Raw genomic sequence first — 1153433 nt, forward strand, 5'->3', positions numbered from 1 at the left:
GACAATAAATGTCATTTGATGTTTTTTACCAGTGAATTAGGTACATAGTCTGAATGTTAGTGTTCAGTATAATCAAGAATGGATAGTGATGGCGATATGAATAACAGTACCACTTCACCAGAGCTCAGAAAATCGGCAATTACGAACACCTAGGTGAGGTCATAAATAGAATAACTTCTTACTAGCATAAAGGTATGTGACGTCGACGAAAAAATGTAATATGCACCTCAGCAAAAACTGTCTATATTGTCTCGCCTGATTGCTATCCGCGGCTGCGCCTTGGCTATCAATTTGCAGGCTCGTGAGTATTAGACAGTTTTCGTCCTTGGTACATAAATAACTATTGTCATATTTTCCCGTACAATGCGCCGTTTTCGAGTATCTGTGAAATTTGAAAAATTGCGTACTTTGGCTGAATACAACTCTTTTCAAAAGATTCACAAAGTATTCTTCATATTTTCTCGTATAAAACAACGTTTTCGAGTAATTTGATGTTGAAAAAAGTACCTGCGAAATTCTAAAAATTGGGTACATTGGCCTGATACAACTCTGTTTGAAAGGTCTACAGATGTGTTGAGTCACAGATTTAGCTAGTTATTCTGTAGGTAATTTTGTTTTTCCAGGTGAGGCACTGCTCATTATGAAAACTAAATGAAAAAATTTCACAAGGAGTCAAATTGGTGGCATTTTCAAAAAAATTAATGACAAAATGAAAAAAGTACTCACTTCAAAAAAGTGAAGGAAATTTCGGCTTGCAGCTCTTCAGGCTTATCTGTGAAAAATACTTGAATTAAGTATAACATTTCATGATGGAGATAAGATTTGAAGGCAACCCAATAATTTCGATGGTTTTATATCGTACATAATTAGAGTAATCAAAGTATACCTACTCGTATATGCTTACATATACATTCGACAACCCATGTCACGAAAAGTCAGGACTATTATTATACAGGATAAATCAAAAATGTGTACCGAGCTTTCTGTGGCTGATAGTACATTGAAAAATAAATATAGTTTGATAAATAAACTTATGGCAAATGCATATTAAGGAAGATACATCCTTCCAAAATCATCAAAATAAAAAAAAAATTTCTCCTCATAACATGCATAAATGTGTGTTGTTGAAAATATAATTTCTTATTACACTTCTACATTTCTGATATTGTTATGAAGGGTGTTTTTAGAGGGTTAGTGAGTCATGACGTTTGGGACAACTTCTTTCGTTGTATTCGTTTTGGTGAAAAAATAAAAGCATTCGATGGATCGAAGAAAATGACATCAAAAAGGTACTCTTATCCAAATACAAAAAATTGATGAGTGATGAGTATACGGCTCTTTTCTTGATTTATTCGTTTTAGATGTTGGGAGATAAACAAACAAGGAGAAAAAAATAATATCCAGCTTACACTAACCTTGGCTAGAACTTTTTCATTTAATGCATATGCTATATTGTTTGATATAAAAACATATTCAAGAGAAGAGATATTGTATATTATATGACCTAGTGTTGAATATTTGACTGAAGTGATTTCAAAGCTGTTTAGGAAATATTTTTCACTATATCAACTTAAAGAAATATTTCTATTTATTAAAATTTTTCATGTATCATTTGAATATAATTTAATATGAATACTATATTTCTCGTATTTGAAAAAAAAAAAGATTTACGCTCATGTTACTACGTGAAGGGTTACAAATAAGATCATGAATGGTGGATAAGAATACTTCTTCTTTCAACGTGGAACTGGCTTAGTAAGAAATTCAAATATAGGATCTTGATTGACATAGTGTATAAAAATCATTTGGAACTTGTATTATGTGCACCATCAAAGAAAAGTAGATTAAATACATGGGTGTGGTATAAAGCCGCGATAACACATTACAACGTAGGCAGAAAAGAATTGGTATCAATAGAATTTGTAGAGATGGTTAGGAAAAAAAGAAACCGTATCATAGAGGATGGAAAAATTATCGAAGAAAAGTAGATTAAATACATGGGTGTGGTATAAAGCCGCGATAACACATTACAACGTAGGTAGAAAAGAATTGGTATCAATAGAATTTGTAGAGATGGTTAGGAAAAAAAGAAACCGTATCATAGAGGATGGAAAAATTAAATTATTTTCAAAGGAAATTTTTTGTTAGTGATCAAAAATTCTAATTTTAAAGAAATGTTATGTAGTCTCGTGATTTTGTAAAATTGGTTTTAAATGAAATGTAAAAAACACATGAAAAAACGTATTACGCAGTGTGTCTATCTATCTAGATGAAAAAAAAAGAGTTTTCGATAAAAATAAGTTGGAAAGACGAAAGTATAAAAACAGACATATCTGGCATAAAATGTTAAATTAATAACGATATAAATTTCACCCAAAACTAATTTATTGTAGTTACTAAAGATTTAAACCACTCACCTTTTTTAAACATTTAACCTTCACTGCTACACCGTTTCGTTGTACGGTAACCAACAAAACCAAGCAGTACCAACAACCAAACTGAAATAAAATCAATTATTATCAAGAAGACGTATTTTTCAATAATGATAATGATTGGAGACCGAGTAGCTGATTCCCACCATATATTCAGTTGTCGAAGACATGGTGGGGATAGGTTTTCTGCCATTGCAGGAATGTCGGAAAGTCAATGAAATATTCCACATTTTTTGGTTTTCACCGAAGAGTATCTGCGGTTGAATTATTATTATTGATTATATCTTCTTTCTTTTATAGACGATTTCTGTGAAATTTTGAAATAGGTCTCCCATTGGAAAATCGATAATAAAATTTTCATTAAACATGAAAATTAGTTAACCAGAATTCTCGAGAAGAGGAATATTGAAGATATTTATAATAATATTGGCACTCCCACAAAGAAGGTCATGCCTTTTTTTCGGTCTACTTAACCATCGAAAGCGAAAAAAACACAAATATTTTTAATATTTCCTCATAAGACATTCTCTATTAAACAGCAAGAAATTCACATCTTTGAAATGGAAGTTAATAACCTCCAGTATAGCAGTATATCGCTGAGATAACAAAAAATAATATTTATTTTACAGCATTTTTCTGTTCATTCCTTAATACGTAATGAAAACACAAATTTGAAAATGAAATTCATGTGCTTCCCAATATAAATGCAGATATTTTCAAAAATATCCTCAAAATTACCCTTCTTGATTTAAATTCGAACAAACTCAATTGAATGTTGAATACAAATGTAATTATTAATTTTTCAATGGGAAAATTCAATTGTCAAAAACAAACAAAAATTGAGTCGTAGCTTGAAATCTAGGAGGCCGGTTTAAATAAAATGGCGTGATTTAGTTAAATGACGTTGACATCGAAGGATTTCTAAATTTCATGATAATCATCCATAAAAAAGAAGATATAAGCGATTCAAGAATATCATAGAATTCCAATTTTTCATTATGAATCTAGAGTTTTCAGATTTGTCAATGAACGGAATTTCAGTCTGGTATAGTTTGGTAAGCATCGAATTTGTCGCCATGCAAGCTGTATACGGGGTGAGTCTTTGATTCGTACAAATATTTTAACAGTAGATTCTAGAAACACGTTTTTTTCATCACCATTTTTTCAGAATCGGCACGGTTTAAAAGATAGAGCCTGTTGAAAAACCATAGAAAAATGTTATCTTTAGTTCTATCTCACGGACGGTTTTATCGAATGAAATGAATTTCGGAATATAGTTTTTCATTTATTTGATATCTTTTTCGAACACAAAATATAACCCTCGTCTTTCAGTTTTCTCATTATGACCATTACTTAGCATAAAAATTCCAAAAATTCAAAGAACTCAACTCTTGAATGAATGAATCGTTCTGTAAAATAATGTATTCTTCGTATTTTCTTGTATAAAACAACGTTTTCGAGTAATTTGATGTTGAAAAAAGTACCTGCGAAATTTGAAAAATTGAGTACATTGGCCTGATACAACTCTGTTTGAAAGGTCTACAGATGTGTTATGTCACAGATTTAGCTAGTTATTCTGAAAGTAATTTTGTTTTTCCAGGGGTGGCACAGCTCATTATGAAAACTTTATAAACGGCTATATCTTTTTATCAGGGCCGAATCGGAAAAAATGTTATGTTATGTTTCGTTTGTCCTCAAGAATTTACGGTTCAAATATTTGTACGAGTCAAAGACTCACCTTGTATATCGATATGATTTCCAAAATTTAAATATTCATCCTAATTTACTTCAATCGAATCGTATTACTGTATGCGTGGATGAATACTGATAACCATGCATGATTCATTATATACTGTAGACGACAATTCAGAAAAGCCGTTTATTAGAAAACTTTCCGGAAGAATTCGGAACAAGCAAATAGTCGAAATCAAATAGTTCTTGATAGTTGAATCTCCAAACGTAATGAAACTTCGTTTCGACTGTAAAGATTCCAACTCTTGTTTCTCAAATGACATATTTTCAGCATGGGTCATAAATGAATGACAAATAGGGCAAATAGTGTTCCATTATGAAAAATAAACGACATCTCAACGATAACAGATAATTGGATAAACATCATAATACTTGAGTCAAATAGATGATTAATTTTAACAGGGAGCAGCTTTCATAGAGATTGAAGATTACCATTGATAGCATCAAAACTTTACTCAACATGTGTTTGCAGTGTTGTTTCTGAAACAATTTAGGATAACTTCACTTGCATACCCGATCAGTAGTTCAGAACCGATCTTCAGCAGTCTGAGTTCGGTTCTGTATTAGCTCTTGAGTAATTGAACGAATCTTAAAAGTTGCATGAAGCTTACAAGAATCAAGAACCTTTCAGAGATGTATCTACATCATTGCATCGTGTCATAGACATAGAGCAAAAAAGATGCCGGAAATTTATGGGATTCTGGATGTACCGTTGAAGAGGCTTTAGTGTCTATGAGGTGCATTTTAGGACCTGAGTTGATATGAAGTTTTCTTCATATTTTGATCTCTAGAATAACCCTCTGGAATAAATATACGTTCCTGTATACATGTAAGCTGTACATGTCAGCGTTTGGCTGGAATACAATCAGTGGCGTAGCTTGCCTTAGTGGGGCCCTGTATCAAAATGTGTTGAAGGGCCCTAAGGAAGGGTGAAGTAAAAATAAAAGTAGCAAAAAATGTTCGATTAATATCGAAATGATTATATGTACTTATAATTGAAAGTTCTAAGTCATACTTGGTGCTGGAAGCGAAATAATACACAATTAAATAACATACAAACAATATAAAATAATATACAAACAACATGAAATGATAAGCAAACAAATAATAAACAAAAAATACCGAAAATTAAAGATACGCTTTTCTAGCATTTATTTCAGCAAATCTATTTATCAAATCAGCCATAGCTGATGACGATTTCAGTTTTTTAAGTTGTTCCTAAGATGTCTAAAAACATCTTAGTTGTTCCCCCTCTATTGACAATAACGACATGTCTGACAGCCGTTCCTGTCCCATAGAAGTCCTCAGATAATTTTTTATGAGTTTAAATTTTGAAAAACTCCTTTCAGCGATTGCAGTTGTAACTGGAAGGGTCTGAAATAAAAGGCATACAGTAATATAGTCCGGAAAACTGGATGCAAGGCTATCGAATTTTATCAGGACTAATTCTAAAAGTTCTTTGATGGCACGAATTTTCTGAATTTCAGATTTTAAGTATTCGTATCTATCAGAATGATCGATTCGGTGTAATGAACGGGATTTTGAAATGAATGGTTGTCTTAGCAGTTATTCTTAAAAATGCTATTGTAAAACCTGTAAGAGGTTTTGGAAAACATTTTTAGGAATTTTTTGCTGACAGACATTCGGGGGCCCCTAAAGCCTGGGGGCCCCGTATCACTGATACCGCTGATACCGCGGTAGCTACGCCCCTGAATACAATGCGGAGCCTTGGTCTGAAGTGGCATTAAAATGGAATAGCTGTTATGAACACAGGCGTTGCATCATATCGAAGAAACGTATCTCAGTAGAAGAAATATTAGAAGAATTCACAATAATCAAAAATCCTCTTGGATACAGTTTGACTGAATTGAATTTTCGAAAGCAATTTAAAGATCAATGTTATCAATTATTTAGAAATGTTGAATTAGTGCTTTTCAAGTTAGTGCGACAGTTCAAATCATGTTCCAGCTTTATGGTGAACCTGAAACGCCGAAAATTTCAATGTAGGCAAGTAAATAAATCCTGCAATGATCAGTTCAAAAGTTATTGAGTTCAAAAAATATTAATTCCAGGAATTCTTTTTTCCAGATTGGAAACATTTTTATATGGTTACATTATTTGCGTCACTACTTCCTTAAAAATCTTGTCACAAAAGGAAAAAAAGTGGGTACCCGAAAATAAAAGAGGCAGTGGAAGGTAGTGATAAGTAAATTTTGAGTATATTTGAAATTATTTGTTCAATAATGTTATATTTCTTTAGGTTCCGTCCGAAATATGAAATCAAAAATAAGAAGAACAAAATACAAGCGAATCATCAGCTGCCACTGCTTCAATTTGTAACGTGGTGCAGGGGGAAGCATTAAACCATATGGACCATGTTTACTTTACATGGACGATAATATTTTATATGAAGTAGGCTCAGTCCTCAAGGGACTTGATGTATGCTTCCAACTGATACAATTGTTGTAAATTAAAAGTATCCTTATGAAACTGAACACATGGTTGTTCATTCAGCCGAGTATATATTGCCTTTGATAAAATTCCAAATATACTGAATAAAGTCAACATCTTAGATTGAAAAATTCATTAAAATGAAGTGCAAACATTGCAACAAAATATTTCCGTTGAAACAGTATTTTTCTTGATAACATGACACTGTCTGGTAAAGTCCTCAGTTGCTTTTCTTGCGGATATATTACCCGTTTAAGAATTTCAGTAAGCTCTCTTGAAAAGCATATTTTGAAATTTCATTCAGCTTGAAGTAATACTTTGAACAATACAAATCCGGAAACTGATAATGATATTTCTGTTGGAGTTATTGACAAAGATGACTTCCAAAAATGTGAATGTCTTTCGGGAAAGTAAAAAAATTGGGAGCTTTAAAAATTCAGTCAGACAATTCGAATATTTCTGAATTCATGAAATTGAAAATCTTGACATTCTCTACTCGATTATACAACAAATCTGCAATGAGTAGATCTGACGTGCAGTTTGAAATTGAAAATACTGCAGATTTTGTTAGGGGTATAAACTCAGTTTGGATAGAGGATAGGAAAATACACTGAGGCATAAAAATCTTTATTTGAGTAAAATCATAAGACTATTACATGACGATTACCATATTCTGAGTATAGAGTGATTGTTTGAGATAAGTTTGTGTTGAATGTACTGTCGGCTATTGTTTACTTTTGTGAAATTTTCTTGTAATATTGACCCATTTTGTTTATTTATTGAATGAATTTCAGCCCTGAGGAAGTAGAAATATGTCGACGAAACGTTGGCAAAGTTAGTCCTTTATAAGTTGATACTGCTCAAATACCTTTAATATTTTTTGTGTATATCATATTTTCCTAATTGTATTGTGATTTTACTTCTGGTTTCACAAAGCATGATTGGCTTATAAACATCAATTTGTTTTCAATCGATAATTCAGAATATCATTCTCGCATTAAATTATGATCCATTCAATGATTCTTAATTGATACTTCTTCAATATATTCAGAAATCAAAACTCTCAGTGATTTCGATTTGGAAATCGAGTGACTGTCAAATCGTGATTGAAAAATCAAAGATTTGTGAAACTTGCTCTTAGAAATCACTATCTCTGTGATTCAGAGGTTAACCGTTGTCCTGAGCACTTATAGTTTTGGGATTTCCCTGCAAAAATTAACTAATAATAATTACCTAATATTAGTGAAAATTACTTAAGTATTAATTTCATATCTTACTGACCCACTGTGATACGGATTTTGGTAAGATAGACAATTACCGGATCGAAGCGTAATAAACCAAATGAACCTAAAGTAGAATTAAAATACAATCACACAGACCTGGGTCCTTTTATGATAATAATTGAATCAAAATCTGTAGGAAATATCAGAAATATTTACCCAATGAACTGGGCGAAAAAAACAATTTCATTAAACATCAAGATAATAAAAAATATCTCTAAAAGAGATAAAAAGAGAATTTCAATTGAATTCGATTTCCCGCACAGAGCGAATAATTCTATTGAAGAAAATCCATTCGTTAACAATTCGGATATTGACGTCTTTATCCCATCTAGAATGGTCACTAGTAAGGGTGTCATCAAATATGTTGTTGGATCTGAAATTACATAAAATGATATAATTAATCACGCAGTAAGCAATGTTAAAATATTAGATAAACAACTGCATAGAAGAGTAACAAATGAAGGGGTGGTTTCTCATGTCCCATCTAATAATTGGATAATTACATTTCAGGGGAAAAACCTCCTAGATAGAATTGGTTTGTAGTAATGTATGAGACATGTTTCTTTATATGTGGGTAATAACCAGAATTATATTGATCATGTAAATTTGAATGATGCTTTTTAACGGGAGTGAAAGAAATGTGTATTTTCAATGACATTCCCTCATTTCATGTAACTGAGATTTTATATATTATGTATGATGTATTGGGGGGAATATGTCATTATGATTTGAAGAATTTATTGAACTATTATATACCTATCTCTTCGAGATATTTTAGATATAATTTTGTCCAACCCCTGGCTTCACCAATATGTTGGAAACTTCTATAAGTGAGCATCATAATCCTTACAAAGAATCATTCGATGATAGTCGATGAACGATGATTTCATCTAGTAGTGCATTACGTCTCAATTATGAGAAAAATTGGACCCCCGAAACATATTTGGTGTATGCGATTTGAATCCAAGCATTCTCAGTCTAAAATAACAACCAATAATACTTTTTCTATGAGAAATATTATTCATAGTCTTGCACTGAAACATCAATTACTTTTGGGCCACAGGGTTTTGGTTAGCAATGACTTTTTATGGAGACTCCAATCTGAAATGATGAAAATGTTAATATGAATAAAATTGTTAGGCTCTCCTTTAACCATGTCCAACAAAAAGAAACTATTGATATTGATAACATATTTAATGAGAAATAAGTAGGAATTAGATGGGAATTACTTTTTGCCAAAGTAGGCTTTTTTCGTGTTTCGTGCATTATATTTATGGTTTCATCAATAGAATTTTAATTTATTTATTATTAGACTATGGTTTCATCACAAAACAAATTAGTAGTTCTCATTACACTCACTATTTCTCACAGGTGTGTTTCTAAGATCTGTAATGACCATTATAGGATTGGGCACAAAGTTTGGCAATCCTGTTCTAGATGGCTAGATACCTAAAGTCGACATTATTAAAGATGTTGAACATTGCATCTCAACATGCCCATTAGATCAAGCGAACGAAAATCATTTCAGGTTGAAATGTATCAACGCTATCAACAACTTTTCCAACTTAAGCAGAAGACACAAACAGCTAGCAGAAGCATCTAAGTTCATCAGAGATAATCCTAACGTCACCATTGGTAATGCTGATAAAGGTAACACCACGGTGGTTATATATTATTATGAATACATTATGGAGGTAAATAACATACTGAATAACAGTAAAAAAATTTACCTCAAATTGGACGGGGATCCAACGAAAAAGGTACAAGATTTCATCAATAAAACTTTAAGAACTTTCAAGGACAACTCCAATACCACTCTGATTACCATCATGCGGGTGACTTTCATTTTATGATTGTGAACGATATAGAATAAATGTTTTTACACCACCATCTCCAACTAAATCATCTGGTAATAACAGTCCACTACATTAATTTTATAAAATCTGATAAGGCCCGATTTTGAAAACATACATATATTACATATGTTAGAGTAATTTTTATGTTTAAGTTTAATTTGATCAGATATGATGTTCTGTTTTTGGAAATATATAATATTTATTGTTATTTATCGCAAATAATACCATCATAAACAGCATAATATATAGTTCATTTAGATAATTATTATACCGCAATACCATTGATGATTTGTACTTGTATAGCAGAGGCATATTTTCTTTAGGAACAATACGTACAAATTGCTTATTGCAAATTATCGAAGGACAAGCTAGTCCAAAATGAAAAACGCGGATATTCTGTAGAATACTATAGTCTATCCAAATCCGAGAGGCCAGCGTAAACAAACTGACTAACGCGTGATCTTATTTGAGGTAGTCCTCTTATTGGTCAAAGCTTCAGGAACGCCATGTGTGCAGGCGGAAGTAAGAAGCACTCTCCGCAGAACCGCATTACGTTTGATTCATTGATTGTATGCGAATTGTTGTGCAGAACTGCAGAGGTCATTCATTGTTTTTTCTTCCGTAAATTCGTTTACAGTTGTAGCAAGTTATTCAAGTTACAAGCATTTAAGATAATGTCAAGTACTGATACTGCTGAGGAATCGCGTGTTGACTTAAGTCCTCCAAAAAAAAGACGTCTGAAACGACACTTCAGTGCCGAGATAAAAGAATTGATTTTGAATACTTATAAAATTGAGATTATTCAAAATGCAGGAATGTGTTTAAAGGACGTAGAACTCCGAGTTGCTGAGAGACTTGGCATTGGAGCTCGAAGTGTTAGGAGAATTATTTCCGAATACATAAATTCCGGTGTTCTATCACAGCCGGCAACAAATCAAAATCGGACCACCAAATGGGAGTCCTTATCAGATTTCGATAAAAATGTAATACGGCGAAAAGTTCACGAGTTTTTCTTCAGAAATGAACACCCGACTATAGAGAAAGTATTAAAAATAGTTAATGAAGACTCGAACTTGTCAAATTTTAAGAAGAGTACCTTCTCTATTATATTGAAAAAACTTAATTTCAAATATGGACGTCGCCAACGCAACAGTTTTTTAATGGATCGTGACGACATTAAATGTTGGAGAAGAAAGTATCTCACGGAAATTAGGGACTTCCGTGATGAAAACAGGAAGATTTACTACTTGGATGAAACTTGGGTAAATGCCGGTCATACTAAATCCAAAGTGTGGACCGATGAAACGGTTACATCTTCTCGGCAAGCGTTACTTGCTGGACTATCTACTGGATTGAAAAATCCGTCTGGTAAGGTCTTGAATTTTGAGTTTAACCCTCGTTTAAACCTCGGTTTCATAAAGCTTGATCAGAGAATCAACGATGGATTGACGGATGAACGTCAATTAGTTTTCAGTCGATAAGTTGGTCATAAGCATTCTGAGTATCATTCTTGCACCAAATGATTATCTATTCACGCCCATTTAATGATTCTCAACTGCTACTCCTCCAATATATTCGGAAATATGAAAGTTTCAATGATTCCCTTCGGGAAATCGAATGCCAAATCGTTGATCGAGCAATCAAAGTTTTGTGAAACTTGATGTAAGTACCTTTTTGGTGAAAAACAATTTCAACATTCTTTTTCAAATGAAGTGAATATATTTTTCCAGGCAAAGGGCAGAGTATTATAGTATGTCATATTGGCAGTGACACTGGTTTTTTAACTGGAGGACTCAGGACTTTCCAATCCAAAAAACTGGTGACTACCATGAAGAAATGGATGGTCAGTCCTTCGAAAAGTGGTTTGAGGGTATACTTCCTAAATTGAAGGAAAATTCTATAGTAGTTTTAGATAATGCTCCTTACCATTCAAGAAAAATGGAAAAAATTCCTAACTCACAATTCAGAAAGAGTGATATCCAACAATGGTTGAGGGAAAAAAATATTGATTTCACCCCTGACCTCATAAAAGCGCAATTGTTGGACATAGTCAGGCAGAACAAAGAAAACTCTGAAAAATACATCGTGGATGAAACTGCAAAGGCCCAAAATATTACTGTTCTTAGATTACCGCTCTACCACTGCGAACTAAACCCTATTGAATTGATTTGGGCCGATGTCAAGAATTTTGTGGCAGATAAAAACACCACATTTAAAATGGCTGACGTCCAAAATCTTTTTCAAGAGGCTCTCTCGCAGGTTACTTCCGAAAGATGGAGAAAGTTTGTGGAACATGTCAAACAAAAAGTTGACGTGAACATGTGGAAATTGGATAATATTATGGATGATATAACACCAGTCATCGTCAACTTAGAAGAAAGTTCTGCATCTTCTGACGACACTACGGACTAGTCACTTTTACAAAAAATATTGTTACACATTTATATACATAGTATGTATTAAAGTGGGAACTTTAGATTAATTGTTCATTACTGAGACTCGTAGATAAGCATAGGTACATATTTTTCACCGGAACTGGAACACATAAAAAGTTTCAAAATATAACGCTCTCGGAATAAAATTTATTAGTACACCTCTGCGTTATCACATTCTTGACGCGTGATCACTGCATGCTGCAATGTTTACAGCTGGCCTCTTGGATTTGGATATACTTTAGAATATGTAGCTCCCTGCATGGTGTTGCCAACTCCACTACTCCTTGGAAGGATAATAAAGGTGTAAGATTAGCATCAACATATATGGGGATGAAACACTGTGTAGACTTGATGGATCCGGTCTTACAGGTCGCTTCCGAATCAAGATGAAGACTAACTAATAATTGACTAACCGAGTATTCTTTCACCTCATAGATATGGCATACCTACGACACACATGAATAAATAAAACCTATCCAAACGAATTGAAGCCACAGCTACCTTGCTTTAGGAAAGAAGTAGCTGCAATACTTTGTAAGCATCTCAGGGAAGAGTAAATAAAAAAGTGTTGGTCATCCGAGAGCTTCGTCATCTTCTAAAGGAAAATTACCCTAACAAACGTATTTACCAATTGATAATACGAAGATGGATGCATTTGATCATTGGCCTGAAAGGCTAGATTCTTCCGGTAAGCGTCAAGGCAAATTAGCTGGGTGCAAATCAGAAACTCAGTGTACCCGTTCTAAATGCAAAATAAATTTATGTTGCACTGCTGCAAAAAAATTACAACACAACGATAAACATATTGAGCCGTATTCATAAAAAAAAGTTTAAGCTTATACTTGCAGAAAATGAAGGAAATCCTTCGGCTCGCATTCATAATATTTTGAGTAAAACCTTATACTTATAGAGTAGGAGCATATCCTTCACGAAAAAGTATTTGCTTATTCATAAGCATAACCTTTTCCTCTCAAGGAGAAGGATATGCTTCAATAATTTTGAGTGTGATCAGTAGCAGACTCATTCGTGTAGTGATCGGTGGTAGCGATGGTAGATGTTGTGGAATTGAGAGAGATCAAACACTACAAGCGGCGTTCATCCACTCCTATTCGAGATTTCAAAGATTTATACAGGTTTGAAGAAGAAAATGTACATTGGCTTGCCAACCAATTTTTGGGGATAAATTCTGAAACTCGGGGAGGTGCGTTATCATCCCTCCTTAAAATGAAGATATGTTTACGCTATCTGAGTGACCCTGGGTATCAGACAGGCATTGGTCAAGAACTGGGTGTAAGTCAAGCAACGGTATCTCGTACAGTGACTGCCGTTATTGACAGTATAGTTGCCCAATCAAATCAGTGGATAAAGTTTCCGTCAACCAGCAGTGAACTTATGGATGCGAAACATTTATGACAGAGCAAGTATAGGTTTCCAACAGCAATAGGTGTAGTTGACTGTACCCACATTGGAATACTGAAACCAAAGCGTCATGGTGATGAGTATGTCAACCGAAAGGGCCATCCAACACTCAATGTTCAAGCCACTTGTGATGCAAGAGAAATGTTCACTAGTGTGGACGTCAGTTGGCCTGGATCGGTTCATGATTCAAGAATATGGAGAAATTCACAAATAAGGGTTCATTTACAAAATAAAAAAAATGTAGTGCTACTTGCAGATGAAGGATATGGTATAGAGCCGTGGCTCATGACTCCCTTCAGAAATCCCTACTCAGGCCCTGAACTGAATTATAATAAACTTTTGAAGAAAGAAAGTGTTATAATCGAACGTTGTTTCGGTCAACTGAAACGTCGATTTCCTATTTTGCAATATGTTTGCCGAGTGAAATTGGAAAATGTTCCAAAAATAATTGTTGCCTGTTTTGTGCTTCATAACGTAGCAAAAACTTTGAAAGACATCGATTTGGAAGTAACTGAAGAAGTGATAGAAGAAGATGACAATGATAATGGCGAAATTGATGTACCTCTTCAACAGCAAGGACGAGAGATCAGAAGAAATTTGAGCATTGTAATCAACAACTTTTGTAATTGAATGAAGGTATAAGACTGTGTATAAAATAAAAGTTCAAATTTAATGTCTTTTTATTATTTACGTTATAATAATATGAAATTTTTTGGGTTCTCAGAAAACTAATTTCGAATAACAAAAATTAAAGTATTAAAATTCTTATGCGAACAGTTCTATTTTTATTTTATTTGAAACTTCATGTAGTCGTGCAAAAAAATTAAAAGTATCTAACATAATATGTACTACATTGTCAATATAATGTTTTAAGGAAAAATTTGGAGAATTTTTTACATATTGTAGTATGTTACCTCCCCCTCGTCAAAAATATTTGCTGTTGATTCCTCCCGGCGCTTCATCCTCTCCAACGTTTTCTCATAATATTCCCTTTGAACCTTAGTTGTTTTATACTGTTCTAAAAGAACAAGCCGTTGAAGCTCTTTGGTAGTAAGTCTTTTAGTTTCATTTGTTTCGTACTCTTCTGTTGCATTGTGCCAAATTGCTGGGGATTTATTGATGGCACTCCCGAGCAATTTGCGGGCCAACAATAGACCAAGAAGAATATTACTTTGGTCACTAGAGATTTCATTGCATTAAATACCAATCGGTTTCGTGCCCAGATGGGATAATTATCAGGGTGCTTTTAAAGGGCAAAGACATGATTTTTCGGGAATCTAATTTGTATGTAGCAGTATTCCCAAATAACCTGAAGTTTGTGTTAAATGGTGATCATGCTTGTCCTATAATGGAATTACTTGTATGTCCATTCCCAAATGTTGGAGTATAAACAAAACTACAATTATTATATTTAGAGCCTTGTGGCGCCACCTACCCAAACACACATGTTATATTCTATGTTCATTGCTCTATGACAGTTGCATATATGGGCGTGGCCCTTCTTCGTTTCAATTTCTCGTTATGTATGCAACAAGCACAAGCAGTACTCCGGTCGACGCTGTGAGGAACAGACGTCACTCTCATGTTCAAGTTTTCTTTCGTTCTAATACACGATAATAGTAATAAAGACTTATTATTATCTACCTAAAATCACCTGTTTGTTGTTTACCACACACCAAATTCCCAAAAAAACATATGAAGGCATCCAACTAAGTTATTTTTACTTACTATGTAACATATAATATTATTCCAGCATTCAACGGACTTGAAAATGATGTTTATACATCGAAACATGTCATCCTAGTTAATAAAATGGTTCTATGATTTGAGCCTGTTTAGACTCCTACTCCTTATCCTATTATCAAACGGCACTCATGGGTTTCCGAGAAGTTATAGGTCAGTTTGCATATGTTGACTATAAAAAAAATAAAAAACTACTTTTAGATGACTTGGAAAGTATGTTCAAAGTGGCAGTCAAACAGGGCAATTTTTTCATGTTGTACCACCAGTGCTGCAGATGTAAATTACCCACAGCGTATTTCCTTATTAACGGATTATGTGCTGAAGAAAAAGTTAATATGGTTGACAATGCTTGATCAAGTTGGTGTACAAATTTCTTCAATTACTTTTGATGCAGCAGCTACAAATTTATCAATGGCTACTATTTTGGAGGCGAAACTATGTGATATTAATAATTTTCACGGTTACTTTGCTCATCCTATTACCAAGGGGAATCTGTTTATATTATTTTAGATGCTTATCATATGGTAAAGTTAATTCGTAATATGTTGGGTGATTACAGAAACATTACGGATTACATGCTGCAACCAAAATAAAATCTAGACTGTTACACACACAAGCGACCACCCCCCACACATATGGCCACCCCCGAAGACATACACAATAACCGATTTCAAGCGAATAACCAACTGCATTCAAGCGCTTTTGGTCATTGTTGGTTATAATATCGTGACGTCATGAATTAGCCCATCAACGTCATCATTTTGGACCGCAGATGACCGGTGATAACCATACTCGAGAGCTGGGTTAACTCTTCAACGGCTAGCGTTGCATATATGTAACGAAACAAGTGTTGTCAAAAAACCGACAACACAGCTTCATTTAAGACTCTATTGCAAAGCCCATTGGCCGGCGTACTGCCCGAAGATGTCCCAACTCACATATAAGTCGTATTCGGGTTCGGATTTCGGACAGTTCAAGAATTGTTCTAGAACTGCGCAGAACTGTTGCGCACTAGTTTCGAATCCTAGAAACTGTCCGAGGATGGTTCTCATTTCATGAAAACCCGAACGCAAAAAAAGCGTCATATCTCAGCTGTATTCGGGTTCGACTTTCGGACAGTCCGAGAATGGTTCTAGAACTGCGCAAAGGATTCGAAATTCGAACCCGAATAAAACCTATGGCGCGTAAAATATGAAAAAGATTTAAATCTCAATCTCATCTATTATCTGTGGTTATTTTGTTCAAAATCCTCAAAGGTCTTTTGCCATCCATTGTTCGAAATATTTTGTGAAAACCCTCCATTCTTTTGTCCGAATTGTATTGTCGAAATTCTTTTGTTACCCTTTTGTTGAAATTATCTCGTTTGAGTTGTTATGTTATATTTTTTTGTTGTAAATATCTTGCTCTTTTGTATTTATATTCGTTTTTTGAAATTATTCAATTGTTACCTATTTAAAATTCAAATTAAAAATTTTTTTAAATTCTTTTTGTTCGAAGTCTTTTCTTGGAATCATTTTATGAATATGTCCGGCGAAGGTAAGTGCATATTAAAAAATTATATATTAATTAAATAACTAAATTTTTTATTATTCAGATTTCAGTATGAATCATTTCCTACTCCTCGATAGATCTGATGAAAAATATTTCAATAGAGAAAGGACCCTCAAACTACTTGAGCTCTATAAAATTTACAAAAAAAAAGTTGGTACCTATGAAGTGAAGTCGATGAAGAAGTTGTGGGAGTTGGTTGGCCGGGAAATGAGTAATCATTTTAAAATTACAATATCCGGCAGAAAGTGCGAAAACAGATTTAAAGTCCTGGAGAGGTGCTATAAGAAGGTTGTTGATAACAATAATGCAACAGGCAGGGGGAGAAGTAGGACGTTTGAATTTGAGAATGAACACAAAAAAAGGAATATGAGGCCAATCGTCCTACTTTCCAGTGAATCAATATTCACCGAACCACCTCCACAGTCCGGTGATCTTGGTGTCGTCCCCTGCCTCTCAATTGAAGAAGACAGGGAAGTGGTTATCGATCAGCCTTCTACTTCCCAACCAACTGTCCCTCAATCGGCTGAAACTTCTAGAACTAAGCGTGTTCCCAGCTGCTCCTACCAGAAAAGGAACGATATTCTGGTAGAGCTAAAAAATGATCTCAAGTCATTTTATAGCAGAAGAGAACAGAGGGAAGAGGAGAAATTGGAAATAGCTAAAAAAAGACTTGAACAAAAAGTGTTAAAAAATCAGCTACTCAGTGAGTATATCGAACTATTAAAAAAAAAGGATTAGTCGGTAATTTGTGTTTGTAGGTATATATGTATATATTTTTTATGTAAATTGTTTGTGTTCTTTATTTATTTTATTTATTTATTATTTTTGTCTGTGTTTATTAGTTGTATCTGATTTTGCCTTTTAGTTGAGTATTTGTTATTTTTTGTATCCCTAAAACTGCTAGCGTTACTTATATGTAACATTATTTTTTGTGAGAAATATATATATTTTTTAAAACTACTTGAATTAAAGTTGTTCAATAAACCTTTTCAAATAAGAATTTCAGAGATATCCTTGTATTACAAAGAAAAAAATAATTCCGCCCTTAGAGGGTTAAAGTTCTGGTTATTGGAGAGGTGAGGTTATAACATTGAACTAAAGAACTTTCTTTAGTTCAATGGGTTATAAGAAGAAAAAGTAAATAAACAAGAACCATCTTTGGTTACAATTATGGAGGATACCACTACCCTGTACCACGTTTATTTATCATTTGGTTGTAGCATACAAAAGGGTGAGTACCACAAAAATATCGTGAGCAACGTGAGTTGAAAATTGTAAAAATGGAGAATTATAGCTATCAGATAGTACTTAATATAGAAGGGGAGGATAAAACAATTATTGTTCCTGTTTAGACACCGTCGAGTAAACATCGCTTGGCAAAACGCTCCGTAAAGGTGCATTTATACCAAACGAGCACTGTTTTCGAACGTTTCAAAACGTTTTGAAATGTTTTCAAACGTTCGAAAAACTCAGAATAGGAGGTGTTCACACAACCCGCGCCTGTCCGAACGAGCAGTTGTTCTTGATAATTCAACGAGGTCTCTCTAAAGTGCACCGACATGGCGCCCTCATTATCTAAAATTGCAATTTCTACTGAATCTATAGTAATCAGAGTCTCTGATAGTAATACTCTCTCGAATGAAAGAACTACGCCAAAGGAGGAGACGAACAACCTGAGTCAATTCTTTTCTGAAACGAAGAAGTTATACCCAGCTGCTAGATGACTTGAGAGCAGGCGAAACTGAACTTTTTAGAAATTTCTGCCGCATGTCACTATCGGACATTAATATATTACTCGCCAAATTTGAGGAAAAAGTGTCAAGAAAGACACCAATTAACGAGAGATCATTCCAGCGTCGGCGTCGGTTAGACTGGCACTAACACTTCGATTTTTGGCTACAGGATATTCTTATGGAAGTGTCATGTACCTTTACCGAATTTCAAAACCATCAATATCGAAAATTATTATCGTCTGTCTGTGAAGCCATCGTAAATGGACTCCATTTCAAATGAATTGATTAAGTATGAAATCACGATTCGAGAGATCTCACCACAATTCAAAATGAATTAAATACCAAGACCCAATAACTTATCACTGGTGTTTTCGATGATATGATGCCAGAAGTGCAAGGAAATCCCTTTGAACTACTGTTTGCAAACAGCAAATAGATTCAGTGAGTTATTTTGTACTTACTCATAGCTTCTACACGGGGGATCAACTCAAAGCCTATAAGTCATTGCAGGCATATAAGTATTATGAGGCAGGATTTGTACTGGAAGTTCTGATGAGGCAACACAACGAAAATGTATTCATAATTGTAGGCAAAGTAAGTTACGTTTCACATAATAATTCTTAGTCTACCTCATTTTTTGTGTGGTAATTTTATAATATGAATACATGCATATTGTTGGATTTTCAATTTTTATTAGGATATTACTCCTCTTTTGGAAAATGTGGGCTGCTCTCATTATCTATTATTTATTCCAACATTAATGGTCAATTTCACTGTGAGCTAATAGTAAAGTATTGGAATACTTACAGTAACCATTGATAATGCAACAGCTCAAATAAACTTCCGAACAATACTCCATTATGAAAACATCACGTTAACACTTATTTAACTTGTTACAGGTGAAGCATTCGCAGAAATTAAATGCGAAACCTTTACAAGCATGGATACTAATATTGAAAGATGGTGGAATAGCCAGTGCCCATTGCACTTGCATGGCAGGATTAAGCGAGGTTTGCAGCAATACTCTTCTATATATCGAATAGTTATGCAGTAGCTAAGGAAGAAGCATGCACTCAAAAACTTTTAGTTTGGCAAGTGCCACACACCAAAAATGTGGACATGATCAGGGTGTGTGAAGTTGATTGGCCTGGAAAAGTGAAAAAAACCAAAGAAACACGTAAACCTTTACCACCCATCTCAGATAGTGAGCTCGTAGATATGTTGAGTAAATTTAAACAGATCGGCCTATCACCAGCACTTTCAAGGGTTGTTGAACCGTTTGCTAGTGAAATGGATGTGGCAATTTCAGATAATTTACCTATATCTCTATCTGACTATTTTGATCTTTCCTTAGTTGGCGAGGACTTCAATAAAATCGTTCAGATTGCACATAGTAAAATAAACATTACTGTCACTCAGGAGCAGAGTAATATAATTGCGGAGAAAACTAAAGGACAACACCAGAACAACATGTGGTTCAAATTTAGAAGTGGAAGAATCACAGCTTCCAAATTCAAGGGAGTGTGTCGCACAAATATAAACTGCCCGAGTATGTCTTTGCTTAAATGTATTTGCTATCCACAAAAAACAGCTTTTACAACAAAGCAAACTTCATATGGGCTGAAAATTGAAAAGATTGCTTTGGATGAATATTTGGTGCAGATGAGAGAATTGCATCAAGGTTTTCGGGAAAGAAAAGTAGGATTTTGCATATCTACAAAGCAGCTAGAGTTTGGTGCCTCCCCTGATATGATTGTGGAGTGCGAATGTTGTGGTCTTGCTTCAGTAGAAGTGAAATGCCCATTCAATATGCAACATCTCACGTTAGAAAAATTTGCTGCATTGAAGTCCTCATGTCTCGTCAAAGTTGGTGACAATTACTTTCTAGATAAAAATCATGCATATTATTACCAATGCCAGCTGCAGATGTTTGTTTTGAATGCAGAACTGTGTGATTTTGTGCTGTGGTCAGAAAGTATTTTGTCAATACAGAGGATAGCATACGACCCTAAATTTTGTACTGAGAATATTGAAAAAGCATTGAATTTTTTTAATCACGTGATAAAGCCAGAGCTAATAAGCCGCTGCTTTACAAACCAACCAGGAATTGTTCCAGTACAAGATTGGTGCATTTGTGGAAAACCAGATGATGGGCGTCCAATGCTCAAATGCGACAATGACAATTGCAAGATAAGCTGGTACCATTTCCAATGTTTTGTCAATATTATTCGGAATAACTAACATTTATAGTAATAAAGTATTGTCTAGAGTCAATTAATCCTCATAATTGAAGTAAATCTTTAAATTCCTTCATTCAACTCTGCATAGAAGCAAAAAATTTTTTTTATCCTAAAATCACAAGATCTGAAAAATAAAAGTGAAATGGTTGGTTAAATAGGAAAATAGTTTTACTTGTTCAAATTGTTAATCATCCAATACCACAAATGAATATTCAAATTTAACAAAATACATTTTTCTGTCATTACATCTTTCAACACCACATTAATCCATTGGAATCTGTGAGTCGCACATATTTATAAACGCACTGCAAACAGCAATAATTTTGTCCAATGCACCTACATGTCCTCTAGATGTTGATAGCATAGTAACGAATTGGACCTTGGCAAATTTTGAACTTTCTCTTCAGCAAGCCAATAACACGTTCTACGTGAATTCTCACTGTGGCGATATTCCCCGTGTTTTTCAAATCCACAGGATGAAGTTGGTTTATGCCCTTTGTGAAAGCTGGGATGTAGAGGTCACCTCCCAACATTTCAACTTCATTTCTAATTAAAAAACCTCGATCTGCCAAAATGATATCCCCTAGTAAGATGAAACTTAAAAATCCACAATTTTCCGTCAAATATTTGTCACTGGTCCTTCCAACCCATGCCTCAGATATATAGGATATCACTCCTTGAGGGGTTATTCCGATTAAAAACTTAACCCTCTAATACCCAAGTCCGCCTTGAGACTGGTTGCATATAAGTGGATACAAAATTATTCTGCCCATGTCCGCCTTCAGTATAGGTTCATTTTGTGAGAACAGGTGTTAATGTAAATCAGTTAACTATTTGCGAAAAAAAGATGTAGATTACATAAGCCAATTTGAAACTATACGGAAATACTTATAAAAAGGAGAAAAAACTTGGGCATTAGAGGGTTAACTGTCTGATGGTGCTTGTAGTTTGACCAAAATCGAGCAGCATTCAATAGATTTGATGGAGTTTCAGTGAATATTTCGAAACAATCAATTATAATTGCAACTCTATCTCCAAAATTTTCTTTAAAACATGCAGGTACATTTTTCCTCAGCTGACTCCTCTCCGGCCAATGCACAAGGTTTCGAAATTTCTCGTACAATATATCAATACATTTATAAAAAGTGTCCGAACAAGTACTTGACGATACTGAAAATCTATATGATAAATATTTAAAGGGCAAATTTAATCTAAGTTTCATTAAAGTAAGAAGCAGTTGCTGAAATGGAGATAAATGGCTTTTGTGAGACAAGTTCGGACAAATGTACTGAAATATTGTGAAGAGCATTTCTGATTTTGGAAACCCTGTGAAGTAAAGTGTCTTCGAATCATCATTATGGAATGATTCCTCAGTCAATTCACACTTTGACAATTTACTTTCCATGGAATAAATTCTAGAGTTGCAGAAATGCAGTTGTTCTTCCAACACTGTAATATCATTTGCTTTCATGTCAGTTTGTACCCCAACTCCAGATTCACCTTGTCCAGAACTATCTTCTTCATATTCTACTGCTTCAACTTCCTGTTCGTTTTCTGCATCTTGTGTTTCCAATGATCTTAGAAAAGCTTCTGCATCATCCTAAAATACACTCGCGAGCAACCAAATCGACTCAAGCCCTAACTCTGAGTATAGACTCTGTTTTCAAGAAAAGTATAGGAGATAGACAATACATCTGAAAGCTCCAAACTTCAGCTTTAATAAGATATCATCATTACCAATATCCGTTCTTTATCATTGTAATTAATGATAACGGAACATAAATACAGGAAAAACAGGAATTTGGGAGAGGTTGTTGTGGTTGGGTATTTTACAAATAAAAGAAAAGTGATTTAGAAAACACAGAACAATTTATCAAATCAATACTTGATCGACTCGAAGTCGATTCTTCATTGATCTGATCAACTTTTGGACGTCCTCTTGAGGTATGTTATCCCACTCTTCCAACAATGCTGTCTTCAATTCTTCTACCGTCGAAGGGGCTTGATTTCTGGCTCGTACTCTTCGTTTTAACTGGTCCCATAAATGCTCGATCGGATTCAAGTCTGGACTGAGCGCAGGCCAGTCCATTGTACGCATCTCGACTTCATCCAAAAACTGCTGGGTAATGCGCGCTGTATGATAACGAGCATTGTCGTGCATTAAGACGAAGTCCTCGCCAACAAATCCTTCGTAGGGAACAACGTGTCCCAGGAGAATATCGGTGATGTACCGATCAGCTGTAAGCCCGCCTCCTCGGCCTCCACCAGGCACGAAAACGAGCTCCGTCTTTCCCGCTAAAGAGATGCCGGCCCACATCATACAGGAACCACCGCCATATGCTACTGTTTCAGCGAAACAGCATTGGGCAAATCGTTCGCCCGGACGCCTGTAGACTCGGCCTCTTCTGTCGTTGCCATGCAGACACATTCTGCACTCGTCAGTAAAGAGAACCGACTGCCATTGGGCAATAGTCCAATTGATATGCTATCGAGCAAACTGAAGACGCGCTTGTCGGTGGGCTGCAGTCAATTTGGGCCCCGTCGCAGCCCTTTTTAGAGTGAGATTGGCTGCTTTCAAACGTCTCCTTACTGTCCACTCGCTTACAGCTACACCACGAACGCGTCTGAGTTCTTGTTGGACATCAACACCCGTCAGATGCCGATTGCGCAGCGATGTAGAGACAATGAAACGGTCGTCTCTGTCAGTAGTACACCGGTGGCGGCTGGTTCTTGGTCTTCGATTGAAGGCACCGGTCTCTCGAAATCGTCTGTAGATCCGGGACACAGCAGACTGGCTCAAGCGAAGCTGGGCAGTGACTACTCGCTGGCTAAGTCCTTGTTCCAACAAGGCAACAACTTGAGCGGCTTCTTCAGGTGTGGTATCCATGGTAACGTGGAAAAAATTAGTGCAATTTACGGAGATGTGTATCTGTCAACTTGTGATAAGCGACTGATAAGGTGTGCCGGTTGCGAGAGCTTCTAAAATGGTGGGAGTTAGCGCAAGTCGCGGGTAGCGTACTGAGCAAAACGACTCATAGTGCTATTGATGTGAAAATGAATGCATTAGATTTAAAGAAAAAAACAGAAAATATTAGTGTTTAGTGAAAGCTTGCATATTGAGCTTCCTCATAATATTTTTTTTATAAATACCTTGTATACTTTTCGTAAAAACAAAGTTTGTAAGCAGAATGAGGACTTGAGTTGATTTGATTGCTCGCGAGTGTAGTAAGAAAAATTAGCTAAGTCCATCTTGATTCAGGAACAAAAATGTTAACCTGTTTCAAACGTTTAGTACGATTAGCTTTTCTTGTATGTCTTTCAACTGCCTGTACATTCAAGGGATGAGCAGTATTATATCCCATGTGCTGGTTTGGGACCCAGTCAGGGTTCGCATTGTCTTCAAGGTGGGCTGGTTCTCCTTAAACATTTGTGTTTTCGATCATTTTTAGTGAAACTATATTAATCAGAAATGAATACATATCCAAAGTATCAAAATATACGAACCAGTTATGAAATGTCTAGAGCATATTCTTGCATATTTTTGTGCGGATTCATGAAAGTCCACCCGTTTCAAAGCTTTTCTCCAGGCTTCTCGACGTTGTTGGGACAATGTCTCAATATGTGGACCACGATTTTTCAACGTAGCTGGGATTCTAAAAAATCTCTCAACATCTCTATTTCCTCTCTTACCACAGTTAACAACCGCACAAAATGAAGGCATTTTGATAATAACGGACATTTCTGTCCAACATTTGCTTATATCCATTTTCAAAAACCCAGTTAAGCGGCCAATAAATCCAGGTAAACAAATTTTTCATCAGTTTCAGGTACTAATTTGTCATTTGTTTGCCCTCCAGCAAAAAATGGCGTCGAACTGTGACGTCACACTGTAATGATCAATTGAACTAAAGAACTTTCTTTAGTTCAATGGGTTATAAGAAGAAAAAGTAAATAAACAAGAACCATCTTTGGTTAGAATTATGGAGGATACCACTACCCTGTACCACGTTTTTTTATCATTTGGTTGTAGCATACAAAAGGGCGAGTACCACAAAAATATCGTGAGCAACGTGAGTTGAAAATTGTAAAAATGGAGAATTATAGCTATCAGATAGTACTTAATATAGAAGGGGAGGATAAAACACATGGGCGCCCGCAGGGGGGGGCCACGGCCCCCCCTGAGATTCTGATAGACACCGTTAGAGAAATTTTTCTTTCAGTGAAACTAATCGTAGATGATATTTTGCCCCCCCTGAGAAAAATTTCTGCGGGTTTCTGCGGGCGCCCATGATAAAACAATTATTGTTCCTGTTTAGACACCGTCGAGTAAACATCGCTTGGCAAAACGCTCCGTAAAGGTGCATTTATACCAAACGAGCACTGTTTTCGAACGTTTCAAAACGTTTTGAAATGTTTTCAAACGTTCGAAAAACTCAGAATGGGAGGTGTTCACACAACCCGCGCCTGTCCGAACGAGCAGTTGTTCTTGATAATTCAACGAGGTCTCTCTAAAGTGCACCGACATGGCGCCCTCATTATCTAAAATTGCAATTTATACTGAATCTATAGTAATCAGAGTCTCTGATAGTAATACTCTCTCGAATTAAAGAACTACGCCAAAGGAGGAGACGAACAACCTGAGTCAATTCTTTTCTGAAACGAAGAAATTATACCCAGCTGCTAGATGAATTGAGAGCAGGCGAAACTGAACTTTTTAGAAATTTCTGCCGCATGTCACTATCGGACTTTAATATATTACTCGCCAAATTTGAGGAAAAAGTGTCAAGAAGGACACCAATTAAGGAGAGAGCATTCCAGCGTCGGCGTCGGTTAGACTGGCACTAACACTTCGATTTTCGGCTACAGGAGATTCTTATGGAAGTGTCATGTACCTTTACCGAATTTCAAAACCATCAATATCGAAAATTATTACCGTCTGTCTGTGAAGCCATCGTAAATGGACTCCATTTCAAATGAATTGATTAAGTATGAAATCACGATTCGCGAGATCTCACCACAATTCAAAATGAATTAAATACCAAGACCCAATAACTCGATGATATGACGCCAGAAGTGCAAGGAAATCCGAATCCCATTGATGATTCGTCGGTTTACCGACATGAGACGGAACGGGATCGAGCTTTTTAAAACGTTTTGAAACAGGATTCGTAAACTTTATTCGGCGTCGATGAGTGTTTACACCGTCTGTGCATATTGCGTGCATTGTTCGCAAACAGTGCCTTATAATGAAACATTACTTTACCGGCATGTGAGCTCGAGCTCTCTGAAACGTTCGAAAACAGGGTTTGCGAACTCTGTTCGGCGCCGATGACTGTTTACACCGCCCGAACTACTGTTTGCAAACAGTAACCGATTTCAAGCGAATAACCTGGTCATCATTGGTAAGTACCAACAATAACCAACTGCATTCAAGCGCTTTTGGTCATTGTTGGTTATAATATCGTGACGTCATGAATTAGCCCTTCAACGTCATCATTTTAGACCGCAGATAACCAGAGATAACCATACTTGAGAGTTGGGTTAAAGTTCTGGTTATTGGAGAAGTGAGGTTATAAGAAGAAAAAGTAAATAAACAAGAACCATCTTTGGTTAGAATTATGGAGGGTACCACTACCCTGTACCACGTTTATTTCTCATTTGGTTGTAGCAGAGGCAAGGGTGAGTACCACAAAAGTGTCGTTAGCAAAGTTAGTTGGAAATTTAAAAAATGGAGAATTATAGCTATCAGATAGTAGTCAATATAGAAGGGGGGGACAAAACAATTATTGTGCCTGATATGGGGACTGCCCAACTTTTATTGAATGGTAAATATTTTATTGGACGTAAATATGTAATATTCTAACACTCTTGGTATTTTGTTTTTTAAGATTCTGATGCAGAGAATTTGGAGAGTGAAGGTATGTTGAAATAATAAAATTATGAATAATTATCGAATTTACCGTATCAAAATGAAATTTTTCTTTATTTATAGCTTTTCAAACTCAGCAATATCAGGCATCGAATTTCGAAGAGCTTGCAGATAGTTTGGAGAGTGAAGGTATGTTGAAATTTATTTATTATTATTCTTATGTAAGCATATGCTTACATTCTAATCTTTTGAAATCTAAAGAAGTCACTTTTGAATTAATTGGTGATAAACAACTTCTGAGCCATTCATCTCAAAACTAGGCTGAATGGAGTTGGTTCACTTCAGTTTTGAACCCCTCAATTATCGAATTTACCGTATCAAAATGAAATTTTTCTTTATTTATAGCTTTTCAAACAGAAGATGAGGAGAATATTTTTACAAATGAGGAAGGTGTGATTTGGATCAAAAAAAAACCTACTGATACCGATATTGCCGCCACACATCTCATGTTGAGATTAAGAGAACAGAAAAAGGAGCAGTTTAATAATAAAAAAAATAACAAGAGACAGCTATGGGCTGGGATAGCTGAAGAGCTGACAAGGAACCAATTTATGTTGGGGGCGAATGGCGGTGAAAGGTGCCGCCAAAAATTCGCAAATTTGACAAAGTCCTACTTGAAATATTTAAGAAACCAGAAGACAACAGGGGCAGCCTTCATGGAGCATCCTCCATTTTTTGAGGAGGTCCACTCAATCTTAGGTTAGTATTCATCACTAAGAGATTTTGAAATTTTCTGATTTTTAATTTTGCATTGAATGGTGTTTAGGTGAGAAGCACAAAACTCAACTCAAGCATTTAGTGGACAGCTTGGAGGATGAGCCCATGCCTGAGGCCTGAGGCTGCAAGAAGCGCCCTCATCCATTACTGGCGCTTCTTGCAGCTACAATACGAGAACGGAACCAGCCATAACTGATCGGTTCAAAAACCTGAGAGACACTCCAACCTCCAGAACAAACAAAGGGGATCTGGTTCTTCAGGAATTGAGGAGCCACCAGGTAGAACAAAGAAGACAGTTCGACGTGCTTGCTGCTCATCTAAAAAAAACAGAGGAGCATAGGGAGAAGCTCCTCAATAGAATGGAGGAATTTTTACAAGAAAGAGGAAGAGGCAGGAAGATTCTGATGGAGAATAAAGGGGCCTTTTCCTCTTTCTTGTAAAAAATTTGTGTATATTTTTGTTTTAATTTTTATTATGTATTTAATAAAGTTCTTTTTTTATGTATAAATTATGTTATTCTTGAATTTCAGTGATATTTTCCTTCATTCGTTTTTTTTTGGTTTTGTAAGCTAGTGTGAACACAAATAAAACTTAGCTTGTGCGTATTTTTAAAGTGTTCACATTTATGAAAGGTCTGAAGTAAAAGACATGAAATAGAGGTTTATAGAATTTAAGTAACTATGTGAAACCATAGACTTTGATGTTGAACTGAAAGAAAAACTTGTCATTTAAAATGAGGAGGCATTTTTGTTTGCACATTATTGGCTGATAGCTGAGCATTCACTCCTTTTTACAGAATTGTTCGTAGGTTTCTACAGAACTTATGTTTTAATCAAAAGTACAGTTGATTTGGCGATTTCATATTTTTTTGAAAGCAATTTTATGATGCCTTCTGCGATCTTCTAAGATCTTGGATTTTTCATAAACGCTCAAAAATTTATTTTTAGCCATTTCAACATATCCAAAGACATTTCTCTCCGTGGAAGGAACTCGTAAAAAACAATTCCATTTACCGCTGCACATTTCTTTTATATATGTTAAAATATGAATTGGACTGATGATGTATCTTCCCTGAATTTGGTATGAGGGGTTCGAAAAATACATGAAATCTAGAGAAGCACTAATTTACTGAGAAATATATGAAGGGTCGCGGGGAAGAACGATCAATGTCAATTTTGTGACAAAATGAGATTGTCATGCCATCTAGTAGCTTGTTCCAGTACCAATCGCAACGTGAATCGAAACCGGGAAAAAAGATCATACTATTGGAGAAAATGAAGGAAGAAAAAACCCTGCGACGGCAAAGAAAGATCATTGTCCGCGCGGTGACTGGGAAAAGGGATCAACGTCAAAGTTTAAAGTCCACTCTGTTCCTTTCCACCGCGGTCATTTCATTGTTTTGTTTCGTGCTGATAAACATTTTTGTTGCGTAGTTCCTCAATAAACGTTATTTTGCATACGAAATGGATGATTTTAGTGAAGTTGAGTGTAGTGACAGTAGTGAGGGTAGGGTCGTGAATACTGCTGGTACTAAAAAACGAAAAATTACCTGAAGAATGAGTGAGGTGATGAAAAAAATTAAAGCTTGTTCCTACGAAATGGGTGACGACTGCCGATGTAAGAGGTACAAGTGTTTTGAATCTGTTTCCCTGGAAGAAAGAAAACGAATCTTGAAGGATTTTAATAATTTATGTGATTACAACCGTCAAAATGAATATTTAGGGGGTTTGATAACGATTGTCCCTGTCAAGCAACGGAGAAATACCAAAGACGACGATGAGGCAAACTTTCATACTGCCTCCTACACCTATCGTGTTCGATGTTACGTTGAAGGTAAGCTGCAAGATGTTCACGTTTGCTACAAAGCATTTTTAGCTATACACGGCATCTCTAACCGACGTGTACAAACATTGAAACGGAAATTGACTTTTTCTGGTGTTGTTGGTGACGATAAAAGAGGCAAACATGATAACCGACCTCATAAATTGAGTGTCGAAACCAAAACTGAAGTTTTTGACTACATAAAGGCTTTAAAAGGACGAAAATCCCACTACTCACCTAAAGACAGTTCAAAAGTATACCTTCCTGAAGAATTGAACATTAAAAAACTACACAGAATGTATATTTATTATATTATGAGCGAGAATCCTGATAACCTTGTTGGTTATACAACATTTCGTGAAATTTTTGAGCAAAATTTCAACATATCGTTTGGCTACCCTCGCAAAGACACGTGTAGCACATGCGACCTACAGAAGTCAGAAATAAGCCTCCTTGAACGCCAAATTGCCACTTGCACTGAAATTGAAACAATCATGAGACTGAAGAAAAGGAGCTGATGATGTGTGCTCCATGCTTGAACATTTTTTTTTAATATTCTTGACCCAGAGGTAAAAAAATTGGTCGTCTTCTGTGACTCTTGTGCAGGTCAAAATAAAAATTATACAATAATACGGTTTTTACATTACATGGTTTCCACCAAAAAACGCTTTGATTCGATAAAAGTTATATTTCCAATTCGAGGTCACTCTTACATGGAGTGCGATAGAGATATGGGGAAAATTAATGCCAAGTCGTACACTGAGATACCTGATGACTGGAGGAAAGTCTTCGAAGAGAGCCAACGAAACCCCTCACCTTTTACTGTGATTGACTGTGGCAAGACTGTTGAGTTCAAGACCTGGACTAAGTTTCTAGCTGGTAGATATCCAACGAAATGTCCTGTTGCAACAAGACCAATCCGAGTCATGATGATCGATAGCAACAAACCTCGATTTTTACATCATAAATCGACGTACAGTGGTGCCTTCAACTCTGCTGTTATTACACTAACTACGAAACAGATAAAGACCAAAAGGAACCAAGATGCCACTCTTGACCCTGCATATAGTGGCCCTCTTACTATAAAAAAAGCAAAACTTGAGGACCTAAAGCACCTTAAGCAATTTTTGATTAACCCATTAGCTCATAATTTTTATGAAGCACTTGCTACTGATGAGAACGACAGTGGAGAAGCCGAAGTGGAGTACCTTGACGATCCTCCAATAGACGATACTGAACATTGACATTGAATAAGAGCAGCCGTAGCAGGAAATACCGATGTAGAGGAGCAGCTGTGACGGGAAATACCGATCAAGGTCAAGGACTTTTTTAGGTTTACATTTTTTTTCTTAGTGAACCAACATACTTTTTAATTATTTATCTTTGTAACCTTGAATACAGATAATTGAAGAACATTATGGTTTTTTCCTAACTCAAAAACTTTACCCGACGTCATTTTATAGGTATTTAAACTTAAAAATTGAAATTCCCAACAATTGAAAAAATTGATATTGATCGTTTTTCCCCGCGACCCTTCATATATGTAATAAGAATCATATAATATATATAATAGTAATCTATGTAAAAAATTCAATGTGTTGCATACAATATTTTTTCTGCAGCCATAATCGCTAGTCATTGTCATTTGAAAACAAAAGAAATATACACCAATGTAACATGACAAACACTGTCATAATTAAATACAAAGTTCATGTTATTGTCAAACAAATCGTCCCAAAAAACTTCTTTCGATACTGTTTTTGTAAAGTGTTACTTTCCATTCAATAAATTATAGCAGAAGTTCCATTCTCCAGACTACAGCAGAAAAATTCATTACATCAAAAACTGTTTGCGATTACATCTCTTTTCACCCTACCCTCTTGCTGATCTTCCTCCTCTTGATAATTCAATATTCTATCAGCACATTCTATGGGAGCCTCTTCATCCCATAAGTCCTTATTAATCAAACAAAAATTATGGAGAACACAGCTTGCTGTGATGATTTCAACCGTTTTACAAATATTATACACATTAATATATTGCAGTCGTCTCCATCTTCCCTTCAATAATCCAAAGGCATGTTCGATCTTCACTCTGTCTGCACTCAACATATAATTATGTTTTTTTTGTTTCCTCGTAAGATTATTTTCTTTATAAGGCGTCATGAGCCAACTTCTCAGTCCGAAGGCACTGTCCCCTATAAGATGAAAATTTTCATCAAAAAACCGTGCGGACCATGTGACTCAATTTGATGATATAGTGAAGAATTTTGAAACACCTAGAAATTATTAATTTTATTGTTATCCATAGTTTGAATAATATTAATGTGTGATTTATTCACAACTTATTCAAGACATACTTGACATTAAAAGGCTTACTGATTTCTATAGCAGTTAACAGAGCAATAACTGAAATAATTCATACCCGGGAATCATGTGCAGATCCTGGAAATCCAACGAATATGTAAGTGAAGAAACAATTTCCATCGCATATAGCCATCAGATTTATTGAATGCCTTCTATATCTATCGATATAGCTATCTTGCTGAGCCTTCTCCACCTTAGCAAATATATGGGTCCCATCTATTGCTCCAACTGCTCCTTAAGTGTGAAAAAACAAAATCAAGTTTCAATTATAATTATGCAAGCATTATTGTTAAACAATGAAAAATTTCGATTTACTCACCTGGGTAATGAGGGAAGCTTTGTGCTACAGTGTGAAGCTCTTCATGGGTAGGAAAAATAATATATTTTTTTTTTAGTTGCAAAAAGAAATATATGATTCTGTTATTCACGTTCATCACTGTAGTAGGTGATACATTGAATCTGTCTCCTATTGATAATAAAGTATCCCCAGTAGCCAAATACTACAATGAAATCAGCAATTGTGATTTGAGGTCCAATGAATAGTGTCCTCCTCTATATTTTTTGGAGAGAATTTTTTTAGTATCTGCCTTCCCAATCACTTCAGTGAGAAGGTGGAAACTTTTCTTCGACAACCGGAACATTCTGAAAAACATATGCTCTTCATACCTTTCAACCCATGTTTCGACTAGAAACATTTTTGGTTTCATGGAATGAAATTTTGTCATCATAAACATTATCAAATTGGATATTGTTTCGAAATTCATCTGCGAATTATAAATATAGAAATGAAAATCAGATTCGAATATAAATTCACTAGCAAGGCAACTGCACTAGATGCAACTAAATCTTTTACACTTGACATGATTCACTGATTTCACTGTAAATTAAAGATTGATCTATAGATGGGAAATCTGAAATAAATATGCACTCCCAGTTTATCTACCAGCACTACAACAAAATAATAACAATAAATAAATCGTGGGCAGCACAGAACACAAATAAGAGGGAGTGCAGTGCAGAGACGTTGGTTATGTTGTTTTGCCATAAATACAAGTTATTCATCTATTGTTGGACCTAATAACCACAGAAAAAACCAAACTGTATTCAAGATTGTTGGTTATTCGGGATATAACCAAGGGCATAACCTCTAATAACCGCGGTTATTACTGGTTATTCGCTTGAAATCGGTTAGTGTTCGCGAATAATGCTCGTTTGGTATAAATGCGCCTTAAAGCGAAAGCAAAGAGTACCTGAATAGGGCAGTCTAATGCCCTGTCACTGCGCTGTCAAATCCCTTTAAAAATGGAGGTTGGAGAACATACAATTCATACTGCTAAGGTTGAAAAAAGAAGTTTAACTCTGTAACAGTTTAAAAATGAAGTTGTGGAAGGGGAATTGTGAAACGACGGATATTTCGTGTATTAATTTTCCATTAGTTCTCTTAAGTTCCTCTCAGAATCAGCGTATTCTCCGTTATCTGTGTTAAAGTTCGAGTGTTTATATATCTTCTTTTCGTTGTTTCATTTGTGTGTGAAACTCAAGATGCCCTCTTTTTGCTGCATGATAAATTGTGGAAGCCGTGGAGAACGTGACAATGTTCGTTTTTTCCGCATTCCTTCAAATTTGGCTAGTTATAAGCATCAACAGCAATTGAGAGAATTGGTCATTTTGAGAAGACAGAAGTGGCTAGCAGCAATAAAGAGAGAAGATTTTACAGAAGATGAAATCAAGTATGCACGTGTGTGCTCAAAGCATTTCATAACAGGTATTTAGTGAATATAATTAAAATGAATATTTGTTTTGAGTAATATATAAATATCTCTCAGGCGAACCAGCAGCTTTGAAGGATACTCTGAATCCAGATTGGATTCCATCACTACATCTTGGATATGGATATGAAAGAATATCTGAAGAAGATGGTGTCAAAAAAATGGAGCGATACAAGAGAAAAGGGTAATGTCTTTCTCTATTCTACATTTGTGGAATGCTTTACTAGGACAAATGTTCACATTTAATATATCATTTTTCACTTGCTTACAGATCAGGCAAGATGTGGAAGAAGCAGGACCATCTGATGCACCTCTTGAATTGCCTTCTGAAGACAATATTGAGGATGTATCGGTACAAGAAAATATCCAAAACTCACAAGGAGTCCAAACGGACATAACTAATCAAGATTTTATCTCAATGAAGGTAGAACTAAGCGATTTGAGACAGCAATTGAAGCAGATGAGAGAATTAACAATATGTGTGGAAGTATTAGAAGGCAACGATATCAAAACTCTTTATTATAGTGGCCTTCCAACATATATGGAGTTTGACAAAGTTTCAAATTTAGTTGTGCCTTACATAAAAACTAATTTGAACACAGTGCTATCGCCCTCAAATCAAGTCTTATTGACACTTATGAAACTCAGATTAAACTTGTATTTCAAGGATATAGCACATAGATTTGGCATTAGTCCTACAACAGCGGCTAATCATTTCAAAACAATTTTGGCCATTTTATGTTTGAGATTAAAGAATTTTGTTTTTTGGCCTGAGAGGGAAACATTATTAAGAACAATGCCTTCCTATTTTAAAGAGGCATTTCAGGAAAATACAACAGTTATTATTGACTGTTTTGAAATCAAAACAGAGAGACCAAATGATATGTTGGCAGCTGCTCAAACATGGTCACATTATAAGCATAGCCGAACTGTTAAATACTTAATAGGAATTACACCACAGGGCAGTATTTGCTTCATCACTGAAGGATGGGGAGGACGAGCATCTGACAAAAATCATAAATGAACAGTCTCAGTTTCTGGAAAATGTATTGCCAGGTGATACTGTAATAGCTGACAGAGGTTTTTTGATAAAAGAATTTGTTGAATTGTTTGGGGCTAGTGTAAAGGTGCCAGCATTTAAGAGAGGTAGATCTCAGTTCCATCCAATAGATTTGGAACGTACGAGAGCCATAGCGCATGTCAGGTTTACTAAGGCAAAAATATACAATTTTAGATATTGTAATTCCTATGACTCTATTGAGTGTGAAAGGTGACAATTCAATTTTGGATGAAATCGTTTTTGTGTCTTGTGTCCTAATTAATTTATGTCCACCAATTATACCACCATAATTTTCTATGTTGTAATTTATTCATATATTTTAGGAAAAAAGGAAAATTGCAGCTATAGTGGCATTAGCCTCTGATTCATTTTTCGATGATGATGATGAAGTGGAGGAGGAAATAACATGTGTTATGTTATCTTCGAGTATGATTGAGAAGCCTGTAGCTAAGCGCAGAGAGATCTGCATTCAAAATTATGAAGAAGTTGTTCTACATTATTCTCCATCAGGTAGAATGATTGCATTATTCTTTTATATATTATTATTTTCATGGAAAGTATCTCAAATTGGTATTTATTATAGAATTCCAAGGTCATTTTCGATTAGAAAGGAGGACTGTTCAGGATATTCAGCTACTCCTAACAATATGGATGCTAACTAATCAAGAAGTCTATAGGTTAGTTTTTTTTTCATTAGGAGATATTAAATCAGCTATCTATGGATTCGAGTAGATTTTTCTCTAAGGTGGTATTAAATAGTATTAATTCACATGAATTAACTTGATAGTTTTATTTGGTTAGGTATCATGTTTATTGCTACAATAAGAATATTTTGATATTGCTATATAAATGTATTGGTCCATACATTTTCCCAGGTCAGTAGCAGATAGATTCAATGTTTCATTGAGTACAGCCTGGGAATATTTCCAAAGAGTTGTAAATGTGCTGGTGGAAGTATCTTCAATCTACATCAAATGGCCTGAATCATATGAAAATATAAGTAAAAAATTCAAGAAGAGAGGAGGAATTGATGGTGTGACAGGGGCAATAGATGGAACCCATATTTCTATTACAACTCCTTCGTACATGTCTAATAAGTACTTGAATAGGAAACAATACCATTATATTGCTTTACAAGGTGTTTGTGATGCCTCATACATATTCACAGACTGATTTGCAGGTTATTTTAGAATATATTTACTTTTTCTTAATCGCACAATAGTCACACATAATCCAATTCAATCACAATTTTTTTTATTCTAGGATGTCCAGGAAGTGTGCATGATGCTCGGGTTTATAGGATTATTATTCAGACCCCAATCACCGAAGAGTAGTGTGAAAAGGAAAAGAATAATGGATTCCGAAAACCCGGAATTCTCACACCCCAGACAGAGGAGCAGGAGAAACTCCCTAATAAGATCCAAACACCACCCTGTCACGCTCAGCAATACTTATGAGCAACTCCCAAATGAGGAAAAAGAAGAAAATGCCGCACAAACAAGCAAAATAGTAAGAAAACCCAAAAGACCCCCACCTATCGTGATCCAGGGGATCTTCAGAAAACACCAAACGATCACAACAACCATAAGAAAAATTATACAGGGGAAATTTTTGATCAGGTACAATAAAAATACGTCCAATATCTACTGTGATGACCAAGCGGACCACCAAAAACTTGTGGAATACTTCAAAGGGTGCAAACAAGAATTTCACACCTATACCAACAAAAATGAAAAAATCGAGCCTTCACGATAAGAGGGCTCGAAACCGAAGCAGACGAGGAGGAAATCAAAGAAGAGCTAGTACAGGAACACAATATTCCAGTCAAAGAAGTACACAGATTGAAGGGCACAAGATCACTCATATATGTATGGTCATTACGGACAACACGGTCACCGTGAGGCAGCTCAGCGCTACCGTTAGGTCACTGCTATTCACGGCAATTAGATGAGACCGATACAGCAATAACAAGGAAATAATTCAATGCCATAGATGTCAAAACTGGGGCCACGCAACCTCCAACTGTTACTTGACTGCCCAACTTTTATTGAATGGTAAATATTTTATTGGACGTAAATATGCCGAATAAAACTGGAGATTTTCATTTATTGGGTGATTCAGCATACCCTAATGCCACCAATCTCATAACACCATATAGAGATAATGGACATTTAACTCGACAACAGAGACACTTTAATTATCTGCATTCAGCAACTCGTGTTCATGTTGAACAGTAATTCGGGCTGCTGAAAGGAAGATTCCGAATTTTAAAATTTGTGAATATTTATAAAACTGAAACAATACAAAACATTATAATCGCATGTTGTGTTTTACACAATATATGCATGCAGAACAAAGATAGTGATATAGATATTAACATTGATGAGTTAGATAGTGGACAAATAATTGATGAGATCGTTCCAGAAGACTCTGCATCATATAACAAGAGAGATACAATCTGTAGACAAATAGACACATAAATTTTTTCAAGCCACTATTTTGTTTTCATATCACTTACAACCTACAAACCCTCTGCCCCTTAAATTATGTAGTCAATGGTAAAGATTAAAACTCATTTATTAAAAAAAACTAACAAAATGAATTTAAAAATATCACATATCACAAAACTGGAAAACTAATAAAACAAAAAATAATACAAAACTGAAAAACTTACTCTAAAAATTTTTAAAGCACATTTTGATATAAATGAATAAAAATATATAAACAAGACATTGGCAAACTTGAAATAAGTAGAATTATTGTTCTACCAATTTCTCCAAAATTTTGAGAAGGTTGTCCTGCCTTTGCATTTTCTCCTCATGTCGTTTTTGGCAATCCTCTCTGAATTTTGCGAACCATTTAGGTTCCTCCGCAGAAGATCCTTTTCACTCCCCGACTATTGGCCTGTAGGTAAAAACAGAAAGGTCACTTAATTTGATCCACAACTACTTCTACATATGTAATTCATATTTTTCAAATCTTTTGTTAGAAAATGTTGAAAAACTGAAATACCTCTATATGTTGTGGAGTTGGAACATCTACAGGATGGGCAGTAGATGTAGAAGGTCCATCCAGGTTGCTGCAGGTCGAGATTGGATTGACATCTGGATCTTTACAGAAAATAGCATCCATTTCTTTATAAAATGGCCAGGATAATGCATCTGAGAAATTTTTTTATAGTTTTTTTTTCAAATTTTTAAATTTATTTTCGCACTGCTCAGGTGATCTGGGATCTGGTTGATTTAATCGGAAATGGTTTTCCACACTTTTTTATTTCTTGTCTTCTTATCTTGGAATTTAGATGTATTATAGTCATATAGCTGGATCAGTAGACGTACCTGAGGTGTGCTCCAGTGTATTTTGTCAGATTCTGAAATGATTCTAATTACATTAATTTGATTAATGCAACATGAATATTATAAATCATGCATGATATTACTCCTCCTGTTATTATACAATGTGAATGATAGTAACCATTAGTTTTGTCATTAGTCAGACTAGACGATGCCATATCATCGATTGGATTCTGGCTCATTGAATCATTCATCCTGAAATGATTATAATATAATAAATAATAATTATAATAATAATCAACATGAGTCGGGTAAATAGAGCTGGAGAAGCTGGGAACCGTTTCGCGGGACTCTTAGATTTTACATCTGGAGCCTTCGAAGCCTTGGTCGATCCTCTGAATAAAAGCGAGATGAACCTGCGTAACGGAGTTTTAGACGCCAAATTCCATACTCAGGTGAATAACGCGCGTCTCAACATAGGTCGAGATGTTATGAAGAAATTATCAACATAAATATTATAAATCATGCATGATATTACTCCTCCTGTTATCATAAAATGTGAATGATAAATACCATTAGTTTTGTCAAGTCAGACTAGACGATGCCATATCATCTACCTCGTCATCGATTGGATTCTGGCTCATTGAATCATTCATCGTGAAATGATTATAATATAATAAATAATAATTATAATAATAATCAACATGAGTCGGGTAAATAGAGCTGTAGAAGCTGGGAACCGTTTCACGGGACTCTTAGATTTTACATCTGGAGCCTTCGAAGCCTTGGTCGATCCTCTGAATAAAAGCGAGATGAACCTGCGTAACGGAGTTTTAGATGCCAAATTCCATACTCAGGTGAATAACGCGCGTCTCAACATAGGTCGAGATGTTATGAAGAAATTGGCAACATAAAAATTATAAATCATGCATGATATTACTCCTCCTGTTATCATAAAATGTGAATGATAAATACCATTAGTTTTGTCAAGTCAGACTAGACGATGCCATATCATCTACCTCGTCATTGATTGGATTCTGGCTCATTGAATCATTCATCGTGAAATGATTATAATATAATAAATAATAATTATAATAATAATCAACATGAGTCGGGTAAATAGAGCTGGAGAAGCTGGGAACCGTTTCGCGGGACTCTTAGATTTCACATCTGGAACCTTCGAAGCCTTGGTCGATCCTCTTAATAAAAGCGAGATGAACCTGCGTAACGGAGTTTTGGACGCCAAATTCCATACTCAGGTGAATAACGCGCGTCTCAACATAGGCCGAGATGTTATAAAGAAATTAGCAACATAAATATTATAAATAATGCATGATATTACTCCTTCTGTTATCATAAAATGGGGATGATAAATACCATTAGTTTTGTCAAGTCAGACTAGACGATGCCATATCATCTACCTCGTCATCGATTGGATTCTGGCTCATTGAATCATTCATCGTGAAATGATTATAATATAATAAATAATAATAATAATAATCAACATGAGTCGGGTAAATAGAGCTGGAGAAGCTGGGAACCGTTTCGCGGGACTCTTAGTTTTTACATCTGGAACCTTCGAAGCCTTGGTCGATCCTCTTAATAAAAGCGAGATGAACCTGCGTAACGGAGTTTTGGACGCCAAATTCCATAATCAGGTGAATAACGCGCGTCTCAACATAGGTCGAGATGTTATGAAGAAATTAGCGAATAAAGCGAATGATTTAGACGCGAGATTGAATTTGACCGAGGATCATATGGCGAAGTTACTTGACTATGCCGATAAGTTGAAGCATAGGGAAGACAATACGTGGTTAGGAACATTGGGAACGGCGGCCCAGACCGCCGGTACTGTTTTATGGAGCATACCGAGCGTTAACGTCATATGGGGCGTTGCCGCGTACGGAACTGGTGCTTTCCTGCACTGGATAGACAAAGAAGTTATCTCTTCTAGACTCGAAAAAGAGTTCGCCATTACTAGACATAATATAGTAGAAAACCCAGGTACTCATCTTGAGAATGAACCTATTGTACGTAACTGGAATGGGAATAATGAGAAAAATCTGAATGATGGAATAGAAGTAAGTGCATAATTAATAATTTTGAAATTGAATATGTACCTCCATACATCGCAACTCCCGTTGTATATTATAATATACAACTGCTGGAAATTGGTACAGTAATTTCTCAAACTTTATAAACCCATAAGTACTTTTTCTTTATTTTTGTTAAGAATTTCTGTTAAGTTTTTCCTTTTTTTCAATTTAATAAGAATTATGCCTCCCGAGGATGGAAGTCGTCTCACCACAGAACGTCGAAGGAACCCACCCACTAATCACCACCTTTACCATAGAGCAGCAGATTCTACCTCACCCCGAGGAAACTCGACAAGATCGGTACGATTCGAACTCACTCGAATAACCTACCCTTAAAGGTCATTAAACTAATATTGTCAATACAGAAAGGACTTAATGTTTGGCATGCTTATCTGACGATAGTTCACAATTCGAACACAGTTTATAATATCATAACATTTTGTGTTCAATAAAAAAAATTCTTGATATGCCATTCAATATTTGTTCTCGATCTTACCTTCACAGTTTGATTGAAATATTTCTGACATGCGACTCAACCTATTCATGATGATCGTTGTGAAGTTTAACATTGTGTTCATGATGTCCTCGTGGAAATTCCCTCAATTTTTGCGACAACTCAATAGACGGTAGAGGCAGTTTATAATATCATAACATTTTTCGAAGATACCAACAAAGAAGTATTGGCAAGTGTAATTTGTGGAAATTATCATAACCTCGCTTTGGTCTACTTTCAACCGAATTTATTTATTTTTTGATATTTCCCTAGGTTCCTCCAACGAAGGATGATCCGTTGACGAAAAAACTAAACAGGATACTGGGAGATTATGGCAAGGTGAAGCACTCATACCAGGGGATTAAGGTTTTGATTGCCCCCGGCATATACCGTGTATATGCTGCGCAACCGAGAGCAAACAATGTTGACAGAAGTACCTATTTTTCATCTTCAGTCCTTGAGAGACTGCATGAGGCGAGAACTGGCTCTGCAAAAAACCCCTTCTGGTGGTGCTGCAAAGAAGAGAAGAAAACACATGTACTTCGACCAGTTACAGTTTTTGCGGACCACGATGGAAGATCGTCAAACGAAATCGTCTTTGTGTTCGGTCACAGCTGAAAGCAATGAAGCCCCGATCACTGACACGGAACCAGTGGAAGTTCCTCCAATACCTCCTGTACAACCTACTGAGACACCTAAATCAATGAAAAAAAGGCCAACTAATAATAATTTCGGGCAGGATATTTTGAAGCTGCTTGAATAGAGCATCACCAACCCTGTGGATGATCTTGATGATGATAAGCAATTTTTGTTATCTTTGCTACCGCTCATGAAAAAGTTCGACGACGACAACAAAATAACAATAAGAGTGGAGCTAATGAACACCATTAGCAGGGTTCTGAATGACATAAAAGCACAAAAAATTGCCAAAATGCACTTCAGTCTCTGGAGCCTTCACAGGGAAATTCTCAGTGGCAACCACCCAACATCCCATGGCAGCCACCCAACATCCCATGGCAGCCGACTACTAATAACCAATGGCAGCCCCAACCTGGCCCATCATGGCAGTCATCACAAACTAGCTACCTTCCTCAGGTTACGCCGTTATCTAACGATGGTTCACAATTCAAACACAGTTTATAATATCATAACATTTTGGGTTCAATAAAAAAAATTCTTGATATGCCATTCAATATTTGTTCTCGCTCTTACCTTCACAGTTTGATTGAAATATTGCTGATATGCGATTCAACATATTCATGATGATCGTTGTGAAGTTTAACATTGTTTTCATGATGTCCTCGTGGAAATTCCCTCAATTTTTGCGACAACTCAATAGAATAGTTTGATTGAAATATTGCTGATATGCGATTCAACCTATTCATGATGATCGTTGTGAAGTTTAACATTGTTTTCATGATGTCCTCGTGGACATTTTTGCGACAACTCAATAGAATAGTAGAGGCAGTTTATAATATCATAACATTTTTCGAAGATACTAACAAAAAAGTATTGGCAAGTGTAATTTCTGGAAATTATCATAACCTCGCTTTGGTCTACTTTCAACCGAATTTATTTATTTTTTTAAATTTCCCCAGGTTCCTCCAACGAAGGATGATCCGTTGACGAAAAAACTAAACAGGATACTGGGAGATTATGGCAAGGTGACGCACTTATACCAGGGGAATAAGGTTTTGATCGCCCCCGGCATATACCGTGTATATACTGCGCAACCGAGAGCAAACAATGTTGACAGAAGTACCTATTTTTCATCATCTATTATACTTACCTTCACTAAGCTTAAAAACGACACAAGCTATGTTGTACTGTCAGTACTCTTTGGAAACATGAGCTCTCAAAACATAAAAGAAATATTCCATGAGATGCTTACTGTATTAGCAACAGTATTAAAACCTTTAATATAGGTATATTCCTCCAGCTGAGGAGATCCGGAAAAATTTGCCCAGACACTTTGAGCAATTTGATAACGTAAAAGTTATTCTCGACTGCACAGAAATTTTTGTGCAGAAAACAAAATGTCTCTGTTGTAGAATAAGATGTTACTCTCACTATAAAGGAAATAATACTATAAAATTCATGGTTGCAGTGACACCTGCAGGATTAATAAGTTTTGTTAGTAGAGCCTATGGGGGACGTGCTTCTGATAAAATAATTTTTGAGCAGAGTGTATCTTTGTTGAAACCAAACGAGGATGCCATTATGGTGGACAGAGGATTTCTTATCGATGAAATTTGCATGGAAAAGAGGATTAAACTTATACGTCCACCATTTATGAGGAATAGGAAGCAATTTACGCTTCAAGAAGCTGAAAGTAATTTATTCATCGCGAGGGCAAGAGTCCATATTGAACGGGTGAATCAGAGGATATAATATATATAATAATATATTATATATAATATATAATAATTATTCGACAGTCAGTGATTCCTATCACAGTGGGTTGAGTTCACAGAATTATGTGGAGTCCACGAACCATAATGCATTTTCAACGGTGGCTATGGTTACGCCACCCTACTGAAAATTCAAAGGTGAATCGAAAAGCAGGAGAAAGAATGAAAGTATTTTTCTTATGTTATATTCATGTGAATAGCGACACTCTTGTGTGGGATACGAACACAGAATAGACACAGGAGATCATTTGCCGGTGGCAACACCTCCATATCGTCTAAGTCCGCAAAAGACTGTTATACTGCGTCAAGAAGTTGATAAGATGCTACAGGAGGACGAGATCGAAGAAAGAGACTCACCATGGGCTTCTTCTGTGGTGATGGTGCCGAAACCAGGGGAAGGCACAAGGGTGTGCATAGATTACCGGAAACTGAACGCTATTACCAGAGCAGACACCTATCCTCTACCACGAATTCATGATCTTCTTCACGAAACTCGAAGTCACTCGTTCATAACCACGTTGTACCTTCGAGCAGGCAATAGATCCTTTCGTTTGCATGTTTGGCATACTTATCTAACGATGGTTCACAATTCAAACACAGTTTATAATATCATAAAATTTTGGGTTCAATAAAAAAAATTCTTGATATGCCATTCAACCTATTCATGATGATCGTTGTGAAGTTCAACATTGTTTTCATGATGTCCTCGTGGAAATTCCCTCAATTTTTGCGACAATTCAATAGAAGAGTGGGGGCAGTTTATAATATCATTAAATTTTTCGAAGATACTAACAAAGAATTCAGGGGCGTAGCTACCGCGGTATCAGCGGTATCAGTGATACGGGGCCCCCAGGCTTTTGGGGCCCCCGAATGTCTGTCAGCAAAAAATTCCTAAAAATATTATCCAAAACCTCTTACAGGTTTTACAATAGCATTTTTGAGAATAACTGCTAAGACAATCATTCATTTCAAAATCCCGTTCATTACACCGAATTGATCATTCAGATAGATACGAATACTTAAAATCTGAAATTCAGAAAATTCGGGCCATCAAAGAACTTTTAGAATTAGTCCTGATAAAACTCAGCATCCAGTTTTCCGGACGTTATTACTGCATGCCTTTCATCTTTGACCCTTCCGGTTACAAATGCAGTTTTTCAAAATTAAAACTCATAAAAAATTATCTGAGGACTTCTATGGGACAGGAACGGCTTTCAGACATGTCGTTATTGTCAATAGAGGGCAGAGGGGGAACAACTTAAAAAACGGAAATCGTCATCAGCTATGGCTGATTTGATAAATAGATTTGCTGAAATAAAGGCTAGAAAATGTTTTGTATTGTTTGTTTATTATTTGTTTGTTTATCATTTTATGTTGTTTGTATATTATTTCACACTATTTTCGCATCAAGTATGAGTTAGAACTTTTAATTATAAGTAGGTACATATAATTATTTCGATAGAAATCGAACATTTTTTGCTTCTTATATTTTTACTTCACCCTTCCTTAGGGCCCCTCAACACATTTTGATACAGGGCCCCACTAAGGCAAGCTACGCCACTGAAAGAATTATTGGCATGAGCGTAATTTGTGGAAATTATCATAACCTCGATTCGGTCTACTTTCAACCGAATTTATTCATTTTTTAAAATTTCCCCAGGTTCCTCCAACGAAGGATGATCCGTTGACGAAAAAAATAAACAGGATACTGGGACATTATGGCAAGGTGAAGCACTTATAACTTTTTCTTTCTTTTCTTTTTTTCTTTCTTTTTTTTAAAAGAAATAATTGTTCGACAGTCAGTGATTCCTATCACAGTAGGTTGAGTTCACAGAATTATGTGGAGTCCACGAATGCATTTTTAAAGGTGGCTATGGTTACGCCAGCCTACTGAAAATTCCAAGGTGATTTAGATCCTTTTTCATTGAAAGACCAGGACTTGGATTACTCGTCGGATGATATTCCATCTGTAGGATTTTTGGATATTGCTGCATATCTCACATTAAGCCATAGTTTTTATACCAACCAACTGTTGTGAAGGGGGCTGCCTGGAAATTAAGTGTCCCTATTTACTGCACACTAAAGAGATAACTTCTTAGGAGGATTATTTAAAATTAAAAAACTTCTGTTTGACCAAACAACATGGTGAAATAATATAAAAAAAAAAAACCAATATTATTTCCAGGTGCAAATGCAGATATTTGTTTCCACACTATCGTACTGCGATTTTGTTTTGTGGTCACCAAATTTGTTTTTCAAACAGAGGATACTACCTGATAGTCAATTGTGGAATGAGAATTTGAGAACAGTAATCAAATTTCATTCCGAAATAAATCTCCCCGAGCTGTTAGGTAGATATATCACCAGAAGGGAAGGCACTGCTACAGTCGAGTATTCGTGCACTTGTAAAGGGGTTGATGATGTGAGACCTATGATAAAGTGTGATAGGGACACCTGTGAAACTGAATGGTATATCTATGTCTAATAAAGGGTTATTTCGACTATGCCAAAGATTATTTTATCAACTTGAAAGATGATAAAGGTGAAAAAATTTTAACATCACATAGAAGAATAGGATTATTAGGATGGCTTATGAATATGTCCAGTATTCAAGGAATTGTGAGAAATCAAATATTAGAAAATCAAAATCTACAATATTTGCTAACTTACAAACTGAGTGAAGATCATTATTATTCGGACATGTAATAACTTGGAGGAGCCTTAAACAGTCTACTGTGACGACTTCAACATATCAAACAGAGTAGGTACCTTGCAATGAGTGATGCTTGACAAGAGCTGATATCACTAGATAAGTCTATTAGATAAATTATTGGTCATACGTTTTATCCAATTACATTGTGTGATAATTAATCGGCAAAAGATTGTACAGAGAAAGATGGAAGCCATAAACTTAAAATCTTCGACCTGAGTGTAGAAGAAATAAAAAAAAAGAGGAAGCTGGAAACAGAAAAACCACGGTAATTACTCATGGAGATTTCGTAAAACAGTGCGTAGAGGGAAAGAAGGGTGTGCCGGATACCTACTGATGAAAATTTAGGGGACAGAATGACTAAACCTTTGCCGTAAAGTATACAGGGGTACTTAATAGACAAAATCACTAATTATCTAGAAGAAAGATTCAAGTATACTAATATGTCCGTATGTATTACTCAGGTGACCATATCTAATACTGCTAAAAGTGAGAAAAAATTCTTGGAGGAGGAAGAAATACCTCTTTCGCGCTGGAAATTCTCCAGACATTCGAGAATGCCTGAAACGAGAATTAGCGAAAGAAAACATCACAAACAGAAGGCAGTTGATAGACAGAATAATCTATCATCGGAACCACTATGATATATTGAAGGAAATTGCGTTAAACTGCATAAATAACATGCCCAGAAGAGTGATTGCACTATTGAAAGGGGGAGGCGGTTTGACCAAATATTGATATCTTGACTAAGTCTCTCACAACATCCGCATGTTGCGAGCCAGAGAAATACCTGGACCATCTTCCTGGTATCATAGACTAATCCGCTTCTTAGCGTTGCCCACCTTCTTGTCTTACATCTACACTTATCTATTCCCATGGTTCGAGCGCGTTCCAAACGCCCTGCACGACGCTCTAACAAGCGCCGCACGCAGCCACGCCGTCAACGCAACCCTGCACTATCTATGTCAGCTGTCACAACCACCATCCCAGCCGACCCGCCCCAGCGACCCTTGATACTAAACATTCTGCTGTTCTTCGTATCGACCTTCAGTCTAGTACCGTTACCGGGTTTTCCACTTTCGGTTCTTTTCTCTCACCTGCCTTGTACAACATCAAAGGCTCTTCTTCCGAATGCTTTTCCATCTCCCTGGAAGAGATTCGCCGCCTCATCAACAAGTTCCACAAGCTCTAGTGGATCCCTGGAGATGAATCTAAATATAATTCTAGAGTATAAGGTTCGCGGTTCCAAAATACCCAGAATATAGGGCTACATTAAAAATGTATTTGGTCATTAAACCTCGAAGATTTTCAAACAATTCAGGTAAGTTAAAAAGTTCAGCCAATTCAGTCCTATATGAAGGGTGCAGGGTGTCTCCAGAGACATATCATTTTGGTAGAGTGTTTGTGGGAGACAGTAAGACATCCAGATGGTCCAGGAAGATATCAAACTCCTTTAGAACATCCGGTACTATTTGCTCTGTGGTTTTGTGCTACACCAGACTGCTATAGTTAGGTGAATTCATAATATTCTTAACATTATGTGTTGATTGATCAATTTTATCTGTATATATGTCTATATGTGAAAAATTCAACATTGGTAAAGCTACTGGTTTCCGCATAATAAGAAGGGAAGTGAAGAGTTTATGCGAACTGACTCCAAATTTTATAAATTGGCCTACCAACAGGAATGATGCAGCAATTATTTGGAATGGATTAAGGGAAAAAGGACTTATTTCAAAAGTTGTTGGAGCAACAGATGGTTGCCAGAGTGAATGCACTTTTGATAGTCTTTGATTTTATCATCGACTTTTCATATATTTTATTTTAGGCAGTTTGTGATCATGAATGCAACTTTACCCACGTGTATATTGGAAACTGTGGCTCTATCCACGACCAGAGTGTTGAGATTGGAAACTGTGGCTCTATCCACGACCAGAGTGTTGAGATTGTCAGAGGTATCTATCTGACTACTTCAATAATCCAGAGACTTACTTTCCAGAAGATTGCCATCATTTGGTTGGTGATGATAGTGCTTATACCCTTCATAGACACTTGATGGTACCTTATAGAAATAACAGGCATTTATTTGATCAGCAAATTTATTTCAAAATGAGCTTATCATCGGTGTGTGTTAGTATAGAAAGGGTGTTTGGTTTGCTGAAGAACAGATTCAGGAGAATTTTAAATTGCTGTCCTTTAAAAGATACACAGTTTACCCCGTAATATATATTAGCCTGTTGTGTCTTACACAATATTTGTTTAATGAACAACGATTTAATAAAGTGATGTCCATTAACACAGGTAATGTTTCCGCTGATCACCTTAATAGAAATTCCAATGACTATTTGTTAGCCGTTGGTTTGCAGTAGACTATGCCGATCTACAACTTCCTGCACAGATGTAAGGGCAAAAGGTTCTTGAACCTTTTGCATCAAGCTTTCCACAAGAAGATTCATTAGTTAATTACAACAAAACTCTCTACTCTGAGAATTATGAGACCTTAAATAAGGAACAATTGATGGAATTATTAAACAATAGTTTCATCGTTATATCTTCCGCAGAATGTGATGCAATTTTATGAAAAACACTTTTTAAGACCCTTCTTGGAGGGTATGATTTCGGAGGATGAAATTCGCAAGGCTTAACAAGGTTTAACAGTTTTGGAAAGAGTTCTTGAACCTTTTGCCTCAAGCTTTCCACAAGAAGATTCATTAGTTAATTACAACAAAACTCTCTACTCTGAGAATTATGAGACCTCAAATAAGGAACAATTGATGGAGTTATTAAACAATATTTTCATCGTTATATCTTCCGCAGAATGTGATGCAATTTTATGAAAAACACTTTTTAAGACCCTTCTTGGAGGGTATGATTTCGGAGGATGAAATTCGTAAGGCTTAACAAGGTTTAACAGTTTTGGAAAGAGTTCTTGAACCTTTTGCCTCAAGCTTTCCACAAGAAGATTCATTAGTTAATTACAACAAAACTCTCTACTCTGAGAATTATGAGACCTCAAATAAGGAACAATTGATGGAGTTATTAAACAACATTTTCATCGTTATATCTTCCGCAGAATGTGATGCAATTTTATGAAAAACACTTTTTAAGACCCTTCTTGGAGGGTATGATTTCGGAGGATGAAATTCGCAAGGCTTAACAAAGTTTAACAGTTTTGGAAAGAGTTCTTGAACCTTTTGCATCAAGCTTTCCACAAGAAGATTCATTAGTTAATTACAACAAAACTCTCTACTCTGAAAATTATGAGACCTTAAATAAGGAACAATTGATGGAGTTAGGAAACAATACTAACCCATATGGTCCCACTGTACTCATTTGGGTACAGTTGATCACCTACAGGCAATATGTCCCTATGATGGCATTTACCATTTACCTCCTGATGTAGACGTTCAAACTGATGAAGATGAAATTGACGAGGACAATTGTGGTACTTCGTTTTTACCAAGTGACGTACTAGGAGAGATTGAGGTTCATTATGACAATGACGAGGACGATTATGAAAATGACCTGCCACTAGCAGAATTACAAAAAATCTTGTGTACCGACCAACTAAACGTGCCAAAACAACCAACACGAGAAAAGTTGAGCCAAAGTGGACTAAAAATATAATTGACCTCAAAATGACAAATTTATATATAGAATAAATGAATCTTTTTTGAGATGTATGCATACGTTGTGTATTGTTTTCAATATTGAAATATTCTAAGATCCAACTTTTCGTGATATGTTCTTGAAGAACTAGAAGATTCAATCCAATAAGTAGGAGCTCAAGAAAGAAGTGTATGGGCTGTGGAAGATGAAGAAACTCTCATAAAACTTGATTTAGAGCGTCCTCCACTTTATGACCACACTTTTCCTATGGACAGAGGACCAAACTTATTGTAAAAAAATTGTGGAGAGACATTTTAGATGAAATGAATAGTAATTTTAGATTAAATAAATGGAGAATTTGGAGACCATGAGGCTTTCTTACCTTGTACATATGTTCTTTGTTCATTTCGTTGTTTTGTGTTGTGATTAGTTTTAAGTTAGGTTAGTAGAAGACTTCTGTAAGTATTTGTTAAAGCTTCGTTAAAATGGGGGGTAAGGGGGAAGGATGCCTCTCCTCTCAAATGCCAACCTCACCTACTAGACTGTGGAAGATGAAGAAACTCTCATAAAACTTGATTCAGAGCGTCCTCCACTCTTCCCATGGACAGAGGACCAAACTGATTGTAAAAAAAATGTGGAGAGACATTTTAGATGCAAAGAATGGTAATAATAATTTCATTTGATGTAATAGTAACGGTTCACAAAATCGAAATATGACGCACATTCTCCGTTTCTCTTTCACCACTAAATAAGGAAAAATATATAAAATTCACAAAATTCGATGAAAATACAAAATACAATTCAGATTCATTGATAGTTTACGTTTTCTCAACAGTTCATCAATCATTTTATCGGATTGAAGAAACAATTATTACAAAAATTACACGCAGATTGTTTTACGAGAAACCACAAGCATTTTGAGCTACTCACATTTTTGGATAAGACTTTGACAACGAGGCAGTGAATATTCATTTCAAGTTGCTTACAAATTAGTGTAAAATTAGCAAGGCTAATTATCCTTGAAGGATGAGGCAAGTTTGCCGAGAAAGGTGGAAAAATGTTAGTGCCGCTTATGTGAGGTCGCTCAAGCCACCAAAATCTGGTGCCGGAAGCAAAAAAAAAAACCCCACTACTTGTCAACGCACCTTGAGTTGACACACGACAAGTACCTTTTGTAGATGAGATGTCTGTAGACAACGAAACTGATATTCAACCGAAATCCAGACCTCTTATAAAAAAAAGTACTTCCTCAGCCAAGTGATGCAGACAGAGCGTTCATCGCGTGGCTTGACATTAAAAAAAAAAACAAAGCACAGACATCCGGCGAGCAGAAAATAGATGATAGTGACTTGTTCTTCTTTCGCTCATTACTTCCAGATTCATACCATTATTGTATGAACATTGTAGCTTTCAGCTTATACAATTTTACTACTACTACTACTACCACATAAAGGATTGTATGCTTGTTGGACACCTCATATTATACTTGGAAGGGATTGATTCAAATATTCGACCTTATCGAAGTGTGGATACTCAAGTTTATTATGAAATTGTTGAATTCGCTGAAGTCACAACAGCGCTGCATAAAAACGAAAATTGGTAAGTTCTTAGAAAGCATAGATTAACGGCTAGTTATTTTATTCAAGTGAATAATATGAACCAATTTAAGAGACTGATAATGAGTGATATGATATTTTACTACGACAAAAATTAATGAACATTAATTTAGGAACTTTTGAATTTGATCTATGTACAATCTATTGTTGTATTTATAAAAATTGTATTTTTATAAAAATTGTATTTTTAATTATACTTTATTGATTGAATAGTGTTATTATTATTACTATAATCTACGATGTTAACACAACGAAGTAGCTAGGTATCTTTTTAGAGTAGATCGAAAATCAGATGTAATCATCATAGTCGATGATCTCATTCATAACTGATGGAAGAAACTTGAATATAGTTCAGTCCTTGTTTCATCATACCAGAAGAATTCGAAAACATGCCACAAAAACATGATTTAACTTAAAGAAACTGAATTGCATAATAATTATAATACCAAGGTAGGTGATTTCCATTTAGTTGGTTGAACTAGCGAAACAATTGTAGAGATGGTAAGAACATGGTGGAAATAATGTACCTTAGTTTCTTCAGTTTTATGGTTTTGCAACCAATACCAGCCATTCAATTCGATATGTTTTTATTCAATATATGAGTAAATTTTGCAGGCTCAAGTAAAAATAAAACTAAGAAAAAATCAATCTAAGTAGGATTAGACACTCTGAAATTGGTTCCGTAGGTACTAAATTTGATTGGCTTCAATGGTTGATCAGCCATTCATAGAATTCCTCTACCTATCTAAGAATGGGTGATTTTGAAAAATATTCGAAAGTTCCAATCTATCTGTGGAAGCTATGTATTTCATTGAAAGGAGATTGTGCAGAACCATACAGGATACTTTTATGGTCTTCATTCAGTCATATTTACGGCATTGATTCCCCACTTCAACATATTGATGCCCCTTTCACTATTACTTCTGATGAAGTTCGTTGACCAATAAAAATCTGCCTGTAGTCCAATTTTTGTCTAACAGGAATATCGAACCACCATTGTAATTTTAGTGGGTGGCATCAATCTACACCTGGCGAAGAACACCTAGGCAGATTCTCCGTAGATATGATCAGTGAGTGAACCATAACACCATTTATTTAGGAACTACTACTGAACATGACCTCAAGCAACCTGTAAGGCTCCGAACAATAAACTATAATTGAAAGAAATCACACTGTTCCCTATTGATTACCATATTATTGGATTGAAGAATGTGGACAGATTTATTTAACATAATTATTCATTAGTTTCCCATCAAAGGTACCTTGTATGATGATGGAAGCCTCACAAATTTATGCCTACAGTACCGATTACAGACATAACAATAGGAGAAAGAAGAGAAATAAACCTTTCCAATAATAATTGAATAAGTTTTTGCACATTATGCATGTCCAAACTTCAATCGATCTGATAACAAGGAACTAAACAAAAGTTATTTGTAAGTACAAGAAGTGAGATGAAAATTTCTTCATGGGAAAAAAGTTTAATTTCTTCGGATTTATAAAGATTTATATTTCACGTGTTGTATAGAAATTTTCATTGCATTTTGATTAGGATGCAAATGATATCACTTTCCAGAGAATTATGTAATTCATAAAATGACATGAAAGGTATCGCTTGGTTGGATTGTTGGTAGGGCGTTATTCAATCCACAGGAACAAGGGAAAGATTTAAAAAAATCAATTCACTACGTGGATAAGCTTGTCAACTCACCCTAGTTGCTATGGGTTGAATGATGTCGTCTTCAAACATCAAAATGGAATGAAAAATTATCTGCTAGGTGTATTTATTTATTAAAATGAAAGATTTACGAAACAATCGCTACACATCTGATTTCAGCTCTACAAAAAAGAGAATCTTTTGAAATATCTTCGAATTTATGATCTTTACAGATTCAAAAGACCTTTTAGTGTATCTCTATTGGGCCCCCAGCATGTTTCTCCCAGAAGCTCTGGAGTTCGATTTTGGCATCAAATGGATTTTTTAGCCCCTTCTGAATCGTTTTGACTGGGGGTCCATGGATTCAATTTATATTTGAGTATATTTGGCCACTTGAATCATCGCTTTTCTGTTCACGTCGAGGGGAAAGCGTTGATTAGGAATCAATATTGACAGACTGTTGTTACTTCAGCAAATAAATGTCAAGATCTTGTAAATTTAGTTTATAATCCTCCCATGAAATATTTAGCATTAGTGAAATTTTTGATGAATCCAGGATATATCCTCGTTTCAATATTTATATAATAAGCTAGAGGAAGATCTTCATCCTAACTTCAAAATTGTAATAATTATGACGATAACGATGTCGATGAAATGGAATGGTGTTGCAGCTGATAATGCAAGTGAGAAGATGAGAAAAATAATTATTTTCCTACTCGAAACTTCGTTAAAACAACTTTCTTCTTATCATTCCTCTCAAAAGTTTTATGAAACGTAGAGTATATTGAAGAAACTGTAATAACGCAATGTAAGAAATTGTGGTTTGCTAATAAGTGAAAACAGTCCTGTTGAATTATTCGACAATGATTAGTTTGGAGTTCTGGAAATAAAATGCCCTTACAGTGTTGAAAACACTTGAGGTTATTCGCTTGAAATTATAGATTATAGATAGTATATGTCCTAATGCTACTTTGAACGTGTAATACTACGTTTAATAACTTTATGGCCTGCCGCAGACATGCAACTAAACAGTTGCGCAACAGTTTGATTGCAAGCGGTTCGAGGGCGCACACAAAGGCAATCGCTGCAACTTTTCAGTTGCATGTCGGCGCGGCCCCATATAAATTCATTGTGCTCAATTCTGCAACTAAACAGTTGCAAAACTGAAAAGTTGCATGTCTGCGGCAGGCCTATAACTCCATATTTCATTCTCTACTAGGTACAGAGATGCTCTATTTTATAAATATTTATGTCATCCTTGTGACTTCACAGGAATAGGATAATGAATCACAAAAGCCTTTTTCTTGACTAATGCCGCTGTACCTTCAAAAATTTCCAGGAAGCGCAAGAAGACCGTCGACGCCTTCTACGCAAACCTCGAGGGATCGAAACGCTCAAAAGTAGAGACTGGGAAAATATTATCCAGTATTACAGTAGTTCAGGAAGGTGTACCAAAGAATTTATCTTGGGAGGTTCCAGTCAAAGACACCTACTTGAAATTTCAAGTGTTTCCCAGCCTACAATATCAAGCCAAGATGGACGAGAAACCTCAGGAGGCGTGGCGTGTAGCGGAGATCCGCTGCAACATGACGATATCGAAAAACTCCGATACGTTCCAGAAAATAATGGAGCTATTGGAAGTCGCCAAAAACGACATCCTAAGTTGCCGAACACAGGACTCGGAGTAGCTGGTAAAATTGTAAAAATGTTGCAGAAATACGCTATATGCCCTCTATCGGACATTGTGTTTACCAAAGAATATATTGAAAACCCCGATATTGCACTTCTTCGATTAGATAACAAATTCGTCAAGGATGCATTGGATTTAAGAGCTACAGAAATTAATCAATGGAAGTTAGAACAATATCGCGAGTTTCATTTTAATCCCGAAACAAAGTGTCTGTGGAGTGCGCGGTCCTTAGATCTTAGATGATGTTTATTACGTATATTATACTTATCAAGAGTCGTTACAAATAGTAAATGATTCATTAGACTTTCAAATGGGTGATAGAGTAGCGGAATTCAAAAGTAAATTAGTTGATATTTTAGAATGTAGAGTGCCGAAACAAAATTGTCTTGTAATTGTGTCACCGCCTTCTGCGGATAAAAACTTTTTTTTTGATGGGGTAAGGGACTATTTTTTAAATGCTGGACAAATGACTAATCCAAATAAGACAAATCACTTTGCATATCAAGATTGTTACAATAAACGCATCTTATTTTGGAATGATGGAAAATTTAAAGATGTTATTTGGTGGGGATAAAATATCCTGTAACGTAAAATGTAAGCCTCAGGCCAATGTAAAACGAACACCTGTTATTGTCTGTTGAAATAATCGGGAAGTTTGAGATGCTAAAGGTTCATTTTATAATTTCGATAGTAGATATTTTCGAATTAAATACAGGTTGTATTAACTCATTTACTCTCTAGAAGTCATACTTTCACTATAACAGATCATTCCCAAGAAAAATACACAATGAAAAAACTACTTACCATGTTTTCAAGTTTTCTCCTTCGCACTACGTTAACGAACATTTCGTTAACGCACGAGAAACGACCACGTGGGTCCAAGAATTGAAACCACATTCTACCACCTTACCTACACCTACACAGTCGGAAGTCAAACAGAAACAGTTTGTGCGTTTGTCTGTGCTTTGCCTAAAACTTAAGTTTTCGGTTATGGAATGGAGGGAAAGTAACCTGTCAAGGGCAGGAGCGACTAGAAAGAGCATTTAAATCCAACGTTGCCATGTCGTGCGAAATGTAAATTCACGAATGACATTCATGTCATAAGATGGTGGCGCTAAATTCGCCATAATCAGCTGTTCCCCAAACAAAATATTAGTGGTTTTTGTTTATCAAACCAATTCATCAACTAAAAGCGGTTTCTTTAATTCTTGGTTGTATTTAAAGATTATATAGTTAACTGTATAATCTTTGACTGTATTGTAAGTAGTTTTAATCTTTTGGTTATATTTTGAGGAGTGAAAGATTAAGGTTAGTGACTGTTTGTTTTTAAAAAATTTTCAGATCATCTGGCTAAATGTTCTTCAAATTGTCAGAAATTTTCAAATATTCACATGCAGAAGTGTATTAAAAAAAAAAAGAAAATGAAACACTGAAAAGGCAACTACAGAACTTCTCGAACAGATATTTTTTTTTTGAAATCATAAAGGATAACAACAAACTTGTCAATATGTATACTGGATTGCCTACTGTCTATATATTTGATTTTCTGTAAGACCTGTTTGAAAATTTGACTCTGTATACCCAGGGGTGGACAGTAGCAATCATTCCTAAAAAAGATCAGCTAATATTAACTCTTATGAAACTAAGATTGAATTTACTCCACAATGATTTGGCCTGTAGGTTTAATTGCAGCCAAGCAACAGTTTCAAACATTATATCAACATGGGTTTACGCTCTCCATGAAATTATATTTAGTTACAGTACAGTCCTCAGTAAAAAAAGCTGGCAAAACAATAGAGTTTACTACCCAGATGTCTACGCATGCGAAGACCGAGGAAGAGCTGAGTACGTGGCTAACCGATTGGCTGAACGAGCAGTCTCCTACCCAGGAGACTTTATGCTTGTTAGCCTTCACGATGACCACGTGCACCCACGACTGCCCTTATTCCAACAAATCCTGTCGCTGCTCCTTCAAGGCATTCCAGGAAGCGCAAGAAGGCCGCCGAAGACTTTTACGCCGGCCTAGAAGTATCGAAACGCTCAGAGCCAGAGACTGGCAAAATATTATCCTCTATTACTGTTGTTCAGGACGGTCAGCCAAGAAATTTATCATTGGAGGTACCGATGCAAGACACATATGTGAAATTTCAAGTCTTTCCCAGTCTCCAATACAAAGCCAAGATGCAGGAAAAACCGCAGGAGGCTTGGCGTGTCGCGGATATCCGGTGCAATATGACTATGACGAGGAAATCCGAAGCATTCCAGAAGATAATGGAATTACTAGAAATCGCGAAAAGCGATATACGAAGTTACCAAGCACAGGACTCGGATTAGGGGGCAAGGTTTTTAAGATGTTACAACAGTAAGTTTATTTTGATGGGGTTCGAGATTATTTCTTGAACGCTGGTCAGATGACCAACCCTAATAAGACCAATCATTTCGCGTACCAAGATTGCTATAACAAAAGGATTCTGCTCTGGAACGAACCTAACTATGAATCTTCAGAAATGGAGAATTTGAAAATGTTGTTTGGGGGTGACAAGATAGCATATAATGTGAAGTGCAAACCACAAGCTAATGTGAAGCGCACTCCTATTATTATTTTGTCCAATCATGAACCCTCTTTTATGAGGCATCATGCTTTTCAAGATAGGTGTTTTAAGTTTGAATGGGCGGCTTCCCTATTTAAAGGAATTAGAAAAAAAACCCATGCCAACGGCTTGTATTGACGTTTACACTAAGTAAATACACCAACTTCTAAGAAGAGTAATGATAAAACAACTCCAACACCGAGAGCCTCAACTTACAAATTTTCCATAACATTTTATTTTGTGGATATGAAAACCAATCAGAATAATTGAAAAACGAGATTTCATTTTTAACTATGTTGAATGGGATGATTTCTCGTTATGATATATAGATATGACATTTACAAGAGAATTTAGAAAGAATAACTATACGACAGATACTTGATGAAATCACCTAAAATGATCAACTAAAGCTGCTTAGTGAATAGCCCTGAATATCAAGAAGACTAGGTTGCTTCGAAACGAGCAAGCTTGTTTCGAAAGCTAATTTTCTTGACCAGCGATTTAAGGAATTAGCTTTCGGAATCGAGGATAATGCAAAGAGGGCAGAAGAGTGAGTAACTGATGAAGCTAAATAAATTTACGCTCTAGCGCAATTTAAATAGTTTGCGATATAGCAGGAAAAAAATGGCCATTGTTTAGCAGAATCGTGACAGATTTTAGTTTCGCGCTAATTAATGGAACTCTTATATTTTTGAACAACATGGCATTGGTAGAATATTTGAGTTTTACATCCGGAGTTCTGAAATCCAATAATAACGAAAAAATAAAAAATAAAATTATTATAAATGTATGCTAACATCACTTCATTAAAATGGTTTCTGGTGATATTGATGACAATTAAAAAGATGAAAGCAACCGAAAATTCCCGAGAGAAGAAATTGCTGCTTGTATTGATATGAAGAATTTCGAATTAATCGAGAAATGGTATATAAATTTGAATATACCAATGCTGATTTTCCATAAAAATAGTGTATATTTGTTCAAAGAGCAATGGAAGATTTAGTCACAATTTGTCGACAATGCCAATATGCTAAAGATGTAATCGAAATTTCTTCTGAATTCCACGAAGGAAATGATCCTGAAAGGATGATTCAAAAGAAATTAAAAAGAAAATTTCTTTGGAAATCGAAAAAGCTTCAAGTAAACATTATAGAGAAACAAATGATAAATATACAATAACATGTTTTCACAGCCTGTTCTTAAGAAATATAAGACTAATTTGCCAATAAGGACAAGTCTGTTCATTGAACAGCATGAAATAAAAAGAGTAAAGTTGCATTTGCTATCAATTTGCGAACCGAAGTGAAATTCGCTTTGCTACAGTGTATATCGAATTTCAAGCTCTTGTACGACAAAAAGATAAAGGGTATAAATCTAACCTACAGAAGGAAAATTGTTGGATATCTGTATGGAACCACCTTAGGTTGCACAGGTAATGTATTAAAAGCTTCAAGTGATAGTATCAAGTACTAATTATTTATTTACGTTTTAGTGATGGAAGCAAAGACCAGGTTTTAAGGCCCGCGTGAAAAATTTAGGAAAGAAATCCATATAAAAGGGAAACTGGGGAGAAGTGGTGCTAATGCAAATAGCAGACCTGTTTGGCCCCTCATGAGCTTCTTTCCTTATGTATAAATGTGGTGAAGAATCAAATAGGGAGACCATTTCAAATATACCTATCGATACGGTTACTTGGATCAGATACGGAAGAAGAACATATATAGTTCCTCTATTCCGTCTTGTAGCAATGCATTCAGAAGTCCTACTCCGAAACGAAGGAAAAACCAGTCAGATACCAGTACGACAGATAGCAGTGATGCCAGTGGAATTGATTCACTTCTTATGGATTTATCCAGCAGCATTAAAAGCATAACGGAAAAAAAAGTGCATATTTCAGATGAATACGAATTATTTTCGAAATATTTGGCATCAGAATTGAAGGACATCGGTGAACAACATGCCAAAATTTTAATAGACGATATCCAGATGCTGGTGATAAATTTCAGGAGAAATTTTAGGGCTGGTTGATGAGAATCCCAGCAATATTTTTTCTTACTTGAAGTTATGTGATTTTTCTGTATTATTTTTGAGTGTGTTTGACCTGTTTTCTTCACATGTTATACTGATATTTGAAATAAACATTATTGAGATCATTGTATCAATTGATAATTCTTTCATTTGATTGATCTATTTGGTGTATTCCATATTGGAAAATGTACATCTTTTTTTAAATTAATATTTCATGGAAGTAGAGATATATTGTGCATGAACTGAGAGATCAGTTAGAAGCTTCGAAATATTACGCCAAGAAAGATACTGGCTTTGAACGAATTGGCAGTGAGAAATGTATATTAGCCTTTTTATGGTTTTCTAGTAATGAATCTACCTCATTTAGAGATGTAGCTCAGAGATTCAATTTATTTGTGAGATAAATTCCTACAGCATTGTAGTAGATGGCAAAGTTATTATTTGTCAATCAGTAACTGAACGCAGAAACATTCCAGAGGAATTTGCAAAGATGGGTTTTCCAAATGGCATTGGCTGCATATATGGCATACATATAAGGATTGAAGCATCCATCGATGATGTGGAATTTTGTATTTGAACAGAAAGAAATATTATTCTATTCAGATAGTTAAATTAATTAATCGAATGAATTTGCTTCAGTATTAACACTTCGTCGGGTTTCTGTTTAGAGGCCTAAGAAAATTTCGAATTGAATTCGAAATTTTGGGGTGGACAGTAGCCATCATTCCTAAAAAAGATCAGCTACTATTAACTCTGATGAAACTGAGATTAAATTTACTCCACAATGATTTGGCCTGTAGGTTTAATTGCAGCCAAGCAACTGTTTCAAACATTATATCAACATGGGTTTACGCTCTCCATGAAATTATATTTCTCCAACTAATGGAAAGTATACCTTCAAGAAATAAGAATGAACAATGTATGCCAGCTTGTTTTAGTACATTTACAAATTGTCGAATTGTACTGTACCGAAGTGCATAAAGCCGTCGTCCGTGAAGGAACAAAAATCCACATATAATTCATATAAACACCAGAACACTGTGAAGGGTTTAATTGTTGTTGCTCCAAATGGTGTAATAACCTTTGTCAGTGACCTATGTGCAGGATTCACGTCGGATGAAAAAATTGTAGAAGATTGTACAATTTAAAAAAAATGGTGGTTGACCGAACATGAGCGGTATAACTCTGTTTCAAACAATTACCTAGCCTAAATATTGGCTTGAGCAGGAAACGGTTATCTGCGTTGCTTAAGTTACGTGTCTTAGACCTTATCGTCTCAGGATACCTGTGCCACAAGATAATCCGGAGGAGGGTGCCTGAACGAGTGAATCATCGTACAACCACCAATGAAAAGCACATAGCTTTTGCAGCATAGAACGTCAGAACCTTGCTAGACAACCCTAAGGCCGACCGACCAGAGAGGCGAACTGCCCTAATCGATAAGGAACTGCAACGAACATCCATTGCAATATGTAGTTGCCCTAAGCGAGACACGCTTTTCGGACGAAGGTAGCTTGGTAGAACAAGCGTTTCTGGAAGGGCTTGCCGGAAGGGAAAATCAGAAACGACCTGGCCGCCAAACTAAACGAAAATCCAGTTGGCATCTCAGAACGTTTAATGACCCTTCGCTTTCCTGCAGCAAATAACACGTTTGTGAACATCATTGCAGTATACGCACCCACTTTGAACTCCTCTGACAATTTAAAGGACACCTTCTACGAAACACTCGTTGCTACATTAAGTAAAATCAAAAAAAGGGAACGAATTATTCTCCTTGGAGACTTTAACGCCAGAATGGGTAGATGTCAAGACTCAGAACTGTGGCCAGGAATAATAGGGAAACACGGCACAGACAGCGTCAATTCGAACGGAGAACGTCTGCTGGCTCTTTGCGCAGAACACAATCTCTGTATAACGAACACCTATTTTATTACGAGACCCCATTCAAGAGGGACCTGGCGCCACCCGCGCTCAGGGCATTGGCATTATTTCGACAATGTAATCGTGAGAAGAAAAGATCTCAAAGAGGTATTGACACTAAACCCAGAGCAGATTTGGAGTGCTGGACTGATCATAGGCTGGTAATCTCGAGAATGAAGATCTCAGTGCTCCCAAAATACCTACGCAAGCCAAAGTTACTAAGAGAGCGCCTTCGAATCTCCAAACTACAAAACCCTTCTACAAAAGAAAGATTCACGATTTCCGACAAAGATAGCCCAGAGCTACTGGTGGTGAATAGAGGATTTCTACTCGATGACATTTGTATGGAAAACAAGATGAAATTATACGACCACCATTTACGAGGAATAGAAAACAGTTTACTCTTCAAGAAGCTGAAAATAATTTATTTATTGCGAGGACAAGAGTCCATATTGAACGGGTAAACCAGAGAATCCCAGAGCTACTGGGATCCTTTCAGCAGAAATGAAGTCCTCCCTACTCAACGAACGAAGGAACACGGAAGGCAAACAGTGAAGAACACACTTTTAGAATATTTGAAAGGAACTAGGTACCATCTACACTTACAGTTCCAAAAAAAAAAGCTAAGAGTTAAACCTGGCAACTCAGTGGAAACAGATGACTTTCTGTGTGATACAAGCAAGGCAAATCTGAAAGAGTAAATGAAACCGAAAGTTTTTCGGAGGATGAAATATTGAATGGAAACTGGTCTATCCTCTTCATTAATCAACCAGAAAAAACCCTGAGAATAATCCGTATGGAATTCCGCGTAAAAAACAAAAAGTTTCATATATTTATAATGAAGGATGAAAAAATGGAATATCTATGACCGATTATGTTGGTCTCAGATCTAAATTATATGCTGCGAAAACTTCTAACGTTGATCTCAATGTGAAAAAACAACAATGGGTGGAAGAAGAGAATGAAGCTGATGAAATAGAATCCATGCGTCGAAATTATGGTACCACCATTTCAGGCTAAATTATTATCACCATGAGTGAACAAGGTATTAGTACTAAAAAGAAAACAGTTCATAATTGTAACTGCTGTGTTTACAATTGTTCTTCAAGAAAAGGTAAAAACGGGGCAATTCATTTTCATAAATTTCCCAAGAAAAATGCCTCCACAGTTATATTTCTAATAGCTTGGGCATGTTGGAGAAAGTTGAAAGATGAAAAGAGTAGATGAGAAGATTATTGATGGGGAAACCTGTTACCAACAGCATGCGTGTTTGTTTCCTCTATTTCAAGGATAGCAATTATGTTGCTACAGGTCAGTAGTAGGTATATGAATTTTCAATATAATTTGTTGATGAATTTTTTATCTTCATTTTTCATATGTTCGGTACTACATACAGTACCATGAAAGCCCTCAAACTGAAAGCTCTGGAAATTTACCAGAAAGGAAATTTTCAAAGACAATTAATAGGGCCAGCACTGCATGACGCAAACTGAGGTTAGAAAATCGAAGTGCTTTTAGAGGTGAGCATATTAATCCACAACTCACAACTGATGCAATTCATTCACATGAGTTGGATAGTACAGACACCCAAGCAGAAAAAGGTATTAGAAATTTCTGACTTGAATGAAGATGAACCATCAGTTATGAAGGCGTCATTGATTTTTCAAATTATTAAAAATGAGAATCTAGTGGAATATCATCAAGATAAAGGAATTCAAGTGCGGAGTGGTGATCTGACATGGAACTTCGTAAGCACCATTGAAAAGATGAGCAGTTGAATTCCTTGACTGGAATTTCAAATTTTAAAATGTAGAATTATTTTGTTGAGTTAATTTCCAAGTTCTACCCACATCGAAAAATGCATAAAGTGAGTACCAAAGAAAGGATCATTTGGGTATTCATGAAACTGAAAATGTCGATGAAGTTTATAGTGTTGTCATTTCTGATCAGGGTTTCTCAAACTACTGTAAAAAATATTTTCAGTGAATATATTGCAGACTAAGCGAACATCCTGAAAGGCTGTATTCAGTGGCCAAGTTCTAAAGAGATATCAAAGAATTCACCACTTTGTTTCAAGAATTTTACTGAAATTCCAGTTATGAAGGCAGAAGTTCAGATAAGTCAATATTGAAACAGAGAAGAATAATTGAACAACTAGAACCCTCTAAAGATTAGGTGATGGTTGACAAAGGTTTTCTAATCGAGAATATTTGTGAAAAGAATTCAATTCGATTGACTAGACCTGTTTTTCTGAAGAATAAGAAGCAATTTTCTGAGGAAGAAGCTACATTGAATGTAGCAATATCCGAGGCTAGGGTTCATATGGAAAGAGTGAACCAAAAAATAAAGATTGTTCCCTCACCATTGATACTAGTCAAAGATATTGACAACATTTTGGTTTTTTGTGCTACGGTGAATTTGCGAACACCCATATGGGATGATGCTAAATTTTTCAAAAACTGATTCTTGTATACAGGGTGATTCAAAAGTCGAGGCGAAATCCAATTTTATAATCTACCGTCAGACTAGAAATGAAAACGTTATTTCGAGAATTATTTGTATTGATGGCACTCATGGAACCAACATGAGGAATAATGAATTGACCATTGTTTTAGTTGAAGATGAGAACAATGTTGGATTCCCTGTATCCTTTTTGATATATAATCGTTTGCATCAAACGATCCAAAACATTTTTTTTAGGTCATTGAGGGAAAGGCTTGGAGAATATATCAAATGTGAGTATTTTATGACAGATGATGATGCCAAATATTTCAAAGCATGGTGCCAAGAAATGGTGAAGGATGACAAGCCAAGACGTTTGTTTTGCACATGGCATGTCATAAGGAACTGGAACATCCAAAGCAGAAATAGATTGAAAAAAATAGAAAACAAAAAGGAAATGAAACACAGAATGAGGCAGATATTGAAGGGAACAACCAAATTGCTTGAATTGAAAGAGGAGTATTTCAAATATTTGGAAGAAAACTGTGAATATAATTTTTTGAAATATGAGTTGTGATGTTAGCAATTTAGGAAACTCAATTCTAATTTCATATTGTCTCAGACACTATTTTCAGAGTGGTGAAAGAATTATATTGTGGTCCCACTGCTATAGGATAAATGTTGATATTAACACTAACATGGCTATTGAGAGCCTTAATAAGTGATAAAATACAATTTATTGTATTTTATCACTTGTATCACTATTGTATTTTATCACTTGTATCTCTATTGTATTCAAGGGAAACCAGAACCGACGGTAAATATTTAAATATTTATACACTTTAATTATGTGATTTCTCGGAATATATGGATTTCAGAATATAAAAATTATTAGATTTTTTAGAAGATCTTGTAAAAGATAAAATGTGGAAGAAATAATTGATTTGGAGAGATCCAACACAAATTCCTACCAAAGCAGAGTGAATCGAGAAGTTCATATAAAGGCTGAAAAAGAAGTACAGGACAAAGTCCTAGTATCAGATCCTGGTGAGTTTAGGGTTTTCTCGACGTCGGTAAGTGGTAAATTTTATATAGTTAAATATAACGATATGTGCGACGATGAATGCAGAACCATGTATTGTGACCAATGCAAAATATGTATTCATAAGTATCAATGTCAGTGTTACACATTTATAACTGCATTATGTAAACATATTCATGCAGTTGCTTTGGTCGAAAAGAGGCGATTTTGTTGACTGTCCAGAGAAAATATATGAAAGGGAAAAGGTTTACGCATATATTTGGTGCATCGAAGAGAGTGAATGATCATCCTCCTGTCGAAGTAACTTCAGGAATGATAACATTTTTTACCCCACCCATGCTGCAATATGTGTTTCGAGTTTTTACAAGTAGAAAGTGTTCTACCAATATTACGTAGACACCTACCAGGTTGTATAAATACTATTTCAACGAGCCAAAATCGAAGCCTAGCAACTTTGAACATATCATATGTTCCTTTGTTGTGGTCTTCTTCTGTCTATTTCAAGAATATAACGAGTAACTTCACAACATGTTCAATCTGATGACTGGAATGTCAACTCTTGGCGCAGTAACCAAACTTGCAGGTTATGTTCCAGCCGACACCACTCATCGCTTCACAATCACCTGAGCATGGCCGTCTCACCAAGACGCCTCAAGCCTTCTCATCAACGCAATTTTTGCGACATCGCAAAAAGAATTGATTTATATGTAATATGCGAGGAGCATTTCGACCCGCATTGTGTGGGACCGTACAAGAAATTGAAAAAATTCTCCTTACCAACACTCAACTTACCTGGTAATGAAGAAGTTATTAGTGATAAAGCATCTCTTTCAAACTTCTGTTTTTGTCTTTACAGATGATCGTGCTGATCCATAAAGAAAAGATATATCTTTGCTGAAACCTACTGAAGACAAACCATCTGATCGAGAAGTTATGTACTCAAGATGTGATTTCTTGATTAGTCAAAACAAACTATTTACAGAATATTCAAGTCGAGCACAACCTTCAACTTTCAAATTAGAAGACTCCCCGAAATAATTGAGGGTACTTGTTCCTAAAAGGGTATACAGCAGAAGAAAAGGTATTTCATCGGTAACAGAGACATTTGGTTCAAAAAAGAAGCAGCAATGTGAAGATACCCCAGAAGGTACTATCTTTTGTAATTATTTGTTCAAGTGTAACTTGTTATTTTATAGAATCTCAACCATTAATGGATGAGGATCCTCTGCAGGGACAACCTGCCGCTGACTCTGTAACTGATCCTGTACCTCAGGAGAATGCGGAATGGGAAGATGTGCAAGAAGGTATATGTATAGAGTTTTTAGTAAATGTTTTTCGAATGTAATGATTGGCATTATTATTCAGAATCTGAACCAAGGATGGAAATGAGTCTTGGGACAGAAGTTAAGAATCTGAGTGGGTCGTTTTCGAGGACACCTTCAAGGAAAGGTATATTTCTTGATAAAATTTAAAATCTCTTTCGATAAAATTTTTTCAGCTAATACAAAAAAGATGAGCGCTGGAGAACTGTTTCTGTTACAGCAGCTGAGGACTATGAAGAAGAAAGTTCTCAGGCTAACGAACAGAAACACAGCCTTGAAGGGGACAATGAAGGCCTTGAGGAATTCAAATGTCGTGGAAAAACTCAACAATGTGAACAGAACAACATTAAACTTTTCTTATCACAACAAGCGAACCAAAAATTGGAAAGGGGGGTCGTCGGTTTTCTCTTGACGACAAAATTTTTGTCCTTTCCTTATATAAACAAGGTGGGAGAGGATATAGATATCTATCTAGGATATTCAGTTTACCTTCAAAACGCACGCTGACGAATTTACTTAGTAACATTCCGTTTGAGTGTGGCATCAATTCCCAAATATTTGAAAGTTTGGGAAATGCGATTGGTGAGCTGAAAAGATCAGAGAGATATTGTATCCTCATGTTTGATGAAGTTGCTCTAAGTCCTGGGCTGTCATATAATTTTTCCGGCGATTATATTGAAGGAATCGTGGACTTGGGCAGTGGTGAACGCAGAGGAGAAAAATATTAATGTTTGGAAATAATAGAGGCATATAGGGATATTCCCGCAAATGCTCTAATTAAAGCAAAAACTCGTAGTAATTGCAGAATGCTTAATCCATCCAGGACATGTATTACTATTTTTCATGAGTTTTCTCAACAAGTATTCAATGCTATTCCAACTAGAATAAATACATTCCATATCAAAAAAACCATCATTAACGAGTTGCGAAAGGAAAACATTGTAATGTTGTTTTGTTCTCAACATAAGGGGATCCACAAAGAATTCATTGAATTTAGCGTTAAATTCATTTTGCTTTTCTACATTGGAACAGCAAATAACATTATTCGTGGTAAAATAATTAACAATATTTTTCTGATCCCATCATGAAGATGGCATCAACTATTCACTTTCATCACGAATAATGTTAAATATTTTATATGAACGATTGGAAAGAAATGTTATAAATTGAAATAGAAGTCATAACTTCAATTGTGAGAAGTTTATATGCAATTAAAATCACAGTAAAGTCAATCACTGGTGAAACTTTTATATTTACCCAGTCTCTATGGGTACTAAAATGGCTTCCCAGGTAGCAAAATACGACGAAAATTATGTCGAATTGAGATGAAGATGAAGAACAATCCATCTCTTTGGGTGTTTTTGTTTACACTATCATAACCTAATTGTCAATGCAGGTTTAAACTTGAAGATAATTTCGAAGTTCAGATTTGAAATTCAGCCAGATATTACAATTTTTTCAAGGTATTCCCCTTGAGCTTGTTTTACTGAAAAATACTGATGGAGAATTGCAGCATCTCTAATAAAGGAGATATTCTTCAATAATGAAATAATTCGCTCATACGTTTTACTTCTACTCACCAAAAGCGTATAATTTTCTCAAACAGTATTTTGTTCTACCTACTGGTAGAACTATAAAAAAATGGTTACAAAGTTTGAACTGTGAACCAGGCCTCCTAACCCAGGTTTTTGAATATCAGAGGCTCTATTTTTTCTTCTTGTTAGTTTCAGTGAAAATTTCAAGTGCCCCGTAGCATATTTTCATATAAGTAAATCGGATTCCAATATTCAAACACAACTCATAACTACAATTGTATGAAGTTGGAATAGCAGTTAAGTTAATGACTGGTGACGGGGCACAGACAAATATTGCCACCTTCAAAAATTTAATATGTGATCTAAGTACCACAAATATGAAATCCTATTTTTCGTATCCTTGTGACCGGACTGTGAAGATTTTCTGCTAACTGGATCCATGTGATATGGAAAAACTGCCGAGAAATACGTTCGCAGAAACAAATTTGCAGACCGCCACAGGATTTTTGGCAAATTGTCAAGGAATTACAGAACACACAAAGAGAAGGAAGTCTAAGGTAGGCTAATTCCCTGTCGTCTCAGCACATTAATTATAAAAATAGAATTATGAATGTCAGATTAGCTACTCAAATTATACGTGATAGAGTAGGGGGATAGGGTTTTACTTCTTTTAACAATTTCGCGCAATATAAACGCAGCTTTACAACTCAAATCCAGCAACACTGAATTCAGAACAACGCGATGTACATATAGGCGGTACAATTCACAACAATAAACGAAAGACTCTTCTTCGTTCAGGGTAATGGATATTGTGGTAAAACATATCTGTACAATGTTATAATAGATTGCTGTAACGAAATGATGGAAATATCGATTTCCTCTCTTACAGCGAATTAAGAGGATGGTTCCAGAAGTAACCGTTCTTTTCTATAGGTGGCGGTTATACTTAGTGAGAAAATTTTGTTTATGCAGAGCTCACAGTAAACTACAATTCCTAGACAGAAGACTCCAGGATTTCAACTTGTCAGGTGCAAGTAACGGGGACGATTAAGATATCGGATCGGATCCCAACACCTCAAATCCAGCAACACTGAATTCAGAACAACGCGATGTATAGGCGGTACAATACACAACAATAAACGAAAGACTTTTCTTCGTTCAGGGTGATGGATATTGTGGTAAAACATATCTGTACAATGTTATAATAGATTACTGTAACGAAATGATGCAAATATCGATCTCCTCTCTTAAAGCGAACTAAGAGAATGGTTCCAAAAGTAACCGTTCTTTTCTATAGGTGGCGGTAATTATTAGTGAAAAAATTTTGCTTATGCAGAGCTCACAGTAAACTACAATTCCTAGACAGGTGCAAGTAACGGGGACAATTAAGATATCGGATCGGATCCTAACAACTGAAATCCAGCAACACTGAATTCAGAACAACGCGATGTATAGGCGGTACAATTCACAACAATTAAATTCACAACAATTAACGAAAGACTCTTCTTCGTTCAGGGTGATGGATGTTGTGGTAAAACATATATGTACAATGTTATAATAGATTACTGCAACGAAATGATGCAAATATCGATCTACTCTTTTAAAGCGAACTAAGAGAATGGTTCCAGAAGTAACCGTTCTTTTTTATAGGTGGCGGTAATTATTAGTAAGAAAATTTTGCTTATGCAGAGCTCACAGTAAACTACAATTTCTAGACAGGTGCAAGTAACGGGGACAATTAAGATATCGGATCGGATCCTAACAACTGAAATCCAGCAACACTGAATTCAGAACAACGCGATGTATAGGCGGTACAATTCACAACAATTAAATTCACAACAATTAACGAAAGACTCTTCTTCGTTCAGGGTGATGGATGTTGTGGTAAAACATATATGTACAATGTTATAATAGATTACTGCAACGAAATGATGCAAATATCGATCTACTCTTTTAAAGCGAACTAAGAGAATGGTTCCAGAAGTAACCGTTCTTTTTTATAGGTGGCGGTAATTATTAGTAAGAAAATTTTGCTTATGCAGAGCTCACAGTAAACTACAATTCCTAGACAGGTGCAAGTAACGGGGACAATTAAGATATCGGATCGGATCCTAACAACTGAAATCCAGCAACACTGAATTCAGAACAACGCGATGTATAGGCGGTACAATTCACAACAATTAAATTCACAACAATTAACGAAAGACTCTTCTTCGTTCAGGGTGATGGATGTTGTGGTAAAACATATATGTACAATGTTATAATAGATTACTGCAACGAAATGATGCAAATATCGATCTACTCTTTTAAAGCGAACTAAGAGAATGGTTCCAGAAGTAACCGTTCTTTTTTATAGGTGGCGGTAATTATTAGTAAGAAAATTTTGCTTATGCAGAGCTCACAGTAAACTACAATTCCTAGACAGGTGCAAGTAACGGGGACAATTAAGATATCGGATCGGATCCTAACAACTGAAATCCAGCAACACTGAATTCAGAACAACGCGATGTATAGGCGGTACAATTCACAACAATTAAATTCACAACAATTAACGAAAGACTCTTCTTCGTTCAGGGTGATGGATGTTGTGGTAAAACATATATGTACAATGTTATAATAGATTACTGCAACGAAATGATGCAAATATCGATCTACTCTTTTAAAGCGAACTAAGAGAATGGTTCCAGAAGTAACCGTTCTTTTTTATAGGTGGCGGTAATTATTAGTAAGAAAATTTTGCTTATGCAGAGCTCACAGTAAACTACAATTCCTAGACAGGTGCAAGTAACGGGGACAATTAAGATATCGGATCGGATCCTAACAACTGAAATCCAGCAACACTGAATTCAGAACAACGCGATGTATAGGCGGTACAATTCACAACAATTAAATTCACAACAATTAACGAAAGACTCTTCTTCGTTCAGGGTGATGGATGTTGTGGTAAAACATATATGTACAATGTTATAATAGATTACTGCAACGAAATGATGCAAATATCGATCTACTCTTTTAAAGCGAACTAAGAGAATGGTTCCAGAAGCAACCGTTCTTTTTTATAGGTGGCGGTAATTATTAGTAAGAAAATTTTGCTTATGCAGAGCTCACAGTAAACTACAATTCCTAGACAGGTGCAAGTAACGGGGACAATTAAGATATCGGATCGGATCCTAACAACTGAAATCCAGCAACACTGAATTCAGAACAACGCGATGTATAGGCGGTACAATTCACAACAATTAAATTCACAACAATTAACGAAAGACTCTTCTTCGTTCAGGGTGATGGATGTTGTGGTAAAACATATATGTACAATGTTATAATAGATTACTGCAACGAAATGATGCAAATATCGATCTACTCTTTTAAAGCGAACTAAGAGAATGGTTCCAGAAGTAACCGTTCTTTTTTATAGGTGGCGGTAATTATTAGTAAGAAAATTTTGCTTATGCAGAGCTCACAGTAAACTACAATTCCTAGACAGGTGCAAGTAACGGGGACAATTAAGATATCGGATCGGATCCTAACAACTGAAATCCAGCAACACTGAATTCAGAACAACGCGATGTATAGGCGGTACAATTCACAACAATTAAATTCACAACAATTAACGAAAGACTCTTCTTCGTTCAGGGTGATGGATGTTGTGGTAAAACATATATGTACAATGTTATAATAGATTACTGCAACGAAATGATGCAAATATCGATCTACTCTTTTAAAGCGAACTAAGAGAATGGTTCCAGAAGTAACCGTTCTTTTTTATAGGTGGCGGTAATTATTAGTAAGAAAATTTTGCTTATGCAGAGCTCACAGTAAACTACAATTCCTAGACAGGTGCAAGTAACGGGGACAATTAAGATATCGGATCGGATCCTAACAACTGAAATCCAGCAACACTGAATTCAGAACAACGCGATGTATAGGCGGTACAATTCACAACAATTAAATTCACAACAATTAACGAAAGACTCTTCTTCGTTCAGGGTGATGGATGTTGTGGTAAAACATATATGTACAATGTTATAATAGATTACTGCAACGAAATGATGCAAATATCGATCTACTCTTTTAAAGCGAACTAAGAGAATGGTTCCAGAAGTAACCGTTCTTTTTTATAGGTGGCGGTAATTATTAGTAAGAAAATTTTGCTTATGCAGAGCTCACAGTAAACTACAATTCCTAGACAGGTGCAAGTAACGGGGACAATTAAGATATCGGATCGGATCCTAACAACTGAAATCCAGCAACACTGAATTCAGAACAACGCGATGTATAGGCGGTACAATTCACAACAATTAAATTCACAACAATTAACGAAAGACTCTTCTTCGTTCAGGGTGATGGATGTTGTGGTAAAACATATATGTACAATGTTATAATAGATTACTGCAACGAAATGATGCAAATATCGATCTACTCTTTTAAAGCGAACTAAGAGAATGGTTCCAGAAGTAACCGTTCTTTTTTATAGGTGGCGGTAATTATTAGTAAGAAAATTTTGCTTATGCAGAGCTCACAGTAAACTACAATTCCTAGACAGGTGCAAGTAACGGGGACAATTAAGATATCGGATCGGATCCTAACAACTGAAATCCAGCAACACTGAATTCAGAACAACGCGATGTATAGGCGGTACAATTCACAACAATTAAATTCACAACAATTAACGAAAGACTCTTCTTCGTTCAGGGTGATGGATGTTGTGGTAAAACATATATGTACAATGTTATAATAGATTACTGCAACGAAATGATGCAAATATCGATCTACTCTTTTAAAGCGAACTAAGAGAATGGTTCCAGAAGTAACCGTTCTTTTTTATAGATGGCGGTAATTATTAGTAAGAAAATTTTGCTTATGCAGAGCTCACAGTAAACTACAATTCCTAGACAGGTGCAAGTAACGGGGACAATTAAGATATCGGATCGGATCCTAACAACTGAAATCCAGCAACACTGAATTCAGAACAACGCGATGTATAGGCGGTACAATTCACAACAATTAAATTCACAACAATTAACGAAAGACTCTTCTTCGTTCAGGGTGATGGATGTTGTGGTAAAACATATATGTACAATGTTATAATAGATTACTGCAACGAAATGATGCAAATATCGATCTACTCTTTTAAAGCGAACTAAGAGAATGGTTCCAGAAGTAACCGTTCTTTTTTATAGGTGGCGGTAATTATTAGTAAGAAAATTTTGCTTATGCAGAGCTCACAGTAAACTACAATTCCTAGACAGGTGCAAGTAACGGGGACAATTAAGATATCGGATCGGATCCTAACAACTGAAATCCAGCAACACTGAATTCAGAACAACGCGATGTATAGGCGGTACAATTCACAACAATTAAATTCACAACAATTAACGAAAGACTCTTCTTCGTTCAGGGTGATGGATGTTGTGGTAAAACATATATGTACAATGTTATAATAGATTACTGCAACGAAATGATGCAAATATCGATCTACTCTTTTAAAGCGAATTAAGAGGATGGTTCCAGAAGTAACCGTTCTTTTCTATAGGTGGCGGTTATACTTAGTGAGAAAATTTTGTTTATGCAGAGCTCACAGTAAACTACAATTCCTAGACAGGTGCAAGTAACGGGGACAATTAAGATATCGGATCGGATCCTAACAACTGAAATCCAGCAACACTGAATTCAGAACAACGCGATGTATAGGCGGTACAATTCACAACAATTAAATTCACAACAATTAACGAAAGACTCTTCTTCGTTCAGGGTGATGGATGTTGTGGTAAAACATATATGTACAATGTTATAATAGATTACTGCAACGAAATGATGCAAATATCGATCTACTCTTTTAAAGCGAACTAAGAGAATGGTTCCAGAAGTAACCGTTCTTTTTTATAGATGGCGGTAATTATTAGTAAGAAAATTTTGCTTATGCAGAGCTCACAGTAAACTACAATTCCTAGACAGGTGCAAGTAACGGGGACAATTAAGATATCGGATCGGATCCTAACAACTGAAATCCAGCAACACTGAATTCAGAACAACGCGATGTATAGGCGGTACAATTCACAACAATTAAATTCACAACAATTAACGAAAGACTCTTCTTCGTTCAGGGTGATGGATGTTGTGGTAAAACATATATGTACAATGTTATAATAGATTACTGCAACGAAATGATGCAAATATCGATCTACTCTTTTAAAGCGAACTAAGAGAATGGTTCCAGAAGTAACCGTTCTTTTTTATAGGTGGCGGTAATTATTAGTAAGAAAATTTTGCTTATGCAGAGCTCACAGTAAACTACAATTCCTAGACAGGTGCAAGTAACGGGGACAATTAAGATATCGGATCGGATCCTAACAACTGAAATCCAGCAACACTGAATTCAGAACAACGCGATGTATAGGCGGTACAATTCACAACAATTAAATTCACAACAATTAACGAAAGACTCTTCTTCATTCAGGGTGATGGATGTTGTGGTAAAACATATATGTACAATGTTATAATAGATTACTGCAACGAAATGATGCAAATATCGATCTACTCTTTTAAAGCGAACTAAGAGAATGGTTCCAGAAGTAACCGTTCTTTTTTATAGATGGCGGTAATTATTAGTAAGAAAATTTTGCTTATGCAGAGCTCACAGTAAACTACAATTCCTAGGCAGGTGCAAGTAACGGGGACAATTAAGATATCGGATCGGATACCAACACCTCAAATCCAGCAACACTGAATTCAGAACAACGCGAAGTATAGGCGGTACAATAGTAAGACTAACATGTAGGCCCACAAGGCTCTGAACCATTCAAGAACAGAGTAGCGAAGCTATTGATAGTTTTCAACAACCATGAAGTTCAGAAGTGAGTGCAAGAATTCAAGGACGCCCTTAAGGAAAGATCGAATTTCGATGTTTCTGATTTCAAACACCCAAATGACCCTGTCTGAACTGTATGTCTTGACTCTTCATCTGAAATTTCTGTTCAGCTTGAAGACATCAACGCACCTATTTCTAATAGCCCCTCAATTAGTCTTGAGAAATCACCTTGTAATCGAGATGAAGACGATACTGTAGGACCTTGTTCCCTTTCAAAAAAAATTTCAGATAACCCCGTATCATCCCCAATAAAAACTTTTAGCAAGAACAATGCTGATAATGTAGATGTGACGGACAAGTATTTATTTCGCACGGAAAATAAAACAGGAATTTTAACACAAGCCGGACTCAAAAAATCAGATCCTACTCCTAAAGAAAACATCATGTATCAAGTACATCGTAATGTACAATCTACTTAAATTTTGTAAATTGAAAGCATTAATTGATAAAGAACACACTGAAATGACAGAAGTGGAAACTTCGTATACTGATGGTAAATTTCAATTAATTGAAGAAAATTCAAATCAAGTCACGAGAAATTTCATCAATAGTCAGTTGATAAATTTCAATAAGCCAAGTACAGGTCGAAGATGGTATGTAAATGATAAAAAAACTTTTGCCCTTTCCATTTTTAAAAGGAATCCTATAGGCTTCAAAAATACCTGAGAGCTTTTTTCCAATTACCATCTCCTAGGACTCTCCAGACACTTCTCTCAAATATCCCTTTTAAATGTGGTATTTTAAGGCCAGTCAGGGAACATTTGAATGCTCAATCTGAGAAAATGCTTGCGCTGGACAGATGTTGTGTCCATAATTTTCGACGAGATATCTTTGTGCAGTGGCTTTTCGTATGGAAGACACAAGCAAAGAATTTTGAGCTTTGAAGATTTGGGTTCACTAGGTCGAACATCTAATCCAGCAAATCATGCGCTGGTTTTTATGATACGGGGTATTGAGGTAAATTTTAAAGTACCAGTAGGTTATTTTTTCACCACGGATACTGTTAAATTCGCTGATTTGAGTAAACTCATTGTGATGGTAATTGGGGCCTTACAAAAGTAGTGAGGATAGAAGTTGTGCTGCAGTCTGTGATCAGGGTAGTTCAAACAGAAGTGCACTCAACTCACTGGTTCAGAACTGCACTGATGATAAGCCATCTTCTTACATTTTATAGTTAATGAAAAACGAATTTTCACAATTTATGACGTTCCCCATCTTTTAAAAAACTTCATAAATAAGAGCAAATTAGAATTTGAAAAGGGAAAGTTTGCAAGTATGGAATATATAAAGCAAGCTTTCCTTACAGATAGAGATAAGCGGACTTATAGTTTAATTCATAGATTAAATGAAAACCATTTCAATTTCAACGACACTTATATGAAAATGAAAGTAAATGTGGCAGCCCCTTAGTGCCACGATGGCGGGAGTGATAGAATTGCTTCACGTATGTGGAGAATTGAGTGTTGATGCATTAGGAACTGCAGAATTTTGCCATCTGATGGATGATTTATTTGATTCACCGAATAGTTCACAGTTTTATAATATTCAAGGAAAAAATGTCGATGTGCACTGTCTAAAAACTCACCTCACTTAGAATTTTGGTCCAACCTATTGCCTGAATCGAAGAAATGGAAAATTTTGGAAAATGGGAAACTTAAAAATATTTTCAAATTTGTTGAAGATTGGCAAATTAGTATGAAATCAGCAGGTGCAAGTAACGGGGACAATTAAGATATCGGGTCGGATCCTAACACCTCAAATCCAGCAACACTGAATTCAGAACAACGCGATGTATAGTCGGTACAATTCACAACAATAAACGAAAGACTCTTCTTCGTTCAGGGTGATGGATGTTGTGGTAAAACATATATGTACAATGTTATAATAGATTACTGCAACGAAATGATGCAAATATCGATCTCCTCTTTTAAAGCGAACTAAGAGAATGGTTCCAGAAGTAACCGTTCTTTTTTATAGATGGCGGTAATTATTAGTAAGAAAATTTTGCTTATGCAGAGCTCACAGTAAACTACAATTCCTGGACAGGTGCAAGTAACGGGGACAATTAAGATATCGGGTCGGATCCTAACACCTCAAATCCAGCAACACTGAATTCAGAACAACGCGATGTATAGGCGGTACAATTCACAACAATAAACGAAAGACTCTTCTTCGTTCAGGGTGATGGATGTTGTGGTAAAACATATCTGTACAATATTATAATAGAAACAAAGGCTTTCGTCCCAAGCACAACAGGGGTGCAGTTCTTGTTGGCATTCCCTCTCAGTAGTTTTGTTCTTCTCTCGTTCAAAAGTCTTCGAAACCGTGATACGCAGTGTGTTTCGCATATCATCATCTCTTATTCTTACTAGTGAAAAGTAATCAGTGAACCGTGTCCGACTGAATCACCACTACAACCGAGTTTGACCGAGTATCTAAACAGATAGTTTACACAGAGTTGAGGTTGCCAAAACACAGGACACTCATATCAATCAAAAAGAGGACAAATAGGTTCCACCCGACGGTCTCAAGCAAACGATTGAAGTATACCTTGAACTGCCTGCAATAAATCTAAAGGATATAAGGTCAGAAATGTCCATTCACTCATACAGCGGTTCCGAGCTAGGAACGTGAAAAAAAAACCCAGTTTCTATAAACACTGATGTTTTTGCTCGAATAATGCTGTAAATAATTTCTCAATGGTTTGTTTGACTGTAAATATAATTGTTACGAGTTAAATTAATCAGTCTTTCATTATTCTCCTCCTGACAGCATTCGATGTCAAGAATGCATTCAACACAACTGGATGGAAGGAGATACTAGAAGAACTGAAGAGGAAGGGCATATCCGAACACGTACAGAACGTCATCAAGAGTTACTTCAAGGACAGAACACTGAGAACGTCGCAAAAAAAAGTAAGACTAACATGTGGTGTCCCACAAGGCTCTGAACCATTCAAGAACAGAGTAGTGAAGCTATTGATAGTTTTCAACAACCATTAACTTCAGAAGTTAAGGATCTGAGTGCAAGAATTCAAGGACACCCTTAAGGAAAGATCGAATGAGAAAGATGAGCAGTGAGGAGTTGTTCCTGTTCAGGCAACTGAGGACTTTGAAGAAGCAAGTTCTCGCGTTGAATAACAGAAACGTAGTCTTGAAGGGGAGAATGGAGGCCTTGAGGAGTTCGAACGAGGTTGAGAAACTCAACAATGTGAACAGAACAACAGTACAATTCTTCCTCTCACGACAAGCCAACCAAAATTTGGAAAAAAGGGGTCGTCGATGTTCTCAACGACAAAATTTTTGCCCTTTCCTTATATAAACAAGGTGGTAGAGGATATAGATATCTATCTAGGATATTTAGTTTACCTTCTTTAAGCACCCTGACGAATTTACTCGGTAACATTCCGTGTGAGTGAGGCATCAAATATTCGAAAGATAACTGGTAACAACTAGCGTTAGACAGGTCACAGTGGAGGTCTTTGGTACACAGTTATAATGGAGAATCGAGAAGCGGCGGCCAGATCTGGTTGGTGACTATCCATGCCCTGAGTGTGGAAGGATCTGCAGGTCACGGTTGGGTCTCTTTAGTCACAGGAGGGCACACAGTCGCAACTAGCCCTAAGAAGTTACAAGTTGAATTAAAATGTATTTCGATGAAAATACAAGTTTGCGGCAAAAAACGATTTTGAAATAATCTTTTCAAACTGATGAATAATGCAGTGTTTGGAAAAACCATTGAAAATATCAGAAACCATTAGTTGAGTTGTAAAACAAATGATATGATATAGATCGTGCGGAGAATTCAATTTCTAGTCGAAAATGCATGCGCTGGACAGATGTTGTGTCCATAATTTTCGACGAGATATCTTTGTGCAGTGGCTTTTCGTATGAAAGACAAGAGCAAAGAATTTTGGGCTTTGAAGATTTGGGTTCACTAGGTCGAACATCTAATCCAGCAAATCATGCGCTGGTTTTTATGACACGGGGTATTGAGGTAAATTTTAAAGTCCCAGTAGGCTATTTTTTCACCAAGGATACTGTTAAATTCGCAGATTTGAGTAAACTCATTGTGATGGTAATTGGGACCTTACAAAAGTAGTGAGAATAGAAGTTGTGCTGCAGTCTCTGATCGGGGTAGTTCAAACAGAAGTGCACTCAACTCACTGGTTCAGAACTGCACTGATGATAAGCCATCTTCTTACATTTTATAGTTAATGAAAAACCAATTTTCACAATTTATGACGTTCCCCATCTTTTAAAAAACTTCAGAAATAAGAGCAAATTAGAATTTGAAAAGGGAAAGTTTGCAAGTATGGAACATATAAAGCAAGCTTTCCTTACAGATAGAGATAAGCGGACTTATAGTTTAATTCATAGATTAAATGAAAACCATTTCAATTTCAACGACACTTATATGAAAATGAAAGTAAATGTGGCAGCCCCTTAGTGCCACGATGGCGGGAGTGATAGAATTGCTTCACGTATGTGGAGAATTGAGTGTTGATGCATTAGGAACTGCAGAATTTTGCCATCTGATGGATGATTTATTTGATTCACCGAATAGTTCACAGTTTTATAATATTCAAGGAAAAAATGTCGATGTGCACTGTCTAAAAACTCACCTCACTTAGAATTTTGGTCCAACCTATTGCCTGAATCGAAGAAATGGAAAATTTTGGAAAATGGGAAACTTAAAAATATTTTCAAATTTGTTGAAGATTGGCAAATTAGTATGAAATCGGTAATGGCACTTTGGAAAAATTTAAATCGAAAGGGCTCATTTTTCTAAATTTAAGGAATTCAAATCAAGATCCCATCGAGAATCTTTTTGGACAGATAAGGCAACAAGGTTATTTCAATACCAATCCCACATGCTCTCAATTCAAAACCGTCATAATAAATAATATGAACACTCCAATTTCCAAATCCTATAATTGTGAGGATGATTCTTGTAAATATTTAGGTGACTTTGGCAATTTAATTAGAAAATATAGTGTAAGTGATTAGACGGCGAAGATGCTATGAAGGAAGATTGAGGAAAATTAAGCAACTCCTTATGTAGCGGGATTCGTTCTGAAAAAGTCGAAATTGACGGATTGCGTGCAATGTAAAAAAAAATTGTCTTCAGACTCGGTTTTAAGTCAGCATTTATTCATAACATTCAAGGAAAATGATGGAACTAAAAGACTGAATTATCCCAGAGAGAAATAAATCCAATTTGTAGATATTATACATAATGAATTATACAAATTTTTAGATCATTTTGGCCATTGTGAGAATTTACAAAATAAATTTGTTGAAATGTTAAAGTGTCATTATAAAAATTTCAAGTTCTGTTGTCTTCATAAAGTTTCTGAAGATATCATCGAAATTAATTTTCGAGTAACACTTAAAATATTTAAGGGAAAGAAATTTAAAAATTAAATCTGTTAGTAGTGGGCATATCAGGAAACAGATCATAATATTTTCTGATAGTAAAGTAACGCCATCAAAGAAGTTGAAATTAACTAACTATCAACAAATGGATTAGTTCTCACCTTCTAAGACTGAATTGAACAATTCACTTTTTATGATGAGATGATACTGCCTTATTTTTTGTTTGTTTCGGTTCACAAAATCCTCATCGAATGAATGCACTGTGATTCTCTCAGCTGGATGAAACCCGATTTCGACTACTTGAAAAAGACTGATTTTGACTGCTCAAAGACCTGTGATACTGATACCGAAATGTGATATCATTACCAAAGACTTTTTTCAAGCTTGGTGCAAACGAACATTTGGGAAATCAGTTTATTGCCCCTTTTGTTCTGAGATATTTATTTATATTTATTAACCTTTATTATGAAGTGTTGATTGCATCATCACAAATGTGATTAGTTATAAAGTTCTCGTTTCTTTTTGTGTTACTTTGGATTATGTATACTCGTATGGATATTTATTTATTTAGAGTTTGACATATTTATTTTACTCCTAAATAAATATGTGTATTAGGTTTAACTTTTGACATTATTGTTTTTTTATGGGTATATTTTGATTTGTTGTTTCCTGGTCATGATTATATGAATTGTAAATATTCTTTGAAAATATAACCTGGCCCAGTGTAAATAATGGTAACTATTTTGTAGGTGTGGAACTTGACTACATATTTTAAATATTAATAAATTAAAATTTCACCTTTCCAGTTATATTTTGTAAGTGCTTAGTACAGATTTGCATTATTGATAGGCAGGTTCCACAATTGTCACTACCTTTTTCCTTCTAGGGGTTCAAGTTCTTTGAAGTGAATGGCAATAAGTTCATTCTTTGAATTAACAACCAACAGCAAATTTACACATTCATAGTAATATGTGAAAGGCAATAATTATATTGCAATAAATATCTATTATTCCGCCGAGTAAAATTTTACATTTTAAAAATTGTCATATAGAAGTATTTTTCTGGGATACTCATTTTTAACATCAGTTTTCATTGTCATGAATGAATTCTTTATTAATCTATAAAAAGTTCAATATATAAATTTATTAATTGAAATTTATTGTCTCTGATATGCGGAGAGTACTTGCCATTTGAAAAATGTTATGTACTTTGTGCGGAATCCTGTATTTGTTGTTATAACTGACCTGAACCTATGAAAAAACTTTCTTTTTTGTTTGGTCCACCCTCGGGTCCACAAAAGAAATTCAAAGAATTTACCTGCTGTATTGTCAAATTTGCCATGTCATGGTACCCAAAATGAGCGAAGTTGTAAACGTTATTTATTATTCCTCAAGCCCGTTTGCAACAGCCGAGAATTTTCTAGAGAATTTACTCGAGAATTCATGCGCCGTTAATTATTTACAGTTACATACGCACTTTCGGTAGAATTCACTGTTCAGTTGCATACAAAATAATCTCTGCCGTTTCCTTGCCAAAATTTGGCATAGAATTCTTCAGAGAATTCTCGGCTGTTACAAACGGACTTAGAAGATAATTTTCGACCATATTCGGAATCACGATGCGATGCATATATTTCAATCCTACAGAATAGATGTGAGATTGTAAAAATTTGTTACGGTTGAATACATATAATACAGGGTGCTTCACAATTCAGTGCAATAATTTTTGGGATATATCTCCCGGGTTATTTCAAGGCAAACATTCCATACAAACATAGGTCCACAAGCTCTCAGTTAAGCCCGTTTGCAACAACCGAGAATTCTCTACCAAATTTTGGTAAGAAAACGGCAAAGATTATTTTGTATGCAACTGAACAGAGAATTCTACCGAAAGTGCGTATGTAACGGTAAAGAATTCACGGCGCATGAATTCTCGAGTAAAATCTCTAGAGAATTCTCGCCTATTGCAAACAGGCTTCACGTATGAATTTTTTTTCAGTCTTTTCTTGATAGCTCATTCAGTATACGAAAACAATGAAAACGTGCCGGCGGTCCGAAAATTTTGCAAATGAAACAAGGAATTTATTTTAAGTTTTGAAATAATACACGTAAAAAACTTGGGGAGATATGAGGTAAAAAAACAGCGGACGAAATATCACCTATTAGATTTCCATAACTATTTGGCAGGATCGATTATGTACAGCCAAATATGCCGAAATCTGTAGGAGCTACGAACAAAAAACCGAAAAAAAATTCAAGCTTTTAACACTCCCTAGTTCCTGACTGTTTGCGGATCTTCATTCATATGAACTCATTTCGGGTTTAAAATTATTCAGAGAATATTATAGTATAAAATTATCACACTAAATTTTAAACACCCGGATATTCAGAGCTTTTCGATCCTGTTTTGTATCGAAAATATTCCTCTCTTTAATATTATCGGTGTTGCCGATGATAATGAAATTGTAATGATGGGAAAAAATAATTATTTCTTAACTGATATTTCGATTGCAACTTTCTTATCATCATTCCTGTCTGGACAGTTTTATGAAGCGTATAAGTTATTTTCGAAACTCAAATTTCCTAATAAAAAACAAATACATACCGAACTGTAGTAACCCAGGTACTAACGGAGTAGGAAGTAACATTTAGGTATTTTGTCGCTTCATAATCCAACATGGCAATTTTGCATGGGTAGGGTATGTCGCATTTGAGGTAGACTGAAAATTTACTCAAATTATCATTTTGTTTTAGCGAAGAATTTTCGGTTCATGGTTATCAATAGTTTATCATGTCACCTTGAATGTGTAATACCATGTCAATAAGTTATTCACCATATTTTATTAAGTACCAGGTATAGAGATATAAGATTATACGTCTTTATGTTAAAGGCTATTTTTTCAATTATGTATCACAGGACTATTGAGTAGAGTTTTAAACTTGGAAAGCCTATTGTGTCGAAGTTTATGCCTGTGTTGGCATAATCATTGATGCTTAGTCTCTTAAAAGTATCTGCTATCTTGATATGGCAAATGGTCGTTTTATAATTTCGATAGAAGATAATTCTGAATTAAAGAAACGTTGTGTTTAACTCATTTACTCTCAACAAGTTCACCAAAATTGTTCAATACGTTCCTGATAAAATCATACTTTTATTACAACAAGTCATTCTTAGGTGTGTGGAAAATACTAAAAAAAAAATCACTTACCATGTTTCCGAACATTTTGAAGTAGATAGAAAGGAATGCCATCAGGACCCAGGCACGAGGAACGATAACGTGGGTCCAACTGTTGAAACTACATTCTACCTTATCTGATACCTCCACACTCTACACAGTCAGAAGACACACAAAAACAGTTTGTGCGTTTGTCTATTGTTTTGCCTACAACCAAGTTTCCGATTGTGGAAGGGATGGAAAGTAACCGGCAAGGGCGAGCGTCTGTCTGGTCTGCTCGTCTGTTCAGTGGCGTAACTACCGAAGAGGCAATTATTGGCTTTATTCGGGTTCGACTTTCGGACGGTCCGAGAATTGTTCTAGAACTGCGCAAAACTATTGCGCCCTAGTATTAAATCCTCTGCGCAGTTCTAGAACCATTCTCGGACTGTCCGAAAGCCGAACCCGAATACAGCTATTGTTGATCCATGAACGCCCTGAGTGAAGTCACAAGAACTCTCTAATCGCCTTACATGTGAACCGGCAACACTTATTGCCATTTCTGATCACCAAAGACTTATGATTCTTCTGAAATTAAAAAATCTAGTACCTATCTACATTCCGGATGATTTCAATATTCCGAAAGAACTTATGAACTTTCATGTGATTCGAAAAATTTAAAATAATTCATCATTCGAATTCACTCAGCCATGCAATGTCAAAGATGGAAACCAGAATTTCTAATTTGCCCATGCGAACTACAACAATTCGGTTTCGCTTATCGAGCAAAGAACGCATATTATTATAAATATTGGTATCGTATATAGTGATATATTTACTCCATTCACTTTTATTTTAGCACTCGGTTGGCCATGAAATAATTTTCTAAAGTATTTGTAACTAGAACGGAGTAAGGTTGGCACTCATGAAATGTGCTTTGTCATAACGCCGTTGCCACAACCATTATCAACTTATTACAAAAATGCTTGAATGTGATTGTATAAGAGAAGACAGGGTTTCAAAAAGTGCTATTTAGAATTCAGGTCCACTCATTCAAATAGAAGGTAACCCTGATATTCTAATATCTACAATATCTGATATATTGCGAACATATTCGATGTAAGTAAACTTATGTAATCATCCGAATCTAAACGACTTATATTCTAACTGAATGTTTCCGCAATCGGAAACATTGTCAATGGAATGAAGAGGATGACAAAGAATTTCCTTCTATTGGGAGACCCAAAAATGTGGTGACATTTGAGAGTTTTATTTTAGGGTGAACTTATGCACATTCACAGATTAACGATAACGGAAAAACATCCTTCTTACATGTGCATAAAATTATTCAATGCACTTCCAAATAATATAAGAATTTTAAATAACATAAATATTTTCAAAAAAAGACTGAAAAACTGTCTTATTGATATTGAGCCCTATTCACTGAGCGAATACTTTGTAGCTGCAAAGCGTTTGTAGATGTATTTTTGTGACGTCGATTTCATTTGATCTTTGTACGAAATAAAGTTATTATTTATTTATTTATCTATGCGAAGAATTACTACAGGATTTCCGATGAATGTCATCGTAGAATAAGTTTCAGAATTTTAAATTCTTCATTTGACTTCATCTTTACATAGTAAATGTCTCAAGGGATCAATAAATATAAAATAATGATTATTATATGAAAGTATTGAAAATGAACAGTCATAAATACGAGCCAGTTGTCCTGTTAACTATTGATTGATGTGAAATTTGTGTTTAAAGGTGAAGTTCCCCTTGCCTTCAGACTTCCTTTAATTATTTTGACTTTCATTGATGCAAGATGATTTTTTGTTGAAGAATTCAATATTCTTGTAATTATCCGTTTATTCCTTCGAGAGATACCCATTCCCTACCACTGCATCAGATGTATTTCATCTTCGCGTTGATTTTTTTGAAATCTACAATTGATGTAACGTCTTCAATCTTTAGCCAGAGAAGATTAACTATCCTCAAGCTACTGCATATTATGTGTCAATAATTCATTTTTCTTCCATAGCAAAAATAAAAATATTCAAAAACTGATCTCTTGTATTTTCCATAAAAATAACTAGATTTGGTATGCCTTCGTATAAACGTCAATTATGTTAGTCACATATTTTCGACTTCATATTTTCTGAAGTGATTCGTCATTATGATAAAACACGTAATTACTGAGACTTTTACGTAGAACGGACAACAGATTTAAAACCCAAAAATGTTTTGACAAGCGGCATAACCCCACATTTTCGTACTATACAGAGTGAAATGTGTCAAATTTCCTTGGCCAATAGAGTGCTTAAATAAAAGTTAATGGAGTATATATACTCAATCATTATTGGGGGTGGTGATCACAAAAACAAACACTGACAGAGAATGTCATCCGTTTCAAGATATATAATTTCATATCTTCTTGACTGTTGTCGAATCTAAAGAAATTGCTAGGCTCCAGTTTTTCAAAGGCAGTCTAATTTTACCTAATTCGGATGTTCTATAAGTTTCAAAGGATTCATTTTTTTTCTAACTGAGGTAGTAACTGAATTTTGAATCGAGTCTTTCAAGTGGTGAAAAGGTAACGAAAAATGGTTTTTCTTAATAATTTTCAATTCGATTTTGGAGTTGAAGGGAAACTGCCATCAGAGCATAAAAAAGCTCAGAAGGGGCCCCAAAAAAATCTTGCCTCCCGGCCTATATTTTGAGCTACGCCACTGCGTCTATTCATGAATGGACGCAGACGTCCAAATCAGTAGTCAATCGGCAGGCAACTGTAAAGAAGATAAGGAAATTTTCACGAATTCTTTTGATTCCATAAATTCTGAATCCTCAATATTGCAAACTTTTTTATAATGAGATAATAAATTTGTTAGTTGAGACCATTTACTGAAAATAAGATCGGCGGGAAGAATCCACTTCAAATCTTTCGGAGAGATCTCTACATCTTTAATAAATAATGACAATTGTAGGTTTCTATCGATTTGTACCGAAACATCCACAGATACGGATTTTTCAAAATTAAGAATATAAAAATAAATTTTATTATCCACTTTCTTGATCTCCCATCCAGATAAATCAATTTTAATTGAATAATTATTGATGAGGTCTTCGAAATCTTTAATTATATCATAACTCGAATCATTATCCTTTTCAATTAGATTCTTACTACGTAAGAGTTTATCAGTCCTGGCTTTTTTTTTGATTGATTTCGGAGGAGACTTTGGTACATCTAGAAAATTTTTTGGAATAGCGTTTTGTTTCAATTTTGGATATCTCAACAGAAGCATTTTAATAGTTCCATCCGCAAGTAAATATTTCTCCTCTTTAATCACGTCACTTTCTTCAAAATGCTTTTCGCAAACCGCACTATAAGTGGACGGAATAAAATTTTGTCTAGGTATAGCTTTTAGCCACAGAAGCTTCAGCTTTTCATCTTTCGGGAATTTAAAACAACTCACGTACTTCCGATCTTTAGTAAATGAATAATTGCTCCTACAGGAGGGAACACAACATGTTCGCACCATTTTCGTCAATAATGTCGTTCTCGAATGCTCTCACCCAAATTAACGTAGAAAATTCGCTGTGAACAATTCCAATTCACCTCACAATATCGTACTTAATTCAGGCCAGTTATTCACGAAGAAATAATCCAGCGAACGAAACAAAACACGTGTCAAATTTCAAAACTAACCTAACGACCAAATTCACGTTCTCGACGTTGGATGTTGTAAAACAACTGAATGAATTGAATTGAGCCGAGGGAACTGCGAAAATCACAGCAACTGCAAGGTTGGCAGTGTTGCCAAGCAGTCCGAGCACCAGAAAGCAATATAGATAGAACCTACTGCGCAAAATCAGTAGGTTTTCAGTGGCGGATCCAGAGTGGGTTTGAGGGGTTAATTACCACCAAAGAGTGTCATACTCTTCGATGACCACCTCCCAAGTCTCATCGAAATGTTGATTCTTCGAAAACCGACTCAGCTTGCAACATAGAAATCATAGTAATTATAAGAACTAAAAGACTCGTACCAGCTCAAAATCTCCTTCTCGTCAATTTTGGTTACCAGATTACGAAAATGATAACGAGAAGTCTGCATTCCTCTTAGTTTTTTCGAAAAAAAAAATGTTTTAACTTCCCCCTGGAAGGTAGGGTTAGGTATATTTGGTTATAGCTTGTTTTCTTCTATTTTTCTCGATAAATACTCGTTGGTGATGTTAAACTAATGAACGTTCAATCTGATCCTGAAAAAAAAGCCAATTTTACACATTATTTACATCCGACATGATATTTCGAGCTACGCCCTATGCAACGTTGCCAAATCCCATCGGTGGGTCAGCAGATTCCTTTCGAACTATTGGTATAAGAAAAACCCATTTTGTTTACTTTTCACATGCGTTATTAGCTTCCAGCTAACTGAACTAACAATTACGCCCAGTTTCATAATAAAACTTAAAGTCACTTCAAGCAAGCTTCGAAATAAAAGTTTGATTATGATAGATACTGGCCGTTAATCCGAAATGGTTCATGTTTATTTTCTCGATAAGGAATCTCTTCCATTTTTTCAGGAAAAACCAGGAAGATTGCCGAAGTCTTGTTGCCATTTTCGTAACCTGGGACACAAATTTGGTGAATGAGATTGTTTTCACTTTTAATCTATATTAATAAAAGAGGATCTATGGTTTACTTCAAAATGGTTTATTGTTCAAACGATCGCACCAAATTGGACAATTCTTTTTTTGTTGTGTTTATTATTGTTAGGGCAAGGTTTATATAACAAAATATTCCCAAAAAAAATTGTACAGAACAGAAAAAAAAACATTCCTTTTTCTTACGACCAATCGAGCAATCACGATGAGTTAGTTATTATTATCTACCCTAGAAATAATTCAAATGGCAAAACTAGGTTTGCCGGGTCAGCTAGTATGATATAAATGAGGCAACAAATGAAGCGGGACCTTTTCAAAAGTAACTGATTGTGAATTTTTTCATTCGAATTACTTATATTTTCCTCAGTTGATCTACCCATTGGAAATATTCAACTTTTCTCACAGATAAATTTTTATTTTTATTTTCCTCCCTTAACAGTATACCCTGGATCTGCCACTGGCCTTCTTTATGCATCTTTGTTCTTCTTATTATGAAGAAATTATGAAGAAACATTTTCTGATAATCAAATTTGATGAAGAAGAATTATCGTTGAAAATTACCAAAGATAATAAGAAACATTCCAAAATTACAAAGATCTTTAATCGAAAGTTAGATGTTATAAATCTGTCCAAGAAATCAAAACTGTTCTCTCTTAAGCCCGTTTGCAACAGCCGAGAATTCTCTAGAAAATTTACTCGAGATTTCATGCGCCGTGAATTATTTACCGTTGCATACGCACTTTCGGTAGAATTCTCTGTTCAGTTACATACAAAATAATCTCTGCCGTTTTCTTGCGAGAATTTTGTAGAGAATTCTCCAGAGAATTCTCGGCTGTTGCAAACGGGCTTTACATATAACCACAAAATGTGAGCACTTTCACAAATCAAAAAGCGAGGCACAAAAATTTTCAATAAGAAATGTCCTCATTTCGACAAATCTGTTTATTTTTTTCCCGTTTTCTTATTTCTAGAGACGTTTCATCTGTGCAAGTTTTACCACAATGAAATGTTGTAAATATGTTGACCAAGTTTGATTATAATTTTGGGTTATTTTCATCAGAAAAAGATGTGATACGTATCAAAAAAGCAAACGTATCCTGTATTAGATGTTGAAAAAGAATTAGTATGATTTAAAATTTGGTAATGAAGAAAAGAAAAATCAATTTCTAATATCAGTTTGCCTGCAACATTCAAATTCCACAATTCATGTATGAAAAAATTTTAATGTTGCAGGCAAATTGATATTAGAAATTGATTTTTTTTTGATAGACCAAATTCTAAATTATACTAATTCTTTTTCAACATCTAATACAGGATAGTGTTGCTTGTTTCAAACTTCTCCATTATATCATCAACAGTCAAGAGCTTTCATAAATGGTTTTTTATCATTTTTGTTCTCACTATTTGAAGAGTTTAATCAACCGAAACAATTGGAGAAAAATTTACTACATAAAAACTTACTAAAATGCAGAGTGTTCTCAGATTGAATTTCAATCGATATGGTTATGATAGAATAACAGAAGAAGATGCTATTAAAAAATGGAGCAATAAAAGAGAAAACGTTTAGTTAATCGTTTGTATATCTGTAGAATGTTTTATTACTAGGAGGAATATTCATATTATTTATAATATCATTTATCACTTGTTTACAGATCAGGCCAACCATCGAAGAAGCAGAACCATTGAATTGACTTTTGCAAATAATATTGATGTATCGGTTCTAGAAGTAGATCAAAAAAGCTTAAAATCAAAAGCAGCCCGAACTAACTATCAGTACATTACCTCAAACTCGGTAGAACTGAATGGGATGGAACGAAAGTAATTGAAGAAGACAATCAAAGATTCTGAGAAATTTATTGCCAAGTGATACAGTAATGGCCGACAGAGGTCTTAATCAAAGAATTTGTTGAAATTTTTGGGACTGTAGAAGTGCCAGCATTCCAGAGACGCAGGTCTCAATTTCACCCAATAAAAGCCAGGTTAGACTGCTCAGAATCGTTCGTTTATGGTAAGATGTCTAAAACTCTGGTGTATTCACTGATTCGATTTTGTTTTTAATTTCGTGGGGATATGGGATCAGTTGCGTTTTTCCCACTGTAGGTAGTGCTGTTTAGAATTTGACAGAGCATTGTCATTTGATATTTGAAAATAATTTGAATACTTTCCTACGACGTACGAATATGTTGTATTTATAAGCGATTATTGGTGTGTGAAAATGTATTAGTTTCGAGAAAGGGGTGTAGAACATTCATTTATTCAACATGTCGTTCAGTAAGTTCAGTTTTCTGTATGGACAATCAAGAGCTACAGCTAAGAATTCGGTGTTGTTAGGATTTGAAGCAGAACCAAATCAGATGAACGAACATTCGGGACTGATATACCTAAGTTTCATGGAAACTTCAGCAATATTTCAAAGAAACTGTATTGGAAATACGTAATGTGAATTGTGATCATGTATTGAAAATAATACTACATAAATCTATTCGAGTCTGTTACTTCAAATATTCTTCCTGAGTAGATATAGTGAAAATTCCCTTTCCGTCAACTGAATATATTGGACATTTGACCAATCAACTGTGTTTTATTAAAATCATATTGAATTACCCCCCTCACGAATTCAAGTTGCCAAACGGAAATCATCTTGAGGAAGAACAGTAAATCCTCCTTCGAAGCCTTATTCGATATTGTTGAAATATTGACAGATTTGTTTTTACAACGAAAATTGAACTGTAAAGCATAAATATTCCTTAACAGCTGACAAAATGGACCAGTTCATATTTGGAACTCGTTGATCGACATTCGCAAAACAAAATAGAGAGTTGAAGTGCTGCCATGAACGTGAACGTTAACGTTATAATTGACATCTACGCATACTCATTCGTCAGTTTTTAACGTTAACGTTAGCGTCAGCTTTACGGCCTTCGTAAACTAGCGGTCTCCCACGTATACCTTAAACATCGACGTACGTTAACCGAACGTTAAACGAGTAGCACCGATGACTTGCGAATGGCCGAATTTTGATTGTTAAATGCAATTCTCGATAACCTCAAACTGTCATTGTTTACATTTCCTGTGTATTTTCTCATAATGAACGAAAATTATAGGAAATCAGCAGTGATTTGAAAGTTTTCAAAAGGATTAAGTTAAATTACTTTGTTATCAGATTATATTCAGTACATAAGAAAATGGCTGAATCTACACTGCAATTCTCATGTCTCTAACACTTGAACATTTCATTGATAATAAAATACTTCCAAGCTGAAAATTTTCTTTATTAGGCATATAAATAATTAGAACATCAATATTCCAAATGTTATTCCAGCTGTCGAGGCTCAATATTATAGATATTATATAAAAGAGAGTTCACGCGAAACGAAAGCAAAATCAAATTGATAGGTTATGTTTAACGTCTGACGTTTCATGATGGCAGCACTTCAACTCAAATTTCATCACAACACGTAAACGTTATATCTGACGTTATTTCTCACGTTAACGTTTACGTTCAGGCTAACGTTCTGTGCGCACTTCAACTCTCTAATAAAACGAGAGAGTATCATTGGACTTCCTTTGGTAGACGAAGGATAGAACGAAGCAAATGACATGGTGGCGCCGCCACGAAACTGATCCCATATCCCCGATTTTCTAAAATGTTGATGCTTGCCAAAAGTGACAAGTGCACACACTAGTGTTTTAGACATCTTAGTTTATGGCATCCAGATGAATGTTAGACGTTTTCTTGAAGAAAGAAACTGTTTTATGGTCACATGAAACGAATGCCGCCCACTGTGCCAACTAAGGGTTTTTAGCTTGAGGCTGTTCAATTCTCAATGAACAAATACAAGCAAGTTCACGGTACAGTGACAATATACTTCCCAGTATATACTACCTATATAGTCACTGTAGTTTACGGTATCCACAAAGACAAGACCTCTTTCAACGAAAGGCCATAAAGTGCTCTATAAGATAAGATTTCATTACTTGAAATGCCGAGAAGGCTTTAATTACCATCGTAATCGTAATAAATTCCTCGTACACGTGCTCTAGGCATTTTAACAACAACTAAAGATCGACATTGGATCTCCTCGAACAGCTGGTATGTTGTGAAATTTAAAAAATTTACAAAAAACAACTACAATATTCAAGTAACAAAAAATGTTCATTTCATCCAAATTTTAATCACTTACTCCTTGCTATACAATCTATTTTTTACCGAAATTTTTTTTATTTAAACAGCTCCTTCTGGGTGTTGCAGTTTTTTTGTCACTTAGTATAAGTGAGAAAAAATTATTTGATAACTGATGCAGCCGGAGCATGCAAAAAATACTGATACCCGTTTTGTTAATGTTATTTAAATGTACTAATCAGGATAAATATTTCGGATCATACGCACCAAAGCGATTTTCCATTTATGTTCTCAGTAATTAATAATGAAATTTAAATCCCCTAATGTGGTCAGATAGACGTATTGACGAAATACGTGAAAGCACTGAGTATTAAACTTCAATAATACTCAATGGTAAAAGTAAAAGTTCCGTATTGGTTGAAATCTAATCTGTTATAACAATACAATTTCTTATTCATACCTAACTATTTCACTTCACTACTATACTATCGCAATAGAATAACTATTGTTATAGAATAATAATACCTTTTTCCCAAAATTCCTAATTATTTGTGTGTTTTCACCATTACTGGATCATTAATGTTACATTTCTCTTCCCTACGAAGTACCTATTACTTTTCTATTTGCTAATTTGTAAATTAAGTCCCTCAATTATATCAGATCTGGGTAGCAATGAAGTGGAACGATTATTAACTTTATGACTAAATATCAACTCCCCAAAAAGTTTCATTATAACAGAATAAATGGAATTTTATCATATTATAGAATTCTAGTTTAGTATTCCAGATCGGTGAAATCGGAATATACCTACTAATTTCGTAGGTATATTCTAAATTCCTATGTACAAAGCTGAAATCTAAGATTTTGACCGATTTCTTATTTCTGAATAGTCAAGATATCCTTAGAATGGAAACAAGCATCTCAAAACTCTTAGCAACTAAGTTTTTAATTTGAATTTCGGACGATAGTTTCCTTAAGTTAATCCTTATATTTCATCATATTCAATTCTGCAATGCATATGTCAATATAATTAACTGTTTCCTGTCTTAAGATATCTTTTAATTTTTTTATTTACGTCACGGTTGGAATTCAAATAAAAAATGTCGAATGTGTATTGACAAGGTTCATTCGGAACAATTATATCGTACAGGGAGTTTCATAACGAAATTTGCGATTGACATTAGGTACTGCTTATTGTAGAAGTTCGACAAAGTTGAAACAAAATTAAGAACGAATAACCAATTTATGGACACATCCCCTTCCCAAACTTTATTTGCTCAACTCACGGATATTTCTTGTAGTAATCAGTTTATTACGAAAAATAGATATATTCTGGCTACTCCAGTACCCACAACCCACAACCCAATTGGTCCACAGGCAGCCTATTTTTCTTAAAACAAGGAAGAGGTACCGCAATAGCGCATGCTCCAAGCTGTCATAAATTTCAAAACGAATTTCTCCATCCTGCATCCCTCAGTTGACCTTGAATACTCACAGTACGCACCGACTGCACTAGGTATAAATCTGTGTTGCACTTCCACTTATAATGGATCTTTTGTGTGTTGCTGGAGTGTCTTTCTTTTACGTCGTTTTCGACTGTTGTCGAAGAAAATTCATTATTTCAGACGACAATGAGGACCCGTCAATGAAGGAACATCCACTGGAGGAAAAAAAAATTAAAGTGGAAAATAGGACAGATGAGAGGTGATTGAACAATCTTTACCCATTTCTTTCTTGAATTTGCTCTTTCGTGCTAAACAGATTTCTTATCATATTTCTTCATCATAAAATGAATCTACTGACCTTAGTTTAATAGAAATGAAAGGTTTAGCGGCATGCAGACAGGAATTGAATTCTGAAAAAAGTATAATTCCTGTCTGCATGCCGCTAAACCTTTCATTTCATTATATTTTCAGACACTAAACTATCATCACTTAGTTTAATAGAGCTTTCAATTTGAGAAAAACAAAATGTGACAGTTTGATAATATTTTGGCAATTGCATAATTTTTACGGAATAGTTTGTTCTTCCGTGCTCAACTGAATTTATATCATATTTTTCATCTTTGAATCAAAATTCCACCAGTGCTGCAAAAATCATTCAATATGAAAAAAGAGTTTGACGTCAGTTCATTGTTGAGATGAACCGATTTTAATAGACGTTATACCAGTAGAAATCATCGGCAATGAAGAAGATATTATATATGTTATGTTATATATAATATATGTTTTAATTGACGTTGCCTATGTGAATTACTGAATAGTAGAATATTGCTGAGAAGTATTCTGTATCCTTAATACAAAAATTATATTTTCAGCACTGATGACAACTGCACGATATGTATGGAAGGATTGAAGGGATTGGTACTGACAACGAAATGTGAACATGACTTCCACTATACATGTATCAACAAATGGGTGGTGGTAAATAATACTTGTCCTTTCTGCAGGAGCACTATATTTCATTAAAATCATATTGATTAGAAGGTAGAGAATCAACGCATTTTTGAGAGAAGTGATGTAGAATAATCCTGTGAGAAATAAATTCGATAGTACATTTTATTTTAAGAATAAATAATAATAAAATGATGAGTCTTCACTTCATTCCCATTTTACCTGAATTTTTTGGAATTATGGAAATACAAATAAATATTAGTTGGGATCTCCCAAACAGGGTGATTCATTGATGCCTCCCAAACAATGGATCACTAACCTATGAATGCCCGTTAACAATCTTTCCTTTCGACTGGTTGCATGCGACACCGGAGGCCATTTCCTGGCTGACCTGGCTCGAACAGCTATGCCTGGAGCTGTGATAGTGGAGACAATGATTGTGATTGTATTCGTGAAGTGTGTACCTGTGTTTACTTTCTAATCTTTTTTTTTCTATGTATGTTCGAGTAGACCATGGACTAAATAAATAAAAACTTCATTGGAAAAATGCGCATACAACCAGGGTAGATGGAGGACATCGAGGTGCTTATAAAATAACCTTTATTTTATTCTTTGTTACTAAGAAACAGGCTGATTCACTAATTTTCTGCGGAATACTCCCTCAGGCCAAGTATCTTCAATTTACCAATAGAGAAATATGGTTGAATTTGGGCAATATGAATAGAAAATATGTCTAGGAATTCTCGAACAATTATGAGTAGAAGGAACTTTGATATTTTTACTTGAAGATTGAGGAGATTGATTTTCATACAAAACAAAACAATGAATACAGAATACTGATAGTTTACCAGTCTTGACAAAAAATATGTGTGAAATTACATATTGATGTTACATGTAGATTAACGTATAACTGTAAAAATAGCTGGTAGAAGGTATCCCCTCCACTCGATAACTCTTCCGTCCGTGTAACGGTTCATGGCAGTTCAGATCTTCATCATTTCTAATCATTTTCTAATGATTTGTTCTTGCTATGCAATTTACCTTGTACGAAGCAAATATTAGTTGCTTCTTGATATTTACATCAATTATGTATCGATGATAAAAGATCGATATATTGTTACTTCTTTGATGCTCACAAATTATTTCGGAATTCAAATGATTACTGCGGAATACTCTCTCATGCCAAGTATCATCAATTCACCAATAGAGAAATGTGATACACAAAAGGAGTTGAATTTGAGCGATATGGATAGAAAAAAATGTCTAGAAAATTTTCCCGAAAAATTATAATATTGATTTTCACTTGAAGAAATTGATTTCATACGCATCGAGAAACAAAACAATGAATTCAGAATACTAATAATTTACCAGTCTTGATACAAAATATGTGTGAAAGGACATATCGACATTACATGTAGATTAAAGTATAACTGTAAAAATAACTTTTCCAACTGTGTTGAGGTCAATTCCATCTTGTCATAATGATAATGAGTTGCCCAATATATCTTAGAGTCTGAAAAAAACCGAAACAACCCAATGATGGACTCGTCGAGCGATGATTTGTCTTGGCGAAATGTTTTTTCTCTTTTCTCTTTACTACTTTCAGTACACCTACATTTCCCTTCTTCTTATTGCTTATGACAGTCGAGCACTATTCACGTTTATTTATTTCTACACAGACGTTGAATTCTTTCTTCACAATATATTCTTGATATATTGCTGGCTATTCTTCGCTTTTTTTATAGAGATTGAAATAATTGTTTAGGTTGAGTCCCAACTGTCATAAAGATGATATTTGTTGCCAAGAACAACTAAGAGTAAAAAAAACTAATAATATCGAAAGCGCATGCAGATTTATAGCCTCGTCGAGCGATGATTTGTTTTTACTTTCTGCTCAGAGGAGAGGTTTTCTAGATTCCTTAAACGGCACACCAAATTGGTAATGAAGGCAGCTGAATCATTGGATTCTTCGAAAGCCAAGATCACCAAAGAAAACATAAAATCATGGTTCCATAAACTAGAAATATTTTTACGAGAATCTGACTGTATTGATTCACTAGAAGACTTGAGCTGCATATTTAACGCTGACGAAACAGGCTTCAGCCTAAATCAGGAAAAATGTTAGGTCTGAAAGGGCGAAATGTATACAACGTAAAAAAAGGAACCGAGAAGGAAAATCTATGGGTTCTGATAATAATCACGGCCGATGGCATAATACGTCCACCTGTTATTGTGTTTCCTTATGTGCAGCCGCGAAAGGCAGTTTTTGACAGTTTTGACAAAATATACCTAAGCCCATTTTACTTTTAGTGAATGGTCACCGCTCTCATTGATCTATGGAGCTGAGTAGATTTTGTGACGAAAATCAAATCATCCTGTATTCCTTGCCTACAAATACTACACATATAATCCAGCCAGCAGATGTCTCAGTATTTCGACCAATGAAGAATATTGGCGACAATATGTGAGGAAATGGCAGAACAAAACAAAGTTCTTACAAAAAGTGAATTTTGTCCAATATTGAAGAAGGTTCTTGTTGAGATTTGCATTATAAGAAAAAGAATGTATTCTGTGATCCTGACATCTTCCCCCTTCACAGATGAAAGTGGTGAAAAAAAAAATTTTGTAGTAATGGTGATGAATGCTTTTGTACTTGCTTTTAACATATAATATCATAATCATCCATAACTGTTGACTGATTTCTGTGGACTAAAAATACGGAATAAAACCTGAAAGTGGTGAAGTTGGGTTTATTTTCACTCCAAAAATACAACGATCCAACAGTTCCGGAACACTCGAGCATGCTTACAAATATCAAAAACGGATTCGGAGATTGTGGTTTTTATCCATTCGATCCAGAGGCTCCAGACTATAGCAAGTGTGTACAGAATACTCTAGAAAACATTCACAAAAATATCGATTATGGAGAAAGTGTGAATTATAATACGAACATAGCGGACAAGATATAACAAGTGCGGTAAAGATTCATAGTTGCAACTCACATACCATTGGAGTTCGTACTAAAACCACGTTCTTTGAAAACTTCCAACAGTTGGAAAGCGAAGGAATTGCATTACATTATTTTATGATTTACCCCCTGGAGTAGCTATTTAAACTTTTGTATATTTTGTTTTTCATCGCCAGAACCTCATAAATGGATTCCAACATGTAACATTCTTAAAACGTTCAGTTCGATTGTATCGGGAAAATTTTCTTGTTTATAATCTTCATAATTCAGATCATATATGCGATGATATTGAATTGTATGGTTGTATCAATAATTTCTCAAGTTATCCATGCGAAATCTTGTTGAGCCAACTCAAAAATAAGATCGAAAAAAAAACCGATACAACAGAGCCACAGGAGATTGATAGATATCTTTGGGAAAAATGATATGTGAGCAAAAATCCGCCAATACCACTATTGGGATTTTTAATGAGGTGTATAAGGACAAAACTGAACATCAGTATTTCGAATGCAGAAAACTTATCATTGGAACTATAACTCTATCTAACACAACGCCAGACAACTGTGTTTTAATCCATGAAAACGTACATTCCATTAGTTCCATATTCTTCGTCAACGGTGTTTTAAAACAAAGTTCTTGCCTATAGATACCAATATGATCTTTATACCAAACCTTCAAATCATATGGGGATTTTCTTATGCTGAAAGCTCTGCTGAAATAGAAACTGTATCTGAAGTTAAGAATAAATGTGTTTTTATTCCACATAAAAAGGATATGCAATTTTTCCTCTTGTTCGTACATTCAAATCATTATGACGATCTTCTCACATTTTTTGCATTCCTCCATTTCCCTTGTTGTATTATGTACAATGTGTACATACTCAAAACTTGGTGGCATTTTATTTGTCCAAGAAAAAATGTACTGTGCTGTGGAGTTCGAAGCTAAAGAAGGAAGGAGCGCGCCGTGCAGTATTGTGTAATAAATCGGAATAAGACAATTCGAATTAATTTGAGATAATTGAAACGAGGTATCGCTGGAACCGCATACATTGTTGCAGCCTTGCTGCAGAGGCGATTTTTAGTTGGAAATATGACACCTTGAGGCGCTTGAGATCAGGCGGTATCAAGTCGCGGGAATTTAAACAAAAACCAACTCGATAGGAGTTGAAAGAGTTAGTGTCACTCAGTCAGAAATTCTGCAGATATTGATACAATGTACGTTTTCGGAGAGCAACCGGCGATCGCCGGCCTATGTAATTGATTCCAATATCCAGTGTTAAGAACTTCAGAACGGGTGAAAACGGTCAGTCATGTAGATTAAGAAAGATTTATTAGTCTGGAGACCCTGAGAGGAAAACAGTTCTCAGAATTCGAAGTAGCCGAAATTTTCAAAAATAATACCCCTTTAAGTCGGTCCGGGGACGTGATCTGTAAAATATCGAAAAATATACCCCTTCGAGTCGGTACGGATAAGTAGAGGAATTATAAGTCTTTGTAGAGTCAGTCATTAAAGAAAGAGAAAAGGGACTTAGAATAAATAGGTTTTCACGAAGAAAGAGAAAAGTATAGGTAGATCACGGAACAGAATCGGAGACTCGGTCGGCTCATAAATGTTTGGAAAAGTTGAGTATAAAGGAAAGTCCAGTCCTTTGTTTTTGTTGATTTTGTTCAAGTAGAAACGGAATATCGGGAATTAGGTAGTTGAAGAAATTTGGAAATAATTTGAAGTTAAAGTCAGTTTATCGGAAATCAGTAAAGTAGCATTCGAGGAGTGATCGTTTATTTTGATTCGTAGTAAGACCAGATATAAAATTGTGTTGGAATTTTAGATAGGGAAACTTAAAGCGAAAAACGTTTGCGACGGAAAAGTGCGGGAAGTTCGGTTGAGTGTAAAGAATTCGCCGATTAGTGCGGGTAAAGTCTGGTGTCGAAAAGTTTTCATCGGCAGCGTCAGACAAACAGCAGTCGCAGAAAAAGGTAGAAAGTTCCAATTTTTATTCGTCCAGAGTCTTGAAAGCTCCTCTATAATTCATTGATTAAGTAGTGATTAATATTGGGCGCTAAGTTGGGAAGTTGCATGTTAACCCAAGGTTTTGGTTACAAAAATTATGTTTATGGTTTTGCGCTCATTTGCTTAGGTTTAAGAAATTGAAGTTTTTGTTGGTCGTCTTCGACCGAGCACGTATTTGTAGAGAAGTTCCAATTTTTTAATTTTTTTTCCAATAGATTTATTTGTTAAGAGTTTTTCATGAGTTTCATTTAAAATTTCTCCCCAGAAATAATATCAACTTCAAGACCTGTCCTTCGTGCGACGGGCCGAATCCTCAATTTTCTTTCCCTTTCGAGGGCCTTCAATTTGTGTATTGAACATCTTAAAAATAATCACCCCATGACCAGTGGAAAGCCGCTCTTCCATTGTTCAAGATACGGGGTGCATTATTACAATTGTTCCACTTTTGTGGTTAAATAGCAACAATATATTGGCCACCGACTGTGAGCAAGAAAAAATTTGAGGAAATGGTCAGAAAACAGACACCTTGTGATCTCACATGGAAAAGATATAAAGTTAAAAAGGTCCTATTCAATTCATGTGTGTATTTTTTTCTTCATGAACGCGATGCATAATTTGGTTTTTTAAAACATGCTGTAGCTATACTAGTTCCCTAATGAATCATACAAAAACGATTATGTTGATTATCCCCCTAGACTCTTAGTGGGGTTTCTTATAGAGTGCAAACTTGTAGTATGAATTATTAAAGAGAATTCTCAATGAGCCTTTCTGTATTGATAATTTTTATCTCTACAGCATCTTACGAGGAAGCTGAACTGAGGCTGGAGAGGTTCCAAAGCTCTTCTATCAGAGTTTTCCAATATAAAACCAGATATACCAAATCTTTTAGAAGATATCTATAACAAAGATTCAGATGATGAATCTGTTTTTATGACTACAAAACAAAATGCTAACATAGCTTGTAAGTTTAGTTGAAGTTACATCATCGAATTTTAATTGAACGATTTTAATTGATGATGTAGTTTCAGACTCATTCACAAAGCAGTGCTAGATGCATGCACATCTAGCAGCATTCCTAAAAACTCGGAGAAAAATCTATTAAGAAAATTGCTAAAGAGGTGGCGAAAATTTCAACTGCTCAGGAGCCGTTATTGTTAATGCTGAATAACATAGCCAGCTCTCTCAGAAATGAACCCAACACTGTTGAGCAATCTCTCAACTGTCAAAACTTTCCCATCGGCCTGAAAGAAAATTTCTCTGCTCTAGAAGATTTCATTAAAAATCCCGATCACGAAAAATTAATGGTAAGTCTTCTTTGAAATATCTATGAACCTCATCAGAAACTGAATAATCTCTCAAGAATAAACGAGATTTGATTATCAAGTCATTTCAACTATAGTCTATCCAAATCCGAGAGGCCAGCGTAAACAAACTGACTAACGCGTGATCTTATTTGAGGTACTCCTCTTATTGGTCAAAGCTTTAGGAACGCCATGTGTGCAGGCGAAAGTAAGAAGCACTCTCCGCAGAACCGCATTACGTTTGATTCATTGATTGTATGCGAATTGTTGTGCAGAACTGCAGAGGTCATTCATTGTTTTGTCTTTCGTAAATTGGTTTACAGTTGTAGCAAGTTATTCAAGTTACAAGCATTTAAGATAATGTCAAGTACTGATACTGCTGAGGAATCGCGTGTTGACTTGAGTCCTCCAAAAAAGAGACGTCTGAAACGACACTTCAGTGCCGAGATAAAAGAAATTATTTTGAATACTTATAAAATTGAGATGATTCAAAATGCAGGAATGTGTTTAAAGGACGTAGAACTCCGAGTTGCTGAGAGACTTGGCATTGGAGCTCGAAGTGTAAGGAGAATTATTTCTGAATACATAAATTCCGGTGTTCTATCACAGCCGGCAACAAATCAAAATCGGACCACCAAATGGGAGTCCTTATCAGATTTCGATAAAAATGTAATACGGCGAAAAGTTCACGAGTTTTTCTTCAGAAATGAACACCCGACTATAGAGAAAGTATTAAAAATAGTTAATGAAGACTCGAATTTGCCAAATTTTAAGAAGAGTACCTTCTCTATTATATTGAAAAAACTTAATTTCAAATATGGACGTCGCCAACGCAACAGTTTTTTAATGGATCGTGACGACATTAAATGTTGGAGAAGAAAGTATCTCACGAAAATTAGGGCCTTCCGTGATGAAAACAGGAAGATTTACTACTTGGATGAAACTTGGGTAAATGCCGGTCATACTAAATCCAAAGTGTGGACCGATGAAACGGTTACATCTTCTCGGCAAGCGTTACTTGCTGGACTATCTACTGGATTGAAAAATCCGTCTGGTAAGGTCTTGAATTTTGAGTTTAACCCTCGTTTGAACCTCGGTTTCATAAAGCTTGATCAGAGAATCAACGATGGATTGACGGATGAACGTCAATTAGTTTTCAGTCGATAAGTTGGTCATAAGCATTCTGAATATCATTCTTGCACCAAATAATTATCTATTCACGCCCATTTAATGATTCTCAACTGCTACTCCTCCAATATATTCGGAAATATGAAAGTTTCAATGATTTCCTTCGGGAAATCGAATGCCAAATTGTTGATCGAGCAATCAAAGTTTTGTGAAACTTGATGTAAGTACCTTTTTGGTGAAGAACAATTTCAACATTCTTTTTCAAATGTAGTGAATATATTTTTCCAGGCAAAGGGCAGAGAATTATAGTATGTCATATTGGCAGTGACACTGGTTTTTTAACTGGAGGACTCTGGACTTTCCAATCCAAAAAAACTGGTGACTACCATGAAGAAATGGATGGTCAGTCCTTCGAAAAGTAGTTTGAGGGTATACTTCCTAAATTGGAGGAAAATTCTGTAGTAGTTTTAGATAATGCTCCTTACCATTCAAGGAAAATGGAAAAAATTCCTAACTCACTATTCAGAAAGAGTGATATCCAACAATGGTTGAGGGAAAAAAATATTGATTTCACCCCTGACCTCATAAAAGCGCAATTGTTGAAGATAGTCAGGCAGAACAAAGAAAACTTTGAAAAATACATCGTGGATGAAACTGCAAAGGCCCAAAATATTACCGTTCTTAGATTACCGCCCTACCACTGCGAACTGAACCCTATTGAATTGATTTGGGCCGATGTCAAGAATTTTGTGGCAGATAAAAACACCACATTTAAAATGACTGACGTCCAAAATCTTTTTCAAGAGGCTCTCTCACGGGTTACTTCCGAAAGATGGAGAAAGTGTGTGGAACATGTCAAACAAAAAGTTGAGGTGAACATGTGGAAATTGGATAATATTATGGATGATATAACACCAGTCATCGTCAACTTAGAAGAAAGTTCTGCATCTTCTGACGACACTACGGACTAGTCACTTTTACAAAAAATATTGTAACACATTTATATACAATGTATGTATTAAAGTGGGAACTTTAGATTAATTGTTCATTACTGAGACTCGTAGATAAGCATAGGTACATATTTTTCACCGGAACTGGAACACATAAAAAGTTTTAAAATATAACGCTCTCGGAATAAAATTTATTAGTACACCTCTGCGTTATCACATTCTTGACGCGTGATCACTGCATGGTGCAATGTTTACCGCTGGCCTCTTGGATTTGGATATACTATAGGTTTGAATTGAACTGAAGCTGAAAACTTGACTACTATAAAGGGCGAGTCTTTAACTCGCACAAACATTTCAACAGTAGAGTGTTGAGATCAACAGAAACACAAAAGATGTTGAAAAACCATAAAAAATGTTATTTTTGATTCTACATATCTCACTATCGGTTTTATCAGATGAAATGAATTTCGGAATATAGTTTTCCCCTTCTTTGATGAATCGTTTTTGAACACAAGATATCACCCACGTCTTCCAGTTTTCTCATTATGATCATTACGTCCCATAAATATACCAAAAATTCAAGAAACCCAACTAAGTTGGACGCTATCTAACGAATATTTGAACGATTTTTCTTCAATTTCTCTTTTCTTTCTTCTATGCACATGAAGAATTGTTAACGTTGCTCTGTCAAATTGAAGCATGCCTGAATTCACGCCCACTAAATAACACTCTCAGAAAATCCATAGGAAATAGATGTCATCACAAGAGGACATTTCTTAATTGGTCACCCTCTTAAGACGAATACAGGATCATCACAGCCATCAGATGAAAGATTGAGTCTAGATGGTCTCTTATCCAGGCGATACAGGAAGACTTTTGGAGGATATGGTCCAGCGAGTTCCTGAATTGCCTTCAACATAGATCAAAATGGACAAGAAGAGAAAAGAACTTGAAAGTAGGAGACATTGTTTGAATAAAAAGCAAGAACACGGTTTAGTACGAGTGGTAACCCTACACACCAAGGATAATCAACAACAAGCAGAAAACCTGAAAATTCGTATGGCACTTACGCAAAGGAAAGGAAAAACAAATATCTGACAACACTTCTGACCTTGTTGTGCATCTTCAGCCCATCATATGGCGATTTCACAAAAAATCCAACGAAACCCGGAGTCTACGTGGAACATATGGGACAAGCCTGTGTAGCCAGGTTCCTTGGTGTTCATGTAGATTGTGAGTTGAGATGGGATGTACATATACATCACTTGAATAAAACATTGAACTCAGCTTTGTATGACATTAATGTTCTCAAGAAGTCTGTAGATCTGCCTACCTTGAAGATTTTTTACTATGCTGCTTTTAAATCGAATTTGTCATATGGTATCGTTTGCTGGGGAAACAGTTCTTTCACTGACAGCCTTTTTGTGAAACAAAAGTATGCTTCAAGATCTATTATGAACATGAAATACAGGCAATCGTGTAGGGGTGTTTTTCGGGCTGGCAATATTCATACTTTAACAGGATTGTACGTGTACAGTTCCCTCAAGTTTTTAAGTCAGCATCGGGAGATTTTTGAGCCATATCGAAATTGAATGTAAAGACAAGGCAAATAGACTGTTATCTCTATCCAGCTCATAAATTCACTTTGACACAGCATAATGCTATGTACATGTGCATGAAAATGTTTAATGCATTGCCAAGGCAATTTCGTGATGTAAATACAGAGAAACTACTGCTGTGTAAACTGAATTCTTTTATTTTGAGGTGTGAACCTTATAATATTAAGGAATACTTTGATTTTTGTAAGGCTGAAAAATCGATTTCTATTCAATGTATCTTTGTTTGACGTTTTTTTCTTGTACATTTTGTCATGTACTTCGAACAAAATAAATATCTATCTATCTATCTAAAATGCTGGCACACTCAAACTCAAACTAAACATATCCAAGCAACAAATAGCATCGGACAGAGATAACGTCAGAAGCAATTTCACACCATCTGCGAAAAGATCGCTGCGCATTCAGTAAATACACATTGCAGAGAATTCGAACTTCATATGAGGGAGATGGAAAAAGGAGCTGTGTCCTTGATAGAAAGCTTGATTGATGAAAAAACAAGACAACGCAGAGGAATCCTTGGAAAACTCATGACAGCTGTTTTTGGAGTCAATGAAGAAGTATATCGTGATATCGACGAACTACATGACAACCAACAACACTTACTCAGCCTCACACTTCGTCAATTTAAAATAATGATATCTACACTGGCCACTCTGACCACAACGAAACACGAATCAACCAGAAGCTGGAAAATTTCCGCCGCAAATTCAATGAGGTGCACACATGGCATAAAACTGTAGATGAAAATTCTTTGAACTTGAAGGCGATGAACGACTTCCAACTTGCAAGCAACTACCTCGAAGAAAAACGCGAGAAGTATCGAAAGATAATTGAAGCCCACTGCTCTCAAGGGCACATAATAGACTTCATAACACCGTCAGCAATGAGGATCCTCATAAAACCGGCATGGATGATGGAAACGCGATATGACAATGATAGCCTAGCAATGAACTGCTATTTATTTGTTGTACAAAGGACATATTACGATTTGATAAAAGTTACCCCCGATACCTTGAAAAAAAAGCAAACAAAACACTTGTGGAGCCAAGGATATCTTCATCAGTTTTGGAGTTGAGTATAACACACAAAAATACTTCGAGCTCACAGAACAGGAGGACGCCAAGACAATAGAAGTCACAGATAACATCTATTTATGCAACCCCAGCATTGTCAGGAACATGGACAACTATGCGAACTGTGTAATCAACGAAATATTCAAACTACCAAATCAAAAAAGAAGACCTTCCTACTGCTACCAGGTATCCAGTATATTGTGTAGAAAATTGAAAAAACCAAACTTCTGGCTCTACATTACCGACCATGCAGTGACAGTTTCAATTATTTTGTGCTGAATTGTGCTAGGTTTGTGCTGCTTTGTATCACTGAAATCTTTTTTTATTCCACACGGTTCTCAAAATATTTCCCAAAATGTATATAATGGTCCAGCCAAGCACTTATCGAAAATATTTGTTTTAACGACTGCAACAGGTTGTGCTATGCATGTACATTGTTGTACCGTTCGAATTTTCGCGAAAATCCCTCGTATCTCCCGGAAAATCGACAATGAAGAAAAAAGTTAGCCCGGCACTTTTGTTTTTTCTTCTCAAAAATTAGTGGAAAAATCTGTGCTACATTTGTACTGACTTAAATGCAAGAAAGATGTAATTTTTGTTCTGCCCCCATTTGTACATAACGGTGTTTCGTCATTAGAAGAAGTTGAAGAAACTTATACTATTGCCAGTGTTAGAATTCAAGTAAAGAGATTCAACGAATCGATCCATAAGGTTCTGCACTTCTTCCTATAATTTTTCCAAACATCTTGCTAATATTGTACATATATTGCATTTTATTGAAAATAAGTCATAAGCATTACTGAAATAAACACTATATCCGTTGAATATACTGATCTGGCCTCAGGTTCCCAATCAATCCCATGCTGGGTGTACTTATTGTTTAAAGAGACATTCACTTTTGGCATTTGCGTTCCAGTCAGACCTCTTATAAGTGAATAGAGCATACGCTCTTGAAGCTGTAACTCTGAATCTTGTCTGCTTCATCCAATAGACCTTACTCTTCAATGTTGCAGAACATACTTCTACAGAATCACACGGTAAGTGATGACTGTAGGTATTTCTGCAGATCTATGTCAACAAGATGAAGATTCTTAAGAATTTCTGATGCTGATTGCCTCAAAATGATCCATTTGTTGAAATTCCTCATATCAGATTGAACACCTTGTGATGTCCTACTCTTAATATTCCTTTAACAAACACATAAAAAAAGCAGAAGGACTAAAATAAGAAAAAATATATATGTTCAAAATTGCTACGCCTCGATTTCGGCTCGCTCAAATAGTATTCATACAACCTGGTAGGTGTCTGACGGTAAACAGACATTTACCAATTGAAAATGAGGAAACATTATTGAAAACTACAAAAAGTTAGTCCAATGACTCAAGAACAACAAAAACCTTTTATAATCACCTGAAAAAGCACATAAGTCAGACAGCAATTCAACCAAGCCTGCATGTTTTGTTTCTTCATGATTAAGCAGCTGTGAGCTGCTGAAAATACCTGCATGACCTCTGGTAATCGGTTATATATGTTCTTCTTTATTTCAAATAGCATGTGTGATGAGAAGCAGACCCCCGAAGAATGGCAATTTTTCAGATTTGAAAAATGGAAGAGCGAAAGGCAATTTCTGTCCAATAAAGGTGGTGAGGATTAAAGTTATATAACATCTAAATTCAAATAATCCTATTTCAGGCTCCACTTCCCTCAGGCAGCACTTTTTATAATTACAAGGGTTCACATTCGATAGTACTTATGGCCGTTGTAAACTATGAATATCAATTTATCATTGTGGATATTGGAGCTCAAGGGAGGAAAAGTGATATGGTGGAGTATTCCGAAATTCAATAGTTTGGCAAGAAATTGCTGAGGAGAGGCCTAGATTACCTCATCGTAGGGGATGAAGCTTTCCCTCTTTAAGAAAATTTGATGCGACCAAGGACGAGACAGTTTAGACCTGGAAAAACCTGAAAATGCATTTTCGGTATTCTGGTGGCACGCTGGGGGATATTTTCTCGTCCCATGAATGCTAAGCTGGAGAATGTTGAAAGAATCGTTCAAGGCGCTGTTTCCCGCACAATTTTCTAATTAGAGGAATAAAACTGAATATATCTCATCTTCACTAAGAGATATTGAATCAGATAAATGTCTGGTGCCAAATAATTGGAGAACATCTAACAATTTGATTAATGTTCGGCTAACATCTTCAAATACATTCTCCAGGTCAGAAAGGAACATTCGAGACGAATTTAAAAGTTTCTTTTTCGAAGAAGGAGCTGTACCATGGCAATGGGATAACGTAAATCTAACTTCCAACTTTCTCCCCACACTAATACCACTAATTCAGTATCAACCAAACTTACTCTTCCTGCTAATACTATAATAAAATCGGCTTTCATGATTCTGTCTTCACTGAGGATTTTTCAGCCAAAGTGATTGCTGAACAATCACATATCCTCGATTTATCTAGCTTTAAACATGTTGACGATTTTAATAATGTACCCGACAACAATTTGGAAAATAGCATTAGGGAGTGGATAGCACATCACAATTGATCAATTAAATGATGCCCATAATATCTTTATTCTAGGTGCAGTGAGGTCATTATATTATAAAATCCTTTGGAAAAATTGTTGCCGATTGGCTGCACCAAGCCAATGTGCGCAACAAGAGGCGTAAAAGCAGAAATACTACACATATTTATATGTATATAGGTTAACAACATTGTGATTATAAAAATAGTAATGAATATAAATATAACAGAAACATAATATGAAATTATAACAATATACAACAAAATATTAATATTTTGTTTCCAGCATATCGTTAAGATTCCATATTATGTTTTTATTATATCTTTATTTATTGCTGTTTAGCCATTATAATATACAGGGTGTCCAGAAAGGGTGGGGGGTATTTGTATCGGCTTTGTCCGGGTAACGGCTCGATTGGTGGGGGGGTGGATAGGATAGCGTGAGCTGTATTCGGGTTCGGCTTTCGGACAGTCCGAGAATAGTTCTAGAACTGCGCAGAGGATTTTATACTAGGGCGCAGTTTTGCGCAGTTTTAGAACAATTCTCGGACCGTCCAAAAGCCGAACCCGAATACAGCCGTGCTCCGCCATGATTTGGAGATTCAGTAACCATGGAAGCGTACCCGGGAAACCATCGTGCGTTTTGCATACGCGCTTATTATCGCAATGGTGATTCGATAGTGTCAGCTCAACGTTTATATCGTGCAGAATTTCATGTACGGAATGCACCGAAGGACGATACCATCAGAAAATGGATTCGAATGTTTGAGAATACCGGTTCGAGTGTGAAAATTCACCATCCAGGTCCCCCACTCTCTGTTCGAACCCAACAAGCGATTGAAGAAGTGAGAGTTTCAGTGCGACAAAATCCGTCTCAATCAGTTCGCAAACGAGGCCAAGGCCTTCGCATTAAAAAATCGTCGTTGCACACTATTTTGAAAAAAGATTTACATCTTACAGCCTACAAAATTCAGCTCGTGCAGGAACTGAAACCTACCGACTATCCTCTTCGACTGAATATTGCAAATGAAATGCTTCAACGCTTCCCAACGTTTGAAAACATCCTGTTTAGTGATGCAGCGAATTTTCACTTAAACGGGCACCTAAAAAAACAAAACTGCCGCTTCTGGTCCAACGAAAATCCGAGAGAGAAACATGAACGACCACTACATAGTCCAAAGGTTATCGTGTGGGCTGCCATGTCTGGGGAAGGCATCATTGGGCAGTATTTTTTTGAAGACCGGCGAGGGCGAGCACTTACGGTAAATAGTGAGCGGTATTGCGCCATGTTACGGAACTTTTTGGCTCCACAATTACAGGAGTTTGAAGGTTTCAATGCGGAGACATGGTTTCAACAAGATGGGGCGACTTGCCACACTTCAAACCAATCGCTTGCGGTTGTCAATCAACTCTTCCCAGAAAAAGTTATCTCTCGTCGAGGAACCATCAACTGGCCTCCGAGAAGCCCCGATCTGGCACCCCTTGATTATTTCCTGTGGGGATACATTAAGCAGAAAGTGTACGAAAATAAACCACCAACTCTACTGCAACTGAAGCACAATATCCGCCGCCATTTCGGGAGAGAGGTGTAGACGCGTGGTGGCTAATTTCCGATTTCGTTTGGAGGAATGCCAGCAAAGCGAGGGTCAACATTTGGACAACATAATCTTTGCCAATTAATTTTCCAATATCTTCTGTAAAATTTAATATATATATATTTTTTTTCTGACTTGTGGTTTGTTTTTAATTGAATTTACAAATACCCCCTACCCTTTCTGGACACACTGTATAACAATCGGAAAGGGTTATTCGTAATCTAAACGACCCCTAACGGATAATAAATTTACCTCGGATTCGAGTAATATCGAAGAGGAGGAGTACATATAAAACCTGATGGTATGAAAGCTGCCAGCCCTTCATATACCAACGATGATTTATGGACTGGACGGTGATAAGCGCCGCTGAAAGTATCATCTGGTGTGGAAGATACCATTTTATCTTATTTAGTAAAAACCCAACGGCAAAAACCATATAATGTGAAAAGAGTCTTACACCTATATCAGAGGTGCCTAAATAGAATCTTCAAAGTATCGGACCTCAACAACATCACTTCAGGAGCATATAGAAAAACTGCGTAAAGTCTTCGATCGTCTTAGAGCAGCGAAGTTGAAAATGCAAATAGACAAATTATAGTTTTGAAGAAAAGAGGTTCAGTTTTTGGGTTTGAGACATCATGATGTTGCCAGACGCAAAGCACGGCAAATGGACCCTGCTAGGGCTCAGGAAATGAATCCATTTATTGTCAATGATATTTTTATTAAGTGTGTTTGCCACTCAATTGCCTTGTCTGTGAGTTATGCTTGTAATTTGTTTCCCAGAAGCATTGACCAGATGGTTAGGGATGTTTACAATTATTTCTCACAGAGTTCAAAAAGGCAAAGAGTGTTCGCAGAATTTCAAAATTTCATGGACCTAGAGAAACATAAAATTTTGAGACATTATGACATTCGTTGGCTTCCATTATATAGTAGTGTTAATAGAATATTGGAGCAATGGTCTCCTTTGAAATTGTGTTTTCAGTGTCAATATTTAGAAGACAGACGGCAAAATGGATCTTCTGAATATTTGTTCAATTGTTTTTGATGATATTTTGAAATTATATTTTCATTTTTTAGATGTCATATTAACTATGACAAATAAACTTAATTTGATATTTCAAGGTGATTATCCAGTAATCCATAGAATTCATAGAGATATGACCGATCTATTCATATCAATATTAGGGTGTTATATGGAAGCGGATTATATCAACACAGTGTGCATTCTCGACATAATTTGTTTGTGCTTCCAGCTGAGAGAATATATTTGGGAATTAATGTATCAAAACATCTCAATTATTTGAGAGAAAATGGCAGAATATGGAAATAGAAAAAGATTTTTTGAACAAATGTCAATTATTTCTAATTGAACTTTGTAAACAATTGAAATCAAGACTACCTACAGATGACATATTCAAAATCTTATCTTTTTCAGACCCACAGGTAGCTTGTTACCATGAGTTCCAATCTCTCTGTTCATTATTCGAGAGGTTTCCCAATTTAATTTCTCAACTTGATGCACGGTCCATTGACAATGAATTTAGATTGTTGAAATTAGATTAAGAAGTTATAAAGGTATTATCAGATTCTAATAATGAGACAGCGTTGATTAATGTGGAAAATTTTTGGGTAGGAGTTGGTAGAATATCCAACACTAGCCAAAATATCCCAATGCCCTTTCGAATGCTAAATGCGAAAGAATATTTTCAACCATTAATCTGATTAAAACCGAAGAACAAAACAGATTCCTGAATAAAAATATAGCATCAAAATTTACATGCTGAAGAAGGATTGAAAGAAGTCGTTGGTTGTTGTGTTTTTCAACCAACAAACAGTATGTTGAACTCAATGGCAGATAGCATTCTGCACAAAAATATTTCAGAGGATGATTTGGCTGATACTGCGTAATATGTATTATAATTCTTGTTTTCTAATTTGATTTTTATATTTTTTCGAATGTTTATTGTGATTTTTATTTTAAGTTGAAGTTATTTTCCATTGAGAGTTCCTTTCTTTTTAAAAAACAACTGTGATACTTTGGAAGTTTTATGGTTGTCTGTTGTTTATGAATGAAAATACCATTTCGTTCAAATTTCCGTTCTATTATTTTTTTATGATACAAATCTTTCATTTTCAAACTTCTAGTAGAAAACCCTGCATATATGTTCATAAATATGTTGTAATAAAACAACTGTGATATTTTTGGAGTATATGGTTATCTGACCAATCATGTATTTGTAGGCCTTGTTTGTTTATGAAAATACCATTTTGCTAAAATTTTCTCCTGTTCTTTTATTTTTTCATGTTTATAATCAAATTTCTCAATACAAATCTTTCATTCCCAATCTTGTACTAGAAATCCCTATTCATATGTTGACACATCCATGATTAATGAGGTCAAATCTAATGGGATGCTCTATACAGAGATCCATATTTGATAACAGAGTACCTTTTAGGGACTATTTGATAGTTAAAAGAAGCGCCATCTAAAAAATCTCTTCTGAAACTTCAGTAGATTTTTAGATGTAGTTCTTTTGCAATTTTATAGAGTAGTCGAGTTTATATTTAGTATTTAGTACGAGAAATGCATTTTAGCAAATTTTTTTCTCCGGTGGGAGAATTCCCACTGACTTGTTGCTCTATATAGTGGTCATTAGTTTATGTCGTGTGTTTCATCACATGACATCAGTATATCAATATAAATAATACTCGTTATCCTTCTCTGAGGAATAGAAATAGGAAAAACATGCATAATAATGAAAGGATCACGCCTAGAGGCAATGGATACAATAATGAAAATATATTCAGATACATACAGCCCGCCGATATCAATATCGACAGGTGGTACGTTCTCAATGAGCTAGGCATTTTGCCATCGTCAGGGCCACCAAATGGAGTACGCACCAATATGATTTCGGTCTCGTCAGAGCAACATAGCTTCTTCTCCGTCAATTCCAAAAGTTACTCCATCGGTGAAGAAGTTATGTTGCTCTGACGAGGTAAAACGAGACCGAAACCATGGTCAGCATCTGCTTTTCTGGTACTGGTACTGAATGAGAGGAAATATGGGACATATGCTATTGTCTTCGTCTGGGTTTCAGACTGATGGGGATTGCGTCGGTTCACGTTCCATACTGGGTGGCGCTCTTGGTTACTGGATAGTACTCAGTAGCGCGTGCCAGAATTGAGCAAGGGTTCGTCAATGCCAAACTGCTGCTTTTCTGGTACTGGTACTGAATAAGAGGAAATATGGGACATATGCTATTGTCTTCGTCTGGGTTTCAGACTTGTGGGGATTGCGTCGGTTCACGTTCCATACTGGGTGGCGCTCTTGGTTACTGGATCGTACTCAGTAGCGCGTGCCAGTATTGAGCAAGGGTTCGTCAATGCCAAACGTTACCCCATCGGAGATGACGTTATGTTGCTCTGACGAGGTCAAACAATGATCCAGTGCAGGAGATGCCAAAAATGGTGGCACGCCACCTCCACCTGTTATGGAGGCAACAAAACGCCTGAAATGCGCCGGAGACCATTTAACAATGGATTGCACGAAAGAAAAAACGGAAGCGCCAAAATGCGTAAAATGTGAAGGAAGCCATCCGGCGAACAGTTCCGAAAGTGAGAAGTGCATCTGCATCATGGAAAAAAACAACAGGCGGAACCAGGATTCGAGAAAATCCTCGGAGCCACCTAAGAAGTATACTGCTCCCACAACACCGGAAAAAAATTACTGGGAGGAGAGAAAGAAGGCACGAGAAGCAGGAGAAACCCAACAAAAACATAACAGTCCCGAACAGCAGGTTTGCTTAGGTATTTTTAATGACATTAAAAAAGCGTTTGATATATTGAAACAACATATCGCTGTCAAACTCTTTTTCAAAAATTAAAATCCTTCAACCGACAATTAGCAACTTGTAAAAATGGCGGGGAAAAATTCTACGCTTTCTTTTTGATTTTCTTTTGAAATCATAAATGATAACAACAAACTTGTCAATATGTATACTGGATTGCCTACTGTCTATATATTTGATTGTCTGTATGACCTGTTTGAAAATTTGACCCTGAATTATACCCAGGGGTGGACAGTAAGCATCATTCCTAAAAAAGATCAGCTACTGTTAACTCTGATGAAACTGAGATTGAATTTACTCCTAAATGATTTGGCCTGTAGGTTTAATTCAGCCAAGCAACAGTTTCAAACATTATATCAACATGGGTTTACGCTCTCCATGAAACTATATTTCTCCAACTAATGGAAAGAATACCTTCAAGAAATAAGAATAAACAGTGTATGCCAGCTTGTTTTAGTACATTTACAAATTGTCGAATTGTACTAGACTGTAACGAAGTTAAGTGCATAAAGCCGTCGTCCTTAGAGAAACAAAAATCCACATATAGTTCGTATAAACACCAGAACACTGTGAAGGGTTGAATTGGGGTTGCTCCAAATAGTGTGATAACCTTTGTTAGTGACCTATATGCAGGATCCACGTCGGATAGAAAAATTGTAGAAGATTATACAATTTAAAAAAATTGTTGGCTGGTGATCCAGCTGATAAGGGCTTTTTAATAGTTGATATTTTGCCAGAAGGAGTCAGCCTAAACATAACATCATTTTTAACAAATACGCAATTCACCTCCACAACAAATTATACAGACGAGGACTATAGCCAGAGCCAGAATCCATGTTCAAAGGGACATACAGCGGATTAAATATTTTTCTATATTAGACTCGATTCCTCAAACCCTAATGCCATATTCTACAGAAATATTCCAAGTTTGTGATGCACTCACCAATTTGCAATTTCCATTAATTGCCCAAGAAGGAGAATTGTATAAAATTGATTGAAAAAAATTTATTGTGATTGATATTTTGCAATTTTTTCACATATTATGTTATGGGAAATAAAGATTTATTTCCATCATTGTTGCCTTTTTTGAATAACTTTCAATATTTTCTTCAAAAAATTCAAAACGCTTTGAAAATATATGAATCTGTGGAAGTAAATATGATATTTTGCGGAAAGTTTGAAATCATAATAGCGGACAAGCTATAAAAGGCATATAAATACTTCAACCCTTCCAATTCTGCAATATAGAGATGTATAGAGAAACTAGTATAACAGAATGTTAATTTTTTCCTAGAAAACAAGATTTATCAGGAAAAACGAAATGACGTATGGCAATTGATTATAGAAAATTAAATGATGAAACAATTGATTAATAATATCCTTTACCACAAATTGGAAGTCTATTGGAAAAATAAATACAAATATTTTACTACGCTTGATTTAGCCTTCGGATTACATTAAATAGAAGTTGATGAAGACTCAGTCGAGAAATCGGCTTTTACTGTTGAAGATGGTCATTATGAAGTTTTAAAAATGTCTTTCGGTTAAAAGAACGTCCCAGAATCTTTTGAAAGATTGATAAATGATGTTTAAAAAGATTGACATATTGAAAAAATTCGTTATATTGGTATTATATTCTCTGATACGGTTGAACAGCACTTAGCTGATATTCATAATATTCTTGAAGCTTTAAAGAAAGATCAGTTGAAGATATAATTGGATAAATGTCACTTTTTTCAGATGAAATTGATTTCTTAGGACATATTATTGACCCAGAAGGAATTAAACCTAATCCGGATAAATTGAAAGCGGTTTATAATTTCCCTATCAGTTGTCACTGATATCAGAGGCCTGAGAACCTGAGATATAGCCCAGATAGATCCATGATGTTTAAAATTCTCCACTCAGAAGAATGGAGACCTTTACCCTGTCGCATGAATAAAAATAAAATTAGTTCATTGTATGACGCCCTACCCCAACTTTACGATGCACCTATACCAATTCAAAAGGAGAAATTCCTCCATTTAATGGATTTAAAGATGTCTTTGAATAGAGACTACTATGCGTTCTACGATAATTTGTCTCACTTATAAAATGTGAATATTATCGTTATTATTATTATACTATTATTATAGTATAGAAGTATTGAATAAAGTTTTCCTTTTCAGAAACCTGAATATTGCTTTTTATTAATAAAATAGATGATAATACGAATAATTAATGGTTTAAAATATATAAAAATATATGTGCAAAATTAAGGGAATACCTTAAATTTTTTTTCAATGTTTTCCTCTTCATATCAAATCATATAAAAATTGTCTCCCTGTAAAAAATTATATCACTTATTTATGGATAATCAGCCTATTGTTAGTGAACTAAAAGAGATGGACTGATCAGGAAATTTTCTCATTTTCTCAAATTTTCTCATAACTATATTTGGAAGCCAGGCAATCGAAAATCCAAAATGAGACGATATTTATAATTACCTACTCGTGAAGCTTCTGTGTATAATATAATAATGATAATAAAGGTCTTTATAATAATAATCAAGGTCTTTATTTAATTTCATGAATTAGAAATAATCAATCGAATACAAAATGAGGCAAAAAGAAATTGAAAAGGCGAGATCAAGCACACTTCATCCAGCGCACTGTTCGATCTATGTCAGTACAAGAAAGTACTCAGTTTATCGAATCAGGTTTCATCAATCGAAAGAATTTCGGAACACAGTACAATCTATTCAATAGAGATCACTATATTGAAAAACACTCAGCACCAAGTTTTAACGAAAATTATAGAATCAGTTCTGCAAAAGTAAGAATTGTATAAGTTCCGTAGTTCTGACTTTGATCGAGAAGTTATTGAGCATTTGTTGTCATTACTAACAGCTGGTTTTGAAAACAATTCAAATGCTCCGATCCATACAATACAAGATACTTTTCGAGGTCTTTATCTTGATAATGCTCTGTCTCTATCGAATAGCAGGAATCTCATTTATTCCATTAATGTTTGGCATTGGTCATTCACTTCAACATAGTAATGCTCTCGTCACCCCTACTTCTGATATAGGTATATGTAATCTAAAACTTCTAAGAAGCTGCTTGTGGTCCAGTGGACTTTCTTCTTACAGTAATTTCGAAGCAGTTTGGTGGGTGCATTAATCTACACCTGGTTGAGAACACCTAGGCAGATTCTCCGTAGATATGATCAGTGAGCGAACCATAACACCATTTTATTCAGGCATTACAAAATAAATCATGACCTCAAGAATTCTGTAAAGCATGGAAAAAACTCTGACCTGAAGAGAAAGTTCACAGAGAATCGAAGCATAAGGAATCTTCTTTTTCTAAGATATAAATTATCTTCATGGAAGTTAACTTATGTCAATAGGACTCTTCGGAATCAATTTCAGATATACGGAACTGCTTGGATCTTGAAGACATAACATTAAATTTTATATGAGAAGCTTTCGAGAATAACTGATGTCTACGTGTATTATGGTCGTTTATACCGTGGCAATGAGGTCTTGCATCAATATTAGAAAATTTTTGATTGCATCAATCCGAACATTTCAATTGAAGGAAACAAATTGGAGAGAGAGGTTGTTTGCCATATAAGTTTCGAAATTGTATCAGCTTGTGAATATTGTTTCACACCTATAATTTTTTCAGAAATAATGATTGATACTTTCATCAAAGATTAAAACATGTTTTACTAGTAAACTCATCTTTTTGAAAAAATCCATCCGTTTTTTTTATAGCAGATTTGAATTCCAAATTGTATGGCTCACATTTCATAGTATAAAACACTTGATCATTACTAGAAGAAGCTCCACGAGATAATTACCTAGATCTCATTTCAGTTTCGATGATATCGGTATGAGAAAATTCTATAGAACTTGATAACGGTTTCGTAAAATGTAGAATATAAGAAACCAATATTTTAACAAGGAAAAGTTTGCTATTACATACTTTGTTCACTCAACATAGTAACAATATCTTGCATATTTGAGAAATGAGCAAACATTCTATTTTTTTGGCAGCTGTTCCCAAAACCGCTTCAAATAAAGTTGAAAATATAATAGCGCAATACGCGACGCAGAATTGTTCAAATTTGGCGGTTCCGTTTAGGCTAGGCTCAAATAGAAACGCAGGTTAGTGAGGTGACGCAGCTTTTTCCTGTGCTGCACGTACTATCTGACAAGTCTCTGTCACGCTTTATTTGCGCGGTCTTGGTCTTATCTGATCAGGCGCAAATAGAAACGCAGGTTGGTGAGGTGACGCAGCTTTTTTCTGCGCTGCACGTACTATCTGACAAGTCACTGTCACGATTTATTTGCGCAGTCTTGTTCTTTTCTATGATTTACAAAAACTCACGCTGCTTCACCCCACCAACCTGCGTTTCTATTTGCGCCTGGCCTCTATGTTTTACAAAAACTTACGCTGCGCGTCACCTCACTAACCTGCGTTTCTATTTGCGCCTGGCCTTATTTGCGCCGGGCCTTATTTGCGCGGTCTTGGTCTTATCTATAATTTACAAAAACTCACGCTGCGTCACCATGCGTTTCCATTTGCGCCTGGCCTTAGAGGATTGTCACTATGGGTCATTTGGGTTTATTAATGAAGAGATCTAAGATGGAAAACATCACCCATAAAAAAAAATTGTATTGACGCGGCTGAAACTTGATGACAATCTATAATCGAACAGATTACACGATTTTCACAAAATGATATTTGAAACCACGAGTTTCCTACCTGAAGATGCTATTGTGATAACAAAACACGTGTCGTGGTTTAAAAACGCATGAATTCTGTATAGGACAACTTCAGCGAAGAAGCCAGCTATCATCTGGCCTTCAATCCTGCATGCAAATGTGTCAGAAGAGATTCCTCCCTGCTGATAATCATCCTACATCACTCTCACAAGAGATCCATATGCTGTGATTGCACAATAACCGCGCCGTGCGCAGGGTTAATATCCCTGCAGTCCCCCTCTGAATAGTTCTAACCCTGTATATCCAAGGAAGAGATCAGTGCTTCTTGTGGAATTTGCATACATATGTCAATAATTGAAAGGCTTAGTATGAGAATATGATAAGCCATAATACCTAGCAAATTGATTTATTTTTCCGCTTACCATTCAGTAAGAATATGATAAGCGACAATTCTCCAAGAGATGGCAATACTATATCTAAATCAGTCTTCCATTACTGCAAATCCAATCAAATTCCACTATAGAACATGATAAGCCAAACAAATATGACAACAGGGATGTTCTGCAGAATCTGCTCGTTTTGAAAGAAATAGTGATTTCAGTGATTTTTTTCCCTTCTTCTCTCTTGTTTTTGTTTGTTGTATTAAATCTGAATTTTATTGAATAGTTTGTTACTGGTTGTTCGCTTATAATTTTAATTTGTGAATAATATCTATGGGTTAATCCTGTTCGTGTTTCTTATACACAAAATAAATTAATAAAAAAATAAAAAGAATTCCCAATAATTAAAAATCCTCTCGGACACAGGAAATTCAAAGATCAATATTATCAATTAGTTAGAAATGTTGAATTAGTGTTTTTCACTTTAGTGCAACAGCACAAATCATGTTCCAGCGAAGGTGATAACTTGATGGTGAACATAAAACGCCGAAAAATTTCAATGTAGGCAAGTGAATAAATCCTGCAATGATCAATTCAAAAGTTATTGAGTGCAAAAAATATTAGTTGTTTATATGGCGACATAATTGGAGTCACTACTGCCTCAAAAATCTTTAAACAAAGAGGAAAAAAGTGGGTACCCGGAAATAAAAGAGGCAGTGGAAGGCAAAGTGGTAAGTAAATTTTCAGTATATTTGAAATTATTTTTTCAACAATGTTATATTTCTTTAGGTTCCGTCCGAAATATATTAAATCAAAAATAAGAAGAACAAAGTACTAGCGAATCATCAGCTGCCATGCTTCAATTTGTATAGGGGTGCAGGGGGAAGCATTCAACCATATGGACCATGTTTACGTGGTCGATAATATTTTATATGAAGTAGGTTCAGTCTTCAAGGGACTTGATGTATGCTTCCAACTGATACATTTGTTTAATTTGAAGTAGCCATATGAAAGTGAACACATATATGGTTGTTCATTCAGCCGAGCCTATACTGCCTTTGATAAAATTCCAAATATACTGAATATAGTTAGCATATTAGTTTAAAAAATTTATGGAAATAAAGTGCAAACATTGCAACAAAATATTTCCGTTAAAAACAGTATTTTTCTTGCTCACATGACACTGTCTCATAAATTCCTCAGTAACTTTTCTTGCGGATATAAAACTCGTTTAAGTATTTCAGTGAGCTCTCTTGAAAAGCATATTACATATATATAATTACATAATCCTAACCCTTATTGACTTAAATGAGACTTTTGTTTGTCACTTATTTGAATCTATATCTATATGTATGGCTATCCATAAAATATTAATATTACGCAATAGTATAACCCAATGTTATAAATATCAATTCATTCAGGATGCAAGAGCAGAATTAATTCAGAAGTCAATCAGTTACTTAGCTTGTCTCATGACGTAGAGTAGTCTCTAGTTGTATATTTCCAAAATAAAGTTTGTGTTTTTGAAAACGGATTTTTCATCGTAAAAAATATAATTGGCGACGAGTATGGGATTGTGCCAATTTGTGTGAAAAGCAGAAAACCTGGAATTGTGCCATTGTGGACAGCCAAGAATCCAGAGCATCCACGAATTGTCAGTTTCAACTGTCCAGCACAACCAAAGAACAAGGTGAAACCCCGTAGGAGTCCGATTGATGGAGTATCGCCCTTCGACGACTTCAGAACCAACTTTAAGGAATACAACGTGGTGAGCAAGTCCTGAATTTTTCCCCCAGTCTAATAACCTGGCCCAAAGTTATCATTCCTTTTCCCAGTTCTGAGCGTAAAACCGGTACCAAAGTTTTTCCTGGGTTTTTCTTACTTAAAACCAATTACGAGGAATTTTTCCTAGGTTTTTTTCAGAAAAAAACGATACTAACGTGAATTTTCAATATTGAATAATTATTATTTGAAATAACGAAAACTCAAGATTACTTCAATTAAGCATTTTTCCTTCAGAAAGTATAAAGAAGTAAATAAATTTAAAATGGCTACGGAAAGAATGGATTTGTCTATCACAGAAAAATTTGACATGCTTATTACCTCAATTTTCAGGTATAGAAAATGAGTTACATTCGTTTATTCAAAATGCTGAAGATTATTTGAGGATGTTCTCCAATGAGAACCAAATTGTTAAAAATTATTATTATTCATATATTCAATCAGGCTTTGAAGCTACAGGTCTATTACCATTGAATAGAGAGAAAATTTTAAGCAAGCTACCAAAAACAGAAGATCAAAGAACACAAGAACAAGATGCAATGGCAGAATCACTAAAAGAAGTGTTTGAAAAATCTAGGTTTGGTGCAGCAACATCTGTTGGTAGGAAGAAAAAATTAGCTGTTGAAGCAGGTAAAAGCATTTCGCAGGAAGACCTAGCGCCATCAGTCCCATTAAAGCCAAATAAAAATAAAAACAATTAGGAAAATCATACAAGGGAAATTCCTGATAAGATACAGCAAAAACGCATCAAATATTTACTGCGACGACCAGGCCGACCACCAAAAACTGGTAGAATAATTTAAAGGGTGCAAACATTAATTCCATACATACACCAACAAAAACGAGAAGAATCGAGCCTTCACGTTAAGAGGGCTCGAAACAGAACCGGAAGAAGAGGACATAAAAGAGGAACTAGAGAAGGAGTACAATATACCAGTAAAAGGAGTGCATAAACTAAAAGGCACCAGATCCCCGATTTACATGGTCATCACAGACAACTCTGTCACCGTGGGGCAGCTCAGCGCTACTGTCAAATCAGTGCTGTTCACAGCTATTAGATGGGACAGATATAGTAACAATAAAGAGATCATCCAATGTCACAGATGCCAGAACTGGGGCCACGCAACCTCCAATTGCTACAGGGAGGTCAGGTGCCTCAAATGTGCAGAAAGGCACAGCACCAAAGAGTGCACAAAACCAAGGGACCTCCCTGCAAAGTGCGCAAACTGCCAGGGAGACCACCCGGCAAACAACATTAACTGCCCAGCGTACATCGTGGCCCTAGAAAAAAAGCATATGAACATAGCGCTGAGCCAGCCTCCAACAACCCCAATGACCCAATACAGGGAAGCTCCGAAACCTACTACCAACGTCTGGGAGGAGAGGAGAAGAACCGCAGAAGCCACCAAAACGCAGAGCCCTGAAAGGCCACGAAAGGAAGCCCCACCAGATGCAAGCAGGAAAACAGAAAAGCTAAGTTGTAGTAATAGCAATAACTTTGACAAACTAATGACATTAGAGAGCGAGTTTGAGAAACTCGGCACATACGTCGACCTAGACAAGTTTCTCGAGTCAATACTTATCCTTAACGAAAAACTTAGAAATAGTAAAACCCATTCGGAGAGACTGCACCTAATGTTCAAAAAATCAGCCCCATAGTGGGGCGACTTGAAAATAGGTCTTCCATATTTTTTTTTCTCGGGAGTGGAGGGGGGTACAACTTTTTTAATTGTTGTGCCCGATAGCCACAACCCCAAAGTAATCTAAAATAATTTTTGTTTGAGTCAGATCGGCAAATAGGTTGTCGGATATTCGAAAAAGTGTATCAAGTCGCCCCGCTTTACGGTAACTGATTGTTTTAGAAAGCAAACTTCTGATGAAAAAAGTTTTATTAGCATTATTTTCAGAATTCAGAACAGATGATTTTCATCCTTTTATTTTGTATGAATTTCATAAAAATTATGATGGTTTAATTGGTGCAGATTTCCTGAATAAATACGGACTTAATTCAGATTTCAAAAATCAAATTATTTTTAATGATGATTGTCAAATACCTTTTATTACCAACAAGTTTGTCAGAATCAAACAGAGATTCCAATTGATCTGAGTCATTTAGACCCGAAATAAAATACTAAATTAATGAAAATACTCCAAACAAATGAAGAAGTACTTCAACTGCCAGGTCAACCCCTTAATTTTTCAAATAGAGTAAAACATAAAATTCATACGACTGATGATGTCCCAGTCCATTGTAAAATTTATAGATATCCTGAAATTCATCGCGAAGAAGTAAAAAGTCAAATCAAAGAAATGTTAGATAAAAAGATTATTCGACCGAGTATTTCCCTATAGTTTTTTCCAGTTGTTATTGTTCCAAAGAAACAAGATTTATGAGGCAAAACAAAATGGCGTATGGCAATTGATTACAGAAAATTAAAAGACAAAACAATTGACGATAAATATCCTCTACCTCAAATTGAAAGTATATTGGACAAATTAGGAAATAGAAAATATTTTTCTGTGCTTGATTTAGCGTACGGATTTCATCAAATAGAAGTTGATTAAGATTCAATTGAGAAAACGGCGTTCAGTGTTGAAGATGGTCATTATGAATTTCTAAGAATCCCTTCGGATTAAAGAATGCCCCGGCATCTTTTCAAAGATTAATGAATGATGTTTTAAAAAAATATATTGGAAAAATTCGCTATATTTATATGGATGATGTTATTATATTTTCTGATACGTCCGAACAACATTTAGCTGACATTCATACTATTCTTGATGCTTTGAAGAAAGATAATTTGAAAATATTATACAATTAGACAAATGACACTTTTTCAAAAATGAAATTTAATTTTTAGGACATATTATTGTATCAAACCCAATCCAAATAAATTAAAAGGAATTAAGCATTTCCCTATTCCTAACACAAAAAGAAATAAAATCATTTCTTGGTTTAGTTGGTTATTATAGAAAATTCATTCCTGATTTCGCGAAAATTACAAAACCATTAACGGCATGTTTGAAGAAAGGCGCAAAAATTAATGTTAAAGATCCGAAATATATTGGAGTCTTTGAAGTATGTAAAAGAAATTTATTGAATCACCCTATATTGCGATATCCGAATTTCAATGAGCCCTTTGTGCTTAGTACGCATCAGGTTTTGCAATTGGAAGTATTTTATCTCAAGGTAACCCTCCGAATGACCTACCAATAACTTATACAAGTAGAACATTGAACTTTGCAGAATCGAGATATAGTGCAATCGAAGAAGAACTCCTCGCAATAGTTGGGTCATGTAAGCATTTTAGACCCTATCTATACGGAAGAAAATTTACGACATACACGGATCATAAACCTTAAAGGAACCGAATTCACGCTTAATGAGATGGCGTATTAAATTGGAAGAATATGATTATGAAATCAAATAATAGGTTCAAATAATAATGCTGATGCCCTTAGTAGAATTGTTTTGAACTCAACCTGAATAGGGTCCGTTTTTTGGTTTTTTTTTTTGGGTAGTGGCAGGACATTTTGGCTGACAGTCCTGAAAAAGGAATAATCGGCCTTTCCCAGTCCACAGATTATAAGTAGAATAATAAGTAGGTCCGGTAATAATGAGTCATGAGGGAACTATGACCGGTATAAGGGTTTCTTAATTTTTTTTTTTTGCGTCAGATGGGCGCTAGGGCTGAGTAATTTCCGGAGAAACCCTTAGTCATTATATAGAAGTCAGTTTATTTTCATTCAGATTGAAATAATTTAGGTAGCGGTCTTTGCTCTATTTCAAGAATATTTTGGCAGAAATGTTGTAAAATAGACGTATTTTGAGTTAAGCTGGACCTAAAGTCATTATGAGGGGATAGATTTCATAGAAGCAATGTACAATATGTTTCTGTTAGGAGATTCATATTGGAAGTTAAATTAACGATAAGAGGGTAATTTTGATTTGCTTACTAATGATATTGAGTATTAATGAAGTACATATATCGGAAGGAGATAAATTGTCTGATAGAAATAATCCTGGTCGGAAAAGGATTATGAAGAAGCGTTGTGGTCGCCCTTCAATGTGAGCACAACGTTCTGCATGCCATTTAAGATAAGATTTGAGTTTCGCTGAAATATCTATGATAAGTCTTTTATGATGATTGTTTTTACCATGATTGTATTGCATGCTCATGGGAGATTGTTCTTGAGAGTCGTTTTTGTATGATTTTTGCATGTGCTTTTTGTTGTTGTTATTTCTTGTAATTCGTCGAAAGGTTGGTTTGTTTCTTTTTATCCAAAACAAGGAATCTTTGAAGGCATCCCAGGGCAGGTTTTGAACTAGAAGGCGATAATCATCAGGTCATCATCAGTGGAATAACCTCTGAATGGTGGTTGACCTTAGTTACCAGGTGGCGACGACGATAGTGAACCAAAGTGCGGCTAATAGACCGGAAATTACGGAAATTTTATTCGCAATGTTGAGAAACTTCAAGAACTCGAAAAGGTTTGCGCCAATCAACTAGAGCACTGATTCCCAAAGTGGTCCAGGTGGACCCCCAGGGGTCCATGGAAGACTCGATGGGGGTTCACGTTGGCGTGACAAAAAAATGGGGGTTCGCAGTTCGTAAGCTGGGGTCCACGAAAATTTATCTGGTTTCGATAGTGAAGAACTGAAATGTTGGTTTGATTTCACCTATCAACGTAGGCAGATAATATTTTGAGAAGTTCACCGACTGTTACTTGTAAATCTTTCATATTCCATATTCAGTACAACGTGTCGAGACTTGAAAAGGGCCGCCGCTGCCGTCTGCAGCGCTTGGTTGGAAATGCAAATACGAAATACGACTTGTGGTGTGCAAGCTTTCAATCTTGCACGGACTTGTTGGATTCTTCACTAATATAAATACGAATGCCAAGAATCAACGTTACTCATTTGTTTCCGGAATTTCGAACAGAAAAGTTAAGTGAATCGATTTTAGTGTTTGCCAGTGTCGGAAAAAGTAAGTACCTACATACTAATTTGGCTATTTGTTATGGGTATACAATTTTTTTCGAATTTACAGAAATACATAAATCCAAATAGAATCAATGGATATTCCACTTTACATCAATCGGTTCTGCTATTTTCTTAAAAGTTTATTATGGATCTTAGCAATTTATTGCTATCAATTATTAGAATCAGTTTGCTGCCGGTACTTTTTTTATTTCATTGCAATAATTATTCAATCAAATTCTGTTGAAATAATCATATTCTGTTGAAGAAAACCGTCTTAAAGAAGACTAAAACAGAGCCTTTTCATTTACAGGTACGTAACTGATACGCAACATGGCTGAATCTAAGAAAAAATGTCGACGGTACAGTGTTGATTATTTAAAATTTGGTTTTCTTCCATCAAAGGCAGATAAGCGATTGCCCATATGCCTTTTATGCAACAAACTTTTGAGCAATGACTCTATGAAACCATCGAAGCTCGAAGATCATCTAAGAAGGTGTCATCTCGATAAAGTAGGTAAAGATTTGAAATATTTTCAAACATTGAAGGAAAAATATGAAAAGAGACCCACTGTGCAAAGCATGTTCGTTTCAACGTCTGAAAGTAACGAGGATGGCTTGCGGGCATCTTACAATATTTCATTGCTTATAGCGAAATCTGGAAAACCGCACACCATCGGAGAACAATTAATTTTACCCGTTGTTGAAGAGGTTTTGAAAACTGTTCTGCACAAATCTCCATTTGACATACTCAAAAGAATTCCTTTGAGTAACAACACTGTACAAAGACGTATTGATGAAATGAGCTCTGATATTGAAAGTTTCTTGTGTAATTATCTGCAAACAACTCATTTTTCTATACAATTGGACGAGTCAACTCTATCTGGTAATGAAGCATTACTATTGGCTCATGTTCGATTTGTTATGGACGAAGAAATGCATGAAGAGCTACTCTTCGCGAAAAAATTGGAGACGGACACTAAAGGTGAATCAATATTCAATATCCTGAGTGATTTTTTTAGGGAAAAATCGACACCATTCACAAACGTTATTTCGGTGGCAACAGATGGAGCTCCTGCCATGGTCGGGCGATATCGTGGGTTTATAAGCCATCTTAAAAGAATTGTACCAGAGGTAATTGCAATTCACTGTGTCATCCACCGACAACACCTCGTAGCAAAAAATTTGTGTGGCAGATTGCACCAATCGCTTCAATTTGTGATTAATGCAGTTAACAAAATAAGAAGCAATGCATTGAATACGCGTTTATTTGCACAATTGTGCGATGAAAATGATGAAGATTTTCGACGATTGCTCTTACATACTGAAGTACGCTGGTTATCGAAAGGTGCATGTTTAACAAGATTTTACTTACTTTTTGAATCTGTTCTAGAGTTTTTGGATAGTAAAGATTCAGATTTAAAAAAAAACCTGATCAATTCGAAAGCAGACATCGCGTATTTGACAGATTTGTTCAAAAAATTCAATGACCTCAACTTACAATTACAAGGGGATAGCCTCAATTTAATAAAAACAAAGGGTGCAGTCTCAGCTTTTCTTGGAAAATTGAAATTTATGAAGCAAAATATTAGTCGGCGGGAATTTTCTCAAACTTGTCACAGGTAGAACGCCTTGATGATGATATTCAGACATACGTTCAACATTTAATTGCCCTGCATGATGACTTTAAAATCAGATTTGAAGATATCTTGACAATGGAAATACCACCATGGATCATAAATCCATTTGATGAAACGGAAGTGGGGATTGTGATATTACAAGAGGAGCTACTTGAACTCAGCACTAATGAGGAACTGAAGGTTAAATTTAAAAGAGGATATCAAGCATTTTGGCTGCAGTCAGAAATACCCGAAAAATATCCTGGACTGTGGGGAATTGCGAGAAAGCTTCTGATAGCCTTTCCCTCGTCATATCTTGTCGAAAAAAGCTTCAGTGTCGTCACAAATCTTTTAACAAAAAAACGGAGCAGATTAAATATCACAGAACGGGGAGATTTGCGGTTATTCCTAACAAAACTGAAGCCAAATATTGATAATTTGCTGTCAATCCATCAAGTACATCCCTCCCATTAAAATTATGAGTTTTTTGTCATTATAGTTATATTACGTTATTAATGTTTGATTTTATTTATATTGTTATCATATTACATTATAATATTATTTGTAATAATTACATATTTGAATATTGAAGCAAATATACTATTTTTTTATCCTTACCATCTGCGAATGGGGAGTTTTCTAAATAAAATAAACTGCCACTGCCAGTGGATGACGAAAAAGAAAAGTTGGATGGAATTACTATTTTGATTGGCCAACTTTTCTTTTCTTACAACCACTCACCATAAATCAATTAATTAACCAATTATTCTCAGATTTTTTTCGAAATTCGTGATTGGAACGCAGCTTTAACGCAAATTTCTTTTGTTTGATTTAATCTTCACTTTTTTGTTTTGAATTTTGGGAATATGGTAGAAATGTAGGCAGGGGGTCCATCGAAACTAGCAAAATTTTGAAAGTGGTCCATGAGAGAAAAAAGTTTGGGAACCTCTGAACTAGAGAGTTCGGGAATTTTGCGTAAGAATGAGTCTGGGTCCGTAAATAAGCCTCGAAATTCATGACCCTGAGATGGTAATTGTCATTATTAGAACGACGATGGAAGCTTAGAAGGAAGGTTCTTCGAGAGATGCGAATAGAAGGTATCCAGAAGATAATTCGATAAGGGACGATGGGGCATTAACTGTCCACTATATACCTTGGAGATTAAGAAGGAATGGAGTAAGCTTAGTGTACTGCGAGTAATCCCATACATCACTCAGTAGAGAGTTTACCAAGGGGAGTAAGTGCGAGCAAATCCAACTTCGAAAGTACGATGCCAAAAACGTTGAAGAAGAACCATCTCCAGGGTTACATCCATTTTACCCATAGTGATACCACACTGGATTGAAAAACATAGCCGGTAAACGATGTGCCGAGTAATGTGCCGCGTCAAGAAATTTTGAACTGAGCAGAAGAGTGTATGCCCAAATGATTATACGAAATGGACATTAGCACGGGTTGAACAGTGGCGTTTCGTGTAAAGAAACTTTTTCCACCTGAGGTAACTTTTGGTTTTTCCACCTGAAGAGTTCTTCCATATGATTTCGAGGATATCTGTGGTTGTTTGAGAATGATCGCGATAGTGAATTTGAAATCCGATAAGTGGACCTTAAAGACTCCATGCTGGAGAAGTGAAGAGGTGGACTCCAAGAACTTCATTGATGAACTTTGAATTTTGCTGTTTTGACATATCATGTTTTCAAATCCTAATGATACAAATGTTTGATTTTGATTGATTTTGTTTATGTTGAGTAGATAAGTTCCATAGTTGTAAAGGAAATTTTTTTTGCTTGTGAATTATGCTTAAATGCTTGGCACATTTAGTATAGGATGTTTGAGCCTTTTGGTTGGGAGACGATGGACTAGTGGACAAGTGAAAGCCATGATAGGAATAGGGAAAAGTTATGGCATCCAATGCCAAAACTTTTTTTAAGGGGGGAGTATTGTAATAAATAGGAATATTGACGAGATATATATGCTTATAGAATATTGGGCAAGGAAATTCTTTCTCGGGATCTCAGCGTCCCAGATAATTAATTGCATGAGAATAAAGGTTTTGATGACAAGCGTATGAATGATATTTTTCCAGTAAGAAGATAAGTGTCGAAGAAGTAGAGTTTCATGTCGGACTTGACGCTGATTTTAAGTTAAAAGGAAAACGGTTTAGTTTAGACAATAACTCGCCCATAAGAGCTTATATATCAATTCAATATTCGAAGATAATTGATTCGGCGTTGTAAGAATTAGCAGGCTCTTGAGTTTTAACCGGCTAATTCAATTAGTTCAGAAAAATGCAAGGTTAGCGCGTCGTGGAATAATCGGGGAAACACCCACGAGATGTGGAGAGGAAATTTGGGCTTTTGGTCTAAGAAGGGAAATGATAAAAAGGAACCAAAAAAAGGAAGGCAGTCAGTGGGAAGTTGGTCGAAGGAAATATACGTCGGGAAGACGGAAGTAGAATCTGGGATTCGAATAGAGTAGATTTGGAAGTCCGAAAGTAGGTTCGGCAGCCCGAGAAATTTAGAAGTATTTTTCGGAGTTAGGTCTCAAAAAGGGAGACGGGTACAAGCTATTCGGGGAATAGTGTAAGAGATTTAGTACCGTGGTTAAAGTCAGTCAGGGCGTAATAATTGTTTTTATTTGTGGTGTAGATCGGATATAGGATTTTAGGGATTTTGGATAGAGTCGAAACGCAGAGCGTTAATCGTTGACGACGGTAAAGTGCGGGAAGTGCGGTTGAGTGTAAAGAATTCGCCGTTCTGTGCGAGGAAAGTCTGGTGATCGAAAAGTTCACCAGCAACCCCAGGCGAACGACGGTCGCTGGTCGCAGAAAAAGGAAGAAGGTTCCAATTTTTGTTTGTCCAGAGTCCTGAAAGCTCCTCTGAAATTCATTTGATTTTTGATTATATTTTTATTGTTGTTGTGCAACTGGAGAAAAGAGAATTTTTAATCCAAGATTTTGTTGATGAAATTTTAATGATAATTGCATTGCGCACTTTGCATGTGTGAAAGAAATTGAGATTTTATTGTGGTCGATATCGACCAAATACGTGCTTGTATTCAAATTGCTGCAATAGATTTATTCGTTAAATTTAACAGATTTTCATTTAAATTTTCTCCCCAGAAAATATAGAAAAACATCAAAGACCTGTCCTTCGCGCGACGGGCCGAATCCACCATTTTTGCCCTTAAAGGGGCCTTCAATTTTGTGTAGTTAACATCTAAAAAAATAATCACCCCTGTTCAGTGGAAAGCCGCTCTTCCATTGATTCCAGATAAGGGGTGTTTTATTTCAATAGCATGGGAGAGAAAGACCGGGGAAAAAGTACATCGGAAAAAGTTAGTCAGTCAGTCCGAGGAAAGTGATCAAAAAGAATACCCCTTTAAGTCGGTCCGGGGACTGTAAAATATCGAAAAATATACCCCTTCGAGTCGGTACGGATAAGTAGAGAAATTATAAGTCATTGTAGAGTCAGTCATTAAGGAAAGAGAAAAAGGACTTAGAATAAATAGGTTTTCACGAAGTAAGAGAAAAGTCTAGGTAGATCACGGAATAGAATCGGAGACTCGGTCGGCTCATAGATATTTGGAAAAGTTCAGTGTAAAGAAAAGTCCAGTCCTTTGTTTTGTTGGTTTTGTTGAAGTAGGAACGGAATATCGGGAATTAGGTAGTTGAAGAAATTTGGAAATAATTTGAAGTTAAAGTCAGTTTATCGGAAATCAGTAGAGTAGCCTTCGAAAAGTGATCGTTTATTTTGATTTCGTAGTAAGACCAGATATAAATTTGTGTTGGAATTTTGGATAGGGAACTTAAAGCGAAAAACGTTGCGACGGAAAAGTGCGGGAAGTTCGGTTGAGTGTAAAGAATTCGCCGATTAGTGCGGGTAAAGTCTGGTGTCGAAAAGTTTTCATCGGCAGCGTCAGACAAACAGCAGTCGCAGAAAAAGGTAGAAAGTTCCAATTTTATTCGTCCAGAGTCTTGAAAGCTCCTCTAAAATTCATTGATAAAGTACTGATTTATTATCGAGCGATAGGTTGGGAAGTTGAATTTTAACCCAAGATTTTGGTTATGAAAGTATGTTTTATTGTTTTGCGCTTATTTGCATGTGTTTAAGAAATTGAAGATTTTTGTTGGTCGTCTTGGACCGAGTACGTATTTGTAGAGAAGCTCTAATTTTATTTTCCAATAGATTTAATTGTTAAAGTTTTTCCTGAGTTTCATTTAAACATTCTCCCCAGAAACAACATCAACTTCAAGACCTGTCCTTCGTGCAACGGGCCGGATCCACATCATTATTTTTCCCCTTTCGAGGGCCTTCAATTTTTGTGTATCTAACATCTAAAAATAATCAACCCATGATCAGTGGAAAGCCGCTCTTCCATTGATCAAGAGACAGGGTGCATTATTACAGTGGCCAGCAAAAGAACAAATTCATAATGGGCATGTACCTGTATGCTGTGCAAAAATTTAAAATCAAATCGATCACACATAAATTTTTGATCAGGGGACACACACAAAATGAAGGAGACAATGTGCACTCTGTCATAGAGAAGTCAATTAAAAGAGCTCTTAAATCGGGTCCCATCTATATTCCTACTGATTACGTCAGATTAATTCGGTCTGCGAGGAAATCCGTATAAAGTAACAGAATTGAGTTACGAGGATTTTGTCGACTTAAAAAAACTCTCTGAACAGATAGGATCAAATTTTAACAAAACATCAAACAACGAACAAATAAAAACTAGCGAACTAAAAGTATTCAAAGTGCAGAAGACTGATCCTGGCATTATTTTTGTGAAAACTACATACGAACAAAGAGATTATGGGCAGATCAATGTCAATAATATCAGGAGAAGGCAAGAGAGCATCTCTACAATAAAGTGCGTTCCGGCATATAAGAAAAAAATGGAGATTTCTGCCATAAAGAAAGCTCATATCAAATCACTTATCTCAGCAAAAAGTATTCCCACGTTGTATAAGCCCATTTATGACTCGATGTTTGCATAAATTGTGTACTACTCAATTTTTTTGTATTTTAAATAAGCTAATAAAGCACTTAATTTAAACTTCCTTTTTTATTCTAATTAAGTGGGCTTGGAAAGTGACATAAGTATTACTCAAGGGGTCACAACACAAAACAACTGATTTTAGAAAAGCAAGAAAAGTGACATAACTCAGAAACCTGACCTAACCTGACCTGGTAAAACCACATATTTAACAAAAACTGATTTACAGGTCCATGATATTATTCTATAGATTATAATTGAATTCACTACCAAAAATAACTACTTGAAATTTAAAAGGAGCTTATACTATTTCAATATGAGTTTTGTAGTTTTCTTTCATTTGTTATTTCTCAAATACTACATTTTTGAGTTGCGTCACTGTTCTTGCCGGGGTGCGATATAATAAAGATTTTGAATATAAGTCTGAAAAAGAAATGACAAAATTCTTCAAAAGAATATTAACTTTTGGAAAAGGAAGCTGTGCTGTTCCGCTACTTTTCCCAAAGAAAATTCAATATCGACATTTTGCTACAAGTCCGAAAAGAAACGACCATAGTACCACCGGAAAATCCCTATTTATTCGCATTGGCCGGAAGTCAATCAAAATGGATCGATGGACCAAGTACCTTAAGGAAGTATGGTCAATCATGCGGTGCCGAAAATCCAGAAACTCTCACATCTTCCCGACTCAGGAAACAAATTGCTACATTCCTGCAAATTTTGAATTTGAGTGAAGTCGAAATGGAACAAATTGCGAAATTTATGGGTCATACTCAAAAAACACATGAAGAATTTTATAGGTTAGTTTGAATAGGTATTTTTTTTCGTTTGATATGAGTAAATCTGATTTTAGGTCACCTCAAGAATTATTTCAAACATCGAAAATGGCTAAATTACTTTTGATGACCATGGAAATGGGTATAAGTACGGAAGAACAAGAAAAGACAATAGATGAAATAGATTTTAATTAGTAAATTGGAGGGAAGACAAAAAGGTTCCAACAAATCGTCATTAATCTTCACCAGAGCCTGCTCAAGGTAAAAATAAGAAATTTCTTTCAGTATTATTGTTAATTAGGTTTATTGTCAACTTTTTTTAACAGATTCTAGAGAAGAGATTCCAGAAAATTCAAATGAATCAAAAGTCATCAATAGTCCATAGTAATATTGTGGTTAGAGAATCCAAAAATGATGAGAGCAAATCTGTTCCAGGATCATGGAATAAAACTCAAAAGGATATAATGCTTCAGTACTTCAAAAAACACATAAAGAACAAAATATCCCATTATTTCTGATTTGGCAAGAAATTATTGTGACTGCGCAAATGCTAAATGCGAAAGAATATTTTCAGCTATTAATCGTATCAAAACCAAAGATCGAAACAGATTCGTCAATAAAAATACAGCATGAATATTTGAAGGAAGGATTGAGAGAAGTCGTTGGTTATGTTTTTCAAACAACGAACAATATGATAGATTCGATGGCAGATAACATTCTGTACAAAAATATTTCAGAGGATACTGATGCTGAGTAGTATTATGTTTCGTGTTAAATTTTTCTAGTTTTCTCTCAAAAATGTCTATATTTTTTCCAATGTTGATTGTGATTTTTTATTTTTAGTTAGAGTTCTGTTTCTTTGAGAGAGTTCCTTGTTTTGTAATAAGAAATTTGTGATATTTTTCAAGTTTATGGTTGTCTGATCAATTATGTATTTGTGGGACCTGTTTAGAAATAAAAATACCATTTTGCCAAATTTTTTTATGTTTATAATAAAAATTTCTAATAAATATCTTTCTTTCTCCAGCTTGTACTAGAAAACCCTGTATATATGCCAATTTTACTGATACAGTTCTGCAATGGTAATGAAATATGACTCAGATTTAGAGAGAGAGAGATACACCGATGATATTCTGAGCGACCACGAAACTGACAATGACCAGTCGGCAGATAATGAAGTCGATCACACTGTAAGTGATTTACAGGTGCAGCCAAGAGACGAACTCCCTTCGAGAGACGGTAGCGATAGGGCTAGTTCAAGGTATTTTTATAGAAAGAACAAGTATAAATGGTCTTTTACAGTACCGAAGAGAAATATTCGCACCCTAAAACATAATTTAAATGTCACACTTCCTGGGCAGAAGGGCGCAGCTCGAATGCTTGGATACCAAGCGAGTCCTATTCAAATTTGGAATCTCATTTTCACTAATAAAATGATTTCTATCATAATGATCCAAGATATTATATTCCAAGCGACCTCGATCACCAGAACATTGTCATGTGTTGAATGGACAACTGACCAGACAATTTCACCAGAAGTTCTGGAACATCATCAAAAAATGAATTGTATGCTGAGAACATAATTCCCTCATATACGGACAAGGAATTTGAGGATCACTTCAAAGTGCCAAGAAGTGTTTTGTTCAATTTGGGAGAGGAGTTTTCTCAAAGCGAATACTATCCAAAGAAAGACAATGGCTCTTCGAGAATTGATGCTGAAAAATGTATGTGGGTGTTGTGCTGGTATGCTACACATGAAGCTGCATCCTTTCGAGATGTAGCTGATCGTTTCGATATCGCAGTGAGCACAGTACATCTCATCATCGAGAATATAAGCGTTTTCATCAGTTATAAATCCAAATATAATACTAAACGGCCCTCAGAGGAAGAAAAAGTTTCATTATGAAAGATTTTGCTTCTATGGGATTACCTGATGTGCTGGGTTGTGTGGACGGTAGTCATGTGACAATTGACAAACCCACAGAAGCTCGTGAGTCCTATTATAACAGGAAAAAATATTATTCCATACAAGTGAGTGATAATGAATTGTTTGATTCCATTGATTCCTAATTATTATGATTTTAGGTCCAAGCAGTTTGTGACTCAAAGGGACGTATAAGGGATGTGTTCATTGGATTTCCTGGCTCGGTACATGACTCAAGAGTTTTTCAGAATTCTCTCCTATATGTGAATCTGCCCGTATTATGTAAGGATAAATACATATTGGGAGATAGTGCATATCCTTGTTTGAGAAACCTTCTGACTCCATTTGAAAATAATGGCCACTTATCACCTGTTCAAACTAATTTTAATAAAAAATTGAGTCATTGTCGTGTACTGCTAGAGCATACTTTTGGTCTATTGAAGCAAAAGTTTAGGCAATTGTACCAGTTGAAACTAAGGAGCATCCCAACCATTTGCCACTTCATCAGAGCGTGTTGTGTGCTACCAATTAGCGGTGCATTGTTGAAGGAGTAGGCAAAAGTATTTGCGACAGACTTAGAAATTAGGAATTTTGCTGCTAGTGAAAGATGACAAACTTAAAAAAAGAAAACGATATAATGTAAAAAAGTTTGTGGGGAAAGTTCGAGTGTAGACAAATCCATATGAGAAAATTGGCGAAGTAAAATACACCTTAGGATAAAAAACTACAATCCCAAAGACGTATTCAATGCCGACGAAACAGACATTTTCTTCATAGAGGGAAGTATAGCAAAAAAGAATTGACCTTTCTACTTGCAAGCAACATGGACGGATCTGAGGAGTTAAAACCTCTAGTGATAGGAAAATACAAGAAACCTAGGTGTTTTAGAGAAATTGAGTCACTTCCTCAGACGTACTGTAATAAATAGGAATATTGACGAGATGCTCTAGAATACTCTGTAAGGAAATTCCTTCTCGAGCTCTCAACGTCCAAGATAATTGAAAATAAAGGTTTTAATGACGAGCGTATGAATATTTTTTCACTGGGAAGATAAGTGTTGAAGAAGTGGAGTTTCATGTCGGACATGAAGCCGATTTTAAGTTAAAAGGAAAACGGTTTAGTTTAGATAACAACTTGCCCATAAGAGCTCATATATATTATATATTTTTTTTTAATTTCACACAGTTGTCGGATTCACCAGGTTACCCGGACCGGTGAGCCAAGAGCAACCTTGCTAGTTACTAATAAGTATATATAACCTGTCGGATTATACCAACCGTTCCCAGTATTATGTCAATCACAGCTATTCCACGAGAAACAGAGATCTTTCCTATCCATATCATAGGTTAACTCTGAGTGAAAAGGAACCATACTATATGTGTATCCGAGTTTTTAATAAATTGCCGCGTCACATTAAGTGTGTCGAAGGTGTATTTAAGTTTAAGAATTTAACTAAGAGAATTTTGATAGAACTGGAACCTTATAGTCTTGAAGATTATTTTGGTTCTGACAATTTGAGAGCTTCATTTCAGAAACTTCAGAGACTTCGTCTGCAGTCTAAAGTTGATGAGACGACTTTCCTCTTTAGAAGATAATAATAATATAATAATAATTGATAGTGCAATCCTCTGGTACAGTCAAAAATTACAGACTTCTTCAGTAATGTTTAAGGTTTTTCTATCTGAATATGAATGATATAATATGTACCTGAGTATTTACATTTCTTTTCATTTCATTTTATTTCATTTTCTATAATTTTTCTCTTTATGAAGGCAAAGGTTGCAATACAATACACGTTCATGTACCTATGATTGATTAATTTTATTAATTTATTTTTTTATAAATTCAAGAATTCATTTGTATGAGTTTGTTTATGCGATTAAAGTGTTTTCTATTAGTACTAAATTTAATTCAATTCACTACATACAGCAAATAAAAGTTTTTCGAAAGCACTCTTTTTTATCAACCGATACCATTTATCCCTTCGATATCATTCTCTCATTATTACGAACCTCTCGGTAATTCGAAGTTTTTAAAACTTGTCCCTTCAACCCTCTCGAATTATCCAGAGTGGATTGTATTTCGTAATAGAATAGTTTATAGTTCAGTGTTATCTATTAAACCCATAAGAAAGGGCCCATTTACTACATGGCGAAATCTAGGACATTTTTAAACATTTAGTGGAAAGATAAAAATACAAATGAGGTCAGGTCAATCGAAACAAGAAAAAAAATCACCGCACAGGCTGGTAATAGTGGTGGACAAACTAATGGACAACTCAGCGAAAAATTTCCAGTAGAAAGGTGTGTGACTTGATAATAATTTTTCTAGTGATAGCAGCGTATTCGACATTTCATCATCAGTCGAGAAATCACGAGTAGCCAGATGTTAGCTGCAATCAACGACGCCTAGGTGACAAACCACCTTATTTTATTTTTCGTTCACGTGTGCGAATACGACATTGCACCGGACAGCTGGAGAAGTTCATTGGTACCGCACGTGTCATGTGGCAATTGCAAAGTTCATCAGTGGTTGACTTAGATTATAAAGATACCGGCAATGGAATAATTTCATTTTAATTTCTTTGTCAATTTAATTTTCAGAAATTAGAAGCTAAAGAATATCAATCAATAACCTTAATATGCTATTTAATTAACGTATGGCCAAGCGTATGGCAGTTAATAATTTGAATGACATTTTGGAATCCCTAAAATCAATCCAAGTATGTCTGAGGAAAATTGGTCCTGGAAATAAAAAAACTGAGATTCCCGACCGATGTTTTGGGTAAAATTCAGAAATTTTCCTCTGAAATACAAGAAATGTAGGTATAGTAAAATATAAAATTTTCAGGTCAAGGAGAGCCCTAGTTTGAAGAAAAAATTAGTCTTTTGATTTGAAAACGGCTTCGTCTTTGTTACCGATGCTCAGTGATAGCTAAGATAAAACTCGACTATCAATAGATGCTAGAGTTCCACCAAATGCAGAATCGTCAAAAAACAATATTTTTGATTGTGAACATACATATTCACGAAGAAGTGTTTGTGATATTCTCAAGGAAATTTCGCCAGTTTCGAAAGCTGAAGAGAATACAGAATCGTTTCAAGATGTAACTGAAATAATTAGTATAAACACAGCTGATGTAGGACATGAGAATTTCTCATGAAAATTTCTCATGGATTAGGCAGTCCACCTTATAGCTAATGGACGTGTACAAGAAATTTAGAGACGAGATGGGCACTATGAAAATGTGGCGAACCATCGCTGTACAGCTTAAACTGTACAGCAGAAAATTGCCAGAATGGATGTAGGGTTTTGGAAAGGAATTTAAAAAAATACGTGGACAATAGAAAACGAACAGGCAGTGGACGGCGGGATTTCGAATACGCCGTTGCAATGGCTGAAATCAATGTCGCAAGAAATGCGTGGTACCTGAAGTGCTCGCTTCCATTTCAAGTATTAGGGTGCCAGATGAGGAGCAGGTGGAAGCCACTGCAATGTTTCCAATAATGGAAATATATCTCCTTCAAGGAAACCTCCAAACAGGTCAGATGGTAGGAGGAAAAAAAGGGATAGAATAGGAGCCATTGAAAAAATGTTGTTGAGTAAGGAGGAACGTCACAAGGACGGAATGACATTCGAAAGAGAGAAATTTAATAAATTACTACAGCTGGAGGTGAAAAAAACAGAAGAGCAAAAACGAAATAATTCTCTTTATGAAAAGGAACGATTTGCAGAGCAAATAACTGTCTTGCGTTCAAGATCGGCGTCTAAGACTTATGGCCATTAGAGACCGATTTGCGACAACCTGGTAAGTATTGATTAGTCTTGACTAAATAAAAGATTTATATAAGTAATAATAAGTACTGAAGATAAGTCTTCCTAGATATCTGCAATGCATTTCTGAATAAACTCATTTATCATATATTGAATTCATGTCTTTTTCATATGCAGGAAGCATTCCTTTCATGGTGGGGCCACATGAGATGGAAAGCGAGCAGATTGAAATTGTTACAACAAATACTGATAGTAAACCATCCTAAATATCTGTGATAAAAATAATTGAATGCATTACTCATTTATCTTGTATATAAGATAATTCATTCAATATATTGAATCGATTCTTTTGTTATAAAATTAGATTACCAGTACTTCGCCTTTTTCAGATATTCCTTTGAGTGTACCTGAAAATTCTGTGATTAATGCGTAAGGAAATTCTTGAAATGTGTATGTGATTATGGTATATCGAATATTTGTTCATATATAGATTTCGGATGAAAATTGTACAAATTCAACTAATTCCATTAATTCAAAAACCTCACCTTTAAATACACCCTGTAAAATCTTCAATTCTGTCATATTTTTTTATAAATTTCGAATGAAAATATAGCGAATCTAACAAATTATTTCAATAATATTAATTGATTCAAACAATGTTTAGATAAAAAACATCCTGATCACAAAACAAAGGAATATATGTAATTCCTATTTCGCGCCCTTCAATTATAGAACAGAAAACTGTAATGTAACAGTTTAACAGTACGATTTCAGCGTCATCTAATTTCTCAGTGCGTGAAACACGGACCAAAATGTAGTCGCTTTTTAGTACTAGAAATATCTTCCTAACTCTATAATCTTCGGTGGTCGAGAACTAGTGAGCTTACCCTATTATTAAATAGACTCAACTCTTGTTTTGAAGAGCGCACAATTACATTACTCAACATTATTGGACTTTGAGGAAAATTCCATTATTCGTGGATTAGACAGAGATATCTCTAACAAGTTACTCACTAATCAGATCGAATGATCAGATATCTCTGATCATTTTCCTCAACTATAACGCCATTTTCCGTTCATCATGATAACAAAAGGCATTGCCAGGCCTGAGAGATAAATTCCTTTACCCCAATAATATTGCAACATAATTCTCAGGAAAATCTGATAATTTTATTCCATTCATCTGGCAACACTGTTTACGTACTTTATGACCTACGTAAACTCACAACAAGATTTACGACCTACGTAAACTGACGTTCTTTCACGTATTTAAACATCGACGTACGTAAATCGAACATTAACGAATAGCACCGACGACTTGCAAATGGTCGAATTTTGACAGTCGTATTTCATTCGATAACCTTTTAAAGAAAAATTGTTTACATTCCCCTATTTCAATCGTGTATTTTCCCATAATGAATGAAAGTTAAATGAACTTTATAGGAAATCAGCAGTGATTCTAGAGTTATCAAAGGGGTTTCGTTATAATACTTCATTGTCATACTTATTTCCTTATTTGTCATCTCGAAAGGAATCAAATAATAGAATAGAGCCTGATTGAAAATGCATAACGACTTCATTACCATAAAAATCTAGGTACTTATTTTCAGTAAAACGCAAAATCCAAATAAATAGGTTAGGTTAACGTCTGACGCTAGGTCTGACGTTTTATGAGGGCAACACTTCAACTCAAATTTCATTAAAACACGTAAGCATTATATTTGATGTTATTTCTTACGTTAATGTTCAGACTAACGTATTGTGCGCACTTCAACTCTCTAATGATCGAAAAAACACTCACCATTTAAGCTCAGGCCTCCCGTTGAAACATAACCAACACGTTAAACTGTAACAAGCATGAAACTATGGAAGTAACAAGTTTTGTCAGAGAACGTGGAGAATGGCTATGAGCACATGGCCGAGCGCATAAAACGGCATGAACCGAGCTCGACTGTCAAAGCAAGAACAGCCGCAAATATTCTAAAATTCCCACCCCTTAATCCATATTACGATCTTTGGAAGGAAGAAGGAAGGGACAGGACAGGCTGACGGAGCAGTTTAGCAGTTACCAGCCAGTCCAGTGTTGTCGGTTAGGGCAACAAGGAATTCTTGTACGAGCAATTCTTATCGCATGCGTCGATTTTTTATTACGGAAGCAAGTTTTCCTGTTTTCCTATGCCTTTTTGAATTTGATATGTCTCACCCCTTAGGCCCTACCGCCACTTTTTGTTTTCAAATGGGGGAATATATCGGGGTGGATGGGACCACCGGGATTTTTAAAAACTAATTTGAAATGAATGTTGGTAAAATTACTAATATATACCTACAGGGTATCCCAAATTGCTTGATTTTGGCTATTTCTGGTACCTCTAGACTAGATAGATGAAAACTTTGAGGGAAGTCCTGGTGCTCGATTTTCGTGAAAAGTCAAAAGCCCTTTAGTGGAAACCGTTTCATGATATTTTCATTTGTCTTGAAGATATAACCATATTTTGATAATTTGTCGATTTTGAAAATATCGTCCAGTTGCTGGAAAGTCCGTTAAATTTTAATACACCATCACATCCTCCATTTTCCCCTTCAAAAATGACAGTTTTAAATTTTGATGGGGCATCAAATCTTAATGAGCTTTCCTTCAACTGGACGTGTGCTTCATAATTTTCGAAAATATCTGAAAGCGGTTGAACTTTCTACGGGCACTTTTTGGGAATACGATACTATATATATTCAACTTTTTTTTTCTTGTACTAGGGATGAAAAAAAATAACTTTTTCATTTTAAATACGGATGGTTTTTCCTAAGGATGGTTATAGGTACAGAAGTATATATAATATGTCTGATATGCTATATCTTCTTCACTCAAGGCTAACCATTTTAGTGAAATTCTCATTTTCGACATGATTCTATGAAATTTCTGTCCACAAAAATATGCATGATCAATAAGTGTCAATCTCTAAGATAACAATAAATACAATAAAAACTCGGAAAATAATAATAATAACTGTTTTTTATTGGCCATCGACCGAAGTCCTTCAGCCTTCGGAAAATAATCATATGGAACTTGGTTTTATCATAAACAGATTTCAGCAAGATGTCCTTCCATTCATCCATAATTTTCGCCTTCGAGCCTCTACAGATATAGCATTTGTTTTAGAATAGTCTAATATTTTTAATTTTCGCAGACTGAATTTTCCTCCGAACTGGGATAGGTATAGCATGGACAGTTTTTGTTAAAATATTATGTCCATCATATTTTGACGCAGTTCTAGAACAGTTTTTGGTAGGATTGAAAACTTGAAAATCATCAATACAAACAAACATGATATTTATATTCTTGGTCTATTTGAATCTTCAGAAAATGTAATCATCATGGTTTTTTCAGAATGCAAATATGTCAAACATATGAATATGAATATAATTTACAGGCAGAACGCCTTTCGACAACAAAATTCCCGGCGATTTTTTTCCGGTTATTTTTCCGATCGATATAATCGAAAATGATACATGTGACATTGCCCAACTTTTAGGAGCGTATTTTTTTCATAACCTCGAAGCAATAGCGGACTGCGTTTAATTCGAAAGTTATATAATCCCGACTTATATCTCAGCATCTCGAGATCCTGACTAAGTGGGAATTGAAAATAAAATAGTTTCTTGGCCCTTCTACGCCTTTGTACTTCCTTCAAAGGACGTACAGGGCTTTTGCAAAATTGAATCTTTGTTTGTAGAACTCGTCAAAATAAATCTTTTCACACATAATCCTTTCTGTCAAATTTTCAAGATGGCGATTTCTAGAATTAAAGAGTCTGAAAGGAGGCCGTGGAACGCCGGTCGTGTTAAAATTTTTTGTTCTTGGCTCGGGATAATCTGACATATCTATACTGTATAATAAAGCCAGATAAACAATTTATGGAGTGAATAGTTTTTATAATTGCCCATTCTGTTTTACCACATTTTCCAGGTACATCTTCCTCAGATATACATCATTTTCTGCAACTCGTGCTGTTTAAAAGTTCAACAAGCAATATATGGAGAAATAATTTGTATAATTCTAGTAAAATTTGTTTTATTAACTCAAATAAGTTAGGTCACAACTCTCTCATAACAATAACAGAATTTCCTGTTAACTACACATAGATAGATCAATATTTTATATACACAATTTTCTGTTCTGAAGTATTGGCAGGAAAATCCCTCCATTTTATACATACACTACAAAAACATTGATAAAACCTACCTAAGTTAAATAACAATTGGCTAATTTAGATATAGTATATAAACGATTGAAAGGTTTGACTATTTGTATATTATTTTGTTAAATAACACAAGTGCTTTCTTTCATTTACGATGAAACAAGAACTTGGAGTTTGCTCCTCGTTCTACACAAGCCTGTTCGTGGGTAAATCTCACAAACACTATGAGGTTCATTTGATACTACTTGTGTGTAAGAAAAGTGCTAGGCATACCAAATTTATCGTTTATCTATAAAACTTTTATTCAATCTGAAGAGCAAAATTCATAGATGATGAGAGGTGAAAGGATCAAGAGTACCTTAGGTCATTTTTCAAATAGGTGAACACTGTTGTCATAGATGTCTCTTAGGGTAGGTACACTTTATTGTTGAACATAAATTACAACAATAAAAGGATCACGCCTTCAAAGTAAGGCAGGTGTTAGTTCGATTCAGATCGTAACATTTGTTGATTTAATCATCGGCGGATGTTGTACATTTGAATTAATATCATAAATTACAACCTTTCATTTACACATTGAACTTAATAATTGCTTCTACTTGACTGATTTTTTATATGATTATATTTTTTGGTCTGTACTACTGCTTGTTCAACTCAAGAGTTGAGATATTATCGTTTTAATAATAAAGCTCTTAAACAAATTCTTATCTCGCAAAGAAATTAAGAGACATCAATGGAAAGACATTCTTCCGATTGCAGCAGCCCAAGTACACCTTCATTCTGGAAAGGGAGTAAAATTGAAGTAACTCAGTAATTTTAAAACCTGTTTAAAACTAAAGAATACAAGTAGAAAAATAATTGAAATTTAAAATACGAATTAAATCTAGTAGATAAATGTAGCACATCTAGCACTGTAGTTATGAAAAGAGCCGTTTCGCAAGCAAATTTATTTATGGAGGCACCGCACATAACGAGAGGTTCAATTCAACGTTTCAGGGTAAGGTTCGGGGCAGAGACGACAACAAGTTGTTGTCTCTGGTTCGGGGTAATAGTAATGCACTTCAATATCAGTGTAGCCTTGATCGTGCAGGGAAGGTCCACACTGGCGATTGTAGAGGTCATAGCTTCTCCTTCGCGGGAACCCAGATTGTTGGTCCACTTTGTTCATCGATGACGTCCTTCACCTGATTGTATATATCTTCAGGAGTATCACCTTGTATGACAGCTGGAAAATAAAGAACATAATTTTAAGCAATGTGGCTATAGTTCTCAAATTTCAACATAAAAATCGTGTTTTCAATTATCTACAGATTAAGAAAAAAGTAACGCACAGGATTTATATCTTCGCTATTCACTATTTTGTAGAAAAATGCTCCAACAGGTGAATTTTTATTAAACTAGGCAACTTTTCATGTATAATTAAGAAGTTTGTGATGCATCCTCGAAGAGGGGTGAAGGTGATTGAGTTTTTTTTAATTAAAATACTGACTCAGCCAGAACTTTGTTGCTGAAGGTTTTTTTATCAACCTTTATTTCGTCAGTCTGCCTGCGCAAATGGCTTGAGCATGTAAACAAACTTTTATACCGAGCCTTATACTAACGAAATTAAAAAATATTGGACAAGCTTATGACGATATATTATGTCGGCTATAATCGGTTATCAGTTCTTAACTTTTTGATATCACGAATTCCTATAATAATAATCGAAGTGATGCTGCGCCTAGCTGATAAGCTAGTTTCCTCTGTTTTATTTTATTCATTATTGAATAATATTTGTCTATCTCCTTATTTCCTCACCTGTGAAATATTCTGCAAATTCTTGCTCCATCTTCAGAGCCCTTTCATAAGTTTTCTTCGCTTGCTCCTCAGTCATCCTTTTATTCATTTCCCTTTATAAGAAAAAACATTTAATCAGAAAAACATTAAAATTAGAGAAGCTAAAATATTTATTGTAAATAAATAAATAAATTACAAACCGTAGAAGTACTTTATACTCACATCATAGATTCTATAGATTTTGGTTTTATGAATATTGCAATTGGATATAGTTGGGCTACCTGTAATCTTTTAATTGCATTTCCACTAACATCTAGAATGCAATGTTTACCCTGAAAAAATGCAATATTGCCAATCAATAAAATTTTTCCTCATCACAGTAGTAATAGGTAGATATGCATAAGATGAAAAGTATTATTAGTGAAGATTGAGCATTATTAACATATTTATGATTCTCTTAATGACTGACGGGATTCATTCGAGTTTATCCTATCCAATGGATGTTATGTTTATATTATGTTATAATTTGGCTTTTACTTCAGTTCAACAATGCTGGATTCAACTTCTGCTCATAGCTGAATGTTCGAATATAATATATAATAAGAAATGGATCACGCCTTCAACAGTAAGGCAGGTAAATAATATTCTGGTGATACTTCGAGCGATGGTAGTTTGTTAGTTCGATTTAGATCATAACATTCGTTGATTTAATTATCTGCGGATGTTATGCATCTGAATTAATTTGTTTATAATATATAATTTTGACAATTTTACCTTCTCGGCGACTTCACGCACTGAAGCTACAGACGTTCCATAAAGGTTTTCATTATATTGACCTGCCTCAATGAACAAATGATTTTGTATATCTCGTTCCATTTGTTCTCTAGACGCCACAAAATGGTAATCTCTACCATCAACCTCATACTCCCGTTTAGGTCTGGTTGTATCTGTGGAGAAAGAAGAATTATGGAAGCATTACTTCAGTTCCTATTGATGCGATATGTTGCATTGAAAGCTTGATACCAATAATAAGAAATATGAACTATTGGATGGATGCGGCCGATACTTCATGAAAATCCATAATTGAACTTGAAACAGTTTTTATGAGTTTCACAAAATGAGTTTAAATTTCGATACGTGTTTCGCTATCACAATAGCATCTTCAGATGCCATTTTATTTTATTGATATTTGACAATGAAGAACGCTAACAGGTGTGAACACCCAAAAGAAGCGCCCACTAATAATATAGAAAAAGACAATGATTACAATTAGAAAATAAACACACCAAAAAATGGAACAATACTCATAAACAAGTTATAGGTTTACCAAATATACAATGAAATTAGTGAATGAAACAAAAATCATTCGAGATTTTCAATCATTAATAATAATTAACATGAAGATGTGAAGTTATTAATTTCACTTGTTTTATATAACCGAGATTAATCAAGTACGTTTTAATCATTTCATGACTATTCATGGTTATTCAGGCTATCTATCTATTAACTCAAAACAATTACATACTTCATATTATATTCATTGTAGGTATATACCTATGAAGTTATTAGTAACTTACGAGGTACACAGCTGCCAAACTTGTCTGGAAATTCAGATATTAGATCGTCATTGATCCTATCCTTCAAGGGTCCCAATATGATAACAGGTCGCGTATAGTTAATGTTCATTTGTTGAACAGGTTCATACGATAGAACGGTTTCTTCGTTACCTGCAAAAGCAAAATATATTATGGAAATGTTCGTCGCTTTCACCACGTGACTTGAATGTGGAAATATGCAATATTTTCAACTAAGGGGTCTCAAAAACTGGATCAGTATAATGCTCAGAAGTTTCCTAAAGAAGCCATGTTAATATTTTAACTACTGAACTTTCACAGAACTATTAATTGTAAACATACATCCACATGTATTATTTTAAAGTGAATAACCTAATAAAAAGCATGGAATGCCTTATATGTCTACTTATACATTGAAAGAAGAGATGTGATAAATAAGAAAAATTAATTTCTATACCTTTGAATATAAGTAGACATATTTAATTAGTTTATAAAAATGATCGGTTCTTTCAACAGCTTTCCTGAGATAGCACCAAACAATTAACCTTCTGGACTATTGTACACGACAAACAGTAGGCGAATGACCTTATCATTTTGTACAGAATAATTAAAAAAACATATCGAAAATATTGAAGAGTAGTATCTTGCCCTTTAAATTCAATCGAGAAAACAATTTTTAATTTTTGACACCTCTATCTCAGAAGGGTTGCATATTTGATCCCATGTGTATATTGTCAAAATGCTTACAATTTTCATCTAATCTTCTATAATTATGAAATAATCAAAATGAGCTTTGTAACCTGTTTTTTCCCACGAATAAATATCAAGATCCAGCATTGAAAAAATACAACTGCCTAAAAATTTTAATTTGGGTTCAGACAGACAGAGACTGAGAAAAAATTCAAAAATACGTAGAATAGTTTAACTAATAATTAATCTGTTAAGTTGAGCGGATCATGATTTGATACATGTAATCCTAGAATAATCGGAGTTATTAATAACTATATAATTGACCAGTTTTGGTGTTATTGATAATATATGATCAATGCAGCACAAGGATTATTGTACTGAGTTGGGCATGGACTCTTTGAGATAAAACATGCAAAACCCAAACTTTTGGAAAGTGATGGAATGCCCATTTTATACATTTTGTGAAATAATTTGAAAACTGTATTACAAAAATCGCCTTTGGGATATTGTTTCCACATAATATGCATGTCGCAAAGTGCATCTGCGTATTCAATATTAAAATATTGCGACGGATAAAAATTATATTTTGAATGTTAAATATAAAAGATTCATGCCTGTTTGCAAAGACTTAAAGTTAAGGCTCACAGATTTCCTTGATTTCTAAAGCAGTTACCATAGCAATCACTGAAATAAGTATGACTTAACGTTGCGCCTGCCTCAAATAAGTCGGTGCAAACAGGCATTTAACACAAAGAACTGGGAGTTTATAGTGTCCAAATTTTAGAAAATGTCATAGTAACTTCCTACTGCATACCTTCAGGACGTTTACTATTTGACTATGATGTTTCCATTATTTGACAGAGTTATAATGATAAAGGCTGAAGGACTTCGGTCAATCGCCATTGACGGTTGTCAATAAAGAACAGTTATTATTATTATTTTTATAATAAATCATTCATTCACGATCAGTCATTTCTCTTGTTGACAGAATGATTAGGTGATGCTTAATCTCAGGAGCGACTGCTGACAATTGAAAACGATACTTAGAAAATTGAAATCAAAGAGGCTAAAACACGCAACTGAAGATTAATAAGAAAAAATTCTAAAACCTACAATAACTATTAACTGGTTCTCATATCAAAAATACTCTAAACACGTATGCGATACTGCTCGAATGCATGACGCTATTAGATGCGCATTCAACTACTTGCCTATTCAAATAAAGTGACTAACATGTCATGAAATGTTATTGGTTAGTAAGAAAAAATATCAGAATAATCAACAAGTGTTAAGTTAATGAGTTAATAAACGGACGACACAGGGAAAAATTCCACATAAATAGGAAAAATCGAAATGTGAGCAAACAATTCAATCAGTCACTGTATTCAAGTAAGCTGAAATAATGCAAGAATGGATAAAATGGGATGATGTCGCCAAAATGATGAATCTGCTTCGATTTTGATGAAGGAGTGATTGCTATTCGTAACAATTCTAAGTGTAAAAGTACGGACATAATGAATGCTTAGCGATAAACGCAATCTATTAACGATCAGTGTAAAAATGGAATATCAAAAAATATGCAAAATCAGAAATATATAAATTAAAGTGGAGAACCAAAATCTATTGATTCGTAATCACAGACCAATAAAAAAAACTGAAGAAATATTCCATTCATACAAGGATCATCATGATATCCTTCCACTGACACCGGTTTAAATGAACTAAAACATAGGGTAACCTATTGTATTCTTCGAAAAGTAGCGCTCTAACTAAAATGGTTCCTAGTATGATCGTAATTCTTCTCGCTAAAATTTTTTTAAAGTTTCCCGAATTCCGCATTATCCTTCAGTTTTGAATGCTTCCTGTTGTCATTCGAAACATTTTAAATTGAAAGTAGTATATGGGATGTTCGGAAATGAACGAATATTTCGAATATTCCACGTTTTTTCAATTTGAAACTGAGAGTATTGATGGAGCAAAATGAGAGCAAAAAGATTGAATAAGTGCTAATATCATAACTTTTATTTTGCGCAGATTTTTCTTCTTTCTTTCAATTTAATGTTTGAATTTTATAAATGAATTACTTAACTAGGAAATGTGTAGGTTTCTTTCTTGTCAATCTATTCAATTCTACCAATAATCAATACATTCCGAACGTTTTTGAAAAAATAAATGCAGGAATTTTACAAATATGTATGTTCTATGCATTGAAAAAGGCTGTGGAATTTTGAAGGTTGACATTTTGCATCTAAGCTTGAACAAGCAGAGTATTCGAAACCCCAAAATATATAAACATACCAATGACATTAAAATGGCTAGCGTACCTAATTTTCGATATGAAGCTTTTTAGATAAATTCTGTTTCACGTACAATCTTACAAACTTGGTTGATATAATAATACAAATTTCATCTTTACAATTATAATAATACCTACATATATGTTATAGAGGAACTTACAAGAACAAAATATCGACCTTCAAAATTGCAGTCAACGAAATGACAATTTTTTATAACGCAAACTTTTAGAAAAATCATGAAAATCGAATATCAAAAATCTCTGATCACTTATGAGATTGAATGCCAGCTAATTTTGCTACATTCATTATTATTCTTTTTCACTCTTAAATTATGAGCACCTTCTTTTTGAAAAGCCATTCCAATGTGATAAGACAAACTACAACTTCATAGAAGCATCACTTATAAAAAAACTACATACATTGGTAAATTTACAAGACGATAACCTAATGATTAATAGAGTTCAGCAGATATTATATATTTTCTATGCATATCTTTCCAGGGAGAACAAAATACCAAACATATTTTGTGATTGGTCTGTAAAAAATATGCTTCTTAATAGGTCGATTAGTATTGTCAATAGAGTTCTTTTTTACTCAAATATTATGCAGCGTATCTTAAATTTGAGATATGACGACATCCATCAACTGAAATTAATAAGAATTTGATATTTCGTACGCAGGTGTAACTTTTTGACTATTCTCAATGCGTTTATCGAGAGTATAAAGAATTGGGAATGCTTTTTAAAAATTAATCATGACATCATATCCCTAATTTGTGAAAAACTGTATAACATTTTGTTACATCAAAAAGAATGTAATTAAAAATACTAATCAAATGCAATTCATTGCAATATCAATATTCGCACTGCCAAAATTGACCGTAAGGAAATTAAAAGAAACAATTGAAAATTTGGTTCACGGACTTACTCATCTATTCACTCATGAAATGTTCCAAAGATACTTTGGCATTTTTGTAACGCAATATGCCACCCTAATTTCAGGTTTGTTTTTCTATTTGTTTTGTGAATTTAGTTTTTTTCTCGTTCTCGAAACATTATTATTTTTGGTAGGTATATTTATGACGAATTACATACTTTACTCTGAACCTTCTATTATACTTATAGATTAATTACTTGACTAATACTCAGTATTGAATATGCACTAGTACTAATTATTGTGAAATGTAATCATGACAAGAGTCCTAAGTGTAGTCTGCCTTATTATGATGATAACCGATAACCGTAGCTCAAAACATAGAGGTTTAACCTACAACAACATGTTAAAAAAGTGCGTTTGAATCAACAGTAGCAGTCATGTCTCACATTGGAATATGGCTTATGACGAAGGAAAAATAAATTTTTTTACCTTTCTAGGCATCGCAATTGCTGCTAAAATTTTTAATCTTCACGATATAGGTAGGAAGCTCTTTATCAAATCTGAAGTCAATAGTAGTGAAAAAATGGAGTGATCTTGAAGGTTTAAAATGAAAAACAAACACAGAATAAAACATATTAGTCGACGGCCCGTAAAAAAGGCTTTGATTTTATTAGAACGATCACGATTAGTGCAAGGGAATCTGCATCTGATCGACATGCAGCACAACACTAACCACTTACTATCATCGTTATCATTATTCTCCAAGTAAATTAACGTGATCTCTTCCATGTACGGCAGTTCTACGCGATACAATATTTCACCTGTACTATGAAACACAGAAAAGAAGCCAAAAAAAAATTTATGTAGTAAACTTAAATATCACATAGCTCTTAAAATGTAAGATTGTAAATTCATTATTTCATATGAAGTATTGTATTTTACTTAATTAAGTATATGATAAAAATAAACATTACCTTCTGCGTTAGCATCCTCCTGGGTGTAGCACAACATGAAAGCTGTGGAAAAAAATTCAATAAGGTTCAAAGATTTATAAGCTTAACCTATATGAATAGTAACAAAAAAGCTCAACGGTGTGTTAGTGATAATTGTTACTGGAAATAAGTGGTTAATGAAAGTTGTGAATAATCGAATGAAAAAGACTTACAAGTGATGTTATGATTCACCATGAGTGTGAAAGTGTATATATTATATTAAGACACATGCAGTTGATCCGGAAATTTTGTATGATTACCGAAAATTAATGAAAACTAAATTTTTATCATATTCATTCTAAATTCAGGACGAATCACAAGGTGTGTTTACAAAGCTGTGATTCACTTATATCAATCATTTTGAGAATGTAGAGAAATCAATTTTGTGAAGGACGATTCAGTCATGATGGAATAAAATGGATAAATAAATAAAATACTTTGAATAATAAGTGGTAATAATACAAAATTACTGGACTTATTGTTACTGTTACATATACAAGTATTAAGATTGGTTAGTAGGACACATGTTTCTGTAGAATGTAGAATCTTATAATGAATAAAGCAGAGTTATTCAAATGAAGTCCATTCCTGGTTAATTAATAAGTAACATTATATGCAGGTTAATAAGTTTTCAATTTATAGCCAAGATCTTTTGCTATGTAGTTCTTATTTATTAGTATGTAGGCGAGCGCATTTGTGTGAACCATTTTATAAATTTTTTCCATTTTACGAAAAATGGCTTATGGTGAGCCAAAATGTCTTCCGCTTATTTGAGAAAAGTAATAGGAAACCGAAAAAGGGCCATTCTTTCCTCTACCACCAGTTCATAGTTTGTGGCCATATTTCAAATTCAAATCTCATCATTGGTATGTCGCCATGGTGTTTCGAGATTGAATTTGGAAATTTGATGTAGAGAAAACGTCTATTTCGAAATTTTCAAAATTCTGTATGCGAACAAGAAGATTGTTATGACCAGTGTGAAAAATTTGTGAATCTTGTTGGTGTATTTTGAACTAATATTCTATTTTTTTACACTTGGTCCTAAATTTTTTCTATAAGTTGGTATTGAAATAGGCGATTCAGTAAAATCGTTTAAGTTACTAAAAAATGAGAAAAATTTGGCAATCCTTTGTTCCCATTTTCATTGTCACGTGTAAATCGATCGGGCCAATATCCTTAACGAAACCATATGGTTTCGTTAACTTATCAGGGGATAAGTTTTTTCCCATTGATTTGCGATGATTCAGATAACAAATGACCTACATAGGGTCGTATGAGGATCTATTTGAGTTATCATAGGTGCATTTTTGGTGAAACGCTTTTTTTTCACAAGTTCTATCTGAAAAAGCCTCACCTTTAAATACACACTGTATAGAAACTAGGAAAGCATTTGACTGCACAAATACTCATATCCAGATCTAATCAACAAGCATTTAAAAATGATACAATTATTTTCTCAATTTATTCGATTGAACCAAGAACCCAAGAACAAACATTAAGTAAATTTGCATGTTCCAAATAGAACAAGCAGGCGACCTCCTCGTTACAGTGTGACATGATTTTTAGTCACGAAATCGTCATGCATCGGGCCAGCGGAAAAAACATTGGATCCCATGATAAATTCAGCTACATATATTAAATCCATTCGCAGCACTTCATAAATAAAAATTATTCATGCCGCGATCATTGAATTTGCCACATGCCATGTTTCATTCTGTACTTAATTATTCGCAGCTGGCCTTGGAATTATCGGACATGCACTGTAAATAGGCCAGGTTCCGGACCGATTGAAACTGTTGAAAAATTTGTTGTACATGAAATCGTCGCTCAAATATTAAATTTCGGTATTAATTGAGATAGGCGCGATGAGTTGTTTGCGCTGTTGTTAGTCACGTCATTGGTTTCGGTATAATTACGAAAACCGTGTTATTTGATATTCGAAAATCTATAATGACGTATCATAGCAAATGAAACGAATGCGAAACGACTGATTTCCGAAAAAAGTAGGATTCATTCATGCTGATCAAGTGATCATATCCCATGTTCCACTCAGGTAAAAGAGTTACGAAATGAAAATTTGAAGATTCAGTCTCTTCCAGACTCTTCTCAGATTATCCTTCAATCAATATTATTTCGGATTCTCCCTGCAGTCCCTGCCAATTAAAAAATTTAACTACTTATGTCCAAATTGAAGCTCGGTACACAAAGACTGATTAGGTATTATAAATGCTCCTCCCTTTTCACATTTTTTTGCAACTGTATACAAAAAAGTTCCGTACAAAACTTTTGGAATTCAGATTTTTTTTTCCTTTATGCAGGATATTTCAGGAAGCCTTTGCGTGATCCTGCTTTCTTTTCCCACGAGGAACCCAATTTTTTCAAAAGATTTTTATATTCTCCTATACATTCTAAACCTTTTTCATTTCACTTTATTATTCGCTTTTTTTTCTCGTTTTCTGCTCTGTTTCTTTGTTTCAGATATTATTTCGAAATGGAAAGAGGATAAAGAAATTTTTATGTCAATGGAAAGGAAGCCCTTCAGTATTAAAAGCTTATTCTGTAAACAAATTTGTCATCACTACACTTCTCACGGGGAGACAGGGTTTTTTTACTGAGGTTTCTTCCTAAGCTCTTGTATCATACTCCAAATTGTATGGTACCCCGTTACACTAACCTTTGCTAAAACTCATACATATGCTATATTGTTTGATAACTAAAAATGTATTGCTGACATTCCGACATTCAAAAGAATATATATACCAAGGTGGACAAAAGAAGAGCTATTACCATAAGTAATAAACGTTATAATCTCACAATTACAAGATATTGCGATATGAACTTTCTACCGACTATAATTTTTGTTATCTTCCAAATGTTCCATTCTGAGAATATAAAACGATATGAATGTTTTGAAAAAATAACTACAATCGCAATGAACAAACTTTGAAAAATTGATGAATAGTTACAAATGTCTTTAAAATAAAAAGGAAAAGCACAAAGAGGCGAAAATAATGTAAGTGGCAGACCAACTATTTTTTCACATTTTTCTTTCATTGAATAATACTATTTTATTGCTTTAATACATACAGAGAACATGAAAAGTAAAGCACAAATCAATATCTTCGGTATTTACTCTTTTGTAGAAAAACGCTCGAACATTGTCAATTTTTGTTTTGAATAAAGCAACTTCTCATGTTTGGTTGAGGAGTTTCTAATGTGCCCTCTAGGAAGGGTGGGGGGTTGTTGAATTTTTCTCAAAAAGCAACCCTTATATAGTAAGAAGGGGTTACAGTTCACTGCGACCTTAAGGTCTGTAACCTTTACTTTTTATACCAGAAATGGATACACCTTCAGTAGTTGCTGAAAAATGTTTTGTCAGTGAGGAGATTTTTTATCAACCTTATGTTACTGTTTTCATTTATAAGTAGGGTCGGAAAGATTTTTTCGAGAAATGATTTTCTCTTTGATTTAGGTATTATCGCATCTCATACTACTATATGGCAATAAGTACTATTAGTAGTATAAGCCCCCATCTATAGATGATTTATTATTCTATAGTTTAATTCTTAAGTAATTTTTGGATTGTTTTGGGATTTTTTCAATTTATATCCCTATATTTGAATGAATAAATAAACAAACACTTTTTTAATAGAGAGACGAAATGTTTGAACTCATTCAATTCGTATTTTTCAATATGTATTTCGATGTCACTGACATTCCCTCAAGAAGAAATTGATGTATTTAAAGTGTTTTCGAAAGCATGCCTTCTTCCTAGGGTAGTTAAATTAGTAATGGATGAATTATACGAAAAAAAAACAAGATCACAAAAGTAAAATGAAGATACTTTCTTTAAGTATACGAACATACATTCTTTCTTCCATCTTCAATCAATCACTACGCAACGATGAAAGCATGTCTTCGAAAACATGAATCGCTCATAAAGTGTATGATTACGAATCACATCCCTAGCACAAAACGGCGGGGGTTGCCATTTAAAACAACTCAACAACCCTCCACCCCTCCCCTCATATAGGGAGCATGACAAACTCCTGAATCAATTATAATTTATAATTAACTCTGAGTTATAAAGTACTCTTTTTTACCAGTGGCATAAAAAAGTTAGGAGTGGGGAGGCATTTATAAATCAATAAGCCTGTACAGAATGGACTGAATTCGATGGTATTGAATGAAGGCTCTATAAATCACTGTAACTGCCAGGGGAAAATCACACATTTTCGACCTTGATTTTCAAAGGATGTATGATGGCTAAACACATATCTCTTTTTATCTCCTTTTGTTTTAAAGTAATAAATAAAAACTTATTTTTGGGTTCTTTAAATTGCCCCTATCTCGTAAAATTTCAGTATGTACCTAATAACGAAAAACAAATGTAACAATCTATAAACACTTTTTCATGTGGAATTCAGGGCGTTGTTGAAGATTTTTTCAGTTCACTACTATTTGAAAAAAAAGTTAAGTCTATTTCATTCTAAATAAAAGAATTAGAATGTTACATTTGCTTTCTAACATAGAAGAAAATACGAGTTAGAGGCACCAATTTGAAAAGCCTAACAATGAGATTTCACATATAACTTGAAAACCAAAGAAAATGATATACTACATCTCTTGGAAATCAAGGTAGAGAATGTGGCATCCATTATCCTTAGCTGTAACAGTAACAGAGCAGTCATTCAATTCAATCTCATCGAATTTTGCTCATCCTGTGCATAAAATCCTTGAGTATTCCTCAAGATAAAGATAAAATGTAGCAACTGCATCGAAGATTTCATTGGGAAAATGTTTCTGTAGAGGGAAAATCCCAAGAATATTCGAATTGATAATAACAGCAGGATGCCCGAGCATAATATGATTCGCTTAGAGACCTTGGTCTCTTTATCTCGGTATAAACTATAATTGTTAATAATATAAGATTACAATAATATCAGAACGTAAGAAATAATTTTCCATTTTCTTTCTATCCTTATTTTGAACGAGAAGGCTAAAAAATCGAATAAAAAACCGGAAAGTATTTCGAATTCAAATGTCAATCTAGCTTTATTTTCAGTTATTCTGAAAAAAAATTGAAACTTAGATTCTTCTTCAGATTCCATTTGATTAGAAGAGAATCCCAAAAAAATTTTCACTAGTCTTTATATCGGTATAATCGGTTAAAATACAAATTCTGTGACTTTCGATTTTCCAATTACATTTCGATTGTTCATTTGTCTTACAAATGTTTATGTTCTTGGTTTTACTTCGAACGCATTATGAAGGTTTTTAAAGATTCGGACATGTAAATGGATTGGTTATCACTAGGAAATGTCAGATGAACCAGAGGATTATATTTTGCGGGATATCTGTTTGTGGATAAGTTTTCAGAAGCGTATATGTATCATTAATGATATTAAGTATTCAAGTTCATCAATGCGCAATTTGGAGTGGGCATATCCACCTTAATTCGTTATTTCAATTTCTTTGAGTAGTTCCTCTTATCCCTTTCAGTTTCTTTAGCTTTTATTGATGGAACAACACAATGCCTGCGAGAGTTAAAAGCAAATAAAGGACAAAAATAATCGCAGGAAAAACAGAACAAGCGTAAAATGAAACTGAAAGCAAAAAGATTACTTACTTGAGGAACTTTTTTCACGATCATTAGCTAGCTTTGGATCATTGGCCACTGAAGGAAACATAAAAATGAAAAACAAAACCAAAATGAAATGAAAGGTGAAACATAAATAGATACAGAAAAGAGAGAAAGAGATAGAGATTACAACATGTATAAACGGTGATGAATAATTAGGTAAACTCACGTTCTTGATCTGAGCCATCTTCCGACTTATCATCTTTACTCTTCATGAACGGGAACTTTCTACTGAACGAAAAGTTCTTTTTTTTCCTATCTAGAGTTGATTGCTGAAAAGAAAAAGCATTTATTTAACACACGGTATTAACTTACTTTCTTATAAAAAAACTCATCTAATTGATCTGGTAAGACGTTTCCTCCTCACTTTTTTGTTTTGCACCATATTCTGACAGGGAAAACGAAAATGTTGGTTATGAGCCTACGGACCACAAGTAGTCTGCTATTATTAAGTTTTCCCGAATGTTGTTTCTAAATAAAACTCGGTTAGGCGCTTGGGCCGAGATAAATAGCACCGACGAGGAGATAACCGTTGTGATTCATCAACTTTTTCATAAATGAGTTTCGTTCCTAAGGTTCTATAATGTTTCTTTTGTGAATGACGCCTAAACGGCGATAAGAATTATTTAGTGGTGTTTTTCACGAGAAAGTTTCGTGAGAAGGTGTTAACCACTGGTCTACGATCGTAGATATGGGGGATGGGATTATCGATTATTCTTGTGAAAATTATCGCACAACCTTCAGTATTTACTATTTTCGTTTGCTCGTCTTTCTCGGAACCCTATTAAATTATTTTGAAACATAGAAGGAAGATGAACTCTATCACTCTATGTTTCATTATGTGGAATGAAATATGGTCCAAGGTTGTTTCAGGAAAGTGAAATTTGGAGTAATCGAATCTCGGTATCATGAAATCCTTATATCTTTGGTATACAGGGTGACAATTTCAAAACTTGCCAGGCCAATTATGTCGCAATAAGGATGTTTTCAGAGAAAATGCCGGAACAGGTCAATTTTTGTTCGGAGGGGAACATATTTTTAGTAGAATTGTGAGCCGAAATCTCCTCGACCCTAGGTTTAAGGGCTATCACCCCTAAATTCTCACTAGGGAATAGGGGGTGAAATTTACCTCAATTGAAAGATCACTTGTCCCCCTACATGAATACTATGGTTTGCAAATTTTTATTGATTCCTTGAAGTAGTTATAGGAGGTGACAATTTGAAAACTTTCCAGGATAATTATTTCTCGACAAGGATGTTTTCAAAAAAAAAAAGCCGGAACAGGTCAATTTTTAAAGAAAGGGAGATATATTTTGATAAAAATTGTAAGCCGAAATCTCCTCAAACCTAGATGTAGGGGTGTAGGGTATATTGGAAGACAATATGTTCCTCTACATAATGCTAGTATTATGTAGAGGGACATATTGTCTTCCAATTGAGGTATTGCTCACCCTCTATAATTATTATTGAGAATTTAGGGGTGACAACCCCTACACCTAAGATTGAGGAGATTTTGGCTCACAATTCTGCTAGAAACATGTCCCCCTCCGAATAAAAATTGACCTGTTCCGGCATTTTCTCTGAAAACATCCTGCATGTGGCAGGACTTTTTTTTGATGAGTCGAGAGCATTCGACTGTTTGAATTTCGATTTTATTCTGGCTAAGTTGTATAGCCTCGGATTTAGGGGTGTCTTTCTCGACTGGGTTAGAGATTTTCTGGAAAACAGGGACTTCTACGTTCGTGTAGGCCAGCAAGAATCTTCCAAATATCTGACGGAACTAGGAGTCCCGCAGGGTTCTGTATTGGGACCTCTTTTATTTATTTTATTTATCAATGATCTTCCTCTTTATGTTATTGTTTATGCATCGATCTTAGCACATATCAAAATAGTCTTGTTTGCTGACGATACTTCTTTTATAATTCGAGCATCCAGCCTTGTTGAACTCACAGCTAGGTGTGAACTTGTAGTGCGCTGTTTTACTGATTGGTGTTTTCGGAATTCTATAATCCTCAATATAAATAAGACTGATCTCCTGTACTTTCAGTCGCGAGATATGAATTGCCAGCTGAGCTTGAAACTTTCGACAGGTGAGTTGAAGAATTCCGATTGTGTAAAGTTCCTCGGACTGTGGGTTGACGGGGTTCTGAGTTGGAAGAATCATGTTGACTCAGTTTGTTCGAAATTGGGTAGTGCATACTTCGCCATTAGGAGTCTCAAGCAGATTCTACCAAAGGAATCTCTAATTTGTATTTATTACTCACTTGTCTTCTCTCATCTGAGTTATAACGTAGTATTATGGGGCGAGTCGTCTACAAGTTATCGTGTATTTATCGCACAGAAGAAGATCATTCGACTCATATTCAATCTTTCACCTATGGAGTCCTGTAGACCCTACTTTGTTGGGAGCAGATTGTTGAGTTTTCCCTGTATTTTTTTACTTGAATGTTTACTATATATTAAAAGAAACATTGGTTCACTGAAGAAATGCTCTGATTTTCATTGTTACAATACCAGGCATAAGGATATTCTCTGTATTCCAAAACATAGAACAACTAAATTTGAACACTCACCCATGTACTGTGGTATCAAGCTTTTTAATCATCTTCCAGAGAAGTTAAAAGTTTTGGAGTACAGAGAATTCAAGAGAGAAATAAAGGAGTTATTGATTGTGAATTGTTTTTATAGTGTTGGTGAATTTTTGAATTTTTCTATTGTTTGAGGTTTATGGATTTTTTTCATTTACTTTTCTTTGTTACTAGGGTATTAATCTATTTTTCTTAATTTTTCATTTTGTTTTCATTTCTGACGTGTTCTATACAGATGTAACCTGTCCTAAAGAATGAATAAAATTATTATGACTTTAGCCTTGCGGCTTTCACACTCCTCTCCAGAGGAAAATTCACTTATCCCAGATATCTTAGATATCAAAAGGATTAAGCTCTGTTGGAACCCTTTCCAGGTTTTCGGGCTCGTGGTGGTGGTCGGGTCCGGGTCGCTCCTCGCCTCCCCGCTGTAGGTTGGATTCCTGCTCCACCCGCACTTCCTGTCGGCGCAGACGGTGTTCCTCTGCATTCCCCATGTACTTGCGTACAGTTCTCGCCGTTCCGAGCAGTACCGCCTTCTGCATGACTCTATAGATATTTTCGTCCAACTGAAGTTTCCTCAAGTTCTCTAGTAGTTTCTTCGGTATCAGGCCTGTAGATGAAATGACAATAGGGATGATCTTGATATCTTTCAGCTTCCACTGTCTTCTGGTCTGTTCCTCGAGATCTCTGTATTTTGAAATTTTTTCAGTGTGCCTATCTAGAAGATTGTTATTATTTGGAATTGCCACGTCGATGAATAGTGCTCTGTCCTCATCCTTATTGAGCAATATGAGGTCTGGTCTATTATGGGTTATTTTCCGGTCTGTCAGAACCGTGCGATCCCAGTAGAGCTTGTGATGTTCATTTTCCAATACAGCATCCGGATGGTAATTGTAATAAGGAACCTTTTTTGAACTTAGAAGTTGGTGTTTTAGTGCCAATTCTTGGTGAAGAATCTTGGCAACAGCATCATGTCTATTTTTGTACTCCGTGCCCGCGAACTTCTGACATCCCCCGGTGATGTGCTGGATAGTTTCATGTGTCGCACAGCCATAACGACAGCTATCGTCCGCCACTGAGGCATCCTTGGCGATGTACTTCATGTAATTTCTTGTTGGAATCACCTGATCCTGGATGGCGAGCATGAAGCCCTCTGTCTCAGGAAACAACCTTCCGGAAGTCAACCAGTAGTTCGACGCAGATATGTCGACGTAATCATGGTTGACCTCGTTCTGGTGCCTTCCATGCAAAGGTTTGCCAATCAGTTTCTGCATTTTACTTTCTGCAGAGTGTTCGACGGTTTCCAAGTGATCCTGTTGTAGCTTTAACGGTGTAGAACTATCAGCAACACAAACTACTCGATGGAGTTCCGACGAAGCAGCCTTGGTCAGGAAATATTTTCGAAGTCCTTCAATTTCCTGGGACATACGGTTGGACAAATCAACAATTCCTCTACCCCCAAGATGTCGTGGCAGCTCTGTCCGTTCTATTGAGCTTTTGGGGTGATGTTTATTGTGTTTAGTCAGCATCGTCCTTATTTTTCTCTGTAGTGCTGCTAAATCGGTGGTCGTCCAAGAGATGATACCGAATGAATAGCTCAGCGCCGAGCAAGCGTAGGTGTTAATCGCTTTTATCAGATTCTTGCTGTTAAGACCAGTTCTCATTATCCTTCTCAATCTTCGGGTGAACTCCTCCGTTAATTCTTTCTTCATCTGGGTCTGATTGACTTTTCTTGCCTGTTTGATGCCTAGATACTTGTATGTGTCTCCTTCCTTCAATGCTTCAATTTCTGCACCTTCCTTGAGTTTGAACGTACCATCTTCTATTTTCCCTCTCGTTATGTTGAGCAGTCGACATTTTTCTAATCCAAACTTCATTTTAATGTCTTCCGAGAATCCTTCCACCATTTTCAGCATGTGTTGCATCTGTTTTTTGGTAGATGCGAAGAGTTTCAAATCGTCCATGTAAAGGAGATGATTCAGTTTCATCATAGTTCTACTGCCGCTTTTGATGGAAAATCCGTAGTCCGTAGAATTCAATCTATGAGACAAGGGATTCAGGGCCATGCAGAACCACAGAGGGCTCAGCGAGTCTCCTTGGAAAATTCCGCGTCTTATTGGAATAGGTCCTGTTGTAATGGAGCAATCTGTTGCTTTCATTTGAAGACTAGTACGCCAGGTTGACATGGCGTTTTTCAGGAACTTAACAATATTGGGATCCACCTTGTAAATCTTCAAGATCGTCAAGAGCCATTCGTGGGGTATAGAATCGAATGCTTTTTTGTAGTCTATGTACGCAGCGTAAAGATTCCTCCGCTTGGAGAACGCTTGATTGCAGATAACTGAATCAATTATTAGCTGTTCTTTGCACCCTCGGCTGTCTTTGGTGCATCCTTTCTGTTGCATGGCGATGATGTTATTCCTTTCGCAATGGTTGTGAATTCGATGTGAAATGCACGATGTGATTAATTTGTACATCGTTGGAAGACATGTTATTGGTCGGTATTTGGATGGGTCTTCTGTATTCCTTTGGTCTTTAGGTAACAGGTACGTTGTGCCATGTGTAAGGAATATTGGCATTCTTTCAGGATTGTCAATGACATCATTTATTGCGGAGGTCAATTTGTCATGCATGATCCAAAGTTTCTTGATCCAGAAGTTCTGTAATCCATCAGGCCCAGGTGCTTTCCAGTTGTGTAGTCCTCTGATAGCTGATTTTACTTCTTCAATTGTTATCTTGTCATGCTGCATCGGCTCATATTTTATAGCTTCAGATTTTTCATCTTCAATCCATCCGGTATCTCCATTGAACTGAGGTTTCGTTGATAATTGTTCGGTCCAGAATTGTTCTATGGCTTCCTTTGGTGGTAACTTTGCATTTTCTACATCAGACGAAGTAAGTGACCGGTAGAAAGTCTCTTCCGACTTTTCGAATGAATTATTGTCTCTTTTTCGGCTATAATTGCTTTTATATCTCCTCAGGCGTTCTGCATACAGACTTAACTTTTGCTTCAGAGTGTCGAGGCAGTGGTGAGCTGTAGCATTCTCCGTCTCTCGTTCTGTGTGTGTTCTGTTTCTATCCATGATTTCTTTGGCAGCTGTCACAACCTTTCTTCCGCGATTCCCGTTCAAGTACTCCGTCAGTCGTCCAATGTCTCTTCTTAGTCTCTCTGTTTTGTGTTGAAGACGTTTCTGCCATGGTGGCGCATGTAATTTGTGTAATTTTGGACCATCGTTGTTCGTTCGGCGAATTTTTGCCCCTATGATTTTAGCCGTCGTTAGCGCTGCACAGTAAAAAACTAGATGAAGATATTCCAATGAACTTCCATTCTGTAGATACTCAGGTAAAACGTCCTTATTCAAGATGTCGATTATGAGTGACAGTTTCTTGGATGTATTGAGTCGGGGAGGTGCTATTCGATGAAGAGGATCTGTTCCTTCCAGTTCGGCAAAGTATCTCCTCATCTCAGAGTCAACTTGTCGGTGGAGCTCATCCCTATCGTCCTGGTGTTTAGGCTCATTTGCTTTGCAAGATGGACTTTCAGTATCAATGTCTTCTGGGTATTGTTGCCCAGGCATGTGAATTTCATCAGAGGTGTTGGTGTTATTCTCTATTGCAGGCGGACGCTGAAGTTCTCGTTTAATTGCGTCGATTCGGGCCGTTGGTATGAGTTCATTTCTCAGAATTACGCGGTTCTGGTCTGCCACTCGTTGTTCAGTGACATTGAGATTTGGGTAGGCGTTGCAGAATTCCTCATGGAGCCTTTTCCTATAGTTGTTCGTGTTCTGCCCTAGTCCCGTGATGGAGTTATATATGCGCACAATAGTTTCATTCATGGACGTTGTCCACTTCATGCGCTTTCTAACTAACCCCGCTTGGGTGAGCACTGGCTGAATATCCTGCGCAGCACCTTCAGCGGTTCGAGTCGGCAATTGAATTGGACTCGATGGTTGCTGTTGTTGCTTTGGAGCTGTAGCTTCTTTTGCAGCAGGAGCCCGCTTCCTCAACATCCTGCCACCGACGTCCCGCATGCTGTCATGTCCAGCGCCGGCTCCAGACATGCCCTGACGATCCCCAGGCAGCGACTTGTTTCCGAGGCTTCTCGTAATCACCATTTTCATGGGTTTGTGCTCCCCTTTCTCGGTTTGGGTGAGGGGTAGAGAAATGAGAGCAGAAAGAGCACCCCTATGAAGGATGTGAAAGAGAGAGGAAGAAGGAATGGGACTGCGGACAGCAGGCGTGGCTGGCTGCACCGTCTACGTCGTTACGATGGCTATCTGGCAGGCCATCTACCAGATAGCTGCCAGGCAGGCCAGACATTATTATTATTATTATTATTGTCGAGATATAATTGGCCTGGCAAGTTTTCAAATTGTCAGCCCCTGTAACTACTTCAAGGACTCAATAAAAATTTGCAAACCATAGTATTCATGTAGAGGGTCGAGTGATCTTTCAATTGAGGTATAGCTCACCTCCTATTCCCTATTGAGAATTTAGGGGTGATAGCTTCTACACCTAGGGTTGAGGAGATTTCGGCTTACAATTCTGCTCAAAATATGTCCCCCTACGAATAGAAATTGACCTGTTCCGGCATTTTCTCTGAAAACATCCTTGTCGCGACATCCTTGGACTGGCAAGTTTTCAAATTGTCACCGTGTATGAAATATGTTCGATTTCGAACCCTAGATAACATGCTCATGAAGTTTCATCAAAATCAAATCAATCTAATTTTGACCAAGAAAAATCTATAAATAAACAGGGTGAGTCTTAGAGTCGAACAAATATTGTTGAGATCAAAAGAAACCCTTTTTTCCGAATCGGCTTGGTTTGGACGATACAGGCTGTTGAAAAACCATAAAAAAATTTTATTTTTAGTTTTATCTCACAAACGGTTCAATCGAATGAAATCAATTTCGGAATATATTTTCATTAATTTAATTAATCATTTTCAAAAACAAATATCACCAATGTTTCCAGTTTCCTCATTATAACCATCACTTTCCATAAAAATACAAAAAATTCAAAGAATCCAACTCTTGAAACTAAGTTGGACGCTATCTAATGTATATTTGAACGTTTCGTAAAATAAGAGTATTCTTCATATTTTCTCGTATTATGCGCCGTTATCGAGTATTTGATGTTCAAAAATTAAAAAATATTTGTGAAATTTGAAAAATTGGGTACTGTGGCTGAATGCAACTCTGTTCAAAAGATCCACAGTTGTATAGTGTCACACATTTAGCTAGTTATTATGAAGGTAGTTTTGTTTTTCCAGGGGTGGCACAGCTCAATATGAAAACCTAAAATGGCTTTATCTTTTTATCAGGGCCGAATCGGAAAAAGGGTTTCTTTTGAGCTCAAGTATTTACTGTTGAAATATTTGTACTAGTCAGAGACTCACCCTGTATAGTCCATTATTATCCTTCATTATTTTAATACCGTTCGTTATCGTTGAAGTTGCAAAACCACTCTTATTTCATACGAAAGAAAGCAATGATGCGCGCTTTATTCTTCATATATGTAGATTTCGAATATACCTAACATAATAGGGAATGGATCAGAGTAAGGCAGGTAAGTAATAAACGAATTAATTCGAATAAATGCATAACATCCGCAGATAATTAAATCAACGAATGTTACGATCTAAATCGAACTAACAAAGTACCATCGCTAGAAGTATTACCAGAAATTTCATTTCGTCAACAAAGAGTAGATGCTGACCATGGTTTCGGTCTTATTTGACCTCGTCAGAGCAACAAAACGCCTTCGTCAACGAAACTATATGAATTGCAGGCTCCTTTTATTGTATGTCAGTAGCGGATATGATGTAAAAATACATCGTAGCGACATCTGACAGAGAAACGGCAACCGACCCAATTCAATTTCCTAACTCTCAGAGCGAAGATAGCAGTGTGCATCCATATGCTTAAATCCCATATTGCAGATATCGTATATTACGATAATTAAGCAAGGGAAAAAGCGCGGAAAGGTTCGGATCATGGAAGTAACCGATCTGCCTCGGACATGGAAAATAGGGAATGGATCATGCCTTCAGAGTATGGCAGGTAAGTAATAAACTAATTAATTCAGATGCATAACATCCGCAGATAATTGAATCAACGAATGTTACGATCTAGATCGAACTAACAAACTACCATCGCTCGAAGTATTACCAGAAATTTCATTTCGTCGACAAAGAGTAGATGCTGATCCTGGATTCGGTGGTATTTGACCTCGTCAGAGCAACAAAACTCCTTCGTCAACTAAACTAAATGAATTGCAGGCTTCTTTTATTCCATGTCAGTAGCGGATATGACGTATAAATACATCGTAGCGACATCTGACAGAGAAACGGGGACCAACCCAATTCAATTTCCTAACTCTCCGAGCGAAGATAGCAGTGTGCATCCATATGCTTAAATCCCATATTGCAGATATCGTATATTACGATAATTAAGCAAGGGAAAAGGCGCGGAAAGGTTCGGATCATGGCATTAACCGATCTGCCTCGGACATGGAAAATAGGGAATTGATCATGCCTTCAAAGTAAGGCAGGTGAACAGAGGCGTAGCAAGCTCTTGTGACACCCGGGGCGGAATTTCAACTTGTCGCCCCCTAACATTACATATAACATTGTTGAGCCTTTTTGTTTATTATCATAATTACGAGTATGTATTTGAAGTGTTTGAAACATGGGAACAGAGGAGTGAAAGGAAAAATGTGAAATATTTCAATGAAAAAATCAGGTTTTTAGCACAAACTCAACAAATTATTTATCAGTATCTTTTCTTCGAGAACTTCAAACTGCAAACTGGGAAATAGTCTCATCAAAGTCGATCCCCCTGGCTACACCATGCTCATTAGATAAAATAGCCAAGCAAGCGAAGAGAGTCGAGCTTGGCTCATAGTAGATCTAAGATAACTTTTGATAAGCTTGGTAAACCCTAAGTGCTGATGTTAAATTTGGAACAGAATCTGGAAGCTCATATTCGACAATAAACTGCAGTAGTCTCAAAGAACTCCACTTCAGAGCTTCTTCTTCAGGAACGTTAGCCACATTGAAACTTCCTCAGACGTGGGATTTCTTTCAACATGTCTTCTGGAGACATTTCTTCATAATTCCCAACTAGACTTTCGACTAATTCCAGCAATTCAGTTTCTGAACTCTTCAGCAAGTTCTTGGCCTCCAAGATAGCAAACCTGAGTGATATCACTTTCATGGCTTGGCAATGAGTGTTTATTTCTTGTTGAAATAAATATAGATTTCTTTCTCCTGAATGTTCTTCTTTTGGCGGTAGGAATTTCCATCTCGTCACAGATACCTTTCGCAAATTCCATTGCCTTTTCCACAAAAATTTCCTTGTTTTCAATCAAAAAGGCCATTAAACTTCTCATTCTGATGAGGCATTTTTCGACACTGTAGGAATAAGTATCGAAAAGTGCCTCATAAGAATGAAAAGTTTAAATGCCTTTTTTCTTCTAGGACACTATTCCATAGACTCAAATAGCTCAAGAATGAAAAATTACATTCTGCAGTTAATAAAGTTTGAGCTGCCCTTCCAGTGTGAAGGGTCACAAAGTTCCTCAATGGTATATCGGCAATTTTCTTGAAACTTTTGAAAACAGGCTTAACAGCTTTATAGTGAGCACTCCACCTTGTCAGTCCTCCTGCTACTTCTCAACAGCTCGACCTTCACTAACTTACGAAACTGTAGATATGTAGATTACCTACCTCAGCCCCTCATTCTGTCCCATTTCGAACTATCAAAACGCATGGGAAAACATACTCACCCAAATTCCTAAATAGCTGCCAGATTGAAGAAGTAGAGTATAATCTGGACCACTGATTCAATATTTTATTTCTATACGATAAATAAAATAAAACAAACAAAAAAAACCATAAACGAGTAAATGACGCTTGCGTATTATTGCAGTTGAATTTAGGTTCTGACACTGGAAGAGGCAGGCGCAGTGGAAACATAATGGGTCATAAATCACTCCACCCGGACACTCGCCGCTACTACTCTATTCAGCCCATACTTCATGTTTCCCTCGCGACGCGATCGTATTCTTTGCTCAATGTTCCGCCCCTCGCTTAGTAGCCATTATACGCTTTATATGCTAATAGATAATTGTACTTCACCTACAATTTTAGCAATCGTACGTGAACTATATCTAAAATTGATCCGACTTAGACGTCCTAATCAAATATAAGCCTCTTGAGATACATTTTTGTCACCCCCACAGAGCTGGCACCCGGGGCGGTCCGCCCCCTCCGCACCCCCCTTCCTACGCCTCTGCAGGTGAATAATAAACGAATTAATGCAGATGCATAACATCCGCAGATAATTAAGTCAACGAATGTTACGATCTAGATCGAGCTAACAAAGTACCATCGCTCGAAGTATTACCAGAAATTTTATTTCGTCGATAAAAAGTAGATGCTGACCATGGTTTCGGTCTTATTTGACCTCGTCAGAGCAGCGAAACTCCTTCATCAACGAAACTAAATGAATTGCAGACTCCTGTTATTCCATGTCAGTTGATTTAATTATCTGCGGATGTTATGCATCTGAATTAATTCGTTTAATATACCTAACTTACTATTTCGAGTTAATCAACAATGAACAATAACTCTTTTTTATCACAAACAGAAGTACCAGTCGAAGATAGATCATAGAATTTAGAAAGGAGTACTACCCACCTTATCAGCAATGCTTGGCTGGTGGCCTTGAAATTTGACAGATCTATCACGTGCTCTCTGCTTCCTCTCCCATCTTCTCTTTGAGGGCACAATGCCCATACCCTGTTCATCTCCATCATTAAGTACCCGTCTTGCCTGCCACCATTCGTCGTCGCTCGCGTTGGTGACATGAAGTATATCGCCATATTGAAAGGCTAAACCGCGACTAGGAAGGCCATCATCTTTGATTGGGTCATAGTCGAATAAAGCCCTGCAGATTAAAATCAGTTTTGAATTATATCTCCCAAGAGATACCACTAATAGAGTACTGTGTGGTGTATGAATTTATTTTGAAATCTACAACATTCCATTTAATTAAAGATAAATGAATTATGATTCGACTCAACGGTCTTAGGAGGTAAATACTTCCTCTTCTATTCGAGCTTTTTTCATGTTGTACAACTCACAATTCAAATTCAAGGGGTCGCTTTTACAGATCACTGAACTACCCTTTTAAGGTCACGAATTTATAAGCATTCAAGCCTAATCTTCGCAAAATTTCAATTTTGATAAAAGCCTTCCATTAACGCAATGCGCAATGAATTATAATCATTTCAATTAATTATCCGCTGTCATCCTTGGACAATGCAATATATCAGGATGTCGAATTAATCTAATTTATAATTATAGTAACCGAATTAACGTGAGGAAAAGGACTAATTTGAATAGATGTCGCCGATAAAGTAGTTTTTTGGTATATTGTTTGTGGATCAGTCATTGGCCAATTAATGCGGCAAATATAATGGTAGGGTAGACACACTAACAGCACAATTTCTATTGAATTTACATGACTTGACTACTGTTGTAGTCTAACATTTCTACTACTCAATTATGTGATGTGCGATATAATTCTTTGTAATGTTATACATAGATATTGTTTGAAAAAAAACGAATTAGTATTGTGCTCTAGTTTGTAATGAAGATTCTCAGAAAGTAGATGAAGCTCTCTCTGCCTCAAGGTTGATTCTCCTAGTTGTTTATTAATATAAATCGTTTGATACTTTCCACTTTCCATGAAGATATAAATTCCGTTTGCCTTGTTCCTCGTGATTCATCCAATCAGAAACAGAAAAACTTTCAACTTTTCAAGACATTTTTCATAATTACGGTAGCTTTTCCGGAATGAAAGTTATTAACTAAAATTACAAACATTTGCCTCATTGCAGAAATGGAACTACGTACAGCTAGGTTGAATTACAACAAGAATAGATATTACACTCACCTGACATAGAGAGATCTTTTTTGTGATGTTCTGAGTAAGGTACCACCAGTAACCGGGTGAGCAATTTGCTGTTTCAGGTCATGGATTTTGGCTTCAAAACAGTTGTATTCTTCTGGTCGATATTGTACTACTATAGTTACAGTTTGACTCGTGCCCTGGAATTAACAATCGTATATGAGTAATTAGAATAGAAATGAATAAAACAAAAACAACATAATAATTTGAACGACACCATCAAGAAAACTATCAGATTCTTGTTTTTTTTCTCGTAGTATCTACATATATACTTTACTTTTAGAGATAGTTTATATTTTGGTAAGGCGGTTACATTCCACTCCTACCTTGAGGTCTATGCCCCCCCATCAGAGCTGTTCTCAGAAGTTCAGTGTCTGGGAGGGATTTAAGAAGGCCAAGTCTACTTGTGTAAAGAGGACCAGGCTCTCTGACAAATTGTCAATAAAGTGTCAGAAGTTTTTGAATTTTTTTCTCGTTTTTTCAATTCTCTACTGGATAACCACTGGTGGTATATCTATGGGAGATGATTCCCCAACATAAGGGTCCAGTAGCGTTCCTCGAACAACTGAAGAAGAGAAGAATCATCACTTGGAAGACTGGACCTGGTCGAAAGACCCTCCCAGTCAAAAGCAAGATTTGGTTATTATTAATCTGAGTACTGAAGGCATTTCTAACGACGAGGTTGATCCTCCACCGAGATCAGCACAAGATTTTTAACGCAGAGATGATATTCCTCCCAGTGCAATTGAAGGACAAGTTATGTAACTATGACTATTCATTTTTTTCTTCATTCATCATCAAGTTTTCGAATAAGTTTTATTATTCACTTTTTTTCTCATTTTCTGATTTGTTTTTGTTTCAGATATTATTTCGAAATGAAAAGAGAATAAATGAATTTTTATATCAATGGAAAAGAAGCCTTCAGTATTAAAAGCTTTTTCTGTAAACAAATTTGTCATCACTACACTAATCACCAGGAGACAGGGTTTTTTTACTGAAGTTTTTCTCTAAGCTCTTGTATCATACTCCAAATTGTATGGTACCCCGTTACAGTAACCTATGCTAAAACTCATACATATGCTATATTGTTTAATAACTAAAATGTATTGCTGACATTCAAAAGAATATATTTATTCTCTCATTACCTGTACCTTTCTATATATTCTGACGTTGGCCTCATGGGCTACCTTATCTATCACTAGATGTAGAGGAGTGAGATCATAGACCTATAAAACACATGGACGTGCCCTTTCAGTGAGTTTCAATAGCCACGAGTGCGGCCAACATGAGATGGAGCTAGTATGGGCAAGATGGTATTAATTTCCGAGCTATATTTGTATATTGGCGCCCGTTAGAGATAAAAACAAGTACCTATAATCGAATATAAAAAATTGAACGAATATTAGTATCATTTAGATTGCGTTTAATGATCCAATTAGAACTAAAGAGCACAATTTTTGCTTTCGGCAACTATTCCTTGGAAAATACAACAGATAAGTTCATGAAAAGTTTGTAAATAAATTGATTTGAATAAAAACAATCGAGCACATTTTTAGCCAACACAATATTCTGATTTCTTGTTCAATATCTGAAAAAAATATTTCATTGATCAATATTGATCAAAAGGTTGAAAAATAGACATTACAATCAGCATACTAATTTTCTCTTCTAATCTCAAGTGCTTCTTGAGTATTATTTTAGCTAGATGAGAAAAGAATTGACATACATTTATTGATTTGAAATGAATAATTCAACTATGATATATAATAAATCGATCAATACATTCGAAGTTACTATACCTGTGAAATTTCACTTTATCTGTCTTTTCAACTCATTTTGTACTATTAATTGCACTCTACGAGGACACCATTATTACTTTCATAATAGACAAAGGATACGACATTCAAAGTTGATCTAAAATTGATGAGAAAATTCTGAAAATTTCGATAAATACAAAGTTCAAACGAATGTTTTGCCCATACTAGCTCTATCTTATTTCGGCCGCACCCCCTCTCTCTCTACGCCGTGTCCATGTGTTTAATATGTCTATGAGTGAGATCTGTGTTGATCTCAAGTACTTTAATTGGGCACGTTCTCATAGCTCCAGTGATACAGGGGATAAAAGTGTCCTATTATATGCCAGATATTAAGATCTCGATGTTATTTTTGCTTCACTTGGCCAGTTTAGTCATTGTGTAGTGTACAGTTTTCTTTGTTATATAGCTTTAGCTATTTATCGGTTATGTTAATGTTTCCTTTCGTTTCTTCTTTATTTCGGAGAATAACTCTAGTATTAAGTGAATGAAAATCTAACAGCCTCGAGAGAGTTGGAAAATCATAATAAAACATCGGCGTAGTAAAAAAAGGCTAATTAAAACGTCCTTGTAAAATTATTCAAATCATGAATGCACCATGTGAAACTTCTGACGAATTCTGGCTGTATTCGAGATACGTTGCTTGCACGGAAACGGGATCATTCGATTTTCAGATAGAATATCTCAAAACAAAAATTTTGAAAATTTCAGAGAAAGTTATATTTTTCTAGCTCCATTTCCAGAGAGTAACACAATATAGGATATTAACGGATCCTGTTGCATGATTCTAGCTTCAGAGATGTGAAAAAGACCCTAGTGAGTTCTTCTAGAAACTAGAGAGCCGATCAGTTTGTCAAGATGAACTTTCAACTTGTACATACAATAGCACCCATCTTCGAAACTAATACTTCTGGATGGCTCAAGAACTGCCTTTTTGTAAGATGGCGAAATGTCATTATTTCAGGGCATTCTATCGTACATCCAACAAAGGACTGCACTTAAGGTTATTCAATATTACAGAAACTCTCGCTAGAACTTTTGCCTCTGTTCGGAATTAGTGTTTGTGAAATAATACATTCAGCGTAAAAGCCTTGTTGGGATATAACGCGAAGTTAAGTCACTCTCGTATAAAAATAGAGAAGTTGTTGACATTTCCTGTTATACTGATCTGCAACTTTGAATTCGCATGGGAAACTTCGAGTAACTCATGTCACGTGTCGTAGCACAAAGTTAGCCATCGCATGGATGTCGACAACGTGGTGTTCAAGTAAAAAAATTCAAAGAAACAGTTCAAGATTTTTGTTGCAAACAGAGGTCGTTTATTCCTTAGACAGCTTGCAAAAGCCATTTTTTCATTTTTGTTTGTGATATGTAAATTTGATAATTGTTATGGTTATGGGAAAAAGAGTCAAAGTCATTAGCGAAGTGCAAGAATTTGAAAACGAAAAAAAATTCATCGAAAATATAAGGTGATTTAATAATAATTTATGGTACTAGTGTGTTATGTTGAAAATAAGTCCTGCGAGAAGACTCAAGTGATTTGGGAAACATAACCCGCGAGCGGCATACAATGTTTTATCCAACAACTGGAATTATCGTTTTTTTATGAGATAATAATTAATAAGCTTTGTGATCAAATCGAAGCTACTTGCGTCTCAGTACCCTGTGAATGACAGAATGACTTGTCAGTGACTTTTTTATATTTTGGTCAAAGTATACTGTTTGTTTGGTTGCCACGGATATAATACTTTGTTAGCAAAGGATGGAAAATGAAAGAAACCGATGAAAATTACGTTCCTGAGGATATCCGGAAGAGGAAGAAGCAGCGATGCAGATTTTACTAGAAAAATCATAAATAATGACAGTCATAACTGTCATGTGTTGGATAAAATTAATTTGATATTCCATGGGATAACAACTTGTATAGTGGATGAAAATTATACACACGCATCCATTTTTGTATTATTTATTTCCTAAATACATCTTTCAGGTCAATCTCCGCATTTAAAACATCGACTTGTTTTTTGGATAAATGACACTTTTGTCACAAAGATAAAACACCTTAAAATCAAATGACGTATTTGAAGGAAAAGAAGCAAGATATAATTATACACTTGGCTGTTTCATGACAATGAATGGTTTGTTTTCAGTGAGTTCGAAATAGATATTTTGGGGAATATATTTTTTGTGTGTCATCTTAACATAAAGATATATAATCTATTTCAAAACCAATCTGGTCTAATTTATCACTAGCACTTCACATTTTCTTATAGAAAATTGAAAATGAATAAAACCTAGAACTATTATCAATCACTTGTTTATGTTGTTTTTTTTATATAACTAGGCTAGAAAATTCTTCATTTTACGAGAGTGAAAAATATTTCATCTTTTTCATAGTAGAGGCACTCGTAAAACAGTTCACATAAAATCTTCTCTCCTGCAGCAAGGGCAAGTATTATTTATTTTGATCCAGTCAGTGATGCAAGCATAGTGGAATTCATGTTTACATTCTGTTATCAATACTAGTCTACTCAAACCATCCATACATATTGAACAGTTGTCATCAGTGCTGAAAAATTTTTCTTGGAAATTAAACAGCAATACAAAAAAAAACAAGTAGAGGATTCAGGAAAGTGATAAAAATCACTCAAGCATATATCACATACAGTGTGTTGAAACTTCATTAATTAATTTACGAGTAAACTTTAGTTTAGTGTTTGATGTTTTTGAAGTGTTATCAAAAACATGCCTTTCGTAGAGTAGTAAATGAAGAATTATCTGACTTAAAATCACAATAACAAAAATCAATTAACATTTGATACGTCCTTCATCTTTCAACAATCAGTAGGTACCCTACGAAAAAAGCATGTTTTTGATAACACTTCAAAACATCTGCCTATGACTGCTAAGTGCATGGGCGCCCGCAGAAACCCGCAGAAATTTTTCTCAGGGGGGGCAAAATATCATCTACGATTAGTTTTACTGAAAGAAAAATTTCTCTAACGGTGTCTATCAGAATCTCAGGGGGGGCCGTGGCCCCCCCTGGCCCCCCCCTGCGGGCGCCCATGGCTAAGTGTATGTCATTGAGCTTAATACTTAAGTTCAAAAGTAAAAATAAGATTTCATCCCTTTAATGAAAAATGAATAATAATGATTACCAAATCATACGTAGCAACAAAAGGTCAATTACACACCGTATCTCTAAATTGTGGCGAAAAATTTTCAAGTTAGATTTTGAAGCAAAACTTAACACGTTGACTGTCCCCATTCTAATTTTTTTTTCACCCCCCACGTCCAACACATTTATCCAAAGAGAAGGGTTACTTTTGAGTGATGAAATATATATTCTATGAAAAATTAATTCTGCAGCCATTTAAGGAAGTGTTCTTGTTCAAAATCTTCAAGTCCAATGGAAGGCTTGATGCTGACGTTTCTTGAATCACGTATGATTAATTATGATTGAGGCTATTAATACATATTTCTACAAGACGTTAAGCCCATATGAACCGACCAAACTGCAGCGTTCATGAAAAGTAACCATATTTATCTTGAACGTCAAATGAATCAATGAATCACATACGACTCATGGACTCCTGGCGAAAATTTTTATGTATCATATGTGACTCATGGGACAGTCAACGTGTTAAGAGGGGTCTTTCATAAAAAAATGTCTTCAATACTCATTTCCTCCATATAGACCCTTTGAAGTTAGGGCAAAATTGTCCATTTTATATCTCTGTGAAAAAACTATTTAGAAGAATGACGTTAAACGAAAAAATAAAGCTAGCAAAATCATAGAAATGTCATTACAAGAGAGTAAAAAAGCAGCCCGTATATATTTCTGCATCAGAACTTTAAAGTTGCCTGCATTTTCATATTAAAAAAAATTATTGTAAAAGAAGAAGTTCATCTGAAACCTATGTCTTGCATTCTTTTCATTAAACTGTTCCTTTGATCACTAATAAATAAAATAATAGACTCACAGTTTGTTAATTACGGATGCGTAAAAAATTCAATCTGCTACATAATGACATTCTCAAAGAGAAATTGAAAAACAATTGTAATAAATAATAATAAACGAACTATTTGATGATAATTTCGCCCTAACTTCAAACGGCAAAATTAGCATTCAATCTTACTCGTATTGATTACGGCTATTAAGACACACTCTTTTCAGGAAAATTTACTTCATTTATAATAAAAAAATGGATCGGTTCTAGAATTTTTCTACAAAATTATAAAATACCGGTTTGAATTTTGTATGTTATTTTTTACTCACTCTATATAGTGAAATATGGGGATGTGAAAACAGAATATTTTTGGTGTGATTTCAAAATGGGACTACTTACCTAACGTTTCTCTCATCACGACATTCTATTTCGGTCCGTTTTGGTTTATTTCGAATTTTAGCACTTTCGTTATTATTTGAAAACATACAACTTCTCAAAAGACAATCGTAAATGACATAAATGCTGGACAGTCCAGCAATAAAAAGTAATAACATTTCAGAATTTTCAAAACGATCATCTACCAGTCAGATCGAAAACACAAACGTTAAAATCTTGGTTATTCTCTGTCGAGTGAAAACGGGCTGAGGCATTTTTGAGATAGTCCGGGGAACCAATATAAACACAATTATGATCTATTCGAAAATAATCTCCGCAGTAATGTCAACCAACAAAAGAGGTGTGGGAACTTCCTAAAATATCATAATAAATATATATCTCAACAAAAGAATTAATCGATTGAATGAGCTCGTGTTGATTCAGACTAATTTGTTAGACGTCACGATGTACCAGGTATCTGCTGGATATTTCAAACTATGAAAATCAAACAATGTAATATGTAGACTGACATGTGCACATGATATCGTTTCTTCGACGATTTCTTGGACCACAATATGTTGGGTATCTAATCTGACACTTGACTCGTTTTGTTTATTCTATGATGAATTATAAATCAATGCTCTTTTCGAAGCAATAAACACAAACACGTTCACAAGGAGAATGGATAGGTGGTGTTCAAATCATAAGTAACTACACTGCTCAAAAATTGATGAGGATCACTGACCTTATATATACGATGAACAGAGATCGAAGCATGTCTTCTAAACAAACAGTTAGAATACAGGTACAAGTAAATAATCCTTCTTATACAGGGTGTTGCACGAAAAATTCTACAGGCTTTCAGTGAAGATGCAGGACATTTTGGGGAGTGTGAATCAGTATCCCAACTACAAATATTCGTTTAATACGTAGAGAATGTTTTCGACAAAACAAAATTTGGTATGGCAGAGATGAACTAAAAATTTTTTATTGAATATATCAATAACAAAGAACCTACAATAAAATTCACCATGGAAAAGATAGAGCAGGATAATAAAATTTCATTCTTGGATGTTTCAATAAAAAAGTTTTCAAATTATTTTGAAACGAGCGTATTCCGAGAAAAGACACACACTAATAGATATTAAAATTTTTATTCCAATCACCAATTGAGTGTCAAAACTTTATGAAAGAGCGCATTTGATTTCCTCTACACCCGAAATTAAAAATAATTAAAATTGAGTTAATTAAAAATTTCTTAGGGACACTCAATACCCTGCAGATTTTATAGAGGAAACAATATTACATTCAATAAGAAAAATGTCTAACCAAAACCATACTGATTATCAGGAACAACCAAGAAATCGCCAAGAACAACCAAATTTATTGAACGTTATTTCTTATGTTAATGGACTTTCAGAAAAAATGAGGAGAATCGGTTCCTAATTCAACATAAGAACTTGTTCAAAACACAAAATGAAATTCTACACTTACAAAAACTGAAACAATGAATGAAAAACAAAATAAATAAATTGTATTTACAACTTTGCGTGTCTATTTGTGGTAAAACTTATACAGGTGAAGAGTCTAGACCTCTAGAAATAAGAGGGCGCGAAAATAAAAATAACATTAAAATATAGAGAAATTAATAAATCACAAATTGCAGTGTGTTCTAATGCAGTAGACCACGTGATGGATTGGAATAACACTAAAATTTTAATGACAGAACCGGATCATTATAAACGAAAAATTAAAGAGTCCATGTATATTTTTTGGATCAAATTTTTCCAATTATTCAGTACGAATAGATCGTATCTGGATTAAATTACTGAGGAACTAATATTCCGTAATTTCAAAATTAAATGAATTAACGTCTCCGTGTGTTGACAAATGTCAATTGACAAACTACATAAAGGATTTTTAAGAATTCGTCTGATGAAGGAATCTGACATAGACACCGAAACGTAACGAAGTTTTACCACAAAGTTCATTGTCAGACAACAATTTTGTCCATCTGATTTGCTCCTAATAAATTAGTACAAAAATTTACGCAGGAGCAATAAATCGATTATTTCAATTTTTTAATTGATTTTGTTTCAAAAACTGGGTGTGAAAACCCTAAAAAATTTCAGAAAATGCCTCCCAGTCCTCCCAGATTTAATTTCAATCGATATATCATAATTACAACTTCGATTGAATTTTCGGGTTGATTTATATCAAGAAAAGGAAACCACTAATTAGTGCTCAATTATCTTCCAGCTATTCATTTTCCTTTCAGAGCTGAGAACATACAAACCTCTTTCATAGCTGAAAGGACATTTTTTACCTTCTCACTTCCAGATTGACGCAAAGGTCATTGCTGTAGAAATTTTCGAATGTCGAAATCAGCAGGAATACGCGAAAGTTGGAATGGCTTCAAATGAACCCATAATAGTTTCAGGTAACTGCGGAAAAGTTAACATGAATTGATTTGCTATTAAAAAAGTTTTTTGCCGACCACATAATAATAGCTCCGTTCAACGTAAACGGAATCACCCATTAATGACCCCTTTTGATGGTATGATTTCTTATCAATGCCTAATTGTGATGGGCAACAGAAGTATTCAGCAGCCCTCCATATGATTATTTTATTGTAGGTTGCCTTGATTTTTTGTATATATACAGGGTGTTTTCAAAAAATTTGATTTTTTTTGACAGGTATAAGTCATGAAATAAAATTATTTCACCAAAAATTATCTTTATAAAATATACAAGATGGCTGAGCTATAACCCCTAGAAGTTCGACAAAATTCAATTAAATATCAAGTAGATTCTGGAAGGTGACTTCGGCATCGGAAAAAAGAAAAAAAAAACATATGGTTGATCAATTGTTATCCCATTTCATCCCATTTTAACGACGATTGCAGGAGGGTTCGCATAAGAAGAAGATTGTGATGACCATTGTGAAAAAATTTGTGAATAATTTAGAAGAATTTAATCGGTCACGGGTTCTCATTTGAAAAAAATGAGTTTTGAGGTTTTTGTTATGACTGACTTTGACACTGAAATAGAAATACACTGTATGTACAATGGAATTTTTAATTTACGAAGGGAAAAGCATTAGTCTTTCTCTGAAAGAAGCTAGAAAATTGGGAATTTTCATGCAAAAATCTACAAGTTATTAACATTGGAATGGGGCCCTAGTTGAAAAAACTGGGTAATACTTTTAAAAAATCAAAGTTGGTGTCATTTCCGGTGAAACCGGAAGTCGAACGAATCTGAAATTATTGCCAAGAATTAATCTCTCTTAACAAAGCTCAAGTATAAAATTTCAAATGTTTATCCCAAGTCTTTCTTTGAAATATTCTAACGAACGGTCTACCCTGTATATACTTTTGAATATCAGCATTACATTGTTAGTTATCAAACAATATAGCATATGTATGAGTTTTAATGTGGGTTATAGTAACGGGGTACCATACAATTCGGAGTATGATACAAGAGCTCAGGGAAAAACCTCAGTAAAAAAACCCTGTCTCCCAGTGAGTAATGTAGTGATGACAAATTTGTTCACAGAAAAAGCTTTCAATACTGAAGAGCTTCTTTCCAGTAACATAAAAATTTCATTATCCTCTCTCCGCATCTCGAAATTATATCTGAAATAAAAAACCAAAGCAAAAACGAGAAAAAAAAAACAAACTTCATCAAACTAAGTAAGAAATAATTAATCATAGGTACATAACTTGTTCACCAATAGGGAATACTTCTTCTGACGAAAATGATGTATTTTTTATGAAATATCTTTGAAACGTTACATTTTTAAATAGCCATTTCAACCGTTTCCCAAAAAAATTATTTCAAGTACTTAAAAATTGAAAGTAAGAATGGGTTTTTCAAATGCGAAGCGTTTTTTTTCTATTACACAAGTAATCGACTGAAATATGCGTTGATAATAAAGGACAACAAATACACTATCCTGATGAGATAGACAAAGATGGCTGTTCATGAAGTCGGCGACGAACGACGAAGGTCGAAAAATTTATGGGATTTTTATGGTCGGTTGCTGTTGAGGCGCCTTATGATGGCTGTAAATCAACAGCTGTTATTTTATAAACACGACATTGTCCTTTTCATTTTCCAGTAGGCGCTGTTGCCAAATCGTAAAATAGAAACGAAGTGATTAAAATTTTAAAACCTCATATTTGAAGAATGATTTTGAATAGTTTCCGCGATGCATTTGAACAATTCATGAATGAAACTCATAATTATTCGGTTTAAACTTGCATATGCTGTGATAACCCAAATTGAGGAGAATTCCCCATTGCACTGTGAAGACCATCATCTCTGGGTCAAAAATACTCAGTTGATTTTGGTGTGCATTGCTGATAAATTGCATAGGTTGCAGAAAAGTGTAGTTGTAGATCGTACGAGAGTAACCAATACCAGAATTTCAGCTTTCACAACCTTCGCACCTTGCTTTACAGATATCGAAGTGAAATATGTGAATGTGAATTACTCAAGATGTCGCATATCTATCCAGTTATTGATGAAAATTTTTTGAAATCTAGAATTTTCTATTTCAATTCAAAATGATGTTGACGGAAAAATTTATGTTCGCTATTATTGAACGCAAGTATTTTCCGTCCGCATCAGACTCTGTTCGTCCGTAAACTCTTTTCGTCCGCTGTTCGTCACTAAGATACAATAACGCCAGAGCGATAGAATCAATTTCGTGAATCCAGGAATTGATAAAAATATATGTAAATGCCTGTGATAATAACTGTCATTTGCTTTCAGAGATGGAGCAATAGGTAATTACGGAGACATAGCCGAGGTCACAACAGGTGAGTACTTACTTTTATAAAAGTTTGTGGGCTGGACAAAAAAAGTATAATAGTTTTGCACCTTGACAAAAAACTGCATATGGTCCTGCCTGTTGTTATTTGCAGGCTCTACTATAATAGACAGTTTTTCGGCCATACATAAATACCTAATTTGTATAATGTTCTCATATCAATCACCCAGCACAAAAAGCAAAAACAGGAATAGAGATAATGACCATGACCCTCGCCATGACCAATGTTGAAATGATCCAGATGTCAATTTTGGTTTCTTATAAACTTTTTGGAAACAATCCGTGCAGTCTGCATAGACATGAACTTACCTTCAAAGCCTGGGCTGCTTCTTCGTGAGTGGCGTTCCTTAAGTTGATCCCATTGACACTCAGGATCTGATCACCTCTCCTCAGCTCTCCACACAGATCGGCGGGTCCACCGGCCAGAATGAAGGATATGAAGATACCCTCACCGTCTTCTCCGCCGACGATATTAAAGCCAAGACCGGAACCACCCTTATGTAAGACAACGGTCCTAACGTCCCTACAAAATGAAGAAAACAGATGAAGGAGAATCGAAAATGAGGAAATCGTATCGGCCAACAAAAAATACGGAGTTCGTGCAGGTGCCAGAAGATAAAATATAAATTTAAAAAGGCGTGGAATCATTTCATCGTAAAAAAATACTTGACAAGTGAGTCTGTACCCCCTGAAGGTGTGTTTTGGCGGATTTTCGATCATATCTGCAGTGGGACTTGAAATTTTCAAACGAATGATTGACATTTGAAAGTTGGAGAGCATTGAATTTCGATTCCAATGAGACCAAATGAATATACCGTTTTCGTTATTATACATGTCCTCAAAATTTGACCAATTTTCCGGAATAAAGTGAAGTATTCGTCTTAACAATAGTTTTTTTTGGAAAATCATTCAAAATAACCTATTTGACAAGAAATCACCCCTTGAATTTTTTCGCAAATACTTTTACACACAGTATATAATAAGGCAAAAATGTTTCTCCCGATCTCATCTACACTGCCATATATGTTTATTCAGTTTATGTAGCAAGGCTCTGTATCTAAAATTATAATGAGCACAAAAATTCTTTCATTTTAACAATCATCAAATTTTGATTTGTACAATATACTTTGAAATGTTTTTTTCATATTTGATGAATGTAATTCCCAATTCTAATACAAAGAGTGAGTCTTTGACTCGTACAAATATTTCAACATTAGATTTTGAGGAATAATTAGCTAAATATGTAACAGTACACTTCTGTGGATCTTTTAAACAGAGTTGTATTCAGTCAAAGTACCCAATTTTTCAACTTTCACACATAATTTTTAATTTTTGAACATCCACTTACTCTAAAATGGCTTATTACCCGAAAAATTATGAGAAATACTTTTATTTTTCAAAACGTTCAAATATTCATCAGATAGCGTCCAACTTAGTTTCAAGAGTTGAATTCTGTGAATATTTGGTATTTTTATGGTACGTAATGTCACAATGACAAAACTGGAAGACATGGGTGATATCTTGTGTTCGAAAAAATTTTTTCAAATGAATGAAAAACTATATTCCGAAATTTATTCCATTCGATAAAACCGTTTATGAGATAGGACAAAATATAACATTTATTTTTGGTTTTTCAACAGCCTGTATTTTTTGAACTGAGCATATTCGGAAAAAATGATAAAGGAAAATCTACAACTAAAATATTTGTACGAGTCAAAACTCACCTTGTATAAATATAATTTATATTGGGTAATTGGGTCCTTTCGTTTGCATAAAAAGTGTAGCACTTTTCTACACTCGATTTTAGTATACGTTTGCTGATTGAATTTACACCAGTGTAGAGGAGGTGTTGTTTATCTACATCTCCTTTTGACTATGTGTAGATAAACTACACTTCTTCTACACTGGTGTAAATCAAATCGAGTGTAGAAAAGTGCTACACTTTTTATGCAAACGAAAGGACCTATTATTAACCTCAGGAATTTTGAAATAGAAATTCGGAAAATTTATTTATGTTGTCTGTGGTTCAATAAATACTAGAATAGAAAAACTAGATGTATAATTTTGAAGTTTTACCTATGTTGACAATTGACATAAAAGTTGATTGAACCATAGACTACATAGATTAATATTTTCCGAATGATGAGTTTCCTCACAGTGATTCTTTGAAATAAATATAAAACTATCTTTTTATTCATATATTCGAAATAAAAACTGATTGGCATTCCGAAAATATGAAAAAAAGTTTCCACAATATTGCGGAAAATTATTTTTGCGTTTTCGGCAGAACCGAAAGTTGAATGAAACAAAAACGATCAGGAATTGTCACTAGACCGTTGAATTGAATTTTAAAAAGCAGTCGAATTCTCAAAATTCATGTTTTTTCTCAAAAGGTTTTGTCGACGTCGCTACGTCTATATCCGATGGTTGGTGAGAAGTACTATATTTATATTTTCAAGTCTACCCAATAGTGAACAGTTTAGGTGAAACACACTGTACCAAAGATTATTCTTTTCTGATCTGTTGGATATAATTCTTCAGTCTTCACTGCAGAACCATATTTAAGCTGAAGGATGGTTCAACTAATAAAAGAAAAAATAAATTAAATAAGATGGTCACTGATACACGGAATAACCCACAAAGGATTCTATCCATATAAATAAACTGAATCTAGGTGAAATTTTGGAATATCTTGAGAAGTTTGAATCAAAATCACTTCGTTGATATGTATTAATCGATAGGTCACCAGAATGCACAGTATGAACACTACCACAGTGAAAGTTTCAGTTTTCACTATAAATAGGATGCTTGTGGACAACAGCTAATTCACAGAAAATTATCGACAAATTCTTTCCTCTTGTGTCGATTTTCTTACGCGAACTCATTGCATTCAGAAAGAACCAAGGAGAATTTCGCGCAGAAAAGCTGAACACAGAATTAATTCAGTTATTCTTTCCCTGCATGTTCTTGAAACTTCAATTAAATTTTAAAAATTGCTTTTTTAGTGGCACGCGAGAGAGAAGTTCCGACTTCTTTCAATATTTAAACGCGAAAAAGTTGCAGTTCGTGTTTACCTTTCTTCCGGCAAAATTGCAAAGTTTACCTTTTAGCCTTTTTCTTGAATCTCCTGCTCAGCCTCGCGAAGGTGGCCCTCAGTGGAAACGATCGAGGCGGCTTGTTCTTCGTCATGCTGCCAATTTTTTTTTCCTCGTGCAAACGGATTCGCACAACACTTCCGACTTGAATTCGAACGTCACTCGATCGAAATACCGCGGATGTTCATTGCATATACACTGAAAGGAGGGATCCAGGCGATAAGGAGATGCTGAAAAAGAAGGAGTGTGTTGTCGAACAAAAAATTTACGTTACGTTTGCTAGCCGGCATGTGACGGAAGATTGACGATGGACGAGACACGTGCTGTTTGTTGAAGTGAATGTACAAATGCTACTACTACTTGCGATTTTACGGAAATGCTACGGGGCCTAGGATTGCGGCATTGGTAGGACAAGTTTTGCGCTGATTAACCGGGAGTTATTTCATTTAACGTGACATAAATAAGAGTAAAAACTGTTTCAATGGAAAAGTATTTTTTTTCATTATATTTGTGCCTTTCGGTTACTTTCATCATTTTACAATCCTTGGAAGGTACCCTGCTCTCAAATCCAAGTTATATAAAAGCAAATTCATATTGAATTTTCAAGGTGAGTTTAGACGTTATTCAGGCGTTTTTTTTTCGTGTTTCGTGCATTATATTTAAGGTTTCATCCATAGACTAATAATTTATATATTATTAGACTATGGTTTCATCACAGAACACATTAGTAGTTGAGGCGTTCTGTGATGAAAACTTACTCTAATAATAAATAAATTATTCCATTCCATTCCATTGCTGTATCCCGTTACCGGGAATAAATCTACAAAAAGACATTAAAAAAAAAATAAAATTGCGAACAGACTTGTAATTTCTTAGGGCTAGTTGCGATTGTGTGCCCTCCTGACTAAAGAGACCCAACCGTGACCTGCAGATCCTTCCACACAGGTATGGATAGTCACCAACCAGATCTGGCCGCCGCTGTATCCTTCTCGATTCTCCATTATAACTGTGTACCAAAGACCTCCACTGTGACCTTTCTAACGCTAGTTGTTCCCAGTTATGATTGGCATTAACTAATTTCAGGGATTGATATAGTGTATCCTTAAACCGCTTATACTGGCCTCCTGGTTTCCGGGCTCCCTCAGTGAATTCGCCATATAGAGCTATTTTGGGCCTTTGGGGAGTCTTGCATCCTCAGAATGTGGCCGCTCCATCTGAGTCGGGCCGTCGTTACTTGAGGCTCAATTGCTGTACAACTCGCCCGTTGCAAGACTTCTGCATTCGAAACTTTGTGGAACCATCTGATGTGCATTATCTGTCTTAGATGACGTTGCGTTTGTTCAAGCTGTCGCCCTACAGGCGACATATTAAACATTAAATTATTAGACTATGGATGAAACCATAAATAAATTGCTCCACATGAGTTACGCTGCAGCGTATACAGGGTGGTTAAGAAAAATCGAGTAAAATAACGAAATTTTATTCCCCGAGAATTCAAGCATTTTGAGACTATCAATACAATGTATGGCCTCCACGGGCACCAATAACAGCTTGACATCTTCTTTGCATAGTACACACGAGGTTGTTGAACATTTCTTGAGGAATTTGGTTCCATAAACGGGGCAGAAGCTCTCTTAGATCATTTAAGGATTCTGGAGTAGGTTGATGATTATCTAATCTTCTTTGGAGCATATCCCATGCATGTTCTACGCAATTCAAATCTGGTGAGTGCGGAGGTATTAGTAAATGTGGAATACCAAGCTCCTCGCGCGCATTCTCAACTATGGCTGCACGGTGCGGTCTAGCGTTATCGTCTTGAAATTGAAACATTTCACCAATAGCAGCGTGAAAATTTGGCACAACATTGTCAATGACATGCTGCCTATATTCTAAGGCGGTCAGATTCCCAGGAAAAATGTGTAGATCTGTGCGCCCGATGAAACATATCCCGGCCCATACCATAACACTACCCCCTAGGAACGGATGGACTCTTTGGACATCTTTAAAATCGTCCATATCTGGATTCATCAGTGAAAAGGACACTATGCCATTGATCGTTCCAATTGAAATGTTGCCTTGTTGATGGAACTCCTCTTAATGGACGTCTAGAACCTAGATTCACCTCTCTCAAACGTCGTCTGATGGTTTCGATGGAAACTTGGACCCCATCTGCATTTTGAAGAGTATTCCGTGATGAAACTATCCTGAACAGGTGTTGGTTTTCGTCGCCCACCAAGCCTTGGTCTTTACAACATGGAACCTGTCTCCCTGAACCTATTCCAAAGACGAGATATCACACTTTGGCTGAATTGGAGCCTTTCCGCTACAACAACCTGAGATAGGCCACCCTGTAGCATTCCGATATCCAATTAAGAAGAGAATAAGTTTAGTAATAAAATATTTGAGGTTCTGAAACTACATATATGTATATCCAAATTAATTTCCATCAACTCTGAGACACCCTGTGTAAAAAATTCGAAGATTTCGGATATTCGGATATTTTGTGTTCATAAATCGTTCGAAGAGTTGGCTAGGGATACCGCGACCACAGCGTATGTGTAGCTCTATCATAAAATCAAATGAAATTTTTCTCCTATTCCTCCGTCGCTGATCGAATGTAGTCTGATTTTTCTTCTTCATGTGGTTGTTAGCTTCATTTAATGTCATTTCTTGTTGTATCTTTTATCTTTTTCACAATAATTAAGTAAGTCAGAAAGATATCGCTTAGCGATATGCCCATCCTAATTATAATGAAAATCAATTTTAAGAAAAAAAAATTCAGATTCCTGAGTAATAAAAAAAAACTAAAACTTCGCAAGAACATAAGAACAACTCCACCCTCTTCTTTCCGATCTTGGTTGAAGAAAAGTCCTGCGGACAATCTGAGGACAAACTCAGAATCTGTAGCTCACCAAATCTGTTATAAATTGTACTTAGCAGCAAGAGGCATTAGCGTGACAGTTTTAATACTAGTCCCGCCGAATTTACGACGACGTCTGTAATTAACTTGTTAAATTAATGTCATAATGAAATGAGTCATTTGTAATTGACTAGCCGAGTGAGTTATCGTTGGTGGCTGAGGTGTACTTTCGCTAGGTGAAAAGAATAGATACGAGGTCAATTAGCAAGAAAACGACCGTAGCTAGCGGCCATTAGTAGGTTACTGCGGTTGATTGCAGAGACTAGAACTCGTCTCATTAAACACGTAATGTGAGGAACTGTGATGAAAAATTATTTAATATTTCGAATTTAAATTTCATTCATGAATCACTAAGCATGGCGCTTCTTACATTCAATGCGAAACAATAACAGAAAAAAACTGAGGTGAAATCGGAAATAGGTATTTGCATGATTATTCAAATTAAATAGGAGGGATTATTCGTTAATAGCAGACCGGTGGCAGAGTAGCTGAGGGTTTTCCAAGATGTTAAAAAATCGTCAGGTGTACAGGGTGGGCAAAGTTCGTTGTCTGAGGGGATTTCGGAACTAAAGCAGCTAGAACAAAACGGATAACCCAATCTCTAGCTCTTTTTTTCCTGACTAATCCAAATCTGTAAACGAGATCGACCTATCATTTAAAGATTTTGAGTTATGAACAAAAATTGAGTCGCTACTTGTTCATACTTGAACGTGCCAGAATTTCATACAGATGGTTAATCTGACACTAATCAGGGGGGTTTTCTTAATCTGACAGTTTGAAAGCGATAACAATGCATTTTTTTAAATTATCTCCCTTCCTGTACCAATCGTTCTTGTATTTATCATGAAAGTTGTAGATCATAACTTATGTCTGAAGCAATTTAACCATACTCTTAACCGTTGAGTTAGAGGGCGATAAGGGCATAGAGCTAAGCCAAACACACTTGCGAAAGGGCAAGGCCAATGTAGAATCCCAGTCTAATGTACCTACATTCATCCTCATATTATACATATCTCAAAAACGTCTGAACGTAGAAAAATTGCATTGGACGAAAATTCTAGAATATACAGGGTGTTTGTAAACAAATGCGATGGACTTAGGGAGATGATTCCTCGAAGAAAATAAGCAGGGGTAGTTCCTATAATTTTTTTTCAAAATCGACCTCCCTTCCAAGATACACCCTTTGGAAGGCGATGACGAGTTTACAGTTTTTGATTTTTTTTAACGGGTTCTAAAAAAGGGGTTGAAAATAACAACCCCTTACGATTTTCCTTCAAAAATTGTTTTCGTGGGATATATTTTCGAAAAATAAAATTCTCTTATGGTTTCCCATTCAATTCTGGAGAGAAAAAGTCTCTTGCAAAATTTGGATACAATCCATATTCTCGGAATAAATCAAAACTCACAAACAGTTCTGATCACTGTTCATTCCATTTCATCGAATGAGTGTTCCATAGAATGACTACCTCCCGCTTAAATACATGCATCAACTCTCTGCCTGATAGATCTTCGTATACTGCTTGTAAGTTTTTATTTATTCCGAGAAAAGTATCGCCTGTATCGAAATTTTGCAAGAGACTTTTTTTCTCCAGAATTGAATGGGAAACCATTAGAGAATTTTATTTTCCGAAAATCTATCCCACGAAAACAATTTTTGAAGAAAAATCATAAGGGGTTGTTATTTTAAACCACTAATAATGAGATAAAAAAAAATGTGTGAGTTAATCTACTTAGTGCTTCATATTATGTATATTTTTATGACTCAGTGTTTTTTAGAACCCGTAAAAAAATAAAAAAATGTCAACTCGTCACCGCCTTCCAAAGGCTGTATCTTGGAAGGGAGGTCGAATTCGACAAAAATTTATGACACCCTGCATTACAACTCTCATAGAAAATGCGAAAACGATTTGAAGCTCATGAAAGGAGATAATTGAAAAAAACTCATTTTTGTGACCTTTATTGCCAATTTTTATTGTTCAGAATAGATTTCGCTAAATAGAATTAATGGAAATTTTGGCAAAGTTGGTAAATAGAAACATGCCAATGGAAGTATCGAAAACATGTATATTATAGAATTATATCAGTTCTTCAACCAATTTTGAAAATTAACTTATTGGAACACTTTTTCTTGCAAGTGAAATTGATATCAAATTTAAACATTAGGCTTTGTGCACCTATTTTATTTTTTAATTTACTTAAAAAATCGGTATAGTAAGGGTAGTCATCAGCTCAGTTCATTATGATCAAGAAATTAATGAAATTCCCAAGAAATCATTGAATTCGACAAATACAGGTCTAATTATTAAATGGTCCATTAAATAAATAATGGACAAATTGATTTGGAGTCAATACTTGTAACGTGAAATGCTTGAAAACACGTCTTAAATGCCGTGATGATTTACTTAGAAAAAAATCGATGTATGATGAGTGGTAGATAGTAAAACTGAAAATTTGTAATTCCGTATTACAAAAAGAAACATATTTTTTGGAACCTCACCCTTTATCCAACAGTGCTTTGGAGAAAGGCTGCGATTGCCATCCCTCATAAAATTTACGTCGGCACTGAACATTATCGCTACCGTTCTGTAGTCCATAATAATTATGCCCATTTCTCGCAAATTGCCACATTTTTCAAAGCGATTTAAAGCCGCTGTGTATGCATTCAAAGCGTTCAGGAAATACGTCACAGAGAAATTCCCCTAATCATGATATAAAGGGTTATAACGTTCATTAGTCGAACTTCTGGATGCGCTCCGGAATCAGAATGGTAATTTGAACGAATTAATTTGGTTATTTTTGTCGCTGGGATGTGAAAACTGGACGCGCCCCTGATATATTATATGAAAGGATACGAGATGCGAATATATGAACGTAATGAAAAAATTGTTAACAGGTAACGGCGTAAGGGTTGTTTATAATTGTCTGCAACGTGAAAACATTCAATCAGGTTGCCAGGGATGGACCGGTCTTTTGGAGATTCGGAGATTTTCCTACAGCGAAGCTAATTTTTTGTGATAATGGGGAATTCTCCTCAATTTGGGTTATCACTGCATATGCAAGTTTAAACTGAATAATTATGATTTTCTCAAATTCACCGCGAAAACTATTCAAAATCATCCTTCAAATATGGGGTTTTAAAATTTAAATCGCTTGGTTCCGAGTTTATTATTTGGCAACAGCGTCTACAAGACAATGAAAAGAACACTGTCTGATCAGCTTGTTTATAAAATAAATAACAGCTGTTGATCTACAGGCGCGTACTTACTGGCGAGCTTCCACTGCAACCGGCCATAAAAATACCATAAAATTTTACAACCTTCCTCGTTCGTCACAGACTTCATAGATAGCCATCTTTGTCAATCTTATCAAGATAATGCATTTGTTGTCCTTTATTATCAAGGCATATTTCAGTCGATGTTGCCAGCTTGTGCAATTCTCACAAAACGCTTTAAACTTTAAATACCCATTTTTATTTTTCATTTTTAAATGCTTGAAATAATTTTTTTTGGGAAACGGTTGAAATGGTTATTTCAACATGTGACGTTTCAAAGATATTTAATAAAAAATACTTTATTTTCGTCAGAAGGAGTATTCCCCATTCTGAATGGGACCGTCCAAAACCGATTATCAACGATATCAAAAGCATATATACATAGGTTCGTAATATATTCGACAAAATATATCCCTCCAAGCGTAGATAATCCGAGTTTCGCGAAAAACAACGTCGGGGTGTCTCACATTTTTTCAAATAACTATGATTAGAGTACGGAGGTGTAAATGATCATAAAATCCAAGAGATAAGAAAAACATTACACAATTATTGGATATTAAGGTTGAATACTCAATGATATAATCAAATAGAATCAGAAAGTACAAAATAAGGCATAGGACAACAGTTAACAAAACAAATCATACACAAATCTTTTCAAGATTCACGACCAGTCCTTTAAAATTTTAATACCCCATTATACCCTTCAACAAAACACAGTTTCAAATTCCAATGGGGGATTAAATCTTGATGAAAACTCCTGTAACTGGGCCAAACCTTTGCAAAAAGCCGAGAACCTGGTCATATTAACCGTGTTTCTTTTCGAAAAAATCCACAAAGTAGTTTCGACTATGCCAGAATTTTGAATTTTTAAAAAAATTCTTGTACTAATTTGTCAGGAGCAAATTAAGTGGAAAGAATTGTTTCCCCACAATGAACTGAAAAAAGGAACTTTGAAATTATAATCATGAATAGTAACGTTTCGGAGTCTACCCAGGAAACACACTTTGGTTTACTATACGTCTAATATTCATCCTAATGGTATATATTTCGTTTTGGTATAACACGGTACAACTATTCTACGTTTAGATTATACCTTTTTTTTATGATAGGTCTATAAGACGTCTTTTAGGGTAACTGTTATATACCACACTATATGTATTATGCTTATCCATAATATATTATCAAGAACTGAACAGGATGTGATCTGTTATTGACTTCGTTTATTTTAAATTCATGATAATTTTCATCAATCATCGAGGTCTATAAGATCTACAAATTATACGTCGAATATATACTACTTTTCGACGTACTCCATAAATGTTTATTATACCAATATATACTAGGTTTTGGGAACGTCTATTGGTAGAAGCCATTATTATACCACATTATATTTGAGCTATTTGGCTCATCAATAGCGAAGTATACATTCTTCAATATACATAGCTTATTTCTCAGCTCTAATTATAATTTTCTCATTTATAATTTTGGTACCTAAAATATGTGTAGAACTATAATTATACATATTGTACGTCGAATATATAAAACTTTTCGACATATTTCATAAACATATATTGAACATGTTTGGGTGATATCTTTGAATTTTATGAAAATATTCCAGAATATAAGGAAAAATCAGTGGAGTGCAGACAAAGAGATGTATTTTTTTTGTATTATTGAATTGAATATATTCAATTCAATAATATATTACGGAAAAATGTGTATTCTCCCATAGTATATTTCCGCCAAACGTATCCATCGTCCTCTAAAGATTACACTCGTACGATGCTTCGAGGTGTTGTCACATGTAGGTACTATCCGTATCATAGACAATTCTTCTTTCCCTATGATCCGTACATTTATTCCATTAGCAAAGTTTTTGCAATCTGTAGTCGTGATATAGAAACACTCAAGGAAGTGGAACGTATGCCGCTACCTCAATGAATAATTGTTAGCGTGATTTAATTGTACTAATTTGTAAGACTATTAGATATATCTACTACATCTCTCTTAGATTGGCAACGCTGATGCCATGCGCGAGCGCGAAAGCTGGAGTAGAGGTTCTACGCCTGCTCATCGAGCTCGGGCATGATTTTACTACGCATGTGTCGGTTGCGGTCGTTCTTTTAAGAGTCGACGCTGTTCATTGTCCCTTTATCGTTACTTCGTTGGCCTCCATCTTGCAATAGTTTGTGTAAACTGTATTTTCGTGATCATCGTTGTTTGAAAAATATAAAATTTTCAAAGTGTTATCACTGTGTTTGTGTATTGTATGCCGTAAATTGGACTGATCTTTCCTTGATATAACGTGGTGAGTAATTATTAACTCTGAAATTAAGGCAAAATACCTACCTAAGTTGAATTTTTTATTTTAGGCACTACTCAACCTATCCATTTTTGTGTGTTTCCTGAAATTCTAATTGCTTTTAAAGAGGTGTTATTTTGAAATTAATTAGTGTATCATGTCCAAATACAAAATACTCTGTAGTAAACGACATTTGCGTAGAAGAATTAATCGAAAAGTGCATGAAATTTGTAAAAACTTAGATAGTCCAATGCATAATGATGAAAACCATACAACTTATGGTAGTTCCAGTAATTATGTCAATCATTCTTTCTCTAATTTTATTATAACAGATCCCATTAATGAAGAAAGAGCGCCAATTACTTCACCTAATATACTTATGACACAAGCAAATTTGGAAATTGACACTAACATAACTAAACATTCGAATTTGATGGATTTAAGTTTGTTGAATCAAGAATCTGAACGAAATTCAGTCCAAGAATCGACAAATAATGTTCGTAGCACATTTTCAGAGAATGTTGAAAAAAAATTTCATAATGACCTGAGTTCATGGGCAATTCGAAATAATGTGACTCATAAAAGTCTCAATGAGTTGCTACTTTTAATAAGACCTCAGTATACTTTTCTTCCAAAAGATGCTAGAAGTATGTTAGGCACTCCCAGAAAAATCGGCACAGTTAAATTAGATAACGGAGAAATGATTCATTTTGGGATTAAGATTGGAATTTTGAAATTACTTGAAAAGAACAGGCATTATAACTTTCCAGAGACTATTGAGCTTGTGATAAATATTGATGGAATTCCAATTTTTAATAGTAGTACTGTAGAGTTTTGGCCCATTTTAGCTTGCATAGATGGTTTAGATGATAGTGTGTTTGTTATTGCAATTTTCTGTGGTCGTGGAAAACCCTCACCTTTGAATGTTTTTCTTGGTAATTTTATTGAGGAATTCTCAATATTAAATAACAGGGGTTTTGAATACTTGGGAACTATATATAGAGTTTGTGTAAAATATTTCACTTGTGATGCTCCTGCAAGGGCATATTTGAAACAAATTAAAGGTCACACAAGCAAAGCTGGTTGTGAACGATGCACTCTTGCCAGTCACTATCTCGATAAAAAACGTTTTTATCCAATAGAAACCGCTCCGAATAGGGACGGAAATACAGATATATTCGCGTCATCACCATTGTCTCAACTCAAAATCAATTTAGTTGATCGTTTTGTTCTGGACCCAATGCATCTCATTTATTTGGGCATTGTGAAAAGAATTGTTGTCAAGTACTGGATAGAAGGAAAACGGGGAAATAAAATATCGAAACATGCAGTCCTCAATATTAATGCTAAATTGAAAAGAATACGAACTACTTTGGATTTCACTCGTAGAATAAGAACTTTGGCGGATGTAAAACGGTGGAAAGCCACTGAATTAGGATTTTTTCTCCTCTATTGTGGTCCTGTGGTCTTGAGAAATGAAATTGATTCTGATAAATTTAATCATTTTTTATTGCTGCACGTAGCAGTAACTATATTATCAAGCAAACATTTGTTAGAAAAATATTTAGAAGTTGCCAAGAACTTGATTGATCAGTTTGTTTCAAAATGCCCGACGGTGTATGACGAATTTTTTGTCTCTTATAATGTACACTCGATTTCTCATATAAGCGATGACGTTGAAAGATATGGTCCATTAGAGAATTTTAGCTGCTTCAAATTCGAAAATGTTCTAGGTCTTTTGAAGAGAAAAATTCGAGGCAGGAAGTTCCCCTTGAGTCAAATCAACAACCGTCTAGGCGAATTATCTACTATTAATGATAGTCTCACAAGAACTAAAAATATAACCATTAATGAAATAGTTCCTAAAGGTATATCCAGTCAGACAGAAATTTTTTTTGAATGCAAAAAACTCATTACAAGCAATTTCACAATCACATCGACATTCCCAGATAACATAGTTGTTATAAAAAAAAAAATTTATTATATTTCAACTATATTTTGTTCGAATGGAGATTATAAAATTTTGTGTAATTCACCGAAGTACAAAGAAAATTTGTATCGTGTGCCAATTGAGTCCTCCAAATTGGGTATATATTATGTACATGGTAAAGGAAACCCAAGTATGTTCTGTATTTCAGATATCGATTATAAATGCTTGGCATTTCATTATAAAAACGGATTCGCTATTCTCCCTTTAATTCATCAGAAGAATATATGATTTTGAATTCGTTTCCTACAGAGTATTTTTCCATCTCATTATCATTGAAGTTTGTTCCTATATTATATAATCAAGCACCAATATTCTACAGCAATGTTTTGTTGAGATTTGTAAAAGATTTTATTTTGAACAAAAGAACTGAACATCAATTTGAAAATTTTAATTTAAGTTAGCACTCCCACAGTGTTAGTAGTTTGACTTTTTTTTTCATGGCAGATAACCATATATTGTTATATGTATATATTATTCTTTTATAATGAAATCAAAATAGATATGTATTTCTATTTGAGAAAAAATATAGAATTTTTTTTCTGAACCATACTCGCATCGATCAATATTAATTTAAAAAAAAGTGTGTTGGAGATAATACTTTTGTTCAAAGGTGACCTCAAACTCTGGTGTTATTAATTTTATATGAACGAATATTCAATGATAGTATAAGTCTAGAAACGAAACTGACTACCATTCAAAATTGTACCTCAATATGTTTGCCATAATTGAATTCGCAAAACATAAATGTGCCATTATTCCAATGATATGGTTGATTGAAAATAAAACAAAATGTTATTGGCCCCGTACTAAAAGTGAAGAACTATTTAATAGTTTGGTACTAGCATGCTCTCCTCCTGAAAATTCATGGGCTCTATATGATGTCGATAAAATTCTGTTCACCGGGGGTAAGGACTTTTATTTTACATAGGTACAATTTAAAACTTAATGAGTTGATATTCCAGATGATTATGCTAAAACTTCTGCTCACTTTGAAGTTGTCTTAGCCCAGAGCACTTCATCAGATCCAGACGTTTCAACTTTGGGTAGAACAAGGTTTTCTGCAACTGCAGGGATCGCTTCCAAATCCATCAGTTTGAAGAAAAATGGAACAGAAGGTGAAGCAGACAATCTGATGAATGAGCTAAGTCATGTTTCAGACGAACGGCCCGAACAAACTAGGTATGAATGCTCAGCTGCGTATTTATGTTGGGCGCGTTTTTTCATCGAAAAGAAAGCCTTATCATTTTCCCAAATTTTTTTCGGAAAGTAAAGCAGCAATACGCAAGTTCCTTCAGTAACATCTTGAATATATAAATTTCAGCATATTGAACCATCCAGAATCAGATGTAGATTGCTTTATATCAGATGGTTCTATTGATTCATGGAAAAATGCTGAATATAAGAAACCTTCCTCGGATCCTCCTAAGAATCTCAGTAAAAAACAAAGGTAACAGATGCCTTGCGCTATTTATTCTATTCATAAATCGTTCTATTATTTTCATTTCAGTAGCGATAATGAAAGTGATTCCTGGGACAGCACACCAAAGGCAACCAGACACAAGGAAAATAGAAAGAGGAAAAAAACTTCTTCTCATGATACAAGTACCAAGCACAAAATGAACAGGTATATTATTCATCAAGACCTCAAATCTTAATACATAGTTATTTCCTTTGAGAAAGGGGATTTTTTTCTTGGTAAAGCAACTGACCAATCTTTATGAGATTGAAGAAAATTTTGAATGAGAAGTTTCCACAATGTCAATTGAATTTTACACGAATATTATCGAATCAATTTGTATATTCAAAGTCATTTCAATTTATTTGGTATATTTATTTCCTGCACAAAATATTGAGATTGACTCCTGAATTATACTTGAAAAGTCGCGTAATTTGAAAATTCACTTGTTTTTACCCCGTTTCTTTCATCGTAGTTCATGGAAATGTCGTAATTCTCTCGTGAGACTCCATTCACAAAAAATTTATTTTAGGAAATTCCAACACAACCAATCATCCGATTCGGAAGATTCTGATAAAAACAATACGACTTCGTGTGATCCTAGCATCAATGGGGCATGTAATACTCCGAAGTAAGTTACAATATTCACTGTTCATTGAAATTATTATATTTACATCACAGTTTTTCTAGATCATCCGTTTGTCGTACGGAAAAGAGAGAAAGTTTTTTGGTTAGCCCTAGCAATAGAGAAACACAACCTCTATTATTATCCCAAAACTATTCATCAAGAAGTAGCCCTTCTCAGTCAGCCAGAAGTACTCCACTGTCTACTAGGACTACGCAGGATTCATCAATATATATAAAGAGATCAGAACTAGAACATATATATTCTTCCCTAGAAGCATTGAAGGCAGCTCAGGACCAGCAATCAGTTATGCTTGGCGAGTTGTTGAGAACAATTAATGCACAAAATGCAAAAAAGTTGGTGCGTCCCAACAAAATGCCACCTTTACCGATAACCGACAAAAAAGGGTACAGAGAGTTGGAAGAAGCATTGAATGATGAAGCAGTTTTCGAGTTTTTGGTGAGTATCTTGTACTGTATCCAATTTTTTCTTTGGAGAGTTCTATAAAATGATCTACAGTAGTTCACGTTTTTTACATAATAATTTATATTATTTTCCAGAAGAGGCGTTTGTCCATCATAGGGGGGCAAAATGTACGGCACAGCGTCATGAATATGATGAAGTATTTGTTGACGAACCAAGTTGCCATGAAATTCAACTGGGCTGGTAGAGAAAAAAGGCCATTCAAAAATACTAATATGATGAAAGCCATACGTGGTATGTTTTGATTGATATGGTTGCTTTATTCATAACTTAACTGAAATTACATACGTTACAGAGGCAGCGATGTATGCTTATTCAGAGATGAGTCGTTCTGATCTGAATGAAGATCTCATAAATAAGGCAGTGAAGGACTGGCTGAAACTGGCCAAACAGCGTTTCGAGTACAAAAATAAACAAAAATAAATTTTGATCGCATTCCAACTGAAAGGTTCAGATAAAAATTTCAATCCATCAATGAAATCATTAAAAAAAAATCAATTTAGATTATCTTATCCAAAACGATATTCAGTTTTTATTTGAAGGAACGATTGAAAACATCTATCTGAACCTTTCAGTTTCTCATAAATTTTTTCGATTCATGTTTATAATGATTAATATGGTTAAGTTTTAAGTTGCAACAAATATGAATTATATATTCTGTTCACTTCATTCTGTTCTTAGCAAATATATAGATATTATAAATTTTGGAAACTACTTTTTTATTATTTTCATTGAAGGAGTATTGGTTTAAAATTAGTTTTCAGTTTTTCTAGAACCCAATTGACACGGCTCATAAACTATAGCTAACAACGATTTTTAGGCTACATCACCACAAATAAATATTAAATACAAGGCAGGTTTTAGCGGCATGCAGACAGGAATTGAATTCTGAAAAAAGTACCACCCAGAGCAGGATTCGATAATCGGGGTGTCGTAGGTTCGAATCCTGCTCTGGGTGGTACTTTTTTCAGAATTCAATTCCCGTCTGCATGCCGCTAAAACCTTCCTTATATTATATTTCCAGACACTAAATTTATCATTACAATATTTAATACAATAGTAGGTACAGTAAACTAAAAACGAATTAAGTTTTTCAAAAACGTCTATTTTTGATACATTATTGTCGTACGAAATACGATTCATAAACGTATATACACAGATCACTATATACGTGTATTTCTGGTATATTTGAGTCATTGAAAGTAGTATATAAGAAACGAGTAGTAGACGTATATTGAAGACTATTTTTTTACGTTAATTTCTGATCTACTTGAGTAGTCTAAAAGACGTATATAAAATACGAGTGGTAGACGTATATCGACGATTGATTTAATACGTCTATCCCGCGGACATTTGTCCTTCTTATTTTGGTCTAATAAAACCGTATTTATACGTCGGAATAAGTTGGCTTTTATATGTTTAATATACGGAAGGTGGTTTCCTGGGTATATCAGACTCCTTCATCAGACGAAGGTCAATTTCTGAAAATAAATCTGTTGAATTGTAACTTTAATGATTTGACCGAGGATTTGACATTAATTGTCGTTGATTGATTTAATTTTAATTACCGGATGACAGTTCTTTCTTCAGAAAATTAATCCAAACATGATCTATTTCTATTGAACAATTGGCCAAATTATTATTTTCATCCAAGAAGATACAAGACATATTTGGATTAACTTAATGAAGAAAGAACTGTCATCCGGTAATTTCAAAATTAAACGAATCAACGTTTCTGTGTATTGACAATTAATGTGAAAGGAATAAAGCTACTTTTTCAAAAAATTTTCCGAAATTTACCATTGTCTGATGAAGAAGTCTTATATAGACTCAGAAACGTTACGTTAGTTCCTTTTTTTTAGTTCATTGTCAGGCAACAATTTTTTCTACTTGATTTGCTTCTGACAAAATAGTGCAAGAATTTAGGCAGCAGTAAAGCCGTGATTTCAATTTTTTAATTGGTTTTGTTCCAGAGATTGGGTGTGAACTGTGAAAACCTTAAAAAAATTCCAGAAAATGCAGAATCCTCCCAGATTAAATTTCAATCGTTATCGGAATTTTGAATGTAATGAAAAACAAACGAATTAATTCAGATGCATAACATCCGTAGATAATTAAATCAACAAATGTTACGATCTTAATCGAACTAACACACTAGCATCGCTCGAAGTATCACTAGAAATTTCATTTCGTCGACAAAGAGTAGATGCTGACCATGGTTTCGGTGTAATATGACCTCGTCAGAGCAACAAAATTCCTGCGTCAACGAAATGCTGTGAATAATATAAAATACATCATAAATATGATGTATAAATACATACGGGAACCCAATTCAATTTCCTAACTCTCAGAGCGAAGAAAGCATTATGCATCCATATGCTTAAATCCCATATTGCAGATATCGTATATTACGATAATTAATCAAAAGAAAAACCTTATTTAAAAGTTGGTGAAGGCCATTCGAGTCCTCATTTGCGAAAAAAAGCACTGATGGTTGGCCTGAATGGAATTCCTTCTCAGAAATTATTCAAAAAAATTGTCATATAACCACTGTTCTTTAGAGACCAGCTTCCCACCAGTCCAAAGAGCCTTGAACATTTCAGCGTCGGTGCTGTCATCCAATTAATTGGGTTAGATGGCCTGTTGATACTCAATTTCATGGAAGAACTGATATGTATTTACTTTGATTATGTAATGTAATGCTAGTTTGTTGAAGCAGGAAGTATCGTTACGAAGAGTGTCACCAAGCCCATCGAATGAAGCGGCTTGATCTTTGATAGTCAGCGATTGCAGGATGTAACGAATTATCGCGTAACGAATAGTTTCGGTTAAACGTAATTTCCTGATTTTGCAAATAATGCCGGTTAATCTCAGCTGATCTTAAACATTTTCGTTTCATTATTATCTATCATTGGGTAAAATACTCGGTAAAATACGCACCCGTTCTGAAATAATGAGGTATTTAAATTGGAAACATTCATCACGTTTTCCTTGATAAAATTGGAAGGATTGGAGATATTTCGTTAAAACTTTCTTTTATTATACTGAACAATATAATCAAAACTATACACAAATTGAATATCAAATGGCTTCCGGTTAAATTCATTAAATTTTTTCAATATTTGGTTATTTGCATCCCTGACAAAACTGTGCATGCGGACAAAAAAATCGTATATCCAGTTCTCTAGAAACAAAAATGAAAAGTGATCTTTTGGATCAGAATTCTAGACAAAACGCCTCTGTATTGTTGGAATAAGACTCCTCGATCAATGTATAATATCACGATGATATCACTTTTTTCGTTTTGGCTGGATAGCAGGGACGAACAAATAAAATAGCTATTCGCTTCGTTCCGAACCAACCAGTGCGAATTTTCCGAGAAATTTTCTCTGATGAGAATTGAGGATGATGTGTTCTCCCCCATCTTGAAGGATATCAACTTTCACTTTATTTTTTTTAACAGGGTTGTTCAACAATAGGGGTTCGTTAACTACTTGTTCTTAAGTTCGTATAGGGGAGAACAAATAGGTATCCAACATTCTTCGATGTTGAGCATGTCGCATAGTCATTTGTATTGTACATGGTATTTAAAAAGATACATTCCAAGTTCCTTACAAAAAAGATTTGAGTTTAAAACTTAAATTAATCTTAAAAGATGTGTCCTTTCAAAAAAATGGACTTTCGACAGTTTTAAAGGTCATCGCATCGCATCGTCTTTGGAGACATCTGTGAAGTGATCCAAAAAACTGAAAGTCATTGGAAAACTCTTTGGGAATTGAGTAACAAAATTCACACAATGGAGAATTCTCTTCGATTTGGGTTATCACAGCATATGCAAGTTTAAACTGAATAATTATGAGTTTCATTCATGACTTTCTCAAATACACCGCAGAAACTATTCAAAATAATTCTTGAAATATGAGGTTTTAAAATTTAAATCACTTCGTTTCTAGTTTACGATTTGGCAACAGCGCCTACTAGAAAATGAAAGTAACAAAGGCTTGATTATGAAATAACATCTGTTGATTCACAGTCATATTAAGGCGCGTACTCGCTGACGAGCCTCAACAGCAACCGGCCATAAAAATACCATAAAATTTTACGACCTTCCTTTTTCGTTCGTTCTTTGTCTATTGAGATAGACAAAGATGGCTGTCTACGAAGTCTTGATGAGTCAAGATAGTGTATTTGTTGTCCATAATTATCAACGCATATTTCGACGTTGACAACTTGTGCAATAGAAACGAAACGCTTTAAATTTTAAATACCCATTTATATTTTTTATTTTTAAGTACTTAAAATAATTTTTTTTGGAAAATGGTTGAAATGGTTATTTCAAAATGTGACGTTTCAAAGATATTTCATAAAAAATACATCATTTTCGTCAGAAGGGGTATTCCCTATTGAAGGATCTGTCGTCAAATAATATATGATGATCTTTAGTTGAAACTTGAAACCATCATTATCATGAAATTTGTCGGCAAAAGTGGCCTACGTCAAAAAGGCACACATTGTGCCACAGCCGTCTGTGTCACAGCTGAAGCCGAAGGTGCAAAGTGGTGAATATATTTTTTTGCCTATATATGCTTTTCCTCAACCTGTAATTTCTCATAGATAAAGGTCACATTCCTTTGTACATTGATTGATTCTAGGACTTCTTCAAATGGAGCAATATTTCGTATCTGATTCATAATATTAGAACTGATTATTGTTGGTTATCCTAGGAAGTTAGACATAGCATCGCGGAGTTTTTCATACAACTTTTCGAGCTCTACAAAATTGTTATTGATCATTTTTCTCTATTTCTTATAGTTTGTTACGCGTCGGCCCTAAAAACCTTAAAGGAACGGACTCATTCCGACATTTTCCAAAATTATCTTCATATCCCAAACAAACAAAAATCTTAACAAATTGAACATATAAACCCTTCGTCTGAATCATTCTATCTATTGGTGAGTACCACATGGAAATCTGTTTAGTATCTTTCGAGTTTATCACGAACAGACAGACAGACGCGGTGGAGAACTTTATTTTATAATATGTTCTGATTATTTTATATCCTCCTCATAATTGTACAGGGTAGGCAAATTTCGATGTTTTAGTACTACAGCTTTTAAACCAGAGGAGATAGACAAAATCTGATACCCCATTCTCGTTCTCTTTTTCTGAGAAACTTACAATAGTAGTAGTGATTTTTGGCCACTTTCTTTTGTTTTCGAGTTATAAGCAAAAATTGGAAAAATGGCGATATCGAAATAAATTTATATCTCCGCTAATACTGATGATAGAGCTCTGAAATTGAAACATTATACAGGCACTTTTTTACGTAGAATCCAGTGGCGTGCTTGCCTTTTTAGCAGGATTTTTAATTACGAAGCTATTACCCAAAGTTATGTTTTTTTAAATGGGAACAGTACCTAGTTTTCTGTGCAATTTTTTGAAAGCTAAATTTTTACTGATTTCAAAAATATATAACATCATATGGTTTGTATCAATATAAATAATAGAAAATGGTCAAAAACCTTTTTTCTCAATATTTCTATGGTTTCAACTTTTGACGAGCGCAGAAAAATAGAGTTTCCTATAACAAAAGCAGTCTCCTTCCGGCAATGCCATTCTTTCTATGCTTTTTAACAATTTTCACAAAATTTGAATCAAGATATATTTGATAAATTTTCATAATAATGAAAAGACTTATATAAGGAGACAGTGGTAATCATACCATGCTATATGTTTCTGTGCTGATCAAAAGTTGAAACCATAGAAATATTGAGACCATTTTCTATTATTTATATTGACACAAACCATATGATGTTATATATTTTTGAAATCAGTAAAAATTGAGCTTTCAAAAAATTGCACAGAAAACTACTGTTCCCATTTAAAAAAACATAACTTTGGGTAATAGCTTCGTAATTAAAAATCCTGCTAAAAAGGCAAGCACGCCACTGGATTCTACGTAAAAAAGTGCCTGTATAATGTTTCAATTTCAGAGCTCTATCATCAGTATTAGCGGAGATATAAATTTATTTCGATATCGCCATTTTTCCAATTTTTGCTTATAACTCGAAAACAAAAGAAAGTGGCCAAAAATCACTACTACTATTGTAAGTTTCTCAGAAAAAGAGAACGAGAATGGGGTATCAGATTTTGTCTATCTCCTCTGGTTTATAAGCTGTAGTGCTAAAACATCGAAATTTGCCCACCCTGTACAGAAGTACACCCCTACCGTCGGAGACTACCGGAAATTTTTGTAATTATTCGGACGACAATTAAAATACAATGGGATACTTTCCATGTCAGCTCAAAATACACTGCAGGCTATGCAGTGATACTAACACGTTTCTACACAAGAAATATTGCGAATTTTTCGCTACCTGCAGCCATACCAGCTTCCTACCTGAATTCCGAATCGATAAATCTGTATTGAAATTCTTCGCACCCGTTTTCAATTTTCCCTTCAAGCCTACAATCGGGCACCATCACAGTTGGCGCTTTGCGTTGTCCGGTCCCCGCTCATTTACATAGAGGACGTGACAAAAGGTCGTTTTCGGTCGGACCAGTTCTGTTATCGCGGAACACTAGACGTGAATTATAACGTTCTTGTTTTCGTTATTTGCGAACGATCGTGTCAACGGCTATAACGAATGTTCCCGGTAATTGAATGCGTATAAACAACGAGGATCATGTTCGAATGTTGATGAGGCAAAGGTATCCGCCACTGTGTTGCAGAAAATGCAGACTGAGATTTTCTTTCCATCTTTAAGAAGTCCACAAAAATAGTTAGGCGCAAAACGACAGTTTTCTGCACGCAAAACCGCATTCGAACTCCACTTAGCGTCGGTCGTCTGACCAGAGCAGCTATAGAGCAGATACCAATAGGGAATACTCCTTCCTTCTGACGAAAATGATGTATTTTTTTGGAATATCTTTGAAACGTCACATTTTGAAATAACCATTTCAACCGTTTCCTAAAAAAATTATTTTAAGCACTTAAAAATGAAAAATAAAATTGGTATTTAAAATTTAAAGCGTTCCATGTGGATTGCACAAGTTGGCAACATCGACTGAAATATGCCTTGATAATAAAGGACAACAAATGCATTATCTTGATGAGATAGACAAAGATGGCTGTCTATGAAGTCTGCGACGAACGAGGAAGGTCGTAAAATTTTATGGGATTTTTATGGCCGGTTGCAGTTGAAGCTCGCCAGTAAGTACGCGCCTGTAGATCAACAGCTGTCATTTTATAAACAAGCTGATCGGACATTGTTCTTTTCATTGTCTAGTATGCGCTGTTGCCAAATCGTGAACTCCGCACAAAGCGATTTAAATTTTAAAACCCCATATTTGAAGGATGATTTTGAATAGTTTCCGCGGTGAATTTGAAAAAATCATGAATGAAACTCATAATTATTCAGTTTAAACTTGCATATGCAGTGATAACCCAAATTGAGGAGAATTCCCCATTGGAGGATCTGTTGTCAAATAATATAGCAGAAGAAATTTTCTATTGACATTCGACAGAACGAGTCTTTGACCCGTACAATCATTTTATCAATAGGTTCTTGAGGTCAAAAGAAACACTTTTTTCCTATACCATTTTTTCCGATATTCCGATTCGGCCCTGATAAAAATATACAGCTATTTTAAGGTTTCATAATGAGCTGTGCTAACCCTGGAAAAACAAAATTACCTTCAGAATAACTAGCTCAATCCATACACTTTTGTTGATCTTCAAAAAGATTTGCATTCGGTCAAAATATCCAATTTTTTAAATTTCTCCAATACTATTTAATTTTCGATCATTATAATTATGAAGGAAGAGTCGTTATGAAATAAATGGGATAAAATGTCTGAAACAGGTGTAATCTAACCTCAAATAATCAATTTCTTAAAAATGCAATACAGGCGAATATCGAGTTCCCAAAAAAGTTCAACTCACATTCTTGGAAATAATTCCCATTGTTTCAACATTGCATGAAGTTTTTTACTGCATGACAGTAGATCAATATGTTTTTGATTAAATATTGAGCCGAGTATTGAGCAAGTGAAGAATGAACAGGAACAATTAAGGCTTCGGAAATAATAAGCGAATAATTATAATTTGCACTGTTTTTTCATACGCAATCAGAGCCGATAGTGAATTCATAGCCAGCAACATAGAATAATGTCAATTAATTCCGAAGCCTGTTATTAATTTTGCACAATTTGTCATCTGTCAACTGCCGCATTCGTAGTTCTCATTAACGCGCTCTGATTACTCGGTAGCGCCAATAAAGTGCGATTTCATGCTGATTGGGAAATATGTGGTGATTGGAGTCCTGCCTCATAATTAAGAGTCCATATTTTTTCGACTCCATCATAGCAGAATTGAACTCGCAACTTGTTTTAGATGAGTCATTAGGCACAGTATAGGTTCACTAATTCTAGATGTGATAAGGAAATAAAAGAAACTGTGCAAGTTTTTTTGTATGACAAGTATATACACAAATTGTCCGGATTTAACGTTAGTATAAATATACAGGGTGGTCCAACGGAAACTTAACACCTCGATTTTCCGACTTTAAAATCACCTATCAAGGGGTGAGCACAACCCCTTGGTTTTGAGTAAAAATATCCATCGATAATGAAAAAACAGCGAATACTGAAATGTGCCTTGATAATTAAGGACAACAAATACATTATCTTGATGAGATAGACATAGATGGCTGTCTATGAAGTCTGCGACGAACGAGGAAGGTCGTAAAATTTTATGGGATTTTTATGGCCGGTTGCAGTTGAAGCTCGCCAGTAAGTACGCGCCTGTAGATCAACAGCTGTCATTTTATAAACAAGCTGATCGGACATTGTTCTTTTCATTGTCTAGAATGCGCTGTTGCCAAATCGTAAACTCCGCACAAAGCGATTTAAATTTTAAAACCTTATATTTGAAGGATGATTTTGAATAGTTTCCGCGGTGAATTTGAAGAAATCATGAATGAAACTCATAATTATTCAGTTTAAACTTGCATATGCAGTGATAACCCAAATTGAGGAGAATTCCCCATTTAAATGGTGTATTCCGTAGAAGAAAGGTTGGAATTAATAAAATAATTTTTTAGAAAAAGCGACTCTGCGCGAACAACAGCGGCTTTATTTAACGAAAGACATAAAGGAAAAAATGTATCAACTGTTTACGTCTCGGCTTACGTTGTGCAACGGGTTGTCAAATTCGACGCTACGATAAAAATATTTTTTTTATGGTTTTTCAACAGCCTGTATCTTTTAAACCGAATCGATTCGGAAAAAATGGTATGGAACAAAAGTGTTTAATTTGACCTAAAGTATAATCTACTGTTACGGGTGAAAGAGTCACCCTGCATAATGCAATCATATGTTGTCATATCACGTCATTAAAGTGTGGTACTTTTTATTTCCAGAAGTACTGCCAGTGGATGCCTTTTCAGTGAATCACTGTACTTCGTTCACGAATTTGAACGTAGAATAATTCTATTGTTAAATCTATCCTCCGAATTCTTCAGCAGGATACAGTTCGTTTGACGCATTACACACATATGAATACCTAAGAGAATTAGCTGACCGATCCGTATTTATCGAATCAGAGATAACCACAACCGCTGGACCAGCATTTCGGGAAGAATCCCCGACCCACCAGCTTACGCCGTCTGGTCCCAATCAGTTCCGCAGTTCAGCGTTGCGTTAAACGAGTTGAAGCCTGTCCTTCCGTCCGCACGCTGCCGCGTCGGCCACACGGCGCCATTTCGTCCGATAGGCCGCCCTATTCGGCTGACCGCACGACACCAAACCAGATGTTTAATTCCATAAAGCTCCGAATCGGACTCCGTATTAATTGACCAGAAATGGTCTGCGACCGGCCGGCGGTTGAACTGTATTGCGTAACTGGTATAAACGTGACGTGGGAACGTAAGGGAGGTTACGGGTGGCGAACCGCGTGCCCAGGAGTATTATTTCCTCCATCTGAATATTATATCATGGTTAATATAGGAATGTTAGAATCTAAGTTATGGCATGTTTCGACTGGTCCAACAGGGAAAGGTGTTAGCAATTTGAGAACAGAGACGCTTCATATTGAAGCGATTTGATAGTCGAACACGCCGGATTAACATCGTGGCGATCTTTAAATGGCACGCGCGGCCTAGGTAGCGTCTTCGGCTATACTGCGATAGATGGCGCGTGTGCCTACATAACGCATTGAACTCTAAGAGCTTGTCCAGATGCGGCGAGAAACGCGCGATTGACTACGCGCGTATCATTTCATGTTGCGTCCACATGTAGCGTTTGTCTACGCGTCAAAACGCGAGTTTCCAGTCCAGTATTCCCTATTATTGAATCTTCGGTTTCCAGTGTGCATGTTTTTTTCTCTTTTGAATGACTTCCTTCACAAAATATTTCAACAATTTCTTCCCAATATGTATTTTTAGTAGCTATTCATCGATTGGAATATTCGGGAAATTCCATATCCCACAACAGAATTATCTTTTTGCAATTCTGACATATAAAGTGGCACTTTTTAGAACTCATTGACGTTTGAAACGTAATACAAGAGACCGATTTGCTGAATATTTTGTAAATGAGTCAACTGCCCTGGTTTAATAATTTATGTATTGTTCCAAGTAACGCAGTACATTTTTATTCCGTATAATCCTACTTTGCGCATTAATAAAAATGGTTTACTTTCCAAAGCTCTTTTTTCTCTTCTGAATCACCTTCTTCAGAAAATCTACGCGCGTAGTGAATCGCGCGTTTCGAAACGCGCGTGTCGAGATACTAGAGGACAGTAGGTCCCGTCCACATGCACACGCGCGTGCAATAAAATCGCAAGTTCGACGCAAGCAATCGCAGGGATCTCGACTCGCGCGTTCTACGCGCGTGTCGAGATACTAGGGTCCGAATGGTAGCGTCCAGTACACATGCGTTGGTTGCTGCGTGAGGACGGATTAAGTGAAATTTCGAAATGGAACTCGATAACGATATTGAACTTTTTATCGATGAAGTTGAAAGGGGAATTCTGTTGTGGGATATGGAATCACCCAAATATTTCAATCGTATTCGGAAAAAATGTTGGAAAGAAATTGTTTATAGATTTTCTGAAGAAGGTGATTCAGAAGAGAAAAAAGAGCTTTGGATAAGTAAACCATTTTTATTAATGCGCAAAGTAGGATTATACGGAATAAAAATGTACTGCGTTACTTGGAACAATACATAAATTATTAAACCATTTGATTTTGACAGGGCAGTTGACCCATTTACAAAATATTCAGCAATTCGGTCTCTTGTATTACGTTTCAAACGTGAATGAGTTCTAAAAAGTGCCACTTTATATGTCAGAATTGCAAAAAGATAATTCTGTTGTGGGATATGGAATCTCCCGAATATTCCAATCGATGAATACCTACTAAAAATACATGTTGGGAAGAAATTGTTGAAATATTTTGTGAAGGAAGTTATTCAAAAGAGAAAAAACCATCCACACTGGAAACCGAAGATTCAATAATAGGGAATACTGGACTGGAAACTCGCGTTTTGACGCGTAGACAATCGCTACATGTGGACGCAACCTGAAATGATACGCGCGTAGTCAATCGCGCGTTTCTCGCCGCATCTGGACAAGCTCTAAAAGAACTGGAACAGCATCTAGATGCAGGTAAACTGAGGAAGACTGAAAGGGAAGATGTAGAGCAATCTATTTCTCTCTACGCTCTGTCAATTAGAGCTTGTCCAGATGCGGCGAGAAACGCGCGATTGACTACGCGCGTATAATTTCATGTTGCGTCCACATGTAGCGTTTGTCTACGCGTCAAAACGCGAGTTTCCAGTCCAGTATTCCCTATTATTGAATCTTCGGTTTCCAGTGTGGATGGTTTTTTTCTCTTTTGAATTACTTCCTTCACAAAATATCTCAACAATTTCTTCCCAACATGTATTTTTAGTAGGTATTCATCGATTGGAATATTCGGGAGATTCCATATCCCACAACAGAATTATCTTTTTGCAATTCTGACATATAAAGTGGCACTTTTTAGAACTCATTGACGTTTGAAACGTAATACAAGAGACCGATTTGCTGAATATTTTGTAAATGAGTCAACTGCCCTGACAAAATCAAATGGTATAATAATTTATGTATTGTTCCAAGTAACGCAGTACATTTTTATTCCGTATAATCCTACTTCGCGCACTAATAAAAATGGTTTACTTATCCAAAGCTCTTTTTTCTCTTCTGAATCACCTTCTTCAGAAAATCTATAAACAATTTCTTTCCAACATTTTTTCCGAATACGATTGAAATATTTGGGTGATTCCATATCCCACAACAGAATTCCCCTTTCAACTTCATCGATAAAAAGTTCAATATCGTTATCGAGTTCCAGTTCGAAATTTCACTTAATCCGTCCTCACGCAGCAACCAACGCATGTGTACTGGACGCTACCATTGAGATCCCTGCGATTGCTTGCGTCGAACTTGCGATTTTATTGCACGCGCGTGTGCATGTGGACGGGATCTACTGTCCTCTAGTATCTCGACACGCGCGTTTCGAAACGCGCGTAGTGAATCGCGCGTTTCTCGCTGCATCTGGACAGGCTCTTAGTTTATAACGATGTAAAGAACTTCAAGTGAGACGACTGCTACGTCTGATACGGTTATTCGATTGGTTGCCGAACCATTAGAAAGAGATGGGTTGCTCTACATCTTCCGTCTCAATGGGACACACTTTTCGTCGTATTTCGGTACCTGAGAGGCCCTTCTGGTTCTTTTAGAATTCAATGACATAATGATACAGTAATACAGTGACTTATATATCAAAGTGGCGACAACAGGCGTCCGCGATTTTATTGGTTGGACCGTTTTCGACCGTTAATGGCGTGCAATGTTTACATGTAATAAATAGGAATATTGACGAGATATATATGCTTATAGAATATTGGGCTAGGAAATTCTTTCTCGGGCTCTCAACGTCCAAGATAATTGGAAATAAAGGTTTTGATGACAAGCGTATGAATGATAATTTTCCACTCGGAAGATAAGTGTCGAAGAAGTAGAGTTTCATGTAGGACATAAGGCCGATTTTAAGTTAAAAGGAAAACGGTTTAGTTTAGATAATAACTCGCCCATAAGAGCTTATATATCAATTCATTATTCGAAGATAATTGATTCGGCGTTGTAAGAATTAGCAGACTCTTGAGTTTTAACCGGCTAATTCAATTAGTTCAGGAAAATGCAAGGTTAGCGCGTCGTGGAATAATTCTGGATACATCCACGAGAGGTGGAGAGGAAATTTGGGTTTTTGGTCTAAGAAGGGGAATGATAAAAAGGAACCAAAAAAGGGAAGGGAGTCAGTGGGAAGTTGGTCGAAGAAAATATACGTCGGGAAGACGGAAGTAGAATCCGGGATTCTAATAGAGTAGATTTGGAAGTCCGAAAGTAAGTTCGGCAGTCCGAGAAATTTAGAAGTATTTTTTTCGGAGTAAGGTCTCAAAAAGGGAGACGGGTACAAGCTATTCGGGGAATAGTGTAAGAGATTTAGTACCGTGGTTAAAGTCAGTCAGAGCGTAATAATTGCTTTTATTTGTGATATAGATCTATTTTGGATAGAGTCGAAACGAATAGCGTTAATCGTTGACGACGGAAAAGTGCGGAAAGTGCGGTTGAGTGTAAAGAATTCGCCGTACTGTGCGAGGAAAGTCTGGTGATCGAAAAGTTCACCAGCAACCCCAGGCGAACGACGGTCGCTGGTCGCAGAAAAAGGTAGAAGGTTCCAATTTTTGTTTGTCCAGAGTCCTGAAAGCTCCTCTAAAATTCATCTGATTTTTGATCATATTCTTATTGTTGTTGTGAAATTGAGAAAAGAGAATTTTTAATCCAAGATTTTTATTGATGAAATTTTAATGATTATTGCTTTGCGCACTTTGCATGTGTGAAAGAAATTGAGATTATATTGTGGTCGTTATCGACCAAATACGTGCTTGTATTCAAATTTCTGCAATAGATTTATTCATTAAATTTAACAGATTTTCATTTAAATTTTCTCCCCAGAAAATATAGAAAAACATCAAAGACCTGTCCTTCGCGCGACGGGCCGAATCCACCATTTTTGCCCTTAAAGGGGCCTTCAATTTTGTGTAGTTAACATCTTAAAAATAATCACCCCTTGTTCAGTGGAAAGCCGCTCTTCCATTGATTCCAGGTAAGGGGTGTTTTATTTCATACATTTGTGACAGTTTGCCTGTTTCTGTGACTGCTTTTGCTATGTGAGTGATTCTAAAGTGTTTTGATTGTACAAAAAATCGTCTTGATCTAATTTGAAATATTCTGTAAATAGTTAAATTGTGCTTTTTCACATTTCTGAATAATAATCTATAGAGGTAATTTGCCAGAATTATCTTAGTTGTTTATAAATATGAAGTGTATATTTGGACCGTTGTTCACATTCACTCTAGAAAGGATAAAGAGAGCAAGGCGGGTGTAAAAATAAACATAAAATATCAATATGTCAGATTACTACAATAGATTATTTTTCAGAAATGTGAATAACTAAAATATACCTTTCAACAGAATATATAAAACGTTGTAAATTAGATTAAGACTAGTAAGCCCGTAGATTAGCCTTTTCGGGCTGATACGCCTCTGCCGTGGCTCGGCCTGCGGCCCTCGTGGTTCGCCTCGGCCGTGGCTCGGGCCTGCGGCCTTCTTGGTTCGTCTCCGCCGTAGCTCGGGCCTACAGCCCTCCTAGTTCGCATCAGCCGTGGCTCGGGCCTGCGGCTCCTGTGGTTCGCCTCGGCAATTTCTGTCAAGTAAATTGACAAGGAGCCCACCAATGCAGGGGCAATTGTTGAAACCGATCCTCTAGACGAGCCGTCCAGAGGTAAGACAGCACTCCGTACCATTACCTGGGAATTTCAGCCTTCACCTCTTCCCATTCTTTGCCACAGTTTGTGTTCTACCCCTACTATTAGTACGATTCTCTGCAGGTGTGAAAACCCGGAGGGAACCGAACGCACGCAGGGGCGAACCGACACTTGCCAGTGTACTTTTAGTACGAATATCTGCCGGTGATCGCGGGGGAAACAGAAAGCACTCAGAGGAGAACCACCGTGTTTCTGTGCCATCTTGATCAAACCCTACCCCTGCTGAGTTACGACATCATTGCCAAGTGAGAACCTTGGTTTTGGCTGGCGAACGAATCCGTAACACCCGTCGCGCGTTTGAGATCGGATTCCCTTTCCTTTCCGTTCAACTGACTCCGTGAATTCATCACCTTTGCATTGCTGTTTGTTTATAATTTCGAGAAAATTCCTCTAAGTTTTGTAAAGTAGTTTATTTCTTTTCCACCTATTGCACTGTGATTTTCACATGACTGATTAAGTTTATCTCCCCAGACAACAAGGAACCTTGTCTTGGACTCGAAGTTACCAGGGTAGGTTTGCTATTTTTCCCTTTAAAGAATAGCTGGCGCTCGAGACAACCGAGCAAACGTCGATACCACTTAATAAATACTTGAAGGAATCATAAAAGAGCTTAAAGAAACTGTAGGTACTGATTTCAGGCTAATAAAGAGTTCTTTAATATTTCTGTAAGGTTATTTTTTTTTAGTATGGTTCTGAAAATGTTCTAACCAATACGTGGAAATCAGTAATTCAGGTTTTTAGTTTAAACAACTAGTTATAAAGACAGCACATTCCATATCTCCCGAGTGCTTCAAAAAAAAGTGAGTTATATTCTTGGCGAGATTAGGAAATACTCCTTTTGACGAAAATGATGTATTTTTATGAAATATCTTTGAAACGTCACATTTTGAAATAACTATTTCAACTGTTTCCCAACAAAAAATTATTTCAAGCACTCAAAGATTAAAAATAAAAATGGGTATTTAAAATTTAAAGCGTTTCATTTCAATTGTACAAGTTGGCAACATCGACTGAAATATGCCTTGATAATAAAGGACAACAAATACATTATCTTGATGAGATAGACAAAGATGGCTGTCTATGAAGTCGGCGACGAACGAGGAAGGTGGTAAAATTTTATGGGATTTTTATGGCCCGGTTGTAGTTGAAGCTCGTCAGTAAGTACGCGCCTGTAAATCAACAGCTGTTATTTTATGAACAAGCTGATCCGAAATTGTTCTTTTTATTTTCTAGTAGGCGCTGTTGCCAAATCTTGAACTTGAAACCAAGCGATTCAAATTTCGAAACCCCATATTTGAAGAATGATTTTGAATAGTTTCCGTGGTGCAATTGGGAAAATCGGAAAAAAATCATGAATAAAACTCATAGTTATTCAGTTTAAACTTGCATATGCAGTGATAACCCTAATTGGGGATAATTCCCCATTGCGTGAAGATCTTTTTTTCTGAACTATTTCAGATCAGAATCAATATCTCGTGATTACCAACAGGTCCACACCTCAACGGATCAGAACTTGATCGGTTAATGCGCAGCTTTCGTCTACTTTTATCATAACTGTGGATTGCGGTCCAGAATTGGAGATTTGCGTAATCGGGAACGCGAATAATGAACACATCTCGAGCTCCGTCGAATGCCTGGGCCCACTGGACATTTGACTTAATTGGATTGGGGGGTTATTTGTGCGGCACGTGCATATGGAAACTGCGGAGATTGCATGACAACGACGACAAATTCCGGCATCTGCTGGATTATGAGCGGGCCAGAAATTCAGACTGCGGATATTGGGAAATTGCCGGAGTTTGTGCGAAGCCTGACCGAAGGATGCGGAATAGTTTTAGACCGAACGCTATATTCACCGCATGGGTTGTATAATTACATAAGAATGTGACTGGTAAGTAATGTGAATTGGTATGACACCTGCATGTTTTTATATAATACATAGATGAAAGCTGAATAAAAAAAATGAATCAAATTCATTTTTGACGCAATCTGGGTCTTAAGAAGAGTTTCTACCGCAGGGCTTTCTCACCATCCGTATAAGGCGTAAAGGGAGAATGAAGATCAGGATGTGGGGTGTTGCCAGAACACTTGAACGATAAGTAGAAGTTACGAATATTACAATAGTTTCCACTTCTGTCGAAAAGATGGCAGCACTTAACGAACCCATTTTTTCTATTTCACCAGGATACGAATTGTAGCCAATGGCGAGACTTTTCGAGAAAATTTTTCATGTGGAATTTCATAAAAGAGACTATTTCGCTTCGGAAAGTTAATAACATGAATGAATATTTGTTCTCCAATGAAAAAAATTTTTCCGTTTGAGGAGTAAAAGTGTACGTATTTCATAATGAATGTATTTCTTATTACGTACGACTATTTCAACCAGCTATCTTCAGTGTGAGAGATAGTTTTCAATAAGACTTAATTGATTGTCGCGAATCTTTTTTTTTTGGTGTAGCAGGGGGAAAATCTGCAAATCAGACGAACCACCCTCGCCTGAGGGGGAACAAGTGTGGGGATTCTCCCTCTTCTGAGCTATTGGATTTTTCAATAAGTTTATGTTCTTATTTTAATCTATTCTTAATTGATCTCTTGGTCTCCTTCGGTAAATTCGCATTTTCCTTTTGTCTTCCTCTGGGTCGTAGTCCACTAGTCTCCTGAGTTCTTGATTCGGATGGTTTTTCGCTGTTTCGAATAATTTCTTTGCTTTTCTGTTCATGAATTCCGTTATGGTTTCCCATATTAGCTCCCTATAAAGCTGTCTATTCCTGACAAACCAAGGTGCATCTATTGCACATCGTAGCAGCTTGTTTTCAGTGGCCTGAATTTTTTTGATGTGGTTCTTTGCCGCGAAACCCCAGGCAACTGATCCATAAGTCAGTTGAGGACTAGTAACGGCTTTTATTATTTTCAATTTTGTCTCTTTCGACATGTGGCTTCTTCCTATTAGAGGATAGAGAATATTCATCGCTGCTTTCGTTTTGTCGATTGCTTGTTTGATATGACTTTTCCAAGTAAGTCCTTTGTCAAGCGTTATTCCTAAATATTTGGCTTCATTTTTCCAGTCGATTTCTTCGCCGTCAACTTCTAGATTCGCTGTGGATCGCAGTCTTCTCTTCTGTAGTAATATTGCTTGTCTCCTTTGTCCATTGAGCTTGATTTTCCACTTTATGCACCAATCATTTGTTTCGTCAATCGTTTCTTGTAGAACACGTTCTATTACTTCTGGGTTGCGGTGTCGAGTTGCTATGCCTGTGTCGTCAGCATATAACGTTAGCATGGTTCTTGGATTCTTCGGAATATGTATATGTTGTACAGAAGTGGCACAAGTACTGACCCTTGGGGTACTCCAGCCTCTATATCTATGCCCTTTTATTTCATAAAGCCACATTGGTATTAGGTGAATAATCTTCTAAAGAAGGAATGTAATCGTGATGAAAGTATCTTTTCGAATATTTTGGAGAAAGATGTTAAGAGGCTTATAAGATGATAGTTGTCGAATTCCTGAATGGGTCCTTCTTTATGAATAGGTTTAACAACTCCTAATTTCAGTTCAGTTAGAAAAACAGAGTGGCTCCACTAGAGTATGCACAGGGTGGCAAAATTGGTTATACCTGAATTACAACTTTTTAACCCAACGAGAGGAAAATGAATTCATGTTGTCTTTTTTCGAGAAACTGATAATGCCATCAACTTCATTCCTCTATCTTCTCTTGTTTTTGAGTTATACGCCAAAACTTCAATTTGGGCGATTTCAACTTTGGTCATTATCTCTGTTTCTGTTTGTGCTACGATGTTGAAATGAAAAGATTATACAGACACTTTTTTGCACTGAAATTTCAAATTTAAACCTAATTCATCACGTTTAACTAACCATTTCATTCTTATAATGAAGAAAGAGTCATCAATGCTCAAATCATCCTCAACAACAAAAGGTCCATACATTTTTGGCACGAAATATTACTAATTTTTATAGGTGATCCATTCTGAACGAATGAATGATGAAGAAGATTTTCCCTTTGAATAAATGACATATGATTTGGGTCAAACGTTGGCAGCACACAGCCAACTGTATTTCTATTGCAGAGCAGTAATAGCCGAGATAATAGTGGTATTATGTCAATTCATTATGGATATTCATCTCACTATGTTATTAGAAATGACTGATATGAACAGATGAAAAAGCATACTGAATGTTAGCCAAGTCGTTTAACACTTTCAAGGTGAATCTCTCGAATATCAAAGAGGTGGAAGTGGACCAGCCACATCCTTTTCACTCGAAAAAAAAAAGAAGATATGCTGATCATTTCATTTCAAATGAAGCAACTACTTATTGATGAACTAATTATATAGTATATAATACTTAAAATCTGAAAATTTAAGGAATTCACATGACTGTTAGCAAGCGGCTACATGGCTGTAAATAAAACGGATCTCTCTATAGTGCAATCCAAATGTAGATCTCTGTCAGTACAATTCCTTTGTATATACAGGGTGAGTCTTTGACTCGTACAAATATTTTAGCAGTAGATTCTTGAGGAACAAAGTGTTTCATTTCACCTCAATAATCAACTGTACATTTACAAGTCGAAGAGTCAACCTGTGTTATATTAATATATTCCATTTTCTGGGAGGATAATCGCTTTAATTATATTGAACTGCCCTATATCTATCAACTTCGTTCCAACGCACTATTCCAGATCCAAAAAAATTGTCCCTAGCCAAACGTTCCATTGATGTTAGACAATGAGAATCAGATAACGTTAACGAGTTCGTTTGAGAATTCCAATGATCAGAGGGAAAGGTAATAACTACGGTATTGTTCCCTATGACATCGGTTATTGTTTATTGGGCCAGCCGACGTGATGTTGGTTTAAAGGGCCGTTCGCGTTAATGATTCGATTCTCCTTTGTCCTCTGAGAGAGCTACGTGTCCCTGTCCCAAACCGGAAGAATGAAAGGGACATGTCTCTGAAATTGAATTCAGATTCAGTGGTCTTCAACGACAACGTGAATGATTAAAGATAGCTTCCCCTACTGCCACAACAACGCTGTCGTTTGTGTCATGGGAAATAGCAAGGATATTATATCGGGTGTCCAAACATTAACTAGCCATGGATAGCATATATATTCAAATAATTGTTATTTGTGAAAAACTACTCATGTCCCAAGTTGAATCAAATGTAAAGCCCAAAACAAAAAGTTATGCTTAGGAAAAATTATCGATTTCCGACAGATCAACTATTTCTAGAGAGCGGACTATTCGACTTGAGACAATTATATGCTGAATTCTTATGTATATATGAGTTCAAATATAAGAAAAATTGGTTACACGTGAAACACTCACAATACACTCGATATAAAGAACATTTTATAGTAGAGCCTTCGGTAGAGCCTAAAAATGAAAAAACCATTGGTCAACGTTCTTTCATTTTCTTGGGACCTAGGTTAATAAATAATCTACCCCAGACAGCTATAAAGTTACACTCAATTCCTCAACATGAATAGCCAAAGACTAAACATCATCACAATTATCTATATACAAATTATGCATTGTTGCATAAGATACAATAATGGCTTGAACCAACCCTACATATTCATTTTCATTCGGCGAGATAATATAACGAAACGCCAAACCTAACCAAAATGTGTTCAATCAAAACAAGGAACTGCAACAACTTCATCAAAGCAATAATTTCATAGAATATATAGTGGAGGGATCGATAGTTTAAATCATCCTTGATGTATTAACTGTGTTGATACCGAGGTTAATACTGATACTGAGACTGATAGAGGCAGTGAACAAACTCTAGATCTCTCTTCATCTTCCACAACAAAACATATGAATATCTAATTGGGTTTGGTATCTCCAATATTGGCAGATAAATATATGGATCATTTTGAAGGTAAAAACCTGAGTAAACACATATTTGGGAATGATTCTTATGAAGCTCAAATAGTTTATTATTACAGATATGTGGATGATATCATAATGATGTGGAGGGCACTGATGATGAGCTCACTGGATTCTTAGAGTATTTGAATAGTTGTGTTCAGTACATAGGGTTCGAGCTAGAGAGTTTGGGAACCATGGTGAACTTTTTGGACTTGGAGGTGGAGATAAAAGATAAGACTCTTTGGAATATTTATGGCCATATGCACCCTTTCATTAAACGCGATTAATTCCTTGAACATCCTTTTTTTCCATAGATATTCTATGCTTGAACGTTGTTTTAGAGCTTCAGCTTCGTTCAATCAAAAGGTGCATACGGCCAATAGAGAGCCAACTCAAACTGGAATTTCAATTTCAACAGAATCACAACATTGTTACCTCGATTGTTACACACATAAGACAGCTTTATTACATAGTTTGATAGTGAGACTACTGAATGTACCTATGAATGAAGAAATGTTCAATAAAAAATTCAAGATTATAAAACAGATTGAGAAATAAAATGCAGAAGAGGATTTTACAAGAATATTTTGTTACACAGAACAATCACGAAGATAAAAAAATCATTCCGCTATCTTATGTTGGAACAATTTCATCAAAAATGAAAATGATATTGGAGAGAACATCTTCCATAAAGTAGTATGCCTGTTTTTGTTCGATTTTTCGATGGTTCCAGATCGGTTCTTAACAGTCGCATATTTATGCTAAGCTAGTAGGGTTCGGCAAGAATTGTCTAGAGGTAGCAAATACGAAAGCAGCGATGAATAGACTTTACCCTTTTATAGGAAGAAGGAGCCACATGTCGAAAGAGACATAATCATAATCAAAGCTGTTACTAGGCCTCAATTGACTTATGGATCAGTTGCCTGGGGTTTCGCGGCAAAGAGCCACATCAAAATAATTCAGGCCACTGAAAACAAGCTGCTACGATATGCAATGAATGCACCTTGGTTTGTCAGGAATAGATAGATTTATAGGGACCCAAAATGGGAAACCATAACGAAATTCATGAATACAGAAAAGAAATTATTCGAAACAGTGAAAAACCATCCGAATCAAGAACTCAAGAGACTAGTGGACTACGACCCAGAGGAAGACAAAAGGAGAATGCGAATTTACCGAAGGAGACCAAGAGATCAATTAAAAAGAGATTAAAATAAGAACAGAGACTTATTGAAAAATCCAATAAAGTGTTATGCAATAGAGGATAAACACATAAATCCCAGCACGATAGTGTGCGAGAAGAAAACCGACTGAGAGATGAACGGTTCATAGGCAAATGCCCGGAACCAATATTCAAGAAGCAGTTAAGGGGTTTTAGTGGGTCTCGAGCTCAGGAGAGTGAGAATCCCCACACTTGTTCCTCCTCAGGAGAGGGTGGTGAAACTATTTTACCAAGAGGTACAGGGTGGGGCAAATCAAACAGTGCAGTTTTGAAAGGCTATTAAAAAAAAAGTATGCAACTTACAGGAATTAAATTTATTTAAATTTTTTCGTTACATCATGCCATTTATTTTATCATGTTCTAAAAATTAAATCAGAAAGATGATGGCCTTCAGCAGCGATGCATTGATGGAGACGATTTCGGAAGTTTTCTGCCGCATTACGACACATTTCGGTCGGTATAGCACCAATTTCCTCCCTAATTCTTTCTTTTAGCTCTTCTAAAGTGTGAGGCCGATGTTTGAAAACCTTTTCCTTAAGGTAGCCCCACAAGAAAAAATCTCAAACGCTCAAATCCAGTGAGCGTGCGGGCCAACTCAGATCGCCCCTCAGAGAGACGAGGTGCGTAGGGAACATCTGACGCAATTTCGTCATTGAAATTCGAGCAGTATGAGCCGTAGCCCCGTCCTGTTGGAACCAGATCTCCCCCATATCTGTTTCTTCCATCAGATCTTCCAATTGAGGCTAAAAAAAAGGCAGAACGAGTAGGCGATCGCTCAATAGCTTCTCTCACTCTCGTCAAATTTTCCGGTGTTCTTGCCGTTTTAGGTCTTCCTGAACCCCTAGGTTTTAGTGTAGAACCAGTTGCTTCAAATATACTCACCCAATTCGCGATTACATTACGGTGAGGGACGGTATCATGACGCGAAATGTTAAAGTGGTCCCGGAAAGCTCGCTGAGTTGCGATGAATGATCGACCATTTTCAAAAAACGTACGGACTGCGAAGCCCCGTTGTTCACCAGACCAAACCATGGCAATGACTAATATGGCATGGCCTGCCCGACAACATGAAACTATCATGATAGGATTATCCCCACCACACCGGAAGTACCAACCTTTCAAAACTGCACTGTTTGATTTGCCCCACCTTGTACAAAAAAGTTGAAGTAACGAGGGGCATTCATATCAGTGAACTCGCATCAGATGTCGGACGAAGCAGTAGCATCACTTGAACACCCTGGGTGTTTTTGTTTACGATGTCATAACCAATATGTCATAACCAATATGTCATAACCAGAGATTATAGAGTTAGGTTAGGTATTAACCTAGGACCTAACCTAACCTAACTATATAATCTTTGATTATAACCAGACAGAGTGCAGACAGAGATATATTGCTCTAGATCTTTGCTTTCAGTCTTCCTCAGTTTGCATCTAGATGCCGTTCCAGTTCTTTTAGAGTTCAATGTTCATAGTCAATCAACAATGACATCATATGAGCGTTTAACAATCTTAAATCAGTTCAGGATCAAAACCACGAACAAATTAAAAAATATTTTCTCAGAAAATTGTGTACAAGAATGCAGAGAAAGAAAATAGTTCACTAGAAAGCAAATAATACTCTCATCTCCGAGCTCATCTCTAACTAATCCACATTCATATCTGAAAACGGTGAGACGTCTTCATTTTCGACCTTATCTGATCATCTCTAGATTCGATTTCTTCATATACGATTTCAATCTACCTCTCTCCGTGTTGCGAATGACGTCCCGTGCGAATTGACCTTACCACTTTGCATCTCATAAATCAAAAAAGATCTCTCTAACGGCCGATGCTGTTTGCCCAAGCAATTACCGCGCTAATATTATTTGGATCGCGAGGGCGAAACTTTCTTCTCTCTAAAAATAAACAACACATTCATCATTCTCCGGTGAACGGTGAAGTGAAGGAAGGATCCGCGAATTAATTACCGAAAGATCGACTTGTCCATCTCTCGAGATGCAGACGGTTAGGATGAAGATGAAAACATGCTAATGCATAGGATCTGCTGATGAGCTGGGTCGTTAATCTTCGCGATGCAATCAGCCAGGATTGGCTAGATTTTAGTGACGTTATTATTCGTGCTGTAAGTCGAAATAACAACAAAAGATGAGGAATGCATCGTGAAGGATTCTGAGCGCTTGTTTAATGCAGCGGTTTTTTTATTTTTTTATCTTATACCTACAGTGTGAGTCCTTGACTCGTACAAATATTCTAACAGTAGATTCCTGAGGTAAAAAGAAACACTTTTTTTTTACCATTTTTTTCGAATCGGCTCGGTTTGAAAAATACAATGTTAATTTTATTTCTATGTCACAAACGGTTTTATCGAATGAAACAAATTTCGGATTATTGGAAATTCAAATGTAGATTGCAGCGATTTGGTGATGACAGTTCGAACTAAAATGTTGATGCAGTCATTCTCATTTTGGAAGGGCATTTCGAGGTTTTCGTCAAAAAACCCTTTTTTCTCAGTTTATAGTTTTTTTTTCTCAATTTCGAAGATTGGTTGTCGAAACTGGGTTCAAGTGTGTTAATTATTATCAATTTTAGATCGATAAATGTCATGTGTTAGTATTCATGAAAAAAATCCGACTTTGTTCTGAATTAGCTGATGAGAGACAGCAATATTTTTTAATCCGAAACTCTTTACACAATCATTATAGAAGGAAACTGATTATATGGAGAGCCCTTGGGAGAGCCACAACTATGATAGTGTTTCTTTTTCATTATACGGGGTGGTCCAGATCGTAACCAAGAAATTTTAATCACGTATTCTACATAAAAAATAAGGCCAGTTTGTCATATAAACACGAGTATAAACATATGTCTAGAAATGTTTCCTCTCCGAGATACGGAGTGTTAAAATTATTGAAAAAAAAATGTTTTGTATTGTATAACTTTCACTGCTCGAAATATTTTTATGAAATTTGAGACATAGGTTTTGAGCGTCAAGGAGCACTTTTAGCGCTCGTGTTAGCATTATATCATTTCTTTTCTATTCTACCAGTGGCGTCCGTACTGCAGCGAGACTGAATATTTTTTCCGACAAAAAAAATTACTATTTAAATCCTCATTTGATTTGGAGCAAATTCGGTCTCTTGACTTTTTGCTGTACGAGGCACCGTTTCCGGTTAAAAAATAAAACACATTCTCATGCATGAAGAAATCGCCAAAATTTGATATGGTAGGTACATAATAATAATAAGACTATTTTTGTGAACGATTTCTTCACGCATGAGAATGTGTTTTATTCTTAGAATATAGAATAACAGGAACGAGCATATTGCTCATTTCAAGTTGACCGGAATAGAGGAGAAATATGGCCGACATATATTTCCGTTTCAACAGAGGCGTAGGACAATGAAGTTTCCAAAAAACTAACTTCAATAGTCAGTTGATTCTGATTAATAAAAAAAATTAGGAAAGCACTGACGTTAAGTCAGAAGCTTTTTCACGCTCGTTCAAATTGATAATCAAAGCGGAAATTCACCCCGCTTAACACTGCTTGGCTATATACATAATGGTATTAAGGTCTATGACTCAACATTACCTACGCCCATGGGGTGTTATTGTCATGGGATAACCTTGTTATGTCAAGAAATTCAGAAACTCATAATTAATAATAATATTCAGCTTAAAAAATCACCTACCTATGAATTATTCACGCTAAAATATCCAAAATCTTTATTTCCAGCAAATTTCAAGAATCCAAATTACCAAAATTAAGTTGAAACATCACTTCGTTCATTTGGCCACAGACAGCAGAATTATTTGACTTCCAAGTCTGCCACTTTTCAAATCAGAATTTGGAAGACCAATATGGCCGTTTCCGTCGCACAATTCCCGTCACATTTATTCGAAAAAGCTCCTTCCTGATATTCTATGTTCTAAGGTTTTATTTTTTTAACCGGAAACGGTGCCTCGTACGGCAAAAAGTCAAGAGACCGAATTTGCTCCAAATTAAATAAGGATTTAAATAGTAATTTTCATTGTCGGAAAAACCAGTGACGTATCATTTTTTTATCTGAAAATATTCAGTCTCGCTGCAGTACGGACGCCACTGGTAGAATAGAAAAGAAATGATATTATGCAAACAGTTCTCCTTGACGCTCAAAATCTATGTCTCAAATTATTCATTTTTTTTTCTATAATTTCAACACCCCGTATCTCGGAGAGGAAACATTTCTCTACATATGTTTTTATGACAAACTAGGGCTTATTTTTGATGTAGAATACGTGGTTAAAATTTCTTGGTTACGATATAGACCACCCTGTATACAATGGCTAAACTTTCAACATTGATGCTAACATTGAAAACTTGTCCAAGTTGAACTGATTTTCTGAATGAACTTTGTGTGAATGTGAATGTTATCGAAATTCATATGGTTATATATCCAGGTTAGTCAATTCACCTTCTATTCTTCGTAACCAATTTGAAATGAACAAAAACTTTACCGTTACTCGTCCTTATGGACGAGATAGATATGTTGTTAATCATTTAGTAAACGTTAATTTAATCCTAGAAAATGGTAAGTAAAAACAGACATCTTCACAAGAAAGTCGTAATCGAAGATTTGCTCAAAGGATGCAAATTATGACAACTTCACTATGCTTTCCCTATTGTCACCCCTATTGATCAATATATTTTCAACACATTAAGATATAATTTTTATGGAAGCTCTAATTGAAACACCAAAATATTCTGCGTTCCTCGATGTAAACAAACGAAAGTGCACTTACTTTTTTATTTACAAAAATTGACACAGGGGTCATATCGCTTGCTTGGAATTCCCAATAGTTTTTCACGAGGTTTCTCATTTATTTGAGGTATCATTTTCGAACACCAGATATCAACCACGTTTTCCAGTTTTCTCACTTTGACCATAACGTATCACAAAAATACCAAAAATTCAAAGAACCCAACTCTTGAAACTCAGTTGGAGGCTATCTAATAAATATTTGAACGATTTGTGAAATAAAAGTATAAGTAATTCGATGTAAAATTGGGTACTTTGGCTGAATACAACTCTCTTCAAAAGATCCACAGATGTGTGGTGTCACAGATTCAGCTAGTTATTCTGAAAGTAATTTTGTTTTCCAGGGGTGGCACAGCTCATTATGAAAACTGAAAATGGCTATATCTTTTTATCAGGGTTAAATCGGAAAAGAATGGTACAGGAAAAAAGTGTTCTTTTTGACCTCAAAAATCTACTGTTAAAATTTATTTATTTATTTATTTATTTATTCAGCAATAGTAACAGAACTACAAATTAAATTACAACTTTCAAATACTAGACTCACCCTTTATAAGGTGGACTTTTGACAACGAAACAGATAAATTTTTACCGGAAAAATATTTTACATAAATACTTTTATATTGAGTGGAATAACTGGCTCTATGATAACGTTTTAAAGATTCTTGCAAAATTTCCGCTTGATATTTTTCCTAGCTTTTCACCCTACAAAAAAAAAGCGTTCTCAATAACACTCCAAAAGATTGCTCTTAATCGAACCATTCAATCTCCATAATAAAAAAAAGGTTGATAAAAAGACTCCATCAATATACGAAGCAACAAAAGGTCATTCATTCATGTTACAAAAACGACATACACTCTGCAGATAATTAAAGGATTAATAGAGTACTATTTCATAAAAAAACAATGTGGTAGAACGAAAAATCTGCAAGGTGCAAACCTTATTATTAACCTATTAAATTAATTGAATTAGTAACCATCTGTCAGAACAATTGAGGCAACAGGCGAATCCTACGTATTTCGTCTCATTCCTTCTTGGATGAAAATAAATCATATTTCATGTCATGATCAAATAAAGATATTACAACAGCATTAGTCTAAAAATTATTCATGATTCATGATTATTCATTCATTTCATGAGCTTCTTTGCTCATGGGTACTTCAAGAAAAGTAAATTTCCACTGATATCCCAACGGATGCAAGTATCTTTTCCGCAATAATCTCTCAGCACCTGAATACCACAGGACAAAAATATCTGTTAATTTACGTGCAATTAAAATTTCTTTATGTCTCGTTCAACACTAAGCCTTTTCAGATGCGCGAAATATAATTTCCTTTGTAGTATCGTTGGGGTGGAAATGCGAAATAAGGCATTGTTTCCACAACATCACAGCTAGCATTCCAAACAAGAAACCAGACGAACAATAATTCATTATGAGACCAGTTTAAAATAAATTTCGCTGGTTTTCCTCCACAAAGTCGCTAACGTAGCCGTTGAAGCAGCTCTCATTTTCATATTATGCAGATAAAAAGTCACTAGTAATTTGTTTTTCGTCCAGATTCGCGTGAATGGGAAACTTTTCGTTTGTGAATAGGTGATATTGTGATATAAAAAAAAAAAATTAAAAAGTATCTGTGAAATTCGGCAAATGGGGAATTCTCCTCAATTTAGGTTATCACTGCATATGCAAGTTTAAACTGAATAATTATGAGTTTCATTCATGATTTTTTCAAATTCATCGCGAAAAATATAATGAATAATGAAACGCTTTAAATTTTAAATACCCATTTTTATTTTTCATTTTTAAGTGCTTAAAATAATTTTTTTTGGGAAACGGTTGAAATGGTTATTACAAAATGCCACGTTTCAAAGATATTTCATAAAAAATACATCATTTTCGTCAGAAGGAGTTTTTCCTTATTGGGTTCTTTGGCTGAATACAACTCTGTTTAAAAGATCCACAGATGTGTGGTGTCATAGATTTAGCTAGTTATTCTGAAGGTTACTTTGTTTTTCCAGGGTTGGCACAGCTCATTATGAAAACTTGAAATGGCTATATCTTTTCTTATCGTTTTGTTTTTATCAGAGCCGAATCGGAAAAAATGCTGTAGGAAAAAAATTTTTCTTTTGACCTAAAGAATCTACAATTAAAATATTTGTACGAGTCAAAGACTCACCCTATATATTGAAATATAATTTTTATAGCCTATTACGAGGCCTTTTATTACACGATGAAAACACAACAAATCATTCATTGACCTACAGTTCGATATTCCTAGCACTTCCTTTTTAATAATTCACCATTTCATTGGAAAATCCTTGTGACACACTAATTGAACCTAATATCTACACATCATTTTCAGTAATCCACTATTTAACTGACAACTGACAACACGTCCATATAATTAAAAAAACAAACTGATAATAAATACATAATCGAATGTCAATATCGTTCGTAACAATCCTCCATAATTGTTTAGGTCTTGCAGCGCCCTCGACGATAGCACCTCCCAAATATCGTATCAGATCAGTTAAATGGTTACAGAAAAATAATACATAACAAAGTTCCCTATTATCTGCCAAGAAAACATAACAGATATGTTACTGGCGAGGCTACTGGTCACCTCGGTGGGATGATATTATATATATATATATGATATGATATAATATTTAAAGAAAAAATGCATTGTCAGTGATTTCCGAGGTGTTTTCTTTCGAGTAGGTGGCATAAAGTTAGCCAAAGTTTCTGAACTCGTCTACATACAACCTACCGAGCAACCTACTGAAAATGTCTACGATGCCTATATACCCCCACTGTGACGACATAGGCTGTTCCGAGCTGTTCCATTTTCTATTATTTGATCCGCCATGTTTTGTCGGACTTCAAAATGACTGTAATTTGCATAGATTTTCTTACCTATGTTATTATTTCTATGATTATTTGTCAACGTTCTTAACAAAACATGGCGGAATTTTGACAGTATTATGGGTGATTGAACTCTAAAAGAACTGGAATGGCATCTCGATGCAGACAAACTGAGGAAGACTGAGAGGGAAGATGTAGAGCAATCAATCTATCTCTCTCGCTCTGTCAATTGGTTTATTACGATGTAATCAAAAACAACTCGGAGCGTTGAACTGGGACGACTGCTACGTCCGACGTCTGATGCGGTTATTCGATTGGTTTGCCGAACCATTAGAAAGAGATGGGATGCTCTACATCTTCCGTCTCAGTTGGACACACTTTTCGTCGTATTTCGGTACCTAAGAGGCCCTTCCGGTTTTTTTAGAGTTCAATGTATACGGTATTATGACCCGGTGTCGCCATTGTGGGGGTATACAGGGTGGCCATTTGAAAACGAAACAGACGAGATTACAGACGAAATAAATTTTTTCGATAGAAATGCTCGATTTCTGTTTCGAGGGGGACAACTTAAGATGTAGGTTACGGACGCATAGCGCTTCAACCCTTACTATTACAACCCTCACCCCTGCAAATTATATCGAAGATAATTTAGATTGAGTTTCAGCAAGATTGAGCTCCTTCGCAATACGCTTTGTTTGTTCGACATCTTGATTAAAGATTTCTATGTCAGTGGATTGGAGGAAGGAAGCCACAGTCATGGTTGTTTTGAAGCTCAAAATGTCGATTTTTCACAAAAAAACACTACAAGTGCCATGAAAACACCACTTCATTTTCAAATACTTAGTTGAGAATATTTCGAGAACTAATGCATAAAATGAAAAAACAATTACTGTGCTGAAATCAGTATAAAAATACCTTTCAAATGAGGTATCACTCACCCCATCTTCCCTATTCAAAAATTGCGGGTGAGGGTTGTAGTAGCAAGGGTTGAAGCGGTATGCGTCCGTAACCTACATCTTAAGTTGTACCCCTCGAAACAGAAATCGACCTGTCCGAGCATTTCTATCGAAAAAATTTATTTCGTCTGTAATCTCGTCTGTTTCGTTTTCAAATGGCCACCCTGTATAGTCACTGTAAAAATCTCAGCATCGACACGCCCTGTGAAAATGGCCTATTCTACTATCTATCTTTCTCGTTTTAAGCCGAAGACCTCTCGAATCGCCTCCTCCCTCTATGATGGCTCATCTAGAGAGCTCCGTAGGACGCGTCGCGACGCCAAAATCGTCGATTGACACGTCAGATATCGTACAAATTGGCGGATGTTTCAGACGTCATACATCATCGAGCATTACGAGACTAACGGGGTGCCAATTTACGTGGCGACCAACGATACCCGACGGCAATTAGTCTCAAATTTTTTTTCATTCGCGCATCGCTCACTCCTCCCCCATACGTCAATTTGACAGGGACGCGCGAGCTGCGCCCGTATGCGGGAGCGAATTAATGGCTCCGCGATGATACTTCTTCATTTGGGGTTTCATTCAATTACGGTGAACGGGCGAACGGCCTTTGAAATCGTAAAAATTGGATTGTGTCAACGTTGAATGCGTCCTCGGATTGGAAACGGTCGCTTTCACGAGAGCCTGATTAAAAATGTCGGGTAATTCGAAATGTTGGTAAAAGTCACTTCGGGCCTAGTAATCCATTTTCCTGATTTTCCAGCGAGTAGATAGGCGTTCCGTTATTTAAGCATAATATGGGAGTCAAAATGAGTGAAAAAAATTGTTTATGACTCATTTTTTAAGTTATCTTCCTATTCTGTAGAATGACAAAAAATATCTACTTTTTTACCTTTATGTGGTACGGTATTTCGGGATTTCCCTTCATTAATCCAGTTGCATACCCATTAAGCCAGCAGAACCACTTTTGAATTTTAGATTTTTTTGCGGCCATAATTTTAGGCTAAGTGTAGGCTCATTTCTTACCACAATTAAAAAATTTTTGCTCCCAAGTTATGGAGGAATTGCTAGCTTAACGTTGAGCTAAGTCAGCCTAAAATTAGCCTAACATTATGGCTCCAAAACAAATCCAAAATTCAAAAGTGGTTCTGCTAGCTTAACGTTAAGCTAAGTTAGCCTAAAATTATGACCGCAAAAAAATCCGAAATTCGAAAGTGGTTCTGCCAGCTTAATTGCAGTTGCGAAGACACTTGTTTAAGTTCATACCTCGGTTTATACAGTGTTTAACTGGCACAGGGTATCCCAACTTGCTTGATTTTGGCTGTTTCTGGTACTTCTAGACTAGATAGGGAAAAACCGATGGAAAAACGCTGAAAGCACTATTGGGCTCGATTTTCGTTGAAAAGAAACCGTCTACAATTTTCACTGGGAATAAGACACTATATTCATTTTTTTAATAATCTTGTACTAAGAGTAAAAAGAAACAACTTCGTTTTTTCAAATACGAATGCATACCTTTTTTGATCATATATCATAAACTCGATCATAAAAAAACAGCTTTTCAAAAATATACAGGGTTAGAACTATTTAGAGGGGGACTACAGGGATATCGAAAACCGTTAGAAATACATGGTATCTTGAATAACGAAAAAGTTGCGTTATTCAATGATGAGTGGGTGAGTGTAAACAGTTCCCAAATATCTTTGATGGTTCCTGAGAACTGAAAATCAAGATTGTCATTTTTTCTTCATAACTCACGAGATAACTCATTTGTTTTTGGAGACTACACGAAATTCGGTGTGTAGTCATAATCCTATATCAATTGATTCAAATCAATATGTAGATGAAAAAACATCCTAATCATAAAACAAAGCAGTACTTCTGTTTCGACTAAGTCGATATTCGAATCCAATACATGGAATCGCGATATGAGGGCGTTTCCTATCTTCCTAACCACATAACAAGGGCGGTACTAAGGGGGGGTAAAGGGGGTAATAAACCCCCGCCCCCCCCAGAGCCCATAGCGAATTCGATTTTTTCTAATTTTCCATATGAAAAAATAAGAAAAATATTGATATTATAATGAAATGAAAAGGAGAGATTCCTTGTACAATTTTGAGAAAAAAAATATGGGACTGCAAATGATATCTAGAGATACCTACAGGGTGTTATTTGAAGTCCTTGCCATATAATCTTTGGATTGGGCAAACCAGACCCTGCTGCGGAGTCCAAGTACTTGGGGGTACTTAATATTCTTACAGATTGCTGTAAATGAATTGCAACCAAACAGACTGACACGGCAGTTTGTAGTTCCGTTTTTAGCTGCTATGTACCGCCACTTTACGACCTATAATATCGGCTTCATTTCGTTGAACCGCGTTGTTTCTCTAGGGGGGTTTAATACTCAATGATCATACGCAAAATTGTATGGTACCCCGTTATGCTAACCTCTGCTAAAACTCTTTCGTATACACATGCTATAATTATTGTTCGATTATAAAAATTATGATTTGTAAAGCTCTATATCAAAAGAATATACAGAGTGGGCCATTGAAAACGAAACAGACGAGATTACAGACGAAATAAATTTTTTCGATAGAAATGCTCGGACAGAACGATTTCTGTTTCGAGGGGGACAACTTAAGATGTAGGTTACGGACGCATAGCGCTTCAACCCTTGCTACTACAACCCTCACCCCCAATTTTTGAATAGGGAAGATGGGGTGAGTGATACCTCATTTGAAAGGTATTTTTATACTGATTTCAGCATAGTAATTGTTTTTTCATTTTATGCATTAGTTCTCGAAATATTCTTAACGAAGTATTTGAAAATGAAGTGGTGTTTTCTTGGCACTTGTAGTGTTTTTTTGTGAAAAATCGACATTTTGAGCTTCAAAACAACCATGACTGTGGCTTCCTTCCTCCAATCCACTGACATAGAAATCTTTAATCAAGATGTCGAACAAACAAAGCGTATTGCGAAGGAGCTCAATCTTGCTGAAACTCAATCTAAATTATCTTCGATATAATTTGCAGTATTTCCAATAACATGCGGTAACACTTGATCGATAGAAATCTCCAAAAAGTCCAAATACGTACATATCTCTAATCAGATTACCAGGTAAAAAAATCAAATCATTAATGATGCCACAGAAATATTCCAGTCCCAATTCGTGAAACGATTTCCGACTTAATTATGAAGTGTTTTCTCAGTTAATCAACAAAATGAAAACATTATTGAAGCCAACTGAGAAAACACTTCATAATTAAGTCGGAAATCGTTTCACGAATTGGGACTGGAATATTTCTGTGGCATCATTAATGATTCGATTTTCTTACCTGGTAATCTGATTAGAGATATGTACGTATTTGGACTTTTTGGAGATTTCTATCGATCAAGTGTTACCGCATGTTATTGGAAATACTGCAAATTATATCGAAGATAATTTAGATCAAGTTTCAGCAAGATTGAGCTCCTTCACAATACGCTTTGTTTGTTCGACATCTTGATTGAAGATTTCTATGTCAGTGGATTGGAGGAAGGAAGCCACAGTCGTGGTTGTTTTGAAGCTCAAAATGTCGATTTTTCACAAAAAAACACTACAAGTGCCAAGAAAACACCACTTCATTTTCAAATACTTAGTTAAGAATATTTCGAGAACTAATGCATAAAATGAAAAAACAATTACTGTGCTGAAATCAGTATAAAAATACCTTTCAAATGAGGTATCACTCACCCCATCTTCCCTATTCAAAAATTGGGGGTGAGGGTTGTAGTAGCAAAGGTTGAAGCGCTATGCGTCCGTAACCTACATCTTAAGTTGTCCCCCTCGAAACAGAAATCGACCTGTCCGAGCATTTCTATCGAAAAAATTTATTTCGTCTGTGATCTCGTCTGTTTCGTTTTCAATGGCCCACTCTGTATACCTAGGTATGTGTGCTTTCGTTTCGAAAAATTGAGGAATTCCCCATTTGGGTTATCACTGCATATTCAAGTTTAAATTAAATAATTATGAGTTTCATTCATGATTTTTTCAAATGCACCGCGGAAACTATTCAAAAATATTCTTTAAATATGGGGTTTTAAAATTTAAATCGCTTGGTTTCAAGTTTACGATTTGGCAACAGCGCTTACTATACAATAAAAAGAACAATGTCCGATCAGCTTGTTTATAAAACGACAGCTGTTGATTTACAGGCGCGTACTGGCGAGTCTCAACTGGAACCGGCCATAAAAAATCCCATAAAATTTTACTTCCTTCCTCGTTCGTCGCGGACTCCATAGACCGTCTTTGTCTATCTCATCAAGATAATGTATTTGTTGCCCTTTATTATCAAGGCATATTTCAGTCGATGTTGCCAACTTGTGCAATCGAAATGAAACGCTTTAAATTTTAAATACCCATTCTTATTTTTCATTTCTAATGGCCGGTTTCATAATGAACCCTAAAGTCCCTTTAATTATAAAGCTTCCTTTAACCCTACCAAAAATGACAGCAAAGGAAGCTTTAAGCTTAAAGTGACTTTGAATTTGATTATGAAACTGGCATTAAGAGCTTAAAATGATTTTTTGGGAAACGGTTGAAATGGTTATTTCAAAATGTGACGTTTCAAAGATATTTCATAAAAATACATCATTTTCGTCAGGAGGAGTATTCCCTATTCTCAAATAAAGGGCCGTAGTGAAAACACTCTTCATTGAGTTCTGGAACCAACAATGCGAAATCGATGAAGTGTTAATCGGCATCGGGAAAAAAAAGTAAATTAAGCTTTTTCCCTCGTCGACGCGCTTATTGATAGACAAGGGACCGTCCATGCGAAAAACTCGAAAGGAACGTATTAGTCACGGTATCGAGTTCCGTAAGTATTTAATGTGATTAGGGCAGTATCAACTTCAGAACAAATTGAAAGTCCATGGAGGTAGAGCCGGAAAAGTTTTAATTCCATAATTCCATTATGAAAATTGGATAGTGAGCTATCGTGATCAAAGCGGATCCCCGGGGTTGAAAATGTTGGAGGACCCCACGGTGGGGATTTATCGAAAATTCGACACAAAGCTGTTTCGGACTTATTTTCACCGGCCTACTGTTCCGATGGTCATCGGGGAAAATTATTTCGCACAAATGTCATGTTGGAAAGGGGGTCATCAGGGAATTACCTTCCTTCTACATTTCATTCAAATTCGGCTTGAAATTTCTAGAAATTATTCTGCAGTTGAGTTTAACACAATGGATATTATTCAACGAGCATATTTTAATAGCTATTATTCACGCGTTAATCATCTAAGATCTAAGTGTGATAATAATATAGGGCGAGTCCTTGTTTCGTACATATATTTTAACAGTAGATTCTTGAGGTCAAAAGAAACACTTTCTTCCTATACCATTTTTTCCGATTCGGCCCTGATAAAAAGATACAGCCTTTATAAGTTTTCATAATGAACTGTGCTACCCCTGGAAAAACAAAATGACTTTCAGAATAGCTAGCTAAATCTGTAGATCTTTCAATTAGTGTTGTATTCAGCCAAAGTACCCGATTTTTATTATAAAATTTCATAGATACAGGCTGGGCTTCTTGAAACGAAACAGACCAGATAACGGGCGCAATAAATTTATTTCGAAAAAATGCTCGGACACGTCCATTTTTACTTCGAGGGGGACAACTTTTAAGGTCAAATTCACAACTATATCACTTCAACCCTTAGTGTTAGAACACCAACCCCTAAATTTTGAATAGGAAAGATAGGGTGAGTGATACCTCATTTGAAAGGCCTATTTATCCTGAATTTAGCGTATTAACTTTTTTCTCATTCAATGCATTCGTTTTCGAGATATTCAATTTTGAATTTCGCACAGTAGGTACCAGTCACACTCGCAGTCACATAGCATGGCTAGCGGACCATGCTATGTGAAATCATCAAATATTTGACTAATTCATTCTGTGGTTACGATGGTAACCGTTAATTGTCAACATTAGACAACGAAATAATTATTATTGGTAATTACTTTCTTCAACAATTAAGGTGAAAATGGTTTATTCTTTTTCAGAAAGAATTGAAACTATTTCTCGAGCTATTTCTTTATTTTTCAAGAATAACGAATGCGGTTCTGAAACGAACTTTCTGCAGATGTGCTTTTTTGGGTGCAATCGATTGAATAAATCTGCTGTAAGATTCCCGCATTCGTTATTCTTGAAAATTAAAGAAATAATTTCAATTCTTTCTGAAAAAGAATAAACCAATTTCACCTTAATTGTTGAAGAAAGTAATTACCAATAATAATTATTTCGTTGTCTAATGTTGATAATTAACGGTTATTATCGTAACCACAGAATGAATTAGTCAAATTATTGATGATTTCACATAGCATGGTTTGCGGAATGACTGGTACTGTACGAAATTCAAAATTGAATATCTCGAAAACGAATGCATTAAATGAAAAAAAAATTAATACGCTGAATGGGCAAGTTTCCTAAAACTCCAAAACCGAATTTGAGATTATTTATGGAAAGCCTTTTCTACTAGTTATTCAACACGTAAAAGATTCGCTTCAAAATTCAGACATTTCAGAAATACACCCTTCGAAACTTCGACTATGTGAAAGCTTGTGACGTAGAATGCCTTTATTTAAATATAGTAATTTTTGTTTATTCGACAACACTGGAACCGATCAAGAAGATATCCACAGATTACAAAAAATTGTTTCTGTAATCTGTGTCTTTACCTTCTTAAAACCGATGACATTTTGTGTCATTGTGTGTTTTTCTTGTCAAATGTGAATAATGTGATCATCAAACTTGATATTTATTACATCTATGGTGATCAGAAAACTTTCATGACCATTACTGACACAAATGGGCGTTGCCGGATTGTAAAAATGACGTAGAATGTTCACAAGAGCACTTCTGAAATCAGAATTTTCGTAATCGAATACAGACAAAATGCAATATGTTAAAATTCGAAAAAAATATATTTCGAGATATTTGAGTTATAATGATTTTTATGACATATATTTTGAAATATAGGAAAATACCCCATTCAGGATAAAAAGGCCTTTCAAATGAGGTATCACTCACCCTATCTTTCCTATTCAAAATATAGGGGTTGTTGTTCTAACACTAAGGGTTGAAGCGATATGGTTGTGAATTTGACCTTAAAATTTGTCCCCCTCGAAGTAAAAATCGACGTGTCCGAGCATTTTTTCGAAATAAATTTATTGCGCCCGTTATCTCGTCTGTTTCTTTTTAAAAAGCCCATCCTGTATATACTTTTTTATTTTTGAACATTTGAATTACTCAAAAACGGCGCATTCTACAAGAAAATATGAAGAATACTTTCATTTTACAAAACGACCAAATATTCATTAGATTGCGTCCAACTTAGTTTCAAGAGTTGGGTTCTCTGTGAATATTTGGTAATTTTATGGTACGTAATGGTCATAATGAAAACACTGGAAGACATTGGTGATATCTTGAGTTCGAGAAAAATTCTTCAAATAAATGAACAACTATATTTCGAAATTCATGTCATTCGATAAAACCGTTTATGAGATTGAAAAAATACCATTTTTATGTCTTTGTCTCGGTCTTTGTCAACAGCCTGTATCTTTTAAACTAATTTGATTCGAAAAAAAATGTAAAGGCAAAAAGTGTTTCTTTTGACCTCAAGAATCTACTGATAAAATATTTGTAGGAGTAAAAGACTCACCCTGTATAAATAATCCAGAATCGAGTCCAGAATATACCAGAAGAAAGAAGAATATTGTACTTTACTCGACTTTATCGAAGATTGTGAAAAGATTATTTCTGAAATATTTCATTCCGTTCTTAGAGATATTGTTATTCATTTTAATATCGAATTAATGTGGCCGATACTTGATGAAAATACATTATTGAACTTAAAACAAATTATCGAGCAAATTATACGATTTGCAGAAAATGTATTTTTAAACCACGACACGTGTTTCGATATCACAATAGCATCTTCAGGTGGGTGAAGGTCAACAGTTTACTTTCGCCGTCAGAAGCCAGATGATGATTGAATATGATTGATTGAATATATACAGGGTGAGTCTTTGACTCGTACAAATATTTCAACAGTACATTCTTGAGCTCAAAAGAAATACTTTTTTCCTTTACCATTTTTTTCCCAATCGGCTCGGTTTAAAAGATACAGGCTGCTGAGAAACCATAAAATAATCTTCTTTTTAGTTCTATCCCACAAACGGTTTTATCGAATGAAATAAATTTCGGAATATAGTTTTTCATTTTTTTCATTAATCTCTTTCGAACACAAGATATCACCCACGTTTTCAATTTTTCTTATTATGATCCGAGCTCGGATCCGAGTTATGACCATTACGCAGCATAAAAACGAGCATAAAAATATATTATTATATATTATAATATTGAAAATAAAAGTATTCTTAGTATTTTGTCATATAGTGCGCCGTTTTCGAGTGATAGTGTTCAAAAATAAAAGATATTCTGTTCCTTGACCAAATGCATTTCTCTTTAAAAGATCAACAGATGTGTACAGTCCCTGGCCATATTATTAGACGCATTGATTCGATGCAAAATCTCAATACTGAATTATTAAATTGAATGTATATGTTACATATACTTAATCTGTAAATGGTTTTTACATATAATATATCATATTCAATAAAAAATATTGATTTATTGATGATTAAACATGAAATTCTAATATTTTCCTGAGACACCCTGTGTAGCTATGAGAGCTTCATACTATCAATGCAGAATTGTTCGGTTTGCTGCATTCGAAGATAATGATTTCATATGTGGATTATCGAAATAACGTCCGAACCTGCAGAATGCAAGACGTCCACTGGAAGACATAGTACTTATTCATACTCAAGTACTAATACTACAACATCAAAAATAAATGCCAAATAGAACAATTTAATGAGAGTCGTAGATAAAACTGACATTCCGTGGAAATGAAATTCAAATATTCTGCTTTTTCCTCGGGCAATATCAGTAAATATAAAAAAAATCCTCAGTGCGTCTAATAAACTGGCCAGGGACTGTAGTGTCGCAGATTCAGCAAGTTCGTATTTTTTAGCTATGGAAGCTCTGTTTCACTTCCGACTAGCAGATTTTAGCTTCTAGCGAAAAAAAGTCAAACTGAGGCCGGTTCAATTATATTGAAAAAAAATTATACTCATTTATCATCGACGAGGACAGTCTTATAAAAATTTCAAAGCACGATCAAGAGAATATATGAATAAATAATGCAACATAATAATGAACCATACGATACATATTCACATGTGAAAAACCTTCGATTTAATTATATCACAGTTGTCACGTCAAGTAATTTTACTAGTTATTCTGATCATTCGCGTGCAATTTAACTCTTTTTTCCGTCGTTGTATCAAGGATTCAGACACTGAATATTTAATAAAAAAAAAACGTTAAGATCGTGTTAGAAGAATTCGGGAACTTCTATTGCCTGAATACTGTAATTCAAGAATTCCGATACCACGAATTCAAGAATTTCTAATTAATTTTGTAATTATGATGAGAATTTTCCTCGTTCATCGCGATCTACTAAAAATGTTGGATATATATATTTAGTTAAATCGAGTTATACTTGAATGCCCCATCATCTTCCGTAGAGTTACCATGATTTCAAGGCCCCTTGCATGCTTCTCCAATTCATAATTGCATTTTTACTATGATATTATATTCGCTGCGAGATGAATTTCCACAGTCTGGCATACATGTAGGTATCTTATTTATATGAGAAATTTTTACAGGTGGTATTTATATTTAATTCTTTGGGTATTCCCTCGGGTACCTATCCATCACTTATTATTCATTTCATGTTTTGCAATGGCTCGAATACAAATATGAATCTTCTGTTAAACTTCGGTTGAAACTCATCAAAAAAATTACGAGATTTATTTCTATTTCGATCTCTTCTCGAGCAAAGTCTTGCTGGTTTTCAGATGACCTAATAAAAAACGTACCTACATGTGTACAATTTTCCACACCAGTTTTCTGGAAATTGCACAAGCTTTGATCGAGAAAAACAAACATGTTTCTCCCTTTGATCATAAAAGTTTGCTGGTATGAAAACTCAAATGTTTCATGAGTTGAATTCGTTTAGTTGGAATATTAATTTGTTTCGCATTAAAATCACCCCATTTTTGGGGAGCTAATCAAACGCAACAAATCAAATAGCATTTGTAATGAGGTGCGGCAGCGGCAAATATGTAATGAACGTTATTTAATAGAACCTACGCAAAATATGAGTGCTCAGTGTTTGAAATGAGAACATTTAGGGCTTCAATCTATATTCGATTTAATTTCGACAAACATGAGTACTGAAAGAAATATTATATTAGATAGATTCGAGGATAGATTTATATATAAATCTATCCTCATTATCCTAATCATTATCGAGAATTTGACTTTATTGAGCCACATTTAAAATAATGAATAAAGTTAACCATGCAGATAGAATTTCATCAGATGTATAGGGTACTCTAACAATTTGTCAAAATCAGCTGATTGTTCGTTACCGTGGGGCACACAAAGCTTTTTATTATCACTATAAAGAGGCATTTCTGAAAAAGCTATAGTCTTATCACTCTAATCTAACATCGGAAAGAACATTTTTTCCAAAAACATGCACAAAACACAATACTCGACCAAAACAGCACGTGAATTAATGGAGGGAAAAGCTTGTGTGCCCCACGACAGCGAACGCTTAGCAAATTTTGACAAATCGTTAGAGTTCCCTATATATAATTATGTATAAATAGAAGAAATATAACCCTTCGAGAAATAATAACCGTAGACCATAGACACGAAAAGTGCAAAGATGAACAAGCAAGTATATAGATCGATATAGATCCTTGTGACAATGAGATAGTTTTCAGCGAGGTTTTCAGTATAAGGATCAATTTTCAAGAAGTTGTACAAAAGAGCTTTTTCATGATTATTTCACATAATCATTACGTTCATTCAAATTAAGTACCTGCATATTAATAATCGTAATTTGTTGGGCGCCTATGTTCTCAAAGAGTGTTAAGGGATGCGGTAATAATAGGTAGCATTGAAGACAGTCGATTGAAATAAAGACCTCCGGACCCGAACTTTATGGATTTTTTTAATCGTCAATTGAAATTATGATCTACCGCAATCCATTTAATGGAACACGGAAGGAATGTTTCAAGTCCAAGTTTGAAAGATAAGTAAATTCAGAAATGTAACAAAAGGTGTCCAAATCGTCAAATATTGTTTGATGTTTCAGCCAATAAAAATATACTCTTCATATTATATTTTAGTTATTTTGACATTTTTTCATCCCTATTAAAAGGACACATACCTACAATGGAAAGATATGTTGATTACAACGAATATTATTTATTAAACAAAAACGAGAAGGTTTACTTCTCGGTTTACTTCCGAACTTCAATTACTCACTTGTATAAACTAACGTTTAAATCATGTTCTTTTTGATTTGAACGTTAATTGCTCGGTTAATTGTATATAAGATACATACATAGCTATTCTATGAGGGTACATAAGGATTATACGGCTTCCAACAAAAAAATTCTAGTTTTATATCATTCCAAATACAGTTTCGAACGCTTTCTACATCTCAGTGGGCGTAGAAATATTCTCATATTGCATAATTCAAAAGATTTTACGGTTTTGGAAAGAGACGTTTCATGAAATTTAAATACAAACCGAGAAAACAATAATTAGAACTACGTTCAGTTTTAAATCTCCATAATATTTGTATAGAACGGCAAAGAATACTTCAAAACCCACTGCGATGTTACAAAACCTAATTATAAGTACCCTCTATAATGACTAGATCCGAATCTTGTTGAATTTTATTCATAAAATTCTCGAACAGGCCCCGTCCAAAAGTAAACCAGTAGCGCTAAATCCATGTGGACAAAGTAGTTATCGATAAAAGATATTGCGCTCCCACGACACAAATGAAGCTTTTCTATCTTCTCTACCCTACCTATTCGATTTCGCTTGGCGCCAAACAAACAGACGCCCCAAATTTGTATATCAGAATTCTTATTCCGTTACACGTCCACCTCAATAACAGCATTTCTCATCCGGATTTTCGTCAATCTTCCAAGCAACATCGCCGAACTAATGAAAAACAAAAAGATACCTTTTTTAACAATATTCCAATATGAGCAAGCCGCACTAAACACCAACACACAAAACTGGCATTTCCACAGCACGCACAAAACGCGCGGATTATTCGAAAACTGTCCAGTTATCGTAACGATTTCGCTTTGATCGAAATCGATCGATCGGTTTCCAAGTTAACCTGGCACTCACGTGTCTAAGCAACGGACATAAACTAAAAGTTGCCTATCGTAGTCGAAGTCGGCATAGTGAAATACTGGCGATGGTAATCGGCTTCAGTTCCACCGTCGATTGCTTTGTACGGAAGACAGTGCGGCTGGGTATGCACGAACCGACTTGTCGTACAAGAAGTACGGGCATGTTGAAGAAGTTAAAAGCCAGGTGGAGTTTTTCGAAAAATCCGGTATTATTGGTTGCATCTTATCAGAAGATTCTCAAAAGTAGATTTTTCCGTCTGATGAAGGAGTCTGATATAGACTCCGAAACGTTACGAAGAATTATAATTTCAACGTTATTTATTTTGAGTTCATTGTCAGGCAACAATTTTTTTAGTTAATTTGCTCCTGACAAATTAGTGCAAGAATTTACGCAGGAGCAAATCGTTGATTTCATTTTTAATTGATTTTGTTTCAGAGATTGGGAGTGAAAACCCTAAAAAGTTTATGAAGAGATGCATCTTATCTGTTTGATAAGTTTTTTCACTTCTAGGGGCACTTTTCTTTTGGGTTTGTGGCTGGATCGGGTGTGCCGCAGGGCTCTAATTTGGGCCCCCATGCTCCCTTCTGTTTTTACTGTTCATTGATGATTTGATTATTAATATTTGTAAGCTCTCGTATGTCGATCATTTGAAGGTTTTGATAGAGTGAAAATCGTGGATGATTGTATCTACTTCGAGATCTACTTGCAGATGGTACTCAGTACTACATACTTCGAATGGGTATGCTGTGAATAAATTGAACTTGAATATCGATCATCGATTCTGTTTTAAATAGGATTAATAAGATTCGGGATCTTGGCATTATATTCGATCAGCGGTTCACATTTTTGTTCCTCATATAAAATCTGTGTTACATTCTGCATTCAAAACTTATGGCTGTTATTAGTAAGACGTTTTTGGAATACTTTCTTAAATGAAAATGAAATATAGTGATTAATTCAGTATCAGTATAGCATCTATGTATTGATTTTTTCTTTATTCGACATCTATTATCAATATTTTCTATACTCCATGCACTTTTATTTCAGCACTCGGTTGGCCATGAAATAATTTTCTCAAGTTTTTGTAACTAGAACGGATTGAAAAAGAGAGAAGAGACAGGTTTTCTGGAAGTGCTATTTAGAATTCAGGTCCGTTCATTCAAATAGTAGGTAAACCTGATATTCTTATATCTACAATATATCCCACGATAACGAACATATTCAATGCAAATGAATTTATTCAATGTTTCTTAATAAACTTTTTAGGGTTTTCACTCCCAATCTCTGAAACAAAATCAATTAAAAATGAAATTAAAATAAAAATAAAACCCTAAAAAGTTTATTAAGAAATGCAGAATCCTCTCAGAATAAATTTCAATCGTTATTCAATGTTTCATCTCAATCCAAACGACTTATATTTTAGCTGAATGTTTCTACGATCAGAAAAATTGTGAAAGAAGAGGATGACAAAGAATTTCCTCCCATTGGGAGACCCAAAAAAGTGGTGGTATTTGAGAATTTTATTTTAGGCTGAACGAATGCCAAAATTTACTACAGGATTTTCCATGACTGTCATCGAAAAATGAGTTCCGGAAAATTAATTTTTCTATTTATTATTTGAGTTGTCCTATACATAGTAAATGTCTTAAGGGATCAATAAATATATGATTATTATTATTATATCGAAGTATTAAAAATAAACAGCTATAAATACGAGCTGTTAATTGTTAATTCATGTGAAATTTTTGTTTAAAGGTGAAGTTCCTCTCACCTTTAAGCTTCTTTAATTATTTCGACTTCTTTAATAACAATAATTTAACATTCTTGTTATTATCCGTTAATTCCTTCGAGAGATACCCATTCCTTACCACTGCATCAGATGCATTTCATCTTCGGGTTGATTTTTTGAAAATCTACAACTGATGTTTCGTATTCAACTTTTCTTTCTTTCTTCCATAGCAAAAATAAATATATTTACAAACTGATCTTTTTATCTTCCATACAAATAACTAGATTTGGTATGCCTTCAATCAATTTGTATAAACGTCAACTAGCTGACCCGGCAAACGTTGATTTGCCATATAAATAATTTCCATGTTGTATCATAAAAAAATAGAAATTAAAAATTTTGTCTAAAAAATACAAAGAAAAATTTAGGGGTGGACTACCCCTAACATTTAGGGGGATGAAAAATAGATGTTGGCCGATTCTCACAGATACCGGATAAGCACAAAAAATTTCATCAAAATCAGTCAAGCCGTTTCGGAGGAGTATGGTAACGAAAACTATGACACGAGAATTTTATATGTATATTAGATTATGTTCGTCACATATTCTCGACTTCATATTTTCCGAAGTTATTCGACATTTTGATGAAATAGATAATTACTGAGACTTTTACGTCGAACGGACAACATAGCGCTGAACCCAAAAATGTTTTGTCAAGCGTCATAACCTCACATTTTCGTTCTATACAGAGTGAAATATGTCAAATTTCCATGCCCAACCGACTGCTAAAATAAAAGTGAATATAACTGAGTATATACTTGTAGAAAATAATGCATCTTATTTTTTGGTATTATTATTATATTATAAAGCGTTAAGATATAAAATACTAAGAAGAACAAGGCAATGATTCAAAAAGATTGACGAACAACAAGAAGGACATACATCGTTTTTTCGTCAATTTCATATAAAACAATTCGAATCAATAAAAATATGCAAATACCACTTTTATGGGTACATACGAAATCCCGTACAGTGAAAAATCTTGCTCGCCTTGAATTGTCTCATAGAGCCATGTATAAATTAACCTAAAACAACAAACTCACCGAGAAAACAGAAATGAAACGATAAATAAAGTTATTATGACACGCCATATTTTTAATTCATTCTCGAAGCTCAGTTTTATAATACATAAAAGAGGAAACGTCAGTGGGTGCCGACCTTTAATACGTCGAACATTCATTCAATGTTTTTATTGGTGCGACCTTCCAAAGTAGCTCAAGTTCGCAGGCAGACAGAGGCGGCGTCACGCAAAACTGACCCAAAAGTGGTCGGTTTTTAGGACGTATTTCGATCGTAAGTTACCACTGGGTCTGACGATGTGATGTATGGGGGGTTCGACTCACCCCTATTCAACGAACACGAAATGTGTGAGTGTGACTGTTCTGTTCGAAAAGAACCCTACCTAGCAACATACCTATGATACGTTTATCGTCTGGTGAATCGTCTGGGTTTGCCTATAAATGCTGGGATTGTCAATGTGTCATCGATGAGGAATTTCATGTGTTTCATTACCAAACCTTGTTATTTACTATTCGAATTATGACAACGCATGGTCAACTTGTTGAATATAACACTTTTTTTTTTTTATACGACGCGACCACTCGATATATTTGTGCTATGTGTAGGAATCACACACATTCGGCATTTCATCTTTGCAATCAACAGATCTTCTCAATATTTGAGAATGATATCAAAAAAGCGTTAAAATATTCGAATAATACAGACATATCAATTTTTAAAATTGAAATGACTCGAATAGCGCGTTATAAAACAATCGCAGTAGCAGAGGAATGAAAAAAATCAAATGACAGACTGTTTTAAAACAGGATCAAATATACTTTATATATCCCTGAATGAATGAATAATCCCCATAGAAAGGCTATTGGGTGCTCTGAAAAAAAAGTGCAGAAAAAATCTATCCTCTACAGAAATGTCTTTCTTTCTCTTCGAAAAAGGGTTTTTTTTTCATACCATGTTACTATTCTGTGTATCACGGTTATAAACAAATCAAATTTGTCAGTTTTTTCTTGGTAAAATATTTTTTGGGAGATACATATATCTACCAATAGATATGCATAAAACAAATGAATAGTTTTTTTCATTCATTCACTATTCAGAAAAATGATTATAACTCGAAATTTAATGATAAAATATGATGAATAGTTCAATTCATGAAAATTTCAACTCTCGAGGTGAAAAATGACTTCCTGAGTTGTCAACTACTCAAAAAATATGCCCCTTCCCTGTCGATCACGTGAATGTCATGTGACAAAGATATTGTTCCTTTATTAGCTGTTTTATATTGTTTTTATATGCTGTTTTATATATAACGCCCATTGTCAGGTAGAGATAAAGAGCATAAACTATCAAATTGTGCATATTTTTTTAAGCATTTTTATTTTTTAGTAAAATTCACCTATTCTCTATTCTAATAAAATTTTTAAACACGGATGGTAACTTTCTTGGTCTTATGTTATACAAAAATAATAGCTTTTCAAAAAAATATATATACAAGTTGATTCTTTGACTCGTACAAATATTTCAACAGTAGATTTTTGAGGTCGATAGACACACTTTTTTTTCCTTTACCATTTTTTCCGAATCGGCTCGGATTGAGGCTGTTGCATGTAAAACCATGAAAAATGTTATTTCAGTTCTATCCCACAAACGTTTTCATCGAATGAAATGAATTTCGTAATATATTTTTTCATTTATTTGATATATCTTTTTCAAACAAAGATATCACCCACGTCTTCCAGTTTTTTCATTATGACCATTACGTAGTTACCATAAAAATACCAGAAATTCAAAGAATCCAACTCTTGAAACTAAGTTGGACGCTATCTAAGGAATATTTGAACGTTTTGTCAAATAAAAGTTTTCTTCAAATGTTCTGTCGTATAATGCGCCGTTATCGAGTAATTTCTGTGAAATTTGAAACAGTGGTTACTTTGGCTGAAAACAACTTCGTTTAAAAGATCCACAGATGTGTAGTGTCACAGATTCAGCTAGTTATTCTGCAGGTAATTTTGCCTTTTCAGGGGTTGGACAGTTCATTATGAAAATTGAAAATGACTATATCTTTTTATCAGGCCGAATCGAAAAAAATTGTATGTATTGGAGTAAAGTGTTTTTTTTTACCTCAAGAATCTACAGTTAAAATATTTCTACTAGTCGAAGACTCACCCAGTACATGTCGATATATTACTTCCTTACCCATTGCAAAATTGCCATTTCTCTATGAAATTTCAATTTTTGATAGAATTCTACGAAACCATTGACCACAAAATTGTTCACTCTCAATAAATACGAAATTAAACTGTCTGTTCATAGAATTCCATTTGTTAGATGAAACATCCATAACTTGAATGAAATCAATTCATGTTACACTCAATTCGAATAAATATCGAACAGAATTTATATAATTTATGGAAATAACTCATGAAATGTTCTTATTGAGTACTATTATTCTGTGGGAATGTCTCTGATGACGTATCTGATTCTCTGCACTAAATCAGCTCTGTTTATGAATGGAGTCTTGAGAATTTCATTTTTAACATATCCCCATACGAAAAAATCCAAACGATTGAGTTTTGGTGATCTTGCTGGCTAGCCAATAGAACCATGTATTACCTATCCACTGATCCCCGAATAAATTATCCAATTGAAAAAGTGATTTATTTTTTTAATTTCATAATTAATCCTATAAGGAAGTTGTCTAAATATCTGGCAATGCTTCTTCTTGGAACTAATCTAGAGTAAAAAATTTTACTCATTCTTCTTTACTGTTATAATGAATTGAAGTATTCTATGTCCACTTCATTCCTAGAATAATGCATGAGAGATTCGACAGTTAGTGATCATATCATTTTTATGCTGATATTACCATATTTGAAAAGACCATTTTTTGTATGAGATGAGATAAAACGAAGAAGGCATTCTTATTTAAAATAGGAAGTTGTTTTTTTTTCACCCTTAGTACAGGACTCCCAGTGAAATAGTTCCTGTAAGTTTTTATCGTTTTTGTATTGATATTTTTCAAAATAAAGAAGTTAGGGCACATTTGCGAAATCGACACAATATCAAAATTTGCTTATATCTTCAAGACAAATGAAATATCGTAAAACGATTTCCACTAATGGATTTTTCTCGTCTCAAGGTTTTTCCCTATCTAGTCTAGAAGTAGAAGAAAGAGCTGAAATCGGGAAATTTGGGATAGCCTGTACAGGGTGGGCAAATTTCGATGTTTTAGCACTACAGTTTTTAAACCAGAGGAGATACAAAAAATCTGATACCCCATTCTCGTTCTCTTTTTCTGAGAAACTAATAATAGTAGTAGTCATTTTTGGCCACTTTCTTTTGTTTTCGAGTTATAAGCAAAAATTGGAAAAATGGCGATATCGAAATAAATTTATATCTCCGCTAATACTGATGATAGAGCTCTGAAATTGAAACATTATACAGGCACTTTTTTACGTAGAATCCAGTGGCGTGCTCGCCTTTTTAGTCGGATTTTCAATTACGAAGCTATTACCCAAAGTTATGTTTTTTTAAATGGGAACACTAGTTTTCTGTGCAATTTTTTGAAAGCTTAATTTTTACTGATTTCAAAAATATATAACATCATATGGTTTGTATCAATATAAATGATAAAAAATGGTCAAAAACCTTTTTTCTCAATATTTCTATGGTTTCAACTTTTGATGAGCACAGAAACATATAGCATCGTATGATTACCACTGTCTCCTTCTATAAATCCTCTCACTATTATAAAAATTTATGAAATATATTTTGATTCAAATTTTGTGAAAATTGGTAGAAAGCATAGAAAGAATGACATTGCCGGAAGGAGACTGCTTTTGTTATAGGAAACTCTATTTTTCTGTGCTCGTCAAAAGTTGAAACCATAGAAATATTGAGAAAAAAGGTTTTTGACCGTTTTCTATTATTTATATTGATACAAACCATATGATGTTATATATTTTTGAAATCAGTAAAAATCAAGCTTTCAAAAAATTGCACAGAGAACTAGTGTTCCCATTTAAGAAAACATAACTTTGGGTAATAGCTTCGTAATTAAAAATATTTCTGAGAAGGCGAGCACGCCACTGGATTCTACGTAAAAAAGTGCCTGTATAATGTTTCAATTTCAGAGCTCTATCATCAGTATTAGCGGAGATATAAATTTATTTCGATATCGCCATTTTTCCAATTTTTGCTTATAACTCGAAAACAAAAGAAAGTGGCCAAAAATCACTACTACTATTGTAAGTTTCTCAGAAAAAGAAAACGAGAATGGGGTATCAGATTTTGTCTATCTCCTCTGGTTTAAAAGCTGTAGTACTAAAACATCGAAATTTGCCCACCCTGTACACTGTACACTCCTCAATGTATTTTTGCTACCCCTGCTCAAATTTAGAGATCCGCTAAGTGCTATCAGCATGTTCTACAATGAATGTTTGATCAGTTCGTAGATCACAATTGATTTGATCGTAAATAGGTTGTATGAATTCATATTGGATATAATTAGCGAATGGAAAACCAGTGATGCAACACACAAATTTACAAGGCACGAACATATTCGTTAATTCACAATTTATCGATTTCAGCGTAACGTCACACATCAGCGTCAACTAGTCAATTTTGAATTTGATATTGCAAATAATTCCATTATTTCCATTTCAATAAAACAGGATCGAGTTCTGCGATCACAAGGGAATTTATATGGAAAATAGTAACGACAAATGATTTCGTTAATCACGCTATTATGTGACAAAAACTCGATTGAACCGATCCTGTCAACACTCTAATAGGTATCCGGTTATTGAGCTTTTGGATGGATAAATTCCCATTTATGAGGCTGACAGACCAATTCGATTCCGAATGCCTGAACAGAGAATTCAGAAACTGTTTTTTTAACTATATAAACGAGTTCAGCCAAATGCTGCTCATCAAAAAAAATTTGACGTCAAATAGAAGACGATCAATTTCACTGAAATTCCTATACTCCATTCACTTTTATTTTAGCACTTGGTTGGCCATGGAAATTTGACACATTTCACACTGTATAGTACGAAAATTTGGGATTATGACGCTTGTCAAAACATTTTTGGGTTTTAAATCAACGCTACATTGCCCGTTTTACGTGAAAGGTTCTGTTATTACGTATTTTATAACAATGTTGAATCTCTTCGGAAAATATGTGACGAACATAATTCAAGTTTATACAAGCTGATGGAAGGCATACACAATCCAGTTATTTGTATGGAAAATACAAGAGATCAGTATAATATCATAATATGCAGTAGCTTGAGGAGAGTTAATGTTCGTTATCTTCTTTATACAAAGTTTGAATACCTTACATCAGTTGTAGATTTCAAAAATATTAAATATTAACCCGAAGATGAAATGTATATGATGCAGTCGTTGGGAATGGGTATCTCCCGAAGGAATTAACAGATAATTACAAGAATGTTAAATTCTTCAACAAAAATCATGTTGCATCAATATAAGTAAAAGGAATCAAAGGATGTTTCAAGTCAAGATGAACTTCATCTTTGAACAAAAATTTCACATGAATAAATAATTAACAGGACAACTGGCGCGTATTTGTGGGTTGTTTATTTTCAATTCTTTGATATAATACCTAATAATAATTATATATTTATTGATCTCTCCAGACATTTACAATGTATAGGACAAGTCAAATGAAAAATAGAAAAATTAATTTTCTGGAACTCATTCTACGATAACATTCATCGAAAATTCTGTAGTAACTTTTCACATTCGTACACCCTAAAATAAAATTCTCAGATGCAACCGCTTTTTTGGGTCTTCCAATAGAAGGAAATTTTTTGTCATCCTCTTCATTCCCAATCTTTCTGATTGTGGAAACATTTAGCTAAAATATAAGTCGTTTAGATTCAGCTGAAACATTATATAAATTCACTCACATTGAATATGTTCTCTACCATGATATATTTCAGATATTAGAATATCAGTGTTACCTACTATTAGAATGAGCGGACCTGAATTCTAATAGCACGTTCTGAAACCCAATCTCTTCTCTCTTTTTCAATTACTTTCGGCATTTTCAAAATAAAAATTGATATTAGTTGTGGCAACGGCGTTATGACATTAACGACATCTCATGAGAGCCAACCTTAGTCCGTTCTAGTTACAAAAACTTGGGAAAATTATTTCCTGGCCAACCGAATGCTAATATAAACGTGAATGGAGTATAATTTTCGACATAAATTAGTAATAATGCTCACATATTTTAAACCAGTCCTGAAAATTTCAATTTGTTGATTTGATATCTGATTGAAAACATTTCTCGATAGCAATAAAAGAAGATAATTCCTAAACGTATTCATATGCCTTTATTCTCCTCAACATCTTGGATTATTTAAAGGGATATTTTGGCTATAGTGAATATAGAACTTTATTATCCAGACAAAAAAGACTAGGAATCGACAAGTGCATTGTTTTTCTGAAGGACCACCAATACTTTTAATTACCGAATTTAGTTTTCGAACAACAAACTCAATCTAATTTTGATTGTGTGACCTGATTTCATCAGTGCCGAAGAATGACCAATAATTGTTTCATATTATTGTTAGTTGGATATGTCGAAGTTGATTCAATCTTTTGAATAATATATCGACTAACCAAAAACCGATAACCATTCCTCATTGCTATTTTCCATGCAAATACCACAGTTACTATCGAATTCTGAACCCTTTCATCAAATTATGTTTTGTTATCTGGATAACATCATGCAATAATTCGAACATTGAATTGACATCGGCTGAATTAATATGAATTTGGAATAACAGAAGTGGACTCGATCGAATAAAATTCATTAACTTTTTATTTATTCAACAATTTTCAACTCGAATTGTGATTTTTCGAATGAATATCAAAAATTGGATAATTACGTATAAACATATCACATGTATACAGTAGGAAATTGAAGTGTCTGAAATTTTCGAATATATACGACATTTTAAAGTTTTTTTGATGTATTTCCATGATATCTTAACCCAATCAATTCTGTTTGAAATTTTTGTTTGTCTGTCTCTGTCTATTTTATAGGGTAATCTCCGGATTGGACAACTCGATTTCCAAAGAACTTTGAGTTCTTTGGAGGGGACTCTCCAAAGAAAGTTCCAGTTTTCAGCCATGTTGAAGGAAGTAAGTAAGTTATCAGAAATATAAATCGACGTGTTTTAGCATTTTTAATACAAAGATTTTTTTACAGTCCATACATAGCGTGATACTAAATAAACCAATGACCATTTTGAATTGCTCATCAAAAGTTTGCAAAATTGACTTGTATCACAATTTTTCTCAAAATTTAATATAATCTAAGAGAAATTAGTAATGTTTGCTTGCTCACTGTATATGTATGTCGCTTCGAGAACAGAATTTTATCTCTAAACGTAAATTTAAGTATTTCACAGATAGTTTCCTTTCCGTTTGAATTCCTAAGCGGAATATAAATAAATATAATAAGTGTGAAATAGAACAGTCTTCTTGAGTGGATAATGATGATTATTTCCTTCAAGGTACAAGTTGATGATACTCATTTATCGTTCGATCTCTTATTATTTTGACCGTGATTTCTCGGCCGCTGGACATTGAAATATTATTATACAAAATATGATGATTATGAGCCGTCAATATTGCTTGCAGAAATAAGAAAAGCAACAACAACAAGTTGAAAAGTTTCAATTCAAATGGATCCGAATTCTTTCAAACGTGGATTAAAAATTTAGATTTTAGAGTGTCCAATACTATGAGTTGTTTCAGGCTTGTTCAGGGACAAACTAATGTATATTTGATAGAGATCTGTCGTTATAAACTCGAAAAAAATTTTCAACTTTAAAACTGTCCATTTTTCCTTGAAACCTCAGGAAAATTACGAATTTATTTATCGTTTAAAAAAATATTGGTTGAAGCGAGAAAAAACCATTTTCGAATGAATGCAAAAGAGTGTACTACATATTTCATGTGATACTGAACAAACTTCACAGAGTTACACTCTTACGATTTCGAGAGTTTCTGAAAATATTGTTTCAACAATAACCGTACATTCAAAAAATTCCGGAAATGGAGGCATCGCAGCTTGTGAAAATTTCTGAAAAATCTTTTCATGTTCCTATAAAAATTATTTTATTGAAATAACAATCACAGTTCAATTTTTAGATAGATAAGTTTTCTATGGTAAATACATAAATGAGATTTGAGTGTTATTTGGATCGAATCTTCTGGGACTGGTTCACTCCATCTTTGAAGTATGTAGGTGTAGCTTTCTATTTCTTTAGGTTCGTCTGAATATTGCATTCCTTCAGATTCTTCGTCAACATAATACAGATGACGTTTTAAAGAATGTTTTTTCAAAAGGAAAGTTTATTTTTTATTTCGTCGTAAAAATTGAGGTTTCAAGGAAGAAATTGAGTCCTGTTGAAGTTTAAAATTAGAAATTTGGCTTTTTTAAAGTTGCAACAAATTGAAAGTGCATATTTCGTTGCAATAAATTACTTCTCATTAAGCACATCCAAGTTCATATATATTTAAGTTATTTTTATACAAATCGATACTATTATTTTGAAAATCAAAAAATCGGGTTTTTGCATTTTTCTACATGAATTTCAGGTTATGTTGAAATTGGTAAATGAAAAATCATAGATATTACTATTAACTACAACTATCATTTTCAAACTTTGTCGATACGAAGTATATTTTAGCCGAAAATTTTAAAAATCATTTTCTCCCCTAAAAACAATCTCCAGCCCTGTTCCGGAACTCTGAACGAGTTTTCCTCATCAATATTAATTCATTTATAATTTACACTGAGTCTTCCGACCAACCACGTACCTCTAAGAAATTTTATTCAGATCGGTTTTTTGATATTAGTTTGGAATTTGATTAAATATTGGAAGACTCTAATTAGCAGTGATTAAAATGTCAAAATTCGTCAACCCCTAATTATATATATATATAATCGTTTTCTCACTGTTGGTTACAGACATTTAATAAAACTTCATATCGTTATCAATATTTCAAGAGTCAACGATAGGAGGTTATTTTACATGTCTGTACTTTCTATATTTTTTTGCAGAAATACTTAACTCGAGTTCAGTGAGAAAACGATTATATATATATAATTAGGGGTTGACGAATTTTGTTACTATTACACATTGTAAAGAACTATTGCTTGTTTGAAATTTCGATAACGTACTAAGACGCAATGAACCTCAACAAATTACAACATATTATATGCAGGGGGTGAGTCTGAAGAAATATTTTAACAGTAGATTCTTGAGGTCAAAAGAAACACTTATTCTTTCACCATTTTTTCCGAATCTTCTCGGTTAAAAAGATACAGGCTGTTGAAAAACTATAAAAAAATTTGTAGTTCTATTCCACAAACGGTTTTATCAAATTAAATGAATTTCGGAATATAGTTTTTCATTTATATGATGAATCTACACACAACACAAGATATCAGCCACGTCTTCCAGTTTTCTCATTATGACCATTACGTACCATAAAAATACCAAAAATTCAATGAACTCAATTCTAGAAACTCCAACTCTAGTTGGACGCTATCTAATGAATATTTCAACGTTTTGTAAAATAAAAGTTTTCTCGTTAAATATGCCGTTTTCGAGTAATTTGAAGTTTAAAAATAAAACATATCTGTGATATTCGGAAAATTGGGTACTTTGGCTGAATGCAACTCTGTTTAAAAAATCCACAGATGTGCAGTGGTATAGATTTAGCTTGTTATTCAGAAGGAAATTTTGATTCTCCAGGGGTGGCATTGCTCATTATGAAATCTTAAAATGGCTTTATCCTTTTATCAGGGACGAATCGGAAAAAATGAATGGTATAGGAAAAAAATGTTTCTTTTCTCCTAAAGAATCTACTGTTAAAATATTTGTACGAGTCAAACACTCGCCCTGTGTTAGACATATTCAATGTCTTGATGGGTGCCATCTTCTGTCATTTAGAATTGTAGGTAATGGAGGGTTAACCCTCTAATGCCCAAGTTTTTTCTCCTTTTTTATAATTATTTCCGTATAGTTTCAAATTGGCTTATGTAATCTACATCTTTTTTTCGCAAATAGTTAACTGATTTACATTAACACCTGTTCTCACAAAATAAACCTATATTGAAGGCGGACATGGGCAGAATAATTTTGTATCCACTTATATGCAACCAGTCTCAAGGCGGACTTGGGTATTAGAGGGTTAAATACATTATTAAAAAGATGTGCATAACATTTTTCTTGCATTTCTGCGGAATGCGAGCTCGTTTACGCCTCGGATATCAATTCAAAGGCTCGACTATAATAAACAGTTTTTCGTCCTTTGTACATAAATAACAATTTTTTCGATGAATAATTTAACTAATTCACATCGAACTCACAGCACTACTGTAAGTGTATTTGCCAAAAAATGTATTTAATTAATCGTTTTCAGGGTTCTTACCAGCCGTCTCAAAAAATTACGCAGAAAAGCATCCAGAAGAGGAAATCGAGATAAAAGATAAAGCTTTTTTTTTTCATTCCGACCCATACAAATAATATTAATAGATATTTATCCTCTCGGTTCCGCCTCTGAGAGAAAATAACCACATTTAAAGTTGCCTAAAAATCAACTGACCTACTTCAACGCATGCACTAGAGACATTTACCTCTCATATATGGTGTTACGGCAAGCACCTACATTCGAATTTGACTTTTCTCGTTTCGTTTATTCCCATTATAATACCGAAAGACACCGATGCTTTAAAACAACATTTATGAGTTACTGCGCAGTTTGAAGGTTCCGTTACTCCATCGATTCTCTATGTTCCTGAATTGGGGGTACAAACGAAGAGTGAAGATTCCTTGAGTAATTTCAAGAAAAAAGAGTCCCATTAACCTGGGATAGCAAACGTTTCGTTTTCGAAACACTGGGTGTTAAAGTTTGAATTTTTTCCAAGTTTTTTTCTGATAGTATCTACACTTCACAAGACATTCAACTGAAATTTGGCATAGACATTACAATTGAGAGTTTACACCATGTGATATGCCAATTTCGATAGCAAATCTACAGGGTGATATTTTTTTCTGGAACACTGTAGCCTGTTTTCCCCCAGAACTTTATTTTGATGAGCCTGTGTTAATTCGAAAATTTCGAACGATTCTTCTGGAATCCTCAGAAAAATCCAAATTCAGTTGAGTTGTGGTGAATAAATTCATTGTAAGTTTTGACACATCAAATTGAACATTTGTGTTGAATATCTTGTGGAGTGTATAGATAATATAAGAGAAAAACTCAACTTAAACACCCTTTATCTCGAAAAAAAAATCGTTTGCGGTCCCATGTTTATGGAACTTTTTTTCTTGAAATCTTCAAGGCATCTTGTCTTTTCATCTGTACCTACAAATTAGGAACACAAAGTATTTTGAGAATAGAGAAGACAGATATTACTAATTTTAAAAGCGTTTGCAAACGCAGAAAATGCCATAAAACTGAAAGGAATGTGAACGATCTCACAAAATTTTCATATTCGATAACGATGCTAAAAGCTGGACAATTCTTTTTCACAAGTACTATAGAAGATCTGGAGCCATTGAAGCTGAAAAACCGAATCATATGATTTCTACCAGGATGAGTTATTTAACCACTACACGTGTTTTTTAGCTTCATTATAAACTTTTATTAAGTATAGGCCACATGCATTCAATCATTGAATCTGAATATTTGAATTTTCCGCCTGAAGAGGGAGCAGCCAATAAATATGAAATATGTTTCATCTAGTGGGCCAGGCCATTAAACCAACAATAAGTTAACGTATATCTTAATGGCTAATGGTTTTTGCTCAGTTCATTACCACTTAGATAACTGCGAAAACGTTATGAATTTGATAAGCGAAAATGTATTTTCAGTTCACTGTCGGTGTACGTATAAATTTTTAGTTCGATATTTAATGTACATGAGTTTGAAAGATGAATGTGAGCAACATCGGACAATGCATAATCATTGAACTCAACATGTGATCATTTTCACGACAACACACTTTTTATCATACTGCTTAAAAATAATTTGAGAACAATGGAGAATGAAAAAATTCACAATTTTCATCAACCCCTCTATACAGGGTGTTTCACGAGTAAACGAACAAATGAAAACTGTGCATAGAGTGCATTGAACTGAGTTCAAAAAGACCCCATATAGGTGACTTCGGTACTGCGTTTCTATTACACAAAGGGTTTCCTGAAATTTCTCAAATTTTCGATTGGCTAACTCCAAAAATTCCCGATCTATTCGACTGAAAAATTATATTTAGGTTAAAGTTGTTAGTTTCAATGAAACATCGAATTAAAATTTGACACAAATCAGGAACGCGCTCAATGAGTCTTTATTTAACTTCACCTATAAACATATATACGAAGCTTTAGGCCTTAAACTCAATATCGACCAAACCAAAATCCTGGTAAGTCTCCCAGAAAGCCTTCAAACACATATCAGCCTGGAGAATGAAACCCTAGAACAGGTCGAGCAGTTCAAATAATTGGGAAGCTTCATAAATACTAGGGCTGACCTAGACACGGAAATACAAAACCGTATCAATTCTGCATCACGGGCATTCTGGAAGCTAAAGGTCAGAGTGTTTCAAAATCACGATCTTAATCTGAAGACCAAGACAGCTGTTTACAAGGCAGTGGTCCTCCCAACGCTTCTTTACGGAAGTGAAAGCTGAACGCCCTACAGGCGACATATTAAACAGCTTGAACAAACGCAACAACGTCATCTAAGACAGATAATGCACATCAGATGATTCCACAAAGTTTCGAATGCAGAAGTCTTGCAACGCGCGAGTTGTACAACAATTGAGAGTCAAGTAACGAGGGCCCGACTCAGATGGAGCGGCCACATTCTGAGGATGCAAGACACAAGACTCCCCAAAATAGCTCTATATGGCGAATTAACTGAGGGAGCCCGGAAACCAAAAGGCCAGTATAAGCGGTTCAAGGATACACTACATCAATCCCTGAAATTAGTTAATACCAATCATAACTGGGAACAACTAGCGTTAGACAGGTCACAGTGAAGGTCTTTGGTACACAGTTATAATGGAGAATCGAGAAGGATACAGCGGCGGCCAGATCTGGTTGGTGACTATCCATGCCCTGAGTGTGGAAGGATCTGCAGGTCACGGTTGGGTCTCTTCAGAAATTATAAGTCTGTTCTTTTTTATGTATTTTGTTGATTAATCCCCAGTAACGGGATACAGCAATGAAAGAATGAATGAACTTCAAACACATGGGAAACAACCTGTATGTAGTTTTTTAATCAACATTTTCGTTTTCTGCCTGTATGATTGTCAAAGTATATGAATCATTAGGTTGCCCCACCTGTGGATCATGTTTTATTAATAATTGTTGTTTATGAAAATGGATTTATAAATTCTTAATTGCATTTTTTTCTTCAAAAACTATTCTGTTGAATGTATTAGACAATTATACCATACTCGGTTATTCAAAATTGTCATTCACAATGATAAAAGGTTTTGTAATTGACAATACATAAACTGAAAGGAAAAACTACGCCATCTTGAAACTAATAATTAAAACTAGCTCATCAAAATCCACTTTCTCCACAATTTTTGGTCCTCTTTATGAGGCTCATAAAGTCTCGTTTTATCACATGAGGATTTTCACGAATTTTATCGAAAACACCTTTCATTCGATTGAATAATTGTTCCTTTGTGAGTTCATCGGGAACAGAGAGAAAGTTGAAGAATATCTAATGCTGAAACCTCTGAAGATTTGAATATCGAAATGAAATGAATTCGATACAATACATTTCATTTTATACAATCTATATCAATAGTTCAGCTTAGTGTGTCATAAAAAGTTCCTAATTCAAATAAAACTACACTACGAAATCGAAATATAATAATGAACTCACAACAGAAATTTAAGAGTTCATAAGGATTTATATTTTTGAAAATGTACAAAAAGCCCTCTTTTTATATTTCGAGATTGAAGTCCTTTATCTAAACCGAATGCACGGAACAACCGAATAACAACGTCATTAAATTGTCGTTTACACAGAGCACGTATACAAACAAATTGAACTGTTCACGGGCCCTATATTGAGAAGATAGATTCTGGCGTAGAGAATTAATTCGAAAGCTATCAGATTTCCAATTGACGCGCGGTTCTGTACATCGAGTTACAATCACTTTACCAAGGACGAATCTATCAACATGAATGTAGGTTTCGACTTGCATTATGCGGGTATGACATGCTGTACATGATAGGTTAATTCGATAATCCAGAAATATTTGAATTTTCTCAATAATTGAGATGAGCTTAGTCCTTTGAAAGGTATATAAATCCGATAGCTCTAGTATTACAACTTTAAGGCCTAGATATACGGGGTGAGTCTGACTCGTACAAATATTTAAACAGTAGATTTTTGAGGTCAAAACGAAGACTTTTTTCCCGTACCATTTTTGCCGAATCGGCTCGGTTTAAAAGATACAGGCTGTTAACAAACCGTAGAAACATGTTATTTCGAGTTCTCTCTCCATCTCACCAACGGTTTCAATGATCTTCGGGATTCAACATATCCATTTCCCGAAGCGTCGTCGACATATAGCGATATCAGCAGGGATCGGATGCGAACCTCCGATCATTGAACAAATTAAGTCGAAAATATAAATTGTGATGATAGTTTTAGAGTATATTGTAAGGAAAATTTTTAGCGGCATGCAGACGGGAGTTGAATTCTGAAATAAGTACCACCCAGAGCAGGATTCGAGCCTACGACCCCCTGATTACCGGTCAGGTACTCTTCCAACAGAGCTACCCAGGCAGACGTGAGGATCCATCTGCAATGTCTGGAAACTACTATCTTCAGAATTCTCGTGTTAGTATTATCACTTCCGAACTGTGGCGTTCGAAAGCAATTGGAAATGTTTTCTACTGTATTTGTGTAATACTGCATGAGATTTTATCTAATTACAGTGCCCTGATGAAGACATTGAATATGTCGAATTGAAGGTGTTTCTTTGCAATTCTGACCTCTCCAGTCATCCTCGGTCACATTCGAAATACATTCAAACAATTCAGAATTTGATGACGAATACATTTTCGGAATAAAATATAAGACTATCCATTTGAAAAACGAAGTTGTTATTACTTCCTGAGTAAAAAAGGGTATTTCAGAATTGAGCAATCTATTTTGGAATTTGGACAGAATGAATGAACAATTATGATGGTTCATGCAGTATGATTTTGCCAACGTTTCGGAACATCTTGTTTCTTTCTCAAGGCTAGAATATATTAGAATAATAGACACCGTCCACGAACCAATAATTAACACCATGCAGACGTTAGACAACCGCAAATACATAGCTCGTGCGAGAAAGTAGCCTACCACGTGCAAATTCGACAGCGATGTGATATTGTAATTTGTATCGCACTAAGCAGGTAGGTCGGTAGGTAGGTTCATATCTTGGAACATAAACATGTGGAATGGCAAATAAATATTTGTTGTTGTCCAAAGACTGGACTGAAACAGTTGCTTAGTGTCAGTGTATTCGTTCAAATAAGGAAGAAAGCGAGCAAAAGATTCTAGGAGCAATCTTGGTATATGTGATAGGTAAGTGAGCGATGTAAAAAAATGAAATATTGAAACAAACATGGACATTCTAAGATGCCATTAACTATTATTTTCAGTCAAAAACCGAATTGGGTCAAAATTATCAAGGAAGCCATGATAAGATCCAAATTATAATGAAATGGTTGAGTCAGTCGCCAGTGTCATCTCCAGATGAATTATGTTTCTCGATTTTATGTTTTATGGCAGACTTCCTATAATGCAGGTCACACACTATCAAGAAAAAAAATTTAGAAATGTCGAGACTTTTTCAAAAATTTAAAAAGTTTAGTAAAGAGTATAGCCTTTTCGAACAATGACCACAGCCTGACAATGCCTTTGCATACTTTCGAACAGATTGATGAAGTAGCCTTGATCAATTTCTGTCCAGAGTTGTGGAAAAAGCTGCCTGAGTTCTTGAAGTGTAGGTGCTGGTGGGCGTGAGCTATTTTCTCCTCATAGACTGCCGAACTCTTTTAAAAACACCAGAGTCGTTTCTTATTGAGTTATACCCAGAAATTATCCGATCTCTTAAATCGTCCACATCTTCCACGGAAAGAGTAAAAACTAAAGACTTTAGATAGCGCACAAAATAGAATAATGGTGTAGAGACCGCAAAGCGGAAAAGGACCGTAGAATGCAGGAAATTCGTTCTTCGTAACAAAGCGTTTTTCAAGAAATCATCAAAGGATAAAATATCCTCAAAATAGGAATAACCTCTTGAATTTTTGCCGCATGTTTACCTTACACCCTGTATAAGGGAGTTAACATTTGATCTCTCTTAAATGAACATTTGGTGGACAAGAATCGGCAACTATTGAAACGGTCACGAAATTTTTGAACTCTCTTGAGTTTTGTGGAGCATTGTATTTTACCGATCATTTTTAGCACTTGAAAGTTTTGTATACTTTAGCGCTCAAAGATCCATTTGATTTCCCATCAACGAATTCCGAGGAGTTCATACCACGGGACTTTCTAGCCATCCGTTTTAGCCGTCATCATCATAGTTGCTGTATCCCGTTACCGAGAATAAATCTTCAAAAGGGCCCCAAAACTATTGGTGCGATCAAACATAATTTCTTAGGGCTACTTGCGACTGTGTGCCCTCCTATGACTGAAGAGACCCAACTGTGACCTACAGATCCATCCACACTCCGGGCATAGATAGTCACAACCAGATCTGCCCCCGCTGTATTCATCTCGAGTCTACATTGTAGCTGTGGACCAAAGACCTCCACTGTGATCTGCCTAACGCTAGTTGTTCCCAGTAATGATTGGCTTTAACTGATTTCAGGGATTAATGTAGTATATCCTTAAACCGCTTATACTGGCTTCCTGGTTTCCGGGCTCTCTCAGTCAATTCGCCATACAGAGCTATTTTGGGGAGTCTTGTGTCTTGCATCCTCAGAATGTGGCCCTCGTTACGCGAGTCTCAATTGTTATACAACTCGCGCGTTGCAAGACTTCTTCATTTGAAACTATGTGGAACCATTTGATGTGCATTATTTGTCTTTGATGACGTTGTTGCGTTTGTTCAAGCTGTTTAATATGTCGCCTCTAGGGCGTCCAGCTTTCGCTTCCGTAAAGAAGCGTTGGGAGGACCACTGCTTTGTAAACAGCTGTCTTGATATCCAGATTGAAGTCTTGATTATGAGATACTCTGTCTTTTATCTTCCAGAATGCCCATGATGAAAAATTGATACGGTTGTGTACTTCCGTGTCCAGGTTAGCCCTAGTATTTATGAAGGTTCCCAAGTATGTATTCGAACTGCTCGAACTGTTCTAGAGTTTCACCCTCCAGGCTGATATCTGTTTCAAGGCTTTCTGGCGGACTTACCAGGATTTTGGTTTTGTCAATATCGAGTCTAAGGCCTAAAGCTTCGTATGTATGTTTATGGGTGTCCAACATTATCTGGAGATCCTCTGAGCTAGTAGCTATAAGTGCGCAGTCGTCTGCATATTAAAGTTCCGTAATAAGCAATTATCGAGACAGCTATGGCAAAAATATTGAACAGTAAAGGAGTTAACACGATGTTTGTTGCATTCCAGTCCAGAGTTGGTTGAAATGGTCAGTTGAAGAGCCATTATGCTGTATTCTAACGTTTGTTGACTACCAGAATGTGGGCTGTTGCCAGAACACTTGAACGATAAGTAGGAGTTTCGAATATTACAATAGTTCTCATTTTCGTCGAAAAGATGGCAGCACTTAACGAACGTCTGTTTTCAATTTCACCAGGATACGAATTGCAGCCAATGGCGAGACTTCTCGAGGAATTTTTTCATGTGGAAATTCATAGATGAGATAATTGCGCGTCGGAAAGTTAATAACACAAATGAATATCTGTTCTTAAATGAAGAAAAAATTTTTTTCGTTTTACGAATAAAAAAATGTCTGACTTTCCGAGAGGACAAACTGATTGAACTGAATTATAATGAAAAAATGAGTGGTTTCTGACGTAAATTATTCATTTTCTGCTTTTGAACTGACCTCTAAAACGGTGTAAACCCCTCTTAAGATAGCTTGTTATTTGGGTGAGTAGCTTAATCGAAAATGCGGATTCCGGGGTGCCGTTTGCCACACAATAATAATACCCCCCCGAATAACGCATTAATCAAGCGTCAGTATATAAATCTGGCCGGTCTCCTGGTTCGGCAGACCAATAATTTGTCCTTCATATTGTCGTCCCGGGAATTTATCGGCACCTGCACTCCGTCCGAACGGGATATACCGGGACTCCATAAATTACAGGCAGGGGACTCACCTGGATATAATGTCGTCCTGACTCACTGCTCGCGGAGTTGGCGGACGGTGGAGGCCTAAATTCGAGGAATGAACTGATTCGGAGTAGTGGTGGGAGGCCTTTGTTGCTGCAAAACGGGAACAATAAATTAAAGGCTGTCATAAAGATTTATCTGATACTACGTAGAATAAAATCCACTTGATTTTTTCGATAATATTCACTAGAATCTGCAAAGGAGGTCCTAGAATGGATTTCTGGAGGGGTAATAATTGAATGAACAATTTGAATTTAAAATTAAAACTTCAAGTAATACCCTGTAGGTATCTCGAATACGAAGCAATCGCATTCCCATATTTATAGGAATTTTTTCTCACAATTGTACGAGGAATCTCTCCTTTCAATTCATTATTATATTTTTTTCTTAGTTTTTTCCTAAATAAAATTCAAAAAATCGAATGGTTATAGTGCTCTTGGGGGGATAATTACCCCCTTTATGCCCCCAATCTCGTTGAAATTTTATGAAAATATCTAAAATAACCAGATGCATGTCCCATTTCCGTCAATGATCATACACGGTGAGTATTCGACTTGTATACTTATACGGGAAGTCCGGAAGAGTTGAATCCCTTTTCACTCTGAAGCTCTGCAGTTGTATCTGTAAATGGAAGCAACTTATTTTTGGCGTGAAGATATCATGCCCAAATAGGTACCGATAGAAAATAGTAGATTCATTCAATTTCAAAGTATTTCTTTTCAGTTTATTGTCAGGCAACAATTTTTTCTACTTGATTTGCTCCTGACAAATTAGTGCAAGAAAAATTTACACACAAGCAAATCGTTTATTTCAATTCTTTAATTGATTTTGTTCGAGATATTGCGAGTGAAAACCCTAAAAAGTTTCAGAAAAAAAAGTGTTTCTTTTAACCTCAAGAAATACTGTTGAAATATTTGTTCGAGTCAAAGATTCACCCTGTATAACAAGGGCAAAAGCGCTCGGACACTCCGACTTTTCCCAGGTAGCCAACTTATAAGATCAATCTCGAAATAGTAGCACTTCAACATTAGCAGCGGGTTTCATAAAACTTTGATTGATGCGATCAACGGTTTGGACAGTCACTTGATTTCTGAAAAGAAATCACTGAAACCTTTTTATTTCTGAATATATTGAACAAGTAGCAATTGAGAATAATTTAATGGACGTATGAACATTATAATTTGATGCGAGAATGATATTCTGAATGATCATGACTGGATTATCGATTGAAAACAAATTGACGTCTTTTGGTCAATCAAGCGTTGATTCCTTTATGAAACCCGAGGTTAGTGTTACAACCCCAACCCGTATAATTTGAATAGGGAAATGGAGTAGGGGAGACTGGGGAGGGTTGATACGTTTTTGGAATATTTATTTTTGTAAAATGAATTATATGAAGAAACAGGACTTTTATAACATTATAAAATTCTTCGATTAATCGTTCAACGAAATAAATATAGAATTCTCAAAATATAAACATCCTATTCTGTACAAAACGTTGAACACAAAAACATGCAAACTGTCTCAAGCCTCCCCACATATGGGAGGATTGATACGGTGTACTGGGAGGCATGAGACACATAAACTGAAAATATAAGCCCCATTGTTATCACTTGCAAATGTCACATATAAACATTTTTGTGCCATTTCTAACACGGTCACATTCTTCTTGGCACCATTGCGAGCACACCTGACGCCTGATCCAGAATTACTAGATCAGTAGGTAGGTCAGCAATGATACTGGTTTGCTTTGGTCCCGTAGGTGCAGAAACATGTTCAGAAGGTAGGTTGGATGGTAAAAACGCCTTTGTGTAGGCCTGTCCAACCAGCTCCGGAATATTTTTTAAAGATGATACATATATCAGGCCTCCCCACCCTAAATGTCTCAAACCTCCCTGAAAGCAAGTTTTAAAGTAATTTATGTTTTCATTTTATACCCATGCATTTTGGCAACCTAATAAAACAGTAAATTAAGTAGGTTTATGCATATTTCCCAGTCAAATGTTTGTTTATGCCGAAAAATTAATGCATGATCATAAAACCCTTAAGTAACGTGAGTAAATACTTACAATTCCTCACCTCGAAACACTCTTTGTTGAATATTTCACGAACGAACTACTGTTAGCCTTACAGATTAAGGTCATGTAGTGCTTTCTGCCAGAGAATAGTGTTCACCAGTATATTACTTTTGAAAACGGCTACAGACCGCGGATATAAGCCTGTATCAAGCCTCCCCATGTATCAATGCTCCCTAGTCTCCCCTACATGATTCTTCATTCGAAAGGCCTTTCTATTCTGAGTTTAGCAAATTGAATTTTTTTCCATTCAATTCTTTCGTTTTCGAAATATTTACATTTAAATCCCGAACAACTATAGTTTTTTCTTCAAGCATGCTGTGTAAATCAATGGAATTCTCACTCATACGTTCTGCAATTTCAATGATAAATTTGCTGTAGGTTCCTGCACTGGTTAAGTTATTTACGAAAAATAAAGAAATTTTTTCAACTTTTTCTGTCAATGAAAAAGCTATATTTATCTTAGTTGTTGATGACAGAAACGAAACAGCAATATTTTGAAGTCTGGCATATGGCAGTTAACGATTATCGTCGAAACTGAACTCAGAAGAGAAAGGCCTTCGAAATGAAGTATCATACCATTTTCCCTCTTTGAAATATACGGGTTGAGGTTGTAACACTAAGGGCCGGTTGCTCAGTTTAGGATCAAGCCGAGATTTAGGTTGATCCTAGATCAACCTGACAGAATTCACCAGAAATGTCAAAATTAATCCAGAATCAACTTTAATCCCGAACAGAGCAACCGGGCCTTAGTGTTGAAGTGATGCGGTTTTGAATTTGATCTTAGAAATTGTCTCCCTGAACTCAAAAATCGATGTGTTTGAGCGTTTTTATACAATAGGGAATACTCCTTCTGATGAAACTATGTATTTTTTATTGAATATCTCTGAAACGTCACATTATGAAATAACCATTTCAACCGTTTCCCAAAAAAAATTATGTTGAGTACTTAAAAATGAAAAATAAAAATGGTTATTTAAAATTCAAAGCGTTTCGTTTCTATTGCACAAGTTGGCAACATCGACTGAAATATGCGTTGATAATAAAGGACAACAAATACACTATCTTGATGAGATAGACAAAGATGTCTGTATATGAAGTCTGCGACGAACGAGGAAGGTCGTAAAATTTCATGGGATTTTTATGCACGGTTGCTGTTGAGGCTCGCCAGTGAGTACGCGCCTTATGATGGCTGTAAATCAACAGCTGTTATTTCATAAACAAGCCATTGTTCTTTTTATTTTCTAGTAAGCGCTGTTGCCAAATCGTTAACTAGAAACGAAGCGATTTAAATTTCAAAACCTCATATTTGAAGAATGATTTTGAATAGTTTCCGCAGTGCATTTGAAAAATTCTTGAATGAAACTCATAATTATTCAGTTTAAACTTGCATATGTTGTGATAACCCACTTGAGAAGAATTGCCCATTGAATTTCAGTGGCCTACACTGTATAGGAATGAATCCATTAATGACGACAATCATGCATTGATAGCAAGTCTAGCATGATAGATTTGCTATTAATGCATAATTGTCGTGGACTGTCAAACTTCCAAGACATCGACACTCGATCAATAGAAAAAAAAAATACCATAACATGCTTCGACTAGTCCCGTCAATTCCGCATTGATCCTAATATGAAGAGGCTACTCAATTTAGCTCAGCTCCCACCGACCTCACCTGAAATCAGTTAGGAAAATCGCCCGAAAGACTAGCGTCAGCGTCCATCAGCCGGTCGAACACCCGGTACGCCAGTTGCATAATGATGTCGAACGCGAAGACAGCTAGCATCGTCGTCGTTTGGCACGTTCGCACATTCATTACGTCCGCCTGTCATGCCGCGGGCGGGCTTCGTGCCAGCCTAGACCGTCAGGGAGCAGCGGCTGATTCTCACGCGATTTTCATGACAACGAATGCCTTTTCCGACAAGGAATTCCCGAAGCGCCGCCAAATACGACGGGAGAGAACGGTCCGGTTCATTGATACCCGTTACGAGTGAACGGAAAGTTGTAGGTGGCGAAAATAACCTGGAAAATCAAAAAATTCTTGTCTTCTTTGAAGTTCCGGCAGTGAGTACGTCTTCGTTGCGCAGTATGGTTGATTCTGGGATCGCTTCGAAGCGTCAGGTATTCAGTTCGTAGCACGCCTACAGTAACAAACCAACAACGAACGTCATGAATGTCATGAAATACTAATGGGATTTTTATGGCTGTTGCAGGTTCGGTTTGTCAGTAGGCCTGTACGCGTTCTCTCTTCGGATAGTCCCGGATCGGTCGAAAACAGCGGACATTCAACGTGAACACGCTTGTACCAAAGAGTTGATACTCTTTGCTTGTACCTTTCCCAACATCTGTTCAACTACTTCAGACCGATAAAGCCAGTGAGTACGCACCATGAGATGCTATCAAATACAAGGAAATGAAAGCATTTGATTTCAAGAAGTTGATAGAGTATACAGGGTTAGTCTTTTACTCGTACGAATAAACTGCTCCACATGAGTTAGGGATATTGACTTAAATTGCAGAAAAATATAGTTAAAGATTTTTGTGATTAAAATAGGTTGATGATTATCTAATCTTCTTTGGAGCATATCCCATGCATGTTCTATGCAATTCAAATCTAGTGAGTACGGAGGTATTGGTAAATGTGGAATACCAACCTCCTCGCGCGCATTCTCAACTATGGCTGCACGGTGCGGTCTAGCGTTATCGTCTAAAAATTGTAAAGTTTCACCAAAAGCAGCGTGAAAATTTGTCACAACATTGTCAATGACATGCTCCCTATAGTCAGGCGGTCATATTCCCAGGACAAATGTGTAGATCTGTGCGCCCGTTGAAACATATCCCGGCCCATACCATATCACTACCCCCTCGGAATGGATGGACATAGCGATGATTACGGGGTATGCGTGGGATTGTCCATACCCTTATTCTTCGAGAATCTGAAAATCGTCCATATCTGGATTCATCAGTGAAAAGGACACTACGCCATTGATCGGTCCAATTGATATGTTGCCTTGCTCATTCCAGTCTTTGACGCTTATGGTCACGTGTTAATGGAACTCCTCTTAATGAGAGATTCAGCTCTCTCAAATGCCTGATGGTTTCGATGGAAACTTGGACCCCATCTGCATTTTGAAGAGTATTCCGTAGCATTCTACACGTAGATGTAGGGTTTCTTCTCGCCGAAACGGTGATGAAACGATCTCGAGCAGGTGTTGTTTTTCGTAGTCCACCAAGCCTTGGTCTTTCCAACACGGAACCTGTCTCCCTGAACCTATTCAAAAGTCGAGATATCACACTTTGGCTGACTTGGAGCCTTTCCGCTACAACAACCTGAGTTAGGCCACTCTGTTGCATTCCGATAGCCCTATTAGCCTCAGCGTTTGTTAATTTACGTCTTGGCATTTTCAGAAAACTCGTTTCAAATCGAAGCAGTTGATAAACTGACTTCATTTCAAAATAAGAACATTCATAAAGCATATGCAAAGAACCAAACTTTAGAAAAAAGGCGACCAGATTGACGAAATGTCTCATATTGATTTTTGTTGGATCGATTCAAGTTGTTATTGAGTTTTAAATGATTTTACAGCGATTTTCTCGAAGATTACATACTTTCAAAAACGATTGAATACGAAATCCCTAACTCTTGTGAAGCAGTTTAGTACTCTTAACTGGTTAATTCAATTATGCAATTTGCAATTGTTGATCTACCCGCGGGAGGTGGTATAAATAAAAGAACCAAAAAAGAGAAAGGAAAGGAATTGCAGAGTTTTATCTTATTCAAAATTCCACCTAATACATAATGTAAAAATGTATTGAGTAAGGAATATGTTGCATTCATTAACCCAGATAGTTTATTTTCCTGAAATTATTTTCATCCAATATCGAATAATGAAGTAATATTAATTTATTCGTGTCCTTGAGCATTAAGACATTCACTTGTGAATAATGCACAATTATGCACTGTCTATCGCACATTCATTAATCACTTGTTACTTGTGGGTCATGGGCCATCACAATATTCGGTACCCTTGCAAACTTCATCGAGATAATCACAAACAGGGGCTCTCATAATACCTAACATGAATATTTTCATCCAAAATCAATCCAGAATGTTCTTGCCGAGGATCTTGCTTTTGATATTGTACGGTTAAAAGAGGAAGTAAAAATACTTACAGAGCTGAGGCGAGTACGAAGCTTCCGATGAGGCTGGGGCGGGAAAGGCACTTTCGGGCTTAGCGACTATTAGGACTACGCGATCCTGTGTCGTCTTCAACGTGGCGACGGCTTCTTCGTGTGTTACGTTTTCCAGATTGACTTCTCCTTTCTGAAATAAATGAAATGATTATTAGAACGAAAGAAAAACTGAATGGCAGAGATCTACGTAAAGATTAACCACTGAACAGAAGACAAGCAGTCATCGGAAAATAGTAGTGTTAGATCGGTTTCGCTCTTATTTGAGTTTTTCAGTGCCGCATAACTCAACCAGCGATGATGTTTAGAGCATAGGATATATTCTACTATTATTCAGAGCCATTTCTGCGTCAAACATAATATGAACATATGACTGAAACGACATTGTTTCAAATGGCTCAGTAGATCAGAGTCTATCTGATTAATTGGATCGGGTCACTTGAAAAAATTGCATACTTTATTGAAAGTGCTTGTGTTGACAAAAGGCTACCATTTTTTCCGAGTCGGACCTGATAAAAAGATATAGGCTGTTGAAAAACCATAAAAAATGGTATTTTAGTTCCATCTAACAAACGGATTTATCGAATGAAATGAATTTCGGAATATAGTTTTTCATTTATTTGGAGAATCTTTTTCGAACACAGAATGTCACTCACGTCTTCAATATTTGTACGAGTCAAAGACTCGCCCTGTATTTCATTCCATTTTTAAGTCGGGCAAGATACGTTCTATAGAGCAAGCAGAAATGTATGTTATTCTTGTCTGTACGCTAGAAAATATTCGCAAAGGTTACTGCTTAGAAATATTGAAATCCTTCTTTGATGTCGAAGTCTGCCGATCCAAAATGTCCGATACGAGCAAATATACAGTGTGAAATGGAAATTAAGATTTAATTCCTTATCAAAAAACAGTTTTCGTCTTTACTATAATTTTGTTTTTTTTAACAGGTCCTCCTTATATGCAGCACAGATACAGATGTCACATAAGAGGCTCTTTTAAATTTTTTTATTAGAAATCAGAAAACTGACAAAAATTTAATTGAGCTGATAGTCTGACAGACCGAGAAGGCAATAAAAAATTTTTTTGTGATGTTCCCCTGTAATGTCAGTATGATATCCGTCTACTAGGCGAATTCGATTACAAAGAGAATTCAAGCATATACGACTTACGCTATGTACCTGAGGATAAATTATGTTTTTCTCAATAACCGTTATTGTTATAAAAAAATTACAAATCAAGCTATCAAAAATCAAATTTTTAATGGTATAATATGAATAAAGAAAAAATGTTTCTTACGAAAGCAACTTTAGGGATGGTTATTTTACCCGTTTTAATTATGAACAGTACCAGCATTTTTTTTTTGACTGCCTCCTCGCTATCATACAATGCCTACTCAATTCTATTTCTGCCAGTTTGCTGATTTCTCAGGAAAAATAAGAAATTGCTTTGCAGGTGCTATTTTTAAGGGGCTGTATCTAAGCAGATATTACTTGAAAAAAAATCTGCATGACATTATTTTTGACATTTCGAATTTTCTACTATTCATTTACTGTATATTTTTTCTCCTCTGTTTTTTGTTCAGAATAGACTAAACATTGGAACTTCGAAGTGACGTCATTTTTGAATCAATGGTTTCCTAAAGTAGAAGCCACCACAAAAATATACACAAAAAACACACTTTCTATCATTCTTCAGTTCAAATTAAAGGGTTAGTTCGCAATATAATATATGTAAATAGTCGCTATAAAAACGCGGCCACGAACGTCGACCCAAAAGCGTGAAATAGGCAAATGATCGAAGATTCATCTCAAATTCTCCTGACTATTTAAAGACGACTCCAATTATCGATAAAACCGTAAAAGCGATATGTCGAAATTCCTAAGGACGTGACGATGAAAATTTTCATCGTCCCGAACGTCCCATAAATAAAACGATCAAGAGCTTCGGGTAGAAGTTATCTCTGGAGTTGGAATTGCTCCAGAACTGTAATTGGAAATCACTCGCCAATTCATTCCGGTTCGTCCGTGAGAAATTGAGATGAGAAATCGAAGGGGATATGTGGATATTGTTTCAAATTACAGGAGGTAATATGTTGGAGACTAGACGCGAATTCATTTCGTGATATAGATACCATTCATTTTGAAATAACGTCAAATTTGTCGAGGGTTCTTGTACCGTTGATAAACGTCAAATATAATACAACGACTTTGTTAAGATTTATTTATATCAAGGAAACATACTTCGAGATGTTGTGCCTGGCGAATGTTTATTGTAACTATTTATCAGTTATGAAATGCCTAATTTTGTTTTGCACTGTGAGTTCCGCAAGAGCTCACAAGTAAAACAAAATTGCATTTCTTAAAGTATTACACACATTTTATCTAATTTTGAATAAAGTAATAGTGAATATAGAAAATTATTGATAAAAATTGTGGAAACATAAATCAATTCTCCTGACTGCTATCACTGTCACTATCATATGTCAGTTTGACATTTTGTAAATAAATAAGCCAGATCGTACGGTTTTTAAAAAATGATTCAAGTTCTGAAGAGCTGCCAAGCGATGTCCAAGTGGCAGCAGGTAATGCTTTTCATCAATGTTTTCTAGAAATTCAAAGGTAGTCCAAGATTTGGCTTACGAAAAATTTATAACTTGGTGTGATGAGAAGAAGATGAAACATAAACCCTACGGCTGGCTTTTAGTTGAGCGCCTTGGGCTGTTGTCCCGTCTGCCCCCCCACCCCCAAAGATCGCTACTGTTTTAGGTTACATAGAAAGTATCACAGAAACTGGAGAGAGGGGAAAATAAGGTTGATACTATTTTTTTCACTTCATCACGAAAAACTCTCCTCACTTAAATAGAAACTATTGAGTACTGTTCTTCTTCTTCTTTCTCTGCAAACCAGACCACGACAGCTTTTATTACCTCCTCGTTGGAAGAAAATTTACGACCTTTTAAACTTCTTTTTTCAATTGAGGAAAGAGATACTAGTCGGATGGTTCCAAATCTGGTGGATAAGGGGGGTGTTCTAGTAATTCCAACCCTAAATCACGAATTTTTTGCATGGCAACATGGTTTGGGTTCAGGGGCGTTGTCCTGCAAAAACAAAACACCTTTGGATAGCTTTCCGCGTCTTTTCACTTTAATTTTTTCCCGTAGAGTGATCAGTAATGTGGAATAGTAATCTCCGGTTATTGTTCTACCCTTATCCAAAAAATCAATCATGATTACTCCATGGCAAGCCCAAAAAACTGAAGCAAGAACTTTTCCAGCAGATTTTTGGACACGAAACTTCTTAGGTCTTGGAGAACTAGGGTGTCGCCATTCCATCGATTGTTGCTTTGTTTCTGGATCGTAGAAATGTACCCAAGTCCCATCTATAGTAACAATTCGGTTTAAGAAGTCTACATCGTTTTCAAATCAAATCGGGCACAGATCGATCGCGATGCTTCTACCCTTGAACGCTTTTGGTCAACATTCAAACATTTGGGGATCCATTTTGCAGCAATTTTTCTCATGTCCAAATTGACGTGAACTATATGATAAACGCGTTCGTATGAAATATTCAGTGCTTCAGATATCCGTTTTAGCCCAATTCGACGGTCTGATAAAATGATGTCATGAACTGAATCGATATTTTCGGGGACTGATACAGAAACTGGCCTTCCCGATTGGTTAGCATCTTCAATGGAAAATTTACCTCTTTTGAAGGTTGCAGTCCAACTTTTCACGGTCGCATACGAAGGACATTGATCACCAAGTCACCAAGTGTATTAAGCATGTCTTCGTAAATCTGCTTATCTCTTAACCCTTTTAAATACAGGTACTTGATGATGGCTCGATACTCCAATTTTTCGATTTTCACAATTTCGGTGGAGTTTTATATAGAAAGCGTTGCTATAGCAACAAAAATTATCCCCATTATCTATAGCTGACATTTCTAGCTTTGACACATATTTTTTTTTGATGTTGCTATTAATTTGATTTTACTCATTCATTACTGAATTATACCAATATTCCGGATTTACCAAAGTAAATTACTTGTAACTCTTAAGCTACGAACAGGAGACCCATGATATGCTCTTGAAGCGCTTTAAGCGAAAATGTATTAATATATAGGGTGTTCCTTTAAAAAAAAACTGAGAAAAACCACAATTTTCAAATGTTGGCAACACTGATTACTTGTTGGTAAATTTCAAAGTTTAAAAGTATTAATAAGAAGAATACTAAATTAGAATTTTTTGACAACACGTAGGACTTTCTAGTTTCCATAGAATATATTTTACAGGCCTTTGAATTTAGACACTTTTTTACTGATAAATGCTTAGAAGTCAAAACAAAAAAACGTAGACCCTCTTTGACCTAAGTTTTTGGAAATGTCTTCTCAAGTACTATTCAAATATCTAATCTATACAGGGCTATTCTATTTAACAAAAGTTAAACGTTTTTTTACCACCCTCTAAGTTAAATTCGAAATAGCCTGAACAACTTTTATGTGAAAATATTTTTTGTAGCTATTACAATTTCTCAGATAAGGGGATAGGGAATTTAAAACGGGCCACACAAGTAATGCTCTGAGACTTGAGACGATGAAATATCTTCTCACTATTTCCAGATCTGTTTAGAATTTGAGTTCAAGACAAGCGACTGCAAAAAAAAGATCGGTGAAAACTTAAAATTTTCATCGTATTTTCCTGCAATGAGAGACCATAAATTGATTGTGACATTGAATATTCCAATTCGCTGCACTCATATCGAAGAAGATTCATCGTCAGAAGATCAAGTGACCCAAAGAAGTTCGCACTTTCGGTGATAAATCATAGAAAATTGGACTTCCATACGCCAACCTGGGGAAACTTTGAAATCGCGTTAACTGAGCCGTGTACGCCGATTTTTTCCTACTTCACCTTCTCGGATCCGCCGAGGCCGGCACGGGGCCCTATTTCATTGGTCTCTCCATATCCCGCAAAATTTAACGGCGTCGAACTCTGATGAATGGCCAAACTTGAAGTTGGGGCACGGGGCCCTCCAAAGTTTCACCGCCAGCGCACGTCACCCATTGAATATGTAAGCTGCTGCTGCTGCTGCACGGGCCGCCGCTGCTGACCAAGCGGGGACGCCTTTCCATTCGTCGAAAGTTCCGAATTCAATTGACGAGAAGGGTAGAATTTGTCCCCGCCGTGTTACGGATCAAGGAGGAATTAAATTCCGTTTGATATGGTGATTGCTTCGAATTATTCAGCAGGTATTTGTGTAAGCTGAAAAGTAAATTCATGTATACTGCATTCAAATTTATTTTAGCAGTCGGTTGGCCATGAAATAATTTTCTCAAGTTTTTGTGACTAGAACGGAGTAAGGTTGGCACTCATGTCAGGCCCGGATCTACGATTTTTTCTGACCGGGGCAAAAATTCATGATGGCGCCCCCCCCCCCCTCTAAGGTTCTTAGGAAACATATAATTGAATATTCGTCATCGCGATTTCAACCCGAGTTATTTTTTTTCACTAATTCGAGGTCGTTGATTACGAATATGCAATTAGATTTTTCCTAAAATGAGTACTTTAGGAAAAAACTCACTCTTATTTTTTTCCCATTGCTCCATCAAAAGTTATTTTTTTCCCAAAGTACTCATCTTAGGAAAAATCTAATGGCATATTCGTACTCTTCGACCACGAATTAGTAGAAAAAATGACTTGGGTTGAAATCGTTCGAAAAATAAAGAAGTTTGTTTTTACGAATGGAATTATTCCGAACGAAAATTAATTTTTTCAGCCACATATATCGACCCGGGTCATTTTTCTTATTAATTCGAGGTCGTAGATCACGAATATCCAATTTGGTTTTTTTGTAGGATCAGTATTTTGAGAAATAAATCACTTTTAGTGCAAAATTTCGAAGAAATTGGTCAACTTTGAGGAGGTATAGCAGCCAGAAAAAAAGCACTAGTCATATGCTGATTCTTTTGTGATAGATTGGTTCTTTGCGAATAGAAAAAACCACACTTCATTCGTCTAACGCTAACAGTTTAGATTTTATAATTTTTTCCGCGAAGGTTCAAAATTTTCGATTTTCCATCGACCATAACTTGAAAACTTAATTTTTACAAAATATCTGTTTGCATATTCGTGTTCTGCGCCCTCGTATTAGTGTACATTACGAATTTGGTTTTGATCGGAGACCAAAAATATTTTTCAAAAAATCCATACAGTATGGAAAATTTGAAAAATTTTCGATCTCTGTGATTTCAATCAATATTGGTGTATTTACTAAATCGAGAGCGTAGATTACGAATATGCGAACAGAATTTTGCTGAAAGGATTAGTTTTGAAGTTATGGTCCATAAAAAAATCGGAAATTTTGGCCCTTAGTTTCAGATGAAATGGGGATGAGTCGGTAATTCTCCAGGCAAAGAAATTACCGGCTCTATGCTTGCGACACATTGTAGACATATCCTATCTTGATGGTTTATCATGTTTCCATTCTACAGTTTCGATTTTAGCACTAGGAAATTAATTTTTTCCGAGAAACTAAAAAAAAAAAAAATTTAACCTCTGGTTGATTTTGGCGCCCCCTCAAGCTGACGCCCGGGGCAAGCGCCCCGCTTGCCCCCCCCCCCCCCTATATCCGGGCCTGACTCATGTAATGTCGTTAATGTCATAACGCCGTTGCCACAACTAATATCAATATTTATTACGAAAATGCCGAAAGTGATTGACAAAAGAGACAGGGAAGTGCTATTTAGAATTCAGGTCTGCTCATTCAAATAGTTATACTCTGATATTCTAAAATCCACAATACGTCGGACGGTAGCGAACATATTCAATGTAAGAGAATTTATATAATGTTTCATCTGAACCTTAACGACTTATATTTCAGCATAATATTTCCACAATCGGAAAGATTGTGAATGAAGAGGGTGACAAAGAATTTCCTTCTATTGGGAGACCCAAAAAAGTGGTGGCATTCGAGAATTTTATATGTTCGAGTGAATTAATGCGAAAAGTTCACTACAGGATTTTCGATTAATGTCATCGTAGAATAAGTTCCCGAAAATTGATTTTTCTATCTTTCATTTCACTTGTCCTATACATTGTAAATGTCTTAAGGTACCAATTAATACATAATTATTATTATTATATCAATGCATTAAGATGAACAGCCACAAATACGCGCCAGTTGTCCTGCTAATTGTTTATTCATGTGAAATTTTTGATCAAAGGTGAAGTTCATCTTGATTGAAACTTCCTTTAATTCCTTTTACTTATATTGATGCAAGATGATTTTTGTTGATGAATTCAACATTCTTGTAATTATCTGTTAATTCCTTAGGGAGATACCCATTCCCAACCACTGCATCATATGCATTTCATCTTATTCGAGTTAATATTTTTGAAATCTACAATTGATGTAACGTATTCTAACTTTAGCCATTGCATTTTCCAAATAACAACTGGATTTGGTATGTCTTCAATCAGTTTGTATAAACTTCAATTATGTTCGTCAGATATTTTCCGAAGAGATTCGACATTGTGATAAAATACGTAATAACAGAAACTTTTACGTAGAACGGGCAACATAGCGTTGATTTAAAACTCAAAAATGTTTTGACAAGCTTCATAACCTCACATTTTCGTACTATACAGAGTGAAATGTGTCAAATTTCCATGGCCAACCGACTGCTAAAATAAAGTTGAATGAAGTATAAAAGATAACGTCGGTAATGGAGTCCTGTTTTGCGTTGTCATCGCAACTGTAAGAACGGCTGAACCGATTTTACTCATTTTTTAAAACTTTTTCTCTACTTCTTAGAAGGTTCTTATAGTTGGGTAGCCGAAGAGGGAAATTCGGGATTTACTCGTGCGTGTCAGATTAATATAAGGGGAGATACTTTGGACCCTGTAGAGTGACTACCAAAAATTAGAACTGTATATAGGACAGCTCTCTTGATGCTGGCAGACATGTTGCGGGTCTATTCTTTGACTTTTCGAGAGCGTTTGACTCCCTTGACTTTGGGTTTTGCGAGGGAAACTGTACAGCTTGGGCATCTTCTTTCTTTTAATTTAATGCGTAACTCTGGTTTACTTTTTTGACCTCAAATTTCACACTGACACTTCTAATTGTTCGTCGCTATGGTAGCGCAATATTTATGCATGGAACTGGTCTAGGCTAACTAGATATCAATACATTCTCGTAATTCACGAGTAAATTCTTTAGAGAATTCTCGGCTGTTGTAAACGGGCTTTATTCTAGAAAAATCCCCAATTAAATTGATGATGAAATTGAATTTTCTCTGAGCATGTATAAGATGATGAACCGCGAATTATATTTAATCCTTGTCACAGCAAATTTACCTTTCGGATGAAAATCAGAGATCCCTCGTCACACTAGGTATATAAATTTTGTCATAAATCTAATACCCCATGTCCTTAAAACTTCATCAGGATCATATCTATTCTTGATACGGGTACGATAGGCCTTAATCTCTGTTTTCCGGTTGGTATAAAATATAAATTAATAGCAGATTACTGAGATGCCCGTGAACACTCAAATACACACGTAACAGTCCGGTAATCCAACAGACGAAATCTAGCCTATCTGACATAAGAACCAAAGGATCCTAAAATTCATTCATCCTGCTTTTGAAGACCAATAATAAAGAATAGTTCTTGAATATTAGAAGGCAACATCCGTGGTCTGTTCGATATTTCACCTGATGTTACGCATTTTCGCAGAAATCTCGGTCTGAGTTTAATCTCACCGAGTTACTGACCAATTACTAACCTAACCTTAAGTGCCTAGGGCCTGCCGCAGACATGCAATTTTTAGTTTTGCAACTGTTTAGTTGCAGAAATGAGTACAATGCATTTATATGGGGCCGCGCAGACATGCAACTGAAAAGTTGCAGAGATTGCCTTTGTGTGCGCCCTCGAACCGCTTGCAATCAAACTGTTGCGCAACTGAAAAGTTGCATGTCTGCGGCAGGCCTAAGAGAGTATGATGATGTTATATTGTTCCTGCCGCAAAAGCAAGTTATTCTAGAAATATCTGCTAGCGAAAGTGGATTGACTTTGTCCTAGGCACTTTTTATCGCCTGCCCTAGTTTTTTTGTGGGATTAGGTATGGACTGTCTCGACATTCTTCTCTTAGGAATTTCTCTATTAGGTCCGTGACACCATGAACGAAACTCAAATAGGGCTTCTCGTGTCAAGAACCCTCATGTTTCTTCTTCCTGTGTTTGATAGTTTCGGTGTAATTACCCGTTCAGTTCCTTTTAACAAATTTCCATCAAGATTTATTTCGGAATCACTAATTGATTTGTACTAATTGATTTCAATCAAGGAAACCTCTTATTTGTTTGAAAATTTTCTACTGGTTATTCATTAGCGATTCTTAAACGAACACCCGAGCATTCGAATTGACCCCCTGCTAAGGGCTCCAAAATAGTCCCTTCTCATTATCAGCCGAGTATTGCAGACTGTACAGGATGGGCAAAATTCGTTGTCTACTGAGGGGATCTCGAGAACTATAAGAGCTAGAAGAAAACGGATGACGTTTACGAGCTCTTTTTCAGAGAAACAAAGAATGGTGAAAACCGTAGCCTCCTACGATTCTTCGTTTTTGAGTTATTAGAAAAAAAAGAGATTTTGACAATTTCGAAAATTTTTGTCTTGTCAATATATCAGCAAATATTCATATATCAGCATAGAAGGCTACGGTTTTCGCCATTCTTTGTTTCTCTGAAGAAGATCTCGGAAATGTGTCATCTGAGACACATTTGAGTTTTTGAAGGAAGATATTAATTCGACAAAGAATTTTTTCTCCTATAGGAAAAAGGACTAATGGGATTAGGCAACGACACGTCCTTTGTGACGACGCGACAGTTTCATGAAAGAACAGGAAGCTTGTCTTCCTGAATATTCAGATGAGAGGCAGTGGAGTACGTACTTCAACCGTGAAATATGCGTGACAATGAATTCTACGCTGTTTCACAGCTTCACTTCAGGATATTTCAATGTTAAAGGCGGAATTTTCCTTTTTACTAAGGACAACTCACGGCGCTGTGGGGAAAGGGATCGCTCATATACCATCGATCGAAATATAAATGTTCTATGGAATAACAACTGGCCGAATTATGGCCATATGCACCGTTTCATTAAACGAGATTAATTCCTTAAACATCCTTTTTTTCCATAGAGATTCTATGCTTAAACGTCGTTTTAGAGCTTAAGCTTCGTTCAATCCAACGGTGCATACGGCAATTATTCATTGAACTTGTGATGTGCCATTTGTTTACGAACGTGCAAAAAGCATTCCCTCTTGAATGGTACTTCGATATTTGGGACAAAAAAGGAGTAAGAAAATATTTTATTCATAAATGTTCCATCGAGTTCAGGGTATCCCAATGTTCCTGTAGATTATTATCAATCTTTCCGAAGTACTGTTTCGCGATGTGTTAATGTTTTCCGTGAAACAGGTTTTTTCAAACAAGAAAAGGAAGTGGTCGACCAAAGAAGAAAATCCCAGAGTTATTCAGCAATCCTTTGAAACTCCCAATCGCTAAAACAAAATCAATTAGAAAATTGAAATAACCCTAAAAAGTTTCAAATGATGCAGAATCCTCCATATTGAATTTCAATCGATATTATTCATCAATGTTGAAAAAATGATTAAAAAAAATAAATCATTTTGTTTCTATAAAGATTGACATGTCATCAGAAGATTGAAAAGGCTGATTACCTTGATGCATCCAAAAAAATTGGAGTTTGGTATGCATCAGTTAGAGGCAAATTTTTTCTTCATGGAACTCAAACAGCAGAACGTTATGAAAGAGAAATCATCATACCTTTTTATAGCTGAATTGAATTTTAATGAATTGTCCAATAGTTATTCTCAACAGTTGTAGAAACCTTGCTACTGCTACTCTAAAGAATTGTGGAACAAAAGGACTTTTTCTCCTCGCTCATCACTGTCATTTTTGGAAGGGTTGAAGGAAGGTTTAAAATTGAAGGGACTTTAGGTTTGATTATGAAACCGGACCTAGGTAGACTAGAATCATCGTTAAAAATTCATCAAACTAACTATGATTTTTTCCATTTTCATCTTCTGTAATGTTTGAATATGTCAGAAGATATGAGTTGGGAACAAGGAAGAGGACATTTCTAGCAAATTGTAGAGGAAACTGAAACCTGACACCCAATTTACTGAAAATCATGTAATTCAGTTTCGTTAGTTTAATTGTGTTTTCGCCTTATTAAGTATTGACAACAAGAATTCAATATTTACAGAGCGTTAAACATATTGAGCTTCTTACTGTGATTATAGATACATATCTATACTATATTCAATGAAATAGGTAGAACACTTTTATAATGTGAGCACAAAAAACATATCTGATTACTTGAGACATTCAAGATTCATGTCTATGCGTAAGAGAATTGTGAAATTATTACCGTGATTGCTTGGATTCTTTGATCTGACTCAGTGATAAAATGATTTTCGCACGTTAGGGAAAATCCACCACTAACTTCCTCTCAAGAAATACCTTTCCTAACAAAATTACGATATTAAGGTTGATGTCATCATTGTTTATATTCTAGGAAGACAGTCACAGAACATTAACCTTCAAAATTCCATAGCATAATGTGTAGATGGACAAAGCTTCCAAGCACATACAAAGGAAAAGAAGAAGAAGAAATTCCATAGCCTACTTGACGATGGTCTTTTTTGAACATATATACGTTAGTAAAATTATAGGTGGTTCAAAATTAGCTACATCCAAAGGACTAAAATTGTTTCAATGTAATTTGGCAAAAATTTCTGACACTTGAAAACGATTAACTTATCTTATTTGAAATTGAATGTTTTCAGCAAACGTTTGTCTGCCGTCATCTGGAAGTAGTATCTGAGGAATGCACTAAATAAAGTATTATTATCTACAAAATAAAACGAATTATCGAATATGAACATCCAGAAGGATTCTATGAAGGCGATTTATACAGGCTTGGGCATAAGTCTGGAATGAAATTGATTGCGCTACTGTGATGTCCAAGTGGGATGCAGCCCTAACTTAACATTAACACACTGGAACAAGTTTATTAAGTTCCGATTGTACTTAGTAGTAGCTGAGGGACATTTTCAACATCTATGTTGAGAGTACTAATATAGTATAATATGTATTTTCTTAAAGCATTTTTCTCAAGTTCTTCATAATGATTAGACTGAAATAAAAATAAAGATTCTTTTAATAATCAAATTTAATTGTCAAAGAATAAATACAATTGAAATTTAATTAACGTGTTTCACGGCTTGATCTGAAGTTATTGATTGAAAAACTATGAATTCATTTTTGTTTCGAGATACTTTCTCGTTTATTCTGAAAGAAAAAACAGATATGTTAGAAATTCAGTTTTCGGGAGCTCTCAAACGATCTCACACATGGTGTGTTTCCATTTTAAAAGTTGGATGAGACCGCTGCTAAGGGGTTGAGGAAAAACACGCAATCTTATTGGCAGAAGATAATTAAAAATCAATTCACAGGTTTCAGCGTTCTCATGAAAAATTTCAATACAAAAATTAGGTTAGTTAGGTTATAAAGATGTTACGTGTTATGATTTCGAAGTGAGATTCATAGCTAGTGAGATGAGTTGACAGCATCATCCATCCCAGGAATACATCTGGGTATGACTTAATTAAAATCTGCATGCAGTTCAGCCATTATTCATCCTCTATCCTTGTCAAAAGACGGGTTATTGAGAAAATAGCTCACAGGTAGGCAAAGAGGAAATTTACAATTCAGGTATTCAATTACTCGTAAAACGCGTAGTATTCTGTCGACTGCATATAGACAAGTGATTCATTCAGATTTTTACGACCTGTCATTTAATATGCAGATTACTGAAATTACTCAAACTCCCCATCTCATCAGATATTGGAGCAAAGACAGAAGTTGGCGTGGGGGTAATTTTGCGATGAAATTCGAGGAGGAAATTCGCGTTTCCTGATGTGGAAAATTAACTTAAATGAATTCATTCTGGATGATTCACTGATGTTTCTTTATTTGTTCGGAAATAATGTCATAATTTTGGTGATCAGATATGAAGATTCTGAACCTAGTTGAATAAAACATTCGTTTTCTGGTCTCTGGTATGAGAGCCACGAAATGAAATTCCGTCTTCATTGCTCATAGCTCATAATATGATAGGAAATAAAAAATTTTTTTTTTGAAAAAAAAACGGTTTGTTCAATCGATGTGTGGGTTCAAAAAACGTATCGCAAAATTATCTCTGAAAAGTGCGGCTTCAAGTCGAAATTGTTTTCAGAGGTTCAACTCATTTGGAAAATTTAATCAAAGTTTGGTGAGAACTGAATAAGTAGCGAAATCGTGTTGAAAATCATTAAGTTTAAAATGAGATGGATTTTCAGAAAATTTGAAGGAAAATTGACATTTCTTTATGGTTTTTCAACAGCCTGTATTTTTTAAACCGAGCTGAGTTCAAAAAAATGGTAAAGGAAAAAAAAAGTTTCTCTGACCTCAAGAATCTACTGTTGAAATATTTGTACGTGTCAATAAGACCTAGTGGATTTTGAAGATTAGATGGTAGAAAGAAAAAAAGGTTTTATGCGTCTGCAGGGTCTCAAAGATTAAAAAAAAAATCGTTAGGTGTACATACTCGAGCGTGTCAGATTACGATACTGTATATGCTCTACGTGTCTGATAATGAATTCATGCTTATCTGACAGTTTGCGCGGTGGGACTGGCCGTACGGAAGAGTTGAAAATTGTAAAAAACAAATTCCAGCGTGTCAGATTTCTGGAGAATATGTTAATTGGACCCAAAGGAAGCTAATTTTCAAGGGACTGACAATTTGGACGTGACGTAAGGTCACAGCGGTCCTTTGAAAATTAAAAAAAAATCGTTACTTGTACATACTCGAGCGTGCCAGTTTTTCATACAGATGGTTAATCTGGGTGTTGTAGACGTGTTGACCCATTAATCTGACACTTAATCTGACACTTTGGAGATGATAAAAATCCTTTTTTTTCGAAAATTTCCCTCCCTGTACCTCTAATCGTTTTTGTATTCATTATAAAAGTTGTAGATAATAAAATTCTACACAACTTTTGGCTGAAGCAATTTTACATACTCTTAACCGTTCTCGAGTTAGAGGGCGATAAGGGCGAGAAGCTTAGCCACACATGCGAAACGGCAAGGTCAATGTACAATCCCAGTCTAATATACAATTGTCAAAATGACAAGGTATTTCTATGATGACAATTTCGAAATTAGTCACGAAAATTTCAGTGTTGTCTGTGACTGAACCTAAGAATGCACTATTTTCCAACGAGTGAATTTTCGCTTCAGCATGTATCGCTTAACACCTCGCATTAATCGCCATATATCTCGAAAACGTTTGAATGTAGAAAAAATTGCTTGGGACAAAGTTTGTAGAAAATGTTATGCTCTACAACTTTCATAATGAATGCGAAAAAGATTTGAAGCCCAGGAAAAAGATAATTAAAAAAAAACTAATTTTTGTTACCTTTATGGCCAATTTTTATTGTTTCGGCTTGCTAAAACTGTCAGATTATATTTTTTCCGACATTCTTGAATCATTAGCTTCAAAATAAAAAAAACGGCCAACGCGCTCGAGAATGTACAAGTGACTTTTTTTTGCAAGTTTGGCGCCGTCTCACACATTTTCGTCACGCTGAAATTGTCAGATTAAGAGAATGTATACTTTTCAACATGTAATTAACCACATATATCTTAATCTGACACGCTCGAGTATGTACAATGATCGTTTTTTTTTACTATTCTGACAGGCTGTCCTATATACAGGTCTAATTTTTGGTAGTTACTCTACAGGGTCCAAGGTATGTCCCCTTATATTAATCTGACACGATCGAGTAAATCCCGAATTTCCCTCTCCGGCTCCCCAACTATTGCATATGGGTAAGGCACATCTCATATTTGTGAGACTTAGACTTGCTAATGGTGGCATTCGAGTTCATCAGCCTTAATTCACTTAAGCACAACGAGACTCGGGTGATATCAAGCAACAAACGTCATAATTCGAGGCATATGGATACCGCCACAGTTACCAACAAGAACAAATTAATCAGCTCCCCCTGCACAATGCAGGAGTCAAACAGATGAAGACCTAAAATCCGCCATATCGCCCTGCATTATGCCCCGATCCCCCAAATCGAATCACATCTTAATTCCTCTCGAACGAAGTATTCCGTCATAGCCGGAAACCCCATTATGTTTGCGCTGCGGCTGTTTGAGGAATCTCAAAGCGGATGCCGGGACTCGTCTCCTGCATTCCTGCACAACGCCAACCCCTAATATTAAGCAAACTAGGTTTCGGTACGCCCGGGGACATCTGTACATATTCGATACGTGCACTCTGCCGATAAGTTAGGAGACGTCCAGGAGGGATCCGCATAGAAAATTATTCATGCGGCACGCTTCAAAGACTTCATTGAACTTAGCGATGCATGTGTGATGGGGTATGTTCGGTTTCGGAGTGATAACCCCGGGAGCCTGGGAAAATTATTGGCATTCAATATCGGGCGGTCCTGAGGTTCGATTTCTTCGGGCGTTTGCTTGCAATTTACGATTGCTGTCGTAGATTACAGTTTGCTGATATTTGGATTGGAATTTCGAATTGGGAGTGTCTCGATTAATTCCGTATCGAGTGACAGAAAAAAGAGGAGTTGAGGAGTTGAGGGGTTTCTACACATTGAATTATTTAAGAAGCTAACAATATATTTAACTGATGATCACGCCTGGAAAGGAACGGAAATTTCCTCAAAATTATAGACCAATCAGTCTACTATCAGCACTAGGAAAAATCGTCGAGAGGGTTATCGCTAAAAGGCTGAATGAGGAAACAGAAATGTCCAAGATAATTCCACCCGAACAATTTGGATTTCGACGAGAACATTCGACTCAACTCCAATTGCTACGGCTCATAGAATACGTCACCGAAGGACTGCAGACCAAACAGGCCACAGGGTTAGTTCTGATGGATATCGAGAGAGCTTTTGATAGAGTATGGCACGAAGGCCTAATCTACAAGATGAAAAAAGCAGGATATTCGACCAAGCTATGCAAGATGTAATAAATCGGAATAAGAAATTCGAATTAAATTTGGCATAATTCGAAAGAGGTATCGCTAGAATTTTTTATACATTGTTGCAGCCGTGCTGCAGAGGCATTTATTATGCGGGAATATGATACTTTGAGGCGCTTAAGATCAGACGGTATTAAGTCGCGGGAGTTTAAATAATAACCTGATCGATAAGAGTTGAAAATGTTTTTCATGACACTCAGTAAGGAGATCTTTAATTGATTTCGATATCCGGTGATAGGGACTTCGGAACAAGCGAAAATGGTTAGTCATGTAGATTAAGAAAGATTTATTAGTCTGGAGACCCTGAGAGGAAAACAGTTCTCAGAATTCGAAGTAACCGAAATTTTCTTGTAACCACCGAGCTTGGGAACGCTGATTTTTCAACTCAGCAAGAATGATCGTCCAATGATTTCGATTTTGGGACGTTTTGGTACCACCCATAGGGTGGGAGAGAAAGACCGGGGAAAAAGTACATCGGAAAAAAATGAGTCAGTCGGTCCGAGGAAAGTGATCAAAAAGAATACCCCTTTTAGTCGGTCCGAGGAGCGTGATCAAAAATAATACCCCTTTAAGTCGGTCCGGGGACGTGATCTGTAAAATATCGAAAAATATACCCCTTCGAGTCGGTACGGATAAGTAGAGAAGTTATAAATCTTTTGTAGAGTCATGTCAGTAAGGAAGAAGTATAGGGACTTAGAATAATCAGGTTTTCACGAAGTAAGAGAAAAGTCTAGGTAGATCAAGGAATAGAATCGGAGACTCGGTCGGCTCATAGATATTTGGAAAAGTTCAGTGTAAAGAGAAGTCCAGTCCTTTGTTTTTGTTGATTTTGATAAGTAGAAACGGAATATCGGGAATTAGGTAGTTGAAGAAATTTGGAAATAATTTGAAGTTAAAGTCAGTTTATCGGAAGTCAGTAAAGTAACATTCGAGGAGTGATCGTTAATTTACTTGATTCGTAGTAAGACTAGATATAAACTTGTGTTGAAATTTTTAGATAGGGAAACTTAAAGCGAAAAACGTTTGCGACGGAAAAGTGCGGGAAGTTCGGTTGAGTGTAAAGAATTCGCCGATAAGTGCGGGTATAGTATGGTGTCGAAAAGTTTTCATCGGCAGCGTCAGACAAACAGCAGTCGCAGAAAAAGGTAGAAAGTTCCAATTTTTATTCGTCCAGAGTCTTGAAAGCTCCTCTAAAATTCATTGATAAAGTATTGATTTATTATTGAGCGCTAAGTTGGGAAGTTGAATTTTAACACAAGATTTTTGGTTACAAAAATTATGTTTATGGTTTTGCGCTCATTTGCTTAGGTTTAAGAAATTGAAGTTTTTGTTGGTCGTCTTCGACCGAGTACATATTTGTAGAGAAGCTCTAATTTTATTTTCCAATAGATTTAATTGTTAAAGTTTTTCATGAGTTTCATTTAAACATCTCCCCAGAAATAATAATATTCAACTTCAAGACCTGTCCTTCGTGCGACGGGCCGGATCCTCATTATTCTTCCCCTTTCGAGGGCCTTCAATTTTTGTGTATTTAACATCTAAAAATAATCACCCCATGATCAGTGGAAAGCCGCTCTTCTTCTGATCGAGAAACGGGGTGCGTTATTACAAAGATTATAAAGAACTATCTCAGGAATAGAAACTTTTATGTGAAGATAGATGGAGCAACCTCTCAAACCAGACAATTGGAAGCGGGAGTGCCTCAAGGATCGTTACTTGGACCTCTGCTTTACGTAATATACGTTCATGATATGCTAGAAATATGCTCACCTTGTACGCAGATGACACAGGAATGGCGTTTAAACATCGACGCCCAAAGATCATACACCACAGACTGCAGGAAGCCACAGATGAATTACTCAAAAGGTGCATCAAATGGAAAATCCAAATCAATGGAAGAAAGACTCAAGCAATATTACTGCAAAAGAGAAGATTGAGGATGGAAGAAAACCTTGAAGTTGATGGAGAAGAGGTTGAATGGAAAAATGAAGCAACATACCTAGGAGTGAAGCTTGACCGAGGACTAACATGGAAAAACCACATCAAATGTGCAGTTGATAAAACAAAAGTCGCAATGAGTTGACTCTATCCACTCATAGGCAGAAGAAGTCATATGAATAAGAACATCAAGTTGACGATGATTAAAACTATCGCGCGACCACAATTCACATATGAATAATGAAAAATGGATCGGCGGCATGGGGCTTCGCCAAGACCCACATCAAGAGAATACAGGCAAACAAATCTACAAGGACCTGGAATGGTAACCAGTTACAAAATTTATGAAGAGAAAGGCGGAAAGGATATTCGACAAAGCCAAACAACATCCAAATGAGGAACTTCGAAGATTAGTCGACTACGATACAACAGAAGAAGCTTGAAAGTCAAGAACCTACCACCGAAGACCGAGAGATCAGTTAAGGATTCAAAAAGTAACCAAAGAAGAGCTTAACCTATAAAAGATATAGGCAGCATACAACTATCAACACGACTATGATCGTGTGAGAGTCCAGAAACATTAAGAGTCAACTGGTTGATAGGCAAAATGCCCGGAACCTATGAAGAAGCAGTTTAGGGTTTTTAGTGGGTCTCGAGCTCAGGAGAGTGAGAATCCCCACACTTCTAAACATAAAATCATAAATCTAACATAGGATTTTTGCATCATACGCATTATGCCATGGGCTCACGTCACGTCAGAGTAATCTGTATGCACCTTAATTTTCATTTCAATATAATATGGTTTTCAAAGACTAACCGGTTGTCAGTTGTTTCTGTCCCTGTCTGAAAATAGTTCATACGTCCTGAAGTATATCGCCCAGAAATCACATGTCATTTTTCTACTCACCACTGCATCTCTAACGGCCACTAGTTTGTCTCCTACCAGCAGCCTACCATCTACCTGTGCGGCACCTCCTTCCATCACCTTGGTGACGTAGATGCCATTATCTCCTGGGATATGTTGATTGCCTATACCGCCAGCAATGCTGAAACCAAGACCTTTGTTGCCCTTAACCAACTCGATCTCCATTAATCTCATATTGCGCGGTTGTCTTCGTCTGCGAACGCACTGAAACAAAATAAAGATGGTTGAATTGAATGCAGCCTCTTACTGAATAATTATGTTAGGTTTTTGTGGCAATCGAGGTGGCAATACTTCAAATGGATGTGGGAAAAAACGTGGAATCAAATATCGTAGAGGTAAGAAGATATGAATCAGAGCGACTAAATATCATGTGAACGCCATCTCGAGGATCGAATGTACTATGAACTGGTTGAAATATTCAATCGAAGGTCATTTAAAAAAGCCCATGATCCTTTGGAGAGCGGTATGTTAAGTTCTGAGATGTATTACATCGGGCTTAAAAAAAACTTTGATTTCCCGATCAACTATTCTACAGTCACTTTTCTAAAGTTATATCACTGAAAATTCTTTTATGGAAGTAGCAATTGAAAATTGAAATGATGTGATGCAAGAAGGATATTCTGTATGCTCATGTCTAAATTATTGCTCGAAAACAAAACTATTTGGATGCTTCAATCAAGCGTTGATTCTCCGTTGAAGCTTTGTGAAACCGGGCGTATTTGTAGTGCCCCTTCATAATGTCTACCTTATCTGTCACATCCTATTTTGATGGATTCGCCATATGATCAAGAGCATACTTCAATTATACTACACATTCAAATCCGAGAGGCCGTAAACACTGTAGCATGCGGTGATAACGCATCCAGAACGTGACCACGCACAGATGAATTCATGGTGAAATTTTAATATGTTGCATATTGAACACTCCCCATTAAAAATATGGCATTATTCAGTTTGTTTACGCTGGACTCTTGGATTTGAGAGCACTATAACTGATGATCTGAGAAATATGCATAATGTTCTCAAATTGCTGAGTCGTCACTTAGATTCTGCTGAATATTTATTTGCAACATAGTGAACATCTCAACTTAATTATGAAACACTACATATCTCGGAAGAAATTCAATTTATGTAACAAACGAAGGAGACAAAATATTTTTAGTTTTTCACGAAGATTAATATTATATAAAGATTGTTTAAGAGATGTATATTCTTCATTCAATAAATCTATTTGACCTCGAAATGACCTTGAATTCAAACTCCAAGGTCAGATTAAATCTCTGCATTCGTTTTTCACCTGAAGACTTAGAAACTAATTCGAAATAGATTTTGATCCAGACTATTTTGAAGGAGTTATTTCAGTGGATCTTGTGATACACGTGAATTGTTTATGTGGATATTACTGCGGCTATACAGGGTGAGGTTTTGACTCGTATCAATATTTCAACGTAGATCGGAAAAAATGATATAAAAAAAATGTTTCTTTTGATCTCAAGAATCTACTTTTAAAATGTTCGTGGGAGTAAACTCATCCTGTATATATTCATTGCCTTTGATTTCCAAGTCTCGTGATTGTTAATAGTGAAAAATTTTGAAGTCATCATTTTGTATTACACTCAGCGAATAATCATGGAGCTGGCTCAGAAAGAATTCTAGGCATTTATTTTCAAGTCTATCCGTATATAACCACTTTGTATGATTCTTCAAATATAGTGAATTCTGATCAAATCATCTGAAATCTTTATCGAGTTCTGCCTTCATCCAACTGAAGTGGTTTTTTTGTGATAGTTGAACACGTGCAATTTATGGAACACTCGTTTCACAGAAAACCATAGCTGTCGTTTTTTGTCAGTACATACATCCCTGTAGAATTATCCGAACACCTAACGTCTAACATTTGTTAATTACGAACACGGAAGTTTTGCTTACTTGAAACTTTCCAACCACTGGAAGACCGCGAACTACACTAGTGTTTGCGCTATTCTTCCTCAGAAAGAACCCTTCAGAACATTTTCCAACGCTGAAAATATGCACTTCCAAAAATAGTTCATCCATGTTATCAGTTTACATTCCTGTTATTGTCCTTTGGAGATAGTTGAAGTAATGAAAGGATCAGAAAGTTCGGAGGAATTTAGGTGCCATGTTGGAAGGAAATTCATTCCAAGAAAAACGAAAATAAACTGAATTTTGCGAACTCCTTTGTTTGGTTCTGTATGAAATCAGATTATTAGTTTTTATGAATTCAGTGACTTTGAGTTAAATCCAAGACCATTCGGAGTTGATTTACAAAACTATTAGAGGTATAAGAAGAAAGATATTTCGAAAAAATGCATTGTAATCATATTAAAACTGTCAGATTAAGAAAAAGCCCCATGATTTGTGTCAGATTTATGGGTCAACACATCTGCAACACCAAGAATTACTATCTGTATGAATATCTGATACGCATGAGTATGTGCAGTGTGGGCGAAATTCGTTGTCTACTGAAGGGATCTCGAGAACTATATAGCAGCTAGAAAAAAACGGATGACACATTCTCGAGCTCTTTGTGTGATATTTTTCGAAAGTTAGATTCCACTTAGTCTATCACAAAAACATTTTCTGGTGCAATTAATAAACTTGCTCCTTACAACTATATTTTCCGAATTGGATTCCTTCGCGTCGTAGCTGTGTTAATCGATAGAACGAAAGGTGGCTGGTACAGCCTCTCAAAACTTTCCTTCGCTCATTATGGACGTTCCGTGAACTGGCACGACAACTTTGAAATTGAAACTTCCGTGGAAGTTTTGATTTTTAAGATGGTAGTTATGTCCGAAGTTCTGCAGCAGGAAAGGGTGCTCAATTAAAAAGTTTTGTATGACGAACCGTAAGAAGGGATGATAAAAGAAATTTACGATCTAATAAATACAAGAGCTGATGAAGGGGAAGGATGTTGTATTCCGATACGAGTTCCCAACTTGATTGCTCTTTATGCATATCAATTCGGCGGAGAGAGGTAGGGCTCAGTGCATGCATTCTACGATTTCCTATCTAATTTTCCACAAAATTTGATTATTCAGGCATCGTAGCACCATAATTTAATTTTTTCTTGTTGTCTTTGTCTCCATTCCACAATACGCCTAATAAATATATAGCAGGAAACAGTTGAATTTTGTGTCAGTCTTTTCCACCTTTTTCTTCACCTTTAACTGCGTTTGAAAGAAAAGTTTCATCTCTCTGAGGATCTTTTTTACTGTTTTCTTAACAGAAATTTTATGAAAAATTATATGACCTTGAAGTCAAGGTTATTATGACTTTAGCCTTGCGGCTTTCACACTCCTCTCCAGAGGAACATTCACTTATCCCAGATTTCTCAGATATCAAAAGGATTAAGCTCTGTTGGAGCCTCCAGGTTTTCGGACTCGTGGTGGTGATCGGGTTCGAGCCGCTCCTCGGCTTCTTGCTGTCGGTTGGATTCCTGATCCACCCGCACTTCCTGTCGAAGCAGACGGTGTTCCTCTGCATTCCCCATGTACTTGCGTACAGTTCTCGCCGTTCCGAGCAGTACCGCCTTCTGAAGTTTCCTCAAGTTCTCTAGTAGTTTCTTCGGTATCAGGCCTGTAGATGAAATAACAATAGGGATGGTCTTGATATCTTTCAGCTTCCACTGTCTTCTGGTTTGTTCCTCGAGATCTCTGTATTTTGAAATTTTTTCTGTGTGCCTATTTAGAAGATTGTTATTATTTGGAATTGTTACGTCGATGAGTAGTGCTCTGTCCTCATCCTTATTGAGCAATATGAGGTCTGGTCTATTGTGGGTTATTTTCCGGTCTGTGAGAACCGTGCGATCCCAGTCGAGCTTGTGATGTTCATTTTACAACACAGCATCCGGATGGTAATTGTAATAAGGAACCTTTTTCGAACTTAGAAGTTTGTGTTTTAGTGCCAATTCTTGGTGAAGAATCTTGGCAATATCATCATGTCTATTTTTGTACTCCGTGCCCGCGAACTTCTGACATCCCTCGGTGATGTGCTGGATGGTTTCATGTGTCGCACACCCATAACGACAGCTATCGTCCGCCACTGAGGCATCCTTGGCGATGTATTTCATGTAATTTCTTGTTGAAATCACCTGATCCTAGATGGCGAACATGAAGCCCTCTGTCTCAGGAAACAACCTTCCGGAAGTCAACCAGTAGTTCGACGCAGATATGTCGACGTAATCATGGTTGACCTCGTTCTGGTGCCTTCCATGCAAAGGTTTGCCAATCAGTTTCTGCATTTTACTTTCTGCCGAGTGTTCGACGGTTTCCAAGTGATCCTGTTATAGCTTTAACGGTGTAGAACTATCAGCAACACAAACTACTCGATGGAGTTATTATTATTATTTGAACCGAGGTCGTTGTGGCACTATTAGCCTTCCGGAACTGCGACCATGTAAAGATGTAGATATTTTGTTCTCTACCTTACTCATTCATAGGAACCCAAGGAGGTCGTCAATGGTGTTGATAAAACCGACAACATTCTTAGGAGCTTTAGCCGTCACCTCGTGAGTATCTAGGACCGGTTTCCCTATATACGTGGTAAATGATCGGCAACTGCAACGATCAATTTCAGATGAAAATAATTACGAAAATTGAGCAACCGATCAGATGAAGGCACTCACCCAGAAGTCGACGTTGACGTATGAAGTCCTGTGATCCTCCACTCAACTCAGTAGCAGAATTGGCTCCAGGAGGGAAAAAGGGGATAACCTCCTCTGCACTTGCTTCGTGGCGATCACTCCACCGGTTGCACAAGGCTCCAAGGGCACTTCACCTTTGGTTTTGGTTGCTCAACCTCAAATTTTCCGTCCAAACAGATGACCGAAGAAAGCAGATGAATATTTCTTCACGGAAGAAAACAGATGAATAATCGTATGGTGACGAGAAGTTTGCGAAACAAATCTTCCTCAACTTTAGATGATAGAATAGCAATGAATTTTAATAACTTTTCTGAATTTATTAGAAGCACGTTCTCGTGGTAAACAAACTGAGGACATTGACTTATATGTCGTACGCAAGTCGCGATGTATGCTTTCGCCGAAAGCCGTATGGCGCTAGTTCTCGGGTCGAAAAAACCCCCGAAGCAGACCACCTAGGCAACACAACATTCTTCTTTCACGACTTAACATGCCGCCCGCCCTGAAGGATCCCTTCAGTAAGACCAACTGAAAGGAGTGAACAGACGAAAGAAGAAAGTCATCTACTGACTTGGAAGAGGACACAGCTTGACGATTGGTCGCCGAATTGTCCCAGAAGGGGTGGCAACATCAGCCACACGAGTTGTGGAGTCAGCTCCGGGAAAAACAGATGATATACGGCCGATACTCCACTTCAGAGGAGGAAGACCATCATCTCGAATGATGACCACAGTGCCCGGAAGGATAGGGGTAGACGGCTGCAACCACTTATGACGTTGCTGCAAGGTATGCAAGTATTCCTGACGCCAGCGCTTCCAAAAATCCTGCTGGAATCGCTGGACTAGCTGCCAACGAGATAAGCGATTCACCGACACGGAACTGACATCATGGTCAGGAGGAGCGTTGAGGGGGCGGAAAATCAAGAAATGCCCCGGTGTGAGGGCCTCAAAATCCGAAGGGTCAGATGAGGGAAGATACAGAGGACGGGAGTTGAGAATAGCCTCAACCTGTGTACAGACGGTGAGAAATTCCTCGTAAGTGAGTTTCTGCTCGCCGATAACGCGAGTGAGATGATGCTTAGCAGATTTCACAGCGGCCTCCCAAAGGCCGCCAAAGTGAGGACTGGAAGGGGGTATAAATCGCCAATCGGTTCCAGACGACGAGGCAGCATCACAAAGACTCTGCTGATGTTGTGGAGCTGACAATAAGCGACCAAGGTCACGAAGGTAGTTATGAGCTCCAACGAAGTTGGTCCCGTTGTCGGAAAAGATGACGGAAGGGTGACCGCGGCGCGCAACGAACCGCCGATAAGCAGCGATGAACGCTGGAGTGGACAGCTCAGATGCCAATTCTAGGTGAACTGCCTTGGTGGTGAAGCAGATGAAAACAACCAGGTATGCCTTCGTGCTGACAGCCCCACGTAGTCGGGCACTCGTGACGTAAAAGGGTCCGGCGTAGTCGACACCAGTGGTAAGAAAGGCCATAGCAGAGGATAGTCGCTCCGGGGGCAGATTGCCCATTGGTTGTACCAGGGGACGAGGTTTGCACGAGAAGCATCGATTGCACCTGCGCAGTCGATTGCGTACTACATTACGTCCGTCCAGAATCCAGTACCGGCGACGAATATATGAATGAGTAGCTAAAGCGCCGGCGTGCAGGAGACGATAATGGGCATCATCGATAATCAGATGAGTGAGATGGCTATTCTTTGGCAGAAGAACAGGGTGTTTGTGTCTATACGGCAACAAGGCCGCTGACAGGCGGCCTCCAACACGAATAAGTCCATGCTCGTCACAAAAAAGGTGAAGCTTCATGATGAGCCGAAGACGAGAAGATGGCTTTCGAAGCTCAGACAACTCCTCGGCGAAATAAACAGATTGGACCAGACGTATTAAGCAGGCTTCCGCCTCCTGGAGCTCAACAGAGGAAAGAAAACCTGACCGAGGGAATGATGTACCACGAGTATTCATTATGAATCTTCGACAAAAGGCGATGACCCGCTTGAGTCGAAGATACGAGGAAAAGCGGTCAATCATGGTGGGTTCATCGAAGATAGCCGCTAACATCAAGGCGGAGATCGGCTTGGCTTCTTCGTCTACTCCATCAGTTTGAGATGAATCAACAGAGGAAAAGGGCCATAAGGATGAGTCGAAAGACAACCAGTGAGGACCCCGCCACAACAATGGGTGATGATGAATGTCTGCAGGAATCAATGCTCGAGAGGCACAATCAGCTGGGTTGTCCTCAGACACTACATGTCTCCAGCAGTCAGAGGGAATGAGATCTTGGATTTCAGCAACCCGATTGCCGACAAATGTCTTCCACCTGTGACTCTCGCCGCGGATCCACGACAAGGCCACAGAAGAGTCACAGAAGGCCATGCACTCAGCGCCGAGATGCTGCAACACGCGAGTGGACAGGTGATGCATAAGCTTTGCGAGAAGATGAGCACCGCACAGCTCCAAACGAGGTAGAGTTATAGCCTTGCAAGGAGCAATTTTTGATTTGGCCGCTAGAAGAGACACCTGGCAGTGACCAGACGATGCAAAAGTGCGGAGATAAACGACCGCAGCGTAGCCTGATTCAGAAGCATCACAGAAGCCAACCAACCGATGCGTAGAAGAAGAAACGTCAGGGATGAATCGTGGTATGTGAAGCTCTGACAAAGTGGGGAGCTGGGACTGAAATTGCAACCATGGGCGCTGAACCTCATTCGAAAGAGGTTGGTCCCACTCCAGATGGAGTAGGCAGAGCTGACGGAAGAAGATTTTAGCATAGAAGGTAACAGGAGTTAACCATCCCAGAGGGTCGAAGATTTTAGCCATCTGACTCAGCACAGTTCGCTTGGTGATTGCCGTTGAAGTCGACCGAACAGAATAGAAGAAGTGATCAGATGAAGGGTTCCACCCAAGCCCCAGAATCTTGAGACCTGGTTCACGATCGAGAAGAAGGGGGTCAGTGGACGAGGATTCTCTACAATGGTCGGCCGGAACACCGTCTAGCAGAGGAAGATGATTAGTAGCCCATTTGCGTAGCTCGAAACCGCCCGCCTTGAGCAGATCCTGCACTTGCTGTCGCAACTCGAGAGCTTCAGCCTCGGATGAACAGCCTGTCAAGATGTCATCAACATAAATTTCATCCAGCAATACTTGCCTAGCAGCAGGAAACTTGGGTCCGTCATCCGAAGCCAGTTGTCGAAGGGTCCTAAGTGCTATGAAGGGAGCAGAAGAAACTCCATACGTGACGGTGTTCAGACGATAATATTGGAGAGGTTCGTGTTTGCTAAAACGCCAGACTATACGTTGATAGTCCCTTTGCTCAGGGAGTATCAGGATCTGTCGGTACATCTGCCTAATGTCGGCGGTGAAGACAAAGCGATATAGACGAAAGCGAAGCAGGAGGGTGGAAATGTCCGCTTGCAGCTTCGGACCTGTCAGCAGAAGATCGTTGAGTGATTTGCCATTAGCGGATGCACAAGAGGCATTGAAGACTACACGAATTTTATCAGGAGGATCATCGGGACGATGTACGGGATGGTGAGGGATATAATATGGCTCATATCGCGGACAATCAGAAGACTCAGGGACCAATTCCATATGGCCACTCTCGAGATAATCTCGCATGAACTCATGATAAGCGACACGAAGGGTAGGGTTATTATCCAGACGATGTTCGAGCCGAATAAATTGTCTAGTTGCCACGTTGACGGAGGTGCCCAGCCTAGACGACGTCAAGGGCAAACCGACAGTGTACCTTCCGTTGGAGTCACGGGTGACATCAGCGCAGTACATCATCTCACACTCCCTCTCGGCTGGGGTCAGCGGAAGCACGTCAGGTACCCTGTCAAGTTCCCAGAAGCGCCGAACGATGTTGACAAGTTCCTGGTCCGACGGCTGCCAGGGGGTCATATCCATGGTTTGAAGGTCAGCAGCAGCAGGAGATTTTATGTCAGAGTTAGTGTTGTCAGAGGAAGATTGATAGGTGATCACTGAAACGGGGGATTTGGGCGGCGAAGAAGACGGAGAACGTACAGCAGATGATGACCCTGCAGAAGACGAGGGAGAGGCGCGCTGCCGAGAGCCCTGATGAGCGCGACTGTTGACAGTGTCAGGTGAGAAGGAAACATGTTTAGTCTTCTTGCGATGGCGAGCATAGGGCCCATAAAGCACCCAACCTAAGGTGGTAGACAATGCCCCCGGAAGTTCAGACGATGGGCACATCGTGCCAGGAAGAATAAGATGAGGGAGCACATCCGATCCAATCAACATCCCTATGATACGAGGCAGATAGAAGAGTGGGTCAGCTAGGTTGAATTGCTGAAACTCGGGCCATCGGCCATTAAACGCTTGGACAGGGAGAGGATCTATGGGGCTGTCAATGACGTAGGCCTTGATGATGAGATGGGGGGGGTCCCCTTGGTGACAGAGGCTAACGTATGCGTACCCTTGGATACGAAACCGATCTGCGTTACTTAAGGTGCGAAGTTGAACAACTTCAGGGTGAATGCGCAGACGAAGCTTGGTGGCCCAAGCTCGGGTGATGAGGGTGTGTTGGCAGCCGGAATCGAGAAGAGCTCGGCCGAATACAACATTCCGCTGGTTATCTAAGCGGATCCAAGCGGTAGGCATAAGGTGGTCAGGACTATTACTCTTACGCAAGGCAGACCGTACAGAGGAAAACAGATGACAAGAAGAGAACAGACGAGAAGACGGGAACAAGTGGTTACCACAAGCTGACCGCATTCGCAGTCATTCGGAACCGCTTCCAGAAGATGCTGAACTTGACCCCTTAGGAGGCGTGCGAGACCCCCCCAGGCCAGTCCTTCGGCCTCTCACTGAACTACCTCGAGAGGTGGAGGCACGGGCTGGCGGCTCCGACGAACCAGAAGGTTGAGAGGGAGTCTGATTCGTTGGTTTCTCCTCCGTTTGGGTACCAAGAGAGGGCGTAGGGCCAACAGGTGCCAGATGAAGAATCGTATGGTGACGCCCCCCGCACGTGTGACAGCACTGATCCGAACCACAATCAGCAGTGGCGTGGAACGATGACATGCAATTTCTACATAATCGCCTCTCAGTCACGAAAGCTCTTCGCTGATGGATGGTCATGGCTTTGAACTCACGACACTGGCGAATTGAGTGATTCGCCGAGCAGAACACACACACTGACGACGAACCAGAAGATGTAGGAGGACGCACACCTGCATAGGCAGGACGACGGGAGGACGGACCAGCAGAGGAGGGCCCAGACGATGAAGGAGCAGACGCTGACCCCACTGGTGATTGAGGTCTAGGCGGCCTCTTTGGCGCAGACGCACGGGACGAAGTGATGGAAGTGCTTTCCAACACTCGTAATTGTCGATTGGTGAATTCGAGCAATTGGGTGAGGTTAGGAAAGTCATCAGAGGATAATTGCCCCTCGAACAGCTGGCGAGATGGTACGTCTAAGTTGCGCAAGGCAAGAGAAAACAGAAGATAATCAGCCAAATCTGGAATGGGCAATGCCTTGAGGGCGTTGATGGCATTTTGATGCGTGGTGGCGAATTGTTTCAACTGGGATAAAGAAGAAACAGACGCCGGCCGCGAATCCAGTATCTGGTTCACATACAAGTCAGCCAGCCGACGGGGATTTTGGTACCGAGCGTAAAGGGCCTGATAAGCCAGAGGATAATTGACTGAATTTAGCTCAAAGCCGGAGATGACAGAAGCCGCTTCACCTGAGAGAGCAGACGTTAGCAGGTGAAATTTTTGAACAGGCGCCAGGGAGTTGCTTTGATGCACAAGAGCGTCGAATAGTGCGATGAAGCCGGGCCATTCTTCGATTTTACCATGAAAACATGGCAACTCGACCCGAGGAATCGGAAGGTCAACAGAGGAGGATGAACCCGTCTTTGCGACCGACGTAGACGCAGTCAGCTGACTGTGGGCAGCGCGGATCTGCAGGCAAATCTCAAAAAATGCCGCGAATTTCGATGGCGATCCGTCCCGTTCTGGCTCCTCCAACTGAGAGTTGAGTTTAACAATCAACTCATCAGCCTCTTTGAAGGCCTTCTCTATCTTAAAGAGCTCAGATAAACACATATTGGCCACATCTGCCTCATTAGTCAACCCTTTAATTAATTTAAATAAAGTAGAGGCCGCGGCGAAAGCATTTTCTCGCTTGACGATGGATTCGTTGATCAAAGCCTTCAATTTATCCATCGACGGCATTTTACTTCTTGAACAACCCCGGTAGCTAAATGAATTCCGAAAACTTCGCTGAAATGAACAGACGATGCGAAGATAACAAACAGATGATGAGCGATAACAAAAAAAAACAAATAAAGAATTGCACTGTTAATTTCTCCGAATGAAATAACGACAATGAAATATGAAATGAAAGCAATCAGATGAATGCAATTAGACTGAATATCTAAAGATTCCCGGGTTTCGGCACCAATAAATGATCGGCAACTGCAACGATCAATTTCAGATGAAAATAATTACGAAAATTGAGCAACCGATCAGATGAAGGCACTCACCCAGAAGTCGACGTTGACGTATGAAGTCCTGTGATCCTCCACTCAACTCAGTAGCAGAATTGGCTCCAGGAGGGAAAAAGGGGATAACCTCCTCTGCACTTGCTTCGTGGCGATCACTCCACCGGTTGCACAAGGCTCCAAGGGCACTTCACCTTTGGTTTTGGTTGCTCAACCTCAAATTTTCCGTCCAAACAGATGACCGAAGAAAGCAGATGAATATTTCTTCACGGAAGAAAACAGATGAATAATCGTATGGTGACGAGAAGTTTGCGAAACAAATCTTCCTCAACTTTAGATGATAGAATAGCAATGAATTTTAATAACTTTTCTGAATTTATTAGAAGCACGTTCTCGTGGTAAACAAACTGAGGACATTGACTTATATGTCGTACGCAAGTCGCGATGTATGCTTTCGCCGAAAGCCGTATGGCGCTAGTTCTCGGGTCGAAAAAACCCCCGAAGCAGACCACCTAGGCAACACAACATTCTTCTTTCACGACTTAACACGTGGTTCTTAGGTCCGCCAGCTCTGGACTTGCATACCATGTGCTCAGCTGTTTCTGCTTCTGATCCACAGGGCCTACAAATCTCATTTGCTGACTTACCCATACGGTGCAAATGATATTTGTACCGACAGTGCCCTGTCAGCAGTCTCACCATCACCCGAAGCTCAGCTCGTGACAGCTCAAGCAGTTTTCTGGTGTAGGTCGGTGAAATCATCACGAATTTCTTTGACTGAGTAAGCCAGGAGTGTTTCTCCAATGGGTTTATCTGTTGTTCAACTCCCATTGTTGGACCGCTGCCTTGTATTGGTACTTTACAAGCACAGAAAGGCTCAGGTCCAGCAGGTATTAACCTTGATGGTCTTTTTGCAAGTTCATCGGTTTTCTCGTTTCCCTCAACACCACAGTGCCCTAGTACCCACAGTAGAGTCACTTTGCTGTCTCTGGCCAATTGCTTTATGGTATTACGGCACTCCCATGTCAGCAGAGATCTCTGGCAGTGTGATACCAGGGACCTCAGCATAGCCTGGCTGTCCGTGGTGATATAGACATGCGCACCTTAGAGGTTCATTTTGAGACACTCCTAAGCGCATACTTAAACAGCCAGTGTCTCGGTTTGTAAAATAGAGGGTTCACCTCCTAGGGTTTTGGAGATCCTCAATTAAGGTCCATATACGCTAATGCCGGTGCCCCTTTTCCTATTTGATCCATCAGTTAACCACGTGGATGACTTTTTGTCCCAACGATTTACGAAACTTATTGCACTAGGACGGTCAGCTATGACCGTTTCAAAGGACGTTTTGAAATAGAATATGATTGGCACAACATCCGACGGTTTTGCCAAGAGGTTTGAGTCTAGTTGATCCAATATCCTCATATGTCCAACCCAGTGTTCGGGTAGGAGATTCCCGTTAAGGGATGAATTCAAGGTTAAAAAAATGTTCATTTTCTTCCCCCTTTTATACCTGCCTAACAGTTTTTTTATTTTAAGTTTTTGTGATAAGTTACAAGTCGAATGCCTATCCCTGTATATTTATTAGCTAGGTAGGTATGTGAAAAATACACTTCCATTTTCCAATAAAATGCAATAACAAGCAGGACAAGTTCGTTTCAACAAACAACGGTCTACCAAACTTTCATTTCCCCTTTGGAACAGACCCATTCGTGGACGCCAAGAGAATTTAGCCAGAGGCATGAAAACGCCTCGTCTCGCCTGCATTAATACGGGAGAACATGCCAGATGTTGAAGGGTTTCGCTAAATATCTGGAAGGCGCCGGGATTAACACGCTTTGTCTCGTACAAATATTTACCCACCCGGGGGTATACCGAGCTGATGCCTGGCGAATCCTATGTAGCTTTTTTCTGTTGGTTTAAGTAGGTCGAGATTACACATAGTGTCGCGTTGTAATTGTCGTCGAGGAGATAGGAGAGGTATGCATCGTGAAACGAGATCCTTGAAGGGTGTGTATTCGGGAATGAGGAGTGAACCGAGCAGTGTAAATTGCTGAGGGTTCAGCAGCAATTAGGGAATACTGTTATTTAATCAACGCCTTGATACGAGTTTTAGAGAATTGTTTCACATATCCGTTGATGATAGAACGTTCGTGACATAATTGTTATATTTTCGACACTAGCAATTTAATATTTTAATGGGCAACTTTTTATTATTTCTTGAATAAAATATATAAGATAAATGGTTTCAGATCAGGAAAAATAATGAAGAAAATTAGAGCAATAAATGAATGTGGAAAAAGTATCTATTTTCATATGATTCTTTTCATGTAGCATATATGCTATAATGCACTTTTAGTGAACTACTCTGCGGCTGTTCGACGAACTTTTCAGCACAAAAACGAATATAGTGAGTTCGACTCTGATGAATATATGGGTTTTTGTATGTGTCTAGCGGAGAAAAATATCGTGAATATACTCAATAATGATAAACAAACATGAAAATATAAAAATAAAAACTCAAAGAAATTCTTCGCAGAGATAATAATATACAGGGTGTTTTCAAAGGTGAGGCTTTTTTTGACAGAAGGTAGAACTCATCAAAATAAGTCGTTTAACCAAACATTGTCTATATAAAATATCCAAGATGGCTGACATACAATCCCTAGAATTTCGACAAAATTTCATTGAATTTCAAGTACGGGACTGTGGAAGGTGACTCCGGCATCGCAAACACGAAATAAAACATAGACATAGGCTGGACAATGAAGGGTTGAATACCAAGTTCATCGGATTAGATGGATCAGGTCACTTTTGAATCATAATTGTTGTATCGTGCAATTGAGGGTGAAAAAAAAATTTGAAAATCGAGGCCGTTTCTTGAAAGTGCTTATGTTAGTTATGTTGAAAAAGTACTTTGATGTTCCCCATTTCATCCCATATTACAACGATTGTTGGAATGTTCGAACAAGAAGATTGTGATGCCCATTGTGAGAAAATTCGTGAATAATTTAGACGAATTTTATTGGTAAGATTTTGAAGTATTATTATATTTTTTACACCTGTGTCCTAAGTCTCTTCTGTCAGTTTCTATCGAAATGAGCTATTTCATAAAACAATTCGGCAATCCTAAGTTTCCATTTTCATTAGTAAATATCGAACGAGCCAATATCCTAAACGAAACCACATGGTCCAATCAGGACATCAGTTTTTTCCCACTGCTTTGAATAATGCGGCAAAAAAACGGTCTAGGGTCGTATTAGGATCTATTTCAGTTATCATTTTCAATTGTTTTTTCAACTTTGTCATTCTGAAAGTTTTGTTATAGGTTGATTTTTGGAGAAATGCTTCATTTTGACCAGTTCTATCTTTGGTTGAAAAAAAGCCTCCCCTTCAAACACCTGAAGATGCTATTGTGATGGCGAAACACGTGATTTGGTTCAAAAACCCATTTTGTCGAAAATCTTTTTGGGTTCAATCATGGATTTTCATCAAATATCGGTCACGCCAATTCAATAATCAGCCTTTGTTAATATTATTTTTGTTCCCTAATATCAAACTTTAATCCAACACAACATTATCGCTGAAGGCAGTCTAACATGGATATTTTCCGGGATATAATAAAAATTTTATCTCTACAATTCATAGTAGGTACGTATCTCCGACCCACACATTTATCAATCAATCTGGTGACTCATCTGCGTACGCAGCAAAAACTGTAAATCAATTCTACATCGAAAAAAAGTGGAAATAAAATCTCGGAAAGAACCGACACAGGCACTTTTCCACACTGTTGCCTATCTCCGACATGCACACTTCATTCGATTAGTTTTTTAGATGAAAGATGACGGCAAATCGCTTTTTACGGATACCTAAACGACAAGCAAAAATGTATTTCTCGTATAAACCCGATCTACATACGAAATAAGTGGAGTTTTATTTAATAGATGACAGTATGCGGATATTTTGATCTGAATGTGATTAATTCCTGTCTTCAACGATTATTTAATTTCAAGAGACGCAATTTACGTGACAACTTCTATACCAATACTACGATTTCAGTCCCACCAACGTTTAGGGGACTCTCAGTGTATTTTTCTCTGAACGTGGGGACAAGTCAGTGTGGCATTGCAAAAACCATCTGAACGCTTTCCAACGGTTGCCTGGCGAATGCAATCCAATCGGGATACGGTAAATGTTTTGGTTGATCACTGACTGACTGTCAGAATGTATGTCAATGTCAATATCATGTTCCTGATGGTTTTAGATTCATTCCCACACATCGCTCGATTACGAATGTTTCTGCCTGAAAGACGCTTTGACAGTGGCCTAGGGATAGTGGTGAGCATTTGATGCCAGTCCCGAATACTTCTGATCCAGTATCTGTCGTGGTTTTAGAACCATCTGTGTACCATTTAATAGTATTTCTTTCGAGGATTTGGGAGGTGGCTTACCTTTCCCAATCTTCCTTTTTACTCAGCATCATGTGAATGTTTTCTTGATGCCTGTATTCTTTATTTTTATCGTTGTTACTGGGACGATTAGTTGATGGTGTGTAAGTCAGAGAGGCCAAGGCTCTCTGATTCCTAATTCTCTTCATCTCCTGTACCTTTCCTGGATATTCTAAGGAAGGCCTCATGCGCTATTCTTCCCATCACAAGGTGACGAAGTATGAAATCTGTAATGATCTCTAGTACCCTTGTTGGGCACATTCTTATAGCTCATAGCTCCAGTGATGAAAACACTGGCTAGCTTTTGAATTACTTCGATGGTTTGCCTCGTATTGTTCTGACTTACCTTGGCATGCCCTAAATTGCTGCTCTCACAATCATGACTTACATACAGGGTGTGGCGTAATGAATGGATAATATGGAGCATGCAGCTAGATGACTCTATGGCGGTTTAGAAAAATATATTTTACGTTTAGTAAAAGTGCCTTGGTTTTCGAGATATTGGAGATTTTCGAATATTCAAGAGAATTACACCCAAATGAAGGAATTTTTTCAAACTGTTTTTTGAATCGTATTCCTGGATAGATGATCTATCAAATATGATACATTATTTTTGAGGCGCATGAATAGTTTCTCATGAAATATAGGTGTGTTATGCGTGTTATGACATATGGTTTCTGGGGCGATAATGATCAATACCGCTTCAATCAGGAAAAAATACTATTTCTGTATTTTGCCCTCCTTATGTGAATCTTCTCTTATGTGTCGCACGAACATCTGTTTTGAGGGAATGACAGGATGGTGAGTTCTGTGGAAGGGATGTACGTACAACTCTCTGACTATTATGTCAGAATGGTTATTTTGCAGAGTAAAGAAACAGGGATCACAGATATCGAAACCGTCTAGTTCGCCAGCCAGAACCAAGACTTTGAGTTATCGGAAAGTGTGAAGAAATTCAGCCTAAAAATTACAGAATAACAGGTCGGAACAAAACAAAACGGCAGGATTCGGATATCCGTTACTTTTCGTCTTTTCAGGGGTCCGCGCACCGACAGTCAGACTTCCGGTACCGTGAGAACACTGGACGGGGAGCGCCCCTGATAAAGTTCCTCGGCATTATTTTCAGCCTTTCGCACAAATGAAAATAACAACTATCGGCAATAGGCAATCAGTAAATTCACATTAACTCGGAAAAAGCTATTTGCAATAGCTCAGAAAAAACAGCAAGAAACTGATTTGTCCAACCTTATGTCCCAGGAAATTGAAGGACTTCGAAAATATTTCCTGAGCAAGGCTGCTTCGTCAGAACTCCATCGAGTAGTTTATGTTGCTGACAGTTCTAGGCCGTTAAAGCTACAACAGGACCACTTGGAAACCGTCGAACACTCTGCAGAAAGTAAAATGCAGAAACTGATCGGCAAACCTTTGCATGGAAGGCACCAGAACGAGGCCAACCATGATTACGTCGACATATCTGCGTCGAACTACTGGTTGACTTCCGGAAGGTTGTTTCCTGAGACAAAGAGCTTCATGCTCGCCATCCAGGATCAGGTTATTCCAACAAGAAATTACATGAAATACATCGCCAAGGATGCCTCAGTGGCGGACGATAGCTGTCGTTATGGCTATGAGACACATGACTGTCCAGCACATCACCGGGAGATGTCAGAAGTTCGCGGGTACGGAGTACAAGAGTAGACATGATGCAGTTGCCAAGATTCTCCACCCAGAATTGGCACTAAAACACCAACTTCTAAGTTCGAAAAAGGTTCCTTATTACAATTACCATCTGGATGCTGTGGAAAATGAATGCTGTGGAAAATGAACATCACAAGCTCTACTGGGATCTCACGGTTCTCACAGACCGGAAAATAACCCACAATAGACCAGACCTCATATTGCTCAATAAGGATGAGGACAGAGCACTATTCATCGATGTGGCGATTCCAAATAATAACAATCTTCTAGATAGGCACACTGAAAAAATTTCAAAGTACAGAGATCTCGAGGAACAAACCAGGAGACAGCTGAAAGATGTCAAGACCATCCCTATTGTCATATCATCTACAGGCCTGATACCGAAGAAACTACTAGAGAACTTGAGAAAACTTCAGTTGGACGAAAATATTATATCTATAGAGTCATGAGGAAGACGGAACTGCATGGCAAAATGAGAGGAACACCGTCTGCTCCGACAGGAAATGCGGGTGGAGTAGGAATCCAACCGACGGCAGGGAGCCGAAGAGCGACCCGGACTTGACCACCACCACGAGCCCGAAAACCTGGAAAGGGCTCCAACAGAGCTTAATCCTTTTGATATCTGAGATATCTGGGATAATTGAATGTTCCTCTGGAGAGGAGTGTGAAAGCCGCAAGGCTAAAGTCATGTTCATTGTTTCAAATAATTTTCTTCAGTGTACAACAAAAAGTAAATGAAATGAAACAGTGTCAGAAGAAAAAAAAAGAATGTTTTTATTAAGTTGATCTCAATTTCGTTTATATAGTATGGTTCCAACTCCAGTAAGTAAGTAATAGCTAATACCTCTAGCTCATCAGCACTGACGAACAGAAACGCGTTTATCAACAAATTCATGATATGTTTACACGGAGCTGCATCAAGAAATTAATGAAAACGGCGTGAAATGTTTATGATTTTCTTTAATTTCCGTAACCTTGAATCAGAATTAAAAATGTAATAATTTAGAAAAAAAAATTGAAAAACCAGCAGGGTCATCTTCATTCAACTTCATTAGGAATTTACTCATTCTGTGAATAATGAATACCAAAAATCATTAAAGCATTTTAAGTATCACTGGATGTTTTTTTGTGCCACTCAGTTTATTGAAGGCTAGATCAAGGCTGATTGTGGTAGATGGAGAAGGGGTGGAGGAGGCAACCGCTTCAACTGAATCTAAATTTCCAAATGAAATATCCTGCTAGATCTGCCCCTTTGACCTTTCGGATCGATAAGGTTCCTGAAAAAGTTTCAATCAACGGAACACACAACGAGAAATAAGACTCGCACGGCTTTCAGACTAACACTTCTTTTTCGCCGTCATAATTCGCGTGGTCGCCGTTACGACAGAACTGGATGGAATTTCATTTGCGGGTCTTCGTGTCTTTATCTATCCGCCCCCCTTTGCATGCCCCCATCTGGCAACGGATAGAGCATAATGCGGCACTCCACGAGTTGCATGGGAATGCAACGTCACTTGGACACATAAAATACGTAAGAGGTGACAAGATGGACGTGCAAGGATTCACCACACGAAACTGTCGTAGAGCAGAATTTAGAATATGGAAAATGTAATCAATCTTGAAAGCTTCTAAAATTTCCATTTATATGCATTTGTTATTTCCTGAGTCTCATCTTTAATTAATTTAATTTCGTATTTCACTCAATCACAAAAATGCACAAAGATTGCATGAACGTTATTGAACTTCGTGATAAATGAGATATAGGTGTATGTTGTGGGATAAGGGAAAAAAATTCTAGGCTGGATTTTGCCCACTTTATATTCAACGACGTTTCGCAGAGTTTGTTCATCTGCTCCTCCAGGCTAACAAAAAATTTTGAAACAATATAAAAAGCAACATTCTTTCTCTTTTTCTATCTTCTATATTAATTAAATTATCTCTAAAATATATTTCACTCTGGAAATAATCCAAAATTGAAATTACAACAACTACTCACATTCATTCGAGTGAAATCTACATCCCATTAATATACTATGGATATCCATGATGGATATGTTGGACGTCCGAAAGATATAAGTTGAAGGATCTAGTACATCCTATGGACGTCCATAGGATGTGACAGTGTGACCTTTTTGGATGTCTTATGGATATCCACAATAGATAACCTAAGGACGCCTGTAATGGATATCCTATGGATTGACTGAGCAAATCCTAATGGGATATCCTACTTACTTCCGTGGTTGGATGTCCTATGGATTTATATTTCATATCCACGTATAGATATTTATAATGAGTTCTGAATGAATATCCTTCGAATAGACTGAGCAAATCCTAATGGAATATCTTACCTACTTACTATCGTGGTTGGATATCCTATGTATGTACATTTAATGTCCACGGATATCCCGCCTTGAATCGTACTTGAAATGAATATCCATAAAATATTTTGTGTTAACTGGGAATATCCCTCGGAATATCCTCACCGAATTCTAACCACTTCAAATTCTTCCTCTGTACGAGTAATCGCGAATCGACAACACTACAAGAATAATCTCATTTTAATCTCTTATTCTATGTAGTATGTAGAGTTTATATTTTATTGAAAAACTGTAAGACAATTTGCTAAGGTAATCAGTTTATCTGATCTAAAATTATTGCTTTTATACAAATGAATATAAATCCTTTCTAATTTTTTTCTCTCCTTGCAATTCTTTCTTTAATATTAATGTTTACTTTTCCAAAATCAATACGGTGGTTCATGTTTCAGAAAATTGGAACACAGAGCGGTTTTTTCCTGGTTTTTTGAATCTTTCGAGTCATTTTTATGTTGTTAAGTTATAGTTTCTGAATATTGTTTTGCCTGTACCATATATACTTTCGGGCAGCCAATATAAGGAGTACCAATACAATAAAATACACTTTACTCATCCTTTCAGACCAACCGTGATGTAAATGACAAGTCCAGAGAGTTGTAATACAAACATAAAAGAAAAAGAAGACAATTTTACAATTATTCCATAATTTATATAAAATGAAAAGTGAATTTCAACAAAAAATTTTAACACGTCAATTAAATGAACTTGTGAGGAATTCATTGATGCTATAAAAACATTTCTGGATGAACAGAGTTTTTATTTCTCCTTCAAATTGTTTATCGTTCAGTTATTTGTATCTCTATCATCTGATAAAGATACAAATTACTAAAGAGGATTGTATACATTATACAATAAGTCATTCTTGGTGACGACTCATATTAAGACGTTTTGGGTTTGGGTATACAGAAAATATTTTGATGTCGAGCATTATAGTTGTGGAAATCTGAGCACTTCATAAAGCCACTCACGTGATTTCGTATAAACAACAAACAATTAAACATATAAAAATAAGGAAACGTCAAGATACCGAACTTCCTGAATATTTCCCTACAAGATTCACGACTTCCCGAATGGCAGTATCATGATCAAATTTCGGTAAATGCAATATTTTGTACTATTCGCAAGAATTATGTATAGTATCATAACCTTACTTTAACAAATATTTTCCTTCGTCCCTGATAATGAGATTGTGGAATGAAGTAGAAATTAATGATGACGGCTGCGATAAACAACAGCAATAACCATTTCCAGATAGGCCCTCTCGAAAAGAACATTAACGTTCTCCTCTCTAACCAAACTAATCTAGGCAACCAACAAGACTATTCTGTTATTTGTAACTAGTTCGAAACTTTGCTGTGGGTAAAACTAACTTTCTGACACCATTAATATTTTATCTCGCCGAAAAAAAAAATTAGGAAACGGCTATTATCTGACGGGGAAACTTAGTGTTTGCGCTGAGTTATGTCGTTGCGATAGTTGGAGAGTGAGGAGTAAATGGCCATAGGAAGGTGAGTTTTAAAATGCATTCAGATTTATTTGTTCGAACATTCGTTGTGAAAATGGGGAAACATCATAGCACTTTTACAACATAATTAACATAAGTACTTTCAAGAAACTGCCTCGATTTTCTACATTTTTTTTCACCCTAAATTGCACGATAAAACAATTATGATTCTCTCAAAAGTGACCTGATGCCATTGAACTCTATGGGAACAGGAATGGCTTCGTAGGTAGCAAAATTCGTCGGAAATTGTGACCGAGAGAGAGGGAAGATGTAGAGCAACCTTTCTCTCTCTAGCGTGTTTTTGTTTACACTATTATAACCTAAATTTAAATGTCATTTTCGTAGATAAATTTTAAATTACATTGTTGAATGTCTTTTTGTCAGTATTTTAGTAAAAATCATGGTGAAAAATTGTTTAGAAGCCAGATACTTCCGATTTACATTCCTAAGAAACTCGAAAAATGTCTATATATCAAGTCAAGTTAGCTGTTGAACAGAATTTCTTGTGCTTTTTCAAAGCTTAAATATAGTTTTTTGGTGAGTGTTTTTTAAGTTTATGTGTTTCCCAGAGTGACAAAAGTGGTTTTTGCAGTAACAAAAAACATTTTGAATAAGAAGAATTTCATAACAACAATGGTCCAGTATTGTGTTGGAAACGGATGCCATAATGCAGGGGACATAAATATAATATAATATTTTTTCTGTGAAGTGTTGGTATCACATAAACCAATCCATCCTGAACAGTTTTACAGAAGTGAGAATCCACAAAAGGAGAGAAGCAGTAAATAATTAGGAATTATGCCTTATGATTTTCATTTTTTTAGGTTCCCTCTCCGAAAACCAAAGCTACAGGAAGGAAAAATTGGTATCCGTAGAAATACATTTGCAGAAAAAAATTTGCAGTCCCCCACAGGAAACATTTCTTGGCAGTTTGTCAAGGAATTAGAAAAAGTTCAAATGGAGGAAGGTCTAAGGTTGGCTAATTCCCTCTCATCTCAGCATATGAATTATAAAAATAGAATTATGAATGTCAGATTAGCTACTCAAACAATGAGTAATGGGGTAGCAGATGCTATGGAATTTCTTGATAACAAATGTAAGAACTTACAATTCGAAGATAGTGCCGCTACCGTTGAATTCATTAGAAAAATTGATAGAGTGTTTGACATTCTCAATTCTAGAAATCTGTTCCGGAGAGGGTTTAAAGCCCCAATTAGATCTTCTTCCCTGAGGTATGTTGAGAAAATTTTCAGTGAAACTATAGAATATTTAAAATCATTGGAAATTGATGAACATTCTTTTTCACTATAGAAAGACATTCGCTTTATGGATTTATTTCGACCATGAAGAGTGCACTAGGGCTAGTGTAGAATGTTCCATCAATCAAAATTAATGAATGATGAACTTCATGGGGATCCTCTACTATTCGTCAGAAAATGACTAAATTAATTTTATTTAATAATTGTTAAGCAAATGTAACATTTTTGTCCCAATTATGTTAAATAAAAATATTTCAGCAATTTTGTTCTTTACTTTTTGATATGATTCCTTTTATATATTGAACTATTTGGAATATTTAAAATCTCTTGCACTGACACCAGAGACGACTGTCTCTGCTCCAGAGACAACTGTCTCTGCTCCAGAGACAACTCTGTCTTTGCTGACACTGCTTTTCATATGATTCCAAAGCTTTATCCGAGGCTTTTCAGAAGATCATTTCCTATATTCTTGCCTCAAGATTATTAATTAATATTTATATTCAAATTACTCTGAAGCTTCTATTTTATTAATTCATCAAGGCTGCAAGGGTGATTATTAAAAATTTCGTTCCCGAAATTCAGGAAATTATGATTCATCATAAATCACTAAAAAAAGTGCAAAATTTTTAGAAATTTCGATTAGAATGACAAACTAATGATTAATTATTTTTAGTACGAACCGACTCGTTGAAAGATTTGAACAATTTGGGAAATAGAGAAAGAAGTGAATTTTTCCAATCAGTATCAAACCTTCAAATATTTTCAGTTCGTTCATTCTTTCATTCCCGCACATTGAAATGTTTACGTTGCTAATAGCAACGGCGTGCGAGAGAGAAAGGTTGCTCTACATCTTCCCTTTCACTCTTCCTCATTTTGCCTGTATCGCGATGCCATTCCAGTCCCCATAGAGTTCAATGCCTGATGCATCTAATCCGATAAACTTGGTACTGAACCACTCATTGTCCAGCCATATGTTTATGTTTTGTTTCGTTTTTGCGATACCGGAGTCACCTTCCACAGTCCCGTAGTTGAATATCAATGATATTTTGTCGAATTTCTAGAAGTTGTATCTCAGCCATCTTGGATATTTTATAAAGACAATTTTTGGTTGAACGACTTATTTTTTATTATTGACCTTCTGTCAAAAAAAAAAGGCTCACCTTTGAAAACAGCCTGTATAGGAATGGCTGATCTTATACTCAAACTCAAGTGCGTTTTTAAGGCTGAGTGACCACTGAAAGCGTTTCTGCTTGGCTACACGCTCTAGAGCTTCTATGAGAGGCAAGGCGCTGCAAATCCTTCGTAACGTTACCAATTGAAATGCATAAGACTCTAAGGTTAAGTTTTATAGGGGTATTCATTATAACTCAATTCAATCAGTTCGTCGTCTCGGATATTATTTTATTCGTCAAATAGAAAAAATCAATCATCATTACTCCATGGCAATCCCAAAAAAGTGAAGCAAGAACCTTACCAGCAAGTTTTTGGACACTAAACTTCTTAAGTCTTGGAAAACCAGAGTGTCGCCATTCCATCGATTGTTGCTTCGTTTCTGGATTGTAGAAACGTACCCAAGTCTCATACATAGTAACAATTCGGAAATTGGTCTACATGATTTTCAAATCGAGCACAGATCGAACGCGATGCTTCTACCCTTGCACGCTTTTGGTCAACATTCAAACATTTGGGGATCCATTTTGCAGCAATTTTCCTCATACCAAATTGACGTGAACTAATGATGAACGCGTTCGTATGAAATATTCAAAATTTACCTCTCTTGAAGCTTGTAGTCCAATTTTCCACGGTCGCATCAAAGGACATTGATCACCAAGGGTATTAAGCATATCTTCGTAAATCTGTTTAACTCTTAACCCTTTTAAATACAGGTACTTCATGATGGCTCGATACTCCAATTTTTCATCTTCTTTCCTTTAATTTGTTGCGTAACTCTGGTTTACTTTTTTGATCTCAAACGTCACACTGACACTGTTATTGTTCGTTGCTACGGTAACGCAATATTTTTTTTATGCATGGAACTGGTCTAGACCGAGGGGTAAACCGCTGGGGATGTCTGGTGTACAAGATTGGGGATGTCCCGGGATGTCTTGGGGATGTCCGGGAAAATCCGGGGATGTTCCGTGATGTCTTGGGGATGTCCGGGGATGTCTAGGGATATCATGGGATGTCCGAGGATGTCTTGGGGATGTCCGGGGATGTCTTAAGGATGTCAGGGGATGTCTTAGGGTTGTCCGGTGATGTCTTTGAATATCTGAATTGTATTTATGGGCATATCTACTGAGATATCGTATAAAAATTATTCAATTCAAGTTGTATAATAGCAGAGTGATGCATATTATTGGATATATAGGACTCAATAACCAAAATTCAATGATTTTTATGTGAAAAAACTTTACACAAAAATCGATATGAATCCATCAATCAATTGCTCAATCTTTGTGATCGTCAAATAGTAAATATGTAGCGTTAAAACGCTATTCTAACTGCAATTTTGAATTATGAAATCAAGAATCTAGGATTTTCCTCAGTATTCTCAGTAACAAAAAGTAATTTTTGAAACAGATAGTGAGGGTTGCCATTTCAAAAAACTCTAACTACCATTCAACCTTTGCAGAGGGTATATAGCAAACTCCTCAACTGAACATGAAATAGTTGCGTGATTTAAAAAGAAGGTTTCGTAGATTTCAAAAAATTCACAACTTTTTTGTCGTGGGAGTCCAGGGTTTCCATTATTCTTGTTTGTCCGAAAAAAAACTAGGAGAAGTGCCTCCTCCTGTTTTGCTCAAACTCTTCCACTTTCCGAGATATCCTCACTGGATATCGAAGTATATTCGAGAGAAAAATAAAAATGGGAAGGAAGTATCATATTTCTAGTGAAAAGTTGTTCCAGAAAATCTTTATTTCTTTCGGATATATCTGAGAATAGGATAGTTGTAATATACTACATTTTCGACTTTGACAAAATATAGAAATTTAGTCACATCTAAAAAACTGATTGTTGTACCAGAAAAAGATTTCCCTCTTACAAGTTTTCACAATAATTCTTTTTCATTCGGCATGAATTTTCGAGAAACGGCCAAAATTAAACAATATGGGACATACCAACATCAACTTGCAAATGATCAAAATATCAAGAACAATCATCATTTTCTAATTCTATTCGTAGCTATATGACTGCCAAGATATCTGCGTTTTAAATTTCAATAAACTGAACTGAGTTTGGCAAATTGTCCCTCACTCTTCATACTCAACAACTGTATATAATAAATCATCCCCACTCACGGATAATATAATCAAGTAGATAGCAAGTTTATGTCGAAAGAAATTTTTAGTTCTCCATACTAAGTTTTTTTTGAGATGTAATAATGTGTGAAAAAGACCCAAGAAGTTCGAGAAATTCCAAGGATGTCTTAGGAAATCCGGGGATGTCTCGGCTTAGTAAATTTGGGGATGTCTGGGGATGTCTTAGGATGTCCCTTCACTATGGGGAAGTCTGGTGTACAGATTTTGCTCAGCGGTTTACCCCTCGGTCTAGACTAATTAGATATCAATACATCCTCGTATAAACTCCTCTTAATCGTGACCATCAAAAAATATACATGAATTAAAAGCAAGTTTTCACAGAAACCTAGATACGACAACAATGAAAACATCAATGTTAACGCTTACCAATTTGACGGTGTTTCCTGCCTTCTTCAAGGCGTCTACGGCAACAGCATGCGGGACGTCCACGACGGGGACATCATTGACAGACAGTATGGAGTCGTTCACCATCAGCCTGCCGTCAGCAGATGCTGCGCCGCCTGGTATCAGCTTCGTGATGTAGATGGCAGTATCGTCACCGATGTGGGGGTTGTCGGTGCCGCCGGCGATGCTGAAGCCGAGGCCTGAGGTGCCTCGCTCGAGGACAATCTCCTCATAATCCCACTCGTCATCTCCGTTCACCTGCAACAAACGGCTGTTTGTGAATTTTCTTTAATTACAAATCTGCGGATGAGGAGGGGTTAATCGACTGTCATGTAACACGCAGATGAAGTGTTTTGGATCTGTTCAATATGCCGATAATTAAACGATGTTTTTCATATAAGCCGGAGAGATTTGTGACCTCCTCTGAGCCCCCTATTACGTTTTAACTTTTCTTTAGCATGGATCTATTTTTCCAATTTTTGAATAATGAATTGTTAATTTATTTTTATGTGGGTACATGGCACACTTCAGTGTGACCGCATATCTTCACAAATTTTCATGTACAGGGTGGGCAAAATAGGTGATTCCTAACTACAACTTTTTAACCCAACCAGATAGAGGAAAATGAATATGCCATTCATGTCGTCTTTTTTAGAGAAACTAATAATTCCATCAACTGCATTCCTCTATCCTCTTCTGTTTTTGAGTTATAGTTGTGTTTTTTCTTATGAAAACAGTAGTTTGAAATTACTTCGAAAGAATCTCCATTTTTGTACCGTTTCAGAAATATTTAATACATCGCCCCCAGTCTTTCTAAGTCATTCTGAACAACTTTTTTCATAAGAAAAAACACATCTTCATGTTATAGCTCAGCAAATATACATGTTGGAAAAATCATAGTACGCCACTGGATTGCTAGCAAAAAAGTGTCTGTATAATGTTTTCATTTCAACATCCTAGCACAAACAGAAACGGAGATGATGACCAAAGTTGAAATTTAAATTTTGGCCTATATAACTCGAAAACAAAATAAGATGGAGGAAAATGCAGTTGATGGCATTATTAGTTTCTCGAAAAAAGACGATCGTTCTGTGCCGTGCACTTTTCTCTAGCTCGTTGGGTTGAAAAAGTTATATTCAGGCATCACCAATTTTGCCCACCCTGTACAGGGTGTTCCATCTTAGACGTAGTAGAGACCCCGTATATTTCTTATCTCATAGTGATTGGAAAAATTTCCCGAAACACGTCGAACGGTTTTGTTTGGGGGATATCTTTGGACGTATATTTGAAGCTTTAACGAGCGACCTCCTATGTAGGGGCGCGACAACCCCTCAAAATTGAATAGATGATTAAATGAATGAATAATTAACTGATTTCATTGGATTTCTAATAAAGCAAAAACTTTTCACTGAAAAAGACCTGTCAACTTGAGAGAACTAGTTTTCGAGTTTTTTTTATTGAAAGATTAATTAGAGACACATACAGGGTGTCCTCAAAACTAGTGAATCAAACGTCAAATTACGATAGAGTAGATCAAAAACTATCGAATGACACCAGCATTAGTTGAGCGAAAATGTACCGTTTCTGAAAAAACCCAACCTAAAGTTGCAAAATTTCCAACTATTTTTTCAATCACGAGGCCAATTTGTGATTAAGGATAGCGTTTTTCCCCCATATTATCACCCCTATAGTGGAGGTTTATTCTGAGTAATAAAATCATTTGGAAAAAACAATTGTTTTAATTAAGATTTATTTAGGTTATCGATAAACTACTTGAAATATTTTCAATTAGGGGAGATACAACAATAATCTTGGTTCAATATAATTTAAAATCGATATCCTTTTTCGCAAACTGGACCTGTGATTAAGAAAAATAGTTAAAAAATCGGCAACTTTAGGTATTTTAATGAAATTCTGGGTATTTTGGAACGGTACATCTTCGTTAAACTAATGTTGGTGTCATTCGATAATATTTGGTATAGGTACTCTATCGTGGTGTGACGTTTGATTCACTAGTTTTGGGACAGCCTGTATATAATATATTCTGAATCATAAAAAAATATGGGACTGGACCCAATAAACACACACGTGTATTATACGTTTATATGTGGTGGAGGAGTTCGATTGAAGGTTACTCGTTGAATTTTGTAACTGTAAATACGCTTTTGTATATTTAGGAACCTTAATTCAACCGTACGTTGATTTTACATACAATGAAAGTTTATGATTCAGCTAGTTACTGAATCCACTGACATGAAACGTTTGTACGTCACTGAAGAGGCGTACTGACAAAAATTCTTGACTACAACACTGCATACCACATAAAAAAGTGTCTGTAGAATGTTGTATTTGTTTTCCGATATTACTGAAACATTACGAAATAGAGGCACCAATAATTCAAAGAGCCGAAAAATGAGTTTTTACTTATAACCTGGAAATGAGAGAAGATAAGAGGGTTGTGGTTTTAGCCATTATCCATATTTTGAAAATCAATGTCGGGAACGTATATTCCGTTCACATTTATTTTAGCAGTCGGTTAGCCATGAAATAATTTTTTCAAGTTTTTGTAACTAGAACGGAGTAAGGTTGGCAGTCATGAAATGTCGTTAATGTCATAACGCCGTTGCCTCAACTTATATCAATTTTTATTACGGAAATGCCGAAAGTAATTGAAAAATGAGACAGGGTTTCGGGAAGTGCTATTTAGAATTCAGGTCCGCTCATTCAAATAGTTACCCTGATATTCTAAAATCTACAATACGTCAGACGGTAGCGAACATATTCAATGTAAGAGAATTTATATAATGTTTCATCTGAATCTAAACGACTTATATTTCAGCTGAATATTTCCACAATCAAAAATATTGTGAATGAAGAGGATGACAAAGAATTTTCTTCTATTGGGAGACCAAAAAAAGTGGTGGCATTTGAGAATTTTATGTTTGAGTAAATCAATTAATTATTTATTATTATTTAATTACTTAAAACCACAGGATTTTCGATTAATGTCATCGTAAAATAAGTTCCCGAAAAAAGATTTTTCTATTTTTCATTTGACTTGTCCTATACATTGTAAATGTCTTAAGGTACCAATAAATACCTAATTATTATTATCATATCAATGTAGTAACAAGATGAACAGCCACAAATACGCGCCAGTTTTCCTGTTAATTGTTAATTCATGTGAAATTTTTGTTTAAGAGTGAAGTTCCTCTTGCTTTGAAACTTCCTTCAATCATTTTGAGTTCTACTGACGCGACGCAGGATGATTTTTGTTGAAAAATTTAACATTCTTGTAATTATCCGTTAATTCCTTTGAGAGATAACCATTCCCTACCACTGCATCATATGCATTTCATCTTCGGGTTGTTTTTTTTTTAATTCGAAAACTGATGTAAGATAACCAACATTAACTCTCCTCAAGCTACTGCATATATTTTATGTGCCAATAATTCAATTTTCTTCCATAACAAAAATAAATATTTTTAAAAACAGATCTCTTGTATTTTCCATGCAAATACCTAGTTTTGGTATCAATCAGTTCGCATAAACGTCAATTATGTCACAAATTTTCGATATCGATTGAAATTTATTTTGGAAGGATTCTGCATTTCTTCACTCCCAATCTCTGAAACAAATCGTTGATTTCATTTTTAATTGATTTTGTTTCAGAGATTGGGAGTGAAAACCCTAAAAAGTTTATGAAGAGATACAAATTTTCGACTTCAAATTTTCCGAAGTGATTCGATATTGTGATAAAATACGTAATTACTGAGACTTTTACGTGCAACGGACAACATAGCACTGATTCAAAACCAAAAAATGTTTCGACAAGCGGCATAACCTCACATTTTTGTGCTATACATCGTGGAATGTGTCAAATTTCCATAGCCAACCGAGTGCTGAAATAAAAATGAATGGAGTATAGTTACAAAAACTTTCGTGGTCAACCGAGTGCTTTTACAAAGTGAATAGGCACTTCGATTTTGGTAATTTGATGCAAGTGAGGATTTACATCTTTGCTGGCCGAGCATTTTTCGTTCGACACTGCCGACCCCATCGGTCCGTCACGTCTCTGTATTCAGCATCCCTTTCGAAACAAGAATGCACACCAACATATCTGTATGTCGATGTCAGAAAGAAGAACGCTGACGTTTACCGACTATACCGCTCAAGACAGCAATTTCGAATTGACTGTCTAGTGAATAAGCACGTTACAGAAGTGAGCTCCTGCAGTTGCAAGAGCCGTCAGCTCCTAAGTTTCAGTTCCACGTGATTATCCCTAATAGCGCCGTTTCTCATACGTCTCGACGTCGCATACCCTTCCCGCCCGGCAGCATCTCGAACGTCTTCAACAGCCGACTACGCTAATAATGCATCCCCATCGTAATAAACGCCCGGGCACGGTGAGAAATCGACGAAAAAATTTCATTAACCTTTCGGAGATGTTCCCCGAAAGAACAATAAAAGAACATCTGCGCCGCAATAGAAATGAACTTTACAACTGCTACTCCGCCGTGTATGTTTCATATCAAGCCGCCCGCTAACGCTGGCGCCCCGTCGACCCCCTTATGTCATTACATCTTCAGCTTTATGCGGAAATTTCGTCGGAATTAATTCTCGGCTGCAATTTCACCTTCTGACTATTAAACCATACGGCGCTGAATGGGGCAGGGCGGTAATTCACGTTTTTTTTTACGTCTCGAGGACTGTATCGCTGTCGTACGGAAGGAATTGCCAGAGGATTAGTGCAGAAGCGAGGGCAGCAAGAACTCGGTCGGGCGTAAATTCTTACGTCAGAATGGTATTTACGTCGGAGAATGAAATTTTTTGCGAGTTGGGTCATTCAGTTTACCTCGTCATTTGCACTGCTACAAAATTGAAGTGGATATTAGAAAGAAAACTCTATGCTGTATGCTATACACGGTGTCCCACGCTGGGTTGCCTATTATTAGACGTTCACTGAAAATGGATCATATGACTATTCTGAGAGTTTCTGATCTATCTGACTAAAATATTTCAATGTTGCGACGTTGCCGCTTATACGAAGAAAAACTACAATCTTCGTTATTTAAAATGCGACTCCCTATTCATTATCAATTTTTTAGCTTTTCTATTTCATCTGAGTATTTTTGTCTAGTACTTCCCTGTCCCTATTCCTGATACTTTCGGAGATATTAGCAGTTTTCCACAAAAATTACCAAAAACCAATTAAATAGGCATCAAAAAGACATTGATGAGATTGTGACGAGGCAGATTTGCTCCGCCACAAAAAGGAAATTTCTTCACCGATACTTGCATAATAAGACCTGACAACCGTAATATTTTTGAAGAAAACCGTTATATCATCATAGGGGGGCTTTACCGATTGATATTTTGACATTTTTTTCCACCGACCAGTCTCATATTTGTAGCGGACACCGTATATGTCTTTTGTTCTCAGAATTCATATATTTTAGAATCCTTTCCGATCAACCGTACTTTTTGGACTCGAAAAAGATCTTTCAACTTGTTCCTTTCTTCCTTCTCTTCAGTTGTTTCCGTCTCTTTCCGAGCCAGCTGATTGACAATTTCAGTATATCCAATGGGGAAATGAGTTACCAAAAGTGGGGACCGTTTTCTGCGGAGACTGCGGAGAGGGGTACTTCTTCGACGCCCGGCGCTGAAGGTCAAGAGCGAATTAGTTGAGTTAGAATTACGACAAGTTTGAAAGTTTAGGGCAAGTCACTTGTAGCATTATTATCAATACGAAGTGCATACCTGATCGGATATATTCGCTATTTTCCGCTTTCTTTAGTCCATTGGACTGGCTTGAAATACCTAACTACCGTTTAAACTTGATCTAGTGATCGTAGGCTGCGTAGAGTGCCAGCTTCCGCGACCGTTCGACCGCCGTTGGGTCCCAGGAGGGCTTGGGGTTCCTACCGTATTTTTGGTGCTCATTTTGTTAATATATTGCCGACTTACGACCGATTAAGTTACAGGTTGACAGCTTCTTCCGACCTGCTGTCTGACTGGCTGCCATTTTGAGGGTCACAGAGAGAAAGAGAGAGAGAGAGAGAGCTGCAATTGGACTGGGACCAGCCATCGTACCGATTTCTGCCGACAAAGGGAGTGACTTGCCAGGATTTCAAAAGTTAACCGTATTTACCGTCTATTTCCACCGTACTATACATTGTAAATGTCTTAAGGTACCAATAAATACCTAATTATTATTATTATATCAATGTATTGAGATGAACGGCCACAAATATGCGCCTGTTAACCTGTTAATTGTTTATTCATGTGAAATTTTTCTTCAAAGGTGAAGTTCATCTTGACTTGAAACTTCCTTTAATTGTTTTTACTTATATTGATGCAAGATGATTTTTGTTGAAGAATTTAACATTCTTGTAATTATCTGTTAATTCCTTCGGGAGATGCCCACTCCCAACCACTGCATCATATGCATTTCATCTTCGGGCTAATATTTCTGAAATCTACAACTTATGTAACGTATTCAAACTTTAGCCGAAGAAAATAACGAACAATAACTTTCCTCAAGCTAAGGCATATTATGATATTATACTGATCTCTTGTATTTTCCATGCAAATAACTGGATATGGTATGCCTTCAATCAGTTTGTATAAACTTAAACAATTATGTTCGTCATATATTTTCCGAAGAGATTCGACATTCTGATAAAATAAGTAATAACTTTTACGTAAAACGGGCAACATAGCGTTGATTCGAAACCCAAAAATGTTTTGACAAGCGTCATAATCTCACATTTTCGTACTATACAGAGTGAAATGTGTCGAATTCCCATGGCCAACCGAGTGCTAAATTAAAAGTGAATGGAGTATAGATAATATCCTATTCACTTACTCTTTTTATGTGTGTTCCTATGTTTGGAATTATCTTGTGGTTTTTCTGTGTAACTCTCAATAGTAGCTTGTTTTAGCTTATATAGCTTTTAACTTATTTAACTCAAGATAATTCATAGCTCCTCAATCGAAAGTAACCTTGAATCGCTCTTTCAGAGCCTCGAGGAAGGTTTTAAATAAACCGAAACGTCGACATTGTATTAACTTGATTGCCTTTTTTTCTGGCCGTATCCCATCAATTTAATTCTCCATTTCAAATATAAACAGAAAGCAGTAAAAATATCCCTCATAAAAAAGACATTTAAAATTTTAGGGAAATGAAATTTTGGGAATAGATCACTGAGATCTGAGGATGAGGTTGGTCTAGAAAAAACTTGTTTTCTGATATAATGTTAATGTGATAAAATTCGTCTGTTCACTCGATAAAAAAACAGCAAAAAGATCATTTTTTAAAATGGAGTCCCGTGGTATGAACTATTCTTAAGGAAATGAAAATCGCAGTAGAATTTCAGCCATTTTCTTGAAATTATGTATATCGAATAAAACAGACAACAAACAATCATCAACGCATCTCTTGCAATTTTTCAATAAAATATAGATTACCTGAGAATGACATTCTCATTATTAGCTCGGAGCAGACATCTATTAATTTTTCCGAGGTGAGAAACAACGAGAATCCAATTCTCCCATTATGATTCTTCCAATCAAGTTTAGAATTTCAATTTCGCCCCCAACATCATCTCCGACCTACCGAAACCGGGGGATAATTGGAAAAATCGAATTGATGAGATAGACATACGCGCCGCAATAGATTGGATAACTTCCGAGAATGAAAACGACGACAAGGAAACTGCCATATTTCCAATTAAGCAAAATAATCCCGCCGTCCGTTCGCGACGCCGACGCTCCCGAGGGAGACGGCGGCGACCGACGGACGTTTTTCCATTGTTTCGTTCTTAACCTGTCATATTAGTGATTTTCGGATGGGACGAAAAGTTTTCCGGTCCGGATAATACCGGGATTACGTCTCATTTGCTGAGACGTCGGTTTTGTCTTTGAAATGGCAGGGAATCCTTTTTGTGCCGGAGGATACACGGATAGATTGAAAATTGCCGGAAGAAATGTATATTCGGTTATTTCATCGAAATGAGTCTCCGCGATGTTAGACTGGCAGTTTGACTAAGAACTGAGACCTGAGAACTAAGGAATAAATGATGGGTTTATGCAGTGTGATGAATCCGATTTTTTTTTTTGAGAAAATTGGGATTCATTTTAGTGCATTCCTTTCATTTCACATTTCCACCTTTAAAAATATTTAATTCTCAAATCTTCAATGCATTCATTCCGATAAGCAGAGTAAATGTAGAAAACCGTTAATCTGTGTTTATCTTGTTTTTCTTGCATGTCGTTGAAGATTTTGACGTTTTTCTGATGTTGATATGCCATAATCCTGAGCTGACGACGTTTTTTACTCTTGTCGCATTCTGGAATTTTCAGATTTTCAACGTGTGGGGGTTTTGCCTATAAAAGCATATTTTCCCCCGCGACGGTCTCTTTTCTCTGCGATTTTTCTTTGATTACCTGTGTTTACAACGGGCCGTCCCACAAATTTAGAGTAAATTTTGTTTTGCGGGGGTTACTGCTCTTGGAAATTAATTTTCGTTTTTCGTTTTCCGCGAGTACCTTGAAATAAAGGAGGTAGGTCCCCGTCTTTACCGTTCAGTTTCTTCATTAGACCTACACCGGTTACTTCTTTGACACTGCTGTACTGTATCGCTTTCTGTTATCTTTTGCCGTAATTCACCCTGTTCCGCAAGTCTGACTTTTCCTTCGCTATCAGTCATGGTGCGTAAGCCCTTGGGGTAGTGAAGAGGAAGTCCCGTCAACCCCCCTGTTTTCGTTCCTGCGTCATAAGAGTTGAAATAGAAATCTCTTCTTTTCTATCAGTCATGGTGCGTAAGCCCTTGGGGTAGAGAATAAGAGATACCGCTCGTCGTTTGCGAAATCCCGTAATTGCGCTCAAAACAGACCTTTTCTTCGCTATCAGTCATGGAGCGTAGCCCTTAGGGTAGTGAATAAAAGTCTCGAGTAGATCCGCCCTGGTTGTGTTTCTTTCGTTTCTGGAGAAATATAATTAATTACATCCCTATACCGTATAGCAAGTAATTTCACTTCGCGAGGTCATCCTTAGTATCCATTTCGTTAGTTCTGGTTGGCGCATTTTATTGAACAACCTTTGATATTTCACTGTACCCGGTATAAACTTTATTAAGTGCTCGTGATCGGATCGAATTTCCAGAATGTATTTCATACCTACACATATTTCCGTTGTTTATATAATCAGTTTCCGAAGGTGTGCATAAACTGTTACACAATTTAATTTTGACTACTTTGCTATCGCTACCACCCTAGATAACAGCGAACTCAGTTTCCGACTAGCAGCTACTCTGGTAGGTTTGCTATTCTTCCTAGTGAAAAGAAGAGCTGGCGCTCGAGATAAGTTTCTCCGAGGAAACCACGTTACAGCAGCCTGTCTAAAAACTTCGACTTGAAAGTAGTTGGGCAGCTGACGATGCTATGTCGGGATTTCCTCAAGCGTTGTGAAGACTAGTGGATTTTGAAGATAAGATGGTAGGAAGAAAAAAAGTTCCATATGATTTATGCACTTTCAGCGGTGAGGAAAGCAAGTTTTCAAAGATGTAAAAAAAATTGTCTGGTGTATGGAATAGATTCTTTTCCTCAGAAGAAAAATAGGCAACAAGATCCTCAACAGGTCAATTTTTGTTTCAATTTTACCACATTTTTATACATTTGTGAAGGATTTTTGTTGCACCCTGTGCCATTCCCATCAATCCTCTAAGTTTTACGAATAGGGAAAGTGGGTCATGTGGTAATTTTTTGGCAAGGTTTTTGTATAATTTTCACAGGCGTGCATAAATTTTCAAGAAAAAAATTTTTTTTTTCAAATTTGTTAATTCAAAAAGGTTTTCATTATGTGCTTTTTTTCATGGCTCATTTACTTTGAGACGATGGTACCTGATGAAATATGTCACAGTTTCGTTCATGCACAACTTTCAACGCCTACGAACCTTTTAATGGGGAAAAAATGGAGTGACATTGGAAATTTATTTCGGCATTGAAGTACCACCCGGAAAATCATTGTGCATAACATGATAAGTTAAATTAAATGTTCAAAATGACCAACATCGCTTGAGGTTGAAACTTGTGTATGAACAAAACTGTAATGGTCGACTTTCATTCGGTGACAAATTTCATCAGGTACCATCGTCTCAAAGTAAATGAGTCATGACACATACTGAAAACCTCTTTGAAGTAACTAATTTCTCAAAAAAAAAATTTTCTTCTTGAAAATTTCTGCACGCCTGTGAAGAAGATATTGTACTATATTGTTTATTCACACATGCATACATAGGTAAGTATAGAAATATAAATATTTGTCGTCTAGACCACACGACCTGTCAAAAAAAAAAGTTGAATATAATTAATAATACGAGTTCACACCAACACACATACACAAACAAATCAAGATAGGATATATAGTTAATTCCCTGTTGTGTTCTCTTTATTCTCGATACAAAGACCTTGCTAAAAAAGTACCACATGACCCACTTTCTCTAGTCAAAAAACTTAGAGGGTTGATGGGGATGGCACAGGGTGTTACAAAAATTTGGTAGAAGTGAAACAAAAATTTACCTATTTCAGGATTTTCTTGCCAAATATTTTTCTTGTGAGAAAATGAATTTGTTCCAAAATTTTGACGCGCACCCTATATGATATACTAAAAATAACATTTTCTTGTGGTTTTTCAATAGCCTGTATCTTTTAAACCGAGCCGATTCGGAAAAAATGTTTGAAGATTTTCTAACAATTTCCGTACAACTCTAACTGACCCCGACTAAAGTTACTATCGAGCAGAGTTGGTGGCATAGAGGTTCCTCTGAAAAACGTCATTTTTAACAACTACTGAAAATCTTCAATACCAAAAATCTTTCCTACTCTCCTTTTTCATTTTTTCCAACTGTCTTGGAACCTCAGAAAACCGACAAGTTTCCCATCCCCGATTCTTCCCGAATCGAATTTCTCCAACTTCTCTCCGAAAAACTCCAGCAACATTTCGTTTTTGCCCTGTCCGTCGCAATCTCTTCACTTGTTCCGCTGCGACCGGCATTTGAATCGCGATTACGCCACGGGGGTCACAATGAAACGGAAAATCCACCGGCTCTATGCCTTTGAACAGTTCGAACATCTCGAGGTATCTATTTTTAACTGGGATGCTCATCGACGTGAATCCTGACGACCCTGCCCAGTCGAATCACGGCCAAAAATGTGATCAGGGTCAGGCGTCCGCGGATCCATACGACTTACGAGCCCACATCGCTGCCTATTGACTGGATGCATATTTCGCAGGAGTTTAATGAACCGTGAACGCGAGATCTCGTATTTGGTATTCGCTCAGGGCCCCTCACGAATCCAACGAGCGTGTAGAATTCCAATCTGGCTCTGAAGAATATTGATGGAGATGATTCTCTCTTCATTTTCTATGGTATTCGTCTTCAATCAACCGTATAATACTGTAACCATTATTAGGGATGTGCGGTACAGTTCAATATTCCGAAATACCTGTATTTTGCTCGACGATATTCGTAATTTGATATCGATCTTTCGTTTGCCGGTAGGGGACAAGGTATCGTGAGATTTGATGTTTGTGTTGGCCAAGCACTTTTCGATTTTTGAAAGAATTTTGTTGTGCTGAATTGTGCTAGCTTTGTGCTACTTGGTGCCGTGGAGATTTTTTTCAATTACTCACGGTTCTGAAGATATTCCACGAAATGTATGGAATGGGCCAGCCCAGCACCTTCCGAATAAATGGTTTTTATGACTGAAATAGATTGTGGAATACATATACTGAGTCGTGCCGTTTGAAATTTACTCTTATTTCCCAGAAAATATGAAATGAATTAAAAAGTTAGCCCACCATTTGAATGAAACTTTGGGAACTTCTTCTGCCAATAAGAAAGGCACAAGTCAGCACAAATGTAGCACAACTTTATAAAAAATTTCAACAAAAAAACATGTTATTGATGGGCTAACTTTTTTGCGAAATCTTTATTTTTCGTGAAATTAGTAAAATTTTCGTGAAAATTTCAACGTCACGAGTTAGTACTCATGTAGCACAATTATTTCCATATGTTTTCGTGAAGAAAAAACGAAAGTGCTGGGTTAACTTTTCTTTCAGTTTGGCGTTTTCTTCGGAAATTCGATGAAAATTCGAAGAAATATTTACACAAATGTGTCACAAATTACTCCAGTTATTTTCAGGAACGAAAAACAAGAATGCTGGGCTAATTTTTTTCTTCATAAGAGGAAATTCGGGTCACAACTCAGTACATGTATAGCACAATCTATTATAGCCATAAAAATCCATATTGTGGAATATCTTGAGAACCGTATAAAATTGAAAAAAAGGTCAACCGCACAAAGTAGCACAAACCTAGCACAATTTTTTTTCCAAATCGAAGAGTGCACACATTGAGTTTTGACCAGTATCTTATCGTTATCCGTGTACCAAGCTGGGCAAAATATATAACTCATAAATATTGAATAAAGAAATATAAAATATGTAACTTTTAGTTAATTTTCATCTTATACATAAATTAAATTCACCAAAAAAGGGTGAAGAACCCTTGGTCCATGACCACTCGCATAGGCAATATAAATCTGCTATTATTAGAATCAAAATACAGAGTGTTTTCAAAGGTGAGGCTTTTATGCAGAAACTTAGAACTCAAAAAAGAATCATTTCACCAAAAATTGACCATATAAAATATTCAAGATGTCTGAGCTACAATCAAGAGGGAAATTCGAGATTAACTCGAGCGTGTCAGATTAATGTAAGGGGAGATATCTTGGAATACCCCTATCAAAACTTAGTCCTTTAGACAGCCTGTCAGAGTAGTAAAAAAAACGATTATTGATACATACTCGAGCGTGTCAGATTGAGATATATGTGGTTAATTATTATATGTTGCAAAGTATATATTCTCTTAATCTGACAATTTAAGCGTGACGAAATTATGTGGGAGGGCGCCAAACTTGCAAAAACAAAACGTCGCGTATACATTCTCGAGCGTGGTGGCTTTTTTCTTATGTTGAAGCTAATGATTTAAGAACATTAGAGAAAATATAATCAGACATTTCCAGCAAGCCGAAACAATGAAAATTGGCCATAAAGGTAACCTAGGCTTCAAATTGTTTTCGCTCTAATTATAAATGTTGTAGAGCTTAACATTTTCTACAAATTTTAGCCGAAGCAATTTTTTATATGTTTGAAAGTTTTCGAGGTATATGGCTATGAATGAACATCAGACTGGGTTTCTACCTCGGTTTCTACATTGACCTTGGCCTTTATCGCCCTCTAACTCAAAAACGGTTGAGAGTATATAAAATTGCTTCAGACACGAGTTGTATAGAATTTTTTCATCTACCACTTTCATAATGAATTCAAAAACGATTAAGAGTACAGGAAGGGAGATACTCGAAAAAAGTCTTGTTATCATCTTCAAAACTGTCAGATTAAGAATATCCCCTCCTGATTAGCTTCAGATTAATGGATCAACACGACTGCAACACCGAGATCAACCAACTCGGGATCTGACACGTTCGAGAATGTACAAGTAAAGATTTTTCTGCATTGTCAATGGACCAATGTGGCCTTGCGTCACGTCCAAATTTTTACCATTCACAACTCTTCCGTACATCCAGTCCTACAGGGCAAACTGTCAGATTAACATGAATTTATTATCACAGGCCAACACACATTTTGGTGCCTACGATTTTTAACTGTTCCTGAGTAATTTTTGGATGCAGAATGTAAAAAAGTTCTCAGATTTTGTCTATCAGATCTAGTTTTTGAGATTTTTAAAAAAAATTGTGTATATAATTTACGTTATAACTGTTATGATATATAATATCACTATTGACAGTTAAAAAAAAACAGAGACACATGGATTTAAGTATTTATTGCAAAAACTTAATTTACATAATTACATTAGACACTTATCACATAAAAATTTTCTTTTATACGATTTTCTAGAATGGAGTTTACTAGGGCAGTCTCGCTGAAGGCTCCAGCAGTAGTCCGCCATCATGTGGCTATCCCATCGTCCTTGATAACGATCTTCCATAGTTTTAATATCCTGATGGAATCTTTCCCCTGTTCTTCACTACAATCACCTAAGTTTTCTGGAAAACGATCTAGGTGGCTGTGGAGGTAGTGAACTTTTATACTCATGTTACAGCCGAGAATATTAAAATTTGAAAGCATAGTTTCCACTAATTCTACGTAATTCTCTGCTTTATGATTGCCAAGAAAATTTTGTACTACTTGAACAAATGAACTCCAAGCGTTAGATTCAGTCTCGTTCATTGACGTGGTGAATTGTGGATCTTTAACAAGTTGCCTTATTTGAGGACCATCAAATATACCAGCTTTTAGTTTTTCCGTGCTAATGCCAGGAAATTTACGTGACAAATACCCAAAACAATTTCCATCTCGATTTCAAGCCTTCACAAATTGCTTCATTAGGCCTAGCTTGATATGCAAGGGCGGAAGTAAGATTTTTTCTTTTGAAACCAAAGGTTCGTTAATCACGTTTTGTATTCCTTGAATCATGACATCTCTTGAAGGCCAATTTTTGTTAACCCAGTGCTCATTTTTAGCTCTGCTGTCCCAAAGGCACAAAAAACAAGGATATTTTGTATAACCACTCTGCTGTCCAAGGAGGAAGTTAATCATTTTTAAATCAACACAAATTGACCACTGATGTTCTTCGTATTTAATTTTTCTCAAAACTAATGCTATTGTTTCATATTCTTCCTTCATGGTAGACCAATAGGAATTGAGCCATATTTGTTACCGTTATGTAAAAGAACACATTTTGAACTACGTTTTGAACTGTCAATATACCATTTAACCTGTAACGTGTATCTCAGAAACTAGAGCTGATAGAAAAAATCTGGTGGCATTTTTGGAATCAGCACATTAAAAACATCTAAAATCAGATGTTAGATTTCCGGCACCAAATTTTTTTTTAATTTTGTTGGCCTGTGTTATCAGAGACAAATATGGCATTTGCAGTATTTTAATCTGACACGCTCGAGTATGTACATCTGACGATATTTTTTTACATCTTTGTCGAGTAAATTCCGATTTAGCATCGTCACTCCACAACTATTTTATCTAAATCGAACCCTTGATTCACCCCACGATTTCTCAGTGACACTCTCGTCCTTCTTCCCTGAATTCCCGGTTTTGGGATGGCCCGAATTTGCGCCAACGTCGTTGTCTCCTAATTCAGATGTCAACATCCAGACTTAACGTGAGAAAACCGACTCCATTAGTGAGAGGTTAGCGATTCCGAGCAAGGGTTGGGGGTCTGGGGAGACATCGCACAAAACATTCCGCACGAAGAAACGGTCTGAGGAACGTAGACAGACTTGAGGACGTCGCAGTCGTTGGGTTTAATTAGATGTTTGTTTTTGCTTTGTAATATCTTGAAGGGTTTTCGTGTTTACTCGTATGTGGGATGACTGAATGTTTCGGGAAGATAGGACGCCTTGGAATGATATACAAAAGGATCTAATGCATCTTTGTGGGGAAGAGTTGAAAGGAGTTTATACCACGGGACTTTCTCGCCATGCGTATAAGGCATAAATGGGGAAAGACTACCAGGATGTGGGGTGTTGCCAGAACATTTGAACGATAAATAGAAGTTAGGAATATTACAGTAGTCTCCACTTTCGTCAAAAAGGTGGCAGCACTTAAGGAACGTCTTTTTTCAATTTCACCAGGATACGAATTGTAGGCAATGGCAAGACTTTTCGAGATATTTTTTTATGTGGAAATTCATAGAAGAGACAATTTCACCTCGGAAAGTCAATGACACGAATGAATATTTGTTATTTAATGAAAAAATTTTTTTTCGGTTTAACGAATAAAAAAATTTCTAAGTTTCCGAAATGACCAACTGATTGAATTGAATTATAATGAAAACCCTATATAAATCAGTGGTTTCTGACAAGTAAGATAATCATTTTCTCATTTTGAACTGACCACTAAAACGGTGTAGAGCCGTCTCAACGAAAGTTTTGTAGACTGTTAGATGGTATAGAAGCTTATAGTTGTGTATTCTTCAATGGATGCATTATTCACATCTTTTATTGCAGAGGAGATTGAAAGGGCACATAGCAAATTTTCTCGAAATATAAAACCTTTGCTTCTACTGAATTCAAACTGATGACTGGATTCGAAATTGCTATGAGAGCTCCTATCAGCAGAAGCAGGTGACGATGTACACCATTTTACGATCTAATCCGAATATTCGGAGCTGTATAAATCTGACTGAACAACATAGAAATGTACTTATCATTGAACTTCGGATTTATGTTTATTATCTGAGATTCTTAGCAGTAATAAAATACGGGTACATCGTCAAGTAGGTACGAAAGCCTGAACTTAATATTTCTAGTACCGTGTTATACTGTTTCTCTATAGCAGCTCGATAACGAACAAGGAATATTTTATGTGCGATATTTGTGTTCTCGAATAAGTTATGATACTTAGTATTAATATGGAATATATTTAAGATTAAGAATTTGAAAATGATACACAGAATAGAAGGATCAAGTTTAATCTGCCTGATATTGAAATACGTAATCCTTTGGATCTACTCTGTAGGTCGGCAGAACCGAATTATACAGGTTGAGTCTTAGACTCGTACAAATATTTTAACAGTAGGCTCTTGAAGTCAATAGAAAAAAATTTTGCCTTTATCATTTTTTCCTCATCGGTTCGGTTTGAAAGTTACGGGCTGTTGAAAAACCAAAGAAAATGTTATTTTTAGTTCTATCTAACAAACGATTTTATCAATGAAATAATTTCGGAATATAGTTTTTAATTCATTTGATGAATCTTTTTCGAACGTTATCTAATGAATGTTTGAACGTTTTGTAAAAATAAAAGTAATCTTCATATTTTCTCGTATAATGCGCGGTTTTCGAATAATTTGACGTTCAAATATTGAAAAGTATCTGTGAAATTTGAAAAATTTGGGTACTTTGGTTGAATCTGTTCAAAAGATCTACAGTGTAGTGTCACAGATTAAGCTTGTTATTCTGATCTGAAATTAATTTTGTTTTTCCAGGGATGGCACAGCTCCTTATGAAAACTTAAAATGGTTATACATGTCTTTTTATCAGTGCCGAATCCGAAAAAACTCGAAAGAATGGTACAGCTAAAAGATGTTTCTTTTGACCTCAAGAATCTACTGTTAAAATAAACTGCTCCACAAGAGTTAGGAATATCGTATTCAATCGTTTTTAAAAGTATGTAATCTTCGGGAAAATCGCTGTTACATCATAAAACTCAATGACAACTTGAATCGATCCAATAAAAATCAGTATGAGACATTTCGTCAATCTGGTCGTCTTTACTCTGAAGTTTGGTTCTTTGCATATGCTTCATGAATTTTGAAATAAAGTCAGTTTATCAACGGCTTCGATTTGAAACGAGTTTTCTGAAAATGCTAAGACGTAACTTAACAAACGCTGAGGCTAATAGGGCTATCGGAATCCTACAGGGTGGCCTAACTCAGGTTGTTTTAGCGGAAAGGCTCCAAGTCAGTCAAAATGTGATATCTCGACTTTGGAGTAGGTTCAGGGAGACAGGTTCCGTGTTGGAAAGACCAAGGCTTGGTGGGTGATGAAAAACAACACCTGCTCAGGATCGTTTCATCACCGTTTCGGCGAGAAGAAACCGTACATCTACGTGTAGAATGCTATGGATACTCTTCAAAATTCAGATGGGGTCCAAGATTCCATCGAAACCATCAGACGACGTTTGAGAGAGATGAATCTAGGTTCTAGACATCCATTAAGAGGAGTTTCATTAACACGCGACCATAAGCGTCAAAGACTGGAATGGGCAAGGCAACATATCAACTGGAACGATCAATGGCGTAGTGTCCTTTTCACTGATGAATCCAGATATGGACGATTTTCAGATTCTCGAAGAATAAGGGTATGGACAATCCCACGCATACCCCGTAATCGCCGCTATGTCCAAGAAGTCCATCCATTCCGAGGGGATTCCGTTATGGTATGGGCCGGGATATGTTTCAACGGGCGCACAGATCTACAAATTTGTCCTGGGAATATGACCGCATTACACTATAGGGAGCATGTCATTGACAATGTTGTGCCAAATTTTCACGCTGCTATTGGTGTAACTTTTCAATTTTTAGACGATAACGCTAGACCGCACCGTGCAGCCATAGTTGAGAATGAGCGCGAGGAGCTTGGTATTCCACATTTACCAATACCTCCGCACTCACCAGTTTCTAATTGCATAGAACATGCATGGGATATGCATCAAAGAAGATTATATAATCATCAACCTACCCCAGAATCCTAAAATGATCTGAAAATGCTTCTGGAACCAAATTCCTCAAGAAATGTTCAACAACCTCGTGTATAGTATGCAAAGAAGATGTCAAGCTTTTATTGATGCCCGTGGAGCCCATACATTGTATTGATAGTCTTAAAATGCTTGAATTCTCTGGGAATAAAATTTCGTTATTTTACTCGATTTTTCTTAACCACCCTGTATACGCTGCAGAACTACAGGCTAAAATTGATTTGTAACTTGAAATCATATTAATATGAACTTTCATCACAAAAATCTTATTTTAACTATATTTTTTTGCAATTTAAGTCAATATCCCCAACTCATGTGGAGCAGTTTATTTGTCAAAGACACTCTTTATGAAAACGCTCGGACACGTCGATTTTTGATTAAAGGGAGGAACTTCTAAGATCAAATTCAACCCTTATTTTGAATAGGGGAGATGGCATATTTGATACCTCAATTTGAAGTTCTTTCTATACTGAGTTCAGCATATTCAGTTTTTTTTCATTCAATCCATTCATTTTCGAAATATTCATATTTTGATTTTTAACAACATTATGTTCTCCCTTCAAACATGGTGTGTACACTTGCCCAACCTTTTCTTTCACCTCGGAAGCCAATTGGAAAAACAATCCCATAATATAATATTACGGTGGAAAATGAATTGCCGACAATTCAGAACGATCGTTGAGTTGCATAATTTGAATTCTGTTACTCCGATGCCAACAAAAAACGCGGTATCGCGCAATGAATTCCCGAATGCAGAGCCAGGACAACGAGGTGTCGCGATTTATTGTCGGGCGATTAGCTGGAGCAGGTGGAGCCGATCGAAAATTAACCGGGTGTAAGTTTAGAAAAAGCACGCGCTTATTAAACAGTGATTTAGAGCCTTGATTGGATGCTGCTGGTGCACTTCGATTAGGGGACGAGCGTGCTATTTTTGTATATTCGAAGATGCGTCCACGTTACTTCGAGGTTAAAACATATTTTCTAGCGATTCGATACGAGTATACAGGGTGGGGTCTCTGACTCGAACGAACATTCTCACGATAGGTGCCGTTTCTCAAATTATGTTTCATTTTTCTTGTCAATTTCCAACTTCCGAGACCTTAATTTTTGAAAGAAGGATGATGGCCAAAACCGTATCCTTCTATCTTCTTTTGTTTTCAAGTTTTGAGTGAAAATAAAGGGTGGCTTAAATTACAAAACAGTAGTACACCAGTATAATCGCTATATAGGATTATCACTATCACCAAAAATAAATGAGTTATGAAGAAAAAATAAATAATAATCTTGATTTTCAATTCAAGGACTGACAATTTGGACGTGACGCAAGGTCACAGCGGTCCTTTGAAAATGTAAAAAAAATCGTTACTTGTGCATACTCGAACGTGTCACATTTTCATACAGATGGTTAATATCGGTGTTGACCTATTAATCTGACACTAATCAGGGGGAGGTTTCCTTAATCTGACACTTTGAAGATGATAAAAATGTTTTTTTCAATATTCCGTTGCCTGTACCCCTAATCGTTTTTGTATTCATTATGAAAGTTGTAGATAATGAAATTCTACACAACTTTTGTCTGAAGCAATTTTACATACCCTCAACCGTTTTCGAGTTGGAAGGCGATAAGGGCGAGGAGCTTAGCCACACATGCGAAAGGGCAAGGTCAATGTAGAATCCCAGTCTAATCTACATAAGATGTCTAAAAATATGGTGTATGCACTCGTCAATTTTTGAATGGAATGGCATTAGACTAAATCGAAAATAAGAGATTCGTTTCGTGGCGGCGCCACCATGTTCTATCCTTGTTCTATGAAAGAAAATCTAATGATACTCTCTCGCTTTATTTTGTTCTGCGTTTATATCAATCACAGATTACAGTCATCTCTGTGTTCCTGATCCATTAAAAAATCAGCTGTTAACGAATATTTGTGATTAACACTTTTCGTTGTAAAAACGAATCTGCAGATATTTCAACACTATAGAAGGGTTCGAAGGAGTACTTCTGTTTTTCTAATTTTTGTTTGACAAATTGTATTCTTGAGGAAGGCAATTCAATATGATTTCAATAAAACACAGTTGATTGGCGAAATATTCAATATATTCAGTTGACTGAAACGCAATTTTCACTATACTTGTGAAGAATATTCGAAGAACAGACTCGAACAGATTAACATATTTCTGTTTCTTAATACATGCTCACAATTCACATTACGTATTTTCAATACGGTTCCTTTATTGCTTAAATATTGCTGAAGTTGCCATACTGTTAGCTCTATCCATCCCGAATGTTCATCTGATTTGGCTCTGCCTCAATTTCCAACAACAAAGGGTGATAGTTCAACAACACCGAATTTTTAGCTGTAGTTCTTGATTGTCCATACAGAAAACTGAACGACATGTTCAATAAATGAATGTTGTACGACCTTTCTCGAAAGTAATACATTTTCACACACCAATAATGGCTTATAAATACAGCACATTCGCAAGTCGTAGGAATGCATTCAAGTTATTTTCAAATATCAATTGACAACTGTCAATTCCTAAACGGCGCTACCTACAGTGGGAAAAACGAAACTTATCTCTTATTTTCGAAGCGGGAAAAACAAAATCTAATCAGTGCATACACCATGTTTTTAGGCATCTTATCTACACATAGACATAGAGACATGGACTGTGCCTTCCCTTTATATCTATGCATGAAATACGGTCAAAAAAAGTGACAGAGAGAAAAACACGTCGGGAATGCAGTTGTCTTTTTCTAGAATTTTGATTGGTCTACACTCACCTCTATGTGAACAAAAAAGAAAAAGGTAATGTCCCGACGAGCTTTTCTCTCTTTCTAATAAATAGCCAATTTCATCCCAATCCCGAATTTCCCTCTTCGGCTCCCCAACTAGTATAACTGCGGCGATATAAATGTATCTTTTCATCATTCAATAAAGGATACCGCACCCAATAAAAGTGTCTTTTCAGCAAGGTTCACTTACGGCATAAGAGGATATGGATGATTTCCTGCTTTCCGTCCTGACACCCATATGTCCAGAGCACAGATGACGCACAAAAACAGCACAGAAACCCTAATTCTCCCTATGCTCGAAACGAGGTCGAACCCTTACAACGACGTATTTTCCACCGCGAAGACCGGCTAATTCGCGTTTTCGAGCTTCCAGATAGGGGCGAGTGGCCTTTTAGGAATCGCACGCGAGAACAACGACCACGCGCCGCAAAACAACACGGCGGAATCGATCAAAAGTCACTCGCGGCCCACTGTGGCCTTTCGACGTCTGACCCGTTATGATGTTCAAAACCGTTACATATGTATGAGACGGTTTTAGTGATCCCATGATGCGGTATCAGCACCGAACGCAGCCTCGATCCGTCGCTATGTTTACGTTGGTACCTTTAAATAGATTCCGAGGAAAAGGGAAATGATAGAGTAAATAAACACGAGGTATCGAATCGATCTCGTCAGTGTACACGGTTCGTCCAGTGAAGGTAATGGAACTGATAGATTTTATCGGGAGAGATTTCCGAACTATTTGAAGTTGGACGTTGGACATGAAAAGCACTCCGTGTCAAATATTTAGATCTCTATTTCCGTTCATTAAAGTCAACGTGCATATATCATTAGGAGGAAATCAGGTCGGATCAATCTGTGGTTAATTTTTCATGATGCAAAGCCAATTTGACATTACAAAGCACACATAGAGCAGTGGTGCTTGTCAGTCGTGCTGAACATTAACCCAACCAGGACCACAGTAATTCTCTTTACTCGGAAAATAAACCTTCCAGCTATGAAATTCATCTCGTTGAGTTGAGATATAGTAGAATGGTAGTCGGAAGTAAAATATCTGGAAATATCCTTGGACAGTAGGCTTCTGTGGAATAAGCATATTGAAAATACTTCTAGTAGTGCGATAACAGCCTTGAGGGCGTGCAGAAATCTATCCGGTAAGACTTGGGGCTGTAACCCTAAAATATTAAGATGGATGTAGGTTATGAGTCATGATTGTAAGACCAAGGATGTCAGCGGGCACGGAGTACAAGAGTAGACATGATGCTGTTGCCAAGATTCTTCACCAAGAATTGGTGAAAAAGGTTCCTTATTACAATTGCCATCGGGATGCTGTATTGGAAAATGAACATCACAAGCTCTACTGGGATCGCACGGTTCTCACAGACCGAAAAATAACCCACAATAGACCAGACCTCATATTGCTCAATAAAAATGAGGACAGAGCACTATTCATCGACGTGGCGATTCTAAATAATAACAATCTTCTAGATAGACACACCCAAAAATTTTCAAAATACAGAGATCTCGAGGAACAAACCAGGAGACAGTGGAAGCTGAAAGATATAAAGACCTTCCCTATTGTCATTTCATCTACAGGCCTGATACCGAAGAAACTACCAGAGAACTTTAGGAAGGTGCAGTTGGACGAAAATATTCATAGAGTCATGCAGAAGACGGTGCTGCTGGAAAGGCGAGAACTGTAAGCAAGTATATGGGGAATGCAGAGGAACACCGTCTGCTTCGACAAGAATTGCGGGTGGAGCAGGAATCCAACCAACAGCAAGAAGCCGAGGAGTGGCCCGAACCCGACCGCCACCACGATCCCGAAAACCTGGAAAAGGCTCCAACAGAGCTTGACCCTTTTGATATCTGAGATATCTGGAATAAGTCAATTTTCCTCTGGAGAGGAGTGTGAAAGCCGCAAGGCTAAAGTCATATTAATTTATTGATCCTTCGAGACAAACCAATGTGTAGAATAGGTCATATAGAAAGAAAAAAAATACATTAGCTTATGAGTATGACTTCATTGAGGTAATCATTTACACTTCAATAAGATCTATTCAACATTAACTTCTTAACAGCTGTTTTGAATTTGCTGGAATCAAGAATCGAATATTGTGGGGCAGATGGTTATAAAGTTAAATGTATTGATAGGAAGGAGACTTCTCAAACCTAGTTTTTCTATGCTTAGGCACAAATAATGTTCTCCCACTTCTGGTGCTATAGTTATGAAAACTAGACAACTCTACAATACTTTTCACATTTTCTTTCACATGTAAGAGACACTTGGAAATGAAAATGGATGATACAGTTAGTATATTGTTTTTTATGAGTATGGTTCTACAAGACGAACGGGGAGGTATATTGAATATCATACGTAAAATACGTTTCTGTATTATGAAATCTCTTTCAATATTTGGACAGTTTCCTATAGTAGAATATTGTACGATAAGGAGCTGCAGACCAAGCTGAAAAAGATATTTATGAGTGATTCTAGGGGAAGTCAGTTTCTCACCCTATTTAAAGCGTAGTTAAATTTTTTGCATACAGAATCAGTGTGCAAACCCCATTTTGAATTATGGTCAAGGTGAATGCCAAGAAATTCCGTACCATTTTTAGATAAGATAACACTATTCAAATGGTGAAGCACCAACACACGATCGCGAGTCCCAATTGTGAAGTAAATACATTCGGTTTTATTTGTGTTTATCATTAAGTTATTTTTATGACACCAGGTCACGAAACTTTCTAATAGCTGTTGACATAAGGACTGAAGTACATCGAATTTGTAGCCGAAACCACTACCGAAACACCATCAGCAAAGAAACTCAACTGGTTTGCTAAATCAGAACAGATGAGCACGAGAAAAATACTCAACAAGGTACAAAGGCTTGCATCACTGGAGCTATAAGAAGGTGCCCAATCTCACTGTCTGACTTTCTGTACATCTAGTGATAGATGAAAGCCCATGAGGCTATCCTCAGAATATCTAGGGAAGGTACAGATATTGAGAGAATCAAAAGCCAGAGCAGGCTAAGCACCACTCTTATACACTACCCAGAATTTCAAAGTTAATAGTGGTCTACACCGTTTCAGATATCAATTCAAAAAGCGAAAAGGTATATCCTCAGAAACCTCTGAATTTCAAGGGATTTTTCATTGAAATTCAATTCAATTCGTTCGTCATCGAACCTTATAATTGAGAATATTTTCCTGTGAGGATTAATAAAATAAATAAGTAAATATTTACTATTTTTCACAAAAGGCAGACGAGTACCAATTCCAAATCCAAAGTGACGATAGGGACTAGAATAAGATGTGAAACAGGATCTAGCGAAATGAATAATTATCGCTTTACAAAGTTCGGAAAGCTTATAAAACATTTGGCATCTGTTGAAGTTTTGATGAGGAGAGGCGCGATGGGAGTTGATTTAAAATTTCATGGGTCTTCAAGGCACCCCGAATAAATTAAACAGAAACGCCAGAGAGTAGGAGTAATTTTCCTGGTCAGGATGAATCGCATACAAATCTATCGCCGAGACTGTTAAAACATCGATCACAAAGCGTACACGGAAAATGGGCAAATCAGATATTTATCACCCATATCAATAAGGATGAACGAATATTGAGGATTTCAAAGTTAACCAAAAAACTGCATCAGATGACTATCACCAACGATAAATAAATGTTTACCACTTCAAGTGTTTCGCTGGGCAATAGCTTCTTCATATGGGTGAAGGAGGATACTGTACCATACAATCTAACTTCATCTACCGCTGTGAGTTCACTCATGGATTTTCATTCAGTATCAGACACTTGTGTGGTGCATTCGTATATTTATTATTATTAAAGATGGTACAGAGTAGGGGCTATAAATTCAAATAAACATATTATATGATTACGAAATGTTGCACCAGGAAAAAAGCATATAAATATATATAAAAATTTAAAAAAAGGACAAGAGGAAAGAAAGAACAACATATTCACAATGCAATAACCTCGGCAATAACATTTCGTGATGCCCACTCGCACATTGAAGGCAGTTTAGCCTAGCACAGCACAGCGGAGTAACTACATAGGAAAACTATTCCTGTGCTCTGCCTGAACGATGCCCGCATATTGAGTGTAGCGTAGCCTAGCAAAGCAAAGGGGAAGTACCATGGAATGCGCAAATATTGCCTGTAGATAGTTAGTTGTTTCTGTGTCCTTAGTTAGTTTCTAACAAAAATGTGGATCCAGCCGATCAGCTGAACCTACTTTTGGATTCGAAATCAAATTCAGAAAATGGAAATATTTTGTTTTTATATAGTTTGTCCAAATTTTTGCTAATCTCCTCCCAGATTACATCTTTGTGCTTGGTATACGCATGTAGTCGTTGTTACTCGTATCGTAAAGTTTCATAAAATTTAACGGTTACATTTAAAACAACGTGGTCACTCTGCAGAGGAAACTGTGCGAACTCCACAACTGACGCAGGGTAGACAGAGTACCTACTCTGTTACTACGTCGCGTAGGCATCTGCACTGCTACCTCCAATATGCGGCGTTCTATTTAATTGCATTTGTTACAAAATCCTCTTCTAGGCTAGGCTCTGCTGTACTGTGCTGGACTGCCCTCAATGTGCGGCTAGCCTTAAACTGTTCAAGTAATCGAAGATGAAATTTTTTTGTATTTTGACGAAAAATCTCTCACTTATGGATCTAAATACTAAATGTATTTCCCCTTAAATTATTTCGATTGATCACAAACAAATTGCTGAGGTAACAACCGAAGAGACCATGTAACGACATATGATATTGTGAGAAGGACTTCTTTCTTCTTCAGGTCATACTCAGAAACTTCATGTCTTCTCATATAAATTGAGTCTTTGTTTATAGTCTAAGATACGATATAAGAAATATATTCCCTAATCTGTTATTTGATAATGACAAATGTTATAAGTAAGACAATATGTGCATTGATAGATCGCAAATGGGTTGCCTAGTTAAATCAGGGGCCAATAGTGTTAAATAATGTTAACTTTCATCAACTTTTTTTGATCTACTACCCTCATTTGTTATTTATGAAAATCCAGCATAAGTCGACAGAATATTACAAGAGGAATCAAGAAAACATGTGTTGCCTAGTTTTCCCTTGGTACTCCGATGAGGTTGCCTTTTCAATTCCAGCATTCAATCAATGAAGCACCCTCCTAATATCGGTAAAATCGTCTTTCTGAACTCTGTCGATTTCCTTGCTAGTATTTAAACCTTAACATATAAAGTCTAGGCAACCATGGATTTGCCCCACTTTTGACCAGGCAACCTAATACTATGAGATATGGAATGAAGTAACCTTTCATTTAAAAAAAATCCAATTAAATAACTGATGAGGGTATATAACTGACGGTTGTCTACCTCTTTGTAACCGGCAACCTCATAGGTGTACAAAGGGAAAACTAGGGGACCCATGTTTTCTTGATTCCTCTTGTAATATTCTGTCGACTTATGCTGGATTTTCATAAATAACAAATGAGGGTAGTAGATCAAAAAAAGTTGATGAAAGTTAATATTATTTAACACTATTGGCCCCTGATTTAGCTAGGCAACCCATTTGCGATCTATCAATGCACATATTGTCTAACTTATAACATTTGTCATCATCAAATAACAGATGAGGGTATATATTTCTTAAATCGAATCTCGCACTATTACTGTTTGTCCTCCATCACCTTAATTCGAAACCTGTCATTGCAAGTCCTGTTTTGTACTGAATAGTGCGGTGCTTCTCTCGAATGAGCCTGTGGTTAAATCACATCTACCGCCACTCAAGCACTCTGTTATTGCAACATATCGGGCAAACGAAACTTCTCTGAGAGTTGGCAAATTGATTCCTCAGTGTATGACCCGAAGCTTCATCGCGTAACAACCAAATCAACACTAATCTCACCATATTCGACAACCTAATTCTCATTCGACTTTCTCCCCAAGTTACGGACGCAATTTGCCTCAGCGCTTCGCGCTATTTGCCTTTCAGTAGGAGTGTTTGTGTGTACAAGACAAGTTGAAACACAAGAACTCCGTCCACATAAGATTGACATTTAATATGTCGCAATATGATATTTGCCCGCCTGACGTTGAACATGAGCTTCGAAATTATATGTCGAGATCATTTGATGGAGGTCGCACAAACTGAATAACAAGAGGATGTTGGATCCGTTTTCGTATCTTCTGTTTGTCGTGTCAAGAGAAGCCCTAAAATAGGCATTGAAATGAATTTATGAACGGCTGACACGCCGATGACACAAACCCAGATTTTTTGCTTTCGATATTGATAAGGAGACCCATATTGTAGATCAGTTGTTTGACAACTTTCACTCCCTTTATCTCGTACACTAGCAATATTTGTATAACGCAAGTTTAGCTCAATCCTGGACAAGAATGTGATAACAAATTATGCAAGAAGACCAAGTTATGCATCTGTTGACCTTTTCAAGAAACTTCTCAAAGGTTTGAGAAGTTATTAGCTACTTTCAAGGTGGGAGTGACTGAGGAGACATTCAGAAAAATGTATGTAGATTTTAACTGAAAAATAAGTCAATTTTATTTTTAAATTTAAAATTTGTGATATACGGAATGTATCTTTTTGTTATCTCTGAAAACAACTGTAAGTGCGTAAGGGCGTCCTTGTATGAATGGATAATCCTTCAACCCCTAAAATATATATCAGGGTATTCTATGAATGTGCTCAATAGTTCTTAGGTGTTTCAAGATTATCCATCCATTCTGGGACCCGGTAGGTATATCATATTTTTTGACGAAAAAACTGGCCTTGACGTATGACCACCCTGCTCGATGGTTGTTAACAGATGACTGCTTGTATCTCGACAAGAAGGTCGGAAACACGAAAAGGGAGGAGCTTACGAGTGAGATCTGGCGTTGGCAAACATTTTAGGGTTCGAAACTTGGTAATTATTCATTCGTGTCAAGGCCTCTTCTTCAACATTTCGTGTGTATCTGATAATCTGAAGAAATCTTTTTGCTTAGCCGTATATACAAGGTCTCTGACTAGTACAAATATACTGCTCCACAAGAGTTAGGGATATCGCATTCAATCGTTTTTAAAAGTAAGTAATCTTCGAGAAAATCGCTGTGAAATCATTTAAAACTCAATAACAACTTGAATCGATCCAATAAAAATCAGTATGAGACATTTCGTCAATCTGGTCGCCTTTTTTCCGAAGTTTGGTTCTTTGCATATGCTTCATGAATGTTCTTAATTTGAAATGAAGTCAGTTTATAAACGGCTTCGATTTGAAACGAGTTTTCTGAAAATGCCAAAACGTCTAATAGGGCTATCGGAATGCTACAGGGTGGCCTAACTCAGGTTGTTGTAGCGGAAAGGCTCCAAGTCAGCCAAAGTGTGATATCTCGACTTTGGAATAGGTTCAGGGAAACAGGTTCCGTGTTGGAAAGACCAAGGCTTGATGGGCGACGCAAAACAATACCTGCTCAGGATCGTTTCATCACCTCTTCGGCTAGATGAAACCTTACATCTACGAGTAGAATGCTTCGGAATACTCTTAAAATTGCAGATGGGATCCAAGTTTCCATCGAAACCAATCTAGATTCTAGACGTCCATTAAGAGGAGTTCCATTAACACGTGACCATAAGCGTCAAAGACTGAAATGGGCAACATACCAATTGGAACGATCAATGGCGTAGTGTCCTTTTCACTGATGAATCCAGATATGGACGATTTTCAGATTCTCGAAGAATAAGGGTATGGACAATTCCACGCATACCCCGTAATAGTCGCTATGTCCAAGAAGTCCATCCATTCCGAGGGGGTAATGTTATGATATGGGCCGGGATATGTTTCAACGGGCGCACAGATCTACACATTTGTCCTGGGAATATGACCGCCTTACACTATAGGGAGCATGTCATTGACAATGTTGTGCTAAATTTTCACGCTGCTATTGGTGAAACTTTTCAATTTCTAGACGATAACGCTAGACCGCACCGTGCAGCCATAGTTGAGAATGCGCGCGAAGAACTTGGTATTCCACATTTACCAATACCTCCGCACTCACCAGATTTGAATTGCATAGAACATGCATGGGATTAAAAGAAGTATCTACAGATTTCAAGCTGAAATTCCAATGAAGTATTAAAATGCACGGAATAGACACTCAGCGAATGGATTAATCATAGAATAAGATAGCGCTACTTCTGGCAGAAACTTGTCGTGGTGTCGTACGATATAGAAAAAGTGTTTTATGGCACTTGTTCTCGTAGTTTTTGTTTTGTTGTGCAAATTGATTTGTAAGTATAAATTTTATCAGAAGCTTCTTAGTTTTTGGGATATTTTATAGAGAAGTGTTGAATCTTGAACGAAAGAAAGGTGTTGAGATGGAGTTTCACAGTTTAGTTTCTTTTTTTTTGTATGTTCATTCTTAATTTGAATAAGACAAAATGAAGTGTATGCTTGGCTTTCCTGAAGACCCAAATTTGAGGATGATGTGGTTTGATTACATAAGAAGTGAATCGTTGGTAAAACGTGGAAACACTTCAAATATTATTGCTATCGATTTTATGTCCGATAAAATTGTGTAAACAACGTTGAACAAAAAAAAAAACGATGTGGTAGCAAGCAACTTTGGATATATTTTCGGGAATAATTCAGAGGACTTTTATCGGTGAGTTTCTTAATGAGGCAAATGAAACATTCGATACATTTTCAAGATATAATGAAACAAGGGCAAGCCCGGAAATAATTCAATAACTTCACCAAATGAATGCTTCATCGAATCCGAGATCGAATTATTTCCGAGAAACAGCACCACTTACATTTAATTTTCCTTATGGAACATATGCTCGAAGTAAAGCGTGGTACACTTCCATTTGGAAATGTTATAGAATTACTCTCTAGAAAATATTTCCATTCTTGATAACCTCTGGAGGCCTAACAAACTATGAGAGGGATGTCACTTAGTTTTTTTTTTTTTTCATGAAGCACATCTCAAAGTTATAAGGTTGAGTTTCCCCAAGAAAATAAACCACCTAACTAGATTTTCAAGGCAAGAGAGAATAAATCAAGGGGTTGATGATATTGGGATAGAATTGATTGATTTGAACAATATTTTGCGCGAGATACTTGGGTAAAACTGTGAATATACGGTGCGATTCTCTTATTCTCGGACAGGTCGATTAGTATTTTAAATTGCGCTCTTTTAGGACTGCGGAAATGTTATACAGCGTGTCCCAAGTTTGAGATATAAAGTTATCGATAACTTTCGCGAACGGCAATCCTAATTTATCATTACCATTTTTGAAGAGTATATCAAGTTAAACATATGTTGCAAATGGTGAATTATTATTCCTTTTCGTTATAAAAAAAATTTTGCCCACTCCGTACGTGAATTTCACGCTAAAATAATTTTGCCGAGATTTTCGCACTTTCTATACGTAATATTAATAAGGCAACGCCGCAGTTTTTCCCGAGAAAGATTTAATCTCTCTCCATTAATCTAAATATGATATCATAACCCAAAAGTGGTTGTCGTCGAGTTCCATCCACCTGGAATTTATTTATGGTACAAGGAATACCAACAGGATTTACTCGTCAATAGTATTCACAAATTAACCTAAAAATCAAAATGACCGGGAACAAAAAAACTAATAAATTTCATTAAAAAAAAGTTGGATGTTTTAGTATTATAAATTTTAGAATATACAGGGTGGGCAAAATTCGTTGTTTCAGTAGAGGGGATAACGAATGATGATAAATTTCCGACCTCTTTTTCAGAGAAACGAAGAATGGTGGAAACCGTAGCCGACTTCGATTCTTCTTTTTTGAGTTATTAGCAAAAAATGAGATTTTGACGATTTCGAAAAGTTCTCATAACTTTTTTGTCTTTGAATTTACAGATATGAAACTTGGACCTTCTACATGCACTTTTTTACGTAGAATCCACTGACGACCTAAAAATATTTTTTCATTTCGAATCATTAGGCGAACTTATGTTTTTTAAATGCACACTTTCATTGAATTTGTTATTTTGAATTGGAAAAAATCTTTTGTCAGTTGATTTTACGTATAAAAATGCCTGAGAAGGTTCAAATTTCAGATTTGTAATTTCAATGACAAAAAGTTATGGGAACTATTCGAAATCGTCAGAATCTAATTTTTTGCTAATAACTCAAAAACGAAAAATCGTAGAAGGCTACGGTTTGCACAATTTCTTGATTTTCTGAAAAAGAGCTCGGAAATGTGTCAACCGATATTTCTGGCTCTAATAGTTCTAGAGACCCCCTCAATAGACCATTTTGCCCACCCTGTATATCATTGAGATATCAGAATATACAATATTTTTTCATTTCAACATATACAGTTATTGTGTTTTATCTGCATTCAGATATGAAAATTCCGATTTAAGAAGTGTTTCTTCACAAATATCGAACGCCACTAAGTATAACAATTTGGCAACAGCCATCGAGTCAATAATTGTCGTCAAAGTCACTATAGACTTAAAAATTATTAACTGTGGTGGTCACATTTGACAAGAAAAACAAACAATTATAGAAAATTACAGAATTTTATATTTTCTTGATCAATTTCATTGTTGACAAATTAAAAGAAATTATTGAGTTCAGTGAAATCATTCTACGTGATAAAAAATTTTAAATATCGAAATCCTTACTACGGTTCGAAGGATCTATGAAAGTTGAGTCGATTATTTTGTTGTGTATAACGAATTGAAAAAAAGTTTCTATAACTAATTTTTTCGTCGCCCAAAACAAAAAATGACATACTACACAGGCCAACAAAATGAAAAAAAAAATTGGTGCCGGAAATCTAACATCTGATTTTAGATGTTTTTAATGTGCTGATTCCAAAAATGCCACCAGATTTTTTCTATCAGCTCTAGTTTCTGAGATACACGTTACAGGTTAAATGGTATAAATTTTTTTCTGATGAAGGACATTATTGACAGTTCAAAACGTAGTTTAAAATGTGTTCTTTTACATAACGGTAACAAATATAGCTCAATTCCTATTGGTCATTCTACTACCATGAAGGAAGAATATGAAACAATAGCATTAGTTTTGAGAAAAATTAAATACGAAGAACATCAGTGGTCAATTTGTGTTGATTTAAAAATGATTAACTTCCTCCTTGGACAGCAGAGTGGTTATACAAAATATCCTTGTTTTTTGTGCCTTTGGGACAGCAGAGCTAAAAATGAGCACTGGGTTAACAAAAATTGGCCTTCAAGAGATGTCATGATTCAAGGAATACAAAACGTGATCAACGAACCTTTGGTTTCGAGGGAAAAAATCTTACTTCCGCCCTTGCATATCAAGCTAGGCCTAATGAAGCAATTTGTGAAGGCTTCAAATCGAGATGTAAATTGTTTTGGGTATTTGTCACGTGAATTTCCTGGCATTAGCACGGAAAAACTAAAAGCTGGTATATTTGATGGTCCTCAAATAAGGCAACTTGTTGAAGATCCACAATTCACCACATCAATGAACGAGACTGAATCTAACGCTTGGAGTTCATTTGTTCAAGTAGTACAAAATTTTCTTGGCAATCATAAAGCAGAGAATTACGTAGAATTAGTGGAAAATATGCTTTCAAATTTTAATATTCTCGGCTGTAACATGAGTATAAAAGTTCACTACATTCACAGCCACCTAGATCGTTTTCCAGAAAACTTAGGTCGGAGCGAAAAGTCGACTATTCTTGAAGGCCAGTAATTTTCGTCCCCATACACTTTTCGTCCGCTCTGTTGCTCGCTCACTTGCAGATGCGAGAGTGGCGCTTTAATCAATTTCGACAGCCAGGATTTGATAAAAACATAAGTGTCTATGACAATAAGTGTCATTTGCACTTGACAAATTAATTCTTTACGAAATCTGCTACATTTTATGAGTGAATTAACCCATAATAACCTAGTGTTACACATATGTAACGCAAATTTCACTGGCAAATCTATTTTATTTCTCAGTAACTGTAGCTTTTAGCGTTACATATATGTAACACCATTTTTCTCAAACAAAAACCATACAATTTTCAAACAGAAATTGAGTTGTTTTTGTCTTGTACACTCTATAAAGAATTTTTATTCAATTAGAATAGTGATCATAACTCAGGTTATTAAGGGTTAAGAACGCCTCGTCTATCAATTTGCAGGCCCGACTGTAATAGACAGTTTTTCGTCCTTGGTACATAAATGAGTAGCTATTAAATTAGAATTTAGAGTTTTAGGATTAGTGGAAAATAAAGTCGTGAAATACTGTATCTCGTTATTTTTCAAGAATAAATCAATAGCAGAATAAGGAGATACTTACTGGCTTGTTATTTTCCCCCGACCCAAGAAGGGGAGAATGTGCCTGAAACAAAAAAAAACCAATAAGATGCAAGTTCTACCAGATTGAATAAAAACACATAAATTCAGAACAAGAACAGAATGTCGTGCCGATGATATCCCCGTAACAAACATTAATTCTGGCAGCGTAATTCTCGAACATCAGCACTTGAAAGGCGCTGCTGACGTCTTTCGTCTTTCGAAGACGCCAAGATGCCAGATGCGGCCGCAACAACGAACATAAACGGGAAAAGAAGCATTTTTACATTCGTTCCGCGCGAACCACTCCAACTGAGGGAAAGTGAATCGGAAGCAGTTCGCTTTATGGGGCAGAATGCAAACAAACAAGTGAGACTCGGAGGGCTGTTTTCCAACTCGAATTCGCTTCTTTCAGATAATGTTTACTGATGCTCTTTGAAGATTTTCAATAAAGCGGAAACTCTTACATATGAAGGGAAAATCTCGGCGCATATTATGGAGTTTAGACTCGAGAGGCGGAAAAAGTTTCAATCAAGTAACTCGCGCCCCCTCTTTCGAAGGGTTGTTTTCTTTTAGGTCTGCTGATAGAAAAATAAAGGCCCATAAAGTCTCGAATCGTCGGTTTGTAAGGAAATTTATTCCAAAGACGGAATATCATAGTCACACCATTTGGGGTTATTTCTGCGCCCTTCGATATAAAATTCGTATGATTTGATGAAGGTCTGAGAGACATTTCGGTTTGTGGAAACATAAACTGAGGTTGTTATTTCTTAATTTACAACTCCGTTATATTAGTTCATTACTCGGAATCGTATAATGAATCGCAATCTAAAGGTGAAAGAGTTTTTGTTGAATGTCACCTGAGTATCTTGCACATTTTTCTTCAATAATTAACGGCTTCTATTTTTCGGATTCTGTAGGTAATAGATTTTGTGTTCGATTGTTGGAATTAAGAAACTGTATCTTGTTATTTTTGAAAGAGAACCATTTGAAAGAAATATACACAGTTTAATACTAAGTGACATAAGAAACAGAACACTCAGTATTAATGAATTTATTGGAGATAATTTTTAGGAATATATTTGTTAGGAAACAGTTTTTCGCTCTTTTCAAATTTCCATTCGAATTTTTATTTCATATACCTAGCGATATTCTTATCACGTAAATTGAAATTTTTCAATATGAGTCTGCAATTTTCTCGAATTCTTTTCTTGAGCTGATGTAGAATCAGAAGCTTGTGAAATATCAGGGAAAGATTTGACAAATGGGAGTTCATAGTTTTAGAAGTTTTCATATCACCCTATATCTCTGGAAGCAATATCCTTATGGGATATTTAAACCCCTAATCCTCATTCAGTTTGTGGAGTTCTATATCCACTGAGCAATTCTAGCAGTCCCTTTGTTATGTACAGTGTATAGGGTGGTCTAGATCCCAACCAAAAAATTTTAACCACGTATTATAGGTCAAAACTATAATAATCCTCCCGGACTAATAAGCCCTAGTTTGTCATATAAACACATGTCGAGAAATGCTTCCCCTCTGAGATACAGCTTGTTAAAATTATGTTTTCAGCAAAATGGTTCATGCTTCGAACATCTTTAAATTCGTATTTGAGTGTGGCTCCCTTTTGCAAAGATAGTTTTATTATTATGTACCATATCAAATTTTAGCGATTTCCTCCTGCCTCCTGCATGAGAATGAGTTTTATTCTTTACTCGGAAACAGTGCCTCGTACGTCAATAAGTCAAGAGATCGAATTTTCTTCAAATAAGTGAAGATTTCAAGAGTACTTTTTACTGTTGGAAAAACCAGTGGCATAACTTTTTTGTCTTAAAATATTGAATCTCGATGCAGTACGAACTCCAAGAGTAGAATTTAAAAAAATAATTTGATGCAAGAAGTGCTTGAAACCTATGTCCAAAATTACATAGGAATATTTTAACCAGTGTAAAAGTTAATAATGAAAAATATATTTTTTTTCTAATTTTAACACCCTGTATCTCGGCATTTTTCGACATACTTATGTTCATTTGACAAACTAGGGCTTATTTTTGACGAAGAAAACGTGGTTCAAATTTCTTGGTTAATATCTGGACCATCCTGTACAAAGAAACTAACGAAAATCTGTCTATTTTTCACAGAACAAAGGTATTTTTCTGCAGGGTGAATTCAATGGGTGATTAAATTAAGGAGAGGCTTTCATATAACTTCTTCTTCAACACCCTTTTTCCTTCAAGTTATGGGACTTTAAAATTAGGTAAAAAATTTGTTTTTTTTCAATATATCTACTTTGGAGGAATTTAAAAGAATGAAATTTTGCTGATAACTGATACCAATAATAAGGCAGTTCTTGAGTGTTTTTTTAACCTTTACAAGGGGCTGAAAAAAACTATAATATTTCGCATAAGAACTTTTTTAATACGCCCATATTCTCCTATTCAAAAAATTGAGTTAAAAATACATACTTAATTTGCAACTTTTTCATGTCTTGACTCCTCATCATTAAGTTGTTAGTTTGATCACAAAAAATAAAATACTGCTCAGACTGTTTTCCCATAAATTCACAGAGGCTATCATTTATTGAAAAAAAAATCAAGTGAGCTGCTGTCATATGACCAACTTTAGACAGTTTTATAATGACTTCAAACATTTTCAACAACTAAATTAAACTTTATTGAAAGAAGAGCTGCAAAGGAGGGAAAAGGGTGTTGAACAGAAAGTTATATGAAAGACCCCCCCTCAATTTTTGCTAAAAAAACACCCTTTGAAATCTTTCGCATCAATTCAAAAACGCCCTGTATAAATCACAGAGAAACCTCTAATCAATGGTTCAAAAACCGTGCAGTGCAGAGTTGCAAAACTCTGCACGGGAAACAACCCTACTACTACTGTACATGCAATAGGGTCAGGTGAATTGTTCAGTCCTTCATCAGCATTCCACGCAGCGATGAATAATTCAGACAATTCGTCAGATTGGTTCTAACCCAGGATCTGATATATGCGCGTTCCTTCGTCGATCTCGCGTCCATCTCCATACATCTTCCGTTGGAGATATGAGGGAGGTTAATTCCTACCGTTCCTATTTCAGCGGCCACAGGTGAAATATTGGCTGTGTTGCGTCTGAAATGCAACTACGGGGTGAATAAATCGTTCACGCCCTCTTTGTTCACCTGTAATTTATAACAGAACGTTTGTGTCACGACCCGTAACTTATCGATATCAAGTGAGGTGGAATTGTTCTTGCTGGGAGGAATAACGATTTTGGTCATTCGCTATGGTGTTGGACCTCAACCAAATCCCTTGAAGAGCTGGTCACTTTTGTCACATATACAGGCTGAGGCCCAGTTGCAGGAAAGTCCATTAAGATTTGATGTCCCATCAAAATTTTAAAACTGTCATTTTTGAAGGGAAAAATGGAGGATTAAGATTTTAATGAAGTATTAAATTTTAATGGACTTTCCTGCAACTGGACGTATGTCTAGGACTTGAACAAATATTTCAACAGTAGATGCTTGAAGTCAAAAGAAACACTTTTTTCTCATGTTATTTTTTTCGATTCGCATATTTTCATAAACATGCAACCCCTGGAATAACAATATTACATTACCATCAGAATATCTAGATAAATCTGTCACACTACACATCTGTGGATCTTTTAAACAGAATGTATTCAGCCAAAGTAACCAATTTTTCAAATTTCGCAGTTGCTTTAGAATTTTTTAACACCAAATTACTCGAAAACGACATATTATACAAGAAAATAATATGAAAAATACTTTAATTTTACAAAACGTTCAAATGTCCATTAGATAGCGTCCAACATTTCAATAAGAGTTGAATTCTTTGAATTTTTGGTATTTTATGGTAGGAAATGGTCATAATGAGAAAACTGGAAGACATGGGTGATATCTTGTCTTAAAAAAAAATCATGAAATGAACCTCGTAAAATATATTCCGGAATTCATTTAATTCGATGAAACCGTTTATGGTGAATCGGAAAGCGCTGTGGAAAATCATGGGACGCCTTGGAGTACCCGAAAGATTCTTAGCCGTGTGTAAAAGCCTCCATACCAAAAACACCGCTAGAATACAGCATAATGGCTCTACAACCTACCATTTCTCAACCAACTCTGAAATAAAACAAGAATGAGTGTTAGGGCCTTTACTGTTCAATATTTTCACTATAGCAGTCTCGATAATTGCTGACATGAGTATGCTTGCAAGAGGTGTTGGAATGAGATTCAGATTTGATGGAGGCATGTTTGACCTGAAGCACCTCAGAGCAAAAACCCGTACCAAGTTTATCACGGAACTTCAATATGCAGACAACTGCGTACTTATCGCTAGCAGCTCAGAGGATCTACAGATAATGTTAGACACCTATAAACATATATACGAAGCTTTAGGCCTTAGACTCAATATTGACAAAACCAAAATCCTGGTAAGTCCCCCAGAAAACCTTCAAACAGATATCAGCCTGGAGGATGAAACTCTAAAACAGGTCGAGCAGTTCAAATACTTGGGAAGCTTCATAAATAATAGGCCTAACCTTGACACGGAAATACACAACCGTATCAATTTGGCATCACGGGCATTCTGGAAGCTAAAGGACAGAGTATTTCAAAATCACGACAGCTGTTTATAAAGCAGTGGTCCTCCCAACGCTTCTTTACGAAAGCGAAAGCTGGATACCCTACACACATATTAAACAACCTGAACAAACGCAACAACGTCATCTAAGACAAATAATGCACATCAGATGGTTCCACAAAGTTTCGAATGCAGAAGTTTTGCAACGCGCGAGTTGTATAACAATTGAGACTCAAGTAACGAGGGCCCGACTCAGATGGAGAGGCCACATTCTGAGGATGCAAGACACAAGACTTCCCAAATTAGCTCTCTATGGCGTTTTCACAGAGGGAGCTCAAAAACCAGGAGGCCAGTATAAGCGGTTTGAGGATATACTGCATCAATCTTTTAAATCAGTTGATGCCAATCATAACTGGGAACAACTAGCGTTAGATAGATCAGAGTGGATGTCTTTGATCCACAGTTATAATGGAGACTCGAGAAGAATACAGGCCAGATCTGGTTGGTGACTATCCATGCCCGGTGTGTGGAAGGATCTGTAGATCGCGGCTGGGTCTCTTCAGTCACAGGAGGGCATAGAGTCGCAAGTAGCCCTAGGAAATTAGGGTTTGATAGCACCGATTTTTTTTCAATCTTTTTGTAGGTTTATTCTCGGTTACGAGATACAGCAATAAATGAATGAATGAATTATGGTTTTTCAACAGCCTGTTTCTTTCGAACCGATCAGATTCGGAAAAAATTGTATGGGAAAAAAGTGTTTTTTTTGACCTCAAGAATCTGCTGTTGATATATTTGTGCGTGTCAAAAACTCACCCTGCACAGACTGTAAGATGAGGTTAATTTTTAGCAAAAAGTAGAACTGGTCAAAATAAAGCGTTTCGTGAAAAATCACCTATAAAAAACTTCCAAAATTACAAAGTATAAAAAAAATTGAGAATGATTTCTTCGAGGATTTCTTATACGACCTTAGATAAAAAATATTCCACCTCAAAAATAAAATCATGACAACCGAAATGAAATACTGAACTTATATTCAACTCCATTGGCAAATACCATACAGTCTGCGTTCAAATTTTGGTCGGTCTGGTCAAATTAGCTCTATATCGACTTTTTAATTATCGAAATTAGGTACAGCCAGGATAATATAACAGAAACTCCCCTTCAAATGGTGAAATGCTGCTAAACACAGTCTCAATGAAACGCATTTCTACGTAGAAAAAAACCAGAAGCGTCAGGAAAAATTCCGCTCGACCCTTACAATTCAGAACTCAATTATTACAAATGAAATACAAGTCCAAAGAACAATTCTTCATGTCAGAGCGCTGACACGTCTCGCCGCAAAAAAAAAATTACCCGTTCGTTTCCCAGAAGCGAAGGACCCTTTTGTATACCTTTTTCCCCCAATCTTCCGCCAGTATTTGAATGATTGATGAACGCGGGTTTCCCAGGTCAACTCATTTCTCAATGATGAACGTATGGTTGTATAAATATTTTATAGCACTCGATGGTTCTGGATCGAGGAGCTGCAACTGAATTATGCACAGCTTGGGCTTCGCACGACCTGAAAACACGTACGCGTGAGTTATGGTGGATTCTTGACCCAACTCATGCATATTACCCTAACCTCTTATGTACCCATACTATATCATCGGCTTCTGAGGGCAGCTTCTGTTTATCCACTGGTTTTCCGATCGAGATTTTCCTCACCTTTTGTAGCATTCAACCAGACTATACCGGGTGACAATTTAAAAACTTGCCAGGCCAATTATGTCGCGACAAGGATGTTTTCAGAGAAAATGCTGGAACAGGTCAATTTTTATTCGGAGGGGGATATATTTCGAGAAGAATTGTAAGCCGAAAGCTCCTCAACCCTAGGTGTAGGGGCTATCACCCCTAAATTCTTGATATACAATAGGGGGTGAGATTTACCTCAATTGAAAGATCACTTGTCCCTCTACATGAATAGTATGATTCGCAAATTTTTATTTATTCCTTGAAGTATTTACAGGAGGTGACAATTTGAAAACTTGCCAGGCTAATTATGTCTCGACAAGGATGTTTTCAGAGTAAGTGTCGGAACAGGTCAACTTTTAAAGGGAGGGGGACATATTTTGAGCAAAATTGTAAGCCGAAATCTTCTCAACCCTAGGAGTAGGAGCTATCACCCCTAAATTCTCAATAGGAAATAGGGGTGAGCTGTACCTCAATTGAAAGATCACTTGACTCTCTACATGATTACTATGGTTTGCAAATTTTTATTGAGTCCTTGAAATAGTTACAATTACTGACAACTTGAAAACTTGCCAGGCCAGGATGTTTTAAGAGACAAAGCCGGAACAGAGTGGGAGACATATTTTGTGCAAAACTCAAACCTAGGTGTAGGGGCTATCACCCCTAAATTCCTCATAAGGAATAGAGGGTGAGCTAAACCTCAATTATTATAGAAGACAATATTTCCCTCTTCATAATACTGTTGTCTTCCAATTGAGATGTAGCTCACCTTCTATTCCCTACAAACCATGGTATTCATATAGAGGGTCAAGTGATCTGTCAATTGAGGTAAATCTCACCCCCAATTCCCTATTGAGAATTTAGGGGTGATAGCTCCTACTCCTAGAGTTGAGATGGTTTCGGCTTCCAATTCTGCTCAAAATATGTCTCCTACAAATAGAAATTTACCTGTTCCGGCGATAAAATTACTCACACTTTAAAAATTGTGCTAAGGAGCAAGATATGCCGCGCTTTGCATTTTGCACAAAAAATCTTCAAAAAGCCGTTTTTCATGTAGGTATTGTATCACATGCAAGCAAATGAATTTATTCTATACTTCATATGGGCAAAATTGGTGATATACCTGAATTACAACTTTTTCGACCCAACGAGATAGAGGGAAATGCATGGCACATACGGTAGTCTTTTTTGGAGAAATTAATAATGCAGCTATCTTCTTTTGTTGTCGAGTTATAGGCCAAAATTAAAATTTCAACTTTGGTCATTATTATTTTCTGTTTAAGCTAGGATGTTGAAATGAAAACATTATACAGACACTTTTTTGATAGGAATCCAGTGGCGTACTATGATTTTTTCCAACAGGTATATTTGCTGAGCTATAACATAAACATGTGTTTTTTCTTGTGAAAACAGTAGTTTGAAATGATTTAGAAAGACTGAGGGTAATATATAATATATTTCTGAAACGGTAAAAAAATGGCGATTCTTTCTAAGTCATTTTAAACTACTGTTTCCACAAGAAAAAACACAACTTTATGTTATAGCTCAGCAATTAAACCTGTGGGAAAAAAATCATAGTTGGCCACTAGATTGCTATAAAAAAGTGTCTGTATTGTGTCCTCATTTCAACATCCTAGCACAAACAGAAACGGAGATAATGACCAATGTTGAAATCGCCCAAATTTAAATTTTGGCCTATAACTCAAAAACAAAAGAAGATAGAGGAATGCAGTTGACGGCATTATTAGTTTTTCGAAAAAAGACGACATGAATGGTACATTCATTTTTCTTTATCTCGTTGGGTTAAAAAGTTGCAGTTTAGGTATCACCAATTTTGCCCACCCTGTACATCAAGTTAAACGATAAAAGAAAACGTGCGGGAACTGATAAAATTGAATATTCCACCAGAAGGTGCACCCATGTGTGATGAAATACTGTACTTGACCACCTACTTCAATTGAATAGTTATCGTCCCATAAATTTCAACAAGGATTAGTCACGGATATTCGATTAAGGCACGAAATTCATATGGAGTCCTGGTTTAACGGCACAATACAGCAAGGCATCGTCTGTGCAATCACGCTTTATGGAATGGATTTTGATGAGAGCACATAATCAATCGATAGTTTCGTTCATAAATCGTCAGCCGTTTCATCGTTGTCTGCTTTAATTCATTGTTCAAATCACATCAGGTTCATTGACGCATCGTCGACCATAGAAATGAATTTATATTTACTTGGTTTCCCAGAAAAAAGAGTTAAAATAGAAAATAAATAGCAGGAATGAGTATTAAATTTTTTTATAGTGTAATATTCAAGTGAATAGCGACCTATGATACATTTTTGAAATCGGCAGAAAAATTTCAGCAAAATGAAAGAACTTTCCACTATAGTTTACATTTGAGAAATCAAAATTCCCTGTCGTATCTCGAGAATGACTGGATCGAAAAATTCAATAATATCATATTCGAATTCCTCATAAAAAAGTGCTTGTAGAAAGTAACAACGGATCTCGAATACGAGCTCGAACAAGCGAGTTATTCAGCTTCATTGAAAAATGACAATTTCTCAATTTTCGATTTGACTCAATATCTATGAGCGTTAGACTAGATCTGTTTTCAGTTTTGGATCAATCAAGAAAAATTAACTCGAGAATGTGTTATAAGTTTTCTTCTAGCTGCTATAGTTCTCGAGATCCTTTCAGTATGGTCAAATACCTATTTTCTCAATATTTCTATGATTTCAACTTTTGACGAACACTACAGCCTTTAAACCAGATATCGATTGAAATTTATTTTGGATCAATTTATTAAAGAAGGAACTGTCATCCGGTAATTTCAAAATTAAATGAATCAACGTTTCTGTGCAGTCTCTGTTTCTGTGTGTTGACAATTAATGTCAGACAAAAAGCGACAATTCCAGAAGATTTTCAAAAGTAGATTTTTTCGTCTGATGAAGGAGTCTGATATAGACTCCGAAACGTTACGAAGAATAATAGTTTCAACGTTATTTATTTTGAGTTCATTGTCAGGCAACAATTTTTTCTAGTTAATTTGCTCCTGACAAATTAGTGCAAGAATTCACGCAGGAGCAAATCGTTGATTTCATTTTTAATTAATTTTGTTTCAGAGATTGGGAGTGAAAGCCCTAAAAGGTTTGTGAAGAGAAGCCTTTAAACCAGCTTATAACTCTTGTTATAGCTATAGCTGTAGTGCTAAAACAATTTGCCCGCCCTGTACAGGGTGGGCAAATTTCGATGTTTTAGCACTACAGCTTTCAAACCAGTAGAAATAGACGAAATTTGATACCCCATTCACGTTCTCTTTTTCTGAGAAACTAACAAGAGTAGTAGTCATTTTCGGCCAACTTCTTTTGTTTTCTAGTTATAAGCGAAAATTGGAATAATGGCGATTTCGAAATGAATTTATATCTCCGCTAATACTGATGAGATGATAGAGCTCTGAAATTAAAATTAAAACATTATACAGGCACTTTTTTCAGTAGAATCCAGTGGCGTGCTTGCCTTTTTAGCAGGATTTTTAATTACGAAGCTATGACCCAAAGTTATGTTTTTTTAAATGGGAACACTAGATTTCTGTACAATTTTTTGAAGGCTTAATTTTTACTGATTTCAAAAATATATAACATCATATGGTTTGTATCAATATAAATAATAGAAAATGGTCAAAAACCTTTTTTCTCAATATTTCTATACGGAGTTTTTCAGAGGGTCCGCTGTATTTATAAGCTCTGAACTGTATTTAGAGCGCACAGAATAATATTAGAAGTTGATATAAATTATGTTTTCACTATTCTAACCTTTGAAGTGTAGTGTGCCCTAATATCGCACCCCGTTCTCAGAAGACTCAAAAGGTGAAAAATGGATTAGATGTTGTCAGTGTTTGAAATGGGGGCATGAAGAATGCTCCAATTCGGAAAGGAAGAAGAAGTTTGTACGTGACTTCTCTTTGACTGAATGAGGCGTCCTAATATCGTCCACCCAAATGTGTCCTATTATCGGATATGCGATATTAGGGTACCATATTCAGTTTTAACAAAATGTGTTAACTATTTGTTCTTCATTAATACAGTTGATTTATGTTTTTTCAAATAAACTTTTGATACCATTTGTTGTTTTATTGATAATCACATAGAGTCATTCGGGGTAACTGAGCGCAGTGGGTAAGTGTGCGCAGTGCGTATATCTCGACTATGCAATGTATGAAAGAGGGGTTCATTTGGGTGAAGCAAGGGCACAGAATCCCCAAATTAGTTTTTCATAGGAGTGCGCCGTGCGACGTTTCGCTAACTTTTTATTTGCAATCAATCAAATTCACTAGTTTTCTTGTTAATTTTCAGCATCTCTGCAAATTCTGCCAGGTCCAAGTTCCGAGTCCTACAGTGTTAAACAATATTTTATTTGATCATGGGCATATTAATCTAAATATATAATAAAAAATTTTAGGTTCTCTTAGCTGCTCAACTCTATATGAACGTCAATTCAAATTTTGGCTTACTGGGAAGAGTGTCTGCGGGTAAGTGTGCGCATAGATTCATTATATGTGCATTAGTTCAGTGAGGAATGAATTATGACATTGTTGATTTTCTTGGTTGAGACTCGATCAATATTGTCCTATTTGTTCGGAAAAATATGAAGAGCCACCAACAGGGGAATGTATCAAGTGTTGTGTTCACCAGGAATTGTGGCACGAACAATAATGCAGTGCTTATAAAAAGGCGCTTCAGTATTGACAATAAACAGCATTTCTCTAATATTGTTACATTTTGATGACATTATTTTGTAATTTGTTTTAATTGTGTGGTACACTAAGCACTGCGTTCACTTACCCCGTAAGGGTGCGCACACTTACCCGCAATACGGGGCATGTGAACACACTTCGACTTTCACCATTAAATTTCTTTTTGCGGAAAGAAAACGTTTTCGATTTGTTGGCTTTCTGATCTTTTTTTATAGATTAGAAAATTCTCTATCTTATCAATATGTTTTAATTTTCCTAGCTTCAACATTTGAAACAGGGTATGGCTTGAAAGTCAAAACTGCGCACAGTTGCCCCGAATGACTCTATATTGGAAGCTCATAATCAGAGCTCTGAAATAATTTCCTTCAAAGATATGAGACATTCAAAAAAAGGGTGCGATATAAGGGCACTCTCCTCTAATTTAGATTTCACGTCGACAATAAAAATCACTTCGGATGTGTGGAACTCCTTTTTAGTATCTGACGTGCAGATCGGTCTGTGGCATCGGTCAGGCAAAAAGGTAATTGGCGAAACACCTACCTACAGAACTTTCAGTATCGAACGGAAGGTCATAAAACCCGGAAAAGGGTTTAACTGAGCGAATTAGTGCCAGAGATACCGATAACGAACGCAACGCCGGCAAAAAACGACTCGAATAACGCAAAAACGTAGCCGAAAATGACGCCCGCAATTCGTTTCAATTTGAATTAAACATGCGACGAGGCCGGAGGTTCGAATCCCGCAGGGCTCACAAAGCTACACACGATCCCGGCAGGTTTTTCGGCAACGCCGTGCGACGGACATAAACATCCCCCAAAATACCGGAGCTCCGGCGGCGTCAATAAAATAAAACGTCCCGTCACGCGATCCCTAAAGGGGTGGGAATAAAAACGACTCTTTATTTTCGCTTCCCGACGCGCGGGATGGCGCCCCTAAACGTTCGGCAATTCGATATGGATTTGTCCGTACGTGACTTGAGGTGTTCGCGATTTTTTTTCCACGGCCCTTTCAAGTTATTACGGCTCCTGGGAAATTGGGAGGGAGGTGCGCGGATTCCTGGAGGATGAACTATGAAATTCAACAGGATTGGATGTAGGTTTCGAGGGTTCTTGGAAAATAAGAGGATTTATTATTCATAGCTTCTATCCTCATGGATTCAGTCGGGGTTACTTTTTACGATTGGGACAAAAGCGATCGTGAAGTATTTCAATTTTTCAGCATCAAGCAACAAGGTGATAGGCTTGGAGAAAATTGCGTGACACAATAATTTCTGAAACCGTTGGGAATTTTGGACTAACATGCTAGCGAGAAATTAGGGGGCGCTGGAATCGCTGAGAGTTCAATAAAATTCAATAAAAAGCAGGGAATTTTGGCGCTAATTTGAAATGAACTGCCTTCATTGGGTACTTCTCTCGGTACTTCTTCTTCTTGTTCTTCTACGTGCGGTGCCCTACCGGGCCGAACTGAGGCCTAGTGACCCATTGTTCATCCGCTTGTAGTTGAAGAGACTCAACCTCTGAGACACGCTGAGAAAAATTCCACAAGTCGATGGAGAGGAGTCCCTCTCACTACAGGAGTTATGGGTGTTGTGTTTCCTATACTTCATTCAAATTTATTTTAGCTGTCGGTTGGCCATGAAATAATTTTCTCAAGTTTTTGTAACTAGAACGAAATTAGGTTGGCACTAATGAAATGTCGTTAATATCATAACGCCGTTGCCACAACTAATATCAATTTTTATTACGAACATGCCGAAAGTGATTGAAAAAAGAGACAGTGTTTCAGGAAGTGCTATTTAGAATTCAGGTCCGCTCATTCAAATAGTTATACCCTGATATTCTAAAATCCACAATACGTCAGACGGTAGCGAACATATTCAATGTAAGAGAATTTATATAATGTTTCATCTGAATCTAAACGACTTATATTTCAGCTGAATATCTCCACAATCAGAAAGATTGTAAATGAAGAGGATGACAAAGAATTTCCTTCTATTGGGAGACCCAAAAAAGTGGTGGCATTTGAGAATTTTATGTTTGAGTAAATTGATGCGAAAAGTTTACTACAGGATTTTCGATAAATGTCATCGGAGAATAAGTTCCCTAAAATGGAATTTTCTATTTTTCATTTGACTTGTCCTAAACAATGTAAATGTCTTAAGATACCAATAAATACCTAAATATTATTATTACATCAATGTATTAAGATGAATAGCCACAAATACGCGCAAGTTGCCCTGTTACTTGTTTATTCATGTGAAATTTCTGTTCAGAGGTGAAGTTCATCTTAACTTGAAACTTCCTTCAATTCCTCTTACTTATATTGATGCAAGATGATTTTTGTCGAAGAATTTAACATTCTTGTAATTATCTGTTGATTCCTTCGGGAGATACCCATTCCCAACCACTGCATCATATGCATTTCATCTTCGGGTTGATATTTTTGAAATCTACAAATGATGTAAGCCAAAGAAGATAACGAACATTAACTATCCTCAAGCTAATGCATATTATGATATTATACTCATCTCTTGTATTTTCCATGTAATTAACTGGATTTGGTATGCCTTCAATCAGTTTGTATAAACTTCAATTATGTTCGTCACATATTTTCCGAAGAGATTCGACATTCTGATAAAATACGTAATAACACAAACTTTTACGTAGAACGGGCAACATAGCGTTGATTTAAAACCCAAAAATGTTTTGACAAGCTTCATAACCCCACATTTTCGTACTATACAGAGTGAAATGTGTCAAATTTCCATGGCCAACCGACTGCTAAAATAAAAGTGAATGAAGTATAGGTGTGTCATCTTTAACTCTCTAAGGCTGCTACAGAAGAACAGAATGTGTTCAACCGTTTCATCCGTGCTCCTGCACCAGCGGCACAGCCGGTCTCTCTCATTCTATTCAAGAAGCCTCTGCTGACTTTACAAGAATTGTGTGTTAACTATTGATAGAAACTTGTACACTTTTTTCCTCGAGCTTCATTGAATTAATTTGGACTAATTAGGAAGCAGGGAAGGAATGAAAACAGGAAGGGTACAGTCGTGTATTCGGCTGTCAGGGAATCCACTCTCCAAAAGGCAAGCTATTCACGTTCCTCCTCGTATAGAGGTGTTGGTATTTCCGTTTTCGTTTTTTCCTAACTTGCTCCGATCAATTGAATTGAATTACCGCTTATCGTGTTTTTCTATCAGAAAAGTTCAATTCTTGATCTGCTGGACTTCAAATTGTTTAACTCACATCCATTGACAGTTGACAATGACATCACTTTGATTTACGTTTCTTTTACTGCTGCATTTTTTGATTTGTAGTTTTTGTTCTATTTATTTCTGCTTGATGCTTTTTGATGTCTTCTTCTTCTTCTTCTTCTACGTGCGGTGCCCCACTGGGCTGAACTGAGGCCTCGTGACCCATTGTTCGTCCGCTTGTAGTTAGAGAGACTCAAACACACACAAATCGACAGAGAGAAGTCCCTCTCACCACAGGAGTTATGGGTGTTGTGTTTCTTAGGTGTGTCATCCTTAAGTCTTCAAGGTTGCTACAGAAGAACAGAATGTGTTCAACCGTTTCATCCGTGCTCCTGCACCAGCGGCACAGCCGGTCTCTCTCATTCTATTCAAGTGTTTATTAAACAGATGACCAGTTATTGCCCAAGTCACCAGACTCAGTTTTTTGCTCTCAAGAGCCAGGAGTTTTTTTATCTCAGGCATAGAGAACGGTCTCTCAATGAGAAGCCTCGACTGCCGGAGACCACTTCCCGTGCTCCATTCAGAGAAAAATTTCCTGTCGACAAATGGGCAGCTCCGGTCCAGGACCAACGAAAGCTGAGCGGGCTTCCCGCTTAGCAAGTATGCCTGCCTTCTCGTTTCCAAAAACTCCCGCGTGCGCCGGACGACAGATAACTTTCACAATGTTACCAGAGCCCAGCTCTCGTAGAGCCTCCTCGTTCCTCTACTAGGTATGAGTTAACTCTTTCCACAGAAAGGGATTCCAGGGTTCCCTGACTGTCATAACAAATAAAGATGTGTTTACCGGAGTACCCTCTGCGGATATTCTCCAGTGTGCAGAGCAGAACAGCGTACAGTTCAGCCTGCACTATGGCACAATGCTTCCCTAGGGGGATGGACAGGTTGAAACGAGGTCCCACAATTCCCACTCCAGTCCCTCTGGGCAACACAGAGTCATCGGTGAACCAAGTGGACCTTAAAGGCACAAGAAGCCTGTTTGGTGTAGACCATAGGTCTCTGTCGGGAACAATTACCCTGTAGGGCTTGGCGAAGTAGAAGCTGGTGCCCGCGCGGTCTCCTCTATGGAAAAGGGATGCGTTGGCATCCTCCACCATCTTGAGAGCCTTCGCGTGCTCGCTGAACAGTCCTCTATAACGCCATTCATTGTCCCTGTTCCCAAACTCTTAGAGCTGTCTTCATAGTCACCAAGGTGTAAAGGAGGTAATCCCAGCAGACACTCCATGGCTACAGTAAGCGTGGATCTCAGAGCTCATAGGGTAGTCTAACGATTTGTCAAAATCAACCTTTATATCATCCCACTTGACTACATAACAAAAAGCAGGCATCTTCTCAGTATCTGTAAAAGTATAAAAATCAAAAACTTTAACACACACCGGTTCAATGAAATGCTTTTTGTGCCCCACGGCAACGAACGTTCAGCTTATTTTGACAAATCGTTAAGAGTTTTATTGTAGGTTATGTGTCAACACAGTTATTGTTGTTTTTGATGATTTTTCAAAAATGTTTCTACAAATCTATGATAAATTAATAAGAATTGTCTGATTTATATACAATAAAATACCACAATTCATATCATGAAGTATGAGTTTAGTGAAGGTAGTTATTTATTAGCTTTACTCATTCATAACAATGAAGAAATAAATAAAATTCCAGAGAAATCACGGATCAACAAACAAAATCGTTAGTTTTACATACTTGAACGTGCCAGATTTTCATACAGATGGTTAATCTCTTTGTTGCAGACGTGTTGAACCATTAATCTTAGACTAATCAAGGGGGGTTTTCTTAATCTGACACTTTGAAGATGATAAAAATGCATTTTTTTAGAATATCTCCCTTCCACTAATCGTTTTTGTATTCATTGAGAAAGTTGTAGATAATAAAATTCTATACAACTTTTGTTCGAAGCAATTTTAGGTACTCTTAGCCGTTTTCAAGCTAGAGAGTGGTGAGAGCGAAGAGCTTAGCCACACATGCGAAAGGTCGAGGTCAATGTAGAAACCCAGTGTGATGAGCATTCATCGACATTTATCTGGAAAACTTTCGAACGTAGGAAAAATTGCTTCGGACAAAATTTTTAGAGAATGTTATGCTCTACAACTTTTATTATGAATGCGAAAACAATTTAAAGCCCAGGAGAGGAGCAAATTGAAAAAAACCGATTTTTGTGACCTTTATGGGCAATTTTCATTGTTTCGGTTTGCTGAAACTGTCCGACTATATTTTTTCCGTTATTCTTGAATCATTAGATACAAATTCAAAAAAATGCAACCGCGCTCGAGAGTATACACGTGACGTTTTTTTTTTTGCAAGGTTGGCGCCCTCTCACACATTTTCGTCACGCCCAAATTGTCAGATTAAGAAAATATATACTTTTTAACATGTAATTAACCACATAGTATCTTAATCTGACACGATCGAGTATGTACAATGATCGTTTTTTTTTACTATTCTGACAGGCTGTCCCCCTATATACAGATATAAATTTTGGAAGAGGTAATCTACAGGGTCCAAGGTATCTCCCCTTATATTAATCTGACACGCTCGAGTAAATCTGGAATTTGCCTCTTGAGCTCCCAAGCTGCTATTGAAAAATTGTATTGTTTTCTACAAATCTTGAATTGCTACGTTAAGCTCTTTCATCATTTGAACCGCAGGACAGATCAACTGAAATATGACCGTGAAAAGTATACCATCGAAGCATCCTCTTCTTAAAGGAAACTTAAGAACAAACTGTGGAATAACAGATAATTCCTTAATTAAAATGTAGATCTCCCCGCGAAAAAGCCGAAGAACAATTAATCCCATCGCGTCGTCTTACGCTTCTCTTAAAGCAGTTGAGATGGTTTGTTTATCGGAACCGAATTTAATTGTTATCTCGTTTCTGAAACCGCGTTTAATGCGATTCTAATTGGGGCTCAGTCGGATTTTTTCCGCGTTTTCCAACATCACTTCCAATTCCTGAATTTTTATGCAAATGCTACCACTTGTAATTCCTACAGTATCGCGAGTTCCGTAATGTGATTAGGCCGGATAAATGCCGTGATTTTCTTCAGGGAAATCCGGCTTTTTTTACTGAGAAAAATTGGAATCTTTATTGGAAATGAACTAGAAATGAAGCGTAGCGTTCCTCAGTCATAGTCTATGCAAACATTTCTATGGTTTGAATAATAAAATTATTAGATTCTACTCAACCACTACGTCATTTTGAAAGTATATTGAGTAGGTTCAGTTATTGGTTGATTCTGGAATAGATGATTCTATTATATTCTGTAATTTGAGAATATGTACAGGGTGATTCATAACTTTTGAGACATAGGCTAAGGGCAGATAGTTTGTACCAAAATATGGCGATAAGACCAAATAAACCTCAATAAAATATAGCTGTGGAAAAAGATAGACGGCGTTAAAGTTAAATATTTTTTTTCGTTTTTTGCTAATAATTTCACTGTATATTTTTTTATCCGTTTTAAAGAAAAACACAATTGAACAGTTCAGAGCATCCGAAGGGGATTTGAAGTAACGATTTATTTATTTAATATTTATTTCGACGATAAAGCCTAATTAAAAACAATGTAACATAAAAAGAATAAACTTAAATTAAATGTTCTACGTGGCCTTCTCCGACTTCTATGCCTTTTCTAATTCTTTTAATAAAGGACTTTCGAACTTCGAAGAAAATATAATTTTGTCCCCTTATAAAAAATTCAACTTTAACGCCCTCTATTTTTTTTCACAGCAAAATTTTATTGAGGTATGTTTGGTTCTATCGCCATATTTTGGTCCAAACAATCTGCCCTTAGCCCTCGGCTTAGCCTTTGTCCCAATAGTTATGAATCACTCTGTATAGAGTGATTATATCACTCATATTAAAAATATGACGAAAATTTCAATTCAATTGGGTTGGGTGTATCAAATTAGGGTGGTATGGAGTAAAAATAACCGTCACATTCTGTTACATTGAATATTTATTCCTTCGATATGATATTATTGAATTCCAATATTTTTCATATAAAAAAGAAACTCCTCGATTGGATAAAATGCACCATTTTCTGGTAAAATCAATTGTTATATGTATTTCAATTCCCCATTACGTCAATGAAATCAAATTCATATAATTGCATACATATTTGGTGAAATGAAAATAGAAAATTTTTATAATCTGAGAATTATATAGTTACACGTATGCTGCATAGAGCTACTGCCTACTGAACGACGTTTATGTGAATACAGTACAGGGTGACCATTTGAAAACTTGCCAGTATAATTATGACACGTCAAGGATGATTTCAGAGAAACTGCCGGAACAGGTCAACTTCTATTCGTAGGGGGACATATTTTGAGAAGGATTGTAAGCCGAAATCTCCTCAACCCTAGGTGCAGGGGCTATCACCCCTAAATTATTAATAGGGAATAAGGGGTGAGATTTACCTCCATTGACAGATCACTAGACCTTCTACATGAATACTATGGTTTGCAAATTTTTATTGAGTCCTTGAAGTAGTTACAGGGGCTGAAAATTTGAAAACTTGCCAGGCCAATTATGTCTCGACAAGGATGTTTTCAGAGAAAATGCCGGAACAGGTCAATTCTTATTCGAAGGGGGGCATGTTTCTAGCAGAATTGTAAGCCAAAAACTCCTCATTCTTAGGTGTAGGGGTTGTCACCCCTCCCAATAGGGAGCAAAATTGTAAGCGGAAATCTCCTCAAACCTTGGAGAAGGTTCTATCACCCCTAAATTCTTCATAGGGAATAGAGGGTGAGCTAAACCTCAATTGGAAGACGATAGTATTATGTAGAGGGACATATTATCTTCCAATTGAGGTTTATAGCTCACCCTCTATTCCCTATGAAGAATTTAGGGGTGATAGAACCTACTCCTAGGTTTGAGGAGATTTCGGCTTACAATTTTGCTCGAAATATATCCCCCTCTTTTAACAAATTTGCAAAACATAGTATTCATGTAGAGGGAAAAGTGATCTTTGAATTCATGTAAATCTCACCCCCTATTCCTTATTAAGAATTTAGGGGTGATAGCCCCTACACCTATGGTTGAATAGATTTCGGCTTAAAATTTTTCTCAAAATATGTCCCCCTCCGAATAAAAATTTACCTGTTCTGGCATTTTCCCTGAAAACTTCCTTGTTGCGACATAATTGGCTTCTCGAATTTTTAAATTGTCTCCATGTATAATGTAATAGTGAGAGAGAGATCTACCGTTGGCGTCCCTACCTTCTTGGTTGTCAGTCAGCAGAAAACTTTGATGAAGGTTTCATCATATTTTTAATTGTTTCATATGCTCACAAATTTTGACTACATATTTCAGAATTACCTTCACACTTTGTATGAGAAAATTGAGAAAAATCAACTGTTGTTACTACTGCGTTTATATTGTTACATTGTCCTGCTACATCTTTTGATCTAACACCCCTCGATTTCTTTCTTTGGGTTTATTTGAACACAAAGTTCTATGAAACAGATATCCTGACAAAAGAACACTTATTATCTGATCGAATAAATGTTGACCTGCGATGACTTCAGTAGAAATCCCCATGTAATAAAATGAGGCAGTTATGAAGTTATAAAGGGGGTCAAAAAGTGTAAAGAAAGAGGAGAAAATAATTTTGAACTCCTACTTTAGACAACTAGTGGTTCATAGAAAGACATTTCATTCTGAAGATTAAGGTTTGATTATTATCTTCAAGATGATGTAGTTTTCCATATTTGTGTATTATCAATTACAAAACATTGTATCATTGTGAATGACAATTTTAAGTGAGTATAGTATAATTGTTGAATATATTCAATGAAATAAATTTTTGTTGAGGAAAACATTGCAAATAAGAATTTCTAAATCCATTTTCATGAAGAGTTTTATTCCTTAGAGGCGTTTGACCACAAAATAATACTTCATAAAACATGATCCACAGTTGGAGCAACCCAATGATTCAATGATTTTGAGATTACATACATGCAGATAACGAAAATGTTATCGCTAAATACAACAATATTTGAGAAATTTCAGGAAACCCCCTGTAAAAAGGATATGGAGCACCTAAGGCACTTATATCAGTTGTGTTTGAACTCAGCTCAATGCCCTCTATACGCGGTTTTCATTAGTCCGTTTACTCGTGAAACACCCTGTATGATACTATATCTAATCTTCGCGAATTCAATTCCATTTTCTCGTAACACTAAAAACGGGCAGCTGTGTCACACAAAAATCTCGCGTTGCATCAAGAACGAACGACAGCTTTCCTTGACGTCCCCATAAGCATCGGAATTCGAGCACCTGTGGTCACTATTCTTGGCGACGTCTTCACTGATGACGCCTGGCGTCTGGATAGTCGACGACGCAAACAGATGTTACGTCAGTTCAAGTGTACAAGTGTTGCACGAAATTAAGCGTCTGCGTCGTTCGAGTTACGTCGATTCATTACACCTCATTTTCCTTTCAGACTGACTCAAAAGCCTCAGCAGTATGGCTGGGTAGAATATGTATCTATTGAAAATTGTTGTTTTTACGTATCAGCTCTCTGAGGTTTCACTGCTGTGAATTGGCGTATTCGAGTGATTCATTTGTTTGATCATTATTTTTCGATTTTTAGTGAGCATTTACTAATTTGTAGTCCCAAATAGCGAATACTCCTTCTGACGAAAATGATGTATTTTTTATGAAATATCTTTGAAACGTCACATTTTGAAATGACCATTTCAACCGTTACCCAAAAAAAATTATTTCAAGCACTTAAAAATGAAAAATAAAAATGGGTATTTGAAGCGTTTCATCTCGATTGCACAAGTTGGCAACATCGACTGAAAAATGCCTTGATAATAAAGGACAACAAATGCATTATCTTGATGAGATAGACAAAGATGGCTGTCTATGAAGTCTGCGACGAACGAGGAAGGTCGTAAAATTTTATGGGATTTTTATGGCCGGTTGCAGTTGAAGCTCGCCAGTAAGTACGCGCCATTTTGATTGGTTCTGTAGTAGGCTGAAAATTTTTCAATAGGTCCTTTCGTTTGCATAAAAAGTGTAGCACTTTTCTACACTCGATTTCAGTATTCGTTTGCTGATTGAATTTGCACCAGTGTAGAGGAGATGTAGTTTATCTACATCACCCTTTGACTATGTGTAGATAAACTACACTTCCTCTACACTGGTGTAAATCAAATCGAGTGTAGAAAAGTACTACACTTTTTATGCAAACGAAAGGACCTAATATATCCTCGTATTTTTCGTATTTCGCGTTCTTTTGCACAACTCGATCCGCTCGTTGCGCAGAAGTACGCTAATTACGAAAAATTGTGTTTTTAAAACTGGTTGCACAAAATAACTATTCTATGCCTATTTCATTGGATCCATGTTTTTGGTGATTTGGGAACCTGTTAATATCTCCGAAAATACTCAGATCGGTATATAGAAGCGAAATAAATTGTAATAACTAGGGTGTCCCATTTGAAATAAAGAAGTTTGTAGTATTTTTTCGTATAAGCAACAACGTCGCAATATGAAAAATATTTTAGTCATATAGATCCAGAACAATCATAGGCAAAGCAATACCTTAGAAATACATTAAAAGTTTCGTTTAGCTGTTAAGTGAAGAGTGTTGTTGACTATGATGATTTCTACAGTCATTGAAAGAGTTGAGAGAGACTATCATGTATTACGTCTTAGTTTTTAGGAATTCTGCGTTAACCTACCATAAAGTTAGTCTACACGGGCTTTATACGGAATGGGGAATTCTTCTTAATTTGGGTTATCACTTCATATGCAAGATTAAACTGAATAAGTATGAGTTTAATTCATGATTTTTTCGAATTCACCGCGGAAACTATCCAAAATCATCCTTCAAATATGGGGGTTTTAAAATTCAAATCGCTTTGTGCGGAGTTTAAGATTTGGCAACAGCGCATACAAGACAATAAAAAAAACAATGTCCGATCAGCTTGTTTATAAAATAACAGCTGTTGATCTACAGGCGCGTACTTACTGGCGAGCTTCAACTGCAACCGGCCATAAAAATTCCATAAAATTTTACGACCTTCCTCTTTCGTCGCAGACTTCATAGACATCCATCTTTGTCTATCTCATCAAGATAATGCATTTGTTGTCCTTTATTATCAAGGCATATTTCAGTCGATGTTGCAAACTTCTGCAATTCTCACAAAACGCTTTAAACTTTAAATACCCATTTTTATTTTTCATTTTTAAAGTCCGCTTGTAAGACCTGGAGAATTCTTTACCATATTTTGGTGAGAAAACCGCAGAGATTATTTTGAATGCAACTGAACAGTGAATTCTACCGAAAGTGCGTATGTAACGGTAAAGAATTCACGGCGCATGAATTCTCGAGTAAGTTCTCTAGAATAAAAAATACATCATTTTCGTCAGAAGGAGTATTCCTTATGTTCATTTTGTTGGAAGATAAACTCATCTCTAGCATAGTTATTCGCGAATAATTCAGAAACTAACTGAAATAATACGATATGCAATTTTGCACTCTTCGTAAGCCACCTGAGGAAACAGAAAATCGCACTTTATCCAGTAAAATCTGTTGCTTGTGAACAATAAAATAATAGAGGATCTAGGTTAATAAATTGCATATGATGAAAAATTAAAAAAAAACTTGCAATTTCCACAAAACAGAAGGTTTTTCTGCGCACCAAGTGTGCAATAAAAAAGGCACTAAAGCATGATAACGATTCTACGGTCCATGCAATTTCAGACGCTGTTTAATATAATACGATCAATAACCCGCTCTCAGGCTCCCGCGACAATTCTGAACAAACAACCCCATAAACATTCGCCATTTTTTGCTGTCGCACCCTAGACAGAATTTCAATTTTCCCCAGAAAATTCAGGGAACGCTCGAGAAAATGTAAAAGCGCCGACACGCACCTGTTCCAGGTATTCAGTGCGGCATTACCCTTCTTCCACCACCCCGTAGACAAATTCGAAATCGTATGCATTGCCCTCGTAGCTCACGACATATTTTCGGGGAAAACATTAGTCAACGCGCTAGGGGCGCCAGTTGAAGAATGCACGCTGGAAATTCTCTTTATCGACGGCCGTAACTCAAAAACTGGCAGTGGCACTCCGGTTCAGGTGCACTGTCGGATTTTTCATGGCGGAATTGATAACATGCGATTTTTCAAGGATGAGATCCACGTATTTTTCCGTGGAGGATTTTCTGGAAAAATGAGATCGAATTTTTTTAAACCGATGCCACCAGAGCCATTGAATAATTGGACGCATGTGACAATTTTGAACTTTGTGCGATTTCGAGCTTAATGTGATTTCATAAAATCAATGACATATTCGAATGTCTGCTCCTGGAATTAACGGCTATTCAAAAAATGAGGCATTCATCTCAATAAAAAGTGAACAACAGGGTGACCTTCGAATTGCGGCCTAATATATACAGGGTGGTCCAGATCGTAACCAAGACATTCTAACCTGGTATTCTACATCAAAAATAAGCCCTAGTTTGTCATATAAACATATGTCGAGAAATGTTTCCTCTTCGAGATACGGGGTGTTAAGATTATAGAAAAAAATGTTTTTTATTAATAACTTTCACACTGTTTGAAATATTTAAAAAAAATTTGAGACAGGTTTTGAGCGTCAGGGAGCACTTTTTGCATAATATCATTTCTTTTTTATTTTACCAGTGGCGTCCGTACTGCAGCGAGACTGAATATTTCCAGATAAAAAACAGATACGCCACTGGTTTTTCCGACAATAAAAATTACTATTCAAATCCTTATTCAATTCGGAGCAAATGCGGTCTTTTGACTTTTTGCTGTACGAGGCGCCGTTTTCGGTAAAAAAAATAAAACACATTCTCATGCATGAAGAAATCGCCAAAATTTTATATAGCAATAAAAAGCTTACTACGGTTTTGTAGCAATTTTCTAAGATTAGATAAATGGCTCATACTTCCAACATCTTCTTTGAGTTCGTTTTGAGTGTAGTTGTTAATGCTAATTTTTTTGTTAGTTACATGTTTCGTTTACAAAAATAGTCTTATCATTACTACATATGTACCTACCTTATCAAATTTTAGCGATTTCTTCATGCATGAAAATGTGTTTTATTTTTTTAACCGGAAACGGTGCCTCGTACAGCAAAAAGTCAAGAAACCAAATGCTCCAAATTGAATAAGGATTCGAATAGTAATTTTTATTGTCGGAAAAACCAGTGGCGTATCAATTTTTCATCTGGAAATATTCAGTCTCGCTGCAGTACGGACGCCACTGGTAGAATAGAAAAGAAATGATATTATGCAAAAAGTGCTCCTTGACGCTCAAAACCTATGTCTCAAATTTCATAAGAATATTTCAAGCAGTGGGAAAGTTATTAATAAAAAACATTTTTTTTTCTATAATTTTAACACCCCGTATCTCGGAGAGGAAACATTTCTCGACATATGTTTATACGACAAACTAGGGCTTATTTTTGATGTAGAATACGTGGTTGAAATTTCTTGGTTACGATCTGGACCACCCTGTATATTAGTATAGAACATTTATAAAAGCATCCGGTCAGTCTTAGGAATTTGACACATTCCACACTGTATAGTATGAAAATGTGAAGATAAGACGCTTATCACAACATTGTAGGGTATTTGAATCAAATCAACATAACATGATTGAATTGAACATTGATGAGAAGCCCATAAAAATCAGTAGTTTCTGACCACTGAGATATACATATTTGGTCCATTCAAGAATGATAGCAATCAGGGGTGGCTATGGAAAATCGAATTCAGGTCGGTAGTTACCCATAAGTTAAGATTACACAAACAAATTAGTTCTCAAGCCTTCTGCTCTTCTCGAAACCAACGATTAGCGGTTTCCCTCACCAGGACTCTTATTTTGTAACTCTCATAATTTATCAATTGAAGCTTCTATTTTTCTGACGTTCTAATCGTGCTTACTTGTAAGCAGTCCGTCTTTGTTAATGTTTTATTCATTGATGAATTTTGCACTCTTCAAGACCAACGTTATTTATATTAATCATAATATTTCTGCTCTGCTCATATATAAATTTCAATATATAAATAATATATTATTATAATATTATTGCACTGCTCATATTTGATGTATTGATCTCATTGATGACCAAACATAGACAATTTATAGACAGTTTATAGAATAGTGTGAATTCTCATTTCAATGATTTGTTATTTTGTATGATATATATATTGTTACACTGTGAATGCTGTATTGGGTGTTACCACCTGTTTGTATTCCTATTTGTCTTAAATAAATAAATAAATAAATAAATAAATAAATAAATTTTAGTTTTCACCTCTTGGCCTGTATCATTATTAAAACTCAGTCTTCTCATTAAAATTCATTTTTCTAACCTCCTGTTTTTCTGATGGAATAAAGAGGCTCTCGCAATCAATTTTCAGTGATTGCTCAGTCACTTCAAACATTTTGTTGATTTTGAATTTAACGCACTTTATTAATGTCTAGGTCTGACCTCAAGTGACTTCTGATTTGGACTACTACTAACTAGATTATCTCTGTTTTTAATTGAATAATGTCACTCTGAGTTTATAGATGTTGATAGTATTTGTTTTTGACTGTATTACCTTCAGGCGAGTGACTTATTCATTTTATGATTGTGAACGATATACAATAAATGTTTTGATACTACCATGTCCAACTCAATCATCTGGTAACAGTTCACCACATTAATTTTAACAAAATCTGAACACCCCCGATTTTGTCGCGATAGTCGCACATCAAAGAAGGCTTGTCGTTTGACCAAGCTTCTGGATTTGTGCAAGGACTGCGCGTCGTGTGAACACTGGAATGTGGATGAGTTTTGACTAGCGATTAGGTGAGCTTCATCTAAATCTGGCTTCAAATGGGTCAGATAGTGTTCATTGATTTCTAGTCCTTTGCCACCCCAACCTAGTTTTTTTATTTAGGTTTAGGTTAGGTTAGGACTCGTCCTCTCCCAGTGTTTTGGTGCTCCAGTCGGTAGCGAGGTTAGACTTTCGAGTGTGTGCGCTTCGTCTGAACCCGGCTTTAGGTCTTCGTCTATTTTTACGTGTATATCAGCCCCTCAGAAACCACCCCTTCGAAGTTCCAATGGCGGACGAAATTACTTAGCGCGTCAAAAAGTTAATGTGTCGAAATAAATACGGTTACATTAAAAACGGGAAAGGGCAATTAAGTCGAACCGCATTCCATTTACACAGAACAAGCCCCATAAATCCGGGCATCATAGTTCCGTAGCCGAGAGCTGCTACGCTGCTGCGACTAGTAACAGAGATGTATTTGCCGACATTAGTCTGAGTGGATGGGTTCCGTAAATCTCCATTTCCTGTCCCGCGAAGTTGATTCTTGCTCTCGGGGAACGGTCGATGTTGCTTCTGTTTTCGCGGAGAAATTGAAATCGGACGAAATTCACACTTTGGAGGAAGTCTTGAGTGGTTACAAAACAAGCTGCTGAATAATCAATTTTTCCGAATCCTTAGTGAAGAGCATGATAGCATGTTACCTCTCCGCATGAAGTTTTATTATACATGCATCCCTATTAGCTCTTTTTTCAATTTCGGCGTTAAAAATATCAACATGAGTCAAATTTTCCACTGAGAACAAGATATTGGATTGATGGGCCGATACTTGGTGAAAATCCATAATTGAACAACATATATACAGTTGTAGTGTTTTCAAAGGTGGGGCCTCTTTTTTTTGACAGAAGGTAGAACTCATCAAAATAAGTCGTCTAACCAAAAATTGTCTATATTAAATATCCAAGATGGCTGAGATACAGACCCTAGAAGTTCGACAGAATTTCATTGAATTTCGAATACGGGACTGTGGAAGGTGAAGATGAAACAAAACAAAAACAATGAATGGTTCAGTACCCAGTTCATCGGATTAGATGCAACAGGTTACTTCTGAGAAAACCATAATTGTTGTTTCGTGCAATTTATGGTGAAGGAAATGTAGAAAATCGAGGCAGTTTCTTGGAAGTGCTTATATTAGTTATGTTGAAAAAGTGCTATGATGTTTCCTCATTTCATCCCATTATCACGACGACTGTTGGAATGTTCGAACAAGAAGATTGTGATGTCTATTGTGAAAAAATTCTTGAAAAATTTAGACGAATTTTATTGGTGAGATTTCTAAATATTATTCTATTTTTTACACTTGTGTCCTAAGTCTCTTCTGTCAGTTGGTAACGAAATGAGCCATTTCAAAAAATTGTGTAAGTTACTAAAAAATAATGAAAACAATTCGGCAATCCTAAGTTTCCATTCTCATTACCACGTAAATATCGAACCTACCAATATCCTAAACTAAACCACAAGGTCGAATCAGGAGATAAGTTTTTCCTCCTGATTTGCGATAGTTCAGCTAACAAATGGTCTAGGGTCGTATTGGATCTATTTCAGTAATAATTTTCAATTTTTTTCTCAACTTTGTCATTTTGAACGTTTTCTATAGGTGATTTTGTGGTGAAACGCTTTATTCGACCAGTTCTACCTTCTCTTGAAAAAAAAAACCTCACCTTCAAATACACCCTGTATTGATTCTTTTGAATGTAAGCGATACATATTTAGTTACCAAACAATATAGCATATGTATGAGTTTTAGCATAGGTTGGTGTAAAGGTGTACCATACAATTAGGAGTATAATACACAAGCTTAGGAAAAAACGCTCGGAAAAACCTCAGTAAAAAGCCCTGTCTCACTGAGAGTAGTGTAGTCATCACAAATTTGTTTACAGAATTAAATTTCAATACTGAAGGTCTCCTTTTCCAATAAAAATTTCTGTATCCTCTCCCCATCTCAAAATTATGTCTGAAACACAAAACCAAAGCAGAAAACTAAAAAAAAAGTAAATAATAGTCTTCATCGCACTGATTCGAAGACTTGATAGTAACTAAGGACAAAATAATTAATCATAGGTAGGTACATAACTTTTCTCCAATTGTACTGAAGAACATAATCAATCTCTGTGTCAAAAATTCTCTATTGTTTTGGCGAAAGATCACTTTCATCGTCAGAAATCCCTTGAGTATTGAAATTATTTTTATCAGAATTATGCATGCATATGTTATCCACTTTCAACGGTTTTCTTCGATAACGCAACGCGAAACACGCAATTTGGCCCAAGAGGAATGTGCCCAAGCGGAAGTTTTGCGAGAAGAAGGGTGGAGATACACAAGAATTGCAGAAAGGTTTGGAGTTTCCCATACAAGTGTGTCCAGAATGTTGCAGCGATTCAGGGAGACAGGTATGAATGTCCGAAGACCAGGACAGGGTAGACCACGGGTAACAACTGCCATTCAAGAACATTACTTGAGAGTTTCTTCGTTGAGACAACGGTTTGCAACCGCTCGCCTCCTTCAATTTGAGCTTGAGCAAACTCATGAGGTGCAAATTAGCACTCAGACAATAAGAAATCGCCTCAGAGAATATGATTTAAGGCAAAGTGTCGCGGCAAGAGGCCCAGCTCTCACCCCAGCCCATCGAAGCCCAAAGTTTGGATTTTGCGAGAGAGCATATCCATTGGGAAGAGGCCGATTGGGAAAGAGTTCTCTTCACAGATGAGTCTACATTCTGCCTCTACCAATTTGATCGACGTTCCCTTGTATACAGACGTCCACATGAAAGATATGCTCAGTGCAATTTCCTGAATACTACTGGTTTCGGAGGAGGATCGATTATGGTATGGGGTGGAATATCTTTGATTGCTCGCACAGACCTAGTGGTCGTTGATAATGGAGCTATGAATGCTGATAAGTATATAAGGAACATTCTTGAAGAACATGTAGTGCCATTTGACCCATACATTGGTGAAAATTTCATTTTTATGGACGATAATGCCAGACCCCATCGTGCGCGCATCGTTCAGGAGTACTGTTAAAAATTGGAGTAATTTTTAACCCAACTCTATCACTAGGTGCACATCTTTATCAACTCAGTGACTGCGTTTATCGTTACATGCTTCTGTGAACGTAACCTTAAAATCGCTGTCAATCAGCTGCTCAAAAAAAAACCGGTGGAACCTGTTGAATCTGCTCAATTTAATTCATTCTCCTTAGATTCTTCGTTCGCTCAAGTGAATTGGAACTTGGTCTAAATTCTTAACGTGATTTTTAGTGCACTCTCAACTTTTTTCAATCAGCTCAATTCTAATAATATTATTTTATATTATACTAATCAATCGATCAACATCTCAAAAAGGTACAGTATTTTTTCACTCAACAAAAAATGTAATCATTTTTTGCATGTGTCACGTTAGAATATCATTCTACATAATTTTCCTATCAACATTCTCTCCATCGCTATGCATTTTCTCACAATTACATTCGCAATATTCTGCTCTACATCTCTCTATCATATTTGCATGTATATTTTCTCAATTTTCTCCAAATCTCTCAATCAACCACGTGCTCAATGTATCTAGCTGCTTCAACCTCCTCAAAATGCATCGATATTTCATTCACTGTGAATCACATCACCTCGACAATCACTCACATTTTAATTTCTCTAATTTTAGCACCAAGTTCACATTTCACACCACTCTATTAGAAGCTTATATACTTGTATTCACTCTCATTTTGTATATATGTCACCTCAGATTAACTTTACACCTCTTACGATCAGACTTCTCAGGCCTCTTAAGTTTCAGGTACCTCTACGCTCAAGTTGGACACTTCGACGGCTTCTCATAGACCAGATCGAAATCCATCTCACTACACTCAGAACTCTGAATAATGGAATACACTCAATCAACTCTATTGGACAGACTGGTTTGTGATAATGCTCGAGGAGGTCCAATCTGATTTCAACTCAATAAGTATAATTTATTATAAACTTTTGCATGTCTCTATTACCTGAAACTTATGATACTTTATTTCTATTCTCTAACGTTGTGAACTGCTCTTCTTGTTTCATCTCAATTATGAATACTATTCATTAATTCTTTCTACGTTTACAATATTTCATTTCTCTACATTACATTTGTAACACAACTCACCTCAATTTATGTACTCTCATACAACACCTTCTGCTTTTCTAATAGATTTGCTATTCCTGTAAGCGTTGGTAATCATCTCTCTACATTACATTTGTAACACAACTCACCTCAATTTATGTACTCTCATAAAACACCTTCTGCTTTTCTAATAGACTTGCTATTCCTGTAAGCGTTGGTAATCATCTCTCTCTCATTCTGTCTCATTATACCTGTCTCACTACATTACATATCTCTAACTTCTCAAGTTGTCACTGCAACCTTCTGTTTTTCTGATAGCGAGACAGTTTATGAAATCGTAAACTCTATCACTGTAAACGTTGTGCTTGCATGATAACACTCACATCAATTTATAACTATCAAGCTCAATTATTATGCAACTCAAAATACATAGACACGTTTTTAAGTAGATTTATCTCAATTCTCTCAATTCTTATCAAACGCATAATAATTGATCTTGTTACTCGATACATGAAATTCACTCAACCTGCTCTTTCACTCAAGCAAATACAACGTTGATTTTCTCATTAAAACATTACTCTCAAATTCTCTCGATAACTTCTCAATAATTGTAAATAGGTTCACTCTGTTTAGATGTTGTATATAATTTTACTTCATGCGAGTGTCTATTTATTATGTGACGTGTTTGATATACAATAAAGATTTTATTTTACCATCTCCAACTCAATCATTTGGTAACAGTCCACTTTTAAGTAATTGCCAAAAATCTCAACACCCAGATTTTTGAACATTTGGTCCTTCGAGCCGGATGGTTGAGTTGGAATAATCATTCATTCATATCACATTCATCTCAAAAAGGTCATGTCTCAAAAGTCGGGAAGATCTTCTCCATCTCCAAAAGAGGATGACGCTCAACTCCAGGTCCCTCCTACTCGATCATCCAGATCTTCCACATCTTCGCAGCCTGATGTGGGACCTCAAACTCGCTCGGCTGGTCTTCCCACCAACCTCAAATTGAAAGTCGCTACTCAACTGAGTAGACTACAACTCATGAAGGACATCTTCTCCAAGCTGTCCAACATCTCAACATGGACTGTGCAAGACCTGTCACACACTCAAGAACAGCTGCAAGACCTTCATAAGAACTTCTCAAAGACTCACTCGTATTTTGAGTCAGCGTGGCCTGAGTCTTGTCTCGACCACGAATACTTCGCATCCTCAGTCTTCTTCGAGGAATACTCTCTATACCAATCAGCCATCTCGAAATTAATCCAACTCAATATGTCACTCAATCCTGTGGATTCACAGCCATCCACTTCTGCTCAAGCCCCTCAGCCTTCTCAAACTCGTCCTCGATTGCCTGACATCTCAATTCCCACCTTCTCAGGCGACTTCTCAAAATGGCCTGCATTCCGAGACCTTTTTCAATCACTCGTGATCAATAGCACCTCAATTTCTGACATTGAAAGGTTACATTACCTTCGAACATGTCTCTCTCAAGAACCTCTCGACACCATCTCTAGTCTTCCCTTAACGGAAGTCTCGTTCCCCATAGCTTGGAAGAAGCTTATGGATAAATATGAAAATAAAAGGCTGCTCCTCTCTTCTCAATACTCAAAACTTCTCTCCTTCTCATTGGCGAATCAGAAAAATTCTACCGCCTCATCTCTTCGTCAATTTATTGACAGCATCGTCAATCCTCTCCAAAGTTTGAAAGCTCTAGGTGAAGATCTAGAGCAGAACAACAATCTGTTGGTGTTCCATATCATCAATCGTATGGATCACGCCTCTCGCACTCATTGGGAAACTCTCATCTCCTCTAATACCGAATTTCCCTCCTTCGCTCAGTTGATGGAGTTCCTCCAATCTCGCTCCAGAGCTCTAGAATGGACTGAGTCCAATCAGAGACAGTCATCTCAAGAATCCTCTCGCTCTCGCACAACAGTGCACACCATCTCTCAAAAGGTTACTGCTCCAATTAAACCTTCTCCTTCACTCATCTCAAGCAAATCGGCCTCCTCGAACACTCCAATCTCAAAAGTCTCTTCTATGCCCAGCTACACCTGCGATGATTGTGGACACGACCACTTTATTGCAGATTGCCCTCGCTTCTCCAAACGCTCACCTCAAGAAAAAGCTGATGTAGTATTACATCGCATCCTCTGCTCTAACTGCCTCGGTAGACATCATCGCCACTCTTGAAGAACGACAAAGATCTGCAAAATCTGTGGAAGTCGTCATCACACTCTTCTACATGATGCTCCTCTCAGCAGTAAACCACACTGCAAAGTTCCACCGGTACCCCCTCGAGTGCTTCCACAATACGCTCTCACATCTCAAAAATCTGCTCAAAGGGAGGTGAGTTCTAGCAACTCAGCTCTAAAGCCTTCAAAATAGTTCGAAGAAGCGTTGAATTATTTTTCTTCAGCTACCTCAACCACGACTCAACACTCTCCTCGCCACTGCCATCGCCCATCTCATCACCTCAACAGGATCACACACGGTTCGACTACTCATCGACAGTGGATCCGAGCTGACCTTCATCTCTCAAGATCTAGCCAGAAAACTCAACATCTCTAGAAGGAAGTCGCATGTTACAATTGTGGGAATTCATGGAAAGACTTCTAAGACACAAGGATCTCTCGCCCTCACTCTCAAGTCGACGTATTACCATCAAACCATAAATATTGATGCTCACATTCTTTCATCATCTTTCTCTAATTTGCCTTCCTTCTATACATGTTTTCAGCAATCTCTACATCTCCAGCATCTCAAGTTAGCTGATCCAGAATACCACAACTCAAGAGCCATCGACATCATTTTGGGTGCTGATGTATATGGCTCAGTTGTTCTTCCTCAGATGAAAAAGGGCCCTCCATCATCTCCAATCGCGCAACTCTCAATCTTCGGCTGGCTAATCCTAGGACCTGTGTGTCAAGAACAGGAACGCCTTCCAATCCAATCTCCAATGTTTCATACTGTTCAAGATGAAGACCTACATCATCTCCTCACTAAGTTTTGGGAACAGGAAGAAATTCAACCAACGTCTACGTCACATCTCACCTCTGACGAGCAAGAATGTGAAAACCACTTTGTCTCCACTCACTCTAGGCTCTCCTCAGGGAAATACATGGTAACATTACCATTGAAATCATCTTTTGACGTCTTAGGTTTTTCCAGACAACGAGCCTTCCGATGTCTGCAAGCCTTGATTCGGAAATTCGACAAGGATCCTGACTACTCTCTGCTCTACCACCAATTTCTCGATGAATATGAACTCCTCCAGCACATGCAACCAGTCTCGTCAGAAAAGGTCAACTCAAGATATTTTCTTCCTCATCACGGTGTTCTCAAAACAGACAGCTCTACAACGAAACTGCGAGTAGTCTTCAACGGCTCCAGCCCCACCTCGACTGGCATTTCTCTCAACGATATTATGCACACCGGAGCGAAACTACAACTCGACGTGATTGATGTTCTTATGTGGGTGCGTAAATTTAAATTTGTCTTCTCTACAGATATCACAAAGATGTACAGACAGATTCTTGTTCATCCTGATGATTGGGATCTTCAAAGCATCCTTTGGCTCGACTCAAACAACAACGTGAAGACATACCATCTCACAACGGTCACATACGGAACTAGATCAGCTCCATTTTTGGCAATCAGAGTTCTTCTCCAACTTCTCAAAGATGAGGGTCACAACTTTCCACTAGCCATTCCTCCATTAACGAAAGGTCGTTATGTCGATGATATTTGTGGTGGAGCAGATACTGAACATCAACTTCTCGAAATTGCCAAACAACTCCAGAACCTTTGCATGGCGGCCGGCCTTCCGCTAGCAAAATGGCAGTCAAACGTCTCAAGTCTCTCTCACGTCACTCAAGAGGAAGAATCAACATCCACTCCAATCTCATTCGATGAAGGTTCTCACTCAACTAAAGTGTTAGGTCTAATCTGGTACCCTCAAGAAGACTATTTCACTTTTAAAGTCAGCTCCAATCTATCTGGGTCTTTGATCACCAAGCGATCAGTTCTATCTCATATTGCAAAAATATTTGATCCACTCGGTTTAGTCTCCCCTGTTACGATTCGGGCTAAAATATTGTTGCAGGAATTATGGCTCCAAAAGTTATCATGGGACGAACCTCTACCTCAACTACTCCAACAGAAATGGTACGACATCAGTGAAGATCTCTCCAAGCTGGCCAGCATCACAATTCCAAGATGGATTAACACTCAAGAGGGTTCTTTCATTCAACTCCACGGCTTCTCTGATGCATCTCAACTCGCCATTTCAGCCGTTCTCTACCTTCTCGTTCGAACTCCGTCCAAGGAATGCAAAGTTACAATGCTTTGCTCCAAAACCAAAGTATCGCCTTTAAAACCACTCACAATCCCGAGACTCGAATTATCAGCTGCTCTTCTTCTCTCTCGACTCGTTAATTATGCGCATAATGTTTTAGCTCTCAACATTCACTCAACCACTCTATGGACGGACTCCTCAATCACTCTAGCTTGGATCAACACTCACCCTTCACGTTGGAAGGACTTTGTACGGAACAGAGTTGCAACAATCCAAGATCTAACTCCAAGGGCCCATTGGAGGTATATTTCCGGCAAAGACAATCCTGCTGACTGTGCATCACGAGGGTTAACTTCATCTCAACTTCGCAACCACTCGCTATGGTGGACGGGACCACCATGGCTTTCCAAGTCAGAAGATTCATGGCCAAATCGTCAGCCGGCACCGACAACCGACCATGAATCAGAAGCAAGACCAGTCATCTCCATACTCACCTCCACTACGTCAGACTACTCATGGGATCTCATCTACAGGTATTCCAGTTTGAATAAATTGTTAAGAATCACCTCTATTTGTTCAAAGGTTCTCGCACGACTCCAACGCAAGCTGGATCCAGCACACCTCACACACCTGACTTCAACTGACTTGGAAGCATCTCGAAGGCAACTCAAAAAGTCTACTTTCCACATGAACTCAAGGCTCTTCTATCACAGACTCCACTTCTCTCTTCACATGTATTCAGTAGACTCACTGCATTCCTCGACAACAATGGTGTAATTCGTGTAGGCGGACGAATTTCCCATTCTCAGCTCGACCCAGATAGCAAGCATCCAATTATTCTTCCTCGACACTCTCAATTTACTTCTTTGGTTATAGATGAAACTCACCAAACAACTCTACATGCAAGGCACTGTGGCACCGCTCTCAACAACTCATGGCACAACTACCCACATCTCAAGTGCAGCCATCTCATCCATTCCTTCACACTCTGAGGATTGAAAGCAGTCTTTTCGCTCCAGTTATGGGTGGATTGAGTAGCTCAGACACTGGAGTGATGGATTGCCTCAACTTCCTCACAATGGATAATTTACGAAGACCTACTCGATTATAATCAACTCCGTTAATTATGGCGGCCGGAATGTTAAAAATTGGAGTAATTTTTAACCCAACTCTATCACTAGGTGCACATCTTTATCAACTCAGTGACTGCCTTTATCGTTACATGCTTCTGTGAACGTAACCTTAAAATCGCTGTCAATCAGCTGCTCAAAAAAAAACCGGTGGAACCTGTTGAATCTGCTCAATTTAATTCATTCTCCTTAGATTCTTCGTTCGCTCAAGTGAATTGGAACTTGGTCTAAATTCTTAACGTGATTTTTAGTGCACTCTCAACTTTTTTCAATCAGCTCAATTCTAATAATATTATTTTATATTATACTAATCAATCGATCAACATCTCAAAAAGGTACAGTATTTTTTCACTCAACAAAAAATGTAATCATTTTTTGCATGTGTCACGTTAGAATATCATTCTACATAATTTTCCTATCAACATTCTCTCCATCGCTATGCATTTTCTCACAATTACATTCGCAATATTCTGCTCTACATCTCTCTATCATATTTGCATGTATATTTTCTCAATTTTCTCCAAATCTCTCAATCAACCACGTGCTCAATGTATCTAGCTGCTTCAACCTCCTCAAAATGCATCGATATTTCATTCACTGTGAATCACATCACCTCGACAATCACTCACATTTTAATTTCTCTAATTTTAGCACCAAGTTCACATTTCACACCACTCTATTAGAAGCTTATATACTTGTATTCACTCTCATTTTGTATATATGTCACCTCAGATTAACTTTACACCTCTTACGATCAGACTTCTCAGGCCTCTTAAGTTTCAGGTACCTCTACGCTCAAGTTGGACACTTCGACGGCTTCTCATAGACCAGATCGAAATCCATCTCACTACACTCAGAACTCTGAATAATGGAATACACTCAATCAACTCTATTGGACAGACTGGTTTGTGATAATGCTCGAGGAGGTCCAATCTGATTTCAACTCAATAAGTATAATTTATTATAAACTTTTGCATGTCTCTATTACCTGAAACTTATGATACTTTATTTCTATTCTCTAACGTTGTGAACTGCTCTTCTTGTTTCATCTCAATTATGAATACTATTCATTAATTCTTTCTACGTTTACAATATTTCATTTCTCTACATTACATTTGTAACACAACTCACCTCAATTTATGTACTCTCATACAACACCTTCTGCTTTTCTAATAGATTTGCTATTCCTGTAAGCGTTGGTAATCATCTCTCTACATTACATTTGTAACACAACTCACCTCAATTTATGTACTCTCATAAAACACCTTCTGCTTTTCTAATAGACTTGCTATTCCTGTAAGCGTTGGTAATCATCTCTCTCTCATTCTGTCTCATTATACCTGTCTCACTACATTACATATCTCTAACTTCTCAAGTTGTCACTGCAACCTTCTGTTTTTCTGATAGCGAGACAGTTTATGAAATCGTAAACTCTATCACTGTAAACGTTGTGCTTGCATGATAACACTCACATCAATTTATAACTATCAAGCTCAATTATTATGCAACTCAAAATACATAGACACGTTTTTAAGTAGATTTATCTCAATTCTCTCAATTCTTATCAAACGCATAATAATTGATCTTGTTACTCGATACATGAAATTCACTCAACCTGCTCTTTCACTCAAGCAAATACAACGTTGATTTTCTCATTAAAACATTACTCTCAAATTCTCTCGATAACTTCTCAATAATTGTAAATAGGTTCACTCTGTTTAGATGTTGTATATAATTTTACTTCATGCGAGTGTCTATTTATTATGTGACGTGTTTGATATACAATAAAGATTTTATTTTACCATCTCCAACTCAATCATTTGGTAACAGTCCACTTTTAAGTAATTGCCAAAAATCTCAACACCCAGATTTTTGAACAAGTACCTTGAAGAGGTTGAAGTCTCTCGAATGGAATGGCCAGCAAGAAGATCTCAATCCGATTGAGCAGGTTTGGGACAAACTCAATAGAAGGCTGAGAAGTTCAGAAAATCATCCAGCTACTCTTAATGACTAATCCAGCTCGGAGAAATCTGGGAAGTATTAGATCAGAACATTTTAAGATCACTCATTTTGAGTATGAACCGTCGTTGCCGAGCTGTAATTAACGCAAGGGGTGGAAATACCAAGTATTAAATCACTTATCAGCATTTCAGTATTTTGAAAATTGTTAATTTCTCTTCTTTCACATAAGATTCGGTGAAATCCTGAATTTTTCTTCCATTTAATGTGTCTTGTTTCATTCAAAACCTTCCCGAGAGAACATAAAAAATAAGTTATAAAATCAATGTAGAGTTAACTTTCATTAAAATTGGGATTTTCAGAATGTGCGTTAATTTTTTTGCGCAGTGTATCTTGTTTGTGTTTGAGAATGGAAAAAATCTTGGATGTGGGTGCCTTGCATTGAGACTTAAAAAGTATCGAAAACTAGAAATAATTCGGACATTCATCCCTACAGAACTGCCAACATGCTCCATCGAAATAACCAATCTAGATACAATCCCGATCTAATCCGATAATTGGTATCGATTGTACCGGAATCCATTACACATCGAGCACCTTTCGCTTTCCGTTCGAATTCACCGTCAAAAACAATAGAAGCCCGACGTCTGATGCGCCGAAATTGGACAGGGGCGGAGGGGGTGGAGAGCGGGCCAGACGTGCGGAACAAACGTTTCCAATTAAAAGGTTTCTGGAAGAGTGTTTGCGGGAAACGGGAGGAGACGGCTTCTGACATGGGGAATTGGTTCGGACAGCCGTTTATTGTTAATCTTGGCGGTGCTGCTGTTTATGGCGTGACGGAGGATGAGCTGTAGCATATCGGGGCGGTTCGATCTTATCGGTGAACGTCGCGGGGTGGAAGGGTGTTGAGGGTGGACAGCTACTTGTAGAGACACGATCGAACTGGCGACAGCAAGTGCCGAAGTGGATGTCTTTATTGGGGCGATGTCTATACTTTGTACTGTAACTGGAATAAGTGGATACATTTCCAGCTACCACCCATCTCGAGTATTTTACTTGCCCTAAGATTCAAGATTTGAAAATTAGCAGTACATTAAGAGAAAATTAATTCTCACGTTAGCCAATATGGAATGAAAAGAAGATGTGAATATGTTTTGTCCTAGGGGCACCCTTTCTGGTAGTGGATGTTCCTCTGGAGAATAGCGTGAAAGTGGCAAGGCTAAAGTCATGTTATCTTTTACTCTGTCCTCCCTTATGTACCTGTAAAATGTACCCGAAGAAAACAAATTTCAGTGTGGGGGAGGGAAGAATCGGCGTTGCAGTGCTGCGTCCTAGAGCAAGTTTACAAAAACTAATGAACACTATGTTTAGTTCGATAGGAAGAATGAGCATAGCTCCATACTTCAAACAAACGATCCGTGATTATTTTTACGCTTTGTATGCTCAGCTAAGTTTCCTTAAACCTCCCAATCTCTGGAACAAAATCAATTAAAAAAATTGAATTGAACGATTTACTTCTGCGTAAATTCTTGCACTAATTTGCCAGGAGCAAATAATGTAGAAAAATTGTTGCATAACTGAAAAAAAAACTTTGAAATTATAATTATATAACCTTTCGGAGTCTATTTCAGACTCCTTCATCAAACGAAAATCTAATTCGGAAAATCTTCTGAATTGTTGCTTTTTATTGACATTAATTGTCAATTAAGAAATTAAGACGTCTTCATCGACGCAAATTTTACCGAATTTCGACAGTCGGGGAACATCTGATTACCGCCCCCCCCCCTGTGGGTATAAAATCAGATGTTCCCCCGCAGGTCACTCCACTTACGATTAACTTAGGATTGATTCACTTAAGCTGAAATTCCGAATAATTGACTTGCTTACGTGTGACGCCGAATTTCTCTGCCGTTGAAATAGTATTCTTAAAAGATTTTTTTTCGTTGAGTTTCTTTTGGCACCGTTCAGAGTAGAATTTTATTTTCTTTTTCTTCGTCACTTTTATTTGGTGGTTTTGGAAATTTACGAGTGCTAGTGGCCAACCGAAATCATAGGTAAGACGACACTCTGCCTTTTTTTCTTTTATATCATTGGAACTTCAGCCTTCCTTCATCCCTTACTACCCCGGTTTGAGTTCCACTCCTGCTGAAGCACCCCGCTAGCGTGGATACTCAGAGGGTGCAGAACGCACTTTGGAGTGGCGAAAAACTTCCTCCATCCCTTACTACCCCGGTTTAAGTTCCACTCCTACTGCTGAAGCACCCCGCTGGCGTGGATACTCAGGGGGTGCGGAACGCACTTTGGAGTGGCTAACCCTCCTTCCTTCCTCGTTTGTCCGATGCTCACCGCTGCTGTTAGAAGAACCCCGCTGGCGTGGATACTCAGGGGGTGAAGAACGCACCTAGGGGTGAGCTGTCTGGAATCTGTGCCGTCTTGTTTCATCCCCTAACCTAGCTAAAGTCCGATACCTGTCCGTTAAGTGTGAGTCTAAGGTTCTGGCTGGCGAATACGTCCGTAAACCGCGTATCACGTTTGAGATCGGATCCTGTTTCATTCCGTCCGTTTTGCCCTATAAATTCACTGATATCGAGTCTTTCACTGTACGAATTTTATAATAGTGCCATTTGTGTTTCCTTGTAAGAGTCGACAAATATAATTTGTGTACGTTGATTTTGACTCTCACTGGTTGTCGCTAACACCTCAGACACCGAGGAACCTTGTCTTCGGCTCGTAGCTACCAGGGTAGGTTTGCTATTTTCCCTTAAAGAATAGCTGGCGCTCGAGTACCCCGAGAAAGAGACTTTACAATTTTTCGTCCGCATCAGATACTTTACGTCCGTAAAATCTTTCGGTCCAGTGTGTTTGTCGCTTAGAAACAAATACGACAGTAGCGATGAATCTATTTTGAAAGCCAGAATTTGATAAAAACAAAAGTGCTTGTGTCAGTAACTCTCATTTGCTATTGTCAAATTAATTCTTTACGAAATCTGCTAGATTTTATAGATGACTTAAAAACGTGGTTTGAAAATGAGTGTTCACTATAATCAAGAATGGATAGTGATAGCGATATGGATATGAATAACACAGATGAGGGAATCGGCCAGGTTGGATATTCAGCACACAAGTGAGCAATCACTTTCATAAAGGTATGTGAATTGCACCTCGGCATAAAACTGTCTATATTGTATTGCTAGACGAAGCGCAGCCGAGGCTATCAATGTGCATGCTCGACTGTAATACAGTTTTTCGTCCTCGATACATAAATAACTATTTTGTTGATATCAATGAGTAAGAGACGGTTCAATGTGTTGAAATTAACTATTTTCTTTCATGTGTCAAACTACTACCGTCTCCCCTACTGAGCAAAACAGCCCTAAGCACAAAATGCTGGTAATTACTGCGTGAACTAGTTTTCTTGAAAATTGTTTGGAGAGCCGGCAGCTCCGAAGTTTTTCAGGATTTCTTATCCAGTTTGCGCGAAAATAACGACTTCCGGTTCTTCACGATCCGACGCTCACCATCTCCTTGCGTAGGACAAACGATCACGGGGAAAAAACCTACTAGATAAAACAGCCACGGGGATGGCCAGACCTGCGAGTTTATTTGATCGTTAATCAACCGCACCGCTGCCAGATATTCCGAGGAACGAAGGCGCGCGCGCGCGCGGCGTGCTGAAGTTTGCCTATCTCATTTCCGGTGCCGCAGGAAGCGACTTCTAACCGCTCCGGTTATCGTTATTATTCCTAATTGCGTCTGGCGAGGGGGGGGCAGCGAAGGCGCACCCGGAATACGGACCCCACTGGATCCGGAAATGATGGAAGACGTATGGCGTAAGGAGCCGAGATTTTCTGAAAGGCTGGGAAAACAAACGGTGTAAATCTTTGGCGGGAAGTGAGAGAATTCTGGTGAGCCGCCTTGCAGCGCTGGAACCGAGAGTTCATGAAAAGAACGTTCCGAAAAAGTTATCTTTCGTTTCACCTAAAGCGGAGATTGGATGTGCAAAGGAGGAATGGTAATCAGGGCCTCCGCAATTCCTGAAAATTTCCGTACATACATATTATCTTAGCGAAATTCCGCAGGCAATGCTCAATTTTTGATTGGACGATGTCCTAATCGAAATCACGATGATGTTTCAGTTTAAAACTATTGCGCCTTATAAGCTTATTGACTGGATACTTGATGCAAAGCCCTCTTTAGTAGTTGGGGAGCCGACGATGCTGAATCGGGATTTATTCGAGCGTCTTGGAGACCTAGTGGATTTTGAAGATTAGATGGTAGAAAGGAAAAAAGATTCTACCCACCTCTAGCGGTGGGGAAAGCGTCTGCAGGTTTTCAAAGAGGTAAAAAAAAAAACGTCAGGTGTACATATTCGAGCTGGTCAGATCAAGATGCTGTATATGCCCTACGTGTCTCTGAAATTTTCTGAAACTTTTTAGGGTTTTCAACCCCAATCTCTGAAACAAAATCATTTAAAGAATTGATTAATTCACTAAAGAAACAACTGTCATACGGTAATTTCAAAATTAAATGAATTTATGTTCGACTGCATCATAAACACTTCATTTGTGAATTTGTTTAGAGTACATAATTGACTACTTTATTGGACACCACTTTATTGGACTCAACTGTCACTATCATTCTGTCAAGTAAATATACTAGATGCAAACAACAATTTATTCAAGGAAGAAGAATGGAACTTCGACCTAAAAACAAAATCATGAATTACTATTCTAAACATTAGTGGTAGTGAATATTAAAAACACATTCTTTGTCATTATATGGTATGTCATAAATGCATGCCTGAGGAAGTCGAGCTCGAAGTGGAAGCACAGTTTTCGATCTGCACTACTCTTGATGCTAGAATCAACTACTTCCTGGCCCGATATTATGGTGGCAACACTTATTTTAGTACTTTTCGATTCATCTATGTATTCCATGGCGAAGAACTTTTGTGAGCTTTCAATTCACTATTGAAGTAAGCCAGAATACTGTCTTCTGTTGATTTTACAATTTTCTTTGTTTTAGACCACTTGTTATAGGCCGCATACATATTTTCATAAGCACTTTTAGAATTAGTGGGTAAGAGAGATTCTTTGGCGCTTACGGCTGAATTTTCTACGCTTTCTTCTCCAGTACTATCTATTTTTTGGATTATTATGACGTTTGTCACAAAATTAGGGAAGTAAACAACTGTGTTTACCAAGGTCGCTAAGGTCGCTGGTTACTAAGGTAAGAAAATCAAAAGCACACTTAATGTTTTTTTATATATATCTATATATATATAATAGTATTGTTTAACGTACACGAAATTAGCTGTTAATAAACCCTTTTATTGATTAATTTCCTATTAATGCATTATTGTCATGGGTAATCGAACATAGAAGTATTCAGCAGCTTCCCAAATAATTATTTCATTTTTATGTAGCATTGATTTTCGTAGTACCTAGCGGGTGAATTGAGGAGAGATGAATTGTGGAGGTTGCAGAAAAATTATGATGGTTAGAGAGTAATCAATATATCTATTTACTACAACTCCAGCTTCCACCAGCTCAACACATTCTTTAACAGATATAATAGGGACTGATATCAATGTGATTTACTCAAAATGTCACAACTCGAATATGTTCTCTATGGACTTCTCGAATTGTTCGATCGGCCGCATAAATATCAACATTCCGATATGAGCATAGAAAATTTATAAGGTGTCAAATTTGACTAGGTATCGATAGAAAATTTTTGCAATCAAGATTTCACATTAAATTCGAAATGTGGTCGACGGAAAAATCTTGTAATCAACTCGTTTATTAATTGAGCGATAAATGATCTCGAACATTAACGTGCTCGCTTCGCTCACACGTTAAAATATCTCAATCATTAATCGCTTTTATTAATAACCTTGTTGATTAAATAACTATTATAAATTGACAATTAATGTCAAATAAGAGCTACAATTCAAAAGAGTTTCAGAAATTGACCTTCGTCTGATGAAGGAGTCAGATATAGACTCCGAAACGTTACAATACATAATTATAATTTCATATAATTTATTGCAAAATCTTCCCAGATTGAATTTCAATCGATATAATAAATTCGTGTTAATCTGATAGTTTGTGAAAAATTTTTTCAAGCGTGTCAGATTTTTAGAGGATATGTTAGTTGGATCCAGGGAAGCTACATTTCAAGAGACTGTCAATTCAGACGTGATGCAAGGTCACAACGGTTCTTTGAAAATGCAAAAAAAATCGTTACTTATACATACTCGAGTACATACTCGTGTCAGATTTTCATGGAGATGCTGTTATCGGTGCTGCAGAAGCGAGTGCAGAAGTGTTGACCCTTTAATCTGACACTAATCAGGGGAGGGTTTCCTTGACCTGACGGTTTGAAGATACTGAAAAGGCATTTTTTTTTAAATATCCCCCTTCCTGTACCTCTAATCGTTTCTATATTCATTAAAAAAGTTGTAGATAATGAAATTATCTTTTTTCTGAAGCAATTTTTCATATCCTTAACGGCTTACGAGCTAGAGGGTGATAAATGCGAGGAGCTTAGCCACACACGCGAAAGGCCAAGATCAAAGCAGCATCCCAGTCTAATGTACAGTCATCGCCACATATCTCAAAAACGTCCAAACGTAGAAAAAGTTGCTTCGGACGATATTTGCAGAAACATTTTGCTCTACAAATTCTATATTGAATGCGGAAACAATTTGAAGCCCAGGAGAAGAAAAAATTCAAAAAACCTTATTTTTGTGATCAGTATGGCAAATTCTATTGTTTCGGCTTGCTGACACTGTCAGATTATGTTATTCTGGAATCATTAGCTTCAAATTGAGTAGAAAAGCCATCGCGTTCGAGAATGTACACGTGACGTTTTTTCTTTGCAAGTTTGGCGCCCTCCCACACATTTTCGTCACGCTTAAATTGTCAGACTAAGAGAATATACTTTTCAACATATAATTAACCACATACCTATGTCTTAATCTGACTCGTTCGAATATATACAATGATCGTTGTTTTTACTATTGTGAAGGGCCATTCTAGACAATTACCCTAGCAATTACCCCTATATACAGTTCTAATTTTTGGTAGAGGTAGTGTTATAGATTGCTTTATTGGTGTTTTAAGTTGATCTTTACTTAGACACAAACGCGATATGTAGGTTAGCAGGTTCTGCTTTGCTATGACATTTGACATTGGCGGTCATAAAATGAAAAAAAAATCGAATAACCGAAGGTTAAAGTGGGTATCCTCCATTAATGGCTCAGATGGAAAGAAAAATCAAGTTAAAACCGCAATATCTCATGGTCAATGCTGCAATGTAAACAAATACCTGAATTCATTATATATGATGAAGTTCAGTGTATGAATATCCTTAGCAGAACCTACTTTACTGCAGAATGATCTCACCTGAGATCGGATTGCTTCTTAAGGTATAAGTTTTTAATAGAAAGATTCATCAGAAAAAAAACAATTATGAAATCCAGATTGTGATTTTGTTTTTAAAATGGGTCTTTGAAGGATAATGGTCAAATGAATGAATGATTTTCAGACTATAGTTTTCCTTGCTGTGGACTCTTCTCCGAACACAAAATTCCTACCATAAAAATTCCATAAATGCAAAGAACCCAACTTATTGTTATCTCGATTATTATTATATTTTTTTTAATATAATGATTCGTTTTCAAGCAATTTGATATTCAAGAAAAGTCAATAAAATTTAAAAAAATTGGTACTCTGGCTGAATGCAATTCTGTTCAAAAGATCCACAGATGTGTAATGTCATTAATTCAGCTTGTTATTTTGAAGGGAATCCTCTGTTGTCATTATAGTGTTCTATGTTTCACAACTTGGCAAGGAAGAAGAACGTTCAGAGAAAATATCATTCATGAAATGAAAATAAGGTTAAAAGAGTTATGTTTGAATCTGGTAACTCTTGTACGAAATTAAAAAAACAACGATTATAAAATAACCGATTTTATATTGGAGATGAATATAAAGGCTATAAAGAGGGTTGCAAGTGCAAGTCATTATTATTATCGAAAATGAAATACTAATCAAGAGAAGAATATTCAGTATATATCGCCAACGAAATGGCTGTAACTAATTAGTCCACCATAAATACTACTTAATGGACCAAATGTAATGGAAAAGTACGTGTATACGCTTCTCTTCCTAATACACAGTTACTCATTTAGAAGGTTAAAACGGCATCTTTAATGCTTGGAACAACTTAAGTGTCAGACTTTCAGGTGTGGTATCGCACATTGTGAAAATTTGAAATTGCTATACCTTTTTATATAGACAAGATTGGAAAAAATGTGAAAAAAAGCGTTTCTGTTGATCTCAAGAATCTGCTATTATTTCAGAAACGGTCGTAGGCCTAAAGGTAGCGACCTCAATAGCGACCTAGTATTTGCTGATTCATACATCCAAGTGGTCAAAAATGCTCAGAACTGAAGAACCCATCTGTTGTGAACACACAGCTGTAGTCCCGATAGAGGATCAAGAGTTGGTACTCTTTCTCACTTAAAACGATCTATAAGTACCTAGTAGTCCTTTCGAGATAGTCGGACCTTTCCGCCGAAGCCATCATCGTTGTCCCAATCGACATAACGGTATTTTAATCGACGAAAGACAATCACGGAAGTCTGACAGAAACACGTGTTTTCCTGCGCACTTTTTCCCCATTTTTTCCATTCCCGTTAGAACCTACATGATCATTAGAAGCGCAAGCGGAAACAACCGGGAATGAATAATAAACAGCATCCGAATGGCCCGCAAATGAGATGCACATCTCGTTACGTTTTTTCGTTTATTCCAAGCCGTCCGAGAAGGCTGCCGGCATTATGAGGAAGCAGCTCTCTCATTTTCGTGCACAAAAGACCGTCACGACGAACAGAAGAACATCATTATGCACGTCCACCTCGTATGCACAGACTTGTCCCGGTGCCTGGCATGATTACCATGTTGGTTTATTAAGCAGATTGGAGAAAGGGGGATTCTAAGGATGGAAATGGATATTTTGCGACTGGAGGAAGTTTCTCGAACAAAGGAACACCACATACGGCTCCTGACTGCTCCGAGCGGTGGTTCTGGGATGAAAAACAGTAACAAAGAAGGAATAATTTCGAAGATGGCTTTTACAATCCTTTAATACAGGGCATGGAGTTCACGAACACATGCCGTGACAATTACCCTATGACATGGAGATGTAGAAAAACAGGCGGATAGGTGGTGGTAGGGGGATTACATATTACATCTTTCATTTAGCCAACCTATCTGTTTAATGTGAAAAATTTATTCAGAACATAATGCTCTGCAGAATGGAAACTTTTTTCCAGTTGCCTTTAAGGTTTAATGCCTGACCACATCTGCGGTAGGCATCTTTAGGTCCACATCGATAAAAAAGCATTATACCAGATACTCAAAAACAAAAACGATGTTGTCGACTGAATCAGACGAATAAGTCCAAAGTTCCTGAGAGGAAGTGGATGAAACGAAAGTGGAAAATGCAAAAATATATGAGAAAAGAAAAAACTCGGATCACAACTCTGCACAGAAAAAGATGAATGGCTTATACGAGCATCGATGCGGCAGAAGCAATAGAGAATCGAAAATAAATTACAAACCAAACCATGAAAAGGAAGAACCAGTATATATGAGACAACAAAGATAGGAGAACCACAAGTATATGATATAATAGAAAATCCAACTTCATCAACTTAGAAGCGTCGGTTCAGTATTTCGCAACCGCAAGGTACTAAGTTCGATCCCGGACTAGAGAAGGAATTTTGTAGTTCATACAGGTACGGGCCACCATTCACTGTTGGGTTCAAATAACAGTGCTATGCCTAAGGTGGCGTAAGGACACAGTAACGAACCCTACACAGAACACAACTGATTCTCCGAACTCGTACAAATCACAGAGGGGTACCGAAGTACCCCTCGGGATAATATGAATATATAAATATATTTTAACCGAAATAAATAGAAGCTTCCTGAAATGATAAAATACTGAATGCCATTTTAGAGAAATTACCTAAAAAAGATATAACTGCTCTCGCAAATATTATAATATTTCAAACGAAATAATTATAATCCAAAAGAGTGAAAAACTGCAGATGTCAAACTGTTCAACTCGGTGTTCAACAAACCAGAGGAAACCAAGAATTTCCCTCAAAACTATCAGGCCGATAAGTCTATTGTCCGCCCAAGAAAAGTTGTCAGAAGACTAACAGAAGAAACTGATCCTCCCACCAACATAGCAATTCGAATACAGAAAAAATAAGTCAACAGAGCAGCAGATACTAAGATCCACAGGGTACATAGCGAAGGGATTTCACAATAAACTACAGATCTTAATAGACGTCGCCAGAGCTTTCGACAGAGTGTGGCATGAAGGATTGTATAGATGTGCTGAATACTCGACAACAATATTCAAATTGATCAGAGGATTTTCTGTGGAATTTAAAGGAGATGATTTCACAACTAGACTTATGGGAGTGCCTGAAGGTACAGAACTTGGGCCATTGCTATACAAAATTCGTATTCACAGCATGCCTAAAAATATGATATGCTGATATCATGTGCTGAAAACAGTGATATAGCAATTGGTCATCCTAAATCAGTAGTTATAGAAGGAATATTAAAAAAAGCTGTTGACGTCACAAATGTTTGTAGCAAGAACATTTAGCGAAGGAAGCGCAATTCAACAATTCATCATAAGGGTGATGAGTTAGATGGAGGCTAACGTCAAGCTGAACTGACAGAACTAGTATCGTTAGCAGTGGCATAACATAGACAATGGGTAAAGTTAGAAGAAATAAGATAAGTTAAAATACCTAGAACTTTTGTGGAAAAACGTGGTTTATCTGATGAATTAATCTCAGGAAGTGTTGCAGATACTTCCACGAGTAAGAGAGAGAATGAAATGAATTTATTGCAAGGTACCACCTATTTTTATGCGAGTTTTGCAAATGTAAACTGTGTGCACTAGCGTGACGTAAATAGTGGCGAAACCGAGTGGCCGAGTATTTCCGATCTCAGCAAGTGTGAAATATGCAGGAAAAAAGGAAAGCTATATCTAGCTACATCGCTGCTACACGGACAGAAAATAAAGTGAATATAGATGAAGCGAAATATTTAGTTATTACCTTTGACAAAAGACAGACCATGTCAAACAAGGCAACAACAGGCAGAAGGAGCCATATGTCGCAAAAGATCTAACTGAAAATTCTCAAATTGCTAGGCCTCAATTGACCTATCATCAGTTGCATGGAGAATAGCAGCAAATAACCATATCGGATGAAAACAGGCAAAATGGCGTACTTGAGTGTCTTCAATGGTTAGCTTTTTTTGTTTTCCAATTCTCAAGACTTCATTGCCTTTTAAACCAGGTGCGTTACAGGATATAAACGTAAATTCCACTATATCCCAACAGAATATTCCACCTAAAGGAGTTGAGGCTGTTTTGATAGACCTCCACATGATCAAGGAACACAACTAAATGAACGAGGAGTAAAATTAGTTTTGTTCCAATCTTTATTAAGTGTTTTTGCAAATAGTTTCGAGATTTTTCAAAATACTCTTATTCTCAAGTCATAAAACATACAAAGAATTTACACATTAGAAACAAAGGGTCATAGAGTAGAAATGAATAGCACTTTTCAGCTGTCAACTCTTTTCAAAATCAAATGGCGTTAAGCAAAATCAAATTGAACGAAAATATGAACTTAATATCCAAAAGAATCTTAAGCTCGCTGTTAAGTCAAAGTAAAGTCATTGACAACCTAGAGGTCTGTATATGAAGGGTTCAGAGCTGAAGTGAACCAAGTCCATTCAGCCTAGTTTTGAGATGAATGGCTTAGAAGTTGTTTATTACCAATTAATTCAAAGGTGACTTCTTTAGATTTTAAAAGATTAGAATGTTAGCATATGCTTGCATAAGAATAATAATAAATGAAGAAGTCACTTTTGAATTAATTGGTGATAAACAACTATGCCATTCATCTCAAAACTAGGCTGAATGGACTTGGTTCACTTCAGCTCTGAACCCCTCATATAATAGTAAGCTCGATAGTGAGTTAAACAATTTCAAGATCAATAGATCAAGTATTGAACTTTTCTGCGAAAAGAAATAGGCCAGCGCTACTTTCATTCAATCGATCCGAATAAATAAGGAAAAAACGAAAGCAGAAATGAACCTATCAATAATCTCAAACAGAAAATATCAACGTCTCCATACCAAGAGGAAAGAGAATAGCCTGCTGTTTCGAGAGTGCATTTCCTAAGAATCGAATACACGACTTGCTCCTTTCTGTTTTCATTCCGTCCTTGCTTCCTCATTAGTCTAAATTAATTCAATGAAGCTTGAGCTCGAGGAGAAAGAGTACAAGTTTCTATCAATAGTTAACACACAATTCTTGTAAAATCGGTAGAGGCTTCTTGTCCCGCAATCAGTTAACATCGTATACATATTTTAGATTGTCTGCAGGTTCACTACAGAGGCCCAACAACCTCCACCTTCAAAGACCCACTGTCCTACGTTTTTATCCCAAATTGACGTATGGCCCAGCCTTTGAACAGACGAGATTTGAAGGGTTCAAGCGTTCCAATTATCCGCGGCCTTTCAGGAACGGGAAGCGGTATCATTCGCCGCTCCGAAGTTATGACGGATTATCCTCCGCGCCATCGACAAAGCCACCCCATTATGAACTTTCTCCAACGGGAACTTTTGCATACCTAGCCGTGTTCGAAATTGTTGCCCCGAAGAATGCCCCGGGTGTCCAACGAGAAACTAATAACCAGCCGACGTTCCTTGCGCCGTGACTTATATGCCTCCCTTTCTGAGGAACTCTTTTTGGTCACGTATAAATGGAATCCGACCCCGGGAAACTTTAATAAAAGTGTCGTTTGAAAAACTTGTCGGGAAGTCTACCATGTCATGTCCGACGTTTCGTCGCACGCTTAATAGGATCCTCGGGCGAGTGGTAGGAACATCATTTGGAGGGTTCATGGGCGTAGTGGAGGAGGATGTCGACAACCTTGGAAAACATGTTGATAATTCAGACAGTAAGCTTCACTTGCGGGAAATGGAGGAATCGAGTAAAATAACGAAATTTTATTCCCAGAGAATTCAAGCATTTTAAGACTATCAATACAATGTATGGCCTCCACGGGCATCAATAATAGCTTGACATCTTCTTTGCATACTACACGAGGTTGTTGAACATTTCTTGAGGAATTTGGTTCCATAAACGAGGCAGAAGCTCTCTCAGATCATTTAAGGATTCTGGGGTAGTTTGATGATTATCTAATCTTCTTTGGAGCATATCCCATGCATGTTCTATGCAATTCGAATCTGGTGAGTGCGGAGGTATTGGTAAATGTGGAATACCAAGCTCCTCGCGCGCATTCTCAACTATGGCTGCACGGTGAGGTCTAGCGTTATCGTCTAGAAATTGAAAAGTTTCACCAATAGCAGCGTGAAAATTAGGCACAACATTGTCAATGACATGTTCCCTATAGTGTAAAGTGGTCATATTCCCAGGACAAATGTGCAGATCTGTGCGCCCGTTGAAACATATCCCGGCCCATACCATAACACTACCCCCTCGAAATGGATGGACCTCTTGGACATAGCTATGATTACGGGGTATGCGTGGGATTGTCCATACCCTTATTCTTCGAGAATCTGAAAATCGTCGATATCCAGATTCATCAGTGAAAAAGACACTACGCCATTGATCGTTCCAATTGATATGTTGCCTTGCCCATTCCAATCTTTGACGCTTATGGTCACGTGTTAATGCCGTTAATGGAACTCCTCTTAATGGACGTCTTGAACCTAGATTCACCTCTCTCAAACGTCGTCTGCTGGTTTCGATGGAAAATTGGACCCCATCTGCATTTTGAAGAGTATTCCGTAGTGTTCTACACGTAGATGTAGGGTTTCTTCTCGCCGAAACGGTAATGAAAGATCCTGAGCTGGTGTTGTTTTTCGTCGCCCACCAAGCCTTGGTCTTTCCAATACGGAACCTGTCTCCCTGAACCTATTCCAAAGTCGAGATATCACACTTTGGATGACTTTGAGCCTTTCCGCTACAACAACCTGAGTTAGGCCATCCTGTAGCATTCCGATAGCCCTATTACCCTCAGCGTTTGTTAATTTACGTCTTGGCATTTCAGAAAACTCGTTTCAAATCGAAGCCGTTGATAAACTGACTTCATTTCGAAATAAGAACATTCATCAAGCATATGCAAAGTACTAAACTTCAGAAAAAAGGCGACCAGAGTGACGAAATGTCTCATACTGATTTTTATTGGATCGATTCAAGTTCTTATTGAATTTTAAATGATTTTTCAGCGATTTTCTCGAATATTACATACTTTTAAAAACGATTGAATACGATATCCCTAACTCTTGTGGAGCAGTATATTTTTTTACTCAACATTTGGGACCCATTTTGCAACAATTTTTCTCATGTCCAAATTGACGTGAACTATATGATGAACGCGTTCGTATGAAAGATTCAGTGCTTCAGGTATCCGTTTTAGCCCAATTCGACGGTCTGATAAAATCATGTCATGAACTGCATCGATATTTTCGGGGACTGACACAGAAACTGGCCTTCCCGATCGGTCATCATCTCCAATGGAAAATTTACCTCTTTTGAAGCTTGCAGTCCAATTTTCACGGTTGCATACGAAGGACATTGATCACCAAGAGTATTAAACATATCTCCGTGAATCTGCTTACCTCTTAACTCTTTTAAATACAGGTACTTATGATGACTCGATACTCTAATTTTTCGATTTTCTCATTTTCGGTGGACATCCCCTTTCTTTTGATTTATTGCGTATCTCTGGTTTACTTTTTTGACCTCAAACTTCTCACTGACACTTCTAATAAGTTATTGTTCGTTGCTAAGGTAACGCAATATTTGTATTATGCATGGAACTGGTCCGGGCTAACTAGATATCAATACATCCTCGTATCTCGAGTTCGATATGTATGAAAACCCCAAGTACTCCTTCTCGTTCCATTAATGACGTACGAGTAATATTTCGCTAAGATGGATGGAAATATTCATGAATGTTTTTTTTCCTTCAGCTTCCCAAGTTCGCATGTAACGAATTACAGCATGCGGAGGAGTAGTTATGAACAGGTATGACATGTTAGGTGAAAATTTCTTGTGGAGTATGGCGCATCACCTTAATAATTAAGGAACAACGCTGAAACCCCCGAGGAAGTGAGAAAAAGGAACAGGAAGGAGTTTCTGTCTAACTTCGTTGCCTCAATTCATCATGCCGCATTTCAGTAGGTATACTGGTATTTCGCAGAATATTTTAGCTTCGAAAAATGCATACCCTATGAACTATGAACTATGTCAATATTACAGTATCCATCTTACTATGGAAATTTCATCTCTTCGTCAGGCTATGTATTAAACTGTATGATTGATTATGTTGATCAAACTATCAGTGTATTTATCTTCAATATCTGCGTTCTTCGTAGCTCAATGAAGTTTATGATAGAGCTTTTGTTCGTGAAGCCTGAATCTTTTATATTATCGATACATCGGTGAAATATGAAACGACGGAGAACTGTTAGACATTTTGAGAACGTTGAAGAATTTAGATATTGTTCTTGGTTTTCGAATAATTTCGAAGTTATCAAGCGATACTATTATATGAAAACGTAATAGCCTCCGTCTTTCATTGAAAAATTCTCTGGATTATGTCGAAGTATTCCTGAAAAAACTGAAAACCTCCACCTATCACCCTTACTGTACCTCTAGTCGTTTTTATATTCATTACAAAAGTTGTAGATACGTAATAAAATTCTATTCAACTTTTGTCTTTTAGCTAAACCGTTGTCGAGCTAGAGGGTGATAGAGGCGGGGAGCTTAGCCACCCATTCGAAAGGGCAATGTCCAATGTAAAAGCCAAGTCTAACGTACATTCATCGCCATATATCTCGGAAACTTTCAAACGTAAAAAAACTGCTTGAGACGAAATTTGAAAAAAATGTTCGACAACTTTTATAATAAATGCGAAAACGGTTTGAAACCCAGGAAAAGGGATAAGTCGAAAAAACTGATTTTTCTACAAGCGTGCGCGTTCAACCTTTTTCCCGCACGCATTCCAAGGAAGGCCTTCAAACACCTTTTCGTCACGTGTTAGCATGTAATAAACCACATACCTATATCTTTATCTGATGATGCTCCAGCATATACAGGCTGGGCAAAATTGGTGATATCTGAATTACAACTTTTTCAACCCAACGAGATAGAGAAAAATGCATGGCACATTACGGTCTTCTTTTTTCGAGAAACTAATAATGCCATCAACTGCATTACTCTATCTTCTTTTGTTTTCGAGTTATAGGTCCAAATTAAAATTTCAACTTTGGTCATTATCTCCGTTTCTGTTTGAGCTAGGATGTTGAAATGAAAACATTATACAAACACTTTTTTGATAGCAATCCAGTGGCGTACTATGATTTTTTCCAACAGCTATACTTGCTGAGCTATAACACAAAGATGTTATTTTCTTATGAAAACAGTAGTTTAAAATGACTTAGAGAGACAGTGGGCGTTGTATGATATATTCCTGAAACGTTAAAAAAAGGGCGATTCTTTTTCAAGTTATTTTAAACTACTGTTTTCATAGGAAGAAACACAATTTTATGTTATAGCTCAGCAAATAAACCTGTAGGAAAAAATCATAGTACCCCACTAACTAGCTTAAATAGAAACAGAGATAATGACCAAAGTTGAAATCGCCCAAATTCAAATTTTGGCCTATAACTCAAAAACAAAAGAAGAGGAATGCAGTTGATGGCATTATTAGTTTCTCGAAAAAAACGACATGAATGGTACATTCATTCTTCTCTATCTCGTTGGGTTAAAAAGTTGTAGTTCAGGTATCACCAATTTTGCCCACCCTGTACAATGATCGTTCTTTTTTTACTTTTCCGACCGGCTGCCTTAAGCAATTTTTCCTATACAGGGTGTGTTTCTAACTCATACAAATATTTCAACAACAGATTCATGAGGTCAAAAGAAACTTTTTTCCTATACCATTTTTTCTGATTCGGCCCTGATAAAAAGATATAGCGATTTTAAATTTTCATAATGAGCTCTGCCACCCCTGGAAAAACAAAATAACCTTCAGAATAACTAGCTAAATCTGTGAGGCTACACATCTGTGTATCTTTTAAATGGAGTTGTGTTCAGCCAAAGTACAAAAGATTTCAAATATCTTACATTCTTTTCAATTTTTGCATATCAAATTACTGGAAAACTACGCATTATCCGAGAAAATATGAAGAATACTTTCATTTTACAAAACGTTCAAATATTCGTTAGATAGCGTCCAACTCAAGTTTCAAGAATTGGTTTCTTCGAATTTTTGGTATTTTTGTGGCACGAGAGTGATATCTCGAGTCCGAAAAAGATTAATCAAATAAATGAAAAACTATATCCCGACATTCATTTCATTCGATAAAACCGTTTGTGAGATAGAATTGAAAATACATTTTTTCATGGTTTTTCGACAGCCTATATCTTTTAAACCGAGCTGATTCGGAAAAAATAGTAAAGGAAAAAGGTGTTTTTTTTGACCTCAAGAATCTACTGTTGAAATATTTTTACGTATGGAAAACTCACCCTGTATATGGGTCTGATTTTTGGTAGAGATACTATACAGCGTCCAAGGTTATTCTTATGTATTTTATTAAATGTACGCAAATTATCCACTTCAATTTTTGAGCAGTGTATTTCATTGACTGGGAAGTATCGCTTCAAAATTGTAGCATCATGGATTCAAATAAACACGCGCCGCCACTGCCCTATACCATCCTTTCCCGGATGTCTTATAAATTAATAGCCCAAGACTCATCGACAAAATACGCTCTGCCGTGGTATTGTCACATGCTCGCATCTTTCATATATTATTCAATGCGCCTCTCGCACAAAGAGGATCGCAACGCCGAAAACCTCATCGCCACATAAGCGTAAAGTTTAGGCGCGTTCGCCTCAGAAATACGGCAAATAAATACGCCAACTTATTTGCCTCCCAAGCCGTTGCGAACGTAAAGATAACCGGCTTTGAAAGGGTGCGGAAGTTACGCTCAATTGAACCGAAATTCGCGAATTAGCATTCGCGAAAGGAGCCCCGTAGCTGCTCCTTCGCCGCGCTGCAAATGATTCGATTTGGCGCCGCGAAGAAGAAGAAGAAAAAGTGGCTTCTCGGCCGTTTTTTGGGGTCGATCGGGTAAGAGAACGACTCCGAAGAGGCGCGTATGTTCCCCGAAAGGAAGTGAATGAGGGCGATAGGTAAATAAAAGGTTTAATGGGTGGGAAATTATCATTCTGTTTTATGTTGCGTTCGGTTGTGTAAGTCTGTCGCTTCGGATGAGATAAAATCGTTTCTTGCGGGTTTTGCGATGCGAAGAAGAATTGATTTTCGTTATGGGCGCATTCTCTGTTCGGCTCACTGTTTTTAATGCTGAATTTTATGGGTCGAGAAAGGAACACAATTTTTCAACTACACCTGCAGATGAAGGTCGGTATAATGTTTTGGGAACGGAAGCCAGGATCTAGACCAAAATCGCTAACAGTGTTATGGACCAAGAATGGGAATGATAGGCATTTATGGATAAACACGTGTGTGTGTTTCATAATGAAGCTCACACATTGGATTAGATGATTCATCTAGTACGAATTATCCCCAAAAAGTTAGGCTACCCTACGACAGGTCCAGTAGTCTTCTATCTTGTGTACCTACATACGAGAAACAACATGAGAACGGCACCCAAAAAAACAGCAATTTTTCGCCACTATTCTCAGATTCTCCTGAATATCCTCAAAACGAGTAACTAGTGGTTTTAGAGGAAGACCTTTAGAAAAACATATAGAACCACAGCCGTCTTTATCTCTTTATCCGAGTTTAAGAAGGCTGTGATAGAACATTGAATATCCTTTAGTTTCTTAAATCAAGTTTTCACCTACAACCTTTCATGCGAATCATAGCGAATCTAGAAGTTGACGGGGAAGAAACCGATTGGAAAAATGAAGCCAAATATTTAGAGATAACGCTTGACTAAGGACTAACTTGGAAAAGTCATATCAAACAAGCAATCGATAAAACGAAAGCGGCGATCAAAAGACTCTACCCTCTGATAGGAAGAAGAAGTAACATGTTGAAAGAGACAAAATTGAAGATTATTAAAGCCGTTGCTAGGCCTTAACTGACTTATGGATCAGTTGCCTTGGGTTTCGCGGCAAAGAGCCATATCAAAAGAATTCAGGCCACTGAAAACAAGCTGCTACGATGTGCAATAGATGCACCTTGGTTTGTCAGGAATAGACAGATTTATAGGGACCTAAAATGGGAAACGGAATTCATTAACAGAGAAGCAGAGAATCAGAGAAATTATTCGAAACAGCGAAAAACCATCCGATTCAAGAACTCAGGAGACTAGTGGACTACGACCCAGAGGAAGAAAAAAGGAGAATGCGAATTTACCGAAGGAGGCCAAGAGATCAATTCAAAAGAAATTTAAAATAAGAACAGAAACTTATTGAAAAATCCAATAAAGTGTTTTCCAATAGAGGATGAACACATAAATCCCAGCACGATAGTGTGCGAGAAGAAAACCGACTGAGAGATGAACAGTTTATAGGCAAATGCCCGGAACCAATATTCAAGAAGCAGTTAAGGGTTTTTAGTGGGTCTCGAGCTCAGGAGAGCGAGAATCCCCACATTTTTTTAGCATCAGGAGAGGGTGGTTCGTCTGATTTTCAGTTTTTCCCCCTGCTACAAAAAAAACCGTTTCATGCTAATTTCATGAGCTTTCTCAACTTTCGGTGAAGGTAAACTGTTAACCTTCACCCACCTGAAGATGCTATTGTGATCGCGAAAACATATTATATAGGGTGACCCTTTGATTCGTACAAATATTTTAACAGTATTTCAGATCAAGAGAAGAACTTTTTTCTTAACCACTTCTCCTAAATCGGCTCGGTTTACAAAATACAGGCTGTTGAAAAACCATTTTCAATTATATCTCACAAACGGTTTCATCGAATGAAATGACTTTCGAAATATAGTTTTTATTTATTAGAATGATCTTTTTCGAATACAAGATGTCACCCACGTCTTCCAGTTTTCTAAGTTGGAGCCGTCTTATGAATATTTGAGCGTTTTGTAAATTAAAAGTATTCTTCATAATTTCTAGTAAATGCGTCGTTTTCCAGTAATTTGTTGTTGAAAAAGTTAAACGTATCTGAAAAATTTGAAAGATTGTGTACTTTGGCTGAATACAAACTCCACAGATGTAGAGTGTCGCAGATTTAGTTAGTTATTCTGAAGGTTTTTATGTTTTTTCATCGTTGACACAGCTCATTATGAAAACTTGAATCGGCTATATCTTTTTATCAGGGCCGAATTGGAAAAAATTGTATAGAAAATAAGTGTTTCTTTTCACGTCATGATTCTATTCTTGAAATTTTCGCAGGAGTCAAAGACTCACCCTGTGTGATGCGTCATTCAAAATATATGATCAGAAGATAGAAGGAACTAGAAAAATTTGGAGGTTTTTCCTCCAACGCATCATTTCGTTGAAACACCTCCTATCGCACTCATGTTACCACAAAATTACCATTTAATTAGACTAATAATTCTGTTTTTAGTTTGGTATATGTGAGTACCATTTAAGAATAGTGAAAAAACCTTCTAGCCATTATGGATAATGTCATATATTGAATTTGAGACAGACCGTATAAGAAGTTCTTCGATGCGAAAGAGCGCAATTTGAAATTGCAATCGACTTGTCCGAGGATATTTACAACAAAAAACCTTTTTCTTTTTTAGTGAAAAACCATATGGAACAAAATAAGAACTCCTTATTGGCAGACGAAAACCACTTTATTGTGATTGTTGATCAGGAGAGTAGAAATTACCAGTAGGGCTTTCTGATGAGTGCTAGGACATCCCAGCTTTTGTACCTTAGCACCCCGAGAACCAATCTTCTCTTACAATCGCCGTTATTATGCGGGTGCTATTGCTAATAGGGTCTCAAATCACTGTGACTTTTATTGCGATTCTCTAGTTTCTATATGTGATAACTATTTGAGTCTTGGTGCTTGAGACAGAATTGTTTAATTTTGGGTTGATTTCTGCGATGTCTCTCCGTTGGATCGTTTTTATTTATTCTTGTATTTTTGTGTTAATTGATTTTTACATTACTCATCGTTATATTCATGTGGCAGTTGATTCGGAGTTATTATTATCATTGTATTATTGTTGAGTTGATGTTAAGTTCGTATTGTTCCTGTAATTGTATTGGGTATTGAACTGTAGGAAAATAGATGCTTATTATGGTGGGTTTATGCAGCGTTACTTAGAACTAAGAAAGAAACCAAACTGATGGGCAGATGGGGATTACGTGATTCTTGCCAAAGCTTTATGAACATTCATTTCATTCCCATTCTTATTTTATATTACTTGCTGCATAAACTTACTCTTTCTCTATTGATTAGCCTGGTTGGCCCAATAAGTCAATCTGGTCAACAGAACCAAAATGCCATCGTTCTATATATAAATTTTCATCATCAACCTCAACTATAGTTTATTTCAATTCCGCATAACAAGAGTACTTTTTTGGTTGAAAACTCTGAGAACTTGCTATTAAAAAGTTTATGTGTTCGAGCGTATATCGGATAATTTCCTCATGTTCACCGTGAATAAGTTTCTTTTCTCGCTTGAAAAGGAGGATATAACTCTCCGCATCGGATATGATGCCGACAATTCCCTCTTTTCCTTTTTATGGCGTTATTTTTTGAGTGGATCACACTCTACGCGTCAACCCGAAACTTTTTTATGCCCCGATTGACGCCGCAGCCAACTTTATGACAGCGTTCTTTTGAAATTGATCCCATCGGAAACTTCTTATGGTGTTAACTGGTTTCTTGTTCGACACAGGATGAATTGTTTCTGTTCTTTTTTGCCTACGGTTGAGACTTCATCTCAGAAGGGGATACCGATTTCGATATACTACCAGAGAAATTGCGAGTCTGGCTTACGAACCTTGGAATCCTCCCAATCGAATCTCCAATATTCTACTTTATTGAAGTATAGGGTGGGCAAAATTGGTGATACCTGAACTACAACTTTTTAACCCAACGAGAAAGAGGAAGATGAATGTACCATTCATGTCGTTTTTTTTTGAGAAACTAATAATGCACTCAACTGCATTCCTCTATTTTCTTTTGTTTTTGAGTTATAAGCCAAAATTTAAATTTGGGCGATTTCAACTTTGGTCATTATCTCCGTTTCTATTTGTGCTAGGATGTTGAAATGAGGACATTATACAGACACTTTTCTGATAGCAATCCAGTGGCGTACTATGATTTTTTCCTACATGTTTATTTGCTGAGCTATAACAAAGTGTTTTTTCTCATGAAAACAGTAGTTTAAAATGACTTAGAAAGAATCGCCCTCAGTTTTTCTGTTTTCATAACAGTAGTTTAAAATGAATCGCCATTTTTTTACCGTTTCAGAAATATATCATACATCGCACTCAGTCTTTCTAAGTCATTTTAGACTACTGTTTTCATAAGAAAAAATATATCTTTATGTTATAGCTCAGCAAATATACCTGTTAGAAAAAATCATAGTACGCCACTGGATTGCTATCAAAAAAGTGGCTGTATAATGTTTTCATTCCAACGTCCTAGCTCAAACAGAAACGGAGATAATGACCAAAGTTGAAATTTCAATTTTGGCCTATAACTCGAAAACAAAAGAAGATAGAGGAATGCAGTTGATGGTATTATTAGTTTCTCGAAAAAAGACGACCGTAATGTGCCACGCATTTTCCTCTATCTCGTTGGGTTGAAAAAGTTGTAATTCAGGTATCACCAATTTTGCCCAGCCTGTACATATCTAGGATTGTTTCAGGAAAACTGAACCTTCACACCATCAAATTTCAGTTTCCTGTTAATAACAACATTGAAATATTTTAGCTTCTACTAAATAGATGTTGTTAAATATTACCTACTCTCAAAACTTGTGACTCTAGGAATTATAAAATGATTCTTTTATTGCTTGATCTTTGTTCTGGCACTTGGAATTATACAAGGTGAGTCTGACTCGTACAAATATTTAAACAGTAGAACCTTGAGGTCAAAAGAAACACTTTTCTCCTCTGATATTTTTTTCGAATCCGCTTGGTTTGAAAGATACAGGCTGTTGAAAAACCATGAAAAATGTTATTTTTAGTTGTATCTCACCAACGGTTTTATCGAATTAAATGAATTTCGGAATATAGCATTTCACTTATTTGATCTTTCACCACGTCTTCCAGTGGTCTCATTATGACCATTACGTACCATAAAAATACCAAAAATTCAAAGAACCCAAATCTTGAAACTAAGTTGGAGTCGAGGTTGGAGTCTATATACTGATTTCAACGTTTTATAAAATAAAAGTATTATTCATATTTTCTAGTATAATGCACCGTTTTCGAGTAATTTGATGTTCAAAAATTAAAAAGTAAGTGTGGAATTTGAAAAATTTAGTACTTTGGCTGAATATAAATATGTTTAAAAGAACCACATATGTGAAGTGTCACAGATTTTGCTAGTCATTCTGAAGGTAATTTTGTTTTTTCAAGGGCGGCACATCCAATTATGAAAACTCAAAATGGCTATATCTTTTACCAGTTTAGGAAAAAAGTGTTTCTTTTGACATCAATAATCTATTGTTCAAATATTTGTACGAATCAAAGACTCACCCTGTATATCTTTCATTTGCCCATTAAGATGAATAATAATCCTGCTGGTTCACTATTTCTAACAATGTACAAATGTACAGGGTTGGCAAAAACTGCAATCTGGAGAAATTCAATTTTTCTAATAAAAACAATGGTTTGAAATGACTTATTTATTTATTTCATCACAGTAAGGTACAAACTTGAATTCATACTTGATTCTCTTTGTCCACCGTATTCATAAAAAATAACGGTGAAATTCATGAAAAACTGAAAAATATTCTGTTTCAAACGACTCGTGTGATTTGAGATTTTCAACTGACTCAGTTCATATATTTCACCCAACTGCTAAAAGGTGGCTTATTTTTGTAATTGAAGTAGAATCCGATGTAGCTTCAAATACTTCCAGAAACAACCGAAGGTATTACTTCCCCCAAAGTAGCAAGCAGAGTAGAAAGCTCATCCTGAAATAGGGAGGATTCCTTTTCAATTATTCGTAATAAGGGTAAGTTGTTCTCGCAAACAGTGAGAAAGTGACAGATGAGTATCTGTCACTCACCATGATCGAACTCCGGAGGATTCGAAGGATTCCAAACAAATCTCGTGGGGTGCGAAGAAAATGGCCTTCGAACGCCTGCGAGGGTTCGATAAAATTTCCCTTTCGTGCGGGCATTACGATAGGGCATAGACTACATTCGGTAAATAAATGGCACATTTATATGAATATAAATGCCCTGTCTAGTGGGGGTTGAGGTTACTTTCCTCTCCAGAACGATCTTTTAGGATTTGGACCAAGGAAAGATTATGTTTGACCACTCTCTGACCTAGGAATTTTCCAGTAACTACATGTATTCAAGAAGAGTTTTCTTTGAGATTAAGTTAGAAAGATTTCAGTTTAACATGGTTACAAAGCTATCTGTTTCAAATGTACACAACCTCAGTCAAAGGTTAGATGCTTTTTGTAGCGCCGATACTACAGCGTCTCCCATCTCTCTAATCTCTGCTCTCTATCTAAAACAATTACAGTTCCATGGCTGAGAATGATCTCAAGAGTGAATTGCAAATAATGAAATTGATGAACGATAGGTACAGGATGATGGATTATAAAAAAATCTCCCACTTTAACTTATTTGTGCCATTATATAGAAAAACAAGTTTCGTACTCAAGGTTACGATTTAGGATGAATTTCAAGAAAAACTTCTCTTCATACATTCTTCAGGAAGTCTCATAAACTTTGATTCGACGTTTCAGAAGATTTTGATATCATTTGTTACTGTAATCATAGAATAATTTGTCGTGACCGTCAAACAGAATACTTCGATATTTATAATTTTGATATATTGTATAATATTTCGAGTTATGTTGATATTATTTTATAGATCAAACATAGGTGAAGGTCAGGTGTATGTCAGATGAAAAAGATTTTAAGGGAAATGGAAAGATCCTCGCAAAGATCGAAACAAAAAATATACCTGCACATTTGAAATTAGGAAATGGAATCACGCCCCGACTTTCTGAAATACTCTGTATAAATTAGAAGCGAGATGAAAAGGGTTGAAATTCAACATAATCTGAATTATGATACTTTTTCGCGGAAATTTTTTTTTAAGTCTCTAACCTGTACATATATTTCAACAGTAGATTCTTGAAGCCAAAATAAACACTTTTTCCGTCACCATTTTTTCCTACTCGATCTGGATAGAAAGACCATACGTCCAGTTGCAGGAAAGTTCATTAAAATTTAATACTCTATCGGAATGTTAATCCTCCATTTTTCCTTCGAAAATGACAGTTTTAAATTTTGATGGGATTTGACTTGTACAAATATTTTAACAGTAGATTCTTCAAGTCAAAAGAAACACTTTTTTCCTACACCATACTTTGCGATTCGGTCATTTCAAGATTTCATAATGAACGGTGCAATCGCTGGAAAAACAAAAATTACCTTCTGAATAACTAGCTGAATCTTTGACACTCCACATCCTTTCAATAGAGTTGTATTTAGCCAAAGTACCCAATTTTTCAAATTTCACAGATATTTTTTAATTTTTGAACATTACTCGAGAACGGCGCATTATACTAGAAAATATGAAAAATACTTTTATTTTACAAAAAGTTCAACTATTGATTAAATAGGTACCGTCCAACTCAGTTTCAAGACTGATAGGAGATTCAATTCAAAATTAATTTTTCTAATGTATTTTGAACGGCCTGTATCTTTATAACCGAGCTAAATGGAAACAAATAGTAAAGTAAAAATTAGTATTTTTGACCTCAGGACTTCTGTATTGAAATATATGTACAAGTGAAAGACTCACCCTGTATAACCAATCATTATGATAACATAACAACACATAATTACACAATCGCCGTAGTCGAAATACCTATTGAAATTGAAACATGGAATGTACATCATTGTCAGACTGAAAACACTCAGCAATTACTAGTTGTAGGATTTATTGCGTTATTTTCATCATTGATTACACAGGTCAACGCAGCTTTTTTCCTCATTTTTTTACTGTTATCGAGCATGTCTGGGATTCTGATAAACACAAAAACACTTAATGATTATTAACAGCTTTAATTTTCGAAATTTGCAATTTTTTAAATTTGGAAGGAAAAATGCAGGAAAATTACCACATATTGAAGTGAATGAACAGCAAGGATAGATTGAATTTTTTGCAAAATGAACGTTGCATTCGTCGGCAATTCCTATTTCTATTGGCAAAAAAGGGAAATACATTGCGCAAAAAAATTAACGCACATTATGGAAATCTCAAATTTATTCTACAACTGAAGGTGTTCTCAATGATAATTATTTTTATCAGAACTATGCATTCATATGTTATCAACGGTTTTCTTCAATACAGATGTTTTTTCCCAGCAGGAATAAAAAAAGATGATATTATCAGATTTTGAATGTATTGGCACCATTCTAAAATCAGTTGTTCTCGATCAATTCTAGTGATCAATAGTTTTTCTTTCGTTTGATTTCCTACACTCGATCGCTATGCAACGCGAAACACGCAATTTGACCCAGGAGGAATATTCCCAAACGGTAGTTTTGCGAGAAGACGGGTGGACATACACAAGAATTACAGAAAGGTTTGGAGTTTCCCATACAAGTGTGTCCAGAATGTTGCAGCGATTCAGGGAGACAGGTATGAATGTCCGAAGACCAGGACAGGGTAGACCACGGGTAACAACTGCCATTCAAGAACGTTACTTGAGAGTTTCTTCGTTGAGACAACGGTTTGCAAAAGCTCGCCTCCTTCAAATTCAGCTTGAGCAAACTCATGAGGTGCAAATTAGCACTCAGACAATAAGAAATCGCCTCAGAGAATATGATTTAAGGCCTCGTGTCGCGGCAAGAGACCCAGCTCTTACCCCAGCCCATCGAAGGGCGCGTTTGGATTTTGCGAGAGAGCATATCCATTGGGAAGAGGACGATTGGGAAAGAGTTCTCTTCACAGATGAGTCTAGATTCTGCCTCTACCATTGTGATCGACGTTCCCTTGTATACAGACGTCTACATGAAAGATATGCTCAGTGCAATTTCCTGAATACTTCTGGTTTCGGGGGAGGATCGATTATGGTATGAGGTGGAATATCTTTGACTGCTCGCACAGAACTAGTGGTCGTTGATAATGGAGCTATGAATGCTGATAAGTATATAAGGAACATCCTTGAAGAGCATGTAGTGCCATTTGCCCCATACATTGGTGAAAATTTCATGTTTATGGACGATAATGCCAGACCCCATCGTGCGCGCATCGTTCAGGAGTACCTTGAAGAGGTTGAAGTCTCTCGAATGGAATGGCCAGCAAGAAGTCCAGATCTCAATCCGATTGAGCAGGTTTGGGACAACCTCAATAAAAGGCTGAGAAGTTCAGAAAATCATCCAGCTACTCTTAATGACTTAGAAATCCAACTCGGAGAAATCTGGGAAGGATTAGATCAGAACATTGTAAGATCACTCATTTTGAGTTGCCGAGCTGTAATTAACGCAAGGGGTGGAAATACCAAGTATTACTTATCACTTATCAGCATTTCAGTATTTTGAAAATTGTTCATTTCTCTTCTTTCACATAAGATTCGGTGAAATCCTGAATTTTTCTTCCATTTAATGTGTCTTGTTTCGTTCAAAACCTTCCCGACAGAACATAAAAAAGTTATAAAGTCAATGTAGAGTTAACTTTCATTAAAATTGAGATTTTCAGAATGTGCGTTAATTTTTTTGCGCAGTGTATATCTAATGCTTCAATTGTGCTCTAATTTCACTGCACATATCGCATAATATTTGTTTCACTCCTGATGAAATCCTGTACAGCAAATTCAATCAAGTTTGTTACGCAAACTTTGAACGGTTACAGCTGAAAGCTTCTTCTTTCAAATCACATTGAAAGAACCCCATTCATCTCTAGGCCACAGATAATGGAAATTCGTTTTATATCGTTTTCCCCGCACACTTACGCCGAGAGTCTGTTGCCAGACAAATACGTCTCTCTCTCTTTCTGCTTTTTCGCGCCGTTTCGTGGAAATTAATAACATATTTTTGTTGTTCTCGCTGGATTCCATTTCTCTCGTGATGTTCTGGCAGGCATATCTGCTTTCATCGACGGTTCATATAGATACGGCTTTCAGAATATTGTTTCCACCAGAAATAGGCCATTGTTGAAGGTAACTTTCAGGACGATGCTCATTGTTCCATAGAACGAGTAAATGGAAAAACATAACAACAACAGACCATCATTCAAGAAGCTCAATGCAAGAGTTGATGAAGGTCTGTTACGAAATATGGAAATGGAAACCGTTGAAACATAATTACTGAACGAAATTGATCTGAACGTAACACCTCGTTTTTTTATTCGGCCTATGATTCATATAATTGGTTGTCTTCCATTCAGTAAAAAACTCCGAATTATTAAGGGTCTATTCATGAAACCATTTTTTTTCAAATACAGTCCCTGGCCAGTTTATTAGACGCACTGGGGATTTGTTTTATATTTACTGGTATTGCCCGAGGAAAAAGCTAAATATTTGAATTTCATTTCCACAGAATGTCAGTTTTATCAACGACTCTCATTAAATTGTTCTATTTGGCATTTATTTTTGATGTTGTAATATTAGTACTAAAGTATGAATCAGTACTATGTCTTCCAGTGGACGTCTTGCATTCTGCCGGTTCGGACGTTATTTCGATAATCCACATATGAAATCATCATCCTCGAATGCAGCAAACCGAATAATTCTGCATTAATAGTATAAAGCTCTCATAGCTACACAAGGTGGCTCAGCAAAATATTAGAATTTAATGTTTAATCATCAATAAATCAATATTTTTTATTGAATATGATATATTATATGTGAAAACCATTTACAGATGAAGTATCTGTAACATATACATTCAATTTAATAATTCGATATTGAGATTTTGCATCTAATCAATGCGTCTAATTATATGGCCAGGGACTGTAGTGGGTAAAAAGTAAAGCAGCAAATTTACACCTTCGGTCTTCTTGAAGAAGAATGCTCGATCAGGTCAATGTAATTTTCCAACTAGGTCGACGAGTTTGACTCTCTACGAGGGGTGGAGAGTAGTTGAGAATGTGTGAATAGTTGGCATCGAGGTGGTTCTGGAGATAGCACATTTATTGGGCCTTACTGTCTTCGTAACCGAGATACTGGATAGCTGGATGTTTTATGCATTTTGCTCGTTTCTCCCTGTGGTCAAATCAGACGAACCACCCGGTATATTTTCTCCTTATTTGGCAAACTTATTTCTTATTCAAAGCTCAAATCTATCATTTAATAATCGCAAGGAAAATCCAGGTCGGGGTTAACAAGATTATGAATCGTTTGAAATATCGAAAAAACAACCTGTAAATCGAAATTTTTAAGGCCAGAAAAAACTTAACTGAAGAGTGTGCTTTAAATTTCCGTGCAGACAGTTTTACTCTCGGTTTTACTACATAAATTTTTAACGTAAAAGTGAAAGATAATGTTGGACACCTATAAACAAAACTAAAATCCTGGTAAGTTTACCAGAAGGTCTTCAAACAGATATCAGCCTGGAGAATGAAACTCTAGAACAGGTCGAGCAATTCAAATACTTGGGAAGCTTCATAAATACTAAGGCTAACCTACACACGGAAATACACAACCGCATCAATTCGGCATCACGGGCATCAAGCTAAAGGATAGAGTGTTTCAAAATCACGACCTCAATCTGAAGACCGAGACAGCTGTTTACAAAGCAGTCGTCCTCCCAACGCTTCTTTACGGAAGCGAAAGCTGGACGCCCTACAGGCGACATATTAAACAGCTTGAACAAACGCAACAACGATATCTGAGACAAATAATGCACATCAGATGGTTCCACAAAGTTTCGAATGCAGAAGTCTTGCAACGCGCGAGTTGTACAACAATTGAGACTCAAGTAAGGAGGGTCCGACTCAGATGGAGCGGCCACATTCTGAGGATGCGAGTCACAAGACTCCCCAAAATTGCTATGTATGGCGAATTCACAGAGGGAGCTCGGAAACCAGGAGGCCAGTATAAGCGGTTCGAAGATATACTGCATCAATCCCTAAAATCAGTTAATGCCAATCATAACTGGGAACAACTAGCGTTAGACAGATCACAGTAGAGGTCTTTGGTCCAAAGTTATAATGGAGACTCGAGAAGGATACAGCGGCGGCCAGATCAGGTTGGTGACTATTCATGCCCGGGGTGTGGAAGGATCTGTAAGTCACGGTTGGGTCTCTTCAATCACAGATAGGCGCACAGTCGCAATTAGCCCTAAGAAAAAATAAGTCTGTTCGTACCGTTTTTCCTTTCTTTTTTTGATTTTTTTTGTCTTTTTGTAGATTTATGCCCGTTAACGGAATGCAGCAATGAATGATTGAAAGTCAACCTATTGCGTCAAAATATTACATTGAGAGACGAATAGAAGCTGGTGTCCAGCTCGGTGAAGTTTCTGGGATTGATTATAGATTTTACCCTGTAATGGAATGATCATATAAAGTATATTATGGGAAAGTTAAACTCGGTAATCTATACTTTGAGAGTACTGAGAGATAACGTAGAAAATGGAATACTGAAGATGGTTTACTTCTCAAATTTTCAGTCGCTCTTATCATATGGTCTAATTTTCTGGGGAAGCAGCTCTTCACTTCAAAGTATCTTTATTGTTCAAAAACTAGCCATAAGAGTCATTTTCAGGCTTGGATTTAGACAGTCTTGTAGGGGTGTTTTTAGGTCCAATGGAATCTTGACTGTGATTGGCCTTTACATATACAAATGTTTATTATTCATGCAAAAACATAGGAACTATTTTGAATGTGAATAATACAAGAAGAGTACACCCATATTTCTTTCCTATTCATAGACTGAGTATGTATGAAAAAAGTTGCACATACAGAGCTATAACATTCTTCAATATGTTACCAGGATATGTACAAGCACAATTTGATTCTAAAAATTTTAAGAAAGATATTTTTAAGTTGATCATGAATATTGAGCCTTACTCTACTAAGGAATCTCTGTAGTTCGGGTTCAGTTATACCTTATGTAACTTTGCTCTTTGACTTTTTTCCTTTTCCTTGATCTGTAATCAATGATTTTTGGAAATAAATTCTATTCTATTCTATTCTATTCTAGAAGCAATAATGGACAAAAGTTTTCACGTTTCAGGAATCTACATTTTTTGAAACGTGCCCTGCGTTGTAATTCATCATTCGGTTCACAAAATTCGCCATTGAAAATAATAAACCAATATTCCTCCCGTGATTCCGAATTCTGTAGAATCGACTCTCCGAACTCGACTCCAAAACCGGAAAACTAATAAAATACCCAATTCGCCGCAAATCGAGCGACAACTATTGGCGCATTCGAAACGTCCGCCGAAAAACGATCCCGTATAAAATAACCCGTAATATCGCAGGCGACTAGATCGCGGGCGGGGGCCGTGGCCGGGTGCAAAAAGGTCACGAATTCGTACAACCGTCACAGGCTACTGAATGTCTGCAAACAACCAATAAAACTGATAATGTTTGATTTGCGAGTTCAATTATCTCAGACTACGCGGGCAGAAATGTTTAACCGAGCGTTAAAATTGTGAACGATACGAAACCCGGACGATTCGATGGCCAGGGGTCGAGCGTTGGAGGAAAGTTCGAAAAGATTCGGCGAATAATAACATTTAGATGTCGAGAATGGACGCTGGAAAATTGGTGAATCTGTTGGGTAAATGTTCCCGTTGTTTGTGGAGGTTGAACTATTAGAAACATTGAGAAGGATTTGTGATTTGACGCCAAGTAATCCAGAAACGCTCCTCGGATCGCAGTTTCCACCTCGGTTTACACTTTTATCGCAGATTCATTTTGTCGTTTCCTGAAGCGAATATCGTTCGGATAATTAAGGAAGGAGTTATAACGTTGATAAGCAGCTTTTAAAGGGTGAAAAATAGTGTGCCGACATTTCCACAGAATGAGCTGCATTTTAATTTCAACTAGCTCTGGATTAGACTGATATCCCTACCAAAAAAAAAAGCATATCATAACGATTTTTCCTCGGATGTCTATGAAGCCAGTGGCTTCGAGTCTACACCCACTACAAGAGGTTGAATGGGAAATACAGAACTGAAAAGGTTTTTGTCGGAATGATATTCAAATGGAAGTGAGAAAGTGGTGAAATTACTGAGTGAATTCAACTGAAAAAATGGGGAGTTCGGCCCTGATGTTACGAATTCGTTCACCAGGCAGAACCAAGATTTAAACTTAACGGACAATGACGTCGGGACTCGGCTTCAAAACCACATGATTGCAGGTCTGGAAAACAATACATGGCGGTGGGAAACGGTTCTCTTCTCTATTTTCTGCTCCCTACGGGTTTGCACGCCGGCCAGGAGATCGTACTTTCAGTGGGGAGAACCGAACAGGACGAGGGCAAATGGGCACAATTGTTAACCACTCAGGTTTCCCAACGGGTTTGCACGCCCGCCAGGAAATTTTACTCCCGGCAGTGGCAGAACCGAGGGTAGAACTAAAACAGGACATGGGATTGGGGCTAAGGTTCCAAGTTAATAGTACGGAGTGCTGTCTTACCTCTGGACTCGATATACGGCTTTTCTCGGATGTCGATCTCAGGCACTTGGCGTGCCTGTGGTCAACCTCCGCGCAACCTTACCATCTTACACCATACGGCAGTGAAATGGTGAAAATGGAAGGCTACAGAAATTTAACCAAACAACAAGAAATCCTGTCAACGAAAGAAGAGAAAGCTTTAATGATCACTTTGACTCAAAAATAAAATATCGAATTACCATTCAAAACAGTTCTCTGGTGAGCGGCAGATTTCAAGGTGGCGGTGCAACGCAACCTCCTTGCAGACCTAACCTAACCTATAGGAAAGCTATTTCTTGGATGACAGGGAATGCTGCCATTGCTGTTTCATTCTCGTTCACACGATAACAACCTTTGGATTTATTGGCATGCACAGTATCCCTTATGGTATATTGTGATAACCAAATCTTTCTATCGAGCTGTTTGAGAGACTGCCGGGAGTTCTCCGAGACTGTTCCAGTCGCTTGATAAGAACGAACCTCATAACGAGCTTTTAATGTGAGGAACAGTCTTCAACGACCAGAAGCTAGACGAAGACGTGATGGCGAGAAGTTTATGCGTGAAGCGGCATTAATAGACATCGAAAAGCTGGCGTCAAGGGAAAAGGAACATCATCCCCCTTACTTCCTATTGAATTTAAATCAGAGTCATCAGTTAGCAGGAACGAAATATACATCCCAGGCACATTTACATTTTACGCCCTCCCAGTATCCGTCCGGTACTGTTGATATTCGAGCATGATGGTGAAGTAGGAGGATGTTGAAGAGATTTAGTTTAATATTTTCGAAAATGAAACCGTTGGAAGAATTAGGGACGGTTTGACCCTCGATTTGAACCAAATAAGTCTCCAGAAGGCTTGCAAGATTCGAAGGAGATGCCAATTAATTTTTTTCTCGCTCAAAGTCAGTTCACACTACGCTAGAAGTGCAGATGATAATTTAGTTACCGAAGGTGAGGGAACACAATTGAAATGGGTAATTTAGTTGAGTTGATTTATCTTGTTCTATTTTCTACATTTGCTACGCAGAAGAAATATTTGTCCAAACCGAAATAATTGACGTTTGTAAAGTGTGTCCCGGGCAGGAAATTGGCTTCAGGTAGGTGCTCTCTAAAGATAGTCGGAACGACATTTCTGCCTTCACACGTCCTTCATAATTTTCCAAGATGCCGGCGCAATAGTGGTCTTAAACATTTCTTGAGAAGTCTCTATTATATAACCGGACATTCTGCTTGAAACTGTGGGTTGACCTTCTCTTTTCTTGAAATTTTTGTCACTAAACTTAGTATTACAGACGTACAGACCAGATATGAGAACAATGAGGCTATAAACCTCGAAAATACCTTGATCCAAAGATCTATTGTAACTTGTACCTCTCCGCGCTGTTTACCAGACAAGCAGCCACTTCGCAGTGAACTCCACTACAATTCTAGGATCTACATCCCTCAAATGTTCTCGTTTCAAGAACCACAACTGCGCCAATAGACATCCTCACAATCGCAAAGCATATGTTCAGCTGTCTCAATGTCAGAAGCGATATCATAGGGAACTTTTCCCATGTTCATCAGGGGATAATTCATAGAACTGTGACCCGTAAGCCTCATCTTTTCCTCAGTCCTAATAGAGTTATTGGTTCAGCTCGTTAATTTGGAGATCTTCCTGTTTTGTTCCCTTTTCTTTCATTTCATCGCTTGCTGGCTCTCTGGGAAAGGCAAAGGTTATTTATTCCTAGTGTTTTGACTGATATCTTGCTCTACACTACAGACTAACTCTGAGTCAACCCCTAGTATGACTGCTTTGCTTATATTTATTATACTATTAGATCCATAAGGCCTCGTTCTACTTGTTTGCAAATACTTGTCTGAATATAGCCCTTTCCTTTTCAAAAGATTTACTTGGTTCCATACTTATACCCTATTATATTGAGGCCATTTGTTTGTAGTAAAAGTGTTTTTTGCTCAAAAGTACAAACTGCAGATTGCGATCCATTTTCGACGAATCGAATCATCACGAAGTAGCTACTTAGAGAACTATGCCACCTTGCTTCTCATCGAATCTTCACTAAGTCAAGTAAGTTTACCCCTCAGATGAATGAAATGGTTCACCAAGGCTCCCATTAAACTGGATATTCTGTGTGATGTGGGGATTACGCTGATTAATCCCCTGGCGCCAGAGTTCATGTACCGAGTTGCCAAACTGTCGACGAATATCTATAATAAGGGCTAAGTCTACAAGGGTGCTGATCGCAGACTTTGAAGTGCTCATAGATAACCGCAAGGAAGCATACAAGGGTTATTTTAACTGCGAAAGGGCCACCTAATCTGATGTACAAATGATTCCTAAGTGTGGATAGCTAAAAGGTACGAATAACCTGAAGGAAGCTGTTTCAATAACACCCTCTTCTTTCGGAAGTTCTGATAAGTCCACTGAACTGCAAATTCAAATTTATAAGAGATACCTTCAGAGATCAGGTGGGGTATGGATAAGGTCTTCAATGAGGAGATACTGAAATCGCGTTCATTCGTAGCTGATGAAGTGTAATGAAACGATAATAAAGATAAAACTGGACCAAACAAAAGTCGATGTACAAATGATTCCATAAGTGTGGATAACTTATAAGGTACAAATTACCTGAAGGGAGCTCTTTCAATAACACCCTTCTCTTTCGGAAGTACTGATAAATCCACTGAACTGTGAATGCAACTTTATAAGAGATACCTTCAGAGATTAGGTGGAGTATGGATAAGGTCTTCAATGAGGAGATGCTGAAATTGCATTCATTCGTAGCTGATGAAGTGTAATGAACAATAATCAAGATAAAACGGGACCAAACAAAAAGTCGATGTACAAATGTGGATAACTTATTAGGTATAAATTACCTGAAGGGAGCTCTTTCAATAACACCCTACTCTTTCGGAAGTACTGATAAATCCACTGAATTGCTAATGCAACTTTATAAGAGATACCTTCAGAGATCAGATGGAGAATGGATAAGGTCTTCAATTAGAAGATACTGAAATTGCATTCATTCCTAGCTGATGAAGTGTAATGAAATAATAATCGAGATAAAACTAGACAAAACAAGAAGTCGATGTACAAATAATTCCATGACTGTTGATAGCTCATACTGTACAAATTACCTGAAGGGAGCTCTTTCAATAACACCCTACTCTTTCGGAAGTACTGATAAATCCACTGAACTGCTAATGCAACTTTATAAGATATACCTTCAGAGATCAGGTGGAGTATGGATAAGGTCTTCAATGAGAAGATACTGAAATTGCATTCATTCCTAGCTGATGAAGTGTAATGAAATAATAATCGAGATAAAACTAGACCGAAGAAGAAGTCGATGTACAAATGATTCCATAAGTGTGGATACCTTATAAGATACAAATAACTTCAAGGAAGCTCTTTCAATAACACCCTTCTCTTTCGGAAGTACTGATAAATAAAACTGAACTGCTGATGCAACTTTATAAGATATACCTTCAGAGATCAGGTGGAGTATGGATAAGGTCTTCAATGAGAAGATACTGAAATTGCACTCATTCCTAGCTGATGAAGTGTAATGAAATAATAATCGAGATAAAACTAGACCGAAGAAGAAGTCGATGTACAAATGATTCCATAAGTGTGGATAGCTTATAAGATACAAATAACTTCAAGGAAGCTCTTTCAATAACACCCTTCTCTTTCGGAAGTACTGATAAATCCACTGAACTGCTGATGCAACTTTATAAGATATACCTTCAGAGATCAGGTGGAGTATGGATAAGGTCTTCAATGAGAATATACTGAAATTGCACTCATTCCTAGCTGATGAAGTGTAATGAAATAATAATCGAGATAAAACTAGACCAAACAAGAAGTCGATGTACAAATGATTCCATAAGTGTGGATAGCTTCTAAGGTACAAATAACTTCAAGGGAGCTCTTTCAATAACACCCTTCTCTTTCGGAAGTACTGATAAATCCGCTGAACTGTGAATGCAACTTTATAAGTGATACCTTCAGAGATTGGGTGGAGTATGGATAAGGTTTTCAATGAGGAGATACAGAAATTGCATTCATTCGTAGCTGATGAAGTGTAATGAAACAATAACAAAGATGAAACTGGACCAAACAAAAAGTCGTCATCACACATGGTGAATAAGCTTTAACGAAAATAAGTCCATCCAACTTTCCATGGGATTCAACGATCCCCTCATGGAACTGCCATTACCATAATAATTGAAAATTTCCACATCAGGATCCGTCCAATCCCCCAGCCCAGCACCGCCTAGGCCATCAGAGCAGTCTGTTATACATCCACTAACCTACCTTCAGCAACTTTTACGACTGCCATCCATCCTTTTACGAGCAGCGTCGTCGTAATGATTTCCAGATGATGGCCTATTAGTTTATCCCTAATAACGGACAGTTTTGATTTTATACGAGCCGAGGCACGATCTTCCGGCATACCTGACGGATTTTATTGCCCCGGACGGGCGAGCCAGACTGGAACGTTAAATTTCCTGGAGAGCAAGAACGCCCTCGTGTACCGGATTAGGGCGTAGATAGGGATTATCACTTTGCGATAACGGTACGGCTGGATGCGGGACCGAACGACGTCTGGATTTGTCGCATGAAGCCGTTTATGCATACTAATTCTTACGACTTCGCTGACGGAAAGGCATATTGTTAGGTCGTCCCTTCGCAATCTGTCGTTATTGCCTGGATTCGAGCGGAAGGAGCGGTTTCATTGATATGCGGGTCGTCTGGAGCATTGCATGAACAAAAAATTTCATTTAGCTTATGCGAACCATCAAGGGCTGTCGGTAATTGGTTATTGGAGGTTGAAGAGAAAATTTTAAAAGAGTGCGTGGAAATTCAAAGATCTAGGATTATCTAGGGTTATCACTGCATATGCAAGTTGAAACTGAATAACTTTGAGTTTCATTCATGATTTTTCCAAATGCACCGCAGAAACTATTCAAAATCATTCTTCGAATATGAGGTTTCAAAATTTAAACAGCTTCGTTTCTACTTTACGATTTGGCAACAGCGCCTACTAGAAAATAAAAAGAACAATGTCCGATCAGCTTGTTTATAAAATAACAGCTGTTGATCTACAGGCGCGTATTTACTGGCGAGCTTCAACTGCAACCGGCCATAAAAATCCCATAAAATTTTACGACCCTCCTCGTTTGTCGCAGACTTCATAGACAGCCATCTTTGTCTATCTCATCAAGATAATGTATTTGTTGTCCTTTATTAACAAGGCATATTTCAGTCGATGTTGCCAGCTTAAACAATTCTTACAAAACGCTTTAAACTTTAGATACCCATTTTCATTTTTAAGTGCTTAATAGTTATTTTCCTATCAAGTGCGGAAAGTGATACTTGCCCGCACGAAACTGCCGTTGCCCGAACGATGCGAAGCAGAGTTCGGGTAAGCAGTTGAGTGCGGGCAAGACACTTTCCGCAAGAGTTAGGAACAATATTTTTTCTACGAGCGCTTGAAATATATAAATATATCCATTTACCATTTCACGAAAAAGATCATATCTCATTTGATTAATTCATATATAATGACAGACGTAATTCTGCATGTCGTCACCATGGCTTTCTCATCGTTGGCGTTCGGTGCATAGAGATATGATAGAATTTAATGTACTCTATAATATTTGCGTGCGGGAAAAACCCCTGCTAATCCATTCCCGCACGCAAATGCGTGCGGGAAAGAAATAGCAGGCGTTTTTCCCGCACGCTTTGGGAAAGTGACTCTTTGCAACTTGGAATGCGTGCGGGAAAAAGGTTGAACGCGCACGCTTGTAGAAAAAATATTTTTTTTCGGAAAACGGTGGAATTTCACTCCTTTCCCGACTCATCTCCCATTCTGTCTTATATTCCAGAAAATACGATTCCAAAACTGAGGTTGCGTAAACCTTTATGGTCCAACTTTTTTCTTAATTCAAATGTGAGGGGAAAGGACATTTGGCAGTCTGAATGGAATACGTGCACTTTTTTCAACCAAGAATTAGTTAATAATCCGTCGAATATAGTTTCTTGTTTTGATCTTCCCAGAAAAATATGGTCTATTCCTCGGTCTATTCTGAATCGTATAAGAACAGGTCACGGACGTTGCAATAGTATTATTTTCCGATGGAATTCAGTTGAAAACCCTAGTTGTGGATGCGAGGAACCAAAAGAATCCACAATTCATCTGGTTAATCATTGTCTCATTTATAAATGTGAGGATCGAGGTGAGGATGGTTTTAGGCTCGGTTTTAGGGCTATATATGCAGTTTCAGAATTCTTTTGAATTGGGTTGTGAATTAAAGGTCAATCTGAAATATTGAATTTGATTTTATTATTTCACATTCTTCAGCTGTTTTTTTCTTTCTCAGATAAAACGTTCTGGTAACTTGGTGAAGACAGCCTGGATTTTCTTCTTCTTCCAGGAAAGGATCAATTTTGGCACTGCGAGATGCCCTTCAATATCAATTCATATATTGTATATGACCTCATTCAAATTTTTTGTTTTGATAAGAAAGAGGAAAACTTGTACATGTTGTTATAACCTAGCTTAATGTCCTTATTGTTGCCGAAGTTTTCTTGTTCGGTCAAAATTCAAAACAGACTGATAAAGTTCGTATATACATTTCAATTGTTTTGTGATCGATAACCCCTATACATGACTAGATATAATATGAGGAATTGTTCTACACATATAATTATGTCTCTACCGAGGTCTTTACTGACCAATAGCATAGGTTCGTCAATATATCAAGGGGGAATTCTCCTAAATTTGAGTTATCACTGCATATGCAAGTTAAAATTGAATAATTATGAGTTTCATTCATGATTTTTTCAAATGCACCGCGGAAACTATTCAAAATCAATCTTCAAATATGAGGTTTTGAAATTTAAACACCTTCGTTTCTAGTTTACGATTTGGCAACAGCGCCTACTAGAAAATAAAAAGAACAATGTCCGATCAGCTTGTTTATAAAATGTTTGCTGTTGATTTACAGGCGATTTACTGGCGAGCCTCAACTGCAACCGGCCATAAAAATCCCATAAAATTTTACGACCTTCCTCGTTCGTCGCAGACTTCATAGGCAGCCATCTTTGTCTATCTTATCAAGATAACGTATTTGTTGTCCTTTATTATCAAGGCATATTTTAGTCGATGTTGCCAACTTGTGCAATTGAAATGAAAACTTTGAATTTTAAATGCCCAGTTTCATTTTTCATTTTTAAGTGCTTAAATTATTTTTTTTTTGGGAAACGTTTGAAATGGTTATTTAAAAATGTGACATTTCAAAGATATTTCATACGAAGTAGAGTGAATCGTTCCCTCCCATATATATATATATATATATATAGATTTGTTCGACCGCATATACAGACCCAAAACGGTATACTCGACCGACTTTTCAGTCCAAAAGTGACGTTGTCAGACCCGGCTCCGGGTCTGGTAACGTTTGACCATAGAATCGTTATAAAGGGGGTTAGGGGATGCTAGGGGTGAATTTTCAGGTGGGTCTGAAAAGTCGGTTATACTCGTTATTATATACAGAAAATTTCAGGGTTTGGCCAGTGCGAGGGCGCTTCGAGCGACATGAACTTGATGTATATAATCCGCATAGTTGACCGACGCATCTAGTCCGAAAATTTGGCAACGCTGCAGTTGAAGAGCTTGAGAATTTATTTTGTCATCTTTTCGATTTATACACCTCAAATGTACTATAAGAAAACTTATACGATCCCGGTATGATGAACAGTCGTCATGAGAAATATTCAATGACGATATTTTGAATTGAATTGAAGTGGTGTTATTGGATTCTTTTCGTATACGAACTATAATAGCACACGTATGGAAACTTATACAAGCCCGATTAAGCGAAGTGAGGTGACCTAATTTCAGGAGCACTGGCACGTTTAGGATCCTATGCACAAAAATTGTATTTTCACCACACCCTACTTGACCCTCTGTCGTGTTTACGAATTTACGAATTTCCTGAACATCATTGTAGTTATATTTGGTTGACAGGAGCTATTTTCCAGAAATTTTTCAGAAGATCAATATACAAAAGCAATGGAGATTTTGTACTCCTACCACAGTGATAAAAAGGTTTTTTTCAGTATGAAGTCCTTATATTCTTGAAAAACTATTCTTGAAAACTCTATCTCTGGTACCTATTCTTCAGCACCTTCATTTTTGTTTGAATCATAGAGATGAAATATTGGAAATTACTCGAGTATCCCGAACTAACAATTGGAAATTTTCAGTTCAGGAGGTGGAAGGGTATTCCTCAGTCAAACTTTCAATTTGATCATTTATAAAAATACACATAAAAATTATTATCAATTCAGAGGACTTTCAGTTACACGATTGGTTTTCGCCTATAGGTACAAGTTAATTTACAGAGTGATGTGATACCTAATATAAGTTTAATATAGATATTTGAATTAGCTTGAGCTGAAATGAACAGATGATATAATATACCAAAATAAATAAAAACACCTAAAAACTGTCTCTCACCAATTTATTCTACAAGAACTACCGGTTTCGGGATGACTAATCGCATCCCATCTTCAGGTTCCAACACCAGAAACGCTGTTATGAGCCTCTGGACTTTAAAAACCTACTGGGATGTCAATAATTCTGGAAAAGACCATAGTGATTTTTCAAATTTTGACATTTAAATTGACATTTTCTGGAACTCATCTATGTCTTGAAATTTTTACTTCTCGTAACTAGTAAATTATTTCGCAACTGTTGGGATAAACTGAAATTAAATACCTTCAGTGACGACTGAGACGATTTAAAAGGAATCTGCGAGGAACGTTTGACTATTGACGGCAGAGGGTAGAGTAGGGTAAAGTTAAAATTATTTTTTTTTTGGCGAAGATCCTGACTTCATCGGACGTTTATAGTTTTGCGGACGTGTGAAAATCTAGTTTGCATACGAAAAGAGTTCAATAACACCACTCAGATTCTATTCAAAATATTGTGATAACTTTTTCTTTCAAGGTGTTCCAGACATAAAAATCCAAAAGCGTAAGGTCGGAGCTTCTTGTTGGCCATCTTACCGGACTGTACCTTCCAATCCATTGCACCCCAAAATATTCATTCCCGTACATTCCGGCTATTATGAGCTGGGCAGCCATTTATTTGAAACCAGACATTTTCTCCAATATGTCTGTCAAGATGCTTTGGATCAATCGGATCGGGAAATATTACTCGTACGAAAAGTTCACTTCTCATGACTGCCAACCACACGTTGACCCTCAACTCATGTATGGAAAAGAGAAAACTTCCATGCGACTATGGTTTCTCATTTTCAACATGAGTTGAGGGTCAACGTAAGATGGCCACAAAGAGGCTCCGACCTTACGCCTTTGGATTTTTATGCCTGGAACACCTTGAAAGGAAAAGTTTATTAAATTAGCGTTCAGACTTGAGAGGTCCTGATCGAAAGAATAACATTGTGTTATGCTGAAATGCGTCAGAAACTTCGCAGGGTTGCAGATTCACTACAAAAACGATGTATAAAATGTAGTAAACAAGGCGGTGGCATTTCGAGCAATTATTACGAGTATAATTACTAGTAGTAATTTGTTTTCTTTACATGTTTTCATAAAATCTATATCATTAAAATTTAGTTTATTCATTTGGGTTATTTGATTTTGCAGATAAATTCATGATTTCCATGTGAATAATTTTAATATTCAATCATTCAATCAAATTAAGGTTTGGAATGTGTCGAGTTTTTTGTTGTTATCTTGTTAGCCATTATATTCATATGTTAACACTTTCTCCTTAACCGTATATTTCACAACTGGAACCGTCTCCCTGAATGCGTAGTGCGATCGACCTCGGTAAACGGTTTCAAAAACAGTTATGACAGGTGGAAGTACTCTCTGTGAGGAACTGTGGTGTTATATCTAATTTTGTTTTCTTTTTTGTATATGATATTTCAGTTTTGTATTTTTCGCTTTCATTTTCGTTCATCCACGCAGTTTATGTATGCATGTATGTAATCTATAACAATTTTCTCATTTTTGTTTGTGTTATTTCATTTCAGTCTTTCGCATTAATGAATGATTGTACCTATCGAGAAAAGCTATTACGATTATTCTGGTTTTAAAGTTTGTTTTGGAATATTTCACATCTCATTGACGCGATATTTATAGGAATGAATTAGATTTTTCTGTTTTTTATTTCAATTTGGAAAATACATAAGAGGAGGAATTCTGGGCTTGGCACGGACTTCTTGGAAAGTGAAACAATTATTTTCAATTCGACATACAGGATGATATGATGAAACTGAACACGTTGAATTAGGTGTGATGAGTCTGTCTCTGGAATATTAAAATAATTCATATTTCGCTCTCTAGATCTCAATTTTTGTAAACAGTGTTTCAATAAATTTTGTTGATTTTTGTCTCATTTTTATGATAGTTGGAGTACTTGCACGAATTTCAGGAACCCCCTTATAGATTTCAGAATGAAGCTAAAAATTAATTTTTCATATTTTATTACAATCATTTTATGTATACAGCCTCTCAAGGTTATGTTATTAATGGATCAGAATTTGGGAAGAATCTGTTAAAAAGGAATTTGCTTCATGAGAATATTGAGACATTACTTCTTTCTCAACAAACTCACACGTATATGAATTTCTACCGTAACACCTACTTTTTCGCGTCATTTTATACATCGAAATTGTCGGCTCCAGTCCCGTCAGACTGGCAACAGCGCCGGGATCGTTAACGTTGGCCATATTTACCGCTGGAGTATATGTGGGATTGTAAAGTTGGTGCAATGTCTCGGGTTTGGAAAATATTATCGATTATGCTACTTTTTCAAATGAAGGAATTCTTTTCCCCTCTAAGTGTGCCTAAGGAGTTATAATTCTCATTAACGTTATTTCATCATATATACTCGAAGAAAACATTCGGATCATGTGGGTCTCAGGTCGCCTTAGAAACGTATCGGGACTGGAAACGTCTATTGGACAAATATATATATATATATATATATATATATATATGACTAACGTTGAGTTCCAAGACATTTTGTACATATGGAAAGAGCATATACATCCGATTGTATATCGGTTCATTTTACCATATATTAGTTCGAGAAAGCTTTGGTTACATCAAACTCAATATACTCATTGTTGTTCAACTTTTATATCAATTTTTGCATGCAATGTCTAGTTCCAAGACATTGCCTAAAAAAGTTGTTTAATGTTGATTGCCTAGATTTCCTCATTTTAAATAATTATACATGGTGGACATGTGTTGATTATATGTCCTGAAGTAATAAACTTAGTAGAAAATGTTAGGATACGAAATTTCTCCTACTATGAAAAAAATTAAGAATGAATTATTTACTTTAAAGTCCTAACCATACAAAGTTCCTTTCTTCATCGGCCTTAGGTACCTTTTTATTATTGAATATTTTTTCGTCACAATTCTGATTGGTATTGATTAAACTTATCTTATTTCAAATCAATTAGTTTCCGAGATAGCGAATTCCAAAAATTACTCATCGCATGTCCGGCTTCAAAAAATTAATTAGGTAGGCTCCGTGTCGAAACAACACCCTGTATATCATTATACATAATTTTCAAAACGAGCCTCTATTACACATGTTCTGTAAGTACGTGACTGTCCGCTCAACATTTGAAACCCCTTTTTCAACTACATTTGATTTCTACCGATTGCCCTGAAACGTGTAGCAAATCTTCAGATTCGGTGACAGTACAATGTACAATTATCTTCGTGTGATGGAAAGACTCGGTTAGTTGAACACAGTATATGGTGACTTGATCAGTTTTTTCTCATAACTGCCTCAATTAAGGTATAAAATGAAGGAGCTCGGTTGTTCAGTTCAGGATGACGCCGAGATTTAAGATGATCCTAGATTGATCTGACCGAACTGAACTGAAATGTCAAAATCAATCTAGGATAAACTTTAATCCCGAACTGAACAACTGGGCCTATTCATGTAGAGTTTCGGATTTTGCGAGAATCTACTACTTTTTCTTCAAAACAACAACTGCGCTGAAGGAAATGTGATTGACTGTTAGCGACACATAATATCAACCATCTAAATTCTTTAGTCTATACAATTTTTTTTGAACTCTCATTATACTATGTAGCAGTCTGATACTGAAATCCGTCATTTGACAAAATGAGTTGTCAGTTCATAGACTGACCAACATTTTCGATAGCTGTTGATCTATTAATTAAATCGTTCTATAAATGGTCCTAAATTGACAGTCGTATTGTGAACAACGATATGCAGCGGATTATCTAAACACGAAATAAATTCTGAAATGTTTCGGATCATGAGGCTAATTGAATAAGTATCTTTTTCGTAACATTTGTTGAACTTCATTATTCTAAATATTCTTCAATGAATGAAAATATAATATCAACACACATAATTTTTTGATTTATTCGTCATCAAATCATTAAATAAATCGTTTCTCGAAAAGTTTCGAGTCTTGAGGCAAATAGAATATTGAATTATTTACATCATAACTTGCCGAACTTCAAAGTTCTGAATGAATTAAAATATGAACTTGACAATATACGAGACAGTTTTCGCAAGAGTTTCAATGAAAGTGAAAATTTTCATCATTCTGGAGCATTCCGGACATCAATAATTCTCGAATCATCCATGGCATAAATTCAATTTTATCCAATATAACACGCAAAACGAAATGTTACTCGAACGCATCTTGAGCAATTCGTTCCTAAAAAGCTCGAATCAGGTAGAAAAGTTTGAACCCTTCTTATCAGCATTAACACGTGTTTTGCAGTAAACAGATGCCGATTTCATTTGGGGCAACTTTTATATCAATTTTTGCATGCAATGTCTAGTTCCAAGACCTTGCCTAAAAAAGTTGTTTAATGTTGATTGCCTAGATTTCCTCATTTTTAATTATTATACATGGTGGACATGTGTTGATTAAAAGTCCTGAAGTAATAAACTTAGTAGAAAATGTTAGGATACGAAATTTCTCCTACTATGAAAAAAATTAAGAATGAATTATTTACTTTAAAGTCCTAACCACACAAAGTTCCTTTCCTTCAACGGCCTTAGGTACCTTTTTATTATTGAATATTTTTTCGTCACAATTCTGATTGGTATTGATTAAACTTATGTTATTTCAAATCAATTAGTTTCCGAGATAGCGAATTCCAAAAATTACTCATCGCATGTCCGGCTTCAAAAAAATAATTAGGTAGGCTCCGTGTCGAAACAACACCCTGTATATCATTATACATAATTTTCAAAACGAGCCTCTATTACATATGCTCTGTAAGTACGTGACTGTCCGCTCAACATTTGCAACCCCTTTTTCAACTACATTTGATTTCTACCGATTGCCCTGAAACGTGTAGCAAATTTTCAGATTCGGTGACAGTACAATGTACAATTATCTTCGTGTGATGGAAAGACTCGGTTAGTTGAACACAGTATATGGTGACTTGATCAGTCTTTTCTCACAACTGCCTCAATTAAGGTATAAAATGAAGGAGCTCGGATAGTAAAATTTAGTGAGCCACGAAAAAACCAAATCGAAGATGGACGCGCCATAAGATGGCGTTTTACATAGTCCATTTGCACAATTCCATCGTCATTTCCCAATGACGATCTGAATATTTTATTCTCACAACTCGCTCAGTTTTGGTATATACAGGGTAAGTCAAAAATGTGTACCGAGCTTTCTGGGGGTGATAGTACATTGAAAAGTAAGTATAGTCTGATATAAACTCCTAGTCCAAAATGCATATTGAGGTAGATATATCCTTCCAAAGTTGATAAAATTAATTTCTCCGCATAACTGTTAAACGGTTGAAATTTCGTGCATAAATGTATGTTGTTGAAATACATTTTTTTATTACACTTCTATATTTCTGTCTAATATTGTTAGAAAGGGTGTTCTCAGAGGGTGAATCATAATATTTTTGGTACTTCTTTCATTGTATTCGTTTTGTTGAAAAAAATAGAAGCATTCGGTGGAGCGAAGAAAATTACATGAAAAAGGTACTCTTCTCCAAATACAAAAAATCGAACCGTTTTCGAGATATTTGAGTTCTTGTTGTCACATGATGTCAGCAGATTCATTCATCGCGAGATCCATCGATGACGATGTTTTAGCAGGCCATGAACAATTCTGTTCTGAATTTTGTCGATGATATAATCATCTCTGCATAAAACTTACAGCAGCATTTGCATTTCCGAAGCACTCGCCAAGCATCAAAAGCATATCAGTTTGTTCAGAGAACGAATAACCTTTCATTTCTTAAAATTCCAGTTGAAAATAGCAAAAAATAAGCAGAAAAACCACACGAGAAATTAACTACAACAATGTTCATGACATGAACGTCAAAATTAAGGACAAAATTGATCATGGCCTGCTGAAATATCGTTATCGATGAGTCTGGCGATGAAAGAATCTGCTAACATCATGTGACTACATAAACTCAAATATCTCGAAAACGATTCAATTTTTTTATTTGGATAAAAGTACCTTCTTCATGTAATTTTCTTCGCTCCATAGAATGCTTCAATTTTTTTCATCAAAACGAATACAACCAAAGAAGTTGTCGCAAAAAATCACGATTCACCCTCTAAAAATACCCGTTATAACAATATCAGAAATGTAGAAATGTAATAAAAAAAAATGTATTATAAGAAATACATTTATGCACGAAATTTCAATCTGGTGGAATATACTGGTTAGAACTTATGCGGAGAATTCTTTTTAATTTTATCAACTTTGGAAGTATATATCTTTCTCAATATGCATTTTAGGCCATGAGTTTATTAATCAAACTCTACCTTTTTTTCAATATACTATCACCCCCAGAAAGCTGAGTAGGTACACATTTTTGACTCAACCTGTCGATTAGGTTAGACTAGTTGAATACAGTACACTACTAAAAAAGTTTCAAATTCTAAATGGCCACCACCAAAAATTGGTAAATGGAAAATTTTATAGAACTGCCTTAGTATGGGTTTCAAATTTTCAGCTCAACTCATAGAATAGAGTAGAGTAGAACAACTTTTCTTCTCCCAAATTAAAAAACATCGTTTAAATGAATTTTCTCCAAGACTGATGTAAAGTAAAGCTCTTCTAGTTTCGAATTGTTTGATCACAAAATGTAAGCATTCCATCACTTGATTATTGATACCGAGTGTGATACATAATAAAATATTGCAGCACCTGATTCCGAAAGCACTTTGACTGAATTTCATACCATCACTTGTTACGTAATGAACATTAGGAAATACATTCGGAAACATAGAGAATAAAATCTTTGATGATCTATCATATTCATTGGAGTATTCGAAATGTTTTATTCATTTTTCAATTGAATGATTCAATATTTAGCGTGGCGTGGAAAGTATATTAATCTGTATCTCGGTTAGTCTCGGTTAGCCATCACACTGTCTAGATTATAGTGTAGTTTCCGAATTTCAAAGGATGATTCTATTTGATGTGCATAGAATTTGATGCAAAAAAAAATCAAAGTATCGAATTCGAAGCATAGATAACTCCATAAATTGTCAAAGTGTAGAATTGTTTTAGTTCATTTCATTATTATTTAAAAATGACAATGAATATAGCGCTGTTCTACTGGAAGAACCGAAGAACCGAAATTTCGTAAATTATTTTTCAACCCAATGAACATTTTCCTGCTGAGGTGATTTCTTTCGGGATACTTTTCGAAATATAAATTCTGTGCAATTTTTATCATTCAGAAATGAAGTATTATTCATAGTTTTCGAAAAAATTCGTCATTTTTCAATTTCCTTCCTCGCCTTATTGATATCTATGAAATTAGAGTCATGTGTTTTAGATACGTTCAGACGAAAATGGTAAACAAATATACAGGGTGTCCCAGGACGGTGGAGGTAGGGAATATTGCAAAAATCGAGAGTAGAAGAGAATTGTAGTTTTGGGGTTTCAAATTAACTATGATTCTATAATCCCTCTATAGTGACATCGGTTTTCAAGCATTTATATATGTATATTGTATATGCATTTGTTCTTCTGGAGGGACAGTTTATAAAAAAAAACAAGAGATGTCAGATTTATAAATCGAATAAACTTTTTTCCGGAACTCTGGCTTTATATAGATAGCGGAATAATTTTGAATACATTTTTTCAATAAGGTGCAAGTGGTGCAGCTCTTTCTGATATTATGGTTACTATGAGTTTTTTGTTGTCAGTCACGTGACATCGTATTCAAAAACAATAAGGGGACATAATGTTCATTTTAGCATTTCTATGTTCCTTCTGAGTATACGATTTTAACAATCCAGTACATGCGGTTTAAACCGAACGAATTTGAAAACTACAGGTAGATATTTTCTGAAACTTTTTAGGGTTTTCACTCCCAATCTCTGGAGGGAGGGAGTAAATAAAGATATTTTGGAAATCGTTTCTTGTGGTGTGTATAGGGTGTTCGAAAGCACAATTTTAAATTATTGTCATATACATTATATATATACAGGGTCTTCGAAAACAAAGATATAGACCAAAGTTGCACTTTTTTGAATGTAACACTCTGTATTTGAACTCAAAAATGAAATGGCAAGCTCAAATTATGATGATTTTCTTCAGATCAGTTTGTATCTTAGACGGACCATTTACAAGATAATGGCGAAAATAGTTTATTTGTTTAGAATTAAAAATTGAAAATTGTTCAGAAACTATCACGTTCAGATGTAGTAACATTTTATGAAAATAATCAATCATTATTATTATAATTAAATTATTAAATTAATTTTTACGTTCAACGAGATATACAGGGTGTTTCATGAGTCGTTGGTCATAGCTCAATGGTGAATGCAGGTTATCCAGACCTTTCAGAAAACTTGCTTGTTTTGTATCCTAAGGCTATTAGTTTCGGAGATACGGGCTGATTCATGAACATTGGCCTAAATTTGCGATAGCCATAACTCTGGATTGCAAGGTCCAATTTCGATCAAACACTATAGGTTTGTTCACTTCAGAAAGCTCTTCCAAACGGTTTATGGAATAAAAATATTTTCAGGGCAGTACTCAGAATATCCTGATTTTTCATTCAAGCTCCAAAATCTATATTTTTCACATCCCTTACAAAAACTTAGTTATTACCATGAAAAACTACATAACCCATTCTAAGGAATTCAGTTTTCACTTTGCATGGCACACTTGTCACAAGGGAATAGGAACCGGAGGAATTCATATTTTATATCATTTTTTCGAAATGCGGTCCTGTTTTTATTCCTTCGATGATAATTTTTATTGTCCTCTGCCGAGATTCTGAATTATTTTGAATTCTGTTCAAATCTTCTTCATTTCAAACCCTCAGCTGTCTCAGCACATACTGAGTGTTCGTAAAAAAGTGTTTAAAAGTATGCCAAGTCGAGCTGTGAATTCTTTTGAAATGACATATTGAATTTAGATACAAATGATGTAAACCCTCTTGAAAAATGTAATCCGTAAGTGTATTCACTTCATAACACACATAACTATTTAAATTTTTTCTTCCGAATAACATTGTTATTTCCTTTCATAAAACAACAATGAAAGAACCGAACGAATTCATGTTTCATGTCATTTATTCGAAATGCGGTCCTGTTATTATTCCTTTGGTGATATTATTCATTGTCTTCGGTCGAGAATTAAAAATTTTTAAAATTCTGTTCAACTCATTTTCATTTTAAACCCTCAGTTCCTACTGAATGTGCGTGAAAAATTGACAGACACTTCTAACTTCACGGGAGCATTTGCGGCAGAGGATAGAAGAAGCCTGTGCAGAAGTTCAACAAAATCTCTATATGATAAGAAGAGCAATAAATAATCTGATTTCAAGAGCTAGGAAATGTGTCGAGATGGAAGAACTCCATTTTGAACATCTCTTATGATAGTACATTTTCATTGTTGAAGAATAAATTTTATGTGTTTTATGAAGCAAATATACTTACGGATTATATTTTCCAAGATGGTTTACATCATTTGTTTATAAATTCAGTATGTAATTTCGAAAAAATTTACAGCTCGACCTTGCATACTTTTAAATACTTTTTACGAACACTAAGTATGTGCTGGGGTTTTAGGATGAAGAAAAATTGAACAGAATTTGAAATAATTCAGACTCACGGCAAAGGATAATAAATACTATTACCGAAGGAATAAAAACAGGACCGCATTTCGAAAAAATGACATAAAATATGAATTCGTCCGGCTCCTATTCCCTTGTGACAAGTGTGCCATGCAAAGTGAAAATAAGATTTCTTAGAATAAATTATGTAGTTTTTCAGGGCAATAACGAAATTTCTGTGAGGTATGTAAAAAATATAGATTTTGGGGCTTGAATGAAAAATCACGATATTCTGAGTACTGCCCTGAAAATATTGATATTTCATGAGCCGTTTGAAAGAGCATTCTGAAGTAAACAAACCCATAAATTTTGATCAAAATCGGACCTTGCCGTCCAGAGTTATGGCTATCGCAAATTTAGGCCAATAATCATGAATCACCCCGTATCTCCGAAATTAATAGCCTTAGGACACAAAACTCGAAAATATTCTGTCTGTATCGCTGGTTCAACTAGTTTCTTCATTAATTGCTATTAAAAAAAACTCCATATTTTCGATTTTTCGCCATTATCTCGTAAAGGGTGCTTCTAAGGTATAATGTAATATGTATCAAGAAACTCATCATAACTTGAGCTTACCATTCCATTTTTGAGGTCAAATATAGGGTGTTACATTTGAACAAGGGCTACTTAGGTCTATATCTTTGTTTTCGAACACCCTGTAATTATGACAATAATTTCAAATTGTGCTTTGGGTCATCCTACACACACCACATGAAAGAATTTTCAAAATATCTTCATTTACTTCCTCAAAATGAGCACCGCGAAAGGGATGGGCCACCCGGTATAGATGTGCCTGTGCCCTGTAGTTCTTAAATTAATCGTTTTAGATCACGAAATGTTATAGTTTTATGGAATCGTTTTCTGAGAAGCAACATAGAAATTCCAAAGCTCATTGGGTAACATGATATCAAGAACTGCTTTAATTCACAACACCAATATTACAATATGTAATTCTCTACTACTATCGAGTTCCTAGATATTCCCTATCTTATTCGTCGTGGGACACCCTGTGTAGATATACCTATTTTCGAGATCCGCAATTTTTTCCAATTCAAAGACGTCAATCCCAGTATGTAATTGCATTCAAAAAATTGAAACATCGAATTTGGGACAGCCTGTATGGAATAGAATAGGTTTTTATTGCCGTTTTTTATATATTCGGACGGAATAAGGAATGAAAAGATGGTTTCTACAATTTTCATCGAAAGTTCGCAAGTTGAGAAATTAAAATTTACCTATTTCATATTTTTTCTCGAAACTCAATGGACATATCATCAAGATCAAATATCAGTCGCTTTAGTACAGGTCTGCCCTTGCTATGAATTTCTTTCGTATAAGAATCAAATACATGTATATAATACCGTATAATTGCATTCAGTATGAATATTTCCTCTTTCAAATATTAAGAATGAGGGGATGAATCTATAATAGAAATACCACAGTTCTTTTACATTCCACTGGAAATGCGTTTTGATAGTTTGGAAATAACAGGAATGTGTATGTAGTATACTCCATTCACTTTTATTTTAGCACTCGGTTGGACATAAAATAATATTCTCAAGTTTTTGTAACTAGAACGGAGTAAGGTTGGCACTCATGAAATGTCGTTAATGTCATAACGCCGTGGCCACAACTAATATTCATTAACATTACAAAAATGACGAAAGTGATTGAAAAAGAGAGAAGACAGGGTTTCAGGAAGTGCTATTTAGAATTCAGGTCCGCTCATTTAAACAGTAGGTAACCCTACACCCTCTATCTACAATATATCTGACCGTAGCAAACATATTCAATGTAAGCGAATTTATATAATGATTCATCTGAATCTCAACGACTTATATTTCAGCTGATTGTTTTCACAATCAGAAATATTGTGAGTGAAAAGAATGACAAAGAATTTTCTTCTATTGGGAGACCCAAAAAAGTGGTGGCATTTGGGATTTTATTTTATGGTGAACGAATGCGAAAAGTTACCACCTTACAGGATTTTCGATGAATCTCATCGTGGAATAAATATATAATTATTATTATATGAAAGTATTAAAAATAAACTTCTATGAATGCGATCCAACCTATTAATTGTTAATTCATCTGTTCCTCTTGCCTTGAAACTTCCTTCAATTCTTTCGACTTCTATTGATGCAAGATGATTTTTGTTGAAGAATTTAACATTCTTGTAATTATCCGTTAAGTCCTTCGAGAGATTCCCAACTACTGCATGTTGATTTTTTTGAAATCTACAACTGATGTAAGGTATTCAACTTTTATCTAAAGAAGATAACCAACATTAACTCTCCTGAAGCTACTGCAAATTATCTGTCAATAATTTCGAAACATCTAGGTTTGAATCAAGCTTACAGGTATACATTTAATCTCACTTATTTTTGTCTAGTCTTTCCAATTTTGTGAACAAGATTTCAAAATATTCATATACATTAAATTTTTTTGAGGCGGACCTGAAATGAGAAATTTTTTTATTATGGTAATCGATAGCACTCCTGACATTGAACATACGAATCAAATATCACGAAATGTATGTGGTGGTTGATAAGTCAAAATTAATTCAAAAAATTGAGAAAATTAGTTAACCAGTTTGTATCATGGTTACAAAGAATGGTAGACCCATAAATACCATGAGTGTATGCGAATTTCCCAATAAATCACCCTGTATAATAAAATTTTTGACATTTCTCGAATTCACGATAGCTTAGGAAATTAATATTTAGCATATATCAGTAAATTGAAGATGGAGTCCTTTGACGTATTTGTCCTCCATTCATTCGAAAAATAAGCCACTATGATGACTATATTACTTTTCAACAAATTTTCTCGTCAAATAGTCATGTCGAATACTAATCGACATAAAAATTCAGGCTTAATATTCAAGGATTTTGTTGTTCGTCAAATTCGCCCATGACATTTTTTTCCAAATCATTTGCCTCATGGCTCGTGATTATCAACATTCGCAAAATTGCCATGCACCAAGCTTTCATATTACAATCGACAAACTTTGCTGGCAAAATTTCATCTCTGGTGCTTTTACATATATGAGAAAACCATTTTCATTCCTTGTGTAAATGGAAATGCTTCTGCAATATTTCTGGTTATAATACTGAGAAGAGAATATAGCACAATATTCTATAAAACGAAAATGAGATAATGAAAACGTATTCAATCTTTTTCGCAGGTGATCATTATTTCTGATTTGCAGGATTTCGAATGATATATAGTGAAATTTGAAAAAACGCAATTGGGATTAATTAAACGTGAGAAATACATATTTCTATATTTGAAAACTACAATGCCAAGACCGTCCTGGAAGTAAGCAGTATATTACCCTAATTAGGGTACTGGAAGGCAACATTAGTCATATTATCAATTCCAAGACTGTCTTGGAACTGATATTTGGGTCCTGGAAGTCAACATTAGACATAATGTCAATTCCAAGACCGTCCCGGAACTATACAATTGTCTTGGAACTAGCCGTTAGCTGATAGGAAATGTCACGGAACTCGACGTTAGTCATATATATATATATATATATATATATATATATATATATATATATATATATATATATATATATATATATATATATATATATATATATATATATATATATATATATATATATATATATATATATATATATATATATATATATATATATATATATATATATATATATATATAGTTTTATATAGTGTGAAGGGGTTACAGTTCACTGCGACCTTAAGGTCAATTGTGCCCCCTAACAGAGCTGTTTTCATTGCGCCCTTTAGAGCTCGCCTTCCAGATCCAGAGATCTGATGAAATCCAATATCTGGGACGGCTTCAACGAGGATAATTCCCCACTCCTACAAGTTTCTCGTCCAAAGCACTCTTTCCTTTGGCTTGCAATGGCAAAGCATTCCGTAACCAGGTGAATAGGAGTTTCCTCCTCCTCCCCACAGAATCTACACTCGTCAGTGTCCGACAAACCCATTCTCAACAGATGCTTCTTTAGGCGACAATGTCCTGTGAGAAAGCCAGTGAGTAGGTGTAGTTGGTTCTTACTGAGATCCAGATATTTTTTGGATCCCATACTCGGACATCGAAGTAATCCGTGATGACAACAACAAAATCACAACTAGATGGTACCGCAAACCTACGTCCTCTGGCCGACTCCTCAATTTTAAGTCAGCTCACAGCTATAAACAAAAAATCATTTCGATCCTTGGCATGAGAGACAGAATGCATGGGCTTCCCAGCCCACAATATTTACAGCCAGACTTGAATAATTTGAAATCACTTCTCGTCCACAACTCCTACCCAAAAAAATTGGGTTGATTCAAAAATTATCAATTTTTGCTTATTGATATTTGATATTTACTTCATTTGAATTTTTTGCTTTGATAAGAAAAAGAAAAACTAACCCAGAGTTTCATAAAGCTTGATCGGGGAATCAACGCTTGATTGACGAATAGACAGTCATGATCATTCAGAATCTCATTCTGTCATCAAATAATGATGTTGATACGTCCATTCAACTATTCTCAATTGCTACTTCAGAGATGAAAAGGTTTCAGTGATTTCGTTTTGGAAATCCAGTTACTGTCAAATCGTTGATCGGGCAATCAAAATTTTACGAAACCCGTCGTTATACATGCATGTTGTTTTAACCTAGCTTAATGTCCATATTGTTCCCGAAAAGTTTTGTTCGGTCAAAATTCAAAATAGGCTGATATTCTAATTCTAATTTTTCTGTGACCGATAACCCCTATGCATGACTAGATATAATATGAGTACTTATTGACTTGTTCTATACCTACATATAATTATGTATTTACTGACCAATAAACGAACCTACAGCACAGGTTCCTCAATATTTCAATAGGGGATACCCCTTCTGACGAAAATGATGTATTTTTTATGGAATATCTTTGAAACGTCACATTTAGAAATAATCATTTCAACCGTTTCCCAAAAAAAATTATTTTAAGTATTTAAAGCGTTTCGTTTCTATTGCACAAGTTGGCAACAGCGACTGAAATATGAGTTGATAATAAAGGACAACAAATACACTACCTTAATGAGATAGACAAAGATGGCTGTCTATGAAGTCTGCGACGAACGAGGAAGGTCGTAAAACTTTATGGGATTTTTATGGCTGGCTGCTGTTGATGCTCGCCATTGAGTACGGGCCTTATGATAGCTGTAAATTAACAGCTGTTATTTTATAAACAAGCCATTGTTCTTTTTATATTCTAGTAGGCGCCGTTGCCAAATCGTAAACTAGAAACGAAGCGGTTTAAATTTCAAAACCTCATATTTGAAGAATGATTTTGAATAGTTTCCGCGGCGCATTTGTAAAATTCATTAATGAAACTCATAATTATTCAGTTTAAACTTGTATATGCTGTGATAACCCAAATTGAGGAGAATTCCCCATTATCATGATATTATCCCATTGTTGCATTTCGATGTTATCTTACTGTTAGTGCAGTTTTTTATGTGAAGTTTAAATCCGTATAGTTCCGATAGAAAAACCAACACGTGTCGTTTAATTTCATTCCACAGAAACCGATCCAGCAGAGGAACGGATCGGACGTAAGGCCAATTTTAGGATCAGGATCCGATCAAGCGAAATTTATCGCATCTAAATTCAAATTATATAGACGAAAGTGGGTGATATTCCCATTATTTGAGTTTAGTTTAATGGGTTTTCCCGGAACCCGTTCGGTCGTATCGTGATTTACGTTGCTCCTAAAGGACCTGAATAACGTATGAACAGGACTACTTTTTCGATGGATATTCTGGATCGATTTTTTGAATCTGACGAATTCGGAAATAAGTGGAAAGTGCATTTTTTGTAGAGAGATGTACCTCGATTGATACGCTTGGCTTTTCACCTCAGAAATATGTGAAGAAATTTTAGGAAATTTTATAAATAATTCGTACAATTTGAAAATATTCGAAAATTATTGAGAAAATTGCAGTAATACCGAAAATATCTCAATAATACCGGAAATATATCAAAAAGTCGAAAATGTCCAAGTTATTCGAGATATACAAAAAGTTCTTGAGGAACGAGTGGAGATATCCTCGGAGATATCAGAAATATCACAAAATTTCGGAATTACATATTTAGGAAATGAATGTACATTGTGTTTCACGTAAGCGAGTTACTTGAGTTTGTGACTTATTGACTGCACGAAAGTATCTTTCAAGGGATATCCAAATATGCTATCGGAAAAACCTCGGAAAAACTATAGTACATAATAGGCATTGGAAGTTATTACGTACAAGCACTTTTTCAGAAGAATATTTCTGTTGTAGATTTAACTAGTCTTCAAAAGTGGTGTAGTGACAATTTCTGAGTATTTATTTTTTTCATTTCAACTTTCGCTGTTCCCGAAAACGTAAGAAATTTATCTTGCACAATATATTTCGAAAATAATGACGCTTGCCTATTTTTTTAGAAACAATGCCAAACATTGAGGTGTTTCGACTTTTGAGTCATTTACACCTCCAACTGTAACAAAATTAACAAATTATTCGTTTCAAACATCATTTACTATTTATAGCATTCAGATAATGCTTATTTATTTCAAGCAATATCACTCAACACTATCATGAGATAATTTAAAATAGAAATTCGGTGAATACATCCATGTTGTCTATGCTTCAATAAAAACTCGACGTGAAATATGATAGAATAGATGAAACTACAATATTTAAGCATATTGAACCATAGAGAACATGCATAGAACACAGGGTGTTCCGGAGTAAGGGTATCAACGGTCAACTGTACATTTCTCATGAAAAAAAAACATTTTTCTTCTCTTCCATTTTTTCCTCCGGGTGTTCGTTTCCGAGGGTGTCAAAAATTTATATATTTTTTAGTTTAATGCTGATGTCTCAGGAACGGTTTGAATTACAGAATTGAGTTTTTGTACACACTAATAATAGCTACTTTTTTGCACTTTACTCGGTTTTATTAGACGTGCCAGTGGCAGAGATATTGAATTTGCACAAGGGTTTTCCCCCAACTTTTACACCACTGAACCAATTTGTATTTGCCCAGCAAATTCTGATACGCGGATGTGTTTTACACTCGATTTTACATGAAAAAGATACTGTCGGTTCATTGCTCTAAAATAAAACGTTTTCGAGTAAACTGGCCTTTTATAAGCAATTTGCTAACGCATTGTTATTGGAAGAATGAGTAGTGATAAGTAACAAGTTTATTAATTCCAACAAAATTTGGTTTTTAAGTTTCCATTTCAAAGTATTTTTTCATTATTTTTAGCGACCATAGTTAACAAGACACCCTGTATCTCGGAAACGACGAACCCAGAGGAAAAAATGGAAGAAAAAAATATTTTTTTCATGAGAAATCTACAGTTGACCGTTACATTTATTTAGGAACACCCTGCATTGTGAATAATTGGTTGAAATAAATTTAAAATTACTGTTATATTCATACGTCCGAATTGAGAATTGATTGATCATTCAGAAAAAATGGGAAAGAATTTTTGTGATTATGTTTTTTATTGAATTTATTGAATTGAATTCTTGTCGTTTTCGAGAACAGAGAGTTGAAATGGGAATCGTCTCTGTAGCAGAAATTCTTCGTCTTAAAAGATTGCACTAAACCTGAAAACGTAATTTCATATCCAATGGGGAATTCTCCTCAATTTGGGTTATCACTCCATATTAAAGTTAAAACTGAGAAACTGAATAATTATGAGTTTCATTCATGATTTTTTCAAATTCACCACGGAAACTATTCAAAATCAATCTTCAAATTTGGGGTTTTAAAATTTAAATCGCTTTGTTTCAAGTTTACGATTTGGCAACAGCGTCTACCAGAAAATAAAAAGAACAATGTCCGATCAGCTTGTTTATAAAATAACAGCTGTTTATTCACAGCCATCATAAGGCATGTAATTACTGACGAGCCTCAACAGCAACCGACCATAAAAATCCCACAAAATTTTACGACCCTTCTCGTTCGTCGCAGACTTCATAGACAGCCATCTTTGTCTATTTCATCAAGATAATGTATTTGTTGTCCTTTATTATCAACGCATATTTCAGTCGACTTTGCCAGCTTGTGCAATTGACACAAAACGCTTTAAATTTTAAATACCCAGTTTTATTTTTCATTTTTAAGTACTTGAAATATTTTTTTTTGGGAAACGGTTGAAACGGTTATTTCAAATTGTGACGTTTCAAAGATATTTCATAAAATCATTGTATCCGAATATATTTCTGAAAACACCGAATCTGCACATTTAACTGCTCAAAAAGAAACAAGAATAATTATAACGTTCTCGAAAATCAAACAAAAAGTAATTCAACATTTTGATCGCCCAGTATGAATGAAAATTCTGGTGTCCTAGAGACTTCACAATATGTAATGAAAAAAATATCTTCGTTCATGTCTGTCAGAATAATATACCCAACAATAATATGGAACACTCTAGCCTTTCTTATATTTCAGAGATCCAGGTGTGATTAAGACGGAAGTGGCAAAACATTTTATATGTGGATCGAATAACCAAACGATGTCGTGCAATTTTCAATTTTTCGCATATTTACGAAACACAAACAAATAATTGATAAAAATTCATCCGACTATTACAATAACCTGCCAGTTGAACCTGCGATTCAGTGATAAAAGTTCAAGAACTTAAGATTAGACCGTTAAGCAGTAGCGTCATTATTACAACAGTTACGCTATCAATTTTTCGTTCGCAATACGCTCATTATACTTGATATCTAGCAGTACCATTTCCCTTCCATCATTAGTCACCTTGCGAGCAGGTTCAGAGCATTGCATTAGACCATATTCGAGTAACTCACCGCATAAACGACAAAACTCGGTTTATTCCTCAAAATTGGCGATTTTTTCTGCAGACGCGGCGATTTTTTGGTTAACAGCATCATTGGTGCACTTTATCACTGAAACAATCGCGGAACTGAGACCATTTTTCATTCACAGAACCACCATCCACATTTTTCACAACATTCACCGTTCCACCGAATCACTAAACACCCTCCATCGACCTCCAAGCACTTCTAATATTTACCCTTCACAAGTAAAACATAAATTTTCTAGGGTTTTCACAATAAAAATACTACCGAATAGCCCTGAGGTGCTTGCGCGGTACTTAGTCACGTCGTACTGACTGAATCAACGTCAAACTCCATAGGTACCATGGGTTGATGCATAGACACACACTGGTGACTCCGTTCGAAAGCAACCATTTAGAAATTGGCGACAAGGTCAGGGACTAGGACTGAAATAATACCGCCTTGAATCTACTTTATTAGCGATAACATCCTTAGATAATTATCTGAGCATACAACTGATAAAGTTCATTGAATTTTTTTCATACAATTGATATCGGATGTTGGTGCCAGGAAACCGACCGAATTATTTCCTCTGCGAATCCCACTTGATTGGTGATTCTTTCGAGGGAATGTACTTATGATTAAATTAAATTGAGCAGTACCCCAATACGAGCAGATTACTAGATATTTCTCGGGTCCTCTTCTAGCCCTACATCTTGAGAACCAAAGGGACTATGTCAAACAACTGGGACTGTAAAAGTTGCTGTTGTTATATTACATCTTAAGAGTCGAAAATAGTGTTTATTCAAACATAAAACAACCACTTTCGACAAACAATACTCAAATCTAACCTACAATAATTTTAATCGACGGATTTTTGTATTAGTTTCCAATCATTTCACTTCATGTTTCATTTCATTAGTAATCGTCTTTTACCCATCTTTTTACGTTTTTACGTTATATTATTTTAATAAATGTTATACTTTTGTTTTATATCGTTAGTTATATGGCTGTTTCTCCATTTTTTTTTAGTTTTTTGGAGAATTTCTCATTCAGAAATCAGCCGGAAGATTTTTGAATTGTTTTTTATGAGATCATATAATGTAGGCTACGAAACGTTGCTTTCAACTACTCAATTATTAGTTTTGTTTTCATATTATTTTTTGATTACCATCATCCGAAAAAATTTTCTCCTGACCAATAAACTAAGCAGCAAATGAAGAGGGTCAGCTAAAACATTGTCTGAGTTCAATTACTTATGAGTTCGAAACTCGGTTCGAAATTACTTGGTGGATTTTTACCCTGAAATAAAGAGTAGACTTTCATATCTTATATTTTTTATAATTTTGTGATTTATACGGGTGAATTGTCAACACTTTCTTCCTTTTCTCTTCCGGAGGTACAGATTGCAAAAAAAGGGAACTGCAATCTGCCTTTAAAACAGATAGGGATTCAGGGAGACTTCTGTAGGTTCAGTTATGAATTTCGTATTTCGGGTCTACAATGCCAAACAACTAAAAACATATTATATGATTTCACAAATTCACCAATTTTTGTGTGTTGCGTTCAATTATGGATTTTTATCAAGTATCAAAACAATAGATAAGGTTCTGCTACAACATTTCCAGAAGTAATTCAGAAATGATCAATTGAAATTCAAATTTGTCAGGTTTATTTCAGAAACCGTTTATTGTATTTCAGATTAAGGAATTTAATTTCAGATATGGTGATTTGAACTTCTGTTTAATCACATCAATTGCAGAAAACAAATGTAATTCAGATAAGTCCGAGGATAAGTCACTTAAATTTTATAAACCATCAATTGTTAATCAGATTAAAGGTTTGATATTCAGAAACAGTCATTTTTATTCGGAAAGTACGAAAAAGTATACTTGTTTACAGGATTTATTCGATAGCTCAATACATTCAAATAAGTTTAGACCAAAAAAAATGTAAAGATATTATTATTTTTTAATTTTCGCGTACAAAATTTCCTGTAACCCTGTTTGTGAATAACAAACCTATAGCTCTTCTTCGAATCAAAAATATTATACAAAAGTTTTCATTATTTCTCCAGAAGAGTCCTTGCCTAAAAGTAGCTTAGAATTTTTCTAAATATACTACTCTTAGAGTAGATATGTTCATATACGTTCGAGTATACTTTTTTATAGATCTTAAGGCAAAGCAAATTTGACTTAATTATTTTGAAACAATATTAGTGTGATGGTGCCGATTTGAAAATTGATCAATATAAATGCTTAGGAATCTGACTGATTCGAATAGTTGAAAATTGGGACAAAGTTACAATCAGATTTTTGATTTATTGATCTTTTTGTGTAGAAAATAATAACTTTCGATTTATTCTCATTGAGAAATGAGTTATTTTGATCGAACCAAGTTGGATTTTAGACAAATGTGACTTGCTCTTCGTATCAGCTCTTCAAAATCTTCAGCTTTAGTCAGTAAATTTGTGTCATCAACAAAATTGACGATATTTCCTACGCTTATTTGGATAGTGTCTGTCAAGTAGTTCAGGTATACACAGAAAAATGATAACACTTCCCTGATCATTTCTTTTCATTCTTTGAAGCAATCAAGATTTGAAAGCAATTTTGGTATATGTGCTAGTAACTATTTTTTTTTTTTTTTGAAGACAAGTAGGACTTCAGCCATCTGCTCTTGATTGATTATAATAATGCCCCTCCCTTCGTTTTAACTTCTTGTGTCACCCTGTGAAAAACAGATTCATACAAAAGATTAATGATTCAAAATGAATTGTTGAAAAAATTTCTTTTCACATATGAAGGTTGTATTGATATGAAGGTATTACAATTGATATTTTCTTAATTGCAATTGATATTTTCTCAATTTCAATTCATATTTTCTTTATTTTCTCAATTACAATTGATATTTTCTTACTTATAATCGATATTTTCCGAGATATTTTCTTAATTACAATTGATATTCATTGAAATACAATTGACGATCTGAATTACAATTGACGGTTTCTGAAATAAATTTGACGAAACTGAATTTCAAAGGACCATTTCTGAAATTAAGTTGACTAATCTAAATTGCATTTTTTGATGTTTTCTCAAATGAACTTTACTAATATAAAATGCAAATGATTTTTTCTAAATTTCAATTTATTATTTCAGAATTATGTGTTTGCAATTTCTGTCGATTTTAGACCAAGTTGATAAAGTTACTTTGACCAGCCGATTCGTCATCTATCGAAATGTGATCAGTGCGAGAGGTTGAGGAAGAACAATTGATTTTGTGATTTTTCCAAATCTACTTGTTTCAGAAGAAATCATGGGGTCATTATTTTTGTGCAAACAAACCGAATGTATTTTTTCGAGCTACTCAACAAATCACGAACTGTCAAGATCCCGAATTGTGGAATGAAAAACTGTCGAGACCCGTATCAGAATTCTGGATTAAGAGGCTCACTCTGAAACGTAGTCATCACCCATACACCGAATCCGTTCAGTTTTCCCGTTGCTTTTTGTATCACGCGTGGGTACGTTCGTCCACACAATGGAACGAGGGATAGACGTTCCCGTGGCTGCAGAAAAAAATAGCGAGCCAGGTTATCGCGTTTCCCATCGCTGCAAGAACGTTTCGTCAGTTTCCCACAATGGATCCAGATCTGGACGTCCGTCCTCGTTGCTCGGAAACAATGACACCGCTAAAATAAAGGGCTGATAAGGTGAAAAAGTTACTGATGGTCAGATACACCGTCGGTTGAGCGAGGTGTGATAATAATGGAGGGATTAACGTTTTCGAGAAATTTATAATTGGATCAAAAGTCGTACACTTTCACGCATACAGAATGTTCTTTTAAAGCGAGTTTTAAAGGTTCATTTTTTAAATGATCAAAACTGCCTCTAGCGACAACCGATTTGACAATTGGCGTTTTTAACTACCGTTGTGATACGTAAACAATATAGAGGATTATTACACAGGCCAACAAAATGAAAAAAAAATTTGGTGCCGGAAATCTAACATCTGATTTTAGATGTTTTTAATGTGCTGATTCCAAAAATGCCACCAGATTCTTCCTATCAGCTCTAGTTTCGGAGATACACGTTACAGGTTAAATGGTTTATTTTTTTCTGATAAAGGACAACAAATAAAGAGCTAAATATGTTCTTTTACATAACGGTAACAAATATGGCTCAATTCCTATTGGTCATTCTACTACCATGAAGGAAGAATATGAAACAATAGCATTAGTTTTGAGAAAAATTAAATACGAAGAACATCATTGGTCAATTTGTGTTGATTTAAAAATGATTAACTTCCTCCTTGGACAGCAGAGTGGTTATACAAAATATCCTTGTTTTTTGTGCCTTTGGGACAGCAGAGCTAAAAATGAGCACTGGGTTAACAAAAATTGGCCTTCAAGAGGAGTCATAATTCAAGGAATACAAAACGTGATCAACGAACTTTTGGTTTCAAGAGGAAAAATCTTACTTCCGCCGTTGTATATCAAGCTAGGCCTAATGAAGCAATTTGTGAAGGCTTCAAATCGAGATGGAAATTGTTTCGGGTATTTGTCACGTAAATTTCCTGGCATTAGCACGGAAAAACTAAAAGCTGGATTTGATGGTCCTCAAATAAGGCAACTTGTTAAAGATCCACAATTCACCACATCAATGAACGAGACTGAATCTAATACTTGGAGTTCATTTGTTCAAGTAGTACAAAATTTTCTTGGCAATCATAAAGCAGAGAATTACGTGGAATTAGTGGAAACTATGCTTTCAAATTTTAATATTCTCGGCTGTAACATGAGTATAAAAGTTCACTACCTCCACAGCCACCTAGATCGTTTTCCAGAAAACTTGATTGTAGTGAAGAACAGGGGGAAAGATTCCATCAGGATATTAAAACTATGGAAGATCGTTATCAAGGACGATGGGATAGCCACATGATGGAGGACTACTGCTGGAGCCTTCAGCGAGACTGCCCTAGTAAACTCCATTCTAGAAAATCGTATAAAAGAAAATTTTTATGTGATTAGTGACTAATGTAATTATGTAAATTAAGTTTTTGCAATAAATACTTAAATCCATGTGTCTTTGTTTATTTAACTGTCAATAGTAATATTATATATTATAACAGTTATAACGTAAATTATATACACAATTTTTTTTGAAAATCTCAAAAACTAGATCTGATAGACAAAATCTGAGAACTTTTTTACATTCTGCATCCAAAAATTACTCAGGAACAGTTAACAAATCGCAGGCACCAAAATGTGTGTTGGCCTGTGTTATTGATGAAGAAACAATTGTATTAATAATCATGTGTATTCAATTAAATTCATCTTCATGTAGTAGGCTATGGAAATATGAAGGTCGATAATCTGTGCCTAAACATACTTCTTAGCTTCTACAGTACCATTTTCCAAATGAACTACCAAGTTAACATTCAGAGTTGTGTCAAAGTATCAGCAAAGTATAAAGATGGATTTTCCGACGTGTAAGAACAATTTCTTATTGAATTCTTTTTCAGAAATGAAGAAAACAGAATATTCTATCGATGAATGTTTCAACATTGCTGTAGAATATCAATCTTTCCATAGCACAGTTTCTCGATGTGTTAGCGTTTTCCGAGGCGTTTTCCAAAGAGAATCCAAGAGTTGATCAACAATGTTGAAACTGTGAGGACAAAATCTCCACGAACCTCTGTTCGGGTTTTATCTCAAATGCCAGGAGTCTCCATTGGCACATGTCACGCGATGTTGAAAGAAGACATGACTTTGTTACATACATATAGGTATTTGAAAACCAGTCAGTGGTTCCTCAACCAAATTTATTTCTGACGAAGCCTTGTTTTTTTTCTGGATAGGTATGTCTAACTTTGAGGATAATGATGCAGCCACAAACCAAAAACGTTCTTTATTCAGACATTAATCATATCACCATATTGATACGTTTCCTAATGTGAGCCAACTGAAGACTTATTGAAAAAACTCAAATTAACCTTAATGCTTTCATTTTAATTGACGTTTTTGAATTGGTTAGACGATTTAAGAAGTGTTTGGGAACATATTTTTCAGATACTTTTATTCTCGCTTTAATTGAAGTAGAAGAACAAGAGCAAAGTGTTCAATTAGTTGAATAAAATTCTGAAATGAGTAGTAGTAGAGTGAGTGCATTTATGGATAACCCACATGGACGACTATGGCGTAGGATATTTCCCTCAAAACGCATCTCCAAATCAGTAGGAATTCTCGCATGATTGGAGGAAAACTGTGAAACCATCCTAAATGGTTGTTCAAACGAAGCCACTTCATTCGAGGATCTACAACCAACCGGATTGAAAACAAGGTTTCATACATCGGCGTTGTATACCTAAATCCGAGCCTAAATCATAAATGAAACAAGGTGAATAAGAATAAGTAGGGCAAGTATCAAGATGTAGATGTATTTGATTTCTTAGACTTTTCAATTCTTTATTGTGCGGGTAAAAAATAATAAAAAAACTTTTTGAGAATTCTAAACAATATAAGGCTTCTTCTGAATCCTGCGTCTGGGAAGAAACTCAAGCATCAGTTTGTGAAACTGCTGGCATCACTTTGTCAACCTCATTAATCAATTTGTTTCAAGCTCTTGGTTGGTTTTGTTGTTAATCCATTCTTTTCTTCGACAAAGGCTGCTTCCATAAAATAACTTTCGGCCTCATTTTATGTTGCGTATCTTGTTAGTAGCAAAATGTTTTTAAACATCTGAAAAACCAGGTACATTATTCGCTGAAGCCTTCCTTACATTACTTGCATTGTAATTTGACAATTTGTAGTGAATGTCCAACATAACCACCTCTTTTAAACACATGAAATCGACCTTCAAAATACCACAACAACCTCAGGGGTTTTTGTTTTTTGAATGCTCGACATAACAATGATTGGTGGAAGGCAAAGTTTTCCTAGATGATACACTGCTCGATACACTGGTAAGCAACGTAATAGAACGAAAACTTGATAGTGTCACTAATAATTCACTGAGTAATTCACTATGTCACTTTTTACATTTGGAATGGATGTTTATTGTTCGGAATTAAATCAATCAAGTGCGTTAAATTTTCAAAAGATACACATATAGGTATATGAAATTTTTTATTGGTTAGTTATCCACTACAGTTTCAATGGGTTAGAAATTACATGTTGGTTCAACTCACCGAGTCCAAGTTGAAAAGAGAAGAAACTTTCTTCATAAATCCCTCTTCCTTCTTTTTTTTCCTTGTAGTCATGATAGAATCTATAGATTTCCCTATTTTTTCTAGAGTAAGCGCTCTCACTTCTTCCAAATGATCAAATATTCTTGAATTTGATCGACCCAATGAAGACAATAATTATAACTATTCCAGGATTATTACTTTTAATGCAACAGAAATGTTGATTATATTTCAAAATGCGATGAGGAGATGTTTTTTTTTTCAGTCGCTTCGAAACTATCATCAAAATTGGTCAAAGTTCACTGATGAATTAGTGCGAATATGAAAGAATTTATTGGTAGCGAAACTCAAAATTAATTTTGCCTGACTGTTCTCACAGCGATTTTGATTTTAATTCTGTATTTTTTACTGGAGGGAACTGAACCAAGAGTTAGCAACGTCTAAAATTTTGAGGTTATGTTAAATCCCAGATGCACAAATTCATACACAATATTTTCACACCGATTAATCCAGAAAAATATTCCTCATCCAAAAATGAACCGAAGCAATTTCCACTTTGACACTTTCGTTCACACATACAGTAAGGAATGGCACAATCGAAAAAACTGTAAACACAAATGGCACTATCCTCCTACATGTGTTCCAAAAGAACCTGTCTGAAATACCCTCTCACGTTAGTCTACGAAACAACAAAACTACAAACTTTCCCGGGTTCAGTCATCATTCGACACAATAACAACATTTTACCGGCAAAATAAGCTGATAATATTCAATGGCATTTCTATGCAACCACTTGTGGCTTGTAGCACAACAACCGACTCGTCGGTAGTCGATCAACGTACACGGAACCACCCGAAGCGTCAAGCAAAGCCGAAGGAATGTAGATTCGGGTCAAATCGGCGCATGCAACGTCATAAAACAATTGAAATGGATAAGGACCAAGTAGCACATGCGATCTTCGATATATTCAATCATGAGTGTGTATAATTATTTTGTATTGATTATGATTATAACGTATAAAACTGAGGAATCGAAATTAAAATTTAACTAGCAACTCAACTGTCTATAGTTGTTATAGAGAAGCTTTTTCAATGACCTCTACCTAGACGCTGGAAAAATTCGTTATCTCTGAGGTGAAATTACTCATAGTATCATAAAGTCGTTAAATATCTAATAAAACACCTATATTGTGAAATTCGTCATTTCGGCTCACTTTATCAGTGACATAGTTTCCCGAACACATTCGTATTATGATAAATATTTTATAACATTTTGGGAAATTCATAGAAGTCGAATAATTCCAATGAATTAAAGGAGTATTTAAAATGGATGTGTAATAAACTATTGATCCAATGTTGATTTATACAGGGTGATTCATAACTATTGGGACATAGACTAAGGGCAGATTGTTTGGATCAAAATATGGCGATAGGACCAAATATACCTCAATAAAATATTGCTGTGGAAAAAGATAGAGTGCGTTAAAGTTGAATTTTTTATAAGGGAACAGAATAATATTTTCTTCGAAGTTCGAAAGTCCTTTATTGAAAAAATAAGAAAAGGCATAGAAGTCGGAGGAGGCCACGTAGAACATTCAATTTAAGTTTATTCTTTTTATGTTACATTGTGTTTAATTATGCTTTATCATCGAAATAAATGAATAAAATAAATAAATCTTTACTTCAAATCCCCTTCCGATGCTCTGAACTGTTCAATTGTGTTTCTCTTAAAAACGGATGAAAAAATATACAGTGAAATTATAAGCAAAAAACGAAAAAAAAATTCAACTTTAACGCCCTCTATCTTTTTCCACAGCAATATTTTATTGAGGTATATTTGGTCCTATCGCCATATTTTGGTCCGAACAATCTGCCCTCAGCCTATGTCCCAAAATTTATGAATCACCCTGTATACTTTTATTATCTATAGATTCTATAATATAAGGGATGCGTAGGTAATTGACTGGACTAATGACACTGACCGCCGGTTTCACAGAGCTTGATCAGGGAATAAATGCTTGATTTACGGATAAACGTCAATTTCAATCATGATCATTCAGAATATCAAATTATGATCCATATACATCCATTCAACGATTCTCTATTGCTACACTTTCAACATATTCATAAATGAAAGGGTTTCAGTGATTTCGTTTTGGAAATCGAGTGACTGTCCAATCGTTGATCGCACAATCAAAGTTTTGTCATGAATGTGTCTTTTTGCCGAGTTATAACGTGAGATCAATGAAATTCGTCAAGTGGGCTTTGAGATTAAGTATGTTGAATTTCCGTCACTGAATTTAATTCTTTCCTTGAATCACTTCATCTTCGCAAAATATAAATATTGATGATGAATCGAGGTTTATATCAAGTTTTTTGTATTTTTTGTTATGTTGGAAGGTTCTGAGTACTTATTTCTGTAATATGAATAAACCACAGTAAGAAACTCAATATGTTCAATTCCCTATAAATATTGAATTGATGTGGCCACTACTTGATGAATATCCATAACTAAACTGAAGTAACTGGATTACATGATTCTTATTAAAATGAGTTTCAGGCTTCAGAGTTCTCTACAATTAGAATAGTTTCTGGAAATGTCCCCCCTTTGCTTCAAATACTTCTGAGATATTCAAAAACGTTATTTAAAATAAAAAGATAATGGTTAATTCGATTACTTTTTCAATGATTTTAATCCTCAGTCAATCCAAATCAAAAATAAGTATAACAAAGATAGAATTCTTCGAATGAGGCTATAGATAACAATCACGTGGTATAAGATCAAAGCATCTTGGAGAGAATTCTTCTTGGGAACTGCAACTAATGAATCATCGATCCCTAAAAACATTTCTGAGAGTAGCTAAGGTTTCTGCAGCTGTGTGCGCTCTGAAATACAATAATTTTCACGATAAAACTCAGGAAACAATTAAGTTTTCAAATGAAATTTCTTTTGAATGCACAATTTTTTATGATATTCGGACCCTGTTTGAAGTTATGGTAGAAAATCGAAAGGGTTATCGATTTTACTCCTCTGTAGCTGTAAGGGATGAGTAAAGAAATTAGTTTTAGGTGCATCTATATTCGAGGAAAACTTGCATGTTCGTCCTACTTTGAAAAAATTTGAATGAGTCCATAACCAAGTCTTGATCTTTGAAGCAACGAAGCATAACTCCATAAGAACTTTTCATCTTATTCTTATTATTTTAGGACCTATATCTAAATTCATTCCCATCAATCCTGGGACATTTTTCATATTTGATTAAAAAAATACCACAATATGAAAATATACAAAGAATTATTCACAGTACTCACAGACTAGAAGAATGTATCTTGCCAAAATCATTTCACAATAAATAAAATAAATTCTCCAGAAATATACGTAACTTATCATAATAGTCGAAAAGAGGTGAAAAAAATTGCGACCGATACAGAGACAACGCGTCAACAGACGGAGGTGAAATCAACGGAAAGATGGATCGGAAATAATAAGGGTGAAAAAAAATAGACGTATGTGGTAGCCTGTTGAATATTGAACCATGAAAATGAAAATGGAGTTGAAATAAAACCTGCACAGAGGTTTATGGAGCTCCTTGTTGATAAACTCTGCGATTCTCTTCTCTGATCGATGACTCTAACACAAACAGCACTTTGGAAAGATTGATAAATAATCTACAGCAACATTGGGATACTCAATCCTTAAATGGCTAGAACATTCATCAATAGAATGTTTCCACTCGCCTCCCATTTTCTCCCAATTTCTGAAGTAGGATTCAATAGCTGATGCATTTTGCACGCATCGGCAGAAAGAATTTACAGATTATTTAAATACAAAAATAATACAAAAACCATAAGGCTTACTTAGAGATTAACACAAGCAAACTCGAACTAAAAAAATGGTGTAGCAGAAGCTAAAATTACGTTAAGACTTAAAATATCATTCGAAAATTCATGGCCTACATGACGATAAATTTTATCGAACGAACGTAATATCTTTGCGAATATTTTTTCCTCATATATGAAATTTTAACTGCAAGGAAAGATGAAGACATTCTTGGAATTGAACCCTCCAGAAGATTACTGATTGATAATATGATTCAATCGTTATCACGTACGAATAACAAAATAAGCATCTGGACAGATGCTCTGATTGATTAACTCCATGCGATACAGATGGCGACAGCTCATGTTTTCATCCAAGTCTACCACACGAGTTTCCTTAAATTCCAAGTCCGAAATACAGTCGGTATGTCGATCTCTCATATTGTAAGAATTCTTCGTCAGAAGATTTCTTATGAATGAGAATCATACATCTTTGAACCTTCGTAAAACTCCCTCGACTAACCATCGGGGATTGGCTTTAAACATATCGTCTCTTTACCAAAGCGTCTTTCAAAATTTTTAGTTTTAAGATTTAGATTTAGTTCTTAGTCTTAGGTTTTTCAAAATTTTTGCCAAAGCTTTGGGCTGTGTAAAAATACTACCTGTGATATAGTTTTAATTAGTAGATAGGTTTTCTTTCGTTCCTCGATTACGCTTAACGACACACCTCTACCCATACTACATCATTGACACAAGAACGTCGGGGTGGAAGGGTGTCAACGGTTCAAAAATAGTCAGAGCGGAGACAAACCGGTTGTCTCCGACCATAGGTTAAGTTACTTATTATCTATTAGTTAGCCCAACGAAGGTTCTACTTATTCAATGAAAAACAATTCCCGAAATACCCTCTTCCCTTGTTGAAAATATTGGTGGAAATCTATAAGATTCGAACATTGATATTTTCAACTCTTGTATATTGTCCTATAACACCAGGAGTATTCATGGTTCTTCTGTTAAAATGGATAATATTCATCTGATGAGCGACGCTTCGTCTATACATTAATTTTTATCAAACCGTGTTCTACTAATTAAGAATCGTGCCAAATGTGAAGATTTGAACATATCGAGATTTAATGGTTGATAGAGTGCGTTCGAAAAAATTCATCGTCAAATGGAATGGAGGTTTGAAGGTCGACATTCTGTGTTTAAACGTAATTTTCAGCATATTTTCAGATAGTGGTTTCCAGACAATGCAGATGGATCCTCACGTCAGCCCGGGTAGCTCAGTTGGGAGAGTACCTGACCGGTAATCGGGGAGTCGTAGGTTCGAATCCTGCTCTGGGTGGTACTTTTTTCAGAATTCAATTCCTGTCTGCATGCCGTTAAAAACCTTCCTCACATTATATTTCCAGACATTAAAACTATCATTGTAATTTTCAGCTTCTGCTGCAAACTGTCAAGTAAGCGTTCCGGATTGTTATTGTATCGAAATTAACCCAAAATCGTAACGTTGGTTTTCACACACAAAAATTCACATTTTCAGTGCATGATTTTAAAGTGCGCCAATAAAAAACCTTTCCGCTGACCTAATAGCACTGCACTGCTAGCGGGTGAATTGAGAAGAGATGAATTGTGGAGGTTGCAGAAAAATTATGGTGATTAGAGAGTATCAATATAACTATGTACTACAACTTCAGCTTCCACCAGCTCCACACATTCTTTAACAGATATTATAGGGAACGATATCAATGTGATTTACTCAAAATGTCACTCGAATATGCCCTCTATGGACTTCTCGAATTGTTCGATTGGCCGCATAAATATCAACTAAGATGTCTAAAACTCTGGTGTATTCACTGATTCGATTTTGTTTTTAATTTCGTGGGGATATGGGATCAGTTTAGTTTTTTCCACTGTAGGTAGCGCTCTTTAGAATTCGACAGAGCATTGTCATTTGATATTTGAAAATAATTTCCTACGACGTACGAATATGTTGTATTTATAAGCGATTATTGGTGTGTGAAAATGTATTAGTTTCGAAAAAGGGGTGTAGAACATTCATTTATTCAACATGTCGTTCAGTAAGTTAAGTTTTCCATATGGACAATCAAGAGCTACAGCTAAGAATTCGGTGTTGTTGGAATTTGAAGCAAAACCAAATCAGATGAACGAACATTCGGGACCAATATAGCTAAGTTTTATGGAAACTTCAGCAATATTTCAAAGAAACTGTATTGGAAATACGTAAAGTGAATTGTGAGCATGTATTGAGAATCAGAAATACATAAATCTATTCGAGTCTGTTACTTCAAATATTCTTCCTGAGTAGATATAGTGAAAATTCTCTTTCCGTCAACTGAATATATTGGATATCAACTATGTTTTATTAAAATCATATTGAATTACCCCCCTCACGAATTCAAGTTGTCAAACGGAAATTATCTTGAAGAAGAACAGTAAATCCTCATTCAAACCCTTATTCGATGGTGTTGAAATATTGACAGATTTGTTTTTATAACGAAAATTGAACTGTAAAGCACAAATATTCCAACAGCTGACAAAATGCACCAGTTCAAGTTCATATTTTAAACTCGTTGGACGTTAATCGACATTCGATATCAACGCAAAACAAAATAAAACGAGAGAGTATCATTGGATTTCTTTTGGTAGAACAAGGATAGAACGAAGCAAATGACATGGTGGCGCCGCCACGAAACTGATCCCATATCCCCGATTTTCTGAAATGTTGATGCTTGCAAAAAGTGATAAGTGCACACACCAGTGTTTTAGACATCGTAATATCAACATTCCGATGTGAACATAGAAAATTTATAACGTGTCGAATTTGACTAGGTCTCGATAGAAAATATTTGCAATCAAGAATTCACATTCAATTCAAAATGTGGTCGACGGAAAAATCTTGTAATCAATCTTAATAGCTTTCATCAATAACCTAGTTGATCAAATAACTATTTCATATCTACTTATCCATTTGTGCTTATCGCTTTCATGGAATCCTACTGAGTGTAGGCAATTGGCATACCCAATCGAATAATTCGAATTTCCATACAACTTTCTAGACCACTTATACACAATCCCCTAGCGCTAAACAACTCACATTTTCTCAGAAGTTATAACTTATATAACTGCCGTCTGCAGATTCGAAAGTCTCCTCTCAAAAACTCATATAACACTTTGGCAAATATTCAAAGTTCGCAAGCTAATTGAGCAATTTAGACCTTAATGTTCGGCCAGCTAAAACATGACTGAACTTCCCGAAATATAAGTTGTTTGGAGGGTGATCATCCGAAGTCTTGGTGGGTAGTTTGTATCGTCCCACGAGATTCGCATTATGCATACTTTATGGGGGATGAAGCCCTCATTCTACATCGCAAGAACGACTAGGGTGACCGTTTTCGAATCTTTCGATGCTCATCGCGTATTACCCTTTGCAAGGCTTTCATCGAGAAGCTGTTATTATTCGAGACTTCAGAAGTTGACAATTTTTTGATGAAAAGTAAGATAAAACCCTACAAATATTGCGAAAAATTTTCAAATTTCAATTTTGAAAAATATTCTTAAACTTTTTCAAATCACTTTTTTCATTGAGTGTACAGGGTGTCCCGAACACTATACTCACTAAAGTCAACTCAAGAACTACAAGGCTTTGAAAAAATCATTCCGATCTTTTTTTTTCGAATTAATGAGATCAGAAAGCAGATGTCCATAACATTAAGTCTTTATCTTTGAAGCAAAGTATTTCTTCAACGAAGCATTTCCAGACATACACCTCCATAAGTATTTTTCTTCCTCTTTTGAGGTACTGAACCCATATCCAAATTCATTTCCATTAATTCAATAGTTGTCATGGTTTATGTGATACTGATAACGAACCACAAAAAATTAACTACCATTTTAGAGACATAGAGGAGAGTTGGTGTTTTTAAAATGGGACATCCTATATTTTTCAACGCAGTTTTTTAGTTGTATATTCGTCAAACAGCATCCCGTTACCGGTTTTTCAAAAATTATTCAGAGATTTAATTGATTCTTCAATCAACTCATATTCTTCAATAAAGATACTGTTATGGTCCATTTTGTTTTTTTTTATTCAAATATTATATGAATTGAATACAAAAACGAGAACACAACTATTTGGCGCTCAATGTGTTAGGCCTTATTTTAAATTTGAATCATTTTTCAATTTTGAAGAGGTCATTATGAATAATTTAAAAAAAAAATCAATAAATATGTTGGAATGTAAACTAATACCTTGGAATTGAGGAGGAGAAAGGGGGAAGAAATTATTGAAGAACAGGAGGGAAGCAAGGATTGCAGTGAAGTGGAAAAATGATCAGGTGATTTACAATTATTGATAAGAATGATGATGGATCAGACTAAAAAGATCGATGAACAGAGCAGGAAGATGAACATAGAAAGAAGACCGAATTTGAGTTGAAAAGAGAGATGAAAGAATAATTCGAAAAATTATAAAACAAAAAGTTTACAAAATATGAAAAGAATTGTCAGACAAGATATCAAGAATTCAGGCCATTGAAAGAATATAAATCAAAATTTGTAGAAGTGCAAAGAGACGTTTGAAATTGAAAGACACTGAGTTCAGGGGACATCAGTAGTTATAAGGTAATTTAGGATATTTAGTTGAAATATTTGTATAAAGGCATTTTTTAATGAATTAGAAATTGTTTGTTGTTTGCTCTATTTCAAATTTATTTTTCATTACATGTAATATTTTCACTGCAAAAAGGGTTTGTAAGCTGAAAACCCATTTGAGAGTTGAGTTTCGGGCAATTTCAAATTTAAAGTTAAAATTCAAAGTTTTTTTATTGATGTTATGGTTTCATTTACGTATTCAATTCATTTAAAATGAAAAAAAGAGAATCAAAACGAACCATAACAATACCTAATATTATATAAGAAGGAGAAATTATAATTTTTCGAAAAAATTGATAATTTATCTAGGTACCTTTTAGAAATATAGAGGCCTTCAGGTTTTGGTTCACGAATTAGAAGCAAAAGGAACTTGTAACCGAAAGACAACACGTAGCATCACATGGAACGGTCAATAACTGTCAAAAAATGAGGTTATGCCTGGTTGACCAAATAACAGCTTTGGATTTCAGGAATCCATCTTTGTTTACCTAACCACCGGAAATAACTGATTATCTTGAATTCTGTAGGTTTATATGTACCTAATCTACATTTGAGATTGTCAAATTATGAAATAAAAACCCTGAGGTTTATTTTCTGTAAGGTTTTGAAATTGAATGAAAAGGTTGAAGAAAATTTCCGCATTTTTTTTACCGTTACATGGGTTTGATGGTTCCGAAGATATTTCGAATACAATACATATATGCAAAAATAATACCACTGGTGAATTATTCAGCAGAAATTAATCTAGTAATTGTGCTTACTGTAACATTTTCTAATGAATAACTTCACCATTTGGCTATTTGGCCCATAATTTTTTGCAAAAGTCATAATTTAGAATGCAGATGTTATCTCGGCGACCGATATATTCACCCTTCGATTCAGTCACTGCACACCACAAAAAATAGTGACTCATAAAACTGTCATATGTTCGGTACACCGTATTCGCAATTTTTCGAAACGAATATCTACTGCCTAATAAAAAGTATGGAAGTATTGAACATGAACGAAAATCAAATTCCACAATTAGTCGGATGCAAAAACTCCATCATCGCTTCAATTATTATCGACATCACAGGCGGCTGTGCTAAAACCCCAAATTATGTTGGTAAGAGCTCGTTCAGTATGGTTTTGGCTTGCAGAATTCTATCAAGTTGGTTCTGGGAATAACACTGACTGAATAGCACTGACAGAAAATTTCAATTGTGTTTCGTGTGTTTTTTTTTTATATTCCAAATTGGGAAAAATATTGTATCAATAATGAATGCTGATCGATGAGTTCTGAATTTGAGTATTTTTCAGTGCAAATTCTTATCTATAGGTTGTATTTATATATTCTATTTTGTAACCAATTTGGATCTTTACTGCCTGCTTTGAAGTCATCTTGTATAAAAATGTATAATCTTACCTGATCGCTGTCGTTTCCTTGCCAACTGTCATTTCCCTGCAACAAGAAAACGATAATGGATCATTGAACTCATAGAAATACCGAAAGCTATAAATATCCATATCAACTACAAATTGTCGGGATAATTAAGATTCTTTCAAGTTTCCATTATTATTCTGCGTAGTCATAATTTTATAGAAACGAAACTGTACATATATTTTAACAGTAGATTACCATTTTGCCTGACTCGGCCTAGATGAAAAGATTCATCCACTTATTCTTTATAATGAGCTATGCTTACACTGAAAACCTGACACTGCTGTATTTTCAAGCATTAAGTATGCCATTCACCCTTGGAAATAATCTACTACATATTTTAGAAAACAAGCATAACCTCCATTTGGTGAACGAGGAAGTTCTTATATAGAGAACTCTAACGATTTGTCAAAATCAGCTAAGCGTTTGTTGCCGTGGGGCACACAAGCTTTTCCCTCCATTGATTCGCATGCTGTTTTGTTCGAGTATTGTGTTTTGTGCATGTTTTTGGACAAAATGTTCTTTCCGACGTTAGATTAGAGTGATTAGACTATTACTTTCTCAGAAATGCCTCTTTACAGTGATAATAAAAAGCTTTATGTGCCCCACGGTAACGAACAATCAGCTGATTTTGACAAATCGTTAGAGTAGCCTATACAATTAAATAAGTAACCACAGTTTCTCTGGCGATAAATCTATAATAATAAAAGAGGATCTATGGTTTACTTCAAAATGCTTTATTGTTCAAACGATCGCACCAAATTGGACCATTCTTTTTTTGTTGTGTTTATTATTGTAAGGGCAAGGTTTATATAACAAAATATTCCCAAAAAAACTTGTACAGAACAGAAAAAAAGGCATTCCTTTTTCTTACGACCAATCGAGCAATCACGATGAGTTAGTTATTATTATCTACCCTAGAAATAATTTAAATGGCAAAACTAGGTTTGCCGGGTCAGCTAGTGTTGAATATTCTTCTCGCGATCTGTAGTTCATTTTCGATAATAATAATTCCGAATTCAGATTGCAACCACCCATATTAGCTCTGATATTAATCTCCAACATGTAATCATTTATTAAGTATCGATTGATGTGTTTTCCTTGCATGAAAAAGTGCTCTGAATATCACAAGTATGATACCAGACATAAGGATACAATCTGCCTACCAACTCACAACAAAAACTTCAACAATCGCCTCTATATGCTGGAATCACCTACTAGAGTGAATTAAACAACTAGAGTATTTTAAATTCGAGAAAATCATTAAAGATTTCTTGCTGAAGAAATGTTTTTACAGCTAAGAAGAATATTTCCTCTTTAAATTACTTTGAATTTCCAATTTCTTTTTCCTGTTCATTTCTCTCTGAAATGGCCTATACGAATGTAGATTTGTCTTATGGGATGTAATAAATGATTATGCCTCCCTACAAGAGTTACCAGGTTCAAACATACCCTAATTAAACTTTCATTTTCGCATCAATGAATGATTATTTTCTGCAGTAATACACCAATCACTGAATTTTCGCGATAAGTCTATCGACTTAATTAATCGAAACTGTGTTGCTTGAAAACCATTGTGCTGGTAAATGATCTTAAGTGTCCCTTAAAACTTGGGTACCGCTTGTGGAAACGGGCATTAAATCCTCATTGAATTATAATTTGACCGAACACTGTTTGGAACCGAGTGTTCCAAAAATCGCGCATGTAGGTTCATTGGACGCAGAATTGAATGCTCGACAATCTACAACTTGCATTATGACTACTTTCATCCTCTAGGATACTCGACTTTCGAAGATTTTCCACAAAAAACAACTTTAACACGAACCCAATATTCAAATTTCCTTGAGTGACCCAGTCAAGGTCAAATTTTTGGTCGCCATTTGTTCAGCGTATAATACGTATTCCCAGTCGAAAGATAATCCTTTCAAGATCAGAGTCACGAACACATCCGAACAACCGGGCTCGAAATGGAATGAGTTCAATTCTCAACAATTAATCTTATCTCCAGATCGATCCCAGTCTCTGCAAATGATCATATTATTACGGCCCTAGCAACACGCCCAGTCCGCAGACTGCCGGACTTCTACGCTTTCTTGACCCATCTATATCTGATTAAGCTAGAATTGAACTCCATCAATTTATATGATTGGGAGGGTTCGATTATGTCGGTAACGTTTACTCGGGCGAATACGCTGTTGTTCTGCCAATTGATGATCGGAATTCGTCTTGGACGCCGATGCAGACCCTAATGAACGGAGGAATTTCCATTTAGCGACCATCATCATACCTTCGTGCCTGGGTCCATCGAGGAAATGTTCATTACCGACTGCTTTATCAATCGTGGCTGCGAAGGAAGAACTTCAATAGAATCCCTCCGAACGGTGGATTTATGGAATCGACTTGTGAAATTTCAAAGATGAGTAATAGGAATATTATGTTTGACCGCTAAGAAATATAAGTGAACATGCCGTATGAATATGAAAATCGTTATGGGCAAAGAGTAGAAAGATAGTAAACGAAGCGACTATAAAGTGATGTGAGTGCCATCTGTGTTTCAAATGTGTTTCTAAGACCCTAATGCCCGTTTTCACCAACGATCCCTAAACAAGCCCCTATCTAAGTATTTCTTAGCTTTAGGGAGTACCTAACTCTACCCTTAATATAAATTCGTTTTCACCGTACAAAGGTACACATTGTTAAGAAATACTTATCTAGGGAATGGATAGGAGCTCGTAGCTACGAAATTTGGCTACGAGGGTAGGGGAAAGTGGGGGAATTGGGAACACTTAATTTCAAGCGCTAAAAAATTATACAAAAAATCAATAAAAATATAAAACTTCCATCAAAAAATGAACTCTGCTCATTTATGTACTAATCGGAAACAAAAAAGTATAAAAAAATCAACGTTTCCTTAAAAATATCAACGAAAACAAAAAATACTATCGTTTCTATTTACCCGACACCCTATGGGGTAATTGTGAACAGTCCCGGGGCAAATAAAAATGAAATGGGATGATTAGAAATGGCACATATCACAAAAGTATCAAGTATCCACTGCTTGTTTCTCTCAGTTGCAGCTCAGCTTAATGTAAGCTTTTCGTTTCTTAAATCTTCGAACACACAGCGGGGATATTCACTTCTATATTTCGTTTCGGTCTTCTTTTTATGATTTCTTGGTATCTAGATACAACACATTTCAACGTTAAAGTATTTTTGAACTATCAACCAGAGCAGCACAAAAGTGATTGGAAACGAAAGGGATATAAGGGCGTTCCCAATTACCCACCTGATATCGATTCTAATTACCCCAAGTTATCAAAAGAATTAAAAATGGCTGGCATTCACTTATCCATTTTCTTTCAACTTCAAATCACGTAGGTTTAGAAAACACATAGTACCAGTATGGAATCAACAGAATATGGCACATCTAAACTTCAAAATAAGATAGTTACATCTGTTATAACACTCGAAAAAATTATAGTTGAAATGCGAAAACAATTCTTCGACTCGCCGTTACAAGAAATATGCAACTTATCGTCGCGAATTCTGACATAAGCCCTGAGAATCGCTAGATGAATCCGTTGAAAGTGTTGAAGGCAGGGTCGCACATGAGGAAGTATTTTTTATCTAGCTGTTCCCAATTACCCGCCGTTCACAATTACCCCACTCTCCCCTACAGACGTAATGGTTCACCGAATCGCACGATTGTCTTGCAAACAGATATCCGTTTATTTTCTCCTGAAATGTCCTGTGCCCTATATTCATTGTTTCCCTGTAATGAATTAAAAAGAAATGTATTTCGTATCAGATTTCAACAGTATTTCGAAAACATAAGGATCTGTGCTCGTGACATTGACCTGTCGTTGTAAATTGACGTTAAAAATATTATTTTTTTGAGAGAAATTACGCAAGTATCTGGCTTTTAAATCCGAGTAGTCATGAAAAGAGAAAATACATGTGAGCTTTTATAGAGAACATAGTACTCCGCTCTACACATACACACCTACATAACACTGGATTATGTGATTTCTGATTTCTATATATTGTTCAATATTCATTCCCAAATTTTCAATTTCCTATTGATAATAATTCACTCAACTTACTTTCTATAGAAAGAAACATTCATCTAAATAAAATAGTTCCGTACTAGTTTTTTTTATTAATACTCATAAAGACAGAAACATAAATCCAATATTCCCTTTGCGTTGATAGTCATACAAATCATTCTATATGGTGTCACATCCTCCTTCCTACTTCCATTGAATATGTTCAAAATTTTTCACACAATTTCAACACAACTGCTTCCATTCATTTGTAAGAACAAGCTCTGCTTTATTGGTATTCGAGCGATTTCTACTCTTGAAAGCTCTCAAATATTATTGTTCATTTGCTAGAAATTGGTGTTTAGGAAGTTATCACTGTGGAGGGGTTTTTAGTTCGATCACTTCCCAAACAACCGTGTCTCTAAATAAATATACAAATCTCAAACAAACCCCTCAAAATTTGATGATTGGGATTTCGAAGAGCGATCATTTCCACAAATTCACGACTAACGTATATCCCTTTTTCAAAAAAAATTCTTTTTGCGCATCGTAGACATGTCAAAATCCGCTGTCACTTTATTAGGGATTCGATAGGGTATCGACTTTCGGGCATTTAAAATTTAGGGTGTCCCCTAGCACTTAAGAGTTCCCTAAACGTTGGTGAAAACGAAACTGAAGCTAAGTGTCACTTAAATGGGCTTAGGTATTCCTTAAAATTTAGGGATCGTTGGTGAAAACGGGCATAAGACTGGTTAAAATATTAATTCGAGGGACATTTGCAGAAACATATGAAATTTCGCTAGATATCAGATGTTCATTTTGAGAAAAATGGTTTTGAATATTTCGATTCTCGTACCTCCTTTTGTTTATCTAGCTCGTTCTAGTTGCTGACTTTTGAAATTTTTTGTCTAATTTCCTGGTGAAAACCTCTAAATATCGTTCAAAAATTATTGCATGGTGAACAACTGTAGATCAAATAAAATGGATTTTCCGAAATTAAGTTTTTCACTTTATTAAGGATAATAGAAATAAAAATAGTATTTAAACTGGTAACATTTTACTGCAAGTCAATTGAGAACTGTTCATCCACGTAAATTGTTGTAGGTAGGAAGCATTTCTTGCATGATGGGCACATTTAGGGGAATTCATGACTTTTATATGTCCATTCAAAGATTCTCAATTGCTACTCTTTCAATATAGATATTCAGGTTTTATCGATTTCGATTTGAGATCAGAATTACTGTCAAATTGTATTTTGGAATGTCAAAGTTTTATGAAACATGCTGTTACTGTTTGGTTCATTCATTAATCAATTTGTAAGAACATTGTATCATAAAGAGACCATACCAGAAAGAAATAATAAAAAAGCATAAAGATACTAAACTGAGGGGCTAAAATACAGATCCTGTATATCTCTGTAAGGTTTTTTTAATAGTGTTGCTGAAAATTCTGTATATAATATGTAAGTAACTGAAATGCGTATGCTATGATGGTATATTGAATATTGGTTCATCTTAATTTCCGATATAAATTGTACAAATTCAACTAAGTAAACTAATTCAAAACAACGTATTGCACAGAAATAACACCTTTCACGTATCATAGCAGATTACCGTATACTCTCGTGTGTTAGTCAAAGCTCTATTCGTTGACCACAATTTCAAATTCTTGTCAATCTATATTAATAAAAGAGGATCTATGGTTTACTTCAAAATGCTTTATTGTTCAAACGATCGCACCAAATTGGACAATTCTTTTCTTGTTGTGTTTATTATTGTTAGGGCAAGGTTTATATAACAAAATATTCCCAAAAAAATTGTACAGAACAGAAAAAAAGGCATTCCTTTTTCTTACGACCAATCGAGCAATCACGATGAGTTAGTTATTATTATCTAGCCTAGAAATAATTTAAATGGCAAAACTAGGTTTGCCGGGTCAGCTAGTTTTCTATAAATTACAAATAAAATATAGCACATCCGACAGCATATTACATTGATGTCAATATATTCCTAACAATGATCGTATGAAAACGAATATCCTAGTCACAAAACACAAACATACTTTGGTTGTGTCGCTCACGATGTTTGTTTTCTGGTCTCAACAGAGTCGGTATTAAAATTCAACAAAAGGAAAAGAATTCGAATTTCGCGCTCTTCAATTATAAAACTGTTATTGAACAGTTTTTCTGTATTGACAGTACGTCTTCAGCGCCATCTCATTGTCAAATGTGTTTCTACTACCCCAAATGTAGTCGGTTTTTAGTACTAGAGATACGAGGGCGTTTCCCATCTTTCTATTATATAATCTTTGTTTAAAGGTATTGCAACGTGTCAAAATTCAGAAATTATGTTTAAATGATTGGATAAAAAACAACCTACCTCCTTATCAACCATAAATTGTTAACACTTTCAAGATTAAGACAGGTGAATAATAAACGTAATTAGTTCTTCTTTATCGAACTTTCAAACCACCATCACTGAAAGAATTACCAGAAATGTCATTTCGTCGAGAAAGAGTAGATGGTTTCGGTTTCATTTTACCTCGTCAGAGCAACACAACTGTTACCCCGCCGAAAATGGAATGAATTTCTGATCTTTTATTCGATGTAAATATATCCTTATGGTACGAGTATTTATTTATCTCATACTTCAATTCTTCTTCCTAGTAGTTATCGACCCATTAGATTATTAAGGGTTCCTTGCAAAATTTTACAGAGAATTTCAGGATTAAATCGACTGTAGCCTCACCGCTAAAATCAGGAACCTTATAAACTAAAAACAGGAACAGCATTTGTGGGTTTTTCTGCAGCACATGACACAGTATGGAAGAATGGTTTGATTTTCAAACTAGAAGATTCTGTGAAATACCAATTGCAAATTGAATTTTCGAGAAGTAACTGAAGTACAAATAACAAATATTCACTTATATTTCAATTGAGTATAAGTAATGCCCAGCTTGGATTTTCGGATACCTAATACTTTGAAGTGGGCTTGGATTTATTTTGAACCCAAATAGTGAAGAAATTATCCGATTCATAGATATGTCAACAGGTTTAAGATTGGTGAACATATATGAGCCCTATTCATAACGAATTCGCTCTAAGGAGCAAGCAACTCCTTAACTACTCTGTCAAGGAGATGCTCATTATTGTTCCCCAGGAGATTCCACAGGGAACATCCTAATGGAATAAGCGATATTGTGGATTTCCTAATATCTATAACCTGAAGACATCAAATCCCTCAGAAGCTATTACTTCCATTTGGATGAATGGGGTGCTGAAACTTCCACAATAATAATTTCACCCTTTGACCCGGTTTGATAACAGCCTACTTCGGTTAATTTTGCTGAGACCACGATCTCGGTGGTTACATTAACAACTTCGTTAACTACACCTGATAAATTTTCCACATGTGGAGAAACATCTTGAACACCGCTTTCACATTACGAGGGCAATTTCTGCCTGTTTTAATGATCTCAATTATAGCACCCCAAATGAGCAGAGCGTGCAAGCAATCCATGAGTACTCACCCTTACAACCAGGGGGGACTGGATCTTAATATTATTCTCCGAAAATTCTCCGGAATGATTTTGTCTTCTTCCATATTGAAACTGAACGAATAAGGGTTCTACCCTCAAACGAGGTTTCAATGTGATCGATATAACATTGTTTGAATGTAAGCGATGTTAAAGGAGTCCCAACCATTTGTTTGGAAAATGGCTGTTTACTTTCATCATAATTTTTATTGAACAAGGTGATCAAAATGTATTATATTCATAAGTGATAACACATTTTATATCATAGGATTCTCCTTGGAAAAAAGTACCCCCCGTTATTTATTTTCAAAACGGAGAAAAATGGTTTTTCTTTCTAAGTAATTAGAAACTATTTTTCTGATGAGAAAAAACATGACTTCAAGTTATAGCTAAGCAGGAAGATCTTTTGGAAGAAATCAGAGCAAGGTACTGAATTGCTATCGGAGTGTGTATAATATTTTCATTCAGTTCATCCAACGAACAGTAATAGAGAGATGATGACCAAAATTGAAATTGTCTAAATGACAATTTTATAATAGTTCAACGCACTTGAGGTCTTTGACTCGTACAAATATTTCAACAGTATATTCTTGACGTCAAAAGAAATACTTTTTTCCTATACCATTTTTTCCGATTCGGCCCTGATAAAAAGATACAGCCATTTTAAGTTTCAATAATGAGCTGTGCCACTCTTGGAAAAACAAAATTACCTCCAGAGTAATAACTAGCTAAATCTGTGACACTAGACATCTGTGGATCTTTTAAAAAGAGTTGCATTCGGTCAAAGTACCCAATTCATCGAATTTAACAGTTAATTTTTCATTTTTGAACATCAAATTATTTGAAAACGGCGTATTGTAGCAGAAAATATGAAGAATAAGTACTTTCATTTCACAAAAGGTTCAAGTATTCATTAGATATCGTCCAATTTAGTAACAAGAGTTGTTTTCTTTGAATTTTTGGTATTTTTATGGTACATAATGGTCATAATGAGAACACTGAGAGACGTGGGATATATCTTGTGTTTAAAAAAGATACACAAGTGTGGAGCTTTCAAAAAGAGTTGTATTTAGCCAAGGTAACCAATTCTTCGAATGTCATAATATGTACATTTTACATCAAAACATCAAAAACACGCATTATACGAGAAAATATGAAGAATACTTTTATTTCACAAAACCATCAAATATTCATTAGATAATGTCCAACTTAGTTTCCACAGTTGGGTTCATTGAATTTTTGGTATTTTTATTGATCGTAATGGTCATAATGAGAAAACTGGAAGACGTGAGTGCTATTCTGTGTTCGAAAAAGATTCATTTCATTGGATGAAACCGTTTGTGAAAATAACAATTTTTATGTTTTTTCGACAGCTTGCATCTTTTAAATCTCGCAGATTCGGAAAAAATGGTAAAGGAAAGAAGTTTTCCTTTGACCCCAAGAATCTACTGTTGAAATATTTGTATTTTGTGTTTTTTATTGTATTTTTTCATTATATTGTATAGTTATTGGATTATTGCCTTTTTTCAGCAACGGCATGATAGAAATATTTTGGATAATGCTCTGCAGTTTTTGTTTGATCAGTTCCTGTTTTTCACAGGGCAGAAGCAACTAATATACCGTACCATCGTCATAATTATTTTTGCAAAGAAAACTGAAACATAGTTGACAACTCCTGCTGACAAGTTTTGTTAGATTTCAATATTCGACTTGGATCTTGGATTCTCGCCTTTGGAGCGCTTTATCGGACATAGCGTTCACATGAATCAAAGTTTTTATAACATGTTCGATTATTGTTCGAGGCGACTAAAATCTCCTGGTGTAAATGAGCCCTCACTGATACAGAAAATCTCTCCGAGGAACCATGAAGTGAGTTTATTATTTAAGACGCTCAAAAGGCAACCTGTTCGATGGTGCCATTGTCATGAAGCAGTACAAATTCCGTAGTTATTATTCAGGATGCCTTCCAAAGAGACGTTTTAATCAATTTTAATGTCGCGTACTAATTGTTTTCGTCGAGCGTCCTCTCTCAACAGAATCGTGAATTATGTTTTAAAATTCCGGATACAGTCCACTTATGTAATCGGACTACTGGATTGAGCAGGGGCTGTTGGTAGCCGTGGACTTTTCCGAAAAAACGGAATGTATGATTAAGTCTGCGCTGAAAAAATGGACGACGCATATTACCCTTCTTGAACTGAATAAAACATAAGCAGGAGTTATAGAAGTTCAAATTTGAATGGAGGAATTTTCAACAGAATGCAATATAGGAAGAAGGATTATTCTCCAATAGAATACAATATGGTAACTCATCAAGTATTGTAAATTATTTGTCTCTACAAGTACAATGCTATAGCACCTCGGGTACCAAGATTTCGTATGTTTTATATTTCATGGAGAATTTTTGGTATTACTTCGATGTTTTCAATAATAGAAGGTAGTTCAATTGTACACTAGTGCATTTAAGTGATGTTAGAGTAATTCATTGAAAATCTTTTTTCCTATATGTATTGTGAGAACTGCTTGTTATAGATCGAATAATTTATTGTCAAAGTTTCGGTTGGGGATATTTTCCAATCAGTTTACTGAGAATTATTATTACACATGTGTTTACAATTCCTCCGACCTCAGTCAACTCTGTTAACCGCTCAATTACATATATGACTAATTACACTATTCAACAAGGGTTCTCCCACCTAAGAGATTTATATTTTTTTTGTTAGGTATTCCCCACCTTATTACAAAAATAATAGTACTTACGTTTGTTTAGCTCCCGTTATCAAAATAAAAGACATGCGTGAATTGTCCATGTTCGCACTTCTGTACCCTACGATACTTTATAAAATAAACAAACTATTGAAACAAGTTCGGTTTCTGGCAGCATTGAATGACTTTGAAAAAGAAGCCTGGTTGTCCTTTGTAGAAGTGACCAAAAATTTTCTTGGCAATCACAAATCTCCGCAATATGTAAATATCGTCAAAACGATGTTACAGGCTCATCAAAAAATGGGATGCAACATGTCCTTAAAGCCCGTTTGCAACAGCCGAGAATTCTCTGGAGAATTCTCTACAAAATTCTCGCAAGAAAACGGCAGAGATTATTTTATATGCAACTGAACAGAGAATTCTACCGAAAGTGCGTATGCAACGGTATATAATTCACGGCGCATGAATTTTCGAGCAAATTCTCTAGAGAATTCTCGGCTATTGCAAACGGGCTTAAAAATACACTTTTTGCAATCACATATTAATTTCTTTCCACAAAATATGGGAGCCGTAAGTGACGAGCATGGAGAGCGATTCCATCAAGACATCGCGTCATTCGAAAAACGCTACCAAGGCAAAGGGGAACCCTCTATGCTTGCTGATTATTGTTGGTCCATCGTTAGAGAAATACTGGAGTCGTCCTACAGCAGAAAAGACAAAAGATCTAAGCGATCGGAATCTTTTACACCATTGCAAATATTATAATGCATTGTTTTTGTTAAAAATCATGAATATAATTATTAAAAAACAACAAGAGCTAACTTCCACTTTTTATTTATCGTGCGTTTATACCTTGGCTACGAAGATTCAAAATATATATATTTTCCTTAGGTGGGAGAACAAAGCTATAATTTTGTCGATCAGTGTTATTGTTGTTGAGTTGTAGATTGGAATTAATATTTTTCCTTCAGAACCCGATGTGAACTCCTCAAATATGGTTCTGCGCTTAGTGGTAAGCCATTATGCTGGTTGATATTCTCTCGTCCTGGTTCCACCTTGGAAGGTCTGCTCTGTTAATCGTGTACACGCTCAATTGCTATGATCTACTTCTTAGACTAATCTAATCTACCCTCATATATTCTCATATTAATTCATCGTGCTAGATATACATGTTAGTTCTCAAGCCTTTTGATCTGCTCGAAACCAACGATTAGTGGTTTCCCTCATTAGTACTCTCATTTTGTACCTCTCATAACTTATCAAATGTATCTTCTATTCTTCTGATAGAGGTTCTAATTGTGCGTACTTGTAAGTAGTCCGTCTCTGTAAATGTTGCATTGATGAATTTTCACACTCTTCAAGACCAACATTATTTATATTAATTATAATATTCTTACTCTTCTCATTCAACTTATGATATAATTGCTCTGCTCATATCTAAATTATAATTATTTCTTGACCCAATACACTCAATGTATTGGTTTCACATGGATGACCAGACTTAGACAATTTAGTTTTCACCTCATGGCCTATCTCATAATTACAATTTATCATTGATTGCTCTGTCACTGTAAACGTTGTGTTAATTTTGAATTTATCGAACTTTCTCGAAGTCTAAGGCCCAGTTGCAGGAAAGTCCGTTAAGATTTGATGTCCCATCAAAATTTAAAACTGTCATTTTTGAAGGGAAAAATGGAGGATTAAGATTTTAATGAAGTTTTAAATTTGAATGGACTTTCCTGCGAGTGGACGTAAGTCTGGCATCAAGTGACTTCTCATTTGAACTACTCTGGATTACCTCTGTTTTTTAGTTGGATAATATCTCTCTCAAAATACGAACCATTGGTCGAAAATCAATTGCGGATTAGTTATAATAAAGCGTGGCGATTTTCAAATAGAACCGTGTGTTATAGGATTTTTATCCTTATACAAAGAGCGTGGATGTAATGAATTCACTTTTCACCCCAAAAAAGATAAGAGCGAAACATGCAGATCTGGCAATCTCCTGAAATATTAATATTGAATTCAAGAGGAAGGAAAACACTTCATTATTTCGTCGACCCCAAAATTTCAGCACAGCTTTGCGACTGCAGAATAGAAGTGGCGAGGAGTTTCATCTTTTCGGGAAGAACTCTCGATATATAGCAGGGTCAAAAGATAAAAAAAAAGCTGTAATGCATGGTTCCTCTTACGATGCAAGTACAGGTTATGAATATGAGCTTCGAGTTTCAAAATATATAATAGATGAAAGACTGGTCTATCCTTTCTTTTCAGAAATATACAGGGTTAGAACTATTTGGAGGGAGACTACAGGGATATCAAAAACCGTTAAAAATACAGGGTGACTCAAATAACAAAAAAGTTGTTTTATTTAAGGATGAGTGTGTTGGTGTAAAGAGTTCCAAAATATCTCTGATGGTTCCTGAGATATCTCGAAGAAATTGAAAATCAAGATTACCTTTTTTTCTTTATAACTCATTTGTTTTTGGAGATAACTACAGGAAATTCGGTTTGTACTGAAAATCCTATAGAACGATTATACCAGTATACTACTTTTTTTAATATTTAAGTCACCCTGTATTTTTAACTGTTTTCGATATCCCTATAGTCCGCCTCTAAATAGTTCTAACCCTGTATTATGAAGTTATATCGGTTCATTCAATTAACGATTTAACATGCAGTCTTACTCGTACAGATGAATTGGTTATTACTGGAAAGAATTACCAATAAAAAAAAATAAGTTTTTATTCAATTTTAGGATTTGGCTTTGAGTAGTTACTTATTAATTTCTTCATGCAATTCAATTCTCGTGGTAAAGCTTGCCCGCATTAAGTAGAGTGTTTTTTGTCTGTGATAAACTCAAATGATGAAGAATTAGCGGCGATATGTGGTATTGAGTTCGAGTCCTTTCTGGAGTGATCTTTTTTTCAAAATTCAAATTCATCACTTGCTCGCATTTTTCTCTAAAAAAAAGTATTGAAAATGGGTTTATATGCTTTTAGCTGTATTCGGATTCGAATTTCGGGCAGTCCAAAAATTGTTGTAGAACTGCGCAGAACTGTTGCGCCCTAGTTTCGAATCCTAGAACTGTTCGAGGATGGTTCTCATTTCATGAAAACACGAACGCGAAACAAACGTCTTATATGGCGCGTAACATATGAAAAAGATTTAAATCTCAATATGTGGTTATTTAGAAAATCCTCAAGGGTCGTTTGCCATCCATTGTTCGAAATTTTTTGTGAAAACCCTATATAGTAAATTTCTTTTGTCCAAATTATATTGTCGAAATTCTTTTGTTAAAATTCTTTGGTTGAAAATATCTTGTTGAAATTCTTTTGTTGAAACTCTTTTGTGAAATTATCTCATTGAAATCTTGTTCATTTGAATATAATGGTAATGTCTCCTCAAAGTAACCTTCATTTTTAGGCTACTATAAGTTCCAATAAAATTTCAGGAATCAACAAGTTTGGTACGATAGATAGCTCGGGACTGAGGCCCTCTTGTTCGCCTCGGACGTGGCTCGGGCCTGTGGTCCTGGCTGTTCACCTCGGAGGTGACATTTCTATGAAAACATAAAGCAAAAAGCCTTCCCAAAACAGAGAGCTCCTACTTCCATTCATTTTATAATCGATAGATTACTTTCAAGCGCTACTTCGAAAATGTTTTACTTCACAAAATGTTGGGACTATATAGAGAGTGTAAAGTTGACTCAGCGTTGCAGAAGAATTCTTATTCACGATTCAGATTATACACTTTAATTAGTATGTATATTCATCAAATATCGGCCATCCCTTTCCAAACTTATATTAATCCTAGGCGTCTCTCCCCTGTCGTGGAAAGGATGTCCTTTATGTTCCCGAAGGCGAGCGCACATCCACAGATAAACATGAATTACCCGACATCGTTATGTTGTGCAACAACCCCTTAATAGACTTGGCCGATGTAATGGTTTCGTGTATCAATCAGTGGTGTACGGGACATAATTATTCTGGCCTAGGGGTTAGGAGAGCGGGTCGAAGATCGGCAAGCTCGGGCTTTTGTGGTTAGATAACAGACGATGTGTTGAGAATATTGCAGCAGTTCGAAGGAAATGACAAAAGGCGACCTGAAGCTTTCCGTAGAGAAATTGTGAATTGTCGTTCATATTGAGCGCATTTTCAATGAAATGAATGATTCCTACGTGGATAACGCTTTTTAGGTTTCATTAGGGAATTTTAAAAACGAAATATCTATTTTATTATATAAAAAACTGTTCTCATGAAACAAGAATATGTAGTGGAAGTCAATCAGTAGAGCCTATTAGAGAGTTGAAGTGCCCACAGTACGTAAACCTCACGTGAACGTTAACAAAAGAAATAAAGTGAGATACCTATTACCTATAACGTTTATGAGATGGTTGTGCAATTTAAGTTGAAGTGCTGCCCTGTACACGTCCAACATTAAAAGTTATCCCTAATCGATCAATTTGTACATATCTTGCTTTTATTTTCTTTTCTATTCGTAAAATAAAAGAGATAGTACATACGGGATTCGTTGAAATTCAACTGAAAGTGTTAAATGTATTTGCCCGCATTAGATGATTCTCGTTCTTTTTGCGTCCGCTCTGCGGGATTAGGATACAAATATGAAGCGATTGAATCAACTTCGTGAATACAGGATTTGATGAAAACATAAGTGCCTTTGACAATAACTGTCATTTGCGTTTATGAAATCAATTCTTCACGAAATCCGATAGATTTTAGGAGTTAATCACGAAATGGTTTTCATTATAATCAAGAATGGCTAATGATAGTGATACTGATATCTATATTTATAACACTCCTCCAGAGCTGAGAGAATTGGGAGTTACGGCGACGAAGCCGTGGCCAGCAAACCGTTAAGTACTTACTTTCATAATGGTATCGATGAATAAATGTAATATAATCCTTTTTAAAAAAAACATCAATTGCCTAGCCTCGGCTATCAATGAGCAGGCTATATACATAATAGACACTTTTTCGTCCTTGGTTCATAAATAAGTATAACGGTGATCATGTCCTTTCCATAAATTATCAAGATTATTCAAGATAATAATAATATAATAATAACACGTGAAAGCATAGAACAGGCAAGAAATATCAATCAGAGCCAGATGAAGAAAAAATTTAGGGAGGAGTTCACCCGAAGATTAGGAAGGATAATGAAAACTGGTTTGAACAGCAAGAATCCGATCAAAGGGATCATAACCTACGCTTGCTCAGCACTGAGCTACTCATTCGGTGTCATCTCTTGGACCACCACCGATTCACAGAGAAAACAGAGAAAAATAAGAAGAATGCTGACAAAACATCATTACATCACCTCAAAAGCTCAATAGAACGGACAGAACTGCCACGGCACCTTGGGGTGGAGGAATTGTTGATTTGTCCAACCGTATGTCTCAGGAAATTGAATGACTTCAAAAATATTTCCTGAAGAAGGCTGATTCGTCAGAACTTCATCGAGTAGCTTGTGATGCTGACTGTTCCAAACCGTTAAAGCTACAACAGGACCATTTGCAAACCGTCGAACACTGCAGAAAGCAGAATGCAAAACCTGATTGTAAAGCATTTTCATGGAAGGCAGCATAACGAAGTTAACTATGATTACGTCGACATATCCGCGCCGAACTACTGGACTTCCGGAAGGTTGTTCCCCGGGACAGAAGGTTTCATCGTCGCCATCCAGGATCGGGTGGTTTCAACTAGGAACCACATGAAATATATCGCCAAAGATGCCTCAGTGGCGGAGGATAGCTGTCTTTATAGCTGTGAGACACACGAAACTACCCAGCACACCACTGCTGGATGTCAGAAATTCGCGGGCACAGTGTTCAAGAATAGACATGATGCTGTTGCAAGATTCTTCACCAAGAATTGGCACCAAAACACCAACTTCTAACTTCGAAAAAGGTTTCTTATTACAATTACCATCCGGATGCTGTGTTGGAAAATGAACATCACAAGCTCTACTGGGATCGCACGGTTCTCACAGACCGGAAAATAACCCACAATAGACCAGACCTCATATTACTCAATAAGGATGAGGACAGAGCACTGTTCATCGATGTGGCGATTCCACATAATAACAATCTTCTAGATAAGCACACTGAAAAAATTTTGAAATACAGAGATCTCGAGGAACAAACCAGGAGATAGTGGAAGCTGAAAGATATCAAGACAGGGATGGTCATTTCATCTACAGGCCTGATACCAAAGAGAACTTGAGGAAACTTCAGTTGCACGAAAATATCTATAGAGTCATGCAAAAGGCGGTAGAGCTGGGAACTGCGAGAACTGTACGCGAGTACATGGGGAATGCAGAAGAGCACCATCTACTCCGACAAAAAGTGCGGGTAGATCAGGAATAAAGCAGATCTTAATCCTTTTGATATCTGAGATATCTGGAATAAGTAAATGTTCCTCTGGAGAGGACTGTGAAAGTCTCAAGTCTGAAGTCATAATGATAATAGTGATATATATTGACGAAGAATGACTTGCATTCTCGGACTTTGAGGATGAAAGTTTGAGGTTAACTGACATGAAAGAAAAATGAAAATTTGGTTACTTCATCAAATATTTCCTAACTGAATGAGTAGTTGTTTATAACCAATATTAAATATCGAAACTATTTTGAAAAATCGCTTAGAAATTCGCTGTTGAAAAACCCAGATGAAAAAGCGAGATCTAAACAATGAATGCTTCTCTTAGGTCATCGAGAAATGACCCTCAAAGTGTGGTAGTGAATCCATTCTCAAGATTTCAAAGAAAATAACGAATTAATGTTAATCATACGGCATGATGCAAGAATGATGTTCTGAATTCTCATAACATTAGTATACAGAGTGATTCATAACTATTGGGACATAGGCTAAGGGCAGATTGTTTGGATCAAAATATACCTCAATAAAATATTGCTATGGAAAAAGATAGAGGGCGTTAAAGTTGAATGTTTTATAAGGGGACAGAATAATATTTTCTTCGAAGTTTGAAAGTTCTTTATTTATTAAAAGAATTAGAAAAGACATAGAAGTCGGAGGAGGCCACGTAGAACATTTAATTTAAGTTTATTCTTTTTATGTTACATTGTTTTTAATTATGCTTTATCGTCGAAATGAATAAATAAAATAAATAAATCGTTACTTCAAATTCCCTTCCGATGCTTTGAACTGTTCAATTATGTTTTTCTTAAAAACGGATGAAAAAATATACAGTGAAATTATTAGCAAAAAACAAAAAAGAATTCAACTTTAACGCCCTCTATCTTTTTTCACTGCAATATTTCATTGAGGTATATTTGGTCCTATCGCCATATTTTGGTCCAATCTGCCCTTAGCTTATGTGTCAATAGTTATGAATCAACCGATCGCAAACCAATCGATGTGCATCCTTCAACCAAGCGCTGATTCCCCGATCAAGCTTTGCGAAACCGGGCATCAGTTTCACTTAATTGAATTCCATATCAACACGAAATGTTTTATTCAGAACCTCTTATTCGAGTCTTCGTAAGTTCAAGTATCCCGTTTTATACTTCAACCCAGAGGGGTGGTGGAATCGAATTTGAATGCATTAAAATAAACAAGACGTAGGTCGAGAAGGGGTACGCTCTTCTACGTGAATAGATAGGACTCCATCCGAGCCCGAAGATAAGAAATCAGGGCGCAAAGAAGCTGTTCGGATCGTTGTTGTGTTCGATACGTTCGATAAGGTTTATGGGGGTGCAAATGCCGAGCTGGAGAACAAAGGAGAGGGCTAACGGGACGCCGGATCTTCGACAGTCAACAGCTTAATTCAATTAAGAGATTATGCAACATTTCCGATTTTCTTTATTCGGGAATCGGGGGAAATTTAAAGGGGCCAATTGGATAGATGGGGCGTTCGGAGGACGGACTGATTTGTTTTGGTAATAAAAGATGAGTTGGCAATCACTTTAACGTGTTCAAATTGGATGTTTATTCCGATTGGCGATCTCGTTCGTTGTAATGTATTTGGGCGTTCTCTGAAGCCGAAGGAACAAGTTATTTCCATTTATGGAGGGATTTATTGGTTGTTTCCCCATCTTTTCTACATAAAAGGACCGTGCACCATTTAAATTCAAAATGGTTTTCAATTAAATTTTCTGAACTCTTGATATGTTGTAGATTTAGACCTTCCAGGCAAAAAAAGTTCAGGGTCGCAAAAAATAAGGTTAGTTTTCGAATTACGGGGCGCAATAAAAGAAAAGGGAAACTTTCTGCTCAACAATTCTTTCTTCTCAAAAATTTTGAGAATAATTTATAAAACGCCTATTTGTTGTGGACATACAATTCTACGATTATTGTAAATTGGTGATAATTCGTCCATTTTAATTTCAATTTCTATTTTTCCTCTAACGGTTGATATTTGTAATTTAATTATACAAAGTAGTTTGTATTTCAAATACTTAGCTAAGTTATTTTGTCTGTATTTCACAGTGTATTGTATTACTTGGGCTCTAGCAGGCCCCAGCTATTAGTTGCACGAGCAAGAAAAAAAACGAGGGCAGCTAACAGCTAAAGGCTGCTGAAGTGCTGAACCGTTTTCTGCATGTGTGACAGTAAACTGTATTTCGCTTAGCAGATAAAATAAAAGGAAAGTATACCTGGTGAATTATTAATTATAGCTTTTTTCCATTTATTCTAGACTTCGACTTAAAAGTCTAATGTAAATTGTTTTTTTTTCTTCTACCATATATAAAAAAGATTAAAATGAACCCTGAATTTATGATCGAATGTATTAAACCGTCCCTGGGGATGCTAAATCATTTCAACTCGATTTTATAGTTGAAAAGAAGTCCTAGGCTCGATTTTCGTGATAACTCCATTAATGAAAACCGCTTCACGATATCTGCATTTGTCTTGAAGATATTACCAAACTTTGATATTTTTTCGAATGTTACAGTATCGAAGAAATAATTAGATTCCTTCTCAGGAGATTTCGTGAATTTTTAAGATCTGTCCAAATGTATGTAATACATACTGCTAATCGAATGATATTTGTTTGCAGTTTCCTAGAACGTCATGAATGTTATCTTCGGATCTTCGGTGATTCATCTGTTCAGGAGATAGAGCTGTTTCAATTTCCATTCAAATTTGAGAAACACCTTGTAAATCAGAATCTCCACCTCCTAGATACTATAAAGAGGGTTTTTCGTGATCCTCTAAGAATTTTCTATCTCTCATTGAAATGTTTCACATTTATCCGGGACACCTTGTATAAATTGATTGATGAATGAACAAAAGACTTACAACAACTTTGATTGCCGATGAACGATTAGACAGTCACTCGATTCCCAAAACGAAATCAATAAAATATACATGCTGAAAAACCATAAAATAATGTTATTTTTAGCTCGCTCCCAAACGGTTTTATCCAATGAAATGAATTTCGGAATATAGTTTTTCATTTATTTGATGAATCTTTTTTCAACCCAAGATATCACCCATGTCTTCCAGTTTTTTCATTATGACCATTACGTACCATAAAAATACCGAAAAACCCAACTCCTGAAAATAAGTTGGACGCTATGTAATGAATATTTGAATATTTTGTAAAATAAAAGTATTCTTCATATTTTCTCGTATAATGCACCGTTTCAGAGTAATTTGATGTTCAAAAATCAAAAGATATCTGTGAAATTTGAAAAATTGGATACTTTGACTGAATACAACTCTGTTTAAAAGAACCACAAATGTATAATGTCACAGATTTAGCTTGTTATTCTGAAGGTGATTTTGTTTTTCATGAAGAGGATAAACAGCCTAAACAGTGAGGTTATGAATACAATAATAAGTATTAATTCAGATGCATACCATCCTCTGATATGAATATCAACAAGTTTTACGATCTGAATTGAACAAGCAACAAGCCAATTTTCCATCGTCAGGGCCCTAAATGGAGTACGCTCCATCGAAGAAACGCAGATGCTTCTCATTTGAACTCGTCAGAGCAACATAGCTTCTTCTCCGATGGAATTGATGGACCCTTATTCAATACTGGCAAGCGCTACTGAGTACTATCCTGTAACACAGCGCGCTACTGAGTACCATACAGTAACAGAAACCCAGGGTTTCTATCTGGAGGGGATTGAATCAGATATCGTTTCATACTGGGTGGCGCTCTGTGTTACTGTATAGTACGCAGTAGCGCGCTGTGTTGCTGGATAGTACTCAGTAGCGCTTGCCAGTATTGAATAAGGTCCACCCACTCCAAAGGTTCTCTATCGGAGTCGGAGAAGAAGCTTTGTTGCTCTGTCGAGGTCAAATGAGACAAAAACCATGGTCAGCATCTGCTTTTCTTAGATGGAGCGTACTCCATTTAGGGCCCTGGCGATGGCAAATTGGCTAGTCCAAATCACATCGTACCACTTGTTGATAATATGACTTTAGCCTTGCGGCTTTCACACTCCTCTCCAGAGGAAAATTCACTTATCCCAGATATCAAAAGGATTAAGCTCTGTTGGAGCCCTTTCCAGGTTTTCGGGCTCGTGGTGGTGGTCGGGTCCGGGTCGCTCCTCGGCTCCCTGCTGTGGATTGGATTCCTGCTTCACCCGCACTTCCTGTCGGAGCAGACGGTGTTCCTCTGCATTCCCCATGTACTTGCGAACAGTTCGCGCCGTTCCGAGGAGTACCGCCTTCTGCATGACTTTATAAATATTTCTTCCAACTGAAGTTTCCTCAAGTTCTCTAGTAGTTTCTTCGGTATCAGGCCTGTAGATGAAATGACAATAGGGATGGTCTTTATATCTTTCAGCTTCCACTGTCTTCTGGTTTGTTCCTCGAGATCTCTGTATTTTGAAATTTTTTCAGTGTGTCTATCTAGAAGATTGTTATTATTTGGAATTGCCACGTCGATGAATAGTGTTGTGTTCTCATCCTTATTGTGCAATATGACGTCTGGTCCATTCTGGGTTATTTTCCGGTCTGTGAGAACCGTGCGATCCCAGTAGAGCTTGTGATGTTCATTTTCCAACACAGCATCCGGATGGTAATTGTAATAAGGAACCTTTTTCGAAATTAGAAGTTGGTGTTTTAGTGCCAATTCTTGGTGAAGAATCTTGGCAACAGCATCATATCTATTTTTGTACTCCGTGCCCGCGAACTTCTGACATCCCCCGGTGATGTGCTGGATAGTTTCATGTGTCGCACAGCCATAACGACAGCTATCGTCCGCCACTGAGGCATCCTTGGCGATGTATTTCATGTAATTTCTTGTTGGAATTACCTGATCCTGGATGGCGAGCATGAAGCCCTCTGTCTCAGGAAACAACCTTCCGGAAGTCAACCAGTAGTTCGACGCAGATATGTCGACGTAATCATGGTTGACCTCGTTCTGGTGCCTCCCATGCAAAGGTTTGCCAATCAGTTTCTGCATTTTACTTTCTGCAGAGTGTTCGACGGTTTTCAAGTGGTCCTGCTGTAGCTTTAACGGTGTAGAAGTATCAGCAACACAAACTACTTGATGGAGTTCTGATGAAGTAGCCTTGCTCAGAAAATATTTTCGAAGTCCTTCAATTTCCTGGGTCATACGGTTGGACAAATCAACAATTCCTCTACCCCCAAGATGTCGTGGCAGCTCGGTCCATTCTATTGAGCTTTTGGGGTGATGTTTATTGTGTTTAGTCGGCATCGTCCTTATTTTTCTCTGTAAGGCTGCTTATTATTTTGTTTCTCCAGGAATGGCATAGTTCATTATGAAAACTCAAAATGGCTATATCTTTTTATCAGAGCCGAATCGTGAAAATGGTATAAGTGTTTCTTTTGACCTCAAGTCCTCAAGAATCTTCTGTTGAAATATCAATACGAGCCAAAGACTCACCCTTTATAGATCATAATTTCCCCTAAATGGGCTCTTCATGCAAGTGATACTGCAACTTACGTGGATTGACAGTTCTCAATTGATTTGCAGTAAAAGGTTCACTGTACAGGGTGGGCGAATTTCGATGTTTTAGCACTACAGCTTTTAAACCAGAGGAGATAGACAAAATCTGATACCCCATTCTCGTTCTCTTTTTCTGAGAAACTAACAAGAGTAGTAGTGATTTTTGGCCAGCTTCTTTTGTTTTCGAGTTATAAGCGGAAATTGGAAACATGGCGATTTCGAAATAAGTTTATATCTCCGCTAATACTGATGATAGACCTCTGAAATTAAAACATTATACAGGCACTTTTTTAAGTGGAATCCAGTGGCGTGCTTGCCATTTTAGCAGGATTTTTAATTACGAAGCTATGACCCAAAGTTATGTTTTTTTGAATGGGAACACTAGATTTCTGTGCAATTTTTTGATAGCTTAATTTTTACTGATTTCAAAAATATATAACATCATATGGTTATCAATATAAATAATAGAAATTGGTCAAAAACCTTTTTTCTGAATATTTCTATGGTTTCTACTTTACATGAGAATAAAAAAATGCAGCATCTTATGAATACCACAGTCTCCTTCTATTAGTCCTTTCATTTCTATGCTTCTTACTCAATTTCTCCAAGATTCAAATTTTGTGAAAATTGGTAAAAAGCATAGAAAGAATGACATTGCCGGAAGGAGACTGCTCTTGTTATAGGAAGCTCTATTTTTCTGTGCTCGTCAAAAGTTGAAACCATAGAAATATTGAGAAAAAAGGTTTTTGACCATTTTCTATTATTTATATTGATACAAAACATATGATGTTATATATTTTTGAAATCAGTAAAAATTAAGCTTTCAAAAAATTGAACAGGAATCTAGTGTTCCCATTAAAAAACCTAACTTTGGGTCATAACTTCGTAATTAAAAATCCTGCTAAAAAGCCAAGCACGCCACTGGATTCCACTTAAAAAGTGCCTGTATAATGTTTTAATTTCAGAGCTCTATCATCAGTATTAGTGGAGATATAAATTAATTTCGAAATCGACATTTTGCCAATTTTCGCTTATAACTCGAAAACAAAAGAAGGTGTCGAAAAATTACTACTACTCTTGTTAGTTTCACAGAAAAAGAGAACGAGAATGGGGTATCAGATTTTGTCTATCTCCACTGGTTTAAAAGTTGTAGTGCTAAAACATCGAAATTTGCCCACCCTGTACATGTTGTAGTGTTTGCTCATGTCAATATCTTTACCTCGATCTTTACGCTCTGAAAATTCTATTCACTACGTTGGAATAAAAATCAACGAATGAGCGAGTTACATGGTACAAGTTTTAAAACTTACATTTTGATTTGCTGTATTTCAGTAAAAAACGTAATTTCGGAAAATCCTTTCTATTTAATCCACAGTTCTGCCCCATGCATAAACTTTCGAATGACATAATGAGGTTTTCGCTAAGAAAATACACAAAGAATTTCAATGATCAGCAGTGAGATGAACATCAGGTTACGCAAATCAAAATGGTCATCTGAAACCTTACAAAATTTCATACGTTTCTGCAAATGGCCGTCAAATTAATATTTCAACCAGTCTTGGTAACACATTCGGAACCAGAAATGGAGCTCACATCACTTTAGTCGCTTCGCTTCCCATCTTTCTTCACTATAATGTTGGTACCCTTCTGCGTTAACACGTTCAATTCGGCTTGCAAAAATTGCCGTTTTAGGCCGGCCACAGACACAGAGAGAGGACGGCTTGCAACATGCAAAGAATGACAACCATCAACGCTCGTGTGTGGGCATGAATGTTGCCTGTTCTCCGTCGTTCATTTCTTCCGAACCATCCTGAATACATGCATGAAGCGCGTAGCATGAACGTCCGTGTGTGGCCGATTTTATGGACGAACGGATTTCTACACCAGTGCAGTAGGCAATATACATACAGTAAATCAAATCGAGCAGCTGCAGCTTCAGTCTTCAATACTGTTTCGGCTCGAAATGCACCAAGGACGATGTCAGACCTGAGAAATCTCTCCCGCGAATTCCTTATAGAGTTCATAGAAATTTATAGGTCCTTCCCATCTTTGTGGAAAACAAAATCGAAAGAATATATGGACCGATCGAAGAAGAATTACCCATATAATGTCTTACTTGCTAAGTTGAAAGATGTTGAAAAATCCTCAACAGTTGAATCGGTAAAATCAAAAATTAACACCCTTCGTGGTGGTTTCTGACGGGAATTCAAAAAAGTATTGGAATCCAAATGATCAGGCGCAGGAGAGGATAAAGTTTGCTCTCTCGAAGCGACTTCAATTGCTTCTTTTTCACCAAACAATCGTACGCCACTGCCATCAGAAAATATTCCTCATCTCCTACTGATGACATTTTCAAACTGACGAATTCTCGCATTATTCCGCGTTCTTTTCTCTCATGTGTGTGGGCAATAAGTGCGAAAGTTGATGGTTGTCATTCTTTGCATGTTGCATGTTGCACGCCGTCTTGTCTCCGTGTCTGTGGACGGCTTTACGCAAATGGCTTGAGCGTGTAAACGGGCCTTCAAGCACATCTCCTCCCTGTACCCAAACAAAAACCCTACTCGAAGGCATGCAATATCGCTAACCGGCAATACATTCAAGCGGGGAAAAAACTGGATATGACCGTAGATACGCCCTAATATATTTGCGAGTAATAATAAAAGCAATAATGAAAAATTTATCGAAGAACAAACTCGTACGTTTGTTGACTCTCCCAACCCATCCAGAATCGCAATCGCAACACGAATTTCGTCGAAAGTAAACATACAAGAAGATACGCATCGTAAATATTGAACGAGCACGCTCCGAAACTGAATCCGTAATGATCCCTCAAATCCTACCGACGGCCGGACGAGAAATCGAACATGGAAAAACAGAGGAAATATCCCAGATACAAAATCTCGGAAAAACGGGCTCCATCACGAATTCAATATCACCTGCCGAAACCATGTAATGGCGAAAGATACAAGGTCGCTAGAGGCCATCCAATCCGAAAGCCAACCAACGTATTTCCATTAGCAGCCGCGATGGGGAGAGGTTGAATAAAGGAGAATCGCAAATAAATCAGTTTTTGTTATATCGATGCCGCTCGCGGGAAAACATCTTGCTTTTTTCTGCCAGACGTTATATACGGTTCGTTTTCTATCCATGGCGACGGCTGCTTGTTGATACCCACCCTTGTTTCGGGGAAACTTTAGTAGATACGGCAAGTGATGCAACTCCCCCTTCGGATAAATTTGAAATTCCGATTGATGAGGCAGGCCGAATCTGTTGTTCGAGATCTACATGTATGCATATGGGATGAGTCACTTCTCAGAGTGACATGGAACACCCAGCTACAAATTTGTTTTCTTCCATTGTATTTACTAGGTATTAAATCGTGGTAACCCATGGCTAGGTAAATGTGAACAACTTTGTCTTTCCAGCTATTTTTTAACATTGTATCAAAACTTAGGGCAACATGTTTCGGTCTCTGAGACCACCATCAGGCCTGAACCTGAAGAAAGGTGTTAACAACTGCAATATTCATCTATCTATGTTGACGAGACTTGCCTATTAGGAGGCAGTTATTGTTGAAATGGGTTCAGGTATGTCCCAATATAAATGAATATCCCAGGTTTTTCCTCTTTGCAGAGTTGTGCATAAGGAGAGCAGGAGCTAAAATGTGCCCCCTAAAGGGGGGCTCTCCTTAGAAAGACTGAGAACGATGTATGATATATTTCTGAAACGTTGAAAAAATGGCGATTCTTTCTAAGTCATTTTAAACTATACTGTTTTCATAAAACTTTATGTTATAGCTCAGCAAATGAACATTTAGGAAAAAATCATAGTGCGCCACTAGATTGCTATCAAAAAGTGTCTGTATTGTGTCTTCATTTCAACATCCTAGATCAAAGAGAAACAGAGATAATGACCAATGTTGAAATCGCCCAAATTTAAATTTTGGCTCATAACTCGAAAACAGAAGAAGATAGAGGAATGCAGTTGATGGCATTATTAGTTTCTCAAAAAAAGACGACATGCATGGTACATTGATTTTCCTCTATCTCGTTGGGTTAAAAAGTTGTAGTTCAGGTATCACCAATTTTGTCCAGCCTGTACAGATGGATTTAATTGGATTTAAATATTGCGCTTTCACAAAACGTTATGAACCCCTAAACTATGCGACTCTCGAACGAGACTCGAGAAGAGACGAAAAAAGAGACCACGAGATGAGACTTCATGTCTTATCTGCGAGACGAGACGATACTTCACTAAAGTCTCGTCTCGTTGGTCTTGTAGGCATCACTAATTCGAACTTTGTTGGATTCTACTCATCTGAATGTAATTCAGTCATATTTTGATTGTTCACTTATTTCAGTCTTATAAACATGCCTAGTAAATGTGAACAACTTTGTCTTTCCAGCTATTTATTAAACATTGTATCAAAACTTAGGGCAACATGTTTCGGTCTCTGAGACCATCATCAAGCCTGAAACTGAAGAAAGGTGTTAATCAAAACCAGCAAGCCGCCTAAAACGCCCCAATTCATAATGGAATGCTCCAGGAAGCACGTCCGGCAAGAAACTTACGAGTTTTGATCTTCAGTTATTTCGTTATGCAGTCTTTCAATCGGCCCCCGGGAACACAGAAAACGGTAGGGGCATATTAGCCAAATGGCATACAAAGACCCCACGGTTCAAGGCAAATGACCGTTGGACTCAAGTTCGAAAGGAATAATAAAACAGAAACGTCAGACTTCAAAGAAGAGGTTAACTCTGAGGTTACCCACAGAACACAATACAGATAAATCAGTCAAACCATAAAATAAAACAAAATAAAATAAAGGGAACAGTGGCAGAACCATGTAGAGGATGGAGCACAAACTCGGGCATTCTCGACAAAGTTGCCTACAAAACCCTGAATGTATCATAGAAGGAATTGACCATTTGAGAGTTCAGGGTCGTAATGTCCTTATTATTATTTTGTTTTGTTTTATGGTTTGACGGATTTATCTGTATTGTGTTCTGTGGTTAACCTCAAAGTTAACCTCTTCTTTGAAGTCTGACGTTTTTGTTTTATTATTCCTTTCGAACTTGAGTCCAACGGTAATTTGCCTTGAACCGTGGGGTCACTGTGTGCCATTTGGCTAATATGCCCCCTTCCGTTTTCTGTGTTCTCGGAGGCCGATTGAAAGACTGCATAACGAAATAACTGAAGATCAAAACTCGTAAGTGTCTTGCCGGACGTGCTACCTGGAGCATTTCATTATGAATTGGGGCGTTTCAGGCGGCTTGCTGGTTTTGATTAACACCTTTCTTCAGTTTCGGGCTTGATGATGGTCTCAGAGACCGAAACATGTTGCCCTAAGTTTTGATACAATGTTTAATAAATAGCTGGAAAGACAAAGTTGTTCACATTTACTAGGCATGTTTATAAGACTGAAATAAGTGAACAATCAAAATATGACTGAATTACATTCAGATGAGTAGAATCCAACAAAGTTCTAATTAGTGATGCCTACAAGACCAACGAGACGGGACTTTAGTGAAGTATCTTCTCGTCTCGCAGATAAGACATGAAGTCTCGTCTCGTGGTCTCTATTCTCGTCTCTTCTCGAGTCTCGTTCGAGAGTCGCATAGTCCCGATGTTCATAACGTTTTGTGAAAGCGCAATATTTAAATCCAATTTAATCCATCTGTACAGGCTGGGCAAAATTGGTGATACCTGAACTACAACTTTTTAACCCAACGAGATAGAGGAAAATGAATGTACCATTCATGTCGTCTTTTTTTGAGAAACTAATAATGCCATCAACTGCATTCCTCTATCTTCTTCTGTTTTCGAGTTATGAGTTATATTGGTCATTATCTCCGTTTCTGTTTGATTTAGGATGTTGAAATGAAGACACAATACAGACACTTTTTGATAGCAATTCAGTGGCGCACTATGATTTTTTCCTACAGGTTTATTTGCTGAGCTATAACATAAAGTTGTGTTTTTCTTATGAAAACAGTACAGTTTAAAATGACTTAGAAAGAATCGCCATTTTTTTAACGTTTCAGAAATATACCATACATCGCCCTCAGTCTTTCTTACTCATTTTAAACTACTCTTTTCATAAGAAAAAATATATTTTTACGTTGTAGCTCAGCAAATATACCTATTGGAAAAAATCATAGTACGCCACTGGATTGCTATCAAAAAAGTGTCTGTATAATAATAAGGATAAATTCAGATGCATACCACCTGACGATATGAATATCGACAAGTGTTACGATCTGAATTGAGCTAGCCAATTTGCCATCGTCAAGGCCCCAAATGGACGTACTCCATTTGGGGCCTTGACGATGGCAAATTGGCTAGCTCAATTCAGATCGTAACACTTGTCGATATTCATATCGTCGGGTGGTATGCATCTGAATTTATCCTTATTATTTTATTCATTGCCTCCCCGTTTAGGCGTGATCATTCTTCATTGTCTGTATAATGTTTTCATTTCAACATCCTAGCCTTAACAGAAACGGAGATAATGACCAAAGTTGAAATTTTAATTTTGACCTATAACTCGAAAACAAAAGAAAAGGGTAATACAGTTGATGGCATTATTACTTTCTCGTAAAACGACGACCGTAATGTGCCATGCAATTTCCTCTATCTCTTCGGGTTGAAAAAGTTGTAATTCAGGTATCACCAATTTTGCCCACTATGTACAGAGGGTGTATTTGAAGGCCTTTATTTCAACAGAAGGTAGAACTGGTCGAAATGAAGCGTTTCACCAAAAATTACCTATATTTCAAAATGGCAAAGTTGAAAAAAAATTGAAAATGATTACTGAAATAGATCCTATAATACGACCTTAGACCGTTTGTTTATTTTCCATTTCATCGATTCATCCAGCGCACTGTTCAATCTAACCCATCGATTCATTGCTTCCAATTGAGGAAAAAAAATTTAGCAACGTACAGCTCATAAGAATCAACGTAAAAAAAAATCAAGTGAAACGATTTTTACATACATCAATCCGTGAAAACAGTGTTTTGTTGAACCAAAAGCTTGCTGAATACCAAGGCTTGTAGACGACTCAGATTACTAACCGCCCTGACTTCAGTAGATGAATTATTGACGCACCGCGTAACATACATAGTATGAATAACATCTACGAAATGATTGTGTTCTAAATATAGGCGGTGTTAGGGTTCCTTTAACGTATATTCAAGTTGTGAACATCATTCAATTTGTATTTGAATGGAAACATTTTATGTTTCGAATACATACAGGACTCTAACTTCGTATTCTTACAACATGCGAAATGCTATTTTGTAATTTGCATTTTAATTCGGGAAAGTATTCATTCAGCTGACTCTGCAACAGAAAAGGCTCATTCTGGAAAGACCCCCTAAACGTCAAACGGTTTGAAATGGCACTCATGGAAAGCATGAATATACATTCCTCGGATAGAAATGGGGGTTTCAATAAAAGAGTGTTTGTTTTTGCCCACTGTGTTTTCATCATTCATTCAGATTTTTAAATCAGATTTCGTTTTCTGCAGATTTGTATCAATCTTCCCCACCCAGGTGAGGAGATAGGGAGGAAACTTGAAAAGAACTCATCGCCATTCATGACGATTGAAATTTTCGCAACCAGATCGTTTGCACTCAGCGTAACGGAACAATGAAAGGGCCAGAAGACGAGATGGCCGTTATATCATTTACTTTTCAGAAAAGAGTTATATCTCGAAGATATCAAGCAAATTGCTCTGGGAATCGTCAGTCGCGTCGACTGCTTTTTCACGCAATGAAAATTAATTCGTCTCCCCGAATTGACGAAATTTCAGACGCTGCCTCTCGACGAATATTCATGGAATCCGCGAAATACCTTGTTGTTCGAGAAAACAATAGTTGAAGAATACTGCTTTCATTAGAAGTATGAATTAAGGAAGACTGAAATGAGCTAGATGGGAATTAAAAGCGATTCCGTCGCTTTCGAGGAAAGCGACATTTCGGCGGAAATTTTTAGGTTAATTCTGAAAGCTTTGGAAATACATTTTCATCGAATGCAAGGGTTTGCGATGTCTCTTCGAATTATAAAATAATATAATATAAAATTATTATTATAAAATTTGTTGTAGTCTGGATTCTTGCCACAATATTTTGTCATACTCAAACCATCGAAAATCTGGCAGAAATATTTTATCCGTATCCTCTATGGTCCAAATATACGATGGTTAAAAATATTTCAATAGAACAATTCTGACATTCTTAATTATAATGAACTAGCTCAAACCTGCGGCTTCGCTTGGAGAATATTCCATAGTAAAACGCTGGCTAAGATACAATTAGAATAATTCAAGAAAGGAAATGAGCAGAAAAACAATAAACCTCAAAATGAAAAGAAACAATATTTGATAATCAACATAGAAAAAAAAACGAAGAAGAGTAGATGCTGACCATGATTTTGGTTTCATTTGACCTCGTCAGATTAACACAACTCCTTCTCCGATGGAAATATGCTCTGAGGAGTTCAAATGAGACCGAAACCATGGTCAGCCTCTACTCTTTATCGGTGGAACATTCTCCATTTAGTTGTCCTGACTGTGACAAATTGGATAGTTCGATTAAGATCGTAACACTTGTGGATATTCATTTCAACGGGTGGTATGCATCTGAATTAATTCTTATTGTTGTATTAATTGGCAAAACACTCGATAATTTGACCTACAGTATATTTGCTGTGTTGAAAAGTTTAAAAATTAATATTATCGTGATGCTCACGAAAGCCATCAAATGCTCTTTTCTATAGAGATCTATCGCTGAATGTGTATTTCTGTGAAAATGTGTCTAGAAACAATAAATTTTCGAAATATTAACTATAGACTACATCAGCGTCAAGAATTAGAAATACTTATTGCAAATTGCATTTTTAGAAGTTGAATTAAAAATAACATCTGGCAGGTCAGCAGATCAACCATTTCGATTTGCCCCAAAAAAAAACATAATAAAACCAATCAAATAAATACTTAGGTCACAAACACTACTTTTGGCTATCAATTGAATCGGTACTATCTACTTCAGTCGGTGATCGGTTCTAACCTCATTTCTGTCGATATTGTCAAACTGAAGTGCATTTGTTGCTTTGTTTATTCTTATTATTTTCAATATATTCTGTACTGGTTCTTTTACACTGTAAATGAATATAACGTGGAGTGCAATCATAAATGGATTGCACTTTCTAAAGAAGGCAGGTGAATAATAGAAGCTAATATAAAATCAACAAAACTAACGATCTGAATCCAACTAGCAAACCACCACCATCACTCTAAGTGATGATAGAAATACTACTGCGTCGAGAAAGTGTACATGCAGCCCATGGTTTAGGCCTTATTTGCCCTCTACAGAGCAACACAACTTCCATGCCGACAAAATTGGAACGAATCGATGTTAGGGTGTATTCACTTCACTTTACACCCTACCGCCATCTTACAGGAAACGAGCACCAACGCGAATTACTTTGGTAATTTTAAGATTGAAGATGGTAGCATGCATCATTTGCTCAAATTCTCAGATTGCAGCAATCGTATATCACGAAAATCAAGCAAGAATAGAGAGCACTGAAAACGTTCGACTTTGTGGTGTAACAGTTACCTCAAAAATCGAAAGCCTTCTGGATAAGACATATGAACAAAATTGATTTAGATACATAAAACCCGCCCATACAAAATTAACAAATATTACGATCACTCAGAAATACAATGCTGACCAAGGTTTCGATCTCCATTGACCTCGCGTGACTCCTCACAGCATTCACTCTTTCTTGACGAAGTTGTATTTCTGTAAATACTTCGAGGTGTTGATTTTCTATCAAAGACGTGACTTTGACTCGTACAAATATTTTAACACTAGATTCTTGAGGTAAAAAAAACACTTTTTTTCTTTACCACTTTTTTCGAATCGGTACGGTTTAAAAGATACAGGCAGTTGAAGAACCACAAAAAAATGTCATTTTCAGTCTCGTTTTTAGTTCTATCTCACAAACGGTTTTATCGAATGAAATGAATTTGGAAATACATACATTTTTTCATTTATTTGATGAAACTTCTTAGAACACAACACAAGATATCACATATCACCCACGTCTTCCAGTTTTATCATTATGAGCGTTAGGGTATCATAAAAAATACCAAAAATTCAAAGAACCTAACTCTTGAAACTAAGTATTTGACCGTTTTTAAAATGAAAGTATTTTCCATATTTTCTCGTATAATGCGCCATTTTCAAGTAATTTGATGTTCAAAAATTAAAAAGTATCTGAGAAATTTGATGAATTAGGTACTCTGGTTGAACACAACTCTGTTCAAAAAATCCGCAGATGTGTAGTGTAGTGTCATAGATTTAGCTAGATATTCTGAAGGTAATTTTGTTTTTCAAGGGGTGGCGTAGCTCATTGAGAAAACTCAAAATGGATATATATTTTTATCGGGGCCGAATCGGAAAAAATTGTATAGGAGAAAATGTTTCTTTTGATTTCAAGTATCTACTGTAGAAATATGTATATGTACAAGTCAAAGACTCACCCTGTATATCTGTATAAAAAAATAAATAAAATTTAATTGTCATGTGCAAACCGTTAGGCGAAATGCGAAATATCCTAACTAGGGTTATCCCAGGATAATACTTCCTCCCACAGGGCCCGGAGGTGGTGGTTCATTCAACCCCTTACAACTCATTCTAAACGGAACTGGTCGTAAGAAACCTATAATTCTCCGACATTCCGTGCCCGAAAATTCCTGCATCAATTAGAGAAGTTGTTTGCAGATAGAATTCTCGACATCAACTATATTTCACCTAAATGGATTTCCATTATCCGGTAATCAGCGAGAATAAATCATCTTGCGGCATGAACTACGGACCGTGTCGGCACGGTGCAGATCTTCCCGTGCCCGCTGGTGCCCTTAGTTAATATTTCATAAAGTCGGCAGGATCCGCACGACAGCACGCTATCGAATTCGCCATCCTGACGGGCCGACAGAAAAATATGCTGTACAGGGCTCAGACAACTGCAATATTCGTCTATCTATGTTGACGAGACGGGCCTATTAAGAGGCAGTAATTGTTGAAAATGGGTTCAGGTATGTCCCAATGTAAATGAATATCCCAGGTTGTTCCTCTTGGCAGAGTTGTGCATAAGGAGAGCAGAGGCTAAAATGATTTTTCGATCATATCTCCTGTCAGTCTTCAAAATTTCAATAAAAGCAGTTGATATGAATGATGAATTTAGCTGGATAATTAGCGTCATGTAATAAAATATGAAGGGAAATAAAAAATACTATTTTGTGTACGTTGTGTTAAGTAAGATGCCTCATATGGTTTATCTGCCTGAAATGGCAACGGTCAGCAAGGCTGCTTCCATGAACAAAATAAAAATTCCGCCTATTAAAAATTGAGCAAACTAGCTCCGGATGGCCACGTATAGTACCCCAATTTTGCGGTGCGCTTATTGACCGAAGCAGAAGCCCCACTCTCAGTGTTTTCCGAAGTGGAAAACTGCACATTCTTCTTATCGTTCTCTCTGTTCACTGTTGAGGTCATTTCTTGTTCTCACTTAGATTATTGTGAAACCTCTTTAACTGTTCACCCAATCAAAGCGATTTTCTCTCAAGTCGTCTCAGTCAATTCTGGTGCTAATTTTTTCAACATTGAAAGTAATGTACTCTGAGTCTTTTCAAAATTAATAACTTAATCATTTTCATGTTCTTTTCATTTTTATAAAATAAGTCAAAATCATTTCAAACAGCCTTACTAGTAGGTACTGTTCAATTTATATTATATTTTATAATTTACATAGACTTCAGAACTCACTAGATTTTCTCTTATGGAAATGGGTATGTATCACTAGAATTGAATCTTCTCACGTCTTTCTCATTGATTATTAATACTGATTTATGGTCTTCTCATGATCATCTCTTTTATTTGAATCAGTTTATTTCATTTCTCAGCCAACACTGTTAACCGCTCAATTACATATGACTAAATATTGTTGTCGAGTTTTAGATGAATGAGTCCCTATGTTCTCCAGGATGGACCACGGATTTAGTAGTTTTCCTTCAGAACGCGATGTAAACTTCTCAAATATGGTTCAACGGTCAGTTGTAAGCCATGATACTGGTTGACAGTCTGCTTTGGTAATCGTGTACACTCCCAATTGGTTCCTATGGTCTCTCATTGATGACCAGACATACGGCCGTTTTCAATAAACCTGTCAATCCATTGTTTCACTCAATGAAGATAGAAAAACCATGTGATTTCGTTTTTATGATCTATCTGTAGGCATATCTTAGAATGACTTCTTTGAACCCTTTGGCGTTCACCATATTGATAGTGAATGGAAAAGAGAGAAAAGTTTCACCAAAAATAAGGCTCTCTTTTCTATTCACTATATTTTAGAATGATTACCAATCGTCAGTAAGTGAAACGATGGATAGATAGGTTCATTGAAAACAGCCTTCTCATTGCAATTTATTATTCTAACATTCTGTATTTTCGATGGAATAAAGAGCTTCTCGCAATGACTTTTAATTGATTGCTCTGTCACTGTAGACGTTGTGTTAATTTTTAATTTAGCAAACTTTCTCAAAGTCTGAGTCTGACCTTAAGTGACTTCTCATTTGAACTACTCTGGATTTTCTCTTTATTTTAGTTGAATAATGTCTCTATGAGTCTATAGATATTGTTAGTATTTGTTTTTATTACTGTATGTAGCTTCATACAGGTGACTTTTTTATTTTGTGATTGTGAACGATATACAATAAATGTTTTTGCAATACCATCTCCAACTCAATTATCTGGTAATACAGTCCACTACTCTTTATTACAAAAACAACCCCGATTTTGAAAACTGCCTGTTTGAACATCTTAAAATCAAGGTTTAATATCGAGTGAAGCCTCCTCTAATCCTTCGTAGTGCTCTACTCGTCGCGAAATGTTCGTCAAAGAATTGGCGAACTGTCGTAAAGTCTGCAGTGCGTCAGATGAGCGGTATAATTGCTGTGACGTTGTAGACTAGACATGTGCAAAACAAGTTCCACCTGGAGACGCAGCGCGCCTATCCACTCGATAACTGCCATGCATTTCTATGTCCTTGACAATTCTGTGGTGTGAACGAGCATTATCGTCGAATAACAAAAAATTCGAAAACAACAGAGAAGAATTCAAGTCACCCGAAACTCTAATCTGAAATGGAAAAAAAACAAAACGACAAAAATGCAAGAAATGAAAAACTGACTTCAGTAGAACTTTTGATCTGAAATTCATAACCCATTTAAAAAATTTGAAATCTGAAACTGCGTGTGTAACCCTTAAAACCATCCTGAAATTTCTATATGGGACAATCATCAACCACAGGTTTTATTGCATTCACAGCTGAATACCATCTGAAGAGGATACTATTGCTCTTAAACAATTTTGAACAGGCAATATTTTCCTGAGAAGATAAAAAAAAACCAGGAACTATATTCGAAGGATCAATTACTAGATCTTTGTTGAAAATATTGCATGCATTCTATTCAGACTGCCAAATTTCCTTCTCGCTTTTATTCAATTTAAGAAATCATTGAACCGTACAGATTTACGTGACTGCACTCTGGAAATCGTTATCGCCTGAATATTTATAATGGATAATTGGAAGTGAACCCGGAAAGGAGTGAAATTAATTTCAAGAATTCAGAAGGAATATATGGGTCTGTGTCGGTACAATGTTGGAAGAACTGAACTTGAACATATCTGATAGTTCTGGTAATAATTTTCATAGCTCGATTCAGCTCTGCATCATTTTTACGTATGTACAAAACGTAGGCAAAATTGGTGATACCTGAACTACAAATTTTCAACCCAACGAGATATAGAAAAATGTACCATTCATGTCGTCTTTTTTCGAGAAACTTATAATGCCATAAACTGCATTCTTCTTTTGTTTTTGAGTTATAGGTCAAAATTTAAATTTGGGCGATTTCAACTTTGGTCATTATATCCGTTTCTGTTTGTGCTAGGATGTTGAAATGAAGACATTATACAGACACTTTTTTGATAGCAATCCAGTGGAGTACTATTATTTTTTCCTACAGATTTATTTGCTGAGCTATAACATAAAGTTGTGTTGTTTCTCATGAAAACAGTAGTTTAAATGACTTAAAAAGAATAGCCATTTTTTTACCGTTTCAGAAATATATTATACAACACCCTCAGTCTTTCTAAGTCATTTCAAACTACTGTTTTCATAAGAAAAAATATATCTTTATGTTATAGCTCAGCAAATATACCTGTTGGAAAAATCATAGTACGCCACTGGATTGCTATCAAAAAAGTGTCTGTATAATGTCTTCATTTCAACGTTCCAGCTTAAACAGAAACGTAGATAATGACCAAAGTTGAAATTTTAATTTTGACCTATAATTCGAAAACAAAAAAAAAATAGAGTAATGCAGTTGATGGCATTATTAGTTTCTAAAAAAAAGACGACCGAAATGTGTCCTGCATTTACCTCTATCTCGTTGGGTTGAAAAAGTTGTAATTCAGTTACCACCAATTTTGCCCATCCTGTACATGAATACTATCAAGCTAAACGGATTAACAATATGTAGCCGCAGGAAAGAAACAAAACTTGGTCTGCCGTTCGAAGAGAAGTCATATCAGCATCCTACGAAGCACTATGAAGTTTCTGCAGGAAAGCATTCCTAATTTTTCCTGCGTTTTTTTTTCTAGTATGCACGACTTTTCGGAAAAAAGTTGAAAACAGTTTGTTATCTCCAAGTGGATTCCCCACCCCTTTCAAAAACATCAGGGTTGTCTCTTATTGTAACGCGCTGTATCCTGAAAACTAAACAATTCCAGAGAAAGCCCTACAGAAATTTTGCGATTTCAAATAACTAAGAGAAAAATATCCTGAATTTGTTCGCAATGTTTATGGAACAACCTGTATAAGAGAAATTTTATCGAGAAGTAGAATAAGCACTTGAAGGCTGTGGAATACTACTTCTATTGTTAAAATAAAGAATAACCTGCCATGGTTGAAAGCACTATGATCCCCAGAATCCTACCAATTACAAAACATTTTTCTTTAGAAAGTTCGTTTACTGGGGAATGTTATGAACTATAAAACCCCGTTTTTTTGAAGAAAAAGCACACAAAAGGCATATTTATTTCTATAGGGTCAAAAAAGGGCGTTTGAGTCATTCTTCGTGTTAAATTCCACATTGAAACATTACAAGTGAGCAACAAAATGAAGGAATATCACACTACAGAAACTGAAGTTCCTTCATTTCACCCAGTCGTCCAAATTGAGCCGTATGCTAAATAACACATTCAACCCGAGTGAAAACATATTCACCCTCCATCCCTCGGAGTACATCAAAACTCATCAGAATTAATTCTCGGGATTTAATCGCCAAATTCCAGAGACCTCCTCCGAGTATTCGGGGTTATTCATGTTTTCACCCTCCAAGATAAACATACAAATGTTCATTCCCACGTCCTCTAGAATCGTCACCCCCTCGCGCCAACTACACCTAGCGGAATCTGTCCGCTAATTCCGGGAATGGGGCAATTCGAAATGAATTTCGCCAGATCGTCTAGCCCTTCTACGCATCGTCTTCGAAGGGAACGTATGTAAAGTTCGCCGCTCAGGGAATACGACCATTAAATTCACGTAACTACGTAGGCCGTGAAATGCGGTAAGTACCCCGCGCATCTTTCCAGAGGACTACGTTCATCAAGGAGCGGATTAAAGGGGGTGTTACAGCTATCACCATAGAGTTGGATCCTGAATTGTATTTATTACATGCAGGGTATTCCTGTCCCAGAATGATTTAATAATCCTGAAACACCTCATAGTAGCGCTTTTGGTTGCTCAGGAAAAAATAAGAAAACCTTATCGAAAGACCGGTCCACACTACTCGTGCTCGTGTGACTCAGGTGGCTCGCGAGTAATGTGGACGATAGCTAGAGCAAAAAGACAAGCGCACGAGCTTACGGCTCAAATGGCTCCGCTTTTTGTAGAAAGGTACATTAAAGGAATAGATTGCAATGCTCAAGGAGCCGCTGGAGCCATGTGAACGAAGACAAGCCTGCAAATGAAGCGGATCCTCGTGAGTCAAAGCTTGACAAGCAACTGACAATGATAGGTGGAACACAGCTGCGAGAGAGAAGAGCCACACCAGCCTACTAGATCAGCTCAAGATGGACGAGCACGAGTACGAGCTCGAGTAGTGTGTACTGGCCGTAGAAATGTCTTTTTCTATTGCTCCACATTGCGCTTTTCGGAGGTATTACAAATAAATCAAATCCTTCGGTTTTTCCGTAGTAAAATATTCTTCATCGAATATACGAGGATATATTGATATCTAGTTAGCCTAGACCAGTTCCATGCACAAACAAATATTGCGTTACCATAGCAACGAACAATCATTAGAAGTGTCAGTGTGAAGTTTGAGGTCAAAAAATTAAACCAGAGTTACGAAATAAATTAAAAGAAAGAAGATGTCCGATCGGAAAAGCCAGTTTCTGTGTCAGTCCCAGAAACTATCTACGCAGTTCAGACCGTCGAATTGGGCTAAAACGGATATCTGAAGCACTGCATATTTCATACAAACGCGTTCATCATAAAGTTCACGTCAATTTGGACATGAGAAAAATTGCTGCAAAATAGATCCCCAAATGTTGGCCAAAAGCGTGCAAGGGTAGAAGCATCGCGTTCGGTCTGCGCTCGATTTGACAACTATGTAGGTTTCTTAAACCGAATTGCTACTATGAATGAGACTTGGGTACATTTCAACGATCCAGAAACAAAGCAACAATCGATGGAATGGCGACACTCTGGTTCTCCAAGACCTAAGAAGTTTCGTGTCCAAAAATCTGCTGGAAAAGTTCTTGCTTCAGTTTTTTGTGATTGCCATGGGGTAGTCATGATTGATTTTCTGGATAAGGGTAGAACAATAACCGGAGATTACTATTCGACATTACTGACCACTCTACGGAAAAAAAGTGAAGAGAAAGGACGCGGGAAGCTATCCAAAAGTATTTTGTTTTTGCAGGACAACGCCCCTGCACACAAATCTCATGTTGCCATGCAAGAAATTCGTGATTTAGGGTTTGAATTACTAGAACATCCCCCTTATTCACCAGATTTAGCTCCATCCGACTATCATCCCTTTCCTCAACTGAAAAAAGCAGACAATCGATGGAATGGCTACATTCTGGTTCTCCAAAACCTAAGAAGTTTCGTGTCCAAAAATCTGCTGGAAAAGTTCTTGCTTCAGTTTTTTGTGATCGCCATGGGGTAATCATGATTGATTTTCTGGATTAGGGTAGAATAATATCCGGAGATTACTATTCGACATTACTGACCACTCTACGGGAAAAAAGTGAAGAGAAAAGACGCGGGAAGCTATCCAAAGGTGTTTTGTTTTCGAAGGACAACGCTCCTGCACACAAATCTTATGTTTCCATGCAAGAAATTCGTGATTTAGGGTTCAAATTACTAGAACATCCCCCTTATTCACCAGATTTAGCTCCATCCGACTATCATCTCTTTCCTCAACTGAAAAAAGTTTTAAAAGGTCGTAAATTTTCTTCCAACGAGGAGGCTGTGGAGGTCTGGTTTGCAGAGCAAGAAGAAACATTTTTTTTTTAAATGTCTAGAGGCGTTGCAGGTTCGCTGTAATAAATGTTTCCAATTAAGAGGAGAATATGTTGAGTAATAAAATATTTTGACATTGAAATTTTGTTTGGTTTTATAGTAGGCTAAGAATTTTTCAATATATCCTCGTATGTATACAGGGCGAAGATTTGACTTAAAATTAAATGTGTAATGTATATTTCAAAAGAAGATGCCTGAGGTCCAAAGAAACGCTTTTTCTCTCCATCATTTTTTTCCAATTCGACTCGGTTCAAAAGATACAGTCTGTAGAAAATCCTTTAAAATATTTAATGTCAATTATATCTCACAAACGATGCCAAAAATTTAAAGAACTCATCTCTTATAAGTGAGTTAATTGCTCACTAATGAATATATGACTATTCTGAGAAATAAAAGATATTCTTCATTCAAACCAAAATTTTGCGCTTATTTCAAATGGCTCACCCCGTATTTCATTTGTGCATTTGATTTTGATAGCAAATATTTCAAGGGTAATTGATTTTGCTATCGAAGGCAAAAATAAAATACTGTCTGAGCCATTTGAAATAAGCCCCAAATTGAAGTTTGAAAATGTCCTCAATGCGTTGTCCCGTTTCCAACACCTAGTAGAGTTTTGAGTAATTATGATAGATGCAGTGTCTATTTTCATCATTCTAATATTTACAGCCAAAATCTCATTCTACAAAATTAATTCCATTCGAAGTTATCGGGTTTTTCCTCAAAGCCTCAAATTTACGAAAAAGCAAAACAATCTCAGAAACGGCAAACTTTAAGCCCAGTCAAATGAACTAAGTCTTATTTTCACCATGCTTTCCGAATCTACAGTAAAATAAAGGGTGCTCCATAAGAAAAATCATATATTTGGTTCCTACTACTTTTCTGAGACACTATGTATATTCCAGAACAATTTCAAAATATAGTCCCAATTGACCTTAATGATTTCGTGAAGATTTCACTGCGTAATCGAGATCCGCGTCATAATCTCATCTCAAAAACTTCCAAGATGGTTTTTTCCCCAAAAATGTCAATAGCTATATTTAGACGTTCATCCAGCTAGAAAATATTTTTTTGGTAAATTCCTTATTTTTTCAGTGCTTTTACAAAAAAAAGAACTATCAATATGTCTTCAATTCATAATTATTGTTTCAGATGCAGTTATAATGCTCCTGCAGCGGTTCCTCATAAATTGGGCTTTACTGATTCCTTTGAGACCATCGGTCTAGGTATGTCATCACCTTCACGAAGAATAATCATAACCCACAACTTAAGTCTGCGTGAACCCACCATAAATGCTTCTATCATAGTGTAGGTATCAACCAAGAGTTTCATTCTGCTGTAACTGATATGAATCTATGCCATCTGTGCTGGTATCGATTGAAATGTATCGAAAAAAAACGTCCGGTCGACAGTTTTTAGGAACAGCGAATGCAGCAGCTATACATCAAAACCTCAAAATGATTTATAACGCTATTCCACAACACTATGGATCTTCTCCAGTAAGCAGTCGTAAAACCTTTCACAACAGAAGGGGCAACAATATGGCAAGGCATTTCATTTGGCAAATAAGCCAGAAATTCTCATAATATTTTCGAAGAGAGCTGGAAGGTTCGGAGGAATAGTGGCCATTTTTGGATACGGCTTTTCATAATTTGAATATCATTGTGCTGTAACACATCAGTGAAAATAGTTAGAGAAACATTTTTGAAAGTACGTGAATCTCCTTCATTTTAAGAGACACGGCAAGTGGAAAGGAATCAGAGTATGTTGAAATATAGATTTTCATTACTATGGAACTATACCTAGTGAGACTCACGTGAGAAAATTCATTGTGGAATATTGGTTATATTCTGGATATACAGAATATAAGTAAAAGTAAGGAATAAAATTTTGTATTTACTATTTTTCGTAGGAGAATGATTGAAGAAGCCAATTTCTATTTCTATTCCGAATTATATTATTTACGAGGGATATTCGGTATATGAATTTTTTCTTCTCACGAAATCATTTCAAAATAATCATATGGAAAATGAAGTTGGAAATACTATGCGAAGAAAATCTAGATAGTACTTCACATAAAGTGGAGTTCCTTCAAGTGACTACATAATTATGCCAAATTTGGATGATTTCAAAAAAATCGTATTGTAACGTTCTCGGGGTTAATCAAATTGCCTTTTTTCTTTACGTCTTATTCATTTACACAACTGATTTATGTACAAGGACTTGCTCTTATTCATTCACACACTCACTAATTTACCTCTCCCTACTTTGCACTTTGTAAATCTTTGAAATTAACTGCTCCCTCCGCTCCCTACTTAAAACACTAACTGCCCCTCGAGCCCACCGCGCATCTTTTATGTCGAAACGCCCCTGTTCGGGAATATTCTCGCAGCACCGAGAGCGTTATACGAGATGTTCCCGATATTTTCGAGCGGCACAGGGGCGTATTTACGGAATTCAGGCGTTACAATATGATTGACCTCAACCAATTTTCATCCAGGAATCGACTCCTTAAATAAAAGTACAAAACAATTAATAATTAAAAAGAGTTACAACAAACAACAATTGAAATCTCATATATCTGTTACGATTAATGATAAACTAATTTGGAAAAAATCTCATAAGAATTCAGTTATTAACAGAATAATTTTAGTGACAAGGCGCGAGGTGCGATGAACCAATTTTTTCTAATAACTCTCCCCGCTCTCTCTGTCCTCTACATACAGGGTGTTTCTGAATTGATGCGAAAGATTTCGAAGGGTGATTCTTTCGCAAAAATTAAGGGGGTCTTTCATAAAACTTTTTGTTCAACACCCCTCCAAGTTACAGCCCTTAAAAATTAGGTGCAAAAAATTATTTTCATATAATATCTCCACTTGGAAAATTAGCGAAAATCAGGACAATAAAACTATTTGTCATATGACTTCATTTGACAGCAGCTTACTTGATTTTTTTTTTTTAATAAATGATAAGTTCTATGTGAATTTATGGGAAAAGAGTGAGCAGTATTTTATTTTTTTGTGATCAAACTAACAACTTTGTGATAGAAAGTCAAGACATAAAATAATTGCAGATTGAGTCTGTCTTTATAAATCAATTTTCTAAATAGGAAAATATAGGCGCATTGAAAAGTTCTGATGCAAAATATTATATGGGTTGTTTTTTTCTACCCCCTGTGATTACATTTTTGGGTAACAAAAACACTTAAAAACTGCCATTTTATTAGCATCAGTTATCTGCCAAATTTCATTCTGCAAAATTTTTTCACAGAGGATATGTTGAATAAAAACAAATTTCTTTACCTAATTTTAATGGACTGTAACTTGAAGGGTATCGAACAAAAAGTTATATGAAAGACACCCCTTTGCTAAAGAATCTCCTATTGAAATCTTTCGCATCAGTTCAGAAACACCCTCGGAAACAACCAAACGCTTTTTTACTATTAATTGAATTATTATGTTAGTAAATCATCTTTCGTTTTGTTCTCTTTGCAAACAAATTAATCGTAATTTATATGTGGACCTTCAATTGCTGTATGTTGTATGTAACTCTTTTTAATTAGACATTATTTTCTACTCTTTAGTTCAATCTATCTAAAAGTAATTACATTGTGTTTTATTCAATTTTTTTCAGAATCCCAATATCGAAACTGATAACTTTGACTACATCATTCTATAAAGGTGTAATTTAATTAAAATTTTACAAATTCGTTCATTATTAATCAAACATAAGTACGGCAATGTATTTTTGACGTCCAATCTAGGGCATAGGTATTGTTTGCTTCGTCTTCTGTGATTTTTTATCGAAATTTCAATAAAAAGCGGAACATCAGAAAGGGATGGTGAACACTAGGCGAAAAACATTTTCTAAAATCATTGTTGGAACATGTCAAATTATTTCACATCTACACAAACTTACCAGCATAGGCCACCGCACCATAAGGTACACCTTGGCCCTGCCGAAAAATCTGAATCGTCGTAACCTCCTCAGTTTTCTGTCGTTGAATCCCATATCACGCAAAACCGAGCCATTTATCGGCGGCGACACGTGTCAGCAGGGTCCTTCCGTCCTTTTCATCTGTGCGACATACCCGGAAACGCGGTCCGCATCGTCTCTCCAAGGAGAAGCAACCCGATTCCTCCAACAGGTCGGTTCACCGGAACTCGGCACTTATCACACGATTCCGTGAAAAACTAGCGTTTCCTCAACCTCGCCGGCTATCCAGTTCTCCCCGAGATAATCCAATCAGTTCGAGTGGAAGTTTCCGGCAGAAATGTATGCTGGCTATCTTCCGGACGATGTTTTCATAAAATTACTTCTATTTACGTTTATTCGCTGCATGCGAAATCTACTTTCCTTAGTTGCTTTCTTTAATGGCAGAAATAGGGTACGAGTGGAGAGGGTGGATAGAAATGTACGTCCGCCTATCCTGAGACGTTCAACTAACTGGTATAAGTCATTCAGAAAGGGCGGATTGAAATCGTTCTGAGTCGCATCGGAATTGTGAGGAATGAATCGCGTGTCTGGGAAATACTGCATTTTGTCATAGACTAGCGGAATTGGGAAATGTTCCGTAGCAAATTGGATAAGATACTGCAATGCTCAAGTAATGATTTATTCATAATTGGTAAAACGTCGAGATCTCTTTCATCTCTGAACACTCGAAGTACAAACTTGAATTAACTCTTTGAAAGGACTCTTTGGCTGATGCTTATTGATTGGCAGTTTATAATGGCACGTTATTCGTCAGTGCTAGGCGGTGCAGTGCACTGGGAGCACCAGACGCTGAGCAGGAAACCCAGCATAGAACTAGGTAAAGAAAGCAAAAAAAAAAGATGATTGAACTATCTTGAAACATATCATAAAAGAACTATTGAGCACTGCGAAAAAACTACAAAAAAAATCTGTCCCCTGCAGGAAAATCACCTATAGTTGGATTTTGAAGATTAGTTGTTAGAAAGATAACAAGGTTTTATGAAGTATGCACTTTCAGCGGTGGGGAAAGCGTCTGCAGGGTCTCAAAGATGTGAAAAAAATATCGTCAGGTGTATATACTCGTGTCTCTGATAATAAATTCATGTTAATCTGACAGTTTGCGTGGTGGGGCTGGCCGTACGGAAGAATTGAAAATGGTAAAAAAAAATTTTTCGAGCGTGTCAGATTTTTAGAGAATATGTTAATTGGACCCAAAGGAACCTTTTTTTCAAGGGACTAACAATTCAGATGTAACGAAAGGTCACAGCGGTCCTCTGAAAATGCAAAATAAATCGTTTCTTGTACAGGGTGGGCAAATTTCGATGTTTTAGCACTACAGCTTTTGAACCAGAGGAGATCTGATACCCCATTCTCGTTCTCTTTTTCTGAGAAACTAACAAGAGTAGTAGTAATTTTTGGCCACCTTCTTTTGTTTTCGAGTTATAAGCGAAAATTGGAAAAATGGCCATTTTGAAATAAATTTATATCTCCGCTAATACTGATGATAGAGCTCTGAAATTAAAACATTATACAGGCACTTTTTTACGTAGAATCCAGTGGCGTGCTCGCCTTTTTAGCAGAATTTTTAATTACGAAGCCCAAAAGTTATGTTTTTTTGAATGGGAACACTAGATTTCTGTGCAATTTTTTGAAAGCTTAATTTTTACTGATTTCAAAAATATATAACATCATATGGTTTGCATCAATATAAATAATAGAAAATGGTCAAAAACCTTTTTTCTCAATATTTCTATGATTTCAACTTTTGATGAGAATAGAAAAATATAGAATCTTATTATTACTACATTCTCCTTCTATAAGTCCTTTCATTTCTATGCTTCCTACTCAATTTCTCCAAGATTCAAATTTTGTGAAAATTGGTAAAAAGCATAGAAAGAATAACATTGCCGGAAGGAGACTGCTCTTATTATAGGAAGCTCTATTTTACTGTGCTCGTCAATAGTTGAAATTATGGAAATATTGAGGAAAAAAGTTTTGGACCATTTTCTATTATTTATGTTGATGCAAACCATATGATGTTATATATTTTCGAAATCAGTAAAAATTAAGCTTTCAAAAAATTGTACAGAAATCTAGTGTTCCCATTTAAAAAAACATAACTTTGGGTAATAGCTTCTTAATTAAAAATCCTGCTAAAACGGCGAGCACGCCACTGGATTCTACGTAAAAAAGTGCCTGTATAATGTTTCAATTTCAGAGCTCTATCATCAGTATTAGCGGAGATATAAATTTATTTCGAATTCGCCATTTTTCCAATTTTCGCTTATAACTCGAAAACAAAAGAAGGTGGTTAAAAATGACTTCTACTCTTGTTAGTTTCTCAGAAAAAGAGAACGAGAATGGGGTATCAGATCTCCTCTGGTTCAAAAGCTGTAGTTCTAAAACATCGAAATTTGCCCACCCTGTACATACTCGAGCGTGTCAGATTTTCATACATTAATCTGACACTAATCCCAGGGGGTTTTCTTAATCTGACAGTTTGAAGATGATAACAAGGCATTTTTTTGAAATATTTCCCTTCCTTATCGTTTCTGTATTCATTATGAAAGTTGTAGATAATAAAATTCTATACAACTTTTGTCTGAAGCAATTTTATACACTCTTAACCATGTTCGAGTTAGAGGGGGATAAGGGCGAGGAGCTCAGACACACATGCGACAGGCCAAGGTCAATGTAGAAACCCACTCTTAATGTGCATTCATCGCCAAATATCTCAAAAACGTACGGACGTAGAAAAATTGCTTCGGACAAAATTTGTAGAAAATGTTATGCTTTGTAGAAAATGTTATGCTCTACAACTTTATAATGAATGCGAAAACAATTTGAAGCCCAGGAGGGGAGATAATTCAAAAAACCTGATTTGTGTGACCTTTATGGCCAATATTTATTGCTTCGACTTGCTGAAGCTGTTAGATTATATTTTTTTCGTTATTCTTGAATCATCCTCAGCTTAAATTCAATTAAATTGTCAGATTAAGAGAATATATACTTTTCAACATGTAATTAAACACATGCATCTCAATCTGACAAGCTCGAGTATGTACAATGATCGTTTTGTTTACTATTCTGACAGGCTGACCTAGACAATTCCACCTATATACAGATCTAATTTTTGGTAGAGGTACTATACAGGGTCTAAGGAATCTCCCTTTATATTCATCTGTCGCACTCGAGTAAATCCCGAATTTCCCTCTTGGGTTCCCCAACTACTAGTGCATTGTAATTTAGCGAACGAAACTAATTCTGATATATTACACCCGCTGATGTACAGGTATCCCAAATTGTTCGATTTCCGCTGTTTCTGATGCTTCTGGGTTAGTTTTTTTGCAAAAAGAAGCATTGGCGAATTTATAGACAAGTTTCATATCAGAACGATATGGAATCACAAAAATACATCACTTTTCAAATTTGACAGTTTATTCGAGAATCAGTGTTTAGGAACGTATGGTAATATTGCCTGGCCAGCAAGATCACCAGACCTGAATCCTTTGGATTTTTTCATATGGGGATATGAGACATTTCCCGTGTTATGCTGTTTCAAGAAAGATATCGAATTTGTTTACAGATTAATAATACTCAATTCGAGAACTTTCTGTGAGTTGTACTTGAATTTATTATAAAAAGTTCTGCTCGATATTCATTGGAATAAATTGAAATACGAATTACCTCATTTTATTGTAGTTATAGATGTTTCAGCTGTGTTTCTTATTTAAAAAAAAGAAGTTATTTCTTTTCACCCTCAATACAAGACATAAAAAAGTGGAATAAAGTGTCGTATTCCCAGTGACAAAGTGCCTCTAGAAAGTTTTTATCGTTTTAAGATATATTTTCGAAAATAAAAAAGTTATGACAAAAACCACAAAATATCAGGATCGATTGATATAATCAAGGCAATGGAGATATCTTGAAGAGTTTTCCACATATGGACATTTAATGAAAATCGAGCCTAAGACTTCTCTCAACGTTTTTACCTATCTAGTCCTAGTCTTGAAGTACCAGAAACAGCTAAAATCAAGCAATTTGGCATACCCTGTGCAATCAACAAATATCACGAGACAAATCAAATTAGCAAAACACTTTCATTCAACGTATCAACAGAAATACCATTCCGCCGTGGAAGAACTATGCTGACCATAGTTTTGATCTCATTCGACTCCTCGTGTTGTGTTGCTCTGACGAGTTCGAATGAGACCAAAACCATGATCAGCATCTACTCTTTCTCCAGGAAATGGTATTTCTGTTGATACGTTGAGTGAAGTTGGTCAGCTAATTCGATTCGGTAACATTTGTTGATTTTGTGTCAGCAATTAATTTCGTTTACTATTTATCTGCGCCTAAAAAAACTTTAAATAGGCCCGGTCGCGCTGGCAAACAATAGAAATGAACAAAAATATTCAGTGATTTTAACCCAGACCCAGTCCTAGAGTTTTCATCTTCGTCCTTTTTTTTAACATTCAAATTTTATATATTTTTTTGTTTGTTTCATGTTAGCGACTAAACTGACAAAAATACTACTAGTTGAACACAAATATTCAAAATAAATTCAGTAATGGGGAGTTATTGGGGTCAATCTGGTCGTTGAGTAAATCCTTCGATAACTTTCATTTATTGATTTCCAACCTTTCTAAGAGATTCAGTTTCTGACTTTTAGTTTCTATATGTAAAAATCTTCGTTGAAGTTGTGCTTTGCATTCAACAGATGCTCAGCAAACGTAGAATTTTCTGTGCATTTTATGAAACAATTTATGTGTTCTAATATTCTTTTCCGAAATTTTCTACTAGTTTGACTTATATAAAAAAAGAACAATCACTACAATTAAGTTTTATAAACTCCACATTCATATTCATAAATCGTTTGATCTTCATTATTCTTTATGTGTTTACCCAGAGAATTTTCCGTTTCAGAAGCTAATTTGATACATTCCGAATACAAAGAGTTTGATATTTTTACAGAACTCTTTTCATAATAAGATATCACTTGATATTTGTGAATAGTTTTTACTTGAACATTTTTTTATTATTTCACAGCCCCACCTGGCCTATTTCAAGTTTTTCGCTTACACTTTTCGTTATACTACTTAGTTTGTTCTCCCTTTCTCTACCCTCCATAGAACAAATTACCTGCCATTCTTATTATCGGATCCTGCAAGCCTCAATTTTAGATTACCACCGTTCTTGTCGTGGATGTTGTTTCACCCTGAAAATCTGAAAAAACCTCGTTCCACCCAATTATGTGCATATATATCGAAAACAAATATTTACCGAATTGGAACGCTTTCCGCGCACAACTACCCTTCGCCCTGTTCTCTATTCTCGAACGAAATGGATTTCCGAACACCTTTTAGGCCTGATTAATCTTTGACAAGATCAAATTGGCCTCTTTATTGGGGCTCTGTTGCGGTCGTAATATCGGAGCGAGGGAGTGTGTGCGCCCTACCGAATTCATAGAATGAGGGGCGTTTTGCCCGAGTGAAAAGGCGTTATCGAATGGTTTTTGAGCAAATGTCATTAATTATGTGGAAAAGCTGTGGGGGTTGATGAAACTGAATTCATTACCAGTGAACTTAAAATACCAGCAAAATCCCTACTAGTTGGTGTAACTCGGATGTTGTGCTTCTATTCAAAGAGGACGAAAGAACATCAGATATAGAACATTGGAGACTTATATTCATTATCACACTTATACAGGGTGAGTCTTTGGATAGCACGAATATTTTCAAATTTCAAATATATTCTTGGGGTTGAAAGATATCCCTACGACTTATTCTGAGAAATGTATACAAGCTGATGATATTACCCTCGCATTCTGTTATTCTGATTTTAGATACATAGAGAATCTATCCACAGATTTTAGTTTTGAGTCTGTTTATGTCGCTTTTTCCTTTATCTCCTATAATATTTCTCATTATTCGATTGTTGGCTGATAATTGAAGATTAATCATGAATAAATAACAATCAGTTCCACATTCTATGTCCAAATTTGTCGCAAAATGGCGGAAGATCGGGGCCTTAGACTTATTACAGAAAGCCACTGTGTAATATAGTCACTAGAGTTGACTGAGCATCCGATTTTTGCTTCGATCATTTACCAATCAACTGAAGGTGAGTACAGACTGATTGACAGTAAATAACCTCTCTTTAATTCAACTTTTTTCGGTCAAAAAAAAGTTTCGTACAAAAGTGTCACGATTCACAACGAAATTTTTGGAAAAACATAATTTCATATACAACATAGGGTCTTTCAGAAAGCCTTTATAAAATTCGTCTTTCTTATTTCAAACTCTTTTATTTGGTTTTTTCATTCTCCAGCAGATTCTAGTTATTTTTCGAAGAAATCAAAATCAACTGTAAAAAGAGTATATGAAAAACTGATCGAAGAAGTAAATATATTCTAGACTCAGCATAAGAAAGACGAAAGAATGTATCAAACAAAATGCAGGACTGTTTGTCCACCACCTACAATCATATATACAGGGTGGCCATTTGAAAACGAAACAGACGAGATTACAGACGAAATAAATTTTTTCGATAGAAATGCTCGGACAGGTCGATTTCTGTTTCGAGGGGGACAACTTAAGATGTAGGTTACGGACGCATAGCGCTTCAACCCTTGCTACTACAACCCTCACCCCCAATTTTTGAATAGGGAAGATGGGGTGAGTGATACCTCATTTGAAAGGTATTTTTATACTGATTTCAGCACAGTAATTGTTTTTTCATTTTATGCATTAGTTCTCGAAATATTCTTAACTGAGTATTTGAAAATGAAGTGGTGTTTTCATGGCACTTGTAGTGTTTTTTTGTGAAAAATCGACATTTTGAGCTTCAAAACAACCATGACTGTGGCTTCCTTCCTCCAATCCACTGACATAGTAGTAATGGGCATTACTACCTTAACTACCTTAAGAGTCATAGTTACTTTCTGGGCGTATATCTACGTCAGAATGTTATAGTTGAATGAATTAAAAGTCACTATGACTCTTGAGGTAGTTAAGGTAGTAATGGGCATAGGACTATAGAGACTAGAGAGGCATACTTACTAAAAGTCACTATGACTCTCTTAAGGTAGTCCTATGCCTATTACTACCTTAACTACCTTAAGAGTCATAGTTACTTTTAATTTTTTTAACTATAACATTGTGACGTAGATATACGCCCAAAAAGTAACTATGACCCTTAAGGTAGTTAAGGTAGTAATAGGCATAGGACTACCTTAAGAGAGTCATAGTGACTTTTAGTAAGTATGACTCTCTAGTCTCTATAGTCCTATGCCCATTACTACCTTAACTACCTTATGAGTCATAGTTACTTTTACTTTTAATTCTTTCAACTATAACATTCTGACGTAGATATACACCCAGAAAGTAACTATGACTCTTAAGGTAATTAAGGTATTAATGCCCATTACTACTATGTCAGTGGATTGGAGGAAGGAAGCCACAGTCATGGTTGTTTTGAAGCTCAAAATGTTGATTTTTCACAAAAAAACTCTACAAGTGCCATGAAAACACCACTTCATTTTCAAATACTTAGTTAAGAATATTTCGAGAACTTACGCATAAAATGAAAAAACAATTACTGTGATGAAATCAGTATAAAAATACCTTTCAAATGAGGTATCACTCACCCCATCTTCCCTATTCTAAAATTGGGGGTGAGGGTTGTAGTAGCAAGTGTTGAAGCGCTATGCGTCCGTAACCTACATCTTAATTTGTCCCCCTCGAAACAGAAATCGACCTGTCCGAGCATTTCTATCGAAAAAATTCATTCCGTCTGTAATCTCGTCTGTTTCGTTTTCAAATGGCCATCCTGTTTATATACGGCAGTTAGTATTAAATGTGAGATTTTATTACTTCTCTCAATATTGAGTTAAGTTAAGGTATTCATTTGTTTGTTTGCAATATCTCATCTCAAATTCTTTTTATACGTCAGTATACAGGGTGTTTCCAAATTAGGCGTGAACCTTGGAGGAGGTGTTAGTATCTCTCATTTGCTGTCGTTTGAGCCATATTTATTGATAACTAAAAATCAACATTTTCCGAGATATTTGAGTCCTTGTGTTTTTCGAAAAATTTCTTACCTCACTTCATTTTTCGTCAATTTAGTTCTACGTTGACTAAGTTTGATTAGAAATTGGGGATATTTTCATAAGAAAAAGATATGATACGTATGGAAAAAGCAAAACTATCCTGTATTAGATGTTGAAAAAGAATTAGTATGATTTGAAAGTTGGTATATGAAGAAAACAAAAATCAATTTCTAATATGAATTTTGGAATTTGAAAATTGCAAGCAAATTGGTATTAGAAATTGATTTTTTTTTCTACATATACAAACTTTTAAATTATACCAATTCTTTTTCAACATCTAATACAGGATAGATTCATATCATATCTTTTTTCTGATGAAAATAATCCAAAATTTTAATCAAACTTGGTCAGCGAAGAAAAATCGACGAAAAATTAAATAAAGTGAGAAATTTTTTGAAAAACACAAGAACTCAAATATCTCGGACACTGTTGATTTTTGGTAATCAATAAATATGGCTCAAACACGACAGCAAATGAGTGATACTAGCACCTTCTCCAAGGTTCACGCCAAATTGGGAAACACCCTGTATATGTATGTACGCTAAATCAGATAAAAAAGGTTTTAAATTTTCAGGGAAATGAAAAAATCGAATAGACATTTCACTACTATTATATTCAGTTCAAAACTCAGTTGAAACCAGCATAAGCAAGTCAAATGTCAGAATCTTTCATAAAGACCCTGTATTACGCCCATTAATGAACAGGGCCAAGAAAATCGACGCAGGAAAACAGGGAGAGAAAAATTTGGTGAAATTAATTCAGCAAAATAGCCATTACATGGAGCGTACCTAACATTATACCTCTGTAATTTTATGGATGGCTTGAAACAACAGAAAGAAGTCAGAAATAAGCATTAAGCTATGGTTGCACTTGCTGCGAGTCAGCAAGTGTGGCTTATTACCATTGTTACCAACAATTGATTAACTCACTCTTTTCAGGGGGGAAATTGCAAATTTCGTGAATTACTACGTTTTCATTCACCCCCCGTGCAAATTCCATAATTTAGGTACAGAAGGGTCATCTCATGCTGTTGTATTCCAGCATTCTATCGAATAGTAAATCACGTAGAGATATTTTCGAGTTTCCTCTCTATATGCGAGATGGCCTCATATCGTATTGGCATGATGTGAATTTATATTTTTCAGTGTGCATATGGATGCACACTGCATAGGCACAAATTTTCCTGCAGAAAAATTAACGCGTCACATTGCACCAAACTTGACAAAGATAACGTGGCATAACAGTTATCGTCCAATAATTCGGACGCAGTTCTGTTAACATACTGATCAATTTCTCCGTAACTGGTGAAGCGATGGTTGAAATGAACAGATAACAGACGAATACAAGGTGAGTCATAAATGTGTACCGAGCTTTCTGGGGGTGATAGTACATTGAAAAACAAGTATAGTTTGATAAAGGAACTCATAGCCCAAATACATTTTTTATTTCACTTCCACATTTCTGATATTATTAGAAAGGGTGTTTTTAGAGGATGAGTCATAATTTTTTGGGACAACTTCTTCTGTTTTATTCGTTTTGGTGTCAGCAATTTCAATTTCAGAGTTCTATCAGGAGTATTAGCGGAGATATAAATTCACTTCGAAATCGCCATTTCTCCAATTTTCGCTAATTACTCGAAAACAAAAGAAGGTGGCCAAAATGACAACTACTCTTGTTAGTTTCTCAGAAGAAGAGACCGAGAATGGGGTATCAGATTTTGTCTATATCCTCTGGTTTAAAAGCTGTAGTGCTAAAACATCGAAATTTGCCCACCCTGTACAAAAATAGACCAACATATCAATTGAGGAGACGTTTAAATTTCGACGGAAACTTATTGCAACAATCCAAAGAAGTGATATTCAAACAGTACGAACACAAAAACTCCAGCACGATAATGTAGAAGAAGAAATAAACTGATCAATAGCCTAGTAGGGTTTACAGTCAGATGAGCCTACTGGTTGAGTTTAGTGGGCAAAATTGGTGATACCGAAACTACAACTTTTTAACCCAACGAAATAGAGGAAGATGAATGCCACCTTACGTTCGTCTTTTTTCGATAAACTAATAATGCCCTCAACTGCATTCCTCTACCTTCTTTTGTTTTCAAGTTATAGGCCAAAATTTAAATTTGGGCGATTTCAACTTTGGTCACAATCTCCAATAATGAAAACCTTATTTTTTATAGCAATCCAGTGGCGCACTAAGATTTTTTCAAGAGGTTTATTTGCTGAGCTATAACATAAACTTGTGGTTTTTCTTAGGAACAGTAGTTTAAAATGACTTAGAGAGAATCGCCATTTTTTCACGCTTCAGAAATATGTCATACATCGCCCCTAGTCTTCCTAAGTTATTTTGAACTACTGTTTTTATAAGAAAAAACATAGCTCCGCGAATAAACCTGTTGAAAAAATCATACTACGCCACTGGATTGCTATCAAAAAAGTTTCTGTATTATGTTTTCATTTCATCATCCCAGCACAAACAGAAACGGAGATAACGACCCAAGTTGAAATTTTAATTTTGACCTGAAACATGAAAACAAAAGAAGATAGATAGGAATGCAGTTGATGACATCATTAGTTTCTCGAAAAAAGACGATCGTAATGTGTCATGCATTTTCCTATATCTCGTTGGTTTGAAGAAGTTGTAGTTCAGGTATCGATTGAAATTTAATCTGGAAGGATTCTGCATGTTCTGAAAGTTTTTAGGGTCTTCACTCTCATTCTTTGGAACAAAATCATTTAAAAAATTGAAGTAACCAATTGGCTCTTGCGTAATTTCTTGCACTTATTTGTTTTGACAATTAAACAATTCAAAAGATTTTCAGAAATTGACATTCGTCTGATGAAGGAGTCGGATATAGACTCCGAAACGTTACGTTATATAATTATAATTTCAAAGTTCCTTTCTTCAGTTCATTGTCAGGCAACAATTCTTTCTACTTGATTTGCTCCTGACAAAGTAGTGCCAGAATTTGCGCAGGAGTAAATCGGTTATTTCAATTTTTTAATTGATTTTGTTCCAGAGATTCGGAGTGAAAACCCTAAAAAGTTTCAGAAGATGAAGTTCAGGTATCACCAAGCGGAAGCTGATTCCTCAGGGGAGTTCATCTTTTTAAGATTGCCATGCTGTATCAAGAATTAAAGGATAGGAATCACTTGCATTTTTGCGGCATCTTTAGTAAAAAATGTTATTTGATCTTGCTCTAATAATCCAAGATCCCAGTGCGACCAGACATAAGTTATTTTCACACAGATGAAACATAGTGCTCTCGAGCTCACACTCCTAGCTAAATAATTTTCATGTTTATGGGATGGTTCGTCACTATTTTTGTCTGAAAGATGAACTTTTTTATCGTTACTTCAGAATAATATCTCTCTTATCCGAAATAATGTGGACCAAAGTGATTTCGGATAATTGAAATTTTGATTAATCCAATTTTTTTTGGAAAATAAGAATTTAGGATGCCTTTATCATATGATAGAAAAGAAAATACGTAAAGTTCATTCATGTTTTGTGCAGCTTCAAAGCGTCTGGCAAGAATTTTGGTCCATTGTGTCACTTGTACATAATATAAGTTCAGAATAATATTCTTTAAAACATATTAAAAAATCAGCCATGTGGACATAAGTTAAGTAACACTTCTTTTTAGTTAACTCTGCCACCTGGTATCTGCCCAGGTATCACTAGGCAAGCTCCACAAGTTCGCAGGTATTCAAAGCGCATGAGAGTCTACTGAGATCTTAAAGTTTCATCTGTGTGAAAATAAGTTATGTCTGGTCGCTCTGGGAGCTTACTCTACAGGGTCTTTCGCGAGGAACCTCACCCATATTTATACGGGAAACTACTGAACGTATTTTCATGAAATTCAGCACTTATAAGTATTTCACGATGCTGATGAAATCTAAAATATTTTCAAGGCATGAGCACCTCCGGTTTTTCCGGAAATGACGTCAACTTCCGTTTTTCAAATTAGAACACCATTTTTTTATTGCAGAAATAGATTCCTTAGAAAATTTCAAGTTATTTTGATGTAATATTTTTCAGTTTTGGTTGAAAAATTCTCTCTGAGCGGGAAAATTCGAAAAAAAATCGAAAATAGAGCTCCGCTGAAACAAGAATAACTTCGAGGTTTTTGGATGGAAAATTTTCATTTTTTGGATTTTTCAAGATGTAAGATTGATGTATCCACTTCAAGAATCGAAATCGCGATTCATGATACAGGGGGTGAAAAAATCGCTTTCAAAGTTAGGGATGACAAAATCGTGAAAAATCAATTTTTTCAAATTAGAACCCCATTTTTTTATGGCAGATATTGAATCTACGTTAAAAAATAATGTGAGTGTATGCATCACACCCTTGCCCTAAAATGGATATTTTCTGAGTTATTCACAAAAAACTGTTTTTCGTCTTGAATTTTCAGCTATTTCTTTTCTCTTCACGCCAAAAACTTAATACGAATTATCACCAAATTAATAGTAAACACAAAATGCTACTAAATCAAAATAACTTGAAATTTTCTAAGGAATCTATTTCTGCAATAAAAAAATGGTGTTCTAATTTGAAAAACGGAAGTTGACGTCATTTCCGGAAAAACCGGAAGTGCTCATGCCTTGAAAATATTTTAGATTTCATCAGCATCGTGAAATACTCATAAGTGCTGAATTTCATGAAAATACGTTCAGTATTTTCCCGTATAAATATGGGTGAGGTTCCTCGTGAAAGACCCTGTATAATGTTTGTCATACGTTCAACCCTCTAATGCCCATTTTTTTCTTTTTTAAAATTATTTCCGTATAGTTTCAAGTTAGCTTATGTATAATCTACATCTTTTTTTCGCAAATAGTTAACTGATTTACATCAACACCTGTTGTCACAAAATGAACTTATACTGAAGGCGGACATGGGCAGTTGAACTAAACTGCTCACAGGGAATAATTTTGTATCCACTTATATGCAACCAGTCTCAAGGCGGAATTGGGTATTAGAGGGTTAAAGTCACATTTATCTTTACTTTCTGTATGGTTAGTTAGCTTGAGATCATCACAGACCTCACACCTCTACATCTAGTGACTGATAGGGTAGCTCATGAGGCCATCCTCAGATTATCTAAGGAAGGAACAGGTAACGAGAGAATCAAGAGTCAGAGAGTTTGGTCCTCCCTGAACGACTACATCCCATCTGCAAACCTTCCTAGTGACTTAATGATCAAGAAAGTAAGCATTGAGAAAAATTTCAGTACAATGCTAAGTAAAAGAAGAGATTGGGAACGGGAGTACACCGACTACAATCTTAAAGAAAATACATTAAAATGGTATACAGATGGTTCTAAGACCGCTACAGGAGCTGGCGCTGGGATTTATGGGGCAAGAACCAAGTGGTGCACTATCGCTAGGCTCCTGTACAAGCGTCCTTCAAACGGAAATACTAGCAATCGAAAGATGCCTAGATGTAAATCTAGAAAGAAACTATCAGAAGTGTGATATAGCTATTCATACAGATAGTCAAGCTGCCGTAAAGGCACTGAGCTCCTATGTCATTGATTCAAAGCTGATTTTGGAGTGCCGGAATAAACTCAATGATGTATGCAAGAAGAATAAGGTCTCTTTAATCTGGGTTCTCGGTCACTCGGGAATCGTAGGAAACGAGAAGGCCAATACACTTGCCAGAGAGAGCGCACAAACGCCACTCACTGGCCCAGAACCCTTCTGTGGTATAGGAAAATGCACCTACAAGAAAGAGTTTATGGAGAAGGAGAAAGCCGAAAGGGAAAAACTCTGGCGGAATCTCCCAGGAATGGATCACTCCAAAAAGTTCCTTCGGAACTTTGAAACTGCTAGATCCAAAAAATATCTGGATCTCAGTAAGAACCAACTACACCTACTCACTGGCTTTCTCACAGGACATTGTCGCCTAAAGAAGCATCTGTTGAGAATGGGTTTGTCGGACACTGACGAGTGTAGATTCTGTGGGGAGGAGGAGGAAACTCCTATTCACCTGGTTACGGAATGCCTTGCCATTGCAAGCCAAAGGAAAGAGTGCTTTGGACGAGAAACTTGTAGGAGAGGGGAATTATCCTCGTTGAAGCCGTCCCAGATACTGGATTTCATCCGATCTCTGGATCTGGAAGGCGAGCTGTAAAGGGCGCGATGAAAACAGCTCTGTTAGGGGGCACAATAGACCTTAAGGTCGCAGTGAACTGTAACCCCTTCTCACTATACTATATATATATACTATATGGTTTAGTTGAATAGTGGTACTAGTTTCAAAGTCATTTAAAAAATTTGCAGTATTTCCCTGATTTTTCAAATCTTCATCAAATACAGAAAACCCCCTCTCGACTCATACTTTCCACAATAATTTAATAACACCGCATCAAACCCGAACTTCTATACGCAACAACTATGCATCGACACATAAAACTACGAACCAAAACACATCGACGCATACGAAAGTTTGCGCACGTGGCTTCGTGACACGCTCGCAAGCAGTCGCGCCAGTGACGTCGTATCGCCCTCACGCCAGCCGCGCATAAACTGACGGAGCGGGATGCTGGAGAGCGTCGCGACGCTTCTACGATCCGGGGGATGTCGGGAGGGTGCGCATCGAGGCGTCTTCGTTATTTGTTCAATTTATGAGAAAACTAACTCATGAATTCCAATTGCGCAATCCGTTCGGTTCCTCGCAACCGGTCCGTGTTTATGTCGTCCGTGAGGGTTTTTTTGGCGCTGATTTATCGATGGCGGATGAAGGAGGGAACGTCGTGTACGGGAGCAATATGGTCGAATTTCGGAAGGAGCCACAGGTTTCTCTCTTTATCAGATGCTACAGTTGAGGGTTCATTATATTCGTTACAAAATTTTGAATTTATCTAAGAGTTTCAATTGAATATAATCGACTTATTATCTTCGATAGACAAAATATAGTTATACAAATATCTATGAAGGCCACCACCATACATTTCTCCAGCGTCGTAAAATAAAAATTTAACATAGAATGCCCTTGTGACTGGGAAATCCATAATAGGAGGACGAGGTGACTATACCAGACATAAAATCTTCAAAATGATTTAATGAGCTCTACATGTTTCGAGCTGCAATGAACCCAGCACAAAGCATAACGTGGAGGTTCATAACATAAAAACTAATAAACAATTAAATTTCATACAATGACAAAAATTAATGAACAATTAAAAATAACATAGAATAATAAAAAAAAGATTTTGGGGAAGTATAATGCAGGAAGACATATGACTTGTCAGAATCAATTCAAAATACTCACATGAAAATTTTAAACATGAATTCATAAAATGAAATATTACAGAAATCATAAAGTGGTCCAAAAAAATTTTTTTTCAGGATGTAAACGGGTGCAATGAAATCAATATATCCGGAGAAATTTTTGTCATTGTATGTTAATTCAATTGTTTATTAGTTTTTATTTTATGAACCTCCACTTGAGATACTTTGTGCTAAGTTTGACTTGTTTTTTGATTTCATTGATTTTTGCTCTTGAGGATGAGCTCATTGCAGCTCAAAACATGTAAGGCTCATTAAATCATTTTGAAGATTTTATGTCTGGTATAGTCACCTCCTCCTTCTATTAAATAAAAATTTTCCTCCTGATTGGCCTGTCCTGCTTTTATATATTTATTTTTCTTTATTTTTTTATGACCAGGAATCTCTACAGGAAAATCCCAATAACAGAGAATCAAGAACTTATTTCTGTTATTTGTCTCCTGAACAGCATTAACTGAAAAAAACAAACAAAAGATACAAATACACTTGCTCGTGTTTACGAATTATAAAACAATTCCTTCGTGACATGTCAAACCCAAAATAGGATCATTGAAGAAAAGTTGTCCTTTTATTATTGTATTTCTTCATCTAAGGTTCTCTGCCAAGCGGTATAACACAACAATTGGAAAGCGCGCAGCAGGCAAACAGATCAGAACTACAGATTGTACGGAGGTAGTTTAGAACGCCTGACTTGAATACACCAAGGGACACTTTGAGGATGTCGATATTACATAAGTGCCAATTGTAAACACTCAAGAAGTCATCATTGTAATAGAGAACTGTTCGAGCTCTAGGAACATAAAAGACGACCCTCAAACGACTGTGGAACTGAAGTATAACGAATGAAAGGTGATATACTAGAAGATATGAATCTTATTCATTATTCACTATTCTATATAAAAATATTGTATCGCAGAGAGTTCTCCTCAACTTCAAACTTATTATGCCTCGCCAAGCTGATGCCATATTCCCTGTCAACCAAATCAGGATAAAACCAGTACTTAAAGGTCTAAACAAATTTTTTTGAACTCTTTCAATTCTATTGATATGCTCTTATGAAAATGGGGAGACCAAACTGGTGATACATACTCCAAGGTACCAACTAAACCGAAAAACAGAGACTTGAGGGCATTGCTATTTGTAGAATTTTTTGTTACTCTAAAAATAAATCTTAACATTTTGAGTCCTTTGCATACTACACTATCGATATGTGCTTCAAAGGATGATATCGCATCGAACACAATTCCTAAATCTCTCACCTGATCTACAACCTCGGATTGATATATAATTTTCTTTTAAATTTTTCAAATATTTTTTATACGATACAAGTTTTTATATCAGTAGGTATAGGAGTATACAGTACAACTAATCGCACTAAGTTTTACCTCGATTGAATTAGTTTTCATTTTAGAATTGAATTCTCAGAAATCTATAAAAAGAAACTAAAAATTGGGTTTTCTCATTAGTTAACTGCAATGGTGCATTTGAATCCCAATGCTTTGAGAATTTTGTACGGCCGGACGTCCATCTGGACGAACGAACAGAATTGATTTCAACCACTTATTTTTCATCAATGGGTCATTGGGTCCAAACGATTCGTTTGAGATCATTTTCTACCTTTTAGATATAGTTATTATCCTAAAAAGCGCAGAAAGTAGTACTTAAGGTCAAGAAAAGCGCAGAAAGTAGTACTTAAGGTCAAGAAGCTTTCCGCAAGAGTTAGGAACAAATTTTTTTCTACGAAGCATATCAAATTTGATTCGATTAATTCATACACAGGGTGTTTTCAAAGGTGAGGCTTTTTTTGGATAGAAGGTAGAAGTTATCAAAATAAGTAATTTCACCACAAATTGTCCATACAAAATATTCAAGATGGCTGAGTTACAACCCCTAGTTCGACAAAATTTCATTACACGAAAAATATGGCTGGACAATGAATGATTCGGTACTTCCGAGTGTATCTGATTAGTTGGATCAGGCCACTCGAAAAAATTGTTCGATCATACGATTTAGGGCGAAAAAAGTGTAGAAATTTGGGGGGCTTCGAGCTAGTAGAAGATTGTGATGGCCATTGTAAAACAATTGTGAATAATTTAGAAGGATTTCATTGGTGAGATTTCCAACGAATATTTTTTAACACTTGACCAGTTGGTATCGAAATGAGAAGTTCAATAAAATCGTTTTAGTTACCAAATAATGAGAAAAATTCGGCAATCATCAGGGGCCAATATCCCAAACATGACTATATGGTTGAATGTTCTTCAACAAGAACAGAGCGAAGAGAAAGAGTAGGTCAAAATATAACAACAGACCCATATAACTTTGAAAGGGTCCATCAGTTTAAATATCTGGGAACTACAATCACCTCAGATACTGATATAACACAAGAGATCAATAACCGAATACAGAGTGGAAATCGCTGCTGGTGTGGACTACAAAAAATAATGAAGTCAAAAAACGTGTCAAGGACAACAAAAGTAAAAATATACCACACAGTCATAAGACCCATCATGACATCTGCAAGCGAAACATGGACCATGACAAAACAAAATGAAAACAGGCTCAAGGTAGCAGAAAGAAGGATTCTAAGAGGGATTTACGGACCAATAAGAGATGACACTACACAACAATACAGAATCAGGACCAACATGGAGCTACAAGAATTGTACAATCAGCCATATATAGTACAAGTAATAAAATCAGAAATACTCCGATGGGCTGGCTATGTCAGGAGACAGGAGGATGATCGTATTGTCAAATTAGTATGGGAGGAGATTCCAGATGGAAAACGGCCGCTAGGACGTCCAAGGATGCGATGGAAAGACAATATTAAAACAGACCTGCGAATTTTAAACATCGATCAGGCGGATGAACTTATGATAGATCGGACTAAATGGAGGCAAATTGTAAAGTCAGCTAAGACCCACCCCGGGTTGTAACGCTATGGAGAGAGAGAGAGAGAGAGAGAGAGAGAGAGAGAGAGAGAGACAGACTATATGATTGAGTCAGTCATCATGAGATGATTTTTTTCTCATTGCATCGCAATAATTCAGATAACAAATTATCTGGGGTGGTGGTGGTATTGGGATCTACTGCAGTAATAATTATCAATTTTTTTCTCAATTTTGTCATTTCGAATGTTTTGTAGAGGTGATATTTCTTCCCGCACCGTTTGGGGAAGCGATTCTTTGCAACTTCGAATGCGTGCTGGAAAAGGGTTAAACGGGCACGCTTGTAAAAAAAATATTCTTCGTCAGTTGTTAACTTATTATATGGTGCATCATCACAGCCTCATGTTTTATCATTATTTTACCAGATCTGTAGGGTACCTCGACTAATTAGTACATTGCTAAATGAATTGTGGAAGGAATTTTTACCCATTGTAAAAAGAATGAAAACGTGGACCCTGTACTATTATAGAAGTCCTCGCATTCTCAACAACTATAGTCAGCGTCCAGAATTAGCAAACTAATAATTAGATCACGTTGTCTGAGTAACCATTACTTCGGAATGCCAGACAAAGCATATTCCACCAAATGGCGAAATATGACCAACAAACGTTTCGCTTCGTTTCGAAGCGGATAACGCCCGGATCAGAAATTGTCAAATACTCCGGACGGTGTGGACAGATTTAATTTGTCCCCCCAATACAACTTCAAAGATCGAAAAGTTCTTATAGAGACCCTAATTCCTTACTGCATCCGAAATAATGTCCCAAACTCCGAACTTTATTTTAATTGGTTTTATGTAGAACGAGGTCCGAGTGGAAACTAATAATGAACAAGGCAGTCAAGTAGGCCACCCTTGCTCCTTAACTCGTTGAAACTAGTCCTGCCGTAATTTCCCTCGGGGACGTTTACGGTTCTGTAATAGATTCCATTTCCGGATTTCTTACCATTAGTTATTTGGAGATTATTACGGGTATCCACCGGAGAGGGCTCAGAGACCTCAGAATAGTTTTCTCGGGTATCTGGAGGATATGCCAGAGTAAGTTTGTATTAAGGAGGATGTGCCAGGATATGAGAAACAAGAAAGTGGGAAAAAGGTTCATTCAATTCGGTTAGGTTTGCAGTAGTATGCACGACCAAGTAATTTTCAAAAAGAAAAACAATCTAGAATAATCAATATACAGGGTGTGGCGTAATGAATGGATAACATGTACCAGCAGATAGAAGTTCAGAATAATAAGTTTTATGTTCAGTAGAGGTCCACAGGTTTTTCCGATATTTGAAATTTTCGAAAGTTCAAAAAATTATACCCTTTGTCGCTCTTTTTGGTTGCAATACTCCAAATGAAAGAATTTTCGCGATCTGTTTTTTGGAGAGTGTTCCTGGATATCGCTATCGAATGTATCTCATGATTTTTGAGGCGCATGCATAGTTTTTTTTCAACAAAGATCTAATTCATACTTCCTGTGTTGCTTAAGTATAACCTCAAGTGGTTTTAAAACAAATATGGTTACCTGAGTGTCAAAAAACATGCCCGTTTCATTGAGATTCTGAAATGGAAATATAGGTAGTCACAGTTTCGGAAACAAGGTCATGACTAATTGTGATAGAATTTATTTTGTTTTAAATACTGAAAATACAGTGATTTATACCAATTCGAAATCTCAGTGAAGCAGGCATGTTTCTCCTTACTTCGGCACCCAAGTAACCATATTTTTTTCACACCACGTTAGGTTAAAATCAGGGCAAAAATAATCAAAACAGTATTTTTGAGTTATATTTTTGATTGAAAAAAACTATGCATGAGCCCAGAAAATCATGAATTACATTCCATAGTACATCTTTCCAGGAATACTATTCATAAAACAGATTTGAAAAATTCCTTTAGTAGGAGTCTGGCCACCAAAAATAGTGGCAGAGCGTTCAATTTTTTTGTTTCGGATAACTCGAAAACCGAGGAATTTTTACTAAACTCTAAACATATTTTTCTGAACCGCCACAATGCTGTACCTGCAGGTACTAATTTATTCATTCATTACGGAATAATTTTCCTTGCATATAAAATTGATATTTACTGAAAATAAAAGCTTTTCTTATGAAGAGAAACAAAAAATATGAATTTCGAACAGTAACTTTTTGAATGTAATTCATTCACAAGAATATTTCTATTCAATTTCAAGATTTAGCAGGAAGAGTAAGAGTAAGAGTAATCATCACATCAGTTTTATTCATAATAATGAAGACATTAATAAAATTCCCAACAAATCACTATGATTGAAGTATGCCATAAATAAATGTACATTTATGTACAGGCTGGGCAAAATTGGTGATACCTGAACTACAACTTTTTAACCCAACGAGATAGAGAAAAATGAATATACCATTCATGTCTTCTGTTTTCGAGAAACTAATAATGACATCAACTGCATTCCTCTATCTTCTTTTGTTTTTGAGTTATAGACCAAAATTTAAATTTGGGCGATTTCAACTTTGATCAATATCTCCGTTTCTGTTTGTGCTAGGATGTTGAAATGAAGACATTGTACAGACACTTTTTTGATAGCAATCCAGTGGCGTATTATGATTTTTTCCTACAGGTTTTTTTGCTCAGCTATAACAAAATGTTGTGAAAGACCCTCAGTCTTTCTAAGTCATTTTTAACTACTATTTTCATAAGAAAAAATACATCTTTATGTTATAGCTCAGCAAATATACCTGTTGGAAAAAATCATAGTACGCCACTGGATTGCTATCGAAAAAGTATCTGTATAATGTTTTCATTTCAACGTCCTAGCTTACAGAAACGGAGATAATGACCAAAGTTGAAATTTTAATTTTTACCCATAACTCGAAAACAAAAGAAGAAAGAGTATGGCAGTTGATGGTATTATTAGTTTCTCGAAAAAAGACGACCGTAATGTGCCATGCATTTTCTTCTATCTCGTTAGGTTTAAAAAGGTGTAATTCAGGTATCACCATTTTGCCCACCCTGTACATAAATTAATTATAGTAATGGTTTAACATTCATGATTATATACAGGGTGTTTTCAAAAGTGAGGTCTTTTTTGACAGAGGATAGAAGTCATCTATCGGAATCGAAATAACGAAACAAAACAAAAACATATGGCTGGACAATGAATGGTGAAGTACTTCCCAGTAACAAAAATTTTGTATCCTGCGATTTAGGGCGAAAAAGTGTAGAAAATTGAGACAGTTTATTGAAAGTTCTTATGTTAATAATGTGCTATTATTGTTATCTTATTTCATAAGTTTGGAGAGTTCGAAAAAGAAGATTGTGAGACCATTGTGAAAAAATTTATAAATAATTTAGACGAATTTTATTGATGTGATTTTGAACTAATATTCTTTTTTTTTTTTCAAATTTTGTCCTGAGTATTTTTCTGTCAGTTGGTATAGAAATGATCCATTTTTAAAATCGTTCAATTTACCAAATATTACCTATATTCTGAACGAAAACAATATGGTTTTGGGGTCAATTCTTGTATCAAGGTTTGTTTCCAGTTTCTTCTCAAAAATATACTCCGAAATTGAATGAATATTTTTTTTCAATAATTGCTACGTAGACTTGTATTTGAGATAAATTCATTGAATCATCATCTATAGGTCATTAAGATTATATCTTTTTATTATATAATTTAGGAGGCAAGCAGAGATCCTTCTCCTTCTCTCTTCTCTACATGATACTCATAGAAATAAATCTCCTTCTATAACAAGTAGCTCATATGAACATACAATTCTGTTCAGTTTTTTATCATTCGAACAGAATTACCCCAGAAGGTGAAAGATTCCCGAAGTCCTAGTGTTCAACAAAACTGGAAAAAGAAATACCCAGGAAACCAATAAGCTTGATATCAGCTCTGGAAAAATAGTTGCAAGAATAAAAGCCGAGAGGCTTATAGAAAAAAACGATACATAAATCGCTTTCTTACAGAGCAATTTTGATTCAGTAAAGAACACAAAGTAAAACAACAAATGTTGTGGCTAACATAATGAAAGAAGGTAGCCAAAATAAGCAAGCAACAAGCCTTATATTAACTAGACGTCCGCAGAGCGTTCAACGGAGTATGGCATGAGTGGTTGATACGCAACATGATATGTACAGGGGATATTCGACAAAATGAAACACAAAAGTTTTTGCGTGAGGATAAACGACGAATGCTGAACTACAAGATATCTGGAAGCAGGAGCACCACCCTCAGGGGTCAGTACATAATGGTACCAAATACTCCAAGAAACATGCTTGTATTATGAGCAGATGACATCGAAATAGCAATTCGACATCGAAATAGCAATTCGACATCGAAAATTTCCAGGCAAAAAGCTGTTGAAGTGGTGCAATAAAAAAAGATGAAACTTCATAGACGAGAGAGTCAAGCAATGATATTCCAAAAGTGAAAACTGAGAACTGGTTGTCTGGAAAGCTGATCATTATCAAAGACCTAAGATGAACGCATTTCCACACTAAGCCGACAACCATTCAAGAAAACAGTTCCTTCACAAGAAGAGAAATATCAGCCGTAATAAACCGTATCCAGGGTTGACGAATTCCACCCCCGAAATCTGAAATGAAAACACATAAAACACGCCGACAAACTTATTTACGACGTGGATGTTGCTACGCGTGCGCGCGTTCACGTCGGAAACGATATTTTAATATCCCCATCCTGCGCCGCGTCGTAGGAAATGACACCGAGCGGAGGATATGCGAAAAGGTGCGCTATTGTTTTTCTCCTTGTGTGTGTGTTGCCGCAGGAATCGGTGAGTTATGGGTCGTATATCACCGCGGATAATACCTGGGGGATCAACTGTTTTCCACTTTTTTTTATTTATGAATGAGGGATGACGAAAAAAGTCGGATCGGAAGAGCGGCTTCCTTCGATGTGGACAACACATACGTCATGTTCTTGTCCTGGTAATTGATTCGACAGGCGTTGCAAGTTCGAACCTATGGAAAATATATCACGGGGAGAATCGGTAAATATTCTTCGTGTATAATGAAATGTTCGAACAACTGACTTCAGGATAATGTTTTGATTCTGATATAATTTCTTCTTTGTTGATGCATTTTAGTCTCAGATCAAGATTACCAGATTAATTGTCAATTTCACAAAGCTTGATCGTGGAATCAAGAATCAACGCTTGATTGACGGATTAACGTTGATTTGTCTCAAGTCGATGAGACAGTTAAAAACATTCCTGATACCATTCTTATATCAAATTATGATAGAGATTCATCCATTCGATGATATTCAATAGCTATGTCTTCGATATATTCGGGAAAGAAAAAGTTTCAGTGATTTCACTCTAGAAATCGAGTGACATCAGTCAAATAGTTGATCGGCAAACCAATGTTATGTGAAATCCGCCGTAAATCTGCCAAAAGTGACGAGTTTTTTACCGTAAAAAACGTTATAATCGATTCACATTTCGAAATTGGTGTTTCGAATATTATGAATATTCTATTTGATAATGAAGGCATCCTTAAAGATCAAGCCAATATCATTGCACTAATAGATTTTAGATTCTTTAGTAGAGGTAACCAAACCAGACATCTTGATGTCTGGTTCCACTTTTTTGGATTTTTGTTTCCCTATGTTCTTCATCACCTCTTGTAAAATTCGTTTCTGTTGTCATTTTCCGTTACTTGCTCGTCATAATATTTTTGATGGTTCTCATGAATGCTTATCATCAAATATTACCAAATAACATCGAATAATCGGATAAATGAGCCCTCGATTCATTCCATTTCCGTCGGGGTTTGGGTTGTGTGGCTCTTACGAGGTCAAATGGGACTGAAATCATGATCAGCATCTACTTCTTTAAATTTTTGATTATGTTTTCCAAGGTAATGCTGCGTATTCGAACGTTTCCAACGCCCTCTCTCCCTGCTAGATTATGGTTAAAAATAACAGTTTCTGCAATCTGGGTCTTCGCTCTAAAAGTTAGGAAAGTGAATTGAGTTGGTTCTCATTTCCTGTCCGATGATGCTAAGGGTGTATTCCTGCACCACACCAGCTACGGACATGGAATAAAGGGGTCATTTATTCATTCCATTTTCGTTTAGGTATGGGTTGTGTTGCTCCGACGAGGTAAAATGAGGTGTATTTTGGGAATCTTTTTGCAACAGTAGTCATAAACTCTACCAACATTCATCAAATTTTTAGACTCTAAGGCGGAGGAAAAACTCCACTGAAATTTCAGAATAAAAATTTTTTTTTCATTCATACAGAGCATTTAGAAAAGTCTAGACGTCTTGGTTTAATTGAGCACATTTATGAAATGAGTGTATAATTGGTTGATTCGGAATTTGCGTATTTTGAATATTTTTTGGGTTCAGCAAAGTTAACCTATATCAATATACAAATATACTCTTCACTTTTATGAAAGCAGTCGGTTGGCCTTTTAAATTTGACACATTTAACAAAATAAAAAGGGATGTTTTCATCCTAAACAATTCATATGAGAATTAATGAGTTTGGCCTTGGAATATTGAATAATCGATATCTCTCCGACTCGTTCTCAGCATGTGTGAATACCTTCCCAAGTTTGGCTTTTATGATGTTCTCAGTATCCCTATGAATTTCGAAAATTACTTTCGTGACAAGGCCAATTCAAAAAGTTTCTTTGGAATTCCACCACTGCGAGATCTAGGAGGTGAAATTTTTTTACATCCTTACCCACCTGAAGATGTAGTTGTCGTTGTAGCGAAACACGTGTAGTGGTTGAATAACTCATTCCAGAGAAATTCAGGTCATTCAGTTTTCTACGAAAGCGCTGAAGTGCCACACAAAATAAAAAATTTCAAATGTACAATTCCGACTTGCAAGTCGGAATTCTGAGATTCAAGTCGAAATTCTGAGATACAAGTCGGAATTCTGAGATACAAGTCAGAATTCTGAGATACAAGTAGGAATTCTGAGATAAAAGACGAAATTCTGAGATACAAGTCGGAATTCTGAGATACAAGTCGGAATTCTGAGATACAAGTCGGAATTCTGATATACAAGTCGGAATTCCGACTTGTAAGTCGGAATTTTGAGATGCAAGGCAGGAGGAGGGCTAAACTAGGTCTAATGACTTTGGTTTTTTAGCATTTGATCCGTGAATGTGTTTTTGGCTTCTTGGAGGAATTTTGGATGAATGAAATGATATTCTAGTTTTTTTCTCTTCGGTTGCACCATAGCTGAGCTGTCCAAAAGCTTCGTGCTCAGTGCTTGTGAAAGCACTTGGAGTATTTTCGTACTCCCGAGAATTATGCCCCTGGGAACTTTTCAAAATCTTTCTACTAAGAGAGGTCGATCGCTAAGCACTACCTCAGTGATTCGAGCACTTTATCGAAATTACTACATCCAGTTTCATAATCAAGTTCAAAGTCACTTCAAGTTTCATTTAGTGTCAGTTTCGGCAGGGCTGAAGAAAAGCTTTAAAATTGAAAGGGCTTTAAGTTTAATTATGAATTCCGACTTGAAAGTCGGAATTCCGACTTGTATCTCAGAATTCCGACTTGTAACTCAGAATTCTGACTTAGCAAGTCGGAATTATACATTTTGATTTTTTTTTGTGAGGCCCGCCAGCGCTTTCGTAGTTTTCAGTAAAAATTTCTGAATTCCAAATTTTCAAGAAAGTAATTCTGAAATTTTTAATTCATTGCTTTATTAATTAAGTAGTTTACCTTTATTCACATCTTTCCAATATGTTTTCAGACAGCATAATTCGGAAAAACTACCTCTGGAAAATTTGGAGCAGGAGGATTGTATAAACAAACATTTTTATTATGATTTTCAGATATTGAGAGAGAAACCCATAACAAGCATCAATAAAAAAGTAAGAATAACCTTCAATCAATATTCAACGGCAGGGTAATTGAGAATTTTATTGTCATTCATCCACTCTTTCTCCGTCAAAAGTGCATTTAACAGAGACGTAAAGAATCACCCAGACAATCTTTCTATCTGATTAATATTTTATGGCAGCTGCATGAATATTAGACGAGCTAATTTCATTCGAAAAATTGCGAGTGGCCTGGAAAAATTAATTCTCTCAGCAGACAAGTTTTCATTTCCCATCGACGAACCTCTCTGACAAAATTAATTTTCAACGCCCCAATTAGCCCGTACAATTTTTTCATTCTGGTTGCATCCCTTCCTACAACCAAAAAAGCCGTCAGCCTCGGAAAAAGTTTCCTATTTATCCGCTAGTGATACTTTTACGCCTAATTCCTATTGTCACTCTTAATAAAAAGGCAGAGGTCTCGTCTGTAAGAAAGGGTCACTCGAGTGCAGGAAATGAGGGAAAAAGTCCCCGCTTCTCGCTACCGCAAAGAGCTATCAATTACCAAGACCGACGTTACGCATTCCCTTTTCCGGACCAAAAAAAATGGGCGGTCGCCTGTTACGTACGACTTACACCCGTATTCCAGGTCTGGAGTAATTGAGAAATTGGCTGCTGCGGCCAGATGAATCCTGAACATCTTCCGGGATGGAAAGAAATGGCCATATCTGCCAACGAACAATATAGGGTTAGTAAAAAAAACGGACAAAATTCATATCCTCCATATTTACTATTCAGTAGGAAAATGCTCGAATTGGTCAACTATTATTTTAATTAAGGCCACTTTTTATGTATACAGGATATCCGCCAGAAGAAGAACCTATACCTTATATGCGAATCTACAGGGTGGGCAAAATTCGTTGTCCTCTGAGGGGATTTAGAGAACTAGAAGAAAACGGATGAAACATTCCTTAGCTCTTTTTCAGAGAAACAAAGAATGGTGAAAACCGTAGCTTCCTACGATTCTTCGGTTTTGAGTTATCAACAAAAAATGAGATTTTGACGATTTCGAAAAGTTCTCATAACTTTTTTGTCTTTGAAGTTACAGATCTGAAACTCGAAACTTCCATAGGCACTTTTTTACGTGGAATCAACTGAAGAACTCAAAATATTTTTTCACTTCGAATCAACTTTTATTGAATTTGGAAGAAGTGTTTATGTCATTGGATTCAACGTGAAAAAGTGCCTCTAAAAGGTATTTTCAGATCTGTAACTTCAAAGACAAAAAAGTTATCAGAACTTTTCGACTTCGACTGAAATAGTATATAACATTACTAGCAAGGTAAGAGGGTTTTTACTGGCGAATGGAGGATATAACTGACGAGCCGCAGGCGAGTCAGTTACCTCCTTGAGCCAGTAAAACCCGTTACCTTGCGTGTATTGTTTTATATTTTATTTGTTTCTCATTTGTAAAAAGGTTAGATAAATTCCAAAAAAATCTCAATAATTTGTCGCAAATGTCGTAAGCTATGGAAGAGTTGCCATGAACATGTCTGTTTATTTTTCTTCACATTAGTTTTGGCGGCAGCGAAAATGAATGTACCAAAAGAAATTATTGAGGCAGCCAGCAGTGTAGCTTCAAGTTTATTACCTGCAAAATCAGCTTCAAGGTACGAGCGAGAATACGACGACTTCAAAATGTGGCAAAACAAAAATAGCGTGATTGGGGTAACTGAAGATGTTTTGTTGGTCTACTTCAGTGGTTCTTAACCTTTTAGTGATCAGGGACCATTTGACAAAATTGTTGTCTTGTCACGGACCACCAACTGTTCGGAGGCAATATTGAGACCCGTTTGCATCAAACGCACTTAGTGTTAAGTGTCCCTTAAAATGAACCCTTAACTTAAATAACGTTGCACCAACTGTAAAGTGACGTTTAAATGGCTAAAGCTAGGCTTAAATTTAAGCGTTCCTGTAATGACCACTTAGGTATTTAAGGGCGGGATTCTAACCTAAAATAATTTGTTGAACTTATAAACTGGCTGCAGAACTGCTGTGGTTTTTCTAATAACGTCAAGTACCTTTTATTTGACAATCCATTTCATTATCAATCATAATGCTAATTCAGCAACAAAAAGTTGTCACTCTTTGATAATAATACAGGGTGGCCATTTGAAAACGAAACAGACGAGATTACAGACGAAATAATTTTTTTCGATAGAAATGCTCGGACAGGTCGATTTCTGTTTCGAGGGGGACAACTTAAGATGTAGGTTACGGACGCATAGCGCTTCAACCCTTGCTACTACAACCCTCACCCCCAATTTTTGAATAGGGAAGATGGGGTGAGTGATACCTCATTTGAAAGGTATTTTTATACTGAATTCAGCACAGTAATTGTTTTTTCATTTTATGCATTAGTTCTCGAAATATTCTTAACTAAGTATTTGAAAATGTGGTGTTTTCATGGCACTTGTGTTTTTTTGTGGAAAATCGACATTTTGAGCTTCAAAACAACCATGACTGTGGCTTCCTTCCTCCAATCCACTGACATAGAAATCTTTAATCAAGATGTCGAACAAACAAAGCGTATTGCGAAGGACCTCAATCTCGCTGAAACTCAATCTAAATTATCTTCGATATAGTTTGCAGTATTTCCAATAACATGCGGTAACACTTGATCGATAGAAATCTCCAAAAAGTCCAAATACGTACATATCTCTAATCAGATTACCAGGTAAGAAAATCAAATCATTAATGATGCCACAGAAATATTCAAGTCCCAATTCGTGAAACGATTTCCGACTTAATTATGAAGTGTTTTCTCAGTTGGCTTCAATAATGTTTTCATTTTGTTGATTATTGAATCTGTGGCATCATTAATGATTTGATTTTCTTACCTGGTGTAATAGTTTACTTGACACTGACTGACAAAATAATAAAGTTAGGTTAATGAAATGATAACGATCATCGGCAACCGGCCAACCAATGAAAAGGCTTTATTAGACTAGAATGAAGTTGCACCAAAATAAAAAAACGGAAATATCACTAGATATGAAAACTTAAGGGTCCCTTACTTAAGATTCTGTTAAGCCGCAATCGTGCAACTGACAATAAAATTAAGCGTTCATTAACTTTAAACTACGCTAAGTTAAGTACTGATTTTAAGGGGGATTGGTGCAAACGGGCCTAAGTACGTAGATGTCTATTTTTGTAAATGAATAAACAAGGTTGTTGTAGTTATAAATTTGAATGAACGAAACACGCCAACAATCATTCAGAGCCAACATTATTTTATATTTGCATTTTTAAGCAGATAAATAAACAGAAACTTTATTATTTCAATGCGCTTTTTTTCACTGCATACTCTTCACCAATTTATGAATACTTGGTTCAGTGCTAGGTACTTAATGCCAAACTGGCATGTCGGCACTGGCATCCAACCGATTTCGATGCTTGTTTTTAATTATCAGTAGAATCGAAAACCCCTGCTCGCATAAATATGTCCTTGAAAAGAGGGAGCATTGGGGTCTAGTCTCCCTATTTTTTCTATTGAAGAAACCCAGTTCAATATGAAAGCCGTCATATTTTCGTTTTGGTGGCAGTTTTCTAGAAAACTAATATAAAATAATTAAAATCAATAAGTGCTCTTCAGTCTGGTTCAACCCTATGTCCTGTCGGATGGCTTCGCGGACCACTTCGGATGCTTCCAGGGACCACCAGTGGTCCGCGGACCACCGGTTAAGAACCAGTGGTCTACTTGAATCAACTATCAGCTAGATTCAGCCCTAATACTTTATGGGCAAAATGGTCTATGCTGAAAAGCTGCTTGGAAATGAAAGAAAATGCCCCCGTTCGCAGGTTTGTTTTCCTTAAAAAAATTATTGAAAAATATGACGTTTAGTTGTCATTTGCAGATTTCAAAAGGTAATAGCGTTTCTGAAACGAAAAAATGAGCGTTATACGTCAAAAAAGGCCAAGGTATTAAGTAAAGAAAGGCTGAACAATTTCTTTTACATGCTCCTGATGACCAGTGGTTGCTGGCGAAAATTGTAACAATATTTGGGATTTTTGGATGTTGTCGATGTGACGCAATTCTCTCCTTAAACATGAATGATGTAGAAGATATGGGAAAATACGTTATTGTGACATTGCGGCAAACAAAAAATTTAACAACAAGAAGATTCACCATAACCGATGATGGCTGCAGCTTCAAGCCCTGCATGTTATACAGAAAATATGTAAATCTTCGGCCTCCTGGAACAGAAAGCCTAAGATTTTTTTTGACATACCGACATGGAAAGTGCATTTCTCTTAATGCTGGCCAGCACACTATTGGTGGTGTCCCAAAGCAAATAGCGAAATATTTAGGTTTTAAAGACCCAGAGCTATACACCGGCCACTCTTTTCGCAGAACTGGAGCCACTATGATTGCGGATTCGGGTGGAGATATTTTAGCACTAAAGCGTGCAGGAGGGTGGAAGAGCACCGAAATTGCGATGAGTTATGTCGATGATTCGGTCAACAAAAAAATCAAAATGTCTAGCAAATTATTTGGTAGTAAGGAGAGTACAAATGTTCTGCAGTCCTCGAGTTCAGCAGTTTCTGAGTCAACAGATGGTTCATCATCATCAGTATTAACTCTTTCATCATCCAAAATCTGTGTTACTGGAAATAACAATTGCACCATGATTTTCAACATATAACAAAATTTTCTTATGTAAATATTACTACTAACTTGTAAAAATTTTGCAAGTTAACTGTCAGTTTTACAAGTTAGTGACTTGATAAAATAAACTTTCTTGATTAATATTGTGTTTTTGGAAACTGACGTTTACAAATGAGAAACAAATAAAAGAGTTAGGAAATGTGTCCTTCGTTTTCTTCTAGCTCTTATAGTTCTCGAGATCCCCTCAGTAGACAACGAATTTTGTTCTGCATAAACCAGTCCTCAACAATTCGCTAATTCAATACGACTAACCCATTTGTGTACAGAGTGGCAACACAAAGTTGCTTTTTTTCAAATGGAACACCCTATATTTCATTGATCAATTGAATAGTGCTTACAAAGATGAAATTAAATATAAATAGTTTTCTGGGTCTCAAATTTCCCTTTCGGATTTATTGATAATTTTCAGCAAAGGCTGCATTTTGGAAGGGAGATCGATTCTGAAAAAAAAATTATATTAACTACCCCTGCTTACTGCATATTTTCACGATGAATCATCTCCTTAAGTCCTTCGCATTTATATACAGATGCCCTGTATGGGTATTCAAACTGAGAATTGTCTAAGTTTCCAAAAATGTGGGAAAACCTTTTTTGTGCAAGATAATATTTGTTTGCTATTCACGGAAAAGCCGAAATTTGAAATGAAAAAAAGTCTGAATTTATCTGTATAACATTTATGGTTGTATTCTGCTTTTCATCCGTAAGTTACAAATCTATAGCGTATGATCGATCTGTCAGTGTCAGATTGAGATATTAGTAAATAATGCAATTCTGGAAATGTTTCCATAACTATCTTCTTTACAGTGTTACTTTTGAACTACTTATCGTAAATAGTTACGGATTCCTGTATACAATATATCACTAAAAACGTCCAAAATTGCAATTTCCTGTAATCTTATGAAAAGTTATAGATTGGCTTACAAATGAAAGCAGGATAACACCATTAATCTCGAAAATCAGTAAAATCTGAAAAACTTTCGTTCCTTCAATAACATTTTTTCAGTGATATCTTTTCATGAGGTTTCGCGATCTTATTTCTCTCTTGAATTCGTGAGTCCGTATCTGATAGGACCAAAGAAAATTCAAACAAAGATGAGGACAATGCCGCATCAACTTCATTGTAGTTAACTCCATGATTCGGTCGCTTTTCGTGAATTACCGGTTATTTATGAGCCACTTTTCCAGACTTTTGATGGGAATAGAATCACATAAAAATCCGGAAGGGACTGACTGATCGATCTCTCATTGACAATGGCAATTTTTTTCTTCATTCTTAATACACATGATTGTGGAGATTTTCAAGCTACTGAATCTTCTTTACATACACTATGAAATATTGAATAGAAGGAAGCATGTCTTTTGTTATATTTAGTCTCATATTTCAGTATCTTTTTTTTGTACAATAGTTATAGTGTTTTGCTTCAGAGACTTGTCGAAGAATTGAAATGATTCATCGGCAAACTGATTTCCTATTCCACCAAACCATTGGTGGATGTATTGTTAATTTACAAACTATGTATAGTTTGTAAATTAATCATAAAATATGTATAGGGGAGAGTGGGGTAATTGGGAACGGCGGGTAGGTAATTGGAAACAGCTAGATAAAAAATACTTCCTCATGTGCGACACTGTCTTCAACATTTTCAACGGATGCATCTTGCGATTCCCTGGGCTTAGTCAAAAGTTGCGGCGATAAGTTGCATATTTCCTGTTACGGTGAGTGGAAGAATGGATTTCGCATTTCAGCTATAATTTTTTCGTGTGTTATAATAGATGTAACTTTCATATTTTGAAGTTTAGAGGTGCCATATTTTGTTGATTCGTACTGGTACTATGTGTTTCCAAAACCTACGTGATTTGAAGTTGAAAGAAAGTGGGTAAGTGAATGCCAGCCATTTTTAATTCTTTTGATAACTTGGGGTAATTAGGAACGATGTCAGGTGGGTAATTGGGAACGTTCCTTATATCCCTTGCGTTCCCAATTACTTCTGTGCTGCTCTGGTTGATGGTTAAGAAATATTTTAACGTTGGAATGTGTTGTATCTAGATGCCAAGAAATTATACAAAGAAGACCGAAACGAAATATAAAATTGAATATCCCTGCTGTGTGTTGGAAGATTTAAGGAACGAAAAGCTCACATTAGGCTAAGATGAAACTAAATACTCTGTTCCGAAAATTGAAACAAAATGAATTCAAGATATTATCAAGTTCACTAATGAAAAATCAACATGAAAAAAGCATAGAAGGCAAATACCTACAGAGAAATGTTGAGAAAGGAAAAAATTTAACATAAAGAACCTAAAACCAACAAAGAAAGGGTACAAAAAGGCACGCCAAAAGCAAAGGACTGAGAAATTCAACCCAGGTTACACAGAAAAGAAGAATTTTTCTGCATAATTTGCTATGTAAGGTATGAAGCCGCACCAATGGAGGAATGGATCATGTGAGATACCTGTAAACTGAAAAATGTACTGCAAGAGAAACAAGACGTGTAATATGTGCCATTTTTAATTATTCTTATTTGCTCCGGGACTGTTCACAATTACCCCATAGGGTGTCGGGTAAATAGAAACGATAGTATTTTTTGATTTCGTTGATATTTTTTAGAAAACGTTGATTTTTTATAATTTTTTGTTTCCTATTAGTACATAAATGAGCAAAGTTCTGTTTTCAATGGAAGTTCAATATTTTTAGTGATTTTTTGTATAATTTTTCAGCGTTTGAAATTAAGTGTTCCCAATTCCCCCACTTTCCCCTAATACTTTGTTCACGAATATTGAATGAAATGATGATAATCGATCTATTTTCCTTGATTATTATCAATAACAATCATTCACGAGTGGTCTACAAAAGACTCAAGTAATAAATAATAATAAATCACATGTGGATATTATTCAGTGCAAAAATTATAGAACAGAAAGATAGGAACCACCCTCACATCTCTTGTACCAAAAACCGACTACATTTTGTTCAGTGAAAACACTTTTGACTATGAGATGGCGCTGAAAACGTACTGTCAACACAGAAAAACTGTTCGATAACAGTTTTCTGTTTTATCATTGAAGGGCGCAAAATTCGAAATCTATTCCTTGTATTGAATTTCAGTATCGACTTTGTTGAGACCAGAAAATAAACATCCTGAGTGACAAAATAAAAGTATTATTTTATTTTGTGACCAGGATGTTAGTTCTCATCTGAACATTGTTTGGAATCAATTGATATCAATGAAATATACTGTATGATGTACTATATTTTTATTCGCAATTCATGAAACAATTAAAATAATAATAAAACCTTTGCATTTCGGAATAAATTTAAGGATAAGCACTTGAGACTTATTAAATGAAAGGATAAAGGTCATAATTTCCCCTAAATGGGCCATTCAAGCAAGGGATGCTTCCTACATACAACAATTTAATTGAATGAGCAGTTCTCAATTGACTTGCAGTAAAATGTTCACTGCACATGGTGTAGTTAGTACCTAGTGTTTGCTGAAGTCATTGTCTTTACGCCCTGAAAATTCTATCCACTTCTGAGCAATGAAAATGAAAATCAATGAATGACCGAGTCACATGTTCTGATATTTACATTTCCATTTTCCTTTTTTGAAACTGGCATTAATCAGAAGCAAATTGGCAATTATCAAGTTCAAACTGGCATCTGTCAATTTCAAACTGACAAATAAACAAAATGAAACTGCAACTACTGTAAAAATCGAACATCAAAGTTCGAATCGCGAATCGAACTGAATCAGCTGATCAGATCAACACACCTTACCAGCTCTTCTTCTCTGTCTTTTTGGTTCAAAAGTTATGATTTTTTCTGATTGCAACACTTCGAAGGTATACCTAATAAGTATTTTCGGAGTCTCTCAAATCTTTGCATAGATCACGAAATGAAATAAATAATAATAAATAGACAGTAATGAACGTTGATTCTGAAACACAATCCGTGTCTAAAATCGTCTCGTTTTATGATAACTCATTAAAAAAACGCACGATTCATTGTGGTAATCTTCCGTCTCTGTTTTGTGAATTAAACGAAATGTTAGAATCAGAATTTCCAGAGATTAGAGAATATCGTTCATGAAAATATTGGCAAGGTAACGGTTGCATATTGTGCAAAATTCATGGCTCATTTCCAAAGATTCCTTCCTTCTGCATTGGATATGCAAGATAAAAATTTTTCGAGAGAATTCGTTATCCTTGAATGGTTTTAATAAATTTTTAAGTTGTTTACTGTGTATATCATTCAATCAAAATTATTTTCATTTTATTTCAATGGAGATTCAAATTCATAATTCCAAATTTGATTTTGTTTATTGTCGATTTGCAATTGACTAATGCCAGATTGAAATTGATTATTGCCAATTTGCTTCTGATTAATGCCAGTTTGAAATTGATATTGACACTTTGATTTTGACTAATGTCATTTTGATTCTGATTAGCGCCAATTTGAAATTGAAAAAGTATAAAAGGAGTTAGATCAACAGAAAGCGGTACGAGAATCAAAACATTCAAGGTCTCTTTGTTCAAAATGGCCATCTTAAATCTTACACAATTTCATATGCTCTTGCAGATGGCCCTCAAATTAATATTTTAACCAGTCTCACGGTCTTAGTAACACATTTGAAACACGAGATGGCGCTCACATCACTTAAATTGCTTCGTTTCCCATCTACTCTATAATCTTTAATTCAGTGGTCTATCGAACTATCATTGTCACAACCACAAATATAGAGACGTCTATGCACAGAAAACAAATGTGGGCGACTAGGAACCGAGTAAAGCGGGACTTGAACCTACAGATATCGGAATTTTTTATGTGTTCCTTCAAGGAAAGAGAAACCTTCATAAGAGCTTGTTGGAGCCCTGACCAATTGCCTGTTGTCAGACACAATCGAAGGTCCCATAACAAGCAATTTCTATGAACAATTTTATGAAAATTTTGGCTCCAACGCGATGAATTACACAACAGCGAAGAGTATGTAAGTAATAGTAATTTATAGGCAAGCCTGCCAAGAAGTTTACTGAATTGAGAAGGTTCTTATATCATAGTTACCATGTTGATTACAAAAACTGGCTATAGTAAAAAGCTGCGCTAACTTCCCCGAAAACGGGGGAATTAATTGGATTAAGTAATTTAATTAGTTTTCAGTTCCACGGAACTGGAATGAGGCGACTAATGTGCAAAAAATTGATGGCGATGCCCTGAACACGGGGCCAATATCGGGGCGGAAGGAGATCTCCTCGCCGGGAGAAATCGAATAATCCCTATTAAGACGGCAATCCGATTTAACATTTCCGCGGGATATAAGTTGGAACTTCAGTTAGGTCTGCCGTTTTTATCGACGCTAATGTTTCTTGAACTGAATACCCATTAGGGTCTGATTCGAATTTGAACTCATCGTTTTTTATCGGCGTTTCCATTGCAATCTTTCATCGACAAATGATTTCGCGAAATCAAAGTTTATTTGCCAAAAAAAAAAACTGACGGATGCAATTGTACAGAGTGATCAATTGGAAAATGCGCATACAATTAGTGTAGAAGGGGGATGCTTCTAAATTACATATTCTTTATGGGTCTATCGTTCTTCTCAACCAAGAACTGGGTGATTCATTTATTTTTCATTTTTTCAATCATTACCTACTTATAAAAAACCCTAAATATTTTTGTAATAAACTAAGTTGCACATGAAGTTGGACAGCTAAGGATGACTGGTTCACACTAACAGAGGGTAATTTTTTTCGGTCTTCTCTTGTTGTACAGACTGTGAATTTAAACAAGACAAAAATTTTCTGATTATGGTGAAGATTGTCTGGTAGAGGGCTGCACAAAGTTTTTTTGATGCTGAGTGGATTTATAAGTCAACACAACGGAACGTATTTAGGTTGTGCCACTTTTTGGATACAATGTGTTGCTATGGAATTATAGCCATTTCACAAAATCACCTCTTCACTTGAAATTCTAACTAGAACTTCTACATTTCTCAGGCCATGTTGGATTTTTCGCCAGTTAAAAAAGAGCGGGTTGCCTGACTCGGGTGTATCAGGCGTTTTAGTCCCAGTCGCTAGCGACACTTTGCGATCAGGAAGAGGAACTCATCGTCTGCCAATATTATACTTATACTTTATTGACCAAAATTCCTCCAAAAATTACAATAAATGAAGGACCCAAAGGAGGCATAAATGCCTGTACATGGGTGGTCCCCCATCACAATAATATTAATTAATATTGTTTCCGAACGCTCCGAAAAGTTTTTAGGAATCCGAGTAATCCTCTTATTTATCGCAGTTTGTCATATCTATTCAAATCATCTATTAGTTAAACCAGAGTGATATTGAGCAACTTTGACTGAAGTGCCTTGTGTCTTCCATATCAGCGAGGTGGTGAATTGAACTTTTCAGTATTCTTGATGATAGTAATACAGGGTGTTCTACAAGCTCAATGACAAACTTCGACGGATGGTATCTGTGCTTATTCTCATTATTTTTTTTTTCCTATGAACATATATCCGATTCGTTCTTGTTTAGAAGATACAAGCATTTGAAAAATCATATTTTTATGTTCAAATCATAATATTATTATGATTGAGAATGGGAATTTTGAGACTGTAAAAATTGTTCAAATTGTCCACCTTCGGCTTGAATGCAAGCTTCACATTGACGAACTAAAGATGACGTTACTCGGCGGATCAGATTTGATTCGTTTCGTAGTTGGTTCGCTGGATCTTGAATTCTATCAAGTAATTGTTGATGAGATTGGATTTCAACATGATAAACAAGCTGCTTTTTATGTCCCCATAAATGAAAATCTAGGGGATTTAGATCAGGCGAACCAAGTGGCCATATATTGGTCCTCCTTGACCTATCCATTTATTCAGTCAACTGGCTACTTGCCTCCCTCTATTTGGTAGTGCACCATCGTGCTGATACCATATATTTCAAACAATGTTGAGCTCTAAGCCATCAATGAAGTCAAAAAGATTGTGCTTCAAAAAATTTTATACAAATCTGCATTCAAACGATCATTTAAAACATGTACTGGCATCCAATCATCCCCAAACATTTACACTGAAACGTTGCTGAAATTGTCTTTGTCTAATGCTATATGGATTCTGAAGTACCCATACATGTGCATTATTGATATTGTTGATAACATCCTTAGTGGAACAAGTGTCAAATAAATAATTAAAAAACCGATATTTTCTGTCCGCCTACTTAATCAAAACATGAAAAAAAAATTTCAAATGCTTGTAACTTCTAAACGAAAACGAATCGGACCTACTTTCATAGGAAGAAAAATGTTCAAAAGAATCACAGCTACCTTCTGTCAATGTTTGTCACAGAGCTTGTAGAACACCCTGTATAAAGTAGTGCATACGTACTGTTAATATCATTTAGTACTTAATACACATTAGGTTCGATATCCCGATATCGATGGCCTAAGATATGGAAAGATAATCACAATTTTGTGCTGAAAATTCACATGATGTGGTTTTCGAGAATTAACGATCTCCCTGAAATATTTTCAGACTTTTGCAACTTCCGGAAACATCCGAGTGCTTTTTTATTTCATATGACACACTCAGTATAACACTGGGCCATACCTACCTTGCGTAAAAACTCGGCAGTTTCTGAGTTTTTTGGGATTCCTCATTTGAAAATAATTTTTGAACGGGAGGTACTTTCACAATGCATCAAATTTTGTTTCGATTTCAATACTTGAAAATCTCTAAGATATTCATTTTGTTCATGGTTCTTTATTGCTACATCTTACCTTGGCATCAGAAAGAGAAAAAGTATCCACATAAGAATCGAATCTTACAGTCCTCTGTGCTAATCTCTTCCTTGGACATAGAGAACACATTATCAGAGTCTATTGACGCTTCCGCCATCTATACTTTGTCCAAGCATTCACTAAAAAATAGCGTTAACTGCGGCTTCTCTTCTTAGATTCCCGAACTTCGCCAACCGACCCCTAGAGGGCAGAAGCATATCCTCATCTCATGACGTGTATCGATCGTGGAAATAAATACGGAAGTTTCGCGGTTTAACTGATTTTCCCTTTTTTCGATGCGGAAACCGGGAGCTAATCCATTATGTCCAGACTGATCGATGATGGCTGTTTTACGACCCACTGTTTTAGCTTAATCAACATGTCGAATGCATGTGACAAACAAGATTTTAATTTGGGGTAGTTGAAAAACTGCCGAAAGTGCCCTGTCGTCACGCATGAAGAAGATTGATGTGGGACATTGTAGGACATGAAAAAGTAATCAGACGATGTTTCAATATATGGAAAGCATATTGTCCATTCATTATGGGAAATTGTTTTCAACATTTTTAAGAAATTGGCATATTATCGAGGTCAACGTACAATTTTTAACGATAAAAAACCTTAATATCCATCGAAGAATATTTTCTCAATCTTAATCAAAAAATTGGTCCATAAAAACTGTGTACTATTTTAGGAAATTTCAGATGGAATCTACCAAATGCACAGGTCTATATCGATGCGAAAGCACTGCAAATTTCACTCAATAACCTCAACTTCTTCTCTCACCATAACCTTTGAGCGAGTATTCAATTCAATTAATATAATTAATAGTCAATGCTATTTATAACCCTTGAATGAAAAGTTTATGTTTATTTTTCTTTTGATAATATGTCGGACAATCCTCACAGAATCCGATACGGCAAATGCAATCAGAAGCAGAAAATAGTTTATTCTCAAATGAACTTCATTCTCAAATCACACACAGGTTAAACATTTTTCGGAAGTAGAAAAAAATAGATTTGAAACTCTTTCAATGATGACTCTTGTCATAATTTCACTTTTCCATAAATTGGCAGGACCAAAACACATATATGATTTTTATTGATTTTATTTTTTCGCAAAAAAGTACTATTTTGTGCACGCTCTTTGAAAATATTTTCCTGTCAAGTACGCAAAGTGTCACATATTCGGACGGAAATTTTATGTATACTCCATTCACTTTTCTTTTAGCACTCGGTTGGCCATGGAAATTTGATACATTTCACTCTTTATAGTACGAAAATGTAGGGTTATGACGCTTGTCAAAACAGTTTTGGGTTTTAAATCAACGCTATGTTGTCCGTTCTACGTTAAGGTTTCTGTTATTACGTATTTTATCAACAATGTCGAATCTCTTCGGAAAATACGTGACGAACATAATTGAAGTTCATAAGAACTGATTGAAGGCATACCAAATCCACTTATTTGCATGGAAAATACAAGAGATCAGTATAATATCACAATATGTACTAGCAGTGGTCGGGAATGGGTATCTCCCGAAGGCATTAACAGAAAATTACAAGAATGTTAAATTCTTCAACAAAAATCATCTTGCATCAATATAAATAAAAGGAATTAAAGGAAGTTTCAAGTCGAGATAAACTTCAACTTTGAACGAAAATTTCACATAAATAAACAATTAACAGGACAACTGGCGCGTATTTGTGGCTGTTCTTGTTGATACATTGATATAATAATAATAATTAGGTATTTATTTGTACCTTAAGATATTTACAATGTATAGGACAAATCAAATGAAAAATAGAAAAATCAATTTTCGGGACTTATTCTACGATGAAATCCTGTAGTAAACTTTTCACATTAATTCACTCATACATAAAATTCTCCAATGCCACCACTTTTTTGGGTCTCTCAATAGAAGGAAATTCTTTGTCATCCTCTTCATTCACAATCTTTCTGATTGTGGAAATATTCAGCTGAAATATAAGTCGTTTAGATTCAGATGAAACATTATATAAATTCTCTCAATTGAATATGTTCGCTACCGTCTGACGTATTGTGGATTTTAAAATATCAGGGTAGATATAACTATTTGAATGAGCGGACCTGAATTCTAAATAGCAACCTGAAACCCTGTCTCTTTTTTCAATCACTTTCGGCATTTTCGTAATAAAAATTGATATTAGTTGTGGCAACGGCGTTATGACATTAACGACATTTCATGAGTGCCAAACTTACTCAGTTCTAGTTACAAAAACTTGAGAAAAGTATTTATGGCCAACCGACTGCTAAAATAAATGTGAGTGAAGTATAGTTATTCATGTGTAAATTTCATATAAGAGATGCCTATGTAATTGACTGGACTATTGACACTGAATGTATCTATTATTTTTTGCCAAATAATATCGTGGGTTCAAAATAATTCGTCGTCAAGTAGGCTATGGAATTTTGACAATATGAGGAGATTCCATGCAAAAAAATTTCATGTAGAAAGATTTTACTTATTTCAGGTATATAAATAAATCGCAGCAAAAATCCCAATATACTTATTCAATGCTCTATACCTATTTGAATATTGAATTAATGTGGCCAATACTTGACGAAAATCCAATACTTAACTAAAGAAACTGAAAAATATACAGGCTGGGCAAAATTCGTTGTCTACTGAGGGGATCTCGAGAACTATAGCAGCTAGAAGTAAACGGATGACATATTCTCTAGCTCTTCTTTCATGACTAATCCAAATCTGAAAACAGAACCGGCCTATCATTTCTAGATTTTGAGTTATAAACAAAAATTGGGATTTTGACGATTACGAAAATTTCTCATAACCTTTTGTGTTTGAAGTTACGGATCTGAAACTTGAACCTTCTTAGTTTTTTACGTACTTTATCTTTTGAATCCTTACTTACCTGGATTCTTCTTGAGGTTATTAAAGGACTTATTATTGAATATTGAATAAGAAACATGTGTCTCCAATATGAAAAAAAATATAAGTACAGGATATTTATCTTGTTATGACCCCAGGAAGAAGTGAGCAAAGTTCAAAAACACCCTGTGCCTGTATCACTTTTGAGTCAGTCAGAGTGTGTTTCCGTTTCCTGATGAAACACCCAGTATAATTAAAGGACGAATCTCCTGGCTCAAGCATAAGTTATCTAGTTCGATGAATCACAAAACGCAACAACAAATTTTTGCATTTATCTCAGCATTTTTCCGCATGAGAGGTGAAATTTTCTCTGGGGCATTTCAGCCTCATATACGCTGTTGTTTGCACTTAATATTTATTCCGCCAATCGAGATTCTCAGCCATCGAATGTTCAAAATGTTCTTAGAAAAATATACTGGCGTCATCGCTTCCACTTGAAATATGCTGCTGCCCTAGAACAGAGTGCTGATATGGATCTCTTCTCGATGAGTGGGTCACAGCACAGCCAGCGTCGTAGCAAGCGCAAGATTTATTTGCCCATAGGGTTCGATATTAATGGATTGTATCGGGAATCCAGCTTTCATGCGGGCTAAAAGCATTATAGGCACTCAATTCTGACTTGCTCGTAAATTGGTTTATTCATGTTCTGAACAAAATGTAAAATTTCCACTAATTTTCGATATACAAAGTGAGTAGAGAGTAATGCACAATTGTAGATATAGGTACTCCATTCAGATTTATTTTAGCAGTCGGTTGGCCATGAAATAATTTTCTCAAGTTTTTGTAACTAGAACGGAGTAAGGTTGGCACTCATGAAATGCTGTTAATGTAATAACGCCGTTGCCACAACTAATATCAATTTTTGTTACTAAAATGTCGAAAGTGATTGAAAAAAGAGACAGGGTTTCAGGAAGTGCTATTTAGAATTCAGGTCCGCTCATTCAAATAATTATACCCTGATATTCTAAAATCCACAATACGTCAGACGGTAGCGAACCTATTCAATGTAACAGAATTTATATAATATAATGTTTCATAGGAATCTAAACGACTTATATTTCAGCTGAATATTTCCACAATCAGACATATTGTGAATGAAGAGGATGACAAATAATTTCCTTCTCCCAATGGGGACCGAAAAAAGTGGTGGCATTTGAGAACTTTATGTTCGAGGAAATTAATGCGAAAAGTTTACTACAGGATTTTCGATGAATGTCATCGTAGAATAAGTTCCCGAAAATTGATATTTCTATTTTTCATTTGACTTGTCCTATACATTGTAAATGTCTTAAGGTACTAATAAATACCTTATTATTATTATTATATCAATGTATTAAGATGAACCTCCACTAATACGCGCCAGTTATCCTGTTAATTGTTTATTCATGTGAAATTTTTGTTCAAAGGTGAAGTTCATCTTGACTTGAAACTTCCTTTAATTTCTTCTACTTATATTGATGCAAGATTTTTGTTGAAGAATTTAACTTTCTTGTAATTATCTGTTTAATCCTTCGGGAGATACCCATTCCCAACCACTGCATCATTTGCATTTCATCTTCGGTTCAATATTTTCGAAATCTACAACTGATGTAACGTATTTAACCTTTAGCCAAAGAAGATAACGAACATAAACTCTCTTCAAGCTACTGCATATTATGATATTATCCTGATCTCTTGTATTTTCCGTGCAAATAAATGGATTTTGGTATGCCTTCAATCAGTTTGTATAAACTTGTTATAAACAATTATGTTCGTCACATGTTTTCCGAAGAGATTCGACATTGTGAAAAAATACGTAATAATAGAAGCTTTTACGTAGAACGGGCAACATAGCGTTGATTTAAAACCCAAAATCTTCAATCTTATAGCGTTTTCTATTGGTAAAACTAGTTCTGCACTGGATCACAGAACCTCAAATATGAATTAGGATATCTTTAAATATATGCTCTATTTTTATAATATGCACTCAATGAGCACTAGTTAGGAATTTACTATTACAGTGAATTCCATTGAAAGAACTAGCTTCATATCCTTTGGAATGATTCCAGTGACATCAAAATATGCACTCGCACTGCACTAGTTTTACCAATAGAAAACGCTATTAGTGTTAGGAAATTGAATTGAGTTGGTCCCCGTTTCCTGTCAGATGTCGCTAGGGTGTACTCATACCTCAATCCTTTCCATTTTCGTCAGGGTATGAGTTAAGTTGACATTTGTCAATACACGGAGACAAATGTCTATTGACAAACCACAATTCTGAAGATTTTTAAGAATTCGTTTGATAGAGACTCCGAAACGTTACGAAGTTTCACCATAAAGTTTCATTTTTCGTTCATTGTCGGGCAGCAATTTTTTCCATCGGATTTGCTCCTGACAAATTTGTGCAAGAATTTAAGCAGGAGCAAATCGATTATTTCAATTTTTCAATTGATTTCGTTTCAGAGACTAGGAGTAAAGACCCTAAAGAATTTCAGAAGATGCAGTTACTTTTGAGAGTTGGAAGATGTGTGTGTGTGGAATTTTGTGGTCGGAGAAGATTCATCACATCAATGAAAAACTATATCCCCAAAATCATTCCATACGATCTTATCGTTTGTGAGATATAACTGAATATTAAATTTTCTTATAGATTATCATTAAAACGCGTTTCTTTGACCTCAATAGTGGCTGAAGCAAGGGAAAACCCGAATTTCCGCAAAGTTGAATTTATTCATTTGACATCCCTATACCATCTACTTAGTTTTTCCTTTCGAACATGAATAATAACTTTTTTATGGGCTTAAGTTATGTTATCAGATTCAAACAATATTTTCAAAGATAAGGCTGCTAGATATCAACATGTTAGTGCAAGCCTGAGCTTCTCGTGATACAATGCATTACCCTATTCCGTATTCGTGATCAAGATCAATATATTTCCTAGGGAAGACTATAAGTGTAGGTTCGTTATGAGCAATTGAAAGATACGTGGTAGGTCAACATGAATTACATCGTCATCTTCTTGATTTGATGCAGTTTTCAGTATGTCATCATTCCACTATCAGTCTGGGAATCTTTACAGAAACTCATTTACCTAATATATTGTGCATGTTATGAAATTGATTGTTTCATTTTTCGTTACTGAATCCTCATGCTACGATAGGAACAGAGCTGTTCCGCTACTGACATCGAATAAAAGGAGCCGGCAACTCATGCGAATTTCGTCGACGAAGGAGATTTGTTGCTCAGACGAGGTCAAATGAGACCGAAACCAGAGCCAGCATCTACTATTTGCGATGAATTGGAATTTCTGTTGCTACTGCGTACGGAACCTCAGATTCAACCCCTCGTCTTGTTCGGGTTCTACCACTGCTAAGAGTTAGATTTCCTGGCCGGCGTGCAAACCCGTTGGGAGCGGACACTAGAGCGGTAAACAATTGTGCCCGTGTCCTATTCCCTACTGCAAGCTAGAATATGATGTCCTGGCCGGCCTTCTCATTACTATTTGAATATCATTCTGAGAAAAACCATTTTAGTTGTATAGTAGACTGTTTGTAAATCCAATTATTGTACTGTAATTTTTGCTTGACTGATCTTAGTTTATATCCCTGTAAATCGGTGGATTCTAACAGTTGTTTAATAGTGCCTATTGAGTTCCATATTACGAAACAAGGAATAAAAATTTGAACACATATCGCTCACACCCCAGATAACAAGGAACTTTGTATTCGACTAGGAGCTACCAGCAGGGTTGGTTTTATATTTTCCCTTCATAGAACTGCTGGCGCTCAAGATGTCCGAGGAAACGTCGTTACAAATGCTTTGGATGAGAAACTTGTAGGAGCGAGAAGGTAACTTCTTCGCGGTCATCCAGAAGTCAGAAGTCAGGAACTGGATGCCAGCTGCAGAGCTACGAAACGAGCTAGAATGAGGGCACAATATACATGGTCTCCTTTCGCGAGACCATCGGCTCTTTAATTTCCACTACTCCATTGCCTCAATCCATTTGCATAATATTATTGAGGCATTGCCATGTCAGCAGAGAAGCTTGGCTGTGTGAACCAACGCTTGAGTATTCGTTGTGATGTTAACGTGTGTTCCCTCAAGGTTCCTTTTAGGCACATATTAAGGTACCCACCCCACTAATTTAGTTTGCATCTTAACTGCATCACAAGTGATTAAACACAATTGTTGGTTTCACTACGATCCCGAAAGATGCAACGATTTGGGTCATTGAGATTGAGTCTGCACCAAAACAAGTTGTTCACCAAACAAAAAGATGAATCTACAAAAAGACCAAAAAAGGCGAAAAACAAAAAGAAAAAGAAAAAGAAAAAAACAAAAAAGTGCGAACAGACTTATAATTTTTCAGGGCTAATTGCGATTGTGTGCTCTCCTGTGACTGTAGAGACCCAACCGTGACCTACAGATCCTACCACATTCCGGGCATGGATAGTCACCAACCAGATCTGGCCGCCGCTGTATCCTTCTCGAGTCTCCACTATAACTGTCTACCAAAGACCTCCACTGTGATCTGTCCGACGCTAGTTGTTCCCAGTTATGATTGACATCAACTGATTTTAGGGATTGATGTAGTGTATCCTTAAACCGCTTATACTGGCCTCCTGGTTTCCGGGCTCCCTCAGTGAATTCGCCATATAGAGCTATTTTGGGGAGTCTTGTGTCTTGCATCCTCAGAATGCGGCCCCTCCATCTGAGTCGGGCCCTCGTTACTTGAGTCTCAATTGTTGTACAACTCGCGCGTTGCAAGACTTCTGCATTTGAAACTTTGTGGAACCATCTAATGTGCATTATCTGTCTTAGATGACGTTGTTGCGTTTTCTCAAGCTGCTTAATATGTCGCCTGTAGGGCGTCCAGCTTTCGCTTCCGTAAAGAAGCGTTGGGAGGACCACTGCTTTGTAAACAGCTGTCTTGGTCTTCAGATTGAGGTCGTGATTTTGAAACACTCTGTCCTTTAGCTTCCAGAATGCCCGTGATGCCGAATTGATACGGTTTTGTATTTCTGTGTATAGGTTAGCCCTAGTATTTATGAAGCTTCCAAGTATTTGAACTGCTCGACCTGTTCTAGAGTTTCATTCTCCAGGCTGATATCTGTTTGAAGGCTTTCTGGCGGACTTACCAGGATTTTGGTTTTGTCGATATTGAGTCTAAGGCCTAATGCTTCGTATATATGTTTATAGGAGTCCAACATTATCTGTAGATCCTCTGAGCTGCTAGCGATATATGAACAGTCGTCTGCATATTGAAGTTTAGTGATAAACTTGGTACGGGTTTTTGCTCTGAGGCGCTTCAGGTTAAACAAGCCTCCATCAAATCTGAATCTCATCCCAACACCTCTCATTGGCATACTCATGTCAGCAATTATCCATACAACTATGCACTTATTAATACTTCAGAGTGGTATATTCACTCAGAGTTCCCCAAAATTTGGAAAAATTTTTTCATTGGGAAAAACCTTCGAGAGTACAATCGGCTACTCAGACGTCAGCAGCTGGACCAATCTTCCTAGATTGGTCCAGCAATGAATCATACCGACTTTACTCCGACATGGCTCGCCAACTCTTATTGTTTTCCTCGTATGTTCCGACTAGCCGTAAATCTTCTTCATTGCTTGCTAGATGGGCCAGCTACTAGCGTGTAAGTGGCTTCTGATTGAGAGACCGTCCTCTGTGCCTGAGGTCAAAAAACTCCTGGCTCTTGAGAGGAAAGAGCTGAGTCTGGACTGGAGCAATGACTGGCCATTTGTTTAATAAACACAATATAATGGAACTGACTGGCTGTTCCCTGTGCCGCTGGTGCAGGAGCACTGATGAAACTGTTGAACACATTCTGTTCATCTGAAGCAATCTTGAGGGGTTAAGGATGGCACATCTAGGAAACACAACACCCACGATTCCTATGGTGAGAGGGACAACTTTCTGTCGACTTGTGGCGTTTCTGTCAGCGTATCTGAGGGTTTGAGTGTCTCTCTATACTCCACTCACTTTTATTTTAGCACTCGGTTGGCCATGGAAATTTGACACATTTCACTCTGTATAGTACGAAAATGTGGGGTTATGAAGCTTGTCAAAACATTTTTGGGTTTCAAATCAAAGCTATGTTGCCCGTTCTACGTAAAAGTTTCTGTTATTACGTATTTTATCACAATGTCGAATCTCTTCGGAAAATATGTGACGAACATAATTGAAGTTTATACAAACTGATTGAAGGCATACCAAATCCAGTTATTTGCATGGAAAATACAAGAGATCAGTATAATATTACAATATGAACTAGCTTGTGGAGAGTTAATGTTCGTTATCTTCTTTGGCTAAAGTTTGATTACGTAACATCAGTTGTAGATTTCAAAAATATTAACCCTAAGATGAAATGCATACCTATGTATATGATGCAGTGGTTGGAAATAGGTATCTCCCGAAGTAATTAACAGATAATTACAAGAATGTTAAATTCTTCAACAAAAATCATCTTGCATCAATATAAGTAAGAGGAATTAAAGGAAGTTTCAAGTTAAGATGAACTTCACCTTCGAACAAAAATTTCACGTGAATAAACAATTAACAGTACAACTGGCGCGTATTTGTGGCTGTTCGTCTTAATACATTGATATAATGATAATCATTAGGTATTTATTAGTATCTTAAAACATTTACAATGTAAAGGGCAAGTCAAATGAAAAATTGAAAAATCAATTTCCGGGAACTTATTCTACGATGACATTAATCGAAAATCCTCTAGTAAACTTTTCGCATTAATTCACTCAAACATAAAATTCTCAAATGCCACCATTTTTTTGGGTCTCCCAATAGAAGGAAATTCTTTATCATCCTCTTCATTCACAATCTTTCTGATTATGGAAATATTCAGCTGAAATATAAGTCGTTTAGATTAAGATGAAATACATATTATATAAATTCTCTTACAGTGAATATGTTCGCTACCGTCTGACGTATTGTGGATTTTAGAATATCAGGGTATAACTATTTGAATGAGCGGACCTGAATTCTAAATGCACTTTCTGAAACCTTTCCTCCTTTTTCAATCACTTTCGGCATTTTCGTACTAAAAATTGATATTAGTTGTGGCAACGGCGTTATGACATTAACGACATTTCATGAGTGCCAACCTTACTCTGTTCTAGTTAGAAAAACTTGTGAAAATTATTTCATGGCCAACCGACTGCTAAAATAAATGCGAATGGAGTATACAAGCAAATGAACAATGGGTCACGAGGCCTCAGTTCAGCCCGGTGGGGTGCCGCACGTAGATGAGTAAGAAGAAGAAGAGACCACTTTTAAGGCCATTTTGCATCAATACAACGCACGAAATCACACATGCAAATAATGGAATTTTAAAAAATCCCCCATTATATCATGATGCCAGTTTCAGAGTTATTTTGATGTTCGAGTAATGGATCGTGCTATGAATCGTTCCCATCTAATCTTATCGAATGCATCTGACGCAGTTTCGAACAAAAACTTTCTCCGCCAACGTAATGACTCAATGTCTTGAACATGCTTGTCGTCTGCGCAATTTGGCGAATTAGAACACAGGAAATAAACATTCACTTTAATCCGGGCTACAACGGTAATGCATGTCCACCTAATTCTATTTTTCATTCAGGATATGCTTCGAGCTAATCTAGGTCCGAAGGAAACCGAGATTGCATTTGAAATTAAAATGAGGACTGCTTCTCCGAGAATACTTGATTCGTGTCTTACTGGCATTGGAAGTGATCAGAAAATCTTCCTTTCTTCGCATTTGCTGATTAAAATGGAATGTGAATCGAAAGAAATCCGTTTTTCTTCAGATTTTCTCTTGAGTCAGTGATTCACCGCAATGGCCTATTGGACGTTTATGGAGAACCAATCACAATTTTGTGCTGAAAATTTGCATGTTGGTATTTTCGACAATGAACTTCCTCCCTAGAATTTTCATACCTCTGCAGCAACTTTCGGTTATACCGGAAATGAATAATTTCTCATTTCAAATGACACACCCAGTATATCTTCGCATCGTAAGCTGATTTGATGGCAATTTAAACGGTAATCAGACCTTGGTTCGAAACTTCCTCATGAAAACTTTCGAAGTTATCGAAGAAAATTTTGAAATTATGGAAAAGGGCTGCTTGATTATTTTGTGACTTTCGGAAACCACAGAAAGAAAGTGAAATTCCATGAATAATTTCGATATTTCATGAATTATTTGTATTTATCATTCACTTTCATGAAAGCACTCGGTGGGAGGCACAAAAGTTGCAAAAAAAAGTCACGTGTACATTTACCAGCGCGGTGACGTTTTTCACGGTCGTGTTTTCATAGTCGCAGATTCCCCCTGCTATTTAAAAAAAAAGGTGGCGTTTTTTCTTATTTTGAAGCTAATGATTCAAGAATAATGGAAAAAATATAATCTGACAGTTTTAGCAAGCCGAAACAATAAAAATTGGCCATAAAGGTCATAAAAATCAGTTTTTTTGAATTATCTCCTTCCCTGGGCTTCAAATCTTTTTCGCATTCATTATAAAAGTTGTAGAGTAAAACATTTTCTACAAATTTTGCCTAAGCAATTTTGTTACGTTCAAACGTTTTTGAGATACATGGCGATTAATGCGAGGTGTTTAGCGCTACATGCTGAAGCGAAAATTCATTCTAAGTTTCAGTCACAGACAACACTAAAATTTTCGTGAATAATTTCGAAATTGTCATCATAGAAATACCTTGTCATTTGGACAATTGGATGAATGTAGATTAGACTGGGATTCTATATTGACCTTGCCCTTTCGCATGTGTGGCACTTATAGACCTCTAACTCGAATACGGTTGAGAATATGTAAAATTGCTTCAGACAAAAGTTATGTAGAATTTTATTATCTACAACTTTCATAATGAATACAAAAACGATTAGAGGTACAGGCAGGGAAATATGCGAAAAAAAAGAATTTTTATCATCTTCAAAGTGTCAGATTCAGAAAACCCCCCCTGATTAGTATCAGATTAATTTGTCAACACGTTTACAACACCGAGATTAACCATCTGTATGAAAATCTGACACGCTCGAGTAAGTAACGATTTTTTTTTACATTTTCAAAACACCGCTGTGACCTTGCATCACGTCCAAATTGTCAGTCCCTTGAAAAGTAGCTTCCTTCGGGTCCAATTAACAAATCCTCAAAAAATCTGACACGCTGGAAATTTTTTTTTTCACCATTTTCAACTCTTCCGTACGGCCAGTCCACCGCGCAAACTGTCAGATAGGCATGAATTCATTATCAGAGATACGTAGGGCATATACAGTATCTTAATCTAACACGCTCTAGTATGTACACCTGACGATTTTTTTTCACATCTTTGAGACCCTTCAGAGGCTTTCTCCACCGCTGAAAGTGCATACATCATAGAACCCTTTTTCTTTCTACCATCTAATCTTCAAAATCCACTAGGTCTCCACGACGCTAGAGTGAATCCCGATTTAGAATTGTCGGCTCCCCAACTACAAAGTTTAAGCAGGAAATTGTGATCAGTTTTCCATGATTGTGTAATATGCCATCAAGGTGAATCACTCTGTAGAATATCCTTTCACTATTTTTACTACAGATTCACACGAAGTCTTTTCCTAATATAGGTGGCCGATTTGTGTATCAGCACAACAACTGTTTTCAGTCGATTCAAGGCACATGACATTGAGGGATGAAGAAAAAGAATGGAACCAAAGTGAAACTTATGAAATCATGAATCTGTGCGTGAAATTTGCAGCGGTTTCGTTCACCCCATAATGAATAGTATTCTGCGACAATTCAACATAGGGAAGATCGCTCCAGAACATACAGCGTTTCAAGGAAAACAAATCACGGACCAAACAAACCGAATATGCTTCCGAACCTCAAGGCCATACCGGGGTGGCGAAAAGTGTGTCGTCGAATGGGGGTCAACAGCTCCTACCCCAACCTGTCTGCTTCGGCTAGACGTGGCAGCGCGGCTTCAAGCTCCGACAACACCGCACACCACCACCACCACCACGCGCGGGCCGGTTTTCGGCGAATCGCACCGCCACCGTCTACGCGGCGGGAGCTACCCCAACTACCCCGGTCTCCGTGCGACCCGGACTTTTACGGGGGGTCGCGCAACCTCCGTCTATTTGCACGAGAGCGTTGGAGTACGGGCTCGAACGTTGGGAGCGGTCGAGGTTCCCGCCGCCGTCAGGTTTCGGCGGACGTTTACCGGAAGATTAACGTTGATGTATCGCTGCGGCAGGTTGGAGCATCCGGATTTGCAGCGAAAATTCGTTAATAGTTTGTTGATGTTGGAATACGTACCTACAGGGTTGAATAATGCGGGTAGATTGTTTCGAGGGGGGTGCATCCATCTGTACGGAGGCGTAGAAGGGCCAAGGAATTATTTTATTTTCAATCAGTCGGGATTATAACTTTCGAATTCAACTTAGTCGTGCCTTCTTCGAGGTACAATAATAAAGCTATTATAAGACTTGAGTATAACCATGCTTTTGGGGAAATTGAAGTAGTAAAACTCATGAAACCTTATAATCAGTCATGTAATTTTAATAACATCGCAATTGATTTAATTATTATTATTAAGACTGTTATATTATGAGAATCTGGACATAAATATATTTTCTGAAAGTTTTTAGGGTTTTCCTTATCAATCTCTGGAACAAAATCAATAAAATATAGAAATAAACGATTTGCTCCTGCGTAAATTCTTGAACTAATTTGTCAGGAGCAAATCAAGTAGAAAAAATGGTTGCCTTACAATGAACTGAAAAGAAGAACTTTGAAATTATAATTATATATAGAAATGTTATATACAGGGTGTTCCACAAGCTATATGACAATCTTTGACAGATGGTAGCTGTGCTTACTCTGAAATTTTTTTTTCCTATGAACATATATCCGATTCGTTTTTGTTTAGAAGATAAAAGCATTTGAAAAATCAAATTTTTATATTCAAATCATAATAATAAATGTAAATTTTGGAACTATAAAAATTGTTCAAAGTGTCCACCTTCGGGTTGAATGCAAGCTTCACATCGACGAATTAAAGATGCCGTTACTCGGCAGATCAGATTTGGGTCGTTTCGTATTTGGTTTGCTGCATCTTGAAATCTATCAAGTAATTATTAATGAAATTGGATTTCAACATGATGAACTAGCTGCTTCATATGACCCCACAAATAAAAATCTAAGGGATTTAGATTAGGAGAACGAGATGGCCATAGTATTGGTCCTCCTTGACCTATCCATTCATTCGGGAAATGTTCATTCAGCCAACTGACTACTCGTCTCCCTCTATGTGATGGTGCACCATCGTGCTGATACCACATATTTCCAACAATGTTGATCTCTGAGTTATCAATGAAGTCAAAATAAAGGTTGTGCTCCAAAAAAAAAATCATACAAAACTGCATTTAAACTATCATTTATAACATGTTCTGGTATCAAAATCATTGTTAAAAATCCCACCCCAAACGTTTACACTGAAACGTTGCTGACATTGTCTATGTGTTGATTTTGGTTATTGTTGATACCACCCTCAGTGAAAAAAGTGTCAAATGAATAATTAAAATAACGTCAATTAACATAACAACCGATATTTTCTGTCGGCCTTTTTAATCAAAACATGAAAAAGAACATTTCAAATGCTTGTAACTCCTAAACGAAAACGAATCGGACCTATGTTCAAAGGAAAAAAATGGTCAAAAGAAGCACATCTACCTTCTGTCAAAGTTTGTCATAGAGCTTATAGAACACCCTGTATAAGGTGTAAGTAACGTTTCGGAGTCTATATCAGACTCCTCAATTTCCGAAAATCTTCTGAATTGTAGCTTTTATTTGACATTGATTGTCAATATATTGAAACAGAGACTGCAAAGAAACGTTGATTCATTTAATTTTGAAATTACCGGATGACAGTTTCCTCTTCAGTCAAATAATCCAAATATGATCTATTCCTACCGAACAATTGGCCAAATTGTTATTTTGATCCAACAAAATACACGTGGACTCTTTAATCTTTCAGTTATAATAATCCGGTTCTGTCACTCAAATTTAAGTGTTATTCCAATCCATCATGTGGTCTCCTGTGATATATTAATTTCGGTATTTTCAATATTATTTTTATGTTCGCGTTTCCTTATTTCCGTGGTTCTAAACGTTTCACCTGTATGAGATACTATATATAATTATAATTTCAAAGTTCTTTTTTTCAGTTCAACGTCAGGCAACAATTTTTTCTATTTGATTGGATCCTGACAAATGAGTGCAAGAAATTATGCAGGAGCAAATTGTTTATTTCAATTTTTTAATTGATTTCGTTCCAGATTCCAGAGATTGGGAGTGGAACCCCTAAAAAGTTTCAGAAAATGCAGAATCCTACCAGATTGAATTTCAATAGATATCTGTAAAGATATTGTGTATTGAAATTTAGCAGTATACGATTTTCTTCCCCTAATCGAACTGAATTGTTCTGTTGTTCAATGAAGAGTTATTCAGTCACTCATCATCATTCTAAAAAGTTTCCAACCATTCTCTCTTATAAGGGTTTCGTTATTCAGTGTATTCATGCAAAACTACGAAGGCGTAGAAGGGCCACATAATATTTTAAAAATATTTTTCCTTAAATTCCGACTTTGAAGTCGGAATTTAGTTAAATTCCGAGTTCAAAGTCGGAATTTAACAAAATTCCGAGTTCAAAGTCGGAATTTAACTAAATTCCGACTTCAAAGTCGGAATTTACTAAATTCCGAGTTCAAAGTCGGAATTTACTAAATTCCGACTTCAAACTCGGAATTTTATTCAGTTCCGAACTTCTACAGGGTGTTCTACGACGACGTAGATTTGTTCCTGTATTACAGTTTGCTTTTTTAAAAATATTCAAATTCATATATTACAAGGTGTTCCCACACTTATGATGAATGAATAATTATATACACAGGGTGTACATTATTATTTGAGTTTTCTTCTATGAGAGGTCATAACAATGATATGACAACCTTTTACAGACATGACATGAATATTTTTTTAGACATAACTGTTTTTTAGGTATATTCCGGATATTTTATGAAAAAATTTCCTTCTCATATGTACTCGTGAGGCTATCGCAATGGACAAGAAATCAGTACACTCCGCGAGGTACACCCGGTGTGCTTTGATGTTTCTTACATGAAGAGGTCATTACAACGGTGAGAAAACCTCATATAGGCAGCTCTATGACGAATTGGTTCATTTCCAAATATGCTGAGATATTCATGAGAGGATTCAGATTTCACAAAATAAACACGTTGTTCTTTAATGAATATTGAACTTGATGTATTTTATTGGAGATAATTGTCATTAGGTCCATGTTTTTGAATAATTATGAAATTATGGTCGTAGACAGGTAGAGGTAAGGTTGGGCACAACCTCCCCCACCCCAGTACTGAAATAGTACTCTCTGTATATATGGAGAAATAATCTATGTCGTCGTAGAACAACACCCTGTGCATCTAGCCTGTATCGGTTTCGAAGCAAATAAAATTCCGACTTCAAAGTCGGAATTTTACTAAATTCCGACTTCAAAGTCGGAATTTTACTAAATTCCGACTTTGAACTCGGAATTTAACTAAATTCCGACTTCAAAGTCGGAATTTAAGGAAAAATATTTTTAAAATATTATGTGGCCCTTCTACGCCTTCGTACAAAACCGAATATTTCTTCGAAAAATTTATCAACTAAATTCTTATATGTATCTACAGAGTGAGTCTTTGACTCATACAAATACTTTTACAGTAGATTCTCAAGGTCAAAAGAAGCGCCTTTTTTCTACTACTTTTTTCGTATCGGCTCGGTTTAAAAGATACAGGCTGTTAAAGTACCACTAAATATGTTATTTTTATACACAGATGTGTATAGTGTCACTGATTAGGTTAGTTATTCTGAAGGTAATATTGTTTTTCCAGGTGTGGCACTGCTCATTATGAAAACTTAAAATGCCTTTTTATATTTATCAGGGCCGAATCGGAAAAAATGGCATAAGAAAAAAGTGATTTTTTTAAGTCCAAGACTTACCGTGTATATAATAAAGAAAAACTATGAAAGTAATCATAACAAAAAACAAAAGCAAAATACAATGGAAAACCTAATTAAATGTTTCAACAATAGAACTGAATCACATCAAATGTTACAAATGGCCTACTCCAATCTTAGTACTAGCTTGTTTTACACCTCATATAAAATGGGACACACTCAGAAACTGCCTAATTATTCAAAACGCGTTCAATACACGCTTTCTTAGTTCGTCTACAGTATTCACAAGGGATTTCAGACTCCTTCTTAGAAACAAATATATACTATTTAAATCTGTGAATCTGGCAAGCAATGACTGAGTTCCAACACCTACGATCTATCTATCTGGAGAAAAAGATCCACATTCAATAAATCCAACAATTTTTTCCTCACTATGCAAAAATAATTTCTTATATGGAGCTTATTGCAATCCTATCCATAAATTTTGCCTTTAAAGATATGGCATTCGTTTTCGAATATTCTATTCATAATTTTCGTAGACTGATTTTTCCTTCAAATTTGGATAAAGCATGAACAGTTTTTGGCGAAATATTCTGTGTAGTAATTCAAAGAGGTCGACTTGAAGTTTCGGGAAATAAACTTTTCCAGAATTTTCAAAATTTTATCTTCCTTTTATTTTTCTCATAACACAGATGTTAATTTGAAAAATCAATATCATGGAACACAAAGTTCAAACACAGTTTTTGGTAGGATTAGAAAGAAAAATCAAATTTCGTTCAATAACATGAGAATCATTAATGAACACGAACATGGTCTTTATATTGGTCTATTTGAATTTATAGGAGAAACAGTCATCATGCTTATTTCAAAATGGAATTAAGAACTTCTCATTATTTATCACAACGCCTTTCGACTACAAAATTCCTGACGATTCTTTGCTAATTCCTGTTTCGATCAATATAGTAGAAAATGTCACATTTCCCAACTTTTCGCGTATTTTGTCGAGTTCATAACCTGGAAGAAATGATAACTGAGTTGAATTTGGAGGTAAGGGGCAGTAAAACCTCAAGAATCTCCATTCAAAAACGTTATTCACTAGTTCAATTTACGCTTTCAATTTGTACGTATAGCCTTGATTTTTTCTGAGATTGAAGTTGAAGGACGTCCTGATGTCAACCTTTTTTTTCCAATTCATTGGTTTTTTATGAGAAGAAAAATAGAACTTGTCCATTAAACTTGTTTTCACAATCATTTTTGGACGGTTTTTCAACATATTTCGATAAAATAGCGGTTGGGTGACAACGGCAATTCAATTCTTTATATAGCAAAATTAAGCTGAAATTCAGAAATAACTGAAAATTAGTTAGCTCTAGAGTTCCAATGGGCTCCAGTATGGCTTCAAAGAGGCTAAGCTCCAATTTCTCGTCCAAGACATTGCTTATGCAAACTTGCAATGGCGAGGAATGCTGTTATCAGGTGAACAAGAGTTTCCTCCTCTTCCAGACAGACTCTACACTAGTCCGTTCCTCAACATATGCTTTCTAGGGCGACAATGTCCTGTGAGGAAGTCAGTGCGGAGGTTTAACTTATTCTTACTCAGATACAAATACTTCTTGGATCTTGCAGTTTTAAAATTCCAGAGGATCTTTTTGAAATGATCCATTGCTGGAAGATTTCTTCAGAGTGTTCCTCTTTTGGTTTCTTCCTTCTCCAGAAACTCTTTCTTAAAGGTGCAATATCAGCATCACAAACTACTCGATGTTCTGATGGGGCAAAAATTGTCATCGTAGCTGTGTTCGTTCTATGAAGCGCTTAGGGCGATCTTCATGATATTTCGTCAGCATTACTCTTATTTTTCTCTGTAGGGCTGCTAATCGATGGTGGACCAAGTGATGATACCGAATGAGTAGTTCAGTACTGAGCAAGCGTAGATATTAATCGCTTCAATCAGATTCAGTATTGTTCATCCCTATCATTATTATCATTATTTCATGAATAAAAAGGTCCTGTCAGTATAATAATTGGAATGATGATCTAACCCTATCCTAAAGGTGCTAAGAGTCATCCCTGAACTTCAGATATTCGTTCAATTATGCTTCGTTAAAAAAAATAAAAATCACAATAAACTCGATTCATAACATCGAAAATATATCAGTTATATGTTTCCTGATAACGAGTTCGCCTCTGAATCTGAAAAGTTTCTTAGAATCAAGGAGTTGAAAATCGAGAATATCCAGAAGTTTTTCAGTAGCCGATTCTAATTATACATTATACAGTTTCCTATGGAATAGGTTCATGTTTAATTTCACGGGCGAGCTCGTTAAAGTTTAGCTGCGATTTACAGAGGAAACAAACATTCGTTAAGCACTATTTCGAGTAAAATGTTTTCACGGAACTGAAGTAAATATTTGGAACGATTCAACATAGAAATAAATTTCCTGCTGCAGATAGTAAAAGGTTGGGTTTTGAATTCAGGGCAATTGGATTTGACTCAAATGCCAGGAAAGAGCGTGGAGAAAATTATTAAAAATTTGGTATGTATGGAAAAATTTACCGCATACCGCAATAATACCCACTTTGTGAAACAATCAGTATTTTGATTCAATTGATTCTATACTTTCAATGTACAGTGTGCAGTTTTCTTTTTCATCTTATACAGGGCCTGAGAAATAATAACATCTCCAAAAGTGAACATTTACGTTTTCGCCCTGTATTTCTGGAACAAAGGTAGTTGGAATATTTCTGTTTGTGGGTTTAAAAGTTTTACAAGAAAATGATACAGGGACGCGAAAACCGCATGTCTCTATCTTTAATAACAGCTGATATACACTGCAGTCTCAACCAAAATGGGCCACAGTGTACATCAGCCAGGAACTAATTAAACACGAGAGAAGTATATAATTCCTAAAATATGTTTCTATACAGGGTTAGGCGTTAGGCTTCCATAGCTGCCAAACCAGACGTTTTAGAAATTGAATTGGAAAACATTCCCTTTGTACTTCCAATTCTGCATCTCAGGAAATTATTTTCTATTATACAGGGTGTTCCCAAATAAAATGATTCAACAAATGAGTGATTTTTTAAAAGGAACGACCACCTGTGACGTTTATGCGCCCCGATGGCACACCTATTTAATTTTTTTCTTTCTACCTTCCCATTTTGACAATCTACAACGCTTGAGTATTAATCCTCATCTATATAGTATAGTGTATATTCTTCTACTACAATCTCTGATATCAAGAATCAAGAAGTAACAGTAATAATTGACATCATAATAGGGAAATTAGGGTATCGCTCATCCCTAATTATTATTCGGCTTTCTCTCTAATCAGCTTTGATATCCATGAAAACTATTCGCTGATACGTTCTATTCAGCAAACACGCTCCTGACTATCAAGCAATTGTTCCTCGTTCCCATCCTCCAACTGTAAGTGGAACATTTTCCACGGCAAATGCTCTGGTTGAGACGAAAAATTATGAACTAAATTATCGAATTTGCATAAATTTTTTTCAATCAGCCCTACTTATTATTCTTCTATCAAATAAGGAATGGAAAATATGATAACTTACCTTGTGGTTTTCTTTGGCAGGCGTAGACTCTCTATCTACAGATGTTCTCCGGTTGATTGCTCTCTCTAGTGAGCTTTGCCTTGAAAGCCCATCAATTTTATTAATTTCACGCAGTGTTGGCGGTGAAGGCGGTGGTGGCATTTCTTCCTCTGCATATCGAGACTGAAAAGGGGATTTTCGTCAATCAATATTGAATGTGTTCGAATTATTCATTATTCAGAGTGTGTCAACTATGGGATACATAATCAGGCTGAATAAGCTTCTGAAGAAAATCTACCGAAATATTATATATCTATCATCTAAAAGCACCTTCTCAGAACTTTGAACAGTCACCAGCGACAGTTTCGATACTAACCACAAACGACTGTATGATCCTGATCTCTCTACATAGCTTCTCACTTTTCTGTGAGTCAGCCCACACAAAAACTGAACTCTCTTCCTCGTAGCCGATATTAGTACCGAGGGAAAACAAATAATTACAGAGATCCACACCACAGCTGTCCGTAGAGACTTCAGACTGTATGATGCTCTGAAAACGTACCGCAACCAGATATAGGCAGAATACAGTGCAAAAACATTATCTTCTGGGGGTCTGAACGATGTCTTGGTGCGGTACAATATTTGAAAACGTTCAAAAATTAATAGCCTTGTTGAGATAACTGTCAGTAGAGGAGTTAAGAGAATTCCTGACCAGAAGTGGATATAACTTTTGGTCGACAATTCCTTTATCCCCTTTACTACTTCGTGGGCATCACTTGTGTGTACAGGGTGTCCAAATTCGATGTCCAGTTCTCCACTAGGATATCAAAAAAATTAGAAGAGCTAAATCCATTCAGATGGCATGATTCCGTTGAAAAAGGTAATGTAAGGGATATATCTAATAACCCAGTTACATCACAATGAAGTTCATTCATACTATACGGGGTCAAAGATGAACAAGCTAAACGTAAGTGAAATACGTCTTCAGTCCAAAACTAGAAGGGGTAATATACAATTCATAGCTTTTTCGTTAACCATTTATTCCCTACGTCTTCTGGTGGTTTTATTGCAGTCATTGCCTGAATGAATTGCCCAAATATATTTTTACTCGTAGGCTCTTCAAAATACATTGTCACCCTCGAGCATAAATTGAGATGCTCGAGTTTTCTTGGTCAAAAAATTTTCCCGAATCCAAAACCATTCTGGAAAATAAATTCATGGTTTTCAATGGAGGAATAATGAGAGAATATGGAGAACACTGGCATTTCACAAACAAAACTTCTGTGACGAAATCCTTACGTGTTCGTCTGTGTTATTTTATTCAGCAGCGATTTATAGATTTCTTGCAGGTTGCACACAAACGAACCCACTAGAGGTGGAAACCAAGCAGAGTATTGATTCCTCCTTCCTCTACATCTGTTGGACGACATACAAGTTTGGCACAAATAAATGTTTGGCGAGGATTGATATCCTACCTACTTCGTTGATTTTTATTACGAAAATTTGAACACACTTGATTCTTTCATCTTGAGTCGAGACTTCAGGACACAATAATGGTATTAAAAGTTGATTGTACTTTTTGATTGTTGAGAAAATTCTGTAATGAGGATTTATTTTTTAGGAAAATGCATCCCCATTAAAGCATAATCTTTTTTGTTTCATTTTAAATAATTATATTTCACGTTAATTTTTGGAAAGAAATATTTTCAGTTCCCAATTCAGGATTCCGACAGCGTTCGGAACTGTAAACATTCCGCACCGTTTTTATTCCGTTTTCAGTTCTGAAAAACGATGTAGCACCGTATAAAAAATCCCGATTTGGAAGATAACCGAGTTTTTGTTCGCCAGTACAGATGAGTCGAAATTAAGACGACTTCATAGACGCAAATTTGACCGATTTTCGACAGCCGGGCCACATCTAGTTTCTACACCCTCCCGGTGGGTATAAAAGCAGATGTCCCCCCACAGGTCAATTAAGTTTGATTGAATCCGTTGTGACCGAATCACGCTGTAAAAATTTTTAAGCTAGACGAGTTAATTTCTTTGTTCTTTTCAATTTGTTTGCGGGATCTTTTGAACGAGTATTTTTTCGTTTTTCTTTGGGGAATTATCTGTTTCGGGCGAGATATTTTATTAAGTTTACTTTTTGGTTGCCGTTTCGGTGCGAGTGAACCACCGATCAGAATCCAGAGGTAAGACAACACTCCGTTTTTATATTTTTGGGACGTCAGCCTCCATTTTATCCGGCCTATGCCACATTTTGAGTTTCACCCCTGCTGGTGTGGATACCCGGGGAGTACAGAAGGCACTTTCGGGTGGCTACCCTTCCTTGTTTTTCCCTTTTCTTTCAAGTGCTCACCCCTACTGTTAGTACGATACTCTGCTGGTGTGAATACCTGGAGGTGCAGAAAGCACCTAGGGGTGAGCCGTCATAGGTCTGTGCCGTCTTATGTCAACCCCTAATCTTGCTGAGTATGTGTCTTAGGTTCTGGCTGGCGAACGCGTCCGTAAACCCCGTATCACGTTTGAGACAGGATCCTCTTTTTCATTCCGTCCGTTTCACTCCGTAAATTCATCACTGAATATTGTTACTTGTGTTTGATTCCGAGAATAACCTCTTCAAGTGTGTAGAGGGTAGACTATTTCTGTTCAAACTATTATATCGAGCATTTCACTGTATGCGTTATGTAAAGTAGCTTTTGTGTTTTCTTTCACGAGTCGACAAATTAAATTTGTATACGTTGATTTTGACTTTCATTGGTAGTCGCTACCACCCCAGACACCGCGGAACCATGTTTTCGACTCGTTGATACCAGGGTAGGTTTGCTATTTTCCCTTTAAAGAATAGCTGGCTCTCGAGCACCCCGAGTAAAAAAGGATTTGGAATATATACTGGGCGTTCCTTGTTCAATAGAGAGATTACTGCCATTAAACTGCTTGCTTAACTCATTTTACAATGAAATGTTATATTTGAATTTCATTTTGAACATATTATCGTAGGCAATTTTATCTGGTCTATGGTATGGTTCTTTTTCGGGCAAAAGTAAACCTATTTTTCTCTTTTCTTAATAAAACTCGAACATTATTTACAAGTTCATTCACAAATATACACGTTGGGATTACTCTACACAATATATTAATAATATTGTTACCAATTGCTGACTATTTTCATCTTTGATTCCAAACAAAACTCTTATCCTCTGATCGACCAAACATCTAATAATTCAACAATCGAATCGTCTACTCTACTATTCAAACTGAGCCCGACTCTTGAATTCGACCCTTATGCGAATCACTCTGAATGCATCTTCTTCTTTCAGGGAGGAACTCCTTAGATTTAACATCAAAATCGACCCATCATCCAACAATAACGTTCGTGTAATCGACAAAGGAGGTCAACCACTGGAGGATCTCCTCATTCACATCGCAAATATCAATAAGGAAAATTAAAAATAAAAGGGGACCTAGGACGCTGCCATGAGGAATCCCAATCAATCTGATTGAACATGTCAGATCTTACTTCTTACCTTCTCCAGTGATAGACACCCTTTGCGATCACAGGGATAAGAAGCGATCCACTTCTTCACAACTGCATGCATAATGCGGATGCAGCTTTAGGATTGACAAATTCTCTTGTGAAAAGCCAAAGAGGTTGCTAGTTTCAGATAACTAGGCATATTCGCATACTCTTTTGATTGCATATCTCCCCAGCTCTGATAGAAATATGTAATTCAATGTTGTGGAATACGTTGAATGTTACCTGCATTTTGTCCGACCAGCAGCATGTGCATTTGGGAACGTTGTGATGTGACTGATCCTTGTATCCCAGTTGTCCTTTCTTCGACAATCTCTTTTTACGGACCTTGTGCGGAACTCCGTAGACATAATTTGAGAATCTCCGCCGTGAATGTCGAACGATAGATACCCAATCTATCATGACTATTTCGCGATTTTATCGAATTTTTCACGGGTTTAGCGGTAATTCTTCCAAGCGAATGGAATGATTTGGGTGTAAGGTCAGATACAGATTCCAAGGTGGAAGAGTCATTTAGTAGGAGTCTCAATGAATTAGATCAAAAAAATAAATCGATGTTTTGATGTCATAGTGATAAGGTTATTTATTTATCATGTATACAGGGTGTCCGGGGAGTAACTGTACATACTCATACCAGAGATAGAGTTGGACTAGCTGATTACGGATTGACTATAAAAAATTAATTTCTAGATTTCCCTAGAAAGCTATAGGGTGATTTTCTAACTTCATGGAAATACTTAGACATTCATAAAATCCAAAGTTATTGACGGATTTTATTGAAACTTAGGAGGTTATTGACACATGCTAAGGTGAAGTTAGAAAGATATCAATTATTCCATTATTCCAGGGCCGAACTCATTTATCTTCATTTAAAGTGTTCAGGGTAAAAAAAACACTTTGTATTTCGAATTACAAAAAAATGATTCGCTTTTTAGAAAGAAGCTAAATTATGTATCAATTTTTGGTATCGCTCAAAGTTGTCACATCAACAATTATTTTTTTATGAATTTATTAATTTGGATGAAGTTCGAATTTATTTACCTGAACAGGACTTGGTCATCTTGTGTAGGTCGAAAATAAATAATAAATTTTCTTAAAAAAGTCACTGAAGGTGAAGAAGACTATAATAATTTGTTGATATACTAGGTGGCCACCCCTGACACGGATTTCACTTTGAGGGAGTAAATGAACGTATTAAAAAAAAAATTGGTGATGTGTATAGGGTATACAGAAGCATTTTTCAAAATTATTCTTATGTATACCGGGTGTTCGACAACAATGATATAGACCAAAGTTACACTTCTTTCAGTCAAGAGAACAGCTGATGAACAGAATAATCAACTGTTGCGATATTTTAAGAAATAATGGCGATATGATTCGGAAGGCTGTATCCAATTTGAAAATTCGGCAAGAGAAATGTATACAAGCTAATGGTTTTCATTTCGAATCGCTTTTGAAATAATGTTAACTCAGCAATTCATTCGTTTCTATTTTCATTTTTATTAGGTATTCTTTACTATATTTTAGTTTTTTTCATTTGGTATTTTTTCATTATTGATGTGCTTATTGAAGCTCTGAACTTTTTTGTAAATTTTCTACTAATACTTTCGCATTTTATATTCAAACATGAGATTTTCAGTTCTCTTCATGGTAAAAAATTGAATTTTTCGTACTTTTTCCGAATTCAAAAATTCATAAAAAAATAATTGTTGATGTGACAACTTTGAGTGATACCAAATATTGAAGCATAATTTAGCTTCTTCCTAAAAAGCGAATCAATTATTTGTAATTCGAAATACAGAGTTTTTTTCACCCTGAACACTTAAAATGAAGATTAATGAGTCCGGCCCTGGAATAATGAATTAATTGATATCTTTTTGACTTGACTCCAGCATGTGTCAATAACCTTCCAAGTTTCAATAATATCCGTCAATAACTTTGGATTTTATGATGGTCTAAGTATTTCCATGAAGTTGGAAAATCACCCAGTAGCTTTCTAGGTAAATCCAGAAATTAATTTTTTATAGTCAATCCGTAACCAGCTAGTCCAACTCTATCTCTGGTAAGGGTATGTACAGTTATTCCTCGGACACCCTGTATATCATTATTGTGGATATTAAAATATTAGCGTTACCTAATATTTGAATGTTCAATCAATTTCGGCATTTTTGTAATATTCATTGATATTAGTTGTGGCAACGGCGTTATGACAAAGCACATTTCGAGTGCCAACCTTACTACGTTCTAGTTACAAAAACTTGAGAAAATTATTTCATGGCCAACCGAGTGCTGAAATAAATGTGAATGGAGTATATGTATATAAGAATACCCTGTACTAATTGAATTTCATTCTAACTGAAGAAAATTGAAATATTCTTCGTGGATTTCGTAGGGGAGAAAATTCACAACCGAAACGAAATTCGATCATATCGAAAGAATAAACGAGTCAACTAAAAATTTGCGGATGTGCACACGTTAGAAATTAGCACAAGGCCATTGCCTAATAATGGGAAGAGGATAAGTGGGGCCTCTCCAGAAAAATTGTTCGCGAGCCAGTTTCTGGAAAGCTTTCGAGAGCGCTCAAGGAAAAAGAATAGTCACGACTCACGTCAAGGCTGGAGTTTGGAATACATTTTTCTGTTCCGTATACAAAGGGACGACACTCAAGCTGACGTTTCGGCAGGATGGGATATCAGCGCTCAGATCTTATGCAAACCTTGCGTCTCACGTTTCGTATCGATTTTGTTGGAGGGAAATATTGGTTGGGAAGAATGGAACCAAATTCTGCAGGAATATCTGGGAAAATATGAAAAATTGAAGCTCTAATGAAAAAAAGTCGGAAATCAGTAAAAAGGATGTGAAATAGGCAGAAAAGTATTCAAGTAAATTCTTGAAGTAGACACTGTTGAAAACTGTTGAAATTGCCATCCAGTCAGCTAACAATGCGAAGATATACTGGGTGGATACAAAAAAGAACGAAGTAGGTTTTTTCCGGTCTAATAGGCCATCGTGGTGATGCCAAAGAAACTGCATCACCCAGAAGGAGCTGTTTAAATTTCAAATTTTTTTTTTATGAATCCTATATAGTATAGCAAGAAGTAAATGATTGGAATTTGGAGAAAAAAAAAGAAGGGTTTACAATTTTTTTATTAAATTTGTTAATAATATGTTTGTGCAACGCGGTTATCTATACACCCGTCAACACGTCTTGGTATTGATACAAGAAGATGGTCTATTTCTTCTTGATGGATACTATCCCAAACTACCTGTACTTCAAGTCTCAGAGCCACCAAAGTCCGTGGGAGCTGGGGTAAATTTCCAAGCCTTCTACCCATGATTTCCCAAACATGCTCTATGGGCGAAAGATCGGGGGATCTGGGCGGCCATGGCAAAAGATTCACATGGGTCGCTTCAAAGAAGATTAAACCAAGTCTGGCAACATGGGGTCGAGCATTATCTTGCTGCAATATTGGATTCTCGAGCCGGTTAAGGTAAGGGAGAACATATGGCTCCATTATTTCTTGAAGGTAACGCAGCGCTGTCATGTTACCTCGAATAAAGACTAAAGGTGACCTACTTCCATGTGCAATAGCACCCCATATCATAACATCTACTGTCCGGTGTACATGACGCTCAACAAAATGAGGTTCACGTCTTTCTCCTCGACGTTGTCATACCCTTCTCCATGTGCACCCAAGGAGAATCGAGAAGAGAGACCTGATGCCATTCCATATTCCAATGCTGTCGTTCTCTGCACCAGTGTAATCGTTGCCGTCTTTCCTCAACCGTAAGAGGTAACACAAGATGGGGTCGATAATGCTGCAGTCCAAAAGACCTTATATGGCGGTAAACCGTTTGGACAGTTACAGGATGGCCTTGTTCTCCTGAATTACTGATTAGCCAAAGATGGAGTTGTCACAAATCGGTCTCTAATGGCCATAAGTCTTAGACGCCGATCTTGAACTTCATTTGTGCCCCTTCGACATCTAGTGCCTACTCTTCTTGGGCCTTATCAAACCACGCTTGACAACATCTTTCTTTTTTTTTGGTGTAGCAGGGGGAAAATCTGCAAGTCAGACGAACCACCCTCTTCTGAGGGGAAACAAGTGTGGGGATTCTCACTCTCCTGAGCTCGAGACCCACTAAAAACCCTTAACTGCTTCTTGAATATTGGTTCCGGGCATTTGCCTATAAACCGTTCATCTCTTAGTCGGTTTTGTTCTCGCACACTATCGTGCTGGGATTTATGTGTTTATCCTCTATTGGATAACACTTTATTGGATTTTTCAATAAGTCTCTGTTCTTATTTTGATCTCTTTTTGATTGATCTCTTGGTCTCCTCCGGTAAATTCGCATTCTCCTTTTGTCTTCCTCTGGGTCGTAGTCCACTAGTCTCCTGAGTTCTTGATTTGGATGGTTTTTCGCTGTTTCGAATAATTTCTCTGCTTTTCTGTTCATGAATTCCGTTATGGTTTCCCATTTTAGGTCCCTATAAAGCTGTCTATTCCTGACAAACCAAGGTGCATCTATTGCACATCGCAGCAGCTTGATTTCAGTGGTCTGAATTCTTTTGATATGGCTTTTTGCCTCGAAACCCCAGGCAACTGATCCATAAGTCAGTTGATGCCTAGCAAAGGCTTTGATTATCTTCAATTTTGTCCCTTTCGACATGTGGCTTCTTCTTGCTATCAGAGTGTAGAAGTCTATTCATCGCTGCTTTCGTTTTGTCGATTGCTTGTTTGATATGACTTTTCCATGTAAGTCCTTTGTCAAGCGTTATTCCTAAATATTTGGCTTCATTTTTCCAGTCGGTTTCTTCACCGTCAACTTCTATATTCGTTGTGGGTCGCAGTCTTCTCTTCTGTAGTAATATTGCTTGGCTCCTTTGTTCATTGAGTTTCATTTTCCACTTTATGCACCAGTCATTTGCTTCGTCAATCGTTTCTTGTAGAACTCGTTATATTACTTCTGGGTTGCGGTGTCGAGTTGCTATGCCTGTGTCGTCAGCATATAACGTAAGCATTCTTGACAACATCTCACAACAGTAGTTGGATTTCTGTTCGTACGGTTAGCGATTTCTCGAAATGACAACTTTGCCTCCATAGACCAATAATTTGACCTCTTTCAAATTCATTTAGCTGGCGATAAATTCAGCGTACCTACACGTATTCTAGGCATTTTAACAACAACTAAACATCGACTTTGGATCTCCTCGAACATATGGTTTGTTGTCAAATTTAAAAAAATTTGCAAAGAACGACTACAATATTCAAGTAACAAAAAATGTTTTTATGAAAAAACCTTCAAGATTTTTTTTCCAAATTTCAATAATTTACTCCTTACTATGCTACACTGCGCAAAAAAATTAACGCACATTCTGAAAATCTCAATTTTAATGAAAGTTAACTCTACATTGACTTTATAACTTATTTTTTATGTTCTCTCGGGAAGGTTTTGAACGAAACAAGACATATTGAATGGAAGAAAAATTCAGGATTTCACCGAATCTTATGTGAAAGAAGAGAAATGAACAATTTTCAAAATACTGAAATGCTGATAAGTGATTTAATACTTGGTATTTCCACCTATTGCGTTAATTACAGCTCGGCAACGACGGTTCATACTCGAAATGAGTGATCTTAAAATGTTCTGATCTAATCCTTCCCAGATTTCTCCGAGTTGGATTCCTAAGTCATTAAGAGTAGCTGGATGATTTTCTGTACTTCTCAGCCTTCTATTGAGGTTGTCCCAAACCTGCTCAATCGGATTGAGATCTGGACTTCTTGCTGGCCATTCCATTCGAGAGACTTCAACCTCTTCAAGGTACTCCTGAACGATGCGCGCACGTTGGGTCTGGCATTATCGTCCATAAAAATGAAATTTTCACCAATGTATGGGGCAAATGGCACTACATGCTCTTCAAGAATGTTCCTTATATACTTATCAGCATTCATAGCTCTATTATCAACGACCACTAGGTCTGTGCGAGCAGTCAAAGATATTCTACCCCATACCATAATCGATCCTCCCCCGAAACCAGTAGTACTCAGGAAATTGTACTGAGCATATCTTTGATGTAGACGTCTGTATACAAGGGAACGTCGATCACAATGGTAGAGGCAGAATCTAGACTCATCTGTGAAGAGAACTCTTTCCCAATCGGCCTCTTCTCAATGGATATGCTCTCGCAAAATCCAAACGCGCCCTTCGATGGGCTGGGGTAAGAGCTGGGCCTCTTGCCGCGACACGAGGCCTTAAATCATATTCTCTGAGGCGATTTCTTATTGTCTGAGTGCTAATTTGCAACTCATGAGTTTGCTCAAGCTGAATTTGAAGGAGGCGAGCGGTTGCAACCCGTCTCAACGAAGAAACTCTCAAGTAACGTTCTTGAATGGCAGTTGTTACCCGAGGTCTACCCTGTCCTGGTCTTCGGACATTCATACCTGTCTCCCTGAATCGCTGCAACATTCTGGACACACTTGTATGGGAAACTCCAAACCTTTCTGCAATTCTTGTGTATGTCCACCCTTCTTCTCGCAAAACTACCGCTTGGGCACATTCCTCTTGGGTCAAATTGGGTGTTTCGCGTTGCATAGCGATCGAGTGTAGAAAATCAAACGAAAGAAAAACTATTGATCACTAGAATTGATCGAGAACAACTGATTTTAGAATGGAGCCAATACATTCAAAATCTGATAATATCATCTTTTTTTATTCCTGCTGGGAAAAACATCTGTATTGAAGAAAACCGTTGAAAGTGGATAACATATGCATGCATAATTCTGATAAAAATAATTATCACTGAGAACACCTTCAGTTGTAGAATAAATTTGAGATTTCCATAATGTGCGTTAATTTTTTTTCGCAGTGTATTTATGTTTCACCAAAAAAAAAAAATTAAATGGCAGTTTCTTTGTCAGTTAGTATAAAATTGTTTTTTAACATTATCAGGCTCAAGTGTGACATAATATGTGTTTTTTTTTTCGATGAAATCCTAAAATATTACAAATTTATGTTCGGAATTTTGGTTTGATTAACAAGAAAGCTACTTCATTTAAAAGAAAGATATAATAATCAGCTAAAAAAATGTTTAATTGGTTTTAAAGTTTCTGTTGTTTCTATATCTGACACTAAAAATTGTCATTTTCTGGATTGAGAAACCGTTTCTGATCAGAATAATAAAACGCGTCAAACACCCAAATCAAACCTTCTGTAGGGCACTAATCAAGGATAGGGATCATCAGCCGATAGCGGTTCGGGCCTTCGTGAAGAAGTAAACAAACAATGCACACCGTCTTGTAAAGCCCGGCCGGCCAGGTTAGACGTCGAGCAAAACTACGAGGACGGCGGGCGTCGACGACCGGCGTCGCTACCGCGCCGCACGTAATCTCGTGTTGCCAATGACGACATGCCGGGTCGACGGGTTTCCATTCGTCCGGAGATGGCGGGAATTTGGCGTAAAAACAGACAATAAAGCGAGGGCGTAGCGAATTGTTTCTGATTGTATATTACGGACTCACTCGACTCATATTTCAATATTCGCAGAATTTTTCACATATAGGTATATTGCTCAGTCAGCGGCGGCTACTGTCACTACAAGAAATAGAAATTGAGAATTTGAAACTTCCACTTTTAGTTGCTTTGCCAGACTGAAACTATTTTTGTTTTTCGATTTCTCGGTAATATATCTACCTACAAATAAACATTCTGAAAAGAAGCGTAAGTATCAGGTAAAATACATCATGAACTGGACAAACATATATGGTCGGTAGGTGATACTGGAAGAATCATTTTTGTCTTATGACATATACCCTGTTTTCGACTCATAAGCGAGATACAGGGTGTTTAACGTCGTATGTGAGAAATATTCTAATGAGTGTGGTCAGTTATGTATAAACCTAAAGTAACGGTTTCTGGGTCACATCTAAGTATTTTTGAGTGCTAAATTCAGAAACACATGAAGAACTCGGAGAATTTTTTTTACAAAACGGAGGCAAACCTCCAATGTTCGTGATTTTTTTTCGGTTGCCAAATTGAATTTCATTTTCTGAATGAACACAATTTGCGTGAGGAAATTCTTCATGAATCGAACACTACTTTTTTTCAACATGTCTACAGCGAAAAATGGTTCCCGATTGTACTTCCCTTCATACCTAACACGAATATGAAAACAGAATCAAAAACTATCAAACCGTTTCTTTACTGCAGCCCTTCAAAAATATCTCGCAGGAACCACTAACATAATTTAAAAAAAACTGGTTGGGCTTTGAGGTCCGAAATTCTTAAATTGAGCTGTCGAAACATTCCATATGATAATATGAATTTATAAAAAAAAAATATTTTTCAATGAAACTTGGTTGGCAGTCGAACTCGCGACTTTTAGGTATTATCCTCCATGTGGAAGTAAATTGAAACTAATCTAATGATATTAATTTTCGTTAACCAAGCAACAGCAAATTCACAGAATATAGTTAATATCCTTAGATTAAATACAAAGAAAAGAAAAAGAGTACTGTATAAGTGTACAGCCAGTTTTCTGGCTTGCTATTTAAGATAGAGCCTTCCGGTTTTCACGTTCCTGTCTTATTTTTTTGTGAAACTTAAGCTGTCCTAATCGGATTTTGCATAACTGTTTCCGTTCATGAGATACAGGGCGATTGTGGAAATTGATACTTTTACATCCTTTATCTCCGAAGTTATTATAGAAATAATGCTGAGCTTAAAACTACATCTGATACAGAATTCTGCGTAGAATCCAGGGGCGTACTCAATACAGAACAAATAACCAATAAAATATTTATCATTGATACAAATTTTCAACATTACGTAATATCTTACTAATAAGACTGTTCAAATTGCTGTCCATTTTCCCTAATACATAATTGACAACCTCTTTTAATATACGGCTGAGTGCATTTAGTATTAAAAAAGTGCGGTTTTGTAAATCCTGGAAAGCTGCCTCTGTTGATGCACGAAGTTCTTCGGGATTGTTGTGTCTGAAAGACAATAATAATTCATAGCGATGACAGCTAGATCAGATTTGTTTTTTTCTCTCCAATGCCTACTTGATAAAACAATGCTGCCAAATGCATAGTAGCCAATAACAACAAGGATGTTTTTATCATCCATGACCTATTACTTTTAATAATAATCGAAAGTAATAATCCTCCTATTGAAACTCGGGAAATTCATGGCCCACTAACAAATATAATCATTATGTGATGTTTTAAAGTTTTTTAGCATTTCTGAACATCCTACCTATAAAATATTAGGCATCATTTTGAAGGGAAAAAATTAACGAATTCAACGAAGTAATAAAATACAGGGTGTTCCATTGAAAAAAAAGGTTTGTGTCGTATCTTCAAAATCATACCACGAAAAAAATATCGAGTACGCCCCTGGATTCTACGTAGAATTCTGTATCAGACGTAGTTTTCAGCTGAGCATTATTTCTAATAACTTCGGAGATAAAGGAAGGGTCCGAAAAGTATCAATTTCCAAAATCGCCCTATATCTCATAAACGGAAACGATTATGCAAAATCTGATCAGGCCAACTTGGGTTTCACGAACAAGTAGCAAGCCAGAAACCTGGCTGTCTCACCCAAAATGGGAAGCACTGCACACTGAATCAGTTCTTAAAAACTTCACTTTTACGTAAAAAATGTGTGCAGTAAAACTGTCTGCGCGAAAAATTAGAGCACACGCTTCAGTTAAGTTTTTTGTGGTCTTTTCAAATATTGAAACAGATTTTCAAAATTTCGATTTACAGGGTGTTGTTTCAAGAATTCAAACGATTCATAATTTTTTGTTAACACGGACCTGGAATTTACTTGCAGTTATTGCATGATACATTTGACCATTCGAGACGTTTGCCAAATATGAAGAAAATATATGGGGTGGTTCGGGATATGGCCTCAGGAAGAAACGAGCAAAATTCATTAAACATCCTGTATCTCGGCTACGAAGACAGTACGAGCCAATAAATATGGTATCTCCAGAACCACCTCGGTGCCACCTATCCGACTGTTTAGTATTTCTGTTTCCCAATGTAGGGTAGGTAGGTCAAAAATTTGAAAAAAAAATGCATTTCCGCCCCACGTGACTATGTTTTTTTTTATTCCAAAAATTATCAGAAGTCATAAAGACTGGTAACTTCAATTCAGAATCAATCCAAGTGTATACATTTATTGAATAGCGCCATTTGTCGGCATCTTCTGGCTAAATCCGAAACTAAGAAATTCCAACTTGTTCCACCTAAAACGAACGCTGTTTTCCAATATGTGCTGCCACCTGACGGAAATTTCGTAAATTCATAGCAGTTATCGATCCTCCAGATTTCCAACGTTATAATTGGTGAAACTCGAATTAACTGATTTAATTCTAAACGAGCTGTCCTTTTTCTAATTAGTCCGGACGGAGATTCGATTTGAAAAATAGAGGAATCCTGTGTAGTCTGCATTAACAAGAAATAACAAACTTTTTGCGAATGCTGTAATTTTCAGCTTCTCAACTAGCTAAATCTGGTTAAATCGTTTTCTGTTAGGAAATATTCAGCCTAACTCAGAAGAAGATTCCCCGAGGCTAGTTAGAAAATTACCCAGGAATGCTTTTTGTGATGAAAATTGCACAACTTTGGCAGGCAGAGTTAGAATTTTTTAGCGAGAGATTCTTGTTTGACTTATTTCAGCTACAATGTTTAAATATCATTGTTCATTTAGTAATCATCATTTTTCGCAGTAATTATTCGAATTTTGAACCTTTTTTTTTCCCGTTCGAGATTTCAAGATTTATTTATCTCTTTATAAGGAGAACTACAATTCATGAACAAGTTAGTATGAAACATATGAGTCTTAATATCAAATTACTTACGAATTTGAGAATATATGAATCGTAGATGGAATAATGAATATGGAGGAACATCATTGGATTTTTAAATTCCACAATTTATACACCTACCTATTGACATTCGAAAAATTCAATTCGGTTCAATATAAATTGATGAAAAAAGATTAAGAAATTCAAATATCTGCTGCAAGGATTATTACAACAACTTACCAGCAAGGAACTACAAATCATTTTTCATTTAGTGAAACAAAGTTTGTGCTTCATTTAGTAATGTAATTTTATTGGCTTCAATTATAATCCTTAACAAGGACAACAATCAAATTATGGAGCAAATTCGAAATATACAGGGTGTATTTGAAGGTGAGGCTTTTTTTTTCAACAGAAGGTAGAACCGGACAAAATGAAGCGTTCCACCTAAAATTACCTCTAAAAAACTTTCAAAATGACAAAGCTAAAAAAAATAGGATATGATTACTGTAATAGATCCTAATATGAACCTAGACCGTTTGTTAGCTTCTGTTTGTTGCAAAGCAGTGGAAAAAAAATTTTCTCCTGATTCGACCATGCGGTTTCGTTAAGGATATTGGCTCGTTTGATATTTACTTAGTAATGAAAACGGATTGCCAGATATTTCTCATCAATCTTTAGTAACATACACGATTTTATGAAATGGCTCATTTCGACACCAACTGCCAGAAGAGACTTAGGACACAAGTGTAAAAAATAGAATAATACTTCAAAATCTCACCAATAAAATTGGTCTAAATTATTCAAGAATTTTTTCACAATGGGCATCACAATCTTCTTGTTCGAATATTCCAAAAATCGTCGTAAAAATGAGATAAAATGGGAAATATCATAGCACTTTTTCAACATAACTAACATAAGCACTTTCAAAAAACTGAATCGATTTTCTAAATTTGTTTCACCCTAAATTGCATGTTACAATGTTTATGATTCTCTCAGTGACCTGATGCATCTAATCCGATGAACTTATTACTGAACCATTCATTGTCCAGCCATATATGTTAAAGTTTTGTTTCGTTTTTGCGATGCCAGAGTCAACTTCCACAGTTTCGTACTTGAAATTCAATGACATTTTGTCGAACTTCTAGGGGTTGTATCCAGCCATCTTGGATATTTTATACAGGGTGTTCCTAAATTGAACGTACAAACGAAAAGGGGAGATTCCTTAAGTGAGTTTAAGAAAAAAAGTCCCATAAACATGGGGTCGCAAACGTTTCGTTTTCGAGATACAGAGTGTTGAAGTTTGAATTTTTTTCATTTTTTTTTCTCATAGTATCTACACTTCACAAGATATTCAACTGAAATTTGGCATAGATATTTCAGAGTTCTCACCACGTGACATGGCAATTTCGATAGAAGATTTACAGGGTGATATTTTTTCTGGAACTGCCACCTGTTCTTCTGCAGAACTTTTTTTTGGTGAGCAACTGTTAATTTGAAAAAATGTAAAAAGAAGTTCTTATACTAAACTTTTCGGTCTCTTGTAGTTTTGTCGTATCTACCAACGATTTCGAGAAAAAAAATTTTGAACGATTCTCTCGAAATCCTCGTGAAAATCCAGAACAGGTGGCAGTGTTCCAGAAAAAAAATCACCCTGTGGATCTTCTATCGAATTTGCCATGTCACGTGGTGAGAACTCTAAAATGTAATATATATGCCAAATTTCAGTTGAATATCTTGTGAAGTGTAGATACTATGAGAAAAAAACTTGAAAAAAATTCAAACTTCAACACTCTGTATCTCGAAAACGAAACGTTTGCGACCCCATGTTTATGGGACTTTTTTTCTTAGTCTCACTTAAGGAATCTCGCCTTTTCGTTTGTACGTTCAATTCAGGAACACCCTGTATGGACAATTTTTGGTTAAACGACTTATTTTGTGATGAGTTCTACCTTCTGTCGAGAAAAAGCCTCACCTTTGAGAACCCCCTGAAATAGAGAGAAGTTTTTTCATTATGCCTCTTATAACATTTCCAGGAACTTTGAATAAAAATGTTACGTGGTCCTCTCCTTCTTGTGTAAGCGCAGATGCCAGTCTGAAGTACTATCTTTTCACCTTCTTTCACTCTTGTACTCGTTTTGTTTTTGAATGAGATATCAATGTGTTTGTCACGAAAATATTCATCCATTTTTCACTTCTTCCTCACTGTGCTGACTCACTCTGTATCATCTAGTCGCGAATTTATGTTCATAGAGGCCTTTGTCTGTTGTATTTCAAGTTTCCATGCAGGATATTCCGGAATGCAATTTACGGTATGAATTATAGTATAGTAGGTGAGAATTTGGCAAAAATGGACCTTTTTTGAAAGGGCTTTTTCCATATTTCACAATACCCCGTTAAAATTTTAAAAACTGGGACTGTTAACCATGGAGGAGAAATGATATGATGATACTATTCAGTTGGAACAAATAAATTTTTGGCTCAAAAGCACTATGCACTCGGACACACTGTAGATACAAAAGTATGGGGAGTCCGGGAGAGTTGAACCTCTTTTCACTCTGAAGCCACTCAAGTTGTATCTGTAAATGCTAGCAACTCATTTTTTTGCGTGAAGATGTCACGCCCAAATAGGTAACCATAGATAATATTAGAGTGATGGTGAGATGAACATTTTGAGTACAGCAATTTTTTTTTTAGGAACCGAAAATTGGCTCATGTCTCCCTAACCCATGGGAAAGTTGAACAGGGGCCGAGAGAGACTTGACCATAAGTTTGTTTATCAGGAAAAACATTGAAAGAAAACAATTTCCAATGACCAGCGATTGCCTTTGTCAAGGTTCTCATCATCAGATGTATCAGCGTATGAAATACATATTTTCTATTTCATAGTCACTCTCACTTATTTCCGAGATGTTTTTTACTTTTTCGGACCTTTGTATTTTTTTTACATTTATTTCTATTATTCAATTCAACTCTTTTGAAGCTTACTATTATATAAGCTAAATGCGGAAAACTTGGACCACTGATTATGTCTCCCGACCATAGCATCGGTCAAGTTTCCCGCACCCCCTTTTAGTCTATTCAACAGATGTTTTCTTGAAACTTTTACAAAAAACTATAAACTCTTATTAAAAGGGCTCGTCGTTTGTAAAACAATATTAATCAATGAAAGCAATCTAACTAAATAACACCACGCACCTATTAAACTTTTCAGAAAGTGTAACAAACAAAAATTATTCAATTCCTTACTTCCTAACAACAAAATCACGTTCAAAACTCTCTCACTCCCGAACTGTTCTGATGGCGGCCAAAATGGAGCTGCCTTGTTTCGAGTAAACTTCATTCAAATTTATTTTAGCAGTCGGTTGGCCATGAAATAATTTTCTCAAGTTTTTGTAACTAGAACGAAGTTAGGTTGGCACTCATGAAATGTCGTTAATGTCATAACGCCGTTGCCACAACTAATATCAATTTTTATTACGAAAATGCCGAAAGTGATTGAAAAAGAGACATGGTTTCAGGAAGTGCTATTTAGAATTCAGGTCCGCTCATTCAAATAGTTATACCCTGATATTCTAAAATCCACAATACGTCAGACGGTAGTGAACATATTCAATGTAAGAGAATGTATATAATAATAATTGTTTCATCTGAATATATACGACTTATATTTCAGCTGGATATTTCCACAATCAGAAAGATTGTGAATGAAGAGGATGACAAAGAATTTCCTTCTATTGGGAGACCCAAAAAAGTGGTGGCATTTGAGAATTTTATGTTTGAGTGAATTAATGCGAAAAGTTTACTACAGGATTTTCGATAAATGTCATCGGAGAATAAGTTCCCTAAAATGGATTTTTCTATTTTTCATTTGGCTTGTCCTATACAATGTAAATGCCTTAAGGTACTAATAAATACCTAATTATTATTATTACATCAATGTATTAAGATGAATAGCCACAAATATGCGCCAGTTGTCCTGTTAATTGTTTATTCATGTAAAATTTTTGTTCAAAGGTGAAGTTCATCTTAACTTGAAACTTCCTTCATTCCTTTTACTTATATTGATGCAAGATGATTTTTGTTGAAGAATTTAACATTCGTAATTATCTTCCTTCGGGAGATACCCATTCCCAACCACTGCATCATATGCATTTCATCTTCGGGTTAATATTTTTAAAATCTACAAATGATGTAAGCCAAAGAAGATAACGAACATTAACTCTCCTCAAGCTAGTGCATATTATGATATTTTACTGATCTCTTGTATTTTCCATGCAAATAACTGGATTTGGGATGCTTTCAATCAGTTTGTATAAACTTCAATTATGTTCGTAACATATTTTCCGAAAAGATTCGACATTGTGAAAATACGTAATAACAGAAACTTTTACGTAGAACGGGCAACATAGCGTTGATTTAAAACCCAAAAATATTTTGACAAGCTTCATAACCCCAAATTTTCGTACTATACAGAGTGAAATGTGTCAAATTTCCATGGCCAAACGACTGCTAAAATAAAAGTGAATGAAGTATAGATATGTTGCAAGCTATTTACGATACCGGTAGCTCGAAATTTGAATTGAAATATTTGAGGTGGTTCGAGTATCCTACCTGAGCAAGTCTCCCGGACTCCCCCTATGTCTCGAATTTTAAAACGAGTCATGTGGTCTGAAAGTGTTTAATTTCTTCGATGAATCTAAAAACATCACCCAAAAATTGAATTTATGTAAACTTGAATCTGAAAATCCCCTGTCATGTCAGTGAAAATCTTTATCTTTCCCCAAAACCATTTTAGGGCAATGCGGAAGGTAAAGCAAATCAAAACTCACCTGCTGAATGAAGGATAAATTCTCCCGGCTGATCGACTGAACTTCGACGCTACGCAAACTGTTGGAGTTCGTGTTCCCACCCTGTAAACAAAAAAAAGCGATCTCATTCGTCTGCCCTGCACGTCCGGACGATTTATATTCGGAAAACATTCGGGAAATAATGGGGAGAATTGCGGGAGCGCCGAATTTTCTTCGCAGTCGAGTAGTGCTTCATTTGATTACTTAGAATCTTTTTTCACTCGAAACGGATCGTTGGGGTGGAAAATGTTCGCCTATATTTGAACGATTCCTCAGGAATATTCCATAAACGTGATGTATTGAGTAACGTCGTCGTAAAATGGCTTCGGCCGAAGAGAGTATATTGGTCTGCTCGCGGCAGTCGGTGAAATTATGATTGATTCGGCATATTCTCATGAAATGGTATTTTTCTACTGATTTTTCGAAGTTGAAATAGAGAGGAAATATTGAAGTGGGTATGTGACCAAGTTAGTCAACTATACCCTTATACATATACGGGATGTCCCGTAAAGACCACGTCAAACGAAAACGAAAAGTAGATCAGAATGTGCTTTACCTGATGTGAAAAAATCGTTCATATAAAAGTCTCACAGTTTTCGAGATATTTGATGTTTTATGAAAATGTTGAATTTTTTCGCTTAAAATGCTTTCTCTCTTGCGGAATCTACAATTTAATACTTTTCGAATCAGTTTTTTTCCGTAAATTTTGTTGAATGATTACTTCAATTCATGCAATGAAAAATACCACAAAATATTATGCAGGGATTCTGAAACAAAAAATTTAAATTCATGTTCTGAAGGAAGTGTTTTTTTGTGCTGAATTCTATCTGACGTGGTATAAAAAAAAGACACTAGATCTTTTCTGCACATTACGTTGAAAAGTTGCCCATTTTGTGAGGATTCCGAAAAGGTAAAATATAGGTGATAACCTTCTTCACCAAAAAAGATATTTGAATGTTTATCGAAAATGGAGCAAATTTGTGAAAAACTGATTTTGTCACCCTTTCTACAAATTCTTTCATTTTGCAGATTCTGCTGTAGTATATAGTATATAGTATATAGTGAGAAGGGGTTACAGTTCACTGCGACCTTAAGGTCTATTGTGCCCCCTAACAGAGCTGTTTTCATCGCGCCCTTTACAGCTCGCCTTCCAGATCCAGAGATCTGATGAAATCCAATATCTGGGACGGCTTCAACGAGGATAATTCCCCACTCCTACAAGTTTCTCGTCCAAAGCACTCTTTCCTTTGGCTTGCAATGGCAAAGCATTCCGTAACCAGGTGAATAGGAGTTTCCTCCTCCTCCCCACAGAATCTACACTCGTCAGTGTCCGACAAACCCATTCTCAACAGATGCTTCTTTAGGCGACAATGTCCTGTGAGAAAGCCTGTGAGTAGGTGTAGTTGGTTCTTACTGAGATCCAGATATTTTTTGGATCTAGCAGTTTCAAAGTTCCGAAGGAACTTTTTGGAGTGATCCATTCCTGGGAGATTCCGCCAGAGTTTTTCCCTTTCGGCTTTCTTCTTCTCCATAAACTCCTTCTGATTCGGCTGTAACATATTGAATAATTCTCTTGAAAAATGTCAGTTAGTCCTTAAATTACTTATAAAATGAAATTATTCATTAATTGAAATGATATAATATAATAACGCACAAGACCTTCAACATCATCAAATCTATTGTGAAGAAACTTTATAAAAATATCAATAATAGAAATTCAGAATTCTTATAAGAGTAAATGCTCAAAATGACCACCCCCTTCGCTAATACATGCCCTGCTTCTATTGAGAAATGACCTTTTCAAACCACTTTACGGTGAATTTATGGACTGGAATATACGATGGAAAAATATTCGGTCCGACAGAATTGCTGCAATCATTAAACAGCACTAACTATTTGAATTTTCTAAGGAACAGTGTACCCTTACTCTTAGAAGATATACCACTGGAAATGCGACATAATCTATGGTTTCAACACGACGGGTGCCCAGCACACTACACTCGTCATGTTAGGGAATATTTACACCAAACATATCTTCCCCGTTCACCAGACTTAAATCCTCTGGAGTTTTTTACTGGGGTTTTTAAAAAAATTAAATTTATTCGAATCCCATAAGAGATGAAGCACAAGTTAGGGACCGCATTCGTATTTCAGCAGCCAAAATAGCGGGAGAAGTTTGTATGGTTTGAAAATGTTATTTCTCAATAGATGCAGGGCATGTATTAGCGAAGGGGGTGGTTATTTTGAGCATTTGCTCTAATAATAATCCTGAATTTTTATTATTGATATTTTTATAAAGTTTCTTCACAATAGATTTGTTGATGTTGAAGGTCCTGTGCGTTATTACATTATATCATTGCAATTTATGAATAATTTCATTTTATAAGTAATTTAAGGACTAACTGACATTTTTCAAGAGAATTATTCAATATGTTACAGCAGAATCTGCAAAATGAAAGAATTTGTGGAAAGGGTGACAAAATCAGTTTTTCACAAATCTGTTCCATTTTCGATAAACATTCAAATATCTTTTTTCGTGAAGAAGGCTATCACCTCTATTTTACCTTTTCGGAATCCTCACAAAATGGGAAACTTTTCAACGTAATATGCAGAAAAGGTCTAGTTTTTTTTGTACCACGTCAGATAGAATTCAGCACAAAAAAACACTTCCTTCAGAACATGAATTTCATTTTTTTTTCAGAATCCCTGTATAATATTTTGTGTTATTTTTCATTGCATGAATTGAAGTAATCATTCAGCAAAATTTACGGAAAAAAAACTAATACGAAAAGTATTAAATTGTAGCTTCCGCAAGAGAGAAAGCATGTTAAGCGAAAAAATTCAACATTTTCATAAAACATCAAATATCTCGAAAACTGTGAGACTTTCATACGAACAATTTTTTCACATCAGGTAGAGCACATTTTAATCTACTTTTCGTTTTCGTTTGACGTGGTCTTTACGGGACACCCCGTATTTATAAGTAGTATAGTATAGTTGACAAATAAACCGATAAACACAAGGACATCCGATGGATGCCATTTTCCGGACAAAGGACATCCATAGGATATCCCATAGATATCCGTTGTCACCAATTTGGATGTCCAATGGATGTCCATATTTGGTCCAATATGAACGTATTCTGGACATGAATTGTACCAAACTGGACAAACAATGGACATTCGATGGACGTTGCCTGGACAGCTAATGGATATTAACTGGACATTTTTAGATTGAAACTGGGCTAATTATGAAACTCATATCGACGCTGAATAAGTGAAATGAACTCATATATTGGTTCATTTGAAGTCGATATGACGTCCATAACTAGCTCAATTTACATCCATTTAAATAGGTTCAGTTAATCTCTATGAGCTGTCCAGGCAACGTTCACCAAATATCCAATGTTCGTCCAATTCCCATATGGACACATTGAATAAACCCATTTATGAAATAAAAATCGATTTTTATAAAAAAACATACCTAATGTAAACCAAATATATAAGATTGAAAACTTACTATTATATCACACTTTTCGTTACCAAAAGTATATTCTAAAAAGTCATTTTTTCTTCTAGTGTTTACTCCATTAATTGGCTTTTCCAAGCCACTTCTTTACCTGGTGATTGCAACACAACAACACACAAAAAAAGAAATTCTTAAGCGGCTGGATGAATGAATAAAAACTCAATACGTTCTCTTTGTCAATCTTCAACAATAGTTAATGACAATTGACATACTGTCACATTCCTGCATCCGCCGACCGCCAGAATGCCAACCACAGATCTATCAAAGTTATTCAGGGTACTTGGTAGATTATTCCATATTTATGATCATTGAGTATGAGGGTTTGATACTCAATAAAAGAATAGAATAGAAGAATAATTGATATTCGGCTAGATATGGATATCCATTTCAGCTAACAAAACACTTCAATAATAAAGAAGAAATCATTATATCCCTAGTACGTCCATGAATGAGTGTACAATGGCTGTTCATTATTGGATATCTACAGTACGTCCATGAATGGATGTACAATGGATATCCAAAGTATGTCCATGTCCAGGTGTACCAATTATGGACCTCTTACGGATGTCCAATGGATGTCCTGTGTTTACTGACAGGATGGACCAACCAAAATTTAACACCGCCATTAACTTATTTTCCGCTTTTTTATACCCGTAACTTCAAACTTCTAACGGGTGTGAGCACAACCCCTTGATTTTGAATAGGGATGAGGGGTGTTGCGATGACTAATTTTGAAGATCGTATGGAGTACCATCTGACCCTGAAATTTCGCCTAAAAATATATCTGGATAATGAAATAACAGGGAAAATAGTGAAGGAGGCAATTTTTTGGAATTTATCTCGAAAATATTATATATGTGACGTATCCGTCACATTTCAAAGGTATTTAGTAAGTTATGTTTTCAATTTTTTGTCAAAAAAAGTAGACGGACCATGTTTTTGATGTACCTTAGTCTATCGTGAATTTTTAAGAACGTTACTAGCGTGTCAAAGCGACTCAAAATTTGTAGTAGGTTTAAATTGGTGTATTCCGTAGAAGAAAGGGTGGAAATGATAAAATTATTTTTTGAAATAACGACTCTGCACGAATAACAGCTACTTTATTTAACGAACGACATCCTGGCACAAGATCACAATGTATAGAGAAACTGCAAAAACTTACAGACCTCACAGTGGCTTGGATGCGACGTTGGAGAGTACAGCCAAATCCATTGAAATCGAAGCTTGTCATATTTAATCACAAAATAAAGATAAACTCTCCACACATCAAAATAGATGACAACACAATACACGCTACAAATATCTGCAAGTACTTGGGAGTACATATTGACAATAAGCTCAGCTTCAAAGCACACATCAAATCTCAAAAAACCACAGCGATCACGAGAGCCGGACACTTTAGATCGCTGACATACAAAATTTTGGGTATTACTGTGAATGTTGCCAGCTCAATTTACAAGATGATATGCAGGCCCCTGCTAGAGTATGGAAACACAATATTCTTGAACTCTTCAAAATCAACTCTGAACATTCTAGAAGTAGCAGAAAGAACAAGCTTGAGGAAAATCACTAAAATTAGACACCGCAACAACTCGTGTCACAATCCTCCTAACCAGTTATTATACGAGTGAACTGACATAGAATCAATAGCGACAAGAATACATAGGACAGAAATTTATTAGTAAGCAGACTAACAAGAACATATTGGAACCACTGATACATCGCTATGAAGCAGAGAGTAGACCAAAGGCCAAAAAACCACCACTTTTTGAGCACCTGCTATCTTTCCCTTTTTTAATTTCTTTTTATAGAATACTCATAATACACATACAGTCCCTGGCCAGTTTATTAGACGCACTGAGGATTTTTTTTATATTTACTGGTATTGCCCGAGGAAAAAGCAGAATATTTGAATTTCATTTCCACAGAATGTCAGTTTTATCTACGACTCTCATTAAATTGTTCTATTTGGCATTTATTTTTGATGTTGTAGTATTAGTACTTAAGTATGAATCAGTACTATGTCTTCCAATGGACGTCTTGCATTCTGCAAGTTCGGACGTTATTTCGATAATCCACATATGAAATCATTATCCTCGAATGCAGCAAACCGAACAATTCTGCATTGATAGTATGAAGCTCTCATATCTACACAGGGTGGCTCAGCAAAATATTAGAATTTCATGTTTAATCATCAATAAATCAATATTTTTTTATTGAATATGATATATTATATGTGAAAACCATCTACAGATGAAGTATATGTAACATATACATTCAATTTAATAATTCAATATTGAGATTTTGCATCGAATCAATGCGTCTAATAATATGGCCAGGGACTGTATGTACTTAACCTAACCTAACCTAACCTATATTATTTCTTTGATTATTTGTGGTTGTCACTGTAGTGCTCCCTACAGTCACTTTATCGAACAAATGACGTGTCTAAGCCTCGATTCTTCCGCCATTTTCAGACCAATTCGAAAGTTAAAAGCATACGATTTGGAAGGAAAATACCATTGTTTTCTTAAATTCCAACCTTTTAATTGTTGTATGAAAAACAAATTAAAAAATATCTCACTGCATGGACTCTTGTGGTATCTGTTGAAATCCTCAATTGACTCAATTGATCTGTTTGAATTTCAAATGATCGGAAGATATTTTAGACTGAATGGCGCATATTGACCTATTTGTCAGAATTCTTGGTTTTGGATATGTCGATGTTAAACTCGTGGCTGTGTTAAATATATTGCATGAATGGTCCATTTATTAATGCATTCACTGTGAAACAATGAAGGGTTGTTGAGAAAACAGATGGGGCCTAAGCAAATAATAATATGATTCGATTGTGTAGGATTTATAGCGTATCCCTCTTTCGGCTTTCAATAATATGCTATCATTCTCGTTCATATTTGATGGCAGATGGCGCTCGAGTAGTACCCGTTAATACTCACAAGCGACTACCGGTATTCAATTATATTAGGGTCCATCAATTCCAAGCGTTTTTCCATCAGAGAAGCAGCTTTTGCTCCGACTAGGTCGAATGAGTTCGAGAGTCAACATCTGCTCTTCTTCGGTGTAATGTTCACCATGTAGTTGTCCTAACGATGAATAATTAATTGTCTAGTTCAATTCAGATCGTTACACTTGTTGATATTCATAACGGCGGGTAGTATGCATCTGAATTGATTCTTATTATTGTAGTTATTTTCTCCCTGTTGGTGTAAGCATTCCTTCATTATCATTGATTAGTCACAGTATTCAATTATTGTATTGATATTTAGTGAAAATGGAGTAAGCAGTACTGCAAGAGCCAATCGGACACGTGGAAAATATTAGGTTGAAAACAACAATTTCGAAGAATTGTCGTTCCAATAATGAACGAGCATAGGAAATCCCAGAGAAGTCGAAACATCTAAATGCAAACTGTAGATCTTTGTCCCTCATCAGTAAAGTGTAGCGTTAAATAATCCAATCAGAAGATGGGATCTTGAAAGAAATCAAGTTTTGAGAAATTTATTCGATTCTCATCACGATGCGGCAACTGTGCCACGAAGACTGAACCAAAACCTCATTTTTTCTGCAGACTTAACATTTCACTGTATAAATGAGGGACAATGATCTCGAAACCTATATGTAGTTACGTTCGGATGTTTCGACTTCTCTGGGATTTCCTATGCTCGTTCATGACCAGCTCACATTATAGGAACGACAATTCTTCGGAATTATGGTTTTCAGTTTGTTATTGTATGGATATTTAAAAAGTCGCTTCATATTTCAACCAATGCCAACGAGTTCAAAATATAATTGAACAAACTTCATAAAAGTCCCATCTAGTTAGTCTCGCGGGCATTACAACAAAGATTTTTAGTAAAAATGAGGGACCGGCTTAACAGAGGAAGTTGAAATAAACTCAAGTTCGAACTAGATGGTTTTTCAAAGGTATGATTAACAGAAACTCCGCTCCTGCGAAACATTTATTGCCTCGTGACAGGAAAACATGTTTTCTTCTTCTTTACGACGAAATGTTGTTTATGTTAAGTTCGTACCTTTGTAATTAGGAAACTTTCTAGTTCTAGTTCTTGGCGCCTCAAGCCTTCAAACAGCGGGGACGACAATATTAATTTTCATGCGGCATATCAGGCACACTGTAATAGTTCAGCCGCAAGAAACAAAGACTCTGAAACTTTCTATCAAAGTAAACATAAAATCTGCGTCTGATATGAATTGCTGACTTCTGATTATATTTCGGCCGAGGAATATGATGGCGGTGGAATGAATGATGAATATGGAGTTCACAATTACTTGTTCTATATTTCACGATGAAACAAGCCACAGTCGGTCCTTGTTCTCGGATTTAGGCTTGTTTTATGGGGTCGAAGGTTGGATTATTGTTGCTTGTAGGTTTTGGACGTGCTTTATGAAAGGGAATGGAACTACTTCCTCTTCATTCTGAAATCCGCAATTATAACGTCCGGACGGTTGTGTAACAGCGTTTGTCTAGATTTAGTGTTGCAGACTGGCCACGGCTTGTCTTTGTTGTGTCGTGAAGCAGTGAAGATAAGTTACTTTTTCTTTCTGCTCCATCTCCGTCTCGAACAAAAAATTTTGTTTTTTTCGCCTGAACTCTGAACGTAATCAGGCCTTATGTTATCATTTCTCCCCAACTTAATAAACGTTGGGCTCAAATGTTGAGTGGGGTGACATTGATCAGGTAATCAATCCTACCTCACGTTATATACCTATGTTCGAAAAATCAATTAATTATAATAATAAGGATAAATTCAGATGCACACCACCCGCCGATATGAATATCAACAAGTGTTACGATCTGAATTGAACTAGCCAATTTGCCATCGTCAAGGCCTCAAATGGAGTACGCTCCATCGAAGAAAAGCAGAGGCTGACCATGGTTTCGGTCTCATTTGACCTCATCAGAGCAACATAGCATTTTTCTCCGATGGAGAACGTTTGGAATTGATGGAACTTTATTCAATATTGGCACGTGCTACTGGGTACTATACATTTACCCAGAGCGCCACCCAATATGAAACGATGTCCGATTTAATCCCCTCCAGATAAAACCAAGACGAAGACAATAGCATATGTACCATATTTTCTCTAACTCAGTACATAAAGTAAGTCAAGGGGTGTGTTCTGTGATTCAATACGCCGATTCACTTTGCGAACAGCAGACGTATGACGAATTGAGAAGTCTGGGAACACGTTCAGATCACGGCAGAAATGATGCCAGCGGTACAATAATAATTATTATTCGGCGTATTGAATCACAGAACACACCCCTTGACTTACTTTATGTACTGAGTTAGAGAAAATATGGTACATATGCTATTGTCTTCGTCTTGGTTCTATCTGGAGGGGATTAAATCGGACATCGTTTCATATTGGGTGGCGCTCTGGGTAAATGTATAGTACCCAGTAGCACGTGCCAATATTGAATAAAGTTCCATCAATTCCAAACGTTCTCCATCGGAGAAAAATGCTATGTTGCTCTGATGAGGTCAAATGAGACCGAAACCATGGTCAGCCTCTGCTTTTCTTCGATGGAGCGTACTCCATTTGAGGCCTTGACGATGGCAAATTGGCTAGTTCAATTCAGATCGTAACACTTGTTGATATTGATATCGGTAGGTGGTATACATCTGAATTTATCCTTATTATTGTATTCATTGCCTTTAGGCGTGATCATCCTATTACTATCAATTAATTATATTCATCAGAATGCCTAGAACGTACAAAAAAGTTTGTCCTCTTCGGAAGTTGCAAACAAATATAGCACATCTAACAGCGTTTTTCATTGATATCAATTGATTCTAAACAATGTTCAGATGAAAACTAACATTCTGATCTCAAAACAAAACCATACTTTTGTTTTGGCGCTCAGGACGTTCATTTTCTGGTCCCAACATTCATTCATTCATTCATTCATTCATTGCTGTATCCCGTTACCGGGAATAAATCTACAAAAAGAAGGAGAAAAAAAAATAAAAAAAATAAAAAACAAAGTCGTTATTGAAATTCAATATTAGGAATCGAATTCGAATTTCGCGCCCCTATAGAACAGAAAACTTTTATCAAATAGTATTGACTGTATTAACAGTACGTTTTCAGCGCCATCTCATTGTCAAGTGTGTTTTCACTGACGAAAATGTAGTCGGTTTTCAGTACTAGAGATATGAGAGCGTTTCCTATCTTTCTATACTCTTTAATAATTGGAGGGAATATAAAGTACTTATATTTTCTCAAATCGTCAAATATTCATTGCGGAGCGTTCAACTTACGTTTAAGAGTTGGGTTCTCTGGATTTATAGTATTTTTATGATATGTTATGGTCATGAGGAAGATATTTTGTGAAGAAGTTTTAGCGCATCAATGAAAACCTATATTTGGAACATCATTTCATTGGATGAAACATTGGATGGACAAAAATGTTATGAGTACTTTTCGAAATGGTCAAAATCTCAATTTTTGTTTATAACTCAAAATCTAGGAATGATAGGCCAGTGCTGTTTTCAGATTTGGGTTAGTTAGGAAAAAAGAGCTGGAGAATGTTTCATTTGTTTTGTTTGTAGACAACGAATTTTGCCCTACCTGTATAAGGTACGACCGTAAAATTCAATATGTGGAATATTAAAAGCAGTCGATTAATATTATGCACTGAATTTTGCCCACCCTGTAGAGAACCGGACTTAAACTACTTTTTACATGAAATATGAGATACAGTTTAAAATTTATCCTTATGAAAAATATTTCTTACGTTACCCCTAAATGAAGACAATGACACTGAAATAAACGCAATACTCATTGAAAAGTTCGCAAAGCCTTCCAATGGAAGAGCCAACTGTTAGAGGGGTTACAAAATAACGAGATAAATCGAGACCATATTTTTCAGTTTCCCACAAGTCCGAATCTGCAAGTCCTGGTTTTGTTTTTGTTGCAGAATTCATGCGTGATTCATGGCGGAGATTAAACCTACCTACATACATGGAAATTTTGCGATTTTCAAATTGAGATTTATTCAGTTCGCCTCCGCACAAGTTTGGAGGCATAAAATTGATAAACACCAATCACTTGTTATGAAGCGGTCAGCTTCTGTTAGTTTATCATTTTTATCACAGGGGATGTAATGGCAGATATTACTATCCAGGGTTGTAAAGACAATATTCAGGAAGTGTGTATTAAATATTAATTTTTCATTCATCATTCATCTATCTTGAAGGATTTCAAGCTCTACAGGGTCAAAAATGCGTTCCTTTCGTGTTATCGAAAAAAATCAAACGCCGAGTTATTCAACTGAATAAAATGAGTTCTGCAAGCTTTGGAGGATATTGGAAGGACTGCCTGTATTTATCAAAACGATTATGAACCGTATCAAACCATTTACCGGAATGCGCATTTTCGAAACTGCGGAGTTATGACAGTAAAAATAAATTTATGGACACTCCCAAAAGCAATCAATTCGTTAGAGTAATGGCCCCTTCTGAAAGCAGAAACCGCGAAATGAACCCTCATTGGCCTATAAAAAATTGATGACTCTGAAAGCGAAGTGATTTTGTTGGGATCCATTCCGTAATTTTTCCTTCAGATTAGTTTCATGTTTTGCTCAAATACTTGACACTGCTCCTTCTTAGTATTCACTCCATAATATCTTTTTCAGATTCATTTTCCAATATCGAAGAAAAACAGGTGTTTGATAACTTTCGAGTGGGAATAATCGGAATTGGATCATTCAATACATGGCTTTCTAAGGCTGAACGCTGTGAAATGAAGACCTGAAACCTTAAATTCAAATGTGAAATATTTTTTAACCCCTTCATTCAGGAAGATATTCAATCATAAGTTAAAGTATTAGTGCCACCTATTCATAGTTTAGAAAGTCTAATGGTGGTCAGAAAATTCTAGTCTGCCAGAATATCTGATACAATTGAGCGGATTTATGCTCAAGGCTGAAACTACATAATATTTATTTTCTGTGTTAGATTACTTGTACCTTCAGGGTCGAAATTGAAAAGTTTCAGTTCCACAACCCCTATAAGTTAAAAAAAAATGCTCAAATTTCAAGTACGGGAGTGTGGTAGGTGACTCCGGCATCGGAAAGCAAAACAAAATATAAACATATGGCTGGACAACGAATGGTTCAGTACATCAGTGTCTATCTGATCAGTTGAATCAGGTCTCTTGAAAACATTTTTTATCGTGCTATTTGGGATGAAAAGAAAATTGGAATTGAGATATATTGGAAGTGATTTTGTTGACATAGTGATATTATTGTTACCCTGATTACACCCTATTTTCATAGCAATTGTTGGAGGGTTCGAACAAGAGGAAGATTGTGATGACCATTGAAAAAAAATTGTGAATAATTTAGACGAATTTTATTGATGATATTTTGAACAAATATTCTATTTTCTCACAATTGGTCCAAAGTACTTTTCTGTCACTTGGTATTTTCCATAAAATCATTCGAATTACTGAATAATGAGAAAAATTCGGCAATTCTAAGTTTTTATTCACATGGCCAAGTAAAAATCGAACGGGCCAATATCCCGAACGAACGAAACCATATGGTTGAGTCAGTCATCACGAAATGAGTTTTTTCCATTATTTTGCGATAATTCAGATAACAAAAAATGATTCAGGGAATATTGATTGAAATTCAATCTAGAAGACTCTCCATCTTTTGAAACTCTTTAGGGTTTTCATTGCCTTTCTTTGAAACAAAATCAATTGAAAATTGAAACAATCGATTTGTTGCTGCGTGAATTCTTACACTTTTATCAGGATCAAATCAGATAGAAAAACTTCGTAACTTGCCGTAGTCTATATTAGACTCCTACATCAAACGAGTAGAGAAAAATCTTCTGAATTGCAGCTTCTCAATTGAGATTTGTCAATACGCGGAGACGTTGATTCGTTTAATTTCTCAGTTCTTTCCTCAGTAAATTAATCCAAAGACGATCTATTCCTACTGAACAATTGGTTAAATTATTATTTTCATCCAACAAAATACACGTGCACTCTTTAATTTATCGTTTACAATAATCCGTTTCTCCCATTAAAATTTAAGTGTTATTCCAATCCATTATATGGCCCCTTGTATTAGAAGATACGTGATGTGCAATCTGCAATCTATTAATTTCTCTATTTTAATGGTAATTTTTTATAAGTTTAAGTTTTACCACAAATACTGGTTGTGAATACAATATTTAGATTTCTGTCTTCCATTTAATGGTTTAGTTTTTGTTAGTATAGTTCTTAAATTATTTTGTGTTTTGAAAACAGTTCTTGTGTTGAATTTGAAACCGATTCTTCTAATTTTTTCTGAAAGGCTATTAACATAAGGAATGACGTTCGATAAATTTGGTTATTTTTGACGTTTTCTTGGTTGCTCCTGATCATCATGCATTAAGATTTTGTTTAGACATTTTTCTTTCTGAATGAAATACTGTTTTCTCTATAAAACCTGCAAACCTGCCGGGTATGGATTACATTACATCATAAGAAATTTTCTAATTAGGCCAATTTCATTATTTCTAATTTCGGGTGTAGATGCAATCAAATAAGCCCTATCATTGTTTTAATATTTCCTCTTTAGACACTTACTATATATGAAATATTAGTACCTATATTTCAGTAATCATTTTTAGTTTTTGTTTCAACTTTATAATTAATAATTTCGTAAGTGATTTGCGTTGAAACGCGTTATTTTGACCAGTTTTACTTTCTATCAAAAAAGTAGCCTCACATTTCAATGCACCCTGAATATTTCAAGTATTTAGTATTTTTTTGTTCACAAAATTTTACTTCCTTTGGATAGATAGACAATAGACAACATGTTTATTCGAATATGAGAAGCGATTCGATATGGTAGATTGCTCTTTGAATCTTACATAAATTAAAACATTGAAAAATTGAAATACTTCATTTCTAAGAAGGAGGAAGCAGAGGAAATTTCATTGTGAGGATTAAAATAATGGATACAGAATGAGGGCTAATCAACTGAACATTGCCGTTTACTGAAGATGAATTCCCCCATCTAGCTTAAACTCCGGAGCTGGAAAATAATAATAACCATTTTTATTATTTCAGCATGCCTCGCATTGAACCTCGAAAATCACGTCTAATTAATCTTTCGGAGCGAAAAACGCTGTGAACAACCTCAAGTTGTGAAAAATTTATAAGACGGCCATTATGGGGAACTAAACGTAGCGAGTAAACGACCCATCCACCCGGCTACAAGACCAAGTGATTGCGAAAAATTTCGGTTATAAATAACCGAATGAAACTCGATATTTATTGTAACGTTTTCTTCGCTAGATTAAAACGTCCAACTTATTAAAATTATTTATTTACACTTAATACACATATAACTCACAAACTAACTATCACACTACTATTTATTTCCACTCTGCTTGTTTATTTCCACTAGTCGCTTGCACTGTAACTGTACTTGTACTTGTGCTTCCCTACCTGCTCCTCCGCTGGGCTTATATAGGCGCCGGAAACATTCAGGTAGATTCGTGGTTATTCTGGAAGCTCTCGACCGCTCTGGTTCTCGAAAGGTCCGACCGCAAGGGCCGGACTGGTTACACTGTCCCCTCCTTAAGCCTGTTCTGTCCCAGAACAGATTTAGTGAATTTTTCCGAGGACCGTGGCGAAACTTGCACCCATCACCATTCCTACAGTAACCATTCTGATGGAAGTAGCACTCCACAGTTTTTCCAGGCTCCCTGGCCTGCTTTGGGTTGAAACTGCACACCAGGATCCGTATACCAGTCCCCTGAAATACCACCTCCAGCATGCTTCGCACAACTCGCCAATTCAGCTGGTCCAATCCACAACCGAGCTTGGGAACAGCTAATTTCCTAACTCCAAAGCGTTGAAGGTCTTCTTTCAAGCTATGCAGTGCCGTCCATAGATTCTGATAGGTTGGCTTCTGATAGGAATGTCGCTTGGTGACTAAGTAATAAATGAACCGACCTTCAGCCTTCAATTTCAAAACTTTTCCGATTCTTGGCTGCTGTCGCAATAGTTGTTCCTCACGTCCAAATTTATTTCTGAATACTCTGGCTATTCCTTTGCTCATACGAAGGTCCTCCGCTACGCAATGAGCGAGAGAGTATTCCTCAGACACGGTAAAGAGATCTTGATGTACTTCCTGTGTAGCGCCGAACCGTGCAACGCGTGTCTCACCATAACGATCCATAAACTTCTGGTAATCGCTACTACCTTGCATCGGGGCTTCCACAAGACGTACTTCTTCTTTGTCCTGCGCGTACGGGGCTAATCGGTTGAAATGGACAACCTTTGGTTTTCCTCTGGGGAGCTTCCTTATTCGGTAAACTACATCATTTATCCTCTTGATTATTTCATACGGTCCCTCCCACTGTCTCTGCAGCTTTGGTGAAAAACCTTTCCTCCTTTGTGGATTATGTAGCCACACCAGATCTCCAGTGGTGAATCCACCTTCAGTAGCCTTGATGTCGTAGCGCATTTTCATTCGGTCACTTGCTTGCTGCATTTGATTGCGTACCTTATCATGAATGTAATCCAGCTTGTTCCTTAATTTACTAACGTAGTCCTCCCCAGCTACGTCTTCTCCAGGCTTACATCCAAACTCTAAGTCGCAAGGCAGTCTTATTTCTCGGCCGAACATTATACTGGATGGAGTTTCCTTGGTAGATTCTTGAACCGAAGATCTATATGCCATGGTGAATATATGTAAATATTCATCCCAATCCCGCTGGTGATCAGAAACTACTTTGGCTACATGTTTTCCCATGGTCCGATTCATTCGTTCGACCATGCCGTCTGATTGTGGATGAAGAGGTGTAGTCCTTGTTTTGTGAATTCCCAATTTGCTGCATACTTCTTGGAATAACTTCGATTCAAAATTTCGGCCTTGATCACAATGCAGCTCCAGAGGAATTCCAAATCTGCAGAAGAATTCTCTGACCAATTTATCAGCTACCGTACTTGCCTCTTGATTAGGAATACCGTAGGCTTCCACCCATTTCGTGAAATAGTCCATCGCTACCAAAATGTACTTGTTTCCATGGTCTGTTTCGGGAAAGGGGCCAGCGATGTCGATAGCTACTCGTTCCATGGGGGATCCGACGTTATATTGCCTCATTGGTGCTTTTCCTTTACCATAAGGTCCGTTAGCAGCAGCACAAACCTTGCATCTTCTACACCAATCTTTAACGTCCCTCTTACAATTTAGCCAATAAAATCGCTGCCTGACTTTTTCCAACGTCTTGGTTATCCCGAAATGTCCACCTGAAGTTCCATTATGTAGTCTGGTCAGAATGTCTGTCACACGGCTCTTTGGCACAATCAACTGAAGTCTCTGCTCAGTTCCATCTTCATTTTCCCAACAACGTTTCAGAAGACCTGCATCAATCTTCAATGTTTCCCATTGTGCCCAATACGACTTTACATTCTGGCTCAGTCTGGATACTTCTTCCCAAGTAGGTCGTCTACCGCTCTTTTTCCAACTCAGGATTACTTTCAAGTCGTTATCTTCCTCTTGTGCTCTTTGAATTTCTTCAGGTAGCCAGTCGTCTTCGATTACGGTGGTTCGCCTTATATCGATCTTTTTTTCCAGGCGCGAACAATGGCTGGAATTCTGGGGACACTCAATGGTTTTGGTCGAACCATTGTCCACCACAGCGACTCCTTTTATTTTCCCAGCTGTAGCCCTTTCAAATTCTGGAAGATTTTGCTTGAAATGCCTCCTTTTGTTGCAGTTCCAGCACACAGCATCCTTTTTCCTAGCAAGCAATATTCTGCGGACTTTTTCTCTGACAATCTCCTCAACAGATCGATCTGTTTCTTGCTCTTGTCTTACACGAAGGTGTCCCCTATGCGACGCTTGCTTCGCTGCTTCGATTTCCAAAGCCTGGGCTAAGGCATCATCTACGGTTCTAGGGCGTGCTAGTCTCAGGGCTTGTTGTATTTCACAATCCTTTATCCCATCCACGAATGTCTGGATTGATAGCTGTTCCATAAAGCTATCTGGAGCAGATGGATAAGCCAGCCTGACTAATCTCGCCACATCAGCTTCAAACTCCTGGAGATTTTCCCCTGTTTTCTGCACTCGGTTCTTTATTTGTGCATGGTATACTTGTTGTAGATGAGCATCACCATATCTCATCTGAAGTTTCGATGTAAGAACTTCGTAACAGGCTTGTTGACTCTCCGGGATCGTCTGCAGAATGTTGAGTGCCTCTCCTCGTAGAGCTATAACTAATGCCGTGGCTTTTTCGTTTTCGTTCCAATTGTTCGCCAGCGCAGCAGCTTCAAACTGTTTTTGATATGTCGACCAGGGTATTTTTCCATCAAAAGTTGGAGGCTTGATCTTCATTCTACTACCTTCGCCGTCATTTTCCGCTTTCGCTGTGCTGTAGGGTGATGAAGCCCGAACATCTGTTCTGTTTGACATTCTTTTCAAGGAATCTATCAATTTGGCGTGATGTTCAATTAATCCTGCCATTTCTTCCAATTTTCCATTAACTTCATCATAAACTTTGTCAAACTTTTCATCAACTTCGCCAAATTTTTCGTTCACTATATCAAACTTCTCGTCTACTTTATCAAATTTTTCATTTATGGTTTCCAGTTTCTCATCCAATTTGTTTGTTAGTTGACTCACCACATCATTACCATTTTCCTTAATCTGGTCCATTTTTTCATTCAATTTACAAGAGGTCTCGTCCATTTTCTCATTCAATTTTCGAGAATTTTCTTCCAACTTACAAGAGTTCTCGTCCATTTTCTCATTCAATTTTCTAGAATTTTCTTCCAGCTTACAAGAATTCTCGTCCATTTTCTCATTTAATTTTCTCAAAAAGTCCATTACCTCTTGAGTCTACATCGCGTTCTGCAGTCTTGTGGTCACTGGCATGAACTCCAAATATCCAAAATTATTTATTTAATTCGAGCGATGTTGAACCGCACACTTGACACCAATGTAACGTTTTCTTCGCTAGATTAAAACGTCCAACTTATTAAAATTATTTATTTACACTTAATACACATATAACTCACAAACTAACTATCACACTACTATTTATTTCCACTCTGCTTGTTTATTTCCACTAGTCGCTTGCACTGTAACTGTACTTGTACTTGTGCTTCCCTACCTGCTCCTCCGCTGGGCTTATATAGGCGCCGGAAACATTCAGGTAGATTCGTGGTTATTCTGGAAGCTCTCGACCGCTCTGGTTCTCGAAAGGTCCGACCGCAAGGGCCGGACTGGTTACATTATGTTCGACCATTGGTGTACATGTTCTATAGACCGAGTAAAGAGTAACGCACAAAATTTATACAGAGTGTTCCATCTCAGACGACCCCGTATATTTCTTATCTCATCTTCTTATCTAGTGATCGGAAAAATTTCCCGAAAGACGTCGAATGATTTTGGTTGGGAGAAAATCTTTTGACGTACATTTGTGGCTTGAATGAGAAACCCCTAAGAAGGGCCGCTTCAACCCCTCGAAATAGAATAGGGAAGAGGGATCGAGTGATACTTCATTTGAAAGGTCTTGAAAGCCTCTTCACAACAGTGTATGAAAAATAATTGTGATGAACTGTTTTTGCCAAAAATCAATTTTTTAGCTCTGAGGGGGAGCGCCCATCAATGTAGCGTAGCACTGACATGGCACATGCATGACGAAGGCGATGCATAATTTTCAGATATCGCACATCTGAGTGAAGTGTCAGTTGCGTGAAATATGTCGTTTTCATTTCAAATCTGAAAATTATGCATCGCCTTTGTCATGTATTAGCCATGTCAGTGCTTACGCTACTTTGGTGTTCGCTCCCACTAAAGATATTGGTTTCCAGACATTGCAGAGGGATCCTCCCTAGGTAGCTCAGTTGGTAGAGCACCTCACCGGCGATCAAGAGGTAGTAGGTTCGAGTCCTGCTCTGTAAGGTACTTTTTTCAGAATTCAATTTTTGTTTGTATACCGATAATTTTCCATTATATTGAAGATAATAATTTTGTGATTTGTGGGGAATTTTTTCCTCACACTCAATACAGGGTGTGTCTTTGACTCGTATAAATATTTAAACAGTATATTTTGGGATCAAAAGAAACTCTTTTTTTCCTTCACCATTTTTTCCGATTCGGCACTGATAAAAAGATAGAGTCATTTCAAATTTTCATAATGTGCTGTACCTTCCCTGGAAATACACAATCACCTTCAGAATAACTTGTTAAATCTGTGAAACTACACATCCGTGGATCTTTTGAACAGAGTTGTATACAGCCGAAGTACCCAATTTTTCAAATGTCACAGATACTTTTCAATTTTTGAACATCAAATTACTCGAAAACGGCGCATTACACGAGAAGATATGAAGAATAATTTTATTGTACAAAACCTCCAGTGGGGAATTCTCCTATATTTGGGTTATCACTGCATATGCAAGTTTAAACTGAATAATTATGAGTTTCCTTCATGATTTTTTCAAATGCACCGCGGAAACTATTCAAAATCATTCTTCAAAAATGGGGTTTTAAAATTTAAATCGCTTGGTTTCAAGTTTACGATTTGATAACAGCGCCTTCTAGAAAATAAAAAGAACAATGTCCGATCAGCTTGTTTATAAAATAACAGCTGTTGATTTACAGGCGTGTACTTACTGGCGAGCCCCAACTGCAACCGGCCATAAAAATTCCATAAAATTGTTCTACCTTCCTCGTTCGTCGCAGACTTCATAGACAGCCATCTTTGTCTATCTCATCAAGATTATCAAGGCATATTTCAGTCGATGTTGCCAACTTGTGCAATTGAAATGAAATATTTTAAATTTCAAAAAGCCATTTTTATTTATCATTTTTAAGTGCTTCAAATAATTTTTTTGGGGAAACGGTTGAAATGGTTATTTCAAAATGTGACGTTTCAAAGATATTTCATAAAATACATCATTTTCGTCAGAAGGAGTATTCCCTGTTATTCATTAGATAGCGTTCAACTTAGTTTCAAAAATTGGGTTTTTTGAATTTTTGGTTTGGTACGTAATGGTCATAATGAGAAAACTAGAAGACGCGGGTGATATCTCGTGTTCGAAAAAGATTAATAAAAGAAATGAAAAACTATATTTCGAAATTCATTTCATTAGATGAAACCGCTTTTGTGATAGAACTAAAAATAACATTTTTTTATGGTTTTGCAACAACCTGTATCTTTTAAACCGAGCAGATTCGGAAAAAATATCAAAATTTTTTTTTTTACCTCGAGAATCTGCTGTTAAAATATTTGTACGAGTCAAAGACTCACCCTGTATATCTACGAATACTCTGATTGAAGTTCAAGCTGCCTTCATTCATTATTATGAATTTTTATATTGGTATTTCTTCCTAAGGAGCGTTTCATATTCGAACGAAAGAAAAGAGCCAGTTATATTCTCGGACCCTGAGATTGACGTTTGGATAACTCCGAGGGCCCTTTGAAGATTGCTGTGAAATTAAATAACGTTCGGAGAACCGGACGGAATGAAAAATTATGCTTATGTTCGCCTCACCAAGAATGGTCGATTTTTCTTTGTTCTCTTTCCAACAATTTAGCCAACGTACTCATCTAAAATTGGAATGAAAACTTCTCGGTTTTGCATAATCCACAGAGTGGTAGATATTCTGGAATATTGTGAATGAACAGGCTGGTCCGAATTCCAAATCAAATTTTACCATCAGATTTCACATTTGTACAATGCAGTTTTAGAACGTTGATCACACTAGTCAATACCCAATTCAAGAGTCTTTTTTAAAAAAACATTTGCGTTAGTTTCTTCGGGAAAAGCTAAAATACGTCAAATTTCATTTCGAGGGATTGTAAATTTCAAGGGAAGGAAATTGAATCAACGAATTAGTTGAAAAAACGTACAATCAACGTTTCAACGGTTAACCGTTCATTGATCAACGTTTCAGTAGAATCGTAGTAGTTAACGATTTAAACTTAACTTCGCTTTGGTTTTTCGAAAAAAATCCTTTCTATCCTGAACCATCTTATTGAATTTTTTCTCTTGACATCTGGAGTCTGGAGCAGTTCGGAAACCATTTCCCCTCAGATATAATCTCTTTTCTCAAGCAGATGAGAACTGAGGGGAAGGTTTCACTCCATCAACTAGTTGGTACAAAAGACCGCGCTGGTCACGAATCACACGCATAACATTAACATTTGAAATAAATGTAATGAATTAAATAGAAAAGAGGAGACACAAAATAGATATTGATAATATAGGGTAGATAGTTTAATAAGTATGAGATTTTGGACGATCAGATCGTAACAAATTGGCGATCAACGTGAAACAATGCAAGCTGTAGGTAGTTGCAATCACAATAAACAATTCAGAAGCAAGACTTTAGCTGGAGAACTAAGAAAAGAAACAAGCCCACAAAAGAATAACGATACAAATATATTGGATATTCTATTGAAGATGAAAGAAGATATATAGGTTGATATAGAAACAATGTATAAAATGGGATATAAATGCTGTAGATATAGAGAAATAAATTAAATAATTTGCAGTTCGAATTGAAAAATAATTGAAGAAGGTTTTAGAGAAACAAAAGAAACATGCAATAGAAAGGTTGAAAGATATGAAAAATGGATTCAAAAATAGAATAAAAGAAGATTTTATAAGAATGGATGCTATTTTGAAGAACCGAGTTGAGCAAACAGACTAGAAATTAGACACCAAAACTGGAATGGTATCAGGAAAAATTGGAAACAACTGAAAAAAACATTCGAAAAGAGGTAAGGGAACAATTGGATGCTGATTTAAATAAAATGAAGGAGAATGTACAAAAACAAAATGAGACATCACACAGAGTGATGAGTTAAGAAAATTCCGTCGTATCATAAAATCAATTAAGGGGACAATAACAAATAGGATTATAATTGAAAAATAATAGATGAAGAAGAAAGATTTAAAGAAAAGGGAAAAACACAAGGAACAGAAAATCGAAGAATTCAATCTACAAAGTTGAAGAAAATTTGGAATAGATAGGACAGATATACCTACATAAAGAAAATGGGGAGAAAGAAATGGAGAAAACATATGATTTTTTTATATAATCGCTTATTAGAGATTTCGGAATCATTCATCAGGTAAAAATATATTCAGTTCTGAAAATTTAAAATATATAATTCATGAGGAGATGGTGAAAAAATTGAGAAGCGTCAGTCCTGAATTGAATATTGTGAAAAGTTGCGATTTCGTTGATTCAAGTAACAATTTTATATAATAAAAAATAAAATATGGATAGAACGGATTGTAACAATGTATTCCGTGGATAAAGATCATCACAATTTTTATTATAATATAGGGTGAAAAGCCTATATGGATTTGTGTATTTCGTATGCTTACATCAGTCGAACTTTTCAGAAAGTGAGCAAGAACGATAAGGTTTGACGTTACAGGTGATAAAAGAAGATTTTTTATCCTTACATCATGATTGCGCGATCAATGATTTGACAGTCCAGTCACTAGATTTGCAAAAGGAAATCACTGAAACCTTTTCATTTCTGAATATATTGAAACAGTAGCAAAAGAGAATCATTGAATTGATGAATATCGGCCATACTTTGATGCTAGAATGATATTCTGAATGCTTATGACTTAATTATCGATCGAAAACAAATTGACTTTTATCCGTGAATTGGGCGTTGATTCCCCGATCAAGCTTGGTGAAATCGTGGGTCAATGAGTAATCCAGACTGGTCTTTTCGCGAAATGGTAATGACAGAATCTGACCTTCCCCTAAATTAACTGAGTGTTTCAGGAATGGTTATATTTTTATTTCTTTGCTCGATGTTGTACTTTTATTTTCAAAAATAATAAAACAAAATCATCCGAATGAAGTTGGCTGGCATATTTCCGCTATAAAAACTGTTTTCTCTGTGCAACATCTCGTTTTCATGATTGGGCGCCCAATGAAAAAAACCGCTCCTAATTTCAACGACCAAATCGAGTCCAAAATGTTGACCTAAGCCGTTCGTAAATATTGATTTTCGTTTAATTCTGTTGAAATGGGTTTTTGTCGATTCGGTCACACTAAATGTCAAATGTTCGCGGAAAGCATACGGAATTAATTAGTTTTCCTTTGATCAGCTACGACAGGCGGATAGGTGTGTTGTAACTCGTTGGGTTACATTGACTATTCGCAAACACGGTTGACCTGATTTATAATGATCTAGATAAAAATTTCACGGTTTGATCGAAATTTTTTTTTCCTCGATGATACTCCTAAGCAAAATTTGTGGATGAAATCTGAATAAAAGCATCGATTGAATGCACATTACCTTCTAGATATGTACTGTTGTTGTGTGATGTGAAAATTGGTTGAACAATATTCATCTTCTTTGATTCTATTAAATTTCTGAATAACTCTCGAAACAAGCTGCAGCCGCCCGCTTCGCAGAACATCAAGATGGCGGAGGAGTGGTGGGAAATTTAAGAGTAAATTCAAGTCTTAAGCCTTTCCTTGAGAGTCCTCTTTCCAACAACCAATGTTGAACCCATCCGGAGATCAATCCCGGCAAACAGATAGATAGACAAAACTTTGAAAACGAAAAAATCTTCGAAAATTACAGACAGCGCGGGCAATTTTAATCATTAGTAGAGATATACGGGGTGTTTCACGAATAATTGTAATGGGACTGACTGCAGGTGCGGGATATTTTGGGAATCATTGTTCAAAATATGTCCTAACTATATTCGTTTAGGAGATATAGGATGTTTCATGTGCATTTAATCAGTATAATGGGGAATTCTTCTTGATGTGGTTTATCACATCATATCCAAGTGTAAACTGAATAATTATGAGTTTCATTCATGAATTTTTCAAATGCATAGCGGAAACTAAAATCATTATTCAAATATGAGGTTTCAAAATTTAAACTTTCTAGTTTACGATTTGGCAACAGCGCCTACTAAAAAATAAAAAGAACAATATTTTGTTCGTAGAATGGTTTGAAACGGTTATGAACTGTACAGAGTAAGCGCAATTCCATTTTAGGGTAGCGAAAATCCATTTGCGCTTGCTCTGTACAGTTCACAGCCGTTGTGAACCACTCTACGAAAAAGCCTATTATAACACCTGTTGATTTATAGCCATCGTAAGGCGCGTACTCACTAGCGAGCCTCAACAGCAACCGGCCATAAAAATCCCATAAAATTTTACGACCTTCCTCGTTCGTCGCACACTTCATAGACAGCCATCTTTGTCAATCATGATAGTGTATTAGTTGTCCTTTATTATTAACTCATATTTCAGTCGATGTTGCCAACTTGTGCAATGAACGCTTTAAATTTTAAATACCCATTTTTATTTTTCATTTTTAATCACATAAAATAATTTTTTTTGGGAAACGGTTGAAATGGTTATTTCAAAATGTGACGTTTCAAAGATATTTCATAAAAAATACATCATTTTCGTCAGAAGTAGTATTCCCTATTGTTAAACTCCTTGCAGGTCCCTCAGATAGTTCAGGTCCGGACTGAGAAAATCACATTTTTCATTCTACATCTTGTAAAAACCCAGTACATCACATTTTCAAAAAGCTACAGGATACATTCCATAAAAAATGTTCAATCATCATTACTTCCTCGCCTCCATGGATTTTCATGGAAATCACAAGAAATAATAATTGGGAATGATTAATATTCACTCAAAATTACTTGTAAATTGTGCAGATTCGGATTGAGAGAATTATATTTTTCATTAAACATCCTGTGAAACACAAATTTTCAAGGAGCGAAATTTTCCTTAGAATTTACACCAAATATAATCTTAATATATTAGCAATAATGGCGAGTACTATGAAAAGGCTTATTTAAAAGAGTATTTGGTTTAAATTCTGTCGAAAACTTTTCTATTTTTCATTTGACCTGTCCTATATATTGTGATTGTGAATGTCTTAAGGGGCAAATTATAGAAGATGATCAACAAATACTCAGGCAACTGCATATTGAGTGTCAATAATTTAATTATCTTCCATAGCAAAAACTTTGTCCTTTCCCCGCAAATAACTAGATTGGGAATCCCTTCAATAAATTTGTATAAACGTTAATTATGTTCATCACAGATTTTCGAATTGATTTATTTTCTGAAATGAATTCACATTGTGAGAAATGCGTGATTACTGAGACTTTTACGTAGAAAGGACAACATCCCTAACAACACAAGTATATACTATGGACATCCTAGACTAGAGACGGCCCTAGGACGTCTCTCACAAAATAGGAAGATGTCCCTGGAACAGTCTTTATCTAGGGATGATCCATGGACATCCCTCTTGGTTGTCAAAAAAGACATATTTGGAAAGTACATCCTAGGGATGTACTACCTGCAACATCTCAAAGATATTTCATGGGTATACTCTTACCAAAATGGTAAATCCCTTGGACATTCTCTGGATGTTCCAGGGACATTTCCTGTTATTACAGGGCCATACTACGAACATCCGATTTCCACGAAAAGGGAGAATAAAGGTATTCCAAAAAATACAATATTCAACTTAAATAACTAAATCTGACTGAACTGAACTGAACTTGTTACAGAAAGCTCTGATTTAAAACCCAAAAGTGTTTTGAGAAACGTCATAACCTCACAATTTCGAACTGAACAGTGTATAATGTGTCAAATTTCCATGGCCCAGTGCTAAAAGTAAATGGATTCAATTTCTTACGACATTCCGTTGTTTATTCGACGTAAAATGATAATTAGGAATTTCAAACAAGCGCCCTGGTGTAAATAATTTGCAAATCTTCGATTACGACTTTCTTGTGAAGATGTCAGTTTTAACTATTTTCCACGATGAAACAAACATTATTCAGTCAATATTTGGATATATGTATCTCGTTCTTCTAGCATGGTAAAGTTTTTGTACATTTCAAATTAGTTAGAAGAATAGAAGGTGAATCAACTAGTCAGGACATATAATCTCAAAATGAAAGTATTTACACAAAAAACAAAACCATTTCCCCCAGAGAAGATTTTTTTCACCTAGTATGTTGATATACATAAGAATATCGATAACATTCACACAAAATTCTCGAAGAAAATCATTTCTGATTTCCAGTTCAACTTGAACAAGTTTTCTTAGCATCAATATTGCAATTTTAGCCATGGCATGTAATGGAGAAGGTAAGATATCATGAATGTTGCTTATATAATCAATTTCCTTTTATTATGATCGTGTAATGTGCCAAGAAATTCGAATTCAAAAAATATTGCTATCCTGTATCAGCTGATTCAGAACAAAGTTGGAATTTTTCCTCATAAATACTAATACTTCATGACATTTATTGACTTAAAATTGACAATAATTAACACACTTGAATACAGTTTCGACAACCAATCTTCAAAATTGAGAAAAAACAACTATAAACTGAGAAAATAGGATTTATTTGACGAAAACCTCGAAATCCCCTTTAAAAACCACGATGACTGCATTAACTTTTTAGTTCGAACTGTCATCACCATGTCGCTGCAATATACATTTGAATTCCCAATAAAAGCCTCACTAGAAAAATAATTTTTCTGCGTATCTGTGTTTATTGGAAATGGAAAGGAGAAATAAATATATTTTCCTGTTGTTATCCATGAAGAAGTTGATCATGTCCCCTGAAAAATCTTAAATCCTCCTCATCCCCTAGCCACTAAATAGATTACGGTTCTGCCAACTTGTAACTAATCGCATCAGCAAAAGTGTTTACGCGAAATCGACAGTAAACCTCCATTTGCCTACTTTACACTAAATCACATCGAACAGTTGCCTAAGCAAACGTCGGATCTTCCAAGGGGAGGACGTTCAAGCCTCTTAATCACAAATTGATTGAAAAACGCGAGGCGAGAGAATTAACACCTCCGTGATTTATTGCCATTGTTTCAGATGCCGGCGGGAGATGGCGACACAGCCGGGCCGAGCGTCGCTGACCGGGGGCGACATCCGTCGCCTGTCGGAAAACTCGACGCCTGGGCTATGATTTAGAGGAGATTGTGCTCCAGATTCCTTCACGGTTGGGATTTAAAGCGTTGCCGAATATGGCGAAACTGCAATTTTGAAATTGAGATTTCGTTGTTGGTGATATGAGGTTGACATTCTGAGATAAATTGCCTTGATTTTATCCACCACCTATAGATTTTTCAGCTTACGTTCAGCTAGCAGAAAAATTGTAATCTACGTCAAATGAAGATAATATGAAGACAATGACTAAAAATGTTTGTCATTGACTGAAGCTCCATTCTGACATGTGGACTCATGATCTGTCAATGTCAACTGTCATCTGTCAACTGGTAGAAAGGAAGCTGTCATTTTGGAACTTAGCTTGTTCGTGTTTCATCTTGATATGTAGTTGTTACTCGACTAAGAAATAATATAAACGGAAGGTTGATCAGGTATGTAGTCAATACTCAAGTTTTTAGCTCTTTATCGTCTTAGCCTAGCTTTCGGACAATGTCTTGTCCTTCTGCAGGGCTACTGAAAAATAACATCACATTGGAAAACATAAAAAACAAGTAAGAACAAAACTTACAACAATGGGAGACTCCAATAATAAAAAAGATAGTAACAATCTTATCTCCATATATAAAGGGTGATTCGAAACTCGAGGCGAAAAATTAAGGGACATATAGAGACTGATATTCTTGATTAAACGTAAAAAAAAATTTTGGCCGATGAGGCTTCGTTTCCGAGTTTTTGTGCATTAACGTCTCTGTATGCAACCAATTAAATTTTATAAATTACAATAAGCCTAGAAATAAATGAAATGAATGTCACCTGGTGACACTTATTTTTTGCCAATTCAAAAGTTGAATTGCTGGTTTAGTCCTTCTGTTAAACATGCAGTTTTCAAACGAAGAATATGCAGATGTTATTTTTGTGGACGGTTTTTGTGATGGCAACGCATTAAAAGCTTGTCGGTACTTGCAGTTTTTGGAGAACAATCTCGATAATTTGGTAGAAGATTTTCCTTTGGATTTGGTATACAATCGTAAGGTATCAGCACTATGGAGCACCACCGACTTTTTTTTTCAATGGTACATGGATTGGTCGGCGTGGTCAGTTGCTATGGCCAACGAGATCACCTGATTTGAATCCTTTGCATTATTTTGTATGGGGACATTTGAAACAACAAGTTTACGCAGTGGAAATTAATGATAAAAAACAATTAATGCAGTCAAATCCATTTAAAATAGGCAAAATATGCAATTAGTGTACAATTCCCTTATTCTGCGTTGCCAAGCATGCATCGATGCTAATGGTGGCATTTTTGAACATTTGATTCAATTTTGGCTGTATTTTTATCAGCTATTAAAGTTTAAAATTGATGACATGCAGAAATTTTGCACACTTATATCTCGGAAACAAGGCAATATCCTAAAATTTAATTTTACTTTTTTTATCAAGAATAGTAGCCTGTATACGTTCCTCAATTTTTCGCCTCGAGTTCTGAATCACCCTTTATTGTCAGGAATTTCTTCGATAATTATTGAAAATCATCATACATTATACCTCTGACTTTTTTGATTTATATGTCTTTTTAATGTATAATGATTTTTACCGAGGAAATTCACGACAATATATATGGAGATTAGGTTTTAGCTCGTTACTATCCTTTTTTATTATTGGAGTCTCACATTGTTGTAAGTTTTGTTTTTACTTGTTTTTTGTGTTTTCCAATGTAATGTAATTTTCCAGTAGCCTTAAGAATGACAAGACATTATTCGAAAGCTAGGCTAAGAAAATAAAGAACTAAAACTTGAGTATTGTCTACATACCCGATCAACCTTCCGTTTATTCTGCTATCATCAACATCAACCTGTATACTGATATTTCAAAAATTTTTTTCATACATTGACGTATTATATAAGGTGTCTCCTCTTCGAATAGCTTCCTTAAATTTCCGAAATTCATACTATCAGCTTATAACCTGCGCTAATTTTGAATAAACAGTAAGTCGGTTCATAAATGAGAAAGAATTAGTCAAATGCAGCTGACCCCATCAGAATTAAAATGTGTTTATGAAAGGATATAATTTTTAAGTATTACTAAATTTTTCGTGATGTATAACATTAGCTCCAGAATGAGCCGATTGGAATTCAAAATTTGAAAACCTTTGTCGGGAAGTACTCATATTCATTTAACGAATTTAAATGAACTATTACTATTATAATTAAACTCCTAAAGGCGAATAATTGGAAAAATTACCCGGTGGATCAACTAGAGTATGCATTTTAATTATAATTTTATTTGGATATTCTGTTCTCATAGAACTAAGCCCATAATTAATTAAAATCCATAATAAAGAAACAGAATAACATGAGATTTCCTTGTATGAGTATTACCTCCACCCCTCTAAAGAAGATACCGTGATAGCGAAATACTTGTAGTGGTGAAAAACGAATTCTAGTGAAAATCATATTACTTTCTTCATTATTATTTTTTCAAGTGAGAAAACATGAGGAAACATAAAGACCCTTCAACTGCATACATAGGCCAAATATTAGCCTTTTATTTCACTGATTTAAGGAACTACGAAGTTCAGACTGAAACTTTATAGCGTGCCTGAAATTGTCTCGAAAGTAACATAAAAAAGAAGCTGTAACATTGAAAGATCCTAATAACCAATGAAAAATTGGGTTGGAAAATACAAGAAACAATTATATAAACTTCAACTTAGATATAGGACTCGAATCCTAACACGCTTTAAGTATTGAAAAAAAATCTTCATTCAAAATGAAAAATATACAATTTCGCGCTCCCACCTCTCCCTAAGTCCAGCTCTGCTTTTATTGATTTGGAAATTATTAATTCGACATATTTTTTCAGGCCCCCCTTCTCACAAATTATTTCACGACTGAAATGAAAATGAATTCGAGAGAACTAGCCAACGCTTTGAAACTGAAGCATTTCAGTTTGACAGTATCTTTTGTTAGCAGACGTCCACCTTTCTGAATTCAGGAGTAATCGGAACGTGACTAATTCATCGCAGATGTCATTCCGTCATCCCCGAATTTGAGGATTCACCACATTGCTCGGAAATAATCATTCTTGGATGGATCTCTGTGATCTAAGAATGAAAGACCTTAGCCGAGTCTAGTAAGGAATGCAAATCAACCATTTATTGTAGTGGTGGTATTATTCTTCTTGAGTTTTTCGAGGAGTTAGTTTGAGCATATTTGAAAGCACAATATGGGGAATTACGAAACTTACACTGTTTTTGGTTTCTCTTTTTCTGCGATGATATTATGCTGTTTATTCAACGATATATAAAGTTTTTTAGTTGATAAGAATCAAAACAATATTCTTCGCAGCTTTTCCTTGAAAAAAGGAGTCTCGATATATCATACAAAGTTTAACTGTTTTCGAATAATTAAGTGTAAAGATAACTTTCTTTGTCTTTCAAGAATATAACCTTATCAAGGTGAACCAAAATTGTCGACCAATATTTCTGAATATTACTAAGAGTAATAGAAGAGCCAGAAATATTACGTATTTATCAGTCCTTCCCTGTATACCATCTGATTTAATTGAAATTTCTGCAGACTCAACATCACATGATAAACAAGATGAAATAACTACAAATAGACGACAAAATGATCAAAATCGATGTACGCCCTGAAAAGTAGTTTCGAAATGAATTTGGTGATAATTTTTATTCTCTTGTTTTTTTGTCCGGGGCTGTATTATGGAAAATGTTAGATTTTGCAGACAATTGAAGCAGTTTTAAAAAATTCATGATGCCCAAACGAAAGGTCTCCTAATCCTAAGATTCAAAGGAGTACTGCGAATGATAAGGTGGTACAAGCTGAGTGCTACGTTAAGAAACAGAACATCAACGCTATAACATCAAAACTTACTTGAATAACCTTGTCAGTGTCCATAATGTTCTGTTTAGTAATACCTTCTACTTCTTGACCTCAACTTTCGGAAGGAAATATTCAGGTTTTCAATATTACTTTTTTATGAAAAGCCCTAAATTGGTGTAGAAAGGACATCAACCACCAGAATTTTTCAATAACGGAGATATTTCGAATGGTACTTCATCGTTACATCAATTATCGAAAGAATCGAAGACTGTCATGTGTCACCAGTTATCAAGGGGCAGTTTAGAATTAGCCAATGACCTATTCCTCCTACTGCATCGTTGCTGTTCTTCACTCATTAGGATTTCTCCAACTCCTAATATCGAATCCCTCCCTCGACAATTTCCAATAAAGCATACTGCGAGTGAAATTCATTCGCAAGTCCACCATAGGGTATCCGATGTAAATAGTCAGTTTACGAAACTTGTGAATTGATTTAGGCACTGTTTGTGCTTGTAGAAATGTTGAATAGTCCGTCGTAATTACCTCGATAGTTTGGTTCCTGCTAACGGCTGTTTAATCCCCCTCCTTCAACGACTGCAGATCGATTCAGCCAGGAAAAGTTTGATGGAACTCTCTCTAGATTGTCTATTTGTCTTCGACTACATGACGTGAAATTTTGAAGCCATCATGATGGCTGGCATTCATAATATCTGTGAAAAACCTGAGTCTGATAATTGAGTGATAGGTTGATATCAGATAATATAAATGAACATACGAGATTCAGAACTCCTTCGAAATAATGTTAGGTATTTTTTCGAAGAATACGATATGTACCTACATCAATTGGTAGGAAAACTTCAAATTTATGAGCTGGTGTAATAAGCACCCATGTCATGGTCAGTTTAAAAGCGGCCTTTTAACTGGTGTTGCTTTTCAACATACTGAAAAAAAATCCTTTCCCCTTTGAATATTATGTAAAAAATAATCTCTAACCATTCGATTTCCTGTACATCATATATGCTTTGAGACAAAATTTTTTCTCTTTAAGTTCTTCCAAAATCTATGAGCAGACCCAAGTTTTTCTGCACTATCTCGTGATCTAACTTACTTACTTCTAACTTCTTCAAAACCTTTTTAATCCCTGCTTTTTCAAAACATTTATATATTCTTTACCTTTACAGAACCTATCCTTATAGTTACTTGAATTTACCCATTAGTTTATTGAGTGTTCCTTTCACTCCTTTCAGAATTTTAGAAAGGCTTATTCTTTTAAGGATTGAATCGAGGATTGAATAGACTATATAAGAAGTTTTCCGAAATTTTCAAGAGGGTTTCAGAAAAAATAGAAATTGTTGTGATCAGATTCTGAGCCTTACCACTTTCATTGAAGCAGGTTATAATAAGTTTGTTTTAGGATCAGTTCCGAACCGTTTGTGAACGGATGACGCATGCTCAGTCGAAAATGAATGAACGAATTTTCGGTTCGGGACTGATACTAAAACAAACCTATTAGATAAACTCAAAACAGGAACAGCATTTGTGGATTTCTCTGCAGCATATGACACAAAATGGAAGATTTCAAACTTCATACACATCTGAAGTGTGGAAAGATGGTTCGCTAACTAGAAAACATGCTGTCAGATAGAAGGTTCCGTATTTTTGTTTATTATATCTCTGTGATATCCAAACTACTTCTTCTGAAAAATGAATATACGCTGTTGATATTGCCCTCGCATTCCGTCATTCGGATTTCAGAAGTATAGAGAATGATTTAGAAGTTTTGAGGAATTACTTTGTCGAGTGGCGTTCACGTCCTTACCCAAACGAAACCAAGCTTTCTTGTTTGTTTCACTAATCATCAAAAATATAGAAAATTTTCGTCGGAAGTTGAAAACTAGAAATAATATCCTAGCTGGTACTTCATGGTGTGCTAATGCAACTACAAACTTTGGGTTTTTCGACTGATGAATATTGTTGCCCCGTTTGGGTTAATAGTGCTCATGTGCAAAAAATTCATGCACAGGTGAATCTTTCCATGAGAACTATAACTAGAACTATTAGATCTTCACCTATCCAATGGTTACCAGTTCTTTCAAACTTTGTACCGCCTCAAATTCGTAGACAGACTGTGGTTATGAATTCCTGGAATAAATTTCACTCCTTTCCCGAATCATTTCCAATTCTGTTCTATATTCCACAAAATACGATTCCAAGAATGAAGTCGCGTAAAACCTTATGGTCCACCTCTTCCCTTGATTCGAATAAAAGGGACAAGGACATTTGGCATTCTGAATGGAAAACGTGCACCATTTTCAACCAAGAATTAGTTAGTGATTCCTTGAATTATTCTGAATCGTATGAGAACAGGTCACGGACGTTGAAATAGTACGCTTATCAGGTGGAATTCAGTTGAAAGCCCTAGTTGTGAATGCGGAGAACTAGAAAAAAACATAAATCATCTGTTTAATCATTGTTCAATTTATAAATTCCAGGATGGTTTTAGAGCTATACATGCAGTTTTCGAATTTTTTTCTGAATTTTGTTGTGAATTTTAGGTTAACTTGAAATATAGAACTGAATTTTATTATCTCATATTTTGCAGCTTTTGTTTTTTTACTTCCTATAAAATTTTCTGGTAACTTGGGGAAGACTCCCTCGATTACATTTGTCTTCCAGGAAAGAATCAATGTTTGCAGTGCGAGATGCCCTTGAATATGACAATATCTCAGCTCATTTTGTAAACATCTCTTACAATTCACTAAACTCACAAGGAGAAAGGTTTTTTCCCTGAGCTCTTGTATTTACGCTAAATTATGTGGTACCCGGTTACGCTAACCTCTGCTCAAACACATGCTTCAATTATTGTTTGATGTTAAAAATTGTAAAGCTCTTTATCAAAGGAATCAAGGTATGTTCACATATAAATTTGCAGGCTAGTGACACTCATTGAGCTTCATCTGCCATAGGTCTAACATAATGTCAGTTTTACTTGCCCGCAAATTTAGCAGTAAGTATATGGCCATGCATTTCGCCAACATTGGTTTCAACAATCCAGGATTCCACTTAGAAGAGGGCTCTGACTTAGGAATAATACCGTATTTAAATAAAGGTCCTTCGAATAACGATCACAGTTCTACAAGAAACGATTGACGAAACAAATGACTGGTGCCTAAAGTGGAAAATCAAGCTCAATGGACAAAAGAGCCAAGCAATATTGCTGCAGAAAAGAAGACTGCGACCCACGACGAATCTAGAAGTTGGCGGTGAAGAAATCGACTGCAAAAATTAGGCCAAATATTTAGGAATAACGGTTGGCAAAGGACTTACTTGGAAAAGTCATATCAAACAAGCAATCAACAAAACGAAAGCAGCGATGAATAGACTCTACCCTCTGATAGGAAGAAGAAGCCACATGTCGAAAGAGACAAAATTGAAGATAATCAAAGCCGTTGCCAGGCCTCAACTGACCTTTGGATCAGTTGCCTGGGGTTTCGCGGCAACGAGCCATATCAAAAGAATTCAGGCCACTGAAAACAAGGTACAATAGATGCACCTTGGTTTGTCAGGAATAGACAGATTTATAGGGACCTAAAATGGGAAATCATAACGGAATTCATGAACAGAAAAGCAGAGAAATTATTCGAAACAGCGAAAAACCATCCGAATCAAGAACTTACAAGAATTTACCGAAGGAGATCAAGAGATCAATTAAGAAGAGAAACTTATTGAAAAATCCAATAAAGTGTTATCCAATAGAGGATAAACACATAAATCCCAGCACGATAGTGTGCGAGAAGAAAACCGACTAAGAGATGAACGGTTTATAGGCAAATGCCCGGAACCAATATTCAAGAAGCAGTTAAGGGTTTTAAGTGGGTCTCGAGCTCAGGAGAGTTAGAATTCCCACACTTGTTCCCCCTCAGGAGAGGGTGGTTCGTCTGACTTGCAGATTTTCCCCGTGCTACACAAAAAAAAAAAAAAACGATCACAAACATTACAATTAATATCCCTCTGGTAATATTATTAAGTTTTTGAACTGGCCTTCCATGTATTACCATTTTGAAAAATAAAAACAAATAAATCCGATAATTTTGTGAACATTGTATTCAGGAAAGAATAAGACGCATCTCACCAAACAACAGAAATACCGACCAATAGGTATATCATCAAATACTTAGTATTTTCTAGAAGATACCGTTTCTTCTGTCTATAAATCTCTTCACTGCTCAAATATTTACGAAACGATTATTGTGCCCTAAAAATGTTTTATTGATAGCGATTGAATTCTCGTCGAACAGCCTATTCGACTAACCTCTCACGTAATACATACATCACATGTGCGTTGCGTAGCGTAAAAATTGACGGCTTTGGGAAATGTTAGGTTGATAACTCGAATATCAACCACGCCCGATAGGTAGTCCACACGACATTGACCCACTCATTTCGACCGAAGCCAAGGTATGAGCTGCATTTTTAGTTTTTTTGCAACAGACGATCTACTTATTGTCCATTCAACGTGCTTACTCTTACTTTTATCAGACGTGTGGACGTTCGTTCGCCTTGAATTTCTATGTGATATATAACCCACTTTTGAAAGAGGGAAAGTAATTTCTTCGTGGGAGAATGACGAAACTAGATTTATTATTGGGTGATTTCCGCCTAAATGATAATATTATGGTCAATGGAATTAATAAGTCACCAGGTTCTAGGGAAGATTTTCAAAACCCTGAATGAAGGCATTCTCAATAGTCTCCTAACAGTATTCCGCAAGATCTGGGAACAAGGAGATGTGCCACAAGACTTCAGAGACGCTTCAGTTATCAGCTTCTATAAGAACAAATGGGATACTTCAAATTGCAACAATTACAGGGGCATATCGTTGTTTACCAGTGTGGCTGGTAAAATTCACTCGAAGATTATGACTAATCGTCTGATTCCACTCTTAGAAAAGCTATTGCCTGAATCCCAGTGCGGCTTTCGACCAAATCGAGGTCAGTGAACCTAATTTTCACACTGCGACAGCTGCAAAAGAAGGACCGTGAACACTGAACAACAATCAAGGATCTATGCAGTCTATATGGATTTAAGTAAGGCCTTCGACTCGGTGAATCGGAGGGCGCTATGGAAAATCATGGTACGTCTTGGAGTACCCAAAAAATTCTTAGCAGTGTGTAAAAGCCTCCATACCAACAACACCGCTAGAATACAGCGAAATGGCTCTACAACCGATCATTTCTCAACCAACTCTGGAATAAAACAAGGCTGCGTGTTAGCGCTATTATTGTTCAATATTTTCGCCATAGCTGTCTCGATAATTGTTGACATGAGTATGCCTGCAAGAGGTGTTGGAATAAGATTCAGACTTGATGGAGGCCTGTTCAACCTGAAGCGCCCCAGAGCAGAAACCCGTACATTACGGAACTTCAATATGCAGACCACTGCGCACTTATCGCTAGCAGCTTAGAGGATCTACAGATAATATTGGACACCTATAAACATATATACGAAGCTTTAGACCTTGGATTCAACATTGACAAAACCAAAATCCTGGTAAGTCCGCCAGAAAACCTTCAAACAGATATCAGCCTGGAGGATGAATTTCTAGAACAGGTCGAGCAGTTCAAATACTTGGGAAGCTTCATAAATAGTAGGGCTAACCTACTAAATACACAACCGTATCAATTCAGCATCACGGGCATTCTGGAAGCTAAAGGACAGAGTGCTTCAAAATCACGACCTCAATCTGAAGACCAAGACAGCTGTTTAAAAAGCAGTGGTCCTCCTAACGCTTCTTTACGGAAGCGAAAGCTGGACGACCTACAGGCGACATATTAAACAGCTTGAACAAATGCAACAACGTCATCTGAAACAAATAATGCACATCAGATGGTTCCAAAAATTTCGAATGCAGAAGTCTTGCAACGCGTGAGTTGTACAATAATGGAGACTCAAGTAACGAGGGCCTGTTTCAGATGGAGCGGCCACATTCTGAGGATTTAAGACACAAGAATCTCCAAAATAGCTCTGTATGGCGAATTCACAGCGGGAGCCCGGAAACCAGGAGGCCAGTATAAGCGGTTTAAGGATATAATACATCAATCCCTGAAATCAGTTAATGCCAATCATAACTGGAAACAACTTGCGTTAGATAGGTCACAGTGCAGGTCTTTGGTCCGCAGTTATAATGGAGACTCGAGAATAATACAGCGGCTGCGAGATCTGGTTGGTGACTATCCATGCCTGCAGTGTGTAAGGGTCTGTAGGTTACGGTTGGGTCTCGTCAGTCACAGGAGGGCACACAGTCGCAATTAGCCCTAATAAATTATAAGCCTGTTCGCACCGTTTTTTTTTGTATTTTTGTAGAAAGTCAAAATGCAGATGGGGTCCAAGTTTCCATCGAAACCATCAGACGACGTTTGAGAGAGGTGAATCTAGGTTCTAGACGTCCATTAAGAGGAGCATAAGCGCCAAAGACTGGACTGGGCCAGGAAGCAAATCAATTGAAACGATCAATGGCGTAGTGTCCTTTTCACTGATGAATCCAGATATAGACGATTTTCAGATTCTCGAAGAATAAGGGTATGGACAATTCCACGCACACCCCCTAATCGTCGCTATGTCCAAGAAGTCCATCCATTCCGAGGGGGTATTGTTATGATATGGGCCGGGATATGTTGCAACGGGTGCACAGATCTGCACATTTGTCCTGGAAATAGGACCACCTTACAGTATAGGGAGCATGTCATTGACAATGTTGTGCCAAATGTTCACGCTGCTATTGTTGAAACTTTTCAATTTCTAGACGATAACGCTAGACCGCACCGTGCAGCCATAGTTGAGAATGCGCGCGAGGAGCTTGGTATTCCACATATACCAATACCTCCGCACTCACCAGATTTGAATTGCATAGAACATGCATGGGATATGCTCCAAAGAAGATTAGATAATCATCAACCTACCCCAGAATCCTTAAATGATCTGAGAGAGCTTCTGCCCCGTTCAACAACCTCGTGTGTAGTATGCAAAGAAGATTGTTATTGATGCCCGTGGAGGCCATACATTGTATTGATAATCTTAAAATGGTTGAATTCTCTGGGAATAAAATTTCGTTATTTTACTCGATTTTTCATAACCCTGTGTAAGCTGCAGACCTTCAGGCTAAAATTAATTTGCAACTTGAAATCATATTTATATGAATTTTCACCACAAAAATCTTATTTTAACTATATTTTTTTGCATTTTTAGTCAATATCCCTAACTCATGTGAAGCAGTTTATGTTATAAGGAGCAATTTATCGATGGTCTATCGTTCTAAAAATCATAGTCTGAACTATCCCCAATAATCCCATCGTGGTCGACAGTGAATATGAAATTTTCGCTCGGGATTTCTTGAATAACATATACAATAAACATGCCTGATGGAAATCGACCATCTGCAAAAAAATGTCGACTCATGTGATCGCCTCACTGGCAAATCGACCCCTCCAAAAACGACATCTCAGGAATTAACGTCCTTTCATTTCATTTTCGGAACACCCTCGCCAAAAATTAATGTCGTGAACAGACCTCGCAGCCTTTTAGCGGAGAAGTGAAGGGCAAGATCACGATTTCAGCTTGTCTCGACAAACTCTCGACTTCATCTCGGGGTCCAAGACAAATGTCAGAACAAATTCTCCGGAACATTCCGGACAAGATGCCTTGATGAGGACCGAAGGGAAGGGGGGATAATTCAGTTTCCTTCGACACGGAAGATAACGGCAAGTATTAGAAGGCTGAAGACCAAACACGCTGGGAATTATAGGAGGAAGCATCTGCGAGAATTCACTTTGAAGAAAACGACATTTTTGTTGAGTGCGGAGGGATGAAGGAGTTCAAGGATAAAAATCGATTTCATGTACCGAAAACACATTCCTTCTATTTTATCGTTCTAACGATGAAATTTCAGTTAAGTCACGTTCAGTTATATCTCTTCTATACAGGGAGATTTATTAAGAGGGGACTGCACGTTTTAGTGGTCAGTTCAAAAAAAGAAAATGAATATCTCACGTCAGAAATCACTAATTTATATGGAGTTTTCATTATAACTAAATTCAATCAGTTCGTCCGCTCGGCAAGTAAGAATTTTTTTTATTCGTCAAATGGAAAAAAAAAATTTTTTTCCTTGAAGAACAAAGATTCATTCATGTTGTTAACTTTCCGAGGTGAAATTATTTCTTCTATGAATTTCCACCTGAAGGAATTTCACGAGAAGTCTCGCCATTGGCTACAATTCGTATCCTGGCGAAATTGAAAAAAGACGTTTTTTTTTAATAAGAAAGGGGCACCGGTTTTTGCGTATATGGACCTAAACTGAGGATCTCCAAAGCCCTGGGAGGTGCATACTCTATTTTACCGACCGAGACACTGGCTGTTTACGTATGCGCTCAGGAGTGTCTTAAAATGAACCTCAAAGGTGCGCATATCAGACAGCCAGGCCACGCTGGACAGCCCTGAAATCAAACTGCCAGAGATCTCCGCTGACATGGGAGTGCCGTAAAACCATAAAGCAACTGGCCAGACACAACTAAGTGACTCTACTATGGGTACCAGAGCACTGTGGTGTTGAAGGAAACGAGAAAGCCGATGAACTTGCGAGAAGATCATCAAGGTTAACACTTGCGGGACCTGGACCTTTCTGTGGGCTTGGAAAGTACCAGTACAAGGCAGCAGTCCAACAATGGGAGTTGAACAACAGATTAACCCTCTGGAGAAACACTCCTGTACTCACTCAGTTAAAGAAATTCGTGATGATTTCACCGATCTACACCAGAACACTGCTAAAGCTGTCATGAGCTGAGCTTCGGGCGATGTCGCTACAAATATTATTCGCACCGTATGGGTAAGTCAGCAGATGAGATTTGTAGGCTCTGTGGATCAGAAGCAGAAACAGCTGAACACATGGTATGCAAGTGTCCAGAGCTGGCGGACCTAAGAACCACTCATATGGGGAAACCGGTCCTGGATACTCACGAGGTAACGCCTAAGTCCCCTAAGGATGTTGTCAGTTTTATCAACACCATTGACAACCTCCTTGGGATCCTATGAATGAGTAGGGTAGAGAGGGCAGAGAACAAAAATCTACAAGGTCGCAGTTCCGTTCAAGTGTTCCGGCAACACCCCACATTCTGGTAGACTTTCCCCCTTTACGCCTTATACGGATGGCGAGAAAGTCCCGTGGTACAAACTCCTCTTGAGAGCTGAATCTTAGAAAACGTAATTCGTTAAACTTCAGGAAAAAATATTTGAGAAGCTCGGACCGAGAAAAAGCGATTTTAAATATTTTTAAGTTCTTAGTTGTCCATTAGATGGCGCCATCTATCACATACCTAAGGTTGGTAGAAATTAATGAAATTAGAAACTACACTTTCTATTCCACAATATTTTTGTTTGGGTCGTTTTCCCATATGTCCCATTTTGAAGTGGGGAAACTTCCATTAACGGGACCTGATATTCATACACTTAAGCCGAATTTGAAGCCCATTCAACATACATGGATTTCAGGAACAGACAACAAAAACCAAAGATTATAGAGTATAAAGATAGGAAACGAAGCGACTTAAGGGATGTGAGCGCCATCTGTGTGTCAAGTGTGTTTTTCAGACGCCAGGACTGGTTTGAATATTAATTTGACTACCATTTGCAGAAACACAAATTTTTTAAGATTTCAGATCGCCATTTTGATCAAAGATGTTTTGAATGTTTTGATTCTCGTACAGCTTTTTGTTTATCTACCTCGTTCTAGTTCCTGATTATTGAATTTTTTTGTCTACTTTCTTGGTGAAAACCCCAAAATATCATTAGAACATTATTGAATGGTGGAAAACTGTGGATCAAATAATAAAATGGATTTTCCGAAATTAAGTTTTTTACTCAAATGAGGTAAATAAACGCTTAAGTATTGAAAAAAATGAATGACCAATTCACATGTTACGGACATGTGAATCAGTCATTCATTTTTATTTTATTTTCAGTGCTCCAAAGTGGATAAAACTATCAGGACGTTAAGACAATGACTTCAGCAAACACTACTGACTACACCATGTGCAGTAAACATTTTACAGCAAGTCAATTTAGAACTGTCCATCTACGTAAATTGTATGCAGAAAGCATCCCTTACATAAACGACACATTAAGAAGAAATTATGACCTTTATAGGTCCAATCAATGATTCTCAGTTGCTACTCGTTCAAAAAATTCACTATACAGAGATTTTATTGATTTTGATTCGAGAACCAAGTGACTGTAAAATTGTTGTTTGAAAAGTCAAAATTTGACGAAACCTGTTGTGAGTGTTTTGTTCATTTATTTATCAATTTGTATATTATGTCATAAAGAAGGACACAAAACAATTTTTTTCTATATGTGCGCAATAAGCTTCTACTATCACGAGTTACGCCTGCAATGATACAACCACACTGGATTAAATAATCAAATCACCTCAGTTCAACCGTTTTATTGTTTATGTCCAGAGATATGAATGGCCGTGATGACGGAACATAAATACGCCACTCCAAACACACTAAGAACCCTGTTCTGCCACATTGGTCAGGGAACGTTGATGATTTTGCATTATTTCAGGGTCTGCATCGCAAAATTAGACGTCCACGGGTTCAAGATTAATTTGCCGTAGATTTTCAGATGACCTGGTTTGATGATTGCGCACAAAACTCGCGAAACTAGGTAGTTTCGAACGAGAATATTGGAGAGAGGTTCTGAACGTGTTTGCTGATGAAAACATAGCTCAAATTATTGAATACGGAGTCCGGTAGACAATTGAAAGTCTGACCACGAGATACTTTTTCTGATACGAATAAAGGTTGGGTGTAGTAAGAGCGACCAGAATTTTTGACAGTTGAAATTTCAATGTGCTGATCGTGTAGAGCCGTAGGCAGTTGGTATTTTGCTTTGCGGTTTTTAGAAGGAAAATCTCCGTTGGTGGGAAGTTTGTTAAATAAATTTTCAATCGTAAAATAAGTTAAAAACATTTAAACATAATACAAAACAAAGAGAAGGAATACTGTGCGTACAGCACTACAGTTCAAGCGCCTAACCGGGCGCATCGGAAGTCTGCAGAGAAAGTGAGGTTTGGTTTAGTCTTTGCGTGACAGGTGGCGTATCGTGATGAGAATATCTCAAAACGGCGTCCCAAGTTCGCATAAGACTACCATCCTCCGTTCGGAAGATTCAGTGCTATACTGTACTGACGAGGAAAATGATCCCGAAACCGGTCTACAGTTGCACTTGAATGTTTCGACTTCTTTGGGACCTCCTATGGTAGTTCATGACTAACTCACAATAATGGAGCGACAATTCCTTCGTAATTGTTGTTTTCATTTATATTTCATTTAAACATAAAATTGGAACTCTCAAAACTTAAAAAAACGTAGAGATCTTCGATAAACAAAGTGTCCCAGGATTTGTAGGAAAGAATTTGGATGGATTGGTTCAGAACCTAAAATGAAGACAAAAAGTTCATATGCAGTGAAGCATAGGAAAAAGCTACTTTGATGAGTAACGTTTCTTCAAAAATGAGGACTTTATTATGGAATTTTTCAAAAGTGGGACAAAGATGATCAAATGAAATTTTACAGATTCTCCTAAAACTCAATTTTCTACTCATCCTCACTCTTTTAATTTTCCACCATAACTTTCCTTTCAGCTTTGAATATTACTAGGTACTTATTGAGAATTTGCATTGAAAATCCGATATCATTTGGAAACTTGGATGCTATGGAGTAAAATGAAAAAATGAGTTCAAAGTGAATCTCCATTTGAAAAATACCAAATTCCATGTCTGTCATCTCTGTCCTACTTTAAAAAACTTGAATAAATCCATAATCAAGTAGTCATCTTTGAAGCAACGTAGCTTTTCAACGAGGCATTTCCGGTCATGCCAAAACAGAAATTTTTTATCCTATTTTGAGGTCCTGGAAGTGTATCCGAATTTATTCTCATTAAACCTGGGACACCCTGTATAACAACTCTAGCCCGAGAAAATATTTCTATGTACTCGGTTGTGCACCTGCACTTCCTCAATGGGATGGCCTTTCTTTAGACACTCTGAATAATGGTCTGAATATCTCTTATCAAGCAATTATAGTTTTTTCCATGAACAGATCAGAATTATTTTCCATTTGTACTTTTTAACTACATCATAGTTACTTACATTGTTCTCTTCTCTCAGCACTGTTATCTTTTTGTCAATATTCATCATTCATTCCTGAAGAGGACATTCCACTCCATAAAGTTTACGATCAGCTTCTAAAATGAATTGAAGGAACAATTGTCGTCAGTAGCCAATAATTTCCGGATAACATCTTCTTTTATTATTGGAGACAGCGAGGCAGTAATTTACCGGTCTGCACTAAAATAATCCATTCATCTTTCCGGACAATTTCCGTATTTGGTAAGAGATATGTGTATTAACAATAACAATTATATAGGGTGAACAATTGCGATTAAAGCAGATAAAATAATAAACGGTTCCGGAGTTAATTATCTATGTGATTAATTGGCTAGATCCTTTGTTGTGATTGTATTCTGTCGATGTGAACTCCGCAAATTACAGCGCAACTTCTAGAAATCGATAAAGGAGTGAGATATCCACTTTAGGGACTTTACAAGAAAATCAGTAAACTATGCTGAATTTTTGTTCATGGAACAGCTTTAAAAGCAGTAGTTGCTACTGTGGCTTCACTCAGTTCTGGAAATGATCGATAAAACAACAAGTTTTACATGAATTACAGAAATATGCTATATTTTAGCAATAGTTCAATTACTCATTTACATTTCTATGTTCCTTAGTTAAGTAAAAACTTAATTTCGGAAAATCCATTTTATTTCATTCACTGTTCTTCACCATGCAATGATTTTCGAACAATATTTTGAGGTTTTCACCAAGAAATTAGACGAAAAAATTCAATAATCAGCAACTAGAACGAGATAGTTGAACAAAAGGCGGTACGAGAATCGAAACATTCGAAACCTTTGCGATCAAAATGGCCATCTGAAATTTTACAAAATTTCATATGTTTCTGCAAATGGCCCTCGAATTAATATTTTAACCTTAGGTTCTTAGAAACACATTTGAAACACAGATGGCGCTCATATCACTTTTGCCGCGTCGTTTCTCATCTTTCTACTCTATAATCTTTAGAGAGTATCCAAAGCAATATGTATTCTGATGGGATATCCGGCAAACATTATACGGCAGCGTCAATCTGAGATAATGATATTTTTTCCTAGCATCAAATAGTTCTAAAGGAATGAGTGAATATGCTACTATGTATCACAAAGGAGGCTAAGTGAAGTTTATAGTCCCAACACTTCATCAGTTGTTCGTTACAATATGTTTCATCACCTTACTTCGATTCATAATAAAATTCGATTTGTACGATGATGATTTGAAATACAAATCTTTCTTCAGGCAGTAGACGCTGCCCAACCAGCTCCCAGATGAACTGGCGGCTGACCAGGTGCTGGGCATAAGAACTGATCTGGTAGTTACAAGAACCAGCCCGGGCAGAACCTTCGATCCTTTGATTTCCAGCAGAGGTGAGTGATTCTTCCGCATGCAATTCTCAACATCTTCAATGAAACACTATGCAGGTTTTCCCTAGAGGAGGACGAAATCATTGAGCACATCCTCTGTGACTGCACTGCCCGGCGGCAGACAGTGTTAGACTTGGAATCTTCAGTTTGCTCAAGGTGGATCTGGAGGAATTAATGAATTACTCCCCCTCTAACATCATATCTTTCCCTATGAAGATGGGACTTGGGGGGGAGGCTTAGCTCCTCGAACTTTTTTGTGTGCCACTATAGACCACATCGGTAGCAGGGGTATGTATGGTGGATCCGACAAAAAGGACAAAAGAGGAATGAAAAAGTCTATAAAGCACTTCAGTGGTGGAACCTTGTACCTATTCGAATCGTCCGGTTACCTGTTTCGGCTTAGGCCATTATCAAACCAAGAATTGATTTTTTAAATTTCCATTGTCATATGATAAAACATCAATCAAGAAAGTCTCAAACTAAAAATAAAAAATCACGTATACATGGTCAAAAAGGCCTAATATGAGACGTCAAATTATAAGAAACGACAAATGAAACTTATAGTTTGACGTCTCATATTAGTCCTTTTTGACCATGTATACGTGATTTTTGATTTTTAGTTTGAGCGTCTTAAAAACACGCTTGACACACAGATGGCGCTCAAAACGGTTCAGTCGTCTCGTTTCCCATCTTTCTACTCTATAATCTTTGGTTTTATTGTCATATAATAAAACATAAATCAAGAAAGTCACAAACTAAAAATTAAAAATTACGTATACATGGTCAAAAAGGCCTAATATGAGACGTCAAATTATAAGAAACGACAAATGGAACTTATAGTTTGACGTCTCATATTAGGCCTTTTTGACCATGTATACGTAATTTTTAATTTTTAGTTTGTGACTTTCTTGATTTATGTTTTATAATATGACAATAAAACCAAAGATTATAGAGTAGAAAGATGGGAAACGAGACGACTAAACCGTTTTGAGCGCCATCTGTGTGTCAAGGGTGTTTTTAAGACGCTAAGACTGGTTAAAATATTAATTCGAGGGCCATTTGTAGAAATATGTATATGAAATTTTGTAAGATTTCAGACGTCCATTTTGATCATAGAGGTTTTGAATGTTTTGATTCTCGTACTAGTTGCTGATTATTGAATTTTTTTGTCCTATTTCTTGGTGAAAACACCAAAATTTTGTTCGAAAATTATGGAATGATGAAGAACTGTGGATCAAATAATAAAGTGGATTCTCCGTTTTTCACTCAACTAAGGAAAATGGAAGCATAAGTATTAAAACTCGAAACCTGTGAATCGGTCATTCATTGATTCTAATTTTCAGTGCTCCGAAGTGGATAAAATTCTCAGGGCTTGAAGACAATTACTTCAGCAAACACTACTAACTACACCATGTGCAGTGAACATTTTACTGCAAGTCAATTAAGAACTGTTCATCCACGTAAATTGTTGTATGCAGAAAGCATCCCCAGCCTATTAAATGGAAATTATGATCTTTACAGGTCCATTCAATAATTCTTAATTGCTACTCTTTCAATATATTCAGAAATGCAGAGATTTTATTGATTTGCTGTGAGTGTTTTGTTCAGTCATCAATCAATTTGTATATTGTGTATTAAAGAGACCATATCATAAGGAAATCATAAAAGAAGCACCAAGAAACTATACTGACATACAGGTCTTGTATATGTCTGTAAGGTTTTTTTTTAAGGGTGGTTCTGAAGATTCTATAAATAATACCTACATATATAAGTAACTGGAATATGTATGCTATGATGGTATATTGAATATTGGTTCATATTAATTTCTGATATATGTATATTTTATTGAAAAGTTTTTCTGCATTGACAGTGCGTTTTTAGCGCCATCTCATTGTCAAGAGTGTTTTCACTGGCCAAAATGTAGTCGGTTTTTAGTTCTAGAGGTATGAGGGCGTTTCCTATCTTTCTACTCTATAATCTTTGAATAAAACCTTAAATAATCAATTCTTGGTTCGATAATGGCGTAAGCCGAAACATGTAACTGGATGATTCGAATACAAGGTTCCACCACTGAAGTGCTTTATAGACTTTTTCTTTCCTCTTCATACCCAGCGCTTCAAAATGGGATTTTATGAGGAAAAAGACAAAAGCATTTGCTGAAATGGGGAAATCCTACTCAGCAAAATGAAAGATCGCACTAGGCTATATTGTTGTTTGATCACAATAAGGAACTGATACAAATAGGGACACTACATTCAGTTCAGTTTTGTATTCTTTACCGCCTAATTTCAATTCAGTCAAACCGGAAAAAAACGTGCAATAAACTCATGAATAAGTCTGATTCACACAAACTATTTCACTCAATTCCAGTTAAAATAGAACTTGCGATGAATCACGATGTTATTAAAACAGATCCATTTGAGGTTACTGCATCGAAATTGTTACGAACGCTCGTTTAATTATGCATTAACTAACTTGAATAAGACAGCACCTCATTAGTAAACAGATAACACGCCAATACAGACGAAATCACTTTCTCTGTGATGGGATAGAAGACGCCTTCCTATCAAATATGAAGTATCGTCAGGTCTTTCACAGATAGGAAGCCAATAAGTTCCACTTCCACAATATACAAGGTGTTTTTAATGGGATTTAAGGGGATTGTTGATAGATATGAGAGTAATTGGTTGATAATAGAAAACAGTCATACACTGCGCAAAAAAATTAACGCACATTCTGAAAATCTCAATTTTTATGAAAGTTAACTCTACATTGACTTTATAACTTATTTTTTATGTTCTCTCGGGAAGGTTTTGAACGAAACAAGACACATTAAATGGAAGAAAAATTCAGGATTCCACCGAATCTTATGTGAAAGAAGAGAAATGAACAATTTTCAAAATACTGAAATGCTGATAAGTGATTTAATACTTGATATTTCCACCCATTGCGTTAATTACAGCTCGGCAACGACGGTTCATACTCAAAATGAGTGATCTTAAAATGTTCTGATCTAATCCTTCCCAGATTCCTCCGAGTTGGATTCCTAAGTCATTAAGAGTAGCTGGATGATTTTCTGAACTTCTCAGCCTTCTATTGAGGTTGTCCCAAACCTGCTCAATCGGATTGAGATCTGGACTTCTTGCTGGCCGTTCCATTCGAGAGACTTCAACCTCTTCAAGGTACTCCTGAACGATGCGCGCACGATGGGGTCTGGCATTATCGTCCATAAAAATGAAATTTTCACCAATGTATGGGACAAATGGCACTACATGCTCTTCAAGAATGTTCCTTATATGCTTATCAGCATTCATAGCTCCATTATCAACGACCACTAGGTCTGTGCGAGCAGTCAAAGATATGCCACCCCATACCATAATCGATCCTCCCCCAAAACCAGTAGTATTCAGGAAATTGCACTGAGCATATCTTTCATGTGGACGTCTGTATACAAGGGAACGTCGATCACAATGGTAGAGGCAGAATCTAGACTCATCTGTGAAGAGAACTCTTTCCCAATCGGCATCTTCCCAATAAATATGCTATCTCGCAAAATCCAAACGCGCCCTTCGATGGGCTGGGGTAAGAGCTGGGCCTCCTGCCGCGACACGAGGCCTTAAATCATATTTTCTGAGGCGATTTCTTATTGTCTGAGTGCTAATTTGCACCTCATGAGTTTGCTCAAGCTGAATTTGAAGGAGGCGAGCGGTTGCAAACCGTTGTCTCAACGAAGAAACTCTCAAGTAACGTTCTTGAATGGCAGTTGTTACCCGTGGTCTACCCTGTCCTGGTCTTCGGACATTCATACCTGTCTCCCTGAATCGTTGCAACATTCTGGACACACTTGTATAGGAAACTCCAAACCTTTCTGCAATTCTTGTGTATGTCCAACCTTCTTCTCGCAAAACTACCGCTTGGGTACATTCCTCTTGGGTCAAATTGCGTGTTTCACGTTGCATAGCGATCGAGTGTAGAAAATCAAACGAAAGAAAAACTATCGATCACTAGAATTGATCGAGAACAACTGATTTTAGAATGGAGCCAATACATTCAAAATCTGATAATATCATCTTTTTTTATTCCTGCTGGGAAAAAGCATCTGTATTGAAGAAAACCGTTGAAAGTGGATAACATATGCATGCATAATTCTGATAAAAATAATTATCATTGCGAACACCTTCAGTTGTAGAATAAATTCGAGATTTCCATAAGGTGCGTTAATTTTTTTGCGCAGTGTATATCCACTTATTTCAAATTGAAAGGGTCACCTCCACTTAGCTCAACCAGCGAGCTCCATATGGACATGTTCTGAATATATAACACCTTTCATCCCATGGGTGTGGTTTTCCTAAAAACAATTCCGAATACCTCTGAAAGTACTATGATAACCCGCTAATACGCATATACTGAGTAACAATAATTATCACGTCATCGCCAATTTCCACAAGACCATAACGCATAATGAACTAATTCAACAATTTCAATGCAGCGTGATGTGGCGCAGACCCAATTTTCGTCATCATTGTTTGGCCTAATGCAATGTTTGCTATATATTACAGAACTCACAGAATTAAACGTCGTAATTCTATACGCGACAGAGTTACAGATTTAACAGTCACTATTCCATACCCGTCGATAATTTACGGGCAATTGTTCGAGTAATAGGTGCAATGCATCTAGATAGAGTGAATTTGAATTGGGCGGATCGAAAATTTATTGGAAAAATTCGCTCACTTCGGTAGCTTAATGCGAAGATTGACTCTTCATCAGATCGAAAATCGTGCCAAAAAGAAATCTGAAATCGATTTAATGGGGGGTGTTGAGAGATTCATTGGGCCATTTCTCTAATGGAAAATTTTATGGACTACCGAAGACAAGGTCTGGAATTTTATTCAATTCAACTTTCTGCGGCTCCTATCTACATGTTTGAAGATATGGTGTTAGGGAAGGGAAGTCAATCGAAAGGAATTCTTCTCGGGAATATGAAAATGAGACTGGAATAGCAGGGTTGTGCTGATTTAATGTATTCTGTTTTTGTGTTTTCTGCAGAAGCTGAAGTCGGCAAACCAAATATTATTTCCAGATGAAAAAAGAAAGAGAATTCGACGTGAAAGCTCCTAGTCGCTTGCTTGAATTTATATTCTTTTGAATGTCAGCAACATATTTTTTGTTATCAAACAATTCAGCATATGTATGAGTTCAAGCAGAGGTGAAGGGTTACCATACAATTCGGCGTATGTTACAAGAGGCTAGAGAACAAACTCAGTAAAAGAACTCTGTCTCCTTGTGAGTGACGTGTGTAGTGTAGTTATGTTGAATTTGTTTTATAGAATAATCTTTTGATACTGAAGGGCATTCTTCCATTGACATTTGACAAAAACTAACCTTTCATTTCACGTCAATTTATTAATTAACGTTAATATGCAATTAACTGAAAAAAAATTATCGATAGAACAACTCTTTTGAATGAATAATTTTCAGTATTCATTCACGAAGATTTCCTTTGTTCACAAAAATAGTCACAGCACGTTTTGTAGTGCGGGAGTTGGGTTATGACCTTGGGACCACGTGTTGATAATTAGAATATTTCAGAAGGTTTTTTTTTTCGAGAAGTTGCTGGCTAGAGTTCGTGGAAATTTATTCAAAAATACATAATTTCTTGTTCTGAAAATAATTCGCAGATTCAATATTTGAAAAATACAGAGACAGAGATATGTCGTATAGTAGTAACTATACTTCATTCACTTTTATTTTAGCAGTCGGTTGGCCATGGAAATTTGACACATTTCACTCTGTATAGTACGAAAATGTGGGGTTATGAAGCTTGTCAAAACATTTTTGGGTTTTAAATCAACGCTATGTTGCCCGTTCTACGTAAAAGTTTCTGTTATTACGTATTTTAGCACAATGTCGAATCTCTTCAGAAAATATGTGACGAACATAATTAAAGATTATATGAACTGATGGAAGGCATAACAAATCCAGTTATTTGCATGGAAAATACAAGAGATCAGTACAATATCATAATATGCACTAGCTTGAGGAGAGTTAATGTTCGTTATCTTCTTTGGCTTACATCATTTGTAGATTTCAAAAATTAACTCGAAGATGAAATGCATATGATGCAGTGGTTGGGAATGGGTATCTCTCGAAGGAATTAACAGATATGATATTACAAGAATGTTAAATTCTTCAACAAAAATTATCTTGCATCAATATAAGTAAGAGGAATCGAAGGAAGTTTCAAGTTGAGATGAACTTCACCTCTGTACAAAAATTTCACATGAATAAACAAGTAACAGGGCAACTTGCGTGTATTTGTGGCTATTCATCTTAATACATTGATGTAATAATAATAATTATATGTATTTATTAGTACCTCAAGACATTTACATTGTATAGGACAAGTCAAATGAAAAATAGCAAAATCCATTGTAGGGAACTTATTCTCCGATGACATTTATCGAAAATCCTGTAGTAAACTTTCCGCATTAATTCACTCAAACATAAAATTCTCACATGCCACCACTTTTTTGAGTCTCCCAATAGAAGGAAATTCTTTGTCATCCTCTTCATTTACAATCTTTCTGATTGTGGAAATATTCAGCTGAAATATAAGTCGTTTAGATTCAGATGAAACATTATATAAATTCTCTTACATTGAATATGTTCGCTACCGTCTGACGTATTGTGGATTTTAGAATATCAGGGTATAACTATTTGAATGAGTGGACCTGAATTCTAAATAGCACTTCCTGAAACCCTGTCTCTTTTTTCAATCACTTTCGGCATTTTCGTAATATTAATTGATATAAGTTGTGGCAACGGCGTTATGACATTAACGACATTTCATGAGTGCCAACCTTACTCCGTTCTAGTTACAAAAACTTGAGAAAATTATTTCATGGCCAACCGACTGCTAAAATAAATTTGAATGAAGTATACATATGTTCACTTCATCGGAACATTTCGATATAATGTTACATGCAACCACTAAGGAAGTGAAGATGCGGAATTCGCAAATTTAACATTATGTTAAGGTCCACAATGCTAAATCCTCGTTACATCCTTGATAATTCCCCAATAAGCTCTTCAATGCGATATATTTTGATACTCCCTGCAAACTTCCTGATACATTTCTGGTTGACTGGATTATGCTTCTGAACTATCAGGACCGATTTATTGAACCATCGTTAAACTATCCAATAGGTGAATGAACTGGCCCTCCATATTCATTTCTTTCTATCGTATTCATAAAAATACCTCATAAGCTGGATAAACTTGACGAGAAATTTGTATTATTCGGGGCGCCCCAAGACAAGTAAGAGAGAAAATATCGCGTGAACTTGGAGAAGTAAAGAAGTAGTAAAGAAAAGTATTTTGGGGTTGTAACTAGGAACAATCAGTGCGGCTATTTTCAGTATTATTTTTCCCAATGTTTTGTCAGTCACATGACATCAGATTCAGAATGGTAAATGGAACAATCTGTATATTTGGGCATTTCTATGTTCCTTTAGAAAAAACGATTCTAACAAACGATCCCAGTTTGGATTAAGGGTTTTTCTTGAAAATGTTTGATCTTAGAACATCACAACAAAAGTGATTGAAAAAATGGGTATGTTATTCGTGAATTCGTATTTTCCGACAACTTGATTTGATTTTAAGGGAGGGTGAAACCAAAATACCCCTAAATTAATTAGAAGGAGGATGACTTTATTTTTTGATTGCGAATAAAGCAAAAATTTTGAAAATTTCAGCATTACACCTCGTTTTAGTACAGTTCCAAAATGTGGGAGAAAAGTTTATTTATGGAAATACCTTTTATAAAGAAGAAAATGAAAATATATAACTGAAATCTGCAGCCTTCTTGACCACCGCGTTTACCTAACCTGTCGTGATTTTCCAATCCTTTGTCTGAACGTCGACAGGTAGATTGGTCCCAAAGTCTCTTTGAAGCTGCTACGCAATTCAGATTTTACATTTCTGGTATTCGCAACGATAACCAGAAGTGTCTTTCAACAAATGCTATGCAGCTTGCAGTTGACAAAATCCTGGAGAAATACCAAAGCAAATTTTCTTCCGCAACCAATATTCCATACATTTCGGGCCCATACGTATCTTACGAAATTTCCAGCTGAACTCCATCAAAGTCCTGTCGCATCCAGAAGCGTTTTTATAAATATCCGAGGAAGCCACGAATACGACTCGGTAATAATTCAGAACCGCATAGTTCACAGGCTGGGTCGTCATCAGCATTCGGAACATGCATCGACAGCGCTGAATAGAATATAAGAGACGTATATACGACGGACTCATTTTTACAGCCGGATATAAACTCAGAAGTTGCAGACTTTCCTTTCTCCATAAACAGATTCGGCGATCAGCGATGGCGGCGGCGTCTCCATACATCACGTAGTTTGTCTCTTCAGACGACAGTGTGTCGAAATCGAAGAAAATACCCCTCGGGGAGAAATTCGCAGGCAGACGTAGTCGAAGGCAGGAGTTTGGAGGACCAAATTGCCGATCGTGTTCTTGAGAGGGATTTGTTGGGAACTGATGATGGGTAATTTGGTATTCCTTGATGGTTGGGATGTGTCGTTGGGGTAAGATAACAGCGCTGTTGGAGTAATAAGATTTTCATCGTTGTCGTTGGAATGGAATGGAAGTAGAATTCAGTTGCACCTTCAGGAAATAATGGAGTTTATTCATTATTTTAATAGGCAGTTCGACTCAACACTCCAGCTAGGGACAGAAATAGATAAGGAATAGAAGAGAACTCTGAACGACAAATTTTTTTATTCTGCAACTAGGTGGGTCTGAAAATTCTATTCGAAGGTATCACTCCGATGTGACTGGCATCCGATTTTCATTATAACTGAGTAACAAACTGCACTATTTCCACGACATTCAATGTGAAAGAATATTTTCCAAAATCTCAGTACAACTAGTGAGACAAGAAATTAATCTATGTGGACAGATTAGTAGAAGCCCGTTGATCTGATTCCCTCTCCGACATAGCTCGGTCTTTGGCTCTTGCAATTTGCCCTGTGACATCGCTTGGGCCTTCGGCCCTCGCAATTGGCCCTTCGACATAGCTCCGGACTTCGGCCCTAGCAATTCGCCCTTCGACATAGCTTGAGCCTTCCGTCCTCACGATTCGCTCTCATACATGTTAAGATTTAGATGTTTATGAGAGGAAAACCAGTTCAAATCTAATTTCTCATATGGCCGTAAAAACACCTCAGAATGTCTAGCCGCCATTCTTTTCATTATCTTGACAAAAAAACGATAGAACCCGTTGAAATCGAGAAAAAAACACACATTTTTAATCGAAAATGTCCTTCAAGCGCGTCAAATAAAACTCGCCTGTAAAGATTATACGAGTAGATTAGAAAGGTAGGAAACGAAGCGACTAAAGTGATGTGAGCGCCATCTGTGTTTCAAATGTGTTTAAGGCCCTAATGGCCGTTTGCACCGTTTCTCTAAACAACGATTATATTCTTACACAACGTTTAATTCCCTAACCGGGTTGCACCGTTCATAAACGTTGATTATAAGTCCCTTAAACGTTGTTTAAACTAATCGCAGAAATTTGCTCGATTAAAACGTTGATTGAAGTAATACTTCAAATTCGATTGACAACTGTGTTTTCTATTTGTGTTGATATAAAATTCGAATTAATAATGGATGATTTGGAAGATGAGATATTACTTGATGATGATCTTGATGCACTTGGCAATATCGAATTTGAATTTCCCAGATGTTTTCCCCGTAGAAGAAATTATTTCGAATATACAGAAACATGAAATTTCTGAGATTTCAGATAGACATTTTGATCAAAGAGGTTTTGAATGTTTTGATTCTCGTACCGCCTTTTATTTATCAAGCTCGTTCTAGTTGCTGATTATTGAAATTTTGTCTAATTTCTTGGTGAAAACCTCAAAATATCTTTCGAAAATCATTGTATGTTGAAGAACTGTGGATCAAATAAAACGAATTTTACTGAGGAAAATGGGAATGTAAGTATCAAAACTGTTAACATGTGCTACGTGGATGAAATAAAGGCCTGCAAACACTGACTACACCATGTGCAAGTCGATTGAGAACTGTTCATCCACGTCAATTGTTGTATGCAGGAAGCATATTTTGCAAGAAGGGCCACTTAGGAGAAATTATGACTTTTATACGTCCATTCAAAGATTCTCAATTGCTACTCCTTCAATATATTCAGAAATCCAAAGGTTTTATCGATTTCGCTTTGGGTATTGAGGAACTGTCAAATTGTTGTTTGGAAAGTCAAAGTTCTATGAAACCTGCTGTGAGTGTTTCGTTCATTCATTAATCAATTCGTATATTGTGTCATAAAGAGACCATATCATAAAGAAATTATAAAGAAACTGTACTGACGGGCTAATATACAGGTCTTGTATACCTCAGTGAAGTTTTTTTTTTAGTTGAGGTTCTGAAAATTCTGTAAATAATATGTAAGTAACTGAAATGTGTATGCTATGATGATACATTGAATATTTGTTATATTAATGTCTGATATGAATTGTACAAATTCAACTAAGTTTATTAATTCTTAACAGCTTATTGAACAGAAATAACACCTTTGACGTATAGCAGATCACCATACATACTTCTGTGTCCTAATCAAAGCTCTATCCGTTGTCCATAATTTCAAATTTTTGTGAAGTTTTTATAAATTGCAAATAAAAATATAGCACATCCCTCAGCGTGTTTCATTGATATCAATTGATTCCGAACAATGTTCAAATGAAAACTAACATTCTGATCACAAAACGAAACTATACTTTTGTTTTGTTGCTCAGGATGTTTGTTTTATGGTCTGAACAAAGTCGATATTGAAATTCAAAACAAGGAATAGAATTCGCCCCCCACTATTATAAAACAGAAAACTGTAATTAAACAGGATTTCTGTATTGACAGTACGTTTTCAGCGCTATCTCATTGTCAAATGTGTTTTCACTGACCAAAATGTAGTCAATTTTTAGTACCAGAGATATGTGGGCGTTTCCTATATGTCTACTCTATAATCTTTGCTGATAACATTCTTATAATGTCATATGAACCCTGAGCGAACTCCCCTCAATAGCGAAATAGAATGATCCATTTCCTTTCTATGATTACTGTCATTGGCTTAAATTTGCAATGATAGACGTCAAAATTCACCATTTCCTTACGCTTTTTTCGAACATTTTTATTCGGAAGTAAGAGAAGGCGTATGTTTTGAGAGATTTTATTGTTCTCGGAGAAGAGTTATACGGCTATCAATTCATCGGAGATTACTCGGTCTAAGAGGAGCATTTTTCCGGACACTTTTTTCTGCAGAAACCGTCTGTTTCGGTTATTATGTTAGACGAAAACGTCATTTTCGCTAATTAATTTGAAAATGATTGGTAATGTCTTTTTTCTATTTTTAAAAACCTCAAATCTTCACGTCTCAACATGGCCGAGTAAAATTTTCCCCAAATTAACAACACTTTCGACCGACCCTATATCATCATTTCTCATCACTACTAAAAAAACTATAAAATATAAAAATTAATTTCTGGCTTCAGTCAGGAAGCTTGATTTTCGAAATTCATAGAAATACTTATCGATGGAATTTATTGAAACTTGTGCGGTTATTCACATATGCTGGGATCTGGTCAGAAAGATATCAATCATTTCAATATTCCAGGGCCGAACTCATTGATCTTCATTTGAAATGTTCGGGGTTAAAATATAACTTGTTTCGAATTTAAAATAATTGTTTTGCTATTCAGAGAAAATGTAATACCACTAAAAGTTCTCACATCTACAATTCCTTTTTTATGAATTATTGATGTTAGACAATTAATAATAAATGTAGTGATAACATTTCACAAGAAAAACAAATAACGACAGAAAATGTTGAGGGTTTCTAGAAGATATAAGCTGAATTTTGACGTTGAACTGTGTTCAAAAATATTCACAACATCTATTCTGTATGACGTACGTCACTAGTTCAGTCTTCGCCAAAATGAATAATTTTGAAAGGTTGACATAGAGATAGGATGACAAGACGTATTTTTGAAAACCTACGAAATATCTTTCAAAAATGCTCATGCCAAATACAGCTCTAGAATCAGATTGCATCAGAAATAACAGAAACAATTTTTTGTAATCTGTGGATTTAGAAATGTATCCCCGAGTTTCAAAAAGCTCGATCGGGGAATCAACGCTTGATTGACGAATAGACGTCAATTTGTTTTCAATCGATAATTCAGTCATGATCGTTCAGAATATCATTCTCGTATCAAATTAGGATGTTCATACGTCCCTTCAATTATTCTCAATTGCTTCTTGTTCAATAAATTCAGAAAAGAAAAGTTTCAATAATCTCGTTTTACTAATCGAGTGACTGTCAAACCTTTGATCGGACAATCAAACCTTCATGACACCTGGGGTATATTTTGGTCATTTATGATTCTTGCGTTGTTTTCTGTCATAGCAATGTCATAACTTTCAAAGAATTATGAGACGACTACCTTCATCCACTGAACTTCATTGAATCTCGAGAAAGATCATTTTGTATTATTTCCATCCAACGTAAAAACAATAATGAATAAAAACACGAAAAGTACCCTGTGATGCGGCAAAATAATCATGAACCATGTCTGTCAATTTTTCTCGGCAACTTATCTTCCTCCTCTTCCACAATATCAGACAATATAAATGGAAGTATTCATTGCAGCAAACTGTGGAAGAGATATTGTTACTGTAGGGACGGACTCTCCTCAGGGAACATATCAAAAAAGATTTTTATTCGGTTTGAACAGAGGGGGAACGTCCGATAATCTGTCGAGATGAATGACGTTTTTCCACGTATTTTTCTCTGCATGGTTTTTGTGCGTATTCTCTTGATCCAGAGGCGTGATGTGCGTTGTGATTATAAGGGAAATAAATCTTTGTGGTTGATGAAGTTCCCTGGGAATTTTTTCATGCTTTCACCTGAGCAACTCATCTCAAGATGTTGAATACGCACGAAGGGTTGATTAACTGCAGTTCGTTGTAGTAAATGGTTAACTCTAAATAAGAGCTTTTTCCATGTACTGTATTTACTATGAGTTGAAAATTAAATCGATATGTATGTAATAGATAAATCTGCGTTATTCTTCTGCCCAACTTCATGTAAGACTAATGAATATTCACATAATAAAAAGATATGTTGATATGCACGAAACTAAATGTAAGTTGAAAATTAACTTGAGCTTACCGAATTGGCACCTACAGGTACTTTATTTTAGCAAGAAAATGACTTTACGTAAACACACAAAAAACTGTTGAGTATGAATACAGTACGAATGATAATTTGTGTTGGTTATTTTCCATTTAATGCTCAGCAAATATGCGTTGATGATTTTCAACCATCGGTGCTCCTCTGAAATGCATATTGCGTATCGAGATTTTCTGTGAAAATATCGAATAAAAAGTTGGTGTTCCATTCGAGAAAATCTAGTTTGTGCCGTTTTTCTATCGAGTAACAAGACGAGCAATTTTTTCACAAAAATAGTTTTTTTTGCTTGTTTTTTTTGATCTTATCCCCAGGATCTCAGTAACCTGTTTTCAAAATTTTGGATCCCTAAAAATGTCTTTTCTGTGCCACAACGTATGCAATGCTTAAAACAATAGACAACTCACAATATAATAGAATAATATCACCTGTATAAGGATGAAATTTACATCAATTACATGAAAAACAGGGTTCAGCTAAAATGACATCGCAGTATGAACAGATACATTAGAAAATCAACACGACAACGAACGACAAAATTCTCGCATAATAATGACATACATTTCATTCATTCATTCCTTGCCGTATCTCGTTACCAAGAATACATCTACAAAACTATCGGTGCGATCAAACTTATAATTCCTTAGGGTTACTTGAGACTCTGTGCCCTCTTGTGACTGAAGAGACCCTACCCTGACCCACAGATCCTTCCACACTCCGGGAATGGATATTTACCAACCAGATCTGGCTGCTGCTGTATTCTTCTCGAGTCTTCATTATAACAGTGGACCAAAGACCTCCACTGTGATCTGTCTAACCCAGTCATGATTGGCATTAACTGATTTTAGCGATTGATGTAGTATATCCTCAAATCGCTTTTACTGGCCTCCTGGTTGCCGAGCTGCCTCTGTGAATTCCCCATACAGAGCTATTTTGGAGAGTCTTGTGTCTTGCATCCTGAGAATGTGACCGCTTCTACTGAGTCGGGCCCTCGTTGCTTGAGTCTCAATCATCATAACAACGCGCTGCAAGACTTACGCAATTGAAACTTTTTGGAACCATCTGATGTGAATTATTTGTCTTAGATGACGTTGTTGCGTTCGTTCAAGCTGTTTAATATGTCGCCTGTAGGGCGTCCAGCTTTCGCTTCCGTGAAGAAGAGTTGGGAGGACCACTGCCTTGTAAACAGCTGTCTTGGTCTTCAGATTGAGGTCGTGATTTTGAAACACTCTGACCTTTAGCTTCCAGAATGCCGAATTGATACGGTTCTGTGTTTCTATGTCCAGGTTAACCCTAGTATTTATGAAGCTTCCCAAGTATTTGAACTGCTCGACCTGCTCTGAAGTTCCATTCTCCAGGCTGACATCTCTTTGAAGGCTTTCTGGCGGACTTACCAGGATTTTGGCTTTCTCAATATTGAGTCTAAGGCCTAAAGCTTCGTATATATGTTTATAGGTGTCCAACATTATGGGTAGATCCTCTGAGCTTCTAGCGATAAGGACGCAGTCGTCTGCATATCGAAGTTCCGTGATAAACTTTGTACGGGTTTTTGCTCTGAGGCGCTTCAGGTTAAACAGGCCTCCATCAACTCTGAATCTTATTCCAACACCTTAAGAGGTGCCTGTAAGCAGGCATACTCATGTCAGCAATTATCGAGACAGCTATGGCGAAAATATTGAACAGTAAATGCGCTAACACGCAGCCTTGTTTTATTCCAGAGTTGGTTAAGAAATGGTCGGTTGTAGAGCCTTTATGCTGTATTCTAGCGGTGTTTTTGGTATGAAGGCTTTCACCTCTTACACACTGCTAAGAATTTTTCGGGTACTCCAAGGCGTCCCGTTATTTTCCATAGCGCTCTCCGATTCACCGAGTCGAAGGCCTTACATAAATCGATATAGGCTGTATAGATCCTTGATTGTTGTTCACGGGACTTCTTCTGCAGCTGTCACAATCACATAGCATAAGAATGATATGTTTTTCATATAAGCGGCCACGTCGTATCGTTGAAAATATTTTAGTCAGATAGATACGAGGCGCGAACCCTAGTACACTAGTTTTCAGAACACTCCTATGATCCTTCTCCGTAAACGTCTAATTGGCAACTCACCATTGGAAGCCCTGTATGTTATGCATGTTTTTCTTTAATTACTATTGTTCTCAATTTGAATCGATACCTGTTTCTATTGATTTCGCACGTTCCTTTCATCTCCTTTGATTTCCTCGTTTGACGCGCAAAATATGGTGAGTATCTCGCGAGATATGTAAATTGGGAATAGAAAAAATAATAGAAGTCCTCATTGTTCCTTCATCGATATGTCACTCATATCGTATTGTTTTTTGTCACACATAATGATATTCCTAATAAAGTATTACCGAATTATTCTGGACAATCGTCCAGAATAATTTTCTCATCGATGATGGATGAAAACGTAAGCGATGAATATCTTCAATATTGTCAAGGAATTGAGAATATCCCGTGGAGGTTGTCCAATAAAATTCGAAGCTGTTGTGATGTAAAGGAGTCTTGGAGTTGGAAATTTATTGGAAGACTTTTATTACAATCGTTATGAATGGAACTCGCTTGTTGGAAATTCAGATTTGAATATTTTTCCTTGTTCATTGAAAGATTATTTCCTTCACACCACTTTGAGTTGATTTTTTGATGTGAATTCTTGATTACAATCAATAGATGTCTTCAATATTAAGTCCAAGAGAATAACCAACATATTCAAGCAAAATTTTAGGAATCACCAGATCGTCCCTTTCCATTTGACCGATATTCAGGTGGAATATGAATTGGAATTTCCAGGCCCAACCCTGTCAAGAAGAATGGATCGCTTCAGGCTAAGAATTCCCCCAGGACAGCTCGTTGTAAGATGTGAAAAATAAAAGCACTGATTTCCTATGGACAGATAAATAAATGACGGCCATTTCTTTTTCCTTCCCTTCGAATGAAAAAATGCTTCGCATGTGACATAAATATAGCGTTGCTTCGCCTTCACTGATGAAAATTGATCGTGAAGGAAGTATTGGTTGATCCTCGATTTTTCTGATTGATATCACAAGAGAACTGTGGAGCATATGAAAATATGATATCCATTATAATTCAATCTGGGAGGATTCTGCATTTTTTGAAACTTTTTAGGGTTTTCACTCCCAATCTCTGGAAAAAATAAATTAAAAAATTGTAATAAACGATTTGCACCTGCGTAAATTCTTGCACTAATTTGTTAGGAGAAAATCGAGTAGAAAAAATTGTTACCTGACAATGAACTGGGTAAAGAACTTTGAAATTATAATTTTATATTGTAACGTTTCGCAGTCTATATCAGACGAAAATCAATTTCCGAAAATCTTCTGAATTGTAGCTTTTATTTGACATTAATTGTCAATACATAGAAACAGAGACTGCATAGAAAAGTTGATTCATTTAATTTTGAAGTTAGTTGATGACAGTTCCCTCCCCAGTAAATTAATTCAAATATGATGGATTGCAATAACACTAAAATTCTAATGACAGAACGGGATCATTATAAACGAAAGATTGAAGATTTTGTTAGATCAAAATAATAATTTGGCCAATTATTCGGTAGGAATAGATCACATTTGGATTAACTCACTGAAGAGGGAATTGTCATCCAGTAATTTCAAAATTAAATGAATCAATGCTTCTATGCAGTCTCTGATTCTATGTATTGACAATGTCAAATAAAAGCTACAATTCAGAAGATTTTCAGAAATTGATTTTTCTCTGATGAAGGAGTCTTATATAGACTCCGAAAGGTTACTATATATAATTATAATTTCTAAGTTCTTTTTTTCAGTTGTAGTAATAGTTGTACGAATTTCATCAGAAATTTTTTTTACCGAAATATTTGCCGAATCATCATACCTGAATGATCAAAGTGTAGTTAGTATACAGGGTACTGCCATTTCTTTGAAGAATTGATAGATAACGAGTTTCTTATCCCAGAAAGTTTAAATAGAATCAAGTAACTCTCCATATCATAAGAATGCATGATCAATAAAAATTGTAATATTAATGGAAAATTGCTCAAAAGTGGAATTTCTTACTAACATATTTTGACATGAGTGTTGTATTCCCGAATTAAAAAAATCTTCGTTAATTTCTAGGTCATTGGGTCTTTCTTATCAAGTATTGGTATCGCGTATAACCAAATAATTCTTGGTTCAAATAAATGTACCAACGGTATTGACAAATTGAAACCAATTGAAATTCTTCCATCGTACGTTTGGTCCTACGAAACTTTCGAGGCAGCAGTATAAAAGCGATCGGTTATACGATATTCGATATCAGTGAATCTTCAGCTGTTTCATTGTGATACATTCGTAACGATGGCATTCAAGGTAGGTTCAAGTGTTGGTGTGCAATTAGTACCTAAGAAAAATGGAAACGACGAAAATTTTGTGTTGTGTTGTGATGCATTCAAAGTTCGGATGGAGTGTTTTTCGTACTGCAGTTGAGAGCTCTACATCTCATTTTTCAATGAAGTTTTCATGGAGTTATTTCATGATAAGTTACGATAATTCACGAATCTATAAAAAGTTCCAATAAGTTACTCATCAAGTGAGATAGGAGTCCCTGACGGCCTAGCACTATAACTATGAGCTCAATATGGGCCTATGTGAATTGGCTGACGCACCTAGTAAGGTGCAATAAATTATTACAATCTGACTGCTCAGTAGGATATTGAAGAGCATCGTGAAGAGGATGTTTCCAAGAAAAACTCGAACAACCTTCATCGTTACCCACATTGTAAGGGGTAGTTTCTTACGGAGTTGGTATGGAAAAAGACGGATGACGGGGAGTTTGAAGTGAAAAAATGCGTGCCAAAATGATATCTGACGACAAGTGCTTGATGGATAGCTTACTGCCTTCTGAGGCAACACCTATTGTGGTCTTAAAATGCGGAATCAGCCTACGTACTTGTTACTACATACAAAGGGAGATACCATCTACAACTTGAAGAGGGTGGCAGCTCTCAAATATAACTGCAATTCAGTGTTTGTACCGCAGAAAAAACTGATAACTTGTGAAGGTTTTACGAGTTTATATTCCTGCAATATATCACTGATATTGATGCCACTCACTTCGACAAAAGTTATTGTTTTGGTAACTGTTATAATCCAGCTAGGAGCTAGAAGTAGAACAAACTTTCTATAATTGTGATTTTTAATGGTTATCAATGTTACCATGACTCACGAATACCCAGGCTTGAAAGCTCTGTTGGTTCGGTTTATAATGGGCAACTTCAATAATTAAACTGCATGTAATAGAACAGTGATCCTGTACTACATGATATTTTTTTCCCTTGAATGAAATTAAAACGTTATTCATACAAATATTTTTTTCAGCTTGTACTGTTGGCAGCCGTAGCCGTAGTGGCCAAAGCGGGCGTAGCCCCAGTCGCCGTTGCTGGTCCAGCCGTTGTCGCCAAATTATCGGACGATACTTTCGACCCCAACCCCCAATACTCCTTCGCCTACGACGTCCAAGACACCCTGACTGGAGACTTCAAAAATCAGGTTGAAAGCAGAAGCGGCAACATCGTTCAAGGACAATACTCTCTCGTGGAACCCGATGGCACCCGCCGTATTGTTGACTACACCGCCGATCCAATCAACGGTTTCAACGCAGTCGTCAGTAAATACCCACTCGGCGCTGTGGTGGCCAAAGCCGCTCCTGTCGTAGCCGCCCCTGTTGCCGCCAAAGTAGTCGCTCCTGCTCCTGCTGCTCCAGTCGTGACTGCCGCCAGGTTTGCCCCCGCTCCAGTAGTGGCCGCTCCTGTTGCCGCGAAGGTGGCCGGTATTCCAGCTCCTGTAGTGGCAGGTCCGGCTCTGGCCCGTTTTGCCTCTCCCTACTATGCCCCAGCGCAATACGCAGTTGCAGCACCCTTGAGTTATCCAGCTGGATTAGCGAGGGTGGCAGCTCCCTTGACCTATGCCGCGTTCTAATTTGAAGATTTCTCTATTTTATCCGGTTGTAAATATTGTAAATTGTCAGTTTTTCATACCGAACAATAAATGTTCATCAGCATCTCATGTTTTTTGACTGTAAAACCCTTCCATTTTATTTCTGACTATTCTGTCAGAAATCATACTGACATTTGACAGGCTTATAATAAAGTGGAACTGCAATAGTTGCTACAGGAGGTTGGACATGTTCTGAGGTGATGGTCTGTTTTAATTAATTATTGGTGGAAATTGAGAATACTTTGTTGAAAAGTGAAATTGAACTCATTAAGATGGTGTCTCCATGATAGATGAGTAATTTAACAGATTATCATTTTTTTAGTATATAATTAGCCACGTTTCTAGAACTGGAAATGCTCTCTATGAAGACGTAAAAAGGATTATGTAACTTTCAATCCCGACTTATAAGTTGGAATTTCGTTAATCCTTCTGCAGATTTGCTATTTCAAACCCTGAATATTTCTGATATGATATGTATGATATTTGATGCAAAAAAATTATTTTGTATTTTCAAGGAAAGTGTTGACTTAATTCGGTAGATTTGTTAGGTTTTGTTCTCACATTTATAATTTTGTCACAGAATACTTGAACTACCAAAGTGTGCCAGAGGATATAGCAAAGTATTTGCAATTTAAAAATTCATCGGAAAAAATTTTAAGAGTAGACCTGCAACAGTAAATATGGAATTATAATTTGAACCAGGAACACTTCAGTATTGAAAGTACTCAATTATGGTAATGGATGTGAAATAATCAGTAGAGGAAATTTTCAAGTCGTCTTTTCACCAAAAGAAAGCCACAAGAAAATTAAATCAAAATAGCATTTTAACACTATACAGGGTGGCCATTTGAAAACGAAACAGACGAGATTACAGACGAAATAAATTTTTTCGATAGAAACGCTCGGACAGGTCGATTTCTGTTTCGAGGGGGACAACTTAAGATGTAGGTTACGGACGCATAGCGCTTCAACCCTTGCTACTACAACCCTCACCCCCAATTTTTGAATAGGGAAGATGGGGTGAGTGATACCTCATTTGAAAGGTATTTTTATACTGATTTCAGCACAGTAATTGTTTTTTAATTTTATGCATTAGTTCTCGAAATATTCTAAACTAAGTATTTGAAAATGAAGTGGTGTTTTCATGGCACTTGTAGTGTTGTTTTGTGAAAAATCGACATTTTGAGCTTCAAAACAATCATGACTGTGGCTTCCTTCCTCCAATCCACTGACATAGAAATCTTTAATCAAGATGTCGAACAAACAAAGCGTATTGCGAAGGAGCTCAATCTTGCTGAAACTCAATCTAAATTATCTTCGATATAATTTGGAGTATTTCCAATAACATGCGGTAACACTTGATCGATAGAAATCTCCAAGAAGTCCAAATACGTACATATCTCTAATCAGTAAGCCAACTCAATGATCTGTTCGTAATAAATAAAAAATTATCGATTCTGATTTTTTTGAAAAAGATATGAATTCAATAATCAACAAAATGAAGGAAGCCACAGTCATGGTTGTTTTGAAGCTCAAAATGTCGATTTTTCACAAAAAAACACTACAAGTGCCATGAAAACACCACTTCATTTTCAAATACCTACTTAGTTGAGAATATTTCGAGAACTAATGCATAAAATTAAAAAACAATTACTGTGCTGCAATCAGTATAAAAATACCTTCCAAATGAGGTGTCACTTACCCCATCTTCCCTATTCAAAAATTGGGGGTGAGGGTTGTAGTAGCAAGGGTTGAAGCGATATGCGTCCGTAACCTACATCTTAAGTTGTCCCCTTCGAAACAGAAATCGACCTGTCCGAGCATTTCTATCGAAAAAATTTATTTCGTCTGTAATCTCGTCTGTTTCGTTTTCAAATGGCCACCCTGTATAGCTTATACATTCAAGAATGTTAGATATTTCTGATTGAAAACAAAGATTTGTTTTCTCGACATCTTAATCTTAAAACGGATTATTATAGAATATTGTCCTATAATTCGCCCAAAAACAAACTATACACTATTCAGAGGCAAACAGAGTGCAGATGCTTAAAATTTTTCGACAAACTGCCTAAGTATATACAGAAAATAGATACATTGAAACTTCTCAAGAAGAAACTTTTTGAGTTATTTTTACAAGGGTTGATTTTCTATCAGAGTTAGTTAGTGGATCCGATAAGTTGGGCTAATTATGCCCAGATTATTACCATTCAAATAGTTATTATAATAATAAAACTGCAACATCCGAAGATGAAACTTCTCCGGTGTATAAGGCCATAATATTGATGTACGATCATGTACCTAACACAATTAAATTGCTCAATAAAATTAAAAACAAACCATCAAATGTACCAGAATGTATCATGACCAACCGATTGCTTTTATGAAAGTAAATGGAGTATAGATGGAGTCTAATGTCAAGCTAAATGGACAGCTCTGGTATCGTTAGCAGTGGCGTAACATAGACAATGGGTGAAGTTAGAAAGAGTATAAGTTGAAATATATTCAACTATTTTGTTTATCCGATGAACAAATCACATGAAGAGCTGCAGATACTTCCAAAAGTGAGTCCCAAAGACACAAATAGAATTTACAAAAAAAAGTATTTTGTCGAGTATTCACAAGGTTGGCAAGCGTTTCTGAACTCGTCATTGCATGTTTCTCACGCTTTATCTTTTCGATGGTACAAGTATTTTTATAGCCAATTACAATTCACAGTCCATAACAGTTTTATGACGGCGTGAATGTGGATTGAGAATATGTAAATGTGCTAGGTAGAAATTAAGATATTCTATTTCTTGTCTCTTTTCGACAATGGGGTTGAAACTTTTTTATTTAATCATTGCGTACCTATTTCCACTTTCCTATTTACTGCAGAGAGATGCGAGACGAAATAGGACATCTAATATCCTGGGATTACTAAAACCGAAAAGAATCAAAGTGATTCGTTGAGAATCTGGACGCCGCCGCAGATCTATAAATTTTAAGGTTATGGGGTGTGAACTAGGTGAGCGTAAATCTGAGGTTGGAAGCAGTTACCATTGTTTACGACACGCCGCGAGACCAGAGCTAGAAGGAAAAATGTAAAAAAGGCAGATTTATCACTTCCATCTCAGTTGGAATGCACTCCTCAATCGTATAGAGAAGAATGTTATCAGGAGGACTTATTTCAACGTAGGTACACATCCTGAATTATGTCTTGTTTATGCCGCATTGCGAGTTCTGAGTGTTTCCAAGAGATATTTCTTCGAATGTACACTTTTCGAATGAAATTATTTTCGAAATGTAGGTTTTCATTCATTTGATGTGATGAATCTTCTCCGAACACATTTCTTCATTAGGACCATGACATACCACAAAAATGCCAGAAATTCAGAAAACCCAACTTTTAGAAGTTAATTGAACATTGAACGCTCACAGATGAATACTCGACTATTTCGAAAAACCAAAGCATTTTTCCTATTTTCTCTTATAGTGCGTCGTTTTCGAGTAATTTGATATCTGTGGAATTCGAAAAATTGTGCATTTCGCCGAATTCAAGTTCTCCAAGGTGATATTCCTTCGCCGAAACTGTTCACTACTGTCTCAGAAAATGCGTTCAAGAGGTTTGAGTAGCAAAACAAGGAAATTAAAATAGTTGGTGAAAATCTGAGCCATTTGCGCTTGGCAGACGACATAGAGTTGACTACAGACGACTTCGATGAGACCAAAGACATGATGAGAGCTTCAGGAAAAAAGAGCTTGAGAATGTGTTCGTTCTCTTCTGGCTGCTGTAGTTCTCGAGATCCCCTCAGTAGGCAACGAATATTGCCCACCCTGTACAGGGTGTCCCAAATTCGATTTCAGTGAAGGGATCTCCGGAAACTAGGATAGCTAGAGCAAATTCCATGACACATTTCCAGATCTTATTCTGAGAAACAAAGAATTGTGAAAACTGTGGCCTTCTACGTTTTTGATTTATTAGAAAAAGTTTTCATAACTTTTTTGTCTTTCAAGTTACAGATCTGAAACTTGAAATTTCTACAGGCACTTTTTTACGTTAAATCTATATAGTCATTTCAAGTATTCATAATGAGCTATGCAACCCCTGGAGAAACAAAATTCCCTTGGGAATAACAAGTTGGATCTAGGACTCTACACATTTGTGGATCTTTTAAACAGAGTTGCATTCAGCGATTGTACCCAATTTTCCTAATATCACAGATATTTTTTATTTTTGAACATGAAATTACTCGAAAACGTTGCATTAAACGAGGAAATATGAGGAATAATTTTATTTCGTAAAGACATAGCGTCCAACTTACTTTCAAGAGTTGGGTTCATTGAATTTTTGTTATTTTTATGGTACGTAGGTAAAGGTCATAATGAGAAATCTGGGAGATAATCTCTTGTGTTCGAAAATGATTCATCAAATAAATAAAAAACTATAATCCGTAAATCATTTCATTCGATAAAACCGTTTGTGAGAACTAAAAGTAACATTTTTTTATTATTTTTCAACAGCCTGTAGCATTCAAACCGAGCCGATACGGAAAAAATACTAACGGAAAAAAGGGTTTCTTATGACTTCAAGAATCTAATCTTAAAATATTTATACGAATCAAAAACTCACCTTATACAGGGTCTCAGGGTCTATTTAAAGGTGAGGCTTTTTTTAACAGAAGGTAGAACTGGTCAAAATGGAGCGTTTCACCAAAAATCACCTATACAAAACTTTCAAAATGACACAGTTGAAAAAAACATTCAAAATGATTACTGAAATAGATCCTAATACGACCCTAGACCGTTTGTTAGCTGAATTATCGCAAAGCAATGGAAGAAAAACTTATCGATTCGACCATGTGGTTTCGTTTAGGATATTGGCACATTACGTTGTAATGAAAATCGAAACTTAGGATTGCCTAAATTTTCTCATTATTTTTTAGTAATTTACAAGATTTTATGAACTAGCTCATTTTGATACCAACTGACAGAAGAGACTTAGGACACTAGTGTGAAAAAAAGGAATATTACTTCAAAATCTCTCCAATAAAATTCGTCTGAATCATTCGCGAATTTGTTCACAATGGGCATCAAAATCTTTCTATTCGAACATTCCAACCATATCGCTGTATCGATAATTGCTGACATGAGTATGCCCGTAAGAGGTGTTGGGATAAGATTCAGATTTGATGGAGGCCTGTTTAACCTGAAGCACCTCAGAGCAAAAACCCGTACCAAGTTTATCAAGGAACTTCAATATGCAGAAGACTTATCGCTAGCAGCTCAGAGGATCTACAGATAATGTTGGACACCTATAAACATATATACGAAGCTTTAGGCCTTAGACTCAATATCGGCAAAACCAAAATCCAGGTAAGTCCGCCAGGAAGGCTTCAAACAGATATCAGCCTGGAGAATGAAACTCTAGAACAGGTTGAGCAGTTCAAATACTTGGGAAGCTTCATAAATACTAGGGCTAACCTAGACACGGAAATACAAAACCGTATCAACTCGGCATCACGGGCATTCTGGAAGCTAAAGGACAGAGTGTTTCAAAATTACGACCTTAATCTAAAGACCAAGACAGCTGTTTACAAAGCAGTGGTCCTCCCAACGCTTCTTTACGGAAGTCAAAGCTGGACGCCCTGCAGGCGACATATTAAACGTCATCTGAGACAAATAATGCTCATCAGATGATCCCATAAAGTTTCGAATGCAGAAGTCTTGCAACGCGCGAGTTGTACAACAATCGAGATTCAAGTAACGAGAGCCCGATTCAGATGGAGCGGCCACATTCTGAGGATGCAAGACACAAGATTCCCCAAAATAGCCCTGTATGGCGAATTCACAGAGGGAGCCCGAAAACCAGGAGGCCAGTATAAGCGGTTTAAGGATATACTGCATCAATCCCTTAAATCAGTTAATGCCAATCATAACTGAGAACAACTAGCGTTGGACAGGTCACAGTGGAGGTCTTTCTTCTTCTTTTTGTAGATTTATTCCCGGTAACGGGATACAGCAATGAACGTAAAAATGGGATGTAATGGGGAAATATCATAGCACTTTTTCAACATAAGTAACATAAGCATTTTCAAGAAACTGCCTCGATTTTCTATATTTTTTTTCACCCCAAATTGCACGATACAACGATTATTATTCTTTCAAATGTCCTGATGCCTTTAAACCGATGAACTTGGTACTGAACCATCCATTGCTCAGCCATATGTTTATGTTTTGTTTTGTTTTTCCTAAGCCGGAGTCACCTTCCACTAAAGCTTAGGGGGCAACAATTTCCATGGTTTCCCCTACTTGAAATTCAATGAAATTTTGTCGAATTTCTAGGGGTTGTATCTCAGCCATCTTGGATACCTTAAATAAACAATTTTTGGTGAAACGACTTATTTTGATGAGTTCTTCCTTCTGTCAAAAAAGAACATCACCTTTGAAAACACCCTGTATTTGTATAATATCAGTAGAAAACCCTTTTGAGATAAATTTTTCCGAAACTTCAAAATTATTATTATTCGTTCACGTTCTTATCAAATTTATTTTCATACAAAAAAATATATATTTATAAAAGAGGAATAAAAAAACCATAACACTGAAACATTACCTATTTCCGAAAAATTTTATTAATGATGTAATGAAAAACCTGTTCAACATGCATAAAGATAATCGGTACCTAATTAAAATTATCATCCAATTACCCCATCTACCAGTTCAGTATCAGTACTTATCCCCGTACACGGAGACGTAAATTTCTTCTCTTCATTCGGAATAGCTGTAACGACCGCAGATAAACATACGGTGCCGGATAGTTTAACGACGATCGTTATTCGAAGCTTTGCGAGTTTGACGATCGTCCATAACTTAGCGAAGCCTACGACCTGATTGGCGCGGATTCTGAAACCGCTTTTATCCCCGGCGTCGAATCCTCAACGCAGCGTCATCCCGGCGATGTTTATGTTGACAGGTAATGTTGAACTAATACGTCTTCCAAGTTATTGACGAAGACGGTCTAGTCCATGAAGTTATCACCGTTGGGAATAATGCCCGGGTATAAATTTGATAGAGGGATGCATGACGTGAGACTGTAAAGTTGAATTCAAACTGTGCGCTGCAGGTGGCCATCTGATACGTGGAGTCTCGCAGTATTATTTTTTAAAGTCGAAGAATAAGGAAATGAATAAAATCCATCTATCCACTACCCTATTGGGTAGTTAATGCTTTGACTTCATTCAAAACATAAATAGATGCTATTGTGCAAGGACTGTAAGGTATTTTTTTATTATTATCCAGTGAACTCGGCATGAGATTCCGAGAATTCGAAGTATTCAACTTGCCAAACTCAGATTCCCGAAGCTCGAGGAATTTGTTGAAAAAGAATGAATAAACAAATAACAGTATTTATATAGGGTGAGTTTTTGACATCGACATAAAATTCAACAGTCGATTCTTAGGGTCGACTGTCGATTCTTAGGGTCGACTGTCGATTCTTAGGGTCGACTGTCGATTCTTAGGGTCGACTGTCGATTCTTAGGGTCGATTGTCGATTCTTAGGGTCGAAAGAAACACATTTTACTCAACCACTTTTGCCGATTAGGCCTAGATAAAGAAATAAACATTTTTTTCAACCATAGAATACTGAGATCTTGGGTTCAAAATATGAAGATGTGTTGAAAAGCGTCTTGTTTAAAGATTTTTGAATTATTATTGCTCACTACTACGAAATAGACTATTATTGTCATTCATATTCAATGATTTTTTTACTACCAGTGATGTGCGACAGGGACTATCAATAAATCTATTAGAATTTCATACTTGTCAAAGTCGAAATTCGTGTTGACCCGAATAAAAATATATAAAAGGATAATGAGCACTGGAAATAATGTACGTTACTGAAATGTAATAAAACCGTATAGGTTCATAATTCATAGGTTCATAATTCATTGTACGAGGATATATTGAAAAATTCTTAGCCTACTATGTAACCGAACAAAATTTCAATGTCAAAATATTTTATTACTCACAATATTCTCCTATAATTGGATACATTTATCACAGCGAACCTGCAACGTCTCTAGACCTTTCAAAAAAAAAAATGTTTATTCTTGCTCTGCAAACCAAAACTCCACAGCTTTCATTACCTCCACGTTGGAAGAAAATTAACGACCTTTTAAACTTTTTTTCAATTGAGGAAAGAGATGATAGTCGAATGAAGCCAAATCTGGTGAATAAGGAGGGTAATTCAAACCCTAAATCACGAATTTTTTGCATGGCAACATGAGATTTGTGTGCAGGGTCATTGTCCAGCAAAAACAAAATACCTTTGGATAGCTTTCCGCGCCTAACCTTTAATTTTTTTCTCGTAGAGTGGTCAGTAATATCGAATTGTATTCTCCGGTTATTGTTCTACCCTTAACCAAAAAATCAATCATGGCAATCCCAAATAACTGAAGCAAGAACTTTTCCAGCAGATTTTTGGACACGATACTTCTTAGTTTTTGGATAACCAGAGTGTCGGCATTCCATCGATTGTTGCTTTGTTTTTGGATCGTAGAAATATTCCCAAGTCTTATCCATAGTAACAATTCGGTTCTACATCGTTTTCAAATCGAGCACATATCGAACGCGATGCTTCTACCCTTGCATGCTTTTGGTCAACATTCAAACATTTGGGGATCCATATTGCAGCAATTTTTCTCATGTTCAAATTGATGAACTCGTTCGTATGAAATATTCAGTGCTTCAGATATCCGTTTTAGCCCAATTCGACGGTCTGATAAAATCATGTCATGAACTGCATCGAAATTTTCGGGGATTGACATAGAAACTGGCTTTCCCGATCGGTCATCATCTTCAATGGAAAATTTACCTCTTTTGAAGCTTGTAGTCAAATTTTTCACGGTCGCATACGAAGGACATTGATCACCAAGGGTGTTAAGCATATCTTCGTGAATCTGCTTACCTCTTAACCCATTTAAATACAGGTACTTGATGATGGCTTGATACCCCAATTTTTCGATTTCCACAATTTCGGGGGACATCTTCTTTCTTTTATATTATTGCGTAACTCTGGTTTACTTTTTTGACCTCAAACTTCACACTGACACTTCTAATGAGTTATTGTTCGTTGGTATGGTAACTCAATATTTTTTTATGCATGGAACTGGTCTAGGCTAACTAGATATCAATACATCCTCGTAAATGCTATTCCACCTATGCCAGCGTGCATTAGTTGAAGGCGCGACACTAACCTCCGAAATGAATTAAAAATAAAGAACTCTATCCATTGAAATCTCTTTTAGTCCATTCGATAACATTTTTCCCGAAACCACATTGCCTGTGGGCCTTTCCTGCTGTACCTATTGAATGAAAACTATGGAACTGAAGTTGGCGGATAGAAGTCATAGTATTTTGACGACAAAAAGTTACCAAACTTTCGTTTTCGTTCGGCTAGATCGAATATTATCGTCGAGTTCTGGCCACCAACTTTGTTCCTTACTTCCAGCAACCGCAAAACTTTTTTTCTCCTTTTGGTTTTCGTTCTCGTCCCGCCGACTGCCGTAACTTTTTTCTTAATTCTGAATCAATTTCGCGCGTTAGTTGAGGGTTGAAGCTTCTTGGAGTATGCCGGATTTGTCAGACAATCTATTTTCTCCGCCACAGGAATTCCATGGATCGGGAATTCGGAGAACGAAACTTCATCGATAACGGATATAAAGGCGGAAATTCGACGTCGCGACGCCGACAACAATTTCGTTACATCGGCGAATTAACGAAAAGACGAGTTCCCGATAGAGACGAAGATAAAAGTAAGGAATATACATCTACAATTGATTGGAGCTTAATCGTAGTTCTACTTATCTATGTAGAGTTTATTTGCAAGTAATCGTTGGCAAGTATGCCACAGAAAAAGCCAAAACCGTATGTTTTTTCTTTGTAAATAAAAATGGAACCCTCTTCTGCAGTTCTGCAGAAAACTGATTTTATTCACGTTTTCTATTTGATTCTGTGTCGCGTTTGTACTTTGATTATTTCTATTCACTGTGAATGTCTGCTAGACGTTGAGTTTTATGAGCTACATTTCGGTCTACAACAGGCACAAGAAAAATTTGATTTACAAAGAAGCACTACAATGGAAAAATCGATGTTCACTTCAAATAAAAGAATATATTGATATGTATAATATTATTTTCATAAATATGTACTCAACTAATATGTCAATATGAAGTTTGAAATAAAACTTGAATGAAACCTGTTCTGGTCATAACAAGAGTCAGAACAAAATACAGTCATACAACAAAATATAAATATAGACAGATTAACGCCACAAGGCTATGAAAGATATCATCCTAACTCGAACTGGCAGAAATCTATACTTTCAGTATATCATGGAGAACGTGCCGACATCGATGGTGAGTAGCGATAGACCAGTTTCGCTCTTGTTTGAGCTCGTCAGTATCACATAACTAAACCAACCGATGCCGACAGACGACTGAATGAAGCAGAGGACCTTTTGTTGAAAGCCAGCAGCAGCATCGAAGTATTATAAATCGATGCGACACCTGGCGCCCAACGTCCTAAGCGTTCTCATACATGGCTACTTTGCAGAACGCTGCGAAGGAAGAAGAGAAATGTACGCAGATATCTACCTTTGAGTGTATGAAAAAGGTTAGGTAGTCGAACGCCAGGTGTCGCATCGATTTATTTAATACTTCGAAGCAGCTGCTGGCCTTCAATCAAAGGTCCTCTGCTTCATTCAGTCGACATCGTTTGGTTGAGTTATATGATACTGACTGATACTGACGAGCTCAAACAAGAGCGAAACCGGTTTATCGCTACTCACCATCTATGTCGGCAAGTTCTCCATGGTATACTGAAAGTGTAAATTTTTGCCAGTCCGAGTTATGACAATTCAAATATGTATTTGGGAGTGAAGACTACTCAAGATGGCAGACACTTTGTTAACATTCGAAGGAGAATGGGGGGACAAGGTATAATAATTTCCCCAAAACAATAACTTCCAGTCCCAAAGAAATGCAACAGTTAACGCCCAAATTTGAAATATTTTAACCGGCAAAAGCAGTAGGTCAGTCTGAGAATTTTACAATGAGGGCCATCACCGCCTATCCGAACTGAGACAACTTTGTTTTTCATTCTCCTAGAATACTTCTTCAATCCTAAGGAGAGAATTGATAAGTCTGATGGTGGTATCCTTAGGAGCTGGTTGTTACTTTATGGGCTTTCCAATAATATGTTCTTCCGATCTGCTGGCAGGTTTTATCTAATGATTTTTTAAAGCGATACAAGAGATATTTGTACCACAAATGTACCCCCTGGTTGCCTGAAGCTCTGCTCTTGACAGCTTGAGGATTTTTCTGATTAAAGTCTGTTAAAATCAACGTTAGCAGTTGCTCCATGGTATTACGAATAATCTTGACTGTACGTTGTAGTATAGATGTGCGCTTCCTTAAGGTTTTTCAAACGTAATTGATCCAAAGTATTTTTTCACTACCTTATCATTTTGACGGGTGCTGTAAAAATACCGCCATTTTATGAAAGTCGGTTGTTCACTCAAAATTCTCCTTCTTTTGATTGAACCCTAACAGAGAACGCCTGAACTGTACAGAGAAATGAAATAAATGGTTGCGAGCATGATCAACTGCAGCGGTGTGCTGAATGTGAAGTCTGTAGCACCTTTTACACAGGCCAAAACATTAGCAGAAACAAAATCAAAAACTGCATATGATCATTTTTATTAGGTAGCTAGTATTCTTTGGGGCAGTCTATTTGATATTGTGCAATTTCAAGAGGTCCATTTTCATGGGAGAAACGGAATTTTATAAAATGACAATATTCCCGAAGCAATGTGCATGTATCGGAAAAATGGCGAAGGCTTTTTGAGCTACTGACCTCCGAAAAAAAATTCGGCCTTTACAGATTTATCGCCAAAAAAATAACACATCGCGTTAAACAATAAAAAAAGAGGTGAAAAAAACTTCTACCTAAAATTCTGTACAAAAAACAAAGCGGAAAATCATATATTAACGGCAAAGCGATGCATTGGAAAGGTTTCAAAGATGGGATTATACCTTCTACTAGTGCGTAAAAAATTCGTATTATATTCTCTACCGCAGTCGGTATTATAATAGTAGAGAGGGATTATTGAAAAAGAGAGAATGATGAGGACTGCAATTTGAGATTGAAAAAATACAATTTCTTCGTCGTAATTTGTATTTGTCTTTCGCCTTGGCCTTCTCGATCCTGAATCCACTCTGAAAATGAATAATGACCACCGCGGTAAAATATGAAGCCAGTGACGTAGCATGTTTAAAGGGATCTACACTGCTCTGACATGAAGGAATTTTAAATACCGAAATTTGTGAATTATTACTTTTATTGATTCGGAAAGAGACCATCCATCTAGTTTTTGAATAAAAAAAAAAGTTTTTTTCGTTCTTCAGCTTTTGCCATTTAATCTAACAATTAGTGAATTAAGTATTCATTTTAATTTTTTTATGCAGGTCATTGATTGGAAGATAGTATGGGAGGTTCTAACGTATTTCTTCTACTAACTAGTTATTACTGTTTTCCTTATTTGGTAAACCATGTAATAATATTAATTTTTTTCATTGAATTATTTTTTGTCATCATTATTGTTTTCATGTTTTAAATATCTAATTGGATAGAAAACCTATAAGGAAGTTCAAGTAGAATTACCTTACTTTTTCCTCAACATAACATCTTTATGAAATGTAGGAAGTTACACTTTACAAACTGTTACCTAGTGAGGGTTTCGTCGTTTAAAAAATTCGGCTACCAGAGGCATATGTTCTCCCTTATTTAATCAGAGCAACCGATCAGTTATCTGCGTTTCCGTAGTTCTATGGTTATAAACCAAAGCTCAAAGTTGTTGTTAGGAATTTATATTTGCATCTTCACAATTAATTCACACTCATTAACAATCTTATTAATCGTGTTGTCGTTCTAGAATTAAAATTAAAATCACTACTTTTTCTTCTGTATACTCCCTACAAATTCCCTATAATTATTATCAGTATGCAATTGTATAATTAAACTCTACCTTGTAATTTTATGATAGGTAAGCCAATGAGTGCTAGTGTGACGTAGCGTGCGGCAAAACCCCGAGTACTCCTTTTCATATCTTCTTGGGAAATACTCATGCAATTAAATTTAAGGTTATGATTTCATAGGAATAAATAACTTCGTCCTAAGTTGCCAACACAAACTTACTTTGTGAATATTTGTCAGGATTATATCTAACTGGCTATGATTTGTGTTTGAACTCTTACCTTAACGTCAATAATGGCATGTCTCCTGGCATTTGTCAGATTTGAAAAGAGTTCTGTTTTTAGTCTTGAGTTTTATCAATGTTTTCAAACTTATGTTAATATATTTCACATAATCAGATAAATCTGAGTCAGTGGACATATATTTCTATATGGAAGAAAACACGGAATGGTTTTCAGTTGTCATCTGTCAAAAATGACTGCTCATAATTTGCAGCTTCGAAATTAACGGGCTTGTCGATATGAAAATTGGAAAATCCGATAAAACAAATTTCATATCTGAAATTATTCATGTTCTTGCAGGTAGATCAACGAATAGTATTGTTGGATGCAGTGATAGCATATTCTCGTAAAGATAATTAATTCAAAATAATAAACTGAAGTTTCCTCTAACAAATAGTCATCCTGGTTTAATGAGTTTAGAGCAAACACCGCATCCTAAAGGATATTTAGGGCCAGTTTCAGCATAGTATTACGACCGGACCATCAATCCCGTAATGCCTGCATTATGAGCTACCCGTTAAATAATCAACACCCAAATCCATTTAATGAATGGACTACTCTACTTCGTACTGAATATTATGTTTATGAAGACCATTACCTAATACCTACCACACTAGTCGATTTTGATCAAAGTTCTCAACCAATGTCCGAAACGCGAACATTGGGGTAGAAATATGAAGTGGAGAATATACGAAAAATCTAAGAGATTGCTATTGCCCTAGATCAATTAGGCAATTGTTTTACATCACAACATTTCCTTCAAAAGTTTTTAGCCACACCCAAAATAGTTAGATATTTATTTTCGAATTACAAAAGGAAACTGAAGAGAGTACTTACGTAAAATGCGGAGCTTTTGCATAATTATTGTTCAAATTCATACCCAAAGCATTCAATTTTGCTAAACGCTAATTGGTTCCAAATTAAGTGGGCACCATTGCCAACTCCGTTATTATAGATGCTACGAATTCGGTTGAAACTAGTAGAATTTTTATTTTCTCGATGCCAAAAGCTAACAAAAAATTGACAGTCGCGTTTTCAAAATATTTCATAAAAAGATACCTTTTCAAATGGAACACCCTATATTTCATCATGTATTTTGATTCTTGATAACATTCTCAACAACAATTCTCATATCACCTTCCTTCCTACATTTGAAAATAAGCGACTTATGTGGAAACATTCATTTCCTATTGCTTGTTTTTTTTTAAATTTTTTCATTATTATTATTCGAAAGAATATAAATGTACCAAACACCTAATTTTGGTACTTATACGAATGACAATATTTTTTTGAGTGTTTGGACAATCATAAGGGTTTTATTTGCCAAAACAAAGACTTTTTTGTACTAGTGAATGAAATTAATATTTCCGCATAAGTCGCTCATTTTCAACTTTAGGAAAAAAGGTGATATGAGCTTTGTTGTCGAGAATGCTATTACGAATCGAAATGCATGATAAAATACAGGGTGTTCCATTTAAAAAAACGTCATTTTATGAAATATTTTGAAAACATGACAGTCAATTTGTTTTTTGTTTTCAGCATCGAGAAAGCCATTTAGAAATCTACTAGTTTGTCCATTTAGTTTAGCATCAATAATAACGGAGTTGGCAATTATGACGACTTAAGTTGAAACACCCTGTATACACCACCAGATAAAATAGCTAGCAAGGGGTAAAAAAGCCCCCACTAAAATTTGTCCCGCAAGAAATTTCTTCCCCTACTCATATTATACCACTATAAAGTAATAATTTTTATGCTCATACCTTGTTTCATTTGAACAAATAAGTTCTCTTGTGATTTTTTGTAGTAAAAATAATACTAATTTATCTATACAGGTGCGTAGCCTGAGTTTTATAGGCTGGAAATCTCTTCGAAATAAAACTTACCACGTAAACAGATAACATCGCTTCCATAGAATAATTCATAACACAGGGTGTATATGAATAGTTGCGAAAAAATTTAGGGGTGATTCCTTGTTGAAAAATAGGGTGGGTTGGTGGGTCTAGATGAATTCTAGTTCGTAAAAAATTCCAGCCTCTACGACTTACGCTATCATGATGAAGAAAATAATTGTTCATGAAAACCGTGAATTTTAGCAATAACGAGAGACTCCATTTGTTAAAAATGAATCAAGCTATCCAAAATGAATCTTTCCATTTTAAAATAAAAAAGTTCCTTGCGTAATAAGATTTCGTGATGGCTTTTTTTACCCCATCCAATAATAGAGACACACCAACAAAACTTTTCCTGATTGCCTTCTCTCCCGCATAAAATGTCTTCTTTTTTAATTCTCGTCAGTTTTATGATTTTCAAGAAAAAAATTAAAAACTGCTTTTCGGGCGCCACCTTTAGGGGCTCTAACTAAGCTGGGGGAGCTCATAAGAGAAAAGTTTATATAAAAGACCTACCCTATTTATTGACAAGGAATCACCCTAATTTTCAATTTCAATTTCAACAGAAAAATTGTAAATTGGAGAGGCTGCTCAAAAGAATATACAGGATGATTCATAACTATAGGGACATAGGCTAAATGCAGATTGTTTGGATCAAAATATGGCGATAGGACCAAATATACCTCAATAAAATATTGCTGTGGAAAAAGATAGAGGGCGTTAAAGTTGAAGTTGAAGGGGACAGAATAATATTTTCTTCGGAAGACTTTTATTGAAAGAATTAGAAAAGGCATAGAAGTCGGAGGGAGCCACATAGAACATTTATTTCAAGTTTATTCTTTTTATGTTACATTGTTTTTAATTATGCTTCATCGTCGAAATAAATAAATAAAATAAATAAATCGTTACTTCAAATCCCCTTCCGATGCTCTGAACTGTTCTTCTCTCAAAAACGGATGAAAAAATATACAGTGAAATTATTAGCAAAAAATGAAAAAAAATTCAACTTTAACGCCCTCTATGTTTTTCCACAGCAATATTTTATTGAGGTATATTTGGTCCTATCGCCATATTTTGGTCCAAACAATCTGCCCTTAGCCTATAACCCAATACTTATGAATCACCCTGTATAGAGGAACAAATATTTTTACAGTACCTAGATTCTTTAGGTCGAACGAAACACGTTTGTTTTACCATATTTTCCGAATCGGCTCGATCTAAAAGATACAGGCTGTTGAAAAACCATGAAAAAGTATTTCGGAATATAGCTTTTCATTAATTTAATTGATGAATCTTTTTCCAACACAAGATATCACCCAAGTCCTCCAATTTTCCCATTATGACCATTACGAACCCAACTCTCGAAATTAAGTTAGACGCTATCTTATGAATATTTGAACTATTTTTCACATTTTCTCGTATATAATGCGCCGTTTTCGAGTAATTTGATGTTCAAAAATTAAAAAGAATCTGCGAAATTTACAAAATTTGGTATTTTGGCTGAATAAAAAACATAAAACACAAAATTATATTTGATCTTTTGTTTATGTTTTTTTTTCTTTAACTATCAATTATACATGGAATTTGTTGATTTGACTGACTCTGGTTGATTCTTAATTTTTGTATTTAACTGACGTCTCTTGTTATTCTTCATAATACTACCTTCTTCATTCAACGAATGATAGTGGAATTTCTTTTGGTTCTGAATTCGGAAATACCCATTTGACTTAGTAAGCTATAGTTGAGAAGACAATGTTGGCTTAAATTATGGTATGATAAATCCGAAGAATTTTGTGCACCTAGATTTTCGGATGTACACAGATTACCGGAAAATGTTATCAAGACAATGTAAGGATTCGTGACACGGATAATGTCAGAAAATATGGCAATGAAATTGAAATTTCAATTAGTATATCAAGATTGATTCTTGAGTGGGCTATCTTTTTTCTGTTCAATTAGTCTATGATATTGGTGTATACTTTCGTTTTTCTTCATTCGCTTCTCCAACTATGTAAATTGCATTGCATTTCTCAAGGCCTTTTTTTTGAGTTACGAGTAATATTTCGGAGCACAAATCGTTTTTTTCATTCCCACCAGCAGTAGATAGTAGTAACTACTAAAGAAAGTTATCTTATCTTTATTTCATCTCAAGTTTGTGAGATTGCTACTGAGATATCCTAAAGTATCCGCCGCCGATGGGGACGGTAATCATCGGATGGATCGAGGTGGGCGTAACGCACATAGGCGTATATCTCTGGTATGAATATTTTTACGACGATCTTATTGCGAATTGAATCTACGAGTACCATATAAAAGGGTGGAAATTGATTCCTAAGGACCATTTGTCCTCTAGTTCATGCGTTATAGCAGCTAATATTCTTCACGTTCAGAATGGTGAGTGTGATCCATATTTATTTTTTCTCTTGGGTCTACGTCAGTATATTTATTTTTTTACACTTATTAAGAGAAATGGTCATCTTGCACTAGTGGAATTCAAAAAATCATATCATATAATATGTTTGCTGAAGTACTTATGCCAGTCTCTTGAAATTGCTAATTGACATGAAATGTTATATGAGTTATAAGTGTTGGAAAACTAAGCTCTAAGAAACATATTTCATCAAAAATAAATGTCGCAGATAAGGGGCGCATCAATTTTTTAGTTAATTTATTCCATGCCAGTCAGGAGCCCACTTCAATGAAAAATTTTTTTGGATCGAATTAAAAATGTTGAAATTGATTATTTTGGGTTATCCTCGAAAGTTAGATATCAGAGTGTTTTCAAAAAAATTTGTTTATAGAAGGTAAAAATCATAAAAAAACCAAAAATTATCCATTTAAAATATTCAAAACGGCTGAAATACTATTAGTGCTAGTAGTAGGTACGGGACTGTGGAAGGTGACTCCGGTATAGAAAAAACGAAACGAAACATAAACATACGGCTGGACAATGAAAATGGTTCAGTACATCCGAGTCTATCTGATTAGTTGCATCAGGTCACTTGTTGTATCATTAAAATAGTGAAGAAAATTAAGACACTTTTTGAAAGTGCTTATGATGACAAAGTGCTATTATTGTTATTTTATTTCACTTCATTTTCACAACGATTATTGGAGGATTTGAACAAGAAGAAGATGGTGATGACCCATGTGAATAATTTAGACGAATTTTATTAGTGAGATTTTGAACCAATATTTTATTGTTTTTTTACACTTGGTCCGAAGTGTTTTCTGTCAGTTGGTATCGAAATGAGCAATTTCGAAAAATCGTTAAAGCTACTAAATATTAAGAATCATTAGACAATCCTGAGCTTCCATTTTAATTCCCACGTAAATATCGAATGGGCCAATATCCTAAACAAAACTATATGGTTGAGTCAGTCATCACGAGATAAGTTTTTTCCTTTGCTTTGGGATAATTCAGATAACAAATGATCAAGTGTGGTATTAGGATTCATTTCAGTGATCATTTAAATTTTTTTTTCAAGTTTGTCATTCTGTTTTATACATTCACCTAGGGGATTTTTGTTGAAACGCTTTATTTTGATCAGTTCTTCTTTCTGCTGAAAAAATGCCTCACCTTTAAATGCACCCTGTATGTCTTGAGTATTCTCAATATTCAACTCTGAATACTCAAAGATATATGCCATCACGGCCTATTTTAGAGAACTTATTGAGGGAAGGCAATGATAATTTTTTATTGGCATTAATGCTGGCTGAGAACTGAATTTGAAAATTTAGTCTTTTTAGAGTAGAAGAAGCAGAATAAATCATGAGTAATAGTTTCATCAATAATCAAAATGCTATCAGGCAAGTGGATTAGTTCTATTCTGTGATTTCCTTCACAAATATTCACCTACCATTCGGCAGCATTTGTGCCTTTATCATAGCTGAAAAGAATATATTCACGTGGGCATGAGAAATTTACAAAATACAGCAACAATAATCATAATATTGAATTACATAAATATAAAATTCCTTCAATTGCATAATTAAAACTATTCGAGGATAAAATTGACTACTAAAAATAGAAGAAACCTTTCGTACATAAACACGTATTTAATAGAACCACGTTTTTATCATTTTAATTGGTGTAAATCAATCTAACCTTAACATAAAGTTTCTACAAACAACCCCATGGATCTACATGGTCCGTGAACTTGGGAATCTTGAATCATTTTCACATAATATCTTATGTAGTAAAACCGATTGCTGCTACAGAGTGAGAAATCACCGTTACAATAGTCGGAAAATCTTCACGACCCATAAAAGCACGAAATAAATTACTATTTTATGCTTTCGCGGACATGTCCCTGAAATTTTATTTTGGAATAGATAGAACGTTCTCTTTATATGGAGAGAATATAAGTGGAGAGCTTTTGCACTGAAAAACACCTTATCAACTGCAACAGTTGATTATACCATCAATGTAGGATATTTCTCCTAATTTTGATTCATTTCGTTTTTTCTCTGGAAGCAATTCCTCATATATAAAAATATATATTTTTCCGCACATGTTAGGGTAAAGTAGAATACATATAATGTTTCCCCAGAGACATAACCAACTGAATAATGGAATGCATTAATATATGCATAAATCATTATATTAAATTGAGGTGGCTGATACTCTCCTAATTTTTGAGGCAAAAAGCATTTTTGATAACCATATGCATTCGGAAGTATAAGAATGCAAAAAACTAAATTATATTAGGTATACAAGGTGAGTCTTTGACTCGTACAAATATTTCAACAGTAGATTCTTGAGGTCAAGAAAAGTATACAATTTTTCAAATTTCGCAAATACTACAATCAAATTACTCAAAACGGCGCATTATACGAGAAAATATACTTACATTCTACAAAACTTTCAAATATTCATTAGATATAGCGTCCAACTTAGTTTCAAGAGTTGGGTACCTCGAATTTTTTGTATTTTTATGGTACGTAATGGTCATAATAGATAAAATAAAAAGCGTGGGTGATATCTTGTGTTCGAAAAAGAGTCATTGAATGAATGGAAAACTATGCCGAAATTCATTTTATTCGATAAAACCGTTTATGAGAACTAAAAATAACCTATTTTTATGTTTTTTCAAAACCCTGTATCTTTTAAATGGTAAAGAAAAAAGTGTTCTTGTTTAACCTCAAAAACCTACTGTTGAAATATTTGTACGACTCAAAGACTCACCCTGTATAGTTCGAAAAATCATACTCTAAGGTAACTGTATTTTTTTCGAGGGTTTTCGTTGAGGAAATAGAATTATATTTTCATATTCATTTCTCAGGCAGCATTTGTTGGTAATGAAAAAGTATCACTGACTTGTAGGTATACACACTGCGCAAAAAAATTAACGCACATTCTGAAAATCTCAATTTTAATGAAAATTAACTCTACATTGACTTTATCACTTATTTTTTATGTTCTCTCGGGAAGGTTTTGAACGAAACAAGACACATTAAATGGAAGAAAAATTCAGGATTTCACCGAATCTTATGTGAAAGAAGAGAAATGAACAATTTTCAAAATACTGAAATGCTGATAAGTGATTTAATACTTGGTATTTTCACCCCATGCGTTATTTACAGCTCGGCAACGACGGTGAATACTCAAAATGAGTGATCTAATCCTTCCTAGATTTCTCCGAGTTGGATTCCTAAGTCATTAAGAGTAGCTGGAGGATTTTCTGAACTTCTCAACCTTCTATTGAGGTTGTCCCAAACCTGCTCAATCGGATTGAAATCTGGACTTCTTGCTGGCCATTCCATTCGAGAGACTTCAACCTCTTCAAGGTACTCCTGAACGATACGCGCAGGATGGGGTCTGGCATTATCGTCCATAAAAATGAAATTTTCACCAATGTATGGGGCAAATGGCACTATTCCACCCCATACCATAATCGATTTTCCCCCGAAACCAGTAGGAAATTGCACTGAGCATATCTTTCATGTGGACGTCTGTATACAAGGGAACGTCGATCACAATGGAAGGGGCAGAATCTAGACTTATCTGTGAAGAGAACTCTTTCCCAATCGGCCTCTTCCCAATGGATATGCTCTCTCGCGAAATCCAAACGCGCCCTTCGATGGGCTGGGGTAAGAGCTGGTCCTCTTGCCGCGACACGAGGCCTTAAATCATATTCTCTGAGGCGATTTCTTATTGTCTGAGTGCTAATTTGCACCTCATGAGTTTGCTCAAGCTGAATTTGAAAGAGGCGAGCGGTTGCAAACCGTTGTCTCAACGAATAAACTCTCAAGTAACGTTCCGCAATGGCAGTTGTTACCCGTGATCTACCCTGTCCTGGTCTTCGGACATTCATACCTGTCTCCCTGAATCGCTGCAACATTCTGGACACACTTGTATGGGAAACTCCAAACCTTTCTGCAATTCTTGTGTATGTCCACCCTTCTTCTCGCAAAACTACCGCTTGGGCATATTCCTCTTGGGTCAAATTGCGTGTTTCGCGTTGCCTAGCGATCGAGTGTAGAAAATCAAACGAAAGAAAAACTATTAATCACTAGAATTGATCGAGAACAACTGATTTTAGAATGGAGCCAATACATTCAAAATCTGATAATATCATCTTTTTTTATTCCTGCTGGGAAAAAACATCTGTATTGAAGAAAAACGTTGAAAGTGGATAACATATGCATGCATAATTCTGATAAAAATAATTATCATTGAGAACACCTTCAATCGTAGAATAAATTTGAGATTTCCATAATGTGCGTTAATTTTTTTGCGCAGTGTACTGAAATTATTGAGTTATCTAATCGATAATTCACCATTTCATTCTTAATAAAAAAATTGAAAAAACCATCAGAAAACTGTTGCAACTGTGTTCCTTCGGTGAAGTTTTTTTTCTTTACCCTTTGTCTTTTATGACTCATATCCAACTTTCATTTCAGAAATTTCTTGTTAAGACATCTTTCTGTCTCATTCTTTTGATTGCCGCCACGCATTCGACAGAGGAACCCGATAAGGATCGTCAGCCCCAGTACACCTTCTCCTACAACGTTCACGACTCCCTCACGGGCGATTCCAAGAGTCAGGTGGAGACAAGGAACGGGGACGTCGTCCTGGGCCAATATTCCCTTGATGACCCCGACGGGACCAGAAGAACGGTGGATTACAAGGCAGACGCGGTCAACGGATTCAATGCCGTCGTTAGAAGATCGCCTATCATCCGAGGGGTGGCGCTGGTCGAGCCAAAAGTGGCTGTTGCCAGTCAGAGCTTGTCGCAATATCCGGATCCGAAATCAGTGGCGCCATCTTACATCAGCATGCCATATCCCGTCGCACAGTTACTCTTCCTAAGGGCGCATGTCCCAGAAAGTTGGTTCATGAATGTGGTGCCTCATTTTTATTTATATTAATGATTTGCTTGGGTGAAATGTGAATTAGTTCGAAAATATAATTTAATAACTTCCGTTGTGTTTGTTTGGGGTTTTCTTTATCGTGGAAAATCTCCGAAAATTATTTTTTATTCAATTGAAGCGCCTTTTTGTTCAACATGAAGAATAAATACAGTAATAATAATACAGTTGATATTACTAATGAAAATACGAACAAATTTTCTGCGAACATGGGCTCTAACTGTTTTCACTTCTTAGATACAGATTATTGAAGAAGGAATTCTTTTAATTGATGATTATTTTTGGATATTTATTGTTTTTAAAAATAACGCCGACTTTTCGAAATAACTTGTTTCTTTTTCAAGGCTGATATCAAGACAAATATCGCTTGTATCAAATTGGACAACGTCAATTGCTTAATGTTCCAATAATGTGACCTAGTCATGAACAAGAGTTGGAAAATCCCAGAAAAGTTGAAAACCGCTAAACACAATTGCTGGCTGGTTTCGGGATCATTGTCCCTCATCAGTACAGTGTAGTGATAGATATTTCAACCGGAATATAGGGCCTTGAGCGAAACCGGTTGGCCGCTTTGATGAATATTTTCAGAATCTCATCACGATGCTCCACCTGTCCCGAAAAGACTGAACCAAACCTCATTTACTCTATAGACTCGTAGACACCCATTCATGGCTTCTAGATTTAACCTGCAAACAACGAATGTAACAATTGTCAACCGACTGCAGGCGAGCCAAAAGATTGAGATTTTGAAAATATTCCACAAAGCGGCCTACTGATATCTATCAATACACTGTACTGATGAGGGACAGTGATCCCGAAACCGGTCTACAGTTGTATTTAGATGTTTTCTCTGGGATTTTCTTATGGTTGTTCATGACTAGCATTATTGTCAATAAAGTGTCAGAAAGTTTCTGATTTTTCTTCTCGTTTTCTCCTCTGTCCCGACAGAGACTGTCACGGGGACATCCTTATATTTTGTGAGAGACGTCCCTGGAATGTCCATAGAATGTAATTGTGTTGTTAGGGGCATTTATGTCTACAAATTGGTGTCTCTTTGTGTTATTTTCGACATAACTTCCATCTCGATTTCACGAACATTTTTTTGAAGCTGTTAATGTCATTATCATTTTCAACACGAGTAGTCGAGCATAGTTGGAAACTCAGAGAGCTCTAACCACATTATGGTCCGTACCTCTTAATTCAAGTGAACCACTTTTTTTAGGGATCACGCGATCGGAATTCTTGTATCCTTGACTCCGGACCATATCCTTATTTTTAACATTCAACGTGAATTCATTTAAAACGAAGAGTCTCATCACTCGCATTCATTGATCACAAGTATAGTGAACTCAATTAATTCCCCTCATAATTTCACTTTCTCTACGGCTAACAGTAATTGTGTGAATGATTTAACAATCTCGATTGACCTTGACTCAGATTTTGCATTGTCTGTCTAGACATATCGATTTAACTTGCATATTAGAAACCAGCATCGTGTCCTTTTGGTATTGTTTATATGAAAATTTGGTGGCTTGGCATAACAATAAATGTCATATTTGAAAATAATTGATTGGGCGGTTCGTTCTGCTCAATTTAATCAATCAAACTGTATCTGAGAAACCTAAAGCCTATATATATTGTTTAATTTTTTTTTTTTTTGGTTTGTCTTAGGTACCTAGAAGGATGCACCACTACGGAGTTAAGCCAAAGCCTACTTAAATTGAAATTGAATCTCGAAATCTCGATTTCATTAGGCACTAATTGTTTGTTATGTGGAAATGTGAGTAGTAGGTAGTGTTTCAGAGAAACTGTTGCTAAAATAAAGGGACTATAAAAAAAACGGGCACGCCACTACCGAATTATACGCTGAAAGCCGCAAGGCATCGAGTTAATTGAATTGTATTCATTTCATCGAATGTAATTAAACAAAATTCACTAATGAACATAAGTGACATCGATATGAATAGCGAGCCCAAATATGTTGTTCAACCATTTATATCATCAGTAATGAATAGATAAATGAACATGTTATCCAAAAATGAACGAGAAATTTGATCACAACATTAACGAACCCAAAATTTTCTCGTAATCACCTCTATAATTATGTGCATATACAAATTTAATTCCACTTCGTTAATATGAAATGATTAGGTACGGCCAAATAATTACACTTTTGAAAAGCTCAAATCAGAGAAGTGTTCCGCATCAATGAGATCGATATAAAATTTCGTGATGTTAATGCATATAATTAAGCACGTTGATGGATCTGAATTACATGTGTATTTGAGTATTTGTATGATGACAAAATAATTCTGCGAAATTCAAGTATCGGTAAGGTATTTTTTCGTCGATATAAACGTTTGTGCGTGTACGACTTTTGTATGAGAAAAATTTGTAAAAAGTTAGTTTTTCACCATAATTTCGATTAGATATACATTGTTACTCATTATAGGTATTTGGATTGTTATTATACTTCTCCTCATATGTTTCAATCTTTCAATTTCACTATCCTAATATTGTTCTTCTTGTATTGACATCTCATTTTGACATGGATGCTTCATAATTTTCTACACCTAGGTGAGTTGTAACAGCTTGTCACAATTCTCCTTTCATGGTGGATTTCTCTAACAGAGTGTTTTCATTCTTGTAGTGCGATATCATATAATGAATTGGCACATTATTTCTTTCGCCAAGAAAAGGAAATAACTGAATAGCAATATGGCCAAATCTGCACACTTATTGAGAATGAAATTGCTGCATTAAAAACTGCTACTTGAAAAGAAAAATGTACGAAAAATAAGAAACTAAAAAGTTAAGGAAGACTTATAAGAAGTTTATGAAGAACTCAACGAAGAAGTTAATTTGTTTTTATAAATAATTCCTCAGAAATATTCATGATCAAATTAATTCTGAAGATTTTTTGTGATAGAATAAAGATTGGGCTTCATTGACTCTTATGACTGACAGGTGTATAATGCTCCTGGACTGAGATATGCTAGTTGATGTGAAAATTGTCACTACTCTTCGGTCTCCCCTGGACTTTTTTTGAATGCAAACACTTTTCGTCTATACCCACATACCATATAAAAATCTCAATTACCCTTCACCCCTGAGAGAACTCTGTAATTATAAAAAATAGTAAATACCGAAGATATCAATTACCCAATTTAAAAGAAGAGATACTTTCTTTGGAAAACCTGCGATTGCGGTTTCGTTCTGATATCAGCACCAGAATAAGAGCTGTAAAATCCTATTCAAAACCGTGGAAAAAGAATAAGAAAAAATATATACTCACACTTTGAATTTTTTCGGAGATGAAATGGAGGCTTACCTGAAACAAGGAAATAATGAATTAACTTTGTTGTTATGTATGTAGTATTTCAATAAGATCTATTTCGGAATGATAACCACGTATGTATACAAACACGTATATGATTTTCTGATGATATATCATTATAAAAAGTTGAAGCGAAGTAACGGGGAGTAGAAATTCCTTGATAATTGAAGTTTTTTCATTATACATATGGTAAGACATATGTCCAAATCCTTTGAATTGAATTAGAGTAAGTAATTGCACAAGTGCATCAAAATTACCGATAATTTTGCATGACAGTGTGTTGTCAAAAAGCTGCATGAGTTCATATTCATTTTTGGAGAAATGACTTTTATTTACACCATTAATAGTTCTCAGGTCAATATTTCGCAAAGTATTGCTTTCTTTTGATTTTAAATGTATTTGTATGAGTGATAGATACATGAGAGCCAGGATCATAAACAACAGATACTTCTAAGGTGTGATTCGGTGTTACCTTGATTCAATAACCGGTGGAATAATTGGTTTTTTGGATCTGTGTTGTTTAGTTTTACTTCTTATACTGACTTGTTAACGTGTTTTATTTTATCTTCCTCCTTGAACTAGCGTTCAGCTTCAGAGTGGAAACGAGTGCCTTTGCCTCTATCTTCACAAATTCCACTTGATATCTTTTCATTTCTGAATTTCTTCTATGAACCAAATGTTCTTATTCACCTATTTTATTGTAAAAATCTTCAGTTTTCTTCAATTTTTCTCTATCAATCATGTCAGCAATAAAATTTGGCGAGGCAGTTGTGATTAGATCTATCAAAAATATTATTTCTTCCAGCAAAAGTTTTTCTTTCTTTATTGCATAATCTACTAAAGAGTATATAAATACAAATCTTAGTGGAGACCAACCTTTGATTTCAAATGTTTCGCAAGAACTCTTTTCCCTTTTCTCCAATGTGATCCAATTGTAAGTTGCAGTAGTGTATAACTGTAGGTACCAATGATACCACCTTTGTCCATGAATGATTTTAATATCTCAATTTTTTTCGCATCCTCAGTTATGTTGAAACGTTTATATTCATTTTCAAAACTAGTGATCCATTGATCTATATTTGAATTTCTGCCGTTAAATTTTTCAGTTGTGAATTCCTTTACTATTTCGCCTAAATTGTTAACTGGGGATTGATCTTGGGATTTCTCAAGAAGTTTTTCTAGCAGTTTTGTTAATGGTTGTTCTGAGACATCAACACTTGCACCAGGATTTATCATTTATCTGTTCATCAACCATCAACCTTCAGGTAGACACCTTGAAATTGTAGATTACAGCCTTCATCTATATAAGCTGCAGCCAACTCTTGTGTCAAATTAATCCATACCTTTCTCGTTTGGTGCCTTTTTGTAATTGAATTTTTTCCTTCAACATATGTTGATGTTTGTACAATTTCTTCATGAAGTCTTATTCTCTGATACTTATAAGGGAGCGAGTAGGTGCGGCATAGCACATTTGTTTTTCTATTTTCTGCACTGCGGATCTCAAATTCAAAACGTAGTTTGTCTATCTCATTAATTGCAAATGTTTTACAATGACTTATGCTCTCTTATCGATCACTTATCATAATAAGTAGAATTGTTTCTCCGTTATAACAAATAAACAACATTCAATGTTATTATTCATTCTGTTATCTCTTCATTGATTCAAAATTCTTATAATAACGTGCACTATCTGTATTGTCATTCTAATGTCACTTCGATATAAATTGTCTCTATTGCATAGAAAGTTTGACCTACCGAACTGTCAATTATGGAATTACTCTATGGGTTCTCTCTTTATATGAATATGTCGATATATATCTACTGTACTCAAAGCAAAATCACCATTTTAGTGAAAATTCCATTTGTGATAGAATTCTTTGAAACTATTGACCACAAAAAAGTCTCTATGATACGAATTAAAACTTTCCGATCATAGAATTTCATTTGTTACATTCAATAATTCAATAAAAAAATCATGTTACACTCAATATGAATAAATATCGAGCAAAATTTCTATAATCAATTCTATATAGGTCATAAAGAGTTCTCAAATTGAGTATCGAAAATTTTATTTTTGACCTATCTCTATACGAAAAATTCCAAATGATTGAGATCTTGCTGGCCAGGCAAGAGGGCCCTGCGTTCTCATTCACTGATTGCCTATACAGGGTGAGTCTTCGACTCGTACAAATATTTTAACAGTAGATTCTTGACGACAAAAGAAACACCTTCTTTCCTTTACCATTTTTTCCGAATCGACTCAGTTTAAAAGATACAGGCTGTTAAAAAATTTAAAAGTATCTGTTGAATTTCGAAAAATTGGGTACTTTGGCTGAATACAACTCTGTTTAAACGTTCTACGAATGTGTAGTGTCACAGATGTATAATAGCTAGAAATTCTGATGGTACTTATGTCTTTCCAGAGGTACAGCTCGTTATGGAAACTTAAGATGGTGAACCAGCTTCGTGGGGACTGAAAACGGAGAGCCGAATCGAAAGATTTCAACGACAGAAAATAGGCAGTTACGATGTGGAACAGATAAACTTTGGTTTATCAGGTTATAACTCCATTTTTTGGTATTTATTACACCAACAATAGTACCAAGTCTGCGAATATTTTCCTCAAAACGCGGAAATTGAGTGTGACCCGTATTTTTCACTTCAGGATTCGGGAACAACACTTGATAAATACGTTTATTCTACGGCTTAATAATTTCAAGAGGGAGCTCATAAAACCCGGGTACATCAAAAGCCCCAAGCACGCCTTTTCTCTCCTCCCCAGAGGAAGGGGCGAGCAAGAATGCATTCCTATACAATTCAGCGAGTGGGCCCGCACAAACGGGCACATTCCCGAAGCAGCGAAAGGCCCGGTATCCCTTTGATATCTGAATTCTGAACTCGTTGTTAATTTTGTTCGCATGCCTCGGCTAATTGTGATTAAATTTGCAACGTACGAAACGGACCGTTTTAAGGGCAAATTTGCGTGTGAGGAGGGCAGTAGGTGCGGTTTTGATCTTCATTCGACGGAATTATTCATGGCGTTTGGATCTGGCTTGAAGGTGGGCCATACGGCGGCCTCTCATTACCTCCAGGAAGTATGGCTTGTATCCATCGTAACTGAACTTTGTCCGATGCCTTTTGAATTCTCTATTATAGTTCGTCGTCCAAAATTAATTGATACTTCCGTTCACTTTATGAGGTATCTAGGAATTTCCGAGAGACTTGGGGTGAAGACTGAAATATTCACTCTAACCTGGGGATACCTACTTACAATAGAAAATTCAATTAATTCGAAATGGAGGAGACTGTTGAATGTATATACGCAGTCCACATGTAACAGCCAAAATGAATAATGATTTAGCTAATAACTATGAAGGCATGTACAGGGTGGGCAAAATTGGTGATACCTGAACTACAACTTTTTAACCCAACGAGATAGAGGAAGCTGAATGCCAATTCTTTTTTCGAAAAACTAATAATGCCATTAACTGCATTACTATATCTTCTTTTGTTTTTGAGTTATAGGCCAAAATTAAAATTTGGGCGATTCCAACTCTGGCCATTATCTCCGTTTTGTGCTAGGATTTTAAGATAGAAACATTACGGAGACACTTTTTCGATGGCAATCCAGTGGCGTACTATGATTTTTTCCAACAGGTTTATTTGCTGAACTATAACATGAAGTTGTTTTTTTTTTCTTATGAAAACAGTAGTTTAAAGTGACTTAGAAAATCGCCAGTTTTTTAACGTTTCAGATATACATCATATATATACATCGCCATCAGTCTTTCTAACTCGTTTAAAACTGTTTTCAAAAGAAAGAACACATCTTTATGTTATAGCTCAGCAAATATATCTGTTAGAAAAAATCAAAGTACGCCACTGAATTGCTATCAAAGTAGTGTCTGTATTATGTTTTCAGTTCTACATCCTAGCTCAAACAGAAACGGAGATAATGACCAAAGTTGAAATATTAGCTATTATTGAAGATAGAGACATGCGGTTTCCGCGAACCTGTATGACTTTTTTTGTGAAACTTTCAAAACCACAAACAGAAATATTCCAACTACTTTTGTTCCTGAAATACAGGGCAAAAACGAGAATGTTCACTTTTGAAGATATTATTTCTCAGGCCCTGTATTAGATGGAAAAAAAATAGAACTGCTTATGATAGATATTTTTACATAAACATCAATGGCTTAATTGAAATTTCTTCAAAGCACTGTTTTTAAGACTGGACCCTTTATATATTTTAACGTAATAGTTATTTTCCTATCAAGTGCGGAAAGTGATACTTGCCCGCACGAAACTGCCGTTGCCCGAACGATGCGAAGCAGAGTTCGGGTAAGCAGCAGACACTTTACGCAAGAGTTAGGAACAATATTTTTTCTACAAGCGCTTGAAATATATAAATATATCCATTTCACGAAACAGATCATATCTCATTTGATTAATTCATATATAATGACAGACGTAATTCTGCATGTCATTACTATGGGTTTCTCATCGTTGACGTTCTATGCATAGAAAGATGATAGAATTTAATTTACTCTATAATATTTGCGTGCGGAAAAAACCCCTGCTAATCCATTCCCGCACGCAAATGCGTGCGGGAAAGAAATAGCAGGCGTTTTTCCCGCACTCTTTGGGAAAGTGACTCTTTGCAACTTGGAATGCGTGCGGGAAAAAGGTTGAATGCGCACGCTTGTAGAAAAATGTATTTTTCTGAATACATTGATGTATCACAACCTAATCTTTAATGAATTTCAGCTTCAAAAATCAGAAAAATCCATATGTATGGTTGTTTTTTCAACAGAATCAGGTAAATTCTTTCACACATGCATTTAATCATTACTTTTTTCAAAACGCCATGTGATTTAAACCTTTTTATTCAATTGTGTTTCAAATATAACCTCAAACTATTACTTTTCAACATAAACTTAAAAATGTTCAAAATATTGAATAAATATAGGTTTAAATCGTCCTTCTGTTGAAAAAAACAAACATAAATATGGATTTTTCTGATTTTTGAAGCTGAAATTTATTAAAGATTAGGTTGTGATACCTACATTAATATATTCAGAAAAAACATTGAAAAAAAATTGACGTTAAAATATACAGGATATTCCATTTGAAAATTAGCAAGTTTACCTTGAAAGCAGTGCTCGCAAAAATTTTTTTAATCTATGTAAAAATATCTATAATAAGCAGTTTACATTTTTTTGTTCTATGTTATACAGGACCTGAGAAATAATAACATCTCTAAAAGTGAACATTCTCGTTTTTTCCCTGTATTTTAGGAACAAAAGTAGTTTAAATATTTTTATTTGCCACTTTAAAAGTTGGAAAAAAAAGTGATACAGGGTCGCGAAAACCATATGTCTTTATCTTTAATAATAGCTGAGATATAGTGCAGTCTCAACTAAAATGGGACGCAGTGTACTAACTGGCGAACCGAACCTGCAACGTCAATGAGAATCCGATTATGATTATGTTACAGATTGCATCCTCAGTAGTTCGTAATCCTGTTAATTGATAGCTGAGGCGCAGCAGAGGATAGAGACAGTATAGACAATGTCTGCCGATGTGCATACTATACTATTTTCTGTCGGCCTCATCTATTCTTATGAAAATAAAGGGTTTCCCCTTTTGATGGCCTCATCTAGGTCTTGTAATTGCAAATTCCTTCAGCTCTGGAGTAATGTTACTGATATCCATATCACTAGCACTATCCTTCTTGATTATAATGAACACTAATATTCGAACCATGTTCCTAACTCACTCCTAAAATCTAGTCGATTTCTCAAAGAATTAATGACAGTCATAGGCACTTATATCAAATTCTGTTATCACAAAATTGATTCATTCACCCCTTTGTTTATTATTGGTATCTTAGTGACGAACATCCGGACAAAGAGTGTATGCGGACGAAAAGTACTTGCCTTCAAAAATAGTCGACTTTTCGTGCGGAAATAAGTATGTAAAATATCATTATTTATTTGGAAAACATGATTTTATGATTGTCACCTGTGTCATTTTCACAGTAGCATCTTCATAGTTGAGCGAAGAGTTTACCCAAAACCTGCTTTTTGAAAGCCACGTAGGTCTGAGAATCTTTAGTTTGAATAATTTTATTGATGCACTATTCTTGATTCATGATACATGGGAGATCGAAAATTCTTTCTATTCAATCTCATTTTATGGATGAGATCACCGTTTCAACTTCTTGTAAGCTGAACAAATATTGCTCGCACGTGAAAAAGTATGATAGGATCCATTCTTTCATCTGACAGTAACAGTGCTGCCAGTTTTCAATACATAAATAGCAACCCTCATACAAACCAGCTTAATTCAACGAAATAATCTGTAACTTCCTCATGAAATGATTAATTTTGAATATTTCCCGAAAAAATTTCAGACGAAAAGATTTGAATGGATTCTTGTACTTTTTTTCGGATGTACCTGAATTTTATCTAGACTCTTCTTCGCGTTCTGAACTTCGAGAGCTGAATCGCGCTGATAAATTAAATTCCTCCTCGACGGGAAAAATCTTTCTTGTGAAGACCGACTTACGTAGCAATCGGGGTACCTAATTCTCTCTGATGTAAAACCTTCTGGAACATTTCTATTGACATTGGAATATACGAATTCGGCAGTCAGTGTATGTGCCTTATATTTAACTCTGAGTCTACCCGAAAAAAAAACGATGATTTAAATTGGAAAACTTTTCAAAATAGCACGTGCGAAATTTATTAGACACATACTCACCTACATAATGTTATAAGAATTGATCAGTTAGTGGCTGCTGTTTCAATGAAACATCTGACGACAATGTTATGATGAATTGAGAAATGAATTTCCCTGATTTCATCGACTTTTCTACGAAGAAAATGGCGATTTTGAGCCTCTTGACAAAAATATATCTGTATGATTTAAAACAACGCCATTGACCCAGAATTTACTCGTCGAAGAGTTGAATTATTCGTTATCCTCGAGGATTATTGAGGTGGCCACCACGGTCGATTCTTATTCGAATGAAGTTCAACAATACTTGTTATCCTTAATTTTGGGCTGGGTGTGGCACTTTCTGTTCGTTAATCTGGGGAAGGTAATTCTGCAACGTTTTGCGATATAAAAGATCGCAAATTTTGTTAGCAATTCAGAGTTTGTCGAAGCACAGAAGCGAATTCATTCCATCGGAAAATGGCATTCAAGGTATGTTTGTATAAGTGGTTAGTGCAAAATGTGTAATATCAGTGAAAAGTGTTCTTGATCCTTAACGATTAATGACAGGATAAATCCCTGCAAACTTTTGAGAATTAATCAATCAATTTTCAAGTTCCTTGTCGGAATTGATCCCATCAATTATTTAATTTAGTTCGCATTATAATTAAGTTATCCAAACGAATATTTTATTACTGAGTTGAAGTCATGATGTCTGCTGAGACTATGAGTAGACCCATAGTCTACTGAGTTCTTGATCAATTCAATTAATTCAAATCTGTGTATGGGGGAAAAATCTCAGTGAAAAACACTACGCGGGAGTCGTGTAGTGATGCATAATTTGTTCACAGAAAAAGCTTCTGATAGTGAGGGGCATCTTTCTCATTGAATTAAATTTTTTATATTCCCTCCATCACGAAATTATATCTGAAACAAAAAAAGCAGCAAACGAGAAAAAAGTAACTAATTTTTTCATCTCTCATCAAACTGATTCAAAAAATTGATAATGACTTAAGGAAAAATGAATAATCATTCAATGAATAACTTGTTCTCCAACTGCAGTGTGGGGAATATCATCTTTGAGTCCAAATTCTCTTTTTGACTTCGTGAAGGATCACTCTCGTCGTTAAAATCTTGCTTTTTAAAGGAAGGATCACACGACCAGGCCTGAAGAATCATCTGCTATAGATCAACCAGTTGTTTTTCATTACAAAATAGAAAGGAAAAAACTCCTGAACAAAATCAATAAGATGTCAAAAGTCAAATAAGAAAGTATATCTCGTTCTATCTTCCACACTTTACTTGAGACTTGATGCTCATTAAATTTGCTACAAAATACAAAATTATTCACAAGAGATTGTGGCATTTTTCCGATAAAAAGCACCTTTTCTCTAAACCTCAGAATAAAATTCATTAGCCTTTATATAATCCTCTTTCAATTTTGCAGTTTGTTCTCCTTGCTGCTCTCGCAGCTGTGGCTAACGCTGGCTTAATCCCAGCCGCAGCACCAGTGGCTTACGCAGCTGCTCCAACTGCCCATTTGGCATACGCCGCCCCTGTAGTCAAGGCAGTGGCTCCAGCCATCGCCGTAGCCAAAACCGTCGAACCAGAACCATACGACCCACACCCACAATACTCCTACGGCTATGACGTAAAAGACGGTTTGACCGGAGACAGCAAATCCCAACATGAAACTAGAGATGGCGATGTTGTCCAAGGACAATACTCCGTTGTTGACCCCGATGGCACACTCAGAACAGTCGACTACACTGCCGATCCAGTCAATGGTTTCAACGCTGTCGTCAGCAAGCAACCACTCCAAGCTAAAGTTGCTGTTGCCAAGGTTGCTGCCGCACCAGTTGCTTACGCCGCACCTGTAGCCAAAATTGCCACTCCTGTAGCTTACGCTGCACCAATTGCCAAGGTAGCTGTTGCTCCAGTAGCTTACGCCGCTGCACCAGCTATCGCCAAGATCTACCACTAAATGAATGACTGAATAATGTACATAATTATTTATTTATTTATTTGAATAAAAGACACCTCAAAGCAATATTACTTTTTTTTTATTCAGAATCACATGTTACGAAATTAATATGGCGAGATGTCAGTCAGAACTCAATTCTCCACGTGTTCAATCCATTTATATGAGATCGTATAAAAAGATCTGAAATTGAATATGACATCTGAAAGAAATATCAGTACCGAAATTTTGAACATTATTCTTTACCAGAGAACTATGTTATATCTATTAGCGTTCAATGCTGGCCTCTGCCGTGAATTCAAACGCGTCTTAGCTCTTCTATTCTCTCACGCATGCTGACTGCAATAAGTAGTCCAGAGTACTGAATTCGGAATAGGAAGGAATAAATATGGGACATATGCATTGCCTTTGTCTGTGTTTCGATCTGAGGGAAAATTGAATTGAAGCTGGTTGCATAGATGGCGCTCAAGTACTTAGTAATACTCAGAAGCTACTACTAGCATTTGTTTATGGTTCATCAATTCCAAGCGTTTTCTATCAGAGTTTGGGTTGTGTTGTTCTGACTAGGTCAAATGAGACCGAAACCATGGTCAGCATTTACTCTTTTTCGATGGAGCGTTCTCCCTTTCGTTGTCCTGACGAATTATATTATTATTATAATATTATGACTTTAGCCTTGCGGCTTTCACACTCCTCTCCAGAGGAAAATTCACTTATCCCAGATATCAAAAGGATTAAGCTCTGTTGGAGCCCTTTCCAGGTTTTCGGGCTCGTGGTGGTGGTCGGGTCCGGGTCGCTCAACGGCTCCTTGCTGTCGGTTGGATTCCTGCTCCACCCGCACTTCCTGTCGGAGCAGACGGTGTTCCTCTGCATTCCCCATGTACTTGCGTACAGTTCTCGCCGTTCCGAGCAGTACCGCCTTCTGTATGACTCTATAGATATTTTCGTCCAACTGAAGTTTCCTCAAGTTCTCTAGTAGTTTTTTCGGTATCAGGCCTGTAGATGAAATGACAATAGGGATGGTCTTGATATCTTTCAGCTTCCACTGTCTTCTGGTCTGTTCCTCGAGATCTCTGTATTTTGAAATTTTTTCAGTGTGCCTATCTAGAAGATTGTTATTCTTTGGAATTGCCACGTCGAAGAATATTGCTCTGTCCTCGTCCTTATTGAGCAATATGAGGTCGGGTCTATTGTGGGTTATTTTCCGGTCTGTGAGAACCGTGCGATCCCAGTAGAGCTTGTGATGTTCATTTTCCAATACATCATCCGGATGGTAATTGTAATAAAGAACCTTTTTCGAACTTAGAAGTTGGTGTTTTAGTGCCAATTCTTGATGAAGAATCTTGGCAACTGCATGATGTCAGCGTTATTATTATTATTATTATTATTATGTTAAATTGGCTAGTTCGAGTCGGATCGTTCAAAGCGAGATCGCCGAAACAGATTGAACTAGGTTCATCCCATCTTACAGTATATACGGGAGAGTTAACTAACAAAACCGTAACTTTATTGTGACAATTTTGGGTGAGATATTGACTACAAATTCTTACGGTCATCGGAACTGACTGTGACTTGTGGTCCGTGTGAGTGCAACGTTGCATTTCCCTATTAATTTGCTACTCTCCACCACAGTGTTTGCCTTGTGGTTGGCAAGTTGTACGTGTTTTTATGCCATAGCTGTAAAGCTTTCGGATGCGACTGTTATGTTTGTGAATCCATCACAAAAATTTTTAGCTTCTTTGATTGGACAAAGTAGCCAAATTCATTCCCCTCTATATATTTTTTTCTATAGCCAGAAATGATCACCTTGACTTTCTCCTGTCTTTTTGACTTGACACGACATGAAACCAAGATCATATTCCATTAAACACACTTATTTGAAGAATATCTCATCTGCATGGAATTAAGAACTAATCATGTACTACGTTAACAAAACTCTGAGGGAAAAGAATGTACAAGACCGTGTGGAGCGTTCCAGGTTGAAAGTACAGTTGAGTCTTATCGAAAAACAGAAGAAAAGTGAACTGAGAATGCTCGAGAGTGAAGCTCACAAGATAAGATCAAGATTTTCCAAAACAGGAGTTTACCCTGCTTCGTTTTCTGAGGTGAAAAAACACATTAATCGACTTTATCCCTCATATTGCTCTCTTGAATATTTTAAAATTGAACTTGGAATAATTTTTATTCTACCTACCTTTTTTCAGGCAGCTGGCGTGAAGATGTATGAAACACACAATCCTGGTTTTTGTTATAGAAGAAACGGAACACATAAAATTCCTCCTTCAATTCCTTCGATACTAGCCCTCGATTTTCAGGTACCTACTCTTGAATATTCTAGTTGGGGAGCCCACGATGTTTCCAACCTCGTGCTATTGGATTGTGAAGATCACAATAGATCACATAGTAGAGGACGAAAAGGTTATATGAGACGTATCTTTTGGAGTGGTGCGCGTTTATAGAGGGCCAAAAATATTAAAATCAAAAGTCAAATTGAGATGTCTCTCTGAGGGACATACTATAGAACTGCAGTCGAGATTATACTTTCGCTTTATCATGTATAGATGAACACCTCGCAATAGTAATTGATCAAAATATAACTGACTTTTTCAAATGATACCCAATTTTTATATCGTATTCTATATCTTCATGCAATTCTTTATACAGGGTGTTCCTAAATTGAACGTACAAACGAAAAGGGGAGATTCCTCAAGTGAGTTTAAGAAAAAAAAGTCCCATAAACATGGGGTCGCAAATGTTTCGTTTTCGAGATACAGAGTGTTGAAGTTTGAATTTTTTTCAAGTTTTTTTCTCATAGTATCTAGACTTCACAAGATATTCAACTGAAATTTGGCATAGATATTACATTTTAGAGTTGATATTTTTTCTGGAACACTGCCACCTGTTCTTCTGCAGAACTTTTTTTTTGGTGAGCAACTGTTAATTTGAGTTTATCGAATCTTTATGAATCATCGCTACAGATCAGGAAAATTTCCAAAAAAACTGACACTGAATTCATTCACCACAGCTTACAAAGTGGTCTTCCCATCATAATTTGGATTTTCACGAGGATTTCGAGAGAATCGTTCAAAATTTTTTTTCTCGAAATCGTTGGTAGATACGACAAAACTACAAGAGACCGAAAAGTTAAGTATAAGAACAAAGCTTCTTTTCACATTTTCTCAAATTAACAGTTGCTCACCAAAAAAAAGTTCTGCAGAAGAACAGGTGGCAGTGTTCCAGAAAAAATATCACCCTGTAGATCTTCTATCGAAATTGCCATGTCACGTGGTGAGAACTCTGAAATGTAATATCTATGCCAAATTTCAGTTGAATATCTTGTGAAGTGTAGATACTATGAGAAAAAAACTTGAAAAAAATTCGAACTTCAACACTCTGTATCTCGAAAACGAAACGTTTGCGACCCCTTGTTTATAGAACTTTTTTTCTTAAACTCACTTAAGGAATCTCCCCTTTTTGTTTGTACGTTCAATTTAGGAACACACTGTATATGAAGTACTCACCTTGTCTTAATTTATCCGTGTGCCTTTTTGACTTAGGCCATTATTTTCGACAAATTTGATGGTTATGGAGGTTTTATTTATTTCCATATATTTCTTCGATCTTGGGAATAAAACACACCCATCATAGTTCACCTTGTGAGCTCACAACTGGAAATCTAGGGAAATAATTGAACTCCTCCCTGAACTCAGAAGTTTACAATTCATTCAAAAATTTGGTTATCAGTTTCCTTTAGATTGTGTTCACACCATAGTGAAAAATATCAACATCATCAGTTTTAATTCCCCAAAACAATATCTCTCTATGGTTCCCCCACAGCCCTCATCCATAGACACATTCTATATGTCGGAGACTTCTGTGCACAATTTGTACTTCTCAAAAATTTAACTAGTTTTAACTCAAGATCATATCTTGAAAACCGATCGAGATAAGTACCCATTTGATTTTTTATTGAATTCAACCTTTTTTCAGTTCTTTGGATCAATCTACAGGTGATCCCATAGACCATAGATTTCAGGAAAATGACCTTCAAAAAATGTCCAATGAGTTAATTTTCTTCAAATGCCAAGCTCGAGTGTGTAGTCTTTTAGTCATTTTAGGCCTACAATGAATAATTTGTATGATTCATTTTGGGCGTAAAATAATCCTTTATGTCTTCTATTGTCTAAATTACTCACAAGACTCTCGTACGAGACCGAAAAAAGTCTCCACGATGAAATATCAAGTCTCATCTCGAAAACGAGACTAGACGAGACGAGTCTCTAGAAAACGAGACTCTTATGGGCATGACTTTTTAATTAATAATTAAATTTGAAAATTTCTGGAGAACCTTTTAAAGTTTTTCGGAAACTCTTTCAGCGATAATTAAAAATTGAATTCCAGACTCATCCTTCGTCATCTTTCGCAGCAACTCAAGAGCCTTATATTTACGGATGATGAATTGGACATAGAAAAACTCTTATGTCTCCATATGCTTTCTGTTCATAAAACAGAGACGCTCACTATGCCATACCAAAAACAAATGAAGGATATATCCAAAGAAAACACACCTATGGAAAGATTGATACAGAGATCAAGAAAAATTAACAGACAAAAAAGAAATGATCATGATATTCTGAATTCATTACCAATCTATGTAGTTGGTAGGACAAAATATAAGTGTTCTATTCTATATTTTCCATCTGTTTTATTTATAGATATCATCATGGATCAAAGTTGTACAACTCTTGACTCTAAGGAGGAGACTGAAGATCAACTTTTCAGAGATGCAAGGATATCTTCCAAATTGATCGTTAACAGTAAAATTCAAGAAATTTTAGCTTCCGCACTGACAGCTCTGAAAAAATCTAAAAGTGAAAAATTAAAACAAATAGAGGAAACCTGTCAGAATACTGTATTCTTGAAAAAGATCTTCAATAGATCGTCTATGCAAGAGTTCTTGAAACTGTTGAAAACTTACTCGTTGATCACAAGGTTAGTTTGATTATCATGGTTATTTCAGTTTATCATTTTCTTCTTTTTGCAGTTGTGAATCCTATTTTTTGACACCGAAAATTATACAAGAACCGATTCATCTCGAAGTTCGAACTATCTTTGGGAACCTGGAATCTCTGGTAGAACAGATTCGAAAGTGCATCTTACAGTTGCCTTCAAAATCGAAGAACGAATGGAGATCGATTTACGAACTGAATGAGGAGCTGCCTGATCAAACGTCATCAATAAATTTTAATCTCGCCCAAGACCATGCTGTAAGCAAAACCATCTATGTGAAAAAGTCATCGAAGAGTATAGCGTCTTCAATCCAAATGGGAAATTCGGAAAACGTGAAGAAAAGTTCTTCCTATTTGGGTGGAAGATCACACAGAAACTTCGTCAATAGGAATTTACCCATTGTGGAGGATGAAAGCGCAACAGAAAATATTTTTGTAGTTGGGAGTCGATCAAGAAAAGGATCTAAAACCGGTATATCCGAAAAAATCCCTTATATGTTTTCAAAATTCAATCCTTTTCCAATACAAATGATAGCTTCAGGACATCAAACAAATTTGGAGGCAATAGAGAATTCCCAATGTGCCACAAGTTCTACTAATGAGTAAGTACGAAAAATCACGAGTAAGAAAAATGCTGAATTTCTCACGAATGTTCAATTCTATAGACTAGACGAAGAAGAATGTGAAAAATATGGAATGACGGACACCGCGTCCTTCATAAAAAGAACAAACTGCTGCGCTTGCCAAGAAAAATGGAAACGTTCTTTACCCTCCCCAAAAATTCCCAACTACAAGAGACCTGGACTTCCGTTACACATATACGAAGACCCCTATAAGATATGTCACATGAACAGAATTTCTTCGATGATATGTGAAGAAAGATACAGGCTTAATTCTTATGATACCAAGTACTCCATGGATAAAGTCAACCCAAGAATAAAATCACCCCAAACTTCTGCTCCACCTACTGCCCCAGAAAATGTAATTTACAGTGTTGCCGAGTCAGTCGAAATAAGTCCTTATGATCTAGCGAGAGTAAGTCACGAGATAGCAGATAAAGAGACCGATAAGAAACTGGATGCATTTCTGAAATCGACTATTTGATGACATATTTCCCGTACATTTATGGATGACAACATCTTATTCATGAAAAACAACCAGAGAAAATAAAATTAAGAATATTCATTATTTCCTGAAATCTACAGAATAAAAGCAGGAACTTTTTCGTTAAATGTTTTTTCTGCAATGTATGTTTTCAATTTATGACGCGAAAATTATTCTTTATATTTTTCTAAGGACACAAAAATTGCGAGAAAAATATCCACATCGAATTGCTGGGTTTAACAAACTAGTTACCTACGCATCCTTTAGAATGACTTCTTGTAGATCAGCCTCCGCACAGTAAAAACTTAAACCAATGTTCAAATCTTCCTTAGGCCCGGTAATTTCACTTTCGAATAAGTATCTGTCAAATAATTTCCTATCTGAAGGATACCTTATTTCGGTGCTTTCAGATGAAAGAATAACAATTCTATGAAAGCACGGTATACTACTTTTCACTGATTAATGTGAAATAAGACACCGCATTGTAAAAATTGTCATAATTCCAACTAGAAAGCAAATATATCGTAAAAATCAGAGAAAGAATAACCATACATCCAGAATTTAAGAAATTAAACCAATAATGACGTACCGACATTCGATAGATGACGAATAAACTCTTATTATTAAGTTTCTATGACAGATTTATTCGATGAATAACACTATCTGAAAGTGAAAAGACAGCCATAAGACTTATCTATCGAATAAATTTATTTATTCGCACCTGAAAGTACCGGGCCTTAGAATAAGTAAAAATGCATATCAGATAGTGTTATTCATCGAATAAATCCGTCATTGAAACTCTTTAATAAGATTTTATTTGTCATAGATCGAATATGGGTACGTCATTATTGGTTGAATTTTTTAGATTCTTGATATATGGTTATTCTTCGTGTGATTTTCACGAAATATTTGCTTTCTAGTTGGAATTATGACAATTTCTACAATGCGGTGTCTTATTTTACATTAAACACATTACAGTGAAAAGTAGTATACCGTGTTTTCATAGAATTGTTATTCGTCAAATAATTTCATCTGAAAGCACCGAAATAAGGTATCTTTCAGATAGGAAATTATTTGACAGCATAGACATGTCTATGTTTGACAGATACTTATTGACAGTGAATAAAATTTATTCGAAGGGCCTTAGAAGTACAATTAAGTTTTACGCTCTCGGTACATTCCATGATATCATTTTGAAGAGAAGCTCACCTCATCTTTACAATAAATTGGTTCAGATAGCTGACGTTCATAATATCCAAAGCAAAATTATAGAGTAGAAAAATGGGAAACAAAGCGACTAAAGTGATGTGAGCGCTATGTTTCAAATGTGTTTCTGCTTAAAATATTAATTGAAGCAAAGATTATAGAGGAGAAAGCTAGGAAACACCCTCATATCTCTAGTACTAAAAACCGACTACATTTTGGCCAGTGAAAACACATTTGATTTGACAATGATATGGCGTTGAAAACGTACTATCAATACAGAGAAACTGTTTGATAACAATTTCTTCTTTTATGATTGAAGGGCGTGAAACAAAAGTAGAGTTTAGTTTTGTGATCAGGATGTTATTTTTCATGGCCAAAATGCGCTTTCAGATGTGGTATATTTTTATTTGACATTTTTAAGAGGCTATGAAAAAAATTCAAGGTTATGGACAACGAACAGAGCTTTGAGTATATGATACAAGCGTATATAAGGTGATCTGTTATATGCTAAAGGTGTACTTCTGTGCAAAACATTGCTTCGAATTGATAAAATTAGTTGTATTATTACAATTTATATCAGAAATTAATAGGACACAATTAAAAAAAAAGTTACGAAGATTTATAAGACCTGTATACTAGCCTGTAATCCGTATAGGTTCTTTATTCTTTTTTATGATTCTTTTATGGTATGGTTTCTTTATAACACAACATACGAATCGATTAATGAGTGAGCAAAGCAGGTTTCACAAAACTTTGACTTGTGTCTTCGTCACAGAACATCTATTTTCGAAAAGAGTCTCAATAACAATATTTACCGGGTGTACAACGTCATTTCTGATGGATTGAAACTGTTTAATCAAACTAGGTTAATGGAAAACATCAAAACTCGGTTCCTCATCAGCATAATTTCTTGACTGTCTCTGTGAATTTTGCTCGTTGACGTGCTCATATTTTTTTCCCTTGTATACTTTCATTTTTGGTTAAGTTAGTTCAAATTTACTTGCGAGAATTAAGTGGTAGGACACCTTTAGGTTAACTCCCCCCTTCAAATTTCTAGTGAAATAAAGACCATCCATTATTATTACATTCCATAAGATGAGGAGGCAGCAGCAGAAATATTTGCTACTATAGCAACAGGAGAGTCATAAGCAACTGGAGAAGCCTCAACGACAACCTCAGCACTGAAAGGCTGCTTCCTAACAACCACAGAACACACCCATTTACTCACTTTATGCTAACAACTGCGTCGTTGATTGAACAACAACGGAGCATTGACCAGATTTTCTGTCTTCGGTCATAACGTTCTCAAGGTCGTATCCATAGGATAATTTTTGGTATGGGTCAAAATGGTTAACGCTGAACAGCCTTTGGATTTTCGATGAGGGCGGCAGAATTGTAATTGTGAGTTTATGCAGAGGTACTAAGAACTATTACTTAACAAGGGACCAATCTAATGGGTAGATGGCAAACTGCCAATTAGATTGGTCCCTTTCTTAGGCATTAGCTCTTAGTAATTTTGCATGAACTCACTATAAGCCACCTGCACAGATGGTACTAACAGAAAACACCGAGAATAGTCGGCGTTCTTTTACTAACCAAGCATTGGCGCTGCCATAGAGTAGCGAACTAGACAAGTTCATATTGTTCGCTAATTTCGAAGGAATATGATGTTTATTTTTTATCGCTGGGTATATATACCTGCAGAATTTTAAAATTGGCATCGTTGTGTAATCTGTAGTCAAGCTGGTTGGACCAGCAGCAGGTTGATGAAATCTTAGAGTAATTTGTTCCATTCGATCGTTATCTTTTGAAAAGTAGAGCGCTTGGGAATTTATGGGACTCGTTCATGAATGTATTACTGGCGTACTCTAGAAGGACGTTTAAAAATAAAATCACCACCTTATATTTCTTATGTTTTAATCATACAAAGTTGAATGAATTAGACAAATTCGATCGACGATTGTAAAACCGGCCGTTAGAGTATTTCGAATATTGGACTATTCTTCCTGAAAATTATCAATAAATCCGGAACAGGCAATCCAGGACCTATAAAACTATATATATTTAATTCTTAAGCTCTATTCAAATGTCGAATGAAATAAGGGGTGATATTTTTTTGCTATTTTTGCATATTATAAGGTATAGGGTCATTTTCTGGCGGACACCCTGTACCTATCTACTTAAAATATCCATTGTTGTTTGTTTGTTATTTTTCTAGTTTTCTTATCTTAACGACATAACAAACATTATGAGGACCTTTTGTACAAAATTCACAACCTATTATGTTATTGGCGCTTAAAAGACAAGCGTTAAAAGAATATAAAACTATAATAAGGAAATAAAAAAAACTAGTCGTAGGAGTTAACACTTCTTTCACCGAAGTATTTAAAGACAAGAATAGTATGAAACGATTGTAAGATACCATAAAAGAGATGATTCACACAGATGACCTATTAGATTGTTCAGATGTTTTTGTGTATGGAGAATTAATCATAATTTTGTGCTGACACTTTGCATGTTGCGATTTTAGATGAAAAACTTCCTGCTTCCTAAAATATTTCCAGACCTCTGCAAACAACCTAATATATTGTTATTGCAAATGAAACAGCCAGTGAAATAGCGGATTTGATGGCAATTTTAACAGCCTACCAAACCTTGGGTAAAAACTCAACGGATCATGGAAAAAATGGTGATAATAGGTCACATTTTCACCATTTTTCCATCAGGTAGTTTTATAATTGTTTATTGTTTGGTTCTGAAATGTACAGGGCGTTTATCACAAGATTCTCAAGTTACAAGGTAGGAGTATATTTTCCATTGTTTCAGTCGATCATACGTACCCTTATGGCCGTTTGCACCGTTTGTCTAAACAATGATTATATTCTTAAACAACGTTTAATTCCTTGACCGGGTTGCACCGTTCCTAAACGTTGATTATAAGGCCCTTAAACGTTGTTTGAACTAAACTCAGAAATTTGCTCGATTAAAATTTTGATTGAAGTAATACTTCAAATTCGATTGACAACTGTGTTTTCTATTTGTGTTGATATGAAATTCGAATTAATAATGGATGATTTGGAAGATGAGATATTACTTGATGATGATCTTGATGCACTTGGCAATATCGAATTTGGATTTTCCAAATGTTTTACCCGTAGAAGAAATTATTTCGAAAGAATGGACCTCACTTTTTTCAGAAGATTTCGTTTAACGAAAGAAACCGTGTTATGTTTTTTTGGCATATATGGAGAATGATTTGGAATTTAATAATTAGTTATATTATACAAATATAGATATTTCAGGAATAATAGTGAATGAATCAATTGCTATAGCTACATTAAGGTTTTATGCTAATGCTGGTCAGTTGGCTTCTGTTGATAATTTCATAAATGTAGATCGAAAGGATCAAGAATTATTGCTGCAGTTTCATTAGGAATTGGTAAATTATATTCCGAATTCCTTAAAATGACCAAAGATGAGGATATAGTGCAAATTCAACAGTCCTTTCACAAGAAGGCTTCTTTTCCTAGAGTAATAGGATGTGTTGATGCTACCCATGTTCGCACTTCAAATTCAAAACACAACACTGAAACTCCAAAAAAATGTTCAAATTTCCCACTCTGACAACAGAAGTTTAGTCACAAAACCTTGACTTCTTTTTAATTTATCTTCTATGAAAAATTCTATGAAAATTTTGAATTTTTTATGCTGTGAGTGGTGTTGCCAAACCTATCGAAGATTAAAGTAAACAGCGATTTTTGATTCCACGGTGCAAACCGTCAACCGCTAAGCAACGTCGAACTACTTGATTATTCTATTTTCTTGTTCTGGGAGTGGAGCGAGTTCAGTACCTGGATGGGTAACCGCTTTGAATACGAATTCAAACAAGCTCGTAAAGCTCTCGACTTTATGCCAGGTTTTCCCTGATATTTTTGAGATATAAGGAGTGTTTCTGAATAAGGTTCCGTAAATTCGGGATCTGTGACCCATTGTTCCTGAAATAAAGGCTGTCAGAATTAAACCAAAAGTTTTTCGAAAATATTTAAGAAACCATACAAAGTTTTTTGTGCTTTGTTAGGTTATGAGTGTGCATTGAAGAACATTTTTTCAAATTGAAAATTATTTTTTTATTCTCACCAGTGGCGTCTATTCAGACTTCTGTCAGAATAAATTTGGTGAAAAAAAAATGGTACGCCAATGGTTTTTTTTTTATTTTTATTTCGTAATGACCACATAATTCACAGTGAGAATGATGTCTTGAGTTTTTTATCTGCGATAAATACTTTCTGAGATAAAAAATAAAATGCAATTTATCTGAGAGCTATGAAATTCTGAGATTACCTACTTCAAAAATCGTCACAGATTAAAGCAGCTAATTCGCCTTCATATTTGACGTTCACTCATTCAATTATTTCGTTTACTGAGGAATAAGATCCCGAATTTACGGAACCCTATTCTGAAACACCGTGTAACCTATATACTTTTGAGAGCCCCTTCGTAATAGGCTCCATGAAGTAGGAATATTGTAAACATTAAATCAACAGGGTTCTACTCGAATAACTGAATAAGCAAACTTGATTCGCGAAAATCTGAACATCTGTTCGCATATATTATGGAAGTATTTTAATGGGGGCATACCAGGCGAATGCATCAAAAATAATCAATTCGTACTTGGCAATGATTTATTAACATCGATCTCGATCTATGAACTTGAACTTTCCCTCACACCCGACCCAGAAGCCGGTTTCCGATTATGAAAATAACTAACGAACGCCAGCCAGGTACGATATGGATTAGATCGTTGGGAGGGCAAGAAACTCCACCTTCTATCAAGAATCTAACTGGATTTTTTTCACGGCCACCCGCCTCGGACCCGGTGGAAGAAAGATTGCAGAATGTGCCCCGAAAAAATCGGTATAAATACTCCACCCGATCAATCAAGCAGCATCAGTTTCAACAATGGCTTTCAAATTCGTACTTGTCGCTGCATTCGTAGCTGTTGCTAACGCTGGTTTGTTGCCAGCCTATACCGCATACTCCACCCCTGTGGTCAAGGCCGTAACCTTAGCCAAGACCGTTGTTCCAGAGCCATATGACCCTCATCCACAATATTCCTATGGATACGACGTTCAAGACCATTTGACCGGTGACAGCAAATCCCAACACGAAAGCAGGGATGGCGATGTAGTGAAAGGACAATACTCCGTTGTTGACCCCGATGGCACACTCAGAACAGTCGACTACACTGCCGATCCAGTCAATGGTTTCAACGCTGTCGTCAGCAAGCAACCACTTCAAGCTAAAGTTGCCGTTGCCAAAGTTGCCGCCCCAGTCGCCCACGTTGCTTATGCTGCTCCAGTGGCACATGTTGCCGCATCCCCAGTCGCTTACGCAACTCCAGTAGCACATGTTGCAGCTGCTCCAGTTGCTTACGCCGCTCCAGCCCACGTTGCCTACACCAGTTCACTCTACCACTAAGACGCGACTGTTTTCTGTTTAAATTATTATTTATTTCATTAAATTTTTTGTTCATACATTTTATTCATTAGTTGTTACTCTCTTCAGATGAGGATCTCAAATAGCTCCATTTTTCTGATAAAGAGAAGTGTTCCTATTGGTCGATATGCTATCGTGAAGGAGCTTCAATCTGAAGTCTTTTGCTATTCTTTAATTGCAAAATATGAAGTATCCGATAAAATTCTTTGATTTGAAAACAAAATGTGTAGATCTTCCTTGCAAGACGAATTCGCAAAAAAAATCAGAAAAACCCATGATTGTGGTGCGAATGGCCTCCACCCACAACCCTGCGACAAGATCGTGAAAAATGAAATACTTACCCTAAATATCATGCCATCCGAAGTATCTTATCTATTCATATAAAATGTAGGTATCATTTTATTCTATTCTCAGTGAGATATTCATTTCAACATTTAGAGGTAAGATATACAGCATAAGTGGAAAGTAATTCATATACTGGGTATTTACTACTAAATGGTCGCAAAGGGTTTGAGACCAATTTCAGATGATCATTATTGTGGATATTGAGCAACTGAACAGCTGAAAATGCAATTACTCAATCCAACAGGCATAAGAAGAAACCTACGGAATCTTCACTGATCTGGTAGCAAAAAGAGGCTTCCAACGGGGAGGAAAACAGGGAACTAACCTTCCTTCCTTACAAGCTTCGTGTTTATCACCTCGCTGATAAAGAAGACACAAGGCGTTCCACTCAAAGTTGCTCAAAATCACTCTGGTTTAATTAATATAAATGATTTCATTAGAGATGACAAATTAATGGTGCGATAAATGCAGCAATATTACAGAGGATTACTTTTTTTTCAGAAAACCTTTCGTCTCGTCCAACGATGAATTATTTTGGGCGTAATTAACAGACGAAAAGTTCGTTTATGTTTTTCTACGATTGAGTTAGGCAACTCAACATTGAACAACTCCTCTGTACAAAAATCCTCGAAGTGAGTAGTTTCCCGATGAGTTTTCATTTCGAATTACGCAACTTTCAAAGTTTATTTATTTCTGAAACAAAAAGTGAATGTTGCTATTAAGCCTGGAATGTAGGGAAACTGTTCTTCCTAAGAGGGGGCTACACTCTTATAGTCGTCAGTTAAAAAAAATGAATATCTTACGTCAGAAACCACTAATTTATGTGGGGTTTTCATTATAATTGAATTCAATCAGTTCGTCACCTCGGAAAGTCAGAAATTTTTTTATACATCAAACGAAAAAAAAATTCGAATTTTTTTCATTGGAGAACAAAATATTCATTCATGTTATTAACTTTCCAAGGTGCAATTATCTCTCTTATAAATTTCCTCATGAATAAATTTCTCGAAAAGTTTCGCCATTGGCTACAATTCGTATCCTGGTGAAATTAAAAAAAAAACGTTCGTTAAGTGCTGCCATAGTGGAAACTATTGTGACATTCGTAACTTTTTCTTATCGTTCGAGTGTTCTGGAAACATTCCACATTCTGGTAGTCTTTCCCCCTTTACACCTTATACGGATGGCGAGGAAGTCCCGTGGTATAAACTCCTCTTAAATGTTGCAAGACAAACATGAAAGGCTTCATAATTGAAAGGAAAATTGACCTCTTCGAGAAGTTTCCTATATACTTATAATGGGGTATTTTCCTGAATTTCAAAATATATGTCATAAAAATCCTTATAACTCAAATATCTCGAAATATATTTTTTTCGAATTTTAACATATTGCGTTTTGTCTGTATTCGATTACGAAAATTCTGATTTCAGAAGTGCTCTTGTGAACATTCTACGTCATTTTTACAATCCGGCAACGCCCAATTGTGTCAGTAATGGTCATGAAAGTTTTCTGATCACCATAGACGTAATAAATATCAAGTTTGATGATCACATTTGACAAGAATAAGATGTCTAAAACACTGGTGTGTGCACTTGTCACTTTTTGCAAGCATCAACATTTCAGAAAATCGGGGATATGGGATCAGTTTCGTGGCGGCGCCACCATGTCATTTGCTTCGTTCTATCCTTGTTCTATCAAAGGAAGTCGATACTCTCTCGTTTTATTTGGTTTTGCGTTGATATCGAATATCGATCAACGAGTGCAAAATATGAACTGGCCCATTTTGTCAGCTGTTAAGGAATATTTGTGATTCACAGTTCAATTTTCGTTGTAAAAACAAATTTGTCAACATTTCAACACTACCGAATAAGGGTTATAAGGAGTATTTACTGTTCTTCTTCAAGATAATTTCCGTTTGACAACTTGAATTCGTGAGGGGGGTAATTCAATATGATTTTAATAAAACACAATTGATTGGTCAAATATCCAATATATTCAGTTGATAGAAAGGTAATTTTCACTATATCTATTCAGGAAGAATATTTTAAGTAACAGACTCGAATAGATTTATGTATTTCTGATTCTCAATACATGCTCACAATTAACATTACGTATTTCCAATACAGTTTCTTTGAAATATTGCTGAAGTTGCCATAAAACTTAGCTATATCCTTCCCGAATGTTCGTTCATCTGATTTTTTCTGCCTCAAATTCCAACAACACCGAATTATTAGCTGTAGTTCTTGATTGTCCATACAGAAACCTGAACTTAATGAACGACATGTTGAATAAATGTTCTACACCCCTTCCTCGAAACTAATACATTTTCACACACCAATAATCGCTTATAAATACAACATATTCGTAAGTCGTAGGAAAATATTCAGATTATTTTCAAATATCAATTGTTGAATAAATGTTCTACACCCCTTCCTCGAAACTAATACATTTTCACACACCAATAATCGCTTATAAATACAACATATTCGTAAGTCGTAGGAAAATATTCAGATTATTTTCAAATATCAATTGACAATGCTCTGTCAAATTCTAAACAACGCTACCTACAGTGGGAAAAACGAAACTGGTCCGATATCCCCACGAAATTAAAAACAATATCGAATCAGTGAATACACCAGAGTTTTAGACATCTTAGACAAGAAAAACACAGTGACACAAAATGTCATTGGTTTTAAGAAGGTAAAGACACAGATTACAGAAACAACTTTTTGTAATCTGTGGATATCTTCTTGATCGGTTCCAGTGTTGTCGAATTAACAAAAATTACTATACTTTAATAAAGGCGTTCTACGTCACAAGCTTTCACATAGTCGAACTTTCGAAGGGTGTTTTTCTGAAATGTCTGAATTTTGAAGCGAATCTTTTACGTGTTGGATAACTAGAGTAGAAAAGGCTTTCCATTAATGATCTCAAATTCGGTTTTGGAGTTTTAGGAAACTTGCCCATTACCGAAGTTCGGAATATGGAATTTTTTCTGCAAAGAAAAGAGCGCTCATACAGAATTTGAATGGTGTCATCAAATCATAATAATTAGTATATTATGATAGCAAAGTTGTCATCAGTTTTCGATAGCAAAGTTGTCATCAGTTTTCTCTTTTTCGAGAAGAAAATTTTAGTTTAGTTATCGCAAATGGCGTAATATGTATGTGTTTCTCTTCTATACAGCCGAATTGTATTAAAACACTCGGATACGCCGATTTTTTTTTATTCCAGGGCGACAACTACTTCTAAGATCATAGAAAAACCGAATCGCTTATAACCCAAAGGCCTATATTTTGAATAGAGAGGATGATGAAAGTAAAACCTCATGCAAAAGGCAGCATATTTTTTTCATTCAGTACATTCATTTTCGAAATATTCACTCATTAGAGTGAAATCGATCAACTATTTAAGGGTCACTCGATTTCCAAAATGAAATCTCTGAAACCTTTCCATTTCTCAATATATTCAAGAAAAAGCCATTCACAATAATTGAATATAGGTACATTGATTAAAATTTAATGAAAGAATGCTATTTTGAATGTTCATAAAAGAATTATCGATCAAAAACAAATTGACGTTTATCTGTCAATGTTAATTTCTCGATCAAGCTCTGTGAAACCCGGAGTCAATCTCAAAATGTCAAATGTCAGTGTCGTTGACAAAATTCTCGAACATCGAATGCCACAGTAAACCGGCATAAATGATTGATTAACGTGAATAGAAGATGCAACAACAGGGTGCTTCCAACGTAGTACAACGACAATGAATTATTTATGAATCAGCGCGCATTTACACCGTTACACATTATTTCGATTAGTCTACTTGACCCACATTTAATTGACAAGCTGGTATTTGTTAACAGCCTCGCTGATCGGGAATTCATCATCGTTATGTCATTCGACACAATGTCGACTATGAGGTTCTGTTCGTTTCCAATCAGTTCCATTTGTACCCTTTAACGCATTGCGTTGATATCTGCGAGAATGCTGAAAAGTGGTTGCTGAATCAGTATACCCACTATGAATTTAGGTTCTTATAAGAGCACTCTCAGTTTGCGCAACTTACCTGATTCTCCTGAAGATGCTATCGTTATAATATCGAAACATGTGTGATGGTTACATACCTCATCTCAGTGAAAATGAGATAATTCGGTTCTTGATTTTAGTATGACATTTTTTACAGGAGACGTACTCGAAAAGTTCAGACGTTCGAACAATATTTGTGTGGTTTTCAAGAAATTGAAAATTTTGTCAGCCAAAAACTGCAATTAAATCGCAAAACTTTTCAGGCTATGATTTATACTGTGGTGAAGCACCATTCAACTGTCTGGAGTTCGCTTGCTGATGAAGTTGAAGAGAGCCTTCACGAGGCAATTCTGCCAGGAAGTGAGCTGTGAGCTATACGAGAACTTATTGAGGAAAATAGTCATTCAATATAACGTAGAAACGAAGTATTTTTCAGCACCAATATGACCAGATTTTGACCAAGATCTGCGTGATCAGGAGATATACGAGGATATATTGAAAAATTCTTAGCCTACTATAAAACCAAACAAAATTTTAATTTCAAAATATTTTATTACTCAACATATTCTCTTCTTTATTGGATACATTTATTACAGCGAACCTGCAACGTCTCTAGACCTTTCAAAAAAATTTTTCTTCTTGCTCTGCAAACCAGACCTCCACAGCTTTTATTGCCATCTCGTTGAAAGAAAATTGACGACCTTTTAACCTTTTTTTCAGTTGAGGAAAGAGATGATAGTCGAATGGACCCAAATCTGGTGAATAAGGGGAGTGTACTAGCAATTCAAACCTAAATCACGAATTTTTTGCATGGCCACATGAGATTTGTGTGCAGGGGCGTTGTCTTGCAAAAACAAAACACCTTTGGATAGCTTTCCGCGTCTTATCTCTTTAATTTTTTCCCGTAGTGGGCACTAATGTCGAATAGTAATCTCCGGTTATTGTTCTACCCTCGTCCAAAAAATCAATCATGATTACTCCATGGCAATCCCAAAAAACTGAAGCAAGAACTTTTCCAGCAGATTTTTTGGACGCGAAACTTCTTAGGTCTTGGAAAACCAGAGTGTCGCCATTCCATCGATTGTTGTTTTGTTTCTGGATCATAGCAATGGACTCAAGCTTCAACCATAGTAACAATTCGGTTTAAGAAGGCTACATCGTTTTCAAATCGAGCACAGGTCGAACGCTATGCTTCTACCCTTGCACGCTTTCGGTCAACATTCAAACATTTGGGGATCCATTTTGCAGCAATTTCCAAATTGACGTGAACTATACGATGAACGCGTTCGTATGAAATATTCAGTGCTTCACATATCTGTTTTAGCCCAATTCGACGGTCTTATAAAATCATGTCATGAACTTCATCGATATTTTAGGGGACTGACACAGAAATTGGCCTACCCGATCGGTCATCATCTTCAATGGAAAATTTACCTCTTTTGAAGCTTGCAATCCAATTTTTCACGATCGCATACCAAGGACATTGATCACCAAAGGTATTAATCATATTTTCGTAAATCTGCTTACCTTTTAAATACAGGTTCGATACTCCAATTTTTCGATTTTCACAATTTCGGTGGACATCTTCTTTCTTTTGATTTATTGCGTAATTCTGGTTTACTTTTTTGACCTCAAACTTCACACTTACGCTTCTAATGAGTTATTGTTCGTTGCTATGGTAACGCAATATTTTTTTATGCATGGAACTGGTCTAGGCTAATTAGATATCAATCCATCCTCGTATAGGCGGTGGATTAGAGATTTGTAGAAAAATGATGATGAACATAATCATAGTTAAGGAGTCACTGATTTATACACGGTATGGGCCCCAGTTGTAAATAAGCTAGAGTCCATCCAGCGAAGAGAAAAATTCACTAAGAAATTCGTTGATATGAATGATTGATGATGAATAACTATGCATGAATGCCAATGTACGACGCATTAAATCAAGAGATGACACGCGAAAGAATTGACAGAACTAATGCTAACAAACATTTAGCCTTCAAATCAACAACTAAGCAATGTTGTTTGAATAAAGCAATGCAAAACAAGTGGATATCTACTTTAAATGAACAATTCACATATTATAAGATGTTTAGAATCGATTTCATCGGTGAGAAATCCAATATGAAAACTTTATATACTATTCTAACCTAATTTTACTTCTTATTACTAAATATGGCATAACAACGTCGTCTGGGTCTGCTAGTATTCTTAATAAAAAGCAACCCTCGTACAGTCTCTCATATTTTACTCAGTGTACAGATGCTAGTGTTCCTCGGTGTTGGGTTAGTTCGTCAAGTGTTTGAGCAGAGGAGTGTACCTTCTTAAAAATTTTCTCCTTTCTTGCGGATCATTCCGTCCACAATTTGTACTACCTGTGACTTCTAGACACCAATGTCATAGAATGGCTTGGTGCAGAGAACTGCTGAATTGGGACAGAAATAAAATTATCTTTATTGATGAATCCAGATTGGGCATGCATGATGGACGGGCAAGAGTGAAAGACGAGAATTTCAGTTTTTGTGGAGAGAAATGCGCATCACACTGTTTAATTTATGGTATCACGGTATTTGCTTATGGTAGAAGGTCACCTTTGGTATCCATCAGAGGCAACATGTCAGCTGTGCGTCAACAACATTGAATCTAGAAGACAATCAGGTAAATTTGTTGCCTTGGCCTCCCAGATCTCCCGATATTTTACTCAAAAAACACGTCTGTAACATAATGAGGAGATTCGTTCGTTTAGGACAACCTTTATAGACTTTAGTGGCACTTCGACATGATGTACAATTGCCTGGGATGAGACACCTCAAGAGCAAATCGATCATCTTATTAGGAGTAAGTGCATAAAACATCTTGGAGGTCCAACACAAAACTAATTTTTTTCTACGGTTGGATTTTTGTCAAATTTTTATCGATTAGGTACTTATCTTACAGGCATATATGCATACAAAAAATTGTTGTAATAAATTTGATTTGTTCGGTTCTCCCAAGTATATTGTTGAAGTGAGAAGAAATATAATTCTACAAACTGAGTTCCTCTTTCCGAGGAAACTCCCAACATTAATATCGCTATAATAGAACTGTCTTTTACTCGAGGGTTCCTGACGAAAATTACGCTTCCTATCGAAAATCTATGTGTACCCACTTTACCCGTAATAGGGTTATACCTCACCCAGGTTATTACAGTTAAGAAATATATAGAACAGGCAACGCCACCGGAATTCCTAGAGTGTTATTATTTCGGAGCTGAATGGACGAGAGCTTGTCGGGTTTAAGAGCAATTCCGAAACCAGAATGATGAGATGGAGTTATGAAAGGAAAACATGTACATGTAGGGCTAACAGGAAAACGTCCGTTGAAACAATGTGCTAGGTTAACCCTAGAGAATGAGCACTAGGTAACTAAGGTAACGGTAGTTGGTCGCAATAATCCTGGGATGGTTCAGATTGACAGGATATGGCTTGAATTTCTCGAATCACAAGGGATGAATAAAATTATCTTTGGTCTAGTATAACTTATACAAGGGGCGTGTCCTGTACGACATTTCAAGAAAGCTCAAAGTAGCATTGTTCTGGAAATATGGTCTTTTGGAGATTCATATGGACTCTAAATACACTGCTCAATAATTGATAGAGATTACTGACCTATCTATTTCGGAAATATCGCTTCAAGTTGTTCAGTTTGCTCAGATACTATAGTATACCTATACTTTTAATATTGATATTGATATTCTTGTTATTTGTTTCAGAAAAGAATTAAATAATGAAAATTCTCAGGTGTTCCAAAAACCGACGCAATCTTGAGACGACAAATGTAAATATTTGTTCGATTCTTAAAACCAAATACCCTTTTAATCTCAGCAGCATAATGGCTACCAAAAACCCAAGGGTATATTATGAAGTCCATAAATTTGTTAAGAATAGTGATCTGATTATGTAGACAGAATGTTGTATTCAGTCCCTTTATTCCCTTCCTCTGATCCGTTGCTCAGTCTTGTTGGTGTATGAAGAAAATATCGCTTTGAAGAGCACCTCTGCGTATTGTATCCTCGTGAATCCCAAAATGTTGAAATCCTATGTATTAGTATAACCCTAATAATTTTAATAGCTAACCAGATGGCTGATATCGAAAGATGAGCCAAAAACACTATTTAAAAAAAAATAAAATAATGAAAAGTTCCATAGAAATTTTTCTTATTGCAAATATGGTGAATTCTAGGTTTGAGTAAAAAAAAATTATTGCGAGAAAATTGAAAGTTTCGATAAAGCTAGTAGGGGCAGTCTGGGAGACTTACTGAGGTAGGAGACTTGAACCACCTCAAATATTTCAATTCAAATTTCGCGCTACCAGTATCGTAAATAGCTTGCGATATACTCGTAACAAGGCTCGACTAGTAGGGGCTCCATTTTGGCCGCCATCAGAAAAATCGACATATTTCCTGCTGCCAATGCGCCGCTTGTATTTATTCGGCATTGTCCTACAAGTCACCCTATGAAACAACAAAATAAATGAATGAGATCCGTGTCGCTGTTTGATTTGTAAAAAACCTTGTTTCATGACATAGCCGAAAGAGCCGAAGAGAGAAATTCGGGATTTACTTGAGCATGTCAGATTAATATAAGGACAAACCTTGGACCCTGTAGAGTACCTCTACCAAAAATTAGACCTGTATATAAGGGGAATTGTCTAGGACAGCCCGTCTGAATTGTTAAAAAAAAACTATCATTGTACATACTCGAGCGTGTCAGATTAAGATATATGTGGTTAATTACATGTTGAAAAGTATATATTCTCTTAATCTGACAATTTAAGCGTGTCTAAAATGTGTGAGAGGGCGCCAAAGTTGCAAAAAAAAAACGTCACGAGTATATTCTAGAGCGCGGTGCCGTTTTTTCATATTTTGAAGCTAATTATTCAACAATAACGGAAATAATATAATCCGACAGTTTTAGCAAGCCGAAACAATAAAAATTGGCCATGAAGGTCACAAAAATCAGTTTTTTTGAATTAACTCCTCCCCTGGGCTTCAAATCTTTTTCGCATTCATAATAAAAGTATACCATTTTCTAGAAATTTTGTCCCGAGCAAGTTTTTCTACGTTCAAACGTTTTTGAGATATATGGCGATTAATGCGAAGTGTTTAGCGATACATGCTGAAGCGAATATTCACTCGTTGGAAAATAGTACATTCAGGTTCAGTCAGAGACAACACTAAAATTTTCGTGACTTATTTCGAAATTGTCATCATAGAAAATACCTTGTCATTTTGACAATTGTAGATTAGACTGGGATTCAACATTGACCTTGCCCTTTCGCATGTGTGGCTAACCTCCTCACCCTTATCGCCCTCTAACTCGAGAAGAGTATGTAAAATTGCTTCAGACAAAAAGTGTGTAGAATTTTATTATCTACAACTTTCATAATGAATACAAAAACGATTAGAGGTACAGGCAGGGAAATATTCGAAACAAAAGAATTTTTATCATCTGCAAAGTGTCACATTAAGAAAACCCCACTGATTAGAGTCAGATCAATGGGTCAATACGTCAACAACACCGAGATTAACCATCTGTATGAAAATATGACAAGCTCGAGTATGTACAAGTAACGATTTTTTTTTTACATTTTCAAAGGACCGCTGTGACCTTGCGTCACGTCCAAATTGTCAGTCCCTTTAAAAGTAGCTTCCTTCGGGTCCAATTAACATATCCTCCAAAAATCTAACACGCTGGAAATTTTTTTTATCATTTTCAACCCTACCGTACGGCCAGTCCCACTGCGCAAACTGTCAGATAAGCATGAATTCATTATTAGAGACACGTAGGGCATATACAGTATCTTAATCTGACACGCTCGAGTATGTACACCTGGCTTTTTTTCCACATCTTTGAGACCCTGCAGACGCTTTCCCCACCGCTGAAAGTGCATACATCATAGAACCTTTTTTCTTTCTACCATCTAATCTTCAAAATCCACTAGGTCTCCACGACGCTTGAGTAAATCTCTATTTAGCATCGTCGGCTCCTCAACTACTATCAAATATCTCAATATCCCACGTATCCAGAAAAAAATACACATGCAAATAGTGAAACGCCATACAGGGCACTAGAAAGTATGAGAGCGATAAAAAACGAATTGAAACACATGTACAGGATACTAGAAAGTATAAGGGCCATAAGAAAAACGCGCTTTTATTCTCCTGAATTCGTCAATTCAAAAGCACTGGTCACGACAAACTCAACAGGAATTAATTGTCAAACTAACCGATGAGGCTCTACATAATCTTATAAGTTTGTTCTCTCACTCATAAATTGTAAGAAACAAAGATATCTAGAAGAGGTGTAATTGCCCCAAGTTACAGTACTGTCCCAAGTCACCCGAATCTACCGGTATATGTTAATATACATCGAGATAACATCACAACTCATAATCCTCTGAATATCACCTCTTAATTTTGGAGATAATTGTCCTGATCTATTCACTTCTACTTTCCATTTCCAATTGCGTGCCATCACGAGCACAATAACGTAATATCAGGCGTTACCGGTTAACCAGAAATATCATTGTCAACGACCGACCTACACCAACAAATGTCAAGAGAAACATCTGACGAAAACAAGAGCGATTCTTTCAACGAAAATAAAATACGAGATTCCGCACGTGACCAAGGTGAATCGTTGACCTCAAAAATAGCGGTATGACGAGACTCACAACAGTTGACCGAGAAGTGGGTGGTGTAATTTGGTAATGTTACACTTTTTTTATGCAATCTCATGTGACTGAAGCATCGTATAAAATACTGGACGGACGGAACTGAAGCAAGAGTCGCATTCGTTGAATCTTGACATCGACATGGCTTTCAAAGTAGGTGAAACTTATTTAATTTCAGCTCTTATATTTTGATTTGAACCCTACGAAAAAATTTGTCAGAATAATATTTTATTTTCTAATATATATCTCTTCAATCATTTCAGTTTTTAGTATTCGCCACTTTCTTGGCCTATGCCCAAGCGGGCAACATTATTGGCGCCCCATTGGCTGCTCCAGTAGCAGTAGCTAGGGCCGAACCCTACGATCCTAATCCACAGTACCAATTCGGCTACAACGTCCAAGACTCTTTGACTGGAGACTCCAAGAGCCAAGTGGAAACCCGCAACGGAGATTTCGTTCAAGGTCAGTACTCCTTGACCGATCCAGATGGCACCAGACGCACCGTTGACTACACAGCTGATGCGATCAACGGATTCAACGCCGTAGTCCGCAAGGAACCATTGGTGGCTAAAGCTGTGGTTGCTGCCCCAGCTGTAGCTGCAGTTCGCGCTGCTCCAGTTATTGCCCAACCTGCCATCTCAGCTCCCTTGATCCGATCTGCTCCTTTCTTGACCCAACCCGCATACACCTCCACCTTGGTTCGTTCCGCACCGCTTCTTGCCCAGCCTGCCCTTGCAAGAACCTCATTCTTACCTGCAACTTCTTTCTTCCGCTCTGCACCCATCTACGCACAATCTGCACCAGTTTTTGCACACTCAGCTTATGCTGCCCCAGCTTTTCTTCACTAAGTGAAGTGTGAACTATGTATATAAAAGTACCTATTTTATTTATTGACTGAGTAAAGATTGAATTGCAATAATTTTTGTTTTACTCAACTGCAAACCTAGACCAAGTTTTATGTACTACGCCATATATGCGAAAGATGACATAAATGTTTTTCCGGTGTAGATTAAGAAACAAAAATTTTAGTTGGAAATGCAAATATGCAAAATTACCTCTGAATATTACCTCTGGATATTAATTATGGGCCGGAAGATTATTTATTCAGTTTTTGAATCAACTCGAATCTGCACACAATAACAGCATCAAACATCAAAACATCAAATAAAGAAATGAAAAGTGATTACGGAAAAACCATTTGCAAAAATAAGTATCAATTTTGCAGCTTTTACTGGTTTTCAAATTGAAATGTTATTGATACGATTTCTTTCTTTATCTCATTCTTCTCATTTCGACATCTGGTGTTCCGACAAACGGCAACAATTTTCATACACAATGAGGAAAAATTTGATCATATTTTCCAATTTAAAATGTATGAAGATGAAATTGATTTTGAGGTAGATACTTCTGATGACTCAGAATCAGAATAAATATACATGCTTAGTATTGATAAATAAATGTGTGAATGAAAAAAATTTGAAATTATAGTTAATATTCAATCTGTTTCAATTCCAGCATTGAATCAATGAAGCACCCTCCTAAGATCGAAAAAATCGTCTTTCTGAACTCTCTGTCGATCTCCCTGCTAGCGTTTAAACCTTAACATATAAAATCTAGGCAACCATGGATGTGCCCCACTTTTGACCAGACATCCTAATACTGTGAGATATGGAATGAAGTAACCTTTCATTTAAAAAAAAAAGCCAATTAAATAACTGATGAGGGTATATAAATGACGGTTGTCTACCTCTTTGTAACCGGCAACCTCATAGGAGTTCCAAGGGAAAACTAGACAACCCATGTTTTCTTGATTCCTCGTGTAATATTCTGTCGAGCTATGCTGGATTTTCATAAATAACAAATGAGGATAATAGATCAAAAAAAGTTGATGAAAGTTGACATTATTTAACACTATTGGCCCCTGATTTAGCTAGGCAACTCATTTGCGATCTATCAATGCACATATTGTCTAACTTATAACATTTGTCATCATCAAATAACAGATGAGGGTATATATTTCTTATATCGTATCTCGTACTATCGTATATTCGATAAGCATTAATCTACAAGAAGAGGAGTATATGTAATGAACAGTTCTAGTCTGACACAGTCAAATGAAGTGGAAGTACATATTGTTCGCTTCCGTTTATGGATAGGAGAATACACTGATAACACCGCAGCCTGTCAAAAGTGATCGCAAGTAATTTTAATTAAATTAATGTTGATAAATCAATATTCCAAGAAATATTTCGTTCACTTTGTTTTGAAATAAAATATCATCCACATCATGAAAATGCATGTGAAGAATCCTAAAATCCGTAGGTGCCGTTGCACACTCGGCCGCAACTACCTCGCAGCCAGGTAAGCAGATAATATTTCGATGTATTTATACGTTCATGACGTACGAAGATGTTTGTGATATCAATTTATAGCTAATTTTATAATTTAATATGATGATATATGGCTGCTTGTGAGAAAAAAACCGAAAATCAGTTCTGCCATCTGTTAAATACGCAAGACATCTTCTCAGATGTCTCGCAGTATGAGAGAGTTAAAGATCAACGCCACTTGTTAAGTTACCAAAGTCTCTGGCTCTGGGTTTTTTCTTGGTTCAGAAGCAATGTTTTGCAGTGTTTATCGTTTGGTTTGATGCCAGTTGAAGTATATTCTCGTCCATCGATTTATTGATGAAACCTGCGCTATCCGCATACAAACATATTTTGTCAGCTGTCACATTTGACAAGTGATCATCTGGGTGGAAATTATTTTCTCGATCCAAGCCCCTGTGGAAATAATAAATTAGTTTTGCTTACTTGCTGCTGCAAGAAATGTTAACCAGAATCATATTGACTTTTTTTTCTTCAGAAATACGTATTTTTCTCAGTGTGAAAGTTCATGGTGACTGGTTCAGTTTACAATCGGAAACACCACCCAGAAAGGGTTGTCAATGATAAAGCTACTAAAGTTGCTGTTATTTTATGGGCCATGTTGCATTAACAACCAGTTCCCAAGAAATTCATCAGAATCTTATGGAGTCAACAGATCATTTCATCCAGAATTCTCCTCAAATACAATTACCACCACTGATGAAAAAAACTCGTTACAAGAATTGAATGCAAATGATTCGGATGTTTAGAATTATCTGATGTTGATGCTGATGAATGTTGGATCAGCGGAATACTGATCCGAAGATTCTGTACAGCATTTGATGCTCAGATAAATGAACGTTCTTCTTGAATGTGCAAGTAAATCCCATCACCTTTCGATGTTTAAGCGATTCTAATCCTCATTTTGAGGGAAGGACATATTCAATGTCCACATAAACAGTTTGGCTGGAACCTTAGGCAATCATATTATTGGTTAATTTTCCTTTCCGGAGAACTTGAGTGGAGAAGTTTATCTGGATATGCTTCAAAATTTGATTTACCCTCCAACTTTGCAAATACTTCGAAATGATGAAGACTTAGTCGAAGATCATGTTTTTTACCAACAGGATGGAGCTCCTTCTGATCATGCTACACCAGACCTGAATTACTGATTACTGATTGCTGGGTGTGTTGGACGGATAAACCCAAACCTGCCACTGCGACCAAGACCTGAATTGGTCGTAGAGGTTATGTAGAATGGCTTGTCTCATCATCAGATTTGACGCCCATTGATTTTCCTCTAGGAAACATGCCAAATGTGAAATCTATCAAATTAGACTAACAACTCTTCCGACGAAGAATAATTCAGGATTGCCACCAATTCATTCAGAAGTCTTCCAAAATATGCATCGAATGTTCGAATCAAGTTGGTATCATTGTCTGGGTCTGAGTGGAGTTCCACTCGGTCATTTTTCTTGAACGATTTTTGTACCTACACAATTGATTTAGACGATCTGAAGAGCCAAAGGTAGTAGCATGAAGAATTCTATTTCGATATTTCTGAAGAGAAAACTCACAGAACTTTGAAAGGAGGCGTCACTCTACACCAGGTTACGTTTTAATTGGGGATGTTTGTATAGCCCGCTAATGGGTATTGCGTTTATAAGACTTTTGATTATCGTTAAATGTCCCTTCCTATGAATATTTATAAACTGTGAGAAATATTAGTTACAATTTTCAATCTATGCCAATTGGCATATTTACTGCAGACTTGAACAACACCACATTATGTTAGTTTCGAGCTTTCACCATTAACGTCGTTAACACAATAGTCGCAATACCGAATGACCTGTCAACACCGATTTAACATGAATAATGTCATTCTGTTCATCTGGTAGCAGTTCTTATTTTCTTATCTAGTTACCTGGTTACTTGGTAATACAAGTCATAATCCGATGAATGTGGAATTTCTGGTTGAAATGCGACAAACATAAGGATCAGAAACAAATATCGAATTACTGACCTTTACCAAAATATTACGAGAATTTTGTGGAAACTTATGAAAGTGTACCACCTACTAGTAGGTTGTTCTTTATTTACTTTGAGACAGGTTTTCGATATTTGTATAAAAACTGTGATGCGTCTCCTCAGGATACGATTTTCGTTTAGTTCACTAACAGATCAACATGGTAGCTAAAGTGAGTATTCTTTAATGTATTACATATATTGTAGACCGCTATTTATTCATTTTTGATTTTTGAAATGGCAATTTAACAACAATTAAATTCAGATCATTATGCAATATCTATTGAGCGGGTATTCAATATTTTATTCACTTCCATAAAAAACCCAGAGTTGTAGCATAATGGATCGACACGCGATTCCGAACATGAAATTCGATATATTCTGGTTTGTTATCCAAACCTGAGACTGTTCGACAAGCCAAAATAAAGAAATATAAAAATGAAATTATTACCTATATGTTTTGGACTATCAATTCGTGAATCCTAGAAGTATTCACCATACCAATGATGCATTTTCGTGATCTTTAAATCTCAATTTATTTTCAGTTCATAGTATTGGTAGCATGCTTGGCCTTTGCCAATGCAGGAAACCCACAATACGAATTCGGCTATGACGTCCAAGATGGCCTTACTGGGGATTCAAAGAACCAATTCGAAACCCGCAGTGGTGACTTCGTCCGAGGACAGTACTCTCTCAACGACCCTGATGGCACCAGACGTATCGTCGACTACGTAGCTGACCCCATCAACGGTTTCAATGCCAACGTACGCAAAGAACCTTTGGTAGCCAAAGCTGTTGTTGCCGCTCCAGCTATTGCCAAAGTTGCGGCCGCTCCAGTCCTTCCAGCATTGAGGTCTGCTGCTATCTTCTCCCAACCAGCTGTTGCTACAACACCCATTCTGAGATCAACTCTTGCAAGCGCACCATTGCTCAACACTTACGCTGCTTCAAATGTTGTAGGATCACCTTTATTGAGGTCCTACGGATATGGTTTAGGTTCTTCTTCGCTCTTGGGAGCTAACACTATCTTATCTTCAAGATTGGCAGCACCTTCTCTTGGCTACTCATCGTTTGCTCCATCTCTCAGATACTCAGCTGCATATTCTCCATCCATAGGATATTCTGCTTCCTATGCTCCATCTTTGGGATATTCTGCTGCATTTGCTCCATCCCTAGGATATTCCTCTGGCTATGCTCCTTCTCTGGGATATTCAGCTTCCTTTGCTCCAGCTTATGGATATTCTGGAGGTCTTGGATACTCTGGCTACGGAAAGATTTCCTCGCCAGCTGTTGGATATTCAACTCTTATTCATTAATTTGTTTAAGTTTGTACATATGCTTTGTAAATTTTCAGGGTGATCGAAATAAACTATATTAAAACGAATTTATTGTTTAATAATTATTGGATGTTCTGAGTATAAGTTGGTTCATTGAAGAAACATCAAGAATGACTAAGTATCTTCAGTTTTGAAATGTACTGCATTCAAGTAATGTCATGATTTCGATTTCAAAATTGAAAATCTTGGATATACTCGAAGTAAAGACAAAATTAGTTTGATTAGTTACTGTATATGGTCATTCTTTCTCAGGCTCACCAGAACTAGAATAGATATCTTCATTGAATTCATGTTTAGAGACTTATCCGAGATGACGAGAAATTTATATTATGAAGCAGACCAAATGGGGGAAAAATTGAACGTGTTATTACTGAGCAATCGAGACCTATAACACCAAACATTCACGAACCTAATCCAAGGAATCAAGGAATGGATCTAACTGAATTCTGTGTAGAGGATTTTATGACCAGAAATACGTTAATGACTTCATAAGAGTTTGTTATGGTATGAATCGTTATGCATTCACTGTCGAATGTCGAATTACAACCGGCTCAGCAAACAAGCTCTTTTAATGTAGTCGCTCAATGAATATTTACGATAATATCAATCGTAAAGATTCATATTGTGAATTAGATAGAATATCGCCAGGCGGGTTCGAAAATACATCGAATATCGTAATATGAATTGACGATATGAATATAATACAGGAAGGTGCAACGAATATTTAATACCTCGATTTTCTGCTTTTATTATGAAAATTTTGAAAATCGCTCAGTCCCGCCAATTTCTGATTTGAAGGGGAACAACTTTTCGCTTTTTAAATCCCTGTAATTTGAACCCCCTTAATTTTGAATACGTATGAGTGGTGTTGAGATAACCAATTTTGAAGATCGTATCGAGTAGGTACTATCTGGCCCTAAAATTTCGCTTCCAAATATCAATCGATAATGAAATACCTAACAACGAAAAGTGTGAAAGAGGCAATGTGGAATTTATCTTCAGAATATTATTCGTATCCGGCATATTTTAAAGGTATTTATAGTAGTTATGTTGTTTATTTTTTGTCCGAAATAGTATTAATTTTTTGTCGAAAAAAGTAGACGGACCATGTCTTTGATAAACTATCTATCTTGAATTCTTAAGAATGTTACAAGTGTGACAAAGCGATTGTAAATTTGTAGTAGAATTGGTGTATTCCGATGAAGAAAGGGTGAAAGTGATGAAATTATATTTCAGAAATAATGACTTTGAGCGAACAAAAATGTTTTTATTCAGTGAAAAAATGTATCCGCTGCTTACGTTTTGCAACTGGTTGCCAAATTTTACGCTACTGGTTCAGTCAGAAACAAAAAGAGGGTGCATCAAAGAGACGAAGCGAGGCACGTAGTTGTCTTAGGTCATGTAGCAATGGATCCGACCTATAGCACTAGAACCTTTTCCGATGTATCTGGTGTTTCAAGCACAACATTCATGAGAAATCCTAACGCCCTGTTGTTCAGTGCAGGAATAAAGTTAATCCTAGATTAATTTTGACATTTCCGTTCAATTTTGTCACGTTAATCCAGGATCAACTCAATCTCGGCTTAATCCTGCACTGAACAACCGGGCCTAAACAACATAAATTCCATTCTTATAATATACGATTGGTTCAGGAACAGAATGAGGATGATCCCGATCGCCAACTAGAGTTCTGTGAAATGCTCAGTGAAATGATTAACGGTAATCAAAAATACATGTTCGATATCTGTTTTTCGGACAAATGTTCATTTCACTTCAACGGCATAAGTGTCGGTATTGGTTAGGTTAGGTTAGCCATGAGTGTCGATATTAGTTAGATGAAAATCAAAGATTATTTCGTGAAGTACCTACATACTTAGTTTCCCCAAAAATTAAATGTTTCGGAGGGTACTTATGGAAATCCCATAATAGGCCTCTTTTTATACCCGGTAATCTCACTGGCCAAATTTATTTACATCTATTGGAGAACGCTATTTATCCAGCCCTTATGCAAGTATTGAAGAATGCAGAAGACCATCAAACAATAAGGCGCACCACCTCATTGCGTTCAACCGGTGCGTTAGTTCTTAGATTAAAATTTTCCTCGCGCCTGGATTGGGGGAAGGGGACATATTGAATGGCCACCTATATCACCTGATTTGGCTCCACAGGACTTTTTTCTATGGGGTCACTTGCCTGAGTCACTGGATGATTTGCGAACTAGGATAATTAATGAATACCGTCAAACCACACCAGAAATCTTGAGTAATGTACGTGAACCTTTTCAGAAAAACTTATATTACTGCATTTCAGCATTTAATTAACTAATCACAAAAGTAAGTAATCTTTGACTATTTTATCTGTCCTTCGTTATCGATGGAAATTTTGAATCGAAATTTCAGGATCAGATAGTACTCAATAAGATAAGATACATGAGGTATCACCAGTATTCAAAATCAAGGGGTTGTGGTCACCCCTCTTAGGGGGTTGCAGTTACGGGAATGCAAAGAGTGGAAAAATTGGTCCCCCTTGACTCAGAAATACGTTATCTTTTTGGTTTGGGTTTTCCTACATATCTATTCATTTCTAGTAAACTTGTACTTGTTTTCATTTTGCCAATTTTTTCCCTTGTTTTTGAATTTTCCAAAGAAGCGTTACAGCTCTATGTGATTGAAAACATGACATGAAATTATGCCAGACTGAAAGTTAAGAAGTAAAAAAGTCATTTCCACAACAGTCGACAGTGACGTGCAAAAAAAGTTCTTAACGCATCATTCTTTCCAACCGTTCTTTTTCACCATTTTCCTCCACTCATTTAACTTTCCTAAGCATCATTCTCACACCATGGGAAAAAATAATTTTTCACCAATAGTCGGGATGCAATTCAATTTAGAGCACCAGTGAGGAAAAGTAAAATTGGAATGAGTGCGGGACAGTAAGTGAAAACGCACGAGAAAAAAAAAATCTATTCCGGGTTAAAATTCTGTAGAGTATACTTACGGAATTTTATTTCGAGAACAATGATATACGCTGTATCAACTCGAAACAAATCTGGTATGATCGGTCGAGTTTAATATTGAGAGAATAACGTTTGTTTATTATTCTGGTTTGTATAACACTGTTATGAATAACTCGTAATACGAGTCATAATCCAATAAATGTTGAATTTCTGGTTCAATTGCGACAAATATGGATGGAGACGAATAATAACAAATATCGTATAATAATTGACCTTTACAATAACATATCGGGAATTTCGCCGATTCTTATGAAACTGAACTAGTTATTCTTCATTTCCTATACTTTCAGGTTCATATAAAAAGTGTGGTATCTCTTGACAAAATAAGATTTTCGTTTAGTTCACCAACAGATCAACATGGCAGCTAAAGTGAGTATTCCAAACATATTTCAAATTCGTTATTCGAAATAAGTGAAAAAAAATCCGGAGTCTTCCCCAAGTTACCAGATGATTTTACCTCAAGTTAAAACAAAAGTAGAAAAATGTGAGATAACAAAATTAGGTTCTATATGTCAGATTGACCCAAACTTCACAACCAAATTCTAAAAAGAATTGTGAGACTGCATATATAGCCCTAAAACCATCCTGAAATTTAGAAATTCGACAATGTTTAAACAGATATCCATCAGAAAAGCATATTATTACAACGAGACCGAATACGATTCCGAATACACCATATTTTCCTGGGAAGATCAAAACTAGGAACTCTATTCGAGGCGGTTCACTAACTAATTCTTGTTCAAAAATATAGTGCACGTATTCCATTCAGACTGCCAAATATCTTTGTCCTTATATTAGAATTAAGGAAAGGGTTGGAACATAAGGACTTACGAGACAGAATTGGAAATGAGTCGGTAAAGTAGTGAAATATATTCTAAGAACTTTTTACTGCAGTCTTCGTACTAATATGGGTTGGTACAATATTTGAAACCATTGAATAGAAGATCTTACAGTTCTAGTTATAATTTGTATCGATAGATTTAGCTCTGCATCAATTTTTTGCACAACTATTAATCAAAATGGGGCAACAATAATCAGCAGCCAAAAAAATAAAAGCTAGAGCTGCCGTTCGCAGTTGCATCAGCACCCCATGAAGAACCAGCTAGTACACACAAATTTTCCAATTGAGCTTTGAAATTCAGCGAGGAATCTAGCTCAACTCCAATATTTTGGATTGAATTATTCCAAGAAAGAATTAGCGAAAACTGCGCTTTGATAGTTTGAACTGAAAACTTGATAATAAACCTGTATATTTCACTTCATGGTTTGTAATCAGTATTTCTCTTTCAGTTTATCATTTTGGTAGCATGCTTGGCCTTTGCCAATGCAGGAAACCCACAATACGAATTCGGCTATGACGTCCAAGATGGCATTACTGGGGATTCAAAGAACCAATTCGAAACCCGCAGTGGTGACTTCGTCCAAGGACAGTACTCCCTCAACGATCCAGATGGCACCAGACGTATCGTCGACTACGTAGCTGACCCCATCAACGGTTTCAATGCCAACGTACGCAAAGAACCTTTGGTAGCCAAAGCTGTTGTTGCCGCTCCAGCTATTGCCAAAGTTGCGGCCGCTCCAGTCCTTCCAGCATTGAGGTCTGCTGCTATCTTCTCCCAACCAGCTGTTGCTACAACACCCATTCTGAGATCAACTATTGCAAGCGCACCATTGCTCAACACTTACGCCGCTCCAAATGTTGTAGGATCACCCTTATTGAGGTCCTACGGATATGGTTTAGGTTCTTCTTCGCTCTTGGGAGCTAACACTATCTTATCTTCAAGATTGGCAGCACCTTCTCTTGGCTACTCATCGTTTGCTCCATCTCTCAGATACTCAGCTGCATTCTCTCCATCTCTAGGATATTCTGCTGCCTATGCTCCATCTTTAGGGTATTCCACTGGCTATGCTCCATCTCTAGGGTATTCAGCTTCCTATGGTCCTGCTATTGGATATTCTGGAGCTCTTGGTTACTCCAGCTTAGGAAAGATTGCTTCACCAGCTCTGGGATATTCAACTCTTATCCATTAATTCTCTTCAATTTTGTACATACGTTTTGTAATTGTTCATGATATTTTGTGGTGTTCCAAAATAAATTTTTAATAATTAATATGATTTTTTCTGGTACCTATAGTTTTTTTTTCAGAATTTAAAAAAAGTTGTACTGATTCATGAATATGAATGAAGAAATGTTCATTTTCTCATTTCCATTCAGATATAAGTTGAGAAAAAACTGTTGCAGTTCGGACCGCTTCTCCTAACTCACCCTCTATGGGACATTTGATATTTTCGTTGTTTGACTTAGATTTTCTCCAGAAAAATATACCAGAGTTTTTTAAATACAACCTATTGTGATGCTGCAGGTTCAATGGAAAAAGATCCAATTAGAAATCAATTCTGTTTTATTCAAAACTTGAAGAATAAACTTGAATTGATAACGACAAACAAAAAATTACCTCCTCCCCGAAATATTCGGAGATGAGATAGATTCTAAAAGATTATCAAGATCTGTGCATTCGTCAACTCGTTAAGATGAATCGATAGAATTTGTAACAATAATCGAGTACTATGACGCAGCTCTTGGTTTCAATCAACATTTTTTCGAACGTTAACAGTTATTTTAATTGTTATTGAGCTACAATAACCGAATTTTGTGCTAATACAACGAAGTACTAACGTCCTAGGTCAAGCTCCACAATTTTTTTCATTTATTCTATAGACATGTAGAAATTGTTTCATGTACATCTTCAGCAAGTAGGTACCTATATAAAATTATCAAGGTTAATTATGTAGTCGTTCAGAAAACGAACATCATTAATTTTCCATATCGTAACATATCCTTCGTGTATCATAAAAAAATTCGAAACTTTAGATGAATAAAATCACATCTTCAATTCTCTTCAAGGTAGATCATTCGGGATTTACTTTTAAAGACAGTTAAAAGTAGGCTAGTATCCTAGTGTTTTCTTAAATTCAATTTTTCTGTAGTTCCCAAAGTTCACATCCCGAATTCATGTCACTCCTTCAAAATGTAAACTGATATCCATTTCAATGCGGATTCGAGTTTCTGAAACCAGTGATTACCAAGAAGTATCGTAATACATCCATTGCAGGTTTCTCGAATTCAGAACGAGAATGTATATTATGTACCTAAAGGAACTACAAATGAATTATTGATGATATCTTTAGTGATTGATAGTCATTTGACATTTCATTTGGATCTAAATCGAAGTAGTCACCTCTGATTCAGGATTATAACATCAAAAACCTGTGCATTTCAACTTTTTGCTGTTAAATGAAAAAAAATATTTTGAATTGCTAATGCAAATACGTATTTGGGTAATTGAAAAGTTTTCTAATGAAGTGGATAAGCCAGTGGTGATTTTTTCACGATTGAAAGTATCTTGTTACAACTCTTTTCACCTGGGTAGTATATTTTGTCACTCAAAAGATAATAGGGTGAATAGTTTACATTGTAGTGACCTAGTGACATATATAAGTTGAAGTGTAATGATTGTAATGCCTCGGTGGACAGACCAGGAGATGGGTGGAGGTCAGAATAAATGAAAAAAAGGAATAAATCGAATGAGTGAAAAAAGTTTGAATGTATATAATAAAGTATTAAAAATTCTAAAATTCGTTTTCAAACAGTAGTGAAAACTTTGTATGAAATATTTTCCAACTAAAATCCGACACTTGTATAGTATCGAAATGAAGACTTGAGGAATGCTATGTTTGACAGAGATGGATGGGGAAAAAATGTAACTGCAGAGAAGACCCACGAAGAGTGTTGAAGCTACGGAAAGAGAGAGAGGGAGAATGCGTGGGAGTGAAAATGGAAATATAGGACTACCGAGCAAGTGACAGAAAAAGACTTGAGAATCAAGTGCAAAAAAAATTAATAATAAATCACCAATAAAATTCAAAATTTTTCCAAAATTGTCATCACAATCTTCTTCTTGTTGTGGAGTTTGCATAGTACTTTTCGATTTTTGTAAAAGAAAATTCGTGCTGAATTGTGCCATAGAAATTTCTTTTTAATTCAATATTCGTTTCTCGAGAAAATTCGTCGAAATTTCCGGGAAATCGTGAAATTAAAAAAAAAATAACTAGTCCAGCACTTTCGTTTTTTCTTGACGAAAACATATGGAAAAGATTGTGCTCCACTTGTACTATTTTGTGCCGTTGAAATTTTCGTGAAAATTTTCACTCATTTTTAGGATTTTCATTTTCGATTTTCCGGTAAATGAGAGGAAATCTAGAAAAATTCGAACGGCACAACTAAGTACATGTTTAGCAAAACCTATTTTTTTCTGGAAGCGCTTGGATAGCCCATTTTATACATTTTGTGGAATATCTTGAGAACCCCGTATGGAATTTAAAAAAAAAAAAAATCTCAACGGCAGGAAGCAAAAAGTTTTTTTTCAGAATCGAAAAGTGCTGGGCTAACTTCACACACATAAAAAATTTGTCTCAATATTTTACACTGTTTCCACCTCAAATCTCAATTCAGAACAATTTTCTCAGATGCACTGATGCAATAAGTCTGACAGACTTACATATATCTACGGAAACATTGTAAACAATTTGGGTCCAGCTATTATGTTTAGGATATGTTTTGTTATTCAGATATCGGAATCACCTTCCACAATCTCGTACTACAAATGTGATGAAATCTGGGTGTTATGATTTCAAGGAAAACAAAATGGTTTTCTATAGTGAGAACCGTCAGTTTCATTTTTGCAGAAAGCATTCTGCATCTATTTAATAGAATATTGAATCATACAACTGAGAAAAGTGATGCAAAATTTATACGGTATTCATCAGTGTAGAATAAAACCGGTGTTTCAAAATACCTACTTGCACTCGTTTCGAACAAAACAATGTCGACCTCCAAAAATGTTATTTTGGTGGTCCAATTCAAGTTTCAGGTCGATTTTTTACAGATATATATGGCTCAGAAAACAATCCACTATCAAGACTTTCGTAGCAATCTTCAGCGGATCAAGATGGCTTTCAAAGTGAGTAGTTCGCTGAGTTCCAATTACTTCTTGTTGTATCAATTATTTTTATTTAATTACAGTTCATTATCCTCGCAACAGTTTTGGCTTACGCCAACGCAGGTAATCTGATTGCCAGTTCTCTATCAGCGGCACCCTTAGCTTATGCCAGCCCAGTGATTGCAAAAGTTTCAGCGCCAGTCGCTGTAGCCAGAGCTGAGCCATACGATCCTAATCCTCAATACCAATTCGGCTACAATGTCGAAGATGCACTCACTGGTGATTCAAAAAGCCAAGTAGAAACCCGAAGTGGAGATGTAGTGCAAGGTCAATACTCCTTGAACGACCCTGATGGTACAAGACGTACCGTTGACTACACAGCCGACCCCATCAATGGATTCAACGCTGTTGTTCGCAAAGAACCCTTGGTAGCCAAAGCTGTAGTTGCTGCTCCAGCTGTGGCTGCTGTACGTACTGCTCCAGTTTTATCTGCGGCTCCTCTGATCCGCTCAGCTCCACTTATATCGCAACCAGCCTTCTCCGCCCCTTTGATACGTTCCGCACCACTTTTGGCTCAACCAGGATATGCCACTACACTGCTCCGTTCCTCTCCAATACTTGCTCAGCCTGCCTATGCCTCACCAGCACTTTTGAGATCTTCTCCTATCTTATCTGCTGCTCCAGCACTAGGATATTCCACCGCTTACGGTAAACTTGCTGGACCTCTTGGATACTCTACACTCATTCATTAGATTTCTACCTGAAGACATGTTACCATTTAATTAGTTTAAAGATTTTATTGATGCTCAATAAATATTTATTATGAAATTACTTTTTGTTTGTAATGAAATATTTATGAATTTTTCCTCGCACAAACATCGCGAAAAATTAAATATGTTTCCCCAATGAGAAAAAAATTGTCAGGAAAATAATAATGAAAGTTATGGGATTCTCACAGAATTTATTTATTCCCTGGCGACTGGAGCGTCAATAAATGTAAAGGCTCTTGGTTCGCCTGCATCCAAGGATTACAGAGAATGTTTTGGTGCTGAACTCCCAACGGAAAAAGAAAATATATTTGATTACACCCTGTGGAGAGAAAAAACCTATTATTGAAAAACAGTTACTTACCTATCAAGAGGGTCCGGATTAATTCATGCATTTATGAAGGAGTGAAAAAGTATTCTTGAAAAAAAAAATATTCTGCTATGACGCTAAACTTATCAAGAAACCGAAGACATGATAATTTCAACCTAATTGTCTGCTCTCCGTTTGTTAAAAAATGACGGGTTTTAGTATTTGATTGTTAATCAAACCGACCACATCGTAATTCGAGGTACAATCAAAAGTATAGACTAATTCATTATTCTAGTAAAAATTTTTTTAATCATCAATCAGAGAAAATAAAGGCACCACTGCCATTCTATTCAGCTGACTTTACAAATTTGAAAAGCATGGTCCCCAAAAATATCCTTCAAGTAATATTCAAAATATTTCTGACGAAGAAGTTCATATGGTTTTCAACATTTTCCACACAATTCTTAATTTCTATACTTGCTGAAGATGAAGATCAATAAGTCCTAAACCTTGTGTTATAAAAGTTGAAGAGCTTGATCGAGGGAAAATGTTAATTTATATTCTATCACTGAAATATACAGGGTTGGGCATGAGTCTGGAATAAAATAAATACTAGAAATGCAATTTTTGGTCAAAATGGACGACTAAGAACCAGTCGCATGGTGACGTTTCGTCGATATTTTTCACCTTCTTCAGGCCTGAAAGAAAGAACAAATCAAATGATAACAAACAATTGAAATACATCTAAAAATCACAAATCAAAATATAAAATATACAATATTTCCAACCAAGAGAAATTTAAAATTATCATCAAACCAACTGGATTAAAAAGTTCCTCGTATACAACGATGGAAATTACGAATACATACCCATACGATCAAAAGGACTAAATGAAAACATTTTTGTTAGTTGAAAATAATTTAATCTCATATCAAAACTGAAATCCAACGTTGTCATGGGATACAAAAAGATATTAATTAAATTCTTTCAAAACAAACACCCTGATGGTCTAAAATTAAAATATAAGAAGTTCAACTAACATGTTCAAAATAAATATCAATATTTATTATATTAATCACATATTCCCTGTATCTGTTTGAAGATTTACTGAATGAAATTAATATTTCTTCAACCAATAACTCAAAATGAAAAGTCTGCAACACATCAAGTGATTTTCAATTTTCCTCATTTTTTGGCAAAAAATTGAGTGTTTTTCTTCAACGCCTCAGCCGAGCATCATCCAATTTCCCTTTTCAAAATGGAAACAAATAACAAATGTCAGCTCGTTGAGAAGCTCAGGGAAGATGGATTCCCACCACGATAGGTAGGTTTACACTTTTTTTCATTTTGTGGTTATCAGAAGAAATACAAAACTCTTTACAAAACTAAAATCAAAAGTTTTCCAACCTAAAACGTAGAATTAGGACGCTGAAAGACGTTAAGAGAGTTCCGATGGTACCCATCTTCCGGAGAAAAAAATTCAATATTTTTTTTACCACAACTCTGATAAAACTCGATTAATAGAGATGATATTGAAAACGAATAAATACTATACTTCTGAATGAAAATAAAGAAAGAATGTAGGTATGTTTATTTGAATATTGAAAAACGTTCAAAAAATGTTTCTTAGCTAGACGTGGATGAAGCACAGCTGAAAAAAATGATGCAAAATCACATGGCGCTCCATCAGTGTTCAACAAACCAGTGTTAATATTCAGTAGACTCGCTTTGAACTGAATAAAGTTGACCTTCGAAAATGTGAGGAACTTGCTTTGTTTCGATGGTGAAATTGATGTTACAGGTTGATTTTTTTTCAAGTATATATGGCTGAGATTACTATCGACTAGCAAGACTTCCAACACAATCTTCAACAGATCAACATGGCTTTCAAAGTGAGTACTTCGACATTTTCAATTATTTCCAGTTTTATTAATGTTTATTATTCAATTACAGTTCATTATCCTCGCGACAGTTTTGGCTTACGCCAAGGCTGGTAATCTGATTGCCGGTTCCCTATCGGCAGCACCTCTAGCATATGCCACTCCAGTTGCAGCACCAATCGCTGTAGCCAGAGCTGAGCCCTACGATCCTAATCCCCAATATCAATTCGGCTACAATGTCGAAGATGCACTCACTGGTGATTCAAAAAGCCAAGTAGAAACCCGAAGTGGAGATGTAGTGCAAGGTCAATACTCCTTGAACGACCCTGATGGTACAAGACGCACCGTTGACTACACATCCGACTCTATCAACGGATTCAACGCTGTTGTTCGCAAAGAACCCTTGGTAGCCAAAGCTGTAGTTGCTGCTCCAGCTGTTGCTGCTGTACGTACTGCTCCAGTTTTATCTGCGGCTCCTCTGCTTCGCTCAGCTCCACTTATTTCACAACCTGCCTTCTCCGCTTCTTTGATCCGTTCCGCACCACTTTTGGCTCAACCAGGATATGCCACTACACTGCTCCGTTCTTCTCCACTACTTGCTCAGCCTGCCTATGCCTCACCAGCACTTTTGAGATCTGCTCCTATTTTATCTGCTGCTCCAGCACTAGGATATTCCACCGCTTACGGTAAACTTGCTGGACCTCTTGGATACTCTACACTCATACATTAGATTTCTACCTGAAGACATGTTATCATTTAATTATTTTGAAGATTTTATTGATGATGAATAAATATTTATTCTGAAATTACTTTCTGTTTTCGAATGCATCGCGAAAATGAAAAATCAAATATGTTTCTCAAATGGAAAAAAAATTGTCAGGAAAATAATAATGAAAGTTATGGGATTCTCACAGAATTTATTTATTCCCTGGCGACTGGAGCGTCAATAAATGTAAAGGCTCTTGGTTCGCCTGCATCCAAGGATTACAGAGAATATTTGGAGCTGAACTGCCAACAGAAAAAGAAAATATATTTGATTACACCACCCTTTGTGGGGAGAATAACCGATTATTGAAAAACAGTTACTTACCTACCAAGAGGGTCAAGATTATTTGATGCATTAATGAAGGAGTGAGAAAGTATTCTTGAAAAAAAAATTATTCTGCTAAAACAGCAAAACTTATCAAGAAACCGAAAACATGATATTATCAGCCTAATTGTCTGCTCTTGGTTTGTTGGAAAAATGACGGGTACTAGTATTTGATTGTTAATCAAGAAATTGACCACATCCTAATTCCAAGTACAATCAAATGTATAGACTAATTCATTATTATAGTAAAAAATTTTTTAATCATCGATCAGAGAAAATATGGGCATCACTACCATTCTATTCAGCTGGCTTTACAAAGTTGAAAAGCATGGTCCCCAAAAATATCCTTCAAGCAATATTCAAAATATTTTTGACCAAGAAGTTAATATGGTTTTCAACATTTTCCACATAATTCTTAATTTCTACACTTGCTGAAGATGAAGATCAATAAGTCCTAAACCATGTGTTATAATAAAATGAAATTTGAAAAGCTTGATCGAGGGAAAATTTTAATTAATAATAAGGATAAATTCAGATACATACCACCCGCCGATATGAATACCAAGAACGATCTGAATTGAACTAGCCATTTTGCCATCGTCAAGGCCCTAAATGGAGTACGCCCCATCGAAGAAAAGCAGATGATGCAGATGGTTTCGGTCTCATTTGACCTCATCAAAGCAACATAGCATTTTTCTCCGATGGAGAACGTTTGGAATTGATGGAACCTCATTCAATATTGTCACACGCTACTGGGTACTATACATTTGTCATTTACCCAGAGCGCCACCCAATATGAAACGCTGTCCGATTCAATCTCCTCCAGATAGAAACCAAGACGAAGACAAAAGAATATGTCACATATTTTCTCTAATTCAGTACGCCGATTCGCTTTGCGAACAACAGACGTGTGACGAATTGAGAAGTCCGGGAACACGTTCAGATCACGGCAGAAATGATGCCAGCGGTAAAATAATAATGGAATGAATACAATAATAAGGATAAATTCAGATACATACCACCCGCCGATATGAATACCAACAAGTGTTACGATCTGAATTGAACTAGCCATTTTGCCATCGTCGAGGCCCTAAATGGAGTACGCCCCATCGAAGAATAGCAGATGCTGACCATGGTTTCGGTATCAATTGACCTCATCAGAGCAACATAGCATTTTTCTCCGATGAAGAACGTTTGGAATTGATGGAACCTTATTCCATCCTTATTATTGTATTCATTGCCTTTAGGCGTGATAATTCCATTATTATTTTAGTTAATATTCTATCACTGAAATATACAGGGTTGGGCATAAATCTGGAATGAAATAAATACTAGAAATGCAATTTTTGGTCAGAATGAACGACTAAAAACCAGTCGCAAGGTGACGTTTCGTTAATATTTTTCACCTTCTCCAGGCCTGAATGAAAGAACAAAACGAATAATAACAAACAATTGAAATAAATCTAAACAATCACAAATCAAAATAAAAATATACAATATTTCCAACCAAGAGGTCTTTAAAATTGTCATCAAACTAACTGGGTTAAAAAGTTCCTCGTATACAACGATGGAAATTACGAATATATACCCATACGATCAAAAAAGGCACAATGAAAACATTTTTGTTTGTTGAAAATAATAATCATATCAAAACTAAAACCCAACGTTGTCATGGGATACAAATAGATATTTCGCTAAATTTTTTGCTTTTAATGTGATTTGTGCTCCATAAATTCGTTTAAAACTAACACCCTGATGGTCTACAATTAACATATTTATTAATCAGATTCACATATTATATACTGCTCATATTCTCTGTATCTGTCTGAAGATTTACGGAATGAAATTAATATTTCTTCAACCAATAACTCAGAATTGAAACTCTGAAACCCATCAATTGATTTTTAATTTTCCTCATTTTCTGGCGGAGAATTGAGTGTTTTTCTTCAACGCCTCAGCCGAGCCTTATCCAATTTCCTTTTTCGAAATGGAAACAAATAACATATGTCAGCTCGTTAAGAAACTCAGGGAAGCTATAGACTCCCACCATGATTAGTAGGTATACACCTTTTTTCATTTTGTGGTTATCAGGAGAAACACAAAAGTCTCTTTACAAAATTAAAATCAAAAGAGCTTTCCAACCTAAAACGCAAATTAGGACGGTGGAAGACGTTAAGAGAGTTCCAAGGGTTCTTATTTTGCGGGGAAAAAAATCAGTATTTTCTTTTTACCACAACTCTGATAAAATTCGATTTATAGAGATGATATTGAAAACGAATATACTATACTTCTGAATGAAAATGTGAAAAAGAATCTATGTTTATTTGAATATCGAAAAACGTACGCGGAATATTTTTGATCGTTCGAAAAAAGTTTCTTAGCTAGACGTGTTTGAAGCACAGCTGAAAAAAAATTATGCAAAATCACATGGTGCTCCATCAGTGTTCAACAAACCAGTGTTAATATTCATTAGACTTGCTTCGAACTGAATAAAGTTGACCTTCGAAAATGTGAGGAACTTGCTTTGTTTCGATGGTGAAATTGATGTTACAGGTTGATTTTTTTTCAAGTATATATGGCTGAGATTACTATCGACTAGCAAGACTTCCAACACAATCTTCAACAGATCAACATGGCTTTCAAAGTGAGTACTTCGACATTTTCAATTATTTCCAGTTTTATTAATGTTTATTATTCAATTACAGTTCATTATCCTCGCGACAGTTTTGGCTTACGCCAAGGCTGGTAATCTGATTGCCGGTTCCCTATCGGCAGCACCTCTAGCATATGCCACTCCAGTTGCAGCACCAATCGCTGTAGCCAGAGCTGAGCCCTACGATCCTAATCCCCAATATCAATTCGGCTACAATGTCGAAGATGCACTCACTGGTGATTCAAAAAGCCAAGTAGAAACCCGAAGTGGAGATGTAGTGCAAGGTCAATACTCCTTGAACGACCCTGATGGTACAAGACGTACCGTTGACTACACAGCCGACCCCATCAATGGATTCAACGCTGTTGTCCGCAAAGAACCCTTGGTAGCCAAAGCTGTAGTTGCTGCTCCAGCTGTTGCTGCTGTTCGTTCTGCCCCAGTTCTGTCTGCGGCTCCTCTGCTTCGTTCAGCTCAAGTTATTTCACAACCTGCTTTCTCCGCTCCTTTGATTCGTTCCGCACCACTTTTGGCTCAACCAGGATATGCCACTACACTGCTCCGTTCCTCTCCAATACTTGCTCAACCGACCTATGCCTCACCAGCACTTCTGAGATCTGCTCCTATCTTATCTGCTGCTCCAGCACTAGGATATTCCACCGCTTATGGAAAAATTTCTGGACCTCTTGGGTACACAGCAATTCATTGAGATATCTACCTAAGGACCTGTTGCCATTTTTCATATTTTAATCCTTATTTATTAATAATGAATAAATAATTATTTATGAATCCCCTTTTTTCTTAAACGAACACAACCTTGTAGCAGCTAAGACAAATAGTACTTGAATGAGAATTCAATGAAGAAATATAACATGAAAGAAAAAGGCATTGTAAAAATTAAATGATATTGTTATGATAAAACATGAGCCCCACTTGCAGGAAGTTCCATTGAGATTTAATGCTTCGTTAAAATTCGAAACACTAATTTTTTTAAGGATTAATGCAGGATTGAAATTTTAATGGAGCATTGAATTTCAATGGACTGGATGAAATGGAAGCTACAATTTATTTCAATTCCTCCAAAAGTATCCACTTTTTCCTTATTGTGTTGAGATTCAAACAAAATAAGGCAATTTGTTGATATGTATAGGGTGATTCATGATTGAAAGTTAAAAATACAATAAGAGTTGTGGTGAACACCTATAAACTCATTGAACAATCAATATACAAGAACAAGAAATTCAATGTACATTTTCCCCAAAATAATGTTGAACAAACTGCTCCTAACTTCTTTGACTTTGACAGTACTTCAAAAGTACTGAATTCATAAATTTGTCCAGGATAATTTGTGACAAATCATAATATACAGTGTGTGTAAATCAATGCGAAGGACTTGAGGACATATGATTGCCCGATGAAAATTAGCCGGGGTAGTTCATAACATTTTTTTTCAAAATCGACCTTCCTTTCAAGATACAGCTTTTGGAAGGCACTGACTAGTTCACAGTTTTTAATGTTTTTAGGGTTTCTGTTTTTAGAAAGTGTTTTCACATACATTCATGAAACTCTAGATAATATGAAGCACTAAGTAGAGGCTGCTCACACAATTCTTTTAGATCGAGGAATCATTTCGTGAAGTCGCATTTGTAGTTATATTGATAAAAAAATTCTTCATTGTGCAGACAATTTCTCATGTAGATCATTGGCATTGTCCGATACTTCAGTGATATAATCGTAACTTAATTTTTTTCTGCTTTTTTCACATATTTCACTCCTATATGTCAGGAGGAACACTCTTTTTTTACATTTTGTTTTCGATTCGGCCCTGATAAAAAGATATAGCCATTTTAAGTTTTCATAATGGCCTGTTCCAGCCTTGGAAAAACAAGATTACCTTCAGAATAACTAGCTAAATCTGTGACACTACACATCTGTGGATATTTTAAACAGAGTTGTATTCAGCCAAAGTACCGAATTTTCAGAATATCACAGATTTCAAAATACTCGGAAAATGATCAAGAGAAAATATAAGGAATACTTTCATTTTACAAAACGCTCAAATATTCATTAGATAGCGTTCAACTTAGTTTCGAGAGTTGGGTTCATAATGAGAAAACTGGAAGACGTGGGTGATACCCTTGTGTTAGAAAAAAATTGATCAAATAAATGAAAAACTATATTCCGAAATTCATTTCTTTCTATAAAACCGTTTATGAGATAGCACTAAAAATAACATTTCTTTATGGTTTTTCAACAGTCTGTATTTTTTGAACCCAGTCGATTCGGAAAAAATGGTAAAAAAAGTGTTTTTTCATCACTGTTAAAATATTTCTACGAGTCGTAGACCCACCCTGTGTACGGAATAGCGAAACTATTCATTTCGAATTTTTTTATCGAATATGTGGTTATATTAAGAACTTTTTTCCCAATAAAAAATAACAATTGCTGAAATTTTATACAGGTTAGGTATTAGACAACTGAAGATACCGCACAATATACTTATTGGCGTGTGAGTAAAAAAAATGAAACCCCTATTTTTAATTTTCGCCCCTCTTTCGGACTTAGAATCCGAAAGTACAAATTCACAGATTTTGGTACATGGATATTTAGGATATGCGAAACCTCAAAGTGCTAACTTTTTCTGGCGATGAACTCTTTAAGACACTTTTACTGACCACAATTCTATGGAAGCACCAAACATTAACCGAGAAAAAATCTAAGAATGTGCGTTATCTTTCTCCAATACCTTTTTTCAATTGTATATCGCATTTTTCTGGTTTTACAGTTGTACCTTTTTTTCTAGAAACCTGAAGATGCAAGTACGAACGTGCAAAACGTTGCTCATCAACAGGAGTGATTTGTTCAATTGTGTATTCATTTATGCCAAAATGTTTTAACTTTGAGTTATTTCCTAATTCAGTTGAATTACAGAGTTATTGTGAAAATTTGGTTAATATTTCGAAAAGAATAATTGGCTAGTTGAACCATTATTTTGAAATTGTAAGTGTTCCATACGGTATAATCAGATTGAACCATTTAACAATCGTAAATTAACCAAATTTGTGTTGTCTGGCTCCATTAACATTTTCAGCAGAACAAGCAGGTCTATAAAATTAACATTTTATTATCAAGTGTTTTATACAGACATCGAGTCTTTCTGTAATAAAGTGATTACTTTACCACCTTCGCATTTTGCAAAATGATTGCGTAACATCAACATTTGAAGCATACTCGGGAAGTAATTCGATATTAAACGAAATCAGATCAATTACAACCAAAATGAGCAACAAAACCAGAATCTGTGAATGCGAATTGCTGACCTCAGAAATGTCGAGGAGGAATCGACATTTGGAGTGTGTCGCAAAGAGTCCAACACCGATAACGTCTTGTTTGGTTGATTAGTATAAAAAGGAGAGACGCGGCAAGAAGAATTATCATTCACATCGATATCTGCATACCATTCAAATGGCTTTCAAGGTATGAGAAATTCGAATCGTTTCGATGAAGAACTCATTTCTTCTGCTTTCGTGTTATATCATCTCACTAGTGTCAGAAGAACAAAATGTTTTAATACTTAAGTACCTATCACGGGTACCAAATTCAAAAATCATCTTGTTTTAATAATTTCCACACACGGAATTCATTTCTTTTCTGTCTGAATATTGATAGAGTTTCTCATGAAATCGTCATTTTGGAAATAAATTCCTTCAGACGTTTTTATCGTCATAATTCTGTTGCCAAATGTCTTTGATTTTGTTAAAATCCATGGTCAATTGTTTTCTTTTTCAGTTCATCGTTTTCGCAGCTGTTTTGGCCTATGCCAACGCTGGCAACCTCCTCAGTGCCCCATTGGCTGCTCCTGTGGCATATGCTGCTCCAGCGGCCATAGCTAAAGTTGCCACACCTATTGCTGTAGCAAGAGCCGAACCATACGACCCTAACCCTCAGTATCAATTTGGCTACGATGTGCAAGATTCCTTGACTGGAGACTCAAAGAGCCAGGTCGAAACTCGCAATGGAGATCTTGTGCAAGGACAATATTCTTTGAACGACCCTGATGGTACAAGACGTATTGTAGACTACACCGCTGACTCAATCAACGGATTCAACGCCGTGGTCCGCAAAGAACCCTTGGTAGCCAAAGCTGTAGTTGCTGCTCCAGCTGTTGCTGCTGTACGTGCTGCCCCAGTTCTGTCCGCTGCTCCTTTGATCCGTTCAGCCCCTGTGATTGCCCAGCCTGCTTTCTCGGCCCCATTGATCCGTTCTGCACCTCTGTTGGCTCAACCAGCATACCAAACTACCCTGGTTCGTAATGCTCCACTTCTCACCCAATCGGCCTATGCTTCCCCAGCTTTCCTGAGGTCTGCCCCCCTCTTGTCTGCTGGACCAGCCCTTGGGTATTCCGCTGCCTACGGTAGAATTGCCGGTCCTCTGGGATACTCCACCCTTATCCACTGATTTTCTTCTTATAGAGAATTATTGTAAAATATATTTATTTATGAATAAAATATGACAAGTTTGTAATATTTTCTTTTTAATTGGTGATTTTCCTACCAGGAGTATCAATCTAATGATCAAGTATAGTGTATTCTACAGAGGTTTAGGTTAAGTTGAAAGGCTGAACAGATATGGAACTATAGATTTATTATACATGTAATCAATGTCACGTGACTCCTCAGAATAACAAAGGAATGAACCGAGTCTGTGTTGGCAATGACGAAATCTTATGATGATAGTAAAAAAATGTGAGGCAGACTTTGCCCAAGATATTGATACGTTGAATATTATTATCTCTACATTTCTTCTTCAATCATCCTCATATATTTTTTGCCATAACTCATTTCGGAGGAATGTTGAGAAGTATCTGTTTGCTGTCTGGGAATCTTGTTGGATATCTATTAAAAAAATTGTGGATTTGAAAAATATTATGCAATATTTGAAACTCAAATACGCATATACAAGGTGGGCTTTTTAAAACGAAACAGACGAGATAACGGGCGTAATAAATTTATTTCGAAAAAATGCTCGGACACGTCGATTTTTGTTTCGAGAGGGACCACTTTTGAGCTCAAATTCATAACTATATCGCTTCAACCCTTAGTGTTAGAACAACAACCCCTACATTTTGAATAGGAAAGATAGGATGAGTGATACCTCATTTGAAAAGCTTTTTTATCCTGAATTCAGCGTATTGATTTTTTTCTCATTCATTGCATTCGTTTTCGAGATATTTAATTTTGAATTTCGTACAGTACCAGTCATTCCGCTAACCATGCTATGTGAAATCATCAAATATTTGACTAATTCATTCTGTGGTTACGATGGTAACCGTTAATTGTCAACATTAGACAACGAAATATTTATTACTGGTAATTACTTTCTTCAACAATTGAGGTGGTTGTCTCGTCTGTTTCGTTTCAAAAAGCCCAGCCTGTATTTATACATCTGTTGTATTGATTTCGGAGTATTTTTATTCTGGAATTCCTTAAAGTTTTGTGAAATTGAATAGTTCTCGATTATTATAATTCGTTTCTCAACAAGATTCATTGAATGATATTTCTGGGTCTTGAAGAAGGAAGATATGCTATCTGCTATGCTATGCTATGCTGTTCATTAGTTCTTAGTTCTCGAAAGAATTTTCTCAAGATCACGTACAATATTAACAAGCGGAACTCAGAAACAAGATAAGATTCTAAAGAGTTCGATAACCTTTCAGTCGCAGTCCATGTTTTTTGTAAATCTATGTATAGAACCATCATTGAACATAACTATCTTGTGATGTATGAAACAAACTCGAATTGAAAGCTTTCAAAACAAAATGAAATCAAAACAATTCACCATCACAGAGGAAAAGCACTAACATTGTTTGAAGTCTAAAAATTTTTCTATATCTATATTAAGGGTGAGACTTTGAGTCGTAAAAATATTTCAACCGTGAGTCCTGAGGTCAAAAGAAACACTTTTATTCTTTACCATTTTTTCTGGATCGGCTCGGTTTAAATGATACAGGCTGCTGCAAAACCATAAAAAATGTTATTTTTATTTCTATCTCATGGACTGCTTCATCAAATGAAATGAATTTCGCAATATACGTTTCGTAAAATAAGGGTATTTTTATATTTTCTCGTATAATGCGCCGTTTCCTAGTAATTCCGAAAATTTAAAAGTACATATCTGTGAAATTTGCAAAATTGGGTACTTTTGCTGAATACAGCTCTGTTCAAAAGATCCACAGATGTATACTGTCCCAGATGTAGCTAGTTACTATGAAGGTAATTTTGTATTTCCAGGGGAGGCACAGCTCATCATGAAAAATTAAAATGTCTATATCTTTTTATTAGGGCCGAATCAGAAAAAATAATATCATTTCTTTTCTGTTCTACCAATGGCGTCGGTACTGCAGCGAGACTGAATATTTTCAGATGAAAAAATGATACGCCACTGGTTTTTCCGACAATTTTCTGACTAGTAAGCTTTTTATTGCTATATCAAATTTTGGCGATTTCTTCATGCATGAGAATGTGTTTTATTTTTTAACCGGAAACGGTGTCTCGTACAGCAAAAAGTCAAGACACCGAATTTGCTCCAAATTAAATAAGGATTTAAATAGTAATTTATATTGTCGGAAAAACCTGTGGCGTATCATTTTTTTATCTGAAAATATTCAGTCTCGCTGCAGTGCGGACGCCACTGATAGAACAGAAAAGAAATGATATTAGGCAAAAAGTGCTCCTTGACGCTCAAAACCTATGTCCCAAATTTCATCAAAATATTTCAAGCAGTGTGAAAGTTATTAATAAAAAACATTTTTTTTCTATAATTTTAACGCCCCGTATCTCGGAGAGGAAGCATTTCTCGACATATGTTTATATGACAAACTAGGGCTTATTTTTGATGTAGAATACGTGGTTGAAATTTCTTGGTTACGATCTGGACCACCCTGTATATCCCCAGAATTTTTTCTGATAAATTCATTATTACAGGTTGTTCTGTTGTCAACATAGTATACGATTATTTCTTGATCTTTTCAGGCATTCGTAAAAAACTGATCTGTTTTTTTGAGCATTATTGTAAAAGAATTAAGTTATCGGATAAATATAAATTCTCTTCACATATATCCCATGCGTAACTAATGGTGGCTGAAGCAGTATAACCAAATTTCAAGCATAAAAATACAACACCATCAGTCTGTAGGAATTCGAGAAATAATCCGACTGCCCGGAATCTAATTCCCAGAAGTGTCGAATCCGCGAAGAAAAAACATAAATATCCTCAGAATATTCCGAAATTTGCTTTCCGCCTGCAATCGCCGTCTCCATACGCCCCCATTGCATAAATCCATCAGACCAGATTTCGCAATAAGAAATGTCCGCCTCCCTTTTTCGATATTGGATTTAGGCAAACAATATCCAGTGATTCCGAAGTGAAATATTCCGTTGCGAGTATTACATTGGCGGTTATATTTACACACGTGAGTTTTCAAGGTTATTCAGATTTATTCCTTCTGTTTTTTCCATCCTATATCCTTTTGGTGGCATGACTTATAGGTCAAGCTAGTTGAAGAGCCTTTGAGAGCTACCACCATGTTACCTAGGAGGGTCAGGATAATAACTAAATTAATACTGCCTCGAACTACTCTTGACATGTAGAAAGATAGAGATAGATGGCTTCATCATTGCCATCCAGGATCAAGTGATCCTAACAATAAACTACCCCAAATATATCGCCAAGGATGCCTTAGTGGTGGACAATAGTTGTCGTTATGATTGTGCGACACAAGAAATCACCCAGCACATCATATGGTGATACCAGAAGTTCGCGGGCAAGGAGTACAAGAATAGACAATGCTGTTGCCAAGATTTTACACCAAGAATTGGCATCAAAATACCAAATTCTAAAGCATTATTGAAAAATGGTCATCTGCGTATTTGTGTGGGTCTGGTGTACCCCAGGGCTCTAATCTTGGGCCATTTCTATTTCTGTTGTTTTGTGAGGTTGACGTGATGGGGCTGCTATTTCCGGATGATTTCGAGTTTTTTCAAGGTGGAAGCCCTTACTTTTGATTATTCCTTGAAAGATGTCAAGCTGTTGAGACTGAACGTTGTTAGGGACTCGGGAGTTCTGTTTGGTGGTCATATGTCATGTGCGTCTCATATAAATGATTTGCTGAGTGCTGCCTTTAATTTTCAAAATTCCGGTAAGACTGCATTTCGAGGGGTGAACCGGTCGTGAATTGTGGTGTACAAATTGCAGGAATTGTCATGAATTGAATTGAATTGCCAAGAATTGTTGAGAATTGTCATGAATTGCCAGGAATTCTGGTGAATTGTCAAGAATCGTTGTGAATTGCCAAGAATTGTGTGAATTGTCAGGAATTGTTGAGAATTGTCGTGAATTGTGGAGAATGGGCTATTTTAGTGAATTTCAAAATCTAAGAATTTTTATAACTCAAATACATATATGGAAATTTATTTTTTTAGAATTTTAACACATTGCATTCGGTCGGAAATTGTGATTTCAGAATAGCTCTCTTATAGAACATGGATATGTTCTAAGGTACAGAATTCAGAAATTTTTTTTTGTAATATGTGGATATTTCGGTGGATATGGAATTCTATATTTTCTTGATCGGTTTCACTGGTGTCGAATTGACAAAAATTACTAGACTGTAGGGCATTCTACGTTACACGCTTTTACACAATCGAATGTTTATTAAGTTTCGAAGGGTGTATATCTGAATTTTGAAGCGAATCTCTTACGTGTTGGATAACTAATGGAAATGGATTTCTATAAATAATTTGAATTCGATTTTGGAGTTTTAGGAAACTTGCCCATCGTCGTAAATTATAAAGAATTGTTCTGAACTATTAATTTCCGTGAATTGTTCGAAAATTCTCATGAATTGTCTGGAATTGTTATGAATTGCAATGCATTTTCTAATTGTTGGGCGATTCGCTGTCTTGCAATTCACAGTAGTCCAGCCTGTCCAACTATTAGAAAGCAGAAAGGGAGGTTTGCACATGTATATAGTCATGTCCATGTAGACATGTATATTTATTGATTTATTTATTCATCTTCACTTTACATACACCAAAGGTTTTCAACAATTCGCTGAATTCATATAGTCGCATGCCGGCGCAATAGTGCAAACTCCGAGTTTAATTTCTGTATTCTTTAATTTGAATTAAAGTGATTGGAGATTGAGCAGGTAAGAATTATACAACATCTAATTTTTTCATTATTTCTTATTGATACACAATAATTTCCTACGGGTGTGAAGCCAGGTTTCTTTCATCCACAGTTACAATCTGTCAACGCCGCGCTCTAAGGATAACTGTATTGTTCAGTATACAATTCTTACAGTTCTGAAAAAGATATTAATGCTCGTTTTAGGATTTGAGTTTCTCTTGGAAAAAGAATGAGATATGGTGCAATCGGATATTATTCATACCTTGATTTATACCAATGAAAATCATCAAAGCTCATTGTCAGCCCGTACGGGGGGCCTGGAGGGATTCAAAGTTGAAAATTTCAAATTTTCTCGAGACATGTGCATTCTTGAGAATAGAGTAAATTGGTTCGATATAACATTTTACATCATGAACAGTCATCAAAACACATTGTTAACCTGTACAGGGACTATTCACCAACAATATTGGTGAATATTGGTCCCGATCTCTTTGCGTTCAATAGCAGGTACCTGAAACGATTCCTTTGGTTGAAACCGTTTTATTACTCTGTTGGGAATAACCCATTAAAATCATTGTTAAGAACGGGCGTTCTTTCTTCAATGCATATCATATAATTTTGGTTATTTCAACCTCATTTTTAACACTTTTATAATTTCTGAGAAGATGTTAATTCGAAATGTCGGTCTATATCGGTATATCGATTGCAATAATGTCAATTATATATTCACAGCTTCTTCCCTCTCAACCTGACAAAGATCATTCGGAGGTTCATCTAAGACTTGGAGACTCGCTTGGAGATGTCTCTCCAAGTCTAAAATAAAAATTATTTGAAACATTTGTCTAATGTTTCAAATAATATATAAATCATATATTTCGCTTATACCATTTGTAATCAATAGAGCTTTAGTAATGTAATAATTAAGGTTCGCGTTGAATGAATTCCTAGATATGTAGGTACACACTAAGGATCACCGAATTGGTCAATTCGGAGAGGGATATATTTTTAGTTGATTAATCAGTGAAGATGAATTAATAATATAAATAATTGTTTTCAGCACTCAAAAAGTAGACATAGATATTTCAGCACGTGTGTCGAGTCTCTTGATGGTTATTCTGTAAGCTCTTTGTTATTCCATATAAATTGAACGAACAACTTTCATGAGAACACAATCTTGATTTCAACGCACCATGTTTCTGAAACCTGGTAAGTTGTGTTATTATTTTGTAGTACTTCACATACTTTCATAAAATTCCATAAAATAACTCGACATGTTGATGTATGATTTAAAATTAATAGCTTGCACAGTAACCATTTTTTTCAACTACTCGATCAATTTGCGTTTGATAGAAGATACTGATTCAAAAGATTCCACCTAGAAGTATTTCTTCGCTTCATAAAATTTTATAACTCAATTTGGAAAAACCTACAAAAATTGTCGTTACGAACGGGTACGCTCTGTTGTATTCAATATTAGGGTTGCCCATTTTGACCAAAAAGATTTTATGCACAGAATAACTCTAGAGCCATTTGCTGAGGGAATTTTAAAAAATTTACCTGAAAGTATTTTTTCGGATCATACAATTTTATACCTCAATTTTCAAAACTGTCGTTATGGAAGGGAATGCTTTTATCCTATATTAGGTCGTTTTCACAACATTTTATTCAGTTGAATTCCAAAGTTGTTTGAATCAGCCTATATAACTATGTTAATGAGGGGAGGTTAATAGTACATCAAACAATGAAGTATAGGATATCCATGGATAGAAGCAATTTCTGTAAGCTAGCCTCAGTTAGCCTTAACTACTATCTGGCTATATCTATAAGACATATTATTGAGTGGTTTCAGACCTCTCATAGTGTGATGTGAAGAAAATTCCCAAAATATATATTAAAAAAAAAATACATAACTATGAATTGTATTGAATTGTCATAAATTGTATTGAATTGTCATGAATTGTATTGAATTGCCATGAATTGTATTGAATTGTCCGTGAATTGCCGTGAATTGCCATGAATTTTCTTGAATTGTGTGAATTGTTGAATTGTCTGAATTGTTTTATATGCTATTATAGGAATTGCGTGAATTGTCTGAATTGTGGTGTACAACATTTTCATGACCGGTTCACCCCTCGCTGCATTTTAATAGATTGAAAAGGTTCCTTGGACGAACTTCAGGAGTTCCACATTAACACAAATCACTATCACATTGACTTCACTCTGGAAGTGGAAGATAACAGATCTATCAACTTCTTGGGTCACACTTTGACAGGAGTGAACAACACGATTTCGTTTGACATGTTCAGAAAACCATCACAGACCAGCCACTCGATCCACCACTTGTTCAACCACTGAAAGTTATATAAACTGTCTGCTTACAGTACGTACATTCAACGAGTGGTTCACACACCAATGCAACCACCTTGCATACAGAAGGAAATCAGTCTGCTCAGACCAATTGTTCGGAACTGGAAGAACGGATACGAATCTGAAACGGTGGAAAAAATTCACAAAATTCACAAATTCACGGATCGAGGTTTCCTTGAAATCAGTTCAAAACAGTTTACGACAAATTTTGGTAAGGAACAAAAAATCTCTCCTGTAACAAAGTCATTCAATGTGGAGTACACCCATGAGAGTCAGAACACAAGTTTGCAACATCACTGTGACTCTGACATTAAACAAGAAAGAGCTGGAAATCTATAAAAATATCAACAACAAGAACATAGCAACCCTTAACTTACAAATAGTCAATTTGGTCAACTTTGTCGGTTGTGATCGAGTTTGTGAGACTCACATCCCTATTTTTTTGAGGAAGCATTCCTCTTTCCCGTGTGATTGTGTTGATAGCGTTTCCCTTTTCTTGTGCGCAACCATGTAGGCTTTCATTTCCCCTATTCATTCAATTTGTTCACAGTAGTGTTGATTGTCCTTAGCTACAAGAGAAGCTTAATTTTTATGTCTATGATTTAGACCTGTTTTATTTGGTCCTTCGTAGGAATAATTGCATGATTCGGACCCTCATTCAGCATATTTAGCCTAACTTGTGTGAGACCTGTTATTTATTCTTTGACAATTCACTGTTAAACAGAGATACCTCGATTGTATAAACTAATGAACATTTATTTTTGACCTATTGATTTTTGTTTAATGAGGTTTATCTACCTACAGAAAAAATAAAACTGTTTTTTGTCTCATTCATGTTCATTTTGTTCATCACCTTTCTATTGAAATGGCATGGTTCACACAGATCAGAAAGTAATTCACAATAGACTGGACCTCATATTGCTGAAGAAGGATGAGAACAAAGCACTATTCCTTGATATGGCGATTCCAAATAACAACTTACTAGATAGGCACATTGAAAAGATCTTAAAATACAAAGATCCCGAGGAACAAACCAGGACACAATGGAAGTTGAAAGATATCAGGACCATCGCTATTTTCATTTCATCTACAGGCCCAATACCGAAGAAACTACCAGAGAATTTCAAGAAACTGTTAGTTAAAAATATCCATAGAGTCATGCAGAATGCTGTACTAATAGAGGCGACGAGTATATGGGAAATGCAGATGAAGAACATGAAAACGAAAACTGAAAATTAATATCCTCCTGTACATTCACCTATTTGTAGATTCCACTGTGATAGCTTAAACAACTCATGTAAGTGAAAAACATATAATTATGTTTTTAGGTCATCGGCCACACCAATTCAATTTTTGAAGAATACTATAGATGCAACGCTATCTATTGATCCCTCCATATTTACATATTTCGATGGGGATGTTTATATTCATCAGGCAATTCACATAAAAATATGAGCGCTTCGGCTGCCAAGGAATCATCCATTCCCGAGAGGAATAAATAACCGCCTCTCCACTTTTCTGCCGAATATATAGACTCGTCTTTCACGGGAATTTGAAGGACCATAGGTGGGATAAGGGGCTCTCAAAACTGAAACCCAAATATTACGAATATCTGCTTTACATCAAGCGATTTGTAGAATGAGGGAAAAAGCGCAGAAAGATCGCTGTGAGCGCTGAAGAAGCAACTGAAATAATTATAGTATGACCATAAAAAAGAAGTTAAATTACGAGTCTGCGCTTGTCTTGAAATAAGGGTTTCAATTTATCTCTAACGTCGACATTTTTAAAAGCCCCTCTGAAGTTTATCCTCGATTTCATCCAAGCCTCGGAGTTTTCTTGCTATTTGATTGATCCACCCAGATTTGAAGATGCAGGAATAATGCTATAACTGAAACGATAGTGGTCAATCTTTATTTATATGTACAGGGCGATTCACTATAAATTTTCAGCTTCTATGTCACGTATTTCCATGTGCATAAAGACTTATGAAGCTTCCAAACGAGTCCTGGCACCTATTCTGATATTGTGTATCTCGGGCCCGTCGAAAATTCAAGAAGATTAACTGGTGTTCTTTCGAAAAACAGTGTACTCATTGGAAAAAAAGGCATTCTTTCAGAATATTTGGTCTTCATCTTTTTATTCACTTTTCACTTTGTATACACCAAATGACTATGCAACGTTCTGCATCACAGAACTTTTTATGTATATTCATAGCACTCAATTTACTATATTCACCTCTTACCTGAAAATGTTTAATGTACCACAATATTGGTATCCTATGTATAAAACAAAAATCAAGTATCAATTTCCATCAGAGAACTCACACTGCTTGGTTTACTATCAATCGGATTGAAACTTTCTTTGTTTATCCCTATTACCTATAGACCATAAAACTCTCACTTTGCCACTAACAACAAGTTGGGAATTAATATATACCAAAAAATATAAGGGGAGATTCCTTGTCGAAAAATCTGTGTGTCCCTCATATAATTTTTTTTGAGCACCACTGCTTAGAGGCAGCTTCCTCAACATGGCGCCTGATGAGCAGTTTTTATTTTTTCTTAGAAACCAGAATAATGACGGCAATGAGATTGACCGGACATTCTATAGAATCGAGAGGGCAATTAAAAAAATTGGTAAAATGTGTAGAAATACCCCTTGAACATGTTTCACATAATTTTTTGTTCTATTCCTATTATGCTATTAAGAAATTTATTTTTGATAGATTGATTCATTTTGTGAACAAAGAAGGTATCATGTGATTTGTTGTTGGGAGTAACTATTTTTGGAAAAAAAATTATCAACAGGTACGTAGCAATTCAAATTCAATTAAGAGGCGGATATCTTGCTGACATTATAAGGGAACAACACCAAATTTTTTTTATTGTCTTCTTGCTCCTATAGAAAGTATTTTCATTTCATTTCTGTCAGTTTTGTTGGTTTCCAAAAAAAAATTAAACATTGCTCCTCAGATGCCATCTTTAGATGGTTGCAACTAGTCAGGTACTGCTCGAAAAATTTAATTTTATAGAGAAGGCCAACACCATTTTTTGAGTAGGAAGTACCTACTCCTTGAAACACCCTATATACAGGGTGACAATTTTGTCTCGACAAGGATGTTTTCAAAGAAAAAGCCGGAACAGGTCAATTTTTAAAGGAAGGGGGACATATTTTGAGCAAAATTGTAAGCCGAAATCTCCCCAAACCTAGGTGTAGAGGCTATCACCCCTAAATCCTCAATTGGAAGACAATATGTCCCTCTACATGATACTATTGTCTTCCAATTGAGGTATAGCGCACCCCCTATTCCCTATTGAGAATTTAGGGGTGACAACCCCTAGGTACACCTAAAATTGAGGAGATTTTAGCTTAGAATTTTACTAGAAACAGGTCCTTTCGGATGATAAATTGACCTGTTCCGGCATTTTCTCTGAAAACATCCCTGTCGAGACATAATTGGCCTGGCAAGTTTTCAAATTGTCAGCGCCTGCATCTACTTCAAGTACTCAATAAAAATTTGCAAACCATAGTAATCATGTAGAGGGTCAAGTGATCTTTCAATTGAGATACAGCTCACCCCCTATTTCCTATTGAGAATTTAGGGTGATAGCTCCTACACCTAGGGTTGAGGAGATTTCGGCTTACAATTCTGCTCAAAATATGTCCTCCTACGAATAGAAATTGACCTGTTCCGGCATTTTTTCTGAAATCATCCTTGTCGTGATATAATTGGTAAGTTCTCAAATTGTCACCCTGCATACATTGACTCACTCTGAAAATTTGGGGTATTTAGTTTATGGCTTCGGAATTCAAAATGCTGGATGGACAGCAGAGTTCAATTATTCACCAGGAATTTTTCATCAATGAGAATAGTAATTCTTTTTGAACTATTTCCGGCTCGAAATGACAATCATTTGAACAAAATGATAACGCTGTCGTTCCTAGGAACAAGCGTGAATAAATTACGAGAAATTCGAGACCGATCAATTTCCAAAAATGAGTGATGCTGGTCAGAATTTCAATTTCAGTGTCCCAGTTGTTTCGCTTGAAAATCGTTCGAACAACAAAACCTGACACTCAATTATTCATCAGCAGATGTATTCCTGCGTTGACATTTAGCATTGAAAGATAGCGTTGTAGGTGTGCGAAAAGTTCAAAATCCGGGGCAGAACACCACTGCATCAATGCGAAAATGGCTGACGCAACATTGATATTTTTTAAGAGGATTTCCAGTTGGGACTCAATTGATTACAAATTCTGAGTGCCGTAAACAGGGCGTCCTCTAACGAGGTGCCAGTTGCGAAAAATGCTCCGATATCAGGTTACGCGTTGTATCATTTAATATTCGGGTGGTGCGTTAAGATTTCTGTACATCTAGTTGTGCACGTATATATAGACCACACGGGTAGATTGGATCATTATCGTTCCTATCGTACAATCCGGTACATCGAACTAAAATGGCATTCAAGGTAAGTTAAATTTAGACTTCACAGTATAAATAAAAAATTGTGGTCAAGTTGTCTATGGTTTGACAGACCAGATTTTGTGGCAACAATTATATTGAACCCTAAAACTCCTCGATTGATTACTATAACAAAAATGAATATCATAAACCTTGTTTTCTTTATATGAAGCTGTTTTTTGGTGCAGAACTGCATTCAAAAATATTTTCAAAATATATTCGGTCTGACGTCACTGTTTCAATATTTGCCAAAATGCATAGTTTTTAAATCTTGATATCGCGATATTGTGACAAGTGATTTGTTGTTGGAACTATGCCAAAATCTATTTTCAATATTCACGAAATAATTTCGAACATTTACATATGTGTGTGAAATGACCGTTGCAATACCGAAATACGTACCTCATTTACACTCTGTAAATTATTGAAATCCTTATATCTCCATTATATCAGAGAATATCTTTTTTTATTCTTACATATTCTATTTTGTCCTCATTTAGCTACATACATTCCGCTTTTAGAATTTTTCCATTCTATGATACTTTCAGTAACCGGCAACGTTGCCTCAAGTTCTCTGATCACCATACACTAAATAATCCTTACTACTATTATAAATGTTCGTGTGTTTGTTAGTTTGCTTATTTGTTTAAATTTTTGTCTTTACATAACACTTGAACCAGACGTCCGATTTTGATGGGAATTTCACTTTAGTGTAGAGAATTTATTCGAGAAGGTTTTCGTGTAACGTGTAAAATGTAATGGAGAGAAACCGAAAAATAATGATTTTTTATAAACAAGTCGTGAATGGAGCTGTTGATTACAGAATTTTATGGCCGTAGCTATGGCAGATAGAGGACAATGGTCAAGTTCAATTTTATTGAGAAAATTCCTCTATGGCATATATCTAAGTTTCCAGGATAAAATTTTCATTTCAGTAGGAAAGAAAGCTCCATTTGAAGGGGGCTTTTCATAGGGATGGAAAGAATTCATATAAAAATGAATAAGATCTTTCGTTCCTGATGGAAAATGCTATATACAGCAAAGTTTTCTACAAAATATTTCGAGAAATATGACAGGTTGAAGAACTGCAAATTTAGGCAAGAAATGAAATCTACCTGAAATCGCAGTGTTACGTGAAGGCATATAATCACTTAAATATAAACTAGGATCGTGATTATGTCGTGGGTGGCAGCTAATTCGAGGCAATAGGCAATTATAGAGTTATGTCTCAGGAAGGTTGCAAGACTAATTGTAGTTTATATTTAGTTTTCTTCTTGATGAATCTTTTCGTTACATGGTCTATAATTTTTAATGCTGATCCTTGTTGATGATTAAGTGCTATTACTTTTTGATATCAATTTTCCCTTTAATTTTTATACTGAGGTTTTTTGATATCTTCTTTTAAGTATTCTTATTATGTTTTTAGTGAGGGAATTTTACCTCTCAAAATTTCACATATTTGAATGTGAACTGCGGTTTAAACGATCTATTCCTTTTTTATTGAATTTTGTGGAAATTTTTTCAAATGTTTGTCAAATGTTTAAGCACGCAACGTGTTTCACTATCACAATTGCATCTTGAGATGGGTGAAGGTAAACTACGTTCAGCTTCATCCATAGCATATGATTCTATTTTAAGTTCAATTATAGATTTTCATCAAGTATAGGCTACATCAACTCAATATATTTTCCGTAAGTTATTTTCAATTCAATTGTAAAGTTTCACGAAAACTGCTTTTTGCTAGAAATTTTCATTTTGTTGACAATTCAAAACTGAACAACTAAACTAGTGCCAGTTAGAACCTTTAAGCACATTCATTGGAAATTGTACCAAATTCGAAAAAATCCAGCCCATCTCAGTCATTTCTCCTTCGATGATGTAAACTTAATGAAGTTTACAAATTAAAAATAATATTCATTTCGGACTATCATTTTCCTATCTTATTAAGAGTTATACTATAGTCATTTTGAGGAGAGGTTTCAGTAACTTGGCAACTTATTATTTCAATTTAAGTGATTAGATCTCAGCGAAGATTTGCACGCATCTTTGTTCCAGTATGTACTTCAAAACTTTTCGATTCCAATTCAATTGAAACGATATTATAATTGAGATATAGCTCAGGAACTGTCAGCCGAATTCAATCGTGACTTCAAATTGGAACTGTAGCCTAGCGAATTTCTTTCGAAAGTTGACCTATTTTCATCAGTCAGTCAACACAATTGTTTGAAACAATTTGAATATTTTAAAATAGATATAAAATACTGTGATGGTCGATTATTATTCAGAGCAAAACATTATTTTTTCGAGTCGTATTGCCCTTCTCGTAAAGTGACTAATCCAGTTTTTTTTGCAGTTCATCGTTTTCGCCACCGTCCTGGCCTACGCCCATGCTGGCAACCTCATCGGTGCCCCACTAGCCGCCCCCTTGGCTTACGCCACCCCCGCTATTGCTAAAGTTGCCGCACCAATCGCTGTGGCAAGAGCTGAACCATACGACCCCAACCCCCAGTACCAATTCGGCTACAACGTCCAGGACTCTCTGACCGGCGACTCCAAGAGTCAAGTAGAATCCAGAAGCGGCGATGTTGTCCAGGGTCAATACTCCTTGGTCGAACCTGATGGTTCAAGACGTATCGTGGACTACACTGCCGATCCAGTCAACGGTTTCAACGCTGTCGTCCGTAAAGAACCCTTGGTAGCAAAGGCTGTGGTTGCCGCCCCAGCTGTTGCAGCTGTACGCGCTGCTCCAGTTATAGCCCAACCTGCCTTGATCCGCTCTGCACCTCTTCTGGCTCAACCAGCTTATGCAACATCCTTGGTTAGATCATCACCCCTTCTGGCACAACCAGCTTACGCATCACCTTTGATCCGATCTGCTCCCCTTTTGGCCAGGACCGCATACGCCGCCCCAGCTCTGAGCTACACTACCTCTCTCATCCACTGAATGAAAACGATGTATATATGACTGTTTTGTTTATAAGACTATTGTTAGAATATTTATTTCATGATTAAATTTTTTTACCGCAATACCTGTTTTTTTTTCAATGTGTGTGACAATTCATTATCTGATAATGGGTCGAATTTCAGAATTCATTTTTGGATATAGGGCTACAAGATCTGTAAATCTTGGTATGCATCGACACCAAAAAGTTGCAGAGGATTGGGCAAAAATAATAGTTCATTATGATACAAATCCATAAGTTAGCCTTCAAAGCACGAGCAATAGTTTGAAAGCATTCCTATTATGGGTACCGTTGCTCTTGCCTATAGGTATTTTTATACCTGTAGCATACGCTAAATTTTTTTTTTCTCACCTACATCATATCTTCAATATCAATGCCAGCCATGATCGTTGAAATTACATCTTAAACTTCATTTGATTGATATAATTTTTTGGAATCGCGACAAACTATCATCCGAAATTCTAATGTTAACAGATGATGCTGCATCCAAATTCATGAAAACCAATCCAGAAATTCGAACTCTTTCAACTTTTCGCACTCGGATTATGCTGCAGGTAGAGATGAAATTTTTTTCACGAAATTTTGTATACGCGGAATATTGGTTTTTCTTATTTGCTCATTTACATCACATGAGGAGATCAGGATAGCCATCCTCCTAGACATAAAAGTAGTCTTCCATTCAATTTACTATTAGTAGGGGCTGTCAAACCCAAAGTTATTCCTGACAATTTGCCGAAATGAACTATCAATTCGGGATGCTGTGAAGAAGGGATTTCGTCCTGCACTTAACCGATCTTGTATTACGGTTGTAGCTCTCGCTCTTTCACCAACATGAGTAGGTATATGCAGCAAGTCCACTAGTTCGATAGCGATTGCACGCTCTACTTTGAACACTTTTCGAAACCCGAAGATGGTTAGCAACTTCTTGTTGAGCTAATCTCTTGTATACAATAACTAATTGATCAACTTTAAAGGCTTCTAAATGGACGTTGAACTTGTTACAGTTAATCCACAACGCTAGATGAGTTGTAATAGCCCATAATTGGTCATATGGGTCACGAAAAATATCAAACACCTATAAGAAATCCGTTTCTTGTAATATTTCTCAATTAAGCCATCAAATGTCATGAGGACCATATTTTGTTTGTGCGAAATAGGCAGTCATACTCCTCTCAAGATGATGTGGACATACAGTAATACTGGACATTCGATTCATGTGCAAAAGGTAAGTTTTCTTTCGAATACCCGCTTCTCAGTAGTATAAATTCAAACTTCTCATATACAGGGTGTTTCAAAAAAAGATAACTGATTCTATAAGATAGGTAGAAAAGTGAAAAATAATTTGGGTTTTATATCTGATTCTCATAGAGGGCCCTAGTTTCACGGTTCGTTCCAAGTGGTATTGAACTTAACTTTTTTAAGGTGAAATTTATTAATCAAAATTTCAAGTGACTTAAACATCATTCATTTTTACGCCAACAAGGAATAGTTTAGCCTTGCGGCTTTCACACTCCCCTCCAGAATATTTTCGTCCGACTAAAGTTGCTTCAAGTTCTTTGGTAGTTTCTTCGGTATCAGGCCTGTAGATGAAATGATAATAGGGATGGTCTTGATATCTTTCAGCTTCCACTGTCTCCTGGTTTGTTCCTCTGGACCTTTGTATTTTGAAATTTTTTCAGTGTGCCTATCTAGAAGATATTATCATTTGGAATCGCTAAGTCGATGAATAGTGCTCTGCTCTCATCCTTATTCAGTATTATGAGGTCAGGTCTATTGTGGGTTATTTTTCATTCTGTGAGAACCGTGCGATCCCCGTAGAGCTTCTGATGATCATTTTCCAACACAGCATCCAGATGATGATGTTAATAGAGAACTTTTTTGACTTTAGAAGTTGGTATTTTATTTCCAATTCTTGGGGAAGAACCTTGGCAACAGCATCATGTCTATTCTTGTACTCCGTGACCACGAACTTCTGACATCCCCCGGTGATGTGCTAGATAGTTTTATGTGTCGCACAGCCCTAACGACAGCTGTCGTCCGCCACTGAGACATCCTTGGCGATATATTTCATGTAGTTCCTTGATGGAATCACCTGGTCCTGGATGGCGAGGATGAAGCCCTCTGTCTCGGGAAACAACCTTCTGGAAGTTAACCAGTAGTTCGACGCAGATATGTCAACGTAATCATGGTTGACCTCGTTCTGGTGCCTTCCAAGCAAAGGTTTGCCAGTCAGTTTCTGCATTTTGCTTTCTACAGAGTGATCGACTGTTTCCAATTGGTCTTGTTGTAGCATTAACGGTATAGAACTATCAGCAACACGAAATACTCGATGGAGTTCTGACGAAGGAGCCTTGATCTTCAATTTCCTGAGTAATACGGTTGGACGAATCATCAATTCCTCTACTCCCAAGATGTCGTGGCAGCTCTGTCCGATCTATTGAGCTTTTGTGGTGATTTTTATTGTGTTTTGTCAGCATCGTCCTTATTTCTCTCTGTGAGGCTGCTAAATCAGTTAATTATTATGCAATAGGTATGTGAATTGAAAAATTTTGTCGTGTAAATGAGACCCCATCTATAAAAGCCCATAAAATTGAGCTTGAGGGCTCTGGGCAAACTCAAATTATTTTTCACTTCTCTACCTATCCTAGAGATGAAATTCCCTTTTTTTGAAACACCCTATACGGTGCCACAAAGAGATATAACCTTCAGAAAATTTTCAAGTAGGCTTCTTCAAATTTTCTAGGGTATTAGACAGAGAAATGACAATAGGCGATTTTTAGCGTATTACCGGTTACTTGTGGTTATGTCATCTGAAGTTACCGTTGTATTTTAGCGTGAAACCGGTTATGGAGGGGAAGTGATATGACGTCATATCCTACGTCATTAGAGCCATATTTTGGCGATTAAGCGTCTTAATCGATGTCTTAAAGCGTCTTTAAGTGTGACGTCATTAATTTTGTTGTCGCAAAAATAGAATATCGCTGATGGTTGAGTCATCTGTCGTTGTCATTAGACATCGAATCGATTTGTGAATTTTTCAATTTCTGTTCTTTGACTATTATTTGAAAAATATTTATTTATTCTAAATGATAATGCAGAAACTGCATTATTGGCAATAAAAGCACTCTTCCCTAGTAGGAATTCAAATCAAATTCGATATAAACAACATATTCTCCCTTCTTCTTTATATTACCTCTTTCCGCTTAAGACGATACAGGCCAGAGACAAGATGACTCTATGACACAGGCGCTCTCCACAGACCGCCAATTTCCGCTTAGCGTCTTAAAGACTGACGTCATGACTTATTCGCTCGAATAGCACCGCTTAAAGACGCTTCACGCGTCTTAATCGCGAAAATATGGCTTATTATTTACCGCAAATAACCCAGCTCGCGATCAGAGTTATAAGTGGTAACAAGGGATTGTTTATTAGTCAAATGTATGACACGATTGAATGAAAAACGTTATCGAGAAACAAATCGCATTTTTCATTTATTATATTGTGTTCAAAGTGCTATTCTGTATAGTTATATTCCTGCCGTAATATACTTTTGAGAACGAGTCCATGGACTTTACGGAATGTGGAAAGAAATAAACCATGAACCAGCAGAATGCAAGCAATGCTTTTTTGGAGGAACTGGATGTTGGCCACCAAAATATACCATTCGTTCATCAAAGAGAAGAATATTGATCTCCGCCAGTGTAGAACCTAATTCTTGGCAGAAAAAACATCAGCTGCTATAGAACCCATCGCAGTTCTCTTGAACACCATTCCAGAAATAGTTCCGAGCTTATACCAAGTTTCACCAGTATAACAGAACGGCCCAGAAAATATTCATATTATAATGCATGTGCTGAAGAGTTCTTTTTTCCACATTACTTGTGCGAATACCATTGTACATAAGTATGAATAAATTTTTCAAATATCTATCGTTCAGAACCAAAATATTCAGAATTTCACGAAGGTTTCCCCTTTTAAGCAGAAACGTATTGTATCCAGTGTTCATTAGGAATGGATGGTCTGTAATATTCTTTTCGTATCTCAAAATGAGGGCTTATACTATTCAATCTACTATTAGTTATTTTAGAATACATTCGATCGTAATATCGGAAATAGTATCCATGATGAAGCAAACTTGTTGCGATTCCATTTCATAATATAAGAGAAACAGTCTCAACTGAGTACTGAGTTGAGGTTATTTTTGTTTTGACATGTACCTACATGTCAAAACAATAATAAGCTCAACTCAGTAATTGATCGTACCTACGATCAATCATTTTACATAACCAATCTTATTTTTGCGATTCATACTGGTTATTCAAATCATTCTTCCCGCGGAAGAGTGGGGGTAACCGCAAGATACCGCTTGTAACATAACCTTTAACACGCTAAAAATCGCTTAATAATAGGGATTGTATTGAAACTTGTCAATTTCCATTGTATCCTGATTTGTTCCACAAGCAACTATTATTATCTCTGCTCCTTACGACTGTTCATAGAAGCGAAAACACAACCCACAAAAACAAAAAGCCAGAACAGTAGTCAAAGGAACTCCCGTTGAAACTCCCGCGTGGTTCGTCGCAAAAACAAACCTAATTCGATCATTAGCATCTTCACCTTGGATCGGAGCTCTGATGCAAACGCCTCCGATAGATGCGTCCGGGACTCTTCATGATGGCGTTAACGTGCCGCGACGCATATTTATCGCATTATTCCAGGCATCGGTGATTGCCAACATCTCTGAACTAATTACGCTAGCTACGTGATTCGTAGCCCATGAATTAATGAATTATTCAAATGATGTGCGATGTAAATTTAGACCAATATTCTGTAAGGAGGATTGTGTAATTGGTGAAAATCGCGGCAACCTTCTGCCCGATGGATAACGGTGCCGTTCCTTGGTTATTTGCATAATTTCATGAAATATTCGGGTTGTCAATGTGCTCGGGAGCATCAAAGATGCTTCTGGCAAAGGGAAGATTTGTACCTACGTAAACGTGATCCCATTTTGCGTTCGGAAGCTTCGAGGCTTCATCATGGAATGCGGTTTAAGAAAAGGAAGCTGCTTCTATTCTATTAGCTAATGTATTAATATCGTTGCTTTTCCTCTCATATCAGTTTTAAATGCTTCCATTCATCCTATAAGGTACAATGGACTCTTCAATAATCTTGGAAGGTAACATACGAGGATGTATTGATATCTAGTTAGCCTAGACCAGTTCCCTGTATAAAAAAAAATTGCGTTACCATAGCAACGAACAATTACTCATTAGAAGAGTCAGTGTGAAGTTTGAGGTGAAAAAATAAACCAGATTTACGCGATAAATTGAAAGAAAGAAGATGTCCACCGAAATTGTGAAAATCGAAAAATTGGAGTATAGAGCCATCATCAAATACCTGTATTTAAAAGGGTTAGGAGGTGAGCAGATTTACGAAGATATGCTTAATACTCTTGGTGATCAATGTCCCTCGTATGAAACCGTGAAAAATTGGACTGCAAGCTTCAAAAGGGGTGAATTTTCCATTGATGATGATGACCGATCGGGAAGGCCAGTTTCTGTGTCAGTCCACGAAAATATCGATGCAGTTCATGACATGATTTTATCAGACCGTCGAATTGGGCTAAAATAGATATCTGAATCACTGAATATTTCATACGAACGCGTTTATCATATAGTTCATGTCAATTTGGACGTGAGAAAAATTGCTGGAAAATGGATCCCTAAATTTTTGAATGTTGACCGAAATCGTGCAAGGGTAGAATCATCGCGTTCGATCTGTGCTCGATTTGAAAACGATTTAGACTTCTTAAACGAATTGTTACTATGAATGAGACTTGGGTATATTTCTACGATCAAGAAACAAAGCAATAATCGATGGAATGGCGACACTCTGGTTCTCCAAGACCTGAGAAAATTCGTGTTCAAAATTCTGCTGGAAAAGTTCTTGCTTCAGTTTTTGGGATTGCCATGGAGTAATCATGATTGATTTTTTGGATAAGGGTAGAACAATAATCGGAGATTACTATTGGACATTACTGACCACTCTACGGGAAAAAATTAAGGAGAAAAGAAACAAGCTATCCAAAGGTGTTTTGTTTTTGCAGGACAACGCTCCTGCACACAAATCTTATCTTGCCATGCAGAAAATTCGTGATTTAGGGTTTTGTAATGAACGTATATTTTTCTGACAAAAATACACCCTCATTTTAGAATAATCTTTTAGTTTTCATTTTTAAGTAATTTTATTGTGAATTCATTTTGGAGAGAAATATTTGCAGTTTCCAATTCAGGATTCCGGCATCGTTCGGAATTGTAAACATTCCGCACCGTTTTTATTCCGTTTTCAGTTCTGAAAAACGATGTAGCACCGTATAAAACATCCTGAATTGGAAGATAACCGTGTTTTTTTGTTCGCTAGCACAGATAAGTCGTTTTCGTCGTTTTCATCGACGCGAATTTTACCGAATTTCGACAGTCGGGGCACATCTGATTTCCGCACCCCCCTGTGGATATAAAATCAGATGTTTCCCCGCAGGTCACTTGCTATTCACTCGCTGTTGACTTGCTATTGACTTACGATTGATGCACTCACTAATTGCCTTGCTTACGTGTGACGCCGAATTCACTGTTTTCTGCCGTTGAAGGAGTGTTTCTTTAGAAGATTTTTTTCCTTGAGTGTTTTTTGGCAACGTTCCGAGTAGAATTTCATTTTATTTTTGTCTTCGTTACTTTTATTTGGTGGTTCGGGAAATTTACGAGTGGCCAAACCGAAACCATAGGTAAGACGACACTCCGTTTTTTTTTTATATATCATTGGAACTTCAGTCTCCGTCTACACCCCTCATATATCAGAGTCTGAGTTCCACCCGTACTGTCAATAACGTACCCTGCTGGTGTGGATACCCGGGGGGTACAGGAGACACTTTGGGGTGGCTACCCTTCCTAGAATTTTCCCGTTCGTTCCCGTGTTCATCCCTACGGTTAGGGAAGCACTCTGCTGGTGTGAATACCCGGGGTGTGCCGAACGCGCCTATGAGTGAGCCGTCGTAATTCTGTGTCGTCGTATTTCATCCCCTAACCTGGCTGAAATCCAATACCTGTACGCTAAGTGTGCGTCTTAGGTTCTGGCTGGCGAACACGTCCGTAAACCCCGTATAATGTTTGAGATCGGATCCTGTTTCATTCCGTCCGTTTTGACCTGTAAGTTCACTGATTTCAAGTCTTCCACTGTACGAGTTTTGTGGTGGTGCCATTTTTGTTTCCTTGTACGAGTCAACAAATATAGTTTGTGTAGACACCGTCCAACCTTGTCTTCGGCTCGTAGCTACCAGGGTAGGTTTGCTATTTTTCCTTAAAGAATAGCTGGCGCTCGAGTACACCGAGAAGAAGCCATTACACTTTGAATTACTAGAACACCCCCCTCATTCACCAGATTTGGCTCCATCCGACTATCATCTCCGTCCAACGAGGAGGTTATGAAAACTGTGGAGGTCTGGCTGCAGAGACATAAAAAACATTTTTTTTTTGAAAGGTCTAGAGACTGTGCAGGATCGATGTAATAAATAAATAAAAATATTTTGACATTGAAATTTTGTTTGGTTCTATAGCAGGCTAAGAATTTTTCAATATATCCTCGTATACTGGGTGTGGCAGGCTATAACCGGAAGTTGCAGAGGTCTCGAGATATTTGCAGGAGAAGGTTCATTTCCCAAAACCCCAACATGCAAATTTTCATACTCAATTGTAATCGGTTTTCCATAAACGTTTAATAGGCCATCGCAGTAAATCTCCCTTTATAACTTTCCATGTATGACTCATCTATATCTGTCAGAATTCAAGGTTGTGAAAGAACAATTGCTGATAACACGAAATAGATTGAAGAAGAGAGTCTGAAAATATTGAACCTACATCTGAAATTCAGCGTTCGCTATGTGCATTAAACATACCAAACCAAAACTGTTGATTTAATCTAGCACTGGGTCAGTTATTATTGGGAGATGAAAAATCGCTCAACTGATGATCAATAAAACCAACCCCAAATCATCGCCTCCCTCAGAAACAGAAAAACCCCAGCTATCCCATTGTTTCCTTGGAGTTATAACCTAAATCCATCGACATGGATTCATATCGGGCGTTCCCTCATCGTGATAAATTCAGCGCCGAATTTATAGATTCCGTTATCTTGGCAATGCTTCCCGCAGCAGTTGCTATCTTGGCACTAAATTGGCTAAACTTGCAGCCCCCGGTCGCCTCATATTTATGCGATTTCCTGCGAATAAGACGGGGAGGCCAGAACCGCCTCATAATGGAAATCTTATATTGTTTTCTCGTAGAAAGTTAAGGGTTCAAAGAATTAATCAGTGGAAGAATTGCTGGCAGTTCAAAGATGCGAACAACTCGAATAACTCGGAAGATATTCAAAGTACTCAGGGGGAAGATAAGGAATTCGCTTTCTTTCATGTTTCGCCAAGATAGTACAGCGCCTATCCTCCGAATTTTTGCATATTTATCAAAGATCTACGAATTTTTATGTTGGAAAGTAATTATTTTGTCAATTCATAATATCCGCGATAGTACAGGGTCCGAGTTAAAGTTTCCCTATACCTTATTATGGTAACTAGAAGAGCAAGAAGAAAAAGTTGATACGAAACTTATCTGTAATCGATTGAACTTCTATATTTTATAACCCACCTTAATACAGGGTGCTCCGTCTTTTCCCTCTTGGTATCAACTTTCTAATTTTAAATGGAACACTCTGTATATTATTGCATTTTTGAATTCCTTTCCAAATTTTAAGGTAACTTTGGTATGAGAACCATGGTCCTATATAGCACCGATTCTGAGATATTCGACTTTTTTCTAAAATTTCGACAGCTGTAGGTGCACACTAAAATAGCTCATACCACTTTTCTAATGAATGTATCGAAACCAAATTTTGCCCAGCTCTTGTCAGCATATTGGATCATACGTTACATCTCTATTTTTAGCAATCTGATATACAGGGTCTTCAAAAAATGATGTTAAAAATTTAAATAGAAGTTCAATCAAAACTTAATTTTTTCAAAGGGCAACCTATATTTTTTTCGTGTTCATCCTGTAGAACAGATTCAAATGAGCTAAAAATGTATTCAAACTTTTTCTGCAAAGTGCATAGTTTCAGAAATATGGACGAAAAAGTGCATCTTCCCGTAAGAACCAACGATAATTAATGAATTGAGCTGATAGAATATGTTAACTATGGAAACTAGCACTTAACTAATTGTGTATTTTTGAGTTTCCTTTTATGTTGTCAGACAACTACTTGATTATTTTGAGAAAAATGTATCTATTAGTTGAGTCTCCCTTTAAAATTGAAATAATTTAATTTTATTGGGATTATGAGTAAAAGAGTCTTTTTGTCTTGCATTAGTCAATCTAGTTGATTAAATTCATCAAAAAAATCAAAGCCTACTATATAGCAGCAACACTAATAAATAATTATCGTTGGTTCTCACGGGAAAATGCACTTTGAATACATTTTTTGCTCATTTTAACTTGCTCTACATGATGCACAAGAAAAGAATATAGGTTGCCATTTGAAAAAATTAAGTTTTGATTGAACTTCTATTTGAATTTTTATTTTCAATTTTTGAAGTCCCTGTATATCAGATTGCTGAAAATAGAGATGTAACGTATGATCCAATATGTTGACAAGAGCTAAGCCAAATTTGGTTTCGATACATTCATTAGAAAACTAGTATCAGCTATTTTAGTGAGCACCTAAAACTGTCAAAATTTTAGGAAAAAGTCGAATATCTCAGAATCGGTGCTATATAGGACCATGGTTGTTGCCATACCATAGTTACCCTAAAGTTTGACAAAAAATTCAAAAATACAATAATATACAGGGTGTTCCATTTGAAATAAGAATGTTGATACTAGCGGAAAAAACGGAGCACCCTGTATCAAGATTAATTATATGAAAAAATTATTATTATTCTATAAACAATAGACGTTCAATCGATTAAAGACAAGTTATGTATTCAACGTTTTCTTCTAGCTTCTTTAGTTTCCACAATAAGGTATAGGGACACTTTAACTCGGACACCCTGTACGTATATAGTGGCGGTTTCAGGGGGAAAGTGAATGAGGTAATAACTCCCTAAGAATTTTTTGTTTGCTTATATTTTAGTAGTTTTTAATATTTGTGAAATGAAAAAAAATATTTAAATTTTTCTTTTTTTGGAATGACCTCCCCAAGCCAATTGGCCGGAGATACCCCTGTGTTACCTGTGTACAAATTGTCTCAAATTCGCTGCTCACCCACTGCTCCAGAACTTTAAGACTTAGAGAAACAATGTTCAAGGATAATAAGATGAGAAGTCTAAACTAACTTTAACAAGTGAATATTTGAGGAATATCTTTAAATAACGCCAAGATTCACACACGGACAACCAAAAGAAGCATTCAAGGAACATGTTGTCATCAGAGAAGTGTTTTTTCTTTGTTAGAAGTGACTCAATTCATGAGAATCAGCTGACTGCACACAAAAAGCCCTAAAATACAGAGATAAAAAAATCATTTAAATCTCGTACGATATCATTACGGCAATTACGTTTATTTGTCAGTTGTGAAACCTCGTTCCATAATTCCCCAAGAAATAAAATCCACTTTTATTTCATTACTGGACCTATTAGCTGAGACATATTTTATCTCTGTCAGGTAGGAGTTGGCCAGATAAATTGGATGTATGTATGCAAAGAGCAAGGTGGTTTTGAATGATGCAAGGAGGCCAAGTGTGCGGTGAGCATAGGGCATGAACCCAAATTGAGAAAGAATATTACTTTGTGGTGCTTATGCTTAAGGTCAAATTTATTTATGCCTTAATTGGAAAACGGACTTGACTATGAAGATGACAGTATTAAGAAATTTGACATACCTGCATAATATAAGTTTCCCATTATTCAACTAGAATTATTATAATTCGATTGAAATGTTCATAAATCATTACTAGAGTAAAAATAATGAAGAATGAATCTTATGTCTCGAAGATCATTGTCAGTAAATAATTAATAAAAATGGTTTATTGGAGGAATTATTGCAATCAATATTATTAAAGAGAAACGAAATAAATTCAATCACAAATTAATGTTATTGAGATATAGAAAATTATTATATTATATTATATTATTATTATATATGACACTTGTTATACAAGGAGTATGACAATGAATGAGTGAATAATCCAGTACTGTGTACCAGTATTATAATCAGTGTAATATGTAAAGCTACATGTTTATTCTTGACTGAGCATTCGGTTTTTTTTCAGTTTTGTAATTTTGATCGTTTTTGCAGAATGTCGAAAGCTATTTACATGATTTCTACGGCAGCTCATTTCACCACAAGCATTCGATGCATTTTAGATGAACTTTTCTTTCAATTGGCGCAGAAAATAAAAACTACTCGCAAATGATTTTTAGCTAACTCATAATCTGATACTTTCAACACAATAAAAAACAAGTTTTCTCTTATAAAATTGAACTGCATATTGTCGAAGTATGTTCAACTTCTTCGAGTCCACCAAAATCAACTGACGCTATGAAACATCAAAAACAATCAAAGCCATTTTTCTAACAAACGGAATTGATTTATACTCCCAATTAAATAATAATAATCAATCAATAATATCAGCATGTAATAAGGTTTTAACCAATTTCATATTATACATGCCTACTATAGTAACCAGACTCGTAAAGAATTCCAGATAAGCATGCATAGAGGTTTTTTTCAGTAAATTTCAGGGAATAGAGACATTATGTAAATGACGCGAAATGCACAATATTATGCCTCCTTTGCGAGACATCCATACGAGTCCCCTGGTGAAAGATAAAAATTGTGTTCTCCTGGCAATGATACAGAACCTTCGGGTGAAAAATTTAAAATATATAATTCCCGCTAGCTGACGATATGAGTCTTCCTACGTAATGGGTTTCGAGTGTCTTTCTACGAATTCATGGCACATGACTCCATTTTTCGCAAACACTCCGCTGTATATCCATTAGTGAAATATTTCCCGAACCATGAGTGTTGGTTGTTATGGAAACGAGTTCTGGATTACTGATTTCCAAGAAAGAAAATATGTTTCACTTTCGGCACACGCGAACACTTCTCGAATTCATCAATGTTCCATTCAATTTGATGAATTTCTTAGAATGTCTGGATGAGGGAGGCGAAAATGTAAATTGTAAAATACGACATCCCCATCTCCAATCGATAGCTACAAAAATTCATAAATCGCACGTCCTTAATGTTCGAGTTCATGGTTTGGGATTATGATATCTGAACAATTCTATAAATGCGAAAAGACCATTCTCCGGTTGAGATGTGTAGCACTGCACTGTAATGAAGAGGGACTATAATCCTGAAACCGGCAATTCTTTGAATTGTCGTTTCTATTTTAGATGCGAAAAGCACGAAATGAACTCAAGAGCTTTTTCGACTTTGTCAACAAGAAGGGTCGCCCATCCAGGTACTGAACTAAGTCATGAAAATCTATTTCTATGCGGGGTGTTTCATAAACATAGCGATCAAATTCAGGGTATTGTTTTTGTTTTCTGAGGTATTTGGTCCTTGAGAACTTTGTCCGGAAATTGAATATATTCCGAATGAATGAAGAATATCTTGAGATATTTGTACGATATTTAGTAAAAATGGATATATGATTATTTTTCGTCTTCAGCCACTGCAGTGACGTGTGCTATGGCATTGATTTTCAGGTATTTGAAGGAAAACAAATTCGCCAGTGCCTTTCTCCAAAATTAAGTCTACTTTTCAGTAAAAAATTGACATCCAAAAAAATACTCGAGTGGAGCAATCGCACAATAAATTTTATCACATCAAAAAGCTTCTCAAATTACAAGAAATGTCGGAACTGGTCACCTAAAGCTAGAATACAAGACTTCAGTCTGCAAAAGTATCGAGAAATTTATTATTTATTTGGAAAACATGTAACGCACTGTATCGTGGAAGCGAAGGCCCACTGTAGCTTTCCTACTGCAAATAAATCAGAGATCGATATCCTGAATTCGTCCGCATAATGTTTATGAAACACCCTGTATAATATTTTTTATCGATTCTAGATGATGCGAAAACAAAATTTGAGCGGAATGAAGCGAATAGTTTCAAAGGCACGGAATCTTTTAGGAAAAAAATTATATTCTTTCATCGATAGGATACCATATTAGAGGTTTGTTTTTCAAATATCGAAAAAGTTATGCTTACAGATGAGGTTTTCAAGTAATGCCGAGAAATTAATGTTAAGTTTTCCAAAACCTAAGAACTGAATTCGAAAAAAGGTTATATTTTTGCTACAAAATTATAGACAACATTCTGAAAATAATTATATACATAACATAACATTATATACATTAAAAAGTTCTCCAGTACAGTAAAAAAGCTAAAGTGTATTGTATTTTTTGAAATGCAATCGAATTACCTTCAAAATAAGTTGTCACGCAACCCCTCTTCGCATTCAAGATTTCAGGGGTTGCTGTCATCATGCTCAAAGGGTTGATACAAATTGATAGGAACAAACCTTGTGAAACGTCCCCCAACAAACCAAAGATTTCTTTTTTCTGCCTTTTTGATGCTTTTGAATGAGTTGAGATATTAAAAAAGGATAACTTTTCAAATTTACACACGGTATGTAGAATTAATCATTGTTTTTCACTCATTTCATAATAACTCATCCGGAACCCATTAGCTTGAAGTAAAGACTGTGCAGAATCTGAAATTCGTCCCATGGAGGTCTATAATTAATCCCAATTGACACTTCCAGAAGAAGGATCACTGTTTACGAAGGATGAAACTCAGAGTCCCCTGAAATTAGTTTAATCAAGTCGCGTGGCAGCTGTGTTTTGTGTTGCAGGCCCCATTAGGAGTACTGAACTCCATCGTGTAGCATGGACCACTGATGTTTCAAATAAATGGGTAGTGTTGTTCAATTTCGGACAATACACAATGAAATTCATTAACGTGTTGTGTATTTCGTTGGATTCTTAATCTTATTGATTCGCCTCGAACTAATAACGAACTGAATCTGCCTTATTCAGTAGATATCGATTGAAATTTATTCTGGGAGGATTCTGCATTTCTTAATAAACTTTTTAGGGTTTTCACTCCCAATCTCTGAAACAAAATCAATTAAAAATGAAATCGATGATTTGCTCCAGCGTAAATTCTTGCACTAATTTGTCAGGAGCAAATTAACTAGAAAAAATTGTTGCCTGACAATGAACTGAAAATAAATAACGTTGAAATTAAAATTTTAAGTGGTAACGTTTCGGAGTCTATATCAGACTCCTTCATCAGATGAAAAATCTATTTTCGAAAATCTTCTGAATTGTGGCTTTCGTTTGACATTAATTCATTAATATACAGGGAGAGTGTTTGACTTTTACATATATTTTCATCAGAAGACACCGGAGATCACTTTTTCCTTTGAGCACTTTCGGCTCGGTTGAAAACATTCAGGCTGTGAAAAATCCATAAAGGATTCCAACCACATCTTCTAGTTTCTTCATTATGATCGTAAAATGATGAAAATAAAAGTGAGTTGAAAGCTCAGTAATGAATCTTTGACCCATTAGGAAAATAAAAGTATTATTCAAATTTTTTCGTACAATGCGCAGGTTTAGAGTAATTTCATGTTCAAATATAAAAAAAATGTTCAGAAATTGTTAAATAAGTTCCAGCTGACATTCATCTCTCATGTATGTATGTTTGTTTTCACTTATTTGTGTCGAGTCAAGATGCCTACAGATTACTCTGACGTGACGTGGGCACGTCACATAGGATTTTGCACGAATGCGTTCAAATTCTTCTGACATGTATTCCTATTACATGTCCAACGTCACGTCAGATCAATTTGAACGCTTCCGCGCAAAATCCTGTGTTAGATTTTTGAATCATGCGCATTATGACGTGGGCTCACGTCACGTCAGAGTAATCTGTAGACACCTCTACGGTGGATTTCATAAAACTTTGAATGTTCGATCAACCATTTGACAGTCTCTCGATTTCTGAAACAAAATCACTGAAAGCCTCTCATTTCTGAATATATTGAAGAAGTAGCAATTGAGAATAATTGAATGAACGTATAACATTATAATTTGATGCGAGCACGATATTCTGAATAATCATAACTGAATTATCAATTGAAAACAAATTGGCGTCTAATCGTCAATCAAGCGTTGATTCCCCGATCAAGCTTTATGAAACCCGGGGTTAGTTGTTTTTAATGTCTTGATTGAATATTTGTTTCTGTGAAACAGAAGGTTTTAATCTTCTATAACTACTGATGATGCCGATGAGGCAAAACATGTCGTTGATGTATACTTAAAATAAAACAAATTGGGTTAAATTCAACTCTGTTTGAAAGATCCACTGAGGAGTAGTGTAAAAGGTTTAGCTTGTTATTCTGAAGTAAATTTTTTCCAGAGGTGGCATAGTTCATTATGAAAACTCAAAGTAGATATGTCTTTTTGTCTAGGCCGAATCGGAAAGAATATCATGAGTCACCATAAGTAGGTACTTAGGGAGACTTTTGTCCCTGATGACGCTCTTGGTGTCTTTTTAATTCGAGCATACAGTTTAATACAATCGAAAATAAAATGAAAATTGACTTACATCATTGTTGGTGTAGGTAGGGGCAATGGGACCATCACTTGATTCCCATTTGTTGGCGATTCTTATTGTTTCGGCAGTTTTTTCCTGTACGGACTTACTGTCGTCTAAAAGCGTGAGCTCGTAGAATTCTTGAATATCTGAAAAGAATTATTTTAATCAGTTTCAGTGGAATAATAATTCGTTCATTTATAGGGCAATCATACTCAGTAGGTCAAACTTCGAGAATAAATTGAGTCATTATGAATTCAGAGTAACAGATCAATTATTATAAAGCTACTCTGATAAAGATTATCGTACCGAGCTATTTCTATTTGGCAATTAAAAACTGTGGTTTCATAATAAAACTCCAGATTCCTAGATGACAGCTGATCTATTCAGAATGCAAGCGCTTGCTTTTCACGTCCTAGTTTGTATGGTTATTGTGCTGAGATAAAACTCTACAAACAATCCGATATTATTCCTCTTAGAGATAATTTCCCCTATACCTTTTCAGTGACGAGTGCTTCAAAATAATTCAACATTTTGTTCCATTAGAAAAATTGCACTCTTCATTATAAGTTCTTTGTTTATATGATGGGGCTTTCATCTACGATGGAGTATTTGTTTAAGGGAATTCTGGATATTATGAATGGTATATTTTCAAATCAAGAAATGTTTGCATTTTCTCCATGAGATACGGGAAAAAGCCTTTTTCCGAGGATGTTGTAAGCAGAATATGTAACTAAAAACTTTACGGCTGTGGATTGATTGAGATTCGCAGAAAAGGAAATCAAAGACGCCATTTCATCCATAAAGATGAAATCTTCGATTTTGAAACATAAAGTGTGATGTTCAGATGATCTCAGAGATTTTTTTAAAGTTGTTCATTCTAGACACTTTGATATATTGATTCCTATATCAACCTGAACTCAACGTATAAATCTGATGGTATTTCAGAATCCACTTCAACGTTTAGCATTCGTTTCTCAACAATTTTTGTTACAAAAAGAGCTACGTGTGGGAAACCTTGGAAAAAATGTGGGGTGGTAATGTTTACTGTTACAGGATGAAGCTTATTTCCTCAACGACATCTTGCCGCTTTTTACAAGTACCTACATATCTGTGTTAAATGGGATATTCCCAGTTTCACCAAGATTGAAAGGTATACCGTGCAAAAGTGTATTGATCTCAATGGAGAATAATTCGATTTCCGATTATAAATATATGTACATATATGTATATTATACATACAGGGTGTTTCAAAAAAGGTGACCCCGTCCGTAGGATGGGTAGAAAATAATTGGGGTTTGCTGTGTAAAATATTGTCATAACGCTCTGAGTATACAAAATAAACGGCGTAGACGTTGAAGAAAAAAAATTATTTATTTTCTACGATTTTGCGACTAATGGCAACATTGTAATGAAATTTGAAGGAGATGGATTATTTCAACATATTATATTCACTCATGCTGATGATATCTTTTGTAAGGATACTTGATTGTTTTAATTAAAAATCAAGCCTCGTTTCAAACATCCGCTTCCCTGAATTTTCAAGTTGAAGCAATGCAACACCGTCTGATGGAGATTTCAGTTTTACTATAGTTATTCCGTTTCATTTCAGAAATATTTTTCAGAATCCTGATTAATGAATTCAAATTCCGTATAATTGAAATTTCCATCAGTAAACAAAGAAAAAGTGTCTTTCTGCATTCGGCGTTGTTTTTTCGTCACAAAAACACACCGAATTCAGCATAAAAACAACGTGGATTGCAGATTACCGATAAAGAGATAACCGCCACCGAGAATATTTTTTCTGGGGAGAATATTCAAGAATACCAAATTTTTGGATGCAATTTGGATCACATGACCGTCCACATGTTGGAAAGTTGATACATAGGGCCGCACCACCAGACGAACGTCAGTCATTCATTATTCGGTAATTCATGATTCTGTGTTCTTTATTAATTCTTTATTCTTGATTCATTATTCACTGTTCGGCGATTAATTCATATTTGATTCGATTCATTTCTGATTAATTTGATATTCTTCCTATTAGAGTTTTTCTCTTCTTTTTCTTTTCTCTAAGTGGTGGTGTGACCGTACTGGAACAAACTGTAAGTCTTTTCTTGATACCGCATACTTAGTGATTCAAAGTTGCATTCTTTTATTTGTTTAATTGTGTTTATCGTTATTGTTAATCTCCCAGTTTAACGCAGACTTTTGTCGTCTGGCTCTCTGGTGAACCAAGGCCAACCGACGGAAGTCTCGAAGTCCGCTGGTAATGCTTGGCGTGTACACCCAAGGTTGCCACGGAAAGACCATAGTAGCCTATATAATACCGTCCTACCCATGTGGTGTTCCGTTTTCGTTTTCCCGTTTACCGCAGACTTCTGTCGCCTGGCTCTCTGGTGAACTAAGACCAACCGACGGAAGTCTCGAAGTCGTTTCGCTGGTAATGCTTGGCGTGTACACCCAAGGTTGAGTTCAGTTTAGTTTTCCTGTTTACCGGCGCAGACTTCTGTAGCCTGGCTCTCTGGTGACGGAAACCAATCGGCAGAGGTCTCGAAGTCTTTCTGCTGGTAATGCTTGGCGTGTACACCGAAGGTTGCCACGGAAAGGCCATAGTAGCCTATACCGTCCTACCCATGTCGTGTTCTGTTTTCGTTTTCCCGTTTACCGCAGACTTCTGTCGCCTGGCTCTCTGGTGAACTAAGATCAACCGACGGAAGTCTCGAAGTCGTTTCGCTGGTAATGCTTGGCGTGTACACAGAAGGTTGTGTTCCGTTTAGTTTTCCTGTTTACCGGCGCAGACTTCTGTCGACTGGCTCTCTGGTGACGGGAACCAATCGGCAGAGGTCTCGAAGTTTTTCTGCTGGTAATGCTTGGCGTGTACACCCAAGGTTGCCACGGAGAGAACACGATAAACTACCCCGTTATCCTGTAACTTGTTGCATTGTGTTTCACCTGAATCAAACCCTTCCCGTTTATTGAATAGCTTCAATTCTGATTGGCCTGCACACTGAAAATCACTGAAAGTGCTTGGGATCAAACCCATCGCTAAATTAACCGATTACAGGGACTTGGATCTTTCTGAGACAACCGGTGACCGCTATTGATTTCTTCTTTCTTTAATACCTGATGTTCTGACTGAATGTAATAAATTTGAATATTGTTTAATTCATTAATTTCACTGTGTTGACTTTGAATTTATTACTGACCACCGAGTTATTAAGTGTTTCATTTCTGTTCTTCTCATTTTGAACTTGGTCATCAGCTGTATATATTTCTTGACTTGGAGATCATTGTATGGTTTACTGTTGTTCAGATTATTGTAATAAATGCGGTTTTAAAGTACTTGTTATCGCTACCACCTTAGATAACCACGAACTCTGTCTCCGACTATTAGGTACCTAGGTGGGTTTGCTATTCCTCCCTATTGAAAGAATAGCTGGCGCTCGAGATTAATCCCTTTTGCAAACTAAACCCGTAACACTTTGCTAACTATCACCAATTCTGCCGGAGTTCTTTTGCGGCCAGCAAAGTTAGCTTGATTCACCAGTAATGACTAGAAAATTTGACATTGTGACCTTCATATATAGCCACAGTGTACCTACAAGCATAATGGTTTAGAAGAATATTATTCCAGAATGAATTTCGAGCAAAATTGGAAAAAAGCAAAGATTCAAACGAAAACAAATTTTCATTTTCAATAAGTTAAAGTTACACATCATAGATCGGATATCATTTCGTACATTATTCACCGGGATGTGCAAGAATGTTCGTGACTTTCACGATAATTCTTGAGATATTTCCATTTTCTTGGATAATCCCCAATAAAGTTTGCGGAACTGCCGCAATTCTCCAATCTACGAGTACATAAAAGTTATCATAGATGGCATAACGCACTCCCCCCATTCAGAAAAGCCCGACCGATAGCGTCATTTTATTCAAATGTCCCTTTTTTGCGCGTCCGTTATGAACCGACCCGAAGTTCGAGGCAGCGGAAAAACCATTCGACCGGAATGCATCCCTTGTGGCGGTTATGAAAAGAGTTGGAAAGAAGGCGTCTCCTTTAGCGTCTCGACGTGACTTATGTCGGGACTTCTGTTGGATGTGACAGCTGAAATTATGACGCAACTTGCACGTTTCCAGTCGTACATATGTGTTCTTTCATCCCAGGATGGATTTTCAGTAAAAGAAAAACACATGTAGTTGTTATGTCGAAGAAATTGGATTGTTGGGTACTATGAGTAAGTGTTGAAACAGAAATTGCTTGAACGGAATTTCGTGATTAGCTCGTCTCGAAGACAGAGTATCTGGAATTGAATTCACACAGGGTGATTGACGTAGAACTACCAGATATTTTGGGGAAGCTCGCTACAATATTAGGATGAAAGTAACTTGAACTCTGATCAAATTCACATAAACATTTTTATAGAAGAACCACCGGTTCACCGAGCGCATCATACAGGGTACGGCAGAGCCGATACGTGTTGGCGTGAAAGGGCTCTTTGTGTTACTTGGGTTCTGTAGTTATTAGTCGGCACCATAATTTGGGCCGGAAGGCATCAGGGATTTGCTGTTCGTAAATTTTACAAAAATGACCGTCCTGTGCTCGCGACACAGCAGAAGTTTCGGCCCCATTTCATTCTTGTTAATCATAAATGGATCAGGTGAATGATGAACGAAATTATACAGATGCATAACAACCATCGATAATAAAATCAACAAATGTTACGATCTAAATCGAACTAACATACTACTAACGTTCAAAGTATTAACGGAAATTCCATTTCGTCGACAAATAGTAGATGGTGACCATGGTCAGTTCATTCATTCATTGCTGTATCCCGTTACTGGGAATAAATCTACAAAAAGATATAAAAAATAGAACAGACTTATAATTTCTTAGGGCTGATTGCGACTGTGTGCCCTCCAGAGACCCAACCGTGACCTATAGATCCTTCCACACTCCAGGCATGGATAGTCACCAACCAGATCTGGCCGCCGCTGTATTCTTCTCGAGTCTCCATTATAATTGTGCATCAAAGACCTCCACTGTGACTTGTCTAACTAGTTGTTCCCAATTATGATTGGCATTAACTGATTTTAGGAATTGATGTAGCGTATCCTTAAACCGCTTATACTGGCCTCCTGGTTTCCGGGCTCCCTCTGTCAATTCGCCATACAGAGCTATTTTGGGTAGTCTTGTGTCTTGCATCCTCAGAATGTGGCTGCTTCATCTGAGTCGGGCCCTCGTTACTTGAGTCTCAAATGTTGTACCACTCGCGCGTTGCAAGACTTCTGCATTCGAAACTTTGTGGAACCATCTGATGTGTATTATCTGTCTTAGGCGCTGGTCTCCCTCACCCGCTGCCCGCTACCGACGACGTGCGGCTGACGTCATACGGGAACGCTGGCGGTCGCTGACAACGGGCGCATGGTCTCTCTGAAATACCTTTCGCATTCTACATGCGCGCTGCAACACTAGGCTACTATGTATAAGAGTGTGTTTCAAGATGAATGTAGAATTCGAGTAGAATTACTTACTCGTTTGATTTTTGGGGAAGAAGACGATGAACTATTGGCTTTGTCAATCAAGGTAGGCACTTTTTACGGTTTGGATAACTGTATTATTAAGTGCAATGATACAAAATTTAATGAATTTTCTCGACTTTCCCAAGAAAAATTCGCAAGAATATTAATTGAACATAAAATCACAAAACCTCCAACCATTAGATGCCTACAGCCTATTTCACCCTCTAAAAGACATTATGCTTGAGTACATTACTTTTATAGTCACTTTGTGAGGCATGTATAGTGCACGATAACATTCTATTAACTGAATCAGCATTTCGTACTTTTTCTTATTAAAAGAACTCATTTTTCCCTCTGACGTCCACCCGTCACTATGCTATTGAATCAATCCAACCGTCGCGTGCGACGTGTGACCTTCGCCAGCCGCGGCTGAACGTCGCACGCGACGTTTCAGGGAGACCGTGCCCGTAGTTTTCCGAATATAGCATTCACACGTTGACGGCGGCGGGTCCGCGTACGTCGTCGTTCGCGGGCAGCGGGTGTTCGGGGAGACCAGCGCCTTAGAGGACGTTGTTGCGTTTGCTCAAGCTGTTTTATATGTCGCCTGTAGGGCGTCCAGCTTTCGCTTCCGTAAAGAAGAGTTATGAGGACGATTTCTTTTTAAACAGCTGTCTTGGTCTTCAGATTGAAGTCGTGATTTTGAAACACTCTGACCTTTTGCTCCCAGAATGCCCGTGATGCCGGGTTGATACGGTTGTGTATTTCCGTGTCTAGGTTAGCCGTAGTATTTATGAAGTTTCCCAAGTATTTGAACTGCTCGACCAGTTTTAGGGTTTCATTCTTCAGGCTGATATGTATTCGAAGGCTTTTTGGCGGACTTACTAGAATTTTGGTTTTGTCAATATTGAGTCTAAGGCCTAAAGCTTCGTATATATGTTTATAGGTGTCCAGTATTATCTGTACATCCTCTGGGCTGCTAGCGATAATTGCTCAGTCGTCTGCATATTGAAATTCCGTTATAAACTTTGTACGGGTTTTTAGTCTGAGACGCTTCAGGTTAAATAGGCATCCATCAAATCTGAATCTTCTTCCAACACCTCTTTCAGGCATACTTATGTCAGCAATTATGGAGACAGCTATGGCGAAAATATTGAATAGTAATGGCGCTAACACGCAGCCTTGTTTTATTCCAGAGTTGGTTAAGGAATGGTCGGTTGTAGAGCCATTATGCTGTATTATAGCGGTGTTGTTGGTATGAAGGCTTTTACACACTGCTAAGAATAGCATGATCAGTAGCGTTACTGACATCGAATAAAAATAATTTATACAAATTTAAGTCTCGTTAAGTCTTGTGACTTTTCGGTTTTTTCATTTTGTGAATCATTATTGTGCACAATGTTTTCTGTATCGGAATACCTTTTGAATCGTAAGTACATAGCCTTTGAAGTTCCGTGAAGAAACCATGCTCAACCATGATCGAGAAAGGTCGTAATCCTTCTTGTAAAAGTAAATATATTTCAACAAAGAAAAGCGGTAATGTTAGTTGATTTAGTTTCCCCAGAATTGAAGAAAGGAAGCTTGTATGGCTGAGATATTAGCTGGAAATTTTTTTCTGTGAACTTTATTTTTGTGCATAGGTGTTGAGTTCTAGAGTACATTCTGAATGATGATTCAGTTTTATCGAAATCTTAAAAGGCGCGAATCCAAATATATTTTATGTGAACTGACAGTTCATAGCATTCGATTGGACTTTTATTATTCAGAATTCTCAGATACATTTCCTTGTAGGCTTACCCCGGGTTTCAGCTTGATCTGGGAATCAACGCTTGATTGACGAATAAACGTCAATTTGTTTTCAATCAGTAATTCCGTCATGATCATACAGAATATGATTCTCGCATCAAATTATAATGTTTATTTGTCCGTTCAATTATTCTCAATTGCTACTTCTTCAGTAATATATTATCAAATCGTTGATCGGATGATCAGAGTTTTATGAAACCCGCTATTAATCCAACAGGTGAAGTTCATCTTGACTTGAAACTTCCTGTGATTCCTTTTACTTCAATTGAAGCAAGATGATTTTTGTTGAAGAATTTAACAATCTTGTAATTATCCGTTAATTCCTTCTAGAGATACCCATTCCTTAAGACTGCATCATATGAATTTTATCTTCGGGTTATTTTTTGAAATCTACAACGGATGTAACCTATTCAACCTTTAGTCAGAGAAGATTACCAACATTAGCTATCGTCAAGCTACTTCAATAATTCAATATATTTAAAAACTGATTTCTTGTATTTTCCATGCAAATAACTAGATTTGTTATGTCTTCAATCAGTTTGTATGAATCTCAGTTATGTTCGACTTCATATTTTCCGAAAAGATTCGACATTGTGATAATATAAGTAATTACTGAGACTTTTACGTAGATCTCACAACATAGCTCGATTTGAAACCGAAAAATGTTTTGACAAGCGTCATAACCCCACATTTTTGAACTTTACAGAGTGGAATGCATCAAATTTCCATGGCCAATCGAGTGCTAAAATAAAAGTGAATGTAGTATAAATGATAAGGCACCGACATTTTTTTGAATGGGGAAAACACCCTTTATAGTATAAAATATGGTGCACCATGATTTCCTCTTAATCTAGACATATGAAAACACCAAGAAGAACTTTCGGAGCTTGGTATGCCGTGACAAAAAAAATCTGTCGCAACTTGCACGTACGACGTCGTACACATGTCCATTTCTCCTAGTCGCCGAGACGGCGTCTTCGTGATCTCAACCATTATATCCCTGATACATGCGGCGTATGTCATGCAAGAAAAGTAATAAAACTCTCATTTTCCAGAATTTATTGCCGGGCTTTCCGGACCCGAGTTTCAGGAAGCCATACGATACAGTCCGGTCGTAACGGGTATTGCTGTATAGAGACTCGGGAATTTCATCAACTGATTAAATATAGTAGCCCTGGGATGATGCCGGGTCGGATTTGGAATTTAATTAGTAAAATGGCGTGCTTCTTCGTCAGATGCTCGCCCTTGATGAATTTAGGAAGGTCTTGCATCGGCATGCTATGCGGAAACTATTCGGCCTACAACAATTGTTTTGCTAAATTTTCGCGTGTTTTGCATACCTATTCTTTTATTAATGGATTTTAATCGTTTCGCTAAAATTATCAGATGCGCATTCACTGGTAATTTATATCGATGATGTTGATGGTTGATTGAATTCGTAAACAAACTAGAAAATGAATATTAAATTTCCTATTTCTATCAGCTTGCATTGTAGTCCTTTGGACATTGAATGAAGTGTGATTTTCTCCCATAATATTTCACTTTTTATATCGTAAATTATCGTATCAGCCTGTACGTAAACAATATGATTTTTATGACTGAACTAGTGTTTAAGTAGATAGTTCAGATTGAGATATCAAATCATAAAAAATTGTTTAAAATCCACAAACTGGATAATGAATAAAACAAAAACAGCAACTGAATTGAAAATACTCAGTAACATTCAGAAATTGTTCAAAATGGTATCCCTCCATTTCAATACATTTTTGAGCACGTTGATATAATCGTTTCACAGCCTTTGCTATCGTATAGGGTTGTGATTCAATAATATCGCAAGCATAAATATTTTTTTTAGTAGGTGTTCCCTACTGTTTATCTGTACTGCATAGGCCACTTGTTTGAGTGTTACCCATAAAAAATAATCCAATGGTGTCAGAACTGGAGATCGAGGAAAAGGATGGCGCAAATGCAAAATTCGAAATAATTCTACCGATAATTTCAAAGTTTAATGAACTATGAAGTCTGACTCATAAGGGAATGTTCATTGATTCCCTATATGACGGTGCCATGCAGAGATTTGGAATTTTTATCTTGAACTAATTCTTTGTGGTTACAAAAACGAAAAAAAAAATCATAATATTCACTTACAGGGTGATCCAATATTCACGAAAATAGTGCAAGTCTATAATTTTCCCAGTACTGATCTGATTTATTGGATTTCAGAAATCTTGAAGAAAGGCGATAGTAAAGGGCGAAAAAACTTCAAAATTTAAAATCATTCGGTAGATTAGTTCAAGTGTTATTTAACTGTGAAATTTCACCCATAAAATGAACATCATTTCCATGAAACAAATATTTGCATGTTTGAACTATATATGCTCCTTTCAGAAAGGGGATATGTGCTCTGCTTGAAGCGAATATAGGAGCATAGCTGCTATAAAACTGTTCTATATTTGTGCCCTGAGTGTTATATTTAGGTTACAAAACAAGGAACACTATATATATTTCTGCTATATAGCTGCTCTGTAATGTGGTCACCTGGAAAGATTAACGAATGAAAAATTGTTAAACGAAAAAAAAAAATCTTCCTGTTGAACTCTCACCCTTTTGAAGAGTGTATAAGAGGCAAAAAATCGCAGGTCACTTTTTCCTGAAGATACTCGAATCCGATCGTCCCACGCTGTTTTTTCTCCGAATCGTATCGCGTATAAAAGATCGCACAAGTTCCCCGAACATACGTGGGAACGAGCGGTAGCCATGAAATTGGACGAACGTATTAAGTGGAAACTCAAAAAAGCTCCGGATTCAGCAGAGCGGGGCAGAGTCCAGAAATTGCGTGAGAAGTAAAATTAAGCTTTGAGCTCTCCAACGCCCTCTGCCCTGTCTGTCCTCGCATCCGGATACATTCATTCCCTACCCCTGATCCGATTGTGTTTGCCGAATAAGAGGAAGGTTCCCGTTTTTAACGAGATCCCGATCCTGAAGGATCAAATTTTTTCGTGACCGTTAAAGATATCGCAGATCAAAAGGAGTTTGACGATCGGGACACGAGCTTTCGATTGCAGGCTGGATGTACCAGAAGTAGACGATGTGGAATTATTCGATTTGTCGGATTCATTAGGTAGCAAAAAAGTGTCGCGTATTCTCTATTATTCCATAATTTTGTGTACGTAGGTACATCTTATGCGAATGTGAATCTTTTATCCTTAAAGTCAAAACGGAGCCCTCCTTGTTGTGTCATAGCTTAACGTAAATACTGTACTGATTTCACTTTTTCCTTCCTTTCCAACCTTGCTTATACCTACTTTGTAAATGGTAACAACTCATTTTTTTTGCTTAAAGATATCATGCCCAAATAGGTTACGATAGGTATCTAATAGTAGAGTGAAGGTGAGATGAACATTTTGAGTATAGCAATTCTTTTTTGAGGAACCGAAAATTGACTCATGTTTCCCTAACCAATGGGAGAGTTAAAACTCTTTTCTCTCTGAAGCCACTTTACTTGTATCTGTGAATGGTAACAACTAATTTTTTTGAGTTATGATATCAAGCCCAAATAGGAAACGATAGATAATAGTAAAGTGATGGTGAGATGAACATTTTGAGTACAGCAATTCTTTTTTTACTAACCAAAAATTGGCTCAAGTCTCCCTAACCCATGGGAGAGTTGAAGAGGGGGCGAGAGAGACTTGACCATAAGTTGGTTTATCAGGAAAAACATTGCAAGAAAACAATTTCCAATGACCAACGGTTTCAAGGTTTTCATCATCAGTTGTATCAGCGTATGAAATACATATTTTTTATTTCAGAGTCACTCTCCCTTATTTCCGGGTTGTTTTTTACTTTTTTGAACCTTTGTTGTTTATATTATTAAATTTTCCATTTTTAAAGCAAAGTATTATACAAGCTCAGTGCGGGAAACTTGGACCACTGATTATGTCTCCCGACCATAGCATGGGTCAAGTCTTCCGCACTCCCTTTCACTCTATTCAACAGATGTTTTCTGGAAACTTTTACAACTATTATTAAAAAGGCCCATCGTTCGTAAAACAATATCAATCAATGAAAGCAATAAAACTAAATAACACCACGCACCTATTAAACTTTTCAGACAGCGTAAAAAACAAAAATATTCAATTTATCACTTCCTAACAACAAAATGTTCAACCCTCTCACTCCTGAACTGTTCTGATGGCGGCCAAAATGGAGCTGCCTTGTTACGAGTATGTCGGAAGCAAGTCTCCCGGATTCCCCCTATATTTAAGTTTAAAATACAATGAGTCTTCTGTAATTTTCAGTGCGACTTGCATTCGCAATAAATGTTATGGAAATGGAATATACAGTACACCTTCAGGTGCCAACTAGGAAACTCGGAAATATCTAATTGGAGAATTTCAATTCCGTAAAATTGCGAGGTAGTCATTAGCAATCGTAGGAAAATCCCAGAGAAGTTGAAAACATCTCAACACAATTGTAGACCGATTTCGGGAGCATTGTCCCTCATCAGTACAATATAGTTTTACATATTTCAACCGGAGGATGGCGCTTTGAGAGACATTTTCAAATCTCATCACGATGCGCCATCTGTGCCGCGAAGACTGAACCAAACATCACTTACTCTGCAGGCTCTTACACACCCATTCATGGCTCCAAGATTTAACTGCTACCTGCAATCAACGAATGAACAACAATTCGACAAGCGACTATAGGCGAACATAACAGATATGTTACTGTACATTCCGCTGTGTGCCTCTGAAAAATCGCTGAACTGTTGGTCTCCATCAAAGGAAGCCAATGGAAATGTATATTGAGGATGTGCCAACCGTTTTCCTCAGTGGCCTTGAGCGGCTTCAGTTGCAATTTAGACTGTGTACAAACATGTTAATGTGGATGCGTCTTCTGTCGTTGGCATTGCCGATGAGATTTTGCCGCTGGGCAAAGCCGGTTGTCATACAGCGGCATAATGTGGGTGCAGTTTAAAGCTGCAAATGAAGAGGTGAGCAGATGAACCGGATTGACGGATGTAATGGAGTAGATACAAAGCCTCAAGTGGAGATGGTCAAGTCATATACCTAGACAGAATACAGAGGGGTGGACAGTGCGGGCGCTACAATAGAGACCACGTGAAACAAAGAGAATCCGAGGTAGACCACAACGCAGATGAATAGACGACGTTACGAAAATAGTGGGTAGAAACTGGGAACAACAAGCCAGGGACAGAAAAAGATGGAAGACTATAGAAAAAGCTTACATCCAGGAGTGGATGGTGGAGAGCTGAAGAAGAAGAAGATTGCAAATCATAGTTTTTCTTGATTATTGAGCGTAAGATTTCTTTATATGCTTAGGCGAGTCAGATCATCTGATATATAGAATAGAATAGAAAAATATTATTAAGATATTAAGACGCATTAGTTGTCGCCTTGGACGTGAATGGGTCTAATCCACACAAGTTAAATTTCGAGTAAAACGCATTTGAACTTTTTTCGCTCTAGAAAATTATTAACGCCTTGCTCACGACCGGTTGCGTAATATATAATGCAACTCTCAGCTTGTGGTTTATTACTATTTAATTTAATCCTATTGAATATTTCAAATCAGCCCAGTAGAAAACAGTAGTGAAACGATCCAAGCCGCTTGGTTGTATTCACTAAAAAAAGTTGTTGCTTAGATCTTTTAGCAATTTTGCTAGAACTCAACGAATAATAGTAAATCGATTGATGTCTTCACTACTACAAAACTTGAGCTTTTTTGAAGTTGTCTACAGTTTCAACTCTGAAAACCTAAAATTGTGGATTAGACCCATTCACACACGCAGTGTTACTTACGTTAGCTTTTTTGTACAAATTGATTAATTTGACCTAATTCAAGTGCATCAGATACGGTCCCTGGCTTGTATTACAATTGTCAAAAATAACAGGTAATACAGTTCTTGTGCAGGTAAGGCCAGCAATCTTTATGTAGATGAGAGACTTGAGGGTATAGTGCGGATTTATATTGATAATTTCAATGCTTTTTTACTACCTCGCCGAAAGAAATGACTTAGTTATGACTTTCTTCTGCGCGATATGAAATGTGTTGGTCTCAGTACAATTTGGTTGATATCATTATTTTTCGAGACGTCATCAAAATTCGTAGAATTTACCATTTCATTTTCGTTTCACCATGTTGTATATATGTGTTATTGTAATTGCGACATAATCCAACAGATTATCGTTCAACCGTCATTTACGCACTTCCATCACATAAAATTCAATCAGAGACATCCTAATCTGTCGGTTCGCAAATGCCATCCATTTACGATAGTGGTATTATAAATTAGGCCGCGCATCAACGCAATTAACACAAATGAGCCTTGGATCGGGTTTGTACCTTCGATTAGGGTCTGTAGAACACACTGTTGCACCTCAATTCCAAGTGTGCATCCAATCTGAATCATTTATAATATTTGTTTACTCGTACCTACTCATGAATGAATTTTCCATTATTCGAATAATCAACGTTCGTACTTATTAATTCAGCGAACTGAACCAAACTACGAACTGGAATACGAAATTGCCGAAAGAGGAATGAAACCGGGATTGAATGATTAATTCTAGGAAATGCGATCTATTTTATATCTCTTTGTCCTGATTGGGGACTCGTAATGAGCGGGATCAGAAGGATTTATAATTGTGGCATCCTCAGATAGTTGGGGACAAATAAACGTCGTCGATTACGTGTTACCTATGGATTGTGTTTTAGGCGGTATTTATAAAGTTTTCTAATTATGTGATGCTCTTTATTGAGTTAGTGAAATTATTGGCAGTGAAACTCCGTACGTTATAGATGCCTCACTTAGATTTATCATAGCACATACCACAGCTTCAACGAAATATCATCCTGAGAAATTCCTGAAATAAAATCATCCATCCAATTGCTTGCTCTCAGAAAGAGTTTTCAGAGATTTGGTCAGAATTACACTGCGCAAAAAAATTAACGCACATTATGGAAATCTCAAATTTATTCTACAACTGAAGGTGTTCTCAATGATGATTATTTTTATCAGAATTATGCATGCATATGTTATCCACTTTCAACGGTTTTCTTCAATACAGATGTTTTTTCCCAGCAGGAATAAAAAACGATGATATTATCAGATTTCGAATGTATTGGCTCCATTCTAGTGATCAATAGTTTTTCTTTCGTTTGATTTTCTACACTCGATCGCTATGCAACGCGAAACACTCAATTCGACCCAAGAGGAATGTGCCCAAGCGGTAGTTTTGCGAGAAGAAGGGTGGACATACACAAGAATTGCAGAAAGGTTTGGAGTTTCCCATACAAGTGTGTCCAGAATGTTGCAGCGATTCAGGGAGACAGGTATGAATGTCCGAAGATCAGGACAGGGTAGACCACGGGTAACAACTGCCATTCAAGAACGTTACTTGAGAATTTCTTTGTTGAGACAACGGTTTACAACCGCTCGCCTCCCTCAAATTCAGCTTAAGCAAACTCATGAGGTGCAAATTAGCACTCAGACAATAAGAAATCGCCTCAGAGAATATTATTTAAGGCCTCGTGTCGCGGCAAAAGGCCCAGCTCTTACCCCAGCCCATCGACGGGCGCGTTTGGATTTTGCGAGAGGGCATATCCATTGGGAAGAGGCCGATTGGGAAAGAGTTCTCTTCACAGATGAGTCTAGATTCTGCCTCTACTATTGTGGTCGACGTTCCCTTGTATACAGACGTCCACATGAAAGATATGCTCAGTGCAATTTCCTGAATACTACTGGTTTCGGGGGAGGATCAATTATGGTATGGGGTGGAATATCTTTGACTGCTCGCACAGACCTAGTAGTCGTTGATAATGGAGCTATGAATGCTGATAAGTATATAAGGAACATTCTTGAAGAGCATGTAGTGCCATTTGACCCATACATTGGTGAAAATTTCATTTTTATGGACGATAATGCCAGACCCCATCGTGCGCGCATCGTTCATGAGTACCTTGAAGTGGTTGAAGTCTCTCGAATGGAATGGCCAGCAAGAAGTCCAGATCTCAATCCGATTGAGCAGGTTCGGGACAACCTCAATAGAAGGCTGAGAAGTTCAGAAAATCATCCAGATACTCTTAATGACTTAGGAATCCAACCCGGAGAAATCTGAGAAGGATTAGATCAGAACTTTTTAATCACTCATTATGAACCGTCGTTGCCGAGCTGTAATTAACGCAAGGTATGGAAATACCAAGTATTAAATCACTTATCAGCATTTCAGTATTTTGAAAATTGTTCATTTCTCTTCTTTCTCATAAGATTCGGTGAAATCCTGAATTTTTCTTCCATTTAATGTGTCTTGTTTCGTTCAAAACCTTCTCGAGAGAACATAAAAAATAAGTTATAAAGTCAATGTAGAGTTAATGTTCATTAAAATTGAGATTTTCAGAATGTGCGTTAATTTTTTTGCGCAGTGTACTTCGAGTGCATTATGAAAACTCACGGTTCCAACACAAAAAATGTGATTCTATACATAGAAAGGAAATCACATTCTTGGTTATTTCTTCAAGAGTACTCGTTTTATTTCGCGTTATGTAAACATCTACTTTTGTTTTTATGGTATCAAAAAGAAAAGTCCAAACGTCTGCAGACGAAACAGATGCATTTATTCATTTATTCATTCCAAGCAATACAATGAGGTATTACTATCCATCAAAGTTTCCACTTAAGGGTAGTTTATACCACGGGTCTTTCTCGCCATCCGTATAAGCCGTAAAGGGGAAAAGACTACCAGAATGTGGGGTGTTGCCAGAATACTTGAAGGATAAGTAGAAGTTACAAATATTACAATAGTTTCCACTTTCGTCGGAAAGATGGCCGCACTTAAAGAACGTCTTTTTTCAATTTCACCAAGATACGAATTGTAGCCAATGGCGAGACTTTTTGAGAGATTTTTTATGTGGAAATTCATAGAAGGAAAGTTAATAACATGAATGAATATTTGTTCTTCGATGAAAACATTTTTTTTCTGTTTGACTAATAAAAAAATTTCTGACTTTCCGAGATGACGAACTGATTGAATTGAATTATAATGAAAACGCCATATAAAGTAATGGTTTCTGACGTAAGATATTCATTTTCTCTTCCCTTCTTGATTACAAAATATCAAACATTATAAATTGTGATGATAGTTTAATGTCTGAACTATAATATTATGAAAGCAGACAGGAATTGAATTCTGAAAAAAGACCCACCCAGAGTAGGTTCGAATCCTGCTCTGGGTGGTAGATTTTTCAGAATTTCACTATGCCAAGATTGAGTTGTTAACATCTCTCGATTATGTTGACCGAACTGTAAAACTTTTACAGATCCATTATTTTTATAGTGAATTTTTATTATTTTGAAACGATTTTTGAGTGAAATGAAATTCATTGTAACAATTGCTCAAGTTTCTACTATAGATATGTCAAAAATCAAATGTCAAAACTTTCATGTAGTTCCGGTGGGGCCATAGTGAAAAACAACGTTCTTGTTGAAAAACCCTTTAGCTTTTTTCGATACCAACTGACAGAAAAACACTAAGGACCAAGGTAAAAATATATAATATTAAGTACTTCAAAATCTCACCAATAAATTCGTCTGAAAACAAACTTTCACACAATGGTCATCACAATCTTCTTCTTGTTCGGACCCTCCAAAAATCGTCGTTAAAATGAGTGTGAAATAGGGTGACAATAATAGCACTTTGTCAAAATAAGTTCTTTCAATAAACTTTCTCAATTTTCTACAATGTTTTCACCCGAAATCGCACGATAAGATGATATTCTGTCAAAAAAGCCTCAACTCGGAAAACACCCCATTTATCGATTTATACGATATCAAAATACATAATATCGGGTAGGTATTTATAAATGATTGTAAAATCAAAGTTGGAGTTGAATTTCTATTTGCTGCTTCTCGCAACAGGGCTTCGAACTATGTATCAAAATTGACGCCCACTTGGCAAAACTATTCGATTCAAAGTGGTCCCCTGTTGCAACCTATGGATGCTAAGGAATTTTCGATTAGTCTGAAGGATTTATTCGAGAGACCGTATGTAAATTCTAACCCCAAATGGATATCAGAACGAGGATTCTGAGTGCACATGTCGTGTTAGGCTACGAACAGACGTGATGCGAGTTAGATTACGGTGGATTCCAAGTTCATGTCCTTCCATTCGCCTGGATGTATATTAGTATGTCCTACAATCCCGTCAGTTGCTTCACAAACTCGTTGAACATCGAATAGGCGGCGGCGGTCGTTCGAAGACATTTCCCATCGAATAAGTTTGAGTGAAATTACACTTGGAGCTACCAGACGGTCATAATTTTCCGTTTCAATTTCCAAAATGAAGAGATATACTGGTGAGTCCTTTTCATGGATGATGATCTGATTTCATGATGGAGAAACCGGGCCCTCAAAGGATTGTCGCTAATTTTCTGTCTGTCCTTCTATTAGAGCGTTTATAATTCAGTTGCAGCAAGTCTTGAGGTAATCCTGTTGTAGGGAGTGGTTGCAGTGACACCAACTTAGCCGTCCGTACACATTCATTTATCATTGCTGAATCCCGTTACCGGGAATAAATCTACAAAAAAAAACAGATTTATAATTTCTTAGGGCTAATTGCGACTGTGTGCCCTCCTGTGACCGAAGAGACCCAACCGTGACCTACAGATCCTTAAACACTCCGGGCATGGATAGTCACAAACCAGATCTGGCCGCCGCTGTATCCTCCTCGAGTCTCCATTATAACTGTGTACCATAGACCTCCACAGTTATGATTGGCATTAACTGATTTTAGGGATTGATGTAGTGTATCCTTGAACCGCTATACTGGCCTCCAGGTTTCCGAGCTACCTCTATGAATTCGACATAGAGAGCTATTTTGGGGAGCCTTGTGTCTTGCATCCTCAGAATGTGGGCGCTCCATCTGAGTCGGGCCCTCGTTACTTGAGTCTCAATTGTTGTACAACTCGCGCGTTGCAAGACTTCTACAGTCGAAACTTTGTGGAACCATCTGATGTGCATTATCTGTCTTAGATGACTTTGTTGCGTTTGTTCAATCTGTTTAATATGTCGCCTGTAGGGCGTCCAGCTTTCGCTTCCGTGAAGAAGCGTGGGAAGGACGACTGTTTTGTGAACAGCTGTCTTGGTCGTCAGATTGAGGTCGTGATTTTGGAACACTGTGACCTTTAGCTTCCAGAATGCCCGTGATGCCGAATTGATACGGTTGTGTATTTCCATGTCTAGGTTAGCCCTAGTATTCATGAAGCTTCCTAAGTATTTTAACTGCACATACATTCATGCTATAAAACTTCAACCATAAGATATATTGAAGCAGGAGTACCCCAAAGATCAATAATAGGGTCCTTACTCCACAATATTCATATCCATAATTTATCAAATTATCAAAGGAACATGATTGTATTATACGTAGACGTAGAACTCGGGAGACCAGGAGACTACGAGTCTTCTAGTTGCCGAGGTCCTATCACTGGTCTTCGAATGTGAGATTTCTTGCATGTTTTTATTTGCCATAAAATGGCTGATCGCTGTACATTCATCGTTCAATGTGATGACAATTGGGAATTCAAAAAAAGCGATACCCCCCTGGTGTCAATTTTTGTAAATAAAAAGTTAATGCACTTTTGTTTGTTTACATCGAAAAACGGAGAATATATTGGGGTTTCAATGAGATCTTTCATAAAAAATATATCTTAATCTGTTGAAAATATCTATTATCTATCTCGTGATAATGGGAAAAGCTTAGTGAAGTTTTCATAATGTGTATCCTTCGGGCAAATCTTCGATTACGAATTTCTTGTGAAAATGTCAGTTTTTACTATTTTCCACGATGAAATGAACTTTAAGACAATGTTTAAGGACATATGTAACTCGTCCTTTTATAGCATAATGAAGGTTTTGTACATTTCAAATCAGTTACGAAGAATAGGAGGTGAATTAAATAACCTGGAAATATAACCTCAAAATTGAAGGATTTATACAAAAACCAAATCTGTTTCCCTCAGACAGGACTATTTTCATCTAGTAAGTGGATATATATACATATGAATTTCAATAACATTCACACAAAATTCATTCAGAAAATCATTTCTGATTCCCAGTTCAACTTGGACAAGTTTTCTTACCATCAATGTTGCAATTTTAGCCATTGTATATAATGGAGAAGGTAAGATATCATAGTTGTGGCTACCATAAATCAATTTTCTTCTTTATGATCGTGTAAAGAGCCAAGGAGTTTGGTTCAAAAAATATTGCTCTTACTTATCAGCTGATTCAGAACATACTCGGACTTTTTTTATAAATACTAATACGTCATGACATTTATTGACCTAAAATTGATAATAATTAAAACGCTTGAATCCAGAATCTTTAAAATTGAGAGAAAACAACTATCAACTGAGAAAAAATTATTTATTGGACGAAGATCTCAAAATCCCCTACAAAAATGCATTAACTTTTTACTTCGAACTGTCAACACCATGTTGCTGCATTTGAATTCCCAATTCTTATCAAAAATTTGAAAAAAAGACTCAAAAATGGAATCGAAACAATCAAATATGCGCCTGTCATGTCACATTGACTTCTATTGTAAAATTCCCATCATTAGAACATGCTCATAAAATGCCATTTCTCCTCCGCACTTTCGAAAAAGAAATTCTCATTCTTGACAGCAAGGAAAGGCTTTAGGAGCTTCAGTTAACATAAAAGACCCCCTTTAGTTGTCGCCCAGGAATCACCCCTTTGAAACTTTTGCATTTATTTGGCAACACCTTATATAACAGTACACATAAAAGCACTTAATCGTTATCATTGCACTGGGCAAACAGAAGAAAATCAGGCTCTGGAATTACAAACAAAACAAGTGATTCAATTCTGACTAAAGTTAATACATAAATCATAATGTAGAAGCACCCTACAAGATAAAAAGAAAAGAGTGTCTTAAAGCATCTTCTGAAAGATCCCATGCATCATGTGAGATCTTGCTTTGAATATACTTTGCAAATTCAATCCGCAGTATTCCCCCTGTTCTCCTCGAGGACCAGGTTGAATATTCTGGCGGTAAACAAACGTTTTTCCTTCGAGGAAATAAGCAGATTTTATTCATCTTCCATATTTCCCGAATCATTCTCTGAGAAGAAGGAGAATAGGCAAACAGAAGTTGATAACCGAGATCGAGAGGTCCTTCGGTTGGCATCAGCTTCGGGGTAAATCTGAAATCGCATTAAAATTGAGTCGGCTTTGAGAAAAAACAACCTCATTATCTCAGATTGTCCCGAATGCCGCATAAAGAGAATTCAGTCGGTCATGTCGTGAGGGACTTATCCCTGAATCGGTTAGAGACGTCGCGTTGTTAGGAATTTTTCGTGGTGGAATAATTGAGGGTTTGCTAAATTTGAAATTAGAACATTTTACACTCATTCTACAATAATATAGTAACGTCAGAGACAACTGCCATATGATAATTAATTTCACTAAGTAACATATATAAAATATCAATCAAAAAATTTGCATTGAAAAATTTAAAAATGAATAAAAAAAATAAAATGACTCTTGGAAACACTCATATCTCAAAAACATAATATATGATGATTAGAATTATTATAATAAAAGGGATCCACTTAATATTTTGTTGAGGAATTAAAATGATGAATACAAGTAAAAGCTATGTTAAATTGCCATTCATACAAAATTCTCGAGTGAAATTATTTAGAGAACCATAACATGACACCAAAATTGATATTCAGCCACTTAAAGCGTAAGAAGGAGAAAGATTCGCCTTATATTGCTTATAACATAAAATGTGAACAATGTTTCTGAGCTTCATTTATCAGAAGTTAATTCATTCGATGAACTTAAGGGACAATAACTGAAAACTCCATTTAGTGAGTTCTCCTCGGAATGAGGAGGCAAATAACCTTAGTTTAATAAGTCGAATATAGCCTACTATTTGACGTTTTTTTTACAGGCATTTAACCTCGCTGTATTAGGTACCACTCTAGTATTTGGCATTTTTAGCAATAATGGAACGATTAGTGGAAAGATATTGGATGGATTAATCCTCAGAAATCTACCAGATTGACAGTTGTCGAAAAATTGAAAGTGGCCTAAGAATTCATTGAAATTTTCGAACTAAAACCAATGATTGTTATTGAACGAGCTGAAGCAGGGCATGAATGTTATATTGGTATATTGTAAAATAGAATTTCAGCCCATGACATGAATGATGAGTAAAAAATGATTTTCATAATAGGAGAGCTTCTGAAGAAAATTATTAGGAAACGGGGCATTTTTTCAAATTGAATATAGATGATCAAGTAAATTCTGTCAATTTCAGAATGCACATCGAGGGTCTTAGCAAGAATTATTTCAACCTCCTTGTTAAAAATCCAGCCCCCTCCGATCTTGATCTTGTCCACGATAATGAAGTTCAACTCTATGCCAGCCCTTCTCTACGAGATGTCAGGTGACATTTCTTCCGCTGAAGAAAGGGGAAGAATTTTTATTCATTCTCCTTGTTAACTATGTCAAAGTAACGTCTCAATGTTCTCATTTAGATTGTAACACCTCTTTTACTGTTTACCTCATCAAAGTTATTTTCTCTCAAGTCTTCTCAGTCAATTCTGATGTTAATTTGTTCAACTAAAAAAGTATTCTCAAGATTATTAATTTAACCATATTCATGTTCTTTTCATTCCTATGAAATGAGTCCACGTGCAAGATTATTTCAAAATCAGATTTATAAACCTTACTAGTACTCCTCAATTTATATGTTCACGCGAGAACACTCGATTGAACGCCTTTTCCGGAATATATATTTTATGATTTTTTATAATTTATATATATATTTTCATACCTCTCTCGATTTTCTCACATGAAAATGGGTATGTTGCACTAGAATTGAATCTTCTCGAGTCTTTCTCATTGATAATGAATACTAATTTATTGTTTTCCCATGATTTTTTTGAATCAGAGAAATGAAATATTATTTTTCAGTCAACTCTGTTAACCGCTCAATTAATTACATAAATCATTAATATATTCTCATATTCATTTATCGTGCTCGAGGTACATGTTAGTTTTCAAGCCTTCTGCTCTTCTCGAAACCAACGATTAGTGGTTTCTCTCATTAATACTCTGGTTTTGTATCTCTCAAAATTTATCAATTCTATCTTCTATTTTTCTGATGAACGTTTTAATCGTGCTTACTTGTTAGCAGTCCGTCTCTGTGAATGTTTTATCAATTGATGAATTTTTGCACCCTTCAAGTCCAACGTTATTTATATTAATTATCATATTTTGGCTCTTCTCATAATAACTATAAAATCCTTGCTGTTCTCAGATTAATTAAAATATTTTTGCTCAGTTCATATTTGAATTATAAGTATGGCTCGACCCACATTTAATGTATTGATCTCCCATTAATGATCAGACTAAGACAATTTAGTTTTCACCTCTTGACGTATTTCATTATCACAACTCAGCCTTCTCATTAAAATTCATTATTCTAAATTTCTGTTTTTTTGATGGAATAAAGAGGTTCTAGCAATCAATTATCATTGATTGTTTTGTCACTGTGAACGTTGTTTGATTTTGAATTTTTCGAACTTTCTCAAAGTCTAAGTCTGATCCCAAGTAACTTCTCAATTGAAATAATCTGGATTATCTCTGTTTTTACTTGAATAATGTCTCTCAGAGTCTCTTTTTTCCAAAATCATAACAATCCCAATTGTGAACACTCATAGACAGATTATATACTGAATACCATACTAGTTTGCAGGTAGCGTTAAACATGTGGGAACTTTTGATTGCGTTTTTTCTCCTAAACTCATTTGACATTTAAATTGTGACTCAACAATTTCGAATTTGATGATGATGAGAGCTCGTGACTATTGGGATTGTTTTCCTGAAATAGTTAGATTAGATAGTTGATGATAGGATTCGAAGTCCTTATGCGTTTTATTTTAGAAGGTGGTATATTGACAACATAGATATAATTAAAAGTAAAATAAATCGGACTGACAGAAATCTACACTTTCAGTATACCATGGAGAGCGTGGCGACATCGATGGTGAGTAGCGACAGACCGGTTTCGCTCTTGTTTGAGCTCGTCAGTGTCACATAACTCAACTGAACGATGCCGACTGAATGAAGCAGAGGACCTTTTGTTGAAAGCCAGTGGCGGCATTGGAGTAATAAATAAATCGATGCGACATCTGGCTTTCAACAACATAAGCTTTGTATTTCATTATCGCCTTTCGGAGTTAAACTTCATCAATCCATAATTCATAGTGGTAAGTCTTTCGTGGGAGTTCCTGATGTGACCTGTTCAAAATTTGGTATCTTTATGCCTGACGAAAATGAACTGCAGTTCTCGGACGACAGACCAGTGGTGGAAACGTGTGATAGTAAACTCGATGAATAGATATGAATAGCTGTAGGGCCTGTTCCGATATTGCTGTTAGTACTGGCCCGCAATCGAATAACAATAGAACTCGAACGACTGGGCCAATAGGCATCGTTTCTGAAATACTGACAGTACTATTCAGGAATATCGGAACAGACGGATAATCAGCTGCATTCGAATCAACAAAAAGAGACTTCCACAATCATAACGAGTTGAGGATCTCTGAATTTTGTTCGTGCGATAACTGTTTCATGATCTGAGGGAAATAAAGTTTACTCTTTTCTATCCCTATTCTTTCTGATTAAATTCCGAATAATTGTCGCGTCTCGAGAAACTCGACCTTGATCGAGTTACCCAATTCGTCGATTCTCTTCGATCTTCCGGGTTATAGCAATTCCTTTCGGCGGCGTCCAACCTAAGTACCCAATACATTATGCATAACCCGTGCCAATGGGCATTTCCGACGAGTCGGCAGATAAACGCATTAGGATGACTAATGTCCCGGGGATAAAATATAAGCGATGGCTTCGGCGGTCCTGCCCCCCCCATGGCCGGAGGGGTGACAAATAGAGCGAGTTCCGATGTCGACGACGCGACGCTCCGATGAAATGCGATGTCGATAATTCCGGATAGAACTGATGGATCGGGTTCATCTTCCACGGTGCTCAGTTCTAATCGGAGATCGTGTGTTAGTGTCTGAATATGAGAGAAAAGTATTTTTTATTCAATCCAGAACCGAACCTTTTGAGGAATAAATTGAGATGGAAAAGAGAATCCAGATCGAAATCGTTTTATTATTTCCGATGATACATCCCTTCAATGGAACACCAGGAAAGATAAATAAGTGTCTGAACTCTATAAACAGAAAGAGAGCTAATATTAGAGAGAAGAAAGATAGGAGACGCCCTAAATACATGACATACCAAAGATAATAGAGTAGAAGATGGAAAACGAAGCGATTAAAGTGACGTGAGCGCCATCTGTGTTTCAAATGTGTTTCTAAGACCCTGAAACTGGTTAGAATACTAATCAGAGGGCCTTCCGCGGAAACATGAAATTTTGTATGATTTCAAATGTCCCAATTGATTGAAAATGTTTCGAATGTTTTGATTCTCGTATCACTTCTTGATTATCTAGCTCCTTCAATTTGCTGGTTATTACATTTTTTTGTCTCATTTTTTGGTGTAAACCCCAAAATATCGTTATGGATTTTCCGAAATCAAGTTTCTCACTTTATTGAGGAAAATGGAAACGTAAGTATGAAACCTCGTAACATGTGACTCGGTCATTCATTGATTTTTATTTTCAGTGCTTCGTTAAGGCAATGACTTCAGCAAACTCTACCGACTACACCATATGCAGTGAACATTTGACTGCAAGTCAATTGAGAACCGTTCATCCAAGTGAATTGTTGTATGCAGGAAGCATTTCTTGCATGAAGGACACATTTAGGGGAAAAAAAACTGTTATGAAAGAGTTTTTCTGTATTGACAGTACGTTTTCAGCGCTTTCTCGTTGTCAAGCGTGTTTTCTCTGATCAAAATGTAGTCGGTTTTTAATATTAGAGATATGAGGGCGTTTCCTATCCTTCTACTCTATAATCCTTGTATGCTACATGTCAAAGATTATAGAGTAGAAAGATAGGAAACGCCCTCATATCGCTAGTACTAAAAACCGACTACATTTTGGCCAGTGAAAACACGCGTGACAATGAGATGGCGCTAAAAATGCACTGTCAATGCAGGAAAACTTTTTGATAACAGTTTTCTGTTTTTTAATTGAGGAGCGCTGAATTCGAATTCTATTTCTCGTATTGTATTCCAATATTGATTTTGTTTCTATCATAAAATAAACATCCTGAGCGACAAAACAGAAGTATGGTTTTGCTTTGTGATCAGGATGTTAGTTTTCATCTAAACATTGTTTGGAATCAATTGATATCAACGAAAAACGCTGTTGGATATGTTTATTTGCAATTCATAAAAAATTTACAAAAATTGAAATAGTGGGCAATAAATGAAGCTTTAACTAGGACACTAAAGTATATGGTGATCTGAAGGTGTTGTTTCTGTACAAAAGATTGTTCTGAATTAATGAACTTAGTTGAATTTGTAAAATATACATATATCAGAAATTAATATGGACCATTATTCAATATACCATCATAGCATACATATTCCAGTTACTTACATATATAGGTATTATTTAAAGAATTTTCAGAACCATACTAAAAAAAACCTTACAGACATATGAAAGACCTCTATGTCAGTATAGTTTCTTGGTGCTTTTTTTATGATTTCCTTATGATGTGGTCTCTTCATGACACAATATACAAATCTCGATACAAATTGATTAATGAATGAACAAAACACTCACAGCAGGTTTCATAAACCTTTGACTTTCTAAACAACAATTTGACAGTCACTCGGTTCCCAACTGGAAATCAATAAAACCTCTGCATTTCTGAATATATTGAAAGAGTAGCAATTAAGAATCATTGAATGGACCTATAAAGATCATAATTTCCCCTTAATAGGCCGTTCATGCAAGGGTACGCTTTCTGCATACAACAATTTACGTCGATGAACAGTTCTCAATTGACCTGCAGTAAAATGTTCACTGCTCATGGTGTAGTCAGTAGTGTTTGCTGAAGTAATTGTCTTCAAGCCATGAGAATTTTATCCACTTCGGAGCACTGAAAATTAGAATCAATGGAATGACCGATTCACATGTTACGACTTTTAATACTTACGCTTCCATTTTCCTTAGTTGAGTGAAAAACTTAATCACGTAAAATACATTTTATTATTTGATACACCGTTCTTCACCATTCAATAATTTTCGAACAATATTTTGATGTTTTCAGCAAGAAATAAGACAAAAAATTCAAAAATCAGCAACTATAACGAGCCAGATAAACAAAAAGCGGAATGAGAATCCAAACATTCAAAACCTCTTTGATCAAAATTGACGTCTGAAATCTTAAAAAATTTCATATATTTCTGCAAATGGCACTCAAATTAAAATTAATTAATTAATATCGACTTTGTCGAGATCAGAAAAAAAAATGATGAGCGACAAAACTGAATAAGGCCTTGGTTCTGTGATTAGTTATTTTTCATTCGAACATTGTATTGAATCGATTAATAATAATGAAATACGCTGTTGGATGTGCTATATTTTTATTTGAAATTTATGAAAAAATGTGATATTGCAGTTTACAGACAAAGAGATTTGAATATAGGACACAAAAGTATTCAACTGTTGATCAGTTATACTTCAAAGGTGTTATTTTCACACAACACTTCGTTTCGTATCAATAACATTAGTTGAATTTGCACAATTTATATCAGAAATCAATGTGGACTAAATTGAAAGAAAGGAGATGTGCACTGATATCGTGAAAATCGAAAAATTGGGGTATCGAGCCAACATCAAGTACCTACCTGTATTTAAAAGGGTTAAGAGGTGCGCAGATTTACGAAGATATGCTTAATATTAATAGCCTTGGTGATCAATGTCCTTCATATGCGACTATGAAAAATTGGACTGCAAGCTTCAAAAGAGGTAAATTTTCCATTGAAAATGATGACCGGTCGGAAAGGCCAGTTTCTGTGTCAGTCCCCGAAAATATCGATGCAGTTCATGACCTGATTTTATCAGACCGTCGAATTGTGCTATAACGGATATCTGAAGCACTGAATATTTCATACGAACGCGTTCATTATATAGTTCACGTCAATTTGAACATGAGAAAAGTTGATGCAAAATGGATCCCCAAATGTTTGAATGTTGACCAAAAGCGTGCAAGGGCATCGCGTTCGATCTATGCTCGATTTGAAGACGATGTAGACTTCTTAAACCGAATTACTATGGATGAGACTTGGGTACATTTCTACGATCCAGAAACAAAGCAACAATCGATGGAATGGCGACACTCTGGTTCTCCAAGACCTAAGAAGTTTCGTGTCCAAAAATCTGCTGAAAAAGTTCTTGCTTCAGTTTTTTGAGATTGCCATGATTGAGTTTTTGGATAAGGGTAGAACAATAACCCGAGATTACTTTTCGACATTACTGACCACTCTATGGAAAAAAAATTGAAGAGAAAAGACGCGGAAAGCTATCCAAAGGTGTTTTGTTTTTGCAGGACAACCTGGACAATGCCCCTGCACACAAATCTCATGTTGCCATGCAAAAAATTCATGATGTAGGGTTTGAATTACTAGAACACCCCTCAACACTCGTCAATTGAAAAAAAGTTTGAAAGGTTGAATTTTTTTCCAACGAAGGGGTAATAAAAGCTCTGGTTTTCAGAGCAAGAAGAAAAATTTTTTTTAAAGGTCTAGAGACGTTGCAGGTTCACTGTAATAAATGTATCCAATCAAGAGGCGAATATGTTGAGTAATAAAATATTTGGACATTAAAATTTTGTTTGGTTTTATGTAGGCTCAGAATGTCTCAATATATCCTCGTTTTCTGTCGAGTTTCTTCTTTAGTTATTCAAGGTTCATCGTTCAAAGAAGCAACACACTCATATTTTAGAAGCACATAAGTCGCATCGAATCGTAAGACCTCGTTATTCCTTTCCGTCTGATTCAGAGATGTTTCTCTGAATGACAATTCCGCAAAATACCCAAGATAGAATATCCATGATGGGTTTCACTGGAGAAGGTGCATGCTCTCATTCGATCCCAGAAAATACCCGTAAATCGTCTACAGAAAAGAATCCAATAACAGGGGAGAAATCAAGTCAGCGAACTATCACTCAATATTCACCATCCGGAATCACAACACGAGAATGTGCCGATAGAAGAGCGCACACGTTGGGGTGTAACAAGATCAACCCCGAACTCAGCTGATGTTCTCCATCACGTCAATAGCAATAATTTTTCTTTCGGGCACCTTGCGTAAGATCCTTAACGAGGTGAATTTTGCGAAGGGCTGTTTGATGGTCTTCCTTAAATAAATCGAGCAAACTTTACTCAACCCTAATGAGATAGAAGATAAGCGAAAGTGCTTTCGAGGAACTTTGCGAATCGAATAACGTGTGCTTTACAGAATTCGTATTCGAGTGAGTAGAGTTTGGGAAATTTAAGGACTATTCGCTGAAACGAAGAAGTTCGCTTCATGTTCAGTCATGTATTTTTTAGGACTTTGGTCTAGAAGGGATTTATTTATGGGAAAAGAACATTACATGCTAGTGAGGAACTCTAGACTTAAATAAAATAAATGCATATTTTCTTATTGTATCTTTTGAAATCGAAATTATTGATCAAAAAATTATATCCTTTGCATGGCTCCAGTTATTTGTTGTACTGTTTAGATTACAATATGTATATGATATCAAATAGATAAATAAATAAAATAAATATCATTTCTTATGGACTTTCAACAGCCTGTGTCATTTCAACTGAGCCAAATCAGATAAAATGGTGAAATGAAGAAGTGTTTCTTTTTAGTCCATTTTCTTTTTAAATATACAGGGTGTATTTGAAGGTGAGGCTGTTTTTTTTCAACAGAAGGTGGAACTGGTCAAAATGAAGCGTTTCACCAAAAATCTCCCAAACAAAACTTTCAAAATGACAAAATTGAAAAAAAAAATTGAAAATGTTTACTGAAATAGATCCTAATACGACCCTAGACGGTTTGTTAGCTGAATTATCGCAAAGCAGTGGGAAAAAACTTATCTCCTGATTCGACCATGTGATTTTGTTCAGGATATTGGCTCGTTCGATATTTACTTGGTAACGTCGTAGTGAAAATGGAAACTTAGAACTGCCGAATTGTTCAGATATCGATTGAAATTTATTCTGGGAGGATTCTGCATCTCTTAATAAACTTTTTAGGGTTTTCACTCCCAATCTCTGAAACAAAATCAATTAAAAATGAAATCAACGATTTGCTCCTGCGTAAATTCTTGCACTAATTTGTCAGAGATTGGGAGTGAAAACCCTAAAAAGTTTATGAAGAGATGCCGAATTGTTCTCATTATTTTTAGTAGCTCACACGATTTTATGAAATGGCTCATTTCGATACCAACTGACAGAAGAGAATTAGGACACAAGTGCAAAAAATAGAATAATACTTCAAAATCTCACCAATAAAATTCGTCTAAATTATTCACGAATTTTTTCACAATGGGCATCACAATCTTCTTGTTCGAACATTCCAACAATCGTCGTAAAAATGGAAAGAAATGGGGAAACATCATACCACTTTTTCTGTTGAGGAACGAGATGATAGTCGGATGGAGCCAAATCTGGTGAATAAGGGGGATGTTCTAGTAATTAAAACCCTAAATCACGAATTTTTTTGCATGGCAACATGAGATTTGTGTGCAGGGGCGTTGTCCTGCAAAAACAAAACACCTTTGGATAGCTTTCCGCGTCTTTTCCCTTTACTTTTTTCCCGTAGAGTGGTCAGTAATGTCGAATAGTAATCTCCGGTTATTGTCCTACCCTTATCCAAAAACTCAATCATGATTACTTCATGGCAATCCCAAAAAACAGATTTTCGGACATGAAACTTCTTAGGTCTTGGAGAACTAGAGTGTCGCCATTCCATCGATTGTTGCTTTGTTTCTGGATCGTAGAAATGTACCCAAGTCTCATCCATAGTGAAAATTCGGTTTAAGAAGTCTACATCGTTTTCAAATCGAGAACAGATCGAACGCGATGCTTCTACCCTTGCACGCTTTTGGTCAACGTTCAAACATTTTGGGGATCCATGTTGCAGCAATTTTTCTCATGTCTAAATTGAAGTGAACCATATGATGAACGCGTTCGTATGAAATATTCAGTTCTTCAGATATCCATTTTAGCCCAATTCGACGGTCTGATAAAATCATGTCATGAATTGCTTCGATATTTTCTGGCCTTCCTGATCGGTCATCATCTTCAATGAAAAATTCACCTCTTTTGAAGCTTGCAGTCCGATTTTTCACGGTCGCATACGAAGGACATTGATCACCAAGGGTATTAAGCATATCTCCGTAAATCTGCTTACCTCTTAACCCTTTTAAATACAGGTACTGTATTTTTCTATTTTCACAATTTTGGTGGACATCTTCTTTCTTTTAATTTATTGCGTAACTCTGACACTTCTAATGAGTTATTGTTCGTTGCTATGGTAACGCAATATTTTTTTATGCATGGAACTAAGATGTCTGAAACTCTGGTGTATTCACTGATTCGATTTTGTTTTTAATTTCGTGGGGATATGGGATCAGTTTCGTTTTTCCCACTGTAGGTAGCGCCGTTTAGAATTTGACAAAGCATTGTCAATTGATATTTGAAAATAATTTGAATACTTTCCTGCGACTTACGAATATGTTGTATTTATAAGCGATTTTTGGTGTGTGAAAATGTATTAGTTCCGAGAAAGGGTGTAGAACATTAATTTATTCAACATGTCGTTCAGTAAGTTCAGTTTACTGTATGGACAATCAAGAACTATTATAGCTAAGAATTCGGTGTTGTTGGAATTTGAGGCAGAACCAAATCAGATGAACGAACATTCGGGACGGATATAGCTAAGTTTGGCAACTTCAGCAATGTTTCAAAGAAACTGTATTGTAAATACGTAATGTAAATTGTGAGCATGTATTGAGAATCAGAAATACATATCTCTATTCGAGTCTGTTCTTTAAATATTCTTCCTGAGTAGATATAGTGAAAATTCCCTTTCCGTCAACTGAATATATTAGATATTTGACCAATAAACTGTGTTTTATTGAAATCAAATTGAATTACCCTCCTCATGAATACAATTTGTGAAACAGTAGGGGAGACTGGGGAGGGTTGATACGTTTTTTGGAATTTTTATTCTGGAAACTGAATTATATGAAGAAACAGGACTTTTCTTGTATTATATAATTCTTCAATTAATCGTTCAACAAAATAAATATAGAAGTCTCAAAACATAAACTTCTTATTCTGTACAAAACGTTGAACACAAAAACATGCAAACTGTCTCAAGCCTCCCCACATATGGGAGGATTGATACGATGTACTGGGAGAGTAATCGAGCGGATTATTTAGATCAGAAGATAGGTCAGCAGTGATACTGGCTTGCTTTGGTCCCATAGGTGTAGAAAAATCAGGAAATGGTCGGTTAGTCACTTCCGCACACGAAAAGTCGGTACATGGGGATTTTACGGATAAATTCCAGTTGTTAAAAATCCCTTTGATATGTTGGTGGTGAAAACGCCTTCATGTAGACCTATCCAACTAGCTACGGAATATTTTTTGAAGATGATACATGTATCAGGCCTCCCCACGACAAATGTCTCAAACCTCCCTGAAAGCAATTTTTAAAGTGATTTATGTTTTCATCTTATACTCATATATTTTGAAAAGCGAATAAAACTGTAAATTGAGAAGTTTTATGCATATTTCCCAGTGAAATGTTTGTTTATGCCGAAGAATTAATGCATGATCATAAAACCCTTAGGTAACTTGGGTAAAAACTTACAATTTCTCACCTCGAAACACTCTTCGTTGAATATTTCACAAACAAACTACTGTTAGCCTTACATATTAACGTCACGCAATGCCCTCTGCCAAAGAATAGTTTTCACTAGTATAATACTTTTGAAAACGGCTACAGATCGCGGATATAAGCCTGTATCAAGCCTCCCCATGTATCAATGCTCCCTAGTCTCCCCTAATTACCTTGAAGAAGAATAGTAAATACTCCTTCGAACCCTTATTCGATAGTGTTGAAATATTGACAGATTTGTTTTTACAACGAAAATTAAACTGTAAATCACAAATATTCCAACATCTGACAAAATGGGCCAGTTTATATTTTGAACTCGTTGATCGATGTTCGATATCAACGCAAAACAAAATAAAACGAGAGAGTATCATTCTACTTCCTCTGGTAGAACAAGGATAAAACGAAGCAAATGACATGGTGGCGCCGCCACGAAACTGATCCCATATCCCCGATTTTCTGAAATGTTTATGCTTGCAAATAGTGACAAGTGCTACACCAGTATTTTAGACATCTTACATGGAACTAACATGGCATGACTAACTAGATATCAATACATCCTCGTAGTTTTTCATTTATTTGATGAATCTTTTTCGAACACAAGATATCCATGAAAATACCAAAAAGTCAAAGAACCCAACTGTTGAATCTGAATTGGACGCTATCTAATAAATATTTGAACGTTTTGTAAAATGAAAGTATTCTTCATATTTTCTCGTATAAAGCGCCGTTTTCGAGTGATATGATAAAGTATCTGTGAAATTTGAAAAATTGGGTATTTTGGCTGATCCTCTGTTTAAAAGATCCATAGATGTGTAGTGTCACATATTTAGCTAGTTATTCTGAAGGTTATTTAGTTTTTCCAGGGGTGGCAAGACTCATTATACAAATCTAAAATGGCTATATATTTTATCAGGACCGGATCGGAAGAAATGGTATGGGGAAAAAGTGTTTCTTTGGATCTCAAGAATCTACTGGTTAAATATTTGTTGTCAAAGTCTTCCCGGTATATCATTAATATTCTAATATAACCATCTCTTGGATGAAAAACAAAAACCGAAACTAAAATCCTGAGCTCTTTTCAACAGGACGACCTTGTATAAATGGATCATTAGGTGGCCTCTGTTCTCAACAGTATACTCATTCGAATAGAGTGAACGCCTTTCATCCCTAGTCGCATCAATTTTGTGCACAAGCTGCATCTGCTTGTTATCTCCATTCATACTGAAAACGAAAAAACCCGATAATTTTCAGGCCGGATCAATTCGGAACAAACAACGGCCAGGATGAAGGCAGTCCATTCCGTCCAGCCAGAATTATGGGTATTGAATTTATGGGACAATCACGTTGATGTTTCAACCGGAGTTCTGCTTGTAAACATAGTGCTCGGTATTAGTGAAACTGGATGACCCGAATAGAGTCACATATTCGATTGGAACGCTGTTGCGGAGTTCTGCGGTTGCTGCTGTTTCATCCCAGGAAGACTGCACAACTGTCGCAATTGAAATTTGCATCTCGTACAGACCGTTGATTGGATTTAATTTTCTATTTTATAGCACATGGTGGAATTTTTCAAACGTGTGCTCCATGCTCATGTCCAAAAGAATTGGATATTGTTAATTGTGTGATTTGGGACTGAATGATAATAAACTGAACTTATAGAGGATGTGTCTTTGACTTGTATGTACGATAATTCTTCTGGGAGATACGCCTGTCGAAAGTTGACCTTCGAACAATTCCCAAAAATCCCAGGTGACAACATTACAGAGCAGCTATGTAGCAAAAATATATCCAGTGTCCCTTGTTTGGTAACTTGAATATACCATTCAGAGCTCAAATATAGAACAGTTATATAGCAGCTATGCTCCCATGTCCGCATCAAACAAGGAACACATAAAAGAGCATAAATAGTTCAAATATGGATCATACAGATATTTGTTTCAAATGAGATCTATATGTAACTAATACCTATACTCCATTCACATTTATTTAAGCAGTCGGTTGGCCATGAAATAATTCTCTCAAGTTTTTGTAACTAGAAAGGAGTAAGGTTGTCATAACGCCGTTGCCACAACCAATATCAATTTTTATTACGAAAATGCCGAAAATGATTGAAAAAGAAACAGGGTTTCAGGAAGTGCTATTTAGCATTCAGGTCCGCTCCTTCAAATAGTTTTACCCTGATATTCTAAAATCCACAATACGTCGGACGGTAGCGAACATATTCAATGTAAGAGAATTTATATAATGTTTCATCTGAATCTAAACGACTGAATATTTCCACAATCAGAAAGATTGTGAATGAAGAGGATGACAAAGAATTTCCTTCTATTGGGAGACCCAAAAAAGTGAGAAATTTTATGTTTGAGTGAATTAATGCGAAAAGTTTACTATAGGATTTTCGATGAATGTCATCGTAGAAAAAGTTCACGAAAATTGTTTTTTTTTATTTTTCACTTGACTTGTCCAATACATTGTAAATGTCTTAAGGTACCAATAAATACCTAATTATTATTATTAGTGTATTGGGATTAACAGCCACAAATACCTGCCAGTTGTCCTGTTAATTGTTAATTTATGTGAAATTTTTGTTCAAAGGTGAAGTTCATCTTGACTTGAAACTTCCTTTAATTCTATTTACTTATATTGATGCAAGATGATTATTGTTGAAGAATTTTACATTCTTGTAATTATCTCTCAATTCCTTTGGGAGATACTCATTCCCAACCACTGCTCATATGCATTTCATCTTCGGGTTAATATTTTTGAAATCTACAACTGATTTAACTTATTCAAACTTTTGCCAAAGAAGATAACGAACATTAACTTTCCTCGAGCTAGTGCATATTATGATATTATACTGATCTCTTGTATTTTCCATGCAAATAACTGGATTTGGTATGCCTTCAATCAGTTTTTATAAAATTCAATTATGTGTGTTCGTCACATATTTTCCGAAGAGATTCGACATTGTGATAAAATACGTAATAACAGAAACTTTTACGTAGAACGAGCAACATACCTAGATTTAAAACCCAAAAATGTTTTGACAAGCCTCAGAACCCCACATTTTCGTACTATACAGAGTGAAATGTGTCAAATTTCCATGGCAAACCGAGTGCTAAAATAAAAGTGAATGGAGTATACATTGATGTGATATGAAAGAAAAGTGTTCTTGAGAATGCTTCAATAAAAACAAAGCAATTATGGGAACTTATATAAACTATAGTTATAACATTGGACTATAATTTCATGTTTTCAATTGGTGCGTTTTTAACAATCATTGCTGAAAAGAAAATTTCAAAACATCTCACATCAGGTCGTCGAAGTATGTAAGCGAATGGACTCATGTTCAAAAACTATCTGCGTTCAGATTAAAAAATTTATGACAAAAGATTACCTAGTGTATTAAGTAATAGCACTTGAGAGAATATATAACATCATGATGAGTTTATAACTGCCCTCTAAGAAAAATTGGAAAGATATGATTTATTCATTTATTGCTGAAGGAATAACCTATCTCATCTGCAACAAGAAGCTCATAATATATTAAAATGTAGTTTATATGCTGGGTATATAATAGAATCAAAGCCTATTATGTCTCATAGGACTACTGTGAAAACACAAGGATTGATTTATTGACCTACAGTTCAACATCCACAGCTCTTCCCCTTTAAATTTATGTAATATTCACAATTTCACTGAAAAATCTCTGTTACGCACAAATAACTAATTATACGTTCAATATCTGCACTTCGCTTTCCGTACTCCATTATTGAACTGAAAAAATGTCTATGTAACTCAAAAAACTGAATGATCATAAATACAAATCAACTAATAAAAACCACGGTGTCAATAGCATTTCTCACAATCCTCCATACTCTTTTGCGTCTTGCAGCGCCCTCGACGGTAGTTAAAACGTTAAAGGTGTCAAACGCTCTTCATGATCTTAAACTGATACATGGCAAATATAGAACAAATATGTTTTGTGGAATATGTGGAATATGAAATTTGGAGATTTATCAGTAGAAGAGTTGCTCTTTTAGAATATAAGACCTGTAGCAAAATAAACAAGCTACAGGTCTTGTTTTACTAGACGTCGCCAGAGCATTCGACACAGTATGGCATGAAGGATTAATAATATATAATATGAGATGTGCTGGATATTCGATCAAAATATGTAAGTTGATCCGGAATTATCTCAAAAATAGAAGATTTTACGTGAAAGTGGAAGGAGAATGCTCCACAACAAGAGATATAGAGGCAACAAATGACTGTTGCATAAAGTGGAAAATCAAGCTCAATGGACAAAAGAGCCAAGCAATATTACTACAGAAGAGAAGACTGCCACCCACAACGAATCTAGAAGTTGACGGCAAAGAAATCGACTGGAAAAATGAAGCCAAATATTTAGGAATAACGTTTGACAAAGGACTTACTTGGAAAAGTCATATCAAACAAGCAATCGACAAAACGAAGGCAGCGATGAATAGACTCTACCCTCTGATAGGAAGAAGAAGCCACATGTCGAAAGAGACAAAATTGACGATAATCAAAGCCGTTGCTAGGCCTCAACTGACTTATGGATTAGTTGCCTGGGGTTTCGCGGCAAAGAGCCACATCAAAAGAAATCAGGCCACTGAAAACAAGCTGCTACGATGTGCAATAGATGCACCATGGTTTGTCAGGAATAGACAGATTTATAGGGACCTGAAATGGAAAACCATAACGGAATTCATGAACAGAAAGCAGAAGAAATTATTCGAAACAGCGAAAAACCATCCGAATCAAGAACTCAGGAGACTAGTGGACTACGACCCAGAGGAAGACAAAAGGAGAATGTGAATTTACCGAAGGAGACCAAGAGATCAATTAATTAAGAGATTAAAATAAGAAAGAAACTTATTGAAAAATCCACTAAAGTGTTATCCAATAGAGGATTACACATAAATCCCAGCACGATAGTGTGCGAGAAGAAAACCGACTAAGAGATGAACGGTTTATAGGCAAATACCCGACACCCATATTCAAGAAGCAGTTAAGTGTTTTTAGTGGGTCTCGAGCGCAGGAGAGTGAGAAACCCCACAGTTGTTCCCCCTCAGGAGAGGATGGTTCGTCTGACTTGCAGATTTTCCCCCTGCTACACAAAAAAAAAAAACTTTTAAAATATGTTTCACATTAAGATCTATGTTGATTTTTCTGAGATATGCCTCTCGAAAATTGACTTTCAAAAAATTCCTAAAAAGATGGTTTCGAAAGATTGAACCGAGCTCGATGAAATTTCGCGATTCACTACTAGAAGAGTCGCTCTTTCAGAATTAGTATCACATTTAGCTCTATGATGGTTTTTCTGGGAGATAGCTGAGGAAATTTGAAATCTTTTAAAAAGATTCGGTCAGTTGAAAATTGGTCGAAACCGTGTATACCAGGAGGAAGCAGAAAAAGATGGAGTAGCTCGAGTACAGTTCCTATAGCAATAAACAGGGTGTTTAACGTGAAAACTTTTTTTAAAGGAGGTTGAAGTACACAAAATAGGTGATTTCTCCAAAAATTGTCGATATGAAATATTCAAGTTGACTGAGCTAAAACAAAACTTCATTATCAAGTACGGAACTGTGGAAGGTGATTCCGGCATCGGAAAAATAAAACAAAACATAAACATATGCCTGGACCACCATCTCTAGCCTATGGCCAACCACTAGTGGAGCACTCTGTAGGTGACGAATTTAATTACAATTGTTAGGTGGTGGTTCTCTTCACAAACCTTTTAGGGCTTTCACTCCCAATCTCTGAAACAAAATTAATTAAAAATGAAATCAACGATTTGCTCCTGCGTGAATTCTTGCACTAATTTGTCAGGAGCAAATTAACTAGAAAAAATTGTTGCCTGACAATGAACTCAAAATAAATAACGTTGAAACTATAATTCTTCGTAACGTTTCGGAGTCTATATCAGACTCCTTCATCAGACGAAAAAATCTACTTTTGAAAATCTTCTGGAATTGTCGCTTTTTGTCTGACATTAATTGTCAACACACAGAAACAGAGACTGCACAGAAACGTTGATTCATTTAATTTTGAAATTACCGGATGACAGTTCCTTCTTCAATAAATTGATCCAAATATGATCTATTCCTACCGAACAATTTGCCAAATTATTATCCTGATCTAATAGAATACACGTAGACTCTTTAATTTTTCGTTTATAATGGTCTGGTTCTGTCATTAAAATTTTTGTGTTGTCCCAATCCATCATGTGGTCTCCCGTATTAGAACAAATGTGATCTGCGATTTGCGATCGATTAATTTCTCTATTTTTAATATTATTTTTATGTTCGCGTTTTCTTATTTCTAGAGGTCTGGACGTTTCACCTGTATAACTTTTACCACAAATACAGGGTATGTTGTAAATACAATTTTTTGATTTTTGTTTTTCGTTCAAAGGTTTAGTTTTTGTTAATATAGATCTTAAATCATTTTGCGTTTTAAAAAACAGTTCGTATGTTGAACTTCGAACCGATTCTTCTTATTTTTTCTGAAAGGCCATTAACATAAGGAATTACATTCAACAAATTTGGTTGTTCTTGACGGTTTGTTGGTTGTTCCTGATCATTATTACGATTTTGGTTAGTCATTTTTCTCTCTAAATTTAATATTGTTTTTTCATTAAACATTTTCTTAGGGATAATCAATACCCAAAAGATTTTATTGAAAAAACAATATTAAATTTAGAGAGAAAAATGACTAACCAAAATCGTAATAATGATCAGGAACAACCAACAAACCGTCAAGAACAACCAAATTTGTTGAATGTAATTCCTTATGTTAATGGCCTTTCAGAAAAAATAAGAAGAATCGGTTCGAAGTTCAACATACGAACTGTTTTTAAAACGCAAAATGATTTAAGATCTATATTAACAAAAACTAAACCTTTGAACGAAAAACAAAAATCAAAAAATTGTATTTACAACATACCCTGTATTTGTGGTAAAAGTTATACAGGTGAAACGTCCAGACCTCTAGAAATAAGAAAACGCGAACATAAAAATAATATTAAAAATAGAGAAATTAATCGATCGCAAATCGCAGATCACATTTGTTCTAATACGGGAGACCACATGATGGATTGGGACAACACAAAAATTTTAATGACAGAACCAGACCATTATAAACGAAAAATTAAAGAGTCTACGTGTATTCTATTAGATCAGGATAATAATTTGGCAAATTGTTCGGTAGGAATAGATCATATTTGGATCAATTTATTAAAGAAGGAACTGTCATCCGGTAATTTCAAAATTAAATGAATCAACGTTTCTGTGCAGTCTCTGTTTCTGTGTGTTGACAATTAATGTCAGACAAAAAGCGACAATTCCAGAAGATTTTCAAAAGTAGATTTTTTCGTCTGATGAAGGAGTCTGATATAGACTCCGAAACGTTACGAAGAATTATAGTTTCAACGTTATTTATTTTGAGTTCATTGTCAGGCAACAATTTTTTCTAGTTAATTTGCTCCTGACAAATTAGTGCAAGAATTCACGCAGGAGCAAATCGTTGATTTCATTTTTAATTAATTTTGTTTCAGAGATTGGGAGTGAAAGCCCTAAAAGGTTTGTGAAGAGATGCAAAATCCTCCCAAAATAAATTTCAATCGATAGGTGGTGGTTCGTTAAATTAAATACAGGTGAAAAGGTATCTGAGTAAATTAAATACATTGCCCCAACAGCTTCAAGCTTCCATACGTACTTTATATTTCCTATTGTATGATACTTCCCCAGAACAGACTCGATAAAGAATTCTTTGAAACCTTCTCTTCAAATATTTACAATGGTTGTCGGCGATATTCTCAACAAAATTTTCCTCGAGTCGTTTCGTTATCAAAATTCATATCCTGGATGAATATCTCATCATGTGTATATAATGTTTACTTTATAAACACCACAATGTACGCCATCCAACACAATGCATAATTTCTGATATATAACGACAATGAATGCCATTATGTACACTGACTTCCATCTGGATTCTCCTCCATGTGATACGAATTTAATTTCATAAGGGTATGTCAACAGATTACCCCGGGGATTTAACCGTTCACCTATGGTCAACACGATGCAGAGGGGTCCATTTGCTGGAATGGAAGAGTGCTTTGTCGATTTCTTTGTAAAGGAATCGAGCAATTTTAACAATACGTTTTCTCCGGATTTTATGCAATTTCCGTCACTCAGAATAGTTCCTATTTTATTATTATAGGGACGAAATTTTGATTCTTGCGGATATAAGCCAAAATACCGAACATAACTAGTAGGCCAAGAGATATACCCATTTGGTAAACCCACCCATACGGACTTACCTTGAAAAACTATAATAAACGAATTTCGTAAATAACGAGTCCAAAAAAAAAACTACTATTCGCTCTATGAGACGCATCGGTAATACCCACCCCTGTCAATACTTCACGCAAACTTCATTTTTGTCCAATTGACGATAAATTTCTGAAAGATGTTATGCGTGAGTTAACTCTGTAATCGTCGATTTCGTCACCAGCAGCTTATTTGCCATCATCAGTACCGCATAACTTCAATGATGATGCGGTGCTGATGACGGCAAATAAGCCAGAAACCGGTCTACCTACTATTCTATAGATCGATGACTGGACGTTTTTTTGCAGTTCACTTCTCAATTCAGATTTCCAGTAGTCCATTATCGTTGTTACTATAACAGGTCCTTCTTGAGGACGTAAGACTATTCGTTTATATATTTTATGGAGATGAACACGTCATAGGTATTGCAGAAACTTCATTTTTGTTCAAATCATATAATCTATTTTGAATTTCTTTTTATTTTTGCATATATCGAAGAAGTAGCAGTAAAAAACTTGATTTTTTTTTGAGCCACAGTTCTTCACCATGCAATAATTTGTGAATGACATTCTGATGTTTTTACCAAGAAAATACTAAAATTTTTCTAATAATCCGAAACTAGAAGGAGCAGGATAAAAAGCGGTACAAGAATCAAAATAGCCATCTGAAATCTCAAAAAATTTCATTCATTGCTGCATCCCATTACCGTGAATTAATCTACAAAAACACAAAAAAAAAGCGGTGCGAAAAAACTTTTTTTTCTTAGGGCTAATTGCGACTGTGTGCCCTTTTGTGACTGAAGATACCCAACCGTGACTTACAGATCCTTCCACACTCCGGGCATGGATAGTCACCAACCAGATCTGGCCGCCGCTGTATTCTTCTCGAGTCTCCATTATAACTGTGCACCATAGACCTCCACTGTGACCTGTCAAACGCTAGTTGTTCACAGGTATGGTTGGCATCAACTGATTTTAGGGATTGGTGTAGTATATTTCTTATGTTTCTGCAAATGACCCTCAAATGAAACTTCTAAGCAGTCTTAGCGTCTTAGTAACACATTTGAAACACGAGATGGCGCTCATAATATTACTTTACTCGCTTCGTTTCCTGTCTTCCCAACTCTGTAATCTCTGATTCATATTCTACCAATGAAAAATTATTTGATAGCTTGATTCATTTTGGACCGATATGTTCGCTAAAACTGATGGTTCTCGAGAAAAAAAAAAACTTATCAACATGACGTAGCGTGATTTGCATAGGTTGGAATTATCTTCGAACTCCAATTCTCTCAGAAGCTACAATGCTGAAATTATAGACGTACACCACAAACATTTTTTTTTAGATTGCCATATACCATCATATTCGAAAAAAAATTAGCAGTTATGGATTTTAGGATTCTTTACATGCATTGTTATGATGTGGATGATATTTTATTTCAAAACGAAGCAAACGAAATTTCTCTCGGAATATTGATTAACATTAATTTAATTATAATTACTTGCTGCCACTTTGACAGGCTGCGTGCGGTGTTATCAGTATATTCTCCTATCCATAAATGTATGTAAAAATGTGTGTTTGACTCTATACGTAATGAACGTAGTGATTCTGCAGCTAGATCTCGTACTATAAGAAATTGTTTTCAGGCGCAATTTCAAAATTAGGGGCTGATCAAAAACGAAAATATGAAAGAAATACACTATTTTTTGACAAGAAATCACAGCTTCAATTTTTCGCAAATATTCATCTACACCCGGTACCTATAAGTGAATCTGCAAATTTCACTAATCATTGAGCAGAAATGTTTGCAGATAGGTTAATTTGCAATTACGAGCAGAACCCATTTTTGATATTGACTTCATGGTCTGCCATTCCTATGAAGTCGTATTTATCAATAGAAATACATCAAACAGAATTTCAAATCACAACTTCGAAACGATTTAGGTGAAACACAACTCGAATGCGTCGAAATTGTTCCTGTGTTACAAAAATGCCCATTCATTATATAGCGTTCGTTTTCTCTTAACGAAAAAAACTGACAACGTCAATCATTTCACCCTTTGTCCTATTGATTCCATTTGTACATATGACAATAATTACATACATGTCAGGGGAATTTTGGCGGAAAAACGGTGATTTCTACTTTTTATACAACACGGTTTGATATTTGACAAGCGTCATGCAAAAATAACTGTGGAAATTTTTATTTTATATTGAATATTGTTTGAGCTTTGAAAGAATAGACTGATGAATTCAGATGAGAATGAGTCACTATTGTCATTGAAATAGGTCATACAAAATGCAAAGAGTGCTAAAAATATATAACACAGGGTGTTGCTTGAAGGCATGCTAATATTTAACGGGGTGATTCTTTGAGTGATTTGAGAAAAACTTCCTATAAATGTATCTCCTGAGAGACTCAACTTTTGAGGATGAGATTCAAAGCTTCAAAAAAGTTTTGGATAGATAGATAGTGTCAAACATTCGAAAAAACCGTGTACTGACAAACATAAAAATTCTCTGGCGCCAGAAACTGAACGGGACGCATCCAAACATTTACTTTCATCCACGAATTATTCATTAACGGAATGAGAAAATTAACGAACTAATATAATCAGTACAGGGGAATGCCCTAGCTTCGAAATAAAGCGAAGTAGCCAAAACGGAAAGTGAAAACAATCACTTTATGTTAATTCTTTAATTTGTTCAGCAGCACAGGATGCGTTTAAGAGAAGAAAAGGATCAAAGAGGACAACAACCCTAGTTTACCATTGATTTATTTGTTAATTGAAGAGGGGGAAAGGAAAAAACATTTTCGAAGCAAGATAAATAACGAAAGGGTATAAAATAGAAACAAATTAATTCGAAATAGTAATGGGAATATTATGTTGTTATCCAGTGGGTACAAGAAAATAGTTATCGTTATTACTCTATACTCTATACCTACATAGTATATTATGCAATAACGTACGCAGGAGCAGAAACTCGAAAAAAAATCAGAACCATATGTAAAACTAACAGATACATCTAAAATTTCGAACATTCCTTCTACTCATTCTATTGATTATAATATAAATGCTGTAAACCATACAGGTCTCAATATTTCTTCAACCAATAACTCAAAAAAAAATCGCTGAAACCCCTCAAATGATTTTCAATGAGGTACTACATTTTCTGGCATTCAACCGTTTTTCGAATGGAAATTTGTAACGTGTATGCTCGTTGAAAACTCAGGGAAAATGGAATCCAATCATAACCTTGGGAAGTCGTTCTAGATACAGGATAATGAAAAAAATTTTCATATTCATCCCCTGTCAAAAACCGCCCATTTCAAACTGAATCGTCGCTTTCACGAATTTTCACGAATTGGGGTGGCCTTTTGAAAATGCAGTTTATACAGGGTGTAATTAAATTGTAAGTGTAAAACATTTACGGAGGTGATTCCTCATCGAAAAAAAGATAGGATCTTTCATATAAAGAAAGTTCATTGGAGCATCCCTTGTTAAGATACTGCCCCTAAAAGGGGTTACATGCATACGTCATGACTGAATCTGGAGGTAGACATGTACATTTACTATGGTTTTTACATGTTCTGTGTTTTGTTATTAATAAATTAATTTTGTTGATAACCCTTTAATCGTTTAATGCAGGTACTAACTACAAAATAACAAAAAATCCAGTTCGCATTTATGACGATGTATCTCTAGTTGTTCGTAAAATAATTTTTGCTGCGAACTGGTTTATTTTGGGGCAAAAAACCCAGGGGACATTTTTTGTTCAAAATGAAACATCGGAAATAAATTTTTAAATGGTAAACAAATAAAAAGACAAAAATTTCCATTGGAAATAAATTTTAGAGGTTGCGTTTTCCACCCCTCACAACCATGGGGTAAACCAAATAAAGTACTAGCTTTTGTCTTTTTGATAGTAGAAAACGTCAGGTTAATTTCAATATTGTTACTTTTTTAGTGCTTGTGAAAAAAATTTTTATACAAATTTTATGTTCCCCCTGTATCTTAACAAGGAATGCTCCAATTAAATTTCTTTATTTAAAAGATCCTACTTTTTTTCGATGAGGAATCACCTCCGTAAATGTTTTACACTTATTTACTTACATCCTGTATACAAGTTATGCTGATATTGAAATATATTTTATGAATATTTTATCCAATTTCATTTTGAAAGTTTTTATACCTGATTTTTGATTTGGATTAATTTCGACGGCTTCTACATTAAAAAAAAAGGCCTCTATAAAATTCTGCTTTTCCCCGTATTTATTAGTCCTGATTTTCCAATTCCAATATCAATGCATCCCCTAATAACGAGGGTGGCGAATCGAAACATCCCTAGCCTGAAAACAATGCAGCCGTCGATTAATTTTTCCCTGGGCAGGTTTTCGGGGATTGCCGGCTGTACCTTTGTCGCATTGTCGGAGCTTACTCGCCCAGCGGTACTTTATTTATGTCAACAGACATTACGTTTAGCCATCTATCTGGCGTTCCACCACAAGCAACACCGTAATTGTGGTGTATGCGGTCCTATGTTTCACGTGACAGAATTCGGGACATGTTTAATGCTCTGGATGTCATTATTTGGGGTGCGCGCGAAGCCGAAAAGTACGCATGAAATAGTCATACTTCTAATTCGCATATTCTCCATGAGAGATTCACAATAATTATGGAAAATACTGCAATAAAATTTATTCAGACGAGTCCTAATATCCTTATAAATAAAAAAGAAGCCTTGTTTCGCGTAGTAAACGCATCACGTTAAAACGGCATTTTTGCTATCCACCCATCCTCATAGTTGGTAGAAATTTTTAACAAAAAAAAATTTGAAAAAGTTGCCTAGGAAACTAAGAAATCAATGAAATTAAACGAACTTCAAATTACGTGCGCAAGGGTATGTGGGGTAGTCTACCCCCACGGACAAATGATTGACACTTGCTTGCGGTTTGACGTTTGACAGTTGACAAATGCACTCTAGAAGTCCTTTTAGAGTTCACTTTCACTAAATGAGCAACGCCATGTATTTATTTCATGTTTTCAATGTTCAGCATTTTGGTAATCAGTTAATTGATTATTTTGGGTCTCAGTGATTAGAGATCAGTATTTGAATTGTAAGTACAGAGTGTCCGAGTTAAAATGTTCCTATACCTTATTGTGGAAACTGAAGGAGCTGGAAGAAAAGTTAAACACAAAACTTGTCTGTAATCGATTTAAATTTTATTTTTATAACCCACCTTAATACAGGGTGCTCCATTTTTCCCTATTGGTATCAACTTTCTTATTTCGAATGGAACACCCTGTATATTATTGCATTTTTGAATTCCTTGTCAAATTTTAAGGTAAAGTTGGTTTGACAACCACGGTCCTATATAGCACCGATTCTAAGATATTCGACTTTTTCCTAAAATTTTGACAGCTGTAGGTGTTCACTTAAATAGCTGATACTATTTTTCTAATGAATGTATCAGAACCAAATTTTGCCCAGCTCTTGACAACATATTGGATCATACGTTACATCTCTATTTTTAGCAATCTGATATACAGGGTCAAATATAAGTTCAATCAAAACTTAATTTTTTCAAACGGCAACCTATATTTTTTTCTTGTTCATCATGTAGAACAGGTTAAAATGAGCAAAAAATGTTTTTAAACTTTTTCTGTAATGTGAATAGTTTCAGAATTATGGACGAAAAAGTGCGTCCCCCGTAAGGACCAACGATGTCACTCAATTTTTCTTTTTCCAAGAACAATGATTTGCAAATTTCAATTGGTAAACTAGGTTGAGACATTCAATATTTGTGAGGTAGCTGAGGTAGTCGACAACTTAAATTTGTTGGAGGATGATCCTCCAAATCTGACGGAATAAATTCCAAATCAAAATCTTCTGTAGTCCTTATAATGAACCTCATTTGTCTCATTTATAGCTAAACGAACGATAGTTGGTACCTATATTTATATTTATCAATGTAACTTTGAATCACTACGCAATTGTTCTTTTTAGCTTTAGCTCTTTTAAAATCATTTAATTGCTGTTCATTGCTGTTATTTCTGTATTCCTCTGCGATACATGGCAATCCGCTCTCCCGGCTCTCCGTTCACTGATTGAATAGGAAGGCGATTCCATGTATATTAATAGTTCAATGGGTTTATATTGCTGGCATAAATGGTACCTAAATACCATTATTTGCAATGTCACTAGTTAAAAAACTCGAAAAATCCCAATTTGGCAAAAAAATTTCCTACAGATTAAAACCAAAAGCAGGTGCAATAAATGTCCCAATAGAACTGCAGAATATATAATCACATTTCTGTTCAATATGTCAGGCAATCATTGTTAAAAGCTGTTCTAAAATCGGTAATTATTTCGAAATTTGAAATTGTCTAGCGCCGAATACAGATGTGCATTCGCATCCCACAACTACTCTATGTAACCAAGGCAACAATTTTAATCAATAAGGTTAATTCATGAAACAATTCAGGCTGAAATAAATGGATTCTGGATTTTCTATCCAATTAAACATAGTAATTGGTATACGAGCTGCAACGACGATGACACGGAGGACCTACTGATGATTGCACTGACCACCAGTAATGTGTTATACATAGGTGTGTGGTTTCTGTACCGGAAACTAGCTCTGTAGAAAATGATGAACAATACTCGAAATAAAAGGAACTCATTATCGTTTGTGACTGTTAGTTTCCGATTAAGCTGTTGATTAAAGTGGAAAAACTATGACGACTATGGTTGAATCGAAAGCTTATCGTTGATTCTTGATCACGAAATAGAGGCTTTCGTGAATATTTATCAGTCGTTGATCAAGAAATCAACTCGTTGTTCGACAATGGTATATGGTATATACATATGGCTAATTATGTTGCCGAGTTTCAGATGAAAGAATCCTCATGTTCTCCAGGGTGGACCCTGGATTTAGTAGTTTTCCTTCAGCACACGATGTGAACTTTTCAAATATGGACTCTCTCGTCCTTGGCTCCACCCTGAAAGGCCTGCTCTCGTGGACACTCAATTGGTAAGATATACTCATTGTAATATGTACTCTCATTGATCCATTCTCATGTTCATTCATCGTGCTCGATAAACATGTTAGTTTTCAGCCTTCTGCACTTCTCAAAACCAGCGATTAGTGGTTTCCCTCATTAGTACTCTCAATTTTATCAATTGTATCTTCTGTTGTTCTGATAGATGTTCTAATCGTGCTTACTTGTGAGCAGTCCGACTTTGTAAATGTTGTATTCATTGATGAATTTTTGCACTCTTCAAGACCAACTTAATGTATATTACTTATACAATTCTTGCTCTCCTCAGATTAGTTATGATTGTTTTTCTCATCTAATAAATTTTTCTTGATCTTCTCATTCAATTATAATATTCTTGCCCTTCTCATTTCAATTATAATATTTCAGCACTTCTCAGACTGATTAATTTTGGACTTCTTATTAAAACTATAAGATTCATGATCTGCTCATAGTTAAATTATAATTATTGGTCAACACACAATCAATGTACTGATATCTATCAGTGATGAGGCCTGCTCTGGTAATCGTGCACACTCAATTGGTATGATCTCATTGTAATTTGTACTCTCATCGATTCATTCTCATATTAATTCATCGTACTGGATAAACATGTTAGTTTTCAGCCTTCTGCACTTCTCGAAACCAACGATTAGTGGTTTCCCAAATCAGTACTCCCGATTTGTACCTCTCATAATTTATCAGTTGTATATTTTTCTGATGGACGTTCTAATCTTGCTCACTTGTAAGCAGTCTGTTATTGTAAATGTTGTACTCATTGATGAATTTTTGCACTCTTCAAGACCAACGTAATTTATATTGATTATACTATTCTTACTCTTCTCAGATTACTTATGATTGTTCTTCTCATTTAATAAATTTTTCTTTATCTTCTCATTTAATTATATTATAATATTCTTCGGACACCGTTTCATATTGGGTGGCGCTCTGGGTAAATTTATAGTACCCAGTAGAACATGCCAATATTGAATAAAGTTCCATCAATTCCAAACGTTCTCCACCGTGGAAAAATGCTATGTTGCTCTGATGAGGCCAAATGAGGCCGAAACCATGGTCAGCATCTGCTTTTCTTCGATGGGGCGTACTCCATTTAGGGCCTTGACAATGGCAAAATGGCTAGTTCAATTCATATCGTTCTTGGTATTCATATCGGCGGGTGGTATGTATCTGAATTTATCCTTATTATTAATTAAAATTTTCCCTCGATCAAGCTTTTCGAATTTCATTTTATTATAACACATGGTTTAGGTGGTATGCATCTGAATTTATCCTTATCGTTGTGTTCATTGATGAATTTTTGCACTCTGCAAGACCAACGTAATGTACCTATATTGATTATACTATTCCGACTCTTCTCAGATTAATTATGATTGTTCTTCTCATTTAATAAATTTTTCTTGATCTTCTCATTTAATTATAATATTCTTGCCCTTCTCATTTAACTTATACTTTTCATGCTCTGCTCATAGTTGAATTGTAAATATTGGTCAACTTACATTCAATGTATTGATCTCTCATTGATGATCAGCCTTAGACAATGTAGTTTCACCTCTTGGCCTATTTCACTATTACAACTCGGTCTTCTCATTGAAATTCATTATTCTATTCTTCTGTTTTTCTGATGGAATAAAGAGGCTCTCTCAATCAAGTTTCATTGATTGCTCTGTTACTGCAAACGCTGTGTTAATTTTGAATTTATTGAACTCCTCAAAGTCGAAGTCTGACGTCAAGTGACTCTTTATTTGAACTGCTCTGGATTATGTCTGATTTTAGTTGAATAATGTTTCTCTGAGTCTATAGATGTTGTTAATTTTTGTGTTTTATTACTGTATTAGCTTCATGCAATTGACTTATTCATTTTATGATTGTGAACGATATATAATGAATGTTTTTTTACCATCTCCAAGTCAATTATCTTGTCATACAGTCCGCTACTCTTTTTTACGAAATCACCCCCGATTTTGAACACTAGACGATTTTAAAGGAATCTCCGAGAGAAGCTTTTGACGACGCTTTTGGTACCTACTTTTAAGTTGAATTCAAAGGAATTCAAAATTAGAAAAAATATTGTGTGAAACAGGTAGGGAAACACTTTTTTTCGTATTTCGCGTTCTTTTGCGCAACTCGTTGCACTCGTTGCAAAGAAATACGCTTATCACGAAAAATAATGCTTTTTCCAACTGGTTGCACAAATATCTATTACATCATCAGTAGCGAAATATTTCGTAATTACGTCACGAAAAGTAAAATGTTTCGAAACGTCAGTTCCTTTTAAAAAGTGTCATTTTGTCTGTCAAAATTATTAATTAATCATACGGGCGTCCATCCATAACGCTTAGCTAAGCCCGGGGTCCATCTAATTATCGCAGCATAAATTCGCATTAACACGATGGGCAGTGAAATTTTTCGACAACGGGCGCGGAAAGCGTTTATTCGCTGACGCATTACCCGCCCCTGAATTTCATAACGGAAAAAAAAAAGTGAGATAATGTAATCGGAACGGGCGGTAAATCGCACCGCTCATTCCATCACGAAAAGTTTCGCGAGTTTGTACCTTGTAAATTGAGTTAATCCCTGCATTTCCTCACCTCGTCCTGGAGGGTTTCGGGCGGGATAAGGCACGTCGTTTAGGGGCGTAAGATGACAGGTTTTTGAACGGTTACCGGCAATAAGTCGCGGGTGTTTTGTGTTAGGATCTCACGATTCCGCCAGGATGAACTCGAGTGGTAGAAGTTTACCGTGTATCGCGAAATTCTGACATTTGTTTCTAGAACTCATCCGAAGTTCACGGCATGGAAGTTGGAGGGTGAAATATGATGATATATTTCGGTTTTCAGAGTTGGGGATACTGAGTGATAGCGTGAAAGAAAGTTGCTTAAAATCAACTTTGTTTCTACTGCACCATCTCCAGTTGTAATTCAGGAATGATCAGTTGAAATTCAGATTTGTCGAGTTTATCTCAGAAACTGTCAATTGTATTTCAGATTAGTCAATCTTTTTAATTCAGAAACCGTCATTTGTAATTGAATAACTGAAAAAGTACTCAACTTTTATGTGATCAACATCCATTGAACTCTAAAAGAACTGGAATGGCATCTCGATGCAGGCAAACTGAGGAAGACTGAAAGGGAAGATGTAGAGCAATCTGTCTCTCTCTCTGCGCTTTGCCAGTTGGTTTATAACGATGTAAACAAAAACAACCCGGGGCGTTGAAGTGAGACGACTGCTGCCTCCGACGTCTGATGCGGATATTCAATTGGTTGCCGAACCATTAGAAAGAGATGGGTTGCTCTACATCTTCCGTCTCAGTTGGACACACTTTTCGTGGTATTTCGGTACCTAAGAGGCCCTTCCAGTTCTTTTAGAGTTCAATGTCAACATCAGGTGCTCAGAGTCCCTGATCGATAATATGAATTTATTTAAAAGTAATGAGTTTTATTTGTATTCCATTATGTTCCCATTGAGATTATCCTACATTTCATCACAAAATATTTTAGTTTATTCCCTATCTACTCGTTCCTTAATGGTTGTCCGGAAGATCAAAAGTTGGTTTTCAATAGTGGGACAGATTGTCTGTGTGCAACGGTGCAGCATAAAACTTTGTATCAAGAAAATAATACTTGCGGAATTGATATTTATAGACTGAATAATTAGTACGAATAAGTTTAATCGATTTATGATCGTATGCACCGTTTGATTAAACGGAGTTTGAGCTTTAAACGACGTTCAAGCATAGAATCTCTATGGAAAGAAAAGATGTTTAAGGAATTAATATCGTTCATTGAAACGGTGCATATGGCCAAATGAACTGAGTTCCTATATTTGCATTAAACGGTTTATGAATTTCTCTCGTTTTAATTTTGTCCCTTCAATTACCTACGCTGTGTAGGTCCACCGGACAACCATAAATTATTAACGAAATCTAAATGTCGATGGAGTAATGAGATATACTTAAAAACAAGCTGAAATTTTCGACAATCAGATAAACCTAGTCGACATTTTGATTATACAAAACTCGCGGCGTCAATCGTTCGATTACTGTTGGAGAGTTAATAAAACCACCCTGTTTTATTGTTTGTCCATCGGACAATTGGCACAAATACGTGAGTACTTAACATATTCGAATAAATGATATTGTACCTTATACTATTCTACATTTATTTCACCGTAAGTGTTAAATATAACCCAAAAAGTCTTTAATATTTATCATACGGCTTAAAGTTTTAGATAAGTCTCTCGGACAACCAGTCCCTTGGATAGCCGAAGTGTTTATCGTAGGAAATTTCTGTTGTCCCTTCAATAAAAACGATGTGATGAAATTTTACTTGGAAAATATGAACATTTTAATGCTTGACACCCTAATTCCAACAATTGACATCCTTAAGATTTAATACCTTTCGCTTTGAAATTATTTGGTAAGGTTGTTTACTATTAAGAACAGTGATAACGTTTTCATTGTCCTGTGTGCTGTATAATTAAAACTACTGCTACTGATACTTCATTGAATTTGGTTCATTTGGTACCTTCTTTTAAGATTGTTGGTTATAATATTTTCATTGGACAAACAGATATGTCTATGAGACAACTAAGTTGTCCCTAAATTAAAAACACATATAATCGTTTTTTCTCTTCAAACTCAAGAAGAGTTCATAATTTTTTAAACATTTCGTTACACGATATGAAACAATGTAGCAGGAGGAATTTTTTCCATTACTATAACTATTTCGTAATCCAATCAATAAGTTCCGTTTCTATAAAGAACAGTTGCCGGAGGACCAGATTATGGAAAATGTTATGAAATTTCGTGAGATATATGCCATATATAAAGATAAAAATGAAACTGTATTTTTTGCGTTAGTGTTAGCTAATTGATGTATAGTTAGTTTCAAAACACTTTTGAATGATGGTCTAGAGGACAGGCTAGATTTGGGCTGCTTTTTTAGTCAAATTCACTAATTTCTTGAAGAAACAGCTCTGCTCTATACAGATTCCTAAACAATAGAAAATTATCGTTTGAATAAAATATTCAAATGGGGACAATAAAAAAAAATAAAAACCCACAATTTCATCATGTGGAAATTTGAAAGTTGATTCAGCAAAATTTTTATGTCACCTATGATAGTATCAACTCAGAATTATATGCTATAAGGATCATAGGACTTATGAGTCATTAATTTTCAGCACTAACTAAATGAATATAATTCAGAGCAATAATTTATAATGGTTATAGTTTAGTGTGTTTTATTTCCTTGTAAACAATAATTTCTGTTCAGAGCTTCGCTTGAAATGCTTCTGAAAAATATAACATGACTGTAGGTATGTAAAGAAACACAAGTTTCGTGAATGTGTGAAGATCCGATATATTTTGGGATGCTCCAACCCCTGAGACCATAGGAATAAAAAGATTCACAGTACATTTCATGAAAATTTTTGTTTTGTTTCAATAAAACATCCTACTATATTCAAAGAAACACTCGAAGTCTCTTTCCAGCATACCCTGAAGACTGAGCGCTCATAATTTTTATAGTACCTTCGAGTTTAACACCTTCTTTCCAGTTTCGATAGACGTAAAAATCGTATGAATCACCAGGAAAAGTCATATGGCCATTTCGCTGAAAGTTTCGATCGTAAAACTCTGAGGAAACTGGTGTAAGAGCAATATTTCAAGAAGAACACATTAAAGTTTCACATGCCTTCGTCATATATTTGTTCAACACTTTTTATTATGTGGCCATTCTGAATTATAAATGTTTCTATTTCGGGGAGTGAACACTGAATATTGTAAAGGTGATATCTTGGAACCTGGATATCTGAACCATGAAAGCCTTCTCGTTCTCTTGTTATGAAGCTATACGAATACGTGCACCCTTAAATATTGATAGAAGGAAATGTTCAGGGTGTACCAGCCAAACGAACCTCAATTTCGGATTCAGAAAATCGAAATATGTATATATAGATGGATCTGGTATTTTTGAGTGCTGGTGATAATTTGGAAATTTTATCTGCTTTAGGGATTATGGACTATTCTTCAGATGCAATTTTTTGAGACATATTATCCTAACGAATGGGCTTCTCGCCCCTGAACTGTTCCTAATAAAACCTTAGAACATAGATACAAGGAATGGAAAATAAACATTATTTGTTGTCCAAAGACTGGAGTAAGATAGTTGCTTAGTGTCGCAAATCACAATTATTGAGATAGTTTAATCTGACACCATCGTCACATCAATTTTCCATACGAAAAGGTATGAGCTATACCGGGTGTCCCAGAGCTTTTAGGCCAGCAGATATCTCAGTTACCTGCGGAAAAAAAATTGAAAAAAATACTTGTCGTAGGAGACCATACGCTCTTTCATGCAGCATAGCAAAATCCACCCCCTGACAAACAACCCCTGAGAAACAACCCCTAACTTTTGTTTTTCAAATGGCACCCCCATGTTTGTTTGGCTTCAACTGACAGCTCTTTTTAATTCTCAATCAAAGATATATCATAATATGTAGTTGTAAAGATAGTCACTCGATAAAATTGAATTCGTTAGTGGGTACTGTTAATTGGACTGATCGAATTAGTCCACATTGTAGAGACAAGAAAAAGTGGATGTTGAAAAAAAAGAGTCAATAAAATGTTAGAACTTTTTGTGCTTTGTTTTATTCCTACGGTATCTGGATGACAAATTGGTATCAGTCGTGATATTACAGCTGAGCGTATAAATTCGTATTTCATTTGTATTTTTATTTTCCATAATTCTGCATGCCATTCTAGCTACCATGATACATCATTGAATGAGAAATGAAAAAAACTGTAAGTTGAAGCACAACAAACATGGGGGTGCCATTTGAAAAACAAAAGTTAGGGGTGGTTTCTCGGGGGTTGTTTGTCAGGGGGTGGATTTTGCTATGCTGCATGAAAGAGCGTATGGTCTCCTACGATAAGTATTTTTTTCAATTTTTTTTTCCGCAGGTAACTGAGATATTTGCTGGCCTAAAAGCTCTGGGACACCCGGTATAAATTCATTTATTTTACGCCACTGCCTTAGTGTCGCGCTAGACAGAGAAGCATCGACAAATACATTCATAGCACGTCAATTCCCATTCCATGTATTTATGTTCTAAGAACAAAACGGTTTCATCTGTTGGTCCATGATGATTATTCGATCCGCTTCTGTGACTCATATTTTGATATTTCATATTTTATGATAGTGACTCGACTGAAGGAGAAATTGAATTATTTTCTTTTATCGAAAAGAAAACTCTATTTTCCTATTTCCTTACGGTGCTCATATTAGGTTCACTCCTTTAACATGAACCGCAGCCAGAGTTCACCACAAAAACACACAAAACATTCCAGCCATTGATTAAGCAACTGATAAATTATATCTCTTTATAGTGGAAATAATGGGGAAATGTGTTCCCAATTTCTCTCACGAACACATTTCTCCCTTGCATGGAGGATATACTGGAGTTTATGACACACCATTTGTCTACCAACTCTAATGAGACCTTATACAAGACGTTGATTGAGTGTTTGTACAAGAATTTTCAATAAACTGAAATAAACGGCATCTCTTCCCCTCCAAATAATACAGTATGAAATATTTTTGTGGTCGTCGACTCTTATGAGCTAAGGCAGTATTTAGAATATTTAGAGACATATTATTTTTCTGTTTAACATCATTCAGAAAGAACATCAGTAAAAACTCCTAAATCCAAGAACGATAATATCACATTTCTGGCAAAATAATTTTTATAAATAGTAGTTTCAGTTTCGAATGATCTACCTACATCCTAAAGTTCTAGCGAGGGACACAGAAAATAGAACCATACAGGTTGTTTTAAGCCAAGTGTCCATTAGAAGTATCTTATGAACACAAAGTTATATTTTTCTGAAAATTTATCCATCGTAATGGATACCAGAGATCTATTAATTCAACTGAAATATTTCGATCTAGAAAGTTACTTTTTTACGTCGAATGGGACACCCTATATACTATATATTACATTTTTGCCCTTCATAAAGTTTTAACTACAGTATATTTGAATTTCAGCTGAATAGTTCCCTGCTATTCTTATTGCATAGCGTCAACTGAATTAGTCTTTAACTGTTTCTTGGAACTGTTATCTTCCATGATTTCTCTTTCTTCATTTTTTATTACTTTGTTCTCTGCTATTCTAAATTTTTGTTATTGCAAAATAATTGAGATTGTGCCGATTCTGGTTATTCAACTCAGTTGAGAGTAATAACCTGATGAGATATAATTTCAGACCAAGATTTCTCTGAAGATGTCCGATGCAAGCGAAACATGTGGCGAAATACGAAAACACTACGGTTAAAAATTACGAAATATTCAAATACCCGAATGATGTTTGGTAATAAAATATGTATTTGAATCTGATAAAAACAATAAAAATAGACCAGTAGGTACCTTGGAACAACAAAGAAAGCACCTTTCCTCTCCTTCGAAAAATTGCCTAAGTAGTCCAGCTCCAAATGAAGGTATTTCTGATACCGCATCTTTGAGAATTCATTACCGGTGAATAGCTCCAGAAACAAAGTATTTCTCAAATCTCATCGTACAAAAAGTCGAGCGCCCTGTTTATGCCAACTTCTGAAAATGAATGAGCAAAAGGTTTTCTATAAGAAACTTTCGATTCCCCGGGTTCGTAATTAGGTCAGCCCATATCCAGAGTGCCGTATCTCGGCAGGGAGGAGGCTATACCATAAAAAGAATGTCTCTTTTTCATGCCTTGTTAACGGGTTTGATGTCATGATACAAACATGAATATCTTCTCGAACAACTAAACTTGCAATGATTGCATGATTCTGCAATTTTTCGAAAAAAGTTTCAGCCTACGAGAATGCGTATTATTGCTTTTTTGAAGGCTTGTTTATTAAATCGTTTACCCTTGGAGAATTTTCCTCGTGATGTTGAAACGTTTTAACTATGCGTATATAATAAAGCTTCGTGCTACCCTTAGAGCTCTGAGTTCAACTACACTCTGTGCAATCTTTATTTGGCATTAAAAAAACGATTTCATGTATTGTTTCGTTTTCTTTTCTGAACAATACACTTGCTAGGTAAGCAGTAGACACTCCTTTCATTGGTCCCGAAACTTACGGTGGAGTAAGAGAACTACTTTGCAGACTGGAATACTGCAAAAAAGTTCCTTGGGGACTTCAACACTACGAAATCTAAAAAGTATCTGGATCTCAGCAAGCAGCCTACATCTCCCTTATGCTTATTGGGTTTCTTACAGGGCATTGACGCGTTCGGAAGAACATAATGAGAATGTGTCTAGCAGGAACTGCCGATAGCAGATGAAACTCCAGATCATTTGGTGACAGTATGCCACTGCTGGCAAACGCAAAACTTGCTTCGGACGAGAAACTCTTAGTAGCGAGGTTTTGTCCTTAAATTCTTCCCTGAAACTGGGGCTCATTGGAACTCTATATATAATACTAATGATAAGGTCTTTACATTTCCACAGAAATCCTAAGGGGAACTTGATCCAAGAGGTTTTCTACCACTTAACCCTTGTTAAAACAAAAATACACTGCGCAAAAAAATTAACGCACCTTAATGAAATCTCAAATTCATTCTACAACTGAAGGTGTTCTCAATGACAATTATTTTTATCAGAATTATGCATGCATATGTTATCCACTTTCAACGGTTTTCTTCAATACAGATGTTTTTTTCCCAGCAGGAATGAAAAAAGATGATATTATCAGATTTTGAATGTATTGGTTCCATTCCAAAATCAGTTGTTCTCGATCAATTCTAGTGATCAATAGTTTTTCTTTCGTTTGATTTTCTACACTCGATCGCTATGAAACGCGAAACACGCAATTAGACCCAAGAGGAATGTGCCCAAGCGGTAGTTTTGCGAGAAGAAGGGTAGACATACACAAGAATTGCAGAAAGGTTTGGAGTTTCCCATACAAGTATGTCCAGAATGTTGCAGCGATTCAGGGAGACAGGTATGAATGTCCGAAGACCAGGACAGGGTAGACCACGGGTAAGAACGTTACTTGAGAGTTTTTTCGTTGAGACAACGGTTTGCAACCGCTCGCCTTCCTCAAATTCAGCTTGAGCAAACTCATGAGGTGCAAATTAGCACTCAGACAATAAGAAATCGCCTCAGAGAATATGATTTAAGGCCTCGTGTCGCGGCAAGAGGCCCAGCTCTTACCCCAGCTCATCGAAGGGCGCGTTTGGATTTTGCGAGAGAGCATATCCATTGCGAAGAGGCCGATTGGGAAAGAGTTCTCTTCACAGATGAGTCTAGATTCTGCCTCTACCATTGTGATCGACGTTCCCTTGTATACAGACGTCCACATGAAATATATGCTCAGTGCAATTTCCTGAATAGTACTGGTTTCGGGGTAGGATCGATTATGGTATGGGGTGGAATATCTTTGACTGCTCGCACAAACCTAGTGGTCGTTGATAATGGAGCTATGAATGCTGATAAGTATATAAGGAACATTCTTGAAGAGCATGTAGTGCCATTTGCCCCATACATTGGTGAAAATTTCATTTTTATGGACGATAATGCCAGACCCCATCGTGCGCGCATCGTTCAGGAGTACCTTGAAGAGGATGAAGTCTCTCGAATGGAATGGCCAGCAAGAAGTCCAGATCTCAATTCGATTGAGCAGGTTTGGGACAACCTTAATAGAAGGCTGAGAAGTTCAGAAAATCATCCAGCTACTCTTAATGACTTAGGAATCCAACTCGGAGAAATCTGGGAAGGATTAGATCAGAACGTTTTAAGATCACTCATTTTGAGTATGAACCGTCGTTGCCGAGCAGTAATTAACGCAAGGGGTGGAAATACTAAGTATTAAATCACTTATCAGCATTTCAGTATTTTTAAAATTGTTCGTTTCTCTTCTTTCACATAAGATTCGGTGGAATCCTGAATTCTTCTTCCATTCAATGTGTCTGGTTTCGTTCAAAACCTTCCCGAGAGAACATAAAAAATAAGTTATAAAGTCAATGTAGAGTTAACTTTCATTAAAATTGAGATTTTCAGAATGTGCTTTAATTTTTTTGCGCAGTGATTATCAAGTGCTATAGAGTGAAGAAACGTACAATCACAGAACAGTATACAGAGAGAAACCACATATTATTCGGAAACAATCAGAGTTAGCAGCAGCTGAGAAGGAAATCATAGAACTTTCTTTTAAATTTTTCACTTTTGAACTCTTTCAATTCATTATGAATAGCATTGTTTGTTAGAGAGCCGAATGTTTCAATTTTGGGTGAAGTAGTTCAGGAAACAAAGAGATCGATTCAGTATTCTCTTATTATCTAAAAAAAATTGATTACAACAAAAAATATATATGAATTATTACTTCGTGAAAAGAGATAAGTCTAAACGTTTCACGTGATTAAAGTTTTTTCTTGCATTTCAGTCAAGTTAATTTGATTTTAATATTTGTTTTATGGGGTCCACAGAAGTTGAATCGTACTGGCCGAAATTTTATCCGACTCCGGCCGTTAAAGTTGGCGATGAATGCAGTAGAACGAATATTCGGCTTTTTATGTTTCCGAGCTCTTTGAGTACTCAGGAGAAGAAAAGAAGTTCAGATTTCATCATTCCCTATTCGTTCATGACGTGACCGTTTTCTAACCGCCAGATCGCCAACTGCCAAGCGTGGCGAAGGTATAAATCCGAACAAAGTTTGCACTCGTTAAAAACTAATTAAAAGTTCCAAACAAACTGGAACGGGAATTAATCTCGAGGTGCGAAATACGATTATGTAAATATTGAAAATTTATAGAACCCAAATAATTTTCGTTCAGAATTGAATTATTCAAAAAGTTTCGTGACAAGGTCTGGGAGCAAAGCGGCGAAGTGTCGTCTCTATTTCAATTTTTTTTGCGGTAATTGCGAAAAAATTACACCTAATTCGATCAAAATATTCTGATTCTGAGATTTGGAAATCTTCATTCAAACGGGATCTGTTCTAGGTATTTACAACTTTTTTTATTAGAGGGAGTCCGGGAGACTTGCTCAGGTAGGAGACTTGAACCACCTCAAATATTTCAATTCAAATTCCGCGCTACCGGTATCGTAAATAGCTTGCGACATACTCGTAACAAGGCACACCTAGTGGCGGTTCCATTTTGAACAATTTGGGAGTGAGAGGGTTGAACGTGATTTTGTTTTTAAGAAGTAAGAAATGGAATAATTTTTGTTTGTTACACTGTCTGAAAAGTTTAATAGGTGCGTGGTGTTATTTTGTTTTATTGCTTGCATTGATTAATATTGTTTCAAACGATGATTTTAATAACAGTTGTAAAAGTTTCAAGAAAACATCTGTTGAATATACTAATCAGTGGTCCAAGTTTCCCGCACTGAGCTTATAATAGTTTTCCTCAAAAAAATAAAATTGAATAATAGAAATGAATATAAAAAATATACAAAGGTTCAAAAACGTAAAAAACATCTCGGAAATAAATGAGAGTGACTCTGAAACAGAAAATATGTATTTCATAAGCTGATACATCTGATGATGAAATCCTTGACATAAAACGATCATTGGTCATTGAAAATTCTTTTCTTTCAATGTTTTCCTGATAAACAAACTTATGGTCAAGTCTCTCCCGACCCCCTGTTCAACTCTCCCATGGGTTAGGGAGATATGAGCCAATTTACAGTTCCTGAACAAACAATTGTATGAAACATGGTGACAAATATATACAGGGTGAGTCTTTGTCTCCTACGGATATTTTAACAGTAGATTCTTGAGATCAAAAGAAACTCTTTTTTCCTATACCATTTTTGCAGATTCCAAAAAAAACAATTACCTTCAGAATAACTAGCTAAATCTGTGGCACTACACATCTGTGGATCTTCTCAAAAAAATTGCATTCGGTCAATTTTTTCGGATTTCACAGTTATTTTTTATTTTGAACATCAAGCTACTCAGAAACGGTGCATTATAGAGAAAATATGAGGAATACTTCCATTTTACAAAGCATTCAAATACTCATTAGACAGTATCCAACATAGTTTCAAGAAATGGGTTCTTTGAATTTTTGTTATTTTTATAGCACCTAATGGTCATAATGAGAAAACTGAAACACGTGGGTGATATATTGTTTTGTGGAATAGTCATAAAAATAAGATTTTTTCATGATTTTTGAACAGCCTGTATCTTTCGAACCGAGCCTATTCGAACAAAATGGCATAGAAAATAAGTTTTTTTTTCACCTAAAGAATCTACTGTTGAAATATTTGTTCTAGTTAAATACTCACCCTGTGTACCTAATTAGTATGGGTGAAATATTTATGGTGCGAAAAAATTTTAGGGTATGGATCCTTCTTATTATTTTTGCTTTGAGCATACCCTGCTTTGATACTGCTCCCTAGAGATGGCACATGAAAAAAAAATTCTTAATTATTTTCTCAGAAAACAGAAAACTGACAGGAATACAGGATGGTCTAGATCTCAACGAAGAAATTTTAACCACGTTTTTCCTCAATAAGGTCTAGTTTGTCATATGAACATACATATATAGAGAAATGCTTTCTCTCCGAAATATAGGTTGAAATTCTAGAAAAAAAAGTTTTATTAACGACTTTTACATTGCTTGAAATATTTCTATGAAATGTATGTTCTAGGCATCCATAAGCACTTCTCATAAAACTATTATTTTTTTATTCGACCAGTTGCCTCTGTATATACTGCATCGATACTGACTATTTTAGGCCCGTTTGCACCAATCCCCCTTAAAATGAGTAATTAACTAAGCGTAGTTTAAAGTTAATGGACGCTTAATTTTATTGTCAGTTGCACAACTGCGGCTTAACAGAATCTTAAGTAAGGGGCCCTTAAGTTTTCATATCTAGTGATATTTCAGTTTTTTATTTTGGTACAACTTCATTCTAGTCTAATAAAGCCTTTTCATTGGTTGGCCGGTTGCCGATGATCGTTGTCATTTCATTAACCCAACTTTATTGTCCTGTCAGTCAATGTCAGGATTATATTATTATCAAAGAGTGACAACTTTTTGTTGCTGAATTAGCATTATGATTGATATTCAGTAATAGCTAGTGGCTAAGAGGACTGATTGATAATGGAATAGATTGTCAAATAAAAGATACTTGATGTTATCAGAAAAACCACAGCAGTTCTGCAGCCAGTTTATGAGTTCAACAAATTATTTTAGGTTAGAATCTCGCCCTTAAATACCTAAGTGGTTATTACAAGAGCGCTTAATTTTAAGGCTAGCTTTAGCCATTTAAATGTCACTTTACAGTTGGTGCAACGTGATTTAAGTTAAGGGTTCATTTTAAGGGACGCTTAACACTAAGCGCGTTTGGTGCAAACGTATCTTAGACAAAAAAAATGATACGTCACTGGTTTTTCCAACAATAAATTTATTCTTGAAATCTCTATTCAAACAACAACAAATTTGGTCTCCTGACTTTTTGACGTACGAGGCATCGTTTACGAGTAAACAGTGAAACACATTCTCATGCATGAAGAATTACTAAAATTTTATATGGTACATGATAGTAGTAATAAAAAAAATTAGCGTTAACAGTGACACTCGAATATGAATAATTTAAAGAAGATGTTCGAACTATGAATCATTTTGCTGAACGCATAATTCACATCAACGTCCAACAGATCCCACAGCAGCAGCTAAATTTCAACGCCCTGTATCTCGGAGAGGAAGCATTTCTCGACATTTGTTTATATGACAAACTATGGCTTATTTTTGACGGAGAATACGTGGTTGAAATTTCTTGGTTAAGATCTGGACCATACTGTATAATTGAGCAGATAATCTATAGAAACAAGAAAGCAATAAAAAAAATTTGTGGTGTTCCCCTATAACATATCAATAATGATATTGATAGCCTACCCTCTATGATAACTTTCGAACTCGAGTGCAATCATCAGTCAATCCTGGGTGACATCGTTTTCTCCAATGGTCCTTAATCATTTCTCTGATCCTACATCATCTCTAATGAACAACTTCCGGTTCAATATTCGATCCCCTATAAGCTTCCTTATACGAAATCATTACGGTCATCAACCGGACAATTTAGACAGAAAACCAACTAGAAAAATCCATTAGTCGGGCGAAAATGACGTCGCCTTCTTAGATACGAAACGTGTAGATGTTACTAATGGCCAACTTAACTAGCCGTTACTTCAGCCCCCCTGAGAGGTAAAACCATCCCGAGATCGTTCGATTGATTAGTGTTCTCCCATTTTTTTCCTGGATTTATTTGCCTCATTGCGTGTCTTTGGTATAATCCCCTCCTGAAGTTCGCTTCCTTCGGCCGAGGCTCTCCGTTCAATTCCAATAAATTGCTCTTCGAATTCGACCCCGAGCTAGAAAGCATAATTCAAATCCCCCAAAAGGCTCCCTTCATTACGTTCTATTTCACGACAGGTGCATGGATTTTAGGATTTCATTCTTCGCGAAAATTAATGTTCTTTTACGGTTGAATTCTCGAGATTTCGATTCATCAGAATTTCGCACTTTTCTTTCTTTCATGAAGCCACCTTCATCCAATCAGAATGAAATTTTATTTTCACTGGGAGCAGAGTGGATTTTCGATTTGGTTTTTTAGATTTAAAACTGTTTTGATGTTATGTGATGTGGTCATGAAAAATAGCCGAAATGAAGAATATAAAAATTTTGAATCATTTGTAGTTGGGGAGCCGACGATGCTAAATCAGGATTTACTCGAGCGCCGTGGAGACCCAGCGGTGGGGATAGCGTCTGCAGGCGTTTTTTTTAAATATATCCCTTCCTCTACAACTAATCGTTTTTGTATTCATCATGAAAGTTGTAGGTAATAAAATTCTATACAACTTTTTCCCGAAGCAAATTTTCATACCCTCCTTTACCGTTTCCGAGCTAGAGGATGATAACGACGAGGAGCTCAGCCACACATGCGAAAGGCCAAGGTCAATGTAGAAACTAAGTCTAATGTCCATTTTTGCCATGTATCTCAAAAATGTTTGAGCGTAGAAAAAATTGCTTCGGACAAAACTTGTAGAAAATGTTATGCTCTACAACTTTTATAATGAATGCGAATACAATTTGAAGCCCAGGAGAGGAGAAAACTCAAAAAAACTGAATTTTGTGACTCTGAAACTGTCAGATCATATTTTTCCGTTATTCTTGAATCATTAGCTTCAAATTAAGAAAAAAAAAACACCCCTGTGGAGAATGTACACGTGACGTTTTTTTATGTTTTATATGTTACTTTCGATTTTTTCAGGTCCTTCAGGTCTTGAAAGTACATATAACCAGATCGAGGGACTAATAAGGATACACTTGATCGATGTTTTATACAGGGTGTCCGGGGAATAACTGTACATACTCTTATCAGAGATAGAGTTGGACTAGCTGGTTACGGATTGACTATAAAAAATTAATTTCTGGATTTCCCTAGAAAGCTACAGGGTGATTTTTAAACTTCATGGAAATACTTAGACCATCATAAAATCCAAACCTATTAACGGATATTATTGAAACTTGGAAGGCTATTGACACATGCTGAGGTCAAGTCAGAAAGATATCAATTAATTCATTATTCCAGGGCCGGACTCATTAATCTTCATTTTAAGTGATCGGGTTAAAAAAACACTCTGTATTTCGAATTACAAATAATTGATTCGCTTTTTAGGAGGAAGCTAAATTATGCTTCAATTTTTGGTATCACTCAAAGTTGTCACATTACACAATTATATTTTATGAATTTTTGAATTTGGATAAAGTACGAAAAATTGAATTTTTCACCATGAAGAGAACTGAAAATCTCATGTTTGAATATAAAATGCGAAAGTATTTGTAGAAAATTCACACAAAAAATCAGAGCTTCAATAAGCACTTCAATAACGAAACAATTTCAAATGAAAAACACTAAAATACAGTAAAGAGTACCTAATAAAAATAAAAATAGGAACGAATGAATTTCTGAGTCAACGTTATTTCAAAAGTGGTTCGAAATGAAAATCATTAGCCTTCCGAATCATATCGCCATTATTTCTTGAAATATCGCAACAGTTGATTATTCTGTTCATCAGCTGTTCTCTTGACCGGAAGAAGTGTAACTTTGGTCTATATCATTGTTGTCGAACACCCGGTATACATAAGAATAATTTTGAAATATGCTTCTGTATACCCTATACACATCAACAGTTTTTTTTTCAAAATACCTTCATTTACTCCCTCAAAGTGAAATCCGCGTCAGGGGTGGCCACCCAGTATATCAACAAATTATTATATAGTCTTCTTTTCCTTCAGTGACTTTTTTAAGAAAATTTATTATTTATTTTCGACCTGCACAAGATGACTGTTCAGGTAAATAAATTGCAATTTTCGAACTTTATCCAAATTAATACATTCATAAAAAAATAATTGTTGATGTGACAACTTTGAGAGATACCAAAAATTGATGCATAATTTAGCTTCTTTCTAAAAAGCGAATCATTTTTTTGTAATTAAAAAAAAAACACTTTGTATTTCACAAAGTGTTTTTTTTTACCCTGAACACTTTAAATGAAGATAAATAAGTTCGGCCCTGGAATAATGGAATAATTGATATCTTTCTATATTTACCTTAGCATGTGTCAATAACCTCCTAAGTTTCAATAAAATCCGTCAATAAGTTTGGATTTTATGATGGTCTAAGTATTTCCATGAAGTTGGCCAATCACCCTGTAGCTTTATAGGGAAATCCAGAAATTAATTTTTTATAGTCAATCCGTGATCAGCTAGTCCAAATCTATCTCTGGTATGAGTATGTACAGTTACTCCCCGGACACCCTGTATAACTCCGTCATTTCAAAAGTTTCATATAAGCAATTGTTGGTGACATGGTTTATTTTGATAAGTTCTACCACCTGTTAAAGATGAAGACTCACTCTTTGAAGCACCTTGTATTTTATATTTTCACAATTATTTATTTTGTGAGTTTTGCCCAGTGATTTCGAAAGTAAGGTAGGTTTAACACCGATATTACTATAAATGATAGGGAAAAGGATTTGGAGTGGCAGAAATCTACAATGAGTGTTAAATATAGAGAACGTATCACCATGGAAACGCTCTTATTTGAGTAACGCATAACTCAAACAACGAGGTGTACCAAGGGAAGCACAGGATCTCTTATTGGAGGCCAGTAGCCGAAGTATAAAATGAATCGGAAATATTTTAGGGAGAAAGGAACATGTAAATTTCCAACACAAAATTGTGATTAGTTTTCCCTGAACTTCTAGTAAGCGATTGCGGTGAATAACCCTGTATAATCGTGAAAATTAGATTTGGACGAAAACATTTTATTAAAATTTTCAGAACTACTCCATCCTTGCGTATTACACAGACAAACATTTAGTAAGAATACACCTACTTCCTCTGTATGTACTGTATGTATGTACAGCAAAATTGAACCAATTCCACCAAGATTTCCAATAGAAAATAAATTGAATAGAAATAAAATGAAAGGGCCACTCTCAAATATTCTCCAGATGAATTTAGTTTCTATATTTCAGAAGAGTTTTGGAGAAGTTTACTTCATTTATATTTAAAAGTCCAACTCAGTTCAGAAGCGCTGTTGAATCAAATATTTATATAGTTCTGGTCAAACTACTAATACGGGTAAATTGGGTTCACAGTGAATTTCTGTCAACATCAAAGTTATATCCAAGCGTATGATGTTGCTTATTTATTTGCTTTCTATGTATGTTATCAATACTTGATAGAGAAATCCAATCTAGGCCTACTTAATTGCTGAAACATCGAATGTTTGAAGATATTGAGGATGATAATAATATGGTCGAACAAAGCTGATTGGTTATCAAAGTAATCTTTCAAGTTTTGAAAATAAGATCATAGAATGTATAACACTTTGGCTAAGTCATACGGTTTATTATAACAACTGATACATTCTCAAAAAAATGATTTTTTCGTCGACCTAAAAAAATAATGATATTTCACGTTCTCATTTCTGAATGACAGTTCGACCGTTTTTGAAGGCAAGTATTTTCGTTACCATCCACTTTTCGTCCTCAAACACTTTTCGTCTGCTTTGTTCCTCGCCTAATTACAGTTGACAGAGAGGCGATTTAATCAATTTCGAGAGCCAGGATTTGAAGAAAATATAAGTGCCTGTGGTAATAACTGTCATTTCCACCTGTCAAATTATTTCTTCACGAAATCTGATATATTTTTCGAGTGAATTAAGAACGTGGTTTGAATATTATTATTCATTATAATCAAGAATGGATAATGACAGCGATATTGATATGAGTAACACTCCTCCAGAGATGAGGCAATTGGTAACTACGGCCAGGTTGGATTTACAGCACACAAATGAATACTTGCTTTCATAAAGGTATGCGAGGTCGACGAAAAAATTTAATATGCACCTCGGCAAACAACCGTCATACTGTCTCGCCTGCTTACTAGCCTCGGCTACGCCTACGCCAATTTGCAGGCTCGAGTGTAATAGACAGTTTTCCGTCCTTGGTACATAAATGAATATTATGCGTTGATTGTTCAAACATAAAACTGATGAACAACTTGATAATTGCTATCTATCTTTGGCAAAAAATATGTGTGAGTATACTTCACAGTTGAATTACTCTCTAGTCTGGCGTTCCACGCTGATCATTGATATGTTTTTCATGCTGAACTTGAGGCTATGTAAGTTGACATAGCTGCAGGGATAAGACACTTTTCGGAGAAAATTATGGTTTTCAATTTTTGTATTGAGGCAATACAGTATTAAGAACATGACATGAGTGGATGAGTTGATATCTTGGTTGATATTGAAAACCATCATATTATGTATATCGATTTCCATAAAAAATATATCCAATTTCCTGATGAAAACAACCTACTTTCAATACGAAAATTATATTCCTCATAATATGCTTACAACTTTTCAAGGATAAAAATACTCAGCTCTTTGCAATATGACTGAAATTTTCAATTTTTTTTATATAGATAGGCTCAATCGACTTTAGGAAATTATTTCATTGAATTAACGAACTCTGCCAGTTATGCACCATATAAATGAAATCAACTGCCCCTCAATTTACTTATATCAAAAATTGGAAAACAGATATCCGAAGAAATCGAATATATGGATTAGCAATCAATGTTTGAAAGAAATATCTGTTAACTACGAATAAATAAAACAGTCAGGGCGTCACATATCAATTGCCTATACTGATAAAATATTATAATTTGAATTAATGGAATCAATAACCATCGAACTGTTTCAAAAAACAAATTTGGCCATATGGCCACTATACAAAAACAGGTTTAAAACTATGCCAATAAGATTGAGTAAATATGTCAGGATTCGATCAAGAAATTCATCATTGGACCATCACATCATATCGATGTGTGATTGAAAAAATATCTACTCACCATCTTCATCTATACGCATGGAATGTGAACTCACCTGAAAAAGAAAAAAAATTTTAGACATAATGATTTGAATATCGAGATAAAAATCATGATATAATACCTCTGCAGTCGAATATTCATATAAGGAATTTCACATCGAAGTGAGGCAAAATCAGTAGTAAACTTGCATAAATCTTTATTCCGATATTCTAAAAGTTGTCCCATAGTTCTCATAAAATCTCGTTAAAAAGTTTTCTGCAAATACTTGCTTCATATGGTTTTAATGCCAAATGTATTCATAATAAAAATTTTAGGAAATATAATTTTTCAACACTGCATGATAAAGCGAAAAGAGCATACCTTTTTTGGTGGAAAATATATTCTTGAAAAATATCATAATTTTCAAATGTTTCAGATATAGTTGCAATACAAGTTCTACTACATTCATTAGAGTTGTTCATTGAAATTTTAATTTATGTGTCTTCAAATAATTAATTGGCAGAGATGACTTTTGTTTTTTTTGCATGTAGGCTTCTGTCAAACAATGTTATTTGCTTGTTATTTGATATTACCCTACGAGTATTTAACATTCTTATCACACCCTGTATGTCGTGAACTAGCAACATTTGTAGGAGCATTAGTTATTATTGAGTTGAATACCCAATGGTAGGAGGCAACTTCGGCTTAGGCCTGGTACTTTCACGTGCATAACTAAATTCATTCGATGGATAAGTCTTGTTCTTAGAATAAGTAAAAATGCAGTCTTCTCAGTTTCAGATAGTGTTATTCATCGAAAAATTCTTTCATTGAAACTCGTTAATGAGATTTTATTTGTCATAGATGGAATGTCGGTACGTCATTATTGGTTGAATTTTTCAGATTCTGGATGTATGGTTATTCTTTGTATGCTTTCACGAAATATTTGCTTTCTAGTTGGAATTATGACAATTTCTACAATGCGGTGTCTTATTTTACATTAATCAGTGAAAAGTAGTATACCGTGTTTTCATAGAATTGTTATTCTGGATTTTCGTTTTGATTTGAATCACATATTCACACCAATGAGAAAACGACTTTTCCAACATAATGAAAAAACACATAATCAGATAAATACTGAAGAAAATTGTTGTATTTTTACGAACCATAATCACGAAAGTGGAAATACAAAGGAGTATTGAAAATCGTCAAATTCAATTCACGGATACAGAATCCATTTCATCCCCATAAAATTTGAGATAGAGAAACACCATTCGGCAATTATTCCCTACCGATGGAGTGGAAAAATATTTTTCGTGATAAATAGCTTGCATGTATCTACTAAAGGTATCTACTTGATTGAATGATTGAATTTCCCGAGGGTGACATGGAAGAAACACTGAGATTCTGTGTCTCGAGGAATGGATGTAACATGATACGCATTTCAATCTGGTGAGGCTCTATCGTCGTTAAATGCTCTATATTTCATATTTGAAGAGAGCAAATCGATTATTTAAATTTTAACATTGATTTTGTTTCAGAGACTGGGAGTGAAAACCCTGAAAATTTCAGAAGATGCAGATTCCTGCCAGATTGAATTTTAATCGATATCTTAGAGTAAAATCAGCATAAAAGTGAAATAATCACTAACTACTGAGTCTCGCATGCATTATTCTATAAATGAAATGGACATAGAATACTTCAATACATTGTAATAGTAAAGGTCATAGAATGAGATGAATATTCATAAATTTTTTTGCTCTTTTTTATTTCCAAAAAGCTTTACCATAGAACCAGTGGATGGAAACCCATGGTCCTACTACCTGGCCAACAAGATCACCGGACCTCAATCGTTTGATTTTTTCGCATGGGGATATGAATAATAAAATTTTCTGCCATAAATGGGGATGATTAGAGCAGAGAGTCAGAAACGCCATCAGAGAGATTTCCCACGTTATATGCTGTTAGAAAAAGACGTCAAATTTGTTCACAGAATAATGGTACTCCATTTAGGAACTTCGTATTATATTGAAATGGATTATAGAAATAATTCTTCTCCATATTTATTCAAATTGAGTGTAACATGAAGTACATAATTTCAATGAAGTTATTGATGTTTCAGCTAACATCGTAGTTTCGCATCATAGAGATGAAGATTTATTGGGAGTGAACATTTTTGTGGTCAAAGGTTGCATAGAATTCTGTGGAAAATGGTAAGTCTACTAAAATTGTGATTTCGCCTTGAGTGAGGAAGTAACATATCGACGTATGAATATTTTTGAAAGCTAATTTTCTTATGTAGATATTATTTATGTAACAAGAGATCAAAAAAAGATATGAGGAAGTTACGTATATTTTCCACTTTTAGTACAACACATAAAAAAAGTTGAATATAGTGTCGTGACCCAGTTCAAAAGTGCCTGTAGAAAGTTCTTAGTATTTCATATATTCTAGAAAATAAAGAATTTATGACACATTTTCGAAATCGACAAAATATAAAAATTTTGTTATATTTTCGAAACGCATGAAAATATCGAGAAACAGTTACCACCAATGGAATTTTCACAAAAATCGAGTCCAAAACCTTTCAACGTTTTTACCTGTCTAGTCTGGAAGTACCATAAATAACCAAAATCAAACAATTTGGGATACCCTGTATGTTTTCAACCTTGAATTACTCGGAAACGGTCAATCTCCACTATACTCACACCCAACATACGCAACAACGGCTAAACCATCTCTCAACTTTATGAAATTTCATACTCCATCCCCATGAAATAAAAGATAAAAGCATATTGGATAACGCTGTAACAGGGTTTCATTGTTTCTGTCCAAAAATTAATCGAATCTGAAAGAGCACAAGCAGAAGTGGCGTAATGCCGAGTTTCATTACGAGGCCTCCTGCCAGCGATTAGAACACCCCCATCCCCGATAGTTTGATTTATAATGAACAAATTGAATTTTCGTCCCGAAATTTTTCATGTCATACAGATGTCGGATTAATTTAACACACACATCAATCACTGCGCTGGATTTTGAGATGACCTACGGAAATGTGATATAACTGCGTTTTATCGGATGATCTGAAAATCCGTTGAAACGATATATAGGGCGATTCACAGCGATGGCCTATTTGAAGTATATGGAGAACTATTCAAAATTTTGTGCTGAAAATTTGTATGTTGATGTTTCCGACAGTCAACTTTCTCTATGATATATTTTCAGACCTCTGCAACTTCCGGTTATACCGGAAACAGCGTGCTGCTTTATTTTCAAATGGCACACTCAGTTTATCTCCGCATCGTCATTCCAACAGTATACCGTACCTTGGGTAAAAATTCAACGGTTTATTGAGATTCTCATGAAAAAACTTGTGAAAACGGGAGATTACACTTTTTTTAATATTTCTTCAGAAAAAGGTTTTTTCAGAGGAATCTTAATGATTTTTATATTTTTCTGTAGTATTTTAACACTGTATGCTGTTTGTACCTGAATTCTGAAAAAACAGGATGCTTATGAGAAGATCATTAAGTTGGAAAAATCGAATTCATCAAAACTCAAGATTTTCAAATTACAACCTCTATTTTTTATTCTTTCAGCTGATTGTACGTTAAAAAAAGGAGGGGGTACCCAAATAAACCCTATACCTTGAATAGAAACTTTCCGAGTTTTCAATAAAGAAAAACTTGAAATAAGGGTAATCAGCCATTTCAAACTACTTGACTACTTATACGTTCTGATGAAATTTTGGCATTTCATCAGAAATGAGTTCCTTGTTGGGATTGTTGATAATTCGTTAAAAATTCACGAAATGTCAAAATCATTTATGGAAACGTCGAATTTTGGTTTCCTTTGATTTCCGGAAATAACGAACTATCCAAGCAGTTCGAAATTGCTGTTTTAACTCACTTCTAGTATTTTTCTGATAACTCTGAAAGGTTTCAATTAAGGTATGGAGTTCATACAGTTAACTGCCTCATTTTTCACGAAGAATTTTAGGTTCTGTTTTGAAAATCTTGGATGTTGATGAATTCTATTCGTCCAACTTGGTAATTTTGTTATAAAAGCTAGTATATTTCCGATAGACATAGAAAACAATAAATAACACAAGGTCCTTTCGTTTGCATAAAAAGTGTAGCACTTTTCTACACTCGATTTGATTTACACCTGTGTATAGGAATTGTAGTTAATCTACACATAGTCAAAAGGAGATGTAGATAAACTACACCTCCTCTACACTGGTGTAAATTCAATCAACGAACGAATACCAAAATCGAGTGTCGAAAAGTGCTACACTATGATCCTTTCGTTTGCATAAAAAGTGTAGCACTTTTCTACACTCGATTTGATTTACACCAGTGTAGGAGAAGTGTAGTTTATCTACACATAGTCAGAAGGAGATGTAGATAAACTACACCTCGTCTACAGTGGTGTAAATTCAATCAGCAAACGAATACTAAAATCGAGTGTAGAAAAGTGCTACACTTTTTATGCAAATGAAAGGATCTTTTTTATGCAAAAAAAAAGACCTTTTGTGATCAGTTGAAAAACTTGTTTTACGGTGTCATGTAGTTAAGGTAGAAATGGTGTAGAAGTATCGAGAAACAGTATCAAAAGTTATTGAGAAATTGCTAGTGGTTAGAGTGCTGTCTTCACCCCAACTTACCTCAATCGATAAAATAACCAACGGCTTGTTTAGAAACAAACAGCTATTGATTTACAGCCATAACGTAAGGCGCGTACTCACTGGCGAGCCTCAACAGCAACCGTCTATATAAATCCCATAAAATTTTACGCCGCAGACTTCATAGACAGGCATTTTTGTCTATCTCATCAAGATAGTGTATTTGTTGTCCTTTATTATCAACGCATATTTCAGTCGATGTTGCCAACTTGTGCAATAGAAACGAAACGCTTTAAATTTTAAATACCCATTTTCATTTTTGATTTTTAAGTACTTAAATATTTTTTTTTTGGGAAACGGTTGTGAAGTTTCAAAGATATTTCATAAAAAATACATCATTTTCGTCAGAAGGAGTATTCCCTATTGAGCATCTGATTGTGAGGCTCGATACTCAATATTATATTGACGTATGATCTGTATTCGAGCTACTCCATCTTCTTTTGTTTATTCTTTATTTTCAAACCAAGACATGCGTTTCGATATATCAATATCAGGTGAACTGAAATATTTGAAACAAACTACGTAAACAAGCATTTGATTTTACTCTTTAATATCTAAAGGGGGTTTCCAGAACATTCAGATCACTTTCGGAGCAGGTACAAATCAGTCCAGTGATGGATCGACGATTTCCTGGGCCCTACGCTTGAAAACTTTCAGGGCCCCCCCTATAGTTTTTCAATTCCTGTCAAAAAAAAAGATCCAATGAGAATTCAGTTTTTTCAAAACCAACATGAATTTTATTAATGAAATATAGAAAACATCAATTGAAATATATCGAATAAATTAAAATCAACAAAAAAGAAAACAACTCAACAAGAGTGAATCAGTTACAGAATACAACTCAATATTTCTTTATACAAAAAAAAAACTAACATGAATATAGGAAATCTAAACTTAATTAGTCAAGTGAACTTTTTTCTTTATTTTCATATTTGATAAGTAATATTTGCGTCCTTTGATGATAATAATCGATGAAATTCTCGGTTGAGAACAACTTCAGAATACTAATTTTCATCCAATGTTTTGTTTATTTCATGCATAAACTTCATCAGGACCTGCCAAAGTACAAATCCATCACACTTCTCAGAATGAGGTCAAAAAGATTTATTTTTTAATTTTTCGACCCCACTCTTAGCTGTGTGATAGCTTTGTATTCCTTTTCAGGCCCTGATGAAGTTTATGCATGAAATAAACGAAACGTTGGCTGAAAATTTGTACTGTGAAGTTGTTCTCAACTCAACCGACAATCCTATCAATTTTTTATTTTCATGTACATTATTTTATTGCAGCATCGTAATCCGCACTGTTCGTTATATCACTATCGAAGGAAAGAGTTCCTAAGAAAAAAAATAAAAATGTTTTTTTTGAAGAACAGAGATTCATTCATGTTATTAACTTTCCCAGGTGAAATTATCTCTTCTTTGAATTTCCACATGAAAAAATTTCTCGAAAAGTCTCGCCATTGGCTACAATTCGTATCCTGGTGAAATTGAAAAAAGACGTTCGTTAAGTTCATCTTTCCGATGAAAGTGGAAACTATTGTAATATTCGTAACTTCTACTTATCGTTCAAGTGTTCTGGCAACACCCCAGATTTTGGTAGTCTTTCCCCCTTTATTTCTTATACGGATGGCGAGAAATTCCCGTGGTATGAACTCCTCTTAAAGTTATTGTAATTGCAATTATTTTGTCATTATGAATGCGGAAAGTGAACTGAAAGAATATGTCCAACAGCGTTTTCCAATATCAGGAATGAAATTATAAAAACCAATCAACCGGCTGGAATCGACCTGAAATTGTAGTGTGGTATGGCTAAAAGCGAAGTAATGAAATTACAATCTGCTATGGTTGTGCACCGGGGCAAAACTATCACTGAAATACGTTAGTTCTAATAACGTTTACTATATTAATGAACCGACTTGCTCGCTACAGAGATTCATGCATTATTTATGTCCTGGCAATTTGCGAAATATTGAACGAAGAGTACTCAGTTTGTGTAATAAATGGTTCGATGCAGCAGACAAATGTTTGATCAGCATTGGAGTAACCATGAAAACAAGTCATGAATTTCTAATTTATTTTCACAGTGATTTCGCTCGAATATTCTGCATTCTCCGTTCTCCACAAAAAGTAGGATTGAAAGAGGAATAAGAATAATTTAAAAGAGACAAGGTTTCGTTTTTATATTCTTACCTATTTTATGGTACAGTGAACAACAGAAATGGTTTTTAATCGAATAATTTGTATGATCTTCAAATTAGTTGATCCTTTGATTTGAAAATTTTTATTTATTCCGACATATTTTTCAATTTCTGCATCTAACTCAATTGATAGGTACACTCATCCATTCTACATTCATTTGACAATTTTGTTATTCATGTACTTACGGTTTATACTTTTTCAAACAGTGTGTTTTTGAAAGTCAAAATAGTCGAAATAACCCGTTTAATTGAAAATCACCAAATCAAAACTGTCGAAATGAAAAAATTTAAAAAATCAAAAGTTCGCCTGTTACTCCTTATACGCCACTGTGATGACGATTATCGAAAAGTCACGATAAACACTCATCTTGTGAGGAGTGAATCAAACATAGGGTTTCATGGAAATGACAATGAAAACTTGGTTATTTTATCGATTGAGGTAAGTTGGGGTGAAAACAGCACTCTGACCACTAGCAATTTCTCAATAACTTTTGATACTGTTTCTCGATACTTCTACCTTCAACTACATGACACCGTAAAACAAGTTTTTCAACTGATCACAAAAGGTCCTTTCCTTTGCATAAAAAAGGTTTTTTTTGCAACTTTGGCGCCCTCCCACACATTTTGGACACGCTTAAATTGTCAGATTAAGAGAATATATACTTTTCAACATGTAATTAACCACATATATGTTTATCTAACATCGAGTATGTACAATGATCGTTTTTTTTTTACTATTCTGACAGGCTGTCCTAGACCATTCCCCCTATATACAGGTCTAATTTTTAGTAGAGGTACTCTACAGGTTCCAAGGTATGTCCCTTTATATTAATCTGACACGCTCGAGTAAATCCCGAAATTCCCCCTTCGTCTCCCCAACTATTTCGGATATGTATGAACTGAGTACATATCAGCTAATTAAATTGCTTATCGCCTATGTCATAATTCCATTATGTGATATTTTACCAAGTTTGCTTCTCAATACTAGAGTGTCAGAACAGAGTTATTAGAATATTCTAATTTGACATAACACTCTTCTCGTATGAAGAATTTCATATCCATTCAAGTTTTTCGAGTATGAGTCTAGCAGATTTTGTAATGATTTTTAAGTTCAATTCGATTAATTAATTTAACATGTTACCTCTATGTTCAGAGACTCTGTCTGTAGTTTGATTCACCAATGAATAAGGGCTGAATAATCACAAGTGATTTTTGAATATCATGATACTATAGGAAAGTAATGAATTTGTATCGTTGGAATTTGAAGTATCATAATATAATGACCAATCTGAAAAAAAAATGTAATATATTTTAAAAATTCCACCTTACCTTCTTTCGGCACGTTATATCCATGCACCTCGCAGTACGTTGTGGGTGCCAGGGAATGTCCAGGACTAGGAGTGTTCAAAGTAGTAGGAGTTGTTGGAGGGTCTATCGTGAAAAACGTCGCGGCGGATGCCCCGTCATCCAATCCGAAATTAGGTCTCTGCTGATGCTGCTGCCTTCTGCACTTGGTGCACCTCTTCATCTCCGAGCGCACACGCAGGAGCCACACCATACCAAACAATGCCATGCCAACAGGCTGCCTCATGGTAGACACTTGGTCATGACATATGTCTTGTGGGTGCAACTCAAGCGCACACATGCCCCACCGCACATAAAATCTCACACTATTTTTGCGCCCTCAAATCATCTTCACCATTGGAAAAAAAATTAACAAATTCAATACGGAACAACTTATACAACAACAGGATTAAAGTCGCGAGGTGTATAAAACCTTTATTATGACGAAAACAATGCGGAACCTTATGTTATTTTATCGTCGTTGAGGGTTGTTAACTACCGCAATCCCCCTGTGTTGTTGTAGGGGCTTTGCCGTCTTAAAGGCGCACTCGTGCACTGAAGAAAGGACATTCTGAGCACACGGAGAACTTCGCGACTCGAGAATTCGACGGCATATTCACTTTATTAACTTCCTAACACTCCTCGCAGCTTTTCCACATCCGACTCGACCTGATAAGAAAAGTTTGATGAGATTTCTTTCCTTCCTTTTAATATTGAGAGGTCAGAAGAGACATGTACCCCGACGCGTGAAAGTCATGCTTGAACAGGTGGGACTGACCGGAAAATTGTGATGATGTTCGGAATATAAATCTAGTGTTCTCACGAGAAGGGCAGACTTTAGGAAGTTTCAACGATGCATCTGATCTGAAGTTCGATGAAATTTTTTGCGGAACTGATTTGCGGAATGAAATGAAACAAGTTTAATGTCTGATTGGTCTTGTGGATTCTGCCTCTCAATATTAAATGTGGAAATTTCTCGGAAATTGTTGTTCAAGCAGTTGTGGTCTTTCGTGGTGAAAATTTTCAAGTCTTTTGCCCTTTTCATCTCAGGCTTTCTTGTTTCTATAAAATTTCAATTTAACTTCATATGGTTGTCTTTTGTAAAATATGCATTAGAAAACACTATGCACAGTTGGTAATAGAAAACTTACCTGTAATTTTCAGATTATAGAGGGAAATTACTCAAAATTCGGCATAGAAGATTCCTGATCCGAAATTATCAATATTGCGCGAAAAAACAGGACGAAATATGAATCCCTTCCGAGATAAGGTGGTGTCAAAAAAATTTCTTGGCCTTATAATTGATAGAATTGCAAGATAAAGAGATATTTTGTTGAAATTTTTATTTAATTTTTTCATTCATCATAATATAATTTCAATTCTGAATCAACAAATCTATAAATAAACGTAAAACAACGATAAGACATATTACCTTAAGATTATAGAATAAACTTAAAATACTGCCATACCGTATGAATCACGAGTTTCTCTATTAACGATAAACAATAATTGATCTTACACTAGACTAAAATGACGGATATGAGACAGAAAATGGATCATCATACTTGGAAATAGTACATTGTTTACCGGGTAGCAAAAGCCTAACATTCCTGGACGACTGTGAAGACTGCAACACAGAGTCCAGGAATGTGGCTTTTCCTACGAGGTAAACACACTTTTTTCCGCAAATGGTTCAAAATTTTACAGATATTAATTAATTTTGAAAAGATCCCGAATTATTCTATTCATAAATAAATGGTGCTTTGAAATTCGTAATGAAATTGGTTGCGTAACTATGGAAACGTATCAATGTTGAATTGTCAAATTTGACGCATATAAATTTAATTGCTGGTGTTTTCGAGAACAAAATGATGTAAAATGATAGGCGATGATGAATTTCCCATTTCTGGAACTCCTCTAGAGCTGGTTGAGTCAGTGAATACTGATTCAATAGAATTAATACCAAAAAAATGAAGAGATATACACATAAACGTTTTATGGACTATCGCAAGAGTAAAAATACGAGTTCTTTCTCAGAAAATGTTTTTATGGCATACTTCTTGCAGTGAACTTTTAGAGTTCATGACAATCAAATAACTGTAAATATAACAAAGTGATTTCAAAATGTATTTTGCAATGCATCGAGATTTTCAAAATATGAATTACTTCCTTATGGACAACGTGTTTTCAATCATTTATGTAGAACACTAACAACAGTAAGGAGATGAATATTTCCTAACAGTTGGGAGATCTTAACTTTTTCTTTGAGAAATTTTGTCTGAAATGTCCAAATTTCTTAGCAATTTGCGGAAAACTCAGAAAACGCAGAAAGGCATCGGTGTAAAACCGAACACATAACATAATTGGCAGATTTGAGTAAAGAATTTTGCCTTGTGACCCTTGATACAATGTTGAATGGAATTCTAGCCAGCAAATGGGAACTTTGTGGTCACAAAACCGAACATTTTGAATGCTTTGGATGATATATCATCATATGTACCTAAATTGAGATGGTTATCCAAAATCTCAGCGAGATCGCGAACGCTATACACTCTTTCAAGGTCTACGCCATAAAGTAATAAAACCACAGCAAAGATCAAGATCTGTGAAATGAGATCATCGGACATTTTTCCGGATCTAAGTACAGATAATTCGTTTTCGGTAACATACTAAGATTGGCAGACATTGGCCGGAGACAACGAAGTGACTCTACTTTGAGTACTAGGGCAATAAAAGAAACGAGAAAGCCGATGAACTTGCAAAAAGAGTATCAAGGTTAATAACTGCTGGACCTGAGCCTTTCTGTGGGCTTGAAAAGTACCAATACAAGGCAGCGTTCCAACAATTGGAGTTGAACAACAGATTAACCCTCTGGAGAAACACTCCTGGACTTACTCAGTCAAAGAAATTCTTAATGATTTCACCGACCTACATCAGAAAACTGCTGAAGCTCTCACGAGCTGAGCTTCGGGTGGTTGTGGGACTGCTGACAGGACATTGTCGGTACAAATATTATTTGCACCGTATGGGTAAGTCAGCAGATGAGATTTTTAGGCTCTGTGGATCAGAAGCAGAAACAGCTGAACACATGGTATGCAAGTGTCCAGAGCTGGCGGACCTAAGAACCACTCATATGGGGAAACCGGTCCTGGATACTCACGAGGTAAAGGCAAAGGCCTCTAAGGATGTTGTCAGTTTTATCAAAACCATTGATGACCTCCTTGAGTTCCTACGAATGAGTAGGGTAGAGAGCAAAAGATCTACATGGTCGCAGTTCCCGGAAGGCTAATAGTGCCACAACTACCCCGTTTCAAAAAATAATAACCTAGGATTTTGCGCGAAAGCGTTGGTCAGATGTGACGTGGTAATGCACATCTCACGTCACATCAGATCAATTTGGACGCTTTTGGGACGTGGGGACGTCAGAGTAATCAGTATGCACTTTTATTTCAAATCGAAGCGATGATATATCGTCACGTTATACTGTGATACCGGGCAGATTTTATTTCTTGCCTAAATTCCTATTTCTTCAATCTGTCATAATATCGTTCAAACGAAAACCTTCCCTACACTTAAGTGAATCAAAAGCGGACGTCATGTTATATGTAGACGAACATACAAACAAACAAACCAACATACACACGAAATTTCAGATTTATAATAGAAGTAAGGATTGACAGTTCAGAAATGAACATTTAAACCATTATGTAAAATTCTAGATGATACGTTATTAAGGATTTTGGGAACCCCAGTTTAATGTTTAGGTGTTGATTGAATTTGAAATGGCTGTACTGCTCTGTACCCGTTGATACAAGACCATTTTAGTATATTTCATCTTGATCATTGACGTAATCATGAAGCCTTTCATGCATCTTATCCACTTGGCCCACTTCAGATTTATCCATTATGCCCGACAATAACTCTATCTTGACGTTGATCGCTCCGTGGAGGAACCTACTGAAGCGTCGCAAGATTTATATCCAACACTCCAGTGTCCAATGATTGCCTTTCTGGTGCCATTTGTCAGCAGCCAGTGAAAGGTCTTCCGGTCCTCGTCTTTCCAGCATGTTCCCGATGATGCGATTATTTCATACGCGGTGCATTCCGCCTCAGCCAGGGGGATTTTTCGCGAAAATGATAAATCGATTGAGGGAGGTGATAACGAGATCTTTATATATTATAGGAAAAAGGTTGAAAAAGATGAATGAGTTTTTTGAAATAACTCATTTACTTTTGATATCTTGACGTAGAGAAGAGATTAAAGATAGGAAGCAGTACTGAAACTTCTTTTTATACTAAAGGAAAGTTGATACCTCGAAATTAACAGAAAATTTGCCATTGGGTGTTTCTATGGTGCTTGATTTCAGAACTATGTATTATTATTATTGAAAGAATAACAGTATTTGATATTCAGGGTTTAATATTATTCAAAATATAATGGTAATTGGCGACGTTTCGGGCAGTAGGTACCCTTTTTCTAGCCTTCGAAATAATTTATTTTAAGTTATTTCCCAACTTATTTGTTGGATGTCATTGGGGTTATGATTTTAAATGATTATTTTTATTTGAACCGGGGTCTTTGTGGCTCTATTAGCCTTTCGGGAATTGCGACCATGTAGATCTTCACTATCTACCCTACTCATTCATATAAACTCAAGGAGGTCGTCAATGGTGTTCATAAAACTGACAACATCCTTAGGGGCCTTAGCCGTTACCTCGTGAGTATCCAGGACCGGTTTCTCCATATAAGTGGTTCTTATGTCAGCCAGCTCTGGACACTTGCATATCATGTGTTCAGCTGTTTCTGCTTCTGATCCACAGAGCCTACAAATCTCATCTGCTGACTTACCCATACGATACAAATGATATTTGTACCGACAGTGCCCTGTCAGCAGTCTCACCATCACCCGAAGCTCAGCTCGTGACATTTTTGACAGTTTTCTGGTGTAGGTCAATGAAATCATCACGAACTTCTTTGACTGAGTTAGTCCACGAGTGTTTTTCCAGAGGGTAAATGTGTTGTTCAACTCCCATTGTTGGACCGCTGCCTTGTATTGGTATTTTTCCACAGTCCACAGAAAAGCTCAGGTCCAGCAGGTTTTAACCTTGGTGATCTTTTTGCAAGTTCATCGGCTTTCTCGTTTCCTTCAACACCACAGTGTCCTGGTACCCATGGTAGAGTCACTTTGTTCCCTCTGGCCAGTTGCTTTATGGTATTACTCGGCACTCCCATGTGAGCAGAGATCTCTGGCTTCAAACAGATATCAGCCTGGAGAATGAAACTCTAGAACAGGTAGAGCAGTTCAAATACCTGGGAAGCTTCATAAATTCTAGGGCTAACCTTGACACGGAAATACAAAACCGTATCAATTCGGCATCACGGGCATTCTGGATGCTAAAGGATAGAGTGTTTCAAAATCACGACCTCAATCTGAAGACCAAGACAGCTGTTTAGAAAGCAGTCGTCCTCCCAACGCTTCTTTACGGAAGCGAAAGCTTGAACAAACGCATCAACGTCATCTAAGACAGATAATGCACATCAGATGGTTCCACAAAGTCTCGAATGCAGAAGTCTTGCAGCGCGCGAGTTGTAACGAGGGCCCGACTCAGCTGGAGCGGCCACATTCTGAGGATGTAGGACACAAGAATCCCAAAAATAGCTCTGTATGGCGAATTCACTGAGGGAGCCCGGAAACCAGGAGGCCAGTATAAGCGGTTTAAGGATACACTACATCAATCCCTAAAATCAGTTAATGGCAATCATAACTGGGAAGAACTAGCGTTAGACAGGTCACAGTGGAGGTCTTTGGTACACAGTTATAGTGGAGATTTGAGAAGGATACAGCGACGGCCAGATCTGGTTGGTGACCATCCATGCCCGGAGTGTGGTAGGATATGTAGGTCACGGTTGGGTCTCTACAGTCACAGGAGAGCACACAGTCGCAATTAACCCTGAAAAATTATAAGTCTGTTCGCACCTCCTTTTTATTTTTTTTCCTTTTTCTTTTTGTTTTTTCCCTTTTTTCGTCTTTTTGTAGATTCATTCCCGGCAACGGGATATAGCAAATGAATGAATGAATGAATGTGAGCAGAGATCTCTGGCAGTGTGATTCCAGGGACCTCAGCGTGGCTGATCTTTAATATCCACTAGATCTCGACGACGCTCAAGCCAATCCCGATTTAGCATCGTGGGCCCAACAACTACTCTGGGAGCGTTCTTAATAAGGCACAATCAATTTGTCACTTGCTACTTGATCATATTTCCTGTTAACATTCTTGCATTTCTTTCTCAACCAAGTGCCTTCTTATTGTTGATAGTCACTCCGATCTTCACGTACAGCTGTGAACTGAATCTCAATTCTATCCCCGTTACATATCGACAGTATCGTTCATTTCAATAACATTACATAGATCGCCCCATTACATTTCACCCTTCATTGTTATCACCAATTCCAATATCCCCGTTCCAGCCATGCATCCGCCGCAGACGTTGACATATTATTGCACCTAATATGAACTCCTGCATCTAGGCGGAATATCAAACAATCCCCCGGATGTTGGTTTCCACAGGACCCGGGCTAAGATGGCCATTATTATTCATAAAGTTTGACGGCTCGTTCTTGAATTTAATTATGGTTTCTTAGGTGATGCTGTAGCGGTTCGCGCGGAAGAGGGGGTGGCCGTAGAGTCGAACGGAGGAGAAATTGCGGTATTCAAATTGCGTTCTGTTTTGGTTTACAATCGACAGGTCAAATGCGAAACGATAAATTCGCGGCTGGGGGATGAAGATAGGGTATTCCTCAGTTATGGAGCCAGATATGCGGAGGGTTACTGAATCCGCTGAATGAAAATGACTGAACCGATCTTATTGCACTTCTGAAATAGTTATTCATGTACCAAGGACGACAAAAACTGTCTATTACAGTCGAGTCTGCAGATTGATGGCCGAGGCAGCAATCAGACGAGACAATATCGAGCCTGGGCGTGGTTGTCAATTCACTCATCTCTAGAACAGTGTTACTCATATCCATATCGCTATCTATTCTTGATTATAATGAATACTAATATTCAAACCAAAGATTATAGAGTAGAAAGATGGGAAACGAGGCGAGTTGAGCGCCATCTGTGTGTCACGCGTGTTTTTTAAGACGCTAGGACTGGTTAAACATGTGAATCGGTCATTCATTGATTCTAATTTTCAGTGCTCCGAAGTGGATAAAATTCTCAGAGCTTGAAGACAATTAAATCAGCAAACACTACTTACTACACCATGTGCAACATTTTTCTGCAGGTCAATTGAGAACTGTTCATCGACGTAAATTGTTTGCTTAAAGCATCCCTTGCATAAAGGGACTATTAAGGGGAAATAATGATCTTTATAGGTCCATTCAATGATTCTCTATTGCTACTCTTTCGATATATTCAGAAATGCAGAGGTTTTATTGATTTCCATTTGGGAACCGAGTGACTGTCAAATTGTTGTTTAGAAAGTCAAAGTTTTATGATACCTGCTGTGAGTGTTTTGTTCATTCATTAATCAATTTGTATATTGTGTCATGAAGAGACCATGTCATAAGGAAATCATAAAAAAAGCACCAAGAAACTATACTGACATACAGGTCTTGCATATGTCTGTAAGGTTTTTTTTTAAGTGTGGTTCTGAAAATTCTTTATAATACCTACATATGTAAGTAACTGGAATATGTATGCTATGATGATATGTTGAATATTGGTTCATATTAATTTCTGATATATGTATATTTTACAAATTCAACTAAGTTCATTAATTCAGAACAACCTATTGTAAAGAAACAACACCTTCGACGTATAGCAGATCACCATATACTTTAGTGTCCTAGTTAAAGCTTCATTTACTGCCCAATATTTCAATTTTGTAAATTTTTTATGAATTGCAAATAAACATATAGCACATCCAACAGCGTTTTTCGTTGATATCAATTGATTCCAAACAATGTTTAGATGAATACTAACATCCTGATCACAAAGCAAAACGATACTTTTGTTTTGTCTCTCAGGATGTTTGTTTTCTGATGGAAACAAAGTCAATATTGGAATGCAATACCAGTAATACAATCCGAATTTCGCGCCCCTCAATTAAAAAACAGAAAACTGTAATCAAAAAGTTTTCCTGTACTGACAGTGCGTTTTTAGCGCCATCTCATTGTCACGTGTGTTTTCACTGGCCAAAATGTAGTCGATTTTTAGTACTAGCGATATGAGGGCGTTTCCTATCTTTCTACTCTATAATCTTTGATTCAAACTACGTTCTTGATTCACTCGTTTACCCCGGTTTCATAAAATTTTGATTGTGCGATCAACGATTTGACAGCCACTGGATTTTCGAAACGAAATTATTGTAACCTTTTAATTCCTGAATATATTGAAGGAGTAGCAATAGGGAACCATTAAATGGATGTATATGGATCACAATTTGATGCTATAATGATATTCTGAATGCTGATGACTGAATTTTAGAATGTTTGTTTATTTGTCTGAACTCTTTTACAGTTAGATATTTTTTGTTGACAAACCGTGGAATTTATTGACGGTTAGTATTTAAGATGGTTGTACATACCCGAACGGGTCAGAATGATACTGTATATTCCCTACGTGTCTCTGATAATTAAATTATGTTAATCTTACAATTTGTAGGGTTGGACTTGCCGTGCGGAAGATTTGAAAATGGTAAAAAAAAATTGTCTGATTTTCAGAGGATATGTTGATTCGACCCAAAGGAAGCTACTCGGACGTAATGCACAGTCCTTTGAAAATGCAAAAATAAATCGTAATTTGTACATACTCGAGCGTGTCAGATTTTCATACGGATGGTTAATCTCGGAGATGTAGACTTGCTTACATATTAATCTGACACTAGTCAGAGGCAGTTTTCCTTATCTAGCAGTTTGAAGATGATGACAATGCATTTTTTTGAAATATCTGTCTTCATGTACCTATAATAATAATAATAATAATTGAAGGACAGAGCTTTTCAACATATAATTAACCACGAATGGACCAGGCGGAATAACTTCCATAGTACCATTGAATATTAGGTTGAATACTCAATGATATTAGTCCAAAAGTGTTCACACGACCTAATACTTGTTTCCTATAAATCAACATTTCATACAAGCAGGGAGTTTTTGCTGAATATTGAAAGAGCAAACGAGTTCCAGAGTTCCAGAAAAGGAGAAAAAGTAGTTTTCATTAGATTACTAGCCAGTAGCCATAATGATCGTTTTGTCGAAAGCTATAGAATCAAGTGCAGATCTAGAGATAGTATGTAGCTTATGGTCTCATTGCTGCAAACCTGTAGAGAGCATTTTTCATTAGAAATAAATGCAGCAGATAAAAGTCACGTTCATTTTCACACTAATTTATTCGATGCCAGTCAAAAACCCTCTTCAAATGGAATATTATTGTGGATTGATGAAATGCTGAAATTAGTTATCGCGCGTTATTCTCGAAAGTTCTCGATGTATTCCATGGCGTACTTTTTAATAGATGTTTTTGAGCTGTGCATGAAAATGGTCCTATAAAATTTTATATGATTATTTTCTTCTTTCTCTTATAATTTACCCAGCGACGGCCATAAAAACAGCTTCATGCACGGCTTCATATAGAAATGAATTTCACGAGAGAACCTACTCTGATAAATTCCCTACACTATATTGGAATTCCCATCAAAATCGATTTGCTTTCGGATTTCTAGAAAGACAAACATACACAAACAAACCAACAAACACATGGACTACGGACTATCACATTTATAATATCAGGAGGAATAACAGCATCGTTTCTTCCTATTTTTTTCTTCACAAATGATTACTTACTCCTACCTATGAATTAAAAAGCAATTTTTATATTGATAACTAATGGTGAAGAATAATGCACCATGGAAATCATTGAAAGCCCTGACGAAGGTTTTTTTTTGTATAAAGCCCGACTCTTGGTGAACGCTTTGTTGAATACGTATTGCTGGATGTCATTAATACTGAATATCATTAAAAATTCACTTTGTCCATTTCAATTTCTTTTTTCCTTTTTAATCTTGGAACTGTGAGTGGTTAAGAGGAAAGCGATTTCAGGATATCTGAAAGGGCTTCAGGAGGAACGAATTTACATCATTTATTCTATATTAAGGCTGAAGGATTTCGGTAGAGGGCATTTGACGGTTGTCCATGAAGAACAGTTATAGTTTTTACTGTTATTTATTTTATCCCTATACATATATAGTAATAATCAATTTTGTCAGTTTTATATTCAAATATCTCATAATTGAATGAGTTCTCGTGTTTATTAGACGTTTGCTTTTCAATCTGCTCACTTGAAATTGTTAAATTGATTTAAATAATTAATTAATTGAACAAGAAAAAAAAATAACATAGTCTAAACTTTTGCGTTTGGGCCAAGAATTCGTTTCAAATTATGTCTTCATTAACCAAAATCTATCTCGAAGTGTAAAAAATTCGTAGTAGAGACAATTCGCGTATTTTGAAATGGAAGAGGAAATTATTGTGATATTTGTTGATTTTAAATATTTTTTTAACTCTTTCATGAGGGTGAGTCTTTGACTGATGCATTCGGTCAAACTACTTAATTTTTCGAATTTCATAGATATTTTTTATTTTTGAACATCAAATTATGTATTCGAAAACGGCGCATTATACGAGAAAATATGAGGAATACTTGCATTTTACAAAACGTTCAAATAGCAATTAGATAGTGTCCAACTTAGTTTCCAGAGATGGGTTCTTTGAAGTTTTTGTTTTTTATGGTACGTAATGGTCATAATGAGAAAACTGGAAGACGTGGGTAACATCTTTTGTTCGAAAAATATTAAACAAATGAATGAAAAACTATATCCCGAAATTCATTTCATTCTATAAATCTGTTTTGATGCAAGTAGAACTAAAATTACCATATTTTTTCAATAGCCTGTATCTTTAAAACTGAACCGATACGAAAAAAATGGTATAAGAAAAAAGTTTTTCTTGTGACCTTAAGAATCTACTGTTAAAATATTTGTACGACTCAAAGACTCACCCTTTCATCCTTATTCGAGAAAATTACTTCGAAATCGAGAAAAATAAATCCTGATCTTCAAAAACCCATTAGGAACTTCACTAACATTATTTTATAACCTCGCTCACTTAGTAACCTCACTCAATATTTCATTCTGTAAAGATGCTTCCAGGAAAACTTCCTTTGACCCAGCATTTTTACAAATCCAATTGCTCATCCTGCAACGCGAACACCCCAAACTTCGCGGAAGGATATTTCAGGATCTTTAATATATCCCGTGGCTAATTTCTCTCAGGGTTAATTGGGTGTAGAAGGATAAGAGGTATGCGACATTCAGACAACTACTTTCTGAAGAAAATTAAACGGCGTCATAAATCTTCGACCCCGAGATTTTTCAACTGAGAAATGCTGGGGAGATTGCCGGCTAATGAATGAGAATTTTATCTCATCGCTAAACTCCTCCAGGAAGATCCCGACCAACGAACAATTGACCGTAAAAAGCGGACCTCGTTCTCTGCCGGTTTGTCTTCCGGGACGTTGCAGTCGGTTTTTGTTTCCTAATTCGCTTTTTGGGCTATTATAGAAAGTCGGGATAACAGCACTGATGATTACTTAATCTCGATAAGAAATCTATTACATGCTTTCTGCTCATGATACTTGGATTTGCTCTTGTTGCAAAAGGTTGAGTAAGTACCTGATTGTTTTTGGGTGAAGAAACAGCAGGAAACTTACGGGTAAACTTTTCAAAACTAAGAACGAATCAATTTCAAGGAATGTTTCCTACAAAACGTCCAGTTTCTTCAGTTATTCTTCTAGTCAGACTCTTTACGGGGTTTTCAAAGTTGAGTTATTGTTGACAGAAACTAAGGCTATATCTCATTGAAATGAATCAAAATCGCATGCATGAAATATTCAAGATGGAGGAGGCATAACCTGCAAATCCACTGCAATTTCATTGCATTCCAAGTACGCTTCATTTTTGTGGTTGCTATAAGAATCCACGCAAGTTAAATCCAAAAACGTGTAGTACTGTAAATAAATAGTATACAGAGAGGAAGTTCATTATTGTTTGAAGGAAAAGTCTACTGGAAAACTATGCAGAAAAGCGTCCGGTGACAAAGATTTCCAAATTGTGCACATTCCGAAAGAAAGACTTGTCAACAAGGAAAAGTAGATGCCGAGCATGGTTTCGATTCTATTGAAGCTCGTCAGAGCAACACAACTCCCACCCCTATGAGAACAGATACCGAACTTCCTATCTATATCGAATGCTTGAGAGTTCTACAGAGAATCGAAATACTCTAGCACCACTTAGCATCCAACAAGCCATGAGTAAATTCAACCCTCTCGGTCCCAGAACAAAGATGCCCTGAAAAACTCTCCAGCATTTAATATAGTTAGGATATTACGTATGTGTTCAGATTAAATAAGATCTAAACCATGGTCAGCATCTACACTTACCAGATGAAACAGTCTTTCTTTCGGCACCCTCAGTAATAGAGGTTGGCTAGTTCGATTCAGACCGAAACATCTATGGATATTTATATCGACGCGGGTGTTTTGCATCTGGATATCATTATGTTATCATATCTAATATATAAAATTCTCGTGTCATAGTTTTCGTTACCATACTCCTCCGAAACGGCTTGACCGATTTTGATGAAATTTTTTGTGCTTATCCGGTATCTATGAGAATCGGCCAACATCTATTTTTCATCCCCCTAAATGTTAGGGGTAGTCCACCCCTAAATTTTTTTTTGTATTTTTTAGAAAAAATTTTTAATTTCTATTTTTTTATTAAACAACATACAAAAATACATACAATCCTCAATTTTCACCCTTCTACGATCAACCCTTATTTTTTAATAGCCATTTTAGTAATTTTATCATTAGGAAATTATTTATATGGCAAAACAACGTTTGCCAGGTCAGCTATCTATGAGAATCGGCCAACATCAATTTTTCATTCCCCTAAATGTTAGGGGTAGTCCACCCCTAAATTTTTTTTTGTATTTTTTAGACAAAATTTTTGATTTCTATTTTTTTATGATACAACTAGGAAATTATTTATATGGCAAAACAACGTTTGCCGGGTCAGCTAGTCTTATAATAAATAATTTTTGAGGATTATTTATTGTATCTATTGAAGGTGATTTGGACCTCATCCAGATACTGCATTATACTACAAAGCATTTTCCCGTGTTTTCAGTATGTCAGAATGTCTTTGGTTAGTATCTCAAAACATAAAGTTCCTACAAAATATTGATTTCATGACATGGATAGGTATCCTATTTTCTCTAATGTTAAAAATTGACCGTGCTCCTCAGATCTTGCTCTTGTCTAGGCTACTGACAAGCTGTCAAATTTCAAGTTTACTTGATGTTACGTTACTTGACCGACCAAATTCCCTCTCAAAAAGATGTCAGATCTTTCCGTTTCCGCTGAAGCGAGTATCATTCTCGTTGTTCACTTTGTTGATATAACTTCTCATTGTGTTAACCTCGATTATCATAGTACTTCCCTATCAGTTCATCTCATTTAAGTAATTCCATCCAAAGTGTCTTCGTTCAGTTCTGGTGCTAACTAGTTCTACTCTAACAGTTAATGTACTCTCGGTCTTCTCAAAGTTATCAATTAGTCCAGTTCCATATCCCTTTCATGACTTCATTATGTATGAAATGTGTGCACGTGCGAAAATTTACAAAAAAAGTTGGTGATCCTCCTTTTTACTGTCAATTTAATATTTATCTCGAGTTACCTGAATTATGTGGGTCTTCATGAATGAATATTTTATTATATTTCACACGTCAACTAGAATTCTAGACCTCTTTCGGTTTCTACCACGGAAAAGGGTATGTTACAAGAGAATTGAACCTTCTCCTGTCTTTCTCATTGATAATGAATGCTGATTCATTGTTGGCTCATGATAATCCCATTTATTTGAATCAGTTCATTTCATCTCCCAAGTCAACTTTGTTGTTGACCTCTCACTTATCTATAACTAATTACAATTAGATTCGAGATGATTCACATAAAAAGAAATTACACCGTCAATCATAGAGAAGATGTGCAACACCTAATCACGATTTATAATAATGTACCTACTTAGAAAGTAATAAGGCTGGCCTCGTCAATAGTGTTAAGTCCATTCGTGATCAATATTTTGTCAGCTTATGTTAATTGTTGGTGTCATTGTCATAAATGTGGGAATAATATCTGATAAGTTAGATGTTTGCATTGTGTACCTGCTCTATAAATTTTTGATTTCCTTAAGATGACTAGATGTTTTTAAGAAGCGTACAACATTGTTTAGCGTAACTAGGTAATTTATTTTTATGTTATGTCATATTGTATGTCTTATAATATATTTTTGTATTTATTTTTAGCCTTGAAAAAGAAACGAATTTGTTTCGAAACGTCGGCATTGTCACGAAATGAACAATAGAAATCAAACAGTGTCCAATATTTCCAATAATTTCTTCTTCCTCATTATAACTAATTACTTTTTTTGAGTTTCAGATGAATGAATCCTCATGTTCTCCAAGGTGAACCCTGGAATTACTTGTTTCCCTTCAGAACTCGATGTGAACTCCTCAAATATGGTTCAACGGTCAGAAGTAAGTCATGATACTGGTTCCACCCTGAAAGTTCTGCTCTGGTAATCGCGTACACTCTCAATTGATATGATCTCCTCATTTTGATTTGTTTTCTCATAGATAAATTCATTTATCTTGTTCGATATACAGATTAGTTTTCAGGCTTTCTGCACTTCTCGAAACCAACGATTAGTGGTTTTCTTCATTAGAACTCTCATGTTGTACCTCTCATAATTTATCAGTTGTATCTGCTATTTTTCTTATGCACGTTCTAATCGTGCTTACTTGTGAGAAGTCCGTGTTTGTATTCAATGATGAATTTTGCACTCTTCAAGGCCAACGTTATTATATTAATTATAATATTCTTGCTATTCTCATATTTGAAAAACCTCGCAATCAACTTCCATTCATTGCTCTGTTACGTTGTGTTGACACTTTTTCAGTGTTTATGTCTGACCTCAAGTGACTTCTCATTTGAACTACTTTGAATTACCTCTGTTTTCAGTTTAATGATGTCTCTCTGAGTCTATAGATGTTGTTCATAGATTAGCTTCAAGCGGGTAACTTTATCCCTATGATTGTGAACGATATAATTACAATAAATGTTCTAACGCTACCATCTCCAAATCAATCATCTGGTAATAGTCTACTACATAAATTTTTTATAAAATCTGAACACCCCCGATTTTGAATAGGTAATTATTTCTGTATCGTTACAAGTCTTTGCACTGATAAAGTCCATATATCTGAGGAATATTTTATTGAATCTCTTGCTAGTATTCCATCACACTCAATTTAGGCTTCAATGTTTTGAGAATTCCCAATAGTAAACGTTCCGAATACTCAAACAAATACTACCTACAGAACCTCTGACTGTCTGAGACCCGTCTGTCTGTACACCAGAAAAGGTCACCAGCTTGCGCAATTTGTTTCCATTGCTCACAGAAATCTGGACTGAACTTTTCTGATACTTTAGCATGAATTGATATAGATATTTCGAAAATCTATATTTGACCTAAATAACTGGCCAGTTCCTTTCAAAAGATTTATTGCTTTCTGAAAACCGCTTAGTATATGAAGTCCTAGAAAAAGGTCTCTAATGGGTGTTTGGCCTCACGAAATACCAAATCTGAAACCACCTCTTAATCCTAGAAAACGATCGTTTGGTATGATTAATCGAAAAACGTTATGTGACAGAAGCCGGCCCAAACAAGTTTTATTGCATAACTCCGTCCTCGAAGATACGCAAGGGGATAAATCACCGGAAGTTATGTTTCCACAATTCAACTTTCGTTGGTCCTTCATGCGCTCGAGATCTGACGTTTTATGTCATTCTCTCTCGACGTCGTAAAATGCGGTTACCACGTCTGATGTTCCACATTGGACTTGATGTATCGCGCACATTTTCCAGCAAAGTTTTTCCAATTGGAACAACTTCGTCCGACGAAGCGTTTTTCAATTCGTTAACGTCCACATTCTTTTTTTCTCTTTGTTGTCTGTCGAAACTTTTCTTCGTGCGATGGAGTCTTTTAAAAAGGCAATTGGAAACTCTGGTAGCTGGAAATAACGCGATATTTTGGTTTATATTTTTTTAGTGAGCAACCATGTCGAATTTTTCTTCGTATTAAAAACTTTTTCTATGTATGCCATCATCGGAATTATTGAATGGACGAGTTCGGAAAAGTTTGCCAACCACATTCGTACAATGGATACGTATTTTTTTTAATTACGAGGATGTATTGATATCTAGTTAGGCTAGGCCAGCTCCATGTATAAAAATATATTGCGTTACCATAGCAACGAACAATAACTCATTAGAAATGTCAGTGTGAAGTTTGACGTCAAAAAAGTACACCAGAGTTATGCAATAAATTGAAAGAAAGAAGATGTTCACCGAAATTGTGAAAACCGAAAAATTGGAGTATCGAGCCATCATCAAGTACCTACATGTATTTAAAAGGGTTAAGAGGTAAGGATATTAACGAAGATATGCTTAATACCCTAAGTGATCAATGTCGTTAGTATGCAACCGTGAAAAATTGGACTGCAAGCTTCAAAAAAGGGAAATTTTCCATTGAAGATGATGACCGATCGGGAAGGCCAGTTTCTGTGTCAGTCCTCGAAAATATCGATGCAGTTCATGACATGATTTTATCAGACCGTCGAATTGGGCTAAAACGGATGTCTAAACCACTGAATATTTCATACGAACGCGTTCATCATATAGTTCACGTCAATTTGGACATGAGAAAATTGCTGCAAAATGGATCCCCAAATGTTTGAATGTTGACCAAAAGCGTGCAAGGGTAGAAGCACCGCGTTCGATTTGTGCTCGATTTGAAAACGATGTAGACTTCTCAAACCGAATTGTTACTATGGATGAGACTTGAGTTCATTTCTACGATCCAGAAACAAAGCAACAATCGATGGAATGGCGACACTCTGGTTTTCCGAGACCTAAGAAGTTTCGTGTCAAAAATCTGCTAGAAAAGTTCTTGCTTCAGTATTTTGGAATTGCCATGGTGTAATCATGATTGATTTTTTTGGAAAAGGGTAGAACAATAACCGGAGATTACTATTCGACATTACTGACCACTCTAGGGGAAAAAATTAAAGAGAAAAGACGCGGAAAGCTATCCAAAGGTGTTTGTTCTTGCAGGACAACGCCCCTGAACACAAATTTCATGTTGCCATGCCATGCCCCCTTATTCACCCGATTTGGCCCCATCCGACTATCATCTCTTTTCTCAACAGAAAAAAACGTGGTAAATTTTCTTCCAACGAGGAGGTAATAAAAGCTGTGGAGGTCTGGTTTGCATAGCAGGAAGAAACATTTTTTTGAAAGGTCTAGAGACGTTGCAGATTCGCTATAATGAATGTATCCAATTAAGACGTGAATATGTTGGGAAATAAAATATTTTGACATCGAAATTTTGTTTGGTTCTATAGTAAGCTAAGAATTTTTCAATATATCATCGTATAGTTGTACCTTTCGGTTATTTTAAGCATTTTAAAATCCTTGGAAAGTCACCGGCTCTCAATGTTCATTTATTAATTTGGTCTGCATGAATGGTATAGCGAGTATAATCAAAGTGAGACAAACTGGGAGGTTTCCTAAGGGACATTATTATCAAAGCAGGATGGACCGATGATTTTATTCATCGGAGGATTGAAAATTAACCTTATATCAAAATCGTTCGTCTGCAATGCATCAACAGAAAGTAAATTGAAAGATTGCCGTTTATCAAGCAGAAATTTCTGCTTCACCTCTTACAATCTACTATTTTAGTATCGACCCTACATCTTCATCTGTATTTTCAGAGATATCTGGACCATCCCTGCTTTTACCCGTTTTTATACATAACAATAGTATTCAAATGTTCAGGGCGATATGTAACATGGAGTTTCCAACACTATTTCGGTTGTTCTGTTCTATTAGATAAGAAGCGTTTCGAGTTCTAACTGAATAAACCCCAACAGAATATTGGAAACCCGAATCCAATCTTAGTCCGCATACTCCTGAAAACCTTTCTTCAAAGGTTGAACTTCTATTCATATCGGTTCGCTGAAGGTTGCGGTTTTGCCGACAAAAGCTTATAAGGAGATATGAATGGAGTAACTTGAGCGTTTGATGTATTCATGTAGTTCGGAATACACGAAGGTATTCAGTTAGACTGTTATCGCACATAATTCCTTGTGTGAGAGGAAAATATTGAATCTGCAGAGCTCCTGATTATAATTCAACATCTACAATCTACAAGTCAAAGAACATTCTGATACAAATGCGAATGCAGAATTCTTTCTGCTCGCATTCCTAGGAATAAATCACAACAAAATTATGTCCCTAAAAAAAACACTTTACAATTTTCGAAGCAGCGCTAAGATTTCATGGTATGTTTGTTCCATTTTAAACACTAAAAACAATGGCGAATGAGAAGAATTTTTACAGAGGGTATAACATATCTACAATGCATAAACGGTCAACATTCCTACAGTTTCTTTCTAACACCCGTCGCTTTTTACAAGCAGATTGTTTTGACAGTCTGGCATCGACGTTTTTCTTCTGATTGCTGACGTCATTTCATACTCGGTGGATAAACAACTCATGAATTAATAAAATATGGTGGAACATCTTACCAAGGGTCTGAAAAAGGAATACTGACGGAAAATCTATTAGAGCAATACAAATTTAATGAAGAATCTCCGGAGTCGATAAGTCATCTTCTCTAATAACCTTCCGGGAAAAATTTTCAGACACGTTTTATATCTTGTCGATACAAATAAAAACGTCGTCGGTATATTGATTGTTTTATAAATAGTGAATTATACAAAATTTTTCGGATTGAATAACATCATCGAATGAAGAAACCTCAAATGAACGTATTCTGTATTAAATTATTCAAGCAAACGAATTATACGACTATGAACTAGAGTTTTTAATTATCAGCAAGGCTATTAGACAGTTAACATATAGGTTAATATATCGCTAAAAATTAAAAATTCTCGGTAACTGGTAGTTTCTGAAGACTAAATTTCAAAACAATGACTGGTTATAAATAAACTCAAAATAGTAACAGGTGGTAATAAAGTTAACAAACAAAACTTGAAAAGCATGTCATTGATTTATCAAGTATCGGCTACATAACTACACAATTAGAAATTCTCCATTATTCCCTTCTCCTTTGACAAAAAACGTTTGCTTATATTATCTGTATTTCCCTTGATCCCATTGTTACACCGTTTGATGTCATAAGATTTCCCTCGTGCGGCAAGAAATCAAAAAAGAAATATCAAAATGGAGAGCGCACGAGCATCCGTCGGATGTAGAAGGATACATTTAAGGAGGATTACGGTCCTCAAGCTCAGTACGAAGGAGAAATATGAAATACCGGTATATACTGTGGCATTTTTCCTCATAAATCATAATATGATTTCTCGGAGAGACTTAGATTTATACCTTCAACCATCGTTATAACATGTCTTATTTTCTGCCATAAAATAACCCATGTTTTCAGAAACATTCGATACGTGTAATTTTCCGAGAGAGATTGCATTATTTCCAACAACAGGTAGGTATACAAATTCTCTTCGAAAATAGTCAAGGGAATGAAACGTTGATGAGGTACGAGATTGGTTTGAATATTCAATATAAACAATAGTATTACACTCGGTATTACACAGGACAAAGGACAACTTGACAGCCACTCTTTCCAGGTGATCTGTAATATATCTGTTACTTTGTTAGGTATGTATTATTTTTTGTAACCATTACGTGTCCGATACGATATTTGGGATGTTCGTGTGCTGTCTCCAAATTATATCCACATTTTGTAAATATAATGTTCCTGCCTCATGATATCCACGTAACATACTTTGTTACATATTTGCCATTAGCATTTAACTACCGTCGAAGGTAAGACGTCAACAAAAATGAGAATTGTAAGAAATGCTATTGACACCGTCGTTGTGACTAGTAGATATGTATTTATTAGCATTTAGTTTTTTCAGTTATACTTATAGACAATTTTCCAGTTGAATAGTGGATAACAGAAAGTAAAGTGCAGATATTGGAAGTTTAATTAGTTATTTGTACGTCGCGGAGATTTTTCATTGAAATAGTGTATTATCTATTATCTGTCGAACTGTAGGTAATAAATCATTTCTAGTGTTTTCATAGCAGTTCTATGGAATGTTAGGTAGATACTAGGATTTTATTACATCCGGCATATAAATATTATATTCTAATATATCATGAGCTGTTTGGTTCAGACATAGGTATTTCTTTACGTCTCGCATGTGACTTATAGGAGAAAATGAAAAAATCAAATCTTTAGAATTTTCTTCAGAAAAATATGCATATAATATTTTCCTTATTCTCACAACCCATTACCTATGCCAAGAGATTAGTGAACTGTCTATTAATCTATTTATGTAATGCATGAAACTGCCGAATTCTTTCAATACTTGTTTTAAACCCCTCAGTTGGCATGATGAAATACATTCTTTGTAATGTTTTTCCTTTGTGCCCTATTCATTTGACATCACTTTTGTAACCTAAGAATATTTACTTGAGTCCATTCGCCCACATACCTCACCGAACTGAAGTGAGATGTTTTGGAATTTTCTTTTTAACAATAATTGATAAAAACAACATTTGAAAACACAACATTCGAGTTCAATATAATAGCAATAGTTCATATTAGTTTCCATAATTTTTCATGTTTTCGTTGAAATATTCTCATGGACAATTTTTTTCATCCAACATCAATGTTTTATAATATAGATTTCATATGGAACAAAAATATGCAATATCCATATTTGAACCACTATGCGTACTCTCTTCAGAAAGGAAATTTAAGCCTTGCTTGAAGCGGACATAGCTGCTATATAACTAGTAAGTAAAGATGAACACACTGGTTTTTAATTATATATTTAATCAGCTATCGATTTCGGCAAAATATTTATACCATCTTTTCTTACAATAATCTACACGCTGATGGAGAAATACATCAATTTCTGCTATATAACTGTTTTACATTTTTGATCTGAATACTATTTTCAGCTCACAAAACAAGGAAAACTAGATATATTTATGATATAAAGCTGCTTTATGAGTGGTCAACTGTCTGGATTTACTATAAGTTAGATTGTCCAAATCACGTTATTCAAATTAGTTTCTGGTTGTTGACATTGTCCCAGTTGATAATTCTAGCCGTTACCAAACAGTTAGCAAATAACATAATTTCCACTAAAAATTAACATCAATAGATTGAAAGTTAACGCATACTTATATTTATGTAATAGCTATAAATAATACGATATTGAAAAATAGTCTACTGGAAAGTACAACGAAACAAGCTGAAGATATTGAATATACTTGATGGAAATCCATCATTGATGGATGGCAACAGATTAGACGATTTTCGCAAAATTAGTTTTTATATCACGACAAGTGTTTTGCTATCACAATACCATCCTCAGGTGGGTAGAGGTGAACTGAAGGTAAACTCGCTGAAGTCAGCCAAGAAATGAGAAGAAGAAAACAATAACTAATCGGTTATTGATAAATCTCAGACTCAATTTCATTCATAGAAATTTGAGCACTACCTATAGATTCCTACAAAATATTTGGAGGGAGGTCGTTGGATTACCAAGAGAATAAATTTGAAAGACATCGAATCAAACAATCGATTTTGCCCAAAAACATCCCGTTTCGAATAGTGATTGTTATTTTCCCGCTGATATCGCCGTAGTTGTTTACGACCGCTTTAATGGAAATGTCATACAATTTCACTCTAGCACAGTGAAAGCAGTAAGGTTCCCCGGGGACAAAAACCACGTGATAAATTTGTTTCGGACAGGGATTGCGTTAATAGATCAAAAATAGATGACATTTTGTTATGGGATAAAATAGGATGGCGTGGCCGAAATTTGCATTCATTTCCTACTGCATATCAGAATAGTTGAAGGTACCGAACCTCATTTTGAATTCATAGGAAGCGTTTGTTGCCGAATATATTTATCGGCATCGGAAAATTCCAATTTCGAAAAGCAATTTTTTCTTCGGCGTAACGTCAGTGAATGGAATTTCTATTTCAGGACGTATTAGGTAAATTCACTGGACATTCACAATAGATCTCTATTCGATACAGACTGTCCATTTAAATATAAAGAATTTTATAGAAAACAGAACTCCCAGAAGGCAAAAATGTATTTATAACATACGAACATAAGGCAAAATATGCGGTTCATTCACCTCCAAGATGTTATAGAGGGCGATCATATCTTCCCCATACCAAGGGAGGTGTACGCAGGAGAGATCACATAGTTGGTTTCCAACTACGACATTAATTTCTAGTCACTATTCCACGTCACCACAAAGAAATAAATAAAAGTTGTTCTACTTATAAGGTTTTGAAGTCACTCAAAGCTTCTTTATTTTTATTATTTATTTATTATTTATTTTTAGACCTTCGTGAAATATTCTCTTCTTTCAAAAATCGTCATAAAAATCTTTTACTTCTTCTTCGGCGTTAGAAATTCAAATCTCAGCTATTGCATTGGAAAAATATACAGGGCCTCTGCGAACTACTTAGGGAGATTCCTCGATGAAAATAAGCAGGGGTAGTTCCTAAAAAATTTTTTTGAAATAGACCTTCCTCTCAAGATACAGCCGTTGGAAGCCGATGACGAGTTGACAGTTTTTAATTTTTTTAGGGGTTCTAAAAAACATTGAGTCATAAAACTATACATAATATGAAGCACTAATTATATGTTACTCACACAATTTTCTAAGATCTCATAACTTTATTATTAAGGGTTGAAAATAACAATCCTTTATGATTTTCCTTCAAAAATAGTTTTCGTGGGATAGATTTTCGAAAAATAAAATTCTCTTATGGGTTTTCTTGGGAAAAAAGTCTCTTACACAATTTCGATGCAGTCGAAATAAATAAAAACTAACAAGCAGTTCTGATCACCGTTCATTCCATTTCATCGTATGTTACATAGAATGACTCCCGCTAAAATACATGCATGAACTCATAGATCTTCGTATACTGCTTGTGAGTTTTTATTCATTCCGAGAAAGGTATCGACTGTCCGGAAATTTTGCAAGGGACTTTTTTCTCCAGAATTGAATGGGAAACCATAAGAGAATTTTATTTTTTCGAAAATCTATTCCACGAAAACAATTTTTGAAGGAAAATCATAAGGAGTTGTTATTTTCAACCCGTAATAATAAAGTTGTGAGATCTAAAAAAAATGTGTGACTAACATCTACTTAGTGGTTCATATTATGTATAGTTTCACGACTCAATGCATTTTAGAACCCGCAAAAAAATTAAAAAATGGTCAACTCGTCATCGCCTTCCATTTCGATTTCGAAAAAATTTATAGGAACTACCCCTACTTATTCTCATCGAGGAATCCTTCGCATTTGTTTACCAACACTATGCATAAAATAATTCTATCTCTTCTTCCCTCCTACTCCCTCATGAGCAATATTTTCAAACATGATTACTCTTTCTCTTTTCTATTCAAGAGGCTGGAAGATTCCTTAATGAAATTTCTGATCAATGAGGAAGAAGAAATTATTGGGAATATTGGACACTGTTTGATTTCTATTGTTTATTCCGTGACAATGCCGACGTTTCGAAAAAAATTCGTTTCTTTTTCAAGGCTAAAAATAAATACAAAAATTATTATAAGACATACAATATGACAAAACATGGAAATGAATTTCCCAGTTACGCTAAACAATATTGCACGCTTCTTAAAAACATCTAGACATCTTAAGGAAATCAAAAATTCATAGAGCATGTACACAATGCAAACATCTATCTTATCAGATATTATTTCCACATGTGCTAATTGTAACAAGTGTTATATTGGCCAAATAAAACAGTATTTACGCGATAGGATAAAACAACATGAATATGACAGTTAAAATATTGCAAATTACAACAAAACGGCGTTAACTTTACATCAAATGACTATGGGCCACAAATTTGATTTTAAAAATGTACAAATACTTGATAGAGAAGAGGTTGGTTATAGTCGTAATATAAGCGAAATGATTCACATAAAAAGAAATTACACCGTCAATCATAGAGAAGATGTGCAAAACCTAAGCACCATTTATAATAATGTACTTAGAAAGTAATAAGTAATGGCTGGCCTCGTCAATAGTGTTGAGTCCATTCGTGATGAATATTTTGTCAACTTATGTTAATTGTTAGTGTCATTGTCATCAATGTGGAAATAATATCTGATAAGATAGATGTTTGCATTGTGTACCTGCTCTATAAATTTTCGATTTCCTTAAGATGTCTAGATGTTTTTAAGTAGCGTACAATATTGTTTAGCGTAACTAGGTAATTTATTTTCATGTTATGTCATATTGTATGTCTTGAAATATATTTTTGTATTTATTTTTAGCCTTGAAAAAGAAACGAATTTGTTTCGAAACGTCGGCATTGTCACGAAATAAACAATAGAAATCAAACAGTGTCCAATATTCCCAATAATTTCTTCTTCCTCATTCTAACAACAATGAACGATAACCGAGTTATTATATCTGCTCAATGATGCCCTATTCTTTTAACTGAGGTTATGTAACAATAATCCTATATTTATAGAATCGTGTGGTCATATGCCACAGATCAGCCTATCTTAACCTAAAACGTCAAATGCTGACCCTATTGTTGGGCATTTTTTAGGTATTTTTTCGCTGTTTTATGGAAAGAAGATTTCACAATTCGGTTCAGAGACCATCAGATATCGACCTCTACGATTTTGCATTGGGTGAAGTTTCGTGGAACAATGAGACATTGGTCGTTTTCGGAAATTTATCAATTACCTAAAGAACGTGATCGTCGAAAAAAACATCCTTTTAATTTTCTCTTCTCTCTACTCTATGGTCCTTCTTTATTTTCATTGGCTTTTCTTCTAAGGATTAAGTTATGCCTTCATACCCATTTTAACTTTATATAGAGCAGAATCTAGACTCTCCTAATGAAATAAAATATCTAGAAAGCACGATATAGAACAATATGCTTATTCACTACTAGGCTCTCAGATTACCATCGCTAAGACAAGATTACGTAAGGCTGCTTGCTCTCAGAGATTATATTCAATTCGATGCATCAGACACCGGCTGCTGAAGCCACAAAGTTCCTCCTCGCCACAATCAGAATGACGTTCTGAACTTGCGGTTCCGTCGATTGTATCGTCTCATCTATCTACGCTGGAATTATTCCGAATATTCATAGGATTATCGCCTTGAAAATAACTTCATAATCACGCCTGGGAGTTAATCCTTCAAAAATACGAGCGTAATAAGCCCGAAAATACTTCGCTGAACGCCCCTCCTAAGCAAATTGGTCGTTTTGGAGCGGATTCTGGGGTGTTCGGTAGATGAAATTTCGTATATTGGCTCAGGCATTTTCGAATACTGACTTCTAAATGGAAATCAGGTCAGAAGAGTTATATATGCGATCACGAAGAAGTCGAAGGGAATCCCGTATCAGCATTGAGTCGATGACTCAGGTTTTCAATGCTTTGATAGAAGTCGTCTATCAGAGTGGAGCACTATTTTCCATCCTTGATAGCTTAATTCTTTGCATGTTTATGGTTATCTAGTTAGGTTATGATTGTAACATTTTTCGATATTTTTATATCAAGGGATGTTATGTATTTGAATTAATTCCGATAAATGAATAAATCGTTTATTTGAGCTTTTCCTTATCATCTTTTCGATGACTATTCAGCGTGCCTGCAATAAAACAACAATACTACCATCTCAGCAAAAACCACTTATCCACACTGACAACTCTCAATCTAGCTGTATTTCTATTCGCCAGAGGGTGCTTGAAATTTTCACATCTCGAATAGTAACAGCATTGAAGATGTTGTAATGGAGTTTAATTTTTTTTTTTTGCACCCTCATTTCACAATCATTTTTTCGTTTTGAATAATATTTTTCGTTCTGATTTTTGATCGGACTATTTCTGAATTTCAATTCAGGATTCCGACATCGTTCGAAACCGGAAACAGTCCTGATCGTTTTTATTGCTGCATTGTCTGCCTATCATGCTTTCGTTCACTCAAGAATCAGATATGGGATAATCTTCTGGGCAAGATCTCCATTAGTTGAAAGAATTTTTCTACTACAAAAAAAATGTTTAAGAGTAATTTTTGGAATGAAACAAACTGAAACCTGTAAAACTATATTTAAAAACTTTAGTATATTAAACCTTTGCAGTTTGTATATATATGAGTGTGTAATGTTTGTCATTAATAATCCTTCTGAATTCAAAAATATAGAACATCCCTATAACACCAGAGGGAAAAATTGTTTAATTGAGGATAAGCCAAACTTCTCATACTTGCAGAGAAATGTTACATATAGTTTGTTGTCAATATGGAATAATTTACCTGAAAAATTCAAAAAACGATCTCTCAGTGTACAGAAAAGTAGCCTTAAAAATTTTCTTGTAAAGAAATGCTATTACAGTTTAAACGAGTTCCTAAATGAAAGAAATTATGAGGAACTGTAGAGTTTATTTTCTCACTATTTTGTTTTTTTTTTTCTTTTACCTTTTGTAAATGAATTGTGTTTGACAAGATCAACAACTGTATTGGTTACATGATTGAATAAATGTATCTCTCTCTCTCTCTCTCTCTCTCTATTCCGTTTTTAGTTCTGAAAAACGATGTCGCAACGTATGAAACATTCTGAATTGGGAGATAACCGGGTTTTTGTTCGCTAGTACTGATAAATCCGAGTCAAAATGTTTTCATCGACGCCGATTTTCGGCATCTGAGACACATTCCGTTTCCACCACCGACCGGTGGGTACAAAAAGAGATGTCCTCTCGCTGGTCATTCATTCTGATGAATTCTGAATTTTGATTGGGTCTGTGTCGAAAAGTTAAAGAGTAGTAATTGCGGGTTTAGTCCCGAATCATTCCCTTCCAATTTTTGATCAATATTTTAGGTTATTATGTCCGAGTTTTCCGGTCGTACAGTCATTTTTGAATTTTCATTTATCCAGTGCTAGTTAGCGATCTCGACTTCGTGTTGAGACTGTTTCGGAAAGTCCGCCGCTTGCTGTCAAGGTACGTCCAAACATAATTTTATAAACGGGATTCTTAACCGTTCAAATTTTTCCGTAATTCTACTATTATTCATTTTTTGTTACCGTCATAGTAGATTGCGAGGAAGTCTACCGGAAATTGTTGAGACCGATCCTCTAGACGAGCCGTCCAGATTTCAGAGTTTAGACAGCACTCCGCGTCATTATCTGGGAACCTCAGCCTCCACCTTTACCCATTCTGTGCCACAATTTGGTTTTTAGCCCTACTTTAAGTACGCGAGTCTGCTGGAGTGAAAACTCGAAGGGAACAGAACGTACTCAGGGGTGAACTGCCTTTTCTTTTGTTTTCTAATTCCCAGTGTCCACCTCTTCTGTTGATTATAATCTCTGCTGGTGTGAAAACCCGGGGGGGACAGAAAGCTCTCAGAGGTGAACCGCCGAATTTCTGTGCCGTCTTGCTTAAACCATACCCCTGCTGAATTCCGAAATCATTGCTTGTTAAGTGGCCGAACGAATCCGTAACACCCGTGACGCGTTTGAGATCGGATCTCCCGTTCTTTCCGTTGAACTAACTCCGTGAATTCACCACCGTTGCTTTGCTATTTATGTGTGAGTTCGAGAAAAAGTTGCGTTAAGTAGACTATTTCGATTTCACTGTGATTTTCACTTGATTGAGTTAGTTTATCTCCCTATAAATCGGTGGATTTCTAGAGCTGTGTAATAGTGCGAATTGTATTTATTCCTTATTGCAAAACAAGAATAAACTTCGGATTTTGACTTACATTAGTTTTATCGCTAATGCTCTAGGTAACAAAAAACCTTGTCTTCGATTCGTAGCCACTTAGGTAGGTGGCGCTCGAGACAACCGAGGAAACATCGTTACAGCGTCTGTATGATAGTCTAAGATCCCACTGCAGAATTACTACGTTCATTACGTACAGAGACAAACACACATTTTCACATACGTTTATGGATAGGAGAATACACTGATAACACCGCAGCCTGTCAAAAGTGGCCGCAAGTAATTTTAATTAAATTAATGTTAATCAATATTCCAAGACAAATTTCGTTCATTCCGTTTTGAAATAAAATATCATCCACATCATAGCAATGCATGTAAAGAATACTAAAATCTATAGCCACGAGATTCGAGAGCTTGATGTGTCCACTGTACGGATAAAACCCGATGAATAATTTTTCATTCGGTTGTTTTTCGGTAAAAACCCGACGGTAAAAACCGTGTGGATGATATTTTATTTCAAAACGGAGTGAACGAAATTTCTCTTGGAATATTGATTAACATTAATTTAATTGAAATTACTTGCGACCACTTTTGACAGGCTGCGGTGTTATCAGTGTATTCCCCTATCCATAAACGTATGTAAAAATGTGTGTTTATCTCTGTACGTAATGAACGTAGTAATTCTGCAGCGGGATCTCGTACTATGAGTAGTTTGCAAAGCAGATTCAAGCCTAGATTCAAGCGAATTTAATTCTAATTCTGCACGAAAGTCTTTCCAGCACTGGCAGATTTTTTTTTCAGTGTAATGAGTGAAACAATCAGAAGTTTTACTATTTCCTGAGCGTATACGAGAAGTGGAACCAATCCAAGAATATTCGAATATTTCGTAGAATCTCGTAACCTAGATATCCAGATATTGCCTCACTAGAAAACGCCCAACTCTTCCACACCCGAACGATTCCGTTCGGAAGGTTCCATTTGGAAAAATCGTCCTTTTCGCACAACCTTCGAAAACACAATACATTTATTGCTACTAAATCGCATGTCTCGATATTTCCCGACACAGATTCTCCAGCAGCCCCGACTCTTCTGAGCGCAAGTGGAATATTTATGAGTTTTGCTCATCCTTCTACCGCGTCTCCTTTATTGAATTTTTGTTATAGTTGAGCCATATCTTCGCAAGCTCCAAGTTCAGGCAGGCGGATGCGGATCGGGAATTTTGTCTAAGATATTGGATAACTTATGGTTAATAAACTTCATTCTCGCGTGGATTTCATCCCCATGTTCCGACATTATCCGTGGCGATCTGGATTTGGGGTAGGTACACGGTTCGAATCGATACGTTTACGATTATTCAGATCCGGATTGGAATGCGACTTTATGAGGGTTTGTCGAAAAAGTATGTTTCAATTCCATGAAAGGTTTTATGTTTGTTTCAGATTTTATCTCGTATGACGTGTTGGTTCAAGGAAAAGAAATATATAAGATTGTCGAGTGGGAGCTAGCATAGCTTCGAGAAACAACTCAGAGGATGATATTTTTTGTCCTTTGATGTTCAGATCGTGAATGAAGACCGGCTTGCCAAACTAAACGCTGGAGTGATGTGTACTGTCATCTACAGAGAAGAGGAAGTGGTTGTTCCTTGCGCACAGAAGCTCATAAATTTGAATCAGAAAGAGTGTTTGCCAAATCCTAGGATACAGCAGTATTTATTTTGTGAAAATCAAAAGAATCCATCGAAAGCCACCTGTTAAAAAATTAATTTAAAATCCAAGATATCATATGTCAAAAATGTGCCATTACTGGTTGGAGTATCTTCATTTTTTGCGTTAGTTCGAGAAGAAAAACCTTCTAGAGAAAACCCTTAGAGGTTCAACACTTTCAGGAGTGTGAAAATCCTAGCCATTGTTATATAAAACGATGATGTGATAATACGAAAATATCGTTTCGTCTAGTCGAGTTTTCGAAATGAGACAAGAGATTTGATATTCCATCGACCAGACGATTTCGAAGTGAAAATCGAAATCGAAAACGTGTCATCCATTTTTCCCCAGCTCTTACGGTTAAAGAGCTGCCATTCAATCTCACCGGATTTTGCCCACTCTCTACACAGTTTCGCCAATCGAGCTACGGTGGACCTAATTTTCACACTGCGACAGCTGCAAGAGAAGGACCGTGAACAACAATCAAGGATCCTATATCGATTTAAGTGAGGCCTTCGACTCGGTGAACTGCAGAGCGCTATGGAAAGTCATGAGACGCCTTGTAGTACCCGAAAAATTCTTAGCAATGTGTGAAAGCCTCCATACCAACAACACCGCTAGAATACAGCATAATGGCTTTACAACCGATCAATTCTTTACCACCTCTGCAATAAAACAAGGCTGCGTGTTAGCGCCTTTACTGTTCGATATTTTCGCCATAGCTGTCTCGATAATTGCTGATATGAGTATGCCCGCAAGAGGTGTTGGAATAAGATTCTGATTCGATGGAGGCCTGTTTAACCTGAAGCGCCTCAGAGCAAAAACCCGTACAAAGTTTATCACGCATATATCAATATGCAGACGACTGCGCACTTATCGCTAGCAGCCCAGAGGATCTACAGATAATGATGGATACCTATAAACATATATACGAAGCTTTAGGCCTCAGACTCAATATCGACAAAACCAAAATCCTGATAAATCCACCAAATATCCTTCAAACATCAGCCTGGAGGATAAAACTCTAGAAAAGGTCAAGCAGTTCAAATACTTGGAAAGCTTCATAAATATTAAGGCTAACTTGGACACGGAAATACACAACCGCATCAGTTCAGCCTTCTGGAAGGACAGAGTGTTTCAAAATCACGACCTCAATCTGAAGACCAAGACAGCTGTGTACAGAGCAGTGGTCCTCCCAACGCTTTTTTACGGAAGCGAAAGCTGGACTCCCTACGTCGACAAAGCGACAACTTAAACAGCTTGAACAAACATAACAACGCCATCTACGACAAATAATGCACATCAGATGGTTCCACAAAGTTTCAAATGAAGAAGTCTTGCAGCGCGCGAGTTGTATAACAATTGAGACTCAAGTAACGAGGGTCCGACTCAGATGGAGCGGCCACATTCTGAGGATGCAAGACACAAGACTCCCCAAAATAGCTCTGTATGGCGAATTCACAGAGGGAGCTCGGAAACCAGGTGGTCAGTATAAACGGTTTAAGGATATACTTCATCAATCCCTAAAATCAGTTAATGCCAATCATAACTGGGAACAACTAGCGTAGGACAAATCACAGTGGAGGTCTTTGGTCCATAGCTACAATGGACACTCGAGAAGAATTCAGCGGCGGCCTGATCTGATTGGTGACTATCCATACCCAGAGTATGGAAGGATCTGTAGGTCACGGTTGAGTCTCTTCAGCAACAGGAGGGTACACAGTCGCAAGTAGCCCTAAGAAATTATAAGTTTTATCGCACCCATTTTTTATTCTTTCTGTAGATTTATTCTCGGTAACGAGATTCAGCGATGGAAAAAAATGAACATAGTTTCACTATTATATGGCCTCATCAGAGCAGCATAACTGACACCTGGAGAAGAAAAGCATGGAGTTTATGAAATGCATTGAATTCTAACCTGCACAATTTATAAGTATTTTCCAGCGCCATCTACCACGCAACTACCCAACTCAAATCCCTCTCGATAATTATTATCAGAATGAATGATTGAATCATCAATTGAAAATACCTATGAAGGCACTTTTTGATGTATAGAGTATTACACGAGGATCATTTCGTATAACGAAGTACCTTCAGTAATCTTCTGGAAGGTTAACTAGACCAACAGAACTTCTGTAGTCGTCTCGACTCGAATAAATGTCCACGAAAGGTCAAAGCCCACAATTTTCAATTTACATCAGGATCCCACTACTGACTTCACGAAAATGTTTGGAGCCATAAAACGTGAGAGTCGTGTTGAATATATAAATAACACTGTAAAACCATAACAGTAACTGATAAAGGAGCAGCAGAGATAATTGAGTCAATCTACGTTGGACGGTCGCTATAAAATATAGGATTAAAACTGTGCTGTGTATTAAGCGACGCTATAAGAATTTCCATACGCAATTTAGTTGGGTTCCTCTTCGGTATATATGGGCCACTATAAATTAGGGAGTTCGCGATATAATGTGCCAGAGCCCCGCTGAGAACATTCCCACCTACGAGAAAATTATAACATCGAAAAAGTGAAATATGAATGTTATATAGTCCTTATATTGTGCGGTCTCGCCCGGCTTGAATTATAGATTTTGTTCCAGGCTACAGTTCAGACGTTACATACGTATGGGCGTGTTTTGTTGAAGCGGTGGGCAATCGAAACAGGGATGAAGTTGGAAAATTATAGAGGTCACCACGAAAGGTTATCCGTAAATAACGACAGGAATTACCTGTCGCTGGAATTGTATCGACTATTTCCCTCATCTTGATTTCCATCATTCAGACACGCGCAATTTTTAATTACAAATGTTTTCTATACTGCATTCACATTTATTTTAGCAGTCGGTTGGCCATGAAATAATTTTCTCAAGTTTTTGTAACTAGAATGGAGTAAGGTTGGTACTCATGAAATGTCGTTAATGTCATAACGCCGTTGCCACAACTAATATCAATTTTTATTACGAAAATGCCGACAGTGATTTAAGCTTTAAGCTTAAAGTGACGTTTAATTCGATTATGAAACTGGACGTTATACGGTAGCGAACATATTCAATGTAAGACAATTTATATAATGTTTCATCTGAATCTATACGACTTATATTTCAGTTGAATATTTCCACAATCAGAAAGATTATGAATGAAGAGGATAACAAAGAATTTCCTTCTATTGGAAGACCCAGAAAAGTGGTGGCATTTGATAATTTTATGTTTGAGTAAATTAATGCTAAAAGTTTACTACAGGATTTTCGAAGAATGTCATCGTAGAATAAGTTCCCGAAAATTGATTTTTCTATTTTTCATTTGACTTGTCCTATACATTGTAAATGTCTTAAAAGGTACCAATAAATACACAGATATTTTTATATCAATGTATTAAGGATGAACAGTCACAAATACCCTCCAGTTATCCTCTTAATTGTTTATTTATGTGAAATTTTGTTCAAATGTGAAGTTCATCTTGACGTGAAACTTCCTTTAATTCCTTTTACTTATATTGATGCAAGGTGATTTTTGTTGAAGAATTTAACATTCTTGTAATTATCTGTTGATTCCTTCGGGAGATACCCATTCCCAACCAATGCATCATATGCATTTCATCTTCGAGTTAATATTTTTGAAATCTCCAACTGATGTAACGTATTCAAACTTCAGCCAAAGAAGATAACGAACATTAACTCTCCTCAAGCTAGTGCGTATTATGATATTATACCTATCTCTTGTATTTTCCATGCAAATAACTGAATTTGGTATGCCTTCAATCAGTTTGTGAAAACTTCAATTATGTTTATCACATATTTTCCGAAGAGATTCGACATTGTGATTAAATACGTGATAACAGAAACTTTTACGTAGAACGAGCAACATAGCGTTGATTTAAAACCCAAAAATGTTTTGACAAACGTCATTACTCCACATTTTCGTACTATACAAAGTGAAATGTGTCAAATTTCCATAGCCAACCGAGTGCTAAAATAAAAGTGCTGCCAATTGTCAATTTTTGTAATATTATTCCAAAACAGTGCTAGTCTGCTTATGTAGTGAAAATGGGTCGCTTTGAGAGTGATTCTTTGACTAATATTGATGAATATTTCAAATGAAAATTGTCACTACCGTACCGTTGAGCAGTGTAGTATCGGATCGTGAGAGCCCTCATCCCTGAAACTATTTTATTGCTAACCCATTACCATCATGTTCATCCATCTTATCATCGCAACATAGCGGAAATAAGAAGGAAGCAACTGGATCACGTTCATCCCGATTGATACAAAAATGTATTTCCTACTCAATTTCCTGCGCACACAATCGTATTGGCACCGTACCGAAAATCGGACGTGTGCAAAGTCTCATCCGATCTGCTGTATCAAATGCAGATTAAAACATAGAATTTTCGGCATGAATATCTGAGGGCGTGCATGCATGCCTTGAATTGCTAATGCAATTTTCGTAGAGCGCCGGATTTAATAGAAACACTGAAATATGTATTGAATCCGAACGCGATGTAAACGTGGAAAGCTTTTTCTCTGTACGGGAAGTTCAAATGATTAGGACGGCTTGGCATGTAGAAGAAGCGCGGAGTTGTTGCTGTTGTTTTAGATTAGTGGGGTGAAATGTGTTATCTTTGATTTCTGTTTTCAACATTGTTGCGCCGAACTGGTTAGATTCGGTGAAAATTATCTTGTGCTGAATATTCACCGAGCGCTGATTCGTTTTTGAAAACTGCCTTCTTTATGTGATGCGGAAAATCGACATACATCGTGTATGGCTCGCTTCTCAAGAACCCTAGGATCTTTTTCGAAAATGAAAATAGTAATGACTCTATTTATTCTTTCAAAATCTTTCCGTTTCTGCTGAAGCGACTCACATTCACTATGGTTACATTGTTGAGATATCTTTTTATTGTGTTAACCTCGATATTATGTGAAACTTCTCTTAGAATCCATCTCATTGAATAATTCTCTTTCAAGTATTCTCATTCAATTCTGCTAACTTGTTCACGCAAAAAAGAATGTACTCTAAGTCTTCTCACAATTATTAACTACTCCGTTTTCATTTATTTTTTATAATTTCATCATGCATGAATAACCAGGAATCATCAAACAGATTTGTAATTTGTAATCCTCAATTGTACTGCTCAATTGAAAAGTTCACTCGAGTCAACTCACTTATGTGCTCAGCAATATGTATTCCATTACTATTTTATTATTTACATAGATTTTCAGAGCTCTCTAGAATTTGGTGATTCTAGATCTAATCTAAAATGCTGATTCATTGTCTTCTCATGCTCATCTCATTAATTCGAATCAATTTATTTTATTTCTTATGTCAACTCTGTTGTTAACCTTTCACTTACATATAACTAATTACTGATGAATGAATACCTATGTTCTCCAGGTTGGAACCTAGATTTAGCTGATTTCCTTCAGAACACGATGTGAACTTCTCTAATCTTGTTTAATGGTCCGTAGTAAGCCATAATAGTGGTTGACAGTCTCTCGACCTGGTTCCACCCTGAAAGGTCTGCTTTAGTAATCGTGTACTCTTTCAGTTGGTTCTCCTTATTACAATTTTTATCCTCATAGATATATTCTCATATTCATTCATCTTGCTCGATATTCAGATAAGTTCTCAAGACTTCTGCTCTTCTCGAAACCAACGATTAGTAGTTGCCCTCATTAATTTTGTCACTCTCATAATGTATGAATTGTAACCCCTATTATTGGACGTTCTAATCATGCTCAGTTGTAAACAGTTGGTCTCTGTAAGTTTTGTATTTTTTGATGTTTTTTGCACTCTTCAAGACCACCGTTGTTTATGTTGATTATAATATTATTGCTCTACTCACATTTATTGTATTGATCTCTTTTATTTCATATTCATTCATCGTGCTAGATATACATTTTAGTTCTCAAAATCTCAAGCTTTCTGATCTGCTCGAAACCAACGATTAATGGTTTGCCTCATTAGTACTCTCATTTTGTACCTCTCATAATTTATCAATTGTATCTTCTATTCTTCTGATGAAGGTTTTAATGGGGCTTACTTGTAAGCAGTCCGTCTCTGTAAATGTTGTACGCATTGATGAAATTTTACACTCTTCAAGACCAACATTATTTATATTGATTATAATATTATTGCTCTTCTCATATTAATTATAATAATTATAATATACTTGCTCACCTCATTTAACTTATTATATTCTTGCTCTGCTCATATCTACATTATAATTATTTCCCGCAATACGCAATACATTTAATGTAACGATCTCTCATTGATGACCAGACTTAAAAAATTTAGCTACCATCTCTTTGATGCATCATTATTACTTCTCAGCTTTTTCATTTAAATTCATTATCTAACCTTTTCTTTTTCTGATGGACTAAAGAGGCTCTCGCAATCAATTTTAATTTGTCACTGTAAACGTTGTAGTAATACTGTATTAGTTGAACTTCCTCCGTGTCTAAGTCTGACTTAAAGTGACTTGTCATTTGAAGTACTCTTGATTATGATTGAAGTAAATCGGCTCAATTTTAGATTAGACCTAGATTTTGTTCAGATTCCATTGAATCCTATGACCGGAAGCTGGATGTTATGTATAGTCTGTATAGTTTAGACAAGTAAGTTTTTTATGTTTTAATGAAGAGCTCCTAATGATGCCTAACATTTAGAGCAGATCTTGAAGAATAAAGTCCATTTAGTACGAAGAGTTTTATCATTATATACCTATCGAAAAATGGATTATGGACTATCAGTGGGTAATTTATTATCTCTGTTTTTAGTTGAATAATGTCTCTCTAAATTTGTAGATGTTGTTAGTATTTGTATTTATTGCGGTTTTAGCTTCATCCACGTGACTTATTAATTTCATGATTGTGAAGGATATACAACTAATATTTTCACGCTACCATCTCCAACTCAATCATCTGGTAACAGTCCACTGCATTAATTTTACATAGTCTGAATACCCCCGATTTTAAACAATTATCGATTACCATAGAATTGTCGCCGATGACTGCCACAAAGGAAACAATAATATTAATAAGGTAATAACATCTGTGCTCTTCAAACGCACACTAATCACAAAAAAAAAGTTGTTGGAGTCATGAAAAATAATACCGTTGAACCCGGGCTCGCCACAACAACTTTTGCCCATCACACTCTCGAAAAAGTAGCACATTATTTCATGTAAGTACCACAGAAACATATCATATGCCTGAAATGAGTTTCTTGCAATTTTTTGCAATTAATCACCTTGTTGAATTTCATGGGTACTATATTTTGTGGGTCTGGGATACGCAAACATACGCCTGTTCACCTAGTTTGTACCTACAGCGAAACAATATTGAAAATTTGATTCAAGTTCAAAATGTAAGTTTTCTCTCGAAAGTTCACTTCAAAGTTTGGATAAGTATGGGTTATGAATTGGACAATTCGACCAACAAAAAACATTATTGCTGAAAGATAAACATGCAAAGCCCCTCAATGGGGAATTCTCCTCAATTTGGGTTATCACTGCATATGCAATTTTAAACTGAATAATTATGAGTTTCATTCATAATTTTCTCAAATTCACCGCGAAAACTATTCAAAATCATCCTTCAAATATGGGGTTTTAAAATTTAAATCGCTTGGTTTCAAGTTTACGATTTGGCAAAGCGCATACTAGGAAATAAAAAGAACAATGTCCGATCAGCTTGTTTATAAAATAACTGCTGTTGATTTAGGCCTGCCGCAGACATGCAATTTTTAGTTTTGCAACTGTTTAGTTGCAGAAGTGAGTACAATGCGTTTATATGGGGCCGCGCAGACATGCAACTGAAAAGTTGCAGCGATTGCCTATGTGTGCGCCCTCGAACCGCTTGCAATCAAACTGTTGCGCAACTGAATAGTTGCATGTCTGCGGCAGGCCTTACAGGCGCGTACTTACTGGCGAGCTTCAACTGCAACCGGCTATAAAAATCCCTTCATAGACTTCATAGACAGCCATCTTTATCTATCTCATCAAAATAATGCAATTGTTGTCCTTTATTATCAAGGCATATTTCAATCGATGTTGCCAGCTTGTACAATTCTTACAAAACGCTTTAAACTTTAAATACCCATTTTTATTTTTCATTTTTAAGTGCTTAAAATAATTTTTTTTGGGAAACGGTTGAAATGGTTACTTCAAAATGTGATACTTCGAAAATATTTCATAAAAAATACATCATTTTCGTCAGAAGGAGTATTCTCTATTTATTCCATTTCCAACACTCTTCAAATATTCTTATATGATATTTGATTTCGAAATTGAAGGGTTTCATTGTTGATGAATAACTGATGGTGAAATTTTGCACTATGCCTAAACAACGCGGCTGCAGACTACTCTGAATTCACGATTGATTAATAAATTGTAGCCAATCGGAAAACTCGCCATCACGTTGAATCGACTCTCTGATAGTTCTTCTCACGATTTACCCCTTTCCATCTACCCGGAGCATCGAAGATTCGGCATTTTCTCGTATCCACCACGAAAAAACCGAACACAATAACTCGATCTCCAACTTGGCTCTGGGAAATATTGTGAGAAGTTTCGAGTTTCAAATCCGCTAACGGCCACGACCGACCGGAGTGGAAGTTTTATTTTACGGAATGCTAAATCAATTGCTCGTAGAAAAAAGGCTGTTCTGTTCGGAACAGCGTGGCGATAGCAACATTCGGCGGAAGTGCCTGGGCACTCTGATAAATTATTACCGAGAAGCTTCTTCCGCGATTTGCCCGCTTTGCATGCCGCATCGAATGGCATGTTTTCGATGAGAAGCGGCGGTTTAGGACCTAGAACGTGGTAGGAAGTGCTTGTCAGGAGGAAGCTGTGAAAAATTGAAAATAGCACTCGGGAAAAATGGTACTTGAAGGATGAAAACAAGAGAGTCTCACTAACCATTGTTGGATATGATCCTGACGTATTGTCGGTTTTTTATTCTTTCGAATATAGTGGAAATTTGTTTCCTGGGAGATTAAAGTACTGTTTTGCATTGTTTTGGGGAATTTTATCACAGGTTTTTAGTTGGAAAAAGGTGAACAAAACGATACAGTTTACGTTGCCACAATACCTGAAGGGTGAAAGAGGAATATCTGATTTTGCTGCTGTATTCTTAACTTCAGACAGATCTCTTTTAATATATTCTTATTTTACACATCTACACTGCACAAAAAAATTAACTCACATTCTGAAAATCTCAATTTTAATGAAAGTTAACTCTACATTGACTTTATAACTTATTTTTTATGTTCTCTCGGGAATGTTTTGAACGAAACAACACACATTAAATGGAAGAAAAATTCAGGATTTCACCGAATCTTATGTGAAAGAAGAGAAATGAACAATTTTCAAAATACTGAAATGCTGATAAGTGATTTAATAATTGGTATTTCCACCCCTTGCGACGGTTCATACTCAAAATGGGTGATCTTAAAATGTTCTGATCTAATCCTTCCCAGATTTCTCCGAGTTGGATTCCTAAGTCATTAAGAGTAGCTGGATGATTTTCTGAACTTCTCAGCCTTCTATTGAGGTTATCCCAAACCTGCTCAATCGGATTGAGATCTGGACTTCTTGCTGGTCATTCCATTCGAGAGACTTCAACTTCTTCAAGGTACTCCTGAACGATGCGCGCACGATGGGGTCTGGCATTATCGCCCATAAAAATGAAATTTTCACCAATGTATGGGGCAAATGGCACTACATGCTCTTCAAGAATGTTCCTTATATACTTATCAGCATTCATAGCTCCATTATCAACGACCACTAGCTCTGTGCGAGCAGTCAAAGATATTCCACCCCATACCATAATCGATCCTCCCCCGAAACCAGTAGTAATCAGGAAATTGCACTGAGCATATCTTTCATGTGGACGTCTGTATACAAGGGAACGTCGATCACGATGGTAGAGGCAGAATCTAGACTCATCTGTGAAGAGAACTCTTTCCCAATCGGCCTCTTTCCCAATCGGCCTCTTTCCAATGGATATGCTCTCTCGCAAAATCCAAACGCGCCCTTCGATGGGCTGGGGTAAGAGCTGGGCCTCTTGCCGCGACACGAGGCCTCAAATCATATTCTCTGAGGCGATTCCTTATTGTCTGAGTGCTAATTTGCACCTCATGAGTTTGCTCAAGCTGAATTTGAAGGAGGCGAGCGGTTGCAAACCATTGTCTCAACGGAGAAACTCTCAAGTAACGTTCTTGAATGGCAGTTGTTACCCGAGGTCTACCCTGTTCTGGTCTTCGGACATTCATTCCTGTCTCCCTGAATCGCTGCAACATTCTGGACACACTTGTATGGGAAACTCCAAACCTTTCTGCAATTATTGTGTATGTCCACCCTTCTTCTCGCAAAACTACCGCTTGGGCACATTCCTCTTGGGTCAAATTGCGTGTTTCGCGTTGCATAGCGATCGAGTGTAGAAAATCAAACGAAAGAAAAACTATTGATCACTAGAATTGATCGAGAACAACTGATTTTAGAATGCAGCCAATACATTCAAAATCTGATAATATAATCTTTTTTTATTCCTGCTGGGAAAAAACATCTGTATTGAAGAAAACCGTTGAAAGTGGATAACATATGCATGCATAATTCTGATAAAAATAATTATCATTGAGAACACCTTCATTTGTAGAATAAATTTGAGATTTCCATAATGTGCATTAATTTTCCTGCGCAGTGTATTTCATTTTAAATTAAATTATTTTTTTCGGCCGATAAGTCGACAAGTTTAATTTAGTGGCTATCAAGACTATAACTCATCCGAGCGAATTTTAAATTTTTATTTACAACGCCCACTGACAAAATATGAGTTCAATTATTAACTAAGTAATCCAAGCCAAGAATGGTAGACTACCAGTTGTCAAGTAAAATTCTAAAAAGGACCCCTTTGTGTTCTACTGATGATTACTGTCCGAAAAATTAAATAATCATTTTGGCACTTGATTATATTGTGACACAGTATCAATCCGAATTCAAAGAAAAATTGCCAAATGGATCCGACGTTACACAAGATATGTGTCCGACGTTATACAAGATATTTATCAATTCAAAGGATGAAAATTGAATGAAATCAACATAGAAAGATTCTCGAATATGGACTAGAATCTTTCAATATTGGCAGATTTACTCCATGTCTTGTCATATCGGAAGTACCTAACTTTTTCTTAGAATAAGGATTAGTATTAATGAAAAACTCATGTTTTAACTTTTCCAGTATATTTGAATTCAGAATAAAATTGACAGCTTCGGGGAGATATTCAACTCGTATCTCAGTTACGTAAAACAATTGATTTGATTTTTCATGATATACTACTTGCTCATTCAAACAATCATAATCATTTCTCATAAGTATCCTCTGGGTCATCAAAGTATTGTTAATTCAGTTTTTTCAAAAACACTTTAGGTGAAGTATTCGTCCACTATATATGTAACTATTTGTATACATATAAGCATTTATCGTTTTAATAGTCACTGAAGCGATAACGAGGAGCTTATATTACTAACGGGTGGTTTTATAGTCAAACTTGAAGTCACTTTAATTTTAAAGTTTGCTTCAACCCTAGTAATAATAACCCTAAAGCAAGCTTTAAGTTTGAAGAGACTTTGAATTGGATTATGAAACTACACATTAACGGTTTATTTATCTTCAATTCATTCTCGCATGCCACATCACAAAATGTTGGAGGTTTTTATCGGGTATAAGAGTCTTGATGGCTTTTAACAGTTTCTTTTACTCTTTATTGAATTCCTAGGCTTTCGCTACCATTCCGTCCAGCTTCATCAGAGGTCTAAAAACAAAACATGATCATGATTCGTTTGAGTTTAGAAAATTACGTGTGGCACTCACTCAATGTGAGGTTATTCTCAACAAACTTCGCTCCATTCTAACTTGCTAATATTGTTCTTCCTTTTATTTATTTTTTTATTATATTATCACACAATCACAATATTATCACAAAATCATTATCGAACCACATAAGTAATAGGTTGATTCCATGGTCAGTTTTGTGTGTGGCATGCCGGGCATGCGACAATTATCCAATAAACAAATCCAATAGAAATTTGACAATCCTGGCCCGGATAAAATTCACAAAACATTTTTTATCCATCCACATGATATAGTCCTCTAATCAAAATTGTTGGTTAACAATTTACTTCCTGTCTCTTAAAATAATTTAAACCTCAATAAATAGAATTCATGAAGAACTGTTTTTGTTTCAGGGGAAATATTACAATGTCCTGGTACGTATATGTATAAGGCTTGAACTACATTCATCAGAGAAAATTAGAACTGTTGAGAAGTGGTTGTAGACATTCCAAGGCAACCAGAAACAGAGACATACTATTAGTTCAATTTCAGTTTACAAGAAAGATGCTAAGAGAAAGTTCAACAATATATGTTTAGGATGTAGATTGAAACATTACATAACATACAAGGGTGTATTTGAAGGTGAGGCTTTTTTTCAACAGGAGGTAGAACTGGTCAAAATGAAGCGTTTTAGCAAAAATCACCTATGCAAAACTTTCAAAATGACAAAGTTGAAAAAATTGAAAATGATCACTGAAATATATCCTAATACGACCCTAGACCGTTTGTTAGCTGAATTATCCAAAGCAGTGGGAAAAAACTTATCTCCTGATTCGACCATGTGGTCTCCGTTTAGGATATTGGCTCGTTCGTGGTAATGAAAATAGAAATTTAGGATTGCCGAATTATTCTTATTATTTTTTAGTAACTTACACGATTTTATGAAATGGCTCATTTCGATATAAACTGACAGAACAGATTCAGGACACAAGTATAAAAAATAGAATAATAATTCAAAATGTCACCCATAAAATTCGTCTAAATTATTCACGAATTTTTTCACAATGAACATCACAATCTTCTTGTTCGAACATTCCAACAATAGTCGTGAAAATGGGATGAAATGGGGAAATATCAACTGACAGAACAGATTCAGGACACAAGTATAAAAAATAGCATAATAATTCAAAATGTCACCCATAAAATTCGTCTAAATTATTCACGAATTTTTTCACAATGAGCATCACAATCTTCTTGTTCGAACATTCCAACAATAGTCGTGAAAATGGGATGAAATGGGGAAATATCATAGAACTTTTTCAACATAACTAACATGAGCACAAGAAACTGCCTCGATTTTCTAAATTTTTTTACCCTATATTGCACGATACAACAATTATGACTCTCTCAAAAGTGACCTGATGCATCTAATCCGATGAACTTGGTACTGAACCATTAATTGTCCGGAGTCACCTTCCACAGTCCCGTACTTCTAGAGGTTGTATCTCAGCCATCTTGGATATTTTATGGAGGCTGTTTTTGGTTGAACGACTTATTTTGATAAGTTCTATCTTCTGTCAAAAAAAAGTGTCACCTTTGAAAACACCCTGTATACTCAGGATATGAATAGAAGCATTTCACAAAACGGAGCAAAATTATTGCGTTCGGAGAGATTGCCTGATAATCCATTTAAATAAATTTCAATTACCCTGGATTTTATTGTTTGCAAAGTATTTTAGGTGCCATATATTTTGTATCAATTGTTGTCACAATGGCGATGCATGATAAAGGAATAAATAAATAAATGACTTCGTTCTTAGAATATGGATGAAATTAATATCAATATGCTGATTCTTGAGGAATCCACTCTGAACTTCATACCTATTCAAGTTTTCCTCATGTTGATAAAAGTTTTCCTGAAAAACTCAGATCCTTCTTAAGCTCTGTCGACGACTCAACTCCAGCGAGAGAAAATCCAATAATCAGAGAATCGAATCTTTTTGAAGTAAGTATGAAGTTTTGTTGTTACCGGAATGTGTACGTATATGCAGCTCGAGGATATCGAGTTAGAGCGTATATATTACCTGCATTTTCCGTGCCTTCAAGTGCCTTATCTTCCTCTCCATTCCCCAGAGGGGTTCATTCAAAGATAACACATTTAATTTCGAACGGAATCACTTGGGCTTGGTGGGGCCATCAGAGGAGAACCTTACCGTGGGCTGCTCTTCCCTCGGGACCATTGTTCGGAAACTTTCGCGTCATATTTTACTGTTGCAAGATTCATTGCTTACTGCAACAGATGGCTTTGAAATATTAATTCCTGAATGAATACGTCGGAGAGTTATCTACTTCCATTGTCAGAGACATGAAAGTTGAGTCGCTGAGTGCAAATTCGCGAGATTTGACGCGATAAGAAAGTGGAAGTCTTGGCAGTGAATATTTGAGCTTTCGAGAGCCATTTCGTTGAAACCATGGATGAAAACTTATCTTCATCTCGATTTTGATGAAGCTAATCTACAGCATCTTTCCAATATCTATTGTAGTTTGAGCATTCTCTACTTAGCATTTGTCTCCTCAACTTTTATTGCTGATGAATTTGGACAAACAAAGACAGCAAACTTCATTCATTATTTCCTGACCGAATGTGGTCTAGCGAGCGAACCTTCTTGAATCACCTGCAGTCGCTTGACGAATTGTTGTACTTTCGTTGACTGCAGGTAGTAGTTGAATCTGAGAGCCATAATTGGTTTGTGGGAGTCTGTAGAGCAAGTGTGTTTTGGTTCAGTATTTGCAAGATAGGTGGCGCATCGTGCTGAGAATTGAAAATATATCTCAAAGCGACCTCCCGATTTCGCTTAAGGCCCCATCCTCAGCTTGAAATAAACTGCTCCACATGAGTTAGGCATATTGACTCAAATTGCAAAAAAATATAGTTAAAATAAAATTTTTGTGATTAAAATTCATATTAATATGATTTTAAGTTGCAAATTAATTTTAGCCTGTAGGTCTGCAGCGTATTCAGGTTAAGAAAAATCGAGAAAAATAACGAAATTTTATTCCCAGAGAATTCAAGCATTTTAAGACTATCAATACAATGTATGGCCTCCACGGGCATCAATAACAGCTTGACATCTTCTTTGCATATTACACACGAGGTTGTTGAACATTTCTTGAGGAATTTGTCAATGACATGCTCCCTATAGTGTGAGGCGGTCATATTCCCAGCAAAAATGTGTAGATCTGTGCGCCCGTTCAAACATATCCCGGCCAATACCATAACACTACCCCTTCGGAATGGATGTACTTCTTGGACATAGCGACGATTTCGGGGTATGCGTGGGATTGTCCATACCTTTATTCTTCGAGATTCTGAAAATCGTCCATATCTGGATTCATCAGTGAAAAGGACACTACGCCATTGATCGTTCCAATTGATATGTTGCCTTGCCCATTCCAGTCTTTGACGCTTATGGTCACGTGTTAATGGAACTCCTCTTAATGGACGTCTAGAACCTCCACCTTCACCTCTCTCAAACGTCGTCTGATGGTTTCGATGGAAACTTGGACCCCATCTGCATTTTGAAGAGTATTCCGTAGCATTCTACACGTAGATGTAGGGTTTCTTCTCGCCGAAACGGTGATGAAACGATCCTAACCAGGTGTTGTTTTTTGTCGCCCACCAAGCCTTGGTCTTTCCAACACGAAACCTGTCTCCCTGAACCTATCCCAAAGTCGAGATATCACACTTTGGCTGACTTGGAGCCTTTCCGCTACAACAACCTGGGTTAGGCCACCCTGTAGCATTCCGATAGCCCTATTAGCCTCAGCGTTTAATTTACGTCTTGGCATTTTCAGAAAACTCGTTTCAAATCGAAGCCGTTGATAAACTGACTTCATTTCAAAATAAGAACATTCATGAAGCATAGCAAAGAACCAAACTTCAGAAAAAAGTCGACCAGATTGACGAAATGTCTCATACTGATTTTTATTGGATCGATTCAAGTGGTTATTGAGTTTTAAATGATTTCACAGCGATTTTCTCGAAGATTACATACTTTTAAAAACGATTGAATACGATATCCCTAACTCTTGTGGAGCAGTATATTTAACAATGAGGATAAATTCAGATGCATACCACCCGACGATATGAATATCGACAAGTGTTACGATCTGAATTGAGCTAGCCAATTTGCCATCGTCAAGGCCCCAAATGGAGTACGCTCCACCGAAGAAAAGCAAATGCTGACCATGGTTTCGGCCTCATTTATCCTCATCAGAGCAACATAGCATTTTTCTACGGTGGAGAACGCTTGGCATTGATGGAACTTTATTCAATGTTGGCGTGTTCTACTGGGTAATATTAATCTAGAGCGCCACCCAACATGAAACGGTGTCCGATTCAATCCCCTCCAGATAGAAACCAAGACGAAGACAATAGCATATGTCCCATATTTTCCCTAATTCAGTACGCCGATTCGCTTTGCGAACGTCAGACGCATGATGAATTGAGAAGTCTGGGACGCGCTCAGGTCATGGCAGAGAACGATGCCAGCGGTACAATAATGAAGAGTGATAACGCCTAAACGGCAATGAATAAAATAATGAGGATAAATTCAGATGCATACCACCCGACGATATGAATATCGACAAGTGTCACGATCTGAATTGAGCTAGCCAATTTGCCATCGTCAAGGTCTTAAATGGAGTACGCTCCACCGAAGAAAAGCAGATGCTGACCATGGTTTCGGCCTCATTTGGCCTCATCAAAGCAACATAGCATTTTTCTACGGTGGAGATGCCCGGTTGGAGTATGTTATTTTAAAAAATATTCAATTCGGGTAAATTTTCATGATGATAAAATCGTCCAAATGAAATCATATCGAGTTTCTCCGACAAATGATAAAAATTCAGGAAAACGTTTCCGATTTCCACGAAATTACGATTGAGCGTCGAAATATACTATAAATACTGATTTGTATTGGGATTTTTCTGCCTGGTATTCGCATTCACTCATGAATTCTCTATTTCCAGCGTTTACTGCAGCTCACGAGGTCGCCAAAATGTAATAATCTGAAATGGAGAATGATAGCCGAATTTATTTACCCAATTCGATTCGATTTTATCGGCATGCAATCCCAAATACTATGTTGGAGTTTCATCGACGCAGTCAAATCAAATGACGGAATTTCGGCCGTTCCATTTTAAATAACATTTGGCAATGACCATTAAAATAAGGGGACTGCAAAATTGATGTACCTATGTATACAAAAATGTGACTTGTTTATATAGTGTGTCCCAGTTGAAATGTAGAATTTATGAGTACTTTGTTTCTAACAAACAGGTTTCTCCAATTTGAATCGAAATTAAAACCACTGACACCCAATTTAGCTTATATTCGGAATGAAGATTGCGCTCAGCGATAAAATATCATTCTGCTTCTGCATTAGTCCCTTTTCTAGAAATTCAAACTATTTTATGGAGTTCTGTTAAATTATCTTGTGGAATATGGAGAGTAGAGAGAGGGAGAACGATCGCCGTACTAAAAATGTGTCCCCGAAAACAGGGAACGTAGGATAGGTGTCGCTGCGATTGCTGCGTTTATCGATAAGAGGTGGGGATTCAAGCGTCAAATTGAATAATTGAAATGAACAGCCTTCATTTTATTTTAGGTAATGTGTCATCGTAGTTTTTTCGGATGAATTTTCAAATACCTTTCTTCAAATCTACAGTCCCTGGCCATATTATTAGACGCATTGATTCGATGCAAAATCTCAATATTGAATTATTAAATTGAATGTATATGTTACATATACTTCATCTGTAAATGGTTTGCACATATAATATATCATATTTAATAAAAAATATTGATTTATTGATGATTAAACATGAAATTCTAATATTTTGCTGAACCACCCTGTGTAGCTATGAGAGCTTCATACTATCAATGCAGAATTGTTCGGTTTGCTGCATTCGAGGATGATGATTTCATATGTGGATTATCGGAATAACGTCCGAACCTGCAAAATGCAACACGTCCACTGAAAGACATAGTACTGATTCATACTTGAATGAATGTACTAATGAAGTACTAATACTACAACATCAAAAATAAATGCCAAATAGAACAATTTAATGAGAGTCGTAGATAAAACTGATATTCTGTGGAAATGAAATTCAAATATGCTGCTTTTTCCTCGGGCAATACCACTAAATATAAAAAAAAATCCTCAGTGCGTCTAATAAACTGGCCAGGGACTGTATATTAAATATGAGTTCTCTGAATTATATGCAATAAAATACAAGTCAAATTATAGAGGAGACTATGTTATCAGCTTTATTCATTCATAATAAATGACGAAATCAATGAAATTCAAAAGAAATCACTGATCAAAAAAATCGTACCCACTTTTGTTACACATTGTTTATTGAAAACAGGTATGTTAGTTGGTTTACCGTAATCTCCAAAATTATATAATATAAATTTGCAGTAAGGAGTAGTACACATCAAGACAACAAAAAGAAGCAATCTCAGATTAGGTATTAGAGTAGATTATGTTTCCAATACTCAGCTGAGAACCGATATAAACCATATTATGTTATGCCAAAATTCTTCAAGAATACCCAATTCTGAACCATGTAGTTTTATTGGTTAGATATTCTTATTCAAAAGAGTCAACTTCTCATGAAGGATGACAATTTCGATTTCGTTTATAATGAATCCATCACCTTTTTGATATCTTCATCGCAAAAGTGCTCTTGACACACAAATTGATTCGGAGTCGATTCTTGAGGTGAGGTTTTTCCAATTTTCTCTCAAAAATGCTCTCGGAAATGATATCTCTTCTCCTTTTCTTTCCGATGCCAAAACACTCTTACACTAGCGCACGCTTCAACATTTCACCATGGTCATATGTTGTAATGGAAATGAACCATTTATGAACCCGATATTGATATACGTCAAAAAGATTGTTGTCCCCTAGAGATGTTTATTATAGTATTTATTGACAACCACGATTTTGAACAATGTTCCAAAGGAAAAAATCCATTTATCTAATATTCATAGCCTGAGGAAGAGACTAGAAGTCTCGAAACGTAGCTTTTTGAATAAATTGTATATAAACTGAGGTTCCTGGTGACTGATATACCCTTTCACAACTGAGCATATCTTTCATGTGGACGTCTGTATACAAGGGAACGTCAATCACAATGGTAGAGGCAGAATCTAGACTCATCTGTGAAGAGAACTCTTTCCCAATCGGCCTCTTCCCAATGGATATGCTCTCTCGCAAAATCCAAACGCGCCCTTCGATGGGCTGGGGTAAGAGCAGGGCCTCTTGCCGCGACACAAGGCCGTTAATCATATTCTCTGAGGCGATTTCTTATTGTCTGAGTGCTAATTTGCACCTCATGAGTTTGCTCAAGCTGAATTTGAAGGAGGCGAGCTGTTGCAAACGAAGAAACTCTCAAGTAACGTTCTTGAATGGCAGTTGTTACCCGTGGTCTACCCTGTCCTGGTCTTCGGACATTCATACCTGTCTCCCTGAATCGCTGCAACATTCTGGACACACTTGTATGGGAAACTCCAAACCTTTCTGCAATTCTTGTGTATGTCTACCCTTCTTCTCGCAAAACTACCGCTTGGGCACATTCCTCTTGGATCAAATTGCGTGTTTCGCGTTGCATAGCGATCGAGTGTGGAAAATCAAACGAAAGAAAAACTATTAATCACTAGAATTGATCGAGAACAACTGATTTTAGAATGCAGCCAATACATTCAAAATATGATAGTATCATCTATTTTTATTTCTGTTGGGAAAAAACGTCTGTATTGAAGACAACCTTTAAAAGTGGATAACATATGCATGCATAATTCTGATAAAAATAATTATCATTGAGAACACCTTCAGTTGTAGAATAAATTTGATATTTCCATAATGTGCGTTAATTTTTTTGCGCAGTGTATATGTGTAATATAGGAATATATTAAAAGACATCTGTCTAAAGTTGAGAATACAGCAATGAGAGAAGAAAAACAAAAATAAAATTGAAAATGAAATCACAAAACTCAATATTTGACAACCTTGATGAAGCCATGCGATATCCTCTGAAGAATTCAGTAAATGAATACTACACAACCCAGGACACGTCAGGGCAAGAAAGAACAAGTCACACCTCGATGAAAAACGTCTCAGAATTTATGGATCCAATGAGGGTCCTGCTATTATGCAGGTGAATTGGACTCCTGTTAGTCTCCTGCTCATCTAATTGAGAGGATACAATTGGCATATCTCTCCGGACGTAGCTGGACTATTAAGGAATTGGAGCATTTCCGAATAAATAGATACGAAAACTTCTGAATTGCTCTTTGCCGGTATTTTGTCGAGACAAATAAATTTCCGCGCAAATGAGTTTAAGGTTCTCATCGCCGTCTACGTTGTTGGCGAGCCGGGTATATTATTTCATATTTTCATTGTTTCGAATAGCAGGCGGAATTGCCGTCTGCAGACGAGATGAATTTTTATTAGTTTTTCTGTTTTCTATTCGCCGCATAAGCTACGCAATATTTCTCTCCTCATATCTACAAAAAGCATCGGTTTCGACAGAAAATGAAATAAGATACCCTGCTCATACAAGCAAAAAGGAAAGGAGTTTGTCGAGTGCAATTGCCACGAACGTAGAATTTAGAAGCCAGTTTATTAGAAACACTCATTAAAAAAATTCTCCTTCATTACGTGCGAGTTCAATTTATGCTACTCTGGAAATATGGTTCAATTCTATTTTCGTAGAAATGGATAATATTATGTTATATTATACGAGCCCGGTCGATGGGCAAACAACGAGTGCCGTAGGCCCAAGACGAGGTCGAAAAGTGAATCAGTCCGTCAAGGGGAATTCACCAACTAGGCGAATCCGACCGCATATGCAAATCGAACAGAATAGGCGAATTTCCTGGCACACGAGTGTTATATTATATTATATTATCCTGATTCTCTGTAGGTACTGTAACGATACTTGATTGTTTTTATAAAAATCAAGCCTCGTTTTAAATGTCCGTTTCCCTGAATTTTCCAGTCGAAGCAATGCAACACCGTCTGATGGAGATTTCAGTTTTAATATAATTATTCCGTTTCATTTTAGAAATATTTTTCATAATCTTGATTAATAAATTCAAATTCCGAATAATTGAAATTTCCATCATTAATATGCCGTAATAATCCGAAACAAAGAAAAAGTGTCTTTCTGCATTCGGCGTTGTTTTTCCGTCTACAAAAACACACCCAATTCAGTATAAAAACAACGTGGATTGCAGATAACGACAGTTTCTTTTGCCGATAAGGAGTTAACCGCCACCGAGAATATTTCTTCTGGGGAGAATATTCGAGAATACCGAATTTTTGGATGCAATTTTGGTCACATGACCGTCTACATGTTGGAAAGTTGATAAATAGGGCCGCACCACCAGACGAACGTCATTCCTGATTCGGCGATTCTAGATTCTTTATTCTTGATTCCCTATTCCGTATTCGATCATTCTTGATTCATTATTCATTATTTGGCAGTGATTCTTGATTGGCAATTCATTCTTCGACATTCATTACTTATTAATTGTTTTTCTAAATTCGAAGATCCTGAGATCTGTTATTGGTGGTGTGACCGGAACAAACCGTAAGTCTTTTCTTGATACTGCATACTTCGTGATTCAAAGTTAATCCTTATTGTTAATCCCCCTGTTTAACGCAGACTTCCGTCGCCTGGTTCTCTGGTGAACCAAGACCAATCGATTGAAGTCTCGAAGTCGTTCCGCTGGTAATGCTTGGCGTGTACACCCAAGGTAGACGCAGAGACCACGATAAACTACCCCGTTATCCTGTAAATTGTTGCATTGTGATTGATTTCTTTCTTTCTTTAATACCTGATATTTTGAGTGAATATAATTAATTTGAATATTGTTTAATTCATTAATATCACTGTGTTGAGTTTGAATTTCTGATCACCGTGACAGATTAATTGTTGCATTTCTGTCTTCCTCATTTTGAACTGGGTCATTAGCTGTATATATTTCTTGACTTGGGCATCATTGTATGGTTCACTGTTATTTAGATTATTGTAATAAATTCGGTTTTGAAGTACTTGTTATCGCTACCACCTTAGATAACCCCGAACCCTGTCTCCGACTAGTAGGTATACTTCATTCACTTTAATTTTAGCAGTCGGTTGGCCATGGAAATTTGACACATTTCACTCTGTATAGTACGAAAATGTGGGGTTATGAAGCTTGTCAGAACATTTTTGGATTTTGAATCAACGCTATGTTGCACGTTCTACGTGAAAGTTTCTGTTATTACGTATTTTATCACAATGTCGAATCTCTTCGGAAAATATGTGACGAACATAACTGAAGTTTATACAAACTGATTGAAGGCATACCAAATCCAGTTATTTGCATGGAAAATACAAAAGATCAGTATAATATCATAATATGCAGTAGCTTAAGGAGAGTTAATGTTCGTTATCTTCTTTGGCTTACATCATTTGTAGATTTCAAAAATATTAACCCGAAGATGAAATGCATATGATGCAGTGGTTGGGAATGGGTATCTCCCGAAGGAATTAACAGATAATTACAAGAATGTTAAATTATTCAACAAAAATCATCTTGCATCAATATAAGTAAAAAGAATTGAAGGAAGTTTCAAGTTAAGATGAACTTCACCTTTGAACAAAAATTTCACATGAATAAACAAGTAACAGGGCAACTTGCGCGTATTTGTGGCTATTCATCTTAATACATTGATGAAATAATAATAATTAGGTATTTATTAGTGCCTTAAGACATTTACATTGTATAGGACACGTCAAATGAAAAATAGAAAAATCCTTCGATAAATCGACATTTATCGAAAATCCTGTAGTAAACTGTTCGCATTAATTCACTCAAACATAAAATTCTCAAATGCCACCACTTTTTTGGGTCTCCCAATAGAAGGAAATTCTTTGTCTTCCTCTTCATTCACAATCTTTCTGATTGTGGAAATATCCAGTTCACTGACGTTACCTACTTTATAGCCAAGGTATTTCATAAGAGGGCGTTTTTTCTCAAAGTTAACAGGGAACTATTTTTTCATTTATTATCCTTAGGTCCAATTTTATAGAAAAGTTTAATCGAACGACAAATATATCAGCATTGTTTCGATGATACATATCTTCCTCAATTTATCATATTATTGAATATTATGGGTTCCTCCGTTCTAGAATTCCTCCTTGTTCGCTAAAAGGATCCAATCGAGACCCGTTTTTATCGACGAGAATTCCCGTGATGCTGACCAGCTATGAAAACATGTTTTTCGAGCTCCCGCCGACTCTATACAGGGATATGTCTACGTGTGACCTGCATCCAGAAGAGAATCGACGTTATTAAATTGCAAGCTGTGTCCGTCTGGACACTTTATCCTTTGTTATTACGTCCCTAGTGTGGTCGGTCATGATTCAGGGGATTCTGTTGGATATAGAGGAGTTTTCCTGTTCAGCCCGTTAATACATCCTGTTAACTAACATTCTATTTTTTACCTCTATAATTCTTCGGGAGGTAGGTATTCCCAGAATCACGTATTCAATTGGGATATAGGTACGTAAAATCGTCAATATTTTTCCTAAAAATTTACTGATGAGGAATACCTTCGAAAATAATATGAAAAGGATTGTTAAACATATGAAGCCAATATAATTCTTGTTTGTAGGTGTACAAGGTTTTCGAAGCGTCGAAAAATAAGCCATCAGTGTTGTGGGACTGTGCTGGTTCCAATGCTGGTTTTCGGCTAAATCTAGCATTATACTCAGCCAAGGCATTGCCTCACCAATGAATTCAAAAAATTACACCTATTTATAGATATCTTATCATTTATATTTTATTATAACTCTTCAGCCACACTTTGGTTTTTATCATTCGCGTTCAAAATCATTTATATCATAATTTCGCTTCAATATACACCAATATGATATTGGTGCCAATATGTAATGCATTTGATTTTTGACAAAAATCGTCTTCATTCTGAGATGAGTCTGCGAGTTTTTCCGTTTTTGTTATAACCAAATAATTGTTTTATTGTTTTAATTGTTATACGAGTAATATCAATTTCGATTCAAGATTGGTTTATCGATTTTTCGGTTCTGTAAAACGATGAAGACCATGTAAAAACGTAGTCAATTTGGAGGTCACCGCTATTCTGTTCGTTAGTAACGATAATAGTTGGGGAGCCGACGATGCTAAGTGGGGATTCACTCGAGTGTCGTGGAGACCTAGTGGATTTCAGCGGTGCGGAAAGCGCCTGCAGGGTCTCAAATATGTAAAAAAAATCACCAGATGTACATACTCGAGCGTGTCAGATTAAGATACTGTATATGCTCTACGTGCCTCTGATAATGAATTCATGCTTATCTGACAGTTTGCGCGGTGGGACTGGCCGTACGGAGTTGAAAAATGGTAAAAAAAGATTTTTAATGCGTGTCAGATTTTTGGAGGATATGTTAGTTGGACCCAAAGGAAGCTGCTTTGCAATGAACTCACAATTTGGACGTGACGCAAGGTCACAGCGGACCTTCGAAAATGTAAAAAAAAATCGTTATTTGTACAAACTCGAGCATGTCAGATTTTCATGCAGATGGTTAATTCTATTAATCTGACACTAACCAGGGGGGTTTTCTTGATCTGACACTTTGAAGATGATAAAAATTCCTTTTTTTCGAATATTTCCCTCCCTGTACTTCTAATCGTTTTTGTAATTATTATAAAAGTTGTAGATAATCATATTCTACACAACTTTTATCTGAAGCAATTTTACATACTCTCAATCGTTCTCGAGTTAGAGGGCGAGAAGCTTAGCAACACATGCGAGGGCAAGTTCAATGTAGAATCCCAGTCTAATCTACAATTGTCAAAATGACAAGGTATTTCTATGATGACAATTTCAAAATTAGTCACGAAAATGTTAGTGTTGTCTGTGACTGAACCTTAGAATGTACTATTTTCCAACGAGTGAATTTTCGCTTCAGCATGCATCGCTAAACACCTCACATTATTCGCCATATATCTGGAAAACGTTTGAACGTAGAAAAAATTGCTTTGGACAAAATTTGTAGAAAATCTTATGCTCTACAATTTTTATTATGAATGCCAAACAGATTTGAAGCCCAGGGAAGGAGATAATTCAAAAAAACTGATTTTTGTGACCTTTATGGCCAATTTTTATAGTTTCGGCTTGCTAAAACTGTCAGATTATATTTTTTCCGTTATTCTTGAAGCATTAGCTTCAAAATAAGAAAAAACGCCACCGCGCTCGAGAATGTACACGTGACTTTTTTTTTGCAACTTTGGCGCCCTCCCACACATTTTCGACACGCTTAAATTGTCAGATTAAGAGAATATATACTTTTACACATGTAATCAACCACATATATCTTAATCTGACACGCTCGAGTATGTACAATGATCGCTTTTTTCTTACTGTTCTGACAGGCTGTCCTAGACAATTCTCCCGTATATACAGGTCCAATTTTTGGTAGAGGTACTCTACAGGGTCCAAGGTATGTCCCCTTGTATTAATCTGACACGCTCGAGTAAATCCAGAATTTCCCTCTTCGGCTCCCTATCTATAAGCCGGAGCAAAGTCAGTTTTTTTTTCGTTCAATTCACTCTGTGAAATAATCACTCCTTAACGTACTATCTGTACATAAAGGGACCACGTCAAAATTTCCCAAATATGAACTTGAAGCTTGTTCTGTGTGTTCATTTCAAAAAAATCTCCGATGATTTCGAATGCATGAATTTTTAATACAACAAAAATCTACGCACAAACGTATTAGAGTATTAGAGGGTGTGATCAAATTGCTCAATCCTATTGAAACATTAAGCGGCTTTATCGACGCTGCATCGAACAAAGAACAGCAATAACTAGCCATGACCATCAATAACTCTTTAAACAGATTGCACACGCGCTAATCTAGATCAAAAGTGTTTTCCCCGCCTGTTTGTCATGATAAATAACACGCCATCATACTTTCGTGCTTACGGTATCCAATAACGAATGCATGACATGGATAGCACTTTAGGAAAACGACTGATACCAGTCTGCGAGGCTCTACATCATCGAAACGTATATTTTATTCCGCGTTCCAAACAGCCGCGTGTTGACGATGTTCCCCAGCTTCAAGCTGACGAGTTCCAGAGTGAACTTGTTGGGTAATTTCAATAAGCTACCGACGCAGAGCCTTTCGAAAGTTATCCCATATCTTCGCTTGGCACCTTATCTTCGCAGATATTTTCGATAGCGAGAATTTCACCCTCAGATGACGTTTCTAACAGCTAGACTTGTTGGAAGGAGGTCTGGAAATTTAATGAAAAATGCAACTTTTTGGGGCATGATGGAAAGTATGAATTTGATGTTCGAAATCCTACGCATATATTCTGGAGACGATATTGAAAGTGAAACATTTTATATCATATACCTATTATAACTTTGACTCTATTGTTTGATAACCTTAATCTGAATTCTTTGTGGCCCATGGGCCTAATCTAAATGAAGCAATACTTTGTATGTCTATTATATCGGTTTTATTGACAAAATTATAAAGAAAAATGGCATACGAGCCCTCTCTGTCAAACACGCGACCCCACTGAGACAATATCTATGCTATGACTTGGCCATCTTCAATGTTCTGCCTAGGTGAATTCTTTGTGAAATGGCTGTTTTCGATGAGAGATACAACCTATTAAAAATAACGACTCATCTTTGGAAACATTCTCTATAAAAAAAAACAACACGGCACTAGCAGAACATTCTGTTGAAGAACTACACTCATTAATTTCAAAAACACGTCTAGATAACAGATAACAGAGTAGAATAGATCAGATAGTGCCATTCTAAGATTCCTTCCTATTGCGGCTGCCATAAAAACTTCATTGAATGTTCGTGCGAAATCCAAATTGTCCCGAAAGAATACAATGAAATACGAGGTCAAATTACTATTGCAATTACGGGTGTATCACATAAGTTTTATTGGAAAAGTAAAGTATTTCAGTTAGAAATAAAACTTCCATAATTCATAATGTATTAAATAGCTTGAACAAACGCAACAACGTCTAAGACATATAATGCACATCAGATGGTTCCACAAAGTTTCGAATGTAGAAGTTTTGCAACGCGCGAGTTGTACAACAATTGAGACTCAAGTAACGAGGGCCCGACTCAGATGGAGCGGCCACATTCTGAGGATGCAAGACACAAGACTCCCCAAAATTGCTCTGTATGTCGAATTGGCAGAGGGAGCCCGAAAAGCAGGAGGCCAGTATGAGCGGTTTAAGGATACACTACATCAATCCCTAAAATCAATTAATGCCAATCATAACTGGGAACAACTAGCGTTAGACAGGTCACAGTGGAGGTCTATGGTGCACAGTTATAATGGAGACTCGAGAAGAATACAGCGGCGGCCAGATCTGGTTGGTGACTATCTATGCCCGGAGTGTGGTAGGATATGTAGGTCACGGTTGGGTCTCTTCAGTCACAGGAGCGCAATTAGCCCCAAGAAATTATAAGTCTGTTCTTTTTTATGTCTTTTTGTAGATTAATTCCCGGTAACGGGACACAGCAATGATGATGATGATGATGATTTTCAATCAATATTTTGACCAGAAATAACAAACGTGAAGAACGACAGATATTATAAGATGCATTAGTACGTTGATTGGATCTATCTTATCCTTCTAGTCAAGCGATTCAGTGAAAAAGTCAATGCCATTCACAATATGGTTCACTTTACCGCATCACTAGAAAAAGGAATATCTAATAACTGTTGAACAAAACAATTCCTTACTTTTCAGAATTTGTCAAAAATTATAGAACCATTCACTTCCAAAAAACAGGAACAACCAATTTTTTATGGATTGATGGAAGTGCACACGTAGGTTTCGATTGCATGCATCTAGTGTTCTGGTAAATACGAATATACGATCTAAATCGCCATATTCGAACACTTCAACCCTACTTCTCTTTGTACTAATTGGTTTAGTTGTTTATTTGAATATTTGAAATTCTTATGAGATATGAAGACGGGCAGCCACTACCAGCAGCAATCTGTTAAATGAATAACCATGGCGCTTGGTATATAATATACAACATTTTCCTTCTTTGGAGTAGATTAACCTTTTAGGTAGATTCACCTTTTCGGGCTTATTCGCCACAAAAGTGCAAATTTCGCCTCGAAACTAGCTCGTGCCTGCGGCCCTCGAGGTCCGTCTTACATCCCGGCGTGAGGGCCGTAGGCCCGAGCTAGGGCCTGCATCCTCGCGGTTCGACTTGAATCCGTGCTCGGGCCTATATCCCTTGCGACTCGCCTCAGCCGTGGCTCAGGCCTGCGGCCCTCGCGTTCCGTCTAAAACGCTAAATACGTTCGGCATGAAGAAGTTGAAGAAGAAGAAGGTTGAACCTATTAGCTTATTCTTCGACAGCTAAATTGAAATAATCTGCTTTTGAAACTAACTGATGATTGATTCCCTATAGTTTTTATAATGGTGATCAGATCAGAGACCTTAAGAGTCATAACAGGTAATACCTTGAGAGATCACAGGAAGAAAGAGGACATCCGAAAGGAGTGTGGGATATTAGATGTGGTGAGATGGTCACTTGCAATAAGATACTGGATTGAACATGTTTCCAGAATGAGCGATGAGAAACTTGTCGAGATTGCAGGAATGACAAGCTAGCTACTAGAAGACTATCAGGACGCTCTCCGAAGAAATGGAAGGATAGCTGGTCATCAGCATCTCAAGAGGTCACTTGAGGTGAAGAAGAAGAGAATCAATTCGGTAGACTAATCGAAAGTAAACAGTCAAGTTCTGCACGATTTGATTTGCATTGATCTCTCCTTTGGTAATGCTGCATTATTTATCTCAACTTTCAACACGTTAAGCATGGATTTTCTCTGAAACATAGGAAACAATACTTCGTTTGCAGTACCACCCTGCGTTTGATTTCAGAACTAATCACTCTATTTGGGGTGAGGATGAAGAAGTGTCAAACCTCTGTATTTTGTATGTAGAACTGCGGAACTTCAATATGCAGATGATTGCGCACTTATCGCTAGTAGCCCAGAGGATCTACAGATAATTTGAGACACCTATGAACATATATACGAACCTTTAGGCCTCAATATTGACAAAACCAAAATTCTGGTAAGTCCGCCAGAACCTTTAAACAGATATCAGCCTGTAGGATGAAACTCTAGAACAGGTCGAGCAATTCAAATACTTGGGAAGATTCATAAATACTAGGGCTAACCTACACTAATACATAACCGTATCAGTTCGGCATCACGGGCATTCTGGAAGCTAAAGGACAGAGTGCTTCGAAATCACGACCTCAATCTGAAGACCAAGACAGCTATTCACAAAACAATGGTCCTTCCAACGCTTCTTTACGGTAGTGAAAGCTGGACTCCCTACAGGCGACACATTAAACAGCTTGAAGAAACGCAACAACTTCATCTAAGACAAATAAAGCACATCAGATGGTTCCACAAAGTTTATAAATGGCAGAAATCTGGCAGCGCGCGAGTTGTATAAGAATTGAGACTCAAGAAACGAGGGCCCGACTCAGATGGAGCGGCCACATTCTGAGGATGCAAGACACAAGACTCCCCCAAATAGCTCTGTAGAGCGAATTCACAGAGGGAGCTCGGAAACCAGCAGGCCAGTATAAGCGGTTTAAGGATATGCTGCATCAATCCCTAAAATCAGTTAATGCCAATCATAACTGAAAACAACTAGCGTTAGACACAGTGGAGGTCTTTGGTATACCTACAGTTATAATGGAGACGTCCAGATCTGGTTGCTGATTATTCATGCCCAGAGTGTGGGAGGAGCTGTGGGTCACGGTTGGGTCTCTTCAGTCACAGAAGGGCACACAGTCGCAAGTAGCCCCCTAAGAAATTATAAGTTCGATCGCACCGATGGTTTTGTTTTTGAGTCTTTTTGTAGATTTATTCTCGGTAACGAAATTCAGCAATGATGATTATGATGAGACATGCATTGCTCTGTTGCCTCATAAAATACGATTTTCACCTGTTAATGTATCCTAGGATGTCATCTGAAAACCAAGTTGCTTCAGATCTCATTTTAGTGTTTTTGAAATTATGTTATACAGGGTGGCCATTTGAAAACGAAACAGACGAGATTACAGACGAAATAAATTTTTTCGATAGAAATGCTCGGACATGTCGATTTCTGTTTTGAGGGGGACAACTTAAGATGTAGGTTACGGACACATAGCGCTTCAACCCTTGCTACTACAACCCTCACCCCCAATTTTTGAATAGGGAAGATGAGGTGAGTGATACCTCATTTGAAAGGTATTTTTATACTGATTTCAGCACAGTAATTGTTTTTTCATTTTATGCATTAGTTCTCGAAATATTCTTAAGCAAGTATTTGAAAATGAAGTGGTGTTTTCATGGCACTTGTAGTGTTTTTTTGTGAAAAATCGACATTTTGAGCTTCAAAACATACTTCCTATTAACATGTTTATCTAAATGTCGTTGATTGAAGAATTCTGCGGTTCTATTCGCACATTGATTGTTTGCAAAAAAAAGTGAAATTATTTCCACCCGCTCTGCAATTGAATAAACCATGTCGAACAATGAATTAGAACACATACAAGTCTCGATTCAAAACTAAGAATAATTCACATGTCAAAGAACCAGTAAGCCAACTCAATGATCTGTTCGTAATAAATAAAAAATTATCGATTCTCATTTTTTTGAAAAAGATATGAGTTCAATAATCAACAAAATGAAAACATTATTGAAGCCAACTGAGAAAACACTTCATAATTAAGTCGGAAATCGTTTCACGAATTGCAACTGGAACATTTCTGGGGCATCATTAATGATTTGATTTTCTTACCTGGTGATCTGATTAGAGATATGTACGTATTTGGACTTTTTGGAGATTTCTACCGATCAAGTGTTACCGCATGTTATTGGAAATACTGCAAATTATATCGAAGATAATTTAGATTGAGTTTCAGCAAGATTGAGCTCCTTCGCAATACGCTTTGTTTGTTCGACATCTTGATTAAAGATTTCTATGTCAGTGGATTGGAGGAAGGAAGCCACAGTCATGGTTGTTTTGAAGCTCAAAATGTCGATTTTTCACAAAAAAACACTACAAGTGCCATGAAAACACCACTTCATTTTCAAATACTTAGTTAAGAATATTTCGAGAACTAATGCATAAAATGAAAAAACAATTACTGTGCTGAAATCAGTATAAAAATACCTTTCAAATGAGGTATCACTCACCTCATCTTCCCTATTCAAAAATTGGGGGTGAGGGTTGTAGTAGCAAGGGTTGAAGCGCTATGCGTCCGTAACCTACATCTTAAGTTGTTCCCCTCGAAACAGAAATCGACCTGTCCGAGCATTTCTATTGAAAAAATTTATTTCGTCTGTAATCTCGTCTGTTTCGTTTTCAAATGGCCACCCTCTATATGTTTTGGTTGAAGATTATTTTTCAATTAGCTTTTGGTTTTATTGACCCACGTCCTCTCGAAAAATCCTGACTCTGTAGCAACTTCTCCACCCAAGAAGCAATGCGATTGATGCTCTCGGAGCCACACGGAACAATGTTGAACAAGTTTCATCACTGAAACCACAGTGTACGCTTCTTCTATAGCTATTCGTTTTCAAATAATACGATTCGAAGACACCTCAGTATTCAAACACTATTGTTGAAATCTGAAATTCTCCAGGCAGAAGCTCGGAAAACTTCCAAACTGTCCTCAGCCAAAAAAGTTTCGGTTGAACCGATTGTTCGCAATTCGAATTTCTCCGTCTTCATCAGGACCAGACGGGCACCGAGTCGTCTTCCGAATTCATGCAAATGTCCGCTGACGCAAAAGCAATTTATGAAAATTTAATTCAGACATAATATTAATAATTCCGGACTATCCCCACCCACCGCGACGCGCTCCGCCGCCAATGAATCTAATTGTTTTCCTTCCTCCACCTATTCATTTCCAACTCGCGGAAAACTCCGAATCTATTCGTTATCGGGGACATAATGGAGAGGGCGTTGTCGCTGCTTCCGACAGTCATCCCGCGTTTCCGTCCCCGGATTTATATGTTTTGTCGTCGCGATTTGAATGGTGCGTAGATCAAAGTTGGGTCAGCGAAATGCATAAATTCCTCAAGTAATAAGACGCCATTCGGGGACTGGATACAATCTGGCTGGGGATGGGGGATTTCGGAAGATGGGATACGATAGAGATGCAAATGAGGTGGATTGGCAAGAATAGGAGAATTCTAGAGCTGGGTTTACGTAGTTTGCTTCTAGTTCACCTTTAGGCTCAACTTACTAAGGAAAGTAACAAATTAGTGAGGAAAGGTAATCACATAGACCACAACTTGTAGTAGATTCAAACGACGACGGCACCCACAAAACTGGGTATGGTTATGTGAAAGGTAATCACATAGACCACAACTTGTAGTAGATTTAAACGACGACGGCACCCACAAAACTGTCGTAGAATGCAAGTCACTATCGTGACAAATCCTCACTGCTCACTCCAGGACACAGAGAAATACGAAAAACGAATGAGAGTTCATTCCTTGTCTTGTCGCCCAATTGCGTTTTAAGTTCCAACCAATCATACTAGAGCAGAGTAGAGTGTTGAGATGGACACTCAGCCCTATGAGTCCACTGCTGGACATAGGCTTTCCCTACTCTTGCCTATTTTTCTTCTATTTTGAACGGTCTGAATAAAATTGCTAGGGAACGTCTTGATGTCATCAGTCCAAAGAGTTGGATGTCTTCCTCTGTTTCGTTTTGCCTTCATTCTTGTAAACCTTTTCATCCTTTTCTCATCTGTCATTCGCCTCTTACCTGTTCAGTCCATCATTTCTGGCGATGTGAAAAACAGCATCAGCAATATATTGGCATATACGAGGATGTATTGATAGCTAGTTAGCCTAGACCAGTTCCATGCATGGACTGCAGCTTTCAAAAGAGGTAAATTTTCATTTGAAGATGATGACCGATCGGAAAGGCCAGTTTCTGTGTCAGTCCCCGAAAATATCGATGCAGTTCATGACGTGATTTTATCAGTCCGTCGAATTGGGCTTAAACGGATATCTGAAGCACCGAATATTTCATACGAACGCGTTCATCATATAGTTCACGTCAATTTGAAAATGAGAAAAAGTGCTGCAAAATGGATCCCCAAATGTTTGAATGTTGATCAAAAGCGTGCAAGGGTAGAAGCATCGCGTTCGATCTGTGCTCGATTTGAAAACGATGTAGACTTCTTAAACCGAATTGTTACTATGGATGAGACTTGGGTACATTTCTACGATCCAGAAACAAAGCAACTATCGATGGAATGGCGACACTGGTTCTCCAAGACCTAAGAAGTTTCGTGTTCAAAAAACTGTTGGAAAAGTTCTTGCTTCAGTTTTTTGGGATTGCCATGAAGTAATCATGATTGATTTTTTGGATAAGGTTAGAACAATAACCGTAGATTACTATTCGACATTACTGACCAATCCAAGGGAAAAAATTTAAGAGAAAAGACGCGGAAAGCTATCCAAAGGTGTTTTATATTTGCAGGGCAACACCTCTGCACACAAATCTCATGTTGCCATGCAAAAAATTCGTGATTTAGGATTTGAATTACCAAAACATCCCTCTTATTCACCAGATGTGGCTTCATCCGACTATCATCTCATTCCGCAACTAAAAAAAAGTTTGAAATGACGTAAATTTTCTTCCTACGAGGAGGTAATAAAAGCTGTGGAGGTCTGGTTCGCAGAGCAAGAATAAATTTTTTTTTTGGAAGGTCTAGAGATGTGGCAGGTTCGCCACATGTATCCAATTATGAGGAGAATATGTTGAGTAATAAAATATTTTGACATTGAAATTTTGTTTGGTTCTATAGTAGGCTAAGAATTTTTGATTTATGATATGATTAACACGAAGCGCCGGGCATGAGCACGAATTTTAATTTTTTTTTGTAATTTCTAGTGTTTACGTAGTGGAAACAAGTCTTAGGCCAGGCGCAAGTTTGTGAGGTTAGTGATAGTCCGAGAGCTGGCAGCAAAAACAACTACCTCATAAGTTACCAAAGGTTTGGTTTGGCACTTTGGTTCAACTTTATTACCAAAACTTGAAACCGCTCGTCTGCCGGGCGTGAGTGGTCGCCTTATGGGATAAAAAAAATTGAAAAGATGAGAAAAAATCGATTGGAACTTCCTAATAGTTACCAAGATGAATGTTGCGTCAAAATGGTCTAGGATCTTAACTGAATTGAAATCGCAAGCGTCTGCCAACAGGGGTGGTCGCTATTTTGAAACAGACGCTGTCAAATACAGGGTAGTCCAGATCATAACCAAAAAATTTTAGCCACGTATTCTACATCAAAAATAAGCCCTAGTTTGTCATATGAACATATGTCGAGAAATGTTTCCTCTCCGAGATACGGGGTGTTGAACTTATAGAAAAAAAAATGTTTTTTATTGATAACTTTCACACTGCTTGAAATATTTTTATGAAATTTGAGACATAGGTTTTGAGCGTCAAGGAGCACTTTTTGCATAATATCATTTCTTTTCTATTCTACCTGTGGCCTCCGTACTGCAGCGAGACTGAATATTTTCAGATGAAAAAATGATACGCCACTGGTTTTTCCGACAATAAAAATTACTTTTCAAATCCTTATTTACTTTGGAGCAAATTCGGTCTCTTGACTTTTTGCTGTACGAGGCACCGTTTCCTGTTGAAAAAATAAAACACATTCTCATGCATGAAGAAATCGCAAAAATTTGATATAGCAATAAAAAGCCCACTACGGTTTTGTAGCAATTTTCTAAGATTAGATAAATTCAACACACACCCAACTCCTATTTTTAGGGTAGATTAATTTGATTAAAAAACTTAAATGACAGTTTTGGTTTCCAATTACTCGTTTCAATACAAGCATAACCATAAAAAACTGTAATTTCTTTATTGTGGAAAGCAAAGTCTGCCATGGAGGATACTTCGTGAATTTGATAGGAATCCAACAACAAGCAGTCGAATAGCAGCTCGCACAATTCGATTTTCTCAAAAATTCTTGCAACCCGTCCAAGGTTTACGAGAAGGTGATGAACAGCGAAGGTTATTTTTTTGCCAATGGATTCTTCGTTCAATTGAGCAGAAGAGAGACTTTTCAAATACCATATTATGGACTGATGAATCGTGTTTTAGTCGTCGTGGCGTGGTAAACTTTCATAACCAGCATGTATGGGTCCACGAAAATCCACATCCCATTCGACCAAGAATTTAGTGTTAATGTTTGGCTTGGAGTTCATAATAATCACCTATTTCTTACCAGAACGAGTTAGTGGTGAAAATTTTTTACAATTTCTAATGGCAGAGCTTGCAAATATGTGGGAAAATATTCCAGTAGAATCAAGATTAGCGGCTTGGTTTCAACTTGACGGTTGTCCAGCCCACTTTCATAGAAATGTGAGGAACTGGTTGGATAATAATTTTCTAGAAAGATGGATCGGACGTAATGGGCCAGTCAGTTGGCCTCCACGGAGCCCCGATATTACCCCTTTGGACTACTTCGTATGGGGTTTTTTGAAAGAAATATGACTCCTGTGAACTCAAGGGAAAAACTTATTGGCCGTATTCAAAATGCTTGCGACGAATTGAGAAATCGAAATTTAGCTGCTGCTGTCGGATCTGTTAGACGTCGATGTGAATTATGTGTTCAGCAAAATGGGTCATACTTCGATCGAACATCTTCTTTAAGTTTGTTTTAACTGTGGTTGTTAATGCTTATTTTTTTTTAGTTACACGTTTCGTTCACAAAAATAGTCTTATTATTATTATGTACCTACCATATCAAATTTTGGCGATTTCTTTATGCATGAGAATGTGTTTTATTTTTTTAACCGGAAACGGTGCCTCGTACAGCAAAAAGTCAAGAGACCGAATTTGCTCCAAATTGAATAACGATTTGAAAAGTAATTTATATTGTCGGAAAAACCAGTGGCGTATCATTTTTTTATCTGAAAATATTCAGTCTCGTTGCAGTACGGACGCCTCTGGTAGAGAAGAAAAGAAATGATATTATGCAAAAAGTGCTCCTTGACGCTCAAAACCTATGTCTCAAATTTCATGAAAATATTTCAAGTAGTGTGAAAGTTATTAATAAAAAATATTTTTTTCTATAATTTTAACACCCCGTATCTCGGAGAGGAAACATTTCTCGACATATGTTCATATGACAAACTAGGGCTTATTTTTGATGTAGAATACGTGGTTAAAATTTCTTGGTTACGATCTGGACCACCCTGTATTTGACAGCGTCTGTTTCAAAATAGCGACCACCCCTGTTGGCAGACGCTTACGATTTCAATTCAGTTAAGATCCTAGACCATTTTGACACAACATTCATCTTGATAACTATTAGGAAGTTCCAATCGATTTTTTCTCATATTTTCAATTTTTTTTATCCCATAAGGCGACCACTCACGCCCGGCAGACGAGCGGTTTCAAGTTTTAGTAATAAAGTTGAACCAAAGTGCCAAACCAAACCTTTGGAAACTTATGAGGTAGTTGTTTTTGCTGCCAGCTCTCGGACTATGAGGTGACGCAGCGTTTTTGTAAAACATAGAAAAACACAAGACCGCGCAAATAAAGCGTGACAGTGACTTGTCAGATAGTTTGTGCAGCGCAGGAAAAAGCTGCGTCACCTCATCAACCTGCGTTTCTATTTGCGTCTGGCCTTAACCTAGTCCATACACGCTTCTCATCTAGATTTATATATTTTTTTCAGTTTGGCGAAAAAGAAGAAAAGAATATGGGAGAAACGATGAAAAACAAACCCGCGACTTCGATGCTGTAATAATTCAATGTAAAACGCTAGTAAAGATATAATTGCCAGAAACGAGAAAGCTCACGATGGGGAAAACTAAAAAAAAACCTCCAATCATCAAAAGATTTGCGCGACATTCCTGAAACTCAGCTACGGCCTACGATGTCATCACAATCCTAGTCCAAATCGAAATGATCATATATTAATCGTGCCTCTTTTTTTCAAGGCCAACCGCAATCTAAATTGAAAATAGTATACTTTGTGGCAAAATATGACAATATGATATATAAATAAATTTAGATTTAGACATTTGTCATAATTTTTGCTCTCTGAGGAATAGAAACTGTTGAATATACGCATTCAGCATTTACACAAATAATTCCCATATATGATTGAACATCTAAGGAATTATGAAATTTTCAATTGAAGAATGAAAAGCCATTCTGATATTTCACGTTATGCCATAGTGGGCACAGCAAACTTCATTTCCAAGTCGGCTGCCAATTCATAAAAATCGCGTTTCTCAAGTAAAACACTCAAATTGATTGATTTTCTCATCCCTGGGGACGAAACATCTCTCAGCTGAATAAATTCGAAGGTGATATCGAACCGGGTATAAATCCAATCGTTTCCAGCAAGGAAAACAGAAACCGAATGAATCCGAAATCTACACAATGAGTTCACGATTTAAATTCGAGGATGTTTGGAGTATTCCGTTCGGAAGCTACCCCAAGGGAATGACTAACGTTTATCTTGTTAACACTCAGGAGCTACCGACGATCAAGTAGAACTTCCCGGAATCAGTTAATACAAGGCATTAGGTATTTGTTCAGGAGGGTAGGGGTGAGAGTGACGCGCGTCCAAAGTTTTTGGGGTTTCTAAGATGCGAGAGATTATACACGCTTTCTAAGGTTGGGTAAGCTGGAGAAGGTAATTTAAATTTTCGTCGCAGGAGGTATAAACAAACATACTGTTCGGAATCTATGCACTGCGTTAACTGGAAGGAGGGTGTGAGCAAAGATTATAGAGTAGAAAGATGGGAAACGAGACGACTAAAGCGATTTGAGCGCCATCTGTGTGTCACGCGTGTTTTTAAGACGCTAGGACTGGTAAAAATATTAATTTGACTGCCATTTGCAGAAATATATGAACTTTTTTAAGATTTCAGACGTCAATTTTGATTGAAGAGGTTTTGAATGTTTTGATTCTCATTCCACTTTTTGTTTATCTGGCTCGTTCTAGTTGCTGATTTTCGAATTTTTTTGTCTTATTTCTTGATGAAAACATCAAAATATTGTTCGAAAATTATTGAATGGTGAAGAACGGTGGATCAAATAATAAAATATATTTTACGTGATTGAGTTTTTCACTCAACTGAGGAAAATGGAAGCGTAAGTATTAAAAATCGTAACATGTGAATCGGTCATTCATTGATTTCTTATTTTCAGTGCTCCGAAGTGGATAAAATTCTCAGGGCTTGAAGACAATTACTTCAGTAAACACTACTAACTACACCATGTGCAATGAACATTTTACTGCAGGTCAATTGAGAACTGTTCATCGACGTAAATTTTTGAATGCAGAAAGCATCCCTTGCATGAACGGCCTATTAAGGGGAAATTATGATCTTTATAGGTCCATTCAATGATTCTCAATTGCTACTCTTTCAATATATTCAGAAATGCAGAGGTTTTATTGATTTCCATTTGGGAACCGAGTGTCAAATTATTGTTTAGAAAGTCAAAGTTTTATGAAACCTGCTGTGAGTGTTTTGTTCATTCATTAATCAATTTGTATATTGTGTCATGAAGAGACCATATCATAAGGAAATCATAAAAAAAGCACCAAGAAACTATACTGACATGCATTGCATATGGCTGTAAGGTTTTTTTTTAGTGTGGTTCTGAAAATTCTTTAAATAATACCTACATATGTAAGTAACTGGAATATGTATGCTATGATGGTATATTGAATATTGGTTCATATTGATTTCTGATACATGTATATTTTACAAATTCAACTTCATTAATTCAGAACAACCTTTTGTACAGAAACAACACCTTCGACGTATAGCAGATCACCAAATACTTTATTGTCCTAGTTTAAGCTTCATTTATTGCCCACTATTTAAATTTTTGTAAGTTTTTTATGAATTGCAAATAAACATATAGCACATCCAACAGCGTTTTTCGTTGATATCAATTGATTCCAAACAATGTTTAGATGAATACTAACATCCTGATCACAAAGCAAAACCATACTTTTGTTTTGTCGCTCAGGATGTTTGTTTTCTGAAAAAGAAGAAACAAAGTCAATATTGGAATGCAATATGAGAAATAGAATTCGAATTTCGCGCCCCTCAATTAAAAAACAGAAAACTGTTATCAAAAAGTTTTCCTGTATTGACAGTGCGTTTTTAGCGCCATCTCATTGTCACGCGTGTTTTCACTGGCCAAAATGTAGTCGGTTTTTAGTACTAGCGATATGAGGGCGTTTCCTATCTTTCTACTCTATAATCTTTGGGTGTGAGTTTTGCGTGATAGGGAGATTGCGAAACGTTGCACTTGCAAGATTTCGTTATACCAGATTAGACCCGCGGCTACGTCTATGTTTAACACCACTCGTATTCTCTATACTCCCTTTAGATAATGGATTCAGTTATGATTTCTTTCTTTGATGTGATCTGTAATCTACAATCTATAAATTTCGAACCATAGAACGAACGATTTTTAGCGTGTCTATTCATGCATAACTTTGTATTGGCTCTCTGTAAATTTCATTCCGGACCGTTTTTATTCCTTTTTCAGTTCTGAAAGACGATGTGGAACCATGAGAAACATCCTGAATTTGGAGATAATCGAATTGTTTTTCGCTAGTACCGATAAACCAAAGTCAAGACATTTTCATCGAAGCTAATTTCAGCTATTTTCGGCACATGAGAGACATACCGTTTACACACCCCACCAGTTGGTACAAAAGGAGATGTTACCCCACTGGTCAATCATTCTGTCTTGAGTATTTATGCGGTAGCTGGAGTTAATTACTTCTGAGTAATTCTGATCATTCTGTACTGAATATTCGAGTAGTTATAATTGAAAAGTGATAACTTCATTCTAGTTTTTGAGTGTTCTGTAAGAGTTTTGCAGTCCTAACTTACAGTCATTCGAATTTTGATAAGTCCGGTGTAGGGTAGCGATTCTGACAGTTCTGCTTGCGCCGATTTTTGCCGAGCCCGTTTCTGAAAGGATGAAGATTTTTGTCAAGTAAACTGCGAAGGAAGCCACCGGTGCAAGGCCAATTGTTGAAACCTATACTCCAGACGAGCCGTCCAGAGTCCAGAGGTAGGACAATATTCCTTACTTTCATCTGAAACCTCAGCCTCCACCTTGACCCATCCTTTGCCTCAATTTGTGCTCTATCCCTTCTGTTAGTACGATTCTCTGGTGGTGTGAAAATCCGGGGGGAACACAACGCACTTAGGGATGAACTGCCTTTCTTTTCCTAACTTGCCAGTATCCACCACAACTGTTAGTACGAATCTCTGCTGGTGTGAAAACCAGGGGGGAACAGAAAGCACTCAGAGGTGAACCGCCGTATTTCTGTGCCGTCCTGCCCAAACCCTAACCCTGCTGAGCTCCGACATCATTGCCCGTTGGGTGTGAACCTTGGTTTTGGCTGGCGAACGAATCCGTAACACGGATAGGAGATCGGATGCTTTTTTTTTCTTTCCGTTCAACTCATTCCGTGAATTCACCACCATTGCTATTTTTATGTAAGTTCGAGAAAAACCCTCTTAATTGTATAATGTAGACTGTTTTTATTCCAGCTATTGCACTTTGATTTCCACTTGACTGATTCAGTTTATCTCCCAGTAAATTGGTGGATTTAAAGAGTCGTATAATGCTGCGTATTGTGTTCCTTATTGCGAAACAACGAATAAACTTTGTTCACTCGGATTTTGACTTTCATTAGTTATCGGTAACACCCTAGATAACAAGGATGTCTTCGATTTGAATTCACCAGGGTAGGTTTGGTATGTTTGCCTTTGAAGAGTAGCTGGCGCTCTAGACAACCGAGGAAACGTGGTTAAAATCTGATTCTTTTTCAGCTTTTTCGATTATTTGCATGTAATCTTAACCCAGTCGAATCTTTTTGAAATTTTGTCTATTTGCTTGTCTCGGTTGATATCCGAATTGGCTCACTGCACCTTGACAGAGTAGAGTGGAGTAAAATAGAGTATAGTTAGAGCGGAACAGACTTGAGTGAAATAAAGTTGAGCAGAGTTAAGTGATATGGATATTAGAGAAGGGCAGAAATGGAGGGAAAATAAAAGGCGAGTGGAGGGTGGAAATATTCGATTGATAAATATTTCAGCGACTTCAGGATTGAGTATCCAAATGTTACTGTAGATTGTTATCGATCTATTCAAAGTACTATTTAGCAATGTGATAGCGTTTTCAGCGAAACAGATAGCGTTCAAAGAAAAAATTGTGTTATCAACCAAAGAACAGAACCCTAGAGTAAATCAACAATGTTGAAATTGTTATGACAGAAGCTCCACGAACATCTCTGCGGGTTTTCTCTCAACTATCTGGAGTATTCGTTGGCACATCTCACACGACTTCAAAGAGACAGCAATTCGTTGCTTTATTGAAGATTGACGTATTATCAGAAAATTGAAAATGTTGATTATCCTCGTAGAATGGCTTTCTGTCAGTGATTTCTCAATCGTTTTGTTGATAAACTCGAATTAATGTTTGTTTTTCTGATGAAGCCTCGTTTAATCTTTCCAGATATGTCCACTCCGAAAATACGATCGTATGGAGTAGTCAAAAACCTGAAAATTTCATTCACTTTGCTCATTACCAGCCAAAAAACTTAGAGGGTCAATATTGTACACGAAATCATGATATAGTTGAAAATTATTCAGTCATCAGTTCAGATGAAGTGATTTCTTTGATTTCACGTTTTCATCATTGCTTTTCGATGAATAATCTGTTTGTATTTGTTTATCCATAATTTTTCGAACTTTATTGAATCGAACAATTTTTAAGGGTGATTTTTGGTTGATTTATTTTGACTAGCTTTCGCTACGGATAACCTCCTGATATCCTCATTAATTCTGATAACGAACGACAATTAAAACTACGATTTCCTATGTGCGACAGTAATTGATTGCGCCCTTGCGAAACTAGAGTTCGTTACAATAGCCCCAAACAGCGCTTCCAGAAAAAAAAAACTTATGACAGCGCAAGAAACCTGATTGATGGAGGCAGCCGACCGGTAGGCTATTAATTCATCGAGATCGATGGAAAAACTATACCCGACAAGGCGTCGCTTCGCGTCTTGTCGGCATCCCAGTATGCAACTCGGTATGCAATTTATATCCGGCAGGAGATGTGCCTGCGGCAATTTTCACCCCAGTGGCGGTCATATGAGAGGTGCATTATGTTTTGCGAATTTGATGGCACGTTAATGTTGAATCATGCAACATGAAATATTCCGCATCGTATCTCATCTTTTTTGCTGCTACAGCCCAGGCAACTTAGGTCAAAAAAAGGCTGTGCTTCCTAATAATCACGACCAAGCCGAAACTGATTAGAATCGACGTTGCGTTACTGAAATTTAACAATTTTTTTTTCTAGTTCAGAGATGACAAAAAATTAGTAGTTTTCATTTAAGAAAACTACACTTTGCCTCGTGAGTCGGAATGTAGGAGAGGAACTTTTTTTTAAGAATGTCAGTGAATTCAACGCAAATTTCAGATCTGTAACTTCAAAGACAAAAAAATTATGAGAACTCGTAGAAATCGTCAAAATCTCAAAACGAAGAATCGTAGGAAGCTAGTGTTTTAAACATTTTCTGTTTCTCTGAAAAAGTGTTCGGAAGATGTCATCTGTTTTTTTCTAGCTCATCTAGTTTCCGAGATCCCCTCACTGAAAATTGAGTTTGGGACACCCTGTGCACCCGCAGGGTTGAGTAAAGTGCCGATTTCATAACGGTACATATATGTACTAGTACAAATGTACTAGATAGTTTTGGAAACCAAAATCTAATTGTTTCGAAAACATGTCTCCAGATCTCTCGATTTGAAACCCTACTAAGATCGCTTAATCTCAGGGTACAAAACTTTTTCCTGGAGGTACATTTTGGTACAAAACTATTCATTCGTTAATTCATTGCTGTATCCTGTTACCGAGAATAAATCTACAAAAAGAGAAATGAAACTATCGGTGCGATCAAACTTATAATTTCTTAAGACTGCTTGAGACTGTGTGTCCTCCTGTGACTGAAGAGACCCAACCGTGACCTATAGATCCTTCCACTCTCCGGGCATGGATAGTCACCAACCAGATCTGGCCGCCGCTGTATTCTTCTCGAGTCTCCATTATAACTGTGGACCAAAGATCTCCACTGTGATCTGTCTAACGCTAGTTGTGCCCCAGTTATAATTGGCATTAACTGATTTTAGGGATTGATGCATTATATCCTTAAACCGCCTGTACTGGACTACTGGTTTCCGAGCACCCTCTGTGAATTCGCCATACAGAGCTTTTTTGGTGAGTCTTGGGTCTTACGTCCTCAGAATGTCCTTCCATCTGAGTCGGGCCATCGTTACTTGAGTCTCAATTGTTATAAAACTCGCGCGCTGCAAGACTTCTGCATTTGAAACTTTATGGAACCATCTGATGTGCATTATTTGACGTTGTTGCGTTTGTTGAAGCTGTTCAATAAGTCGCTTGTAGGTCGTCCAGCTTTCGCTTCCATAAAGTAAGGACCACTGCTTTGTAAACAGCTGACTTAGTCTTCAGAGTGAGGTCGTGATTTTGAAACTCTCTGTCCTTCAGCTTCCAGAATGCCCGTGATGCCGAATTGATACGTTTGTGTATTTACGTGTCCAGGTTAGCCCTAGTATTTATAGAGCTTCCCAAGTATTTGAACTGCTCAACCTGTTCTAGAGTTTCATCCTCCAGGCTGATATCTGTTTGAAGGCTTTCGTGCGGACTTACCAGGATTTTGGTTTCGTCAATATTGAGTCTTAGGCCTAAAGCTTCGTATATATGTTTATAGGTGACCAACCTGACCAACATTATTTGCAGATCCTCTGAGCTGTTAGCGATAAGTGCGCAGTCGTTTGTATATTGAAGTTCCGTGATAAACTTTGTACGGGTTTTTGCTCTGAGGCGCTTCAGGTTAAACAGGCCTCTATGAAATCTGAATCTTATTCCAACACCTCTTACAGGCATACTCATGTCTGCAATTATCGAGACAGCTAAGTAAAGTAAAGACGCTAACACGCAGCCTATTATTATAGCGTTAAAACAAGTGAAAAATTTAAAGTTGAGGGGGTTGGATTGGAGCCATGGACCTATTTGAGTCGTATAAGGCTGTGGTTGGATCTGATTACCCTTGTTCTTCTGACTCTCTCAAGCCGTTCTTGGAGATAGGCAATAGGAAGATAAGGAGATTTATCATCGATATTGTCGAGAAAAATTACTATCCCAAAAAAGAAGATACCGTAAGAACAAGGGTAAGCCAGATGCTTATATATGCTATATACTACTATCTATGCTATATACGACGCATATACAACATCCAGGAATGTAAAAAATGCTATTTCATAATTATGTTGAAATGAAATTTACTATTACTTGAAATGAATATGTGTTTCATAATTCTTAAGAAATTTAACACATGAATATAGAAATCACTATTTCCATTTAATCGATTCATTGTCAATATTTTTTTCTTAAAGTGAAACAGATGGTTCGGCTCCCCAAGACACAAGAACTCAGTTTCTTCATTTGTCAGTTTCTATTGCTCTGCCTGATCAAGCACTTGAATGATTCGTAGACCCAAACTGAAATGAAACTACTATTCTTATCCATGTTTTGGCTGAAACCTTGCACTTCAACATAGGAAAATTCACGTATTTCTCCGGTATAGTAGTAATAAAGCGAGCGCTTCTTTCGAATCAACAGGGTTTCCTCCTGACTTATCTGGCACGACATGTTTCGTAAACACAACTCTTATAGGATTCGCTGTCCGGAATTAACAAGGCATTAAGGTTATACGGTTTCGCGAGGATCACGCTGTCATTGATAGGGGTTCATTCCAGGGAAAATGCGATAGCCATAAATCCGAATCTAAATGTTTAAATCCAATGAATCATGGATTGAAACGTGCTCTGCATTGTGTAGTAATCGAATGAGTTATTTGTAGATCATACTTCAATTCTCTAGGTTTTGCATAGGTGGAATAAGCTAGTCTACCAGTACAAACCGGTATTTCATATAACCTAAGATCACGGCTGGATGACAAATAATATTTTGGAGCCAATCCAGACTCTGCTTCACCTGCTCCAGGGAAACTGCTGAATGCATTTTTGTAGGAAAGGCTACAGGAGTACTTTGGGTGTAGAAAACTGGGATTGTTTTATTCACTCTCCACCAAAAGTCAAAGCTACACTTTTCCTATTACTGAATGAAATGAGGATATTACTGACATAACTCCAATTTCTGAACAGTCAACAAATTGAACAAGAAGAGGAAGATGGGAGAGAACAAAAACTCAGGAACGAAACAATGACAATATAGAACTTGCTGTACAGTTTGATGATGAATAAATGTGATTTTTGAGCTGCCTCACTTTTCATTATATAGTATGTCGATTTGAAAAAGTTCTACCATTAATCATGACCCCCATGCTGAATCTGAAAAAAGAGGTAAACTTTGGTTCTATAGGGACATTTTATACGGTTATTTCCAATCAATTTGTATTAACCCTGTGAGCCTGAAGACATCCACCCCTGAAGGAGGGGGTTCAGTGGATGGTATTTCGATTGCCTTTTCAGAAATGCCGTATAATTCAACTTTTTTGTTACTGTTTCCGAAAAATGAATGAAAAAAAAAAGAATAGTTACACGCAATGAAACATGAAAATAATAAAAAATTTTGTATACTTTCAAAGATTTTCGCAACGTGTTCATTACTCTGTAGTAAAAAATATGTCTTATTTTCAAAGTTAGCCCTTACGTTTCAGAAACTTCAACTTGAATTTTTCGGCATGCTGTATCCTTACTTTCAGTTCTTCAACATCTCGTTTCTGTGTTTTTTACACAACCGACTTTGAATGTCCCCAGAGGAAAGAATCTGAAGGTGTCACGTCTGGGGAACGTGGTGGCCATTCCATAGACCCTCTCCTACCAATCCATTTCTCTTGGAACTGATCTGTGATCCATTGTCTCACTGAATTTAAAGTCATTTTTGATTATCAGAACTTAGTGTGGCTCCCTGATCATTTCCAAGAGGAATGAATTGGTACAAGAGGGACAATTGAATGGTTATCAAGCTCCTCAGACTTGACATCTATAGATTTTTGTCTTCTTGCGACATTTAAAGTCGGTTTTTGTATGAAACACAGCGACCAAATATGGAACAATTGGAAGTAGGAATACTCTCAGGATGCCAAGAAATTCAAGTTGGAGTTTTCTAAAACGTTAAGGTCAAATTGGCAAATAGTTTATACTTTCGTTTACAAAATAATGTTCCACATATTTTGTGAAGAAATTATTTTTCAATTTCCTGTTTTCATGCAACTCTTGCTATCGTTACTATTCTACTATTGTTTTTCGGAAGTATTAACAAAAAAATCAAGTATATGTGTTCAATTTGGAAAGACAATCGAATTACCTTTAAAACAAGGTGCCCCTCAACCCCCTTCCCATTTAAGATTTAAGAGGTTGCTTTCATCACGTCACAGGGTTCATACAAATTGACTAACCGTATAAAATATCCCCCTACGAACCAAAGTCTACTTCTTTTTGCATTTTTTTCTGATTTTAATTGGAGGCCCAGAGGTGGTAACTTTTCAAATTGACACACTGTATGCTGAATTTTCAGCTAGTTTTCCCCCAATCTAGATATGAAGCAATGAAAACTCTTTCGAACTAAAAACGAAAATACAAAATTTTTTTTTTCACCTTCATGTGTTATTCAATCAAGATGCCTGGTTCGCTATCACAGTAGAGTATCTCCAGGTAAATGGGCAATAGGGAATACTCCTCCTGACGAAAATGATGTATTTTTTATGAAATATAATTGAAACGTCACATTTTCAAATAACCAATTCAACCGTTTCCCAAAATAATTATTTTGTACTTTAAAATGAAAAATAAAAATAGGTATTCAAAATTTAAAGCGTTCCGTTTCTATTGCACAAGTTGCCAACATCGACTGAAATATGGGTTGATAATAAAGGACAACAAATACACTATCTTGATGAGATAGACGAAGATGGCTGTCTATGAAGTCTGCGACGAACGGGGAAGTTCGTAAAATTTTATGAGATTTTTATGGCCGGTTGCTGTTGAGGCTCGTAAGCGAGTACGCGCCTTAGGGTAATGTCAGACGCGGCGGTTTTGACCGAGACGGTTCTCGCTAGCGACCGCCTGTTCGATGTCACACGCGTCTATTTTATCGCGTCGGTTTATATCCAAAATACAAGGCAATGTGAGGTTGTGAATAGAACGATAAAACCGCCGCGTCTGACATGTTCCATATACATACCACTGATGACTGTACGAAAGGCTCATAAAAACCGAGACGGATAGTGGTCCCGACGACCCTTCGAGTCGGTTTTAAAATCGCCTGGCGATTCATACCGCTACGTTTAACATGGTCCATTTGAAACCCATTGACGACTCTCCGATACGGTTCTACTCTCGAGAAACGTCTCGGACAAAACCGCCGCGTCTGACATTACCCTTATGAGGGCTGTAATACAACAGCTGTTATTTTATAAACAAGCCATTGTACTTTTTATTTTCTAGTAGGCGCTGTTGTCGAATCGTAAACTAGAAACGAAACAATTTAAATTTTAAAACCTCATATTTGAAGAATGATTTTGAATAGTTTCCGCGTTCAGGTGAATTTGAAAAATTCATGAACAAAAGTCATAATTATTCAGTTTAAACTTGCATATGCTGTGATAACCCAAATTGAGGAGAATTCTCCATTCGATTCTTTTCGTTAGCCTGCGCCACATTGACTAAATAGATTTTCTATATCTTTGCAGTTTAGTGGAAAGAAATAGTCATAGTCAGCATGTTAGGATGACCTCATGTTAACATAATGTATACGATATTTTGTTGAAATTCTTTGGTTACGACGAGAAAGGTTGGAAGTTAGATTAAATATATTTCGAAATGATGAAAACAGTCCAACGAATCCTACAATAAATTCCCCAACATAAATTCTTTCACGTCAACAACATATAATATTAGATCCAAGGGTAGGATTTATGGTTGGCTAAAAGATTTCTCAGTCAAAAAAGTCAACGCCCGCTGAATGAGGTATTGGTTCCATTCTGAATGAACTGATTTTTCCATGTCCAACAAATCTCGCCTTTGCTGTTAGAGGGAATCTTTGCTTATAATAGTTGAAGTGAGTAAAAAATAAAAATCACTCAATCATTTTTTCGTAAAACACGAGCCAGTGGTCTTCGATACAAGTATAACATAAATATTCCATTCAGTGCTTTCACTCTGAAAAACTTGATGAATGGTGAAGTGAAGCAACTGTGGCCTAAACAAATAATAATACGATTTAACCACTTGGGATCTTGTGTTTTGAAGCGAAGCCCTCTGTTCTGTCACCCTTCAATAAATTGGTGGAGCAAGACCATTCTCCACATGTTGGCGATTTCTTAGCGAAATCGGAACCACTGTAAAGAATATAAAGGCTAATTATTACAGAAATGTATAGGGTGGTTCGTAAGTTAAGACGAAAATTGATAAATCGCCCTGTATCTTGCTCAAAAAGATGGTAGACCTTTATTTAGAATGATTTCTTCGGTGAAAGAGGAAATAAATATGCCCTTCCATGATATTCCCAAGTCATAACAAAATATTTATAATGATGTTCGAAATTAATTTTTTGTCGGGTTTGAAATAAAAGGAACTTCAAACAGCAATCCTAACTAATTTCCATTATATGGGAAAACACAAAAGAAATATTAATGAACAAAAATTCTAATTAGAGCACGAAAGTATGAATTACTTATAAGCTTGTTCTGTTCCCATAACTGCAAATTCATTAAAGACAGAACGTTGAAGAGATCCTTGAATTATACTTTATTCTAGCATTGTTCTTCCGAAAACTTAGATCGCTCCCGAACTATTCAAGATAATTCAGTGAAACAACTCAACTCTCTTCAGGCAGACCCTCAAGCTTTATTCTGTACAAACTGGACGGGATTAATCTTAATTAAGTTGCGGTTGTTTTCATTCTACTTCATTCATTAACTTTATGGCATGAGTTATCTGTCGTTAATTTACATTTTCAGTGAGGGACGTTATTTTTCAGCGATTTTCAATTATGATATCCATGAAATTTCAACTTCAGTACATACTTGAAAGGAAATTGGTAGGTGTCCTGTATTAATGGATTTCTCAAATTGCACATATGATGTAGATGACCTGAATTTTCACATTTTTCGCGATTCTAAAATAAGCAGTACAGTTTGCCAAATATACGTACATTTATCAAATGTATTCTCCTTATTCATACCATTCTCTATTAAGATCGAAACCCCTTTGTAAAGGGTCCACAATCCATGTGAATATTCTATTGTTGTCATTCTCACTGTGAGTTTATCAGCCTGAGCACAAAAGCATTGTGTAAGTAACATGGGTCCACATATATGTAGAAGAAATGCACAGGCAAAGATTCGAAGGTGGCAGATTCTAAAATCCTCTCACATAACGCTCTTCTTTTCACTTATTTAATTGTACAAAGTTTTCGAATAATAATTTCAGTCTTTGCATTCACAATGTTAGCTATAGTTGAAAATTGTTGTAGAAAAGTCAAAATGTTTTATAATAAGTTCTCATAATTTATTATTTGTTCTAGTTTTTTTTTTCATTGATTTTCACAAGAGAAAATATTGAGGGTACACTAGGAGAATCTTCATTATTTGATATTACTATGATGTGAATTTTTTTTAAGTAGTTAAGTATGTAGTATAAAAATGTTACCTACTCTTCTTATTTTTGTTCTGAAAGATAAATAATCAACAAATTGACCTATCCATGCCATGTATTCTTATTCCATTACCCTGTGTGAAGAAATCTCTTTGATGTGTCAAAAGTATCAATGAATTTATTCACCACAGCTTACTAACTGAATTTTTATGACAATGTGGATTTTTCTGAAGATTTTGAGAGAATGGTTCGAAATTTTTTTCTCAAAATCGGTAGCAGATACGACAAAACTACAAGTGATCATAAAGTTTAGTATAACAACAAAGCTTCTCTTTACATTTTGACAAATTAACACTGGTTCCTTAAAAAAAAAGTTCTGAAAGAAAACAGGGAACAATGTTCCTGAAAAAATACACCCTGTAGATTTGCTATCAAAATTGGCATGTCTCATGGTGTGAACTAACAATTTTACCAGACAGTTACGTATAGTTTAATGAAATAAGGGGGCATATTATTCGAAAAAGCAACATATAAATGTGCGACAAGTCTATAACAAAAACTACCACTATTATTATATTTCTACTCCGATAATTGGAAAAACCTAGTCAATAGTACATAAATATTTCAGTTTCGGTGCTATCAAATGGAAAGGAAAATGCAGGGGCATTGAATTCTTGAAAAGGTTCCTCGGACTCCACCTCTGGTCTCTAAGTACTCATCAGCTTCCTCTGTGCGATTGTTTATGCACCTTCTTATTGTGTAAAGTGCAAGTTGCAGACATTACCAGGGTCAGATCCACAAATTTACGATTTCTGGAATTACATCAGTTGGTCTGCCATTGCGCCTCCTACCTGGTTTTGCTTTGACGTGGCAACGTACATAACGTACATCTTGTGAACAAGCATTATCGCCCTCTACGTCTATTCCACTGTTTCAGAGGAATAGGACCATTGTGGCGATTGTGGTTTTTCCTTCATCTCGCTGCGAATAATGTGAATTGTTCATTTCGATTGTTCTATTCTATTCGTTAAAGTAGTTAGGGTTATCAGTGGACTCATTCTTCGCCTTAATTCAACACCTGCAGATTAATTTTATGGTATGTGTTGAACTATGTTCAATTTCCTCTTTTGATCACTGTATATGCGATACACTTAATATGCGAAGATAAACTCTATTTTCTGTGTTAATTTTTATCTCAATGAGTATTACATCACGTACCTACCTATCCCAAGAAAGTAAATTATATCACCTACTTAATATCAATTAATTCCTTCGTGAAAAACATTCGAAAAATTGCTTGAAAATAAATTTTCCATATTTTTTTAGTTCAACGACGGTTTTCACAAATTTTGGTAATCCTGTCGTCATGTTTCCAGGATGAATTCAAATAAACTTCTTCATTTGCGATTATGAACCGATATTGAATGGTACCGATAGTACCGATCAAATGAATGTTTATGGATCCTATCTTCTACAAGAATGTTATACCGATTGCTTGCAACTGGATTATCAATTGAAAACCTATCACACGTTAAAGTTCTGCAAAACCGGGCAAAATATGATGATGTCCCAACTTTGTGTTTCAAAGCACCTCTTAAGCAAATGTTTGAATATTGGAAAATAGAACACATCAACCTATTGGAAAATTAAACTGCTATTAGATTTTTTCTACGAATCTCATCCTTTCATTTTGAGTTTTCAAGAAAAAGCTGAAAGACGGAATTTTTTGAAGAATATTTCAAGAAAATCCGAAAACTGTGGGAATTTCTAGAAAGATCACAAGTTTTACCAGCTCATTCATAAAGGTTCATTATTGATGTCATATCTTTTATGTCCTTGTGAGCTCATATTCAGAATTGTTCACAGGTAGTAGGAATGTCGATGGTCAAAAAACTACTTCCAACTAATGGCGAAGCTTCGTGAATATATCTCCACTTCCTCAGGGATACAAAAGGATGAATTACATTACAGATTTTTTGTGTTCTCTCACGAAAAAATACCGGGCTAAATTAGCCTTTTTCAAAACTCCAAAGAATACACACAAAATTACAGAAAAGAAACAATTACACCAACATGACTAAACACTATATTTTGCCATTCACAATTTTCTTATTCTTTACTCGATTTATTTGGCAGAATGTGCATGAAAGAGGCGAAGAGAGGGGCGTGGCTATCTTAGGTCATGTAGCAATGGATCCGACCTTTAGTACTAGGAAATTGTCCGATGTATCTGGTGTTTCACGCACAACAATCATGAGAATCCTTGTGAACTGGCAAAACAATCGGTATTGGTAAGATGAAAATCCAATATTATTTCGTGAGTTGCATACTCAGCTCACCCATAAATTAAATGTACGGGCGGGAAGTTCTCTTCCACTTTTTCACCTGTCATTTCGCTATCGATGGAAATTTTGAAACGAAATTTCAGTATCCGATAGTACTCGATAAGATCTTCAACATGAGGTATCACAATACCCCCATCCCTGTTCAAAATCAAGGGGGTTGTGCTCACCCCCGTTAGAAGGTTGAAGTTACGGGGATGCAGAGAGCAGAAGAGTTGCTCTCCTTCGAGTCAAAAATTGACGGGTCTGAACGATTTTCCACATTTTCATTTCAGAGCGGGAAACCGAGGTGTTAGGTTCTCGTTGTACCACACTGTATAATATCTGTAATACATCCTTTTGTAGCCCTGAGGAAGTGAAACTTTACTCACGAAATGTCGACATTAGTTGGAAGTAGCTTTTTGACCAGCCACAATTCTACTATCATGTGAATAATATTGGATAGTTCATTATTGAATTCGAGGAAAAAAAACAATCTTTTATCATTCCTCTTTTTAATTTTTTTTCCTTATTTATCAGTTACCAGTCTTTTATTTATTTTATTTATTTATTTATTAATTTGGGACACAAACGGGACGAACCCAAAGCAGTGTCCACAATTCAGTGTTACAGAAAAAAAAAAATATTTTATCCACATATGAACATCAAGCCCTAAATTGAACACATAAATCGATGATTAAACAGAAAATGATATTATTATTCAAAAATTATACAAAACAGTGTGGTATACATAGGAATTCATCTGAGCGACCTCAACAAACCGGTACTACGACTGCAGTTGCAACGGCGAAAATAACCAAGAAGAATGGACCGAAACCTAGAGGCAGAGTCAGAAAATATATCAATGTTAGTGACTTTAGACAGCTCATTAAATGTTTTCATTAATCTGTGAATTGGAGAGTTAAGAAAATAGTAAGTACTCGCAAAGTCAGTAAAAAATGTATCCGTGTGTCGAGTGTTATAAGAGGGAACGACCAACCTTACATAGTTGGACAAATGAGTACAATCGATTTTGTTGTTCACCAGTTTGTAAGTGAACATTGCATCAGCTATCCTTCTGCGATGCTCAAGAGGAATAAAGTTTAATTTCCGATAAACTTCGGATGTATCATTCACAAGAGGGAAGAATCGTCTCTGGCAATGTCTCACGAACCTCCTCTGAACACCCTCCAGTCTATCTATATAAATCCCATAGCGCGGATTCCACACAACAGACCCAAAACATAAGATGCTGTTGACGTAGGCCAGGAAAAGAGTGCGAGCCACGTCGGCACTCCGGAATTCAAATGTTGTTCGAAATATGAAACCAAGCATCCGATTGGCCCTTTTCGAAATATTAAAGATATGTTGATCGAATAGCAATTTGGAGTCCAACGTGATACCCAGATCTTTCACGGAGTTGACGTTAGAAATAGGCTCACCGAAAATTCGGTATGTAACTGGCACAGAGACGGGTTTTCTGGAGAAGGTAATAGAGCAGCATTTAGATAGGTTTAGAAGAAGCTTGTTTTCCTTGCAAAAATCAGCAAATCGATTTAAATCTTCTTGAATACGTACTGTGTCGTTAGGACAGGAAATAGAATGAAACATCTTCAGATCATCGGCATAAAGAAGAACTCTGCAAAATTTAAAACATCTAATAACGTCATTAATAAAAAGCAAAAAAAGTAATGGGCCTAAGTGGGACCCCTGAGGTACACCAGATGTGATATGAACCGCTTCAGATCTGAAACCACCCAAACAAACACGCTGATGTCTATTAGTCAAATAGGACCCAAACCACCGGAGAAGACTCCCACACACACCAAACCCAGCAAGCTTAGAAATCATTATGGAGTGGTCAATTCTATCGAAAGCCTTGCTAAAGTCGGTATAGACAGCCCCAACCGAAAGTCCAGAATCCATATTCTCCAAGATATATTCCACATATAGGGACATATTAGTCTCCACTGAGCGATTTTTCATGAAACCATGTTGTTCGGTGTTCAATATATTCTTGAAATCAAAATAAAGGAAATCCGTCACGATGCTCTCAAACAACTTACCAATCGCGCAGAGTTTAGAAATAGGTCTGTAGTTCTCAACAAGATTTTTATTCCCTGATTTGAATATAGGGGTGATACTGCTAACTTTCCATTTATAAGGGAAGCAACCATCCTTTAAAGACTTGTTGAATAAAATAAATAGAGGTTCAACAATCAAATCGCAACAATTTTTCAGGAAAGAGGAAGGAATACCATCAGGGCCAGGACTCCCATTACGCATGGACGTGATCTTAGTGCGGATATCATCGCGCTCAATATTGAAATTAGATAAATGCAGAGGAACCCCTTCAGAAGGTTCATTATAGGTTATAGCCGAGGAAGGAAGAAAAACTGAGGCAAAATAATCAGAGAACTTATTACAAATTTCCTGCGGGTTAGTCGAGACACCACTGGGTGTACCGACAGAATCAGGCAAACAAGGAGAACCCTTCTTATTCCCCACATATCGCCAGAAAAACTTCGGATCATCCACAATGCTACCCTCCACACTCGCCAAATACTTTTTGTAATCCTCTGAGATCAGATGCCTGGCTCTAGCCCTCAAAAGCCTGAATGTAGCGTAATCCAACGAGTTGGCATACATCTTCCACCGCTTATGAAATTTTTTCTTTTCCCTTATGGTTTTGATAGAAGCTAGGGAGTACCAAGTTGGATATTTTCTGCAGTATTTGGGATAGGAAGGGACTGAACTATCAAATATATCATCCAAAATCTCATAGAATCTATCCACAGCAGTATCTAGATCTTGGTAAGACAACTCGCGTGTCCAATCAATGGCACCAAGAGCTTCATTTATCGCACCAAAGTCAGCACGGTTGAAATTTCGATTGCGTGAATTACCCAAACATGTCTTATGTTGAACAGGAACATTTATATTAAACTGTAAAGTATTATGACTTGGATCTTCAGGAACTAGAGGGAATTCAGAGAGTTGAAAATCGGTTATATTGAAATTGTTATTAAGAACTAAGTCAAGTGTATTGCCGGAGACATTGACAGAGCTGTTGAACTGATTCAAGCCCGAGAGGGAAATGGCGTCCACGAAGGAAGCCGAACAGGGATCTCTAGCATCACTTGGGATACAGAAGGAATTTAGTGGGTTCATATTCCACTTTATTTCTGGCAGGTTGAAGTCGCCGCAGATAACAAAGGTATCGTTACAATTATTATTATTAACTATATCACATAGGCTACTTGTAAAGGAATTTAAAGCCACCATGTCTCTCGGTGGGATGTAGGCACATCCAATGTGAACTCTAGCTTTGCTACCCCGATCAGGAACTATAGTTACCCAAATGTCCTCAGCTTCTGAGCACCAGGAGCTCTCAGAAAAACTCGTGAGATTATTCGAGACTGCCACCAGAACACCACCCCCCCTACTCTTGAGCGACGAGCCAGACCTTCTATCTCGCCGGTAGACTTTATAGGAGTTATCTTAATCTTAATCTGTTCAAAATTTAAATTCGAATATATTGGGAACGTTGGACTTAAATGGAAGCAATGTTTTCAAGCTTGCAGTGAATTTTTCAGATTTAACTGAATTGCGAAAACACGATAATACGGAAGCATCGCTTGCTTCAAACTGTTTGAAAAAAAATCAATTTCTTGGTCTCGTCTGATTCAATAAAAAATCCACTGATGAAAAGTGGGCATGATAGAATATTTCAATATGCAAAAAGTCCATTTTACGTTGTCGACAGGTCATCCGTATTCACCCTAACACCCCTAATAAGGATGGAACGTCAAACATACTGAGCGCGAAGCCCCGCATCTATTCATTCTTCCACGGTTCGCACATCCCCCGAGGTTACTGCCTTTTTTCCACGATGAATAGCGGGCATAACTCTATCTTTCATGAAGAGGCGCCCTCCCAGATAACTTTCAGCGAATCGACTGCTGTTCGGATTCATCCAAAGATGATGTATGGACTGGCCGTATACTCTGGGGGCCGAAGTACAACATAAATTGGGTTTATGGGCCGAATGAATGTGTTTTACGTGATAAAACGTAGGGATTAATCGACCGCATTTGGGACTAAAGAGAAAGCGATTGCATCTATACTTGCGGCGATTGGTAAATGATTATTTCATCAGTATTCAATTTGTTTTGAAACACCCTCAGTTTATAGTTTGATAAGGGGTTACATGTCACTGCGACCTTACATGTCTATTGTGCCCCCATCAGAGTTACGTCCAAGCATAACTTCGTAGCCAGGAGTCCTTACCTTACAACTTATTTCCGTTATTCAGCTTACATACATTTTTTTGTTACAGTCAAAGTAGTTTCGAAAGAGTCCACCGGTGCAAAGGCAATTGTTGAATACGTCCAGTCCAACTGGTAACCCCAGCCTCCACCTTTACTCATCCTTTGCCACAATGTGTGTTTTACCCCAGTACTGTTTGTACGATTCTCTGTTGGTGTAAAAACCCAGGAGCAGTAGAACGCAATCAGGAGTGAACTACCCTTCCTTTTCCTAACTCGCCAGTGTCCACCTCCACTGTTAGAACAAATCTCTGCTGGTGTGGAAACCCGGGGGGAACAGAACGTACTCAGAGGTGAACCGCCGTATTTCTGTGTCATTTTGTTCGACCCTTAACCCTGCTGAATTCCGTAATCATTGTCCGTTGAGTGTGAAACATAGTTCTGGCTGGCAAACGAATCCGTAACACCCGCTGCGCGCTTGAGATCGGATCCCCTTTTCTTTCCGTGAATTCACCACCTTTACAAGTATTACTATTCGTATGTAAGTTCGAGAAAAAAAACCCTAAGTTGTGTGAAGTAGACTGTTTCTATTTTCACTTGACTGATTAAGTTTATCTCCCTGTCAATCGGTAGATTTTTTTAAAATAAACTCTTGTTACTCGGATTTTGACTCTAATTAGTTATCGCTAATACCCTATATAACAAAGAACCTTGTCTTCAACTAGAAACAACCAGAGTAGGTTTGCTTTTTTCCCCTTTTTCCCTTTCAAGAATAGCTGACGCTCGAGACAGAGGAAACGTCCTTACACTAGGTACACCAAATCTGCATCAGCTATAATTTTCACAGTTTTACAAAATACAGATGCCAAAAAAACGAATGAAAAATCTGTCTATTCACCAAATTCGTCCAACCTTTTTCACAAAAATGATTGAATGTGAATTCAGGAGTTGAAAACTTACTTTCTGGTGCTGAATTCCATATATAATTATTGAAAATTATGAAACAAAAAATTGAATCAGAAATGCAACATTAACCTGAAATCTATTGAACCTACCTGTCAAAGGAAATGAGAGATAATTTCTCTGCACGCAATCAATTCTCCATGAATGGGCATAAAAAATGACGAATTGCAATCAATCCAATACCTTGCTCATTGCAGATAGTCTTTTGGAATGTCACTTTTTACAGGACGGCAGTAACGATATGAAGCGATATCAATCATTTCTGAGGACGTTGTCATCCTATCGAGTGAAACAAATTTTCCCCAGTTATACTTAACGGGAACCAAGCTTTAGCGGAAGAACCGCCTCATCATACCAATATTTCACAGTACGTCCTGTATGACATAGAGAACCATTAGCATCCTTCAGTGGCGCAAAACTTATTAAGATATTTTCTCGATATAAGAGCAACAGATTACTTCTGTAAACCATGATTTCAGCTTTAAATCTTCATCAAATCCAGAGATTTAATCAGAAATATCAAGAGATAGCACAATACAACCCTTATAAATTCGACGTACTATAACTTTATGATAATCTGAATCGATTCCAATCCTGTTTCATTATCTGTCAGGAATCAGAATCCGTTCCATGAAAATTTAAGATTTCAGTAACCCACATTTGAAAACACCTTTCATGAATTTGGCATAAAACAATGTTGGATGCAGATAAATGATAATCCGTTACTGAGGATATCATCTGCAAAGAATATTCTGCTAGAATAATAGTTTTTCAGTTCTTTTTTCAATGTTTTGAGTGAAATAGAATCTTGAATGACTCTACAACCAAAGATAATGAAACCATAGTCTATAAAAACTTTTTTGTTGCGAATTACATGTGAAATTACTCTATGAAATTTGGCCAGAGATAACCTGCACACACTAAATAAATTTGGTCGAAATCCGTAGGCATAATAGATATTTTGTTCGATTATCTGTTTGTTTTATTGTGACAGTATTTAAGTGAGAAGATTTACTGCAGTCGCAAGAATTTGACAAAATTTTATCCGGATTCGTTTCTTCTGGTTTATGAATTCACCGATAAGCAGAAGTCAAGACTTCTTAATCAATCCGGTGCTAATTAGCGATTCCGACTGTTCTACTCTAGCCATTTTGTGCCGACCTGGCTTCTTTTTTTCCTAACTTGCCAATGTCCACATCTACTGTCAGTAAGAATCTCTGCTGGCGTGAAAATCCAGGAGGAACAGAATGCACTCAGAGTTGAACCGCCGTATTTCTGTGTCGTCTTACTCAAGGCTTAACCCTGCTGAGTTCCGACATTATTGCCGTTAAGTGTGAACCTTGGTTCTGGCTGGCTAATGAATCCGTAACACCTTTGGCGCGTTTGAGATTGGATTCCCTTTTCTTTCCGTTCAACCCAATCCGTGAATTCACCACTTTTGCATTACTACTTGTATGTTATTTCGAGAAAAACCCTTCAATTTGTGTGAAGTAGACTTTTTCTATTCCACTTACTGCACTGTGATTTTCAATTGACTGATTTAGTTTATCTCCTCGCAAATCGGTGGATTTTTAGAGTTGTTTTATTGGAAGTATTGTGTTCCTTATACGAATAAACTTTGGTAGGACGGATTTTGACTTTCATTGGTTATCGCTAACACCCTAGATAACAAGGAACATTATCTTCGACTCGAAGCCACCTGGGTAGGTTTGTTTTTTTCTCTTTAAAGAATAGCTGGTGCTTTAGCCAACCGAGGATACGTCGTTACACCTCTTTCAACGGAATCTACAATGTCCACATCCCCAAGTATAACCCAACTTCTATCGGTGTTTAGGAAGACGACACCACAATAATAACGCGATCCAAACAACCCCAATTAGCAACTAGATACCTACCTTCCATACTTAACAGACTGTCTGACAGAGCGGTGTAGCAGATCTCAGATCAAAGTGGAACCAAATAATAACGCAGTCCTCTTGTCATAGAGAAAATTTGAACCGTCCGGTCATCCGTACACAACTCTATGCTGTAAATGGCCTAATGGGGCATGTGGCCGGTAGGCCACAGCCGTCTATAGAATAGTTCGAAGACCGTGAGTAGGCGCAGCTCACTCGAAAATAGGTGGGGCAAATGAAATATGAAGCGGTCCAGTTGAGTATTGAATAAGTCATCAACAGTAATAAAATTAAACTCGCACTGGGCGATTGCATTTTTACTGTCCTCTTCTTCCTCATGGCATTCCCTATGTTCGGCATTGAATTCTCCTAATATGTATAAGCGAGCATTTCATTTTACTCCTTAAAATCTAGAGGGAGTAGATGATTTCCAGAAAATTCGCGGCAATTTCAAAGCAGGTACAAATCGCACTAGAGCAGGTGGTGGTAACTTCCATAAACGTTTAGAGCAAATTACGGAGCAGGTACCAATTCTATTGGCCAAGAGTGGCAATGGAAAAAGATAGAGGACAATATCAGCAATATCAAAGTTCTCCTAGTTATCAAGTGCCGCCTGAATAGTAGGAAATTGCTTATAATCACTCAATTTAAGGGGCAGGTAAACGTCGCAATTAGAGGAAATTACGCGACCATCAAACTTAGGCTTCCATAAACAGATTGCTGCCCAAGTATGCCTTTTAGCTTCGTCGATTAATCAATAATCAACTCACCAAATTAATTTTAACTCGAGCACCACTCTCGTATTATGTTGGGGATGACGGTCAAGTTTTAAGGGGTCCTTCATAATGAACAGAATATCCTATATTTGCAGAGCGAATTAACATATGTATGGTCGTGTTCTCAACGAGTTTAGAACTATAACTAGTGTCGCAGTTGCTTTCCCCAGAAGACTCCAAAGCTGTCAGCGGTTATTTGAAGATTGTGGTGAGTTGATGCTGGGGATTTCACTTCGACCACTAATCCTGATTGTTTTCACGAAAAAGTGCTCAAATCGTTGTATGAATCCAGTCAGGGAGATGTTTAGTATACTGACTTTCAAAAATCCTTTGACAAGATAGATCATAATATTTTAGTGAGCAAATTGAAAATAAATTTGGTTTTGCCCCAAACTAATTGACCTGATGAAGTCATATCTAGTAGATAGAGTTTGTATTGTCGGGATTGAAAACTACTATTCTATGGAGAACTGTGCGACATCTGGAATTCCCCAGGGTTCTAACCTTGGGCCTCTACTTTTCCTTTTATTCATAAATGACATAGTAGATAGTACCGGTGTTAACTGGATTCTCCCAGGGAACCAATTCATCGAAAAGATACGAAATTTGAATATAGTGCTACCTCTCAATTAACAAGTTTTATAAGCTACACGGCATAAAAAAGTTAATATTCTGTTTGAAGAGCAGCAATGCAGTCTAAGCAGAAAGTTGACAGACAAAAAAAAAGAGTATAATCTAAAAGCTTTCTCCGAGGAAAGTACAATTTTAAACGCCGTAATTCTTGTGGATACGAAGTTACAACAATTCATTCAAGACTGTCTTTTCGTTGGTTTCAAAAAGCCTAGGTTCAAATCAACCCTATTTAAAATTTCATGAGTTTTATGTGAACAAATAATATATCTATATTCCTATACTCCATTCACATTCATGTTAGCAGTCGGTTGGCCATGAAATAATTTTCTCAGTTTTTGTAACTAGAACCGAGTAAGGTTGTCACTCATGAAACGTCGTTAATGTCATAACGCCGTTGCCACAACTAATATCAATTTTTATAACGAAAATGCCGAAAGTGATTGAAATAAGAGACAAGGTTTCAGGAAGTGCTATTTAGAATTCAGGTCCGCTCATTCAAATAGTCATACGCTGTTATTCTAAAATCCAAAATATGTCTAACGGTAGCGAACATATTCAATGTAAGAGAATTTATATAATGTTTCATCTGAATCTGAACGACTTATATTTCAGCTTAATATTTTCACAATCAGAATGATTGTGAATGAAGAGGATGACAAAGAATTTCCTTCTGTTGGGAGACCCAAAAAGGGGCTGTCATTTGAGAATTTTATGTTTGAGTGAATTAATGCGAAAGGTTTACTACAGGATTTTCGATGAATGTCATCGTAGAATAAGTTCCTGAAATTATAATAGATTTTTCTATTTTTCATTTGACTTGTCCTATACATTGTAAATGTCTTAAGGTACCAATGAAAACCTAATAATTATTATTATATCAATGTATCAACAGCCACAAATACGCGCCAGTTGTCCTGTTAATAATTGTTTATTCATGTGAAATTTTTGTGCAAAGGTGAAGTTCATCTTGACTTGAAACTTCCTTTAATTCCTTTTACTTATATTGATGCAACATGATTTTTGTTGAAAAATTTAACATTCCCATAATTATCTGTTGATTCCTTCGGGAGATACCCATTCCCAACCACTACATATGCATTTCATCTTCGGGTTAATATTTTTGAAATCTTCAACTGATGTAACGTTTTCAAATTTTAGCCAAAGAAGATAAGGAACATTAACTCTGCTAGTGCATATTATGATATACTGATTTCTTGTATTTTCCATGCAAATAACTGGATTTGGTATGCCTTCAATCAGTTTATTTATTTATTTATTTATTTATTCATTAACGGGATAAACCCAATTCTACTTATGGATTATACATAATAATAATAATGAATACATAATTTAATTAAAGTTTGTATAAACTTTAATTATGTTCGTCACATATTTTCCGAAGAGATTCGACATTATGATAAAATACGTAATAACAGAAACTTTTACGTAGAACGGGCAACATAGCATTGATTTAAAACCCAAAAATGTTTTGACAAGCTTCATAACTTCATTTTTGTACTATACAAAGTGAAATATGTCAAATTTTCATGGCAAACCGAGTGCTAAAATAAAAGTGAATGGAGTATAGAAAGTCTTTCTAATAAAATCATTGCTACTGTGTCGGATCCCAGTTATATATTACCATTGGTGAATATTAAGAAATAAATCTTGGCTCTTCAGATATGCCTGACGGTGTGGAACAGCCTGTATTATCCAGTCTCGCAATGCACTAAAGGAATTAAAAGCTTCGCTTTGCATTGATAACGAAAATTCAGAGAGCAGTTTTACTAGTCATTTAGTGCCCATTTCTTTTCCAAATTCAGGAAGGCTGCACAAGACACAAGGTTGAGACAACCACCAACTATAGAGCTGAGGTCGACCAGTATAACTTCGCTCGTTAATTCTATTAGTTAGCGACGAGTTTCCGCTAATCAAAAGACGTCTTGTTCGCAGAGAACTTAGTCGCTAACCCCGACAGCTTTTTAAAGGGTCAAATAAACGTCCCCTGGTTCTTGAATGCATCCCTAGTCAGAAATTCACATGGTAATGGAGGAGTTAAAAGCGTACCATTAGGAGCTCTCGGTCATCGTAGCCGCGGCTGCATTACACCTAGGAATATGGAAGCATTAAAGCGTCCGAATGCAGCAACGTCATTAGTTATTTTTCATTGTTCGGTTGCCGCACAAACGAGAGCATTTTGCGTCTTATTTCGTAATAAGCTTAATTGTAGCAATTTCAACTGATGATTTCACGTTGTAGCTAAACGAGTATGGTGCACTCTAGACTCGTAACATAACAGAAAGGTTTGTTTCCGTTCGAGAAATTGCTTGAATTTTGTGCTGTGGTTGAAGTTGTTCCTCAGACGATATTATCTAATCTCTACAGCTTAAAAAAAACATAGTGAAAGCTGGGTAGTTGAAAGAGTTATTTCAATAACAATGATTATGAATAGGTAACAAGATGTATGAAAAATTAATCATATTAATTAGATACCTATATTAACAGGAATAAAATGCAGAATAAATTGTGATAGTCGATTCGAGAACTCTTTTAAAAACGAATGATTTGTTTTAATTTTTTGTATGGAAGTTCTGAACCTATTGAAAGAAACTATTTCTATCCAACTGTTAATGATTTTATTATGTTAAATTCATATGTCCAATACTACATATATGAATATCAATATGAAAATCTTTAATGAAACTGAATTACATAATTTTCATAAGGATGAAATTTGCAATATTATCTTACTGCTTCTTTGTTGATAACTTCCAGTTAAATTCTATATTTTGCTTTGGTAAGGTATTCGATCTAATATGTTATAATGGTTCGCCATAAACAACAAATATTTCAAAAAATTATTATTCAAATGCAGTTTGAAGTCATTAACTCGTACAAATATTTTAACTGTGGATTTATTAGGTCAAAAGAAACACTTTTTTTTCTATACCATTTTTTTAATTCGGCACTGAAAAAAACGAACTGACCTTCAGAATAACTGTAGCTAAATCTTTGACACTTCACATCTGTAGATCTCTTAAATAGAGTTGTATTCTACCAAAGTACCCAATTTTACGAATATAACAGTTATTTTCATTTTTGAACATGAAATTACTCGGAAACGGCGTATTTTACCAGAAAATATGAAGAATACTTTCATTTTTCAAAATCATGGTCAAAATGACAAAACTAGAAAACATGGGTAGCTTTCTTGTGTTCAAAAAAGATTCTTCAAATAAATGAAAAACTATATTCCGAGATTCATTTCATTCGATGAAACGTTTGTGAGATAGAACAAAAATTAAATATTTTTTATGGCTTTTCAACAGCCTGCATCTTCGAAACTCAGATGATTCGGAAGAAATGGTAAAGAAAAAATGTGTTTCTTTTGACCTCAAGAATCTACTGTTAAAATATTTGCAAAGACTCACTATGTATGTAAGAGATAACTTTGGTTGATTTATGTGTGAATTATTCTTTTTATTGAATTGTAGAAATTTTCTTTCACTAATAAAAGTTATATCACACTTGGTATCGCCTTTATTAACCTGAGGAGGTAATTATGATAGCGAAACATGTATATGGGTAGGAAACTCTTCCTAGTGCGAATCATGTACTACGGTTTCTCAAGTTGGATTTAATTCATGGGGTAGGTATAAGGAGCAACAGATTCCAATACAAAAATCAATTGATACTGACTATCCTTCAAGAATTCATTTTAATTAGTTCTTATAATGAACCTCTACACAGCATAAGCAAGAATAAAAATGAAACGAAAATGACTTTATTTTCGAAACCATAAGGTTTCATATAGAAACATGATACATCATTAGCTGATTATTTTGATTTGCTCTGAAAATATCAGATGAAAAGTAGGGTATTCTATTTGATGCAATCATTTTTTTGCCTTTTCATCTGTATCGAGGAACAAGACGAAGAATTTTGGAACACCTGTATATATCACAAACCGAGTTTTTTTCACTGAACTTATTCTCAGGATCTCAGTGACCTATTTTCAACATTTCACCTTGCTTAAATTCGAAATGTCTTTTTTTTTGCTATTCAATATGTTTTGGCATTTTTTTGTAGAAAACCGTTAATATCTCCGAAAGTACCAGGAATAGGTGTCCCAGAAATAGATGTCCCATTTGAAAAAACGAAATTTGTAGATGGATTCTTCATTATTTCCACCTCTGGCAAATATATTTATAGAAACTTTGAGAGATAGGCATTGGACAAATTTGTTTCAAGACGATTCGGATATTTATTCATAACTCATGAAATATGGAAATACGGGAAAGAAATTCAACAATTTTGTCTCCATTCCTTTGGGTTCCTACATTGAGTTATACAGGGTGAGTCTTTGACTCGTAGAAATATTTAAACAGTAGGTTCCGGTTCGGCCCTGATAAAAAGATATAGCCGTTTTGAATTTTCATGATGAGCTGTGCCATCCCTGGAAAAACAAAATTACCCGTAACACTACACTTCTGTTGCTTTTTCGAACAGCATTCAGCCGAAATACCCAGTTTTCAAATTTCACAGATATTTTTTTAAATTTTGAACACCAACTTACTAGAAAACGGCGCATTATACGAAAAAATATGAAGTATGAAGAATACTTTTATTTTAAAAAACGTCCGAATATTCTTCAGATATTCAAAAATTCTTCAGATAGCTTCCAACTTAGCTTCAAGAGTTGGGTTTTTTTAATTTTTGGTATTTTAATGGTACGTAATGGTCATGATGAGAAGACTGGAAGACGTTGGCGATATCTTCCGAAATTCATTTCATTCGATGAAACTCTTTGCTGTGAGATAAAACTAAAAATAACATTTTCTATGGTTTTTCAACAGCCTGTATATTTTGAAACGAGCCGATTTGGACAAAATGGTAAAGAAGAAAAGTGTTATTTTTGACCTCAAGAATTTACTGTTAAAATACTTGTACGAATCAGACTCACCCTGTATAATATTCAATAAGAAGAAGCTTCCATATTACCAAAAAAAATTAGATGGAGTAAACTGACTGGAATAGGCAGTCTTTATGTCTTCAACTCCCCGATCAAATCTTCATCTTAACGATTGAAATAGACTTTAATCACATCAGGTGTTGAATTGAACTAATCAAACTTCGTGAAATCAGCCGTTAATCTCGGATACGAAATATATTTCGAAACATGTTAAGTTGCAAAGCAATGGCAAGGTCCGACCAGCAGAACGTAGGCGTTCTCAGTAATTCAGATATTGTGTTTCAATGCAGGTCACAATATCTGAACCCATTTACTAAGTCCTGAATAGGTTATGTTGCTACATTATTAATACAGTGTCACGAAGGTTCCTTTGTTAATCTGAGAAATTAAACTGTTTATATTCCGGTACCCGAAAGCCACTTAATGGGAAACCAACTTAGGTCTTTCGAGGAACTGAAGTTTCAAATTTGAGACCCTGTTAAACATCCCTCCCAGAGGACCCTATTGTTCGACTAGGGAGTTGATTTAATACGTGGTGTAGCTTTGAATCTATACGATCGTTGAAAAGAAGTCGAACAGAATTTTCATTGCAGATATTTTTCTTTTAATTTTCATTCCATTTTTATCACCTTTCGCTCGATTTCATAAATGCTATAGTGAACGAGCATAATAAAAGGAAGAAAACGGTGAAGTATCTATATGCTGAAAGGACGGCTTTTTGTTTCAATTGTTATGAATTTTAATAGCATTAAAAAAAGTAATAAATGCTCCACCTTGAAGCTTCAAGAGCTGAGCATTAAAGAACAATCGGAATACAAAGGGTATCTTCAAAGATGAATCTTTATTTCAAACAGGTGGTAGAACTGGTCGAAATAAACCATTTCACCAATAAATGCCTGCATAAGACTCTTAAAATGACATACTTATGTCATGAATCAAGTATATCCTTACCTATATGTCCCTTGTTTTGTGCCTTGTGGTATTTTCATCACAAAGCCATCTAAGATCGAGAGTATATAGTCCATTCAAGAATGATTAGGTTGGCTATGGTTAATTTAAGCTAGTTGGAGCCATAGACATAGAGGCATGGACTGAACATTCCCTTTCCATCTGTGCATGAAATACGGTGAAAGAAGTGACAGGGAGGAACTGAACATCAGGTCAGCTAGTTGTCTTTTTCTAGAATTTTGATTGGTCCACACTCACGTCTATGTCGATTGAAAAAAGACAGGTATTGGACTGATGATCATTTTTTTTTTCTATAAAATAGCCAATTTCATTCTGGTATTGCTCACTCATGTCTCTATGTCTATGGTAATAGCCCATAAGTTAAGGTTTTGTGTTTCGGAATTCAAGTTGGAATTGCGAATCTGTAGATGTACTATATGTGAATGTATGTGCCGAATGTAATTTGAATTATTGTCTACTGCTGTTTATGATTTTGTTGTATCACTTTTGGATGCTGATTAATATAGTTCTATATTTGAATTTTTTTTCGAGTACTTTTTCCATGCATAAAAAAAATATTGCGTTACCATAGCAACAAACAAAAACTCATTAGAAGTGTCAGTGTGAAGTCTGAGGTCATAAAAGTAAACCAGAATTACACAATAAATTGAAAGAAAGAAGATGTCCACCGAAATTGTGAAAATCGAAAAATTGGTGTATTGAGCCATCATCAAGTATACTTGTATTCAAAAGGGTTAAGAGGTAAGCAGATTTACGAAGATATGCTCAATACCCTTGGTGATTAATGTCCTTCGTATGCGACTGTAAGAAATTGGTCTGCAAGCTTCAAAAGAGGTAAATTTTCCATTGAAGATGATGACCGATCGGGAAGGCCAGTTTCTGTGTCAGTCCCCTAAAATATCGATGCAGTTCATGACATGATTTTATCAGACCGTCGAATTGGGCTGAAACGGATATCTGAAGCACTGAATATTTCATACGAACGCGTTCATCATATAGTTCACGTCAATTTGGACATGAGAAAAATTGCTGCAAAATAGATCCCCAAAAGTTTGAATGTTGAGCAAAAGCGTGCAAGGGTAGAAGCATCGCGTTCGATCTGTGCTCAATTTGAAAACGATGTAGACTTCTTAAATCGACTTGTCACTATGGATGAGACTTGGGTACATTTCTACGATCCAGAAACAATCGATGGAATGGCGACACTCTGGTTCTCCAAGACCTAAAATGTTTCGTGTCAAAAAATCCGCTGAAAAAGTTGCTTCAGTTTTTTGGGATTGCCATGGAGTAATCATGATTGATTTTTTGGATAAAGGTAGAACAATAACCGGAGATTGCTATTCGACATTATTGACCACTCTACGGGAAAAAATTAAAGATAAAAGACGCGGAATGCTATCCAAAGGTGTTTTGTTTTTGCAGGTCAACGCCCCTGCACACAAATCTCACGTTGCCATGCAAAGAATTCGTGATTTAGGGTTTGAATTATTAGATTCATCAAATTTGGCTCCATCCGATTATCACCTTTTTCCTCAACTGAAAAAAAGTTCAAAAGGTCGTAAATTTTCTTCCAACGAGAAGGTTATAAAAGCTGTAAAGGTCTGGTGTGCAGAGCAAGAAGAAACATTTTTTTGAAAGTTCTAGAGATGTTGCAGGTTCGCTGTAATAAATGTACCCAATTAAGATGAGAATAGGTTGAGTAATAAAATATTTTGACATTGAAATTTTGTTTGGTTCTATAGTGTGCTAAGATTTTTCGATATATCCTCGTATTTGTAGACGGTCAGGAAGCTTGCAGAAACAATTTTTTTTCGCTTAAAAGTCCTTTTTTGCAAATATTCATTGGACTCCATCGTCGTTGTGATTGAAGCGTTCAATAAGATCAACTGGAAGGTTTAATTCATTTTGGCGTTTCAACAGTATTCTAGTAGACGCCCTTTCAGGAAACTAACTGACAAAACACGTCCTTCATGTAGAAAATAATGAATGATGTCATGTTTCATTAGAGTTCCCCCTGGGGATCTAAGAACGTGAGGAACAAAGCATAATTACAAGAATTTTCTACCCCATTGCCGTGGATCTGGTTACTCGTTTGACGACAATTAAAAAACTGTAAGGGTCAAGTAAGGGCGAAATAGGATCATTGCGTGCTACTTGCCTAGCTGAACGTTCTCCTCCTATCGGAAATATAATACAGTTTCCGATAGGAGGTGAACTTCATAACATTAAAAAAGCTATATCTTCAAGAAGAACAAGTTTGTGTAACCGATGTCAGCTACTTATTATGACAAATGACATTGTATGACATAACACTTTATAACTTTCATTTTATTGCTTTATTGCCAATGTCATTACATTATGCAAAAAGTAAAGAAAGACATATTAGCTATTTATGTAACAAGTACATAAATTAGGCTTTTGGACGAGTCCTAAAAGTAACTTGGGCAAGTCCATGAAGCCTAATAATGTACGAGTTACATACAAAGCTTTGTGTTCGACTGCAATGCAGAAATTTTATTTTCTGAAATGACTTATTACTGAAAAATATTAAGGCTCGGTTGTTCAATTCTGGTTTAAACCGAGATTAAAGTTAATCCTGGATTAACGTGACAGATTTGAACGGAAATGTCAAAATTAATCCACTGTAGAAAATGTTATGTGATTTTATTTGGACGCGAAAAGTTGTGTTTCTGTGCAGAACGGAGATTTCTTCATTGAATAAAAGTGGATGTGAATCCTTCCTTTACCGGGACAACGATCAATCTATATCATACAAAAAAACTCATCCATAAAACCTCCGAAATCTCCATGATGCCTGTCCTTTTTTTTATCGAGTGAATATTTCACGAGAACATTTCACAGTCAGAATAGCAGAAATGATAGAAAAACCATCGCAGTTTCATGAATTTCAAGCAGACCCTCCGCTGACCTCGGCTACGGAGGAAAAATAACTGAAAACCTGCCATTCTCACTATATTCCTCACTTCATTGACAGATAACCCAATTTGAAACCGCATACTGGGATCGGCGAAACGAAAAAACAATAAGTCGGAAAAACCACCAGGGAAATCTGGAAGAAAAGGGATCCCATATTGCCTCGTCGACTAGAACAAACTCCTAATCATTATTCGGGTTTCTGGGGATGGCTCGGATTTCCATCTGCCTGGAAAGGGCGGAGGGAAATATGATTGCCATCAGATTTTCTTTATGGTAGTATTTTTCATGCGTTTCGAGGCATGCCGATCTGATGAACGTTTTGGAAATTCCAAGTGTGGCAATTTCACTCACTTTCAGGCGTTTCTATACAAAAGATTATAGTTATACTGATGGATATAGAGAAATAACGAAGGAAATAATTAAACGGTTCATATATGTGGATTTATATTTATTGAACAAGCAGATCTATTCGCCGAGGAGAGAAAAAGTGTAAGTCCTGCAGTCTTTCGGCGAATAGTTAGACTTTCGTTGACTACAGGCCATCTGGTATTGTTTGGTAGTCATGGATGGGTGTAGGATTCTACATAGTAAGTGAGACTTGGTTCAGTCTTGATGGTGCGTCGTGATGAGGATTGAAAAATATCCCTCATGGCTGACCCCCTTTCTTGCTTAAAGACACCATCCTCTGCTTGAGATGTGTTACACTGCACTGAACTGATGAGGAGCAATATTCTCGACACCGGTCTACAGTTTGTGTGTGTAAATATATTTCAGCCTATCTGGGAATTCCTTCGCTGATTAATGACTAGCACGCATCAATTAAATGACAATTAATTCTTCTGATTTTCGTATACTACTCTGGTTCCTTTCTCAAGACTGGAAAAATTATTCTTTATTGAAGAAACAATCCTACAATCATTACCTCGTTATAATACGGCAAGAGATCTCAAAAGTTGAAAATAATAACATGAATTAGGACCGAATTATCAGATTTTTCGTAGTCAGGAATAAAATCAAAATCAAAATCTTAATCTACAGCACACGTAAACATATTCACTAATTACTTAATTATTAGTATACTTTCTCCAAATTCTATGATTATTCGAAACCTATATCTCTCGATCATAGAGCATGGCCTTCATAAGGAACATTCCATAACAGAGTAGGTATACTTCATTCACATTTGTTTTAGCAGTCTGTTGGCCATGAAATAATTTTCTCAAGTTTTTGTAACTAGAACGCAGTAAGGTTGGCACTCATGAAATGTCGTTAATATATCCTAACGCCGTTGCCACAACTAATATCAATAAATATTACAAAAATGCGGAAAGTGATTGAAAAAAGCGAGAGGGTTTCAGGAAGTGCTATTTAGAATTCAGGTCCGCTCATTCAAATAGTTATACCCTGATATTCTTAAATCCACAATACGTCAGACGGTAGCGAACATATTCAATGTAAGGGAATTTATATAATATTTCATCTGAATCTAAACGACTTATATTTCAGCTGAATATTTCCACGATCAGAAAGATTGTGAAAGAAGAGGATGACAAAGAATTTCCTTCTATTGGGAGACCCAAAAAAGTGGTGGCATTTAAGAATTTCATATTTGAGTGAATTAATGCGAAAAGTTCACTACAGGATTTTCGATGAATGTCATCGTAGAAATAAGTTCCCGAAAATTGATTTTCCTATTTTTCATTTGAGTTGTCCTATACATTGTAAATGTCTTAAGGTACCAATAAAAACCTAATTATTATTATTATATCAATGTATTAAGATGAACAGCCACAAATACGCGCCAGTTGTACTGTTAATTGTTTATTCATGTGAAATTTCTGTTCAAAGGTGAAGTTCATCTTGAAACTTCCTTTAATTCCTTTTACTTATATTGATGCAAGATGATTTTTGTTGAAGAATTTAACATTCTTGTAATTATCTGTTAATTCCTTCGGGATATACCCATTCCCAACCACTGCATCATATGCATTTCATCTTCGGGTTTATATTTTTGAAATCTACAAATGATGTAACGTATTCAACCTTTAGCCAAAGAAGATAATGAACATTAACTCTACTCAAGCTAGTGCATATTATGATATTATACTGATCTCTTGTATTTTCCGTGCCAATAACTGGATTTGGTGTGCATTCAAGCAGTTTGTACAAACTTCAACTATGTTCGTCACATATTTTCCGAAGAGATTCGACATTGTGATAAAATACGTAATAACAGAAACTTTAACGTAGAACCGGCAACATAGCGTTGATTTAAAACGCAAAAATGTTTTGACAAGCGTCATAACCCCACATTTTCGTACTATACAGAGTGAAATGTGTCAAATTTCCACGCCAACCGACTGCTAAAATAAAAGTGAATGGAGTAACAAAAAAAATCTAAATATTGAAAAGAAACCACGTTATGAAACCTATATGCTTTTTGTTGAAAAGGCCAGAAATCCGCCGGTAAATTACTGAAAACAATATGTGATTGCAGAAATAAATTTACTGATATTTCTGAAAAACGGATTAGTTCAATCGGAATAAAACCGATGATATTCCAATTGAAAAATTCCTTCCAAGTATTTATTGATCGTTCATTATCACAAACCACTTTTCCGACGAATATTGCTGAATATGAGCTGAAACGGCTTTATTGAAAACAGAAAATTCAAATCAACCCCAATATACAATTGACGAGATGTATTTCATTTGCCACTTGTATGCCCGGTTCTACAAAATATGATCGGGGAATTAACGATTGATTGACGAATCTACCTTGATATGTTTTTCATCGATAATCCAATGAATTATGCGCATTAAAAAATATCATTCTTGCGACAAAGTGTAATCTACAAACGAACATTTTATGGCTAATTCTTTAGTATTCGGGACTTCAAATGCTTTAGTCATTTCCATCCGGAAATCGAGTGACTGTCCGACTGTCGAATAGTTGATCGATCGATCACTAAAAATTAACTTTTCCGAATGTCAGTAAAACTAACATCTATTGTATCAGACTGAATGAACTTGTTAACAAAGATTATAGAGTAGAAAGATAGGAAACGAAGCGACTAAAGTGATGTGAGCGCCATCTGTGTTTCAAATGTGTTTTTGAGACTGGTTAAAATTTTAATTCGAGGAACATACGAAATTTTGTGAGATGTCAGAGTCAGATGGCCATTTTGATCAAACAAGTTTTGAATGTTTTGATTCTCGTATCCATAGAAAATCTCGTATCGCCTTTTGTTTTTCAAGCCCGTTCTAGTTGCTGATTATTGAAATTTTTGTCTAATTTCTTGGCGAAAACCTCAGAATATCGTTCGAAAATTATTGTATGGTGAAGAACTGTGAATCAAATAAAACGAATTTTACTAAGGAAAATGGCAATGTAAGTATTACAACTGGTAACATGTGACTCGGTCATTCATTGATTTTAATTCTCAGTGCTACGAAATGGATAAAATTTTCGGGGAGTAAAGGCCTGCAAACACTACTGACTACACCATGTGCAATGAACATTTTACTGCAAGTCGATTGAGAACTGTTCATCCACGTAAATTGTTGTATGCAGGAAGCATCCCTTGCATGAAGGGCTCATTTAGGGGAAATTATGACTTTTATACGTCTATTCAAAGATTCTCAATTGCCTTTAATATATTCAGAAATGCAAAAGTTTTATGGATTTCGATTTGGGAATCGGGTGACTGTAAAATTGTTGTTTGGAAAGTCAAAGTTTTATGAAACCTTCTGTGAGTGTTTTGTTCATTCATCAATCAATTCGTATATTCTGTCATAAAGAGACCATACTATGAAGAAATCATAAGAAAGCATGAAGAAATTATACTGACGGGCTTGAATACACGTCTTGTATACCAGTATACCTCTGTAAGGTTCTGGAAATTTTGTAAATAATATATGAGTAACGGAAATGTGAATCCTATGACGTTAAATTGAATATTGGTTCATATCAATTTCTGATATAAATTGTACAAATTCAACTCAGTTTATTAATTCAAAACGTTTTCACAGAATAACACCTTGACGTACCTATAGCAGATAACCATATACTCTTGTATCTTAGTCAAAGCTCTATTCGTTGTCCATAATTTCAAATTTTTGTAAATTTTTTATAGATTGCAAATAAAAATTTATCACATCTAACAGCGTATTTCATTGATACCAATCGATTCCAAACAATTTTTTTTTTTTTCAGCACCATCTCATTGTCAAATGTGTTTTCACTGGCCAAAATGTAGTCAGTTTTTAGTACTAGCGATATGAGGGCGTTTCCTATCTTTCTACTCTATAAAGCTTGTTAAGTCGATATACCACAGTTTCACAGAACCTAATTTATTATCTTGGTATACAGTGTGTTCTCTTTTATCGTGTTCATTATGTTTTTTATCGAGTTAACTTAAATTTTATCACACTTTGTTATTGTTGTTAGCTGTCATTATTATTGTTTTGACTGTTTTTATGTTTATTTTTATGATATTTCTGTTAATACTTCGAGCGATGGTAGTTTGTTAGTTCGATTCAGATCGTAACATTCGTTGATTTAAGTATCTGCGGATGTTAGGATCTGAATTAATTTGTTTAATAAGAAGTAATTTGTGAATGTCACAGTGCTCAAAGAAACACAACCTGAATTCGATGGTTGTGTACAAAATAATTTGTTGTTAATTATGAAATGAACCCGCGCTCTAATCATAATCATCCCTCTCTTCTCTGACTGTAACCGCAATGAACATAAATGAGAAATTGTATCAATTTTTATCCCTTATCTTAATTCTAAAATTGGAATTGGGGATGTTTGCTTATTATCCAAACTCGCAATATCCATTCCATTGCCATAATTGGCGGCAATCTACTTTAACCGCCGATTCAGCATGAGGAGGAAACGGAAACACGTAGGATTGTCGTCTGCGCGGAATGGTTCCAACAGGCATGCTTTGATTTCGCGATCTCAAACCGAAACGTCTTCACGTAGCGAAAGCGAACCACTCCCTAAGGAATAACGGGGAAAGAGGGATGGTTGAACCGTTAGATACGAATGGTTTCGGGCAGTCCATAATTCATGGAAATGACCGTTCTTATTTGCCGAATTTCGCGGGCCGTTGCTTAGAAATCGTCCGATTACACCGAGTCGCATGCTTACCATTGTATCTGCGTCCCAGAGAATCTATTGTCGCCAGGAAAGTGGTGTCGTGATCATGGAGTTCCGAAGGTACCTAACTATGGATAAATAAATTGTATGGAGTGCGTTATATTGGGGAATTCTCCTCAATTTGGGTTCTCACAGCATATGCAAGTTTAAACTGAATAATTATGAGTTTCATTCATGAATTTTTCGAATGCAGCGCAGAAACTATTCAAAATCATTTTTCAAATATGAAGTTTTAAAATTTAAATCGCTTCGTTTCTAGCTTACGATTTGGCAACAGAGCCTACTAGAAAATAAAAAGAACAATGGCTTGTTTATAAAATAATAGCTGTTGATTTACAGCCCTCATAAGACGCATACTCACTGGCGAGCCTCAACAGCAACGGCCATAAAAATCCCATAAAATTTTACGACCTTCCTCGTTCGTTGCAGACTTCATAGACAGCCATCTTTGTCTATCTCATCACGATACAGTATTTGTTGGCCTTTATTATCAACGCATATTTCAGTCGATGTTGCCAACTTGTGCAATAGAAACGAAACACTTTTTTTTTTCAAAGATATTTCATAAAATATATATCCTTTTCGTTAGAAGGAGTATTCCCTATTGAATCCTCCTAGACTCCTAAGGGCTGTTTCGAATGTTTCTGTTCGGTTCGGCATGTATGCAACGAGGTTTTCGATTATTTGTTTCCTGACACTGTTATTCACAAGCTTCAGGTTTCAATAATGAAAAAGATCACACCTAAATAGTGAGGCAATGAATACAATAATGAGAATTAATTCAGATGCTTACCACCCGCTGGTATGAATATCAACAAGGGTTATGATCTGAATTGAACTAGCCAATTTGCCATCGTCAGGGCCACTGAGTGTAGAACTTTCCACCGAAGAAAAGCAGATGCTGACCATGGTTTCGTCATTTGACCTCGTCAGAGCAACATAGCTTCTTCTTCGATAGAGAACATTTGGAATTGATGGACTCTTATGCAATACTGGCAAGCGCTACTGAGTACTATCCGTGGCAGAGCGCCACCCAGAATGAAACGATATCCAGATAGAAACCCAGACGAAGACAATAGCATAAGTCCCATATTTTCTCTAATTCAGTACGCTGATTCGCTTATTGCGAACAACATGCGTGTACCAAATTGAGAAGTTTTAGGTATTATTCTGCGAAGATATATTTAAAAATTCTTAGCCTACTATAGAATCAAACTAAATTTCATTATCAAAATATTTTATTACTCAACATATTCTTCTCTTAATTGCAAACCAGCTTTTATTACCTCCTCGTTGGAAGAAAATTTATGACTTTTTGAACTTTTTTTCAGTTGAGGAAAGAGATTAGAGTCGGATTGAGCCAAATCTGGCGAATAAGGGATATGTTCTAGTAATTCAAACCCTAAATCACGAATTTTTTGCATGACAACATGAGATTTGTGTACCCCTGTTGTTGTTCTGCAAAAACAAAACATGTTTGGATAGCTTCCCGCGTCTTTTCTCTTTGATTCTTCCCCGTAGAGTGGTCAGTAATGCCGAATAGTAATCTTCGGTTATTGTTCTACCCTTTTCAAAAAAATCAATCATGATTAATCCAGGGCAATCCGAAAAAACTGAAGCAAGAACTTTTTCGGCGGATTTTTGGACACGAAACTTCTTAGGTCTTCTTAGGAGAAGCAGAGTGTCTCCATTCCATCAATTGTTGCTTTGTTTTTGGATCGTAGAAATGTATCCAAGTCTCATCTATAGTAACAATTCGGTTTTTAAATCGAGCACAGATCGACCGCGATGCTTCTACCCTTGCACGCTTTTGGTCAACATTCAAACATTTGGGAATCCTTTTGCAGCAATTTTCCTCATGTCCGAATTGACGTGAACTATATGATGAACGCGTTCGTATAAAATATTCAGTGCTTCAGATATCCGTTTTAGCCCAATTCGACGTTCTGATAAAATCATGTCATGAACTGCATCGATATTTTCGGGGACTGACACAGAAATTGGTCCATCTCCAATGAAAAATTTACCTCTCCTTTGAAGCTTGCAGTCCAATTTTTCACGAGCGCATACGAAGGACTTTGATCACCAAGGGTATCAAGCATATCTTCGTAAATCTGCTTACCTCTTAACCCTTTTAAATATAGGTACTTGATGATGGCTAGATACCCCAATTTTTCGACTTTCATAATTTCAGTAGATATCTTCTTTCTATTGATTTATTGCATAACTCTGGTTTACTTTTTTGACCGCAAACTTCAGACTGACACTTCTAATGAGTTATTGTTCGTTGCTATGGTAACGCAATATTCTTTTTATGCTTGGATCGAATAAGAAGATTCTTTGAAAACCTGCAAAAATATACTTGTTGTCCCACCCAAATTGTAAAAGTTGAGGGTAGAATCAAAATCAGATGCGCTAAGCATCATTTCACTAGCTGCAAAGTTTCCTGAATAATTCAGTTGGTTCCACCCTCCCATCCAACCCTGTATAAAGAGTTCCATGTAACACTATCCAAAGACCTCCCCTAGAAATCAGCACTGCCCGAGATTTCAAACCGAATTTTCTGCGATCGGCTGCGACTTGTATCCACTAATGCCTTCCCCTTTGGCGAAACGGGGGAGAAAAATCGAGGAAGACGCCCACGGCATTTTTGGCGCTTGCCATCGTGGCCAATTGAAATGTGACCCAATATCTGCCGACATCTCCCGGCTCCTAATACACTCATATTGACTCCCGACCAAAAACACCGACTCGTTCGTATTTTTTGCCTAATGGAAATAACCCTGCAAAGTCGGCAGTGAAACGTGCCGCGAGAGGAAAAAATAACAAAAGGAACCTGGCAGGGTTGATCGGGGGTAGGGAACTTACGGAATTTATTATGCATGTGAAAATTTCCATCCGGGGTTTTGTATGGGAGATTTCTTTTATTGCCCGTCGGAGCCGGGAGAGGTATAAACTTTTTCCGCACGAAATAGGAATAATTCGCTTCATATAAAGTTGTACGCGGTATAATGAATTCTGAATTGGGGTCTCCAGGACGGTCTCATGGTAGTGAACTGTGGAAATAACTTCTTCCTGGATGAAACATATTGAAGCTGAGAAGTAGAAGAAGAATTTAGGGGCAACATTACAACAGTACACGAAATTCAAACACTTCTTTACATTTAGATACACCAACCTGTAAACTGTACAGGGTGGGCAAAATTGGTGATACCTGAATTACAACTTTTTCAACCCAACGAGATAGAGGAAAATGCATGGCACATTACGGTCGTCTTTTTTCGAGAAACTAATAATGCCATCAACTGCATAACTCTATCTTCTTTTGTTTTCGAGTTATAGATGAAAATAAAAATTTCAACTTTGGTCATTATCTCCGTTTCTGTTTAAGCTAGGATGTTGAAATGAAAACATTATATAGACATTTTTTGATAGCAATCCAATGGCGTACTATGATTTTTACAACAGGTATATTTGCTGAGCTATGACATGAAGATGTATTTTTTCTTATGAAAAGAGTAGTTTAAACTGACTTAGAAAGACTGAGGGTGATGTTTAATATATTTCTGAAACAGTAAAAAAATGGCGATTCTTTCTAAGTCGTTTCAAACTACTGTTTTCATAAAAAACACAACTTTATGTTATAGCTCAGCAAATAAACCTGTGGGAAAAAATCATAGTACGCCACTGGATTGCTATCAAAAAAGTGTCTATATTGTGTCATCATCTCAACATCCTAGCACGAACAGGAACGGTGATAATGACCAAATTTGAAATCGCCCAAATTTAAATTTTGGCCTATAACTCAAAAACAAAAGAAGATACAGAAATGCAGTTGATGGCATTATCAATTTCTCGAAAATAGATGACATGGATGGTACTTTCATTTTTCTCTATCTCGTTGGGTTCAAAAGTTGTAGTTCAGGTATCACCAATTTTGCCCACCCTGTACATAGAATGATACAACGAAATCGCGTTATTGTGTTGAAAATAATATGAGTGTTAAAAATATAGAATTGCATCGAGTTTTCTTGAAGCAGGTTCCAAGAGAAAACTTATATCAAAGGTACTGAAAACAAGTAATTTCCTAATCGTTTTCAGATTTTCCTCACTCACTCCTAGAGAAATTAGTGTTTCTTCAAAGGACGAGTTCAGAAACTGTTGCCAACCTTCTAAATATTCTACTAAACACTCACAATGGAAACGTATTTTTTTAAAACTATATTTGTTTCTTTTGGTTGCTTTCACCATTTCGTACTCCTTGGAATGTCGCCGACTTTCAAATTATAGTTATAGGAAAGAAAATTTATATTGTGTTGACATTATTCAGGCATTTTTTCGTGTTTGGTGCATTAAATGTATGGTTTCGTCGCAGAACGCCTCAAGTACTAATGTATTATCTCTCTGCGCCTGCGCAAAGAGGTGATATGAAACTTTGACACTATCACAGGATACATTGGGACGTTCTGTGACGAAACCATCAATATAATACACGAAACACGAGAAAAACGCCTAAATAACAGCGTTTCGAAAACACAATATAAATTTTCTTCCATATTACAAGGTTTTGAAAGCCGACGACATTTCAAGAATTATAAAATGATGAAAGCAAACGAAAGGCTCAGATACAATAAAAAAAATACGTTTCAATTGTAAATTAAAAATAATTACTTACAAGGTTGACAAACGTTTCTGAACTAGTCCATTGAACAATAACAACGTGATATTTTGACTAAAATTTTTGATAAAATTATTCAATTTCATTGCTAATAAATGAGTTCAATCAGTACTCATTTAACGTGTTTCAGCGTCTTAATTTTATGTTGATTATTTTGATACCATTAATTTTTATTTCAAGAGACTTTTTTGTTTCGACAATCATCGAAAATTCTGTAGTAACTTTTCGCATTCGTTCATCCTAAAATAAAATTCTCAAATGTCACAATTTTTTTGGGTTTCCCAACATAATTCGTTTAGATTCAGATAAAACATTATATAAATTCACTTGTATGGAATATTTTCGCTACCGTCTGATATATTGTGGATATTACATTATCAGGGTTACCTACCTACTATTTGAATGAGCGGACCTGAATTCTAAATAGCACTTCCTGCAACCCTGTCTTCTCTCTTTTTCACCTTCGGCATTTTTGTAATATTGATTGATATTAGTTGGAATTATGGCATTAACGCATTTCATGAGTGCCAACCTTACTCCTTACTTACTAGTTACAAAAACATGAGAAAATCATTTCATGGCCAACAGCGTGCTAAAATGAAAATGAATGGAGTATAGTTACCTATTGAGAGGACGCTGATATTGATTAAGTTTTGCTTGTTTCCTTGTCTCACTTCAAGAAACATACCAAAGATAATTTTCAACTTCGTTACTATCTTACTTTTGTACAGGATTTTTGTATTTTAGTTCATTGAAGTTGGATAGTGTTGTATGTCTTTCATCTTTTTCTAATAGAGTTGTTCGCGTAAATAAATAAATCAAGCTAAAGAACAAAAATTATCATTTGACGAGTAATATTTATTTTGTTCTAGAATATTTCAAATTACTTCCTATCATGAATCTTATGACTTACTTTCTTATTCGCTCTCAGAAAATATATTCCCAAGTCAGAAACAGCGTATTGGTTTTTTTTTTAATACAGCATACGGTAGCTAATGACTTCCACTCAATAAGGCTATGTGTTGTTCATCATGCTTCATTCTAGGAAAACAAAACCCGTCAAAATCTGCTGCTCGCTTCTGAAACAATTCACAGCCGGTTGATCTCGACTCCGAGGAAAATTGACTAAAATAAGGAACGGTTCATAATTGGCTCTCGCAACGACAGATCTTCAAAACAATCTGTTTCCATCTCGGCATCCGTTTTGATGATGTTCCCTATCGTGCGATCGTGTGAAAGTAGCTCCATGTTATCTGAAGTTGAGTATACAGAGACCGGGGTTCTTAATTGCATAACATTTCGCGCAGATAATCCATAAAGGCAATATTCCAGTATGGTGCAGCCAACGCTCTCGTATATCAGAAGGAGTTATAAAAACAATTCATTGATGGTATATAAACTGATCGTTTCTATAAAACCGAAAGATGTGTGTATCAAAAATTGTTGAAATATACTGATTGGATAATTTATTCCTTTGCGAATTATCCTTTCAATTGATCTACTTGAGTACTTGTTTCCTAATAAATTTCTTAGTTCATTTTACATCTCTTTTCATAATCAATTTTATAGTCCTTCAATTTCATCTTCTTTCACAGACAGTTTCTTAATCAACTTTAAAGTCCCTTCAGCAAAAGCTGATTTCATAATGGAATGACTCGCTTTGAGGTTAAAGGAATCATTTGTAGTTGAGCACCCCATGTTTTCTATTTACGATTTTTCAATGACTTTTGTGTTATCGAACTGGTAGGCGATGTTCTATTTCTTTAAACTTTTTTTACCAAATTAGCAAATGCAAATCCGTTTTGGATTACCTTTCGTATGAACCATCCAAGTGCCACTCCATTTAGTTCGAGCTATTCTGATGATTTTTACGTTTTTTGTGAAAAGTGCAAACATAAGCAGGGTGGGAACGAATTACGGAATAAAATTATGGAGCGATGCCCCCTGCGACCCTGCTCTTGTCTACGCTACGGACTAGTTCCAAACGTCCAAAAGTTTTACCATATGCAAATTCTATGGTACTTCGAAATGAACTGATTGATACAGCAGTCCCATTCGGAAACTGTCAGAACTCTCAGAGTTTTCCGAAGCGGAAAATTTTCTTTATTACTCTCTTTGTTCACGTTGATGAATTAACTTTTCTTGTGTTGAACTCGATTATTGTACAACTTCTCTGTCTGTCCATATCATTGAGTAATTTCGAAGAAATGGTTGATGAAACTTATAGAATTTTACGTCGTATGAAAGCAGCGGCGTATTTTTTGAACTACTCCTTTTCATTAAACAGGTCCTCAAATTTTGGCCAATTTTTCAGAATAATGGAAAATGTTTCTTTGAAAACATAGAAACTATCAGAGATAAATCGATCTCTATAAAATTCTACGATTAACTTTCTAGATTCAGGGTATTGGTATGTGAGATGTGACTTGGAGTGTTCGGACACTTGACGAAACGCCCAATCATTATGGGAATCCCCCGATGATTACGGTATCTCGTGTATATTAAACTCCTCCATTTTGTGCTGTACAGGGTGGGCAAAATTCGTTGTCTACTGAGGGGATCTCGAGAACTATAGCAGCTAGAAGAAAACGGACGACACATTCTCGAGCTCTTTTTTCTTGACTAATCCAAAACTGAAAACAGATCCAGCCTAACGTTCATAGATTTTGAGTTATGAACGAAAATTGAGAAATTGTCGTTTTCAATGAAGCTGAATAACTCGTTTATTTGAACTCGTATTCGAAATCCGTTGTTACATTCTACAGGCACTTTTTTATGAAGAATTCGAATATGATATCATTAAATTTTTTCATCCACTCATTTTCGAGATACGACAGGGATTTCCGATTTTTCAAATGTAAACTATAGTTGAAAGTTCTCTCATTCTGCTGCAATTTTTTTGCTGATTTCAAAAATGTATCATATGTTGCTATTCACATTAATATAACATAAGAAAAAAAATTCAATAGTTTTTCCTGCTTTTCGATTCACTGTTGAATTTTTAGTAGGCTGGCGTAACCATAGCAACCGATGAATATGCATTATATTTTGTGAACCTGAGCCTCTATGATTGAAATCACGGATTGCTGAATAAATATTTCGATGATTAATTTGCCATCGTTTTTTCTCGCGATGTTAGGCACGCTTATCTTACGATGGTTCTCAATTCGAATACTAACGTGGACAGACGTACCTATTTTTCATGATCTTACTTCTGTGAAAATTATAATTATAGATAGCTATCGTATTTTTTATAATACTGACTCTTGAAGTCTCTTTCATAAATATAAAAACGATAATTGAATAAATTTTCTTCTTTAATAATCAGACGAAAGTCTTTTACTCTCTTTTAAAGGATATCGATTTCGATATATAAAAGAAATAATTATTCGACAGTCTGTGATTCCTATCACACAAGGTTGAGTTCACATAGTAACGTGCGTTCAAAAAAATTCGTCGTCAAGTAGGCTATGGAATTTTGAACGTCGATATTTCGTGTCTAAACGTAATTCTTAGCTCGTGCTTTACTATTTTCCAGGAGAACTGTCATTTTAGCATTTTGGGTTGTTGAATTAAAAGTATCAGCAAATTATAAAGATGGTTTTTACGGACGTGTGAAAGACTTTTACTATTGAATTCTACTTCAAAATTGGTGACAGAAGCTCGACAAACCTCTCTTTAGATTTTATCTCAAGTGGATGGAGTATCCGTTGGCATATGCCACCCGATTTTGAAAAAAAGATATCCATTTGTTTCCATAAAGATTGACATGTTATCAGAAAACTGAAAAGGTTGTGATTACCTAACCTTGTAGCATCCGAGAAAAATTGGAGTTCAGTATCATACTGAATTGATGCATACTGACAGTATCAAATCAGTCAGTCAAAGGCAAAATGTGGACCTACTTTCTTTTATGGAACTTCAATAGCAGAACGTTATGAAGGAGAAAGCATCATGCCTTTTTATAGCTGAATTGAATTTTAATAAATTGTCCAATAGCTATTTTCATGTAATTCAGTTCTTTTAGTTTAGTCATGGATTTTCAGTAATGACTGAATCAATTCAATATTTATAGAGAATTAATAAACATTTTATTGAGAATCCTACTGTGATTTATTCATATGACTGAAGTAACTAGAACCTTCTTACAAAAAAACATACTACCACGATCAATTCAAGATTCATGTCTCTTACGTATGAAAATAGTGGACGGTTAAAATTTTTACGAAGAACTTTTCTAACCGCCTCAGAGTGTTTGGATTCTTGTCATCTTACTCAATGAAAGAAATGCTTTTCGAAAGTTGGGTGAAATTTACAGGTAACCTTTTCTGAAAAGTGCCTTTCCGTACAAAATTACGATATATAGGTTAATGTCATCATTGTTTACATTTTGGGAAGATGAAGTAATTCAAGGAAAGACATACGTTCAGCCACCGAACATCAGCCTTCAAAATTTCATAGCCTACTTGACGACGAATTTTTTTGAACGCACGTTATTATGTGGAGTTCACAAACCATAATGCATTTTCAACGGTCGCTATGGTTACGCTAGCCTACTAAAAATTCAACAGTGAATCGAAAAGCAGGAAAAAGTATTGAATTTTTTTTCTTATGTTATATTCATGTGAATAGCGACATATGATACATTTTTGAAATCAGCAAAAAAAATGCAGCAGAATGAAAGGACTTTCAACTATAGTTTACATTTGAAAAATCAGAAATCCTTTTTGTATCTCGAAAATGACTGGATCAAAAAATTTGACAATATCATATTCGAATTCCTCATAAAAAAGTGCCTGTAGAATGTAACAACGGATTTCCAATACGAGTTCAAATAAACGAGTTATTCAGCTTCATTGAAAACGACAATTTCTCAATTTTTGTTCATACCTCAAAATCTATGAACGTTAGGCTGGATCTGTTTTCAGTTTTGGATTAGTCAAGAAAAAAGAGCTCGAGAATGTGTCGTCCGTTTTCTTCTAGCTGCTATATTTCTCGAGATCCCTTCAGTAGACAACGAATTTTGCCCACCCTGTACATCGAAAAAAATCCTTTGCAGCTTTTCTGTTCATTTGAAATCTATTTCTGGGGATGACAAATCAAAACTATCGTACCAAACAACCATCTCAGACTGGGATCATTAAATTTTCCACGAATCGCCTCCATTTTTAGTAAAACCCGGTGAACTTCAAAGGGATATCAAAGGAAACGATTCGATGCCCGAAATCCCTACAGATGAACGTTCTATAAAATCGGCGGGTATTATGAAAGGCGCAATATTACGCTGTCCCTTTGTTTGTAACCCTTGGAAGGCTCAAGGCTGCTATATTCACTGTTGAAAGTTCTTTGTAAGTGGTGCGGGTTTTCAGTAGATTTCTATGGGTTAACTCGATTCTTCTATAACAATGGGGTATTTCATGCACTAGAGTTTGTCATTCGAATGACAGGAATTAGTAGATTTGAATTTGAACGCATATCGAATAGTTACGGTTATTATGTGAGATAATCTTCTTCCAACAAATAATTGTTATTAATTATAAATTTTTTGAGTGTGGGTAAATGTCCTTCTTATGGGGTTCTGAGGAAAAAGGGAAATATTTGGCAGGGCTATTTCATGCATTAATAAGCATATGGCTTGGGTTATGATTGAGCGATGGTGTTTATGAAATTAGCGGTAATTTCAAAATTAAATGAATTAACGTCTCCGTGTGGTGACAAATGTCAATAGACAAACTACAGTTCTGAAGATTTTTAAGAATTCGTCTCATATAGACTACGAAACGTTACGAAGTTTCACCAAAAAGTTCCATTTTTCGTTCATTGTCAGGCAAAAATTTCTAATTTACTACTGACAAATTAGTGCAAGAATTCACGCAGGAGCAAATCGATTATCCCAATTTTTCAATTGATTTTGTTTCAGAGATTGGAAGTGAAAACCCTAAACAATTTCAGAAGATGCAGTGTCTTCCCAAATTGAATTTCAATCGACAAAGGTTTTTCTCGGAATGATACCCAAATAGTAATGAGAAGGTGGTGAATTTACGGAGTGAATTGAACGATTTGAAAAGGGATCCGATCTCAAATGAGCCCCAGATGTCACGGTTGGGATGCCAGAACCAAGACTAACACTTAACGTCACTCAACGGACAATGAAGTCGGGACTCAGCTTCAAAACCACGGGTTTGCAGGTCGGAAAAATAAGGCACTGCCATGGAAAACGGTTCTCCGTTCTTTTCTCTGCTCCCAAAGGATTTGCACGCCATCCAGGAAATCGTACTTTCAATGGGGAGAACCGAAAAATATATGGAAAATTGGGCAACATTTTTCAACACTTTGGTTTCTGCTCCCAATGGGTTTGCACGCCGGCCAGAAAACCGTACTCCCAGCATTGGAGCAGGACGGCGGGATTAGGTTCCAAGTTGATTGTACGGAGTGCTCTGTCTCTGAACTCGATAAACGGCATTTCTTTTATGTCGGTTGCTCTGGTACTCGGAGTACTCGTGGACACCCTTCGCGTAAGCTACTAGGATAACTAGCTAAGCAACGCTTACTGCCCTACACAAATATCGAATTACCACTTGAAATAGACTCTATGCAGAATTAATAGGAACTTAATACAGAGTCACTGCTAGATTCAGAAGCAATATACCAAATAAAGCACTAATCAAAACTATTACGCAATAAATAATAATGTCAAAGCACAAAATGAATAGGGTGTAAGAACAGAGAATTAACACTCGACACATAGATTCACTAGTAAATACAGAATGAATGGACCAGCAGGGTGACATCTCGTTTTGTACCCACCTGCGGGGTATGGAAACGGTATGTCCCTTATGTACCAAAATCTGTCAAATTCGTGTCGATAAAAATGTCTTGACTTTGGCTTATCGGTACTGTCGAACAAAAACTCGGTTATCTCCACATTCATGATGTTTTTCACGGTGCTACATCGTTTTTCACTAATGAAAAGGGGTTAAAAACGGTCCGGAATATTTACGATTTCCAAGTATGTCGGAATCCTTAATTGGATTTGAATTTATGCTAATTAAAAACAAAACGAGAAAAAAATTCCTTTCAAATAAGGTTGATTTGTTTTTGGTTTCTTATAGGACTACATCGTCAGTATAGCCTATAAATTCAAAGCCCAGCTGCCCAGCTCCGTGGGTCTGTAGGGTAACTCATTGACTACAAGGTTCCACAGAACACGACATATTACTCCCCCTTGAGGTGTTTCGCTCGTGGCTTCAACAGCGGTAGCTCGAATTCACCTATGTCGCAGCTCCGCTTGTTTTCAACATTTGATCTTCCATTTGGGAATGGTTTTGTTCGCCCCTCGCCTTCTGAGTACCTTTTTGACCGACGCATGTGCGGTGTTATCGAAAGCCTCAGATATGTCTAGGAAGGAAATAACACATAACAATGTCTTTGTTATTCAGGGTAGCCTGAAGGACTTCAGGCAGCAGATATAGAACTGTATGCGCAAGAACAGACCTCTAAAGTCTCAGTTACACCTGGAAGAGGTAACGCAAGGAGGAGAAGATAAACATCGGTAGTTAGCTAACTCTTTTCTTGACTTAACTTAGTTTCAATAACCCATTCCCATATTTTTCAAATAATTTTTTTTTGTGATTGAAAATATTCATAGTTCCTTGTCAGGTATTTGATTAATAAACGTCCCAAACCTTGGTTGAACACTCGACACTCGATTTTTTATCGATATTTTATGAATAGTATGAATACCAATTGTTTGACCCATGTCTAACATCCACGTCCCACCCGTAATAACCGAGGTCCCTGCGACTGACAGATCAAAATAATCACGAATTCCTCTACATCATCCTGTTCCACAATGCCAGGACAAGGGCGACTTAACAGGTCACCTGTTCGTTACGTTCCTCCGCCTGCGGTTATTAGGTTTGTACATGCCTCGTTATTATTCTGAATGCTAAGTTGGATTCTGTCGCTTGTAATTAATTAAAGGCGACCTGAAATTATCTCCAATCTATCCAATATTTACCAGTTTCATATTGCTGGGCTCAGATTTAATTGAAATAATTCAATAAGGGTTTCGGTGGGAAAACTGAAATGATTTTTCATTAAGTACTTCATCTGGATTTTGTGACTTACCTATTCATTGAAAAAAATTAAAAAGTGTAGCATCGAGCATTAGTATGAAAAGTTATTACGAACGAGCCATTTTTGAAAACAAAATTCTGCAGAATATACTGCAGATTGCGTATTACAAAACCCAAACTTTTCATGGCACTTGAAATTATATCTCTTATATGAAAAGAAAACGTTACTTTCTGATCAAAGAGCATTCCTAAAGATGCATACAGATTACTCTGATGTTACGTGGGACCACTTCATAATGCGCATGATTCAAAAATCTATCAATGGGTTTTGTGCGGATGTTAGATTTTTGAATCATGCGCATGACGTCCCACGTCACGTCAGAATAATTTGTAAGAACCTTTAGTCTTTAGTTCCCTACATTCAGAGCTAATTCATTTCCACACACCATCTGTACAGCCTATTGAGATCGTCTTGCAGCAAAAAGTAATCAAGTAAACTCGGCATTTCACTAAATATCTTGAAATCATCAGCCAAAAGTAACTTATACGAACAAATGATATTCAAAATGTCATTAATGATCAAGACAAACAAGAGTGGTCCTAAATTGGATCCCTGAAGAACGCCTGAAGTCGCATTGAACGAAAATCACTTCAATCCTTCATATTCAACCTACTGGTCAAGAAGGACTCAAGGAGAGATACAAGAACACTCGATAAACCACATAGGAATAACTTCCTAAGTAGTCTTTTATGTGGCACACCATCGAAAGCCTCGCTGAAGTAGACTTAATCAATCTGATTTGTCGACATGTTGAGTGAATACAGAGAAATATGATACAATAGGTACTACGAGATCAGACAAAGCCATGCCGATATTCGGAAATTGATGTTCGTACATGCTCGAAAATGAAATCTGACGAAGCAATTGCCATTAATTTGGATATAATTAACAATATCTTAGAGACACTAGCCCCGGGTTTCATAAAACTTGATTGGGGAATCAACGCTTGTTTGACGAATAGACGTCAATTTGTTTTCAATAGATAATTTGGTCAGGATCATTCGGAATATCATTCTCGGGTCAAATGATGATGTTTAAAAGTCCATTCAATTATTCTCAATTGCTACTTATTAAATATATTCAGAAATGAACAGGTTCCAGTGATTGCGTGTTAAAAATCTACTGACTGTCAAATCGTTGATCGGACGATCAAAGTTTTATGAAACCTGCTGTTAGGGTTGAAGCGAAATGGTTCTGAATTTGAACTCAGAAATTATTTTCCTGGAATCAAAAACCGACGTATCCCAGCGTTTTAATATAATTCGGTCCTACCGACCTAAAGGGCAGCTGTTTCGTTTTCAATGGCCCTTTCTGACTGTTCGGTATATACTTAGTACGTAAGCACCGAGTGGATGTGATAAGGAAAGGAATACGAGCGGATTTAAAGGGTTCAGAAAATGCTGTATTCATTCAAACCGCTACGTCTCGCCGGCCGCGAAGGAATCCAAACTAAGAAGAATACTCAAAAAGTCACTCTCGACTATCACATTTGCACATTTGCAAATAAACAACAACCAAAACAAAAAATATGTGTTCTTCAATAAAAAAACAATTTATTTTATTTTTCTTCAAACGAATAAAAAAATTTCTGACTTTCCGAGATGACGAACTGATGAATTCAATTATAATGAAAACCCCTTATAAATTAGTCGTTTCTGAAGTAAGATATTCGTTTTCTCTTTTTGAACTGACCGCTAAAACGGTGCATACCTTAGAACATAGATACCTACATGGAATAGAAATTAAACATTCCAAAGACTGGAGTCAGATAGTTGCTTAGTGTCGCCAATCATCACAATTGAGACAGTTCTGACATCATTGTCACATCAATTTTCAAAACGAATACCTACACAGGAAGTATGTAAAATTTTCAATATAACGCCATGTGTGTACTATAAACACATATACATATACTCCATTCACCTTTTTTTGGCACTCGGTTGGCCATGGAAATTTGACACAATTCACTCTGTACAGTACGAAAATGCTTGTCAAAACATTTTTGGGTTTTAAATCAACGCTATGTTGCCCATTCTACGTAAAAGATTCTGTTATTACGTATTTTATCAAATGCGTGACGAACATAATTGAAGTTTATACAAACTGATTGAAGGCATACCAAATCCAGTTATTTGCATGGAAAATACAAGAGATCAGTATAATATCATAATATGCACTAGATTGAGGAGAGTTAATGTTCGTTATCTTCTTTGGCTGAAGTTTGAATACGTTACATCAGTTGTTGATTTCAAAAATATTAAGCCGAAGATGAAATGCATATGCTGCAGTGGTTGGGAATGGGTATCTCCCGAGGCAATTAACAGATAATTACAAGAATGTTAAATTCTTCAACAAAAATCAACTTACATTAAATTCTTTTAACTTATATTGATGCATTGCTTTAAGAAGTTTCAAGTCAAGATGAACATCTCCTTTGATTTGATCAATTTTCGGGAACTTATTCTACGATGACATTCATCGAAAATCCTGTTGTAACTTTTCGCATTAATCCACCCAAACATAAAATTCTCAAATGCCACACTTTTTGGGGTCTCCCAATAGAAGGAAATTCTTTGTCATCCTCTTCATTCACAATCTTTCTGATTGTGAAAATATTCAGCTGAAGTATAAGTCGTTTAGATTCAGATGAAACATTATATAAATTCACTTATATTGAATATGTTCGCTACCATCTGATATATTGTGGATTTTAGAATATCAGGGTATAACTATTTGAATGAGCGGACCTGAATTCTAAATAGCACCCTGTCTCTTTTTTCAATCACTTTCGGCATTTTCGTAATCAAAATTGATATTAGTTGTGGCAATGGCGTTATGACATTAACGACATTTCATGAGTGTAGATCTGTCTCCGTTCTAGTTACGAAAACTTGAGAAAATTTTTTCAGGGTCAATCGACTGCTAAAATAAATGTGAATGGAGTATAGAGACATGGACTGTGCCTTCCCTTTCTATCTATGCATGATATACGGTCAAAAAAAAAGTGACAGAGAGAAACTGAACATCGGGCATGTAGTTGTTTTTTTTTTAGAAATTTGATTGTTCCGCACTGACCTCTATGTGAACACAAAAGAGACACAGGTAATGGCCCGACGTACATTTCTCTCTTTCTATAAAATAGCCAATTTCATGCTGGCATTGCTCAGTCCATGTCTCTATGTATGTATATGATTACATAATCGACTCATACCTAACCTACCATTCCTTATAAATACAGATTAACTTCAGTTTGACAGAAGTCAGAAGTAGATCTCCTGGCCTACTAGTTTATTTCTATAATGATTAATGTAATCAGTAGCTTTTTATGGCCATCGTATATTAAACAGTGTCGCGAATTTCAAGGATTGTTTCGTTGTCAATTATTTTTGAAGCGAAGTAAATTGCATATAAGTTGAGACGACTCAGATCCAAATTTAAGAGGAGGGAATGGTTCTGCGGATCCGAATCTCAAAATTGTATCCTACACGAGTCCCTGAAGAAAAATCCCTGAACTAAGCGTTTCCGCGAAGAAATTGACCGTTCATATGATTTTCCGTCCATTACACCACTCAACCACTCGACATACCATCCTTCCGTGATTTTAGTGGAACAATTTTCCGACTCATCATGCCAGCCCGACGGGCGTATTCAGATTTGTTAGCAGAGTGCCACGCCGGCGGCTGATGAATCCATCCACTTTGCAGTTGTATTAAGTTTTTCCGCATCGAGGAACGGGAATTGGAATGTTAATAGGAACTTTCTTGCCCGACCCGATGAGGAACCCCGGGATACCACCGTTCGATGAATATTCCGAACGGAAAATCGATGGCGCCTCCGATGATTGCGATGGAAATCGGCTCTTCCACGTGATGCTTCTATATTGAGAGGTTCCCCGACCGGAATTGGCGAGAAAAACTCATCGATTCCGCCTTGATTAATGCGGCTGTTGGCGGGATGAAGAACTCCGGAGTAACGAAACTTCGTTAGGCGTGTGATGGGAGTCTGAATTCGATAAGAATCTCAAGTTTTGCGAAGATGTATGTGCGCTCGACGCTTGCCAAGAGCCTTGCCGTTTACATTAACCTATTTCGTTGGAAAACGAACTGTTGGCATTACCCAAACAGGCGTTTTGTAACAAATCCAGATCATCTGATCAAGGGTTTCGGAGAATCGTAGAGCATGAAGGCGCTATTGCTTCGACCAATAGGGAATACTCCTTCTGACGAAAATGATGTATTTTTTATGAAATATCTTTGAAACGTCACATTTTTAAATAACCATTTCAACCGTTCCAAAAAGAAATCATTTTAAGCACTTGAAAATGAAAAATAAAAATGGGTATTTAAAGTTTAAAGCGTTTTGTGAGAATTGAACAAGCTGGCAACATCGACTGAAATATGCCTTGATTATAAAGGACAACAAATGCATTATCTTGATGAGATAGACAAAGATGGCTGTCTATGAAGTCTGCGACGTACGAGGATGGTCGTAAAATTTTATGGGATTTTTATGGCCGGTTGCAGTTGAAGCTCGCCACTAAGTACGCGCCTGTAGATCAACAGCTGTTATTTTATAAAGAAGCTGATCGGGCATTGTTCTTTTCATTGTTTTGTATGCGCTGTTGCCAAATCGTTAACTCCGCACAAAGCGATTTAAATTTTAAAACCCCATATCTGAAGGATGATTTTGAATAATTTCCGCGGTGAATATGTGAAAATCATGAATGAAACTCATAATTATTCAGTTTAAACTTGCATATGCAGTGATAACCCAAATTGAGGAGAATTCCCCATTTGTGGCATGGTTTTCAATATCGTTTGTTTTTCAACCCTCCTGTCGTTGGTTACAGAATGCCTTGCTGGTGCTAGCCATTGAAATAATGCCCTGAAGTAAAAACTTATAATAAAAACAAGCTTTATTCCGAGTGAAGTAGAAATGTAATAAACATAACTGCTTGAAATGAAATAGTGTCAAAGATTTCAATCCATCTACCGGTTAGAAGTCCTGTTCCAGCTCTTCATATCATACATCAAAATCTCTTCCACAGAGTATATGTTCGATTTGTACCAACAGTTTTCAAATTTGCTTCTTAAACCCTTTGAGTGTTGTTGTTTCTTTTATATGATCTATAATTTTGTTGTAATATCTTATACCACTATATTCTGGTCCTTTTTCAGTTAATATAAGTCTATGTTGTAGATATTTTAACTTTGTTTTGCTTGTGTTATATGTTGTTGTAGTTTTCGTCTGAAAGATGTTTTTATTTTTGAATACAAATATGAGGCACTGTTTATGTGAACTACAATTGCAGTTACCAGGCTATTTTTCTGGAATATTCCTTTATATGATTCCATTCTGTTCATCCGCATAATTGTTCTAATAGCTCTCTTCTGAATCTTCCGAACACGATAAATAGTGTGTCCACTACCATAACATATAATTCCATACTCAAATGCAGCCTGATAAATTATTACTTCAAGGGATGATGAGTTTGAATATTTCCTTTAAACACCCAGTGAGTAGCATATAGAAGCTAGCTTCGTGCATAGTGATGATATAGGTTCGCTCCAGTTCGAATTTTCATCTATTGTGTGACCAAGAGAGTTGAGTCCTAGAGTTGGATGTGGGATGGTGTTAGAAAACCAGAATGAGAAGTCTTCAGAAGAATGGCACATGTTTCATCCACATTCATACATAGTCTGGTAGATTGGAACAATTGCATCGTTTGTTCGAAAGTTTTCTGAATCAAATTTGGAATTTCAGGGCAGTAGAAGTTTCAAGCTCCTTGAAACGTTCATTGATATAATAGAGTTCTAATGAATTAAGTAGAATGAGAACTGTAGATGGGGCAGTGATTGGATCAGCTCTGATGAGGGCAAAATATAGACCTCTGTGTCACGATGTACTCTAACCCTCCTACACCTATTATTATCACTATATACCCTTAAATCGTTCTTTTTTGTTGAAAACGATTATGGGTTCTTGCTCCCAACTTTTGAAGAATCTTGTCTGTTTCACTCTAACTTGAAAAATCTGTTTTCTTTATGGTATTGACTTGGTGTGAATAATGTTATATATTCTTGGAAAAATTGGTCTTCTTTGTCTCACCTGAATTTACTAATGTGGACAAATGATTACAAATGAGTGTCTTGTCGTTGAAATTAGAACCAAGTGGAAAGGCTACGAAAAAATGCCGAATGCGATTTCAAAGTACGCATTGAAACCGATGATCTGACAACCAATTCGTGAGCTCGCAAATATCTTAAACAACTGTGTACTATAAAAGCTCAATTCAAATGAATGAGATGGTGTTTCGTTTTCTATCTCATCGAATAGGTTGTTAAAGTTGATACAGGATCGGTATGAAATGAGGTAACTAACTTGAAATTCGCACAAAAACGAGCAATTTCTGACAGTTTATGTTGTCCGCACTACGCAACGTTGCCGGTCCACTGGCGATTTATTTCAATCGTTTTGTTTTAGTCAAGGAGTTACGTTTACTCCATAAACTTTTGTTTTGGGTGTTTTCAATTTATTCTCGTCTGTTATACCCATATTTCATTAGCTTTTCACAATCAGTTCTTTTCAGAACCAAGTTGTCATATTGAAAAGTTCCGCTACGATTCGGAAAAAACTATGGCCGAATTTCATCAATTCAGAGAAAATTTATGATAGCTTCGTTGTTTTTAAGATAAAAGTGATAATAGGGACCATATTCACATCTTGCAGCTGTATGTATCAATTATTTTATAACGCACTATAAGTTTCAAATGTCTACTAAAGTTTCATAACTTATTTCTTCAGTAAGTTGCTGGTGTCTTGGGAATACGTTAATGGATTGTTTTCAATATTGCTTCTGAGGTAAATGATAACGAAGAACTCACTCAGACCATATGAAAGAAGACGTACAAGACCAGTTGTTAATATCGATAACTTTGATCAAACTGCTATAGGCAATCGGATACATGATATGTATAAAAATTTTGAGTATTCAATCTCCTCCGATAATTTTCATTTTATGAAATTGTATTTATTTTATAGGAACATATCAATGTGTCCATATCAAAATATTAACTGAGTAACTTATCACATAAGAATATAATTATCTGATCTATTTGTGTGATTCACACTGTATTTTCAATGCTACATGTTTTGAAATACAAAATTATTTGGCGTACATCCAAGTACCTACCTCCCTATCTATACAGGGTGAGTCTTTGACTAAACACAAATATTTTAACAGTGGATTCTTGAGGTCAAGAGAAATACTCCGATTCGGCCCTTATAAAAAGATATAGCCATTTTAAGTTTTCATAAGGAGTTTTTCGAATTTCACAGATAAGTACTTTTCAATTTTTGAACATATCAACTTACTCGAAAACGATGCATTATGCGAGAAAATATGAGGAATACTTTAAGTTTACAAAACGATCAAGTATTCATTAGATAGCGTTCAACTCAGTTTCAAGAGTTGCGTTCTTTGAATTTTTGTAATTTTTATGATACGTAATGGTGATATCTTGTGTTCGAAGAAGATTCATCAAGTAAATGGAAAACCATATTCCGAAATTCATTTCATTCGATGAAATGATTTGTGAAATTATGATTTTTCAACAGCCTGTAAAAGTGTGTCTTTTGACCTAAAAACTCTACAGTTACAATATTTGTACGAGTCAAAGACTCACCCTGTGTACTACTCTAATAATACTGAATGTAGAAGACCGCCAAGTAAATTCCAATCCATCATCTATAATCCCTGATCCTCCCTCAGCAAAAAAACTTGTTATCAGAAATGGTTTCGGGTTAGTTGAATCTTTAGGACGAAGTTTAAATGAACGACGCTCCCAGCTGCTACAGGGTGAAAAGTACGATATCGGTAGGTCGGAATTAGCATTTCATTCAATACCGAATTATCACGCCCGCTGGCTACCGCCCGCCTACATCCGGGGCGCCGTTATTGAGATTCCCGCGAGTCTAAGGGGGGAATTTTTCATTTTTATCTCGGCCCGGATTACGAGTCGAGATGGTATGAGACCCTTATTAGTGCCGGGGAGTTCTCGAAACGTGTTTATGGAAGAGTGAAAAAAAATGCGTGGAATTCGAGATAAATTTCGAGAGATGGAGCGGACCGGGGTGGGAGATCCTGTTGGAACGGATTATTTCTCTGTGAAATAATTTTAAAGGACGGTGAGAGATGTACTAATTGAATTCTGCATGGTGTTTTTGACACGGCTGTAATTTGGTTTAGATTTACGCCGAGTCCCGTTCTCTTCCCTTCGCCCTTTACTAATGATTTGAGACATTTTGTTATATCTCATGAAATGAAGATATCATTCATTTCAGTTTGGACGAAACATTTTCTTTTATATAAAATTTTCTAGGTATGAATCAGCGAAATCTCGTTATCAGTTCACTGCCCTCCAGAAAAATATCGTCAAATAATAATATGTTGATCAAACACAACTGAATTTCAATTCGAAATATTTCTTCACTCAAACCCAGGTGACCAGTAACCAGTAGCATATCTGTTATGTTTTCTTGGAGATATATTGGGGAACTTTGTTATGTGTTATTTTTATGTCACCATCACGTGTCTGATACGATATTTGGGATGTACCTGTGCTGTATCCAAATTATATCCACATTTTGTAAATTTTATGTTCCCGCTCCATGATATCTATGTAACATATTTACAACATTGTTCTTTATTTTCCATGTATCATTTTGAGATCATGAACAGAGCATGATAATAAGCGTTTTAACTACCGTCGAGGGCGCTGCAAAACGTAAACAGATATGGAGGATTGTGAGAAATGCTATTGATACTGATACCTATCTATCCATCGTTTCGCTTACTGACGATTGAAAACCGTTCTGAAATATATCAAGAGATAGATCATACAAACCAAATCAGATGGTTTTTCTATCTTCAGTAACTGAAACAATGGATAGATAGGTTTGATCAAAACGGCAGTTAGACGTTTTGTCAGTTGAATAGCGGATTACTGAAAGTGAAGTGCAGATATTGAACGTTTGATTAGTTATTTCTATGTCATAGTGATTTTCCAATGACATGGTGAATTACTGAAAAGAAATTGCTATGGATATCGAACTGTAGGTCAACAAATCATTTCTCGTATTTTCAGAGCAGTCCTATGAAACATAATAGGCTATAGAAATAATCACGCTTAAAGGCAATAGATCTGCCTTTAGGCGTGGTTTTTTCGATTATTTTACCGCTGGCATCGTTACTGCTGTGAAATGAACGCGTTTCCAACTTCCCGATTCGTACAAGCTGATGCTTGCTAGAAGCAGGCCGGCGTACTGAGTCAGAGGAAATATGGGACACATGCCATTGTCTTAGTCTGGTTTTCTATCTGGAGGGGATAGAATCGGACACCGTTTCATATTGGATGGCGCTCTGAGTAAATGTATAGTACCCAGTAGCACTTGCCAATATTGAATAGAGTTCCATCAATTCCAAACGTTTTCCATCGTAGAAAAATGCTATGTTGCTCTGATGAGATCAAATAAGACCAAAACCATGGTAAGCATCTGCTTTTCTTTGACGGAACTTACTCCATTTAGGTCCTTGACAATAGCAAATTGGCTACTTCAATTCAGATAGTTACAGCGGGTGGTATGCATCTGAATTAAAGCAGGTTATAAAAGGCTATGTTTTCATTATATCCAGCCTATAAAAATTATATTTGAATAAATAACGTCCTCTGTTAGGTGTAGATTTCGATAAAGATTATTCCCTCCCATCCATGTACCTCATATGTACACAAACTGCAGACCGATTTCTGAATTTTGTCACTCATTAGTAATGTGCAGTGTAACACATCTCAACTGGACTTCTCGCCATCCGTAGAGGCGTGAAGCGGGAAAAACTACCTGAATGTGGGGTGTTGTCAGAACAATTGAACGATAAGTAGAAGTTACGAATATAACAATAGTTTCCACTTTCGTCGACAACCAGACTTTCGTTGGCATCAATAATAATAAATAACTAATTTGTAGATTGCATAAATGAATTATTGCTACATCTGGATTGTTATTGTGTAACAACCTTATATTATTTACATGCAATTTTGACGTCCCCTTTTTCATTTTAATAATTTTGTAGATACCTATTATAGTTCAATGAATTCGTATTCATTATAGGAACCTGAAGAAGAATTTAAAATGAAACCGAAACGGTGGGCGTTTATTCAAGAAGTGGTTTTTGATTCAATCCCTTGGCCTTCATCTCGCAAAAGTTTCTACGATTGGCAACCAGGGAAAATAAGTTATTTCGAAAAAAAAGACAATGGAAAATTCTCCTTAATTTGGGTTATCACTGCATATGCAAGTTTAAACTGAATGATTATGAGTTTCATTCATGATTTTTTCAAATTCACCGCGGAAACTATGCAAAATCATCCTTCAAATGTGGGGTTTTAAAATTTAAATCGCTTTGTGCGGAGTTTACGATTTGGTAACAGCGCATACAAGACAATGAAAAGAACAATGTCCGATCAGCTTGTTTATAAAATAACAGCTGTTGATCTACAGGCGCGTACTTACTGACGAGCTTCAACTACAACCGGCCATAAAAATCCCATAAAATTTTACGACCTTCCTCGTTCGTCGCAGACTCCATAGACAGCCATCTTTGTCTATCCTATCAAGATAATGCATTTGTTGTCCTTTAGTATCAAGGCATATTTCAGTCGATGTTGCCAGCTTGTGCAATTCTCACAAAACGCTTTGAACTTTATATCCCCATTTTTATTTTTCATTCTTAAGTGCTTAAAATAATTTTTTTTTGGGAAACGGTTGAAATAGTCATTTTAAAATGTGACGTTTCAAAGATATTTCATGAAAAATGCATCATTTTCGTCAGAGAAGGAGTATTCCCTATTCTACAGGGGAAATACATTCTCTCTGTATGTAATAGTACTCGGCATTGTTCTAGCAGATCTCCTAAACACTTCCAATAAAAAATAGATTTCTGGCTGAGCCTACACAAAGTAGTGCCATCAGGTGCGCTGAAAGCCCAATTCAGCATCACTCATCAATAGCCAGAACCAAGCTTTCAGTTTCCCCGTTCATCCATCGACCCTTTGTCCACCATAGGTGCTTTCATACATTCTGTACCGGCGTCTACTCCCTCCGCGCCTCTGCGGCGGAAGGAAATAATGAAATTTCGGTTCGAAATTCCGGCGAATCCTTTTTCGCGTTTAAATGACACGAGGGGGCCTAGCTCTGAACAACGCTGAAAGGGATTATCGACGCCGAGATAACTCGGAATTAATCACATTTATCTGGTCGTCCGGCGTGGAACAAGCGCGACACGCAGGTAAGCTTAAAGCAATGCTGTGCGATTCAACGGTTTATTTCACGCTAGGATAAGAATGGTGGTTGAGTACGTATTGGCGAAAGAGATATAAAAAGTGAGGGTGATGGCTGCAGCGTCATGAAAATTTAAATACCTCGGGTTGGTGCATAACTATTTGGACGTTCCTGATTTCTTTTCAAAGTAAACGAGAAAACGTGAAACTTCAACTAGGAAAACTAGACACCCTCTACTAACAGCTTTCCATTGCTTGTAAGGTTAGGTACGCACCTACGGAGAAGGTAGAATCGTTGATTGTAAACAAAATGCGGCTGCTCTCATCGAAATGAAGCAGAGGTAGCAAGATAATTGGGGTACAATTCAAAATTTCAACCTGCAAGTTATAGTTGGGGAGCCCAAGAGAGAAATTTGGGATTTACTCGAGCGTGTCAGATGAATGAAAGTGGGGATACCTTGGACTCTGTGAAGTACCTTTCCAAAAATTAAACCTGTAGATATATAGGAGAAATTGTCTACGACTGCCTGTCATAATTGTAGAAAAAACGATCATTGTACATACTTGAGCGTGTCAGATTAAAATATATGTAGCTGATTAATTACATGTTGAAAAGTACATTCTCTTGATCTGACACTTTAGGGGTGACAGAAATGTGGTCAAATTGGCCAAAAAGGTCACAAAAATCAGTTGTTTTGAAATATCTGCCAGTCTCTGCCAGTCTCCTGGCATTCGAATCTTTTTCGCATTCATTATAAAAGTTGTAAAGCATATCATTTTCTATAAATTTTGTCCAGAGCAATTTTTTCTAAGTTCAAACGGTTGTGAGATATATGGCGATGAATGTCCTTTAGCATATATGGCTAAGAACCTTGCGCTAATCTCTCTCTAGCTCTAAAACGGTTGGTGAACAGACAAAGGTTGTATAGAACTTTATTATCTACAACTTTCATAATGAATACGAATAGAGTTACAGGATTCACAGGAAGGGAGATATTTAAAAAAAAATGCATTGTTATCATCTTCAAACTGTCAAATTAAAAAAACGCCCCTGATTAGTGTCAGGTTAATGGGTCAACACATCTACCACACCGAGTTTAACCATCTGTATGAAAATCTAACACGCGCGAATATGTACAAGTGACGATTTTTTTTGCATTTTCGAAAGACCACTGTGACCTTGCGTCACGTCCAAATGGCCAGTCTCTTGAAAAGTAGCTTTCTTTTGGCCCAATTGACATGTTCCCTGAAAATCTGAAAATTATTTTTTATTTCTCTTCCATACTGTCAGCCCCACCAAGCAAACTGTCAGATTAACATGAATTTATTATCAGTGACGCGTAGGGCATATAGAGTATCTTAATCTGTCACGCTGTTGTTGGTACACCTGACGTTTTTTTTTTACATCATTGAAAACAATGAATAAGATCAAGGCTCCTAAAACAGTGAGGCAATAAATACAATAAATCAGAATTAATTCAGATGCATACCACCATACCACCCGTGTTACGATCTGAATTGAACTATACAATTTGCCATCGACGGGGCAACTAAGTGGAGAACGTTCCAAACATTTTTCCATCGGAGAAGAAGCTATGTTGCTCTGACGAGGTCAAATGAGACCGAAACCATGGGAAGCATCTGCTTTTCTTCGGTGCAACGTTCACCACTTAGTGGCCCTGACGATGGCAAATTGGCTAGTTCAATTCAGATCCTAACACTTGATGACATTCATATCAGCGGGTGGTATGCATCTGAATTAATTCTTATTATCATTGAAAACCTTCAGACCCTTTCCACACCGCTGAAAGTGTTTTTTTTTCCTTCTTACCATCTAATCTTCAAAATCCACTAGTTCTCCACGATGCTCGAGTAGATCTCGATTCAGCATCGTGGGCTCCCCAACTATTAGCCCACCACTTGAAAATTACTTCTTCCACAAAAGTTGCAACCGACTGGCACCACTTTCTTTGATTATCTTTAAAGGTTCTCCATTTCTATGAGCACAGCTGCATCTTGTTCACAAAGGCTTCAACTAGTACGTCATGAGATCCACCTTTACGAAACTATTTGCCCCAAGAATCCTAATGAAATGAATTTTATCAATACCGAGGCCAAAAACACTAATCTTCGCTCTATGAGCCTTGTCTAGTGTCTGTGATATGACAACTGACTTTTTTCGAACCGATGTTGCGTTTTCCGAAATCTTTAAACAAACTCATCTTCTTCTATTCACAATATTTGAAGAATTCATACTTACTCCAGAAGAAATTCAGGTCCAAAATAGCCAGCCAAGGAAATTGATGGATAGAGTGAATACTGAAATATCCTAACACAATTTTTTTTTCATACTGAAAGCCCTAAATCCTCCGGTATTGGGATCAAAATCAACCATTTTTCGGTATAAGATTGATTCCATTTTCCTCATTTTTCTCGATAGCGTGCAATAGAGGGCCAAGAAAATTCATGAAGAGGTTGCATGTAATATTGTTTCAGATGTAGTTAAAAAAAAAATTCGTTTTATTCTGATATCCTCAAAGCGTCAGATCCAAGGATCAAAATGAACCGACGGAGAGCATGTTTACTTTTTTTACGATGGTTTGAAACGGCCGGCCAAGAAAATAGATGAGTGCATAGAGGAATGGTTCAGATGTAAGATTCTGACAGCCCCAGAAGCCCAGCTCTAAGGATCTTTGGAGCTGTCAGAATGAAACGAAAATTTTCCTGAGTACATCTGAAACATTAGTCTCTGCATATTTTCCATTAATTATCTTGGCCGGCTATTTAATGCCTTCGACAATAAATGAGGAAAATGCGCTATCGATCTTCGACAGAATTGTTTTATTCTGATCCTTGGAGTAACAACATACACCGGTAGTAGTTGCATGAGAAATACCCCAATTTAACATAAAAGTTATGTTTTTTAAAACAAAATTGACTCGTTCGAGCATTCTTCTACCAAATAGTAAAGAGGTACCGAAGATATGAATTTTGTAAGTTAGTTTTTACTCACTCTGTATGATTATGGAGGAAAGGCGGAACATCATGTGATACTTTTTAGGAATTAAGGATTTTTTCCTTGCCTTTTTTTTCTGCTAGATGAATATGTTCGTTCTATGCAATTTCCTGACTTGTCCTATACATTGTTAAATGTCTCACAGGATAAATAAAGATTTATTTATTATTATTATTATTATTATCATCCAGCCTCTATATTATACTCTAATAACTGCATAAATCGAAGAGGAGAATTCCTTTTATGCATGCTTATTGAAATACGAATTTTTCTGATGTCTCGGATTCAGTGAATATTAAATGAAGTAAGAGAGGAATGAAATCGTATTTTTCAAGACTCGGTATTTCAATAAGTCTGTGAAATGAAAATTAAATGCCCTGCTCTTGTACGTCTTGACTCCTGCAGGTACGTATCAGAATTAAACCGACGATTGAAGCCAATCAGAACTTCATTCATTGGAAATTGATATCGCCTAATGAGCTATTCAGGTATCTCATTTGGGAAAGATCTCAGGTTGAAAGCTTATTATAATCGCGAATAATTGCAATGACGAGCAAGTTTCCACGATTTTGTGTCCACTATTTTGGACTAGAGCGGTCGCCCATTCAGATAATGAACTCGTCCAACGCTGCTTGTCTTTGAGCATCAACTAGCGAATAGGATTCGAGCTTTGTTTCGAGATACAGACAAAAAAAATATAACCACGATCGCCACAATTTTTTTTTAATCGGTACTCTATAACTTGAAACTGAGCATTTTTCATTTTGTTAACATATTTAGATCCAACTCCAACCATAAAGCTAGGGATTTTACCCATAAGCGAAGTCCATTGGACCTTCAACACATCCTGAAATTTCAAGTCCCTTACTCCTATACGTCGAAGCAAAGAGTGTTAACATTCAGATGGTCGATGGACACAAATAGATCATGTAGGAGGCAATCAGGACTGTTTTGCAACTATACTAACTTTTTCGATTGATAAAAACAGAATATGGTCTTTATCTACTGAAAACGATATTGTCACTCGGTCCCAAAAGCTTATGAAAAGTTGGTCAGTTTGATCAATTCAATAGTTTTCCTGATACGTAATCATTATTTTCGATCCATATTGCAATGTGGTCTGCATTGTATACGATACGCAAACTATCGACTGAAAGCCCACAAATGACATTTGCAGATATTGCTACCGAAGAGAATGAGTATGTATATCCGTTGATAATGAGCCAACATTAAATTGCTATTTCAAAACGTTTCAGTGGCTTGTTCCATGCAAGCTATTTGTGCCTTGTATGAGTGATACAAATCCTCAGTCCATAAAGCAAATCAATTTCGTATTTCGATAGTGAATGGACAAAGGAAAATATTATTGAACCAATAGCATATCTATCAAATAAAGTGTGGATTATCATAATTCAAGGTGAAAGGAGGGGGTAATTTTCAGATAGTGGCGTTCTGAATTCACTTTGCTAGACGCGGAGATATGGAAGGCTGGGTTTTGGAATAATATCGATTTAGATAGAATTTTACGGACAGTTCATTAGTACAAAATGAATGGCTAATTCATTCGTCCATCATCTCTCAACCACGGCAATTAATGCTACTATATAATTGAAAACGCGGAGTTGCATCAGCGTTCGTTCGAAACAAAGAATTATTTCGCATTGTAGATTGTGAAGCAAATAGCCCTTCTGATAACGAGGATTAACAGGGGCCTTAATAACAAATAGCTGTAGCATTCGCTTCGCTGGACGAAATTCCTTTTAAAAGGAAGTATTCCATGAAGTGACAACCTCCTTCTCAACAGAACTTTTACTTCACAAATGAGTGATTTCAATTCTGTTGATTTTAAGCCACAACTTCAGATGCCACATCTCTATAAATGCGCCATCCAAATGATTTGGTGATCAAGGATTGTAGTTGGGGAGACCACGAGGAAAATTCGGGATTAACTGGTGCTTGTCAGATTAATATAAGGGGAGATACCTTGGACCCTGTAGAGTAGTAGAGTAAATTAGACCTGTATATAAAGGGAATTGTCTAGGACAGCCTGTCACAATAATAAAAGAAAAAAACGATCATTGTACATACCCGAACGTGTCAGATTAAGATTTATGTGGTAAGTGGTTAATTACATGTTGAAAAGAATATATTTCCTCAAACTGACAATTTAAGCGTGACGAAAATGTGTGGCTCCAAACTTGCAAAAGAAAACGTCACGTGTACATTCTCGAGCGCGGTGACTTTTTTTCTTATTTTAAAGCTAATATATTGCGTTACCTTAGCAACGAAAATAACTCATTAAAAGTGTCAGTGTGAAGTTTGAGGTCAAGAAAGTGAACCAAACTTACGCAATAAATTAAAAGAAAGAAGATATCCACCGAAATTGTGAAAATCGAAAAATTGTATCGACCAATCATCAAGTACCTGTATTTAAAAGGGTTAAGAGGTAAGCATATTCACGACGATATGCTCAATATCCTTGGTGATCAATGTCCTTCGTATGCAACCGTGAAAAATTGGACTGCAAGCTTCAAAAGAGGTAAATTTTCCATTGTGGATAATGACCGATCGGGAAGGCCAGTGTCTGTGTCAGTCCCCGAAAATATCGATGCAGTTCATTACATGATTTTACTAGACCGTCGAATTGGGCTAAAACGGATATCTGAAGAACTGAATATTTCATACGAACGCGTTCATCATATAACTCGCGTCAATTTGGACATGAGAAAAAGTACTGCAAAATGGATACCCAAATGTTTGAATGTTGACCGAAAGCGTACAAGGTTAGAAGCATCACGTTCGATCTGTGCTCGATTGGAAAACGATGTAGACTTCTTAAACCGAAATGTTACTATGGATGAGACTTGGTTACATTTCTACGATCCAGAAACAAAGCTACAATCAATAAAATGGCGATACTCTGGTTCTCCAAGACCTACGAAGTTTCGTGGCAAAAGATCTGCTGGAAAAGTTCTTGCTTCAGTTTATTAGGATTGCTATGAAGTAATCATGATTGATTTTTTGAATAAGGGTAGAACAATAACCGGAGATTACTATCCGTCCTTACTGATCAATCTATGGGAAAAATTTAGGAGAAAAGACGCGAAAAGCTATCCCCTGCACACAAATCTCATGTTGCAATGCAAAAAATTCGTGATTTAGGGTTTGAATTACTAGCACACCCCCCTTATTCACCAGATTTGGCTTCATCCGATTATCATCTCTTTCCTCAACTGAAAAAAAGTTTAAAAGGTCGTGAATTTTCTTCCAACGAGGAGGTAATAAAAGCTGTGGAGGTCTGGTTTGCAGTGCAAGAAGAAAAATTTTTTTGGAAAGTTCTAGAGAAGTTGCAGGTTTGCTGTAATAAATGTATCCAATTAAGAGGAGAATATGTTGAGTAATAAAATATTTTGTCATTGAAATTTTGTTTGGTTCTGTAGTAGGCTAATAATGTTCCAATATATCCTCGTGAAATAAGGTTGGTGCTTTGTCGTGGCTCTCAACTCCCAATAACATTAATTTTTATTCCCCACAGCCTTGAAACAGGAGAAATTTGTCTCCTAAACGTCGACGAGCTTCAAAATAAAGATCTTAAAAGAAGGAAACTGTCCAAATTCCAGCAATCACTGTTCTGAGTACTGATTTCATGGAAGCAAATACTAACAACAAATCTAGAAGTTGACGTGGTACAAAATTGTTTTCCCTAATGGTACTTTTGCCAGCTTAAATCATAAGTTTTTGATTCCCCTAATTTCAAGATCCTTGTTGAAAAACTAGAGAGCATGTCCATATTTTGGACAAATTTCTTATAATCAGTGACTAACTTTCAGACACCTTGTAGGCTATTACAAACAAATTTGGAAAAATGTGGAAAGCTGCTCATTTCGGAAGAAACTATTCTGAAGAAAAATACCGTTGCAACAGATCTACATTTCAAAGGTTAAACATCTTCTTTTACCTATAGCATTTCTCAAGAATTGGAATTCAAAAAAGTTTTCACTGAAGTAAAAAATAAGCGATAAATTAGTATGGATAGATTCTGGATAAACAATCGATTATCGGTTTGGTCCAACTAGCTAAGCGTTGGCTCAGCGCTAAGTGAATGAATTAGCTTTAAGGCGCATAAAGATTGCTCTGACGTGACGTGGGCCTACGTCATAATGAGCATGATCCAAAAATCTAACATAGGATTTCGCGCAGAAGCGTTCAAATTGAACTGACGTCTGAGTATCAACTCTTGGTTCCACGTGTTGATAATCTTTGGCGGGAAAGCACGTCTTATGTGAATTTCAGTTTTTGAATCATGCGTATTATGACGTGGGTCAACGTCACATCAGAGTAATATATATGGACCTTTGAAGTACCCTAGAAAAATAGTGTAATCGAATTCTTGATACCTAAATATGGTAAAAGTGGTTTGGTTCTGCTAGCTGCACGGTAAATCTAGCGAAACCCATTTTTTCACTCTCACGAAGAAAATCTGCATTGTGGTCGAATGAAAGCTTAACATTTGCCTCAAATTTCGATATTAGATTTTTGATAAATATTCGATTAGCGTCTAGGTACTGCTAGGTCAACGATGAACTAACAGAATCTCCGATTTCACCAAAAATTAGGGAACAAAGAATTTTTTATTGTGGTAGGTAATAAATTAGACTATAATTATGGACGGAAAAAAAATCATAAATTCCAAAGTGGTCTGCTAGCTTTGCAGGTATAAAATTTATTGTATTGTAAAGCTAATCCTTCATTTATTGATTGAGATCTCGTATGGAATCTGTCTAGTTTTTCCTTTCAGAAAATTCACCCTTTAAAACCGAGTTCAAAACCTTTCTCATCAATAAGAGAAAACCCTCGATTGAAATCAACTGCCGCTTTTTCCTGTTGCAGCATAGAATCATGTGCTTATATTTTCACGATCAAAAATGTAATCCCCGTTGTATAATTCAGGAAACAACAGGCAATTTGAAAGGGGAGATTCCGAACGCCCATCCCGAAACTGAGTGACCTCATTTCCTCTCTCTGTAATCAACGTATGCCTCATTCAATTAACAATGGAAACCACGCCACGCAATTCTTGCCTTCCAGCACTTTGGACCAGAATTTGATAACAGAAACCGCTTAAGGCCAAACGAACACACACAATATCGGCGTTGCAAATGCTGGAGCATTCGAATTTCCGGCTACTAAACGGTGTTCGGTTCAATTCTCGAAATGTTTCCTTTCTCTGGATTCGCAGCGATATCAAGGTCAACCGATCAACTCCGCATGAGCCAAGCTCTAAGCCGCCAAAGCCATTCAAAAATGTTAAGGATGAAGAATGATGCCATGAAGTAGGATCATACTTTTACGAAGGCGTAGAAGGGCCAAGGAATTTTTTGTTTATTAAAAGTCGGGATCTAGAGATCCCGAGATATAAGTCAGGATTATAACCTACAACTTTCGGATTCGACTCAGTCGTGTCATGTTCGAGGTAATAATATAGCCATTACAATACGGACTAGAATATAACATTTCTTTTGGAAAATTGATATAGGTATAAGATATATAGGAACTAAGGAACTTCTATATTAAATCATGTAATTTTAATTACATTGAATGTAGATAAAATTACATGAACTTGATTCAATTATTAGTTTTAGTATGTATTGTTGTGTCTGTAGTGTTTTATCTGTAAAACAGATATTCTGTATTGCAATTTCATAAAAAAATTGATGACTTTCTTTGGAATTCAGCAGTATTGGGTTCGAATTCAAAACAGATTATATGAATTTCACAAAGTGAGTGTTTAAACTACGGCACGTGTTTTGCTATCTCAATAGCATCTTCAGGTAGCTTTACTTTCATCAAGTATCGGCCACATCAATTCAATATTGGATTTCCTTACCTTAATAGACGTGAAACAATTGATGATTGTAAATCTATTGTATGATCTATTTGGCTATTTCCATTAGTTTGAAACATTCACTATAAAGTTTCGGCAAGCATAAGCATTATTCAGGAATTCTTCTGCTCTTAATTTAAAAAGGTATTCAGTCACTTTCATTTGGAAAAAATTAAACCATTCTCTTTTAGTGTAATACAGGGTTTCCTTATTCAGATGTTGACTAGTAAGTCGATTCATGCAATACCTAATCATTTTTAGAAAAATATATCAACAATTACTAAATTGCTATATATCTACATAATGATAACACAAGAAAAACTAGCAAAATAATCAAATAACAAACAGTATAACAAATTCCAACGGAAATCTAGGGATTTCAGATTCCTCCTTGAAAACAATCAGCTTGCAACTCTAATATTCATCTCCAATAAGTAATTCTTTATTATCGTTGTTCACTTCCTTTCGTACAAGAGTTACCAGAATCAAAAAACCCACTGAACCTGTCATTTTCAAATAAATGAATGAAGGATATTTTCACGTAATATTCGAATATTGCCAAATTGACAAACACAGAAGAACAACTGAACTCTCCTCAGACCACGGATTATTTGTCCCCTAAAATATGTACCGATAGATAGTTCATGTTTCAGCCAACAGTTGCGCTGGCGCTATAATAGAACAACTTCAAATCAATTTGTGTGTCAAAAGCACTTTTGCGATGAAGATATCAGAAAAAGTAATGGATTAATTATAAAATAAATCCAAATAGTCCCCCTTGTGAGTAAAGAACTCTTTCGAATAAAAATATCATGCGAATAAACCTACATGGTTCAAAAATTTGAATTTTTTATGCCTGACGAGAAAGTGCAGCATCAAACTACTGAAAACTTTGAACAATATTTGTCCGAACGCGAATGTTAGCCTGATTCGGATTTGCCAGACGTTTTTTGTCCCAGTCGCTAGCGACACCTTGCGGGCATTAAAAAGAGCTCACGTCTGTCAATATTCACAACAATATCAAAATCATCGTCGGAAGCGCCGAAAGTTTTCTAGTAAAACTTAAGTTATCCTGTGTAATATCGTCACATGTATCCTACCAGTTGTCATCTCTATTGAAACCATCTACTAATTAAACCAGAGTGATATTGAGCAACTTTGAGTGGAGTGCCTTGTGTCTTCTCTTTATCAGCGAGGTGAAAATCACGAAGCTTGTACGGAAGGAAAGTTAGTTCACTGTTTCCTTTACCTTTGAAAACACCTATCTGCTAGCAGACCAGTGGAGATTCGCCTAGGTTTCTTCTTAAGCCCGTTGGGGTAAGTAATCGCATTTTCACCTGATCAGTTGCTCAATATCCACAATAATAATCATCTGAAATTGGTCGCAAATCCTTTGCAATAATGCATGAATAATTAAAACCACTTCCATTGATACGTTTGTTTCACACGAATGACAGCATGCTTGTTATTTGGATAACCAAATAATGTTGCAAAGTTTATTTTTATGCGCTCGCCGTTTCGTTGGATTTTTCCATTTTTTTTTAAGGCTGTGGCAACATGAAATTTCTTTAACACAGCTGTCATTTGTAAAGGGAAACAATGTGGATGACATATCGTTCTTAGGGTTAACATAGATGTAACAGCAAAATTATGAGAACCAATTTTATTCTTGAGCTTCTTAAATTATTTATGATTTTTGTGTTCAATAAGTCATTCAAGATTTTTTATTCCGCATATGATGAGTAGAGAAGATCTTAGTTTTTACACAAAATATAAAAAATACTTTTGGATGTATTTTTGAAGACCTTATTTTAATTTGATAACTGTTGAGAGGGTCCTTGTTGGTCTGGGTTAAAGAGACTCAATTTAACAAAATGCTGACGTTTCGATTTATTTAAAATCGTCTTCAGGGCTCTACAATAGATGGTACACATTAAGACGCTATTTAAAGAAGGTAGCATTACAAATCAACAAGAAAAATATTGGAACAATTTGGAAGGAAACATATATAGAAAGTTCTGTATACGAACAAACCACTAAAGCAAGCAAACATTAATGAAGGGTAAGGGAAAATAAAAAGATCGAACAAATTAACAACTTGGTTACATATATATATAAATATAAAAAGAGTATTTATTATCGACCCTTCAATTAAATAAATTGAGGCTACTCACATTGTCAGTTGGTCTCTATTGTCTTCAGTAATAAATAATTGAGGGATGTTATGATAACAGGCATACTACGGAATTTGACTCGAATTAGTCAAAAATGAAAATGAAATATATTCAACGTGAAAATAATCATACGTCAAGAAGGGAGGGAAACAATATGTAGACACACGAACATGACTAATGTTACGTTAAGATGTGAGATTTCTTATTCTTTGGATTATATTTTGTTTCCTTCCAAATTGTTCCAGTATTTTTCTTGTTGATTTGTAATGCTACCTTCTTTAAATAGCGTCTTAATGTGTACCATCTATTGTAGAGCCCTGAAGACGATTTTAAATAAATCGAAACGTCGGCATTTTGTTAAATTGAGTCTCTTTAACCCAGACCAACAAGGACCCTCTCAACAGTTATCAAAATAAAAAATACTGCTCCTTCGGAGTATTCAGAAGAACGTGAAAAAATCAGTTCATCCATAAATTAAAATTTGCTACAGTTCCATATATTTCAGATGAAACTTAGTTCTGGCAGTCTTCGGCAACGAGTTCGAAAATTAATTTAACCTGGTTTGTTTGATTAGAATCTTTTCCTGTTTTGGAGTTACGCAGAGCGGGAAAGCGGAAACATTAGAGCAGATTCCAATTAAGTCGAACGAATATTTCTTATCGCAGGCCTAATTGAGGGGAAAATATCGAATTTCCCGATTTCTGAACACTGGCTGGTTCGGCTTATTGTTTTCTTGAGTATGTGCGAAATAGATAGGGAGTTCGGCATCTGCAACCGTACGCTAGGATGTGGTTGAGGATCATCGGAAAAACTAATATCTCAGATATTGGATCTGAGCGAATTAAACAGAATATTATACATAAGCGTACGAAATTCAAGATTTCCACAAGGTGTTCTCTTGACAGAAAATATAAGTAAAAATATATACACAAACTGTGGCAGATTTCGGGATTATTGTCCCTCATCAGTAGAGTGCAGGGTACCACATCTTAACCATCTCACTGTACTGATGAGGTACAATAGTCCCGCAATCGATCTTAAGTTTGTGTATATATGTTTCAGCCTTTCTGGGAATTTTTCGAATTGTCGTCTCCTCCTTTATAGAGTAGAAAGATGGGAAACGAAGCGACTAAAGCGATTTGAGAGCCATCTGTGTGTTACGCGTGTTTTTAAGACGCTAGGACTGGTTAAAATATTAATTTGAGTGCCATTTGCAGAAACATATGAAATTTTGTAAGCTTTCAGTCCATATTGATCAAAGAGGTTTTGAATGTTTTGATTCTCGTTCCGCATTTTGTTTATCTAGCTCGTTCTAGTTGCTGATTATTGAATTTGTTTGTCATTTTTCTTGGTGAAAACCCCAAAATATCGTTCGAAAATTATTCAATGGTGAAGAACTGTGGACCAAATAATAAAATGGATTTTCCGAGATCAAGTTTTTCACTCAACTAAGGAAAATGGAAGCGTAAGTATTAAATCTCGTAACATATGTGAATTGGTCATTCATTGATTCTAATTTTCAGTGCTCCGAAGTGGATGAAATTCTCAGGACTTGAAGACAATAACTTCAGCAAACACTACTAACTACACCATATGCAGTGAACATTTTACTGCAGGTCAATTGAGAACTGTTCATCCACGTAAATTGTTGTATGCAGAAAGCATCCCTTGCATGAACGGCCTATTGATGGGAAATTTATAATCTTAATAGGTCCTTTCAATGATTCTCAATTGCTACTCTTGTGTGACCGTCAAATTATTGTTTGGAAAGTCAAAGTTTTATGAAACCTGCTGTGAGTGTTTTGTTCATTCATTAATCAATTTGTATATTGTGTCATGAAGAGACCATATCATAAGGAAATCATAAAAAAAGCACCAAGAAACTATACTGACATACAGGTCTTGTATATGTCTGTAAGGTTCTGAAAATTCTATAAATAATACCTACATATTATGTAAGTAACTGGAATATATGTATGCTATGATGGTATATTGAATATTGGTTCATATTAATTTCTGATATATGTATATTTTACAAATTCAACTAAGTTCATTAATTCAGAACAACCTATTGTACGGAAACAACACCTTCGACGTATAGCAGATCACCATATACTTAAGTGTCCTAGTCAAAGCTTCATTTATTGCCCATAATTTCAATTTTTGTAAATTTTTTATGAATTGCAATTAAACATATAACACATCCAACAGCGTTTTTCGTTGATATCATTGATTCCAAAGAATGTTTATATGAAAACTAACATCCTGATCACAAAACAAAACCATACTTTTGTTTTGTCGCTCAGGATGTTTGTTTTCTGATAGAAACAAAGTCGATATTGAAATTTAATGCAAGGAATATTCGAATTTCGCGCCCCTCAATTAAAAAACAGAAAACTGTTATTAAAAAGTTTTTCTTTATTGACAGTGCGTTTTTAGCGCCATCTCATTGTCACGCGTGTTTTCACTGGCCAAAATGTAGTCGGTTTTTAGTACTAGCGATATGAGGGCGTTTCCTATCTTTCTATTCTATAATCTTTGGTCGTCTCCATATTATATTTCTGTGGTGCCCGCGGCACTTGACGGCGGAGTACTGTGTGCTCCAAGTACAGATCTATTATTGTTGTCTTTGGTGCATCCAGCCTGGACAGTTTAATGTAAATCGACGATGATCTTCTTTTTCTTTTAGACACCAGTCCAGAATTACCAATCACCTTATAGAAATGCATAGCATTAACCGTATGGATTGGTTGGCATCACTTTATCTTGAACAGTGTAGTTGATTAAATCATCCAAATCTAGTGTTTTCCAGGCTTTCTAATAATTTATATCACAAACGATCTATAGTTGGGGAGCCGACGATGCTAAATCGGAATTTAGTCGAGCGTCGTGGAGACCAAATGGATTTTGAAGATTAGATGGTAGAAAGAAAAAAGGGTCTATGATGTATGCACTTTCAGCGGTGGGGAAAGCGTCTGCAGGTTTTCAAGGATGTAAAAACAAATCGTTTGTTTTGCGCGTGTCAGATACTGTATATGTCCTACATGTCTCTGATAATAAATTCATGTTGATCTGACAGTTTGCGTTGTGGGGATGGCCGTTCGTGTTGAAAATGGTGAAAAAATTTTTTCGAGCTTGTCAGATTTTGAGTGGCTATATCAATTGGACATATGTCGGTATGGCGTGTTGTGCCATTAATCTAACTAATCAAATTTGCTCAATATTCATGGGAATCGAGATTTTCAAGGCGCATTTATACCAAACGAGCATTATTCGCGAACACTGTTCGCAAACAGTAGTACGGGCGGTGTAAACAGTCATCGGCGCCGAACAGAGTTCGCAAACCCTGTTTTCGTTTCAGAGAGCTCGAGCTCATTTCGCCACATGCCGGTAAAGTAACGTTTCATTATAAGGCATTGTTTGCGAACAATGCACGCAATATGCACAGGCGGTGTAAACACTCATCGACGCCGAATAAAGTTTACGAAGCCTGTTTCAAAACGTTTTAAAATGCTCGATTCCGTTCCGTCTCATGTCGGTAAACCGACGAATCATCAAAGGGATTCGGGTTTCCTTGCACATCTGGCGTCATATCATTGAAATCACCGGTGGACCGTGATAAGTTATTGGGTCTTGGTATTTAATTTATTTTGAATTTTGGTGAGATCTCTTGAATCGTGATTTCATAATTAATCAATCCATTTGAAATGGAGTCCATTTACGATGGCTTCACAGACAGACGGTAATAATTTTCGATATTGATGGTTTCGAAATTCGGTAAAGGTACACGATGACACTTCCATATGAATCTCCTGTAGCCAAATATCGAAGTGTTAGTGCCCGTCTAACCGACGCTAGAATGGTCTCTCGATAACACTATTCAACAAGGGTTCTCCCACCTAAGAGATTTATATTTTTTTTGTTAGGTATCCCTCACCTTATTACAAAAATAATAGTACTCACGTTTGTTTAGCTCCCGTTATCAAAATAAAAGACATGCGTGAATTGTCCATGTTCGCACTTCTGTACCCTACGATACTTTATAAAATGAACAAACTATTGAAACAAGTTCAGTTTCTGACAGCATTGAATGACTTTGAAAAAGAAGCCTGGTTGTCCTTTGTAGAAGTGACCAAAAATTTTCTTGGCAATCACAAATCTCCGCAATATGTAAATATCGTCAAAACGATGTTACAGGCTCATCAAAAAATGGGACGCAACATGTCCTTGAAGCCCGTTTGCAACAGCCGAGAATTCTCTGGAGAATTCTCTCGCGAGAAAACGGCAGAGATTATTTTGTATACAACTGAACACAGAATTCTACCGAAAGTGCGTATGCAACGGTATATAATTCACGGCGCATGAGTTTTCGAGCAAATTCTTTAGAGAATTCTCGGCTGTTGCAAACGGGCTTAAAAATACACTTTTTGCAATCACATATTAATGTCTTTCCACAAAATATGGGAGCCCTAAGAGACGAGCATGGAGAGCGATTCCATCAAGACATCGCGTCAATCGAAAAACGCTACCAAGGCAAAGGGGAACCCTCTATGCTTGTTGATTATTATTGGTCCATCGTTAGAGAAATACTGGAATCGTCCTACAGCAGAAAAGACAAAAGATCTAAGCGATCGGAATCTTTTACTCCATTGCAAATATTATAATGCATTGTTTTTGTTAAAAATCATGAATATAATTATTAAAAAACGACAAGAGCTAACTTCCACTTTTTATTCATCGTGCGTTTATACCTTTTGGCTACGAAGATTAAAAATATATATATATTTTCCTTAGGTGGGAGAACAAAGCTATAATTTTGTCGATTAGTGTAATTGGTGTCTTTCTTGACACTTTTTCCTCAATTTTGTCCGATAATGACATGCGGAAGAAATTTCCAAAAAGTTCAGTTTCGTCTGCTCTCAAGTCATTCAGCAGCTAGGTATAATTTCTTCCTTTCAGAAAAGAATTCACCCAGGTTGTTCGTCTCCTCCTTTGGCGTAGTTCTTTCATTTGAGAGATTATTACTATCAGATACTCTGATTACTATAGATTCAGTAGAAATTGCAATTTTAGATAATGAGAGCGCCATGTCGTTGCACTTTAGAGGGACCTCGTTGAATTATCAAGAACAACTGCTCGTTCGGACAGGCGCTGGCTGTGTGAACACCTCCCATTCTGAGTTTTCGAACGTTTGAAAACATTTCAGAACGTTTCAAAACGTTTTGAAACGTTCGAAAACAATGCTCGTTTGGTGTAAATGCACCTTTAGAAAAAGGACTATATCCACATAAAAATATGCTTCGACAAAAAAATCCCTCGAGAAAGCAAGTTCATTTTAACTGTTCAATCTGAAAAGCCGGATATTGGAGTGAACTCGTATCATTTCGTATCTCAAAATGATACAATGGTAGATGGTTTTGTTTGCAAGTGGGGGGATAACATTAATTAACTCGAACTGGAAGAGAGCTGTACAAATAAAACAGATCAATTTCTATTGGATAAAGGAATCTGAACAGCTTCCAGCAAACAATTCTCCTGACCCGAGTACAAACATGGCGAAATTCGATAAGGAACAATCGTAAACTTCGCAATAACTTGCAATTTCCACCTGCATTTTCAACTACTTCTTGTAGGAAATGGCGTAAAAAGAAAACATGTGAGATATAAGAAACCGTGGATGAAATCGTGGAGGATGGGGATAGTTATGACCTAGTGCAATTTTGTAGAGAACATTCTAGATAAGTTAGTTGTAAAGAAAACAATTACAGAACTCATTGTTTTATAATTTATTACTTGATATTTCCTATGAGAAATGAATAAACTTTATTGATTTATGTTGTATATTTGGTTATTTTTCGAAATGATTATTATTCAGATGATAAATGGGTGAGAAATTTACTGAAAAATATACAGGGTGTACAAGAAGGGTTGCGGAAAATTTACAAGTGAAATTTCTTGTCAGAAAATAGTGTCGGAGTTTCATATAAACTTATTTCTGAGCAGACAAAAATTACTCCAAGTTGAAAGAAGCATTTAATGCAGTTCAACGTGCGATTTACGAAAATATTTACTTTCAGGGGCATATTATTTAAGATAAAACCAAGTTATAAGGGAAACTGAGACACAGGTACATTATTTCAATTACATTATTCGCTGTTAGTGAGACGCATTTTTTTCTAAAATAAATCGATTAGCTTCTATGCCAAATTGATTCATTACAAAACACTGCCGTTCTACTGATGGCTAAAAAATCATTCTTAATGAACATCTGTTACATGATGAACATAAATATTATCTTCCAATTTGTATTTCACGTCCTTCCATATTAACATTCAGGGGATATTCACACTTCACAGATTTAGGACTAAGCAATAACAACTCTCTAAAATATAGACGACGTTTCGTTGATATATTTCGACTTCCTCAAGACTAAAAAATATGGAAACAGCAATGATAGAACAAGAACAGAAACAACTCGTTACAGTTGCATCTCACTTAGTTTTGTTAGTTGTCGAAAATAAATACAGACGTCATATATGCAGGAAACAGAAGTGAACTACCTTTTCTCATAACAACAGTCAAATAATTAAACAATCTTTCAATCTTAACAATTTTGACACATAACATCTAGAATAACACAGCGTGAAAAAGAAATAACACACTATAAGAAAGAAATAACACATGGATGAAGAACAAATCAATTGACGCACAATCAATTAACAAAACAACTACTACACGGTAGTTCATCTCAACATTACTTTAATTGTCTGAACATGGAAATCAAATTATTATACGATTGATGTAATCCCTGAGTATCACTCCTATAATTCACGGTATTGTTCAAATTCATATGAATCATCTCGCTCAAATTTCTCCTCATCCAGTTTCTCTCCTCGTCCAAAACTGAAATCTGCTGGAAGTTGAATTGATGTCCTGAACTGAAAGAGGGCAAAGCCTCTTAGTCTTAGCTTCTTTATCTCTGCAATCATTTTTATGTTTTTTGGCTCTATTTGAGAGCAACTGCTTCGTCTATCCTATGTAGCAACTATTACAATCTGCGCAGAGAATTTGGTATACCACATTAGAACGATCGAGAGTGTCAGCTCTATCTTTCAACTTGGAAAAGAGTGATTTAACAATCTTTAGATTGTAAAGCACCGAAGGACACCTGTATACATTGTACCATCCAAGAGATTTCTTTGTATACGTGCTGGTTATTTCAATATCATTGAATAGTGTACCTACAGCTTGAAATAAAACGAATTCCAACAACCTATATTACATATTTGTTTTTTGTCATGTTTCCATATTTCGATCAAAAATTTCTACAAACTGCACCCTGCGATTTTCGAATATCCTGAATGACTAACGGGCTTTGTGAATAGTATTTTTCATTGAAACCACAATACATCAGTGGATCCGCTGCGATAACGTAACAAAAATTTCCAATTTGATTCGAGCTAACGAATCCTCGATATCAGTTGAAGCATGAAGTTTTTAATGATCTGTATGTGGTTTATATGTGCCGAAATTGTTGAAAAATACCGGAACACAAACGAGCACGCACCACGTAGAAAGAGCTTTATATTGTTGTTAATGGTGCCCAGAATGAATGAATTAGCCTAAAAACCTCATAGTATTGTAGTATTCCCTATGGAATAAACCAATAAACATGCATCGAATCGTATGAAAAGCTGTTCTGATTTTTTGTAAAAAAATCTACTATTCTGCAAAATTCTTTTATTTCTTTCCTTCAAATGATATTGATGGTTTTTTTTTTTCATAAGTTTTTCCAGTACATACGCTTCATCATTCACCAAATGGAATAGCACATCTCCTATCATCGTTGAGATTGAAAAAAAAGACAACAAACATTTTGTTACATATCTACTGATGTATTCAATGAAGAATTTCGATGGATTGACAGAAACCAAACGCGTTTGTGACATTTTTTATCACTACATGTGTTTGGCTACAACGCAGCTTCATCAAATGAGCTGAGACGGCTTGTCCTATAATAAGGCAAGTGTGGCAGTGCCTCAATAATTACTTCAAGAAATTATAAGCATTAATCGCGAATATTTTGAATCCAAATTCAAAGTTAACCATAAAATACGTGTCGTCATCGAAGGAGCGTAACGATAGACCGGTTCCGCTCTTATTAGAACTCATCGGTATCTCATAACTCAACCAACGATGACGACCAATAAAGGAGAAGGTATCTGTATGGGAAACATCGACTTGTTTGGAACTTCGTTTCGAGTGTTGGCTTTCAATCTATGTGCCCTCTTATTGATCGTCATCGTTGGTGGAGTTATGCGATACTGACGAGCTCTAATTAGAGCAGAATTTTTATAATTCACGAGTATCGAAATTCGATGTCATTCTGTCGCACTTAATGCTAGATTTTGACGTAGACACAGCACCGTAGTGGGCCCTTTAAAAACATCATTATTACCGCCATAAAAACAACAAACACGCAGTCTTTCTAGGTCTGAATCTGGCATAAGAAAAAAAATTCTTTCGAGGCAAGACTGTAGAAGTGGTAAAAATGATGATGCTCACATATGTATTGTAGAAGAGGTAACAAAATTTACATATTTTATACCTCGCGAAGTGTAGACTTTATACAAGTTAGTTTTCACTGTTCAGTACTTTTGTCTATGATTTGTGACTGTGAGCTCTCGTTAATAATAATAATAATAATAAGGTTTATTCAATTCCTACAATTATTGTGGTACAACAAGAGGGAATAAGTCAATTAATCTCAATGATTACTCCTTACAAGATTTCTGTGAGTTTTACTTTGCAAGATTCAAAATATTCTGGTAAATTGTATGGTTCAATGTTCAGCAAAAATTTCATTAATTGGTTTTTCAATATATTAGTATTTTTCATCAAATGAAACTGTTTAGGTAACGCATTGTAAATCTTCATGCACATGTATTTTGCATTGTTCTGTACTAGTGTTAGTTGTTGCCTGGGGTATATGTAAGGGTTAATTCTCCTAGTATAGTTGTTGTTCTCAAACTGTTTAAACAGTTCACGGTGGCTTTGTAGGAAGATAACACACTTCAACACATATATTGCTGTCAACGTCAATATTTTATTTCTTCTGAAAACACCTCTGCAAGTCTCACTGTATTTCATTCTATACATAACTCTGATGGCTCGCTTTTGTGTTTGAAATATTCTGTCCAAAGATGTACAATTTCCCCAGTAAATAATGCCATATGATAGGGTTGACTGAAAGTTGGATTTGTATAAGAGCTTCAGTGTATCTTGTTGGACGTGGTATTTCATTACATTGAGGGTATATATTATGGTGTTGAGTTTACTATTCAGGTTTTCTATTTGGGCGGTCCACTTCATATTTGAGTCCAGCCAGATTCCTAGAAATTTCCTTTTGAAAGGATGTTATTTTTTATACACTATAACTCTTTTCAATCCTCGATACAATCAATATGGATTTAGGAATACCGAATGAATTTTCTAAGATAAAATGAATAAAATCAAAAGACTTGAAGATTTGTCGTTGCTTTCCTGTGAAAGAAATATTATAAATACGAAGACGTAAAGAGATTTTTTGCAAATAAGGCCAGGTAAATGTCTGGATAACTATCGGTGGGGTTCAGAAAACTGAATCGGGTGTTCAGAACACTTTCACTGAAATAAATTGTTGGGTAAATTAGCGATAACATGTCTTGCGATTTTTTTTCATTGATGAAAAGTTTTTTATGAATATCCTCATGAAACTGACGAAGTACAAAGTTCACTAGACTAGTATCACTCCTTTCAAACTCCCCGAATTTCAAACAATTTAAAAGGACTCATCAGTCAAAGCTCAACTACGAAATCGCAAACGACAATTTCAATTCCGTTCATCTTTATGTTTCGGCTGCAGCACAAAAAGATCAAAACATTCCAGAACTGGATTGATTCATTCAATCGATTTACACAAAGAAGTATTCTGCTTAGCTTAGATTAAAATTATTTCAGTATTTGTTGAATAGATCCTCAGAAGTGGGAGAAAGATAGCACTGAAAATATTCATTGTGAATTTTGCCATCATAAATACGGTATGAAGATCATCGTATGCGAGATACACATAAACTAAAAGCATGTTCAATTTCCCCTGACGAAAATTGTCACGAACCGCATCGTGCTCTGACGAATTGAAACCCACAAGATGTTCAAATCAAATTATCAAACCCCAAAATTCAATTGGGGAGCTTCTGGCTCAAAATGTATTGAAATTTCTAGGGTGGTATTCTATGAAGTTTAGTTATATCAGTATATATTTGAACTCCATGACACTTCGTTATGGAGGTTCTACAGGGTGTCACACGAGGATTTAGTTATAGTTGAAATATTTTTGCGAAGAAATCGTAATTCACGTTTGTGATTTCGAAGTTGAACTTCCACTAGAGGCAGCAACAATTTATTTGTTTGTCAATTTTCTGTTACTGCATTATTGAAACCTCAAAATTTGACCCAAATTAAGGAAACTTTCTCTTTTTTCGGTCTTTCCAAATTTGTAAATAAAAATTTAAATATAGATATACGAGGTTTTGTTTCGAATAGAAACCTGCTTATTGCTCATTTTTTTTAGGCGAAACCTGGAAAAGGCTTTTTAATTATTTCTATCGACACGATTATGGACCAAGAATCTACAAACAAAATATTAAAAAAAAAATTTGTATGGAGGTTCATCAGTTTTGAATAATATAAAAAAAGAAGCAAAAGAATAAATACCCCCGTATTCTCATAATATAGAAAGATGTAAACATAAAATGGAGGTTATTTAGAGGCACATCAGCAACAAAGTATTCCTTCGAATTCGACGTGAGAAATAACGTCAAAATAAAGTTTCATTTAATTCTCATTCAAACGGCTACGCTATAAGTTCATTGCTCCATGCCGACAGGGGCAACGGAAATATAAAAAAGCTATCGGAAAACGCAGTTTTCCTCTTCGTGAAATTCCAGTTTGTAACGAAATAAATCGGCGAAAGAAAGGCCCGAGAAAAAGTTTATCCATCAATAATCCTTCAGACCAACGCCGAATCCCATCAGCAGCGGCGTATTTGAAAAAGTAACCAATTCTCAATTTCCGTTACTCCATACCACCATCGCTTGAAGGATGGTGAAGCTGAGGCTGTGGTTGTATAATATAATATACGGGGTGAGTCTTTGACTCGTACAAATATTTTAACAGTAGATTCTTGATGTCAAAAGAAACACTTTTGTCCTTCAACATATTTTCCAAATCGGCTCGGTTTAAAAGATACAGGCTCTTGAAAAACCATAAAAAATGGTATTTTCAGTTTCATCTCACAAACGGTTTTATCCAATGGAATGAATTTCTGAATTTAGTTTTTTATTTATTTGATGAATCTTCATTGAACAAAAGATATCCAGTTTTCTCATAATGACCATTACGTACCATAAAATACCTCAAATTCAAAGAACTCTTGACACTAAGTTGGACGTTATCTGATGAATATTTGAACGTTTTGTAAAATAAAAGTATTCTTCATATTTTACCGTATAATGCGCCGTTTTCCAGTAATTTGATGTTAAAAAAAATATATCTGTTATATTGGGGGAATTGAGTATTTTGGCTGAAATTGCCACTGTTCAAAAGATCCACAGATGTGTAGTGTCATAAATTAAGCTTCCCAGCAAACACTGAAATCCAGTCACTGTACAAAAACTGTACTTCGTTGCTTCAATTGACTGCAGTGACGGTAATGCAATAACTGCACCAAAAAGGACCGTATATGTCCAGGTGGACTGTGCAGTTACTGTACAGTACAAACTGCATTCGACATACAGCCACAGCTGCACTTCAAAAACAGCGATGGTATTGCAATCACTGTACAGCAAGCTGCACTTCAAATGCAGCAGTGACGTGCTAAAACTGTACAGCAAGCTGTACTTTAAATGCAGTATTCACTTTGCAAAAACTGCACAGATAGCTGCACTTCAAATGCAGCAGTTACGTGCTAAAACTGTACAGCAAGTTGTACTTTAAATGCAGTGGTCACTGTGCAAAAACTGTACAGCAAGCTGTATTTTATATTTTATATACAATAGACACTGTACTCAAACTGTACAGCTGCACTTTAAATGTAGCAGTCACTGTGTAGAAACTATATCGAAACTTGCAATTACGAAACAATATTCTATCAGAGAAGTTTCCTAGTTATAAACAGAATATCTGTTCTGCAAATCGGAAATTTACAATTTCACTTGATATTTTGGCGGTGAGTTCACGCTGCTTGTGGAATGGCCTGCTCTTAGGGGTGGAGGTTAATGAATCATAGGAGTTACTTACGACAACCGTCAAAGCAGCGTAGTTCGTGCCTGCTATAAACGCCGGTTACGTAGCGGATATAGAGTAGTGCGTCGCCGGTGGCGCCATCGTTTGGCGTATGCTGCACCGCAATAGACGTGTATGCTACCCTGTGATAGCAACCGTCAAGAGCAGTGATGCCATCATTTGTCTAATTCTGGTACCACCATGGTGAGATGAAGTATTCTTCTACCATCGGTATAATCCATATTTTGGTAATGAAAGGAGTCTTCAATTATTGAATTAAAGCTGTTTATGAAATGTCTCTTCAACCTTCATAATCGAATTTTCAACTTCTTGAAGAAGGTATATGTTTAAGTTTTAGGAATTCCTATGAATCATTATTCTAGAATCTATTATTAACTCTATATCAAATACTCCATTTTTGAAATGAAGTATTGCAAATACAGAAACTGTGCAGTCACTGTATATCAAATACTGCGTTTTGAAAATGCAGAATTATCAATACAGAAACTGTGCAGTTACTGTACATCAAAAACTGCGTTTTGAAAATGCAGAATTATCAATACAGAAACTGTGCAGTTACTGTACATCAAAAACTGCGCTTTGAAAATGCAGAATTATCAATACATAAACTATGCAGTCACTGTACATCAAAAACTGCGTTTTGAAAATGCAGAATTATCAATACAGAAACTGTGCAGTTACTGTACATCAAAAACTGCGCTTTGAAAATGCAGAATTATCAATACAGAAACTATGCAGTCACTGTACATCAAGAACTGCGTTTTGAAAATGCAGAATTATCAATTCAGAAACTGTGCAGTTACTGTACATCAAAAACTGCGTTTTGAAAATGCAGAATTATCAATACAGAAACTATGCAGTCACTGTACATCAAAAACTGCGTTTTGAAAATGCAGAATTATCAATACAGAAACTGTGCAGTTACTGTACATCAAAAACTGCGTTTTGAAAATGCAGAATTATCAAAACAGAAACTGTGCAGTTTCAGTACAGCAATCTCTGTGCTGCATTCTGGTGGCACTTGTAGTGCAGTATTTGTACAGTTGCTGTATATTGTGTTTGTTGGGTTGTTATTCTGAAGGTTATTTTGTTTCTCCACGGGTGGCATAGCTGATTATGAAAACTTAAAAAAGCTATATCTTTTTACCAGGACCGAATCGGAAAAAATTCCAACTGCACAGTTTTGTATTGATAATTCTGCACTAAAAAGAATGTAGTATATATAATATATAATTTGTATATTTTACTTGATTTTGAAGGGTTGACAAAAACAATCAAATCGATGCACATATACAATATTACGTTTCGGCCTGTGTCCTTTTTCAAATTCGTAAAATAACATTGCAATGCGTTGACAAAAATAAAAACAATATAATATATACTTCATACAGTCACTCTACAGTTTCTGTATTGATAATACTGCATTTGAAAAATACAGTTTTTGATATACAGTGACTGCACAGTTTCTGTATTGATACTTCTGCGTTAAAAAATTCAGTATTTGGTATACAGTCCTTGTACAGTTTCTGTATTGATAATACTGCATTTTGAAAATGAAGTTTTTGATATACAGTGACCGCACAATTTCTGTTATTTAAAATTCCGCATTTCAGAAATGCTATATTTGAAATACAGTTACTCTGTAGTTTCTGTATTGATAATTTTGCATTTTAAAGATGCAGTTTTTAATATACAGTTACTGCACAACTTCTGTATTGATAATGCTGCATTTTACAAATGCAATATTTGACTTACTGTTACTGTACAGTTTCTGTATTCATAATTCTGCATTTTGAAAATACCGTTTTTGATATACATAGATTTCCTGTAGAGTTTTTGTATTGACAATTCTTCATTTTGAAAATGCAGTTTTCGATATACATTGACTGCACAGTTTCTGTATTTATAATTCTACATTTCAAAAATGCAATAACTGAAATACAGTTACTGTATAGTTTCTGTATTGATAATTCTGCATTTTAACAATGATTTGAATGCGTTTTGAAATGCATTTTTTGATATACAGTTTCTGTACAGTATTCGATATACAGTTACTGCACAGTTTCTGAAATGCGGCGTGTAGGTAGATAAGGTAGGTAGAGTACGTTATTGCTGATTATACCCGAAAGATCTGTCCTTTGTTGAAAGTTGGAACGTTTAAATTTAGTCATTGGCCATATTGTTTTAGATTAGATTTGGATAGGGAGTAAAGATTTGTTGAGTAGGTAAATTGTGTGTGTATAGTCCTTTTGTGAATTTTATTCTCTAGACAAACGTATTTTTATCCGTTGATCATTGGTGTCCTCTTTCTAAATTGTGATTCTTAATTTTATCTCGACTTATTTGATACGGCTTCTGCAGATGAGCTGTTATTAGCTCGAAACATGTTGAGCAATTCATATCTGTATGTATCTGGTATAGTTTATTCAAACTCGACATAGTTTTACAACCCCCTCTATATCTTGAGTTAGGAAGATGGGGTAAGTGAAGCCACATTCGAAACTCGAAATATTCATATTTGAATTTTAAAAAACGTCGATTTTTTCTTCAAGCATGCTTTGTGAATCAATCGTATTTTTACTCATTTATTCTGCAGTTTCGATGATGAGTCTGCCGTACGGTTCCCGCATTGATTTTTTGACTATTTTTACCTAGCTCAATTGTTAATAAAAGAAACAAACAGTAATATTTTGATGTGTGGTGTATGGCAGTTCAGTTAGCGATTGTCGTCGAAGCCGTAGAATGAATTAGTACAAATTTGATAGATTCACACAGCATGTTTAACAAAATGAACAATTCTTTACAAAATTTTAATATGTATACCTATGTCAGAAATTCATGGACTGAGTGGAAAGAAGTGAATATACTGATTTCAGAATTTAAAGGCCTTTCAAATGAGGTATTACTTACCCCACTTTCACATACCTACAAGGGTTGAATCGATAAAGTTTTGATTTTGATAGCTTCTAGGAACAAGCATTTTTTTAATCAAATATTTTTATCGGCGCTTAAATTATGTCTCCAACAAAGTGATCAAACATTATTCCTTATAAAATATTAGAGAGTGTTTATAAATGAATATAACATCGCAGTGGGCTTTGACTTTTCCTTTGAAGTTCCATACAGTCCAATATCATGGAATTTTGAAATTGACTGTTATTCGAGTTATCTTATTCTCAATAGTCACTGAAATATCGCGACAACTTTTTGTTTTAGGAATCGTAAGAATTATTGCAATCTGCAAAATGAGAATATTCCAAGGTCCCTGCAATATAATTTATGAAGATCCTGAATTTTCCCTATGCATCGGTATGAGAAATGAGGTCATCGATCCTGGCTACAAAGGGCTACTTCTATGACAAACAACCTCAAGCTGTGGGCATTGAAGGAGAATTGCAGGAAATTAGGGTCTGATCATCCTGTAATCTAAAAGCCGGCATTTCCGATAGTGTCTTCTTTCACAAACTGAGTTTCAGCCAAATGAGGGCCGTATGGTATTACGGCGACCTACCGACCTGGATTTTGGGATTTTACCCTAGAGACCCAGAGATGAAATCTCCCCAAATTCAGTTGAGAGTGGCACGGACTGTGAAATTACTACAAAGATATTTGATAGCGAATAAAAGGACTATTTCGAAGTAGAAATAAGTGAGCAGATAATACTGAACTTCAATAACTGAATTTATTCGTGTTGTTCTTTTTCCCTTGGCTTCATGAAAAATCGGACGAATTTTCTGTGAGCTTCATAGAACTATACAGTTACGGATCATAGGATCATAGGATTGTTCTGAAAATTTGGGTACTAGGGTTAACCATTCTGACTTATTTGACTTGAATATTTTTAATGTTGCGACGTTGCCGCTTATACGAAAAAATACTACAAACTTCGATATTTCAAATGGGGCACCATATTTATAACAACTTTTTTCGCTTCTCTATCCCCCACAGTTTTTTGTCTACTACTTCCCTATCCTTATTGCTGACACGGAAATATTAACGGTCTTGCACAAAAAATTTCCAAAAGCGTTGATCCAATAGAAAAGGTATTTCCTAATTTAGGAAACTGAAATTATAAAAATAGGTTATTGAGATCCTGAGAATGAGTTTCGTATAGAAAATACTTGGTTTGTTTTATACAGGCTGTTCCAAAATTCAGCTTCTTTCCACTCGATATAAAAACGGCAAATGGTGTTTTTTTTTTAAATCGGACAACCTACTTTTTTTCCGATGTTTTCAGAGAAGATCAAATACCCATCCTTCCATGTCTCATGATCTTATATATATATATATATAAAACTTTGTGTTTTCAGAAATGAAATGAAATTTCTATAAAAGTGAGGGTTGTTAGAGTACGATTTCTGTTGCCAGCCTACAATTACTGCCACGTTGATTTCGTGAGATTCTAAAATCATTGAAAACTCGACTGAGGGTGCTTGTTTGATTCATACAAGGAATGTACATTAATTTCTTGAACTCATAGTCTACATCCAAAAACAAGGGGGTACTTGTTTATGTTCCTACGTCTTTTTTGAAATGGAATGAAAAGGTAGATCCGGCATTCTTATGAATGCAGGGTTGTTTCGGAAGTTGAGAGTTATTTCGTCATTTTCATTTTTCTACGCAAATTCTTCTGTTATGATTCGTCAAATATCACCATTTGCGATTTATGAAACTCGAAAGTACACACGTATTTTACAGTTTCATTTAAATTTTTTAACACATCATCAAGAAATTGGATTTGACATAATGTCATGGAATTAAACATGGTGTTTCATTGGCAATTGTATTATATATACGTTAACCTGAGGTAGAGCAACCCTAGAAGAGTATTTAAAGTATAAAAGAGTATCATATAACACCGAAAAAATGGTGGGATTCTTTGAAGAAAATTACAGTGTGTATATGGTATGAAATGTTTTGGAAAAACTCCCCCCGGAAATATTACTTACACCCCTCCGAAGATTAACAAAATGATTGTTTTTTTCTCTATTTTCCTTTTTAGTTCCGTGTCATTAGCTCAATAAGGACACAGTAAATATCATTTGTCAATGAAATGACATACGTTGGAATTTTTTCAACTCTGAAGTATGCTCAGAAAAGTTGAAATAGTAAACCTTCAAGATATTTTTCCCCACAACTTTTTTTGCAGGAAAATTTTCCTTTTGAAAACATGTCTGAAAAGCCCAATTCGTGTACAAACTTTTTTATTTCTACAAGTTTTTCTGAAAATTTAAGCATTTACGAGAAAAACATAAATGTATTGCAAGCTCATCTTAAAAAGCCAACAAAATTATAATTCTACTAGGCTAAGACTTTTACAACTAAAATAATAGGAAACAAACAATACCTTCAGCATACAGGGAAACTAAAATTTTTTCTGTTAATCTTCGGAAGGGTGTATCTTTTTCGGAGGAAGGTTTTTGAAAAAAATTTTATACCAAATACCCACCTTGAATTTCACTACAGAATCACCCCGTACATTTTTTCGGTGTTTTACTGAATATGATAGATCTACTAAACTCCATGGCCAGAAACAGTTCCAATCAATTGATATTTGGAAGGTGAAATATACTTCCTTTGGTCAATCGATTCATTTTTGAACCTATCAAAAATCCAGTCTGTGAACTGATTAAACCGATTAAACTAATTAAACCAATCATATCTATTTATAGGGTTCATAGACTCCTCTAGGATAATTGGAAGTTTTAGATCGGGTATATCGAGGAGTCATAAAAGGCTGGTGCTTTTATCTACACTTTATTGATTCCATAGCTTTCGCTACTGTTTGTGTAGCTTAATCAGAGATATGAAAAGCAAAAACATGGACGTCTAGGATAGTTCTACACTTTAGATAATGGAAGAATTTCACAAAATAATGATATTGTAGATTTTTACCCAAGTGTTCCAGTATATAGTTATATTGATCACCACCACAATACACGATCTAAGGTAAATGAAATATTTCGCACCCAATATGCCTCGAAAACAATATCCCAGAGGTCATTTGAGTACTTGGCCTGTAGACTGTATAATTTTCTTCCGGTGGATATTAGGCATTCGGTTTCTGCACCGATATTCAAGAGAAAGGTGAAGCTTTTTTTGATGGACCAACCTAGCCACATAATATCTAGCCTATTCAAATTTAGTTGAATGAACACTTGCTGTTGCTGCATTTTAGATTTGCCCTCCCAGTATGCTTGAAATAATGTTTTTCATTTATTGTGTATTACCTATAATGAATTGTGTTTTTTTTGTATTGCTTGTGAAAGGGTATTTAATTTGATGGTTAACCCCACAGACAGGCTACGCCTTTGTTGGAATATTCTTTATTCTTGGAGTATGTATTTATAGTTTCTGCAAATAAAATTATTATTATTATATGTGTAATATTTATTCACCTGTATTTACTTATCACAGTGCACAGTGTACCAACTACGTTAGTTCTCTAACCAAGTATTCACGATAATTCTGAATCAATCTATTCAAGAAAGGTATCAGATTTCAGTTTCTGAAAATAGTATGAAAGAATTAACTTCCTTGCTAATTCTTATTTCAATAATGTCTTGAAATGCTCGATTGACCATTCAATATTTCAACACCTATCTAGGGTAACATTGAAGGACATATGCATATAACATTCAACTTGGCTTTCTTCAGACAGCATGGAAGAAGTTGGCTATTTTTTAGGAAATATAACATTGCGATGTAAAAACCTAGATTTGATACAGCACAACCTAAAGGCAGTGCATTGTAGTGGCTTTGCTACTCCATTTTTCATGAAGCTATTCAGGGCATTTAACCAGTTTTTCCAGATTCTTAAAAGTCAAAGTGAATCAGTTTGAAGATTAGATCCAAATTATATATTTCGTCGAGGTTTTCAACTGCTTGAACAACTTTCCGAATTAAATTGAAGACAATTGCTTTGTCAAATACTCACGAAGTACACATGAGAGATAAAAAACTATTACTAATCACTATGACCAACTTCAAAAGTAAACTTTCACTCAGTAAGTACATAAACTGCCAGATCACCTCAATCTACATATTTTGTTTCGAAAAATCACATTCGCGAACGGCCGACGATGCCGGGTTCGAACCCACTCTCGTCCGAAAACACGATCTCAACAGGTAAACGCGCACCGACGGACATCCACCTTCACGATGGTGGAGGCTTTCACGCGTCGCGACGTCGAACCCGACTGGGGGTTGCGGGATAGCGCGATACGGTCGTGTCGCTCCGTGCGAAAGATCGGAACCCCGCCGCTGCGCCCCCCATGGTTGCCAAGTTGGAGGACTCTACCTAGACATGAAGGAGATTTTTTCGATTTGGGCTTTCGGTTAAAGTTGCTGAATTTTTGTTATCTTTAGATTTTACATCCTCGGCAAAAGTAACCATGGAGACAAAAATATGTTACGACTAGTTTTCAGGATACACGTTATTATAAATTTGTAAAGAGAAACTTTCCACTCACAATTTTTTATAATTCCTATAATTGACAAATGCGAATTTAGGTAATCTGCAAATAATCAACCTCAATGATCTCCTAACCATTAAACTCTTCATTTTGTCCTCTAGAACAGGTTGAAACAGGCAGAAAAATCAAATTAGATCAATTTATAAGCAACCAGTTTGTTATGACTGGAATTGAAACTTTCAGTCTGGATAAACTTCATCAATGTGAATGGAAAGATAACTGAATTGTTCGAAAACTGGAATAAGTCGACCCATCATCTTTAATACAGGTGAGTCTTACAAATATTTCAACAGGAGATTCTTGAGCTCAGAATTAACACTTTTTCCTATTCCATTTTTCCGATTCGGCACTGATAAAAATATATAGCCATTATTTGTTTTTATAATGAGCTGTGTGCCACCCCTAGAGAAACAAAATTCCCTTCAGAATTACAAGCTGAATCTATGACACTACACATCTGTGGATCAGAGTTGCATTCGGTCAAAGTACCCAATTTTTCAACTTTCAAAGATATTTTTATCATTGAACATCAAATTACTCGAAAACGGCGCATTATACAAGAAAATATGAAAAATATTTTTATTCTACAAAACGTTCAAATAAATTCATTAGCGTCCAACTTAGTTTCGAGAGTTGGGTTCTTGAATTTTTGGTATTTTTATGGTACGTTATGGTCATGATGAGAAAACTGAGACGTGGGTTATATCTTGTATTCGACAAGGATTCATCAAATAGAGAAAAAACTATTGTATATTCCGAAATCAATTTCATTCGATAAAACCGATTGAGTTTTTTTTATGGTTTTCAACCATATCTTTTAAACCGAGCCGAATTGGAAAAATGATAAGGGAAAAAAGTGTTTCTTTTAATCTAAAAAATATATTGTTAAAATATTTATACGAGTCAAAGACTCCATCTGTGTATGTATTTCATATTCTTCATAATCGACTTGACCTATATACATGTTTGTATGTCCCGAAGAATTAATGAAGTTCTAATCTATATCCAACAATCTTCAAATAAAAATGTCTCATATTAATTCCAGATATACAGGGTGTGCCAAAACAAACAAAAAGATGTGTTTTTTCTCAATGAATATATTTTCCCTCTCGTAGTGGAACCAAAAACTGCATATCTTTAGATCTTCAGCTTAGCCAATCCTTTCAAATATAAAATGTTTCTTATTTTTTCATTACCCACATGCATTATTGCCTCAAAAATTGTGACTTATTTTTGATGTATTGTTTTGTGGTTGAAAAAATTCAGAAATACTGAAAGAAATAATGTTTGTTAATTATCAATACCATTTTTTATTTATTAAATGTAGGTTCTATTTTTAAATTTAAAAGCTCGAATAACTTTTGGACTTCAATTATGTTGAGTGTCATTTTTTATATTCATATTGAACAACTTTGGAAATTATACCACATATTGTTTTTGAGAATCATCCCTTATTATGGCTAATAAAAATCTCTGTAGTTGTCATTCAATTAGTTGTCTTTCTATGGATAATAGAGATGGTACAAATAAATTGATCAAATTGAATGAATGTGGCCGATACTTGATGAAAATCCTAAATTATCCTAAAACGCATGTCTTGGTTGAATAGCTCATGCTAGTGAAAATCATGTAGGTAATTCAGTTTTTAGTTTGGATCAAGTTCATTCACCTAAAATAGAATAAACATAAAATTTCATCTTGCGTCATGCAGTTTCAAAATATGGAGAGTAACAGGAAACTGAAGAGGTACATGAAATAAATCAATATCATCACTAATATTACTGCACATTCTCATATGATAATTCGCAAGCTTGGAAGTTGGAAGCAACTATTCCTGGAAAAACTGGAGAAAATAATTTCCGAAGGCTAACTGTACAGAAACTCGCTCTGATAAGAAACAGTAAATTCTTCCTTATCCCTAAAAAAGTTATTCCAAATATTCTAGTTTCGGGAAGTTCGGTATATGGGAATATTTCCTGACTTCTGTTTACAAAAAAGCACTGATGATGCCTTTTTATTACATCATTAAACGGGGCTTCCAGGCACATCTTTCCGGCAGGTTTTTTTCGAATAGCGATATCTTCTCACCCGAAACAAAAACAGCTGAGTGGAAAATCAAGAAATATTTCGAGTTGTACTGAAAAATCTATCACTGCCGATTTGACATGATACGTGGGTATCATTTTTTATTTTTATTTTATCTCCCTCATGAATTTCCATTTTGAACTGTATCCCGAAATAATGTAGACCAGCAAGACAATTTTATCAATAAACAAAAATAATTATAGCAACACCAATAACATTCAGAGAAACACTAGAATATACTTGAATCGTTTCATTATAAAAACTTTGCGAAATGGTTAGATATAGTTTTTATACGAAGTTTTAATATTTCTCGAACATTATTTCTCCTTTAAGTGCCATATCTGGCTAGAATGTTGTGGTGAAGTGATTCTTCCTTCATTCCATCTAAAAGGGCACATACTATACCGAAATCCTCTTTGCTGGGAACCGAAATATTTTATATGGATAACCAGTTCATTATCCTTGGAAGTAGAACAAGGTCTATGTTTAGTTGATAGGTTAATAGTTGGGGAGCCCACAATGTTAAATATGGATTTACTAGAGCGTCGTGGGGACCTACTGGATTTTGAAGATTAGATGGAAGAAAGAAAACAAGGTTCTATGAAGTATGCTCTTTCAGTGGTGGGGAAAGTTTCTGAAGGTGATGCAAAAAAAATCGTTGAGCGTGTCAGATTGAAATACTGCGTATGTCCCACGTGTATGTGATAATTATCAATGAGAAAGACATAATAAGGTGCAATTCTGGTGCAACATACCCATTTCCATGTGAGAAACCTAGAAAGGTCTGAAAATTTATTTGAATTGTATAATAAAGTATATATTTAAGAGTATGCACATAAATGAGGTGACTCGAGTGAAACTATAAATTGAGATGTAATAGTGAGTATTATCCATCCTTTTATAGATCTAACACGTGGACACATTCCATACATAATAAATTCATGAGAAGAACAAGGAAATGGAGTCATTAATAATTTTGAGAAGACTGGGATTACATTACCAGTTTTTGTAGAACTAGTTAGCACCAGAATTGAAGGAGAAGGCGTGAAAGAGAACTACTTAATGAGGTGAACTAATAGAGAATATCAACAACAATCGAGGTTAACACTATAGAGTCAAACAACGAGAAGATATTAATGAATGGTTTTCCAATTTCGGAAAATTCTGATAGTTCTTACAGTTCACGAGTGGGTCTTCTGCGTCGGTCAATCAACTGATATCCAAGTACCATAGAATTTGCGATGTTTGAATATACCCAGGAGCGTAGACAAGAGCAAGAGCGAATTGTCAGTCTCTTGAGAAGTAGCTTCCTTTTTTTGCCATTTTCGAATCTTCCGTACGACCAACCCCAAAAAGCAAACTGCCAGATTCATATATATTTATTAGTGAATGCTGATTTATTATTTCCTCCTGCTCATCTCACTGATTTTAATCAGTTCATTTCATTTCCAAGTCAACTCTGTTGTTAACCACTTAATTTACACATGTCTTATAACTGTTAGTAGTGGACCCTGGATTTAGTTGATTTAACGCAGAACGTGGTGTGAACTTCTCTAATATGGTTCAACAGTTAGTTATGATCCATGAAACTGGTTGACAGTCTCTCGTCTTGTTTCCACCTTGGAAGGTCCCCTTTGTTGATCGTCTACTCTCTCATTTGGTATCATCTCCTCATTATAATTTTGTATTCTTGATCTTCTTGATCTCAAGCCTTCTGCTCTTCTCGGAACCAACGATTAGTGGTATCCTCTCTCATGTTGTATCGCTCATAATTTATCATTTCTATCTTATATTTTCCTGATGAACGTGCCTACTTGTGAGCAGTCTGTCTTTGTGAATGTTTTATTCATTGATGAATTTTAAGGCGATGTTATTAATTATAATATTATTACAATGATATTTACTGTATCGATCTCTCTGATGAACAGACTTAGACAATTCAGCTTTCCCCTCTTGTATTTTACTCATTGAAATTCATCATTCAAACCTTCAATTTTTCGGCGGAATAAAGGGGCTCACGCAATCAATGTTCATTGATTGATCTGCCACTGTGACCGTTGTGTTTATTATTGAATTAGTTGTTCTCAATGTCTAAGTCTGGCTTCATGAGACTTCCCAGGGTAGGCAGAGGCCGGCAGACAGCGATCTGCCTACCCTACGATGTCTCGATTCGCTTTGTATCGTTTGCTCTCGTGATGATGATTGTTTCTCACCCAGCGTTTGTGTTGTTATTCGTAAATAAAATATTGTTTTCGTTTCTTCGACGCTTATATCTTAAAATGAACTTCGAAAACCTCCTGTATCTTGCGAATCAACCTGTTTTAATATTTTTGATGAGATTGCCTTTAGTGGATTACCCCTATTTAGGCTTCTTCAGTAAACGATCTGGCAACAATGCTGAATAAAGAGCCGCTGAACCGTTTCGCACGATCGCAATCAATCCGTCAAGACGCCCGCGGCCACGTCGAAGTGTGCGGCGGAAATGTGCGTTACGACCATGGCCTGATGATGACGTCCGATATCTGAGTGGATCACGGAAGATGAATGTTGGTAGGTCGGGAATGTCAGGTTGGGGAGAGAGCACGCTGTTCGAAATTCCACATCGAATACCTCGGATCGTCTACGGAATGCCTTCGGCTGGTTGAGGTTATTGTGGTCGTGAAAAAGGTGAATTCACCCGAACTGTCATGATCAGATCACAGAGCGATATAATGCGAAAGCAGTGTCCGGTAGTACGATGCCGGCGTCCTTTCACACATACGGACGTGAAAAATTAATTTTGTCGAATGCAGCCGTGCCGTTTAGATTAATCATCCTAACAAAAGCTGGGGTGATGATATACAACAAACAGCACACAAGAGTTGGATTGTAATTTCATATAACCAGTTCTCATAATAGCTCTTTATGGATGGGTAGGTAACATTTCAACGAGAGCGACACATATCTAAATGTGGAAACGTCACTTTCTGACCAAAGTTTGTATTATTCTAATGATACCTGAGTTTTTTGAAATAAAAATCAGTCCCCCTTTTAGATATTCGTTTCTTTAATTATTTTTTTTTATTTGGATATTCCGTGAAATATCAGGTAATTTTAGATATATTTTCTAGGATTCTTGAATAATTAAATTTAAAATCCGTTCGACTGAAATTTCCCTTAGTAATCCACCATGATTATTTGAAACAAAGAAAAAGTATCTCTCCGTATTGAAAATGCGTGAGCATGAAAAAACATGGAGTGCAGATAACAGCCGTGTATCTGTGCCGATAAGAGATAAACGGCCACCCAGAATATGTCTTCTGGAGAGAAAATTCTAGAAGACAAGGTTAATTGAATGCAATTTCAGTCACGTGACCGGGCATCTTTTCAAAAGTTAATGCCAATTCCAGGCACAGCGATAAGGTGTTAGATCCCTTCTTCTGCTTTGGATGTCTATCCATATAAATGGTAAGCTACCACATTACCGAACTCAAATTGAAAAAAAGTTGAGAAAAATATTACTTAATACTTTTATAAACATTATAAGTTTTATATATAACAAATATTATTCGTTTCATGTCCTTCTAAATGATTATAATAAGAGCACCGTTCTATGTATAATAACTCACCTCCCCATTTGAAAAGTTGTGGTATATGTGCATATTGTGACTCACCTGAAAAAAAAACAATATTACTTGAATTTTAATTATAAGTTTCCTGGTACCTAGCAGTATCAGGGTGATTAAAATATGAGGAGATACCAGTCAATGATCAGCAATTATTATCTTAGATGAAATAAACAGTTTGAGCTTTCATTATATTCGTCAGTGAGAAATTTTCACCACAAAAAAAGAAATTTATACATTTATGTTAGCAAATGTTAATTTCGACCCCCTTTATGATATAATGATAATGTCCGATGATGAATGTCAAAGGAAGAATAAGAGTATAGAACCCATGCTCTGTGCACCCTGCGCACCAATGTAACTTGCTATAGTGGTGTTTCACTTCTTATTTTTGCTCAATGAATACTTATGAGTATACGATTAGGGATAAAGACGATCGACATTGGTTGCTTTACGAATGCTACCTCAAATACGGAAAACATCTTTGAGCAATAGACTAAGAATTGAGACAGTTGAAAAGTAGAAATTACCACGCGAGAGGAATTATTAAGAATATTGAAAGATTTTCAGTTATTCCTGAATTTCAACGTAATTTTGGTATATATATCACTATGAAAATTTCTGAAATATATAAAAAATCGAATCGCCGGTTACACTCGGCTACTTTCATCGAAATATGTAAAAAACTTGTCGAAAAATGATTGTGAAAACAAGTTTCATAAACACTTAAGTTCTCCTTTTTTTTCTCATAAAAAACCCAAATTGCAAGAAAAGCGACAGAGTGACATCAAGCCGTCCTTTGACTTCAATTCAGGTGAAAAAAATCAAGGCTTTACGTACAAAATTGAAAGCGTAAATTAAGAACATGTGAATGCTGTTTTCGAATGGAGATTCTCAAGGTATTTCTTCCCCTTAAGTCCCAACATCACGTGAAACATACTGTACGTATCCCTCATCATTTACTCCAACCGCAAAATACAACGGAAAGTTGTGGAAAGCCAAAGCTAGAAATTCCTCCGTTTTCCAGCGACCAACTACAATATTTCAAATTAGATCCGACTAGCCAACTGAATTGGATGGAAAAACAAACGATCTGGACTTTCGTGTTCGAAGTGCGTGAGTAAAAAATCAAACGTTCTATGTTGAACGTACGGGAAACTCACCGAGCTTTTTATACCCAGGCCACTGTGATCGAGTATTTTTTGCGATACTTGATGAACCAGGAAGCGCATTCTCGAATAAGAATGATCTTTTTCATTAAGTCTAGCTTTTGCACTCATATTCGCTCACGTAGAGATTATTCAATCATTATATTATTATTTGATCCTCAATTTCTATCCATAACTTTCAATGGACAACGTTCAAAATAAAAGGCGAAAAAAATTAGTTCTTTTCATTTACATACACTGCAAGTTATAAATCGGATAAATTTGGTACAAAAGTTTAATATTTCTTATGAATCTCAATGCTGATCGTATCGGAAAAATTTCATATACGAGGATATATTGATTAGCCTAGACCAGTTCCATGAATAAAAAAAATATTGCGTTACCATAGCAACGAACAATAACTCATTAGAAGTGTCAGCATGAAGTTTGAGGTCAAAAAAGTAAACCAGAGTTACTCAATAAATTAAAAGAAAGAAGATGTCCACCGAAATTGTGAAAATCGAAAAATTGGAGTATCGAGAAATCATCAAGTACCTGTATTTAAAAGGTTTAAGAGGTGAGCAGATTTACGAAGATATTCTCAATACACTTGGTGATCAATATCCCTCGTATGAGACCGTGAAAAATTGGACTGCAAGCTTCAAAAGAGGAAAATTTTCCATTGAAGATGATGACCGATCGGGAAGGCCAGTTTCTGTGTCAGTCCCCGAAAATATCGATGCAGTTCATGACATGATTTTATCAGACCGTCGAATTGGGCTAAAACGGATATCTGAAGCACTGAATATTTTATACGAATATAATAATAATAATATAGTTCACTTCAATTTGGACATGAGAAAAATTGTTGCAAAATGGATCACCAAATGTTTGAATGTTGACCAAAAGCGGGCAAGGGTAGAAGCATCGCGTTCGATCTGTGCTCGATTTGAAAACGATGTAAACTTCTTAAACCGAATTGTTACTATGGATGAGACTTGGGTACATTTCTACCAAAGAGTTGTTACTCTTTGTTTCTACGATCCAGAAACAAAGCAACAATCGATGAAATGGCGACACTCTGGTTCTCCAAGACCTAAGAAGTTTCGTGTCCCAAAATCTGCTAGAAAAGTTTTTGCTTCAGTTCTTTGGGATTGCCATAGAGTAATCATGATTGATTTTTTGGATGAGGGTAGAACAATACCCGGAGATTACTATTCGACATTACTGACCACTCTACGGGAAAAAATCAAAGAGGAAAGACGCGGAAAGCCCCAGCACACAAATCTCATATTGCCATGCAAAAAAACTCATGATTTAGTGTTCGAATTACTACAACACCCTCCTTATTCACTAGATTTGGCTCCATCCGACCATCATACTCTTTTTTCAACTGAAAAAAAATTTAAAAGGTCGTGAATTTTCTTCCAACGAGGAGGTAATAAAAACTGTGGAGGTCTGGTTTGTAGAGCAGGAAGAAACATTTTTTTAAAGGCCTAGAGACGTTGCAGGTTCGCTGTAATGAATGTTTCCAATTAAGAGGAGAATATTTTGAGTACAATGAACAATGAATTGTTTCACATAAAAGTACTCTTCAAATTACAAAAATTGTTGAAAATGTCCGCCTTCAGCTAGGATAGAGTCCAATATCTCTTGTGTTTCGAAAATATTGAGGAAATTGTTATTTGTTCGGAAAACATGTAAAGATGCATTCGTAATCAATTCGCTGATCGAGTGGCACATCGACAGGAAAATTGGCACGAAATTTACTATTCGCAATAAATATCGATTTAACACATAAGCTTTTAAATAAGAAGGATAAATTCAGATGCATACCACCCGACGATATGAATATCAACAAGTGTTACGATCTGAATTGAACTAGCCAATTTGCCATCGTCAAGGCCCCAAATGGAGTACGCTCCACCGAATAAAAGGAGATGCTGACCATAGTTTCGGCCTCATTTGGCCTCATCAGAGCAACATAGCATTTTTCCACGGTGGAGAACGTTTGGAATTGATGGAACTTTATTCAATATTGGCATGTTCTACTGGGTATTTTTACCCAGAGCGCCACCCAATATGAAACGGTGTCCGATTCAATCCCCTCCAGATAGAAACCAAGACGAGGACAATAGAATATGTCCCATATTTTCCCTAATTCAGTACGCCGATTCGCTTTGCGAACAACAGACGTATGACGAATCGAGAAGTCTGGGACGCGTTCAGATTCGTCATACGTCTGTTACGAATTAGGGAAAATATGGGACATATGCTATTGTCTTCGTCTTGGTTTCTATCTGGAGGGGATTGAATCGGACACCGTTTCATATTGGGTGGCACTCTGGGTAAAAATACCCAGTAGAACATGCCAATATTGAATAAAGTTCCATCAATTCCAAACGTTCTCCACCGTGGAAAAATGCTATGTTGCTCTGATGAGGCCAAATGAGGCCGAAACCATGGTCAGCACCTGCTTTTCTTCGGTGGAGCGTACCCCATTTGGGGCCTTGACGATGGCGAATTGGCTAGCTCAATTCAGATCGTAACACTTGTCGATACTCATATCTTCGGGTGGTATGCATCTGAATTTATCCTTTTTATTGTATTATTGCCTCCCTGTTAATAGGCGTGATCATTCTTCATTATAAGCTTTAAAGTTTGATTTGTTGCATATCTGTTTAAGATAACCTAACTATAGGTAGAGAAGACTGAAAAGAGAAGAAATGAGAAACCATATTGTGTTTTTAAAGTTAGTTGGATCAATATATCCAACAGTGAGCACTAATTAAACGGCTACAAAATACTCAAATAAGTTAAACATGTAACTGACATAAGCATTGCGCGTCCACATGATCCATAGACTCCACAAAACTCCGTGCCGAAGATTGCAAAAAATTTTGCCGACTTCGACTTCCGTGCTAGACATAAATTTCATTCCGAATGGGCAGCGAATTGTTTACAAATGCAAAGGCCTACAGGACCTTTCCGACTCCAAGTAATTCAGTGAAAAATACCCTGAATTCATTAGCAATGTTAGAAATGATAGAAATATCCAGTATTCAAGATTTTTCGACGAAATATAAACTGTCGAGTCGGTTGCCAAGGGTGAATTAATTGCTCGCATGTCTTTGTTTTACCGGAGACACTGGTTTTACTGATCAAGAGTTCGATATACGCATGCCGACAGAAATGTCGGTTCCGAATTTCCGAAACGAAAGGAAAACATTTCCGCGCGATGTTTGAATAGGATCCACGTTTTTCCCGCATGAGAGGAACAAGCGATGGCTTTTCACGATTGTTCCGGTTAATGAAAGTGAATGGGATATGAGGCCGCACTATAGCGTTCGTTTCGAAATTTATTGAAATTCGAGAGCATTCTTCATGAATCACTAGCTCTGAATTTCCATTCGCTGTTTGGTTTACCGAGTGAGTGGATGGAATAAGGCAAGACTCAATTGCGAGGTTTTCGACGCACGAAACGTGAATTTCCATAGTGTATTTTCAAGCATCTTTTAGGGGAACTCGTAAAAATAATAAACCTATGAAATAGGATACAAAAAATTTGAGTATCTTGCAATGACCCTCCAAGTTCGTGGTTTTGAGTATTGGATATATTGAAAGTTGAAAAATAGAGCAGAAAAGAATGATATTTGAGAAAATAATCAAGCTGGGATTATAAGATTTAGAACAAGTAATGCTTTAATAATGCCCGTTTTCACCAACGATCCCTAAATTTTAAGGAATACCTAAGCCCATTTAAGAGACTCTCAGCTACAATTTCGTTTTCACCAACTTTTAGGGAACTCTTTAGTGCAAGGGGACACCCTAAATTATAAATGCCCGAAAGTCGATCCCCTATCGAATCCCTAATCAAGTGACAGCGGATTTCGACATGTCTACGATACGCAAAAAGAAATTTTTTTTGAGAAATGGATAAATGTTAGTCGTGAATTTGTGGAAATCATCGCTCTTCGAAATCCCAATCATCAAATTTTGAGGGGTTGGTTTGAGATTTGTGAATTTATTTGGAGACACGGTTGTTTGGGAAGTGATTGAACTAAAAACCGCTTCACAGTGATAACTTCTAAACACCAATTTCTAGCAAATGAACAATAATATTTGAGAGCTCTCAAGAGTAGAAATCGCTCGAATACCATAAAGCAGAGCTTGTTCTTAGGAATAAATAGAAGCAGTTGTGTTGAAATTGTGTGGAATATTTTGAACATATACAATAGAAGTTTATGAAAAAATGCAGTCATGTTCCAATTTGGCGATTCTTTATATCTCGAGGAGGATGTTCGCTGGCACCATATAGAATGATCTGTATGACTATCAACGCAAAGGGAATATTGGATTTATGTTTCTGTCTTTATGTGTATTAATAAAAAAAAACTAGTACGGAACTATTTTACATATTTAGATGAATATTTCTTCCTATAGAAAGAAAGTTGAGTGAATTATTATCAATAGGAAATTGAATATTTGGAAAAAATATTGAACAATATATAGAAATCAGAATTTTTTATTGATATGCTTGAAGACATTAACACTTCACATAAAAACACTTCAACTGTTGTTGAAATATGCTTCAAGAGAGTTTCTCAATATAGCATTAAATCCAAAAAAAAATATACCACTTTGTTCTATTTTCATCTTTCAATCTACACATTATTTAAAAACATGAGCACATTCTGGAATACATCTTTTCTTCTCATGAATCTTTGCATTTGGAATATTTCATATAGGTAACTCCCGAGGTAACTCCTTTTTTGGTCTAACTTCTTTGTCAAGATTCTGCCAAGAATTTGGTGTGTACTGAACTTTATTATGAAATGTATATGATTCATTTTTCGAAGATATCCACTTCCACTTTCTGTTTTTAGATAGATCACATAATCCAGTGTTATGTAGGAGTGTATGTGTAGAGCGGAGTACTATGTATTCTATAAAAGCTCACTTGTATTTTCTCTTTTCATGATTATTCGGATTTAAAAGCCAGATACTTGCGTAATTTCTCTCAAGAAAATTAATATTTTTAACGTCAAACTACAACGACAGGTCGATGTCACGAGCACAGATCATTATGTTTTCGAAATACTGTTGAAATTGATACGAAATACATTTCTTTTTAATTTATTACAGGGAAACAATGAATATAGGGCACAGGACATTGGAATATTTCAGGAGAATATGAACGGAAATCTGTTTGCAAGACATAAAAAATTGTGCGATTCGGTGAACCATTACGTTTGTACCCTCGTAGCCAAATTTCATAGCTTCGAGCTCCTATCTATTCCCTAGATGAGTATTCCTTAACAAAGTGTACCTTTGTACGGTGAAAACGAATTTATATTCAGGGTAGAGTTAGGTACTCCCTTAAGCTAAGGAATACTTAGATAGGGACTTGTTTAGGGATCGTTGGTGAAAACGGGCATAAGTCTCATATTATATTTGAGGATCCTGTACTGCTACTTTATGATCTTTTGTGGGCAACAATCGAGGTAACCATATACTAGAAAATGTAGTGCATTCGTAACTGTCACCCCAATTAAGGTCCTCTTCAGTGCATTTGTGCTGAACAGACTAAACTTTGCAAGTGTCGTGTGGAATCCGAGGCAAAAACCAACATTAATCGCCTTATTGAGCGTATTCAAAACAGGTTTATAAGTTTTCTTGCTTTTAAAACGTAATTTGTCATACCTGATGGAGACTATGTTTTGGCGCGCGAGCATTTCGGAATGCATCATTGTGGAGCATACGTATGGTCTCCAAGGCACTGTTTGCATTTAAGATCTTGAACAATAAACTTCAGAGCCCAGATATTCTTGGTGGATTGTGCTGCAATGTTCCCCAGAGATCTCTCAGAGCCTGTGAGCTTTTTATGGTACCCTTTAGGTACACATACACGGCTCAGCACTCGCCTCTGTGCCGGATATCTCGGCAACATGTTTAGTGGTCAAGTTGATTATTTTTTATGTGTCTTGAGCAGGTCCGAAATATTTCACAGAAGAATTGTAGGTACGTAATTGCATTCTGAGTTTCGCACTTGTTTTTTCTCTCTTTTTTTTGGTTGATTTTTATCAGTTGTACTCATGATCATTAGTTATTATAATCTTAATCTCGTATCGAATTGATCTATGTACTTATAATTTCTGTAATTTTAATCCTTTTATCTGAGGATACATTAGTGGGTTTTGTACCTGTTCGTATTCCCTCGTGAATAAATAAATAAATAAATTACTTCATCAGCCAATAGGGAAAGAATTGAAGTTATTTTCGCACTCGAAATAAAATTCTGATATCTTGTACGGTCTTCTGAAAGATACTATGTTGACAGATACACACCTGGACAAAAAAATGAACGATGAAAATGTTCACCGAATTCATTTTGAAATAACTTTTTATGGTTTTCATGGATTTTAATCATTTTGTTGTCAATTTGTAACCTATCTCATCCAGTTCATCTGCTGATGTCGAGTCTGCAGGAATTTCAACCGAATGAGATGGTATACACTAGTATACACTGACAGGGTAGAACGGAAAGTTGCAATTTCTTCTTAATTTCTGAATACCCTATGGAGGTAATTAGTGACTCAATGATGGGTCTTTAAATGAGTTTTTGAAACCTGATCTCTTAACATTTTCCTGTTTAAGTTTTAAGGAGATACAAATTTTCAAAAGAAATTATGTAATTCATAACATTAACGAAAACACATTAAGAATATACAGATAAAATTATGAAAAATAAACACATTATTATATACTAAAAATATTCAGTATTGCCTCCGCGTGATCTTATCACTGCTTCCATGCAGCGGGGTAAGCTTCCAATACAATTGGCAATTGCCTGTTGTGAAACGTTTTCCCAATCTTCAGGAATACTTGGAATGGTTTCTAGTTGTTAGTTGCGAATAAGCCTTCCTAACATGTCCACACATGCTCGATTGGCTTTAGATCGGGGCTACGTGAAGGCCAGTCTTATCGATGGATATTCCTCTCATCGAGACAATCTGTTACAATTCTCACCACATGGGCAACTGCTTGCGTATTTTTTTTTCTTTCTGACCGCATAATAAAAAAACACTTGCTAAATTCAATGCTAAATTCCAGTGTAGTCAAAAAGCAGGTATTGTTCCTTATGTCTTAATGTTATAAATTGCATAGTTCGCTTTGAAAAATCTTTTTTCCTTTGAGGAAAAAGCTATTGAAGTGAATCGAACAGTAAAATGTAAAGAAAAGATCAGGTTTCAAAATCTCATTTGAAGACTTATCATTGCGTCACTAATTACCTCTACAGGGTGCTCAGAAATTTAGAGGAAATTGCAACTATAAGTTCTACAATCTATACCGTTTTATTCATTTGAAATTCCTGCAGACTTGACATCACATGATAAACCAGATAAAATATGATACAAATAGACAAAGAAATGATCAAAATCGATGCATAAATTAAAAAGTTATTTCAAAATGAATTTGGTGAAAATCTTTTCTGTCCGGTTTTTTTGTCCAGGGGTGTAATTTGTCCATTTCCACGAATTCTGACATACAGGTTGTAGGGTCATATTTTATTTCAATCGAATTTTACTAAGCCGGTCCTGAACCTTAGGTTTCGCTGCTATGCCAGTCGATGAGGATTTTCACTCAACACATTCTCCTTGAGGTTTAATAGAATATACCGAGTGGTTCCAAAGTTATGGCTTGTGAGTAATATGGACCACATGAATGAAGCTAAATGTATCTTCTAAGTACAATAGGCATCGCAGACCCTACATCCTACAACTGAGTCCTGTATCAGGAGTTGAGCTATGTACAGGATGGGCAAAATTTGTTGTCTACTGAGGGGATATCGAGAACTTAAGAGCTAGGGAACAAACGGATGACACATTCCGGAGCTCCTTTTCAGAGAAACAAAGATTGTAGCCTCCTATTGGACTCTTTGTTTTTGAGTTATCAGCATAAAATGAGATTTTGACGATTTCGAAAAGTTCTCATAACTTTTTTGTCTTCGAAGTTGCAGATCTGAAACTTGAACCCTCACTTTTTTACGTAGAATCCACTGACGAGTTCAAAGTTTTTTTTTATTTAGAATCATCAGTCCAATTTCGTTTTTTCAAATGCGAACATTTATTGAATTTGATATTTTTTAATTGGAAAAAATCTTTTGTCAGTAGGTTCTACGTATAAAAGTGTCTAAGAAGGTTCAAGTTTCGGATCTGTAACTTCAAAGACAAAAAAGTTATGACAACTTTTCGAAATCGTCGAAATCTCATTTTTTGCTAATAACTCAAAAACGAAGAGTCGTAGGAGGCTACGGTTTTCACCATTCTTTGTTTCTCTGAAAAAGAGCTGTATATTAGGTAGCGTTTGTGTGCAGGTAAAGCAAATTTTCCACCTTGTTGATTCTGACCCAGGTACAACCTGCGTAGTTTGAGTAGAAAAAATATATCACAAAAACGGCCTTCTATGAGCTACAAGTCAAAATCAAGTGAATTAAAACCGAATCACAATGACCTACGAAGAAAACGCTCAAAAAAACCGTACCAAAAATAACATTCGTCGTAATAAAACCTACCGATTCCGACGATGAACAGAGCGTGAACAACGAAATTTCATTGTTAACGCTAGAAAAGGCGCATAAACGGTTTTTCGCGAACGTTAGTCGAAACTTCATAACGTACAAAACCCTTGGGACAGACAGTGCGGCCATTGTAAAGCCACCGGTGCACAACGTAGGCACAGGTAGGTTGTTCGCCGCGCCAAGTGCTTTCACTCGTAACGCCATACTGAAATTTCCACGTTATTTATATTTTCATTACTATTCTCCCACATTCGCGTGGAAAATTGTTAGCGCGAGATGTATTTGTTCTCATTAAAACGCGCCACCGGGAAGTTTCAGCGAATGGGGCCCTTTCCGACAGTTGTTGCACTTTCAGAGATAATATTTGAATAATTAAACGGAAAATAGAAAACAGGGAAGTACCAAAACCTGTCGGAGCACCAAAAAGAAGTCTTTCTAAGACGCTTGTGTTCTGTTAGAACTTTACGTGAACTTTGGGCAGACTCTGAAGTGGAAAGTTGTTTTCATATTGTCGCGTTACACAAGAGTGGTTACTTTGAATGTGGCATTATGAAGAATAGGTGCTCACAGAAGTCACGTATCCAAACAACACAAGGACGTCATAAGGATGCCTTGCTAATTTAATCCAACAAACACAATTCCTTGTATGAATAAGACAAATGCCATCAGTCGAGTTATCGAGTTTTGTATCAGTGACTTTATTTACGAAACCATGGAGTTTTCATACATGAACATTATATATCATTCGATGTGGGTTTTTATTCTCTATGAACCAGAAAAAAAGTAGTTCCAGTTGAAAAAATCGACTTTTCGCCGTTTTGAATCGAGTGACAAGACTAAGAATTTTGGAACATCCTGTATATCACAAACAAAGTTTTTTCTACCCAAAAATCATCCTCAGGATCTCAGTGATCTATTTTCCAAATTTCAGCTCCTTCAAATATAAACTGTCTTTTTTATTGCTATTATTTGGGTGGCTCCATGTTTCTGACAAATTTTTTGCGGAAAACCGTAAATATCTCGGAAAGTATCAGGAATAGGGATAGGGAAGTTAAAGGCAAAAATACTCATCAGATGAGGATAGAGAAACCAAAGAAGCTACAATAAAAAGGGCGTCCAATTCCACAACATTGAAAGTATTGAAAAAAAAATTCCATTTTAGGTACTGATTTCGGAGTACGTACTTTTCGTCAGCAGACACTTTTCGTCCGCAAACACTTTTCGTCCGGCTATTCGTCACTAAGCAATATTCAATCCCGGGGCCATTGAATCAATTTTGTGAATACAAAATTTGATAAAAACATAAGTGCCTGTGACAATAACTGTCATTGGCTGTTGTCAAATTAATTTTTTATAAAATCGGTTAGATTTTACGAGTGAATTAGGTACGTGGTTTGAATATTATTGTTCAGTATAATCAAGAATGGTTAGTGATAGGGATATGAATGTCAGTAACACTACTCCACAGCTGAGGGAATTGGTAATTGCTTACTTCCATAATAGTCTATGAGGTCGACGAAAAACTGTAATAAGCACCTTGGCAAAAAACTGTCTATATTATCTCGCCTTCTTGCTAGCCTCGTCTATCAATTTGCAGGCTCGACTGTAATAGAAAGTTTTTTGACCTTGGTACATAAATATCTACAGGGCGGGTCTTTGGCTCGTGTAAATATTTTAACAGTAGATTCTCGATGTCAAAAGAAAAACTTTTTTCTTCATCAATTTTTCCGAGTCGGCTCGTTTCAAAAGATACAGGCTGTTGAAAAACCATAAAAATCTCACAAACGGTTTTATCGAATGACATGAATTTCGGAGTTTAGTTTTTCATTTACTTGATAAATCTTTTTCGAACACAAGATATCACCCACGCCTTTCAGGTTTCTCATTATGACCATTAAATAATATAAAAATACAAAAAATTTACGGAATCCAATCCAACTCTTGAAACTAAGTTGGACGCTATCTAATGAATATTTGAACGTTCTGTAAAATGAAAGTATTTTTCAAAATTTCTCGTATGATACGTCGTTTTCGAGTAATTTGAATGTTCAAGAATTAAAAAGTATCTGTGAAATTTGAAAAATTTTGTATTTCGGCTGAATACAAGTCTGTTTAAGATTCACAGATGTGAAGTGGGAAGATTTAGCTAGTTATTCTGAAGGTAATTTTGTTTTTCCAGGGGTGGAACAGCTCATTATGAAGCATTAAAATGGCTTTATCTTTTTATCAGGGCCAAATCGGAAAAAATGAAAAGAAGTTTTTGACCTCAAGACTATACTGTTGAAATATTTGTACAAATCAAAGACTCACCCTGAATAGTCAGATAGATTAGGAGCGTTAACCTTAGTACCCTTTCATTCATGAATGTCTATGGAAGATTAATTTGTGAGTATTTTGTAGGCTTAGTTTCCTTAATTTTTGGTGGCAAGTCAGTTATTGTCGTTGTCTGGTGTATCATTGTTTTTTATACTATGAAACTACTGTTTCAGAAAGTTTTTGTACTAAATTTTTCTGAATTTCAGCTTTACTTTATCTGATTCAGACTCCTCGAGATGAATTCATAGAATATAGTCAACCCCCTATAATAATTTATATTCTATGTTCAGCATATTTCATTTTTCTTTTAATCCATTCGTTTCCGAAATATTTACATTCGAAATGTACTAGTTTTTCTCGAAGAATGAAGAAATTCTTTCAATTCCATCTGCCAATGAATAAGCCATTTTCACCTCAATTTTTGATGAAAAAATCAAACGGTTATACATGTATTTTGATGTTGCAGAAAAGGATTATATCATCGAAACTACAAAAAAAAATAAGGGTAAATTTGGTTGATCCACAAAGCATGTTTAATCAAATTACCAGTACTGCAAGAAATTTAAATTTGAACATCTCTAAAACGAATGGAAAAAATGAAAGAAAATTAATAAGCTGAAATCAGAATAAAAATACCTTTCGAATGAGAGATCACTTACCCTATCTCAACTCTATTTAAAATATAGTGGTCGGGATTATCACACTAAGGGTTGAAGCGATATGTTCGTATATTTAATCTTAAAATTGGTCCCCCTTGAACTGTTGCACACAGTACTCCTCCGACGGCACCACAGTAATATCAAAAATTGATAATATATATAATGTGATATGATATTTTTGATATTAGCGTGGTGCCGGTGGCACTTCGGAGGAGTAATGTGTGCTCCAGTTCACTTTTGTGTCTGCGAGCGAACCCTTAAACTCTGCAGGAGCAGTCTCTTGACGAATAGTTGTACTATCTTAGACTGCAGGTAGTGTTGAGTCTGGCAGCCATGGGTGAGTGTACGATTCTACAGAGTGAGTGAAGCTTTGGTTCAGTCAGGTGGCGCATCGTGATGAGAAAAAAAATATTCCTCACACCATTCTCCGGTTGAAATATTTATCACTGCACTGTACTGATGAGGGACAATAATCCCGAATCCGGCCTACAGTTTGTGATCAGATGTTTCTACCACGCTGGGAATTCCTGCGCTGATTCACGACTAGCTCGCATCAATGGAAAGACAATTCTTTGAATTGTCGTCTCTATTTTTGATGCTCCCCCTTGAATCAAAAATCGATCTGTCAGAGCATTTTCTCGATAAAAAATAATTTCGTCTGTTATCTCATCTGTTTTGTTTTCAAATTTCCACTCCGCATATTTTAAGATAAGAGTAGGTACATCTATTTTGACACGGTTCAATTTTTGAGTATTCTTCATGTTCTTGACATAATAGGGTTATGATTCCGTTCTTCAAATTACACATATGATTTCTTTATGAGCAAACGCACCCTCTAATTCTTGACGACCCTTTAACTGTAGCGATTAGCTACGTCTTTTCCAACAAAGTCGTGAACGTGGGATATGCAGATTATCATATGAAGAAACTTTCATCTTTCAAAAGTATCGACTTAAGATGTTTGTTAGGCCCGAAGTATATACACAAGCCCCAAGCGCCCAGAATATTAACCGGCACTTAGTGAATTCACACTGTGTAATTGCCGAGCAAACGTTATAAGGTTTCCGATTACGAACGGAATGGATCGATCGGACGGAACTTGAATTATTTGTTTTAGAACTGGAGCAGAAAGGAAATGCAGCGTAGCCAGCGGAGCCTGAAGGAGAGATAGCTGCCGCTGGAGAACATCCCCGTTTTCGACATTTGTTTTTCGGCGACACTTCATTGTTTTCGCACGTAGCGGGATACGAGGGACGAGTGGATATCTCCGGAACCGTACACCCTCCAAAGATTCATTTCAATTTGGACCGGGCGTCTGTTTGCGAATGGTTTTTAATAAGATCCTCACACTGCTGAGGCTGAAATGCCCTGAGCATCCGCTAGTTGTGGAGTGCTAGGTAAATGCACGGTGTCGATCGGAATGTTTGACTCAATCGAATTAGGGGGGATTTCCTTGAGGAATTGGTATATAGATTCGGCTTGAGTAATCACTCCTTCTGATAGTGTTATCTGGGTATTTCCACCATGTTCGAATGGAACGCTTGATGTGGGTAATTGAAAATTACTTAATGACTCGTGAAGTCAGCGAGAAGCACTTATTCTGAACATTAACATTCTTCAAAGAACAGTAATGATTATTCAAGGTATCAATTTTTGTTTTGAGTATAGTAATTTGATTCGATCAGATCAAGGTGAGCCCACAGATCCGTATGTTCGGTCCGATTTGCCAAAAAATACTAGTATGGATTAATCTATATACAGGATGACAATTATGTCACGACAAGGATGATTTTAGAGAAAATGCCGAAACAGGTCAATTTCAATTCGTAGGGGGACATATTTCGAGCAGAATTGTAAGCCGAAATCTCCTCAACCCTCATCATCATCATCATCATTGCTTTATCCCGTTACCGGGAATAAATCTACAAAAAGACAAAAAAACAAAAAAAAAAAAAAACGGTGCGAACAGTCTTATAATCTCTTAGGGCTAATTGCGACTGTGTGCCCTCCTCTGACTGAAGAGTCCAACCGTGACCTACAGATCCTTCCACATTCCGGACATGGATAGTCACCAACCAGATCTGGACGCCACTGTATCCTTCTAGAGTCTCCATTATAACTGTAGACCAAACACCTCCACTGTATTCTGTCTAACGCTAGTTGTTCCCAGTTATGATTGGAATTAACTGATTTTAGGGATTGATGTAGTATATCCTCAAACCGCTTTTACTGGCCTCCTGGTTTCCGGGCACCCTCTGTGAATTCGCCATACAGAGCTATTTTATTTTGGGGAGTCTTGTGTCTTGCATTGCATCCTCGGAATGTGGCCGCTCCATCTGAGTCGGGCCCTCGTTACTTGAGTCTCAATTGTTATACAACTCGCGAGTTGCAAGACTTCTGCATTCGAAACTTTGTGGAACCATCTGATGTGCATTATTTGTCTCAGATGACGTTGTTGCGTTTGTTCAAGCTGTTTGATATGCAGGGCGTCCACTTTTCCCTTCCGTAAAGAAGCTTTGGGAGGACCGCACTGCTTTGTAAACATCTGTCTTGGTCTTCAGATTGAGGTCGTGATTTTAAAACACTCTGTCTTTAGCCTCCAGACTGCCCGTGATGCCGAATTGATACGGTTGTGTATTTCCGTGTCTATAGTATATCCAAATCCAAGAGGCCACCGGTAAACATTGCAGCATGCAATGATCACGCGTCAAGAACGTGATAACGCAGAGGTGTAGTAATAAATTGAATTCCGAGAGCGTTATATTTTAAAACTTTTTGAGTGTTCCAGTTCCGGTGAAAAATATGTATGCTTGACTACGAGTCTCAGTAATGAACAATTAATCTAAAGTTCCCACTTTAATAAATACTATGTATATAAATGTGTAACAATATTTTTTTTGTAAAAATGACTACCCCGTAGTGTCGTCAGAAGATGCAGAACTTTCCTCTAAGTTGACGATGACTGGTGTTATATCATCCATAATATTATCCAGTTTCCACATGTCTACCTCAACTTTTTGTTTGACATGTTTCACGCACTTTCTCCATCTTTCGGAAGTAACCCGTGAGAGAGCCTCTTGAAAAAGATTTTGTACGTCAGCCATTTTAAATGTGGTGTTTTTATCTGCCACAAAATTCTTGACATCGGCCCAAATCAATTCAATAGGGTTCAGTTCGAAGTGGTAGGGAGGTAATCTAAGTACAGTAATATTTTGGGCCTTTGCGGTTTCATCCACGATGTATTTTTCAAAGTTTTCTTTGTTCTGCCTGACTATCTGCAACTATTGCGCTTTTATGAGGTCAGGGGTGAAATCAATATTTTTCTCCCTCAACCATTGTTGGATATCACTCTTTCTGAATTGTGAATTAAGAATTTTTTCCATTTTCCTTGAATGGTAAGGAGCATTATCTAAAACTACTATAGAATTTTCCTCCAATTTAGGAAGTATACCCTCGACCACTTTTCGAAGGACTGACCATCCATTTCTTCATGGTAGTCACCAGTTTTTTGGATTGGAAAGTCCAGAGTCCTCCAGTTAAAAAACCAGTGTCACTGCCAATATGACACACTATAATTCTTTGCCCTTTGCCTGGAAAAATATATTCGCTTCATTTGAAAAAGAATGTTGAAATTGTTTTCCACCAAAAAGGTACTTACATCAAGTTTCACAAAACTTTGATTGCTCGATCAACGATTTGGCATTCGATTTCACGAAGGAAATCATTGAAACTTTCATATTTCCGAATATATTGGAGGAGTAGCAGTTGAGAATCATCAAATGGGCGTGTATAGATAATTATTTGGTGCAAGAATGATATTCAGAATGCTTATGACCAACTTATCGACTGAAATCTAATTGACGTTCATCCGTCAATCGATCGTTGATTCTCTGATCAAGCTTTATGAAACCGAGGGTTAAACTCAAAATTCAAGACCTTCCCAGACGGATTTTTAATCCAGTAGATAATCCAGCAAGTAACGCTTGCCGAGAAGATGTAACTGTTTCATCGGTCCACACTTTGGATTTAGTATGACCGGCATTTACCCAAGTTTCATCCAAGCAGTAAATCTTCCTGTTTTCATCACGGAAGGTCCTAATTTTCGTGAGATAGTTTCTTCTCCAACATTTAATGTCGTCACGGTTCATAACAAAACTGTTGCGTTGGCGACGTCCATATTTGAAATTAAGTTTTTTCAATATTATAGAGAAGGTACTCTTCTTAAAATTTGGCAAGTTCGAGTCGAGCAAACTCGTGAACTTTTCGCCGTATTACATTTTTATCGAAATCTGATAAGGACTCCCATTTGGTGGTCCGATTTTGATTTGTTGCCGGCTGTGATAGAACACCGGAATTTATGTATTCGGAAATAATTCTCCTAACACTTCGAGCTCCAATGCCGAGTGTCTCAGCAACTCGGAGTTCTACGTCCTTTAAACACATTCCTGCATTTTGAATAATCTCAATTTTATAAGTATTCAAAATCATATCTTTTATCTCGGCACTGAAGTGTCGTTTCAGACGTCTCTTTTTTGGAGGACTTAAGTCAACACGCGATTCCTCAGCAGTATCAGTACTTGACATTATCTTAAATGCTTGTAACTTGAATAACTTGCTACAACTATAAACCAATTTACGAAAGAAAAAGCAATGAATGATCTCTGCAGTTCTGCACAACAATTCGCATACAATCAATGAATCAAACGTAATGCGGTTCTGCATTACTCCCACCTGCAAACATGGCGTTCCTGAAGCTTTGACCAATAAGAGGAGTACCTTAAATACGATCACGCGTTAGTCAGTTTGTTTACGCTGGCCTCTCGGATTTGGATAGACTATAGGTTAGCCCTAGTATTTATTGCTTCCCAACTATTTGAACTACTCGACGTGTTCTAGAGTTTCATTCTCGAGGCTGATATATGTTTGAAGGCTTTCTGACGGACTAATCAGGATTTTGGTTGTGTCGATATTGAGTCTAAGGCCTAAAGCTTCGTATATATGTTTAAAGGTGTCCAACATTATCTGTAGATCCTTTGAGCTGCTAGCGAAAAGTGTGCAGTCGTCTGCATATTGAAGTTCCGTGATAAAATTTGTAAGGCTTTTTGCTCTTTGGCGCTTCAGGTTAAATAGGCCTCCATCAAATCTGACCCCTCAACCCTAGGTGTAGGAGCAATCACCCCTAAATTCTCAATAAGGAATAGGGGGTGAGCTATACTTCAATTGAAAGATCACTTGACCCTCTACATGAATACTATGGTTTGCAAATTTTTATCGTGCCTTGAAGTAGTTACAGGGACTGACATTTTGAAAACTTGCCAGGCCAATATCATGTCTCGACAAGGATGTTTTCAGAGGAAATGCCGGAACAGGTTAATTTTTATTCGGAGGGGGACATGTTTCTAGCAAAATTGTAAGCCAAAATCTCTTTAATCTTAGGTGTAGGAGTTGCCCCACTAAATTCTTAATATGGAAAAGAGGGTGAGCTATACCTCAATTATGGAAGACAATAGTATTATGTAGAGGGACATATTGTCTTTCAATCGAGGTTTAGCTCACCCTCTATTCCTCATAAAGAATTTAGGGGTGATAGCCCCTACACCTAGGTTTGAGGAAATTTCGGCTTACAATTTTGCTCAAAATATGTCCCCCTCCCTTCAAAAATTGACCTGTTCTGACTTTTTCTTTGAAAACATTCTTGTCGAGACATAATTGGCCTGGCAAGTTTTCAAATTATCACCTCCTCTAACTACTTCAAGGAATCAATAAAAATTTGCGAACCATAATATTCATGTAGAGGGACATATGATCTTTCAATTGAGGTAGATCGCACACCCTATTCCCTATTAACAATTTAGGGGTGATAGCCTCTAAACCGAGGGTTGGGGAGATTTCGGCTTACAATTCAGCTCACAATATGTCCCCAACTGAATAAAAATTGACCTGTTCCTGCATTTTCTCTGAAAACTTCCTTGTCACGACATAATTGGCCATGCAAGTTTTTAATTTGTCACCCTGTATAGTAAATCATAGAGCCGTCATTAAAGGACAGAACCGATTGACCGCATCTCATTAGAGCTCATCAGTACCTCATTACTCAACCAACGAACGAGCCAATATCCTAAACGAAACCACATGGTCGAATCAGGAGATAAGTTTTTCCGACTGCTCTACGATAATTCAGCTAACAAACAGTCTAGGGTCGTATTAGGTATAATCATTTTAAATTTTTTTTCAACTTTGTCATTTTGAAAGTTTTGTGTAAGTGATTTTTGGTGAAACGCTTCATTCTGACTAGTTCTACCTTCTATTCTCACCTTCAAATACACCCTGTATAATAGGTTCATAGCATATTCACTAGAAATCGAATTTGGGACACTCTGTACCTACTTGTTATTTGATGCTGCCTGATTCAGCACTACGATGAAAATATTTATTTTTCAAAAAACTTTCATTTTGAAAAGAAATATATTAACGTGATGTAATTAACATTTTCCAATTTTCATTCCCCAACAAGTCCTCCATTCATTTTGTTATTTTCCACTTCAGAGATGGAAGATATCATTTTTCACTCATTAACATCATCTCAAAACATAAAGAAACAAACAAGCTGAAGCGGTTATTTAATTATAATAGTTTGAAAATCCTCTCAGGTTTTATGTCCATAGCTCAGAGGATGAAAATAAATGATAGCTCTTATCAACATTGCGTATTTATCAGAAGACTAAAACACAAAAAAGTGAAACACAACTCAGCGAAAGGACACGATAATTTAAATGCGATAACAATCCACACAGAGCTGGAACAATGAAATTTTCTCTTTGTCCGATAAAAAAAACATTTCTTTGTTGACGTTCACCGTCGGAAAAATCGGGGTACTTCATTTGATTATTTCACGCTTCAAATGTCAAAGGAAAATATAATTCAGTTCGAAGTCGTTATCTGTGAACGATTCGCTGAATGGAAAATAAAGAAGATTTTTATGGAGCTAATGAAATCTTTTCGGGATGCGGGTAATAATTGATATCGAATCGAATTTTGTGAAAGGTTATCCGTATCCACGAACGAAGTGCTGCGTTGACAAAGTTCTCCTGGTTTTCTAAATCGTGACCGAAAGGAAAAGTTTGTTTCCTTGAAAAGAGTGTAGAAAAACACTCTCCAATTCCTTGGCCACATCGATGGTTTCTGATTCTAATCGATCCTTTCTAGCTGCATAAATATCTGGAGAAATTTTTCTTACCGGTAGATTCGGCTGACTTGGACAGTCCTGTAACTTGGGACAATTACACCTCTTGATGATTTCTTTGTTTCTTGACACTTATTAATGATGGAACAAACTTATAAGATTGTGTAGCGCCTCTTCGGTTAATTTAACAATTAATTCCTGTTGAGTTTGTCGTGATCGGTGCGCTGAATTGACGGAAAAAATCAATGAATTCAGGAGAGTAAAAGCGCTTGTTTTATGGCCCTTATACTTGGTGTCTTGTACATGTGTTTCACATTGTGCATGTGTAATTTTTTTTTTCTGGATAAGTGGGATATTGGAATATTAGATATGTCATGAAACAAGTTTGTTTACAAATCAAACGGCAACACGGATCTCTTTTATTTTATTTTTTGTTTCATAGGGTGACTTGGGACAATGCCGAATAAATACAAGCTTTGGCAGCAGGAAATATGCCGATTTTTCTTAGGATATTATTATTTACGATATTTTCACAAAAATATTACCAAACAATTCAAAGTACCATTTTCCATTCATTTTTTTTTTTTGAGTTTCAATATACATATTTACTTTGGCTTAAATAGGGGGGGTTCATCATTTGATTTCCTTACCGAATTTCAACTATACGATTTATAATTTTTTTAAGCCATACACCGTCCCAAGTCAACTTTTTCATTTGAGAGTTGAGAAATCAATGGATTAATTTGTGTACCAAGCCTTCCAAATCGGTGGGTGACTTGGGACAAGTATCCCGTTAATTTTTTTTTTATTTATATCCGAATTCTGAAGCATGGTATATATCCTAATCAATAGTCTGGGTCATTGAGCATATCTAAACCTCTTTTTCAGATAAAAATACGTCACCGTTTTTAAAACCCAAGTCCCCAAGTCACCCACATCCACAGTACTGGATTGAAACAATGTTGTCATTCTTGATCTTACGAGAAAGCGTAGTTCACGGAATTCAAATATTGGATGTGTTTTTATTTCACAGAGCGAAATTTACAACAAAGAACTTCCTGTAGCGTATGGTCCAATAATTATCCTCTGTTGTGAGGTAAGGCAAGATTATATTCTGTAATATTTCACAATTTTTCCGCTTGAAACATAGCAAAACTATATCTTCTTAATCAAAATTCATTTTACATCAAAGGAGAGATTTCCGATTATGATTATAGTTTTCTTGATGTGCCTTATTTTAAATGAAAAATTGGTGAAACGTTACAAGATAATAACTTTCCTCCTATAATAATTCATTTTGTCAAAATCTCTGTCAAAAGGAGAGACAATTTAGAAACTTTTTTGCCAAGGTGCATATTACATTTTTCCGTCGACCTCACATATCTTTATGTGGGTAAGCACTTACTGTTTGATGGCCTCATCTATTCGCAAATTCCCTCAGCTCTGAAGAAGTTTTACTGATATGCATATCGCTATCAGTATCCATTCTTGATTATAATGCACATTACACAATAATATTCAAACCACGTGCCAAATTCACTCGTACAATCCAGCAGATCTCGTGAAAAATTAAATTGAAAACAGCAAAAATACAATTATTGACACGAGCACTTATGTTTTCATCAAATTCTGTATTCCCAAAATTGATGCAATCGCCCTCCTATTATTATTGGTAACCTAGTGACGAAAATAGTTTGCGGACGAAAAGTGTATGAGGATGTATTTGCCTTCAAAAAAGTCGAATTTTCGTTGGGAAATTAGCACGTTACATGTCTTTTTTTTTGGTTGACGAAAAAACAAATTATGAGTTTCTAAAAGTAGAGTTCGAAAAAATGGGTAAATATGAACACATTTTCATATTTAAGAATATGGTAAATTTATTGAATGATATAAAAAATTACAGATTATTTTAATAGGTATTGACGAGGGTCAATATGTATGCCACAACTGGAAAAAATTGCCATATTCATTTTCAATTCACTTTACATTTAAAATGTAAAATAGTAACTATTTCACACAAAATGCGTTTTATGAATACCTACTTGAGTAAACAGTCCTGGAACCTGTATTGTTTCGTGTGCCGCAGAATTTTGAGAAAGTTGATCGTGTGTAGCCACAAAAGAAGGTGAAGAATCACTCTTATAGACTTTATACTTTGCATGGCTCAAAGTTATCAACGTTCGCTACCTGCACTTTGAGAAAACCGATCGATCGATTATGTTGACTTATACCTTACAAATGATTCTAATATTCCAGTTGCCCCCGAATTGTTCTGCATGTGCTTGTCCCCACAAAGGGTTTCGAATCAAATTCATAGAATTTCAAAATTGACGCCCACTCCGATATTACAATCATTTATAAGGACCCTGTATAAAGTTTAACAATTTCCGCAGCATTAGGACATCGAAAACTACTTCTGAGCATGAAAGGGGATAAATCCTATATACAGAAACATCAACGATTATTATCGTTTTCAACACGCTCAATTCCCAACGTTCACTACTCGTGATAACTAAATACTACTAAATAAGTGTCATATTTTAACGATGAAAAGTATACGAACAAACACGATAGAAATGGTTCATAAGTGGTTAATCCAATCAACAACAGCTGAAATGACTTCTCGGAAGAACAAAATGGAGTTTGTGTAAACAGCCAACAAGAGATTAATATGTCTTTGTTGTTTTTATTTCCATCCGCACTCGTAAAGCCGTAGGAGTATGGCAGTTTGTTCACACTACATGGAAACAACAGTTCCGTTCCCAGGAAATGCACCCTTGTAGGGTAGCTCGATGACTGTTCTGGACGAGGTTCTGGATTTACAAAAAAAAAAAGAGAATTTGATATAAATTTTCCTTGTGGCAGTTTTTTAGTGGAGTAAAGGTCTTCTAATGGATTGAAATTATTGTTGAACCTATAAATCGATAAACAACAGTAGTGGGTTGAAAATGATAATATTTAAATTCAACAATGAATAAGTATATAAACATATTCACTGGGTGTTTTTGAAGATGAGGCCTTTTTTGAGCTAGAAGTCATCAAAATAAGTCATTTCAACAAAAATGGCGTGAATTGAATATTCGAGATGGCGGAGCTATAACCACCGGAATTTCGACAAAATTTTATTAAATTTCTAGTACGGGACTGTGGTAGGGACGAAACATAACAAAAACATTAGACATTGTTAACAATGGTTAAGTACATCCCAGTCTATCTGATTCAATGCATCAGGTCACTTAAAAAATTGGTTGTATTGTATGCTATTTGAGGTGAAAACAGTGCAGAAAATTGAGACACTTCTGAAAGGAAGTCTGTTGACTAAGAGCTTTCACCCCTATTTAACCCTAATTAACCCCATTTTTATGTCAGGTAAGATTGTGGAAGGTTTGGAACAAGAAGCAGAAATTAATAATACTGTTTCTGTCCTCAATAAAGGTTCAGATAATTTTATTGCTGTTTCATTGAAGTAGCTATAAATGTTATTTTTATATTCCATTGAAGTTTTTCAAGAACTTTTGTTGTTTTAACAAATTCAATCATTCCTTGACATGGATTTTTTCGAAATTTTTTCAACTATTTTATGAATCCTAAAGCCGGGTCCAGACTATGTAACAAAACAGGTTATATAGCAAAGTTATATAACTTGTTAGAGAAATTCAAGTGAAAAAGTTATAGAACACAATGTTATACAACATTTTTCTTGCTATATAGCAAATTTTATGTTATCCGTTGGGTGTCGGTAAAGATCAAAGAAAGTAATATAACTTTGTTATAAAACACGCCGCAACTTGTCCACACTTGTGTTATTAAACATTTACTGCAGCGCCAATCTTTCTTTTACTGGTATTGCATCTAGAAATGTCGTGTCTTTTTTGCCTATTTTATAGCCGATTTGATTTTATTTTTTATTCGAAATCCGAACTTGTCATCCTTAGGAAATTTTTGAAACTACCATCACATTCAATGTCCCCTGTCAATGGGTCTATGTCATCCATTGCTAGATCCTTCAAAAGAGTTGTTCCACTATAATGTTCCTCCTCTAGCTCTCAACGATGAGATTTCACTCGTCTACATAAAATCACGCCAAAATGACATTCTCTACGTTTGAGGACATTTTCAATACTACAGATGCCACTGCTTCTAGATGAGCACTTTTGTTTAGTTTTATTTTGTTACATAGTCTGGATGTCTCTGCTATTTTCTAACAAGTTATATATCAAAGTTGTATAACACATTTGTTGTATAACTTTGTTAATAAAATGTTTTGTTACATAGTCTGGACCCGGCTTAACTTTGTTAATAAAATGTTTTGTTACATAGTCTGGACCCGGCTTTAGTTGGCAAAAACTTGTGGTGAAGACTTTCTAATCAAAGATTATAGAGTAGGCATTGAACTAAAGAAAGAACTTTCTTTAGTTCAATGAGAGTAGGTAATACCCTTGTTTATAGGTTATATAAACAAGGGTAATACTCTATATACTCTATAATCTTTGTTTCTAATGTATGTATTAGAAACCATACAGATTTCTTTATCCGCTTTTCTGTAATGTACCAAATCAATTTTGAACATTAGTGTTGCCATCTAGTATACCGGATGAACACTAAGGAGGAAAACAGGAATCCACATCAGATGAGTATATTCATTGTGAAACTCAAGTTCTACATCACAGATGGCGCATGAGGAAATAAAATTATCTTTTTCGACCGAATCGAATAATTCCATAATATACCAAATATACCCATATTCCAAAGACATAATAGAGAAGAGTGCCATGTAACATGCCACTTCATATCTCACTGTAGTATATCCCCGATTATGAGAAATTCAATGCACAAAATTCACTGCAGTTGAGTAATCAACTTCAAATTTCAGACTGAAAGTAGGATTTGATTTTCAAATAAAAATGGAGTTCAGTTTCTGCTATCTATACTAGGGCTGTTATTAGCAGAATACTATCAATTTCATTATTTGTCATTATCCCAATATGAACCAATGCAATTCAAAAAAAAGCAGCCTATTTTTTATAGAACTTTCACATTTCAATTCAATTATATATTTATAACCAACGAATTCGAAGCTGGCATATTGTTAAGGCTTATTTCGCTGATTTCCCTAGCAGTTACATTATGAATGACTGAAATAAGTCTAACTTATTAAGGCTTATGACCACAGCAATTGATACCTAAGAAGGAACAAAATAAATAATCAACATTAAGCCTGGCTTAAAATTTGTTGATGCATATGGACATAACTATATAACTTAAAGGTTGCTCACAGAAATAAATTATGCACTTGATAAAAGCTTTTAATGTGTTGAAGGACTGAAAAAAATTATATTGAACATAGGAATGAAATATTTAATGTAAACTAGTCAAAGGAGGAAAAGGATTCTGTTTACTGACAACCACTTTCCGGTGTTGATGGGAAATATAGCCTTTAATTTTCCCTTCGTAAATAAGATTGGCAACAATACACTCAGTTTCATCCAAATCTACATCTGTTTGCCCTAAATAAACCAAAGCTGTCTGTAAAGATTCTACAGGAATTTGATGTGTTTTCAAAATCAGATACACTTTTCTGAAGAGATTCCTGTAAGCTATAATTTTCAGTTTTGCTATTATGAGATAAATCCCACATTGGATGAAAAATGCTTCATGAGTCTCCAGAAGTTCATCGAAATCTCTCAAATTGCCTTGGCATACTGCTTGAACTAAATTCCAGAACTGCACCAAGTCGTACTTTTCCAAAACGTATCTACTTGGAATGTAACCAAGAAGTATTTTCACAGGAACTAAATAAAGAAGTATGAGTCTTTTGTTTCTTACACTGTATTTATGGCAATTCTCAAAAGCATAAGTGAGATATTCGTTAGCCAATTCGTAATCACTGTCAAACATTGCTTTTCGTCCTACAAAATATTTGTAGGTTATTTGTTGACTAAGAGAAAAACTTTCACTAAATGGTGAAGACTGAATTGCTCTTATTAATGGTTTACATAAATGCAACTTGTTAATTCTGAAATACACCTTGAACAGCTGATTCACCAGTGCCAACATTCCTATCCGTTTTGTATCTTCTTCTGATGATCTATTGTCAGCTGCACATACTCTGAAACATCCCATAAGACATTCAGCAGCCTTCTCTAATATTTCACCAGGTTTATCATTCACTCCAGTTCTCGTTTTCTCTGCTAGTTGTGCTAATAATCGCAAATCTGAACAAATGGTATACATAATAGGTAGAGACCAATTTTCCTCTTTCTGCATTTGCAATACCTTAGTAAAACTTTGTGTCAACATACTCTGAGCTTCGTAGGCTTCCACGAAAGACCCTCGGTTGAAGTGATAACAGCATTTTAAATGAAATACAATTAGGTCATCAATGGGACTTGGTAGAAATCGTTGAACAAGAGCATCTGCATTCTCCAGCTGATAGTTGGGATACTGTATATGTTCATGACGCATTGATATAAATGCGGATATCTTTTCTCCATCGCGATTATTCCAAGCTCTCTCAATTATTTGTAGGTAATTACTCAAAGGTAGAAAATTCATTTTAACAGAACGACCTCACTTCAATTAGTTGAATCAATCTATAATCCTTCAGGCATGTTATTTCTACAAATTACTGAGGAACAAGAAATCCTTATCACAAATATACCAATAATGTGGCCCAAAATAACTTATCACAATCAAATTTCGGCGACTTTTATTTTAGGTTAGCTTTCATACTGCAAAGTGACTTAAAGATTCCTTTGAATTTAATTTCTGTGGCGCCATCTAGTAGAGGAGACAAAAACTTCAAGTCACTGTGTAGAAAGCTGTATACGGAGCTCTTTATAGATCATAACCCTCTACATCATTTGGAGTAATTGCCGTAAGATGACTATACATGTTCAAAATGAATTTTTTTGGTTTGATTTCCTTGAAACGGAAAATTCAAAAATTTCAAATAGGTGAGTATAATACAGAATTTTGTGAATATTTCAAAAAATGTCCTTCAACTAGTATGACAGGAGATGCTTCGATGAACTGGAATATACAGGCTGATTCACCGTGCGTGATGGTCTGTTAGACATTTATGGAAGACTAATCAAAATTCTTAGTCGGAAAGTATGTTGAGGTTTTCGATAATGAACTTCCTCCCTTAAATATTTTCAGACCTCTCTGCTGCAACTTCTGGTTTTACCAGAAACAGCCTACTATATATACCCAGTGTTTAAATCAGTAGATAGCTTGGGTGAAAACTCCACGGTTTATATGTATTACTGGGATTCTTAGTGAAGAAAAGGTGAAAACAAGAGGTGACAATTTTTAGAATAATTATGCTGAGGAGGATTTTTTCAAAAAAGAAGACCAATTTTCAATTTTTCTATTATGTATAGTATCATCATAACACTGTTTGCTGTTTGGAACTGAAATGTACAGGGTGTTTATGTTGCGAAGATCATCAATTTCTACAAATCGAATTGACCAAAACTCTCTCCGATTACACACGAAAACTTGCTCAATTTGTTACAAAAATACAACTGCTTGAGCATAAAAAAAAATTAATACCGCGACGTTATACATTTTGTGCGTTACTTTTCACCGCTTTTCACTTACTCTGCAGATAGGTAGTTTGAGTAATGCAAGTAGTATTTACATACTATACCTATCGCCCTCTAACTCGAAAACGGTTAGAGTATGTAAAATGGCTTCAGACAAAAGTTTGTATAAAATTTTACGACCTACAACTTTCATAATGAATATAGAAACGATTAGAGGTACAGGAAGGGAGATATTAAAAAAAATTCCTTGTTATCATCTTCAAACTGTCAGATTAAGAAAACCCCCCCTGATTAATGTCAGATTAATAGGTCAACACGTTTGAGGCAACACCGAGATTAACCATCTGTATGAAAATGACATGACATGCTCGAGTATGTACAAGTAACGATTTTTTTTGCATTTTCAAAGGCCCGCTGTGACCTTGCGTCACGTCTGAATTGTCAGTTCCTTGAAAAGTAGCTTCCCTTGGGCCCAATTAACATATCCTCTAAAAATCTGACAGGCTCGAAAAAATGTTTTTTTTAGCATTTTCAACTCTTCCATACGGCCAGCCCCACCACGCAAACTGTCAGATTAACATGAATTTATTATCAGTGATACGTAGGGCATATGCAGTATCTTAATCTGACACGCTGATACCTGACGATTTTTTTTTACATTTTTGAGAACCTGCAGAAAATTTCCCCACCGCTGACAGTGCATTAATCATAGAACCTTTTTTACTTTCTACCATCTAATCTTCAAAATGCAGTAAGTGTCCACGACTCTCCAATAAATCCCGATTTAGCATCGTCGGCTCCCCAACTATTTGTGATTGATTGATTTCTATAAAATATTTTGTTATTTGCCTGCTAAGATTTGCAACCCGGAAGACCTTACACCCCTAGGCTATACCTGGGTTGGCCTAGTGCCTAGTGGCACATTCGAATAGTAGATTTTATTCGAGTATTAAATATTAGAGCGAAATATTTCTAATACATCTTAATTGCACGAAAGTTGAATGGAATGTATTTTGTAGTGTTGTTCCATGTAAGACAAAAACCAATATGGATCTTCTGAAATAAAATCATTCACCTAAACATTACCTTCTCAGCCAGATATATAAAAAAAAAATGAAGCTAAAAAAACAGACCTCGAAAATGACTGGCAATTCTGAGTAATTATTCGTTTAGCCAATAAAGCTCCAAATGTTAAACATTACACGTTCAAAGTATGGAACACATAATTTCACCCAATTTTATATCTGGAGAAATATATGCCGAAGTCAAATTATACAGCAAATATTTCCCTAACTTTCGCACACCGCACACAAGCAAAGTTTTGATGGGATCAAATTACCGTATATTATTCTAATGAAATAAATTCCCCAGGGCATATAAAAAACTGTTCCATTCACAAGAGATATTAGTTGAGCAAAATATTGGTTGGTATGATAGCTATCGCCAAATCCTTCGAGCTGAACATGAAGTTCATGACATGGAATGGATATGATCCAAGAAAAATTTCGAGAAATTGTTTGTACAAAGTTTACGGTTTAATTCTCTACGTCTTCGCATCGTGGATTTTCTCAATACTTGGAGCCCTGTTTCCAGTTCAAGATGGAAATTCAAATCTGGAGTGTCTTTTCGACACCCTCTATCTCCTCCCTCAAATGCTGATATTAACGGTCAAAATATATCCATTTCTCTTCAGAGCACAGGAAGTCGAATATCTCTTGAACAGATTCGAACATAACGACTTTCTACCGAAGTTGCCAGAGCATAAAGCCATTGTTGAAAGCTGCATCGTGGAGTGTAAGAGACTTTCGGCATTTTTCATCTATTCCTCGTCGACATCATGGCTCCTATGGGCTACGAAACCGTTTTATATGAGGGAGTTAATATTGCCGTTCGAAGTATATTTGCCGTTCGCTGTAACAACCGGGAACTGGATATATTACACCGTTTACATTTATATTTCATTGAGTAAGTACCAGTTAAACGTCTGAATTGCAAGACTATTGCACTTGGCTTTCCCAATTGGGATGATATATTCTTGAATATCATGGCACACATAACTTGAAACGATAGAAATGTTACTAACTGTGTTTGCGTTTAGGGTAATTCTACATTTCTTTATGGCAGAATACACGCTTCAAAAACTTGGTTGATATCCAAAAGTTTGCACGATCATAATTCATAATAATAAAGAATGATCACGCCTAATAACAGGGAGGCAATGAATACTCTGGGTAAATGTATAATACCCAGTAGAACATGCCAATATTGAATAAAGTTCCATCAATTCCAAACGTTCTCCACCGTAGAAAAAATGCTATGTTGCTCTGATGAGGCCAAATGAGGCCGAAACCATGGTCATCATCTGCTTTTCTTCGGTGGAGCGTACTCCATTTGGGGCCTTGACGATGGCAAATTGTCTAGTTCAATTCAGATCGTAACACTTGTTGATATTCATATCGTAGGGTGGAATGCATCTGAATTTATCCTTATTATAATTCATAATCATCGCTGATTTATTCAAAATCAACGTGAACTACATATGTGAAGTTTATGGTCCACTTAATCCTCATTAGTTGGGGAGCCCAAGAGGGAAATTCGGGATTTACTCGACAGATTAATACAAGGGGGGATACCTTGGACCTTGTAGACTACCTCTACCAAAATTAGACCTGTATATAGAGGGAATTTTCTAGGACAGCCTGTCAGAATAGTAAAAAAAACGATTAATTACATGTTTAAAAGTATATATTCTCTTAACCTGACAATTCAAGCGTGATGAAGTGTGGTAGGGCGCCAAACTTGCAAACAAGCTTCAAATTGTTTTCGCATTCATTATAAAAGTTGAAGAGCATAACATTTTTTATAAATTTTTTCCGAAGCAATTTTTACTACGTATGAAAGTTTTTGAGATATATGTCGATGAATATACATTAGACTGGGATTCTACATTGACCTTGGCCTTGGCATGTATGGCTAAGCTCTAAGTTCTTCGCCCTTATCACCCTCTAGCTCGAAAACGGTTAAGGGTATGAAAAATTGCTTCACACTGAAGTTGTATAGAAAAAATGCTATGTTGCTCTGATGAGGTCAAATGAGACCGAACCATGGTCAGCATCTGCTTTTCTTCGATGGAGCATGGAACGTACTCCATTTGGGGCCTTGACGATGGCAAATTGGCTAGTTCAATTCAGATCGTAACACTTGTTGATATTAATATCGGCAGGTGGTATGCATCTGAATTTATCATTATTATTGTTGTATAGAAATTTTTCCTTTCTACAACTTTCATAATGCGAAACAAGAAACTTTACTCACAAAGAACTTGCTGGATCCAGAACCAAATATGGCTCTGCAGTCGGAGTCTATAGTCACAGACCGCTGACCGAGTTCATTGCAAGTCTGAAGACATGCAAGATGAATGGATATCATTTTTCAATAAAATTGAGGGACAGGAAAGAAAGTCAAATCTCATAAAAATACGCGAATACCTTTCCGCAATTCCGGGGCACAATGCTCATATGGAACGGGTGTTTTCTGTTTGGTCGAAATGCCGTTAGTGTGAGAACAGTTAGGAGCATCATTCAATGCGTTCAAAATTATGAAATGACATGTAGGTATAGAATTCTATGATTATATAAGAAAAGAAAAAAAATACTTAAGAAAGACAAAACTTCTGATAAATATGAATGCGAAAAAAAAGTGAAACTGAGGATCAAACCTAAGAAAAATAGGCTACCTTCTTGTTGATTGTTGATACTTTTTGTAGTTTTTGTGGTGTTTTCGTTATTTAGTTAACTCTACATTGACTTTATAACTTATTTTTTATGTTCTCTCGGGAAGGTTTTGAACGAAACAAGACACAGTAAATGGAAGAAAAATTCAGGATTTCACCGAAAATTATGTGAAAGAAGAGAAATGAACAATTTTCAAAATACTGAAATGCTGATAAGTGATTTGATACTTGGTATTTCCACACCTTGCGTTAATTACAGCTCGGCAACGACGGTTCATACTCAAAATGAGTGATCTTAAAATGTTCTGATCTAATCCTTCCCAGATTTCTCCGAGTTGGATTCCTAAGTTATTAAGAGTAGCTGGATGATTTTCTGAACTTCTCAGCCTTCTATTGAGGTTGTCCCAAACCTGCTCAATCGGATTAAGATCTGGACTTCTTGCTGGCCATTCCATTCGAGGGACTTCAACCTCTTCGAGGTACTCCTGAACGATGCGCGCACGATGGGGTCTGGCATTATCGTCCATAAAAATGAAATTTTCACCAATGTATGGGGCAAATGGCACTACATGCTCTTCAAGAATGTTCCTTATATACTTGTCAGCATTCATAGCTCCATTATCAACGACCACTAGGTCTGTGCGAGCAGTCAAAGATGTTCCACCCCATACCATAATCGATCCTCCCCCGAAACCAGTAGTATTCAGGAAATTGCAGTGAGCATATCTTTCATGTGGACGTCTGTATACAAGGGAACGTCGATCACAATGGTAGAGGCAAAATCTAGACTCATCTGTGAAGAGAACTCTTTCCCAATCGGCCTCTTCCCAATGGATATGCTTTCTCGCAAAATCCAAACGCGCCCTTCGATGGGCTGGGGTAAGAGCTGGGCCTCTTGCCGCGACACGAGGCCTTAAATCATATTCTCTGAGGCGATTTCTTATTGTCTGAGTGCTAATTTGCACCTCATGAGTTTGCTCAAGCTGAATTTGAAGGAGGCGAGCGGTTGCAAACCGTTGTCTCAACGAAGAAACTTTCAATACAAGTAACGTTCTAGAATGGCAGTTGTTACCCGTGGTCTACCCTGACAACCGTTGAAAGTGGATAACATATGCATGCATATTTCTGATAAAAATAATTATTATTGAGAACACCTTCAGTTGTAGAATAAATTTGAGATTTCCATAATGTGCGTTAATTTTTTTGCGCAGTGTATAAACAACAATTCCAAGGATTGTTTGTCCAATAATGCAAGCTAGTCATGAACGAGCGTAGGAAATCAAAGACAAATCGAAACATCCAAACGCAACTGTGGGCCTGTTTCGGGATCATTGTCCCTCATCAGTTGAGTGTAGCGTTAAATATTATAACCGGAGCATGGGGTCTCAAACGAAATCGGGAGGAAGTTTTGATAAATTCTCGTCACGATGCGCCATCTTTCCCGCAAAGACTGAATCGAAACCTCGCTTTCCCTGCAGACTCCTTCAACAATTCCCAGATTTAACTATCGCCTGCAGTCAACGAATGCACAACAATTCGTCAAGCGACCGCAGGCGATTCTAGATCTAAATTAGAGATTCTTCGGAATTGTACTTAGTTAGTGCTAGTATGATATTTTCGACGTGACCATTTGGCACTTGGACTCGCCTTCGAAATACTCTGTAAAGTTTATTATGGGCAATGAGTTTTCGAAAATTATCAGCAGAACTTCACGAAACCCAACCCTATAAAGAGGAGATTGCTTCTCCATTCTATCAACTTTTTTCAGGTGTTCTCTACGGGGCAACATCTAATTCCTCCATAGATTGCCTTATATCGGGACTGATCTATCATGCCTCTGGGCAGATAAAAATCCTGAAAGATAAACTCGCCACAGTGGGCCTGAGGGCTGACTCGAAAGTTTCGCACATCGAGGACGATGGGGAGAGGCGAGAAAGGAGAGATGTTTTCATATTGCAGCAGATGCGAGAAAACTTGGATCACTACGATAACATTATAAGGTATAGTTTTTTCTTTAATCAATCAGATTTAGAGAGAATGAGCTTCATTTTGAAGATTTGTTTGTATCCTTTCCAAATTTCCTGAATGATCCTTCTCATTTATACCATACTGTAGAATTAAAACTTAATGGAAAATTTCTTACCAAGAGTAGACAGCCATGGAGATATAGGGGGTTCAGACATTTTGAGACTGTCAAAAGTTTCCATTCCTTCTCACCAATTTTTGAAATCTGAGGATTCCAAATGTTTCTTCACTTTTCTTACTTATTCTTTTGACTGTTTCACAGTTTCAGGAAGGTCAATAATTCACCACCCTACTCTACGATCAAAAATAATGTGGAAGTTTGAAAAAACTTGTATCCGACAAATATTTCTCGACAAAGCTAAAACCCTCCAAATGATTCTTTTTACTCATAAGCTGAAACTAAAACTATGTGCGTACTATGAAAGTTTCAATCATGTGACCATAAAACTGGACACTTCAAAGGTTAATTTCACAACAACGCTTTTTGCCTTTGGCCTTTATTTCAGATGGCACCATTGGTCAATCTTTATGAATAAAAATGGAGCTCTGTTTTGTGTTGTCATCACATAGTTTAAAAACGGCAGAACCGGTTTTCTTAATTTTTTCTTTCAAAGATTCCTCTGATTTTGTAGAAGGTTTTAACTCAAGAAAAATTCCGAAAAGTTGCCTGGGAAACTGAGCAAGTCAAGAAAACTAAACGATATTCAAATTTCAAGTGTATGTTGGGTAGTCTACCCTCCACGGACAAGTGATTGACACCTGCTGACGGTTCACAAGTGACAAATGAACTTAATGAACAACACGATCTCGATTTCAGTTCAGAATTTTGGTTATCAGTTAATTGGTTATTGTAAGAATGAGTGATTAGTGATCGGAATATTATTATCTATAATAAGGATTATAATTCAGATGCATACCACCCGCTGATATGAATATCAACAAGTGCAACGATCTGAATTGAACTAGCCAATTTGCCATCGTCAAGGCCCTAAATGGAGTACGCTCCATCGAAGAAAAGCAGATGCTGACTATGGTTTCGTTCCCATTTGACCTCGTCAGAGCAACATAGCTTTTTTTCCAATGTAGAATGTTTGGAATTGACGGACTCTTATTCGATACTGGCAAGTGCTACTGAGTACTATCCACTAACACAGAGCGCTATTGATTACTATGCACTAACACAGATGCCACTTGCATTCGCAATGACAATAAATAGATAGTCTTCGAGTGTTTACAGTGTTAATCTCGAAAATCCGTGCATTTCACACGTTCAATTGTATGTAGGAATGTAGGTGTTTCATGTGTTTACAAACCCTGTGCAACAGATAAAACAATGTTGTTTACGAAGAGGCACTGCAATGAAGAAGTCGATGTTCACTTATTATATGTATAAGTATGTTCAAAATCAGTTTATAGAAGTTTAAAATAAAAACTGTTTTCACTTTTGATAATTTAACAGAATTATTTTTTGTATCTCTAATTTTTCTTCCAATTCCCAAATATACCATCACTATGTCAGGAGGTAGGACGACGTCTGCTGCGTCAGCTAGTATGACCCATTATCAACATAAGCATAATCTACCACAAGCTTAATTTCTCCAAAAATGTTGGTTGATCATCTTTGTCCACAATTCTAACAAGTTTGACATGAAAATATTTAGTTTTTAAATTTATTTCGCATAATTGTTCGAACCTATATTGGACTGTTTTTCCAGCTACGTTAAGGATTTGGAGAAAATCTTCACCTTAACTCCCTTCATTCAGTTATCAGTCAGTACAGTTGTCATTTGCTTAAACTGCTTCAGGATGATATATGTAAGTTTCTATTTGGGTCGAGGATTCGAAAAATTTGAATGGTTCATTTTCAGATCGATCCATTCAGCATGTACTTTTTCTTCCTCGTTTCCTATTCTGTGACTATCGTGTTCCAGATATATATGTTTTGCCACTACGGGAATGAACTACATTACGAGGTAAGTTAACTTAAGAGCGTAACTATATCCTGATAGTGGATTAATACACTAAAACTGTGTCTGTTGAGTTACCACCCACTTTTTCGAAAATTAAGATAAGTTTTTTTCATTCGTTAGTAATAGTAATGTTTTTCATTTCTTTTTGATGACTGTTCATTTCCGACTAAACTGAGACTTTACATGGTCTTAAGCAACAGAATTGTCAATCTGTTGTGTTGACAACCATGTTGCTCGTTTGTGGGTAGTTGATTATCTAAATAGTTTGTTCCTTCTTTCGCTCGTGGTTAACTAGGTTGACAAACTCTTCTGCAGACCACATAAGAGAACAGTTGATTGATAAATGTCGAAGTTAGGATTACGAAGCCTCATTTGCTTGCTTTAAATAATTACTAGCAGGCCAGGAGTTCCATCTTTTTGGGCATATTGCCTTCAAAAATCTATAAGAAAATGAATTTAGTGTACCTTTCCTCCTCATCCATTGATATAGACACGCCACTCCTGCACAAGATCGGCTTCTGACTGTGACTCGTAAAGAGCCTTTCAATACTTGTCGAATCATTCAATATCGGCTTTTGAACACTTCTAAAAAATGATCGTAGAAGTTACATTATCTATACCTTCATAAAACTCAGGAGCAAAAAGTGTTAAGTTTTCTGACTTTATGAACCAAAACTGAAAGAAGATCCTGTAGCTACATCATGGGATCTATCGTTTCTGTCTGTAGGTTCAAGATTATGAATTCTTTTCAGAGCATCTCTATAGGAAACGCGATTTATATGAGCGACTGGTATACCTTTGATAAGGAATCTAAGAGAATGTTGATTATGCTGATGGAACGTGCAAAGAAGCCGCTGCTTTTCAAGGCGGGAAGCCTTCTTCCACTCTCCATCGGAACCTTCGTCTCGGTATGAAGATCATTAGTTGGTAATTAGCCTCAGCGTAGTTGAATTACTTATAAAACATTTGTGATTCTATGAATCTAGGTTTTAATGAGGTCGAGAGAGTTAGAAAATTTAAATGCTTACTACACCTACTAGAACCTCTTCTTTCTAAATAACCTTACGTCAACTTTTATTCGATGAAGGATTTCCACATTCTTCATAAAAATTCAATAAATAAGATTACACTTGTGAAAACTATAAAACGGAAAACCTCTATCAGAATTGCTAATCCTTGTCATTGTAGGCCAAGTATGATTTGTTATCGCGTAGGATCGAATCTCACCTTTTTATATCAAAATCAAAGAAAAAGTTGGTGTCCTTATTCTCGAAATTAATGCAAAAAAATTTTTTATTTTTGTCAGGTGGCTGACATTTTTTCATTGAGATATCATATAAGATTTTCAAATTCATAACAGAGAATTCATTTGTTTGTAGAATCACAAATTGCTAAACAAGAAAAGTCTCGTGCAGGTGTGAATGTGTATAGGTATGTGTCGCTGTAGAAGTGTGTCTCTATAGCTTTTTAATGTATGTGCCTATGTATCTATGCATATCAATTTTTCCAACAATAATCATTTTATTTAGCACCCATTAGATCCAAAACTACAAAAACCTACAAATATTGTTTCATAATACTGTTTTCTTACTTGTTTCAGATTATGAAAACAACATATTCGCTATTGGCAGTTCTTCAAAATCGAAAATAAACTAAGTGCAATTTGTTTATTTAGTTGAGCCAATTTAAAAAAAAATTTTAGTATTATAATGATATTATGTATACAGGATGTCCCAGGATTAATGAGAATAAATTCGGATATAGGTTCAGTAAAATGGCAAAATGGATCCCCAAATGTTTGAATGTTAACCAAAAGAGTGCAAGGGTTCGATCTGTGCCGAGATCTGTGCTCGATTTGAAAACGATGTAGACTTCTTAAACCGAATTGTTACTATGGATGAGACTTGGGTACATTTCTACGATCCAGAAACAAAGCAAAAATCGATGGAATGGCGACACTCTGGTTCTCCAAGACCTAAGAAGTTTCATGTCCAAAAATCTGCTGGAAAAGTTCTTGCTTCAGTTTTTTGGGATTGCCATGGAGTAATTATGATTGTTTTTTTGGATTAGGGTAGAACAATAACCGGAGATTACTATTCGACATTACTGACCACTCTACAAGAAAAAAAAAGAGAAAAGACGCGGAAAGCTATCAAAAGGTGTTTTGTTTTTGCAGGACAACGCTTCTGCACACAAATCTCATGTTGCCATGCAAAAAATTAGTTTAAGTTTTAAAGGAGCTACGTAATTAAAAAAAAACATCGACTTGTTCGAGCACGGGTACTTTTTACCCACTCTGTAGTCATGGCATTGAAAAATTCGCAATAATTTTGCACTTCAACTATAATTGAACCATAACTAAAGCATACTGTATTGTTGTTTCAGATTACAATATTTCTGCACCTTTCTGAGAAACGTCTTCCACATTGTAGATGTGGCGGCTTTCGATAGCATGCAATTAACCATGAAATGAAAGACCCTTTCGCTGTTTGAACGGGTAGGTACTGTATGAAGGGTTCGTTTGAGTAAGATGAAACCAACCCAATAAAACGCTCGGTTGAAGGTGCAGTGATACTCGAAATGAAACATTTAGGTCACTTAGGTCCTCCGGATTACACACCGCACTCTACCCTTGTTTCTCCTCCACGTGAGGTAAAAATTCATTACACCCCTGGCGTTAATTCCTTCCATGAGAAATGAACTTCGCCTTCGGTATTAATTAAGCTAGGGGTGGGCCAAAACATCCCATGTTTTAGCTTTGATGTTTCTGATTGCAACATGAATAAGGAAACTTGATGAATATCGATGACATCACCAAAAATACATCGAAAGTTCACATTGTGAACAGTTTTCGGGAAACAGGATAACTTAAAGATGCAATCGATCATCAATAAATAATTGAGTGAGATTTCAGATTTGGGCAACTTGATTTTGATCAATCAAAAAACGTTGATAAATAGTGGCTTCAGGTCGGTGTTACATTATAACTCAATCAGTCCAAGCTGCCATTTAATGTGTATTGTGTATCAGTCAAACCAAAATGGCAGCCTAGGTATGGAATATTCGTTCAAATTCTGCATGAAAAAAGTTCAAAGGCTCGGACTTTTTTCGCGCGCTTAAGTTTGCCCATGATTGATCAAGGATATTGTTCTAAAAGGCAAATGACTTGAATCTATTCAAGTAGATCTATGATTTGGAGTATTTCGAAACGATTCAGTTTGACCTACGGATTGTTGCATTGAAAAAACTCAAATTAATAAGAACAATAATAATAATAAAATTTTATCGCAATTTATGCTTGTTGATCTACATACACAATAGGGAATACTCCTTCTGGCGAAAATGATGTATTTTTTATGAAATATCTTTGAAACATCTCATTTTGAAATAACCATTTCAACCGTTTCCCAGAAAAAAATATTTTAGGCACTTAAAAATTAAAAATAAAAATGGGTATTTGAAGTTTAAAGCGTTTTGTGAGAATTGCACAAGCTGGTAACATCCACTGAAATATGCCTTGATAATAAAGTACAACAAATGCATTATCTTGATGAGATAGTCAAAGATGGCTGTCTATAAAGTCTGCCACGAACGAGGAAGGTCGTAAAATTTTATGGGATTTTTATGGCCGGTTGCAGTTGAAGCTCGCCAGTAAGTATGCGCCTGTAGATCAACAGCTGTTATTTTATAAACAAGCTGATCGGATATTGTTCTTTTCATTGTCTTGTATGCGCTGTTGCCAAATCGTAAACTCCGCACAAAGCGATTTAAATGTTAAAACCCCATATTTGAAGGATGATTTTGAATAGTTTCCGCAGTGAATTTGAAAAAATCATGAATGAAACTCATAATTATTCAGTTTAAACTTGCATTTGCAGTGATAACCCAAATTGAGGAGAATTCCCCATTGGATGAATTGAAATATGGTGGTACAGTTATCAGAAATGTTGATTGAATCCGTGATTTGGGGTTAGTCTTTGACAGTAAACTATAGGTCCTTTCGTTTGCATAAAAAGTGTAGCACTTTTCTACACTCGATTTGATTTACACCAGTGTAGAGGAGGTGTAGTTTATCTACCCATCACCCATCACCCATCACGAGTCCGAAAACCGGGAAAGGGCTCCAACAGAGCTTAATCCTTTTGATGTCTGAGAAATCTGGAATGGCTGAATGTTCCTCCGGAGAGAGGTGTGCAAGCAGCAAGCATAAAGTCATACTAATGATAACTCTTTATTAAGTGTAAAAACACATGTGCAGCCAAATTCGTGCAATTTAGGTCTTCAAGAACCGGACACATTTTAAACTATTTCTCCGAATGTTGTGAAAAGACAGACCAACTATTAACATTTGATGTTCGATTGCGAGTGCAACTTTCATCTCCTCCGTGTACCTTATTGGTGAAACACTTCACCAGCAAACATGATGGCCTGGGTTCGAATCCGCCCGACATATCTCTCACAACATTTAATGAAATTGTAGCTGTGTGGGCTCTAGTCCCATCCTGTTGGAACCAGATGTCAACCAGATCGTGGGCAATTTTTTTCCAATTCAGGCTGTAGGAAGGTTACCAACATCGAAACGCAACGCTGAGTTGCGATCACAAAATGGTTATTTTCGTCAAACGTACGAAGTGCAAATTGTTTTTTCTCTTATTTTCAGATCTTGGCAGTAAATTCAGCCATATAGGGTTCAATGGAAATATCTTTTACATGTTTTAAATTTCACTTTGAGCATAAGCAAAGAAATACTGATTTTACTGATTACTGATTGTGGTCTATTGTAGCGCACAGGCAAGCTTGTAGAGCTAAATCTCTCCCTCCAGTCCCATCCTGCTCAAGAAGGAGATGATGTCGGAGGGGAAGTGATTCTTGAGTTCCTCTAGGACCATCTTCGGAGAACCAAATACTCCATGTCTGAACCTGTCTGCCGCCGGGCAGTCACAGAGGATATACTCAATCGTTTCGTCCTCCTCTAAGCAGAGCCTGCGGAGCGAGTCATTGACGATGCTAAGCTTTTTAAGATGGGCTCTGAGTCTACAATGTCCTGTGAAAGCCGCCATTATAGATCTCAAATTTGTTCTAGAAAATCCTAGCCAACGACTGGTGTATGGACTGGGAGGCACTGAAATAGCCCTGTGCGAGTGACGCAGTCCAGGACGGTTGCGCCAGTACTCCAGGACCTTTTGCCTTATCCAGCTGTTGTTCCGTTCCCTGATTAAGGAATTGGAAATTCCTATACTTGCTTCCGGACAAATAAGCGCTGATGTTGCGCCTTCTCTGGCTAGAGCATCCGATACTTCGTTGCCTCTAAAGCCAGAGTGTCCAGGTACCTATATCAGTTGCAGTCTGTTTAAACTTCCCAATTTGGAGAGTTTAGATTTGCATTCAAATACCTGTGCCGAGTTGCATTTGTCTGCCGCGAGAGATTTAATCGAAGCTTGACTATCCGTTAGGATTTTTATTGACCTACCTGCGCAACCAATGTTAAGCAAATGGCCGGCGTATAGATCAATGGCGAAGATTTCTGCCTGAAATGCTGTCGCCATTGATCTATACGCCGGCCATTTGCTTAACATTGGTTGCTGTCGCCGACTTTTCCTGACTGGGACTGAGTTCAGTCAGCGGTCTTCGACTGTAGACTCCGGCTCCAGATCCTTGACTGGTTCTGGAGCCAAGCAAAGAATATTACCCCAATAAACTTTTGCATTGTACACTGAACCCCCCAGAATGAGTTCAAAATCAACTGAAGGTTCCAGAAATCAAATTAATAATTCAAGAAACGAACTGCGGTATTTCAGATGAATTATTGTTCCGAAGATATAATTCGATGGTGAGGAATATCAGTCACAAGGAACAGTTGTATACAATTTATTCAATGGCAACGTTTCTGAGCATTTAGCTCCTTCATCCGGCTAAAAACAAAAATCAATTTATAAACAACGGCATGGATCATACAATTGGTGTAGGAATAAAGATAAAAAATAGATAAAATGACGTCACTATACAATAATAAATATGAAATATAAACTAGATGACAAAATAACAATGAATAAGTTGCTTCACTACGATTTTTGCAATCTCTCTCATGTTGTTTCAACCTTAAACAGTATATAGGGTCGAGGTTGAAACAACATGAGAGAGATTGCAAAAATCGTAGTGAAGCAACAGCATTATCACAGCATGCAAAAATTAATGACCACTCCTTTGATTTCAATAATGTAAAAATTTCAAATAAAGAAAAGAATTGGTTTAAACAAACATTTAAAGAAATGGTTTTCATCAAGAAAATAAAAGCTTCTGTGAATACACGCACCGATATTGGTAGTTTGAGTTCGGTGTTTTTTAACTTAATTGGTAAGGTTAATGTAGATAATTTTATTGCGCGGTAGTTCGTGTTTCGTTTTGAATCGGGTGTGTCTCACATTGTAATGCGGTCTGTCTTGCCTGATGCCTTTGTTTGTACTGATACGTCTTGTGTGATGAGGTTTTAATGCTATCCTGAGAATGCCATTTTATTATATGAACATTTATTTGATGATTTCGATGTATTCGAATGATTTATAACCATTATTCATGGGGTGAGATCGCTTTTTCTTGTAATCTTATTGTTTCCTTGGCCGACCTGGCGTGAATTGTTTATGTTGATTTGCTTTATATTTGTATTCATTGTTATTTTGTCATCTAGTTTATATTTCATATTTATTATTGTATAGTGACGTCATTTTATCTATTTTTTATCTTTATTGCTACACCAATTGTATGATCCATGCCGTTGTTTATAAATTGGTTTTTGTTTTTAGCCGGATGAAGGAGCTAAATGCTCAGAAACGTTGCCATCGAATAAATTGTATACAACTGTTGTGTTCTTTTTAGAAGCATGCAAATACAACATGCAAATATCAACAACAAAAACAAAGTCATTAGTCATAAGCAAAGAACCCAAAAGATGCAAACTTGTCGTCGCAGACCAACCAATAGAACAGGTGATGACATTTAGCTATCTCGGCGTACAGATATCTTCGAACCAAGATAGAACATACGAAGTTCGTGAGCAGGCAAGTAAAGCATGTAGAATGGCAGGTGCACTCCGCGACGTCATATTCAACAACAAATATATGAGTAAACAGTCAAAAACCAGGATCTACAAAACTTGTGTCCGACCTATCATGACATACGCCATAGAAACCAGAGCAGACAACAAAAGAACTAAGTCCATCCTCAGAACAACTGAAATGAAGATACTAAGAACCATATCTGGATATACACTGAGGGACAGGAAGAGGAACACAGCCATTTTGGAAGAATGCCAAGTCCAAGACATTGTCAAATGGGGAAGAGCGCGACGACGTTACTGGAACAACCATAACAGCAGAATGAACGCGGAGAGAATAGCTAAGATCGCCCGAGACGGAATCCCAAATACCAGAAGACCCATAGGCAGACCTCCCAAACGCTGGAAAGACTCCTGGGTGTCTACATCCATAGAGGATTAGAGTGGAATTTACAAGCCTCAGGCTTAACATAAGAAGAAGAAGAAGAAGAAGAACTGTTGTGAATTGTGACTGATATTCCTCACTATCGAACTGCGGTATGTTGACCGGACTATTTTGCTCAAACATATTTCATTTTAATTTTTGCCCTCTATGATACTAGAGTTTCAGGTGGTTTGACCCCCATTGGATCCGGCCCTGACTCTGCACCTGTAGAAATGTGAACAACCGCTCGAAATTCCTTGACGTCAATGCTTTCTCATCTTTCCGTTATTTAAATCGACGGATGTTGCATCTGAAGTTTATTCAATTATTACGGATGTTCGTTGACGACATTTCGCAGTCTACACCCCCACCCTGAGTTAAAAGGTCCTGGCGACAGTGACGGGTACAGTGTGAAATTTCCACTCCCTCCGGATCCGAATTGCGGATTGAATTTCCTCATCCAGACCCCAGACGAAGCCGGGGAAAAATGCGCCTTCCGCATCATCAGAATCCTTCAGGTATAGTAGCATTCTCTTGTCCAGCCGTTTCATATAATGGATTCCTACGAGACTCATGAAAAGAAACTTTAGATTTCTTTGTATGCGTTCAAGTTGTTGCATTATATCCCGGAATGAAAAAGGTGGACAAAGATGAAATGCGAGGAACCGTATTCTTCTCGGCGTGTTTTGAAATTTCTCACTATATACTGTTGACGAAATTCGGCGACTTGCGCGAAGCATTTATTTTCATTTTTGGGAGGAATTCTGTCATATCGAATAAATGCTCCGAGTCGAATACACATACATATATATAGGGTGTACCGCGAATACTCAAAAGGGAAGCGAAAAATGTAGGGGTGTCCCATTTTGGGCTTGTTCGTAGAGTGGTTCACAACGGTTGTGAACTCTACAGAGCAGTAATCGGATTTTCACTACCCTAAAATGGAATTGCGCTTGCTCTGTACAGTGTATACCAAATTGCTTGATTTTGGCTGTTTCTGGTACTTCTAGACTAGATAGGTAAAAACTTTAAGAGGAGTCCTGGGCTCGATTTTTTTGAAAATTCCATAACTGAAAACCGTTTCACGATATCTCCATTTGTCTTGAAGATATGACCAAATTTTGATATTTTGTCGATTTCAGATGTGCCGTAACTTCTTTATTTAAGAAAATATCTGAAAACGGTAAAAAATTTCTACAGGCACTTTTTCATTGGAAATACGATACCATATTCAACTTTTTTTTATCTCTCGTAATAAGGGTGAAAAAAAAACAACTTCGTTATTTCAAATATGAATGCATTATTTTTGGTCTCATATCATCCAAAAAAAAATTGTTTTTCGAAAATATAAATGTCGATATAACACCTTCTTACTCAAGGCAAAATCATCATTCTAGTAAAATTTTTATATTTGATAGAATTCTATGAAATTTTTGACCTCAATTGTCCACTCCCAATAAATCTCCATCTCTATGATACGAATTGAAACTTTCCGTTCATATAATTTCATGTGTTAGCTGAAACACCTATAACTTCAATAAAATCATGTAATTCATGGTACACTCAATTGGAATAAATAACGAACATAATTTTTTTGATAAATTTTAATATACCTTATAAAAAGTTCTCAAATTGAGTTCCATTATTTTGTAAACAAATTCTACTTCTTTGTCTAACAGAATTCACTGAATTCAACAGCATAACTGGGGAAATGTCTCTGATGGTGTTCCTGACTCTTTACTCTAAATCAGCCCTATTAATGACTGGAGCCTTGAAAATTTTATTTTTAACATATCCCCACACGAAGAAATCTAAAGGATTGAGGTCTGGTGATCTTGCTGGCCAGGCAATACGACCGTGCGTTCCCATCCATTGATTCTCGATAAACCATTCAATTTGATTTTAGCTCCTTGCGAATTATGGGCAGGTGCCCATAATCTCGATTCACTGAGATTAATATTGTCAATATACTCCTCAACAAAATTCTCTGGAATATTGAAATAAGCCCGCGTATCCAATTTTTTTTCATATATTTTAGGTCCCAGAAATCTGCCGTTCACAAGACTGTTTATTTGTCTACAAATATTTTCATTTTGGTTTGACCAATAGTGTTCATGATGTCTATTGTATAGCTCATCACTATTGATCCTCACTTCATCTATCCATATAACTTTAAACTTATATGAACGGAAAGTTTCAATTCATATCATAGAGATGGAGATTTATTGGATTTATTGAAGACAATTTTGTGGTCAATGGTTTCATAGCATTCTATCAAAAATGCAAACTTTACTAAAATTGTGATTTTGCCTTGAGTACGGAAGTAATATATCGACATATATATATATATATATATATATTTCTACAACCGTGCGCGTTCAACCTTTTTCCCGCACGCATTCCAAGTTGCAAAGAGTCACTTTCCCAAAAGGTGCGGGAAAAACGCCTGCTATTTGGATGGATTAGCAGGGGTTTTTCCCGCACGCAAATATTATGGAGTAAATTAAATTCTATCATGTTTCTATGCACAGAACGTCAACGATGAGAAACCCATAGCAATGACATGCAGAATTACGTCTGTCATTATATATGAATTAATCAAATGAGATATGATCTGTTTCGTGAAATGGATATATTTATATATTTCAAGCGCTTGTAGAAAAAATATTGTTCCTAACTCTTGCGTAAAGTGTCTTGCCCGCACTCAACTGCTTACCCGAACTCTGCTTCGCATCGTTCGGGCAACGGCAGTTTCGTGCGGGCAAGTATCACTTTCCGCACTTGATAGGAAAATAACTATTTTGAAAAGCTAATTTTTTTTGGATGATATGAGACCAAAAAAGAATGCATTAATATTTTAAATAACGAAGTTGTTTTTTTTTTCACCCTTAGTACAAGGGATGAAAAAGGTTAAATATGGTATCGTATTTCCAATAAAAAAGTGCCTGTAGAAAATTTTTACCGTGTTAAGATATTTTCGAAAATAAAGAAGTTACGGCACATTTTCGAAATCGACAAAATATCAAAATTTGGTAATATCTGCGAGACAAATGAAGATATCGTGAAACGGTTTTCAGTTATGGACTTTTCACGAAAATCGAGCCCAGGAAACGAGACCAGAAACAGCCAAAATCAAGCAATTTGGGGTACCCTGTACAATTCACAACCGTTGTGGACCAATCTACGAACAAACCTTTTGAGTAACGAAGTTTGTAGTATTTTCCATATAAGCGGCAACATCGCAATATTGAAAATATTTTAGTCATATCTTGGATTGACTAAAGAATATAGATGAGCCACTCTCGTATCTTGCACCATTTGTTGGTATGGTACACTGAACACGAAAAATTATTCTAAAAGTGATGGTTAGATGTCGCCACATTCGGGGCAAGCATATCGTAACCATTCGTGAATGATCGTGATCTACTTAGTTCGACACGAATAATGTCCGTTTAACCTAACTTTTCAGTTTTCAGACAACTAACTGAGCGGACTATTTTTAGGAATCGCCTTATTCTAATTCGTTTGCATCAACCCCAACTCCAATTGACTTAGCTAAGTTTCGAATATTGGAGGTTAAGCTGAAAAAAAGATAGAAAGATCACGTTATGATGAAATAGTTTCAATGGAAACATAATCTAGCTACTCTACAAGAAAGTGCAGTGGCTTTGAACATAGCCGAAAATACTCTTTTCAAATTAGTACCTGTACCGTAAAAGCAGATGGCCATGAGGCTTGTTTCTCGATCTATTCTCTGTTCAACTAATCTATGAGTCATATAGATCAGAAGCGTAAACCCCAGTACACAAATTTTTAGATAACAATCGTATGATCTGTCTAATAGGCTACCCAAAAAAAACCCTGTATACACAGTTCTTTCTGTCATATCTCAATATTGCTATAACCAAAACCGTTAAAACCTTGAAAAACAGTCGAGCTTAGAGCGGAGCCTTTCAATTCATACAGGCTATTCGTTTGAGATACAGTTCATTCAACTTCAATATCATTTATAAATTCTCTAATAATTCAGCGAAGCTGTCAGAAAAGCTCCTTTTCTATTGTTAAATATAATTCGACGTCCAAAGGCATGAAGTAATATTCCGAATGAATTCAGATGCATTACACCCGTCGACATAAATATCGCCATATTACTGACAGAGAACTCTCTGAATCGAACTAAAACCACACACCATTATTCGGAGTACCAATGGGGAATTCTTCTCAATTTGGGTTATCACTGCATATGCAAGTTTAAATTGAATAATTATGAGTTTGATTCATAATTTTTCAAATGCACCGCGAAAACTATTCAAAATCATTCTTCCAATATGGGGTTTTGAAATTTAAATCGCTTTGTCCGGAGTTTACGATTTGGCAACAGGGCATACAAGACAATGAAAAGAACAATGTCCGATCAGCTTTTTTATAAAATAACAGCTGTTGATCTACAGGCACGTACTTACTGGCTAGCTTCAACTGCAACCGGCCATAAAAATCCCATAAAATTTTACGACTTTCCTCGTTCGTCGCAGACTTCATAGACAGCCATCTTTGTCTATCTCATCAAGATAATGTATTTGCTGTCCTTTATTATCAAGGCATATTTCAGTCGATGTTGCCAACTTGTGCAATCCACATGAAACGCTTTAAATTTTGAATACACATTTTTATTTTTTATTTTTAAATGCTTAAATTAATTTTTTGGAAAACGGTTGAAATGATTATTTCAAAATGTGACGTTTCAAAGATATTTCATAAAAAGTACATAATTTTCGTCAGAAGTAGTATTACCTATTCTTCAAGTTGAAAAGGACATTTAACAAGCCGATAGTTTGTAGCTCGATTTATAGTGAGGATTAGAGAGTCTTAGTCTAAGAAGAAAATTATCAAGGTTGATATGAAGAAATGAGTGAAGGAAAATGCAGACAAATAGTCGCGTGTGGAAAAGTATCACTTTCACATTTATAAGGAAAATAACTATTTTCGATCTGGATTCCTATAGCTACTTATAGGTAGGTATTTGTTTGAATACTACCCAAGCGTCTTCAACAAAACATTCGCAAATTTCTTAAAAATTCTTCCTGCACTTATACGTCGCAATTTCCGAAAACATTTCAGGATTTCGTGGAAGGGCTTTTCATTCGTTTTGAGCATATCTAAAAATGACAGTTCGGAACATTCGTGAAAAGGTATTCATCAGGAACGCAGGAAAACCGAGAACAATTCACGGAAAAGTTTTGGACCGAAATAAAAATGGATCGAAGGCTATGACGAGACTGGCGCTGGGTAACCGAAAGGATGTGAAATTCATATATGAGGAGATATCTCTGAGCTCTCTTCTTTTATACTCTTCGGAATTATATATGCTCAAGTCCAACAACACTAGATGGAAGTGGATTCCTTCGATGACGAAACATCAGATATTTTTCGGACTCAATTATAAATATTTCGTTACCTCACTGGATTCTGATTCCATTCTTGATAAAACTGTGCACATACCTGGAAAAAAAACCACAAAATTAATAATATGAAAAATTTCTTAGCACATTGAATTCAAAATTTGTGTTTATGAAAATTGTCAGAGTGTTTTTCGAAAAGTGTCCACTAGACGTTAGGGAACCGAATGAGGTGTTTTCTGAAAATATTAAGATCCTCATGAATGATCAAGGTCTATTAAGGTGAAATACTTTTGCCATGGTGATACTTCCGGTTTTATAGCCAAAGTTGAGGTAAACTTTGTTATTTGAAATGCTATACCCTATACATTTTTAGATTTTTGTATTGTACGAAACAGTTCAACTTCCACTCAGTTGAAGTTATTCAAATATATATGTGGATGAAATAGTGAACCAAAGTTAATGATGATGATGATTTTATTGTTTGTATCACTCAAATATTGTAAGAGGTATAATGAAATTCTAACTGAAGTTAAAAATTTGCGTAGGAACTACAATTGTGATAATATGCACCATTTAAATTAATAAAGTTTGGCTCATCTTCCGATACCATTGTGGCAAGAATATTTCAGGTGAATAGATCTATATCTATCACGATCTATAATTTTTCGTTCTCTGAATACGCTTAAAGGATACTTTAATATTATATACAACCTGTATATTCACATTGAAGTTTTCCGCATAAAAATGATTTCTTATATTCAATGATAAGATCCATTTTTCACGGATTAGATCACTTGTATCTCCTCCCAGCATTATTTGAGCAGAAAATTTCAGAAAAACCGTTAATGAATTGTGATGATAGTATCTTATTTAGTATAATATTTAACACCATTCCTGAAGATTGATCGTCAAGACCTTCTTCAATTGAAATATGGAAGAGAAAATGTTTGACAAATAACACCTTTAATATTTTCATCAGAACTGCAACATTTTTCAAATAAAAATAGGGAACAGACCAATTCAATGGGCAACTTCTCTATCCTGAATCAAATTTTACTTAGACCTTTCTTGAATAAATGCACAGAGGAAGTATGATCTGTTTCAAAAACTACAATAACATATCATAAACGCCAATCCAAAAAATAAGGCATAGAAGGAAATTCCTAAAGAAAATATTTATTTTTATATATTTTAGTATTTTTAAACACTCTCTATTCTCTAATTTCCTCTCTAATTCAGGTTTAAGCCGAGATTCAAGTTGATCCAGGATTAACGTGACAGAGTTGAACGGAAATGTCAAAATAAATCCAGGATTAACATTAATCACGAATTGAAAAACCGGGCCTAATTCGTGTACAAAAGAAAAAATGTTTTTTTCGAAAATTTCATCATATTTTCTGAAACTTTTTAGGGTTTCCACTCTCTGGAACGAAATCAATTAAAAAATTTAAATGAACGATTTGCTCCTGCGTGAATTCTTGCACTAATTTGTCAGGAACAAATCAAGTAGAAAATCTGCGGTCTATGATCTATTAATTTCTCTATTATTAATATTATTTTTATGTTCGCGTTTTCTTATTTACAGAGGTCTAGACGTTTCACCTGTATAAGGTTTACCATAAATATAGGGAATGATGTAAATACAATTTTTTTATTTTTGTTTTTCATTCAAAGTTTTAGTTTTTGTTAGTATATATCTCAAATCATTTCGGTGTTAAAAACAGTTCTTATGTTGAATTTGGAACCGATTCTTCTCATTTCTCTGAAAGGCCATTACCATAAGTAATTACGTTCAATAAATTTGGTTGTTCTTGACCGTTTGTTGGTTGTTCCTGATCATTATTATGATTTTGGTTAGATATGTTTCTCTCCAAATTTAATATTGTTTTTTCGATAAAATCTGTCGGTTATTGAATATTCTTAACAAATTTTTTAATGAAGTCAATTTCATTATTTCTAATTTCGGGTGTAGATGAAATGAAATTAGCTATGTCATAAAACCCAAAAAGTTTCAGAAAATGCAGAATCCTCCCAGATTGAATTTCAATCGATATCCGAATGCGAATTAAAAAAAGTCCAGAAATAAAAAAAAAACGAATCGCAGCAAAGGATTTGGAAGTGAGGTGAAATTATGATATTCTGAACGGTCATGACCTCTTCGAGTATACCAGTTCTAAGATAGAAAGATTTACCGGTCACCCTTTCGATATGCAAATTCAACTAAGAGAATCCCATCCCATTGGTCCGAAGAAAGGATTGTCTCTAAAAAAACGTCGCCAGATGGTTATCTGCAATACCAGGAATAATATGCTAATTTTCACTTTCGTCCAGAACATCTTGATCGATAATTTGTGCAAATTTATCATATACATTTTATAAGACCACTAGCTCTAACGGAGGAGCCTGCTATAAATATTGCAGTAATTAATTCATGTATTAGGATATTCATTAGTTTCGGACTGAGGAGTCTGAAATCGAGAGTCGACCAGTGAGGCAATTAAGAAACTGATGATAAGCAATTTATACGCGCATCATAGAAAGAGCAAATGGACGGAGATGGCAGATGGGCAGGGGGGAGAAGATGTTTGAGAGTTTCTAGGGAGCCAAACTGGGCAAAGTACATACATCGCTAAAATACAAATAACAAAAACACGAACATATTCAAAATACGAAATACACGATACCTTTAAATCACGTATTTTAAATATAACATACTCTGGTCACTCTGGTGTTGGATTATGTACAGGGTATCCCAAATTGCTTGATCTTTGCTGTTTCTGGTACTTCTAGACTAGATAGGTGAAAACGTTGATTTCTGGGCTCAATTTCCGAGAAAAGTCCCTTAGTGGAAACCGTTTCATGATGTCTTTATTTGTATTGAAGTTACAACCAAATTTTGATATTAAGTCGATTTCGAAAATGTGCATAACATCTTTATTTTCGAAAATATCTAAAAACGATTCTAATGCCTGGAGATCAAGACCACCAGACCTCAATCTTTTCAATTTTTTCGTATGGGGATATGTTAAAAAAAAAATTATGACTCCAGTCATAAATAGAGCTGATTTAGAGCAGAGAGTCAGGAACGCCATCAAAGAGACATTTCCCGAGTTATGCTGTTGGACACAGTGAATTCTTTTAGAAAAACGTGTTAGAATTAGCGAATTCACTCGTTCATATTGTAGGTACTACACTGAAGATGCTTGCTTGCCCAACTCTGATATGTATCAGTGTATGTTGTGGAAAAAGTCTCTCTATTTGTGCCATTTTATTCCAGAAAGTTAAATATACCTTCTGATGTCCAGAGGTCCTCATATTATAATATTGTTCTGTCGTAAGATTGATTAGATAAACAATGTGTGATTTGGGTAATTCAGTAAAGATTATTTTCAAATAAAAATTCTTCTTTTTTAATATTATATATTGCTCATTATTGGTTTAGTATCGAACATTGATTTTCGAAAACTCATTTTTGGGCAGGTAATTTAACAATGTGACATTAAGGAAAAAGCTGCCCTGAATTTTGTGTTATATTCACATGGATTATCAATTTCCGGCTACTGTAATCCCTGTCCTACTTTGTGCATATACAGGGTGATTCATAACTACTGGGACATAGGCTAAGGGCAGATTGTTTGGACCAAAATATGGCGATAGGACCAAATATAACTCAATAAAATATTGCTGTGGATAGAGATAGAGGGCGTTAAAGTTGAATTTTTTATAAGGGGACAGAATAATATTTTCTTCGAAGTTGGAAAGTCCTTTATTAAAAGAATTAGAAAAGGCATAGAAGTAGGAGGAGGCCACGTAGAACATTTAATTCAAGTTTATTCTTTTTATGTTACATTGTTTTTAATTATGCTTTATCGTCGAAATAAAAATAAATACAATAAATAAATCGTTACTTCAAATCCCCTTCCGATGCTCAATTGTGTTTTTCCTAAAAACGGATGAAAAAATATACAGTGAAATTATTAGCAAAAACGAAAAAAAAAATTCAACTTTAACACCAACTTTTTCCACAGCAATATTTTATTGAGGTATATTTGGTTCTATCGACATGTTTTGGTCCAAACAATTTGCCCAACAGTTATGAATCACCCCGTATTTCAAATTGAGATTAGAATATTTCAAGAATATTAAGCGTAAATAAAGTGTAGAATATTGGCTGAAACAGCAAATATACCGCTTATAAAGGGTGTTTCATTAATAGATGGATAGACGAAAACTCCGAATAGAGGACATCAAGCATAATTCAAAACAAACCCATGTGGTATCTCAAGGTACCTTGTTTCCGATATACATAGTATTTTCTTGAATTTCTAAAATGTTGTTTCACTTTAACTGGCAGTATTCATCGATTCAACTTAAAATCTGTCTTTGAGTTTATGTTATTCGCATGAATGTAGAAGAATAAAAAAAATTCAAAAAATTGAAGACAGTACTGAATGAAATTATACCACGTATATTGTCTCAGAAACTCGTCAATTTTTATGAAAAAAAAACATTATTTTTAGGTAAATTCAAAAGAATTGAATACGCAATCATGGAAAATATCGAATTAGTTATATTTCTCCTGAATGCAGTCTTCTATGGATAACTTAGACTTAAGGCAAATGTCTTGAGTACCTATCACTTGCAACACATTCCTTTGCCCTCTTGATATTGCTATTAACTCCTCATTTATAAATTCAGGATTTTTCAAGAACTTCGAACAAGCGATATTTTTTCATTCTAATATTGAGTGTCGCCTTATCAGAATGTCAGTTTCATAAACAATGTTTTTCAAAAGACTTGAGGTCTTTTGAAAAGAGGTGAAAAGAAGTAATCGAGAATTGTAATTGCGATTCAAAAATTATTTGACCTAAATTGACCAGCTATATCTCTCGATTTTAAACCTCTCGAAAACTTTTTTCGAGTTTTTAAAAAACATAGTTTATTAAGCACGAATTCTGACAAGCCAACAATTCGTTGAAAGAATAAGTTATAAGAAGAGTAGTTACTACAATCATCACCAGGGCAGATAAGTCTGTTAGTGATGTAAATTATTTCTTTATGCCTTTAGGATCAGGATACCCATAGAAAGACAATGCCTCCAGAAAAATCTCATTATTCAAACGGTACTTATGATTGAGTAGTGATTTTCTTTAATCTTTTTTGTAAAAGTGAATAATGAAGCTCTTAATCGAAAAAGTGGGGAATTTTAAAGAATGGGGAATAAATAAGCAAATTTTCATGGTATTTCGATCGTTTTGGAGTTATTGGAGAAGTTGTTAATGCACAAAAGTGCTAATGCGCAGAGGAATATTTTGGCAGTATTTTTTTCAATCGAGAATTCGATCCAACTGGTAGTTCATTTTTAAGAATATCTGATTATTATTGCTAAATATATTCCTTATTCTCTCGATCCATTCCTACGCCACTGGCGAGAATATCTCCGAATGAAATTCGGACTGATTTATTTTCTCCGAAACTTGAAGTTGTTTCGATTAATATTACACCAAAATAACTATCTGGACACCAGGATGTTCCTGGCCTTGGCGTGAATCTTTCGTTCCTTTTCTTCTCAGATGAAAAAGGAAAATGATTCGGCGGGCAAGCCAGCAGGCCGTATCGGAGAAATTCAATTTCGGAACTCCGCGACCGCTTTCGTTCAGGAGGAGATACCGCTAATTCCCACATCGTCCATCCTGTCCGAAATCCACGAAAGAAAAGGGAGAACGTGAAGCACTTAATTTGGAAAGGTACCAAAGCGGACTTGACAACTGATTTATTGAACGGATCGGACTGTATAGAGGGAATGGATTTTTTACATTCGACATGCTCAAATCTGTATGATTTTAATTGGACAGAGTGCATGAGTGCAAAGTTACGCACAATATTCGTATCTTCGTATTTACTCTTTTGTAGAAATATGCTTGAAACAAAGGGGTTGATCACGATAAAAAATGTGTAAAACATTTCCAAACTTTGGAAATAATAATGATAATAAAAATAATGTTTATTTGAGAACTTTTTTATATTTAAACTTAACCACAAGGATAGAGAATCTATCTGTGCATGATATAATAGTAAATGAAATAAAATTTGCCTCACTTTCACATAAGACATTAAATATTCGAATATCTCAAAGTGTACCATTGCATCCATTGAATCTGGATCATGTCTGATCCAGAGACACTTGCTCGATTGAGGTCAAGCTGCGTCATTTCCAGGGGTGTCTTCATTATCAGGGATACGTACTCACATATGAACCTTATACACGGTGACAATTTAAAAACTTGCCAGGCAAATTATTTCGGGACAAGGATGTTTTCAGAGAAAATGCCGGAACAGGTCAATTTTTATTCGGAGGGGGACATATTTTGAGCAGAATTGTAAGCCGGAATCTTCTCAACTCTAGGTGTAGGGACTATCACCCCTAAATTCTCAATAGAGAACAGGGGGTGAGATTTACATTAATTGAAAGATCACTCGTTCCTCTACATGAGTACTATGGTTTGCAAAATTTTTATTGATTCCTTGAAGTAGTTACAGGAGGTGACAATTTGTAAACTTTCCAGTCCAATTATGTCTCGTCAAGGATGTTTTCAGAGAAAATGCCGGAACAGGTCAATTTTTAAAGGGAGGGGGACATATTTTTAGCCAAATTGTGAGCCGAAATCTCCTAAAACCTAGGTGTAGGGGCTATCACCCCTTCATAGGGAATAGAGGGTGAGCTAAACCTCAATTGGAAGACAATATGTCCCTCTACTTAATACTATTGTCTCCCAATTGAGGTATAGCTCATCCCCTATTTCCTATAAAAAATTTAGGGGTTATAACCCCTACACGTTGGATTGAGGATATTATGGCATACAGTTCTGCTAAAAATCAATTACCTTATACCCTTATGCAGGGTACCCAACCAACTCCTAAATTGTACATCACACGTAGCAAAGTTTTGAATAAAAATTAGAACGAGATTTTTACACCTTAATTGACACCAAAGAAGACATTTTCAGCAGTTCATGAATATAATTCAGGGCAATATTGGAGTTTAAATATTTTTTATGGGCCTGTTGTGTAGTATTCTGAAAACTTTTTTCTGAAATGATTTCATATTTCTTTCGTGAATAACATTATTGTTTTATTATTTATTCAGATCTGTAGATCTTTACGATTTTTGTTCTCAACTGAACTGAACCTATTGTTTTCAGTAATTTCAAACTGAACTTTTTGTTTACATGTAGAACATGTAGTTGAATCTTTACTGATTTACATAAAATATTTCTGTAACGAATTACCGCCAATTAGCTGTTTTATAATTTCAATTATTATTGTAATTCATCAAGATTGTCCCCTGTCTTAAATCTTGAAATTCTCTTAAAATTTAATTTCTGTCTTCGCCTCTCTTATGAATTTGATTCGAAAGAATATACCAATTTTGTATTCAGTTGGTTGGACTCACCTAATAGTCATGATAATTACTAAAGAATTATTGTGAAATTACTTCATTTGAAGTTGACAGAAAAATTTAATATTTTGATGAACTACAACTCAGGTGGGAGCACAAATGGTTCACGGAATGAGAAACTGGGAAAGGCATAAATAACCCGAAAGAATATACGGAAGCATTGCTAAGTTCATCTATTTAAACGAAATTTCTAGCAGTGGAAGTGGAATTTTCAGTGCCATTGTACGAAAGGCAACCTTGAAGGACTTCAGAATCTGCAAATGTAAGATAAAAAGCATCCGGATCTGTAAAAATCACGCATTCACATACTTATAATAGCGTATAACTCATACATTTTGGCTCAGATATCTTTTCGCCAGTGAACTAAAGGACTTCAAGATACGGACGTTCAAAAAGAGGTCGCAAAAGTATCAGAAGTATAAAGTGAAACAAAAAAACGTTATTACTTTATCAACAGGAAAAGAGCAATTTACTCTGCCTCTGTAAATATCTACACACAATTCTGCACACTACCCACTATTCGCAATAAATATTATTGCAAAAATGTGGAGAATTCGCAGAAGAAATATTTCCAATGCTGAAAAGCGAGTAATGTCCACCGATCCCAGATTCCAAATCTTATATTAATAAAAGAGGATCTATGGTTTACTTCAAAATGCTTTATTGTTCAAACGATCGCACCAAATTGGACAATTCTTTTTTTGTTGTGTTTATTATTGTTAGGGCAAGGTTTATATAACAAAATATTCATAAAAAAAATTGTACAGAACAGAAAAAAAGGCATTCCGTTTTCTTACGACCAATCGAGCAATCACGATGAGTTAGTTATTATTATCTACCCTAGAAATAATTTAAATGGCAAAACTAGGTTTGCCGGGTCAGCTAGTCATTAATAAAAGAGGAATTTCTGATCTATCTGTTGAAAAAACATAGAAAGTTTTTAGTCAGATAAATTTGAAGCGGAAACGGAAAATTTTCAGAACAATTCTATGATCCGTTCTCCGTATACGTCTAATAGGGCATCCACCTTGTATTCCTGTATACATAGTGGATTTTCATGAACTTGTCATTGGTACATCTACAAAGTTATAAGAGGTATAAAATAAAGATTTTAAAATGTTTCAAAAGTAAAGAGGTCGAAAATAATGGCATCTTAAAGGGGATCTCAGTGCTTTTGGTAGATACTATAGGTTTACAAGGGAACAAGATTCTAATAAGGTTCTGAATTTCTTCAAACAAACCAAAATGATATAGAAAATAATTTTTATTTCATAAACATGAATGCAATCTTTTCTGCACACCTCTGAAGTGAATTCTGATCATACTTAACATTCTCTGCAGAAAAAAACCGTTTTAATAGCCTCGAAATTCTCCACTTTCAATATAGTACAGTGACCAGAAAATGAGGAAAACAATGACTTGGAGTCCGAAACTTTCTTGTTCAAATTCATAAACATCGCACTACACTGCTTGGCTCCCAGAATTTTTTATTCCCCTAATATAAGGATTTTTGTATGTTTTGGTGATGCTAACCATACGAAATTTTTTGTATATCACTTCCTATAGATAGCCATTTACGTATCGGTATAAGGCAACACTGAAATTTCACGAATGATATATTGCAGGGCATACTTTGAATGTTTATATACCTACTTTTGGATTTCTTTTTATTCCTGGTAATTGTATTCAACATTTTTCTCATCCTCGACATGCTTACAGGTAGTCTCTTGATAAAATCAAATTGATTTTGATCATTTTGAAATCGTTGATATTTTCTCTTTTTCTCGTTTCGTGGCGTCACTGTTTTCTACTTCAACTATTCATTCAAACCTAAACCTAACTCACAATAAAACTAATATTACTGCATTTACTGGTATCTGAATTGTAGGAGGTTTCTATCTAATAGACTGCTGATTATTCTTATTCCTTATTCGAATACAGGTGTAAATTTAGCTTAGTGTCTCGGTATTGTCGAGTATAATATACTCTTTGTGGTTGGATGGTATGGTTGATTTGAAGTGTAAATAAAGATTTTCCCAAATGACAATCGTACCAACGAAATTCATGAAAATATCTAACGTTTTCTAATTGAAAGCACTACCATGCATACAGGCTTATACGATGTTCTAACAATGAGGCCCATTATTCGAATTATGATTATGAAACGCCATTTTTTTAGCAACGTGAGATTGGGAATTGGCAGAATATATCATATTTCATAAAGTTTCTTATCTTTGAGATCAATGTGTTGAAATAAAATGGGAGGATGAAAATGGAATGAGCGGATAATATTACCTACATAAGTCTTCCATGAAGATTGTAAATCCTGAGAGGAGCAGGATTCTTGACACGCTTGTGTCCTCTGAAATTGTAGAAGTAGCGAAAAGAATTATTGGTGTGCTATTTTTAACAACCCCTATGATAGCAGTGTTTTTGGATTAGGATAGAATTTGAAGACATCGAGGTATTTGTTTTTTCATTCAATTCAATTCAATTGAATGAGTCACTTTGAGATTTAATTTCGATATTTGGAATTTCTCCCTTTTCATTGGCGTTTTCATTTTGAGTAAACGAATATAACTATATAATTTTGAGCCAAAAATGGTTGGACGTATCGATAAAAACTGGTGATGGAAATCAAAATTGTCAGGCCGGCATAGTAAACACCGTTGATAGAAGTATTATTAATGATTCGGATATCAAAGGAAGTTGTGCCGATAAGATTTCGCATACATGCTGTATTTTACCCTCACAATATCTTGCGATGTACAGTAAGAAAATGTATGATGAAACATCTTATGAAAAATTTTTGTGAGAACAGGTGACTTTCTACTTTGATAGATTCCACAAACGAAATGGCCTGGTTGGGAATACTCAATTAGTTATTTTTTACCAATTAGTAGTTGAAGGACCATATCTGATACTGAGTGGTTGCGTCCAAAAGGATTTCGAAAAGATCTCTAGTATTATTGAACTTCATCTAGTTAGTCATTTTTGAAGGCTCATAAGAGCCGCGGAATTATTATATCTTAAAATTCGACTTATACGGAACGGGTTTCCTAGGGATTGTGAGGATCGAGTAAAAAAAAAATTAATGGCATATTCTGCAAAACAAAAGCCTCAGAATTATCTGGAAATGCTCTCTTTTCGAAAGACAGATACTTTTTCATTTTTGAACATCGAATCACTCGAAAACTGCGTATTATACGGGAAAATATGAAGAATACCCCTATTTCACAAAACTTTTAAATATTCATTAGATATAGCGTGCAACTTATTTTCAAGAATTGGGTTCTTTAAATTTTTGGTATTCTTAGAGTAAATTATGGTCATAATGAGAAAACTGGAAGATATCTTGTATTCGTAAAAGATTTATCAATTAAATGAAAATATTCATTCCGAAAATCATTTCATTCGATAAAACCGTTTGTGAGATAGAGAACTGAAAATAACTTTTTTTCATAGTTTCAACAGCCTGTATATTTCAAAACGAACCGATTCGGAAAAAATAGTAAGCCAAAAAGTGTTTCTTTTGGTCTCAAGAATCTATTGTTGAAATATTTGCACGAGTCGAAGACTCACCCTGTATACTTGGTCATAAAAAATAAAAATCCCATTCTTAAAGTAATAGTCAGATTGGGGTGACATTTTTAAGAACAAAAACAATTATATATCACAAATTCGTCTACTAGAAGGAATAGAAGGATGCATGGAAAAATACACAAAGCGCTCCATCATCAAAGTCATCGTTAAGATCAAATGTTTATTAGATCAGTCTATCGCATTTCCATATCGTATCTAAAATACACAAACGAGAAAAATAGTTCGATATCCCACACTGACATATTAAAATCTGAAGAAGAACTGTCGTCAAGGCTGCATAACTTATAATAAAATTAAGTTGAACTTGTAACCACAAAATTCTACTGGCCGAACTCACCGGCCGGTCAACTTGATTTTAAAATCGTCCTTCAGAATTGGTCGTCTCGATTCTGGAAGACAATATAAAAAGGTAAATCTTTTCCGAAGATATCATTCGATTCATACCTTTCGTGTGATAGACATTAACATGAAGGTTTTCGCGGTAAGTAAACAATAAATCCTTTATTGAATCTTCCATCAGATTAAAACTATCTGGTAGTATGAAATTATTTATTGAAGTTCATAAATATCTTATACTTATAATGATGAATCATTGATAGATGTTGACCAATTTTTTTTTCACAGTGTATCACTATCGCCCTTTGCGTTGCTCTCGCAGCCGCCGAGAACGAACCAAAGACGAACGGCAAGTTCAAGAGATACGCTCCCTTCTTGCCCAATGGTATCGAATCGAAACTTTCCTACACCTCCATCCCCCACAGTCTTGAATACTCCAACAACCTCCAACGCATCTACAGCGGATACTCACCAAACCTAGCCTACTCCAACATCTACGGTTATGGATCTCCATCTGTGTACTCCAGCTATGGATCTGGAATCTCCTCCAACTTGGCTGGTTTGTACGGAATCAATGGACTAGCTCAGTCCTCCCTTCTTGGCGCAAGCTATGGTATCCCATCAGCATACTCCAGCATTGCATCCGCCGGTCTTGGTGCTTCTTACGGTGCTAGCTACGGAACCAACTACGGAACCACCTACGGAACCCCACAAGTATTCCAGGGACCCATCAAGGAAGGTGGTTCCACCCAAAACGTCCAGGTCAGAACTATCACACAACAAGTTCCTGTACCAGTACCACAACCCTACCCAGTCGAAGTAACCAAACCAGTGAGCATTCCCCAGCCCTACCCTGTTGATGTCCCAAAACCAGTACCAGTACCTGTCAAAGTTGAAGTACCAGTTGAAGTACCCAGGCCATACGCTGTCAAAGTTGCCCAACCTGTGCCCGTCCAGGTTCCAGTTAAGGTACCAGTTGAGATCCCAAGACCATACCCCGTTACCGTAACCAGGACCGTACCTGTACCTGTTGAGAAACCAATCTACGTCAAATACCCCGTCCAGTACAGCGTACCCGTTCCAGCTCCATACCCAGTTGAAGTACCACACCCAGTACCTGTGAGCGTACCACACCCTGTTGTCGTGAAGGTAAGTTAAATCTTCGGGAATAACCTCTTCAATCAACTCAATTTATTCCAACTTATTTGGAAATCCAGTTTTACAAATGACAAACTCACTAAGAGCTATTAACCGTTTCAGGAACCTCAAGTTCATGTAACCAAATCTACCCACTACGTCCAACCTTCCATCAGGACTTTCAGCACCATTCAGCCAGCTACTTACACCGCTGTTCACCCAACTTCCTACACCACTGGCTTGAACGGTCTTGGTGTCTACAGCACTGGTCTTAACGGAATCCACTCCGCCTCATATGTTCCATCTGCCTACACCTCTGGATCCGTATACGCTGGACCATACTCCCACGAGGTATTGGACTCCCAATACTCCCAGCTGTACAACTTCCCCGGCAGCTACATCCAGGGCAAATACTTGACTGCTGAGAAGCAATACATCAACGCCCAACCTTTGAACTACTTGAGAAGCAGCTACGACAACAAATACGGTCTTCTTAAATCATACGTCCCAAGTGTATATGGTGGATACAGCAGCTTGAAAACCTACAGCCCAAGCGTATACAGTGGATACAACACCTTGAAAACCTACAGCCCAAGCGTATACGGTGGATACAGTACATTGAAAACCTACGGCCCAAGCGTCTACGGCACCTACTCTGGATTGAAATCCTACACCCCATCCGTCTACGGAGCTTACAGTGGATTGAAATCTTACGTCCCATCCGTATATGGTGGATACAACGGATTGAAGTCATACACTTCCGAATACTTGAAGAAGAAGTAAAGTGCATGATATGGTTTATTTTGTGATAAATTTTGTAAAATAAAATACTGTGAATATTACGTTTTGTTTGAATTTTTATAATTCTTCAGAGAGGGAATATCTGGTCAACTAAACATGAATTATGCATTAATTGCATGAATTAATCAAAAAAACTACTGAATGGCGAAAATTCGCAAATGAATCCTATGAATACATTATGGTAGATGTCTAAAAGTGAACCTCTAAGCAGGGTGAGGAGCGTGTATCCTACGCTACATTTAATTATGCTGCCTACATCACAACTCCATTACCAGTGCTTGATCAAGATAATGGTTCTTATATACGAGGATATATTGAAAAATTCTTAGCAAAATTTCAATGTCAAAATATTTTATTACTCAACATATTCTCCACTTGATTGGATAAATTTATTACAGCGAACCTGGAACGTCTCTATAGACCTTTCAAAAAAAACATGTTTCATCTTGCTTTGCAAACCAGACCTCCACAACTTTTATTACCTCCTCATTGGAAGAAAATTTACGACCCTTTAAACTTTTTTTCAGTTGAGGAAATAGATGATAGTCGGATGGAGCCAAATCTGGTGAATAAGGGGGGTGTTCTACTAATTCAAACCCTTAATCACGAATTTTTTGCATGGCAACATAAGATTTGTGTGCAGGGGCGTTGTCCTGGAAAAACAAAACACCTTTGGATAGCTTTTCCCGTGTTTTCTCTTTAATTTTTTCCTGTAGAGTGGTCAGTAATGTCGAATAGTAATCTCCGATTATTGTTCTACCCTTATCCAGAAAATCAATGATTACTCCATGGCAATCCCAAAAAACAAGAACTGTCCCAGCAGATTTTTGGACACGAAACTTCTTAGGTCTTGGTTGGAGAACCAGAGTGTCACCATTCTATCGATTGTTGCTTTGTTTCTGGATCGTAGAAAAGTCTCATTCATAGTAACAATTCGGTTTAAGAAATCTACATCTTTTTCAAATCGAGCACAGATCGAACGCGATGCATACGAAGGACATTGATCACCAAGGGTATTAAGCATATCTTCGTAAATCTGCTTAGCCTTTAACCCTTTTAAATACAGGTACCTTATGATGGCTCGATACTCCAATTTTTCGATTTTAACAATTTCGGTGGACATCTTCTTCTTTTTATTTTATTGCGTAACTCTGGTTCACTTTTTTGACCTGAAACTTCACACTGACACTTCTAATGAGTTATTGTTCGTTGCTATGGTAACGCAATATTCTTTTTATGCATGGAACTGTTGTAGGCTAACTAGATATCGATACATCCTCGTATACAATCGCAAAATAATCATGAAACAATTTCGGTAAGGCTGGAAGTTTCTCGAAAATTTTGGGATATTGCTATTACAAAATTTAAGTTTTCCTGAAATGGTTTTTCGACTTTTTAGCGATCATTCACTTTGCAAGTGTCAGTGTATTTTGAAAGTTTGATGGAGCCTTTCTGAAGTGGTTTGAAATTTCACTTTTTTCTTCTTCAAAACTGGCGTCTGTCAATCATTTAGAAACGGCCAAAACGTCTGCCACAAAAAATTCATATTCTCATTAGATGCAACAAAAATAAATCTTCCTACAATTGCTGTGAATCAATAGTACACTCTAAAATACTATATGCTGGATGGCTTTAGTTTGAAAATTTATTGTAATCATTTATCGGTATATAATTTACAAAAAAATCAATCGAGTCCTCTTTTAAAGAAGTAAAATAATTTTTACTTATAAAGTGGGAAATATTTCTGCAAGTACCATGGGCATACATTGATAGTGGTCAAGGTGGTCAAGGCCGGCCCAGAATTCTCAATAACCCTCCCCAGACGCTTAAATAAACGAGAAGGACTTACACTTAAATAATTTTCAAGCTGGCTAGCTGGCATAAAACTACACTGAGCTTCCCAAGCTGGTTACGCCAGGGGTTAGTACGTTTTTACGTAATTCTCCACTTCAGCAAAACAATGAATAATAAGAGTTTCACAGGGAATCGATTTAAATTCATTCAACTCAATTCCGTATTCAAATTGATGATATTCATCATACGAGCGAAAAACTCGGCTTTAACTTTATGGAGCCATAAATAAAAAGTTACGAGCGCCCGATATAAACGCACCGTGTAGAAGGAGGAAGAAAAGTTTATTTCGCTTTTGGGAATGACTCAAGTTTGTTTTAATCAAACCCATTACAAATATTCTCACGCACTTAAACACTTTCAGAGCTGTGAACGGCCTGAAAAAAGATAAAAGGTGACCTCTGTAAGAATACCTATATACATACTTTTGGGGAGAGCAACATATAACAGGGAGACCAAATTTTGATTCGTTTTCTCTTAAGCATGGTGATTGTTCGATTTGGGTAGGATATCTTATGCTTATATATTATAAGTACATGATTTTTTACCTGTATTTTTTTTTCACAGGGTAAGTCTCTGACATGGACATATCATAGACTTATTACTTTATATTAATATGTGTATGGGACATATATTTTGAACAATAGGTTTTTCAGGTCAAAAGAAATACTTATCTTCACTTCACAATTTTTTTCCAATTCAGCCTAGATAAAAAGATATAGCCATTTTAAGTTTTCATAATGAGCTATGAGTCCTGAAAACCTGACACCCATTTTTCTCGAGATTGTTAGATTTTTTTCTGAGAAAATGATTCGAGAATAAACTAAAAACTATAATACGACTTTTTGCTCAAACCAAAACATGAAAAAAAAATTTCAAAATGAGTTTATTTTAAATATACAGGATTAGTCTTTGACTTATATATATATTTCAACAGTAGATTTTTGAGGAAAAAGGAAATACTCTTATCCCAGCTTTTAGTACCTACCATTTTAACCTTCGTAATAAGCTTCCAAATATTAAAAAAAAAACATAATCACATTTCCATGGCATTTGGACAAGGAAATAGTATTTATAATACAATCAATCAATGTTTATTTATTTTTCCCAAAAGAAAAAAAAATATCACAGTGAACAATTAGTATAAACAAACATTTAGTTTCCCACAAAAGTTCAAAAATTGTACGTGGGCAGTACATATAAAAAAAAGTTTACAAAAGAATTGTGTGCACACAAGTAAGAAGAGAAAAAAACTAACGAAATTACAATGCTTAATTAAATTAATTATCACACATTTGAAACGGTAAATATTAAATGAAGTTATTTCTATTAGTGAACGTATACCAGAATGATGATGGTTTGCTTCGAATCCATTTTTTTATGTTCCTATTGTATGTTGGTTTTGTCTTGATTTCTTTAATGTTCTTTGGGAGTATATTGTATGGTAAAGGTGCCAGGTAGGTATGTGATTTCAAACCAATAGTTTTCTTTGCCATAGGTGAAGGGATGTTTGGAGATCTCATGTCTTTTCCAGGCTTTGTAGATACATCCAGCTGATGTTGGTACATTAGGTACAATAAAGGAGTTAGTGCAATTTCGTTGGTGATAATAAAAGAATATTCTTTTCTCGATTTTCAACTGAAAATAACATTTTTCTGTAGATTTCCAACAGCTGATGGTAAGGGAAGTATTCATTTTGACCTAAGGAATCTTCTGTTGAAATATATGTACTTACAAGTCAAACTCACCCGGTATATCTCTCTCCATGAGCATCATATCTTTTTTGCATTGATCTTAAAAGTTACATATCATGAAATTCTCTACAAGTTCTTTCTGAAACAACCAGTTAAGTGCCTGTCAGAGACATGTGGGATATAAATGGTATTTGTTATGACACCGGACACGCTGGAGGATGTCCATTTAACCAATTCTATTTTTAATATTTCCAACCCACATCGCCCGAGGTTTCCAATGGATAAATACATAAAAACTGCATACACTATCTAACTATATAGGGTGTCCAAACGAAAATTCGACGCTCCGAGAACTGAAACGAGAAATTTTCGAAGATTTCAATAACAGGGAAAAAAACAGTTGAACCGCCCAAACTCAAGAACCTAAGAGTTTAGAAGAATCCAAAAATAATTTTCAAGAATTTCAGAATATAGTTTTTCGTTTATTATATAAATTTTTTTCGAACACAAGATACCTATCACCCCCACGTCTTCCATTTTCTCATTATGACCATAAAACACCATAAAAACACCAATAACTCAAAGAACCCAACCTTTGCAAACTAAGTTGGACGCCATCTAATATTTGAACGTTTTGGAAAATAAAAGTATCTATTCTTCACAGTTTCTCGTATAATGCGCTGTTTTCGAGTATAATTTGATGTTAAAAAATAAAAAATATCTGTGAGATTCGAAAAATTGGGTACTTTGACCTAATGCAACTCTGTTACAGATTTAGCTAGTTATTATGAAGGTAATTTTGTTTTTTCAGGCGTGGCATAGCTCAGTATCAAAACTTAATGTTAATCTTTTTGTAAGGGCCAAATCGGAAAAAATGGCATATCAAAAAGTGTTTCTTTTGACCTCAAGAATCTACTGTTAGAATATGTGTATGAATCAATGACTCACCCCGTATGACCAGAAATGAATAAATAAACAAAACATACTTTTCCCTTTATTGAACACATGTTATCATAAATTAAATAATAAGCTGTATTTTTTTCTGATATCAGCACCTGATATTTCAGAAAGGATTAAAATCGATACATTTACGAACATTTCTAATATTATTGTTAAAAACAGAGTGTGTCATTGTTGGCACATCTAATTTAAAAATAAAAAAATACAGAATGTTTCAATTTTCAGCGTGAATAAATCTAAAATGCAGACAAACGAAATTCTTAGTCATCACTATCGATTGCAACTGGTGTTATCAAGTGAGAACATACCTAATCCATAATAGGGAAAGCTAAATTCCTTATTCTGTATACCATTTGGATTTAGAATTATTGAGAATAGTATATTTTGCTAATTGACAGTCGCAAACTGTCTTACGGATTTAATGCATGGGAAATAGATCGGATATACACGAAATATTCGCTTTACAGGAAAGAACACTTAGAACCATGCTCAGCTCAACAACCAGGATCTCATGTCGGAGGTTATATAAATACCAAAAAATACTAACAACCATTGGCCTCTGCATTTTCAAGTGTTCAACTTCCTTAGAAAAAAAAACAAATTATTTTTTCTAATATGTAAATAAAATAAATCAAGACACATCTATACTTTCCTTCAACCAAGAAATATTAAATAATAAATATCAAGAGATTTAAATTTCTAAGAATTTTTTTGATTGATTCGGAACGATGCTTCCAAACGGAATTCCTAGATAGATTTTCAAATCTGAGGGTTCTTAGTGAGTTTTTTCAACCATTTTTGTTTTAAAATGTGGATTTCATTACGAAAACGTCCGAGGTACACTTGAATACCTTTTTTGAAAAATGGTAATAGATTCACCCAATGACTAATGTATTTTCAGTCGATTGGTATAGTTTTCATTATGGAAGATATTGAAACAGAATGATTTCGAAGAACATAAATTGGTGAATGCCGGATATCGTGAAGGATGGAACCATTTTTATTGATTTACTTTACATTTGTTGACCTCAATTAATGAAGGAATTATATCACCAGACCGAAGCATCTACATAATTCTCGATATTGAAACATCAAAATTTAGATTTGTGTTTATCTGACTGCCTCGTTCCCGTCATCAAGAATGCACTTTTAGATTTATTCCTGGGATTCTGCCGTGACATTTTGATAATTGGACAGGATTCGGATGGACTCGATAAAGTATATATTATAGAATAAATGAAAAATAAGATGATCTATTTGGGTATAACGAAGAATTCGAAGATATTTCGATGACCAGAAAGATCAAGGCTTTGAGGTGACACCTTCACAACAAAAATTTTTTCATCCGCCTAGATTTCATTTTATATATACATATTCTTTTGAACGTACGCAATACATTTTTGGTTATCAAACAATATAGCATATGTATGAGTTTAAGCAAAGGTTAGTGTAACGGGGTACCATACCATTTGGAGTATGATACAAGAGCTTAGGGAAAAACCTCAGTAAAAAAACCCTGTCTCCTCGTGTTTAGTGTAGTGATGACAAATTTGTTTACAGAATAAGCTTTTAATACTGAAAGGCTTCTTTTCTATTGATATAAAAATTTCTTTACCCTCTTTCCATTTTGAAATAATATCTGAAACAAAGAAACAGAGCAGAAAACGAGGAAAAAAATTAATAATAAAGCTTTCATCAAAACTTATTCAAAGACTTGATGATGAATGAAGAAAGAAATAAATAATCATAGGTACATAACTTGTCCTTCAATTGCACTAGGAGGAATATCATTTCTACGTCAAAAATCTTCTGCTGATCTTGGTGGAGGATCACCCTCGTCGTTAGAAATGCCTTCAGTACTCAAACTAATAATAGCCAAATCTTGCTTTTGACTGGGAGGGTCTATCGACCAAGTCCAGTGATGATTCTTCTGTTCTTCAGTTGTTCGAGGAACGCTACAGGACCCTTATGTTGGGGAATCATCTCCCATAGAGAGTTATTCAGAAGAAAATTGAAAAAACGAGAAAGAAATTCAAAAAACTTATGTTCATTATTGAAGGAAAAATACCCATAGTCTTCAAAATAATTGTTTTTGTAGTCGTTATGAAAATATTACTTTTTTGTAATTGTACTTTTTTCGCTTGGAAAAAGAATCAAACAGTTCTGTTAATTTTCAAATATCGCCAGAAAATAATCCCATGTGACAAACAAAGCAGTTAATCATTTTGTAGAAGACACAAAGTGTCGTCCAGAAAGTGTGAATATGCTGCTGATGTGATCTCCTATAAAGTTTTCCCCATTTAAAAGATGATTTCATCATTTCCTCAGTTAAACAAGCAGAGCAGGTATCGAATGTGAAACAGCATTCCGAGTCGAAACATCATCCACAATTTGAGCTTCTTCTCCTTATGGCCAAGAATCCATGCTGAACAACTATGTGTATCCAAATAATTCGTCAAGAAGGACACTGGATAGTGTTGCTAATAATCGATATTATCAGTCATATAAGACAGGAGACAGAGACAAGAGTTTGCTAATATTTGAAAGTGCAGGTAGTGAAATTCCTCAACCTTTCTAGGTAATAAAATTGGAAGTCGACCATAAAAAAGTCTTTTGACGGACCATTTAAGCAAATACCTTTACATAATTGAAGAAATAACATAAATTCTTCCATGAATTTCAACGGTAGCAACCTCATAAATCTGAGTGAAGCTAATCAGTCTCCAAAAAATAATCACAAATGACTCTTTTTCATGGATAAATGGCTTCTTGGAAGCCTATGGATTGAATGAAGAACTGTGTAAAAATTTGGTAGGTATATCATTTGAATGTGTCAGGGCTGTTTAATTATTTTTCTAAATCACATCCCAAGCACAACAGATTAACAACCTTCTGATAATACAGTCATTTTATTATACAAAGCTTTGATGTAATATTTAGGATGTTTCACAGTGCAGGCATTACTCTTCTTAATAGATATTTTGGCTGTGTACTTTAGTATTTGAATATGATACAAAAAAGAAATGGTTTATACATCCAGTGTTTAGTTAGATTTAGATTATTCGGTCGTCAAAACTACATTATTTCATATATATTGCAGAAGCCATCGACTTGTTGACAGCTATTTTCCCTTAAATTCTTCAGCACAAAAAACAATCCCAATCCCAGAATGTCATTGAACCTATAAACAGCAAGAATCAAAATTAATTCCAATAATTACCAGCGGATAACGTTGGTTTAATCACCACATCCAGTGGGATTTTGTTGTTTTGCTTTCACCTGAAAAACATCGAACAGTTCATGCAAATTGAGTTTTTTGATCATGTAAATTCTGCCGATATATAATGTAATGAAAACATAAAAGTCATAGCTTTGAATCCGACTCTATACCGAACTGCCACAGTTCGAAAGCACTAAATCATAATTTTATAGTTGATTTCGTCCTCCTATTACTGAAATATGTTTCGGAGCAGCTCAACAAATTAGGAGATTAGACACCCGTTTCAAAGTTGCCAATTCGTGATTTTGCTTGAAGCTCTCAGGTCAAGTATTGTTCATGGGACGTGGTCTCCTATGTAGTCGTTTCAGAAGAGTTTATGAGTTGTTTATGACGATTTTGTGCCCTATAAAACTTTTCATCGCAAAATTCTTCAGATTATCGATCATGCATGGTCATAACCGAAGTAAAACTATTAGTAGATATCGAAATTATTTTTTTAGGAAACATAGCAGCAGAGGACTTCGAAAATAAATGAAACGATTATGGGAGTATACAGGTTGTTTTTAAACAAGTGTCACAACGGAAAACTGTAAAGCCCTCATGAAAAAACAACATTTTTTTCTCCAGACATTCGTTTTCGAGATACCTACACGTTGTCACAAACATTTAATTCGCCATCATTCTGTTGACCGTTTTGAAAATCTTTTTTAATCCAAAAAATAGGTAGAAATAATTCACCATCTAAACGAAATATCCGAGGAAATATCAGAAACAAACCTAATTGATCGGCTGATGATACTGGTAGTAGAATTGAAGCTGCCTAAATCGAAACAAAATCTGAAGCCTAAAAAAGTAAAAAAGAATGCAAGTTTTTGAGTATTGAGAATCATGCAACTTTTCGTGTATATTTGAGGATTTTGTTATGTATGTGGATTACTGATTGCTGGGTGTGTTGGACGGATAAACCAAACCTACCACTGCGACCAAGCAGCTCTATTGTAGCACAATGCATGTGGATGGATTTAACTTTTATTGCTGATTATGATTTGGTGATTGGTGTAGTTTTTAATATACCTCTTTCTGATTCATAGTTAGAATGGTTCAACTTATCGAGTTAAATTTTTTATTTATTTATAAATTTTGAGGTCAATGGCATCATGCAATTTTGAATTTAATGATGTTTTTGAAAGTCTCTTTTGCGTAGGTTAGTAATTGAGAAATTTATGTTTTCGATTGCACTTAACAAACATCAATCACTCATTGAAGGTATTAAGTCATCTCAAAATACATTTAATTTTGTGTTATTTTTATTTTAATCTGTTTCATTGGGAATTCAAGATATGATCATACAATTCATTAAAGACAATTTTTGCACTACATTTTGAGATCAATGTGTTTCAAAATGTGTGTAATATCGAAAAGTCATAATTTTTCTGACTCTTATGAAAAAAAATATTTTATGTGAATTTTATGTGAATAGTGTGATTTTTCCAATCACAACAAACATATGGTTTATCAGCAAATATATCTTATTAATGGTTGTATTCTGCTTTTCATTCGTAAGTTACGAATCTGTAGCGTACGATCGATCTATAAGTTTCAGATTGACAGATTCGTAAATAATGTAATTCTGGAAATGTTTCTGTCACTATCTCATTGACAGTGTCACTTTTGAACTACTTATCGTAAATAGTTACGGATTCCTGTAAGCTACAGACCACTAAAAACCGTCCAGAATTGCAATTTTCCTGTAAGCGTATGAAAAGTTACAGATTGGCTTACAGATGAAAGCAGCATTATTCTCAAAGACAGTAGTTGTTAGTTGTAATGCTCAAGACCAATGAATGACTTGCAGAAAGTCCTATGAAAATGAGAATCTGGCCCAACGTGCAAGTTTAAAAAAAAAGCACGATTGAAGCTGGTGCCATGTTCAATGGATCAATGGAACTAAATAAAAGTATGAAGATGTGACACTTTTATAGGAGTCAATCGGACTAACTTGAAAGTTTGCAGTTGTTTGACAAGGACATCTGGTCAGCTTTTACAAATTGCTATTTATCCAGAATTCTATATTCTATTGGGATTTTGGGATACTTATATTAATTAGGAATATTCCTATTTCTGGCATATTTTGTTTGTAAACTTAACTCTTGATAAATATACACTTTTCGATATTGAATAAAATATAAATATACATAACAATTAATTTGGAATAAAAAGTTACATGAAAAACCCCTCTTAATTTTGGCTGAAGAATTACGCCTTGAAATTTTTGGAAAAAATTCTTCATGGAGGACACACGTACCTATCTTTGTTTATTTTTCAGAATAAAAATGCACTGCAGGAACATTTTTTTCAGTTTTGAAGTTTTGGTGTGCTGTAGATTTTAATCTTCCCGGCAAATATGTTCATTGGCAAAAAAATTGTTTTTCAAATTTTCGAGATAAAACATACAGGGTGTGGAATATGAAAGTGAAGGTTTCGGTACAGACTTTTCTACAATTTCGAGAATTGTCCAAACGCCTATGCATTGAGGGGATACGAATCCTCAATGGTTTTGCAATGTCACGATAATATTCATCCGTTACAATATTTTGTTCTATGCTCTATAACAGAAACGAAAAAAGGGAATTTTAATTCAATTAATTTCAAACCAACCACTCTGAGATCATAGATGAGGATTCAATTCCTCCTGGATCACTAACTCTTGATCGAAATGGATTAACATTGATTTTTTGAATAGGGTGGTTTGGAAAGAAGGTTATATGTTATATGTGGAATCTAAATTTTCTAGATGTTGGGAAAGATGCAAAGTCATTTCGTGTATACAGGGTGTCCCAAATTTGATGTTCAGTGATTTCGGGGGTTTCGGAAACTAGAATAGCTACAGCAAAACGGATGACACATTTCCGAGCTCTTTTTCAGAGAAACAAAGAATGGTGAAAACTGTAGCTCCCTATGATCCTTCGTTTTTGAGTTATTAGAAAAAATGAGTTTTCGACAATTTCGAAAAGTTCTCATAACTTTTTTGTTTCTGAAGTTACAGATCTGAAGATCTGAAAGTTGAACCTTCTATAGGCACTTTTTTACGTAGAATCCACTGAGGAGCTAAAAAAAAATCCCCTTCTGGAATGAAGAGTGGTTTTCATCTCACCGTAGTATATAATAGAAAATAAGCTACTAGAGCATTGGAAATCAACGAATGATATGAAAGATTTTGGATTTTAATATACGAAAATATGAACCACTCCAGAAGATAAGTGAGATATTGCTGATATTGATTGCAATATTTCGGACTTCTCTAAACATATGTTCAATCAACCATTCAAGAAAATTAACCAATATTTTTTCGAAATAACTGGTGACATTAATAACATCAAATAATGTTCGATGTAGGTACACATATAACATGATCTCCTCTATTCGAACTCCTGAAATTGAATCACTTTGCATTGATAAAATATTAATTAATCTCGATCAAGATTGGGAAAGTTCATCTCTGAGAATTAAGGTAAGTAAGCGAACCTATCATTGAAATTTACTTTGTTCATCCCTGAACACTAAAATCATGTATAATAGATCAAAGATCACTGTGACATTGTGAAATCCTTTAGTAGTATTCCTATTATACATAGGCCTTTTGTTAGTCTCCGAAATTTGTAGAAATACTCAACCAAAAGCCTCATTTTTCATCTTTAAAACCCTGTATCTGGAGAACTGGTCATACAATTTTTCTGTGGCCATGCAGAATCTGCAACATACCATAAATTCGGGAAAGGCATTTTCCAAGACGAGGGAAGTTTCACTCTGGATGAAAATTATACAGTTGGGTTTTTTCATTTCTTCTAAGTTAGAGTTCAAAGATTATGAATGTACCTCAACTCTGTAACCTGGTTTAATAATAATAATAATAATAATTATATTAGAAACGATCGTTGAGTTGAATGTATATTCATGTTTCTTCGAATACTTTTATGGTATCACTATTCCGACAAAAGTTCTGACTTCTCGATTCTGAAGTCGAAGGAATTATAGAATTAATACTTAATGAATTATATCTGCAATCCAATAAATCGAACGATCTCCGAATTTTCTGTCCGAACATTTGGCGAAGTTTCAAATGTATAAGCGATACCCGAGCCATTAAGCGAGAATTTGAATAAATATTTGGTCTTCCTGAATTAATTCAACTATACAAATGTGCTAACATTCCAACCTGGGACGAACTCGAAGACCAGTTCCATCTTATTTGTCCTTCACCCTAAAGATTCTGAAAAATATAAAAGGTTGTTCTATATCCGTTCCAAATCATTCGTTTTCTGAAGTTCAACTAAAACGAACACAATGAGGGCAGTAGTTGTAAGTATCTCATCTTCCAACAGTACGAATTATTTGGTGGAAAATCGATTTATTTCAGAATTTTCCTCTGATTGCAAACGACAAAAATAAAAAGTATAAATTTTCATCAACTCATTTCTTTTTTCTTTCAGTGCCTTGCTCTGGTTTTCGCCGTAGTGGCAGCCGAACAACCAACCGAAAGTATCAACAATGTTGCTGATATTTTGAAGGAAACCACTTTCTCCTCTTCGTCAACTCCATCCTCACTGAACCTTGGAAGTAGCCAGGGTGGATTCTCATCTGGATCTTTCTCTACCTTCGGAAGTCAAGGTCTTAACTCTGGATCTTTCGGTCTCTCCTCAAAATCATCAGGAGCCTCCACAGGTTTCGGTTCAACTGCCCATGGTTCTTCCATTCTCCATGGAGCAAGCACTTTCGGTGCTCAACAAGGAAACTCTGCCTCATCCACTGGATTCTCTACCTTGGCTGGTAACGCTGGTTTGTACAAGTCCAACGTTTACGGTCTCAACTCTGGATTGAACAACTACGGCTACCTTTCTGGATCTTATGGTTTGGGCAACGGTGCTCTCATCTCCGGATACAGCGCCCCAATCACAACTTCCTACGTGCAAGGTTTTGGAAATGGTTTGGCTGGTTCCCAAGGGCACTACGTCCATGGTTACGAAAATGCTTTGGCTGGTTCCCAGGGACACATCTCCAACGTTGACACTCAACATCACGTCGATACCGTCCAGCACAAACACATCAACACCATCCACACCATCACCAAGCAAGTTGGAGTCGCTCAACCTTACCCAGTACCAGTCCAGGTCACCAGACACGTACCAGTTGCTCACCCATACCCTGTCCCAGTTCCCAAGGCCGTACCTGTACCATACAACGTACATGTTCCAGTACCTGTTGACAAGCCTTACCCTGTCAAAGTTCCAAGCCCTGTTCCAGTACCATTCCATGTGAACGTACCAGTTCCAGTAGACAAACCATACCCGGTACCAGTCGAAAAAACCGTGAGAGTACCTGTAGAGAAACCAGTATACATCAGGGTTCCCCATCCAGTCGCAGTTCCACAACCACAACCCGTCCCAGTTAGGGTTGCCAAGCCTGTACCAGTGCAAGTGCCAACTCCAGTCGTTGTCAAGGTTCCAGAAATCTACAACGTACACAAAGTCGATTACGCTGTAGCCCCAACCTACGGTGTACACTACGACGGAGTATACGGTGCTCAACACCAATACGGAGGACTTTATGGAACTCAACACCACCAGTTGGTTGACGGTGCCACCATCCTCGCACCAGAACACCACATCGATGCTGCCAACTCCGCTGCCCATTTTGAGGCTTCCAATGCTTTGGCCGCTCAACAGATCGCCGATGCTCAATACGGAAGCGCTGCCACATTCGGTAATGGATTCACCAGTGGATCTTACCAAATCCAACCAGCCCAGTTGGTAGGATCATACCAGGTTCCAGTTGGTGAGTCAGTCTATGGAGATTTGCCCAGCATCGTTGATGCCAAGTACGCCTTCAAGAGGGAAACAGAAAAGAAGAAGACCGGTTCTGAGGAAAAAAAGAAGTTGTAAATAAAATCAGATCATGTTATTAGGAATCAATTGAAATAATAAAAGTAGATACTCTCATTGTACTTATTCTATTTTTCAATATATCCTTTTGAACTATTTTTGGATAAAATTAATTTTATTCACTGTAGAAACATAATAGTGACCTCAGCGACAGATCAGTAATTTAGTTAAGATCTTGGATATGGCTCATGCAAATATATTCTCTAGTTTTTGAATTCTATATTAAAGATGAGAATGAACGAATTTAAAAAAGCAGAGACCAATAAATTTGAAAAAGAGAACTTCACATTGAGACCGAACAACAGTAGGTTGAACAATCTCATGATTCTCATGATTACAGTAGAAAAAAAATAGTGACATTATGGTAGTTCAGATATCCGATAGAGACAGTGTTGGGACAATACATTGAATGAATGAGTTGCTCCTTTCATATTCCCTTCTTTCTTCATGAAGAAAAGAAAACAAAACATGAAATATTTAAGCATTTCAATATTCAACTGTGATTTTGTACAGGTTGGTCCTAGTTATTTTCATCGCCATAACCATTACGAGAAGATATTTCATTTCTTCTCTTTACATATGGTCACATAAGTATTTTTGAGTATACAGGGTGTTCCATTCGCGACAATTTTATCGAAATTTATATTTTTCAGTTGTTTCATTTTTTATATGTGAATATTGAATTAAAGTGGCCAATACCATAATGGGCCGATCTTGAAAAACATTCCTTAAAGTAGCTGAGGTTTCTGCAGATGTGTGCTCTTGCTCTATCTTGTCTCAACAAGTTATTCTCAAATAACTTTTGGAACATTAATCCAAATTCAACTATTGAAGGCATAATAATTTCTTCTTTATAAATTTCTGCTGTTGAAAATCTATCAAAGAAAATATGTACCACAATTCGCCTCTGAATAATATAGCAAACCAACCAATTTTCTGAGAAAGGCAATAGATATAATGAACTGATTTAAATGAGATGCATAGCACCCGCTGATATAAATATCACAAAGTGATACGATATGACTTGAACTAGCCAATTTGCCATCGTCAGGACCCTAAATGGAGTACGCTCCACCGAAGAAAAGCAGATGCTGACCATGGTTTCGGTCTCATTAGGCCTCATCAGAGCAACATAGCCTCTTCTCCGATGGAAAAAAGCAAAAATTATAGAGTTGGGAAGATAGGAAAAGAAGCGACTAAATTCACGTGAGCGCCACCTGGTGCTTCCGTTGTGTTTTAAAATACTAAGAAGACTGGTTAAAATACTTATTCGAGGGCCATTTGCCATTTCATGGAGATATTTGCACATTTGAACATTTTACTTCAAGTCAATTAAAAACTTTTTATCCACATAAGTTGCTGTATGCAGGAAGCATACCATGCATGAAAGGGCCACCAAACGAACCACATGCGATGGGGGGCGAGCAGTTTGAAACTGATACATCGAATACTGATGGTAAGTCTTCCTAGATATCTGCAATGCATAACTGAATGCATTACTCATTTATCATATTTTGAATGCATATCTTTTTCGTATGCAGAAAGCATTCCATTCATGGAAGGGCGACATGAGATGGAAAACGAGCAGATCGAAAGTGTGACGTCAAATACTGATGGTAAGTCATCCTAGATATCTGTGACAAAAATAATTGAATGTATTACTCATTTATCTTATATAAGATAATTTATTCAATATATTGAATTAATTATTTTGTTATGAAATTATATTACCAGTACTTCCCCTTTTTCAGATATTCCTTCGAGTGTACCTGAAAGAAGTTCTCACACTCTGCTGAGTACTTTCAAGTTTTTTTCCCAGAAGTGATAGAAAGATCCAAAAAATGAAAACAACAATCAACTCCTTGCGATGCAAAATATATCGTATATTCATTGTATGGAAATAACAACTTTGATATTTAATAGTTCAATTTGTACCTACTTTTGTATCCTATATTCAAAGCTGTTTTATTTGTATACAGGTGATTTCAAAGTTGAAAATTTCGACAAAATTATTCTCACTAGTTGTACCTTCTGTTAAAGAAACATCACCTTTAAATGCACCCTGTAAAATCTCCCGTTCTGTCATATTTTTTATGATTTTTGATATTTGAATTTTGAATAAAAATATAGCAAATCTAACAAAGTACTTCAATAATATTAATTGATTCAAAACAATTCTTACATGAAAAAAACATCCTGATCACAAAACAAAGCCCTGGTTTTGTTTTGTAGCTCAGGCATGTTTTTATCTGATCTCGAATCCAATACAAGGAATAAAATTCGAATTTCGCCTTTCAACAATAAAACAGAAAACTGTTATTTAACAGTTTGACAGTACGATTTCACCATCTAATTTCTCAGTGCGTGAAACACAGACCCAAATGTACTCGGTTTTTATTACTAGAGATATGAGGACGTTTCTTAACTCTATAATCTTTGGAAAAAAGTTTGGTATTGATGGACTCTTATTCAATACTAGCACGCGCTACTGAGTACTGTCCAGTAACACAGAGCGACACCCAGTATGAAACGTTTCGATATAATGTTTGTGTACAAATTGTGTAACAATTTTGTTAAGAGTGAGTACCTATTGGATCGAACAGCACTTAATTGTATACCAGCATAGTTCAGATATAGGGAAACATTCCACGTAAATTTCAATCCTATCAACTATACTATAAATGATCCAGTTGATAGAGCCTTAAGTTCAGCAAATGCTTGAGATATGGATCTGTTCTCTGCATCAATTTCTGCGATATTTCGAATCTCAAGGTTTGTCCGGTATGTGCAAATTTCTTGAAAATTTCATTGTGTCATTACGATCTGGAACATTCTAATATTGACCGGAGTTGTGAGAAGTAGATATATGTTTTTTTTTGTATTATGCGGAAATAGGGGGAAGTCAGGACCCCCCCCCTTCCGAGAAAAGAGAAAGAAAAAAAAATCAGTATAAAACAGCTATACCGAAGCTTTTTCGTTGTTTTTAGCCATTTTTAAGATTTTCGCACATCTTCTCCACCCAACATCTTTACCTCGGAGGCGGTCACCTCAGACCTCCCTAAGGGGTGCCCCCTCACCAAAAATATACATTTCCGCCTATGGTTGTGAGTCGCATAGGCACATAGAATATCTTTTCAATTTTATTACGGTCAGTTTCCTGCTTTGTAAAGCCCATTTGTAACAGCCAAGAATTCTGTGGAGAATCCTCTACAAAATTTCGGCAAGAAAACGGCAGAGATCATTTTGTATGCAACTAAACAGTGAATTCTACCGATAGTACGTACGTAACTGCAGAGAATTCACAGCGCATGAATTCACGAGTAAATTCTTTAGAGAATTCTCGGCTGTTGCAAACAGGCCTAAGATTTTTGCAACTGAAAATTTAAATTACGCTTGTATATAAGGTTGGTTGTTTCATATTGAAATCGGGAGTTATTGTATGATAATAATGTATCTACCATATTTCGTAAATTGTGCTCCCGTCCTGACAAAAGGAACAACACATGCCACGAACGATGAAAATGTTCGTTTCATGCAGGACATCTACATCAATATTGAAATAATAGCATGTCCTGACACTCCTGACAACCTAATTGGTTCGTTTCATTTTGTTCAACAACAAACGACAGTGTGATAGCTTTCTATCATAGCATCTTTTCACAATTATATTCGCTGTTTTCCTCCTAGTAATAAAGAATTATAAGTAATTATGTAGCGTAATGGGCAAAAACACAAAAACCCATTACAAAGAGACTATCAGGAAGACCACCGAAAAGATGATACTATGATGACAGATATAGGTAAACAGGACCTGGTCCTATAGCAAGAAAAAGAATAATTTGTTATGAATGAACCCTTTTCCATTGAAAATTATTTAATCAATCGTTACTGGTCCCAGGATAAGGAAAGTTTTTACGAACTAGAGACTTGAAGTCCTTACATCACACATAAGAAAAAATCATGCCAAAAATTTGATGAAAGTTTTTTGAATAGTATCTTCAACCAACTTAATTGATAAACTAAAAGCAGAAACAGCATTTGTGGATTTATTTGCAGCATATGGCACATCCCTTGACAAGGGATATGATCATACTCTAACGAATTCACAGTAAACAGAAGTTTTGGGGAAAAACCTAGGCTTACAGAAATATTCGGCTGGAATGCTTAATGTAGACTAGGCCATCCTGAATTGTGTATCACATTGCATGTATAGGTTCGCATCCAATAATCAAAACAAATTCTCTCATCTGCTTGGCAACAATTTTATGATGCACGATAATGTTTTTTATTGAAAGGCGACGGAATTATTAATATGCTAAAAAGAGACATAACTGGTTGACGTAATCGATACCCTCCGTTTCGCTTATGCCTATGAAGACATCTCGGTTAAGTCAGCCTGCAGTGACATCTTCCCGGAAAAACCCGAACATGGTTTTCTTCGTTATAATTGCCTTGATTGGAAATTCGATACCAATAAGTGTCACTTCGTCTTGGATCCACCAAGAAGCATCCGGACAAATTGAATAATTATGCAAATTGCCAACTTCTCCCGAGGCGCTGGTACGCTTCTTTACCGCGAATTAATTTCAGTACGGTCTAGTCAGGACCGAGGGAAATTTATGCTTTTGATAATTAATATGTGCATTATTCATATCGATAGGATCGTTATGACCCAGAATGTTTTTCACAATTCCATAGGAAGTGCAGAGAAATGGTTCGATCGGATACGTCTTTGGGTATCGAAAGTTTTCTGGTCACCGTTCAAGTACAAAAAGTCGGCTTAGTTGAATGAGCCATATTCGTACAGGTTTGACGCAACTTTCATAAGGCATCTTAGTTGTTTCAGGAAGAACGAGAATCTGCATCTCTTTCTAGATATGTGAAATAACTGAAAACTAAAAGGGACATCAGGAATATAGACGAGATTATACAGCAAATGAAATGAAATACAGAGTGAGTCTTTGACTCTTACAAATATTTTGACAGTAGACTCTTGTGGTCAAAAGAAACATTTTTTTTTCCCATACCATTTTTTCCGATTCGGCTCTGATAAAAAGATATCTACAGCCATTTCAAGTTTTCATAATCAGCTGTGCCACCCCTGAAACTAAATTATTTTCAGAATAACTAGCCGAATGTGTGGCACTACACATTTGTGGATCTCAAACAGAGTTGTATTCAGTACCCAATTCAGTACATCAAATTAATCAAAAACAGCGCATTGTACGAACAAAAATGAAGACGTGGGTGATATCTTGTGTTTGAAAAAGATTCATCAAATGAATGAAAAACAGAAATTCATTTCATTCGATAAAACCGTTCGTGAGATAACATTTTTTAAATGGTTTTTCAACAGCCTGTATCTTTTAAACCGAGTCCATTCGGAAAAAATGGTAGAGGGAAAAAGTAGTTTTTTTTGTCCTCAAGAATCTCATTTTCATTTCATTGCTGCATCCCATTACCGGGAAAAATCTATGAAAAGACAAAACAAAACAAAAAAAAAAGGTGCGAACAGATTCATAATTTCTTAGAGCATTTGCGACTGTGTGCCTTCCTGTGACTGAAAAGACCCTACCGTGACCTACAGATCCTCCACTACAGATCCACCACTACAGATCCACCACTACAGATCCACACTCCACCGCTTATACTGGCCTTCTGGTTTCCGAACTCGCTCTGTGAATTGGCCATACAGAGCTATTTTGGGGAGTCTTGTGTCTTGCATCCTCAGAATGTGGCCGCTCCATCTGAGTCGGTCTCAATTGTTATACAACTTACGCGCTGCAAGACTTCTGCAAATTTAAACTTTGTGGAACCATCTAATGTGCATTATCTGTCTTATATGACGTTGTTGCATTTGTTCAAGCTGTGTAATATGTCACCTGTAGGGCTTCCAGCTTTCGCTTCCGTAAAGAAGCGTTGGGAGGACCACTGCTTTGTAAACAGCTGTCTTGGTCTTCAAATTAAGGTCAAATTAGGATATTTGTACAAATAAAAGAACCTGTGCATTCTTTTGAATGTAAGCAATACATTTTTATGAAATAAGTTTTTACTGGGCCGCAATGTCTATGATCTACACATCAACCGCATATTTGAACTTCTTGAAAATTGTTAAACAGTTAGAAAGCCCATTCAATGGAGAAAATATCTTGTCTGGCCATTTTTTCGTGAAACGCAGGATTCTTAATTAACAAGTAAAATTCCATACCAATCTCGAAAGGCGTTCAATATTTTCAGAATTTCATAAAATTTTCCTGCAATAATTTCAGAACAGCCTATATAATCGTGAGAATTTTCTTTGAATGTGAAAAAATATCAAGGCGTTCATTCCAACACCTAAGAAATAAACAGTAATTCTATCAAGCCTTATGTATTTTTGAAAGAATATTTCGCTTTAGGATATTCATAAGTTTATCTTGGGGCTGCCTAATTCACAACTGAATAGTCCAGAAATATAATATTAAACACAAAATACATTTTTTATATCCATGAATATAGAAAAGAATTCTTTGAATTTTTTTCAATATTTATTATGAATCATGTGAAAAATCAATTCAACATTGAAAAACCGTCAAAATGAGATTCTTCTGCTATGACGATACGTATATGTAAATGTAGATATAGGTACTTATATTTTCATAACATGATAGCTCATTTTCAAAAGAAGGCGTTCTGACTCCTATACTTCAACAAAGAAGCCAAACATGTATAATATAAATGGCAAATTAAAAAATTCAACTCTTTGTTGAGGGCAAGAGCAATTACATTGCAGGACTTCGTAACTTACACAATTGAAGATCAATAAACAGCCTTCAAATTCTGGAATTTAGAGCAAAATACATTTTTGTGAATTCTAGCATCTCAGAAATGATTTATAATAAGAGGGAAACTCAACATGGGGAATTCAAAATATTGCCAAAAATAATTAGTGATCAGTTACTGCGTTTTAATCGTTTTTGGAAGGAAGGATGAATATATATATATATATATACCTGGTGTCCCAGAGCTTTTAGGCCAGCAAATATCTCAGTTACCTGCGGAAAAAAAAATTGAAAAAAATACTTGTCGTAGGAGACCATACGCTCTTTCATGCAGCATAGCAAAATCCACCCCCTGACAAACAACCCCCGAGAAACCACCCCTAACTTTTGTTTTTCAAATGGCACCCCCATGTTTGTTGTGCTTCAACTTACAGTTTTTTTCATTTCTCATTCAATGATGTATCATGGTAGCTAGAATGGCATGCAGAATTATGGAAAATAAAAATACAAATGAAATACGAATTTATACGCTCAGCTGTATTGTTACTGCAACATTATACTAAAGAAAATGTTTTATAACATAAATTATAATAAACAAAAAGTTCTAACATTTTATTGACTCTTTTTTTTCAACATCCACTTTTTCTTGTCTCTACAATGTGGACTAATTCGATCAGTCCAATTAACAGTACCCACTAACGAATTCAATTTTATCAAGTGACTATCTTTACAACTACATATTATGATATATCATTGATTGAGAATTAAAAAGGGCTGTCAGTTGAAGCCAAACAAACATTGGGTGCCATTTGAAAAACAAAAGTTAGGGGTGGTTTCTCGGGGGTTGTTTGTCAGGGGGTGGATTTTGCTATGCTGCATGAAAGAGCGTATGGTCTCCTACGACAAGTATTTTTTTCAATTTTTTTTTTCCGCAGGTAACTGAGATATCTGCTGGCCTAAAAGCTCTGGGACACCCGGTATATAAAATATACTATTATTTGTCTTCTTCTACACCAATTAATTGGATTCACCTACGTTTTTTTTTTTCAAATTGAAAAATACATGGGACAACTTGGAAAATTAAAGATCCTCAAATCAAGTACAGGGTTGTTTCTCAATAAAACTTTGGGAGGAAAAAAAAATTTACAATTACAAATTCGTAGAAAGTGAACTGTGGTTTTTATGAAGGATTATGATTCATTTGCTGCCAAATTTGCTGACTTGAAATGATGGGCCATTAATATTGATAAATTTTCAGCATACAGTATTAATTTCCCATGTATATCTACCATGTATACAAGACATATATTAGATTCGACTAGAAATATTTTTCCAGTAGTCATTATATTTTTTAAATTTCTTCTGGAATTCAGATAATCAAATATTATTTCAATTTGACGCTGTCATGGTGAATTTGTGATTTGAAGAAGCCTAATGAAGAGATTAGCACGTACAGACTATAATTCACTTCTAATTGAAAGAATTATATAATATTTACATAGAAATTACATGAATTCAATCGGAAGTCTGTGATGGACTGCAATAATACTATATTAGTACTTTATTACTCCTTTAACGTGCTATAACCAACGTGAGATCAAATCTTCACAGTTTCGCCTCTGGCTCTACGGTAAATATGCACCCGAAACATACCTCTATAATAAATTAAAGTCCGATCGTCTTCAAAACCAATTGACCGTAACGAATTAATAGAATCAAATTATTATAATAGAAACGCTTTCGAGTGTGAAAGTATAGGCACCACCTATCCTCTTATACATCGTTACACATTAATGAAAACTAAACAAGAAATGTAAATCATCGTTACATATTTCAACGATTTGGCTATATTCCTACCAAGATGTCGCAGACGAACGAGAAAGTTTGAATTATGTATCATCACTGCCCAGGTGTGGTTTACTATAAAAGTCCGAGATTTTTTTGGATCATTATCATTTCATCTTTCTCCACTTTCGAGTACTGAGCAACAAGATGATAGCTCTACTGGTAAGTGTGCATTCAATAAATGTAACAGATCTTCGTGAACAATTTCTTGTGTGAATTTCTTCATATACTAATATTTATTTCCAATTGTAATTGAGAATTAATGTCATTGTTTTTGTAATTTTCAGATATCCGCATTGGCCCTTACAAACGTGGCAAATTGCGGCGTAGTTAAAGAGGACGTCGCTGGGCTCAGTCCACCACTGCACACCAGCGCTTACGCCACTGGATACAGCTACCCAAAACCAACAACCACAGTCATCTCTCAGAGCAGCCCTAGCGTAGTTGTCCAACAATCACACATCCCATCGTCGTCAGTCCTCAATTCTGGATCAAGCCTGCTGTCTTCTGTGCATAACTATCCATCAATCATATCAGGATCCAACTCCCACTATGTGTCATCTGGACCACAACTCGTTTCTGTTTCCTCTGGATTGAACTCCTTGAGTGGTCTGAACGGCCTATCATCTTACGGATCATCTTATGGATCATTGGGAGGTTACGGAGGATTGAGTGGATTATCCTTGAACAACCTCGGTTTGGGTTTGAGTGGTCTCAGCGGCTATGGTCTTGGAGGATACAACGGTTTGTCTTTGTCCAATGGTAACGGTTTGGGTCTTGCATTCGGTAACGGTTTGAGCTACGGAGGTGTGAACAACTTGGCTCTCGTATCAGGAAACGCCAACACCAATACTTACTCCCAGCAGATCCGTCAAATTCCAGTACCAGTACCTCAACCCTACCCCGTCGTATCCAACAACCCTGTTCCTGTACCTGTAGCTGTACCTCACCCCGTTGCTGTTAACCGTCCAGTTCAAGTAGATGTGCCACACCCAGTCAATGTATACGTTTCGAGGCCAGTACCTGTAGCTGTTCCAAGACCAGTACCAGTAGCAGTCAGAACTCCAATCTACGTCAGAGTACCTCAGCCCGTCCCTGTTGATGTCCCCAGGCCATACCCAGTTGTTAAACAAGTCAATGTACCAGTATCCGTACCTCAACCAATCGTAGTCAAGGAACCAGTAGCAGTAAAGCACGTGCACTTGAACAATGTTGGATCATCGTTGGCTTCTAACAACTACGCCAACTCCATCTCTTACGGAAACAGTCTTGGTAGCTCTTTGGGTTACTCCAACAGTCTTGGTGGCTCTTTGGGTTACTCCAACAATCTTGGTAGCTCTTTAGGTTACTCCAACAGTCTTGGTAGCTCTTCGGGTTACTCCAACAGTCTTGGATCGTCCCTTTCGGGAGGACAATCGCTTATATCTGGAGTTTCAGGCGGCAACAATGTTTACGTTTCCTCTGGTAACTACAATGGAGGCTTGAATGATCACCTTAGTTCATCTCAGTCTTTGAGTTCTGGCAGCTACAGTGGCAACAGTGGACATCACCACCATCATTAAGCATTAGTCAAAATTTTTAAACGTATTATCTAGTCCTCATATATTTTAATATGTTTTTGTCATATTTTTTTAATAAAACTATTACAAAATTATAAGATATTTTTATTCTTCAATGAAAAAATCATAGTAAGGATGCAAGTATTCCCTGATAATTCTCAACCAAATTGTGGACAATACTCAAATTGGTAGTGCAAATAATTTTATAGCTGAAGCTAAATGCAATAAAGTATCATGGTAAGCCCAAAAATTACCAAAACGAAATTAACGAAAAGAAAGGAAGAAGTAGATAGGAAGAAAAACAAGGAGCTGCAATTTCAAAATTGCACTATTCACAGGAAACAATATGAGGAAAAGGTTGATACTTCATATTATTCGAAACCTTGATATCTCCTCAGAAACCAAAACAACTTGAAGACTTCACTAACAATAAAATATTTTTTTGTATGAAAACAGTCGTAAAAATACCAATAAACTATTACTATTAGGTTATTTAAGTGGCGAGAAATAGTTTGGGTCCGTCATATAAAATTTTTTTGAGAAGTCCTGTTTAGATACCTACATCCCCCTAAAGATGGCCATTAACTACTACCCATTCTAAAAAAAAATTTAAAATTGCTTTTCAGGTGCCATATTTAGGAAGCTGAATCTGAACAGGGCCTGGTCAAAAAAAAAATTGAAAGATATATATCTTTCGACAACGAATTGCCCCTTGAAACTTATAATCAAACTAATTATTTACCCCCTGTATGGGGAGGATACTTTCTTTCAATTTTTTGTTATTCAGTATAATTTGAATTGTAGACTGTAGGATGTTATAAAGTTTCTGACTTAAACAGATATGCATTCAGTAATTATGGGTTCTAACAAAACTGAGTACTTTAGACAAACTATAAAATCAAGGATAAGAAATTAGTTTCTGGTATGAAATTAAATGAAAATAACCGCTTTCAAAAATGCATCCTCTTGCAGTTACCATAAAAATTTGAAAATTCCAAGAGAAAAATACAGGGATGATCGAATAATAAAGCCACCTGACGTATGTGTGTTTTTAACTCGTTTTATGAAACTGACATTTAATTGTTATTTAATCAACTATGATTGACATACGTTAATGTTCGAGATCATTGATCGCGTAATTAATAAACGAGTTGATAACAAGATTTTTCGGAATTGTGACATTTTGAGTAAATCAAAAATAAGTTTTAATTGAAATATGCGAACAATCTAAAATTCACAAATATGGTCTGTTGACGTCATGAACGCCGGATCAGTCATGCCAACAGTAACCATCAGCAATTTCTGACACTTTATGTTGCCAACACTTTGCTACGTTGCCGGTGCACTATCCATTTATTTCAAGAGTTTGGTTTTGGTTGAAGATTTAGGTTGACTGTATGAACTTTTGTTCTTTCCGTCTTCGATTGATTGTCATCGGTTATACTCATATTGCATTGGTTTTTTTTTTCACTATAAGTTTTAAATGTCTACAGAAGTTTCATTATCTGCCTTGGAAATAAGTTAATTGATTGTTTTCAATATTGCTTCTAAGGTAATTGAGTATGAAGAACTCACTGAGGCCATATGAAAAAAACGTACAAAACCAGTTGTTGATATCGATAACTTTGACCAAACTGCTATATGAAACTCTCTTCAATGGTTTTCATTTCATAAATTTGTATTTGTTTCAGAAGAACATTCAATGTGTCCATATTTAAAATGAATTCGATGATTGAATAATGACTATCATGGATCTTTGTGGAAGGTATTAGTTACATTCAAGGTTGGTTTTAAGTTTTCTGAAGATGATCTAGGAAGGAGTTGAATCGAAATGCCTTCAAAAGCTTCAAAAAGAACGAACTTTCACGAAGCCTACATTCGGTACAGAAATCAAGAATTGTGACTATTAATTTTTTGATGTTCTTTCAGTCTCTATATTCCTGATCCATATATGAGCGTACTTTCAAATGATCAAAATGCATGTTATAAATAACAGAGGTCAGAGATGTATTACCGACCTTTCATATGAAAGCTAAAACAGGTCCAACACAAAAAGCATGCGAATTGAATGAATGTTTGTGAAACACAAAATTTTATTTCTAAAAAATCTAAAAACAATGAAGTAAAGAAATGGCAACAAGAGACATATCCTAGAAACTTTTCCTCGTTCCAGATCCCAGTGTAAGCAGAGGAATAATGTCAACGGGATATATCATATATATCTTCATATGATACATGAAAACAGAGATAAAAACCTCAGAAAAAATTCTCTGTCTGCCTGTATAGGTGGAGTTAGTAAAATGAAAATAAATTTGTGTAAAAAATAAGCTGAAATATTATATTGAAGGACATCATCAGTTGAAAATTTGAAATAGTACAAAATCCATAACTTCATCCCCCTTCTTTCTACCATGGTGGTTGACGAAGTGAAAATAATCTGAAAACAAGAAAGAAAGAAAAAACAAGAGAAATATTGAATTTATGAATTTTATATTTCTCATTAAATAATCCCGGATCCTCAACAGTATTCCTTCTAAAGAGATTGCTATTACATCTACCATGGCCAGTCCTAAGTCGATTTAGCTTACACCAGAAAGAACATTCGTACCATTAGGCATTTATTGTCAAGGTTGGAAATTTTCAAAACGATTCAATCGATTAAAAAAGTTGTATTCAAAGTAATCAATTTTAAGTTTAAGTTCTTATTTATGGATAAGAAATCCAAAAAAGACTATTCTGCTCCCTAGGTTTGTACTGGCATTTTTGGTGGACGTTTTCCATTTCAGAAATCGTCGAAAGAAGAATCTCGAAATCAAATTTTCTTTGCCAAAACTTCCTGTTAGCTACAGGGTGTTCACAAGAGATGAGGCAAAAATGCATGAGGTCAGTCCTTGTCCGGAAACATTTCGTCAAGAATCATGGGGTCAAATAAGCACTCCATATCTCAGGAGGGTTACATAATATGACACCATGTTTTTTCACGACATATGCAAGCATATGTCACCTCCTGAATTTTTGCTTCATCTTAAGTCAACACCCTGTATACATTATCACCCACTGTGTTCAAGTTCGTAGGAGGGTGGAGGTTTTTGAGCGTCTCTAACTAGGTCTCTAATTTCTCTTGACAAAAAAGCTTTGCCGGCTAGAATCGCGAAATAATAAAAATCAATGTCCATCGTATTCCGATGGCAATTATAGCAGCTCTCTCGTCTTGAAAACCTTTTAGATATCCACTCAGCAGTGGTATCAATTCGGATCATTATTGTATAAATGGGAAATTGATACGAGACAATTCCCCAAAGCGAAAGGGACTAGAATCAATTCAATCTATCGAGCCCGAAGGTACTTCGACTGAATCCCCTCATCTATCGATTGCAATATCATGAAATATCGGAAGAACGCTGTGTTCTTGATGTCCGTATACATTCGTTGTGGAATGAAAAAACTAGATGATATTTTCACTTTCATCCAACGAATTCAACCAACTTGCTAGCTCGCAAAAAACCAGTTTCGGTACGACCAATGCAAAAAGGAGATAGGATACACAAAAAGTGATTAACACAAGAAATTCGTAATGACTTTCACAGTTGTCGTTACAAAAGAGATGTATCAGATAAGATCTTTGTTTCGCTCTGAGGGTCAAGTGAAATATTTCGAACGTTTTAGCAATGCTTGAAAGCCAGTTATATGTTAATATTATCTGGACAATGAGCTCACAGTTCCTTTGAGGTGTTAATTCCATATTTGGTGGAATATATTTCAGTGTTAGTTGTGATATAAATTCTCAAATTAAGAAAATGGAAAAAGCATTGTCTTGGAGGCATTAGCTTGTGCTCGCAAATCTGTATAAAAAAAAACAAGCCTAACCAGTGACGGCTCGAGCTCCAGCAATACATAAGCCTGGAATACAATTTTTAATATTTATTTCTTCAACAAAGAACTCGAAATCGAAAAGCGGATACCCGTCCTTTGATTTTTATTATCAATTACCCTCATGTTCTGCCATTTTTTCCGAATCGGCTCGGTTTAAAAGATGCAGGATGTTGAAAACCATTAAAAAAATTCAGTTCTAGCTAACAAACGGTTTTTAATCGAATGAAATGAATTTCAGAATATAGTTTTTCATTTATTTGATGAATATTTTTTGAACTCAAACTATTACCCACTTCTTTCAGTTTTCTCATTATCACCATTACATACCATAAAAATACCAATAATCATAGAACCCAAATCTTTAAAATAAGTTGCTATCTTATGAATATTTGGACTTTTTGTAAAATAAAAGTATTCTTCATATTTTTTCGTATAATTCGCCGTTTTCCAGTTATATGATGTGGGTGGCTCATCTCATTATAAAAACTTAAAATGGCTATATCTTTTTATCAGGGCCGAATCGGAAAATATGGTAAAGAAAAAAAGAGTTCATTTTGACCTGAAGAATCTACTGTTGAAATATTTGTAGGAGTCAAAGACTCATCCTGTACAGTGTCAGTGCTTAAAAATTTTGTTTTTAATGGTATACACTCTGGTTTTTGGAGAAAGAATGTAGGTACTACTCATTATTGTTTTTTCCAAGTTTCTGAATAACAGTTTTATTATTCTTCAGGGAATGTTACATTTAAAATTCTGTAAGGTGTTTGTTGATATGAAATAAATATATATTCATAATTGTAATATAAGCTATAGGTTTCAAAGAAAACTACTCATTTTTATTTGAAGAGGGAAGTAAAATCATTTTTTGGTACTCGGTCTTGAAGAATTTTTAACCCACCCCATCTTTTTGGGGATTGCTCTTTTAAAAATTAAATCATTTCAAACATTTATGTCCTTCGACAACAAAACTGCTGACGATTCCTTTCATGTCCTTTCTCCGAACAAAGTTTTTAAGTCCGAACCGGGAAACATTGAGCACGAGAGTAGGCTGACTTCCTCAGAAGTAATACTAATAAGTGATAAAATACCTACGTAAAAACTACGTAAAACTTTTACGTAGAACGGGCAACATAGCGTTGATTTAAAACCAAAAAAGTTTTGACAAGCTTCATAACCCCACATTTTCTTACTATACAGAGTGAAATGTGTCAAATTTCCATGGCCAACCGAGTGCTAAAATAAAAGTGAATGGAGTATAGTTTTAAGATAATTTAGGATATTCAGTTAAGGTTTCTACACAAAGTTTTTTTTCGATCGAATTAGAAATGGTTTATAGTATTTCAAATTTAATTTTTATTACATTTCAAATTTCCACTACAAAAGGGGTTTGTTGTAACCTGAGAACCCTCCTACCTACACAATTTCAAATTTAAAGTCAAAATTTAAAGAATTTTTTATTGATGTTGTGGTTTCGTTTTCGTGTTCAATTCAGATGAAATTCAAACAAAAAAAGAATCAAAACGGACTTAATTGTTACAGAAAAAGGCAAATTGCGAAAATAATGAACCAGTACGGAAGAATTCAGTGTTCTTCTTGAAACCAATCTGAAGCAAGGGTCAAATTGATGTGTTAATTCGAACTTTGACCTATGAGAGCTCGACCGAAATGTCCTCGATAACCACTTTTGTCCAAGATAATAAAATACAGTTCAACTTGATCAGAGCGCTAGAGAGAGAGGTGAAAGCTGTGCATAATAATGACTCATAAAATCCGATATTTACAATATTCACACTGACCGGATGAGATTCTTCCTCTGAATAATGTGAAACACCTATAAATTTGCATTGTTGGGTGAAATGCCAAAGATTAGGAGACCGGATCTCCTGAAGCGGATGGCATGGACTCGACTAATAGCTGTATGGCATGAATTCTTTGTGCAAAAAGGTGTGTGTGTAACCAATCCAGTCTAACAGACATTGACAGTTTCGAAATTTGATGTCGGCTCGTGTGAAATAAACTCCATTTATTTTTTTTTCGCTTCTTGGTTCGGTGAAAGGGAAACCAGTATAACTTATTTGAGATAGACTGGCCACACTTATTTTGAACTGCTGGTGATCATTCTCCGGCGGGAACCATTACCTGGAAGCGTGTTACATTTTTCTTATTCAGCGAAAGAAGCATTTTTGGTAGATGGTGGTACCTGTAATGGTCAGTTGAACATCACAGGTATGTGCACGATCTGTTGATTTAGAACCCATGGGCATATTGCATTTATCCAATTGTAAACACTCCAACTTCCAATGGAAGTTGTTTTTTTTTTGTTTATTTGGTGTAGCAGGCGGAAAATCTGGAAGTCAGAAAAACCACCCTCTCCTGAGGGGGAACAAGTGTGGAGATTCTCACTCTCCTGAGCTCGAGACCCACTAGAAACCCTTAACTGCTTCTTGAATATTGGTTCCGGGCATTTGCCTATAAACCGTTCATCTCTTAGTCGGTTTTCTTCTCGCACACTATCGTGCTGGGATTTATATGTTTATCTCCTATTGGATAACACTTTATTGGATTTTTCAATAAGTTTATGTTCTTATTTTAATCTCTTCTTAATTGATCTCTTGGTCTCCTTCGGTAAATTCGCATTCTCCTTTTGTCTTCCTCTGGGTTGTAGTCCACTAGTCTCCTGAGTTCTTGATTCGGATGGTTTTTCGCTGTTTCGAATAATTTCTCTGCTTTTCTGTTCATGAATTCCGTTATGGTTTCTCATTTTAGGTCCCTATAAAGCTGTCTATTCCTGACAAACCAAGGTGCATCTATTGCACATCGTAGCAGCTTGTTTTTAGTGGCCTGAATTCTTTTGATGTGGCTCTTTGCCGCGAAACCCCAGGCAACTGATCCATAAGTCAGTTGAGGCCTAGCAACGGCTTTCATTATCTTCAATTTTATCTTTTTCGACATGTGGCTTCTTCTTCCTATTAGAGGGTAGAGTCTATTCATCGCTGCTTTCGTTTTGTCGATTGCTTGTTTGATGTGACTTTTCCAAGTAAGTCCTTTGTCAAGCGTTATTCCTAAATATTTGGCTTCATTTTTCCAGTCGATTTCTTCGCCGTCAACTTCTAGATTCGTTATGGGTCGCAGTCTCCTCTTCTGTAGTAAAATTGCTTGGCTCTTTTGTCCATTAAGCTTGATTTTCCACTTTATGCACCAGTCATTTGCTTCGTCAATCGTTTCTTGTAGAACTTGTTCTATTACTTCTGGGTTGCGGTGTCGAGTTGCTATGCCCGTGACGTCAGCATATAACGTTAGCATGGTTCTTGGATTCTTCGGAATATCGTGAATGTATATGTTATATAGAAATGGCCCAAGTACTGACCCTTGGGGTACTACAGCCTCTATATCTCTTGTTGTGGAGCATTCTCCTTCCACTTTCACGTAGAATCTTCTATTTTTGAGATAATTCCGGATCAACTTGCATATTTTGATCGAATATCCAGCACATCTCATCCTATATATATATCCTTCATGCCATACTATGTCGAATGCTCTGACGTCGTCTAGTAAAACAAGACCTGTAGCTTGTTTATTTTAGAATCCCTCCGTAGGAGAAGAGCTGAGGATTTTCAGGGTCTGAATGCGCCGGTTCATAGTCAATGGGCAAAACCCACTAGATCGTTTGTTTAAGTGTCTTTGGTAATCTTTTAGTCACCCCGCAGCCTAGATCTTCGAATTACTGTACTCTCTGCAATTACGTATCTAAAAATTTGGAGGATGAATATGTCCACCAGTGTATAAGTATGGGCTGATGAAAGGAATGGTTGTGTCATCAAACTGATTGCACCTGTACATCAGCACATTTCCCCTAAACTTTTCTAATGCAAATCGTCCCTTAAGCGACGACATGAATTATTCACCTCAACTTTCAAATCTCGTATTCTATAATTATACATCCCTTCAAACGACATAATTGGATGTTTGAAAACAAAATACTCCAATCGATATAATCAAATCCTCCAATTAGTACATTTCTCCTTCTGAGTTTCTTGGTGGAGGACCATGAGAAAATTCGAAGTGGCGGATTATATTCGTTTAAATATGGATATAATGACCTATTTGGGATATTTGAAACCGCGTTATCTCACGGCAGATCAGAAATTGCTGTATACATTATACACATTTTTCGTGACGATCGGTTTGTGCATCCTCGATCTTCTGACAGGCATCAACCAGGTGTTCATCGAGAGTGACATCGAGAAGGTTACCAACATCCTCTTCGTTTTTCTCGCTAAGGTGATACTGCTCATCAAACTGTTTCCAATCCAGAGAAGCCAAAACAAGATACTGGACATCATACACGTAAATCGACCAGAGTTCTTTCCCGATGACGATGAACAGAAAAAGATTTTCCTCAAAGCGGTCATGTTCCAGAGGCGGGTTACCATACTATTTCACTTGATGGGTATCGTGGCAACTTTAACCATGTGCTTCTTCCCCTTCATTGATCCGGGAATGTCAGGAAAACTTCCTTTTTCTTCCTGGTATCCCTTTGAAGTTGAAGCGGCGCCAAGGTACCAAATTATATACACGTATCAGACTGTTTGTCTCCTGTTTATGTCTCTGGCAGACGTAGCTACAGATATGCTGATATCGGGGCTTCTGATGGTAGCTTCTAATCAGTTGGAGATACTGAGGTATCAAATCGTCAACATTAAAACAGTAGCTGTTGAGAATTTCGATAAAGGAACATTCAAAGACTTCGATGAAGCTATGATGAAGGGATTGGTGTCGTGTATTCGACATTATAACTGTATTTTGAAGTAAGTTACTTCTATATTACGACATACAGTTCCTATAAGGAAAAAAACAATATTATTATGGACAAACGTCGATGGTGTTCAAATTTTGAGTCGCAAATTATCGAAAATCATGGGGCTGGATCAAAAAAACTGAATTGAATTATTTAATTATCAGAAGTATTTGGCTCTAAGTCTTAGATTTTTCAGTATTCCGCCTGACACGAAGGTCTCATTTGATTTTGTTCCTACTGCCAAGGGTAGAATTAGAAATATTCGGGTATTGATGAATAATCATGAAATTGCGGTGAGGTTCTACATCAGGACAACCATGAAAGCATTCAAAAACGACTCGAAGAATAGATGTCGCCTACTGAATCAGACAGATAAGTCAGCCTTCGTAGAACAAGTCTTGAAAGATGGACACGTATTCTCGGGAACAAAAATTATTTTCGACATAAAGTTTATATCCGATTATGAATATGGAAGCAATCGAGGTCTACAAGTATAAGAATAATATGAACCGATAAGACAACCGAGTTTCAAAGCGCTTAGCTGCTAGTTATCAATAAGACGAAAGTAAAACCAAAACGATGTGGGAGGTATTTGACCCATGAGCCCCGGCGTCGTTACAGGATAGGGATGTAAATATTGAATCTCCTAAAAACTTCTTCTTTAGTGATGTGGTCAATTGATCAGATCTTCAGAATACTACGATGTAGCCTTATTTCGAAAGCCTCAAACCTCTCACAGAACGCAGCTGTTAATGTCCAAAAACAGCACTTGGAGGGTAGATACACTAAATAACTGCTTCTCAAAAATTTTCTCATTGTTAGAAAGAAAGTTCTGCTCTTACAATTCGGCATAAATGTGAAGGTTTGCACATTCCTTCAGAAAAACAGAAGTATTCATCAATATGAATTCAATCATATGAAGTTAAAACCTTTACATGAGGAAACATTGGAACTTTTTAATCTTGTTGAAAGAATATGTGGCGCAACAAAGACATGAATTCTCCTCTTTTTCAGATTTGCAGATGAAGTCAACGAAATATTCAGTGGACCACTTTTCTTTCTTTTCTTTCTTGGCGTGGGAGCTACTGGTCTTACTCTGTTCCAATTCATCCTGGTGAGTGGAATGATTTTGAATGTTTTTTTCAAGGAATTACAGATTAATTCATTACATGAAAAATGGCAGTTAACCTAGAAAATATTTTTTTTTATTACTTCTTTTGTGTTTTCTCAGTTTCTGAAACAAGAAGAATAAAATAAAAAAGAGTTATGGATAATAGATACTTTATTTATCAGAAGAAAATTTATGTCTATTTAAACCGTTTCCAAAAAAAAATATTTTAAGTACTTAAAAATAAAAAATAAAAATGGGTATTCAAAATCTAAAGCGTTTCGTTTCTATTGCACGCGTAGGCAACATCGACTGAAATAGGCGTTGATAATAAAGAACAACAAATACACTATCTTGATGAGATAGATTAAGATGACTGTCTATGAAGTCTGCGACGAACGAAGAAGGTCGTGAAATTTTGTGGGATTTTTATGGCCGGCTGCTGTTGAGGCTTGTCAGTGAGTCCGCGCCTTATGATGGCTGTGAATCCACAGCTCTTATTTTATAAACAACACATTGTTCTTTTCATTTTCTAGTAGGTGCTGTTGCCAAATCGTAAACTAGAAACGAAGCGATTCAAATTTTAAAAACTCATATTTGAAGAATGATTTTGAATAGTTTCCGCGGTGCATTTGAAAAATTCATGAATGAAACTCATAATTTTTCAGTTTAAACTTGCATATGCTCTGATAACCCAAATTGAAGAGAATTGCCCAATTTGATTCTTTGAGGTACTTCTGGTTAAGATATTGGGAGAGAAAACCCTTGGGAAGGTTCAAGAAAAATGATGCATGCTCCTCTCAAAATATCCTTCAGTCAATACTTCAATAATTCACAATGAATGAGATTTTTCTCTCCCATGCTATCTGGAACACCATCAAGAACAGAATTATTTTTTATCTGAATGAAACGCCATATTTGAAAGAAATTCGTTGGCATGGTTTCAGTTTTTTGTTAACAATTTTACTGATTTGCAATCACTACATTTGTTCCACTATTGATCATATATTAAATATGAATTCTTCATTTTTTCTTCATATTTTGGAATGTAACCTATTTGGAATGTGGAAATTGCACAACAGCTCATCACACATAAAAATAGTATAGTTTTGTTCCTCATTCTGCGAATTCAATGATCATTTAGATCATTATGAATATATACGCTCACATAGTTTTTCATGCTTTCAGACACCGATTTTAACTGTGGAGTTTTTTTCGATAGCCATATATCAGGCATGTGTTCTTCTTGAGGTATTTTTGTACTGCTTCTATGGAAATTCCATAATGGTTCAGGTGAGTTTTCATTAAAATCTTATTTTTTCCAAGCAAAAAATCTCGCCTAGAGACAATGCATTTTTGACCTTATTTTAGGGATAATTTCAGTGTGAATATGAATTCTCTCACCGTGTATACATACCGTATTAGTAAATGTTAATATTTTACAAATATGCATCAGATATTATTTAGATAAAAAAAGAAACTACTTATCAGTTTTCATTAGTAAAATTCCATATCATAGTGGTATGGGTTTGATGATTTCAATATACAGATTGTGTCAAATTGTCTTGAATTAAAATTGATCTTTTTAAGCGTATTACTGAAAAATTATAAATAACGAAAGAAAGGAGTTGTGCGTTTCTTTCAAAAGATTAATATGGTTCGATTATTATTTTTTCACCTCAGCATATAAAATCAATTTTTCTATTTGTTCGAATAAAATTGATTTTGAAGAAAGAGTTGAGATTCAAATTATTGAGTATTTTGGTTGTCTGTTTCTATTTCCAGAATAAATGATTAACGTTTTTTCAATTTCCCTTCATAATGATCCTGAGAAACCCTCGGCGAGCTAGAAATTGGAAACTACCAAAATCACACCCATATTATAAATTCCCTGATTAAATTATGTTGGAAACTAGTCAGAAATACCGCAGTCCTATAGGCAAACTCTTGACGTTCATTTCAGTTCAATTTCCTGTTAATTTCATTCTGATAATTGAATCATTTTTCTTCTACACAGAGCGACGCTATAACCAACGCTATATATCAGTGCGGTTGGGAAGATGGCTCTCTTCAGTTCAAGAAGGATGTCAATAGATTCATGATAAGGACGCAGAAGCCGTACTGCATGTATGCTGGAAATTTCTTTCTGATGTCCCTGCCAAATTTCATCCTTGTGAGTATATCTGGATTAAATTAGAATGAACTAGCATTTTCTCGGCTATTTTCTGAAAACAAAAACTGAAAGACATATTTCCACTAACTGATTTATCTAATCACGACACGTGTTCCGCCATCACAGTAGCATCTTCTGGTGGATGAAGGTGAACTGAAGAAGAAAACTGACAATTTATGAAAATATATTCTTCAATGACATCTAAAATGCAATCAATTTCTGATTCGAGGGAGAACAATGTTTCTTTCCTGAAAAAGAAGTAATTTTTGATCCAAAAAAGTGGACGGACCATGGAGTACTTATACTCTTCCACTATTTCACCTGTAATTTCTTTGTCGATGGAAATGTTGTAGCGAAATTTCAGGATCAGATGGTACTCGATGAGATCTTCAACATGAGGTATCGCAACACCCCTCATCCCTTTCCAAAATCAAAGGGTTGTGCTCACCCCCGTTAGGGGTTTGCAGTTACGGGGATGCCAAGAGCGGAAAAGTTGTTCATTCTTGAATCAGAAATTAACCGGTCCCAGCGATTTTCCACATTTTCATTTTAAAGCCGGAAAATCGAGGTGTTAATTTCACGCTCCTGCGATAACGAAACAAGTTTCGTGATTAAGTAAAACGGCCCATGTTAGAAAAACTAATGTTATTCAGTTATTCAGTTTTTAAATTATGTATTTTCATCAAGTATCGGCCACATAAATTCAATGCTATTTTCTTTCAGATTCTCAAATGGTCATGGTCATACTTCACACTCCTGCATCGAATACATGAGAAAGGAGAATGAGTTGCTGCTCAATCAAATGTTAAGTTTGTCAATGATTTCATCGATTGACTGGAGGAAAAAATCTGTCGGCATTATTGCAACTTTATTTCTAGATTATTTGGTCTTTAAATTCACACTATATTTTGTTAATTTCTGTTTATAGTTGATATTAATAATAACTTATATTATTTGGAACAGCAAGCAAGTTTTGGGAAATATTTATGATACCGAATGAGTAGCTCAGTGCTGAGCAAGCTTGGATATTAATTGCTTTGTTCAGGTTCTTACTGTTTAGACTAGCTTTGATTATCCTTTTATTCTTTTCATTTTTATTTTATTATTATTATCATTCAATCAATAACAACTGAGTCTGATGCCTATAAGGAAGGGCTCAAAAAAAATAGAGAAAAAAAAAACTTAAACCTTCGTCAAACTGTAATAAACAAGCTGTTTTTGAATTCATTAACATTAGGCTTGTTCACCTTATACAGGGTGTTTCAGGAATATATGACCATAGCTTAATCGTAATGCAGGCCATCCAGGCCTTTCAGAAAACTTGCTGATTTTGTAATAAGGCTATTAATTTCGGAGATACGGGGTGATTCATGAGTATTGGAATGCAACATCCGATTTCGATAAAATATTATAGGTTTGTTCACTTCAGAAAGCTCTTTCAAACGGCTCGTGAAATATGAATATTTTCAGGACAGTACTCAGAATATCAGGATTTTTCTATCAAGCTCCGAAATATATATTTTGTACATTCCTTACAGAAATGTCTTCATTGCCATGAAAAACCACGTAATTCATTCTAAGGAATTCAATTTTCCTTTTGCACGGCATACTTGTCACAAGAGAATAGGTACCGAATGGATTAATCTTTTTGGTAATTTTTTCGAAATGCGGTCCTGTTTTTATTCCTTTGGTGTTAATATTTATTGTCTTCTGCCGTAATTTTGAAATATTTCAAATTCTGTTCAACTCTTTTGCATTTCAAACCCTCAGCACCTGCAGCAGTGTTTTTAGAAAAGTGTTTAAAAGAACACAAAATCGAACTATGAATTCCATTGAAAGTACCCACATATTGAATTCAGATACAAATGATGTATACCCTCTTGGAAAATGTAATCCGTAACTGTATTTGTATCATAACACACATAAGTATTTGAATTTATTCCTCCAAAAAATCTCAACATATTTATTTCCTTTCATAAAACAACAATGAGAGTGTATACTATCATAAGATATGTTCGAAATGGAGCTTTTCTATCTTGACACATTTCCTAGCTCTAAAAAATCATATTTTTCATTGTCCTTCTTAACGTTCTGCGCAGGCTTTTTCTATCCCCTGACTCAAATGCTTCAATGAAGTTATTTCAATGGCATATACTTTCTCTTCCATATAACCCCCACAGAAAAAAATCGAGAGACATTAGATCTGGAGATCTTGGGGACCATGCGACATGTCCACCATTTCCTATCCATCTGTTCGGAAAGTTTTTATTCAGATATTGCATTGCGTAACTAGTCTGAATAGGTGAGGACATATACTATATATCATGCTGGAAGTGAATTTCCCTTATTTCAATTCGTCTAGCCATGGAGCTAAAGTAAATTGAATAAAATTTGAATCGATTTCTCCTCCTCACCTTTCTTCAAATATGTATGACCCAATAACTGATTTGGACAGCTGTGATTGTACACATGGAATATCTTTTTTTGAATTTAATTAACACAAATATGCAATGTTTGAGGAAAGCCATATTGGGCATATTTTCTGCCAGATATATCTATGTCAAAATTTATTTTATTTCAAAGCGAATTCACTCACGTATTACATATTCTTAGGGGATTCACTTCATTTGAATCTAAATTCAAAATGTAATTCCAAAAGAATTCATATCTTGATTATGCATACTTTCAATCACTTTTTCACGCACACTCAGTGAGAACTGAGCTCGGAACTGATGATATAAAATGCAAAAGAGTTGAACAGAATTTAAAAAAATTCTGTTATTGTTTATTGTCTTCTCGACAGAAGAATATAAAAATTATCACCAAAGGGATAAAAATAAGACCGGATTTCGAAAAAATTACAAGATGAATTCGTCCGGTTCCTATTCTCTTGTGTGTGTGTGCCATGCAAGTGAAAATTACATTCCTCAGAATAAATAGTGTAGTTTTTCATGGCAATGAAGAAATTTCTTCGGGAGGTTTAAAAAATATAGATTTTGGAGCTTGAAAGAAAAATCATAATATTCTGAGTACTGCCCTGAAAATATTGAAAATTTCATGAGCCGTTGGAAAGAGCTTTCTGATGTGAACTATACCATAAAAGTTGATCGAAATAGGACCTTGCATTCCAGAGTTAGGGCTTTCGCAAATTTTGGCCAATGTTCAAGAATCATCTCCGAAAGTAATAGCTTTAGCATACAAAACAAGCAAGTTTACTGAAAGGCCTAGATGTCCCGCATTTGCCATTAGGATATGTTCAAAGACTCATGAAACACCCTGTATATTATAACATGTACTGTAATGATGCCCCACGTTCGGAGCCAATTTTTGTAATGATACCCCTACGTTCGGAGCCAAATTGTATTGATGCGCCGCGTTGATTATTATAAATTTTGATGAATTTTGAATTGTCTCAGGGTAGGTCCGAGTATGTAATTTTGAAAGATTTAAAAAAATTAACAATTTATTAATTAATTCTCCAAATAACAAATTTTAAAATTAAATCAATGATTCCTATCTAACCTATCTAAAAAAATTCTTATTATATTCTATATACGGTTTAAAAAATAATTTTCATTCAACTCACAATTCTATGCTACAGTCCTTATTTCATTTTATCAATCACTATGCTCTATCAGCTATCTATGGTTCTATTTCAATTCGAGATTCTCTCTTGATTTGTAAGGTTATGTTATTGTTTCTTCGGTTAATCCATAGACCTAATAATACATGGACAGGCCTTCACGTGGTTTTCCCGTTCACCGCATCGAGGAATACCAACGAGAGAGAGGGGGGTGGTAGAAAAGAGAGATAACAGTAGTCCCTGCATTGAACTAAACTTTCTTTAGTTCAATGAGTCCCTGGTAGTAAACGTCAAGCTGGTAGCAAAGAGGAACTCTTTGCTGGTAGCTGGTAGAGAATAAATCAACGTTGCCGCTTCAACCAAGTTATCGAGTAAACTCGGGAATTCTACCAGCCCGCTGAACCTCCATGTTGCATTTTTGGGTGGTTGTCGGTAGATTTATAGACTTTCTATTAATTTGAAGCAATTTTTGTACTGAAAGAGAAGACAACAACAGAGGTTGTCTCTGACTGAAATCAACTTCGAAAATGTTATCAAATCAACTATATTTTTCTCGTACTTGAAACTTCCAAGTGTTGATAAAATAATAGATTCCGTATAAAAAAAATACTACCTGAAATTTTTTTTTCTGATTTTAATTAATGTAAAAAACTTGAGAGTTGTGTAAAACAACACTAATATCTCATTCGCCAGAGTCTGATTTTATATACACTGAAATTACTCGTGATTTGGGAAGATAAAAGGACCCCTGCTTTGCGTTCTGGCTGCACAGAGAAAAATTAATCGTTAAAGTGAATTTTTTAAACATTTCACCTTCCTTGAGCAAGAATATGTGTGGTATAGAGAAAAGGGCAATACTTTTGAGTATGTTTATTGATACTTTCACAAATAATATGAAATTTACTGCCGGGGAAATATTTATATGATGATTAATCATTCACAATTTTTTTTTCAATTATTTTGATAGGTTCTCCATCAGGTGGTTTAGTTGCTCTTCTCTGGCACTCCTGGCAGTAATATTTTATTGCTCCTGTTTCTTTATCGTGTGGCTTTCCAGTGTTAGATTTCTGTGACACTGATCAACAGAAAATATTGAGTTTTTAGTTTGCCGATGTCACAGGGCTTACTGAATGATTTACATCTTTTCTCTTCCTAATATTGAATCCAGATTAGAGTTAAGTATTTTCTTCGGACATGCCTTGAAATAGAATGTGATGGTACATATGTAACTACTTCGTTTAGAACAACATTCCTTATAATATTCAATAATATATCTACTATCTCGAAATTCAAGTCACCTCTACAAATTCTTGCTGTGGCCTTATGAAATATAGAAAGTAGACTAGGTATATTCCTTGTAAATCATGTCCTATATGTACATACATGAAATAACAAAGAAACTCCTTTATTGGTCTATTATTTCCAAAAATAAATCACTTTCGCTTTATTAGCATGTAGCAGTCGATTCTAAAAACCTAGATTTCTGCTAAATTGTTTGTGACGAGAATGAAATATCGATTGAAAACACAGTAGCTGAACAGTAAACAATAAACATATGATTTTGACATTTTCTACCATATGTCCATCTCTTTCTAACGTACTACTCGTGACCTCTCTCTCTCAGGGCCTGTCCATATTTTATTAGGTCTATGGGTTAATCCTGGGTTAATCGTCGATGTGGTTATCTCTTGATGTCCAAACTTACGATGATTCCTTGAATTCAATGTTTATGATATCCTGATCTTGAATAACGGTATGATGACCATAACAAGTTGTATCTTCGGTGAAAATTTTAATGTTTTTCTGTTATATAAAGGTAATTTCCTCTAATCAACTTTTAATGTGCTTTTATTTCAAGTTTGCTTCAGGTTTACTTCTTCAGAATTCACAATTTTCTTTCATAACTTCTCATAACAATCCTTTTTTTTTTTTCCACTCCCAAAACAATCAACTAAAAACTCCCTCGTTTCCCCGGTTTCTTTCCTTCAATTTTTTTTTATTCTATCTTGATCATTTTTCATATCACTAATTCAAATTAGTCACAGAATAATTACAACAATTTTTCTTTAAATCTTTCATTTCAGCTCTTTACCTTGACATACCTGATTGAAATAAAGTAAATAGAAACTATGAAATTTTGAATCTCAGAAATTATAATTCCTCACAGAAAAAAAACTGGTAAGGATTATGTATCTGAACATACATCATAATTTTGAAACCATAACAAATTCCCCAAAACAAAATACTGGAAATTCTCCTAATTGTAAATTGGGAAATTTGCAGTCTTTTGTTTTCTTTCATACCTACATAATTTGAAGATGAAATACAAATACATTGATTTATCATTTTCTAGGATTGATACTCATAAATTTGAGAAATATGAAAAATTCCTCTCTTCAATTTAGATTCTGGATATCCCAACTCATAACTGTTCAAACCATTATCGTTTAAAATAACGAATGGTCCTTGAAATGGTAACATCAATTTTGCTGTTTGTTGTTTACGTCGATCAGTTTTTCTTAATGCTTTTACTATGACTAAATCTCCTTTTTTAAAAGTAATTTGTTTTCTAATTTTGAATTTTTGTTTTTTTATATATTTTCTGGCATTGATATATATTCGATTATTGACCTTACTAAGAATATTATTGTAATTGATAATATCTGCAATTTTCCATGGTCTTTCTGGTTCTATATTATACATTAATTTAATTGGGCTTTGTTCTGTAATATTGTTAGGAACATGATTGATATAAAATTCAATATTTTCTAATTCATCTTCCCATAAATTCTGCTTATTGTAACATGCTATTCGCATGAATTTAATTATCTCTTGTATGTATCGTTCACATGGATTACTATTTGGATGTCTTATACTGGTAAATGATAATTCAATTTTCTCGTGTTGCATAAAATTAATGAATTTCTTAGATCTAAAATAAGTAGCATTATCTATTATACATTTTCCAGGTTTTCCCACTATTTGAAAATAATTAATGAGTTTGCTTTTAAGAACTTTTACATTAATACGTTTACACGAATAGCATTTTACATATTTAGTGAAATGGTCTACTATTACCAACAAATGTTTATTACCATATCTAGAAATTACCAAGTCACTTAAAATATCCATAGACACTATCTGAAGAGGTTGGTGAGAAATTATACTTTTTGGTTCATTTTGATTGAAATAATTTTTTGTTTTAGCAAGTTGGCATATATGACATATTCTTGTGACATGCTTAGCTAATTTATAATCTTTTTCACTTAAATAGTTTTCTCTGAATATAATCCACAATTTCCTCGCACCTATGTGACCAAACTTTTCATGTAATTCCTTTAGAATTTTAAAACTCAAATCATTTGTGATGATATATAATTCTTTTTCTTTCAATTGCTGAACATAATACCCCTTTTTAAATTTTGATTTTTGTTTTAATTTTGAATCCAAATTTTGTTGATCTATCTTTACTAACTCACTTGAAAAGATTCCCCTGTCATTTATTAAAATGTTCAAACCAATCTGATAATTCTTAATTATTTTCTTATTTTGGGTCTGCCTACTTATAAAATCAGCTATGATATTATTCTTTCCTGGAATATATTCTATATCAAAATCATACTCCATCAATAACAATATCCATCTATGTACTCTGGAATTACCAAATCTATTCTTCATAATATGAACTAAAGCTGAGTGATCAGTTTGAACTGTAAATTTTTTTCCCAATATATAAAATCTAAATTTTGATATTGCAAATATAATTGCACAAAACTCAAGTTCTGATATGCTATAACCCCTTTCATATGTTTTTGTTATACGAGAAATAAAACTTATGGGAACTTCTACACCGTTTTGTATCTGTATTAAAACTCCTGCCAAACGGTCTATTGAAGCATCAGTTTTTATGATAAATTTCAAATTGTAATCTGGATGAAAAATTTTCAAATTTTGGAAAAATATATTTTTAATTTCGTTGAATGAAGTCTCGTGCTGTTCTGTCCATTTCCATTGTGAATTTTTCTTTAATAAATTTAACAACATGATTTCGTGTTGTGATATGTCTGGTATTAGTCTCTTGTAATAATTTATGGTTCCTAAAAAACCTCTCAAACTTTTAATATTAGTGGGTCTAGGTAAATTTTTTATGGCTTCAATTCTATCCTCATCCATACATACCCCTTCTCTATTAATTTCAAACCCTAAATATTTAATTTTATCTACAAAGAGCTCTATTTTATCTATGTTCAATTTCAAACCCTCTCTTTCTAAATTCTCTAAAATAATAGACACATGTTTAACATGATCCTCTTCTGTTTCAGAAAAAATAAGAATATCATCTATGTAATGTATACAAAATTGATCAAATTTGTCTAGTATACTATTCAGAGCTTTAACTAAACTAGAACAAGCTGATTGGAGTCCAAATGGTACAACCAAGAATTGATAAACTTGTCCATCTATCATGAATCCGGTATATTGTTGTGATTCTTTATGAAGAGGGATCAACCAAAAACTATGTAAAAGATCTAATTTAGTAAAATATTTTGCATGTGTTATTCTGCCAAAAACATGATTTATATTTATGGGAGTTTCATATTGGGGTTTCGTATATTGATTTAAATTTCTAGCGTCTAAACAAATTCTAATGTCACCTGATTTTTTTTTAACAATTACTATAGGATTTATATAACTTGTTTTGCTTTTAACTATAATTCCCTTTTGTTGAAGCTTTTCTAACTCATATTTAACTTGCTCCCTGTAGCAATATGGAATAGGATAGTTTCTACTTTTAAAATTTTGTATATTAAAAACCTCAATTTTATGCACATAATTCTTAGCAATTCTGTTTTCGTTGTTGAATAAATTTTGAAATTTCAATATATTATTAAATAATAAATTTTTATGTTCCTCTTTGCATATCATTTGTCTTATAATTATCTTCAGTTTATCTATATATGTCACTTCTTTATCACGTTCAAGGTATCTATTATCTTCATTTTGGCATAATCTATTATTGAAAGTAGAAACTTTCTTTTCAATATTTGAATTATTAATGTCTTGTTCTTTATTATTATTTGTAAAGGTTTCTTTTAAAGACAAATCATACTGAGGTATTCTCTCTTCATTTTTCAAATAATTTGGTATATCACTACTTTCGTCATTAGCAAAATTATCACAATTATAATTTTCATTTAAGTTTATGACTTCAAAATAATCAATTCTTTTATGTGGATTCTTTATAGGAGATTGATATATAATTGTATCCTCTATGGGCTTTACTTGAATAGCTTCCATAATTCGCGAATCCAATTACCGTTGAGGGCGCTGCGAAATGAAAACAAACTTTGACGTTTGTCAGTACTCTTTTCGAGATTTGTGCGGCCTAACAGAGTTTTTCTAGTAAATCAAGATATTTATCGGAAATATCGGAAGTGAATTGATTGATTTAGTTTTGTAAAGAAAGATCAACATTCTTTGGAAATATCTACTTCATTTGAAAGGGATGAATTGTGGAATAAAATCGAGTGATGATATTGGTGATCCACTGTACCTAGATACAAAATCCTATTATTTCACAGATTCTTTCTTGAATTGAACCTAGCTAATAATGTTGAGGTAGCATATACTGAGTTTGTGAAGTTTCTATTTAAAGTATTTCAATTCCATGTTATGATATAGAGGTATTCCTCATACTGAAATCTCAAGAGACATAAATATGATCCAGCCCATGGAACAAGTTCTACAGATGAGAAAAAGCATTCATTTGAAAGTATGAAAATTATGAAATTGTATTTCTAAATCGTCAATTAAATTTAGCAGAAAATTCTCGCAAAGAAAAATCGTTTAACCTAACTCCTGCCAGTTGAAAGCACTGATATAAATACCTTCTCCAATATTTTTTCGGAATCAATATTTATATTCAGAAACCCAGACAATAATCCCAATATAACTTCTCCAAATAATAATTATAATACTTTGTTGGACAACGTGAGATAAGAAAAAACATGAGGAACAAAACTTGTTTTGACTTTGCAGTACTGACAAAGTAGTTTCGTAATTCAGTCGACAGAGGGCGTCTAGATTTTTGGATTCGCCAATAGGATCATTGAATGAAATATTATTAGTTATTTTCTTATCATGATTATAGGTATTATTTTCAACTGTATTATCTATTGAATCTATCATTTCTGTTAATAATTTGCCATGTCGGAAAACCTTCTTGTTTGATATATCAAATACTAATTCTAAATTATGCATGGTTTCAATGCCTAGAATAGCCTCGTATATCATGTCTTTAACCACCACAAATTCTATATCGAAATTTTGGTTACCGATTTGAATTTTTAAATGTATAATTCTATTACTTTGAGCTAATTTTTTATTGGTATATCCTATCATGTTGATTTGTGGTATTTTCATTATTGATTGTTGGTAATTTGGTATTTTTTTAATTATAGTCTCATTAATCAGATTCACCTCACTTCCTGTGTCATTCAACATTTGAAATTTTACATTATTACAGTTACAATTTAAATATAAAAGTGTGGTTTTTTCTATCGTTTCAGTCTCATCATCTAACGTTATAAATTCTCTAGGATGAGCGTAAGCAGTTTTTAATTGTCCGAGGCATGTATTTGAAAATCCTGTCCAGCATGAAGTGTTATTCTGTCTGGATCTGTTTTATATGTTCCGGTGTTTGGTTTTTCTGTCGTGTCTACGTTTTCTCTATATCGGTTAGAATTTTGTCTATATGTATTTTGTCTGTTAGTATGGTTATAAGTCTGATTGTTCTGATATTGTCTGTCTCTATCCTGAAATTTATTGTTATTGTAATTGGTATTATGTGAATTCTGATTAGTCCTTTCATTATTGTTATACCTATTCTGATTTGCTTTATGATTATTATTCCAACGGTTATTATTATATTGATTTTCCTGTCTATTATATCGATTATATTGTCCATTTTGGTAATTCTGATGGTATTTGCTTGGATCATTAGATATATAATTTCTCTGATATTCATTTGGATTAGTTCTATTATTACTATTCAATATGCCTTGTACTCGTTGCAGATATTTAATCAATTCCTTTAAAGTAAGTATCTCTGTAATCATAATATGTTGACAAATTTGTTCCGGGTAATGATTTGCCAATGCTTGAATTAACTCATACTCTGTTAATTTAGGACTTAGGTATCGTGCATTTTGATATATTTTCAGAGTATATTCAACGTAACTATCTTTAAAATGTTCACGATATTTTCCAGTTACTAATAATTTTTTAATTTCTGATTGGATAGAAGCACTCCAATAAAATGATAAGAAATTTTTTTCAAATTCTTCAAAATTTTCAAATTCTTCTGATTGAATGGACCACCACAAATTTGCCTCTCCTATCATAGTTTTATCTATTACATTTTTAATCACTTGCCAAATTTTTGTAATGATGCCCCACGTTCGGAGCCAATTTTTGTAATGATACCCCTACGTTCGGAGCCAAATTGTATTGATGCGCCGCGTTGATTATTATAAATTTTGATGAATTTTGAATTGTCTCAGGGTAGGTCCGAGTATGTAATTTTGAAAGATTTAAAAAAATTAACAATTTATTAATTAATTCTCCAAATAACAAATTTTAAAATTAAATCAATGATTCCTATCTAACCTATCTAAAAAAATTCTTATTATATTCTATATACGGTTTAAAAAATAATTTTCATTCAACTCACAATTCTATGCTACAGTCCTTATTTCATTTTATCAATCACTATGCTCTATCAGCTATCTATGGTTCTATTTCAATTCGAGATTCTCTCTTGATTTGTAAGGTTATGTTATTGTTTCTTCGGTTAATCCTGGGTTAATCGTCGATGTGGTTATCTCTTGATGTCCAAACTTACGATGATTCCTTGAATTCAATGTTTATGATATCCTGATCTTGAATAACGGTATGATGACCATAACAAGTTGTATCTTCGGTGAAAATTTTAATGTTTTTCTGTTATATAAAGGTAATTTCCTCTAATCAACTTTTAATGTGCTTTTATTTCAAGTTTGCTTCAGGTTTACTTCTTCAGAATTCACAATTTTCTTTCATAGCTTCTCATAACAATCCTTTTTTTTTTTTCCACTCCCAAAACAATCAACTAAAAACTCCCTCGTTTCCCCGGTTTCTTTCCTTCAATTTTTTTTTATTCTATCTTGATCATTTTTCATATCACTAATTTAAATTAGTCACAGAATAATTACAACAATTTTTCTTTAAATCTTTCATTTCAGCTCTTTACCTTGACATACCTGATTGAAATAAAGTAAATAGAAACTATGAAATTTTGAATCTCAGAAATTATAATTCCTCACAGAAAAAAAACTGGTAAGGATTATGTATCTGAACATACATCATAATTTTGAAACCATAACAGTACCTACGCAAATGATTCACTTTAATTTCTGAACTGTGTATTTTCCTGTGGTACACCGCTTTATACTCTCACTCCTGCAAAGAGCTGTAAAATCATATATACATCGGAGGAGGTGTAAAACAAGCGAATTGCTGCACTTGTTGATAATTTACAGCCTCCATATTTACTGCAGGTGAAAATTTGCGATGAAGTACAAACAAAAAAATAGCGATCGTGCGTGAACACTCACACCCGCCCCAAATCTATTATAGTTTCCTTTCACGAATCAATCACGTTTCTGATTGAAAAATATTGTTTGCCTTTTACGTCGAAACCAGATGCCAAAGATTAATATTCCCTCGAATGGACGTTAAAGGAACGGTACGAAATGATATGGAGAGATGAACCCACTATTATTCCAATTTTATTTTTCTTCATCCCCAGAAAAACACGACCAGCATCCGGTCGAAATATCATTTTGTCGTCAATATCGAAACCAGCGGTTTAATATCAACTTTTCCAATGACGAATACGCATTCGTGATATTTTCAATCCATTCGATGGACGAATTGGAGAATTTATCGTTCGTTTTTCAATTGGAAATTTTTGCGGAAAAATAAAGTTGATCTCCATGAATTTGCCAACTATTTTTACAGAGTATTTCACAGTTGAATGTACAGGATATCCCGAATTGCTTGATTTCGGCTGTTTCTGGTACTTCTAAACTACAGAAAAACGTTGAGAGGAGTCCTCTGATGGGCTCGAGTTTAGTGAAAAGTCTATTAGTTTCCCGATAGTCTTGAAGTCGATTTCGAAAATGTGGTATAACTTCTTTATTTTCGAAAATATCTAAAAACGAACAATACTTTCTACAGGCACTTTTACACTATATGCATTTATTTTTATCTCTTGTACTAAGGGTGGAAAAAAACAACATCGTTCGAAAAAATTCGTCGTCAAGTAGGCTATGAAATTTTCGTCTATATTTCATGTCTAAACGTAATTCCTATCTTGTGCTGCACTATTTTCCAGGTGACTTGTCATGTTAATGTTTTGGATTGCATTAAAACTATCGAGAATTATAAAGATGATTTTTACGTACGTGCAAAAAGCATTTACCATTGAATCCTTCTTCAAAATTGGGGAGAACATAGAAGGAGAATGGAAATATTCTTAAATGTTCCAGCGAATTCATAGAAGTATCCCCATGTTGCTGTAAATTATTATCAATCTTTCCAAAGTACTGTTTTGCTATGTGTTGACTAAACAGGAATGTGTGAGCAAAAAAGGGAGTGGTCTACCAAAGAATAAAACCTCAGCAATAATGAAAATATGATGACAGAAGCTCCACGAACCTCCCTCTGTTCTGTTATCTCAAGTGTCTGGAGTATCTGTTGGCATAATTTATTTACGATTTTGTATAAAAAACCTCAATTTGTTTCCACAAAAATTGACATATTATCAGAAAATTGAAGAGATTAATTACCTACCCTTATAGCATCCAAAAAAAAACTGGAGTTCGGTATGCATCAGTCAAGGGCAAATTGTGGAACCTATTCTCTTTGATGGAACTTTAACAGTTGAACGTTATGAAGAAGATATCATCATGCCTATTTATAGCTTTGAATTTTGATAAATTGTCCAATAGTTATTTCATGTAATTCGGTTATTTACTCGGTTATTTAGTTTAGTTAGGTATGGGTTTTCAGTAATGACCACGTCAATTCAATATTTATGAAGAAGTTATAAAAATATTGTGATTCCGTGATTCATTCATATTACTGAACTAGGTAGAACCTTCTCACGAAAAAAAAATATATGTACCACGATCTATTCAAGATCATACATCTTACATATGAAAGTTGTGGAGTTCGGTTAAAATTTTAACCAAGAATTTTTATAGCCGCCTAAGATTATTTGGAATCTTGTGATCTGACTAAATTAAGAAAATGCTTTTCACACGTTGGGAAAAATGTACTTGTAACTTTCCCAACAAGTGAATTTCCACTTTCCATACAATACTACGATATTCAGGTTGATGTAATCAATGGGCCATATGCATAAAGAAGTAGTAAATGCTTTCACTTCAGTTTATTGAAAGGAAATTATACATTTTATAAGCAACTGACGAAGATAGTATTATAGTAAAAGCAAATACTCTTCTTTATGCATACGACTCATTGTTTACATTTATTCGCGTTACAGCTGTGCTAGAGAGTACACGTGTGTTTATCTGCGAGTTAAATTATCTCTCCAACACTCATCTGTGTCAACGTACGTAAATATTTTATTTAATTCATAAAATTCAGTGAATAATTCTCCTACTGAAATTGTTGACATCAATAAGGTTGTCCATTGGACAACTATAAAATAAAATCATGGACCAGCATACAGCAGAAACGATGAATATAAAGAATTCTTGGCAAACAGTCAAAAAACGAAAACGCTCGTGCCTTTCTCCTGAGATTCTCGAAAATCCTAAAATCAGCACACGAAATAGATTTCAGTATCTCAACAATGAATCAACCGATACAAATACCACACAAACATCTGAAAGGGTCTACAAACCACCACCAATTTTTATACATGGTGTTACAAATTATAACGAAATGATTGAAAAACTATCTGATGCTATAGCTAACGAACAATTCTATTCAAAAACCCTATCTAACAATATTGTTAAGATAAATGTAAACGAACCGGAAACATACAGAAGTTTAGTTCGATTTCTACGGGAGGAAAATATCATTTTTCACACATATCAAATCAAGCAAGAAAGAGCTTATAGGATTGTTATCCGGCATTTACATTCCACCGTTCCTACTGACGCAATAAAGGATGAAATTGAAAAATCGGGACACAAAGTCAGAAACATAATGAATATAAGAGATAAAATATCGAAACTTCCGCTTCCTCTATTCTTTGTAGATTTAGAACCCCAAGAAAATAACAAGGATATTTACAAATTAGAATTCATTTCGAACATGAAAATAACTATAGAACCACCACGGAAAAAGCGAGAAATTATACAATGTACTCGATGCCAAGAGTATGGACATTCAAGAAGTTACTGTAATAGGCCATTTATGTGTGTCAAATGCGGTAACCAACATGACTCCAGAATGTGTGCAAAACCAAAATCAACTCCAGCTAAATGTGCATTATGTGAAGGTGATCATCCAGCTAATTATAAAGGATGTCAAGTATACAAACTCCTTTCAAGATCGAAAAATCAAAAACCAACAACAGCACAACAATTAAGGAAAGAAGAAAACCAAGAATGTAGTCGCGCAAACGATCAGCAAACCAACATCCCTAATTCACCAAGGTCGAGAGGAAGAACATATTCTCAAGTTCTACAAACACAAAACGAATACCCTATTATGCAGAGCTCTGAATCGGATTCGCTAAAATCAATGATGGAAAGTTTTCTATCAGATTTCAAATCCATGATTACTCAAATGATGAATCAGAATCAAACCATCCTCAATCTTCTAACAACTCTTGTGAGCTTTAAAAATGGCTAAGTTAATTAGAATAGCTTCCTGGAATGCTAATGGCCTTCCAAATCACAAAAATGAATTATCAATGTTCATAAATACATACAAAATAGACATAATGTTAATATCAGAAACTCACTTCACCGAAAAGACATTTTTCCACTTACCACAATTCAAGATATACTCAACGGAACATCCTGATGGTCGAGCTCATGGAGGTTCAGCAATACTTATTCGAGACAGTCTGAAGCACCATACACTCACTAACTACGTAACTAAGGAGATTCAAGCGACAAACATAAGAGTATTCACAGAATCGTGGAGTTTTGATATATCTGCCATATATTCACCACCTCGACACAACATATCTGAAATTCAATATAAGATATTCTTCCAAAATTTTGAACAACGATTTTTAGTTGGGCGAGATTGGAACGCAAAACATAACCACTGGGGATCAAGATTAATCAATCCAAAAGGACGCAACCTAATAAAAATTATTATGGACAAAAATTATGGAGTAATCTCATCAGGCAAACCAACATACTGGCCCACTGACCCAAACAAAATTCCTGATCTACTAGACTTCTTTGTTTCAAATGGCATCAGCAATAATTATATCAATATAGAATCGACTTCAGACCTATCATCTGATCATACACCCATTTTGATAACTCTCAGTACGTCAGCAATATTTAAAAAGAATAAGCCTACACTTACAACGGGCAAAACAAATTGGGAATTATTCAGGGAAATATTGACTAGAGATATCACACTTGATATCAATCTACAACAACCAGAAGACTTGGAAATTGCTTCAAACTATATAACAGAAATGATTCAAAAAGCAGCTTGGGAAAGCACACCGCCTACAACAGGAAAAAATAATTTCGAAACAGAAGTACCCCTGCAAATCAGGGAATTATTGACCGAGAAAAGAAGAGCGAGAAATAGATGGCAAAGATCACGTAATCCCATTGACAAGACGATATACAATCGACTCACCAGAAAACTGCGCAAAATACTTCAGGAACATTTCAATTCAAAATTCCAGAATCATCTCCAACAGATCGATGATAATAACGACCACAACATCTGGAAAGCCACAAAGAAGCTGAAAAGACCCATAACAAGAAAACCTCCTATTAAAACACCCAACGGAGAATGGGCAAAATCAGATGAGGAAAAAGTGAACACCTTTGCCACCCATCTTAATCAAGTTTTCTCCCCAAATCACCCACAACCGAACAATAGTGAAGAAGAAATCGACACATTTCTGGATGCTGCCTGCCAAATGTCTCTCCCCATTAAACCCTTCACACCTAGAGAAGTATGGCAGGAAATCAGAAAACTCAAAAATAAAAAAGCACCAGGATACGACCTCATTACTGCAGAAATATTGAAAAAACTACCGAAAAAGAGAATAGCTCTCCTTGTTAAAATTTTCAACAGAATGATGAGCCTCTCATACTTTCCCACTATATGGAAATATGCTGAGATAATAATGATACATAAGGCGAATAAACCCGAAAATGATGTGAAATCTTATAGACCCATAAGTCTCTTACCAGTTATTGGAAAACTTTTCGAAAAACTACTACTGAAACGACTGAAAAGCGATATAAACTTGCAAGACATAATACCAGACCATCAACATGGATTTAGACAAAACCACTCAACAGCTCACCAAATTCATCGCATAGTTAACAGAATTTCCACCAGTATTGAAGAAAACAAATTCTGTTCAGCTGTCTTTCTCGACTCGTCTCAGGCATTTGATAAGGTATGGCATAAAGGTCTCCTGTATAAATTGAAAAAACTACTTCCACAACCGTACTTTCTTATGCTAAAATCTTATTTAGCAAATCGACATTTTGCGGTCAAATTCGAAGGAGCGATATCAAACCCCCATCAAATTAGATCAGGAGTTCCTCAAGGAAGCATACTTGGACCAATCCTATACCTCATTTATACATCTGACCTACCAACAAATCAGAACACCACGATAGCTACTTATGCAGATGATGTAGCAACCTTGGCAACTCATGAGAATGCTGAAACGGCTTCGGAATATCTTCAACAACACTTGAACGACCTAGAAGATTGGTATAAAAAATGGCGTCTGCAAATAAATGAAACCAAATCTGTACATGTTACATTCACCAATAGAAGAAGCTTATGCCCTCCGGTCAAAATAAACAACAAACAAATACCTGTCAGTTCTGATGCAAAATACCTTGGCATGCATCTAGATCAACGTCTCACCTGGAAAAAACATATTCAAGCAAAGAAACAACAGATCAATCTAAAAATTCGAGGCATGTACTGGCTCATAGGCAGAAAGTCAAAATTATCGATTGAAAATAAGGTTCTGATATATAAGGCAATAATCAAACCAATATGGACCTACGGCATTCAATTTTGGGGATGCGCAAAACCATCGAATACGGGAATTATTCAGAGAGCCCAATCAAAAATACTCCGCTCTATAACAGATGCCCCTTGGTACGTCTCCAATCTCACAATTCATAACGATCTAGGAATACCATTCATTACAGAAGAAATCAGAAATCGTTTCAACCGATATCAGCAGAACCTGCAAGGTCACGAAAACAACCTCATTAATCAACTAACTGAGAATCCATTCAACATAAGAAGATTGAAGAGAACTTGGCCAGTTGACTTGAATTAAAAATATAGTAAAGAAGAATATTAATAGGTTAATATCTTCAACATGTCTGTACATTCATCACGTTTGCTCAATACTTTATATAAGTAGATTGTAAACCTCAATAAAGAGCTATAACAAAAAAAATAAAAAATTGTTTACATTTTGGGAAGATGTGAAGATGCAGTAATTCGAGGAAAGATGCTACCTTCAGTTACTGAATATCAATTTTCAAAATTCCATAGCCTACTTGAATTTTTTTGGACGCACGTTATTTGGAAAGTTTTTCTTGAGATAATTCTACACACTTTTGAACAATAGTGGAGGAGGGCATAATGTTGAAATCTTCTAGAAGTAACGGCAGAATATTTAAAAGGAATTGAAATACTCATCACCAGGTAATTTTCTCGGAAAAATATGAGACCGTATTGAATGATTGCCTTATACGCCACACCAGATGTTGAAAGAAGTTTAGATTGCGCATTGATGCCTAGAAATTTATGGGGACTTAAAAGCCTGACCTACGGAATTAATAATTGTGGAAAAAAGTGAAAATCTACTTAAAGGATTTTCTTAGAACCTGTGAACATTTTACAAATCATTTTATGCAGATATTACTCTATTTCCTATAAGACATCTTGACATCAACTTCAATTTCGTCTTTCAATATGAAACATTCAACTTACCTAAGAGAGCTTGAAATAACCTAGATTTGAAGATCCTGATCACGCGTTCTATCGCCAGTCGCAACTGCTTATCTTGTGGTTTGATTAACTTGGAGTGATAATCTTCCAGAAGCTCCAAAGCACGATGTGCTTCTGAAACAAATGTAAAACTTATATAATTCCAAAAAATTATAAATTTTAGGCACAATTAATATGTATAAGATAATGAGATGCGGCCACAACCTATAAATCACTTCAGACCTAACAGAAAAAATACAGAAAAGTATGCTGAAAACTATAGAGCCCAAACGGTTTTTAATAGAATTCTCACTTTCGGCCACATGAACATGAACAGTACCGCAAGGTACTGAGTTCGATCCCGGGCTAGAGAAGAAATTTTCTAGTCGATATGGGTGCGGCCTGTTAGGTTAAAATTAACAGTGGCGTGTCTAAGGTGGCGTAAGGACACAGTAACAAAGCTTACAGAAAAGAACAGGTTCTCCGAACTCTTACAAGCTCACAGAGCTTCTGAGGGGTACATCGGTACCTACGGAGAATCAGGATAGTATTATAATAATAATAATATAATATGATAATTGAAATTTTAAATGATGAGCTAGGCACTTCGACCATATTCGTCAAATTCAAAAGTTAAACGAGCAAATGAAAAATTCCGACATTTTAATGATAAATGATTTTGGAACAGGATGAGGTATTCAATCATATACGTTTTCCTATAACAATAACCCCTACTAGCGTAGGTAAATCATTTAATTCAGTTTCTAATTTAATTACGGTTTCTCATACTTTAACGGAGACATCAATTAAAATTTGAAGTAAGCTATTCAATTTGGCAATAGTCGTCAAATTCAGAAGTTAGATCAGCAAATAACAAATTCATTTTATATGATTTCGGAATAAGACGAAACATTTAACCATTAAAGCCCGGTTGCTCAATTCGGGATTGGAGTTGATCCTAGATAAATTTTGACATTTCTGTTCAATTCTGTCAAAAAAACCTCTCTCGGCTTGATCCTGAACTGAGCAATCGGGCCTCAGCGTGTTTCGGTATAAGGAAGAATTATTGACATCTGGGGTGGCTATGGAAAATCGAATTTGAGATGGTAATATCCAAAGACATAGAGACATGGACTGAGCCTTCCCTTACCATCTATGCATGAAATATGGTCTTTTTCAAAAATTTTGATTGGTCCACGTCCACACTCACGTCTATGTCAACAGAAAAGAGATAGGTATTGGCCTGACGATTTTTCTCTTTCTATAAAAAAGCCAATTTCATGTTGGTATTGCTCAGTCCATGTCTCTCTGTCTATGCCAGTCTATGGTAATAACCCATAAGTTAACATTTTGTGTTGCGAAATTCATGTTGGTATTGTGAACAAACAATGATCTATAGAGCTATTTTATGTGAATTTATGTATCTAATAATCGAAGATGATTTGAATTTTGTATATGTTCTTTAATTGTTTAGTTGTTTATGTTCTCAACTTAATCGAAACATTTTGAAACATAATTGAATCAATTTTGAATGCTGGCTAATTATAATATGCTGTGAATATTTCTTCTTTTCAAATACCTTTTCAGGATATATTTATACAGGGTGAGTCTTTGAGTCGTACGAATATTTCAACAGTAGATTCTTGAGGTCGAATGAAATACTTTTTTCTTTCACCATTTTTTTCGAATCCGCGCGGTTCAAAAGATACAGGCTGTTGAAAAACCACAAAAAAATGTTGTTTCTAGTTCTATCTCACAAACGTTTTTCATTTATTTGATGCATCTTTTTCGAACATAACTTATCAACCACGTCCCGCAATTAATGTAGTTTTCCCATTATGACCATTTCGTACCATAAAAATACCAAAAATTCGAAGAACCCAACCCTTGAAGCTGAGTTGGACGCTACCTAATGATTATTTTTCGTTTTTCAAAACAAGAGTATTCTTCATATTTTCTTGTATAGCTAATGCTCCGTTTTCGAGAAATTTGGTGTCTAAAAATTGAAAAGTATCTGTGAAATTTGAAAAATTGGGTACTTTGGCTGAATACAACTCTGTTCAAAAGATGTCATAGATTTAGATAATTATTCTGTTTTTTCAGGGGTGGCAGAGCTCATAATGAAAACTCAAAACGGCTATATCTTTTTATCAAGGCTGAATCGGAAAAAATCATAAATGAAAAAGTAAATGAGGCAAAAACTCATCCTGAATATTCCAATTCTGTGACTGGAACTACAGAAATTATTGAAGATCTTTCATTACCAGATTTAACCTGCGTCTGGATTTTCAAGGCCTACTGGAATCATCATTCTTGGATGGACTGTAATTATAGATTATCCTTAAGTATCGGGCACCTCCAATAAAAATTTCATGTAACTGAAATGGACGTGACAGATTATCCAAATTATGAAGATAAAAAATGTATTTCTTCAGAGTTTCTATTTAACTCTCCTTCACTCCTCTACTCCCTTTGAAAAAAATTGAAATTTCCTGTGAGACAATGAAGTGTTTAATTGCGTTTTCCTCAAAAACGGGTGAAATAACTTATTTCATACAATATCACCAATATTATTTTTCATCATACTTTGACATCGAAAAAACTGGGTAGTTTGGTCAAAAATAACTACCACTTTATTTGACCATCAGAAATCATTCATGTGGCGGCCAGCTAAAACAAAATGTGAAGCAAGACATGAGGAGAGGTTCTTGTAAGACTATTCTTAATACATAATTACAGAAATTAACTTTTCAGTATAGTTCACTGCATATCTTCAACTGAATTAAAATGCAAATTTGGTTGATGAGACTCCTCTAAAGCAATATCCAAAACGACTGAATGAGAAAAAGAAGCACCCAGCTAGCTGTTAAACACTTCAAAAAGCCGCATTGATCCTTCATTCGCCTCCATCCAGTACGTCAGTAATGATTCATAAAAAGTAAATTAATTAATTGAAACTTTTTTCAATACATCCGAGAGCATTTCACAGCTCTTCGCCTTTGATCTTTTCTCCAGCGTTATTTCATGTGTCTACTCATTAGAGAAATATCACGAATGAAATAATCACTTGACTTCTCGCTACCAGAGGGGAAATGATCATGCGGAAAATGGAATTTGCACTCAGGAAAAATTTGAAAGGAAACTTCTCCGGGGATTGAAAAGCAGTCACAAGCTTAATTATAGTAGTCGGGCATGGTGCACACTATTATTTTTACGAAATTGGAACCCTCTGAACCGAAGATGCCTTTGGGCTTGATGGCTATCCGGGGAATATAAACGAAGTCAATATAGGAGTGTTCGGTCCGCAGTGGTTTCATCGAAGTGATAATTGGATGGTGATGCGCAGTGTACAAACATGTGTACACATGGTTCGGAATAAAACAAGCAGTAGCAGTACAATAACACGTGTAAATTATTTGGATTCACTCGTATTCCACAGTTATAATTGAAAGTAACTGTCAAATTGCAATGTTTTAATTGAAGGGTGTTTCGGTTCGCAGTGAAGAGGGTCACGTTTCGACACGTTTTGGCAAAATTGGATGATTTCCTGCGTATGTATGAGATAAATCTGAACTATGGAATAATCAACTTTAGCGTGATGGTTTTCACACTCATCTCCAGACAAACATTCACAAAGGATTAGCCTCTGAAGGAGCTCTTTCCAGTTTTTCTAGCTCCTAGTTCGGGCTGCTTCTGGACTTCTTGGGTCGGTAGGATTTCTGCCCCGTTTCACCCCTATGTGGCTCTTCTTGTCATAGCCTACGATGTCTTCTCAAGATTTTCTACATTTCCTATGTATTTGGGCACTATTCTTGCAGTTCCCAGTTGTACCTCTTTCTGCATGATCCTGCAGATATTCTCGTCCAATTGAAGCTTCCTTAAATATTCAGTGAGTTACGTTTGGGTATCAAACGAGTATTCGAAATATCAATAAGAATGATTTTCATATTTTTCAATATCCTTTGTCCCCTGATTTGTTCTTCAAGGTTTATGTATATTGTATACTCCAGTCAATTTCATTTAAGCGCTCGGTTGGCCATGGAAATTTGACACATTCCACACTGTCTAGTAGGAAAATGTGGAGTTATGACGCTTGTCAAAACATTTTTGGGTTTTAAATCAGTGCTATGTTGTCCGTTCTATGTAAAAGTCTCAGTAATTACGTATTTTATCACAATATCGAATCACTTCGGAAATATTAAGTCGAAAATATGTAACGAACATAATTGACGATACCTAATTGTGATTATACGTAAATACACTGCGCAAAAAAATTAACGCACATTATGGAAATCTCAAATTTATTCTACAACTGAAGGTGTCCTCAATGATAATTATTTTTATCAGAATTATGCATGCATATGTTATCCACTTTCAACGGTTTTCTTCAATACAGATGTTTTTTCCCAGCAGGAATAAAAAAAGATGATATTATCAGATTTTGAATGTATTGGCTCCATTCTAAAATCAGTTGTTCTCGATCAATTCTAGTGATCAATAGTTTTTCTTTCGTTTGATTTTCTACACTCGATCGCTATACAACGCGAAACACGCAATTTAACCCAAGAGGAATGTGTCCAAGCGGTAGTTTTGCGAGAAGAAGGGTGGACATACACAATAATTGCAGAAAGGTTTGGAGTTTCTCATATAAGTGTATCCAGAATGTTGCAGCGATTCAGGGAGACAGGTATGTATGTCCGAAGACCAAGACAGGGTAGACCACGGGTAACAATTGCCATTCAAGAATGTTACTTGAGAGTTTCTTCGTTGAGACAACGGTTTGCAACCGCTCGCCTCCTTCAAATTGCTTGAGCTTGAGCAAACTCATGAGGTGCAAATTAGCACTCAGACAATAAGAAATCGCCTCAGAGAATATGATTTAAGGCCTCGTGTCGCGGCAAGAGGCCCAGCTCTTACCCCAGCCCATCGAAGGGCGCGTTTGGATTTTGCGAGAGAGCATATCCATTGGGAAGAGGCCGATTAGTAAAGAGTTCTCTTCACAGATGAGTCTAGATTCTGCCTCTACCATTGTGATGGACATTCCCTTGTATACAGACGTCCATATGAAAGATATGCTCAGTGCAATTTCCTGAATACTATACTGGTTTCGGGGGAGGATCGATTATGGTATGGGGTGGAATATCTTTGACTGCTCGCACAGACCTAGTGGTCGTTGCTAATGGAGCTATGAATGCTGATAAGTATATAAGGAACATTCTTGAAGAGCATGTAGTGCCATTTGCCCCATACATTGGTGAAGATTTCATTTTTATGGACGATAATGCCAGACCCCATCGTGCGCGCATCGTTCAGGAGTACCTTGAAGAGGTTGAAGTCTCTCGAATGGAATGGCCAGCAAGAAGTCCAGATCTCAATCCGATTGAGCAGGTTTGGGACAACCTTAATAGAAGGCTGAGAAGTTCAGAAAATCATCCAGCTACTCTTAATGACTTAGGAATCCAACTCGGAGAAATATGGGAAGGATTAGATCAGCACATTTTAAGATCAGTCATTTTGAGTATGAACCGTCGTTGCCGAGCTGTAATTAACGCAAGGGGTGGAAATACCAAGTATTAAATCACTTATCAGCATTTCAGTATTTTGAAAATTGTTCATTTCTCTTCTTTCACATAAGATTCGGTGAAATCCTGAATTTTTCTTCCATTTAATGTGTCTTGTTTAGTCCAAAACCTTCCCGAGAGAACATAAAAAATAAGTTATAAAGTCAATGTAGAGTTAACTTTCATTAAAATTGAGATTTTCAGAATGTACGTTAATTTTTTTGCGCAGTGTATTTCAAGAAATCCAGAATTATCACATTTCCATCTACAGATATTGTTATTGACAGATAATCCACTCGAAAGGTGACTATCGAAAAATTTCCAAAAAGAAGGAAATAATTAAATAATCGTCAAGACCGAACGGCTGTATCGAGCTCCATAAAATTTTCAGATTTATTACTAGAAGAGTTGCTCTTTCAGAATATGTATTATATTTCCATCTACGGTCATTGTTATTGAAAGATAATCCACTCGAAAGGTGACTATCGAAAAATTTCCAAATAGAAGAAAACAATTAAATAATCGTCAAGACCGAGCGGCTGCATCGAGCTCCATGAAATTTTAATATTTATTACAGGTTTATTATAGGTGGTCCCTGCTAATAAGAATAATATAAAAGACGTCCCTGGCCAAGAAAAGGTTGGGAACACCTGATCTAGAATAAAATTCTGAATACGTTGTACTTCTTCTCTTCCCGTACTCTTCAAGGATCTTGAAATTCTCCTTCATCTTTACATCTGTCTTCAGACAATGTGTGCATCTATTTCCCAATCTGTGTCCCAGGTTTCTTCCTCTTGAAATTGATTGTTCTTCTTACACACCTCCCTTCTGATGTCATCATTCTTCATATTCTTTTTATCAAGTTGAATTTCAGTATTCAACCATTTGATGTATTTTTTGTTTTGAATCTCCTCTGCATACCAAATTTCTAGGTTTTAGGCTGAACATCATCAATATAGAGGCTATCTTTACTGCAAATAAAAGTATTACAGTTTCCATCTAACCTTAGCCACCTTCAACTTCTATACAGATCTGTGGAAATGGAGTTAGCATTTCTGAATTCGGTCAGGTAAAGGTAGCCAATTGGCCATGGACTTTGCATCTCAGTCGTGAACGAGAAGTGGCCCCTAATGACTTCATAGACTCCTTTTGCATTAAAGAGGCGTCACTCGAGGAAATGAAACAGTTCGAAGAGAATCCCTACTACGTGACTACCGATGAAAAAATTCCCCATCCTTCCGAGGACCTTCAAAGCACGGCTATCATTCGAAATTCAAGACTTGAGAGGAACTTTCCAACAAAGAGTCTTCTCAAGTGGCTCAAAATATTATAGCGATGTTCATTCCGAGTACAGTCAAATTCTGAATCTCAGGGGGGAACTAAGCGTCAAAACGGGAATGTACAACGTTCAATGCTTCCTGTGACGACTCATAATTTCATTTCCATCAGGAAATTAATTTCCAATCACAGCCGAATTTTCCCGGATTAGTAATACCCTCAGTTCGCAGTTGACCATCTTATAATTCATCGGCTCTGCATTGGAGATTTGAAAACGATTCGAAACAAATAATAGTATGAACTTTGAATAAAGAATTCAACATTTTGAAATCAATCGAAATATGCATCTTCGTCTTGGTTATGAGCGATTTCTGAATAATAGCAATTATTAGGTTTCTCACGATTTTTGTATGCCAGCCAAAATGAATATAATTTTTGTGCGTTTATACCGATGAAACAGGGCAATATTATTTTGACCAAATCAAAATAAGATTAAGAATTTATTATATCCCTCCAGACGTTTCACAGAACAGCTACAAAGAGAAAAAAAATCCAAGTACAAAGACAAACAAAAAATCAATACTCTGAGGTTGAAATATGTATAAAAAAGAAAAAGAAAACGAATAAATAAATATACTAGTGACATTGAAAACGAAACACTTAGTTATAATAAATTTAATGGACAGAATTTCTACGAAAATAAGGGTGAGTCTTCAACTTTTACAAATATTCGAACCGTAGATTATTGAGTTCCCAAAAAACACTACCATTTTTTCCAATTCTTCCTAGACAATGAGATAGCCATTTTAAGTTTTCAGAATAAGCTGCTACTCCTGGAAAACTGACAGTGAAGTTTTTCCAAGCATCAAAAATTCCATTTCAACGTTCGAAATAAGCTACTATAAAGAGTAAGTCTTCGACTCATACAAATATTTCAACAGTAGAATCTTCAGGTCAAAAAAAAACACCCTTTTCTATACTATTTGTTCCGATTCGGCCCTGATAAAAAGATATAGCCATTTTAAGTTTTCATATTGAGTTATGACACCCCTGGAGAAACAAAATTCCCTTCAGAATAACAAGCTAAATCTATGACACTATACACATCTGTGGATCGTTTAAACAGAGTTGTATTCAGCCAAAGTACCCAATTTTCTGGATATCGTAGATATTTTTTACTTTTGAATATCAAATTACTCGAAAACGGCACATTATTCTTCAAAACTTACAAATATCCATTAGAGAGCCTCCAACTTAGTTTCAAGAGTTGGTTTTTTGAATTTTAGGTATTTTACCTAAATTACCTACGTAATGGTCATAATGAGAAAACTGGAAGACGTGGAAAATTTTGTGTTCGAAAAATATTCATCAAATAAACGATATTCCGAAATTCATTTCATTCGATAAAACCGTTTGTGAGATATCATTTTTAATGATTTTTCAACAGCCTGTATCTTTCAAACAGAGCCGATTCAGAAAAAATGGTATATGAAGAAAGTGTTTCTTTTGACTCAAGAATCTACTGTTAAAATATTTGTACGAGTCGACTCACCTTATGTATTAAGATTGATTCTGTAGACCTTTTTAACACAGTTGCATTAAGAAAAAACACTCAATTTTTCAGATTTTACAGATATTTTTTATTTCTGAATGTCAAATGAAAACGGCTCATTATACGAAAAAATATCAAAAATACTCTTATTTTCTAAAATGATCAAAAATTCATTAGAGGTCGTTGAATTTCTGGTATTTCATCACAACGCAAAATTACACCCAACGGTGTAATTTTGTGTTTGGAGAAGATTCATTATATCAATGAGAAACTATATTCTGAAAAAATCCCATTAGATGAAATCGTTTGTGAGACGTAATTAACTGAAAATCAATTTTTTTGAGGATTTTCAACTGCCTGTATCTTTTCAACCGAGCCGTATTGGAAAAAATAGTAGAGGAAAAAGTGTTTTTTTCGACCTCATGGGTCTTTAGTTAAAATTTACAGTGTGTTTTCAAAGGTGAGGCTTTTTTGTGACAGAAAGTGGCAGTTATCAAATTGAGTCATTTCACCAAAAATTGTCAGGATGGCTGAGCTAAAACCCCTAGTAAGTTCGACAAAACTTCATCTTATTTTAAGTACAGGACTGTGGAAGGTGACTCCGCCATCGAAAAAACGAAACAAAACATAAACATATGACTAGACAATGAATGATTCAGTACCTCCGAGTTTATCTTATTAGTTGCATCAAGTTACAGAATTGTATCGTACAATTTAGGCTGAAAAAAATGTAGAAAATTGAGACAATTTATTGAAATGCATATGTTGACAAAGTGCTATTATTGTTACCCTATTTTATACCATTTGTACGACAATTGTTGGAGGTTTCGAACAAGAAGAAGATTGTTATGTCCATTGTGAAAAAATGTGTGAATAATGCAGACGAATTTTATTGGTGAGATTTTGAACGAAAATTCTATTTTTTTACACTTGTGTGCTAAGTCCTTTTCTGTCAGTTAGTACCAAAATAAGCCATTTCATAAAATCGTGTAAGTTCCTAAATAATGTCAAAAATTCGGCAATCCTAAGTTTCTATTTTCATTCACACGTAAAAATAGTACAGGTCAATATCGATAACAAATGATCTAGGGTCGTATTAGGATCTTATTCGGTAATCATTTTAAATTTTTTCTTTGTCATTTTGAAAGTTTTGTATAGGTGATTTTTTGTGAAACGCTTTATTTTGACTAGTTCTACCTTGTGTTAAAACAAAGCCTCACCTTTAGATACACTCTGTATGTACAGTTAAAAGACCCACCCTTTCAGAGTGGATGCTGCAGAATACTATAGATTATTGAGCCTTCATTAAATCTTGCCTTCTCATTCGAAAAGAGTTAAACAGCCTCAAAGACCAATAGACCGACAAGACCAACTTGTCTATAAGGAAAAATATTAAGATGCTGATCTACCTGAGAAGTGAATCTTCTGGTCTATTTATCCAGGATAATTGACAGATATACCTAAGAACTACAGAAATACCACAAGGTGAAATTATCTGAGTTTCTCAAGGCCATTGATTCATTGAATCTTCAACTCCAATGAGAGAGCAGGGAGAAAATATTCCAGAAATATGCCAGAAGATGCAACTGCAAAAAAGGATAAAACAGGCGATATTCCCAATTCCATGGCTCTATTGTTCTGTTTCCTCCTCATTATCTCATTTGTCCCTTCTTAATGAACGAAATTTCGACGGTGCAGGTTTGGACAAAACTTCAACGGAAGAATGACGGCCCTCCCTTTTCCGCGCCGACAACCTTCGCCTCCGAAACTTATTATCCAGACTCCGCCGCCGTCTAGCAAACCGTGTTCATTTAATTTTCACGCCCTACACTCGGCCGCATTCCCGCAAACCCAACGCTCTCGTTGGTTTTTCCCATTTTCTACGTGATTCGCAAATTTCCTTAGCGGGCCATTGTCGCGAGCACAGTTTGCCGATATTGACAGGTTGTTTTTTGCGAAGATGGATGAAAAGGGAAAAATCGAGAAGTGAAAGCATAAATCAGTGACGAATCTTTATGAAATCCAGCCGTCTGGTGCGTAGATCTAGGTGGTGGGGGAGAGCTAAATAAAAGTTTCATGAATTGAGCCATTTCTTTCTGGTTATTCCAACTTGAACTCCACACTTTCTCATATTTAGGAATCTGATAAGAAATAGTATCATTCAAGTTTTGGTTATAATCATGCTCACTTCACTATACTCAACTCCATTTCACCCCACACCACCCCATTTTACTTCACTCCACTCGGATTTATTCTACTCCATTTCACTTCACTCACACCACTTCACCTCACTACAATTCCACACTACCCCATTCCACTCCAAGTCCATCTTCTTTGATACAATCCAATCCAATCCACTCCACTGCAGTACACTACACTTCACTTCTCCCCACTCCACTCTACTCCACTCCACCACAGTGATTGTCGAATCCAGGAGGGAGGTGACAAAATTTTAAACACTGCGCAAAAAAAAATAACGCACATTATGGAAATCTCAAATTTATTCTACAACTGAAGGTGTTCCTAATAATAATTATTTTTATCAGAATTATGCATGCATATGTTATCCACTTTCAATGGTTTTCTTCAATACAGATGTTTTTTCCCAGCAGGAATAAAAAAAGATGATATTATCAGATTTTGAATGTATTGGCTCCATTCTAAAATCAGTTGTTCTCGATCAATTCTAGTGATCAATAGTTTTTCTTTCGTTTGATTTTCTACACTCGATCGCTATGCAACGCGAAACACGCAATTTGCCCCAAGAGGAATGTGCCCAAGCGGTAGTTTTGCGAGAAGAAGGGTGGACATACACAAGAATTGCAGAAAGGTTTGGAGTTTCCCATACAAGTGTGTCCAGAATGTTGCAGCGATTCAGGGAGACAGGTATGAATGTCCGAAGACCAGGACAGGGTAGACCACGGGTAACAACTGCCATTCAGGAACGTTACTTGAGAATTTCTTCGTTGAGACAACGGTTTTCAACCGCTCGCCTCCTTCAAATTCAGCTTGAGCAAACTCATGAGGTGCAAATAAGCACTCAGACAATAAGAAACCGCCTCAGAGAATATGATTTAAGGTCTCGTGTCGCGGCAAGAGGCCCAGCTCTTACCCCAGCCCACCGAAGGGCGCGTTTGAATTTTGCGAGAGAGCATATCCATTGGGAAGAGGCCGATTGGGAAAGAGTTCTCTTCACAGATGAGTCTAGATTCTGCCTCTACCATTGTGATCGACGTTCCCTTGTATACAGACGTCCAAAGATATGCTCAGTGCAATTTCCTGAAAACTACTGGTTTCGGGGCAGGATCGATTATGGTATGGGGTGGAATATCTTTGACTGCTCGCACAGACCTAATGGTCGTTGATAATGGAGCTATGAATGCTGATAAGTATATAAGGAACATTCTTGAAGAGCATGTAGTGCCATTTGCCCCATACATTGGTGAAAATTTCATTTTTATGGACGATAATGCCAGACCCCATCGTGCGCGCATCGTTCAGGAGTACCTTGAAGAGGTTGAAGTCTCTCGAATGGAATGGCCAGCAAGAAGTCCAGATCTCAATCCGATTGAGCAGATCACTCATTTTGAGTGTGAACCGTCGTTGCCGAGCTGTAATTAACGCAAGAGGTGGAAATACCAAGTATTAAATCACTAATCAGCATTTCAGTATTTTGAAAATTGTTCATTTCTCTTCTTTCACATAAGATTCGGTGAAATCCTGAATTTTTCTTCCATTTAATGTGTCTTGTTTCGTTCAAAACCTTCCCGAGAAAACATAAAAAATAAGTTATAGAGTCAATGTAGAGTTAGCTTTCATTAAAATTGAGATTTTCAGAATGTGCGTTAATTTTTTTGCGCAGTGTATTTGAAATTCTGTGAATGTTTGTTGATATAAAATAGGTATATATTTATGATTGTAGTATAAGCTATAATATGTTTGAAAGAAAACTACTTTGAAACTTATTCTTATACAGGGTGTCCGCGCCATAAGGCAGCGGTCGATTACTCTAATTCTATTAACTTCACGAAAAAGAGTTACAAATAAAACTTTCGCCTTTTAGAGTAGAGCATCTCCTAAAATTATTTAGAACTATACAAGTATTAAATTTGAATATAAGTTTAATAACACAACTATGTCTGAATTCTCAACGGTTTCCGAGAAATTTGACTTTTCATTAATATTTTGACAGTTTGAGGTATTTACATAAACGACTATAGCTCCGTGCCTTTTCTATGTAATAAGAGTATATTAAGATATACTAAAATATATATAAAAAATATATATAATTATATATTATATATAATATATAATATAATATATAATTATGTATTATATATAATCCCCTTTCTCTAATATATATAATATAATATATAATTATATATTATATATAATTATCTATAAAAAATCATCGTAGATCCAAATGTAATTAATATTCCGAATGAACAACTCTTCTAGTAATAACTCTCGAAATTTCATAGAGCTACGTGCAACCGTTCGGTCTTGACGGATTTATTGACTGATCCCATATTTTTGGACATTTTTCGAAGGTCAACTTTCGACACGCGTATATCCCAGTAAAATCACAGTACAGTAGATCTTAATGTGATACATACATATTCTGAAAGAGTAGCTCTTCTAGTAACTCTGGTTTAACTAATGGATGATTTCAATAGATATGACAAATGGTGCGATGAATGCGGTATTACAGAAGATTACTTAAGTTTTACGATAAAAACTATCGGCGCGTCCGACGATAATACCATTAATTTTTTTATGAATGACAGTCGGACAGTTTGTTTTCTGTTCGCAAGGCGTCGCCACCAACTAGGACAAAATCCACCAGACAAACCCGAGTCAGCCAACCTAACATGTTCACGATGTAACAATATCTGCATGGGGAAATAAATTAATTTTTCGGTATTCGAAAGAATATTTCTCCTAAGTTCTCAAAGGGGGACATGGCCCCCCAACTGGAACTGTCCATGAGTGGTTGGGGTTGTAATACTAAGAGCCAATTTCACCAAGGATATAAACCGAGAGGACGTTACTAGCGGGAAAGAAACTCGCTCATTAATGTCAATGACGCATATTAACTTCAGTTAAAATGTTGTGTTCCTAACTTCACTTCAAAGACAAAGCAGGTGTTGAGGTTAGAAACAGTTCGTTTGAATTTTAATCTGAGTTCAAGTAAACGGTGATGAATCACCCTTTGGTGAAATTGTCTCTAAGGGTTGAAACGATACGGTTCTGAATTTGACCTCAGAATTTGGTCGTTCAGTTCATATTAAGAATGGACATTCGCATTCTAACTCTCGTTTGACGTCAAAAGTATTACTGAAATAAAAATTAAAAATTTTTTTTAGATAAAACAACAATTCTCGCACAATCTTATAGAGGTCCATAATCCGTAAATAATAGTTTCATTTCTAGCATCCATCGAGGAATATTGTGTCTCCCCCCACTTCACCGTCTACGTCTCTCAGAGTTTTCCGCTTTGCCCGTGCTTTTTCCTCCATTAGGACTCGCTATCATCCATTTTCTTTATTGAATTCTCTGTAATTGTATTGTCCACCTGATCATAAAGTGCATAAGCGAGGTTCACTATACCCTAAATTGAATTTTTGACCAGCGAATTCATCTCGAGGTGCAGAAAATTTTATTGTCCTTATATGAGAGGAAAATCGTTGAGAGATAAGCAGTAATCGTCGTGTTATTTGGAAATATACGAGGCTTTGACTTATAGGTACATACATTCCACCATTAGATTCCTTAGATAAACAAAAAACACTGTTTCCCTTAACCACGTAAGATTAAGATTAAGATTTCTTCATATTTTATCGTATGATGCGCCGTTTTCGACTTATTTGATATTGAGTAATAAACGTTATGTGAAATTTGGGAAATTTTTTAAGTTGGCTGAATGCTGTACAAAATATCCACAGAATTAACCTTGAAATATAACAATTCACATATGTGTAATGTCAAGATTAGCTTATTATTCTGAAGGGACTTTTTTCTTATTTTAGCGTTGTATGTTTGTTAACCTGTCTAAGAAAAAAAAACGTTTGAACGTTCACAGATTATATGAAATGAAATGTTCAATGGGTTATGTTTGAATCTGGTAACACTTGGCCTAAATTGAATAATCAATGCTAACAAATGATCACATATTGGAGATGAAAACAGATTCAATATGGGTAATTGCTAGCTTCCCAATGATAATTCATTGGGAAGCTATTCATTTCCATATTCCCTCGAAACATTTTCATCGACTTTGATCTTGAATTATTTGAAGCATACGAAATGGTATGACGAATAAATTAGCTTCCTTCGAGAAGTAGGTATCTTATTTCTTTTCATGGAATCAATTTTTCTTTACATTACTCGACTGTTTGTATTCACCTATCGGTAATGAGAAAGAATCAACTATATGCCTTTGCTCGTTAGTAACATCGTCCTAATCACTGTCATATTCTGACCCTATTCTCGTCATGTAGTTTTGAATACATATAACACACGAAATAAGATTATACAAAAAGTACCATATTTATCTTCATGGAGTATCCACATTTTCTTTCTCAAAAATCTTGCCTTGAAAATCGTCCAACATATTCCAAAGAAAATGTCATTTTGTCTATTGCCTGTTTGCAATAGACGAAAATTCTCCAGAGAATTTACGAGGAATTTACTCGTGAATTCTCTGCAGTTACATACGTACTTTTGGTAGAATTCACTGTTCAGTTGAGTACAAAACAATTTCTGTCGTTTTCTTGCCAAAATTCTGTTGAGAATTCTCCAGAGGATTTTCGGCTGTTACAAACGGGCTTTACAGTGTAATTTAGAAGTAAGTATGAAACCCTATAAGTCACTCGCCTTATACCTTCTTCCACAACAGCGCCCAAGACACGACTGTCAAATAATTTTTGTGTTATTCTGTCTAGAAGAAATGGGCGGAAAATGTTGACAAATTTGCTTCAAATTCAAATAACACCAATTTTTTTATATCCATCCACGGAAATTCATTTTTGTCATAAAAACTCCAGAAAGTGAAGAATTTTGGGACACTGACGAAATAAGGTGTTTGATAGAATATAGAATATAGCACTACTGCTATACAGGTTGAGCCTTTGACTCGTACAAATATTCTACCAGTGGATTCTGGTCAAAAGAAACAATTTTTTCTTATAGGTACCATTTTATCCAATTTGGCACTGATAAAAAGATCTGGCCATTTTAAGTTTTCAAAATGAGCTGTGTCATCCCTGGAAAAACAAAAACAAAATTACCTTTAGAATAACTAGCTAAATCTGTAACACTACACACAAAGTACAAAATTTCTCAAATTTCACAGATACTTTTTCATTTTTGAACATCAAATTATTCGAAAAAGGCGCATTATACCAGAAAGTTTGAAGAATACTTTTATTTTACAAAACGTTCAATCAAATATTTATTAGGTAACGTCCAACTTAGAGTTGGGTTTTTGAATTTTTGGTATTTTTATGATACGTTATAGTTATAATGGGAAAACTGGAAGAAGTAGATTATATCTTGTATTCGAAAAAGATTAATCAAAAAGATGAAAAACTATATTCCGAAATTCATTTTATTCGATTAAACCGTTTTTGAGATAGAACTTAAAATAACGTTTTTTATGAGTTTTCAACAGAATGTATGTTTTAAACCGATCCGATTTGGAGAAAATGGTAAAGGAAAAAGTGTTTCTTTTGACCTCAAGAATCTACTATTAAAATAGTTGAACGTGTCAAAGACTCGCCCTGTACCTATGTACATTAGGTATCAAAGTTGAATTTTTATGGAAGATCCTTATCAATTGCAAGTAAAAGTTGAGAATTGATTCAAACAATTTCCAACCATTTTTGATAGAATAATAAAACCATTCTTGATATTATAGGTTATGACAAGTGTCAAATCTTATAAATTTGCAGTAAATACTGAATACTGGGAGTGTCGGGAATGAATTCAAAGAATTCTCAAATTATTTCTGAGAACATCGTTAAACCACTTCTGATGTTGAAGGATAGTTTAGGATATGTTTCGAAATTAATTTTTCATGAAATACCCTAATGAATATTGAGAGCTATTGGAGGTAAGCAGGTTAGGACAGGTTTCAGAAATAAATTGGGAATGGCTTCGAAGTATTCCTGATCTTTTATCATAGAATCGTTCAACCAATCTATTGTAGTTTAACACAGCACCATTTCAATAATTCACACCAGGACGACAAGGAAAAAGAACTTGGGAATGAACGCATCGTTAAATTTGTGTCAGCAGCCACGTAGATGCAAACTGCAACCGCATTCGCCAAATCCCACAGGGGACAATTTAACCCCTCCTACTTGAATAATGCCAAATATAACCATTAAATCTTGTGGAACTGTCATTAAACTGAAAATGCTCCTTGAATTATTATCTAAGTGGTGTTCACGTTTCTAGATTTACGGCGTTTACATGTTTCATTCATTGACCATCAAAAGGTAGGCACCCGCTCTAGAAGACGGATGTTATGGACATCTTCTGGTTTATGATGTCATTTGGTACATAATTGAGGGTTTTCAATTCAAGCGACGTAAGAAATTGGCGTAGATACTGGTTTATTAGCTCTTTCAATTTATAGTTTTCCGTTTCTCACTCTTTAAAGAGGTGGCTTTCTCAGTCTTAGATGCAGGGAGGAAAAATACCAATTTGTTTGGAATTTAACCTTTAAGATCAGCTTTGTGAAATCGGCACTCCCAAATGCGACTTTTGAAACAAAAATTTCGGGGTCGTTTGTCCATCGTAGGTCCATTTTTTTTCATTTGTCCAGGCACCGTTTTAGAGATATCGGAATAGAACTCTTTTTTCGATTCATTTTCTGAGCAGCACCCCCAAATCTCAAAAACTTATTTTGGATGGTATAAATCGTTTGTCCAACGTAAGTCCACTTTTGTCCACCAAATGTTTTTATTTGTCCACCCAAAGAACCATAGCAATCAATCTTTGAAAATTTTCGAAAGTGTGAAATTGGCAGCCCCCAATGCAAATTTTCGAACTAAAATTTCAGAATCGTTTGTCCATCGTAGGTCCAAGTTCAACACCTTTTATTTTCATTTGTCCAGGCACCGTTTGAGAGATATGGAAAAAAAAGTTGTTTCGGTGCATTTTCTGACCAGTACCCCCAAATTTTAGAAACGTATTTTTAATGGTATAAATCCAACCTAAGTCCACTTTTGTCCACCCAATTTTTTCATTTGTCCATCCACAGAACCATAGAAATCCATCTATGCAAATTTTGGAAAGTGTGAAGTTGGCACCCCGAGTGGCACCCCCAAATGATAATTTTTAAATCAAAATTTCAGGATCGTTTGTTCATCGTAGGTCCATGTTTGTCCACCTTTTATTTTTCATTTATCCAGATATGGAGATATGAAAAATAAGTTTTTTCGGTGCAGTTCTTGAGCAGGTCACCCAAATTGCGAAAACTTTGGTAAATATCGTTTTTCCAACGTTTGTCCACTTTTGTCCACCCAATTCTTTCATTTGTCCACCCACAGAACCATAGAAATCAATCGTAAAATTTTTTTGGAAGTGTTTGGTTGCACCATTAACACAAAATTTTAAACCAAATATTCAGGTTCGTTTGTCTTTCGCTTTTTCATTTTTGTACATCGGGAATTTATCTTCATTTCCATCCAGACTCCATTCGCAATTTGGGATGAAAATTTGACTAATCAAAATTCTTTCTAAGATGCTAAAGAATATTTTTCACCGAATGAATCGTTGGTCCATAGCGGATTCACATTTGTCCAATTAAAATTTCATTGGTCCATAAGCTCTATTCTATTCACAACATTTCATTATATTCTCTTCGCGACAAGTTGATGATATTATGTCGCGAAGAGAGCTCTTAGAGCATAAAACATGTACCTAACCCTAGAAAGGTTGCTTCTTCAGAATATGTAGCTCATTTCCATCTACGGTTACTTTTATTGAGAGATAAAAGACTCGAAAGCTGACCTTCGAAAAATCCTGAAAAGATGGGTTCAGTTTAAAATTCTTCAAGACCAAACGGTTGCGCCGAGATGAATAAAATTCTCAGATTTATTACATGAAGAGTTGCTCTTTCAGAATATGTATCACATTTGCATCCACGGTTACTTTTATTGAGAGATAAACGACTCGAAATCTGACTTCCGAAAAATCCTGAAAAAGCTGGGTTCGGTTAAAAATTCGTCAAGACCAAACGGTTGCGCCGAGATGGATGAAATTCTCAGATTTATTACTAGAAGAGTTGATCTTTCAGAATATGTAAAATATTGGAAGTCTGTATCTTTGAAACCGCGCCGATTCGTGAAATACTGTGTTTCTTTTAACCTAAATAATATACTGTTCAAATATTTGTACGAGTCGAAGACCCTGTAGATCTCATATGAAACAAATATTTGCAGGATTTATATTTGACCTATTTATACTCTCTTCAAAGAGGAGATGCCTATATATCCTGTTTGATGTGGACAAAGGAGCATAGCTGCTATATACCTGTTCTATCATTATTGTGCTCTGAATGCTATATTCCGGTTACAAAACAAGCTATAGGTATATAGCTGCTCTGTGGTCACCTAGGTATCCTTCCACTTTCTCTTGTTCACTGATTTTTAAAGCTGCTTATTATGCTTCCATTCTATTTTGGGGATAGTTTGAGGTGCTATGGAAAATTCTAGGTCTTTATTTGGGAAGGAAATTGGATCTTCATTTAGAGTTCTATTCCGGAAGTCAATCACGGTTTCAGTATGATGGATATGTCTAAATATTATTCATGATTAGTTTCCTCATTTTTTTATGGGGCGTTTTCTGTTGTACATCCAGCAATCAATAATTTCACCTTGAAAATCAAATGGTTGCTTCATTTGTCGTATCTTAGCATTTTTCACCTGCAAAGGCACATATTCGGTGTCAGTTAGGATTGAAATTGTTATAGTTTATGCGTATTATATCGGTGTATACGAGGATATATCGAAAAATTCTTGGCCTACTATAGAACCAAACAAAATTTCAATGTCAAAATAATTTATTACTCAACATATTCTCCTCTTAATTGGATACATTTATTACTGCGAACCTGCAACGTCTCTAGACCTTTCAAAAAAAATGTTTCTTCTTGCTCTGCAAACCAGACTTTCACAGCTTTTATAACCTCTTCGTTGGAAGAGAATTTACGACTTTTTAAACTTTTTTCAGTTGAGGAAAGACATGATAGTCAGATGGAGCCAAATCTGGTGAACGAGGAGGGTGTTCTAGTGATTCAAACCCTAAACCACGAATTTTATGCATGGCAACATTAGAATTGTGTGCAGGGGCATTGTCCAGGTTGTCTTGCAAAACCAAAACACCTTTGGATAGCTTTCCGCGTATTTTCTCTTTAATTTTTTCACGTAGAGTGGTCAGTAATTCGAATAGAAATCTCCGGTTATTGTTCTACCCTCATGCAAAAAATCAATCATGATTACTCCATAGCAATCCCAAAAAACTGAAGCACGAATTTTTCCAGCAGATTTTTGGACACGAAACTTCTTAGGTCTTGGAGAACCAGAGTGTCGCCATTCCATCGATTATTGTTGCTTCGTTTCTGGATCGTAGAAATGTACCCAAGTCTCATCCATATTAACAATTCGGTTTAACAAGTCTACCTCGTTTTCAAATCGAGCACAGATCGAACGCGATGCTTCTACCCTTGCACGCTCTTGGTCGACATCCAAACATTTGGGGATCCATTTTGCAGAAATTTTCCTCATGTCTAAATTGACGTGATGAACGCGTTCGTATGAAATATTCAGTGCTTTAGATATCCGTTTTAGCCCAATTCGACGTTCTGATAAAATCATGTCATGAACTGCATCGATATTTTCGGGAACTGACACAGAAGCTGGCCTTCCCGATCGGTCATCATCTTCAATGCAAAATTTACCTCTTTTGAAGCTTGTAGTCCAATTTTTCACGGTTGCATACGAAGGACATTGATAACCAAGGGTATTAAGCATATCTTCCGTAAATCTGCATACCTCTTAACCCTTTTAAATGCAGGTATTTGATGATGGCTCGATACTCCAATTTTTGATTTTCACAATTTCGTTGAACATCTTTCTTTTAATTCATTGATTAACTCTGGTTTACTTTTTTAACCTTAAACTTCACACTGACACTTCTAAAGAGTTATTGTTCGTTGCTATGTTAACGCCATATTTTTTTTTATGCATGGAACTGGTCTAGGCTAACTAGATGTCAATACATCCTCGTACTAATAGAATTGTTATTATTAGTCTATAAGTGATGCTTTCTGATTCGCTGAACGATTTTTTTTTAGGATAATAATTTATCCAACCTTCGTGTAGAGAGAAACTAAACAATAAGAGATCGCAATTGTCTTGGTTTCGAAATGTGAATGCAAATGAAATAAATGATATGGAAAATTCATCAGAAGAATTCAATAAATCGGAAAGCCGTTCAATCCGTCCAAATCTCAATTCAAAGAAGTAACGATTCAATTTCAATTCGTTTCTGTGATGTCTCCCGGCTATCCAATTTTAAAACCACATAATCTCCACTTTCTTGTGGCGCAAATATCATCGGAGGGAGGAAAAGAATTCAATGAAAAAATTCCACCGGGGACGTGTCCTCTCCCACTTTTTTCGAATATCCGATGTTATTGTGAACAATGGCGAAGGAAAACTCAATATCGGTATAAACATTTCAAAAACATTCGTTCCTAACTCACGTCCGGAAGTCCTCATCTCGTGTCACGTACACTTAAAATCGTTCAATCGACGTGACATGTCACACACATTCCACGCGAGGTATGAAAATTACGTTGTATAAATTTCAATTTTTTCATGGACCCTTTTCAGAGTTTGTTTACCTTCTGTTTCGAAAACACCAGGCGCTTTTTCGATCCGTTGCAGAGAAAATAAATACCGCATGTACGGGTGAAAGCGCTCCCCCGAGTACACAATTTCGATTTTCCGATAAAGACCATCTGGAATCTTTCCAAAAAAATTGAAACGCCCTTTGAAATTTTCAGATATTTCCCTGGTGACTTTGTTACAGAAATGCTATAAGACAAAAATGTATCCTCTGTTCCTTGCTTTGTCACATAAATATAGCACAAATAAAGAGTAACCATATAAAAAAGAAGATTTTTCCTCAAGACCGCAAACATCCTTTTTTTATATGAAAATAAGGAGATAACCAAGTTTCTGTTAGTCAGTACCGATAAGCCGGAGCAAAGACATTCTCATTTGCGCCAACTTTACCAAATCTAAGCACATGAAAGACATTCTTTTTCCTATACCCGCGGGTGGGATATAAACCAGGTCTTTTTCTGACTAGCATTCAATCTGTGTTGATTCTTTTTCGATACTTTATTAATTATTTTTTCTATATTCTTAAACTGACTCCGTATTCTCATTTAATTCTTGATTAATGATATACGAGGATGTATTGATATCTGGTTAGCCTAGACCGGTTCTATGCATAAAATAATATTGCGTTACCATAGCAACGAACAATATTTCATTAGAAGTGTCAGTGTGAAGTTTGAGGTTAAAAAAGTAAAGAGTTACGCAATAAATCGAAAGAAAGAAGATGTCCACCGAAATTGTGAAAATCGAAAAATTGGAGTATCGAGCCATCATCAAGTACCTGTATTTGAAAGGGTTAAGGGGTAAGCAGATTTACGAAGATATGCTTTATACCCTTGGTGATCAATGTCCTTCGTATGCGACTGTGAAAAATTGGGCTGCAAGCTTCAAAAGAGATTAATTTTCCATTAAAGATGATGACCGATCGGGAAGGCCAGCTTTTGTGTCAGTCCCCGAAAATATCGATGCAGTTCATGACATGATTTTATCAGACCGTCGAATTGGGCTAAAACGGATATCTGAAGCTCTGAATTTTTCATACGAACGCGTTCATCATATAGTTCACGTCAATTTGGACATGAGAAAAATTGCAGCAAAATGGATCCCCAAATGTTTGAATGTTGACCAAAAGCGTGCAAGGGTAGAAGCATCGCGTTCGATCTATACTCGATTTGAAAACGATGTAGACTTCTTACACCGAATTGTTACTATGGATGAGAGTTGGGTACATTTCTACGATCCAGAAACAAAGCAACAATCGATGGAATGGCGACACTCTGGTTCTCCAAGACCTAAGATGTTTCGTGTCCAAAAATCTGCTGGAAAAGTTCTTGCATCAGATTTTTGGGTAGCCATGGAGTAATCATGATTGATTTTTTGGATAAGGGTAGAACAATAACCGGAGATTACTATTCGACATTACTCACTCTAGGGGAAAAAATTGAAGAGAAAACACTGGGAAAGCTATCCAAAGGTGTTTTGTTTTTGCAGGACAATGCCCCGGCACACAAATCACATGTTGACATGCAAAAATTCGTGATTTAGGGTTTGAATTACTAGAACACCCCGTTTTTCACCAGATTTGGCTCCATCCGACTATCATCTCTTTCCTCAACCGAAAAAAAATTTAAAGGTCTTAAATTGTCTTCCAATGAGGAGCTAATAAAAGCTGTGTAGGTCTGGTTTGCAGAGCAAGAAGAAACATTTTTTTTTAAAGGTCTAGAGTCGTTGCTGTAATAAATGTTTTCAATTAAGAGGAGAATATGTTGAGTAATAAAATATTTTGACATTGAAATTTTGTTTGGTTCTATAGTAGGAAAAGAATTTTTCAATATATCGTCGTACCTTCTTCCACGATAGCGCCCAAGACACGATTGTCGAATAGTTTTTGATAGAAGTGTTGGTCTGTCTGAAAGGAAGAATAAGCTCAGAATTTTTCAATATATCCTCGTATTCCGTGTTCATTCTCGATTTTCTAACGAGTGTTGAGATGCTTGAGCCTGTAGACTCTTTTTCGTTCACCTGAGGGAATGCGAATAACTGAAAAACAGGATTATGAGTATGTTTCACACCTAGTAATAATTCAACCTTTGCGACAGCTTAATAATAATCTCTAAGAACTTCAATAGACTTCGTAGGTAGTATGTTTAGTTCAGAGGTAAGCCGCCACCCCATACTGTTAAATTTGAATATCAAATTAAACCAAGCCCCGTCCTGCTTTTTCCCTTCCTTGAGTAGTTTGACTGGCGGTGCGAAAGCCTATGGAAAAACACAGTGGAAAGAATCCCCTCCTGTCCAGGTTTCCACCTTACTCTTTGCTTTTTTCATCTATCGTATTGTATATTGTACTGCTACCAGTTTATATTCCTTTCAATCAGTACATTTTATGATTGTGTACCTATTAGTGACCAATGTGGTCCTTATTTCGAGATACTCAATGAAATTGTGAACTCGGACCTTCAATACTTATCGATAACACCCTAGACAACAAGGAACTTCGACTAGAAGCCATCAGGGTAGGTTTGCTATTTCCCCTATAGAGAATAGCTGGGGCTCGAGGATTCGTTACACTTTTCAAGAAAAACATTACAAATTATAGAAATTAATATGAACAATTGCTTTAATATTGCACCCTAATTATGGGTTATCATTACTTGGAAGGAAATTATTTCTGGAACAACTAAAGTTTACTCCTAACATATCATTACTGTTTTGAACTCAGGAATCGTTCAAAAATATAAAATTATAATATAATATATCGTTCAATAGCTAATCGTACAGAAACTGCACTTACTCACGCAGGAGAGACATCAACATGAGCTTTTCTCAAATTAACTTCCCAGAGTAAATTTTCTAGGAACAAGTAAGAAAAGACCATAATCTAAATTGTGTAATTCGTTACGAACTTATGAAGTATGCCCCGTGATAATAAACTCGAAACTTTGAGTTCGCTTCAGCAAATCTGCTCCACACGCTTTTCATAATTCCCAACAAAGCAATTTTTCGCAAGTACATATAATCTGGGTATAATTTATCTGGGTGCACAGTAGCGCACCCGCCAGGACCAGCCTAGCGAAACGTGCAGGCACTACCTACTACGTTCTCGGGGTTAATCAAATAGTCTCCTTTCCAAAACATAAACTCACTCCAATTTATGTACACACTCACTTATTTAGTTTCACTACTTTGCACTCTGTGAATTTTTGGAATTCGCTGTTCACTAGGCTCTATTCAGAGCACTAACTGCCCTGAGGTCCACCGCGCGTATCTTTTATGTCGATACTCCCCGGTGCGAAAGCATTCCAAACTAGCCGGGAGCCGTAGCGATGTTCCCGATGTTTTTTGAACGGCGACAGGGGCGTATTCAGAGAATTCGGACGTTAGAGGTAGTTACATATTTACTCGTATGGGCAGTTGCACCGTCTTGCTGAAACCACATTATTTGTCGTTTTACTAATGGAACAGCGGCTGCATCCAATCAAACAGGAAGTACTTCTTGCAAAAATACAAGATGTGTTTAAAATTTCCTCAAAATAGTAGGACCAGAGAACAAAGTTTTAATTGATTGTCATTTTTTTCAACGCCATCCTGCAAAAAAATTTAACTCAATTGTTTCGAGAGACTGAGTTGAGATCTACAAGTCGACGCTGCGCACGCCGAATTATTTCAAAAATCGATCAAATTATAGGGCTGGGGAGTTTTAGGTGGCCGACCCTGTATATTTCAGGATTTTCGGAAAATCGATGTGTGGTTTCGCATTACACCAGATGAACAAAATGCTTGGGAAGTGATGTCAATCAATAGTAGCTCTTACGCTTCAGATATTATTGATATTAGTGATATCTGAAAAACCACATTTTCGGCTTTCACTCATTGCATAAGGATATTCAAAATTTTAAAGTTACTTACTTAAAACGAGAACCCCTGAAATTGGATATGCAAACTAGTACCTACTTACTTAGTACTTAGTGGAACTTTTACATTTTACACATTTTTCACCTCATGTTCATGTAATGGTAGAATCGGCCAAGCCTCAATTTTGACTAAGGTGTAAAGTTATAGGACATGTAGAGAACTTGGTTACACATGAGCTCTGATAATTCTTTGAGAGTTCAAGCTTGGGAACATTTTACATTCAAATGTTTTTGGAGGGATCTATCTCAACTATTGTTCTACTTTATGAGGTTTTTAGACGTCCTAAAAATGTCATTACCTCCTCTAGATAATTGGAAATAGAATTAATTGCTTGTTTATATAATAATACTCGTATTTTCATTCGGTACCAAATTCAATTACTCTACTTTCACCCACCTGAAAATTCTACTTTGATAGCGAAACACGTGTCATGATTAAACAACTCATGCTAGTGAAAATCGTGTACCTAATTCGATTCAATAAATAATTGAATGATGAAATTCGTTGATCACCAAATTAATTAATCGAAGTTTCTGGTTTAATGAATCGATAAAACAGAATTAAAAAGTGCAGTTGCATAGTCATTTCTCGCAAAAATTCAAATTTAACCCTATTGTTTTAGTCATTTCCTGGAAGAAAAAGGTCCACTTATTATTAAAATGAAAATAAGCAGTAGGCTAAGGCTAAGAGATTCACCTTCTCGCTAGATCTAATTTCAGACTGATTTGCCTTAAAAAAAAATTTCATTTAAAAATAAAATGAAATTCATAAATACCGAGACTGATTACTGTACGCCCATACAAGCATTTAGTTAGGTTTTGTGCTGCTTTCTATCGAAAAGAATTTTTGTTGCTCTGATGATCTCAAATGACGTCGAAACCATGATCGACATCAACTGTTCTTCGATAGGATGGCGTTTCCGTTAACATCCTGAATTATGGCTAGTTCGATTCGGATGGTAATATTTGTTGATATTTATATCGACGTGTGTTATGCATCTGAATTAATTTCAACTATAGAATAACGAATAGAAGTATTTGATATGAATTGGTTTAGCGTTCAATGAACTTGGTAGTGATTTATTGGGGTACAGTTGCGGACGAACAGAGCTTATTTTAAAAAGCAATATGTGAAATTTTACAAATGAAATATCCAGAATGTTTTACCGCTTCTTTGTGCTCTTGTCTACTATACTGGACAACTCAGGATAGAATCTATCCTGAAAGTTGAACCTCATTTTAATATCAATGGCGCTCAGCTATAAAGTATAGGGCATGACGGGTTTCTTCATCTACTCTTGATTTCAAGAAAATATTGAGTAATGAATATTTGAATGAATCAAAATCATATAGGTTTGTAATCTCTTAGCTACGGAGCTAGAAGGCTAAAAATTACATAATTCATTATAGCTCCTGCAGTTTTTGACATATTCGTCTCAAACTTGTATTGAGGAAAAGGTCATCACCGGGCTTGCCAAATAATGAAAAACCTCTACTGGGTCGTATTTTTTAGATTTAGGTATCGTTCCCCATTTATCTCCTCTGGATTTTCTTGAATTAAGCTACTGGTGTATTCCAAAGCTCAAAATGAGTTTATTGTTTCGTTTTCAAACTTCTTGATTCCCTGTTCTTGTTTTAATATCTTTATTGAAAAAATCGCTGCTTAACGAGAGGTTGTTGTTATCAAAATAAAAAACGGAAAGTTTGTAAACAGGGTGTCCCAGGAGTAACTGTACATTCATCAAAGATAGATTGGGACTAGCTGAGTACGGATTGATTGTAAAAATTTATTTCCGGCTTTTACCAGCAAGCTACAGGGTGATTTTCGAATGGAAATACATACTGAGATCATCATCGAAGCCAAACTCGACGGAATTTATTGAAACTGAGGTCAGAGAGATATCATTTATTTAAATATTCCAGGACCCTTTTAAAGTGTTGAGGGTAAAAATAACACTTTGTATTTGGAATTTCAAATAATTGTTTGGCGCACTATAAAGAACATAAATGGAGATTCGAAGTTCTCAATGAACAATTCATTCTCATAAACACTACCCATAACCTTACATTTTCGTACTATACAGTGTGGAAGACGTCAAATTTCCATAGCCAGTCGACTGCTTCCATAGAAGTGAATGGGATACACATAATAGTTGAGGAGCCGAAGAGGCAAATGAGGGATTTACTCGAGCGTGTACCTTGGACTCTGTAGAGTATCTCTACCAAAAATTAGATCTGTATATAGGGGAAATTATCTAGGACAGTCTGTCAGAATAGTAAAAAAAAAGCGATCATATCATCATACTCGAGCGTGTCAGATTAAGATATATGTGGTTAATTACATGTTGAAAAGTATATATTCTCTTAATCTGACAATTTAAGCATGTCGAAAACGAGGTCGAAAAATGTGTGGGAGGGCGCCAAAGTTGCAAAAAAAAACGTCACGTGTACATTCTCGAGCGCGGTGGCTTTTTTTCCTATTTTGAAGCTAATGATTCAAGAATAACGGAAAAATATAATCTGACAGTTTTAGCAAGCCGAAACAATAAAAATTGGCCATAAAGGTCACAAAAATCCGTTTTTTTGAATTATGTCATCCCCTGGGCTTCGAATATTTTTCGCATTCATTATAAAAATTGTAGAGCATAACATTTTCTACATATTTGTCCTAAGCAATTTTTTCTACGTTAAAACGTTTTTGAGATATATGGCGATTAATGCGAGGTGTTTAGCGATACATGCTGAACCGAAAATTCACTCGTTGGAAAATAGTATTATACATTCTAGGGTTCAGTCAGGGACTAATTTCGAAATTGTCATCATAGAAATACCTTGTCATTTTGACAATAATTGGATGAATGTAGTTGAGACTGGGATTTTACATTGACCTTGCCCTTTCGCATGTGTGGCTAAGCTCCTCGCCCTTATCGCCCACTGACATGAGAACGGTTGAGAGTATGTAAAATTGCTTCAGAAAAAAGTTGTGTAGAATTTTATCTACAACTTTCATAATGAATACAGAAGCGATTAGAGGTACAGGCAGGGGAATATTCTAAAAAAATGCATTTTTATTTTCTTCAAAGTGTCAGATTAAGAAAACCCCCCCTGAATAGTGTCAGATTAATCACACGTCAACACCGAGATTAACCATCTGTAAGAAAATCTGACACGCTCGAGTATGTACAGGTAACGATTTTTTTGACATTTTCAAAGGACCGCTGTGACCTTGCGTCATGTCCAAATTGTCAGTCCCTTGAAAAGTAGCTTCCTTTGGATCCAATTAACATATCCTCAAAAAATCTGACACGCTGGAATTTTTTTTACCATTTTCAACTCTTCTATACGGCCAGTCCCACCGCGCAAACTGTCAGATAAGCATGAATTCATTATCAGAGGCACGTAGGGCATATACAGTACCTATCTTAATCTGACACGCTCGAGTATGGACACCTGACGATTTTTTTTTACATCTTTGAGAACCTGCAGACGCTTTCCCCACCACTGAAAATGCATACATCATAGAACCTTTTTCTCTTTCTACTATATGATCTTCAAAATCCACTAGGTCTCCACGACACTCGAGTAAATCCCAACTATAAGTACAAGATCATAAAACTCATACCTACATGATTATGATGCGACAATTTTCGCGCAGAAACTAATTCTATTTCATTGCTCAGTCGCGAAGCGACCTAAAACCCAACATTCTTCAGAACGGGAAACTCCTCATAAAACTCGCTGAGCTGAAGACAGGACAAAAAATATAGTCACAATATTGGAGTTTCGCTTTGCGGGTTGAGTTTCATAAGAGTGGAAATAACCGGATAGCCTTTCACCTGATGAAACATAAGATGTGCACCGTTTGTGAGCGGAATCTCTCCATTATTACTCCGAAAGCGCCTTTGTTACTTGATGGTGGGCGGTTGAGGTAGGTTCCAGAAATGGCACGTAGGTCGATTGCGGGTTCAGCCTCGATTTTCGTGTTGTAGGCAGGGATGATTTCGGTTTAATCTGTCGCGACAAGGTAGGGATCCATGGTGTTCTATTGAATTATTTCTGAGCTGTAGTATACAGGGTGTTAAACGATGGGTGGCCTATCATATGATTACGGAGAACGGATCTTGGGATTATTCTGAAAATTTGGGTAGTAGGATTTGGGTTTCCGATGTATCTATCTGCCCAAAATATTTTCAATGTTGCGCTTTTTACGCTTCTCTATCCCCATCTGAGTATTTTTGTCTAGTACTTTCTTATTTCTATTCCTGATATACTAGATATCAGGTGTTTTCCACAAAAACTGTGAAAACATGGATCAAATGCAATAGACATGGAAAAGACATTTCATATCTTAGAAAGCTGAAATTTTTAAAATAGGGCATTGAAAAGTGAATTGTTTCTTATATGGCCTACCCTATTTTCAGAGAAAATCAAAATACGCATCTGATGAAATCTTATGGTGTAGGAAATAGAATCAAACTATGAAAGTGAAGGTGTTCAGTGTACGACTTCTGTTGTTACCGTACAATTACTGCCGCGTTAATTTCGTGAGATTATAAAATCATTGAAAACTAGGTTGAAGATATTTGTCCCATTCATATAAGATAAGGAATTGTGTTTGTTATATAAAATTAGCAAAGCATTCTGAAAACCTTCACTTCACCATAAACATTTGACTTTATTTCGGACACCAAAGTGGGAGCGCCCGCTAAAGTAGCGTAGCACTGACATGGCACATACATGACAAGGCGATGCATAATTTTTAGGTGGGAGCGCCGACCAAAGTAGCGTAGCACTGACCTGGCACATACATGACAAAGGCGATTCAGATATCGCACATTTGAGTGAAGTTTCAGTTATTATTTTGCATAGCATTGCCATGTCAGTGTTACGCTAGTTTGGGCGCTCTCCCTAGATATGAACTGAAAACGACATATTTGACGAAATTAAAACTTCACTCAGAAGTGCGATATCTGAAAATTATGTATCGCCTTTGTCATGTATGAGCCATGTCAGTGCTACGCTACTTTGGTGGGAGCACCCCCTCAGGTTTTCGTGTAGAAACAGCATACCTACATCATTAGATGCGTTTTTTGATTTCCTCTAAAAATATCAGATAAAAAGTGGGGTGTACCATTTGAAAAAAATTGATTTTTTGCCGTTTTTATATCAAGTAATCAGTAGAAGAATTTTTAAACACTCTCGGAAACGCCCTGCATATCACGAACCAAGTTTTTTCTCTCGTTTTTTCTACACTAAACTCGTCCTCAGGATTTCAGTGACTCATATGAATGAATGAACTTATATGAAATGTCCTCTCTATGCATATTTCATTGGACCCATGTTTTTGGCAATATTTTGTGGAAAACTGTTAAGAGGGGACAATAAGTAAGTAGTAAGATTCGAGATCAAGACGATCGACATTGGTTGCTTTACGGATGCTACCCCAAATTTTGAAATGTGTTACATCTTTGCGCAATAGCCTGAATTACGTACTGAGTGAGTTGAAAAGTAGAAATTACCACGTGAGAGGTAATATTATTAATAATAATATTATTATATTATTATTATATTATATATATTATATATTATTATATATTATATTATTATATTATGATATTATTATATTATTATAATAATATTTATAATATATTAATAAGAATATTGAATAATATTGAATAATTTTCAGTTATTCCTGAATTTCAGCGTAATTTTGCTATCACTGAAAATTTTTGCAATACATAAAGAATTGAATCGCCAATGTTACCTTGCTGCTATTCTTAACGAAATATGTTGAAAAACTGTCGAAAAATGATTGTGAAGACAAGTTTTAAAAACACTAAAGTTTAACTTTATTTTTCTCATAAATAACCACCTAAATTTGAAAAAAAGAGGCAGGCTGACATCAAAACGTGCTTCAACTTCCATTTACGTAAAAAATTAAAAGCGGAAATTGAGAACTAGTAAATGCCGATTTTTAATGGAGATTCTTGAGAAATTACTTCCCTTCAATAACTCAGTATCAGGAATAGGGCTTTAGAAAAAATGCTCAGATGGTGATAGAGAAGCGAAAAAATTTATAATAAATAGGGTGTTCATTTGAAATAACGAAGTTTTTCGTATGAGCGGCTACGTTTGCAACAAACTGAAATGCAGTTCGTCAACCGAGAAAAAAATCGTGAACTTAGCAGTATATTCTATACCATACTTGCTCTGATCACATTTATTTCAATATGGTGGTGACTATATTCACCACAAATTCAGAAAAAGATACATATTGTTAAAAATTTACCGTAGGCACCGTAAGCATAAGCGGGTTACGCTTATGCTTCCTTCAGCGCTATTTAGGAGTAGTGATAACGTGCGTTGAAAAAAATTCGTCGACAAGTAGGCTATGGAATTTTGAACGACGTGTCTTGAAGTTTGAAAAGTAATTCTAAGCTTTTGCTGTAATATTTTCCAGGTGAACTGTCAAGTTAAAGCGAGTTAAAGTTAGCATTTTGGATTGTTGTTGAATTAAAATTATCAGGAAATTATAAAGATGGTTTTTACGGACGTGCGAAAAGCATTTATTATTGAATGCTACTTCAAAATTGGGGAGAAAACGGAAAGAGAGTGGAAATATTCTTTAATGTTCTAGAGACATCGAGAGAGACATGTATATCCCAATGTTCAAGCAAAAAAAGTAGTGGTCGACCAAAGAAGAAAACCTCAGAGTTATTCAGCAATAATGAAAATATGTTGACAAAAGACTGAAGAACAAGAAGAGTATCTGTTGGCATATTTTATGTCACAAAATTTTGAATGAAAGGCATCAGTTGGTTTTCAAGGGAATTGAGGTTATCAGAAAATTGAAAAGATTGATTACCTATCTTTGTAGTATCCAAAAAAATTGTTCGGTATGCATCAGTCAATGGCAAAATGTGGAAACTATTTTCTTTTATGGAACTTTAACATTAGAACGTTATGGATAAGGAGAAAGGATCATATATCTTTTTATAGCAAAATTGAATTTTGATAAATTGTCCACTATATATTTTCATATAATTCAGTTCTTTAGTTTAGTCATGGATTATAGAGAATTAATAAACATATTGAGATTTTTACTGTGCTTAATTCATATTACTGAAAAAGGTAGAACCTTTTTACAAAAAAAAAAACATTCCCTTCAAGATTCATGTCTCTTGTGTATGAAAATAGTGGAAATCAGTTAAAAGTTTTACCAGGATTTTTTCTAACCGCCTCAAATTGTTTGTATTCTTGTGATCTGACTCAATGGAAAAAATGCTTTTCGCACTTTGGGCGAAATTTAACTTTTCCTTTGAAATGCCTTTCCATTTTCCATACAAAATTACTATGTATAGTTTAATAAGATAAGATAAGATAAGATGTATGTATTCTGAACATGCAGTAAGAGTCAGTGTATACAAAAAACGATGGCACATATAACAATCAAAAACGTAAGTATATAAACAAATAAAAATTAAGAGGTAGCAAGTCACTCGAAATCATTGTTTTGATAATTACCATCCAAGAATTCTTGCACAGAATAAAAGGCTCTCGAAGACAAAAATTTTCCTACTTTAAACTTGAATTTGTTTACTGACAGATCTCTAATTTCCCTGGGAATTTGTTGAAAAATTTTACTGCAGTGCAATTAGGAGACTTCTCGAATGTAAAGGTCCTGTGGGCAGAGGACCTTATTAAGTGACCATGTCTTGTTTCACAATTATGACTAGATGATACAGTTTGTGAGTCACTTAAGAAATTTCTGAAATGTAAAACTGCTCTAAAAATAAAAATTGATTGAGCAGTCAGCAAATGTTATCATTGTTTACATTTTGGGAAGATGAAGTAATGCAAGAAAAGACGACCTACGTTCAGACGCCGAATATTAACGTTTCAAATTCCATAGCCTACTTGACGACGAATTTTTTTGAACGCACGTTAGTAAGAAGTAATGAAATTATATTCACGAAAGACGACGATATCCATCTTCAAACTTAAGACCCTCAGAAATATTGCCGACCTTGTATAAAGTCTTGTATATCGATGATATGTATACTTCATTCAAATTTATTTTAGCAGTCGGTTGGCCATGAAATAATTTTCTCAAGTTTTTGTAACTAGAACGAAGTTAGGTTGGCACTCATGAAATGTCGTTAATGTCATAACGCCGTCGCCACAACTAATAGGGAACTCTAACGATTTGTCAAAATCAGCTAAGCGTTCGTTGCCGTGGGGCACACAAGCTTTTCCCTGCATTGATTCGCATGCTGTTTTGGTCGAGTATTGTGATTTGTGCATGTTTTTGGAAAAAATGTTCTTCCTGACGTTATATTAGAGTGATAAATCTATAACTTTCTCAGAAATGCCTCTTTATAGTGATAATAAAAAGCTTTATGTGCCCCACGGTAACGAACAATCAGCTGATTTTGACAAATCATTAGAGTACCCTATATCAATTCTTATTACGAAAATGCAGAAAGTGATTGAAAAAAGAGACAGGGTTTCAGGAAGTGCTATTTAGAATTCAGGTCCGCTCATTCAAATAGTCATACCCTGATATTCTAAAATCCACAATACGTCAGACGATAGAGAGCATATTCAATGTAAGAGAATTTATATAATGTTTCATCTGAATCTAAACGACATATATTTCAGCTGGATATTTCCACAATCAGATTGTGAATGAAGAGGATGACAAAGAATTTCCTTCTATTGGGAGACCCAAAAAAGTGGTGGCATTTGAGAATTTTATGCTTGGGTGAATTAAAGCGAAAAGTTTACTTTCGATTTTCGATAAATGTCATCGGAGAATAAGTTCCCTAAAATGGATTTTTCTATTTTTCATTTGACTTGTCCTATACAATGTCAATGTCTTAAGGTACTAATAAATACCTATAATTATTATTACATTAATGTATTAAGATGAATAGCCACAAATACGCGCAAGTTGCCCTGTTACTTGTTTATTCATGTGAAATTTTTGTTCAAAGGTGAAGTTCATCTTAACTTGAAACTTCAATTCAATTTACTTATATGGATGCAAGATGATTTTTGTTGAAGAATTTAACATTCTTGTAATTATCTGTTAATTCCTTCGGGAGATTCCCATTCCCAACCACTGCATTATATGCATTTAATCTTCGAATTAATATTTTTGAAATCTACAAATGATGTAACATATTCAAACTTTAGCCAAAGAAGATAACGAACATTAACTATCCTCAAGCTAGTACATATTATGATATTATACTGATCTCTTGTATTTTCCATGCAAATAACTGGATTTGGTATGACTTCAACCAGTTTGTATAAACTTCAATTATGTTCGTCACATATTTTCCGAAGAGATTCGACATGGTGATAAAATACGTAATAACAGAAACTTTTACGTAGAACGGGCAACATAGCGTTGATTCAAAATCCAAAAATGTTTTGACAAGCTTCATAATCGCACATTTTCGTACTATACAGAGTGAAATGTGTCAAATTTCCATGGCCAACCGACTGCTAAAATAAAAGTGAATGAAGTATATGTATGAAATATTTGGCAGTTGAGAAAACCTACAAACGACCTTATGAACCAACGGAATTCAATAACTTATGATAGGATAAAAATAATTCCGTGACGTCACCAGGCAAAAAAAATTCTATAGATCGAGATCGTGTCGCCAAATTTGTAACGCGGAAATGCGTGCAGACTAAGTCCCTCCACCGGCACGCAATTCCTCAGCACCACCACGAGGCCGTAAGGCACAACAACGCGACTTCGAACGTAACCAAAATGAACCACCATCACCTGTGACTCTATAGATCCTGTGGTGATATATCTGCCGGTTGTTCCTGAAGCAGTCCTGGTACATGGTGCCCTTATCCCGTCCCGTTTCACGGAGGCGACACTGTAAACCGGTCACGTGCGCCACGTCGACCTCCTCGACGGTATGGCTCCGGCACGAACTGCGGCAAGGACGAAATTCCAGAATCGATGTGCGGCATCGGCGCGTTCCCGGAGGCGGGACTGGCCGGATGAACACGTGTTCCGCGGCAGAAAGAGGTAAGGATGCGAAAATGTCGGTATTACACGGTCTGGAAGAATTGGGAAGCGTCCCGGTCGTGGGCGAGACCGGGGCGCTTCTTTCATCTTTGCCGCAGGTCAGCGCCGCTCCGAATTCCGGATAATGGATGGCATATCAAAGTGGAGTTTGCAGAGTAATTGGGAAACTAATAACTACACCCAAGTTGGTAAGTTGCGGAGTGCGGGACAGGCCATTGAGTTGATGAAATTGCCGCAAATCTTAATCAAGTGTTAATTTTTTTCAAGGTGTTCAAGGGGATTGAAAAATAATGTCGGTTTTCCGCCTGTCGATATTTATTTATGATTCCATGCTAATTGTGTAATCCAAAGTTGTGCCAAAGTAGTGATGCCAACGGAACCAACAAGAAGAATCTCTCCTACCTAATGTCTCTTTACGTCTAGTCGATAGAATATGAAGACTCGTCTCGTAGAACCTAGTCCCTTGTGTCTCGATTCTCGTCAATCAGGAATTTCTTAATCGGGTGGTTTTTTCCTCGCCATTTTTGCCATCTTTACTACAGTCTCATCTTTTAACGCCAATAAGGTATGAAGTCTCGTCTCGAGTCTCTTGCGAGTCTCATAAAAGTAGCGTAGTCTCGTCGTTCATAACGTTTTGCGAGAACGAAATATTCCAATTTGATATAATTATCAAATTTGAATATTACGAGGATATATTGATATCTAGTTAGCCTAGACCAGTTCCATGCATAAAAAATACTCCGTTATCATAGCAACGAACAATAACACATTAGATGTGTCAGTGTGAAGTTTGAGGTCAAAAAAGTAAACCAGAGTTACGCAATAAATCAAAAGAAAGAAGATGTCCACCGAAATTGTGAAAATCGAAAAATTGGAGTATCGAGCCATCATCAAGTACCTGTATTCAAAAGGGTTAAGAGGTAAGCAGATTTACGAAGATATGCTTAATACCCTTGGTGATCAATGTCCTTCGTATGCGACCGTGAAAAATTGAACTGCAAGCTTCAAAAGACGTAAATTTTCCATTGAAGTTGATGACCGATCGGGAAGGCCAATTTCTGTGTCAGTCCCCGAAAATATCGATGCAGTTCATGACATGATTTCATCAGACCGTCGACTTGGGCTGAAACGGATATCTGAAGCACTGAATATTTCATACGAACGCGTACATCATATAGTTCATCATATAGTTCACGTCAATTTGGACATGAGAAAAATTGCTGCAAAATTTATCCCCAAATGTGTGAATGTTGACCAAAAGCCTGCAAGGGTAGAAGCATCGCGTTCCACCTGTGCTCGATTTGAAAACGATGTAGACTTCTTAAACCGAATTGTGACTATGGATGTGACTTGGGTATATTTCTACGATCCAGAAACAAAGCAACAATAGATGAAATGGCGACACTCTGGTTGCCCAATATCTGAGAAGTTTCGTGTACAAAAATCTGCTGGAAAAGTTCTTTCTTCAATTTTTTGGGATTGCCATGGAGAAATCATGATTGATTTTCCGGAGATTACTATTCGACATTAGTGTCCACTCAACGGGAAAAAATTGAATAGAAAAGACGCGGAAAGCTATCCAAAGGCTTTTTGTTTTTGAAGTAAAACGCCCCTTCACACAAATCTCATGCTGCCATGCAAAAAATTCGTGATTTAGGGTTTGAATTACCAGAACACCCCCATTATTCACCAGATTTGGCTCCATCCGACAATCATCTCTTTCCTCAACTGAAAAAAAGTTTAAAATGTCGTAAATTTTCTTCCCACGAGAAGGTAATAAAAGCTGGGGAGGTCTGGTTTGAAGATCAAGAAGAGAAATTTTTTTTGAAAGGTCTAGAGACGTTGTAGGTTCGCTGTAATAAATGTATCTAATTAAGAGGAGAATATGTTAAGTAATGAAATATTTTGACATTGAAATTTTGTTTGGTTCTACAGTAGGCTAAGAATTTTTCAATATATCCTCGTATAACTCAGACTCTAGTTAATCTACCGGGAAATTTTTCCAATTCTTTGCCTTTGGAAGTATAATAACAGAATGTTTTCAAAGGTGAGGCTTTTTTTGACAGAAGGTGGAACTAATAAAAATAAGTCGTTTAATCAAAACTTATAAAATATAAAATATCCAAGATGGCTGAGATACAACCCCAAGAAGTTCGACAAAATTCCATTGAATTTCAAGTACGGGACTGTGGAAGGTGACTCCGGCATCGCAAAAACGAAACAAAACATAAACATATGGCTGGACATTGAATGGTTCAGTACCAAGTTCATCGGATTAGATGCACCAGATCACTTTTGAGAGAATCATTATTGTTGTATCGTGCAATTTAGGGTGAAAAAAAATGTAGAAAATCGAGGCAGTTTCTTGAAAGTGCTTATGCTGTTTCCTCATTTTTACGACAATTGTTGGAATGTTCGAACAAGAAGATTGTGATGCCCATCGTAAAAAAATTCGTGACTAATTAAGACGAATTTTATTGGTGAAATTTTGAAGTAGGTATTATTCTATTTTTTACACTTGTGTCCTAAGTCTCTTCTGAGAATCAGCGATTTCATAAAATCTTGTGAGCCATTTCATCAAATCGTGTAAGTTACTAAAAAATAATGAGAACAATTCGGCAATCCTAAGTTTCCATTTTCATTACC

At 36.0% G+C, this 1153433-nt stretch overlaps 30 protein-coding genes, 3 long non-coding RNA genes and 1 pseudogene across 44 annotated transcripts; 26 read left to right on the forward strand and 8 right to left on the reverse strand.

Annotated features, from left to right (window-relative positions):
• Window positions 1-21242: 21242 nt before the first annotated feature.
• LOC123318667 lies at window positions 21243-24793 on the reverse strand. Its single transcript, XM_044905351.1, has 4 exons — window positions 24400-24793; window positions 24171-24313; window positions 21824-22495; window positions 21243-21602 (listed from the first exon to the last, which is right to left on the reverse strand). Exons 1-4 carry the CDS (start codon window positions 24659-24661, stop codon window positions 21243-21245), a joined length of 1437 nt encoding a protein of 478 aa, XP_044761286.1. The 5' UTR covers window positions 24662-24793.
• Window positions 24794-26250: 1457 nt separating this feature from the next.
• Window positions 26251-34868, forward strand: LOC123318668. The gene is made up of 3 exons (XM_044905353.1): window positions 26251-26297; window positions 26398-26574; window positions 33555-34868. The coding sequence occupies exon 3, from the start codon at window positions 33685-33687 to the stop codon at window positions 34519-34521; it is 837 nt and encodes a 278-aa protein (XP_044761288.1). The 5' UTR covers window positions 26251-26297; window positions 26398-26574; window positions 33555-33684; the 3' UTR covers window positions 34522-34868.
• LOC123318355 lies at window positions 26574-27661 on the forward strand. The gene is made up of 5 exons (XM_044904965.1): window positions 26574-26720; window positions 26784-26813; window positions 26888-26953; window positions 27170-27523; window positions 27591-27661. Exons 1-5 carry the CDS (start codon window positions 26624-26626, stop codon window positions 27659-27661), a joined length of 618 nt encoding a protein of 205 aa, XP_044760900.1. The 5' UTR covers window positions 26574-26623.
• Window positions 28683-29880, forward strand: LOC123318356. The gene has a single exon (XM_044904966.1). It carries the CDS (start codon window positions 29098-29100, stop codon window positions 29878-29880), a length of 783 nt encoding a protein of 260 aa, XP_044760901.1. The 5' UTR covers window positions 28683-29097.
• Window positions 31069-77450, reverse strand: LOC123318670 (putative nuclease HARBI1). 2 transcript variants are annotated; one of them, XM_044905355.1, is made up of 4 exons: window positions 77249-77450; window positions 32048-32370; window positions 31787-31962; window positions 31069-31640 (listed from the first exon to the last, which is right to left on the reverse strand). In XM_044905355.1, exons 2-4 carry the CDS (start codon window positions 32160-32162, stop codon window positions 31560-31562), a joined length of 372 nt encoding a protein of 123 aa, XP_044761290.1. In that variant the 5' UTR covers window positions 32163-32370; window positions 77249-77450; the 3' UTR covers window positions 31069-31559. The 2 variants fall into 2 exon arrangements, 1 of the variants encoding a protein (XP_044761290.1); XR_006538388.1 differs by lacking the exon at window positions 77249-77450 and adding an exon at window positions 32582-33561.
• Window positions 65040-67932, forward strand: LOC123318669. The gene is made up of 4 exons (XM_044905354.1): window positions 65040-65302; window positions 65352-65459; window positions 65521-65604; window positions 65654-67932. The coding sequence occupies exons 2-4, from the start codon at window positions 65366-65368 to the stop codon at window positions 65887-65889; spliced, it is 414 nt and encodes a 137-aa protein (XP_044761289.1). The 5' UTR covers window positions 65040-65302; window positions 65352-65365; the 3' UTR covers window positions 65890-67932.
• Window positions 77451-80126: 2676 nt separating the features above from the next.
• On the reverse strand, window positions 80127-86174 carry LOC123318672. The gene is made up of 3 exons (XR_006538389.1): window positions 85986-86174; window positions 82467-82730; window positions 80127-81977 (listed from the first exon to the last, which is right to left on the reverse strand). It is a non-coding gene; the product is annotated as an uncharacterized LOC123318672 (long non-coding RNA).
• A 6103-nt stretch (window positions 86175-92277) lies between these two features.
• LOC123318671 (RING-H2 finger protein ATL60-like) lies at window positions 92278-93734 on the forward strand. Its single transcript, XM_044905356.1, has 2 exons — window positions 92278-92901; window positions 93515-93734. Exons 1-2 carry the CDS (start codon window positions 92744-92746, stop codon window positions 93663-93665), a joined length of 309 nt encoding a protein of 102 aa, XP_044761291.1. The 5' UTR covers window positions 92278-92743; the 3' UTR covers window positions 93666-93734.
• Window positions 93735-124002: 30268 nt separating this feature from the next.
• Window positions 124003-127055, forward strand: LOC123318666 (annotated as a pseudogene).
• A 14566-nt stretch (window positions 127056-141621) lies between these two features.
• Window positions 141622-834723, reverse strand: LOC123319500 (disks large 1 tumor suppressor protein). 8 transcript variants are annotated; one of them, XM_044906514.1, is made up of 22 exons: window positions 834447-834723; window positions 758180-758316; window positions 581326-581406; window positions 562167-562328; window positions 459145-459180; window positions 344436-344477; window positions 310921-311196; window positions 284797-285018; window positions 265794-265944; window positions 259530-259635; window positions 179462-179675; window positions 168165-168319; window positions 166904-167153; window positions 155781-155883; window positions 155600-155647; window positions 149953-149994; window positions 149719-149799; window positions 145119-145268; window positions 144316-144488; window positions 143764-143873; window positions 143563-143654; window positions 141622-142990 (listed from the first exon to the last, which is right to left on the reverse strand). In XM_044906514.1, the coding sequence occupies exons 1-22, from the start codon at window positions 834706-834708 to the stop codon at window positions 142884-142886; spliced, it is 3000 nt and encodes a 999-aa protein (XP_044762449.1). In that variant the 5' UTR covers window positions 834709-834723; the 3' UTR covers window positions 141622-142883. The 8 variants fall into 8 exon arrangements, with proteins under 8 accessions (XP_044762449.1, XP_044762450.1, XP_044762451.1 ...); XM_044906515.1 differs by lacking the exon at window positions 155600-155647; XM_044906516.1 differs by lacking the exon at window positions 149719-149799.
• LOC123319514 (E3 ubiquitin-protein ligase RNF4-like) lies at window positions 171947-175000 on the reverse strand. Its single transcript, XM_044906535.1, has 2 exons — window positions 174343-175000; window positions 171947-172562 (listed from the first exon to the last, which is right to left on the reverse strand). The coding sequence occupies exons 1-2, from the start codon at window positions 174495-174497 to the stop codon at window positions 172412-172414; spliced, it is 306 nt and encodes a 101-aa protein (XP_044762470.1). The 5' UTR covers window positions 174498-175000; the 3' UTR covers window positions 171947-172411.
• On the forward strand, window positions 193273-195880 carry LOC123319503. The gene is made up of 8 exons (XM_044906524.1): window positions 193273-193635; window positions 193693-193909; window positions 194052-194177; window positions 194238-194354; window positions 194719-194817; window positions 194877-195270; window positions 195372-195528; window positions 195590-195880. Exons 1-8 carry the CDS (start codon window positions 193443-193445, stop codon window positions 195715-195717), a joined length of 1431 nt encoding a protein of 476 aa, XP_044762459.1. The 5' UTR covers window positions 193273-193442; the 3' UTR covers window positions 195718-195880.
• LOC123319504 lies at window positions 373944-377895 on the forward strand. Of its 2 annotated transcripts, none has more exons than XM_044906525.1 (2): window positions 373944-373993; window positions 375606-377895. In XM_044906525.1, exon 2 carries the CDS (start codon window positions 375609-375611, stop codon window positions 376947-376949), a length of 1341 nt encoding a protein of 446 aa, XP_044762460.1. In that variant the 5' UTR covers window positions 373944-373993; window positions 375606-375608; the 3' UTR covers window positions 376950-377895. The 2 variants fall into 2 exon arrangements, 1 of the variants encoding a protein (XP_044762460.1); XR_006538495.1 differs by lacking the exon at window positions 373944-373993 and having other exon boundaries at window positions 375466-377105; window positions 377176-377895.
• On the forward strand, window positions 642824-644642 carry LOC123319509 (larval cuticle protein A2B-like). Its single transcript, XM_044906529.1, has 2 exons — window positions 642824-642959; window positions 643968-644642. Exons 1-2 carry the CDS (start codon window positions 642948-642950, stop codon window positions 644565-644567), a joined length of 612 nt encoding a protein of 203 aa, XP_044762464.1. The 5' UTR covers window positions 642824-642947; the 3' UTR covers window positions 644568-644642.
• On the forward strand, window positions 661985-667199 carry LOC123319513 (larval cuticle protein A2B-like). Its single transcript, XM_044906534.1, has 2 exons — window positions 661985-662166; window positions 666679-667199. Exons 1-2 carry the CDS (start codon window positions 662164-662166, stop codon window positions 667144-667146), a joined length of 471 nt encoding a protein of 156 aa, XP_044762469.1. The 5' UTR covers window positions 661985-662163; the 3' UTR covers window positions 667147-667199.
• Window positions 677529-679244, forward strand: LOC123319512 (larval cuticle protein A2B-like). Its single transcript, XM_044906533.1, has 2 exons — window positions 677529-677698; window positions 678654-679244. The coding sequence occupies exons 1-2, from the start codon at window positions 677687-677689 to the stop codon at window positions 679188-679190; spliced, it is 549 nt and encodes a 182-aa protein (XP_044762468.1). The 5' UTR covers window positions 677529-677686; the 3' UTR covers window positions 679191-679244.
• LOC123319502 lies at window positions 681017-685322 on the forward strand. Its single transcript, XM_044906523.1, has 6 exons — window positions 681017-681292; window positions 681392-681502; window positions 683614-683848; window positions 683903-684179; window positions 684232-684798; window positions 684862-685322. The coding sequence occupies exons 1-6, from the start codon at window positions 681104-681106 to the stop codon at window positions 685298-685300; spliced, it is 1818 nt and encodes a 605-aa protein (XP_044762458.1). The 5' UTR covers window positions 681017-681103; the 3' UTR covers window positions 685301-685322.
• LOC123319515 (larval cuticle protein A2B-like) lies at window positions 691457-691984 on the forward strand. The gene has a single exon (XM_044906536.1). The coding sequence runs from the start codon at window positions 691466-691468 to the stop codon at window positions 691982-691984; it is 519 nt and encodes a 172-aa protein (XP_044762471.1). The 5' UTR covers window positions 691457-691465.
• Window positions 702952-703942, forward strand: LOC123319511 (larval cuticle protein A2B-like). Its single transcript, XM_044906531.1, has 2 exons — window positions 702952-703242; window positions 703353-703942. Exons 1-2 carry the CDS (start codon window positions 703231-703233, stop codon window positions 703935-703937), a joined length of 597 nt encoding a protein of 198 aa, XP_044762466.1. The 5' UTR covers window positions 702952-703230; the 3' UTR covers window positions 703938-703942.
• LOC123318601 (cuticle protein-like) lies at window positions 707642-708806 on the forward strand. Its single transcript, XM_044905264.1, has 2 exons — window positions 707642-707653; window positions 708026-708806. Exons 1-2 carry the CDS (start codon window positions 707642-707644, stop codon window positions 708794-708796), a joined length of 783 nt encoding a protein of 260 aa, XP_044761199.1. The 3' UTR covers window positions 708797-708806.
• LOC123319153 (larval cuticle protein A3A-like) lies at window positions 716843-717632 on the forward strand. Its single transcript, XM_044906011.1, has 2 exons — window positions 716843-716854; window positions 716917-717632. The coding sequence occupies exons 1-2, from the start codon at window positions 716843-716845 to the stop codon at window positions 717583-717585; spliced, it is 681 nt and encodes a 226-aa protein (XP_044761946.1). The 3' UTR covers window positions 717586-717632.
• Window positions 719791-720536, forward strand: LOC123319506 (larval cuticle protein A3A-like). The gene is made up of 2 exons (XM_044906527.1): window positions 719791-719802; window positions 719864-720536. Exons 1-2 carry the CDS (start codon window positions 719791-719793, stop codon window positions 720518-720520), a joined length of 669 nt encoding a protein of 222 aa, XP_044762462.1. The 3' UTR covers window positions 720521-720536.
• On the forward strand, window positions 723513-724259 carry LOC123319507 (larval cuticle protein A3A-like). The gene is made up of 2 exons (XM_044906528.1): window positions 723513-723524; window positions 723586-724259. Exons 1-2 carry the CDS (start codon window positions 723513-723515, stop codon window positions 724237-724239), a joined length of 666 nt encoding a protein of 221 aa, XP_044762463.1. The 3' UTR covers window positions 724240-724259.
• On the forward strand, window positions 726715-727988 carry LOC123319154 (larval cuticle protein A3A-like). The gene is made up of 2 exons (XM_044906012.1): window positions 726715-727007; window positions 727320-727988. Exons 1-2 carry the CDS (start codon window positions 726996-726998, stop codon window positions 727986-727988), a joined length of 681 nt encoding a protein of 226 aa, XP_044761947.1. The 5' UTR covers window positions 726715-726995.
• LOC123319510 (larval cuticle protein A2B-like) lies at window positions 739417-742564 on the forward strand. The gene is made up of 2 exons (XM_044906530.1): window positions 739417-739555; window positions 741902-742564. The coding sequence occupies exons 1-2, from the start codon at window positions 739544-739546 to the stop codon at window positions 742490-742492; spliced, it is 603 nt and encodes a 200-aa protein (XP_044762465.1). The 5' UTR covers window positions 739417-739543; the 3' UTR covers window positions 742493-742564.
• An 83168-nt stretch (window positions 834724-917891) lies between the features above and the next one.
• On the reverse strand, window positions 917892-920624 carry LOC123318357. Its single transcript, XM_044904967.1, has 3 exons — window positions 920519-920624; window positions 918261-919679; window positions 917892-917941 (listed from the first exon to the last, which is right to left on the reverse strand). Exons 1-3 carry the CDS (start codon window positions 920622-920624, stop codon window positions 917892-917894), a joined length of 1575 nt encoding a protein of 524 aa, XP_044760902.1.
• A 104070-nt stretch (window positions 920625-1024694) lies between these two features.
• LOC123319505 (PCI domain-containing protein 2) lies at window positions 1024695-1026120 on the reverse strand. Its single transcript, XM_044906526.1, has one exon. It carries the CDS (start codon window positions 1025954-1025956, stop codon window positions 1024760-1024762), a length of 1197 nt encoding a protein of 398 aa, XP_044762461.1. The 5' UTR covers window positions 1025957-1026120; the 3' UTR covers window positions 1024695-1024759.
• Window positions 1026121-1027697: 1577 nt separating this feature from the next.
• LOC123318358 (odorant receptor Or1-like) lies at window positions 1027698-1036330 on the forward strand. The gene is made up of 7 exons (XM_044904968.1): window positions 1027698-1027702; window positions 1028645-1028916; window positions 1032453-1032684; window positions 1034425-1034524; window positions 1034578-1034682; window positions 1035432-1035587; window positions 1036280-1036330. Exons 1-7 carry the CDS (start codon window positions 1027698-1027700, stop codon window positions 1036328-1036330), a joined length of 921 nt encoding a protein of 306 aa, XP_044760903.1.
• A 5239-nt stretch (window positions 1036331-1041569) lies between these two features.
• Window positions 1041570-1042172, forward strand: LOC123318360. Its single transcript, XM_044904969.1, has one exon. The coding sequence runs from the start codon at window positions 1041570-1041572 to the stop codon at window positions 1042170-1042172; it is 603 nt and encodes a 200-aa protein (XP_044760904.1).
• A 16767-nt stretch (window positions 1042173-1058939) lies between these two features.
• LOC123318361 lies at window positions 1058940-1074615 on the forward strand. The gene is made up of 5 exons (XM_044904970.1): window positions 1058940-1059096; window positions 1059240-1060100; window positions 1060212-1060867; window positions 1072940-1072973; window positions 1073105-1074615. The coding sequence occupies exons 1-5, from the start codon at window positions 1059082-1059084 to the stop codon at window positions 1074551-1074553; spliced, it is 3015 nt and encodes a 1004-aa protein (XP_044760905.1). The 5' UTR covers window positions 1058940-1059081; the 3' UTR covers window positions 1074554-1074615.
• Window positions 1074616-1082930: 8315 nt separating this feature from the next.
• On the forward strand, window positions 1082931-1084739 carry LOC123318362 (uncharacterized PPE family protein PPE54-like). The gene is made up of 2 exons (XM_044904971.1): window positions 1082931-1083321; window positions 1083447-1084739. The coding sequence occupies exons 1-2, from the start codon at window positions 1083307-1083309 to the stop codon at window positions 1084719-1084721; spliced, it is 1290 nt and encodes a 429-aa protein (XP_044760906.1). The 5' UTR covers window positions 1082931-1083306; the 3' UTR covers window positions 1084722-1084739.
• Window positions 1084740-1092677: 7938 nt separating this feature from the next.
• LOC123318363 (odorant receptor 2a-like) lies at window positions 1092678-1097555 on the forward strand. Its single transcript, XM_044904973.1, has 5 exons — window positions 1092678-1093399; window positions 1094404-1094503; window positions 1095686-1095790; window positions 1096515-1096670; window positions 1097394-1097555. The coding sequence occupies exons 1-5, from the start codon at window positions 1092678-1092680 to the stop codon at window positions 1097454-1097456; spliced, it is 1146 nt and encodes a 381-aa protein (XP_044760908.1). The 3' UTR covers window positions 1097457-1097555.
• A 3553-nt stretch (window positions 1097556-1101108) lies between these two features.
• Window positions 1101109-1101864, reverse strand: LOC123319519. Its single transcript, XR_006538499.1, has 2 exons — window positions 1101552-1101864; window positions 1101109-1101451 (listed from the first exon to the last, which is right to left on the reverse strand). It is a non-coding gene; the product is annotated as an uncharacterized LOC123319519 (long non-coding RNA).
• A 47-nt stretch (window positions 1101865-1101911) lies between these two features.
• On the forward strand, window positions 1101912-1105258 carry LOC123319516. 3 transcript variants are annotated; one of them, XR_006538497.1, is made up of 4 exons: window positions 1101912-1102069; window positions 1102338-1102431; window positions 1102607-1102727; window positions 1104576-1105258. It is a non-coding gene; the product is annotated as an uncharacterized LOC123319516 (long non-coding RNA). The 3 variants fall into 3 exon arrangements; XR_006538498.1 differs by lacking the exon at window positions 1102607-1102727; XR_006538496.1 differs by lacking the exon at window positions 1104576-1105258 and having other exon boundaries at window positions 1102607-1103033.
• Window positions 1105259-1153433: the final 48175 nt, after the last annotated feature.

This window comes from Coccinella septempunctata, chromosome 8, assembly GCF_907165205.1.
Source record: "Coccinella septempunctata chromosome 8, icCocSept1.1, whole genome shotgun sequence".
In the NCBI taxonomy this organism is placed as follows: Eukaryota; Metazoa; Arthropoda; class Insecta; order Coleoptera; family Coccinellidae; genus Coccinella; species Coccinella septempunctata.

Bases quoted from the DNA above. Each gene is read 5' to 3' on its own strand.
- LOC123318667 (XM_044905351.1), bottom strand. From the start codon at position 24,661: ATGGATATAAGCAAATGTTGGACAGAAATGTCCGTTATTATCAAAATG. The intron at 22,496-24,170 runs GTTAACATTTTT...AGTGTATTTTAG, and splicing joins GTACTAAACGTTTGAAACAG to GATGATGCAGAAGCTTTTCT. The intron at 21,603-21,823 runs GTTAACCCTCTA...GGGTATTAGAGG, and splicing joins ACTACAAGCACCATCAGACA to GTTAAGTTTTTAATCGGAAT.
- LOC123318355 (XM_044904965.1), top strand. From the start codon at position 26,624: ATGGAGAATTATAGCTATCAGATAGTAGTCAATATAGAAGGGGGGGAC. The intron at 26,721-26,783 runs GTAAATATTTTA...TTGTTTTTTAAG, and splicing joins TGCCCAACTTTTATTGAATG to ATTCTGATGCAGAGAATTTG. The intron at 27,524-27,590 runs GTTAGTATTCAT...AATGGTGTTTAG, and splicing joins GGAGGTCCACTCAATCTTAG to GTGAGAAGCACAAAACTCAA.
- LOC123318356 (XM_044904966.1), top strand. From the start codon at position 29,098: ATGAGTGAGGTGATGAAAAAAATTAAAGCTTGTTCCTACGAAATGGGT.
- LOC123318670 (XM_044905355.1), bottom strand. From the start codon at position 32,162: ATGAACGTGAATAACAGAATCATATATTTCTTTTTGCAACTAAAAAAA. The intron at 31,963-32,047 runs GTGAGTAAATCG...TTCACACTTAAG, and splicing joins AAGCTTCCCTCATTACCCAG to GAGCAGTTGGAGCAATAGAT. The intron at 31,641-31,786 runs GTATGAATTATT...AATAATTTCTAG, and splicing joins GATCTGCACATGATTCCCGG to GTGTTTCAAAATTCTTCACT.
- LOC123318668 (XM_044905353.1), top strand. From the start codon at position 33,685: ATGTCTTTCTCTATTCTACATTTGTGGAATGCTTTACTAGGACAAATG.
- LOC123318669 (XM_044905354.1), top strand. From the start codon at position 65,366: ATGGATGAGGATCCTCTGCAGGGACAACCTGCCGCTGACTCTGTAACT. The intron at 65,460-65,520 runs GTATATGTATAG...ATTATTATTCAG, and splicing joins ATGGGAAGATGTGCAAGAAG to AATCTGAACCAAGGATGGAA. The intron at 65,605-65,653 runs GTATATTTCTTG...AAATTTTTTCAG, and splicing joins GAGGACACCTTCAAGGAAAG to CTAATACAAAAAAGATGAGC.
- LOC123318671 (XM_044905356.1), top strand. From the start codon at position 92,744: ATGGATCTTTTGTGTGTTGCTGGAGTGTCTTTCTTTTACGTCGTTTTC. The intron at 92,902-93,514 runs GTGATTGAACAA...TTATATTTTCAG, and splicing joins GAAAATAGGACAGATGAGAG to CACTGATGACAACTGCACGA.
- LOC123319514 (XM_044906535.1), bottom strand. From the start codon at position 174,497: ATGTTATTACTTTTTATTGCTGGACTGTCCAGCATTTATGTCATTTAC. The intron at 172,563-174,342 runs GTAAGTAGTCCC...AAAATTTTTCAG, and splicing joins CGTGATGAGAGAAACGTTAG to CACTGATGACAACTGTTCAA.
- LOC123319503 (XM_044906524.1), top strand. From the start codon at position 193,443: ATGTTTGCCATAATTGAATTCGCAAAACATAAATGTGCCATTATTCCA. The intron at 193,636-193,692 runs GTAAGGACTTTT...TTGATATTCCAG, and splicing joins TAAAATTCTGTTCACCGGGG to ATGATTATGCTAAAACTTCT. The intron at 195,271-195,371 runs GTGAGTATCTTG...ATTATTTTCCAG, and splicing joins AAGCAGTTTTCGAGTTTTTG to AAGAGGCGTTTGTCCATCAT.
- LOC123319504 (XM_044906525.1), top strand. From the start codon at position 375,609: ATGTCTCAAAAGTCGGGAAGATCTTCTCCATCTCCAAAAGAGGATGAC.
- LOC123319502 (XM_044906523.1), top strand. From the start codon at position 681,104: ATGTACTACGTTAACAAAACTCTGAGGGAAAAGAATGTACAAGACCGT. The intron at 681,293-681,391 runs GTGAAAAAACAC...ACCTTTTTTCAG, and splicing joins ACCCTGCTTCGTTTTCTGAG to GCAGCTGGCGTGAAGATGTA. The intron at 684,180-684,231 runs GTTAGTTTGATT...TTCTTTTTGCAG, and splicing joins ACTTACTCGTTGATCACAAG to TTGTGAATCCTATTTTTTGA.
- LOC123319515 (XM_044906536.1), top strand. From the start codon at position 691,466: ATGGCTTTCAAATTCGTACTTGTCGCTGCATTCGTAGCTGTTGCTAAC.
- LOC123319500 (XM_044906514.1), bottom strand. From the start codon at position 834,708: ATGAGGCAGCCTGTTGGCATGGCATTGTTTGGTATGGTGTGGCTCCTG. The intron at 581,407-758,179 runs GTAAGTCAATTT...TTTTGTTTACAG, and splicing joins CTACCTACACCAACAATGAT to GGTGGGAACACGAACTCCAA. The intron at 344,478-459,144 runs GTAAGATTATAC...TTTTTGTTTCAG, and splicing joins AAGGAAACGACAGCGATCAG to GCACATTCTCCCCTTCTTGG.
- LOC123318357 (XM_044904967.1), bottom strand. From the start codon at position 920,624: ATGAGTAAAGGTGGAGGCTGGGGTTACCAGTTGGACTGGACGTATTCA. The intron at 919,680-920,518 runs GTATGTAAGCTG...ACTCCTATAAAG, and splicing joins TTTGACTGTAACAAAAAAAT to TCTACCGGCGAGATAGAAGG. The intron at 917,942-918,260 runs GTAAGTTGTTTG...GGGTGGTTTCAG, and splicing joins TTCTAAACTCTGCGCGATTG to ATCTGAAGCGGTTCATATCA.
- LOC123319505 (XM_044906526.1), bottom strand. From the start codon at position 1,025,956: ATGAATTTTCTACCTTTGAGTAATTACCTACAAATAATTGAGAGAGCT.
- LOC123318358 (XM_044904968.1), top strand. The intron at 1,034,525-1,034,577 runs GTAAGTTTCTAT...GTTCATTTTCAG, and splicing joins ACTGCTTCAGGATGATATAT to ATCGATCCATTCAGCATGTA. The intron at 1,034,683-1,035,431 runs GTAAGTTAACTT...AATTCTTTTCAG, and splicing joins GGAATGAACTACATTACGAG to AGCATCTCTATAGGAAACGC.
- LOC123318360 (XM_044904969.1), top strand. From the start codon at position 1,041,570: ATGCAAATATCAACAACAAAAACAAAGTCATTAGTCATAAGCAAAGAA.
- LOC123318361 (XM_044904970.1), top strand. The intron at 1,060,868-1,072,939 runs GTAAAGTGCATG...CGTTTTCTGAAG, and splicing joins TCCGAATACTTGAAGAAGAA to TTCAACTAAAACGAACACAA. The intron at 1,072,974-1,073,104 runs GTAAGTATCTCA...TTTTTCTTTCAG, and splicing joins ACACAATGAGGGCAGTAGTT to TGCCTTGCTCTGGTTTTCGC.
- LOC123318363 (XM_044904973.1), top strand. From the start codon at position 1,092,678: ATGGATATAATGACCTATTTGGGATATTTGAAACCGCGTTATCTCACG. The intron at 1,095,791-1,096,514 runs GTGAGTTTTCAT...TCTTCTACACAG, and splicing joins GAAATTCCATAATGGTTCAG to AGCGACGCTATAACCAACGC. The intron at 1,096,671-1,097,393 runs GTGAGTATATCT...ATTTTCTTTCAG, and splicing joins CCCTGCCAAATTTCATCCTT to ATTCTCAAATGGTCATGGTC.